The following is a 1,110,563-nucleotide window of genomic DNA, read 5'->3' on the forward strand; positions in this document are numbered from 1 at the left end:
AGCCCATAGTAGAACTTCTGAATAGATCAAAGGAAGAGTAAAATTCAATTATGCAGTAAAAACTAACTCGTATCTAAATGTTTAAATGACTAATTCATGTGTATGTTCGTATCTCACGAAAATAAGTTAAATATATGTGATAGTTTATCTAGCGCATATTTTTAGTCCTAGAAATATTAATTATTAAATAAAAATTGAAACCGTTAATCCATTCTTAAATCAAAATATAAGCGTTAGAAAATAAAGGTTTCATTCTAAATAGGCTATCCTTTTGCTAAAATGGAGTAAAAATTAATAAAACAAAACTGAATGTTGAAGTTTCTTCTTCATCTGACCATGGTCTAACAATATGAAGTCCATTGTATTATAAATTAAAACGTTAATCCATGTAATTTGCAAGTATATATAGCTGATGTATATTATCGCCTTAAATATGATTTCTCTCATTGTTGAATTATATCAAAATTTCTGAAGAAGAATCAATACTTTTTAAATCTATAAGCTCCATAAGAAATTGAGAGATATTATTCCTAAGTAACAGTTAATTTCGTTTGTATGCTATAAGTATAACTTTTCATTTGGATGGATTAAAATAGAAGTATTTTGTTGGTTTATCTACTTTTCCCACTATCAATTCACCAGAACAATTATGAAATAATCAAGGGAATTTTTGTGATAAGGAATTACTCATTTAAATAAATTCAGAAAAACATGCATTTCATATATAATATTCGAGGATTCATCGAAAAAGTTCCAAAATTGCTCTACAGCCTCTAATCAATATTTTTTATCAAATCATTAATCATAAATTTTAAAAGACATCGTGCAATACTAATAAATAGTTAAAAGCTGAAAGCGTTTGAGTCTATATATTGTTTGATCCATAAAAGTTCAGTTTATTCGATAATCTAAATACTTTTTTATTAATTAAATTTAATATGCTTTCAGTTTATAAATTAAATGTATTTCAATTTCAATTTGAATTTCATCCACTTTTTTTTAATCCACCTGTATCCCGCACAAATTATTTTCAGGTATAAGCCAAACCGTACCATTGCGGGTCTGATTTCTGGCTTTCTGGTCGCCTAAGAGCTCTGTTAGCGCCATCTATCGATAAGCTATGAAATTAAACTTCTTTAGCTTTAGTGTAAATCATCTTGAAAAAGACGTGTTGGCAAAAAAAGTTGCTTCGATATCGTAATGCAAAATTGCAACTACTTTTAAAAATTGATTTATTGTGTAAAAGTAGTATATGAAAAGAATTATGCTTGTGGTAGGAAAAGGTAAATAGTGTTATGAATTTTAGTGAGTAAAAAATATTAATAGTTTATATGAATTGATTTCTTGCACATTTAAGTGATTTACAGTAATATAATTACTCATACTATCATAAATATTTAATTATCTTGTGTTAATATCATGCAGCAATTTTAATAAAGCAGAAGATACGTGAATACTTTCGGAATGAATTATTTGTAAAATATTCTTTTTTTTTAAAAAATTTCCTTAAATAGATTGAAAAAACACCTACGAAATAAAAAAAAATCCGTTAAAAGCCAAAAGTATTTTAAAAATTAGAAGAAATGTGGTTTCTTCAACTAAAATGAGGTATTAAACAATAATCTAGTTTAGAAGTTTATCAAATAATTTGTTCAAAATTCTACAAATGACTTAAAAAATATATTACCTAATTCTTAAATTAAAAAATAATTTGTGTTTCTGTCCATTTAAATACTGATATTAGATTGGTAAGTAACATGAAATATCATTTTTTTTTCGCATTGTGAAGTATTAAACAACAATAAAATCTTCTTGCTTATTGTGTAGTTCAAGAATTGTAAAACAAATTGAGAAGTTATTATACGAGATTAGAATTTTAGAAGAAAAAAAAGAGAGAGATTAGATTTTAATTTATGAGATTTACAGTAAGGTGACTTACCAAACTTTAGAATTGGGGAAAATAGTATTTAAAGATATACAGTAAGCATTAAAAAGTAAATTATGCAAATGTAAAAATGAAAGTAGCTTCCTTAAGTACCAATTCATAAAAAATTCAGAAATTTTCATAAAGAACACTGTCCTAACATTAAGAATAACAAACAAAAATTATTCGATATTTTCGCCAAAAATCGAAAAATTTTTACCTAATTTACGTATTTGTAAGTAACATAAATTTTGATTAAATATATGCAGACATTTTATGCACAAGGTTTTAACCAAGCATGAGATTAATCTTCGAGCAAGTTTAATTTAGCACTCAAAAGTATTTTCAATACTATACTTAGTAGCAACTGGTTAGGGAAATAAGTGCTTCTAGTCAAACAATATACATACAAAAATAATTTCTATTTAGAAATGAGTATACGCAACCATTTGAAGGTTAACTTCTATTGAGAAATGAGTATACGCAAACATTTGAAGGTCAGTTGAGAATAATTTCTAAACTAGATCTCCTCCTTCCATCTCTCATATGTTGAGGAAAAACGTGTCTTTATTTTCAATATGCTCAATATTCTGGCTTCATTCTCCTCACCATCTTATCTCTGTCTTTGTTTCACTCTCATTCGCCAGTAAAAAATTAAAATTAGTTACCCAACAATTATATATGTGAGAAATGTTTTTAATTAATTCTGCTAAATTGAATTTAATGGATAATTGTACAATTTCTAAATAGAATTTCCTACTTAAATTATATCAGTTACTGTTAAAACAACTAAATTGTTAAAGGCGATGATAAGAATCTGTTCTTCCCATATATGCTCCAAGGAGTTTTACACGGCTTTGTAGATAACAAATGGAAGCATTTCGTTTGACAGCTCAATTCTAACTTTAATGGACAATTAATCATATCGACACTTAACATATCAGAAAGAAATACTGCAACACAATGTCCTTTAATGTGAAGGCATTCGTGATAAAACTTCTAGATCAAATTCCCTCAAAAATATCAGCCGGGACAATTATTTAGATTACACAGGACAATAAAAAAATTGGAAGGACTTTTTAAGATCCAATAATTAGTCAATAGTTAAATCTATTGTTAGACTGAATATTACCACTATGCTTTGTCTTGAATCAACGAAGAGTTTCCGTTAATGGATTTCAAATTACACTCCTAAGTAATCTTATTACGTGGCACAAAATCAAAATTTTAATTGCTTTTTCATTTCAACTGAGAAGTTTCTTAATTCATCTCAACTCTTGCAAGAAATCTCTATGAAGAATTCGTTCTTTTATCTTATTCTCTAGTATTATTCCAAAACATACAAACTAAACAATTAAAGAAATTGAGACTAAGCCCAATTTATATTTTTCAATCATAAAGCGTCCATAAATATAACAAAGTACGCTTGGTTTTCTCTTGCACTTCTTGCTTTGCATTATTAAATAAATAGACTAATGCAGATCGAAGCAAACATAGTACATTAACACAAGTAAACAAAGTACAATACAATACCAAGTAATACAAGTAAACAAAGTACAATACAATACCAAGTAATACAACTAAACAAAGTACAGTACCATACAATAATCTAACAAAAAGCAAAATCAATCGACTGAAACCTTTTCTTTACCACAATTCAATATCCTGCCTGGAAAAAGTTGATGTAGTTTTTTTAAGTTATTTAAACTAAAATATTATCAAATTCATCTATTTTTGAATGCCCACGACAAGCTACTATACTGTCTCTGATTAGAGACTATCTTCTAATAACTTTAGAAATCATAAAAATATTAATAAGTTCTTTGTCTAGATAGTATGGCTTTAACTATTCAAACTAATTATCACTTTATTATTAGTATTATCCCGAGATAGCAATGAATCAACATATATAAATGGAAAGGATGTTGGCATGAGCTCTCCTTAACTTTTTCAATGAAACAAAGATCTCTGTGTTTCATTTTCTTATCTCAAATCATAACAAAGCGTTTTGATTAAATAATTAGTCATTAATTAATAAAATTTCTAATAAAATAATTTTTTCTCTTAATTCATTCTTAACCTAAAAATATTTCATTCACCGCTTATAAAAGAAAATGATCTTTTTATGATCTTTAAGATGTTTAAAGATCTTTTTGTATTTCATTTATTAATGGATGTCAATTAATGAAAAATTTATCTGAATGCGTTTATTGCATTTTGAATAATATGTAGCTTAGATATTATATTACGCTAAAAATACGGTCTTCCATACAAACATACCTTCTCATTCACTGAAGAGGAATTGTTTGATTACGCTTCATACGAGGAGCATACCAAGGAAATATATCTTCTCTGATTCTCAAATTTCAAACAACGTGTATCTTTGCCGGCTGTATGAAGAGATTTCTGCAATCTTGATTTTCTTCCCTAGTTTTGGTACCTAAGGTCACCTGGTGGTAGAATTTTGGCTGCAAAAGAGCGAAAATTTACATCATTAAATATATATAATGTATTTTGTCCTAGAGTAAGTTAAATATATCGCGGGCCAAAAGTTCTTGCATTGTCGTCTCTTATGCTTTCTTTAACATCTGGCTACTAGTTATAGCCTTTAAATAACTTTAAATCAGGTTGTTAAGTTAATTAGGAAAAACAGAAGTAAATTTCTTTTGCTGTTTCAAATAACTAAATTAATATTTATATTGAATAAAGATATGAACTAAAGTAATATCTATGTTGAATAAAGATCTGAACTAAATTAATATCTGTATTGAATAATGTAACATTCTGTGTGGAATTCACGCAATTTCAAGTAAGAATGTTCCATCAGCATATAAAATAAGAAATTTCTTTCATTGTATTTCAATCTTTTGTATTAATTTTTATTCAAATGGGAATTCTCCTCCTTTGATGAGACAGTGTTATAGTTCTATTTTTCTGTATAACTGATTTCATTCACACCGATTATTTTATTCATTAATTTCTAGTTATAGAGATATAGAAAGAGAATTTCGATGACATTACTTTTTATTTCTTGTCTTAGTTAAAAGCATAACTTTTTCTCAGTGATGATTGAGAAAATGTTTGGAGAAAATATATTAAAAATCTACTAGCATTTTTCCTCTCACTAATATTTTAATCAAAAATAATCATTGTTGCTGTAATGCCATGTATAAACGATTCATTGAATTTCCAATAATCATTTAAAATTAATGAAAATTTATATGATGAAATCATATCTAAATACTGAATACTTTTGTGCAAGTTGAGCGAAATGTTAAGAAAAAATTCTATTTTAAAATCATATCAAAAGTTAGACTAAAATTTTAGTTTTACTGTTTTTCACACAATCGCAAAATTTAAAGGGAGACACCAAAGACTAAATGGTAAAAAATTCCTATAATATATATATATATATATATATAAATATATATATATATATATATATATATATATATATATATATATATATATATATATATATATATAATTTACTTAATGATTAGTTTTTCAAATGGCGAAACGACTTTTACCTCAAGATTCTCGTACATTTTTATGCCTCTATCATGCCTGAAATTTTCCCGCCGCATTTTCCTCCATTGATGTCTCGAAATTAATACTTATCTGGTACTTCACAACGAAGACTTAATGGCCTCAAGCAAAAGTAATTATACTTAGGGATTTACTTACATCTCTTTCATAATCCCAACAGCCTCTTTAATGCATGCTCTCTTACAAAAAGCCGTCTCCTTTATATACAATGTTTCAACTCTTACAGATCTAAGGAGTTATTTTTATTCTTTGCTATATCTTTGACTAAAGCTTTGCAGCTGTTCTTAGATCGTTGGCTTTTATTCCCTTTATTTTTTTCACAAATGAAATCGCCACATTGGGCCACCGCTTCTGATACCACGGATTACTGACTCTTACCTCTGCAGTCCTCCCTCCTTCCTACAAACCCCCCTGAAAGCTGTCGCTTCCACTAGTGGCGTCTGATCCATGGTCTAATCCCTTGCGTCCAACTTCTTCCTCCTCCCCCCCTTCTCTTTCCCTATTTGTCCCCAGGATCAGTTATCCTCTTAATATCCTTGCCTCTTCAGCCTCTTTACGAGGAGTTCTCTTACTGGTCATCCTTTCAAGGATTAGAGCGATGGTGGAAGCAGTGTTTTCATTTTTCAAGATAAAACCTCGGATTATTTTTTCACTCAGCATTGGTTCGAGTGGACAAAAACATTTAAAGCACGCCATTAATGACTCTCGTTTATAGCACCGATTTCCTTGTAGCTGGTATTCACATAGCACCGCTTATGCAATCCTTATTTTGTGGGTTTTACTTGGAGTGATAAAGGAGAACTCTCGAGAGAGAGGGTCAGAAATTCTCTTGAGCTATCGAATTTGTTTCTTCATGGGTTTCAATAAGAAACGGTGTTATTTTGAATGTATATAAGTTGCCAATTTATGAAACATTTAGAAAACAAAGGATTTTGGTTAAACGAAAAATTTCGACAAAAAAATACAGTGTCGTTTTTCTTATTAAATCTTGTCAACCTTTTAGTAAATTACTGACAAAACGTCAGCCTAGATTATTAGAATCCATAATTCTTTAGCTATAAAAAATTTTGCTTCTACATATATCTGAAGCGAAAAATAATTTAATCCATTCCCCTAAAAATGAGGAAAATGAGGTGTTGGAGAAACAAAAATATATCATTTGCGTCATCTGGCAGTTATCAAAAATTGTAATCCTATTCGTCACCAATCACTGCACAAATTCGATACAATGTGATAAACTAATAAGACAGATTATAAGTTCTTTTACAATTTTATTTGTAGATATGTTCATACTATTTTCTAGAAGAATTTCTTTGTGGAATCTACAAAATTTGATGTTTTCTTTTTCTTATCATAAGAATTAAATGCAATTGTGTTGTCATGGTTGCATTTCCTTATCCTTATTTCTTACATCGACCAAGGCTCATATCTTAGATTTTCTGAAAAATATTATCAAATCAAAGTGGATTCGAAAAATATTTTGGTTTGATTGAAAGAATTTTACTTTATTTTATTTAAGCAAAAGATGCATGCAATTCATCAAAGAATGCAAATTTCCTACTTATATCACCTAGTATTGTTTTGCATCATCTTTTACACATGAGTTTGTTTTCAATGATAAAGTTAAATTATATTCAATTCGTTTGAAGGTTTACCACAGGCATAGATTTCAGTTTGTTTTAATTAATGCATTCAAGTACAATAAATTAAATTACATTCTGCAAGTCCTTTTTTTATTTTCATAACTTAATTTAACCCTTTAAAGGGCAATTTTTTCTAGTCATATTATGTAAAAATATTTTTAATCTTGAAATTAGAATAAGAAAAGGGATTCATTTAACTTATTAGATAAATTTAATTTGATTAATTAATGAATTTGGTTAATTAATAATTAAGTAACAAATCAAGGCACATCATTTTGTGTAAGATAAAGAACTGAAGCATCTAAGTTTCTGTCTTTGTAAAAAAATTGTCAGAACTTATGCCAACCTACATAATTTCATGCAAATATTGATAAATTTGGTGGGCTGCATACTTCCCACGGCCCTAGAAAGGGTTAACTAAGTAACTTGTATCCTTCTCCCTGAAACTTTTGCTCATAACATTATTCGATGTAATTTTCTTTTCATATCAGAAATTATGCGGGTGTTGTTGTTTTTTCAATATACTATGCTAATGATATATCATGGTAATAACCATTCCTATTTAGAGCCATTTTCTTTTAATATGTAGGCTGGCTATAAAATAACGTGAGGTGTTTCGAGCCCAATTTAGAAATTATATTCAGTCCGATCTAACCAAACTTGGGCAATATAGTATTCCGAATATCGGATTTCGATTCATATAAATAAAAAAGGTATTTAAAAAATTCGATTTTAAAAAAAATCTTGATCAAATTTCCGTTGTAACTGCAATTGGCCTAACCAATTATCCGAAAAAATTGCAAAAATCACAGTTTTCAATACAAAATGTCATATTTTTCCGGTACTTTATTTTGGAGGTGGTTGCTGCTTTTTTATTTGAAGATATCTGATAACTATCATGTATCTTTAATAATTAAGTTCCTTAACCTTAAATCCTTAATAATTTCCTTATATCCGTGACAATTACCATGGATATAAGAAAAGCATCCATGATATCTGACAAGTATCATGGATTTTTTTTTCTTAAAATAAGGAAGTAAATGGTAAAATATTAAACTTTTCACATAAAAAAGAAAAAAAACTGGTAATGAAAAATTTTTTAAGAATAATGAAAATTTAATAATATTGCAAAAAATTTAATTTTATTTTGATTATGTTTATTTATTCTTCCAGGCATAAGGAAAGGAATGAATTTTCCAAAAAATAATCCATTTGCCTTTCTTATTTTCAAAGTTTTAATTCTAACTTCTTATGGAAAATTTTTCTCTGTTCTTTGGTAATAAATAGAAAAATATATGCTGAATCGGAACTTTTTGTCATTTTTTATAACTGTGACCTTGTTTTAAAAACATGATTCTGAAGAAGATGGGTTGAATGGATGAATTTCAAGATTTAAAAAAAAAATGCTTCTTCCAATTTCAATATAACTCTGCTGGCCAGCTTCAAAGAAACTTCAGTTTTAAAACACTATTTTTTTTCCTTATTAGAAAAAAATTTATGAATTTTAAAACAAAATTTCCTAAATCACCCTAAAAGTCACATAATAAACTCTTATTAGAATAAATGATTCAATATTCTCTATATCTTAATATATGAAATAAAAATTCTGTTTAATTATCTGTAGAGTAATTGCCATTATATTAATTCCTCGTTCTTCTTTATCAGCATTAAACGGAGGCCAATTTTAAGAATCTTCTAAATGTTTATTGTCAGATCATGAACGATACAAGAGCGTTCACGAAGCAAAGAATGGTAATAAGCAAAAAAAAAAAAAAAAAAAACAGACAATGTAAAAGTATACATTACAAAAGTATACTCTTATATAAGTTCAAAATAAGAGTTACTTTAGCCGCGTGATTTTCACATGATATTGTAGCTTAGCACTGAGCATTTAAAAAAAATCAATTCCCGAAAAGCCTGGGAAAACCCAAACCCGGCGCAATTCAAAAATTAAAGAGAAATGTGAATTCAAACGATTAAAAAATAATTCCTTTTAGGAATGCAGTTAAATTTAATTTAGTACATATATGTGATTATTTCATTTTAATAAAAATATTTTTCCAGTAAACTTAAATATCACAATTGGTTTGTTTTCTGATTTTGTGCAATTCAGCAAATCCACAAATAGATAAAATTTATATATCCATCTTTAAATTAAAAACTGACAGTTCAGAGTATAGATGATAAGCCTTTTTTTTATTTTAAATTCGATTCTAAATTTACTTAACGCTACTTAGGTTAAAAAACGAGGCAATTAAAAACAAACTATTTTATTTTTCCGTATACAAAAGGCATCCATCAATATTAATGCTGTAAATTACAAACGTGTAGGAACTGTAAGCATGTAAAATAAATTATTTGTTCTTTGTAAAAGAAAAATACTATTGATTGAATGATAAGTCTTTATATATCCTCAGTCTTGGCATATCTTCATTAATATGGCTTCATCTTATCAATAAATTTGTTAAAGTATCCAAAAAAGTACCTATTTAAGGCAACAAAAGACGATTATTTTCACATAAAAATCTGCGGGATGAAAAGTATTTTTCTTTTCCCAACAGAGATTTTCAGAGAAATAATTTCAAAATAAAACATAGTGTTACTATAAAAGTTTGGAAGATTCGCTAAGATTTTGGAGATGCGTGGTAAATGACATCACATTACCAATCTATTGCTACGAAAATACGTGCAGTTTTATTGCATAATTTTACAAAGTCTGAATGTGTGATACTGGGTTTCTTTGCGATAAAAATTAATATGCCGAATACACTACACAAATTTTATTTTTAGTACCATTTATTAAAGCCAAATCAACTTTAAGATATAATATTATTACGCAGATGCTTTGTGGGAAGTCCAATTGTAGTTGATGAATTCTTGTTGATACATGATAGATTAACAATATCACAAAACCAGTGACTGAAAATTAACCGTAATACCAACAACGGTGTCGTATTTATACTTTTCATTCATTCCAGTGACCTCCAAAAATTCTGCGTATACTCCTACAATGACTTGTGTGAGAGTGACTTCTTGCTCCAATTCATGAATAAATTAATTAGCATACTTAACATGGACCATTTCCAGATGCGTATTTTTTATCTGATAGCATATACTTGACAAAACAATAATCCCTTGACTATGAGTGACGTTACCATATGTTAGAGGATTGAAAATTCGATCCTTATACAGAACATTAATTTTTTATACACTGACATGAACATGAAACTTATATCTGGGAAATCTTACGTTGTTGTATTTTTATTGAAAAGATCGTCAGTTCTGTAAAAAAATCTTTCAGTTAATTTCGATAGAAAAATGTTTTTTAAATAGTAAACTCTGATTTTTCCTGAAATAAAAACATATCTAAAGGGAAGAAAGTCAAGTTAATCTAAATGTAATGTACTGAATCAGTTTTAACAAAAATCTTTAAGCTTAGAGTTAAAAAATAACAAAATACCCAGCTGTAACTTTAGCCTTTCAGGATTAAATTTTGCACGGAGGTTACTCTGTAAAAGCTGCTTTCCAACAAGTATTCTTCTATTGATGAGAAGCAAGAGAGCCCTGACAGACAGCTTTACAACGGGAATGGGGAAAAAATTGCTTATACATAAATAACTAAGATGCATATGCTTAGTAATATCATCGTTATAAAAGGGACCAGAAAACACAATTTGTACGAAATTGTAATTAAAAATGACTTTTGATTTGAAAAATTATTTCATTACTTCCATTGAAAAATTCTTTCCTATTTTTCGTATAATCTTTTATTTTTTTTTCCCGTGGCAAAAGAATTTGGAAGGAGGAGGCCGATTTTGACTTTTTCGGCAGTACATTTTGAATAAAAAGTGATTTGGTTACTTTTTACTATCTTCGACAAAAAATTTTTGCAGTTTAATAGAAAGTGATTATAAGCTCTTCGTGTTTAAAATGATCATAAACAATTCGCATATGAAGAATTCAATTAAAATAACAAGCAATAAAAACGATTCACTTCTACTGAAAAAAAAATAAGCAAAAGATTCCAAATTGCCTTTTTCTCCGAAGATCTTGATAAAATATTAAACAGCAAGAAAATTATTTAATCTTAATAATAAGGAAAATATATATTTTTATTTTCATTTTCCCTTGTTATTCCAGATAACTTCGTAAAGGTCATAATAATTAACAAAAAATAACTGAGTCTAGTTCATCAATATCATGTCACCAATTATTGACCTGTAAATGTGACTAAATTTAAATAGTTAGATTTATATATAACTTTTCATAATGATACCTACATCAGACAAAAATGAGCAATAGAACTTTTTAACTGCAGGGATAGAGTTCTATTTGACTTGGTCCGTATCTATAATATGATTAAAATGTTACTGAGACACAGATGCGATTTACTCGGTGTTTTTTTTTCTATTGCATAGATCTCATTCTCCTATAATTTTAACCCATTAACTCGCTTGACTTATTTTTTGATTTGATCACTTTTCACAATATTATAACGATATTTTGATTCAACTAAAAAAATCGTAATGTCACTTAACAAGAATAAAATCACACTATCAAAAACATTTATATCAAGCAAACCACTGCAGCTTGGTGATAAATTCTTGGTTTCGGGAGCTTTTGAGCTTCCTTTTTCTTCCGGATCTTCGGAAGCAGAGAATTCGAGACCCACTTTCACCGAAGAATCACCGCTTAAGTGGATATGATTAATGTTAAGTGCATGGGGATCAAATGTCCTCTGGCTAGTGTGATGCCCAATTTTTGAGAGAAAAGAGCTCGATCTGGCACCGTCGTCGACATTTGCTGTCGACTCAAAATTACCAGGTCGTTCTCGTTATAACCCTAGTATCGCTTTAAAATGGGACACTAATACAACTAAACTAAACAAACTAATCTGCACCAAGTATATCAAATTCAAGACGACCAAAGGCTGAAAAAACAATGTTTAAATTTCAAAGAGTCAAGAAAAAACTTAAATGAGAATATAGAATTATTTCGAAAAATGCACAGAAATTGCGTGGAAGAATAGAGTTATGCTTTTTTCCTGAACCTAGTTCATCTCTTTTTAATAAGTTTCTTGTCTTTGTAGAAATCTTATTCATAGAATTAGCTTCCAAAATTGATCCTAAGTGAGCATCAGTGGTTCTAGGCATTACAGAAGTTTTATATTCTTCGTGATTGAAAATAGTTCTTTATAATAAAAATTACTTTCAAACTTTGGAATAGTTTCATATTCGAATATTGAAATGTTATCAAAATCTGATATTTAATTTTTGACAAAAATTTTGCTTTTTTTTTATGCAGGTTAAATCTTTGGAAAAGACTAGTAATCAGGTAATAAATATTTTAACTTTTATAAGGTTAACTAGGAACTATAGAAAAATTAACCAGTATTGGTGAACATAATATAAAACTCGATGGAATTAGTAATTGTTCAACTTAGAATTTTGCAGTTAGATTTAATTATAACGTAGAGGTGAATGTACCTATGATGATCCAGAGGTCAACATAAATATTCTAAAATATAAAAAATAATAAAGAAGCAGTTGAAGATTTGAGTAATTTTGACCATTTTTATAGAAAAAACACAGTCAAAGAAAAATACTGGATGTAGACTACTAATTATCATGAAATAATTAATTAGTCAATACTACTCACTAAATCAACTTTGAAAACTTCCTTTTATATCATTAACTGAATAAATTTAATCATATCTTATCATATTAGGCACATTATTGTTGAAATCACTTATATTGCACATATAATACGATTTTCGAGAACCTATCCATGTAATACTGCTTCCGTAAACCTGCTATTGAAAATCATAGGAACTTAATGAACATTCTTTACTATCTAATTTGTTGATGAATAAAGGCGGGTGTTTTTACTTATCTCATTAAAATTTGCAATTGAAATTTTCACGCATGAAGAAAAACTCAAATATGGCATTAAATTCAATGCAAATTACAGTTACAGAAAACAAAATTTTAATGTAATGATAATATAATAGAACTAATATTTTAATTAATTCGAATAAATGAACAATGTACATAGATAAACGATGCATTACAAACATTTTTGAGATACAGCATCGACCTTCTTAAAGGTAAAAACTTCACTATTTCTTCGAAAATAACTGAGGACAACAACAAATCTCCACAGAGAAATTTATAAGAGCCCGTAAAATTACCAAACCTTTCGAAGTCTTATCCCATTGTGTGTATTGATTGTATATGAGTTATTCTTGCAGCATCAAAATCGTTGCTTTTTCTGGCGCGAGAGAAAATAAAGAATGATGGAGAGGCTGGTTCTTTCTTTAAGTTAAGATTTTCGACCATTGTCCAGTCCCTCCACCCAGGCGCTTCTTTTCTTTTTTCTTTACCCACCCACGTATCAGTTTCTATCAAACATTTTGAAAAGGATTTCATTGTTTGTCTCCATTCTTGAACAGACGGGAGCACGGGAGCGTGAGTGAGGGAGGTGAGAATAAAAAAGGAAGAAAAACCGCGAAGCCTAGCTTTTCACATATCTTCTGTAACGTGACATGATATCAACCTATTTTCGCCTGCATTTGCTTTATTATTTCTTTTGATTCCTTCTTTCTTCTTCTGCTTCTTCTTTATTCTTTCTTTTTTCGCTTCTGAGGGGGGTGATCAAGGGGCAAGTTAGTGGGTGTGTGGGTGGTTGTTATTTCATCTCCCCTCTTCTTTTGAGTAATTCAATTTTTCAGCAGAGAATGCGAGAAAAGAAAAGGGGAATAAAGTCGAGTTCATGGACAGAGAGAATGGAATAAAAGAGGATTTTCGGTACGCTGGGGTTCCGAAGAGAGATCTGTTGAGGCAGAGGGTGTTGAAGTTGGCCATTGTTAAGTGGAGCCCACCGCAGAGCACAGCTTTTAAAATGGAATTCATCCCCCATTGATTCCGTAAGACCACACACACAGAGGCACGAAGATCCATTTTTCCCCTTCTATATCTCATCCTTATTTTTTTACTTCTTTTATTATGATATTTGTGCTCAGTTTCAATATCCACGAAAGCATCTATAGTATTTTGTTACTCTAAAAGTGATCTTCCGCAATGCGGATTTTCTGTCAGTTGGTTACTGATGATAACGAAGTTTCGCCGATTTTATTTTTCTAGACAAAGAGTATTAGAATGTTTAACTAGATTAAGCTTCACGTTAAACACTACATCAGGGATGTTGAGGCTAATGTTAGGGCACAGTGACCTAAATGTATCTATCGGTTTCGAGATTGGAGGGTTCCGTGCACGACACCCAATTCCATTAAAGATCCACTTGGCATGTAATTCTAGAGCTCAAATTCTGATGTCGGGGATCAACTTTTTTACTAATGTGGTTTGAAAATTTGGAGAGGAAATGCTGGCTTTGGTCTCATTATCGTGTTGCATTAGCATGCATACTACTCTCCAGATTTCTACATTTAGCATGATCACATTTCGTTCAGAGTCTACCTAATCCAAATATCGATATGGCAAGCCTCCTATCTTAAAATAGAGACTAACATCAGCTCATTTAGATATGGAAAGGAAAAAAATTAATACAATTTTTTAATGGAGTCCTTTTATGTAACATTTGAAAGTTCATAATTTTTTAAGGTCGTAAATCAGAGGTTCGATCAACAGTAGTCAATTATATATAATGTCATTTTATTTCACTAGATAACTTTGGCCTGGTGGTAAGTATTCAGATTTGAAATTCTCTTCCACCAAATATCCGTCTTGTATTTAACCACAGTGCACTTTAAATATGCCACTGTGAGTCAAATGCCCTTGCACTAATGGAATGTGGAAATAGAATCGATTCTGCCATCGCAGTTTCCACTAAGCACAATTTCAAACGACGAATTTCCCTCCCAGATAGTTCTCTTGTTACTTGCAAACGGTACATTAAAATAACTTAGCTTAGCATAGAATTCCTAATATTGACGTTCAGAGGGGAAATAAAATACCTGACCTGGCACCTCATTCTCTTTTCTTTAATCACTCTCACCCTATCACCCTGTATAGGGTTGATAATGGGATCACAAAACCATAATAGGAAGCCAGGGTGTTAAAATTAAATTCCAAGCAACGTAATAAAAAAGGATATTTTAGAATTTATTCGGAATATTTTAGAGAATACCAAAAAATTCAGTCCTTTTTTCTACATTGCTAGTTTTTTTTTTTAATCTTAGGTCAAGTAAAAGATGAAATTATCTTTTCCATAATTTTTGTTATCTTCTCGTTATGTTGTTGTTACTTATGGCACTTGCCATAGACAAATACTGTGATCAACTCAACGACTCAAACCGAACTTGTGCAATTGCTACTGAGGGTAAAGGCCCCTGAGCACCCGAGATCAGAAGTCTGATTTCTAGCTCATAAGAAGATGATACTCACACACTCGCTTGCACAACCCTTTTTTACTGGGGAGCTCTTTCACACACCTCACAGATAGAACACAAAGTAAAGAACAACCATGCCCGACCCCGGGAAGCACAGATCACGGGGAAGACGCGCTACCCCTAGGCCATGACGCCGGCTTTTGTAATCTTATGTCTTAAGTATAGAAACATCAACATTCCTTTCAAATAATTTTATATAACTGGGTACCGGAGCTTCTTGGCGTACATTGCAAAAGTTATCAATAAAGCAAATTCCATAAGCAATTTTCCCTATAGCTGAGTTGAAACTACAGAAAAGTGCATGCATACTGAATATTTCAAATCATTTATAGGATAGACACCATTTTAATTAAGAGGAGACATCATTGTTAAGTGCAGATTTATTGTAATGGGTTACGACAATATTTAAGAAAATCGATATGGTGGCTGTAACGTAAAAGTTGATTACAAACTTTGACAGAAGAATAATTACGCTTTCCTCTTATAACTCAGACTAAGTTTCTTATAATTTTCATATATTTTTAACCAAAATTGGCTTTTCTTTCTGGCTAGAAGGAAATCTCTTGAAGGATATAATAAGGTGTTATCATCTGGTTATCATCACAAATACGTCGTCATTTGATACGGGAATACAAAATGCAATGCCGCATTATGACAAATGTCTCAACATAGATGTTTAAAATATTTAAATATATTCCAAGACATTTATTTCAGTTAGCGATAAAGCATTTTGTTTCTTTACAATTTGTATTTATTTAAATGACCGAAGGAACTTACTTTCTGGATATCCTAAATATATTGAAAAATATATTCAAAAAATTAAAAAATCGCTCACTTTTTGAATATTCGATTTTTTTTAATACTTATATGTTGTATTCATATTTTTTGAAAAAAAATTAGGATTTTTTTTTGTACTATTATATGAAACTAGAAAATTTTTCTTGCATGTTTAATTTTATATTGATTAATGAATAAAATACTGTCTCAATCCCTTGTCAAGATTTCAATATTTGAAAGTAAAGTGTTAAATTTAAGTTTTCATGTAATTTCCTGTGATATTAATACGTCAGTTTTTTCCGATCAGCTAACATGTTGAACATTGGTTTTTGTCTGAATTTATTAAGTAGTACTGTAAGTTATGAATCGTTCTTTCCTATTTCTCTACAAAAACAGTCTGTAATTTAAATTTGTAGCGCATTACCTTAGAATAAAAGGAATTCTCTTCCTAGCAAATTACATATATCCTCGGCTAAATTCAGATCAGATGAAATGCTGGCCACCCAATACATTCGATGCCTTGCTCCAAAAATCGCCTTTAATAAGACGAAATCTGTGACAATAAGAATTCTCTTCCATTAACATAAACACATAGCCGTTTGCTCCAACAAACCAAATATTCAAATTATTGTCATTCAAAGTAATATACAAGTTAGCACGTTGATATGTATTTTATTCTTACCCGAAACCATCATCCCTCGCCCAGAATTTTGTAATTTTTGTCCACAAAACTGGGCTTTTAGTTTAGTTTAATTGTATTAACGTCCCGTTTTAAAGAAACATTAGGGTTATTTTGGAACGTAACTCGTAATTTTGAATCGCGGTCAGAAGACGAGGAGGACACCTGAGCTTGCACCCCCCTCTCCAAGCTTCCACGCCAGCGGGAGGGCGCTTGGTCCCAACGGACTGAACGTGCACCAAACCCGCTTACACGACGCTTCTTCGGTAGAATCGAGTTTCAAACCTGAAACCCCCTGGTTCCGAAGCTGAGACCTTACCACCAGACCACAGCGGCCCCAGAAAAGTGGAATTATTCCACATACTAAGCTCATTCCGTGTACAGATATCCTGATTAACTGTATTCAAATAAAATAGGAACTTATCTGTAAAGTGATTCAGATGCCGCTTTGAAATCTCGCGACCCTCAACAGCGATGCTTATTTAACGCATTTCTCCTCACCCTACATGATTGATAATAAAGGTACACAAAAGGTGGCCAACGAACATATAAACAATACTGATGAAAATAATTTAGTGCACTTTGTATCTACATGCCTTGTACTTTAGCTCTGAAAAAGTCATTTCCTATGCAAGTGACTTTTTAATTACTCTTATACGAAGTGTACAAAGACAAAGTATTGCAATAGTCAAAAAATTCGAACTCGAGATTTTAATGAATTTCTACATTTCAAACCTCCCTGAGTTTCAAAAACATATTTTTTGGAATTACGTCTATCTACCTGTGAATACAGTAACTAAGAAACGCTTTGAGCTGGATGGATGAAATTTGGTATATATCCTTAAAATTAGTTCATCAAATTTTGAAAGAAATCCATTCAAAAGAAATCCATCAATTCGGCAATATAAGTTAACTCTATAACAACAGAACGAAGAAAGCTAAATGGATAAGATTAAATACACAGATTTAATATCTTAAGTGTAGATATGTGTCAGATTTAGAACTAAGTTCTTCAAAGGCTTGACCATCCGTGGGTGTGTACTTTTACAAACATGCAAATGCAATGACTCAACAATATGAAATTTAGTGTATGATTTTGGGACTATAATTCATGGGCCAATTTTAGTTTTAATAGGTACGGAAAAAGTCCTCAAAAACACAATTTGTTTTTAAAGTACATGCATATTAACTGCGTCTCAAAGATAGCTCGCTAATATACTCTTTCGTGCTACAGTTTGCCAATGGCATGAAAAGTTAATAATGTACGAGAGTATTTATTAGAAAAATATAAGAAAGTTTCGGGGAGTCACTCCCCGTTGGTTTTTTTCTATAATGAAAAAATTAAACGTTTGTTCATGTTATTACACACGCATGTTAGGAAATTTCCAATAATTGAAAAGCGGTTCCATAGTAGACAAATTTTACTTTGTAAAACATTAAATACATGTTTCATTTGTCTTTATAATGGATTCCTTTGTCTTTTTGCAGTTGATTCATTGTGAATTATTTCGAGAAGCCCTTATTTCTGTTAAATTATGACTTGAGACATTAGTCGAATTCTTTCTGAAAAAATATTCCAACAAACAAACTGCTGCAGAAAAATATTATCTGAGTAAGTGTTATATTATATTGGGATAATCAAAAGCAATTCGAGCATAATATGGGATTCCCAGTCTATAGGCAGTTTTCTAGAATTTTACAAATTGTGCATTTCGACATCATTAATGCTTCTTTACATAAATATTCTGTTTTTTCCAAAGTTTTTGAAGAACTGCATACGAAAATTCGGTAATTTTTAGTTAGTCTTTACATGAAAAAATATTGCGAATAAAGGTAATCTAATCTTTTAACAATTTACTTTCAGATTTAATTTCAGATACACACGATAAAGAGAAAAATGTTAATACTAGTTCAATATCATACCTACTACAGTTTACAGCAATCTTTAAGTAAAAAAAATTGCAATTTTAGTGTTTCATCCCCGAAAAGATGCAAATTAACAATATGAATTTTAAGGGAAAATAATAAGAATGATACTTAATTTGCGTAATATACATACTTAAAAAGAAACTAAAAGAAATAATGAAGTTAGGAATAAATTAAATTGATTCTCTACTTTTAAAATGTCTCACAATTAAAAAAAACTAGATATAATACAAAGAAATTCCTCTTCTTTTGACAATTTTCTATAATGAAGCAAAGCTATTAGCACAGCGGCCTAATTGGCAGGTCTGAAATATCTTTATATCTTGTTTGTAAAACACGTTCAGACTTCTCAATTTCTTTTTCAAATTACAATGAACCCCGTCTAACACTTTCAAGTTAGAAGAACATGATGTAATTTTCTTTTCTTTCATTATAATCTGTTGAACGATTAAAGAGTTTTTTTCCCCCTACGACAAACGCTTTGAGGAGAAAATATGCATGCGATTTCTTTTATCACGTCCGTCCTGTTATTTTTTTTATTCCCCCGTTTTTTGCTCGAGATTTTTTTTTCTCCCTTTACCCCCCCCCCCTCCCCCTCACTTATAGAACAAAGAACAGGAGGTTTCATTCTTTCACTAATTTCATCTTTTAATGCCTTTCAGAATCTTTCTTTTCATTATTTCAGAATTTAAAGTTGGTTTTGTTAATGAATGCTGGTATTTCAGCTTTTTTTTTATATCTAACGTTGAAAGCTCTAAGTCGTTAAGTTTGTCGTACTAAATTACTATGGTTTTCTTTAAAAATATATTTCTGAAAATTGAAGCATTGTAATCATCTTCAAAATCTTTATTTTCCTTATCCTTAATCCTTAAATCCTTGTTTTTATTACTTTCTCGAATGCTAAGAACACAAAGCGGAAGCATTGTAATCGTGAAAAATTGTGACCTCGATATCAGATGAATCTCTTTACTTTATAATAATTCAAATACTCATCTTATGATGAATGGAAGTGCTCCAGACTCGAGGTATTGGGAGATTTCTTTCAGTTTATGCTCTCTTACAGTAATTGCCTTTTCTTTTCTCCATCCTTTTCCTCGACGGCAAGGGTGGGCTCTGTATGAAACGCTGTTACCACTCTGCTTGTTTCGTGCTTATCATAAATAACCAAAACCCCGCCATGTTGTGGTTACTCATTAGGCAGATAGCGCTATGTTGATACTCAGTGTATCAGTCTGGATAGTATTACGATATTTTCCTTACGATAATTTTTATTACTTTCTCGAATGCTAAGAATACACAGTAGAAGTATTGTAATTGTGAGAAATTGTGACCTCGATATGTAGATGAATCTCTACTCTTTAAATTCCCTCAAAGTCTCATCTTTTTCTGATGAATGGAAGTGTTCCAGACTTGAGGTATTGAAATATCTGATTTCTCTTTCAGTTTATGCTCTCTTTCAGTAACTGCTTTTTATATTCTCTATCCTTTTACTCGACAGCAAGCATGTGGGCTATGTGTGAAAAGCTGTTGCCACTCTGCTTTTTTCTTCCTTATCATAAATAACCAAAACCCGCCATGTTGTGGTAACTTATTAGGCAGAAAGCGCTATGTTGATCCTCAGAGTATCAATCTGAATCAGGGGTGAGTAAACTTTTCCAGGATCTTAGCTACTTCTAATTTTTTAAAGTGTTGCAGTCCACCCATTGGCGTAGGTGGGGTGAGCTAAAAAAAGTTCTATAATATTTATTATAACTTAATAATAAATATGGAATATGTACTTACCTACATAACTACATGCATAATAATAATAGCCACAAATATAATTAATATGAAAAGATGCATTTAATATAAAAAAAATTCAAAATACATTAGAAAATAAATCATTTTCATCTGACGTTAGTTCTCGTAGGTTTAGGTAGTAGAAGACTTAGTCTGCATACTGTCCACCAACGTTCGGTATATAATTACTAACTGCTAATATTTCACTGGATTCTAAGTGGTCGTCTGTGAGAAGGGAACGATATGTTGTTTTAATTATATTCATCGTTCAAAATGCAGATTCACATAGGTACGTAGAGCCAAAGAACGATGTTAAATGATATGCAACTTTTTTAAAATTCGGATATTTTACTTCGTACATTAAATTCCAAAAGTTATTTTTAGGTTCTGAATTACGACATTTTACGTTAAAATTATGCCCTTTTGAAAGAGAAAAACTTCGTTTTCACCAAGAGATAAAGAAAATATATAATTTATATTTTCAGTTATTTCTTCACGTCAATATTGCCAAATAGGTAACACATGAATGTAATAATTGGCTCTAGTCTAGTAAATTCTTGAAAACGTCCCTCGAATTCGCGTTGAAGTTTTATTATTTCATCATAATATTTCTCTTTGTTTAATGTACCTCTATTTTTAAACAACTCATCAGAAATATTTTTGAAATTTTTCGTCGGTGTTCTATAAATATGTTTCTTTTAGTATGCGCGTCTTATAAAAGGCGGTAGCATTCCATCGGTCGATCGCAATCGACTTAATGCACACCCCTGATCTTGATAGTGTCCTAATTACTTATTTGATAAATGTGTGAAATATCAAAAGTAAGAATCATCGTTTTCGGTGTTCACTGTCCCTGGGTGCATATTTTCCGGTTAGCACCAAGAAAAGTGCTGAAGCTGTGGCCTAGGAACATCACACAAGGAGATACTATGCATTTTAGCAGGATATAACATTAATATGATTCTACATGTATTTAAATAAAATAATAAAATGCTGCAATAGATATTTTTGTGCACTTATGGATTTAGAAATAAATGATAATTATTTAAAAAGTGAATGATGAGTGATAATATTTTCTTCATCGACTTTCTTCGAACTCTTGATGTCAACATACCGTTTTTTTTTTTTTTTTCTGAACTTGTGCACTGTTGTGGCATGCTTATTATTTACAAGCAATTCTCACCTAAATTTAAAGAATATCAAGACTATAGTAAAACAAAATAAGCTTAGATCTCAAATTTTTGAGTGTTAAAGTGATAGTGAAACGGAAAATGATAATTTTTAAATTTCTATAGATATGCCCTTAAATGTTGACTAATGAGTGATTTTTTCGTATAAATTTTATGTTTAAAAACGCTTTGTTTTTGCAGTTTTAAAAGACAAAATTTATACATACTTTTAAAGTTTTAGAATTTTGTAAACTGATAAGTTTTTATACTCTTACAGTTCGGAGATCAAATAAAATGAACATTTATGAAATACTTTTACATCGTTAGTTTGAAACTAACTACCTTTTTAGCAAAAGTACATGTTGCCATAGGTATCTGAAGGATATTTAAAAACTAAGCATAAGATTTAGTTGTATATAATCTCTTTGCTGAAGAGTCTCTAATTCAAAAGTAGTAAGCAAAGATGGAATTCAAATACGTAATCGTCAATGAAGAAAAAGTAAATGGTTGTAGGGGATGAGCAGAGGCGATGCTGTTTAAAGTTTTTACCTTCCAAGAAATAATGTCTGAATAAAAGAACTGAAGTAATTCCCCAGATCATTCCAACTAAACTCTTCGATTCTTCCATATTAAATAACATGCAGGCCAATATCGTGCTAAAGTATTCCAGACCATATCAACATACTATATCATAGACAACAAGAGACAATCAAAAGTATTTGCTACTTTGGCAGTTCTGAACACTTAATTGCATTCTTTGGTAAGAAATAAGATGTATATTGATTCATAAGACCAGAGGAGTTGTGGCAATTACTATCAAGACAGTTTCGATTAGCTCTGCATCATTTGCATTGCTTCAAAAATATCCGAGATATCTTTAAGGATTTAAGAATTGCCATTCCATTAAAAAAATTTCTCATAACGGAACTTCCTTCGATAGTTTTGATTGAAATGAGGTCCTCGAAATGATTTTTGTTCGCTCCCTTTTTCTTGCCACTGAGGCTGCAGTGGCCTGGTGGTAAAGCCTCGGCTTCGGAACCGGATGGTTTCAGATTCGACACCCGATTCCATCGAAGAACCATCGTGTAAATTTGTGTGGTGCACGTTAAATCCATCGGGGCCAAACGTCCTCCCGCTGGTGTGACTGGAAGTTTGAAGAGGAGGTGCTCGCTCAAGTGTCGTCCTCGTCATCTTACTGCGGTTCAAAATTACGAGGTCCGTCCCAAAATAGCCCTAGTGTTGCTTTAAAACGGGACGTTCATATAACTAAAACTTTCTTGCTGTTATGCATTTCATCTCCCACTTCTACTCAAGTCTGACATCTGTTTCATTCTATTCTCATGTTAAAAAAAAAAAAAAAAAAAAAAAAAAAAAAAAAAAAACACTGTTACCGTCATTCATGTACATTGTCATAACGGTCGATGTTGTGTTTCTTATATATTTATTCCTCTGTTTTCTTCCAAAAATCTTCCATGGTGTCAATAATCATGCCTCTTTGGAACTAGTTCAGCCCTGATAATGCATTATCTCTCAGAGAATCACATTATTCGTAGCACATCTAAGGATTATGGATATATAGTTTTTTTTGTGTGTTAAATGGGAAATGCTATCCATCCATTCGATCCATTTTGTACTCATCTGTACAAAATGGATCGAAAGTACTCATTTTTTTGGAGTACATTCGATGGAGTTTGGAGTAGAATGGAATTTTGTACTCAACTGTACAAAATCTTTGATGTTACAATAAAAATAGATTAATGGCATTTCGTATGGCAAATTGGAAAACCCTCGTCTCTTCAATAGTGAATATCAGCTATTGGAAATATTCAGTAAGACTCAAACAAGGACTTTTAGCCATTTATATTTAGAAAGAAAACAAATTACGGTTTATGATGAAAAAATAAATGAGGGTAATACATTATGTGGTACATATTTATATGGACGATGCAACAGTGAAATAACTAGAAATAATTAAATCTTTGATTATACAGACTTACTGCGTTCATTCATCTTAATCTATTCAAAAATTAGTCGCTTGCTCTGATTATTTCTGATTAATCAATAAAATCGTACGTCTTAACCTTACACTACGATAAGTAAGGAATTATATTGAAGAAATGCATCGCTTAGAACTGTAGCTTTTCAAATTTATTTTAAAAATTTCATTGACCAATAAATCAAACAATTGTTAAGATTTTTTTTTTTTTTTTGCTTCAAATAATAATGCTTTTAATAATGAATGTTAAATTAAATTATGAATCTTAACATTCTTTCTTCTACCTTTCTTATACTTTTTTATACACTAGATTTAAACTGCTAATTAAAACTAAGAAACCATGCTTTGTAAGCTCAAACTTTTTTCACATATTTTGTAAAGAGATTAGCAACAATTGTGACCTTTTCTGAAATCTTGTAATCAGTTGCTTCCCTGGCTCATTATCAGAATGAGAATTAAAATATTTACTGATCTTAATACTAATAATTACCTTACTAATAATAAATCTGATACTAATTTCTCCTGAACAAAGGTATGTAATTCCCTGTAGTAAAAGAATTACAAAAATTTAAGCTTAATGATATCCCATAGAGCAATTTCTATTATGGTTTTCATTGTTACTTTTTTATAAATTTTATTATTGTTACTATTTTATTTTTAGATCCTGTTTATTTACGGAATAGCCATAAAGACTGGTGGTAAAGTATTCGCTTCTAGACAGGGAGGTTGCAGAGACAAAAATTGATATCACCTGCAGTGTACGTGGGTCTGGTGCACTTTAAACTCGAAACATTCAATCGTGCACTCATTGGTATACTAGAGAAGTTTGGAGAGTGGGGTGCCATTTTCACCTGAGCCGCCATCATCACCATCTCAGAATGGTTCGACATGCGTACATCCATCACTAAATACGGAAGCCTATATCAAGAATACCAATATCATCAAGCGTTGATCTAACAAAACTAAATCAAATGCCATCAGGTTGAGGAAGCTTGGAAAGTGGGGTTACCTATTTAGATGTGAACCTCGCTCTCTGATCTATCCAAAATCGCAAAGTCTATCTCCGATAGCATCATTCAAAATTTAAATAATAATTTAAAAATAATCTCAGTGTTTTTTTTTTTTGTTTTTTTTTTGTCAGGAAATTTTCTCGCATCTACAAATGGCGAACGAAATAATCAATGCTTTTTAAATTTCGTTTTTAAGAATCTAGGCATTGGATATTTTTAATATTAGATTACATGCAAATATTTATTATTTAAATATAAATTAAAGCTTTAGAGTAATCATAAATCATTTTAAAATGATTTAAGACCTGATTTCACCTTCAAATATAAATACGGTTGTCAAATATACTTGATATATTTACTGAAATTAAAATCAATTTTTCATAAATGATTCTAAGATATTTCAGATAAAGCGTCAATTCCAACCTTTTTTCCTTATTCTAGAATCTGATGTTAAATATTTGAACTATGAAATCCTTTAGTCAGTTTCCAGTAGGTACTGCCACAACACTGGCGTCCTTAACTAGCCGAATCTATAATTTAAAATCAATTGAATTATGTATAAATATGTTTAAAATTTCATATAAATTATCCAAAAAAATATTATTTGGGGGGTATTCAATTTCGTAAATCCTCAAAAGAGTGAATATAGTTCCTTTACGATGAAAATTAAGCAATTAGGTCAGATTCAGAATTACTCTAGCTGTGAAAAAGATGTAAAATGATTGACTATCTAAATATTTATGTTCAATATCTAGAAATGAAAAATTTGTAAACAATTGACATTTTCTGCACTAAGGATGGATCTAGTGATAGATAAAAAATGTGTGGTGATCACGCCTTTAGTCTGTAGTAAACGTCCTCCGGTTCCTGTGGTGGAGAAACTTAGAGTGTAAGCTACCTTTAATCGTACTTAGATTAGACAGATTAAAGCCTCACTTTAAAACTATCTATAAATTTTGAATCATGGGCAGATGATAAGAACAGCCTCTGATTAAGCATCTGTTCTTCAAGTTTCTACGCCACATTGGATCTTCGAAGGAGTGCCCGTTCAAATCCATTACCTTTTGAATCTGAGGTTCTACCACATGATAAATCAAGAGTCATTCTTTTTATCTGATCATGATTCAAAACTACGGATGGTTAATTTAACAAATCAATTAAGCAAACAATATGTTAGCATACCTCCAGATAAGTATTTAAATAATTATGATGTTTTCTTTATGTTAAGATTATCAACTATGGCACCAATTCAAAAACCAGTTAAAGGAGAAAGCAGCAAAACGTTAAAGACAAAAGGTTCTGACAAAAAAGTGGCGCACAAGAGAAAGAGACAGGAATCTTACGCGAGATATATTTTCAAGGTCTTGAAACAAGTACATCCTGAAATTGGAATTTCGCGTCAAGCCATGTCTGTTATGAACTCCTTTATGAATGATGTTTTTGAACGTATTGCTTCCGAATCTTCAAATTTGGCCAAATATAACAGCCGTAAAACAATGTCAAGCCGCGAAATTCAATCGGCTGTTCGTTTAATATTACCTGGAGAGCTCTCGAAGCACGCTATGTCAGAAGGAATAAAGGCTATACAAACGTATGAAGGAAGTAAATGAAACTTTTGCCTTTCGGATGTTTATCATTTCTACTCGAATTTCTTTTCCGATATTAGAAATGAATCTTTACAATTGGCAATGACTTACTTACGAAGCCATAATCTCTGTTCCTACTGCGTAATGAAGGTGTAAGCAATTATGTATTCTATAGAGCATCTTTAAACACTTTTATGTGTTTGTGTTTTGAATTTTACCTTTTGCTTTTAAAAAACACATCATTTTGTAATCTTCAGTGTCTGTATCTGTTCGTGAATTTTTAATATATTATTAAAAAAACTTTGTGTAAATAAAAATTGCATTTTTAAATACCTACGTTTGTTGCTAATAATCTTGATTTGGATAAGTTCCGAATTAGCTGGGATTAAAACACAATCAACAGTTAAAAATGACCATTTCTTGGTAATTTTTTTCTTTATTTTCCTACAGCAAAATATTATTTAAAAACAATGCATTTTCTATGTCAAAAAGACATCTTCCTTACGTTCTCGTATGCAAACCTTATTAATAAAAAGTATTCGAAATCGAAAAATTTCGAACTCGAGATTTCGATTGTCTCCGCGTTTCAGACGCAAATAGGCTTTTCTTAACTATTTTTTTGCTAAAAGCATGCGATTACTACTACAGAAGTACATTTATTAGAGAGTATGCGAAATTTGGAGATGCTTCTCCAGATGGCTTTACCAAATACGCAAATAGTATATAGTTCATCATAAATATTACCTACTAGATTTCCCAAACATCTATTTCGGATGCGAGAAGGAAAAACACTACGCATCTGTATCATTTTTCTGGAACTCGCCTATCCAGTAATTTTCTAATAAGATGCAACTTATTATTAACAAGTAGAATAAGTTGAAAAAAACTGAAGACATTGAAAGATTATTTTGAATTTTTTCGGTCATTTTAAAGTATTCGATTTTAAAAAAAAGACTACGAACATCATTCCTTAAACGACTTTATAAAATGAAGCAATATTATTTTGAAACCTCGTTCTTGCAAGTTTTCTTCAAAAAAGACTTGCTGGCTTATTTTTCAAAAATAAGGAAACCATCCATCAGTACTTATATCCCGTCACTATTTTCTTGTGTTTTTATCTTGAGATCTCTTGGTATATCTAGTTTTGATTCTTCAAATGTTTGAAAATCTTTTAAAAGAAACTTACATCCATTTATGTGTTATTATCTTATAGGTGAAAGAATGGTAACAGTATTGTATAGACAATCGTACTAACGTGTCAAACGTACTACGTAACAAATCGTATTAACGTGTCTAATAGGACAGAATAAACTTCGTGCACCGAATTCTGCAGTCAGAGCTTTTGTTCGGAAAGTGCACTGGCAATAACATTTCAAAGTGCCTGTTATAAAATCCATATGGATTTATGTACATCTCCAAAACTAAAGTTCAGATTTAAGTGGGTTTTTATTCCAAGAACAGGAATGTGTAGTTAAGTTAATACTATTTTAGGGCCCTTATATTTATTATGCATTCTCTTATTACATTATTTTAATTTGGTAATTAATATGCCGGTTAAATCAATTTTTAAAAAAAGTATTTTTATTTATCAAATCAGTCAATTTTGAAATATTTTAACAAAGTTTTAGTTAAGGGCAATTCATTTATCGATCATAACGCATAATTGGCATTTGACCTCTTTGTTTAAAAAACTGGTCTATAAAGAAATATTTTTGGGATTTTTAAATGAAATTTAAATTAAAACCGAATAAATAAAAATTCAGCCTTCAATTTATTATAATGATATATACATATAATGTTAATTTTAAAATAAAGCAAACATTTTCCGTTAAATATGTCTTTTCAAATACTCTTCTCAAAAAATTATTATATCTGTTACTGAATACAACCGCAGAAGACTTAATTTAGAGACTGAACAAAAATTAATAAACTTACAAATGTGCATTTTAGATTTTTTGTGCATGTATTAGATTTAAATAGGAAAAAGGTACTGGTGATTCTAAGAGCTCATAACTTTACAGATTATCATCATTAAAAAAGAACTTTAATTTACACCATAATTGATATCTTTATCATATTTGAAAATGAAAATTTATTAAGAAATCGTATTTTGAGAAAATATGGATAGATATTTCAATAATGGCATCAACTTTGATTTTTCAGGGGAGGAAACGTATGTTGCAGTCTTCATATAAGTATGTTCTGATAAATAATTTACTACTTGCTCCAAATCTTTCGATTCCTTAAAAAAATCCTGTACACCTAACAAATGCAATGAAAATATTTTTCACTCTGGTGAGTTCAGCTTGTGTAAACACTTCTGCTCCTCAAGGTCACTCCTCTCTCAAAACAGTTAAAAGGAATAAACTCCTAAATAAAGAATCAAAATTAAAAACCGGTAATCTAAATAAAACAAAATTTAATTGTAATTCTAAATTTTAGAAAACGTCACGTCTTCAAATTTTAGGTCCTGCCTGTAGGTCCATTCAGGTTCTCTGAAATCAATAAATGCATGGGAATCACTGATGTCACTGATCTTTCTTTAAAATTAAATTCTCCCGAGGAAAAACCATTCAATAATTATTATCGATGGACTATTCCTCCAATCAAAGGAGTCACATTATTCATTTAATAAAAATGCATCTCAAGACCAATTTATTATTCCTGGCATTTCTTTTGTCTCTACTACTAATAAAAAGAATGTGTGCGTTTGTCTGTGGGGAGAGGGGCGCTTTACAGGAGAGAACGTTCGACTCCACCAAATTTGGCACGGACACATTATGGAAGAAAGGAATGTGCACCTCTTTTTAAAGTTATTTAGAATTTAAATTAATAATTGTTGCGGAAAAATACTAAAATCTCACATAACTCCTGAATATATCATGGCGCAAAATTGATTTTAACATTTTTTAAAATTCAAAAATTGTCCTTCTGAGAGCATCAATTTAACTGTCGTGCAATTTTTTTTTAAATTTTAACCATTTATTGAAATTATTTTAGCATAATTTTTAACAATAGACTTCATTAGTGAACTGAAGTTCAAACTGTTTTCAATATTCTCTCAAATGCATGATTTTCTGCCTTTGTAAGCTAAGAAAAAAAAAGATTATGTTTAATATCTGTAAAATTTACATAAAAAAATAAGAAAGTGAAGTTATAATATTTTGAATATTAGATAATCTTGAAAGTTAAATATCACTATGATTTCATGGGATTTGAGTCTATTAAAAAACTTCATAGATATAATATACAGAACAGATATAAGGTTATTCAAATATAGCTTTGATGTTTGTCATTATTTAATACTTAAAAGTATTTTCTTGGGAATAATCATGAGCATTAACTTATGTATAAGAGATTTAATTGGAAATAAACAATATTCCCGGCGTACCATCTGGTAGCCAAAGGCGACTAGTAATTAATAAAAAGAAATCCGCTTGTGCATCGTGTCTGAATCTGAATTCGAAACCATGTTCTCTGAGCACATAGCTAGCTTGACACTGAAGTTGTCACTAAATTACAATGTCATTAATTCTTGGCTATTAGGCATAAACGAAGACATTGAAATTTTTCGTCATTTTTCAGTTAAAAAGAAGAAAATAGAGAATTATTCTGTGTGAACTCCTGCTATTGAACAGTGTGTTAACTGTTCAAATGACAGGAGTTCACCTACCAAAAGAAACGAAACGAAAATAAATTATTTTTATTCGCTTTAACAATAAAACATAAAAAAACATTACTTTCGTCTTCATTTTCTTTTTATACTCTGTTAGTATTTTCACCCTGGATTTATTTTTATATTTTTATGATACACTTGAATGATGAATATTTTTAAAACAAGATACATGATGAATACTCTTAAACTTGATGAACACTTTTAAAATAGTCAATTTATAATAAAATTTTAAATCAGATTAGCTCTGTTGCCTTATTACACTCTGATTTCGTAGCAATAAAACTAATTTTTCAGAATTTTTAATCTACATTTACAATTTATAGATAGTTTTAATTCAACTATTTTTGTTGTTTTAAACTTAATTTTTGTATTTATATGTACTATTTTGTAGGGTGTTACGAACTTGTTGAATGTGATGTTTTGCTTGGCACTTTTAACCTACTTACATCCATTGTTTTAAAAATAACCAAGGAAAAACTGATCCTACCACTGAATACACTTAATAATGTCATTTTATTTCTCTATTTGAAAGTAGGAATGCTAAAAGATAATATTACTCTAGAATATACTAGATTATGTATATTCTAGAATAATATATAGATATCACTCAATAAAATACAATAAAATTTTCTTTTCGAGTTCAGATAAACCTCATAGAGCTTTAACCCTTTAAAGGGCCATTTTTTTCTAGTCATATTATGTTAAAATATTTTTAGGCTTGAAATTAAAATAAGAAAAGGGATTCATTTAGCTTATTAGATAGATTTAATTTGATTAATTAATTAATTTGGTTAATTAATAATTAAGTAACAAATCAATACATATCATTTTGTGTGAGATAAAGAAGTAAAGCATCTAAGTTTCTGTCTTTCTAAAAAAATTTGTCAGAACTTATGCCAACCTACATAAATTCATACAAAGATTGATAAATTTGGTGGTAAGCATACATCCCAAGACCCTAGAAAGGGTTAAATTATTTATGTTATCAAATTTCGAACTTTCAGCTGTATTTAATTTCAGTACTTTTTTTTATCACTTCTACTTTCTTTGAATTAATCATGTTTGTAAATATGTATTCAATTTTTCATTCTTCTTTTGGCGTTCTCCAGTTTTGAAATTTTGTACATTTGTGTGCCCTGGATGACAGTGTACTATTATAACATTTTCAGAACGAAACTATCAGTTAATCGATTAATCATATAAAAATTAATATTTTAATATTTTATTCCAAACGTTGGCACCAACTGTAATGAATTTGAGAAAAATTGATTTTATGATTCCTTAATATTTTTAATGGTGAATTATACACTAGAAAGTACAAAATAATCAAAATAAGAAGTCAACTTTTGTGCACACTAATAAAAGTGGACTTTTAAAAACTGTTTTTATAAATTTACTAAAGAAAAAACTGCTACGAATTTAACAAAGATATATTTCTCTTTTTGATTAATTATACCCAATAGCCAGTAATTCATTTGAAAGAAAAAACACTAATAAAATTTCATATTAAAATGTTCCTTTAAGCAGATATTTGAAGCTTTAATCATTAGTTAAATGCAACGGCACATAATCCTTGAGATCATTACTTTGCTTTAGCAATAGATCCATGGGGCCCGGTGGCAAGGTCTCGGCTTCTGAACCGGAGGGTTTCAGGTTCGAGACCCACTTCCACCGAAGAACCGTCGTGTAATTGGGCCTGGTGCGCTCCAAATCTGTCGGGGCCATTCGACCTTCCGCTGGTATAACGCGGAAGCCTGGAGAGGGGGTTGTCAACTCAGGTGTCGCTTTCGTCATCGGACCGCGGTTCAAAATTACGAGGTCCGAGGACAGCCCTAGTACTGCTTTAAAACGGGATGTTAATGTAATTAAATTTTCTTTGTCGATATAATATTTGAACAAGAGTTTCTTTAAATGTGAATTGTTTTACGATTTCTTGCATAAGAGCTCAATATTTTTTACAGAATTTCATTTCCAAATAAGTGTTAACAAAAAGATCGTAAAATAGCAGGTCGAATCGGTTTTTAAAACATGTCTGCATGGTTTTATTACAGCAAAGACTATTCGATCAAAATTTTTTTCTTGTTCTCATTTTTTTTCCCTATTCATCCGGTCAAAGCTTTATTTCTTTTACAAATATGGAATGAAATTATTCTCATTTTGTGTATTAGTTGTACATATCAGTTCTTTTGCGAATCTGAAATGAAATTATTTTCATTTTATGTATTAGTTGTTTATCATAATTTGAATCCAATAAAATTATTCTGATTTTACTTTTGTCCTCTTAATTGATATCTTTCTTGTTTTTAATATTTACATTACATAAATTAAACATTTTGTTTCCTGCCATTCTGTAATAAATAGTGAAAGTCAACAGCTTTCTCAAACTTGTTTATGGGATTGTTTTAAAGAGATTCGGTTGTTTTTGTTATCATCATTTCTCCGAGCAGATCATGATTCTGAAAAGGATCTCCCTAATAGGACCAACGACAAAAACCCAGCTTTCTCGAGTGGAAAACAAATTTTTTGACCTCGATGCGATAAAAGCAATCTAATAAATCCCAGCGACGGAAGGCTAGAGAGGATTTTCCTTTCGAAAATTCCGACAGCAATTAAAACGCGATAAGCAAGAATACGTTTGTTGAATGCGTTTGTCACAAATGAGTGTTGCGGAGGAAACAGTTATTCGGCCGCAATTTCCGCCACAAAAAATCCAAATAAAATGTCCTTTGCAGGACATAATTCTTTTCTCCTCCGACGTTCGTTAAAATGTTGCAGCAGCCACAAGCTACATCCCAAATAACGATGTTTCGAATTATTTCGGTTAGTTCAATACCATCTTTTAAAGGACGAACAATTATATCATTTTCTGTATGTGGATAAAATTGAAATTTCTGGGAATAAAATGACATGGAATTCAGTAATGAGTTGCATTTTGGGGTGGGGAGCGGAGTTTTTCTATCTTCTTTTAAACATCCGGCGATTTAGAAAAGATTTCTGAAGTTTCCGCTGAGTTGTTGCATTGGATAGGGGAGGGGAGGAGTTCCTTTTCAACTAAGCTGTTGCTTTCTCATAGAAACTAATCTTCTACTCATGGTAAATTTTAAAAACCAGTGGTGCGCCTCCCTCTTCATGGCTCTCTGCACCCTTTGACAACATCCATGGAAAAACTTCTATTGGTAGGACCGGGTTGAAGATATCACTCGCTCCTTTTCTAAATGATCTGTTTTACTATAAATAAAATTTACTCTGTGTAACTGAGTGAATGCAAAGCGACAGAAATGCGGTGATTTAAAAATTCATATTATTATTATTCCTTTTCGCATCCAAGATTTTATCTCAAATGCCTTTTTATCCGATGCATGTACAGTACATTTCGGATAACACTCTTTCATAGATTTCAGATTGGAAACGATGTATAATATTCTTTCGTAATGTTTATATATATAAGTACTTATTCTCAATATCACGATGAAAGCTGCCTGAAATAAAAGGATAAAAATAATTACTCTTTAAAGCAAATATATAGCTGAAAGCAAATTGATAAAATATACCAATACTGATGTACTATACATTTGGGAAATATAAGAAAAGTATAAAGGTTTGTTTAAATTAGAAAAATTTACTGCGCAAAAACTATTATTCTTATACAAGTGCTTCTTTTTGTAAATTGCAAATCCTTTAATTTATTTGTCAAGTTATTGTTATTAAATTAATAACAAATGTACTTACTCCTTTTGTAGCTCGAAAAATATCAAGGTGCTATTTTAATTATCATCATAGGTTGCCAACATTTATTGCGCAGCACTAAGTACAAAATCTATTGACCTAGCTTTTAATGCTTGATTATCACGAATTGGTGTGGTAAACATCCACAGTGGTGGATTCAAACATTTTGCAGCCTTAGCAATGTACATTGCGGGGCTCCTCTTTAAATAAACGTGTCAATTTATTTTCACATTTCAATACATTTTTAACTTACTTTTACTTTTAATTTCTTAATACTTTTAATTTTATTAAAACTTTTACTTAATGCTTTTAATTTCATTTTATTAACAGTGTGAAAATACATATGGTTTTATTTATGTATTAAGACCTACAACTACGCGGCACTCGTGTTTATATTATTATTATTTAGACAAAGCTCGATATTTATAGATACTGTAATAATAAAGCGAACATAATGATGCAATAATGAACTTGATCAATTTTACTTAACAAAATAATAATGTTTTATTTCATATAATTTGTATTTTTTTAAATATATTTATTTGGCAACTAAGCTAGGGACATTTTTAATCGTTATGTTTGTGGCTCAGTTCAGCCCAACAGCCCTAAACGTCTACCTAACTGGAAATCCGCCCTTGAACGTCTAAACTGCCTTTGAAGAGAAATGGCTGATTGGAGTCTGAAAAATCCTTGTCCTTTTACTATCATCAGCATCATTTCATTAAAAATTAAGTTTTCACTCACTTTTATATGTATGGATTAAATGCATCGCTTGTTTACTGATAAAAGGCATAAAGAGTTATGTGACGGTAAACATTTTGTATTACTAACTTCAGCGGTTTTTTCATTCTACTATCTTGTAATTTTGGAATAGCTTTGCACTCACCTTGTGAATTTGTTATGAAAATATATAGCATTCTTTTATATATTTCAGACTGGTTATGATAAAAATTAGTTTTTTCAAGCTATTTATGCATATGTTTCTCTACTTCCGGATGAAGACTACCTGAAATAAAAGCATAAACCTAATAATTCTTTTAATGAAACATAGAACTATAAAAGGTAGCAAAATTCATCAGTGCTCTTCAAGATAAATTAGAAAAAATCGTAGCAGAGAGAATAAGTTTTACGTATTGTTACTGGACAAAATTCTTCATGGAATTATCGGGCCGCAGTGGCCCGATAATTACATAAGCGAGTTCTCGCTTCCCTCAAGGATACAGCAATTGTAGAGTGACCGCGTTGGTCACATTAAGATAACAGATGATTTCTCCTACTAGAGGGCTTGGAGCATGTGCCGGATATAATATTTTTTTAATTGACCTTAGTACCCGTATAATTATTGGCGGTTACCGGTTATACAAACATACCAGACGGCTTAATACCAGGGCATGATGATTTTGTTTGAATTACCAAAATTATGGAAAAATGGATTTGTAGATTTCTTTCCTTTATAAGAAAAATAAATCTGAACAATGATGTTGATGACCACCATCTGATTATTGATGGTGACTTATTTTGCATATATAAATATAAATTTAGATAATATGATTCATTTAAATAATTGGTGAATAGTCAGTTTAATAAATATGTGATAATTTTTTGATCAATATTATCTTAAAACAAGCATTATTATTTTTTAATTATATTATTTAATATTTATTCTAATATATTTAGTCTTTAATAATAAATAGGAAAAATTATTTCGTGCTATGAGGCATTGCTGAAGACTTGAATCTTCCCACAATCCAATTATACGTCTCAATTATTAGCACTGTTATAAAACTAATATTTGAACATAAAGTTATTCTTTTTTCAAATATTGTGATAAGGGTTTTAGAAAAATATTATGGCCTAAATTTCGATTGCGAAAAATTAATTGACTGAAATAGAAACAAAAAAGCGAGTGCAGTCTCTCCAAAAAAATTTTCATATTCTCTCTAATATAACTGTTATTCTCCTCTCACCACATAAAATTGTGGACCTTGGGTAAGGCCACGAGATCTCAGATTTTTATTTTTACACATGAGAGTTGTTTGTTATGTAGTATAGTAAAGAAAATCGATATTTGTGTATTAACTGCATGCTATTGTCAAATAACAATTACGAAAGATCGATTTTAGGCGTGCATCTTGAGTGTGTGTGTGTGTGTGTGTGTGTGTGTGTGTGTGTGTGTGTGTGTGTTTAATCTAGAGAGCGATCTTTAGTAGCCTTTTTTCCTTTGACTATTAATCGCTCAAGCCGATTCCAACCGATTGAAAACTAAATTTAACTCAGAATCTCGATTACAGTCACAAGATAACCTACTAAGTTTCATTTATCTAAGTTCTTGCTGTTTTGAGTTATCATATTTTCATGCATGAGAAAGCACAGAGCATCAACTCCTTGATGGATTTGGTTCTAAAATTTGTAGAAAACTTGGTGCACATTTTACTTGGTAAAACTGTGCACCAAGTTTTATTCATCTAGCTCTTTACGTTTTATAGCTATCGTGCTCATCTGTGCTCGGACAGCCGGACAGACAGAATTCCTCAAACTGAATTTCATGCAAAATTTGATAGAAATCTACAAATTTAGTGTCAAGGCAATATGCCAAATTTCGTCCATCTAGTTCAAAGCGTTTCAGAGTTATTGTATTCACAGCTAGACTGACAAATCGACAGACAGACATCATTCCAAATATGTGGTTTTCGGGATCACCAAACGTGGAGATCCGTCAAAATCTCGAGTTGAATTTTTTGATGCTTATAATACTTTCACTTTGCATTCGAGAAAATAAAATTACATATGCATTGCAATGTTTAAAATTCTTATATTCATGTTATTCTGTTAGTTTTATTGGGACACTATTTTACTGTACTCAGAAATAACCAGGACATAAAACAATAAAATGGATCAATAAATATCTCTTCTCAAAACGCGTAAAGCGATTTTGGAAAGCCCTGTTTCGACAGGAAACAGTCGCTTCTGGTTTTTCAATGATATGAACGCTATCACCACACTATTGATCCGCATAACTCATCAGACAACGATTACATAAGCGCTGTCGCCCACTTGTCCTTGAATTCATTCATTCGTCTTGGATAACATGCAACTTCTGATTAAGCGGGAGATAACTGATAACACTCTTTTCTGCTGATGCTGTAGAATCTCACCTACATTTTTTTTAATCAGTTTTGTGCCTAAATTTCTGTAATTGCTCGCTACCGTTCGAAGTTTCATAGGTCTTATCACTTAGAACAGCAATAGTCTTTTACACAGTTATTACTAAACAAGGTTGCCACATTGGCCTTTTTTTAAACCAATTTTTTTTTTATTTCGCATTCTTTCAAAGCGCCTGATATAAAGAATTTTTTTATTTAGGTTTAATTAATTTTAACTCTTTCTTTTCGGTCAGGGTTTTTGGAATTATATTTAAAAATACTGATGTTATTTTCTAATAAAACTTCTCAGTTAAATAAAGGTTCTCACCATTTTATTACTGTAATTCCTGGAATACTTGTAACTTGAAATATGTTTATGTTTCTGAGTATGAGGCTATTTGAAGGAGTATATAAGGAATCTTTAGTATTTCTTTCTATTTTTGAACGAATTTTTCAACGGACAATTTCTACCTATAAAAAAAATGTGAAATTCTAGGAGGGGTGGAATTATGAGGAATAGGGTGCATAATTTCTTATAGCTCATTATAAAAATGAAGTCTGTAATTTTCGTATTAACCTCAGCAATTAGATAACAAGTGTTTAATGTTAAACCAAAGAAATACAAAAAAAAAAAAAAAAAAAAAAAACTTTCGAAATATGCAGAACAAAGCTACATATTAAATTTAGATATTAGTAGAAATACATCTAAATTAAAAGCGACATCCTTTTGAAATTTATAACCCTATTGGAAACTATCAGTTTTATCTGTGTTAATTGAATATAATTTATTTTCTATTGTTAATTATTTTTACGTGTGAAAATCATTTTTCATTGATTAAAATCGAATTGAAAAATAATATAACCACATTTTTGTTCATTCATGAGCTAAAATATTTTGATTGGCCATTTCATTAAAAATATTGAGAGCAGAGTTTCTTTAACAAAAAACGAATTAGTGCGAGTTTTTAAAATGTTTTTTTCATTTCAGAATCGTTGATTTTATTGTATATACATGTCATGAATATATGCAAGTTGTCATGATCATACTCATGTTGTACATATGTTTATGAATTATATATATGTCAATCAATGGGATTCATTCTCTTGAGAAAAACTTTTCCAAATGTTTATTTAGCGAAAAATGGAAGTTTCAAAAAGTTTTTCCCAAATCTGACCCTTTTTAACCATATTTTTAAAAGTATTTGTCTTTATTTCATCAGAATGATCTAGCAAACTTGCTGTTAAAGGGATTATATTATATAAGCATCAATCTGAAACTTTAGAACTCACCAGTGCACAAGCCTATTGTCACTAAGAAAAGAAGAAAAGGCGGTAGGTATATTTCCAAAAATCAATTTTAAATAATCTGAATAATGAAATAGTTAATTATACAAATTGTCAAAAAAATCAGGAAGGACTTGAAGATACGAAAATGAAAAATTTGGTTGTTACTTTACTAATTTTCCTCTATGCTGATTCATTAGTTTTGATCATATTAAAGAGTCCTTAATATTTGTATACAAAATGATTTGAAGAAACAGGTACTACGTTCTTAACGATTTTTATTCGTCATAATTTCAAGAAAATATTTTAATTTTTATCTTTTATCAAGATTGTCTGTTCAAACCATGGGTAGCATGGTACAGCATCCCAAATAGGAAGACAGAAAACAGTAACAAGATACTGTGAGAAAGTATTTTGAATTTATATTGTTCAAAAAAGAATTTGCCGATACTGTGTTTTAGGACTTTGGAAAAAATATTAACCCGTACATCGCAGGAGTTACAAACAAACACGCCACATACACACACAAACGCGCGCATATGACAGCTGGAACCTTGGCATCATAAGATTCTGTAAAAATTGAGCTAGTTTAGTTAATCTATTTAATTAATTTTAAAATATACTTGATCATTGGTCATGGCTTGAAATTTTGTTGTTGCTGTTGTCGTGTCTATGCATACAATGCTAGCGCAAAAGATTAGAGTCCTCCAAAAGCCTTGGTGGCAAGATCTGCAAGTTCTGGAGCCCGATGGCTATGGGGGATTTCGATTGGGGGTGCTCCAAGTTGAAAGAGGGAACCGATAATGGCCTGCCAGTCAAAAACATGATCTGGAGTTAGTTGCGAATGGGGACAGTACATGGTTTGAAATATTTATTAAATATGCAAAAATGCAACAAAATAATTGCAATCAGCGATAAGCATCCGATGTACAATAGCATCAAAAATGTAATATTATCAAGTGAATCTCATCCGAATGAACGCAGGCATTCTTAAAAGCATTATAGAGATCAAATGAATTCCTGTTCCGTCAAGGCTTAGTAAATATATTGCATGTTGTAGCAAATAATATTAAATTTCTAGGATGCATCCCCTCTATTGTCTTTATCTTAAAATATGATTTATATTCTACTGAAGACATTTAAGCATTTTCATAATCCTTTTCTATATGTTTCTTCATTAATAGTTTACCGTATTTTTTTTAACAGAAGTAGCCAGCGATCTAACATTATGCCATATTGATATTAAGTGTAAAAAGAAAGTTAATTATTATGCCTCCAAATTTCAGATAAAATCATAGGCAATTTTTAAAATCAAATTTTTGCTTTGGAAATTAATTTTGCATCCTAGAATATGTTCAAATTCAGTGCATCATTTGTATTCGTTATGTGGAACATAACGAACATTCGTTTGTTGAACATTCGTTTTGTTGAAATAAAAATTCTTCCCCTATCTACTATGGAACGCAAGTACTCTTAAAATGCAAATTGTTACCAAAATATTTCACCAGAAAAACAAAGAATGTTTAACTGGTCTTGATAGATTGAAACATCAAACATTAAAGAATTTTGAAACGGGATGAAAATAGCAATACTTTTTAAAAAGCATTATATCATCAAAACCTCATTGTTCGTAAAAAAATTGTTTAATCCGTTGAAAGTTTTTTTTAAATGACTTACGATTTTCAATTTTTTTTAAATCTTTAATCCGCTAGTTACCTTTTAAGCATCAATGTTTTTTCAGGTGTGAAATGATAAAAGAGACAGGTCTCTTCGATGTTAAATATAATATCCAGACCATACATTTTTTACCTTGAGAGCCAAATATGCCCTTCATTTGTCCAGTCTCAATTGGAAAAGCTTTCGTTTACTACTAATGATGTGACATGATATCCTATGCAGTACTTTTTTAAAAACCATTTCAAATCTGTTTCCTTCATATTCAACTTCAAAGTAATTTCTTGTGCTTTTTCAGTGCTTAGAACTGGCTGAAATATTTCACTCTATATTGATTTTTTGACTTCCACAATATATTCATTGACGTGGGAATATTTTCTTCTCTAACACGATACTCTGTACACCATCCATGGTCATTTTCTGTTAGATAAAATTGTCACCGAGATAACTAACTTCTTTGCAATTTTTGTAAAACCATCTTTATTGTCACACCATTTAAGTATCTTAACTTTCTCTTTTTTTATAACATCTCTCATTTTTAGACATATTTCTGGAGAGCAGGAAAAGTACAAATTAGAAATAAGCATTTGATTTAATTTTAGTCTATGTGACAGTCCAAAAAATAATTTTCAATTTATTTCACAGAAAAAAAATGTAGACTTTTTTTTGTGGAGGAATTTGACTCCGAGTAGAAAGAGGTCAATATGTATCGTTTCCTCTCAATCATAACCCCATGTCTTCAAAAATATTGAAAGGCCAGTTAAGAAGTTGCTGATGATAGAGGTCAACAGTATCTTCACGCTGAAAGGAGATGATATAGTAAATATTTTCTCTCGCACAAGTGGTGCGAAAATTAAACAAAAAAAAACTTTCGTACATTCATCCCCATGTCATCCCCAATGCGTCAATCAGCTGTTAATTCCTTTATAAAAAGGTAAAAAAAAAGCTTGAATTCCCTAATATAAAAATCTCCCTTTGACTAATTCTATAATGTCAAAAAAATAAAGCTCAAAAAGAAAATAGAAAAAAAAATAGAAAGAAATATAGAAATAAAATATAAGAAATATAGATATAGAATAGAAAGAAAAGAAATAGAATAGAAAGAAATTTTTAAAGCTCATAATAAGTTATTAATTGACGAATACCTATGAGACATATGAGGTAGAAGTCGAACTTTAGCTCTTATATTTGAGGCTTGGTTGTTTCACTGAAGGAAACTGATCTGCATTTTTGTTTCACTTCGAAAACGAAAACTTTTAGCCGACAGCATTTCGTTGCTAGAACGCACACCTATCTATCAGATTTTTAAGAATCTTGGTTAAACCATGATTGGTACATCTAAAAGACGGAATCCATAATCTGCCTCTGATTGATGCTTCTCCGCCATGCGATACTTTAAATAAAAAGTGAACTTAAATTATTCTATAATATGTAATAAGAAACTGTGAAATTGTTATAAAAAAACGTATACTGCAAATTAGCATTATTCAAGTATTAAGAGATATGAAATTAAATCAGCCAAAACTAAAAAGTAATTACAATTCTACACCTTTGATACTGATTACAGGTCTTGAAATGATCTCCTTTGACTATGATGGTGAGCCCATAGACTAAAGACAAGTACAGCACTAAAGTCAACTTTCCATTCTCTAAATGCCCAAAATATATCAGCGGGAGAATGCTTTATTCGAAATGATCGATTTAATTTACGTATTCAGGATTAACAGGATCTCGAACTTGCAATATTCTGATCCTGGCTCTTAGATTCCCACAAGGCAATCATAAGCCCTTCAAAAATATTAAATTATGATATATGACTTCCCCCCTGAGCAAACATAAACCTCAGAAACGAATGAAATCATTCTAATGTTAGGATTACGCTCACTTTTATAAAATAAAAAGATTTTCAATTACACTTTTCATCCGACTGGAATGAGATAACATCTAACTTTATTTAAGAGGACGATAGACTATTACGCATTTTTCCAAATTATTTACATAAGAGTCATGAAGTTTTTAATGCATATGCATTACCTCAAATATCTTTATAAAAATTCTTTAAAACGAAATATATTATTTTTTTAATGAAAAGACGTATTATTTTTTAAAAATTTCATAATATTCCAGGCGACATAATTTTTAGTTTTTTCTTTTCATATATATATATATATTGTTATCCTATATAAATTTATGTGGAACAAAATTGGGAATGATTTGTAATATCAATTAAAATTTAATTCATTAGAAATATATTTATGCATGCTCACTGAATTTTAATACGAATTTTGTGCTTTTCAGAACTAAAATTGATTTTTAAGTATCTAAAGGAACTCAGAAACATAAAATGCATTCCCAGTTTTCTTTTAATGTTTTTCAGAAATCATCATTCTCAGTTTTATGTAATTTCCTCAAAAATTAAGACACCTGAAACGTTTCATGGATAGTTGAATATAATTAATGCATCGTTTTGAGAAATAATTATTAAAAATGTATTTATTTTTCTAAGCCCTTCGAATATTCATTTTATTGAACAATAGATTTTTAGCTCTATTTTAATAAAATATAATTTGGTGATGGTACAGTAAAAAGAAAATTTCATATTTTCGTCTTTTTTTGTTTATTTGAAAGTCCACTATCTTTTTAAGTTATTTGTTATCAAAGGAGTATAAAAATAATTACGGTTAACAGCATCACGTGAAAATTCTGCACCTTGCACTAGTAATTTTCAGCAAAAAAAAAAAAAAAAACGTTCGGAAAAATATGTATCGAATAAATTATTTCCTCTAATGTTGAGAAAACGTAAATTCCAAACATACTTTTTTTATAGTTTGTTCATGCCGAGATTAATTTACTGTGATACCTTTATTTCAGAAGGAAGTCTGTTTAAACACGAGTTCTTGATCAAAAATGTCATTGCATATATAAGCCTAAAATTATAGACGCGGGCTGTCATCTAGTTTCAGTGTAGTAAACTAAGTAGCATTTAATTAAAATAATGAATTTGATTTTTTTATTAACTTAATTCATCGTCTATTATCTTCAATGCAATTTTTTGTAAGTATGAATTCACTAATAATTGATACACTGTTCGTTTTTTAAGAGAACAATGCAAAGTTCATATATTTTAAATCCACTTTTCTTTGCTTTCAACATAATTAAAAGTTCATTTTAACATTTACAACTATAAAATTAAGATTTACAGTGAATTTTATGTTCTTATAATAACTGTTCATGGAATAATAGCAAAAATGTCAACAAAGATATCGAAACTGGCCATTGATAATTTGAGGTTTAATTCTAACTCTTAAGTACAATCCTGATATTCGTTTTGAATTTGATCTTTTTATCAAGAGAAGTTTAAATAAGTTCAGCTATTTTTTAAGTGCCTGAAGTAATGTAATATTTTTATTTCCTATTTGAATTTGTTTTCTGTTCATTTTGCAATCGAAGTACCACAGAGAAAGGATGATACAAAATTTTACTTTGGTATCAGGATATAAGACAAGGAGCCCAAATATCCCCCACTTGCGTCATTCTTTCATGCAAAGGGTTATTATAGATGACATTTGCCTAAATATATATATATATATATATATATATATATATATATATATATATATATATATTGCCCATTGCTAAATGCAATATCGAAATAAAAACAGGAAACTTTCAAGCATTCTTCATAAATATAACTTTTTGCTTTCTTTCCTTTCCTTTTTTTTTATCCTTTATCTTTAGACCACTATTAGGGCATTTATTACATATCGCACATTCTGATGTTTTTCCATGACAATCCCTTGCATAGTCCTTCTTTAATTGTGTGTGTGTGTAATGCGACGTGGTCATGTAGTATGGATAAGGACTACTGGATTCTTCTTTGTAGTTTTTACATAAGAAATAAAATTATTCATCCTCTTGGTAAAGAGTTCAAATTGAATTCATTCGTAGGAATGGGATCCTGAAATAGCGCCAGGTGAAATTCCATCTATGCGTTCATTCTTCATTCTTTTTCCGGAGAATAGAATCAGTGTTAATGCAAAGTTACCCGAACCTGACATGGAAATCACATCGAAAACTCATATTTAAAAAAAAATTATTCGTTCTAATTCTGGTTTAAGAAGATCATTTTTTTTTTTTTTTTTGCATTTCAAATGGGAATTCCTTGGTTTGTGCCGAAGTAAACGGTTGAGACTTCTTTAACTTCAAAAAAAGGTTCCTTTAAAAAAAAAAAGTGAAACAATTTCTTACCTGCATTTTCATTTTTACAAAAAATGCATGACAAATTACAAATTATTTCAAATAGGAGTTGAAATTTAACAACAATTTTCTATGACTATAATAAGCTGTCGTTTTTTCCATTTGGAAAAAAATACTCTACAATTCATCTTTTATCTCTATTAGAAAAAATTTCGTTCCGGTATTAAAAAAACATACCGATTTATGAAACACTAGTTCTCGAATGATACTGGATCTGGTATGATACTGGTTCCAGTATGGAACTGAAACCAGTAGCAAACTGAAATCAGCACGACACAGAATATTCATAATATAATTGTATTGGATTGGGTAATTTTGGAGTATAGGATTCAATTAAAAATGTGTACATCAAATTAAGAAGAATAAGAAACGTGTTAAATAATTTAATTATGATGTGTTAAATCTGAGAAATTCTTTTTCTGCTGCTTCAACAGATTCATTTTTTTATAGAAAAGTATCTTCCTAATTGCAACCTTGGGGAAAGTTTAAGGGCGTCTGGCTTTTCCTTTCCCTGTTGTTCTGTTAATCAGAAGCCAACTGAAACAGAAAAAAAAAGAAAGAAAGAAAGAGTATAAAATGATGAGTCAAATGTTATTTGCAAAGTAGATCTGGAAGCATGTAATAAAAGTTTATAAATTGCAGAATTTTAGAGAGCTGCAACGAAGTCCAGTAAAAACAATGCATCAAAATTTTCCAACCATTTTATTGTCTACAATTTACAAGGAAACACGAAACAGCTTAGCTTCTTGTAACAAGCTAAATAAAGTAGTATGAAAAACATACTACCAAGACATTGGATGATTTTATATACTGAATCAAACACAAGATAAAGTAATTTAATTGAAATTTGCAAAATGCTTTTTTGTAAAAGCAAAGTGCTCTTTATAAATATCAATATTTTTTACTTGAGAATGTGGGAACAAAAACCTGAAAGGCGAGTACTTTGGCTAGGGGTGGTTGCATGGTTTAAACACAGGAAACAAAGAATGTTTTCAAGCCTCGTGGGTTCATTGATAGCAAATGTGAACAATGAATGTCGTGCAAAAAGTAGTCTTCAAAAACAAAAAAAACACAAAACACAAATTTATCTTGACATGTGAAGAATTTTGTAATCCTTGCATATACTCAGTTTATGCCAATTTCAAATGAAACCCACTTTCAATTGTGAGGAAGAAAAATTATTACAATAAAAAAATTCTTCCAAAATTTACGAAAACGTAATCCTAAATGAAATATATATTTCCATGAATTGATAATTGGTGTCATTGATTGGAAATCTTATCATGAATTGATAACACACAGATAAAGAACCTTTATCTGTCTGTAAGGCGTAACTGTGAATGACTGCTGCCATTACTATAAAGCAGTACAAATGGAGATCCATCACCAAAAGATTTGGAACAGCACCAATATCAAAATGTTTAAAGCCTAGCAAGTGAAGCTCTTATTATTTAAGCCATCATAATGTAAAAATTTATACTTTGCAGTAATACTTCGACATGTTACTGGATTAGAGAGCTAATGATACAATAAAAAATAAGTGAATTGCAAGAAAAATAAGGAAGCAAACAAAATTATTCACGATTATGAATCTTTTTTTATCTTAAAAGTTACCAATGTCTGAAACTGTTCAGATAATTATCTGAAATTATATTAATTAAGAAAACTATATTAACACTCTCCCTGCGTATCCCGCGATTTCCACGGACAACGTAGAAGTAGCAAAATTTGCGCAACCTGCGATTTTTCGCGGGGAAACCTATTTTCGCCTATTTAGCTAGGAAACCCGGTCTTTGCCTGTTCATGCTTTAATTTCAGCTTTTCTTCTTTCACTAAGATCTGGGCTAATAGACAGCATTCGTTGTCTATTGTTCTGCGATACAAGCATGTTTTTCAGCATTTTGAGGGCACTTTTAAAACTCAAAGATGTCTCGCAGGAAACGTTTCGCAATTTTTTAACCTATTTTGATAAAAGAATTACGCAGCGAGGGGGTTAATATAATTTTCTAAATATAAACACTATATAAATAAATGTGCATCTGCTCATTTTTCCGCTTCATTAGATTACCATTGTCGTGAAGGTAAAGTCCATTTGCTAAAAGTTCAGATAAAGATGAGCTACCCGAAATAGAAATTGTACTACGCATAGTTGAATTTTAAATAAATACCAAAATTTCCAAAATCCTGCTTTAATATTTTTTAGGATCGAAATGTTTTCTCACTCAGTATTTCAATATATCCTTCGAGAATTGCAGCTGAATTTCTTTCAGTATTCAAAACGTTCACTCTTTCCTGCTAACAAACATATGTTGTAAGATTAGCATGGGATTCCACAATGGAGGGGGTTTTTGATCCAGTAAGACGCCTTTAGGAGAAAAGATTAAACAATTGTAACTAAGATAAAATAGAGAAATGTAGTTTATGAATAAATAGCATTCTATTAACTTATCGAATTTCAACTAACTTAAAAGACAAGCAGGGTTTCTTCATTCATGTTTTTTAAAACACATGATTGAAAAGATGAACGCAGATATTCGCCCAAGGGTCATATCAAGTAATTTTTGAAATTATTCTTCATATTTCGCCACATAGTCTTTTAATGTAGATCTAGGAACTTTAAAAGCTTTCAATACTTTTAATGGTCCCATTTCTTTATTTTTACGGCTATTATCGCTTCTTTGATTCTCACGTTTTGCCGAGTGACATTTGAAAAAAAAAATATGTTCAGAAAATATTCGTAATATTATCTTGGATGATAGCGGGGCGATATTGGGGACAACATAACCCTCAAACACGACTTGAAATCGTCTAGAAAACCGAGAAACATATCACCCCAAAATTAAACCTATTAAAGTCGCTATCACTCTTCAAATGATATAACATTATCACTTGAACTTATTGATTATACTGAAAGTAATAAAATATGATTATTAACTCACCATACAAGAAAATTATTTAAAATTTTTAGAAAAAATAGAAAACTACATAGGTGCCTTCGGCGTCCATTAACAATTAATGAAGAGGTATACTTCGTACTTTCGAATTATTCTACTTGTACTAGTTATAATCAAGAATCAGTTGTGGAAGGCGACATTAATAAAGTAGACGATATTTGGCTCCTTTACTTTATCTTTAAATCCACAGTAACGTTGATAGATGAAACATAACTCACTTGAGATACAAAATGTAGCTACAACTCCTATATCACTTGATAAAATTATATCGAACTTGAAAGAGACATAAAAACAGAGAGATAATTAGAGCCAAAGATTTCAGTCCCACTTTCTATCAGCAATGAGTTTTCAATAGGTTTTTTTCGCACAAATAGAGAAGACATATGTCATCTTTTACTCTGTCTACCATTCGCATTTATAAGAGAAGTAGAAAGCAGCTATCAGGAAGGTTCAGTTGCGGAAACACGTGTATACATATACACACTAGATACTAAATAAAGCAGTGACACCTACACACTGTCATATCCAATGTCCAGTCACAGTTTCCTTGGTGATAATCATTATCCACCACTACAGTACTCGGTCCTTGTTTTTGTCCCTTCTGCATATTTTATCAATAATCATATGGTAAGCAATGGGAAACTCTATACAAAAATTAGATTAAATCAATTGATAAATTTTGAAGAATTTTGTCCTAATATTCATTTTCATTGTACATATTTCCTTTAAAAATGAATAATAAATCTTTAATAACCTATGATCAGAAATAATTATATATGATACATCATTGTATTTATGAATCATTATAAATATTACTTATAAATAAAGCCAAGACTTTTTGGAAATCTTTCCAGAGCATTTTTCATAGATTTCTTTACATTAAACCTAAGATTTTTCTTTTAATGAAAATTCGACAAATCATTTTCCTCCTACTGCAAAAAAGAAAAAAAAAATGACGATTCAGATTTTTCGATTTTCATGATGATTTGAAGCTCATCCAATTTATCATTATGAAATTCTGTTATTAGATTCTTGATTTTTATGAAAGATAGATTTGAAACCGCTCTAATACTTTATGCAATTTTTAGATGACTTTCTTCCAAACGTAAGGAATAATTTAAACAAAAAAATACTGATATGATAAAGGCAATAAACAGAGCTTTTTAAATATTTTCATACTTTTTTGAAAAATCATTACCCTCAAAATTCCAAATTATCTTGCCAGTGTATTTTTTAACATAAATTTTAATTTCTGATGTTTGTATTTTCTTGATGTTTGCTCCTTTGTATTTTTTCTTTCACTTGTATTTTGCATTTTTCCAGTCATTTTTATTTCAGTATTTTATTTTTTTTCTTTCAGTTTTCAAAAATAAATTAAATGAAATGAAAATGCAAAAATGTCAATGGACGCGATTCGTTACGAAATGTATCCTATTTTCAAATGAATAAAATATGTGAAATATTAAAAAGACATCAAAAGTGCATTTCAAGTTATCTGAGAAAAGTAAATCATTGTATCACACTTTATAGATTAGTCTTTTTAAAAACTTTATTTTTATACATATGCCGTAATTATACCAATTTTTGCTTATTTTTTATGTTAGAAAGTGGGCATAAAAATGCTATCTGTTAAAAAGTTTTTATTCATTTTAATTGTATTTTTATTCATTTAGTAAATTGCAGAGCGTGAAACAGCAGGGCAATATGAATTATGCCAAACTCGGGGGAGAAGAAAATACATTAATCATTTTTCCTTCTTAACTAGCATTATCTAGAAATGTCAGATAGATACACATCATAGAAAAAAAAAAACTCTCGCATTGGATTACATTTATTTGAGTGTATATTTTCCTTCTTTTCCTCCCCCCCCCCCTCTCTAAATGAATAACAAATATGGGCGTTTACAATACACAGACCTTCAAAAAGAGATCTGCTCAAATTAGACTCTGCTCATGACCACGTGATACCATCAATTTATTTTAGGAAATCATTATCCAAAAGAAAGAAATATCGTCATAACATGGCATAAGACAACGGTCTGTCAAATGTTAGATGACATGGGCAGTTATTTTTGCCATATAAAAGTGACAACACCCAAATGGATTACATGTTTGAAAACAACAATGCCTTCCTTTCAGGTGCTCGTTTTGTTAATGATTATGATATTAATTTCTTTTAACGACAATTGCGTAATCAACAAAAACTGGTCCTCTGAAAACAATATAATAATTATTTGTATTTATGGCCCCATTCTGTATTTCGGCCTTATTCATTTTATAGCTCAAAATAGCAGCACAAAAACTTGCTTCCTCTTTTTTTTTTTTTTTTTTTTCTTTCTTCATTTAAGTTAGTTAAGAAATAATTACGTTAGTTTAGTTAAGAAATTAAATGAAAATTATAAGCTTTTTTTAAATGAAGAAAAATAATATCTTTTTCGATTTTTCACAGTTGCTTCTCGTCTATCAGATAAGTTTGAATCGTTCATGCCCAATATACTGATTAGAAAAACTCATTTAAAAGTAATCTTTTCAAAGATATTTTTTTCGATATTGTATTTAGGGAAACATTAAATAAAACTTTATTTAAATTTTATTTATTTTTATCCAAGAGTTATTTTTAAAGACTTAACTTTCTAAGCTACAAAATCTCAAATGCAATGAAAAGGAAAGTGAAAGTAATGCTTTATCGAAACTTATTCTTAACAAATCAATTTCGCTGAATGATAGGGTTTTTTTTTTCTTTCTTTTTTTATGAACGCGTGTATTTGATTGCAACCAGACTGGCAAACTATTTCATTAGGTGTGATGAAATGCGTTTATATTTTGAAGGACAATACTGCATTTTCTCTGCTTTCATTTTAGCTAAGCTAAAATTCGCAAGCCTTTTTCTTTCCTTATTTAACCACTGAAAATATATTTTCGGTTTCTCACCGTTCTGTAACGTAATAATTTATTTAAATAATCACCCTGTCAACGTCTTGTGCTTCGATTGCACAAAAAATTGATAATGCAGTGGATAACCTTTTAAAAGAAAGTTGCATGGAGATTTCAAACCTCTGGTCCAAAACATCGTAGCCTGCTAGTGATTTAGGCTTGATTCTGAATCTTTATTTTATTTTTAAAAATTTACTCTCAGTTATATAGTAGTGATAATGTGCACATAAAGAAAGTTTTAAACAGTGTCGCAACACGTTTTTGTATAAAATAAGTTGCTGAAACAATGAAAAGTATTGTTTCAAAATATGCATTAAAATATTCTTCAAAATATTCATTAAAATATTTTTATTGTCATTAAAATTAGCAAAATTGTGAGGAAATAAAATTGATATCTCTGAAACATTTTTATTTTTTTATTTTAACCCTTTTTAAGGTCGTGGGAAGTATGCTTCCCACCAAATTTATCAATCTTTGTATGAAATTATGTAAGTTGGCATAAGTTCTGACAAATTTTTTTAGAAAGACAGAAACTTAGATGCTTCAGTTCTTTATCTCACACAAAATGATGTTCTTGGTTTGTCATTTAATTATTAATTAACCAAATTAATTAATTAATCAAATTAAATTTATCTAATAAGCTAAAGAATCCCTTTTCTTATTCTAATTTCAAGCCTAAAAATATTTTAACATAATATGACTAGAAAAAAATGGCCCTTTAAAGGGTTAAAATAAGATAAAAATGGGTTTCGTACAATAATATGATCATAAATTATGGAAGAAAGACATGAAAATTCGGTTGCCTTTAAATTCAAAAATGCTGTTTTAGAAGGCATTCACAATAAAGAAGCAATTATGCCAAATTTGGTGTTTCTAGATCCAACAGCTTACCCTGTAAAACATTTTGAACGATTTTTGCATCACATATGTTGCATGGTACTATTTACAAATAGCATAGCAGCCTGTAAACAGTATCGTCTTTAAATATTTCAATATTTTTTAGCATATCATGAATAGAAAAAATCTTGAAAAATTGAATCCTTCACTTAGTCTCTTTGCCAGAAAATAATCTGCTAATAAGATGTTCAGCGTTTGTGACGCGACAGAAGTTATTTATGATTGCATTCTTTACTATTATTGTATTTTGCAATCAACGGATTATTTACCAACAACATATTTCACATTTAATGCATCATTTTCTTATATTTGATAATACAAGATAAATCTTTTTTCTTACAGTTTTTCTTTCCTGCTGATTTGTACATTAACACACTCGTGTGATATTATTTATCTGGTTTTTAAGAACTATTTTACGATGTTCGAGATATTCTGAACAAAAGTAAAAAAGTTGTAATCTCATTCCATAAATAACTCGTCAGGAATTATCTGCTTATATTTGAAGGACATACCTATCACAACTTTTTATTCTGCTGTTTTGTGCACCCCGTGGCCAAATGAAAAAAAAGAAAGTTAGAAAGCGATAAAAAAACAAAGCAAAAAAAAATGCATTTTGTAAAATTTATTTAGCTGGAAATGAATTTACACCAATTGGAATAAATTCGTGTATAACAACTGGTATGAACTCGTATGGAATTCGTATAAAAATCATCATATTTTTCACAAAAATTCAGTGAAATCATAAACTGAAGCTTATAAAAGTGAAATATTTTAAGACATATTAAATTGACTCTATCCACAAATCGTTGGACTGCTATATTCAATTCTATTGCTACGTTTTTTATACAGTCCACAATTAAGTGCGCGTCATATATGGAGATGATTTCCCACTAAATACTAAATACACAAATAGTAAATTCCCCTTATTTAATATTGTTAATTTGGTTAAAGTTTCAGTTTCTGAAAGAATTATGAAAAAAGTTTATACACAAGTACTAGATAGATAGATAAAAATGGAAATACCTCATAAGTAATGTTTTGCATGACGTTTTATTTCCCGCCCCTTTTTTTTTTGTGTGTGTGAAGTGTGTGAAGTCCAAAACCGAAAAATCTATTTATTATTTGATCTCTCTCACTGGGGGCTACCTCAAAAATAAGGATGAGAAGCTTCCGGTATAGTGGTTGGTTCTCGCCATCCTGGTAGGTACAGAAAGAGGTGAGGCTAGCTACCTCCCGTCGATGACGGGACGTACCGTGGCCAGTGATGGCCCTTAGGACCACAGTTCTCGCCTGTGTTGCAGTCGCGGTGGTCCAGTCATTCAGTTTTTTTTTTTTTTTTTTCGTCTGCCTTATGTCGAGTCGTAGTTAATTTGTGATTATTATTTGAACTGGAATAAAAAGAATAAATGTTTAATTATTTAAATAAAAATTACACAAATGTCATTTACTAACTTAATTGATAAGCATTAATAAAATCAAGATCAAACTGAATTTAATAAATTACTTCAAAATGTACTTAAATTCCTTGAAAAAAACCCGGGTTTCACTATCTAGCTTTTGCATTATCTAGTTAAATATTTTCTTGGGGGCTTTGCTTTTCAGGATCTATGATTTTTTCAAAAATGGATGCAAAAAACAGAACCTTCCTTTAAAATCATTTGGAATAAATGAAAACACATGATGTTAATCATTGTAAATGCTGAATGATTGCAGTTCATTTTGACGAGATAATATTTCTTTTAAAACTGCCTTTTCAAATAAATGCAAGAAGAGATTTAATATTTACAACACTTAGAAAAAATTCGATTATTATATTATTGGGTGGTGGATTCTTAGAGATTCAGTTTACCAGCTTGGTGATTGAAGGAACACAATTTATATCCAAAACTGTCGTGACTAAGGGGTGAAAGATCATTAACCTCTTTACCTAAGAATTTACTTCACTTCCAAATTAGATGATACATTCTGTTTGGGACATTTATTATTACCTTAATTCCTATCATAATGTAAGTGGTAGTTGAGACATTGAAGCGTTTCTAAGTGATTTTTGCATTTTAAATTACTTAATATTTTCATTTAATTGTAGGTTTAAAACTAAAAATTCAGTAATTCGCCTCGTAATTGTATGCGAAAGGGAGAATATAATATATGACGAGGAGAAGTGAAACATATAACAATAATGTGATGCATTCAATTTAACTTAATTTAGTTAGAATTATTATTTAGATGCTCCGTCAAAATTACTTTTGGGAAAACCTAACAATTTTAAATTATAATCTGAAGACAATCCGCTCGATACTTCTTCGTCCAAACTTCCACACCACACCAATATGAGGATGATTACATTCAGAATTACAGTTAGAGCTCTGCAGGTTCAAAAGCACAATATATCTTCGATGGAATCGGATATAAAACTAGCGATCTTCTATCAAGATTTATCATACGCCCACTACGACAATTATTACTGTTATTTAGTAAGTAAGTTAAGGAATTGCAAGAATAACATCCGTCAGATTTAAGTTTAAAATAATGAATTCCACTCAAAGTGACTAAAATACTACATAAATCTGAAATGTAAATCAAGAAATGAGATCACGGTTAATGTTGCAAACAAAAGGTAGTTATTAAATTATGTAAACTAAAGTTGAAATGAAATATTTTTTATTGGAATGTGATATGTTAAATATTAAAAGAAAATGTATACGCTAAATTCCTAAAAATTCACGATGTGTAAGGAAAAGTGCTTTTGAATATTCGCAGACTTCCTGTTCCATGAACAACAACACATAAATGAAACCGAAACTGTAAATGAAGTAACAATTATGTTGTTTAAATTGAATCTTGAGTAGTGACGTAAAGAGGAGTGGGAATGAGAGGCAGATATCCCAGACAAAAATTTCGAAGGAGGGGGGGGGGTCTCAAAAGAATATTTTTGTATTATTTAAATTTTAATACCAGAAGTCGATGAATTAGATGTTGCGACAGAGTCGAAACGAGGCGATCCTTCGTCTCTGATAGAATTGCAAAAGTTCCCCTCCCCACGATCCCCTTCCTCGGGAAACCAGCTTCCATCAACTTATTTTTTACATTCCTCCAAAATAATGCTTGTATTATAAAATAATATTTATAAATAATGAATTATTCTGATTAAACGCATTGTACGCAACAAATTAAAAAAAGTGTCACTGTAGTCGATAAATTACAAATTGTACACATTTAAAAAAGATTTTTGGACTTACCTGTAATTTTAATTAGCCTCAGAAGACTTATATTTTGATTCTTTTTATTTAGTCAACAAATCGTATCAATTTAACACTATATGGTCACATCTCCCCCTCGACAACTATGCCCTTAGCGCTGGCCCCTCAGCACGGCCGTGCATCGAGGAAGGACAGAAAATAAATGCAATACCGTATGTGCAATTTATCCTTGTTCGCTATTGTCAAGGCCAAGTTCTTTCCATCCAGATTGAACCGGATTTAACTTTCTAGGGGTCCTTAAGCAATGCAAATCTCGGGGTCCCCTTTCCCCTCCAAACTTTCAAAACCAAGGTTTTTTTTTTTTTTTTATCGGTCTTAGTTTATTTGTTACATAAGCAGATTTAAGAAGCAATTGTAACAAACTGAAACAGCGAAACACTTAACTGCAGATCACTTTCTAAAAAGTTGGTTTCAGTATATCACGCATAAAAAAATGCACAACGGAAATTTAAAAGTAATTTTAAACAAAACAATAAAAAAATTGTAGACCTTTTTTAACACAATCGTAATAATATTTAATAAGAGAAGTAGGAATTTTTTTTTAATTATAAAGCACTGCCTTTTTTAGAAGTATAAAATAAATATAAAACTTGCAAGTAGTAATTAATTAGGAATGCTATTAAATTAATATTCCAAAATTAATTTAAACAATAGATTTTAATTTGAATAAGTTCGATTGCACGGTTTTTATAATTAAATGAAAGCACGAAAATAACTTTCAAACACAAAAAGAGAAGAAAATTTCGAGAGCTTTGGGCCCCTATAACTGTAATGGTCTCAGGCAGTTACATACTTTGCCTATTAAAAAATCCAGCCTTGCATCTAGAACATTATAACATGATAAATATTATCAATATTCAAGATTTAACAAAGCAGATGCTCTACGATTACAGAATTTTCAAACTTACAGAAAATAATAAAAGAGCAGCATAAAATCAATAATTACATACCAACTATATCAATTTTAGAATGCATAAAAAAAGAGACAAAAATTACCCTTGTACTATACAAAATTAATTTTCGACATAAAGTAACGGAATTGTGATTAAACAGAAATGTTTCTCTCACATGATAAACTTTTTCTTTCCAGTTCTATTGAGTAACATTATTTAAGGCTCACAAATAAAAGAATAAAAACTTTTATCTACACTATTTGATGTTCTGGAACTGATAAAAATCAAGGTTAGAATACATTCATACACACACACACAAAAAAAAAGATTTATTTTTTCGATTTGAGATAATTTTTTATTTCAAATAAGAAGATAATCATTTTCAGAAAATCTCACAAAATATCCCTTTTTACTTTTACATTATTTTCTGAAAGAATTCTTTTCAATGAAGAATAGGGGTTTTTTTATATCATTTTATATATATTGAGCCTTTGTGACCTTTCATTGCCTCTGCCCCCCGTCCCACCCAGCATCTTTAGTTTTACAAATTTTCTTTTAATAATGTTCGTCAATGGTTTGCTGAAATTTATTATTTGCTGCTATATAAGCTAGATATATTTGCAGTTATTCATTTCGACTTAAGAAATTAATATTCTTAAAATCCAATCGTTTTCTTTTCTTAATTCCTGAATAATTTTAGTTTTTCTTAATAATTATAATAAGTAGAATTTCCTTTAGTTGAGTATTTTGAAATGTGTAAAAAATAAGTATGACTGGGAACTTTTGCATTTACTCAGAATTAAATTCTTTTAATTCTTTAAATTATTCTTTTATTTCTTGGTGGTATTAAAAGCATTTAATGCTACAGTTTAGTGTACATTAATTTACAATTTTGATAATGAGAATGCTTGTTTCCAATTTATTTAAATACATTGAGCAATAAAATACAATGTTATTAAACACCATTTCCTCTTACTTATTAAAAAAAAAATGCCTAAATTCTCTCTACCAATTTTGGGAAAATAGTGATAAATTCACAGAAACCTTCAACAGTTTAAAGCAGCCTCTGAAGTCGCGGCATAAAGAAAATAATTGGCGTCCCAGCATAATCCTTCTGTTACTGTTATAAATCCCTTAATGTTCATATTTCGCTTTGAAGGCAAAATTATTTTGTCTTTGCAACATACCTCAAGAGTTTTGTATAATTTTAAGCCTGCTATCCCTAGTTAAAATCCGTTGCATAAAAAAATAATAAATAAATAAAACTCAGCATTAGTTTTATTATTTTTATTTTTATTCGTTTATTCATTATTTATTTTTAAGCTTACGATGTCTTACAGTCCTTGTACTCTCGTAGGAGAAAGAGAGAGAAAAAAAGACTTAGTTTCTTTTTGTGTTAAGAGATGGCGCCATGTCTTAAGCAAGGTTTATAATGTTATTACACGTGACATTTCTGCTTGCCTCCCAATGAAATGACGTGTTTCGCAATCTTTGGACTGCTACTTGAAACTGACGCTCTTTCCTCTGAGGATTCAGTCATTTCACCCTTCTACTCTCGTCTGTAATTAAAATCACCTTGGAAAAATGACTCGCGATATAATTCTAAAAAATGTCGGAGAGGATTTGCAATTTAAAATTGTACCAGAGGCAAAGGTAAAAAAGGTATGACGTGATATTTTTTTTTTTTTTTTTTCCACTGACGTTTTAACTAGTTTCAGTTTCCTTCTAAGTAGAAACTGTAATTTTTATTTTGTAAATAATTTTTTTATCAATTAATGCAATGATCGCTTACTAATTTTAATTTATATAAACAGTGAAGTTAAGTAATTGCTTAAATGTTCATGCAATGTTCGTTTAATATTTGTGTAATTTTTATTTATAATTGTTTGTTTACTTACTTGTTATTTGTTACCATACCCCAAAATGGTTCTATGTTTTAGAAGTGTTTTGACAGTTTTGATATTGAAAGCCGGTAGAATTAAAAAAGAACTATGTCAAGGTCCGTAGTGACGTAGCGACGGGGGGGGGGGGGCTTGAGACAGTTCCATCATCGTTCACGTAAAAGTAACTCATTGTCAATCCAAAACAGCTCTTCTGAGATATATCGATTTAAATTTTGAATCTATGAAAAAAAGTTTAAAATGTTTACAGATTTTTAACTCTTGTAAGTTGATTAATGGTTTGATTGTGAGTTTCTGCCATGAGATAATTAAATGGTTGTTCTAGTTGGTTACAATCAGTGGCGGATTTCAAACTATGCAGGTAAAGTAGCTGCTAGGATCGTTTGGCTGAGAGAGGGCCGCAAGCAGCTCGATTAAAAAATAGAAATTCTTTGAATGATATAAAATTATAATAATATTATTTTTTGTCTGGTATAATTGGTCAGATTCCTGTATATTTCATTACGCCACTTAATGATTAGAATTTTTATAAAAGCCTAACATCTGCTTCGATAATATTTTGTACAAACATAGATGCCAGGCAGTCTGGAGTCATAGCAGAAAAATAAAAAAAAATGCATATTTACAAATTTAATAAAATAAAGAATATTAACCTAAAATACATCATTAACATGATAAAAATATGTTGTTGTTTCTAATGGCACTTGCCATAGAAATATGTTGAAACATGAAACCAAATTGACCATCTGATTAAAAATGATGATTTCTTTTGAACAGTGAATAAAATTATCTCTTTTAAATCAGTGAATAATAATTAATGAAGTTTACTTGTTTATATTTTCTGTTTATTTTTTACTAATCGCCTTTGGCGACTAGCTGATTCACCGGGATTAATGATTGCTAAAAATTTCAATGATATATTTTTTATGTAACTGACTTTTGTTGGCTATGTCTGCAAAATATTTTTAAACTTCAAATTCGGAAAGACATATGACTCTTACCGATCAAAAGTTTTACTCCATTCTATTCATTGTACTATGCATTTCTTAAATCCTCTGATTATTAATTTCTTTTCTATTGTTTCTTGCCTAATTTTCTCTAAGAATGAAGAAGTAAGATCCAAATGACAAAAATCAAAGAATTCTTAAATTTCTGCTCCAATTGTTTTTAAATCAGAGCTTGGAAATCATAATCAAAAGATTTTGTTGTTGTTGTTTCAACTCATTTTGTAATTACGGCACATAATAGTCTCATAACCTGTTGTAATTTTAAAATAAGTGGGACATATATGTCCCTTTAGTAATTAAAGAATTAATTTTCTGTCATCTCACCTTAAATTTGATCCATCATTTCAAACAGAAGTGATTAAACTTGAATTATTGTAATAACTTTCTTTCTGAAACTAAATATGATTATTAAAACTATGTTAAGAAAGTAGAATCTTTCAGCATTTAAGTTTCGTATGTAATTACAGAATATGAATCAAAATATACGTAATATCTCAAACGATTGTTCGACTAGTTGAACAATAAAAAGTACTGCAATAAGACAGCAGATTTCAAGGTAAAAGTGTGATAATATTTTATTATACGATTATTTATTTGTGAGGTTAAATCTTAATTTTAAATACAACAAAATTTCAAAATTTTTGTTAAAAGCTTATTTTAAACAGAAACCTACTCAACATGAAAAAATAAGCAGTGTTTACATACCTTCATCATCAATACCCTTGAGGGCACCTCATAGAAGAGAAACTTTCGGAATGGTGGTTGGTTCTCGCCCCCTAATGGGTGCAGAAATGATGTAGGGTGGTCCCTACCGATGACGGGATGTGCCTCCTACGGAAGATGTTGTTCCTTGATCCTTACTAGTTGACCTTAGTTCCCGTCAATGCTGTCGCGGCGTCCGGTTATTCAGATTATTAGTGTGCGTCAAAGCTGGTCGGAGTAGTTTAATAGCGATACCTTCATTATCAATAACTGCAGAAAAATACAGCATGAAATATATGCAGCTACAATGAACACGATTTAAGTTTCATTATTATAATTGATATATTGTTGTAAAATAAGCTAAAATATATAAATAAAAATTACTTAATAATGGTCAAAAAATGTACATTAACTAAATTGGTGTGATTATATATATATATATATATATATATATATATATATATATATATATATATATATATATATATATGCCAAATTTGTCTGTGTCTAATGGCCTGTCTTGTAGAGCGCCTGCATTCATATATATACACACATTTTCCTAGGAGAGGTAAAACTCATTTATTTTATAAAGAATTTGATATTTTATAATTGCATTAACACTGTAAGCATAAAAAGTATATTATTAATTACCAGCACTTTAAACAACCACCTGGTTGGGTGGAAATATTGATTGCTTTTAATATCAATTAAAGTTTTTATGTGTAAACTTGAATAACATGAACATTAATGTCGGCTTATTTTCGTAGTCTTAAACTTGTTCTATGAATTGTGTACATGAACCTACCTAACAAAATCAAGCTCTATGACATCATGTTGTCGTTAAAAACTGAAATGTTAGGGTAATCTGTCCTCAAATTGCCCGTTATGTTTCGAGGTAATATGTCTTAATTCTAATGAAAACTGTGCAGGAAAGCAGGATATTTTTAGTTTTCAAAAATGAAAGAAAAATACACAATTAAACTTTTTTTTAAACGATCGAAACACCCTATTAATACAAAATACCTCACAATATTATTACGATATCAGCACAATATTGCACAAAGTTGAGAATATCAAAGAATATTGTAAAGATAACTTGTGTTAATAGGACAATATGAATTTCATTGCAACAATGGAGACAGTTGTCGAAAACTGAGAAAAAATTAATTTTAAAAAATGCCAAAATCCAGGAAAAAATAGTGTAGCGAATAAATAGATATAATTTTGAAGACATTTTTAAATTTTAAAATGATGTAAAAATCAGTTTTATGCATCGTTTTCGAAAATTGCCTTGGAAAAACACTAAAATATCATTGAATTTTTGATTAAATAAAAATTGAAAAAATCTTTGCACGTACCCATTCTTCGAAATACGTTTGTGCTAAATTCGGTTTTTCTTGGTTAAATGAGCAGCGTCATAGCGACCTGAGAGCTAGGGGTCCAGTATTAGAATATGCAATGAAGACAAAACATTAACGTGATTATGCCATTTTTTAAAGTCATATATAATGAAAGGACAAAAAAACTAATACGCTCGGATGTCATTTAACCATGTTATACAACTGATGACAGTAAAGGGCGAAGATATATTATGCTCCGAGCTCTTTTTAATCTCGCTACACCACTATAAACGGTGTGATGTGTAGAGTGACAACGACACACATTCTTTTTTATTAGTAGTAAATTTATATTAATATTTTAGCCTATTTAGATACTTATTATAACGTTACCTTTGTTATTCACCACATAATCTGTTTATTATATCATTGTAAAAACCAATTATTTCATAAACAGAAATTCATTTTAATGACCCCTTTATAAGTATTTGTATAAATCCTTCCAGGGATCTATACCAAGATTAAAACTCTTGAGGTATCGAGCCTCATTTTATAAAATTGAATTAGGCTATTGTATTTCATTTTTTGAGATTAGGAGAAGTATAAGTGAAAGCATAAGAGACCTTAAGTATCTTCGATCATAGGCATAATTTTTTAGTTGTTCCTTCATTGGTCTTATCTAAAAAAAAAAAAAAAAAAAAAAAAAAAAACCTATTGATTTTTCTTTTAATTGAAAACATTTTACCTTCCACTTCCTTTGCTTTATTCTGCTTAAATATCCGAGAAAGGCTTGAGAACTTAGAAAATCACTAAATATTTTATTTTTCGCGCTAGTTACCATTGTTTTGCAAATGTTAACTGCACTCAGCCCATGGTATTATTTTTTTCGCCTGTGCATCATATTTTTCTTTCAAAAGTGATCTATCTGAACGCACTAACGCTTTGCTTCCATATTAACGCCCCGGGGCGTCTATACCCTCTTACCCTCCCCCTGTCGCTGTGCTTCTGCTTTCTCTCGTTATTAAGTAAAGGAAACCTGTTAGACTGGGCTGCTTTTTTCACTACTAAGGTGCGCCTACTTCAGAAGACGCAAAATTCTTTATTACCAGCTTTCAAATAATGTCTAAAATAGTAAGAATTACTTCATAAGTCATACTGAGACTTATAAAAATTCAAAAGTCATATTGTTAAATATTTGAATAATATTTTTACAATGTGTGGCTAAATATATGATTTCTAACATTTTTCACTTGTGGGGTTTATTTATTTATTTTTAAATTCCTAGTTAGTTAAACGCATCTTTTCATCAGAAACACTAAAAATAATTTAGGATGACAGATTCATTGTTCAAAAGTGAAAAACACTGTTTTTTTGTGGAAAAATGGAAAGCATACAAAACATTAAGATTAGAAAAACTTGGATCTTTTGCCTCTTTCACGCGCAGTAAAAAAATAAATACTATTTGGAATTCATTAGTTTGTAAATTGTGACCTAATATCGATAAACAACGACTTGATAATTGAAATTTGAAAAGATGATAATAAAACTAAAGAGGGCAAATTGCCTAGCATAAGGGTGAGTTTTGACAAGTTTAAGATAAATAAGATGTGCAAGTTATTGTACTTAAATGCATCTAAAATTATTATGATAGACAGGGTGTCCCAAAAAATTTGAACAGGCATTTATTTTCTGAACTATTGTAATTAGACATATATTTCCAATTGTAAAATTTTTTTCATCAAATAAAGTATCAAAATGATAGAAATACTTTGACTTCTGTAGAGAGAGATAATAATAAATTTGAAAAATTAAATTTTGATACATCTTCCAGAGTAAAAAAGTCTGTTTATAAAATAATTTTCTTTTAATTATCTATGCATATACAAGGTTCGAAGCTCCTACCAGCAAATATTGTCGAGATATTAAAGGTCAAATTTATTTATCATTGCCTCTTCAAAGGTAGCAAAAAAGAGCTCCACATCGAAATATCTGAAACTCATAAAACAAAATCAATGTCTCATCCGCCACCAGAAGTACTATTCGTTTCAGATTCCTGAGACGACCACTTTTCGACGATTCTATATCATTATTAAATACCTTTTCGTTCGATTTTTTTTCACTTGTATATCAATATCGTGTCGTTTCTAATTGTATTATTTTATTTGAATTCAGTCCACGAGTAATTCTAATTTACTTTATTGTTAAATGTAAACATCTCTACCGTTCATATTTTCTCTCACCCCTATTTTGACGAATTAAACCCATACAAACGCATGCACAAAAGCGCTGAAGGTTTTAGAATCCGTTGGCAAACAATAATCCCATAGCCTTCCCATTTCGATAATATATTGGAGTTTAATATATTGAAGAATCCCGGAGAATTGCTGAGCAAAGCATTTGAATCTTATTCGCGGTTATTCGATACATGACTTCCAATGCCAGACCTAATTTTAGCCGCCGTTAACCAGAAATGGAAGGAGAATAACACACGCTGTCACCACCTGTTTCTTCTGTTCTACTTGGTGTCTGTAATCCGTTAATCGAAACGAATTTTTATTTTTTCATCCATGAATGTAGATTAATGTTATAGCTAGTCCACAAAGTTAATTGAATCAGTTCAAAAAAATTGAATCACTATGTTCTACGTCAACATTCAATATTCGGGCCAGAAAGATCTTGAGAAATATAACCACATAACAAATAAAAATATCATAAGATATATTTTGGAAAACTCAGGAACGATGTCACTCATAATATCACTTATTAAATGCTCGAAGTGCGTGTGAGATAAAAGAATACATAGACACATGGATATCTGCATGACAAGAAATGGTAGCTTATCATTGTTTTTCTTTTTAGAAAAAAAATCGCGAAAAGTATTTGCAAAATAAAATTTACAAGAAAAAAATAAATTAAAGAAGGAATAAAACCGAAAACAATTTATTGCCTTGTACGATGAGGAAAACAAAATAATATAAAGATAATAAGCTAGAATTCAGCAATATATCCTTCTTAATGTGGCAATAATCGTAATTCAAAATTAGTTTTGAAAAATTTATTAAAATTAAGGAAAAAAATGCACGGAAGTAAAATTGATATCAATGAGCTAATGTGAGATGTCAAGCTAATTTTTTTAACATTCAGGTTGTGTAAAATTATTTTTGAGTTATTGTATGCCCCGGAAAAGTTATTGGGAAAAAATGCTAAAATTATGGTACTTTTTGATTAAAATTTTTATTAAAATTCCGAAAATCTTTTCTTAGTGAGTATTTACTTCCCAAGAAACAACCACCCGCCAAATTACAATTGTCTTTCCGCAGTGGATTTTCGTTTTGGATTTGATGAGTGAGTGAATGGGTGAATTTGTGTTTTACATATATAGAATTAGTGCTTTCTTAAATAATGTCTACTTTTAATTCATTACAGATAAAATCGATTACTGATCCATATTTGCTGCCAGATGATATAGTGAAGCGTGTTAATGATACTTTTGAAAATGAACTTGAATTGGGGCTGAAAAAAAATCCTGAAAAACAGTCTTCTCTTCAGATGGCTAACACTTTTGTACCTAAACTATTGTCTGGTCATGGTAAGTTCTTTCTGCAATTGTCACATTACGCTACCTAAAGTTAATTTTTTCTCCTGTATCAGTTATATGCATTATTGAATATAATTTTGCAGATAAGTCCCATGGAAGAAAATGATTACAGTCATAAATGCTTAAAATTGATGAGACTAATGTAAGAGCAAATAATTTTTCAGCATGTCAGATGTGTTAGTTTTTATTTTGGTGCATGTTTATGCAGTTTTATTGTGTAATTTGTGAGTTGGATTTTGATCTGTGTATATTGTGTGCATTATTCTGATTTCCATAAATTAATTAAAATCCTGCTGAAAGTGGTTACTTAAAAGGTTACATTTTAATTTTAATGATATTGAGACATGATGGGAAAAAATAAGACTGATTAGGAGGAATATATATATATATATATATATATATTATGGAAATTAGCACTAGTATGAAATTGAGTTTCTGATTTTACTTCACATACAGTAGAGATGTTGAGAGACGTGGAAGATTGTGCATTTGTTTAAAGATTTTTTATTATGGAATGGGATCATTCTGAGCTGCAATTTAGGTTTTGACGGGATTCTTAATGCTGTCTGTTATGCAGTATCTGAAGTCAGAACGAACTGGGAGCTATTATTCTTTCCAAGTTGCTGCAAATATGCTAAAGGTTTGAGATAAACAATTAAATATTCCAAAAATGCTGAAAATCGTTTATTTTGAAGACTGACATGTGTATTTCATTTACTTAGTTGTTTGTCTCTGAAGATAAAATTTTCCCTTTGCGGTTTATCATTGTTGTCTTTTGAAATGAAATTATATCCTTTTGATAGAGAATTAGACACATCTAAGTAATGGAGATGTTATCTCGATGATTTAATCTATCACAGTTTCATGTTGAGAGATGTGGACGATTGAGTATTTGCTTAAAGTTTCTCACTAGCAATCACACTATTGTTTTCTCTGTGTGGATCTTTCATAGATTTTTTCTCCTTAGTATCATCCAAGTCAACATTTATTCATTTGGATTATTACAAATTGCTGAATATTTCCAAATCAAGTAATGCAAGCTGATGTTGTGTAAACTAAATCTGAATTCATTTGTGGAGAGACCAACCCTTCAGTGACAGGAGACGAGAAGCATGTAATTGACTGGTTACATTGTATAAGACAATCTTCATAAACCTTTTTGTGGACAGTAGACAATAGCATTGTCTTGATTGGTGCTGTAGATTCTCATGCATATAATTGATGCTGTAGATTGATGCTGTAGATTCTCATGCATATAAATGCAAATATTAGTCATTCATTCAACACAATCATTCAAGAAAGGCGCCCAACATACTTTTTGACTATCTTTGGCCTTATAGATGTTGAATTTGTTTTTTGAAATTTTTACCAAAGTTTGTGAGCCACAAAAGAAAATTTATTCATCGGGCCATCTTTTTATTTGCTTTTTATCCATCCTTAATCCTACAATGGTAGTTCTTATCTCAAATGATAATAAAATAATATATTTAGAAATTAGCTATTCAAAAATTCTGATATAATAAAAATTAATATTTACTCTGACACATGCATTTTAATGCTATTTGCAGTTGTAACAGCATTAAATTTGATTGAAAACTTTATTCAGCTCCCTTCATTTTATGGCACAACCTGATTTGTATTGATTGTTTCTTTTTGGAGGAATTACTGTTTTTTCATGATTTTTTCACCTTAATTTATGGAAATCAGTGTTGCGCTTTGCATTTTTTTTAATTTTTATATTGAATGAATTTTATAAATACTTTGCTGTGTTTATACATACATGTAATGATATCTCTAAATCTAAATTAAATCCCTATTAATTTCATAATTTTTATCTTAACTCATATTAACTTAATTCCAAAATGTTCCCTTATTTCCTGATCCAATTCCACCTTTTTTATTTAATTAATGCTACACAAGCTCTAAAATTGCTGAAATCAAAAGTCCCCACACTCCGAGTGAAGGGATAAAAATCTGTCTGTCTAAACAAATTCTTTTAAAAGATACCTATTTCCTTACCTAAATCAACACGTGTAAAGAAATCCCTATCAGAATCACACAGTATGTAATCATGAGGATAAATATTTCGTTCGCTCTTTTCTCTTTTCGTTCTTGTGTCGCTCTGTGGATTGATGTGCCTTGTCGCGTCTTGCTTGTGCATAAATTATGCGCCCCGGGATGGAATAAAAGCGAAGTTTAAAAATTCAAAGTGTTTTCTCACTCTTCGGCTACGACTGGTTCAAAAATATGTGTTTTACATTATATATATACTTACTCTTTCTGTCAAAATATTAGGAATATAATAAAGAAAGATCTTGAAATTAAATTAAGGAATATAATATTGTTATGGAACTTATTCCGCTAAATTCAAACGGGTTTGCTTGTAATGGATGCATGATGACACAATCAGCAAGCCTCAATAACAAATAATGACGTTTATTAACACGAAGACTCAGACGACAAAACACAGCCGAGACTTACACAAGCTATACACAGCAGCATTTACAACAAATAGCAGCCCACAAGTTGTAACCGATAGTAAACAACCACAACTGCCCACGAAGCGACCAGACAGAACTCAATAGGAAGAGAGAATCCACATAACTATTCACTAAGGTCTCCCCATACGTCTATTATTCTCCACTATATCCTCGCTTTAGCTGTACACAACTGCTGACTAAACCACTGGCTACTCAGTACACGATTCGATGCTGCTTCAATGCTAAATTCCAAGACTCGGCGTACAGCTCAACTAACTTCTTGGGCTCCACTCAACGCGTGCGCTTCGCTGGACTGATCCAACTAATTCGTCGCTGACTAGCTATATGACTAACTTCAGCTTGTACAGTCGACTTTTTATAGCGAGCGGGGTGAAGAAGCAAGCGAAATTCGCCTCCTACTGGTCCTATCGCCAAAATTCCTGGAGATTCTGGTATCATCCATTTTGTCGCCAAATGGTCACTAATTTTGTGCCAAGCCTAGGGGTCATTAATCCGGCATCCTGTCAGCATCCAGTAGAGCTATCCGTAAAAGTATCTTTCCTAAGATGGAACTAACTGTGCTGAGAAGTAATATTACAGATTTGTAACAATATTAAGAACATTGATTTTCTGTTCAGACTTGTTATATTAATTTCTTCCAAAATAATTATTTAATAAAACTATGATTTTATTAATCATGATTAATAAAAATGATTTAACAAGGTTTTGTTTTTCTAAAACTGGCTTTTATTAATCTTTCTTTGAAACAATTATTTGTAGTGAATGATTCTAATGCATATTGTTAAAACTTCTAAAGCTAAAATAATAATAATAATAATAAATAAATAAATAAATAAATAAAATAAAATAAAAGTTTTATAAACCCAACATTTCAAATCAAAAAATCAATTAAATAAAAAAAAAAAGTCATTAACATTTTTAGCTACATCCAGACTGTCCAGAGAAAGGAGTTGACCTTTGACTTCAAACAAATGATTGAATAATTGAGAGGGGAGGTACAAAATGAAGAAATGTCATGGAGAAATAACAGGGCTGTCATAAAGTGATGTCTAATTCATCAAATATCTGATATCCCATAATGCCTTCTTCTGGCAGCTGAAGAATACTAATATTTCCCCATATTTGTTTTATATTGAAATATAAAATTTTTTCTTTTCCTTTATTGTTTTAATTTATTTATGGCATCTTCTAGAAAAAGGAGATTTTCTTGCTCTTGACCTTGGAGGAACAAATTTTAGAGTTATTTTATTAAAACTTGATCCTGAAAGAGAGCTAGACTGTATTGTCAAGTACTACACCGTTCCTGAGCCTTTACGACTCGGAGAAGGGCAGCTGGTAAGTGATTTTATGTGAATTTAATAATTTGATTTTTTTTGTATAGAATTAAGTATGTGTAATTATTTTCAAAAAATCATATTTTCATGCCTATCGAAGCAAATTTACTTATAATTCAGATGGAGATTATTTTTTAAAGAAATATGCACAGAAAATATAACTATTTATTATTATGCCTATTATTAAAAGAGATTTTTTACTTTATACCTTTTAATTCCTGGACGAATTCTTGAACATTCTACTGTATGCAACTTTCATTCATAAAAATGAAGTTCCTAACAAAATTCTTGAAGAATGATGTTTTAATACATTTGTAAATCTATATACAAGTTAAAGCACGAAGAGTAAAGCTTCTACAATATGCCAAAATGTATTATTGATTTCAAATTTTTAAAGGTTACTAGTTATCAATTTTTTTAATAAAATTAGCTCCTTTGATGAATGACTTTAGAAAAAGTATTGAATAACAATATGAATGCATTTCCTTTGATATTCAGGATTATTGTTGTTAGAAAGTACGTTCTGTATTATATAGACAGTAAAATTATGAAAATAGTGTTTATAAATTGCTCTTCAAGATTTAATGTAGAAATCATTGTAAATTATTTATTTGGTATATAATATTCCTCTAATCCCAATTCATTATTATAAGATTTAAACTAATTTTCAAGTAAAATGTATTTGATTGTATACTTGCTAGATATACAAGAATAAGATCCTGGCGTTTTCTTTTCCATATTCAGAATTTTTTAAACAATTATATATTATGAAAAAAGAATCAAAAACATACTTTGTTGGTGAGAAATAACAAAATGAGAAATACAGTACACTCTCGATTATCCGCATAATTGGGTGGCGCGGCCGCCGCGGATAACAAAGATCGCGGATAATCCGAAAAAAGCTAAAAACGTGTATAGAAAAAGAGAAAACAGTCATTCCAGCTTTGAAAAATCGTTTTATGTACAATAAAACGTAAAATAAATAGCAGGAAATGTTTGACTAACACTTAATATTTTAGTATATCACTCAAAACTAACCTAAAATGCATTTTGTTAATGAAAACAGATAAGTGCTTTGTACTTACGAGAGGCGTCAAGGATACACAGAAAAATTAATCAATATGTACTATTTTAATACTATAATGTATTACGGAATTACAAAAGAATAACTGTAAAACTACACCTTTTTGAAGAAATCAGTCATTTGTGTTTGCTTCTTGCTTTGGAAGCATTTTCTCTTTGCTTGGAAGCAAAAAAAAAAAAAAAAACTTAGTGCGGCAGGCGCGGATAAACGGGAGTCTACTGTATTTGAATTAGTCAGTTGGATTGATTTGACTATAGAAATGTCTTGTGAATACAAATGTGTCATTTTAAATCTGAAACACTTTCAGCTTTAATGGCATAAAAATTATGGTGTTAAGAGCAATGTGTCAAATAAATTTACAATTAAATAATATTTATTCAAAATATATAAATTGTCTATTTCAAAAATACATAGAATTTTAATTGATACATGACTAGTTTATTTTTAAGATGAGCTTTAATCTATAAAATGATGAAAGGCAACTCCTTATAGCATAAAATGCCAACAATATAAGTACTAACTCGTAATATTATACAGCATTCAGAATATCGAACAACATTATGGAAATATCATACAATATCTTGTGCCAATAAGTGTAAATAACTTTGATAATATCCAAAATTTTCGGCTTATATTTTTCAAATATTGCCATAAATATTTTAAAATAAAAAATAGTCTGCAATCAAAGCAACCTTGAGTAGAGAGAAATCATTTTAGAGATTATTAAAATATCTTTTCATTGGAACAAATTGTATTTTTATGCTAATTTTAAGTTGTGAGCATCCCAAACGAAATACTACGTCTCGATTTAACGATACAATTTTTAATCACAAATAATACTTCTTTTGTCAACTGTTTGAATTTTTTTTTCCACTTCGTATATTCCCAATTAGCTTTTTGATTTCTTGGCTGAGTGCATGCATAATTTTTTAGAAGAAAAAGGATTACTTCGAAAAAAATTGCCTTTAGGTGAGTAACTTATTGCAGTATGCTTACTTTTAAATTATAACCTTAAACGAACAATTTTTGTATATGTGTAAATTTATTTCGTGTATCTTGGAAGCGGCTCTAACGATTTGGAATAAATTTTATATTTAGATAAGATTTTGCTTTTTAAGTTTATCTATATGGGTGTCTTTCCTGAAAAAAAAAACGTTTTTACCCGCAAAAAACGTTTTTTTTTTATAAATACATATTGACATGTGGCTATACATGACCTGCATAAGCATATCAGAGATGGAGTAATGTTTAGGCCTTCTGACTCACATGCATTTTTCTCATATTCGATCCCGAGTTTGCAATTTAATAATATTTCGCTTATAACTTTAAACGAGCCATAGGATAGAATCTTATTTACGATTTTACGAGAAAAAAACTGCAGAGCGAAACTTGGTCTCCCAGGTACTATTCTATAAATTATTTCATGGATTTTGTAATTTACAGTTTCCATGAGTTGTATTCAAGAAAGAACCAATTAAATAAGACAGATGCAAAAATTCGAAAACAAAAATAAAATGGTTCTCAGCATATAAACATGACTAAAAATATCAGTAGTGTAGGCAGGAATACTGTCTTTTTTTTTTTTTTTTTCAAAATAAGAAGCAGCATTTATGTTTACTACAAACCATTCAAGACGTATTTTTCACAAAACTCAGTTGAACTAAACTCTTTCCAAGTCATCTAATAATTCAGGTATTAGAAATTATTAATTAGTGCTCTAAATTTCTATACTTTTCTTTGTTCTGTCTTAGTTAATTGTTTTTTCTTTTAACAGTTTCTGTCACCAACTGTTGGCCATTTTGGTCAACAGTTGGCGAAACTTGAATTGATAACCTAATGTAATATTTTATTCTGCATGTTGATAACATTTAAATATGATTTTATGGTTAAAAAAAATTACAAAACATCGGCATTTATCGAAACGTTTACAAACACTCTGTTTAAATTATTTTACTAAAAAATCAAATCTTGTTTCTTATGCAAAAGTGACAAAAATATTTTTGTTGTAGAAGAAAATTTCAATTTTTCTTCATGTGAATGTAATACTCAGATTCGTCAAAATCGAATTTTTGCTCACAGATTCAAAATTATGTTATTTTTGTATAGATGATTGGATAGTTCATATTACTGCTTTAAATATTTGCTGATAATGTATAGAATTGGCATATAATAGTTACAAATAGTCAGATTATAATAACAATGCTAAAGACAATTGAAAAAAATTGCATGTAAATTTCTAATCTTAATTGAGAAACAAATATCGACTGAAAAAAAAAACGTCGAACATTTTTTAAGCATATCATACGCAAATTTCAATAATCAAATATTTTTTTATTGTCTTCAGACTAAAACAGTTTTTTTTAATTGTTGATGTACTGATTTTCCGAAATAAGAAGAACCTGAAAAACTTTCGATTATTCAACTTGAGTTCGAAGTTTAGTTTAGACTCCACAAATTCAGAACGAATTATGTACTTTCTTTCTTTCGCCATGGAATATCCCCGAACTTGGAATCTCTAGGATTCCCTGTCGGTTGAAAGGATATACGTGGGAGTATTTATTAAGAAAAAAATTTTTTTTTATTTATACAATACACAGAAAAAGTAACTATATAGAATATTATAATGATGAAGGAGGTGTTCGGTGGGGAGTATAAGTAGATGAAATCTATTGAAGTTAATATATTCTGGAGAACTTGGTTGAGAAATGAAACGAAAATTTATACTGAGCTTGGGTCTGGAGAAATCAATTCCTCGTTCTCTTGTAGGAACCGAACCGAAGATTTCTAATTTTGACCTTGGACATCTTGTTTCTCATAACGTTGATCCACCAGATATTTTCTAGGTCGTTTGTGGGTTTTTAGAGGTGAAAAGATGTGGTGAGAGGGCAGCTAGTGGCATAATGAAGGGGATCGCCTACTTCGCCGCAGCCACATTGATCCGATCCTTTAATATTGAATCTCTTGAAATATAAAGGGAAAGGGCCATGGCCAGTTGTAAAGATAATGTCAAGCCTGTTCCAAGATGATGGGTTAAAGGATACTTTGGAGATGATTTGATAAATGTTTCTGCCAGTTGAGCCATTGTCCCATTCTTCTTGCCATCGCTGTAGGCTCAATTTATTTAGAATACTTTTCAGATGGCTTCTAGGAGCTGGGTATTAAAGCTGGGTACTGAACGGGCGTACCTTTAGAAATAGCCTGTTTGGCTAGGGAATCTGCAGCCTCGTTTCCGTTGTGGCCCACATGTGCTTTAACCCATCCTAACTTAATAGAAGGTTGGTGGAGCAGAATGGCTTGAATTTTCGGAACAATTGGGCTTGAAGTGGAAAATGAGCTGACCGCTTTTAAACTGGGCTGACTATCGCTCCATATTTTAGCATTATGATCGAATTTGATAGCCCATTTACATGCTTTCTTAATGGCCAGCAGCTCTGCCTGAAAGACAGAATTCTTTTCGTTCAGTTTGCCGAGCCACTGATGAGTGATTTGTTCGTTTTGGAAGACGCAGAAGGCCCTCGATTTTGGACCCATCTGTAAAAATATCCGTCTTGTTATTGAATTATGTACTAAATGAAAATCCTGAAAAACCCGAAGAAGGCTTCTCAATATTTTGTGACGTTATTGATGTCCTTGGACGCCAGTCTTGGTAGGCTCCATGATGGGAAATGTTTATTCAATGTTTTTAGTGTCAGAAAACAAAAATGCCCTCGATATGTCTTCCTCAGATTCTTAAAAAGGCTCAGGTATTTTTCAATCATCAGAAATTATTCCGAAAATTCTTTTTTCATACATTCTTGACTAATTGAAAAATGTTTAACGAAAATTCATGAATTCCTTGAATTTTCCATTAAAATAATGTTCAGATAATATCTATGATTTACATTTTGGTTGATTCAAAGTTCAAACATTCATAAAACATCATTTTAGTACTTGTCCAATGTTCAACAGTGAATTTCTCTGTTTTAGTTAAGAAAATGTGATGCTTTAGAACACCTATATTATATTAGTAACCGAAAGGCTAATAATCAAATTTTATGTAAATATTTAATAATATGTTATTACATCCTCCAGAGAATTTATAAACTAGAGTCGTATTAAATCGATAATATATTGTCTTTTAATTAGGATTTTGCTTTTCCTTCCCCATGATTCAAACTGGTATTAATGAAGGCATTTTGGTTACATGGACAAAATCTTTCAAATGTGCAAATGTTGTTGGAAAAGAAGTTGTGCAAATGCTGAATCATGCTTTCTCAAAAATGGAGGTACTCTTTTCATTATCTGGAGTATTGAATTACATTTGTAGTATCATTCCTAAATCTTTTTTTATTTATTTATTTAGGGTGTAGATGTGGATGTAGTTGCAATCATTAATGATGCTACAGGCACCATGATGATGGGTTCTTATCTTGATAAAAGAAGCGCTATTGGTATGATTCTTGGTATGTAGTATGATGAAATGCAACTTCATACAACTTTTTTTAAATTTATATATAGGAAAATTACAAATCATTAAAATCTATAAATCTTTATATAGCATAAGTTTTTGCAATATGAAATCCTTCTCTGAGAATTGTGTCACACAATACCAGGATCAAACTATTATTATCTGTGATCATAATATTGAATAATTGCTTCAACTAAATAATATCCGAGTATTCCTGCATTGCTTTTTTTCTACTTTGTAACATTGGATGAAACAAAAATTATAGTACTTTGTTTTAGGTTATTTGTTAGCTTATAAATTGTAGCCGTTATTTGTGAATTTTTTAATCAAACTTCTCTTTGATCGTCCATTTTTCATTGTTTTAAAAACTGTCATCTTCACTTTTAATGCTTGTAATAGTTATTTAAGAGCTGTGTGTGTGTGTGTGTGTGTGTGTGTGTGTGTGTAATAATTTTATTTTAAAAAGGCAAATATGCATCCAAGATATAAATGGACTTGGTTTAATTTAGGTACTGGTTGTAATGCAGCGTACTTCGAAAGAGTGGAGAGAATTGAAAAGTGGGAGGGTAAACATCCTGGCATTGATGAAGTATGTATAGTATCATGTAATAAATTTATAACAACTCTGTGATATTTATACATGTTTCAGTATGGCTATATAATATTATTCTCTTATTTTCATAACTTCGGAATTTTCTTTTATGCGTAATGATTATAAAGAAGAAAATTTATGTATGCTATCGTTATTTAAAAATTTAATAAAGTAGGATTCCTATTGTAATTTCTAATGGTAGCTTTTTGTATGGTGATCTAATTTTTGTAGTACATTCCGTTATAAATATTGTTACCTGAATTCTTCTACAGATATATAGTTTTGCTTTCTCTATTAACCATTTATATATCAAATCATAGGTCATTATAGATATCGAATGGGGTGCATTTGGAGACAATGGTGTTTTGGATTTTATGAAAACTGATATTGATAAACAAGTAGATCTGGCATCTCTTTTAGTCCATAGTTTTACGTAAGTTTTTTATTTTTATAAATAAAAATTTTTAATGTTTTTAAGTTCTGGTTTATACTTTGTAAACTTTTTTATTATTGTTTTTATTGAAAGGGCTTATTTATTAAATGCCCATTCAAGACCTTATTTTGACTTTATAGTTTTTATGAGAAACAATCTTTATATTCTTTCTAAGAGAAATAAAATTAGTTTGAAACATTACTTCGGCCTCATAAAGATGAATGGCAGCATTGTAATATATTATTTTTTTATGCTTCCCTCCGCACCATATGGGTCAATATAAAAGTGTATCAAACTCTAATATTTTATCTACAATGAGTACTTCTACTAAATTGTAGTTAATTTGTTCCGTAAATTAAAAGAGATGTTAAAGTACTGAGAAATATTGACGGTTGATTTGATGTATCAAATGATTTACTAAAATGTCTGCTAATTTTAGCAGGAATAACTATTGAATCCAAAAATCATTTATTCCCATAAATTCAGAAAATTTTGTTCGGGGTAAATACGATAATTTTTTGAATATGATTCTCCAGAAACAGAAAAAAAAATTAAAACCTGCTGATTATACCAAAATATTTTTATTGTACTCCAAAAAGCTTTTGGAAAGCATTTCTGATGGGGGGGGGATATCCGTGTCCTTTAAGAATATAAATAAAATGAAATATAAATTGCCAGTCAGGCAATATGCTTATTCTTATATTGAATAAAGTTTTGTCCTACTGACGGCTGAAAGCCGAAAATAAAAATTGTAGTTGATAAATTTTATGAAGAAATCAAAATTTTATTGTATACCTTTTATCTTTGTCTTATCATTTGTGTTTTCTTATTTTTCATTATTTGCATTAAAAAAATTACAGTAGTTTTTCATATTATTTTGTTTTAAAATAAAATTAGAAGTATTAATATATTATTGATATTAGTATTTCTCGTTATTTTATCTTTATATAAATAACTGAAGTTGACAATGAGACATATTAGTTTTATCAACGCTGCATGATGTAAAATATACATCTTTTTGTTTTTGGGCAACAGAAAAATTCTATGAAATTACATAGTCCTTATTTTAGGTATAAAGTTTTATTACAAAGAGCAATTATTGATTTTTAAATTCTCTTCGAGTAAATTAATTTCATTTGTAAATCAAGGGGATTTAACAAAGTGGGGCCTGGTATATAGTTGACTTGTGGGGGCGTAGAAACAATTTCATACATCAAAGTAGTAATTTGCAGCATTATGCTATTTATTATATTGTGAAAATTGGTGTAGTAAGAACTTAAGGAGTAGATGAAAGGATAAGTAGTTAAATTATTTTAGAAAAGTTTTCCTGTGAGTTACATAAAAGAATTGCTAATAATTCAAGTAACAAATTTAATTTCTCCATTTATTTTAAAAAATATAATTTAATGCAGAAATTACTAGAATACAGTTAATTGCAATGCGTTATTTTTGTTTCTTTTTACTACACGATTTCTAGTAAATTCATTGATAATATCATATTACAATTTAATTGTTTGGCCATTTCGGATCTGATTGACGGTGCTTAAGATGTTAAATCGTTCTTGATTAAGGCTAGTTCGAAAATAATTTTTTTTTATTATTTTCAATCAAAAAACTTTTTTGCGGAAGCGACGGTATTTGATAAGGCCATTATAATTTTCAGAATAATAACAACAATTCAAATACATTAGGCAAATTCAAATAAATTAATTTAAAAAAAATATGGAAATATTATAATTGTAAAAGACAAAACTCGACAGTGAACATTTTTTCTTAAATCTATGTATTGAGAATCTATGTATTCTCTCTTTTAAATCTATGTATTGAGAATCATCTTGTCTGTAATTAGAATATTATCCGAATTTTATATATATAAATTGCGTGGTATTTCACATTCATGATAAATTTCGAATCTTTTCTTAAAAGAGTGGATAGCACTTTTGTTTATGATTAGAAATATGTAGATAGCTGTAGGAGCTATTTGCAAATGTAATGAGATTCAAAGCTCCCCACCTTGCCTATAACCGATCGACGTGAAACATATGAAATTACAAGATAGTTTTAAATGTATGTAATTTGAATAAAAAGGGAATAAAACCACGCTTTTCCCTTTTGCAAAGTGGATTAGCAGGTTGAGGTCCTCATACGTGTCTCTTAGGTCTGCCCTTTGAAATACTAGAATTCAATTCAGAAATATTTAGTAATTGCATTGCAATGTCGACATATACTGTGGCTTCCCCGTTTTATTTAAGTTGTCAACGATTATGCTATGCCAAATTATAGTCAGGCAGTACTGAGGATATCTGATTCATTGTGCTCTATAAAGCCCAGTGAATCAAACGTCATTGCGTTTTTAAAGAAATCGTATTATTTATTTTTTTACATTGTTTTGATTTCCTTTCTTGAATTTCTCCAATTCCCATTAGTTATTTTTTATTTATCGAATTCTTTATATATTGTGATTTTATACATTCAAACATGCTGTATATTAGTTTTTGCAATTAAAATTTGTATTGAAACAATTCATTTTTTATGTAATGAAATAAATATATTTCTAAAGGTTTGAAAAATTGTTTGCTGGAAAATATATTGGAGAAATTGTCAGGAGAGTGCTTTCTCTTCTGATAAGTGAAAATGTATTATCTAGATGTGATGTGGAAGACTGGAACTTTACAGCTGCTGATGTATCCAATACCATGGAGTAAGGGTTCATTTTTTTATGATAAATAAATTTATTTTAATACCAGAAAATATCTGAATTACGTACTGAATTCTAGTTTTGAAATATAGTAATTGCATCTGGAAGTAAATCTGAAAAATATTCTATTGTATTCTAAACCTCATTTAAAAGTACTTTGTAAAATCATCTAATCAAAAAGGTTCCTTTTCTGAATATTATTGTTGTATCATTCCAAGATTCTTGTATCCTCTGCACATTCATTGTAAGACAGCATACTTATGTAAAGGAAGGCATTTTTGTACTTTCTGCATAGTTAGCTTCAATGATATTTATTCATTTTATAAATAATAAATATTATTTTCGGTGTCCGAAAAGTGAAGTATTTTCTAAAAAAGAAAAAGTTTTTTTAGAAAAAGTCAACATAAAGTATTCCATAAATATGTTATATAGTTTACATTAATTCCCAAAAATGTATTTATTGCAGAATTCCTTTTTAATTTTCTTTATTTCATACTTAATTAACTATATGGCTATATCTGGCACTCAAAATTATCAGTTATATTAGTTTTATATAATTTCAAACTGCTAGTTAAAGATTTAATATAATTAAATTTTTTATTATTTATTTGTTTAATTTAAATGTTTTTATGTTTCAGGGAATCAAACTTGGAAAAGATTTTAGAAAGATTGAAGAGCAAGGGATTTTCGCAAGCTACTCTTGAAGACGCTGAAATATTGCATTATGTATGCACAGTCATTTCGATAAGAGGGGCGCTTCTAGTCTCAATATGTAAGTTTCTACCATATTGAACATATATTTTAAATAAAAGAAAATAAAAAGATTTTAAAAATTCATTTTATTATTTTTATAAATGTTTATTGCATACATAATAGACTTTCTTGCTTATTTTGATTAAATAATTTCCGTCTCTTTTCAACATTGCTTCATTGTGTTTATTATATTTCTTATTATTCTGTGTTTTTCATGCCGCCTTAATAAATTTAATTATGATTTTTAATAAATATAAAATTAATCCTTACTATATTTGCTTATGAATTTTTAGCCATAAAAGCTACTAAGCAATAATCAAGAGGGCAAATAAGTATCATTACAAGATTGTGCATACTTTATGTCAGAGCTTCTATATTAGATTACTCACCAGAGAAGACATAAAACTAAAGATTTTTTGCCATTCTTCTATTAAACTTTTAAATTTAGATTTAAAATCAAAATTTTACTATAACATATAGAAGCAAGTCATGTCAGATTCCATTCATATTATCATTTTAAAGTTAAGATACCATGCAGTTTTCATCTTCATTAATCCCAAATGGAATCGCTGAAATAGGCACCGACCTTCAGATTTCTTCTCTATTTTTTAAATAATTTAATTACTCTCACAATATCTATCCTTTAATTAGCAACAGAAAAAAAACTTCTACTTTTTAAAAATAATTTCATTCCTTCAATATCTTGATCTTCATTTCTCCTTCTACATCTATTAGGTCTTGCGAACTTGCTTCGGAGAATGGATAAAGAGGATGTAACTATTGCTATTGATGGGTCTTTGTTCAAACACCATCCAAAATATGACAAATATATGGAGAAATTCATCGCAACTTTAGCACCTGGCAAAAAGGTCAAATAAAAATTCCTGATCTCCTAATAAAGTATTACATATTTTAAGATAAATACTATACTCTTTATTTTGTATTTATAAACTAAATTCTTCATATTCTTAATGCTTATAGAAATTAAATTTTTGAAGAAGAATTACATCATGTTACTTATTTAGAAGATATTGATAAATAACTTCACTATCCCTCTTCCCCGTTTTTTAAAAGTGCCTTTGAAAATTAAAACCGCAGATTTAACTTAGGCTTATTATGCATACATAATCTTTAAAACATCTCCGCATCTCAATCAAAACCTTCCAATATCAATTTTTTTTTCAACGTAAAGTCTATACTTTTTATATGGAACTGTATTAAGTAAATAAAATATATATTGTTTCACAAATCTAAAATTTTATCTTGTAATCATTGAAATATGTCTTCTAAGTGTATTTACTTTAAACATGCTATAACAATAATCTGTTAATATAACAATTATCGTTCTCTAATGTAATGCTATAATAATTATCAGTCTCTTATTTCATTATATATTTTTTCTTTAAAAAAGTTATTAAATTTGTGTACACATATGTAGAAAAGCATAAAACTTTGCTCAATTATTATTCATTAGTTTGAATCTGATTTATGTGTGTTAATATGCAGAATACTCAAATCCTTTTTCATAGTTTTTCAGCTGATAAGTTAAAACTTTTAAGTTAATAATTTATTTATGAACTGTAGTACTATCAGCACGTCATTTGCTCACAGTTTAAGATTATGCGATATCGCTTCTCTATCCTTCATGCAGTTTTGAGACAGTATTGCAACTCAGTAAATTAATCAAATTCAATGTCCATACTATTTTGACGAATGATGAGATTACTTCACAGGTTTTTACTATCATTTTTAGTGTTCTTCCTTTGTGTGAAAGATAATGAATGTAAAAAATTTTTCACGTTTAAAATTATAAACATACTTGACTTTTCATCATTAAAATTTTTTTAATCATATTAAACATGATTTTAATTTTAGCAATAACTACTAACATATTTACTGGTGACATTAAAATCAGAGAAAATAAAAATACTTTTATAAGATAAAATTATTTTAAAATTTAACAGGCTTAACCTTCTCACTTCCCAGGTATTATTGTTATTTATTTATTTTATCTTGTGCAGTAAAAACATATTATGAATCTTGTTTTCCTTATTTTAAAACTGTTTTAAAGAGATGTTTAAAAGTAAGAGTTGGTAGCATTAAACTATAACAAAATTTTACATTTTAAAATTTTATGCCTCTACATAGTTCAATCTTATGTCTAATTTCATTCATTGCCATTAGTAAAATGTATTTGTTGTAATCTATTTCTGTAGAGAAAAAAATAATACTTTCAGAAAAATAAATAAAATATTCTCATTGAACTCAGACTATATACTTCTTTTGGGAAGAAACTTTCTTTTATAGTTTTTTGAAAGGTTTAATATGTGAAGCATTTCTAAAAATTGTCTTGATTTATCTTGTCCGATAAACTAAAAGATTTAGTAATTGTGACAGTAAATAAAATCTATCGTTTTCAATGCATGATACTTAGCTTATAATTTACTGTTTATTACTGTAAAGTGCAATTGTCATGATAACTTTTTCATATAGGTTTTGAAGATGAATCTTATTTAAATATTTTTTTTCTTTTCTAGTTTCAACTGATTCTTGCAGAGGATGGAAGTGGTAAAGGTGCTGGTTTAGTGGCTGCTGTAGTCACTTCATTAGATACATCTGTTTTACATGCTTAGCATGAATAGCAGAATTTAAATAGAAAAAATTCTGCATCTTTTTCAAAAAAAGAAAAATCTGCTTGTATACAAGGAATTTCATTCCAAAAACTCAAAATATATTTCATTCTTTATCTTTACAGGTGATATACCTTTTTATGAATTTTTTGAGTTGTAAATGTTTTTCATTCTTTATCTGTAATGTTGATATACCGTTGATATTTACAGTGTTAAAATTTTTCAATGTTATTTTTATTAAAAATAAATGTTAAGTTTATTTCTTTGTTCTGCGTTTCTTTATTTTCATCAAAAATTATCATTCTTTGTGTATATAACTGTTATTGTATACTTTAAACGAGAACTGAAACCTTGTCAGTTTGAAAAAATATTGTACTTAACATAAGCATAATTTTACTGGGCTAAATTCTATTGGGTTTCAGCTCAGACTATTTGGGAAATTTTTGGCCGTAGTGTGATTCACAAGGTTCTTACACGGTTTGTATTTTTAGAAGCAATAACTAGAAAGACTCAAGAGACTGGTAACAAATTGTCTTATTGTAAAAGTTTTAGCTGCATTGACAATGAAATTTATATGCATCATCTATGTGCTTCTCATGGAATCGAATTCAAGCATGAAGTTTGAAAGAAACATGCTACACATGCGCGTTAAATCAAACTGTTCAATGCGAGATGTTATCAATAAAATATTTGGTAAGGAATAAATTGTAAAAATTACTGACTCAGTGAATATTATATTCAATAAGTTGCATAAATTAATGCATAATTTCTCTAAAGTTGCTGGTAAAGAAACAACAACATTCATTTAATAATGATCTCATGGCAGGTTAACTAAAAATAACATCTAGAAAAATCGGGAATACTTTTATATCTAAATTATTTGTCTTAAATAATGGTTACTGAAAGTCGAAACAATATCGATGAAGAGAAAAAATTATTTGCAGAATTTAGCCACTTTATTTCTTATGCGCCATGTTTTAAAACAGTTTAAATATCGAATCTTATCTCCTTCAATTTAATTTAAATACAAGAAATTTAATAACTAGTAATGGATATAAAAGTTCTGGGGTTTCTTACAGCATGTCTTTCAATTTTTGAAAGTTGAGTCTTTTAGCACTACTCGTTTCTTAAAAGATGAACCAGCAGTAATTCTAACTAAATTTTACTAATGGATGCTTCATTTAGTAGCTGATATAGGGCTAGTTAGGGTACTTGGGAACGAATTTTACAGATTTTGTCGTTTTCTTCGATTTAATATGATTATATGATATGGAAAATATGCTTACAATTTTGATGAGTGAATAATTATATTCTGGAAGGTTCATCAAATCATGCCGTTTTTTAAAATTAATCTTCTCATTTACATCCACGTTCTTAATTACCTCAGTAAATTTAAATCCTCAATTTTCCAACAATTTATAGAAACTTTCTCCCATAATGGAAATTGATGTTTCTTTATCAGCGCAAAAATCTGCACGTTGTCAATAAACTATTAAAAATATGGAACTGGCTATTTGATCAGTTGATTCAGCCACATACAACTTTACACAATTGATTACAGTTTTAATTTTTTCTTTTAACTTATTACACTTTTCCCACTTTGACTGGATGAAATTGGGGTATCCACAACCATAGCAATGAACAGAAGATTTTCTTTCGTATCTAGAATTAGTAAATTTACAACGGTTAAAAATGGTATTTTTGATCTGTTTAACTTTCCTAGGAGGTTTAAATTTTCTTTCTGGTACAAATTGAACATTTTCTTTAAAATATGGTGGGTTTTTTTTTTTTTTTTTTTTTTTTTTTTTTTGCAATGGGCGGTGCATTTTTTTCCGTACCAAGTCTAAGGAAATTAATAATGATTCCAACATTAATTATTCTATAATTTAATAATGGCAAGTTTATAAAAAATAAAAAAAAATCAACCCTAAGACAGCTTTATTTATATGAAAAACCTTAAGCATTGAGAGTTTTATTAAATTTCAATAACAACTGGGCATATATTCAACATTCTGTATATACATTGTCTCAATTTTATTCTGAAAACTTTTAATCTTATGTTACTCTTCAAACATCTATTTCACTTTTTATTATTATTATTATTATTGCTATACATATTTACCTTTTGCTCTTAAATTGATTATGAAAACAATTTACAATAACGCTTATAACGCAATAATGCGAAATAAGAGTTAAAATAGCAAAATAGAAAGATTGAAAGACACCGCTCATTTCTATGCATTACTCATTTCGATAAAATAAACACTCTCTCACTCAAACATGAATCACCTAAAATAAAACTACCTGATGAATCACCTATTAAAATAAGAAAACATTACGAGTGATTCATTTTTGTTCAAGGACACTTTCATTTCGAAGCAATTTCTCTGGGTAAATTAAAAACTTTATATTTCTTATATATATACTTGTATTTTCTCGAAACTTCTCGAGATTTAGAGTTCTTTAATCTGTATAGTAAAATGAAAACTTTATAGTTATACTTTTACAGTAAATTAAAAACTTTATGTTATTATATATAGACAACAAGATGTGTTTTCAGTTATTAAGTAAGAATTAAATTTGAATATGCTTACAAATAAAATCAAAATACATACAACCATTTTTTCAAATTTCAATAACACTATTAAATAACTACTTTTTTTTTTGAAGATATGGATGTACCATATAATTATAGATGTATATATTTTTACTTTATCCTAACTGAAATATCGCAGACTGTGATGATTTAATTTATTAATTTACAACACTGATGATTTCTAGACTGTCAACATATAACTTTACTTAAGTATCGGTTTCGTTAATACTTTAATATTTTTAAAAACTTCCATAATTAATGAAACTTTATATATATAAAAAAATCTTCTTTTACTTACAGCGGAGTTGATTTACGATAAAGCACTGAAAATCGTTCACTTGCGGGGGGGGGGGGCAATTTAAAATGTTAACATATCGCCAGAGTGGTGGTTTCTTACATCGACACCGGAAAAGCTGAAAGAAAAAATTGAGCTTGGGTTCGGCAAGGAACAATTTAAACTTTTTTATTTTGAACAATTTTAACTTTTTGAGGCATACCGTTGGGGTGCCACTTTCTTTTATATAGCAACGTGTAATTGACTAGTTGAAAATTCAGCAAATGACAAAATCTAAATAGAAAGAAGCTAGTGTACTTGCAAATGAATTTAATTACATATAAATGTTACATTAAATAATTACAAAACAACAAAATTAATTATAAATAAATGAAAATTAATTGTACTCGAGGGAAAAGAGAAAAGTCATGCTCATTTGCGCTCGCCAAAAATCGAACTAAGGCTGGTTACACATACACAGCGGATTTTTCCCGATGCGGAAATTTTAGCTTCGCCGCTGTACCTACAGTAAAGCATTGAAGTAAATGAAAGTTTACTCATTGAACGGAAAAATAAATGCGCCGTCAACGGACGAGTAGACGTTGTCTAGACGTCGCCGGCCAACTGCAGACGTACATGCTCAAATGCAAATAACTTGCAGACACAGCGGTTTTTGTAACATCTAGAGTTGCTTTTTCACGGTGAGTTTTACATGTCTGCTTGTAACACAATTGTTTTAGTATCGACAGTTTTTTTTTTTATTATTATGAACTTAAGTTATCTAAACATTGATAATAAAATTTTTATTGCTTTATTCCAAGAAAAGCCGTTTTTTGTAGGATAAAACTCTCGATATATTTTAAGACAGAAACGCTTAAAATGAAGTTTACCTAGAAATTCGTTGCAATTTTGAAGAATTGGAAGAAAACGAGCGAAATGATTTGCGTTAGTCCATACTTTCTCATACATATTTACTAGAAAAAGGAGAAAGTCATAGAAAATCTAATTTTGAGATTCTAGAAATGACAGTGATAACACTCTATAGTGATAGAAAATTTTTATTTACATTTCACTATTTCTGGATTTAATTATCAATACTTTTTTTATTTCTGATACAGTCATTTCTTGCTATTATTAACAAACGTTTTATTTGTAAAAATATAAATATTCATTATTACATTTATCAAAAATGTTTTATTATGCTTTTTAACTACACAGTCAGTAGTAATATTCATTAATACAACATCAAAAGTGCAAGAACGTGCTTAAAAAATAAAATAGGAAATTTTGGATCGATATAAAAAATTATGTTCAACATAATTTTGCTAAAGTATAAAATGTGATAAATACAAAATTAAATATAAAGTTGATTACAGAAATGATCTTCAACCCTGGCATCAATAATTAACAAATTTTATATTACTAAATCATGTTTCAGTAAATCATCAAATATGTGCAAAAATAATTAAATAATGTCATCTAAAATTAGTTTATTTGTCCAATCAAATTTTTATTCATACCAAAACAAATTACGCTCGATGTAGGTGATTCTTATTGAAATAAGAACTGAGAAATTTTATACTTTTAACCATCGATAACTCTTGAGTATTATACCACCCATCCAGATTTTATCGTAAATAAAGTTAAATCGCGCTTTTTTCATCGTTTGTCAATTGATTTAGTGGAGCCCTAAAACGGAACGAATCCATAAATATATGGATAATAGAATACACAACAATGGATTGCTGCAAAAATCGACTAGTCGCTGTCGTCGGCCAGAACAAAAATAGTTATTTCAGGTATGTGTTGTTTTATTAAAGCGAATTTTAGTTCCGTTTCTTTTGTTTTTCTTGCTGTTAATGTAGAAATTTTTGTCTATATCTGTATGATTTAATATATTGCTTTGAAGCAAAGTGCCGTTACAGAAAATTTTTAGGTAATTTGCCTCTTCTTAAATTAATAAATATTTAAATGACATTAGTAGAGACTCAGTTCGAGGCGAAATTTTAAGAATAAAATAAGTTATAAAAGCTTAAAAGAAATACGAAGAACAAATATTAGTCTTGAAGATAGCATTTTAAGTACTGACTGTAATTAACTAATTCAGCTTAATTTTCAAATTTAAGTACGAATAAACTTCGAGAGGAAAGTTACAGTTCGTTCGTTTATTCTACACAACCGTTACTGGAAATCGAATACCTACAAAATTTGAGAGTTCACGATGCAATTTCGGCTATATTTCCTTGTGTGATGAGTATTTTGCCTTAAATTCTGGCATATTTCTGGTATATTTTGATATTTAATTTCGTAAGCGTTTGCATGAATATAACAAATAGCTTCGAATGTTAATCTTTTAAAACAGTTATGATTCTGGAATAATGAAATAGACAAATATTTTTATTTAAACTTCCATGATGGTATGCAGAAATAATAGTCATTATTTAATGTCATATAAAATTACTGGAAATTTTCAACGCAGTAATAGAGTTTATCCATATATTAATAATAATGTAATAATTATATGTTCACAGTATACATTTTAGCTTAATAGAGCTTTTCATAATCGTGAAAGATGAATCATACTTCAATAATAAAAATAAAAGAAATTTTTAAAATGGGCACATTTAATAGTGTTTTAACATGTAAAAAATGAATATATTTTTTCTCAAGAATCTGAAAATCACAGAAAGGATCGTACAAACGGGAAAAACTGGTTATAAACACTTTAATACCATGCAAATTTAATCACATTCATAATAAATTTTAATTTTTAATGAATGTTTAAGAAATTTCTTTTATATATATACATTATGATTTCATTGTTTTCGGCGCTTTGCGCACTTTTTCTGATTTATAATTAAAAATTTTATTTTCCGTATTTCAACACAATTTAAAAGTACTAACTAAATGAAAAAAAAATATATTAAGTTTTTCAATATATTTCATAATTCAATATCATAATTTAAAATTTTATAGTCAGTTTTCTCAAATTGGACTACACGTTTGTATTGAATCCAAAACAGTGGCGTAACTAAGGTAGGGAAGGTAGGGTATATATGCCCTAGGTGCCATTATCAAGAGGCTCAAAATTGAGGAATTAATTAGTTCCATTGAGAAAAATAATAAGATTTTTTTCACTCTTATTCTCCAGATTAATGAAGATTAAGTGCTGGAAGAAGAAGTGGTTAAAGCCATAATGTATAAAACTATCGGAGCAAGCTTAGTAGAAATTTCATTAAAAACTTTCAAAATGATTTGAAAGATTTGTTTTTTAAACATTTTTCTCCTATGTTCTTATGATGCCTTTTATGTGGAAGTACAGGACTCTATTTTATACCTACTGTGCAATTTTCTCTATTAATATTAAATGTTGTGTTTGTTATTTACCTATCTGTTGGTGCATTATAAGGCACAGCGTTTAATTTAAATAACTAAAGTATATTTAGCAAAGTATATTTTGGAAAGAAAAAATGAGCATTAGAAGGATTTTTTTTTGGAAGTTTAAAATTAATTTGAATTGCTTAAAATGTAAGCGAATTTCCAATGTTTCTTAATGAAAACTTCTGAAAATATTATCAGACAAAAATAATTTTTATATCATTTTAAAATTCCAAAAACAATTTTGTCAATGATTTCAATTTAGTCTTTGTGAAATTTTCCTGTAATTTTACCAAATTTTTAAAAATATTTTAATATGATTTGTATCAGTAAAGTTTTATAAATGAAATTTCATTAAAATTTCATTGTTTCATCAAGTTTTTCAAATGCCCGTTTTTCTTTCGGTTAGATTTTCTTTCTCTCTTTATGATTTATGATAAGCTAATCTTTATTATGATAAGTTAATTTTTTTCATAAAGAGTAAATAAATAATGAAATCTGCTCATTCGTAGAAGAGGAGATAATTTAACCTGACGCCTTTTCTTTATCAACCAGCGAAGCGAGAACCAACCACCTTATTGGAAGCTTCTTATTCCCCTTTTTGAGGGCTCTCAGTCTGTCGAGGAACTCATAAAGAAAAAAAACTACTTCGTTTTTAAAATAGGACTAATTCTAATATCTTGTTCTCTTCAAATGAGAAACTATTGAATAGAATTTAACAGCCACAACCGACCTCAATTAATTTTGCTGCACATTCCACTGGCACTAGAATTACAATTTTGATCTGAATAATTCCAACAATTTTGCGCTTTTTAGCTCTCTCGTATTTTAGAATTGCAACGAAGAATTGAATAACTTATTATTATTGTTGAACAAGGAATCATAAAAATTTACATGAGCAGTATGTTTGCTTTTAAGCATACATTTTGTTTTTGTGTATAAATTTTCTTCTCAATCTAAATATTTTTTTCAATTATATGTCAATATTATTGTTGATAGGCATTTGTATTTTTCTTCTTATAAATTTTTTTTTTTTTAAATTTTGCCCTTTTTTCTTATTTTTAAAATGTAATTTTCGATTCAAATTTAATACTGTAAATTGTTTGATGTTTTTCGATTAATTTTTCTCATTTTAAAATTTATCAAACTTTAAGGTTTATTCCCAAGTAGTCACAGGCATCAACAACCGTCCAAATGTTTGTTTGTTTTTTAATTTGTATTTCGTAGTTACTGTAAAAAGTATGTCTGGAAGTTTTTTTTAATCACTGATTAATGGTAAATTTTTCATATCCGTTCAACCTTTCATAACCTATTTTTTTTAATCAGTGATTAATGGTAAATTTTTCATATCCGTTCAACCTTTCATAACCTAATAACAAGAGTACGAGAAGGTGTTCTAAAGCAGTTACATTATTTTTGTTTACAGATACGATTCTTATGCAGTGTAAATATTTTTATTTTTATTGACGAACATTATAAGCTGAGCATTTTTCTATGTTAAATTTCTTTTGATGACACAGAAAAATATTGCTTTTTTTTTTTTTTTTTTTTTTTTTTTGAAAATTTGTAAATAGATTTTTTTTAAATATTAGCACAATTTGGTAATAATTTCCGAAACTTCAAAAATGCCAAGTCCTTCTTTTCATTAACTGCAATTTTCTCCACATGAAGATATTTTCTTGAGATTTTCGTGATTAGTTTGGTAATTTCCAGATATTATGTCACATTCAGAAATATACGGAAAAAGTTTAGAATGCATAACATTGAACACTATGGGGAATATGCAAAATATTCTAAATATAATTTATATATAAATATATTAAAATATTAATATAAATTTTGCTTTTCTTTTTAGGAAACTAATAAGCCCATGATTGAATTGGAGATTAAATATATCTAGACTGTCCAACTGAGGATCAACTGCGCAAAAATTACAAGTCGAAATTTTAATATAATGGGCATCTGATGTTGGATGGGGGTAATGCAACAAAATGCTGCAGAAATATTGCTTTTTTTTGTTTCCTGACTTCATTTTAGAAAGGCAGCATCAAGAAGAAGAAGAAACCTTGTAACTCTTTTTTTATGTTTGTGCATCCTTTACAGGTGTATTGACATGTATGATAGTAAATATTTAAATTTCAATATGCACATGTTGTATTTTTAAAATATATGCAAACGTTTTTATAAAAAGATCTTTGTAAATCTTCATATCCTGCTATTAATAATTTCAGTTCCGCTTCCATGTATTAGCAAATATTTTTATATACTTTTTTTTTACAATTACTGATTTAGGAATTTTTCTTGTCTTTTTCATGAAATACATTTAAACATCTTTTGTAATTGTTTGAACAGATTATAGTTACTTCAATGATTTTAATTAGAATTAATTCACATTGTATATTTTTTTAACAAAATAAAATTCTTTGTGATATTCAAACGAAGCTTGTTTTAATATATGCATAGTTAACACTTTGAGAATCTTTATTTCACTTTCAATTTTATAACCATGCAATTAAATCTTTATCTTGAAAATTCATGTAGTAATTTTCTATTGTTTTCAACTTCCATTTTTTTAAATATTTTTATTTATTTACTCTAGATATGCCGTATAGATTATTTTCGAAATAATAAATTTGTTAACTTTAGTCATAATCATTAATCATATTTTCCCTATCGTCATAAAAATTATCTACCTTAACAAGTAAAATAAAAGTATATGTAACCATATTTAATGACATAATTTTATACCATATTCTGATTTTTGATTTAGAGTAAAATTCATACATAAAATATTTTTTTATAAATCTAAGAAGAACATTTGGCGCATATTTAACAACTTTTATTTTTTTTATGTAAGCAATTATTAAACATTCATCAAAAAGTTCTATCTTTAAGAATCAGTTTAGCAAGGGAATTTAGCATGATTTTACTATCTTAATATATATAAATTACGTGTCACGTTGTTTGTCCGAGATGGACTCCTAAACTACTTAACCGATTTTAATCAAATTTGCACACCGTGTGCAGTTTGATCTAACTTAAAAGATAGGATAGCCCTTTTTTGAATTTTTAATTAGAATTTTAATTATTAATTAAAAACTAACTTTCCCGCCAAAAAAATCTTTTCATTTTCCCCACCGCCAAATGAGTACGGCTTCAGTTTTTCTCCCCAACAGTCATGAGGCTAGGCTTAAGATGTTTCGGCTGATTATTTGAAACGATTCTATTTATTTTCTTAATGTTTGATGCATTTAAAATTAAACATTGTTAATTAATCGATCTTTCAGATTCATTCTGAAGTACTTTTGAATTAAAATAAAACAGAATAAAGGAAATGAAAAATTTCTAATCTGCATAGCGTTACCCCAACTGGCGTAGAAAAACTCACGCATTTGCGTTACGTTTCGAATCCGAATGTTCGAATTATTTATGATCCTATCCGAAAACGTTCCTCAGGAATAAGATATCATTTCCCACAATTATTTTTTAATGCATACAATAAATTTGATACGTTCCAACGGATAAAGTATCACGATCCTATGTTTGAATTTTGTATTACTGTGCACGGTGGCAATTCTCAGAAATAAGATATTTTATTTGAAAATGATTAATTACAAACGTTTTAACGGATAACTGATTAATATAACATACTAAAATTCTGCTTTTTTTTTTAATTATAAAGAAGTTTGGAAAAATACTTGGAGGTGCACACGGATAATTATTACTTTTCGTTTTGAATGAATTCCGATTCTTTATCTGACTGTTTACTAAGAAAAATGTTGTACGGAATAACATTTGTTACCTTCATTGAATTTTCAATTAAATGATTTTATTTCTTTTCTTAAGGATATCGTAAAAACGGTAAGTGAACGAGCCAGTAATAAGCTCCTCTAATCGGATAATAAAAAAATATTAACTCATTTGTATGCTAAATGAAATTTAATCTTTTTTTATATAAATTATTGAAGATATGATAATAAAAAATGGTTACAATAATCGTTTCAGTTTTTCATTTCTTTACTAATAAACTGCATGTACGTATCAAGTTATGTCAGCTATCATTCACTTCAGCTACAATGCTTATCATTATTTAATAAATGTTTCTGAAACTGATTTCATTTTGTAAATGAATTTTGAATTATTTTAATTATATGATATAGAGATAATGTAATATTTAAGATAAGTACACAAAGAAACATCTGAATAAAAATAGGATGTTTTAGTATACAAAAATGCATATTCATACAATTACTTTCCATGGAAATTCTAAATAAATAAATTCAGATTAAAGAACTTCAGAAACAAACTTTTAACTATACAAAAATAAGTTATTCAACAAACAAAAGAATTATATACCTTATTAGAAATATTTAATATTTTCAGGAATTCTTACAAACAGCAACAATGGTAATTATTAATTGGGAATATAGGAATTGTTATAATTTTTTTTTAAAGTTTCAATTATTTACCAGAGAAATGAAATGTTTTCTCATTGTAATAAAACATTCAAATATTAAATTACTAGGTACAGAAATTGAAAGATGAATCCTTCAAAAATATAGCGTAAAAATTATATATTGTTTGTTTATGAAATGAATATTGATGTGGTATGAAATATAAAAAAGGTTTCCCTTTAAAAATAAAAAACATATATATTGTGTTGATTCCAAACATCAGTTTTCTTTAAAGTAAGCATTAGCTGCAATTGTATTGCTCTATTTTTATATTTTTTCATAAAAATTAATCCAGTTCTCCCATTTTTCTTTTATTTACATTTATGAAATTGAGGAAACATTCCTTTATCAGTATTTCAATTAAGCTTTATTTACTTTATTTTGCATAATCAGTTTAAAAACAAGAAACTAAAAACAAGGTTATCTATACTTATATATAAAGCTCAATGTGTGTGTGTGTGTGTGCGTGCGTGTTGGCGCTCTACAACAAAGACCATTTGGCCTACAGCTACCAAATTTGGTACATGTATATCTTGGAGGCCGGGAATGTGCACCTGGGGTCCCTTTTTTTGAATTTTTAATTAGAATTTTAATTATTAATTAAAAACTAACTTTCCCGCCAAAAAAATCTTTTCATTTTCCCCACCGACAAAGGAGTAAGGGTTCAGTTTTTTTCCCCAACAGTAATGAGGCTAGGCTTAAGAATTTTTGGCTGATTATATCAAACGATTCTGTTTATTTTCTTAATGTTTTATGCACTTAAAATTAAACATTTTTAATTAATCGATCTTTCAGATTCATTTTGAAGTGTTTTTGAATCAAAATAAAACAGAATAAAGGAAATTAAAAATTTCTAATCTGCATAGCGCTACCCCAACTGGCGTCGAAAAACTCACGCATTTGCGTTACCGTAACTGGCGTTGATAATTCACGCATGCGCATTGTGTTCTGATTGTTGACATGACAACCATTATCAACGGATGATTTAAATTTTTTTAGATTAGTTGCATGCTTGTGTAATTAAAGTGCATTTATGTTAGTAATATATTTTTTGTATATGATTATAGTTTTAAGTCAATCGTTTTTTAAGTAGTTTTTTTTAACCTGTTTTCAATCGATTATTTTAAACGATTCGTTTTATTTTCTTAGTGTTTGATGCATTTAAAAGTAAACATTGTTAATTATTCGATCTGGTCATGATGAATCTGAGAAAATTTTGTTGACAAATTCTTGAAATATTACATAAATTAAGAAAGATATTCTTTAATGCTCATAAAGTTTAAACGCTCAGTGACTGTTTTCAGTAATCATATTACGGAAAAAGTAAAAAGAAGTTAAGTTAAAAGTTTTCAGTAATCATATTACGGAATATTGTTTCAGTAAAAAATATTATTATATTAATTACAGATTAATCGTTTCCACTTTAATTTAAAGTATAAATTCTACGGGAGCTAACAGAAAATTAGAGAGATACATATTACGTTATGACTGAAGGCGTTTATAATATTATGAGTGAATTATATGACTATCAAAATGTGAAGTTTTAAAATATTTTGATGAAGAAGCTATTAAAGTAGGAATTGCATAAAATATTTAATTATTAAAAATTTAACGAACATTAAGATTGGCGAACCGGCTGGTCGCCAAAGGCGGCTAGTTTAGTTAATATATAGAAATAAAATAAAAAAAATTGCTATAATGATTACAAATTTTTATCTTTTATATAATTTTGAATAAAGGCCTTTATTCATTAAATTATAAAAGGAAATATTTTTCAAAATCATTCGGAATATCGTTATTTAAATCAATATATATATATATTTTTTTTTGAATATGTCCACATGTTTGAAATTTAGTACTTCAATTATTCAAGGCAGATGATAAGAATCAAATTGAATTATTCCCTTTACCGCCGGCTTCCTGGCATAGGGGTAGAACGTCTTCCCCGTGATCTGGTCGCCCTGCGTTCGAGCCCAGGTTTGGGCATGGCTGTTCTATCTGTGAGTTGTGCGAATGTGCCTTCCTGTAAAAAAAGGTTGTGCAAGCGAATGAGTGATGCGTGAGTAGCAAAGTCGTACTCTTGGCCTTAGTTGGCGCTACTCAACCAACAAGAGACGCTCCCCCACACCTTAAAATCGCTGTTTTTATAACAGCGGGCTTGTCCATGGCAAGTGCCATAAGAAACAACAACATTCCTTGTACCTCATGTAGCTGAGTATTCATAAAGACATACATTGTTTATTATGGAATCCAGATTCCAGGAACATCTTAAACTTTTACGATGTCCTTGGGGCTAAATTTCCCTCTGAAAGCCTCATACTTTTTCCCTTGTCAGTCATTATGTTTTAAAATTGTATATTTTCAAAAACTTAATTGAGTTGACGGTATTTTTTTGCTTTGATTTTTATTATTAATCTTGAACAATTATTAAAATGACTCAAATGCAGAAATTTTATTTTTATGTCTTAAATACGCGTATATAAATATTTTTAAAAAATTTTATTGAAAGAACATAAACATGTTACGTATAATAAATGTAATTGACTTATTCTTTATAACCTCATTTTGCGTATTATTACTGAATAAAAAGAAATTATTTTCTACACGACATTCGAACATATTGAAGCTCTAAAAGATAATTGCTAAAAACTAAAAAATGACAAGTAGAAGAATAAAGTATAAGAAATGTGATATTATTTAGTATTAAATATTCATACTAATATAATTGACGCACATATTTATTTATTTATTTTCGATCTATTTCTGTAAGAATCAGTCATTTATAAACCATTTAATATCTCTTTTTTCTTAATTATTTAAATTTTTTTTAAAATTTAGTGTGTTGAATTTATATATAAAAGAAATGCGCTTAAAAAATGTGTTGCACTAAGTACTGTCAACCACAGAATTTATATTGAATTCATCCGGATTGTTTGTATCTGGATATCTGGATCATTTTGCCGATACGTAGCCAAACGAACCCACGTTCGAAACTCTAGTCAGGTTGAAATTAGTGTAACAAGATAAATAACAAAGTATGTGGAGAGATATTTCTAGAGAGGCTATACCAATTACTTACATTGTCGCTAGCAAATAGTCTAAAGCTCTTTTCCATGTCCAAAAAGTTAGTTTAAGCTTTTGATATTGCATAATATCGTCAAAAAATTAAATGTTATTTAGTATTGTATAACATTGCCCAATGTCAAGAAAAATATTATAGAAGTTTTATTTTATATTGCTCGTATGTAGGAGAAAATATTATTTAGTATTATTACTTCTTAAAATTTCACGAGATTGCATGAGTGTGTGTGTTGGCTAGAACTGTTACCAAACTTCGAGAAATCTTATAGAGAATGTCGATGGTTTTGACAGTTCATTAGCACTATTTAACAATGCTATATGGAAATGAAGTAACTGATATGATATATTAATTTTGAACTATGATTTTTTTAATACTACAGGATTGCTACAAATGCATGCTCAGTGGAAAAGTTAAGTTTATGATCTAATTGGAATATAATGGTTACATAAGTTACTATAAATTTGCATATCAATGCCTGAATTTCTGCAGCAGTTTTTGACATTTTTCATGACAGAAAATTATTTTTATCGATTTTAGTTTTGAAGGTGAAAGCATTACATGGAAATCCACTGTATAAGTGCATTGTTGAAGTAATAAACTTTCTAAAATATGTTTTCGTCTGATATCAGTCATTGGTAAAATAAAAATGTAAACCGATTACTTCTTCCTAATTCTTACCATTTGAATTTGGATCCGTGTGTGATTCAGTCACTTTCTATGAGAAAAAAAAAATATGAATCGATTTCACGGTTTAGCATGGTTTATTTGGAAACTATTAGGTAACCGAATGTTAAAATCATTGTAAAGAAAACAGAGCACAGATTAAAATTTTTATCTTTATATCGAATAATAATTTCGAAATTCCTTTTCTCAGTGTCATTACTTCAAATATATTTGTTTTCTTAAAACTTATATATATATATATATATATATATATATATATATATATATATATATATATATATATATATATATATATATATATATATATATATATATTCCGGGCTCATAGACTTTCTCTCGGGTCTTAGAATAACGTAAATTTGTTTAATCTTTCCATTTCAATACAGACTGAAGAAACTAGCTCTGTTCTTCACTAATTCGTTTCTGACGTCATGTGTTCAGATGACATTCAATTTCTTTAGTGGAAATAATAATAAAATACTTTTAGTACACCTGTGCTTAAAAAATTAATTCATATAAATTTATGATTTTTTTCTCCCCTACTGCGGCATTATTCTAGTGTATTTTTAAATGTTACGTCATAGATTGCATACGACTGTACAACCATCTGTTGGGAGTAAATACAGGAAATTGTAGCAGAACGCAATTTCCGCCGCGCTTTTTAATGTTTTGGAAGGTAAAGTTTATTCGCCTGTTTGTCAGATTATGGTACTTCGATGAATTATAGAACATAAAGGGTATGTGTACCTAATAATGTATTCTCATCTGAATTACATGGGAATTTTATTCTTTTTTGCTTATAAATAAAAGATTTTAAATTTTCTTGTATGTATTTATCTATATTTAGATGCGATAAGAAAAAATTCGACCCTTCATTTTTATTTATTTTTGTACAGTTTTAGTTATGATTCGATTGTAATGAAAATGTCCACTGCAATCAAAATATAGGTTAAATAGGATAGCACCGATTAAATAAATGGTTAAAGTAACTTATGAATCTATGTAAAAGAATCAAAGAATAATTTTGATACACCCAAATTTATTCTTCCCATTTCATGAATGAGAAAAATGGATTTTCTTTTTGAGAAACTCTTGTTTGTTTGAGATTCGGCTGATTAAATTAATATAAACAATATAAAAAATTTATAAATAATATAAAAAATATAAATTAATATAGATGTCTGATTAAATTGATATAAAAGTAAATTTGGAAGGAGACTTAATTCAAATAATTTATAGATAAGCTTTTAACTATTATATTTATGAAGAGATTAAATAATAAACTGCAAAATTGCTATTTCTTAATGATTTATTTTATTTCAATCATTCTGAGTGTTTTTTTCCCCCCATTGTTTCTCGTGCCAAATGAAAAGAAAAAGAAATGTGAGTTAATTTGTTCTAGCTGTTTTAAAATGCCATCTTTATAACTGGAAAAATCATGGATATTGATGTGTATTTTTTATACCATATATGCTGCACATATATTGGTATGACCAATATTTCTGTTACAATTATAAAATTTTAAAACAAGAATAGAATCATTTGTTTTTCTTTTCACTTAATCATATTTTATTCTGTACTATTGTTGTACAATATTGAAGTCACTCTTTGTTTTACTTGATATATCAATTAATACATACTTTTTAATAATTTTTTTCTTGTTGCATGCATTTCTATTAAATTGGTATCTTTTATTAGTTAATTTTCATGATTGTGAAGGATATATTTTATTTTTGTTTAGTGTCCTTTTTAAATATTTAGATCTAAATACTATCTATTTAAAATTAACTTTTGATAAATATATAAAATAATGAAATCATGGTAGTCTGGATTTCAGTATCAGAGGACCTGTAGTTTTAGTCTCAGTTGCACTTGGGATTAATATGTTAAGGGATTAATATACTTTATGTCTGATGTCTGATCATGTTTATATGTATCTGTTCATTGATATAAACTAGAAAGTGTTTTTTTCTTTCTTTTTTTAATTGTCAGTATTTAATCATGTTGAAAATTGTTCAAATCCTTCTCTTAGCCATTATTAAGGAATTTTTCTTATTCTGTATCATTTTTTTCTATTGCCATAAAAGATGATTTAACTGTCTAGCAGGAAGGTTTTATCATGAAAGAATCAACAGAAAATGCAATATATTGCTTAAGCTTTTTACTCAGTTAAATATAGCAGTTAAGCTTTTGTTCTCTGTTTGTTAAATAGGTATAGAATCATATTCTTGGTCATTTCGAGGAAAGATTTGCAACTAGTTGCATTATTTATTATATTTGTTGTCTTTAAACCTCTCTAAGAGTATTTTTCATTAAATGAACAATAATAATTTTGAAATTGTTGTTTAGATGGTTAAGTAACTTTCCATTATTTTTATCCAGAATAATACTTAAATGAAATTGTAGTTATAAAAGCTATTAAAGAAAGTATATATATAAAGGTTTAAAATTTGTTTTTCTGATTGATGATAAAGCATTATTTCTTCAATAAACTAATTTAGTAGGCATCTTTTTACATGCAGATATTCTTCATTTCTATGTAGTAATTATTGTAATTTATATATACAATCTTAAAACATAATAAATAAAATTATAGTAGGCTTCAGGTCAGTATTGTAAACTCAAGATGGGAAAAATCTACTTTCCTATTACAAGTTTGAATTATTAGAACACCATAAAACTAGGAATATCATGGTAGAAATAGACTGATTACTAACTGAACTGTCAAAACTAAAGGTAGAGATTGCTTCTCTATATTGAAATAAAAATTAAGGCTCAACATCAGATTTTCCTCAAATCAAATCATCCTCAAAGTGTTAATGATGTACTCTTTCACGTTCCTTTGATGATAATAACTATTAATGTAATTTCTTATTTTTTTATATTGCTTAGATGGTCATTAGCACTTAAGGTTACTATTTTGTGTTGGACAAAACAAACACTATTCTTTCTCATGCAACAATTATGTAATTTATTAGAGAGCAGTGGAATAAAAATATAGAAAATCTATGAAAGTATGCATTATGCAACGGTTTACTGTTCCTTTCTCCTTATATAGTGAGCTAGACGGCTGGAGAAAAAGTTCTGGAGAGGAAATTGAGCATTCAATATAAAATGGACCTTAAACAATTGTGTAATTTTAAGAAATGTCATATGGCTGCAGTAGCCAATTAAGAAGCAACATAGCATTGCTAGCACATTGAAAGTAAGGAATCTTCAATTTTGAATTATATATAAAAAAGTAAACTGTTTAAACAATGCTTGTAACATCTGGAATTGCATCTGAACAAATTTTTTATCTTAAAAAAAATCATAAGGATTTATCAACTATTAGAACCTTGTAGCTTTCTTATTATAGAACAAATTCAACCACACTAAACACCAGCAATTATTTTTATAATCAAGCCAAATGGATACACTAGCAACCCTTTCAACCTACTTTTCTTTTGGTTACTATTTCAGTATAATGGGACTTCTCACCCCCCAGAAAAAATTTATTAACAATCACAGGCCAAAACTGCATCTCACCAAAGAAATCATTGAATACATTATTTTGAATTAATAATAGTTATATATTATGAAATTAATTTATTAAATACATTTAGTTTGTACACTCTGATACATAGCAATGTATTCATACTTAAAAAAAAAAAGTAAAACTTCTGATATGTTAGGGAATATCATGAACTAATTTATTTTAAATGCTCTTATATCAAATGAATTTCTATTCTATGAAGAATTTTATTGCATTATATATTGTTTGATTTTTTTTCTCATCTCGCTTTAAAAATATTTTTAAATATTTCTATGTTTATTTTCATATACTTTCCAATTAAAAAAAATGAATTAAAATAAAAAGTGAAATAGACCATATGCAAGTAAAGTTATTAAAGTTAGTTAAAAGTTATTAAAATGAAACTGATTTTGTATACCTGTCTGATTTCTGTTCATTTTGTGTGTGTATTTTATTTCATTGTAGTTTTCCATCCTAATTAATAGCATTAGCATCATGACTGCAGTATTTTTCCTAAAATTCTTCTTAGAAAAAATACATTTTCTTCTAATGTGGTGTGACCAAATTTTATAAGATATTGTGTGTTTAAATTAAAAGATAGGTAATTTCTCTTGTATAACATTATCATATAGTTAGAGTGTTTGTTTACTGTCTTCTGAAACAGTGATATACAAGATTTTATCATAGTTTATCATCAATGTATATATATTTGTTTGGAATATTGTGTATTTGATGGTTATTTCTATTACAAGGACATTAAATCTCTTACTTGTAGGAATGCTTTTCATTTTTTTGCAATGTTTTGGAATATTTTGCTTTATTACCCCTCTACATTTCTTTTTTTTCCCTGTTCATTATAATTGCAATTTTCTCGCTACCATACAGCTCAGTGTTTGTCTTTTATTTTGTCAATATTACAGATTTTTTAAACTTTAAAACTTTACTTAATATTTTTTGTCTGTATTATTAAATATCTTTTTAATTTGATAAATCATAGTTCTTGATCTTTCCCACCATCATTTTGAAGAAATCTAAAAATTTATGCAAAAATGGATCCAAGTTGCTATTTTTTAAGCAACTAACATTATTACTTTTACATTGTGTCCTTTTTATAAAAGTAAAATAAGAGCATGTGAAAATTTATTCTTCAAAGATGTATCAGGTTTATATATTGAAATAAAAATGATTGAAATGAAACAGTATGCTAAATTTATTAGCTCTACATAGTTTTATTTTAAAATGATAGTTTGATTGGTATTAAGCAATTTATCAATGTATGTTTTATTTAAAAACATATCTTTGGTTATATAAGGCCATTATGTCTGCTTCTTGTTCAGATTTTGTATTTTATGTATTTATTTGGTAAAAAAGATATAAACAAAGAAAAAGTCAAAGAAAGGTTATATACACAATGTTTAAATATGATTTATGATTTTGATATGATGATTGATTTTTTCTGAAATTTACGGGAGCTTGAAATCAGTTTTTCTCAAATCTCTTAAGAAATAGGTTATTACTAATACAGAATCCACATTAAATTAAATAACTAAAACTAATAAGTAAGTTCTGTAAGTTTCTAGTATCATGCTCATGATTATAGAATGCTTTTATTCTTTATATTTTTAGGAAACAATGGATAAACGGTCATTTAAAAAACATTCTATAAAGGAGCAAGACTCATCATTTAGAGAGCAATATAATATATTGGATGAAAAGTATACAAAAATTAAAGAAATTTTAAAACAAGGTTTGTATTTTAAAATTTAACTTGTCTATAATTAAAATTAAATTTGTAAAAGAAAAAAAAAATCTTTGATGCATTTGAAAACTATGAACAAAATATGTTTAGTGTGTTCATTTGCTCACGAAGCAAAATAAAAATTTGGCACTCTTCATCAAAATAATGTTTACAATTTAATCTATGCCACATTCTATTCAGAATATTAGAAAGGAATAATGTATAACAACCACATTTCATGATTGTTATAACATTTCTGTCTTGACTGAGAAATTGCACATTATCAAGTATTTACTGAATGTAAATTTCTAATCAGGAGACCAGCAATGTTTTTATAACTGTTTTATAATGCTTAATAAATAAATCCAGACTGAGTTATACATTGCAAGGGCCCTTAGACATTGCCAGTCTCGCTTCCCCCTTGCCTCCCCAACTTTCAAAATTAAATATTTTTTGTAAATATTAATTTAATATCTCTATAAGACAGTTATAATAGGCAAATTTGATAACTTGCATCAAAAAAGTTTAGTTCCGTATCACTTTTAAGAGAGCTGGTTTCAGTATCTCCCATTTGAAAAAATTCAAAATTAAAATAATTTTTAAATATGGTTGCAAAAAAGTTACAAAATTATTTTAACAAAATCTAAATACCAGTTTTTAAATAATAAAGTAGTATATTTTTTTAAAACCATAAAATAATGTAAAGCTATCAATAGATAATTAATTAAAAACGTTACAGAATAATGCTCTAAATTTAAGCGATACTTATTTTGAATTAGATAGAATGTGTTGAATAATTTGGAGTGCAAAGCTTTTCTAAATTATATGAAAGCAGAAAAATTAAATTTCTCTGAGAATGCTTGGAAGAAAATAGTGAAGCTTCGGGAGTCTTTAGGCATTTGTCTGTTTGATAAACTACCCTTGAATCAGTTAGCTGAAGCAAATGTTATTCTTTGAAAGTTTTACATTTTAAGTGTTTTAAATATTTTTTGTGATAATATGATCTATGATGACATAGTAAATTTAGAAGTGCCATTATACATTCAAACAGGTAAATATACATCAAATGTACGGTGAAGCAAGTGAGAATGGATGCTAAGTATAAAGATATGGCAGTTGAGATACTCCATATCTGCACTCGTGTTGGTAGAAACTATATGGAACCAATTCATTTGCTATATAAAAGAGATATTTTGAAATTTGTTTTCTTCCATCAGTTGCATCAGTGATTTGAGTCTGCTATTTAATTAGATTATCTTTGTTTTATCTTTTTAATAGAGATAGGGCTGTCTAACTAGATAAGTGTGAATCACAGCATCAGTGACAATTAATATGTTAAGCAAAATTTATGAGTGCTGTAAACAGTGGTGCAATGAAGGAAGTATTACCTTGGGCAAAAGCGAATTTTATCACCTAGTTGCTGTCAGTGCCTTTACAACAGCAAATAATACCTCTGACTTAGTATTTTTTAATTCCCTCATCAGATTTGACTTTAAGAAGTGTCATGAAAATACTAATATTTTATCTCTAATGTAGACATTAGAATGGCAATCTAGATTTCTATCCCCCTCCCCTCTTGTTCTTACTTCACTGTACTAATGGCTAGAAATGGAGTAACATGTGTTGGAGGGATTTGTAGCATCTTTTTTCCATAACTGCATAAGTAGTGCCATTGAAAATTGGTGTTTGCTGCATTACTGTTTAGTTATATCATATCAACATACCATTTTGAAGCTGTACAAAGGCTATTTTATTACAAACATCTTAATTTTTAACTGTGATCAAATGATGAGGACCATACCTAATACAACCTCCTCTCCAAATTTCCTTGCCTTGTCAGCATGAAAATGTTTGACTCTTGACATCAAATTTAATGTGTGCCAGGCCCACATGCATAGCAGTCCTTCCATGGGATCAAATTTCAAATCCTTGACCCTTTGGTTATAATGCTGTCATCATGACTACCTTAAGGTCACTGTGGTTTTGTCTGAATGTAGAAGGAGACATGCATGTACTCATTCCAGATCCAGAATCTTTAAATGCAGATAAACTATCAGTATTCACTAAAATTGGGGATTAAAAGTGATAAATGTTTAAGTGACAAATGAAAGTTTTTTTTTTTTTTTTGCACTTGCATCTTTCTCTGCTTTTAGTTTACAGTTCATGAGATACAGGCAATAGATCTAAAAAATATTTTGTTAGTTCCAAAAAGTGATTAACCAGCTCCTTTTCACTCAAATTGCTATAAATCCAAAGAATTTGCTAAATAGTCTTATTCAGCCAGAACTGTATTTTAAATAATTGCTGATTATTAAGTAATATAAAGTTTGATTATAGAATAATGTAACAATGAAGCTTCATGCAACATTTTTTTTTATTTACTAAATTGACATTTATTGAGTGAGTAAACAGTAAAATAATTACTAAGTCATACATACAATAAAAGTAAACATAAGTCATTACTTATTTTTCTTACTTACTTATTTTTTACTTATTTACTTATTCTTCTTATTTTACTTATATTTTAATCTTAAGCTCAAATGGATGGATTTTAGCAAAATCTGGTTTTTGTTTTTATCAAGGAATAAAATTGTTTTAGAAAGAATTTTCATGTAAAAGAAACAAAGTCAAATAGTTTTATATATGTATTATGAAGTATTAACACTCAACTTAATTTAAAGCATGGATTCCATTAAATTTCTTTCAAATTGTTAAAAATTCCAAGATTGTAAACTGTAAAATAAAATAAAATAAAAAAATATGTGTTTTCTTTTTTATAGAAGAATTATTAAAATATTTGCATTAAATCTTTTTAAAAATTTCTTAATGGATATTAAAAAAAAATTCAAAATATAGTAAAATACCAATAAATAAATAAAGATACTTTCAAATAGCTTTCATTATTTCAAAAAAAAAAAAAAAAAGACTGTGCCTTTGACTTCAGAATTTGGCTTAAGGGTGGTATATACCATTTGAAAATTGTTTAAGGGTTTGAGAATACATAATAAGTAGACATATTAAATAGAAACTGTGGAATGCATTCAATTTGGACATAGAAGAAAAATGTAATGTCCTGTAAATAAGATGTTGGACATTAATGAATAATTATGATAAGGAATAAGTACTGTTATGGAAAGAATTTTTATATGTTTATAATTTTTAATTCGCATAATTGTCAGTTCTTCTCAGAAGGACATTTTATCTAAAACTACTGCTACTAGTTAAAGAGAATGTTATTCATAAATAATTATAGTAAAACAAAGTATGGCAAGTAGACACTTAAACTATCATTTTGCATTTTTATTAGGTGTGTCCATATGAAAATAGAAACATATGATGGAGGAATTTTTGCTTAAGATATAATACCTTGTTTCATCATTTCCAGTGAATATGGATTAGAGAAATGCATTTGATCATAAGTTATGAAAATAAAGCAAATCATATGCTTTCATCTGTTATTATGATGGAAATATGTTGTTTGATTAACAATTGAAGCTGTTGATAGATTCTCTTGCCCTTGGTTTCTTTAAATATATGAAAGCTGCTGTGACTTGGTAGCATATTTCTTGGTTAAGAATTGGAGTATCGATGATTGAAATATTAACTTTGTCAATGATCTGCTGTGTAATATGTGGATACATATTAATTCTTTAATTGGCAAATTGTAAAAAGCTGTAGTAAAACAAATTTGGGGTGCACATACTAATCAAGTAGGATATCTATAATATATTTACATGTTCTCTAAAATCTTTTGATTGTCTAATTCTTAGAAACTTACGTTAATTTATTTTAATTATAATTCAGACATGTGTATAAATACATGCTTACAATACCTATGTAAAACATTTGAAGTTGTAGATCTTCCGCGTCTATTGAAAACAAGTTCTTTCTGAATAAGCATGCTAAATATTGGATTAAATAAGTATTTTTAACTGAAATGATTTCATGTCTGTCTAGCATGAAAGTTTGAAGAATAGGGTACCAGCTCAAGTGCAATCCTTTTTATATGATAATGGTTGAAAATTGGGAGTCCATCACTTGTAGCCTCTTTATAGTTATTAAATGAAATGTTATTTACTTAGTATTTAATTAATACACTGCTAATGAAATCAATTCATTTGTAAGCACATGCAATTCAGGCTTTAACGTAATTCAAAACTTAACTAGAATATTTTATTTTGACTTTTTTTTATTTGCATACATTGTTGTCTTGCAATCCAACTTCATTATAAAGAATGAATAACTTTTCCTCTTGCTAAACATTTTTTTTTTCAAGAAAGTATCTATATTTTCTAAATAGATGACTTACTAAATATATTGCTACCGAAAAAAATCCAAATTCTGTTCATGAACTGCATGATGAAAAAGTCCGACAGGCTCAATATCAAATGATGGCATTTTATTTTATACGAAAATATGATTCACGAGTAACGAAGTACAGACGAAGCATACACGAATCAGCTCTAGTTATAAATAGCAGCACATAGGCTGCAAATCGGTAATAAGCAACCGTAACAGCACAAGGTGCTCAGAATGAATGAATTTGGATGAGATCATTACTCCAAAGAGAGACTTTTCTCAACTACTTGCATCTCATGATTTGACTCACTTCTGACTTGGTCATTTAATATTCCAAAATAAATTCCGGAACTCGAATCCTAATATAGCAGTTTTCAAGGTGCTCAAATGTTCTGTTCTTCATTTTTGTTGCCAAAGTTGCTTAGTTCAGGGGTCACTGATCCTGCATTGATTTAGTGTCCGTTATTATATTTGTAAAACTATCTTCATAACCATTAGACTTACAGTGCAGGGAAGCAATATTACAAATTCAAAAAATTACGAAAAGTGTATTACAAATATATATATATATATATATATATATATATATATATAAATTAGAATTTATATTAGAAAGCAGTGCAGATTAAGACTAAACAAAATTTAATCTGGAGTTATTATTTTTTTTTCCATGCAGAGAATTGCATTAAAAATATCAGCTCCCTCATGTATCTCTTGATTAGTAAAAATTAATCTACCATATTTTCATTACATGGCTAAATTTATTTTTTGCTAACTAAATATTGCATATATTCACTGGTTTGTATGAGTAAAAAGTAATTTAATTTGTAAAAAGCAAATTAAAAGTCGAATGATTATCAAAATATATATTGCTCCTTTCATTTCAGATGGCTTGCATAATTTTTATATATGCTTTATGTGAAGTATTAAAAAATTCCAATATTCTATTCTCATTAAAATTTCCTTCTTAAAATGGGCTTAAAAATATATGTGGTGTATCATTCCTTCATCTCATGGTGATGCATGATGCAATTTGTGGTAACTTTGCAATTTTGACAAAAAGTACCTACAAGATAAGAATTAGGTGATATATCATTGGATTGGAGAATTTGGGATCTGCGAAAGGGAATGTAATTTTTCAAGAGTTTCTGAGAAGTATCTGGTTTAGTATTGTTAAGACAACTGAATAGTATTAAACATTTACAAATCATGAATGTTGTAAATTATCAAGATTCCAGTTCTAAGATTAAACAAGCACTTCAGCATCAGGTTATACATACTGAGAAACACTATTTTCAAACTGTTTATAATTTGTTTGAAAAATACTTTATCAAAATAATAAATAATATTGTATGGATGTTACAGAAAGCAATGCATATTAATATTAGAAAATTATGAGCTGTTTCATAAGAAAGAAATTGTTTTCATTTCAACCCAAACTAAAGAAGATGTTTTTTGTACAGAGAAATCCATTAATTCATAAATTTATAGATAATTTTTAAAAATATAAATTTCTTGTATTATATACTATAAATGGTTAATTATATCTGCATTGTGAAAATGATAGAAGGTACAATGATTTGTGACAATGCTACTGTGTTTTTTATCCATTTGCATTCAAAATTTATCTTATATGTGGGTCTGATGAACATCAAATCTGTTGAAAATCTGGCACAGGTGTCATCCTGATTACCTTGTTAGGTTTTAAAATTACTAGGATGGCTTAAAATATCTCTTTTATAAGTTAAATTTTTGTAAAATTCTGAAATAATTGGGAGTTATTTTTTTTTTATTTATTTGAACTAGGTCTTTGATGTTGAAAATGAAGAACACACCCTCTGTTTTATTCTTGTATCTAGGAAAATATATTATTTTAAAATATAGTTGTATTGTTATTAAAATATAGTTATATTATAGTATGAAAAATCTAATAGCTTACTAACATTTTTTTAGTAGTTAAGCTATATGGTGATTCATTTAATTTTCCTTCATAGTAATTTGTTTATATATCTATAGATATATATATATATACTACATGGAAATCATTTTGGCTTAATTTTGTGAGTAGAGAAATAATTTGACTTTTCTAGGGTGTCATTAATAACTGTTTTGTAGAATATATATAATAAAAAAACAATAATAAATAATAATACAAGAAAATGATTTTGTATTCATGAACTTTTATACCAATGATATGCATATATGAAAATTTTGCTTTCATGGTTTCCGAAATATTTTATTTCTCTTGACTTCTGCTGTTTACAAATCTTTCATCTATGCATTATGTATTTACAGTTTGTCTGTAGAGCTATTGAAATGGTAGAATTGGGAACCTTTTCATATTTGCATTTTATTAAAAAAGTTCTTGGTTTTATATCTGGTTATTGCAATACATTTCTTGGTGATCAGTGTCAAAAAAACATTTTTAACAAAGAGCTATTGCTAATCCTTTGAAAGAAAAATTTATATTCATTTTCTGATCATTTATGACAAAAAAAAAAAAACTGCATAATTCTTAATTTAAATTGCAAAATAATAAAAATTTTGCTAAAATGTGTTTTGTGTTTCTTAAATGTGAGATGAAATTTCTTCTCTGGGTGTATTTTTATTATCCTCATGAAATAAAGCAAGAGTAATTTTGATAACATTTTTCTGATTTAAGAGTTGAAAATGTGTACACAGGTGTTATTGGTAATATATTTATTTGGTATCGATTAATTATATAATGTGTTTAGTTAATGCATAATTTGAATGATTTTGATTTGAAATCAGTATAAAATTCTTTAAGATTACTTCTTTTCAATTTTCTTTCTCATGTAAATGCTGAATTTTAGTATTTTTACAGTTTTGGCTGAATTGAGAGAATTAAAACTTGAAAAGCAGACATTAATAACTGAGGTAAGTTTTGTGTTCAAGTTACCATAATCATATATTCAATGCTAATCGCAATGAAATTTTAAAATATTCGTTGTTTGAATTTTATGTATCTATATATTTTGTAAGAAGCAAAAGAATATTTCACAGATTCTTTATTATAATAGTAAGAATAAGTGAAATGTTGTTTATTAAAAAATGTGATATCAAAATAATACATTTTATTCATATTTTAATTAATATGCATATAAAATCTAAATGTTGCTCTTTGCTTTCTGTTCCTTTTTGAAAATATGGATTTCTTTCTTGTTTCAAACTTTAGTAGGAAATATATAGTATGGAATTTAAAACTGTGTTTGGAGAAATTTAATGCTTCGTTGAATGTTTTTTAGCAAGAGAAGCTAGTTGCTGAAATCAAAGAGAAAGATGAGTTATTGGAACGTATGCAATCTGGTAAGTTTCATCTGATGTTTAATAAAATTTAGGAAATTTTCTTTTGAATCTTTTAAATTAAAAACTGAACTGAAACATTCAAAGGATTCATTCAATTTTGAATGAATGAGACATTTTAAATAAGAATATGGCTATATAGTTCATGCCTTATGAAATATTAATTACATTTGTTTATGCTGAGATTACATTTACAATATAATCTGAAACAATTACAGGCATTGGCAGATAAGGCATGTTTCGTGTTACTTATTTATTTTTTGTGCATGAGAACCAGTAAACTTTAAAGTGGTTAGTTATAAATATGCTACTTTTTAAATAAGCAAATTATTTATGGGCAAAGTCTATCTTTCTTGGGTATTTATTTATAAGTTTTCTCACCTTCTTCAAAATCATTGAGACTTTTTTTCCTTTCTCTCAAATGACAATTCAAATTTTAAATAATCAATGTTGAGAAAAATAAACGAAATTTTGTGATATCCATATGTGAAATATTATGCATCAAATATTTCAGATTTACACTGTTTCATTAAAATTTGATTAATTTTTTTTTTTTTTTTTTTGCAACACAACATCTGAATCTGAGAGGTGCATTTAATTAAATTATCTTAGTTAATGTCAAATAATGTACTTTTTTAAAAAAAAAAGGAAAAAAAAAAAAAAAAAAAGAAGAATCGTTCAAAGTGCTTTCTCTGAATCATACTTCACGTCAAAAATAGCTGGGTATTATTATTTTTTCAGTGAAACAGTTTCAATTTTTAGTTCTTTCATTTCTATTTAATCAAATATTTCATTGAATATAAGAGATTTTAACAGTGGGATTTTAAGTATTAATGAAAAGGTTATTGCATTGTACTGTCTTGTATGTAATGGACAGACCTGCTCCTGTTTAATTTGTTAGAAAGGTTGGAAATATTAATATATTTTACATAAAAAAATAATCAAAGCATGCTATAAATCATGTATAAATTCATTTATCCAAATATGAATAATATCTTTTTTAAAAAGTATTTTTTAATGAATTGACAAATTTGGTTTCCTTTCTTTAAATGTATCAAAAATTAACTTAGTAAAATTTCTGCTTGTTATTTTAGTTTCTGAAGCTGTCATAGATGAATACACTGCTTTAAAAGTTAAATGTGATTTGGAGACTGAAGCTGCTAATAATGCTATTAAGAGAGCGACGAAGGTGTGTGTTTTTTATTTTTATTATTATTTTTTTTTTAATTTCTAATTCTGTTGAAATTTCTTCTTAAAAGAATTTGGGTAGTTGTAGAATAATGAAAATTTTGTAATCATTTTGTAGAGAGAAAAGATTAGTAATATACATGTCTCATTCTTTTGAGAGATTTTAAAATAGTAAATGATTGCTGTCCAATTTTTTTAATATGCTATCCAATTTTTTTAAAAATAATTTTTGACTACAGTTCTTATTTGATGCATGATAATATGATCTGAGAAGTGATGTCACCTGTAGTTTTAACCTTTGCATTACTTTTTTAATTAGTTTTAAATATCAACTTGGTTATGTTTGTGAACTGTAAACCATATTTATGTTGTTGAATTAATGAAGAGAGATTGTATCTAGATTCTGGATTTTTTAAAATTTATTGTTATATATTAAAACTTGCTGGTAGTAATTCGATAGAAACTATTGTTTTTAGGTAAGGTTTTTAATAACCTGGTGCTAAATTTTTATTTATTTTTGTTTGGATTTTTTCCCCCATTTAATTGGATACATCTGAGGTAAAACGATGTTCTTGAATTTGCTACCCTGAGTTGCTTTTTTTTTTTAAAGCCTGCCTTTTTTGCGCGGAATTGAATTCAAATTCACTAATTAATTCATTTTTTTCTTTGTAATCTTTTAGTTAAATTGAAAAATTATAATAATTAGGCGAGTTTTATTATGCTATATTTTTACTTGTAGTAAAAGAAATGTTGTTCTCTACCTTTGTTTCTAATGTGCAGTTTTAATAATGAAATAAATAAAAAAAAACTGTATCGAAAAAAGTTAAAATTTACTGTTACTTTATTTTATTTAATGTGCATTTAAATGAAGTCACAGAGCAGTCGTAATCAGTTGTTTTCAATATGAAATCTTAAATACTTGATTATTAATTTTGTTCAACTTACAATGTCTAAGGAGTAGGTAATGTTGTATGTATTCATTTTCATTTGTATATATTACAAGCTCTTTCTTGTGCATTGCTTATTTCTGTAATTACCTCATGCAGTAAACGTATATTGGAGAGTTCTGTATTTTTTTCTTAACCAGAGTAATATGATATGCAGACCAGCTGCAGGGAATGAGTTCCCTACAAACCAAAAGTCTTTTGTTTCTGGAATAAATTAACATACCTATATTGGAAGTATATATTAAGTTGATCATAATTTTTAAATGGTTCAGTAAGTTTTTTGTGGTCTTAACTACTTGTTACTTTTGAACAGGTTAAAATAACAGTGACACCAATCATATTTTTTCACTTTCCAAAAATTAAAATAACATTAAAGGTACTATAATAAATTCGGAAACAAAAATATTATACTTAGATCCAAATTTAAAAAAAGGGCTTAATTTGAATTGAATTTGCACTGTAGTTACAAATTTGCTGATATTTAAAATGATTTTATCACTATGTATGATTTACAAAAGCTTATTTGTCATCATGGTAAATATAAAAATAACTTGAAAGCTTCAATTTTAAAAAATTTTTTGCTAAAAATAAGTAATTATTATAAATTGAAAAAAACTGAAGGCAGAAAAATACTAATTAATTTTTTCTTTGAATCCTCTATTTCCCATGGATAAAAATTATAAAGTAGTTGTTTCGCACATTGAAGAATCTTTCTAAAGAGAAAGGAAAGGAACTAGTGGAATTTGTTCCAGAAAGTGTTTTATGACCACGTTTGTGTAAATTGTGGATACAATACATTTTGTTAATAATTTACTTAGAGATAATTCTCTAACAGTCCTTGCTGGGCCTATTTTAAGCTTAGAAAATACATATCAGGTTGCATACTGATTATTGTAAGGACGATCTTTTAAAATCCTGATTGCATTGGGTTCATCAGCCAGTTAATGGGTTATTTATTGTTCTTACTTTTCTGACTATGTTTACTACAGTGTTGCAAGTGTCAAGAAAGTTGAAATCATACCCTATTTTGTTCAACAAAAATCTTTTTTCTCTCCTGTGTTTCAAAATAATACTGTAACATTCACCAAGAGTCAAATCAATCTATTCTTTGCATATAAACCAGTAGATTCATATTTTTTGTCGTTTGGAGTTTAAAATAGGACAAATAGTATACATTTTATGCTGAATGATTTTTATAGATTTATTATATATCTGTTTAAGTGTTGTGTACAGTGGTACTATCAGGTTACTATTTTGACCAATGCACACATAACTGTGCTTGATAATGTGCTTTAGTGCCGATAAATATTGATAAGAATTCTATACAAACTGACATTTTTTTCTGAGGAACTCTCTTAGAACTCGGGTTTCCATTCATCATTTTCTCGTGATAATATAATGTTAATGAATATTTACTTTATTCGGAGTCAATTGTTTTGTATAGAATTCTTATGCAGGAGTCAGTTTTCACTTTGAAAACGTTTACAAATACAGTAGAGTAAGTTTGACTGGGATTACTTGGTTGACAAAAAAAAAAAAAAAAAAAAAAACTGTTTCTGTTACAACTAGAACTTCCATTATTTGTTGGCGGTTGAATAGAACTCTAAGTTTCTTCATTTCTTCTGTTAATAGATAATCTTATCCAAATCCGGTTTCTTTGTCTAAGGTATTATTATTTAATAAAAGCCACTTACACTATTATAACCTGCTAAATTATTGATGCTTGATTGAAATATGTTTTATATGCATTTTAGTTTAAAAAAAAAACTTTTTAAAATTATGGTATGAATTCTATGAGTGCAAATTAGTTATTTCGGAAAAACAAAAATGGAAATGAACGTTTTCTCATTGGATTTTAATCGAATGTGTTTTTTTTTATTTGAAAATTAATATTAACACCCATAGATGATACATAACAATTTACCCTGAATTAACGCTGAAACAAAGACAACCATTCTTATACTTCAGTATTTGGGATCAAAATTTGCAGTGCTAAAACAACAATCATCAGTAACTTGTGGTGAAAATTGGCTATCGGTAATTTTTAAAAATCGCCAATTTAGCTAATATTCTAAAAAAAAAAAAGGCAATTAAAACATTTTGTATATTATAAGATTTTATTCAAGAGTAATTTTTTCGTTAAAATATTATACATGAAAAAATTTTAATCCCAAGCAACGCCGAGTATATTAACTAATAATTATAAAAAATATATTTCGATTCTGAAATAATTGTTTAATTTAGAGAAATGGGAGTTTCTTGATAGAATATTTTGTATCACTTTAATCAATTGTAATTAATATTGAAGTGTACTTACATAAGATTATATAAAATTTTCAAAGTATTTCTAAATAAGTAGTAATGATTATTTACTTACTGTATTTAATTCTTTATATGTTGTGCTTTATGAAATTTATGTAGTATTTTCAAGAAAATCAGAAACTCAGAGGGAATACTGGTCATGAATCCGAATCGGCTGTTGCAGGAGAAGATACAAATGAAATTCTTTCCCAAGAACCATTACTTGATGAAAGTATTTCAGAACTGGATGTTCTTAATAATCTTGCTTCAGGTATAATCATTTTATAAAAATCTCCATCCTCTTAAGAATGGTTTTCATTTGTACATAAAATTTCAATAATTAAGAAGCTTTTGCTTGTAAAGAATTCTGTAATAATTTTTTTTAATCCTGTCTCTGTGCATGTTTCATAATTGATGCTATATCTGGCCTGTGTATACACTGTTCATGGAGAAGAAAAACGGTATTTAATATAATAAATGTTGAAGTTACAAATGTATCATTAGCAAGCTTTTAAATTATTAGCTCTGTTGTGTTAAAAGATGAAGGAATAAATAGTTCTCTATATTTATATCGGTAGACTTTGGATTATGGAAATGAAACAGTAATTTCGAGAATGAAAAACTTCTTCCTGTGGATCGACAGAATTTTACTTTTAAACTTCCAAATCGGAAAGATGTTGACAGACTATTACTAATAATTTGATGTAAAGGAAAATATTTTTTCAGGTTTGAATATCTTAGCTCTTAGCAAAGCCAAACAGTATTCCAAGTTTAGTGGTACCTATTTCAGAACTTAAATAGCCATTTAATTTCCGACCGTAAGCTTGACAACTATTGTCTTCATTAAATAGTACAGTAATTTTTCAACAAATCGCACATCTATCGGAATTTCATTTCTTCTGTCGATATGAATGAGTGTTTGTTACAAGAGAGAATAAATATGCTTTCACATAAATTCGTGATGAATAAAATTCCTGTTATTGAAAAGTATTATAACTCTTTCCTGAAATGCCTTGTTGAATGGTCTGTCCTAAGTACCGTTGTCAGAGTATTCTTATCATTTGATTATTTTTGTTAAGAGACTTTACACACAAAATAGAACTTACTGATGTTGGCATTTCAAGTAAATTTATTTAGTAACTTTTGTAATTGTAATTTAAAGCGAGCAAGTTTCTTGGTGTTCCTTTTCTTTATTTCCATGATGCTAACAGGTTTTTACTTTTCTTCTGGATAATTTTGTTTAAATATTATGATATGCTAAAAATGTGATTTGTTGCAGAACTTAGAACAGAAATTGCTAACTTAAAAATACAGTTGGGTAAAGAAATAGAAAAACAGAACTCATTAAAAGAAGACTTTGAAATAGCTAAAAAACTGGTAAGAAACATTATTGTATTACTTATCGAATCAATTTTTTGAAATGCCTGATATTCTTAAAATATGAATTTAGAGGATGGTCATTTTTATCTGCAAATTAGGAATGTAACATTACCTGTTCGTGAATCATTTTATACCAAATTAAGATAGATTCTTTTTCGAAATTATTGAGAAAAAAAACCCTTACTAAATTAGTTTATTTCTTTCTTTTTTATTTTAGTACGAGCAAGAGATGAGAGATCATAACTGCACAAAGGAGGAGCTTCGGTCTCTTCAGCTGCTTCAAACTAGTAAGTTCAATGGTTATATATATATATGAAAAATATATACGTAAATTTACGCAGAATACTCTTTTTGGATAACACGAAATAGCACGCAATATTGAAAGTATATTGCGACATTATATTATTTAATATTTTACAATGTTATACAATATTGCGAATATTGTTTAATATCATACAATGATGTACAATATATGTGTGCTACTAAGGTCATACTATAGTATTGAATATACCTCTGATTTAATGAAATGTCTTAAATTATTTGAAACTCTTTTATTTAGTGTAGATTTTTTGGTTCGCTCTATTGAAGTCATTTGAAATATAAACATTTTCAGGATCCGTGTTGTTTCATGCAAACTGTTACTCAGACGTTTATAATTTATGCATTATACCATGCTTGAAAAAAATTCTGGAAATTTTTTATTTTAATGTTTTGATTTTGTGAAAAGATCAATAGTTTGAATAAATCCAGTATTCTTTATGAAGTGCGGAACTTCAAAATTTGAAATATTTTATTGCATAACATTCTTATTTCTTACCGATTTCATGTACCAGCATTTTAGAGGATTGTGATACGCGTTTGATTTTATTAATGTACTTTGAGTTATTTATAAATCCATTTGCAATACCTAATTGGTGCTTTGCGTACTTTCCTTGTTAATTGGATATGCAAATTACATAGCTTAAAACTATCTTCTCAACTCCAAAACTGAAAACAAATTAATCAATTTTCATCCAGGTTGTTAATATCCTCATCTTTAGAAAAAAGAAAGGGTTAATGCAGGTACAAACAAAGTGCTGGATGTGCTTATTTTCACACTATTTATGCATACTTCCTATGTTTTTGTTATTTTACATGTTATAGGCGCGGAATTAAAAAAAAAAAAAAAAAAAAAAAAGAGCCACCCAGTTTCATTTTGCTGTCAATCATCCTATATGAAAATCGAAGATACTATTTTAAAGGAAGTAAGGGATACTAAAAGATGCTGCACTTAAAATTTTCATAAGGGATTGTCTACATATTTAAAATTGTACAAGTTTTGAAATTTCCAATGACAACACCCTTTTTTTGATTTCATGAATATATTCCCCATGGAAAAATTACCGGATTACAAATTTTGGTTTATATACCATCGGCAGATATTTCAAATTTTCTTTTAAGGGGCTTTTCCACATTTAGATGTGCAAAATCTAGATATCCTCTGAACATCGTTAATATTTTTTTTTCCCTGACACTTTAAAAATATCTGCAAAGTTCTAATATTCATGTTAAAATTGATTGATGTTTTATTTATGTTAATTTATATTTATAATAAAATATTTAGGAGAATTTTGATCTTTTTCCACAAAGCAATATTCAATAATTTGATGTTTCAATCATTGTATATTTCTTTTATTAATAATTGATAATTTTTTTAATTGCTTTTGAATATGAATCGCCTTTAAGCTGAAGGCACTGAAATGGAAAGTTTTGTTGTTTGAGTAAAAGAAATAAAATCGAATATATTTTTATTATTTAAAAGAAATTTTAATTTTAGTTTTAAAACTAATATCTGACCAATATTTAGAGATAATTATCTGATTTTTTTATAATTAAATAAAAATGAAAATTGACATGAAAAGTACACCACTTTATTTTACCAGCATACAAAAAAAAGTAATACTTTTCATTCACTGATAAATATAAGTAACTTAATCTTATATGCTTTACTGGCAACTTAGTGCTGTTTGATTGCAAGATTTTATTATATGAAGACATGTATATAGGATATAAGAGTGTCACTGACATGGAAAGCTAATTGCAGAACAGCACTCTAAATGTTCATTCATATCTTTAATTTTCAATACAGTAACATTTTTTAATGCTATAAGTCATAACATGTTTTGCTGCTTCTTATATGAATAGAAATTTGAAAGGACGTATAAGAATATATATATATATATATATATATATATATATATATATATATATAATTGTAAAAATGACAATTACATATAGTTATTAGAATAATTATTCCTTAAGACGTCTTTCAGAAGTAACCAATTTCATAATCAGAAATTTATGTTAGAACCTATTTGCTTAAACATAACAGAGTTAATTTAATTAAATTGGATTAGAAAAAATGTAATATTTATCCACATTGCATCCAAAATATTAATACTAAATGTGTTAGCTAATGTTTTGATGCCTAATTTTTTTTATTCCATTTATGATTGTATATAATATTATAATAATTATAATTATGGCAGATTAATCTTATGAAATTTCAAACTTGTGTAAAAAATATTGAGAACTCATATAAACATCGAAATTTAAACACATACGGTGCTTTTCTTGTTACAAAATACGGACTTTGTTATTCATTAGTCATCAAGAGAAATAATTTGCTAGAATGTAAGTAAAATTAAAAAGTTAAAGATGACAAATTATGTATTAAGAAATAAAATTTCCGTTTTTCGATAATTTCTCGTATTTTATAAATGGCTTCAAATGAGCTAACAAGTAAAACTTCCAGTTTGTCTCAGGGACAGACTATAGTCCATATTCAAAAGTACCGACTATTAATAGAATATTATAGTAATGGAAAGCGTTCTTTTACATTGATTTCGTATTTTTTGCCCCTGTCCAAATTTTTTATATATATTCTTTTCTTTATATATAGCAGTGTAGAAAATTATATTTGTTTTAAGGTAGGCGTGAATAGAGATTCAAATGCCAAATAAAAAACTGCAACATTTTGAAATTTGTGAATGCGACTCTAAATATATCGTTTTAAGGCCACTACAGAAAACTTAATATAATGGAAAAACTATTCGTAGAAATGAGTTAAATTTTTGCATGCCCCCTTTAAAATGATCTTGCCCTTCAGTATATGCTCAGATTTCAGTGTGTTGCAATTTTAAAAAAATTAAAAGTCTAATTTAAAATAATTTTGCACATTAAAAATTACTTTTTAATAATAAATGTGCATGGAGAATATGTAGAATAACTTATATTTTCACAACAAAAATAGTTTAGATCAATAAATATATTACTTTTTAAGAAATCAATAGCAGTTCAAAATTTAATTTTAACATTAGAAAGTTAAAAATTTTTAGTTCATAATTTTGAAACAAATTGACCTAGACTAATGTAACTTGGTTTCCTTAAATAATTTTTCATGTAATTTTAAAATTTGATGAGGAAAATGGCTGTTACAATTGGAAATTTTATGTTTATTCTTATTTCAATATATAGATGACCCCTTTCAAATTTATTAAACTCTAAAATCTTTAAAGGTATGTTAAGTCCTTTCGAATGATACCTTTTTTATGATTGTAAGATAAATGATGTCAGAATAAAGCTGGGTGACTCCATTTTTCTTGCTGCGGTTGTACCAATGACATAATTTGTTGTTTTAATTTCTTGCCATTAGCAAGGACATTTAAATGGAGTAGTATAATAAATAGTGCTAAGTGGACTCCTTCGGGTTTCTTCCCACCCTCAAACTTCTTTGATTAGACAGATAAATGAAAGTCATCGGTTGGTTCGTGATTTCTCTAGTCTGGGACAAAAATTGAAAATTCTTATTTTAAATTAGCACACTTTTCACACCAAGCTTTCCATTCTGATGATTCTTTTATTTTTATCAAGCAACACTTTTATTTTTCTTTGCTATTTTTCCTTAATTTATGATTAGTTTTACATTCAGATTAATCGCCTATCTATATTACACATTAGTATTTGAAGTTACTGGTTTTTGTTTATATAAATATAGGACCGTTTATTTAAGTAAAGAAATCAAGTATAGAAAATATTTTATTTTTTAATATGATTTCTTTTATGCTGATTTTTAGGATGACCATTTGGTTACTTATGGGTTTATTGTATATTTATTACTGTTTAAACAAAATTGATAAAGTTTCTTATTATTTCCAGTAACTGTAAATAAGTTAAATATTTTTTTATTAATAATAGTTTCAGGAAATGATCAATATAAATTTCTGTCAAATTAATATAGTTATTAATTAAATTAATTTGGTAAGAGCTTATATTGATTTTGAGTATGATGATTCAGCTATCATTTTTCATTCTCAGATTCGAGACTAGAGGATGGCGATTTAGAAAACTACCGTTGTCGTAACTCTATTCAGTCTGTAAGTTCAGCCATTTTACTGTTTATATTCAATGATAATTAGAAATAGTTAATTCTTCTATTGTCGATGGATTAAATGTTGATTTTACCGAATATTTAGTGTTTTTTTGCTAGTATATGATTGTCTTTCATTTTAAAAATTCAATTTTGTTTTTCAAAAAAATAATAATAATAATAATAATAATAATAATGACAAAGTCTCTGAAAAAAGCACTGCTAATTCTGATAATTGCTTGATTGTTAATCTTAGAATATTTTTGACTTAAAATTTCCCAAAATTATTTTCAAGATGTTTTTATGCATTGAATTTGCTATTGGAAGCTGTTTGTATTGTAGAACTTGAGGTCTGGTGTACGATTACATTTTTGACTTTGATTTTATATCCATGTGTTTGAACATCAAGAAGGAAACTTTATTTATTTATATATTTTACTTCGTGAATAGCAATTATAATTCGCATAGAATATGAAATTAATTCATTGACTACCCGCACTGTACAATATCTTTACATGTATAGAAAAAAGACCTTGATTTTACATCCATGTGCCCGAACAGAAAGAAGGAAATGTTGTATTTATATTTTATTTCATGAATATAATTGTAATTTGCAAAGAATATGAAATTTATTAAAGGCACTGTACAGTATCCATGCATGTTGAATTTTTAAAGAGAAGGCAAAATGCATAAAATAAGTAGTAGACACCTTACAGATGCAATTGCAAAATTAAATATGGATCCATGCTATTGAAAATTCCATTTTAACTTACGTAGAGAAAAAGTTTGTGTTTATTTAGTATTATTTGAAATTTGAAAAATATGATTTCTTTTAATTGTACACAAGATTGGTTGGAAAGTTGGCAGTGATTTTCCTCATTCTCTTATGAAATGTCTTACATATAGTTTGAAAGTATATTAAAATACTCTAAGTGCTCTAATTAGTATATTAAAATACTGTATTAAAACCAATTTGCAGATTAAGACAAAAAAAAAGCATTTTCATCAAATTTAAGCATATATCTAATAGTTTTTGCAACATAAATTTTAATAATCAAGTTACATTTTTGGATAATGAAAGGATAGCTCAGAAAATGTTCTGTAAACTCTGCATTAGTAACAAAAGCATACAATCGAACTGTTCTTGATTCCTTATTTGATATATATATATATATATATATATATATATATATATATATATATATATATATATATATATATATATATATATATATATTTAATGAATTTTACTACTTAATAAAAATTATCATTTTGAACTAAATTGCTTCTGTACTTAAAATTTACATCTTTTTAATTTTAGTTTAGTTTCCATTTAAGAATGTAACTTCAAAGTATCATTCATTACATGGAATGCTTTAAAACTTATTTCAGTGATAATTTTTTGTCAGTTTTTGGGATTTGTCAACACACTTCTCTGGAGTACATCTTCTTTAGGGCATCACAACCCTGAGGTTTCCTTAAACAGACCTTTTTTTTTGGGGGGGGGGGTACTCTCCCCTCATGTTCTGTGTTTTGCTTCCGTTCGTATTTTTGTACTAAGGGTTAAATGAAGGAATCACTTTTTTGAGATTGGCATTAACATAGATAACTCCCACCTTGCAGATTTCAAGATACTAAGCGCTGAGGCTATGAATGTCCATAGCAATCGTATTCTTTCTTCGTAAGCGACTTCTACGTCATCTTTGGTGAAACTGCAGGATGTTAAGAAATTTCGATCTGGCGATTGTTAGTGCAAGTTATTGCACAATAAGCTTTCGTGGTTCAGTAAACTTACAGAACTATGTACTTTCCCTGTACAAACATCGTCTCACAAAACTTTGAATGTGATACGATGCAGTCGACTCTGAATTTTTTAAAGAACAAAGTAATCAGAATGTTCGTGATGTGCTTCGTTTAAAAATTCGATGTGACGGCTGACTCGTCCCTACACATCTCATTGTTTTAATGTTTCAGACGTTTGAATTGCCGAAATCCATCAAAGCAGGGTACACTAGTTGTAAACTTTGACCCATATTTCCAACCCTCTTGGGTGAAGGAATGAATTTGTAATAAAGATGGTGAATTCTACCTTTGCTTTGGTGTCTATACCTGGAGTTTTGAAAAAGAAGTTATTTCTGTTAAAATCTAATAGAAAATACCTTTCTACAATCACGATAAATTGTTAAGGACCGAACATCGAAAGTAGGAGTTCCGAACTATTCCACTCTACAAACACAACCTGAAACGAAGGGCAGCCCAAATGACGTGGCATCAAGCAACTACCAGTAACTTATCCGCTCCAATATTGACTTTTAACTGCTTTTCTGTCCCTAAAGCTAATTTGGAAAGCATTTTACTAAATAAATTTTCATCACCAGTTTCCGATAATTCTAAAAAAAAAAAAAAAAAAAAAAAAAAAACAATAATTTTTGAGAATAACTTTAGAGCCATTCTCATGGACATGAAGCTTGGTGTTTCCTCTGTGTCTTAGAAAATTTTATTTGATGGGGAAAAGTATGAAAATACCTTCTCTAAATAACAGTCGTTCTTAATAGCTTCCCTGATTTCACAAAACTGCTGTGGTTTTTTCATCAAAACGTGTCACATAATAGCTTTGATCGGTGAAGTTCACCCCTTCTTTATTGCGCTTCAGGAGACTTATTGGAAAGCTACCAATATCGCTAAAATCAAATGCTAAGATTAGATAGATAATAAATCTGGTCGAACATCTGCTGAGGTTATCCTTCTTATATCTCGTGATATCTGTTTTTATTTTGCTCCTTTGCCTGCAAGTTTCAGAGTTATGCTTTCCAACTTAATAGCTGTTTCCGTCCCATACTTGCCACTTAATACTAATACCAATGAAAAAGATCTTGTAGCGAATTGTTATGAGCGAGGATAGAACCTGGGACCTTGTGGTTCGTAGCTGTTATCTGGCTTATAAGGTTCACCACAGTACTCTCCCTCCAATGAGTCGGAGGTGAGACGAACGATATGGTTGTTGAGTGGTGATGTATTAACTGTTGAGTCTAATACGCCTGTACCCATTTGAGTAGCGCCAAGCGTTATGGCGAGCGTGTGTGGGTGAGTGGTTGCTGTTGCGTCAAGTGAGTTTGACGACTTTGTGTTGTTGCTGCTTCAAGTGAGTCTGACGACTTTGGGTTCCTGTGGATAGATGGCGCCACAACAGCTGTACGGAGGTTGAAGGTTCATCGTCCCAGCTCACCAATGTAGCGGATTGTTATGAGCGAGGATAGAACCTGGGACCTTGTGGTTCGCAGCCTAGTAAAAAGACAAGGCAAAAGTAATTACTCGTGTTTCGTAGCTGTTATCTGGCTAATAAGGTTCACCACAATCTTGCCAGATTAGGCGATGAATTACCTGATTGTTTTATCATTACTGAGAATTTTAATGATATTGTTGTCAATTTATTTTAATTACTGTTTTTATTTAGGTTTTTAATATTCTATTCATGCATTTAGATTTAGAATTCATTCTTAGTTTTCTGCACAACTGACCCATTCGTGGATCTTGTTGTAAAATCAAATCAAATCAAATCAAAGCATATACACTTCAAATTTTTTAAAAATTCAAATACCCAACTATTATGTATACTTCATCTTATTAATTAAAAAGGGAAAAAATTATACTACCTGTTCAATAAAATAACCACTGATTAAAATTTATTTGCATTTACAATGTTGCTTATCTAAAAAGTAAGGAGAAAATGATCTTCCTCAATATTTTTTCATTTTTTTTGGTTTAGGTTTTTCCAAAATGAATTATGATTTGAATAATTTTGCATAACTTTTTATTTGCACATGCTATTTTGATTTATTCTTTACTGTTCATTTATAACTATAGTTAGATATTTGCTTATATTGTATTTTTGATGTCTTTTTAAAATTTCTTCTCTATACAAAATTCTAAATTATGCATCAAAGTCAGTTTTATTAAATAAATTTTGCCTCTGACTCTAATAAATTTTGTATCTTATCTATAAATAGTGTACTTGAGTAATATATATTTTAGACAACTTATTTCACTGCAATATTTCATATATGTGTTACAGAATCAAGTAGAAGACACTAATGCTTCAAAACGAAATTCTGAAAATCGAGACGATGTTGAGAAGAATGATAGTATAATTGCAAAGTTGGAATCTGCTGAAGCTCAAGTATCAATTTACAAGCAGGAGAATGGAAAACTCCTCTGTAAAAGTATGTTTCTTTATTAAAAATGTTAATTTATCACACTTTTTTACTTATTTGCATTTTTTTTTTCATAAAAAATTAGTCTGCGATTGATCTAAATATTTGACAAGTCTTAAAATTTGAAGGAAAAAAATCATATTTATTTTGCTTTTTTTTCCTTGTAAAATTTTCCAAGGAATGTAAAATTTTGTAAAATTTTGCAATAAATGCAATTAGTTTTATTGATTTTTTTTCAATAATGCTTAAGCGGCAAAAATTAAAATTTTTAATAATTAAATTAATAAAAACATTGAAATCTTCGAAACTGTTCTTCAGGTTAAATTACCTTTAGTGATCAGACCGACCTATTTTATTTTTAACATTTTGGTTTTTGTTTCATCGCTCTTAAATGTTGCAGCACAGTCAAAAGCAAGTTTGTTGAAAAATGTTTGTTATATATATTTAAGTAAAGGAAAAGAAATTGCTTGTATTTTGGTTGAATTCAACGACATGTTTGATCATTTAGTGAAAGCAAAATCGTGATATCAAATAGCTAAATTTAATAAAAATGACTACTTTGATTGGTGCAGTTATTGAATTTCGGATTTAGAAATTGCAGAAAGAATTTAATTTAATATGATATGGTATTGCAGCAGCAAATTATCATATGATATGGGTTAATGACGTTTTAATCTGTTAATTTTTTAATGTTTTATGATAAAAATATGATTTATGAAAAAAAAACCCTTTCCTCGTGAATGTGGATTGCAATAGTTCAATCAAAATTGTTGTTGTGGCATATCGACGAATAATGAAAGAACTAGTAATGAATAATGCAGTACTGAATGGACTCTCTTTTGGTTAGAAAATATCTTAGTCACTTTGCTGTCTGTGAAATTAGAAGTCGATGTATTTAATCCTCTATATTGTAAGATATGAATAACTTCTGTAGATGTTATTTAATGCTTCTCTTTTATTTATGCATATTGAGTGTTTTTGCTCTCCTCATGTTCAATAACAGAAATCTAATCTATCATTAATTTTAGCATCTTGATACCCTGTCCTTCAGTCAATCATTATCTTTTATTAACCTGTTAATAAAATTATTTATCATTGAAAATTACATAAAGTGAAGATGTGCTCTTTATATTATGAATATGTTTTTATTTTCTTTTTTGTAGTTGTCTTAAATTTTGGTCTTCATCTTTCTTAATGCAACTTACATGTTTTTATAAATTGGATCAGTGCATTTGTTAAAATTGAGATCTACTTTTTAGATGAATTAACATATATAATTCGAAATATGTGCCTGAATTGAAGTTCGGCTTCAATTTTTAAATTTGTTTTAGTAACTAACAGTTATTTCTTTTTTAGAATATGTTGGCATGCAATGCTTTGAAATTGTTATTAATTTAAGTTTTTAGATGCAAGAAACATTTAGGCCAAAATATATGAAGAACGATTTACTTTTTTGAAGAATGATTTTGTAACATTATTCTATGAAAAATAGTGTTTTGTAGAATACGATGTAAAGGAAAAATACGCTTTATAAGTTTCTTTCAGATTTAATAAAATTTAAGCAAATTAATTAATAGTGCAATTTGATATAATATTTGACAGTAAATTGTATAAGGAGAATGATGTGTTATGATTCTGTTCTAAAAATAACTTGTGTGATTGAGTTTTATTTCTTTCATAAATAGTACTGCGACTTTGTTTCAATTTGCATTTCATTAGTAGAAATATATATTAATGTTTACAGTTTATAATATTGGTCAAAATATTAATTAAATTTTTTTTGAATGTTTCGTTTCTATCTATTTATATGCCCCCTTTTTGAGAACAGTTCACGAATTGGAAAGCCAAATACAAAAACTTAATAAGGAAGTATCTGCTTCGGATTTGTTGCCAATACCACCTCCTCCCCCACCTCCGCCATTACCACCACCTTCATTTAATCCTATTAAGTAAGTATGTTTTTTTTGTTTTTTTTTTTTTTTTGCTTGCATTATTTCTAAATATGTTTTGTAGCTCCTGCTATATACTCAAGTTCAGTCAGTGCTGAAATTGAAATTTTAATTCTCTTGTCATTTACATTTGTAATTTTTTATAAGTTGTAACAGTTCTGTTTGGAATTTGTAAGATAGTAAATTTATGCTGTGCTGGACGCTAATTCAAAACATATCCATCTTCTCTTTTCATTCCAATTTTTTTTTCTTTATTTTCAATATGATGAGAAGAATTCCATTGTTTATTCCTCCATCCTGTTAATTATAAACTGAAAATGTACTTTTGCATATTGTTAAAATCTATTAAATTGTCCATTTTTTCATTTATCCCAATCGATATTGGAAAATTACTAACTAATGATGTTTAATAAATTTGTCATCAAATTGAATTTGGTAGTAGTTATGATTGCTTATTACATTGTTTTGAAGAGTTTACATTTAGTGTCCTATTACATTCAATTTTGTTTAAATATATTCCTATTTAACTCGCTTTTCACACAGATTTTCTTGAGAAAGATTTCAATGTACGTTATAAAAGATTTTAGTTTATATCAAGCATTTTTCTAAATATATCTATGTGCATTTCTAAACATTTTACTTAACTTCTCAAAAAAGAATTTGTGCTGAAACCAAACATCTATAGTAGTGAAGATATTAAGAAACTGCTGTACAATTAAAAAAACTTATTTTGGTAAACGAACTAACGAACTTTATATACATATCAGAAAATGAACTCTATTAATTTAATGTGCTTTATTTTATTTAGAAATTTTTTTTATATATTTCCAAAATGCTTTTATAATGCTTCACAAATAATTATTAATGTCTTTACAGAATATTGTAAAGATTTTTAATAAGATGTCTGAAATTTTTAGGTCCTTAATTACTTTTATCCATGCTGGAAAGAAATCTTCGAAGACAGTGAAAAAAGAGAGTAATAATTTTTTTGTACTTTTTGAATTACATTTAATTCAATCCATACAATATTACATATATATTAATAAAAAAAGTGCTTGCTGCCTGTGTAATGATATCATTAACATGTATAAAAGACATATTGGAGCAAATTATTAATTCATTTTACAGCTAAATATATTTGGTATGCTATTTTTCTTAACTTTGAGTTTATAGTTTATTATCAAATTATGACGATAGTTTATTATTAAATTTCAAATTTTATTATCTTTGTCATGTTATTAATTTGTTTATGTTAATGAGGGATAAAAATGCAATTTTATGACTGATAATATTTAAGATACTTCTTAAAAGCAGTATGCATACATCTTAAGAGGCTATGTAATTAAAAACATTTATTTCGTGGAACAGTTAAATTATCTAGACAAATAAGCTTCTCTGTGAACTTTTAATATAAAAATTTAAATAGAACTTAGAAAAATACAAAATTTTGTTTAGTGAAAATATTTAATTTGGTAATTTTAATTCACTCTATTTTGATTTTCTTGTTTATTCTGATTTGTGGTGCTCATCGCGAGTCTGTTAATGATGAATTAATATGTGAACCTAATTGCATTCTCTTGAGACAGGTTCTGCTTTTTTATTTGTGCTTTCTTGTTATGGTAGGAAATAGCTATACTCATCATGATTCAATGAGCTAATTTCAAATGGGTTTCCACCTTTACTTTATTTAATTTCAGATTGTGAAAATCCACAGCAGAAAGCTATGTCAGAGATGATTGATGCTATTAGGAAGGGAAATATTCAACTGAAACCCACGCCTAAGGTTCAGTATTTATTATGGTCTCTATTTAATGAGTAATTTATTCATCCTTGAAATTAAGCATTTCAAGTCTTCGCCCCTTTCTTTTCTTTCAAGTGAGAAATGACAGATTGTTTTAAATTTGTGGAATTTTCTGAATCTCACAAAATTTATTTGTCAAAAATGAACTGGAATATTAGAATGAACTCATGTTGCAGAGGTTAGTTGGTATAGAAGTTATAACTTCACTATTGCTGTGTAGATTTAATTGTGTTTCTGCATCATAAATGTTTGTGAAGTTTTTATACATCAGTATCTATCTATTAAGGAAAAACAATGAGTTAGAAAAAATAATTTCTAGCGGTTTTATTTTAATAAAGGCATAAATATAACTTGAAAAGAATTTACAGGAAAATATCATGGATAAAATAAAAACAGTAAATACACAGTGCAAAAAGAAAATATGTACTCATCATGATTCAATTAGTTGTTCTGGTTTATGATTTTAAATAGATAAGCAAAAGGATAGTAAGAATTTGATTACAATTTTTTTAATGAAATCTTAGTAAGATATGTATAGACTTCTCTTTGTAATTGAGACCTAGCGTAGATTGTGCGTGATCTTGTCCAGATTATTTGAAAAAATTATAAGTTAATTCTACCACTTTTATCTCAGTGTCATTATAAGTTTTTTTAGCTAATGGCGGCTGATTGTGCTCTGCTATGCATCTCCCATGTACATTACATACAAGTTACAGAATTAAGCTTCTGTGAGTATGGTGGTTATTCCATTTGATAAATCACTGTACTTTCAAAATAAATTGTAAATCTTCGCTGTAAGATGACAATGGACATTATCGTGTATGAACTTGTAGCCATTTCTAGTAGCACTACGAAAATTTCTCCCATGAGCCATTGTATTATCCTAAAAATGTTTGTTCATACGTAATTTCCCTTGCTGTAATGTGAAGTTGTGTACACAATTTAACACTAGACCTTAACGTACCGTACGCCACAGTTTCTGTAATGATGAAATTACAAGATGTTGAAGGAAATATTGACTTTTTCTGGATTCACGCCAAATATAGTAAGCCTTGAATCGGACCAAATAAAATCTGTTTTATCTGTGAATATTTTTCTTCGCAAATGCTGATTAGTCTAGTCGTCCTGTTCACCACACCATTGCTTTTATTTTTATTCTTTTTGTTGAAATATCTCAGTGAAATTAATTTAACTGGTTTTCAGGTAAACAAACTACAATCAAATCTCGTTTAATGAACTCCGCTCATAACGGTAAACCAAAATGATAAAAGAAAAAAAAAGAAAAATGAACGAGCGATTCTTCACAAAACGAGTGGTGAGAGACATTTTAACGTCACATGCAGAATCCTGACTATACCTCGGCATCAACCTTTGTTCAAAGTTTGCTTTTTGGTGCATTTTTTTTAAGAAATATATATATATATATATATACGGAATTGTGAAATACATGGTTAATTGAAACAAAAGGGGGAAAAAACACGCCAGATACTTCAGTAGGCTTCATTGTTTCACACTACGATATGAGGGAGAAATATTTGAATTACATGAGAGTACAATAGCTAGGAGCTGCATTCCTGTTTCACAGCAAGAACTAGTGGAGGATATATCGTCAGGAGAAGGAATAATTTCCTCAATATAGTGTCAACTTTTTAATGAAATAAGAAAGTTGTTGAAAGCTTGGGAATCTGCAAAATTGTATGTTGAGAAAAACCACCTTAATAAGGCAGTAGCTATGCGCGTTATAAATTTGTAGAACGATAATTCGGTATCTCATTTACGCTAAATTTTGAACATTTGTCTAAACTTAGACAACTTTCTTGTATAAAAGCATGCATTATAAATATTAAATTACATTATTATAAATTTGTTTGATTATTATTGTTATTTTAATGGAACGCATTATCTTATTGATCTTATGGAAAAAATTGCTTCATTTAAGGAATATTTCAATTTTAAGTAAGATTCGGGAACGAATTAGGTTCATTCAGCGAGGTTTCACTGTAACATAATTGAATGTCTTAGTCACTGTCTTTCGTCATATTCTAGAGTGCGTGCTTGTCTTTATCCATTTGACGGTAGCTATTTGACAATTTCTTTTTACTTTTATTTGTATATAGCTATCCAACTTTTCATAGTCGTCCATTGAGGTTTTTGCTAATTTCTTATTCATTAGCAGTGTCTTGGATTAAGTAACCCTCTTCTAATTTACCTACAATAATTCCAGTGGGGAAATCGTCTACATGTGTTCTTTGATTCATTTAATTTGTTTTATCAAATGAAAAAAAAATAATGCATTTAATGCATACATAATATTTTTTTTCCAGATCGCCTGCTTCATCTTTTTTTTTTCTCTTGTTTGACTTCTGTGCTACTCACATGGTTCAAGATATTTGCTTATTCATTAATCAATCAGTAACATCCGTTTTTTGTACGTCCTAATTATGTCGATTTCTTTCAAACACTAACAATTAACTTTGTGTAACTTCAGTTTGCCCGTTGATTGATGGTCACCAATATAAATGATGTGGTTTTTTATCCAATAATAATTTTGTGTGAATGCGGATTTGCTGTGATTTCATTCTTAAATATGTAGTTATGGTTGTGAGAAACATATATGCATATAAATAAATCAGAACTTATAACTTTTCCCATCTATTGACGCTTCATAAATAATATTGGCAGTAAACATCAAGACCTTTTTCATCTGGATTTCTTGACCTGGGCATGCAGCTGAGCATAAAACGTCCGGATTTCTTTCATAGTAAAATCAAGTCTTTAACTTATTTTTTTCCAAAATTTTTATATTTCTATAATGATTAATCGCTTGTAAACTGAAAAATCCGCTTCTGGGGTCAAAATTATATTATCTGATCAAAAATATTCGGGCACTTTCGGATTTACGCATGTTTTCGAATTTCTTCAGAAAGGCTGTACAAACGGCCTTGAATTTCGATTATGCAAAGAATATATATGAACTCACATTATATAGTGAATATTCGGTGGTGAGGACATTTCAAGGACCAATCAAAAGTTGTACAGATGGAAAGGATTTGCCACACTTCACAAAAAGCTGATAATTATTTTCTACTTTCATCAATGGTTTTGTTTACCATATGGAATATTTATATGCACTTTAGTAAAAATAGCATGTAGATTCGGAAAAATATGAAGAACTTACTAAAAATCCTAAATTTTTTCGCATATATTTTGCTTATAGCATGCAGTTTTCATTCAAAATGTACGAAATGTACTGAATCTTTGTCGATGTGCCATGAATACATTATACTGAAATTAAAAGTAAATAATCCGATAATTCTACAAGATATGAGTATTTGCCGTAAATAACTTTTAACTGTGCGAATGGGGAATATGGCATGAATTTTCTTTCATAATTTGAAACCCAGATATATTAGAATAGCTTGTATAAAAATTCTAGCTCATTGCCTTTAAGATTCAGAGATATCGACATTATAGCGAGTTTTCAGTTGCTGTTTGGTTCTTTTTAATGTACTTATTGAAGCTTAAAAAGAATCAGGTATCATGAAAATAGCATAATTTTCTATTAATGTTGCATAAACTTTCTTTGATGAGAAAACTCATGTCTTAATATTACGAATGTTTTAAACAAAATTACAGAAATTTAAAAAATAAGCAGTTTCTGTATTTAATTTTTTGACTCAGTGGACGTTCATTATAAAGGTGCTTTTATACTTACTGTAATAGAGATATAGTACAGTATTAATTTTCTTTTTTCTCTAATCGCATGTTATTTTATTTTAGACTGCCCCACAATCTCCTAAGGAACAAGGTGAGGAAACGGCTCTTGGTGAAATGAAAAATATATTGGTTAGTGGCGTTGGTTAAATGCTTTTTTTGTGTGTGTGTGCTTTGTACTTATTTATTTAAAAATATATAGTAGACACTTTTACTTATTACTCATACCCATACATCTAAATTTGTCAATGTTAAGTAAAATTATAAGGAGACTGATACAACAAAAATGCCAGCATATAATTCAAGAAAAAGGTGGGATTAATTAACAAGTTTCAGCATTTTCTATGTAAGTTTCTTCGTGAAATATTTATAGCATATGATATTTGAAGTAATATTATGTGTTAAATACAACATTTCTAGATTGTGAACCATTGATATATAATATTTCCAGTATTAGATATTGAAATAGTCACTTACTTATTTAAAAAAAAAAAAAATCAAACTCTTCAATAAAATTGAACTATTCTTTTGGTTGTCTTTACCGCCGAATTCTTTAGCGATCTGTCAAGTCACTAACAACCTCTTAATTCTAGGACAGACAAAAAAAAGTTGTTGTGAAGCTGTTTCTTCAAGCCTTGAAAAATTTATCTTTTAAATCGTCATGAGTTAGTCATAGAATAGATTTTTTTTAAAAAAGTCATCGTTTGAGTAAAACTAAGCCAAAGGATCATATTGGTTTGAACGTAGGAACATTAAATATTTCTTGGAAAGAAACCGTGGATTCTCTTGCAAAAACGATCACAGTATTGGATCTGTACGTTGAAAGGATTGTAGTTCCCATAAATTACCAATATCTCGCTTCAAAATACGTCTCAAAGTTTAGCAAGTACTAAAATATTTTAAAGGACATTCTTTATCCCTTCTCTGACTTAAAAGTAAGAGAGGACGTAATAACAACAAGTGTAGTTACCTGGATAGTTATTACTCCAACCTTACTAAATAAATTTGGACTAGAGGTGGTTAACCCCTATTTTTACTCCTGAAACTAAGAAAAGGACATTGATCATATTCTCTTAAACTGTTTGAAATATTCAATACACCGAACACATCTGTGGAACGGGAATAATCATAATCATAGATTAATATCGCCTGTCGAAATTCTTCTCTAAGAAAATTTTTTTAATATTAGGTGCTTTTATGTATTTTGATCATTTTTTTCACTTTAAAAAAAGCATTTATTTCGAAAAATTGGTACAATATATATCAATCAAAATATTTTCCATCATTTTCTACAACTTTTTCCCATTTTTGTCCAATAAGTTTTGCAATTGATTGACTTCGACATCGCCGTTCTTTGTCATTGACATCGAAATGGCCACTCTTAAATCGTTGAAACCAAAATCAACTGCTGGGATATGACGGAGCAGCATCACCATAAGTTTCTAAAAGTGTCTTATGGGCTGCGGCAGAATTTCTTCAAATCAAAAAGCAATGAATGTAGGAAATGCAATTCGGAGCGTTCCATGATTGTGGTCTTTATATACTGAATAACTCAATAATTCTAAATGGAAAACTTTCAAATTGATACCAATAAAGTAATAGTAAATTGGTGCCACCCAAAACCATTGTCGTTTATATAGATATTTCGCATATTTACCAGTAGATGTCGCTGATTAAAATACATGCAAGCACCTAATAAGTATCTTCTGTAAATTCTTTTTCGATCTTTGAAGGCTTTTTATCCATATTAGTTTAGAGCATAGACTGTTGTATTATCTCAAGGTAATGCTCTATTGCGCTACCAGTGCATCTATGACTGTGCTTACTAAGTAGAGAATAGTTATTAAAAAAAAAAAAAAAAAAACCCGCTGACTCTAAAATATAGTGGAAAGTTCAAGTGGAAATAAGCAGGCGTTTTTTTTTTTTTTGGGTTTTTTTTTTTTTTTTTTTTTTTGCATCCATTGCGTTTATTTTTATGAATACAAACCGAAAATGAATTCAAAACACGTTTCAACAGTTATTAGTTACAGTTAACAACAGTTATTACGTTACGGTTAATAAAACTAATACTAAATAAAAGATAAGTAGACATGACTTAGACCCCCCCCCTTTTTTTTTTTTTCGTTACAGATCCCGATTAGTATATTTTTGTATTTAAAAAAAAATATCTGATTCAGACTTAGTTCCATCCCATGATTTTGTTTAGCTTTTAAATCAAAAATAAATCTCTGAAAACGCTACTATGAATTTAGAAACTCCATATTTTCCCCATCACCAATTATATATAACCATATGGTTGAAGGGGCATTCAAAGAATCCAATTTCTTTTTTCCCGATTCTTTTGATTAACAACTAACTAATGCTCAGTTTTAAAACCTCTTTTGGATTGAATATCAAAAACTGTATGGTTTAGAAGTATATGTTTGTGTATAACTTTAAAAAAAAAAAGGGCAAACGCAAATGGACACAGGTAGAACTGCTGGTACAGTAACTAGTTTTAAATATATTTTAATTTATATTTATTTTGTTAAACTTCTGTTTATTAAAATGTTTTTATCAAAGCTTTTTAAATCTGGGTAAAAGTTACATTAATTACAGTTTAGAGGCAGGATCATGTTTGAAATCGAAATATGTTAAAATATATTCTGATGAATAAATTAATTGTGTTTATAGTTTGTTATTAAAATGTAATCATATTTTGTATGCTTGAATATTGAGCTTTCATGCATAGTTAAAGACGTCTTGTGATAAGCAATTAATACTGGCTATTGAAAGAATGGCCTTCTGTGGATATAATAGAATCAGGGTTCTTACAATGCTGAATGACCTCTTTAGATAGATATCTAGAGATTATGATGGTTAGATATCTTTGATTACTAAACAATTAAAGAAGCGCTTCCATATATGTTCTTTCAGACTTTTTTAACAGAAGTAACTTATGCGAATTCTAATTTTGTATCCTGCAACCTATGGATGCATATTAAAGTTTTTTTTTGTAGTATTTGAAATTAATTTTAATTTGAATAACTTTTTTGTTTCAATTTGCAAAATGAAATTAAACTGTGTTAATACTTCACTCTTCCATTACCGTTTGAGAAAATTTATAAAAATAATCATTATGTTATTCTCTAGTTAGTATAAATGTTAATGTGCTAGAAAGTTCCAATTAGTTTTTATTTTACAATTATGGTTCCATAAAAAATAGTAAATGAATAAATATTTTCATACATCTTGTGAAATTTTTATGTTATATTAAAATGTGCTGTTAAAGTCAAATACATAATTTTCTTAAAAAGGAATCATGATGACAGAAGCTTGGTAAATTTAATGTGTGACAGCAATTTTACTTTTCAGGCCTCTTTGAAGAAAAAGAATAGTTCTTGTGAGGATACAAAATCTGCTGAATTGCCAAATTCTATTGATTTTTCAAACCAAGAGACTGATGAAAATGTCAATATTGGCTCTGATATTGATGATGAGCTAAAATCTCTTTTGAGAAAACAGAGCATAAAAATTGCAACTAATAAAGGTAATTTTTTATACATATTCATAAGTTAACCTGCTGTATCCATTTTGAGAATTCTCACATTACAAATGTAATGTTTTTGCCTCAGATTTTTTTTTTTTACAACTAACTTTCTAAGACAAGCAAATTTTTTTGAAAAATAAGGCCTTATTTCATTTTAATGTGCAATGCCTGAATTTTTGAGCAAATTTATACCATTAAATGTTAATTGCAGATAAATCTTAATGCAACCGCATAATTTCTGATCATTGCAACCTCCGAATGAAAACAGTATTCGGTGTGACAAAACATTTACAAAGAAATAGTGTAAATATATTTTTCATTGAATTTATAATTGAGCCACACCGAATTAGTGCTTAGAAGTTTTAGCATTTTCCCTTGTTATTTTTTACTGTTAATGTTATGTATTTTTGACAAATTGATGCAGAATTAGTTATTCAGTAAGAGATGAAATTAAAATTATTTTATTGCACGAATTAAGAATCGAATATGAGAATTTTTCATATTAGTATTTTGATTTTTCAATTATTTTAACAATATAGTAATGACTTTTCAGTATCTAATGATGAGTTAAACATTGATTTCCATCTTGCAGTGATCAATGATGATGGTGAAGAAGAGGGAAAAAATTCCGAAATCCCATTTCAAGAAGCAGCCACATCATGTGAAAATCAATTTGCTAGCAATGCTTCTTGTGATAATAGTCATCTATCTCCTGAGAATGAAAAAAATTTAGAAATCTCTGAGGAGGAATTGGCCACAACTAATGAAAATCTGTTTGTTGACCCTGTTCTTTCTGATAAAAGCATAATAAGCCATGAAAGTGAAAAAAGTTTAGAAATTCCGTTACAGGAATCCGACATATCGGATGAAAATCAGTTTGCTGATCATTTTCTTTCTAAAAATAGCAGAATGAGCGCTGAAAATGAAACGAGTCTTGAGATCCCAATGAAAAAAGCAACTTCTGAAAATCAGATTCCTGATAGCGTTCTTTCAGAAAATATTGGAATGAACATTGAGAATGAAATAAGTCTAGAATTTCCATTACAGGAGTCAGCTACTGAAAGTCAATCTGCTAACTGTGTATTTCCTGATGACAACAGAAAGAGTGCTGAAAAGGAGAAAAGTTTGGAAATCTTATTGCAGGAACCTGCCACTGAAAATCAGCTTCCTAACCATGTTTTTTCTGATAATGACAAAAGAATAACCGAAAATGAAAAAAGTCAGGGGATTCTATTATGGGAATCGACTACTGAAAGTCAGCCTGCCGACAATGTGTTTTCTGATAATAGCAGAAAGAGTGCTGAAAATGAGAAAAGTCTGGAAATCTCTCTGCAGGAATTGATTACGTCTGGTGAAAAGCCGATTGCTGACAGTTTACTTTCTAATAGCAGTAGACTGAGCTCTGGAAATGAAACTATTATAATATAAATTGTATGAAAGAAATATAAATTTCTTGTATAAACCAATAACACTGTTTTTGCTTTTAAATAGGGTATTTTGGGGTAATTTTTGTGCTATTGTTTAGTGCTTTAAATTGGTACATTTTAAGTATTTAGTTGAAAAATGTATCGTGCACAAATGTGATATTTCTGCCTCCTGTGTTTGCATTTTTATACTTTTTTATACGAGTTTTTCTCATTTTGCATTGACCAACGATATTGTCAGTATTTTACAGTTGCTTTGCATTTCTAAACTGCACAGGTTTTTCGCTTTAAATGATATCTTTTGTATAAAATGTTATGTTAAATTATAGATTATTTATAAAACAATTGGCTATTTCTTCTGATGAAAAATGTTTGTATGTAAATAATAATACCTTTTTATTTAATATATTTAATCTTATCTTTGAATGAGAAAATTTTATTATAAATGTTTTATAAATAAAATTATGTATTGTACAAAAATAGTTTTCATTATATGACATGTAGATATTTTATTCCAAATATATTTTATCTGTGATAATACAATTAGGGAAATTAATTAGAAACTGATAATTATTTTGTAGAAATTTGATAAAAATGTTAAATGTATTTAATACTTATGCTTAATAAATTTTCCTAGTCTCTTAATTTTTTGAATTATTACCTGATATAGCTAGTCATTTGTTGAAAACATGAAAGTTCATTACATGTATTCATTAGAAAAGGTATTAGCTTTAAAATTAAATATTTCAGTATCATTTTGATACATTTCATGATCTAGCAAAAAGATCTTAAGTGATGTGCATTTTGTTTTTAATTTTAATTTTTCTGTAACTAACTTAGTCTTCAATGATTTAATAATATTTTGTTTGAATGCTAAGGCTTTTAGTAGCTTTTTCCTAGTTTGTTAAAATGAAAATTAATGAAAAAATACGTTATTTTAATTTTAAAATCGTTTTTAATTAATAATCTTGTTTTAAAAGCGGAAATTGTTTTTCTTTGTTTTGTTTTACCTTAAATGAAAGAATGTTTGCGTTTTTAATTAATAAGCTTAATTTCTTTAAAAACCGAAGTGCAATTTGTTAAATGAATTTAAAAGCACAAGTGCAATCTCTTTAATGCATTGTTGTTTTGAAATTGTTATTTTAGATATTCTATTTCATATTCTATTCTATTTTGTAATTTTTTGTACTACTGTTAAAAAAATCATGTCGTTGAAGATGGGTGTGCAATTGTCAGATTTAAATACAATTTATTACTGAATGAGTGTTATTATTAAGTGAGTAATTTATTAAATAACAATAAATTATTCACTTAATTTTTTATTATTTTGTTTTATAGATTGTAATCATGTTCATTGCAGTTTTGCTTTAAAGATAGTAATCAAGTTCCTTATAGTTTTGTTTTATAGATTGTAATCAAGTTCCTTGCAATTTTGTTTTATAGAATGTAGTCAAGTTCCTTGCAATTAATTAGTCATTTTTTTTATTAATATGTTTTAAATTTATTTATCAGTGTAATTTGATTTAAGTACAAATATTTATACAGGAATATTTCACTGCCTAAACTATTTGAGGGATTTCTTAATTTATATATGTTTCAAGCCTTTTATGCAGTTTTGAATGTTGGTAATTTCGTGTTTTTTTACTCCTGAGAAAATTTTTATAAATATCCGGGGCAGTTTTTGTATTTTTAAAAATAGAAAAAAAAAAAAAAAAAAAAAAAAAAAAAAAACCACTTTGAAACTTTTTTAGTTTTTTGTTTCTTAAGAATTTGAAAATTTTATTTGAATATTTCATTGTTGATAAGTTTACTTACTTGAAAATTTAAATTTTTCCTATTGAAGATTGTATATAGTTGTTGGACATTAGTGTAATTTATATTTTCTTTATTAGGTGTAATATAACTGTTACAGAAGTTCCGCTTTTTTCTACTTGTTACTGCTAGTTATTTTTGTGTTAATGAAACAGTTAACTTATACAAGTGCCTATTAAAGGGGTGTTTTTCATGTTGAAATTCTCTACAAAGATTTCTCTTCCCTGTTGAAATTTATATAGTATTTATTTTCTTTCTTTAAACAAATATCTATTTAAAGTTGATGAAATATCTGTAGTTATTCTGCTACTCAGGCTACTTATTTATCTTTAACAATAGAGCGGCAAACTAACTTATATATTGTAGAAACACTAAGAAGTGTCGAATTTTTTTCAACTTATCAAGAAATATTCGTTTCAAATGTAGAAGGAGTTTCTTGTATCAGATCTTTTTTCCAAGTATGTTCTCATGTGCTCTATCACTACTCCACAAACGTTTCTCTCTTTTTCAACTTCCCCCGTATTTGCTAAATGAAGGGTGCTCATTCAATTCATTTTATGTCCTAGATTCCATTTCTCTTTTACTGTGCGAGTGATGCTATGAGATAAAGTATGCATATTTATTATTCTGCATTAAATTTTCCCATTTATGCTTCTGCCTCATTTTTGTATCTGACCTTTGAAAATATATATGTTTATGTGTGTGTATAAATACTTATTAAAAATATTATAAAAATGATAAATATATTATATTGCAAAATCCTTTGTGATGCTGCTCTTTAAAAAGAACTGTCTTTCCATAAAGATGAAACATATCTGGAGTTTTATATTTTTGCATATGTTAGCACTTTATTTCAGTCATATAAACATATGATTAATATTTATATATTATTTCTTATTAGAAACATTTAAATGGTTTCGACTGTTAGTTGATGAAGTACTACTTCCATTTTTTTTATAAACAAACAAACAAATTTATATATTTATGAAAGCTACGCTTATATTGTGATGGTACAATTTTATATTATGAAGCTACACTTATTCTTTAAATATTTATAGCCTTTCTTACATAGGAAGCTAGAACTTTTCCCAAATTATTGTTCCAGTAAAATAATTTTATTTTTAATCCCTTGAAGCTGTATTTGATTTTTACGGTGTCGGATGGGATGAATGTCCGATTTATTTTGCTTGTTCTGTTTGTGTCACATATAGATATTCCTTAAACGCCTAAAGGGAAACGAAATTCTAAAGTACATATAATATTTAAAAGTTATAAAACATTTTATGTAAAACACGACTGTATACTCAGATTTGCCGACTAACTTTTAGTTGTGAACGCACGTTAAAATATTAGGAAACTTAAAAATAATTTAAGGATTGAAAGAACTGTTGCTAGCTTTTTAAATTCGTTATAAATATTTCAATATATTTTATATCTGAAACATGCATGCCGATACTTTTCGGTTGTTGTTACAAGGCTATATATATCGTTGAAAATATTGTATATATATGTATGTTATATTAAAAATCTAACATGAGATATGTTAGATTAAAAATTATATTGTATTAGATTATTAGGTTAAAATTTAAACAAGAGAATTTCTATTTAAAGCATTTCTTTATTGTTTTCTTATTAGTAAAACAGGTGTCATCTTCCAAATCACGATTTACCTTGTTGAATGCTAATGACGAGGAACTTGAGTAGCAGACTATCAGCACCTTTGCCGAAAGCAAAAATAAGCATGTGAAAGGAAAGTGCTTTAACATTTTAGGTTTTCAAGTTTAGACTAAATTTTTATGCATAAAAAACTGATCTGGCATTTCTTTACGGCTTGTGATTTTTATGTGATGAGGCATATCAACAGTAGCTTAATATTACAACAATTAGATCTTGAGAGGGTTGGAGGAAACCAAAGCCTGAGCCAAGAGTTTCAGAAAAAGTCAATGTTTATATGTTTGAATTTAAGTTGTAAGAATTTTTTTTTAAGTATGGGAAATTGTAATATTTTACACACACACATACAAAAACGAGAAAAGAAGAAAACATGAAAATAATATTATTCATCAGGAGAGAAATATGAGAAAAAGTATTTTTTCTGCATAACAGCAAGTAAATTAACGTTAAAACGTAAGCTATTATAATTACACCTATCAGTTATACCTTTATATATAACTACTTGAGAGATGTTTAGGAATGTTTTAAAGAATGAGTTGGTGTAGCAACAACTTAAATCTATAGAATATAGGTAGAATGATGCCTTAATGCTGCTTAACTTAATACAGCTTAAATTAGATGCCTTTTTAAAATATTTTCGCATTTAATAAAAAAAAAATGCATATGAACATTTAACTCTACCTAATATCGTCGTATAATTATATATCTATATTTAAATACCTATGAAATTGCATGAAATAAATGTAAAATTTTTTGTCTGCTTAAATGAGTGTCTTGTTGCTATTTTGTGTGCATTAAAAACGTTTTTGTGAATTTAATAATATATAATTGTTGATCTTCAAATTTATTTATATAAAACTATCATTATAAGATGATGTATTGTTGAATATTGAATTATAGCAACTATCTGATAAAAGCAAAAATATAAATATTTTTAATACATTTCGTGTTTAATCTACAAACCAAAAAATAGCTGTAATTATCTATCCTTAAAAACATTATATCTAAAAATGTAGTTATATGGTTTCGTTAAATGTATATTTACTTGATGATTGCAATAAAAATGATTTAGGTTTCTGAATTAAAATGTATTCTTTGCCTAGAAACATTTTATTGCTGAAAATAATCTGGATTTCTCAGGTGAGAATTTTAAATTCTCGAACATTTTTACAAGTAATTTTTAACCCTGTGGTGGTATGTAGATTATTATGATCTGTGCAGGAAGCAACAGGACGAATGTTGTTGGAAACATTTCTTTTAATAATCACATTCACACACTTAAAACAAGCACAAACACAAAACATTCACGCGCGCGACTTCACAGTTCAGCGTCACATCTCATTCTCATTACAATCGCAATGCACTATGGGATGACAAAATGGGATGGCCTAATCAGGCATCGCCATCTAGTATCCAAAAGGGAAGAGTAATGCAACTGTTACATCCTCCCCCTCTGGCTCCGACGACGTCTCGGCAAGGAGACAGAATTTGAATTGTCCGGAAGTCTATTGGTTCCTGAGGAAAGGGAATTAAGTTTTGGTGGTCGGCCTCTTTTGCGAATCGGATGCAGTGGTGTATCCGCTTCCATGTTTCGACTGTACGAACGTAGAGCTGAGGTATGATATGTTCCTAAGGAGGTGGATGGATCACTTGGGCTAGCAATTTCATAGGTAGTTGGAGAACGTTGCGTTAATATGATGTATGGACCATCTCGACGTGGTGCAAATTTCGACGTTTTACGTTTAAATTTGTTACTAATGGGATGTGATGTTACCCAAACCTTATCACCCGGAGAATAAAATACTTGCTTCCTGTTTTTGTCGTAATATATCTTCCTTCTGTCTTGTTTCATTTCTATTCGTTCCCTTAATTCGTTCATGATGTTTGCAAACCTTTTAAGATAAGGCGTTATCTCAGGTACAAAATTGTCATTCTCTACAACTGCTTTGAAATCTCGTACAACATCATCAACAGTCCTTAATTCTCTTCCGAATTGGAGGAATGCAGGTGTATGGCCAGTGGTATCACAAACTGCGGTGTTCATGGCGAAACGAATCATTGGTAACTTCGAATGCCAGTTTCCGTGATCATCTCCAACCAATATGGCCAGTCGAGGCTTTAAATCTCTATTCTTTCGCTCTACAGGATTTGATTGAGGAAAATAAACAGGAATGAGATTTTGGCTAATGTTGAGGGTGCAACACACCTGTTGAAGAACAGCACTGACGAATTGAGACCCATTGTCGCTAATGATTCGTCTGGGAATTCCATATCTCAGGAATATCTCTTCAATGAGTGTAATGGCGCACTCACTAGCAGTTGCTTGAGATAGTGGAAATAGTTCAACCCATCGGGTTGCACAATCCTCAATAATAAATATCCATTGCTTGCCATTTTCAGTCTTTGGCAATGGACCAAAAAGATCGATCGAGATTATCTCAAATCTTTGAGAATAGACTGGAGTTCGAAGTAAACCAGCTGGCTTCTGGTTGTTTGCTTTATATCTGTTGCATTCTGGACAATTTTTTACATAATCATTTATGTATTTTCTCATACCAGTCCAATAGTAACGCTTAGCAATTCTTTGAAAAGTACCTTCTTCTCCATAATGACCGGCCATCGGATCATCATGGTGTTTTTCCATTATAGAATCACGTTCTGAAGAAGGAATTACCAGTTGTGCCTCTTCGGAATCAGCATCTGGCAAATATCTGTAAAGGACACCTTGATTCATTAAGAACCCACGTTCTGTCCAGTTGGCATAATCTTCTGTTTTCTGAGTAGATTCGAAACTGTCAATAATCTTTTTCAGATTTTCATCAGCAAGTTGAGCTTCACGCATATCTTTAGCACTTCTGACAGGCAGGTCAGCAATGGCTATGTTACACACTTCATAAGGAGTTTCTTTCTCATCACATACAGGTCTACTGAGCATGTCTGCAACTACATTGGCTTTTCCAGCAACATACAAAACTTTCAGGTTGAAAGCTTGAATTTCTAAAGCCCATCGAGCAAGTCGACCCGTCGGAGACTTTAAAGTTAAGAGCCATCGTAAAGGTTGGTGGTCGGATGCCACAGTGATTTCAGAACCTTCTAAATACCCACGAAATTTCTTTAAAGCCCAAACAACAGCCAGTGCTTCCCGTTCTGTTGTTGAATAATTGCGTTCTGCTTGAGTGAGCAATCGACTTGCATATTCGATTGGATGTTCTTCTGAACCGGTACCTTGAAGTAAAACAGCTCCAAGTGCATAGTGGCTTGCGTCAGTCCGGATAATGTATGGCTTGGTGCCATTAGCTTGCTTCAACACTGGGGGTGTTGTAAGGCACTTTTTAAGGGTTTCGAATGCGGTCTGCTGGGGAAATCCCCAATTCCAAGGAGATTTCTTTTTTGTGAGGTCACTGAGGGGTCGTGAAATCTCGGCAAAATTTTGTATGTATCTTCTGAACCAGGAACATGTCTGTAGAAATGATTGGACCTGTTTAACATTCTGCGGAGGTGGGATGCTCTGGATAGAGGCAATTTTTTCAGGATCAACTTCTATTCCTTTCTGAGTTATCCAAAAACCCAAATATTTCACTTTGCGGGATGCAAAGCAGCATTTCTCGCGGTTGGCTTGAAGTTTGAAGAGGATCAGTCTTTCAAAGACACACTGCAAATCTGAGAGGTGTTTTTCAAATGTCTCTGACAAAATGATAATGTCATCTAGGTAAGCTAGAGTAAAGATATCTTCCAGACCATTGCGGAAGCGGTCTATTAATCTTTGAAATGTTGCCGGTGCATTTCTGAGTCCAAATGGCATCCTTTTGAAGCGGTATGTTCCAAAAGGGCAAACAAACGCTGTTTTGTCTTGATCATCTGGATGGACCTTTACTTGATGATAACCGGCTTTCAGATCAATTGCTGACATGAAAGGGGTTGGCTTTGCCTCATGTAGAAGATCGTCCATTCGTGGCAATGGATAAGAGTCTGGAATAGTGATGGAATTCAGTTTTCTGTAGTCTATACAAAGTCTCATGGTACCATTGGCTTTTGGAATTAGGACCACTGGAGAGGCATATGGTGACTCGCACTCTTCAATAATTCCTTCAGCAAGGAGTCGATCAATTTCTTGTTTCAATGTTTCTTTTTTAGTTGGAGACATTCTATACGGTGGTACGGCGACTGGGAGATGATCACCAGTGTTGATTCGATGCTCGATGAAAGGAGTTGGTTCTCCCCCTGGTTGGAAACATTTCTCGTACCTTTTGAGCAGGGAATTGAATTTCGTCCGTTGTTCGCCCGAGAGATGGGTACCCTCCTTTTCTCGAAGTTGACAGGGATGGGATGCAACAGGCACAGCCAGGAGAGACTTAATATCAGCCGGAGGTTCAATAAAGTTAAACGATTGGTGAGGAGCCTCTGAGAAATACCAAAGTCCTTTCTGAAGATCCAGGACGATACCTGCGGCTCTCAGAAAATCTGTACCCAGAAGAGTTCGGTTTCCCTTGGAATTCTTCAGGACTATAAGTTTCGTGGGGATAACTTTTCCTGCCACACCAATATCTACCGTCATTGTGAGTATATCTGTTTTTTGTACATGCCCGTCGGCTAGGGCCATGTCAACAGTACTATTTTCGAATCTTAGTCCTTTATTCTTGAGGAAATGGTAAAGTTTTTCTCCGGCAACCGAATGTGTAGCTCCAGTGTCGGCACACACTGCTGCTTGGGAACCACAAATCGTAATTTCAATAATGCTTGATGGCTGGCTTTCCATTAAGATACTATAAAAGTTCATGTGATTAAGGGTTGGAGGTTGAGTGCGGTCTCCTTGAACCATAGGATTACATTTCGCACATTTTGTCTTTACAACTCCTGGCTCTCCACAACCATAGCATGACAGAGGGGGTCTGTCTTTGTAGCTGGGATCCCGCCTACTTTGACTGGGGACCCCGGGATTCCGCCTACTTTGACTGGGAATCCATGGCAGACCCTGTCTATCATCTCTCTGTTCAAATCGGGTTGATTTATATTGATTTCTTTTTGGGTAAATAACTTTTGTTTCATGTGGTTTTGAGGCAAGCTTTAGGTTTACAGAGCGTAAGTTGTCATAACTGTCCAGTTTCTCCACTAGATCATTTGGGGTAACCCATTCACTCCATACATCAATAAAATGGTTCTTGACTTCGGGAAGAACTCGTTTCTTCATTTGATCTAGGATCATTAGATCTTTCAATTCTTCAATTTTCGTTATGTTCAATTCTGCTAGCCATGCTTCAAAATAGCTACGCAGTTCAAAATGGAAGTCTTTCCATGTGCTTTCAGGTTTTTTCTTGTGAGTTACAAAGAGTTGTCGCATCCTCTCAGCGCTTAATTTAAACCGTTGAAGTAACATGGATCTAATATAATCAAAGTTATGTGCTTCCTGTTCTGGTTCTCTTGCGATGAGCTGTGCCACACTATTAGGTAGTAGCCCTAGAAGATGAGCAACCCAGTTCTGTTTACCTATTTTTAGAATTTTCATTTGACGTTCGAATAGATTTAAGAATAGGGTCATGTCTCCATCCTGCGGGTCAAAGTCAGGGAGCAACTTTTTCAAGTTAAATGTAGCTTGTTGGTCTGCAGGCAAAAGTTCAAGACCAGGAGTCTGCTCCAATTTCTGAGATTCCACTTGCAGACGGAGTTTCTCCAACTCGTAAGCTCTGTCCCGTTCTATTCTTTCTTTTTCATCAGCGACACATTCTCGTTCCTCACGTTCTAATCTTTCAGTTATAATGTTTTCTAGGGTATCTTTCACAAAGTCTAAATCTTCTTTGTAAATCGACGTTTTCAATATTAATTCGCGTAATTCAATCACTTTAAGATCACCTTCCACCTCCTCACCAAGTTCTGTGGCAAGTTTTATTAAATCTTGTTTCCTGCCTTTAGACATAAATGCCATATTGAACGTTTATCTTTACGCAAACCAAATAAAAAGTTATTTTTCCTCTAAGCACAGTCAGTTGAAAAAAACGTTCAAATAAAAGTCAATGTTCCTCAAAAGTTCACTTTAAATTCAAAATACTAACAATAAAATTTGCAATTACGTTAAAAAAAAAAGAAATAATCAATATTAACATTTTACTGATACACAATTTCTAATTCACTTTTCAATATGCAAAAATATGTATAAAAAATTCACAATTAACATTTGTAAAGCAAAATTATGTTTGAGATATATTATGGAATTTCTCAAAATAACAATATATCAAATCATATACTCATATCATAATCATCATATCTAAATCCTATACTCAAATTTCAAAAGAATAAAAAAAAAACGTAAACATTATCATTAAAACAAAACAGAAAATAAGATTTTCAGAATAATTCCAAGTAAAATTTAAATTAAGAAGTATTCTTAACCATAAAAATAACATTCTGAGAATCAGAAATAAAATTGCACATTTTATACGATTAAATGCTGAATCATTACTCTAAAAAAAAAATAATAAATCCATCAGAACAGTTTTTCATACCAAAACACCATGCAACTGAAAAAAGAAAACATATTCAATACTTGTTTAGATTAATCACTTTGAGAGCGACTGAGCTTATGAATACTTAATGAGACTTGGCGCGTCACTCAAGGGCACATACAATGGTATCAGTAAACGAGAACAGCTTTGGTTTCGGTTCGCAACTTTACGGACCAAGAAATGTATCAAATACGATAAATTACTTCGTGCTTAATTAAAATACAGAAATACAACAACTACTTGAAATTCACTATATAGAATATCTTAATGTTTAAAAGATATATTATTACGCACTTTCAATGATTGAGATCAAATAACAAAACCATACAAATATTTCAATATGCAAACTAGCAACGATGAATAGGCTATAAAAACAGAAGTAACTTAGAAATTATTAAATAGTATGAAAACATTTCACAGAAGACGAAGCACTTTGGTGTATTCAAACATGAAAGAATGTTTTTAGAATATATTTCAACGAAACAAATGCTGGATGCTATTGAATTTAAACAACGACAACAAAAAAAAAATGTACAAGTATTATGATACTTATCTGAGAACAGATACGGACAGGAACCACCAAAACAAAACTGATGCACTTTTCCGTGCTGTAAATTTGAAAAACAGAAACACACTTTCTTCACTGGATTTAAATGCAGATTTTTGCTGGAGATGCGCAAATAATAAATTATACTCGGTACAGGGGTCGACGTCCCGTACGAGTTAGGATTTAAAACTGAATACTGGAATACTCCTTAGGACATCAAGGAAGCGAAGATGGCAGACGCTGGTTCATCTTTTAGGACTGATGTCTGGAACACAATGATAGACAGTTCTCGGGATGAGAATAATCACATGTGTCAGGATGACACGTTCTCGGGATGAGAAAAACTTGTGTCGGGACGACACGTTTTATAATTTGCTGCGCGCGGAAAAATTTTCTTGCGATCGTCGGGACGACTTCATTTTCGTTTCATCATTTCACTGGAACACAATGATGAACTGTTCCCGGGATGGGAAAAATTATTTTGTGTCAGGACGACACGTTATCGGGATGAGAAAAATTATAACTTGTGTCGGGACGACTTTACTTTCATTTCATCAGAATTTCTTTTTCGTTGGCCGCCAATGTGGTGGCGGGAAAAATTTCTTGTGATCGTCGGGACGACTTCACTTCCGTTTCATCAGAAATTCTTTTACGTTGGGCGCCAATGTGGTGGTATGTAGATTATTATGATCTGTGCAGGAAGCAACAGGACGAATGTTGTTGGAAACATTTCTTTTAATAATCACATTCACACACTTAAAACAAGCACAAACACAAAACATTCACGCGCGCGACTTCACAGTTCAGCGTCACATCTCATTCTCATTACAATCGCAATGCACTATGGGATGACAAAATGGGATGGCCTAATCAGGCATCGCCATCTAGTATCCAAAAGGGAAGAGTAATGCAACTGTTACAACCCGAGTTTATCAAAATATGAGTTTTATTATTAAAATTTTGTAATAAAATTGTTGAAAAATCATATTTGTATTTTAATGTATTATTTTTGTGGTCTTTATGTTAAACGTTGCTATTAATAATATATATTGGATTTAAACTCTGTAGCTCCTTTTTTGTTGCTTTGTTTTGCGATTTTCAATTTTTAAAATAGGAAAAAAGTTTATTTGCATATATATATTGTACTATTCTACGAAACGATCTATGAATTATTGGATATTATTTATGAAAATGTGACAAGAAGGTGTAATAAATTCTGCTTGTTAAAAGGTGATTGTTTTATTGTTTATTTATTTAGACTGTGCCAGTGCATTGAGAAGCAGATTAAATGGATCCAAAAACTGCGATTGTGCTAGCCATTTTTATTAAATTTATGTGAGAGAATATTGATTTCTATTTTTTGTTATAATTTTTTTTTTTTTTTTTTGACAAATTTCATCTTAATAGTGAAAAATCTTTTAGGCTAAAGTTGCAATGCATTATTTTTACTGAAATGCTTAAACACTATTACCAGTGACATTTTTTTTTTTTAATTATAGCCTGTTACCACAGAACTAAGTCGTATAAACAGGGACGCCGGTGACACTTTTTGGGGGATACTCTTTTTTCTTGTCATTATAAATAAAATTTCATCTAAATTAATAAATAATTGAATTGTGATTAATAATAATGTTTTATAATGAATTAATTTTAAAAAAAACAGAAGTATTTCTATGATTTTATATGCAGTGTGCCGTTAAATTTCATATGCATTTATTTAAAATATTTTGTAGATATCGGAGAATAGAAAATGTTCTTAGTGAAGATGTCTTCCGAATTTTATGATTCATTCCAACAATGCTAAGAAGTTAACAAAAAGGCTTATATATATAAAAAAAGATTTTTTTGTCAATTGTAAAATATAATTATATTAATCAGTGATTATTTTAGTGTGGAATATGAAAAATAAGGTTTTAGACCAAGGCATTGTGTGTTACTCAAGGTTTATTGGCTTCTCATGTCAGAAATGAACAATGTCGTAAATGCATTTCTGTGGAATTAAAACACATGTGTAGTGGGGCAACGAAAGTAAAATATCAATCGGGACATAGTATGATTATTTCCGCCATCCAGTTATCATAGTGATTTAGCATGAATAAATTGTTCCTGGAGCATGGTATTATTCTTTCGCCCCTCGTTGTATATGACTTTAGAGACTCGCACAAATGCACTAACGTTTTTATCTCCATGGAGTTTTGTGTATTTAAACTCCAATTGCTACGCCAATACGCATGTAATCAGAAACAAAAGTAGTTTCCGATTGCATGCTGTTTATTATTGTGCTAAAATCTTTGCATTCAGTACAAAGTCAGATAAATTAGTTTAATATTATCTAGATAGCTGATTCATGAGCAATTTCAGCAAGTTTTCGAACCATCGATGCTTTCCTTTGGGAAAAGCAGAAAGGTTTATAAAAAGTGATGAAATAAATTTAAGGTATGCTCTGAGCCTTAATTCTAAATAGGATTCAACTAATATATATATATATAGCGCTCATTAGCCGGATATTGAACACGTAGAAAAAAAATGTTATCTAATAATGATTATGTACAATATTATAATAATTACAATTACGGCAGATTAATTTTAAGAGATTTGAGACTTTTGTAAGAAATACTGAGCATATAAACATCAGTAAATTTAAACTGACACAAAGGATCTTTTTCTTGTTGCAGATTATGGAATTCGCTATGCATTAATCATAAAAAGGAATAGTTTTGTCAGTATGTTTGTAGAATTAAATAATTACAATCCTATAAAGGATTTATTAAGAAATAAAATCCCCTTTCTTCAGTAATTTCTAATATTCTGTAAGTGACATTGTATCAGTCGACGAGTAAAAATTCGAGCTTGTCACAAAAGCAGAGACTATGGCTTCATATTTAAAAGCAGCGATTATTAAATGAAAAAATTTTTGCTGACAAAATTTTTATATATATATTGTTACATTAGAACACCATAGAAAATGATGATATTTGGTTCACGAAATGCATGATCTGTTGCATTTGAAATTGTATCGACATTTTGAGATTTGTGAATGCCGTCCTAAGTGCATAGTTTTATAGGCAAAGCATAAAACTTATTGTAACTGAAAAACTGTTTTTAGAAATGAGATGAAATTTTGAGTGTCGCCTTAAAATGCCATTGTATTTCGATTTATGCTCAAATTTAAGTGTGTTGCCATTTAAAAATTTTTAAACTGTAATTTTCGAAACTTTTTTGCATATTAAAAATTACTTTTTAATGATAAATATGTGTGCAAAATATAGAGAATATCTTATATTTTTAAAACGAAAAAAAAAAAAAAAATTGAGGTCAATAACTGTAGTATTTTTAAGATATGAATAAAAGCTCACCTTTTTTTTTTTTTTTTTTTTAACGTTAGAAGGTCAAAACTTTGTTAGCTTAATTAGCCTAACTAATGAAATTTGATTTTCTCGAAAGAACATTCGATGCAATTTTGAAAATTGATGAGAAAAATGGGTGCTGCTATTGGAAATTTTGAAGTTTATTCTTATTTCAATATATAAATAGTTCTTTATGAAATTTTGAAGAATACATTAATTCCTTTCGAATGATACCCTTTTTATGATCATACGGTGAACGATGCCAGAATAAAGCTGAGTGGCTCTTTTTTTTTCTTCTGAGACTGTATATTACTAGAAAACATTTATGCCTGAAAGAATGCAGATCATATTGACTTAAATACTTTTTTTCGGATTTTCACTGTCCATTGTTCTAATAACCAAAGCTCATTAAGTGGAAATTTTGAAAATATTTTCATATGATAATTGTCTTTCTTTTTTTAAATTTTAGCAGTCGAAATTCGAAAAATGTGACTCTCCCCTATTCAAAAGAGTTGCCCAAAATTTGATCATAGCGTAGTCCAAGATGACAGATGCCATACATTGAAGTCTTTAATTACGCATATGGATAATATGCATTTTTACATTTGCTATGTGACATCATACGAAGTGATTCCTTTCTCAAATTATTATAGCCTTTATAAACGAGAAAGTTCCGAAGTTAATAAATGATTTGAAACCAGGTCGTCGCATACCGGATGCATGATTCTTTGACTCGGAAGCCTTTATTTCCGAAATGATTAAGATCTAAATACGAAGTTAGCTTCCTCTTCCTTATCATGGAATATTATCTTCATAACAATCTAATATCCTTTTTATTTTATTACGGATTTACAGTTACATTTTTATTCTCTGCATTCAGTGAAGGATTTTTTCTTCATTGTCTTCTTTCTCGAATATACTCGCTGAGTGCTTTTAAATTATTCTCTTTATATTATTATTAATCAATATACTATTGCCAAATTTAATTTTTTTTCTTTTTTAGCATTTACTTAGCATTTTTTTTTTTTTTTTTTGACGGAGTTACTAACTTCTCAGTTTTTTCTTAATTCATAACAATAGGCAAATCACTATCTTTCTAAATATATGAGTGGGCTTTGTGAAGTTGATATCGTAAAATTGTATTGCAAACAGAAACTTGATCTGAAATTCTAAGACCCTAACTTTTACGTTCCACTAGCATGTTTGTTTCATGGTAGATTTAATGTGCATGACGCCCACATGCACGACGTTTTTCGAAGGAGGATTTGGGTTTCAAACCTACAATCCTCCATCCCAGAAGGCAAGACTGTACCATCAAATAAAGTTTTTCTCATATTCCATTGCTTCTAAATAATTATAACAAAAGAATGTGACTAAATCCCCCCCCCTTTAATGATAACGAAAATAAACTTTGATTTACTACAATAAAACAGCAAACTTTCAAGAAATAATTTAAATAACTTTTGCATGCGCGAAATACTTATGAATACATACAGAAGGATTCGGGACTTAAACACATGCTTTCAAAGGATTCGGGACTTCGCAATTTTTGTATTATGACCCCTCTGAGAAATGTGAGATGAAAATTAAAAAGATGACGATTTGAAATGAGAAAGTACCGAGGTTTTCATGTGTGACTCAAATTATTTTATATAGAATTGTGAATAAATTCTGATTTTTAATAAAATTCAAGAGAATACAGGAATTATTAATTCTTAGAAAAGGAATATAGTTAATGAATGTGTTAAGAAAAAAAATTATCGTTTCTTATTATTTTGAATAACCATGTGTTTTTCAGCTATAGTGTTTGAATATAGTTTGTTCATCTCATAAATGTATCCACTTGAAAGTCTAAATGAGTTGCAAGATTCTTAAATTTACTTACAACAGAATTCCAGATGTGTTAATCCTATTCAGCATGAATCAATAAGTAATTGTAATTGCTTGGATTTAGAGTTTTTTTAAAAAAATTTTAATTTTTTTTTACTTACTAACATTTTTTTAAAGCTCTATTCAAGATTTCATTCATGTTCAAATATTTCCAATGATCCCGAATTTACATATAAAGTGACAAAGGAAATGAGTAGAGGAAGGATTAATCAAACATATCTGAATACAGAGGAATTCAATTTAATATATTTTATTTATTCAATTTTGGAAAATTTCAACGTGATTGAAAGCCCAGGCTTAAATATTGTCTCCGTTCTCCCAACGAATTATAATTTCGACGGATTTACAAAATCTAATCAATGATTCGTGCTGCCATCTATTATAAATATTTTCAAATACAGTTTATTCATTAAAAAGTGGAACAATAAAACAAAACAAACTAGCACAATGGAACTTGATTGATTCACATGTTTTTAAATGCTTAATTCGAATTTTTCTAGTTCTTTGAACTTTCTATTAAAATATAAAATGCAAATATTAAAAATGTATTTTCTTATTCCTTTTGTTCCAATTGTAAACAAACCGTATCATGTTAGTGCAGAATGCATTGCAGCGAATTTTCTTATTTGAATGGCATAATGCAATAAAAAACTACAATTTTTTTTTAAAATTTCAAAGCGTATGTGGTTTGTTATGCAAAACTGAACGAACTACAACTAACAAATTCTTCCCTTTTTGAAAGAATGAGCTATTACAATTTGCAGTATCTGTGTGCCGTAACTCGCAGTTGAAAGTCAATTTCATCCGTCCAATGAAACTAAATTTTGACAATTTTCCAAGCATAGGAATGATATTAATGCCTTATACTGCGAAAGAGGTGCTGTCATTTAAAGCAAAAGGAATTATTTCTTTGCGTTCTGAAAGGAATAAGGAAACTAATAATTTTTAATTAGTATATTGTTATGCTTTAATAAACTCAGTAGTATTAGAAATTTCATTTCTTTACTGAAACATATGCAAAAAGAACAGGAAAAAAGTAAAGATTTTTTTGGCAAGAAATCAGAATTTATTGTTAGAATACTTTGCATCATAAACAACAAAATAGCCCTGCAGTATAGAGCGCTGTATTGTATATAATTAGTCACTCCATTCGTTCCTCCAATTTGATAAATGTTTAACGAGATGTCATAGCACTAAGCAAAACTTACTCGGGGCATTTTCTATCATATCAACTGTTGCATATATTTGTAACTCAATTATTTCTAAACAAATAATTAACTGACTTTGCAAGAACTAAAGTAATTAATTAATTAAATATTTATATATGTAAAAAATTTTAAATATTATTTAATGCTTGGTTGCTATCCATCGTCTGTGTTTTGATCTCGTTTGTCAGGAGCTTGTACTTTTTCTATCGTGACTTATTTAATATCACCTAGTAACCGAGCTGATATCTAACAAACCCCGATATCTACCAAACACCAAAAGAAATGTTATATAATGATAGGGATTTTAGTGGCAGAGAATATGCACTCAAAATGTAAGAAAATATCTATAAATCATAGAATTTTTCAGCAGGAAAAAGTAACTGCAAATAGGATTCATGATACGCTTGAACGCATACCGAGTGAAATGATTTACATGTTCATCATAAAAAAATTTTTCCGGTGGTCGCTATTTAGTATTTATGAGACATATTTTGCAGAATATTTCCTGTAAGTACGTACTCATAAGCGTTATGCAAAGTACTTAAGATATCTTTTGTGCTAATCTTATTCTTGATACTCCTGTGACATAACAGTTTACCAGTTCCTTTCCGAAACTGCAAGATATAAAATCAATAATGCGTTTTATTCGAAATGATGTTGCACAGTTTTATTATCCCTTGGCTTACCACTAGCACTGTTATGATGACATTGGATTGCATGCATATTTTAGGCTTAAAACACACACACACATATTCATTCATGATCACGTTACAATACTTTGATTAGCAGCCAAAATTAGTAATCGTGATTTCAGTTAAGTTCTTTCTATATTATTTGAATAAACGATTGGATTATATATGTTTAAAGCCTTAAGTAGATATGGCACTCGATATATCGCCGTAGCGATGCCAATAGAATGCTCCTTCTTCTTGCGTACAGCCGACCACCCCGCCACCACTGAACGTAGCAGTATCGACAGGATTTGTTGTGGCCGAGCAATAGAATGCTAAGGGTAAAACCAGACTTCTGTGCCAGCATTAGTGATCAACTTGATTCCGTATTCGAATGATGCTATAAGTATTTTTGAATGAAGGCATAATCATTATCCCTAATTGCAATTATTTTTTCAACTGTGTCTTCCTTACTAAACTGTTTAAAAATAATTGCCAATTATCTTGTGTTTAAATCCAAAGCTATTAATAAATATTTTTAATCATTAATATTTAAAATTCACCTTTAAATTTCTTGCATTTTTTCAAAATTATTCTCTTGGAAAAACTTGCGTAGTAAGAATGAAATACCAAATTTTAGAATTCACGATAATCAATATGAAGCCAGTTCCAATTTTGGCCAATTGAGTCCTGTGAATTAATAGCTTACAGGTCCCAAAAACTTTACATTATGCATAAGCATGTTATTTCCTAATTATATAACTGCGTTTATATGCAAAAAAAGGGGGGGGGGCTCGAAATATCGTTTCTTTAGATGAACACAGTTACAGCTTTAAAAAAATGTGATTTTGCGATACAATATGCCTAAACGATACTTACTTGGTTTGAGAATGCTAAAAATCTCCTTGTGATATTGTTGGTAGACTGCGCTAAGTGTTACTAATCTTTACATTTGTTTTTATTGCTTTAAGCTTACTTATATTGGCTTTAGCTCAAAACTTCTTTCAGTTGTAACAATGTTTATCTGGAGGTGCGATGTGTTATTAAGGAATGTGAATATCACAGGGCATCATTTATCTAAAGACTTAAACACCTGGCCTAGATTCTTCATCATTCTGAATTTATTCCAACAAGCACATCACCTCACCAATCATTTTTAAGATCGAGGTGTATGCACCTTGGCAGTTTGCAGCGAACAAACCCCCGATTGTCGTCGGAGCTACTTATTAAGGTTTCTGTCTACGTCGTAAATTCTATTTTCGATCGAAAAAAACGTAATTTTTTAAATGTCTTATCTAAAAGCTTTCTTTTAACACTTTATCAGGAGCAACATTGAATATTCTGTTACAAGAAACGCCCGCCATAATGTCCGCTATTCTAGACAGCGACGATTTTTTTTTTTTTTTCAGAGGAGAAGGTTTACAGTTTGAGATTCAATCAAATGAATGAAGTAATTCAGAGCCCTGTTTAAGTAAAAATTGTTTATTTCAATTTGATTAAGAATAAATCAATATTAAATCATAACAATCAATATTTTAATTATTTTATTACGGTCAGGTACCCCGTTACCCAGAACTAAGCCGTATAAACAGGACTAATATTTTGATTAGAGGATTAAATTTTTAAAACTGTTTTTATTTTACTTCTACTTTTAATTTTAGTCAATGTTCAGTGTTTTTAAAGTATCATCTGCTGTAGATAAGATAATATCTTAGAAATTTTCACATTTTTATGATATTCGAAAAATATTTTAAAAATTTAATTGTTGCCATTTTTTGATTTTGCATTGCTGTTCTAATTCTTGACATGGTAGCATATGTATATAACTTGAATGCATATATTAATCCAGAAAAGGTATATCCAAAACAAATAATAAGCGTTTCTTACACAGATGGCTGAAGAAATAATCAAAGCAGTCGATAATAATTGACACATTATATATATGAAATTGTTAAAGTCAAGAAAACATTGAGGAGAAAAAAGTCCCTGCAATTGGAAAAATATTTAAATTTAAAAAGAGAAGAAATAACCGAAAATTTCAATTTTATTTTGATTTTTCAAGCATGATAACTGAAATTCTCTTCAAAATATTTGCTTGTAATCAGGCATCTTTGTTGTGCAGATTATTATCTACAGAGAAAATTAAAATAATTTCAAATGACATTCCATTGTGAAGTTACAATTGGAAGCTTTTGGAATTACAATGAACCTTCTTACATTCAGATTTAACACTAAAAGGCACTGTTTGGAAGGATTTTTTTTTTCTTACAAATGCTGCAAAACATTTTTTGTTCAGTTCTTAACCAATACTTATGCAATTGTGTATAGAAAGAGATATAGGTATTTCTTTTTTAAAGAAAATTTTTGAAGAAAGTGAAAATCGAATTTAGTTATAAAAAAAAAACATTTTTTCATATTAATATGCATATTTTGTAAATGGCATTTTTATGTTGTACATTATGTTTGTATCAATTTTAAAAATTCAAAAATTGTTCTTCAAATATTTTTTAAAACATAGAGTTTCAGTGTTAATTTTTTAAGTAGTGAAAAATTAAAAAAAATGATAAATAAATTACTGCTTTTTTAAAGATGCTTTAAATTAATTACCAAGTTAATACAATGCCGTAAATAGATACATAAAAATTACATGTCGCTGCAATATCGTAAAATTATCAGCATATTTTCAGGAAATATCCCATACCTAACATCCCCCCCCCAAAAAAAAATATCAGTTACTTGCAGCTGAATTTTTACCAACCTACCTAAATTCAAAATCATTTTTTAGAACGGTGCTTTTAGATGTTTCTTGATGGTGCAGATCCAATAATTGAGAGGGCTCTATATGGTAATTTATTCTGCTGTATTAACAATGCTGTTATGCCATGTAATTTGGCCATGTACTGACACTTAGTTCAAAACTCTAAACATTAAAATTTCTTTTTTTCTTTTTTTTTTTCGAAATCTGCTATAGAAAAAAAGCAATTCCTTTTCTTAGGAATTTTAGTTTTCATTAAATTCATAATTTTCACTCTTTTCAAATGACGAAGGAGGAATTTAACATACTAAGATATTCCAAATAAATGATTTAACAACCACGAAAGCCAATATTCCGAATGTAGATGGCGATCTTTTAAAGTGTGCTAGCTGTATATACAAAATGAAGTTAATAACAGTTGCAAATGAGTTGTATAAAATTATCCTAAATGATAAAAAAAAATTCTCTTAAAAAATTTCTAGAATTTGTATTAATATAGAAGTGCATGAAAAAATGAAGATAGAAAATCAATAGGCGCAAAATAAAATACGCCTTGGCTTGCAAATTTTGTTATGTATATTAATAGGAATTTCTCAGATAACAATGAACTATACACGTCTAAAATTGATATACGAATCCCTTTATGTTTGCCGAAAAGCAAGACATGATTTTGTTTGAGGTGAACCGAAAAACTCCGGTCACACATGTAAATAATTGCCAACGAGCAGTTTACAAATAATTCTTTTCGCAAGTGTGTTCGCACTTTTAAATGGAGGGGCACTAATAATGGAGTGTTGCTTTTAAATGACAATTTTTATGTTCACTTGAAGTATTCAGAAGCCAAAGAATTGCTTTAATAATAGGAATGTATTTTTGTTTCATTTTTTTTTTCAATAAAAGGGAAGTTTATGAGGAGATATAATGATTTGTATAAGAATGAAAATTTGGAAGGTCTTCGAGAATTTCAAGTTGTAAAAATGTAACGTTTTTTTAGCATTGTACCAGAAAACTGATAAGTGTTTTGATGGTTCTAATGCCCCTTGAAATGGCAAATCGAACCAAGTCCAAGATTCCAGGATTCCAGATAAAATAAAAAAGTACATCCTCAGTCAAAGCGACTTTTGGGTATCTAAGTAGCACTTAAAATAGTCTTCTTAATTAACTTCAATACATTGAAATGGCAAAAGTCAACAGATGCTTCCTAATTTTATTTGTGACATCCTTTTACCTGGCGAAGGGCAGAAACTCAGCATTGACTCAACAAGTCATCTGAAGTCCTCTGGAGAAATATTCCTGTCTTGCTATCTCTAAAGCTATTTCATAATTCCGAAAGTATTGCCGGTGTAGGATTTTATGCACGAACTGAATTATCGATCTCATCCCATATATGCTCAATGGGATTCATGTCTGGTGAGTCAGATGGTGAAAACCTTCGTTGGAGCTTTCCAGACTGTTTCTCATACCAATTGCAGATGGTTTGGCCCAGGGTTATGGCTAGTTGTCTTTTTGGAAAATTCTAGCTTGTTTGGATATATGCATTCCAAGAATGGCTACTAATAGCATCTAAAGTAGCGGAACATAACTACACTGGCCTCCAAAAATTAAGATACAGCCTGTTTTTTAAGTCTAATTTGAAAATGAATGAACATAAAAATTTGGAGGAAATATGCACAAAACCGTTCTTTAATGAATGCAGCATAGAATTTTTCTTAAACACAGACCAGATTTACAAGAAATAAACTATTGGCACAGAACATTCTCGGAGAAAACAGCCCTGTGATATGCTGTTTTCTCCAAGATTGGAGTTCTTTGTCAATAATGCATTTTTTTGGTGTAAATCATAGTTCCACTAAACTAAAGAAAATTTTTATGCTGCATTCATTAAAGAACTGTTTAGTGCACATTTCCTCCAAAATATTTGTTTATATGTTCATTTATTCTCAAATTAGACAGAAAAGACAAATTGTACCTTAACTTTTGAAGGCCAGTGTATTTATAATCAATAATTAGCTCAACTTTATTAGAAGACTCAGACTATGTCATGTGGAAATATCCGAAATGATTATGGAGCCGCCACCAGCTTATTTTGTTGGCAACTTAGATCCATGGTCTCTCGGGGCCTGAGCTACACTCGAACCCTACTATCAGCTTATACAGCAGAAATAGTGACTCATCTGACTAAACAATGTTTTCCTTGTCATCTAGGGGCGAAATATGTTCATAAGCGAAAAAGTGGCAATCTAGTTGTAGATACCAGTTGTAGTGGCAATCCAGTCAGTTGCACTCGATTTGGTCTTTTGTTGCCATTAAATCAGATTTTGTTGTACTGTCCTTATGAATACATATGTCGCATGCCTCCTGTTGATTGTTTCTATTACTTAACGCAGCATTACTAGTTAGTGTGTAATCCCTGATTACTTTACGCATCAGTCGCTGGTCTCGGTCGCTAAGTAGGCGCAGTCGGCCGCTGTGTTTGCTATGGTTGCAGATGATGCTTGAAATTACATATTCTTGGTATACTCTAGACGCTGTGAATCGAGGAGTGCAAAATTCACTAACAATTCCGAAATGGAATGCGCAATGTGTCTAGCTTCAACTAGTATTCAGTGTTAAAAAATTATTAATTCCAGGCATTCACTTTTCAAATGAATCGTGTATAAATAAAGGCCCTAGTAATGCACTGCTATTTATACATTTCTTAAGAAATGCTACAACTGTCTGTATATTTACATATTACTGTTCTATGACTTTTGAAACTTCTGTATTCACGGGAATAAACTGTGTGGTTAACGAAGTTTTAGATGAAACTGGCCCATATTTGACTTTAGCTTCGAAGAAAACCAGAAAAATCTCTGGTAGCCAATTCTTTCGCAGCAAGAAATTCGTCGCTTGACTGAGTTATTCAGCTGGATGTCGGAATCTGTCCTTTTATAATCATTTGTAGGCTCTGAAAGAATTGGAACGCTAGTATGAATCACATTCTTCTCAACATAACAAGTCGATCTATCAGTTTTTGAATAAGAATATTTAAGAGCACAACCAGATAAAAGAACTTCATGCTCTTTAATCATGCCATGCCTTAACATGGCATGATGTTCAAGGATAATAAACACATAATTTCTGATAGTTTTCTTTGTAGTTTTTTTTTGTATTGTTTATTGTATTCTGAAAAAAGAGGTGTAAGATTTTAAAAAATTCATATTGAGGGCTGTATTAATAAAGACATAAAACTAAGCGCAGAAAATAAAATTCAATTCGTTAAAATTATTTATTTTCACATTTTTGTTGTATTTATTCAGGCATCAATTATTTTTTGGTGTTTATTTTATGAACATATAGCTCCACATTGCGTAGTAATACATTTTCCCCTTATTTTAGGATTTAGGATTTATAAATTTAATAAATAATGTATTTACAACATTTAATAACTGAAGTTCGAACATTTTCTTAACTAAGCCTTTTTAATTATCAATTTTTAATGAATTATTTTAATTTCAAATTTAATTCAGATAATTATTTTCTTTTCTTTCTCATATATATTTTTGCAAAATGAAATTAAAATTTTGTTAAAAACAAACGTTACTATGTAGGTTTGGCATTTGTAATAAAATGCGTGACATGTTTCTTTCCCATGTCATAATACTTATTATATAGTGGTGCCATCTGTTGAGAGAAAGCAGAAAAATACTTTCAGCCAGACTTTCTTGAATGTAATCTGTAATAATTATTACCATTTTCCCTTGAAATTTGAGTTGGGGAATTTTGCAAGGTTTATTCATATTTTGAGTGAAACTATGGGAAGATGCTTGGAGAAAATATGCAAAGGTTTCTCTTTCATTTAATTTCGTGCAAGTATAAGTCGTCTTAAAATGAATTTCAATAGAATTGGGATTTATTTTTCTATTCTCTACATTCTTTTTGAAGTTTATTTTCAAATATCGAACGAACGACAATTTCGGAATAAATTGATTCTACCGAATCAATGTATTAAACTATCATAATATTTTGAAGAACGCTCACAGAAAGATTTCAAAGAGTATTTTTGAAATACCATAGAAGTAGAAGAAATTATTGTATTTGTTACTGTAAATTAGAACTTTACTAGAATGCTATCAGTTTCAGAACAGCAAGATCAATCTAAATGAAGAGAATCGCTTGAAATACAGAATGTGACATTTATTGTTTTTAAGCAATAAAATCAGCTATGCTAGGTAATGAATTAATATATTGATTAGTAAGGAAAAGCTTGTGTAACTAGGAAATGCAAAAAATTTTCCTAGGTACATTTTTGTAAATGCATATAGTTATTTTAATATGTGCACAAAATATAAAACTGTAGAAAAAATTTCGAACTATGTATGTTCTTCAAATATAGGGCAATTCAGAATTCCTGAGCAAAAATCAGTTATTCACAAATGAAGAAAGATAAAGAGCCTCATTTTCTCAGAGACGATGGAAAGGAAACCGTACTTTTTTGTTCTGAAACTGGAATTTATTGGTTTCATTGTTTGCATTTTTAACAAAACCAGACGGTTCTGTAATTTGCGGAACGATGCTTTACACAGAATAAGAATTTGCGGGGAGTAACCACTTCCACATATTCCATTTCTTGTCCTCTATTCTAGAAGTCAGTTGTCAGAAGAGGAATCACGTTTTTTCTTTTATGCCGCAACATTGTAGCAGCTCATGTATTGTTATACCATCAGAAATAGCGCTTGATATTGCGGAAAGAGTTTCCTCCTTGACATTTCGGTGGTAGTGGGTCAGGGTCTCATTTATGACGTTTCTTCAATTTACTTGGTATTTTATCTATATTGCACTCGTGTCCATAAATTAACGATAAAGCCAATTTGTAGAAATTAATCTGAAACAGCAAATTTTTTTTAAAAAAATTTAAGCCTATTTAATGCAACAAAGATACAGAATAAAAGAATGCGGTACAGCAACGCAATATGCTTTTGTATGGATATTAATAAGCCATTATCTTGCTGTTTGCTAAAATGTCCGTTTCAACAAATGTTCATTACTGTTATGTAATTCGATGTTTTATATTCCTCTGCATTCAACATCTTTTCTACACGTGCTTGGCATTTTACTTTCAGCATTGTTAGGTCCAGAGGTTAAGAACTTCGAATTCACATACTCCGTGAATCACCTTTCAAATGGACAATTGCTATAATGTACAGTGTCTGTATTAATAAGTACCAAATTATTCAGCTGTTCTTGTCTGGCCATCCCATACTTGAATCAGCGCAATCAAAAGTTCTGGAATAGACTGAAGGGATGGATGAGCTGGAGCCCATCGACAGGGCATGTCTCATACATGATCAATCTTCTCCCAATCGGGAAAGAAAGTGAACCTCTCCAAACGGTTGATTTCCTCTTTTACTTAAAAGCATTTGTTGACGTTGTTGGGAATGATGAAAAATGGTATTGCAATCTATAAAGATAAGATCTGAGCATATTACAACTGTGAACTGATGAACAAATTATTGCAGAATAGTATTACGAAAAATATGACATGTCATGTACCTGCATTGGGCATAAAGATCTGTAAGAGAAATCATGATAATGAAACTCTAAGCCAACTATTCAGCTCCATTATAACGTTTATTTTCAATAACACTTTTTTTGGTTTTAGTGATTTCCTGACTTTTTTTATATGGCTCAAGCCAATTAACAAAAAAAAAAAAAAAAAAAAAAAAAAATTGAATTTATAGGGAAATAAAAGCACACAGGCTCAGTGCTCCTGTCAGGTTTGGGGTCTCAACCGTCGGTTAAGTAAAAAATTATCCTTGTTAGTCCCCTGAGTTATATTTACCTATATATGGCAATCGTAGGCTGAAAAAAGAGGCACAATATATTTATTTTCATTTACTTCAGTAACTGCTTTGCCCTTTTCGACGTTATTTTTGCATTATCGAATGACTTATTTCAGCTTGAAGAACAATCATGTTATCTTAGAATGTAATTTTATTGCATTAGAAATTTTTGCTGTAGAGCATTTTCCTCATAAGATTTTCAAATGTCTTTAATTTATGAACTTAAGTGCATTTGGCATGCGGACTATTAAGCGTATAACTGATCACACTAACGTGCAATTATAAAATTGAGCAGATGATTACTAGTGCTGCATTTTTTAAAACAAATAATCATTTTATCGAATATTTATTTGCTTCACTGTAACACACAGAACTTAAAATCATTAGACAAAGATATAAAGAAAGGACAACAGATCATATAAATTTAACCTTTTTCCCCACTGAATATTTGATTAGTAATAAACACAGTAATGATACGAACACATGGTTGGGATATATGTTGGAATATATCGAGTATCTCCAAGACTGCGACAGCAAAACTCAAGAATCCAAGAATTTCAATCAGAGTTTCTTAAATTATGATGCTAGAATTTCTTTACAAAAGATTAGAAGAGGGAATAGATCGAGTTAAATTACTGGCCACAGTTGTGGTGAGTCAAGATTTTTTAATATATCGATGAAGAAATGTAGCTAATTGTGGATTCAAAAATTGCCATGAATGGCTGATGATATATCATGAAACAATGTAGACAGATGTTTTGCCGAGATAAGGTTCTGTATCTCATCTGGAATAATCTGTATGGCAAAAATTAATTGTAGATGTCATCTAGAATTTTGTCTAGATATAAAGTTGTCGATTTCTCTTAATATTTTGATTTTCTTAATTAAATTAAAATTATTAAAAGAAAAGACTGAATCTTGAAAAATTAAAAGAAAAATGTTGTATGATGCTTTAATGTTGCCTAATAACTTTGATCAAGGTTTTTTTTTTTTTTTTTTTTTTTTTTTTGCATTCCTGGTATATCTTTTTGATTATATTATTAATTCAGTTCTTTTTTTAAATAGTTTTTTGGTTGCGGATTTTACTGAGATTTTATGTAAACAATTACTTCTTATCTTTGCAAAAGCTAATTAATTGCTATCCAATCATTATATATTCCATGTTTCTTCTTAAATTGAAGTGTATTTTGTTTTGAATATTTAATATAAATGGATTAAATCAAATTTTGTTAAAATTGAACACAATGTTTGATTTACTTTCCGTTTTTCTAAGATTTCTTATTAAAATATTATTCTTTTGGTTGCCCATAGCCAAATTAATTCATATTTGAAGGATTCAAAATTTCTTGAATGCATTAAGGGGTCTTTAAATTTTAATTTAACTATATTTACGTCGTGTTTTGAAGCAACACGACAAGTATTTCTTACTTCTGAATCGTGATCCGATGAGGCAAAATCTTTTTTAAAAAATTAAAATCTTTGTAATAAGCAGAAAGCTAACCAGTTTTTATAAATGTTATGAATGTTATAAAAGAAGAGAAGAGAGACAGGAAGAGAGAAAACTCAGGTGCTTTTTGAACATATTTGGAAGTTCATTGCGTAACAAATAGATGCCGCTAGGTGTCTCATCTGTTGATACTTATTGAAACATTTTGATATCTAGAAACAGCTCGGGACAACTTACTTACAATAAATGTTTTCTTTGAATTTCGTGTGACTAGCATAGAAATTTCTTGAGAATTGATGATTGTTAAAACTTTTTAAAATTAATAAACCATCACGAATGTTAAAAAAAATGTAAATTCATGTTAAGGTTGCGACACATTTAATACAAGATATTTAAAATTGAGAAACTGAAAAAGGTCATGTAATAATAAAAACAATTTTTTAAAGAAAAGGAACTTGGGTTTCAAGTATAAAGAAGAGGAAAAGAAATTCACTCTGGAAATAAAATAAAGGTATAACAACCTCTTCTCTGATCTTTAAAATACGAAAGAAAAAATTTATTTGAAGACTTCACTCATTTTTTTTTTTTCACTTTGGAAACAAGACAGTAACAAATGAGCTAAGGGCTAGAATGGAAATAATAGGTTATAAAAATGGAGAAATTCTCTAAATTTTTGAAAAAGAAATATTACACTTTTCAGATTACTTTCCTTTCTTAATTTTTTTTTATATCCAAGTATTCTTCGATAAAAGAGAACCATTTTATCCAAAAGAGGAAAATAAAATATGCAGTTTTAAACTGAGAAAATATTTTATTATTTCCCAAGCTTTTGAACTTTTAAAGAGTGAGATACTGTCGAATCATAAGATTATTTATTAGAAAAACATCTGAAATTCATCACATATTTATTTTAGATTTCAATTAATATTATTCACAATTCAATACATTAAGTTTGTTATATTATTATATACTCACAATTTAATTGTAATAATTTTAAATTCATTCTTAAAAGTTTAGAAACGTAACATAAATTTAAAAAAAGATTTCGTTTGAAAGTTCTCAAAAGAAGGTATCCATTATCAGTATCTCAATAAAGATGATGCTTCTTTATCTAAGATGATCTTAGATAATGCTGCCCACATGGTTATCAATTTTTAATAATTATTATTTTATCAATTTTAGTCGTGTGCTAGGGCTAGCTAGTGGTGAACCGAAACTGTTATTTTTATTCTTAATCGATGGAGAACAGGATTTATAATTTTGGCGAAGAGGAATAAATCTGATATCAAGAGGAATTAGTAACAATAACAATATCCAGTAAAGTACTTTGATACAGAGAACTGATATCTATTCCCTGATTTTGATCAGTAAAAATAAAACAATATAAAAATAAATTATAAACAAGAGGTGTCTTTCGTTATTCGGCTGTTTGCGACGGAGGGCATTAATTCGAGTTTTGTAACAGTAACTAGTAAAAAAAAGGAAAAGTTAAATTAAAAGATTCTGCTTTATGATGTTATACAATGAGTATATAGTATATATGCTTTGTTAGAAACTATTATCATCATTTTTTTCTGAAATATTATTACGTGTAAGAAATAAATTTATTAGTCATCTTGTTATTTTATAATGAAAGGGGAAAAAAACATCCCAAAAGAGAGACCAGTTTAGTGAATCAAAAATATATATATATATATATATATATATATATATATATATATATATATATATATATATATATATGTAGATGCATTTTTAAACGAGCCTATTAATGTAGAAAATGAATATGGAATAAGCGATGCTATTGACAAAGAAATTTTTACAAAGAAATATCCCTCTTATGATCAATCAAATAACAAATAAGTAATAAATCTGTCTATTGGAGTTGTCATTAAAGTGTTAATAGTTCTAACAGAACGTTAGACTGCATCTTAAATTGTTGCATAGTTGACTTACGAATAAGGATTTATCAAAAGTGTGGAAGTAAATAATCAAAAATGGATGACTAGTTTCCCCAATACAATTAATCCTAAAGATATAAATGAAAAAATAGGCAATTTTTTAACTTCTTGGAAATCAAATATTTTTTTTATTTTCTTCTTTTTCAGTGTTTTGATTAACTAAAAAGCTGGTACAGCAGAGGCGATTCCACACGAACTTCAGTATTTTGATAGCTCAACCTGATTGATTTGATTTGTTACATTCGCTTCCACTTTTGAAGATACACTATGACTAAATAACTCGTAATTTTAAATTATGACCAACTGTCGAAGACGATATTTGATTTACTAATTATCCCCAAGCTTCAAACCTCACCAGGCATTTGATTAGGACTTATTTGTTGTCTACCAAGCCTGCGTCATGGTGGATCTATCTGATGAAAACGGACCTTGATTATGACTTATGATTCTCTTGCCCCGAAGCCAAGACTTTACGACAAGCCATCAAATTGTTGAGAAATTCTACCAATTCTTAGTTTCTTATTGTTCAAAGTAGTCACGACAGCGATGTCGAATGATAACTCTTTAGATTAGATTCAATTATTTCCTATTCATGATCCAGTAGTTCATTTTGGGGTGTACTAATAGAATTGGAACAACTGATTGATTAGGGGAGGACTTTTGGCTGACAATAATAAATGAAATTTGCAAAACTTAACTTCCATAAAAAGCTTAATTAAAAACTTGAGCTCTCCGATTCCATTTAAAGTGCACGTTAAATCCGCCGGGGCCAAACGACCACCTGCTGGTTTGTTTGGAAGTTTGGAGAGGAGGTGCCAGCTCAGGTGTCGTCCTTATCATCAGACCGCGGTTCAAGATTACGACGTTCGTCCTGAAATAGCCTAGTGTTGCCTTAAAAACGGGGCTTTAATATAGTTAAACTAAACAAAACCGATTCCGGTTAATTGGCATATATATAAAGGTATACTTAAAACAAAGCAAACAACTTCGCTAGAAAAGTAAGTCTAAAAACATTACTCCGGATAAAAAAGATATTAAAAATATTTGGTGAGAATTATGGTTTATATGTTACACATTTTGAGCTCTTAAGGTTCAAACGGATAAAGCAATCCAAAACTTTCTGATGCTTTAAATTGGGGAATACTATTTTTTTTTAAAATTATTGTTCTCATTTATAATGAAAGAAGCCTATTTGAGAGTGCATAGCAATAATTCTTATTGTTGGCTCTATTTAAATTTTATTAATGTTTCAATAATGCTAGAGCCAATTAAGTTTTAATTAATTTGCAAACTGTATTATCAACATGTATTAAATCATTACGATATAATTCTGGTTAGGAAAAATACAAGCCAAAAAAAAAAAAAAAAAAAATGCAGCCTTGCTGAACCTGATTCAACCCAAACACTAGATAAAAGGTTTGAGGATGTTATCGCTTTGCGATCTACAAGTCACCTATATTTCGTACTCGAATATCGCAAGATGAATTTGTCGCCTTTCTTTTAAGGTAACAAAACAAAACTCGTTTTCATGAACAATTCGTTTTGAAAATGTTGAAAACAAACTGTTTCTCAGAAAAAGCGAGATAACTTTTTTTCTCCCTCTATCAGGCAGTTTTGGGAAAAAAATGTATTAAAAAAATACTTTTTTTTAAATACGAGTTTGCATAAATGTTAACAGTATCAACAAAAACAAATATACACTATACAGGTTTGTTTTAATAACATGCTTGATTATCATTTCCCCCCTAGATGTGATAGAATTTCAGTGCATGGTTGATTGATTAATAAAGTTGATTTTCAAGATTATTTATTATGACATTTGTCTTTGGGTAATTGGTAATTCCGGTTAATTAGACGAGAGAGATAAAATTACTCAACTCTGTTATATTAATATATCAACTATAAATATTAGTTGATATATTTAGTTATATCAACTCTGTTATATTAAGATACAAAAGACGAATGGGGGAGAGAAACAACTGAATTCTACTGATGCCATTTTTTAAATTCTTCTTTCCCAAACTTTATCAATTTTCATAGTTTTCTTTCTCTGAATTTTCTATTAAAATTATTCTTACTTATACAGATTAATTAGGATTTTCAATATCTTTCATAGATGAAACCAGATGTGCAGAAACTCGCAAGGAAAGAAAAGAGAAAGAGAGAGAGATTTGCTTACAGTTATTAAAACTCACGAGAAAACTATTTCATAATCTCTGGCAAATTCTTTATCATTTGGCATGTTTTTTTTAAAATAGAGATTTAGTTCATACTATAAGAATAATAATACCAATATAAATAATACCAACAATTTTAGTCGATGAGTTCTGTTAAATAATTTTGTAGTTTTCACTGCAAAATCTTTGAAAAAAAGCAGTAGTAGTTTAAATATTACTTAATAGTTTTTTTTATTATCTACAATGATGGAAATTCTATAAATTAGCAAAAATAAGGATAATTCAATGAATTCGATACATAAAAAATGCTCGCTATAATCGGTATTGAATAATTTTCTCAAAGTAAAGGTTTTTACTGGATAATTGTTAATTCTTGGGTTTACATAACAGAGTTTGATTCTTGAAACTTATATACGATCAAGAATAAAAATTAAACATTTTTATTAAAAAAAATTTTATAATTATTTTAGACTAAATAGACAAAACATTGGCATGCTATCTTTTTCAAAAGTTTACAAATGCAAACCGATTTTTGTTAGTTCTTTTGCTGTTGATTTTTATTCACACAGTTTTTGGGGCTTTCATTGTAAGAATTAATATGAAGCATAAAGAAGACCGAATTTGGAGACAGTAATGACAGTTTGGAAAACATTTTGATTATGAATTGGGAAGCTTTTTAAAAAAAACTTCAATTCATAGCCTTATGCAACTGAATCGATTTTAAATAATGCAACATTCCGTTTTAACAGACATCAGTTCTGAATTAAATGAAAATCCTATCGAAAAAATGTATTCTTTAATTATTATAATTATTACATCGCTAAACAACCTCAATTCGATATTGATTACTTATTGATGTATTTATTTTGTACAAGAATACATGTCATGCCACTAATTTTGTTTTAAAATGCATGCTGCGGAAGGCTTCCATTAGAAATTGGGCAGTATTCTCTTAGAAATGTTCAAATCTAATTCTGATCTGTCAGTTTCTGATTCTGATTCAGTTTTTGTTTGTTTGTTTGTTTGTTTAACTTTAGTGCAATTTCAATTGCATCTAGAAATAAATTATTTTCTTTCTCCCTTATTGCATTTCCACATTAAGGAATCATAGATAATATTACATAGATAATCAGAATTACTTATATAATTATTTCGCAAGCTGGATAGCTTTTAAAATTTATTTAACCCTTTCAATATTGACTTTTAAACATTGCACGGATTTCAATGCATTTAATAGAAAGATAAGAAAATATCTCAGGTTCCTGTTGTTTTTCTTCTTGCTTTGAACAGAGGAGTACAAAGTTGTTTTCTTTATTTTATCTAATATAGGTTAATCTCTTTATTGGAATTAACATTTAATTTTAACCGACATAGGTTCTAAACTAATTTAAATCATTCTGTAATTATCGCTATCGTTAAAATGGTGTTTGTTTCTTTATTTGTATAGTCAAGGCCGTGACATCCAGACAGCTGTATAGTTAGTGTTACAGAAGTCGTTAAACTGATTGCACAATAGCAGTAATGAACTTTCGTTTGTTTTTGTATGCATATTTTTTGTTGTATGTTTTCGTAAAATAAACTTCTTCCTATACACTTAGAATGAACTAAATGACTATCGTTTCGATACTGAAAGGCATGAACTGACGTTGAAGTCCTAAAGGCCATGACTGAATAACCTTATTTATTCTGTAAGAGGTCCGTCCTTTCATTGGATTGAAAATTACTCGATTTCTCAATATTTCTACACCCTCAATGGAAACTAGAAAATGTTTGATTAAACGGCAGTTCTCATTCACAAACTCATGGTTCTTTCCATTTACTCTGTTTAACTGTATAATTAAAGCCCTTGCTTGATAACAAGCCATCCGGAAAATCTGAGTGATCGGATCACCGCAGTTAATAATATGGAAACGATGATTTGCATAAATAGTCCCTATTAAGAGCGACCCTTTCTCAAAATTTCTCCCTAAGGAGGTACGTCTCATCATCGGGGCAGTTCATGTTTTACCATCCTCATGTCAGTTATTATATCTCCAAGGGAAACAAGAACCTGAGCTTCTCATTTATATGTTTGAGATAAGCTATTGCTTTTATACTTTCCGTGCTCGAGGAAAGTTGTTGCTTGAATGGTTGTTGCTCGGATGGAATTACAGTGCTTGAAGAATATCAAACACTGCAAATCTCGTTAAAATGCTAATTATGGGTTATATATTATTGGGTTGGATTTTTAACACAGAAAGTAAAAGATTCAAGTACGAACTTGGTATTTTACACAAGAACGGTATAAACATTTGTTGTGATATAGTGAACACAACATTAATAGTGATATAGGGAATATAACATTAGTAGTGATATAGCAGTTAAAAACATGGATTTCCAGGAAAGCAAATTATTGCAATTTTTTAAGGATTATTCAGTTCTTTGGTCTTTATAGATGCATCTTCATGCGGTCTTCTGTTTAAACATAGACCTAGAAGATTAGTTTGTTGGTTATAAAACATGTCTTTTTATATTGAAATAAAGTGACAAGTAAGTAAGTAACTTGTAGATTTTAATAGTAATTTGAAATATCATAAAAAGATATAAAAGTTAATATATGGTACAATTATTTCATAAAATAAGAGTTTCTGCTGTTTTTCTTTTATGTTCTAATATTTTTATTCATTCCTCATCAGTCATATCTTTTTATGTTGAATGGCTAAGGCTCTACTGTATCCAAACAATCGCTAGGAGTGCCGATTCTCATCTTCTAAAGTATATATGTACCAAGTTTTTAGCTCTTGGTAATTTTATTGGCTAAGAGAGGGAGAGACACAAGCACACACACATTAATACTTATTATTAGTAGAAATAACTGAGATTCTACTGTAACTACAGTTCAAACATTAATGGTGAAGTATGAATTATTTTAAAGAATATCAGGATTCAACAGGAATAAGTGTACTAGTATAGCCTCAATAATTAAAAAGGTTTCGAAATACTTTTAAACATTTGCATCTATTAAACTAGTTAAGCATCTGTTTCAATTAACTGGAAAGTTAATAGTTTGTTAAAAGTTTCAAAAATGGGTCGATTTTTTAAAATTTAAACTTGCATCTAAATGCCATTTGCAGTTACATTTACTATCCAAGCTTTCCTTCTGATGACGTAAATTAATATAACTTCAAAGGCAAACATATTCTATATTAAGGAGAAATTTTCTTATTAATTTGAGTGATTTATGAGATTATCCTTCTTTTATGAAAGTATCAAGTACTAGTGCAAATATTAGTTATGGATTTCTTCTTATTGTTTAGATACTTGACTTCTTCAGGCTTATTTATTTGAAAGAGTATTATTATATTGAGAAATAATGTAGTAAGAATAAAGGAAAAGGAATTTTTATAAGCTAAGAATAAAAAGAATCGATCTTTTTAAAAAGTAAAGTAGTGGTATATTATTTGTAGTATAAAATGAATAATTCCTTTCTCTCAAGGAAAACGAATTTCAAATTTACAAAGATTAAGAGAAAATTTATTTAATTTCACAATATCAAGTCTATTGTAATATGATAAAATACATTTTTTAAAAATCCTTACTATACTTGCCATGCAATTCTAACTGTTATGAGACTTGCAGGATTCGGAAATCGACAAGACAGTGTAAAGGGAGTTTCTAACCATTTTATATCCATAAATACAATTAAATATAAAGTTAAACTACTTTTTACAATTAATATATTACAAATTTTACAAGACAATTTTTTAATGTATTATAATTACGCCTTTTGTAAAATGGTTTTTAAAAACTTATCTTGATATTTATTCTCTTGTTATTATTCTTTGATTATTATTCTTGATATTATCTCTTCCATAAAGTGTTAATATTTAAGCAATATTCCCCTCTCCCTCACTTACCCTCAGAAAAAAATATTTTCTCATCTGAAAAAAATAATATAGCACAACTGGAATAAAAATAAATCAATAAAAAACACTTTTAATGTCTCAAGCGTTGAGTAGCGTTTCATTTGAGAACTGCACCTTACATTTAGTAAATTGTATTTCCTCTGCAACCAACTAAATCTGAAATCTGAAAACCTTTCCGCGTCTAGATTTCTGACACTCGATGAAATATGGTGTCCGGACAATCCTCCGTTTTAACGTCTTAGAAAGGGGGAAAAGGAAGAAAATAAATAAAGAAAAACAGAGTTTTCTATCCGGAAAGTTGGACCTTGAGTTTTCATTCCCTGATTTCCAAATAACATACTGGATGAAAATGGATCAGTAAGGCCTATACTTGGGGGAAAGAGGAGGGTGGAGGGGTGCGGTCGAAGACGGGGAAATAACAGCAAAACGTAAGGGAAGAAAAAAAAAAGGATTACTTATCAGGAATTGTTGACAGTACTACAACACTATAACTGTGGGAAGGGAAGGGGATGGAGAAGCTGCGGAGAAGAATCTTCTGTGGATAAAAAAAAAAAGAAGTAAAAAAAAGTCATGTTAAAAGCCAGTGAACATGGAAAAACTGCTGGGACGTCCAGCGGTAAGAAGCATTGGATATTCTATCAATAATTGAGCTATCTATCTTCGGTCCACTGCATACTTAGTGGGATTAAAAGACTTTCTCGGCAATGGATTTTCTGCTTTTTGTGGATTTTTTTTCATTAGACATTGGAGTCCATTGTCCAGTATTGCTTTCTAATACAACAAAATGAATACTAGGATTGAGAGAGCTGCTCACTTTTTTCATTCCATCTTCCTACTCTCCTCAATGCAAACTGTATTTCTTTATATTGACGCATTGGAGTGCTACTTAAGCTGTATTTTAAAAATGGAGATACAAAAAAAAAAAGCTTTTTTTAAAATGTTTAATGACATAAAGTTTAAGTTAGAATAGGTTTTTCTTTTTGGCTTTACTTGATAAGAAAATATTTATTTATTTACTTATTTTTTAACGTAGCAATGTGTTAAGCCCCGTTTAATTATTCAAATAATTTGCATAATATTTAAAAAGATATCAACGCTTGCTGTTATGTCTATTCAAGTAATTTTTAAAAATATAGAAAAGTTTTAGGCATATAATTAAAAATTAAAATAATTTCACATAATTTTTTAAAATATAGCAAAGTTTTAAGTTTTTATATTTTTTTAAGTATTTATCACATTTTTTAAAACTATAACAACGCCTTAAACTCGTATAATTTTTGAAATTATTCGCATAATTATTTAAACGTAACAACGCCTTAAACAGCCACAAAATTCTTCAAGTAATTTATAATTTTTTCTAAACATTTATACTCTTTGTACATTTTTGAGCAAATGGAGACGTCGAAGATGTGAAAGAAAATAGCAACCTTCACAAAGCAATTAATACATAATTACTCAATTTTAGCTGTCCAGAAAAGTAGCAACAGTTCTAAGCCAAACATATGAGGATTCTTATTTCTATTTATATGTTTCAAAGTTTTTATATGCTCACATCACTGGATACAGACAGAGTTGGTGACTACATCGAAGAACATTAAACGTTTCATACTGTAATTATATGGTTTGTAATCTTCGTATATGCAAAATTTCATATTAAATATCCAAAATTACTGCGGGTTAATGGGTAAAAGAATTATATTAACTTTTTGCTGATTTAACAGGAAATCAATGAATCAATGCGTTCTTAAAAATTCCCTGACGCTAATACGCAAACGTGGAATTAACTTGAATAAGAATTTTCATACTTTATTGTTAGTAAGTGAGATAAAGTTTTAAGATCTATCATTATTTGTTTCAGCCAGTTATTTTCACTTCAAGAGAAAAAAATAGAGCAACCGAAAAGAAATTGATAGTTTTTTTCTTTTCCGACATTTATAGAAACATTTATTTAAATAAAAAAATTAGTATGCATATATTTATCTATATATGACATACAAATACGAAAAATATTCACGAAAAATTTGCAAGCTTGCTAGAACATCGGAGTGCTCAAACTGTCAGAGATTCAAAGGAATAAAAGTGTTCATGATTTCTTGTAATAGATAAAAAAAACTGAGCAACATTTATCAGTAAACTTCAGATGTCAAATTTCAACATTATTTATAAAATGGAAAGTAGTGAACACTCTCTTCAGCGTCCAAAATTATGGTATTTGCCGAAAAACTTAAGGTAAGATTTGGACAAATTATTTTGATCTAATTTTGAATTACCGAAATTTCATCCTTTATAAAACTTTCTATATAATAAACACAGGACAGATAATAATAGATATCTCTCTTGTATCCAATATAATAAATGATACCTATTTCATTATTAAAACATTTAATTAATTTTTTTCAATAATTTCTGTTTTGTTTATTCTGATAATAATTATCAAATGAAATTAAAGTTTTAAAAATTTTCTGGTAGGTCAAGTCTACCGAGGAAAAATATAAGAATAGTCAAAAAATTAGACTCCTAGATTTTGATGAGTATTCAATTTTTAGACTTCCATGCGATACTTTTAGACAAGTTAGGATAATGAGTGTTAATTTAGTGTTTCATTTTTTCAATTGAAATTATAGATATATATAGAGTTTTAGACGTAATTTGTCAAAGGGATGTGTCATTGTCTGTCCCTCCACGTACGCGTAAACAAGGTAAGTGAAAATCGTAACAAGCATAGTAAACGAAATTTTTTCGCTACAACTGCAGTTATGTAGCGAATTTTCCTCTAAATCCATTATTACGCTGACTGTCTGTCAGTCTGTTAAAGGGTATGCATGTGGAAATGATTATTCAATACTCAATAAGTATTAAATAAATGAATTTCTGCATGGAATTTTCGCACTAAAATTAAAGAACAGTGTCAGATCTCATATCAAATATGTCAATGGATAGACTATCCGTTTGACTGCGTGTTTGTGAATGTGATCATTCAAAAATACAACGACTGGATAAATGAAATTTGGAATATGGTTTTTATCATCAAACTTGTATCAAATTTCAACCAGTTGTGCAATGTAAGAGATCCAAGATGTATGCTAAGTTCTCTTTACTAAACGTATAAAGATAAGCGACCTAAGTTCTAAACGCGCTATATTGTGGAAGCCGGTGAGAAAAGCGAAAGGGGGTTTAATAATATATCTGTCTATACTATCGTATAAAATTCTTGTTAATCGAGAGGAGCATTTGATCATATAAAAAATATAAACAAACAAATATATGTTTTACTTTTCCAAAGATCAGTGAAATAGTATGGTAGGATCCTAATTTTGTGGTTACAAAAGGAATCAAACCTTTGTCTGGGCAAGGATTTTAGTTCTTATATTAACGTCCCTTTTTGAAGAAATTCGAGAGATATTTTGAAAAAAAAAACCCTTATAGAAAACGAAGAGAACACATAAGCCAGCAATCTCTCTCCGAATTTCCACGCCGCACTAGGGAGAGGACGTTCAATTTTCGACATCAGATATAACGAATACCAGGTTCAGATATCACCAGATCAGATTTTCAAGCTTTGAGTATATATCATATCACTACGATATTGTACCCGTTCGTGCTGTCTGTCATGAATATGGTGCACAATACATATGTGAAAGCACAGCCATTCTTAAATTGGTGCAGAAAAGAATATTTGAGAGTAAGATTCTGATAAGACGTTTTAAATATTAGATTGTGGGGAAGAATTGCGGAATTAAGCACCAACATCATTTATGTGATTTTAAAACAAGATCTTAATTTGCCAAATCAAATATGCCAGAACTATGGAGATTTATGCACAACGGAAATGCAGGAGATTTAGTCATGAGATTTAACTTATGCAGATTCGTATCAATAATGCATGATATTTTTGAGTCATCTTTTTGAAATTCTTGCTTATATACGTTTATATTTTTTGCCTTTCGATTGAACTGCAAGTTCCTAAATAGCAATTTTATATATTTGTAACAAGTAAGGTTGAAGCAAAATGTTTTTATGCTTTTAAGAAAACATTTTATATTTGTTCTTTTAATTAATTAATGCACACACACAGGTGCCAAAAACAATGAAATATATATATATATATGTTTGTTTGTGTGTGTTTGTGTGTGTGTGTGTGTGTGTGTGTGTGTGTGTGTGTGTGTGTGTGTGTGTGTGTGTGTGTGTGTGTGTGTGTGTGTTGGCATAAATTTCAATGCTTTTGACTTATCAAATGATGTTCTTATCAATCCTTATTCTTTCCACTAGTGCCTATCATAAATAATAAATACTTTTCAAAATAATATAAATAATAAATACTTCTCAAATAATAAATACCTTAATGATTTAATTATGATTCGTTTTAAATGTAGTTTTCTTAACAGGCGAATAATGAAGGCAATTAGAAAAAGCAAAACATTAGAGTTATATCAGATGAATAATTAACATTTAAGGGTCAAGACAATCATATTCATGAATAAATCACTGATGCAAAGGAAATTAATAGGAACGTGTTAAATTTCGATAATAAAGTTTATAGTTATAGCGAATAAAATATTAATGGCTAAGCTTTTAAAATTTTACAGATTTATTTAAAAGAAAATTAATAATAATATTCCTTAATTACATAATATTTCAAATTGCTATTTGATCTCATCCTTTTTGCATAAAACAGGGATCGCGTTCTGAGTGAGAATAGTACTTCTCTAATGATTCCGATTTTCTCAACCATGGCGCTTCTACACACGAGAGCATCCGATGAAAGCCAAGTAAAACAAAGCCCCTTAATATTGATTGAAACCGAAAACAAATCCCTTCATCCAGAATCCTCACATAATTGAAGTCGGTGCCGAAGGAAAACAAACGGAGAGATATCGCTGCATAATCCAAATTCGTCTAGGACTTCCCCAAGGGATGAGGATGATGACTTTCATCTCTGGAAGCGTATGCCTTATGTCAACAGAAGTGGCAGTCGGACGACCCAGGGCGAAATGCGAGATGACAAATCAAAAGGCACTCTTCCGGTTGACTTCAAAGCAAATATGTTTTTCCATATCGCACTTGGAGGGAGGACGGAAATCAAGCACTGAAACCAACCGGGCAAAATAACAAGCGTTAAGCCTAACTTGACCCAAATTAACCCGCACTGTAAGTGACTTAGTTTCTTGGGGAAAAGGGACTGCAGCGGATTTAGGGGAATCCAATTGCCCAAATTGGTAGGTCGGTTGCCAGCAATGGAAATCTCCCATTTCCGAATTAAAGGGTCTCGGCCCTCACTGTTATAAAATTAAAGCGCCTATTCGTCGAGACCTCCAATGCGGAAATCCAATTTATCTCAACGTAGAGGAGGACCATTCGAATGCAAATGAGGTCCCGTGCAGGCTCCCTAACAGTAGGTGGGGGAATTGTAGATGTCTATTGTTCATGTATTCCGTCAATCAGTTCACTGCTTTCCATCTGTGTTGCTTGTCGCATCTATCGCTTTCTCCCTTCTTCCGCATAATCGTGCCATCATCTATCATTTTCGAATGACCTTCATCGACGCTGTTAATCCTTTTCTCTTTACTTGGGGAATCTATTCGACACCACCAGCATCGGAAATAAGCTCCGTGCGTGGTATCCATTACCATCATCTCTCTGGACAATGTCTTGAGCTCCCTAGATGCAGTTTCAGCTGGAGACAGAGAGTTGAAAGACCCCAATATTGACTTAGGGTGAAAGTTTGGAGCCTTATTTCAGGGAATGTAGGCATTTTAGATGAATGAAGCTAGAGAAACATGGCTGTTGAATTTACCAGAAAAATTATAAAATCATCACTTCTTTTAGATTGATTGGGATAATTTTCTCAACAGCATTAACATGAATTTTGGAATAATTGCAGTATAAAATTGCTTCTTTGCCATTTCTTATCTTATTTTCTTTCGAAACTGCTTCAATTCCCTTAAGAATTTAAGCATATCAGGGCTTGATTGAAATAAGAGAAAAAAATTTTAGAAAGTAAAAATGCTATTTTGAAATAGATAGTTCTGTTTGTCTCATAACAAAATATCTTTGTTCTTTTCAAGATATTTCATACTATTCTAATGCTCTATAATACATATATATGATTCAGGTAAGTGCAAAATTTCTCGTGTATTTATAAAAACCTTCTTTAAACAGTAAGTTGCTTGGATGGAGTAATTTAAATAATTTTATTAATCAATCAACTCCTAGTTAAATTATTATATATTAATTGTAATAAGATTAAAATGACAATGCTTTTAGTATATAAAGTGCTCAGATAAAATGTTAGAGAAAAAGAAATAAAATTGTAAAATTCCGTCAAGATCCATGAATAACATGAATTTCATTCTCATATAAAATTATAATATTTGTACTATCAAATTATTTTGGAAATGATTAAATGAAGTGATCCTATATGCATTCAAAAGTTTACAAGAATCAGTTATCAGTACTCGTTGGAAAAAAATTAAGTGCTTATGAAAAATGAACAATGTCTTGTTGTGGAAACAAAAAAAAAAAAAAAAAAATTATTCGTTTTCCAAATTGGAGCATAAGAATGTATTTAACAAAGAAAAAATGAGAATTTTCATAGAACTCCTTTCTCTGTAATTGTAATGTGCAAAAATTTCGATGTTAATAAATAAAATGATTTACGTAAATAAAGTAGAATTAAATAATTAAATAAATAAAATAGAATTAGCTAATTAAATAAAAAAATATTATAGAATAATTCAATTAAATAAGTAATATAATCTGATTCTGATGTTTTAACTAGAAATTACAACCCAGTTATTGATATTCATTGAGTTATGATGCATTAATGCAGATTTAACGATTATATAGACACATTATAAATTTATATTTTGTTGGCAAAAGAAAAAATTTGAAAAATGTACTTTTTATATTAATTAACTCAAGTTGGGCATCAAATGTCGCTTTCATTTTGGATCCATACTCTGAGTGATGCTATAGGTTAACGGAATAAAAAAAAAATAGCATTCTCTATGGTTATTATGAAAAATATATTAGTGGAAAATGTTTTCATAAAATAAATCGATTTGCAGAAAATTTCATAAGCTATTGTAAATTTTGGCGTAATATTTAGCCAATAGGATTGGTAAACAATGTAAAATATTTAAAAAAAAACCATCAATACCCCTCAAACTAATGAATTGCGAAAGAAATTTGTATGCATTCAATGTAGGTCGCACTAATGTTAAAAAGCATTGTTAAAAGAAAGTGCTCTTGAAAAAAAAGATAGTATTGACGTTGGAACTCAAAATAAGCTTTATGGTGTTAGTGTTTAGACTTACAAAGTAACTTTGTAATGAATTCTATTCCTTTCTCAAGAAGCGAAAATTTCGTTCTTCACGAAAGTTTTTGTTTTGCAGTTTAATTTGATTTCTAGAAACCAAAACAACTGAGTTATAAAATCCTATAAATTAGTTCAACAGAGTTCTATACTAACAAACTTTTTCCATTCATGTAAATGGAACTGAAAATGTCAGTTTACGAAAATAAAAGATTTCACTAAGGCTGCCATTTCCTTTTTCAACCCATAAACGATCCAAAACTTCAATAATCTGATGCAGAATCAATTTGAGGAAGCGAAGAGTGGTATGAAATCCCTTCGAACGAATTCCATGGTGTTTAATATCAATAAATTCTTTTTATTCATGTAAACAAAACTAAAAATGCCAATTTAGGAAATTAAAAGATGGTACCAAGGCCTTCATTCCATTTTTCAATCTATAAACAATCCATTTTAAAAATCCCACCCCATCGATACAAAATGACAGCTAATCGAAAAGTGAACCATCCTTGGACCAAGTTATGGAAAGACATTAAATACTTTCCGAGTAAGAAGTTAACGCCTTATGGTTTCCATCGATCTCCGATGATAACAGAAAATTGAAAAAAGAAATCAGAAGCAAAGCAATAGCCCATTTTCTTAAAGAGACATACGAAGAAGAATAGCACCTAAACACAAAAGAAAAAAAAATAGAGAGAAAAAAAAAGAAAAGATATTCTTGAAACGCCTGCAGTAAACATGGAGCACGCTTCTCATATTAACTACCCTCCATTATTGTGTTATATCGGTTGCATTTTATTCTATTTTTTTCCTATCATTAAGTCAAAAGCCGGGAGAGGGGGAAAAGTCCTGGTAAGATCCCACGTGGCCCCCCATGCCCCGTGCCCAGTGAATAGCATTAATCTTAAGATTGACTTGTCTTCTTGAATAAAAATATTCTTCAATAAGAGCAAGCCAGCGTTACAGTGTAATTGAGTTTCCCCACTTGAGAGTCGCAGCACGTCAGTGCGAATCATGGAACTCCTGCATTTCATCCCTTCGTGCGCTTCGCTCTTATTTTAGACTTTTGAACGCTCATTTTTTTATGGGGAAGAAGCTTTTTATTTTCGTGGTGACTTTCAGAGTTAGTAACAAGGGAAGAATAAAAGAAGCCATTTAATCTCTCGCTTCAAAGCACCCACATAGGAATATGGGATTTTTGTTTGGATTTCTTTTCTTTCTTTTCTTTTTCTTCTTTTTGATAAAAATTATTTCTTCGTTCCTTCTTTTTTTTTTACCAGGCCTCGTCGTATTTAAAATACTTCGCTTATTATATAATGTGCTCTCACTGCGAGAGACATTCGGTGTTTACAAAGTAGGCCGCACGGAAATCTACGCACGTGAGTGAACAGTTATAGTGCAGCTGGGATTTGTACGCACATGCTTAGCGTTCAGTGAACTTCTACACGCAGTGGCAATGGGTGGTCATATAATTCATTGAGAAAAATCTAAAGTTTTGCATTTCAAACATAAAAATCTTACTGCCAACGAAATGCAGATCCTTAATTCTTTTTTTAAATTCAGAAATTGTATTCGTTATGCATATTTGAACTTTATAATGAGGAGATTCATATTTCTCACTAAGAAAAATTTTTCAGTTTGTTTTCAGTTCACTCAAAAAATAAAGTTCATTCAGAAAATCTATCGTCTTATGTACTTTTCTATGCAAGTGCCTAAATTAATATTTCCATTATTCTGCTTTTTCACAAGTGTATTATTTTGTTTTCTTCCTTTTAATACTTTAACGGTCGTGTCCGTGAGTCTCACAGGTATTGGGTTATCACTGAATTAAATCATTCAAAGGCGCTGTAATTCTATAAAAAATTACACATAATTCACAAACACTTCATAAATATTAATCCTCCTAAATTTCATCATACATAATCCTAAATTGAATCAGTTGGAATACCATTCCTGAAATGAAAGGTGCCATGTAATTAGATTATGTAAAAAAGAATTAATGAATCAATAGCTAAGGAAGAGGGCGGGGGGACTTCTATTACTTGCATTTGAAATGCAGCCATTACAATAAAATAAAAGTCATTTGAAAGCGATCGATTAAAAACAAATAATCTATTTTAAAAATTTATCAGTTGATTGTAGAAAGATGATCTAACAAATTCAAGTTTCTTGTTGGGTGTGCATTTCAAATTATATATATATATATATATATATATATATATATATATATATATATATATATATATATATATATATATATATATATATATATATATATATATAATTTTTCATTCATTCAGTGCATCAATTTTTAGTTTATTTTATTGAAGGCATAAAATTTTTTGAAGAAAACAAATAGAAAATCTTGAATCTTATTCCCGATTTGAAAACTTTGCTTAACGGATACAGCGAGCCCGAAGTTTTAAACACTGGAACAGAGAAAAATTAGAGAAATATATTAAAAGCACAAAAATATTTAGGAATATATATTTGAACTATTTTCAGTGGTTCGCAAAGATTAAAGATGATGAAATAGCAAAAGTTTTAATTTGTTTTTTTTTATATGTAAAATGTCCTAACCGTCAAAAATAACTACAAATAAAATTTTCAGTTTTGATTTATTGAAAGAAAATAATAATAGTTTGAAGATAGAAATGCATTTATCAAAAATTCAATTTTTCAAAAATAACTATTAAATTTTTTTCTTGAAATGGCGATGTTAAGCAGTGAGCAAATAAAGGGTTTAACAATGTATTTTGAAAATAAATGAGGCAGATTTTTTCTCTAAGCCTTTCTGTTAAAAAATATAGCATTTAAAACAAGGCAATATATTGGAAATATTAAAGTGAATTCTTGATTCTTTCATAATTATAGAAAAAGCGAAAAGTACAACTTTACAATTGATTTTATTTCTAAACTATTTTTTTAAAATTATTCAGAAAAAAGTCATCGATTATTTCAAATAGTCACCCATTATATGTAATAATTATTATCCCTTGCCTCAAATATTTTCATTAAAGCAAGTTCATTTATCGCTCTATATTCTAGACACAACTGAACTCGGGTAATTCTAGGTTAATGAAATCACAATAAAGATTCGATTTATCCACAAACGAATAAAGAAAAACTAGGTCTAAAATGTGCCCAGATGGAGAAAACAACAATTTTTATTATAAAAACAGGGAGCAAAGATTGAATTTTAGTATCTAATGTTTTTAAAAATAATATATAATAATTAATAAATGGAAAATAATTTTAATGAATAATAATTATTATAATTAAAAAATTTCAGTCGTTTAAAAATGATTTTAATAACGAAGAAGGTAATTTGAAGTTAAAAAATCCTTTTCAGCCCTACCACTGAAACAATTGTGCAACTTCCCAATAAACAATACAGCTCGTGCACAAATATCGTACACAAAGTTTCTTAAAAAGTGGGAGATATTTTTTTTTTAAAGATTTTTCATGGAAGTTCTGTCCTTGAGTGAATCAATACCTTAGAAAGTCATTAACTTGCGATCATTGAAGGTACAAATTACAGATTTGTTTGACTAACGAATGCAATCCAGAAAAAAAAATCAATAGTTTTTAGCTTTATTTGCGAATTAATTGAAATGCGAATTATCTATTGCATTTTAATATTACGTCAATAGAAAATTCCAATTACCAGAGAAAAGCTACGAATTACCGATAAATACAAATTAAAAACCATCGAATTCTAATAACATAATCAAGAATTAATAGTAAACCGGGGAAATTTTTCACTAAAGTGAAGAATAAATAAAAAGAAGGGATCCTCACGGTCATTAGTTATTCTAAACACTCGTCCTCAGAATGCAAGGAAAGAAATTACGACTGTAAGTCCATGGAACAGCATGCCAGCAAAACGGAATCACAAAGCAGAAGCTACCTTTACTCTGGAAAATTCGCTCAGGAGATTGCATGAATAGCTCCCCCTCTTGGGATGAAAATGTATATTAAGCGTTCCAGTTTTAGTCAAGCAAGTAAACACACATAAAAATCAAATAAGCATGGACTTCTTAGGGCTTCAAAAGATAAATAGTAAATACTTATATGAAATTCTTATATTGATCTATCAATACTGTTTCTTACTCTGTGAATCAAGACATTTATTGGCGCATGCCGAGGCAAATTTCTGCTTCAAATAAGAACTTAATATTCAAGAGTTGAGTTATAAATATTTGTATCAGCAAGAAAACTGAAAGGATATTTGTTTCGATTCATATATTAGTTTTGTGTTGACGCTTTATATAATGGTGGAATCTATTGGAGTTTTACATAGGTTCAAAATGGATGAAAAATACATTAATTCAATTATGATGTTGTACTCAGATGTAATGGATAATTTAGCTTATTTGTGATTTTATAACGAAATTATAAAATAGATCAAGACAAATTGTTTGTGAGATTTAAAGCTTATTTATTTTCATTATTTGGTAAACTTCTAAAGATATATGCATGTAGTGTTTTGGGCAAATATGGTTTAAAATATGATTGTGTAAAAATGGTGTGTTTATATGCTTAAAAACCCAAGTGTATTGAATTTAATAATGCCATATATTTAAATTCATAGTAACTCCCATTACAAAACAGTACAGAATCAGATCAAGTAATGATACTCTACGGAATTGAATCAAATATCAGTGACTTCCTAAATATGATCAATGATTTAATATTTTGGTGAGGAATTCTTGTGATTCAGTATTAAATAGGATAATCGAATTCGAAGGGAATTCAATCCGAATGAAGCTAAAAGCAAGTAAACGCAACAATTTTAAAATTAAAATTGGCAGCAAGGATTTATTATCAGTAATTAATAGTTTTAATACGAAATACATACTTAATAAATAAGTAGTAAGTAATTTTGTAAAAATTATAATAATTGCTAAATTAAAAGATAATTTTGAAAATAGTCATTTTGAAAGTTAATTTCCAAATAATAAGCAATTTTAATAAGCAAATTATTTACTGATCTTTAAAAATCACAGTTGTGCAATAAAACTTCAAAATAAAAAGTACACTTGACATTTAGCATGTACATTATTTATTAAAAAAGTAAATATTTTATTTTAGGTAAGTAGTTATTAAGTATTTTAGTTATTAATTAAATGTTTTATTTATATTAATATATTATTGTTTTTAGGTTGAATACATTGCTCGTAGTTCACCAAAGTTATTGCTCAAATTATTTTAAATAAATATTCAATTTTTTTGTTATTTAATCTTTATAAAATTTATCAAAAATAATTTGTTTTATATAAAACAGGACGTCTTAAACTATGGGTTCCCGCACTAAATCAAAATGCTTACCGTGATATCGTAAATAATGTAACTTTCATAAATCCTGAACAATCAAAATCGTTAAGATAATAATTTAGATCAAGATATTTTAGTAACATTCATTGAAAATTTGAATCAAGCATTTTTTATTAAGTATTTAATTTATTTGCATATTTAATTTTTCTATATATATGTTCTCATGAAAGGAGATAAAAAGTTTTCAGCTAAAAGTGAAATAACTAAATAGATTTAAAATTTTTGAATTCAAAAGGTTTATACTAGAAAAAGGTTCACTAACTTATGTCTAGATTCTAATAAAATTCAATTAAAAATTAAAAACAGTTTTTAAAAATGTACTTTTTAACTAGAGCACTAATGAGCGGATTTTTTTAGTTTAATTATTTTCTACCTTTTAATTATGAGACAAACAGTTATTCAAACTGAATATCAGATGGCGCCACTGGTAAAAATAATAAAATTTAATTCAATTAATTAACTGATAACAATTTACTAAAAATATTAAAATGGCGTACTTTCATAGAGAATGCATACGTGTTAAAAAAATTCAAAACTCGGGGAAACCAGGATGGGAATGACAAGACTTTTACAATATTTCCCCTTTGAGAGCATGAAAGAAGCCAAGTTACATAAAAGTGTTTAGATGTGTAATATAAAAAAAAATGGAAAATTTGTATAAAAATTTGTGTATAAAAAAACTCTAATAAAGTGAAAAAGCAAATTTCTTCATTTAGAAAACTTATTACTAATAATTACCTAACAGAATTATATCATATTACCATCAATAAATAAAAATATTTGTCGGTAGCATAAATCAGAAAGCTTGAGTCAGATGGAGTAAGATTTACTCACCGTGATTGGATACGCTACAAAAATGAGTAGATGAATTAATCATGTTATGATTAGTGAAAAGCAAAGGGTAAAGATTTATAGGATTCTGTTGTGATCAGGGGAATACTAGCGGTGGCCGACCACAAAGATCAACAATGGAGTGGGTGCTAGGGAATACTGCATGATTTATTTCGGGGATGGATCAGATATATTGGGCAGTCAAAATATGACGCATTAACATGGAATAATATATATGATAGAAATGTGTGATTATATTACAATAAATTGGTGAATTGTTTCGCTTTTTCGGTTCCAATAATTTGTAGATCGTCTTTGTAGAACTTTGTCAAACACCAAAGCTTTTGCTAGCTTAAGCTAAAAAACATTTAAAGGGATTTAATTTCATTCGTAATATTGCAAATAGTTAAAGGATTTTATTTTTTGATCAAAGAAATTTATTGACAGTCTATCGTAAAACTTCATCCGGCATCACAATTTTTGTTTCTTGAAATTGAAAAGTTGTTCAAAACGTGTAATTTTTAAAAAAATAGTATGAATTGGTGATGGAATTGTGAATTGGTAAAATGTTATTCCTTTCGAATAAAACATGAAATATATTCATATAATATTTAATTATCAAAAATTATGCGCAGAATATTTTTTCAGTAATTTTATACATGATGGTGAATTAATTTATTGCGAATTGGAGAAATAACTCGCTTTTTACTAAAGGTAGATCTTTGACTGCCAGTCGTAAAGCTTCATCAATCACAGCTTTTATTTTTTAAAGGAAAAAAAATCAGGAATATTCAATATTTTTCTTAATGCTTTAAAAAAATAATCAGTGTGGATTATTTTTTAAAATATTATGACGCTTCGAAAAAAGTATTTCTTTTTCCGAATAATTTCATTTAAAAAAAATAAAAAAGAGAATATTCGTAAGTATCTTAATTTAATTGACTTTGAAAAATGAAACAGAAATATTCTTAATATTCTTAGTAATTTGAAAATTAGCCAGAGTATTTTTCGACTTTCGTATGTAATTTTTATTCAGCATAGAATATACTGCCATCACTTTATTATATTCTGGAATAGGGCCTAATCACATGATTTTTCGTACTTTAAAGAAAATGGATGTGTTACATTATAAAGAGAAAATAAATATTATTATAGACACTATTTATTCCTAAAACCGAAATATTTATTTTTTATACCTCCATGAATTCAGAGTTGCCGAAGAATTTCTTTATGCTTGGGAAAAATATAATCAAGAAGTGTAGAATGTATAAAAATGATTAAATTTGGTGAACTGATAATAAATTCTCTTTTTTATTGAGACCAAGACCAGTTAGGAATAATTGATGAAAGATTAATTGATGCTGAAAATTCAAAGGAATCTTTTCTTTGGCTGAAATCTGCTGAGAATTTGGATGCATTTTTTAAATATATATTTAAAAGCAAAGCTCTTTCAAGTAATCTGAGATTGAAGTGCTAAGCATACACATTGCTACTGCTTAAATGACACAATATATTAAAACATAAATTAGACGAGAGGACTGATATAGTACATTCACATTAAATCGATCGTAACAGTGATTGACGGTACTTCAAAAGTTAAAGAGAAAATATGGGTCAATGTTTTGAAGTGAAAGGAAAATGTGAATATTAGATTACGCAATTCTCTGACTATTCTGAACACACTTTAAAAACATAGATTTCTTTTAAACTATATATCAAAAATTTATAGAAACTTTGCAAATATTGGTAAGACTCACGTTTTGAAGAAAAACGAGTTCTTTGTTTTCTCTTCAAATCTAAAATAAAATTTCCTTCAAGCAACTTGAGACAGTAGTTCTAATCTCCTCAACCTTCATATACTAATAGCATTGTCTAGCATCTTGCGGAATCTCAGGCCTTAATAGATAGATTTACAAAACGCCTCTTATGAAAATAGTATCCTTTTGAGAATGCTAATTTTCTCGTTTATATGGTAATGAAAACTGTTTCCACCACCCTGTTGTTGCCACTAGGGGATCTGCAGGTAGGAAACTCTTTCACGGTTTAGCAATGAATGAAAGATCCCCGAGACTTGGAATATAAAACGGAAGGGAAATGGAAGTGAGTTCTGTCTGTGATGAGCATCCCAGTTTTGAGGCTCGAAAAAAGATCTCTTTTGCTTTCTTTATACAAAGATTTACGTTTGTTACCCTTCTCGTAAATATCCGGCCAGATTTTTGAGTTGCTCCGAAATGTAAATTTAGGTCCGGGATGCCAAATTGATTTGCAAGTTTTTTCATCACTTTTCTTTTACACCAAACGGTTATTTATTCCCCTCGAATGAGTCGAACCGAAATTATGTTTACGGAAGCGATGAACCTCTATGACACATCTTTTTTTTTCTTCGCCTTCTTCTTCCCATCCCCTGGTTAAATGGTAATTTCGTTTTCTTCATGTATATGTGTGAATTGGTAAACATGCGCCAAAAATTGTAAATTTATTCGGAAGAAATTCTTTGGTTTATTGCAGAGGGAAGAATGATTTGAAAGCTAGCCACAGCTGGAGTTGAAAAGTTTATTCTAATCAACTCTGAATATTTCCTACTTTGGAAATTTGATTTCACTGTGATCTATCAAGCTGATTACAAAATAACTGTATTTTTGCAGTAGGATTGAAGAAAAGTTCAAGACAATAATCACACGCTTTAAAATGACGGTGGAATTAGTTTCGATTGTAATAAATTATTTATAAAAATATCGATTTATAGTATTGCCGTATATTAAAGAATTTTATTCTTTTTCTTGTTAACTGTGCTTTGAAATTATAGTTTCATATGAAAGGGGTTAACTAAAAGGCATCGATATTATATTTGATATGCAGGTAATTATACATCCCTTTGATTTATTAGCAGATGTAGATACAATTATAAAAGTGATGTTTGCACATAAAGAAATCAGATTATTTGCAGCATTCCTAGTGATAAAATAACGAACTTAATTATTTTACCTCAAATATTATTTGAGACTTAAGGAAAAAAAATTATTTAAAAAGTTATTTATCATCGTCTGTTTGGTAAGAGATGAGACTCCACGCGTAAACATAAACAAAAAGCTAACATTGTGAATATCAGTGGCTCGAATTTCACTCTTGTATAGATAGAAACAAATTACTTGCATATTCTACACTTCGCATTAACAATACTTTATAAATCGATGGAAATCTCACAAATTCAAAAATTAGTTTTTTCTTCCGATTTAGTCTATTTATGCGCATTCAGTGTCATTTCGTCACTAAATCGATAATTTTGAAAACTTTTCAATCGGTTTTCTCTATTAACTCCCATATTTTTTGAGATAGAATCGACTTGTATCCGCAGTTAGAGTTTAGGATTTCTAAAAAGAATCGTATTGTATACATTATATACATAGCTCGTTTTCCTATCGTAGACATTACTTTTGTGACTGTAGCTATAGCTGTTTGAATATTAAATGGTTAAATAACTTAAGCGCTATTCGGCTTGCATACTTCCTAAGAAAAAAAATATATCTCTTTAAAATAAGTGTACTATATTCCAATGTCAAATGTGGTTTATCAAATCAATTCCAAAATCTATCACGCATCTCATTGGGGGAAAAGGATGTGACGTCAAAGCACAGAATCAGGTAATGTACATTTAGAAATCAGATTTTCTTCATTGTTACGTTTATCATGTATTTTTTTATATAATGTGAATTTAAGAATGAAAGTTTCAAAAATATAAAGAACAATATCCGATTTTATATGTTTTACTATATACGCGAAAATGCAATATTACATCTGGATAATACAAAATATGCAATAAATTTATGAAGAAATGCAACAAAGAGAATTTATTTATAGTTAAATAAAGCATTTAAGTTAATATTTGAGAGTAAGAAAATGTTAGAATAATCTTCTTTCTGATATATATTTATTTATTTGTATATTTTAGAAGATGCTGTTTCAGAAGAATTTTATTCTAATTTGCATTACATTAAAATGGAATTTACTTAGGAATTTCATTAAATTTTATTATATATGTATTTTTATGATTATTATGTTTTGTTTCATTCTAAGTTAGGAACGTCATTAACAACTTAGAGTTTATGGGGTGATGAAATCAAGAAGATCGTCTTGAAACAAAGATTCTGACGAAGGTACATGAAATTTTTTTTCCTCCGCTCAAAATTATTCAAAGCTAAGATATCTCTCGCTTTCCATTTTCATTGGATTAATCTACTATTTTTCTCTCATTAACAAAAACCTATTCATAGCATGTGCGATGATACCAGAGAATGAAGTAAACAGATTTTGATGATTAGATACTTCAAGGAGTTTCTAGAGATGTTACTTTCTTATTATTTAGTGGCACGAGTGTTGTATCAATTCATTCTCAGACAAAAAAACTGTCTTTTCAACTAATTATGGGATAACATACTCTGGTCTGTTTCCTCACTAGGGATAAATATATTCAATACTTATGCGATGATACAATGCTATGGAAAAAGAGGACGAATTATCAAATTGATTAGATACTTCGAAGATTAGCTACTCAACGGGAAGGGAAACTTATGACTTAATGGTACAGTTATAGCACTAGTCTGTGTTAAAAGGATAAAAATCTTCTCGTTTGAACACCTGTGTTGTAATCTAGCCCTTACTATTCCTGCATGCATATACACAGTAAATTTAATCATTATATAGGCCACGAAGATAAGAAAATGGTTGCGTACCAGTTTAGATATTTCAAAGACCAGTTATGGGAGAAAAATGAAATTTTGTGAATAATTGCTATCAGCTTATGTTTAGAGTAAAACATTTTCTGATTGGATATCTGTACCATCCACAAGGAAAATGGTAATTACAAATAATGACTTAACTTGAATAAATCACCTTCCTTCATAACTCCTGGTTTAAATTTAATCTAAAAACAATTTATCACTATTATCTTCCCGCGTGCTGTTTGACTGAGTAATAAGAGAAGTGTCAACTTATGGGTAAGAAAATACCGTCTTTCGCTATCTAATAAATCATGATTCGATTTCCACGAATTATTGGAGTATTATTAAACTCCTTTCCTTATTACAATAATTACCCCCGAAACGGGTCGAGTAGAGTGAAATTCTAGACAAGGATGCGGAGATATGATGTGAGTTTAGGTAATTAATTAGAATGCTCTCGATTCTGGGATGTAATAATACTTATTAACTCAAGGGAGAGTTCCCTTTGAGGCCTTCGGAGGTGAAGCTGTCAAGAGGAGGCGACTAATAAATACAGAAAGTCCATCGATCATCGGAGCCCCCTCAATAGTTTTAAGCTATAAAGAATCTAAAAGAATTACTTTTCGGGAATTTCGAAAGAATGGCGATGGATTTTAGAAGCATGCTGAGATGTAATATTTTGAATTTCATGCCAAAATGTTTCTTGGTGAAATAAAGCTGAAATGTGTTTTGATTTGAGATTATTAATCTGTAGTTAATAAATTATTCTATTATTTTCCATATTAGGACAAGAAATTGTACAGTGCAATGTCATTTTTTGATATGTTAGAAATTTCGTATAAAATCGATATTTAAGAAATGCTGTTGCTTTTAAAAAGAACATAAGAGATACAATCATTCTTTTCAAAGAAGGAGGTGAAAAAAAGCTTCTAAAATATTGCGTAAAGTTTTTAAAAAAATTGTGTGAGATCAGGATATAGGATATACATGATACAAAGCGCAATGGTTCTTTCATTTAATTTGACACGAATTTTTGTATGACTATATATATAAAAATATTTATAGCTCAAGTAGATTTATATTTATAAGAAATATTATTTTTACAAGCATGAATTAATAAATATTTTTAATGTGCTTTTGAAGATTAAATGTCTAAATTTAATGTAAATAATGTAAATAGTTTTAAGCTATAGAATAACTAAATGTCAATTCTATAACTTAAAACTATTGCTCATAGGATACATGATAGAATGTCCATAAAATCTTTTGGAGAGTTTTTTAGATTTAATAATCAATTTTTATTTAAAGATATGAATTCCTTTTTATAGCATCAAAGTTTGATAATGTCTCCTTTTGTCGTGAGAGAAATTTTAACTCAAAACTTTGCAATTCACATGATGATACTATAAACATACAAAAGTATATGGCCAAAAATGATTGTCTTATTTTCATATAACAGAGTTAGAGAAAATAAAATTCAAACGCAAACACATATACGCACAGTATTCTAACAAGTAGCTCAAAGTAGATTATAAATTCTATAAAATAATCGAAACTCTTTTATAGACACATTACACAATATTCTTCTTATTCAGCATTGGCTCATGTAATATACAATATATGTTGTCATCAAACAGCAGTTGTGTTTATGCTGTGGTCTACTTACATCAGCACATCGTCTACTAAATCCTTTGTTTGAAATTCTAATAACAGTTGAAAATATAAGGTCGGATAATATCTGGTGATTTGTTTTAATAATATGATTTTAAATGTACAGATTTAAGCGGCCCACTTACTTTTAAACAAAATTTGTGTATGTCTGATTGAAAGAGGAAATTTTTTTTGATTTAAGAAAAAACTGAATATTTAGATTCTAAAAATTCAAATTTAATATAAAATAAGTGTCAGTATTTTAATACGAAGAAAGAAGTATAGACCCGTGTAATAATTATATTAGGAATTCAGTAACTCCGGTCCTACTAACAAATATTTCCCTCTTCATTTTATAACGTTTAGTACTATTTAAATTGAAAAGGAGTTAAAAGAGAAATCATCGGTTTAGAAACTGTTGGGTCACATGCAAAAATTTCTTTATAGAATATTATTAGTTTAACCCTTTCTAGAGCTGTAAGAAGTATGATTACCACCAAATTTATCAATCTTTGTATGAAATTATGTAGGTTGGCATAAGTTCTGACAAACTTTTTTAGAAAGACAGAAACTTAGATGCTTCAGTTCTTTATCTCACACAAAATGATGTGCCTTGATTTGTTAATTAATCATTAATTAACCAAATTAATTAATGAATCAAATTAAATTTATCTAATAAATTAAATGAATCCTTTTCTTTATTCTAATTTCAAGCCTAAAAATATTTTAACATAATATGACTAGAAAAAAATGGCCCTTTAAAGGGTTAAGCATTGATTTATAATCACCAATATTATTACATTTAGCATACATTTTAACATGACACACAAAGCTCAAAGTTAGCTTTCTGCGTTTTTAGTTATTTTGTCTTTTCTTCAGAGAATGTCTATTCTCGCAATAAAATAATTTTCAAAATAAGCCTAACTGAAGTTGGTGATCATATGGATAATAAAGCATAATATTTTCTTGAAATTGCCGTGAACACTCCCAAAATAAAAGCAGCATTGTTAATAAAGGTATGCTTTTAAGATTAAGATAATTTAGATTTTGTTAAAATTTAATATTCATCTTACAACCCATTTTCAGATTAAAATATACTCAAAAATCGAACTATGAGCTAAAAATGTGTTGATTATCGTTTATATCTCCTTTTTGTCTTTATTGTTCTTTACTTAAGTCATGATTTTCCTTTATGTAGATCTTTGCTATTAGTTAAACATGAGAGAAATTCTTATTATTAAATTTCATCCTTTATTTGATTTAATGTCAATTTATTTTTTTAGCTGGGACTGATCGTCTTATCTTAATGTTTATTCTTTGATAACAGTATGTTTTCCCAAAGAAACGCTTGAATGAAAATATTGAAGTGACTCATTTAATTATACCCTATCTCAGATTTCTTGAAAAAATCAACATGAAAAAAAAAACTGAAAAGACAAGGTTTAAAAAAAATTATGAACATTTTCACTTATCAAACCAAATAAAAAGTTTTTTTATCTTCATCGTCCAAAAATGTCCAAAATTTGTTCAAGAAAACTGGAAATTGTTGAAGGAGAAAATAACGTGTCAAAGACATACCAAAATAAGAAAAGAAAAGGAAGAAATGGACACGAAAAAGGAAATGTCCGAAGAAGGTGACCAGTTGGCCATGTCTCCTTCCTGCTGTCACCTGAACAAAAAAGTTCACTTGGTCTCCATGGTTACCAGTCCCCTGAGAGCGCAGTTTCAATGATCTATGGCTCATATAGTGCCCTTTTATTCCTCTTCCAGGATAAGACTGCTGTTCCTTAATGGTCGCCTGGACTAGTAATCGCTACTTTCGGTGGCTATTTCCAAGAGGACGCTGGACACTGTCATTGGATGCGAGAGATTTGTCTTCTATTCTGACCCCTTTCCCCCCCTGCACCAATCAGACATACGAGTACGCGCTCTATTTCATTCCTATCCCCCCGATCCTTGAATTCCTCCCTTGACGTGTCCCTATGACACTGCATTGTCACAGGGGAGATCGAAGCGCAGAGTGAAACACAGCTTACCCATTTCTTTCCCTCTTAGGAGAAAGGACATGCTTCATATTTCACTCGGATCTTCCATCACAAAAGAAGAGGAGAGAATGCTTTGATTTAAATTAATAAACTGGCTGCTGAATTTAAAAGAGCTAATTATTTCCGAAAAGAAATAATCTCGATATTTCAGATAGTTGGATTTGACAACATTTAATTCTTTTGTTTTCATTCATCACTAAAGAAAGGAATGAAAATTTTTGATTTAAATTAATAAATTTTATGATGTATTGAGCATTTTAAATGTAAGGTTAGCACGCTATTACTTTTTCTCAAAAGAGTGAGAATATTTTTGACATTAATTAGATATTATTGATTACTAATTATTGATTAGATATTAGAGTATTTTTGATTAGATTAAACAGAATTAGTTGCGTTTGATCCATGACACTTCTTTGTTCTGATATTATTAATACATTTTCAGCCACTTTATTTAACTCTTCTTTAACTAAATGTGCTTATTTAAAGTAAATATCAGTTTTTCATAATCTTTTAACATATCAACAGAGGGAAAAAAACTTTTATTTATCTCTTTTCTTTATATAATTATCTATAAAAATACTTAAAATTTAAGAATTTACTAAATTTTTTCTTCTATTTTAAGAAGTTATTGCTTATATTAAACAATAAAACAAATCATTATGCATTTTTTCTACATGTTTCGCCTTTTGTCTTTTATTTTTTCCTATTTCTTTTCTCTTTTAACTTTTTCTAAGCGAAAGGGATTATTTGAATTTCTTAGAATTTTATTTTTCAAAAGGTTTATCAAATTGAAGGATTTTATTCATAGAATTAAACTACTTGCTGGGGGGAATAAACGGGTATCGTTTAATTATATTAAAAATAACTGATAAGAATAATTTAACATCTGAGTTGCTATTTATTAAATACTTTTGATGCTAATTTTAACAGAAAGTATTACTTTAAAAACGAAAAAGTTAACCTTCATTAATGCTTCATAAAAATAAATATTTTCATCATTAAACTGCGAAGATTAAATAATCAAATACCATAGCTCAACTTAGAAGGAAAATAGAAATAAATCACAATATGATACATATACGCTACAAGTTCGACCTAATGGCATAATGAAAGATCATCGCTTGATTGTTTATATCGTAGAAATGCTGAGGCTTTCTTTCAAATTGATCCCCATCCACATTAGTTTACCTTTATTTATATAGATTAGCACTGAGTTTTCAGACTATATGAATTCTATTCCGAGACTAACCTCGTACTTTTGAATTGAAGTTAGATGACGGGTTTGAGTGGGCATCACTAAATAAACCCAATTTGATCATAAGACATTGTGATTTTCTATCTTGATGCCAGCTCATTGTAGAAACTAAAAATATTCTTTTTTTTCAATTGATTAATTGCTGAAAGCTTTGTTATGAATTAATCATGAAATAAAAAAAAAGCTCTTTAATTTCATAATTGTTTTTATCATACTTTTAGTAAATGATTCAGCTTAATTATTTATCGGTTTACATTGATTATTTTATATATTAAATTTTTTCCACAAGTCTAACTTTGAAATTTGATTTTTTAAATTAATAATGATCAATTTAAGCAATGTAATCATTATTTACCCATTTATGTAAATTACTATATTGTTTTATAGTGACTGAGTTATTAGGTGGGATATCAATTAATTAAAAATATTGTATATCAACAATTTTTTAATAAAACAAAATACAAAATTTTATTTTATACGTATTTATCCTTTTCATTAATAAAAAAAATTGATTAAGTTACATTTAGAACTTGTGAAATATTTATTTCGATACATTCAGGAAAATTTATTTACTCAAATTTCATATACTATGATATTTTCCGATATGCATAATTTACACACGAAATATAGATTAAATAAATAATTTCAGGGAGTATGAAAAAATCCAATCATTCCTCAAAAATGTCCGAAATAGAAACAAACATACATACTTTTTCGATGGATGACACAGGGTTCTGTAGAACTAGATTTTCTGCATATACTGCGTCCATGCGGTGAAGCTACGCATACTAGCCTGCTCGTTGAAAGGGAGGGGGAGACAGAAACTGGTGTCAGAGTACACGTCTGCTGTAATAAAGAAGTACAGTTTACTCTCCCCCCTCCCCCCTTTTTTTTTCTCCAAACCTGTAAGGGCCACAAAAAATGTTCACCAATAAGTAAATCAGAAAAGTCGCGAATAAAATGTCAATTTAACAAAACCTTTCTATTCTTTTTGATTTTAATAATATGAGTTGTTTTCACCTTTCTAATATATTTGATGTCTTAACTTAAACCTCTTTTCTTACTTACTCTGAATGGGAGAAAATTTTATTTTATTATTTTATTAATCATGAATATTTTATGATTTTAAAAGATATATCTTTCAAATGCATGCCTTTTTTTTAATCTGATTCTAAATTTTGAATAAAGAACGACGAATTATATAATTTTGTCCCTAGTATTGAATTAAGTGGGTTAGAATGATCTTTTTAGATTTGAAGTTCTCTAATCGATTTTATATTTTTCTTTGCTTTCTAAGCTATTTCTCTTTGAAAAGGAAGAAAACGGTGTGAGCTTAACTCGTAAAAATAATGGACACTAAGAGAAATATAGAAACATATAGAGAAGTTTAGATTACGTACAGTAGGAGATTTTAAGAAGGAAAAGTAAATTGCTTTTATAGAATTCATTTATGAATTAATAATCAATTCAGCGAGATATGAGACAGCAACAGATGAATTTAAATTACGTTTTCATAAAATTCTATTCTATTTTAGAGATTTTAACCTTTTTTTTTATTTAACAAGATGCATAAAGAAATATTTATATTAAGAATAGTAAGACACTAATTTAATTAACTGAATTAATTTAATTAACACTAATTAAAAATAATTTAGATGACGGTAACAATTAATTACAACGATCAACCTATATTTAATGTTAAGTCTATTTTTTTAAATAAAATGATATGTGTGCTGTTTCGATACGACTTTAAAGAGACATGAAATATAGAGCAACAAACTAAAGGCGGAAGAATTGGCAGATTTGAGTCAGACAAATAAGTGTAAAAAAAAAAGTTTAATCACTGCTTCATTATTGCGCTAAATTGTAGAAAATAACTTTTTTTAAATTAGAAACCTTGCGATCAAAACAAAAATTAAAAAAGTGTGAGTGTCTATTATCTATATTATAAATATGCTGGAATTTTAATTGTATTCATAATATGTTTTAATTTATGTTGAAATCTTTAATGTTCTTTTGGTAATGAATATAACTTATTTCATGATCATATTTTTTCAGGTCCTCATGCTTTTATAATCCTTGCTTTGATCAAAATATTTCTGATAAAAAAGTAATTTTTTACATTTTTAATACACTAATACTTTTAAAAAAACCTTTTTAATTTTAAATATATTTCATAATTTTAATAATAAAAAAATCTTGTAACTAGCTTTCTTCAGATTCACTACAGGATGGAGCTTCTTGTTCTGAATCAAAACTGAAAAATTAAACATCTGTTTTATAAACTGATAAGTAAAATCTGAAAATATTAAAATAATTGCATCAAAGAAAACACTTTTTTTGTATAAAATTTCAGAGCCCTAGCCTATTAAAAAGTGACTGAAAACTCGATTGCAAAATGTTATTTTTACAGAACATATAAAAATTAAAAATAATAAAAATATATAAAAATAATTTTAACAACAAAATAAAAAGTTAGAAAATTTTGCATGTTTTTGCGAAAGATTTAATTTTTTATAAATATGAAGCAATAATAAGAATTATAAGCGTATTTTTCAAAACATATCTTATTTTTGCGCAACCACGGCAAGGATTCTGTCTCTGTAAACAACACTGCTCTACATCAACATGCAACTTTCTACAACTTCGTAGCCAGGGCGCCGATTATTCAACTCTAAAGTTGGCAAACGAGCCATTCCCTCCCCCTTCGCCCCAGAGTTGGGAGCTGGTTCATTTCATTGAGAAGCTCGCCCTAAAGAGGTCTCATTGTATCTTTGTTTTAAAGGGAGGAAGAGGAGAAAACTTTGTGACCCATGAGACTCCTTTTGGGAGGCAGCGTGTGAGGAGGGGGACGGAGGACTTTCGATTGGTTGAAAAAGCAATCTCCGGATAAAAGGGGCCTCATGGAGGCTGACGGGCAAGCCACCAGCTAGTTAGCATGTGAGTGTACGTGCCCAGCATGAACCATCGATCCTTCTGTTCACGAACTCCAGCAGCATCTTTTCAACTTTTAAAGCCCCTGCGCAGTTCGTGAAATTTTTGAGGGGGGACTTAGCTGGCGGCGGCCTCAGGAAATTCCAACCGTGGCTTACTCTTCACCCAGACCACTGCTTCAAGGATCCTACCTCTTTCCTCCCTTTTAATAAGGTAAGTTGGTTCTTTGGATTGTGGAATACTGCTGACTGCTGCCTCTTCCGTGTTATCAGGGTGGGTGGGCGATGTTTGGCAAGTTTTTATTGGTCTATGAGGATATGAGAAGTTTCGTGACGCAAGCTCTCTATATTAATACCCGATATCATGTGGCGCCTCGCTATTGGAGGCGCTACGGTGACAAATCAGAAGGGCGTCCGCTCTCTCGCGGTGAACGCCCCTTTTCAATATGGAATATGGACGCGGGATATTTCTGCTCCTTCAAACCGCACATGGAAAGGGCGGAAACATTTTGAGGGATGCGGTTCCCCATCCCCCCTCTCCAGAACTCCTCCGTTCAGAAACGCAAACTTAGAAAGGGGGGAAGTAATCGTCCGTCCAAAGTAGACGATTTCCCCCTTTTGGAAGAAGATAAAAATTCTAGATTTGAACCGATTTATTTTATTCCATTATTATTATTTTCTTCTGGTCAACAATGGATGGGAAGCTTATGTTAATGACCTTGAAAAAAAGATTTTATGAGATTGTAAGGAATTTTAGATTGGAGTATATCACGATATATGTTTTAATGTGTCTCTTATTAAAAAAAAACAACTATATTTATATATTTAACTTGGTTTAAAAGATAAAAAGAGCTTTCCTGACAGATTTATAAAATAGTTTCTAAAAAAATCTCGAGTAAAGAGAGATATTCTATAAATCACTCAACTAGTGCTATTAAAAAAATCAGTTAGTCAAAAAAATTGGATGAGAACATTTTTTATAGGAATTTATCTTTTTTTATCCAAGATCTAGTGATTATGAATTATCTATGGTGTTGCTACTATTGAATAAGAAAAATTTAAAAATTTAAGAAATAGTTTTTTCTAAAAAGACTGTTAGAAAGTGGCAAGGGCAACTTTTATTTTTTCTTAAAATGAACACAAATTTATGAAAGATGATAACATTTTTAAGCTAAGGAAAAACCATCAAAATGCAATAATGATAATAGATTCCACTTTTCAAGCAACCGAAAAGATGAATTTTGAATTTTTTATAAGTAATAAAAATACAATAAAAGTAAGAAATTCTACTAAGATGTATTTTTTTTTCAATTTTTGAGAAAAAATTCCTATCAAAGTAAACAAATTTAAAGCAGAGTTTTTCTAAAATTAATTCAGGAGAATGACATTTCTTTTTATTGCATTGAGTAATTCCATATTAAAGCGATTTTTAAATATATTTTATTTCTAAGTTTTTTTTGTTAATTTTATGTTATAATAAGTCATGAATGTTATATAGAAATATATTATATAACCATCGATGTTTAATACAAAGAAATTAATAATTATTTATCAGTTCATTGTAAAAAATTGAAAATTTATAAATAGTATTTAATGGAAAAAATTAAGAGTCTTTCTTTTAAAGTTTACATCTGTTCTAAATAAGTACTTTTATAAATGAATGTTTCATTTTATCTTCATGTAAACAAATATACCTTTTATTTAAATCTCAGTGAAAGAAATTCGAAACTTAATATGTGTTTGGAAAATACTTTGTAAAATATTTTTGTTGTTGAAACTTAACGGTATCATGATATATTAAATGAATATAAAATCCCTCCAAAATAAATGCCTCCCTACATAAAACAACACAGCATGATTTTTGATTCGATCGTATTTAGAAATTCCAATAATAAATATTTTTAATGTAAAGCAGAAACAGATTACATATGAATTTCCATCGTCAATTTATTTTTGTTCAAATATGAGTGATACAAACAATAATAAAATCGAATGCTTGATAACTTTTAAATCAGTTCTCTTAGATTATATCAAAGTACTTTTTAACTTAAAAAAATTAAACCAATCATATGCAATAAAAACAGATTTGATGCCTTATAAAAGATGAATATTAAAATTATTATGAAAGTGTGCTTAACATTATTTCAATCACCATATCATTCTACCAAATCAAAATAATCTTTAAAGAAAGGAAAGGGAGATAAGAAGAAATGATTCATCAATAAATATTAAAAACCTATAATTTTTCATGAATAGGAATTCAAGTAAAGAAACAGTATATATACATGCTCTTTGACTAAAAGAGATTTAAAATATTAAAAAAGTTTTACACGTAGACAGTTTTAAAAGATTAAATTCGTTTTTTCTTCATTTTTTTTTCTTCGCAATATATCTGAATTATCTGCTTACGAATGTTTTATTCTCTAGTTTAATAATGTTAATTTTTCTGTGCTTTTAAAATTTTTAAAACTATTACTATAGAAAATATTTCTAAATTATCTGTTTTATGAATGTTACTGAATACTTTCCCTTTATTTTTATATTAATGTGAACCTTTCAGTGCTTTCATAAATAAATTTCTGTTTACGTGTCTATTTTTTGATGCATTGCTCAAATTATAGAAATGATAAATTAGTAATGGTATTTTTTTTTTGCTGCTGTGCGATTATTGCCATTATATTATTTGGAACTTGTATTCATTAAAATATTTATTTTTTTTATAAAATTATTCATCTGATATTTATAAAATACTAATAAATAATTTTAACGGATTTATATAATTTTTTATATTAAATTTATTTTCCTTTCATAAATTTGGAATGCAATAGAATTTCTAATTTACAGTGTGTATTTTTTATTTTTTTCTATCCTTTCCTAGGTACTGAAAAGTTGATATTATACTAATTAATACTTGCAATCATGGTAATATTCTTATCTTATAATTAAAAAGACTATTAAATCACTTTAGAGTAAATGCACTTAGTTATTTGTATTAAATCTATTTTATGCTTATAAATTTTGAAAGTTTTAAATCTCTACTCCTTTCCAAAACAACGATAGTATTCCAAATAATGCTCTTAAAATAAATGGTTATAGCATTTAGTACATCACTAAATTTGTAACGATATTATTTCATAGTTATGTGTTTATATGTCGAAGTTTATTTTTCTTCCGTTAAATTAAAATGTTTTTCTCTTTTTTACGATCTGTTTAGCATATAATATCGATTGTACCTTTAAGATGTTGTAATAAGATTAGAAAGCTATTATCAGAGCAAGAAATATAGCTTAGCATTAGATGCCTCTTGAAACATATTAAAGTTAATGAAATGAAAAAATGAAAAAAAATAATTATATACTTTGCTTAATTATGAAATAAAATAATTGATGCTCATATACTATCTCTTATTTTGTAAAAGAGAGGTTTTGTGGCTCACTGTGAGAGAGATAGCTGTTAGTCGAAATTTCTAATTCTGTATGCTTTCAGTATAAAGTCTCAATCATGGATAAAATTTACGGTATATCTCTAACTTACATTTGTAATGAATGGAACATTTCATAAATTTAAATTACCAATATCAGAATATTATTATATAATTTAAATTTCGATATTCACAAAAGATAAAAGTTCAGTACATAGAAACTATTTTATATTCAAGTTCAAATACTTTTAAGAGCCTGTTTGGAGTCAATATAAGATATATTTGGATATGCAAGTCTTATAGTAGAGATTCTAGTAATTTTTAAAAATCTTACATGTAATCCATATCTGGTATTAATAATAGAGGTAATTTATTATTATCATCTTGTTTTATAAAAAAAATAGCAAAATTTTTACTTTTCGTGAGCGATTATTTAAAAATTTATCGTACTTTTTGTTGTGTATTAAAATAATTCATTATTAAATAAATATCGTTTTGTTTGATCCATTTATGCTTTGCCCTCTTATAATATAATAATACTTCTTTCGCTATACTTTTTTTACAAATTTAAGAAGCCACAATTCATGTTTTATATGATTTACAACAAATCAGAGCAAATTTTGCAGGAATTTGGTTTATAGTTTCAAACTGTGATAAGAAACTATCTGAATTTAAAATACCATATGAAGATAATTATTTAACATAAAGGAACTTGTTTCAAATATTAAACTACTTTTTTATAAATATGAAACTTTTATGGTTCTATATATGAATATATTTGATTGAATTGATTATAGAGAACTTCAAGATATGACAAATTACATTCAAGGTATTGATAAGAAATTAATGAAATGGCATTGAATATATGCTCATAATATGCTTTTAAGTAATGTTTCATGGAGTTTATTTGGATGTTTAGTAACTGTCCGTTCAGATCTTATTTACTTTGCATCTTTAATTAAAATTCTTTAATTAAAGATGCATCTTTAATTAAATCCTTTGTATCTTTAATTAAAATGCAATTTTAATTTTATATAAAATACAGGATTCCAACATCTCAGTTTTAAAGTTGTCGTTCTTTCCCCTCCAACGTAATTAATGCAGAATGCGAAGAAAAGTATTGAAGTAAGTATAATGAAATTTAATATTATATTGCTAACAAATTAAATTTATTATTATTAATAAAAACAGTCATCATAATAATTAATAGTTTTGCCATTATTCTACTGCTTTGGTAGGATTGTTTTTCTTAATTTATTTCTGTGTAGTTTTACTATTAAATGTTTTCGTATTTAAAATAATTATTCCACAAATCCGTAATAAAAATTGTTAATTTTATCGTCTGTTTTGAATAATTCAGAAAGATTTTCTTATTTAATTTAATTTTTAAGAAATATGCATTTTATGTCAACAAGAGATTAAAATGCATTAACCAGTAATAACAATAACCTAAATGAATCATTCTGTAAGATAAACTTAATTTTACTTATTGTTATTGCAAAACTTATAAAAAATTATTTCAGAAGACTGTAACAAATGAGTTTGTAAACTTTATTCATAAATAGGTATTTGAAAGAGAATTGCAGAAACCAAATAATTTTCCTAACTTCATTTGAAACAAGGTAGCAAATATTGGTAAACAATATTCTAAAAATCTGAAATCACATAATATGCATTTGTTGACAAAGACTTGGCTAGAGATGTTAGCTTGTGGTATTATTTGTCAGGGTTGCCCTGATCGATCAAATTTTTATAAAGCATCTTAAAAATACGAATTAACTACAAACGATACATTTAAGCTGATTGCTTTTTCCCCCTTGTTTACTTGAATAATCTTCATTGCAGATTGTCTGACATAAATTATTTTAGCTATCGGCATCTTGTATAAGGAAATGGGGAATGCTGCTCTGTTATGCATTCTTTATTGAAACTTCCAAGATCAAAAGGAATTGAACCTATCATTGATTACTCGAAACAATTAAGTTTGTAAAATAAATAAAATTGGAAACAGTTATTTTATCAGCATCAGATGCTTTCTGCTGAAATCAAACGTCGTACAAGATTACTATTTTATTCAATATAGCTATTTTATATTTCACAATTAAATTAAATTATCATCAAAGTTTACCTTGATGATAAGATGGGAAGAGCAACACTACGAATATTCTTTAAAAAAACTTTATAATAGAATGCTGGTGGAATGATGATCGACCCTACACAATTTTGTGAAGCTTTGCAGAAACACATTTGAATTTTCGTCCTAAATTATTCAATATCATTTGCATGATACAAGCACAGAAAGTTTAATTTGGAAGAACAATTTTTCAAGTGAATTTCTCAGCACGAGTTTCAGTGCTTTGCCTGTATTCCAATTTCAATCATCAGCATTCTTCGTGTGAGCATTTATTAAATTAGGTTTTTGATCGTGTTTATTCGACGCAACATTCACCCATCCACCCACTCCAGTGCTTCCCTCACCGAGATCAAATGCTCACAGTCCTGATTAGTTCTTGTGAAGCTCAAGCACGTCTTTCAATTAGCACAGCCGCCTATGAAAGTGAGAAAGTTAATTATAAGAGCCCATTAAAAGTTTCGCTGACCCGCCTCTCTCTGCTACTTGATCTAGTGGACTTCATACATCACAAGCAGAACGCCGTTTCTATAGAAACAGAGACAACTGGACAGTGCTCATTACGAATTAGGGGAGAGGGAAACACTGTGGTTCTTCGAAGAAAAAATGTCGCTAAACGACTCTGATTCTTTTATGAGAAAAGGAACAATTTATATTATATATTTTATGAGGATGACTTCGTACTCTGACACAAATATTAATTAAACTTGATATCTCCGTTTAATTTCGATTTGTTTTTAATATTTATTTTCAATCATCATTTAAATTAGACGAAGAAAATGGTTAGCTTAAATAGATTGTCAAATAATCCTTCATACCTTATAGTGCTATCTATAAAAAAACTATATTAATGTGTTTTTAAATTAAAAATTATAAGATATAATTTATATATTTAATCCTTTATTCATTATGATGATTAAGCATCTTATTTTCTAGTATTGTTCTGATTAATATTATATGATTATAATCACCTTGGATTACTAATTTTTTTATGCCATAACAGAATTCAAATATATAGTTGCAAATTTAACTCTTTCAAGCCTGATAGTTTATTTCATAAATTTCAAAGTGTTTAATACTTTGTTGTTCAGTTTTTAAACCACTTAAAGAAGAAGATATATTATTAAGCTTTTGAAATATATTTTCTTCATTAAGTGGTTCACAAATTAAAAATTAGTATTAAGTATTATTTAATTAAAATTTATATTTTGAAAAAAGTGGTCCAGGAAATGACCCACCATGTTTGAAAAAGTTAAGAAACTCGCAGTTTGTTTCTAAATTTAAAGCTAGTTAAAAAAAATAGTTTCTTCATTTCAATTAGACAAGAATTCTCTCCCCAGAGGTTTTATTCAAGAGTAAATTGAATATATTCAGTAGAAAAAAAATGTTTTAAAAAATGAATTAGTTTTTTTCCCCTTAGAATGAAGTATATTGAAAAAAATATGTCATAAATAACACCACATTGTAATGTATGGATTACATCATTTTTTTGTTTTTGTATAGTTTTAAACAATAAATATGTGCTGAAGAATTAAATTAAATTGTAAGGTTTAAGAAAAAGTTAATATATTTCATTTTCATTGGCTGAATCACAATTGTATAACTTCTGAAATATAAATGTGTAAATAAATATGTTAGAATATAAGATGGAAATTACATTGATAAAACTTAAGCTTTGGATAATTTTAAACAACATTTTCGATTTTCTTATTTTATTTTACTCAGTATAACACTACTTTGTCCTTTGAAATCTGTAATCCAAATAGTTTTTTTTTTACTTTGAACTTCTGATTCGATTGATAACATAAAATTACAGAAGACATTTACCATTGATATTCAGTTTCATTGATTAAAATTAACTAATTTGAATCTAAGACTACTTAAAATATATTTTATTTTAGGTATGTAATAACTTTATTCTTTCCCAATTTTTAATGCCTTATTTAATGCAGTGCACTGCACTCCGCTCTGTCAGGTGGAATTAGTAGTTGAAACTCCATTTGTTTTTTCCCCGCTAACATAAACTTATGACTGGATTGATAATACGGAATTAAAGAAGACAGTTACAATTAATATTCAATTTCGTTATCTAAGAATAACTTACTTGAGACTAAGTAAGTTTAAAAGGTCTTTTACTTAAACCTAAAAATGCTTATTCTCGGTGTACTAACCATTTTAAGACAGAATATCCAATAACAGTAAAAAGAAAAAGCAGTAATATTCTATGAAGAAGCTGTTAAGAATTACAGCGTTATACAAAAAGGAAGAAAAGTATCTAAACATTTAAGATGAAAGGAACATTACGTTCGAAAGTGAGACACAAGTAAAATAAATCAATTATTTTCCTAATTGGTCTTTTAAGTGCTTCAAAATTTAAAAAAGCCGGTGTCTTCCTGGAAGTGTGTGCGTTAAGCGAAATAAATAATTCTGCACGGAGGCAAATGTTCGCAAACATGTTTACAACCGCTTTTAAAGCGCAACCATCCTTCTCCTTAATAAGGGCTTTTTGAAAGATTGCAGTTCCGCCCCTCCTGGCTTAATTGATCGCAGTTAGCAAAACTCTTGGATTATGGGAGCACTTTTTCCAGCAAAGAAAAAGGATTTAAAAGCAACGAAAGATAGATTTTTGCGCGAATTTCTAACCGAACATAATTGCGGATTATATGCGGCTGTCAGAACAGGGGGAACTTTAAACCGAGATAAATGGGTTTGCTCTTCACAAATGCGCTAAGAGGTTTATTATGCTTCGGTAAGGCATTGATAGTTTTTAACAAATGAAGGAAAAAAAACCCACCCTCATCTGCACTGGGGTCTAAATCCCTGCTATAGCGTCATTAGTTCGTATAATATTCAGAACAAATTCTTTAAAAATATCGCAGTCCTTCAACGCTATCGGTTGTCGTTTATTTTCATTGAGGAACTTAAGTACCTCAGATAATCCTTCTTTAAGTGTATTGTCTGCTCTGCTCATTAAATATTCGCAGTTTCTCTTCGTGTGGAAGAAAGGAGTTTTTCTAGCTGGCCATCAAAATTTCCACTGGCGAAAATGAGCTATAGGTAAGTCGGTTAATGACTTCGACTGCAGATGGATACCATATTTCTTTTCGGTTAATGAATAAAGCGCTAATCGTGATATTTTCTCATTCGATTAATGGCTTTTTCCCAAACGACGCTAATTTATTTAAAGATGCGAACTTTAAACTTTCTGCAAATTTTATACTTCAGCATAAGAACAGCGAGCTTTTCCAATGATAGTAATATTTGAAATAATCAATATGGAAACACAACCCCATTATTTACTTTAACATTGCTGTTTCTTCAGTTTTCTTTATCTTTCTTTATTGTTACAACACTCGTCTTTCTAAGTTGAAGGAACCAATAATGTATTGTCTTTTTCAGTGATTTTTTTTCTTGGTTCAAATTCCGGTAAATTGTCATATTTAAAATAATCGATACGGAAATACCTCCTATATTATTTAAATCATTTTTTCCGTTTATAAGGATGAACTGTTATATTTTTGTACTAGCTTAATACATTTTATACTAGCTTTATACAATTTATACTAGCTTAATACATTTTATACTAGCTTAATACATTTTATACTAGCCTAATACATTTTATACTAGTTTAATACATTCAGTCAGTTTTTCTGGTTTCCGTGTGTGTGTGTGTATTTTGTTACATTCTGCCTATTCTTTGTAAGATAGTACGCATTCTAACTTCAGTTCAAAAAATTCAAAAATCTCAGTTCTGGCTTCGCCGTAATTAGTATTTACAAGTTTTTAGACAACTGTAATTCAGTTAATTGCCAGTAATAATAAAAACAATTTTTTAAAGAAAAATAACTTGGGTTTCAAATATAAAGAAGAGGAAAAGAAATTCACTCTGGAAACAAAATAAAGGTATAACAACCTCTTCTCTCATCTTTAAAATACGAAAGAAAAAATTTATTTGAAGACTTCACAGATTTTTTTTTCACTTTGGAACAAGACAGTGCCGGCGTCCTGGCATAAGAGTAGAGTGTCTTCCTCGTGATCTGGACTTCCTGGGTTCGAGTTCCGGTTCGGACATGGCTGTTCTTCTTCTATCTGTAATATGTGTGAATGTGCCCCTCTGTAAAAAAGAGTTGCGCAAGCGAATGTGACGCATGAAGTATTTAACGCGTACTCTTGGCCCTAGTTGGCGCTACTGAGAAAACAAGAGACGGTCGCTCGGCTTAGATAACTGTCGGTGGGCTTGTAAAGTGTTTCAGAAAATTTTGTCAATTAATTTGTTTGTGTAATTTTAGCACTATGTTCATGCATAATCTTAGATTTCGACAAGAACTATTTCAAGCGATGTCCTATCATAGAGCGAAAAATTGTTATTTAATGCACGTTTGAAAAGTTTGGGTTTGGAAGGGGAGGGGCAAAGATTTCTATGGCATAATTCAAGCAATCAAAGATTGGAAATACAATGTGGGTTAAAACATTAATGTTTTTGTCAGACATAATAATGGAAAAAGAAAACTAGTGCTTGTTTCGTGGCGTCCTGTAAAAATCATGTTTATCTATATTTTGTCAGTCATATGGTAAATAATTAAAAATAACAGAAGAAAATCTCAGAAGAAATCTGTTATATAATTCGCAACATATTCATTTAAATTGCTCGTCAAACAATATAATTAGGTAGGATCATTAGCACTGAGATAATTAAATTTTATATGCTTTTTGTATAATGGATTGGATGGCAGACCAAAAATTTATAAAGGAAATCATATAAAATAAAATATCTTTTTACAGAATTCGAGATACAATTTTTGAAATTCGATTAAAATGGATTAATTTGGAAGAGCCATAAAAAATGTATTATATAAATGCCTTGAAATATATTTCAGAAAATATCCTTAAGTATATTTCTTACCAAGGAACATAGAATATTCAGCTGCATTTTTGTAAAGATTATAATGCTCAATGATATATATTTTAATATGTTAGACATTTAGTTTCACCAGCAAGATCTTCAAATACATCTCACTCTCATGCTTTGTTATTTGTATATTTGCATTTTGTTTTGTTAACATAAAGCTGTGACCTATAGGTGTACAGTATATGACAGCATCAAATTAATCCTTCATGTTCTTTGATAATTGAGAATGAAAATTTTAATTTGATGCAAATGAGCTGAAAATATTACAAGATAAAATTAAATAATATTTTTAATAAGCAGCATGAGATAGTAAGCATAATTCTGTTCAATTTTAACATAAAAATAAACTTATAAGTCTTGTCTCCGTGTCTTCCTTATTGTTCCAGCAATAAAGAAAACAAGGTATAGAGCGATTCTTATTGGCCGTTTATCTAAATGAAATATTTAAAGAACTGACCCACTTGCAGATGGCAACAAATTAATTTTTTTTTCCGTATAAAAAGTGCCAGATTTATTATCTGTTCCACTAAAAGTTTATTTAAATTTCAAATCCCATCCTATGCAATCCCATCCTATGCCGAAATTTCGATCATTGCTTTTCAATTTGAAAAAAATAAATAAATAAAAATAAAGATAATTCACCTCAACCGTACCTTTCATGATATGTTTCACTCATGCATAACTAATGAAGGGCTTCGTTTTGAGTTTAGAACTTAAAATGAGTAACAATTCATTACAATTTCTACCGACCTTTTCCTAAATGGTTAAACAATGCTTTTAGCTTTGAGTGCATTTACCACTGTAGCAAACGACTGAGGGAAAAAATTCTGAAAATGAAAAAAGAACTCCTAGCGTTCTAGGAAATTTTAGAACACGGGAACCTATTAGAATACGAATAGGAGGTCCTTTCTCGTGGGACTTTTTGAATCCCCTGATCTAACCGTAAAATAGCAAAAGCAAAGAAAGGGGAAAGTATGGAGGAGGTGAGTTGGTGGGTGGGTTGACTGAAAAAAAAAACTCCAAAGGAAGACAAGCATTGAGTAAATTACAGGGCGATGTGCATAACTGAATAATTTCGGTTGCGGAAGCCGGTCTAAAAGTAGATGGAGAGAGAGAGAGAGAGAGTGGAAAAAAATGAGAGAAAGAGAGAGAAATTTTGTAAAAAGTAATGCAAGAGTCAAAAGAGGACATATAGAGGACCAAACAAAATGTGTAATGGTGTTTGGGAACTTCCGCTTGAGGGAGAACTGATGGACCCCCCACAAAAATGCGGGGCTCATCAGTGGGATTCGATGTATGAAGGAAGTTAAAATTATTTAAATAAAATATCAGCATTAAGGAAATAAGATATTGTAGGGCTCCTGATGACGTTCATACTTCCAGTAACTTTTTATTCCTTTTGGAAAAAAGAAACGTCAGTATCGTAAGTGCAATTTGAATTAGAAATTAATTCAGGGGTTTCTGATGGCAGAGAAGATTTAGGAAAGTAATGGAGAGATTTAAGTCATTTGAAAAGAAAAGAAATCAGTTTTGAATATAGATAAAGAGTCGGAGACGATGATGAAAATAAAAATATTTTTGCAGGCCCCTTTATATTAAGCATACACTATTCTGCTAAAATAAGAAAAGTTTTGTCCATTTAACCATAAATATCCACAACTTTTCCGATAATCGTCAGAATTGTAGTATCAGGGTCATGGAGTGTCATTCACACTATCTTTTAAAAATCTATTGAGATTTGTAAATTTAAAAAATGCATCGGCCCTTTTATTTACTGGCATACGAAGTATGCAAGGAGAAAGTATTATAATCATTAAAAAAAATCGAGCTTGAGATTTCTACGAATTTTCCCGTTTCAGATTACCTTGAATTCTAAAAACGCATTTATGGAATTACGTTGTCGGTCTTTGAGCACTGATATCTAAAAAAAGCTTTGAACTAGACGGATGAAATATCTTATATGGACTTAGCACAAAATTTATAGATTTTTTTTAAAATTTTGAATGAATTCATTCAGAGAAAGTCTATCTATCCGGTTATCAGGATACAACATAACACAATGACTGCAAAAAGAAAAGAAGTAGATAAATAAAATTTAGCAGAAAAATGTAAAATCTAAATTGTAGGTTTGCATTAAATTTTGAGTCAAATGTGTCGACGAGTTGATCTTTTGTCGGTTTGTATTTTCAAATGCATGTAAACATAATAATTCAAAAACTCAATGATTTAAATAAATGAAATTAGGTACATGACCTCGCTAATAAAAAATGTATCGGTGTGTCAAATTTTTTTTTTCAATCAGATATAAAAAAAAGCCTTCCAAAATACATATTTGATTTTTTGATACTTGAGTACTCAAAAAAAAAAAAAAGAGATCGATCACATGCTTTATTCACGCCAAAATTCGACATTTCGTAGCTATTGTTCGCTAAGGTCATGCAGTTATAACAAAGATACCAGTTTTTTTTATTATACTATGAAGCACACAGCTCTCACTTGCAGGATTATAAAAATAAAAATCTGAGCACTCGTCCTTGTCTAAGGCTCGCAATTTTATGCAAGACAGAAGGGAATAATATTTTTATTAGAGAGTATGCGAGATGTTGTCGGGGGGGGGGAGGATCACTCTCGCTGATTATTATTATTCCTACCACTACTTAGAAAATGTGAAGGAACATAATTTGAGGGTAATGGAGTCACATTCCTTCTAAAATTGGTAAATCATGCATAATGTGAATTTTGATTTGTGGAATAATTAATTTTTGAGAGACAAATTAGGTTGACACATGTAAAAATTTTAATTAAGCATTGAAATTATTGCCTTCCATTTTAAATAACTAAATAGGAAAAAAAATTTTAGTAAGAGAAAAAAATGTTTATTAAAAAAAGAGAAAACTGTCGTTAAATATTTAATTAATTTAATTCTTTTGTATTTATTAATTATTTGTATTGATTATGTTAATATTTATGCAATAGTTCCATTTTTCTGGGGTAGCAGTGGCCTAGTGGCAAGGTCCCGCTTACGGGATCTCAGGCTTCAAGTTCGAAAACTGATTTCAATAAAAATTGGTCATAAATATGGACTTTGTGGACCTCAAATCTGATGCTGTGTATCAAATATTCTTCTGCTAGTGGGGCACGGAAGGTTGGAGAAGAGGGCACCAACCCAGGCACCGTTTTCCTCCTGCTGAAATTTACGAGATGATAACCTTACGATATATTACTTATACGATATTACTTATAAACGATAACCTTACGATGCTTCGAAACTGGATATTAAAGCGAATAGACAAAATATCGTATAATAAGGTCGGGAACATGAGTACCGATTTTACAACATCCAAAACTGATTCTGAATTTAAACGCTTCTGTTGGTTATCATTTTTTTAATTACATTATTGTAACATATTAAAATGTAAACATATTAAAATTAACATATTAAAATGTTAAATGTAACATATTAAATGTATTAAATTTAAAGTAGCATATGAAATTTCTTGAAACCGATTATTTGTCCAATTATAAAAATTAATTTATAAATATGTTGTCACAGTACTTTGTTCCCCATCATCGTGAGAAAAATAGCAACCGTGTCTCAAAAACTTAAAAATCTGAATGTAAAAATTATTTATAGTAGTTTTTTTTAAATAACTATATTTAAATGGTAGTTTCATTCCTAAAAATGTAATATTTTTACTGCAGTTTAAGTAAGAGGAACACTGTCCTCTACATTGGCAGTAGATTTAGAATTTCTCAGATACTCTCAATTTTTTTTAATGCTGAGACAGCAATTTAATCTTATACAATCTTTTTAAAATTATTCTGAGTGCTTGATTATGGATATGAACATGTATATGTTTGAGTATGAAGTAGAGAGAAATATAATAATTTTTTATCTTGATTTAAGTAATCATAATCTGTATTAAAACTGAAAACTTTAAACTTAACATATCAGATTATTTTCAGAAACTGCAAGAAAAATTATGTTGTTACTATGTAACAGACTTTCTTTTTAAAAAAGGAAGTCGATTAAAAAATTTAAAAAAAATTCAAGCTCTATCAAGTGGTAATACATATAAATTGATTGATTTAAAATATTAATTTAAGTTCAGTGCTCAAAATTAAGGGGTTGTATTAAGGATATAATGCTTAATTTAAGGTGATTAAACAATATGAAACAGATTTAATTTTATCCAAAAATTTATTTGAACCCTATGTGGAAAAGTTAATTTAAGACTTAAGTTAGAAGTCTTCAAAATAAAGGTAAATCATGAATCTCATGCATCCCACATTTATTTAATTGTTTAGATGGGATTATCTTAACTAATTCACAATCTTCATCATAAAAAAAATCTTCTTCAGCAAACCGTTTGTTCATAAATGTGAAATTCATTTTAACTTATAAATCTTCATATGAAAATAATACATAGTCGTTTAATACATTTGTTATTATTTCCTTTGGGTTTTTAAGCACAAATATAGAATGGGGTCAGCAGTAAATAAAAATAAATAAATTTAATCTTTAATTTTAATATAAAAATTGAAGATATTAAGCCTTTTTTCATATCTAAATAGTAATACTTTTCTTTTAATACAATAATAGCAATGGCTATTATAATATAGTGGGAATAAGCTGGTGCCTGGGGCATCTATACATCTTCTCACTCCCAGTCTTACGCCACTAGTTAATAATGGTGAAAAAGAAAACTGTTTATTTTATTTTCTTTGATTTAATTTCAGCAAATTTATCTTCTATTGTTTAGTGCGTGTTATTTTTGAGTGAAGAAGGAAAAAAAATCAGCATATAAATGCATCCTTCAGGACAAAAAATCATTCATTACTCTAAGTAAACAAACAAAAAAAATGAAAATGAGTGGGAAAATTCCAGATATTTACATAATTTCATGCATGAGTTGCCATTTTGAATTCTGTTGTTATAATGGCATAGAATTTATTTTTAATATAAATAAATCCAGTAGCTAGGTGAAGGATTCAACTAGTTCCTTGGACCTCGGCGTTAAGACGCTAATTACTGTATTTGAAAATTTCACTATATTTTTGACATATTAGTATGATTTTAAGTACGAGTGCTCAAGTTCTTAGCACCCGCAGCTCTAGAATTAAAGGAATCTGAATACTTCCTTTTTTCTTATTTTCGTAATGTTCCTTTTAAGCCTTTTGTGTTTAATTTAGTTTAAAGTATACCTTGAACCCTCTTTTTTCATAAAGTCTTTTTCTAATCTCATTCTCTCAATTTTTTCTTCCTCATCTTTACTAATTTTTTGTTTAACAATAATGCTACCAATAATTTAATAGACAATATAGGTTCCCATACAATTTTTTTATCGCAGAGTGCCATTTCGCTATTCTAGTGAATAAGATAGTTGCAGCAAATATCGTCTTTTATAATTGTAACCCTTGGAGTAAGTGAGCCAGTGGTCCCCAGCCATTTTTTCAGCCATTGTAAGGCCATTACAATTACACCACATGAATAGATGTTATTTCAGCATTGATACTTTGAAGACAGAGAAATGCAAAATATATTTTTATTTTGAAACTGAGAGTTAACTTAGTATTCCTGTATCTAGTTCTCTGAGCCCCAGTATTCAATTGACCCATGTCAATGTTTGAAACTGGACAACTGAGAAACCATATATAATATTTTTATATTAAATAAAAAAAAAATGAAATAAAATGGAATTTAAAGCTAATCAGTTTTATTTTTATTTTATTTAGTTATAAAATTGCACTCAATAAATTAGCTTCAATTGAGTATTTTCTCAAATTTGAATTTCCTTTCTGTCCTATTCATAAATGGGAGAAATTTTTAGAGAAAAATTTCTCCCACTCATGAATAAAACATTGTCTCAATTGTTCAAGTGAGACTGGTAATTTGACCATTGCTTTGAAGGGAAAACCTATCAAGTGTTGCTTTGAAAATTTCTTTAATCCCTATTTTAAAAACACAAAGGGATATACAGATGCCCTGTGTACTTCTTTACGGCTCCTTATTGCTCTCTGTCGTGGACATTTTCTCCTTAAAAGAAAGAGATAAATATTAGAAACTGACGTTTAATGCGCATATAGTTTTGTAAAAAAAAAAAAAATAAAAAAAATAAAAAAAAAACATGTAGATAAGGAGATGACGTAATAGTATTTACTTCAGTGTATTCTTAAAATATCCCATACTTTTCTAAAAGAAATTTTTATACGAGTTTCTAGTCCCAACATATGTGCAAACCTGGTTTTAAATCTCTGTGTAACCTGTTATAGAGCTGAATGTTCAACAGGTTTGACATAATCGCGCAATAAAATTTTAAATGATATTCATCAGCGATAAACAAATTGTGGTATTTAATACTATTGAAACAATAAAATGTCATTAAATTAATGTTCCTTCTAGTAGTAAATGGTAACAAATAGTTATATACTTGATTTATGAAAGCACTCCTGGAAATATTTGACCTCCACTGAATGAAAAAGTAAGGCAAGAGTTTATTGTTAGGAAAATGTTCATCTTAGACAGACTATTATAAAATGCAATAACCTTCAAAGTAAATGGTTGCGATGAAAATTTTTTAATGGCTTTTATCAGTAATAAACAAGATCTTAAAATAATTAAAATTACTAATAGTGCAATAATTTACCCATCCTCAGTATTCCTCGAAATAATAATAAAAAAAAATGGCAGCCAATAGATGTATGCTTTTGATTTATGAAATCGCTTGAGGATGCATTTTGACTACTCTGATTAAGTAAGCTAAGTATTAAATGTCTGAACAATTAGTATCTTTAAGTGGATAATAAGGTCCTAAATAATGCCACAGCCTGTAAAGAAAATGAATGACATCAAGGAGGGAACAGAGGTTTGGTGCTTGAGAGAATATTTGTCAGGATCAGCAATCCATGTAATTTCGCGTGCAAGTCCATGCCCGACCTCTGTGAGTATGAGCAGGAAACAATTACTTGTGACGTGGCCCCAGTTTCACGGCTAAGTGAATTCGGGCACTCTTCAAGAAGGCCACGACTTGACTGCATTACGGATTGGGTGAAGGCGGTTGGACAAGCGAACCACCCACATGCATCAGTGACGCCTCCTGCACAGACGGCGGAAAATATTTCATTTTGTCCCAAATACTCTTATGAGAGCAGACCTCTCTCGTCAATGCTGGTAAGATGCAAGTTTGTTCGAATTTCTTCTTGTGTATATTTGTTAGATAGAATGTATCAAGAAGAAAAAATGATCTTGCTTCGCTGTCCGGGAGATTATATTCTGCTTCAAAAACTAGTTATTATTACAAATATGAAAGAAAAAAAAACATGAATTAAAAAAAAATTACATATTTATTAGATACTAAAAATGTAAAAAATAAAAACTTTATCAAAAATCTGGGTATCAAAACAAAACTCTTAAAATCTTGAGGTTTTGATATAAATAATTAAAGTTAATAGGAATTTTTATCACATCTGGTTTTTCAATTTTTAATGAATGTTTAAAAATTTTCTTTCTTTTATTATTCACTGTGGCTTGATTTCTCTATTATATTGTTTTAAGAGCCGCACATTTTTACAATTTTTAAATTGATTTCCAGATTTTTGGTGAAATCAATTTTTTTTGCATTTTAGCATACAATAAAAAGAGTGCCTTTTATGTTTATTATTTCTATTACTTAATTGTATTTGTGTTTCATAATTAATTATTATAATTATATTGGAATTTTGTAAATTTAGTTCAAATTTAATACTAGTTGTAACTTCTGAAAATGAATAAAAACTAAATAAAAGTAAAAAATTTACTATTTAATGCAATTATTAATTAATTAAGTCGTTAAATTATTTAAATATTATATTACTACCACATATTGTTTTAAATCACAAATTTCAGATTTCCAGTACACATCAGTTTGCGAAATTCAACAATAAATTCATGAAAGGAGTCAAGTTAAATATGAGGGCGAAATTTTAAAAAAAATCGAAATTGTATTAGTTGCATCAACTTTAGGGCAAATAAAAATAACTGTGCTGAATACTGTTTTATAAAACGCGATATATACAGTTTTACGCTTTTTTACGGCTTTAATATTCGGTGAATTTTCTTAGAGCAAAGGGAAATTTCTTTTCTTAGAAACTAGTTTTTGACCATCGAAATATAGGGCGAGTATTTTCAGCACAGCAGCGTTTTCTATGGTTACCACGAACTCTTTGAGCTCCGAATTGTCCTATAGCAACGCTGTTATCTACTTCTCAAACGCTGAAGATTACTTAGGATTACTTTTATTCGTTTAAGGGCCATTCGTCGGTTTGCTAAAGTTGTCATCGTCAATCTATTTAAAATACTACTTAGATTTCCTTCAGCATTTCCCTATGATATTATAACTTGCCAGTCCCTTTATTCTTGGATACAAACCAAGCTTCAATTGAGAATACCGATAAAATTATGACATTATATAGACTGATGTCACATTTTGAACTAAACGAGAATTAATTCCTATCGAATTTTATTTTTCTGAAATGAATTTGATTGGGAACTCACTCTCCAAACTTAAATAACCACACAAGCAGGTTTGACCTACCAAGGCAGCATCAGCATGCATTAGGTTCTCAATGGTTTATGAAGAATATTCGATGGAATCGGTTCTCGATCCTGCATCCACCGATCCCGAGACCTTACAAATAAGACATCTCGACATTGATGAATCAAGAGTACAGTTGAAAATAATATCTTCACAGAGAAGTTTTTTGAATAAGTTTTAAATTAGTTCAGTTGTACCAGATCAAATCTCATGAATCCAACTTTATTTCTCCAATGACTTGCAGTTGAATGATGAAAAATGAAAACCTATTAATTGTCACAATTTATCCTAATGATAACAACACTCATAAAAATAAATAAAAAATTGGTTTTGCAATATGAGAGTAATATATAAATTTTGTTATATGAGAAAGACAAATAGTTGTTTATTTTTCAAACAAGTAAACATTTTTATACTAAAATCTATCGGACGCAAAACTTTTATTTACTGTTACGAAATGACATTATTTTACGTTTGACGTTTATTACGACGTTGAAATGACGTTTATTTACGAAATGACTAAAATAAAAATTTATAAACGAACCAAATAATATTAAAATACATTTTTTTCTTTTCTTTCTTGCATTTTAATAAAATAACAAAAAAATCAAAAATGAAGTCAGAAACTGCCGAAGAATCGAATTCAAGGGTATTTTATGTAGCAGAATCATTCAACTTAGTGACTGTTATGAAATAGTTTAGTATCATAATACATAAGTAGAATTACTTTTCATTTTTTGTGAGACATATTATGTTTTTGTTTATATAGTTTGGACATTTTAAAACAACAGGGAGTTAAGATAAAAAAAAAAGTTTGTATAAATCAGAAATCGAAAAGTTTTGGAAACATTTCTTCATAATTATTTATAACAAGTTATTAAATGGTAAATCACTTGCTTAGTTTTTACTGTCGTTTCTGAGCAGAGTTTTAATGTTGCTGTTGGTTGGTGTCTTATCAAAAAATTGTATATATTATTATATTGAAGATTAAGTGCATATGCTAGAGAGATGCATGTTAAATCTGAAAAAGGCTCAGACTTTACAATTGGATGTGGATTAGAAATTTGTAGAGGCAGTTACCCTTCAATAAGTCTTTCAGTTTTGCATGTTGTCACAAGTATGAGAATTTCAGTCACTTAACTCTCTTATCTAGTGAATCCCATAGTTCCTCATAACATAAGAAATTCATCTTCCTCATACATTATACCATAAAATATTATGGATCGCCCTAAAATCGCAAATAGTAGGGTTTAAATACATAAATAACTTTTACATTAATTTTTAATTACAAAGTATAATTATGAATTAATTATTAAATTCCGTAAATTATTTTACATATATCTCTTTTTAGAAGATGGACGCTGTGATGATTATCAAGATTCTGCTTCTAAAATGAGAGTTTGACATTTCAAAAGCCACGACTGCGCATTCAGAATTCGAGTTCGAGTTTCACTGTCGCAAACTTTATTTCGTATTAATGAAGCTAAACATATGGATTTTCAAAATTTATGACATTGGTGTTTGTAGCATTGAAGTTTGTAGCATTGGTGTAACATTGAAGTTTGGAGAATGGGGTGGCAGCTCAGGAATCTAGATTGCATAAAAATTAAGAGATATACTCCCTTTTTCCATCGCATCAATCGAATCTAAATTTTTATAGAGATCTTAAATTTTGGTTTGAAGAATAGTCACTAAATTTCATTTATCTAGTATCTAGCATTTTTTTAGTTACCTTACTCAAATACTCGCGAATATACAAAAATATCTTTTGATAGATTGAGTCAAAAATTAGGTAAGAGTCTACAAGTTTAGTATAAATATGACATTCATCCATTTCATTTATCAGGTTTTTCAGTTACATTCATGCGAATTCATGCGAAAGAATGAAGGTTAAACAACACTTAAATGAATTATATTCAAGATTTATACTTCTGATGATATGACCATAAGTTAAATATGACTATAAGTTAAATAAGTTATCTTATTTTATCATTTTCACATGCATACAAACAGACAAATAGATTTCACTTTCTCTTCAAAATTTGATACAAAACAATTATTTGTGAGCATAGGCCATTTAACCAATTTCATTCGAATTAAAAAAAAATTTAATCTTTTTTTTATTAAATCATTTCACAGACATATATAATTTTGAAGATAATTTCTTGGATTCAAGGACGCCTGAAAAGTACAGATTCATTAAAATCCGAGGTCACATTTTTCGATAATTATAGTACTTTCTCTTTGTGTGCTTTGTACACTAGAAAATAAAAAGTGAGCCTATTGAAAGTCGAAAACTTTCGCCGCATTAGATAAAAGAAAAGAACCTTGTGTATCTCTCCCAAGGTTTTCAAAAACAGACGTCCAGCATCGATTGTACAAGCACTTCAACACGGATCTCCCTACTTCCCTCCAGAACACCATCAATGCTCCCGGTTAGCCTACTCCTAACGTTCCTTTTCACTTTCCCTCTTTTGTTTCGTTTTAGCATTCGAGAAAGGAAGAGAAAAAGAAAGAAAAGAAAATAATTCTCCCCTCAACGTGAAAGAAAATCGATCGCATCTCTTCCCCTTTTTTCGAACAACCCATGGGTCCTTGGCCGGACACTGGTCAATTTCCCCGCCTTTCTTATCAATTTATTTACTAGTCTCTAGAGTCTACCCTCCAGGACCTTAACGCAATGACCCCTGGGTAATCAGCCATTTCTGTCCAGGCCAACTTCCGCTGGACAGACTTAAGATGCCCATTGTTGCCAATAAAGGCCTAAGCCCATCAAGAACCGACCAATAGCAACGCTTAAACCTTAAGTTACCCTCATGCTTCTGTCCGGCTTTAACCAACGTCGATGCAGATGGAAATGGAGAATGGATTTCTATCCCCCCACAACCCCCCAATTTCTTTTCTTCGGAAGGGGGGGGGTCAAATGAGAAACTTTTCCTAACGTCATCCACCAAAGAGACAATCATAGATTCCGCAGAGTAATTCGGATTCGCCCGCATTCCTGCGCTCTGCTGAAATCTAGATATTACCCAGCTTGAATTTCTACTCTGTATAGTATTTCTGTTGAATGGAAACAGTCAGGAATAGAACACATATACAGACTTAAAGGATGAATTCTTTTCCCAATATACCACGCCAACGCTCGAGTATTCGAAATATTTTAAAGGAGAATTTCTAAAATTCAGTTGTTTACTCAACCTGGTGGGACATCTCCTCCTGTTTTTTCAAGCTTGTATCAAAAAATAGTTATGCTATGAATAATTTTATTTGTTCAGAAATATTTAAAAGTCTGGTCTAAAATTATGAGGAGATTAACTTCATATAATCATAATCATAACGTAATTTTAATGAAGCGTTGTGCACAAACAAAAGTAAAGAAATATCATATTTATTTAGAGGATTATTGCCAAAAAATAATCATTTGAATTTTATGATAGATGTCTTAACAAAAATTAAACGAACTTATGTTTGAATTGAATGCGAATTTAAATTGTAGTGGTTTAGGAAATAAATTAATGTGAGAATTCCTATGCAACAGATTTCCGGACTGCAGTTAGAGCCATTGAAATGTTTTGCTATTATAAAAAAAAAATCGAAAAATTATGAAATCTGACTGTAGTGAAAGACAACTCAAATTGACAGCATGTAGAAATATATAAATTGTATTATTATACGCAGTTAAATAGACGCGAATATGATCCTAATACATGAAGAACAGAAAATCAATTTACAGGATATAGTTTTAAAACAATAATTAATGTTCTATGCAGTAAAAATTTATATTGAAATTGAAAGCTGTTCAATTTTTTGAAACTCTGCCGTAAGTTTGATTTTGATGTTTTAATCATTTCTCAATTATTCCGATTACATTTTTAGTATTGTAGATGCAGGTCGGAAAATCAAAATCAATCTCTCCCTCTCTCTTTAAAATAAAAATGCATCCAGCGATACATTGCGTTCTGAAATTTCTTTCGGATCTCCTGAAAATTTTTAATTTGTAGCTTTTGATAGTTTAATTCGGACGAATAGAATTATAGCCTTAAGATGCGTAAGAACATATTCCACTTCATTCATCCATGAAGTAGCTGCTAGCAGCTTTCCATGTGTTATTAACTTAATTATCTTGTATTACAGTTGTATTTTTTTTTCTACGGTTTCATTTCAGATTTCAGCAATGCTAGCAGCAAATCGTTATTTATTTAGATTAAAATATATGAGCCTATGATATTTTTTCCCTCATTATCCTCGCATATTATAGCTAGAAAACATTAAGGGATTAAAAAAATCGTTTCTTTTCAAATACTGCTAGGTGAAAATAGGGTTCCTCACATAAAATCCAATCCTCGTTTGTGTTGATTATCAAATGCATATATTTTCATTAATTTAATTATATTTCAATTTATTTATCTATACAATATTATTCCTTTAAAAGAGGAATATAAATATGTATAATATTTAAGACAATCACTCATATGTCAAAACCTTGCGACATTACTTTTGTAAATAATTGGATAGTGGTAAATGTTTATTTTATTATGGGCGAATTTTGTAAAATAAAAAAAGTTAATCAGTTTTGAGATATGGAACACTACGAAACTAGTAAGTAGGTTTCAGATCTCGCAAATATTTTCTATTAAGTGGCATCAAGAGATTACCAATTTAATGACTATCACGTGATAATCATGACTTTGGAAATGTTTATTTTGCATGTATTAATAGTTATTCACGAATGTTTCCTGCAAATTTAACACTTATATATAAAAAGAAATATATCCAAGAACAAGATATTGAAAAAATTTATTTATAAGCTCTAGCCTACCTCTTGTGATTGCTGAACAAAAGAAATACATTCAAAATAAAATTTTGAAAAACGAAATATTTATTTTTTTAGCTAAAAATCTAAATTAATTTTTATGATGTTTTTCCTTACAATATGCTTATTGAAATATATTATTTGCATAGTTATAAATATAAAATTAAATGATTTTCTTTTGTGAAAGAAACACAAAATAAGGAATATTTTCAATTCTTTTAAAAAATTGTACCATATTTTATACAGTTAAATGTTAATAAGAAATTTATTTAACAGTAATTAATTTTCATTTTATGCATACGAGCTTGGAAAGAAGTTTGTATAATTGTGAATAATTCTCGTGTGAATTTTTAATTGATATTTTTGGAATATTTAATTATCTCCATTAACAAATTTTAATTTCCTTATGAAATTTACATACTTACCATTGAACATATTTCCCGAAGATAATTAGAAATCTGTATTAATTTTCATAAATTATGTAACATTTAGACACACTAAAATAAGATGGAGAATATAATTGAAAGATATTTTTTTAAAATAAAGGGTATTTAAAATGGACATTTATGCATTGTTAAGGTACTGCTATTAACATATTTTAACTTATTTTATTAAACCTAAATATCTAATTTAACTATAACTAACCTAAATATAATATTGAATTTTCTTCCAGAAGATATAATGTTTTTAAAAAAAGACATTTGTGCTAATCGAAGTATTTAAAATATATATACTTTATTACTATGATTATTTCATTAACGTATTCTAATTCATCATATGAAACCTACAAACTTTAGCATTGCACTTCATCAAGAAAGGATATTTAAAATCATACATCTATTTCCCCCCTTTTTTATGTGACATTTAAACCCATTAAAATAAGATCTAATTATCTACTGAAAAGAAGTCAAAATAAAAGGTTTCGAAAAAAGACAGGTGATTTTTTTTTCAAAAAGGACAAGCTACTATTTAAAAGATCTCAAACGAAACACTAAATGAGGTTTTAATCTGTTATTTAGCGAAAAAAATGGTGTGATGGGGTATTATTCTGGGATCTGTGGTGAAGATGTTATTTTTTCTTCCACCTGCGAAGGAAAAAAATGCACACAATAATCTTCAGTGCCTTAGTCAAAGAGGAACAGAAAGAAGATTTTAGTCTTTGTCTTGGCGATCAATACCCTCTGATAAAGAAGGAATCGACCACCGATTTTTAACCCGGCTGGCTCCACCCCCGTTCTGTTTGCTCCTCATGTTTCTTTCTTTTTTTGCATCCCTCTTTCTTCCCAATTGTCCCTGAGAGAACTGAAAAAGCCCAGAAAAACAGTGCGTTTTCCCATTTCAATCAAGTTCTCAGCGTCCCACTAGATCTCTACTTCGGAATGGACCTCGTTTGATACCGATCTCGGTATGAGTCCCAAGTGGCGTAGACTCGGGGTCAAGCACTTCTTGTTTTTCTAATTTTAATAGAAGTAAGAGGTGTTGATTACGTGTCTCGAGTCTGAAGTTATAACCGTGGGCTGGGGTCTTCATGAGTCTCCTGGGATCCGTGAGAGGATTCCCTTATTTCACCCAGAATACATGCCGCAGGACTTTTCTGGAGCGCTGGCTTCAAACTGGGACATAATCCGATCGGTTATGCTTGCGGCACAGCTCTTGTAGGATCAAGTTATTAGTTCCCTCGGAGGAGTTGTTTGGTACCACTAAACGGGATGCCTTGGAACTGGGATGCTTGTTCAGCCATTAACTCTCCCTTGGGGCTATTCCTAGGAACTGGGATGCTGCGGATGCTGCTTTTACAAGGGAAATTCGCTCAGCAGGGAAGAATTTACTTGACTTTCAAATAGAACTTCGGAAAGAGAATTTCAGCCGCAATATTTAGTGTCGGCCGTCAGTTTAATTTCGTTTATAAGATCCGGAGAAGTTATTATCATACCTTGCCGATGGTAAATGTGCATTAATGGAGTTGTGGTTAAGTGGAAGGCAATAAATACTTTTTAAAGAAATATTTTGCACCTTCCGATAGATTAATTTAGCATAGATTATTAGAATATGAAATAAACAAAGGAATTTTCCATCATACTTTGCCACGTAAATTTGCTTAAAGGAACTATGGTTATGTTAATAAATTTTTTTAAAGAAATATGATGCCGCTTTCGATAAATTAATTTTGCTCCGATATATGAATGCGAAATAAACAAAATTTTCTTAATTAAATTTAGAAAGACTATCACATAAAGGAATGAAATTGCAAGTTCTGTTTTTCTCATCTCTGTTTTTTATTTTATTTTATTTATTTTTTGTCTGATTGCTTATCTATTTTAGCGTCTTAAAATGAATAAATTTGATAAAAATTTTAAATTTTTAGTGAAAGTTGTTAGCATAGGAAAGAATGAGAAATAATTAAAATTAATTCCAATTATTTTAACAGCCTGTGGAATTTTATGTTTTGAAATTGTAAATTGTAAATCTTAGTTTTACATTTAGAATAGCTTTAAATATCTGTTAATATGTTTGAAAATATTTCATTATTGAAACTTCAGACAAAAAAAAAATATTTTTGAAGCATAAATCCATTATATATCATATAATTATAGATTTTTTTAAAAAATTATAGCACTTTACATTTTATAATGTAAAACCAAATAAGGATACTTTTATGAAAATTCAGAACGAAAAATGCCATTTCTATCCGCGTATGTATTTCGAACATTTTTAAATATTAAAAATATTGATTGGAATTGTTATAGGTTTTGTTTTTGAAAAGATGGAAATTGAGATATATAAACTTGCTTGCTTTACATACTTGGTTTTAATAGGGTGAAATTCAATGTATTAATCTCAATAGAATTCACGAATTATTTAAGAAAAGGTTATATCACCTAGAAGTTTGGAAGAGTTAAAAGATAATGTATCCGTTAATGTGGTATGAAGCTCGGAGAATGGAATGCGGGCTCAAATGGTGTCCACTCCATTAGACCACTGGTTAAAGGTTAATCCGCAACAGACCCCCTCAAATAATTTTAACGAACAATGTTATTTAATAAATTAAATTTATCACTAAATTTACAATTCTAAAGTAGGAAGTTCTGTCACTGTATTTCCCCGTAGAAAAAAATACATAAAAAATTTACGGATAATTTCGATTGTAGGAAGATAAAAGCAACAGAAATGATTCATGAGGAAATAATATGAAATTTTATTCGTTTTGTTTTGTTTTGAGTTTAAACCCATTTTATACATAGGTATCATGATATAAGATAAAATCAAGTAAAGAAAAATGATGTTCTGAAAGCCATTGAAATCATAGGTGAAAAAAATGTTTGGTTAAAATCTCTTTGCTTCATCATTTGGGTGATGTACTTTTTCTCTTCCTCTGACACGCACAAACATGTGAAATTTGTATGGGCTCACGTGCGCACACATGTGTGAGCAAACATATGGTCGTGAAAATCATTATAGCAACATTTTTTCAAAAATATATTCGTAAATTAGGAGATGATAAAATGTAACAGAGTAATTGATGGTATAGAATGTTCTCACTCAAAAGATGAGTTCATTGTTAAAAAATGTTTAAAAGCTCCTATAATAAAGAAATTATTATTGTGAATTTTGAGAAATAAATTTTTTTAAAACTTACTGTTGCATTTGAGCTTCAATAAAACCATATAAATTTAATAAAACATTTAAAATTTTGATAACAGAATATTAAAAATAAAAGCAGTTTTAAAGATACACTTTTAATATTGTACTTAAAAGCAGAAATGTTTTTATTTTAATTAATTCACAATTTTTATTCTTAAATTTATAATACATTATTATAAATATTATGGGATCTTAAAATTAATTGCTTCTGAAATTAGTTATCAAGTGACGTCGTTTATAAGAAATCAAAATTTATTTAAATCAGTCACTTCACTGATAATTAAATTCCGAAAATAATCAAACAGTGCATTTCTGTCGAGAATATATAAAACCTCAGCAAAGAATTGAGTGAAAAATAGATTACAAAATTCCATTCTTGAAAGCATGAAATGCCAAATAAAACAATAGAGTGTAATAAATACGATTAAGTTGAGACGCTATATTTATTAAATTCTTAAAGAACTCTGGCACATATTTGTAAGTTTAATTTTTTTCAAATAGAGTTATTCCAAGTGAAAGAAACTTTAATTCCTTTGGAAAAAAGTTTTTAAAAAATGGATTTCAGTTTTTTTTTCTTCGTCATTGAATAATGATAGATATAAAGTGAATATAAAGTAATAAAGTGTGGAATAAAAGAATAGAGTGTAATAAATACGATTAAGTTGAGACGCTATATTTATTAAATTCTTAAAGAACTCTGGCACATATTTGTAAGTTTAATTTTTTTCAAATAGAGTTATTCCAAGTGAAAGAAACTTTAATTCCTTTGGAAAAAAGTTTTTAAAAAATGGATTTCAGTTTTTTTTTCCTTCGTCATTGAATAATGATAGATATAAAGTAAATATAAAGTAATAAAGTGTAGAATAAAACAATTAAATAATTTTTAAAATCGTCATTTACTATGAATAGATCAATATACATAATACATAGTTAAAAAAAATTTCAGTCAAGGGTTTGTATGTAGAACATAAAAACACATGTGCTACTTTATACATGGAAATTTTAAATATGCTAAAAAAATAAGATTAGGACTTATAACTCGACTGTCAAATAATAAGCGGAGCATACAAACGCAAGTCCTTTAAAACTTACTTAAAGATCTCCAAAGATTTGTTGTTGGTGTTGCGCCTTATTGTTATTATAATATGTGTCATGCTGTATTCAGTTTGCATTGTTGCTATTCATACAACTGAGTTATTGTGCTATTGTAAATTTCTATTTCCTTAAAATTTATGTCCTGCATTCCATTAAAATCTTTCGGTTATACATATCATTTTTACAATGACAATTTTTTCGCCTTTTCTAGTTACTGTTTTTAACATAAAAGATAAATTTACCACTGACATACATATGTAAATACGTTTGTATGAATCTGAAATAAATTTATTACGCCAAAAAGAGGAAAAGGCAAATCCCTTTAAAATGTACTGTAGAGATGAATACCTAAGTATTACAAAGTTAGCATCTTATAAAAAGAATTTTGAGAAAATATAAAATGAATTTAATCCTGTTAAACATTACACTATTTTTTAGTATTCAAAATCATTCGTTTCGGATATGATATTTCTGGGTATTTTCTAATTTTCATGCGTGATTTCAAATTGACTGATTCGAACCGGATTCGTATATATTTTAGTTATTTAGGAATGACAACACTAAAATGTAAATAAAATAGTGCATTTAAAATCAGCCACAGTATAAAATTGCCTTCTTTCCTTGATCAGGTTCTAGGTCAAGATATGAAAAGTACCTGTAAACATTTTTGTTCAGTTTTTAAAGAAAATTATTGTGATATCAAATATTACTTTGTACGAATTTATATTTTTTAACAAAAAACAAGGGGATAAATTTAATTGTGATCTTAATTGTTAATCAAAATTAATCAATTAATTAATTAACTAAGATCACAATTAATTAATTAATTGTTATCTTAATTATTAATCAAATGTAATCAATAAAATACTAATTATGTAATTAAAATTTCTGTACTAAAATCTTTTGTTTCAAATCGGAAATGTAGCCAGAATATAGTCCATATTAAATCGCTCAAAACTATTAGAAAAAACGCAAGAATTCTTAGGTTTGATAAAGAATTGCATGCTGTGGTTGGGACGATCACAGGAGGTTTTTTGGGTTAACCTCATAGCTAATCACAAATGTGGGCTATTTTTCTTTAAATGATCGCCAGACAGGAAACTATTCCATCAATTACTACATATATAGGTGTCATTACACCTCATAGGTAATCACAAATGTGGGCTAGTTTTCTTTAAATGATCGCCAGATAGGAAACTACACCATCAATTACTACATATATAGGTGTTATCACACCTCATAGCTAATCACAAATATGGGCTAGTTTTCTTTAAATGATCGCCAGAGAGGAAACTACTCCATCAATTACTACATATATAGATGTTATCACATTTTTACAATGTATTTCCTAAGAATTCTGGTTAGTTAGAAATACCAGAAAATACCTAACTTTCACTTTATAGTGAGTTCATGATAGATAGGTTGTAGAATTATTGTAGAATCGACATTACCATTGCGCTATCTTGGTGAACCATCCTTACAATGTCCTTTCTTTTTGGATTTTTATACACTTTTGAAGATCAGAGTTAGAGCTATTGTAAATAATGAAGCACAATCCTACTGAATACAAAGAGCCGTCTTTAATCTTCATAAAATTTTGCAATAAAAGTGATCTGCTGCAATTTTAAAGCAAATAATATAATAGTTCTTAAGTTGTTTACATGCCCACGTGTATAACATAAATTTAAAAAAGCAAAAATTCCACTCTTGTTTTGTTTTGTTTTTCTTCAGTTCTTCTTTCTCACATAATGTGATACTGAATTCTGGATTCAAGAGTAATAACAAATCAGATCATTTGGTTAAAATGGCATTAAGACATTGGATATTCAAAGAACAAAATAAAATAGTTAAGGCTCTAAATATTCTTTATTCAATATATAAAGAAGCCTCTACAAAAAAACATTCCATGATTCCTTTTAGAGTCTTTTAAAGAAGTCGAAGCAAATGCAATTAGTAGTAATAGAATAAGGTTTGTAAGTTGCAGTTGAACGTAACACGCACTCGAACTGCATTTAATATTAGATTCACAAATGAGGTGATTCTCTTCTGATTGTCTGATAGCGTGCAGCAAATATGACCCAAGAAACTTAGCTTTTTCTTCAAGGAGCTCTGATTTTCTTCTTTGCAGAAAGTGGTTTTCTTTCGTCCCATGGAGTTTGATTATTTTGGAAGTTGGTTTATTGCATTTCTTAAATTTTGAAAATCATGGCATGATAGTGAGTTAGATTTATTCAAAATTTTGGTTGCCTCCTTCAGATTAATAAGTTAACTATTATAAAAAATTTTTTGATTGTAAACTTTAAAAAATAAATTATCATTCTAATTTCTGTCATAACTGATGTTTGATCTTCGAAAGTTTAACATCTAATAATTTAAGTGAATTAGAGCAATCAGGAAATTTTAGATATTTTTGTTTATGCTTTTAGGATAAGCTTATAAAATTCTTCTGCCTTGTTTGAAAGGATCGCGGAGGCTATGGACTATAGTAGGTTTGAATGCATGATCTGTGTTTTGTGTATAGATACATGATTCTAATATTCGATAAAAAAAGATTTCGTGTTACTTCATGAACTGGCCATACTGATTTTATGATTTTGTTTTTACCTCCATACTTTTGATGAAAAAATTGTTTCCATCTTTTTAGTACATAACCGAAAGCTTATACAATACAATAGACTTCCTGGCCTTTGCCCAAAATTTGATAGAAATCTATAAATTTAATCGTAAATCAACATACCAAATTTCCTTTATCTAGCTCAATATGTTTTTGGGTTATTGTGTTTACAGACAGACTGAAATAGGGTCAAAATTGTTTTTTTTTTCGAACTCAAGGAAGTCTTAAAAATAGACATTTCGTCACAAGCTCGAGTTCGAATTTTTTGACGATCACAATTCTTCCTTTATACTTCTTCGCATGCGAGAAAGTTAAAAAGACAGAAACACAATTCAGTTGAGTGTAAATTGAAACATTTACTATATCATAACATATGCTTCAATTTATCACTCAATGCAGAATGAACATTTCCAATTTTAATGGCTTGTTTGATAAAGGAATATGCATCCATTTATATTTCGGTTTCTTAGGAAATCCATTTAGGTAAAAATACTTTTCACAAATCAATACGCAGCGACTAATAAACTTGTTGAACTGAAAAATATAAAATCAATTTTACAGGGTTTATGATTGTCGCAGGGTTCTCCTGCAATTGGTAGTTAAAAACAAGAAGAGTAAAAAAAGGTATTAAGATTAACGTACTATCAAGAGCAAGTTTTACGTCCGATATTTACGGAAGAAACTTCATTTCTTCACCCCAATGAGTTTCTAAGAGTGAAACTTTATCAAGTGAAAGCTACTAATAATGATTCGAAAAGTAACACGGCATTTCTGGTACAAAAATTGCATATATGTTTTTCCAACACATTCCTACAAAGTCCTCTCATGTTTCACTTATGGATTATTGAGCATTAAGGGTATTTAAAGAATTCGCTTTAAGCCCAAGCCCACCATGACTGATGGATTCTGGGTTCAATATCCTAGGAAATTTTATGAAAACCCCTTCTATCATTGGTCAAACATTTTAAAAAGTAGTATTTATGTTTTAAACGCTATTTAAAATGCACCGAAATCCTTCTAAAATGAGTAAATATTCTCTGTACTTACTCCATTTCGACAGTGAATATACTAAAATTGGAACACTACAGAGGACTAATGCGGACCTCATAATTACCTCATATCTTTGTAACATAGCATGGATGACATCTATACTGGCATTCCGCTTTTGAAAATGTCCTACCATACCAGTGTAAAAGCACTTATTCAATATCAAACAACTTACTCTAAGATGTAATCTAAGATTACTATTTTAATAAAATTAAAGCTCAGATCGGTAAATTACCTATTAAGAAACCGATACTGGTAAAGGGCTAGTGAAAACTATATTAATATTTCATAGCAATTTAATATTTCTGAAATTGAAAAATTAAAAAAGAGAATTTCATTAAACAAATTCTTAAAAAAAAACCGAAACCGGTTTGATTTTCTTATTAAGTCACAGAAAGTTGTTCCGTGATATTTTTTAGAAATAAGAATGAAATCAAATTTTAGCCAGCAAAAGTAGCCTTAAGATGAGATTTATACTATACAGAGTATATATACTATATACTTTTACTATAGTAAGTATATATACTATAAGTAATGTATATATACTATATACTTTTACTATACAGAGAAAAATGTTTCTGAAGATTCGAGCATGCCATGAATAATGCCGAAGATTCAAATAAATAATCACCTAGGAAGCAGCATTTTCTAAATTAGATATTTCATCCAGTATCTCAGTATTATGTGTCCTATAGAAGGTGGCAAGTAGTTTTTTTCAATTATAAGTTAAGGTATGCTTGATTTCGTGAAGGAGATTTTATTGAAATTTTCTAGTTCAGGAATCAGATCAAAACATGTTTTTGTTTTATTGAGTCATTATTTAGATTATAAAGAAAGACAATATAGTTGAAGTCTAATAATTATTTATCAGTTTGATGTAAGTTTTACTGAAAAATGACTCTAATATAGATCGTTTTTTTTAGATTCGCAAATCATGTGAATAATTACGAAGTATTAAATAAATTATAAAGAAAGCAACTTTCTTTTTCTTCGTGACTGATTTGCATTCTAACATCTTTGTGTAGTGTGATTTATAGACTGCTTTATTTTCGTAAAACTATAGAAATTTGATTATTACTCTCTGGTTGTATTTGATTATTAAATTAAGCACGATTTAAGGTAAAACCTTGGCATTATTTATTCGTCTGTTGAATCTTTATGAATAAGAATGAAATGAACAATTTATAAGTATTATCTTATTTAAAGTATTTGTATCAGCAAATAGTAAAGAGACTAATGAGTGATAACCTTTACCATATATCTCTTCTTACAGTGTATTGAATTTAGTTCTGTCGAAGTTTACTGTGTAGTTTTTTCAATCCTGATTTATCGGTGTTTGAAACGAAAGTCTTTATTTCTTATCTCCAAAAGCAAAGCTTCTGTTATGGTAGATGTAACATCAAAAAGAGAAGCTTTTATGAACAGAGGGGGAATTATATGCTCTCAAAATTTATTAACAAAAATAGAGAGGTCATTCTGATTTAAAACATTTTTGAAAAATATAAATAATGTTAAATAAATGTTTGAAATTTTAATTATGTTTATTATTGATTAATTTACGATTTTGTTTCTAATTTATTTCCAATTTAGAGGTTCTCAAAAATTTTTTAGGTTGAAAATGAAGCTCGAAAATCGCAAATGAAAGCAATAAATGCTATGAAAAATAGAGGGACTTAGTAGTTGAAATCCCATTTTGAACAATCTTATCAGGAACAGCAGAAAGAACTATAAAATTCCCACCTGTTCATCGTTTTAAGATGTTTTCTTTTAAGACTGCATGAAACATGGCTCTATCCTCAACTTTATTTCTTTCTTTCAGCAAGAAAATGTTGTTTACTCGTTTGCTATATAAAATTCACTCGAGTGGCGAAACAAAAAAGTATATTCAAAACTCAACTTTCAAAACATATTTTTACCCAAGTAAAAGCTTGTTTTACGTTTGCGAACGTCAAGGGTATATTTCCATTCCGGTTTTGAATTCTGCATCACGATTTTTTAAAACTCGTGTGAAGAACCCAAGGTAGTCACTCAAACATTTTCCGTTGTTTCGCATCGAAGAGAGAGAGAGAGGGAGACAAAGACATCTGTGCAAAAACTCTAAATCATTGCAGAGAGCACTTGTATAAGAAAACCCTTTTCTCTCGTAACGCCTCTCAGTAGAAACACAAAAAGTTGAGTCACAAGGGCGAGTATTTTACCAGATTCCGCTTCGGTAACGAACACGATTTGAGACTTTATGCTCAGGCAGAGTATAAAGTATCTCTCCCGTTCACTGTCAGATGTTGAAAATCACTTTTTGTCACAAGTTCTGAGCGGAGACATCAGAAGCTGTTGTTATAGACAGTGAAGCGCGAGACATTGTATCAAGAGTTGTGAATCCAACGTTCTGCACTCTGTTACGCGTACGCCTCCTCCACCTCCACCAAAGGGGTTGGATTCCTAGAGGAATAGGACATGGAAGATTGGCGTAGAGAACGTTAAACCGGAGATAAAAATAGGAAAGAGAATCATCGGGAGAAGTTTGGGGAGGGGGCGAGTGCAGTTTTATATCATCGGCCATAGAGTTCAAGAACTTTTCTTTATGACATGGGGAGAAACACTTTTAGTGTCGTACGAAGACTACTGGCCCTTTGGGCGATATTTTTGACAGTGGAGAAATATAGACTCAGAAAGAGACTATCTCTATAGACATGATGTCTTCTTTTGACATTTTTTAATGGATAATATTGTTAACAAATGAATTTTATAGGAAAATGAATCTAAAATATAATATTTTAATTTTGAATTCGGGTGGAGCAAATGCAGTTTCATATATCATTGACCATAGAATTAAAGAACTTTTCTTTATGACATGAGGATAAATACTTTTAGAATCGTACAAAGACTGCTGCTACTTTGAGTGATACATTTCCTGCAGCGAGATATATAAGCAGAAGGATGGTATCTGTGTTGGTGTGATGCATTCATTTGACATTTCTGATAAATGATATTGTAAGAGGATTAATTTTATTTATAATGAATTTCGATATTGAAATAATATAATTTTATCATCCATGATTTTGCATGTAAAATAAATTTTGCTCTGTACATCTTGAATAGAATTTATCCAAGGAACTGAAAACGAATCATTTCGTTTTGTGGTATAAGATGACAAGAAAAACGTCTAAATATTCTGACTCGCTATTTTCAAGGCCCGGACACAATAAATATGCAAGGAAGTAGATTTAATATTTTATCCACTCAAGGCATATTGTGGATTTTCATTAAAATCAGTACATACACAAGGATCGGTAAACAAACTAATACTTCAAATATGCGTACTGTAAAGTGTAAGAAAATCAAATTAATCAGATAAATAAGCTAAGCAACGAATAATAACAGCATAAACTTTTTGTCATAAAGGTGTTTGCTCCCCGGAACATCATCCGCTGAAAATTTGATAACATGATTTCTTAGAAGACAACTCTGAGTAATTTAATATTTTTTAAAAAATTTAAATAGTCTTCTAGTCTAGTAAAAGTTAAATGCAGGTTAATGTTAGACATTAGAATTTGAAATCTAAGTCAAGTTAAAACATTTTTTTTAGTTTAATACTTTTGTATCATATTCCTTGTTATAGATAATAATTTTGGTTTATTTATTAAAATTTTAGATTTATTTAATTCCATGTTCAATTTTTCTAGAGAGGTGCACCAACAAAATGATCTATTAATAATTCGGATTATTCAACTGTCAACTTAGATGACAAATTTTGTTTTGAAGAATAGAAACCATTTTGATTAAAGTATCACAAATTTTGTTTGGAGAATAGACGCCAAGATTACATAAAAACTTGAATTGAAGTCATTTTGTATTAAATATAACGTTCAAGAGCTGTTTAATATTTTCGGTTTAATCTGCAAGTTTAAGCATACGATAATTCTATGTTTAAACTTACAGATTCTACTATTCAAAGCTTTCACTTGCACAAACTCCGTTACTATTATTTAATGAAATATTTAATTTTAATTTATTCTTCTGGGTATTGATAACTGTTTTTGCTTTGTTTTTTTTTTCATAATATGTTAAAAAGTACATTTAAGGCTTTATTTATGTTTTTATAAAACACGTGGCATTTTTTTCTGTGTTTATTAAATATTTATAGTATTTTCCTATCCCTGCCATAACAGATTTTTATGCAAGGATATTTTTTTCTGTTTATAAAGTTTTTTCCATATATATATTTTTTTTACCTCAAAAATAAAAATAAAAAATTCAAATGCCTTTCACTCGCGGATGTTTCAGAAACGTGCGTAATGTTGCTATTATTTTTAAACATTTTCTTTCTTTTTATCAAAAAATAATTATAATGATTTTAAATAATTTGAAACGTGTTGATTTATAACTCTTAGCATATATTTTTATAAATCCTTGCACAATTATTACATCTCATAATTTTTGCAGTTAGAATTTATGGTTGCTTCTTTTAAGGATTCTTAAATTTATAGTAAAATGTCGCTTAGAAATCCGATGTTATTAATTCCTGGTGTTCTCAAAATGCTTCTGAGTTAAAAATTCATGAATTTTTAATTATATTGATGACATTTGGTTTATATTATCTCTACTAAAAAGTATTGTTTATTTGCAGTTTAAGTTTTGTTTAAGGCTTAGTTTTTACATTGATATGGAGCGAACTATACTAGTGAGAAAGTAATTTTATTATAGCATAGACATTATTTGACTTCTTTTGAACATAAACTGTTCGAGCTATTTTCTATGTCTTTTCATGTATTTCTATGTCAAGTATGCTTTTTAGCATTTTTATTGAATTTTCAGTTAAATAATTAATTTTGTACGAATATTTACTGACACGAGACAATATCAGCGCACCATTAATACGAGCCCTACCATAAATCCCAGAATAGATTCATCTCCCTAATAAATTTAATGTTCCAATCTTCAGTTCTTAAAAATGTCAGCTCCAGCATGGCCTCGCGCATCCGTCGGCCATTATTAAAAGGGCGACGTATTAGTGACCCATAACACGTCTCCATTCTGAATAATGAGTTGTGCGAGAAAAAGAAATATAAAATATTTATCTGGACTTGCAGAAAAGCAAATAAAAAAAGCGGCTAAGGAGCGCCTGTGAAGAAGAGAGAAGAAAGGCTAACATCCAATGAGCGATAGGAGAAGGGGGTGGAGGAGCAGCATTTCCAGGCAAATGACTTCTTTAACGGCCGATGAATAATCGGTACACGCTTCTTTTCGGGGCAAACAATTTAATAAAATCGCCTTTTGCCCTATCCTGCCACCTCAATATTGTTGGCTCATGTAAATTAGGCGTATTACATTCCCTTCTGTTTTCTTCCCGGCCGAAGGCATTACGGAAGATAATATGGTAATGCACCCTTCACGCCGCGACGGCCTAATACAAGAAGCAAATCCCCCAATCATAATTTATATGCATAATCTCCGCAGGCCTTGTCAGATGGCTCATTACAAGAAGTACCCAAGAGAGATAGGCCTAATCCCTACGTATAACAAACACCCTGGCGTCCCGCTTTGACAGATGTTTGCACTTTTCCCCGAGTCCTCACTAATACCCTGACTACACGTGATAGACGTCGTCTTTTACATACTTTCGGGGCGTACTGTGTTTTCTCGCCCCAGCTCTTGTTCTCCATCTTCATCTGGCACCGCCCTCCCCGTGGGCTGATTCTTTGACAGGGGGAGAAAAAACGGGAGTGCTGTTTACTCCTTCCGCCTCGCCATTACAAATTCCAATGGATTTTGGCAGGGGGACGTCAAAGGAAAGTTTTTACGCTCCCGTGAACATGGAAAAAATGGGAGACTTTTGTCACGTTTTGACTGGATGAATAACAGCGGTTAATAAGCTTCGGCCGAAAGAGCTATTTGCTTGGGACCCAGGTACATCGGAGCTATTTCATGCGAGGACTCGGAGCTTATTTGTTTTAAAACATATTGATGGATGAATCAGAAATGCGAGTTTTATGTAGTCTCGTCTATTTTTCCACCGCGAATTTAAGAATGAAATATTTGACGGTCAATGACAATCAATGTGATGAGTCATTTTATCACTAATTCATTTAAGGGCTTGAACATAAGACATCTAGGACATTTTAGATATATTTTCCTTTTACTAGTTGGGAAGTTTGAAAAAAAAATGTTTTTCCCCTCTTTTTAAAAGAATATCTGCTTTAAAAAACTAATATAGAATAGTGAGATTTATCAGGGGAATAAATTTCTTGGTTTATGCTGTTTTATGTACATGGGCACACACTTTTTATTGATAAGACATAGAAAAAAATTATTAGCAAGTAGGTCATATTTCTATGAGTGGGAAAAATTTTCATAATTGAGAATATTTCTCAAAATGCTTTAAGTGAACTAGTTGTTTCGGTATACAATAATATCTCAAGTGTTCTAGATTCAAAATCATAAGTTGAAATAAAAAAATGAAATTACGCAACAGTTTCAATAATATTTTAATAAGCATAGCATCAACTAGCCGCTTTTTATATCATAAAAATATAGTTATATGATAATATAAACCAGCTTTTCTTTGCAATTAAAATTAGTAATTTGTAAAGATATTGATATTTGGGATGATGAGTCCAAATTTCATTGGAGCAGAAACATGTTTTATCAAGATATTATTTCAAGAATCCAATCTAAATTTGACAGATGCTGTAAATCTTGTAAGCGAAATTAAAACATAAATAATTTATGAAGTTAGAAATCTCTAATTATTCTTTATAATACTGCCAATCTTAGTCTAGTCGCAATCAAGTATCAGTGGCAACTCATTCTTATAATCTCAATGGTATCATTGCCTGTCAATCTCAGTCAAATCAAGAGTAATTTCTAGCAAAAAAAAAAGCTTACTTTAACGCGTCAATAATTGTAATAATATTTAAAAATGATCCGCATTCTATTAAGTTTTAGGTTAAAACTGTAGCTTACAGTAATCCGCAGCTAAAAACTACTTGAATCAAAGGTCTAAAAGCTATATGTTAATATAGAAAAAAATATTTGTTTCATTAGGTCAACAATTAATTTGAAACATTTTTAACTCTTAAGTATAAAGAATTTAAAAAATTATTTCTTAATAAACTTTATTTTAATGTTGTCTAGCGTTTTCATCTATTGATTTGGCCTTGTAAATTTAATTTTTTGTTACATAACAAACCCTAAATAAAAAAGGCAAGAGACGAATTCCTCAAATGCTCTGTAAATCTAATTTTTTGCTACCTTGTAAATCTAATTTTTTGCTACCTTGTAAATCTAATTTTTTGTTACGTAACATACCTTAAATTTAAAAAAATACCCTGAAAAATAAAGAGACGCATTCCTCACATATTAGGCATGTAATTATTGTTAAAATGAACTAAAATTTCGAAAATTTCAATTAGAGAATATATTTAACAATATGTTGATTCCTATTCAGTTACAGGGAGGATGGATATCAGATATGTCGATCTCACGGCAAATATAACAGACTTAGAAATAATATATCTTTAGGTTGTGTTCGTTGAAACTGAAAAAAAAAATTGTAAAATGAAAAGAGTACTAAGTTTTTTGAAATTTTTTAAACTGAACTTGGAAAATCGCAATATGTTGAAGAAATCTGCTACTAATACCTTATTTTCACAAATGACTTGATTTCTATTTTTGTCGTGTAGCTAGAAAAAAAAACTTCCTTTTTTCCTTATGCAGATCTAATTTCCAAATGATATATTAGTTTGTTTTAAAGTATTTAAAAGTAGCTTAAATGAAGCCAAATGATTGCAGAATATTAAATAATTTTGATTGTAGATATAAAAGTATTAATAACAGACTTTTAAAAATTAAATTGTCTTAAATTTTTTAAAAAATGATGTAATATCTAAATAAATAAATACTGAAAAACATATTTAGAATATAGGAATCGAAGCTCAGAGAAATCTAATTATTTTCTTCTAGAACAGGAGTGCATTTTTAATTCTAGTTCCATTTTTCATCCAAGAATATATTTTTACTATATACTATTATTTAATTTGACTTGTTTCATGTTTACAAAGATGAAATACTGTAATTGATATTTCATTCATTTCCTGATGTTTTGGAGTTCAGAAATTTTGTTCATTTGCATATTCTAGTGGCAATATACTAGTTTGATACTTTTACGACTTAATTAATGAATAATTGATTGATACAATTATGTTTTGATTCTATAACGGTGGCTACATCTATTAATAAGTTTAAAAATAATTTTGGCAAGATTCCATAATATTTATGATAGTGAATTATAAATTGAAAACCTATAAATAGAAAATAATTCAAATAATAGAAATTTCTACTTTTTGAATATTTATAGAAATCTATTTTAAAAAATTGTCTCTGCTTGAAATCAAAAACCAAATTTTTAGACCTTAGATTGCCAAATATTGATGACGGTTATTATTTTACAGCTTTTCCGAAAAGGAAGACTGATCTGAAAATAACTTCAATAGTGTTACCTGCATTTAACGTTTTGAGCATTGTGTTGACAGTTTTGTTAAACATAATGAGATCTGTCAGGTTTGTGGTCAGGTTGGCTGAATTCATTACAAGATGATCTTTTTTAAAATCATACCAGGGATAGAATCTTATCTTATTCTTGCATATTCATTTGTTGAATCCTGTTTGAAAGTATTTCTCATTAAATTTTCAAACTTATTTTTATAATCTTATTAGAATATCTTAATATAATTAAAATGTTTTTTCAAATTTTCGCAGCTAAAGGACATTATGCTTTTGAAGAATGAGATATCTAAAGACTTCATGCTTCAAAATTATGAACCTCACAAGTCAAATTTTCTTGTACAATAGAATTTTTTTGCTTCTTTATATTTCTTCATAACTTATTTTCTGTCGTATATGAGACAGTGACGTGCTTTAATAACACTTTCTCATAGTCGCTGCAATCAAAACCAATGTTGTAGCTTGCCAGGTAAATTAAAAGAAAAAAAACTCAATTGACTTTTATAGAGTTATAGTGTATAATTAAATTAACTGATATTAAAAAAATCGGAGCTACTTGTACCCAATTGTAATGGGATTCCTATGGAATAGTTTTATTTCTGAAGAAGATTGCTATAATTTAATTACTATTGTCATTTTATTTAAATGAGTAGCTTTTTTATCTACTATACATTTAAACGTGCTTATTTTCCTCTGATTACTGAATAATAAAAGTGATTACAGAAATCCTACTAATTTTGATTAAAAAAAACTATACGTGATAGCGGAAAAAGCCTTTCATTAAATTAAATTCACTTATAGGAAAAGTTATTCCAATAATTATTCAATTCCTGTATTCTTAATTCAAATGGCTTTATTTACTTATTCTGTATCTGTATGAATAATTTTTCTATACAGAATTGGAACTATGCAAATATTTTTGTTAATAGAACATTGTTTATTTACATATATCTGTTCTAACAACAAAAATTTTAAATTTTGCATTATTTTAAAATTTTCTTTTGCTTAGCAGCGAAATCAATATTTCGTATACCAAATTTCTGAAGTAATCTCCTTTAATAGGGCGGCACAGATTGGAAAAATATTTCGGAAATATTTTTAAACAAAAATATTCTGTAGCTGTATAAATGTTCTGATTTTAATTAATTTGTTTCTTATATGTGTTCTAAAAAGGCATGATAAAGATCATAACTGCTGTTCGAATTATCGCTGATTTTTATTCTGGAAGCTAAGTCAGAATAATTAGATAATCATCTTCTGTTTATCTAAAATAATATTAATTATACATTCCATTAAGGTTTATTGAAAAATATATTTAAATAATAAAAATTAAGATTTCATAGAAATTTAGACTTTTACTGAAAAGTCAAATTCAGAGGAATATTTGGTAGAACTCATTTTAGTCAATGTAATCGATTTATATGCATTGACCACCTGTTCGCGAGACTCTCCTCTATCTTTTCAGTCACCCTCCGATCCCTAATAATACAATAATTCCACCTACCAATGGAAGGTGAACTGTTTGTCATGTCCTGGCGTCTGCACACAATAGCGGTATGCTGGCTCATTGTCGCCCCGGCGTTCGTCGATGAAGTAGGAATTCTGATGACGGCACAAAGAGTTCCCATTAAACGGTGAATTCCCGAGTAAGGTGTTAATGGGAAAGCAGCTGAATTCTCTTTCGAATAAAAGGAAAAGGAAGACCGGTAACAAAACGAGAACAACGTTTACAGAGGAAAATGAGAGTCTCCAGCAAGTCTTGTCAACAGAAAGTTCTCGGAGGTTGGCTTTAACAAAAGGGTTAGCTTGTATCCAGCTGGGAATATGGAAGCACAGAGATGGGAAGAGAGCGTATTATGCTAAATCCTGGATGATGTAAAGCCTTAGCAGCATTTCTTCCTTCCTTCTTTCTCTCTCTTCCTCGAGTTTGGCGGAGCAAGGCGTTTTATTTTCCGTTTCTCGGACTGATTCTTTGCTCACAGACTTGACTTCTAATCATAGCGTCGCCTTTGTTCCCCGCCTTTTATTTTCCTCTGGGTTTTCGAAAAAACCGAGGCGGATCACGAAGGAATAAAGAAGAATTGAAATACAGGAACGGGACTATCAAATCGAAAGACAAGCCCTGTCGACCTGCTTGTGTGTATGTGTCTTGGGTAAGAAATAGACAGAGAGACGAAACGAGATGTTGGGAAGAGAAGAGAGGCAAACGGTGACAATAAGGGGTGGAGGGTGTCTGTATGATGTGTATGGGGGAAGTGGAGGTGCCACCAGAAAACCCAAAATAGATGAATGAGGCTTAAAGTCATTTGCTTCTAAAAGAAGTGGACGGCAAGTGCGCCCATGGAGATAGATGTTCTATGGAAATTCAAATCAACTTGACATCCAGAGGGGCGCCTTCGCTATCTAGGCGAGCTCTCTCTCAATGAGATGCGGAAGGCTAGGAGGATGTGCAGAAGCAGAAAATAACAGGGCCTCATTAGCATTTGAATTACCTAGCAAAGAGTTGCCACGCGTTCATTTGTCAGCAAGAGACCAAGGCTCGCTTCTTATTTTTCTGAGGTGAAAGCAAGGGGCAACGGGATGGTCTCCGTGACTCGCTTCCGCTTTGGCTATTGTTTCAGTATTAGTGACGTAAACCGATGCCCTGTTCGTTCGAATGCTTTCTCCACCCGATACAATCTCTCCTCTGTACATAAATGGGATGGAGGTTAGGATGTCGAAATTGATCTAGGGATCGATTGATGGGTTCTTTGTTCAGCCTTTAAGTGCTTTGTTTTGATTTTGATCTTGAGGACTGGTTGAAAATAGGTAATGCATTGAGACCTTTAAATCCTTTGCTATAAATGCATAGCTGCAATGATCATGGGGATTTTTTCATTGATTGCAGCTTAAATCAATGTAATGCAAAATATGTTTTAAAAATTTTCTCGATTTTTATTTTTATTTTTAAGCAAAACAATGAATAATTTCCTCTTTAAAAATAAATCTCAATTTTCAGTTTTTTAAAATTTATTTTTGTTTTCTAAGATTTCATCTGTTTGTTTTTATATCTTATTTTGTTACAACAGCCAAAAATGATTTAAAGTATAGCTGTGCTATTCTGTTAAGAAGAAGTGTAACAGTTCACACCTTTTTGATTTAATTTTGAATGATTTTGATTTTTCACACAATTTCGTGATCTGAGAGGAATATTTTAAATTGTCTTAATTTTTTTAAACAAATAAGTAGAGGTTTGGGATACCAAACAACAAAATAAAATTATTCAAATTATAAATGTTTTAAATACTTTCATTTATTTTTTCAACTTTAGTTTGATTTCCTTTTTTTTTTTTTTTTAATTTTTTTTTAGTTTCAAACTTTTTTTTTGTTATTGTTTTTTGCATTTCAAACTTAATCGCAACGTATTTTGAATAAGTTATTGCTATAATTTATGTTTGAAAATGTGCATCATTTTTTCGATCCCGGAAAAAATTTTAAAGAAAATTAGGAATTCTCAGGCGATTATATCAATTTTTTATTCATAATTTATACATTAAATCAATTAGAAAAATGTGAACTCATCGACTGTTAAAATAAACATTGAACTATCTACAACTAAATAAGTTTTATGCAACACCCAATATCTTTTATCTAAATTTCTAAAATGCATTTGCATATGTTCAACTACTTGCTATATGAGTAATATTATAAGACATATTTATATCTACCAATTCTTATTGCAGAGATTATTTCAAAAAGACTTATTTGAAAGCTGGACTTTATTAGCTAGGATGGCTTTATAAAAAAGAAATCTTTGCTAATTATGATGCTTTGCTTAATAAATCCAATTTTGTTTCAACAGCTGCCAAGGAGGGCCAAATTGCATTTTCTTACTCCATTGCCATATTCATTGAATAATGATGTTTATCCAGAAAGGGCTGATTGCCGATATCGATTTCAGCTAATTATTTATCATTTTGTAATGACACTATATAAAAACCTTATAGTTTTAATTTCTTGGATTTGACTAAATGCTACAATTAAAAATGCGCCTAATGTATAAGAGCTAGGTATAGTAACACAAGGTACAAAGACATTACAACGCATTATTTTTAATAATAAGATTATGGGATTTTTTGTGCCAAAATATTAAGATTAATTGTCATTTGAAATAAAGTGCTTTAATTTATGAAATAAGAAAGCCTTTTATCAAACTTTTGAGCTCATGACAAAATTTTAATGAATCGATTACTGGGCTGGTACCCGTCATATCTATTTAGGGAGTGGTTACAACCTTTAACAAGGGTTGAAGTTTGAAAAGGGAGATGCCTGCTCAGCTATCGTCCTCGCCATCTGAGTTATCAGTTCCTTCACAAAATAATTCTGGAGTAATTTAAACGGGATATTAACATAATTAAATTAAAGTAAATGTGAAATGAAAATTACTTAATTACTCATTTCAAGCTGATATAAACTTTTTACACAAGTAATTAACAAGTTTTGAAAAATAAATGCCTCTAAAACGTATTAATGTAAGCGAGATACTTTAGTTTATTGAGTTCAGTTTCATTAAAATAAACATTAAGCCTTTTTCTCTTGTTCAGAGATTAAATTGACATCGTTTGATATATTTTATCAAACGATCATTTGAGTATATTTCTGTGTTAGATAATGTAGTAATTTTATGAGCAATTATATTTTAACAGATTCCAAAAGTGTATAAATAATGATGTAATAGTATAAGTGTATAATTAAAGCAGAAAAATAAAGCTTTAACCCCATTATTTTCAAGATCATAATTCAGGATGTGGAGAGTCTAAATGTATTTATTTTGATTTTAAAAGATTTAATTAGAAAATACTTTTTTCCAACCTGAAAAAAAAAAAGGGTTTTCTTTAAAAAAAAAAATGCAGTCTGGTTTTTTTCTTTTTTTTTTTTCTTTTCTGAGACAACAATGGAGAAGCTCGGGAAAGAAATTTTCGTTTTCTTTCACTCGCGCTATCATTTTAAATACTATTTGCAATTTTTTTATTTTAATGTTAGTAAATTCACGTTTAAGAAGTAATGAAGGCAGCCATTTTATCTTAACCATTTAAAAATCCTAGTGAATCATTAATAATTTATAAAATTTTTAAGCATAATTGCTATTAGTAAGAATTAAATAAAAAATAAATTCACGAATTTCGATTTCTCGCAATTCCAGAAATTTTATAATATGAAGGTACAAATACGTATTGCAAGTTTCATACTTTTCGTAACAATTTTTATACTTTTGTTTGCGATACAAAATCAAACATTGCTCTATTGTATTTAAAATCCATTTCAATAACATTAAAATTATTGACGCATACACATTATTGATTTTCTGTTCTTAATAGTAAATGCTACCTTTTTATATAAACTGGAGTATAAATTTTTCTTCTTAATTTTGAAATAAAACATCTTGTCAAAATCGCAAGTAAGTTATGAAATAAGAACAAATACTTTTATATGGTCTGTGAATACTCTTAATAAACGTTCCATCTTTCGAATTCAGAATGAGTATATGAAAGTAATCAGTTTAAGTCTGTCCAAGTTAAATTTGCAATCGAGAATTTCAAACTCCCTTACAATTTTTCGATGATTTCAATTTTTATGGTAAAATTATTTTGACAGAAAAGGGTTTATAAGTAAGTTTATTCTTGTTATAATGTGCAAAACTCTCTTCAAATATTTTGTGTTTAATATGTAATCAAGATAATATTAGATAACTTTTAGCAATATTTTTTTAAAAATTGAAAGATTATGCGTATTTTTTTAATTTTAGGAAAGTGTTTTAAAAATAATGTTTAATCTATTTTTTGGCCATGTATGTTTTTTATACCACACATTGCTTTAAAAAACAATTTATTTTCTTAAAAAAAAGCAAAAAAAAAAAAAACTGCAATTCGAAATTTATGTTTTTTTGCTAAAATTTTTCTTTTGCCAGACCAGAAATCTTTTTCAAAATCATTTCTCCTTACCAAAAAAATATGCCATAACTTATTTTGCTTTTGATCCACTTTTCCCCTCATCTCCTTTCTGGCGGTTCCTTTAAGTGAAGCATCGTCCAATCCATATCTGAGCAGCTAGAAACAGCCAATAACGGCCAAGAAATCATATCGGAATTTTCCTTTTGTCCACTCATATATCGGCTTATGAAACATGCTCCGGAAGTCATAACTCTGTTGGAGGAGGAAGAGACCTCCTTTCATCCGCTCCACCCTTTCTCGAGTCGATATCCCCCTCAACGGTTCACTTCCCCGCAACATGCTCCTCATGAATATCTTCCATCAGGATAGATAAAATGCTGGCAGTGGGGGAAAAAGTTAATTAAATAGTAAGTTATTGAATCTATAGTAGGAGCGAGCTAGGACTGTTCGTAAAAAGTTAAAATTTTGGAAATAATTTTCTGTGAATAATGTTTTAAACAGTCTCTCAAAAACCAGATTGGATTAATTATTTTGTAAAACGAAGAATGGGTAATTTTCGAAATGTATTTCGTAGACAAGAAGTTTGTGAAATATAAATTTTTTTGCATCTTTACATCCATTACTATCTGCAAATTCAAATTTGTCTAAAAAGGATTTTTTTTTATGAATAAATATATTGCTTCAGCTGATTCTGGTTGAAATTAGACTTGATTAATAATTCTGAACAAAAATAAATCTGTGCTTGTCAAATGCATTTCTTTTTTGTCTTAAAATTTTGAAGTTTCTTTTTCTAATAAACCATTCAAACACTTGTCTTCTTATAGCTAACTAGTAATGTAATAAATAGTTTAAATTTTTATAAAATATTTAAAAATATTCTAAATTAAAGAATTATGGGTGATTTCTAAATATCATCACTCATTAAAATATTTTGGAATGTTTTGCCCTTTATAGATTAGTCAGTCATTGTTTACGAAATTTCTTAACATAGTAATTATGCTTTAATAGTTATATTAGTTGTATTGTTGGTTCATTTTAGAAATTTATAGTTTTAAATATGATATTTATGACATACTTTTTGTGAGTTTTTTGTTAACCTCTAATTTTAGATTTCATGTTCGGTTACAAACTAGCTGATGGTCTGGAACCAATTTCTATTGAATTTTCTTTGTTTTCTGAAAACAAATCCTTCTCTTTCTATGCAAACATTTCTACACCATTTTCTTCCTTCGTTTGAATACAAACGGAGATATTGAAATACGAAGAAGAAAAATAATGATAAAAGCACTTGATAAAAAACGGAAGAAGTAACAATCCGTAAAAATTACATTTAGGAAAGGTATAAAGTCACTATAAAAAATACAGAATTGAATCTAAAGAAGAACCAATTTAATGAAGAAAAACTGAAAGCCATTTCAAGTTTGAAATCAGACAATAAAAACCACTAGGTTCGTAAAATCAGTCATCATTAAACCATCAATATTACCATCAAACATGGAAGTTTGGAGAGTGGGATAGAAGTTTGGGCAACATTCCCTTCGTCTGATCATGGCTCGAAACCGTGAGATTAGAAACAAATGCCGATTTAAAATTAAACGCTAATTTATCAAACAAATTGTATTCCGAATGGTTTTCAGGGACACGATCAATTTTGAAAATTGTAACAATATCCTATCTGGTGAAGAGCAATATAAGAAAACGTTTGATGGATTTTTATCACAGGTAATAAAATAGCACCAATATGAAAATGTGATTTCTTAAATCAGGAAATAATTGATTTATCAGGAACAATTGGTTTTTAAATGCTTTAATTTAACTTGATTTGTTTCATGTTGTAATAAATTTTTCACGTTCTTCCTAATATACTAGGAGTATAAAATTTGTACACCTGTATATTTTCGACCACAATGCACTATTTTAATATTCTAAAGGCTTAATTATCAACTTAAATTCTGTTTCCGTACCACTAGCGCACCTTGTAGTGAGTTTGAAAAACTACAATTCCCGAAATTAAAGAACAGAAAACAATTTTCAAAAATCCATTTTGAAGTGCACTTATAAAAGTGTGCTTTTAAAAAGTGTTTTTATAAAATTTACTATTTAAAGTGTAGTTTTCAAAAATCTAGTTTACAAATGTTTTTATTATTATTATTATTATTTTGATATTTTGTCTGATTAAAATTTCCAGCTTATTTTGAAAATAGAATATTTCATTGATTGTAATATTTTATTTCTATTTTTCTCAGGTGTACTAACACACTTGTTTAGAAATACCACTTGTTTGAAACGCTATATGCTATTCTGTCTGACGGATTCTACTTTATTACACAAGCAGTGTAAAGACAAGTTTTGTTATGCAAACAAAGCGACTGCTGAAGCGTTCCCAAAAGTCTCTCCAAGTGCCCTTTTGCATTTGCAAGTGTATGCGGGTAATAGACAACAACTTAATCCAGCGCTTCCTCGGAAAATCTTGATCCTCAGTTCGGTATGCAAGGCAAAACAGCGAGATTGGGGACATGTGCTTGAGGATAGATTCACTGCCTTCCTTGAAACAAGCGCTTTCCTTCTTGCCGCCTCCATTCGCTGTACCTCGTTAGAGGTAACACGTGCCATGAAAATCATTCTAGCGCTAAGTGACAGGTGTTTTATTTGCAAATGAAATGGTGGGAAGATCCGGAAGAGGGAACCGAGATAGACGCGGTATAAATTAAGTAGCGAATTGAAAAGTGACTTCTTTTATGATTCTTTTTTTTTTCGGGGGGAGGGGAGAGTTGTTTCTTATGATTATTTCTTTCTTTAACTTTGAAATAACTGATAGACTTGCTTTCACTGTTTTTATTTCGTGTCATAAGGAATACTTCTGTATATTAGAAATCGTATGAAATCATTTTCTATTCAAGGGAATATCTTTGTATTGTTTGATTACTTGGTATTACCATATAAGGGAAATAGATTGCAAATATATTTAATAATACAATAGTAAATAATAATATTATAAATAGGAAAAGTTTTGAAATATGATTTTTAATGTGTGGTTTTCGTTTACAGAGAATTTTGATAAGATTAATACAAAAATGCGCAACTTCCGCTAGTTTAATTATTATTTTCCACTTAGAATTCGGTCTTTTAAAGCGTTTATTCCATTTTAAATGAAATATTTTTAAAATAATCTTCTGATGTAATTATCTCGTATCTTATGATGTAACACATTTTAAATTGGCCCTGATCCATATAAATATATACTTTAATTTATGAAACGAGAAAAGGAGATCATTATGGAAAAAGTTCAGAAAAATGGGAAAAGTTATGAAAAATCTTAACTTTTCTCAAAGTTTTATTAAAAAGTGGTAAATACATTTATATGCTAGTTTTAAAACTTATTTGCGTCACATAGAAATGATTTCATTTATTTAAACAACTAGCAATGAATCAGAAAATTTTGTTAAAATAATGTTTTAATTGATTTAACTGTGATTTCATTACTATATTCATTATTATCTCAATATAATATTTAATTTAAAAATAATTACATTATTTTCTGTTATTAATATCCCACACCTAGAGGAAAATATTACAACTGAAAAAAAAATGCTGGTTTTGAAAGAAATCTTCAGTAAGTAAGTTTGAAATTAGTTATAATTAATATTAAATTATAATTAGTTATCATTAATATTAATTATTTATATTAATAATAAATTTAGTAAGTTATGCCATTAATTTATCCTAATACAGCACACTATGTAGAGTTAGTATTTACATTTATTTTTGTTGCTTTGGTCTGACAATCATTGCATCATTGGAAAAGTAGAATTCTTTTCATATCCTGTTCGTCTGAACATCTCTGTAAACATCTTAAAGTTACGATATATTCTCAAGGATGATTAAATTTATTTAGTAAGATCTCCCTGAGTTTTCTTTAAATAACGCAATTATGCTTCGTTGACATAAATGCAACAATTATAACATGACTCAAAAACAATACGCAGTGTGATTGATACAACTAATAAATATTTTATCGGTACTGCTCGCGAATGAATTTTCGTTAAATGCATGCCCACCTTTTCAAAGCTTACAAAACAATTATGAAACAATCGTAACCTTTATTAAATATTTTCATTTAAATCTAAGCTACACATCGGCTTCAGTTATAGTAATAGTATGAAAAGGGTAAAAATAACAGTTCCGCTTTATTATAGAACCTCAGTATGAGTCTTTATGTCCTGAAGAGCAGTAGAGAACTACGAAGCAAGTTCCCATTCATTTATCTATTCTCAAGAAAGACTAAATTCATTTAGTAAGAGCTTCCTGTATTTTCTTTTAGGAGGAGTGTAATTATGTTTTGTTGACACGAATGCAGTTATGACACGAGCCTCTAGGCAGGCCTGAGCAATCTCTCCCATGCAGTATCAACAAGTAAATTTCCTAGCAGAGCCGCCTAGCTTTTTGTATATGATTTTTCATTAAGATGCGTGTCCATCTTCCCAGAGCGGATGAGGAAGAACGAGAGGAAATGCGATTCCCGGGCCGCATTAAGCAGTGTTCTTATGCCGGGGAAGAACTAATTACTCATGTTGCTTTTTCTTTCATTTCATTTCGACAACAGAGTATTGCTATCCGAATCCTTCTTCTTGTTTCTTGGGGGCAGACATCATTAATCTTCCGCTATGAGGAAATAAACTTCCGAGTTCCGGGGAAGAAAACTTTCGTAATATATCGAAAGGCTGGCTGAAATTGTTTCCAGGAATTCAGAGCGACTTCCACTCACTCGCTTATTGCGAAGTTTTTAGAGCGCAGCAGCAAGAATAGCAAATCTTTGCTTCGTCAATTTATTCCAAGCTCCGTTCAAGATGATGTCTTTTCCTGTGTGCAAAACAAATAATTTCCCACTAAATTTTGCTCCACATTGTGTCAGATATATTTGACTTTTCCTTCTCCAGAGTTCCGCTTTCGGTCGACGTTTTCATGAAACGATTATTATTATCATCTCAACCAAAATCTGAGATCTCAATCTTGTGCTCATTTATCAATGCCGATTCGGGTTATATTTAAAACAGTTAAAGCATCATCTTAACGAGCTTCATTGTACATAACTAGTAAAATGAATCTTAAAACACATGGCTCTGTTACATTGTATGATACAAATAAGACAAAATGTTGATAAATTAGAATATTGATGACTCTATCTTTGTGGCAATGATTTTGATTTTTCTTCCATTGGAGCTGACAACTCAGCGTTGGGCTGTGTATTTGAGGCATTTAAATAAGTGTTTTAATCCAGTTCTTTGCATATAACTAATTACACTGCATGATACAAATAAGACAAAATGTTGATAAATTAGAATATTGATGACTCTATCTTTGTGGCAATGAATTTGATTTTTCTTCCATTGGAGCTGACAACTCGGCTTTGGGCTGTGTATTTGAGGCATTTAAATAAGTGTTTTAATCCAGTTCTTTGCATATAACTAATTACACTGCATGATACAAATAAGACAAAATGTTGATAAATTAGAATATTGATGACTCTATCTTTGTGGCAATGATTTTGATTTTTCTTCCAATGGAGCTAACAACTCAGCGTTGGGCTGTGTACTTGAGGCATTTAAATAAGTGTTTTAATCCAGTTCTTTGCATATAACTAAAGAAAATAATTTAAATAAATGTTTTAATCCAGTTCTTTGCATATAACTATTGAAAATAATACTGAAATTTAAAGGTCTTTTACAACTTTATGATATAGAAAAAAAGAAAAAGCATACAAATAAATCTTTCGATTATATTTTTGTGTAATATAAATTTGATTTTGCCTTGTTTGGTCAATGTTTTCTAGAAATAGTCATTATCATCAGCTATTAAAGAACTCGCAATTCAACCATGAGTAGCGTTAATTCCAGTAAATTTAAGATAATTACAGCGCCGTTTTAATGCATTCATTGCATATAACTAATTATATTAACTAATTAAATTAACCTACCTAACCTACAGTTTATAACCCAATACGGTCTTATGTCATAAAAAATGGAAAATGGAAAATTCCAGAGATCAACATATTAATAACATCCATTGTAATTTTAACTAATACTTTTAATTCAGATGGCAGACGAGATAATTCTCTGAATTTGGCATCTGAATTGGCACGAAGAATTCAGAGCTCAACGATTGTGAGTTCAAAGTCAATTCTGCTTAGATGTATGGCAGTTAAAGCATAAATTTTATGATTATCATCGGATATATATAGTTTCTTAAGATATAAATTTAAATTGGATTTTTAGGATCTAAATAAATAAAATAGCTGATAAATCAGTATTCAACAAATTTTTAAATATATAGCAAATTTATTTGCAATTTTAAAATCATATCATACATGGAGGCTTTAATTTTTACGGTAGTTAATCCCTATATTTTCATAGATTTGAAGGTAGTTAATTTTGAATAATAGATATAATTATCATTCCTAATTTAAACTAAACTTTTGGTTTCTTTGAATAAGGGAGTGATTCCTTTTCTGCATCAATTTTGAACTTTGGCTATAAAATAAATATAATAAATACATTTGATATTAAAAAATATACCTAATTACCTTATATAATCCTTCTTATTTATTGATCTATGGTTTATAAGGCTTCTTACATAGTTTTCTTTTGATATTGAATAATGATATGTATAATTAAAATTATTTATGTGTTATGCGTAACGATTCTAAATGTATCTTAATAATGTATTAAAATGAAAAATATTTTTAACTGTTGTACTTAATTCACATTTCTAATTTATGCTTTACTTTATAAACATTTTAGGTAGATATATTTTGAAAAGTATATAGCTTCTTAGATTGATATGACATGAGTTTTGTGTCAGCATGCTCAAAACATGAGGATGCATATTTATTATTTTTTTATTTATAAAAATTCGCGTTTATTTATTATTAAGTAGTTTCAAAATCTATGAAATGCTTTAAATTGTTAATTAAAGACAGATTTTAAATTTTTTTATTGCACAGCAATATGAATTTTTTGTTAAAAAACACAAGATCTTGACTGTCAGGTTTTAATATTTTCAATATATCAACAATATCTTCAAATATCGATGAATATAATAATGTAATTATGTATTTATATTAAACCATTAGGCTTTAGTATTCATCTCTTATTTTATAAAAGAAGATAAAAAATCATCCATAATTGATTATTGCTAGATATAAATTGTATGAAAATCTAAATATATTGACTTCGTAACAGACTTTTAAAATGTAAAAACTACAAATTTATCCATCAGTTTCAGATGAATAAAAGTTTATATCTCATTATTTGTGGAGAAAGAAAATTTCAGAATTATATAAATAAAAATCTATTAAAAATTTTAATCAAACCAAAAATGAATGAAAAGTAATAACCAAGGCTGATTTTTGATTCAATCAATTATAAGGTCGAGATATTTCAAACCATCCACAAGTCCAAAGCTCTTAAATCAACAAACAAACATAATATTACAGGCATTTCTCGATTTTAATCGAGTCTCATTATTTGTTTTCCAAGTTTGTCGTTTTCATTTAAAAAGGCGGGCTTGTACCAACCATTTCGGATTCGGGTAATCCACTATGGTGTAATTTGCGCGTTACACGATATTAACTACAGCATTTTGATGACCTCATGCTCCCTTCCCCTCTTAACGTTTATAACCCAACGCTAGCATAATAAAGACAGCAGCTTTATTCTTCGCTATATGTTACATACAAGTCCAAATATACGAGCTGTGTTGGCATTTAAATCGCCTAGTAAGCGGTGGACTCGGCGCGGTTATAAATAGCCCCCAAAGGAAGCCAAATATGGTAGTTTCGCCAGTTTGAAGGAGGCAGTTAATACTCTTGGATATGGATCCTGTGTTGTAATATGTATGTTGGAGCGTCATCAACATTGCACTTGGCGAACAGTTGGCTTACGTTGGAACAGTTAGCCCTCGCTGCTTTACCAAAGAAACAGTGCTTATGCAAATTAGTGTGATTTAAAATGGACTCAATATTTTTCACTGTTTCAAAAGTCAGAGCAAAGTTATTTATGCAAATCGTAGATGTAAAAGCAAACAGTAAAGTTTCCATAAACTTAGTCTGAAATTTATGTCTTTGATATTCCTACCCCTATTTGGTAAATTTCTTTCTTTATCGTTCTGAAACTGTGGGCCATTATGCATTGGTCCTATGAATAATAACAAAGACAATTCTTGAATGCAAATGTTGTTACATGTTAGATAACTTGATACCATTGAAAGAAATATTGTAGCTATTTCTCTTTCTAAATTCGTATATTTTTAGTGGATATAAAGCATGAACTACAGAGGTTTTCACATCAGAAAGAGTGTTTTCCCGCCATAAGTTTCTGAGTTTTTGAGAGAAAATTTTCTTTTCTCTTTTGAAATGACTGTTATAAAAAGGCACTTCAGTTCCTCACTTTAATTTCATTCTCTACAATATTACAAAAAATAATGTTCTTGATTTTTGTTTAAACAACTTATTGAGCTGAATCTAATATATTTAGGCATTTTTTTTATATCAGAATGATTTTAGATTTTATGATTCTACTATAGATATTAATTTTCTTTCAAACAACGATATTTGCAGCTTATTTATGAAATTAAATGAGAAGTTATTCAGAATTTAAGTTTTTTAAAGTCATTTGAGAAAAAAATTATTTAAGTTTTCATTCCGATATACCTTTTTAATTGATTATATAAATTTTTAACCGACAAGAAAACTGCATTTGTTTTGAAGCATTACAACATTAAAAATTACTATTTATTCTTAAAAATGTATTACGCAAAATCTTAAAACATCCATACTATTCTAAAAAATTTTTTTCTTTAAAAACAATAGAAATATCGATTACAAAAAGAGAAAATAACATTCACCGAGCTCCTATTTTCTATGTTTATGCTTTAAAAGTTTAACAAAAAAACCCAAATCTAAAAGTAAAAACTTGTATACATTTCTGGAATACTAAGAGATAAAAAGTAGCTATCTACACCCATTCTTCCTTTCTCTCGAAACGAAATAAGCAACATGTTTCAATCCTTCATTGAAACATAACTTTTTAAAGTCAATATAATTTTCTAATTAGCAATAAAATAAACTTTCCTCACTTTCAATAAATTATAATTATCCATGAAAGTGAAGAAATACACCCAATTTCCTTCTGATCGTATTATATTTGCAAATCAATAGACCGAAATTCTTAACCAGACATAGGTGAAAAAGCAAGATGTCTTCTCCGACTATATATATAAACATCAACAAGGACTAATACAAGGAAAATATAGGGAAAGCGCTTTGCCTGTATGTAAATATGGTGACAAGCAATAAGGGAAAGTAAATATTTTTTCCAATGACAAATTCAATATAAATCGTTTGATAAATCTGCTGATTTAACATGAGCGCTTTGCTAATAACAAAATGGGAACTGTTTTGACTTTAAGGAAATGTGGAAAACGACAATGAAAGAAAGGTAAATATTCCCAAATCTTTTCTTCGTTATACCAGCAAACCATTCAAACCTTGTTAATTTTGCTTCTGGCACTAGGGAAATCTCTCCATTTTGTGCAAAGGCTGAAGAAAAGCCAGGAACGTCTTCCACCACAGCTTTAAGTGCTGGTAAATATCCTTTCTTACCTTCGCCACATTTCTCTACCTCCCCTCCCCCTTCACTTCACTTGCTTTTCTTTCTTGGCAAAAAGATGAAACCGTTTTAACAAGTGTAGCTTTTTGGAGCCTTCCGCTCGGGCAAGCATGTCTCGGCTCCAAGTAGTAAGAAGGGGGGAGATGCATCCTTTGCACGTTAATGCTCAGAGAAACAACACGCATTTGATCGCCGAACCGTGCAGAACTCAAACGGTGACGTTAACAAATTACGTTTTATTGGAAATACTAATGCGGATAAGAATGACGGGCTTTCTTTTCCGTTTATGAGCCTTCTCGGATGCTTTTGGCTCTGGCCCTTCTTATTTCAAGCCGAAATCCTTCACATTACGGATGTTTGCTTCGTAAATGTTTGCTCATTTTGAACTTCTCACAGAAATTGAAATTTCTCTGAAACACCGGGGCGAGAAGAAGAGAGAGAAGGTTTTGCTTTTTACAATCGTCAGAGAAAAAGAAGGGAACAAATCGGGAATGGAGAAGAGAAAGAAATAAAGGGGGAGATGAAATAAAAGTAAAATGGTGGAGGGGGGGAGGAGAGAAAGAAACTATTTTAAATGTAGGTGTTTGCATTTCTGAGTTCATTTTTAAGTGACGATAATTTGTGCATTAAGGTACGATTCAGAAATGTTTTGTTTAAAGAAAGAGGAAATATTTTATTCATTAGTAAAACAAACACTTTTAAATGTAAAGAAATGATATTTATTTATTGAATTGATAGTTCACATGGAAATTGCGCAACACAATACAGATGATAAATTTTGTAACTTGTAAGTACACTTAGAAGAAGAACACTTCAAATGTGATGGCACTGCATACTTCAAGCTCCTATCTTCTGGAAGTCTAGTATGTGTACTGTCAGCTCAAATTTAGATTGAACCTCTGTTCTATTTCTAAATGATGTTTCGGGATTTTTCTCAGGTTAATTTAGGTTAACTCAGGTTCGGGATTTAGGTTAAGCCTTGGCTATACTATATAACAATGACATATAGACGGACTATATAACAATGACATATAGAAATTTATCCTTGAATTCAACATCATTTCTGTTGAATAAGGGAAAGAAGATATGCAGATTATAAAATCAATAACAAATCTTATTGGAACGGAAGGCTATTTATTTTATACAAAAATAATTGAAATTATTGTTTTCCAATGTCACGGCTTCAGAAGTCTCACTTTCTCACTTTGCTGTAATCTGTGTCGCTTTTGTGTTCAGTTACATCAAGATTTTGTTTTTATTCGCTCATGAGAGTAAATTTGGATAGCTAATAGTAATTTAAAATTTTGCAAAATCTGTTATCTGCTACAAATTCTGTTTAGGAGATTTGAAATTTAATTTAAAATATAGAATTTCTTCATCATGTAAATAGTTAAGAAGCTATTTATGTGAAATTCAGTTTGAAAAATTTGAAAATTATTATTTGTATAAAGATAATATAAATTAATGCATGTACAGGGTTGAATATATTTGATATAATGCAAGCTGAATGCAGTAATCATCTATTTAATATGACTGTATTAAAGAAGCAGACAAATTAAGTCAATATATGATTTATAGAGAGAAAAAAGCTTGCATTTATGATTGAAATATCATTTTTGTAAATATCTGCATGAAGAGCATCCACATTTATTTATGTACCTTTACTACACATATTCTAAATGTCACATTATTGTTGTTTTATTTCTAGTGCTCAAGTTATTTTTAGTGTGATTATTTTGAAGAAATAGATTGAAAATACATTAAAAAATTTATTGATTATCGTGCATTTTTTTGTATTTACCAAGTCTCCTTTTCTCTGGAAAATATTTCTAGAGGAATCCTTTTTCATAAGAAGTTACTGCATTCAACAACTTCTACCCTATTAAAAAGATTAAATAAAGGGAAAATAATGGAATGAATTTAAAATATTTAGAGAGCAACTTATTTTTATGGTTGATTTATGATACATTTCCAAACATCTGAAAGCTTCCGCAGGTGAATTTTTGACAAAAGCCAATGATCAGCCTTAAATTTGGTATTTTATTCAGTTGTGATCATTACTAAATTCTCAAGGGGAAAAAATTAACATCAAGGCATAAAATTAAAAAAAAAGATAAAGTGAAAAATTAAATAAGTAGGAGAAGCTTTTTACCATCCCCAATAAATTTTATCTGTCTATGTAATTTTTTCTGATGGTTAAGGAGCAAAGAAAAATGATAAAAAAAAAGAGTTGATTTCAGTCCTAAAAGGCAACTAAATCATTTAACTCCCATTAACCTTTCTTTTATAACAGACATATATTTAACATTATCACACTGGGTGTATCAAAGCCTGAATTTTTCGCTGCTGAAAATTTTTTCAAAGAAACGGTAATATCTTTTACGAAGTATAGGAAAAACAATCAAACTATTAAATGCCTTTTTTAGGCTCGTGGTGAATTCATCTTAGTATGTAAATCTTATGAAGGAATTTATAAGATAGAATATTATCTAGCATATTTTAAATATGAGATATAGAGATACATATCATATAAAGATTTTTTTAATAATAGTGTTACTAATGTGTCTATATTCACGAAATTTAAGCATATTTTATGTAAATATAAAATTGTGTATTTTAAAAGAGATTTAAATTTTAACAGTTTCAAATCTTTATGTATTCCTATCAATATATCCAGCTGTTGCTTATGTATTGAAAATAAACCTAACACACGAATCAGAAAATCTTGAAACTCAATTTATTCAAGTGTACAATCAATCGATAAACTCATTTTCACAAGTGGAAGATTTCCTTGCTTTCTAGATATTGCAGTTTCTATTGTTAATATCCTTATATTTAGCTATCTGTAAGTTTTAAGTTTTTAAAATTAGTATGGAGGTTTTCAATGGTTTTAAGTTGTAATTGACACCGTATGGCTCTTACTCGTATAAGACATATAAAGGTTGTAAGAACGGTATATGGTTTTAATGTATATAATGTACATTTCCCTTCTTTTTGAAGCATATGTCATGTGTATAGAATGAAATTTAATTTTTATTTATAAGACTCCATAATTAGATAAATTATATTTCCAAACAAATATTTTATTTTTCGTGCTTTATTTTTCAAATCTCTCTTTATATATAAATTTGTTTCGAAACTTAAGTTTATTGTAAATGCTACTATTTTATGCATATTCACCATATTTATTTTGTAAATAAATGGACAATTTTGTGCTTCACTTAATTTAGGCAAATTCAGTGATCAATGTTTAAAATGCATATGCTGAAAGAAGATATTTTTAAAGATTAAAATTGAAAAAAAATCTCATTTCTTATAGTTTTTAAATGTATTTTTTTACTGAATTTTCAACACAATGTAACATTACCGTTCATCTGAATATACTTTTTTATGTTGCGAAAGAACGTATAAATAATCTATATCAGTTTAGCTCCTTTTATAGTTACCAGATGGCGCAACGCAGAAAGGTTTTTGCTCAGAAGTGGAGAGAGAGCACCTGGAGAAAAAATAATACGCGCTAAGAAAGGGATTCTTCTTTTCTCCCCTTTCTCTCTCTCTCTCTTTCTCTCTTTTTTTTTTTTTTTCTTTTTTTTTCCAACCGTTTACAAATGATAGAGCAGTGAAAGACAGACCGAAATTGTGAAGTTCACTAGTCATCGTGGAATTGTCAATTTGTGTCAAATCAGGGTATCAAAGCTAATTATAAATGATAGATATATTTTTTTCAATTAATTAGTGCTCAGATAATCAATTAGTAAACACTAGTTTTTGTGATGATATTTACGTATATTTATTTTAAAGGTAATATGATGTTGGGGATATTTTGAAAACTGATTTTATAGTATTTCATGTGCTGGAATCAATTTTGATTTTAATTTTTGTCCATCTGCTTTCTTTGTAAGATATGGTGGTAATGACACTTCATTTAGCACATTAAATTAAATTTAAGGTATAAGGTGTTAAATTAAAAAAATATTTTTTGATAAATTAAATAAAACAATTTAACCGTTTGAACAAAATCTAACAATACTCTTGCAAATCCACAATAGTTTAATTAAAAATTAAATAAAACAAAACTTGTTCCTTGTTGTTCCACTCCGAAAGTCTCTTTTGTTAATAAGTGAAAAACTCTTAATTAAGTGAACTTTGTCTTAGTAATCTTTCTTTATAGATTCCAACAGTATTATGCCTTCAGGTGTTTATTCCATTTGCCCATGTTTATCCCTTTTCTTCAGGTCTTTATGAAATTTATTCTCTACTAGTATTTCCAAGATTTTCAGGAAAACGATCCAAATGCCTGTGTTTGGTTACGGATATAAAATTAGAAAAATTCATCGATAAATTTTGTAAGACATTTTAATTAACTTTTGTAAATCAATAATATCTTCATTAATAATTAGAAGCGAGAAGAGTCAAAGAGAAACAAAAGGAACAGCTATTTTGTTCCAAATCGAAAGCTTGTGTTGCTTGTCATTCTTGAATGTGCTTTGTTCACATAGTACTTTTACAAATTTCAATAATCATGTGTCATCATATGATATCTCATTTGCCTAGATATTAGTCATTTACATTGTCTTTACGCCCAGATAAAATCGCGGACCTTCATTCGCTCATAATCATTAACTAGTACGGTCAAGAGTTTCAGGAAAACTATCTAACTGGTTGTAAGAATAACGAATATGGTCATATTAGATATCTGAAGCTGGTGAGTTACTTCTAACTAAATCAAAATAAATTTCAGTCTTTTGGTTACCCATAGAGAACAAATGAACTCCTCGATTTTTTCTCTATCTGATTCATGGTTCCACTAAATGAGGATTGTTTATGAGCTGTCTGATTAGGCAGATAAACCATGTAAAATTCCAGATTTAAATTATGTTCTATTAATTCCAGATAATTTTGTATGCGAAGTAAGGCTTATCCTGATCAAGAGCTATCAAGAAACTGTTTCATTAACCCTAGATTTGTATGCAAAGGAAGTAAAATGATTTTTACCTCGTCCGACAAAGAGTTGACAAATGACATTTCTTTTCCCAGCAGCGATGGATGATGTTTCTTTCTGGTAGGTCATTTTTTTTTCTTTATTCAAGGGATTATCTATACCATATGGTTCTGTTTTCCCATAATATAAGAAGAAGGGATATTTCATATGTTACCCTAGATAATAGTTAACCACTTTTAAGTCCACACAAATTGGCCATTAATATTCGCAAACTTAATCTTCTTCACAACAAAAGGTATCATAGTCCTTTTTATTTAACCCGGCACTTTTTGTGCGAAAACAAATATCGATATTCATTCATTGTCTTTTTCTATGTGATTCTTTTGTTCGAAGAATAATTTGCTCTCTAAGTCCTAAAACTTTTATAATTTAGTTACATTGAATCTCAAAAAGTAGAGCTGATAGAGAAAAACTGTTTACATACGTGAAATCAGAACATTAAATATACTCAAATCATTTGAAAAATTCTAAACCCATAACAATTTTTCTGTTAGCCAATGGTATTTCTGAAGCTATATGTACTTTTATGAAAGCTCTGGTCCCTTATATAGAGTCAATTTTCAATACAGAGTCAATTCTGATTAATTTATCATATTCTTAAGATTTTATTAAATTCTAAATTTAATCTCTAATTCCTGAATTAAATTATGGAATTAACAAGAAAAATTTTAAAGCAGGCAATTTAATACGAAATTAAGCTAATTCCGCAAAAGTTCTACACTGGTAAAATTTTGAAAACTTTCATTGAAAACCTGTGAATTTCTATTCTGCAGGTCAATTTCTTAAAATATATTAAACCTGTAAAATATTTAGAAATTCATTCATTTTTACATTGCATATATGCCATACAGAAATACAGGACAATGACTTTCTTTCAATTAGTTTTTTTCTTTTCAATCACACTTTCTCTAATTGCAAAAAGTCATTGTAAAAAATATTATAATTTGGCATATGGTTGTTTTGATATATTGTACTGACGTTTATAAGGTTTTTAGTAAAACCACTTATGATCACATTGAAATTAAATCAGTTACGTACTTCATTTCAATGTGAACATCCTTGATAGCTCAAAGAATGTCAAGGTGATATTTCAATACTCACCAAGAATTGTCTAGCATTTCGTTTGTAACGCTTCGTTGTACTACACATAACATCTGAGATAATAACTTTGAGAGTTTCAATACAGTCCTTGATGCAACCCCAAAAGTGACAGTAAAGAGTAATGGCCGATTTGAATTCATGGAATCAAAGAGCACATTGAATATTTTCTTTCGTTGATGCTAATTTAATAAAAATCGAATATAAAGTCACTATTTCTACATTAGTTGAGCTATCTGTTGAACTAAAAAAAGGTAAGAACATTGCAATTCCACAGTAAAAATTTTACAGTATTATGTTTAATGGTACTCTAGTAATAATATTTTGTAATCACGGAAAAAATCGTTGTAAAATGGGAAGTTTAAGGAAGAGGGGAATAAAGCAGAATTGATAAACTTAATGCATTTAAATAAACTGAAAAAATGAAGAGAGAAATAATTAAATAGAATGTATTAAAAATATTCTTTTTCGGGCTCTTTTGATAGTATTTTCTACTCTCAACTTTCCCATTCTTTTAATTCTCCTATTTCTTCGAACAAATAGCACAACATTTAGTTATGTAGCATACAAGATTCAGTTTTACTGAAATAAAATTGCTACGCAAAGATGCAGTTACTGCTGTAATTGAATTATATATATATATATATATATATATAAAAGTATTAGAATCAAGTTAATAGGAAAAACAAAAACCAAATAAAAATTAAACCAAAAAAATTATTAAAAAAGAATCCGGCCTGAAGACTTTTTCAAGGGTCACCCTCAGGCAGGGATTCAAATAAAGGGATTTTTTCTATGAGGACATACAGACATTAAGTCTAATAATGATTCCTCGTGACCCGAAAATCCCCCGAAATTATGCTCAAGAGATATACCATTTTAACAGAAAGGAAATACAAAATAACAAATTAGAAAAAAACCACAAAGTAAAAATACAATAAAAACAATAACAATAAAAACAAAAACAGCATTAAAATTAAAATTAAAAACGAAAAGGCCAAGACATACCATCCAACAGTGAACGAAACTTTAAACAATCGATTGTGATTTCCTGTTTTTGAAAGTTAACGGTAAATTATGTAAACAGAGGTAGGCACCCAGCGCCATCTATTGAGTGATCCAATATGCAAGTAAATTTCTATTTTTATTTAAGCCAAAAGATTAATCCCAAACCATACCTTGTTTAATTAAAAAATTGACATTACAGTAATTTCTAGGAAAATCATTTTTAATTAAATTTTTAAGGAGGATAATGTCAATTTTTTAATTAAACAAGGTATGGTTTGGGATTAATCTTTTGGCTTAAATAAAAATAGAAATTTACTTGCATATTGGATCACTCAATAGATGGCGCTGGGTGCCTACCTCTGTTTACATAATTTACCGTTAACTTTCAAAAACAGGAAATCACAATCGATTGTTTAAAGTTTCGTTCACTGTTGGATGGTATGTCTTGGCCTTTTCGTTTTTAATTTTAATTTTAATGCTGTTTTTGTTTTTATTGTTATTGTTTTTATTGTATTTTTACTTTGTGGTTTTTTTCTAATTTGTTATTTTGTATTTCCTTTCTGTTAAAATGGTATATCTCTTGAGCATAATTTCGGGGGATTTTCGGGTCACGAGGAATCATTATTAGACTTAATGTCTGTATGTCCTCATAGAAAAAATCCCTTTATTTGAATCCCTGCCTGAGGGTGACCCTTGAAAAAGTCTTCAGGCCGGATTCTTTTTTAATAATTTTTTTGGTTTAATTTTTATTTGGTTTTTGTTTTTCCTATTAACTTGATTCTAATACTTTTGTATCAATTCATCTGTGTTTTAGAAGTAGCTGCAATTGCGCTCTCTAAATACTATGAAGTTCCTTTTTGGTTTTAGTTTAAATAGGTAATAAATTTTAGTTGCGATTTCGAAACTGTTTTGTTTCGTTTTCATTTTAGTTTCGTTTTCAAACTTTTTCTTACTTTAGATTGGTTACTTATATATATATATATATATATATATATATATATATATATATATATATATATATATATATATATATATATATATATATATATATATATATATATATATATATATATATATATATATATATATATATATATATATATATATATATATAATTCATTTGCTGATATATATTTTATTTACAAGTAAATTAAGAATTACATCAATTGTCCAATTGTATTTTGTATGTTACAACTCGTAGGCGTTTTTTTGTGCATTTTCTGGTATGTATTAACATTCCATATTCTTTAAAAAAATCAATTGATTTTATTTCATTAGCTGTATTGTAGTTAATCCATATAAAAATTTTATTACAACAAGACAAACGACCAAAAGTTTTACGGAGATAAGCATAGTTTAGATTATTATAGCTGGTTCTTTTATAATATTTTTTTTATTTAATTTTAAAAAATTGAAACGAAAAGACTCAAGAATAACTTGATAAGGAAAATATTCAGTGCGTAAGTTAATGATAAACATAGTTTACATTATTTTTGCTTTACCTTTTGTGATATTTTCTATTTGATTAAAAAATACAACCAAAGGGATTGAGCGATAGCTTGATAAGGCAAATATTCCATGCATAAGTTAATGATAAATTTCACTATACATTAATCGCCATTTGCTAAGATATTTATTTAAAATTTTAAGTGAGCAAAAATTTCCTTTATTATTACTTTTACAAAAACTGTGTCTTATGAGCAACAATTTTGAAGTAAATTACTAGAAATGTGGCAAAGGTAGGAGGTGGTTCAACACTTTAGAGCAAGCATTTTTGTCTAGTCGATAATATTTTAGAAATAATCAAATGGATATTTTATTGTGAAGTTCGACGACATAGGAAAATAAATGTAATCGCTTTATAAAAACAAAAAGACAGCGACGTTTTAATTCTGAAGTCATTATCTTTGCGAAATGTATACTGACATTTTGTAAAAATAATTTAGCTTTCTAAGGAAAAAACCTGTTGTTTCTGCGAAGTCAGTAAAACGAAGTTCCCTTTTGTGGAGAAAATGTTGATTTTGCTTCACGAGAATTTAAAATTCGTATTCACCAAAATTGACTTTTTTTTTACTCATGGATTAAAAAATATCGGTATTTTTTTACATAAAAGAGTTCATATTATTGTTTTAAATATCTATTGATTTTCTGGAGTCGGAATATATCAGATCATATAATCAATGCGATAAGTGTGCAAAGGATAATGACACCAAAGATTAACAATTAATGGGAAAAAAGATTACATGAATGTTCATGAAAACAAATGCCCACGTAAAAAATTTGCCGAGAATTTTTAAAATATATCATGCATAATTTTCGGTAGAAAAATTTTTTTTTTATTATTTTCAGCTTATAGCAGTTTTCGATTTGGAATTGCTGCTCTTGATGCGCCAAAACGAGAAAAACCAAATAAATTTTTGGTTATTAAACTTTAATTTGGAAATAACAGAAATAACAAGGTACACAGATTCAACACAGGTAAAGAACTTTGAAAGTGTTAGTCTTGGATATAAGAGAAGGTTGCAGGAAGTACATTAGAGGGGCTACTAATTTTTAATGCTAGATTTTTAAGGCTAATTGAAGGAAAATGTTTACTTAATGTGTTTAATGTCAGTACGCAAAAATGCCAGCGATATTGTCTTTTTCATACCGTAAAAGTTGCTTAGGTATTTTTCAATTCCCAGAAAGATTCTGTTAATAGTGATACTGGGCTAATTGGAACATTTTTAATTCAAATCCATCGATAATTCTAATTTCTCTCTAGACCTTTGAGTTTCCTATTAAAATAATATTAATATATTATCTACAATTAGAATACATTTCGATTAATTTAATTTATCAATAAACATTGTATAAATTTTGGAATTATTTTTTTATTTTTAAAATATGTCGAATATTATGTCTTCAGTGAATATAAGGGAATACTTTTTAAATCCTTTAACTCACATGAAATATCTCAAAAAATTTTATAAATTATTAATAATAACGAAAGTTCAATGATTTGAGATCCTATTTTTGACAAATTTCAAAGCTTTTTTTCTCCTTCACCTTAAATTTTGTAATTATCAATTATGAATTTTAATATTTAGAATTTTACTCCGCTGAATCAGCATAGCAGTTAAATTAAAATTTCGGTATATACTAGAAATATATTTTCTTGTATGTTATTCCTACATTCAATGCCCATTCAAGACTATAACCATTCTTGTTCTGCAATAGAGTGCTGCATAATTTCTGAAGTGAGTTTTCTGGAGAAATTTGAAATTGTTTTGCAAATGGAGTGAGTTCCACCTTTGCAGAATCAATTGCTATGAAACAAACTCTTAAAATGATTTTTGAAATCTAAAAATATTTCCAGTAAGAACTTCAATTTGAAAACAAGTAGAACAAATAATAAGAATAAAGGAAATAATATTTCAAATTTAAATAATTAATTGTATCTCACATAGTCTACAATATTTACAGTAAATTGATGCAAATTAAACATTTTTTTTCATGTAGGGTAACAATTCTTATTTATTGCCCTTTCATTCATTTGGGCATTGCTGTGAAGAGGAGAAATGTTGTAAACATTAGTTGATGAAAATTTTTATTTGTGAGTTTTCTTTCACAAGTCACGTTTCTAATATAATTTGAAATTTACATTTACTTATTAATATATTAATAATATATAATTTTTTTACGGAAGTACTTCAAAACCGAGATTTCAATTAATTATCCTAAATTTAATTAGAATGTGATGGTATAATAATAATAATAATATACTTTATAAATAAATACTTTTACCAATATATTATATAAAAAATTATTATAATAAATAAAAAATACTTTTCTTTTTGATACGTCAAATCAAAAGAATTAAATAAAAAGAGTATCTCCACATTTGGTTTATCATATTTCGGTGGATATTTAATATTATCAGATCATTTGTATGTTTTATATTATAATGGTTCTTCGTATGATAATCTGTTTTATAAGTCACAGTACAAGCGAATAAGAGATGTCATATATTGTTCGCACCAGTTACTTTCAATTTGATATTTAATAAATTGCTAAATTAATTTTCTTTATTAACGTTGCTGGTAGTTTTTCAGGTCATTAACAGAATTATTGGTTACACTTTTTCGAATAATAATAATTTTTAAAAAATATTTATGTGAATAATTAAGTTTTTTTAATAATCGTAAATACTGCATGTTAATCCATGAAATCTGTTTTTGACTATGCTATTTGGATATTGGGTTATTAAATTTTTCTTGCTCTATGGTGTATGCATGGTGATACTCTCATACAAATTTACATACATTTTTTACATAATACATTTTTATTACTCAAAAATGCTAAATACACTTTGACAAAATGAATATGTTAATGCATCATTCAGAATTAGGGATTGCAATACCGGACCAAAAGTTCAATACCGGTATTCGGTATTTTTTAGATCTTAATACCGGGATACCGGTTTTAATACCGGTATTAGAAATTTTAGAAAAATAAAGAAAACACAAGTTTTTCTTTGTTTTATTTGCCAGTTTTGTTAGAGAGTGTAAATATCACAAAAAATAATTTGTAACTTATAAATTATAACAGTATATAATCACAAAAAAGTAAAGAAACATCTTATTTATTTAAATCACAAAAAAGTGTAAATATCACTATTAAGTCTGGGGTACTATTACAAATTTTTGAAATGTGATCTTAAAAAACATAATGCATCAATTGTACTGTCATTAAGCCTGGAAAGTAATTTTGTGTAAAAATTGCCAGCTGCCGAAAACGCTCTTTCGGCATCTACGCTAGTTGGTGGTACTGTTAGCAATGCGCGATATACTTTTTCCAAGTATTTACCTCTAAATCCCTCATCTTCAAATAAATCGATTTCTCGTCGGATGGTTTTGGATATAGCTGATTTCTGTATTGTATTTTGGTTCGTTGAAATTTTCTTTATTCATTACTAATTCTAATTTTTGTTCAAAAGACAATAGCTTTTCACTATCGATAGTAATGACATCATAATCTTCGATAATTGAACTGAATTCTTCTGAATGTGGATAGGATTGTGGGTAAAAAATTTTAAGAAAATTTACTCTAAACTTAATCAGATTTGAATTGGTTATTTTCTTTTCTTCTTTTTCATTTTCCTTTTTAAAATCATTATAATTATGTAAATACTGTAAGACAATTTCTATTTTGGTATGCCTTTCTTCTGTGCGATTTTTCAATGTAATATATAATTCTTCAGATAGTGATGTGTGCTGTTCTTTCAGTGACTGCAACATGAAATTTATTGTTGCATTTGCTGTTAATAAATTAGAATCTCTCCTACACAATGCCTCAATAGTCAGTTTTATTGGAAGTAGAGCTGATTTAGTTCTGGATATTAAGTCGAATTCACTATCTGAAAAATTAATTTACAGGTTTAAGTCGATTATTGCTTTTTGGATTGGATTTCTCAGTTTCAAAAATCATTCCATCATTAGGAGTAAACTATTCTAACGTGTTTTAGAATCTAATATTAACATATATTCTGTTTTATTTTCTGTTTGTATATATTTTAGTAAAATATCCTTTTTATAGGGGAACGTTTAAATATCTTAACAATTTTTCGAACTTTATAAATTATAGGAAGCAATTCTTGATAGGTTAATATTTCATCCTCATTAGCAATATCTTCTTCAACAATTACATTGTTATTATCTTCATTGTCAATATAACTCTCACTCTCTTCAAAGTCGGAATCCGAAATTTCTATATCCACAGTATTTGTATTCTTCTGTTTTTTATTTTTTTGGTATAATACATCTATTATTCCTAATTGAATTCCATGTGCATAGCACAACTGCTGATTTGCACCAATCAACTTTCCAACTTTTTTCATAATTGTTGCTCCATCAGTCGTTAAGGATACAATATTTTCTTTCAGGGATAATCCATGTTTCGCTAATTTAGATTTAAGCAATTAATTAAGCCGTTAATTAGCTAATTAATTTCGCCCGTTATGGAGACATAAAAACAAAAACGCATACTATTTTGCTATGTTCGTGATACCTGAACATATAGGGGATAAATTTTAAAAATTTCTAGTAAATACCGAAAAACCGGTATTTAAACTTGTGAATACCGGTATTACAAAATTGTACAAATGGCTCAAAATACCGGTATTCGGTATCCCGGTATACCGGTATTGCAATCCCTATTCAGAATATGATTATGTAATTAGAATACTTATAATAAATCGAGAAAATTTATTCCAGACTTTTGGTGTTTCAACCCTTTCAAAAAAACTTGTTACCCTTCCCAGAAAAGAAAAATAACGGTTCAACTGAATCAGTAAAGTCTAAGTAGGATATCATACAAAAAAAATTTCAGTAAATAAAAACGTTTACAAGCTAAATTAAAAATGCTTTCAAATTTAGTAAAGGAAGATCAAGATATTTTACAGATAAATAATATGTAGATATTTTTATAGATAGGCATTTTTCTATGCTTCAAAAACAGATCTTTAATTACAAAATGTTCAATCTTTACCTTTCAAAATTGTTTGTATCAATCTAATGCCACCTTTATCTTCAAAATTTTGTGAAAGATAATTATATTCATTGGTGCTAGTTTTAAACCATATTCAATCAAAGATAAAATTATGAATCTTTGTATTAATTAATATTGCTCTTTTCTTTAAAGGACATTGGGCAGAGTTGGCACTGGTGATATTGTAAATAAATGATCTCCTATAAAGTTCAGTAAAGTTAAGCTATAATGAAAATTTGCTTTATAATAATAAAGAAAAAAAAACTTTTAAGATTTATTATTATTCATGGTAATTACTTGCCTCTTCATAAAATTTTACGTATTTGCAATCATTAACGACTCTTTTTTATTTTTACGTCAATAATTTTTCAAACTTTTTTTATCCTCTTCTCTTCTACCACTTTCTAGACTCTTTGTTAGCATATGATGCAGTAATAGAATTTGTCCGTTATATAGTTTTCTAGTTTTCAATTAAAAGTAAAACCAGTCTAGAATGAAAATATGTATCATAGAACGAACTTTTTATAAATTAAGCATCACGAAAACATTGTTTTTTTTCCTAATTTAATTTAGTTTTTATTCTTAATTGATCATTCTTATTGAGTAGAAAATGCAATAAAAACATATCTCACTAGAGTTGGCATTTTTACTGTCGCCCCTACAAAAAGTTAATTGTACACCAAATACCTATAAATGAAAAAAAATCAAATATGAAAGTGTATAAAATATTTTCCTGCGTTTTTTTTTTTTTAGTAAAAATTGATTTATATTGCCATTTTCAAGGTTTTTTGTCAGGAACTTTGACTGTTGCATGTTTGATCTTTTGCAAGTTTTTGAAAACATGGACAAATGATCATTCTTACTAAGCAGAAAATGCATTTAAAAAAATACAATTTATGATCTACCTTCTTGAATTTCGAATGAATGAGTTGTTAAAAATATCGTTTCTGGTACATTTATACACCATAAAGTCATAAACTTTATTAAAATTATAAGATGTGAACTACTGTTCAACAATGCTTATGGTAAAAATGATGTACGAGTTATAAATGCTCCAAGAATTCCGGGGTGTAAAGCCTTGCTATGAGTTAATAATACTGAAACGGCAGTTCACGTGCTACAATTATTCTAATTTTTATTTATTTCTTAGAAGTATGTGTTTACATAACCAAACTATCTTATTAGTTTGTATAAAGAATGATTGCCTTGGTTTCAAGAGCAGAGGATTCCAGGTTTGACATCCATAAAAAAACTGATGCGTGCATGTGTTTGGCCTATGCAAAATCTTTGCGCTCCAAACATCATCTGTGGTTGGTGTGGTGTGGAAGTTTGAACAGGGATATGTCGATTCTGATGTCGTCTTAATTGGTTCAAACTTACTAGATCCGTTGTTTCAAGATGGGACATTGATACATCTAAATTAAACAATTTCGCTATTTAGGTAATCTTTAAAAATATCCCCCCCCTTTGCGAAAAATTCTTCTTAAATTCTTCTGGTGTTCTTTGAAGCATATGATTTTTCTTCGAATTAGGGCACTTGCAATTATATAAATCAAGCCTTTTTTTTTCGTGAATCTGTAATTAGTAGAAAATATAAATGCTTCAAAGAGAAAAATAGCTTTAAAAAATTTTTTTAAATCAGTTTGGGGAAGCTAATTGCTTTCCAATTAAACGCTACTCTCGTTTTCTTTCAGATAATTCAACAGATGAAACCATAAAGAAAGATGCTAATCAGAAAAAAGGTATACAAGTTTTATTTAAAAATTCTTCGCTCCAGCCTTTTATCCAATTATTTCCGCCTAAAGAGGGATCAGTCGGATTTAGTGAGGAGGGAGCATTGCTTTGCGTCATTAAACTGGCATATCTTCTGGTCATCATAAATCGACATTCGCTAATTTCAGTGCTCCTCATCCTCGTAAAATTCATAGCATTCCTCTCTTCTAATCCCAAGGCAAAGTCCATCTGCCTTCCAGCCCGTTACCCAAGGAAAAGGAAGACAACTCTGGATGCACTTGGTGACCCTGGCCATCACATGGAGTCATTCATTCTGCCCAGATAAGACCTCGGTCCAGTTGGAAAAACTTGCCTCTGCAAAGAAAAGAAATCCAACCGCTCTTTGTGTCCGATAAGAAATAATCCCCTGCGTTAATCCATGGCGTAGAAGTTGAGTGACGAGGGAGTTAAGGGAAGAGATTGGATATCGGGGACTAGGCTCTACTCTTCAGGAGATGTATTTGTGTCCTGAGGAAATAAAATTCGCCGGGGAAAGTGGAAGAACTATTCACCGGGATCCCAAAATGTTGCAAAGCTAATGAAGTACTTGGCTAATTGCTGTCTTTTTAGCAAGAAGGAAGAGGCACAGAAGAAATAAAAAAAAAATTGGAGCGACTCTCTGGGATAGCCAAAGTCCATTTGGGGAAATGTTCGCTGCGGAAAAAAAAAGAGGAGCTTAAACAGGAAAGGAGAAATAGATAGAAGAGAAGTAATTGAATCCGATTTACTGGCTCCCGCTTCAATTTTGCGGCAGAATAATTACGATGTTTCGAAAGCTAAATGAAAATAAGGGAGCTTAAATAAACACCCCTGCCGGTTTTTCTAAGCATTTTTACTTACTAGCCTTGGAGATCTGTGTACACACGTAAGATGTATTCTAATCTTTGATCTAATGTTTCGTCTAGGGTTTTCAATTACCTAGTATTCACACTAACAGATTTTTATGTAATTTACCATGAACAGACCGGTTAACCGACAGAGAAAACCCCTTCAATTAATCTTCAGAAGTGCCGCTGAAAAAGACCGCCGTTTAGTAGAGAAATAAAAAACACGATTTAAATCTAAACGGCGCGATTTTTCTGAGACAAGAACTATTGAGCTCGATCCAACTGAGTACATCTTGTTATAGAATAGAAAATGTTGTATCCCAGAAAATTTGTCATATTATATTTCATTGTACATTTCATTTGTACCAACAAATGTATATTCATATTTACATTTATTGGTAGGTTTGGTTCCAACTGAGCTCTAGTTCTGATTTATTTTGCGGAGTTTATTGCTTTTCTTATGTTCCCTATATTGAATATACTATATTGTAAACATACACATAGAAGTGCGATATAAAGCAATACCCATGTTATTTATTCGTGATATGAGCAATCGTTATAGCTCATATAATTATATTTTGATAAAGACTGACTTCTTAACTAGAAATATCTATCTTCAGATCAGTACTACTTCGAAATTTATTATTTGTCCTTAGAAAAGTTTTCTTAACAAACAAGTAAAAATCCTCAAATATATTTCCTTAATCTCTTTTTGTGATGTGTAAGACATCTCGGTGCCTTATTTTTTTAGAATGCCCGCGAATTTCCTTAATATATGCAAATAATTTAATTATGATATATAATTTATAAATCGGACCTGAAACAGTATAATAACACTCTCCTTTCTTAACATGCGGTTAAAAATATCCCTCCTCCTTTAAGAAAGTGGACACTTCATGATATATATATATATATATATATATATATATATATATATATATATATATATATATATATATATATATATATATATATATATATATATATATATATATATATATATATATATATATAAGTAACTAATCTAAAGTAAAAAATAGTTTGAAAACGAAACAAAACAGTTTCGAAATCACAACGAAAAATTATTTCCTATTCAAACTAAAACCAAAAAAGGAGCAGGAAAAAAACTTCATAGTATTTAGAGAGGGCAACTGCAGCTACTTCTAAAACACAGATGAATTGATACAAAAGTATTAAAATCAAGTTAATAGGAAAATCAAAAAAACCAAATAAAAATTAAACCAAATAAAAATTAAACCAAATAAAAAAATATAAAAAAGAATCCGGCCTGAAGACTTTTTCAAGGATCACCCTCAGGCAGGGATTCAAAGAAAGGGATTTTTTCTGTGAAGGAAATGCAAACAATAGTCTAATAATGATTCCTCGTGACCCGAAAATCCTCTGAAATTAGGCCCAAGAAATTTGGGCCTAATTTGAATCCCTGCCTGAGGGTGACCCTTGAAAAAGTCTTCAGGACGGATTCTTTTTTATATTTTTGTATTTGGTTTTTTTGATTTTCTTATTAACTTGATTTTAATACTTTTGTATATATATATATATATATATATATATATATATATATATATATATATATATATATATATATATATATATATATATATATATATATATATAATAAAACTTATTTTGGTATTCTCCATCCATATGATTTTGCTGGAGATTATTTCATTTCTTTAATCTTTATAATGATTTATAAGGAGAAAAATATTGCAACATTATGCTTCAAACAAGGTAAGAATATTCATGTGGTCATTGTTTGAAATTAAATAAATTTGATACATTTTACTAAAATTTGATACTTTTTATTAATTACTTCTTTACTAAATTTGATACTTTTTACATAATTATGTATGCCAGGAAGGGAAGCGACTTTTCCATAGTTTCGAGATATTAACATAATATTATTTTTAAGTATGTAAGTGTTTTACTTTTATCAATAAGAAATGAGAAATATTTGAAACATGACAGATCAATCGTCTCATTTAAGATATCAAGCAATTTTAATGTTTCGAAGTACTAAATGTAAAAATTGATTTATAATCGAGAGAAAACAATTCTGCATATTTTATAGTTCTATTTTAAAAATACTTTTCTTTTTTAGCTAACTTGCAATGCTACTTTTTTCTACAACAGTAGCAAACCATCTAAATAAATCAGTTTTTTTTACAATAGTGCTGTGAAAAAAAACTGATATATTTAAAGGGTTTGAGTTTAGAATTACCACTGAGGTTTAAAACTGTAATATATTTCGATAGGTTCAAAGGACCTTAGAGAAAACTGAAATTGAATGTTTTAATAAAGTGGTAAGTTTTTATATGCGGTCATGAATTAACAGTTTACTATATTGTTATATTAATTTCGTATTATTCCATCGCAAATTTGGTGTACCATGGCGAGACCTGAAACTTGTTAACTTAATGCCGTTAAACTGCGTCAACCATCAAAAACCTATAAATTTCTAATAGCAAATCGTTTTTAACATCCATTTAAGAATCACATGTATCATATATGGAAACATTGCGTAATTTGTATTTATTTTTTAATCCTATAATAAATATTTTGGCTCTATTTTGAAGTAATAACAGTATTTTTATAGATCCATTAAAAAAAAATCTCTAAAGGAATATGACGCTAGGTATCCATATTTAAATTAAAATCATTACTTTGAATATACTGAAAAAAAAGAAAATCTGAGTACCTTGTCTTAAGAACAATATTAATTCATCAGAAAAGAAGATCGCAGATGTCGTAAATAGGATTATCCACTATAGAAAAATGAGTAAGTGCCTTGCTCCCTCCACAACAACTGGCCCTAAAGGGCTCCCGAACATACCATTCTTTTTTATTATTTATCCAAATAATGGTAGATATCATAGACCTGTAGGTATTTCAGCTAAGAAAAGAGTATTAGTAGATACGAAAGAATCCAGAAAAAAGCTACGCTACGAAATCAAGCCCTCGCTTCGAAGATGCATTTATTTTATGTGTATGTCCATTCTATTTCCGGCAAATAAAAATTATGCCTTACTTTTATAACGCAGGACATTTGGTGGCGGAGGGTTGGTCCAGTGTATGCATTTATTTTATGAGTGTGCACACGCGAGATTGAATTGCCGCAATTGTATCTAATAAAGAAAAGCTGACCTTCTCCGTCCACTCTGCAATAGCGAAGATGGAACAGTTCAATCCAAAACTTCTTGGGATGATATGGAGAAGGAAAGAGCAAAAACATGCTTTCTCAACGATTACATTGCATTCTCTTCGATCTCTGTCTCTCATAGGCCTCCTCTTCCCCGGGAGGCGCCTCCCTTCACTGAACAATGCCTTAAACCCTGTTATTTTCTCTCCAAGACCAACAGCTCTCAAAGAATTCCTGAATAACAATGGAGAAAGAGAGAGCCAGTTTTCCGCAGGGCTATTTTTTCGATCCACTGCGGTCAGGATTAAACCGTTCCTTATGTTTGTGAAAGGAGTCTTATTATTCACGATAGATATTGCCTCTTCCTCAAACTATACCATCACGGAAAAGGAATGCAAAATTTTTCCGTAAAGCTGTCTTTATATGGTAATCTAAATGTGTGTGAATATGTTTATATAACTAACAAAAAATCAATCAGCTGAAAGATTCTCTCTCTCTCTCTCTCTCTCTCTATATATATATATATATATATATATATATATATATATATGCATAAAAGAAACATGATATAAATTTTTATTTATATATTATGTTTCTTTTGTGTGAGTGATAATGTATATAATGAAACCAAAAGAAATAAGTTGATTTTTATTTCGACGATAAGCTGAGTCAAAGAGAATATTAAAAGTATTAGAAGCACACAAAAATTTGATCAAATAAAAAAAGATGAAATTAGAGAAAGGATCCTATGAAATATTACTCGCTAAGAAGAGAAATATGTCCCAATATTAAAATTGAAGTGCTCTTTTTCTAAATAAATCCTCAACTAGTTGATATAAAATGAAGTTCATTTATCCCTTTCAGATCAGCGGGCTCAAACTTTAAATAATCATAGATAAAATCAAAGATTTTTTTAAAATATATAAATAAAAACAGATACATAACTCTAAAAACTTAAGAAAAGAAGGGTAAAAGAAAAGTTTTACTTCCTGTATGGCTGCTCGTACAGTGCTTTCATTAAATATGTATGCTTTTAAAAGAGGGAAATACTAATTAATTAAATGTTTATATTATATCCTAGGAGGTAGAGTGCAATATTTTGATCAATTTTTTACTGTCTTTTCACGAATTATCTCTAGCTTGTTATAATGGCTTGGTAATAAGGTTTTGGCTTCTAGACTTGATGGGCCCGATTCCACTAAATATCTGATTTATGTGCGTTTTTTAGAAAAAGGGTTGTACTTGCTATTTTTGAACAGTTTTTTTTTTAATTTTTTACTTTGGGCAAAATTTAAAAGATGTATGATTCAATTTCTATTAAGGTAATTTTTTTTAATTGATTGTATTCCATTTACAAAGGGAGTATTAATGTTTTTCTTCATGTCTTTGCTAGTATTTCAAGATACTATATGATGCTGCATTTTGGAAGTAGATTGAAATTTAAGATAAGCACCTATTTAAAAAAAATATTTATTTGCAATTCAATTAAAAACCAAAAACAGTAATCCTTATAATTATAGGAAATTTTGACATTTTTAACATTTTAAACAATAAATTAGTTTTTTTTTCTTTTCATAAATAGAATTATTTAAGATATTATTTTTAAAAAGCATACAAGCCTAGTGTATTATTACACTGAATCAGCTGATTTGTTTTAATCCAAATATAACATTCCATGTAAATTTTGTTGCACTTTGGAATATTCTAAGGTATAACATGTTATTCATTCCAAAATATAATAAAGTCGAAATATAAAGTAAAACACTGTTTGAGATTCACAGCACAGTAGAACTGTACCTATCTTTACAAAAAGCATATTCCAAAATTGTAATTCACGCCTAAAATGCTAATAACAATAGTAAAAGCATAGAAATCAAGATGGTGATGATAAAAAATTTATTAATCATAATTAATTTTTCTTAAAAGTAACAGCAAAACATGATAACAATCTCATTCTTCCTAAACTGCTGTATGATAATTAGACAAATAATTATATATTAATTGGCCTTTCATACACTAAATGAATGAAGAATGCAGTTTATCCTAAAGTACAACACCTTCCCCTACGTTAAATCTGACATTGAGAGTCAATGATCCTGTTGCTGGTGAGATGCGGAGATTTTAAAAGGGAGAGGCTGGATCGTTGGTCTTTCTCATCATCTGAACATTCCTCAAAACTTCAGGGGTTTCTCGAAAGAATCCTTGTCTTGCCTCAGAACCGAAATTCCTATAACCAAAACAACAACCAAAATAAAATATCAGTAACTGAATTAAGACTTTAAAAACAAAGATTTAACTCCATTTACGGCTACGTAACACTTATCAAATGAATGCCAACACCGAAAAAGAAAAGAGAAAATGAAATTTAGTAAGTATATTTTCTAGACTGAAATGTGGCAGATTTATGAATTTTCAAACACGAAGATTCTTTTTTGCTTTCCAGTTCTAATTCGAAATACCAATTCAGTTTATATTTGACGCAAAGAATTACAAACGAATAGGTATGAAATATAGATTTAACTGCTTTGTTTAGCTTAAAAATAATGTTACATAATTGCCAAATTGTCTTTGAGTTGCAATGGGTAAGAAGAAGCAGAAGTTGTTAAACAATGTTAACAGCAAGTTGATATTGTTTAACAAGTAAATTAACGTCATTTTATTATCAATTATGTAAATAGAGGACCGATAGCATAAGTAATATTCACTGACAATACATGCATTTTCATTGATTAAAAAAGATTCGAAAGAATAATGAGTTGTTGAAAAAAAAAAAAGAATTTCTGTAAAAATAGTTTGACTTAAGGAATTTAAAATCGAAAATTGGATGCTTTTGCAGTAATAAAACTGGGTCCTTATTTATTTTTACTTGTTATCTAGTTAATAGAAAGTAACTATAAAATGTAGTTTGCAGTTATTTGTTATGTAGTGACCTTAGTTTGGTAATAGCAAATATTTAGATATTCAAACAGAATTTCTGCTATACAAGCTGATTAAATAATTTGCATCATTTTGCTTTTCATTTAGTACATTTGGTATGTTTATAATTAAATCTTAAGCAATACAGCATGAGCGAATAAAGTTTGATTTTCAAAGGCCAATCTTCTACTAACCAATTTAAATAAAGCGATTGGCTAAATCACGAACAGAAGTGATTACAATTCCATTTCAAAAATCCGGAAAATAACCATTTAGAAAAATTTAAAAGATTTTTCAGATTTATTTTCCCCGAATTCATAAAGTGAAGATTATCTTCTGGTAATTGTTATGTTTTTAGACTGTGATGTAGCAAAAATAAATGGTGCCCTACGTGTATGGTTTTCTTAACCCTCCAATTTGGAATAGTGACCTAAACGCATTAATGTTTTGTTTCCTCTGAGACTGGGACCGAGGCATCTATACCACCCTTGCCACTGCCTTCAGACATTCAGTATGATCAGCAATATATTCTAATGGAAGCTAATTGTTTATTTAACCGATCAAACAGTAAAATAGATATTCATACTATTAAACACTGGAAATGAGAAATTGTTAACAAGAAAATGATAGTTCCTTAAATGTAAAGAAATTCTGAAAACTACACAGTTATCCAATAATTTTTTCCTAAAATCTTTGCCATTACAAAAGATATTTGCTAATCCAAACACTTCAATGACAATTATATTTAATAAAATTAAATAATGTTTCGTAATTTTTATAGCATTTTCGATACCGAAATTCAAGTACATTCTGCCTAATGTTATCACATCGAAGGTAACATAAGAATAATTAATTTTTGAACGATGTATTAAACCTTGAATGGTATAATTTTTCTGAATAAGAACCTAAAAAAGACAATAACTCTGCTTTTCACAAATCAAGAAATACAGAATTTGAAAGAGTAAAGAATTGCAATTATACCCAAACAACAGCTGAAGATGACAAAATTGAATTGATAAGTAACAATTCATTCCAACGCATTATTTTAAATATTTTTTTTTACATTATTAAGCCAAATTAGTTAGGTAGAAAGTGCCATTTGAATGCACTAATTCTTTCAATAACGCTTAATAAACTATTTCCTCTTCTTTTTCTAACTTTAAATAATTAAATTTTCATCATCGAACGTATTAAAAAAAATTTTAAGTTTCCGTTTTGATTTTCTTAAAAGGATTTTTTTTAAAGATTTCCCACAAGCTATTTGTTAAAAAAGAAATACTATGAAGTTACTTAAAGAGCACGTTCCCTGAAAAAACGATTTCCAGAATGTAAAGAATTTTCTAAATCAATATGTTAACAACTTTCAAACGCTAGTAATTTGTAATACTTGCATAATAACTAAAATAACACGAAAGGTACCAATACATGATTATGAGACCATAAAATTTTAACTTCAATTTTTGCCTACACCTATATCATAAACCATTATATCCTTTTATTACTTACTTACCCAAATGTTTTAAAATGTCTAAAACATTGTCCCGTTTCAGATATTTTTCAAATCAATTTATGAAGAATCAAAGTTCAAAATAGTATTATTTTTTAAATAATCTTTTCCATATCCCCGAAAGATGTAAGGCTTGTTCAATTTTATACACCCTAAAACATGTAGCAGAAAATATTCAGCCGTCCTCTAGTACCATCAATTGATCATTATCTGTACAACGGACTCCTCTGCTACAGACAAGGTAGCTCTATCGTTATCTGCGCGCTGGGAAAATGATATAACTCATCCTTCAGTAGGCCTCGTATGTTATCCCCTGCCTCTCTTCCCTTTAATGAATGATGAGCAAATAACTAGCTAATCGGAAGCCTTAAATCTTATAGAAAAATTAGGAGACATCATACTGATAACATTAAATTATAGGAGGTGTCAAATTCTTAGATGACGGTCAGGATTGCGTCCGTTGCGCATGCTCTTTTGGATCGATTAAGACAACTTTGCACATCCTCCACGTAAAGACCGTAAAAAGATGTCAAAAAAGAAGTGGCGGAGAGGGGAAGGGGTATTTGAGTGCACCTTTTTCCTTTCAAGTTTGCCGTCCACTAGGCCATTTCTTTTTATTTATTGGTCGATGATCAAAAGAAGGAAGTATTTATAATTTTGTTGATAAAAAGAGAATTTAGATTATTTGGTATAAGGAGACTTGTCTTGCAACGAATTATTGGATAATGTTAAATAACAATATATCATTTTTAAAGAAAGCATTAGAAATTTAGAAAATATGTGTTACGTTTATTTCATCGGTTTTTTGTTTAAGAGGGTTTTTTCCCAAAATTTATAATTTGTGATTCACACACTAATTCAATACATTTTTGTTGTTGCAAAGTATATGTTTATGTTAATATTTAACATTATGAAACTCTTCAAATTTTAAAATGCTACATGGAAACAATTCTATTAAAGAAGTCTTTAATTAAGAAGAGTTTATAATTTTGTTAATAAAGATACAATTTGATTATTTGTTATATATTGACTTGTCACAAAATAAATTTTAGAATGTGTATAATATAGCAATATATCATTTTTTTAAAAAAATAAAAATACATTATAAATGGTGTGCTTCATTTATTTTATCAGCTTATTATTTGACAACTTTCTTTTGGATGATTCCTGTCTAATAAACATATTAATTTAAATATATTTTTATAGTTTTAAAAAATATACTTATATACATATGACTTCATCTTCGCTTATTCAGATTAAATCAAACAATGTGGCTTTATTGAATGCAAAAACATTTTTAAAGACAGTTTTATTTCTTAGTTCAACTTTACTTAAAAATATTTTCAAAACTAAATTTTTATTCAATATTTATTTAAAGTATCCGAAAATCAATTTTTAATATAATGTAACATTTTCAAACATGTGTAAGATAATATTTCATTTACAGCACGTAATTTATTAAATCTGGATTTCAAACATATCGGGGTTTTCTTACTATTTTATGCTATTGGTAGGCTTCGAATTTTGCAATAAAATTTAAATCTTAATTTGTTTTTTAAGTTGGGTTTTTTCTTGCAATATCAAAGCTGAATGATATTTTAGTCATGATTGCACTAAACTGTTTTTTAATTATTTTAATTCCTTAATACTTAGAAACAAATCAAATGTCAATTTCTATTGAAGAATAAAGATAACAGAACAAAGAAATATCTTGCGAAAATTGACTTTAATTTCACGCTTAAAAGAAAAGAAATTATGGTGATAATTTAATTTCTATACTTCAATATTATTTATGCCTATTGATTAATTACCCACTAATCATCACAGTAAAGAAATTAAAGCTGTAAGAACCGCACAACTAAGCTATAATATATTTTTTATTAGAAAAATGTTTAATTAATCTAAAATAAAATATTGCAGCATGTTGAATTGACTAAAAATTAAAATGAGCTAAACATGCTAACGAATTCATAGATAATTTCCTGAAAGAAAATCAAAGGACTATGTAGCAGAAGTCAAAGTGTTTTCAAACAAAGTATAGTACATCTACAAAGTATGGTAGATCTTAGGTGAATTTTTTTAAATTTAAATTGTTCTATATCTATAGTGGAAATTTTAAGAAATTTTTACACTTACTAAATTATCGGTAATAATAAGTTATTTTAATATTTTCATAATTTAATCGTCTAATTTAAAGAAATTTAAATTCCATACAAGTGACGCCATCTGCAAGGGAATGTGAGAATAAATCGCTTTCAATAATCTATATTATTTATTTTGTTAAAATGAAATATAAGTTAAAGGCCAAAAAGTTGAAATCATTTTAATAAATATGTTTGATATTAACACAGATACAAAAGTGTGGTTTTGAAATAAAGTTTTATACATTTATCGATTTGTTAATCACAAAAAGCAAGTCAATGCCTCAATAAAATATAGTGCAGAATAAGTTATTCCTAAAAGTGTGAATTAAAAGTTATATCGAGCATTATTAAGAAATGTTTATGTTTTATTTAAATCTGAAAGATCTTCTGCTACATTAATTGTTTAAGCTGGAATGGCATATGTGAAGTCCACAGTTTCAAATATTCTGAAACTTTAGCCCTCAGGGCTTCCAGGTGTTTACACAGCTGTTCTCCTAGAATACTAAGTTAGCTCGCAATAGTTGGCAAACCTCTTCAAAACGCGGCGTTTATTTAGCAAATCAATAAATCAACTCAACTAATCATTTTCATTCATGAACAAATCAAGTGGATTTTTTTTTATAATTCATCAATTTACACTCTCATGAAATGAAATTCCAATTATTTGAATTATAACTTCTTTCTTTCTTCAACCTTACTTTCAACTTTGCAAATTTTTGTAATTACCTTTCTTTATTTGACTGCGTGGTGGCAACCTGGTGACATATGCAACGGTTTAAGAATGACTGAGTGTCTTAGGTTCAAGTCCCGCTTTTACGAAAGATTTTCAGTGCGCAGTACTGAAACAAGTGATACCCTTCCTAGGAGAAAGCACAATAAATTAAAAAAAATGCCTTAGAGGTATAATCACTATACAACATTTATTGAATATTAACATGTGTGACCGCAAGTTTTAGAGTCCACATTTACTAGCTATCAACTCTTCAAAATGATGGTCTGTGAATTAAGAAAATCATATTTTCAATTACTTATTTTGCATTCTATTATATTTCTTTATTAATCTTATCTAAAAGGTTAATTTCAGAAACTGAGAGCATACCAAGGTAATACGTGTTATTGTTTAATATCGTCTTTCATTAATGACGTCATTAAAATAACAAATGATGTGTAATTTACGAGTTAAGTATTAAGTATTTATGTCCCATTTTTAAGAACACTAGAATTATTTTGGGACGGATTTTGTAATTATGATTTTTTCTCAAACGAAGAGGACGACACCTCTCTTCCTTACCACACCTACGAGAGGACGTTTGAACCTCAGCTCCATATTTAATGTGAATTAGGCCCGCATACAAAGCTGCTCTTCAATGGAATGGGGTTTTGATGGGATGCTGTCATACCTTGAATTTGTTTGAATGGATTCAAAGATATACAAGACTACATTGAAATTCGCCAAATCAGAAGTGAAATACAAATTGCGATATCACTAGTAATAATATTCATACGCTTAAATAAAAAATATGACAAAAGATTTCAGTGGGTTTATTTATTTGAAAAATATATATCGCTTTTCAAAATCTAGAACAGTTATCAAAGTATTCTTTGCTGAAAATTAGGAAACAAAAAATATCTGACGATATTTATCTCCCTGCACGGATAATAATTCCAAATATATCAAAAAGTTGTGATGAGCTTGTATAATGTAACTACAAGACTTGGTATTAAAAATACAAATGTCTTTATAACGGACTGCAATCTCTAACTGAATTGAAGGCCAATGTTATGAAATTAATATTTAAGAAATTTTTTTTATTTATTATGCATGTTTAAGTAAAGAATTAATTTTTTTGTGCAATTTGTTTTTCTATAGTTTTGTCTGCTGGGCTGAATATATTTGTCTCTATATCTTTTCAGTTGTTACTTCTAGCGGAATATATTCTGAGTTTTGTTTCTTTAAATTTATAGAAAACAAAGTTTTAATTTTTATAAGCAGTTTCTTTCGAATCATGGTTTTTTTTATAATGTTTGGATCATGAAAACTTATTTGAACTTCTTTAAATATAAAAGTATTGATATCGAATGCAACAACTTGGCAGAAAGATACTTCTGCCTTACTTCGTGTTCCTTATCTGTAGCCAAATTTAATAAGGACGGATAAGGTAAACTTCCTAAATTTGAAAACAATTAAGTAGATATTTATAATTTCGTGTATTTAAAAACAATATTTAAAATATCATATAAAAATAGAAAAAATTTTTTTCTTCAGGCTGCCAAATTAATGACATCATACCAGATAAACAAGGGTTCTGAAAGTTTGGATCTAGACTGATAATAAGTCAAAGTGATACAGACTCAGTATCTACAGGGATATACAGAATTGAAATATTCTTTCTCTGTTTTGAGCTTACCGATCGTGCCATCGAGATCAAAGATCTTCACACCAGCATGGTGTGGAATTTTGTAGAAGTGAGTGCTCGCTTAAGTGATGCTTCTTCTCTTCTATTTAACATTTTTGATCGCAGATTAAAATTGTAAGTAGTATTTCAAAATAATATCTTGTATCATAAAAAAGGGCGTTAATCTAGATACAGGATTAGAAATTTATATGACCTGAAATTCCTTAGAGTCACAATCGTAAGCATTTGCATATAAATAAAGCAACTTCTTCAAAGGCAATTGCAAAGGTGCTTGATGTAAAATTGAATCGTTAGATTCCAATTTTCTATAACTGACAAATTCTTCATGTGGCACTTTATAGGTAGTTATATTAATCATTATTCATATATCAAAATTTTGAAGTGAATCCTAAAATAACTGTCGCATGGTTTCTAAAAAAGAAAGATTTTATTCTATCCGAAATAATTTAATCCTTTTTTATACTTTAAAGCACATGTTAAAAATATAAGATGCAAGGTGAATTTTGATAAGTATCCAGAGATTAATTTCTGTGCACATGCATAAAGAATCAAGATAGTTATATAAGGTCCATACAGTCAAAGTGCCTAACGAGAAACTGATTGAATAAAACAAAATCTTCCAAATAATAATAACAGAAATCTCATTGGCATTCAAGATATTTCCTCTTTTCATTGATGTGGATCGACACAATGCAGCGATTACCATCCCAGGATCGTTCATTTCATTGGTTCGAAGTGTGGAAGGAGCCCACTCCAGAGGCAAAATCAATCATCTCTTGGAAACGAGTCTTTGTTTATGCGAAATTTCGGAGTAGTGTCCTCTCAAAGGATAAAAAGTTATCAATATTCGTGACGCAGCCGAGTTTCTTAATGAGTCAAATGTGGGGCCTTCCCCAGTGGGACAACCTCGAGACAGCAAACTTGCTGAAGAAAAGTGACGGATGCTAGGAGGGAGGGACTTTAATGAATTAATGGAACCTAGATTTCGGTAATGATAGATTGCTGGGATGGAGCTTTGTTCGGAAAAGGAAGCGATAAGAAGGAATCTTGGGAATAGAGTTACGGACTGACAACACGTGTGAAGAAAGGACACGAGAAATATCCATTAGATTCCACTGTCTCGGAGGCTGGGATTTCTTCAGGTTCTGCTTTTTTTGCCCTTCCCTCTGAAGGCCTTGGGAATAATTGGGGCGGTTGCAAGTCGGTGTGAGTCTCGCTATAAAGTGCTTTCATTATCATCTATTTGCTAAGGGTTTCCATTTTTTAGAACTCTGTTGCTGTTTTGTGACGTACTTATTGGACAGGTTAAGTGAACAATTTATCAAGGCTCGAAATTATCTACTAACTGTTGTTAAGATTCTAGCAGCTAACGCAACAGGGATTACACCGGTTGGATAATGTTTCTTTGTAAACAAGCCTCTTCGTCTTCATTTAGGGCAATGAAGCCATAAATATAATGACATTAAAATGCTAAATATATATAATAGACATGCTACTTAGCATTTCAAATAATGTTCAAATCATCATTTGAAATTAAAGTGTAAAAAAAGATATGAGCGTTAAGAAGTACCAATATGATCTCAATTCAGAATAATTTTATCTGTAGTAAAAAGATTTTTCAAACTGATTAAGAAGAAATTTATTTTCAGAATTATATGAAAAGAAAACTGAAAGGAGTTATTTGTTTTTAAATATTTTATAATAAATGAATAATACGTCTAATGCATTAAAATATTATTCCTTTCAGAAATAATATTTTTCTATTTTATGCCAAATATTTAATTAGCACTTTAACTTTATAGATATTGTTATAAAAATACTTTATCATCTCTTTATTTTATATCTAAAACAATCAGCTACTTTAGAATGAGGTATAATTCTGCAAATGTGTCCCAGAAAAAAAATTGAAGATTTTTCTTATGTATTGGTTTTTATCTTCCTGATTTCTTTTTTTTAAAGAATAAAAGTGCAAATTTTAAGTTCCTTGTCAAAAATTTCTAGTTGGAAAATTAATTTAAAGTTTCAAGCATCCTTAAACAGAAAAGTATATCTTCCAGTGAAACAATGAGCATATTTTTTATGTTACGCTAACGATTTCTTTAAAATATAAGTTCTTACTTTTTTATATTGCAAGTATAAAATTTTCCGATAGTTAAGATGTCAACTTTGAAAAAGTAAATTAAAAACTTTTATAACTCTTAAAATACAAGAAAATTAATTGAATTTCTAATATGACAGAAAATCATTTTTGAGAAAAGTAAAATTAGAAAGTATTGAAACGTAAGATGACTGAAAAGAAATAATTGTTTTCATCGAATTACTACTGAGTAAAAATCCTTTGAAAATATTTATATTTACAAGTTTTTCAAAAGCTTTGTATTCACAAATTAGGAAATAAAAAGACATCTATCTTATACACTTCTAATTTATTTATTTTGAATTAAAATATTTAATTTCCCTCTTTTCTTAGTTTGAAATAAACCTACCATAACCTGATTACAATATATTATCAAATACGAACTACAATAAATCTAAATCAACATCTAAAATCTATAGAACAAGTATGTTGATGTTGAGGTAAGAAACATTTTGATTGGAATCCAGCATCGATTTGAAATGAACATACATTTCTCAAAACTCTTGTATCGGCATTAGAAATATTTCAAATGTATAATTTTTATTTAAAAATTATTTCATATGCTTTTTTTATATCTTACGCTGTTTCACTAATATTAAAAACTTAGCATACATAAGTGAATGTGTTTGTTTCCGTACTTGCTTTAAGATGCCCGAATTACCTTGTGGGATTTGTTTTTAAAATTACCAATGAATTTATATACAGTAACGTATTCCATTCTGATTTGAGTTTTAAAATATTTAAAATATTTCACTGTTCTATGTTTTCAAATATTTATTCATGTTTAATTTCTTCCACAACGGTTGCTTTTAACTTACTTTGGTTTCAAGTTTGTAACAATCTATTAATTAAAATTTTGGGGGATAAAAGAATTTCAAGTCGATAAAATTTGAATCTCTAGCTAATATTCTCAGTTCGTCACCTTTAAAATTACTCTGTTTAGCATATATTGTTCCAAAATTCAAATATCACAATACCCTTAAGATCTACTGACAAAATCATTGAAAACATCCGAAATCTGGAGCTAATGCTGTCCAGCTGAGTTTTACTATTTTAAAATTCTGAATTATTCTTATGGAAATTGTTTTGTGCGGAAATGATATATTACAAACAAAAACATCGAATGCTACAGGACAATGTAATTTTTAATTCTTCCAGGAAAAGAAGATAAACAGGCTGAAATGCAGTTTAAAATTCTTTGGAAAGAGACCATTGATCGTTATGGTTCAATATGCAAATATTGCAATCATATTAAAGTCTACAGACAAAATCATTGAAAATAATCAAAATCAACAATGATTGATGCTCAATTAAATTCCCTATCCTTCGCCTTTGTTTTTATTTTATCATTTTGAAGGATTCTTATGGAAAATCTTTTCCAGGGAAAGGGTATATTGCAAACAGCACCCTCGAATGCCACAGGGCAACCCCTGGAAGGAGGAAGAATGAATTATTAATTCTCCAAGAAAAAGCAGAAAGACAATTTTCAGCTGAAATGCTTTATAATATTCTTTTGAAGGAGAGCACAAACAATATTTAAGCGCATTGGTATGGGCTGTTATTGATAGCGCAGTTATTTAAAGGGAGAAAAAAAATGGAGCTCTTTCATTTTCTCATAAAGTAATGGAACATTTATATCTCTGAAACCTTTTCCCAATTCCATTTGGGGCAAAAAGGGACATGCAAGACTCCCCCCTCCTTCCCCCCTTCAATTTTAACTGCTTCGGTTTTCTTGCGGCGTTTTTTCTTCTTTCTCTTCTTCTTCTTCTTTCTCTACAATCTTAGTTTATTCTTTATTTATTTTGCTCCGCTTTGAAACTTTCTCTTCGTCTTTGTGTAGATGACATTATTTGGAGAGGAAATATATTGACGAAAAAAAATTGAAAAAAATGCATCAAAAGTAAAGATAGTGGCGACAGCAAGATGCTCTTTACCCTTAGGCATCCTGTCCAAGGAAATCAAGCGGATCATCATTTTTCCCCGCCACAGATTCCTTTCTCCAAGAAAAATATCTTTCTCTTTATATAATTCATTCTCCAGATATCTTCTGCCTCAAATTTCTTATAGCTACCGCTTCTTTATTTTTTCTACATTCTACTCTTTTCATTTGAATTAAGCTCATTTAATTAATATTTTTACACTGAAGACAAGAATTCCCTACACGAAACCGCTTCTTTCGCAGGAGGGAGAGGGGAGACGTCCTTTTGTTTATTTTTTTAATTGCGCCTTTTCATTGGCCGTAGTCTAGGTGAGAAGTACGATTGGAATCTAATTGGATGATAGAAATGATATTCATGTGGGGGTGCAATGTTTGGATTTCTATGAAAAAGAGATTCGGGCTCGTTAATTGCTTTTTTAATTTAGATTCGTCGCAGTACAGAATTAATCATCCCCCAAAAATGGAAATACTCGACAGATTGCACACTGCTTTAGTAGTTTTCTAGGGAAAAAATTATTATGGATTTTCTGAAGCAACATTTTTTAGTCTTTTTACTCACTTTAAAAATAAATTCATTGAAGTCTTCACTCAAACTGTTGATTATAATTCAATCAGCATTTGCGAAATCATACCATATTCGGAATAAACTTTATGAAATTAAAGATCTTTTCTGCGTGAGAACTATTAAAGATCTTTGCTAATTAAAGATCTTTCATCATTAAATCACAAAAGCATGAATTAAACTTAATCTTATGGACACATTTCTATTGAAATAATTATACTATATTTTAAAAATTAACTTGCATGGTATGTTATCAAACAATTAAAAATAGTTTGTTTGTTTTTTTAGCTAAATAGAAAATAACAAGTTTTGATTCAAGCAGATGATTATTTATTTTAAGAAATCAACCAGAATTTCTCACATTTTTCAGAAAATTTCTAATTTCCATCATAGATTTATTTATTTATTACTGAATTTAAACTTCGCTTTGTGCGTCACAAATCGAGGATTACAGAAATAAGTTCACCAAACAGTTAGGTAAAAATAATAAAGAATAAATTAAAAATTAATTATAATAAATGTAAATAACAATAAAGAAAAATATAATTGGAAAAAGGTGGTTAATAGGAAGACGACACGAAAACGTAATGACGAGTTATTATGAAAAATTCTGTCAACAATTTATACTGTAAACATCAATGCTTAAAAGGAAAAATAATTTAAAACAGAAATAAAAAAAATATATGAAATTAGAACTATTTGAAAAATGGATAAAATGGCTAAATTAATATATGTGAATTAATTGAGAGAAAAGGACTAAATAATACTATTTCAAAAATAATAAAAAAAAGAAGGATAAAAAGCTTCTGCACATTGGTTACCCAACTTAAAAAAATATTTTAGCTAAAGTAAAAGAATATATTTTATGTCATTTGAGGCAGTAAAAGTAATGCCAAAAAAGTTATGAAATCAAAATTTTTAAGAAGTAAACCGGTTATATTAGCCACATTTATTAACAAAATCTTGACATCTTAAATTATACAATTTAAAAATTCTTTGTTTTTTGACTAAAATTTATCGAATCACATTTGTTTAAAGTAAATGGAAATCATACAAAAATTGACTTCATAGAACAAGTATGATTTTTTGAAAAATTAGAATTTGTGTATCAAAGGAAAAATGTCCTTGTCATTTTTTATTAACTTAAAAATTTTACTTACCAGTGTTTAAAATGGGTTACATTATTTAAACAAACATTATGAAATGAATGTTTAATATTATATGAAACATTATTTAAAATAGGGTTACAATAAAATCCTTCATAAACTTGAAATAAAAATCATTTTATCATATTATTCATTCGAAATGACTTGCTCTGATTAAAATACTGAAATAAACCAGTGAAGCAAATTACACATGATCCAAAACTTTTAATGTAACAGATTAACCGACCATTGAATTACGATTTATTAAATCCACTTAACTCGTGGACTCCACTTTCGTTAATTTTATTTTTTAATTAACCCTAAAGGAAATAATCTAATGGGTTTAAACTGTTTATCTCAGGACTATTCCTAAGGACTTCCGTATCCAATGATGTTATTTTCAAATGTTTTGGTCAGTAAAGTTCATGACTTTGCCAGCTAAAACTTCATTATACTGAAACCACATTCTTATTAAATCCCATAAAGAAATAGACTCTTCCAATTTTTTAGATCACGGTCAAGATAAAACAGTTATATATTTTACTGACATTAAAATATCATAGAAAAAGAATGATCCAATTAAAATACTCTTCTCTGCTCCAGACCAAAGATTCCCGATAAATGTAGTTGGTGTACTATTTGATAATATGGTAAGAGAACTTTTTAGACAGTTTAGTTCTGTTGTATTAACGTCCCATTTTTTTAAAGCAACACTAGGGCTATTTTGGGACGGACCTCATAATTTTGAACCTAGGATAAGATGACGAGGAGGACTTTCAAGAGATAAAAAGGCAATCTTTGGCATATTAGCACTTACTATCATGCAAATTGACATAAATCGGTGATTAATTTACCAAAGATGAATTCCTATCTTGTTTATTTAAAATGAAATTACAAAAATCAAACAGTCACTCTTGTTTCCTGTAATTACTGTAGTACTGAGCTGCACTCACTTATTTATTACATATTTCTTTAATACTTTCCATACTTCAGATTTAGGCTCAAAAGAGGGTAGCTTTCTCAACGAAACAAATGAAAAAATATTATGAATAAAATTATACTTCAATCTCAATGTAGACACTATGAGATATATAGCAAAAAAAGTCTGTTATTCTCAAATAAAACAGTAATAGATTTTCACCCGTTTTATGGTTATTATTTAATTTGTTTATTAATTATAATGCTACCATTCGTGTGAAAATTTTATTAAATATAAAATGAAGCTTATTTGAATTTAAATGTAAAAATATTACTAAAAAATTATTTTAATTTTTAGAAATTCTACTGGTTTGTAAAAAAAATATCAGTAAATTGCCTTAACTTCCCTAAAATAAGTGACTGGTTCGACGGTATTTTTACCATAATACTCAGAGGCAACTATGTTTACCACTTCTAACTTGGTCATAATAATAAATAAGAAACATAATTACCACTCCTAATTTTATGCATTAATTTGCTAACTAGCAAAATGTTGATGTTTTCTGATTTTACAAGATCAGTTAATCTAAAATTTCCCCAAATTTTTTTGGAATATGTCCTAGAATTTTGTCCTATAATTGTTTAAATAAAATGACTAAAAATAAAGCATTTTCTAAGCAAATAATAAATTATTAAAAGTCCTGTCTAGACAGTAATAACACCTCCTCGTGTCAAAAAATCGAGAGAGACATAACCTTGTAATAATTTAACACATAATTTCAATTTACATAAGGCCCTGCAAAAGAAACACAACGAAATTCGGCTGTTAAAATTGTTTAAAATAACGATATTCAAAATTTCATTACTTGTTTAGTTTTAATAAAAAAAAGAGTGAAACTTTTGAAAATATTAGTGCGACTTGATGATAAAATGTGACTAAATTTGACTACCATGCTCGGAGGACTGCATAAAAATTTAGAATTTATAATTTTTCAAAATTGCATTTTTTGACTCAGACAAAAAAAAAAGCTTTCTTTATTTTATTTAAAACATTTTTTTTTAATTGCAAGTATATGCTTATCTCTAACAATTAGAAATGAACTAATTGGTCACGATTGGAGTGGATATCGCATATAAGATTATCGTATTTAGAATAATGTATTTCAGGTTGAAGCTAAAATTATTTAGATGTACATAAATAAGTAAATTGGAAAGGAACTATTTTTTATGTTAAAATATTAGAAGCTCAAAGTATTTCTCTTAATAGCATTCCGATAATATTTATTAAAACAATTTCTTAAAAAAAAATGTTTCAATAATTGATTCATGTGTCATTTATTTCTTTAAAAAACATAAATAAAATTACTGATTGTTGTTATTTAAATTGATATTTTAAATTAAAAAAATTAGCCTCTTTATAAAAAATCATAAAAATTTCATTATTTTTTTTACCACGATAAATATATGATTAAAAAAGATAATGACAAAATTTTGTATAGTAAATGCCAGGAAACTTCAAAAAGCATTTCAATTTCACGTATCTTATTAAAAATAAAGAGTCCCGAGACAATTTATATTTTGTTGAGAAACATAACATTAAAAAAAAAGCCAATTTTTAAATAAAGGCATTAACAGGATACTCATGATCACTTTCTTATGAACCTGTAACAGAACACCTAAGAGAATAAAAAGAACTTAGGATAACACCTATTAGAATAAAAACAGAAGTCACACAACATATATACAAGCATTAAAAGAAAACAAATGCACTTCATGCACAGTATGAATAAATTCTGGCAAAAATACGAAACAAATTCTGAGAGCAGAAATAGATGACAAAATTTTAAAAGGATCTTAATTAATTTTTAACTAATATTTTTCGTTTCGGTATCCTGAGTGCAAAACATTCAGTAAAATATGAGATTATCATTAAAATTATTAATAAATTAATTCAATAAAAGTGGACTGAATTGTATACAGTCAACAGTTAATTGTATTGATCTTTCTTAGATAAGATTATTTTTCTTCCAAACTAATCGTCGTGAAAAGTTAATTAAAACACTTCTTTAAAAAGTTTTACTTGTTATGGTTAATTAACTATGCAATGTTATGTCAATGATTGCTTATAAATATCAAATGTATATTTAACCCCCTAACTGCTCTGCTTTTTTTTTATTATTTTATTTGATGACAATTTCGCTTTCGAGAATGTCCTGTTACATATTCAATTAAAAATCCGTAGAATATTTAACGTGTTTATGAATTATGCGTTTTTGTTCAAATTATAGCATCTTTGGAAGATTTAATTTTAGATTATAAGTTTAAGTAAGTAGCAATAATTCGATGCCCATATAAAGCACGGATATGAATATTAAGGGATTAAATTCGATTTCTTATCTTTTGGGCTTAATATCGCACAATAGACTGCCACAATTAAAAATGTTGTTACCTTTATTTAGATGCAACGCATACTAAACTGATCTAAATAATTTTTACAAAGAGAGGATCGCAACTTATGAAAGAATTTATATGCAATATTCTGATAGAACAATATAAGCTGAATGCGGAAATCAAAGCATTTGTATAAAATAGACAAATTTTCAACACGTGTAAATCACGGTCTGCACTGCTGGGTAGTTCAGTCACGTTCAAATAATGATCAAAAACTATTTTATAGATTAAATCACACTAAGAAACAAAGATACACAAAATATATTTTAAAATGCTTATTTTTGCAAAATCGGCAACTGAAGATTATTATTTTGTAATGCGAGTCTGATGAGATTTTCATAGATAATAGTATATTATCCCTGCAACAGATATAAAAAAGAATTTTTTTAAAGTATTTTTAAAAACTTATGCAATTAGGATGCAACACTCATTTTATGGATTTAGTATTCCCTAATGAAAGCAGTACATGAGAATTGATATTTGTCATTCTGTCAACTACCTTCCATTGCACAGTAGACAACATTACAATGCGAAAATAAGTTTTGTTAACATGTAAATTCAAACGTTTTTCTGGCGAAATTGTAATCCAAACTGCAGTTGGGAGGTTGTTTCTTTATGACATAAGTACCTTATGCCCTTCAAATATATTTCCTCCAATATGTCAAAAAGATGATCAAAAAAAAAATCTAAAGAAGAATATTTACATAGAGAAAAGAAATATAGCAATACATAAGAAATTAACTGCAGAAATGAATCAATTTAATGCGAAATTCTTTGAAAAGAAATTTTTATTCACTGATAAGTAAAGGGAGAATAAATAATGGCATCTATTTTCTATACCCAACAAAATTTTTGAAATTCGGAATTCATGATACGGAAGTAATAAAAGACCATTAAAGATAACTAGGAAATTGATGGGAGTCGTTTTTATAAAAAATATTATTTGTGCGTAAGCTCTGAAAAAGATAATTTCATTTCTTTGCTTTTAAAAGAAAAGGTAATTCCATTTCTTGACATTTTTCTTTCTTTTCCTTTTCTTTCCAAATTTATAAAGTATCCGTGCCTCAGATAAAACAAAGCAAGGGGAACTTTTTTTGACGGAGGAGCAAAGTGAATGAGAGCACTTAAAAAAATCTATAGCTTTCATAAATGAGTTTGAAAGTAAAGGCAATCTTAAAATCAATAAATAGAAAAGTAGCCGCTATTTTCACTGGAATAATACAGGAAAAATGAGTCGACTTTTTATCACATTGTAACATTCATTGAAATGTACAAGCTTTATTTATTTTTTTAAAAAATCTCGTTGCAGAGGTGCGTTTACTTTAAATGCGATTCTAAATGTTACATTTCAGATTATGTCTCATTAAAAATTCTGTGTATTTATTTGAATTTATTTAAATCAACGTATGTTATCACTAATGGGAAAGCAGTGATAAAAAAAGATAAAACTTCTGAATTTCGATCAATTACTTGAGACGATCTGGAGAAATTTTGCAAATTGAAAGTAATACTGTGAAGCTTTGAATAATTGCTGATGTTTATTTAAATTAGATCGTCTTGAGACTTTAATCAATAATGTGTTAGTTTTATGCTAAAAGCTGATTTATTACATTAACACCTACTCTCAGGGAACACGAAGGTTGTTGAGAATGGATGTCTTACTTCAAACGACGTAGGAACACACGTCTGTAAACACTCCTTTACCGAGCTTTCTCACCATGCTATCTTGAAATTTGAAGGCGAACTTACAAATCTCGCGCAATTTCAAAAATTTCGACGGATCAGAACTTTCTACTCTAAGCAAGGGGTTTATGCCCACTTCGGGACTAGGAATGAAACTGTATAGTATAGGGACCCCGGGAGGTTTACAGCGAGCCCTTTGGGAAATTAAACTTATCCCCATCACTACTTATAAAGCAACTTCATCTATTGAAATTCTCCGTCATTCTTTATTTATGCTTTTATTAAATTTATTTGACTTGTTTCATATTTGTAAGGATGCAATTTTTCTCATCTTAAATTTCATTCACAGACTTTAAAAAAATTTTTCACTCGTTTTCTGATGTACAAGATATATAAAATCTTCTTTATACCAGAAATATAAAATCTTCTTTACTGGTAAAGTTTCTCTGTTTTACTATTATCAGAATTTAATTATAAAATTAAATTTTGACACCCTAGCAATGGTGTCACTTATAATTGAATTAAAAAAAGATTTCAGAATTTCATAATATTTACATTAGGGAATTATAAAATTAAAATAATAAAGAAAGAGTAATTATATATAGAGTTGTATGGTTTATTATATTTATAAAAGTGTGTTTTTGTAATTTCTTTCATTGGATTTAAAAGACTGTAAGCTGATTTTTAATTATCTAATAATAATTTTATTAATTTAATTTTTAATTATAAGGAGAAAAGAAATAACTTAATATTTATTACAATAAGCTGGTTTCAAATGTTTCTTTTGACACAAGGGGACTTCTGAGGTAGGATTTTATTAATTTTAATTTTGAAAATTAATAATTAATTAAGGATTGGTTAAAAAACATCAAATCAATAGGCATTTCACCAAAATTTGATGGCACAGATTTGTTTCTTTCTAATTATAGTTCTAAAATTAGTTCTGCAAACTCCCTAATAGACGAAGATTACTTTTTAAAAATTTCTGTCCACAATTTGATTGAAAACTAAGAATATTTTCTATAAAAGAAACATAAATATTCTGTGCTATCAACAAATATTCTCATCATGTATATGTGTTTATATAATTGTAACCCCACCTTGGCATTTTGCCATTTTTGGTAGTAAGGTTTTCATCCAATATCACAGAAACTCTATTTGCCTTGTATGTGGTTTTCTGATACACGTTGTTGAATTCGAAGTGTTGTATATTTATTTTTAAAATTAAAAAAAATTAATGACAATTATTATTACTTTAGTTATTAAAATAACTTACTGCTGATTTATTCTGCATGTGCATAATGTGTGCTCACTCTAATACTGGCTCAATAGCTAATTTATATATATGTTACGGCCAAAGCCCGAAATTCGGCCAGTTCGTGAATTGGATAGCCAATTCGCGTTTTGGCCAAGAGGTTTTGCCAAGAGGCCAAGAAGTCCGAAGTACTTGCAATTAATATTGTATATTCTACTATGGCTGGCCATTTTGCGAATTGGCTGGGAATCCTTGGCCAAAGCCCGATGTGATAATGGTAGATTGACCCGTAGGCGGCTCATTAAACAGAATGCTTAAAAATAAGTAAAATGTAATCATTTTTGAGTACATGTTGTTATAATATCTCCGAGTACAATAGACTTAAATTTGAGAAATGCATGTAATCACTTTTTGAATACGTACAGGGATTCGAATATGAGTATGTGTTATTCCAAATACTGCAGAAATTATGCAAACCTAAATCTGCAAAAAGAAATCTCGATCACCATGGTTGGACCCAGAGGGATTTGAACACAGCCCAATGAGCTGCCAACTAGGCTAACTCACACGAGAGCGGTGTATTCCAAGAAATGTTTTAAGGGTGATTGTCAGTCTTTTTCTGCCTCAAAGATCTAATGTTAAATTTTCCAGATTTCATTCTCTTCCGAAATATCGATTCATAAAATAGGAACTTTTTTACAAAGGGAAAAAATATTGAGAGTAAATTAAAATAAATATAATGACATGTAATTGTCATTATATTTATTTTAAAATTTAAATAAGGATATGTTGTAAGTGAAATTCGACAGATGGTGCCAACAAAGAAATGTCTTTAAATAATATTAACAACAAAAGTATTTTTCCTTCATATTTGTTTTAATTAGCCCTTATATTTGCTATTTGCCTTTTCAAAAAATTTCATATTTTTTGAAGCGATATTTCGGGAAACATTGTGATCTGGGATCTTTAACATTAATTCTATGGAGCAAAAAAAGCTAAGGATCACTCTTAAAAGTAGTTAACACATTGAATACTCAATTTGCCTTTGTATTCGAACACGATACGCAACGCATTTGCTCAAGACATAATTCGTCACTTTTAATCTAATCTTCTTCACGCTATCGCGTTGCTAAAGCATATACTTTCACTGAATAATTTCTATTATGGCTTTAATATGAGAACAGAATAACATGAGATCTATTTTTATATATTATAAGCTTATTTTTAACTGAGTGATGTCACTTATATTTAAACTCGTTTCTGAAACAATTGTACTTTAAAAAAAAACTGTACACAGAAGTACTCATTTTTAAATACTTCATTTTTAACAGTGTGTCAAACAATCTGCTTTTGATTTCTTTCTTCCTACTTTGACCGATCGTCCCAAGCCACTTCACGAATTGGCCGGCCAAAGCCCGGAATCAAGAAATGGTCGGACATTGGCCGGTAAGTTTGCAGCAAAGTTGGCCAAAACGCGAATTGGTTGGCCAGTTTGCGAACTGGCTGATTTCAGGATTTGGCCGTAACGCATATATATATATTATAGTATATTTTATGTATTTCCTTCACTATATATTAATAATTCTACAGATTTAATTCTTCTTTTGCAGATATGAAAATGTCCGTATGCAATACAGTTCATCAAGCAACAATCAGCTGTTAAAATGATGTGCGAAGAAAAGATTAAGACCCCCCCCCTCCTCTACTTACGGAATATGTGATTGTGGGAGTTTTGAAAGGCTATTTTTTGTAGTTTATTGAACATATTGTTGCACGTAAAAAAGATTCGTCTTATAAATTCAACAAATAAATAATTGGACTTTCATAAACTATAATTAAACATTTAAAAAAATAAATCAACATTTAATTATTTACTTTCTTTGTGTTTGAAACTAAACAGTTCTTATTCTTTTTTTCTAAACTAGGTAGTAAAGAAGAAATATTTAAAACATGAGTAGGATGTTACTATTCATTATATTTCACAATTAAAAATTAAAAATTTTATGCAAAAAATAAAAATATTTGACATAATTTATTAGTGAATAACCTGTGAGCCATGGAAATTAAAAGCTCTTGATGTGACTTTGCCACAGGGGTTGAAACGAAAAAGCTTGTGTTAGTACAAATTTTGAAAAATTTCAAAAGGTAAAAAATTATGCAAAAATTTCAAACTTTATATTTGCTGGTATTATGATCACGTTTCTTTAAGTTATTTAAAAATAAAAGTTTAGCCTGAAGCTTCAATAAAATTGATTCTAATATTAAAATTTAAGCGAAATTTTCATTTATTATAATATTTTTAAATTCTTTTTCATGCTTCAGGATCGTGAAAATTTTCTACCGTGAAAGGGCTCACGAGTTCCGTAATATAAACTTCCAGTCTAGTTTTTTATTACTTGAAAATAGTAATAAAAACAAATATTCCAGATTTAAATTATTCCTCAAATGAAATCGAAAATGCTTAGTATTTGCAATGTACTAAAGAAATTTTATTTTATTCGCAGTCATTTGTCATCAAATCGGACCAAATTCTACCTGTCTTTCCTGTCAAGCTTATGATGACAACTACATCGATTTCTTTTGGTCACTTGCAATTTGCTTCTGTATAAAGAAATTAGCATTTTGTGTTTATATTTTAATATATGCGCATCATCTTATTTAGTCATTTACTCAATTTCCAGTTATTCAAAAGCATGTATCCATTAAAAAAAAATTGTGAAAATTACAAGTGTCAGCTGATGCTCTTTCTTTTCAAAATCAGAAGTACTTATTGCTTCTCTTTCATGAGTTAGTATTTCTTTTTCATTAGGTTCGAAGACATATACTGAACATGGAGATTTAAAAAAATAGAGAGAGCGGATTATAGTAAAATTAGGAGAGAGTAGACAAAAAATGACATATTCTTCAGAGATGAATCCCAGACTGCAATAGCCATTCTACCATAGTTTTTTTTTATTTGTTTCCAATTCCAAACTTAAGTGACAATGACAAAATTAGCTATAATAAAATGGAAGCAAGTATTTATCAATGTGTCATAAATATCAAATATCATCTTTCTTTTTCTAAATACAGAAACTAAAAATAGTAAATAGAAAATAAATGTAAAAATTTTAGTGTGCGGTTTTACCTCCACGCCAGAATATTATGAAGCACATAAACCAACTTTTCTCAGATTTACTACCAGTTTTGTCACTTTCATATGGAATAAAAATTCAATAAAACTAAATCGTTTAACTGATAATTAAGTTACAGAAGTATTAAAAAGGAGTATTGTCATCGAGAACACACTGTATAAAGTTTTCAATCTCTAGCAAATACCAGAAGATCAGGAAGTAAGAGATAAACTTATTACAAAATTCCATTAATAAGGCAAATTAATATAAATAAAAACTATATAATTTTCTCTTTTTGAAAGCAAAATGAAAGTGATAATAAAAGGGACATTGCAGTTTTAATTTTAATTAAAAATCATATTCAAATAATTAAGGAAATGTTTATTTCAAATTTCAATCCATCTTTGAGACGGAAATGATCAAAAAGCTTCACATGGAAAATAGAAAGGCTTAGAATTGGACTTTCTTTGAATAATAGAAATAAAGGATTAATGACGAATGGTTCAAAATGTGTGGCACTCTTCACCTTGGGTGGTATTTTTGCGAACAGCATCAGTAAAAATTTATTTTTCTATCTAAAAAACTTTTTCCGACAAATCATCCACACAATCAATGTTCCTTTCACACCCTGAATGAAAAAAATGCACCATAATTAGAACCTCAACAATATAAAAATACAGAAAGAATCCGTACCTTTTATTTTATTTTACCAAATTTACAACTTTCTGTGTTGGAGTTTTGTATACACGTTTTGTGCGTGAGAACGAGCGGTTTAAGGTCATAATTTAACTGTTTATTGTGTTTGAGTCTGCATCCACTATAATTTAACTCCGGCGAGTTTGAAAAATTGCGTAAATCCTGTTCACGTCGTAGATATTTTCTGAATTGATGACCTCTTCCGACGACTGAGCGCAGGAAGTTCGTGTCTTGTGTTTGTAGGTGCTGTAAACATTTAGAAAACGCCAAGAGATAAAACTGTTAGCTTCACAGCTACATTAATTTGTAAGAAAAAATGAGCTAAATATATTCAAACAATGGTATTATGCATTAAACGCTTATCATTTCGTCTATTTGTCTTAAGGGTAATTTTTCCATGCATGTGTGTGTGTGTACGCGCACGCTGCGTGATTTGTCCACATACATTACGGAGATCTCATTTTAAAAGCTTTATTTTCTGATATTCAGGGTTCATTTATCTTTTTCCATAAATAATTTTGTTGTTTTATCGTCACGAAAGTGAGGTATGAGGTGAGTTGCCCTTCATATAGATAGAGATGTAAAAATAAATCAAAGGCTGTAAATAATTGTAGAATAAAATCCCTGATAAAACAAATAAAATGTCACAAAGGACTTAAATATGATATCAAAATTAATGAAGATGAAAAAATTGTATTTGGAAGGCACAAAAAGAATGCTCTGGTAAAACATTTAATAGAATTTTTTTTTAAAATTTATAAATCGGTATGGCCTGATGGTGAGATATCGTCTTTGGAAAAAAGTATTCCAAATTTGAAATTCGATTCTATTAAAATTCACCGTACATGAAGCCCCCGATGGCGAGGCATATAGTTTCAGAGAGGGGGTTCTGATTCTTCGTCATCTTGCTACGGGACAAAATTATAAGTTATGTCCTGAATTAGCCTTTGTTTGCCTTTAAACTGAGTAATGATTTCACTATACTAAATTCAATCCAAGGTGAAAAATATTGGGTGTTTGATTTCATGCAGAATGTTTATTTTCGTGTGTATTGCCTTTACCATTTTTTTTTCTTCCTAAATAATTAATATTATGAGATCCATCTAAATTGGCTTTCGTGTTGTTTCCAAAAGAGGCGATGATTTAATTGTATTACGTTGGCAGTTCAATAAATAAAAAATAATTACCGGTACTTATTCTCTAAATTTTGATGATAGGTCTCGGAAATATTATTTTTTCTAGTCTTCAAACACTTGCTACATCTGAACCTGATCATGAAAAAGTTTATTCCAAAGTGTTTCTTCAAATTCGTTAAAAGGAAAAAATCATATTGCGAAAGCAAGGCTGTAATAAAAGAATACATACGATACTGAGATTTGAAATATAATGTGAAAGAATCTCGGAACTCGCACAAATATATACTATGTACAGTTTTTCTGAGTGTAGTTTATGAGTGGAATCGAATGAAATAGTTTTTCTAATAGTTCTCTCTTAATGTGATTCGACGATCAGCTATGCTGATGTTTACTTCTTTTATTGCAGTAACCTCTGGAGAGTTGGGTTCACCTTCCTCTGAAATCGACTGTCTTCAGTCTGTTCTTTGAAATATTTTAAGAAACTTAGGCTGGGCTATATGAGAGGACAGACTCCCTATAAGCTTCTTTTAGTATCATATAGTCTTCAGATGACGATATTTTAAAGCAAATAATAATAATAATGTTTTAGTGGCGTGCTATATCCATTTTTGACGTAAGTGGAAATGAAATAACGACTGCCAAGGGCTCAACATTAACGTCGTAACCATCAAACAAGAGCCATCTATTTTCAATTTATACCGCTACATATATAATAACAACGTAATTTTTTTATAATTATGATCCTCTAAATTTTAAAATTATGATCCTTTTTAATGAGCAATCTCCGTAAAATCTAGCCTAAAAATATATCAGGTTGTCTGATTCCAAACAAAACGAATGTTTTTTCATAGTGTGCAATGTTTTTACTGACTCTTCATCTTTTTCTTTAATCAAAATTTTGATTTTTCATCTTTTTAAATAATCAACATTATGAGATCCGTTATCAGTTGGCCTTCGTATTACGTCAAAAAGAGGCAATGAATTTATTATACTAAATTCGGCCCTAGAAGAAATAAATTCGGTTGTTTCATTTCCTGCAAAATTATTACTTTTATTTTGGTGTGCATTGCATTTACTGAATTTCTTTTATAAACAATCGCTGCTTTTAAAAATTGAAAAATTTTATCATTTTATTATTAACTCTCTGATTGTAAAAACAGTCATTATAACGACTAAAATGCATGCTACGAAAGTGTGAATTAAAAAGATTGATTCAGTAAGAGGATTCAAAATTAGATGAAAAGCTTAAAATTATTCTTAATGTAGTTTGTATCCATAATTTTTTTTTATAAAACTTTCAACTATTCTGTTATTTGACATACTTTTGTGTTATTACCACAATAATGCAATTCAAATTTTTAAAAAAAGAATGTCTAAAATAAAAATGCAAATAAAATTCTTTTGAATGATTTATTCTACAAACTTTTGTACAGGAAATGTTTTGTTCTTGTGACGCAAAACTGAATAAATCATAAATGAGATTACTGAAATTGGATTTTCTGTTTTCATCTTATATAGAAACGTTTGTTGTATTTCTTGGTAACAAGAATTATATGTTGGAAAATTTGAGTAAGGAAAAAAAAAATGTGGTAAAATATTTCGTAATGTGTTAATATTACATAAATATTCGTAATGCGGTAATGTAATATAAAATTATTTTTGTAAAGATCTGTGCATATAAGCGTAAGAACGATAGGAAAAAAAAGGAAAAGACATAAGTACTTTATGTCTGTTATTTTATGCATCTTATTCATGTTTTTGTTGTTACTTTTACTGTCGAGATGTTTACTGTTTTTTTATCTGTTTTAATTTTTAAATACAAATGTATCAAGATTTCTTCTTCAGAAACAATCAATCATATTTTTCTTATTCATGATAGAGAATTTGTCAAGTATTTTATTCAAGAGAATTATGATCATCAAGAAGATTCTAATACAGGCAGTTCTAATACAATTCAAAGATTCTAATACAATTCAAAATAATATCAATAAAATGAAAAGACACGTTAGGTGCATAGAAATTAAAACAATTGCATAAAAACTTAAAGTCACAAATATTATTTAAATGTAATAAATAGTATTATTACGAGACCATGCAATGTTATCAGTAGTATGCAATACTTTGATGCACAGCTTCAAAATATTGCTCATATGCCTCTTTTATTCAGCAACTCAGAAAGAGAATCGTAACGGCAGCTGGATATATCAGAAATACGCCACGAAATTAAGAGATGGTGGACTATGTAATGATACATAGATGCTGCGAATGAATCGAGAACTTTTGGCGAAAAGTTTGAACTCCATTTGTAATAAAGTTTGCAGGGAAACGAAATTTAAATAATTTTTTTATTCATTATAGTGTCTCGGAACTCCACTTACATATTTGGAGATCAGATAGAGAAAACTGCTAGGAATCATAAGTATATAAGAAAATTTGGCTGAAAGTGCTATCCTTAAGTGATAAAGAGGTATAAGGACACAATACAGAAGCAGGATAAAGTGTGTTATTATCCAATAAAGAGGTAGTATAATAATAATTACAAGAATCACAAGAGGTAATTCAAAATATTATCCACTAGAATTGCTACATCCATGAAATTTACGCCGTATGGATTGCGAACATTCTCAAAAATATCGAGCATTTCTTGGAAAGTAATGCAGCGATGGCGATTCGTATCACAGGAACATGTCAGAATCTATAGGCATTTTGTAAGTGATAGCATTCAGGGCACTACAAAAAAAATAATAATAAAGAGGGAAAAAATCAGGGGATTTGGGGGAGACAAGATCAATCCCGTCCTTTCCAAATGACGGGTATAAAAAACTGTGCACAGAAGCTGCGTAATGAAATGAAGCCCCAATGGTATTGTGAAGGATCATGCATCGGTATTGTGAAATCGCCCATTTTTAGAGAGGTCCTGTTGCCCATCAGTGAACATTTAGTGATTTGGTACGGGCCTCACTGTACTGGAGATGCTTTCTGATACAATTGAACAGTATCGCGTCCTTTTCCGTTTTTTATGCCATATACGAAGTGAATATCGGCCAGCCTATCATTCATAAAACAATTCATGTTTACTGCATTCGGTCATCGTCTACAAAGAGGAACCTGTACATGTTGACAATAGGAAGTCACGTACAACGTCATCTATCGATTTCTGATATTCATTCCTATCTATTTTTTCGTGTTTGTGATTTCTATCGATGTTTCCTACTTCCCTTCAAATTTTGTATGCAAAATTTTGGATATCGTATATTATTTTAAAATGCACATAATGTTTCCTGAAAGCGTTCGTATATCCCATGCATCTACGAGGTTTTTTTTATATGTTTCAAATATGTATGTTTCAAATTTATATGTTTTTTATATGTTCTGATTTGCCATTTTGTTTTATCAACTTTATTTTGAATCACCCTGTGAAATATTTTTCTTTAATGCACGAATCTGTTTCAGATCTGCTTATATATTCAAGACAGTTCAGTATTTTAGAAAATAGATTATTGACGAAAACAGCATCAAAGGTTTCCATTCTTTACTTTATTTTTTTAATAGCAAGATAGAAATACCCTGATAATCCGATTAAACCAAGTACATGTAAGACTGAAGGGGAAAACTTTACCAACTTTCATAGAAAATATTTATTGTATTCTCGCACATTTTTTTTTTTTTTCAAAAATGAGAGACTGCCTATCCTCCCAAGAAAGGAAGAGTGTAGTCGAAATCTTCCAAGAATTAAAAAGGTGGATGGTGTTTGCCAAATTATTAGACTTCGGAATACAAATGGAATGATACCAAGAACTAAATAAATCAGTACTTAACATTAAAAGAGAGAGAGAGAGAGAGAGAAAAAAAAAGAAATTTATTTGAGAGAAAAATGAGAAAAGAGGACAACCGATGGTTAAAACGAAAATAAAAATTAAGTATAGTAACATCAAACTATACTTTATTGCTGAAACTCTGAAGCAGAAATTTTCTTCTAAAACAAAGTTACTATTTTTGAACCAAGATTAACAGAACACGGTGCTGTTTATCTACTTTGAAAGTTTTGTAGAATTTACAAGACTTTACTCCAAGTGAAAAGGCTTTAACTAGAAGGCCTCACAGGATTTAATCTGAGATCGAAGAATCATTTGGCGTCTCTTAAGGAAAGAATTTCTGACTCCTCAAGAAAATCTCACTCATTTTTTTTTCTTTTGGTTGAAGAGTGAGTAATTGTTTAAAACTCTCTGCTGTTGTATTGCCTTATATACTGGAATTAAACAAGGCAGATATATCTTTATGATTTTATAATGACAATAAAATCCAGTCTTGGTGAGAGTTTTCTGAATGAAACTCTGCATAATAGAAATTTAAAACTTTTATGCAAAATGCATTTTTAAACTGGGTTGAGATATTGAAAAAAACCCAATATAATTTCTAATTGGTACTTAAAATCGTATGTAGAGTCGCAAGAGAAATAATTCATATCTATATCTATACTGTGTTTGCAATACAGACTTAAAAAGAAAAATATAATTTCATAATTAAATTTTTAAATGCTAACTAAGTAATGACAGAAAGTCATAATCATACTCAAGTCATTTCCGTATTGGCCTTTAAAATTTTATTAATAAATATTGAATAACTTCCTAATTGATTTATGAAAATAATTACTTATTTATTACTATTTTGATAATATATAAAATTGTGATTGGTATTATGAATGATTTTTAATTAATCTTCATGATTCTTTTGTTAATGAAATTTTAAGAAAAACATTATAGTTTTTACTTAAATAAATTTAAATTTTAGAAATTAAGTTCAAAATTCATATTTTTTAAAATTATTTTCCTTTGCTCTTAACGTTTATTTATACAGATCTCATTTATACTATTTTTTATCAAAAATTTTCCTCATGAATTGTGCATTTTGGATTCAATCGTACACTACTGGGTTATATCAAACACTAATGGCTTTTGATTTTGAAAATTTATAAATTTTTCTGCATTGTGAAGGGACAGAGAAATAAAGCCTTAAAGCAATAAGCAAAATTCAGGACTTTCGTATTATGACATCTACAGAAATAAAAGAAACATTTTGTGTATTTTTCTACAGCCTTTTATTAAAATTTAAGCAAATTTAACCTTAGATTATTTTTGTTTGTAATAAACAAAAAAAGAGTACAATTAAGAGTGCTTTGTTTCCTGCTCTCTAGTTGACTAATATGTTCAGACGTTGCAAGGCATAACTGAGCAACATAAATCAAAGGAAGAAAGTTACGGCTCTATCCTCTGACAGGGAGGGGGTCTGAGGTATTATTATTTGAAGAATGACAGAACAATGTATATTTAAGCAGTAAATTGTCTGCTGAGATGAAGAATACACTGATTTTCCTTTAAGTTAAGCATAAATGCAGCCTTATTTAACCTTAAAGCTCATCATGTTTCCTTGAATGATGGATTTGGAGAGATATTGGATTAGAATGATTCTCATTCCATTTCTTTTACATTACGTTAAGCTAAAGTGTTTTTACATTAATCTTTATTGAGTAATATGGACCATACATAATTATATGTAGAACAATCGTAATGAATAATAAATTATAAATAAATGAACCTATAATGTCCATTATAAAGCAGTAGCTGTCACATTTTTTTTATTTAATATAGGTCTACAACAAAATAAATTTGTGATCTGAACTCTCTTAGTTGAAAATTCTTAGTTCTTAGTTGAAACATTCCTGACAATTTAAATTAGTATTTTGAATCCCGAAACTGAGCTACAAAATGTAAATTAGCAAAAATAATTGGTAAGGATTAAAATGGCGTCGTTGTAAAATGTTCGTACCAAGCAAAGTTTATTAAACTGCTGGCAAAATATTCGCGTAGAACAAAAGCGTGTTAATACCGAGGAATATATTAGCATATCATAAATACCTCGTGAATTCTTAGGGTGTTAAAGTGTAGTTCATTGTAATCTCCATCTGAAAATTCTCTCAACATTAAGCAGCAGAATTTTCCGAGAAATGAAAGGATAAATTGCATCCTCTTATGAGACTAGACAAATGCTCTGGCGATGACACATTTTCTCCCGCGTTTTCTAACTCACAATTAAAAGTATTTATATTTTAATCTCTAAACTGCAGCTTCTCAAGTTAGATTAAGTCCTGTCGTTAACATGCTCCCGTGAAAGGATGTCTTATTACGCTTCGGAGTGTCTCTTCTACAGATGGTCAAAACGGATCTCCTTAAAATGATTTGTTTCCGCCCGTCGCGCACCGATCTCATCAAAACAAGTCTCGCATTTGGAACGCAAATTAAAGTCGCATTTAATGATTCTTTCGTTGGAGCAGAAATAAGACCGGAGCTTTGGAATGCTGTCTTATTTTACTACGAGTAGATAGATATTCGTGTAAAGTAGCTGGCAATGCCCAGAATTGGATTAATGGACATGTCTATGAACATTGTAATTTGCGTCTTGTCACATCGTGTCATTTTCGGAATATTGAACAAATAGTATTAACCTATTCTTTTAAGCCGCTCGAGCTGTGTTGGAGCTTTTAAGGGTGAAAACATTTATGGTGTTATTTTGTAATTCTGTCGTTGGTGAAGTAGTTAAAGTAGTGGAGATGGATGTCGCAGCGAATATCGGAAAGTAGCTGGCATAGTCCAGAATTGGTTTAATGGACATGCCTATGAACTTTGTCTCATCGTGTCATTTTATAAATATTGAACAATGCTATTAAATCATTCGTTTAGATAAATATAGTTGTGATGCAGCTTTTAAGGTTGAAAATATTTATGGTGTTATTTTGTAATTCTGTCGTTGGTGAAGTAGATAAAATAGCGGAGATGGATGTCGCAGAGAGCAATATCTGAAAGCAGCTGGCATAGTCCAGAAATTGTTTAATGGACAAGCACCTATGAGCACTGTGATTTGAGCTTTGTCTCATCCGGACATTTTCTAAATATTAAGCAATGCCATTAGATCATTCGTTTAAATAATGGTAGCTGAGTTGGATCTTTAAGATTGAAAATATTTATGATGTTATTTTGCAATTTTGTCTCTCGTGAAATAGGTAAAATAGATTTTATGAATTTCGTAATGAATAATATTGGAAAATAATATGCACAGCCCCGAATTGAATTGATAAATATACCTATGAACATTGTGATTTGAATCTTATTGCGTCGTGAATTTCAGAATATTGAACAAACTCTTTTAATTGATTATTTTTTGATAACTCTAGCTTCGTTGGATCTTTTAAAATTGAAAATATCTATATTTTTAGTGTAATTACATCCACATCATGTCCTTAAAGGAAGCGAGAATTATTCAGGGAAGGGCCTCGTGCTGCTGTACAGTATGAGATACAGATTTTGAGATACGTACGTAGCTGAAGTGCGATATGTATCAAAATTGTTAACAGGTCATAGGTTCGATATCTGTCAGTATTATATACTTTATTTGCGAAACATATTTTGGCATTTATCTTAGAATTCTGCAATTTTTCCCTTATAAACCGTAAATATAGTGATGATTTTAAGCACCAATGCGCAGCGTTGAATACCTGCACTAATACAAATAATTATGGTACTGAAAAAAAAACACGGGCTCATATCGAAAGGACGAATTTCTCAATTGTATTTGAAATCATAATGAAATTCTTAATTATCAAACTGCACTAATCTGGATATAAATAAATGGAATAAAATTTTAAATATTTAATTTGAAGTTATAGCAACATTTTCTCTGAAAGACAATTAATGTAACAATTTAATTATAAAATTTATGATTCTAATTACTTTGTTAGCTCGAACGAAAAATTTATGATATTTTACTCAAAATGAGAAGATATACATTTTATCCCCATAAGACAAATGAATCATAATTATGCATTAAGAATTCAAACAATAATTAAAATCATCTAGATTGGCATTTCATTATTCAAAGCAACTATCCAATTGTCTTCCGACTCCAAGGATTCATATCTATTCAGAAGATAATCCTGCCGAGACTGAAATTATTGAATCAAGTATTCTGCTCAAACTTCCTCGTCTCGTATTAAATATGTTATTTTGTTCATAAAATGTCACAGAATAATAGCAATTTCGTAAATCAATTTAAATATTAATGCAGCGGAGATTAAAGGAAAAGGCAGAAACAGAATTTACACAGTTTTGGAATTAATTTATAATCTTGAAACAGAAGTTAATTAAAAGTTAAATATGAAAACTGCCGCTGTTGGAATCTTATTTTAGACTCAAAAACAGCAATTAAAATCTGAAATATGAAAGAATGGAGTAAAACCTTCAGGGAACATAAAATAGGATCTGCGCATAGTTTGAATGAATTAAATTAACCAGGCTTATTTATATGCTTTAATAATTATTATTATTATTCATATGTAAATCTATTTGTTATGAAAAAAAAGTGCTAATTAATTTTGATACAATGAAATAAACATAGCGATCGGAAGTGTTTGAATTGTATCAAAATAACTTGATAGTTTTGTTTTTCTGGATGTGTGTTTTTTTTCATCAATCAGAAAAATAATTTCCAGAAAAGTTTTCTTTCTAATGCTATACATTCATGGAAGCAATACGTTTTAAAGTTTTCAAATTGATGTTTCTCAACCTTACTTTTGTGTCGTGGTAACATGATGTCGGCTCTGTTGTTATATCCAATGACTAAAGTCCCTATTGAATTGATTATGTATCTCAGTTGTAACGTTATCCTAAATGTAGAGCGAAAGTTTAAAGTTTGGAGTACAAGTTGGGCTGTAGTCCTTTTTATACGATCCCAATGACAAGATTCTTCGAAAATAGCTTTTGTTTGTACTCGGAATGGAAAGATGATTTAATCAATCGATATATTTTTTTTTTCCGTATGCATAACAAGAGAGGGATATCATATTAAAAGTCATATTATTATTGTTATGTCCTTCCAAAATAGCGTTTGTATATATTCGGAATGGAAAGATGATTTAATCAATCAATCAATTTCTTTTTTCCGTATACATAACAATAGATGGAGTCATATTAAAAGAAGAAAGAAAGAAAGAAATCAAATAATGAAATCTCATCGGGAAGGGAGTTAGGCCAGTTGAATTGTATATTGACATGGAAAAATATATATATTATAACATTTTGCTGCTTTACAATGTTTGAAGGGCCATCCAAAGTATATTACAATATCATCCGGATAACGGGAGGAAGGAAAAATTGAATATCAGTTTTTCGCGTTAAAATAAAATGATATTATAAAACGTTATAGGTATTAAAAAATTATAAAATGACCATCGGAAGTTGAGATAATTAGGTCAGTATTAAACTTAAGATAAAATTTCAGTTTGAAAAATATTTCTATTTTTTAAACGCTATTTTTTAACTTCCTTTAAATTTTGTGTTAAATGAGGCGATATATGTGGAAAACATTTCAAATTGGTATCTGCATTGTTCTTTAAAAAATTCGACTGCATAGAATGTTAACAAAAAATCCTTTCGATCCATTCGATTTCGTGAAGCGAAAAAAAATCGTATTTTAAAAGCGTTATTCTGAAATTTCAAATGCTTTTTATACTATCGTTATACAGGGAAAAAAGCTACGAAAGTTAAATTAGAAATTATCATTTTGTCTCAAGTATTATGCTTAAACACAATCTTCGCTATATCTGAATCGTAGAAATTTCGCTCAAATGAATTAAAAAAAAAAAAATGTATTCTTGTCCTATTTAAGTTAACGCCCCTGGGCTCATTTTATACGGCTTTTTAATATTTCTAACCTATTTGAACATTTCCTCTCCGATTAAAAGCCTTGAATTTAAAAGCGAAAAATGATTGTTTCTACTTATACTTCTCCCTTTCCTCATGCAGTCAGAAATGCATGTTCAGTTTTTCAACTAATATCATCACATTTAAGTGCTCACACAAAAACTTGGAAGTCAGATCGAAATCCCTAGCCAATACATATGACTTTATACTTCAGAAAATTATTAACAAACGAACCATTTGGAATTTTTATTTTATGAAGCATTATTAAATTCAAAATCGTTTATGCTTCGTATTCCAAGAAAGCGGCCAAAGATCACTGAAATGAAAAAATTTCAAATGGTCTTTTTCTGCCCAAGAACTACTGATGAACTTTAGAGATATATACGAACAGGAATCGTAATAAAAAAATAAACATTTGATATCTTGGGAGAAAACTCACACATACTAAAACTAGTGTAAGCGGCTAGAAAAAAGCCTTTCTTTTTTATCTGTGTCATTATTTAGTACAGTTAATAAACACCATGCTTTAATATAAACAAAATTATGTTAAAAACATCTCAATGATTGATTTTCCATTCTAAATCTTTAAAAAAAATCCTTGCATCAGTCAGAAGATCATTCTTTACTCTTCGATTTTTTTAAAATCAATTATAGGGAGTGTTCCCTCTTTGACTTATATCGTATACTGACACAGTACGGCGCGTCTTGCGTTTATTTTTGTAGTATAATGAAGAAAAATCAGGTGTATGTTTTGTACTTCTGTCTTTTAACTGACTGATTCAAGAATCGAATCAAAATTTGATACAAAATTACAACTATGGTGTAAAATTAAATATCGTTTCATTTATAAAACATTTCCGTTTTTGAGTTACTGCATTTAAATAAGTAGAATTAACTGATAGAAAACTACTTTATAGAAATCATCCAAAATCTGATACAGATCAGCAATTTTAATAAAAAACAATGTGCCAAAATGTATTCATTTTTCTCGTTGCTTTTTCTAGTCAACTTTTTGCACAGATATGATTCCAAAAATATGTTTTCAATTCCAAGGAAATCTAAGATGCGGAAATCGGATTTTTTGACGAAACCAATAGTTTTTGTCTGTGTATGCCAAAAGCAAAGCATTCCTAGCCGGTATGAATTTTAGTAGATTTTCAATGAATGAGTGAATGGAAATGAACCTCAGCATCGATTGCATCAGACCATGTCTGTTGCAAGGACGCAGTGAGAAAGTCATCTAATATAGCCATCCTGACGTATCGCCTCGTCACACATTTGATACATAGGGCGATTTCAGCATGTCGACAAGTGAACCCGCGAGGGTTGTCTCCCGAAGAATAATACCGAAACTATCTGATGGCCGGGAGAGCGAAACAAAGTTTACCCTCATCGTATCTTATGAAATAAGAAAAAAGATCTTTCCTTCCCCATATGCCATCATTGATCGGGTCACATTAATTTTTATATCATCGGAAGAGCCGTGACATGGGGGGAGTTTTATCTTATCTGTGGGGCGGAAGAAAGTGAAAAATACCTCATTTGCATCAGCCAGAATGGATTTAATTACCTCTCCTCTTTGACATTTATTACTAAAGTAAGAGAGTTGTGGAAAATTTTTCATTTGCCTCCTCTCTCAGCTTCATCAAAATGTCCGTGTTTACGAGGCGAACAAGATTATGGAAAGGCACCTTACAGACTAGCGCTCGTTTTATTTTTACTTTTGCAGTGTTAATCAAAGAGATCTGGATCGCGGCCTTCAACGCATTTAAAATTATAACCGCGATGCGACGCCCTTAATGAAATTTAGTCGAGAGCCTTCAAAAGTTTCCCTGATCAAGGCATTTTTATTAAAGTTCCGTTTCAACACCTGCAACACTTGACAAAGTGCGCCGCCTCCCAACTTTTAAATGAAACTCATTAGTACGAATTGTCAATGTGACTTATAATCATTTACCGAAGTCTTTGGGCACGTTGGATATTAACGCTCGAGATTGATTTTGCTGGCTCCCTCTTTCGAGGGGAGAGTGAGAGAGGGAAAAAAACGGTCAGAATTAAAGCGATTAATTTCAACGGCATTAAATTAAAACTCTGAAATTTCTCACATTCATGGATCGAGCAGCAGAGAATGTTTTTAAGGAAGCAGAACTGTCGTGCCGATGGAAATGCTTTCAATCTTTTCAAGTAAATGGGGGGGAATCAAAATGAATTTTTACGCCGTAGAAATTAAGTTCTCAAAATACATTAAAAATGTTGTTTAATCTCTTTCAATCATTTTCGGTCGAACTCACAGTTACCGGTGACTCTTGACAACAGGAAAAAAAAGACTTTCTCGCGATTGCAGTTTCAGTTATATTGAATTTAGAGCTTAATTTGTCAATATTAGATATCATTTTACTTTCATGAATTTTTAATCATATAATAAAGCAGAGAAATTTATCAAATGGAGTTATTTTTCAGTAAAAGAAAGCATCAAATGAAATATACCGAAAGCTGTAAGGAGACCGTCGGGGTTTTAAAATTTTCTAATCGGAAAAAAATTCTTTGATAAAATTATGAGCAATAGTGGGACTTTCTAAACTGATTAATTGTATAAATTGAAAATTAATGGTGATACTGAATTAGTTGGATACGAAATATGTACAATATATAAAATTTTAATTAATGAATATATGTAATAGACTAAAGTAAAGAAAGTATCTTGAGAACTGTAGACTCGAATATGCATAGTTAATAGAGTTAATGAATATATATCAAAAATTAAAGTAATGCAAATACAGTAGCATATCATTATAAAGAATTGCCTTTATTTAGAATAACACTTTTAGATGAATCTATTAATTTTTTTATTGGATTAAGCAATGAGCATTAAACATTTCATCGGAAATTATGTAACATTTTCAAATAACAGAAAAGTTTTCAAATAAAACAAATATCTTAATGCGGTTTGCTTAAAAACACTTGTAACATTCGATTTACACTTATTTTATTTATTTATTCGATAAACAAAATTGCATATTTTAGCCTAAGATCTTAAAATACGTTCAGTCAAAAAACATTCAATGACTTTAATGAATGAGTTAATGAAAAATTATATAATACTGCAATTTAATTTTGTTATGCGCACAGAATTAAAAATTAGTTTATGTCGTGAAATTTTTACTAAATAATTAAAATTCGAAATAGAAATAATTTGTTGTAATATCTTAATAAGACAATTTTTAAAGTTAAGTAAATTCATTAAGTATTGCTAGCGAAAGAGTGATTTAAATATTTACTTCACCATTTTCCTATAAAGTGGTTTAAATATTTATTTCTCAATTCCACTAAAGATACTATGCATAAAAGGAAGTGTTTTGTAAAAATTTATATATATTCGAATGCCTTCACGTTGATTTAGAATAGATAAAATATCCTTGTCCTGACATTATGCACTTATTAGTTGATTGATGGTGAGAATTAAGAAAGTAATTTAGATTGTCAGTGAAAAGATAACCCGGATGAAATATCACCGATTTTGATGCCATTCACACCCTATTAGCACAAAATGCCAAGCAGTATTGTTACGATATCTTCACCATATTGTACGGCATTCGGTATTTCGAATAACATCGTAGAGATATCGTGTAATGTTTTATGTTAATAGGGATTAACTAATAATTGGTCAGAATATAAAGTTTCTATCCGATGATTACCAGCGTAGCTTCAAATACAAGTGTTACTCTAATAAAACTCAAGCCATCAATTAGTATTAAAAACTTTTTTAAAAAGTTTACTTTAACAGAGAAGCTGCAATCATTCAAATTTTATCAAATTCTAATGTATGTTGTATGTTGTCTTTATCTTTGTCGAAAAAAAAAGTATGTTGTCATATATCGATGGAGTTACGAACTTATTTAAGGTTCAACGAACTTGAAAGTTGAATTATCTGGCACGTTTGCCAGATTTGAACTTTCTGGCAGGTTTCCCCAACATTTTATGGAAATAGAATTCTTAATGGCGTTTAATTACTTCCTGTATGACACTCTGAGTCTTAAAAAAATCACCTTTGTATTGCGATATGCAATAGAAAGGTAATTTTTCAAGCCAGCTCCTATCAAGGGGTTATTGAACTGTCACAATGAAACGCCATATTATATCTCAATGCGATGCAGCACAACATTACTGAACAAGTTTTTGTTAATCACCGATAGGTCACGAACTGACCTTTCAGCAACTTAATATTAAATAAACGTAAAGTGGAATTGAGGCCAAATAGCTACTTCCATTAGTATTTTATTGAACGAAGTATTAATTTGCCGCATTTTTTTATTCTGAAACCGAAAGATACCACATAGCATCTAGAAAAATCTTTCCTTATAAACTGAGAACGAGTTTGGAATCAAAGTGTTGGATATTATATTCCATATGTGGAAGTGATAAAGTTGATGAGCGATGCTTCAGAATTAAATTACGGAAAAATGTTTTAGAAGAGGGCTTCTTGAATTCCCGAAAGTCATGCTAATAAATTTTGGGGACGCGGCGATAATGATAGTAAATTCTTATGTCAGTTCCTTCAATATTAAAGAGTAACCATACATTGGCTACTTCGACCCGCCACTAAGGCACATGTAAAAATCTGAATGATCGGACCTCCGCGACAGTATTAGCGGGAGCTATGGTTGAGTTCGAAGGGCCATACCGACCACAATACAACTCCTGCCATGGGAGGAACAACCCATCATCGGTAGGGGGAGCCGATTTCCAAATCATTTGTATTCCCACCTGGGTGGCGAGAACAAACTACCAAACGGGAAGCTTCTCATCCTCGTATTTGAGGTGCCTATCGGTGGGGGAATATTAAAATGTAGGAAAGAATTGTAACGCCCTCATAAATTGAAGCATTTTTCATCAAAATTTTTGAAGAAATATATTTTGCTGAATTACATTTATTTATCATCATCCGCCTTTGGAGATTAACTGATTCAGCGGGAATTTTATTTCAGTCTCTTATGTATTGCTAAATATTTATAATTCCCTCAAGAAATTATTTTTAAGCACCAAAATGTGGCAGATATTAAAGTCTTATTATTTAAAGAGATTGACACCTGTTCTGTTCATTGTGTATATGAACTATTCCAATAGAGCCAAGTCCCGTACTGTCATAGCGCTTAAAAATGTAATTATCCGATTCATTTATCTTCTAACTTTAGCAGTACTATACCTTCACTTTCTTATTCCTTATGTAAATTACATGGATATTAAATGAATTATAGATATCATTGAATCCTTCTTCCTCTGCTTTCAACAAAGGAAGAAATTCACGCAATTAAATATTCGATGAAACAATAAAAAAACTGCTTGAATTTCAATGTAACAGTGGTGAAAATTATACAAAGAAATATATTGCCATACTTTTGGAAAAATATGCATAACTATTAAATTAATATCATTCATAATTTTTTTGAATTTTAAGATTGCGTAAAAATCATTTTTGTGCTATAATATTTTCTGAAGTTATCGTGGAAAACGTCATTGATTTCTAATTAATTAAAATTCTAATCAAAATTCCCATATTTCAATGTATATTTGTGAATTTTACAGCTCTAAGTTTAAGAGTCTGTCTATAGAGTGTTAAAACGCACGCGAGCAGACGCACACACATATTTACCTTAATTATTAGTACAGAATCACTATTATTTTTGAATATACTCTCCTTGTATGTCTATACTCTAAGGGGCGAGGCAATATTTCCGTTCAGTGATTGAATCACGGAATAGTTTTGCAACTGTAACAAGGATTTGAATGAAAAAATGTGAAGAAACCTTGTTTTACATTTTTTTAGAAAAAAATATCCTTTTCTAAATGTCTCAGTTAACTTTCTTTAGAAGAAAATATGAGATCGCTGGTGTTTTCATTTCGTTATAGAAAGCTTTAAAATGTATCAAAAGTTTTTGCAAAGCCTAACTTTACAACTTCAAGAAAATAAATAATGTATATACCTTAAAATGAAACAAAGATAAGAAGCGCTATTCTATTCCATAGATAAATGTCCATTCAAAATCTAAACTGAAATTATTGAAGATGAATTTGGAATTTCTGATAAACTCAAGCCAAATGATAAAGATGATGCTTGAGGAAGTAAAAATCTTTAAATTTCACTTGAAGATATAGACTTGATTTGGCTCACAATTAGTTGTAATATATACTAGGCTCACGTGTTTGGTGTAATTTGGATTCGAATTTGTGATCCGAAGTTGTCGATAAATGATAAGGCCTTTCTGTACAAAGAAATTAAATAGCTTTTATCTTTCTCCTTAAGATAAAATAACATAAATATGTCATTATGAAACGAAATGTAGTGGGTGATATCTTAATATTAAAGGACGATGCCCATTGTCCAATATGTTTTATTAAACCTAAAAAAGACAGAATTTTTTACTGCATTTATTCTTACGTAACAACAATAATGTATATCTGTTGCTCTGTTTCTATGGTGCGCACAGCTCTTGAATCTACAGATTTTTTGATATTATGCATTATTTTATGTGAAAAGTTCATATAAATAAGATAAATCAGTTGTGTCAAGTATGAAAAGATTATGTTCGTTTTTGTCTTTTTCAGTTCTCTTATGCGTTCTTGGCCATTTACGTTTTTCTGTGTCAGCCTGGTGAGCTCCCTGCTACTCCTGAAAACCCCTTGATACCTAACTTTCGTTTGTTCATTTCTCCTGGGGCAATGCCAACTGATAAAAGTGGGGAGGAATTTCCAATTCCGTTTTTAAAAAGATAGAAAAGGAAATAACCAATAAAATTATTCCAGCTACTTACATTTCTCCATAAGATTATCGGTAAAAAATACAAAATTTAAAAATAGACTGCATATACCAAGATGTTAGAATATATTTTACATCATGTGAAAAAACTTTCTAAGTTTTAGAAAAGCTAATGATAATTATAATTATAGTGTCTATAACTGTTTTTTTTTCCAATAATTTCCAAGCATTTCTTTTTTGTTCTTATTTCTTTAACATATAAAGTTAGATGAATATGATTTTTTTATTTCTAAGAATTAACGACACCATATTTTAAAGGAAATAAGTCAATTGCGATAAACTGCCCAATTAATCTAGATGAAATATATTTTGGTAATTCATCTTTTTAATAATTGTGTTTGTCATGAAAATAAAGTACGATTCAAAAATGATTCGAGCAATTTAAGACAAAACAATAAGCGATTCTTTTTTCCTTCCATAATGAATAAATATATATTTTTTCTCTTACCATAAAGTACTATTCATGCCTTTTTTTCCAAATTAATATAGGGTAGAATTAATATGGTATTAATATGGGTATCGTATTTGACTGTATATAAGTAGAAATACAAATAAATTTTTCTAACAAATTTCAATAGTAACGTAAAGTGTCCTCAATTAATTTAAAATAATAAAAGATAAGATTTACTTAAACTGAAGTTAACCTACTAACTGCAGAAATTTTTAAATCAAAATTTAAATTCAATGTTTGCTAATAAGTACAAGCACTTTTGTAACGAAATGAAATATTATTTATAAATAACATCATAACGTAGTACAGCGCTGTAGACGTATAAGTCAACCAATGGAAATAACGGAATGCTGGAAATTTTCAACCAGTGTAAATAATAAAAGTAACATTTGCATTTATCATTTGCAAGTATATGTCAACATTAACAAAAGAATTGCGAAATCTTAAATTTCGCTTCATAAGTAAAAATATTAGTTGCTTTCCGGTTTCATGACAAATTTCTTCAAGCATTCATTATTAACTAAATATGATAATTAAACATAATTTTTTTAATTGACTGGTACAAAAACGAATCAATGAGATTAAAAAATGGATGAATGTCTAAAGATCAGAGCTACTCAAAACCACGTATCAGTGACGTAATTAGAATAAAACAGGCAAGACTAATGCCCTGGAGGGCTATTACCAGGGGACGTAAAATCGAGGAAACATTTAGTTCCACAAAAAAAAAAAAAATGCATTTTAAGACTCTAAATCTGTAAATTTTTAAAAATCAAAATATTTCCAATCAATTGTGTAAAAATGCATAATTTTTTTCCCAATTTCGGAATCATTTCGAACTAGGTTTTTCCAAAATAATAATAATAATAATAATAAATAAATAAATAAATTTATGTTAAAAATGACATAATAAATTAATTTAAGAAAAGGCACTTTAAAACTCTTTTCAAAGACAACTGTCTCAGGGGGATGAAGAATTTTATTTTACTCTTAAACTATGAAAATGTAGTAACTGATTTTATAGTTTACGAGAATATTAGATTTCCTTTCGCTCTCTCTGCACGATTTTAAGCTTAATTTTTATTTAGAATTAAATTTGCCAAGTAAAATTTATTGAGTGCATTTGAGCTCTTGAAGGTATTCAAAACTTCTAAAGCTACAGATACTTTAAAGTTTTAAAAATTCTTATTTTAAGACTTATATCATAATTAGCTATTATTTATGTAATTTATTTACATGAAATAACAATATTAAATATGAAATTTCTAATCAACTAATAAATACATTCATTGTAATAATCCTTAGAATCATGCTCGACTTTCAACAATAATAATTTTTATATCAAATGTATTTTTTCGTCAAGAATTTAAATTATTTATAAATTGTACAGCCTATGGATGATATTGGAGAGAAAATATGCGCTAGGGACTCCAAAATAAAGGATTTTGTTTCTCTCTATGATAGCAATTTAATCAGCTATAGATTTGAATAAAACTTATTGAATTCAGATCACTATTTTAATTCCGTGATCTTAATGTATTTCTGACAATGATACTCAATACTCAAGTCGTAAAGTTTCAGAATACTCTGGATTATGATCAAAGAAGTATACTGCCGTAACACAAGCGAATCATATGGACATAATTTGATAAAATCAAATCTTCTAAACTCTTTATTTAGATTGTGAGAGGAAGAATCCACAATGTGATACCAGACTTGATATATCCCACAGAAGGTTATATTTTTACTAATAAAAAAATCCCGTGAAAACGCAATTAATATTTCAACTTTTAATGTAATAATGGATATTTCATATTGATATAAACTGAATGAAAAGAGCAAGGAATCAATTTCTCTTTTCTTTAAAAAAAAAAGTTTGACGTAGAAACATAGGAAGGAAGTTTGATAAAAAAAAATGTGCTATGATGAAAGCATAGTAATGAACTATTATCCATTATTTTTACCGACTCTTGTTTCTGCTTTGAATTTATTAGTGCGGTCGGCAGTTTAAAAAAGGCCTCGTTTCGGACAAAAAGCCTTCGGAGCCTTTGAGGTATAATTATTACACGAAATTAATTCAAATTTCATTAATTTTTGAATCCATGGTCCATATAATATACAGATATAATCATTTCAAGATGCATGCTTTACTTGAAGAAAAAGGCAACCATTTACTTCTCCATGCAATGCAGATGAAATTCTGGCTACATCTAGGTTTTCTATGTTTAAAATAAATGTCTTACAGTGTGTAAATAGTTTAATTCCAATGCATTGTTGCGGCGAAAGCTTGGTCGCTAAGAGGTGAAACATCATATATAGCAGTTTATATTTTCTTTTATACATCTAAAACATTAGTTTCAATAGCTGAAAAAATTCAGAACATTTTCATTTTATTAATACATCAAAATTTAAATCAAACAGCAACACATTTTATCATTTTCTTCTGATTTTCAATTTACTTCTTTGTTGTTTGTACCAATGAATGTTTTCGGGGAAACAAAAATTAAATAAATTCAGTAATTTAATAACTATAAATGGACATAATAGAATTAATACAATTACAATAATTTTGTCAGTAAATCAGCTTCTCGCTGAAAACGACAAGACCATGTTAGTAATAAAAATATATTTTATAAATTATTATTTAACCGTAGTTTCCGTTTCAATCTTGGCGTTCACCGGCATGTTGAGTGAGGACTTGCTGACTTCAGCTTAAATAAAGGGGTTAGAGGATCTAGTTTGCTATGTGCTCCGGGCACCATTTAATGTAGGAAGGCCTCTGAACGCTAAAGAAAGTAAGCAGTAATAGAATAAAAATGCAGCCAATATATGATATTAGGAGAGAGGTTTCTTTTATGAAAGTTCGTAGCTTGCTTACCTCAGTTTTTCATTGAATAAAATTCGGTGTATGACTGCAAACAATTCGATGAAAACCAATCATAAAATGGCCTGAATTCAGCTCGTGATCATGATTTTCGCTCCTCTAAACTTCGTTTCGCTCCAGAGCGGAGTACATAAACTGATCTATATGAGGAAAATTCAATTACTTTTCCTCGCGAAAGAATTGCTAAAATTGACAGAAGAGACGACAGAAAATGTTTTGCATATGCCCAACCTAGATGTCTTCCTTTTAGGCGATGAAAAATTAACATTCCGCAGGAAAACCGAGCGAAGAGAAAAATTTGAGAAATACCTTTATACAAAAGGCTGGGAGGATTATTCTTTCTATTTTATTAAAACAGAAGGTAAAACTTTAACGACAACTCAGAATTCAGTTCACTGGTTCAGTTTGCGAAAATTAGAAAATGAAGCAAGTTTCGGCTCTCGGTTCTCGTTATTTTATTTTACTTTTTTTCTTATGAAGCAAAAGTTTGAATGTCGACAAACAAAATGCACGCCTCGCCGAACATATGAGTATCCGGAGTCCGCGAAAATTTCTCTCTTTTATTTCACTTTTAGTGAAGCCTTCCTTCCCCGCTTTCAAATTTTCAGTTTCAAATTAAAAAGAGAAAGCGAATAGAACAGAATGGGTTAATGGCGTCAGAAATATTTCTACGCTGTCGAGTGTTATTTGTCGAGTAGAAGCTTTGTCTTCTGCAAGGGATCCTATCTATAGATTAAAAACGTTAATTCTATGTAAACGGCGTATCTCTCTGATTGGTCGATGGATTTGCCAATGTAAAATCCATGTCGAGTTGTTTCACCTGAACGGCTCTGTTTGATTAAGAAAGGGACAAAGTGCTTTGATTATTTGCTATAATATGTGAGGAAAATGAGAAGGAGTCTGAAATGGCGTTGAGTCAATATCCCACCGCGACTTTACATTGGGAGGGGAGGTAGATTCAAGAAGAAAGGGGATTAGTAGTGTGAAAGTGGGGACAATTCTTTCAAGTTGTTTGCAAAAATTTATGAAATTTAAGCTTATCTCAGAAACGAATATTCTTTTTCATTTCAAATTAGATAATGGAAACTAAAAATATATACTTTTTAATTATTTATAATTGTTTGTAGTTGTAATTGTAAAATTGACTTCTTGATTTAGGAAAAACTGAATGGCCATGTTATTAACTTAATTCCTTTTATGTGTAGAAAGTTCCCATTTATTGCTTTTGACACAAAAAAATTTGAGTACCTTAAAATAGTTTTTGATTCTCTGCATTCAATGACGTGTCAAATAATATAAATCGAATGAAAGAGTTTTTATTTTTTATTTTTTAAGTATAGTAACTGATTTAACAGACGAAACAATCTTGAATATTCTTAAGTGCTCCAGATGTGCTTTACCCTTTCATGTGGATTGAAATTGCAGTAAACCTAACAAATGGGACACTTCATTTGATTATGCGATTTAATGCATTCATTGGTTAAAGAGTTATGTGAGGAAATGTATTATTTAAAATTCTACATCAATGCAACTGTTTCGAAAAAAAAATCAGTAATAGGGATATTTTATTATTAATCCAACATAAGAACGGTACATCATAAATAAAATAATAGGAATTGAAAGGGTGGTTGATGGGGCTTTGTAGTGTAAAAAATATAGGTTAGATAAAACAGATGGGTCAGACACACGATGACAGTTAAAATTACGAGAGGAATCCAAACAAATATCAGATAATTTTTTAAATAATCTAGCAATAAAACACTCAAGAACGAGATCAAAAATTCACAGTCACATTAGACATGTGAAATAAAAACTGACTTCAAAATAAAGTACTGCACAGAAACATCAAGATAAAATTTTTCTAATACATTGTAAAAATTCTCTATTAAGATGCATAATAATCTCTATGTTTTCATCGCATTCTTTCCTTTAAATACGCCATATTTCCTTTGAAGTATACGGTGATATCCGAACACATATGTACAACTTAAAATAGCATTTTACAATAAAAACGACTCAGATTTTTAAAAAAAAAATCCGAAAAACTTCAAATTTCTTGTTTTTTTTTGCATCTGCACGAACTAGTTGTTAGAGCTTGTTCTCAAGAATTGTTGGATGTGACTAGAAAATTGCGTGATATCAGACGAATGTAATGTGATAAGTAGAAGTTGAACATGAATCAAAGACTGCCAGACCTGGACGCGTTCTAGCTTCTTCAAAATGCTAAATTCGGCAACAGTGCAACATATACCAGTAATGAGAAATCGGAAAGCAAAATTTCAGATTTTGAAACAATCGTATGTATTTGAATACTATAACTTTCCGCGATCTGCTCTCCATTTCGTACTTTTCTTCCTCTCAGCAAATGTTTTACAGTGTCTGAAGCCAAATGTCAGCTGTCACCTCATCAGAACCACACTGAAAAACCACATACATGAAATCTGAAAAACAGGGGAAAGTAAAAAGTGTTTATATTTTTGGCCGATATATATTTCGATATATATATATATATACTAATTTAATATTAGAATCTTCTATTATCCATGAACAGTATGTCATCTCTCCTTTCCAAAACTTTCCTGAAAAAATATATACAAGAGGAGGGTGTAATACTTCTCCCCTCAAAAAAATCGATGCTGAGCTTTTCATACATTTCATTCATCTTCGAAATCAGCGGAAAAATCTGAAAATCGACTCAACCTTTCAAATGTATCAGAGCTGTGCGCCTTGCATGAAATTTCAGATTGATAGGCTGTTGCCTTTGCAAATGCTCTTTTACAAGACTTTGAAATATGGCGCGTCAGCGAACCATTTTTTTGATCGATTGCAGCGAGATTCGAAGAGAGCGAAAATGTGTTCGAAGGGATAGTCGTGAGAGGTGGGGGAGAGAGACGACAAGTCATTCTTGACTGAGTTATGTTTTGACTCGAAAAGTGATTGAAGCCATAAGTGAGTGCCCATAGACAGAGATTAATGTGTCTCATATCAGCCTGATTCAGGAAATACAGCATGTACTATATATATATATATATATATATATATATATATATATATATATATATATATATAATACTTTAAAATACTTATTTATTGTGAGTATAAATAATCAGCAAAAAGAAATTTAATCGTCTATTTGTTTTTAGTGAAAAATATTAAGATAAATTATACTTGTTGGTTAAATGAGTGTCTATATTGTGCAATTAAGTCTTATGGATTTGAAAATTATGTTCAAATGATTAGTATATCATAATGTTATCGTGGGGTGAGTGCTAGTGCTAAATAATAGCAAATCTATTGTTTCAATAGAAATGTAAAGGCGTAGGGTTCGCTTTCTGGTTTACAAAGAGCCTGAGGATATCAGTGAAATTATACAAAGAGCTTAGAATTCATCCACACTACTAGCCTAATTATTGTATTTTGTGAAACTATCCAGATGACATTTTTATGGGGGCTTTATTTACATTTTGCCAATTTTGCAATTACTTTTGTAATAATAATCCTGAGACGCAATGAGGAATAATTTCTATTTTTAAGGGCGAACTAAAACTAAAAGGGAAGTCTTTTCAAACGAAACTAGTCCGTCTTTTTACTTTTCCAGAGTTATGTGGTTGATTTAAGACAATAAAGAGTCACGATAGCTAATCTCGAGCATATATACGGAGTCGATATATGCGCATATTTTCGGTAACCCACCTTTCGACTATTACTCAGAGGTATTTGTTTCTCACTGTCTTCAAGGATAATGCTCAGAGAAGCGAAATATCTCTTTAAGCAAATAAAGCTTTTCATTCATATTTCTTTTCATTTTGTGGAGGTTTTCTGACATCTTTAGAAGGATCTCATCTCATTAATAACTGCATAAAGAGATGTGAATTGAATGTATATTGCTTCTCCTCGTATATTTCCTTTTCTTAAAAACGTTGAAATAAGATTATGGTTTTAAATGATTAAGAAGATCCAGCTCCGGAATCCATGCATAAAATGCCATAAACTCAATAATAAAACGATAAGCAAAGAGAATCCGATGATGAATAATTAGGAACCTGAGACAACTATTTTCAATGACGAAGTCCTTCTGAAATAGATTACTTCAAGCAATCGGCAAGTTATAATTAATTGTTGAAAATATTAAAAATGAATAAATGATAAATTAAACTCTTCAATGCTCTAATCATCTAAAACTTAAATATATGCATAGTTATTAAAGATTTCAAAATATGCCGTTTTTATTAAAGTTTTATATGAAATATAGCGACATAAATGTAATTAACAAGCCAACTTGTTATAGATAGACAAAAGGAATCCATTGTTAAGCAAATAAAAATCCAAGACAACAATTATGAACGATAAAGTTTTCCACTAGATATATTACACTTAAGAAACTAGATTCTCATAATTCCCCAATGAAGTTATTTAAATTTAACTTGTAAATGATTGAATTGAAATCTAAGAGTCTAATTCGAAAATTTTAGATCCAAAAAATTCCTAAGGAGCTATTTCTGTGCAGTTTTTATGAGCATTTTGCCATAAATGGAGTGAAACAGCCAACTTGTTAATAAACTGATCGGCAAAGAGGCAGCATAGTTGTGCAAATAAAAACCAGAGTCGACTGTTGTCAGTGGCTCAAGATAGATTACCGCAAGAAATCGGGCGGAATCAGTTTCTGGAAAATTCCAAACTGTATGGAAATGAGACTTCCGCTTCTATATTTCATTGGAGGCGCGTGGCATGGCGAAGTGAAGGGAGACAAATATTCTATATGCAGATTGACGTTCGAGAGCTGTCCATCAGAAGCCACAAATCGCAAGCCTTCTAAGACACAGATCCAATTTCGGACGGATCTCATCCTTCAAGCCATCGCAGATTGATGCAAGCCTTTCCCGAAATGTCCCAAAACCTTATTGGATTTCTCTCTTTTCCCTTTCCTTTACCTTACCGCCAGTCGTCAAGAAATATGAATGATGTATAAAGGGAGTGTAAGCAACCAATTTCGAATTCGAAAGTCGGAGAGCTCGCTTCAGTTTAACTGAGAAGAAGGGGGAAGGGCGTTCTTTCTCTTTCGTTCTCGATCTCTTTCTTCCTCTCTCTTTAAATATGTTATGTTCTGGGACTAAAGCTTGACATGGAGAGAAGTTGAAGGAAGAAAAATGGCTTGACGGGCAAGTGGAGGGGAAAAATGAAATGAAATAAAACGCAAACAAGTTCGCTGAAGTTGAAATTTAAGTTTATGCAAGAAAAATACGAAAGAAACAAATGGGTCGGAGGATAGAGGTATTTTGTTATCGGAGCTGGGTATTTTTTTCCTCCCCCGAGTTCCTATAAGAAGATAGAGAATTAGAGAGCAGCTCTCCCCGCTCGGTAAGCTCTTATTTACTCGTCATATACGTTATGCTGTCCTGTTTCCTTTGCCTAGGACATAAAGGGTTTTAGCATTTCATGCATAATTCATCGCTAAAACTTGCCCTCCCCCATTTTTAATCGTTAAACGTTTGAATGACATAACCATCATACTTTACTTCCCAGCGTATTCTTATGGTTATTTTCATTTGTTTACGCCCAGCTGCTTCGACTCGGATAACTAAGGAGGAGCAAAAAGATTTTTTTTTCTTTTTTTTTTTTTTTTTTTTGTGTGGGTAAAAAGCATAAAACTTTCATCCATTTAAAAACAGATTTTTTTACTCCTATTGTTTATGCTATAAAACGAAAACACATTCGAATGTTTCGCCTTACAAAAATGTCCTTCAATAAAATATTTAGAAGAAACAGTTCTTTTTTTCTAACGGAAGATTGAAAAATGAGATAGAGGTCTAAAATATTCCCTTTTAATACCTACAAGCATTTTGGCATTTTTGAGCATTGATATGATTCATGAGAGTAATATATTTTCCATTGAAGATTAAAAGTACGAAATAATACTGTAATCAAGGTGTAAGAACTAGAGATATGGAAATCATTATAGGCAGTTGTTTCCTTTTAAAGAGATATGATAACTCGAGTATAAAATTAATAATGCTTTTAGAAAAATCAAATAAAAGAACGATTATAGCTAGTTTTAACAATTTAAATCTAGGAAAGATGTCTTACATTAGGAACAATGATATCAAATCACATGAGGTCACAGTTTCATGCCGAACATAATTTTCGCTCCATTTAAAATCTAATATTTGGTCCTTTAGTTTAAGCAATACATAGCCACCTCAACGACATGCGATAAATTCTAAAATTAAATCAATGTGGCACATTTAACGCTTATCACGTGAATATGAAATGATTCCTTTCGTAGTAATTTCTGGCCATAACCGAGGCCGCGCGCGAAAAAGATAAACAGAAGTATCTATGCAGGAGGCCGAAAGGTTGAATTCGTGACGTCACAGTCGAAAGCCTCTGCTTAGCTTTGTTGGTGATGTAGGAAACGCTATTCCTATGCAGAAACTAACTATTTCGTCTTTCGATAGAAATTTTTCTATCTTTTTTTACGGATTCAAACTAACCTCGGAATGAATAGCCAATAAAAACTAAGAATTCATAAAACCTCTTTAATTAAACATTTATTTTCTTGCGGATTAAGAAGACCTTTGAAATAAATAGGAGATTTGTATCTTTTAATCTATAAGTTTCCTTTCAAATCAAATCGCATTTACAGAAACACAACAGAAGTACAAAGTTTTTAGCATTTACTTATTACTGAATGAATTTTTAACATCGACGATTAATTAAAATAAATATTTGAAAAAAAATAGTACAAGTAAAATAAAAAACTTTTAAAGAGGCTTTGACACAAATTTCAATTGCAAGAAATGAATTTTGATAGAAGATCACCCATTGTTTAGAGAAAAAGTACCAGAAACCAAAAAACATTTTTTTTTTTCATATTCATAAAATAGCATATGCAAAAAACTGATATTTCATTAAAAAATCAATTTTAAAAAGATTAATTCAAAGCAGGAAATTCTGATGTTGGATAATCCAGTGTTTTGAGAAAAAATATACAAAAACGATAAATTATTTAATTTTATTTACATAAATTTCTAATTAAATTGTTAGAAACAGCTTTCCACATCACCCTGGGGGTACTGTTTCTAGATGCACTACCCCTTTTCAGAAATATTAAGCGAAGGTGGGTTCCCCAGTAGGTCTATTTCCTTCGTTTGCTAAAAGATTAATATCCTAAAGTTTATCCTACTAAGAAAAAGTTGACAGTTTTCTTTTCAAATTTTTAGCTCTAAGCTGGTCATTCTTAATAATGGGGCACAGGTTCTACAAAAAATGTAAGATTAAAGCTAACTAAAATTAAAAAAGCTAAATTAGCATTAAGTTCAAGGATCTCGACAAATTTAAATTATTACCTTTAATAAAAATAATATAGGAAATATTTAATTAAACTATTTCAAATTAAAATTCGTCATTCTGTATGTTTAAAAAATAACTGCGTTTCTGAATAATTTTCTAGCGATTTTCTCCAAAAACCTATTATTTTCTTTTGTCCACAATTGAATTTAAAAAATTATGTATACTTTACATAAAGAGAAAAAGTCCGTTAATTTTCAGCCGAGCAATTTCGTTTTGCTCGGCCCGCACAAGCGAGTTGATTTTTTCCGTACTTTAGGCTTAGCCGATCTCGAAGAGTAACATTAATTTCTAACCATTATGAAATACTTACATTTAAAAGAAGCTATTGAAATTTCTAAGCTTTAGAAGAACCTAAGAATTAACCTAGAGGAGAACCTTAAATTACGTAATTAAATAAACGATAATGTAGACGTAATATAATCAACAATTAAAGCATCAAATTAGACTTGTTACCACGTGAGTAAATACAAGAACAACTTTATATCTAAAAATATTGCAATCAAAGTTAACTCTAAAGTATAACTAGATTATATTTTTGTATGGAACTAACATAAATTTAAAAAACTTACTTTAGAATGAGTTAATCCAAGAATACACCGGAATTTTGATATGTATTTCTTTAAATCACGCGCGCATTCCAATCGCAAGCACTCAAACGAAGGCTTTACACTGTGACGTCACAGCAAGTAAATTTCTCATGTTAATGGCCTCCTCTAGGTAGCGCTCTTGTCTTTTTCGCGCACGGCCTCGCCATAACGGTGTTCTATATATTTGACTAGTGCCTAGCATCAAACAACGTCTTCTGCTAATACTTATCATAATAGGAATAAATTATCTTTGTTTTTTCATATATAGATTAGAAGATTGGAAATTTTATACACATGGTTTAAATGGAATAACCCAATGGAAAGATTGATGAAATTTATTGGGTTATTTTATCATCTAAAATTTCAGTATGATCATCATTTTTGGAATTATGACAGTTTGCGAAAGATCAAATATTAAACTGGTAAATGAAATCACCTGTGTATTTTAACGAATGAAGAAAAAGAAGGGGAAAAAAATAGAATACTTAAAAAAAAAAATTTATACTGATGAAGTTATCTAAGCACAAAACTGTCCATTAAATGAATTAAAATCTTAAATAACTTTAAGCGAATTAAATTTAGATCTATATATCGAAATTCTAAAAAAGATTTTTATAGAAAAAGAAAAAAAATCGTGGGGTTGTTGCATATGAATATGAAGGGCAATCTTCACTTTTAATGTAAATTTAATACAAAATTCATACATTAATAGAGCGAAATTGATTGAACTATTTAGAATTATATTTAGTGAAATATAAGATTCAGATATTCAAACGTTCTTACTTAATTGTAATATCTCTCCTCTCAGAGCAATTTTTCTCTCGATGCAATCAATCATTATAATTTTTTTTAAAATATATAAACAATATGGGGCAAAACTTATAAAAATTTGAGGTTAAATTAAGTTTTCTGCACGGGAAAGCAAAACATACTACGAGATTCGCAATGATTTGATATTCCAAGTGCACAGTCCTAACGAAATAAGAAGTATTTGGGATTGGGAGCAACGAAGAACAATCTAGCAATAATGAAAAATTTAGATTTAAATTTAGTCCCTTTAAATTTAGATTTTATTTTCAGTATACCGATTGTTACACAATGAAAAAATACTATTGAAGCTAATATCTACCCCGAGAGGCACAATGGACTGCTCGTATATTTTAGACTGTCAACTATTCACCAACCCAGTAACCTTCACGCAACTGATTGACTGAAGCCACTCTCAGACGGCTGAAGGAAGCAAACAGTAGTCCTCCAACACACCTTAATTCAAACCAATGTTTGGCCATTTGCTTTGATAAAAACACGCGAAACACTTCAAAGGGTTTCCGATAGTTAAACGATGAGATATACTCCCATTTTAATGTGCAAGTTTTTGATTTATTATTTTGTTGAAAAGTTACGTATTAAAAATTTTCTTTTGTTGTTAGAGTGAGTTTTTCGATAAATTTCCTTCTCGGTTTCATCGACATTATTAAAAGACTAAATTTTGGTCTTACCAGCTGATTGCGGATTGTCTGAAATAGCATTTTGTTGCATTTGTGCGAAATATGATAAATTTTAGTCACAATCTACTTGACAAGCAAATCGAGAAATCTGGATAACTTTTTAATGTTCAACTGATTCGCAGAATAAAAATAAAGATTCCTTTTAAAACACAAACCTCTACAATTCGTAAGATGGGAAAAAATAAATATAAGAACTAAACTAATAAAAAGGAAATGTAAATACTCCACATAAGGTATTTGAAGTATTTCATAAATTCTTCTGAGCCTTTGAAATGCATAGTAAACATATCAAAATATTCACAAGAAGGAAGAAAAACAAACTTTTTACATAGAATAAAAAGAAAAGAAAATATGACAAACAACTCAGCCTACAACGGTCCGCATAATGTACATCTCTGGAAGGATTTTTTTTTTTCAAAAGGATTGGTTGAAAGCCTTAAGAACTTATTTGTACATAAATTTATAATGTTAAGAAAGATTTTCATGTTCTGGTGGATTTCTTTTTTCGTATAAAAGTTCAATACATTCCTGGATTTTGTAAAGGTCTTGTCATATCTATTTTAAATAAAGAGTATTACATAGAAACATTATATTTTTTACTATGCATTGCAAAGGTATTGGTAAAATTGGTTTATTCATGCCTATCTAAAACTTGAAGTGCTTTATCGATACTTCGTTTTTTTCCCCCTCCAATTCGTAAACATCACCCATTGTTGTCTATTTTTATTTTGTAGGGTTTTTTTTATCTGTAAGAAGCTGGAATCTGATTTTATGAAGCTGTTCATTCTTCGTGAATTTGTAAAGATTCGAGTTGATCGCCATCAATAAGCATTAAAAATTTTACGCAAATTTTCCCATTTTTATTTTTTAATAATATTAATTCAGAAACACAATTAAGAAGACAATATGTGCCCACCAGTGGCCTATGCAAAACTGAATTGCGGAAGACCGAGGAAGAATGTTATGGGTTATCTCTACGGATGAGTATTTTCTGAATCAGTATTATTTAAAAACTGGTAGAACAATGAAAGCTTTAGCTATAAGTTCCTCCGTATATTCGAATTGATTGTTGGACGTTTTCTAGGTTTTTTATCAAGTGAAATCCATTTGTGTACCAATTCACTAAAAAGTGTTCCAGGAGGACTCGTTATTCCCACTTCTTACATGTTGGTGCAAAACCAGGAATAAAACTTATACCTCAAGTACTAGAGCTAGTACCTCAAGTACTAGTACTAAGTCGTTTTAATCAACAGTGATTATCAAATTTTCGTTTTATTATGATTCTGTGACTAGATATTTTAGACCAAATAGAATCACAATTAACATCCCTAGATATTTTATTATCTTCATACCAGCAATAAAAATCTTATACAGCAATACCGATTCCAAAGAACATATTATACAGCAATACCGATTCCAAACAACATATTATACAGCAATACCGATTCCAAACAACATATTATACAGCAATACCGATTCCAAACAACATATTTTAGTTTGGCCAGAGACAATACCTTACTTAGATTTTAAATTAAACATATTGTGTAATGTGCACTGTTTCTTCTCATTCCTCTTGCAATACAAAGCAGTATTCTGAACGTCCGTAAAATAAGTTCATAAAAATTGCAGCACCATCGAAAATATTATCAAAATGGATAATAAGTTATCACATAGTTCTGCTTGGTTTACGCATGGATTACTTTAATTTTAAAATGCTACTTTTAGTTTTTAAAAAATGAGATGTATTTTTTTATGTTTGAAGAAATTCACTGCTTTAGTCGATTATTTTACCTTAAAAATCCAATAAAATATCTGCTTGCTTTTCATAGCTTTCATATCACATGACTTCTTTTTTCCTCCTTTACACTGAATGAAAATATGAGAACGAAAAAATGTCCCCCTTTATCGTTATAAAGTTACTTTGATTTACTGTTTACTTTTAATGTCCGGACGATTTGTTTATCTTCCAAGTTAGGAACCAACTTCTTACTTTTAATACAACTTCTAAGTATTAAATTTTCATAACATGAATAGCAAACACTTTGAAACCGAATATCGAACTCGAAAACATCTAGAACTTAAACAAAATTTGCTTCTTCTGAGAGCTGTTTACTTTTAATTCCATTCTCAACTGTTTACATTCATCGCGATGAAGGAATATCTACATGCAGTGAACTATAATCTGAAACTGCAATCATTAAAAAGCTTCTTCGTTGCAAGTGGCGTAGTACTAAAATTTAATATTAAGCTTATTTCTTGATTCATGAAGCGATAAAAAACGGTTGATTGTCCTGTTATTACCCACCCTCTTCTATATAATTGGATTTCAGCAACATAACTGGAAGCTAGGATGCATGAATGTGTGGGGGCAGATTTATTCAAGGGGATTTTCTCGTCCTCATAAAGAAGATAGCGGGCCATTTACGTGGAGTGGGCGGAGCTTTCCATGATAGGCTAGGGAGATAGGCGGCCATCCCGTGTGGTGTTGATGTAGTAAGAGTTAATATTTCAGCTTTAATAATACGCTCCAAACAGGATACAAGAGCAGTCAAGGGAGTGTAATTAATACTGGCAGCATCAAACGCTTTGTAGTCATTGTCGGTGTTCGCCAGTTGGCTCCTGTCTTTTTTATTATTGTTTCTGATTTAGTAACAAACTAGAGGAGAGGAAAATAAAGAGCGTGTTTTTATCGGCTCCTCTACTTTTCCTTGTGCGGCGTGACAGGAGGAGTCGGTTTTGCCAGGGGGCACTGAATTTCCCCGCAATCGATCTAGGGGGCAGGGGGGGAGGCACACCGGGTGGCTTCAAAGACAACGGAATTGCGAAGTCGTAAAGGGTTCATGACGAGAAACCAACTCGCATTTTTTTAGTCTTTTTCTCTCTCACTTCTTCTATTCGACCAAAACGGCGGTGGAGTGGAAGTTTTGCAATGAACGTAAACATGTTTTGTGAAACTTTACATTCCGTGTTTTGCTGTAAAACATTCGTGGGAAGAGGTGAATTCGTAAGTGGGTTCACAAAGGTTATATCAACTCTTTCTCTTTTTACCTCTTTGAATATTTAAGCAAATACATTAACGCATGTTTGAAAAGCGCGCTCTTAGTTTAGGCATTTTTAAATAATATTTTTATAAGAGAAGAAAAACGAAAAAAATAAAACATTTTAGTAGTATAATAATATGTGTACTGTCATATTTTTTTAATTGTTATTGATGTTAAGCTAGCGTCTTGGCATAGGGGTGGCGCGTCTTCCCCGTGCTCTGAGCGTCCCGGTTCGAGCATGGTTGTTCTTCTGTGTTCTATCTGTGAGGTACGTGTGTCACCTGTAAAAAGAGGTTGTGCAAGCGAATGCGATGCATTAAGTAGCTAAGTCGTACTCTTGGCCCTAGTTGGCGCTACTGAAAAAACAAGAGAAGCTCACTCGGCTTAAATCGCAGACATATAACTGTCAGCGGGGTTGTAAAGTGCCATAAGTCACAACGCATTATTATTAAAGCTCTGTTTTAATATTTCCAGTTTCTGAATTTTCATGATTGAGTTCAATCTGTTATCCTTAAATATGTTACTTTTTTCCACCCCTCTCATCCCGCCCTTTTCTTTTACGATTGTTGAATCAGAAACTTAAGTGCAATTTTTGAAAATTCCCTTTTTAGTTAAAAAAAGCAGGAAAAAAAAAAAAAAAGAGTGAGAAAGAGAATTTGGAGATGAATATTATGAATGGTAGAAGCAATATCTAGCGATAATAAGAAAAACATTTCGCACTAAAACTGCTTCCCATTATTTTTAATGTTTTTTTTAATTACTTAATGATTTCTTTTCGAGGATAATGCCTGTATACCTTCTCTAGATATTTTAATCATGCATATCAGCTTCCAAGATTATCTCATAGAGAGCTTTCGCACTCATTTTTAGGAAAGTATGAAATAAATATACCACCTGTTGAACATTTCAGTCTTAGCCCAATTTCATCAATTTTAGAAAATATCTGTTTGTTAATCTTAAAAAAGATAGCCTTTCATTAGAACATTATATAACCAATATGCAAGTATGCCAATTAGTTAAGAATCTAAGTTCGCATCTCTTCCAGAAAATCATAATCACTTCAGCTATGACATAAAATTATCTACATCTTTTTTAACCTTTTCAGTAGACTTTACAGCAGACCTCTGCTTTTGCTATGCCATCCTTCTTATAGAGAGATTTGTCGATGCTCTATAAGATTATTTGCCTAAAAATTTGTTGATGGTCTCAGAAAACTATATGATTTGGATTGACGAAAATAATATGCAGAAAATATACATTTTTCTGACTTATAAATTCTTCTGGAAGAAAATTTTTCTATTGTTACGCTTCATGCATTCAAATCACTTACATGAGGTGGTGATTTAAATGACCAAAGAAAAGAGTTTAGCTTAGAATGCGTTTTTTTTTTAAATAATTACTGTGAGAATGCTCTATGCCAGCTTGAATGAGGCAAAGATTGGATCTGTCAGTTTCAGAAAATTCTGAATCATGTAGTTTGATAATATTTGGGGCATAAGATTCTCTAGATATACAATTAGAGTAGACAACCTCCTATGACAAGGCGTTGACATATGATGATAATGTCTCTTGCCATATTAAAACTCTGCTCATATCATTAAATTATCCTCTATGATTCTGTAACACTATCGTGTTCAGTTATTAAGTTAATAAATTGGAGTAGAGCATTGGATATAATTGGGCTTAATTCATATTAGTTATCTTAGATCACTCTAGATTTTGAGACATTTGAGACACCTTTTTATGTAAAATAAATGTTTATGCCATCCTTTAACGATGTTATTTCTTTACAAAAAGAAACATCTATACAACATTTCTTTTTCAGAAAGACAGCGAATAAATAGTATCAATTTAAAGTCTATATAATAATTTTCGACGTTGCAGACTCGAATAAGTTTCTAATATTTATACATGTATTTATAGTATAAGGATAGCTCAATTGCCTTCAATTCACAGACATATTAAAACAGGTTTGCTTAGTATGATGACACAAGAATAAAATAGATATTTTCCTGTTAACTGAAACTTATTTTTAAAAACATATAAGAATGTTTTAGTTTGGTTTGTTCGTTATTGGCAAATACTGAAAGATTAAATATAAATATGATTTTTAACTTTAGTGCAACAATTCAAATAAAATATGAAAAGGAAAAAAAGTCACTCATCGAACTGTTCATTAATTGTAATGACTAGAAACGTCTTATCCACGCGCTGAAAGATAAGTGTTGATATAAAACCTCAGTTGAAGCTTCGTTTTTGGTTTATTCCAAGAAAACAGAAAAAGAAATCAAAGATATAAATATTTATATCCAAAAAATTTGACTTACTCTAGTTTACTTGCATTCAATATCGTTAAACCTTTAGACTTTGGAGTGCTATGTATGGCCGTCTTATCCAATCGGCTCATCGGTTTATATATCAAAGGAGCCTTTCATCCAAGAGCACTTGCCCATTTACTACACGGATTTCATTTCAAAATTGAACCGTTAAAGAATAGAAAATAAGAATACGATTAGGGCCTGTAACTAAATAGACATCGATTTTGTGATGTTATATACACATGAATATTAGTTTAAAAACTATTCATACAAAGCAATGTATGGTTTTTATAATTATAATAATATTGTTAAAATTAATCGTGTATATGATTAGGGACGGCAGCAACTTTTTTTTGAAATCCTATTTTTAAAAGGCATCAATTTCATTAATCAAAGAACAAGCGATATTTGTTTGCTCCTCAATTATTTTATTAGGTAGGTATTTTCTTTAAACCATAAGTACTCAAATCCCTTAAGGAGGCCTTAATCTCTCGAGTTATTGGAACTAGGATCCCTTAAATTTGTGAAGGTTTTCCTGTTCAGATGTTCGAATTTGTTCAAAACAAGTACTTTGATCTGACACTTGTATGCGCTACGCGGGTTTTATTATAAATCGCAAAATCTTTTTACTAACAAGGCGCCGCTGGTATCTACAGGGTCTTCCGATACTACCGCTGAGCAGAACGAGAATCTCGCTCCGAGTACATAAAAGTTACTCGAAGAAGCGTACCTGAATAGTGCGCAGTCTTTGAGAAAAATGCGAAAGAAAAAGTATGACGTCTCATCCGGTATAAAAAAGTAATTAAAAAAAACTTTTATATTAACAGAAAGTGCGGTAACTACATGTGGCATGGTATTTATATAAATAGCTATTCAAAAGGACCACCATGTATTTCGAGGCATGCGCATTGTGCATGTCAGCCGAGAAATAATTTACGATATAAAAGTGAAGACGGCATGCAAATGAGCAACTCTATCACTCTACGAATTGGGGTTCAATATAAAAATTCCGTTAGAAATGCTCGCAGGAAAAAAGTTAAAGGAGTCAGATTTGCTGGTCGTGATAACCACGCAATTACGGCTTTCACTTCCAATTCAGGGAACAGAGTATTCCGTAGTTTTAAAACGAGCCGAAAAAATACTGTAGTTTAGCAATAGACACATGCCTACCTACCACCCAGCACTTTTTAAACTGTTCTATTTTTCTCTTTTCGTCAGCTTATGAGGTACAATTTCTATTTTTAAACCTTTTGTATTTCAAATATTTGTTTTCCATCCAGTTTACAATTTTTTGAGATTCAAGAAAGCCTATTTTTAGCAGTGGATGTAACGCGATACCTTTCTTCCACATTTTCTCCTAAAATTAAGCGTCGTAGAGGTATGGTTTTTTTTAGATCTTTTAGACTTTAATGAACTCAGAGCTCGGATTCTCTTTCCACACTTTGTCTGGCAGTGCCTGTAAATCCTGTTTAGCTAGTTTAATATGCTACGACGATATAATGTTCTATATTAAAAATGTAAAGGGAAATGCTTGTTTTTAATTTCAAGGGCAAAAAAAAAAATATTTAGACAGATAATAGATTTATACATGTGTTTCTCAACAGTGTCGATGTTTCCCAATTTAAGCATGACATATTTTAAAAGATTTTTAATTTGTCATGTATTTACGACTAAAAATTGCCTGTTTTCTTTTATTGAATCACCAGTCGTAATATATATGTTATTTTAACTTATGGAAAGGGATTAAAAGAAGTTATTTCAAGTATTATACTAAGAAAACACAGATTGTAATCTACAATACGATTTCACATATATCGTTTTGCAGAAACGGAAACAGAAATCTGAAAAAATAAAACTGAATATTAAAATCCATAAAATGACTCTATGTTAAAGTTAGATACCGATATAGCAACTCAATTCGAATTTCTTTAAGCTAAATGGAGAATTTAATTATTAGAGCACTTTTTTACCACATGTTTAAAAAACAAAATAGAAAAGGGTGCATCAAAGAGATAAGAAAGAATGCCAGGACTTTTATTGGAATGTGTGTGCAGTGCATTATAGTGATGCGACGTAAGAGATGCATGTGTCCTAGAGTTAGGAAATATCCTTAGACAGACAAGGATCAGAATGCCGCTCTTAGTTGCAAATATTCCCCTTCTACTCTGAGGGGTTGGTGCCTGAGTGCACAGAGAATCTAGGCTTTATTCCTGTTGTTTGAAACATTTTATTCTTCTTTTTCTTGGTATCTATTGCGAAGAAGAGAGCCGTAGCGAAGGAAGTTTCACTGGCCAAATAAAAATAAAGTATATGACATTTTTTTTCTTTTATTTGGTTTTACATATTTATTCTAGCAGATTTTATTAAGAATCTGATGAAAATAGAGACACCTGATTCGGGATTCCAATCTAAAATATTTCACAACCTACAAATATGAAAAAGAAGAAGAACGACTGAGGAAACAAGGACTACAATGCTCACGTACAGAGTTTATCTTTAGCAAATTCAAGCTTCAAACATGTAATCCTTTAATCCCGAAGTGATGAATCTATCACCAATTCAAGGATGCTCCAATTGAATTAATGAAGATAGGTATTTCCATCTTTTATTTAAACTATTCAAAATTGTTATAATTTGGTTTGACAAATGTATGTTGGGAAAGAATTTCTCCCTAGTAACTTTTGAAAAATTTCCTAATTTTCCTTCTGAATAATTTCCTAATTTTCCTTCTGAATAATTTCCTGATAAAGCACAAATATGAGCAAGTTTACCCATATTTGTGGGCTGAAAGGAGAATCGGAACTAAGTCGGGCTTTTATCTGATGCGATACCTGATTGCTCCATGGTCCTTTGATCAACAGAAAATGCCGAATGCCCTATTTATTATGAGTCCTTGATCTATTAACTCGACTAAATATGCTAGACTAAATAGGATTAGAACTACCACCACAAATACTTATCATTTAACAGTAATAGTAATTAACATTGGAATATCAGCATTTAACAGTAATAGTAATCAACATTGGAATATCAGAAACATCGATACAACAAAATTTAAAAAGAAGGGAGGGAGTATAGACATAGGTGAAATAATGACATAAGAAACATATCTCACACGTTTAATTTTTTTCATTTGTAACACTTTCATTCTCTATAATGATGTTTAACGAGGATTCTTATTATAGATTTTATTTTTCGATTAAGCTATTATAAGAATTGATTTTTAAAAAATCAGCTTAAAAAGTTGCAGATTAATTTATCATTAGAATTCCTTTCTAAAGTATAATTCTTTACTATTCTTTTTCAGGTTATCAGCTAAAAAGGGACAGTTGCTTCAGGAGAGAAAACCGTAAAATATTCCTAAAAGATTATTCATAAAGTTTTGAGAAATTCATGTAAAAGAATAGCCTTCACATTCCAACTTAATATAGAAGAATAAAGAAAATATTTTGAAATTTATTTGCTAGTCATTTAAAACGTACTGATTTGTTTTAAGTCGAATTCAGTAAATTTCAAACTTCAAAAAATAATACAGAAAATAGGCAACCATAAAAATTTAATGAGTTTATAATCATTGTTTTGATGCTGATTTTTAATTCTTTAAGAATACTGTGCAATACTTGATTTTAAAAAAAATCAGATGTATGATAATAAGAAGCCAATTTATAGCTCATGAATTAAAAGTAATATTACAGATAACAGAAGTGTATGAACAAGAAATGTTCGATTTTGTACTTTTTTAGAGCATCCACAATCTATTGAGACCTCTGCGTCTTTGTCATTCCGTAACTCCAGGTTCGAGAATGAAATAGTTTAAGAATCTGTAATGAGAAAGGTGCTGGTATTCAATAAGAATGTATAAAGCTCAAAATTTGATATGGTTTAATTAAGTTACATTTAAGCTCCATTTAGAAATAACATGAGATCTATTTGGAGCGACAGCTGAACCGACACTCCACATTTTCACTCCACACTATAAGGAGAATTTTCTCCTTCATGTCAGATTTAAAATGCCACAAACCCACTTACACGGCGGCTCTTAAGCGGAATCAGCTTTCAACCTTGAGGCACTCCGTCTCAGATAGAAATTCTTACCACCAGGTCACTACAACCTCTAACGTTGATGTGATGTGAAAATCTGAAGAGACGGTTACTGTCTCATGTCATCTTGTGCCTATCCAGAATCCAAAACCATCAAGAATGGAAAATAAATTTAGAATTTTTGTGTATGTTTAAAATTGATTATCGTATTGGCAATTTATTTTATTGATTGCTAACAAAAAAACTGTCAATGCAATAGAGACTTTCTTCCCATGTTTAAAAGAGACTATTATATGATGGAAAAGGTATTTATGTTCAAAGCAATTTTCTTTTATATTGCTAATGTTTTTCCCATATCATCTGAGATTTCCAATACCTTTCTTTTCACATTTATTTCAATATATAGAGTAATCCAACCGCGTTGTAGGTGGAGAAATCGAAAACTAATTTTAGTTAATTGTGACGTATTTAACAGTATTGCCAAGATCCTGTTGTTTTGACCGAAAAGAATAAAAAATGTTGTGGTATCAACGATTCCCTCCCCGACTTTTACTAATCCACAAAAAGTTTTACTCCTAAGAGATCCCACAAGTAATTTGAGTTATATTAAGAATCTAATTTAAGAAGCAATTATTTATAACAGATGGAATGAACCAAAGCACAGTGGATCATAAATCAATAAACAGGAATTTTCCAAGGAAGCATTTAGTGACAGATTTATCAACCTGAAAGGCGGATCACAAAGAGGACATTATATTTACTTTCTACAAAGTTTATTGGAAGGGCTAAATATTGTTATGATCAAAGAAAGAAGAAAACTAATTTTGAGTGATAATGCGTAATGAAGAATCATAAATATGTATGATTTTAAGCATAATGTGTTAAAGAATGAAAAACATGCATAAGGACAATTGTATGGCAAGGATGATACACTTGTTAGAACTTGTATTTTATCAACTGTTATTTAAACTCCCTTTTGTTCTGCATCATACATATAAAAATTATGTACTCTATATTTTTATTCCAAATGCATATTATTATATTTTTTAAAAATACTAGAAAAATAACAATTTGAAATTTATATGTTACTTGTAGAGTATTACTACTAGACTTCGATTGATTTTATTTGTTTGATTACTGTAATTTGGCGCAGCAACACGAAGGCTAATTGTGATAGAATTTGAACTATGAGAATATCGCATGTGTTCGCTAGACTTTTGACTAATCATGACTAATTTAAAACATACAAGATCTAAATGGACGATACATTTGTACTGATATTCATCTCCAAGACTTTTCAATTTGGCTTTCATAATTCTGAAAGAATATTATATTTAACTATTTTATTTGTCATTATTTTCTGATTTTTAAACTTTTATCGCAGTAAGAAGGATTGTCCCTTCTTTTTCTAAAAAAAACTTCGACGCACATTAAGTTGAAGACCAAGTCTGAATTTGATGATTTAATGATTCAGACAATGCGCTGTGGAATATATTGCAATGTTAAATCTGCAGATGTTGAAAATTTCACATTTCCCTTTCAAAAATGAATTTGACTGCGTGGGATTTCAATAACAAGTAATTCGCTTAAAACATACTAGGAGCAGATCAATTTTTAACCCATTCGGAATATTTTCGATTATTTCAGAAAAAAATATACCATTTAGTCCAAAAAGTTTGTGATATTTTCTTATACATTTATAACACCTAAGTTTAAAATAATTCTTTTTATGATAAGAGCTGCAAGAAGTTTTTCAGTCACCGTAATGTGACCAAGAGTTGAAAAATATTTACAAAACTTTGTGGCGTGATCCATTGTTTTTCACTTTTATTCCTCAATCTTAGCCCTTTATTTATAAATATATCTATATTCTTTATAAATATATTTATATTTGCCTTATATTTATATTCTTTCTTTATAAATATATTTATATTTGCCTTATATTTATATTCTTTCTTTATAAATATATTTATATTTGCCTTATATTTATATTCTTTATTTTCGAAATTAGCTGGGTTTTTTTTAAACATCAATAAAGTACAGAGTATGTGTAGTACATAGAACTATAGAACATAGTTCTATAGTTCTACATAGAAAAACGTATCATAAGAAAAAATATGCACTAAAACTCAGAGAAGTGGCCATCTCTTCATTGCTGTCATCAATACCAACAACTTCCTGCTAGTTTCGAACTGAATTTTGACCCACTGACATAATGTTAAAATATCTCCTAATAAGGGCAACTCGAATCCCTCCAGGTTTGGTCACCTAATGCTGAAATCCATTAATTTGTTTCCCTTACTTTTGGCATTTTATTAAAAAAAAGGAAATGGAAAGGTACATATTAAAGTGTATAAATCAGTCATTTCATAGAATTTCTAGTTATTTCATAATATAACTAATCATTATATTTTTTCCCAAAAAAATATCTATAACGCACTGAACATGACCAGATATTTAATGAGAACTGATCATATTCTATGAAATATTGGATTTCATACTTTAACAATAAGATATACACTCAAAAAAACAACACCGCGTATCAAATCGAAAATAATCTCTTTTTTACAGAGAAGATAAAAGTAAGCTTCGCATATGGAGATCCAAATGGCCATCGATGTTAAGCACAAAGTAAGAAACCATTTTCGTCAAAAGGGTAGCCTTTCGACGTCTGAACAATGTTGAAAAATATTTTTCTGGATATAGAACAGAGTATAGAAGTGTTAGGTTTGCATAACAAGAATAAATGGACTAGAAAACTACCCGAATTTTTCTCTTCTGTAAGAATGCAATAAATCAAATTATAATTATTGGGTCGACAGACTTTCGATTAAACTGAGGATTCTCCAGCCCATTCCTCTGCAAATAACCGAATAGGAATAGGCGAACAGAATAGGAATGCACTTTTCTTGCTTAAAAATCAAATTAGAAAGAAGATACTTCCTATAACACTGAAAGACTCCAAAAGAACAAATTGAATGTTTAAAAAATGGGCCAATTCAAATAGAGTATTTTTTTTCGATATATAATTTTAAAATTCACTGAAATAATAAATTAGGATTTCTAAAAATGAAAACCCTTTAGAGTAGCCTAAATTTCTGAAAGGCCTCTTTCTTTTGGATCGGAGATGGGAACCTTCATAAAGATTTCAATGTATTTGAAAAAGAACTGATAGATATATGTATATCACTTCCTGCGATGCACTCGACCGGAAATGATGCAAATTGCAGTCTTGCATCTAGAGTTTTTTAAACGTAATCATTTATTGTTGCAACTTAACAATAAAATTAGCTTTATATATAGTGGCATTTTTCCCCCCATCTCATTAAAGTTCGCATCTCTTCCATCACGTTCCAGATGGTATTTTGTAAAAACCTAATGAGAAAATATAGTTATAATTCCTCCATACATTAGAATTAAATAATTCTTGAATTTGTGTAATACATTGAAATGGAAGCAATTCTATCTCTAGACTATATATTATCGGATAAAAAAGATAAAAATAAGTTTATGCAGTGCTGAAGTTTGGAGAGAAGAGTTTCCGCTTAGATGGTGCCTTAGCCATTTGACAGCATTTCGAAATTACAAGATTCATCCCAAAATAGTCCACATAATGTTTCAAAACGAGACGCAGATATAGCTATACTAAATTAAACTGAACTAATAAAAAAAAATGTGAGTCAAATAGATGAAAATTAACTTGTTCGAATGCATGATTCATTTTGAATATATTGGAAGATTTCCTTTTTCTGGTTGATACCTTTTTCCCAAATTGCTGATAATGTATATATTTTGGAATTCTGTATTATTATATATGTCCGTACTGCTGATAGCGCATACACAAGTGTGCATGCAAGTTAAATCTAATGTTTGTAGATTTCCCTGTTTTCTGTAACTGCAAATGGTTCTGTACTCTTTGAAATATTTGCAGGATATAGACATCAAAAGTAGCTGTGGAGAGAGCTCCTTAATGATTGTAATTGGATCCAATTAATGTTTAGTAGTTTGCTAATTCCAATTCAGCGTATGTTTCTCCTTACCTAATTATACTTGAACTCGCAAGTATGTTGGCTCACGGCTTCCAGCGGTGAAGCCCCCCTGAAGTTGATTTTCACAAGCGATTTTGTAAACAAGTGAAATCTTAAGCCATTCAAGGTTTTCTCAACCTTATTTTCGTACAGTTTTTGCTCTCCATATATTATGTTATTCAGCTGCGCATGTTTCTTCATAAAAATTTCATTAATTTGTGAAAGTATTTTATTACGTAGGATCTGCTTAACAAATTTCTTTCTTTGCCAGTAAGTCGTATTACAGCCACCCATAGTGTGTAGAATTCAGAAACTTTTTATACATTGAGAATGTTTGAAACCCTTAGTAGAAAGACTCGATAAATGTACTTTTTCTGGAAAAAGATGACATAAGTACTTTAACATATACATATAAATATGCGCAGAATCTTGATTTAGACAGCTATTTTCAATATATGCTGTGTTTTTCGGCGGAAATGGGATTTTTTTTTTTTTTTTTTTTTTTGAAAACTGTAAAATTATATTTACTTCAATAACAGTTAGTATTCACATTTCTGCAACAAAATATTCCTTGTTGGTGTTCATTTTACGCTAATATTTACGTTTTACAAATTTCTATGCAAACCTAGAAGTGAATATTACATCTTCAAATAACTGAGAAAAAAAAACTGAAAAGATACTCATTTCACTTTTTTCGAGTTAGTGGCCAAAACTTACTTACTTAGAAACCAAACTCTCCTTAGATGATTTAGTAGCCAAACTCGCCAAACAGGGAAACTTCGGAAAGTCATGTTAGACCCTAACTGAAGTGATTAAAGCAATAAAGTCTTTGTCTTGAATGTTTTCTGACAAAATTCCGCAATCATCGGCCTCTACCAAAGTAAGGTGATATAAGTACTAAGATTTTTATCCTCTCGACCCCCCCCCCCACAAAAGGCGACAAAAATAGAATGTCAAATACTTTGAATCATTATTTATAATGACATAAATAAATAAGTCTCTAGGGGGGGGGGGACCTCTTGCGTTAAAAATTATTCAAAAGCAATACCTGTTTTTTGACTAAAGTTACTCTGGGCTAAAATTAAATTCCGTTCCCTGGCAACAATAATTTTTTTCATCCATTTGAATATGGGGCTTCTGCGCAGTACTTCTTCTTATATTGAATTTCTTTAGCTTGCATCGGTAAGCTTAACTCAACTAGCCATGCATAAATTACTGTCTTTTCTAATGAACCCATGGATCTGCAGGAATTTTGAAAAATAATAAACTTTCAATTTTGATTTCAGAAATTAAAGTTCTGAAAAAAGCTGGATTTATCAAACTTCTTAATTCATCTTACTAATTCATTTTATTTCCTATAGTTACAAATTTATAACTTTCTGAAGTTGCATAAAAATTCTGTAGACAACCAATATTTCTTTTCAGTCAGTCAGTTTATATAAAAATTAGATTGCATTGTTTAATACTGATGTTTTTAAGCCGATTATTAATTGAAACGCATCTTTTCTTAAGTGTTTCAATGACATATTTAGATAAATTAACTAATTCAACGCAAAAATTTTGGAAATATTTTTTTTCATCGGTATTACTAGAATTTGAATCCGCAGTATGTTTAAGTAATTTTCTTTTTAAAAAAATAACAAAATATTATTAAATAAATAATAAAACATTTCAAAATATCACTACACAGAAAAGAAATTTCAAGATTAAAAGATGCAGTAAGAAACCTTTTCACATAATATTGCTTCTCCATTTAATGCAGCACTGATCAATATCAAACTTATGAAAACGTTTATAAATAAAAAGAATGCTTTAAAAAAATAGTCTTTTTTTATAAAATACCAGAAATGAATGAGGACATTAAGTATGCATTTCCATTACCAAAGTACCATTAAATTATTATTAAGAAAGAATTTGAAAAACGTTTTTTCCCTATGGAATAACTTCATTCCTCTAAATCAATGAATAAGAGTTGAATAGAAAGCTTTAATTTTTTCTGCTTTCCTTTTAAAGCTGATTGAATGGCGTGAGCGGTAAGCAGTTAAATTAATAATCTTTTTATTAAATAAATAATAGAAAAAAAATTTAACTAAAAAAATAGAAGACATAAAAAGCAATATATTTATTTCCTTAGGCTTTTTCTAAATGTTTAAGAAAAAATTTTTCTAATTCTTTCTTATTAATATTTGAATAGTTATGCAGGAATAGTTATTCTTCATAATGTTGTTTGACTAAACTGCGATGCGACATTAATCACTATACAAGGAATAAAAAATTATGATCTACTTAGTTTTCAGCATAATTCATTTTTGTTTTCTTTGACTTAGTATTTTCCCAAATATTTCTCTTTCATATTAACAAATTTATAACAATGTTCATATCTAAAAAATATATTTTAATAAATATAGACTGCAAAAATATTTCCAATAAAAGAGAATCTTAAATTAATTTGTAAGCATGGATTTAAAAAAATGCATCTATTTATTTTATTAAGAATAGTTTTTAATAATAATTTTTATTCTCAAGAATAGTTTTAAATTATTACAAAATGCACGCATGAGAATTTCCATTTTATTACATTATTATTTTTCTACCTATATTCTAATATTGAAACTGTGCACTTCTTTTGCGTTCTTCCTAAAAGTCAAAATTAGGGAACTAACTAAAAATAAATTTTATCTTTTCTTGTTTAAGAACTTTTAAGGGTTAGTTATAGCAGAATCATGGTTCTGGAATCGGAAGTTCTAGATCCGATTAAACCAATGATCCTCGTACGCATATATGGAGCACGATGAATCTCTTGGGGGCGAAATTTCGTCTCGTTGTTTAGGTGTGTGTCTGGGGAAATAGTTGTCAATTAATAGTTATAGTCATTACAAAGTTTCGAGCTGACTGTAGAAAATGATTATAAAAGGTTTTAGAAAATACATGGCGTCAGCATTTGTTTACATTTGAAAAATGTGCATCACACATCATCAACTGTTCAAAACGGTAGCATTCCAAAACAGTGAATGCGTGTTCTACAACCATTGCCTGAATCTATAATGCAAGCGCTATTTTCATTAGAAATTTTAGACTTAAAAAGCTTACTTAGTAAGTATCGTTGCCATTTGTTTATCGGCAATTATATAATAAAGATCGCGCAAAGAAAAATTGATTGCATTAAAAGTTTGAGCCAAAAAAAAAAAAAGTCTAATTGTGATCTTTAGGAATTACTTTTTAGGTATACGGTGTTATACGAACTGCGAAATTCAGATTATTGTCATTAAAAACTACGTATCTAAAGATAACTAAAGTCAGATGTCGAGATCGACGGTTAAAGATGGCTTCTGGATGAGGATTATTGAAACTTAATGTACCATTGCCAAAGGCATTTACTCTTTAGGGCATAGTATCATTAAAATTGATATTTAAAACCATACTTAATACCTAAATGGATGAGAAAATTTTAAAAAAAAAAGCCCCCAAAGTTTTTTTATTTGGTAAACAACGAAACCAAGTTGCTTATTAATAGTTATGAATGATTACAGATCTGATTCAAAATTAGTCTTATATCCCCTATGATAACTAAGTTAGCTAACTATACAGAACATCAATCATATATTTCATCAGACTTCTCATTTTTATAAACAGACATTTCTTGAATGATATCATTTTTAAGACATTTGTGGAATTTATTTTTCAAATGTTGTAAATAGCATTTTTCGAACAGAAAATTTTTGGAAGTAAATAATTGCAGCTATAATGCTTTAAAGTATTTTTTGGTATTTTTTGTCAGGAAACGAATTTGCGATTGTCCTTTTTTTTTTTTTTTCTTTCTTTTTTCTTTTTTTTTTTCTTTTTCTTTTTTCTTTTCTTTACCTGCAAACTCCAGTTTTTTACAACCAGTATGTAACTTATAAAAACAATCTCGATAAAAATGCTTTTAAAAAGTTTTCTCCCCACATTTGTTTTATATACCTTTATTTAACTGAATGTATTTATGTATCATAACAAAATTTCAATAGTCAATATGATAAACATTCTCATCATGGTTCAACAGAATTATTGAATCAATGGACAGAAATTTTTAACTGTACCATCTTGAGCAAATTATATGAAATAATTTCCTTTCCGTCCTTATTTAATTTAATTCATATTTATCCCCAATATCATACATTAATCACAACATTTTGATAAACTATTTTTTCCACCTATAATGAATTTAGCATCTGAATATTTGTGATGCCAGCAGTAATAGGAAAGAAGATGATAGAATTAGAAAAAGGATGTTCAAGATAAGATATTCCAAATTTTGTTTCAAAAACATTGTTTTTCAATAACATTTGTACTATAAAGAATAAAAAAATCTTGCTTGAAAGATGAAGCTATAGACGTTCATTAAAGTTTCCGATCTTTGATTGGAATATGACCTACAAATAGCTGATCGCAACAACAGGATAGATCGAGTGATGTCGCGGAATGGTCATGACAGTAATTGATGAGCGCAAGATATTAACTCTCATACCGTTGACGTTAAGAGGCTGAGGGTGGGACGCCCACTTTCCTATCGCTCAAGAGGTACCTAACGTTTGCAGGTTTCAAGGAGAGTTAGGATACAGCCTTGAAGGACAACACAATGCCTTGCCAAACTTTGATCTTCTCAACATGCTCATATAATTAGTTGCTCTTTAACTTATTACTTTTGTTGATCAGTCGGAGCTCAAATATCTAAGTTCATGGAAAAGCTGTATAATACGTCATACGATCCCGCGCGCTATTGTTTCATTTCTATCCCAATGTCAGAGCGTATATTTCATTAATTGAAATTTTTGTTTTGATTTAATGTTTCATTTAATCACCTGAATTCATTTAAAAAGAATAACAAAATTGTGAGAAAGAATACAGATAAAGTGGGATTTTCTCAATTTTAAATGATGTTGCATTTGTGTTGTACAACTGTTATGGAGCATAATTACTTCATGGCTTAAAGAAGCCTTCTGTTTTTCTATCCACTTATCGCACATATGAATTCATTTCCAAAATTAAAAATGTCATTTCCTGAAGTTTAGTTTATTGATATCTGTCTTGTGCTTCTTATATTAAAATACATAATTAGAGAGGGAACTAATATTAACCAAACATTCCATTGGATTTAACATATTACACAAATAGTTTATACCATATTTATATATAAGCAAAGATTTTTTTAAATGTTAACGTGTTTGCATTTTTATTTTGTTTCTACTATTTATTAAATTTTATTTATCCGTTTTTGAATTTTCACAACAGTTTTAAAAAATGACATTTTGATAGGTAAGAAATGGCCTATGATCTTATGGCCACACGTTGATTGAACGTCTTCTCATTGTTATGATATGATTGTTTGAAAAGTGATGCTGACTGAGGTGTTGTCCTTCACATCTAACTACGGCACAATCCGCCTCAATATATATTTTATGCTTCACCTCAACAGGGCTTAGTATAATTAAACTAAGCTAAACCGTAATCTTAGCATTTGCTCACTGACTACTATTTAATTGACTACTATTAAGGAATTTCATGTTTTTCTGTGCTTTAGTGCTTATTCCCATTTATTATTATTCAAGTTTTAGGTTCATTCATGTTTTTTTCCCATTTAACAACTCTATCAACTTTGCCACTCAAATATTTACTTTTCATCTACATTTCCTAAAAAAAGTAACAAGCAAAGCTTTAATGTTTTAATAATCTTTAATAAAAGTCACCCATTTAACTGTTCAGTAACAATAAAAGTTACTGGCATGGGGATAGGTACATACGACGTTCTGAATGTACCGTTTAAGAAATACAAATAAATGAGCATGAGTTAATGAAAGTGTGTACCAGAAAACAGCCAAACTTTATAAGATGTTGAAAATATTTACATAAAAACTAGTTTCTTGTCGCACTTATCATTTCCAGTTTTGTAGAACTCAGTTTTCTTCACATTTATTATTATTATTATTATTTTAGTTCATATCACTTCTTAGGATAACCGATGATCATACTCACTTCGAAAATATACTTCTGTTCTTGTCAATTGAAATTTAACATTTGAAAATTCATAACTTTATAAACTGAATAACTCTTATGAAAAAGACTCTCATTTATTCTTCTTTTTAATTAAATAGCAATCTCATTTCGAAATCGAAATAAAAAGCAACTTTTTGTGTACAGCAGACCTCCTCGTCACTACTGACGAAGCAATATCGACAAATAAAAAGCAACAATGTGATAATTGAATTCCCTTTCTTGATTTTTTATTCTACCCATGTTTATCTTATTTAATATAAATAAAATAGCTGATGGACGTCGTTCTGTTTTACCTTGAAAAAAATTTCCTCGGTTTTTTTAGCATATTACAGAAGAATTTATATGTCAGCACTTTCTTGTTCAAGTTTTGAAATCATTTGCTGACAATAACACAGACGGCTTACTTTCCCAACCAAATTTTGCAAATTTCATCATCTTTTATCACAATAAATACAAGTAACTTTAACAGCAGGATTGAGAAATTACAAACTTGACTTTTGAAGCAATTAATACAGATTGTCTAGTTTATAACTTCCGAATTACAAAGAAACCACAAACATTAAAAAGCGAAATTATGATTATATACCAAAAAATTTAAGCTAACAACTTAATAGGTTAAAGCAAAAATATTGATGTAATTGTGTTTTTTCTATTTTGTTAAACAAGGAAAGGTACCACTAAACAAGTAACGTTGCCAGTTTAGTCAGATAATGATTAAAAATAAATTATTACATTTCTTATCCCTTTTCCGTAATTCTTTTACTAAAAAAATTAAAAGACTGGTACTAAACATCAATGATTGTCAAAAAGGATAAAAAGCCATTTTCACTAATGACTTATATGACTCAATTTAAAGTAATTAATTTTTAATTCCTATAGTGATTTTTAATTGTGTTCATCGTGTTTAATCTTTCTTAGTTTCGCTATAAGATCCTATGCCTATTTATCAATGCTTTTTACCACTTTCCATAAGGGCTTAATTTCGAGAATTCTATTATGGCTCATATGAGAGATTGAAATAAATTTATCAGATATTTCTTAAAACATCGTTGCTCTACCAAAAAAAAAGTATTTCTTTTGGAAATCCTTTTGAACTGGAATCGTACTAGATATCAAAGAATTTAATTTTAAAACATTATTTAATATTTCATATCACGAAAACCCTGGTTTGCATTATTTTTTATAAATTCAACAATAAAGGTAATATTCAAAAATATTTTTTAAACTTTTTGTTTACTTTGTAAGTTAAAATCCTCTATCACAGAAAAATCATATTATAGCTGTTGTAAGTATTTCATTGAAAGCGTTTAGATAGAATTTTAGAATACATAAATCCAATTATAAACTAATAGCGAATTCTTTTCTTTTTTCGCATACATTTTACTATCATCTCGAAAGAATGACTAATGAATATCCACAAAAGCAGAAAAATAAATTAATCATTAATAACATTTATTTATTATTTTCACAAAATCAAACGATGCAAAAGTACCCAGTCGAAGTGTACTATGTGGTTTAATAGCTATATATCTTTTCTGACATATAAATTAATTTCTATCAAGATACTCTCTTGTTTGTACACAAATGTTAGTCATAAACTGCATGGATTGTAACAAACATCAATTTGATGAGCAGAATTCGGACTATAAGAATAACCTGTAAAACAATTTACCATCAGTAGCAAATTCTTAACATTTTTTCATCATTCGTAGCAGAAAATGTTTCATTCCCTATTTTTATAGTTCCAATCCTTTCTTGCCCTAAATGAGAACAATTTGTTGATGGATTCGGGTTATTGTACGCCCTAACAATAACAAGTGAAGCAATGCGTTTCTGAAGTGCTTGAATCATCGCCAAATTATAAGCGATCCATCAAGCTTGACGTAATTGGCGAGGGGTCAACCCGCCAACATTTCATATCAACAGAAGGGGTTGCACTACGATAGCAGCATCCAAATATTTGATTGGAATGCATTCTCCTTCCACTGCACAAAAAGCTCATTTACTCTCATTAGCGAAAGCATGTTTCATTTTGAATGCAATTCCGAAATGTATAAGTAGACAAACAATGAGGAAGAGCGAAGATTTTTTTTTTTTTTGTCTATCAGAGATCATTATCATCTCGATCAGTTATACAATTCATTTATATCTAAATAATGCTTTAATAAATAAATACTATAAGAAATTACATGTTTTACTTCATACGTAACTCTTAACAGAATGGAGGAGAAATGATGAGGAAACGAGGAACTCGAATAAGACGACAAACGGTTTTCGTAATCGTTTGTTTCTTAGCCAATTTTTTTCAACCTAATTACCATTTTCATAAACATGTTGAAGACATGTTTCATTTATATGTAATCCTTAAAAGAACAAGAAATCAAAGTAATGACAGGCAATAATACTTTTTTTTTCTTTTACGAACATTTTGATCATATCCTAGAATTTTTTTCCAATTTAACTAATGACATCATCAACTGAATTATTATTCTTTACAACAATCAATAACATTAAAGCACATATTTTTATATTTTTATTACTATGAATGCAGAACTTAGGTTAAAGCCTTCATACACAGTGAGTCGCCCTGTCCTGTTCTTGGAGTTGCGTAGAACATGTTTTGGATGCGTAGAACATAGGATGTAGATATGTTTTTTTTTCTTCCAAATATTTGCAACCAAAAATTGTTAAGAAAATCAGAATGAAATGAGGTATTTCTTTAAAATTTATAAATAGTTACTTCAGACAATATTTATGTTCTTCATCACTTATTCCTGGTGTATTTCTTATTTATTTTCCTATTTTTGTTTCAAGGCAAGAATTTGCATAAAAATCGTGAAAAAAAACTTTAAGAAGTTATAAGGGGTCATTTTTCAACTTTGAGCTCACAATAAGACTTTTTGTTTTGTTTTCGACAGAAATAAGCTAGTAATATTTTTTTTCTACTCGTAAAGATTCGCGAATCAAAAATTTTTAGGAAACCCTGATATGCTATAACTATTAACTCTTCTAATGTATATCCTGTAATTTATATGGGTTGGAAAAAACTTTCTACTGCAAAACAATCTAATATATTTACATGTAACTATTGCATTATTGAATTACAGCATGCGATTATGATATTACATATAAATAATAAACAGATGCATTAAAAAAGTATTTGAATCGAAATTTGTATTTAAATAGCTATTTTAAATACAAAATTTACATTAAAAGAATTTTAGAAAGTTGTATTTAAATAGCTATTTTCTTAAAACTGCAATTGGAATTTTAAAAATAATGTAGTTACTCTTGAAATATGAATTTAAAATATGTAGTTCACATGTGCGAAAAATTCTTTGAGACACCAATAAATAACGAATAATTGAACCAATAAATAAATTGCAAATATGCACTGTTGTTTCAATCCCCTTCCCAAGTCAAATACAGTCAGTCGATGATAATCGCACAACCTTACCCGTCTTGTTATATCATTAGTTATAACAAATCAAGACAAACATGTAGATACAAAATAAAATATCATTATTTAGAGGGAAATCCAGCAGTGTTTAATGGAGTGCCCCAGAAAGCCATCAGCAGGACTTTTGGTCATTTTTCTGCTAAAAGGAATTCGGTAGTATATCGAGTTATAACGTTCTTATCATCTCGTCAGTTAAATGATGGCAGGCCTTGAGTGAATTCCACTTTTTGTGGGTGGAAAGCAACGCTGAAGTAAATGTTGTTCCTTCAGTGAATCAAATTATCGTTTCATGCAATGCCGACGAAGAAGGAGAGGGGGAGGGGACATCGAGGGTCCTGTTTCGAACATTCATCTTGTTAAGAAGGTCTGCTTTCTTAACTATTAAGAGCTTCTATTCACTCAACCATCCTGTCTATTCCAAAGTTGACAATGAAAACTTTTTATCAATCTTGCAAAAGAAAAAAAAAGTTGGGAGAATCGGTCAAATATGATCATTATGTCATTCCTTTTTAAGAGAAAAATAGAAAACCATAGCAAGCATGACAAAATCACGATAAAAGACAGATAAATGCTACGAGCCATCATTCAATCGTATTTTCTTTTAGTCTGAATTTTCACTTAAATCAACTTAAAAATAATTTAAGTAATTCATCATAACATTTGTGGATAAAATATTATCTTTATGCTAATTTAAAGGGGGAGATTCCACATTTTGCTTGCATTACTCTTCAATCAACATTAAAAATATAAAAGATAATGAAAACTAATATGGTAATCCAAGAGTTAATCGTTGGAAATCTTATTCTTCAAATTTCATTTTTTTAAATTAATTTTTGATTCTATGACGAAAGCCTTTTATTAACAAGGGAGATCTATCTACGTCCGTCACTTTGTTGAAGTACTTGCCATAGACCTTGAAAGGACTTCAACAGGTGCATTTGTGAAGCGTGTTTTATCAGTTTGTAAAATCCAAATTCTATGCGTTGTAAGTTTAACTCTTTGCTAACCAACTACAGCACAGAAAGCGTTTGCATAATGAAGACGGCTTAAAATCGAATACCGCTCCTGGTTAACTAGTTTTTCACTATTTGTGTGATTTAAACGTACAACTTTATTCTTCAAATTATTAAGAGTGAATAATCAATTGTGAGGAAAACCCCAATTTGTAATTTTCGTAATTTTTCTAAAAAAATGAACTTTATCGTGAATTTTTCGAATTTATTACCCATGCTAAAGTCGATTTAGTTGAATCACAATAACATTCCTTTTTCGTGGAATATTAGGGATATTTTGGGGGACGGACTTCGTAATTTTGAACAAAGATCAAACATGAGGACTACATTTCAGCTAGCACTTCTCGTTCCAAACTCACCGACAGATATAGCGTTCACCGAATTCTCATAAATAACGATTTTTCGAAGGAATCAGGTTTCAAATCAGGAAACTTTCACAATCCTGAAATCAGTCAAAGCATGGTGACTGATCGCAGCGACATTTGACACATCGCAGAAACATTTATGTAAGAATCAATCTGCAGATAAATTAGCTATAAAAAAGAAGTGCTCTGATTGACAATAATTTATTTTATTTTATTTATTTTTGAAAAAGGAAGATATTATAGAAATAAAAACTTATTTTCTGATTAACACCTTGACTCCGTAGGGAGATTACCGCTAACTGACGAGCCTATATAAAATTATATTGTAAGAAAATCAGCTTGGCAGTCAATGTGTTAAAACTGAGTACTCTTTATCAATAAATTGCAAAATCGCGATATATCAGTATTTTGAATTAATAGAGGATAAAAACCTAAGTTGCCAAAAGTAAAGTTCAATCCAATAACCTTTCGCTTTCGCAACGGAGCGTCTACCCTCTGCGAAGATGAAACATACAGGATATACCAATACGCCTGAATTTTTCAAACTCTATTTTATCGATATTATGTTCAAAATGAGCTTCACAAATTATATCTGTTGAGAAGATCTTCAAGGGCAATGAAAGTGCACTGAATCTGTGAGGGAATGCGAGACAGATCTCCTATGTAAATGATATTTAAGCTATAATTTACGAGGAGTAAGAATGAAGGAAAGTAGGAAAGTATAATCAACAAAGATATCTTAATACATAGAAAACAAAAGCTGTATTTAAAGCATTTGGAAAAACAAATGAAAAATAATTTTGAAATCCTTGCACTACTTTAAATGGTAATTTTTCATAATACATTTATTGATATGAATCTACCACTTACTGTTCAAACCAGTGACGGATTTAATTTTACATTTTAATGAGTTTTTAATACAATCAACCCTTTAGTGATTTATTTTAACAATTTTATAGTAATTTTGTAAACATATGTAGGTTTTTATTTATTTTCCAACATGCGTAATTAAAATAATAAAATTTTGGAAAAGTTAACCTTAATCATGAATTAATATTTCCCTTATTTAAAATAAAATAGTCGAATTTTTATATTTTATTATAAGGAAATAACAGTCTTCATACAAATACAGCATTAAAATATCATTATTTTACACGATATTTTAAATGGAATATGGCATATTCAGTTAACTATTAATTCAAAAAAAGAATAATAAAAAAATAATTAATAATTATATGTTCATTTATTTATTAACGATTTAAATAAACCAATGAAAACACATTCTGAAGCTCCGATATTTTAAAATTCATAGAATTTATATTCATATAGATTTATTTAATTTGCAAATTAGCTAATAATTTTTTTATAATCGGCCTGTTTGCGCCCCCTCTCAGACTGTCGGTGGCCCTAAGCAGCTGGCTAATCTGCCTAATGAATAATCCTATCCTCCCCTGCTTCAGACGCCACACAACAACAAACTTAAATACCAAATAAAATGTTCAAATTAAAGGATGATCAAAATAATTATTTCCTTTATGTATACCTTAAAAGGCAATAAAGCTAGACAGTTGACTAAAGAGAAGGAAATTACATTTTTCGAAAATAGACTCACTTACAATTTTGTTATATTAAAGGAAAAGCTATTCCAAATTATTCATGTGATAATATATGTTATACAGAAACGTGCATTCAAGTAACCAGTAGCATAGCATAGACATTTTCGAATTCTCATCTTTCTTTTTACAGATATTCGAAATTTTTCTTTTCACTCAGTAAATGCCTCAGCATTGGTTCAACAAACAAATACCCTTTTCAGAAATTAAATTATCTTTCAGTAATAATTTTTTTAAAAATACTGTGAAAACTGATACGAATGAATACTGTATACATATATTCTCAATAATATGCCCTGAGATATGAAGTAATTTCCTTCTTTCTAAAATTCTGTCTTTGATAGTCTAAGATTTGATAGTTAATTAAAAGTAATGTTATAGTTTAAAATTAATATTGCTAAGAGAAGACTTTTCCTACTAAAGAATGGAAAATGTATTCAAGACGGAGGTGCAATTACAGCACTACCATAAAGATGGCGCCACTAGTAATAATAATGGCATGGTGTTTACCGGCTTCTGAATAAAATAGCATTGTGTTCGAGCTGTTTAATTTTTGTTCAGAACTACAATATGCAATTCAACTTTCAATATTTTTTTCTTTAGAAGAAATCTTCAAAAAAAATTAGAAGAATTTAGAGAATTTTAATTCTAACAACTATATCAGTTTCAGCAGTTTTAGAATTTCTTGGAATTTTACTTTAGAAAAAAGAAATTAAACATATTACATCTTCAATTCCCTTATAAATTTGAAGTTCAACATTACTTTCATATTGCACAATATAATTATTATATACAAATTATTTTTCATAGTTTCACAGTAATTGTTTTCCAGAAACATTCCATTTCGATAAGGTTCGAGCAACTAATTAATTCGACATTCCCGTGTCAAATTAAACAAAACCAGCAACAAACTCTGAATTTTACCAGGCAATTCCTGAGTTATCAGAGATCCATGGAAATTTAAAACTATTTAAGTTGTTTAATCAAAAAAAAAAAAAAAAATGAAAAAGTTTGTAGCAGTAAAAATTGCTTATTTAATAATAATAATAGATTTATGTTAATGATTAACCATTTCAAAATATTTGATTTTATAGTAATTAATTATTAAATTAGATATGGCCCTATTTCAATTAGGCAGCCACTCTGACATACAGGCCGTTATCTTGCATGAACAAAAAGTGGAAATAGATCGATTTCATCAAGTTTGTATTTCTTTCGGCTAATAATAATTTTTTTTTAAAAATCAGTGGGTTTTTTTTTTTTTTTTCAAATATTGCTAAGATACCATTAACTATTTTTAAAATATAATCCTTCACACATTAAAATTTGCTTTACTCATTTTTCTATAAAATGGGAATACGAGGTAAAATTGAAACTTTAATATAATTAAAGAATATGTAACTGTCTCAAAATTGTTACTGAAACCTAATTCTTCAGTATTTCTATACAAAATTTCAAGAACTTATAAGATTACAAAGGCTCTAGTTATTACATCAGGTCAACTGTTGTATGCAATATATGCTTATGTAATATAAATGCCATATGCAAGAAAATAAAAAGATATTACCATAATATATAACAGAATGCCACAGTATATAACAGAATAGTATATAACAGAATGTCAACACACTTGCAAATAATTATAGTTCTTTAAAAATATATCTAATATTTTCCAATGAAAAATATACTACCTCTAATAATAATAATCTTTAAATGTAAAATAATAATTTTTAATAAAATTATAATTATGCGACACAAAATTCTCGTATCGTATGCATCATTATTGTTAATTAAAATAAAAATATTAGCATCAATAATTTTTAAATTTCATAACTTCTCAGAAAAACTGAAGATAGTATCAAATGAATTTTAAAATCCGCCGAAAGTTATTTTTTCCTTAAGTTATTACTATTTTTTAAAGAAGATATAAAATTTGATTTAACTTTGAGAGTGGCAACTCAAAAACAAATAAACAGAGTAAGTTAAAACATCTACAGTATTTTCATTCGAAGGAACGACAATTTTAGAGATAATTAATTTATTCTATATATGAGAACAGTTTTTAATTAATTAAAAACTGAGTATTTCACTAATAGTCACGATATCTTTTCTAATTTTTTTTTCTTTTATGTTTCATAGTATTTTATGAGAAAAGTCTGAAGAAAATCCACTAAATAATTCGAATTAGCATAGGGACAAACTATTAATGAGTGTTATGGCATTTCTGACTTAACTTAACTTTACTACTTTTAAATTTTGGCGAATTTTAATTGCCATGTCATTAATCATTTGTTTTCATTTCCAGGGTGAAGGTGAAAGAGCCCCCGAGTTCTCAACACTTCCTAAGATGCTTCTTCTTCCATTGTATACAGATTTTCAATGCGTATACATATAGCAAAAATTATATTAGCGTTTTTTTTTTATCTCATGAAAATTAGTGATAAAAATTTAATGCTAGCAATGTAGATGTGAAAGAGCCTCTTTGCCACCTGAAAACCAATATTTTCAGACCAACTCCACGACAATTTGAAGCCACGTAAGCAGTACAAATAAAATACTGGTCATTCGCCATTACATTTTTATATAAGCAAAAATCTTTCTTAACTTTTTCCAGTAATACTGACGATAGCTAAACCCTAGTTCGATTTTTTTTTAATCTTATCCAAATAAATTCCATATATCAATCGGAACTACAATCAATCACTTAAAAATTCAATCCAAAAGTTTCGCCAAGAAACAATACGAATAATTGCATATTATGTTACATATTAACATAAATTTTTTTAAAAAAATAAAAAATAATAATAAAACAAGTACAAGATGCCTTCTTTACAGCAATTTTTAAAGATTAATAAGCAGAAAAATATATTACAATCCTTAACTTTGACAAATCTATATCAGTTTAAAAATATGAATAAATAACTTCTTGATAGATGAAGCAAAAAATAATAATACAGCTCATCTATAAGAGTACCTATATTTCTTATACCCCTGGGGTCCGTGGCAGTTAGGGTTGCGCAGATTTCACAAAGGGATGGAGTGAAGACAGCAGGAGCAGAGCTTATACAAAAAGGGGAAGTACGGGAATGAGGGGTCAGGGTGACACGTGTGGGGTCTGTCGTCACAGGTAATTAGGCAATTACAGTAGGGCGCGACCCTAGTAAACCCTAATCAAGATATTATTCATATTTGGCAGGGGTCGGTGAATCTCATGGGAACTGTGAGTCAGAGGCGGGGATTTAGAGTAACTTCCAAATCATGATTAAACAGCTCACTTTATATTCAGAAGTCTGAAGAATGTCGAAATGTAATTAGAACACTCGTAATCACGCCGTAAAATTCAGTTATTTTTCGCTGGGTATGGGTGAATTTTATTTTACCGGGAAAGTTGCGCGCTCCCCCACCTCCTCTCTCATCTGCATGGATGTCGAACTTCGCAGTTAGGTGGGACAGAATTGGTAGACGATGAATGGAAAGATCCCTAACTCCCGTTTTCAATAACAAGTTTATGTATTTCATGGGGTTCTGTGAAACGAAGCTTCTATTACGGAGCGATAATAAAGGCGTAAAATAACGCTTCTAATCCAATTTCGACTACATTTCAAGTAAAATGTGACAATTTGTATGACCCTTTCTATGTTGCATTTATTGTTCCTTATTTCATTTGCTCTAAAGCTAATGAGAACAAACTGCGAAACCGGGAACAGATGAGCTTGCAATAGTAAATTACATTCAGGGAAATAAAAATTATTGTTATAACATGGATGTTGTTTTAGAATGGAGTCAAAGAGACAATCAAATATTTTTTATCTTTAGAAGAAAAAGATAAAAGTTGAAAAAAATATTAGCTAAATCTTATAAAAGATATATATATATATATATATATATATATATATATATATATATATATATAATCATTCCAAATACAGTAATGTTACAAAACTTATTATTAACTAAAATCAAAAAAAGAATAATTTTGGGAAAAAATAGTTAAGAGCATGTCATTAGAAGTTGTACTTTCTTGTATTAGCAAAGGGGCGTAAAAGAAGCAAATTCTAAGCCAATAGTTAAATAGAATAAGTTTTTATGCCCGCGGGATTCTAATTCATTTTGAACTTGTTTGAATATCTTGCAAGAAAGAAAATAACAAGTTATAACTGGATAACATAAGATAAGGGGTTTCAAATGAAGTTTATTCAGAGTTTTCTCTATATCTGATTAATTTCAGAAGTACCTAAAGCGTAAATTTCAATGTTTATACTTTTTGGCGAACTTGTCTTGCACAAACGCACCACATACTAGAAATGGATTCATAATTCATCTTAAAATATATAAAGGGAGGTAGAAACTATAAAAATAATCCAGAATCGCGAGGAAAGTGTCACTAGAAACGACAAACCAGAGTAGAAGAAGGTGGATGTTCGACAGGACAATAATAGGTTTGATAGCGCTGATTTATCTCACATAGTTTATTTATTATGATGAATTCTGAAAGCCATGGTCTACGAAACACCCAAAAAACCGATCTTGTGGTAAAAACCTCTACCTTGGCAACAAATATCCGCGAAATATCAGTTTCTTTTGAAAAGGCTCTGTAATCTATGTGCCGTCAAGATGACGAGAGTATGATTGTGAAGGGTTAAAACGGTGGTAGATGATGTAAAACCAAACATGTGGAGTTACTTTTGAAATAATGAGTTGATAATATTAATGGTTTGTCGTTTTTCCATTCCTGTCTATCCTTTACATAGTTAGGGTTGTGTAATCATACAATATTATTTTATTCTAGCTTGTTAATGCATTTTTTATCTCTTGTAGCAGTTTGTACGCTGAATTATCTTTTTGTATATTATAAGTGTACGATTATCTTTCAATTTAATTTACAAATTCGATTCATATTCATAAATAATAGAAACTACTCCTCATCAAGTTGGAAATGTTATTTTATTTTATGATTCTTAGAATACAAGGGATCAAACCTTTCCGCAGGGCTCAGTAATTTTTTTTACTGCTTCTAAACATTTAAATGTGAAATATTAATACAATATTCTACATCAGTAGTATTATATATTGCATTGTTAGTTTAGAAGCACTTTAATCATCACTAGTTTAAATCTGGTTTATCTTCCTTGGAAAGTAGCTTGGGCATTATTTAAAAATATAACAGCTCTTTGCTGACATCCCTAATTCAAAAAAATGTATTTTCGTATTGCTCAAACATCGACTATTTAAACGAATTTCAAATGCTGCGCGAATACGATAATATTAAAAAGGAAATATTTGGAGCAATAAAACGGACATAGGGAATTCTCTATAATCTTTAAGGGAATTCCTGCACTCCCGACCACTTTTTTTTTTTTTTTTCTTGACAAGGGAAGAAAACTTGAAAACAGTAGAATCATATAAAATATTTTATTCAGAAAACCGAAAGAAAAAGAAAAATGTGAAAAATGGGGAATATATATATATGAAAAGGAATTTATATGCGACGATGTCGGTTGTGAGCTTTGCAGCGAACTTTTGTCATTTTATTCTATCGTTCCTTTTTTCAACATAAAAATATTCTCCTTCAACCACTTAAGTGGTAAAACTCCAATTCTTGACTTCAAACAATAACAAGAAGAGAAAGATGCCTTCCATTTTCAGAGCATAACAATATTCATTTTCGTGCTTTGAAAATGGAAAAAAGGCATAGAATTTATGTTGTTGGAATAATTTTTTTGCGAATCAAAAAATGTCTTCAGCATTTTTTCCGTCTAACAAATCCACCTCTTTTGGTTGCTTTTATTATAAAATGTCATATTTCACATCATGAAAAGAGCATAATAGTATTATGATATTTTCTTTTCTTGTTATACGATTGAGTGTAGGGTAAACCCTACCAATTACATAAACGACTGAGATGTTTCTTCCAGATTATACATATACGTTGAATGCTTCGAAAAAAATCGAAAAGAAAAATGAAGCTTAAAAACGAAAAAAGAAAGAAGGATGGAAAACATAAAAATGCTACGCAGAGAAATAAATATGTACTCGTATTTTTGCGTTATGCCCGCTTCACATTAATTTCTTTTTTCTTCCTTTTCTCCTCTCCCAACTTTTTATGCTTTTAAATATTAAGAAGCAGAAGCACTGGAAGAAATATTTTCTCAAATGAAATTTGGAAGTTTATTTTGCTTACGAGAGATAGAAAAATGTGGTTGTTGCAGACTAAAGGTAAATGTTTTGAATTGAAATGTGTTTTTACTGAAATTGCGGGTGCAGATTTGAAATTTTTTTATGCAAAAAAGAAATTTCTTCCTCATATCATTTTTACAATTTTTAAATACTTATTCATTCAGTGAAGAAAAGTATTTGAATGTTTGATTAATTAGAACTTAGTATTATTCTAATTGACTTAATATAGTTCAGTTTAAAAAATCTTTTAAAGGCTCTGAAATAAGGACTTGTAAAATTAGTTACTAATAAATACTATTAAAGTTATTTACTAATAAAGGACTTGTAAAGTTAGTTACTAATAAATGCTTTTAAAGTTACTTACTAAAGGAATTGAGTTTCTTAACCTCATATCTATCAATCTAATTATAAAATTACTGATATATACATACATACTGCCAAAATATTATCTGTAATCTAAATTTCTAATCTAATCTCAAAAAATCAAGAAACAAAAATTCGCATTAAGGGATTTTATACTTTTGTAAAGTAATCCTCAATAAATAACATATACAACACACAAAAAAAACTCTATTTTTTTATTATAAAAATTTCAATTCTCTCAAAGCTGATGGGATATTTTACGTTTATAATATCTTATTCAAAAATTTTTACTTTTCAAATTATTTTCATAATTTTGATTCAACAGCTGCATTCTTGAACCAATGGGAGTGAGTGACTACCCCGAAACTGTCTCGCATACTTTCCAATGGAGGTTTTGTCCTCTTTCCTCTGTATAAAATTGGAGACATTAGGAAAAGCTGCAAATACCTTTGAATGACATTGGTGGGTAATAGTTACAAAATATAGATTTTTGGAGGGAATTTAGCCTTTTTTCTGAATCTATCTAGATACTATGCATTTTGGACACCATTCTGCCGGTCACAAAAAAGATAACTCGAAATTTCAATAGTAGTGCCAAGATAACATACGAAATTTCATTGATTTAAATTAATGCGTTTATGAGTTATTGCATTTATATGCATTAGAAAGTATAAACCGATAGACAGCCATCTGTTGACGGAATTTATATGCATTAGAAAGTACAAACCGATAGACAGCCCTCTGTTGACGGATTTGGTTCAAAACTTGAAAAAAATCTATATTTTGGATGCTTTATACCAAATTTATCGATGTAGTCCTACATGTTTTGTAGTTATTCTATTCATTTGTACTCAAACAACCAGAGAGACAAACTTCCTGTGAATGGATTTCGTACTAAATATTGATAGAAATCTACATATTTGCTCGTAATACCACAAAGCAAATTTCAGCCATCGACCTCAAATTATTTAGTGTGAATTATCATGTTCATAAACACATAATTCCAAAAATGGGTTTTTCGGATACGTTTTTGAAACATGGAAATTCCTCAAAATCTCGAGCTTGAATTTTTTGACGATTACAATACTTTCTCTATTGTTGTTATACAAAAAAGTAGGGGAAAAAAAACACCGAGAGATTTTAAGACACAGGTGGAATATGAGACAATTTTTCAAGGTGACATATGAGAAATGTCCAGTAAACTATGCCCAGTATATTTGAAAGGTAAGAATAAGATTTATTCAAAGAACAGGCGCTGGTTTCACCATTCTTTGAAACATTATTATGGTAACCTCAATGTCAGTAAAATGTATTGAAAAAATTACTAACAAAATTTCTCATTTTCTCTCTTTTTATTATTTTTCACATATACTAATTAAAAATAACTAATTTAGTAAAAAAGATGAATTGATCACAAAATAAAGAACAAGCATTACCTCCTCAGTCATAATAGCTGCTTATTTTATATTTATTTACAGCATTAATTAAAAATGTATATTGAATTTTGAGTATTTGAAATCGTAAAACATTTTAAATGCTCAAAATTCATAATACACTTTTAATTCATGCTCTGTTAAAAAGAATCAAAAACACCTCTGATTTATCATTTAATAGCTTCACTACGCTTTTTTCATATGAATTGATATTGCTGTAAGCAATTTCTCACCTTATTCAGTCCAGCATTCTGATTTTCTTTTTGAATGTCAAAAACCCTAGAACGCATTATCCCATTATCATTTCCCATTATTATCTCATTATTATTTCTTCTAGAATGCATTATTTTCCTCTCTTCCTTTTACGTTTTAAATAAACTTTAAACTATCTTTATGTGTAAAGTCAGATTATTTAATTAGTAAAATAAACAACTGTGTGGAGGCCCCATAGCCTCGAGGCATTTTGCGATGTTAATTTTAATTTTATATTTTCATTCAACTTACGAAGGCCATGCACTCTAGTTTATTCAAATTAAAATAAACAAGAATCGTTTAAATTTTGGAACATTATTCTAATAACATTCGTAATTAATTATCTCTTATATATTTTATGCTATGCTGTTTTGCAATTCAAGAAAAAAAAAATCCATGAACAATTTTAAAAAAATAAATCCTATAAATATAATTTAGTTTGTGTAAAAACGTTTAGTAATTTTTTTTATTTATTTTTTTTACTTTTAAATTTAATTTTACATTTTGCAATATACTGAAACCAAATTTTTGGAAGTGATTCACTATTTAATGTTTTACTATTTCAGTTTGTAAAAATTTGCTGCTTAAAACGGCTTATATAGAGATTAAATTAAAATAAAATAAATCCATCTGACTTTGGTTGCCAGGGAGGAGAAAAAGAGGACTCAGAGTGTTTCATTGCCTAAAACACTTAGAGGACTTAATCCGGTTCTGTTCAAGTATCACAAAAAAGATACATTAGCAGTTGATTCGAAAAAGAAACAGACTTGATATCATGCCAAAAATGACCAAGAATGAGCATTCTGTATTGAATTATGTGTATTGTGAATTATTTGCTAAAAATGGGTATAATATTTTTCAATAAGTAATGAACAAAGGAAGTTTTTCACGCAAATTATGTAATTAAAATTTTAAATTCTTAATTCCTATTTTTTTTTTTTTGAAAACATGTTTAATTGGAAATTGTACCTTGTAATCTACAATCATATCTCATTTTTACTAGTAATATATTATAAGGATGAGATAAGTCGTGAATTTAAAATTATCTGCCACATGAATCACTGTTTTAAAAATCAATAAAGAAAATTTAGCCCAATGAAGTTTTTGATTTAATATCAAAAATCTCGTTTACACTATGCCTGTCTTCATTCATTGATTCTTTAAATCCTTTTTTAAAAGTTGCATTGAATATTCATTCATAGTTACGATTCTTAAGCGGTTTCTAATTAGACTTCTTGTCTTTAAAAAATAGAAAGAAATCGAAAGGAGTTAAATTCGCCCTCTACGATGTATGGGTCATTAACTACATAGCTGATTTTGAGCGAAACTTCTATGCTTACATTGTAAAACGCATCGATGCTTTGATAGACAACTTTGACTTGAAAACCAAATCAATCACAGTAATCAAATGAAGCTGTTGTGTTCCAATCAAAATTGTTTTTCTTAATCTTATGGCAGCTCAATAGCATTACGAGCATTAGAGAAGAAAGAACTATCACAATCAATTTCCCATCATTTTTTATCTTTTTGCATCATCATGCTGTTTTAAAGTTGAGATCTCATTATTGTCAAACGAATAGATTCTAGAGTATAACACATATCAATTATTTTCCTTTTTTGTGCCACTTCTAATAATTCCATATATGAAACGAAAGTTTCATATGTGGAATTATTAGAATATATATTTTATATATGGAATTATTAGAATATATATGGAATATATTAGAATATATATTTTATATATGGAATTATTTCACCCATTGTTTCGTATAGCAGGCATAGAGTATATTTATTGAGAATTTTTTTTTCACATTTCTCACGGCATTTTGTTGTAAGTCTTGGGAAAAATGTAAACTGGCCGATTGAATTCTTAGGTTCTTATGTAATAGGAAAACATCCTATTTTTCTGATAGATATTGGTCTCTTTTTTCGTCATGAAACTCCCAGTTTTACCACTGATGACAAATTGATTTTAATATCCCAAGAATATTTTAATACCGCAACCATATTTGAAATCTCACTTGTCCTAACAGTGTTTATTTGAAATTAACAACTAGGAAATAACCAAAACTTTTTAGACTCCATTTTGGTTTCCTATAATGAATATTTTTTAGAAATAAGAATTTTTTTTAGAAAAAAAAAGAAATTTAAAAATTTATAATTAAATATTTGGAATTTAAAAAAAAGCTTAAAAGTCACGGTAAAAAAACTGATACATGAAGCAGAGATTTAATATTTATCTCTCTTTCATAAATATCGTCAGAGAAGGACAAAGAAAATTATTCATAATATTACACATTTAACGGGGCTTAAAATAAAATACTCCTTTGTTAATTTAAAGAAAGCACCAAAAATTTTTTTAATGATAAAAAAGAAATTTTATAAAATTCTTCAAAATAATGAATAAGCTAAATATGTGTGGATTGCTTCTACAGTAATGAATTTTGTAGTGACATAAAACTAAAACAGATTAATGTAAGTTAGAAGAAATTAAAAGTTAGAAGAGAAATAATTAAAGTTAGAAGAATAAAAAGTAAGTTATAAAAGAATTTAAAAAAATATGAAAAAGTCAACTGACAAAAATAATATTATTTTTTCACCAATATTCGCTAAAATTTACAAGTCTAAATCCATAATTCAAGAAGCACGATAAGTTATTATGAATAAAAAGCTAATATAGTAAAATCCCTCAATATCAAAATAATACCACTTTTGAAGATATATATTTTAAATCCAAAATTTGGATTTATGATGTATAATTGATAAGTGGATCAGATTTACATGCTCCACTTATCAATTACACTTTCTTTTAATGACGATGGAATCATCGAATATGTAATAGGAAAATACTAGACTGACGATAAGAAGGAGAGAGAATTTGAAGGTAGAGCAACAAAATTCCTTGGAAGGAAACAGGTGACGCATAGTGGCGTTCATTTTCCACAGTCTAAATCCATAAATCAAGAAGCATGATAAGTTATTATGAATAAAAAGCTAATATAGTAAAATCCCTTAATATCAAAATAATACCACTTTTGAAGATATATATTTTAAATCCAAAATTTGGATTTATGATGTATAATTGATAAGTGGATCAGATTTACATGCTCCACTTATCAATTACACTTTCTTTTAATGACGATGGAATCATCGAATATGTAATGGGAAAATTCTAGAATGACGATAAGAAGGAGGGAGAATTTGAAGGTAGAGCTACAAAATTCCGTGGAAGGAAACAGGTGACTCATAGTGGCGTTCATTTTGCACAAAAATGTTCATCTGCGTCTATATTCATCGCATTCACAGAAAACCTTCAAAAGACTTTTGATGATCTTGTAAACTTGTAGATATTCTATAGCATATGCTGTCATGCAATGAAAGGCGTGATTTTCAAATAACATATATGATATTTGTGTGTGTGTGTGTGTGTGTGTGTGTGTGTGTGTGTGTGTGTGTGTGTGTGTGTGTGTGTGTGTGTGTGTGTGTGTGTGTGTGTGTGTGTGTGTGTGTTACAGATAAATTACGCATATGTGCTTTAGTTATAAATAATGTGGACAATTTTTTGCATCATTTATTAAACTACCGCAGTTAGACGAAAAAAAAATGACAAATGAACTTCGCATGCAGCCATTTTGATAGATGGCACCACAAAATATGAATATATGGGTTAGAAACATGTATTCAATTATTCAACTACCGGCATCCAAATCGGCAAGATTCGGTTAAGGGAGATTCCACTGCACTATAATATTTATTTCATTGCCAGTAAATCCACTTCTCGGCTTTTTCAACATTAATGATTTTTTTTTTTTATTTTCCATTCCCGACCTATTTTCATATAAAAATTGAAAAAAGTAATAATAAATAAAAATAATAAAATTTAAAATCAGTATTCACCTATTTTTAGATTTTTTTTTTTATTTTTTGGTGTAAAAAAAAATTGAGCTACCGTAAAAATTTTTTCGTAATATACATTTTAATAAGCTCTGCTATATACAGATAAAATATTAATAAGGCAATACTCCTCTCAAAAATCAAAGGTGAATTAAATTTTCTAATAAATATTATATATTCCGATTATGTGTACGCCTACGACGATAAAATTCATTTATATGGATGCATAAATTTGTGTCCATTATTCTGTACTCCACGGAAGCTAGAATAGAGCTTTCTCGCTATTCTTTTTTGCCGGGAAATTTTTACCCCGGCCCTAAAATTGGAAGATAAGCATGAAAGTTAAAGCTAAATAAAAATGAATTAAACTTAGAGAAGTTATTCAACTATTCTATTCTTAATATCAAACACATTTTTCTTTGCTATTTTTTCTGAAAAATATTGCAGAACCTGAGACAATAGGAAATTCTATAACAAAGTCACGATTCATACTTTTCAGAAGCCAAACAAACACGAAAATGAATGTTCACAAATCAAAGCCAAATTCTCTAGAAAATATCCCGATTAAACGCAAATGTAGAAACGAACTACTCCAATCCACTTTTCTCTATCTTATGGGAGCCAGAAAGACCCAAGCATTTATATATCAAAAACAGAGTCTAGTTCCTTTTATTATTGAGAAAACTCCATCTTAGAACTTATTCTAATTTATCATTGTTTTCATATGTAAGTGTAATTGAGTTACCTAATCAATATTCCTTGACACGTTCTATGAAGTGGATTTCTAAGGGATAGAAGGGAAGAATCCTTCTTTCGTTAGTATTGGTTGCAAGCGTTGTGTCTGTTTTATGAGGTGCGTAAAGCCCAACTTGCAGAAATTAACGTCCCTAACGCTGCAGCAGAGCCGTGTTGCTTCGACTACTCAACCATAAGGAAAAAGATAGCTTCTTACATTAGCTGAATTTGAAGCTGCTACTCGATGCTGGAGTTGAGCCATTAGTGAATTTATTGCCTGTTTAATTTTTCAAAGCTTGGAGGACTGGGAATTCCACACGTCGACTGTTGAATTTGTTGGTAGCTAACAGTTTGCAAGGACCGTTTAATGTTCGGATTAGAAATGTAACTCGGTTTTGTCATTTAGTAAGTAGCTTCATCTTTTATTAAGTAAAGAGAAGGAAAGAAAGCGAACTGAAAGAGAATCGAAATAATAGAAAAAGGGAAGCATTCGCTAGATGTTCTCAACTACAACTCAAATTCAAATAAATCAACTGAAATGTGTGTTTTCGTCACACACTGAGACAAACTCCATGTCAGGCAATACAAAGCAGGGGATATGCTGAATTAAGAACAACAGAGGAAGAGGGAATTGTAAAAAGTCTTCAGAAATTTTTATGTGAACTCTGATAGTAAGACATATACATCAATAGTTGTTAATAATTTTAAGCTAAGGGACTATTCAAGGAGATGGTCCATAAATAAATTATATTAGTAGATTCAGTATAATCCACATAGCCATTCTAAGGAAAATAAATAACTTGCAATATAAATAAGCTAACGATTCGTGGGAAGAGTTATCAAAAATATTATATCAAATGACTCAGTGAATTACAAAGAATTACGCAAACTAATTAAGATTTATGCATTGGGAGCTCATTTATCGCTTTATAAAATAATATTGTGAATGGAATAAGTCACGTTAAGAACAATAGTAGAAAATAATAATATAATTAACAAAATAAGATTCGTATGGTAAAAATCTCAAAAAATTCTGTAAATTAATACTTATTGTAATATAATGAATTATTCTCTAAGGGCTGCTATAATTTTATGCCAAAGAAAATATTCAAAGTAAATATTCACAAAAAGATTTTATAAACAGACAATATGTCATAAATAATTATGCTTCATTTTGGTATAAAGAAAATGTTCATCCTTTATTTAAGTATATAAACTTTATAACATAGTGTTGAAGGTAGTTCATATCCACTTGACGCATGCCAAGTGGGCCACTCAATTTAAATTTTGGAAATCATGTCGCATTTCAGAAAGGAAGAAAGCATAACATCACAGTCTCGTGTAAAACAATGTTTAGTTAATAAAAGAAAGCATGTTGCAAGTGCATTGCAATCATGTAAAATTCATTCGGCTGCATAATCACAGAATTGCTAAAACCAGAATAAAAACACAAACAGAAAAACATCGCTAGTTGCTTTCCAGCAACAATTTTAAACATTGGTTTTATTATATAGCTAGAATAAAAGTAAATCATATTTCTAAAGCAAGGATAATTTTTATTGTCCTTTTGAAACAAATTTTTCTTAAATCTTTCAATGATTAAGCTTTTCGAGTTTTAAGGTAATTTTTTCATACTTCTGCTTATTTTCCCGCCTCTTTTTTTTTTTTTTTTTTTTTTTTTTGTCTTATGAAGAAATTTATAAGACAAATTTTCATAATTTGTCTTATAAATTTATCTTATGTCAATAAAATTTTAAGAAATTTGTAAGATAAATTTATAAGTCTGCAGATCTAAATGAATTTAAGTCATACTCCATATCCAGAGCTCATAGAGCACTTATCTGATATAAATCTAAGTGGATTTAATTGAAAAAAAGAAAATTTACACAATACATCATATAAAAAATAAGAGAAAAATTACATTAGAGTTGAATATAAAGAAAATGAACTGCAGCAATAAAAAAGAAAGCCGTATACATATCGGGTTCACGATAATTTTTCAAACGATTAATTCGGATTAAAAAAAAAACTATTTTTCGTATTTTTTTCAGGTGTTGCCTGATCACAGTTGCGTCACTGGTATGAAGTAATATTAGAAAATTTCCCTTTACGAAATGATCATGAGGGTTTGTTATAAAATATCCATAAATTCATAGTATGGAAATTCTTGTCAAGGCTGTGGGGCCATAATATACAAGTAAGTTCAGGCGGTTTCTCTTTATATACAACGGCAATCATGTCATGTTCCTAAATAAATAATATCCTAGTGAATACAAATAGAGCACAAATTAATAAGATTCTTTTTACATTTCAGTTATTGAACATGAAAATGGAGTGACTTATTTCACGTGACATAATTCATTCAAAACATTTAATTTTGGAATTCATTACTCTTTTTGCAGAAAGAGCCACAATACAGAATAAGACAATGTGCAGTGCAGCAACATATGCGATAACATTTGAAGCAGATTCACGTGAATTGATTCCAGTCTAACAAAAAAAAATTCTAGATAAAAAAAAAAAATTAAAAAAAAACCTTTTTTTTTTTTTTTTCGAATATTTTTTCTGTTTTACCCGGGTTTATATTTAAGAATCATCAGCCTCGGGAAGAATTAATTTTACAGATTATTAAGCCACTTGATTTTGTTGGTGTAATCAGCATTTCTAGTATAGTTTATTTTAATTGGATTAATTCATTTATTTTTGATTGATTAAATTAAAGATTAAATCAGACATATACTGAAAGTTCTAGTAAAACTTCTTCCTTAAAAAGAAATTAATCGTTTCGATATCAAAACATAAAAGGGTAAGTATCTGTCTTTGATGCAATTTAATATTATTCTATTTAAAGGCTGAAAATAATTTTGGGGAACAAACTTTTGCACACATTAAAGAACTTGCTCCCTTACGATTGATTTCGAATTAAATTTTAGATTTAAAAAAAAACTTTTTCGTAACTCGGTCTAAGATTATTTCAGTCTTACGAATAAATTTATTTTTAAGATTATTAAGGCCAATGAATTTCTTTCTTGGTGCAATCAGAACTCCTAATCTTGTTTATTTTAATTGGTAGGGCAGTATCTAAGAGAAAACAAAAAGGAAGGAAGAGAGAGATGGGGGGAAAAAACTACTATCAAAACATTCAACTAAAGTCTTCCCGTTTCAGCTTTCCGATCAACTTTCTGTGGATTTAAAGAAAGTAAAGATAAGCGACCAAAGTTAAATTCTGGACAGTATAAAAAATAAGAGAGAGAGGGAGAAGCAAAATGTCGAAATAAAGAAAAGGAGTTTAAATCGAATGAACGTGAACTGCATGAAATGAGGTCACAAACTTCAGAAGCCCCTTCCAAGACAGTGCTGATATTGCTTCACTACAAGGAAGAACGATTAGAATAAAAATGGCAGATATTTAAATTTAAAAAAAAAAACAAGAAAAAGAATTTTCTTCAAAGCCAATTTACAAAAATTGCCGCCTTATAGAAAGATATTATATATATATATATATATATATATATATATATGTATGTGTGTGTGTGTATGTAATGATATCTTTTATTCTATTAAATCTTAATTAATTCTAAATATTAATCATTCTAAAATGTTCTCTTATTTTCTGATCCGATTCCAACTTTTTTATTTAATTAATTCAACGCGAGCTCTGCTTTAATCAGCACTTTCACAGTCACCAAGAGAAGGGAATAAAAATCTGTCAAGCGTCTTTAAAAGATAACTTATTCTTTTAAAAGATACCCATAATTTTCTTACCTAAATCGGCAAGTGTAAAGAAATCCCTATCAGAATCTCACAGTCTAAAATCACTCGGGGAAAATATTTCGCTGCCTTTTTGCTTTTGTGTCGTGCTGTAGATTGACGTATCTCTTTGCTTCCTTCTTGTATATAAATTATGTTGTTGTTGTTGTTTCTAATGGCACTTGTCATAGACAAGCTGGCTGACGAAGTCAGCGATTTTAAGCCGAGAGAGCGTCTCTTTGTTATTCAGTAGCGCCATCTAGGGCCAAGAGTACGTCTTAGCTACTCACGTGTCAAGCCCTTTTCACCGGGCGGACTTCATTCATGCATTTCATTCACTCATCCACAGATCGTAATTTAGACCTGAATCAGAGAACGATATATAAATTATGCCTCCAGAGATGGAATAAATCGAGTTTAAAAATTCAAAAGTGTCTCTTCCTTTGGCCACGAATTTAAAACTTTGTGTTTACATTATATATATTCCTTACAAAAAAGGGAATATTAATAAGCTTAAGCAACGAAATTATAAAATCTTATTAACAAAATTATATTTATCATCAGTTCTAAATTAAAGACATAATTTAATCACGCCAATTTGTGACGTGACACAGGCATATTATACTATTACTATTGTAGTATAGCTTTAATACTATATATATATAGTATACTATTTATATATATAGTATTAAAATATTTGAATATTTTCATACTATTACTACTGTTAATGGAAGAATTTTGTGAAGTTATGATGGAAAGAAGAAATGTTATCTTTATAACTTCAGCATCACTATTACATAAAACTTGCTTTCAACTCTTTGCAATTAAGCTACCTAGATAAATCATATTCTATGTTAAAGCCGCTATTTATAATATCAGTAAAATCTTTCTGTTATTTACAGTAAGGAATTTTGAATTAGCATAAGTATATTGTTAAAACGTATGCATTTTATCACAGATGATTTTATATAATATTCCTTATAAAGCGTTTTAAAGTTTATTCATTTTAATTCAGTAAATTTTAGCGAATAGTTGTTCTAGTATGGCGAATCCGAAGGAAAATGAATTATTGAATAAAAATGTTTGATGTGCTAAGTTTCACAACACACAAAATTTTTATTTTCAGGTAGTTGTTTTTCTTACTGAAACGATATTTTATGGAAACGTTTCATTGTTTCCTATTTATTCATTACTTCTTTCTAAAAATTCATGAGACAATCTATTTTATCCTACCCCCGACTCGTATTTGAAAAAATAAATGGAATAAAAACTACAAATAAGGTTTAGATGAAAAATGTAGTTAAATTCCTTAAATAAAATGTAAAAAAGTAAACTTACCTGTGTTTTTTTTTATAAGATATGGTCACAAGTGTATTTTGGTCATAAGTCTATCATACATCTGACGTTTATATAAAGTCTCCGAGTTAAAATAATGCATGCTTTTGAAACATGTTTCTTCGAATTTAATTTTAAATTTGAGCCTGCTATTGGTTATATCTAAGAGAAATCGTTTACCTGATTCAATTTAAGATGGAAAGTTGTCAGAAAGATATTAATGGGCTTTTCACAATCTGATGCTGCAAGATGTCTCAATAGCATTCATAGTGTTATCCACAGCTTTTGAAAACTTTTCTAACAAGAAAATTCAAACACAAGAAAATGTTTTCGAAGTCTCTCACATGTAGCAATCGCATCTGATAAGCATTATCTGCTTCTGTCAATTCAAAAAAGAAAGACGACTTCACATATTTTTTCTTCTTCTTTATACAAACAAATGTCTACAAAAGAGATGAATATCTTCCTCAACAGTGCGAAGACGTCTTCGTTGACAAAAATAATGGAGGTATGTATCCAGAAGACCAACTGTGCGTGTTCCTCACACCAGATAACAGAGATGGGTCCGATCATGTTTGCACAGAAAGCATGCCACTTGAACCAGAGAAGTATAATATTGAAGGTCACTAGTCAGAGCACAGAATTCTTTATTGATGAGTGTAAAGAGGAAAACAAAGCCTCTCTTCGCCTAAGCCGTAGGGGCAATAGATGAGTAAAGGTAAACTTTGGGAAATTATTCTGTTTCTTATTCTGATCTGGAGAAAAAGTTGGATATAACCAAACTCACATTAGAAAAAGACATCGGACAATTACATCGGAAGTAGAATGATGGCTTGGATTGGGATCTATCGAGTGGCCACACTGACCTGAACATGTTTAAAGAATGAACTCAGATTGAAGCTTCCCTAACGAGGGAAAATGATGCTCTTGATGATGAATATACGCTAATGGATGATAATGCTCACCTTCATCATATCATCATTATCCAAGAATATCTGATTGCAGAGATTGAAAAGAATAGACAGGCCACTCAATACCCCCAGATCTCAATGTTAACGAGCAGCTCTGGGACTAAATTGAGCATGAGATTGAATTATCTTTAATCTCGTGGAGGATTGAAGGAAGGAAGTATGATCCTCTCTTCCCTTTTAAGCAACAGGCAACTTAATTCTCCGCATAGAAATCCGATTCCAAGATTACATTTCACTTAGAATAATTCTTATTATTTACTGAATGTCCTTAATTCAGTCTTTTATGGAAATGAACGAAGTTTTTATTCCTCTGATTTTTTTCTATGAACAATATTTTATAGAGCACAGTAGTTACAGAATTATAACCTATGTCTTATTTAAAAGCTGTAAATTTACTTTAAAATTTGGAATAATAAACAATTTATTAAAATTCTATGTGTTAATATTAATTCATTTGCATTTATCTTCAGGAAATAGATTGTTCTTTATTTTCCGGAAGGGAGGAGATGTAAATTATTTGGCTTCGTTTAAACAGATTAAAATGTTTAAGCTGCATGTTCATATTTAACTCTTGCTTTATAAAGCCCCACAAATCACTGAAGCTGCAACAATAGTCAATGAAATGTACCATTTACATTTTTTATGAACATTTAAATGGAAATATAAATTTAAATTGGACTAATAATATGGTTGAAAAGAAGGTAATTTTGATCCGTTTTCAGTAGGAACTAATGAATGCATCTTTTTTTTTTTTTTTTTTTTTTTTTTTCACTTTAAGTGATTGTACCTGACTCGAGTATGAAATATGAGAAAATTTAAAAATCTGTGTTTTTAATGGCCACTACAATATGTAAAGGATTTTTTACAGGCTGCAAGATTCTGAAATGCATCTAAATGGCAAAACCGCCGCTTGCGTCAGCATACTTGTATCAAATGTACACATCACAGAAACAGAGGATATTTGACCCAGATTATTTTAATGAGCACTAGTCATGAAGTTCACACATACGAAGAAACTGATATTGGCCACTCAATTAAATTTAGGGCAAAGAAAATGTTTTAAGTTCTAGAATTTATCATAATTTTTAATTGTTGGAACACCATCATGTATAGAATCTCAAAATTTTTGGCATCAAGGGAGTCTACCAAATTCGTGAATATTGGTAAGCTAAAAAGAATAGAAAAATCATCTTGATTTAAATAGATTTTAATTAAATTCGCTTAATAAGTCTCTCAATTTTGCTTAGTGTATTCTTTATTAAAACTTCATTCATGTATCTTTTATATATTTTTATTATGTTTTTAACTGATACTGATTATCAAGATAACCTTTCATCATAATTTCAAAAGGAAGATGAAGTTCAAACCCATGGAAATGTGGCTAAGATTGCTTTAATCCCTTGCACGTAATTTAACATTTTTATCAAATCTAGAATATTATAACAATAATGTTGACTTCAAAGCGATGTAAAAATCGATTAATACTTTTGCGCTGTTAAAGCATTTTATAACGGCTACAGAAACCTTAATTTTTTTATATATTTTGAATACTGCTTTTAAATACTTAGACCAATCAGCAAACTCACTGGGCTTTCCTAATTTGAAAAATGCGAAATTTTTAAAATTCTGTACTGATTAAACTGATCTTATACTGATTAAAATTCTGTACTTCTGTACAGATCTGAGCATAGTCCGATTTGTCATATAATTTTGAAAATATGATACAATAATATCATTTAAACAATGAATAGAATACGACATAATAATATATCTCTTTCTTGGAACAATTTCAATTACGATTTTTCTACATAATTTTGAATGTTAAAACTAATTTCTGGATTTTTTTTAAAGTTGGTATGGCAAAATTAGGTTTGTTAGAAGTAAGTCCCATTTAGAAACTGATATATGACTTAACTCTTCAAACTCTATTTCCACAACATTTCCCATTTTCTGTAATAAGTGTATCAGTGTCAGTCCATAGAAACCAGAGAAGATGAGATTCTGTCACCTAGCCAAGTCAGGATCCTGCATGTCAACAAATAGGGTCAAAGAGCGCTTTCTCATGTGCACAAATTTAGGGAAAATATAAGAAACAAAAAATAAATGCCTTTACTGACTTACTATTAAAAAGGAAACCTATATTTAAAAAGATATTAGATAATGAAATCATTGAATAATTGTTAATTCATACTAAAAATCATTTTCTTACAGAATTAATTCATTGTTGTGAAAGCAGAAAATTCATGATTTGTTACATCTATATTTAAAATTCCATATATTTACTTCAATATCCTAGTTCACTTATCAATATTATTTATTTAATTTCTTTTGTCGCTTTCCTTTTCTGTGAATATGAATTAAAAACAAAATGCATATACACGCAGAAAAATTATTCACATTCATAAAATTTATTTCACATATACCATCACCAAAGAAGCAAGGAATTGAAATCCACACTCTCTTTTTTAAATATCCACATAATTTCAAAAAAATATTTCATTTTAAACAAAATAAATCTGGTTTTTCCCAAAAGATAAGACATTTTTATGCAGAATTCAACAATACCTGCATTGCAAGTAGGAAAATGTGAAATTTCAAGTTAGTTCTATCAGAGAAAACGCCATTCTAGAGATATTTATTCCAGTTTACAACGTATTTTTATTCAGTTCAGAAAAAAAAAAATTGCTCCAAGTGAGGAGATGCATTGGCCAGCGTCGACGTTTTGGACTTGACGTCCATCACTTAAAGTCCGAAACCTCTTCATCTCGAATGTCAAAATGGAAAAAGATGAAAAGATCGATTTATAGAGGGAGCGCCTTCTTTCGTGGCCGTTTCAAATTCCACGTTTCGAAGTCCATTTAGATAACACTAAAAGCCATCGACAAACTTTTTTGTCGGGAAAGGTTTCTCGATACTTCCACCATCATACACACATTTATCTTCAAAGGGACATATTCCTACTTCAAATGTTATGCGGGACGCGTTCTCCATAAAAAAAAAAAAAAACTCTTGTTTATTTTCGAAAATAGAAGAGTTATTGAAGAGAACTAACATTTTTATACTTAAAAAAATTCCTTGCCATAAATTATTTTTAGAAATTGGAGTTATTAAGAAAAAGGTTAAAGCAAAATCAAGTATTAACCAGTTCTTCCTAATTGGGATGGTATAACACCAAAATGATAGTGAGATTCATTTCGTTACACTTCAAACTTGATATTGAGTTCCAGCAGAAAGGAAATATATATTTGAATCCTGTTAAGAATGGTCACTTAATAACACGTAGATGCCAGTTGTTTATTTAATTTTCGACTTTTTTTTTATAAATTTGGCTAGAATAATACATTGTAAAAGTTGTGAAATTTTTAAGACATTTGAAATAAATATAATCGCAACAAAATGGAAATATAGATCAGACCACTATTGAGAAGTGTAATTTCATAAAATGCATAGACTGGTTATTCATTAAAATTCAGAATTTTTTTTCTCGTGTTTAATCTAAGACGGAAATGTTCTGTTATATGAGTTAAAATTTTTTTTGTACTGTTCTAGCAAATGAAGTCCAAGTACTGTCACCCAAGAATTTCCTAAATTGCGGTTTTGTATCTGTAGCTTGTATAGCTGTGATGATTACCTATGATTAATGATTATTACCTATGATTGATGATGAATTACCTATGAAATGATTATTACCTATGATTGATGATGAATTATCTATGAAATGATTATTACCTATAATTGATGATGATTGATGATGAATTACCTATGAAATGATTATTACCTATTATTAGACAGAATACCTAGTATTAATGCAGAAGATTTTATTACATGAAATTTTTTAAAGATAATCTTATATTCAGCATTGCGAAACATCAGGCGTATCTCAAGTCTATTAATACCATGAGGGAAAAAATAGATTTTCTGTAAGCTATTTTCAACAAATGAATTTCAGGAACATATATGAAGAATCACAAATAAAATGCAATGATTTATAAAATTTAAGAACTGAATAAAGTGGCGCAGTTATGAAGTGTATAATGACATCATAAATAGCTATAAAAACCATTTTTTACCAATATACTCATAAGCAATTTATAATAATTTAATTGCTAGAAGGGTTTCTTTTTTATTTTCTAAATTCTTCATTACTCAGAGACTTCTATAAAATCATTTTCTATGTGAAAATATTTTTTATAAAACTTTAAGGAGAAGGAGATTTTTTATACCATGTAAAAAAATTGAGCTTTTTTTTTCCATTTTCAAAGAAAGAACCTTGAGCTAGCATTATTTATACAGAAGTTAATTAGCTTCATTCTCAAACTAAACCAAGATATTTGATCTGTCTTCATAAAAAAAAATTAGGAATTCACTGAATGAGAGCATATGCTTTTTCTGTAAAGTTGGTCATAGATTAAAAATATTCATAACTGCGGATTGCATTGGAAAATTTTTTATCAATTGCATTATTTATACAGGAGTTAATTAGCTAGAATTTATTTCCAGTAAAATGAGAATCAGCTCTTATCTTCATAAAAAAGGAAGTAACTGCATGTGGACGTTTTTTTATTTTTTTTATTTTTGAGAAATTCGTTAGTGATTAAAAATATTCATAAAGGTGGAAAAACAGGGTGAATTTTTTTAACGAAAATGAGTTCATATGGTGAAATTGCATTTTCTTTCCTTGAGGAGTTCGACATGTAACTTTTTAATTGGTGGTTGGAAATCATTTATCGCAATCAACACTTCCCGTGTCACTGGATGAAATTGCAAATTTTCTGTTGTGCACAGAAAGGGAATTACATGACTTCTAAGTAATAAAGAAATAATTGTCAATTAGTTTTCTGCGACAAATTATTTAAGGTGAAATTCTGTGAAGAATCGAAACGCCTCCAAAGACAGAAAAGTAAATTTTAACAAGTAAATGTAAAAAGTAATAGATTTCCTAATTTCCATTTTCTTAAATATAAATTCGCAGCTTATTAGCGTAGGTTTTCAGTGAGAGTATATATTTATTATTATCTTTGTTCCTTTTTATTACAACATTTTATGATTGCAAAAAAAGTTAATATTTCTAATAATTTATATATATTTTTTATATTTCCAACTTACAATGTTATAACGGAAAAATATTTAATCAACAAAAATCAAAATAGTAAACCTTTAAATATTTTTAACTAGAATCAGCTCTTTTGCAAGAATTCAATACTAATATTCTTATTCATATGCAATCATTGTCAGATGACGACATTAATTGCACATATCATGAAATAGCCAACAACAAAAGCCCTAAATCTTTCCTCCTGCAAAAAACTACACAATTAAATTAAACAGGTGAATTTGATGTTTTTCTTTTGAGTAAGAAATAACTTCATTAGTATTTAGTTATTCGCCAAAACGCAAGTGCGTATAGATAAAAATAATAATGTGTCATGCATATCTTGAAAATTTATCCATAGATTTATCCAGTTTTGTTGATTTTTGCATATACAAAAGATAAAAGAGTGTTTTTTTTTATTCCAATCAAAACTGACATATGATAACTGGGTGAAATTCGTCGTATTCGAAAATATTTTTTTTAGAATGTTATTTTTATTTATTTATTTATTTTTGTGCCAGCATTAATAATATAACGATTTTCAATCCTTCGCAAAAAGTTCAGATTCTTTAAAACGTATTTGCAGCATATTTACATCGTGTATAAAGTATAATGAAAATTAAGATATAAAAAGGTAATGCCTCTTAAAAGCAGTTAATTTAGATATACATCATTTGAATCATTTGTAAACTAATAAAACTTCTAAAATAGAGAAAGTCTGAATCTGGATTTCTTTTGAAGCATGATTTGTCTGAGTGTTTATATAAAAATCTATATCCATTTTTAGTTAAAGTAAGCAATCTAATACATATTAGTTGTTAGAACGAAAAAAAGAAAAATTTCGGGTAAGTTTTAAAAAAAAAAGCTAAATTATAAAATAAAAAAAAGTGATTATCACCTCCTTTTTCTAACCCAAAATTTCAAATGAAGATGAATATCACTATACATGCAAATAAAGGAAACTTATTTAATTTGTATTTTTGTTAGCTTAAAGAAAAAATACATAAAATTCAAAAGCCATAAAAAACGGAATTCACACTAAATTTTCATAGCAAATTTACTGTATGAAACTCGATTTAATATTTAGCATTGTCGCCACGTCATGCAATACATTCAACAGCATGCTCAAATTTATATTATGTGTCTTCTAAAATTTCAAAGTAAAATTTAACATTAAGCAAATAACGAATTCAATGTTTTTTATAATAATTTAGTATTAATTATTATCATATTTTCAACCAGTATTATAATTAGAATGCAAGCAATTGGGCTGGCTGAGTCATATGTAAGCGATTACATAGAAACTAATAAAACTTTTCATATTATGGCGAGAATTATTTACGACATCAGATTTGAAATTTAATTAAAGCAATTCATTATCAAGAAATTTCCAAAACATGCTTAGAACAATCATATCATTTTAGAGGGATATAAATAAGCGATAACCTAGTAGCTAAGTCACACATTCGAAATGTAATGTGGAAATTTGGTATTTTTCTATTCAGCTGACCACGTATCAAAACTATGACATTTGTCACAAAATAACTCTTGAGTTCTTTAAAATCAGGATGTTAATCCAACAAAGAGAGTTTACGAAAGTTATTTGACTCAAACTATATCTAATGATCAGACTATCTCGAATATAACAAAAACCATCTTTGTCGTATGAAGTAATTTTTTCAGGTTTCATGAATTTATTTGAGTAAACTTTTAAAATGTCATATCGTTAGCTGAAAGTTCCCAAATGTCTGATTTCAAATAATAACTGGTCTTATTATTTCCAGATCTTCAAGTGATGGATTGTAAAACAATATTCTTCAGAAGAACATTTATATTTACTCTGATCTGAAGAATATCTGATCTGATATCTCTCGTCTCTATTCAGAGATACTTGGAGGGTACTTCATTCTTCATAAAATGTATTTTCTGTACCATATTGTAGATGCATACACACTGTAACATTTTGAAGGGTAATAAACATGAATTATTAAGAACAAGACTTAATATGTGGGCTGTATAATATACTAGGAATAAGTTAAAAGAGTTAGCGCACTTGTAACAATCTACTTTTGACATTTCCAGAAATGTTCATTTAAAGTTTAAAATTCATTTATTGTTTATAAAAAAAAACATTTAACAGCTCCTAATATTCATTTTCGATATGAATGTATTTCATCGATGAATGTTTATTGGATAGCAAATTTGAATACCGATTATTATTGCTTGATGAATAGATATAATTTATCTATTCATCAAGTATATAATTTATCTATTCATCTATCTATTTATCTATTCATTAATATAATTTATCTATTCATCAAGTATTCATCATTCTATACTACAACACCCTAAAAATTTATTTCCTAAAATATTTTTAGCTCTTTAATGAAGGAACCAATCTACTCTTAATTCCATACAACGTTTGGTATTTTTACAAGAGAAAAAGGCATATTCTTATAAACAACAAAACATAAAAAATACCTATTTCACTTTCATCTTTTAATATTTATTTCAAATTTATGAATGTTCTCGAGATGGCGATTGTACAAACTACAATAACTATAATTTAAAACTACAATTTTAACTCAACTTACTTACAGATAATAACCTTAATTTTATTAACTATTAATAAAATGTGAATCTTTAAGTTATCAAAAGCATCAGTAATGTTATTCCATTTTTCCATTAAAAGTTATCTATTGCAAAAGAATAAATGCATAACAAAACAAAGACACCCTATCGGGCCAAAAAAATAATGAGACTCTATTTTTCATCCCTGAGCAACATATTATTTTCAAGAATCTAAACAAAGAGAGTGAGCTTTAATCAAAATAAATCAGTCCGAGAAAAAATAATTGCAGAAGGTTTACCATTGCGACTCCCGGACGTATCAGTATCCTTTATATATCAGTATCTAAAACTAGCTCCAGATCTGAATGATTCACTTTCCGATCACGTTCATCCCAAAAGCGGAGACTTTTCTTCCTTACTTGATTTTTTCTATTAAATTACTCTCAATCGATAAATCTATTCAACTTAGTTAAACAGTTACAAAAGAGTGATTTTAAAAGTCTCCGATTGAAAGACGAACAATCTTTTGGTTACTGTAACTTGAAGATAAAAAACGAAATGCTTCGCATCATTTTCTACTATTCAATCAGATATATCAAATTAAGTCCTCGACTTCATTTTCTGTTTTCTAAGGGTATATTGTTTCCTTCTAAAACTAAATGCTTTAACAAAAAGAGTTTAAAAGAAAAGTACAGTATTTTATAGTTTGTATGAAAGAAACCATAGTAAATAATTTATTTTTTTAATTTGCATTGCGCATGAGTTACATTTAATTACGTAAAAAAAAAGTATCTCCTTTCCCTGTATATATATCTGAAAAAAATAACAGGTTGTTCAAACTAAATATTATAATAAAAAAATTTCCATGTTTTAACACTTGGCAAAAGCTGTAACGAAATCATCATTATTATAAGAAACATCATAAGAAAATGAACTTTTTGGTTGGAGAATTATTTTGAATTCTCTTGTAGATTGAAAAATAGGAGAGTAAAGGATGGAAGTTTCGGTTTAGAAACTGGACAATTTCCAATTCGAGTTTTGATGCCACCGTGCATAACAGATGAAAATATCTTAAACATCTCAAATGCCATCAAGCGTAATCAGTGTTTTAATCCGAAAAATGAAAAGTAAAAAGTAAAAAAAAAAGACACTTTTCAGTGATTTTTTTTTTCGTTTTTAGTCCATAACGAGTCTGTCAGAGTTGAAAAAATAATCAAAGAAGTAGAATTCTTAAAAGTTCAGAGCATTAAATTTTTTTTCTCCATACTTGTGTTTTCAGATACTAAATATCATCCATGTAATTAAATGTATTAATTAGAGGAAATTACAAGAATATATTGAGTTGCTAAAAAATAATTGCATTTTTCTTTCCATCGAAATAAAGTAGTAATTGTAAAATAATGAATATAATTCTTATCAATAATCAATAGTTTCTCATTTTCTTCGACAAAAAATGCCATCTTTCTTCCGACATCATTATCTCACACATATGAAACTTTTGGTCCTTATAAATAAATTCCTCATGGGCCTTAATATTCAAAGATTTTTGCAAAAGGTTATATAAATGATAATTTGAAGATACAAAATTCGAGTTTCATGATGAATGTAATGCCACTTTTCATTTAAACTAAAAAAAATCACAAGTGACTAAACATGAGTACTATATTCTCTTGTTATGGAGAAATATGATTCTCTAAAAACTGACAATTCAAGACATTTCGCTTTGATTACTTTCTCTAATTTTACTAGATTTTAGCAATACTCATTGGAAGCAATTAAAAACATGCAATATCATAGTAATTTTACTAAATTAATAACGCAGTTTTCGTTTAAAAATTTAAGATTTCAAATTTCCTTTTGCTGTTCATCACATTTGCTCCAGGATCTTTTCAATAGATGTCAAATTATAATCCATTTTCATCTTTATTTCTCTTAATTTTCAATATGTTTGAGGAGTAAATCGCAAATTCAAGTTCTTTCAAAGAATCAGATATTGAGCTCTTGTAAATGTCTGTTGACAGGTTGTGTTTTCTTTTATCTTACGCGCTGAAATATGATGGCAATCATTTAGTCATCATCAACTTCAGTTACTCGATTGAAAGGTTGATTATCTTTTAATGATGAATCAGTGAAATAATATTAAATAAACAAGTTTTGACAAGTGAGCTGTATTAATTATCAACATTATAAGCTCCATCTGTTTGTTTGTGATCCACAACATTTTTTTCTTTTATAAAATATAAATGAAATAAATGATTTTATAAAAATAATTTTTAACTACATATTGGAATCAATACCATTAAACATCTTTAAATAAAAGCATACTTAATTTGCTTCAAAAGTAAGGGTAAAGAATCAGATAATAAACACCAAATTAAATAAATCCTGACAGAAATTATTAAGTTTAGCTGAACTATCTACTTATGAAAATATGCAGTTAATTTTGCAACAACTTAATAAAAATTAATTTTTATCTTGAATCTGCAAGCAGTTACTATCCTTATTTCATTTACATTGATTTTTATCTAATAAGTCAAAGCAGTTGCGATATTGTCACTTCGAAAATTATAAAGAAGCTTTACATTCGACGCCGAGCTTATCAATATCTAAGGTAAGTCAATTTCATGAAAATAGATCAAAAATGCAAAAAAATTCTAATAAAAGTATTTGAAATGTTTTTTTTTTTTTTAAATCTTCTAATTATTAAGTACTAAATAATTATGTGGAGAATTAGTTTTATATTTTAAGATAAGCATTATGTACTAACTTTTATTTTATAAAAATGCACTGATAAGAGGATAGGAGGAAAAACGATTCCATTATAACATAAAAAATAAATAGGTTCTAATAACACACTCTTATTAGAAAAATTAATGCAGGAATAATTTCTTTTATCAGTAATATAAGCTCCAACCAACTCCATAAAAGTATGAGAGTGATAGAAATATTGTATTCAACTGAAATTTTAAATATTTAAAACATATTTGAATTTTTAATAAATGTTTTGAAATTTTCTTAAGTCGTTCACAAAATGTTTATTTCTTTATAGTGTTCTGTTCAGTATTTCACACTTTTAAGATCTTGTCTGGGACAGATACTTTTGATTAAAAAAAATTACTTTCTACTTTTTGCTTCACTAATAAAATTATATTTTTAAAGTTGATTTAATTTTATTGCTTTCTTCTTTTTAATCGTTAACATATTTCATGACTAATTATTAGAAATATTAAGGAAATTTTGAAAACTCTAGTACATTAAGAAAAGAGTGAAAAATCAAATTTCAAAATTCTATCGTTACAAACATGAAACATGACAAAAATAAAGGAATGTAAATGTCTGCAATAAATGATTTTCAAATTTATTGTGTTTTTTTTTTCTTAAACCGAAGAAATAATTTGAGCATTTAATCAAAATAATATCTTAAAGAAAACTTACTTTTAAATATATTTATTAGTCACTATTTTTTTCTCTTTTTAAGAATTTAATCTAAAGATTAATATTTTATCACGAGTCACAACCATATAAGATATTAATTTATCAACAATGAAACTAATTAATATGAAATTAATTATTATTTCTTTTTTACTTAACATATTTTTTATGTTTTTCCTTCGAGCGATGCCGAAAAAAATGCCTCCGTTTTGAAAAATCTGAGCTTGAAGGCTTGAAGAATCATCAAATAAAATATTTTTTCATCTTTTTTTTATTTTACCTTATGCGAAGTTATATATGTATGTATGTATGTGTGTGTGTGCAATCGTCAAAAACTTCGACTTTGATTTCGAGATTCTGATAAATTTCCCGTTTTATATTTCAATCCGTTAATCCGGAAAACCACTTTTTCGGAATTAGGTTTGTTTGTATATAAAATTTAAAAAGCACAGCAGGTTAGATGGATTACCTGTGGTTGGCACCTAAGGACAGTAAAAAATTTTTAAAAATTAAAATTAAAATTTCAAGTTGATGCAATGCTGAAATTTTTTTAAAGCATGACTGCTAGAGTTAGAGTTATCTTTTCTTTTAAAATCATTAAAAAATTATTTCTTTAGATTTTCACTCTTGAAATTTAAAATTGTAAAAGTAATATGACCAGTGAAACTAACACTGACACTTTTTTTTTTTCTTTTTCTTTTTTTTTTTTTTTTTTTTTTGAACAGATACATTTATGCTAAATTTTATCTAAATTAATCTAAAAAGACAATGATGAAGAGACATAACTACGTTATTTGTAGGAGGAGAGCTTGATATTTCAAGACTGAAAAATTCGAAATAAAAGAAAAAGAAAAATAATGAATTCTTAAATGCTGTCGAAAATTCAATTGGTTTTACAATTCTATAATTTTGAGAATTTGTAGAATTCTTTTGAAAAGGGAATAACATTATGCAACTACCAGAGCCACTAAGTAATCTTGTTTCTCTATAGTTGGTGCATGAAATCCTTAATGATTCCTGCAAAACTTGTGTGGTCCTTTTTTATGCGATTATATTGTTGAGTGATTTTTTATTTTATTTTTGCGTGATTTTGAGTGTATATGAATTCCAACTGTGTTGGCATTATATCACCGGTGTAATGTTTTCTATCATTGCACATATGTATACAAATACAATGTGCATGATAAATGATGTATGCACATATCATGTCAACTAATTACAATATTCCAAAATAAAGTAAATAATAAATTCCAAAAATAAATTAACTCTAATATCTTCAAACGATAAAAGTGATTTTGAGCGAGTAGTAGATTTACAACGAGTGATATTGAAATATGTGTATTTTGAAAATTTATCCATGCTTCAAATAAGAAATTAAATTTTAAAAAAGGTTTCCATGTGTAATTTAATTATTTATTTTATTTGTAAAACACTTACTCATAGTTCCATAAGTCTTCGATAGATTTTCTAAATGAGACTTTTTTTATGAACCCCCTCCCATTCACCTCATAAAAAAATTTTCTTTAATATTTTGCAAAAAATTATTTGTTATAATTATTTATGAAGATTCGAAATATTTTTTGTGCGATTTCTTTTATGCGGTTCCTATCTACCGCACAAAAATAAGTTTGACTGTATTATTGAAAACCATAAAATATCCTATCAGATTCAACAGTATATTATGTTTCTTCAATTTAATAAATGCATGTAGAAAGATTAAGCTTTTTGTATTTTGAGATAGAAGCTCTGGAAAGCAAACACTAACTTCTCCGTCCACAGGAAAGGTTATTGAAATAATTCAACACAGGAAGCTACTGAAGCATCGTTCCAAAATGGTAAAGCTTTTTTTTTTTTTTTTTTTTGTGTAACAATTTAAACTTAAGCTGAAACCGCTAAATGTCGTAGTAACGACATTAATCATTTTACATCTTATATGGCCTTTACGCCAAAATAAATATATTCCAATCAAAATTTGTTCGAAATCAGTCAAAGAGTTGACTGCATGCTGTCCTTTAAGTTCTGGTATATGTAAAAGCGCTATGAAAAAATGTAATGAGCCAAAATAATGAAAGTTTGTGTATGATCTCGACACCAAAATTATAGATCTTTTTGAAATTTTGGATACAAATGGTCATAGGAAAGACAAACAAAAGGCATGCTTACTTTCTTTACTGTTCACCTAACTTAACTGAAAACAAGCTATTGTAGGAAAAGATACGAGAAAACCAAAGAGATGATACTCTTGATATCCCATTTTCCTTTATTCTGCAAACGAAGTATATTTTATGTATTTTTTATTCATTTTAACTATATTTTATATGCTTACAAATACTAATTTAAAAATATGCATTTTAAACATATCCTTATATTGGCATATTTTAATAATTTCACTTACTCTATTTTTTTAAGCAGATGAAATTTTATTTCTTATATAACTTCTCCATGTCCATACAGCAACTAACGCAGCGTAATTTTAATTTAGAGAACGTTTTTTAACTTGATATTTTTCGTCATATTTTTGAGCGTAGAAATTTATTTTTAGAAATAAATAGATCGTCGTGACTATTAAATTGCACTTCATTTTATATGTCAGTATGAGGGACAAATATTTTCGAAATCGATAAACGAATTTAGGTAACAGATTACTGTATATTACTTTTGTATAATACTTTTATTGTATAATACTTTTATTTCAATTATAGAACACAGCTTTTCAAAAATGTTTACAGCCGTATTTTTATATTTATGTCTTTATCGTGCTAAAATGGAAATACATGTTTAATATTTTAATTTTTAAGAAAAATACTAAGTTTTTTTATTCGAATGCTCATTTTTTAAAACTGCCATTATTTTGAAATTTAGGATTACTGTTTTCATCTTAAATATTCAGAATTTTTTTTTAAAGTTTAATTGAATATCAAAAGATTTGATATGATATGAGATTTTTACTTCACTGCTGTCCTTTGAAGGAAATGAAATCTATACCACCAGTTTGGTTTCTTAAATTCAGTCTTAATTTATTTCATGCATGCATATTATCTAAATATGAATCTGGATGGTAGCAAATATTAATTTAATATCAAAAGATCCGATAGTTATTAATATAACGACATATTATTAAGATACAACTTAGTTGTTAAGATAAAAATCAATTTAAAACATCAATCAATTATTTTTCAGACCTATAAAATGTTTAAAAAATAATAGGAAGACAATAAAAAGTTTTAAATTTAAATTAAGTCAAAAACTAACATTACATCTGAAATGTTTCAATTAAATATCATTGAATTTAAAATTAAACTTGCCCTATGTAGTAGCATTCATTATTATTCACCTGGACCTTTTAAGTAATTTACTCCTTATCAGAAATAGGACAATGACATTTATAGCTTCCGATAAAGAACTAAGGGGAAAAAAATTCTAGAAGTTCTCTTACTAATGTTCGAAATGTCAATGCTAGAAATAAAAATGTTTTATAGAGAAGAATAACGAATCACGTGCCTCATAGACCTTCATATAGAATTTTCCACCGACATTGCTTCCGATTTTTTTAAGATATTGATATACATTTATTGCAATAAGGTCAGCTTCTCGGTTGTAGGAAGTTAAGTTATTTCCTGTTTAGATATTTAACAAAGAAGACACGTGCAAAACACGTGTATATTAACACGTGCTTCATTGACATTCTCACCTATACGAATATTTTTACCTAAGGATTTCAAAGTTAAATGTCAAAAATATCACCTCGCATGATAAAATTTTTGGCGTTTTCATTAAAGCTCTCAAGCTCTGTAATATACGATTTATTACAATAAAGACCTTTTCTTAACTTACACGAGAGCTGTTAGAGTCAGATGTCCTAATTTTAAGCTATCACGAAAGAATAAGGACGACAATTAAATTGATATCCCAATCTCCAAATTTCAAAAGTAGGGCATTTGATTCATTAAGGGAGATATAATATACGTCTGGATAATACAAAATGAAGGATCTTCCCCGAAATCAGTTCTCGAACATATGACTTTTCGATAGAGTAAGTCAAACACTTTAGTATCACAACCCTCTCAAGGTCTCTGAGGAAACAAACAGGAAATGATTTAATCCATTTTCAGTGCTTGTGGAATTATTGAGTGACAATTCGCTTCTGAAGTTCTAGAAATTTGTATATTGATAAAAACAAAAGAGTTGCCTGATTTTCATTAGATAATTATTATCATCTACTATTCACTCAAAAATTTGGAAAACACCTCCATGGTTTCTAGGAAAAAACTCCACATTAATCATTAATCCAATTATGATTAATTTTTTTTGATACTGTAGTTCGGAATATATTCAATTCAGTACTTTATTCACGAATTTCGACAAGACGACTGTATTTCGAAATGACGACTGTATTTCGAAATGACGACTGTATTTCGAAAGGACGATGGATTATGATAGAATTTAGGAAGGACATCTGTTACTGTTTTCAAATAATTAGAAGCGAGAACAAGAATCGCATATAATTTATGCAATCCATCATATCATAATCCATGACATCATAACTTTTAATAGGGTTTTAATCAAAAATTAGATGTATTAATATTAAAGATAAAGTACAAAGAAAAATATTCCAAAGTTCTTGTTAGCTATCTGAAGATCATTAGAACTGCTATCTTTGTACTTCTGAATTCTGAACTATCACTGCGTTTTAAAATTTTCTCAAACAAACAAACAAAAAACCTGTAATGATAAACTGATTAAATAAACTTATGGCTTTATAGTGTTTAAAAAATAATTAGGTATTTAAGGGAAAAAAATCTTAAATTTTATTGAAAATTTTTATGCAAATATAAAACTAAAAAAAAAAAAAATACAACTATATAAAGCTTTTCGTTAGAGCAAGATAAGCCTATTTTATGGAAAGGCTTTGAACAATAAAATAAGTTTGGATATCAGAGAAAAGAAGTTTAATTGCAAGTAATTTGAGTTCCATACTTATAAAATGACTTGAACAATATTCTGTCCTTTTAACCATAAAGCTAGACAGAGGGGGAAAAAAGAAATGGACTCATATTTGCCCTAAATTACAATCGTTTAATCCATCTTTATGATCAGTCTTTAATATAAGTTCAGATATTTGCATTTAACAAAGGAAACGGTACTTTAAATACGCCTATCAGAATGAATATTTCATGGCATTCCTCATACAGTGCATTAAACAAACGGTGATATCATTTAAATATTATGTATCTGCCGTACCCTGAGGAGACATTATTCACACTGGGATTCTTTAATCGGGAACAAATGATTAGCGACGGAGTCCTCATTTTTTGTTGCCGAAGAAAACCCATCCTGGGGAAGGTAAAAAGAATCTCTCCAGAAAGATCAAGGCTTCTTCAAAAAGCTCATAATTATTCGAAATCCTTAGAGAGCATCCCCCATCTGAGACATTAAATCTTTCCATTTTTCCTTTAAACTGCTAAAAATTCAACCGATCAAATCGAAATAAAGAAGTGATATCGCTTCATTACTGTGCGAGGGGGGTCAGCCAACGGAAAAGCACGACCAGCTTCCACACGTATTCCTTGGGAGTAATAGGCCGTTTAAATGCAGCTCGTCTCCGACTTAAATACGCTCCATAATTGCCATTCGCTCCGCAATCCATAAATTTTGCTTCTATCTGCTGAGGGGAACCCTACTTCCACTTGAGTCGTGTCAACAGAGCGATTGGCTTCGAGCCGACTGGGTCTGCCTTGACATGGAAAGGGAGGAGTCCCTTTCTTCTGGGGAGAGAAGAGAACCTACAGGATGACCCCCGCTAGAGCCTACAGGATTCCTTAGAGAAGATCTCCATCAAGACCCTAGTTTCCCATTCAGCAGCGATAATGGTTTAAGTACCATATTCATTTTAATCTCGCCCTATGTGGGCGGCTATACATTGGCCCTTGTCGGCGTCTGTCCTCTGACAGAGATCAATCATTCAAATTAGTTAGGGGGACGAATAATAAACATAGCAGGTAAAAGATGAGTAACAGTAACAGAGAGTTTTGATGGGTCATGTTTAGAGTGCCCTGACTCCAATAGTGGGAACAAAAATATTAAGGTCTGAACTAATTGCAGTTTGAAATTAACACAAGCTTTATAAACGGACAAGTTTGTATTTAATTAAATAAGTAACGAATTTATATATATATATATATATATTATTGACTTTATTGCCATTAGTCTGAAATTAATGAAGTTTAGATAAACTTTTGTAAATATTCACGATGTCTTATTATAATGTTTTGGATCTAGCAATTTTAAACCGATTTCAGATAATGTATATTCCTGGTATGTTGCAACTTCCTTAATTTTCATTTCTTACACCAAATCCTATATATTTGAGTAATGACCAGATTTAATATACAGCAATTGCGCTCGCAAGTTAGGCATTTATGGAACAAAAAATCGGAGTCACAATTTGCCATTTTCGAAGGCAAGAATTTTTCTTTAAGATACTATAGTCCCTCTGTTAATTAAAGAGATAGATCTACATATGGAAAGGAAATGAAACCCATAGATAGAAATATGTTTTGAATATGTAGTGCTTAAAATACCTCGCAATGTCTTTATTGCAATTGACATTTTTGGCACATGTATATGGGTTGCTATCAATCATCCAAAAAATATAAGACAATTAATCAATATAAGACAATTAAAAACATAGTAACAACACAAATAGTTTGAAAGTGAAGAATTATTATTATTTTTTAATTTTTAAAATTCATCAAATGAATTATCAACAACAACATTTGTCCAAAAGTACTGAAAACTCTTTTACCTTAAGTTTTAATGCTTCATGTTTTCGTGGCAAGATTTTAAGAAAGAGACATTCTTAAGAGTAGCGCTAAAATAGCATTAAACATTATTCATGCCATTAGGAATGTTTACAAACTTCTTAAATAAGGAATTAGGAATGTTTACAAACTCCTTAATAAAGGATTTTAATTGTTGCCTGTATACTCACAGTACTTCAAAAATATTATCATCATGAGATTTTTTATCTTTAGGGTAGCTTGAAACCACCAAAATTGTTACCATTTCAAAATCAACTTAAAACATAGCAAAACAAATGATAGCAGTCTTACTAGTTTGTTTACAAAAATTATCTTCAGGGTTATCAAAAGTTATTCAAGCTTTCTAAATTTATTACTTATTGTCGCGGTGTTGCCTCCTAAATGTCCAATAAGTTGCGAAATCTTACAAGAAGGTATAAAAATTTGAACATTACAACAACAACAACAAAAAAATGGCGGTGTCTTTAAAATTGAACTTGGTACAGTATTATTGCATAACATCAATACGAACTTTTACTATTCCAGGACGTGGTTCATACTTTACAAATCCAAAAATAATTCCAGTATTCTTCAATCAGTTCAGAAAGAATAATAAAAGAAGAAATAATAATAATAAAATGAAATAAGATAAAATGTGAATTTATTGAAATCTCAATACAATACTTGAATCTATAAAAATGAAATCATTGAAATACTTGAAATCATTTTATCACTTAAATAATATTTAGAACTATTTAGACATTTTTAAAACAATTTTTTGAATTTTTTAATTGTATCAGAATCTTAGTAATCCTACAAGAGAATTTCCAAACATTTTAGCATTTTCATAAGCTTTTTAATTGTTTGGTAATTGCTTTCTTTAAACTAACAAATAATGAATTTGAAAATGGTCATCAAAGCTTTTAGCAAAAATTATGAAAGTAATTAGACATATTTTTTTTTGAGGGGGGGGGACTTATTGAAATTTCCTAATTGTATCATTTAAAACATATTTCTCAGATCCATCCCATTTTGATCACTATTTTTACTATTACTTTTACTATTATGATTACTATTTTTACTATTATGATTACTATTTTTACTATTACTTTTACTATTATTACTTTAATTACTATTTTTACTATTATTTTGACTATTTTTACTTCCATTACTATTTTTCTATTATTTACTCTTCATTTTCATTACAATTTTTACTCAAAATTACATAAGCTTTGAACAGACACCCTTCTTCAAAATCAGTGAATAATCACAATTTTCCTTTTGTAAATTGTTTTGTTATAGAGACGTATTTGTCTTGTTTCATAATTAGCAAAGTTATTCAAAAATTTCAAATAAGCAGTTTAACTTTTGAATGTTAATTATTTCTCATTTTAACCATAATCCTAAAGCAATCAGGTATTAGATATTTTTGAGCTTGACTATTCTTTTGTTTTGTTATTTCAAAGAAATTATAATTTACTTTCCTAATATATGTTAAAATATTCGTTAAAACTAGATTAAAATAATCAATAACATATTTATTTTCATAAATAGAATTTTAAAGTTATGTTAAAGTTCTCCTTTTATACATCCTCATAAATGATACCGCTCATTTATTATATCGAAATCTAAATAAAATAAATTCAATAAAAAGCAACTCAGTAATTTTTAAGCAAATAAATAATATTTGTAGCCTAGATCTTGCAATCCACACACACACATTTACTTGATATTACATTAATAACTACTGAACATAAAAGATAATATAAATCAATAAAATAAAAGATTTACGATTCAGTATTTTTTTTTTTTTATTAATTCAGTATTAGGTCGAACATTCAAACGTATGGAAGAGCAAAAATAATGAGAGAGAAATAACCTCCCTCTTGCTTTGGAGATACATGCCCCTTGATAAACCACTTTTCGTAACTGAATCATACTGCAGCACTTCGGTCATCCTCCCACCCAGTTTTATTGCTGAAACAAGTAAAAACAAAAGAGGTCACCATTCATTCTCTCTTTTTCTTTCTTTCTTTTTCTTTGTAAATGCAATATAGCAGACTCGCTTTTTTATGGTCTTGCATCTTTCACTAAATAGTTTGCAAATGGCAGTGTGATAAGGAAAAAAGTAGTTAGATACTTTAAAGTAAAAATTTACTAGATGTGTTAACTTTCTATAGCATTAGTTTGTCTATCCACTTCATTTTATAAGCCGGATGCTTGCTACAATGTAACAGACAGATGGATATTCGTTTTCATTATTTTAATCTTAACTGGTACATTGACGATGCCTCTTAGTAGTAGTCTTGATAGTAGCTTCATAGTCTCTTTAAATACAGATTTTGGAGATTTTATAGGCATTTTTCATCTCTTGATTTTTGAGATTTATTTATTTTGTATTTATTAATTCATGACTTATCCATATTATGGCTTCATCGGTTGATTCTGATGAGTTAAGACTTGATTGAGAAAAAATAGAAATTTTTGCCTTCTGTTTCTATAAAAAACATCTGTAAGGTTATGATATCCTCTTCTAAATTTTGGAGCAGATAATGAGATTCTGTGCTTAGTTCGAATAGCTTTTTCATTTCTTCTTTAGAAACATACGTAATTATTTACTTATAATGAAAAAAAAATAAGAATGGAATAAAGTCGTGAAAAGGTATTGCAAAAAAAAAAAAAAAAAAAAAAAAGCATGCCTATCTATGGATGAAGGCATGCTATTTTTTGAGCTACAAATAATTTATAAACCTTATTACAATTATAAAATAAAATATACTATACAGAGTGAGTTGACCTATTTATTCCAAGCGAAAGAAGGTGATAAAAGTGGTCATGTCGATCATAAAACACTATAGAAAACCTGTCCTATCTTTTAACGTTTGCAAGTTCAGTTGTATAAAGTGAATTTTTTATCAGTCGAAAAAAGGTTTTAAAGTTTCAGACAGACCTGGACGTAAAATAAACATGCATTTTGAAAGATCAGAAGAATTCATATAAGACACCATTTTCTACAGGATGCATGGATTTAAAATCGAGTTACAAGATTTTTAATGTAGAATACCGCGAATATCTTCTAGCTGCAATCTTGACAATTTTATCAGTAACTTGTATATTTCATCAGCTTTAGAATCAGCCAACAATAAACTTTCGTTTGCAATACCTCTCGGAAATCAACTATTGTCAAGAAAGAAAACTCGCCAGGAGCCATTGTTGCTCCTGATTTAGATTTCCTGTCCACTTTAAGCCTGCTTAAGTGGCTTAAGTCCAATAAGAAAAACAGCACTTTTATTACGTTATAGACAAAATGAAACAAGCAGATAGACATCTTCATAACCTAAAGAGTTTATATTGGAGGATTTGCATACATTTCATTTATTCAGCAACCTTCCATTTGTGGACTTTCGGAGAATGCCGCTAAAAAGTAAATGAAATTTAAGGCATGTAAGAAGTGAAAGAGGGCATTTGAAAATTTAAATTTCCAGATAAGAAGTTTCCATTATTAGAATTTTTTTATCAGAGGGGGAAGGGAATGCAATACTAACGTTATGGAGGATTTTGCTGCCAACTATGTTACATGCCGCTGCTTTTGTGTAAGAAATTCAACTCCAAAAGCTGGCGTCCTGGCCTAGGGGTAGCACGTCTTCCCCGTGATTCCAGGCTTTCCGGGTTCGGGCATGGTTGATCTGTGTTCTATCTGTGAGGTATGTGAATGTGCTTCCCCTTGTAAAAAGGGGTTGTGCAAACGAAAGTGTGTGTATCATCTTCATATGAACTAGAAGTCCGACTTCTGCCCTCGTGTGCTCAGGGGTCTTTACCCTCAGAAGCTACTGCACCCCCTTTCCGTGGTAACGCGGACACAACATCATCATCATCATTCAATTCTAAAGCAGTGGAAGGAGCATCCTTTAAATTTCCTCTTCTACTCTCTACTGCTCCCCTCTCCTTGTATAAAGTTGTGAACCATGAAAGCCACGATGGTTAGATTCTTATTTTCCCACATGAGAACTATGCGATTTGGAGTGAATTCGATATTTGTATATTAATATCATACATTAGCGAACAATATTTAATCTCCTTTGGTGTACATCTAGTATTTTTACTGAAAATAGCGCGTGATCTTTGACAATTAATCACAGAATGCGGTTAATACACAAGTACCAGAAAATCAAATTGACATCTTTTCTTCCAACAGACTGAAATCATAATTTGACGCAGAACTAAAAAGGTAGTCACAAGATGACACATATATGTTTATTCATTTAAGTCACTGTGTTTTTAAGTTTTTGCGTTTGCATACATGCGAAGGTACAGATCGATAGATGGTCATGATGAACATGTGTACCAAATTTTATCTATCAAACTCTTAACGTTTTTTTTTTTTTTTTTTTTTTGTTATCGTGTTCATTTGTAATCAGATAGACAATCTTCCTGAGAATGAAATTCGTTTAAAATTTGATAAAAATCTATAAACTTAATGTAAAAAGCGAATTTTATGGAAGTAAGTCAAAGCGGCGCAGAGTTTTAGTATTCACGGACAGACATAATTCTGAAAATGTATTTTTTCCAATTTAGGAATGTCTTAAACGTGAAGTTTTGTCGAAATCTCGAGTTCGAATTTTTCGACGATACTTTCTCCTTGTATACTTTGTATACAAGAAAGAATAAAACTGAAAGAATTCATAGATAAAATGATTATATGAATTATCATGTTCTTTATGTATATCAAGCATTTTACTTCAAATTAAAGCGAATCACTCTAATAAATCAAAAATTTCATTCCTTCTGAATAGTGTAATAAGATTAGTGTCCTGACTACCAAGCATCATAGTATTGGCATTAACATCATATTGTTTCTATTAATATATTTAATGCAATTCAACAGAATAACAAAATTATATTAATATTTTAATTTTATGATTACTTAGGAATTTTTATAGTAAATATTAAAATAATCATACACTCTGTGTATATGCATAATCATATCAATGGTTAAATCTTAAGATAGCCATTTGTCTCTTAATAGATAATTTTGAACTACTAAGAAAAGGAGGTTGATTTTCTAAATAATATTTTGTTAAATAGTACATGATCATTATAATGCCATCTAATGGGAATTTAATAAAAAAATTACGATTTCTTCCATAGTATTGCTAACACACGTTTCGGTAATATATAATGAAAATATGAGAAAAGAATTTTTTAAATTAAAAAATGTATTCATAAAAAATACACTTTTGTCGTGTCTTGTGTCGTAATACAAACTTGTGTCGTAAATAAAAGGATGGTAACAAATTAATTAAAAATATCTGTGTTGAAAAAAGAGGAATAATAATAAGTAAATTAAAAAAGATAATTATTTTATGTTTATTCAGCTGAATCGTGATGCGTTTTCCCAACTTTTTCTTTAATAAAAAGCCGAATTTTCTAGTGTCAAAATTCTCATTTCAAAACTTTTCTTCACAACCAAAATCTAATGGAGAGAGAACAGAGGAAATGCCAATTAACTTCAATAAATCTGCCCTTGTTTGGAAGCAAACAAATATATTTACACATCAAAAAAATAAAAAGAATTAAAAAATCAAACCTTTTTTCCTTAAGCAATAAGTCGCTACTGTAAGACACTTTGAAGTGCAACTGAGCTAACTACCTTTATTTTATTTCTGAAAAAGTTAACATAGCTTTTAGGGAACTTTTTGATTTATGTAGTTGATTTCAATTATTAGCTGTCATGTGTAGTTGGTTAAAACAGATGTTAAAGCAACGTCAAAGTCATTTATTTGCCTGTAAAATGTAATATCCATATCAGAAAAAAATTACTAAGCATGAAAACGTGAAATGTAAAAACAAACTCAACAAGCTGAATCTGTATGATGTTTAGTAAAAACACAAATTGCCCCCATAAATAAATTTTTATCTTATTATCTGTACAGTTCAAGATTCGCATAATAGCCAAAACTCTTTTGTTAATGGATTTGTAGTATAATGGAAACCATTAAACAGCGTAGATACCAAAACATTTTATTCAAAACAAGCTGAGCGGATTGAAAGCATTATTATTTCGAATTTTCTAAGCTAACAAACGCTTTATGTTCGCTTTTAGTGTACCTTTGAACTTGTTAGAGGAAACGAACAAGATTCCTCCAAACATGAAATGAATAATAAACCCCTCGCCAATTTCTTTCTATTTTATTAAATCCGATGATTCTCACCGTATACTTTACTCTACAAAGAACAGAGAAAAAGGTAATTGATTAACCTGCTCACGTAGACTGTCCTTTCTTATCTAGTAACAGTGCCATTAGTAGCCTCAAACGACCAGTAGAACAGTTTTAAAATAGCTCTAACAAATCTAAGATTACTATATGGAGATCGTATCTTCGTGATCAGCGAAAGACGAGAGGACGGCTGCAAAGGGTGAATTTCTGTAAAATGGGCATAGGATAATATTGTATTCTCTTATTCATAGCTTCCAACAAAAGTCTGATTGCAACTGCTGTATTTTGATGCACGGCAACTCATGAACCAAAGAATGAAGTGCTGGCGTCTGTAAGAATAAAATACAAATAAAATGGGATATGGGAAAAGAATAGTCATAAATCTTATTTTTAATGTCTATTTTTTCCATTTTTATCTAGAAATAGTAGCTAATTAGTTTAGTTTGATTTACAACGTATTCTTTAGGCGATTGTTATCGCGAGACAAGATTGAAACAGAAACATAGTTTATTTTACTTTAAGAAGTTACAGACTTTTTATATCACGTTTGTCAAGTTTTATCATGTTTTCCTTTTCTTTCTTCTCTTACGCACATGTTAGTGCAGTTGGTTTGAGAAAAAGATGAGTTTCAAGTGTTAAGTCGCGAATAAATAATCAAATATAAAAATATTTCAACCGGTAGAAACCAGATAAGGCAGGGTTAATCCTACTTTAATTAGTTCTTTTGATGCTATATATCTTTTTACAAATGTAGACTTCACATATTTAATACTTCACTTTTGTTTTTGAATGTATTTCATGGTGGTCGGAAGAAACTGATGACCTAATGTCATTGAAAAGAATATCTAAAACGTTAAGATTTACAGAGTTTCAACTCAATCGGATAAAGTTAGGACATGCCTCATCAGTCCGAAAGTATTGAAAAAGTAATCATACTTTTGTTATTCGCTTAATTCTTTACATCCGAATGAACGCATGAAAGTAATGTTTCAAGAAAGATTGCTTAGATTCATACTTTTTACAGATTATATTGCTTGTCTCCCAGAGCTGTGAGTTATAATGTAAAATGATATTCTTAAAAATATTTTCTTAGTTTTTTTTCAGTTATTTGACATCAAATATTTCAAATAATATGTTTTTCGAATAGATATGGGAAGAAAGATTGGAATATTTTTTATAATATTCTGTAAGCTGACGTCCTGAACCTTATAACTGCTCTAAAAAAAATGTTTGAATTCCTTATAATTATTTTCAATTTGACCTGTTTGTCTGATTAAGTCTTATTTTATATACATTTTTTTATCATTTTGGAACAACGTATCTGCTCCTTTACAATTTTCTCCACTTTTAAGTTTTCTGAATTTCTTAGTGCAATGTTTTAGATGTTTAGATGGTATATTAATTAACTTTTTGAAAAATCAGTAGTATTGACCTAATTCTGAGTTTTTCAGCATCTCTAGTTTCTAGGGTATCTTATAGTTTATTGAAAAACAAAGAGCTTCAATTTTGATCGTTGGATAACATTTTACTGCCAGCAATTTTATGGGACACATATATCAAACTAAGAAAATTTTGCCATACTGTGTCGCAACCGTTAGTTATTGTGGAAGAGAAGTTTCGATACTTATTACAGCTTATTTACTTATATTCGGGAAAATAAGATGGGACAAAGAATTGATATAGGAATTCAATGGACAACAAATGTATGAATGAAATGTAAATTCATCATCTTTGTAGCGAATTTTAACATTTTTTTTTTTGAAAAAATCTAATTTTCATGATCGGTTCTCGAAAGTTTTATATATCTTTGGATCTGGGAGCTTGTCAAATAAAAGAGACAAGAGAAGAATCAAATAAGAGACGGATACATTTGTCAAGTAAGAGATGAAAACTGAATTCAGGAATGTCCTCTACAAAGATAGAAAAACAATCTTAAAATAAACCCTTCTCATTTTAATGTGGATAATGGCGAATTTTTTGAGAAAAATAGCTGCTTATCTACACTTTAGAGATGATAAGGTAGGTCTTAACATTTATTTTGTTGATTTTTTTGGAGGCTCTTCAGGAGTTTCATTAAAAATATGACAATGCAGACATTTTTATGTATATGCTTGCTTGTAAAATTCTCAATAGTAAGGCTCATATGTGAATACCACATTACGCAAGTGCTCATCAATCATTTAGCATTATTGCTGTCTTACACATAAAAAGTGTTCTTATTCAAATGAATTCAAAAAGAACTTATGATTTATTTTTGAGAAATTAAAAGTTTATCAGAGAGCTTTCCCTGATAATATACACAGAAAATCATTGCTTTCATTCTCTGGGGAAAATATAAACTCAAGACCTCTGCAAATATGCATAGTTGTAGCGGATGCGGGTTATTATAAGTATTTTCAAAGTATAATCAAAGATTATTTATAAATTTTTTTCTTTACTTCTAAAATTTTTATTAAATCTTTCTTTTCAATAGAAATTTTAATTGTTTAAAACTCTTTCAGTTTTTAAAAATCTTATTTTGAGGAATTTTTGTGTATATTCTAATTTTTGTGTGGATTCTAATGATTTAAGTTTTTATTTTTTGATGGTATTTAGAATAATTTGAAAACGCTCTTAATAATTAAAATTCAATTTAGTAGTACAAAGTAAACATTCAAGTGAAGCATTCCACCTAAAATATAAAAAATCTTTGATTCGAATCCAATTTAGCATATTTTTCTAACATAACTAGCATGTGATGGCCTTTCCAATTGACTTCCTAAAAAATGAAAACTGAAAATGTCTCCTAATTTGTCCGCAGAGAATTCATGTTGATCTTAAAATGCCTCAAGAATTTGTGAATCATATTTAAAATTCTTAACATGCAACAGCATCGTACATTATTAGACGGTTTGTTAAAAGTATATGCATATTATAATTCTTTTTATGAAATAAAATTTGAGTTGCATTATAATTTATATTAAAAACAATTGAGTTACTCTATAAATTATGTAGTTCGTTTTAAAACATTATTTAAAACGTAGCATACTCTTGAGCGTAGGAAGACCCACACAAACAGTACTCGTGATCTGCATTTTAAATAAAATTAACAGCTGTTACCTTGGGTGAATGATTTACTGCTTACTTCTGGTATGGTATATTGAAATGAGAAAAAAACACATCGAGAATGACTCATCTTTCACAAAATGGAGATTTTGGAGATAATCTTTTTACAATCTCAAGTCGTTTTATTCTCTATTGTATTTCACTCTAGCTTTTAAATATTTCACATCAACTCCTTGTCTCAATATTTTCAGCTCTTGAAGTCTTCATATTTTAAAGTAGAACCCAATGCTTATTTTAATTTGGTGAAACAAAAAAAAACTATTTTCCAGAAACAAGTTTATGGTGTTGTAGATTTATGTTATTCGGCTTTTCTTCAAAGACTCTGTCAGATTCCATGGTACTAACATCCTAATTTGTTCTACAGACATAAAAAGGGGAAAAAACATCTACAGAATAAAGCTCTTTTCTTTCTCATCTACTAAATGAAAATATTTTGAGCTATTCGAGAGTACTGGAAATTCTGACGAAGTTTCTATATTCTAGCAACTGAGAGACTCAACAGACTAATGAGTGTAAATGTAAAAAGTTGAAAAAATAAAGATTTAGATTATAGTCTTTTTACATTCTTAAGCCCTTTATTTCCTATTATATTTCATTCTAGCTTTTAAGCATTTTGCATCATGTAACAGTTTTTGTATTTTCGAATCTTGATGTCTGTATAAATTCAGACTGAACTCAACGTTAATTTTAATTTCGTAATATGAAAAACTCTATCTCAAAATCAAGTTTGTGATTCTTTAGATTTATGTGATTCTACTTTCCTCAAAGACTCTGTCAGTCTCCACTGTACTAACACCCTACTCTGTTCAGTAGAAATAAGAGAGGAAAGAAAAAAAAAAACATTTGCAGAGCAAAGCTCTTTCTCTCCTCATTTACTTAATGAAAACATTCTTACCTAAAGCTACTCGCGAGCGCTGTAAATGCTCACCTACTTTCTATATTCTAGCAATTAAAAGACTCAACGGACTAATCACTGCATTAAACCGAAAAGGCCGAATTTTTTTTTCTTTTTTTCTGGGCATTATTTTAAGTTAGTGTGAAAGGGAAAGCTTTCTTTATGAGTGAAAAGATTGAAAGCTAGTTGGCTGAATTTGCCTGATAATCTGAAAATATTTCTTTTTATGCAACGTGTAAACATTTATTAAAAACTTTTGCAGCTAATGAGACTTAAATGATATATAATATATATAACTAAAAGCGAAATATTTTATCTTTTAAGTAAATACACAAGCCGCTTAGAAGGCTCTTTGTAGGATAAAATATTGAATTTTTAAATAAATTACACTTTAATTACTCAGGCAAGAAGTAATTCTTTTCTTATGGAGTTATTGCAAAACTTGAGTTTAGAATCTTAAGTTATTTGCACGTAGAAAGCAAATATTTTTATTGTGTTCAGCTATAATATGTAGCAAATGTTATGATATCAAATTTTGCATCTGTTACTTGGATACACCGTTTTATATAGACGTTAAAATCTCTCAAACGGGCATTTATATTCTGTTTGTAACTTATGTTCGACGCTAGTTGAGAAGAACTTTTTTTTTCGCTTTATTCATTTTATGCTTACTTCAATATAATTTTGATTACATTAGAGACTTCAATATGATTCAGATAACATAATATAACATTAGAAATTTTGTTGTATAGAACAAAGGAAATAGGAATCTACTAAATCCAAAAATGAACTTATAGCCAATTTAATAAATTTTTAAAAATGGATGAAAGATTAAGTTATTTAAAAGATATTTTAAGCAAGTCCAATCATTAGCCATTGTTAAATATTGAGCACAAAACTGCCTTGGATCTCGGAGATGTGACAAACGAAAGGGTTGTTTGCTTTTGAAATGGTAGAATCCCCAGACTTTTGCTAATTCAACAATTCAGTGGGGCTTGTGAGGTTAATGGGTAAGGTGGTTTCGTCTCCATCCAATGAAAGTGACAGTCATTAGATTTTGAGAGGAAGGGTAAAAAAAGTTTCTTGAAGGTCATAAGCTAAAATGAAAGTATTTTAGTTGAAGAAAGAATACGTTTATTTCTAAGATTAAAAAACTTGCTACACACACACACACACACACACACACACACACACACACACACACACACACACACACACACACATATATATATGCATTCATGATCACGTTACAATACTTTGATTAGCAGCCAAAATTAGTAATCGTGATTTCAATGAAGTTCTTCCTATATTATTTGAATAAACGATTGGATTATATATGTTTAAAGCCTTTAGTAGATATGGCACTCGATATATCGCCGTAGAGATGCCAATGGAATGCTAAGGGTAAAACCAGACTTGAGCCAGCATTAGTGATCTTCTTGATTCTGTTTTCGAATGATACTATAAGCATTTTTGAATGAAGGCAAAATCATTATCCCTGATTGCAATTATTTTTTCAACTGTGTCTTGCTTACTAAACTGTTTGAAAATAATTGCCAATTAGCGGGAGAGATAATCAGAGAGAGATTATAAATGTTAAAAATGTTTAAAGAAACATTGCTTTTAAAACGATTTTTTTATTGTGAAACGCATATAAATAATACATGTGATGTTTCGAAAGAATGGTGTGGGAGTAGAAATGTGGGAGTAGAAATTCGATTTACGAAGCTATAGGAAGGCTAATCATTTTTGATGAACTCAAATAGAAATGTAAATTTGGTTGCTGATTTTCTAAATGTTTCCATTAGAAGCCCAATTAAATGCCAAAATGCATGTTTAATTCTAAAAGGGCTAGAACAGAATAATAAAGATCACTTTTCGTCTCTATCTGCAGAATGACTACTTTTTAAATTATGTGTTTTAACTGCTATATAAAAAAATTCTTTTGTTACAATTAATTAAAGCAAAAATACATTGTATCTATTAAACATATAAAGATATCGAAGGCAATGCACTAAAGAACAAAATTGTTAAAAATATTTGCAATGCAAAGTTTTAAATTTAATTTAAATATCGTGCTATATTTCCTTTCCCATTTTTATGAACCCTAAATAGGGCCGAAATTCATTTTTGCATGACTATAATTTACCTTCACTTTATTTTGAATAGTTTAAAATTGGTAAAAAACATTATTTAATTATTCTATTTTGTATTAAAAAAATTTTTCTGGCAAAGTTTTTAAATTGAACGATTAATATTTTATAATTAAGCTAGGTTTAAAAAATAATTAAGACTAGTATTATGCTTCTTGCAATTAATACACTTACTGTATTTTCGTTGAAAAATAAAAAAAAATAAAAATTATATTGTGCAGTCTTAATATATTTGTCATTAAACAAAAACTTCCTGATGGCATGACATTCTGGTTGCAGACAGAATATCTACAACAATTTTTTCCGCCAATTAGGATATTTTACTTTATGCCTTCAGTGTTTTTTTTTCCTTTTGAAGAACAATGCAACTTTAATTTAGTCATAGATAAGAGAACTTTATGAAGATTCTCCTTAATCCATCATTCGCTTTTATTTATGTGATTTAGCTTTCCCTGAAAGTTATCATTAGTAAAATAATTCATGTCTAATGAACCCGTTCATTTTTTGCTACGTAATTAATAAAAATCAATTCAGCTTAGATAAATAAAAGTAAAATATGGAACAAAGAGAACGAGGTCCTACTTTCTTCGAAATCCTAATAAAGAAAGAATAATTTCTGCTACAAATGGAAACGCTTTTGCAACAGCAGCTCATTCATACTCATTATGTTTCTACATTTTGATCAAGAACAATAACTCATTTACTAATAATGCAAGGGTATCAATGGAAAAATTCGCGTCTTCTCTTTCATAGGAAAAGGAAACTGCGCAAATGGAAATGATTACTTTTACTTTATTAACAGATAATAAAACGGATCGTAATACCTTTTGTGAAAGGGAAGGTATCTATGTGTCATAGCTTCGTTTCTTGAACTGCATTTCCTTTCTGATGTAACGTGATTTTAAATTACTTAATGAGGCTTTCAAAAAGTACTTAAGACACAAATATGGCTCTGTATTCTTTTCTATTTTGAAGTGAACTAATGTTTATTTATTTAACAAATAAATATATATATATATTTTTTTTCTTTTACGTATATTCATCTGCAGATGATGGCCAGTAATTCAGTGTTTGTTTTTGTGAATAATTGTTCTGCCGAAGTAAATCGTGATTAAAAGCAAAAGTGTAATGAGCTTCTTCTTGCAAAAAATTTCTTGTTTGTAGCACTTGATAAGTTTGAACTAGTGAAAAAGTAAGTACACTAAGATTTTTACTTTCCTTTAAACCTTTTCGTACACAGTAAAACATGTCTAAAATAAAGCTAATGGGGCCGCAATAAAAAATTCGATTAATCCAAACATTTTAATTTAAAAAACTGGGACTGAAAATCAGTACAGCAAAGGAAAAAAAATTGATAATTTTTAAGCTAAAAATAGTAGGTAAAAATTTATTTTTAATATTTAACAATTTTAATAACTGTAGCAAAATTAATAAATAAACAGAAATTAACTTTAATAAATAAATAATAACCATAGTAAAAAAGGAAGAATTTTACAAATGATGATTTAATAAGTAATTAAGTGATTGCAATCATTAATAAATGCAACATTTCTAATACTACAAATATACAATTAAACTTCAAAATAAGCAATCCCTGTTTAAAGAATTTTCAGAAACTGAGAGATTTTTATTTCCCTTTCTTTTATTGAATACATTACTAAATAAAACTAAGCAAATACAGAATGTACAAAGTACGGATTATTTAATTAACAAAATAAATAAGAAATAAAAAAAATTTTTAGTTTTCACCAATAATTCGAGTTATAAGTGATATTTCAACATTACATTAATAGGAAATTCACGAGGCCAGAGAAATTACAATTAAAAACCTTCCATTTATTAAGTTACACTGCATTCTATCCAAAATATAAGGAACCTATAGCTATGCAAATCAAACAATCTTTTTAATTAAACTAAAAAAATGACAATTAAAATCAATGGAAGCGGAAAATGGATAAACAAAGTTTTCCAACAAGTTTCTTAATTTTACGAAATTGTTTTAAGAAAATTACAATTAAATACCTTCCATTTATTAAGTTACACTGCATTATATCCAAAATATAAGAATCCTATAGCTATGCAAATCAAACAATCTTTTTAATTAAACTAAAAAAATGACAATTAAAATCGATGGAAGCGGAAAATGGATAAACAAAGTTTTCCAACAAGTTTCTTAATTTTACGAAATTGTTAACAAATATATTTCCCGTCTCTTGAAAACCAAATGGTGTGTCTCAATATTTGAATACTATGACCGCACATAGATTTACTCAGCTAATTTTAAATTCCCCCTCGTCAGCATTAGCCAGTACCGCTGTTAAGAATGCACGTTATTCTAGAGAATTAGAATATTGTTAAGAGGAATTCGCTGCATGTAAAATGTCTATCTGACTAATGTCGGACTTTCGATAATGAATGCTAAGTAATCAGTAAATAGTAGTTAATAGAGTTCGTCTCTGAATGCCTCTTCTAATTAAGAAGGGAGTAACAAAGCGCTCTACGTATCTCTACGCCATCTCAGAATCCGGGGGAGAGGAAAATTTGGACACAAATATCAATATCAATCTTAGTCCCGAAGAAAACTGTTGCGAAGCGCTCATTAACTCCAGAATCGAGGAAACACCACCCTTATCTGGTTGACAGAGGCGCCGCTAGTTTCTCCAGGCAAGGCATAAGTCATCAAGTTCAGCAACGACCAGTTCTCTCTGCGAAAGATTTGGTCTCTTCTTCTTTGACTGAAACATATTTCTGTAGGAAGAGGAATACGTTTCGGTCTATAAATAAAGTGCAGATTCGCAACAATAAATCAGAAACCGTGCAACGGCCCATGGTAATCAAGTAAGTTGCCACTGGAAAGAAAAAAATATATCAGAGAGAGGGTGGGGATTATCTGATCTTGCTCCATCGTTCCTTGTAGAGATTCCAATTTTGCTGTTTTATGGCTCACGGAAATTCAGCAATAATTCACCCCATTCGAAATTTCTGATGGGGAGAAGGAAGAAGTTCACCCTTTGGTTTCGCGTTTTACCTTTTTTTAGGTTTTTAGCAGTAAACATCATGTCGGTAGACGCACTAGCATTGCTATGCTTCCTCAACAATATGCGAAATGGTCATCATTGAGTAATGAAACTGAGCATAGAAAAGCAGAGGAAATCAAAATGTGTTACAATTGACTCTTTTTAACATAGGTTAGAAAATGAGATCTTGAAACAAATCGCATTAAGAATGCATCTAGATGATTGTGATCATTCTTCATAACTGTTGAATTTACTAATGATTTAAAACTTTATAACCAAATAATATGAAATAATATGAATTTGAATGTACCATTTGAATGGCTTTGTCAACTTCAGCTTACTTTCAAATTAAACCTGCAAATTATAAAACTAATTGTACAAATTCTTAAAATGTTGGAAGCATACCTTTTTATGCTATATTTCAGCATTCACGCTATGGAATATACAGCGTGTATATATAAAAATCTTTCTATTCTTTACCAAGAGAGCTGATATAATTTATCAGTAGAATTCGCGGTTTGAGCTATGAAATATAAAATGAATTATAAAAAGATTTAATATATTTAACAGACTGAAATAGTTACTAAGTTAAATTTTCGAATAAGTGTGAGTTGATAAGGTAAATTATTTTAATTTGATATTTTTATATTATATTTATCTAGAATCTTTTTATAATTTAATCATCTAATTATTTATATTAATCCAATAACAAATTTCTACTCAGGAATATGAAGTATTTTATTACTAAAAGATATTCCACAAATTAAATGTATTACGTACCGATATTTTATCACTTCCCCCCTAAGAAAAAGATTTAAAAAAATGATACAAGTACTTAAAAATAGTGAAATTTTCAAATTTATCTACATGAAAAATGTAATGATTATATTTACTAGATTCAATTTTTTTCAGACTTGTACGAATGAAAAATATGCTCTGAAAAAATTAAACTTTTGAAGTTTATTTTAGAAAACTATTATAAATAATAAATAATACAGGAAGGAGAAAATTTTACAGCAGATGAGAGAAAGAAACATTTTATTCTGAAGGACGCTGTTGGAGGGGAACAGAAAAACATATCATGGTGGAAAACAAAACATATCAACAATTTTCTATTAATAATCAATCTGAAATAAATTTTTTCTGTATAGAAAAATATAAATAAAGTATTATTCCGTCACTTTCTTTTTAAAAGTGAAAAAAACTACTTTAATTTATGAAAAAAGCAACATTAAAAATTATTACTAAATTTCAGTATCATTGAAATTTCTAAACAGAACAGAACAGAATTATTACACACTTGCATATATAATTTATTATCGATAACTATGGGTATGAAACTGAACATACATATTTGAAAAATTTAAAATTCAATATATATAAAAGAAGAACCGAATTTCAACGGAACCAAAACTCTTGATATAGTTTCATACAAATCAAAAAAATCAGTGAACCTCATTTATGATCAAAGTGATACAAGCCAAATGCATCGCATACTTTAATTTCGGAAACCATCCTGGAAATTATTCTGGAATTCGCAGGAGGGAAAAAAAGTGCGGTTAGATGTAAAATGGCATATTTTATTCCGATTGCCAAGTGATTACGCCGCCAAATAAATTGATTCTATTGCAATTCATTTGCAATAAATTGATTCTACATCATTTCAGTTAAATTAGATGTAAAAGTTGACAGAACTTGGCTTTTGTATAATCTTCAATCAATATTTCTAAACAAACCAATTACTTTATATCTTTTGCATTCTTGTATCTCATTTACGCAAATACCTCATTTAATTTTGCATTGAATAAATCAAAACAGAACAACCCATACACAGAAAAAGAAAAAACAAATCATATTCTAAATTTGTTCACAAACCTACCAGTCAATTGGTTTGAAAAAAAAATTACCTAACCTTAATATGATTTCCGACTTCTTTTCTTTTTTTCTTTTCTTTTCTTTTTTTTTCTTTTCTTTCTTTCTTTTTTTCCCCTTCAAAGACGAATTCTTAGCAAAACCCTAATCCCCTAACATTTTTCTTTAATACGCCATGATATTTTAAACTTTCATAGATTTTTCTTCTATGAAAATGTAATGAGCAAATCCAATTAAAAAATTCTGTTTGCTCAACCATTTACGGCAAATTCTTCTGTTCCTTTCTTCCAATCGTTTTTTTTTTTTTTATTTAATGTTTCGAACAAAGATATTTTTTTTCGTTTTATATCTTTTATCTCCATGCATATGCTCCATTTTCATTCTGTCTTCGGGTTATTAATAATTTAGTAAAAGTGCATTAAACCTCCAGATGCTCTTACTAAATTTCCAGCATATAAGTGGTTTACACATTAAAAAAATACACATTTAACAGACAAATACATACACGTATGCATATAACATTAATGGGAAAGAAATATAAGTTTTAATTTAACGTGAAGGAGTTTTAATGAGTAATATTGAAAAAAAAGATTGCAGAAAAAAAATGTAGAAAATTGAAACGCGATGTGGAAGAGAGAAAAAAAAAGCAATAACAAACAAAAATAAAACCTCACGAATTAAAATCATGAGTTTTTGCTAAGAATTCGATTTTTTTTATCTTCCTTCCCAACATTGCTTTCTTTCTTTTTTTTTTTTTTCCTTCCTTTCAAATAACATATTCATTATATCCAGAATTTGCAAGAGCAGGCACTTTTTTTTCTATCCAAAAATAAATACATTTTGAGGTAAACAAGTCAGAAATGTTATTTGTCTCTAAACGTTTGTGACAGATTTAATAATGAGTTTGCGTAGGAATAAAAAATTAATAATAATCTCGAAAAAATTGTTTTATTTTTTTTTTATTTTCAAAATGAAAGTAAATGTTCTTACTTGTTAATTCTTAAAAGAATGGGGAAGATACAAATGTATAATTTTTTCCTCTTCTTTTTTTTTTCCCTCATTTCATTAGATTTTTATTAACGCATTTTCGCTCGAGATGAAATTCTTTCTCAAATTCAGAATATTTTAATATGTGTCTGGTATCTTAGTAACTGAATTCCTTTCAGAACTAAGAAATATTATAATTAAAGAAAAGTGTTATTTGTTGCTGAATACTTTCGCTATGTTGCTTTGTGTTCTTCAAAAGTTGCAATTTGATGAATGAAAGTTTTCTGTTGAGTTATAACATATTAAGTGAGGCAATTCGCAGTTGAAAACTTGTAACAAAGTTTTAAGGTAATATATGAATTCATTTAAATACAAAAAAAATGTAATGAAGATCTAGAAAATGTGATGATTTTTTGATAAAAGGGATGGTACTTCTTAGAAAAGAAATTCCTACAAATTGTAACAAATGTAAAACTTTTTATCTTTACCCTTGAAAATTATAACCAGGTTAAATCAGTGTTAGGAATTTTGAAGGACTTCAATCAACCATGAAATCAGACTTTCAACGTCTCGTTTTTACTTGTTTTATCTATGTCGCGAGAATTTTCATTCAGTTAATTTATTTAAAAATATTTTCCATTATTAGAACTTGCAAAAATCAGACAGTTGGGTCACTTAAGAATTTACTTATGCACAAATATGACATGAATTATCTTTGTTTAAGAAAATGAAGTACAGATTAAAGTGCAACAATTATATTTATTGTGGATATTTAATAAACCGCACCTGTTTTTGTATGATTTCTTTGTTTCGATTAAAATTGAAAGTTTAAAAAAATTTACTAAATGCTAAAATCCCCTTCTAAGTACATAAGTGCTAAATGAAAAAACATAAAGAAATTTTTAACTAAGATGTTCTGCAGATAATAATTCTGTTAACGCAACATACTGTAGGTATCTTCATGATGTTCGATTTTCTGAAAGCTGTATAACCTCGTTCAAATATTTTAGCAATATTATGAAACTCCTTGAACTCGTAGAAAGGAAGAACAATTAACTCAGTTTTATATATTATTAAAGCTAAAGAAATTGGCCAAGCGATTATCTGGCTCAAAGTCATAGTCACATGACAAACGTAATGGAGTGTATCAGTTAACATTGAAATACACGTTGTCTTACACTTTTTTCTGCCAAAAAAGTGCAATGAATTTCAAAATTAGATGGATGCGGGGCATTCATCATTACCTGAGTTTCAATTAACTCGATCAAAACGATAGCATCTTTCAAATTCCTTTGTTTTTAAATATTCAAATATTTAACTTTATCTAAAGAGAGTGCCCTATTATATGATATTAAAAATATAAACAATCATATCATTAGAATCGGCATAAGAGACTTGATTCAGTATATGTCGTTTTTTATTTGAACATCATATTCCAAAGTTCTCGAACTTTTCGGCTAGAAAAAAAAATATAGGCACCAATTTTCAAATCTATATTGTTTATTGTTTCTGTAAGTGCAAAGTGCCCCAAAACATATCATTGCAGAAATTTGAGTTATCTCAAATTTTCTGGCATTCGCCATTTTACCCATAACTTATCAATTTCCTTTAAATAGATCTCAATACAATGTGACTGTAGAATGTTTAGTGGAAAAGAATTATTATGCAATGAATGGTAAATTTCAAGGCAATTTAATAATCAACTTCAATGCTAATTAAATGCTATGCAAAAGCACTTCGGTATGTTCACTCATTGCGTTAATTGTTATAGGTTTTATTTGTAAACGTAATGGAACAGTTTTGCGATATATGCAATAACCTATAGGAAAGGGAATAGTTAAACAACCTAGTGTTGTGTATTTTGGAAATCTGTATGAAGTTTTCTTCAAATGGCTATATTTTGACTCATTATTCTATTTCCAATTAAGGGGAAAATAAATTTAAAATGATGCTTTAAATAATTTAAAAATTGAAATTTCTGACAGATTCATTTAAGACTCATGGAGGATTTTGAGATAAAATAAAAAAAAACTATTTGAGTTATCAATTATTTCAATCTGCTATCTTATTTATGAATTTCAGCAATATCAATCAATGTAAATTCATAGCAATAACATTGACTCATTTAAACGAATCAATGTCATTTAATTAAAAATGTCAGAAAAAAATCTATTTTATAATTCGCAACGACGTATTAAAAAAACACTCAAAATGGGATAAAGATTTAATAATAGAGTGATTTCAATGACACATCGAAATTTTTTTAATAAATTCAGCAAAATAGTTTTCTTTCGTTCAAAAACAGCTTGAAACTTGGATCAAAATATAATATACTGATGATAAAGATTTAATAATCCTTTCTTTGTAAGAATTATTAGTTATATATTAATAAATACATAAAACTATTAAATTATACATAAGTTAAATAAATTACTTGCCTCATTATAAATCCGAGCATTTAAATTTATTTAAAATTAGTTTGATTTAATAGAATTTTTCTCAATTTCTCTTCCAAATCTTATCTCTTTATGGAAAACACCCTTACAGTATCGCGCGCTTCGTTGAATATTATAGCATCTGTGTAGGACCATAATATCCAAAAGCAATTAAATTTCTGACATTCATTATATTAAACAATTATTATACAACTCCATAATAAATAACTGATGGCATCTATTGATCATTGCGTGCTTTGTCCTTGGGATGGGTAATCCGATAGTGGAATTTATCCTAGATGGGCTTTGGGTGGCAAATTATTAGCACCAGAAGCTCTCGAGTCGAAATGACCCGACAAACATATCAAGTTAGCCTCTTAATTCATTGCTGGAAACATTATTCCATCGATTTGTGAGGCAAAGACAAATCATACCCCGCTGGCAGGGAATAATCTTCAAGCGACTCGAAACGTGGGTGGGAACTTGGAGTAAGGACAATTAATAAAGTAAGACGGCGGGATTTAAGATGCCGATGGCTTAAATTGTTGGCTCCCAACTGAGGGTTAGAACAGGAGAAGCTAACAGATCTAGGGATGGGGTCAAACAAATCACGCAACTGTATCCCCACTCGCAGTAGGAGGTGAAGCCTACACCATTGTATGGAGATTCACTTCTTTTACAACACCGGTGGTAGTAGGAAAAATGGAGTTAAATAAAAAAACGCACCATGTGGTAATATAGGTAACAGTAACTTTGCTTGTTTTATTTACGCACACGTTCCTTAGATGAGCTTGTTATCCTGATTGGACAACTAAGAAACACTTCGAAACTCAGCCATTTGTTTTGTTGCTGTCAGATTCAATTCTCTGCTTGGAGAAAAAAATTTCAGAAGAAAAAAAAAGCAGGAAAATGTTTTTCCTGTTGGAACACTCATTTTGAATACCATAATAACATTGTTTAGTTCATAAGTCTTTTTTAAAAAATTCGAGTGGGACAAATGCTCTCACAATGTTGTAAACATTATTTTGAAAAATATATAGAATTAAAATATTTGATATAAAATTAATAAGATATCACAGTATCTCTTAAACTATGCAGAAATTTATATAAAAACTGTAGGAACATTGGGATAAACGTTTGTTTCCTGATAACTAATTGAACATAACTGAAAATACTTTTAAATTTTAATTCTACGTTAGAGATTTCATCTTTAGAACAATTAATGAAATGGCTATCGTAGCTAATTTTTCTTTATCAAAAAGAAGTAAAGTATTAAATTTGCACACAAAATTTAAAACGCAGGCACATACATAATAAACTAATGCTGACCGATGTTTTAAAAATTAGAATGTTTGTTTTTTAACGAAACGTTAAAACAAAATTCTTATCATAATGCATACAACACATCTTCGTTTGCATGCTTGCTTTGAAACCTGTCATCATAACTTAATAATTCGTTGCATGTACAAGAAAAGTATGTTAGAATATAATATATTCTAACATACACGAAAACCGCATTGTAAATAATAGGTTCATAAAACTTTTTTCTGGTTAAACTACCTAATTTGCATATCGGGGCATGTCAAGATGCAAAAGCATTTGATGGAACATGCTATATACATGGTTCTGATGTACATTAAACATCTTGAGGTTGCTATAGAGCAGAATGTTCGTGAATGCGGAAAAACTCAAATGCCGTCCTACTTATCAGGAGTCTTATTAATCTGTTTCAAAATATTCTTTCCGTAATTTCAAAACGGAAAGTTAATCTAACTGAATTGATACAGTATTTTAATTTATTCACAAGAAATGCATGGAAATAGCGTTTCAAAATACCCACTATTATATTTAAAAAAAGTGTTAGAATTCCTCGATGTTAGAGGATTCATTTCTTTGTTTTTTAAGCTTAATTTTATATGCCTATTAGAAGAAAGATTGATTTTAAAAGATATCTGCGCATATTAGGAAGAATTTCATTCACTCATTTGAAGTGCAAATATTCATGAGAGAAATCATACATAAATTATTAAATATATATTTAGAACTTTAAATTTGTGAAAATTTTGGAAAAAAAATCACTCAGTATTCCCTACATGAAATCATCTATGTTTGATCCAAAAACATTTTTATATAAAAGAATTCAACAATATACCTAAAGGAAGAGATATATTGCTGAATTCTTGAACTTATAGGCTTCATATCGATAACGGTTGATCAAAAATTGGAAATTCATCTTGTCCAGCTACTAAGTGCAATATGCTTAGTGAAGTTAAAAATCATGATGAGATAATTACATAATAACCTCAGATGAGGGTACCTCATTATATGTATATACCTCAGATTATGAGTATAACCTCAGATGAGGTATTTACATAATTACCTCATCTGAAACTAACATATTTAGAGTTAGCCTTCAAATGAAGAATTTGCCTCAATCTTAATCTATTTCGAAATTTTGTTGAGAAATAATGACATAAATTGATTTCTTTTTCTACATTTCATGGACTGCAAATATTAAGAACCGAACTTTCTAATTTACATGCAATTCCAAAGAATGATTTCGAGATTGTCAGAAGGCATCATAAACGTGCAATTTATATCCTTTTCCGTCTTTGAAATTGATCTTCAAAAGTTTAATATTATCTTCTAGAATGGAAAAAGTAGTTGCCTAAGGGGCTCATTTCTTATTAATTTTCTTTCAGACTTCACATTCATCTCATTTTTTTCTGCTTTCTCTTTCCCCATCTCCCTTGATTTTCTCTCCCATTTATTTTTCCAGATGAATAAATTGCGCAGAAGCGAATTCCTTTTTCTCTACTTTAAATCAGAATTTATATAAAAAGTTTAGTATTCGAATCATTGTAAAAAATTAAGGCTCTGATTGAAAGATGAATCTGCCATTAACTGTAGAGAGAAATGAGTTTATAAGGAGTTATTTAATACAAATGAATCTTTAACCAAAATGAACAGTATTTAATGTTTCAGTCAAACATCTAAAAGTATAACTCTTAAGTATCAAACTATATATTATGATTCAGTGAAACATCTATGCTATAGACAGTCTTATTTGTTTTATCTGGTCTTTTAGTAACATTCATTAACCCTCCATCTGCTCATCTGACGATTTATGAAGATTAGAAGTTTCCTATTTTCTACTACATCCGGCCATTTCTGGGAGTTTGTGAGTTTATTTATTGTTATTATAGCATTGAATTGCATTTAATTATTATAGCTTTGTCCATAAATATCATTTCGATTCGTTGTAAGATTATTGGACTTACTGCAGCTATTTCATCTAAATAGAAGTTATGCAGTTTATATAATTTATTATAATCAGAATTATGCAGTAGAAAATAATTAGAATTATTTTCATTATTATTAGATTAGATTAGAATTATGCAGTTTCAAGATTAAGAGGTAAAAGAAAGTGATTAATAAAACGTTTTAAAAAAACCTACATTTCATTTCTTATTATGCAGGGTTTGAAAAATATTTTATTGTGTTTAATTACTTTCATATATTTATTGCATAAGAGATAAAATGACAAAAAATGACATAAAGAAGCTCAAAATTTATGCGTCTCTTCACATGATTGAATTATTAAGTCACTTTTGAAAACTACTTTCCCGAAATAATTTATAGGTGTCATTAATACAACTTTTGACAGAATACATAATCTCGTTCTAGGGCAATGAAAAGAATGGAAATGTTTGAGGGCAAAGTAACTTTGACTTGAAATATTGCTTTGCATATTTCAATCATAAATGTAAAAAATAACATCAGATTCCAGAAGAGAATAATTAGTGGCCTTTTACAGTGAATTTTGTCTCGCATCTGTGTCTTTTATCTTGTTGGAGCAAATGCTTTTTTTAAAAAATAATGGAATTCTTTTATTCCATTATTATCAATTTTAAAAAACGAGTCATAAAGAAAATACTGCTTAATATTTTTCAATTTTCTTTATTTAAAAGTAGATTTTTTTAAATTAAGAATTTAGAGTATTTATAAAATGGTCAAATAAATAAACAAATGATGAAAATTAAAATTTAAAAATAGGGTCTCTTGATGGGTATAGATTTCAGCACTTCACCGTGGTTTTTAAATATATTTAAAAGAACACATGTAAACAATAAACTAAATGAAAGCATATGCATTTTTAAAAGACTGAAATGGTTTTATTTCTTGGAAAAGTGAATAACAAAAAAATATAATGAGATATTTAAAAAAAAAAAGCCAATATTAGAAAAAATAACTTTAAGTATCTCTTAATATATGTTAATTTTAAATATCTTTAATATCTTAATATAGCAATTCGAAAACATGCTGATTGTTTACTTAAAAAAAATCGAATACTAATTAAGAAATTACTGCAGCAAACCTTTAAGTACAATTGATTTCTCAACTTAGTCGCACAAACATAAAAAAAAATACAATATAGAATCTTAATAAATAAATCTACATTTGATAAAAAATACATTATAGCAATTTTGGAAAAATATTTTCAAATACCGTTAAGGAAGAGCAAAAGAAGCCTTTTAACAAAAATGCATTTATTTAGAAAAAATTAATTTAAGCTTTCGATTTTTTTTATTGTTCTCAATTTCTGTAAAACTTATTGTTTTTCTGACTGTACTGTTTCATGCATTCTAATGGTATGCAAAAAAATAAGAATGCTTTGTGCTTACGATTTCTTAATTATTAAGTGTGAGTATTTTTAAGATTAAAAAATTTATCTGGAAATATCTTTTCCTTTTAGAAGCCTCAATGTAAATTATTTTAAGTAGTTTTTTTTAATGAATAGAATAAACGATAATTTTCTTTTCTTTATTCTTCTTTTGCTAACATATTTAATTCTTGCTTTGCCTTTCTTTTTTTTAATTCATGATAAGCAAAAAGCAATATTTAATTAGCCTGTTCTATATTGTGATATGCTTTTAATGTTTAGATCATTGTTTGATTTTTATAATTCCCAAAACTCTGTAGTTTTTCAATTAATTCTAAAAATTAACAATAATAAAAATAATGTCTTGCATTTTGCTAACTTCATTAATTTTTGAAATTGACGAGGAAAAAAAATATAAAGTTCTGAGAAAAATAATTCAATCCTTTTTCATTTGCTATAAATATTAAACTCCTAAAAATCAGTTATTTCGTGATAGCTAATAACGTTAGTTTTTTTTATACGAAAAGATAATATGATTAATAAGTGTACAAATGTTGTAAAAGTTAGTATCAAGGGAAAAAATAGTTTATTACATATGTTTGTTATTTTCAGTTACTTGAAAGACATTGGATATCGTTCATACTTTAGAGCAGGGCCGGATTACTAAATAGGCAACTTTAGAGAGGTCCGAGTTATCGAGATTTTATAACAGTATTTTGAAAGTTATTCAGTTTGTGCTTTGGTTTGAATATAGAGGCTATGCAGTCGAGTACTGCCTAAATTAATTTTGGAGCCTTACTCTAATAACATTCCTAATTAATTACTACTTGCAAGTTATTTATTTTATTTTGCAATTTCAAAAAAAATATGACGCTTCATAATTTAAAAATTCCTATTATAACATATTACTTAGATTATGCAAAGAAAAGTTTTATTTATTATTTTGTTTAAAATTACTCTTAAATTTCAGTTGTACATTTTTAAAAAGCGATATTCTGAAACCAACCTTTAAAAAATCATTTGCGATTAAATGTTTTGCTATTTCAGTTTGTTAAAACAATTATATATATATAAAACAACAAATAAATTTAAATCGACAAAAAAGTTTATTTTTAGAAATTTGGTAGGGAAAAGGGGCTCAGTGATTTGCACTATATACGAGCCTTTTGAAGTCTTAATTCAGCCCTGTTTCTAAGTCTTGTCAAATAAATAAAGCAACATCTGAGTTTGAATACCATACGAAAGTGAAAAAGTTTTAATCTTTTACATAAGTGATGCATATCATAGCCTCATGTATAGCAAACTTTCCATAAAATCAGGACTTGAACACAATGTTTGGGTTACGGTGGCCCAGTGGTAAGGTCTCGGCGTCGGAAAGTTTCAGGTTCGAGACACGTTTCCACCGAAGAACCGTCGTCTAAGCGAACATGGTGCACACCAGCATCAATGAAGCCAAAAGAACCCCTCCCCCCCGACGCGGTGTGGGAGCTTGGAAAGGGAGGTGCCAGCTTAATATATTCTGATGAGGGTGTATATTTCAGCTCTTAATTATTTGCTCGAAGAAAAAGAGAAAAATTATACCTACCTAGTGTTTTATTTAACTTTTATACATAGGATATCAAGGTCTGAGTATGATTCACGCGTATAATTAATAAATGTTATTTTACTTTTTATTATTTAAAAGCAAAAGCCTGCAAAATAACAGGATCATGTGTTATTAAAGTGCAAAGAAATAAAATGCATGCAATAGATTCAAAGGCAACATTATAAACATCTGTAAAAATTATCCGAAAAATGATAGCGATTGTCATTCAATATCTTTCAAATCTGATGATTAAAATATGCTTCTAAATGTGGCAATTTAGAAGCATATTTTAATCATCAGTTCAACTTATGATGACTTGAGGCTCAATAAGCATTTAACGCAATTTCCTACTGTTTTGACAGTATTTGCAATTGCTCAAAATCAAACACCTTTTATTTTTCTTTATTCGAATAATGTTTATCAGTATATGTAAATAGTAATAGAAAATAGTACATTGAGACATCTTTCAGCGAAAAAGAAAATACCAAATTTTATATGAATGCAGAAAGTTATAAGTGTGACGAAATAATAAAATTATTTCACAGCAAACTGTGATGTTATTGGAACAAGTGCAATCACATTTATCATAAAAGTTTGAACTTTGTTCATACATTACACATTTCAAAGATTTCTCGATTATTTGATATAAATAATCAATTAGATTTATCTTAATATTTATATTTGCACTAAAATTTCCGTCGCTTACTGTATGCTTAAAAATATTTTTTTTTATAGTGCCAGTAGCATTTTTATTTATTTTTACTTCAGCTATGAACCTTTTTAAATTGACCAATATTAATAATCTTGATGACAACTAAACATTCATAAATAAGGTATGAATACTTTGGAGTCGCCTATTCTCTCTTAGCAATATATCTTATTTCTCCTTTTTGAAGAACATAATGACTATTATCTCCTCTAAACGTGTTTCTTTACTTGTCTCTCCTCCATACCCCGCACCCCACATTTCTTTCAAAGAAGAAAACCTGAAATGGCACTACCGGTGTTATCACAACTCCAGAAAGTAAATACACCTCAAAAGAGAGCCGTAATCGCATTAAATATTGCTTGTATACGTTGATATTTTTTGACAAATTGTGAGGCGGCCCCAAGTTTACTTAAGGTTAATATGTTTTTCCACGTCTTGGGCAAATACATCGACCCTTCAAAGTAAAGTCTAACAGATGGATGCATAAATAAATGGATTATGAGCGTAGAAATACCGCTCGTCTTCATTCATACCATTAATATGCTCATTAAAAGCACTTCTTCAGGAACGATGGATCAGGGATATTAGGATTACAACGATGTATTGAGATCACGATGTAATGAAAAATAATGTATCCATAAATCGATATTATTCGAAGGAGGTTATCGATCATGGATGACAAACAATGAGTTTTACCATATTACGGAACAAGCTTGACTGGTTTGAAGATTGATTTTCGGTCTCTCTATATATTAATTACCTTAACTGAAAAGTTGTTTTTTAAGATATAAATGAAACGCAATAAGGATTAATTTGAGTCTAGGAAACATTTTTTACAAACAGAATTCTAAAACTGAGACGGTGAAATTATCGCCGGATTTTAGAATTGAAAGATTGCTTGCAATTCATGATACGACATATAATGCGAAATCAAACGACGAATAGAAATGGCAATATGTCTACACATATTGCAAAGGCTTTTGCAATGACCATAATTGATGAGAACGTTTTCTTTGACTGTTTATATATTGTTATTTTATATTTCTGTATATTGATAAAAATATTTTAAAGATTTTCTGCTTTAAAAATTGTAAAAAATCTGTAATCTTCACACATTATATCTGGAGACATTCGTTTTTAGCGTTTATTGTTTCTTTTGGTAGAACAATAATCTACAAAATAGACGTAGCATATTAGTACGTTTCCGCCTACAATCGTAATGGCCTGTAAGTGTATTGAATTCTCATTTAATATTAAAAAGATTTTTTTTTTAAATTTGGTATTAAATGTTCATTTATTTATGATATTAGGGCAGTTAAAAATGAATGATAAATTCTGATGAGAAAAATAAAACTTAATTAATGTTAACAAATTTGACTCATAAGGGCATTCACAAAGAATGTTCTCACTAGCAAAAAGCAATGCTTAGATTATTAAAACTATTTAGAAATTAGGAAGTTTTTAGCCATAGTCAGTTACGAAACAATATTTGATTTTAAAATAGGTTTATCCACATGAAAAATTTAGCATATTTCTTTTTTGCACACAAAAAAAATCAAGGTAAAACAAATTTTTTATTAATATTCTTTAAAACATCTACTCGACACAATGTAAAATTTGTTTCATTGTTTTAAGTTACCTAAAAGCATTCATTTAAGCTACGAGTTTTAATCATAGAAATCTAATTAAAAGCAATGATAGGAAAAAAAATAATATATTGAATTAAATGAAAACAAAGAACAGAAAAATTGCTGATTAAATAATAATATTTTTTCTACGTTAATTTAAAATTTAGAAATACAATTTAAATCTATACGGCATACAAAAAATACAATTGCATCTTTTTTCCCTCAGTGAGGATTGACATAGAAACCAATATCTTCTAAATTAAAAAAAAAAAATAATCAATAAATCAAAACAAAAATAAGGCATGAGAAAAGAAAATTACATTCAATTCGTAATTACAATAATTATCAATGCTCAGATCAAAAATAAACAAATAACAAATGAACAAATAAACATAAATAAATGAAAATAAATAGAACTTCCCACTCTCTTCCATAAGACTGGCACAAAAAATTTTTATCATTATTTTCATCTTTATGAAAGCTATTGGCAACATTCTTACGATTATATAATCAAGATAAAATTTATCTGATGTTACGTACATGACACACATGCACATTACCTAGTCATGTAACTAGCAATCATTTTCAACGCGTTGTTATTTCATATCATTTTCTTTCTGACAGCGCTCAATGATTTCTAAAAATAAATTGACACGTGCATATTTCCGATTATAATGTGAGAATGAAGTGGCTGTATTGGAAATTTTTTTTCTCTTTTAATGCAATTATACTATACACCCTTAAAATTTTAATAGAAAAAGAAATAGAAAATATCAAGAGAGTCTGGACGAACAATTAAACAACAGATCTATAAATTTTTATCAAAATAAAAATATTCTTTCTCTTAGCAAAGCATATAAAGAACACATGGTCCTAAATAATCAAACTGTACTTCTTGCATTCTGGCTTTTGGGAGAAATAAAATCCTTAAATTTGAGAAATAATTCCTCTTATTCATCTAATTTATATAAACATTGTAATATTTCAGTAGCTTCACAAAAGAAATCAATTACATTTTCTCTATATCATTCTTATTACGTATCCATTTTATTTCAGATCTCTTTTGACTACTATTTTCTTTTTTTTAAGCGAGAGAACATTTTCTGAATTTAAAATTTAGCTAGTAAATACGTCAAATATTTATACAGAACTTAAGTTAATTTAAGATAATAGGATATGTTGATCTCTTTCTGAGAAAAAGTGAATATAGAATCGATTTTTTTTCAAAATAATAATATGTGGGAGTTGTAGGATCTAATTTTACGCAATCCGATTTGATGAAACTCATCTTGTATTGTATAAATAATTTTCACAAAATTTAATTAATATGAGTGTGAAATTTTGCGATAATTCACTAAGTAATTCACCAAGAATTAATTTTAAACTGTTTAAAGTAAATTGTTAAATTCAAAATTTGTATTAGATTCCACACGCCAGCTACGTAAAACAACACCATTTGAAGCTAATCTTCGCAGCAGTTGGAATGAGTATTTTGTTTAGTCGACAAATTAAATTTTTCCTCTCCTCACAAAAGCCAGGTACTTGTGTAATATATTTGTAATTCCTTAGCTAAATTCCTTAGAAATAATAAAAGGAGAAAAACCTCACAGTTAAATAACCTTGCTATCTCGAAGGTCTATACCATATTTTGCAAAAATTATTGCATTACCTTTATTCTTTAATTAATATTCTGATTTAAGGTCTAAAATTCAAATTCCTAAATTTTGATTAAAAATTACTCAAAAACATATTTTTAAAGACCAGATTTGATGTTTTAGGTATAATTTCAGTGCTTTTTGCACTAATCTTTAAGTTCAAATTTGATTGATTATTATTTGCTGTATTTTTGACATTAGGTCTCAAATTCAATAAATTTAACTTAACAATTAAGCAAAAGCATTTTTTTTTTCGAAATTCAGGTACCATGTTTTCAGTAAGTTTTTGCTATATTTTTAAGCTTCAAATTTCATTTATTATTAGATAATAAGGACATATCCAGCGTTTTCACGTATTTTTATTTTTGTATGCGCAGCTAATGACATTACTAGAATATCTTTCTTCACTAATTTACGAAATGTTCTGAAATAAATCGTACTTGATAAATTACAAAAGCACTTTTCACACCTGCTCTTAAATGGAACCCTCAAAATCTACTCTTAAAAGGCAGGTGGTAGTATAACGTAAAAGTTTCTCACGTGCCTTCTAAAGTTAAAGTTTCTGATGTTTGTCACCAACGTTCAAGAATCAAAATTGCTAACAAGATGTAACTGTAAAAAAGCGAAAGAAGTTGGCATAAGACCTATAACATACAAACAGTCACTTCTTGGGTGCATTTTATTTTATGTTTTGAATTATATTGATGAAGTTGTATAAATCAATGAAATATAACACTTGTACAATGATTAAGCGAAGTTATAAAAGTAGTTTTCGAGTAGTGTCATTAAAAATTTTGGGGGGGGGGGGCTGTTTTACCTTTCGCAAAAAAAAAAAAAAAAAAAAAAAATCATGTTTCTATCGGTTGATAACTCTGATGTAAGTTTCGCTGTTTTCTCAAATGCCATTGCAATATTTGCATCTTTTAAAAAATAATCGTTGTATTAAGACAGGATTTTAATTCTTTTTTCCTACTCAAATGCTCTTTCTGGAAAAAAGAAGTTTGAAAGTAATTTTGTTCCAATAAATTTGATAAGAACTCTAAAATTGGGAAACAAATAAACAAATCAGGCATTAATTTATGAAGAATAAAAAATAATCAATCTAAAAGTAGTTATTCAATAGATCTGAAAATGAAATTTTATGTTAAGATGATTTGCGCAGCCAAATTTAATGATAAATAGTAAATAATAAGAAAGATCATGGTTTTCTAGAGTTTTAGCAATTAGCATTTGATTTTGTGTGACCTAACTTGGGACTACGTAATGAAACACAAGAATCCGTGTATTAAGTAACGAGAAACAGAAAATGTGCCAAATAATCACTCAAACATTTGTAGTAAAATAACTTTGTACATTGAATATTTATCATTATAAACTCTCTTTATAAGTACATAATTTATTCTTGGAATAATATTTAGTACTTTTCAATGGAAAATTAAGCGCACATTGAATTTGACTACTATATACAGCATTTGATTACGAATCAAATGTTGTATATGTAAAAGTATTATGATATTACGCAAGTCAACAAGATTGAATCCTTAGTCAAGTAAAAAGATAATTAACAATTCTTTTGTCCAAATATTTATAGGCAAAAATATACGGAAATTTACAGGGAGTATAAAGGAATTTTAGAGTAGAAATTATTTGCTGTTAAATATTTTTACTTCATTATGTAAGCTCTTAAAAATGTTATTTTTAAGTCTTTAAAATATTAAATAAAAATAAAAATTTAAAATAAAATAAATGACGAAATAAAATTAAGTTTAAATATTTCTTCCAATTTTTTTGCAATATTAAAATAAAAATGTCTCTTAATATTTCGAAGCAGAAATTGCTAATTATTAATAATTAAACACGTCCCTACAGATCTATAGTTTGTAATTCCTATTGTAAAGAACAGAAAAATTATTAGTAAACTGAGGCAGTTATGAACCTCAAAGACTTCTATAAATTTTTAGCATTTCTTTACGACCTTTCAACAAAAAAAGTTAAGAGAAGTGCTTTAATACTATTTTACTATTAGAATTTGCACTTAGTGCCTTTTAATGAATCTGAAAATTTTATTAATTTTTGTTATATTAACTTGAAATCGGTTAAATAAAATCGATTATTTTATAGTAAAAAATGTGAGTTTTAAAAAATTACTACATTCTTTGAAAGATAATAAGAGAAACATAATCATACAATTCATAATAAGATTTAAATGAAAGGTTTCTATTTTTAAAAAATTAAAATTGAAAGATGAGTGTTTCTTAACCACTATTGTTTCAAAGCGACAGTTAATAGGAATTTTCTTTCATAAATATAATGCGATTTTTTTTTTCGTCTCTGAAGTTCACTAGTAAAAAATAAGAGAACACAAAAGTAATGTGTTATAGTCCCTTCTTAAGTTTCATAACTTCAGTCCTAATCTTTGTTTTACTTGCCAATTAACTCAACTAGCGAATTAAAATGGCTAAATTTTTCTTCAATGAGTAATTCCGAAATTAATTTCTATCTTTGAAAAGGTCATTAAGACGTTCTTTGTTATTTTGTCTTAGAATATTTTTAATGCCTTTTTCTTCTATTTAAGTTTTCTAGATTCAACTGTTCTTTAATTTTATTGAATCATGAAGTTAAAAAACAATTAATGGAGTTTTTGAACTTATTATTTTTTGCTCTTCTATAAATTATTTTGGAATTGGGATCGTTTTTAAATGAACTAAATAAATAAAACGAATTTCAAGCTTACAGAAATATTTAAATAATCCAGAATAACCAGTTCTTTGACTTGCGTCATGAAATTCAACATATCTAACTATATCACGTTTTTTAATTTATTAAAAATACGCCAGTTGTTTTATGGTGGTATATCATGACGGCCAAATCGCGATCACTGACTCTCCCATGCGTCAAAAAACGACGATCATCAATGGTAAAAAAAGTATACCAAGATTTTTATTCCACGATTTTGAATTGCAAAAGTAAGTCAGAATAAAGTATCAACTACTATAAAAAGTATTCAAATCACACGCTATATTTATTTATTTTTTTATTTATTCAGTTTTTTTTGTCCATTTTTTTTCAACTCAATAAATTCAATCATTTATTTCAAATGAATAAATTCATTGCTGTTCATAGATTAATAAATTTCTGATTAATTAAGAAAATAAGCATTCACCTTGATATTATAATACTTACTTAACTGATTAGACCCAACGAAATTGTTAAGTGATGCATGTCTTTTAAAGACAATATTTCTCCGAAATGCTGATACACCCGATAAGCAATTCATTTCAAAAAGAAGAATAAATAGTTTTAAAAATGGGGCAGGGGGAGGCATGAAATAAACCCAACCCCTGTTGATCCAAACTCATTCGTTTTACCACCTCCCAATGACACCTTGCTCTCTGCTTTGACACTTTTTCATTAAGGCCGTAATTACTCGCTACAAGCAATTTTAGAAGATCCATTTTGGACGGGAATAAATAAAAAAGAATTACTACTACATCTTACCCAGAAGCCCAGTGAGGTGTAATGAAAAGGGGGATCCCTTTTATTAAAGGGCAAAAGGGGGAAATCGAGGTCATTGAGGGGAGGAACGGAGTAGCAACATGTACATGGTGCAAGCCAGGACATGGATAGCTGGGATGCCAAGCGATCCTGTCAACAGGGGGGCTTGCGAGCTTCATCTTGGATCAACGCTCATGATTAAAATCACCGGCATATGTTACACGTGCGAATTAGCCAATTAGGAGGTGGGGCGAGCAATGAAGGGTGATGTGATGGTGGCATGTCAGCGGGTGTGATTGGTGAGAGATCACATTTCACGGTACTCGGAACTGCACTTATGCGGACCCACATAGTTCACATGCCTCGACCTGAGGAGTATTTGCCGCCGAGACGGACAGACATTTATCCAGGACACGTGCCCGCTCTGCTGAAAAAGATTAAACGCACCCCCCAAGATGCGGATAGTGGGGGTGACACATGGCCGGAGAAAGTGCAATTAGTGCATTTTTCAACATAGCGCGCCGCTTTTAATCCCTTTATTGCTAGTGACTTTTTCCTTTTTGGAAAGTTAACCTGTCCAGATTGACAGAGAACGTCATCGATCAAGAGCCGGATGAGACCTTTCAGCTGACAGTTTCCCCAGTGCCGGAAAAATGCGCCTGATCCGGATAGGGGAAAAAAGTTTCGGGAAGTAATTTCTCTCCCGAATCAAAATTTCTTCGCTTGGATAATCAAATACCGTATAATCAATGTTGATTGAGTGTACATGGCTTTCAATAGTAGGATGATGTCTTTAAATCGGAAATCAATTATGGGGGAGGATTTCCATAGTAATCATACAGAATATCACTAAATATTTTTTTTTCTCAGAGTCTAGTTAAATTATTTATATCTACACTGCATTTCCTATTCTTTTAACAGAATCACAATAATAGTTTTTTTTTATTCGACAGGAATAAAATAGCTAACTTGAAATGGCTAAAAACTATACCATGTTTCTAATTTTGTGAAAAACAAACAAAATAAATGTTTCGAAAAAGAATTTTTTCAAAATTGAAACCAAAACATCATTAAATAATATATTTCTTTAATAGCGGATGAACAAAAAAATATTTTCTGTATATGAAATTTACTTTTTAAATAACAATTACGGTTATATAATGTTACATAATTTTTAAATCTTAAAATCAATTAACTCTATATTAAACTTTGTATCTCTTCGAAAACACTTTGAACGACAATTAAAATTGACAAGCAGGAGCAAAAATGTTTCAGCAGTGAATCGTCCGAAATGTATTTTTGATCAAGAAAAATATTACATTTTTTTTAAGTTTATACACATAAAAGTGTCGAGTGCTTCCTTGATTTACTTTATTCAGTGTCTTAGTATAAGAATCCATGCTAATGATGTAACAAGTTCTGAACGAGTTTTGACCAAGTTCTGAGATTGCCTGTTGTTTTATACATAATGTAATCTTTTCTACGTGCTTGTTGAATTTTATTATTCAAGTCTTTACTAGATACGCTGCATTTTAATTTCTAAAATAGATTAAATAGATTTTTTTTCACTTTATGGAAGTTATCTTTAACATCTAATTCAATTACTGAATTAAAAGAATATAGTAAAAGAATTTTTTTTATTCTTTATGGAATTTATTTTTTATGGAACTTCGTACAATTTTATAAAGAAAAAAGTATTCCATGGGATCTTTAAACACATAAACAGTACAAATCAGTTCCCTCTATTTATATCGATCTTAATATACCAGCTGACTTGCTGAGATTCCATCAATTTTAGAATAAAAAACAGAATTTATAGCCATTACATCTATAGATGAAAACATTATTGAATTCAAGTCATGTTATTTATTTAAATTTCTAGGAGTGATACTTTCTGCGTATATGAGTTGCTGTGTTTACATACAAACGGACAGGCAGATTTCTTTTTGATGTACAGTTTCAAAAGTTCGTTAGAGATCACCAGTTTGGTAGTTATGACCACAAACCATATTTCATTCGTCTAGATCAATTCGTTTGTGAGTTATCGTGCTCACAATCAGACCTCCCTCCTTCCCTTTGCCTCGGTAAAGTCTTAAATGCGGATACCCATAAAAACCACGAGGTCAGATGTTTTTATGATTACAATATCCAGCTTCATATACAAGAAGGTTAAACATTTTATGTTAGACCCTGCTATATTCGAGGTTAGACCGCCGGTTTTAAAATGAAACTATAAATTTTCTCTTGATTCCGTTTTTGTTGCTTTTTGTTAATAAAGAATTCGATAAACTGTAGAAGCAGGTAATAAGCCGTCATAATGATTTGTCTAAAAGCTTACTAATTGGTTATCATAACTAAAATTCCATTCCTTAAAACACAGAAACAATACTAATTTCTTCTTCTACGCTCATCATTTTTAAACGTATAAGATATGCGTTACTCTTAACTGGAGAACTTTTAATTATTCTTAATTGGAGAACCGTATAAATCTGGTTTCTTCCCCAAAAATGACAATTTATATCATTTCTGCCATCTTCGTTTGGTTTAGCCATTGTCAGTTTTGATTCTCTTTGACTAAATTCGTGTTCTTTGATTTAAACCTTTCATTTAAAAATTAGTGTTTTTAGTTTTGAACCAATGGATGAAAGTGAGATACCTAAAATCTACATACTAGAAGAATATTTTTATTATCTATATTTCGCTTTTCATACGTAGGTCAACTAGTATGGCGCAGATTGAAATGGTAAAAATTTGAAAGGGCAACATTATTGTGATTCTGAACAAAAATAACAACTAATAATACTTCATAAACAAAAAGGCTTCAGTATTCATTGGACACTCTTCGGAACGCTAGAATTTTTCATTGAATGTTTTTATTATCTTTGAACCAGGTTTAAGATTTGAATATAGTTGTTAAAATGTTATAATTCCGTACGCTTTTTTTTATTGATTTTCGGCACCGGAATTATCATTCTGTTCTTATAATATATTCCAGCCTTCGTATGTGAAATAAAAAATATAAATAATACCATGGAATTAGTGTAGCAATTCTATGCATGTCGTGAAAAGGTGTTTCTCTAGTATTTGTATTCATTTTATAATTATCTTTAAAATAAGAAACACTGTAAATCTTTATAATTCACAAACCATTTTAGTCATTATCAGGCAAGAACAATGCACCAACTATTTCTGTTAGATAGTCTATTATCGAAAACTGGATAATGGCTGAAGAAATAACACGTTGTCTTACAACTCCTTTAAACTAGACAAAAAGCAGATAATTACTAGCGTCTGGGTTATCTATTCTGATAGTACCCATCCTTTCTTCCCTGCTCAATCTAAACAAAATTAGGATAAATTGAGATAACGTCTTTGTTGTTATAATCAGCAATATAAACTACAAAATCGCATCTGTTGTTTACTTCTCAATTAGAAATTTCCATTGTTAAATTTGAATTGTAAGAAAATAATAGATAATAATTAACATTTGTCATCCAATAAGATTATATTCTGTCGGCAGGACATAAGCGGTATTGTCATGTCTTAACATATGCAAGTTTTATCAGAGTGATGTACGTCTTTGGCATCTTTCATTAATTAAATTATTTTCAATTACTTCACTTGAGGTAAATCACCTTTAATCTGTCTCCAGGTGTGGGAAAGCCTTGCCTTAATCCAAAAAGCTTGAGGAGTTACCTTGATTTTAATGAAGAAACTGCGGGACTAATTTTTGAATGAGACAACAGGAAGAAAACTTTGTTGAAGGGTAATGTGACATGTTGGGATATTTTACACCAATATATTTGGGACTTGGATTGGTAATAAATTAAAGGATTAAACCGTTTAACCTACGAGATGCAGGCAACCATGATACTTCTCCTTCAGATTTCCGCCATCGTATCTGCATATATATCACAGTTGTGAATTCGAATCCCTCAGAGGAAAAGCAACGCCCGCTCTGAATAATTCATGCGCATTATTTTGAAAGAATTTGCGATTAATGTGTTTAATCCTCGGAGATCGAGAGCTTTAATCTCAAGCATATAGGAACAGATTAACCGCCTCTGATATAGATAGTTTTCTATCATCGGCTCCGATGAAATCTAAGCACTTGTGACGCAAAATTAAATTTTACATATTTATAGGAAAATGGATACATTTAAATTCAAATGGCTTTAGACGAGATGGCGCGACCCTTTTTCTAGAATGTCGGAGGCTTATCGACTGGTGCGACGCTTTTTATCGAAGAATTCAACGATAAATTTTGAATGAAAGACAAAATATGGTAAATACATCGAGGGAGTAGAAGGCAGAGAGCAAGAAAATCTCTCTCTTTATAGGTTCTTTCCCTTCTGAGATGACAGATGATATTACTGAGCGCATAAATTTATCTAAGCTTTGGGTATTGTGTTCCTTCTGCAGAGAAGTCTCGGCGGAGGTCGGGGGATGGGAACTTGATAAATAGGGCTTTCCCTTTTGTATTCTGGCCAGGTTTCTATCCATTTATTACATTTAGCCCATTGATCGTTAAATCAGTTGAAAGATGTGATTCCCTCTTTGTTTCTCTCTTATTGACATTGGATTGGAAAGGCACTCATTCAAATATATGCCCCTGAAACCTGACACCTCAAGGGGAAGATCCACACCAATTTTTAATAAATTCTACCAGCCTAGAATCCCAAGAAGCTCGGGTCTTCTTGATTTACTAAGCTTTTTAACTAATGTTAATTTTTTTTATGTTAAAAGATTCAAGCCATTGAATAGCTACCAACCAAAATAGTTTAAATAAGTACTTAGTTAATATTTTCCAACGGAACAGGGATTAATATGGAGAGTTAGTCTAAAATCATTAGCCAGATTTTTTTGGAGTAGTTCAGATATTCAGAAACAAGTCATTTTTTTTTTCAATCAACCATGGATTCTCAAACACAAAAAGCGATAATGACAAGGGGTTCTTTGCCAGTGAATATAAGTGAAAGTAAAAATTGCACCAGATGAAGTGTATAAAATAGGTTTAATGGAACACAAACTTACAATGGCACATGTTTATTGAATAATACCATTATAAGCCGTACGGAGCATTATAGACACTGTGATAGACACTGAGTATTTTAGACACGTAATAAAAGCAATAAATAACTGGACTGCTTAAAGTAAGGGTTCAAACGACTTACCATTCAAATTTATATTTGCTTTATTATTCATACAAATGTGTTTTGTTTCTGTAAATTTACATTGCATTAAATCTGCGTTGCCCTTTTTATCTGGTATATCCTTTCTTTTATTTAGTTCGCTGGAAAAGAGCCCCCATGTAGTAATTTCTTTTAAATGTAAAGCTAACTTTTTTATGCCTGTCCTACTCTTAAAGTTTGTTCCCCTATTTCAGAGTCTTCTATTTGAGATAAATACATGCCACGCTTCAAGTTCATCATTTCATTTTGTTAGTTAAATTTTCTCTATCCCAAGGTGTAACTCTTATCATTTGAATTGAGACAGGAATGCATCAAAGGAACATTTCGAAACATCAGATCATTCTACTATGAAAAGTTTATTGCTCTTTGAAAAAGCAGGAATAGTATTAAAGGACAATGAGCCATGCTATCCATAATAATCCTTTAAATATATAATATCCAAAATATGATCTTAAGAATTTTAAAAAGGAAAAGATTTCAGGGAATAAAAATTTGATTGTGCACAGTGTCGCACCAATAATAACTGAAACCAGAGGCATATTGTTTTGATCAGATCATATTTTGTTATACGCATTTTAAATAAACGCTTAAATAATGCTCTCTAAAACTCACATCAGAATATCACTACCCTTTGAAAAAAAATGAATATCACGAAAATAAAACACCTATATATAGAAAAGTTGATAATTACAAAATTTATTTATAATACTAAATCTCAGCTAAATACAAAATACTAAAATTCAGTACAAAATTTCAGTATAATTTCAGTACGAAAATTCCTTCAATATTTGACTACCAAAATAATTTTAATATTTAGCCATTTTCCTAATTTGACGCAAAACCAACGAAAACAAATTCATAACTTATATATTAGTTAAGAGTTTGATTTAAAACCATGTGGGTTTAAAATTAAAATGTCACTGGGAATCTAAGAATTTACCCTTCAAGTGCACACTGATCATGCACATATTTCTGCATAGAATTTGCCCCTCAAGTGTGTACTGATCATGCATGTGTTTCTACATAGACCCTTTCATCTCCCCTCTTACCATGTATGCACAGAAACTGATGCTTTTTTCTTTTACTACGTTAGTATAATTGTTTTCTGCTGTTTGCTTAGTTTTATTTTTATTTTTAATGTTCATCAGCGTTAATTTTACTCAGTATAGTTCATTTAATTATCATTTCTTGATATGCAAGACATATCGAAAGGTGGTGGACACAATTAGACGATTTGTGGCCAGCGCTTAGGGTTACACTAGAAACGTCTGAAAATAATATGCTACCACCATATGCATGCGTTATAAAATATTATTTATAGATATGACTTAAAAAGAAACAAAAAGGAGATTTGTTGATAATTAATAGATGTCCGACGTTTTATAGTTTACTAACGAAAGAAAGTATAAATACAAGCCTGAGTTACAAATTTTTTCTGCCAGTGATTTAAATCTTGATTTACGTTAGTTTAATAGATAATGATTTAGACGGAACTCAAATTTAAAAAGAAAAAAGTAAGTATAATTGTTTGTAATAATATTTATATCTTTAATTAAACTAGAGAATGAAATTTTGGGTAAATATTTACATATTTTTTGGCTTACATTTTATATGATTTTGAACATCTGAATTTGCATTTTATTTTACTTTTTCATTTTCAGGTTCCAGAAGGAAAAGTGTGAAAGAAAATCTGACAACGGGAAAAAATATATATATATAAAAGTAAAAATGAACGAAGTGTGAAATTTGCATTAATTTACTCATCAGAGGTTGAAATTAACATGAACTAACTGCAAAAGGCATTATAGCATTTTCGGTAGAATCATTCTATGATAGAAAATATGCATTATGCTTGGTAAAATACTTGAATAAGAATTTTTAAATTTTAGATTCAGAACTAAATTTATAGTGTATAAGGAACATTTTTAAACACTACATCTATAATGGTGAACCTGTGCTGGAAAGTTCCTGTAATTCTGTGATAAGATAAAGAAGCAATATCCTTCAGCAGAAAATTTTCAAATATTTGCTTTAAAACTTTTCATTGTAAAGATAAAGATAAATTTAATATAAGCAAAAATAAGAACAATTAAGTTTCGATGATGTAGCACAGAAAATCAGAGAACATAATTTAATGTGATTGGGAAGTGCAAATATAAAACATAAATTTATGACAGAAATTATGCTTGAAAACAATTCTGTTTCATGTCTACTCTTCTTTTCTAGTTTATATATGCTTGATTTGACCCATTACTATATTTGATCCAGTTTGAATATGCTTCAAATAAAGAAAGATTTTCTATTAATACTTAAAAATAAAATAATATTTTCTTCTAATAATTCTAGCTTGCATGGAAGAAATCTATTCTACGTAGATTTTATTCAACAATAAGAGTAAATTCTCAAGTATGTCTTGGAATTAAAAAAAATCCAAGTGCATCAAATGTAAAGAAAGTAAATATTTTATTCTGAGAATTAAACGAGAATGTAAAAAATTAAAGGATTTATTCTCTAGAATTGCGCAATAATCAATCAAGTCCAAAGAAAAAAAAAGGAAAAGAAAAATCATCCTTCATATCCACAAACGTTCAGTACTATAAAGAGAAGGGTTTTAAAAAATGCGAAAATAATAATGTCAGGAATCCAAAAGTGGATTCAACGACGAAGGGGACAAAACGCACTGAAGCGAGAAGCCTTCTTCCAAAAACGGTTTATTAGAATTTAATTTAAGCGTGTTTTTAATAATGATGCAGTTTAACCTCCAGGAAGTTTTCTCCTTTATTTCCTTTCTTTCTCTCCTTTTTTTCCTGTCAGGGTACATTATTCATCTGCTCGGGTAATGAGAGAGCGGCCCATCCAACCCTCTGTACCCCTCCTGTGATGGTGCCACCCAACAATGGCGAACGCAAACACAGGTTCCGGATTGGTGCCTATGAAATGAACAAAAATATGCAAATACCAACGATATGTTGACCCATCTTAGCCTCACTCGACATGATTCGAAAGCAATTGGGCAAAGGGGGGATATGGATATTAAAGGCGCCACTAGTGCTTTTCCGCAGTACACAGAACATCCCCCGCGGGCCGTTCATTTCTCCTTTAATATCTGGCAGCAGACCGCCCCTGCTGAACGCTTCTTTTTTCCTGCTTAATATTGAAAAGCGGCATGAAATATACATGGCTGCGAGGCACTTGGTTCCGCTCTACCGGTCCATTGTTGACACGCGGATCAGCAATCATATGCACAGAGGATATTGAAAAAGTAGCACTGAATATCGCCCGTTACCTTGGTGAGGGAGTGCGCTTTTACCCTGGGCTTCGTCTTAAGCAGGCAGATACACATTTTGGGAGAAGAATCATTTACGATAGATGGCGGGAGGGATGGGGTTATGTCTGCCCCGGTCCACCAAAAGAGACCAATAAAAAGCAAATTAAAAAAAATAAAAATTGTGTATGGGGGGGGACGCGCATAGAAATTTTTACCTGAAAGTATAGCGGTGAAAAGAGATAAGAAAATGTGGAAGAAGAGAGGGCTTTTACGCGATTTGGGAAGAGTTTTTCTCCTCTTTATTATTTTTTTCCAGTACCTCTCTCTCCTTTTCTTTCTCTCCGTTTCCTGTCTCTCCCCTTTTTGTAGGAGTTCCCAAGAATTGCGGGGGAGGTTATTTGGAATTCTGCTACTCAGAATTCCGTCGTGTGGAGTGTATCTATGACTATTTGCCCCGCAGGCAGCCTGAGCCGGGGAGAGAAATAAAAAGCAATCAAAAGCCTTTCCACCTATCTCGGCTCCCTTTTTCGAAGATCTTGGGCTATGTAAATTAAAAGGGGAGTTTAGATATGCGTAACATTGCTGGCAAATTACTTAACGTTGTAGGAGTCCCTCTTTTCTTCCGACGGCTTTTCTCAGACAGAAAGATGACTTTTGTTTTGACAGAAACACGTCAAGCGGGCAATTAAACAACTCGGAAGTTTCGTTCCAATTTAGAGTGACTCCGGAGTGTGATAAGAAAGGACAATTAAAAATGATAAGCGACACGACGGCACGGTTTTTGGTTTTTATTTTCCTCCGGAGAACAGAAAACTTTTCGTGTAAGATTTATGAGATTTCGGGAAATGAGAAATTTCGCCTGGAAAGCTCTTTTGATTGAATTTTGAGAGCGAAATGTAATTATATATTCGTAATACCCTTTCGTAAAAGCTGGATTGTTACTGGATGATTGTTGAGAAAAGCAATCAAAATCGGAAGTCAAATGAGCTTATGACTTCAGATAAAAGTGAAAAGAATTCATGATTTTGACAGAAAATGAATGCAATAGAAACAAAAAAAAAGTTCGTTTGCCAAGCAAACAAGTGCTTTATATTAAAGACATTTCAGCTTACAGGTGCAATACTTTTTCAGTTATATTACAATTGTATTTGTATTGACCAAACCAATAACACAAAATCAACTAAAAACTCTTAGATATAAAAGATCATTTTGTTCTTTTGTAATTAATTAGATCAACCAAGGGCCCATAGTATCTCAAAAGGTGCAACATGTATTTTTGAAGAATTCGAATTCGTATTCTAGAATTTCATATGATGCTGGAAATTGGAGAGAAAAATTAAAGCGATTGCTTTCAACTATGTAATATTTTGCGATTGCTTTCAACTATGTAATATTTTGAATTTGATTTATGTTTATTGGTCTTCATAACAACTCACAAAATGAAGTAATAGTAATAATTTATTTTGGACTTTCGGCAGAACTGTTTTATGTATTTTCAGATCTTAATTTCCCTCTGTTTAGGTAACGAATTCCAACATCCTTTCTCTGATGTTGTATGGATATTTGAAAAGGGAATTGCCTGCCGTCCCCGTTATCTGACCATAACTAATAATTACGAAGTTTGTCTCAAAATTCCCCTTGTGTGGTTTAAATACAAGACGTTAAAATAATTCTTCTAAATTTACCTAACAAATTCTGAAGAAAAATAAAAATTGCACTCGGGAAGAATTTTAATTATAAGCGAATAATCAAATAAATGTCAAATAAGAGATTGATAAACTGATGCTAAAATTTTTGAGGCAATCATTCGTGTTTCAAAATATTCTGGAAAAGTGTTCTTAACTCTAGCTTCGTGAATTCTTTTTTAAAATATTTGTTATGATACAATTAAAAAGATAAGAAAATAAAATTGCAAGAACCAGCTAATGAATGATAAGACGTTGCAATGCAAAAATCTAGGTCAATCAGATACAATTGACTTCTGAAAGATTCTTAAAGTTATTGCGCAATAGAAAATATAGGCACCGAAACAGGGTCTACTTCCTTCGTTTTTATATATATCAGATATTAAAAATGACAATTTAAATTCTAGAAAATAAGTAGTCTTTCATAGTACCGGTATATAGTACTGGCAAAATAAAATTTATTAATTTAGCAAAGACAAGATATTGATTTTTAAAGTCCGTTTAGAGACTTTTACTACGTTTAATAATTGGTTGATATATTGGATTATTCTAAATCTAAGGACATTAATAAAATTACAGAGAAACGACAACAACCAATAGTTGATATTATATGCTGATAATCTTAAATTCAATGCATGTAATACAGCATTATAAAATCAATGCAAATGGCTGATATTTCTGGTAGTTATTTTTTAATTTATTACCTGTTCAAATTTTAGAAAGATCAGATTCAATCACATATCTTAAATTTACAATCTCGCTTGCGATGCTAACATACTTTCTAAAGCCCAAAGTTTAAGGTCAAGTGGTAATAATGGTCTGATTTATGCGTTGTAAGCCTCCCTGTCCTTTAAATTCTGAAGATGGACAGAAATTTATTTGCAATTTAAATTTCTTTAGTCGCATGCAATAATTTTTCTTTAAAGATATATTTTTCCATAATTTTATTATCTTGAATTGGAATAAAAATTAATAAGAAGATATAATGCGCAAGATGTTTAAATCATCATTCACTTTGCGTTACGCAATAAGCTGACGCCAGCATTTTAATTCGGGATTTTAGGTGATCACATGTGCTTCATATCTGATACCCGATGTCTTACATTCAATATAATTCGGTTTTCTAGGTAGTCGCAACTCACACAAAGATCTTAGAATTATATAGTTCAATCTGCTAAAAGCATTTTTCTGTCACAATTGCTCTCTAAGTTCGACACTTCGTAAATTACAAAAAGCCGAGGAAATTTTTCACACTTAATTAAGACATTAGCTGAGTGATTATTTTCTATGTTTAATAAAAAGAAAGATTTGCTAACTTAGAAAAGATAGGCAAATAAAAGCTGATTTTTTTAAGTAAAGGCCCTTAAAAATATCAGAAATATGAATGATAAAATATTCAACCAAAATTTTCATTAAGGAAATCATCTCCATTCATATCATAAAGAAAACTATGAGTGTTCTTTCTGATATGAGCATACTTTTGTGAATTTTTCGCACGAAGCATTTAAAAAAATAATTTAAATGTAAATAATTATATTCACAGAGTGTCTTTGATACTTACTTGATTAGCTTCATTTATGAATTTATTTTTCGGACAATTGATTTCATCTTACACTAATGATTATGGTATCAAATGAAATAAAAAAATGGGCATTTTGCTCCCTATCAAAGCAGGCATATTTCGATAGGGGAATGCCCTCTTCGTCATCTGAACATTTCTAATCTTCAAAAAAGAGCGTCTATTTAGCTAATAATCCTGCAGTAACACAGCAAATGAGTAATAACTCTGACAATAATTATCTTAATTGATTTTTTTTTTTTTTATGTTGAATCTCCACTCTTTTATTCCAACACTTAGTAAGTAATTATAAGTAAATATATACTATCTTAATATATTATGCGCGCTTCTTTAAATTTAATTTCAAATTCATTTTAAAATTTTAGGACATTAAAAAAACGGAACTTTGGGGGAAAAGTTTAAACTTTAATTCGTGCAGTTTTTTCTTTCACCTACTTTCAGTAAGATTCGAAACAAAATGTCACAAGAAAATATCAATATTATAAAGTTATCAGACTGATGTAACAACAATGCCAATTAAGTTTCAGAAACAAAATATGAGGAAGAACAAGCATATGTTTTGAAAAATATAAATTTCGACAGCTGCTCAATTTGATGTTTCAATATTTTAATGCGTGCTCTCCAAGTAAATGATGCCGAAACAAATAAATTTACATAAAGTATTAGTTTTTAAATTAGACACTTAAGCAGAGTATTTTCCCCATAAAAATTAAAGTATTTAATAAAACACTCTAATAAAATCAGTGGCGCCACGGTAGCTTAGTGATAAACTACCATCTTCTGGGTCGGAAGGTCTCAAGCGCGAAACTCGATTCTGCCAACGATACATCGTGAAGAAGAGCGCAGTGCTAGTCGAATTCGCACGTCCAGCAAAAGGACTGCTTCTCAACGCCACGACGAGGATATTTGGGAACGTGATGACAACTTTTAATTGTCCCACCTATCTGTATGGATTCAAAATTGTCTGCCCCAATTTGCCCAAATGCATTCAAACGGGGCATTAATATAACAATATAGAACTTATTAAAACTTTTTTCCCCAAACATTAAGTGTATTTTAAAACACCAGTAATCGAATTTTTCACTTATTTTGAGGATTATAGTAGATATTAAATAAGAGTGCATTTTTTATATAAATTTAAGGATTTTTTTAATTACTTTTTTTATTACACGTGACTGTTTCCTCTTTGTGGTAAACTGGTGCGTTTTGTGAAGAAATCTTAGGCAAAAAGGAGATCTTGTCATTAAACTTGCATTAATATACTTTAAATATAAAAGAAATTGTTTGCGATATGATCTCCATATCTTAGAGTTCATAGTTTTAAGGCATACGTTAAATGAAAACTCCATTTTATTGGTGAATAAATCATATGGACTAAAAATAATACCTTCGGCCAATTTTTCAATCTCACAATTTATGCATATACAATTTGTAAGCGTAATTTTTAGAGATTTTTAAAGCTTCACGGTCTGCGATATATTATTAAAGCTTTTATTGCAATTCATTTTGTGCAATAATAAAAAGTTTAATTATTTCGTTTCCTCATACAGTACGTTTTTTAAATTCCATTTTATCTCTTATTGTTAAAAACAATTACCCCCTTTTTTTACTTCTAATGTCATAGCATAGATAAATAGCACAAAAGTGTTCGAAATTAAAATAGTAAGAATAATTAAAGTCATAATATAATGGGAAAATGTATTAAGTAAATGTAATAAGTTTTTAAACTTATGAAATGCTTAGAGAATACTCGAACGACATACAATTCATCTAAACTAAGCTAATTTAGTATGCAAATAATTTTAAACTAAAAATGAATCCGTTTCATTGTAAAATATCATATTTATATGACATTTTTACATGAATGTGAGGGTCCTTTGAAATGCTATACATTAAAAGAAAGTCATTAGCATCTTTTTTTTTTAATTATGTACAAGGGTTGGAAATTTATTATAGCTAATAATATCACAACCGAACACAACATTAATACTAGCTTCAAACGTTTGTAATTTTTCGTTGTTGTCAAGAGGGTTTCGTTTCAGAATTTCATGTTTATCAAGTCATTTATCAATTTCATTTTTATCATGCTATCAATTTCATTTTTAATTCAATCAATCATTATTCAATCGATTAATTTTCAATTTCAATTTCATCAATTATTAATTTTATTTTCCATTCAATCAATTTCATTTGTCAATTTCAATTTTATTCAATCAATTTATTTATCAATTTAATTTTTATTCATGTTTATCAATTTCATTTCTATCATCAATCAATTTCATTTAAATCAATCAATCAATTATCAATTTCAGTCAACCAATCAGTTATCAAATTCATTTTTATTCATGTTTATCAATGATTTTACTCCACCAAGGGGTGATATATAGTGAATAAGAAAAACACTTTTCCGAAGTTCTCTGTTAGTGTGCGTTTTCCTTTTTGTTATTCTTTTACAATGATGGTTTGTTTTCGAATATATTATTTTGTTATAATTTGAAATATGCAATGTTTCGATGCATTCGTTGGTAAAAATTATCATCTCTTCCAGCAGTCATCTCATGCATGTTTTTGTGAAATCCAAACCTGCTGGAACTTGAGCATAAGCATGGAGTGTTCCTGCATCTGAAAACAGTCAGTGGTAGAATACTTGAAGCTGTGCTCGTTAGCACATTATGCGGATGGGACGATTTAAGAGTCTCTGAAACAATTCAGAAGGCGTCCGTGCTTGGCTTCTTTGCTCTCTCTAGGGTTGAGAGTAGGTGGATTTAATTCTCTATGAACATAATTTCAGTCTAAAAAATAACTACTTCATGTCATTTGCTACTGAGCTGTTCTAGTTAACAAGACGGCAATAAAGTTCTGCTTCTAAAAAACCTCGAATTGTTAATCTAGGAAAAAGTGGATTTAAAAGTGTATAAAAAGAATAAACGATAATTTTTAAATTAAAAATAGTGGCAAAGATTTGTTTTTAATATGGGAGTTCCAATAATTAATTGATAAACATTAGTTAATCTTAATAAATTAAGTCGTAAAAATTTACATGTTAAGAATTTTAAAATTAATTATTTAAATTTACTTATTTGAGAAATGATAATAATTTTAAAAATAAAAATTTCAATAAATAAATAATAATTTTAATAAGCAAACATTATGTGGCATTTTTAATACAAGTAGTACAATAGAGTTTTTAAATAAATAGTGTAATTTGCTTTTTTTTATTTTCTTGTATACGAAGTAAAAAGAAAGTATTGTAAGCGTCAAAAAATTCGAATTCTAGATTTTGACAGTCCTTGTTTCAGAACGCCATGAGACCGAAAAACACATTTTCGTTATTAAGTCTGGCTGTTTGTGATCACGATATTCAAAGCTAGAAGGCTAAAATTTGGTATACGAAATTACCAAATTTGTAGATTTATTATACATATTTATTGACTTCTATTAAATTTGGAATGAAATCCATTCACAGGAAAACTGTCTGTCTGTTCGAGTACAAGTGAATTTGATGATTACAAAAAGCAAAGAGATAAAATTTGGCGCACGGATTTAACATCTAAAATGTAGATACTGATCAAATTTTGAACCAAATTACTCAAATAGTTGACCGTCTGTCGATCGCATGCATGTAATCGCAATAACTCATAAATGCAATGTTTTAAAGCAATGAAATTCGGTATAATATCTTGTTACTACAAATACAAGCAATGAAATTCGGTATAATATCTTGTTACTACAAATACAATTTCGTGTTAAATTTTGATGTCAAACAGCCGGCAAAAAAAGAGTCCAAAATATATATTTTCAAGATAGATTCAGTAAAAATGCTAGATTTGCAATAAATATCTATATTTCGTAACTATCATTCACCAGTACCATACCATGCAGAGTAAATTCGACCTTACTTAAGGTGCTCAATTTTATGCAGATGAAGGAGAGATAAAATCTTTATCGAAGAGCACGAGAAAGCGTTTCGGGGGGGGGGGGTCCACTACAGCTAATTTATTTATCTTGCGTTTAATATTTTTTTAAACATTTTAATTGCTTTTTTGAGTGAATAAATTATACAGCATTCATCTAGCATTCAAGTTCAAAGTTATTTATATACGATTACTAAGGTCACACTGTACGAATGTATTTAATTAAAATAAAAAAATCAGAAATGAAAACAATTTTTAGTTTAGGCTTCAAAATAAATCAAATAAATTAGAATATAGATTTCTATAATGTTTAAAATTATTCATATTTTTTTAACTAGTTTCAACTGTGAAATTCCATTGTACAAAATTTATCCCGTTTTTAATCAAATTTTTAAAAGCCATTGACTGTGTCATAAAAACAAAGAGCTTCCTTCAGTTCATTATCGCCAAAAAATCCTCCTAACCATTACCTGATGACCTGAAGTGTCATTGTTCTGAACTTATTTTTGGACAAAACATTTAATTTAACAATGAAATAGGATTTCTCACCATCATGGATTGGAAATGAAACCTGCAACTTTGCTGCCGAATTTAATTTCATAACTCATAAGAATAAAATAAACTATTACTTATAAAGAAAATAACAAAAGGAACAGATGTAAAATTATCCCACGCAGAACTCTATCGAGGTAATAAATGAAGAAGAAACATAAATATCGCTATGACGCGGCCAACCGGTTGTATTGTTACCTCTCATGCGTAACAACACGCTTTCAAAAACTCATTATATTCTAACTAATTTTCTTTCACGAAAAAAGCAGTTGGCACTTTTTTACAAATAATTATTGTGCATTTCTAATTATACAATTGAATTATATATAGATACACTTTTGTGTAGGAAGTAGCTCTCAAAAAAGGGTGCATGCTTCAAAGATTTTAAATTCGGATACTAATGTCACAATGAAGAATTGGTTATTACTTTTGTTTTTGCACGATTCTTAATAATAAATTGAATTCGTCGCAACAAAGAAAAACATGTTTCCCTCCTTTTTTTTTTTAAATATGATTCTAAATTTTTTAGAAGATCCTGGTCTGGAAACGGATGCTATAGACATTGAAAAAGAAGGTCGCCGGTTGAAATGCACGGTTGTCATTTACGCATAGGTGACCTTTTCCTGACTAAAAGATTTTACCGCATTTTCCTGCAGCATAAATTTAAAAAACAAAAAACGATGCAATACTTGAAAGCGTTAAAATCAAGATAGTGACTGTAATTCTGTAATTTTTATTTTAAAAACTTTGAAATTTCGCACAGATAACATATATCAAAATGTGCAAAATTTCTGACAAGTAATGAAATTGATCTTTTTGAAAGAAATTCCATCTATTAAATGAAAAGTTATTCCATTTATTTTATTAAAAAAATTCCAACAAAATAATTGAAACAATGACCAAACTCGGTAACAGAAATAAGCATGCTGCTGAATTTAAAAAATAATTATTAAAAAAATAAGAATGTCAAGAAAAGATTATTTAGTTTTCTTTCCCTTTTCATATTTATTTCAAATTCAAGTTCCTTCAACATATAGATTATTAATTTCTATTTTACATATTAAAATTCGAATGAATGAAGTGACTATTACTAGTCCATCATAGGGAAAGAAAAATTGAAACATGGAATTAAAATAATAATAAATTTCAGCAAATGACGATAAATGTAATTTTAATGAAAATTATCAATTCTTGTTTTACAAGTTGAGAAGCTGCTTCTGCAAATTATAAGATACGTACTATTTATGAACAAACTCAATTCTCATCAAAAAATTTTATAAATTAAAATAATTTTTTAATCTCACGTTATCAAAAGGGAAATCATAACAATGAATGAAAATTTAGACGAGACAAGCAAATAAAAATTCATCGTTAAAATGATTTTCTTTTTTTAGTATTGAAGTTATTTTTTAATTTAAATAATCATTTCTATAAAAAAACTATTTAGAATTTTGAAGATGAATTTGATACGAAAAAAGCGGAAATTATTTTTGCTTGAGAAAGTAAATATCACATTACTTATCCAATTAGTCAATTATCTAAAAACTGGATTATTACTCTTATGTGGAACGTCAAATATATACTTTTTTAATATATACAATTAATCTTTTAATACATATTAATCAATTGTATTTAAAACACGGAGAAAATTGTAATCAATTGATTGACATTAAATTGCATTATAATATTATATTAGAGAAACGTGTGTGTTTTGGTTCTGTAATCTTCTTTTTTAATACTTCTCTCCGTTAGTGTGATAAGAATTTGAAGTGGAGAGTGTCAGCTCAAGTTTCATCCTCGTTAACAGACCACGTTCATAATTAAGAGATCCTTCCCAAATTAGTCGTCGTATATCTTCAAAATGGGGCACTGATATATCTAAACTAATTTAACCTCAACATTGTTTTACTGTCATTTCAACTGCATGATTTTCCCATTATTTTATGATTTTATCTATGAATATAGGACTTACTCTGGTATAAGTAGTATTAAAATAAAAGGCTAGATTTTGGTTTAAGTGAACTATGTTTAATCATTATCAACAAAATGCAATCACAATTCCTTCAATAGTAATCTTATTTTACCGAAAATTAAACATTTCCGAGTCTATTTTAGCAGGTTTTTCCTTGAAATAAGAGCTGATAAAAACCTGATTTAAGGATGGCATCAATTATGTTCTCCAATAAATGATTCTTATTGTCTATAGTATAAGACATTAAATTTTTTTATATCTTCGTTAGCGAATAAAAAAATTAATGAAATTTAAGATGTTACTGCCATATAAAAGCAATTAATTATCTGCTACTTGTACAAACAAAATCTCTTCCTCTGTTGTATTAAAAAATTAGGAATTTCCTTAAAAGCGTAAAAAAAAAAAAAGCACATCAGATCGCATTCTCAGCGTAATTAAAATTTGTATTTATTTTCAAATCCACATTCTGCTGTGATATCATTGAATAATCTATGCAAAAGGAATACTGAAATTGATGCGTTATACTTACTGTGTGCTAAAAGATTAATAGGGTAACAATTGGTAAACAGTAAAATTCTTATAATAGGAAATATCTAGATAAACTGAGAAACATGCCGAAAATTTACACATACAATTTTTTTTCAAAAAATAAATTTTTAAAATATACTTAAATAAAATATTTGATTACTTTACCATAAATTACATCAAAAAGATTCAGAAAAATCAAGTAACCAAATTAAAAAAGTTATATCACTATGATGCTCAAGGAAATGAAGAAAAGGCAATGCATATGCAATTTCTCACGTAACACAAAGAGATTGATAGAGTTTACATAATATAAAATAAATAAATAAAGGGATGATATGTTCTTAGTACAATGAAGACGCTAGATATACAATCTAGAAGTCTTAATACAATAATACGATTTAATTTTAGGTTAATCATATATACTGTTAATCCTATTTTTATATTGTAAACATATGGCTACTAATATTATAATTATTTCCAATTTATTCGACTGAAAGTAAATGGACGATTGGCTAAAGATAAGCTTGGGAAATTCTTGCCAATTAATTCATCTTTTAGTTATTTTTGTTTTTGAAACTATGTCATTAACATAATTAAGTAATTTCAAACATCTTCACTATTTTTCGGGTTGAGTGTATAACAAACTTTTGCTAAATTCAATATTCATTTAGAATATACAGTTTGATGTAACTGTATTGGTCAAAGCTGGCTTTTCAGTCGAAAAATGACTACTCTCACTGCTTGCTTAATCTTCTTAAAATTAGTCCCTTAACTTTTAAAAAAAAATCATGTAAACTGAAAAAAAAGACTATTGACTATTGCTTTCAGTAATTGCGTTATTCAAAACAATAATTATTGTATTCTCATATTAAGAAGTTTTTCAGTATTCTCAAAGATTTATTCTAGGAATATCATTATATAAACCATATTTGAAAAATATGAACAAGAAATATAATTTCTTATTCTGAGTGAAATTAACTCAGTATGTGGTATAACAGCAATAAAGATATATAAATTGTCTAAAATGTAACAACTTCTTTAATATTTTTAAATTCATAAAAAACGTTATTATTTTTATTATTAAGAATGATTAAGCTAGTCTAGTGTTTTTCATCCTTTTACTAATATAGAAAGTTAATAATGAAATTAAACTGAAAATTCTTAAATAATAATAAAATAGATAATAAATAATATAATGAATTGATAATAGATAATAAATAATGCTTCAGAGATTAAGATTAAATATTCGTTTAAAACTTCTTAAATCTTCCTGTTCAAGCCGAACTATAGAAATATTCAAATTAAACAAAATGATTCAAAGATAAGATATTTTCTTCCAAATCTTTTTTTATAAACAAAATTTGTGCAATGACTATATACTTAATTGAACAAGAAATTGGTTACAAAAAATATATATAAAAATTTAGATTAATTTACATCGTATTTTTTGAGCTATAAAAAGGTTATTTTGAGACGAATTTCACAATTTTGAGAAGTGCTCAAGTGGCAAGAATGACATCTGAGCATGCATCCAGTACTCTAAATATCCAAGCCAATAGAACTTGAAGTAATTTAATCCAGTGTGATAGATTTAGTAAATACCAAGCATACACTTCCGACGAACTTTCAGTAAATCAAGTCTAACCCACAATCTTCCAATCCTGAAACTGAGATGTTAAAAGCTAATCTTTGCAACCACAAAGATATCGCGAGCATATAACAGGAAATTTCCAGTAAAGCCCTTGATGCGTCAAAAGCCACCACAAGTTTTTAACTAAGAACCAGCAATAAAAAGAAATAAGAATGCTAGAATGAATTATTAATTTAACAAGTTCATAATTACACCCTTTAGCTAAAATATTTAAAGGAAGGGAGCTGACACTTCTTTCGCTTCTGTGAGCAGAATGTTTCCCCAAATTGCAATTCAGCCACCACCACCCCGCCACAATTCCTTTCATCAGTCTCTCCATTTCGAAAGTAACAGGCAAGTCCATCGAATCATACGAATAAACCTTGATTAACAAATCAGTACTCTTAACAAATCCAACGCTCCTCATGAAACAATACGAAATGAGAAAGCTCTCATCGACAAAGGTGGATGCTTTAGATCCCCCCCTCAACATAACCACGAAAGAGGTAGGCGCGACAAAATTTCGTATTAAAAGCATTAAAACACCCAATAAAGATGAATCGCAATTAAGTACCCCCCACCCTCGCTGTCATCCAATATCCAGACTGCACAAGAATAACGACCCAAAACCGTCCTTCAAAACAACCAAAAGATCCACACTCGATCATCAGCTCGACCCTATTGCGAATAATGCAGTCACCCAACTCCGACTGCAAACTTCTAATTAAGGTGTATATATCGTGTCCTGAAAATTCTACCAGCATTCACTTCGAGATGGAGAGAGAGAGGGGGAAGAGAGAGAGAGAGAGGGATGTTGGGAGAACAGATCTTCCTCATCCCTCCTAGCCTCCCCGCCGATTAATTTATCTTCAGTTCCCGTGTCAGCAAAAGGCGCAGAGATGTAACAATAATTTGATTGGCAGTCGCAACCCCTAGAGCTTCGCTAATAACCGTAAAGCGGTCGACCCAGCGGGGGCGATGTGTCGGGGGGCAGGAAATAAAAGATTTCGGGGGAGAAAGGACCCCCGATGCGAAAACGGAAGAGTATGACGAGATTACGGGACGCGAGAAAAACGGAGGATGGGTTGCATGAAGTGCTTCTGAGATTTTTCGATAATCCTCACCTCAGTGTCGGCCCGGCTATGTTCATCAATAACATATATCATATCGTAGAGTTGTCTGTGTTCGTTTCATAAAAAGAAAGTAGTCAGTTGCCCATCAGGCGCTTGACTTACTGTATTTTCCCTCGCAGCTAAGTGCGGTGACGCAGCGTAATACGTAGTCGTAAAGTAACATTGCAATATTTTATTGCCTGCTGATTTTTGGTACAGAAAATTAGCATTATTATTCTTATTTAGATTAATCTCTTTATATACAAAAAAGTGTATGAATTATGCATCGAATTGCAAATCTTTTAATTTTTAACTTAGCAATCAGGCCAATTAATTTATGAGATAAGAAACATTTGGATGCAGTTAAGTTATACAGATTTAAATAACAATACATGTAACAAACAAGATGTATTGTTTAATTAGAGGGTTAAATACATTCTCAGGTCGAAAAATCAAAAATATATCTTTTTTTTTTTTTTTTGTACACCTGCCAAACAAGTAGAGTACAGTAGTTTTTAAAATTATTTCCTGACCATTTTGAATTTTCAAAATATGACACTAGCAGAGCTATCTCTAGACGATTGAACCAATTACTTCCAAAAGGGCCTTGCTCCAAACTCGATCTTATTCAAATTAAAATCAAATAGAGATTTAATTTAATCAATTCAATTAGGATTCAAATTTCGATTTAATTTAATTATAATCAATTTAGATTTTCCTTCATATTTTTAAATTCGTTTGTAAACCACAATTCAAATTTCTTTAATGTATAGTTGCTGTATCAGCAGACCGCCTTAGAAGTCGACAGCCTTGACAAAGCTCCCCTGCTATAATAAAGATAAAACTGCAATATCAGCTTAAAAAAGTATTAGGCTATTAATAGGGCTTGGGACTTCCACAAAAGGAAGAAAGGTGTAGCATTAATTTCTCCAGCCAGTGTATATCAAAGGGGTTAACAAGTTTTATAGAGAGGTCTGGGCTATTATTTTCGTTTCCTGTATGTAAACAGCTTTATTAAGCTATTACAGCTTTCGACTCATGCAGGATATTGGGAAATTTTGCTTACTGAGTTTCAGAAGACAGACGACATATGAAGTATAGAAACACAAGAATGTAATTTTTTTTTTTTTTTAAATTGAGAATAACTATGTTCTCTTTCAATTTCCAGAATTACAAGAAAAGAACATTAATTTAAGAGACAGTTATAGCTATAAAAAAATGAATGACAGCTTTAATTTTTATCTTTACAACGTCAGTTTATTTTGTACATTCTTCTTTTACATTTAAATCTGAAAATACGTTTATGAATTCTTCTGAAAATTTTTATCTTTAAGAAAACCCATCATTATGTCGATTCTTCTGGAACAAAACTAATCAGAATACACATATAAGAAACCTTAAGACACACAATCAGTTTTGAATAATTTATCAATTTTTCCTCCAATTTTCATCATAACATATAGTTCAAAAATATTTTTTATCGAATCTTAGTAAATTGATATAAAATTCATAAGGATGTAATTCATTATACAAGAGAGATAACAAATTTTAACACATCGTGATTCTTTAAAGTTATTAGAAGTGTACGTATATTTAATTTATACAACTGCTAACATTTATTATTGTCAAATGAATAATATTTAAAAACTGCACAATTTAATTTTTTGTTTGTTGTATTTGTTTGAATGAATTAATTTGGTTTTTCTCCAATATTACTGCACAAGTTTTCTTCTGTCAATTATTTTTTGATTAAGAAAAGAAATTTCACAAGGAAATTATATTCAGTGAATCCTCATTCCAAGGATTCTGAAGCTCTAATTTCTTAAAATATGTACCGTTATTAAATGTTTAATATTACATTCTTAAATTCATTATGAAAACAAATTTTAGACCTTTTTTATCATATTATTTTTTTATTAAAAATATGCATCTTAAACATTAGAATGTAGAAATGATGTACACATATAAAAAGGGCTAGTAGGGAACAAAGAAAGTTAAATATTTTTAAAGAATTGTCTGCATTTTTTAAAATTCTTTTGTGGATATGTAATGTTTGGAAAATATATCTTACTCTGGCTTTTAGGACATTCTTTATCTTCATTAAATTGTCAACATTTCAGCTGCAACATTTTCCTATGTTCAGAAACATTGAACGAAATCATGTAAAAACAGCATAAAATCCTTCTTACCATACCATGATATCTACCAATTGGATTCTTGTAATTTGACGCAATCATCGGATTGCAACATTTGTGGGGAAAAAAGATTGGAAATAGGCTGACCCTAATTGATTTATGGCCTCAAGATACAACTGCATTTCTAACACAGAAGTCCCTAAATTCCGGTTGATCAAATATTTCGAACCACTAACGAGGTTAAGAAAAAAGACAGCACCCATTCCCCCCCCCCCATTCAAAAAAAAAGTTTGAAGCTGAAAAAAATAATATTATTTGTATTGTAACTTCTACATAAAACCAGCTTTGAAAGAAAAAGTTATTTAAATCATTACTATCACTGTTGATTTGTCAAATTCAACCGTTTTAATTCGTTTCAAATCGTTTCACTGGTCCCTTTAATTTTCTGTTAAGGTAATATAAAAATATAATCTGTAGTTCGAATTTCTATTGCTCAGTAGGAAAGCAACTATAATTTTTTTTTTTATTTTTCATTTTTGAATTCCTTTTTTTTTCTTACTTATGTCCACATTTTGTTTTCTGAGTGATCTTGAGTAAATAACATTTTAAGTCTCTTCATTCACTCGAGAACTTAATTGTTATACAATGCATCCAACGAAATAAAATGAAATAAAAGACAAAAAAATTCTCAGATTTTGCAATTAAAAAAAAATAAAGTTCCATGTATTAATTAAATTATTAAAGAATTTAACACATAAATTAACATTACATAACATTAAATTATTAAAAAATTTTTAAATATAATTAATTTATTTAATAAAATTTCATACTATTTATTTGTTATGTATTATTTATTAAAATTGTTCAATATCTCGAAATTTTCCAAAATTCCTCCAATTGGGGTGGCCCTCGACATGGAAATTTAACCTATAGATTTATAAGAATTCAGAACTTAACCTATAGATTTTTAGCTACAAACCTAATTCTAGTTTTTACTTCCTTAACATATTTATATTATATAGTTTACAATATGAGATTGCACTTTTCAAAATTTTCCCCCCTTAGTTTCTTTTGTTTTTAAATTTACTCTATTCTTATAACTAATTCCTTTTAAATTTAATTCGACCATCGTTTAGCTTTTAGTTAATCATTTGCTTCTCATTCTCCGTTCCGATTATCAAAGCGTAAAGGATTCTTATCTCTTATTTTCACTATAAAAATGGACTGTGATAACAATCAAAACTGCGCATGATCTAACTGTTATCTAACTAGCATACGATTTTTACACCAAATTTCTAGATTTCTATCAAATTTTGAGCAAATTCCGTTCTGTGGAAGTCTGTCTGCCCGGTTCTTAGAAATTAAGTTAGCATGATAACTACGAAACGAAGAGAGCTACATAGATAAAATTCAGTACTCAGATCTAACAACTGGTATACAGGTCTATAAGATTTTGAGCCAGACCCGACTACGGATTAATCGTCTGTCGGTCTGTACTGTCAGAAACATGTAAACGCAATAACTTAAAAACGCAATGACTTAAATATATCAAATCTTGTATACGATTTTGCGACAAGTGTAGATTATATCAATTTTTTGTTTTAATAGTTGAAAAAAACGTGCTCTAAAACTCAAATTCAACTTTCGGATGCTATTAACCGCATGCCAGGGATTAATCGCCAAAAAACTCGCCAACGATACGATAGGATCATATGATAAATTTTTTTAAAAAATGACAAATTCAAAACAAATATAGTATATTACCCAAGGTTCACAATCATTAAGAAGGGGTGGGAATAACATCTTTATTAGACAGTATGCGAGAAAGCTTTTGTGAGACCTCTCCCGCTGTTTTTTTTTTTTATTGTTGTTGTTGTCTATCCGTTAACCATATCCTTCTAATCATGCTGCATGCTGAAAGGCAACCTGGCTTTCCATCCACATATCACTGAGCTAGATCATAAATGTATTCTTATCTTACATTTTCAAAATTATACAAGATTTTATTAATATTTTTTAAAGTGTTACTTCTGCGATTTTCGTTCAGTTTTCCTCAATGTTGTTTTTTGTTTCTACCTTTCCTTTTTTTTTTTTTTTTTCGATTACACTATTCTTTTCTCAAAATTTGAAATAAAAAGCAGCATTCTGTAAGGCTATCTTTAAATAATAATAATAATAATAAAAGATACTCCTCCCCCTTTTTTTTCATTTCCTTAGATTGGATTTTCTCAAAAGAAAAAGACACAAGATGACGCTTATTTTAATAACTGTCTAAGTCACATATGGCCATATTGAAAAGATAAATACTTCTTAAGTAAATCTTCTCTTAAAAAAGATTCAAATAATCTAAATAAACATTATAAAAGTAATCAAGTAATCACCCTGTTCAAAAAGGTTCTGAAGTTAAATTTCCACAAATTTATCGTTCCAGATTCAAACAGAATATTAAATAAACTAAGTAAGGATTCTTTATAAACAGCCAGTGTCACTTCATGACACATATTTTACTATGGTTCACATTCATAGTTTGCAGTTTGCATTAATTAATGTTTGTGTTTTGTATTTTAAATATAAAACTATGAAAAATTTAGTTTGTTACAGAAATCATATTTAATCATCTGAAGTTTCTAACGATGTCTTAAATTTGAAACAAACTTAAGAGCATGTAACTAAAGATATCAATAAAGAAAAAAAAATGTCTATAGAACAAATTTTTCAAACAAATATGTTCGCCTTTTCATATACATATATTGTATATGCATTTTATTTCACTTTATAGATAAATCTCCGTCATTCATATGTCATCAATTTCCCGGTCGATTTGTTCGATTTTCTTCTTTTTTTTTCTGTATTCCCTCCCTCACCGGAAAACTCAAAGCAGTGACAGATCGAGTGAAAAGATGGACCATCAGGAAGCGGCGCCCCTGCAATAGCTGATGTCAGGAAGGGTCCTACACATATAATCTCGTCAAATTCAACCAATGGGGCGGACCCCGAAGCACGCGAGATGGGGATCGCTTACTGATAACGCTGATGAAGCGATTGACAAGATCGCGACATCGTCACCATGGCAACGTGTTCCAACAATATCATTCGGTCACTTCCAAGTCCAAGCGATGCCGGGAAGCCCGTGTCATTTGTTGACAGTGTAATCCTAGCTATCTGAATTCCTGGATCTTTTTCTTACTAGAAGCCTTTCATACAACACGCCCTGCTATCCCACCCTCATTCATCTATAGACCATATTTTTTAGATGCCTTCCAAGGAAGCAGCAGAGAAATAACTGTCTTCTTTCCTTTTTTCATCCTTTGGACAAAGGAGATAGCCTTGATGTGACATAAGACAAAGCAATACAACTTACTTTTCATTTCGAATTATTTCTGGCTGGCAGACAGAGGGTGGAAAAGGTTCTATGCAGCAGATATTTTGCAGAAGATATTTGAATTGAAAGTTTCGTAGAATGTATGATGACAGCGTGGAATCTTATGCCACTGAAAAAGTAAAGAAAAAGATTGAAATTATTTATTTTACGAAATTAACTGAAACAATAGAGAATATTTAATTATTGAATTTATGTTCACTATCACATTATTTACATAAAAATTAATGTAGAAAATAAGTAAGTATTTCCTATTTAAAATACCTAAATACACTTAAGAAAAATGAAATTAAATTAAAGGCATTATTAAAATCAAATTATTAAATAAAAATAACGAAACTTTTACTTTCATTTAATTAAAAAATCAACCTAAAATTCAGCCACTGTCAAAAACTTGGAACAATTCTTTAAAAATAATTGAAATTTTCAAATTTACGCACGAATATATTTTTCTTGGCAAAACTGGAGATAAATATGGATTGATTGAGAAGACAAAGTTTTATATAAAAAAAACTACTACTATTTCTACTTTAAATATAACCTTTGAAGAAGATTAAAAGAATTTAATGTTGATTTTAATGTTTAAAAGAATTTAATTTAATTGATTTTAATGCTTAAATTTTTAAACAGCGTTACTAAGCTAGGGTCTATTACCTAGCTTTATAAAGAGTGTGTTCTAATCCACTTTTAATAAGGTTTCGAGTACACAGTCTTCGGACTGATGTAGCGTAGAAATTTAGACGAGTGGAATACCATCTCAAGCCACATCTGATTACATCGACTTTGCGAGGATTTTCTCGAGCAGTTTGTATGCAGCTTCAAAAAAAATGTAGTTTGTTAATTTAACAAATCTGACCGAGCATTAGAAGAATGTATTTAATAATGGAACTTCTATAATTGTTGGGATGTTACGTGGGAAAACTTAATTATATTTCAAGCTGATAGATCAATAAAAATTCTTTGAAAAACTGAGAATTTCATTAGTTTGTCAGATAAGAGCAGTTTAGAACCGCAATTTCCTGAAAATTGATCAGTTTCCAGGAAATGAATGATATTAATATATTTCTTAACTTGATAACTTAAAGTTATATTAATGAAATTAGCTCATTTTTAATAAACAATCCAAATGAATTTTCTAGTGATTTCATATCTCAAAATATTATTGAAGTAATAAAAATCTCTCTCTCTGTTGAGTACAATGTTAAAAAAAAAGTTTCTAAATTATATCTTGTATGTCTAAAAATAAATTATACATTTTTTTCACTATTTTATAAAAATATATGACAGAATCAAGCGTGATCAAGATATTGATAGCTAAATTCTATTTTGTTAGAAAAAAAAAGAAAAAAAAAAAAAAAAACGTTTTCCTCTTTTTCATGAAGCAATGCGTATGAAATAACGAAAATAATTGATATTTAAGAAAAAAACTGAGCAGATCATTAAAATTTTTGGAAAGTGGGCACATATTTTTTTTAAAAAAATAAAGGGGCTAATAAAACTAAATTTCAGCTTGAATAATTTGCTTCCGTTAAAAATATTTGAAATACAATTAAATTAGTTTTTAAATGTTCTTCATCTTAGAAAAAAAAAGAAATTTGTGAATATATATGCATTTAAAAAAAATTATTTTAAGCTTAGAAGTGATATAATATATTAAAATATAATATAAGTTAGTAACTGAATATATATATTGCTTCGGAAACAAAAAAAGAAAAGAAAAGAAAGAAAGAAAGAAAAAGAAATCAAGGAAAAAAAAAAGAATTGTATAAAAATTTTTCCTTCCTAGAATTTTTCCTGCGATTTTTATGTAAATTTTAAATATTTAGAACTTGTCATATGATCAATATTGAATAATAACAATGAGAATTGATTAGTCAGCAACGGAACAGACAGCATTTATTTACCACAAAATAAATATTATCAGCTCCAATAGCCGTCTAATTCATATTTAACATATATTTAAATATGATGTTTAATAAATTGACTTATCTAAAAAGGAAAGACAAACATGAAAAATTTTAAATAGTTTAAATACTTATTTCTTATATGCTAACTATTATCTGCTTGTTATAGCTGCACTTCTAAACTTTAAGTTCTCCTGGCTTTGAACTGAAGCAGAAATATGCAGAGTATTTTTTAGCAAAAATAAACATTCAGTATCAATACAAAAACGTTAATCATGCGTTCCTAACTAGTGATAGCAAGATCTAGATCAATGGTAAAAAAGAGCATTTAAAAAAGCTCTTTTCGGCTGTTGCAAAAGAAGGCACTAATGTATATCGCGTTTACTCGATTAAAGCGATTGTTAAGGTAAAACGATTCTACCATCAAACAGTAGCTGCCCACCTCGTATCCTCTTTGAAGAATCCGAGATCTTTGACAACTGTATATTTATAGCTTTTACATTTGTATCTAGCATCCAGAAAACACATAAATTGTCACCCGACAGGTTGCTGATATCAAGAAAGCGAAATTACCGGGGTTGGGTAGATATCTTTTAGCACGAATAGAATTGAAGAGAAGAAAAAAAAAAAAGTCCTAACCGAAAAAAAGACACAAAAAAAAAAAAAAAGTCATAGATGAACCGACCGCTCGATTCGTCACGCAGACACCCCTACTGATTATCAGTCAAACTACAGAGGAACTGCGGTTAACCACTTGATTCTTAAAAACAGCGCATGGAACTAATACTTGGGTTTATCCATTTATTATCGTCTTTGAAAACGTGAGTGAAAATCTTCTCTCATATCGAAAAACTTACAGGAGGGCCAGTATCTCCCATTTAAGCTTAATGTGTATTTTAAGATAACTATATTTTGTTTTCTTGAGGTGGTTTTCTATTGCGGCTTTACTGAAGTCGGAATGTTCTAATGTTAAAGTATCATTAGGTTTTAAGATATGCTCCTGACGTATGATCTTGAAATTCATTTTTCTTGAGTTTCCCTCAGGATATAAGTTTAGAAACATCGAAGATTAAAGTAGATACTTTTTAGACATGTAAAGAGATATTTTATAGAATGTTTTTTATATCTGATTTCGTTTATTTATTTTTTCAGTTATAAAATATTGAAACAAATGCGCTTAGATACATTTTAAGCTGTTTTTATGGAAAGCTGCCTAAACTATTGCTACCAAATACAACAAATAATCTTCCACGTTCGGGATTGTTGATTTTGTTTTATATCGTTGACTTTTATTAATTGTCACTTGCGTTATCTTTAGGCGAATAACTTCAATGCAGGGTTTTTGTTGTTGTTTTTATATCAGTAGCCTTTATTAATTGTTATTTACTTATTAATTTATTATTGTTATTTATCTTTCAGCGAATACTTTCAACATTTTTGTAATGATTGTTCGCCATTGTTCTTATATAACGTTATAGTAGCTTTTGTAAAAAGCATTCGAGAAACGATATCTGCAAAAAATTTAACTGGATAGTTTCAGTCAAAATAAAACCAAACAATGGCAAACACGTGAAGGAGACAAATTTTTCAATCAGAAATTAGAAAAATTTGAAGAAAACTGAAGGATTCCATTACGACTTTTACAGACGGTGAAAGACTGTTCCGAAACAGTTCATAATTTCTCATTTATTTATTAATTGTATCCAAGACGACTAAACGCAAAAGTCAGTTTTGATATATTTAATAATTTTTAAAATATGTAATTTTAATCTGAATAATTGTAATAGTTAAAAATAATTTTTAGCGTAATTAATTTTAATAATTAAAAATAATTCTTTTGGTAAATAATTTTAAAAGTATGTATTTTTCATTTATAAAATTGGGCTCTAATATTAATTTGCATTGCACTTCTTAAAAGGAAATCGCAATGTTGTTTATTAAATTAAGATATTTGTTGCTTCATTCTGTCAAAATTAAGCCCTATTAAAAACTGACCTTGTTTCAATCACTCACATTTTCCTAAGAATAGAAAACCAATTTGTGAAGAAATAAAGAAACCCTCTTTTCTTCTTTAGCTAGTTTTCCAGTCAGATCAACTATATTCAGAAATGCGACTGTCATAATCTATTTGAAGGTGATACCTTGATATACGATAGATACCTTGAAAATTTTTAGCGTATAAACTGTCTTCCTCGCTGTACCAAATTTCAAATATAAATATAAATTTTATTCAGAAAATATTTATTCTTATATCATATTCCAAACCATTTTGTTTTACTATTTTAGTATTTGATTGAAAAATTATTTAGTGTAAATGCTACGCATTTTGCTGAGGAGAGACCTTACTTCATAATTTGATCACTGGTTTGGAGGAGTTACCAGTTTAAATTCCCAACCTTTTCCGAAACCATCTTCAATCTCTGAAACAAATTGCATCGCAATCGGCTGCCTTTCCACATTATGGTTCAAAAACCGCACCTTCTCGAAGCATAACAGCTCCCACAGATTCATTTAACGGCTGGACCCATTCTTTTGGAAGGGCACAGGGCGTCAGGTTACCGCCCTGCTTAGGCATTCCGACAGGAGATGAAAGCCTTTGATGCGACGCCCCAGTGCTCCCCCTCCCCCAACACACAACGATAGATAGCTAGGTAAATACGCTTAAAGGTGCAAGAGTGGGGCGCAGGAATGATGGATGGGGGGTGCCGCCCTTTCCCCCTCAGGGGCGCATACCGGACGTATTGTAGGCAATCATTGAAGCGAACGTGTCATAATGTGGCCCAATAACGGGTACTCAGGGATGAGACTCGCCAGATATAATTTCATACTTCGCCGCCCTACAAATGAGTGAGACGCCCCTTTAACGTAGCGCAGTCGACCCGATAAACACATCTTTCTCTCTCTCGCTGTATTGGGAAGGAAGATTGCCTTTCTGGAGGTCAAGTGAAGGAATACTTTCTCCCTCAACTTTTTTTGGGTTCTTTTTCTATCTCCACCCCTCTCCGCCAGTATCAACGCTTAGATAAATGTCGCCCTTCAGGGAAGGCGCTGCCACACGGCGAATATGAAAACATCGCTTTCTATCATTCGCTCCTTTTTTATTCCGTGAGCTACCATTTGTGCCAGAAGAACAAATATACGAGATATTGGAAAAGCGGTGTCGCATGTCGCTTTTTCCTTGCTACTTATTATTTATTTCGGTATACACAGGAATGGAATAAAAGGTGTTTCTCTTTCGGTTTGCTTTCTTTTGTTTTGTTCTTCTCCTGCCTTTTCCCAGTGTTCATTTTTTTTAAAAACCTGAAAATAAATACGTTCGATGTTTAGTGTTCGCTTTTGGGGGGATAAAAATTACCTTCGTAAGGGTTCGCATGCATCGAGCTAACATATACTTGGTGTCAAAATTTTCATTTTTTTTTATATTTGTTTCGTCGTTTCCAATTTTCTATGTAATTCAAGTGGTTCTCTATCAGTTGAAAAATTACCAACAGAGCCTTCCCATGTGCTCCGTAAAACAATTATCTGTTAGTTTCATTTGCGAAACTGAATGCATCACTATCAGAGAATAATAATCTTTAAAACATTCCTATAAAATATATTTATTATATGTTTTATAATTTCATATATATTTATATTTTGTATCTTCTTGCATATCAGTAATTTTTTCTGAATTCTTCACTTTCAATTCGAAGAAATTTTTCAAATTTTTTTTATCTACAATATTTTGATATTAATCAAAATATTGAAGTATATTCGTATATTATTTTCAGAATTTCTTTGAATTTTGATTGATATTTCAAAATAAAAAAAATACATTACAAACTGACCCATACAAATATAGAATATGATGTCAACTAACGTTGATTAAAAATAACATCTTCATTTGAATTGAACTGAATTGCGTCCAAAATGTCGCAGTCATTATTCATAAATAGATGATATTCTACACTATTTGTGCTAAATTATTTTAAGCAACAGTAATTGCATGAAAACAAAATTACTTTTGAAAATGAATAAGTTTTGGTGAATTTGTAAGATACGCTGCAGAATATTGTATTATGCGTAATGTTATGTGTAATGCAATATGCAATCATAGTTATTCATCTAAAATAATGTAAACACTTTTCTGGTAGAACGAACAAAATACGTATTAAATGTCTTTTAAAACGGTGAAATATAATTTAAATTGCTCTCTCTGTTTAAAACTCAAAAGAACACTTCCCACATTCAAGTACACGCTATTGAGCAATATTTTGCTATTTTTACTAAATAAATAGATATTCAGCAGTAGTAGTAGTTGAGGATGAAATTAATTAAATAAAGATGCAAGTAGATTAATTATCGTTAAATAATGCTAATAATTCCTTTTAAATTCTAAAAAGTGAGTTTCAGCTCATTCAAATAATTCATCTTTTAATTAAAATTCTTCAGATCCTTTAATAAATAGAAATCCAATTACAATCACTGATTGAAATAATTTGAGATCATTATGATGAGTAAATGAGTAAATAAGAGGAGGTTAATTTAGGTAGAATTATATCTTAAAATGAAAGCTTATTATACCTTTTTTTTTTTTCTCAAATATGTTTGAATAAGATATTAATCAGAATATCATGTAAAATGAGAAGTTTCAAAATGTCTTATTATTCTAATCTTATGAATGCGGTTGTTTTCTGGAGACAAGAATTTCGCAATTTTGCTTTAAAAGTTTTTGTTGTAAATTATTCCTTGAATGTAGAATAGCAGGTTTAAAGTAGATTTGGATAATATTTTGAAAATGCCGAAAAATCTTTTTGTTATCAAAATTCAATTTATTTTATTTTATTTTATTTCTGATATTCGATTTCATGGCTATATTTCTGCCGTAAACATATCATAACGACCTTCAAGACAGATACATAAAATATAACCTTTTGTCGGAAAATATCTTTATATTTTTCAAAGTAGAAATAAAAGCATATATATTCCAGATATATATCACCAGTTATTGAAATAACTGAGTTGTTAACTTCAAAGAAATATTTCAAAAGAATCCATGCATAATTGAAACAATGCAATACAATCTTCGAGATATCCAAAACAGCTTTTGCAAAATGCATAAGTTATCAATGAATATCTCATAAAATGTTTTTAATGTTTTTGATTCTAAGTTTCCAATGATAATATTTTTTTCACGTTTATGAAAGAAAATGATCACTAAATAAAGCTTACACCAATATTTTAAAATAAAATAAAACAATAAATCAAATATTTTTCATGGATTTGAATAACAAATAACTTTTCTTTCGAATCTAAGTTTGCAGTATTTCCTGTATTATCTCAATACAGTATTAATTCAAGAGACATGAAATATTTTGCTTTTCACCTAGCATGTGCGCTGTCTAGTGCTTCCCACGCAGCACATGAATAATACTTTTCAGCTGCACTTTTAAATTTAAATTATAATTATTTTTATTAAGCATTTGAAGAGGTTTTCAAGAGATTTCATTTTTCAGTTGTCTATAATTTATAATTATCAAAATTAATTCATTTTAGTTTAGCATATGTCAGTTTATATATTATACGAGATATACCTATTAAGTAGTTATAACTGTAAAATTAAAATAAGACAGATAAATTACAATTGTTTCTTTTTCTACAAGATTCAATGAGAAAAACAGAGCAATGGTGATATGGGGTGATGGAGGTAAAGCCGAATCTAAACTTTGGGTCTCAGCTTCTTGTCTTCGACACCTAATTTCCTCAACATTTGGATTCAGCATACTTTTTGCACACTAAATTCATAGAATGTTAAACGTCTTAACACCGAAGTTTTGCAGAAATTTGGAAAGGGGTTATCAGCTCAAGTGCTGCTGACATCATCTGACTATGATCCAAAATAACAAGGTCCCTCACCAAAAGAACTTCAAAACGAGGTGTGAATATAACAAATATATTAATTAGAAAGCAGGGGGGTTTTTTTGTAACTCTCGATTATTATTACCCAAGTATAATAATAATCGATATGTAGGCAGGGTGATTCAGCACCAGTGAGTCAACCTTACAAGAAAAATAAGTGATACAAGGACTATTCGAATTACATGCATTGCAGGATCGGAAATATGCTGTTCATGCAGTAGATGTAGTTGTATGAAAATAGGGCTGCATTCGTGCAGCCCAAAATCGTTTTGATCTAAATCTTTCTATCGGCATTGAAGGAGATTATCTCATCAGATCTTATCTTATGCCTCATCGTTTGGTTGGCAGGCAATACACCTTTCTACAATAAAACCTGCAGGAACTTTTAGAAGAACATGTTCCTCGAGTACTACATCACTCAGTGTAATTTCAGCATGATGAGACATCCTCGCATTTCACCAATGGAGTCAAGCATTGCTTCAACGTTAGCATTGATTCTGTCGAGGTATATTGTACTCTACATCGGATAACCAATCAGGCTTTTATTTATTTATTTATTTTCGGGAGCATATGAAAGCAAAAGTGTGAGACACCAGTTGAATCAATAGAAAACATTGTCTATCATATCTGACTGGAAATTCCAAGATGCAGCAAGAATCTTTGTTAATAATTCCAAGCAGCTACTATTACAAGCCTAAGTGAGATCTTGGAGTTCAAATTTTGTAGATGTTCTGTAACATTTATGATCTTTGTTAATGTATATATTTTGATTAAAATATTTAGCTGCGCTTGCTGTTTCATTCTTTGCTTTCTATTTACTTTACCGTAGTTCGTGAAGAAGACGTTTCCGACCCTGCCTTACCTATTTGTGGTTTCTACACTTCTTGTAGGTTTGTTGGAATCGAATTGAACCATCTGTGTATACTGGTATGCCGCACGCTAAATTCCTTGGGATTAATTTTTTTCCGCTGGCATAGAAAGAATAATTGGGAACGGAATTCTGCCCACGTCGTCTGATCACAGTTCAGAATTTCAAGATCCGTCTTAAAATAGTTTTAGGCGGATTAATTTTTTTAAAATGACGACATGACTATGAGCACTTTAATGGAGAATTATTTCCAATCAATTATTGAATTCCATATGCTCAGTATGTACAAATTGTGTTTAGTTCGTAAAAATAATTAAATCGAAACATTTTCCAATTTTAACTTTTTTTCCAACTAAGAAGAACTTTTACGACAGAATTTTAGTTTCATAGTTTGAGTTAGTGAGATGAATGTCTAACATTGTGAGGCTTCTCGCAGACTATTTGGGAACGGGAATTGTACTTTTTAGCCATGATCAATCGGCAAAGACTACATTTGACCTCATCCTCCAAATCAACACAAGCGTGAAAATATACAACCGGCGGCGAAGCAATGTTACTTATACCAAGCTTAAATACATGATGGGTATGCGATTGAATTAGGTTTCGAATTTACGATAATAAATTACTGAAATCAAGACTGTGCTATCAGATCAGGAAGCTAAATATGCTACCAGATATTATAGCTTCCTGAAATTCACTTAGTTCAGCGAGTACTTGAGAAAACATGTATTCTTAACTATCATGTTTTCTCAAGTTAAGAGAATATTGGAAGTTAGACAAATTTTAATGAAATTTGATATGTATTCAGGCTGACATAATGCAAAACGAAATACCATACAATAATTATGGTCTACAAGCATGATCGTTTGGGTTGATAAGAAATATAATTCTCTTTTACATTTATACAGTTATCATAAGAGGAATTCATACTGTAAGTTGGGAAATTTATGACTTCCCGTGGCAGTTGCTCCTACTCTTCCAATGATGCTATTCTTAGTTCTCAAATGGGAAGGCGAGTTGCAATTGTTTACAAGAGTGTTTCAGACTGGCTTTACAGGTTTAATCTTTGGAGATCTTACTGACCATGCATATGCTGAATATCTTCAGTTTCCAGAAATTCATTAATCAGGTGAGCCTTTTGTGAATTGGACTTTGACGTCCATGAAAGGATCCAACCTTTCCAAGATCTTATCTCTATCTGACATCTCTCATAATTAGGGATGAGACCTTACAGACTTTCTTAAAAACATGAAGGTTTGTATGCCTGTCCAACATTACGCATGTTCAAATCCTCAAACCTCTATTGTTATATGGCTATTTTTCTCGGATATTTATGGACAGGTAGCAGATCCCTATTCCCCCCCCCCCAGAAGAACTTACGGTGAGAGTCAACGGTTACGCTGAATTTGGACTTATCAGTAAATAGAACATTCTCTTACTAGTATCTGCTTCAATGATAATGCTCTCTGCATCATGATAAATTTGCTTTTCATTGGAAAATAATGCACGAGAAGTTTTGTGACTGCTGTCGGATGTAGACATCAGAACTTGGAGACCTGTGGTTGCATTTTCAGGAGCGCAGTTTTCCTTGATTTTCATTTTTATGGATGATATTCCTTGTCCATGTTGATCTTCTCCGGTTGATAAATATTTGGAGAGCGAGGATACTCAATATATGGATTGGCAAACCAGATCTCTGGTCCTTAACCGTTTGCAAACATGTCTGGGATCCACTTCAGAAGTGAACTACAACCCGCCTTCCCCTTGCAAAAACTATACATAATGAATTCTTAGAACCTAAGAAAACTATCTAATTTTCAACATGAATTCACACATAGGTGTAAATATAGGATCATATACAATAGTAATCTCGTTTCTTTTGTTGCGTCATGTAATATCTTTTTTACACTTTCCTGTGTTGATGATTCAGATACATGATCATACTAGTAGTCAATATCTATCCTATGGTATTTTCTTTTGTATTGTGTCAACTTGTTTGCACACCATTAAGTTTTGTCCTGTAGCCCTAAATGAAATTTTGAACACTAGTATCCAGGCATTAATAAAAGAAAATGTCCGAAAATAATATCTCAGATAAAGATAATTTTCCTAGTTTTGTCCTCTTTGAAGAATTTAGTAGCTACATTTTTTACCAAGCTCAGTTGATTGATATATGAACTTGCAAATGGAGAACAAAGGAGCGAATAATGTTAAATAAAATTCCTTTTATTTTTCGCTCAATCAGTAAACATCTTCATTGTTTCTTCTTTCATTTTAGCTTACTTTTATTTTTAGATTTATATAAAATACAAATTCTACAGCCTTGTGCATCGCTTGAGGAAATGAAAGCGTTAATGGAAGTAAAAAAAAATGAAAATTCCGAGACATTTATTGGAACAACCGAAAAAATGTAACAAAATAAATATCCAGCAATAAAACAAGATCATCGAAATATTTTAATCCCGCTGAAAATGTGGAAAATATGACCTGGTTCTTTATTTAAACAGTTCCTCTTAGTACAATCAGTTCCTCATTAAAAATTCTGGCGGGGCTGAAGTATAGCTTGAAGAACGCACACATATTATGGAAATTGATTCACAGTGAATGACAGTTCAAGAAAAAAGTCAAAAGAACAATGTAAGACTCTGAAGATAAAATACTTCTGTGAATAATGATAAAATGTTTCATCTTGAGTTTTCTCTGATAAAAAATAATAAATGAACGATAATTTATTGTATCAAGGCTTTTTTGAAAGATTAATTACTTTAGCAGGAAAGCATTTTTCAAACTGCGCCGCATATTATTAATCATTTTTGAACAAAGACGTGTTTGATACAATTGCTGGTGGTATAGAAAGGTGGATATTTTGGCAGATTTTCCATAAAAAAATAAAATCATAGAATAATAAGTGATTAAATTAGTTTTGAGCGTGATACTTTCAATTGACAGAATATTATAGAAAAGAGCTGCAGCATTACGAATTTTTGCTTTCTTACAAAGGAAAGAAGTTCTTTTTATAGGAAAAAAAAAGATTAAAATGATTTATGAAGCAAGAATTATGCGAAAAAGAAAGATTTGCTCATTTTCCTTGAATTTTTAATAAGTTAAATGTAAGATTAAAATAAACATTTAAATTCGCGTAATGAATTTTTGATATGAAAAAGTTTTTTTTTTATTTTATTTTATTTTCAACTGTATTATCAACAAATAATCAACAATAAAAAAATCAGCAAATTTCCATTAAATTTTATATGATTTTATAGAGTTTTATGTTTTCATAAATTCACATAACGCTGTTGTTTATCCTACCATTTGTAAAATTGACTTAACCTATGAATAATTTTATTTCATTTTCTTTTTATAGCTGTTTTTTCAAATATTTTTGAGCACATAATCACTGTTACCCTCTTTAAAAGATTTTCGATTTTACAACTGATTTATTTTATAAATATATCATTTGGAAGAAATTCTCTAGCTTGTTAAGAAAAAGGTTTATTATCTTCAACCATGCAACTTTCAGCTAAGTTCTATACGCCAAATGTTCACCCTATATCAAGCCAGAATAATCCCCTTCCACACTACAGAATTTAGACGATTCTGTATTAAAATTTATGATTTACCGGCCAAAAGAAGATGCTAATCTAAGGTCGTTAGAGACTTTAAGACATTTTTGATCATCGACGCCCAGAGTATTGCATTACCTCCCCCCATGCTATTTTTCTTAAAAAGGTTCTAAACTTACTAATGTTTTACCTAGATGGTACCGCCTAATATTTGTACCCGGTGCATCAATTCCTCTCCCGTCTTGTCCAGCCGGTCACTATGTCACAGTGTGTGATTACTAATTTTTATATTATATATGCAATTTTTTACGCTATAGTGATTAATGGCGACCTAATTAAGCAATAACTACCTACTGGACGTATACTATTACTAACTTCTACTCCTACTAACTACTACTACCTATATTTGTAGAAATTTTTTCTTTGTGTTTGCAACAGCTATATTATAATTAATTCTAATGGAAATAAATTTTCAACACTATACTTTCTTAACAGGAATTTATAGTCACGGTGGTACAGTAGTAAAATCTCGTTGCCATCAGCAAGAGATCATCGACTCTATCGAAGATCACCCTTTCATGTGGGTTTGGTGCTCACCGCTGACCAAAAGCCCTCACACTGATGTGTGTGGAAATTAAAAGAGTGGAATGTGAATCGGGTGCAGTGTCGTCATCTGACCACGGTTTTAAATGATAGATTCCTAGCTTCTTACACCTTGAAAGACATCAAGTTACTTCAAAACGGGAATTAAAATAATTAAAGGTGAGAATGCAAATAACACCTCTCTATCATCAATACCAGTGTTCGAAAGAATTGGCGCTTGGGTGTATCATGTACTTCTAAGAGTGAAATGTTGAGATTTTATAAATTTATGCCAAATTTGAATTGAATCAACAGTTTCGGAAATTGTGGTTTATTCAGATCGTGTGCTTCACTTTACCTTCACTGTTGATATGTTCATAGTTAAAGAGTTAAAATAAACTAAATTTATATAGAGTCAGATACTCTTCACAATTGAGCAATACGAGGAAGTTCAGCAGGAATTGGACAGTAACACTTCACCTAAACATCCCTTCTGGTAAATCAGCATCAATATCACATGAACCGCAATTAATTAAAGATCTTACCGAGATTCAGTATTGATCTTTTGAGTTATGCCCAATACTTCCTGAACTCAGTCTCTTAAAGTCAACTCTTTATTTATTCCATTATAAGGGAAAAGACCTTAGCACTTACAAAGCCCATGCATTTCTGTAAGGATGTTAAAAATTTTAGTTTTTAAAAAGCGTATTCTGAAGAAAAACATACCTGAAGTGATCAAAACATATCGAGACTGGTGCTTTACCGTCAAGGTTAAAACAAGCCGAGTGAGAGGTTAAGCAGATAATGGCCTTGAAAATTCCTACGCATACATCGAAAGGTAAAAACGGCTGTAGTTCCCGCCACTTTTGTACAGTAGAACTGCGATAAATAAACGAATACTATCTTGACATGTTTTATAACAGAGAACCTGCACAAAATTTTGATAAAAATTTAACGATAAAAATAATAATTGAAGTAGAACTTAAGTAGAAAAATTTAAAAATATTTATGTGGAAGACTGTACGAACATCACAGGAGTAAGTGTATTGTTGAAACGTTTCCAACATTGTCTTAAAAATATTGAAGGTACTGAATTCTAAGAAAACTTTCAAACTAAGATGTGCATTCGGCTATGAGCTAAAATCATCGAATCACTATTGGTGAATTGCGCGAAGACTTCAACACTATCTATGATTCATTTCAATTCATTTTAGCTGAGAATTTGGTTATAAGAAGTGTATTTGCCAAGTTTGGTCCAAAACTGGCTTTTGAACACCAAGAGGAATTTCAGCTGCGTTTAATCATCTTATGCTAAAAATGAGGAAAACTTTTTGAAAATGGTTGCAGTAGGGGATGAATCGTGGATTTATGACTATGCTTCAAGGAGATCAAGTATTCAAATCGATTCAATTTTCAACTCAACTTCCTATGTCTAAAAAAATGTGACGATTGTAGAAAATACATATTTTTTAAAGCTCTATTGCACAGAAGTGGCAAGAACCATGAAGTTGTAAGTTTTTACGCACTCGTGGAAGAATTCGGAGCTGTCTTAATCAATCTGAGCGCTCTGGGTTAGAGTAATTTGGCATACCATCAGAACTATGACTAGGAGTTTCAGAGTCTATTGCTCAATGAAAATATCTACCAAATGAAATAAATAAAATAATGGAGGAGAAAAGAAAATGCCTTTTCTCTGATTAAGGACTTAAAATTTTGCGAATCGGCATCTTTTCATAATAGAATTTTGCGAGATAGCTTCCCTCGTCCTAGATCGCATGCAGTTAATTTTAGCAGTTACGTTAAAAAGTATTTTTTTTTCTATTCTATATAATCACCTAATACAAAAATACAATAATATCGACAATATTTAAATTGATAAATTAAATATTATATTCACGGATTATATAATTAAGTGTTATATTCACATAATTAAAGTATTAACTTTAACTTTATTAATTATTTCATTAAGATTATAAGATTATATAGCATAGTAAAGGTATGCATATAATGTACATTGCGATGTACATGTAATTGATATACATGTTTATGTAATATTAAAAAATCGATAGCTATCTAGTAACAAATCAAAATCAAATTTTTATTCTTAACATATTTGTAATTATAATTAAAAGATCCTAATCAAAATTAAATTAAAAGAGTAAAATTTTAGGTTTCTCTAATGCACAACCCATTCAACCGATTTTTGGATAAGACGGTCCAGGGAAGGTGTAAAGTCAATATCTGTCCAGCTTTTTCACTCGGCGTGTTTCATCATTTAGAGTATTGCACCAATCCCATCACGTTTTCAACACACCTCGTATTTTCTTTTCTATAACTTCACTGTACATAAACATAAAATTATTTCAACAACCATAATATTATTCCATGATGAATCTATAGAAATCGCATCATCCGTTGCATTCTACAAGCCTTTATAATTCTTTTATATAACCTCAAAAAATGTTTTCTTCATAAAATGCTTTATGGTTTTGTGTGGATCGTTTTGAAAAATACAAACTTTATCCCATATGCACAAGTTTAAAAAAAAAAAAATCTCTGATCAAAATTCCTCTCTGATTTTTCATTTTTTTTAGTTCTTTTATTAGTCTATGCAATTTATATAAGCCGGGAATAAATCTGAGTCCATATTTAATTCATAAGATTTTGAGGCACCACGAATGGTGTGCATATAGATTTTTTTTAAGCTTCTCCTTCCATTTCCATTCATGCGATTTGCAGCAGCGAGCTTGCAAAAACGTGTGCTGAAGGTAAAGGGAAATAAATACACCGCCTATTCGTCATAAAACGAAATTTAAAAAAAGAAAGCAAAAAAAAAAGCGACCTCTATGCAGGAGGGGAAAAGAGAGAGGGAGAAAAAAAAAGAGGAACATTTTACATGTCCTTTCCCAGACCCCGGGCTCAAATAGAATCTTTCAGATGACAGTTTAGTTTTCTAAATCAAAGGTTAAGAGCCAGTGGGAATATTTTGTGACGGTTTGAGGGGAGGGATTCATAGCGCGCCTGAATCTGCCCGAAGAACGGTGTTGGGCAGTCATTAAAAATGGATAGCCCCACTCTCAATAATGCAAGACTTATCCATTTGCCAGGATTGGCCATATCAGACATAGTCCGAAAGCCCTGGCCTACACGGTTGCTCTTTCTCTCCCTGCGCTGTTCTTGCTGGTTTTGGCTCTTTTAGTTTACTTTTTCCCTCTATGGAAATACTTTTTGCCTTTAAAGAAGCGACTCTTCTGCGGCAGAATAAAATGGGCGTTTGGCTCGAGCATGTGGGCTTGAAATTCTCAAAATAAATAAATGCTTAATAAATAAACAAGCTCTGTGACGGTAGCCGCGTATGTCTTGTGCCTTTTTCTTCAGCCAGAATTTTTCGGTATCAATCTACTTTTGCTGTTGTTTGTTTGTTTTGGTTTTTATTGAAAAAGGACATATCAAATAAATTTTCTGTGGAGTATATAATTTTAATAAGCTTATTTATTGACACCAAATTTGCATAAATTTGGAATACATATATAATGCATTCATTTAACCCTCGCCCACTCCAATTATTAAGACCCAATAATTATTCAATCGTCATATAAAATTTAATTTACTAAACATAAATTATTCTTCTATAACAGACAGGAATTCATTTATTACATTATAGATCGAAATGGATAGTTTGATTCGTTAGTTAAATGTTAATATGCCATTCAATGGAAAATTAAATATAGTAATAAATTGCTTTAGTTGTACTTTTAGCAAATATTTGGAAATCCTAATATAGTTTATTTTTACTTAAAAAAAATATGTTGTGGCATTTCTAAATATGGTCAATCATTAAATAGATTGATGTGCAAGTAAAATTGGCAAAAGAAATAGCCGCTCAAATTTTTCACATCTTCTATTACTTCTGAGCGAAGGAAAATGTTGCATTATATAGAAATAGTTTGTTTCCTTTATGAGCAATCTTCCTAAATTTAAAATTGCTCCACAGTTCATTTTTATACTATATTAGATTTGATTTAAGAAACAATCATTATAATTATTATAGGAATTTAAAATAAATCTTTATTTTTTTATTCAAATAATATTCATATTCGACAAAAATAAAATAAATTTTGAATGCAATTTAGGAATTACATGTTTGTTGAATCTTAGTATGAAAAAATATATCTTAAAACAGAACAAAACATAAAAAATTTATATAGAATTCCCACGGTTGAAAATTAAATGAATCTCAATGAAAATTCTTGATATATAGAATGTTAATATAATGTTAAAAATAAATAATAATGTTAAAATAATAATAATGTTAAAAATAAAATACCTAATTTCTAAACTTTTAAATATAAGCATGGAATTGCAGAAATGCTTTAATTGAAGTAAAAATCATATTTTATGCTCGAGTACAAAAACGTTATGTTGAAAAATTACAAAGGCTACATTTTTAAACAGTTCCTCAGTTTTATGAGACATTTTCAGAAAAAATTTTTTTGACGCACTAAGATTTTAAATAAAAAAAAATATTGTAACTGGCCAAGTAATAAAAATATAAAGTAAATGGGGGTCGCATGCAAATTTATTTCAAGGTATAATTATCAACTCTGCACAGTAATAGAATTAAACTAATTTAAATAACAATAATTTTAAGTTAAATAAAATGATGAAAGAAGCTGGGATGTATTGAACAACAAATATGTCAAGCTGAATGGTTAACACAGGGCAAGAGATCATTGTCTAAGTGTTTATGGAATAGGCATAAAAAAAATATATTTGCCATGGAAATATTAAAAAAATATATTTGCCATGGAAATATAGCAGTACAGCATGAAAACGAGTACAGACGTAAAATTAATGTTTCCGTCCTGCCACTACTCAGCTCTGATTTTCTACCAACTTTCTTACTTTGAGCAAAATCCTTTCCGAAGTGATTACTTTCAAATCTGACCAAAACTTTTATTATTATTATTATTTCTATATATTGCTCAAGATTTATTTCCTTTCTTAAGGATAGGTAAGTCATGGGTTGATATGTGCATCCGATCATTCAAATAATTTCATGAGCTAATATTAAGCACTTTAAACTGTGGTTGGCAAACTCATTGAAGTTATTTTCAAACTAAAGTATCTAGAGTGAGTTTGGCATGGTGAATGCTATATGTTTATCAAAAACTTCAAATAAAATTATACACGTTACAACATCCATTAACAACAGCATTCTATAATTGCAACACTACTAGTAATAGTATGTTACGTTTCAGAAGTAATAACAAGCACCCACTTTTACCAGTCAACAAAAAAAAATCATTATTTTATTTATTTCCCTAATTTTTAGTCTTCAATTTATAATTTATTATTATAAATAGATTAGAAACTTATAATCAATTTTATTTTTAATTTTTCGTACTTCAATTTTAATTAATTACTTATTTGTTTATTGTGCGAATTCTCTACCATATGGCTCCATTATCTTCGAATCAATATTTAATTAACTAAATAGATTAACTAATAATTAAGTTCTGAAAAAAGTATTAAATTAATATGTCATCTAGAACATTAAATGTACAAATTATCAAAATTTTAGCAAATCAAGAAGTGAGTGAAAAATTGATCACAAAATTCATTTTTGAAAAAGTAAAACAAGTGAAATTAAATAAAAAATGTGCGAAAATGAAAATGCTTCAAAATTCGGCGATAAACTTTTTCAAAAATTTGCAATATGTTGCTTGCTTTTACAAATACGCTAATTTGGGAAATTAAATCTCTCATAAAATTGTTAATTTATTCAATCATAAATAGTTAAAATATTTTTTTTATTTTAATCAAAATTTAAATTTAAAATTTTTTTTAAAAAAGTACAAAAATATGAATGATTCGGAATTTAATAGTTCGCATAAGTGATAGCTGCCAACAATGTTAATTATGAAAATCAACCAAATCTATGTAAACCACATTGGAATTCTCAATGCATCAACTACTCAATGTATATCTAAGAAAAGGAAAAGAATGCGCCCTAAATATTGAAGATAACAACGGGTGATGTGACTTAATCACTTTCTAGATTATAAATAAATGAAAGAATTAGACATAAAAAAAAGAGCCAAAAATGACCGAATAATAAATTCAGAATCTATGCTCGTAATTGGGTGTCCCAGCTGGATTTCTATTCCTAGAGTAATGGGTGAGAAAGATTTGCATTGCCAAGATTAAAAAAGAAAACAAGAACGAAAAAAAAAAAAAAAACTGAACTACACAGGATCTGAAAATTCTACACGTTGCACCTGGCTACTGCAAATGAGCTAGCGTTTCATTTATTTATTTATTTATTTCAAGATAACGAACAAGGTGAGAAAGAATTTGAATTTGTATTCGTTAATGAAAAAATAACTAAAAAATTGATATTACTCCTAGCTGCTGGAGATACTACAAGAGCTCAATATATTCAATGAAAAGGGTGATAAAATAAGAGTAATTAGGAAAAGAATCGTCTCGGGTGGTTTCAAAGCATGTAGACTGGTTTGTATAATCTTTAACCAATTCAAAACATAAAGAACTGAATGTTCACGCATTTAAATAGCAGATTTTGACAGGATATTGTATTTTATAATATAAAAATTTACAGGATTGTAGCGTCCACCAATTCATGTTCCCACAATGCATGAAAATTATGCCGCGTCAATTTGAACATGTAATCCATTGTCGAATTTGCATTTTTAATCGTACCTTTAAAGAGAACTTGTTTACCCTATAAAATAATATAGTTCTGTTTTTTTTTTTCCTTTCTTTTTGCTTGTGGGGGAGGGGGAAGTATTTACATTCTAATTCTAATATAAAAATTTCATGTAATTTATGGATTTTTTTTAATTTGAGTAAAATAATCAATTTTATAAAAAAAATTACTTTATTTCATTTAGTTTTCTATTTACATTGCATGTTTCGTGTTCTTTAATTAGTCTAATGTATCCACTCTTTATAATAAAGAATGTTTCTAGTTCAATTTGTTAAATTATTTATTAGTTCATTTTCATTTTATTTTAAATCAGTCTATAAATAAGTACATCAGTGCGTTAGAAAAACATCTATGCCTAAAAGACCACAGTTCGCAATATGATGGTTTAAAACCTTTCGTTTGTATTTTCATAGTTCACTTTCTAACATTTTAGTATTTTTAAGTGTTAAACTTGCAGAACGGTTCTTGAGATAATCATATTTATCCTTTGAATTCTAACATCTAAAACGCAAAAAATAAAGCAATTAAACTTTATTGAAAAAGTTTTCTCAAAATATAAACACAGTGTCATTGTACAAGATAAGGAATTAATTACTGGCTCATGCGCAATGTGTCATTCGGCGGAAAGTGCAGCTGCAAGTTTAATGGCATTTGCAATTACAGCCATCAGGACAGGATTATTTAATAGGCAAAGTGGGCCATTCCTAAGAGTCGCAAGCTCACGAGATTTTTTTTTTTTTTTTGCGATGTTTTGTAATATGTTTAATTTTGTGCTTTCATTTAATTATAAAGCTCTTCATTCCAACTTATTCAAATTAAAAACAATTAATTTAACTTAATTTTGGAATAATATTCCAATAACATTTCAAATTAATCATTATTTGCAAATTATATATTATGTTATTTTATAATACAAAAAAATGTGATGCTTTATAATTTTAAAAGATACCAACTTAATTAATAAGCATTTTTTTTTTTTTTTTTTTTTTTTTTTTTAGATTCTATTAAGAAAAAATTTTGTCAATTCTTTGTAACATTTCAAATTAATCATCACTGGCAAATTATATATTACGTTATTTTATAATTTAAAAAAATATAGAGCTTTATAATTTTAAAAAATGCCCACCTAATTAAAAAGGATTTTTTAAATTCTACTAAGAAAAAATTATGTCTTTTTTTTGTTTGTTTATAATTATTTAAAATTTTTGTTGAGAGTTTTTTTACACTCGACACAGTAAATGTCACTTTTTAAAAAGTGATCTGCAATTAAGTTTTTTAGTTTTTCATTTTATTATAATTTGCTGCTTAAATTGTATTTATCGATTAAATTAATACCGACAAAGAAAACTGGCTTTGAAAATTTGGAAGGGAAAGGGGCACCCTAGGTGTGCATTGCCTGAAAGGTCCTAGAAGCCTTAATCCGGTCTAGACAGCGGTCATGCGACTGACATATTAATTGTTTCCATTCAAATATTCACTTCAGCAAAAACACAAGAATAAAACTATCAATGCAAATTAATAGTTTTATTTGATATTGTCTCAAGATATACAGATGCAAATACTTGTTTTAAATGCAGACATGAAAATATTTTGGTAAACAACATTCCAAAGCATAAAGTCGTTTAAATTTTTTCAAATAAATCAATTTAAAATAAAAGGGGGTTCCTCGATTCCTTTTTAATGAAATGATGTTAAATAAATATATTTTCAATACTAAATAAATCAGAAGAAGAAACTGTGGCCATAAAATAAATATGTGGGCAGCTCCCAAACACTAAAATGGATTTTGTGATCCATGGCCAGGTCACGATAGATGTGAAATAACATTTCAAAATGCCTTAAGCTAAAGGAAGTAAATATCTTTGCCTGGGCAACCGCATTTCCACGCTTTGACAGATTGTTATGGCAAAGTTATGTTTCAATATTCTTTCGAGGGAGTAGATATTTTTGAACTAGAATTTATTCTGGCACTCCTCCAGAGAGTGACAAATTCTCTAGATATATATTGAATATACTTTTTGCTGAACAATTCCATTGCTGAATTAAGTGTAAAATAATACTTAAAATAAAATTCCAGCATTTTTAAATGCAGTGCATGGGAAATAGTTTCTACATTTTTATCGTATTCCTTAAATTTTACACTGATGTATTAATAAATTTTTGAATTAAAATTTAATAAAAGACAAAAACATACATTAAATCTGGCTTTTTGAAATTAATCTTTTTTTCATCGTTATTAATTGTATCATCATTCCTAAATTTCAATTTTGTTTATATTATTATTATTTATTGCTTCTGTTCTTGTTTAGTTCGAAATGTATAGTAATTTTTGAATAATAATAAAGGTTGCGACCAAAGAATTCCTTATTAATTTAATTTCATTTATCCAAATAAACAAAATGGTGTCAAAAATCTCTAAAGTGTTCAAAAACTTTAATACTATCTTATTAACGAAATCACTTCAGGCTCAAATGATGCAAGTAAAAAGCGTCGCTGGCCGCGGTGGCCTGGTGATAAAATTTCGGCTTCCGAATCAGAGGGTTTCAGGTTCGAGACCTGCTTCCACCGAAGAACTGTAGTGTAAGCGGATCTAGTGCATCTTAAATCCGTCTAGTCTAAACGTCCTGCGTCTGGTGTGCTGCGGAAGCTTGGAGAGACTGCACCAGCTCAGGTGTCGTCCTCGTCATCTAACCGCGGTTCAAAATTACGAGATCCGTCCCAAAATGCCCTAGTGTTGTTTTAAAACGGGTCACTAATGTAACTGATCTTGAATGCGCCGTATAGTTCAATTGTGGAAAACATAACTCATTTTGGAAGGAGTGAAAAGGAGGAATGTGACGACGCAGCTTAAAATCATGTTGAATTAGTAGCTCAATAGCATGAGAAGTCTCATTATCTCATGAGGGTGGTGTCCAGTGAAGCGACCCATTGTTATTTTCTATCCTTATAACATTTACTACACACTCTCTTTCATAATCCTTTCGATAGTTTAGAATAAAATTAACACTGTAAATGTTAATTTAAGACCATTATTTAATAATAATAGTAAAACTAGTGAATGAAATTACAGCTGGGTCAGAGATAGAATTAGAAGGGAGCTGCCTAATTTTCTATTAGAACAAACAATATGTAAACTTAAGTGGTAATGCCTGTTGATAAAAAAATTATTTATCTTTCAGGAATATTAGATAAAAGGAATTTTTAAACAATCTTTTTCATTTCACTAAAAAGGGTCTTTATTCCCTATTTATTTACAAAATTCTATAATTATGGATTAGAACTAGTTAATATAACGTTATTATTCATAGTTTATTTTATAGCAATTGAGAACAATTTAAAAAAAAACCCTTAAAAATTTGAATTTTATTCTATGATATTCAGTACGCAGTACAAAATATAGATTTCTGATTAAAATGTAAGCTACAAAATAACCGTATTAAATAAGACTACATTCATCTTTAAAGTCTTGAAAAATTTTACAAATATATTTTTAATTTATCTTTAACTTTATTGCCCAAACTATAATGATTTCGGACCCAAACATACTTTATGTTTATTATATTAGTTGTTTTAACTATTTTTTTATAGAACAGATTGATTGGACATTTAATAAATGAAGCAATTTTTTTTAAAGTATAGAAATGAAGCAAAGTTAAAATTTATAAGTAAAAGAATCACGCTCTTAAGTGTCTTCTAAATATAAGCTATATAAATATTGTTTAAAATTCTCCAGCTGTTCTTAAGAGGAACTCGCAGGAACTAGTTATTACATTTCAAGAAAAAAATAAGAAAAGCAAACCTATCTCACGATCCAATATCGGATTATTCTGGGGGCAAAACTTAGAAAAAGATAAGCTAAAACAAAACAATACCCATACAAACCGAGATGAAGGGAATTATAGGTTTTCCTTTTGTTTCTTTATATTTGTTTGTTTGTAACCAAAATAACTAAGAAGTAAGTAAATAGCTGCAGCTCATACAACTTTTACTAGCTCGTGCCAGTGCCTGAACATAGGAGCACGCATTTTACAAATGTAATGCATGTCGTTGAGGAAATTTTGGGGGCTATGTAGGTAGGGCAGTCATCCGGCATCGCAACTTGAATTCTAGAAGGGCTATGCCCTCATACCATCTATATCTAACGAAGTTTTGTAGCTCCAGAACGAGTTGTAGAGATAGAATTTGGTGCAGAAGTGGTCAGTCAGAAGGTAGTTGGTCAGCATGGCAGACATAACCATCAAGAGAGCGAGAGAATTGTGGTTTCTTCTCTTCGGCGCAGAGATCATCTGACATTAGTGGTTATAATGTTCAAAGGAAGGAAGAAGTTCCCCTCGCTCTTCCGAGGGACATAAAAAAGAAACAAAAACAATTCTTCGAGGAATTATTCTTTTATGTTCGAGAGCACTTTATCAGAGGGCCTTTTTCTGCCTTTATCTATTATTTTATAGAATTCGCCTGTTAGGGTACATTAGTTTTATTCAAACAAATTAATACCTTTACAATACTTAATCATTTAAAGCTATTTAGATAGAATTATTTTCAAATTTGTTATTTACATTTAGAAAAAAATGTTTGAACATTTTTGCGCAACTAATATGTTTTGAAGTTTGATAGTTTGAGATTGCTAATTCAACCCATAAAAAATATTGTATAAAAAATATTTCTTTTTATCTGCAGATAATTATTAACAAAACACCAGTAAACGCATTCGTGCAAGAAATTTGTCCCTCTAGAGTGCAAATATCAATATCAAACTTTATGTAAATCGATTAAGCGCCATTGTTTTCTTCCAGAAAAGAAGTGAACTGGTCCAATAAAGACAAGTAAAATGTAGCTTACATATTAGAGAGAACACTCTTTGTTGATATAGTAATGATAATAGTATTCGAATTCATCTGCTAACATAGAAATCAATTTGCATAATTTATCTCTGGAATATAAATTTCATATCTACTAATTAAGAAAATGTATGCACCTTTGATTTTTATTAATAAATGAGAAATAATTTCATAGAACTAAAAATAATTGCAAAAATAGATAAGCTATATTCAACAGCAAATTTAAGTTCTTTCTTATAACAATCAAAATTGTACATCTTTCATACTCATCTTGTTTTGATAGAACATGATAATCATTGATATATGGAGATTTTTTGATAATCAAATTGGCAACAGAACTTCGAACATTTATAAATTACATCATTCGAAATTTTCTACTAACTGAATCAGAAAATCATGCAGACCTTGCCAGCCGCAAAACAGCCAAATCTGACCGTTGAACTTAAAAATCCGATTAATAATAACATCATACTTTAAATTTGGAAGGTTGAAGCTGAACTAGCAACGCTTTTACAAACTTGACTTGAATTCATATTTTTAAAAAAGAAATTTTATAATAGATATTTTACTCGCCTCTTGATGTGCTAGATAGCTGAAAATTTATACATTTCTGTATTATAGATGACAATATACTATTTTAATGTTTTCACATATTAATCATCAATTAAGCTAAATTTTGATTTTGTACTAGTGGTGTCACCTAGTGTGAGAAACCACAAATCCCACATTAAAAAATAGAAAATATTTAAAATGAAAACAATTCTGCTGTTAAGTTTATTAATTAAAACTGTATTTAAAAACGTTTGCAATTAAATTACTTACGATCATTTGTTTCTTCATGCTCACTGAATGAAATTCTTAAACTACTGAGTAGTTACCATAAATAATTTTTTTAAAAAAAATTAAAACTTTTTTTTAATGTTATCTGGATCATAGTCTCAAAAAATTGAGATTAATTCCCAATCAGTCTTGTCAAAAGTGAGAACAAAAGAAAAATGATATTCAGTGGCGTATGTTAAACTTCAACATGGTAATCGATGCAGTCCCTATCTCGTAAACAGCAGCCAAATTGATGTTGTATACATATTGATCAACTGAGACCTGGGAGAAAGAAATACTTCATCTCTTTTAAAAGCGTGGTCAATAGTTCAATGAGCTAAGGGATCAGAAAGTAAAAAAGCAAGAAACGGAGAAAAAAATGTGGAAAAGCGATTTTTCCTACTTTTTACGAGGGACATAGTTTTGTTGAATCTTCGTCCACATGCGACTAGGAAGCAGCGAAATGTCTCATTTAAGACCAGACATGCAAGAGGGGAGGGAAGAAGCAAAAAATAACATCTGACTAAAAACGCTTGGCTGGATCCAATCAAATAGTGTTTCAGAAACTCGCCAACCATGACGGAGGAGATCGACATCCCCACCTGATCCAACTACTTTTCTTGATGATACGTAAAAACAAATCTCTCCACAAAAAAGGTGATAATGAATGCTTTAATCACGTCTCGCCTTTTTTCAACTTTATTCCGGGTTTTACGAATGATAACTCTGAGGGTTTTTTTCACCCCTCACTCTACTAATGGTTTGATTCTCTTCTCAACTTTTCTTTTTGGAATCAATATGTTAAATGGGAAACTTTAAACGATAAACATTCTCTTGTCCTTCGAAACCAAAGAAAGGAAGATCAAGGCGCTAAACGAATGTTCTCTTTACTTCCATCAAAGAACAAATGCTTGAAATGTGCAACTGTTTCGGTGTCAGTTGAACATCTTGAATGAGCTTGGGTGTAAACGAAACAGTTTGACGTATTTCAGTTAATGGTTTCAGGATTCATAATAGGGTGAATAAATGTGATATAATTTTGGATTTTTTATTTTTTCAATTATGGCTCATAACTATCGTAAAAAGAAATAAAAAGTAGTATGTGGAAACGAACTACATGGTGGCCATTTACTCGTTAATTAGATATTTTCTTGAATTCATCATTATGTGTGAGATTAAAATTTTTAATGGTTTTTGATGCTGGATCCGTACTTCATTACTAACATCTCAAAATCGGAAATAAGATATATTTCAAATGGAATCATTATCTAGTGATCATGAGAAAGACAAAATCGGGTTAAGCATGACTGGTTTATTAAAACTTCATTAACTGACTGAAGTTTCAATGATCAACTAAAGATGGACCCTTCCTTTCAGAAATTCTTTATTTTTAATAGAAAGTCCTATAATATAATTGCGAATAATATTCCATTTAACAATATTTATTATTAATATAAGATCAAATCACTCATGTATTTTTCTGCAAACACCATTAAAGGAAGGGAAAATATGTAATTAGAGAAAAGATTAAGAATCGAAGTTAGCCTCGTTACAACACATATGCATAGATTTTTTTTTTTAGATCTCTTATCATACATTTATAAGGAAAATTTATCCAACTACAAAAGTATATTCAACTGTATTTCTGTAAATAGCATAAAAGGGGCATGAGACATCTGGACTACTCTTTTGTATTTCTTTAAAGATAAGATTAAAGAAATGTCCAAACTATATTTGGACAACACTCCATATGCTTTCCTTCTAACACAGTGGTCTGACAACCAATCATTTTTGAGCAGTTCATACAAGAGACTGTATATAGAAGGAAAGAATTCTGCTTCTTACAACATAAGACACGTCTCGATTCAAGCTAAGTGATAATTAGGATATAAGTAATTAGATCATTTAAAGAATTATAATAAGAAGCTATAATTTCCATTTGATTATACAAACACACACACACACGTGTATAAATATAATATTTTGTAGGGAAGTCAAAATGTGCTGTTTTAAAAACTGATTGGGGACAACCCAGTACTAAAGATCGGGGACTGGTTCAGGTGTTCCCTGTCACCCTTGAGTTTCTAAATGAGCATAATTTATATTCCTTCAATCATCAAAGCATCGGTGCAGAAATAATAATAAATATGGAAATGGTGTGAAGGACTGACAAAAATGCCTTGCACCCACAATCTTAAGGGATCCTGATCGATGGCTGATCATTATAAAAAGGCATGAATACTGTGCTGTTCTATTTTCTAGGATTAAATAATTAAATAATCCTCATTAGAACTCTTGAGAAATTCCATATTTTCTGTATACACATAACTTTGTTTCTTGCTTAAAGAATGTTAAAAAAAAAAAAAAAAAAAAGGAAAAGATGATGATGAGAGACTGTGACTGAAAAACGATTTAAAAGATAAAAATATAATTGAAATTAAACTTACTTTAGGTAAAAAAGGGTGAAATGTGAAAACAAAGACCAAGCATTAAGATTTCTCTAATTCGAGTATTGAGTGTGCTGTGAATGAACATCATTCATGATTAAAGCAATGTCAAAATGGCGCTATTCTTAAGAGAAATAATTAGCATCTCTAAGATAAGTCAGCTATATTTAAGGTCCATGTCCCGAATACTAGTGGAATCCTTCACAGAGTTACCTTATTCTTTGATCAGAAACGGTTATAAGATGATGAAATCTAGCCAAATTTTTCTGTATATTCCAAGTCTAGAAAAACTTACATTGAGAAGAAATAATAATAAATTGTAGTATCCTAGTAGGATTAGTATAGTAATGAAGGATTCAAATAAATGTTATTACCACAGATTTCAAAATTGAAAATTCCACAGAGTTTATGTTGCTTAGCGTAAGTTTAACAAATATTTTTTTTTCTAGCAAGAAGAATGAATATGAAGGAATCATTTATATCTCTATTTTTTTCCCTTCACTGAGAAATAAAATTTTTAAAAGAATAAAAATTAAATTTGTTGAAATTAATTTATAAGAAATATCGTTATTAGAGTTTTCTTTTTTCCTTCCTTTTTCTTTTATTAATTTTTTAGCTGATATTCGTTGTCGTACTCCTTATTTGTGCCTGGACCTAAAATGTAAAGGTCATCGTTGAAAATAATTACTATACCAGCTAACGATTATGTATTGATTTTATGTGAATGTTAGAAATATCTTGATAAAATTGCTGAAATTATGGATTGGATTGGATGTTGAATTTTTATGGCGCAAGAGCCAAAACTGGCTATGCTGCGCCAATGATGAAATTAGGAATATCAAAATTCGAAGTTTGTTATTTTTTAAATAAGACACGCTGGAAGTAACTGGCAGAAGAAGGCATCTTTTGCATGTTGATTTTAGAATAGCTAACATTATATTACAATTACAATTCGTATATACGTTATATTTATATATAATGTATTTGTACATTATATTTATGTATAATATATTTTATTTATATGACATTAACTTCTAAACAATTAAATAAATTCGGGATGTATCAGGTTCCTTATTTTCTTAATTGTAAAAGCTATTAATTTATGTCCTACAATCAGTAAGTTAATTTTTCAAAGTAGAGTTTGAATTTTGAATTTTTTTAGTATAAATTAGTCCTATATTTTGTTATTTAATTATCGAACATTAAGCATTATGTTTTCGCTTTAAAGCATCAATTTTTCAGCTTGTTTTAACATATCTGAACTTAATTTAATGTTTTCAAGATATTTTAAGTTATTTTAAACGATTTATTGTTTAATTTAAATTGAGAAATTCTCCTTAAAAGTCTGTTTAACTTTTCAAGAAATGTTGACTTGCATAAGTAATGGCTTGCAAGCGATTTCTGAAAATACTATGGAAAGTTAGCTTTCTTTTTAAGTTAATTTTAATAAGATTATGCTAATTTAATTTTTAATAAATACAGTGTTTATCAAAAGTTAATATATTTGCATTATACATACATGCGCATACCAATGTACATGCGCAAAGAATAATTGAAAAAAGAGATTAAAATACTGTTCTTATTTTAAGTCAATTAAAAGTATGAGAAACACTATAAATCTGCAGCAAAGAAAAATGTCTCTTGCACTAACAATAAAAATATCAAAAATTTTATATTTAACTTACAAACTAGCATTTAAATACAGTTAAGTGGCAAAAGAAACCTTATAATAATAATAAAAAATTCTCTTTACCATTCCTAAATTTTAGACGTTGAAGCGGAGGGTATACTCTTACTTCAGTGAGAATTGGATACCTGTGACTAGATGATGACCTTAAAGAAAAGATTACTTTCAAAAAGTTTCTTATACCAGTTTAAAGAATTAAGTTCACTGAAAATGTTGATGTATTACAATAGCGGGAAAAAAAGGAAAGTTATAGATAGAAGAAATTTTAACTTGGATTAAATTTTTGATGTAGAATTTTTGTTCACTTGCCCCACCTTATTGTATTGGTTTCATTTAACTTCTCAGATAGTAGTTTCTATTTGTCGTTTCATTCTGCTAAGGATGAGATTTATTATTTTCATGCATAATTCAATAAACATCATTAATTTGTAATTAAAATTTCTAAAATTTTCGAAACGTTTCATTCGTTTGCGTTGTATTTTTTTAAGTAAGTTTTGTTTTTAAATACTGGAGTCCTGTTTTGAATATCTCTGTAACCTAGCTATTTATATGGTTTGATTAAATTTAGGTACCTAATATCCCTTGTGAAGCACTAAAATACATTTTTAATAGTTATATTCTAATAAGGATTGAGATAAGAAATACTTTTTTTTTTTTGCTCAAAGTTTAGGGATAACATACTGTTATCAACCAGCGTTTAAGATATATTAAAAATTTCATATTAAAAAAAATTTGTATTTAATTGCACGAAAGAGAACTTAAAAGTATTTAACTGATAATGCTAAACAAAAAAATTTATTGCAAATTCATGCTTAAACTAACTGATATGTTGAACTGTAGCAGCGGTTACGTCATCTGGTGCACAATAAAAGTAAGAGAATAAAGGAGCTTCTCAAATGAGTTTTCTTTAACCAAGTAAAATAATGCTTCCAAGCTACTAATTCAAACACACATAATTCTTAAACTATAAGTTTAAAGTCATGCTATGAGAGGAATAAAGTATAAAAATGATTTCAAATTCAGATCTATGCAGTCAGAGAATATATCTGATGATTCAAGTTAATTTGAATGAAATAGAAATGAACACTTAATGGATGTAGAAAGTTAAATGAACTGGAATTTCTATTTTTATAGCAAGACACTACTCACAAGTAGCTAAACCACACGTTTTTATAGAACACAAAACCGCACAATGTAATCTACACAGCGCCTCAGATGCTGTAAAAACAACTTCCTCCGCGGTTACTTTTGTTATAAATTCTTTCTTTCCTTTTTATCCTTCTTTTTCTGTGCAGTATTTGTTAACGTGAAATCTCAATATATCATAAAAACGAAGAGAAGTGTTAAATAATTTAGTCTCTATTATCAAAAATATTTAACTGATGTAAAAAATATATAATCAATGCGAAATCAAAATTTGAGAAAATTCTCAAACCGTTAGTTAGTGGATTTTCAAAAATTAGAAGATCCTTCCAAAGAAGAAAATTTTTAAATTAGAAGTAGTTTTGTCGATGATTCAAGTGTAAATTACCAAAAAGGAAAAAAAAGAAAGAAAAAAATTGAAATAAAAAAAAACTATTTTATTTTATCTTAACTTCCTCAGTAATTTGATGAAATGCAAACAATCCTTTGTTACTGTCCTTCTAACCAGTAAATTCTCAATCTCTCAGCGCAAAAATTTCTACAAAAAACTTTTTTAGATGCAGAAAGAACAGAAGCTTTTGGAAATTTGCCTCGTCTGCAACTTGTTAAACAAGAATGCACTGAATTCTCTGGGGGATGGTATTAGTTACTATTAGCGATCTTCATTCAAGACTGTTTGCTTTAGAGTTTAAACATGTAGAATACTCTCTGAATAGTAAGTTTAAAGTTTTAAACTTTTAACCACTGTCGTCATCATTTATTTTATATTGTGTATATTCATCGTTGATGACGAAGTAAAATTTGCATTGCATCTTCAGTTCTATGGAATTTTAAAATATTCAATAGAAAATGCAAAATTTTATGCCTGTAGAAATTTCTGCTTATTATAGAAATTATGATCATTTTCACATATATAGATAAATACTTTCCTTGTTCTAACTAAGGCTGCAAAAATTACAAATATTACTTTGTCGGATTGCATTTCACATTATTAAAAATCACTCTCTACAAACTCTGTTAAAGACAATATTTAACAGAATTACCTCACTTAAATTTTCCATGAGTAAATTTAATATATTTGCTAAATAATCTGACTAGCTTCTACCGCGAAAGTTTCGTTTATTTAGTTTGTGTGCTTAAATTCTCTGTTGTTGTTTATAATGGCACTTGCCATGGACAAGCTCGCTGATGAAGTCAGCGATTTTAAGCCAAGAGAGCGTCACTTGTTTTAGTAGCGCCAAGAGTACGTCTTAGCTACTCACGCATCACATTCGCTTGCACAACCCCTTTTTACAGGGGGGCACATTCACACATCTCACAGAGAGAACAAATGAAGAACAACCATGCCCGAACCGGGACTCGAACCCAGGACCCCCAGTTCACGGGAAAGACGAGCTACCCTTATGCCAGGAAGCCGGCTTAAATTCTCTTTAATATAAGAATGTAATTGCTTATTGAAAATTTTAAACCTCCTGAAAATATCGAAGGATATAATTACTCAAGTAATAAATTAATATTAATATTATTATTATCATTAAACATTTTTTTTTTTTTTACCAAAAATGATTTTCGTCAAACCAAATGTGTGCATATTTATTTTAAAATCTTACTAATCATTAATTTGAGATATATAAAAAATCATGAATGTCTATTAGAAAATCATTTGAACCTTGAGATTGTTTTAATAAATAATTTTTATTAGTAAATATTAAAGAATATAACAAAAGTTAATATTAAAAGTTATTAAAGAATATAACAAAAGTATCCTCTATAAAAGTTAATTAAACTTCCATAACTTTTGTAAGTCATCTTAAATTGGATTCCAATCCATAGTTCTTGTTGTATGTAACATTGCTGATCTGATTTTGCTTTCATCTGCTTACTTAAACTTATATTTTGGGTAAATGCTTTGCATTGTTTATTCTTTCTATCATTTTAAATCGTCAGAAAGAAATCATAATCATTCTGGCAAAACAGTTCAAAATTCAACAACATTTAAAGATCATTTTTGTAATCATGTAAGTCAATCGGCATAAAAAACTCTAAATATAAAATGCTTAAAAATCAGGCCGAATTTTTTGGTCGTCATTCGGCAACAGTTCACAGATTCGGATTGTTTACATGCTCGAATCAGCGGAAATGCTTTTTTGTTCTTGTTGTTGTTGTTGTTGCGTTGGATAATCTTAAAAAAGGATTTTCAGTCAAGCAACTTAGATTATAAATTGAAATCGTCAAGAGCGATAAGAAAAAGAAATTAAAGTATTGAATAATCATTCATAAGATCCAATTGGAATGAAAGAAAAAAAAAGAAAAAGCGATTTTGTGTAGGGAACGAATTTTCTTAAATACAAAACTGTCGCCAATTGATTTCGCCACTTTGAAGTATAGTTACCCATTCAGAATGCTGCACCATTATTGCTTAAGTATAATTTTTTATTAAAAAAATATGATTTTATACAACATGATAAGATGCGATTCATCGAAGTTGATTGAAATGACTAAATTAATCTTATTAATATTCGATGACCTTGACAATAATTTCAATGATCTTAGCATTACGACCAATTTTTATAAAATACCTCTTACTAAAATAGGGAAAAAGAAGCAAATTCAATTTTTATTCTTAAATATCTTATATTTATTTATTTCTGCTTTCTAAACATTTAAATAAATCTATCTCTGCTCGCAGAAAATGTCAGTCTTAAAAATGCAATAGTTCGTGAAATTTAAATAATTTAACTTTACTTTTAGCAATGAATTTATTGTCAGGACATTCATTTCTACCGAATGATCGTGATTTTGGAGTGGAACTATCCAGTAACTATTCAATCCAGATACCAGTTCCTTGCATATTCACTAGGATTACTATAAAGTAATACAAAATTGTCAAAAACATAATAAATTTTTAGTACATGAAATTAAACGTGGAAATTTATTTTCAACCCAACCTCTGGAAAAAGCGGTTTTAAAAAGAAAGAAAAATACCAATAGAGAAATCTTGAATTGATTAACTATACGCTGGATCAGATTTATAAGGGTTGTACCATACAGAATGTTCAACAAAATTTCGATAGAACGAGATTTTGAATTTAAAATTATCGATTTGTCAACACAACGAGGAAGGTAAATAATTCCCAGTAATTTCAGAAATATAAAATTATTTTTTGTTTATGAAAAAAGGAGATTTATTACATCTGAAAAATACAAGGATATGATGGATTTATTACCATATATACCTCCCGTCCATCATGAACATTTTAAAAGGTTAAATCGTGAATAAAATTCAATTTAATTATACCTGGGTATAAACTGAAAATGTATAATTTGATTGAAATTCTTAATAAAACTTAATTTTTTTTGTTATGTTATATTTTCTATAAAAATATTCTTTGTTTTGTTTTACTTTTTATCAAATAATTAAATATTTATAAAATTTTTAATAGTATTTTGTTTTCATTATAAAAAAATGGCGGATGCAATTGAAATATTTCCCAATGAAATGTACGTTTACAATAATTTATTAATTTTGAAAGTGATCCAAGTCTATTTAGTTATAATAAAACTCTTATTTTTTTAATCAGCCTTGTAAACACTATTGGATTGCAAACTTACATTATCTGGTACCACAAAATACAAAAAATACATCTATTAATACTTATCAATATTTTTAAATTTATTGAAACGCAAACCTTTAAATATCTCTCAATAACAAAAAATGGACTTGCCCCATTTTCAAAATAAATGGCTCAGTCCTCGGTTATCTAGGATGATTAGCACCTTTCGGAAAACCTTCCGAATTCAAGGACATATTTTATCGACACTTAATGCTCATTTTCAGGTTCGTTTGTTGTTATAATCACTTGAACGCATTTCGTTGCTATGCAGTTAATTTTTCGTTGGTCTCTTTGGTTTATCTACTTACTTTAGTGTTGAATGCAGAGAGGGTAGTAAAAATTAAGATTTCTTTCCTGGACAAAGAAAAAAACATGACTCCTTTTGCAACCTTTATTCGGTAAAATTTGCCTCTAGGACCACACAAAAAGGATTTGGCGCAACTGAAAAATAAAAGGGCGAAAAATATGAAGCAAATTTTCATACCATTGCATTTCAAAGGATTTTGTTGGCCAAGTTAGCTCACGTGATACTGTTTTCTGAGATGATGAAGAATTAGTTTCACCATCTCAAGACAGTCATTTTTTTTAACAATAACTCAACTTATTTATGTACTTTCATATGAAATTCAGCAGATCTCTCTCTCTCTCTCTCTCTGAGGCTGCGGTGGCCTGGTGGTAAGGTCTGGGCTTCGGAACCGGAGGGTTGCAGGTTCGAGACCCGATTCCACCGAAGAACCTTCGTGTAAGGGAGTCTGTTGCACATTAAATCCGTCCTGACCAAACGTCCTCCCGCTGATATGGTGTGGAGTGGAGTGGAGTGGAGAGGGGGGTGCCAGCTCAGGTGTCGTCCTCGTCATCTGACCGCGGTTCAAAATTACGAGGTCCGTCCCAAAATAGCCCTAATGTTGTTTCAAACGGCACGTTAATATAACTAAACTCTCTCTCTCTCTATATATATATATATGCCTGCATGTGTGTGTATATATATACTTTCATATTGTTGTTGGTGCTTATCTAAGAAAAAACATATTAGTGAAAAAACTATCGTTTCTCTATAGAAGATTTATAAAAGACAACAAAAAATAAAAAGAAGGCAAAGACAGAATTAAAAGAAGGCTCTATAAAAGATAAGCAATAAAATGTTTGTAATTTTTTATTTCCTTATTAAATTATATTTTTGAAATTTTATTAGAAAATTATAGTCATGTCAATTGCTAATAAAATAAGAACATGGAATAATTGTTTTCAATAAAATTCAAGGGTTTTAAGTTTTTTATTTGGCATAAATGTTTATCCTATGACATTTTAGTTACAATTCCATATTGAATTAAAAGTATCTGCATATATGCAACAACCTTCAAATATGTGCAAATAAATAAAAAATAATAAATAATAAAATGAAAACTTCGGAAATAAATATTTTGCTATACTTGATGTTTTTCTATCTTGTCTATTTCAGCGAATTTAAAAAATAATATTAAAAATGCTATGCTTTTCTCATCTAATTTACACATAAAATGCAATTATAATAAAAACAATTTCTTTAAATTAAATTTCTTAGCATCTAGAATCAATAGCAATTTTCTCCCATATTCTTTTCACATTTCTTTATTGTTATTATTTTCTAGTACTAAATATTAAAAGACAGAATATATTTGACGGATGATAGGTAATTGATGGAGATTTTTTTTTTAAAAAAAGTTGATTATAAATTTAATTACCTTAAATACTATTTGATAAAACTATCTATGCCAATCAGATAGGATGAGATTTTGCATAAGAGACAATTCGGAATGCGGTTTTATTTTCGGTTACATTAAATTATATGAGATATGATTTGTTGTGTCTTTATAAACATACCATTTTTAAATACATGCGGACAACTGAGAAACTAAAATTACATGCAATTTAAATACATGCGGACATACCATAAAATTCAGAAAACTTAAACAACATGTTAAAAAAGTCAATTTTAAAAGATAAAATATATACAGTAACTGAAAAGCAACTAGTCAAAGAAAATTTAAAATCTCCCCTTCGAAGCTTTGCAGTCCCCGCTTTGATCCATTTCAAAAAATGTTTTTATGACATTGTCTTTTTCTTTTGCATTATATCACCCCCAAACCAAGCAACAACAAAAATATTTATTACTGAAGAAGTAACACGCAACACAACGTCATAGCATAGCGTGATATTAATTATAAGCGCATGTGGAATGTGACATTCAATGCAAACTGAGGCTGTGCTGTTTGACGACATGCTGAGTTACGTTTGTCATGTGATTGTAAAGTCACGTTAATTGTTTCCATTCAGCTTCATCGCCATGAAATTTCAGTTTTTAAGTTCATTATCTTCAATGCTTATATTTCTATTCACCATATCATTCACGCAAGATATTTCATTCATCACTCAACATTAAATACTTGTTTTCAATTGCCTCTAAACATCACTGATAAAAGCATTACTATTTGAAAAAAAGATATTTCTTGATAGCAAATGTATTTGAGTGACAACTGCCCAAACTAATAAAAAATCAGCTTCGAAGACATCTATAAAAACAAATCTGTCAGTATCCTGACTATCACTTCAATCTGCAGAAATAAATCTTATAGGCAGCAAAAGATAATAGCACCCAAAAGAAAAATGCGCTTTTATGAGCAAATTAAAGAGATAGGGCATGACACGCAAGCATTTATTCGAAGATATGAGATGAACTCAACCTCGCCTATTCCATAATAATACATTACCAACCCAATAAGGAGACTACAGCATCGTTATTTTTAACAACCAAATCATGGCCCTTCCTAATCCGCCCCTTTATTTTCTCTACTACATAAAATAGTCATTAAAACCCAGTTCCATAACACGGCATGAACAAGGTTTAATTTGTTTGCACTACAAAGGAATAGTTTAAAAGGATATCCTGTACAGATGTTCCATGATTTTAAGGAATAAGACCTACTATACAATTGTATACATGTTCTGCCATTAAATTATTTTGCAAAGTTTCTGAGATAACTGTTAAATTATTTAACTTTAATGCATACATCTATTTCATCCTTAATGCCTTCTACTTCACTTATATATATATTAAAACTGATTTAAGTGGAATTTATTTATTTTTTCAGTAAAATTTAACTATATCAAGGGTTTTAACTCATCAATAACTATTTTACCGTTGAATTTCCTATTAATATATTGTTAAAATATTGTCTATAATTCGAATTTATTTTCGTTAATTCGATGTGAAAACTCAATACAAATTTTATTATAATCATAAAATTGTTTCCATTAGTTAAAAAAGTTTTCACATTCACACAGAAGTTTTATGTTAAAACTGTTGCACTCAAATTACTGTATATTGTTTATTTTTTAAAAAAATTATTACTGTTATTTATTTATGTTTATTTATTATATATCGTTTTTTAAAATTTAATTTTTTTAATTGAAATCATCATTACATTATTTATTAAAAAGTATTAAATTTTCGAAATATTTTTTTAAAATTTTTTTGTTAATTTTTTACCTGCATTAATTTGTAAACATTGCTTTTTTTTAGTTTGATTTTTTTCATTTGGGCGTTTCAACTTTGAATTAACTAAGTTGCACTGTACTTAATCAAAATGTGAGTAGAAATTATCAAAGCCTGGTTCAAAAAAAGTAGTTAAATGTGAATAATTGAATTTATCGCGATATTGCAAGTGACCTTGTGCAGCATATCTAGCCTCTAATAATCCATGATATTTCGAATCTTCGCTAACAACAAAATAATTTAAATTAAGAAAAATAATATCCTTAAACAAAGAGAATGAGATAATCCAAATTATATATGTGCCGAAACTGATAATCATTTGGTAAATAAATTAATGCAAGTTTCGATAACGAAAATATTGCTATTGGCGGAAAAGGATGACATGCGATATCAAAAAATGATTATTGAAAAATAAAATTTATAACAGACAATGAAAAGCTAAGAAATTTTGAAACTTGATGTATCAAAATGAAATTTAATATGACAAAAATTCTGCAAAAGAAGCTGAAACTCAAAACAGCTATAGGCAGATCATATCCATAAAATGCAACATTTACGTAACATTTATGCAACATAAAATCTAACATTACAACGAGAAAGTTGTAATACAAATAGCATAACCGATTACGTTTACTATATTTTTTAATCAAAAATTGGTTATATTTTTGACAACAGTGAAACAAAATTTAACAACAGTGAAAATGGAGTTAACGTTTCACCGAATTCCTATATTGATAAAATGGTCAATAGAAATGCTGAATTCATCTTTATAATTCATTGACATTAAAGAAATTATCAAACTGATCATTATAATTTATTAACATTATAGAAATTATCAAATAGATCCTTATAATTTATTGACATTATAGAAATTATCAAATAGATTCTTATAATTTATTGACATTATAGAAATTATCATATTGATCATTATAATTTATTGACATCATAGAAATTATCAAACTGATCATTATAATTAATTTACATTATAGAAATTATCAAACTGATCATTATAATTTATTGATATTATAGAAATTATCAAATAGATCCTTATAATTTATTAACTTTATACAAATTATCAAATTGATAATTATAATTTATTGACATCATAGAAATTATCAAACTGATCATTATAATTAATTGGCATTATAGAAATTATCAAACTGATCATTATAATTTATTGATATTATAGAAATTATCAAACTGATCATTATAATTTATTGATATTATAGAAATTATCAAATAGATCCTTATAATTTAGTAACTTTATACAAATTATCAAATTGATAATTATAATTTATTAACTTTATACAAATTATCAAATTGATAATTATAATTTATTGATATTATAGAAATTATCAAATAGATCCTTATAATTTATTAACTTTATACAAATTATCAAATTGATAATTATAATTTATTAAAACACAATAAATTATAGAAATTATTTGCCCATTTAAATTTCCATCCAGAAGAATGTTCTGCCAGTAAGACGAAATTTAATAATCCTAGATTCGACATTCTTTAAAGAATGTAATAAATCTACCTTTATTAAAGAAATTTATTATTCTCTTTTACAGTGAATTCTTCAAATAAATAAATCTGCTACTTCTTAAGACCATTAAAATTTTTCAACAAACCAAAGTTGCGAATCGAAATAATAAGATGCTGATCGAAATAAATGAAACTAAATGCATCCACAGCAACAGAATGACCACTAATTCGATAGTCCTTTACGCGACAAAAATTCTTATTGCTTTTCGCCGGCAGTATGAAAGTCCAAGGCCCCGTAATCAATTAGAATGGGCAGCACTTAGCAGCAGGGGAGAGGCGGCCATTCTCATCCCAAAGGCTACTTAGGATGGGATCTGTAGAAGAGCATTGCATGAGAGAGATAAGCCTGACCGCGTGATGAGCCACACTCTTGTTTGGCTTACTTAAGGAAGACAAAACACACGTCTCGCGACACCCACATTCATCAGCCCTCTCGTACCACCAGAACGTGTTTGTGAAGAGGGGAAGCTAATCCTCTCTTTTAGTTCTCATCACTGAAATATATTAAGTGGCTTTATATGGTTATTAATATGCTGGTAATTGGATCGGGGGTAGAGGCATTGCAGCTTGTTTTCCGAGAATTATTTTGAGACGCTTCTTTAACTACACAAATTCTGAAAGTAAAAAGAATTGGATTTAATTGAAATAATCTATTAATTTCTCTATATTGTAAATTGACCATATAGCTTCTATTAAGAAATAGGGTGCGAAATAGTGAATTTTTCATCATATTTAAGCGAATTGCAAAAATATGTTTATAATAGTGAAGCATACTAGCTTTTTTCAAATAAGCATTTAAAGCTCTTTAGAAATTATTTGTAGAATTCTAGATCAGATCAGATACACAAGTTGTGATCACTATAGGTAAAGCAAAATCTCATATAAGACGAAGATTAATCCAAATATTATGCTTCTGTCGATTGATTTGTATCTAGCAATTTTCATAAAAGGATAAAAAGTATGTAAATTAACAATAATTTCAACATGGTTCCAGGTATTCATAACATTAGTTATGATTTCCACATTTAAATAAGACATTCTATGGATTTTATTTTAATTAAAGAATCACCGCAATAATAATGACTATGGACACATGCATCACATTCTGAACAAGGAAACAAGCAAACACGTGTAAATGAGCAATGGAAAGTTACAGCTACATAATAAACAGCATTGCACATGCCAATAGATACCTAACAATACGTTACTGTACACTGAGAAGGAGTTTTCTTGAAAGATATGCAAGTTTTAAAACTAAATCAGTGACGCACAGTATATGAGAGTCATGTGAGTATCATCTTTAGTTGTATTTAGTTTAGTTATGTTAATGTCTAGGTTTCAAACTACACGAGGTTTTTTTTTCGGCGATCCTCGTAAGTTTGAATTGTGATCACATGACGAGAACTGTACTTGATCCGCTTCTCCATTTCTTACTATTCATGCCAGGATATTTAAGCTTCGAGGATTTAGCGTGTAAAGACGCATATACAAGGTATATCATAAAAATAATCGGGTAGCGAGAACGCGGCCCTCCGAGACTCTGACGTGAGGCCACCGAGACCATCCAATCAGTACAGTTTGATTACATTATGTAGCATATGTCGTTGACAAACTCCTCTTCAATTATTTCAAACCCTGGATACCAAGAACGATAACTTTACTTTTGGAGGATTTGCAGATTTCAGATTTAACTCAATGGAAAATCCAGCACATACGCACCAACGCCAGGTGCAAGTTGAATTCGTCAAAAATAAAGCATTCTTCCATCGTTGTGGTATATGAAGATGGGGAAAAGCTGGCTCATATGCCATCATTCTAATCTGACCACACTTCGAATTTAGGAGATCCTATCCAAAATAATCCTCTTGCTGGTCTTTAACAGGAGATGTTATCGAATTAAATTAAACAAAACACGATGCCGTTGTATCAACAATAATCTTTTCTTTTTTTTTTTTCCATCATAGATGAATTAGAAAATTTTCCACTCATTAAAACGACTGCGCAATTGTTTTATGTCAAACTTAAACGCATTATTAAGAAAGAAAACGGCATCCAATAAAAGTCGAAAATTTCTAAAACACTCGAAGAGAAAGACTTTATTTTACTCAGTCATGCCCAGAATAGAAAAGAGTGAGGTAAAGATACCTTTAAATACATTATCGTCTTTATGTGTCATGGGTTATTCCTTTCACCATTTTAAATCCAAACTAAATTCTGGAACGATGGATATTTTAAGATTATCATTGTATTATATTATAAATTAGAAATTATGTATTCTACCACAATCAAGTAATCTGTTACTATTTTTAAAATACATTTAATCTCAACTGATCTTTCATCTATTTTACTTTATTATAGAGAAGAGGTATATGAGAAATGACAATTATTAAAACAATTGCACGATCATTTTTCAGTAGAGACAAGAGAATTATCTTTTTTAAAGTAAAAGAAAGGAAACAACAACAACAAAAGGCGAAAGTGTCTAAAACACTCGAAAAGAAACGCTCCTGTCTGTTTACTTCACTCCGTCATGCTGAGAGTAGAAAAGAGAAGTGGGGTGAAGATACCTTGTAGGTAGCCTGTAAATATTACCGAGTCTAAAAATAGAAGAAAAAGATGTGTATTTCCAAACGAGGAAAGAGGATGCCAAGAAGTTCCTCACGAGATGCATAGGAAGTAAACTTGCTCAGTTCCCCGCTCATTTAATTTAAACAAATTATCCCCTACTTTGTTGGGGGAAAAAATGTTTAAAAAAATTATTTACAACAAGATTTCCTACTGACAGGAATATGAGGCGCAGATTGCTTCCGCTGGTGAGAGTAAAAAATAATTTTAGTTTAGCTTATGAACATTTTTATAAGCGAGCAGGAAACTCTTAATACCCCATTTGAGAATGGGCTGGCAGGGGAGGAAGGCAGCTTTTTAAGATGTGTTGTTTACCTGCTTTCTGTATGTAAATAGTGCAAAACTGTGGGGAAAGAAAAAAAGAGGGAATCAGTAAAATTAAAAGCATTCGAAAAGTCCCCCCCCCCTTTTTTTTTGGTAGAGGGTGGGGAGATTACCATCTTTGTTTTGCATGATTAATATCATTGTTAATATATAATAGTTTAAACTAATGTAGCACAATTATTTTTTCTTGCACAAAGAGAAATTATTATAATCAGGAAAAATCCAATCTCAAGATAACAATGAATCTCCCTACTTTAGAAGTTATTACTGTGTATAAGTGTATTTGAAAACGCGATGGCTCAAAAACACAGCAATCTTGTTAAATTAAATTTGATATGTGGTTTTAATATCCTAATTGTAGATTTATATGAAATTTTGAATCAAATTTTCAAAGGTTTTATGATGATTTATCTGCGTCCTTCCGAACAAATTACTTGAAGCGGCGATAAGCAAGAAAAATAAAATTTAGTGCGTAGCTTTCAAAACAAAAGCTGTAGGATTATTTAAAATTTGACCTAAAATCAATTGTTCCAAAATATATATTCATTTGTCTTCGCCATGTAATGAAATTTACTACGATATGATGTAATGGAAGTATAAAGATACACTTTTAAATTTTTTTTTATATTGATTTTCTAATAAATTCCTGATTTCACGTCACAAACCTCAAAATATGGAAGTGTCAGCTTTTGCATTTAAAACTGGAAATTTTTGATAAATAATACTCAATTTATGTCTCCCGTGATAAAAAGTCAAAAACCACAGCCATTTTAAACCACCTCCAGTCATTTTAGTGAAATCATGGCATCTTATGTGTAATGATATATGTGTATAATGGATCTTGACATTTTGGCGTGATTTGAAATTCGTCAAGTAAACAGGGGAGGGGGGGATGTAAAAATAAAAAAGTATATATTACAAAAAAGGGCTGAGATAACAGATGACTTCAAAAAAAAAGGGGGGAGGGACACTGTTAGGCTGAAGAAAAGTGCCTGATCTTTAATTTGCAAAAATCGTAAAAATAGTTATAAATGAAAATGAGTATAAGAAGTTTACAATTTCATAACCCTTTCATTTATCCTTTTATTAAAATACTTTAAAAACATGCTTATTCTCTGGTAATAACTATTTATTAAACTCGATGATTTTTTTAAAATCTAAACAAAATGCATTTGAATTTTTTTCAATTCCTAATTAAGTTTTAAACTTTTTAACAATGTTAAAATTTTAGGTCATATTAGGTTAAAGAACATTCTAATGTTACCTTTTGCCTAGAATATTTATTTATTGTCAAGAACTTTCTTTCATTATTTCTTTCATTTTCGGAATAAATTATCCTATTTATAAGTTTCTTGAATGTTTTCGTTCAGAAATTGTACAAACAAAATTAATTTTTAACATTTTAAGAAAAGAAAGATTAAAACTCCTATTTCAAAAGACAAATCCAAATGTTGTGCATTTTCATTATCATGCGTGTAAGCATCCTTGTATCTCGCTATGTATCTGAATATAGCTAATCTATTCTTTTAAAATATAGCTTGGACATAAATTAACTTAGCAAAAATTTATTTAATAGGATATTCGATTTTTGAGATAAAAGTCCTTTTAAGTTTTTAAATTCTGTTTCTCATGAGTTGCTTTAAACATTAATATTTTTGACAGGTTGAAAGCTTTTAGCAATTTTTCATGGGGCAAACAGGTCAATATTTGACTGTAACCTCCTAAAGCAATATATTCTATTTTTATACGCTTTTTAAATATATCGTTTGCGGTGTTGTTTATAGTGAATGCTAACCAACTTGATTAGCCTTACACGACGGTTCTTCGGTGGAATCGGGTCTCGAACCTGAAACCCTCCAGTTCCGAAGCCGAGACCAGGCCACCGCGGCCCTAATTTATGTAGGTAGATACTTATGTATATGCATAAATGACCATGCATTCTTTCTTTTGATGTTATCTTAAGAAATGGCTAATAATTATTTGTTGAATTATAACCTAATTAACATCATAGGCATAAACTCCCTTTATGACAATGCCTTCTTATCCTTAAGATAATTCATTATCTTTATGAAACTGAAAAATGAAATTCCTTCCCGAGTCGAGTAAAGAGCGAAGGTATCCTGTGCATCTTTGAATTTTCCTTAAAACGTTCGTGGCTGCTTTCCATAGCATCCTAAAATGCATTAAATCAAAATTTATATAGTAAAAATCTAAGTAACTCTGTATTTCAGTGTGAAAGTTCTGAAATCAAAATAAAGAATTTAATTATAAACACATTTAGCAATGCTTAGATTAGATAATTTACATCATTTAGTATCTCAAAAATGACTAAATGTACCAGACTTAACAGCAGATGAATTCTGCGGGAAATATATCAAACCCAAACCTGCATCTGCTGACAACTCTGATTTTACTTCTAAGAAGCACTCTTTTAAAATATACCCCCCCCCCCCAAAAAAAAAAATCCATCTTTAAGTGTATTTTACAAAAAAAAAATTTTTTTTAGTCATCCTACTGCATATGATATTACGTGTTATCTTATTCTTCTACCCAGAGGTTCTGGTGCTTGGTAGCATCTTATTGGTCAGAAAGTCATGAGTTCAAACTCTAAATTCAATCGAAGTGCGGTCATTAGACACCAAAGATTGACTTTAAACTTGTAAGATCCAAAAGTTTGAAAACGAAGTCATGAGAAACCATTGACAACGAGATTCGACTCATGAGTCATTTTGGACATTCGCCTCTAATATTCTTTACGTTGTTCTTAAAAAGAACATTATTTTCGCACATTAGTCAGTATAGAATAAAATCTATACAGTTTAAATCTAAGTTATTAAAAATCAGATAGTTTAAATATGTTGGTCATTTGAATTTCTTTAAAGCTACAAAATCTTTAAAGAAAACAAAGATGTACTGATTTCAAAATCAAAATGTCTGTAAATAAAAATTCCTTTTACCATGCATGCACTCGGATTTATTTCAACCACCACAGAAGATAAAATTACAAAAAATGTAAGATTCAACTTTACTAAATCAGAACTTATCGCTACCTCTTTTGCTTTAAGACTAACAACTAATTATTTTATTTAATTGACCCAAATGATTTATGCTTCGTAACTTTTAATTGCAAAAACATAAGTCGACAAAACTGCGTATTGATTTGGAGTGTTACAGTTTTAAAAGTTGTTACGTTTAAAGAAAACACAGAAAGTCGTGCAAAGCGTGGTTGATTGTGTTTGATGAGTTAAAAAATAACTGTAATTCCAATATTGAGTATTTCTAAATTAAACGCCTTTCACAAGCACAAAAAAAGTGCTTAGAACTTATTTTATCATACTCAAAAAACAATATCTATTTTATTTTATTTTATTTAAAGAGATTACTAAACCGTTGAGGTTTGTTAAGCTCACCAAGTTAGGAAAAAAAAATAATAATAATAAAAAAAGCACACTGAGGTAGACAGGGTTTTCCCCTCAGTCTTTTTTATAGAATAAATGAGAAAATGGGAAGTAAAAGGACGGACGAAAAAAAAATGGGGCTGAAGCAATCTTTAAAAAATTCGTTCTTTTTAATTGTTGTTACGTGAAAGACAATCGGGAAAGTTAAAACAATAGGCATGGAGAAAGTGTTTTTGCACACTGAAGCTAAAAGCTGGTAACGAGGCTGCGATGATACAAAGAAACATAATTCGTGGACCCAACTTGACGTTGAGTCACTGACATTAATTGTATTAAAGAAAAAAAGGCAGTCTTTTCGTTTTTTTTAACAAGAAGAAACGTTGCTTTCAGAATAAATTATTGAAGGGGTTTTTTTCCCCTTCTTTTTTTTTTTTTAAAGACTTTTTTAAAAAGACCAAAAACAAAAATTTATTCAAGTGTAGCATAATTTATTCTAAAAATTTATGATTGATATCTTTTTACTCTTCGTTATTTTAAGTTTCAACTCGTAATTAAAACTTGTTTACTATTTTAAGTTATTTTATATCCTCGTAAAGATGCACTTTTTCCAATATGAGAAGACTCATTCATAGAATAAGAAAATAATACCATTACGATTCGCCATGATTTTCTTAACAAATCTCATATAGAAAACAAGACATATAATGATACGTGACTTAGCTGTCGGACTAAATTTCTAAATTTTATTCTCGTTTTCTTATAGAAAAAACGCAAAATAAATAAATAAATAAATAAAAATAAAAAAAAATTTAACCATCAAGGATTTACTTTTAATGATTAGAGAACTTTCCCAACTGTATGTATTAATGTTATATTTCCAACTATATTAACGTTTCACTTCACAACGTTCAACCACATTAACGTTCAACTATATTAACGTCCACCTGATAACACAACTACACCGAGTCTACAGTAGCAAGTAGATCGTGAGTAGTCGTGAGTAGTAGATAGTGAGATCTCTAGTTCCGATTTCAAAGATATATTAATAGGTTTTATTAATAGAAATTTAGACTAAAATTATTAATAGGCTTTTATTAACAGAAATTCCTGAAATGTTAAGAGATTTTATTCTGGTTATACCTTGTTAGGATCTTAACAATGAAAAAAATTTCATAATTTGAAAACATGAATGGCCGCTCAGGTGTCTTCATCTGATTGTGGCTCAAAGGACGCTCATTCTTAAAAGCTTTGGACTGTTTTCAAATTGGACATTAAATAAATAATCCAATCGTCTTATAACCAAAATATTTTATCTATAACTTGAACTATCTAGATTTTTTTTTTTTTTTTTTTTTTTTTTTTTGCATATTCTTGTCAAAAAGTAAAGAATATGATTTTAAATCCGCCTTAGTGATTTCTCCAAAACTTTCCTGCATACTTCCTAACAAAATTGTTGTGCCCCCTCCCCCTTCTCTCTCTTGTGAAAAAAATGAGAATCTTGCAGGTTTCGCAATTTCTATGTACGGTGAATATAAGCTTGCAAATTTTTGTTTTCCATCTCAACCATGAGCGTTTTGTTCTTCGCTGTATTGTAATGAAAACCGAGTATGCATTTCGGTCGATTGAAATAAAATTCGACATAAAACCACAGTTTTTATTATAAAATCACACCAAATTTCATTTTTCTAAGTCGTTACGTTTTTTGAGTCATTGTGTTTACATTTGTGAGAATGCCTAAAACTACTGACGATCAACCTCTCGACAGGTTTGACACACATCTGCAGTTTATATTCTAATTATATTCTGCAGTTTATATTCTATGTGCTAAATTTTATGCACATTTAGAGTTATATTCACTTGTACAGGCAGAATGACAAATTTCTTGTAAATGGATTTTGTTCAAAATTTGATAGAAATGTGAATATTTGATGTAAAGACCCGAAATTAAATTTCTTCTATCTATTCCAAATCGCTTTTTATTTGTCGAATTCCCAGACAGGCAGACATACATGATTCAAAGATGTTCATTTCGGACTCGGAGAGATCTGAAATATGAAGAACCGTCAAAATCTCGAGTTAAATTATTAAAATATTACTTTCCCTTTATGTACTTCATCCACGAGAAAGTAAAAATTCTTGAATTGTTAAGAAGATTTGGTTATTTTTCTAAGATTCTTTTTTATTACATCTATATGCTGTTTTCCATAAAGTACTCAATTAACAAGGAAGTCCTCAGGATAAAACGAACTTTTAATTAGGAAATTTGATACTCTTTGTCTAAAATTAAACATAAGCTTATTAAAATATATTTTTCACTCAACCTTTATCTTCATCGGTCTAAAAGAAAGACAAAAACAGAATGTTGTTTAAGCATTCTGGTATTTTTCCGTTTTATCAGAATAAAAAAATATATATCTGATGCCATTTCAATAAAAAAATCAAATGCAAAAAATCATCATTAGATGATCATCATCATCTAATGATGATTCATCATCATCATAAAAATACATTCATACCATTTGACATATGTTTATAATTAAATAAACAGATTTCAGGTCACATGAATAAATTTAAAACATTCTACTGTTTTTATCTCCTTTTTCAAAAGGACACCTTAAAATTGTTTTATTTATTCCGTTTATCAATTTTCATTATTAGGATATCTTTCCAAATTTAAATGGAAAGCCAAATAAATAAATTAATTGATTAAGAACATTCTAGTCTATAAAAATAGGTGAATATTGGTCTTTTTTAGCTTAACAAGAGGCGATTTTATGATATCCATAAAAATATCGTATTCTAAAATAATATGATAATCTTCATATCATATTATTTTAAAATAATATAATAAAGAACTTTAAGTATTAAAATTAAAGGGAATAAAATGGAAAAATCACATAGAAAGTTTCTGAAATTTAACTTATTGATTACATATACTGATTAATCAATTCAATATGATAATTAATATTTGATAACTGTGACAAAAACTCTACTATTCATAGATAGTGAATACACAATTTTATTATTAGATAAAAAAAATAGTAGCAAAAATATTTTTCTGATAAAAATAGGAACAATTTCTATTCTTATTAATAGTCGGATGACAAAATGATCCATCAAAAAGGCGTGAAAGTAATCAGTTTACAAATCAGTGAGATGAAAGCTTCTTTAAAAAAAATATTACAACAGAGTATTAAAATTTTTCATTCTTCCGTAGTCACCAACCAAAGTATCAATTAAATTCAGATTGATCATGCACTTGAATAGTTAAGCATTAAGTTCACGAATTCGTCAATATGAGGAAAAAATTCGATTTTAGACATTCATCAAAATTCAATTTAATATATAAAACTGAATATAGGTTATTTTGAAATGAATTTCAAATTTTTGACACAGGTCAGTTTGCATAGGCAGAGGTAACGAACATACGTACATAGGTAATGAACCTACTAATTCAAGAAAAGGTCGTTCAAACAACTCACGATTTGCAAACATTCACTTATATTGAACAAATTTAGCACTTTCAAGAGCATTATTCTATTGATCAAATCACAGTTCTGTTAGTGAAAACACAAGTCTTATTCATAATAATTCAGTAGCAAGTTTCAGATTTAGATACCTGCAATTTATTTCGCAGAATATTACTGTCAGTTTTCTCTTCAATTATGTCAGACCCAGCTATCAATAAATCGTCAACATATAAGCAAGTGGTAAACTTGCTTACCTTTTTCTTTTCGAATGAAACTACATAAATAAAAAAGACTGCTTAAATTTCAGTTTATTTATATACTGTTGGAATTTGTGAAACCACTATCAGGGAGTGTATTTGGCAACTGAATAAAAAGTTTCAGGAAGTCGATTTGGAATATATGGTGAATGTCTATCAACCTCAATACTTGCATTTTTTAAACGTTTTATAAGTCCTCTAACTTATACTCTTTCGCACAATCGCATCAAATTCTTTTTTCACTTAATTTTATATTCCAAATATTATATCACTTAATTATATATCACTTATTATTATATCACTTAATTTTATAAATTACTTGAACTCCCAACAGTATCACTTTATTTTTAATTGAGGGCATTTAACCAAATGGAGAATAATCATCAGCCAAAGTAAGAACCTTACGTTTACTTGCTAAAGTTGCTAGTTCAAAAGACCAAAATAAATCTGGATGAATTATTCTAATGTAAGTATACACTATTTTAAAGTTAGCTCATCCGATATGTTTCTCTGACTGCTTGCTGTGTATACAAAAGGAATCACTAATAGATAAGCTTTCTAATTGCCTAATTTCCTGATGTACGCAATGAATACGAGTACACAATACATTTCTTAAACATGTATATACGGAGTACACAATACATTTCTTAAACATGTATATACGAGAAATTTCTTAACATTAACAACAAAGATAACTCTATCTGCTTTTTTGATAGGCGCATTCTTAGGGAAAAAATTCCTGAAATTTTATTTTTTATGTTCCGACTTATCACATTGAGGATGAGTCTTAGTCTTTTCATAAACATCTTGCGATATTTACTTCTTACTGCATTTGAAACAGACTACAGTTCATTAATTTAATGAAAATGCAACATTCTTCGACGATTTATTTCTCACGGCTTTCGTTTCAGACACCCGCCGGCTGTTTAGCAACCCTTCCGCACCTAACAGTCTGCTAACAACGACTTACCAAAAAATATTTTCCGAAGACTGATTTTCTATAACATTTCGAAGTCATATTCGGATGGCAATAGCCTCAAAATAAAACCGTTTACACTCATGAATGCTTTTTACAATGCTAATTTCATTAAGATGTTCTTGCCTGAATGCTTCCAACTTCTTTTTCACTTTAGCAAGGTGCTTTGTTATTGACTTGACTTTGTTATTAATTCCATCCATTAAGATCATAGATATCAGTTTCTTAAAAATAACGCAGCAAGTATTTTCTTCTTATAGTTTACTTTCTTAATCATTAGCTTCTTCTCTCAAACATTTATCTGTGTTCTTTGCCAAAGAAATCAACTCGAGGACAGACGGCAAGTTCCCTCCCGATCTTACTGATCTATACTGTAGTTCAGTTTTTAACATCCATTTTCAAAATGATATTGAAACTGCAAAAACCCTGCTCTGCTGTTCAAACAATTCATCATCAACATCAGATCGGAACAAAAATTATTTTACATTTTCAAGGACAGCAGATGAAAAACAAGAGTAAATACAAATTAAGCAGAGAATAGCGCGCAATGTTTAAACAAATGATGACATTAAACACCAACAAAAATGATGCAAAAATTGGAAAGTTATTTATGAAATTTGAGTATAAAGAATAAGTAATAATAAATTTTAACAAATAATTAAGCATTTAATTCACCTACATACTGATCGATGTTAAAATGCAATTAGATTAACATTTCACTTTGAAATTGCATGAAGGTTATTTTAAGATTGGTTTCGTAATTTTAACTCGAGATCAGATGACATAGACAACATATGATCTATATATATATATATTAGTGAATGTAACATTTCGAAAATAAAAGTTTCCAATTTTATAAAAAAATAAATTTGACTAAATAAACTGACTCAGTCAGTTTTCTATGAATTGTCAATAATTTGATTTTAAAAATTCAAATAGGAAGTGGAAGAAACATAATAAAATTTATTAGAAAATCGTTGCACTCTGGGATAAATCGTATCCAAAGCCCAGATATTACGATATCTGGAAATTACATTCACTGAAAGTAATTATTATATTCGTTTTTAATAAATCCCTTTCTATTGTGTATTAATTTTTATCAAATAATATGCTAGAATTAAAAAAAATTGGTCTTTTGAGTTTTCGAGCATTAATTTCCTAATGCTCACAAAAAGGATATATTTCAATTACTGTAATTTTTGAAAATAAATGTTTCAGATTTTTGTACAAAATGTAATTCCAAAGTTCGCATTGAATAGATAATTACAGTTTTCTCTGAATTACTCAACACCTTATTTCAAAACCTCAATGAGTAATTGGAAATGGGTGGAATATAACAAGACTTATTAGGAAATCGTGAATTGCATGAAGAAGTTATTTCTAAAAATTAAAATCTGAGAAGTCTAGACGCATTACGTCGAAATGCTTTTAATCAATTCATTCTTGATGTTCTGTTATTTTTAAGAATTGAGATGAAATAAATAAAATATGAGACATATTAATTAAAAGATGCAGTCTTCTAATTCATGCAAATGGGATAAATTTCAGAAAATGTCACAATTGGAAAAATGATTTTTTTTTTTTTTGAGTAAAGTAATTGTTTATGTTTTGTTTTGAAATCATTCATGGCGATTTCATGATTGAAAAATTCAAAGAGGGATTATAAATCTGCCACATACATCTGAATTTATCAAAATACAGAAAGAAATGATGTCCAAAATCCTAGAAATTATTTCCACTGAAAAAAAAGTCACTTCGAGTCACTTGACAGTCCAAGATGTCGAGGAGTTGTTACTTTGTTTCTCCCCCAGTTGTTCTCCTCTGTCAGCGATTTGAAAATCTCTGGCGTAGTCGTCTAACACAGCCAATAAAATTTATATTCTTTTAGATAAATTATCTCTTCTGCCTGTGTAGGTCGACCAATAACTCCTCTCCTTCTGTGGATGGCGCCAAGAAGACGATCTCAGTTAAGCACATTCCAATGAAAGATTTACATAATATACTCTACATGGATTAAGGGGGGGGGTTACTAAGAGGAAGTTCGCAATATAATTCTACACTTTTTTTCCCCTTAATTGTTTTGGACTCTGCCCAAAACCACTTCATCAATAAAAGAAAGTAAAAGCTTTAAACCGGAGAAGTTCTTTTTTTAAAAATTTTATTCTTATCATTGAGAGAATTGTTTGAAATATCTGGTTTCTTTCAGAATATTAAAATTGTCATCAAACAGCGAAGAACTGGCAAAACCATGGATGCTTTCGAAGTTTCATTAATATATATGTTTAATCATAAGAAAATATTATCGTGATTTTTTTTCTTTTTCTTTTTCATTTATGCAGTATAGAAAGAGAAAATATTGCAATCGTCAAAAAATTTTGGAAGCCAGATGTTGACGGATTTCTATTTTCAGACCACCTTGAGTCCAAAAAACACATTTTTGGACTCAAAAATCTATGTCCGTCCATGAACATAATAACTCAAAAACACTTTGAATTAGACTGATGAAACTTGATCTATGGCCTTTAAACCAAATTTTTAGATTTCTATCAAAACTAAAAATTATAATAAAGGATAGATATAGTAATAATAGTAAGAGATAAACACGATAATCCGCGGAAATAATAAAATGTAACAAAAAAAAACTCTCAATGTATGCGAATCACGAAATATGTAGTTGGAGGGTTAATTTAAATGATGGATGTTACGGGGATGATACTTAAGCTACCACCCGTCTCCACATTTCTGCACCACACTAACGAGAAGTCGTTTTATCCTGACCCACCTAAAGTGGATCAATACAATGAAATATTTTCATAATTATTCATTGAATAGACGAAGAGAAGAACTTGCAATGTAAGAGAAAATGTTTTGTAAAATCGTACTTTTATTTTCTTATTTATCACACATTTTTGTTCCGCTATTGGCTATTATTCCATCCACAGAGAAAACGGATTAACTTCTATAAATATCCTTACGGAACGCTTTTAATACCTTTGCCAAGGTAACGAATTGGGAAAGTCAATATCTGTTACAATGAAGGAAGTATATGAAGCGATATGTATACATATATGAAATCTTCATTTGGAAAATAAGGAGAGAAGTGCTTTTAAACCACGGTTTCATTCCCCCTCCCCCTCTTTCTACGTTATTGGTTAAAATGTTAATTTTTCGATTATTTTAAATTTATTTGTTTAATCCGTGAGAAAGAATCAAAGTAGCGTCCTCTCAACACCAATGTTAAACACCGAAAATTGTAAGAATGAATTAAGAATTTACATAACTTCGAGAAGAGAAATTTACTGGATTCCAGCTGAGAAGGCATTTGTTTTGAGTGAGTGGTTTTAATGTGATACTGTAGTCCTACGGAAGGCAATTAAAGTTATATAAATTACTACTTTAATTAGCGTCGGAAAATCGAAATACCACGTAACTCATAAGTGATTTTCCAAGTTTAAATTTAAATAGTTAGAAAATAATTAATCTTCAAAACGCGGATATAAATATATATATTATTGAAATATCAAGTAAAGAATTCACATTACATATATAAAACATTCTATCCGCATATATATCATACGTCCAATCATTCATTAATACCTAAGTAGATTTTCTGCCATGATAAATTATAAGAAATCCTGATTTTGCAGTTTTGTTGAAATATTTTTTTATTAGTAAATGAGGCATCCTTTATTTATTTTCTTTGAACTCTGTATAACCCTTCGTAACATTGCCATGACATAAAACAAAACATCAGAAGCTTTCGAAAAAAAATAGTCTTCGAATCTGATTAAAAATAGACACGATTCTTCGTAGATCATTAACCATCCGTAAATAAGACAGCTTTTCAATGATAGATTATATATAGTCGAAAAAATTCACACGATGAATTACGAAATGCCATTTTTATATAAAAGTGACGATCTAGCGTTTACCATTGCTTTACTTAGCTTTGAACTCTCCATGATTATTTAAATCTGATATTTTAATATACTGTAATGGATAAAATTGCATAAGCAATTTTGAGATTTGACAGCTCTCAACAGCAATTTTAGTAAGAGAAATACCTTAAAGTTATATATCATTTTCAAGATAATTTAATCAATAGTTTTATAAAATAATTTTAGGCCGGATAATTTTATTGGAATAGCAATTATAAAGAAGAAAAAAGAAACAGGAATAATGGCATATGCTAAAATTCTCAGTTATAGTAGTTAATAGTTGAGTAACCTTTAGCATCGGTTGCGCCATGCAATGCTATCCCATGGTAACAATACTTTTAGCCTCAGCCACTTTAATATTACACCATGGTTGAATTATTGCTTTAATTAATTGGGTTTTATTTTTTGTTCCTTCAGTGCAACAAGTTTCTTTAACCGTCTCCATAGATTGTCGATTGGGTTAAGAATTAGCTATACCCAGACCAATCCAGTAGTAAAATCTGATCGTCTTGATTGCTGTTTTTATGTATATTGGTAACATGACATGGCGCTAAAACCTGCTGAAACATAAATTCTTCGTTTTCTAGAAAAGTATCGCATGCGGAATACAGCAATTTAGCAAAGAGTATTTCCGTAATGTATTTTTGGATATTTATTTCCCATCAAGAACACAAATTCTTCCAAAGTCTTTTGCGGTTATTAAACCTCAGATCATAATATTAACTGGGTATTTAATAATAAGTGTATGGCATTTTAGGCTAAAAATCATTTCCTATTCTTCTCTTTCTGTATTTTATGCCATCTCTACCTAATAGTGAGATTGTGGTCTCATCACTCCTAATCACACTGTTCTGTTGTTCAGTTAGCATGGGTTTTGCCCTATTTAATCTTTTTAAAAATTTCCTTCGGATTTAAAAAAGTTTTTTTTTCGTGGAGTTTTTACATTTAGATAAGAATCTGCAATCTGGATCGGATTTACATTAAAATGCGCCTTTGCAATTAGTATATTCTCAGATAATTTTCTTCTATTACATGCACACTGTCTATCATCACCTATTGTTTTACACCTTTCCCTGCCTCTACAAATTTGGTTTTCTAGTAACTGAGCTTCCTTATTCTTTTTCAAAAATTTCCAAACACCACCTTACTTAGATTTCCACCAGTTTTCTTTCTTATTTTACTATAACTATAGTCTTCTTCATGCAACAGCAAAACTTTACAAGGTGTTTTCGTGTGACACATCAACTTTTTGTGCTGTTTCTTTTATTATCAATTTGATAACGATTACAAAAATTATTGAAAAAGGACACCTCGGCTCAACTCCAAAACTTTGTAATCAATTATTGTATTGTACTGATAACACCTTATTGACGATCTAAGCATTCATGTTCCTTGGCTACATTCAAATCAGAAAAACTATAATATAATAACGAAATTATGGTGGGTCTTCTTCTTGTAGTTATTTAACTATAATCTAAAATTATAATTGAACATAATCTAATGTATTAACATTCTTGGTTAAATTATCTTTAAAATGATATATAACTTTATGGTCTTACTACAAATACTGTTGCATTTATGAGCCTTCAAATTTTCAAAATGAACTTTTCCCAAAAGATTTACAACTATTGTAACTACTCATAGCTATTAATTGTAATTATCTTTATAAGCGGGAAATTTATTAATGGTTTTACAAATATATCTCCAAAAATCTATGACATGATGATTTATTCGAAAAATGATCAAACATAATGTTGTCGACAGGATCATTAGGCCGACTCGAACCTCCATATGAAATTCCTGTGTTGATTCTCGTTTTTATTAATATAAATCATCAGAATTAATATAAATCATCAGAATGCTAAATTGAGATTATTAAAGTTGGGGCTACTTCTTTTGCTATAGAAATTTTTAAAATAATATTTGAGCTCATTAATTGGATCGTATTCCTCTTGCTCAGAAAGTTATGATTCAATGGACATATTTACTATCTAATATATAAAAATTAATTTTTGTTTGTTCGTATTTTATGCGCTGCCTTAACGTTCATCAGGTTGCTATAAAACTTTGCCAATTTATTGCTTGCGCTTACGCGAAGTCTATAGGCATAGTAAAATTATGATTAATAAAAAGAGAATTGATTTGTATGCTTATAATTTACAGTAAACATTTAAAATTATTTCGTGTATGTATTATAAAGGGATCGACATTAAACAGAAGACATTTAAGTACCTGCTAATCAAAAATTATTAGCTGGATCACAAACAAATTTTGTATGCATATTTCTTGAATACGTGGTTTCGTTTTTTGAAGAGAAAAGGACAAATCATAATAATTTAAATTTTGGCCGAGGGAGGCCTCTGATCAAAAAAGTTGTTTATTTCTCAAAAGTACCTTCCTCAAATTTTCTTTTCAGGGAAAATTTAAAACTATTAAATTAGAAATATCAAGATAAAAATTGAATCAAAAAATTAATTTGCATGTGGAAAGAAAATACAACTTCCTGTTTCACTTCGTTTTTCACTCAAGTAACTTTTCTCTAAAAATTGCATGCACTGAACGACAAATTCAACACTAGTATCCAAATTCATGCTCGCGGACAGTTGAAACATACTGGGAAATTCCGTCTTTTTAGAAGGAAAGTTTTCATTATAGTTTTCCTCTTTAAATAATTTCAGAGCCAAAACATCTGAAATTATTTGCTTATTATTCAATTGCTCGAAAAGTTTTTCTTCGCGGTCAGATACGTTTGAGCAGGTAACGAGACGTGAGATGACGCTCCATCTGTGACAAAAATAGTGTGATCATGACAATATCTAAGCTGCAGAGACGAAATTAAAGAAATTTTAATCTTAGTCGCGTCACTTCTATTAGTGATAGCGCACATAATTAATGGTGGTAACACTATTTTCAGAGCATGTCAGATCTTCTGGCGCAATGTTTCTCATCACAGAAATAAGGTTCAATCTTGATTGGGAATGTGAAGTCACACCTTATCATAACTTTTTCATCCATTGTAAGTTGTTATTTTATACCAATGGAACAAATACTACAATCGAGTGACTGTAGTATTTATTTCATTGGCATAATCGGATATCGTGATAAAATCAACCTCAAAGGTAGCTTCAACACAATAAAACGCATTTATACTTTAACATCATCGCAATGTTAAACATTTTCGTTGTCACTACTTATACATGATATTTGGACCATCTATCCAATAATATGCCTCCATTTTTGCTATCTCATAACTATAGTAGAAAAGGGGTCATCTAATTTTATAGATGAAATAGTATAAATATGTGTAAACCACAGACGAGTTACGTGACAATTGATGTGTCAAAGATCAATATAATTATAGAGACATGAAAATGTACTTGTGACAATTTGAACTTTAACTGGAAAACATATTTTTCGTCAAAATTTCCATTAAAACTAACTAAAATGTGGCTAATAAAATATATTATGATAAAACATTTCCCATACATATGAACACCGTGCCTTTTTTCAAATTCTAAAAGCTTTGAATACACAGAATTGAAAACCTCTTTTAGATGCTCCCATTTCTGAAAATTGATTGTTAATCATAGGTGTGACGAGCTTTATAGATCTAAATTTTCGATAACGCTCAAGAATGTTCACACTATTAGAATGCCTACTCCCTTACAGAATTAATAATCAAAACTTCTTTAAAAGATCAAATGAAAACTTCCCAAAGGCAATCATAAATCACGTTTGTTTCCTAAATTAAATATCTTCCGAACAGCAGAGAGATAATGTGGTAAATCATGAAAAACTTGGAGCTCGCGTGGCCATGCATTCTTGCACAACATGGTTCGAAGTAAGTCCAGACGCTGAATGCTTTGCGTGAGTACACATTTCACTTTTTCCGATTCCCTGCGTGGCACCTGCGAAACCTACAATAATGAGAGAAGCACCAGGGCTTCGCACCCCCCAATGAATGAATGTGCCTTTATGTCGTGATTCATAACTGCCGGAGTTTCCTCAGGGGACCCATTGGAAAAGGGGGCACGTCCTGGCTACCTCATGAAACCTATATCATGAGATTTTGCCCCTCAAGTCATTCGGATGCACCTACGAGTAGGATGGAATCCCGGCCGAATTCAAACCTCTAATTAAACTCTCTGTGTTTGAAAAGGAGAAGCAAAATATTTCTGCTTTCTAATAATATCACCATGGCTGTCTTGTATGAGTTCGGTCCGAAATTCACTTTACAAAGCCACAGGGATTCGGGTCATTCTCGTAATTGCCTTCCAGTCAAACGTGCAGCGACTGCAAAATAACTTTGAACCATTCTCTTCCCGGAATCCTGCCTAAGTATTAGAATATTCCCGTTTCTGAACGAACATCAGGACTTACGGGATAGTTATTGTACGTAGAGTCTGGTTTGATACGCTGGCAAATTTTCTTTATTTCAAATCGTAGCTGATTTTGCCTATGCGACGTTAGCTTGCATCTTGATGAGCTTCCAAAGACTAAAAAAAGAAAGAAGGATCTCTATCGGAATCATTATCATAAATAGAATTTAACCCTTTTTTTTTCTTGTGCACAGAATTTCCCCCTTGATTTGTGTTGTAATATAAATAGTATCTATTTCGCGATTGTTGCACTCAAGCACTGGAGTGCTTTTGTTAATTCCACATTAGTTATTAAAGAAAATGAGTCGAGGAAGATGTGATAGAATTTTAAAGCTTTCTTTCAATGCTTTTTCAATTTTAGGGGCTTCTATCCTATTTGAAGGTTTGATATCAAAATAATGATTTCACAGAAAACATAAGTGAATATAACTTTACTGCAATTAGTACAAAAGTAATTTTGTGAAATCTATTGATAGTAGAATTAAAATATCAATGTTCCGATTTCGATCACAACCTGATTAGAAATATTATGAGTCGTTCCAAACCGAACGTTCTTGTTCAATAACTACATCACATTCTCTATTCCTGGATCATTGTTATGAACACATTTGTGAATTATTCTTTCCCAAATAGCAAACGATTATAAGGATTATTGATATTCTTTTCTTGACATAATAGTATGAAAAATATAACTTCTTGCATCAGGTTTCATTCAACTTTATAGGTTTTTCTTTATTTTTTTAGTATTACACATTTAACGTTTAGGGCCTCAGTATGCGAAATTTTTCATATGCATAATATATGTTCTTCCCGTTTCAATATTCAACCAAAGTCTAAAAAACGTAAGTAACATTCCTTAAATATTCAGTGAGTATCGAATTTAGTTTGGTTGTATTACCGTCCCATTTTAAAGCAAGGATTATTTTTGGACGTAATTATCAATCGCCATCAGATGATAAGAACGACACCTGAACTGGCACTTCTCTCTCCAAACTTCCACACCACACCAACGAGCATCGAATTCTTAATTGCAGAAGAAAACAGATGAAGTATGCAAAGGGATTTATCAAAGAGTTTTCATATAATTAACGACATCTGAACTGGCGTGTTACGTGATATAGTATACATGATTTGTATCACAATACAAATCACGTATGCCATTCAAGGCAGAACAACGATGATATGGAAACGTATACAGCCTTTTATGTAGATCTTTAATGAAAGCGCAGAAAGTATTTGAACCATTTCCGTCATGAAATGATGTAGTACAGAATGGGAGCTTACTCATTCTTCCCAAATCACAAACAAGCGATCCTTATCATGTTGCTGTTGTTTTTATGGCACTTGCCATGGACAAGCCTGTTGTTGCAAAGACAGCGATTTTAAGCCGGCGGGGGAGCGTCTCTTGTTCTTATAGTAGCGCCAACTAGGGCCAAGAGTACGACTTTGCTACTCACGCATCAGCCATTCGCTTGCACAACCCCTTTTTACAGGAGGGCACATTCACACATGGAACAACCATGCCCAAACCGGGACTCGAACCCAGGACGCCCAGATAACGGAGAAGACGCGCTACCCTTTAGCGCGTCTGTGCCAGGAAGCCGGCGATCTTTGTCATGCATTCCATAATCATCTAATACCTTTACTGGGCCTTTTTATATATGTGGCTTTGAAGATTTCGGTAACCTGATGGCAAAGTTTCAAATTTGAAATCCGAGGGTCCCGAATAAGGAATCCGATTCCACTGAAAATCCGCCAGTGTATGAGGGGTTGAGGCACTTTAATTTTTTGTTTTTGAGGGTTTTGAGGGTGATGTTGATTCAGGCTGAAAATTCGGAGAATGAAATGCCGACTTAGGAATCGTTCGAATCGGAATCATTGAAATTATTCAAAATTAGAAGTTCCATTCCAAACACTCGCAAAGCTATAAAACTGAATGTTAATCAATGAATCTATACAGGATTGCATTAAACCGTTACGGTTTCTTTTCGAGAAAATCTTTTGCATCGTTTCTTGGGTGAAAAGAATTAATAAGTGGATAAAGTGGATTCAATAGTGGATTCATAAAATGGTGGTTCTCCATTAAGGCTGCAGAGATGCAATACCCCTGAAATTATTTTTCAAAGTTGCATTTTCGTTTTTCATCTAATTTAATAACTTTTTCACTCTGAGATTTTCAATGTTTTGTGCTTTCTTTATCACTGAAGGGAAGGGGACATTAAAAACAAGACGAGAAGACAAAAAAAAGTATATCAACAAGCAAGAAAAACACAAATCGCAACTAGTAGTCCGATAGCTCATGAAAGCTTACAACGCATACAATTGATTGACTGATTTAATAATAAACCCAACGTCCCTCTCTTCGAATTTAAAGATATAAGAGCTACGATTCCACCAGACCCGACTTGAAAAAGCGGGCAATCTTTCTTTAAACTCCTATCCAAAGTTTGCATTTTTTTCTCTCAATTTTTATCCCTTCACCCGTTTCCTCTCAATGGATGGGCTGCGAGGTGGTCTGGAGGTAAGGTCTCGGTTTCGGAACTGGAAGGTTTCAGATTCGTGTAAGTGAGTATGGTGTACTTTAAATAAGTCGAGGCCAACCGCCCTCCCGCTGGTATAGTGTAGAAGCTTGGAGAAGGGTGTGGCAGCTCAGGTGTCGTCATCTGACCGCTGTTTAAATTTACGAGGTCCGCCACAAAATAACCCTAGTCTTGCTTTAAAATGGGACATTAATATAACTAAACTCTCAATGGCCTGTTTATGAATTTCGGTTTCGCTTCTTGTTGCCTCGACGAAAACATATTTGATTTATAAAATATTCTTTTTCTTTTATTAGAAGTTGCGCTTCAAAAGAGATGTACATAAAGAAATTTCTAAAATTATATTTTACTGATAAATTTTATAAAGAAGGATCAATTGTTATAAGTTTATTACATGTAATAAAAGTTGGATGTTGTAGATATGCAAAAAATTTCTATTTTCTCAGTTTTCACCCAACGAAAACTTGAATATATAACATACAATTAACACTGCGTCTGATTTGAAAACTGTTAAAAAGTTTTCAAGTAGGGAAGCCTGCTAGCAGTGAAAATTTCACAGTCATTTTTTTTCCCTTAACGTTATTGATTAAATGGCTGCAATATAAAAAAAATGCAATATTTTGTTCCCAATATTTACTTTATGATGGAGATAACGCAAGAAGTGTTGATGGTGGGAATGGTTCACATCAACTTCTCCAAAAAATTTAAAAAAAAAAAAAAAAAAAACCGTGAAAATTTTGAAAAATATTTAAGGAATGTAATAGATATAGAGATGTTTGGTTAAAAAAAATTATAGCTGGTCGTGAATTTCAAAAAGTTTGGCTACTTAGTGTTAAGAAGTGTTTTTAAATGCATTTTCAGGATAAATATTTTTGCAGCGTTGCTAATTTCTGAACTAACGAGCCGCCTCTGGGGTCCACTCTAATAGCATTAAAGGAGAATGTTTTGTTCAAATAGGGATCAGTATTAAAAGCATTGCAGTGTTAGAACCGTAACTATCATATACTAGTGTGGGGAAAAAAAACACTAGCAAGATTCGTTTTATTATTAACAATGGAACCATTTATGAAATACACGAGTAGTAACATATATCTACTCAGCGCATAAAATTGCGACAATAATGAAGCAATTTCCTGCCTGTTTCGGACTACCAAGAAAGATTGATTAGCATAAACGCTTTATACACTCGAGTTTTGTTCCCACACCTCTAAACTAGTGCACATCAATCCACAAGAAATGATGTCCCTTCTGCTGTTCACATCAAAGAGAAACCGACATCCTTGTGGATGCGAGTAACTCTTTCCCTACCGCTTTCGGCAGCTGAGATAAAATTCACTTCCTCGTCGACACGAGGAGTATTCTGAATACTGATGAAAACTTTACTCTCCTCATAAATCTGAGGAAGATGGTAATCACTTTTTCTCATACAGTATTCATGTTTATTGAGAGTTCTATGAAAAATACATGTTATTAACAAGCATAGTTTTCAGGCATCACAAAGAAGACTATTGCGAAACTCAAATGAAAAGATTTAATGCAGTATTAACAAAATACCTTAGCGATTTCTTTTGGGGAAGAAGAGGAGTTGGAAGGGATAACTTATCCCTCGATACAACCACAAATATCTTCAAATATGATTACGTTTGGTTGAATTTCACTCACTGTCCTTTTTATTTATATAGAAATTAACTGAATGTAGAAAGTGTCCTTCTTTATATCATAGAAATAAAACTCCTGCTACTTTGAAAAGGGACGTTATTATAACTAAACAATTATTATATATTCTGAAACTAACAAACTATCACCAAGATATATTTCAGGAAATTAATTTATTGTTACTTTTACCAGAAGTAAATTCCAAATCTCATAGGGGATTTTTAGTTGACAGCAATAAATAATATTTGAATTAAGAAAGTAAACAATGAATATATGTGTGTCGAGACTTCAGCTGGATTGATCATCACTAGTCATATGAATTATGAAACTAATCATTTGGTACATCATTAAGTCGAGGGCATAGATTTTGTAGTTTGGGCTATCATTCATAAAGTATTTGAAATTGGGATAGATTTACAAAATTGATTTTTAAAAGTAAGATAGTTTTTTAAAATCCCAAAGAGACTTTAAAAATTCTATTTTAAGTGAACATGTTTTAATTCAATCTGTTTAGAGGGACCTCAATGTCCCGGTTGAAAGATCTCGGAGAATTCCAAGTTGGGAACTCAGCTCTACCAAGTTAAGCAGATAGACTGTATTCTAAATCGCTGAGGACATATGCCTTCTAGCTAAAGGGGGGGGGGGTGAAAATTTGAAGAGGGTGCCAGCTCAGATGCCGACAGCAGATGAGAATTATAAGGTCCTTCCCAAAATAGATCTAGCGTTACTTCAAACTAGATATATAACTTAATTAAATCAAGCTGTTTAAAAAGATTAGCATTTTAAATTGACTTTTTTCATATATCGATCAATTAGGTGATATTTTCCTATCAGAATAATTTTTGCAAATGTAGTTAATATCTTTGATAGTAAAAGTTAAAGAAAGAGGTGTAAAAATACAGAGTAATTTATCCAAATTATTATAAACATAGACTTTAATAAATATAAAATTGTTTCAAACAATTAAAACAAATTCTTTTTCTAGCTCAACTATTAAATATATACTTTTAGGAAATAGTGGCATGTATTAGGGTGCATCTCGAGATCTCAGAAATCTCTAAATAAGAGATTAATTCACTGTAAAAACTCCTGAGTGAAATATCTTAATTAAATAAATTAACCTACTTTATGATATATATCTCTGTATATCATTGAAAACATATAAATGTGGTCGCATATTATTATAAGATTGTTCTATTAATATTTTAATGAAATATTATAGCATTTTCCTCATAATTGCAAAAAAATACCCTCGTTATCGAAAAAGGATAAAGTTTAGTTTAGTTAACGTCCCGTTTGGAAGTGGCATGTTTTGGGTACGAGGGCTGTTTTGGGACGGATACTGCAATTTTGGACCCTGACCAGATAATGAAGATGACACCTGAGCTGACACGCTCCCCCCAAATTCTACACAGTACCAACGGGAGGATATTTCGCCTATGACTTCACATTTGGCTACATAAACCTCGCATGCATGACAGGTTATTGAGAGAATCAGCTTCCGAATTTAGAGTCATCCGTTCTCACAATAAAGACCTTATCACTAGAATACATCGACCCTCAAAATAGGGTAAAGATTACACACCGTTTGCCAGAAAATACTTAAAATAAAAAAGTGAAACAAAAGGTTGCATGAAATTGAGATGTTGCTTAAAAAATCTGCAAATGAAAAAGGACTGAATACAATATCATTTATAGATACAAAAGATAAAATGATACAAAAAGATAAAATGATTTTTTAAACCATCTCCCCCACCCCTAAAAAAAATCAGAGAAATTTTTATGTTTTGTAATGTTAGCAAAAATATTACTCCAACGAAGAACACCTAAGTACATTTGATTTTTGAGACTATCATTTTTAAAAATGGAATAATAATCGTTAAGATTTTTTTATTTATTACATTGTTAAATTTCTTCAATAGAAGCAACTGATTAATAGCATCAAAAATTTCAATCAGCTACAGTATAATGATGATGTAAATACATTAATCTATAGAATATGTAACAACATGAGGATACGCTATAAAAGACAGAGAATTGTTTTCATTTATAATTTCTTTGAAATGTAGCAAAATTTTAACATTTCGCAATCATGGCAAAAATATGACTATTCACAACAAAATATCGAAAAGTGCTTTTGTTGAGGAAGCTAAATGTCATTTTATACTTGAGGTTGATTGATTGATTGAAAGGATGTCCATCTCTGAAACTAAATGGGAGTCATTTTGGAATGAATCTTGTAACGTGGAATCATAATTAGATGACTCAGGCGTGAGAACGGTCGATCCATGATGGCAGATTTAAGTTAAATCAAGTTCACATATATTGAGAATCTTGTACAAATCTGAACGGTCATGTGTCTGTAACTCCCGATATTTCGTAGAGTCTACATTGACATCGTGGCAGGATTTCAAAAATCGAATAAGTAATAATATTTTAGAGTAGTGAATATAAATCCATCGAAAGGGAAAACATGAAATAATATTCGATAAGACTAATAATTGAAATCAAAATAAGAAAGTATATTTCCTCTTGATAAAAATACAGATTTTAAAAATAACTACATATATCGAATAAATTATTTATAATTTAAATATATTAATTCTTCCATTTATTATCCATTTGGTGGCAGTGTCTACCTTCAAGGTCAGAAAACTGAAGTTCAAGAACCGATTTTTCCAAAGTATCGGCATGATGTAAACCTGTTACGCCAAATCTACCGTAATAAGTCAAATGTCCTACGTTGGGGAAACTTAAAAGTTTGGAGACTGAAGTATGGATTTAGGTGTCATCCTCATCATTTGACTTCACTTCAAAGTTATGAGGACTGACATGAAACAACCTTCACACAGTTTCTAAGATCTACATATTTAAAGACAAACTGAACAAATTTTTTTGTGAAACATAAAGTAAGGATATTTTTTCATTTCGAAAGACCTCGATTTTAACATATATTAAAATCCGCCGTAGCAACAGCTCCCCCTCCCCATCATTATCTCATATGCATGCTGTTATAAGTATAGGTATCTAATATTAGTTATTTACAATTCCAAAATTCATCAAGAATTATTACATAGGGAATAATTACATATCCAACTGCAAAATTATAAATATTATTTAAATGCAAAGTTTGACGACAAGTTTAAGGATTTTTGAAACGAAACGAATTATTAGTTGCATGCAACTCTATAGTAGTTTAATGTAATCCTGTGCTATAATATAATAAGAGGACACCCTACCCTCGGATATCGAGAGAATACAGCACACACACACACAAACAAACAAACAAACACACACAAAAACCACCTAAAGCGGGTTATGCAGCTGTTGAGTTAAAAAGTCGGACTCCAAACGCTAAAAAATTGAAAACTTCTGCTTTGATACACCGTTTCCTCCTTACCCATAAAAGTAATCGATCAACAGAAAGTTCCTGTCTATTAGAGAAGCATTAACGACACAAAAGCAGCGCCATTACTACTCCGTAAGGTATAAAGTATCTTGAAGCTTGTTCGAAATTTGGTGAAATTCTTCCCAATTATACGATATACAAATACTTCCCAATTACACCATACAACAAAAAAATGATAGGGAAAATTATCTATTTAAAAATTTTATAAGTAACTCATATTTTAAAAAATATGATAATTTTCTAATGCTCATATAATTATTTAAATGCTCTATTTATTTTAAGTGCTAAAATTTAATTTCTTCGAAAATTTATTTTATTTGCTCGAGTTGTTTTCTGAAAATACTAACCACCAATTTCAATTGCTCGTGAAAACATGAACTACTGCTAATGTACGAGCCATTTGCTGGGGAGGGCAAATTATTTTTTCCATGCTCGCTGTTTCCTTTTACTGCTGAGACTGATGATCACAACAAATTAAAATAAATTGTACGATGCGACGGATGTTTGGAAAAAAACTAATCATTACGCCTAACGATTAGAGCTAGGCTGTCACAACTGTTTGTTAAAATGTAATCACACGATTAGTGAATGTTCCGTCTCACTGAAATGAGCTACCTTTTAGTCGACTACTCTTTTACGCTACAGGTTTTTCTGCCAATAAACAGTCTCTGGTATGTGGTTTGATTTGATTATTTTTTAACGCTGCTTCTGGGATGAGAACCTAAAATCGTACTTGTGCAACCGAATGTAAATTTTCGAGACAAATTTTAAATAAACGAAAGGACTTTTGAAATTTATTTGTTGCAAAACTACTACAGACAAGAGTCGATTTTTAAAACGCGTTTCTTTTTAAATTTTGCCAATATAGTTCCTCCTTAATAGCGTGATTATTAGTAATTATTAATTTAAATTAATATAAGTAAAAGTAAAATTTTCAAATATCCTCTGCGAATTTTTTATTACTGAACAGATTTATTCCTCATTTCATTCTCTAAATTTTAGGAAACGTCGTTTCTGGAAACGCTTAACGTTTTCGAGAAAACTGAAATTTTTACACAAAAAAAGTAAACACAAAAAAATGATTTATTGTACCATTAAAAAAGACTACAATTTAAATTAAATATTTATAACATGTTTAATAATTTTTTCAGTACTTTAATTCAGGAACACCAAATTTCACACTTTATTATTCTTTCTCTTCTATGCGTCACATTAATTACATTAATGCATATATAAATATTTGTTTGTTTATCTTATTTGTATCTCCTAAAATATATCAAGCCGCTTGAATGCATTTTATGAAACTAAAGTCAAACTGTACAAATCCATTTTGAAAATTAGCTTATTTTTTCAGTATTTCAGACCAATAGAACATGATGCGTTTTCATGAATTACGAATTTTTTTAGAAATACATGATAAAATTACTTTATATTTCATTTTTTGAATTTAAATTTTTTTTCAATACCATTTTAATTTACATATTCAATATATCGTGCTTTTAAAAGTATTTTTTTTTTGTTTGTTGTTGTTTTTGCGAAGGAATTATCTGTAAGGATTTTAAAAAAAGGTATTTGATGGTGGAAAATTTTAAAATGAGAACAAGTAGCCAAAACGGCAACTCATTTCTACGCATAGAGTTCGGAAGTTATTATGTGAACCGAAGCAGTATGACTTCGCCAAAAGAGAGAGAGAGTGATTCGTTTTATAGCATAAAGCCGTAACATTACTTGTTTCGAAAGGATATGGATACACAGCATAGATCCAAATCACCACTGAAAATCCTTCAACAAGCATGTATCCTGTATCCTTCTTGACATGTATTGAATTCCCGTTTGGAGATGGGGAAATAAACAAAATGTAGAAGGGGAAAAAATGTACAAGAAGGCGATGCCGAAAAAGCTATGCTGCTGTTACGGAGATATGAATTTCGTATTTAGGTTGTTCTCGACGCTCTTGGCTTTCACAATTGAAGCTGCACAATAAAGATCTATTATTGAATATATCTTGACATCGACTCTCTGAAGATTCAATACAATATTTATGTATTATTCGATAAAGAGGATTGGCAATATTTTCCAAGGAAAATAATAAGCTGCTTTTTTTCTGTCTTCTCTCAGTGTTTTTAGTATATGCTTCCATATATATATGATAATGAAATTTTGAACTCTGACTGAAATATCGGTTTTCAGGACCACTGAAATACATGTTAAGGAAACGGATATTCAAAAGGCGTTTCTGTTTAGAGTTATAACTCATTTTCCTTCATATAAAGCTGAAACGTTAGTACCAAGAATTGTGAAATAAGTGAACATTGATAATTATGTGTATCTCACACAATTAGTAAAATAATTTTTTTTAAAAACCTTACTAGTAAACTTTATTAAAATTCTCTAAACATGATAATTTACCATTTGCTAACAATATAACTGTTTGTTTTCCCTCGCATATAAAAAACTAAAATTGCAAAAATTATTTAATTTTTTTTTTATTCATCGAGTAGAGGGGAAAAAAAATGCCTTCTATTTTAGAAAAAAATCATGAGAAAAAATGTTTATATATATATATGTATATATATGGATTTGTCTTGTTTGTAACCTCAAATACGCCACGCATTTTATGCAGTATGTGAGCGGACTGAATCAAGAGTTCTTTCAGCGTGGTTGAAAAATGAATATTTAATAACTCTGTTATTCGTAATGCTGTCCCTGCATCCGAAAATGAATTATTTTTTCATTCATCCGTGAAGAGTTTCAGAGTTTGTTACTTGATTAACTATGGAGCGATAATGTGAGTTTAATGTACGCTTTGCTCAAGTCAATTTAAAATAATATCTAAAATGATTTGGTGGGTTTATTTTTTACACCGAAATAATCGCTTGATAGAAATTTTAATATTTTGTGATATTGGATTGAAATATAACAGCTGTAACTTTAAAAGCAGCATAGGAATTTTCTTCTTTTTCGCTAGGGAAAATTAAATTTTCTGAAAGCAATAAAAAACAATAAACTTTTTATTCGTGTAATTATGAAGAAATATTTTTCCAGATATATAATGATTTTTCTTCTTCAAATCTTTTGCTCAAAAATGCCAAAGTCAAAACTACCGTTCTCTCCCCCAATTCTGTGTTAAAATATCCAAACCTGTCTGGGGTTTTAACTGAATTCTCGGTAAAATCATTTCAATTCAAATTTAAAAGATTGAATTATCCTTCCACAGTAAGATATTTAAACCGAAAAAGGCATTCTTCCTTCAGATTCCACCGCATTTGTGAGAAAAATGAAAGAAAAAAAATCAACTTGAATTGCAAAATGTTATTAAAATTCATTATACAACTATGCTGAATTTGTTGTTCCTTTAATTGATTGATTGATTGATTAATGTTTCATTCTCTTACTTATTTTCAAACTTCTAGAATTGAAAAATTTTAAAACGTCTTCTGCGTTACCTGTCAAATGTTAAAAATTAAACCTAAATTGTAAGTGAAATTGGCTACTTGAATCTCATAACTGACTCAGTTGGAAGGGATGTCGATAATTTCAGCCTAAAATATTTAATAAAGTAAAGTATTTTATCCTAAAGGGGATTAATGAGTCGAATATATTTTCTGCAGCATGGTTGCTTGTATTTTAAAGTAAGATATCATAGGAATCGCAAAAAATTTCACAGCGCCTTTTATCATCCACTTCCCAAGTTTTTCGAAATAAGTCACGGTATTTGAGAAATCATTTTGCCTAAAAGTTTTACATACAAATTTTATAAGTAATCACATTGTATTGAATTTCTTTTTATTGATTACTACTTGCCGCTTGTTTTATTTACTTACCTATTTTGTGATCTAGATAAAAAAAAAAAAAAAATCGGAAGAAAATAACATGGCGAATTTATAGAAATTTCAAAGTTCGGATTACTGAAGTCTGATGTTAACTTATTTATCAGGGAGGGGGGCAATTTTACTTTTTACTAGTCCCCCAACCCATTATGGGAGGGGGACTTAAAAAAGAATCAAGTAATTTCAAACTGGCTGGTAGGATATTTTATTAACAAAATAATTTGAAAATACTTTTAAGAAAAAACTACAATGTAGAATTTAGCTTCAACAGAAGATTCTTTCACTTCTATTTTTATAAACTATTCTATTATTATATATGATATTTATAAATGGTTTATGTTCCATTCATGCAGTTCAATTAAACCTTCTCTTGATTTTCAAATTTTAAACGAATGATTCCAAGGAATTCCTGAGAAATTAATGCCGTTCCACTTGATTTACTTTACGTTCAAAGTTTTCATCCGTATTCGAGAATATGTCTGTTTCTGTAATTTCATTAATTTCAAAAAATCTTCCTCGAGAATTCTCAATTTGTTCGCTGAGTATTTTATAGATTTGTTCAACAAATATATATATTTTTTTACATGGAATATCATTGTTGTTGAAATAAAGCATTTAGATCCCATTAGCTTTTTCAAAGGGATATTTGATAAGGCTTCAATAAATAATTTTGATTTGAAAGAATTATACAGAATGTTCATTTTTTCATTATCTTTCAGAGTAAAACTGACTAAATATAAATAAGAGTTCGAGTTTTTTTTATAATGAGACTTTTCCATTCATTTAGATAAGAGTTGCTTTTAATATATCACTAAGAATTGTGCATTTCAGTTTTGGAATTCAGAAAATGAGTATTTTAATGAGGGGGGGGGAAATGATGAACCTTTAAGTCATAATAGCACTTAAACATATTTTGTCATTTATCACTTCTAAAAATAATTCTTTTACCATGATTGATTTAGAATTAGAAATCAAAGAAATGCAAATTACCGAATATAGTTACTTATTTCTAATTAATACAAAGAGTATTTTCATATATCTATATATACAATCTTTAATTTAACAGAATTGGAGGGCACATATGTCAGTGCTCGCTCCAATATAAAAAAATCCAATGTGGTGTCAAGAATATGATATATTTGCAACCGAAACTTTTTGCTTTAACTTAAAGAACTTTTTTAATATAAAAGTGATTGCTTTCGACGCTTAAAGAAGAAGAAAATATATTTTTTATATGAGTTCACAGTCATTTCATCCTTTCTTTTATTTTATACATATATTTTTTAAAATTATTTCCGAAACCCACCAGAACTTCATTTGATGAAAGAAGCGCTCCCTCAAAATGAAAAGGCGCGCAAAATTCTTGGCGAGAGCGGCCGCAAACGAAATACTAGTACTAATAATAACGGGGCGATATCCAAAACAAAGATGATGACAGTTTGAGGGAAGGGGGGGCAGGCCAGTAGCCCCTCCCCTCCTTTTCGCCACTGGTGGATGCACATATTCAAAACTTCAGCGTCGCACACACAAACTATAAATCACATTTGCCACTCTACATGATTGCGCTTACGTCAGAGACTGGGCCGGCCCACAGTAGCCAATGGGAAGAGAGTTATCAGAGTGCGCGCTCGAGGATCGCACGGTACCAGTGGCAGAAGCGAGCAGCAACGGGTCCGATTGGGACCTCGCGCGATATATACATTTCCCGTCGTTTGCAGAGAAAGGCCTGCTTGTATCAGTAAAAAAGGAACAGCTGGAATTCTCCATGTCGCTTTGCAATTGACTCGAAACGACACTTCTTACATGTCACTGAGGGACCTCGACACGGTAAGTCAATGAGAAAAAAAGATTTTTTTAAAAAATGTTCGCCGGTAAAATTTTATTTTTGAGGCCTTTAAACTTACATCGAAAGTTTTTGTTTACTTTTTGTGGGTATGTGGTTCAGGATTGGAATGTTTCATATCCTGATGCACAAACAAATTATGATTTATATTTGTTGTTGTATAGTTTTCAAATAATTTTATTGAATTAAACAATTTTTTAATAATTGTTTTATGTTTAAAGAAAATTGCGCCTTTTACACTACAAACAGCCTTCTTTGAGGTGGTACCTAAAAAATGTGTTAATTTAGTCTCATGACACTTAAAAGTAATATCATCAGCGTTTATTGTTTTATATTTCTCTAACATTTTCCAATCTTTCATTGATTTGTGATGTCCATTTTCCTCCTTTATGGGAAACGAAATTTTGAGGTTCACACTTGGTTAGCTATAATTATCGAATTCAATATAATCAAACTATTTTTATTCAATGGGTGGCTAGAACTTATTAAACCCCTATTCATCTGAAGCTTTTTTCCATTTACTCAAAATAATATAATGCTTCTTTCAGTATCTATGCGTTTCTCTTTTCTGATGGTTCTATACTGTATGTTGTTAAAGTTTGAATGACTATACTATAGTGAAGCTTTTTTATTTTTTATTATTTATATTTATTATGTAATAACTATCACCATTACATATAATAAACTCCATTACTGAAATAAGTAAATGTTAAATTTTCTATTCCTTGATTAATTACTTTCTTTTACCTTTTGCCTGTTAATTTACCTTAATAACCAACCTGCTTTGTTAAAATATTTTTAAAAAATCTTGTGTGCTTTTAAAGAAAACTATATATTCAAGTTAATTTAAATCGCAAGTACTAACAATGATAAGTATAACGCAGATTAATATCTTGATTACCTGTTTGCCTTTATTTAATTATTACCTAAACGCATTACTCATGGATTTACAGATAAAATGAAATCTTTTTCAGAATTTTCTTCGAAAATCAGCCTTCTTAAATATAGTTAAGAAGAAAAAAGTCGTACTTCTATTGTTATATTTATGGGAACACGCTAATGACAGATAGTGTCTATATTTAGGTGTCAAGCTTAAGAAACGTCAACTTCTTTGATGCCACGCCAAATCTGATTTTACTCTTATAAGCTTATCTTTATCTCATGAAGAATTTTATGGGAGATTCCGAATGCCTTCTTGTACATATTTAAATCGTGTTCTTCTTTTTATGCATTCGTTTACTAGTGTCGGAAGTTCAGCAACGTGGTTTCAATCCCAGTGAAAGTGAAACGTCACTTGTTTTGGCCTTGAAGAAGGCAATTAAGATAGGTGCGAAATTCCATGTCAAATTTCAAAATCTTAACTTTAGAAAGATAGGGAAGTTAATTTTTAATATCATATAAAAAAATATCTTTTTTTTTTAAATTCAGTTTACAAAATTTTTCCAAAAAATTAATGTTTATTAAATTTTGAATGGCCTTTTGAACTTTTTAAAACTTTTATTTGTTAATAGGGATTTTAGAGCGATATTTTTTTCTTTTTCTTTTTTACCAGAAAAATTTCTAACATAACAGTACAAACATACAATACACTTTACTAGCGTTCGTTATTCGAGTACGAATTAATCTTAACTTTTACTATTACCTATTACTAATTTAATATATTAATTATTCTAAATTAAATTTTTGAAAAATTGAAAGAAAGTAATTGGTCATTTTATAGCTATGAAAGAAATAAAATTAAAACGGAGGTGTTTTATTATAATTAAATATAATATTCAAAAATGAAATATGATTATTTTTGTTAAAACTATTGTAAATAAATAAACTGAATTCTTGTTGACATTTTCATAAACTCTAGAAAAGTTTATTGTTTGATTTTTTTTTAATGTAAATCATTAGCAATAGATTCTATTTATTTAGTGTTTACTTAGTTCAAATTATTTCTATTAATCTTTGAATTTTCTTAATATTTTTCAATATCTGTATTCTTTTTTTTTCTTCGAATTTAGTTTAATATTCAGTTTTGAATATTTATAATTAGATAGAACGAATGATCAGTTTTAAAAATTTAATTCTTTATATTATTCATTATTTAGAAAATAATTTTTGTCTATGATAATATGAAATAAATGAAATCCCCAAAGGGGCTGTTTTTAAAAATACCCCCCAAAAATTTTTTTAACTGATATTTTAGTTTAAAAAATTTTCTTTTCGCTCAATACAAAATGATTGTGATGATTTATCAAAAAATTATTTGTATTTGCGTATCAGGTGTGTCTTAACTATTATTTTAAATATTAAAACTACTCGATTCTTTAAAACTCTTAAATTTATATGAGAGAAAAGATCTCTTTATTGATCCGAATAAATAATACTTTCCCCTCATTATTTAATTTTTGATACCTCACCTAATAATACTTTCCCCTCATTATTTAATTTTTGATACCTCACCTAATAATACTTTCCCCTCATTATTTAATTTTTGATACCTCACCTAATAATACGCAAGAAAGAAAATTTGAATTTTTTAAAAATTGTATTTTTTATTCGATATGAGTCTGAATAATACCATTCACTTCACTGAATTAGTGACAGGACTGGTTAAGATTCATATCGCAATTAGTCACAGTATTTTAATTATTCTTTAGTTGATAATGGATATTGTACTTATAATATTTGGCAGTGATTGTGCTAGTACACCGACTTAGTTCCTATAAAAATTAATAATAAATTTACCAATTTTATGTGTTCCTCTTGTCTTTTCATCTAATTGTGTAGTTAAATACTTAGTTGTGATAATATAATTCTATATGTAAGCAATTTTTTTGGCTCTTTTTTTATTTTTTCATTTTATTGTTAGTTAATCTAATCATTTTATTAAATATTGACTTAGTTCTAATAATTATTCATATATATAAGGAATCATGTTCTCTCTTTTTGTTTTCTCTTCTGAAATATGCGGCTTTTCATCTAACTGTTAGTTATTTAATCTTTCTAGTTAAATATTGACTTCAAAATTTGTTAATATAAGCACACTTTTTTTTTGTTGCTTTTTTTATCTTATTGTTAGTTAATTTAATCATCTTATCAAATTAACGAAGTATTGACTTATTTCTAACAATAATTCATAAATGGATGCAATTTAATTTGCTTTTTTGTTTTATCATCTAACATAAGTGCCTTTATATTTAATTTTATTGTCTAGTTGAACATTGACTTCATAATTTATTAATGTAAGCAATCTTATTTGGTCTTTTTTCCCTTTTTCACCTTGTTTATGGAAAACAGCTAACTATCGAGTTTTTTTTTAATGTTTCAGAAAGTTAGTAATTTTTCTCATTTCGAATAGTAACTTCAATGATAAATTGATTTTCTTTTTTTTGTCCAAGCTTAAGTTAAGACATTGAATCGGCATGTTTCGCTTAAGATTAATTTTAATTGCAGGAGCACAGTTAAAAATATCTTTTTTCCTTCTCTCTGCTTCTTTTCCTTTGTTTCTATTTTTAAAACCTCAACTAGGATGGGAGAAAAACGTGTGGTAAAAGATTCACTTCTTGATATCTTATGCGACTTAATATGAGTATCTGTCCGCGCTTGCTTTAATTAAATAATATAAATCCTTCTTTATACTTAAAACGATCAACAAAATTATTCTTTAAAATAATTCTGCTGTATGATTATCGAATTATGATTTATCATAACTTGTTAAATGTTTATAACTCTGCATAAATTGCTAATATCCTCACTAAATTCATAATAGCTTGTTGTTACGAACTGGAATCTTTTAACAGATTTTTTTGATGAATGATTAATGTTTATTAAAATTAAAAATGATTCATTTTTGAATAAATTACAGAGAATCGGCGAAATATCAGTTGTTGTTTTTTTAATAAGAAGAAATATGAAATATAAAATAAAAAATAAACTGTTAATTTTCGTTGGGCTCCGAAACTTTCTTCCAAATTAAATTTAGTTAGTTAATTGTCAAATAAAGAAAAGTAAAAATGAAATAGATGATTAATTAGTGATAAAAAAATTATTCTCAGAACATTGTCATACGTTGATACATATTCCAATTTCAATGCACAAAATGATGAAAAAAAAAAATCTTTAAAATCGCTCCGATTTCACTGAATATTTTTTTTAAAAAAATAACGATTATAAAACTTTTTTTTTTTTAAACCGAGGACTTTTAAAATTAAGTAAATATTATTCCTTATTTATTTAAGGCTCCTAAATTTAGCCAAAAACTTATTGTAAACAATAATAAGTCGTTAGGAAACAATTTAAATGAGTAACTTAATGCTTGAATTCCAATCTTCTAAGGTTTCAAAAAATGCCAAAAAAGTCCCAAAAACAAATAAATAAATTATACTGGGCAGATGACGTTTGTCTATGGACTTTTTTCGATAAGCTTTATCAAAGGGATCTACCAAGAATATCAAGAGTAGTGTACTCTTTCTGTAAACAATTGTAGAAACAGATAAGCAAAATAAACGAAAGACGTAAGCAAAATGCCATCACTTGTTGCTCAAGAAACAGGGTTACCTACCTTCACGGAGTTCAAGGTCATCTTATACTTAAAGGCAACTTGACTTAAAATTTATCATGCATATATAATTAATCATTCAGTGTTTTAGTTCATCGATTACTATACTTATCTTTTAAAATTTTTCTGATAATAAAAATTGGGAATGTAATTTTTAAAATATTTTATGGTAATTTTTTGATACGAATGCATTGGAATCAATCTTAGTGAGGTTTCAGAATCACTTAATAATTACTATTATTGTTTCTAGTTTTAGTTCACATTATATCAACTTTGGATAACACACCTGCTAATAATAAGATGTATTCAATCGTATAAAAAAATATTTCGCTTTGCTGGCATAGACTGTACTTACAACCACTATTTTTAAAAAAAATTCCATCAGTGCAAATTGAATTATGTATTTCTTAAGCGTATAAGAATTGTTCGGAAGGAATCCTAATTTTTTTAGGTGTTACTGTAAACTTAATTACTTTCTTATATTAAAATGTTAATTACTTATATTTTCTTTGCATATCATTTTTCTATATAAGTTTCATTCGAAATACTTGTTCAAATCATAAAAAAAAAAAGTTAAAATATTTTGTCTTTCTCAAATTTTCACTTCTGATTTCGTTGTTTTCGACTTCTCTATGTTTCTGAAATCCTGTGAAAACCTTTAAAATATTCGAAGTAATTAACTAAAAAGGAATAGAACAAAAAAACTTTAAAATTTTGATAATAACATATATAAATATTTCTTTTTTTTTCTGTTGTAACTATAGAAGTTAAAGTAGTCTAAAACACGTCCTTAGTAAATTACTGTTACTATTGTTTGATTATTTTACTTGGAAAATATATAAAGATAAAACGGTAACATCCCTCATCTTTGCAAAAATAGGAAAAATTCGTTGCTATCATTTATTCTAAACAAATCTTGATAGCCGTTAGTTACAGTATTTCTTACTAATACTTTCAGTTTCACCTAGCAGACTGCGTTATAGGCAGCTGACCCTAACAGTTCACCTCGGCGTTACACCATACCCTTCCTTATCTTGTTTTACGTCGGGTCCCCTAACTATCTTTAAGACCGTATTTTTTATGATATTGTTCCCCTTACAGTTTCTTCAGTGGAGGTCTCCCATCCTTAATGCTTAAAAAACAGTCGCTAGTTTTACATAATGTCTAATCCCGGCTTGGCAAATAGTTTTCTTCTAAATAACAGAGATAACTGATCGTGCAGAACGCTTTTTCAAAAACTTCTCCCCCCCTCCCCCATATACAACAAGTGATGTTTGTTTTTTTTTGAACTAGAGCAAGATATATACTGCTGCTAAAATATCTAAGGAAGAAAATACTTAAAAGACGGGGACTACGATCGGGTTTCTCTCGGCTCTGATCCCTAAAACCAATACAGGGGGAGAAGGGGTGGGGGAGAAAAGAGTCAGTCACCCCTGTTTGCTGTAGAGGTGCCGAAAGTGTAACGGAATTCTCAGCGCTTCGGGCTGGATTACATTGCGAGAAAACTCTTCAGTCCCCTGCACACAGTTTTGTCTGAGGAAACAGACAATGAGCGACAACTCAGACGATTGTTTTTAGCTAACCTGGCACTTTACTTACGCCCCACCCAATGCGGTTGGAAAAGATTTAAGTGTTTTGCGCCCCAAAAGAAACGAAATTGAACAATGGGCTTTTTCATTTCATTGAAATTTTCGTCTGTTTGCTGTTGTATAAAAAAAATAACTGGGTGATTTAGTTTGGCGTTAAAAGTGTTTGGAACCACGCTTCGATTTAAATGTATATGCTTGAAGAGAATGAATTTACTTTGCATTGGGGATTTACTTTTATTATTAGGGTTGGAAACGTGCCACTTTACATTCCATTTAAATTGTTGCAAGAAACCAGAAGTAATTTATGGTTTCATTTACCTATGATAGTCAACAATCAAGCATCTTTATACAAAACAGTTTATCTTATCGAATACTGATATACTAGGTATGCGCATATTGATAAAATTTGGAACGCAAGACTCTATTCTTATAATTAAAATAATTAAATTTGGCTAAATAAAATAAAGAAAAAAAAACATTGTTTAGGGACTTAAACCTGCAGATGACCTAAGCAAATATGTTAACTTGAAATAATTTGTTGATTTTTTTTTCTGAGATTAACCTATATGAAAACAAAATGATGAAGCTTATTTGGGCTTTAAATCTATCTGATGAAGATGAAAGATTAATTTCAATATTTATATTATTGTGATTGAAATATTTATTATTACCTTGATTATAATTGACTTTTTAATAATAAAGAATAACGATGACTAATATATTTTATTGCTTTAAGGAACAAATAAAATATCTTTCATTAATAACATTTTAATTTGCCGAGTTCTCTACAGAATAAAATCTGCTATTTTTTAATACCATCCGATTCAATTTTGAATAAAGTCCAATTTCTCTCAAACGAGAGCAAAACGTTATATTCATTCATTCATTCAAACCAAAAAGAAGACAATTATTTTATAGAATTAATTATTTTCCAAAAGGCAGTTTTTCATAGCATTGCTTCCGTCGAGTAAAAAAAAAAAAAAAAAAACCCTACATCAATGAGAGAAGAGGAGGAGGAGGAAAAATAAATAAAAGGTATCAAAGTTTTCAAAAGATTTGATAAGTCTTTGAAATCTGAAATCTAATCTCACTCATCGTCGAATCAAACGAATGTGAAGACTCAGAAGTTAATTGAATGAGTTCAAACGATTGCCGTTTTCGTCATAAAATCGTTTCACACCTCATAAGCCACAGCATTAAAGTGATTCGTTATCAGTTAAAACGGACAGCTTAAGAGCAAGTGCCTATTGATGACGAAATATTTGAAGCTTGCCCCATTTTGGGGGTATGAAATTAATAGGCAAATCTTAGAGAGAAAAAAAGTGTGTTTTTTTTTCTTTTTGCGTGTGTGTGTGATAACACTATTGGAAGTGGCGTAACATCCAGTTGTGACACTAAGAATCAAGCCAGACCTTCTGCATAAAAATTAGACATCGATTGAATTTCTTTAATTATTTGTTTATTTCTCATTTCTAGTGAAGAAACGCTTACAAACAAGGAGCTTTTAGCAAGCGTCGCGTTGTCCGAGCTATATTAATGGTGTTCTTTTTGGTATGTCTTTTCTATTACGTGATGTGATTAGAAACTAACTGATTATAATCGGAAGAAATCAATCACTTCAGAGAGTGTGTGCTTTTCCTCATAGAGTAAATGAAACAGTAGAAAATTTCAGGACATTATCTCGTTGGGCTTCGCCAGATGGGAAAAGGGAGGAGCAAAGAGTCGTTATATTCTTGTTCCGAGTAAATCAATAATTCGCAAATAAATTTTACTTGTTTTATTTACTTCTCACAAGCCATACGGCGAGTCGTGACTTGCAAAAGTTAAATTGTTTATATATCGTAACCTGTACATCTAGCTTATAGAAAACCAATAATAATAATAATAATAAATATCGAATATTGTAAACAGCACTTATCTAATCATATCTCAAGTAAAGCAAATAAATGTAATAATCTGTAAATCAGATTTAATCTGTTTATATTTAACATTCTATTTATGAGAGTTGTTCCTGTATTGTTGACTTAGTTCAATCAAGAACAACAATATTTATAAGATAATTCTGCCTTTCATTATCCAATTGTATCTGTACATCAAAAGCGTAATTATTCGCTTATGTCTCCAGTTATTTATTTTTATGCATTTGTTTTATAAGGTATAAATATTTAGAGCTATACCGGATACAATAATAGATTTTAATAACTGATTCAAAAATATACGATTCAATCCTGTAAATGTGGTTAAGAATCAAATGTTGCTACAGATCTCCATGTAGAATTCGTCTTCCTAAATCCTATTTTGGCAACAGAAAATAAGTGTTAAAAAATATAGATGCTAATCACTGCTCGCAATTGCAATCGATAATATCCTTTTAGTTCGTTCGTTAATTTCATACATCCGAAGTAACTGTATGAGTGACAACGGATAAACAATATTCCCTAATAACAATAATCTATCAAAATATAATTATTTTCAAAAAGTATAAATCATTATTCTTAATAACTAAAATTTTACTGTTGCTCTCAGGACGCATGATATATATCCAAAATAACTATACAATTAGTGAATGATGAATAAATTATTATATTATCGTAAGTCACTATAATGATCGTTGAAACGCATTCATTACAAAAATGATTAACAATGAATGTTGAAACGCATTCATTAATTAATTATTAACTATCGAATTATTACGGATGAATAATTCGATAAGTAATTACTAAACAAAAATAACTTCAGAAAACAATTCACAATAATCCGTCTAATCAAAGCTAAGAACTCTTCTCAAAAACAAATTCCAGGTGTTTACACGAGACGCCCAATTTTTCTGAATATATTTACACTTTCTCGTTTACTTCAATCTTATAAAGATGAGTATCTTGTTTTTTAATGCATCCTTTCAAATTTGATGCGTGCGCCCATATAATATAGACAATTTACCCGCTCGCAACGTCTTCAAGATACTTAGTCTCTTCTCTCTGGAAACGTTCACTCACTTGGAGCAAATCCAAAGATCATTTTCACGTACTTCAGCCTCTATCTTCCACTTGTGGGGTCCTTATCTTCCTCTCAGTATTACATGCATGTCTACAGGGACAATCTCATCCCTATACTTATTTAAAACAGACTTGAATTAAGTCCAAGGGCCATTTTTGTGCAGCTTTTCTTTAAGGCATTGCGTAAATTTCTTCCCAAATGGAGTCAATGAAATTAAGAGTCTAAAGCCGTCGCATAATGTGGAAAATAATAATTTGCTTCTACTTTCTATTATTTAAAATTAAATTTATTTAAAACACAAAAGGGTAAATCGATGAGTTTTTTTTCCTTTCATTTTAGATTTTTATGTAAATAATTCCACCCGAAATTACCCTTGATTTAGCTAAATATTCGTTGCATAAAGCATAACTGATTTTCTAGACATTTCACATTACAGCAAAATTATTATTTTATGATTTGGCTTAATGCTTTAAAAAAATAATTAACATAAATTTTCTTCAATTCCAAAAATCTAAATTCTAACACCTACACACACACACACACACACACACACACACACACACACACACACACACATATATATATATATATATATATATATATATATATATATATATATATATATATATATATATATATATATATATATATATATATATATATATATATATATATATATATATATATATATATAACTTAAAGCCTATTAAAGTAATATGACGTAATATAGTTTATAACATAATTAATATTAAAATAACTTATTAATATAATTTATCATACTATAATACCCTTTCTAATTTATTAGTCTAAAGTTCCTGAGCTAAATTTTATTTATTCCCATTTGAAAAATATTTTTATGCTAATCTACTGAAAAGGCATTGCACTTAAATTTTTACTTCCAAAATATTGAATATTTCCTGTACGTGAGTATGCCCACATTTGTACATATAAATAAGCGATAAAATAATATATATATTCTCACAAATTTCATAAAATTTCTGTATATCTCACCAAAATTGTTTGCCATGGCATTCTTGAAACTGAATACTTCTCTTGAAATCGCAATTTTAAATACAGTTGCTTTTTTTTTTTTTTTCCAGGGTCTCTTCAGAAATAGACATTTTTCATTTTTGGCGTTATCTTAAATCATATTTTTGGGCTGTCAGTCTTTTTACCTCATATGTAGTTATGGGCCCTTTCAAGAAAATGTCCTTCATTTCTTTCTTCTTGTCATCATCACTGTCTTCTAATTCTTTTAATAATACCGCACACATGTTCCGATGAATACGAGTGCCGTGAACCCAAAAAGGTTGATAACTACCAATAAATCTCTGAGAACAGGTCCCTTAGAATTCCCAAACAGAGGATATAATTCGGTATTCCGTCCATAATCCTCTCCGAGGGGCCTTACCTATAAAACACTAGCCACGAAATGGTTTCTGCGTGAAAGCAACATGCTCTAATATTTGAACGAACGCCATCTTTCAATTAGGGATGATCTACGAAGTCTAATTATTATAAAGGAGACTTTTGTCATCCATTTTTTATAAAGGAAACTCCTATAATATACGGTTGCTGTCACCCATTTTTTACGGGAAACATGCGAATACGGCCTTGTATTGCGTAGCCTCTGTATCCAGTGTCCCTATCTTGAAAGCTGATCTCGTTCATAAAGTATGTCCTCGACGGATGCTACTGGGGGCTACCCAAGTAATCTAGTTCACCCTCACGGTGTACTTTATAGCCATGTTCAGAAGTGCTGTCGAGTTCGCCGCTCATAAAGTTTATTTCAGTCATGCTCTTCGTATTCATCTCCAACGGTGTGTCTTCCGGCGACTTTTTGAGTGGCGTAATATTTGTCATCTTCCTCGCTGACCCATCTAAATGTCACAAGTTCTCTGATAATAATCTGTTGCTAATGTTGCTCCTAAAAACAGAATGGCTCTTGTAGTGGACGCTAACGTTCTCGTAAATCTGTCAGCTTCCTGGATAGGAACACAGAAGGGTTTGGTTATTATTTGAAGTACAAAAATCTCTAATATTGAATTTTATATTTGTGTAAGTAAATACAATGATTACTGTTTTCTTAATAATTTTCAATCTTCTCATAAATCTTTCAATTTCATGAGTAGCATACAGAAAGAATGTACGGAATTTTACGTCGAAATAATCTATCTGTTTGAATATTATTGATGATATTGATAACTTCGAAATTCTACGATGTCGATAGATAATTTACAAATGAATAACTGCGATAGTGAGATCAGATAGCTGTTAGTCAATTTCTTTATTCGAATTATGTTATTCTGACAATTTAGGTCGTTAATCAATGAGATTTTATTCTTTTTTCATATAAATAAGTTTTTGAATTGCATTAAGGCAAGATTTAAGTCATAATGTGGAAAACTTTAAAATATTAATGTTTCCTATTTCTAAATTTTGGAAATTCTCACAAATTTTTAAATCTCAAAAAAGAAATCTAAAGATTTTAGATAATTTTTAGTGTTTCAAATGAATAACAAAAATTCCATTGTTGTTTTTGCATGTTTGCAGATTAATAAAAAAAAATCCATTACGATTATTTGTTACTACTGATTAATTTTTTTTAATATTTATTTTACATGTTTATTGTAAATGATCAATTGCTGAAGTGAGCTAATAATTGTTAGTAGCGTTACAAGTTAGCTAAACAATCTTTTTCTCACAGCAATTCCAAAATACTAATTTTTGATTGCTTTTTCCTGATCTATTAAAGAACATATTTCTAAGTAATAAATTTTTGTCCTGGTAATCTTCAATCCTGGTAATTTAGTAATCTTCAACTACTTTATTATTTTCCAATGTACTTTTTAATGTATTCTTTACTTTCTAATCAAGAACTGTTAATAAAATATAGAATGGCCTTCTCGTTAAAAGAAAATGATTTTAAGCCAGAAGGGTGCGGAAAAGATTCACTCCTTTTTAGTTAAAGTAAATTCTTATATTTATAGAAAAAAAAAGCGAATTAAAATCTGAAATTTCATAAAGAACACACACACACACATATATATATTCAAGCGCAAAAATTCAGAATGCCATTTTTTTTCTCAAAAATTAGAAGCTCGATATTAATATCTACAAATTATTAATAAGTTAAGCATATTTCAATATTGAAAATAAAGCTTTATTAATTAGAAAAATAAAAATCATATTTTAAGTTTCACGGAGACATTTTAAATAATAATAATATAATTTTAAAGTATTTTGACAAATCTTTATATTACAAATACAGAAGAGCATAGGCCTGTGGGGAGAGGTAATTTTAACATTTGGAAGTATTTTCACCAGAATAGTAATAAATAGGTCTGTGGTAATTAATAATCAAACTATTCGAAATTTATTTAAGTTAACTAAAGCTTCCTTCGAACTTAGTTAATGATTAACTCGAGCATGCTAATTTGGAAATTACTCCTGATACTAAAACTATTATTCAAAGTGAGTTCAAGAAAGCATTACTCACGCTTTGCTCATTGTTTGATTAAATGAAAACAATTTCTTTTGTTAGCCTTCGTAAGTATGTCACTGAGAAGGTTTCGCGGATATTTATGTCTTTCTCTTCAGTTTTTTAAAACTAACTCTGAATGGAAGCAAATAAGTGAAAGCTCTACTTAAATTCAACTGAATAGCAACCATTTTTGAACTATAAAAATTCTTTTTTATTGAAAATCAGGGTATATATATATATATATATAAAATAAACAGAACGCATTATATTTCGATAATTAAAAGATCAGTTTCAATTGTATAATATGCTGAAAAGCAAAATTGTTTAATTTTTACTCTCTTAGCAAACTCCCCACATTAATAGAAAAATTGTGCTTGCTTAACGAAAAGGAGTAATCTTCAATAAAAAAATTTAAGCCACACAATACAGTAAGCACAATAGCTTCGGAATTTTTAAAAAAGGTTGTTTTTTTAATGAAAAGAACATTATCTGTAATGTTAAACAAATTAATTATTATATCTAAGAAAAGAACTGCAAATTTGCATCGGAGCCGGGATTTAAATTCCCTAGATTTTTAATAAAGTGATTTTTTTTAAATATTGTTTATGACTAAAGTTAGCATTAATAAGCGATGTGAAATGTAATTATTAAAAGGATGTAATTAAAGAATGAATAAATCTAGTTTTGTTCGTTTCACACATTATTAGGAAATATTGATACAAAAATTCGAAGATTTTAATTAAATTTAGTTAGCTGTATGTCCCTAAATTTATAAAAAAATAGAAAATGATTTAAAATTGTGCTTCCGATTTTTTTTCTTTTTTTCACTTGCCTAAACAAGTGTACTTGTTTTTGGGCATAGGAAAGAAGATTCTTAGTGTTCACGGGGATTGCTTCAGCACATTGTAAAAAAAACTTCCGTTAAAATTTCAAAAATTTGACTGGACTTTATATTTCTTCAACTTGTGTACCTCAATTTCAAATTTTCTCATTTTATGTTATGTTGAAATAAGTTGCTTCTATTTTCATTTTCATTTTTCAATAAATTCTTTAATTATAAGAATTTTTCTCGCTTTAATAACTCAAAAATATCAGTGCGTGGAATCACTCAGAAAAATGCATATGCGAACAATTATTAGCATTGATTATTTATACCTATGTCGTTTTTCATGCTTTTACTTAATACTCTTTTTCAAAAACAAAACAAAAAAAACTAAAAAAGAGGTAAATAATATAATAGGAAGTAATAATAAAAAAAATATATAATAATAGGTTAAAAAAAAATAGGTAAAGGGTCGATTTCTGTGATATGATTTGCAAGAAGTTTTATTTTCTTTTTCGATAATATTCATTTTCACGCATTGCCAATACACTTCTTAATAATTCTGATTGTCTATGTACTTGGAATTGGAATTAGACTTATTAGAATCTTATTCTCATTCCAATAAGTGTTATTATACTATAGAAGAAAAATAAAATCAATAAATCAGAAATATCAGATAGTAAATAATAGGTAAAAGGGGCCAATAACACTCACCAGGTAGAATAGTACACAAGTCAAGTAAAGGTTGCAAACTTGACTGCTCTGAGTAAGCATTTTGATTTCAACTATTAATTGTTATTAAATTTAAAATAACATTTAAGATATTTTTAAATTCAATAAGCAGAAACTTATGAAAACAATACAAACTCTTACATATTTTTTGCTTCATATTGCCGCCTCGTATTTATTTCAGAACTAAGCGCTTTTTGAACCATAACTAAATTATACTATTCTATTCATTTCGTCCGTCTTATATATTTGGTTAAAAAGTAGTATTTATTATAGTAAAAGTAATATTAAAAGAATTTTATAATGCGCCATTCTTTTTATTGACGAATTATTTTGTATTCAATCACTCGTTCCTTTATTTTGTTTCTACACGACATTAAAAAAAATGACGAACGTTTTTTATACAAACAAAACCTAAGTATGAACCAAATTATATAAATATTTTAGAAGAAGTAAAGGGAAGATGATGTATACTTCTTGCGTTTTCATTTAAATGCATTTCAAAAAATTAGAAACTTGTGAATATTTCACCTGCAGAAAGAGCGGAAAATCAGTGAATCATAACGAATCAGTGAATCAATGAATTCATAACGAATTGATAAGAAATGATAGAGTACTATGGTGAACTCACCCATCAAATCTTCTATTAAATTTATCGATGTCCTATAATGACATGTTTAATCTCAATAACTGTTTTTTTTAAAAGTCAAACGTTTAAAAAAGCCAAGTGAAGCTGAATTTTATCCTTTAGAAACTTCTGCATTCACCATTTTGTTTAAATACTAATTACTGCGTGCAAGCTTATTTACTGGACAATCTTTTTTAATCAAATTTTTTTTTTAATTCATAAGCATTAAAAGAGACACAGTTTTTAATCTTGTAAATCCTATTCCAACGATTAAACCGATTGTCTCAAACCATAAATAACCTTAACGAGCCTTGGCAATGAATGAATTAATTTAGCTCGGTTCAATAAAATCCTTTTAAAAAGTATTATTGCATATCCCATCGTTTAATTATCCTAGGAAATAACTTCTCATTATAAAATTGCACCACAACGAACTGTTTTTGTTTTGTATTTTTCCCACATCTTAATAACCAGAAGCAAAAACTGCTGCACGGATTGTGACACCAAATCGCTAGTTATCCGTTATTAAGAGTATAAATTAAACATGCTTTCAAACTTCATGCACCGACAATGAGCTACGAATAAAGCTTTCATCGCTTCGACATTTCCCCTCATTTATGGCTGATTTGTTGACTGGGTTCGACATCTGCGTTCCATTGTGTAACTCATATAAATTAGTTGTCTCCTACCGGTGTGTCAGAGCTTACTTGTCGCCTCCGCTTCAGCCTTCATTGTTTTCGATACTGTGTTATTTTCACTTTTCCCATTAATTCTGACTAATGAAACAGAAACACGGGAAGGAAAGAGAAGACTGTATTACAAATGGAAAGTAGTAAAATGATGTATTTAGAAGCAGTGCGTGGAACCAGGGTGTGTTATGCAAATATATCGGAACGGAACACTCCATCGTCGGAATTGTTTTATTTTGAATATTTCAACGCGCTTTTCTAGTTCACTTTATTAAAGTGCTGTCCTGTGAGGAGTTATTACACTTCTTGAAAACATTGCAAGCGTATCGTTAAGTGGCATAGCGGATAAAGAAAATAACATTGGCAAGTTCCTCAGGATCAAATCAATGTTTTGTTTACATTAAGGCGATACTGCTTGCTGATATTAAGTAAATGCTGAAAAGTTTTAATCTTCTTTAAGTTTTCATCAGTTTTATTTAATATTTAATTTATAGACACGTATTAATAATAATATCCGTAAATAATGCTGGAGTGTAATATTCGTTCACTTTTTTTAAAAGCAAAATACAATAGCTTCACAACAAATTTAGTTAAAGAATGACTTGATGGCTTTTTTAAAATTTATCTTCCCTCCTAGCATCTTTTTAAGCAAATTAAAGCTGTTACAGTTATATTAAGACTACTTGCTTTTGCTTGAATATTATACATTCTATAAAAAAGTCTGCAAAATTATGTACATGATTAATAAATAACTAATCGTATTTAAACTGTACACATGTAAAAAAGAATTTTATTAATATTTAAAAAAATTTTAGTATTAATAAAAACTTTTGAAATTCTTTACCATAAAATATATGAGGCTTTACGATCACTATTCGTAGTTTAATTTTTTAATGAAATTCATTGACAAAAACGCAAAAATTATTTAATCTCTTAAATAATAAGCGTGAAAAGTAGAATATTTTCAAAGGCATTTGAAATATTCTTTTATTTCTTGAATAAAACTCAATCTGTCTACTTTAAATTACAGCATTACTTCATGAGTAAACACAAACAAGCGTAACCTCTAATAAATGTTTGAGAAGTTTTCAACCACATTTTATCCATCGGATATTAAGTAATCGGCTGAAAAAGAAAAAAAAAAAAAAAAAAAAAAAAAAAAAAGAAAAGAAGAAGAAGAAGAAGGAAAACAGCAGCGCCTTCTTGAGAAATACTCAACGATAACAAATTGAGCGATACATTTTTCACCACTCTTTCCAGAATAAAATATGAACTGACAAAAATCTATCCAAGATGGGGAAAGGAGAAGTAGTGGTACTTAACACATTTCACACAATATTGACAACAGCTCACGCTTATGAAAAATGATAATAAGAAATAAAAAAAAAATTGATCGAAGCGATTTTGTTAACATTAGATAAATGATAAATGTGGCGGCTGGTTTTTATAAGCTTTTCTTCCCCGGGTGGTTGTCTCGCACTTAAATCTACATTCAAATATTCGATAACCAATAAAACATCATATTGTTCTTTCATTGTTTCTCTCTTCTTCTTTTTTTTTTTAACAACATGAGGGTTTTTATTAAATTTTTCTTGTATTTCCGATGATTTATGAAGGCAAATCTGTTTAATATTTCATCCAGTTTGTCATAGTTCAATTGTACTGAGAAATAGCATCTCTTCCTCTTGTTTGTGAAGTTGGAGAACAGAATGAAGTTAGTTGTCAAAATACATAGTTATTCCTTTTTGCTATTATTTTATTTGTTACAATATCATGAAAAAAATCATCAGTTTTACGATTGCTTTGTAAATAAATATGACCAGAAAGGTTATTTACACAGCGATTATAATAATTTAATTAAAATTCTTGCATAGTTTAAGGTAACGTTAAAAATCAAGAGTTCTCATATTAGCTGCAGTTTATTTATTTGGCTTGCAACCTCGGTTATTATTAATTTTATTTACCTCGGATGATCAATATTTTCTTAGTGTAAACTTCTTAAGTAAAGAATATTATTCCTTAAAATAATAAGCACGTTTTAATAGATTATTGAATTAAATGTACTAGTTTTGCATACTTCCAGTGTTTGGTTTTCTTGTTAATTACTGCATTTCGAATAGACAATATTTGTCTTGATTGAGTCATTAGTATAGTTGTTAGCATGCAGCATCTAAATAACCGCAATATTTGAGCAATATGTGAAATGCTCAGCATTACTGAAACAACGTATTAAAAACGCAACAAACCTGGTTTGTTGGTTTTCTTTTCATTGTTCACTTTCTGAAATACCAGAGATGGTATTATTGTTTAACTTGAACGAAGTTCTCTACTTCAGTAATTCATTTGCAGATTCCTGCATGTTGTTCAACACTTTATATTTTTAAAAACTATTCGGCAAAAAGATCTAGCCCTTCTCAACAGCAAATCAAAGTCGACTGTTACCACTAGCATTTCCACGGCTATTTCCCTGTTATTTACTAGCATATATGTTTCGTTTCAAGTATATCTTGGCGTTATTTATACATCCATTTTTTGGAGGAGATGTATAAAGGGGTACTCTGAAAAAATAAATACACTGGGAAATACTCTGAAAACAATGAAAAGTTTCTTTTTGACGATGTGATTTAATCCTTAATTCATTTTCTTAATTTCAAAATTATTAGATTGATTATTTAATAGCTTATTTAACAAATGGTAAATTTTACATGAAGGTTTCAATAAAAGGGCCAAAAAATTAAATATAGAGATATTCATTTCAAAACTGATTTTACAGATTGTAGCAATTTTATTAGCAATTGCAAATATTTCATGACAGTTAATGAAAAACAATTTCGAAGCTCTTTGATTCCATAGATGCGAAAATATATACTCTTCATAAGAAAAAATTGAAGAGTTGTATTTTGATGTTTGACTTCCCAATTTTTTCATTTTTATTATTATTTCCTGCCTTTATCACTGTAAACAATGTATGCTAGAAAGGAAATATGATTGCAAAAACAATCGCTTTTTGATAACTACATGTGCAGGCTGGTCTAAAACACGAAAAATATTTTCTGTTACTGAGATAAGATGATAAGAGCTAATCCTATGCAAGGAATAAGAAAAATCATTGCATAAACTGAAATTTCATTTAAAGCTTTTATGGAGTGCAACCGTAAGAATTCTGAAGTCTGATTTTAGTGGTTCGGAGGTTATCTATATAATGTCGTTCTATGTTTTTATTACAAAAGCCGTTCCATTCTTTATCAGACTGAAAATATGTCATGAATAACTTGTTTTCAAAGAATTTAGGTGCAAGTTTAAAAAACAGCTTAAGATAACTTCTACTAAGAATTTAGCTATCGATTATTTTATGAATGCATCTATAATTCTTACCTCTGATAAAAATAAATCTGTATTTGTTGTGCCAAAAAAATAATCGATAACAAAAAAAAAAAATAGTTACATAAAGAAGCTACTTTACAAATTATAAAAATGTATACAATTCCCATTCCTTTTGCTGAGTGTATATTTTATTGTTGAAAACTTTTCCTTTCAATTCACATTGGAGTAATCAATTTAGAGTTTTCATAATCTTACAATTCTTGCCATTAAAAGTAGAAGCTTTAAAGCAACTTTTCATCATTAATGCTAAAAAAGAGAGCGATTTTAGTACATCAATGAGAGTAAATAAAAAATTTTTTCTACACAAATGTCAAAAAATACAACAAGCCCTTTAATTTGAGATATTTTTATTATTTGAATCGCTTTTTGACACACGGAGTTTGCAAATAATTATGCTCAGTATACAGTCTAAGTTATAATTTTTTGAGTATCAATTTTTCACCATACCTGACTTTCAGAAAAAATAAAATAATTTCAAAAAATCTCTACATTATTTTTTAAATATATATATATATATTCTTTTTAATTTCGAGCTTTTTGTCTCTTTGCTTTTAAAACATTGATTTTCTTTGGATCTCTCAGATAAAATGTATTGAAAGTCTAATGTGTAATACAGGTTGAATTTATCTTCTATTTGCTTGTAGATTTTGCATTCATGGTCGCTTTACGTCAAAAGATTAAAATTCCAAAGAAAACCATTAGCACATGAAATTAGTATAAATTACTTCTTTCATTGGTTCTGTCAATTCAACTGATCTCATGGGAGAGGGAGGCTGTTTTTCCCCCCACCACGGTTCTTGAATCTCAGCTCCACAGCCTAGAAAGGGGAAAAAATGTATACTCTTTGTACTGAGGGTGCAAAGTTTTTCAAATGCTTCGCACTTGTTGAAAAAAAATTGAATTCACTCCCTTTTACCCTCCCGCCTCCTTTTTTTTTTTTTTTTTTTTTTTCTTTTTTTTCATGCATTTGGTTTCCATGGCAGCACTTGATTTTAATCAAAGGTATTTCTTTATCAGAGACATTTTAGAAAAAATTCCGAAAACCTGCACATGAAGATATGTCAAACGAATGTCAAAATAGGCGCATATTTTTTCAGGATCTTGAACGATCAGCATATTTATTATTGCTCCGAATCACACTCTATCTTATATAAAATTGTTACAATTTTGTTTCATATTTTATTTTACTTCGTATTTAAAAGCTACTCAAGTTGATTGCTTTGTAAAGTTCTATCTACAATAATAAAAATTCTAAAAAGTAATATTGAGAATTCTGGAATGTAATTTGATCTAAAAATTGTATTTATCTAAGCTATGTATTTTCCTATATAATGCATCTCTTTGAGTTAAATACCTAAATAACCGCTATGAAATTATAAATCAATATTTATATAAAATAGTTTTATTAGCAGCAGAAAAGGATTGCATTTTTTCTTCTATGACTTTTCAGAGGTACGTTAATTTTCTTAACATCAAAAAGAAGTTAAGTGAACTAAAACTAATTAAACGCATAGGCTCTAAATGAAAAAAAACCAAAGAAATTGTTAAAAAAAATTTTGAGTTTATTGTGAATAAATTACAAATATGAAAGACAGTCATAGTCGTAACAAACGGAAATTGGAAAAGTTATTTTATGTGTTTCCTGTCAAAGATCTTAGAAACGGTAAACGAGAAAACAACTGTTAGATAATAAAGATAGGTGTTTGAAAATATGAAGGTGTTTGAAAATTGAGAAGAATTTACATTAAAGCACATTTTAACAGTTAATATAAAAGTAAAGAAATATTTGTTGCAACAAAAAGTATTTTAAGCCATAATTTCTTGTTAAGTTGTATTATTCCTAGAAGGTTTTAAGCTAACCAGAATCATCAGTTTGGCAGAAAAGATATACACCTCAAGAAGACGTCATCGCTGTTATCCAAAATTACTCGAATTCTATACAAAACTGTTTCCTTTTTTAGTATGTATGTTTGTTTTCTCCCCATCCCCTTATACGTATTCGGCGTCGTCTGGTTTTTATCATAAGATTCCACCGATACCGTTGCTGTGGGGAGACCAAGAAAACTGGAGGAGTAGGGAAGAAAAAAGAACATACGATTCCTTTGCTGATGAGTTTGGTTTTGGAAACGAAATAGTGTCGATACACTAAGTAAAATGAAACAAAAATCACAAGATCGAAAACAAATTGAAACAAGAAAAAAGTGATAAAAAACATGCACCGGCAGCTTCCTAAAAGAAAAAAAAAATCACCTTTTCTTGGATTTGATTAAAAAAAGAAAGAAGAAAAGTGGATGATGGTACGGAAATTAATTGTATGCAAATTTAAAGACAGGGCCCATGGAATTGAAGCAGCGACCAATCCTTTTCACTTTGTGAAGGCATTGTGATTCCCTTCCCTCTGATTAGGCGGATTATTGCTTAAAAAACTAGCGATCACCCGAATGTCTTTCCTCATTGAAAATTCATTGATTGTGAAACAGCCCTCGGAAAGCGGGGCGTTTGCACCCTCAGCCGAAACAATCTCTCTCCAGAGGGCTGAATACCTTAATTGGGGCTGCACCAGACAGCTTGGAATCGAAGTTAAAATGAAAGGGCCTAGACTTGGGAGTGAAAGAGGAGGAGAATCCTTTTATCATGAATCGTCTTGAGCTCACGGTAGATTATTTTGGACTTCGGATCAGAAGGCTGTGGTTTCGCAAATCATTTCGATTTTATTCGCAAAATATTGCGCATGAAAATGATTAAAACTGTTTTGTTAATAATTAAGCTTCAGGAATACCAGGTGAAAGGACGACCGGAGGTTGGGTTGGTATGGTCAGAAATTAAAACTTTCGGCGATGATAAAAGTTAGGAATTTTGGTTCATAGCTTTTCCCTGTGAATAATACGCGCGTGAAAGAGCAGAATCCTTTTATAATGAATCTAAGATAGATTATTTCGAATTTCGAATCAGGAGGTTGTAAAAAGATTAGAATCCTTTTATAATAAATCTAAAGCTGATTATTTTAGATAAATCAAGAATTCGCGGTTTCGCAAATGAAATGTCCCGATTTTATTCGCGAATTATGGAACAGGAATGAGATTAAAATCCTTTTGTTGATGTTTAGAATTATGCAAGCTGCTGTGAAGGGATTTGCAAAGTTACGAATCAGATTGACAGAAATCTCACTTCTTATTATTGAGATTTTAGGAATAATAACCGTCAAAATTTTGAGCAGAGTTTCTTTTAGTATAAATTATTATCTACCAAGAAAAAAAAAACACAATCTTTTTATGATAAATCCAAAATTGGTTATTTTGAATTTCATTTTTGGTTTTACAAAAAGTTTTACCTTCATCTACAAAATATTACACGAGAAGATTCAAAAATTTCTTATTAATGTTTTAAATTATTTATACTTTCATTCTTTTGCCATTTGAAGTATATTTTTTGCACTACCTTTACCACAGAAGCACTATACGCTTCCTTTTTCGATCTTTTAACTATAAATGTACTGTTCAAGTTGTGCTGTTAATGTACAACTTGATGTTACTGTTAACTATAATATACTGTTCAAGAAAGAGGATTTCATTGGAAAAAAAAAGCCAAATTTGGCGAGAAATCTCAGTTTTGATTATTGAAACTTTAGATCGGCTTGAATAGAAAGGCATGAGTTGAAATTTTTATACAGAATAATCTTTCTTTATATATATATATATATATATATATATATATATATATATATATATATATATATATATATATATATATATATATATATATATATATATATATATATATATATATATATATATATATATTTAAACAAAATACAAAATGCATTTGTGTGGTAAATTAAAGATTAACTCTTAAAATTTGGGATAAGAAAGTTAGAGTTTATCAATAATTCAGATTTTTTATACAAAATATTTAATGAAAAGATAATTAATATTATTTAGATTATTTTTATAACACTTAAATGCAATAGCTAGATTTGCAGAAACGAAACCATATATTAAGACATTTAATCTTTAATTGTTATTTCTTGAATAGGCGAGAGCTTTTGGCCGTTCTTGAAAATTGTAAAAAGATGATAAACTTCAGGATTACAGTCTTTTCAGTTGCATGGATAAATGTTGTTCTAGTGTGTATGTTATATGAGTATTTTTGCGCATAATTGAAAGAAAAATGTCGAGATGGTTGTTTCAATATTTTTATTACAATATTAAATGGATCATAATTTTTGGACAGAATTTTTCGTAAATCGTTTTAATATTCAAGGTTTTTCCAGATAAGACCTTCATTGGAAGGCAAAATATTATAATACTTGGGATCGAAGCGCATAGTTGTCTACTGCAATTGGACTAAAATTTGTGTAACCTTTTTCGTTCAAAGATTCAATAACGTTTTCAAGAGATTGTGTTTTTTTATCATTATTTCTCATGCATCTTCCAAATGCGTGTTTCAATACAAATTTTTATCTTACAATTCCACCAAGAAGACGTGAACTCGGTATTATCCTATACATCAAAGCTAAATACCCCGATGACAACATCTTTTTGAAATTTTCAACTTGAAAATATTTTTGAATTTAAAGATAACTGAGGGAACACAGCAAATCTATATGGTGAACAATATGGAGATAAATATTGTGAAACCCATATGCAAAGAAAAATAAAAGAAAATTCTAGAAAATAAATCAGGAAATTCTACTCTTCTGCGTGCATCCCTATTGCCTCATTGTATCCAGGACTTCTATCGAACTAGTTGAAATAAAGAATTTTAACATAATGTCACAAATTGAAGGTGTTTTTTTTTATATATGTCCTCCGTTTTAAACTGACACTTCTGCATTTTTTTCTCATTATATTTTCAATGGTTGTTATGACATAGGAAATTTCAAAGGCATTATGCTTGTATTATAAAACCAATAAATTACTGTTACAGACGCAATTATGTTTTTGAAATATTCGATATGCAGATTAAAGGAATTGAAATCTGTTTACATTTAAAAGCGATTCATTTTACAATGAATTATATAGTATTCCTTAAGCGTATTTATAAACTGAATTATCACATTTTTAGTTTGCACTCTCTCATTTTCTTCAGATTTTGCTTCACGAAAAATTTCACTAACACAATGCATATAATGGTGTATCTTATTCGTCCACTGGATACCAAATTTTTGATATTTAAATATATAAGTAAGGCATAGGAACAATGAATTTAAAAGAAAACAGTCACAAAACGCGCTTTAGTATCTCAGATGTTTTTCATTCTGATAGGGATTGAAATAACAATAAATGTCCAAAAATAAGATTATCATTTCATTATATCAAGAATTTAAGATATAAGAAACATTGCATTTTTTTTTAAATTTCATAATATAAACTAAATTTCTTAAGCAGGGAATGGAACTTTTTTTTTTCAATGATTCCTGATAGACCCAGAAAAGTTCTTTCCTCTGGAAAATAAGACACTTAAACAAAAAAAACACATTGACTAATAATGTTTGATTTTTTTTTTTTTTTTTTTTTTTTTTTTTGAGAGGGAAGGATATTTTAAGAAAAATTATATCCCTAACTATTTTAGATGACTGAAAAAAAAAAAAAAAAGATTGAAAAATCCACTCAAATTTATTATAAATTTCTTAATCGCAGATTTTAATAAGCGATTCCACTCCGGGACGGAATCAATAATTTACCAGAAATCCACTTTTCCTCTTTTTAACTAATGTGGGTTAACTGAATTTGTTTAAACTCATATTGGCATTTTATTGCGTTCATTGGCGTATGAATAAATTGATATATCTGAGAAAACTTTAAGATTCAGAAATTTATTCCGAACTTCGGTTACATTAAAAGAAGCATTGAACTGAATTTTAAACACATTGCCCTGAACTGTTGCGTGTTCGTTAATTCCATCTATGCGCAGTAGGGATTAACTAACTACATGCATGACGTCATCTAACTTAATTTGTAAAAAAATCTTCTTAACGATCTTCACTCAGACATGACGTCACCTTATGTGTCTCGTTTTCTACGCCAAATTAGCAAGTTGTGTTCGATGTTTAGTCAGACAAATGTGCAATTTGAATTTTTCACACATTTAAGATTTTACGATGTACATCATTATATGAAATGAAAACTTAATTACTTCAGAAACGACCTTTTAGAGTTGACTGTTTCACAAAATATGCATTTGTAAATGAGAGTGCTGTTGTTTAAAATTCACTACCGTGGCCTTAAAAAATATTCATTTATTAAACTTTTTTCGTGGAATTTCCTATTTGGAAAAATTCTGAAAGCACGCATGATATACTTCAATCAAATTTTAAAATGCGAACAAGGAAAAATAAATAAGAAATTACTTATTGTCCTAAATTAACTGGTTCATAATTTTTTAATTCAATACAAAAATGTCATTGAATTCTTGAACATCTCTAGTTTCTTTGAACTTAATTGAATCGCACAATGCATACAAAACTATTACATTTTTATCGAATTGTATAACAAAGGATGTCATACAATTCGATAGCTAAACACACGCACTCACATACACACACACACACACACACAAACGTTTGGATTGTTAAATTGATTTAAAATAGTTGCGCTAGTTAACTTGATTTTATAAGTAGTATCACACAACACGTACAAAAGGAATGCGTTTTCATCGATGATTGCATGACAAAAGATATTGCACAATTCGATAGTTAAACACACACACACAAGGTAATTAAGCTTATTTAAAATAGTTGCATTAATTAACTTTATTTTATAACAGTATAAAATGTAATTCCGTAATATTTATCTTGCAATGTGTAATTAAATTTCTTTTGGTTTTGTCTTTATTTATTTTCTTTTCTTGCATATTTATCATCTGTAGGTCAATATTTTTTGACAAATGTTGCATTTTGAAAAAAAATTGTTAGTAAATGCTATGGGGGAGGAGCGGAGGAAAAAGTGTTAGAAGTCTTATTTTTAGTTTAAATGAAGAAAATATACAAAAAATGGTTTTAGTTCCAGTTTTGTATATTTACTTGTCTAGTTTTACTTAGCTATCAGAAACAGTGAATTTTTCTTCGATAATCCTTCTTCTATTTTGATTTTTTAAACTAAAAAAATGTATATTGAATCACAAAAAAATAAAAAGAAAACAAATGATGATGATGCTATTATCATAAAACTCAATGCAAGTTTTATTTAGTTGCAGCCCTCAACTTTTTTTTTTGCTGCTTTTCATTTTCAAAGTCTCGGTATTTTCCAAGCTACACTTCTTTACTATTTTCTGTTTAAAAGCATGCTTTGGTTTTCAAAATCGCTACAAAAATATTGCCTGTAGTTTTCCAATCCACATTGTTTACTGAAAGTCGCTTAAGCGTTGAAATGCCTGTGCTTTAAACTCGCAAAAGCCACAACTTGTTATGAGAACATGCAGTAGTTCCTAGCATCTGTAATCATAACTTATGTCGTATTTTGACCAGATAAACCAGTAGATTTTTTAAGTACGATCTCAAGTACCATCATCTACCTTGTTTGCTCAGGTTACGGGAAACAAAACTTCACATTTTATAGACACTGGAATTCATGGTACCAAAGTGAAACCGGTTCCATCATATAGTTAGTGCTTTTACAGAATGATGCGCTTATTATGCAACAGTGCAAACAGGAAGTCCCAAGAAGCTTGATTAAGCATTTGGAGATTCTTATAAATAACAGCAATGTTCCCTACTTCTAACGAATACATAACATGTTAATTATGAATAAATTTACATAGTGCTGACGAACTTTTATTTCATCACATCGACTTACTTTTTGCCATCTTACAGTTTCTGCAACGTCTAAATTCTCGATTTTTCCAAATAAAGTTAATATTTCTTATTTATAAGAATCCTTTAGAACTAATTTCGAACCATTTTCATCAAAAATATAATTATTTGATATAACATGCCATTTAACATCATTTTTCATAAAATATTAATAGAATTGCTACCTGCTTTTAATACAATAACTAGTAATAAACAAATTTAATCTGCTGCATAGTGATCTAAGCTTATAACTAATTTAGTATACTTCATTTTTTTAAAAAATAAGAAAAAGTTTTTAATAGCGAGAAATTTTTATGCATGAAACGTGACTTTTTTAATATTTCCATGTAATGAAAGACAAACAAAATTCTTTCTACATTCTGATTGCTTATCACAATAATGAATATAATAATTTATCTAATAATAAAGATGGCAATAACAAATTTGTTGCACATAAACAGAATGATACAAAAAGGAAAAATAACCTAAAACAAAAAAGATGACAAAATAAAAACAAACCTTCATAAAAATTGGATATGAATTATTTCAATTTTACATTAAATAGGCAATAGCGAATAAATTTCTCTTGTTTTATCTTCTTGTTTATTGTTTTCTATTATTTTATAAATTTCTATTTAAAAAAAAGATTATATCGAAATATATTGTTACTTGCAGCACCATATTTTCACCAATTAACAAATAAGAGCCTAACTCCAAACGGAAAAACGTATTCTAACACAGTAAGTTAAATATCGAAAAATAAAATCAACTAATTCTCATTAAAAAAAAAAAAAATAGTCAAAACCTTTTAAACTAATGGCATCCAAAGCGGCAGGAGAATAAGAAAATTATTTTCAGTTTTCTTTTTAAAAAAATTTTCCCTATAATCGTCCTGATTAAACAACCAAAGAGGAATTTGCTTATCATTTAGAAGTTAAAAGCTCTGTTGAAAATATCTCTACAATTTATTCAATATTGTTAAGAAATGACTATTTTAATATTCATTGCGGAATTTCCTTTTATTTCGTTTCTTATGTAATATCTTAGTGAAATTCGAAATTTTTTTTAACATTTACGAACTAATGGGGGGGGGAGGGAATCCGTAACAATTTTCTCTTCTATATTGTCTTTTGTTCAAATATATACCCAAACCCACAAATTATTTCAAACAATATGGTTTTTAATTTAAATAAGTTCTGTATGTTATTCTTCGGTCCGTTTTATTGTTAATATAAATAGCGTGCAAAAATAATAATAACAATGACTCACAAACATACTAAGTCGAGAAATATGTCTTTCAAAAATATCGTTTATTACTTATAGATTTTTCAAATCGTTAAATTTTTAAATAATTAGTCAGATAATTCAGATATTTTAAACTCATGTTCATCATTATAGCTTTTAAACCTGATGTATCGATCTTAATTAAAGTTATATATATGAAGTTTGTAGGAGCGATAAGATTTTGATCAGGCGCATCTTCCATTTTTAAAAATTTTAAATAGGTTTTATGATTTTAAAATATTTCATCAAGCAGAAAAAGTTCATAGTTTTTCTAATTAATGATTGTAATTTTTTTTTAATATCATTATCTCTCATCTTGCGCTTTCTAGGATCGCGAAATTTATTTCAGTTAAAGGCAAAAATTCAAAACCCTTTGTACATCCCGAATGTGGAACTTCACTAACTTCATAAGTTTGTCAGGAATATGTATAGCTATTTTCTTTAAATGATTATTCAAATATTTTGAAGTTCATTAACTAGTTATGCTTTATACAATTCATTCTCCTATCATATAATCGTTTGCTAAAATTTTAAATATAGGAAGGTAGAGTTTGATACATATCATTAGATATTTTTTAACACCAGAAAACTGAATGTGCATACATTATTTGTACATACAAACCAACCTATGTTAACGATAGTAGAACATTTTGCATCTTTATACTGTTTTCTTTGAGACTTAAAAAAAATAATAATAATACTCTAATAATTATCTAAATAGTGTCTCAAAATATATTAATTTTCGAAATAACTATTACATAAACAACAAATAGAGTATATCGGATTTCCGTTATTAACAATAACTTATATAAATACTAAATTTTGCCAGTTATCGGAAGGTTTCAAATTGTTTTCCGTCATTGCTCAGCCATTGCAAACAATGAACGTCGAGTTATTTGCAAAACCTGACCGCAATCCCCTAAGCAAATCGACGAGTATATGTACACATTCTCTTTCAATATCTGCTCTCAATTCGTCATTTGTACCTAATTGAGAGTTATGAACATTTTATTTGAAATGTGGCCATAAAAAAAAAAAAAATCCGTCTGTAATGAGGTATGGGGAGCGAGGCTGTGTGTGTGTGGATTGAGGCTTAATGCTACCTCCTCTCACAAATCATCTGTTGTTCTCCGGAATTCAATTGAGATAATCGTTTACGTTACGATATTATTTGATGCATTGATTTATTTGAGTCACGAGGATTCGCTTTATGTTATTAATTACTTATGTAACAGTTATTCAAGACTTTATATGGCGTAGAGAAATTTGAAAATTTCTTCTTAAAAAGACCACTATCGTTTTGCTATTTGCCAAATAATCTTTTTGCAAAATACCTACGTTCTTTGCAAACAAGTGGATTTTAAATCGTTCTACTACATATATATTCTTGGCACAACTTTAATACGATAATTAAAAAAAATTAAATATTGGAGCTATCTTGTTTATAATTTCATTCTATTTTTCATTAAAACGGTAAAAAAAGAAGAAAAAAAATCAAACATGACAACAGGCTGTTCGACAAAGAAAAGAGGATGTGAAACATTTCTTTTAGGTAATTTGGGGTCGTAAAATTTTAAAGGAAAATTTATGGCATTCCTAAGAATCCTTCCTCTATCTTGATATGGCTGTTATGAAAGTAACCCAAGACACGGGATGTAGAAATAAGAGGTGATTCCGACAATGTATAAGAGAGCTACGTCTAGCAGTCCACTATGATAAATTTTGCTTCTCTTCCATTAGACAGGCGAAATCTATATCGGATTTTTTTTTCCTTCCGCGAGCGCTTTTTGCTTCTGATATCTCCTTTTGCGCGGATGCTGCCGGACAATCCATCTCCATTTTTTGATTAGATTGCTTCCATTTTTGCTAAGTATTTTTATAGGGCTTAGTTTGCATTTCCACGTCATCAGGTCATTCAATCCACGTTGAAATAAATAAATGAACAATGCCGTCTTATCCAGTAGAATAATTGGGCTGTAGTCCATGGACATCATTGATTTAAGGGGGCCTAAAAGTTCACTATATTAATTTTATTCTAAATCTTGACCAAAAAAAATATTTAAGTTTAATTTTTTTTAAATAGTTGATAATCATTTAAAACATTTATTCAAAATTAAAAATATGTTAGGTGTTTTTAGACAACTATCGACTTTGGAATATTACATAAACATATGTAGCAATTAAAAATATTCATAGGGAGTCCATGTATAATTATTTTTTACATTTAAATCGTAACCATTAAAATTAACCATATAGAACATAAGGGATGGTTAGATTGGGCTTGTGGAATCTTATTTTGAAAAGACAGTGATTTGCAAAACCTAAAGCTTTAATCAGAGACCATGCGATTTTTTTTCATCTTCAATTATTTCATTAGTTAGCTATTCCCGTTAAGTCGTTGGCCCTCAAATTGCTACTTACGATTCTGATAGGGCGTCAAATCATTCTATCTGGAAGTAGTTAAATTTCCAATAAGCCTTGTAAATGAAGATTGCAAATTCAGTTGCATATTTTGCAGGAGTCGACCCAGAGCCTTGTTAATGGATTTCAAATATATTTTTATCTTTTTTATATTTACTTGCTTTGAGATGATATCACAGTTGAAATATTTGGAAAAGATTATATATATTGAACTTCGTGTATTATATATTGGCCATTTTGTTTTAAATTCATGAAGAAAAATATTGGAATGTGATATTGAGATTTAGCTTTCATCTACAACTTGAAATTTTCTGTTGTTTATAAATGTGCTTCCATTGATACCTTATATGTTTACAAATGCAGCAAAAGACAAGCATATAAAACATCTCGTTACCAGTAGTCATTAGTAAATTATGAATACTCGATTCAGTGTCTCCTCGATAAACTTCTTAGGAAAACTGTCCTTCGTTCTTAAATAGAGAAGACAATCTCCAATTTTCAAGAACATTTTACGGTATAATACTTTTAACTCAATCGAACACTTAATCAACCGATTAATACTAATAGGAATCTCATTCTGGCTCAGAACAAAAGGTAAATTTTACGAATAGATTGGCAGGCTTCCCGTCATACCTTTACCTTTACTTGCCAGATTCTCACACAAGAAAAAAAAAGCTACGCTGAGCTAAATGAAGATTGTAAAGACAATGAATGATATAACTTTCCCGGGTTCTCCAAATCTTCTCGAAATAATGCTGTTGGATTATATAACATTTAATAATATTATTGTGGATATAAATACAATAAATATTATAATTTATCATCTTTCCAAGTCTTTTCGGATTAAGGTTTTTCTCCTAAGATGTTGGGGGATACAGAAACGAAAAAATCGCATTTCGTTTTTTCTACAACATTTTTATCATATAGATACTTTATATAACAACTATGTGCTGAATAACAATAGCCTATATACCTTTATAAAAATACCCTCTCTTATTAATGCCTATTTTTCATTATTCTTTGCTTTATTTATAATTATTGTTATTATACTATTCTTAGTTATATAAACTGTTTGCTTGTTCTTCTACAATCTTTATGAATATATAGTTTAACTGCTCTAACTAACTAGATCAACTTGCAGGTATATCTCAGAATTTTGTATGATAATTAATTCTCAGTTTGAACTATAAAATCAGAATTTTTGTAGCTTTTATAAAGTTCTGCATCTTTTTCATGATTAATTGATAACTATAAATTCGAAATCAAATGCATAGACTTTTGTATATTGCTTAACATTTCGAAAATTTTCTTAGCAGATGAAGTGAGTTCGTATGCTTTTAGTGAACTATAAATGGCGAATGACTTCCCATTGCAATTGATATTTCCTATTACATTCCCATATGTTCAATGAAATTTAAAATTCCTTTGAACATTTAATGTCTCTTAATTAGTTAATAAAATATTTAATGAATTAAAAATCTTCATTCGACAAAAGCTGTATTTTTAACAGTATTTTACCTAAAACAGCATGGATGAAAATTCTCTGTTAGTATGATATCACTCTGCTGAATAGTTATCAAAATGAAACCGAAAAAAAAAAACCTTTATAGTTTTTACAGGATTTTGTAAAACTTGAAAGTCCCAAATGGTGGAAAAAAAAAAAAAAAAAAAAAACCAACCCTGAACAGCGAATGTTGCTTACCAACATTCATATAATCAAAAATGAATGTTCCTAAAATTTATCTTTAATTCTTTTACTACCGCCGTCTATATCGGTTTGATATTCTACTTTCTTGAAAGACTTTCTTCAAATCGTTACATCCGACTTTTTCAGATGCTCCAACGAAATAATCAGCTTGCTATAGAATACTGCGATGTGTTATTTATAACAACAGTTATTTTGTTTGGAATGCAATTAATTTTATGGGTCGCAAATTTCGCAGTAATAACAAGCCGTATAATTATTTATTAAGCAGTTAATCATAATTTTTAGATTTTTACAAAATAATCTAATTTTTACAGATGTTCACTCTCCAATTTTTGCTAAAGTTATATCGACTGAAAGCTAGAACTATATGATTTCTCTACTATTTTTACTTTTCATAATAAATTTCTTAGTAAAATTACTCATTTATCGACCAATAACAGATGATGGGTAGATGGATAATTGTTGACCACAATTATCGTTTAACAGAAAAACCTGCCACACAGTAATTATAATTACTTTAGAATGAATGTATGAAATATTTACATAAACATAATATGACAACTTTTTGTTCTAATTTCCCTTCTTTTTGTTAGTAGTCTTTTAACTATCCTTCTTTAGATTTGTGTGTGTGTATATATATATATATAGATAGATAGATAGATAGATATAGATATATATAAACCAAAGGCAGAATCATTCCAAAAAATATAGCAAGAAATACTTGAAATATCAGTAAATTTTCACAAATGATTATGCCTGAAATTAAAAACCCGGGGAAAACAATAATTTTAAAAACAATCATCTATTTTCTTATCAAAATATGATTTTATCCTAAAGGGAATAAAATGAAAAGATTTTGAAAGATCTTAATCATTGGAAAAATATACTATTTTAGCGCGAAATTTAATGACCGCAATTGTTTTTTTTTTAAATATTACTAAGTTAAAAGACATTATTTCAAAATAAGGACTTTTTAATTACAACTATGTGCCATCTGACATTGAAATCATGATTATTTAATAGAAAATAACAATCATTACACATAAAACGTATCGATTTCGAAACATCTATGAAAAGGTGCTTGGTGTGTGCTTCTAATCATCTGAATGCTTATGAATGCTTGCCGTCAATCAATTTAAATAGCATTCTTTTAGTATATGTTTTCTATTTTGATAAAATATTCCAATATCATCAAATTCTTTACTTTTATTTTTAAAATACTTTTTTAAATTATAAAATTTTTTATAAAGATATAATCACGCAGGACATTTATTTCAATTGAATCGTGCATTTTTTTTATTTCTTATAGAAGGGAAATTAAATACTTTATTAACTTATCAACAACTTGACTGTTTAATTTTCTTTCATATCTATCCTCCTTTGTTCGGAAAAGTGTTGTCATTTTTATTCAGCTGACTATTTACTGAATATTTATATTAAAAGTGAATGAATTACTTAATTACTGAGTGAATTACTTAACATTTCATATAAATTGTCTTTCGAATTACAACGCCTATGAAATATACGATTTTAATTTATTGGTTTATAAATACGAATACTCTATGTACATACTATTCAAGCAAATCAGCCAAGTATTTAACTAGCATTTTTAAACCTACACACTCTGGTAATGATTAAACAATCGCAAAATTTCAACATAAGTACTCTTAGTTTCAAAGCAATTTATTGTTTTAAATAGCATAGTTGCGATTTTAAAAAAAACGATAGGAAGTATTAATAAAAAAAATCCCCCTCCTCCCCAATAAATCCAATTTTGATGTCATAAACTTTAAATGAGGCGTGACGAAGAGAGCAATAAGAGCAATTCCAATAATTCCGTTTAAAACGCATTTTTAATTGACACTTATTGCGCTACAATCCTCATTGATTGAGAGGGGTCGACCCACACAATTCCCCTCTCTGAGAGTCAAAATTCCCCCCTCGCTTCTCCTGCTCACGCAAATAGAACAAAAAAAGCCACCTGCCAGCTTCCTGAGTGAATTGCGATCTGCCAGCACCTCATATCCCGTCCTCAAATGATCCACTCTGCTTGAAGGACTTCTCTCTACAAGTTATTTTTACCTCTCCTGATTACCTAAATGGAGAGAGTTCATCCATCCAATCGGAGGACATGAACACCCACTGGAGAGCAAAACTGTTTGAAAATTATTTAATTACATTTAAATGTTATACTGAAAGACGTAAATTGAATAAACATTTTATAAAATTATGACAGGTATTAAAGTAGCGTTCCAAAAGTGTTTACCCTTCTTCATTGCCTTAATGGAGAGGTTCATTTATCCAATCTGTAGACATATTGGAGAGCAAGAATGTTAGAAAATTATTTAATTGCAGTTAAATATCATACAATAAGACGTAGAACGAATGAACACTTTATAAAATTATGACAGGAGGTAATAAAGTTGCAATTTCAAGAATATATATCTCTACTGATTATTTAAATTAAAAGGAGTTTTAACTGACATGTCTTAACATATGAATGCGTACTAGAGAAACAAAAATATTAGAACTAGTATTAATTTAAATTTTTTTTTACAGAAAGACGAAGTTTCAGTGTGCGTTTGTGTTAAATTATGATAAATAGTGATTAAATATCATTCCAAAGTCTCCCCCTTTTTTTAATACCTAAATTTAAAGAATTCATTTGGCCAATTAAAGGGCATGGATACTTACTGAAGAACAAGAATACTTGAAAAATCGTTTAGAGTTAATTTTTTACAGTAAATCGTAGATTGAGTTGAGTATTTCAGTAAAGTTATTAGAAATGATGACAAAATACCATTCATTTTCTTGCCTCTCTTGATTAGTTAAATGTAATGAAGTTACATAGTCGACCTGTGTCCATAATTGAAAAATGCACCACTTCAATCTTTTTTGTGGCAATTGGTGAACATCTGGTCTGAATAGTTTGAGGAGAGTATTTTTCGAAATTTCATATTGTTTATAAAACACCTTCTGATCTTTGAATTCTCCAGCTGTGAAAATTGAAAGTAAGTTTAGACAATTGTTCATGTAGGATTCTCCATATGTAACGGAAAACAAAAAAGAAGAGAAAAGTAAACGGAACCTATACAGAAAAACATAATAATAATATTCGTCAAAATATCTGCAAGCTATAAAAATTATATAATTAACTTTTAATATTGACATTACACAACTTCAATGTCTATTTAGTTTTTTATAATGTCAACGAAGAGAATGTAAGGGAAGATTTGAAAGACAATGACGAGATCAAAGATTCTTTGAAAGGCCTTTCTCCGCAAATTTGATCAGCTTTATTTTATTTTTCATCGTTGATAGTACTTATTTCATAATTCTGAAAGGAATCATACAAGAATAAAAATTTAATTACTTCCGAAACGAAGAGCAAAAGGTATCTGAGAACTCCAGTTTCCGTTGCAGCTTTAAAAAATAACTAATTTCAGAATTCATCTGATACTAGTTGCCATTAATGGCGATTCCTTCTTTCTCTTGGATAAGACTGGCCGTTTGGAATTTCTTTTCTTTAAAATATATCATTAAAGATACTTTTTATTTTTATTTTCAATCGCAGATTGTAGTAATACTTCTATCTAAACGTGATTACCTGAAGCCAGGCTTCTTCAAAATGCTAGCGAAAACAAAGGAGAGGAATTAAATGCAATTTAACAAAACACAGAATAATTTTTAGAACATGATAAAAAGAAATCCCCGCTTTCTTTCTAGAAAATGAAAAAATCGTATCATACATTGAATGTTAATACAGGGTTGAATTTTCATTTTGCATTAAACTCATTTAGTTTATAACAAATTCATACAAAATTGTTTAAAATAAGCAATGTGTTACCATTATTAATACATATCATTTTTATACCGCTATAACATGTTTACAAACATACGATAATTTACTTATTAATAAAAAGCATTTCGCCAACTCATTTGCTACTAAATCTATCTTCACCAGATAAAGCTTCAAAAGGTGTTATCATAAAACTTCTATCAAATGATTTGTTTTTCTCTATTTTTTAAATATCCACAGGTAAAAAGTTTTAGTACTTTTATTTAAATATAAAAGTTTTGCTTTTGTAGAGAATTTTCCCAATCCTATTGAAAGAACACTAAATTAAGACTTTAACTTGTATGGTAAAGATTTACTCTTTAAAAAAAAAAAAAAAAAAAAATTTTGTTTATAGAAATATGAAATTTATTGTCAGGATTTTTAATTATTTCCAATAAAAGAAATGAAATTCGTATTATTATAAATAGCATGTCTCATCAATAATAATCAAAGCTTTGTTTTTTTTTGGGGGGGGGATGTTACTTAATGAACAGGAATACAGATTAACTAACACGATTCATCTATTTTACTACGTATTAACTTTTTAAAATATCTTCGTGGTTTATTTATCCCTTTATACAGAAATTATCGATATAAAAATTTATATTTTTTATATAAAAAATTATATTTTTTATACGATAACATTCTTATTGTTTATTTTTGCATACATTATAATTTCATTGTTTACGGATACCAGTCTAGCCCGTTAAAACCATCTCTGTTCACATGTTTAAAAGTTTTGCTCTGTGTTTATGGCATCCCAAAAAAAGTTATGCTTTGAATAATCATCATAAAATTTAATCGCAATTTTTAATACACAAAATTTTTGTCGCAAGATCTAGATTATAAATAGTTTCTACTAAACGGTTAGTAAATGCTCTAGGAATGATAAGCTATTTTGTATTTAATTGTACATTTAAGTTTCTTATTATTTTGTCTTCATCCTTTTAATAAAACAAATGCAAAACGCTTAATTTTTAAATTTTTTAACACAGCATGTTTTTTACGGTAAAAAAGGGTTATTTAATTCGCGCAAAATATTTTCATTTAGATAAAATATCAGTATAAATGTTACTTTCCTTTTAATTTCAGTCAAATAAAATACTTCATATCATAATATTACTATTTGGAAAAGATTAACTAAGCGAAAATCTTTCCAAATGTATGTTTCGCTTCTGATTTTAATAAAAATAAAACCGATATTTACCTTTAATTAAATTAAAATACGGACTATTTTCTCTTAAAATTTAAGGTACATATAATTTCAAACATTCCATTTTAATTGAGAACTGAAGGAACACCATTTCTTTCTTTCAAGTTGAATAATTTTACTGCTAAAGCAACGTTTTACTGAATGAATCCCGGTGCGTTTTCGGAAGAACGAATTTTAAACGAAGTTCAAATGAAGCTCAAATAAAAAAAGTCGAAATTTGCTCACTGTAAAAAGGAAATTCTTTAAGATTCTTACACCTACCTCTTCTCAAAATGGTCTTTTATTAGATGAAAAGGAAATTAGCGATTTTTTTGGTGTATTTTCATTTCATGGATATTATTTAAATTATTCCAAAATGCCGTGGTTCAAGTGGCATGAAAAGTTAATCATATTTATGAATCTAAATCGAGGGAAAATTGTTATATTCAATTCGATTTTGAATAACGAAAAGGGCCTTTAATTTTTTAAAATTTTTTTCTGCGTATAATACATAATGTTCTACACTCAATATTTAACTTTTATCCGATTCTTACAAGCAATTTATCTTAATTGTTTAGTTTATTTATTGCAGATTTTTAATTTCTTAATTATTTATAACCGTCATTTTTTGCATTTCTATGTGGCTGTAGATTGATTAGAATGCTTAAAGAAATTCCGAAATACCTGACTGTAATTCTAGAATCGTGTATATTTGGATTATTTTACTATGTAAAATGAGAAAAAAATAATTTCTTACCAATTGTATTAAAACTAGAAAGCAAAAAAGATCGGGACGAGCTATTTTATCTAAAGCATAAAGAAACATCATTATTAGCATAATAGAATGAAATCAGAAAAATTATACTTTTGAATAGATATACTTTTATACCTTCAGTTTATAAAAAATTTAATTAATCCATGAATTAAAACATTGCAGTTGCAACATAAATTTGATTATATAATTTTAATAAATTGTTCATGTTCAAATAACATACTTTTTTTCAAAAAATATTTCATCATTGACGAAACGAATTTAAAAACAGATTTAAAAATTCAAATAATGCACCAAATCTTTAAAAAAGCACTTTTACTTGACGATAGTAAAACGTAGACGATCGAAAAAAAATAATATGACAAAAGAAGTAAACAAAATTTATATTATTTATCTCCCACTGCGATTCTTTTTATTTATTTATTTATTTTTCTTGAAATTTGTTAGTGTCGGAGATATGACAGTTATTATCCCCTAATAAAATCGCAATTTCGCAAAAGAAAATGAATTTGCATATAATTGCACTTTTAAAGCTAGCTCATCATTTTAATATCACCGATCTCTTACATCCATCTAAAGCGTAGAAAGTAATTTTCTATTTTTATCCATTTAATAAGCCTCTTCTGATGGCAAAGAAAAATATGTCAACTGACTGTAGCGTACAATTAAAAGTTAGCGAAGTCAAATAAAATAATTCCACTAAGCTTGTACATTTGTTAAATGCCTGAGATTTTCATTAACTCGTAGCGTATAGGGAAAAGAGGAAGGGGGAAAAATGCTTTTTTCCCATTAAAAAATAAACTGAAGCGCGGTGACATAGAATGAAGTAAAGGAGGGGGCCGAAAAGTGGATTAACATTAAAATAAAAACCTTGAAGTTCTAGAGCCAAAAATTCTAATCATCCCTACACTGATTCAGTGTGATGTCGAGGGGAAAAAAGTCAGTTGAATGTTTTTAAAAGTGTTTTGCAAGTTGATTTTCCCCCTTCATCTTATTAAGTTTCATTTCGCATTGAAAAAAAAAAGTTACATTTTTCTCTTTCTAAGTTTATAGGATTCCTCGTGAGAAAAAAATTATCGCTTCTAGGTTGTTATAGAATATTTATTTATTTATTCTTTAAGGAAAGTTTTCATTTATAGGGCATGTTTGTAAATGATGGCAGATTTCAGCCAAAATACATATATGTATTAATATGGGCAAATGGGAAATTTTTAATACAGTTTAATTGACAATAAACTGCGTAATCAGAGTGCTAAAAGTATTTTCTTAAATCAATAATTCGCTTTCTGAAATTTCTAATATAATTTAAAGGTTATGCATCAGTCAAGAAAATCAAGGAGCTGTACAATATTCCGCGTTATAGACAAAACAAAAAAACGTACGTTTCATTGCGACGAATGCTCTAGAAAAAATCATTCATTGCGTTTTTATAAAGTTCATACAAAAGCTGCTGTAACATTACTATTAAGAATAGCAATTTCTGTTCATTATTACCCAATTTGGAATTTTATTTTATACTTATAATATTTATTTTTGCTCATTTTCGAGACTATTATTATTAATTTTTTTTTACATTAGAATTCCTTGTGCACCGAGCTGGTGGAAAAAGTGTCTGATAACATGACATAAAAAGTCATGCTACATGGACAGGCATATGTACAATTGGTTTCATAGTAATGGATTTCCAGTGACAAAACGAGGCATTTGAACCGATTAATTCTAACATTTCTCAAATACCTAGCAAAAATAATTTCATTCTGTGAAATAAACTGTTATTTTCAGAAGAAAGAACGAAAATTAGTTTCTTTGGTAATGAATTAAAGAAACTCTTCCTTCTCTTGTTTTAAAAAAAAGATATCACTCCTTCTTCAGTCTCGAAGAAGAAGAAAAAAGTTTTTTACATTAAAACAAACTTTTAAATCAAGTGTATATGTTTAATTAAAGATAGAAATCGGATATATTTGAAAAAAAAACATATTTTAAACTGAATTTTAGTATCAAGATCCTCTCCTGGTGACTCGATTGAATATAAATATTTGAAATCAATATATTTGCAGGTAATTTAGCTACATTACTAACCTTTCGTATTTATGACAGAAATCGTGCTCTATCTTAACATAAAAGCAGTAATTATAAACTGTTTTCATGTAACAGAGGCTGATGATATTTTGTAGTAACAATGAAAAATGGCTTTAAATAAATAAAGAAAAAAAAAGCACACATTTTAGGAATTAACTCCCCCAGAATATATCTATACGCGAATTTTTTTAAAATCTTAATTCGATTCAAAAAGAAAAAACAATGTTTATTATAAATGTAATGAATTTTATTAAAAATGTATGCTTGGTTTTGATAAAAATTTACTAATTCATTTTAATTCCCAAATGATAAATAAAATTAAATGCAACCTTACTTCCGTTTGTCATCCTGAGCTATTATCCAAGTAAATTTATTATCCTGAAGTTTAATGTTAATATTTGTTTTACCTTAGACAATTACTTAAAATATAATCCCCACGTAGGTTCATACTTGCTCTTTGTCAATGGTCATCTCTATATGTTGTATTTCTGTTTGATGGGAATTCTATCCGATAAGATTAAAAAGGAAATTCCGATAACTGAAAAATAAATTCTGTGAAACGAGAATATCATTAATGAGAAATATTCAATATTGAAAAAAATATATTATTTTTATTGATCTTAACTAAGCTAAAGTTAAATAGAAGGAAATGTTTATAAAAATTAACATTAGGTAGATGAAAACAATTTTCTGAACAAACATAGCATTTTTAATAAATCATTGGTTTTATATTCATTACGAGATAAGAGCTAGATCAATTTTCCAATATATGTGCAATTCTTCTACAATTTTTATTTCAAATATACGTGGAATATTACTTTTAAGTGTTTTATTGTTCTTTGGCAAATTGTATCATTTATTAACAATAATTTAATATCATTTTTAAGTACCATAAATTGAAGAACTAGTGATAATAAACAAACAATCATTATTCTCAAATTTAAATTCATATATTTAAAGTCATCAACCATCATGCATACATACAGGGTATAAAGTGTACTTATATAATTATGTACCAGACCATAAATCAATTGAATAGTACGGCATTTCATCTTTATACAATTTTGCATTAGATGTCTATCACTTGTTTGGGAATTCACTTCTCTAAGTCAATTATCAACGCAATATAGTGTTAATTTCCATTATATTCGTCGCAAAGAGCAGAAAAATCAATAGTTTTTACTAACGCTAAAATATTTCATATGAGCTCAGAATGAACTGCAGTATTCAATTTACATTGGCAAGAATAATCAAGATGCAATTCGGCATAGTGTCGTCTAAGAAATGACAATGTAAAATCAAAAAATACATGATTTCTACTGGAAACCTGTGCATTTGTAGATCCAACGTGTCTTTATTACAGAATTTTGGGAATACAAAAAGAAAAATTATCTTTTGACTAACATTTAAATACATTTTCTTTTCATTAGAGATTAAAATTTCAATTAATTTTATTAATAAGATTGAAAATGGCAAAAAAGCTAATTATAATTAAATCCTAAACAATTAGATATTTTTATCTCAGTTTTGATCATTGAATTATTTTAAATTTTCTTCCAAATAAAACAACAGAAAACAAGGAAAAAATTACAGAACTTTCTTGATTAAAAAGAAAAAAATTCGAAATTTTAAACCAGATTGTTCTAAATTCAAGTCTACAAATACATATATAAGTATATAGCTCTTAAATATAGTAAACCAGTAGATGAATTACCAAAAAAGCTATTAATCTGGATTTGAGGAGGATTAGTTAATGATATTTAATTATCATTTTGATGCTTATTAAAGTGTATAAGCCAATTTAGAAATACTAGCAAAAAATATGTAATTAGAATAAAAGTACTACGAGTTAAATCAAATTTAATCTGTCTTTATTGTTTAAAACATTAGATTCATATTTTATATTTACCTCTTCATTGTTAAATAAATCCTTTTACTCGTGGACAAAATCCTTAGAGCAGGAAGTCGAATAGACAAACAACTTAACGTTTATTTATTTAATTCAAGCCCAAAATTTTTTCTGTAAAAACCATGCAAAGAAGGCTGAATCCATAACAGATTCGCTAAAGTCCAAACAAATATATCTCGATTAAATGAATTATTGGTATAAAAGCATTACATGTTAAATGATATTTAATTTGTCTTAGATTATATATTTTTGCATTTATACATTATCACATATTTTCTTATTACAATGAAGTAAAAGTTAAAATCATCTTATTAACAGACTCCAACAAACACATCGCTGAGTGCAGAAACATAGATAACATTGAAAATAACTTAAGTGTAACAAGTTAAATGATGCTGTATCTGTATTTCAGCATCCATCATTGTGCTCATATTTTGTCAAATATCGAGGAGTTAATGCTTTAAATCCTCTCTCCCATTGATAAAATCCAACGCTGTCGTGAATACTTCGTTGGATATACAAACGGAGTTAACCTTCATTTAATTGATTCGCGCCCAAAATGCTTTCGGTAGAAACCATCAAAGGAGGTTGATTGAATCCTTCGAGAATCGCGAACATTTTATAAAGATAAAAAAGATCGGCGTAAAATATGAAGTCATTGCAAACATATTATGTGTTAAATCAAGTTAAATTTTTATGTACACAATACTGTATTCATATTTTATCAGTATTTTCTCCCAAGAAATTAATGCTTAAATTCTCGCACTCATTGACACAATCCAATGATATTGAAAATTTAGCGTCGGATGTCCAAACACAGTTAACCTTAAATACTGCAAGTTAAATCAAATTTAATCTGTCTTTGTATACCAAACATAGCTTCCCGATTTTATTAAAGATTTTCTCCTAAGCTCGAAATCCTCGCACTTATTGGCGAAATCCAACGAATATGGAGTCGGATACACAAACATAGTTAACCTTGATTTAATTGATTCGCACAGAAACTGTTTTCAGTAAAAACCATCCAAAGGAGGCTGTCGGAATCCTTAGAGATTCGCGACCGGAACAGCAGGGCATGGCTGACGGGCGCTGGCGAAGTGTCCCGCGGCCAGAGACTGCTGCGTCCACCGGTGCAGCGTCCGTCGAGTCGCGGTGAGGGAAGGGGCTTCGGCGGTTGGTCGCGCCGGCTGAGTTTTGCCGGCGCGATCTATCGTCGGGGGGCGGATCGCTTATGATAATCGCTCGGGGGAAATATGACGGAAGGGAAAGATGATAACGGGGTGGGGAAGTTGCGCGCTGCGTGCGTGGATGTAACACTCTCACCAACTGTGGATTTTTGTCATTTCAGGGGCCGAGCAACTGTGAGGATGTCGCGTCGGAAGCAGCCGCACCCGCTTCATCTCGACACTCTGGACCAACTCAGCAGTCTTCTCGAGCACGGTAATTCCATTTGATACTTCTCTCATACCCTCCGACACTTTTTTTTCCCCTGTACGACTGCGACACGCCTAAAGGAACCGGGTCGCGTATTCAAATCCTACTCATCCGTTACACCAAGGTTCCCTTTTCGCTTGACAATGCACCCGATTTTTCTCGCTTCCAAGGAAAAGGAAAATGTGAGCGCACCCCCCTCATGTCTTAGATCCCCCTCCCCCTTCCAAAGAGCAGCCGAAAGGGAAAACCTCCGTTTTTCGATTTAAACAAACTGCTCTCCCCCACTCTGCACACGCGCTCAAGGCCTGTTCCGTTGTCAGCACCTACCAAGATCAATGCTGCCGTTTCATCCTTTTTTTTATCGTTTTTTATTATTATTTTCTTTTTTTTTTTAAAGACCAACGGTGGAAGTCTCATTAGGCTTTTAAAAAAAGCCTCCGAAGAAAAACGTGGTCGAAGTGTTTCGCCACCCCTTAGCAAGGAATGACCAGAGTGGTTTATCCGATTCCCAAACTTTGAGATATCTGAAGATGGTACTCACGTGGGAGCTCTTAACATTTGATAGTGAAATGCACATAGTCCGGCTGCTGATTCTTTTGGAAATTTAACATCCCAGATAAAAACATAGTTTTCTCCACTTTGTCATTAAAGACATGTTAAACGAAACTTATCTTTTACTATTTATATTAGAGTTGTAAGCTGTATACCAATCTCGTGACTTCTAAAGATGACATTTATGTGAGAATACTAGCAATTGATATGAAATATATACAAATCTATCATTTATTCTTTTGAAAGCCTTGACTTTATAAATAAAAATAAAGCTTTTACGCTCGATCGTTTAGGTAAATGAAACATGAATTTTTTACTAGGCATATTAATATAGCAAATTATGCATCAAATTGAAGATATACGCTAATCAAGATGAATAGCGCTATGAGATCGGCCAATGATTCAACTGAAGATTAGGATGTTAAATAAAAACACGTTCGATGTAAAGTAGTTTTGGGTTGTTTATGTTATAATTGTAATTCCATTGTCTTATGACTGATGAAGACATAGCGTGTTTCGATGAAAATCACAAACAGCGTGGAAGAACAGAATAAATTTTAACTACAGAATTTATCATTGGCACATCTCTTAATTATTAATTCCATAAATTGGATAATAATAGTATTTTGTTACCAGTTTAATATGAAGGATTAAGTCAAAATTTGAAAAGAAATATAGGGTGTATAATTTTGTTTATGGAATTAAAACACACATTGTCTAAAAAAGTATTTTATTTTAATATTAGGTTAAAAGAATAGTATGATAAATTGTACACATTTTTATTAAGATGTGATGTTGCAAATTCCCCAGAACATGATGGTGGCACGCTCACATTTCATAAAACATGATGCTGGTGCGCTCACATTGCATGAAATAGATGGTATAAACTTTCAAGCAAGTTAATAAAAATATCCACTAAAAACCGTTTCGGAATTTGAGACAAATGGATCAAAGGCGTAAAGATTACTTTCCAATACGTTCAACATATTTTTATAACAGATTCACGGCACGATTTCAAATTGCAGAAAACATACGCATTCAAGCATAGAAATGTTATCTGACATCGACTTATTATTAAAAATTTCGAGATTAATCCAAACGATTTTGCGGATCTCATGTTCATTTTTTTTCTTTGCTTTTTTAATTGCATAAAACTACGTCTGCTTGTAAGCATTGGAAGAAAATGGAAAGAAGTAAGAGTTATTCTTTTGGTAAGTAAGAACTCGATTTCTAGTAAATGATTTGTAAATTTTTCAAAGGTACTACGTGACCTTAAAGTTAAGGGGTAAGTTACTCCTTTCTGTAATTCGATCAGTAGGTGCAATAGAAATTTTTTATGTATGCAAACTAGTAATATTGAAATATGTTACTTCATTTTAATTCTACAGCTCGCTTGCAAAAATTGTATTCAGGTAAGTAGTAATGGTTGACGAAAAATCTAAATGATATTTATCTGTAACTTTTATTTTTCATGGAGATATTCTTTCGTGTATTTTATAAAGATTTTTTTTTCTTTTTTTTTTTTTTAGTATTTCTTTTATCGAATAATAGCATATTTACAAAATTACTTATAAGCCATCAATATTATTTAATATGTTTCTGTTAAATTTTAAAGAAAGTTGCTTTGAAATCGAAGATGGCTAAATTTTTCTCATTGGCCTTGTATTTATTTCTGAAATCAGATCTTCAATATTTAATAATATGATCATTAATGAAATGTGAGTTTGAATATGATTAGATTAAAAGAAAATCATTAGCAAGAATGTTTGTCTCATAAAGTGTGCATTACAGCAGCTTTCTCTTTTATTTTTTATAAAACGAAGTTGTCTTTTAACTACTTTTTATAATTGATTGATAAGGCAATAATACAATAAAAACAGATTTATTTTTCCTTAATATTTATGTATTATTCACTCCGGATTCCAGATTAATTACTTAATACATATGCATCACTTCAATAATTTTTATCTAAATAAAATGTAATATTTTTTCTTAAGAAAAGAAATTAAACTTCAGATTTTTTTTAATACTTAAAACTAACAAAATTAATAGCAAATTAGCTTCAAATGAAAATTTATGTACTTTTCATTTAGAGAAATTTCTGAAGTAAAATCTGTATATAAACAATGCATGCTCATGAGTACCATGCATTAATTAAACCTGCCATTTTTTAGCAAAATAAAATACTTTGGTTTGGAAATTAAATATCTATGTTCGGCAAACGGCACACGATTTTGATTTTCTAATGATACGTTCTGAAAAATGATCCGTTCTAGATGCATGCAATCTAATTTTGATTCACACATTCATTGATAGAGAACGAGATGTCAGTGTCCAAAAGCATACGCATGAGGGCTGGGCAATTATCTAGTCAAGCATAATTTTAATTAACAATGTAGGAAATGTTCAGGTGTCATCAAGGTCTGTTAAATATATATTTAATCAGAATTCCATTTAAACGCTATTAACCAGTTAAAGAAATTCAGTATTTGAAAGGAAAATTTTTTATTTCTTTCACAGGTGATGCTGTCTAGTTCGTATAAAAGTATTAATGAAATTTTGTCAATGTATAAAGCATTAGCTCTTATCGCATATGCAATCGAATCTCTATATATGGAACTTGAATATAACTAGAAAAAAATTCACTTCGCAGAAATACATATTTTAGTATATTCATCATTTTTATACTAAAAATAACTAAGCAAACTTCATTTTTAGGATTAAAGATTAAACGAATGAAACTATCAAAGAAATTTATATTTGAAAATGTACAACTAACAGCGGTTTTTCGAAATTATTGATATCAAACATTAAAATTTCATATCCTTTTGCCGTGTCTTTAATTTCCGTCTCGCTTTCTACATCCACAATTAAATTTCAACTTTTATTTTACACTTAATAAGTTTCGCAGGCTCGTTATATTCACTATAAGAAATCTAGGAACTAAGTTGAATTTGAAGTAAAAACTTTCGCTCCAAATCAAGAAAAGGACAGAAACTAAGGAATCATATGACTCTTCGGCAAGTGTTCATTACTTTTTCGTAAACATCTTCGATCTTCCCAGAATTTCTATTGTAGTAAGAACTGACGAAACAATTTTTGTTTTCCTTCTTTTTTTATAATTTATATCCCTTCTTATGTACGAAATTTTACTTTTTCATAACAATATGTACACATTATTTTTTAAGCAAATATTTGTATTCGATATATTGGAATTTAATTCGTTATACAGAAACTATTTTTCTTTTGATTGATTCTTTTTCTTTCATGATTCTTGCAAAAAAAAGTTTGTTATATAGAGATTCCCGATATTTGGGCATTCCACTATATTTAATTAATTTAATTAACGTTGCAGTTTCCATTAGCATTAATCAATGATGTAATTTCTGTATCAGACGCAGAATGGGTTCTAATTTAATCATCTTCTTTAATCGTAGTGAAGAATGGTAGGAAGTATAGTAAAATAATTGTTGACAACACAAGTACATCGAAATATCTCCTTATTTGAGGATGAAAAATGGAGCATTATTTGGAAGTCATGTTTGTTATCAGTATCTTAGAAAGCTGCAAACTATGTTATACTTTAAATTTGAAAACGAATCTTTTAAAACAAACTGAGCTTAAGAATACAATTTTTTCTCCGTATTTATTTTATAAACAGGACTTTGAAAACAATTTTCCGGTTTCTGTATTTTCATTTTTATTTTTCGAACTTCGGTTTACAAAAAATTTGAACTCTTCGTTTTATTTTAGTGTCCATAAACATTCAAACCATATCCGCAAGTTCTTAGAAATTTTAGCAATTTGTATGTGTTCTTTTGTTATTATTATATGAATGGAAATAAATATCGCTTTTCCGTAAAATTCAACTGAGATTATATTAAAGTAATCAATTTGCTGTAAGCAGAATTTAGTTGTTACTAGGCAACAATGCAACAATCAGTTTTCATATATATTTGTGGGGTTTTTTTTAAATTAAAGGTAAATGCATTTTACGTTTATATAAGACCATACATTTAAAAAAATTATTCAGTCAAATGTAAATCATTAATTCTATATGAATCAATACATTTCTCAAGTATGTGAAAACGTAAAAATGTAGGCATCAAATTAAATTCTGAAACTCTTCTTCAGAATAATTTCTTTTTAAAATTTTTAATTTCGGATTTGTCAGTGTTCCCCATAAAAGTCTCGAAGACCTGACAATTTTTTCATCTATTCGCAATAAATGTGTATATAAAGTAAAAAAAGAAAAGCAAGAATTTTGAAATGTGCCTCAGGCCTCAACCAGAGATCCCAACCATTTCAGCCGATGGTTGGAAAAAGCGAAAGCGAAGTTCTAAGAAATAGGTGATAATAATTTGTTAGGTCAAAAATATTTCATGCAGACATAATGAAACAAATTAATCTAAAACGATTTTGAAATACTAAATTATCAGGCAAAGTACAGTTATTTTTTATATCTTAGTTTAGCTCTTTTTAGAAAAAAAAATGTTTGAAAAGAATGATCTCTTTTAATAAAGAGATTTTTAAAAAGGATACCAAAATTAGGAATATCTGCTTCCATAAGAAATCGAATAGAATCAATTTGCTGTATTTATATGTGTGGGGACAAGCAATTATTACTTTTCTTATTTCACTTCTACTCTTTTCCAAGGAGAGGAAAATATCAAATCAATTTCTAGGCAACACTTTAATCATTTTTACATGAAAATTGTTGTGATATGACATAAAATTTTAGTAGTAAAATCGCATCTAACAAATGATCCAACATCAGTTTTTTTTTTAATTCAAATACTTTGCATGTAACTCGGAACATTATCTTCTTAAACAAGTGAAGTTAAATTTGGATGAGAATAATTGCATAGGGCCTTTTCCTTTTCAAAAAGATAAAAAAAATAAAAACATAATGAAATTAATTTCAGAATAAACAAGTCATCAGAGAGGTGATTCTTTTAGAGAAATGTTTCATTGCGGAAAATGTATTCAAACTTCATTCCTCCCCTCAAAGCTGATGAATTATTAATGCCAGTTATGCGTTTTCACACTGAATAAGTTATTATTTAAGCAAAAATGCTTACACTTCTAGACATTTTTATGTCTGGATAATTCTTTTAAGGGGAAAATCTTTTAATCTTAAATTTGACTTTTCTCTCCATTGAACGTGATTGAGGTTTTCGTGCTTGCATTTAAATCTGAGATTTTGTCAATCCATCATTTTAAAAACTACGGTCAAAGACTTAATAATTTAAAGTCATTAATTAGAATAGCTTTTATTTATTTTTTGTAGTCTTATTATTTAAGGATTTGTCGGTATGATATATTATGAATGATTTAACAGTAGAGAATATCTATTTAATAATATAATAAATTTGATATAATTGAAGATATTTGAAATTAGTAGAACTTTATTTAACGAACTATCAATAAAGAATACGTGGAGCTATTTAAGAGTAAAGAAACCATGCATATCATCAGTACGGTTTTCTTAAAGTTATTTGAGATAAACGTTAGTTATACCATCAATATAGTTTACTTAAAGTAATTTAAACCTAACGAAGCTCTGAAGTGATTGGCAACTTAACCTGGTAGTATAGAAAAATTACATAGCACATAAACATAGTTTAATCAAATTGTTCCAAATGTCTTACAATGTTATTTCATGTATTACAATGTTCTAAATGTGTTACTATGTTATATATATTTGAATAACAGTTAGTTTTCGGGACTAAAAATCAGTATTCTGTATTATGAGAGTATCTTTTTAAAGTGATATCTTTTTTTAATTTCAGTGATTTGTCTCTATAAATCTAAAATGCGTAGAGACACATATGATATCATTATGGGTGAATCTTCAGTTCGTAGTTTTCTGCATGTCCCCAATTTGAGTTATCACTGATTCTAAATATAATTACGTTTACGTATAGAATAATAATTTGTTATTTTTATTACTAATACGTATACAATACTGTTAACTTTATACAATTTACAGCAATGCCGACTTTATTATTTGAAGTATTCAGGATAAAACTCCGCTTTTCATATAAGAATAAAACAATAAATGATAGGCACAATAAAATCCTTTTCTCCCCCAAAATATAATATGTCTAAGGGGAAATATATGTCAGGACCAGGAAACGATTAATCTTATCAGAGAATCAGACTATTAAATAATCAAGAATTTCAGCAGCAGTAAAAGGATACAATTAATTTAATATTTTGATTTTTTTTTTTTTTTTTAGTTTTTAATCATTGTGCGATAAAAAAAAAGAATAGAATAAATCTTAATATATAGCATGAATAAAAAACATCTTTAAAGCCTTTTAATGGAGAAAAAATAACAGTTAAAGAATGTCCCTTACATTTTTGTCGCATGTTAAACAATATCATTGGAAATACAGTAATTTATGTCCTCTAAGCAAAATTTTGAGAAAGGAATACTGTCTTTCAGTTATATCATATTTATCTGCAGTGTTTATTTCCCCTTTTTCATTTTTAATACTTGTGTGTTTAATAGAGATTATACGTGTACTGCCAGTCCAATTTTGGCATTATTTTTTAAATCGAAGAAAAAATATCCATCTGCTAATAAATAATGTGTTTTGATGCAGTTTAATGGCGTAAGATTCAGAGTATCTGGAAACATTTTAAGATTATAATTCTAATGATAATATAAGCAGAAATATCTGCAGCATTTAAAACTATCCCAATTTTTCTTTCATCTTATTTTCGTGTTAAGCATTATTTTTTATTAGAGTAAATATTTAGAAATAACGGTGTAAATTGTATTCGAGATGTTCTTTTAAAATTAAAATAAAAGATGAAATAAGTTGTATCTAATTTTTAAAAAATTTAGTAGCCGACTAAGCTTTTTTGAAGGGGGGGGGGGTTAATACCCATCTAAGAACACGCTATCTTGGTTCAAAAATATAAGTATAATCATCCGCAACAAATATTCTCTTGCGAAATTGTATGATCATGTTTTGTTTTGAAAAAAAATGTACATTTTTGAATTTCATAAAAAGTCTGATAGTTCTCCAATCTTCAAACTATTTCGGTACCAAAATATAAGCGTAACCATCCTTATGTAAAACATACAACAAATGACCAATGACAAAAGTATGCGAAAATTACGCTGATGATACGCATTTTCTGTAAAAAATGTTCTTGAATCAAAGCTCCCCACTGATCTAATCGTCATATATTTTAATTAATGATGACTCCAACTGCGTCTCGCATCTTAGAAGATTCGGTGGACTAAAAACCTAAATAACAAAGCTACTATGTAGAAATACATATTATGAGAAAAAGTACGTCGTTTCTTAAAAGACGCGGAGTTATTTTTACTTCGAGAGAGTGGAAGGAAGATAATATATACGACAGTAGTGGAGCAAAAGAGAAAAAAAAAAATCCGTAAAAATCTCAGACATATTAGAGAACTTTTGATGAATTTTGCCGCTATTCACTTGGACCTTATCCAAAAACGTTTCCCTCTCGTCAGTACGAAAACTTTCTGCGTTGTTCGATTCTGAAGAATCTATAAACCAAAAAAATCGTAAGTGTATCTTATCTAAGGATGGTGAAAATAAATATTATATTCAATGTTTTCGCTTTCGACTTCAGATTACAGAAATGCGGCATTAGGTCGTTTATTTCTATACCTACATCGAATATAAATATAGATACATTTTTAACGCGAACTCTCCTGCGTTCGCATTTTATTTCCTTCCAAAGCGCATGAAAAATGCAATTTTATAAATATATGATAAGAATAGCTTCAAATATATTTATAAAAAAATAGCTTTTCATTGTAGAATCTATATATACTGATACAGGAACTTGGATAATTCGAATTTAGAAAAACTGTGTCGAAAAATTTTATACTAAAGTTGGCAGCAAAACTTTATTCTTAATGTTTACAAGTTTTAATAGATTATAAATAAAAGATAAGTATTTTTGATAAATAAAGTAATAATAACTATTATTCTTTAAAAAAGCAAAGCAATTTTTATAAATAAGGAATTGTAATGAATAAACAACATTTATATCTTTGAATAAAACAAATACACAATAAAACTACAAAATAAAAGTATAGTTTACATCTTTTGCGTTTAAACTTTTTTAAAAGTTAGAAAATTTTATTGTTTTCTTTTTCAATGAATACACTGCCATGTAACAATAAATACAAGTAAAGGGCGTTTAAATTAAAGAGAACAATTCAAAAATTCAAACCTTTTTTTTATTAACTTTAAGTTAGTTTTAATTTCGAATTTTTCAAAATATTTTTTTTAATAAAAAATTCGAAGCTCCAAAGGAAAATTCGAATTGTAAATGTTCAAATTAGTCAAGCTCCACTGTAATAATAGTTAGACTGCAAACGAAGTATTTGAGTGTTGCATGAATGCAGTAAATGATTGAAATTCGTTTGACATAATTTAATTTATAGTGACTTATAACACTGATAAAAACTGAATGTTTACTTTTCATCGCAATATAGTTACATGCTGAAATTTAATCTAGATATATAGCATTAGGTGATGTAGCAACTGCACTTTTCATCTGTGAAGTTGTTTTTTTTTTTTTTTTTTTTTTTTTATATTTTATTAGTTTATTATTTTTATATATCTTTAATGTTGACGTATATGAAATAAAACTTACAGGTAGAGATTGGATGAATATTCATTAACCTCGTCATTTCACTGTTAGAAAAATATGACTGTATGAAAAATATGAAATATATATCATTTTAAGGTAAATATCTGTCTAGAGTATTCCAGTACGTAAGTTTTGTACAGTCAAAAAAAATTTCATTGATTTCTAATAATTGCATCTTAAGATGAATATTTCGCTTTTTAGGAAAAAATTATGAAATCAATATTTTGTCATCTTTCCCATAAACATTTGAGACTTCTTATTTATCAACATAAGTGATTATATCAACCACTCTTTTCTTTGACATAATTTAATTTATAGTGACTTATAACACTGATAAAAACTGAATGTTTACTTTTCATCGCAATATAGTTACATGCTGAAATTTAAGCTAGATATATAGCATTAGGTGATGTAGCAACTGCACTTTTCATCTGTGAAGTTTTTTTTTTTTTTTTTTTTAATATTTTATTAGTTTATTATTTTTATATATCTTTAATGTTGACGTATATGAAATAAAACTTACAGGTAGAGATTGGATGAATATTCATTAACCTCGTCATTTCACTGTTAGAAAAATATGACTGTATGAAAAATATGAAATATATATCATTTTAAGGTAAATATCTGTCTAGAGTATTCCAGTACGTAAGTTTTGTACAGTCAAAAAAAATTTCATTGATTTCTAATAATTGCATCTTAAGATGAATATTTCGCTTTTTAGGAAAAAATTATGAAATCAATATTTTGTCATCTTTCCCATAAACATTTGAGACTTCTTATTTATCAACATAAGTGATTATATCAACCACTCTTTTCTTTGACATAATTTAATTTATAGTGACTTATAACACTGATAAAAACTGAATGTTTACTTTTCATCGCAATATAGTTACATGCTGAAATTTAAGCTAGATATATAGCATTAGGTGATGTAGCAACTGCACTTTTCATCTGTGAAGTTTTTTTTTTTTTAATATTTTATTAGTTTATTATTTTTATATATCTTTAATGTTGACGTATATGAAATAAAACTTATAGGTAGAGATTGGATGAATATTCATTAACCTCGTCATTTCACTGTTAGAAAAATATGACTGTATGAAAAATATGAAATATATATCATTTTAAGGTAAATATCTGTCTAGAGTATTCCAGTACGTAAGTTTTGTACAGTCAAAAAAAAATTTCATTGATTTCTAATAATTGCATCTTAAGATGAATATTTCGCTTTTTAGGAAAAAATTATGAAATCAATATTTTGTCATCTTTCCCATAAACATTTGAGACTTCTTATTTATCAACATAAGTGATTATATCAACCACTCTTTTCTTTAAAAAAAGTTTACTAAGAAATGCACCTAATGTTTCTCGCTTCATTGATTTCATGAAATAGTATAAATTCATTCTCTTATTTTGATTATTTGATTTTTTTTTTTAATGCATCGAGTCAATACAATGTATAAATGCATGTTATTCAACCATTTATTGTGCATTTAAATGACACGATATTAATTTAGAAAGGAACATTCTTTTAAAATGTAATGAATTATTATTGTTCGACAAACCAAAATAATTTAAAACGTCCTATTCAAAAAATGGATATTTTTAACTTAATTTTATCATTACATTTAATTTTTTTTTTTTTTTTTTTTTCCTTTTTGTATAATTTAAGGTAATTGGTATCAATGAAATAGCAATTTTGAATTATTTTTCAATCCATATGAAAAACTCAACTAGCTCGCTATTAGCCCCTAAAGATTAAAAATATTATCATCTAACGTATAACTTGACTTTCAGTAGAAATTCATCATCCTACTTGAAAAGAGCAACCCGAATATTTTGTAAATCACTCTTCCTCGAAATCATATAAAATGGTTGATTATTTTAAAATCTTGAGTGATCCCAAGATATGACTGGAAAGATTCCAAGTATATAAATACTCTTTCATTACGAATCATCTATTTTCTCTTGTGGCAATAGCCATTTTTTCCTCAGTATTTATCAACACATTTAGTTTGTTTAATTTCAGATTTTTTTTCGTATAACAGTAACATTATCAACACAGGAGAAAAGTTTCAAGAGTTTACTTCATCAGCTCTCTGTACTTTGATGTCTATTCTTAGAGACTTCTGCATCCCCCCCCCGACATACACTCATTATGTTGATACAGTAGTACACGGATTGAAGTCTGAAGCAAAAAGTAACTGATATACCAAAATAGATTTTGAATAAACTCTTAATCTACAAATCTCAGCAGCCACTTTTTTAAATTTATATTAAGAACACAAAAATGAAGACTTAAGCTACATAAAATATACTTGTAACAAAAATACTAATAATGTTTATTATTTTTATTAAAATGAAATATGCTGTGTGCAAGTATGATGCCAAAATTTCTTTGAACCTGAAAGTATTTAACTAATAAAGGAATAGTAATTATTGACGCGTGTATTACAAAAGTTGTATTACATCTAATAAATTTTTCAAATTAAAAAAAATGTTTTTATCATCATTTTCAAATTATTAAGTTGATAAAAGACTTAAATGTATTTTATTTATTGTTAATTTTGCAGCTATATGCTTTGAATAGCTTTGAAACGTTAATTTTTTAACTCTTTCGCTTAAAATGCTGAATGAAATTAAGTTTCAATTATTAAAAAAGAATTAGAGTTGTCTTAAGACCTTGTATTCAAAAATAACATGAACTATAATAACAAAAATACGCCAATATAATAATAACAAATAACGAAATATAATAATAACAAATAACGAAATATAATAATAACAAGAATAAGCGAACTATTGTGGTTGTAAGAATTATACTTCTTATTTAGTAGAGTTATTATAGACCAATAATATATTGCTGAAATAAATACTACGAAAATGTCGAAATAATTTGAAAAAAAAGAAAGAGAGTAAGAATTTTGATTATAATGACTCTTTCACATTTAAATAGCTTTTAGAACAAAGTGAAATTATATCAGAGTACACAAAATACCGCATCAGGATATTCTTATTGGCAAAATTCTTTTACTTCTCTCTTAATTTTCACATTTATTTTTAAAACAATTTTATTAACAGTAATAATTAAAGATTACAATTCTAAGAAACGAATCTTCATGCTATTATTCGCCATCTTCATGCACCTTTTAAGAAGAAATTACTTTTATTGTAAAATGTATTTTGTTAAGTGGATGTTTAGCTATTGTATAAATTCGTTTCCTTGCAAAAACAAATTTCTGAATGCGTTAATAATTTTCGATCCTCTTCTCTTCCCAATAAACACCATTAAGGAGTAGGTCCTGTAACTTTCGAGAACAAAGCATTTACATTGGAATCATTGTCCTATTCATGTTCAAATCCTGATATTCTGTTCTAAACATTGTTGCAATAAATCGTCTATAAAACATTGCTTTTATTTTTACTCTGTTCTTCTTCTTCCTTTGTGTCGTTCCATAAAGTTGCATAAAAGCGTAGACAAATTTTTATTCAAGTCCCACTAAAAAAATATCAAAGAACCCCGGTGGAAATATAAATTCTTTTTAGATGTTTCAGAAATGTCCTCAAACGAGCGAAGTATAATTCCATTTTTATTTAGTGCCACCGGGAGTAGATAAATGGTCGAGAATCCATAAGATTAACTTAAATACTGTCTTTGTTAGAAACCGGTTCCACTAAATATCAAGTTTTACAAGCAATTCCAAATCCTCCTGACATCACAGACCAAAGAACAATATGTCGCTCACGTACTGTGCTCATAAAGAGCACACATCACAAACCGTTTGGAAGTACAGTTCGCCCAGCAGCATAATTAGTAAGAATAAAATTTTGAATTCCGGCCCGAGGCAACGGTCAATCGCCAGGTGGTAGGCGGGCTGAACGAGATTTACGCGATGAAAATTGCTAGTTGGAAGGCAATTCGCTCTTTACAAACTGAACTCTGGGGCTATTTAAAGTTCTTAAAACGTTAGATTATAACCTTAAGTTACCCTTTATTTCGTCCCCTTTAACTCTTCGGAACTATTGTAAAGCCAACAGAAGCTACATGTATCTACTGCAGATAGTTAAAAGTGACTGACATTTTGAACAATTTTGCTTCCCGGTGCTTGCTTTTTCCTTTATGTATATTGTGGATAAGTTAATAGCTCTGTAAACTTTAGAAACTGGCGTGTGAATAAATTTTAGCTCTGAAATATCAATATATATATATATATATATATATATATATATATATATATATATATATATATATATATATATATATATATATATATATATATATATATATATATATATATATATATATTTCTGATCTAATGTGATAGTTTAAATTATCTAGATGTCATTAAATTGCTGTGCACTAGAAAACTATATACGAGAAACATGCCATCATTTCTAGATTGGTCATGCATTATTCAAAGTAGCTTTCTCATTAGAATATCGAATTTCGAGAGGGAAAAAAAAAATACAATATTTGTTGAATTTTGCTTCTTTTTTTTTTAAATTTCTTTTGGTTCGTTTCACAAGATCAAAGACAAAAAAAAAAAAAAAAAAAATGAGTAAGATTTCTTAAATATAGGGAATAGGTCTAGCCAGAGTTCTTGAACAAATGTTTGAGGTCCCAGGAATTTTGAAATTCTTATGCTTTTACCAGATTCTACTGCATCAATTTAAAAGAAAAAAATATCATTCAAAAATTTCTATTATTTTATGGACGATTGGTAGAAATGCTTTTCATATTCTAACTTCCGTGAAAATCTGCTGCCGCAAATCCTCACTCATTATTAAATTTAAAAGAATTCAAATCTAAAACAAATACATAGATATAATTGAATGTCCAATAAACCATGAAGCATTGATGTGTTGTAACAGTTTACTAAATAATTGGTGAATAACATAATATTATTATTTATCCTTTTACATGGATTTATAAAGGATTAATTTGTTAATTAAATTCTCTTAAGAACGTGTTTGGTGGTCACAATATTTTTTTTAGTGCAAGAATCAAAAAAAAAAAAGTGCTAAAAGAAACTATCCAAGAACATAGCTCAAAAATCTTCTCTTTAAAGCATTTTACATTTGATAAAATGCAGTAGCTTAGAAATACTGGATTAAAATTCAGCATATGATATCTCACAAAACACTTTCTTGTGTATATGACTTTTGCACTGCGCATATCTTTAGACTATAGCCATGCTTTAAACTAAACGGATCTTTCAGATTTCTACCATATAAGTATTGTAAGTTTTACGCTAAAATAGGGGGAGGGGTAAAAATAAAACAGTTTAAATGTCTCTCAATAATATCTTTCATCACTCGATAGTTATTAAGCTTTAAATACTTCCTTTCTGTTTCATCTGTCTGTTGGTGGTGCTAATTCCATAGACTGAATTTAGAAGCGCAACTTTCCCATTTAGGGTACAACCGTAAATTATATAAGAATAAAGTGGTTTTCAAAGCATATGTGGTTGGTTTACAACAAACTTAATAATCATTGCTGTTTGAGGAGGCGTAAAAAAAAAGAAGAGAAGGAAATAAAATAATTGCAAAATGCTTCCAGTCTTTTTACAAAGTCAAAGGAAACTAGGCTAACTCTTTCGACAATGAGAGGGAATAAAATGTTTTTTACTAAACCTTTTGACAACCTGTAATATAACGCTATTCTGAATGACATAAAGCGACAACAAAGTACATCATTTTTTTTCCCCTTTTTATCTTTTCCTTCTGTTTTTAGGAGACTATGAAGTCAAACATTTCTACAATGAATAATGATTGGATTTCGACCCATATCCTGTCTTTGAAGATGTTTTTTTGTATCTTGTTAACCTTTGTTTCGGGTAGACATATCTGTTCATGTTTCAGTAGGCAGTGACAGAAAGTGATTCGCCCAGTTGGCTACCATGCGTTACGGGTATCAGTGCGTCACAACCAAGTGTTTCGCACCTTTTTTATATTTTTTTTCTCTGTACCGGGGATTCCTTCCTCCCCTACCCATTCAACCCCCTTCCACTTACTGGGACTTACCTAATATGAAAGGTTTGAATCATTACCTTTAATATCGTAAATCTGGAGAAATGAATATTTTATTTAAAATTTCTTCTTCAATTTACGAAAGATGCTTCCTTTAATTTTTATGTACCTTTCTATTTCCTGTTAAACGTAAATTATTTGTTCACCATAAATCAATAGAATCAGTTTAAATGTTTCTTAAAACCAGAACGTAATGATAGAGGTGTGTCTGGAATTAGATTTAGTTTATTACTTTAATCGCACGATGCTTTACGTTTATATAATTTCTCTCTCTCTATCTATCTATCTATCTAAATATTGTAATATTTTGCTAAAATGTTAGGAAAAAAGTATAAAAGTTTCTCAAAATTTGGTTATCACTTCAATGACTGATGGATGGAGTAAAACTATAAAACTTCAAACACTTCGAAACAACAACCGAGTTTGGCATACGTTCTACGTGTTGGTTTTTAATGAGAAATAGCTTGTTAATCAAATATACCTAGATCAATAATTCCTATTCGTAGGGTTATTTTTCAGAAAACTTGATTATTAGAGGTAAGAATTCAATCTGGTTCTCAGTCGCATGACAAATCATGATTCATCATAGTTTCCAGTGCTGTCAACGTGATCAAAATCTAATCAAACCTTTACAGCTTAATACCGGATCACACTCTCACCCCTACAATTGTTGGAGGTTCAGTTGTCCTGCAGCGGACAACCCCCCACTTTTGTTGCAGATAATAAAACAGTTGCATACCCTGTGGCACACGAGCTAAACGTGTGCCTGTGGGTCAGAGGTGCCCTCATCTTCACAATGAACACGGTTCTGTCGCCTGTACTTGTGGGGTCATCGCTGTGATGAACGCCCTTTGTGCGCTGAGTTCACGACCCCGTGAAAGATTAGACCAACTGCTATCCAGCGTTTGATTGTGGTTGCTCTATAAAAGCACAACAATACCTGGACAACCAACAAGCATTGGTACCCTTCAAAGAGTTTCGTAGCGTTACTGGTTTGCATTTTGTGCTTCAACAGTCACGTGCCGATGGCAGATGGTATCATCTCCAGAGAGTATTCTCGGTTTTATCAAAACCGCAGCTGAAAATTGAGGTCTTCATCTCAACGTGACCGCTGGCCATTCGGGCATCAATTATCGCTTTTGTGTGAAGTCTGGGAAAAACTGGCGCACACTGTATTTTAGTGTTATGTAAATCATCTGTGGTCAATCGTGAACTTAAGTTTGACTATGCCTGAATAACCAATTGCACCTTTCAAACAATCCCCAGCTTGCAAAGAATAGTCTTTTTCTTTTTCTTTCGGTCTAGCTATCATTGAATTGGATTCAAAGAATTGTTTCTACTACTATTTCACAAACGTGTTGCTTTGAAATAAATGCTACATCTATCTACATGAAATAACATCAAGTAAACCTACAGTATACGGAATTTCTACACTGTACATTTTGTACGAACATTTGCTGCTGAAAATGAATTCCTTAAGTATATTTAAAGAACTTTCTTTTCATTCCAATTTGCAACAAGAAAGAGAAAGATCATATAAAGATTTTTTTTTTCTAAATTCTGGAAACGTACTTTGCCATAATGATAAAGTTTCGACAGTTTTTTTGTTTTGTTTTGTTATCATTGCCGTAATATATGCGAGTATTATTGTCATTTGCAACTCATTAGTCATCCCTTTATATGTATTTAAAAATAACTTCTCGTAAATTACTGATCAAAACCGGCATTTTTTTTAATAATACTCGTTTATAACACTTTATAATCAAACCATGCATCACGATTTTAGGACGAATTTGAACTAATAACAAAAAATAAGCTGTATTTACAAAGCATATAAAGAGCTTTAATTATTCGTTTATCATACGAGTTTTTTTTTTGTAACATTCCAGCATATGTTATTGAGAGGATTACAAATTACAGTCGTAAATACTTCAGTTCGAATGTTTGCATTTGCATGCAATAATGTAACAGCTCTCGTTTCGTAAAGTGCTTACTAGTCGATAGAGAAAGTTTCACATCGGCCTGGGAGAAACCTTTTAAGTCCCAAAAGCAACGCTAAAGACTTACTCCACTGCACCACTGAAGTCAATCTTCCGAAAGAGAAATGTTTATAGCCGAAGCTCAAAAGTACGCTTTTCGAATAAAAAATAAATAAATAAATAAAAAAGGCGCTCCACATAAAAGAAATATTACCCTTGAAGAAATGTCAAAACTCGAAGTCAAAAGATTTATAAGGTTTACCGCAGGTCCCATCTAATATCTTGACAGATTGATACGTATTGGCAGAGCAAAAAGCAAGTGCCATACAAATGCTAAAAATTGTCAAATCCATTTAAATTCTCAGCATCCCGTACATTTCCATCGTGTTATGATGTATGTATCTAGAAAGGCGACAAAAACCCATTGAGTGGTTCTCTTTGAATACAGCTGCGAATATAAATACGATCGCAAAAAGAATTACTCTACGCATAAACCGATTTAGGGCATTGCCAAGTGTTTGCCCTGCCTGAATGGCATTTCTCGCTGAAAGGAAAACATCGTGTGTAAGAAGAAAAGGAAGAAATATTTGCATAAGATTCTTTCTCCTTCAATGGATTTGGCGAGAAATGATAAAAATATATGGATTATACCTTATCAGATTTGAGATAACGCTCGGGCTCAGGTTGTTGAAGGCCTTCCTCTTCTAAAACGCCACCTTCTGCAGCGGAGCCAATATTTTAATGCTATATCTCCTTCGACAGGTTTTATTACAAAGTTGAAAGTTGAAAGCGAAGTTTCTTTTTCGGTTTTTTTCCCCTTTCTATCTTTCATCTTTTTTAAAACACTTTTTGTTTTTTTCTATTGAATAACGTGTCTCTTTCTTGCAAAAATGCTTTCAATATTTTGTTACGTAAAAATATATATATGTATATATATTTCCAATCCAAACGTGAATTTTATAAAACGTTACATTCAGACATAAAATAGTCCCTCGACAGCAAATATGAATAAGATTTTGCTGGCGTGAATAATTCATGAGGAAAATATAAGGCGGAAAAGTGTGATTTATTCGGTTGACAATGTATAAAGTAAATTCACAAGGTGCTTATTTATATATATTGAATATGCAAATGCGAAAGAAATGTATATTTGAATTAAAACATGTTAAATTGATTAATTTCGCAACCGCGTTTTTCATTGTTCAAAGATTATGCAGTTTATAAAGGATAATTATGATAAATATCAATTTACAATGTTACCGACAAAAAACATTATTTAAGGTAGAAAAATAATATTTGCACAAGGGAATGTAAATGCTTCATTTTGAAAACATTTATTATATCGATAATAAATTAATTAATGAAAGCGAGACATTTAATTTCTAATTAATAAACAATGAACATGTCCCTTCTTTTTATTTTGAAATAACTAAATCATTCATCGTAATGAACGTAAAACCAAAACAGGTGTCATTGTAGATAAGAAATATTCATAGGTTTATTTCATTCTTTCATGCCAAATATGATTAACGGGGACATAAAAAAAAATGCTATTCCTTTGTCCCCAGTTGCCTTTTCTACGCCCCAGTTTGAACTTATTGAAAGAAGTAAATAATTAAGCGAATAGTCAAATATATAACTAAAGAGCATTGAGTTCTTTTCAATTGGAGATTCATAGACGACAGCACCTACTAGTTTCCACTAAAATAATTCATTTAAAAGAACAATGGATACTGAACCAATTCTTTTACAGCATAAGACTAGAACACTCTGTTGCGTCTCCTAAAAGAACGAATTCCAAACATTAAACGAAGTGGAAAACATATTACCTTCGAATGGTAAGGAATTCTAAGTCTCAGAGAAGTAGTCTAGTTTTTAATAGTATTCTCGCCAATGGAAGTCCAGGATCGACTCTGATTTGAAGGTAAGAATTGTTCTCTATTTCTGTCTTTTTAAAACATTTTTATGAGATCCAGAATTATACAAAAACGATCCTAAAGACTTTTGAATAATACATAGCATATTACCATTCATTTTTACTACATTCGGTTGATAGGAAAACATAAAACACAATTCACACTTTTCTTATAAGATATTTAAATGAGATTCCATTATATAAATTGAGATCTTTTCAGTGAAATTATGAATCCATTTTTAATAGCATTAAATTAAATTTTTGCCCATCATGTAAATGCCATTTGAAATATATAACTTTAACTTACATATAAAAAATATTCATAGTATTTATATTCACAATAGCTCCAATTTTTCTTATTATATTTTATTATTTCTATAAATAAAAATATGAAATTTTTCCCGTAGGAAATTATTTATAGCAATGCTAAAAGCAATAAATAAATAATTCAATTTTAAACTTCCTTGTATGCAATTTTAATACACTAATTTCAACATGTAGAAGGCCAGAAATAGGATATAAAAAGATCCGTTCAGTTTGAGTTTTAACTCGCGCGCAAAGACTTTTTTCCAGAAATACATTTCTCCGAAATAAAAGCAAGATTCAACTGAAGAAACACGCAAAAATGCATTCTCTTGTCGAAAATATATACTTTTTTTGTGCACTTATTGAATAAAACGCGATCTAGAAAAATGATATATTTATCGAATATCTTAAAACATATGTTATTGTTCAATTTGCGCGTTCGAAAAAGCACTTTGAGAGAAATTCCTTTTTTTTTTTTTTTTTTTCTCCATCCCTCCTTGCCCCTTCCCGCTACTAATATTCATTTCTTTTACCTTTCAGAAAGTGTTGCTTTTTAAATCAAGCTTCAAATATTTATGAAGCAACTTTTATTCTGAAATATTTTGCATTTTTTAGTATAGGTATGGACGAAGGGCTCGGGGCAACACAGTGCTAAGTCACATCGTGTGTTTTTACGCGTAAAAAAAAAACTTAATACACGTTCTTACTCTAAGGTTTTGGATTTCTTATTTGTTTTCTGTTTCTTCTGCACTGGATTTACCAGGCTTTGGCATGAAAACGAAACTTCGTAAAAACTCCACCGCTTGGTTTGGATGCCTTAGCGGCGAAAATTTAAGTGATGCCACCAGCTGATAAACCACTTGCCCTGGAATATTCTTATCAACGTAAGTAACATCTTATTTTGTCTTTTTTCAAAATATGGTTAGGTTTAGCGTTGTTTTGCCCCAGGCTCTTTGTGCACTGTTTTAAATTCTTTTATTTTAAAATAAAATCAACCATAAAATATAAAAAAATATGAGAAAAAAATCAGAAAGTGCTTTGTCTGACAGTGACGCGAATAACATGAACTATTGTTTTACAGGTTTCTTGGCTTTGACGCCTTCAAATTAAAAACAAAACAAGATCTCCATTTACCAGAAAAAGAAAATCATCGATGCTATTTAATACTTTTGTTAATATACACAAGAACTCTTTCGTTATTCCAATTAGTGCAAAGTGGTGAAGAAATTTTCAAAAAAATGAACTTTTTTGATTATTATTCCCTTCAAGTCATCAAAGGCATCACTTGAACATCTTGCTAGGACTAAACACTTGTTGAAGTTGAAAATTTCTATTTGTATGAAGGGATGAAGTTGGTAATGTCTAATCGATTGAACGGATATTCATGTAAAGGTGTCAACAAAAACGACTATTTTCATAACCCTGAAGCCACTTACTATTTTTGTTTTGATTTAAAGAACATGATATGCATGGATAATAGATCCCGAAAAGTGCCGGAAATGCCCAGTGAAAATGCTGTAAGAAAGCAACAAGACATGAAAATTACTTATACACAAGAAGATCACACATAAATTAATAAAGGTAACCAAAAAGGTAATACGCATATTGTGTGCATTATTTATGAAATGTTATGCTGAATTTTGAAAATAAAAAATGTGAGATTTATCATATCTGTGTGTTATTAGAGTAGAATTTTCTTGAAGGCGCTGTGCCTCATAAAAGGAAATGCAGTTTTAAATGTGACTTAGCATTATGTTGCCCCGTTCTTGCCATTATTGTGAATGTATAAAGACGGCCATTTCTTTTTTAACATCGGAAATAAGAAAAGGCATTAAAATTTCATTTTTATAACTTCATTTACTAATGAATTATGGAAACAGTTAATCCATTCTTCTTCAATGAAACATTTATTTTCATCTTATTTCGTATGGTAAGGAAGTATTTCATAATGCCAATGCAATGATAAAGAACTAAATTATTTTTATACTCTTGAATATAATAGAGATATCTCGAAATATACGAGTTATCAGAATATATAAGCCATCAAACAACTTTTATTAAAGGTAATAACTTGATTTTTTTTCCAGCTTATACAATTTTTTGTCACTTAATGTCTGCTATTGCCAGTTTTCTTCCCTATATTTAGATGATGTTTTAATTATTCTGTTGATTGAAACAATTGGTAATTCTTTGTATCTTTGAATTTTTTTTAGGGTTGTAGATCATCATCATTTATTTTTGTGACAATATATGATATTAGTTAATATTTATTATGTATGGCATTTTGTATTGATTTATGATGATATATGTAGATTTTCACTTTTTTTATTGTATGGGCTTTGATGTCAGTTGATCTATGTCTTTTAGTTATTTGAAACAGGCAATTACAGAATGGGGGGAAGGTCTGATAAGTAATTAAATAAGAAAAAATTATGAGTTATTTTGGAAATACTTGTGAAATGACGTTTATCAATAGAACATGTTTAGATATTCCATAATTATGAAATTAAAAAACTTAATTATTTATATTTTATTTGAGTGTATATCTCAAAAAGGTCAATTAAAGAGCTCTAGAAGGGATTGAATGAATTTCCGCATAAGTGTATTTTAATGACTGAAATGCTTAATAATTTACAATCGATATTTTCTGAAATTCTAGTAATTAAATATGAATATCTTGAAAATTAGAGAACTCAAATCCTTGTATCTGTTACTGTAACATGAAGAGATGTGAACTTTTCGATACCTCTTCATAATTTGATAGTATTAAGGAAAATGAGTAACTTTTTTTAAAATTTGTGACTTTCTTTCGACAAAAATTTTTCTCTCCATCTGAAATAATTTTTGTGATCTCAGATGTGTAGTAAATATAAATTAGATGTCCATAAATAAGGCATTTATTTATCATAAATAAAAGGAATATTAATTTAATATTATTTGATAAAATGAAGTTATTCATTTAAAACAAGGTGATTCTTATAATTTTTATTTGCTGAAGAATCTACAGAAGAAAGTTCTATTAATGCTTACCCCCCCCCCAAAATGTAATAAATACTATGAACCTCATATAAGGTTGCAAAAAATATATTTAGAAGTCCTAAATTAAGAAATTAAATATAAACTTTAATTAATTAAACTTGCAACTACTATGTAGATGACTTTGTTAAGCCCGCTTAGCGTAACCAACATTATCAAATGTGATTTGACGGGATATATTTGGAAATTCTTTATTTACTAATGACTTCTTTTCAATAACTTTTTTATCGTTATAACCTAGAATATTTCTTTGACGTTTTTTTAATTCTTCATTTATCACTAGAACATTTGTATCATTTAATTTCAGTAGTAGTTCTTTACAGGCAGAATTCAGACAGTAAATTATTCATTTGATATTTATCTATTTAAAGACTGAATAAGATGTATTGATAGGCAAATTTTCATACTTGTAAAGTTAAGAAATTATTCCTAGGTTGAAGATTCTGTCAGGAGGTATGTTTAATTAACTGTCACTATAGACAGTGACAATTCAAATCGAAAGTGCGCATAGAGCCACAAGCGACAGAAATATTAGTAAAGACAGAAATTTTTCGTGCGTCTTACAGTACAGATAGAGTTCCATAATTAAATGACTTTCATTATTAATGAGCAATTTCATAACTCAAAATACTGATAGCAAATATTTAAAGATAAATCGATTTAAATATCTTAATTACTTTAGAGAACATTCGAACCATATTTATAAATAGATTATCTCAGTTAGATTAATAAGATCTATCTATCCCTTGCCTTTCGATGTGCTATCGACTAGAATTCTCGCTGACTATTAAATCCTCTGAAAATATCCATCTGTTTTTCTGATATCCATTCATTTTTGGTTTCTGCTATTTTAATTAATTGTTTTTCGATGAAAAACTGTTAAAATGTTATGTTGTGGGGATCTAAAAGAAACAAATAAGGATTATTTACTTATGAAAATTCTGTTTTAGCATGTAAAGTTTATCTCGTATATATAATAAAACTTAGGCAGAATGTATTTTTCATTTTGAATAACAATACATTTATAGTGTAAATAGTTTCTTTTTATTTTCGAGTTTCTTACTTTTCCGATTTTGTTTCAACTTTGATGGAAGATCCTTTTAATTTCGTTTTAAATCTGAATACATCGCTGTTATTTAAAAAAACTGTGAAGTAAAATATTTCTTTTCATTTCTCTGTAAGTTAAATAAGTTTTAGAAATTTTATCAAAACATATTCGCATGGAATATGTTTAATTTTAGTGATCCTTAAATTTTTTTCAGAAATTTTCTCTGCATTTATTCATTGTGTTAGATAATTGATTTTTTGCATCGCAATCATACTTTCTTTCCCTTTTTTCCCCCCGAGTTTCTTACTCTTCTGAAAGTGTGTAAACCGTGATAGAAAAATCCCTTTGTTTCGTTTTAAATCTGCATGTATTCCTGTCGCTTAAAAACTGTGAAGCAAAATATTTAATTTTATTAATCTTTTAGTTAAATAAGACACGTAAGATTTTAATGATAAGGTCTCGAAAGGTTTCCTTCGTTTCAATCGAAACCGCACAAATACACGCAAAAAAAAAAAAGTGACAGAAAGAGAAGAAAAGAAACAGGGGGGAAAAAGCTATCCTGCGTGAATTGCTTCGCTATTTAGCGTAACAAAATCTTTTAATTACGCTGAATAACTTTATCCTAGGTGCAGCTATTCAGTATAAAATTTGAACCGATAAAAGATATTAACTTCAATTTAAGTATTTTCTCCATCATATTTTCCTTTTCAAAGAGTTAAAAGAGAAGTAAAAAATAGAAGAAGAAAAAGAAGAAATTTGCTTCCCTTCTTGAATAAAAATCTTTTCTCACCGAGTGGAATGTGAAACGCACTTTTATTTCAAAAGAGGTTCATTCGATTACTTCAAACGCGAATCTTTTGGGAGCCACAAAAAAGACCCTCATATTAGTGTATGCATTTCGCATCTTCACACTATTCTTTAATAAATCAGTTGCTTTGACTTTTATGAAAAGTGTTTTTTTGTTGCTGTTGTTGTTATTGTTATTTGCTTCTGGAAAGAGTTTATTTATTGGTAGAAGAATCATCTCCTAATTTAGGCTTATGGTTTGATAGAAACATTAAGCGTAGGTATTTCTTTTTCAAAAATTTGCATACTGATGTATCTAGAGAAATTCGTTGACTCATTAATGAACGAAGCCTTACAGCAGAGCGGAACACTTACTCTTAATTAAAAGAACTACAATAACGTTGGAATAATTACAGCACATTTTTTTTTTTCTCTTTAATTTTCTCTCCTCTTTAGCTTTCTTTGTCCTGCCTTTTATTTATTAAAAAATATTTCAAAAGGGAGTAAGCATTGAAGTGTTGAACTTAAATTGCTAATGAACAAAATTATTGATAAACTAAAATCCCCGGAGTAGGAAAACAATGTGTTTGCATCGTAAACTCTGGGCGAAGTTGAATTTCTTACTTAATGGTTTTGGAATCATTGTTTTGACCAGTTAGCATTTTAATTACAAGCGATGCGAGAATGCTGCTTTTATGAAATTTTTAAATGAAAAAGCTTTTCTTAGCATAAACGCTGTGTTAAAGACGAAATTAATGCGATATTATAAATACTTTGTGTTTTAGCTTTACTCATATTCTATAGGGAATAACGGACTATTGTTTTCGCGCAAAATGTCAACTTAAAAACGATACTACAGTGAATGATTAAAATCACAAGTGCTTTTTTTTGTTGTTGTCGTTGTTGTAATTGCTGGAAATTTTCGGTATAAATTATTTGTTTTGCAATGCATTTCAACTGCTTATCTATCACCATTTTCGAATTGCAAGTTATATAAGGGAAGTTTTATGTAAGGATAAAGAAATTAAATATGTGTATACAATTACAAGAGATTTTTTCTGGTTCTTGATTATGTTTATTATTCTAAATGGTGTCTTTAGTCAATCGAATTCAATTCATTTATATAATGAATAAATTAAACGTAATAATAACTTTTGCGTACCAAAATTTCTATATACATCTCTAAAGCAAGTTATTGGAAATTTTTTCCCTTTGGTTGATTGATGAAAAAAAAAAAATTGCGAAGCATTTAAATTATATTCTCAATATAAAATAGATAAAAAAAACTTAAATTTTATAACTTTTGCTTTTATTCTTTTGCATTTCATTAAAAAGTTCGATTCAGTTACTTATTTTTTCTGCGTTTACACCTCATCTTTTGTATTCTAGATTTTAGATCTTGCAGAGGGTTTTTCAGTTTCACAACACGGTTCAAAGTTACGAAGTCCGAACCCAAAACTAGCTTTAGTGTAGCCTTAAAAGAAAACATTATTGTAACTAAATTTATAGATAGAGCAAAATCATTTTAAATGTTTTTTAAGTGATTCGAATTTATTTGATATAATATTTCAAATTCAGTTCTTGCAGGATCATTATCGCATATCAAAAGATGAAATTTTTTTTGGTTATTATTGATTTTTAACTGAAAAAAGTAATAATTTAGTGATTTCAATCTAGGATGACGGCCAAAACGGTATAAAATTACCTAGCATCAATTTAAGGGGGAATTACGAAGAAAAATAGTCACTTGTTAAAGTTAAATGTGATAAGAGAATAAAGGGGGAGAAAAATAATACCATGTGAAAGAGGCAAAGAATAAATCTTTTAAAAAGTCAAATATAACAGAAGGTGAATACAATATAAATTGCTCAAAAAATCTGTAAACTACCTTTCATTAAAGAGATAATAATTCGTACGAATGGAAGAATTATCTGTTGAGGAAGTTCCAAAAATAAATCAGTCGAATTCTAGGCAGAAGATAAAGCTATTTCAACACGACTGCCAAACAATTCCTTAGCAAATCCATGTCCTACAATCTATTGTCGAACTCGTTTTTGGCAATTTACCTCATCAAATCTTTAAGTATTGTAAATCTCCTAACAAAGAGAAGAGCTGTTTGAAAAGAAGAATTCGTGTATCTGTCATATATAAAAAACAGAAGACTATATATAGCTGAACTTCTCCAGTTCCTGAGAAGTTTACCGGAAAGTCTGCGATATTAACAGATGGCTAACTTCTTTAATGTATCATAAAATAGTTCGCTTGGAAAAACTCAATCTGTTGAAGATGGTGAGTAACTCTATTTTTAAGGCCTTTTTTCCTAGTTAAATATTGTTCATTAAAATAATGATATAAACGAATCCTTTGAATAAAAAATTAGGTAAATCTCTAATAAATGAATAAACAAACACAAAAGGACTTTATTTATTCAAAAAAAATTCAGCCGTTTTATATTATCGTCTTTTCTGAAAGTCAACAAAGGTTAAGTTTAACAAAGGTTGTTATGAATTAAACAGGGTTTCTAAAACTTTGCATAGTCGAATTTTCATACGTATTTTGATACGGTACAGGACTGAAATTAGTGCATTTATATATTCTTGATGATAATACATAATTTTAAAATTTTCAAAAAGTAATAATCAGTTAATCATTGACAAAATCAAATTTTGATTTTGTACCAGTGTTGCAACTTGGTAGTGAATTTTTAAAAAGAACAGATCTCAAGCTTAAAAAAAAAAAAAAGTAGAAAATAACTTTTAAAAAAGCTGATATTTAGTAAAGAAATAAATGTTTATTTTAAAATTAAATCCATCCTGTTTTTGATTTAGGGTATGGTTTTTCATATAAAAACAAAATCTTTTAATCCCTAACCTCATAAGAAAAAAGATGTTAGAATACAAAATTTTGAACTTTTATTGCAAACTTGCCACATCTCTTGACACTGCAAATTTGAATAACTTCAATTTTGTAAATCTTATTATTTGGCTTTGTACATTTTGTTCAGCGCTTTTTGAGTTTTCAAGACAAAAAACTAAAGTGCTTTTAACTTTTTCTATTTTGAAAAAATTGATAGATTCATTATATAATCATACGCTGAATCTGTGATTTAATCAAACTTATTCAATGGCTCGATTCTCTGACTTTAAAGGTTAAGACTTTTCTTTTCTTAAATGAGGAGAAGAAATCGTAAAGGGGAGAGGTGAGATAGGTTTCCTTTGTTTCTTTCTTTCCTTTTTTTTTTTTTTTTTTTTTTTTTGTATTTAAATAAAGCAAGATTCATTTCTCCAAATGAAACATGCTATTCAATATTTACGAATTCTCTAGAAGAGGAGGGTAAGGACTGCTTCAATCTTCATATAGGAAAAAGACTGTTTGAAATAGACAGATATATCTATGAGCAAGGGGGGAAAAAAGACACTTTAATTTTCAATGTACGATTAGCAAAAAAAGAAGAAGAAAAAGTCCGAGCAAAAAAATGACAAATTCATCCTCTTCCGTACTTATTTGTTAATCTAGCTCGATAGCTTTGATAGGTGGAGATCTATTCCAACAAAAATCTGTTCGACTGCTTGAAGTAAGTAAATGGCGCAGCGTTGTATTTGAATAATTTATTAGTAACAAAAATCTTTTAGAAAGCTGCAGGGTATAGCCGCTCAGCTTCGTTAAAAAAGAAACGGTAAAAGAAAACCTGCCACGGTTTCTTTCCGTGTATGTATTCATATATCTTTTAACTTATGAAAACGATACGCTTCTATTTGCCAATCTTTCTTCACCCCCTCTACCCCCCGCCTTACTTTTTTTTCCCCCTTAGTTTCTTTCAACAACTGAAAAGTTTGCTAACTGCTTTCTTCTAAATATTGTGTTGCCATAGGATTGTTTCTTTTCTTTTCTTTTGTTTTTTGTTTTATTATAATTTTTTTTTTAATTCTCAGAAAAGATTAGAGTTGGTCAAGAGATTTAGCAACCATTGTTTCTTTCTCTTACTGCTTTTTTTTTCTTCTCCTTTTTTTTACGACAGAATATTTTAAATAATTTATTTTAGATTAAAATTAATCCTCAGACAACCTCTGAGCAGTAAGTTTGCATTATTCACGCGTTAAAAGAATGAGTTGACTTGTATGTATGGCTGGTTCACAAAAAAAAAAATTATTTTTCTTAAAAACTACCTTTTTTTTTTTTTTTTTTTCTTTCTTTCTTTCCTGCATTTGCTGACCGTTTTTTCTTTCCTTTCTGTTCGAAACAATCTGACAACTTTGTTAAACATTCGGCAAAATTAAATATTAATGCTAAAGATTGAAGCTTTCTCAGGAGTCTTTTCTTTCGAGACAGCAAACAAAAGCTGTTTATTTTTCGTAAATGTTTCTGCAACAATCGCTGTTTGTTCTAGACGTTAAAAAAAATAAAAAAAAAAAATAAAACTTGCAATAATTTGAACCGAAATATGAAATTAAAACACTAATAGGGTTCTGTTACTAATGGAGACGTCCTATATATCACGTCCTATTTACTCGTTAATAACAGTTACTTGTTCCAATTTTTTCTTTGCTGTAATTTTTTTATAGTGACGCTTCTAACGGAAATCACTTCACAATGAAAATTAATTTTTTTTTTTTTTTTGATGATTGATTGATGATTTGGATTTTGATTTTTGAAACAATGATTTTTTTTTTTTTTTTTTTTTTTTTTTTTTAAGTAAAGCAGTGATAATAATGCAAAGTGCGACAAAATTTCACTTCACAACTTTTACTAGAATCAGTTATCGCCACCTTATGGAAGTAAAAATTTACAGAAATTGAGACAAAAAAATGTGGGGAAGGGAAGGAATTTCAATTTTATTGTCACTTACCAGCCATAACAATAATGAAAACTGAGATTCGAAAAAAAGGTAAAATTAGGTATCAAATACTGACAGTTTAAGACCCTTTCATTAAAAAATACCACAAAATATTATTTTAGCTATAATCAATTTATATAAGGTTTATATTTTTTATCCAACGCATGGAAACCAGGAATGAAAACAATTTAATTCATAAACGAATAAAATAGAATGATTTTTTTCCTTTACATCTCTTCGATTGGATGACAATGTATCACATCGAGGGTGTTCGTGACACCGAAATCATAGATTTCATTAGTATATTTTTTTTCAAAGAATATCTATATCAAATAATAATTTGCTTTAATATGAAATTCTTTTTATCTATTCTTCATCAACTTGCGTTGCATTAGAAACAGAATACGGTTGCTGAGAATGCAAATAAATCTTTTCAGAGCTACCGTGTGTTTGACTGAATAAGTTGACTTTTATCGTCCTATTTGTTTTGAATACTACATTGTTTCGAGGGAGATATGCGTTCAAAGTAGAAATATACACAAAATTCTATGCCTGCAGCTAGACAGGTTTCAATAACAAAGCAACAAACATATTTGTCAAGAGACGATTTGAACGAGAGATTTCAAATTGAAATAGTTGCATTCTTAAGAAGTAACTTTCATATAGTTTTTGCTCTCTCATTGCTAGTTACACAATTAGTTTGATAACTTATAAAACTCATTCAAATGGAGAGCAAAAACGTTGTCCTCTCATGACCTCTCTGCAAATAAAAACGTTTTGATGACTTCAAATTTATATATAAAGAAAATAGATACGAATTAATATTAGTATTATAATTAACAAATATTAATTACTAATAAAAGCTATGACGTTCAAAATAAAGTAACTTTTATTCTTTTCAATTAATTTACTGTCATTTCTAGTCGGAAATATACATACAGAGTAAATTTTCCTAATCTTAGAACCCTAGATAAAGATAACTACTGGAAAAAAAAATATTTTTTGAAGAAAACAAAATCTGATAGTTTTTACTTTCAAACATCTTTTGGAGGCAACGCACAGTTATTATGTCACATATTTAATCGTGTTTTTTTTTTTTTTTTTTTTTTTTTTTTTGAAAAAGGCTGTTGCCGTGATCTTGCATGACGACCTCGATTATCAAAGAATGAAAATAAATCACTTAACCTTGGTCACCCAACAACACATGATTCGCTTTTTTTTATTACTTTCAAACAATAATCAATATCGAAGATAATGTTATTAAAAAAAGGGGGAGGGGGGAGAAAGAGTCTTATTTTTCAAATCATAAAGGTCTTGGTCTAGTTATTTTAAAGGTCTTGAAAGCATCGTTAATCACTCAGTCCTTCACTCAGAGAATATTTTTAAAAACTTACTTCTAGGCTTCCGATACATTACCATTAATTAAAAAGGATCGAAATACTTAAGAATTCATTTCAGAGATTGTCTTCAGTTTTAAGGACAAAAAAAAAAAAAAATTATTTTGTTAAAATTGATTTCTTTCCTGGGCAGTGTTTCGTTTGACGATTTTGAGATAATTTTTCATTTAATAATCACGTAAACGTAATATAAAATTAGGAATACTTTTTTTAAGTGGAGCTAAATATACTTTTAATATTTTTGTGCATTATATAATATTAATTCTGCCAAATTTTAAAAGTTATTCTTATATAAATTTGGTTTTTATATTAAGATATTTTTCATTTAGCAATCACGTTAATGAAATATAAAATTCGAAGCAATATTTAAATCGAGGTAAATATCTTTTACTATTTTTGTGCATTATATAATTAACTCTGCTAAATTTAAAAAACTATTCTTTTATAAATTTGACGTTTACACTTTTGAAAAACATTGTTTTGAGCCATGCAATAAATTTTGTGAATAGATCTGTGGAATTATATTACACCAGATTATTCAGAATTACGAAAATTAGATTTCGAAACGATCGCTTTATCTGAAATTTTTTTTTTAATGAAACATTTACTCAAAAAAAATCTTTGCAATTTAAATTGTATTTGATAGAATTATTTCAAGTTACTATCATTATGTAAAATGAAAAAAAAAAAAAAAACATTTCAATATCTATTCTATAATGAGATAAAGAGATCCAAATATTTGGGTGACGGGGGGGGGAGAGAATCCTTACAATAAAACTTTTTAAACATTTCATGCAAAAAAAAGAGCATTTCTATATTTAATTTACTAAAATTCTTGTAAAAACTAACTTTTTTTATATTGCGATCACTTTCTATTAGTAAAAGATAAATTACATCAGTAAAACAATGTTAAGGTACTAGAAACAGGTAAATTTATTCTTTAGACACCTCTTTCTCATTTTAAATTTCCGTCGAGATCGTCATGAAAAATAATCAAATTTTAGCGTATATATCAGTACAAAATGAATTAAATAAATTACTATCATAAATTAAAGAGTAAAAATTAAACGAAATATTTCCGATGATGCATATCTGTGAATCTAAAATGCATTGTCGGTTATGCATTCTTTTTAATGAACATTTACCAAAAGTTTTCACCTGGCATTTTCTACTCAGCAAGATTAAGTGTGCTACAATTCTATAAAAGTTGTCATACGTTGCCTAATACTACAAAATGATCAGGCGTTTCTCTTTTTTAGTTCTTCCTCTTATTCCCCTTACACCATTGTATCACAGTCATTTCAGATTGCAATCAGCACTTCGAATGTTATACGGTTACAAGAATGCTTGATCGCGTACGATAAAACATTCCACCACCGACCTCCAATGAGTAGGTAGAAACCTTCTCATTCTCTCCCCCAATCCAAACTGGTTTGTCACAACCTGATGTATAAATATGCCGTGTTCTCAACAACAAAAGAAAAACAATCAATAAGTAAATTAAAAAAAAGACCCGATGTATATTCTTCTGGACTTACATCAGACATTAATTGGTCTGCCTGCGGTCAGGCTGAAAAGGTTTGAAGGCTCTGCCTGATATACCTGTTGTTATGAGTCCCGCCTATTTCCGGAGCCACTGAGCCAACCACTTCACACACGCGATGGAATGGATCCGCCCATTCTTACCTACAACTGTTTTCAGGAGCTACCTGTAAGGGGTTCCATCCACCCTTCGGATGTTTCTTGGGATGACACCTGTGTTGGTTTGGAATCCGAAATGAATTTCAAAAAGTATGCTACTTTTATACTGTGAAGGAAAGATGAAAGAACCAAAGGAGTTTTCTATTTGTTATTTGTATAGAACTTTTAATAATATCTTAGTAGGAAATTTAATCATGAAGACTTAGACATGGCCACGACATAGATAACAAAAACTGCTCTCGAAAAATTACTTGAATTTTGAGGAGAATTCTGTGTGATGCATCGCTTGTGTTTTCAAAAGATATATTATTTTATAAAATGGCTAATTTTTCGTACCATTGTTTGCTAATAGTTTCAATAACGAACAAAGATATTTTGACATCAAAGAATAAAAATAGATAAAATGCGTTCGAAATGAAATTGATTGATAAAAGACTTACCAAGGAACAAATAATAATAATAATAATAAATAATCGCGAAGGAAAATTACACGTGGTCATATATAGATAAAATTAAGACTATTTTACAGGTATTACTTCTTTCGAATGTATTGATCACACTTCCATAAAAGGAACACATTTATTAAATTATTCGTAATTAAGAAATCTGTAATTAAATCAGCTTTGATAGCACGAGCTTTGATATTATTCGTATTCTTTTTTTTTAAATGATTTATTTTAATATTAGAAAATTTAAATGCAATTACCCATGGGTTACTAAATTTGTTAACTTTTGTTCAGGAAATATCTTTGGGTTACAGGTCTTGAACAAAAATATTTTTAAGGTCAAACAAAAAGGAAATTTAACAATATTCTTTAGTCCTTTATCGAACTCTTTTAAACAGGAAAAGTTCTGTCCGTTCTCTCTCTCTCTCTCTCTCTCTCTCTCTCTCTCTCTCTATATATATATATATATATATATATATATATATATATATATATATATATATATATAAAAGACAGAAAAAAAGGTTGAATATTCTTAATACAGTTTAAGAGGCTGGAAATTCAAAGTAGAATAAACATATTAACCAGACAATTAAATACGGAAATCCTAGAATATAATGAGCAATTGATGTTGACTCTAAATACGCATCTAATGACTGAAAGAAAAAATAACTATTTGCTGAATCGGTAAATTTTGTTACCGAATGAATATGTCATTGTATTAACATTAGTAAATACATTGATCATCGTTTGCGTTAAGTTTTTATATGCGCGATCGGTAATCGCATTCCAATTAAATGAATCTGATGGCGACGAATTCTGTAACTGGTGTGAGGAGCTCGCGAGTCAAAGCCTCGCCGATTAGCGTCGGAAATATGATCGAAAGGCAAAAGTGCAAAAAGCGTCGTTCTGACGGAGTAATGAAGCAGTACAGTCCAATCCATTAAAAATTCATTTATTTTTCATTTGGGAAACTATCTCGAATTTAGGAAAAGATCGCGAGCTTTGAAGATGTTGCGACAGGAGAGCTCAAAGCTCGCGATAATTCTTCTTCCTACGAAAGGGGAAATTAACTCGAGAAATTTATATGGGCTGCGATTGAGTGCAAATAATGTCATTAAATCGTCTCGAAGTCGAGGCACCGTGATGATGGATGCGAGAGCTTCCTAAACCTATTTACCATGTCGCAACTTCCGATAAAAATGCCGCAAACACCGGAATTGAATGTCTTCCGAAAAGTGGCAACTCATATAAAATTCTAAAACTTATCTCTCTTTTCTAAGCCGGTTGAGAATGTTTTCCAAAACTCTCGCGATAGGCAGGCGAGAAAACTGCTTCGCATGTTACATTAATTGGCCCTGGATCTAATTAGGTGCGTTTAAGCCTTTTCTTCTTCTGCATTCATTACAGGCAGAATATTGCATTACGCTATGCAACATCATTTGCGAAGCTGAATTAGCACCACTCATTTCTCAGTAATAGAATTCCTCTTTTTGCCTCCCTCTTTGTCTCCATTCTTTGTCCTCCTTCTTATCTGCTAGGCTCATTTTAGCTATTAGCCTTATTACTTAGTGAGCTTAATCACTTTACAATCTTTTCTTTGGGCGCTGCTTATTGCCCCCTTCCCCCACGCGAGAATCCATTATCTCTTAATCCGAAGACGAGCCTTTATTAAATAAACTTCTTGTGCCCTTTCAAATCATGAAATGCTACATAATTACATATTTACGGGGGAAATGATGTTTTTAACTTGCAAAGTGTCATTATCGCGCCATGCTTAGCTAATGTCGTGCCTTCAGGAAGAAAATTAGCTGCTAACAAGTTGAGGGCTAGATTGGGTCCAAAAAGAGCTAGCTGATTTCAAAAATTCGCTGCGGCTTCCAGATTTCAATTTGGATAGTATTTGTTCTTTAAGTTAAATTTAATTGGAAATCTTTATTCTTTGTCTATTTTTACGGTACCTCAGAATAGAAGGAAAGAAAAGGAGTCATTCCCAATTTTTGTTTTAAAATATTTCTAGATCAATTGGACTTCAAATTTATCGCAATGAATTCTTTTTAGATCAACAACTTACTGCTGTCTATTTAAAAATGTAGGGCAAGATTTTTTAAAACATAGTGTTCTAAGAAGCACCAAATATGATCTAATCTTTCAATGAATTGGGAATATTATATGATTTTTAATATTCCGTACTGTCATTTGATGGCTTTTGATAAATTTAATTTAAAAGTTCTTAGATAAAATCTTAAAAATGAATTGTTGGCTTTGATAAAGATTAGGCTGTATCTCAAAAAGGGATACATGCCAAGGATTTTTTTTTTTTTTTTTTTTTTTAGCTGGAGTACATTTGTATTAATGTAAAATTTTAACTGCTATTTTCATATAATGTTGCTTGAATGAAATGTATTTGTAATTCTATGCTTTTATTTACAAAACGGTGTCCTTTGATACATTTGAAAGACCTTCCATTTTATTATGCTTTTGTAAGTTTTCAGGTAAAGCATTTTGTGTATATTTTATCTTTTTTCTAGATAAAAGTTTTTAAACAAGTGATTCACCACCACGGAAATTTCTAAATAAAATAAAAATTTATTGCAACATTAATTCTTTGTCATAAACATATAGCAAGCCATTTGAAGGACGTCATTAAATTTAGAATGCAGGCATTTCAGAACATCAAAATGAATGTGAAATAATAAAAACTGCATAAATAGAGTCGTGCGTAATTTGTTCACAATGTCTAGAATGTTCAAAATTCTTATTAAAACCGGTTTTATTGAGATCTATTATCGTCCTTCGCTCAATGACTACTTTTAACAACACTGAAAAGTTAGAGCAAATATGACTTTTACTTTCTATAAACAGAAGTTATTGTTCCGAAAAAAATCTATTATTTCTGCAATTCCTTTTATCTTCTTCTTTTGACAGCTAATGCAAAGCGTCTGTAAGGTCCATTTCGTTTCTTCTTTGCGTAGTCACGTGACTATTCAGATGGCTTAATAATTGATTTAAAACGAAGATAAGGAAAGAGGCGTTTCTTCATGATGTTTTGCCGTGGATGTCCAAATGTTATTATCATGATTTACAAAATGGGGCGTTAATGTCGTATCTTTAAACAGAAAGCAGGTAGGGACAAAGCTTGCCTTAAAAGGCAATTGCATTTGTGTTTCCAAAGCGAGGGCATTTTAATGTGTTTCCGGTATTCTCCTGCTAACTGCCGTTTAAATATTTTTAAGGGACGAACGCTTTTTCCTTTAATGAGATCCAAAGCCGCTGTATGAATATATAGTCTTTCTTTTCTTCGTGGAGTCACTTGAGCCAAAGATTTATTACTGATTTAAAGGGAAGACATGATAAAAATGGTTTTTATGACTCCGCGAGAGTCATAAAACGCTTGCGCCTGTCGAATCATTTTCCTTCCCTCTCTAGCACGATAATTAAAAATAAATCTTTTTCGCCTGGATATTTTAGAGCGATTTTCAAATGCGAAGAATAAACCGGAACACTGTTCTCTAACGGCCTTGGAGGGAAGAAACGAATCAAATCAAAGAGAAGCTAAAGAATAAATAAAATAAAAAAAGTGGGGGAAAAGGAAGTAAGAAGAAAAAAAGAATTGTAAATAAATAAATAAATAAATAAAAATTTCTTCGCTAGTTTAAGTTGTCAGAGAAACCTGTTTGAAGAATTTGCGATCTACTAACGCGATAGGGAGTTATGAAAAATCCCTCTAAAAGTGTTCCCCAAAGTCAGCAAAAAATATTTATGTGGGATGGATCGGTGCAGTCGTAAAAAGTCTTTTGCGGACTCTCGACCTTCGTGGAGCGTTGGGGGGTTAGCGGGTTCCAGCAAATTCTAGGAGGGAAAGGAATATAGAAAGCGATTTTCCACTCGCAATAAAGATAAGTTACAGTCAAAACCTGCGGTGGTCCTATGCCAAGCTCCTGAGTCCTCTTTGGGCCGACCCTTCCAGCCATGCTGAAGGTAAAATAAACTCCCCTCCTCCGGACTCAAGAGCTATTTTCTGGTGGGAAATAGATTTTCTGTTTGTCTGTTGTCAATAGCTTTTAATAATAAGTTGTTTTCCTTCTCCATAGAAGCATCGAATGATTTTATAAATATTTACTCTCGGTATGTTTGTTTAATTTGTTGTTGCTTTAAAATTAAACAGAAGGCTTGAATGTTTTGAAACAAAGTTTTTCCGCTTGTATGGTTAAAATAAAATTAATATTATTCAGATAATGCGAATGGAAACATATATTTATATATGGTTAAGAATTGTTTACAAAGAAAGTAAAATGTAAAACTGATTATGAGAGGCATACTTTATGCATAGATTTTTCGATTCTGGAATTTTTTCGGAAAATTCAGGAATTATCTTAATTTTGATAAAATTAAGATAATTCCTGACATAAACATATATATATAACTGAAAATCCTGAGAATTTTTTTATATGAAGAATCTTCTTCATATCGAATGCACTAAAGTATAAAAACTCTCTTGTCCATATATGATGTTTCTAAATGTCATTCTGCAAAAAAGAATGATAAAAAAAAGAGTTTTAGATTTTCAAGTATATTACATGAACATTTACTTTTGACTCTTTCGCACATTACTAATACAATTGACTTATACGCAAGATATTGTAAACAATTGTCGTAATTCACATATCTGATTCTTCCCGGCATTATTCTTTCCTCAACTCTTTTCGGCTTGTAACCATTTCTTTCCATTGACCAGAGCTCTCTATTCTTTGCACAGAAAGTCATTGTTTGCTGAGGGAAACAGAATCTTTCAAAATGATCAGGAAAGCTATCCCATGAAATGGCAGCTGAAAGTCTTGTGCCAGAGAAAGCTTAATTGCCCCGAATTTTAATCAGGAAACTCCTCTGGTGGGGTACTTTTGTGAGGGTTGTGCGTACGCTTTTGAGTTCGCGACCCCTATGCCGTTGTCCTTTTGTGTGAATTCTCCCCCACTTTGTTGCTTCTCAATGGAATCGAGGGGTGAACACGCGTCGTCTATTGAAGACCGCGACACGGTTCCACTGAAGCGAATGTGTCCATCTTCATCCTCTATGAGTTATGGGTGTGTGTGAAATTGCCACTAAAGAGTTGCCTGAGGGGTGGAGACAGTAAATGCTTCCATTGATGACAATGGCAGAAACACTTTCTCGTGATACAATCGCTGTTCGTATGGTGTGTTCCTTTCTATTAAATTAATTTAGGCAGTTCGACAAAAATGGCTGGAAATCGTTTGCTGATTTTTTGTTACATTAAATAAATACATGTTAAATAAAAATAACGGTTTTAATAACGTGATATTTTATGGCATCAAATCATAATTTTGGCAAGAAAATAACCTTACATATATCATTAAAAAATTGATGAAAATTATTTGTTGATATTTGTGGTTTTTATTGATATTAATAATAGGAGTCTATATTGCTTGATAATGAGCGATTTAATATTTCAATAGGATTCAGTAACAAGAAAAAGTGGATTTGAGAATAAGTTTACTTATAATAAAGAATGTGAAAAAATTGCCAAGTATTGATGTTAATTTACTTATATACAGCATTTTTCGTATATTAATCCTGAGAATATCACCTGTACCTATTTCTTGTATAAATATTTTAGAAATTGGTGAGGAAAATTTGACAGGTTCTCAAGCGTTGTGCTATACACATCATTCAAAATTTTCTTATTAAAAGAGACTATAAGAAAAACACCCAGCTAGGGATTAGATATAAAAAGGATATTTAGGATATAATACTTAATTTATATTGCTAAAGATGTAGGAAATGTATCTATGGTATATTTACCCCGAAAAAATGTTTATTTCTTCAGTTAATGAACTTTGAGTGATAAATAGTAACCAAAGAAAACATGGACGTATATTTAAAAAAAAAAAAAGTAAAATGAACCCTAAAATACTGAATATAAGTATCATGTATTATAAACCATTAAGAAATTAAATTAACATATAAAATAATTACCGAAATTGATTTCGTTATTCCTTTGGAAGTAAAAGAAATGTAAAAAGATTTTTAAAATGTCTGATTAAAAGGATTTTCATATTCCCTTCTCTTTGTTTTAAAAATTTATATCCTACTTAAATTTTTCCTTCCCTCATATTTTAGACAATAATGTCATGTCCTGAAACACACAATATTTTAAATCAGATAATATCACGGATATGTTTATCTCCTTCCCTTTCAAATAAAAATGGTGCATTCGTCTTCTGAAGCCGTAACAAAAATGACGAAGTGAGAGGTTCTACCTATCCGTAATTTTGAAAGCAGCACTAAATTCAGTTGAGGTTGCCTTCTGCTGATACCATTACACCGTGCTAGATCATCCCACATCATGAAAAGAAAAGAAACTGACACAATTAGTTGAATAATGCCTGCGAGAAGAAAAAGAAGCATCGATTAGATAAGTCATCATTTAGAAATATTACATTCGATAACCGGGTAATCGGAAAAGTAAAGGCGCTTGGAAAAGGGGGCCCATTCCTTTTAAGCAAAGCCATTTTGAGGCCCGGAATGCCATTCGGTAAGATAAAAAACCAGTCATGTCTCAGATAACCGATGGGCCATTGGTAATAAGGGAAACATCGACTCGTAAATTGTACTTCTCGTGCGGAAGCTTGTCATGACTCTCAAACAAACAAATAGCATTAGAATAATTTATGACACGGGACGAGAAAGACAACTTTTTGCTTTGTAAATCAAAAAAAGAAAGATAATTTAGTCAGTACTATTGCTGCTTCATTCGTAGATGACAATGATCATAAGTTGAAGAACAATTTCGCTTTGTTCGAAATTATTTTCTGAATTCTAGAATGTATTCTGGTTTTGTTTCATGTTACTGCTAAAAAGGATTATATAAAGAATTAATACACGGCATCCCCACCCCACCCCACCATCTTTATGACAAAAGAATTTATTTTATTTTCAGATAACAAGACACTACATATTCACATTTGATCATTTTGTGTGTGTGTATATGTATATATATATATATATATATATATATATATATATATATATATATATAGTTATATAATGTGTAAACATTTTTACTAATTTTCGACGTTTCCTTTTTTAAATAAAATTTCATTTCATTATGGTAGTAAAATTAAACTACCATAAAAAGTTTTGTATGTTTTAATACTTTTTCGTATAATTCTTTCAGCAACTTCTGAATGAAACAAGATTTTCCTTAATTTTTTCTTCCCTCCATGAAAAATTATTTTACTGATGCATAAGTATTTGGGAGAAAAAATAAAGATAATGAAAATGCGTCGCAAAAAAAAAAAAAAAAAAAAAAAAAAATGAAGACTTGGAAAATGTTTGTGAAAGAAAAATTACCTAGGCAAATAATAAAATTAAAACTCCAGTACACAGCAAAAAAAAAAAACTACTACGAAAATATTTAGATTTATTTTTGTCTTGTACAATTAAAAAATTTTGGTAATTTATGTTTTAAAAAAAAGAATTTCTAAAATAGCATCTCTGTTCCTCTTTTATTTGTTACAGATTTTTTTAAAAACTCTGAATCTAGCACTAATTAAATTATTTGGATGAGTATCATCTCTGTGATTTTTTTTTTTTTTTTTTTTTTTTTGAGGTTTAAAAGAAAAGGAACGAATAGGCTGTTATATCACTTCTTAATAAGAGTGAATAGCAGAACATTTTTATTGGTTGTATGCTTTTACTTACGTATGCATCGAGCGTTAGCATCAGCGTTGTAGCACGTACAAACGTCGTTACAAATCATCACTTAATTTTACAACTTCTAGTTTCAATGATTTCATGTTAACGTCACGTCCAAGAGGATGCACTTTGAATCAAAGTCTACACAAAGGATTTAACCAACCGAAAAGGAAAAAAGTTCTTATCATAGATATGCATGAAGTAACCTTAAAATTTATTATCTAAACGTCACCGAAATCTGTTCACAGGAGGGTGATAACATTGAATAGGAACAGTGACCGCACTTACACCATTGTTTATATTTAATTCAATTAGTCGAAAACTCCACAACATTTTCAAAAGAAGTACTTTAAAACCAGTTCAACTGTATGCTACAGCAATTCATCCGAGAAATGAATAAATAAATAAAAGGTTCTAACTCAGCAATACCATGAATCACAGACCACCCCTATAACATGATGCCTCTCCTCTTAGGCGTCTGCTTTTCTAATATATATCTCTATATAGTGCAGCTGTATATAGATATACAGTTTCTATATGACATAAGAATGTGTGACACTCGGAAGAGATACAAGATATATTTTCCTCGCCTCCTATAAAGGTTTGTTGAGCCTCTAGGGGGTCTTTAGGGAGGACCAGTGGCATATAAAACCGGAATCTTTTTCCATTCTTCACGTTTTTATAGTAGACTGTAAACAAGCTATCCTCACCTTTTTTTAGAAACTTGGGGGGTTGTCTGCCATATTGGTGTCTAGAGCCATAAACTAAACTGCCTTTGAGTAATCAAGGGAAAGGTCTAGCTTAACATCCGCGGAGGGAGGGAAGACGGGTCGCGACACTCGCCTGGGAACATATGGACTGCAGATTTGGCGAGATGGCGCTCATTCGGATATCTTGTCTCATATCTCGCTTTTCAAATCTTAGACACCCTCGCTCTGTATAGCTAGTTCTCTTTCGGAAGTTTCAGTTCAATGAAAAATTAAATGTAGTCTCATGCTTAGCACTTCAATCCTTTCATTCCATCGTAAATGTGCTTCCTAAAACATGCGTTGCAAACTTCAGTGGGCAGGGGGATTTTCTAGCTTCTTCATTATGTGGAGGGGAAAATAGTTAAGAAAATCGTTTTCTATTAAAATTACTTTTATTCATCGTAATAAATATTTCGTTATCATATTCATTTTTTAATAAAAAGGCAAAAAGCCTGGCTTTTTTTTTTTTTTTTTTTTCTTTTTCGCCGAACCGGGAGTCCCCCAATTTTTTTTATTTATTACATTGGTAAGGGATTATGAGTAGAAAAAGTTTTGAGAAGCCAAATATTATGCCAACACAAAGGTTGGTGTTTCTTGGAGTGCGGTGCATGGAGGAGTGAATGTACAAATACTCACTCAATACATTTATTTTCTTATAAATAAATGTAAAATATTATGTTAAGAGTTCTTTATTTGGATACATTGTACTTTCTGTGTAATACAGAAAGCTAAGAAAAGTGATTCATTCCTCCTTCTCACCAAGAAGCAAAAATTGGAATACATGAGAATTATTTATTGCTTTAAATGTGAAGGGTGATGTCATTTCATGATTTTCATGTTAAGTTGTAGTCGGTTCCGCTCTCCTCTTTGCTTTAATCATGTTTTTACTTTCTTTTAATAACTTGAATTTAGAACTTTGTTGCTCTAACAGGAAATTTTTGATATATATATTTTATTTTCCAATTTAGATTTTAGGAAAGGAGAGCTTTGATAGAATAATAATATTTAAATGTATGATCTACGTCACTGTAATCATCATCTGAATGGCTTAGAAAAATTGCGAAAACATGAATATTGTTAAATGTATTAAATTTTGCAATTAATTCATATTCTTAAAACATATTTGATTTGAAATTAGTGGATTTTGATATTGTTGAATGAAATATGTTTTGTGCTTTAAAATTGGATTGAAAACTTGGAAGTAAAGCATTAATAAAAAGTTCATGAATTAACTTTATATCTTTTGATTCCGACATATAAATTTTGAGTACCAAAATTTGGAAACAAGAAATAATCAGTTTAAAGACATGAAAATGTTTTAATGTCAGATTTAAGAAAAAGGATGATGTATTGCATCCGTAATGCAACAAGGAATCATGTAAATTATTTACTTCCATTGCGTTTGAAAAATAAATGTAACTTCGGTTTTCAAATATATAAAAAACATTCTTTAAATACCATTCTATAACTCAGACCAAACAGGGCTCTTTTATTTTAAAACTGTAGTTGATTAAGAAATTACATCATATCTTAAAATAATCATTTCTAAATTATTATATGTTTAATATTCTCCAAAAGTATATTGTTATTTATTTGCATATTTTAATCATCAAAATGTTTATAGTAATAAAGTTATAATGTGGTAAAGCAATTTAATTGATGGAATCTTTATTAAAATTTAATGACTTAGAAATCCACCGCATCTAAGTTAGTTTCCGCAATTTAGAACTTTAGAAAAGTAATAAAAGTACTTCTTCAAATAGATATTTTTTTCATATCATAATTTTTTTTTGGGGGGGGGGGAATTTTTTTCGAATAAAATCTCTAGCTCCCTTTATAATTTGCGCGAATATCCTAACAGGTATTTGGCGCAGGAACCGGGAATATGGCAACCCCCCCATACTGGAACAAAAAATATTAGGCATCATTCTCCACGGATTGGTTCCGTAAATCCTGATCTCAGCTTGGCTGGCCGACAGAGCTCAGAATTCCATACGTAACCTGGCCACTAAACGCAGATTTACGACTTGGAGGTGGCTCTTTCTTTCAAAGGCCAGAGGTCTCTAGGGTAAGCATAAAGGCAACCCTGGACTATCCATGACCAAGTCCTCGATTGCTGTCCCCGTCTGTACTGGACTATAGTACAGAGAGACCCTATCATAACTGTCTCTGGATTTGGGGAAATAAAATTGTTTCTCATAAACTTTCGATGCATGAGCGTAGGTCGTTCATTTTATTTGGCACGAATGAACGCTGCTATAGAATTTACAGTGTAATATCTGTATGACCCTCCCCAAACAACTTTTTCAGAGGTAGGGAGGGGAGTGTATGAAAAGGGGGAGGGACTGAGAAATGGACGGAGGACATTGAGAGAAAAGACGACTAGATAAGATCGCTTTCTTTCCAGAGAAGAAAAATTCCTATTTTTCGCACTTTTTATTCTCACATTTATCTTATCATTTGAGCGCCTAGGGACATATGATAAAATATAATCATTAAAAAGCCTCGAGTAAATGGTCATTATAAATGTTTTGGCTCAATTAATTGGTCATATTTGAGATTTTATAAACATTTTAATATAATCAAAATTAAGTGCTATATATTTCGCTACTTTCTTAAGAAATTAGATGCATAACATAGAGTAATCGAATTCTTTTTAGATTGTATTAATGATATATCTGAAATGATAAGTTTGTTTGTAAAATTAGTAACCACAAATTTTTGCCATCTTAAATCTCAATGAACTTTCCTTGTGGTTCATGAATTGAATTTGTCAAAAATGTAGATTTGTGACTCGTTTTTACATTTTCAATAATTAAAAAAAGAAATCAGTATTATTCCTAATGAAATTATTTTAATACACTACGTTTTGAAGGATTTTTATTAAAAGAATTAAAATAAATTATTTAATCTTTTAATCATTGTGTATTAAAAGAATTTGTAAGATGAAACATAAATAAGAAACTGTTATTCCGTTTTTTATTCAAAATAGGCCACTCGGCTTCTTATTATGGAGATTTAAGGATTATTACAATGTCTGTTCCACTGCACTTTTTGCAATCGTTTACGATCATAATGTCGGAATAACACACTCTTCATTTCATTTTAAACTTTCGAATTAAAAGAAATCACAGGGTGCTAAATCAGGTAAAACGAAGAAGGGCTTGCGGTGGTTTCTTGCCTTCCCCCTCCAATAATTAAGTTCTGACTGAATGCAATTAATACTTTATCAGAAATTCGATACTCTGAACGAATTCTCGAACTCTCAAAACATTTACATTATGCTCTCCAATAATTGTTTAACAAGATGTAACAAATTTTTTGTGGGTTACATCCTTATTATCGAAGAACGAAATGAGTAATTTTTTTTATTTTCGGTGGAACTTGTTTTTTGGTTTGTGATGGGTTTTCTTACTTCCATTGTTGTATTGCCTTAGATTCATATTGAAATTACTGTGTTTCATCCTTTGTAACATCGACTTTAAAAAGATTTTGTCATTTTAGTCGTTGAAATGGCGTCTCTGCAACGTGCACTTATCAATAATCTTTGTTCACCGATTAAAATGCCTGAAACAAATTTAGAACAGACTTTTATTGCATCATTTCAAAGTTTTATCTTAATTTAGCCCATAGTAACTTCATTCTAAAATATTCTCTTATTTCCTGATCTAATTCCACTTTCTGTACTTAATTAATTCAAGAGAAGCTTTGTAAAATTGCTGAATCGGCTAAAAGTCTAACTTTCCCACACTCTGAGTGAAGGGACAAAATACTGCTGACGTGACAAATTCTTTTTTAAAAGATCCCTGTGTTTCCCTTGCCCTGTTGGTGCGTGTAGCAAAAATCCCAATCGAAATCTCATTGTATATAAGCACTTTGGAGAAATATTTTCCCTATCAATATCTCAGGTTATGTAAGACCAGGGATAAAATGTTCAAGAGCTTTTCCCTCATTTCTTTCTGTGTCGTTCTGTGTTGTGTGTGTGCTCGTCGCTTGTGCATAATGCCTGAGTCTCCAAGATGAAATAAAACGACGTCACGAAATCGAGAGTCTCTTCCCTGACTTCGAAACTGCATTCTGCTTCACATAAAATAATGCTTACATATTTATATCTTTAGAGACTTTTCTACCATTGTCAGTCATGAACAGAGATATTTTCAATCGTTAAGTTCATTGATTATTAACTATTTTTTGCATTGCATACAATTCAATAAAAGGTATTTAACTGGGGATGTCTTCGTTTTTTGATTAAGTGGAAGCCCCAAATAAATAATTAATATTTAAAATAATGTGTTTTTTTTATTTACTTAAAACTATACATATATTCATAACTAAAATTCTTAATTGTCTCAGTAGAGTCGATTTTCTTCTTAATCTTCAAAAATCTTTTTTCGTATATTTAGTTCCTCGCTTGAAAAAGATTCATTCAAACTGAATTTTAGAACTAGTCCAGGTTTTACAAGGTTTTCTCATATAAAAGACACGCATTTAGATATATGATATTATAGAGATGAAATTTGTCTAGAAACATGATTCACTATCAGCATAACCTTTTTTTAAATCGAGCCCTAACAGTATATAAATTTTCAAAGTTCACTTTCTGTGGAAAGTTAGGGATTCGTGAGGGACAATTCACCGGTACAATGCTCATTCCCTAGTTTAACAAATAAGATCTATCCTAACTGTTTGAATGACTCACCAAGGAATAGGGTGCGGAAACCTAATAAAAGGCCACCCCTCTAGTTCTCTGCCGGAGAGGCTGAATTGCTTTTGGAAACTATCTTCAGCAGGATTTATTGGGTTCCGAAAAATAAAAGAAATTCGAGTTCCAGCAAACTGCCATTCGTATCTGCCAGAATTTTGCAAATAATGCGCGAATAATGCTCCTTCTCGTACGACTGCTCTATACTGTATTTCACTCAGGTTAAGGTGCTTAAAGTCAAATTTATTCACCATAAAATAATGCGCTGAATTCTTTACGATCATATTTTATGACGAGATAAAGCGCACTCTAGAGATAAACATTCTTTTGTGTCTATTGAGAAAGGGTTACCTTTAATATTTGAGAATTGGAATATTTATATCCGAGCGCTCTTTATTCTTGAAAGGTCAATCATAATTCGGAATAGTCGATCGTAACATTATTTACAGACCGGTATATTTAAAAAGTTGTATTAATAATTTTCGAGACGTGTTTGGAATTGTTTACTTTTTTTTTTTTTTTTTTTTTTGTTCAAGAATGTGTTCAGGTTTAGTCATTGTGTTTATTGTTCCTTGCTGGCATTACAGCATCGAAATCCCAATTGTTCAACTAGGAAGAGGACAATTTTTTAAGATGCTATGAAAGCAATTGTATAATTTTTAAAAAAGAAAATTTTCAGTACTGAATGTCTTTAATTTAAAATCTAAAATAACTATCAGATTTTATACGGTCCTTTATTCTAAATGCAACTTCCGATCTTTTTCTCCAAAATTATTGCTTTAAGTTTCTAAACTGGCCTTCTTTACATTGAATGCATTTAATTAAATAAACCTGTCTAGCTCAATCAATTGGGCTATCCGAATAAAAACAGAAAACTAGGCAGAATCAAACTAAAATTCATTCGAAATTTCAATGGTCCTAAACTATAAAACTAATTAAAAAATTTGCTATTTAAATTACAACGTAACATATTATATTTAATCAATAACCTCAAGAACTGCCATCCATTTAGCCCATTCAAAATATAGAATAAAATAATATTAGAAAAATAAGTAATAACTTACCTAAACGATAAAAATAATTTATTTCTATTCAGAGGAAAAATTGCAAGGCAGAGAAATGATTGTGATGCCATTATGTATGTTATCCAAAGGATGCGCGGCATTTAAGCCGAGCCGTCGTTAAGTCATCAGGTGACTAAAAACAAATTTGTATTCATGACATTTCTTGCGCAATATGCCATTAGCAATCTAACATAGTGAACTTAGTTTCGAGTGATGCTATATCGCAACAATTGCACATGCCTTGACTTACTTCACAAACTTTTTTATTGACAAATCTTAATTCCGTGTGAAGGCGGTTGATTGTTATGGCGATATAGAAAATCTTTTCTGACTTTGCAAACCAGTTTTTATTCTAGAATTATGGGTGACTTTTTTGTAAGATTCTGATATGGAATAATTTCCCTAAAGCTTATCAAACTAGATATGAACAGTATCAAATTACTATAGATCAGTTACAGAAAAAAAATCGCTTTATCACTTCAGATTTTATAAAAAAATATATAATTTTAAATATCTCTGAAACTGCTACATATTAAGCAATAGTTTTATTATTTTCGAATGCAAAATTGAGCTATGAACTGTTGATCATGTTTGAACAAATAACGGAAATTTTTATCAGATGCTACAGTTTAATAGCATTTCCTTAGCAAACTATTCATTTCTTTACTTTTGGTTGATTCATTGGCCAATACTATTGAATACATAATTCTTAACAGACTGTAATTTCTTTAGAGTACACGCATTTCAAATAATATATATATTAAGTGATAAACTGTTCACATATTTATAATATATTTTTTGGTGTCCATACGAAATATCACATTAAGACTCTAAAAAAAAAATAATGTTAATTAATTTATTGAAGAGTTTTAATAGGCTGCAGCCAACAACTTTTAACAAATTAAGAACTGTCAACAATTGCCATTTTCAAGCATTTTATTTGCTGATTATTCTTCAGCAAGATCATTTTTGACACACATATAATGTGAAAAAAATCTCGAAGTTAAATCCTCCTCTTCTATTAATCCAACTGACTGTTTCTGAAATTGTTTTGAATAAGAACATTTTTATTCAAGTAACCATTTACTTTTTAAATCTAAAATCTCACCAAAATGCTTCCATAAAATTTCCTGAATGTCCTTTCTGCACCAAATTCCAAGCGATATTTAAAAGGGTATTTTGATATGGCTTAGAAACTGTGAAAGGGGACCACATCATTAACACCACAAAGGAGGAGGTGGTCTCTTTCCTGTAAAAGGCGCAGTTGTCAGCTCTGGAGAATAATCCATCCCAACCTGTAAAAGGCGTTTGAAGCTAGTGAGGCTCTTGCCACCAGAGAGAAAATTACTAGCCGGATTACGCGGCGTCCGGAAATAATAGGTTTGCCTGGCTGATAATTGGCCGTGCAGACCGTCAATCCTTTTATGGTATAATGCTTGAGTGAGGTGTGAGAAAGTTGACGTGGTTGTCAAACCGACGCTTCCCAGTCATTTTGTAGGTTTCCCCTTTCACTTCCGATGCAGTGCTTTGTTTTTTTAAGCAACTCACTTGTCTGTGTGGTCTTGTCCAAGTTGATGCGAGTGGAGACCTTGAATTGAACGAATTCTCAAAATTAAGTGACGGTTCACACTCAGCTAGCACTTCGTGGGAAATAAGTAAACAATAGGTTGGTGGTAAAAGGTACCAAAAAGAGAAATTAAATGCATATCGAATTTCTGTTAATAACCATGAGCTGAAAATTCGGCTTCATCTTTACGGCTGCAGGATTTCTAATTGTGGGTCAGGATAAAAATGGGGTTGGGTAGAACAGTATTGGAGGAGGAGAGGTCAGCAAAAGTTGCTAAGAAAATGATCTTGACTTAGAGATTTTGATTAAATTGTGTTTAATATCAATTTTAAAATGAAATTTCTACTACACTGTGACTGTTTGATTCTTTTTTCCTTTCTTATTTAATTTTCATTTTTGAGTACTACCTATAAAATATGAAAATGAAATATTTTTAATTTCTTACGACATTAAGATAAAACTTTTTTTAAGATTTGAATAATAGATATTAGTTATCATTTGAGACTGCTCTTATTTACAGTTTATTCCAAAAGTATTTTGAAAACTTTGGGAAATATTTTCCATCACTTTCAACTAAAGCACTGAAGATAATTTTAAGTAACTTAATTTTCGAATTTATATCTCGGGACAAGAAATTATCTTAGTGTTAAAAAAATATTGCACATATTCATTTCGTTTTCCATTTTCTTTTGCCTTCCCTTGATAGAATATAACTTCATAAATTCGTCCAAAAATGTGTTCTTGTTGGACTTAAAAACGCAACCTCGTCATCAGAATATTTAGCGAATTAATGTAAAATGCAATTTTTTATTGTCGACAGATTAAATATTACAAAAAAAAAATCGACCAGAAAAAATTTTATGTAAAAGATCACTCATTCTTGTGCTGAAGACATTGAAAGATAAAAATGCGAAAATTCAATAAACCATTAACTTTTTAGAGTCTTTCTTAAACTCTTTTTCCTGAAACTCGTTTTAAATTTTAATATAAGATAAATCAATGAGATAAAGAAAAAACAGTCCTAGATCATATCTGTTTTTATCCTATTATTTATTCTATAAAAGCATATTTTTGTTCATTTTGTTTGCAGTATAAATTATTTCAATTAGGAGGCAAATTTAGAAATTTCTTTAGATGTGATATTCTAAACTCCTTTGACTAGCTGTCGTGGCAGACTTAAAAGAAGAGAAAATCATATCGAAATAAAAGGGTTTAACGTATACAAATAGAAATTTTTATTTTAACGAAACTTGGCGATAAAGTGTTGGCGATATTGTGGCGACTAAAGTGTTTCCACAAATATCAATGCTGCATAAAAATATCAGTTAGTCAAAATGAAGATACAAACCTACAAATAATTCTTTTTTAAACAGTGTTAAATCTGCATCCATAATGCGAAAGCTATTCGAAATAAACTATTTTTAATTAGCACCAATAACTAAACTGTACTCTTTCTTCTACATGTTTTCATAATTTGTTACATTGTTTAGAGCTGCAAAATTGCGAACTAATTTTGTTTCAAAAATTTGAAATATCCAACTTGTCAAGATGAAGCAAAGCCTCAATTGCTTGCAAAAAGAAAGACGCGAAGGTTGTTGGTCAGAAAGAAGAGATTAAACGGGGAACAAAGAAAAGACTTCTCCTCCCTCAACCATTCTAAATAAATATTTTCCAGCAGATTGCCTAGGTTCAGGATCGTAAATAAATACCTTAGTTGCAGTCACAGAATAGGAACTTGGACGATTGTCATAATTACGCTGCTGTCAAAAGATGATTGATGCTTAATGTTGTCCTCAAGTATCACTAGACCGTGCAGTTTGGAAATATACATTTTTATATTGTGTTGGCGTAATAATCGAGCCACATGTGGTGCTCTAACAAAGTCATTGTATACAGTGTTGCACGGAATAGGGGAAGACTCCTGTAGTAGGCTTTTGTAATAAGTATAATTTGGCATGCGCGACTCGAGCTGTGTCCACGTGCGATCATTAGCGGCGCTTGCCACACCCCTACTATTCGCAACCCGTGACGTCAGTGGGTCCGCCTGCACTCGGTTGTTTTCTTGCGTTATGAATACCAACATTAAGGCATTCAAGGGGCTTGATATGAACTCTTTCCTCTCCATGGACTTTTTTTTCCCTTCACCGCGAGTTGCGGGTCAAGAGGGTTCTTGGGAATGATAACGAGTTGTTGGTGGTCGCCTTACAGGGTCGTTGTCTTCTGAATCGCATTCTGATACAAAAAGTTCTGGTAAATTGACTTGGCGAAGTTCTGGAAAATTTAAATTGAGGGATTTGATAAATTTTGGAATTATTTAATATCTGAGTATCGTAAACTTAATTCATAGTAAATTAAGCTAACTTTGAATTTATGAATTTTAAACTTGTGTAGAAATTATTCTTGCGAAAATTTAAAGTTGGGTTTCATTTATGTAATATGAAATGGCATTTATTCCATTGTTTTCGCAAAATGCTGATCATCCCACACCAAAAACTAACTCGTTGTATTTGGTAACAGATCAAAACATTTTACTCTTATATAAACCGTATTTTTACACGTATTATTTTCTCTGCTTCAAAATGTCATCCAACTATTTCTCACCCTTCACTGGAAAGTAGCTAAGAGTTTTCACACCAAGGAGGTTGTACAAAAGTTCTCTTTATTTTTTTATTTCTTACATAATGAATTTAGATTGGTGAAGATTATAAGTTTAAATTCCTTCAGAGTAATATCCGAATTCACATTCTCGTATTTCTTTTTCCCTCCCTTTCATTCTTTTAATTTAGTTTATTCCTTTCTTAAGCTTTACTTTTCTCTGTCTTTTGCAGTCTGTCTCTTACACCCAAAATTGGTCTCAGCATATGTTTTCGGAATATCGACATTTCCGTGATGTTATGGTCAAAACTATTTTTTATAGCTGATCTAAGAATTCAAAGTTCTGCATTGCCAAAAATATATTGCTTTACTTAGAGAGATATAAAATATACGCCTGATTTTAATGTAAATAAATGTTTGATAAATTGAAAAAAATTAATATTGGTCAAAATATAATATCTCACATTTTGGTTGAGAATTTTTTTTTAATTTCATTTATGTATTGCTATATATCTTCATAATTTTTACTACTGCTACTAAAATCAATAATTTTAAGTGATATTAGAAGAAATAAAAACAAACTGAATGGAAAAGAACCTTAGTTTTCAATCCACGCTCAGCTCTTTATTTTTCATCTCTTCTATTTGCACAGCATTACGCACTATATTTTACAATAATGTTTGGTATTACAAAATATTTATGAACAGTATTATATAGTACAATTTGGATTATATTGTACAATAATGAGAACAATAGCGTAAAATATCTCTGTGCTATCTGAATACCCGAGTTTTTCTTTTTTTTTTAATTTAGTTCACAGAAATAGCCGAATAATATATATATATATATAATACTTTATTTCTGAGAAACATTTCAGTAGGAAACAATAAGTAAATGATCGAAACGGTAAGAATTGAAAAAGGAAGTAGCTAGAGGGATCTGTAAATATTGTGGTCTAAGGCGGAGTGGGGGATGGTTAGAGCAAGACAGAGAACTCTTGGTTCAGGAATTTCCGAAGATGAAAATACAATAGCGAAAAAAAAAAAAGAAAAAAAAAGGATATAAAGAAAAGATATAGTGGTGTAGCGAAAAAACAATTACAATTTTATTTTTCATTAAACGTAGGAAAGTATGTTCATTAAGCTTAAAAATTCCGAAAATAGTTTCGAAATATCTTAGAACTTGTTAAGAACACGTTACTTTCTATCATTTTTGATAGATTCTTTAGTTTGTAAGTACATCTGAATTCCTTATGTTTGCTATAAATTTACACTAACTTCATGATATTTCGTACGATAATTTTCTTCGTACAGCTGAAATAAGGTTTTCGAAAAGATTTTGTTAGATTAATTTATTGTTCCATAAAAAAGCAGTTCTATCATATGACCACAATTTATAATGAACAGTTAAATAATAATTATTTCATGCTTTTTTCAATTCCTGCTATTAGTTCACACTCTCCCTATATATGTTTATATATCTTGTTCAAATTTTCAGTCGTTAATAAAATACTTTTTATTCATCCACTCAAGTTCAAATACATTTTTTTAAACTTGTAGTGGATGACACTTCATGTTAATACATTTTTTTTCAAATATTAATTCATTAATTAAATTTAATTAATTTTTAATATTTTAAATAGAGTTTTAGCAGTTTGTAATGAAGTTTGAAATGACCAGACAGTAGCTGAATCGGCAAAATGCAAAGATTTCAGTATTTTTCACATGAAGGTGAAGGATGCGAATTCAATTCTTAAGAAAATCAATAATTTTTTGATACTTAATAATATTTTTGATAATTATTTGATAAAAAGTAACTAAATTTTTTTTTCTTTTTTGACCTAAGTAGGAATTGAATTAATTTTTTTATATCACTTGTTTTTAATGATTTCAATGGATGAAAACATATTTTTAAGTTTCATAATATGTTTTATATATATATTCTGTATATAATGGAAGAACTTATTTCTCAGTGTGGAATCTTCCAATATCCGTTGTAAAATCAATGGGTTGTGGCAATTTAATTTTGAAATCCTTGGCTCATCTCATAGGAGAAAAAAAAAATGTAATACCACAGCAAAGTGTAGTTAGTTAGATGACATTCCCCCTTTTAATGCATTTACGATCTCTTTTTACATATTTGATTTGCTAAACACTGCAGAAATTTAGTAGTAAATAGATATTTGAATGTTGATCATGAAATTTTTTTTAATATTTCTTTCTCGTATACGAAGAATCCTAAAAAAAAAAGGAGAGTTATGTAATCATCATATTAATCGAACTCGAAATTTTGACGAATTTCCATGTTTCAAATTTCACTGAATTCCTGAATTCGAAAAAAGGATTTTTCGCCTCGTGTCTGTCTGTGAACACGATTAAAAACGCTTTGATGGATGAAATTTGATATACAGTCTTTTCGCCAAATTGGTAGATTTCCATCAAAATTTGTGTGAAATCCAATCTGAGGAAGTCTGTTTGATTATAATTAAGCACGATGATTGCAAAACGAAGAGAGCTAGATAGATAAATTTTGATGCCCAGATTTAACACTTAAAGTGTAGATATTTACCAAATTTGGAACCAAATCCATCAATTGGAATGCATTTTCACAAGCATGTCAACGCGATAACTCAAAAAATGCAATGACTTAAATATATGAAATTTGGTATATAATTTTGTGACTACAATTGTAACTCTGTGCCAAATTTTGGCTTCATTCGGTTGGGGGAAAAAAACTCAACTAAAACTCAAATTCGATTTTCGAGTGCTATTAACCGTATGGCTGGGATTTTTCGCCAAAACAATCGTCAAGGATTACACGATGAATTCAGTAAAAATACTAAATTCACGTCAACTACTGTTCGCCAATGGTATGCAAGGCACTCGCGGCCTTGCTGATGGTCCACAATTTTGTGCTGGGAGGGGGGATAACAATTTTATTAGAAAACATGTGAGAAAGTTATAGAGAGACCACTCTTGTTGGTTTTATAAAAAATTTTTTAATATAACATAGATTCGAGATAACTTGTGTGTTGTATTGCCCTTTTCTTTCATCGCAAGCAAGTTTAATCAGGGGAAGAAAAAAAAAACATCTGTCGTTCACAGAACAATGTTTTAGAAACAGACATGTACAATATGATGGCGGTGTCAGAGAACAGAGCGGAAGTTCAAGCAGCAAACCTATCATTAACTTCAACAAGAGGAACCACAGGTAGAAAAATGACGTTTTACAAAATCATCTTTCCCTGTTTTACTCTTTTATTTTCTCCTCTTCTCTTCACCTACCATAAAGAAAATAATAACATTGTGTCAGTCAACTCTCGTTTAAAAAAAAAATAACCTGAAATACGCAGTTAGCAAACATGTATTTCGAGGAAACAAATTTTTAAAAAAATCAAAGTTGAAAGAGCAAGTTGTTTTGTTGAATAAATAAAAATGAGTAAATGACTGATTTATTAAAATATTTATCAAATTCAAAACATAGAATGTTTAAAACTTCTAAATTTCTCCCAGTGACTTAATGTTCTTTTAAAGGATATAAGTTTTCCTGATTCTTTGTTCATTTCATCCGTATCATTAGCTATTTTATTCTGTTTTCTTAGGTGTACAATCTCTTCTTCAAATAATAATTGACAGGAATCCAAGTGCTCATTAGTATAATGAGTACTTGTATAATAATCAATAATCATGAACTCATCAGCTTAAAATATTGACTCAAAATATGTCAGAATCAGTTATTCTTTTATGCAATTTCAGAACTGAGATCAGTCGACAAAATCAACAACTGAAGGAGCAAAACGCATCTCGTAATGAAATTTTCTCATTTTGATTTTAATTTTAATGTTTATGCACTAATGGTAAAAGGATAGATTTAAAGTCAATCAAATAAAAATTAAAACTTTCAAAAACAGATCTTTTGATAAAACGCAAAACTGCTACATGAAGACTTTTATTTTGTTGCTTGGCGATGATTATAGGCAAAGTAAAATATAACTATTAAACTAGATACCACTAAACTCGCCTCTTAAAAAGGTAAACTGCTTTTCCTTTCAAAAAATATTACAGAGGAAAGCAGGTGTCGTTTTCGTTCTTGGAAGTCAATTGAAAAATAGGGCATTAATGTCCCATAAAACAAGATGAACAGTCGTGAGTGGCAGAATGCTTTTATGACTTTTGACATTGTTGCAAGTGATAGGCTTCTGGCATTGTCTGCTGCAGATGTTAATGGATTCGTGAATCCATTTACAATCTTTTAGTTGTACCTAAGAATTTTGCGGCTATTGATCTACCTGAATGCAAAGGAAGCGAAGACTTCGAAACGGGGATAAGAGAACGTCTCCACTAGAAGAATTGCCCTACTCTCCCTGGAGACAGTTGTTTCAATACTTTGACGGCTTATCTCCCACATTTACGCTCTTCATGGGGGTCCATATGGCGCTGACCCCTAGGCCTTTGAACAGTAGGAGGGGTCACATTTTTTGCAGGCTTTCCGTCGTAAGTGCCACGTAACTTTGCACCCTTGGTCAGTTGTCCCTTTCCCCCAACTGAAGCAATACTACGCAACGAGAACAAACAGTCGCTGTTCTAGGAAAGAGTCCTTGAAAGATGAGAAAGAATGAATATGTCTGTGGAGGAAGAGTTTGAGGGGTTAGGGTCGAGTCCGTGTAAAATTTTTAGGTCTTATTCAGGAATTTCGGTTCTTGAGGATGAAAGAAAGAATACTTTTCTTCCTCGTTGGTCCTTAAAAATTTTAACGTACTGATTAGTTTTTCTCGATTTTATTGACATCAGGACACTTTTCTTAAATAGGGAATTCACTTGTTAAATATAATTTTTAGTTTTTATTACGTCTTCATTTTTTTTATGAAAGGCAGACGTATAAATGCAAGTCCTGTTAGTGAATCTTCAAAATATGTTTTAATTATGACATCATGAACAACTGATTTCTTACTTAACAAACAGCCAACAGCATTTTGATTTAAAATGTTACTATTATTGAGAAAGGAGTGTTACCATTATTGGGAAAGAAGTGTTACCATTATTTCATGAGTAACACTTAAAAACAAGATATGCACTTTATTTAGTTAATGACTATATCAAAAGCAAATAGTACAAGTATATATAATCGCTCTTTTCTTTACTTTTTATTGTTTTTATCCGTAACTTTATTTTGGCCTTCATTTCTAAGCAAAATCGGGAAAATCTTTTATTCCTTTGAAAGGCATACAAACTAAAAGTGCATTTGAAAAATAATTTTTTGTGCACCAATTTTCTGCATTAAATTTTATTTAATAACTTAACAATTATTGATTATTACTATGACTAATCTAAACTTTGTATATTAGGGATGTGATGCATTTATTTTTAATCTTTAGTATACTACTTTCTTTTACTTGTAGATAATCCCCACTTTTTCCCTCCTGGGGTGTTGTAAAAAAGGGGTGGTTCCTTTCCCAGTAAAGAGGGTGGTAAAATATTTTCTGAGAAGAAAATTCTACATACGATAGCAATCTACTATAGATCATTTTGAATAATGATTATTTTATCTCAATTTATAACATATGTTTAAGCAAAACATTAAAAAATAATAAGGGAAAAAACATGCAGGGGGACAATGAAGAAATTTTCAATGTTTGGAATAATCTGCTGCTATAATTAATGAACGAAACGAAACTAAATTTCAAATGCAGATTATGGAAGATATTACAGATGAATGTTGCTACCAAAAGTCGCCAACACAATATTTTATACACAAGAAAGACGGTACTTTGAAGAAGTTACACGAGAGCCAAGGGAGCATAACGTTGATTAATAAAAGATTATTTTCCGTAAATTTCTTACTTCATCATTTCTTTATTTGCACTTTTTTTTTATCACTCCAGCAATATTAAAGTTTTGCTTAATCTATTTCAGTGAATTCATTATAATTATTGCCACGTTTTCACCTCCAACAGGTCCAAAATCTCTCCTATCGGTGACTTTGTTGCTTTTTTTTTTTTTTTTGCGGAGTTCGTCTTCCCATGCATTTTACAATGTATATATAAAAATTAGTTTTGTTCCGTTCTTTAGTTTTCCCTTTAGATCCCCTCAAGCAGCGAAAGTTATTTTTATGGTTACCCTATATTATCAAAAACAGTGAGAGAGAAAAAAAATTGAATTGATTTTAATGAAATTGAAAACATAAGTTGTTTTTCTCAATGCTTATGAAATTTGTAGTAACGGTTTTATCAATTGTTAGATTTGAAGTCTCTCATCTGTAGCAGACATTTTTTGAAGGCAGAAATTTCCAAGGAAACTATAAATGTGTTTGTAATTTATGGCATCCCAAGCTATAATTCTGATCCCAAAGATCGTTTTATATTTCTTCTCGTTTTACTTGGGTTGTACAAACAGCAGGAAGCCTGGAATTTGTATCTTCTTTTACGATTCCTGGAGGTTTGCCTTCGGTCTATTCCCTGCAGCGGACTGCGGTAACTGGATTCGACTTTTATGCATGGGTGGGTATTACTTGATTCTCGTGTTTCAAATGCAAAGACACCAGTAAGTAACGCCCTCTTAGGTTTCAGTTCTATGTATTTGATGCAAAATAATAGCTTTTCCTGAAAAAGGCAAGAATACGAGATCTTGGCTCTGTCTTTAAACACCACTAGTGTTGATATTTTAATATTTACAGCAAGCTATACGCCTTTAAATAAAAAAGTAAACATTATTTTTTGTGGATGAATTAACTTAAATGATTTAATTCTACCGTCTGGAAAATCTAAAGAATTTTGCTGCAAGGCAAGTAGATAACAGAAGAAAAGGATGGAGTCACAATCATTAATGAGAAAATTACGCTTTTGTCAAATTCATGATCAGGTAGCAAAAAGTGCTTCTATTTTAGAGATTTTCTCCCTTAATCTCTGCATAACTTGTTTTATTTCGTTTTTCACAATGGGCGTGATCCATTGTTCTTGGAGCTTCATCTCAATTATTTCTGCCTTGCCTTTTCATTTCTTTTCTCTCTTTATTTATTTGCGTTTTCATGAATATATTTGGTCTGTTTTGGTATTTTTTTTTAACATATTTAAGTCGGATTTTTGTTATATGTTTCTTTTTAATCGATTTTTTTTCCTTCAATCATTTATCAGTGAAAATCAAGCATTAGTGCTAATTGAACATCACCCTTTTTTTTAACAACATTAATAAATTCTCTTCATCTGAAAGTTGAAAATTTCAAAAATTTTCTAAGTTATTAACATTAAAAAGTAGTCGATAAACTGGGTTTCAGAGTATAATTCGGGAATTTTATTTTTGCTGTCACATCATCGGGGCTGCATATTTTTATGAGCAATCGTTTCTCTAACATGAGTTTCCTTAAATGACAGGTTTGGACACAGTTATGCAATTTAGAACCCCATTTTATGGATTTAGCATAAAATAGTGAAAAGTATTTCTAAATATGTTTAATTAGTCGTCTATATCCAAATCATCTGCATTCCAATACGCAGCATGCTACTGATAAAGCAATAATTATTTTTGAAAAATCGAATATTTAATAAAGATATAATTAAAATTGTTTTAATACTAATTCAAACAATATACTAATTTCACCTTTATAGCTGTAGAATAATTTTCAAAAGTTTGTTTCTTCTTTACGATAGTTTACCATAATAAATAGTTATCGATTACTTTAATAGTGTTAATGAAGAGAAAGCTGGTTGGTGATTTAAATTGGATTATTCTTCTATATACTAGTGAATAAAACAATGGATACAATTGCGAAGGTTTATACAATGGTAGATACATTTGTACAATTTATGTAGCATATTAATTATTTAATGCACTTCAATATTTCAAAAGTTTATGCATAGTATCGTTATATGATTATTTTTTTTCCCCGTAAGTTGAAGTTAGTAAGTTCATTCATTTGAAAGTAAACTTAAAACTTAGTTTGAAACCTTTGAATGTTAATTAAGTGTTCGGCAATTAAGATAAAAAATAACAGATGTGTTGCATTGTTTAACTGACATATAAAAACAATTTCCATCTGAAGAATATTTCACTTTCATCATAAGAATAACACTTCACTATGAAAATTGTTTTCAAAAGAGATAACTCCAAGCTGAATTTTTTATTTAATATGCCATTCTTCGTACTTTCTCCGTCTGCAAACACTTTCCAGAACAGGCATTCCCTAGTGTTTGGGGTTCTGCTCTGTTTACTTTCCATTTTAGTACATCTTGAATTCCGGGCAATTTTTCGAGCAGCGCAAAGGGACAGGGAAATAATAGTGCAATTAGATCCGACCTGTTCGTGAGGTGCCTCTCCTTCGCGACAATGGCCACTTGATCATCAAGTGCGGACTACTCTCAAGAGCCTCGCCAGCCACTGAGGAGGCTTGCATCAAGTCCGGGTCGGGTACCTGTGCGTACTTAGTATAAGTTAGCAATTCGGCAATTTGCATTATTGTAGGCACCTGTTCCTAGTGTCAAGATGAGAAGGTTACAGTATTTGCGGCCACCCACGTTTGATTGCAATCTTCAGCTCCTTCGGTGGTGTGGTTCAAGGTCTCCGACAAGTCTTGTCTCCCTCCCCCCTCCCCTCCCGGCAGCAACACCGTAACACATATATCTCTCACCCGCTTTTTTCGCGCCTTCTATCTTCTTCACATAGGGAATACTTCCCCTTGCAGTGCTAATTTGGAATTTTCTGATAATATTTCGTTATAATTGACTCATATCAAAATGTTGGCATGATGTATACTTTTCTTGTTTTTCAGAATGCTCACCTTCCATTTACGGCTATTCGTAATAAAGACAAAAGCATCTGTAAAAGATTTTTTTATAAATCAAACAAATATGTACAAAGGCTATGTCAGAATGATTTTTAATGAAAGTTATTTAATATAATACTTTGAATTATATTTTTGCTTTATTGCTGGTTTCTGATGAAGTATGTTATTCTTATAAAACTTTTTTTAATTTATTTGGAAAAAATTAATTAAAAACTTATTAATTAGAAAAGCATAAACAAGAGGATTTTTTTTTTTTAATTCTTTTGAAGAACTTTTCTTCTTTTGTTACAGAATATCTAATCAGCTATATCTTCTTATCATTAAAAAAAAGTATTTTTGCTTTAAAAAAATCTTTGGCCATTATTATTCAATCGTACTTTAATATCAAGAGATTAAGTGAAGGATTGAAAAATGTTTGGACCTCTGGAGTATTTTGTTTCCTTATGTATTAAATGATGTTACAGCTAAAGTAAAACAAAACTCAAGTAAAAATATCTCCACCTCTGATCAACTAAAAAATCTCAACTTCTTTCTTAGAAAGAAGCAGACCAAGATCTCCATAGTTGTGAGCCGTTTTTTTTCTCCATATGCTGTCTATTGTTCTGCAGTGTGGCGGCTGGCGCATTGAAAAGTAGTTTCAGCTGCCTTGAAAATATGATCCCAGTTGCTGTTGCGATTTGGGAACTCGCATTCTGCCTGCACAAGATGGCATTGCATTCTTCCTCTGATAAAAATAACTTTACCCGGCAGGAGACAATGTTCTCTTCTATTCATATCGGTTCCGTAGTCTCTTTGTTTTCAGGTTTCTTCTTGATTTTTTATTTATTTTCTATTTTCTTTTCTCTACGACTGACTCTTCTATGGGTTGTCTTTATATATCCTTTTCGGAAACAACGTCTATAGAAGTGATAATTGTAACCGTCACCGTCTTTTGTTTAGGTTGTGGATACTGATAAGCGGAAGAATATAGTTCTGTTTTTGGAGTGTCTACAGTTGTGCATGTGTGACTTTTTTTTTCAAAGCATCTATGACAGCATGGGTTTTGGCTGAGGGGTTTCTTCGACTTTAATTGGGAAAACATCTGGCAGAAGTGGAAGTTTTTTAAATGTTGATTTATTTATTCAATCTTTTTTGTTGTTGTTGCCGTTACTTTGATTTATGTTTACTCAGGTTGTTCTTTTGTTTTAAAAATTGCTGACGGTGTAAGACAAATAATTTAATTTAATTCTATTTAGTTCGCCGAATAAAAATATAAAAAGAAGAAGAAAATAAATAAAATTTTAGTGTTTAAAAAATTTTTTCCGACATTTTGTATATGAAAAACTTTTAACCCTTCGACTTTTAAAAACTTGTTAAAATCAGCAGATTCAGTCTCAAACCAGATACAATTGCGCAAATAAAAATGATCTTAAAGAATTTGAAATACTATATATAAATAGAAAAGATATTTCATCGCCTTAAAATGAAATAAGAGTATTTTTTCTGCATTTAAAAACTTATTTTTCGTATAAGTTATTAAATGATATTTTTAGAGACGCTAAATCGAATGGATTCAGAGTTGCTGATGCAAAATATTCTGCATAAAAGGATCATCAGTAAACTCAAATTTAAATTGAAAATATTTTAATTTTGGCTACTTTTGTTCCTTTGAGTAGTTGCTTATTAAAACAACAAGTAAAAGATTGTTAATTCATTTTCCCCCCTTTAAAACAAGTTATGGATAAGAATTTTTTACAGTTTCCAATAATTATACACAAAAAAATGAAAAAAAAAATCGGAAGCGTTGTTCCCGAAATCTTTTCGCCTACACTTCAATAAAGATCGTATCTCCTTTCTTTCGCGTGAAAGTGTGGATCTTGGGTGATTTGCATGGTTTTGGTTAACATTATTTACGAAATATAGATCTTTGGTGTAAATCTAGCATTTTTACTGAATTTATTGCGTGAATACATATTTTTTCAACGACCGATTGAAACCAAAATTGACACAGAACTACATTTTTACTTCACACATCATACATACATAGAATACATACCAAATTTCATTAATTTAAATCATTACATTCTTGAGTTATTATGTTTACGTATATTTAAAAGTACACATAGGCAGATGATCAGCTCTTCGACAAATGTGGCACACAATTTGATAAAAATCTTTATTTTTGGTGCTAAAACTGTGAATCAAGTTTCATGTATCTAACTGTTATGTTTTTAAAATTTCATATTTACATGTATGCAATGCAAAGCTACAGACGATCAACCACTTCTTAGAATTTGCATCATAATTGATACGGATCTACATTCGATATGCGAAACCTGTGCACCAATTTTATTTAACTATCTCTTTGCTTTTAACGAAGTATGTATTTAAACATTAAATATTAAAGCATTTTCAATCTTACTTTAAATATTTTGAGTAGCATAAAAAATATATTGCGTGTATTGAAAAAGTGCTAAATATGACACATAAGCATAATTTTGAAGTAGAATAGTTATAACGTTTAAAATGGCGAAATTTCATGAAAAAGTTCAGATTTTCAATCAGAAAGACCCCATCAAAGTTGCATTAAGCATTCCTGAAAAATGATTTGTATTTGAACAGGTTTTATCACTTTTGCAAAAGCTAAATCGATAAATACTGCTCATTCATGCATTAAGGAACTCAGTAAATGAAATAATAAAATCTTAGATAATTCAAAACCCTTATTTTCATTTGTTTACTTTTATTTCTCATAGTGTTATTTAATTTATGAATGCCACCTTTGTTTTTCGTATTTTCGGTGAAAACTGGATTCGTGTGAGAATTGGAAAAACAAGGCTAGAACAAAAGTAATTAGTTACCAAGTGTTTCATTTCGTTATTTTGTAGATTTGCTAAATAAAGATTTTTATTTTTTTTACAAACTCTAAAAGTTAGTGATATATTTACAAGCATTAATTCTTTCCTCGAAATATTAACAAATTTAATTTTTTTTATTTAGTCTTTCTTACACATCAAATTTAAAACTATAATCATTTTCAGTCAAAAAATCTTATTATTCCTTTAAAATTTTAATGGAATGACAGATTTCAAGTAGCTCTGATATTAATTCTATGCATAAAATAGGAAATATCATAGTATTGTACTTCCATAGTACTTTCGTACATGATGAGAATTTTTAACTAATCCCATTAGAACTAATAATTTTCCTTCTTTCTTTTGATAAGTTTTATTTTCAGAATTTTACAAGAATCTAAAGTCCCTTTCCTCTCGAACTTTAACAAGTTTTATTTATACATTAAAAAATTTCGATCAAATTTTAATAATTATTTTACCTTTGTTACATTCATATGTGCAGAATTTTGCTTGATTAAAAATTCATAATTTTATTTTTTACCCGTCTTTTATACAATTTTGGATGAGTTCTTGAACCGCTTTCTCATCCCCTAACATGTTATGTAGTCTCATTTTTCATCCTTTGTATATGTGGTGCGAAAGGGGGTCGCTGCATGCGCAAGAAGCTGCATTCTGTCGCAAGGTTATTGAGTTACGGGCGCGGACAGTTCGTCCGAGTGGCGCCTCACTGCCAGTGTCCGGCTCCTTCATTTTAACTATGACACCCCCGGATGACGCTGTCCAGATCTCCGTTTGAGGGGACGAATCAAATAGAGCAAATGGCACCTCGTGGTGTCGCTGAGAGGACATCTGCTCTCGTCTGACGTTGATGCTGAGTAATGACTAACAACCTCTGTCACGGGGGGGGGGGGAGGCTTATCTATGCTAGAGAGACTAAGCAGATCACCAGTCTGGGTCTCACAAGCCCAGATCAATATCCCCTTAATAAATTACACGTTCCGAAATATCCAAATTTCATTTCATGGCATAAATGAAGGTACTCAGAAGTATCTTAGATATTTTATTCTATAACATAAATCTTAAATATTTTATTCAATATTTACATTGTTTAATTCTAGCAAAAGAAGATTTTCTAAAAAGAAAAGTGTAATCATGTTAGAAAGTCTATTCACATGACGCCATATCAAAAACATAATCGTGTATGTTTGTTCATGCTGTCTCGCGTGTACTGTGTCATCATGCCTTGTTTCTTCTTACAAGATGTGAAAAAATAATATTTTAAGGCAATTTTTTTTTTCTTGGGCAGTAGGTTTTCACTCTTCTCCCAAATACATCTTTTCCTCTTTTTTTTTTTTTTTTTCTGTTATGGCACAATATACTGCATATCTAAGCTTAATTATGTTTCATATCTTTCAAATGGAACTATTTTTTTCTGTTAATGGATTACTCTATCGTTCAATTATTCTTTATAATGTAACACGAACAAAAAGATTATAAACGGAGCATATATTTATGATCCAGTGAATTGCGATGGATTTTACCAAATACCTATATTAGTAAATGTATTTATATTTAAATAATTTTTGTATGGGGATTGGTTGCTTCGCAGCAAATCTTGCTGAAAAATCCGATCTTCCGCTTAACAATATTTTATATATATATAATATTAATTAATTTTTGGATTCTGTACTGAGATAAAAAATTTCTTTTGGATACTCGTTCGGCATGACGGAGTTACTCATTAAGCCTTTAAAAATTCTTATTTAAAAGATCGAACTAATATGGGCATTATGTAATAGGGTTGGATCAAACTAACACTTTTCTTTCTTATTTATTCGATTTCTTCCATTTCAGTGGGTTCGAAATGCGTGGCATGAAAAGTAAATTTAATTGCCTAAAACGAACGTAATCAATGCAAACATATATTTACACTGAAGCAATTTTGAATTGCGTAAAATATGTCTTTGCATAATTACACATCATAAATCACATCTAATGTGATGCATGTCAGAAAATGTTTGACATAATTTAAAAGTAACTCGTTCAACTCTTCAAAAACCCGACATTCGATTTAATATGTTTTTTCCTTTGCGCCTCCTAAGCAATTACCATTTAAAGAGGTCACTATGTCTACTGCAGATGATGTAAGCCGTTAACCTGTCAATCTAAGTATTGCTTGGATAATCCGCAAATGGTGAATGCCGTTTAGCTTGAAAGGAGTATTTCTTTCGACCTTGAACAGCTTACACTTTGCTATCATCAGAATTCAATATAAAGAAGTAGTTCATTTTGTGTGCAGTCATTGAGCCTAAACGATGCAGACATCGGGCCGCACTAGACCTGTCGTTATCAGTCTTTAAGTGGAACGTGGGCTTATGTACATTGAAATCTGACTCCATCCGCACGTTCACATGTATAGAAAAAAAAAGCATCACTCGCAGATATAAAATGCTACTTTAATGTTTTTGGATATGGTTTGCTAAGCACACGACTTGCTTCTAATGGATTTCCCGACGCTCGCTGGTTTTGTATTTGTTGTACTTTCGTTTCATCAAAGCATTTCCTTTCTGAAAGAATATTTGCTCTGCCATTTAAAGAAAACATTTTGAGTTGCAATGACAGGATGTGTCACCTTTTGAAAAACCCATTTACTTGTTTACTCTCCGCCTTGTACTTAGATTTTATGTTGTCCATGCCCGAGTTAAACCGATTCGCGCAGCTTTCGATAGCCTCGAAAATATTAAATAGATAAACACAAGCAGTTTAATAAATGTCCTTTTGGTAATACATTTGCTATACATATAGCCTTTAATAGTTTTTTTTTAAAGATTGATTTATATCTTGGTCGAAAACAGACGCCCTGTTGTTATTTAAATATTCAGTAAGTCATTATTTGACGATAGTAAACTGCGTTTAACTTTTGTTAAATTAAAATCAGCTAGACAGCAGAAAAACCGAAGTTCACTAATCATCTTAATTTCTGGATATTAAGTTCCTAGATTTACATTAGAAAAAGTTCTTTTAAATGAACTTCAATCATACTGACGGGAGAGTTGACAGATCTACTTACCTAAATTTTGCAAATAAGAATGAAGAACTATGTGTTGATGGAGTTAATTTCCGTATTTTCTGTCAAAAATGATATTTGGGGAGCAACAAGATAACCAAATAATGAATTTACAATTCTTAGTGGGTTTGGTGTTGTTTTTGCTATGTAAAAAGCTGTAGGGACAAATAACTGACTTTATTTGAAGAACTTCCGCATTCAGTCAGATTTAAACACAGCTAGAATTAGCAACCACTATAATAAAAAATAACTCAAGTAGACGGTACGGGAAAATTATGAAGACTAATATAATTATTATATCCAAAATGTAACCCTAAAATGTTCAAATAATTTACACATTTAAATCTTGACACTAACATTTGATAGACTGTATAATCGTTCCTTATTTTGAAAGAAATTTTCAGAATTTCGTGCAGCTCATTCTATTCCCTTAAAGCATGCAGAAACACCTATTATATCATTCATGTGTGATAAGTTCACTCGTAGTTTTTTACGTTTTTTCAACGAGTTATCATGAACTATAGATCTATAAACGCAAAGGAACTCTAATTGAACCCATATCAAACTCGCTCTTTTCTAACTCTATAAAGACAGGGAACTACACTGTTTCACAGTTATAGCCTCATTCAATAGATATCTACTTATCTTTAAAAATAATCAAAATTCTCTACAACAATTAAACTACTAAAGGAAACTTTCAGATTTTGTTTTATCTGTTTTTACGCAAAAAAATAAAACAAATGTAATAAGGCATGGCATGACGTACTTTTTGAAACATTTTTTAATTTAAAAAAAAAAAAAACCTTGAAATTATATTATCTATTTTTGAATTTTTTTCATACATTTGAAATATTCTCACTGCTCAATAGTACTATTTGATTTTGATTTATTTATTTGAAAAATCTGTTTTTATTTAATCAATTTTGTAGTTCAAATGGAGACACTATTTTGTGATTCTCTGTCATTCTTATCAACATATTGTACGCAAGTAAAGCTTTTGTGGTAAACGTTAAGTAGTGTAAAAATATTCACTAAAGAGCAATTTCCATTCAAAATATTAATAAAACTGATTCATTTCTCTTGAATTCAGTCGCTATGGAACAAAATTTCCAAGTTTTTATATTCTTCTTTGCGTATACATCTATATATAAATAACAAGCATCAATTTTTCATCCAACCCTTAAGTTCTGCCCCCACCGCATTCTTCAGTTTTTAAATAAAATATAAAAATCAACAATTTTAGTGCGATCCTATTTGAAAGAGCCACGCGATTTTTCAAATAAATTTTTAATTTATAAAACAGTTTCAACTATAATTGCGTATAAAGAATTTCGAAACTTTTTATTCATAGCGTTTCAGGTCCAGCAAGTATTCAACTGAATAATGACCATAAAACATTTTTCTCCAAATACAAATAATCGACTTTTTTTCAAGCGAAAAAGAAAAAGAAGAAGGGGGGGGGGCAGTAAGCTGACAATATTATTTAAATTCTATCTTTCAGTTCTTAGAAGGAGATGATTTGGCTGAACACACAAACAATACAAAAACAACAGCTTATGAGCCGTGACTTTTCCATGCATCGGAAACCGAATTTCCAAGAAATCTTTGGAAATGAAATGATTTTCTATCTGCTTAAACGACAAATCCATTAATGATACGATGAAGGCAATCAGCAAACATGTTGTTGCTAATCATATATTTTGTTTCTATTTCTATTTTTTTCACTCGCTTTTTCTTATTGTTATGCTATCGTGTTTTAACACGTCTAAGAATTAATTAAGTAAATCAGACGATAGCATAGATTCTTGAGAAATATGATCCCTTCGGACCATTTTCTCCGAAATTATTTTAAATTAGTACTTGCCTCCAGGAATCATATTACCCTTAGGATGACAACTTCAGCGCCGGCCTTTGGAGTTTGATGGCCTTGGCGTTTCTGTAGAAGGGGGGGGGTACAAATAAATAATGGAATAAAAAAATTGTTAGTTTTTATTACAACGATGAGGACTTACACAATATTTGTATTTTTCTAAATAGTAATACATAAATAATAGCGCGATATTAAGCGGGGTTTCTTTCTGTTGTCGGTGAGCATTATTTTTTAATGAAGAAAAACATTAGGATATAAATGTATTAATAATTCTTTTGTCTAAAAGAAATTATATATAATACTTACATGTAGTAAATAAAAACCTTTGTAAAACACTAAAAATGAACGGGTTTACAGTTAGTGTATTATTTCAAATATACAAAGTATATTTTTTTATTTTCAGCTCTGCTGTTATAATTATGTCATATTATAACAGCAGAACCGCATTTATGTTTAATGCGGACAATTATAACTAATTAATCTTTGCCCAAAGGCTTATGTAGACACAGAAATGCATATAATGAACTTAGATTTCAAAATCTTACTATTTCGCTTAAGGTTGAACCCCAGCCATACATCTGTTGAACGATCGAGTTTAGTGAATTTTTATAATAATTATCGAACTCATACGTAGGATTATGAATCACTCTAAAATTAAAATCTATGAGAATAACTTACATGTTATAAAAGCTGACTCTTCACTGGTCTTTAAATAGGGAAAGTACAAGATCAAAGTAGGAAACCATCTTAAATAATATAGAAGTGTAGATAAAATAATAACAGAATTCAAAAATCTGTAACATATTAAAATAACTGATAAAGCTATCAATTTAAAAGTTAGAAAATGTAATAATATAATCTCGAGCGATTTTTAGGTTCAGACAAGAATTTTGGACTTAAAAAGTATATATATATATATTTGTAAGATGATAGTAGATACAGCAACGTTAAATATTAGTCTTTTACAGGCAGAATTGAAATTGAAATAATCAGAGCATTTTCTTAACAATAAAAGTTGATTATAAATGCAGGTATTGCAAATGGCATCATCAAAATATCACGAAATATTTACTGCATATTAATTTCTTTTCAAATTAACCATAGAAAATTATAAGAGCCTTTGATTTTTTCCCCTCCATTCATTCTCTATTGTCTCTTAACGGAATGATTCTGAAATCGAAAAATTTAAAAATGTACATCTGTTATATTCTTCCACCGAGAAAAGAAAAGTGATAAATTTATAATTATTTAAATAAGTATATATGCATACTATAAAGGTTATGAAAAAAAAATTTTCAGATGGTCATAGAATATTGTTTTTTCACACCATTTAGCAGTTATGAAATGAAAATGAGCCTAGCTTTAAGCCTAAAAGTGCTTTATAGTGGACTGAAATTCAAGTAGAAGCTGTCACTGTTGTTACAAAATTATTATCGCAGTTTTAATATCTTTTAAATTATTCAATCATATTTAGATCCGATATTTCACTGTTAGAAACAAAATTTTTTACCAAAATTGTCTGCGAGTTATGCATGACCTTTGAAAGTATTTATATGTAAATTTTTAAATCGCCTATTTCTCCAAAAATCGAATATGTGGGTAAAACAAATTAAAAAATATTATAAGGAAAGTTAAAAAAAAAAATTTTTAAATTATTACACTGCTTTTGTCTTTTACAAAAGAAACTTCAGACAATTAGCCTTAGCCCCCCGCCCGCCCTGAAAAATAGAAAGATTATCATTTCTATTTGGGAAATCTGTCAATTTATTTCTCGCCAAAAGTAAGGGAAGGCCTTCAAAGAACAACTTTGTGTTTCGACTGTAACTTATAACGATATTTATTCTTTTCAATTTATTTAAATGCGAAGGAAATAGGGTGAAGTTTCTTTTCAAACAAAAATAATAATGTTACAAGCATTTTACAGATACATGCATCCCCCCCCCCTTGTATCGTTCTTCTGAATGGTTTGTTAACCAAGATCCCAAGAAATGGCATTACGTTTGTAAAATGTATACAGCCCATAGAAAATGTATGGAATATTCAAAAGGCCTGCTTATCTGCAAAACTTGAAACACTAATGAAATTTGATTATATATATTGTATACCTTGAAAAGGAATAGTATAAACCATCTAAATATTTTATAATATGAGAGGTTCAGTGGAAGCTATGTTTGAAAGGAATTCACGGAATTGTTTTTAATGAAAACATTTACAATATGAGAACCAGATACTTTCAATGGAAGCAGAGAAAGAGATGCCACTAGAGATTTTGCATTCTGATCTTTTTTTGCTAAAACAAATTTAAATGCCTAAGCTGTAAACAGATTTTAAACGTCTCATTTATTATTGACTTCATTATAAGGAAATATGACTTTTCCTCTAGCATTATTAGTTTTTTTTTTTTTTTAATTTCTGTTTTATTTATATTTACTTTTAAATAGACAATACTATATTATTAAATTAGGAATAATAATCTTGCATTCCTTTTTCACATCTTTCAATGCATATGGATTCATTGACAATAACACGATTAAAACTTTGCTGGCTGAAATATTTTTTTTTTAATTTTCCATTTGCACTACTTGTTTAAAATAGGCAAAAAAAGCATAAAAGAATTATCTACAGTTATATTTTATTATTATATTTTCCGTATGCTAAACAATTCTTATCAACACTTTTCTCAAATGTAATTTTGAACGATTCTGAGTTCGAATTCAAAAGTTGTTTACATTCAGTGCATAAAAATGTTAAAAATCGCCAACAGTTTTAAAAGGACACAGAAGTCAGTAGTTCCCATATGAATTCGTTGCACTTTATTGGAAAATCGTTATGTTAGTGACCACTTCTTTTTTTCAACGAAATTTACAAAAAAAAAAAATCGTTTTTTAAAAAAGGAGCAAAAAATTTATATACACTATGACATATTCGATATAAAAAAATTTATGTCTGTCAAAATAATTCGTCGAACGTCTTTAGAGGAATGGAGAATTCTGGGAAATCTTTCAAATAAATCATGTGTTTCTCATAAAATATCATTGTTTTCTATGCTGATGTTAAACAAAACTCATAGTCCAATGCGAGAAAAAGATAACCTTCCTCGAACGCACAGAGGATGTGATTTACAAACACGTCATGAGTGTCGATGTTGAGAAGAATACACAAGAGAGGTAAATTAGGTTTTGAAATAACTAAAGAAAAGCTCTGTTGAAAACGAAATTGCATTCCACCATTCCTTGTATTTATCAAAACACTTAAGCAGAACCATCTTCATCTTGTGGCTACCCTAAATAAACACAAAACTCTTACTTTTCCATCATGTTTTTTGCTCCTCCACACACTGCGTCAGTAAACTGCTTGATAACCAACATGTGTTTTCCAATGTTTATTAGACAGTGACCCTAGAAAACGGAAGATTAGTTTTATGGAATGCTCCAAAAAAGTTTGAAATCAATGGTTGGTAGAGAGGATGCACGTCTGACTGATTATCTTCTATGAAAGCCAGATCACGCCCATTCAGATATACATCGGTAGTTCTCACTTGTTTACATACAGTGTACCCACATCATGGATGGATTGGAACATAGCCTCTTCTCCGCCCGGTGCATTCGACTGCGACCTCAGCACTTTTGTTCAGAGGACAACTAAAACAATGACATTAGTTGTAATTGTTTTTACAGTAACGTCCAGGCATTTTGTCAGTCGGAACGTTTCAAGAATGGATATGTGGCACTGTGTCTAGTAAATTGTCCACTTTCTGAGAGAAAATCGCCGTTTGTACTTGAGATTTTTCTTGGTCAATAATCATCTGTAACAGTTTCGAGAATGCAACAGTTTTTCTATAAAAACCGTACAGTTGTTTAATTTTTTTAAAAATGGTTTAAATGGTATATTTTCTTTTGATATATTTAATGGTATATTTTCTTTTGTGGGATTGTGGACTTAAAAACGATCTCTGCTAGTCGAATACATATTCCATTATTAACCACTTAACTGTTTTATTTCCTTTACTATCTAGTAAAATGACACCTTCTATTTTAGGAATATTTTTTTGTTTTGATTCAGATGGAAATCCATTGAATACTTGACTTATCTATGTATTCGAAGTAATTTTAATATTGGATTATAATCGTTATGAATAGTTTATTTTTTGCTTACAACTATCAAAATTCGATAAATCGATGCACGTGTGTCACTCGGGCGAAACAAGTTAATACTTTCCAAGTGGTTAATACTTTCAGTCTCATTTGTGTGGCTGTAGTTGTTACTGTAGTTTAGAATTTCGATTTGTTTGAATTCTGATACAGGTACCAGAAAGTCCGGATTCTTCCCACTACAGTCTCCTTTATTTTATTTGATTATTTCTTGTTATTTTTATATTTTTAAAATTTATGTCAGTCATAATCATTATTAGTTAATGACGGGGAAGAAACAAGAAAATTCAGACCTCTGCGCCGATTTTGTATTAATGTCTACTTAAAAACTGTAGTACTGATTTAATAAACAAACTATAAGTTTTAATTCGATTAAAGAATTATCCTTTTTTCCGATTAAAAAATTATCATTTTTTTTTCCGATTAAAAAATTATCATTTTTTTTTCCGATTAAAAAATTATCATTTTTTTCCCCCCGATTCAAAGCACTTATGATCTCTAAGCTGATACTGTAAGCTTTTAGAAATATTTCTTTAATGGAAATTCGCGGCTATTTTTTGATGATTTTTGGTGGATAATCCAAAATGCTAAATAAACTTTAGATCTCGTATCATTTAACATAAATAACTTGAAAATTAAATTGATTGAAAGCGATAAAATAGAAAAGAAAAAAAAATAAGGAGATTCAAACCTCTTATCTGACATATCGTAAAATGATGAAGTTTTGGGCTTGATTCGTCTGTCTTTATATGTTTTTAAAAAATTGCATATTTTTGTTATATTATTAGATTTAATATTTATATTATTTACATTCATATTTACAGCAATGCTAACGCGCGCACACACACACAAACACACAAAATTCATTTAATATCGTAGCAACTTATGTGCGTGTAAATGCCGTAACTAAAACAATGAAAAGTATTGTAGTAAAATATACTTAAACTTTTAATAATTTATTTAAATTTGAGAAGGGAAAACGGGAGTAGAAATAAAATTCGCATCACTGAAAAGTTAACTTTTTAAATTTTAAATTAATGATAGTTGGCGAATAATATCCAGCCTATAAATATAATAATGGTCAAATATAAAAATATTTAATGCTTTTCAATGATTTTTCTCCGGTATATTTTGTCGCTGTGATAATGCACTGCTAAAAGAAATTTTAAGATAATTTTCAAATGCTGTAAATAAAATGAAAATCCAGTGTAACGGATATTGTTGTTTCTGACTGTTATAATCGAAATCCTTATCACTAGGTTATAAATAAATAAGGATTCAATCTTTTTGAAAATTATAGTCATCTTTGTTTCTTCGAAGTTTGCATGTAGAAATGTGATATCCTGAATCAACGGGATTAGTACAGATTCTTAAATTATTATTCACTCTCCCTTCAGGTGCCGCCTAGAAAAAAATTAAGGCCACAAAAATTCATATTACTTTTTTTAAAAAAAATTCTTTAAAAGCCACGATGGTCTAGTGACAAACTCTGGGTATCGATACCGGAGGGTTTTAGATTCGAAACTAAACTACTAATTCCACTAAGAATCCAACGTATATGCAAACTAGACGCACCTTAAATCTGACATCGGAAATCAATCGCTTTCCCGCTGGTGAGGCGAGGAAATTAGGCGAGAGTTCATCAGTCGTTCTTGTTTTCTGACCAGAGTTCAAAGTTATAAGACACGTCCCAAAATAGCTCCAGTTTTGCTATCATGCGAAACATTATTATAAAAACTAAATTACAGATTTTTCAATTTTTATTAGAAAATATAGCTAAGGCATAACTTGAAAATTATTTGCACAAAAATTTTTAATAAATTTTATATTTTTCATCAATTATATTATCTGCTTTTTTTTTTTATTTCTTGTTCAATTTCATAGTCTGGATTAAGACTTTCGGACGAAGCGGTAGATTTCAAATATCTTTATTAGCCTCAAAAGGGTCTTGGGAGGATTAAGACGTGTTGATGTTCTAGATTAACATTTCACTCGAAAGGTTTTTATGAAGTTTCGGCTTAGTATATCTGAGTATTGAGAAATTACAATAAAATCTAAGTAAAGAGGAATTTTTAATAGGAGAATTTGACCTATTTCAGGCTCTGTGAATTGCTGCACGAGGTGATTAGAATTAGAAAAAGGAGAAAATAATACCAAGACACGCGAATAATCCTAGCATTAAAATATAGCATTATCTTTCACAAATGCTCTTTTTAAAACAATTTGTAACAGTTTTTTTTTTTTTCTTCTGCTAACACATAAAAACTGCTGTGTATTAATTACTTAATATAAATTTTGGACTACTTGTGTACAACCGGTCACCATGCCACCGACAGGAATTGTTGAGATCGACTGATGTTATTATCATAATTCATTCACATTATTGGCCAATTCTCCAAACTGGCATCCTCTTCGAGGCGGTTGGCCCCTATAATTTTTCGATTATAGGAATTTTCGATTATAACATTTAAAAATTAATTTCTTTAATTCACTAACGTATAAAAGCTACTACGAACATATTAGCATCACTCTTTGAACTTTGACGCTTAATTGATCTTTGATTGAAACACAAGCTTTTAAGATTAATGCTATTGATTATACCCTTAACGACTATTGGACAATTATCTTTCTGAAAAATTCTTGAAAATTTAAAGTTTGCCACAATATTTATTGCTTCAAATTTAGGTACATTTCCTCTCCTTCTCCCCCATGCTACATAGTAGAATTTCAAAAGTTATAGTTGTAGTATAAATTATATTTTTTTAATTTTATTTTTATTTTAAGGAACTAGTATCAGTTCATAAATATTTTTCCTCGTGGAAAGGCTGGAGTTCAAAATAATCATACGGAACGCACTGTTCGGTTAAAATCCAAATATTCGATTAACTTCGAATTAAAATTTTAGTTTAAAATTTTATCTGCAGGTTAACTAAAATTAAATACTATAAAAGAGAGCTTTTGCTTTATGAAGTCTTTTTTGACTTTTTTTCCCCCATTCAGATTATGTTCTTTACTTACGATATAAATCAGAATCAAACAGATGGAAACGCAAGATAGCACATGGAAAAGAGTTCAAATGAATAAAATCGACAAAAGGCAATCATTTAGTTTCTTTCTTTGTTGCAAATACGCCATTGACATTTCTAATGCTTTGTTTTGAGAAACGCTTTAATTGCTGCTGGATCTGTTTTTGTTATGACTCACTGAATGCTGTTGAAATTACAAGTAAATATGCAACTGAAAGAAACACGATTTTAGAAACTCAGATTCAGAAGAAATAACTGAATCTATTGATATTTCATCACATATTGCATCGCTAAAGGGGGCATTTTCGATAATTTTGGTAATAAAGCGGTTATTTATGATACATTACTAAAAACATATTCCTTTAAAAATGTAATTAATATAAGCATTTTTTTTATTATTGTGACTAGATTTTTAATTTAATGAGTTTATACCGGCATTTCCCTTTATGTGAGTCAAAATGAAACACTACTGTTTATGCAAATGAATTTAAGTGTCCTTATCTTTAAATTTATTTCGAACATTTCCAAATGCTAATTTTTAAAAAATTAGTATCATATCCTTTTACTGTCGCTTGATGCAGAGAATATTTCAAAGCCAAGAGAAGACATTTTTTTCATTATTGTGATTTTATATTTTAGGAATACAATTTCCATTGAATAAGTTTGCAAAGATTCTTTCATAATGTGAAATTAAAATGAAGAAATGACTCTAATTTATCTTGATTGCTTTAAGAGGCAATTTTTATAGTTAGTGCTATAAAATTTATTTGTCGCTTGAATCATGATAGTATTTTAAAGATTAGAATAAATTTAATTAAAAAAAACAGTTTAAAAAAACACTTTTATTAGTGCATTAAAAAAGTAGATTTTTTAAATTTTAATTATCTTTTACTTTTTAGTCTGTAATTTACAAATCATTATTATAAATTATGAAATCTTGTTATCAGTTTTTCCGAAATTGACTACCAGGTGGCGCCATACGATTGGATTAAAATGTTCATTAAATTAATCCATTAGTTGATTATTGTTCTGAAAATATTGAAATAATGTAAATCACCGAGAATGCTCAAGTGTACAAAATTTTAAAACTCTAGAACATCAGAACCGGATAGGAAAATCTATTGGGAATCTATGACGACAAAAAAAAAAAAAAAATTATTTAGTAGCAATTAAAAAATTCATTTTTTAAAAGTATTGATATATAGGCAGAAAGGTGACTGAGGGCCGATGACAAGAAACTGCCCATTAAATAAGAATAGTATTGGTACTCCTGAGGGTGCAATACAAGTCATGTTGATGTTATAAAAGTTATCCTTTCGCCGATAGCGGGACATTCATGGAATTATTATTTGAAGTGATCCGGTTCAGTGCATTATTGTTAAAGCATAGCGGAGTAATTTTTTGCGGCTAATCAGTATTAAGATGAAAATTATTCCGTATTATGTAAAAATGAAAACCAATTCTGGTCATTGTTTGAATCAACTTAGTTAGATGAGGATGGCATCTGGACCATCACTCCTCTCTCCAAACTTCTGAACTGCAAGTAACTTTATCTTCGTCGAATTTACTACACACCAAGTCTATGTACACCGTTGGTTCTTGAGTTTGGAATCGGGTTCGAAACTGCGATACTCCATATCCGATGCCGACGTTCCATCACTTGTCTATAGCAGCTCTGTCAAATTGTATTTTTTTTTTTCATTTTATTTCTTTTGCTTAGTTATAAACAAAATGTCTTTATTCATCCAATAATTATTATATTCTTGTCTTAGGTGAAAAATAACATTAAGCTGAGCTTTAGGTCAATTTAGTTCAACTTACGTCCGATTTTGAAGCAACCCGGTGGCTATTTCGGGACAGGCTTCGTTGTTTTGAGTTATAATGAGATGACGAGAATGACCAATTAGTGGACACCCCCTTCTGAAAAATTCCACGCCACACCAGCCGGAGGGCATTTGAGCCCTAATGTTCGATTTAAGATACACCAGATCCATATGGATATTCGATAGACTCAGTTTTTGAACCCAGAATCCGCAAGTGCTTCCCGATATCTAACCAACTACTCATTGCGGTCTCAAACAACATGAAAAACATTCTTGGGAAAATTACTCGTTAGTATTTCTCTTTAATTATTAAAGCATACAATTATCTTAAGATTTACTTTATATGCTTCAAAAATATGAATATTGAATTGCAAAAATGTAATGCAAAGGTTTTCACTTAACAGTAATAGTTTATTTCCAATTACAATGAGAAATCGAGTAAATAATTCAAATGCATTAAAAAAAGCTTTAAAAACACCTCGCTGTTACTTTACATATTATCTTCTTCGGTATATGCATTCAAAGCAATTTAGTATCAAAAACATTCAAAAGTGACCACAAAAAAAACCTATCTTTTTCTCCACCGCACACTCAAATCAGGGGAGGAATAAGTAAGATTATCCCACTGATTTCTACAGTGTCATTTTTCAAAAGATAAAGACGAAAAAAATTCTAAAGAGGAAGGAGAAAGGACAACAACGAAAGAAAATAATTTTACGCCAGACATCAGTGGTGATTTTTTTCTTTTTCTTAGCATGAATGAAATCGTTGCATTCATTCATGGAGAGAATTCGCGCTAACTCCAGTGACGTTTCATGCCTCACTAACTCAAAATACGCTCAAATGATTCAAGGCAGCGTACTTCCACCTATATGTTTTTCTATTGAAAAACCTATTCGTCTCAGCTGAATACAATCCCACAGAAAAAAAAGGTCTATCTTCACCTTTTGTAGCGAAAAATAAAGTGGTATATAAGTTTCCAGTGGGGTTTCTTTTTTTCTTTTTTTTTTATCACTTATATTTTTTCAAGACCTGTTTTCTCGATCGTATCGTTCATGTCAAATCCGAAAAGTATTGTGATATATAGAGATTATTATCACTGACGCCACAGAATGAGGGTGATTTTGCGTGAAATTTCAATTTATTGAAAAAATTGCTCAGTTGTGTAAAGTTAATTAATTACCGAAATTATAAAACGAATAATTTCTGAAATAATAAGAATAATACTAATTTATTTCATCATGTTAAAATACAAATGGAGCATTCTTTAAAAATTTATTATAGATTTTTATAAATTAATTAAATTAATTTCAATTAGAGCAACTCAGGTACCGGATAAATATTTTTCTCAATTTCAATCACTCGAGATGGATTTATTCTTAAGATGTCAGATTAGAGCGACAAATGTCTTGTCACGCAACTGCACTTTGTTTTAGTTACTATGTTTTGCTAGGATAGCACATCCCTTTTCCTTCAGCAAAAAACGTTCTGCAATATGAAACTTTGCGACATTAGGAATTGACTTCATGAAGAGATATTAATATTGTTCAGTTCTAAATTATTATCAATTTCTCTGTAGAGAGAAGAATATAATACGTGCTTTGATTGTTATGACTCTGCTAGTTTAATAATTTGGGTTTTACTTTATGAACTCAGGTACAGAATAAATTTTTCTCTCAATTTCAATCTTTCGAGATGGATTAATTCTTAAGATGTCAGATTTACGTGACAAACGTCTTGTCAGGCTATTACACTTTGTTTTGGTTGCTATGTTGTACTAGAATATCACATCCTTTTTCCTCCAGCAAAAATACGTCCTGCAATATGAAATTTTGCGACAATAAGAATTGACTTCGAGAGATATTAATATTGTTCTTTTCTAAATTATTAAAGATCAATTTCTCATCAGAGTGAAGAATATAATTCATGCTTTGATTGTTATTACTCCGACAGTTTAATAATTTGGGTTTTTACTTTAAAAAGTCTTTATATATATTTTTATTCAAAGATGTGGCTGAAGCGTTTAGTGCAGGGGTATGCGAACCTTTATAATTATTATAAAACTCAATAAGCGCTTAATAAAATATTATTCAAAAAAATCTTTGATACTAATGCGATAAATGAAGCTGTAAATGTTTTTTTAAATTAATATGTACTGTGAATGCATACTGATATAATATATGTTCTTCATAATCAAGTTTGTACCAAGTAACTATTTTAAAGCCTGTGGTGGCCATAGTTTGTCCAGGATGGCTTAGTGTTATTAAAACATATTGAGAAGATAATTCTCCTCCTCGTCCGAATAAGTACTAGATTAGTTTAAATATTTTTCTCCCTTTTTTAAAATGGATAGTTTATTAAAATTTTAACAGTTCAAAGAAAAAAGTTTCAACGACTATATTACTTGGAACTATATTACAATAATATTGTTCTATTCAGAATCTACAAGTACTCCATAGATATTACCTAGTGAATTAATTAGAAAGATAAATATGTACTGTTTATAGGCCTTCACTGAAATCAACAGTTAAAAAGAGGGGACTCGTTTACTTAAATTTTGCCATCCTTTCTTCTTTAACATATATTGCCTTATGTGGTATATTTTCATAACAATTACTTTCCTTTCTATTCTTAATTTTTCCAAAATTGAATTTCAATAGAAAAGTAAACCTCTATGTTTGAAAATAAGAGCTATATTTAAAAAATTATGACTTCATTTCTGAATTAAATTCATTTGTTGACCCATTCCTTTGGTAAAAAACATAAGTCGGACATGGAAGATTTCTAATCAATTGACACCAGTCTTGAAATTAATTGTTCAGAACGCAATAGATATTAGTTAGAAATCTAGTATGATTGAAATAGATCTCTGAAAGAAAGAAATAATTAAAATAGAAATAATATATAATTGATTCTAATCTATAAATTTAGAATTCAAAACATTTTTTTTTTTAATCTTTGAAAGTTATTTATTTATTTCTTCCCGCTTATTTGTTTTCAGTTGATTACTGAGAGACCCTTTCAGTTAATGCCCCATAATATTAAAAAGAACGAATTAATCGAATCAATTTATTATAACTAATACGACTCAATTAAGTAGACAAAATTTTTTGCTGCGTAGATTGTCAATCTAAGCGCTCAGGTAATCTACTTCCTAACAACAGCATTCTGTATTCGTTTACCCATCTGAACATGAGGAAGAAAGCTCCTGCATACTGGCAGCTGAACAAACTTTTAAATGCAATTTATTCTTAATTATCTTACGTAATTAATTCGGAAAGCATGCGCATCTTTTGCATTGCTCTCTATTTTTATGATACGCACTGGCTTGCAACACCTCTAACTCAGTCAAGAATAACATTGTATTGTTACGACGTAACCGTCTTCTGAAAATTTCAGGCAGCACGCGTTTGAAAGGGCCCGTATGAAAATGCAAGCCGTGAAAGGACAACAAATTCTATTTTACTTTTCCATTCTTCGTTTCGACGTTGAAAAATGAATTGAGCCTCTCGTCGACGCGGCGTCGTGCCAAAAAGGTCTGTCATCTGCATATGGCGTCAGGGATATCCGAGCGACTCGAAATCGGAAGTAGTTCATCCAAAGTAACCAAACATCCCGCTTCTTCCGATGTATTGCATTGTTTCCCTGGGAAGAGAATGGAGCTTTTCCAACAATGATGAGATCAACACATGCAGCCTGAAGGAAACTGAGTCAGGAGAACCGACTGTGATGAACGAGCATTTGAAAAAAAGGCAAAGCATTCACGCAGTTGAGTCACTTTCTTGACAGGAAGCCAGGGTGGCTTCTGCTAATATTGGACCAGAGTATATGTGTTTGTACCTAATATAGGAGCCTCGTCATGTTTTTCATGTGGATAACATAATTTTATTTCGTCATTTGATATGATCTAAACAACTCTGTTTTGGCGATTAACTTATGCCCTAGTTTCTGAGGTATTTCACTCGCAAACTAACGGTGATTTAGAGAGTGGGTCTCAAAACGAGACTCTTTGCCTCTTTTGAGGAATTTATTACTTTTTGCGCAGGAAAAGAAATGGGCTGACAAAAAGATTATGTAAAGAGCAAAATTTTAAAAAAATGCACTCAGGGCAATATAATTTTAATTTTTTCTTATTTAAGTTATAATGCGTAATTTTAATCTATATGCTAATTTTAACCTATATAAAAATCTATGTGCTAATTTATTAAAAACTGGATAACTTAGCATTCAGTGTTGAGTAAACACGCATTTAAGTTTGCAATGCTGAAATCTTGGATTTATTTCAGTTTAGTTAACTGTATTGACATCACTGTTAATTTTTATTATTCTCATTGCAATTGACTTAATTTAACTTTGTTGCAAAATTATGGCGCTAATACATTTGGGATACTAATAAAATCAGTACTTGTATCGACTGCTATATCAGAACCAAGATAGTTACATAGAAAATTTTTTTGAAACTTCAAAGAACCTAATTATATCAAAACGAATTCATAAAATATATCTGTTACATGGTATTCAAAAATCGTTTTTTGCAATTAATCTAAGCAAATGTTTCACTTCATTTAACTAATGAAAAGACCTCATATTAATTGTAGATAAAACGTTTAAATGATGTTATAGAACAAATTTATTATTAAATAGCGTTTCTATTCAGTGGTAGCATTGTCGGAACATAGGAGAAAGTCAAAAGAAAGTTTCGTTAAAAAAATAAGTCGCACTTTTTTATGTTTTAAGTGAACCAGTTTGTGACGCATATCAAAAATGAATGCCATTTGTCTACAAGTGAAAATTTTGCACAGGAAATACATCAAAAAGTAAATAAGTATATACAAAGGTTTTATAGGCACTAAAGAAAAACACCGATCATCGTTGCAAATGGGCCGCATTAAACCAAACAGAGCACGTTAATACGGTCAGATTACTCTCCTGAAACTGGGCATCGCTGTAATCAAAGTGTACCTATTGTCCATTTGTTTAATGAATACGTGTGAGAATGGTGGCTGAGTTAAATGTCAAATGGTTGGATCGCTATCTATGGCATTTATTAACGCATTTATGATGGAGAAAATTGCTATTTTTCATTATATACTTTCCACATTCTTCTTATAAATTTTCATAGTTGCGGGTGCACAGAAAAATTATTGTTCACCAAGATTTTTTTAAACGAAGGGATGTAATTGAACAATTTTCATTTGTTTAAACAAACATGAGCAACTCGTATCAGCTTGATTGGTAATGTTTATTATTTCCTCAAATTAATAGTTTTTCAAATTTATCAGCTGAGTAGTTTTGTTTGTTAATGGAAACCTATATAAATTGCTTTATTCATCTGATTAACCTTCCAGAATATTTTCACTGTCCAAAATAAATCAAATCGTTCTTCCATTTCTGAACTTTCTGTACTCATACTGTTTAACTTATTACGTTTAACTCGCACTTTATCAAATATCTTTAAATATTTATCAAATTTAAATTTATTTCAAATTTAATTCGCACTTCATCAAGTATTAATCAATATCATTTTTAACGTAATATAAGCTGACTGGAATCAATTATATATCCACATTACACGTTAATTTAATTTTGGAATTCATTGCTAACCTTACGAGAGAAATAAAGGATGTAATTTTATTCAAATCATAACATACCATGCCATTAAGACTGTGACGTTACATAAATTAAATTCTTTGTTTGATTTGAGCATCTTTAATAATTACATTCAGTTATGGAAATGTTTTTATTATTAACATTGAAATGAGCAAAATTATTTTAAAACTAAGTGGCACCTATAAGTATTGTTACTTATAATTTAGTAATTATTATAATTCTTATCACAATGAAAATCCAATTCAAATTTCTTTTAATTTTTGCCTATTTCAACTTAGTTAATCAGTTTATTCCTTTCCCTGTTTGCAGTATTTGCCCGATATTCAATTTATTCTTTCAATACGAATTAACCGAAAACTGTTTGATTTTTCCTCATAAACAGAAAAGTACGGTCATATTGATGTTTTCAAAAGCATTGCCTACCTCCCTCCTCCCTTTTTTTCTATCAAGTCTTAGACAGTTTCTGATTTGGCCTTGGATAAAATTTTATGTATCAGCATTTCATTCTTTCTATAGCTCGTATAATCCTCTTTATAGATTAAGTAAAGTGTTCTAAGGTTGACTCATAAAACTTTTGCGTACAAAGACGATTATTTTCCTAGGATAATAGGTCTCCAGCAGTGTTGACTGTTTTAATGAGAGCTGATAAAATATTTCGTATTCGTTATGGGCAAGTATAGTTCCATAAGCTGATCATGGAGATTTTATGATTCACTTGATTGGTTTACATTTTACTGTTATGATTAACCTCAATGGCTCGTATTTTGTCCTATAATGGTCCTTTTATCTTCTTTTGGAGTGTCTGAGATATGCAAATAAATCAGTGAGTTAATTCTTTGATCTCAATAATTCATTTTATATTGAAGATAAAACATATCTTTAAAATTAAAAGATCGAAATATTCTAAATTTCAGAATTGTTGCTTTAAAATTTTCGCAATAATTTCATATGTTACTTTTCTGTTGTATAAAAAATTTTCTAACATTTCCAGGTAACTTTCTGGCTTTTTTTTTTTTTTTTTTTTTTTGTGAAGAAATAAATAAAATATATTGAGATTTTCTTAAACTTCCAACTGTTTCATGCAAAATAGAACGTAAAACATTATTAAAGATATTTTAACAGATATTTCAGTTCTACATTACAATTTTACTGTAATTTATTGAAAATATTTATAATTATTGCCGAAAATACAATTTTTCCTTAAAAGTTGGAAGAAATCATACGTAATACACGAAGCCCTCAAAAATAAAAAATAAAAATTAATAAACTATTTATTTGTCCAAAATTCTATCAATATATGCTTATACAACGTGTAGGGAAAATGTTTTAAAGTTGTAGCTAAAAATAGGATATACATTTATTACATTATTTAAAAATGTGGATAACACCATCTTGGGGAAATACTAAAAATATAATACCTAAGCAAGCAATACCGAATATTCAAAAAAAAAAAAAAAAAAAAAAAAAAAAAATGCTCGATCATTTTTAGCGAAACGGATAAATTTGTCGACATTGTTTTTTCACAGGCGACTACTCTTTTTTTTTAATTAAAAATTGAAATTACATAAAAACATAATTTGGTCCATTTTTATATTTTTGACACCTTAAAGTAAAACTGTCGCTTTATATTGCGAGTTACATTTTAGAATAATATTGATATGCTCTGGTTAATACTGAAAACACGAGATGTAATTGAAATTTGATTTATAGTAATATTCCTCCCTTAAAATGTGTGGCTTATTTTGTGATCAGGCACAAATGAAGCAGAAGCGTAAATCTTTATTTATCTTATTTTCATTTTGATTATATCGAGTAAAAACAAAATTATTACTTTACATCCTGATCAACCTTCTAATCTTTGTCTTAGAACGTATCATTTAAGGATGGAATATAAAAAATTCTTTATCACATATTATATTAAATGAATGGTATGATATGGTACTTTTACCATCTTTTAGTGATTCAGAATGAAAATTTTTATTCATGAATTATATTTTTCGGTTTCAGTTTTTAGAAATATGTTATGCTTTCGCATTTTAGAAATATATAGGCTATTATTCAAATGTAAATCATTATTGTTATTATTATTTTGAAGAAGATGAAACGAATGTTTTTTCATGAAATGATTTGAAAATTGTTTTGTGTCCGTTAGACTCGTTTTCAAGGGGAAAAAATCAGCAGTCAATGTAAAGTGCCCTTTGATGTTGTTGGTGGTTTTGGTGGTACATCATTGGTATGGATTTGAAATCAAAAATCTTTTTTCCCAAAGCTTCAGCTCATACGTATTTTTTTACTTTATTTTTCTCGCAAAACTTATTAAAAAGGATTACATACAATCTTGAAATGAAGTCCACGCCATTATAATTTGTATTAAATCAATTATTATTCCATAAAATTAGTCTCTTCAAATTATCAAAACTCGTGATTTCATGAACATAAGTAGGCCATTAAAAAAAAATTAGCCATTGCTCGTGTTTTGCGCTCTAAACATTCTAGCACTACATTTTAATAATTACGAAGGCGGAACGTTAATTCAAGCAGTGCAGCCAAATAGTTTGTCTCGATTCCACTCAATATGTTAATAAGTAGGCCTTATTCCTAACTAAACGCCCCAGAGGACGTATCCTATCCTAATCTCGTATCTCAGACTGATCAGAATTGATTGGACGGTTGAATGTTCATAGTTCTCTAGGTTTAGGCCTCCTACTGGATTCTTCGCAGAAAGCGTGAGACATTTTACACTAATTGGTAACATAATATGTAAACGAAGCTCATTATTTGAGTTGAATTTGTTGCTCTGTAATGTAAATGTAATTAAATTGTGATTTAAAAGGGCAATTAAGTTTCAAGATTTTGTCTGCGTCCACAGTCAGATTATGATTATTTTTTCTAATCTCTTTATAAAATTCTTTTTCAAGAAACGATTTTATTACAATTATTAGAAATGAGAATCTCATCATATGATATAGTTAAAGTAAGAAAAAATAAAATATATTGTTATTTATTAAAAATTAATGAAATTGTAATGATAAAATGTTTTATTTCCATGGACTGAATGTTCAAAATTTAGAATGCAGAAAAGTTAGCAAAAGCCAAAGAATCAGTAAAAATATTGCAGGTGTAACATCCTTACAAAATCCAGAACGAAAAAACGGTTTTATTGCATGCTGTATAATTAATACCTGGAAATAATATTACAATGCTTTTGCATTTTTTGATAATTATATTACATAGTTATTTTTTAGAAAATTATTGAAAAGAGTATTTAGAAGGTAATAAAATTTCTTAGAAGGGTAAATTATCATTTTTTTTCCCACACAACATTCTAAATTCTCATAATAATGTTGTTAATTAAAAAATATTCGATAATTATATTACATAGTTATTCTTTTAGAAAATTATTAAAAAGAGCATTTAGAAGGTAATGAAATTTCTTAGAATGCTAAATTATCATTTTTTTTTCCACACAACATTCTAAATTCTCATAATAATGTTAATTCCAAATGACCTTTAAGTCTATCCGAATTCTTATATCGGAAGGTATATGAAAATGCATTCCACAGATATAGTGAATTTTCAAGATATTATTAATAACAATTATTAAACTTTTGTTAAACTCAAATGGGGAAAAAATGGAAGTTTAGAGTTCAAAATTTAGAGAATTTATTTCCAACTCAAACTCACTCAGTATAAAAAATTAATTAATTAATTTAATTCCCATTTAATTTCGTTTTCTTATTAATCTTTTTATTTATTTATTTTCTCCTGGGCTTCTAGTGGAATGTAATACTTTAGAATTTGCTATAATGGGTTTCGTAACCCCCTTATCGCTCTCACATAATCATTGAAACCTATTTTAATTCTTAAATTACTGCCAGACAGTTGAAAAAGAAATAAACAAACATTTCTTTAACGTCGAATTTTTTTCACAGGTCTTCCCATGGAAACCGAGCGGATGAATAAGTCTCTCTCTCTCTCTCTCTCTCTCTCCTTTTTTATGTCAAGGAGTTTCTTTTCAACTTTTTTTTTCAGTCAATGTTCTCTTCTGTTTCTCCTTCTTATCCACTGTTAGAGAAAAGAATTTCTAAACAAAAACTGCGTTAGTTTTACTCACTTGCCGAAAAATTGAACCCATTGTTCTGTTTATTTTAAGCCACTTTGAAAGCTTTTTACCTATTCCACTTGCGCGCGTTTGGAGTATCTGGGCAAGCATTTTAAAGGTGTATAATGAAGTTTTGAAAATAAGTTCTACAGCTAGACTGGATCGATAACAGAGCAACGGTCCAGGGTTTTCGAAAAGAAAAGGAAAATAAAACTTGCAAAGGGACTTTTCAGTGTAAAACTTCAAAAATTTCAGTGACTTCTTCGCTAATAAATTCTATAGTAAACATTTATAAAATAGATTATAATGAATATTATAATAATGAAAAATATTTAATAAAAAATCAAAGTAATTATATTACAGTAATAAATTATATAAAAGCCGTATTAGATTATTTGAAAGCTCTTTAACATATCTTTTAAATGATTTCAGGACTTATACTTTTCTTAAGAATTTATGAACTAAAACGATTTCTGAAATTTGATTTTTGTTTGCAAATAGAAACCAAAAATATGAGACATTACAACTAAATTTATTTTTAAATCTTTTCAAATATTCATTTATATCCAAGGATAATTAAATGGCAGGAACGATCAAAGTATATGTGGTCATTTTTTATAAAAGTTATAGAACTAACTTATATTTTTATTTGGTAATAATAAATGCAATTTCCATAATTTTCATAGTAATTTTCTACATTCATTCTGTATAGATAGAGTCTAATCTATATATTAGATTAGATGTAATTTTTAGCTTATAGTAGATATAACATGTACGCAGAATAATTATTTCTAACACTTTCTATGACTTTTCCTATCTTGTTTCTTGCCCAACCAGAAAAATATTTAATATGAACATCTTCTTTATTCCTCCATAAGACGACACAGATTAAGATTCCAGGTCATTCTCTAAAAGCAGACATAAACAATAAGCCAAAATGTTCACAATTTTTTCTTGTTTTCAGTTATGATCCAGTTAAGGTATAATGTCTGTGTTATTAATGTATTTCACTCCATTATTGCATAGAAGCACAAGTAGTTGTGGTAATTTCTTGAAATTATACTAAGTGAAAATAAATTATTTCATAATATTATTGCAACAGCTATCGATTATTGCGATTAGAAGAAAATTTAAAATAATTTTTTTTTCACGACCTGCTTTGTCATTTATGGTCCAAGCCTTCGTAAGCAGGTTTGTTGTCTAAACTTAATAGATTTTTTTTTTCATTGATTTTATGAATAGTTTTTCTCAAAGAAAATATGAAGCCTTAAAATGCGGTGCAACAATACGAACAGATTGATTAAATGAAAGAAATATTTCTTTCAAACTGATATGGGAGAAAAAGAAAAGAAGTTTTTGTGCTTATTCAACAGAATACAATATTTCATTTATTAGACCTAATTGATTTTTTTTCCCCAAAAAACCAACGAACTTCAAATGCATGTCAGAATCCAAAAAGTTACTCAGATCCGCAATCGATAGCTCTGAGTTAGGATACACCTTCATAATTCAATATTATTGTTTAATTCCCTTTTACTATTATGATACACGATTATTGGCTTATGAATAAATTTAGGTTAAAATATTAGCAAAACTTAAAACTATTCTTTTTTTTTTTTTTTTTTTTTTTTTGCATTCTTACTAGATGTTTACTATTTGATGATGTGTAATTCAATTTTGACTCTACATGTTAAATCAATACGTGTTTATATTTCAGCAATGTATTAAAAACATAAATAAATTTTTAACAGAAGTTATTAATTAATTCTCTTGTAAGAACGAATGCATATGATATAACATGTAGAGTTAAAATTAAATTGCACTTTTCGATCAATATTTTTAGAGCCTTTAAAAAAGTAATAGAAGGTTTTAAAGCTCACTGCTTTTATTATTATTATTATTCACGATCATTGTTGGAATTTACAATACTTTTAAAATTTTCAAAATAGTTTTTGAGGACGAGATTATTTTTAGACTCGTAGGTTTCAAATGTGATGAAACTGTAGACTTTAAAATAAAAAGCGGGAAGAACAAAATTAGAATACATTTTAACTAAATGAAATTCTTTTTTAAACACTTCAATTTAACTTTACTTATTTCGTATTTGTATAGATGGAATTTTTAAATTGATGTTTCATTCATCTCCTGACTTCCTACAGATTTAAAATTTTGTTCATTTTTGTATTTTCCATGACAATGCACATTTTTATTATTTTCAAAATTACTCATCGGCTCGTAGATTAATTTAATGAAATTTTGATTCATGATTTATGGCGCCACTTCGTGGTGAGTTTGAGAAGCAATTTATTTCAAAATTAAAAAGTAAAGCATAGTTAAAATAATAAAAATTCTGCTTTTTAGTACACAAATGTGTATTTTCAAAATTGTTTTAATGAATTAAATTTATTATTTAGCATACAGTTTATTATCTACAAGAAAATTATCATTCATTTTCATTGAGAACGTTTCAAATGTTGATATCAAATATTAAAACTTTATTTAATTCTTCAATTTATGCAAAGCACTAAGCTGTAGCTAGTTACTTCTTATCAAAAGTACTTCTGTGTGCATAAAGTCAGTGTCTTCTTGAACGAAACAGAACAGTATAAATTTAATTTAACCTCGTTACTAAGATTTGAATACTTTTATCTCGCCTTCAATTAGATAATATTTTTTGTTTAATCCCTTCACTTACAACAGCATGAGTGATTTGTGAATAGAATAACAAATTTTTTTTATATTTAAATCTGTAAGTAAAAGTAGTTATTAAATCACCTAGACACGCTTAACTTCTTTTATATTCTTGTATGGAACTAAAATAACCGTAAAAGGTCCACATAAAAGGTTAAATAAATCGGTAGGTCAAAGGATTAAGGGTAACCTTGCTTTTTGATAGTGAAATCGAAGTAATTGAAATGAACTTTTTTGTACCTCTAAAAGAAACAATTTGAAATGGGCTTCTTTAAGCGATGTTGAAGCTGAATAGGTTTTGTTGTGAAGAGGTAGTTTAATTTTCAGGTTTCATATTTTCATATTTTTGAAATCACGGAAAATGGAAGGACAAGCCTCTTTTCATACATGTAAGAAAATCTAGGTAAGGGAGAGAATATTTAATGAACCCTCTTTTGCTGATTTAATTAAAAGCAAGGGACGCGTAAATCATGCTAAGTGTTCCCAACGATCGACAAGTTTCTAATTAAGGCAATAAAATATTTGCGAATATCTTCATCTCCATAGTGAAGAAGGGTCTTCTACCAGACGAACATTAAAAAAAGTACCGAGTATTAAGTGAAAATTTATTACTCGAAGAGGAAAACATTTCATCAAATACGCCTCCTACAAGAGCACGGTTCTGCTGTCTTTCTGGAAGGTCACATTTAGCAAATTAGCGATTAAAAAAACAACAACAGAAAAAAACTCTTCGTAAAACAACTGCTTTTAATTAATCTCGTTGCCTCATATGCGTTGGCGCGTTTGAAAAGAAATGGAAATTAAAAAAAGGAGAGATTGAGGGCTTGAAAATTTGTGCTAAAAGCTGAAAGCAATCGATTCGATTCATGTGACAATGGCTCACCAAGCCAGAGATGGAGACATTCGGTTTTGATGAGTGGTTACCCGTTTTTTCCCCTTCTATTGGTCATTAGCGGGGTTTTGAGTTAATTGCGTCGAACAGTTTTCGTTGCTACTGGAGGATTGCCGATAACATCTGAAAGGCGTGTCACTAAGTCCGTATAGGGTAATTAGGCTTAATGCTTCCAAACCCATAAGAAGCGCGTTTTGATCGCTACGTGTCTCTAGGATCTCCCTTCGTTAATTATCTGGATTTTAATTTGCTCCAGTACTAAGTATTTGTTGTTGTGGACTCGCCTCGTTTCACAATTGCTCTTTTTTATATATATATACTGTCTCTCCTCTGGTCGTGTCCTTAATGCCAGCTTGCCTTAATCACTGGATATTTTCCACGCAAATATGCGCTCTCTAGCGACAGCATAAGACAACCCAACAGGAAAGGAGGGAGGAAAGTAAACAATAAGAACAACGTTGCATTTTTTCTTTCCTCCTCACCTATAACTAACTTTTTTTTTTTAACTGCACAGGTCGCATTTCGAAATGTCTCATATATTTCTGTTACTGTTCGAACGGAGACAATGACAATTTATTGCAAGCAATTTGTTTATTACTTGGTTCTCGTTTTTCACCTTCGTACTTCATTAAAACAAGTTACTGTAAAGAGGATACAGGAGTGTTAAGCAAGAAATTTGTGAAATTTTAATCTGACGTTAAACAAGTTATAATTTTGAAATCAATTCATAATGAGTTCGCAAATATAGACTGGCAGTTTAAACAAAACAGTTTCGAGTAAATCTCATGAAATTTTTGAATGCTGCCTCCGCATTTATTTTATTTTAATGTCTAGAGAAGTCATTAGAATTAAATGTATGCAAGCGGCATAGATAAATATTCTCAAAGTATTTTTTCTCAGTATGATGGGGAGGGGGAGAGAGAAATTTCGATTTATTTAATTAGCACCCTCAGCTATTGTAACTTTCTTCAATGTTGCGTGACTAGCTTGATGTTTTGAGTAGAATTCAAGAAACAGTGCTATCAGAATTTAGCAATAAGTTAAAAAAATATATACTTTAAAATTTTTAAAGTTATCATTAGAATTTCTTCTTCAGAAATATACAGTTACTATTCTATTAAAAAATATGGCTAATTGATTATTGCTACGTGGTAGTTATTGATTGAAATCCCTTTATACTTTATGTGAAATGAAGAAATTGTCAGTTGTCTTAAATATTGCAGTATATAAAAATAATAATAATAATAAGCCCTATGTATTGTGTTTGGGAAAAAAAATGTTCTATTAGAATATTCAGCAACGTTATCTTAGTGTCTAGAATTGAAAATATTCATAATAATTATCATTGCCATTTCTTATCTGATATAACTTGGGTATTGCCTGACTTGCAAATAAATTTCGAATGAATGAACCAATTTGCATATTGAACTATTTCAAACCAGTGTTTCCTTTTTAAAGCAATTATTTAACTTATTTACATGCGAGAGACATAGCATTTTGAATAACTACATCACCAGGAAATTTTTCATCCAATTTTGCAATTTTTAAACTTATTATTATACGCCTGTTCTTGTTTATTCATTATTCCATTATCTCATCTTTCTTTTCTTACAATCTCTATGGGTTTTTTGTTTGTTTGTTTGTTTTGAAAATGTATTATTTTCATTGTTTCAATATAAACTATGATATTGATACATTATTTTTCATATCGAAGAATTCTGTTGATTGTAATTGTCACCAGTTTCTGATAAGGGTCTAGGCTTATGTAGTTATATGCTAACTTCCGACCGGAAATCAGACTTGTTATTCTATGAACTGCCCAGTGACAACCGTGCAGTGTGAGATAAACCGGAAGCTAAAAGCATAACATTTTGGCCCAAAATAACCAAAACAGGCAATCATTAGGCCATGGACAGTCTTACACTCCCTTGCTTTCGTAGAAAGGGGGAAAAAACATAAAAAGACAACAAAAAAGGAGGGGGGGGCTCCACAGTACATCACCCAATTCACCGGAAACTCCATCGATAGTGTAGCAGCCATACCAGAGCTTGAGCTCTGTTGGCTGTAATGATATGTTTCTTTTCTCCGTTTGTCTGGCACAGACAATAGCGTAACATGCACTTTCTCCAGAATTGTTCCCTCCAAGTTTGAAAGCTGTGATTAGTCTTTTATTTTTCTCCCTTCTTCTAACCTCAATTTTCTCCCTGGTGTTTTTGTTTCCTTTTTTTTTAACAGGCACACAAGGTCAATCGCTCGTCAGGTATCATTTAACTCAACATTTTGCCTTTTCCTCCTGTTCCTCATTTTATTGGCTATAACTGATGTCGTTAAAAATATATTCTTAGTAATCATTTCGGCAGAAGGAAAGAACTTTGCCGATATAAGACGGCCATTAAGCAAAAGGTCAGAGTTAGTAATGAGGCGCAACTTATGGATATTACAAGAAACGATGCAACGCTTTACAATCAAATAACTTCATTTTCTTTGGAGAAAGTTTGACTTTTTTTTTTCTTGCATAAAAGGTTTTTTTCGATGAGAGGATGGGAAAATATAACCATAAAAAGAGAAAACAGCTTAGTTAAAGCGCTTTGAAAGTGTGGATTCCATTTATAATAATGATATTATGATGTAATTTAAAAATTGCATTTTTTTTTAAAGCAGATGGATGTCACTGAGTTTATGGGACGCAGTTTTGTCAGAGTTTCCTTTATGCAAATACAGTAAGTTCACCGAAGATTGTTTGTAAAACAACCTGAAAAAGATGTTAAAATAGATTCGCTATATATTTTCTGCAAAGAAGCCAGATTGATATAACGGTCGGTTTATGATGTCTTTATTTTTTGTCCATTTGGCAAGATCCCATTGGAAATTTTGTTTGGCATCTGTTTGGTGACAGTTTAATTCGGAAGTTATTAGAAGAATCTTACACAATCAAAAACGCAAGAGTTCTATATAAATTATTTTAAATAAGGTAGGAAGTTAAATATCATCCATTTAAACCATAATTTTGATTAAATAATTAATACACGCATTATTTGTCTAAAAATAGTTTTAATGTATTTTATAGCTTGTTATCTTGTGAGATTGTTGTAGGGGAGAATTTGGCTCTTCAGAATTGTTTGTTTATTTCCGTTCCACTTGAGTCATATATTGCTGACGTTATTAAAAATGAGTATCTGTAAAAATGTTAGAATTAAAAGGCAGAATTCCAATATCCTTAAAAGCTTGCTTAGCGACCCCTATTGTAGTATTTCTTGTGTAGACCTTTTCTGACATAAAATTGTGAACTGATAATTGATAAGCTGTTATAGCCAAGAAAGAATGCATAACTAGTCGATTACTAATCTTTTGACCGTAGTACGTTTTGAAGACCTTCATAAACGTTTTATCTAATAACTACATACGCAAATAGTGTGATTTCATCTTCTAAAATAAAGACTATAGTATCCTTCTTCATGAATTTTACCAATGAAATGAATTGATTCGTCCTCTTGATTAAGAGGTTTGATTGAAACATCCGGAAGAATAACATCTAGAAATATTTCAGAGCTCCATTTATGAGTACGATCTTCATCTTTTTTCTAGAAAACATAATTATCAGTGGTACAAAATTTACCAGAAGCTAAGATACAGGTCACGATGGTAGTATTTTGAAAGTGTTCGTAGTATCATCTAGGGTGATAATGGGAACACATAAAATGAACGATATTGGGGACAAGTTAACATTCATGTATGGCGATCTCTACATTTGAAATCGGACCTTAAACCAAGTGTCATACTATACAAAAATGTAACCTATTAAAGTTACTATAAAGAAACTTCAAATAATATAATTTTATCATTTGATATTTATTCATTATACTATAAGTAATGAAACATAATTACTACGTCACCGGAAAAGAAAATGAGCAAAAATTTTCAGAGGAAAGAAGAAAACAACACAAATTCCTTTGGATTTTACAAGCAACTTTTTGAAGGGTAACCTTCGTAATTCCGGAAGTGACCACCAGGCACTAGTCCTAATCAAGAAGCAACTATCTCTTCTGCAATCTGTGTTAAATTTGCTTCTACTTGTTTAAAATAACTGCAAATTTAGTTCCGTTTGGTTGTTTAAATATCCAAAATGATTACAAAATTTGCTGTTTACATTTGCTGGAATGTTTATATTTGACTTAGGGATTGAATGGGTGGGTTTATTGAAATGTCACGCACTATGCCTTTAAAAATTGAGATAAATTTCTTTTAAATATTTTTGTTTACATTTACTACCTTCCTCATAATTGTAAGAAAAGCTACACTTTTTTGGTTTCTCCCTCTACTCACTAGTCAAAATTGATATTCATACTATTCTTCATAAAAACGGAGGGATGGTTTTTTGTGGAATGGTTATGGTAAAAAATCAGGGTTAAATTGCAGAAGGTCAGAGCTGATTTAACTTCTAGGATAGTTCTAATAAGCAAACAGTATTTCTCCAAGTACTCTATAGCCAACTGGTCTTCCCTTCATCAGTCTTGACCTTGGACGTTCGGTATTATTCAAAAGCAGCCAGAAAGCAGTTAACCAGTATATAAATATAGATATATTTTTTTTAAAAAAAAAAAATCCGCATCAACTCAGTTTTGCGATTTCAAAAAGATTCGTCATTTTAATCACGTAGAGATACATATTTCGGAACTAATCTTCACAGGAAACAGGATCCTCTAACGACATTTTCGCCCACCGATGTTGTTCGGAAGACACATGTCCGAACATAAATATGCGTGTGTTTATAAAGCTTTTCCCATAGGGCAATACGTGAGAATCGTGCATGATAAGCACCATTCTTCTACATCTTTGACTCACAAAAGCAGCTCTGTAACCTTCGACGGATCCTGACACGCGCTCAATAATAAAGCGAAACTCTAGCTTATAAATTAAGCGAACACTACAGCAGTCAAGTCCCTCGTTAAGCTCTGACTTGGGCTGCTTTATGACAAAACGTTATGGTGGCGAATATTTCATTTCTTTCTCGCTGGCATCGGCAACTGGAAAAAGGGGAGGGAGGACAGTTATAAAACCACTTGGTAGTCTGCCAGCACTATACCTGAAACAATCAATTGAACTGGAGGTGAAAACAAAATTGGTCTTCCTTTTTATGATGCTCTCGGCACATCGTCCTGACTAGGGTGTCTTTTTCTTGAAGTGCAGAATTGTATTATAAAAAGGGGAGGGACACAACTTACAAGAGACGTTTTTCCTCTCTCTGATCTTAGGTATGACAAAACTGATATACAGCCGGCTTGGCAGTAGGCTATAAATAAAAACTAACGACCGTAGCCTGTGACTGCTTTATGTGAGTACGGCGGCCAAGTGGACCTCGTTGTCTTTCTTCTTTTTACTTCTCTGTATGGGTAGTCAATATGCGATGCCCATAATCTGATTCTAATAGTCTTGTCATAATTAGTACCTGAGCAATCAAACAATGTCGGAACTCGCCGGTCACTGGAGAACTACGTCAACGCTCTGCTCCAACACTAGGAGTAAAAACGTTTTATGACCAAAAAAAAAAAAATCCCTTTCTACTTTACCATCCACATTTCACTGCAGAACTAGCGGGGACGGGCTGTAACTTTCTACTCACGCACTGCATGCCAACAATCTTTATCTTCTTTTTGTTGTTGTTTCTATTTTTTCATTTTATACTTGAGGGAGAGTAAATGTCGCCCTATTCTTATACTAGTGTCAATAGAGCATGAAGAAATGAAAATGCTGAATAAGTTTTCTTGACTTGTTACCAAAACAAATAGAGAATCAAATGAAGATTTAAATTTGGAGTTGCCATTTAATGCTCCAAAAATTTTCACTTTGACTCTTATGTGAAAGGCAAAAAATCTATATTTTGAAAGAAATATAATACTTAGACGGGGCCTTGGTTAGTTTTTATTACTCAACTTCAACGTAAATTACAAGATAAATTCTGAGACATTCGTATGAGTTTATTTAGCTCTGTAAGATCTTAATCCATCAAATCGCGCTTACATCGGGCCCACCTGAGAGGTGAAGTTGGTACTAAACCTCAGGCTCCTCCACTTTCGAAGTTGAGGCTCTTTTTCCTGAATATATCCACATATTTGAGAAAATCTGACAGAAGCCTTGCGATCCTCTATTATTGAAACTGATAATCATATACCCAGATTTTCCGATGGAAGAAATGCATTTCTTGTTGAAACTACACAGTAGATAGAATGATCAAGAGCTTTTCCCTGATAGCATCCAGGAAGAATTCACTTGATTCTACAAAAGTCATCAATTTACCTGTAAAAAGTATTAAAACAGAGAAATATGTTGAAAGAAAGATAAAAATTCCAAGTTCTCGAATAAAATCAACCTTGTGGAAAAGGAAGCATAAGAACGTTACTAGATTTTCTTTTGAATTCTCTCACATTTTTAATATTTATCTAAAAATATTCAGTATTATATGCAAATCAGCATATACTTTTGTAAAAAATCTTTTAAAGCCTTTTTTATGTATTTGCAGAAACGTTAAGTAAATTTTAAGTAGCAAAATAATAACGATAAAATCAAACAGATATAAAAAAAAAAAAGCAAAACCGCTTAATAATTTTATTCACTTTTATTTCCTCTTTCCCTTCATTTAAAATTGGGTCATTTTACTTGAGGAATTCATTAATATCTTAAATTTATTCCATTTAATGGACGGATTTCTTTTTCCTTTACATGTGTATGAAAAATACTGGCCATTTCCTTTCTTTCGAAAAGCTAATTAACAAAGAGAAACGTGAAACACTTTCATTATCTCTTTATGAAAAAGATTTATATCCTGTTTTAAGCCACAACCTGCTGCGGCATTACGCATTAAAAGACACCGTTTTTTCTTTTTAAATTTATTATTCTGTTCTAACACATTTCTTAAAATTTGATATATAACATCTTAAAATACCCATCTGTCAACTTAAAAGGCCACGCACGCAGCAGCAAGAAGGAAGCAAAATAATATCATCTTGATTATGATATCAGAGTGGACGAAACTGTGTCCATTCACATATCTATGAAAGCGAAATCTTTCACAGAAAAAGATCATTATCAATATGCATGCCTTTCTCTCCAGCTTAATTCTTTTTTCCTTTTTATAGAGTTATTAATGATCCACAGTTGTTACTTAGTTGCCGAATTGTTAATATACATAGCGATGCATCATAGCGTAGAACCTCATTAATTATCTTACTCAGAATGCGTAGGACTTGAAGAACAAGCGGTCATCCTTACCAACAGCCTATCGGTTTCTGATAAGAGTTTTGGACAGAAAATATCCAAGTAAACTTTAGGAGAACTCTCTAGAAAAGTAATGAGCAGTCCAATGCAACGCCCGTGTCACTTGTGCCCATTTCAATATGAGTTATTCTCTTCCCACCTATTTACCATTCAAGACACATTCTCCCTACAGCCGGCTCTTTATACATGAGTGTCAAATGATTTGATATATAATATTACCTCCTTTGATTCTGTTCAACTATGGCTCATACGGATTATAAAAGAGGAAGCGAAGTCGGAATGGAGATTGTAAAAAAAATAATAATAATATTAATGCCAAGGCCTTACGACATGAATGCGTTGCACTTTTTGATCGTAGGAAGTTACTCCGATATGCTTGCTGGGTTTTTAGTTAACAAAAATCTAAAAAGAATGGCGCATACATGAGATCAGATCGGATAGATCCGATTGAAAAGGAACGAGAAATTAAAATAGATATTTTTACAGTGGTGAAGAACTCTCAACAGTGGTTAGACAATAATGCGTTTAGGAAACAATTTGTTTTCAAAGATATATTGATAAAAATGCTCTCATGTGATTCTTTCAAATGTAATATTTGCATGTGTGTTTTAATTAATAGTTGGACAAAAAGTAAGAAGGATTTTTTTTTTATTTAATGTTCAAAATACGCAATAAAAGGGGGGGGGGGTCAGGCCTTTATATACCGGACGAAAAATCATATTTATCAGTTATTATTTATGGATTTATATGGTTTATTTATACTTTGGGAAGGGTAAGGTAGATAATTTTGTTTCCATCCTTTGATGCATTACATATTATTGTGAAATATATTTGAACAGTGTGTGCTCATTGTTAGAAAATAAATTATCCACCTAAAATTATTAGTTTCTTTAAATACATTCAGAAAAATGAAAAATAGTTTGAAAAATATTTACCATTTAGAAATAAAATAAAAAGTTTTGGAAATAAAATGCATAATAATTTCTTTATGTCACCACGTAAGTTTCCATTTCTTTATTTAGACATTCTTAACTATTTTTCACACAATCAAAAAGGTAGATGTAACTTTTTTTAAAGTTTTTAAAAATTTTCTGGAAATAAATTCATAATTTTCTTTTTTAATTACTAAAATTTTCTATAAACGTTATGTTTTTTCTGGTTATGCTTTATTCCCTCTGATGATAAGAATTATCTTCTATTCTCAATATAGCTCAAATTTTAAAATCAAATTTCATTTATTATCATTTTATTTTTATTTTTAGACAGCTACATTTGTTACATAACAAGTCCTCTGATTTGAGCCTTTAAAATATTACTTTTAATATATTTTCATCATTTCCCTAACATGTTTTGTCGGGCTTTATAAGATTATAATTTTTGTTATTAAGTTACTCTAGAGTCTGGTAAAAAAGTACTTTTTCCGAGTAAGGGCTTTTTCACTTTCATCTTTCTATGCTCGTTTAGGCTTATCTTTGTTTAGTCTCTTAGCATCTCCATATCAGTGGAGTGAGTGAATGGAACCTTGCACACAATTAAGCTGCCAGAAGTCGCTTTCCACTCCAGATCCCTGTCCATTGATTCCCTAATGAATCAATGCGCTTATCAAATCGATCTCCTCCCGGTACCAGAAGAAAGAAAGAAAGAAATCAATTGTCAGAAGCAATCAGAGTAGAGAAAAATAGATAGATGGTCGAAAGAGGTTCGCCCGAGTTACAGATGGGTAGGGGCTCGTGACAAGGCCTGTGATTTAGGCCCCACTCACCCAGGGCCCCCTTACAATCTAAGAGGAAGGAGAGAGAGAGAGGGGCCGGAGACATGCTGTTATTAATCCTGTTATGGATGCATTAGCGAAGGTGCAACGCAAAGAGCCCCACTCAGCGCTAGGACACAACTGTGGCCAGTTGAGGGGGGCGTAAGTGAGGGTGGCAACCTTTCCATGATACTTCTTGTGGCACGCTTTCCAAACCCACAGAAGCAAGAATATCGGCGGAAATTTCTCACCGGTAATGCCTTTTGTCGTTAACAGTATTAAGCGAGCATGCCAAGAGACATCTCTGGCCTCCAGATAGCTATCGTTTTCCCTCTTGGCTAAGAAACATTTGTGTATTCTTTGGAAAGAACCACCATTGTTTGGGATACAACAGACTATTACAATGACTAATAAAGCTATTCGTCTTACTGCATGCTCTGACACGTTCGCGTTCTTCCAAGCTGCCAAACTCGGAGTAGAAACAATTTAATTGCAATGATTAGATTGAACAGTGCTTAAAAGTTCGCGTAAATGGAATAAATCAAATAACCATTAATTTAAATATGATTGAATTCTTTATCTGTAAGAAAGATATAGAATTTTTGTTAGCAACATCACTATATTCATGATGTTATCATTTCTAATGAAACACTTATCATAATGTTTTACAAGTTTTTAAAATATCTCTATATTTCATTTTATTAAATGGCATAAATCGAATAAATGCAAGACTTTTGAGTTGCATAACAAAGATTAAATCTTCTTTTACATTTCTTGGGCATTATCTACTAGAGGTCCAAAATACTACAAAGAGGAACCCAAGGAATGTGTTTTTGTTGTATAGTTTCAGGAATACTTTTCTTGTAAAATAAATTCCTTGTTCCAATCCACTGCAGCAGAAATTTGTGCTGATGAAACTAGTTCTCGGTAATTAACTGACAACGAGTGCCGTAAAACATCTTTACAATGATACCAGTGTAGTGAAGAACAGTGTTCGAAGTTATTTATGACTGCAATCTTTTTCGCCTTTAGGACAAAAAGAAAAGAAACTCCATTCGGTGTTAGCTCTTTTCTAGTACTTCTTGAAATTAAAATATCGAAAAAGTTAATTATGTCATATATGCGTATTTTGTATTTAAAATATGGGTATAAATCTTTTTAAAAATACGGGTCAGATTTTCAAACTTTTATTATTTTTTTTTAACGCTTAATTATCTGTTCTTTTTTTAACGCTTAATTATCTGCTTTCCCTTAATTATCTGTTTATATCTTATATAAAAATATTAAACTTATTATACTATAAGTTTCTAAAACAAATATAATAAAGTGCTGCCTTCGACGTTTTTTAACAAAATGTTTTCTTCATCATATATTATTTCTGGTGTGAAAATCTTAATCTGTCTAATAGTTTTCATTGATCCAAACTTTTCGCCATGAAAGAGTAAACATAAGGTAGGTTATTGACATGAAAAATTATGAGCTGTGGTCAGTTTTGAAAAGGCCACTAAAATAAATTCTATTACTTGTTTCTGAAGAACATAAAATCTTCCTTTCATAACATCTTATTTTGTATAATCTAACCATGACATCATATTAAATTGCCCGCTTTGGGAAAATCATTTGGTGATTTTACGTATATATGCATCAGATTCATGATTCATTGATAAAGGCAATTTATTCGCTCAGGAAAGCGGTTACTGCGCCATTTGATCTTGTTGTTCCTGAATTGGACTTTGACAATTGTAACAATATCCTTTATTTCTATCTTTCAATCAGTTATCAAGCATATTCTTGCGTGAATCATAAATGGAGTGCGTTTTCGGGTAGATGTTATTTTCTTAGTGTTCTGGAAATTGGTGACAATGTATAGCTCAAAATTTGCAGTTCGTTGTAAAAAAATAAATCTAATCATAACATTTTGGTTAGCATACTTCATATCATACGAACTGACGGACATTATTATTTGTTGATTTTTAAAAGGGAATATAATTCACCTTTTCCTTTACAAACAATTCGGGCTTATTAATTTCCTGAATAGGAAAACTCCTCCTTTGAAATATAATTAATAAAAACAATTTAATAATTAAGCGATAGAAATGTCGGAATAGGAGATTTTTAGATTTCTTTCCTGGTCCCATAGAAAGTTACCCATATATATGGTTGAAATTGTAGGCGTACTATCTAGTTGTAAGTCTGGAAAGTGGATTTCTCTCTCACACATTTTTTTTTTGTTGGTCTTTTAATTTTACTATGATTTCAAGCTATTAAATATTCTTCTTATTGTCAATGGTTATTATCAATGGTGTATCCTTTAAATAAGGCATTAATTTAATATTAGATTAATTAGTTAATAAAAATCATTCATTTTAATCCCATTTCAAATTCCATTAATGAGAGCCTTTAGTCATCAACAAAAATTAAACTAAATTCTGAATTTCATTCAATAAAATTATAAACGATTTCACCATACCAAAGTTTTTGGGAGCCGAATATCCTGTCACTAATAATATAAAATATTTATCATCGGAAGGACCAAAACAGGAATCCAATATGCCTGAATTCGTTGAAAAATTCAGTATAGTTGTGGCTATGTAATGACTATGTTATACTTTCACATAACATAAAAAAGGGTTTTATTCTGTTTGTTTTTGTAAATAAGTCTATTAAGAGATTATCCTGACTCGACGTAGGAACGAATCCGAAATTCGCTTTACGAGGGAAAGGGGTAGCAAATATGTGTACTGCAGTTAAATGAGAAACACATATAAAATTATCCATTTAGTAGCCTACGTGCACCCCTGCCCCTCTAAATTGGTTTATGCAGTTGCTCACATCTGAACCCGACATCCGAATAAAACGCATTTTCAAATCAATCCCATGCAACGGTTTCTGCCGGGCGAGCTACTTGGTATGCCAGTCTCGTCCTCTTTTATACACCTCCAATCAAGGTTTCCGCCAATCCCTTTTCTGTAGTATTGACTTTCGGAATTCTACAAGCAGTGGAATCTGTCCGCATTTATGATGGTCATATCTAAATGGATCGGCAATTACGGAAGAAGAAATATTGTCGTAAGGATGAGGATTAAAAACGAATTATGGGACAAGGGTTGAGAAGAAAAATAATTAGTTTTTGGATGAATTCAAAGCTATCTTTTATACGGCTGGGCGTACAAAAGTCCATGCCGTCGTGCTACGATGAGTGTTTATAATGGTCTATTTTTTTGCCAATGATAGAATGTATCACTCTGCGATTAGCGACGATATATTTGGGCTCTTTCTATTCTCCGAGGGCTATAAACCATCTGAGAATTATTATCTTTCCGTATCATATATCGTTGGGGATTCAAAAAAGAAAACAACGCCGGTGCCATCAGGGACAATTTTCAGCTTTTTCAATTTATTGTTTTTTTGCTATTATGAAAGAACAGAGAGGGAAAACACTACAAAGAAGAATAACTCTGTTCGAATGAAAAGACTTCTCTTTAATTTTTGTTTGCTTCATGGCTTCTTTTCCCATCATTCAATCTGCAGAATTTTAATGAAATTTCTATCTCGGAGAAAAATAATAATAGAGATTATTAGTTTTTCTATTCTATTTTTTTTTTAATACGGAGATGTTTCTTTCATTTCATTAATACAAAAGGTAATTTGCTGAATTTTTAAAGTATATAAAAGCTTTTCTTCATATTTACTTATTAATATTTTTGGGATTTTAAAATTATTCAAAAGCGTATTTTGTTCCGAGTATTTGCATTTTTAGATAGAAACACGTTTCCTTCCTTTGCGATGAAAATAATATAAAATTTGAGACTCAAGAATATGTGGCTGTATCATAATGAAGTTTTTAATGAACTTTATTTTTAATATTTATATTTTGAGCCATTGAAAGGGCAAATTGCTTACCTTACTCTATTGATTTGTTTGCAAAAGGCACAATACAATAATAAAAATTAAACTTCTTTTTAGAAATTGAAATACATTTTAATTTCATCATAGCTTCGAGCAATTGCATGTTTGTTTCTCAATCTCTTCGTACAATATCTCTGATATTTGTTGTTTACTTATGCAAATAAAAATATATGAGCTTCAGGAAGTAATTTAAATGACATACACTGTTCTCTTTTTGAAATAATTAAAGTAAATAAATCATTGATAGGCAAATAAAATTCCAAAACTTTTGTATGTTCTACCCACTTTTCTAAATTTCGGAATGAGAATTAAGATATCATAATTATTTCAATTATCCATTTCAATGTTTATTCAAACTTTGAAAAGAAGTAGGTCATAAATTTAATCTATAATTATGAAAGAAACTGATTAAAAGATTATCAACATACTTTCATGTTTTCCGTTGTTAAAAATAAAATATAACATTTAACCATCTTTATTCTTCTTGCGCTTATTTCTCGTTACACAAACATTCTTGAAAATAAATGAAATGACTGATTTATTTTGAATTTCTATATTTCAATATAAAACTTTTTTGCTTGGAATTATTCTAAAATATTTATAGTTGCACATTAGTTATAACGGTGCGATGTGTATGTTAGGTCCGAAAAGATCAGTACGCAGAGAAAGGAAAAACTCAAAAAGTTTTGAGAAGAATACAGCACCTATTAAAATTTTAATTCAGAATATTGCTTTTTAACGTTGTTTACAATGCGGTTTACAGATTAAGACAAAAGTACTTTTATCAATAGAATGACCAATCTCTTCTAAACTTATTGGTGCTCACTTGCTTGTCAAATATAATTATTTATAATAAAGTAACTCCACTGAGTTTTGTTCACTGATTCCAAAGCGTCCAGTGGAGATCCCTTCATTTTCATTTCTCCCCATGCTTAAAAGGCGGGTCTAAATCCTTTTCTCATTTGCGTAAGGTCTTGGGAGCCGAACCTAATACGGCGGTTTGATTAGTCCCCAAAAGCCTTTGCTAGCAGGGGACGGCGACCAACCTAATCAGCGCCATTTGGGTTGGGCGGAGGTTTGCACAATGGGGCCATGATTTCATTATCTGAACTTATCGGGGGTTCTCGTATAAAACTGGACTCCAAGCGCTTCTGGAAGCGTTCTTTTTTTGGGTAGTTCGTTGATAAAAGCTTGATTTACGAAAATGTGGTGAAGGCAAAATTACACCCACTTTTTTTTTTGTTTTTCCTGTTTGGAAAGAAAGATAGAAAGTTATTCTTAAAGTCTGATTAATTTGTTTAGTTCTTTTAATATTATTATTAGTATTCCATTGCTTGGTGCCTCCATTTAAGATTCGCTATACTTTCATTACAGATTGCTTTTCGTGGAACGTTTTCGCTCGGAAATGTGGAAGTTAAAAAAAGAAATGTATCTTAGCAGTTCATAATGATATCTCTCAAACCTAAGAGATACCAATTTGTAGATATATTTCTTCCCAAATTATCATTTACTCATTTCTTTCTTATCTAGTTTACTTGATGGCCATGATTCATTTTGGAAATGAATAGGGAAATGATTCTGTGTCGTTTACTGAAGGCTAGCATATTATTCCAATTGAGGCAAAAACTAATGAATGTCCTAATACCTTACATCATATAAAATAAGCATTTATATTTACTAAAAATGTAGTAATGAAGTAATTATTTGTTTGAAGACACATATAACTGAATGCAGGGAATCAAATATGTATCGATTAAAAATTTCTGTTTTTTTTTTTTTCTTGACTTTAACTATGAATCAAGATTGCAAAATGGGTCGTAAAAACTATGAGGGCGTCTTCTGCATTAGAAAGCAAAAACAATTTATAAAATAGTTTAATAAAAATATTTAATTTAATTGGGCCTCTAATCAAGGCATTACATTATTATTACTTTGATTACTTATCCTCAACTAATTTTATTTTAATTATTTCCATATATATACGTGTAATCGAAGTAAAAGGAAATTTTTCTTTTTAAAATAGGAGCAACTAGAAAAAATTCAAGACTTCCAATTTACGTGTAATTGTTTAATATTTGGCTTCAGTTTTTCACATCTATTTTAATTCCCTTCCGCTTTATGAATTTTCAATTATCACCTCTGATGTTATTCATATATTTTTAATGACAATATATATATATATATATATATATATATATATATATTACAATTATTAAAGAAGTTTATATATTAATATTTAGCAGACCAAGTTTTTTTTTTTTTTTTTTTTCCATGTCAGACGGTTTCTTAAATATTTTAGATTCCTTCTCCCTCGAACAGTACGAGCTCAATATCTTGAGACTATCTAGTTTATCAATCATTAAAAAAAATCCCAGTTCTTTAAATAATTGACTCCAAAACCATGTATCAATATATTTCCCTGATGACTGTAAACTAAGAATTTCTTAAATCTCTAATGATTCTTCAATGCGTATTCATTTAAAACCTCATTCGAGGTTACTGTGTATATAAAAATAACAGCAAAAACGAAAAATAATTTTTATAATGGGGGAAGGGGGATGAACCCAGCTCTAGGGACCCCTCATTGACAAAAGGATCGGGTAACACTGCATTAGAGGGAAGAAGCGAAACAATTGAAAAACAAAAAGTGAATCCCCTATCCCTACACGGAAATTTCATTTAGAGAGGGAGGATTAGCGCTTTGTGTGTCGCAATAGAAGCTTGATAGTAGAACGTGGAGGTCATAACACTTATGAGTGATGGGGTCGCGGCCTTTTTACCCCTTCTTTCAGAAATTGATCACAACCCGTGTTCGGCTTCTGCACAAGGGACCCCAAATGGAAGTAGTTCACTCGCCCGCCCGCGAATTTTCTCCCCCGGCCAATTATTTGATTTTATTGACATTTATAGGATCTGGTACAAAGAGCCGCGTAACACGAAATGCCCTTAAGGACTTTATAACGTTGATTTGTTGAGAGATTTTTAAAAGTTATATCCGAAATTGACAAGAGTCTATTTAGTATCTTCTTTTTTTGTAATGGAAAATTTCCTAATCTCATAATAATAATAATAATAATTTTGCAAAATTTCATGCATATTCCTTATAACTGGTTTTAATAGTAATTCCAAAAGACTTTCGAAAGTCATTTTAATAGTAATTAGTTCCGATTTTCATGTTTTAATTTTTTTCCCCGGTCTTTTAAAAAGGGAAGACTAACGGCTTTGTTTTAAAATTCGAATCTTCTTTTTTAATAAATCACTATATCTTTAAAAAATTGTCTCATAGAAAGATTAAATGGATAATTTAATTTTAAAATCCTCAATGTCCTGATAATTTAAATAAGTTTAAATTTATATTTCTCAGCAGGTTGTATGTAAACAATTTTAAAACACACTCTGTAATTATAAGGGAAATGAGATATAAGAAACAAAAATTGATTTAATTAAATGTGAATAAGATGCGCTGTTATCTATTTTCTATTTTTCTCTCTCACTCTTTATATATATATATATATATATATATATACTTGAGTAGAAAGTCGAAAATATTAATAAAAAAAATAGAAAGAGAAAAAAAGGAAAAAGGACAAAAAGTCTAAACATTTAGATTAAGTAAGATTAAAATTAATTAAGAATTTTCCATTTAAAATCATTCATTTCTATAATTTACATGATCATCAATTGCATGAAAACATTGCTGGAAAACTTATTATTAATTCTACATATTTTCCTAAATGCAAACAACATAAATGTGATTTTAAATAATTTCTATTATTGTTAGAAGAGAAAAAATAAAGTAGTCAAAAGAAATGAAGTTGCAAATATTTAAACATATAAATATTTGGAGCTTAGAAATTCCCCAAAACTAACATCATGGAATTCACAAAACTAAACTACATCGCGTCAATTAAATAACACGAGATATTTTTATGGCATCATAGTCGAAATCATCATATCAAAAAATTCACACTGTGTCAGTTAAAAAACAGATAAAATTATTCATGGTCTTCCGCTTAACAAAGATAAGAGAATATGTTTCTTTTCCCAAATCGTGAAGCCAAAATTTTTCAAAAACCATCACAGAGAATTGAAAAGTAGAAATCTTTTTCTTGTAGCTTTTCAGATTCAAAAATAAGAAACAATTATAACGTGAATCAGTCAACTGAGAAATTAAGCACTATCATTTCAGTTTTTCTTTCTTCTTAGAGAGATAAGATAATAAGACATGCCTAGAATATTTTTACAGAAAAATTGTTGGAATTTTCAATCTCAAAGAAATAATTTCATGCTGCTAATTAAAAGCTGAGTTGAAAAATGAGAATGGTTCATAATGTAGTCTGTTATCATTAACTAAAAAAAAAAGAAAAAAAAAAAAAAAGAAAGAAAGAATATTTTTAAGGTTTCAACTTATTTCAGTTTCTTCCTAATTTTTGTTTCTCTCTTTTCTGTTTTCAATGAAAGTAGTGTTTCATATTCCTTATCATTCTTTATCAACTTCAGTTTTCTTATTACAATGCACACAAATATTTTGATGATCTAGATTATCCTCTTGTTTGATGTTTCAGCTTGATGTTTGTTTTCCCTTTCTCGTTATTTTCGTACTGGCACTCGGTTCTAAACAGATTAAAGAATAAAAACGAAATTTCTGACTTATGCAAACTCAAATAAATTTGTCATGTTCAGTGCAAAAATAAACACGAGGGCGTACATTTTATATGGGTATATACTCATGTGCACTATACGGTATAAGAAATTTGTTAAGATATATTTATTGAAAAAGAATTTAAAACAGTGTATATACTTATAATTCTGATTACTGGGCTTTTTTTAACAGATTACAAATTTTTTTATTGAAATTAATTAAATTATTATTATTATTAAAAATACTATAGTAAGTTATAATTATTAATAAATCTATACTTATAATAAAGCTCAATGTGTGTGTGTGTTGGCGCTCTACAGGCCAGGTCATTTGACATACAGCTATCAAATTTGGTACATGTATACCTTAGAGGTCGGGAATGTGCACCTGGGGTCCCTTTTTTTGAAATTTTAATTAGAATTTTAATTATTAATTAAAATCTAACTTTCCCGCCAAAAAAATCTTCCATTTTTCCCACTGCCAAATGAGTAAGGCTTCAGTTTTTTTTCTCCGAACAGTAATGAGGCTAGGGTTAATATTTTTCGGCGGATTATTTTAAACGATTCTGTTTATTTTCTTAATGTTTTATGCATTTAAAATAAAACATTGTTAATTAATCCATGTTTCAGATTCATTCTGAAGTACTTTTGAATTAAAATAACACAGAATAAAGGAAATTAAAAATGTATAATCTGCATAGCCTTACCCCAACTGGCGTAGAAAAATTCACGCATTTGCGTTAACGTAACTGGCGAAGAAAATTCACGCATGCGTATTGTGTTCTGATTGTTGACATGACAACCAACGGAGGATTTAAATTATTTTTAGGTTAGTTGCATGCTTTTGTAATTAAATTTTATTTATGTTAGTTATATATATATTTTGTAAATGCTTATAGTTTTAAGTACATCGTTTTTTAAGTAGTTTTTTTAAACCTGTTTTCGACCGATTATTTTAAACTATTCATTTTATTTTCTTAGTGTTTGATGCATTTAAAATTAAACATTGTTAATTAATCGATGTGTTCATGATGAATCAGAGAAATTTTGTTGACAAATTCTTGAGATATTACATAAATTAAGAAAGATATTCTTTAGTGCCCATAAAGTTTAAACGCTCAGTGACTCTATTATCAGTAATCATATTATTAAAAAAAATGCTTTGTTTCAGTAAAAAATATTATTATATTAATTGCAGATTAATCATTTACACTTTAATTTAAAGCATAATTTCTACGAGGGGTAACAGAAAATTAGAGAGATACATACCACGCTATGATTGAAGGCCTTTATAATATTATGAGTGAATTATATCAAAATTTGAAGTTTTAAAATATTTTGCTGAAGAATCTATTAAAGTTGGAATGGCGTAAAATATTTAATGGTACGACCGGAGTATTCCGGTTCAAAATATTTAATTATTAAAATTTAAACGAACATTAAGATTGGCGAACCGGCTGGTCGCCAAAGGCGACTAGTATATACATAAAATAAAGTTCAATAGTTTGCTTCTAGAAATAAAATGAGTTTTATTCAATATCTAAGGAACTCAGTTTTATCACGTTTAGTTTCATTAAATATTATTATATTACTATTAAAAAATAAGAAAATCACCAGGAAAAGTTTTCTTTTTCCAATGGTATATTTCATTTACGAAGAAAATCACTTTATGCAAAACGATTTATTTGAATTCTTACTATAAAATAGTGAGTTCTTCAAAGTCATTTATTGCAAGAAAATATCATACTTTTTTTAAATGATGCACATTTTAAATGATGCAGTTAAGGCTGTAATTCTCTTTATTGAAATTTCCGAGTGTATTGTATCCATACGGTTACTGACCTTAATTTCAAGTTTTAAAAATGCCTATCAGATCCCTTTGTGCCTGAATGTCTTAAATAAAGCAATTGTGATGCTGAATGAATTTTCTACAAAGTATGTCACGAAAGACAGTATTGCAGTAGTGAAAACCAAACCGCCCTTCTGAATCCAAAGGAATAATATTCTTAAACATTATCCCGAAAGCCAACGCCTTTCAAGACACAAAAACTGCTTTTATTTCAGTTGCATCTCGTCTCAAGCAACTAGACTACGAGGTCCCATTAGCCTTATATTCCCGCCTGGATAGACCTCCCGAAATCATGGTTCACTAGCGAGGAAATGGCAACTGTTGAACCATTATGGACAGTCATTACGCTCCATTGAGAGAGCCCCAGTTGAAGCAAAAGTCCATAGAGTACGGGTTCCCCCAACTTTCACTCTCCCATTCTGTCTTCTGCTACTTCTTCATTACAGAGAGACTGCGCATGGACAATTAGTAGATGGTCGGCTAGCTTGGACCATCCATCAATCAGTAGAGGAACGGCTCAAAAGCTTTCTCTTTCTCTCTTCCGTAATTTAATCAAGCTAGCCCTCTCATAATTCCTCTTGGCCTCTTCTTTCTGTAGAAGACATAGTTTAGTGACATTCTGCTGAGGTTTTTGTACTAGCACTTTTATTCTAACCATTAAGTTATTATATTATAATCAATATATAGTTTAGATAGTGTATTCGTGTTTATTAAAATTTCTAGAACTGTGGAGCTGAAATTAATTAATGATTCCGTATATCATCTACCATGTAAGATAATTAGTTTGGTTCAGGATGGCCACCTCAAAACTTCTTTTGGCTACTTCTATGAGTAGAAGACTCTATTGAAAGACTACTATGATCCAGTTCTATTATGACAGAGTCTTTCCAAGAGTGACCGAGTCTATTCTAACTTTCAAGGATAATATTAGAATCAATATATAGAACTGTCATAAAGTATTCAGGCTTACTGAATCGAGTATATCCTCTATAATTAATTCGAGAAAATTTTAGGTTCATGATTATATTTTAATAATTTGTCTCGATTTTTTTTTCAGTAGATTTCCCAATTTAATGATGATTTGCCCTTTCAATCCTCCTTCATATGCTCCTTTAATTTTTGGCTTATCCTGAAATGGTGTTTGTAAATAAAAATAAATCTTGAAACCAATAAAGGAGATAGATATATGCAAATATAAAATAACTAAATATTTCTTAGAGGGATAAATCCTAATTTGCCGTTCTGTTGTTTCAAAACTACATATACTTCTAGGGGATTACAGATAGGAGTTTGTTCAGTATTTTTAAACGGTTTTAAGCAGTTCTATTCAATATTTTTAGGCTATGAATAAAATAGAAATGTGAGAGAGTTTCGTATTTTATTTAGAGAAACAGGAATATTTGAGAAAATTGCGTAATCTGAGTTATTTTGAAGCGAAAACTATATCAATTTTAACCTTAAAAACCCATTGTGCTTTGCTTTGAACTTAAGAAAACCGTACAATGAATTATGTTTTTCAAATTCAATTTAAATAATCCATAAACTGAGCTAATGCTGTCAAATCTTTTCTGCTTTTCAATTGCTAGTAATGTCGTTTATTTTATGATATCTTTCCAATTAGACAATACTAAAATTGAATTTTGTCCAATATGCAATTCTCACTCCACATAAAAAGTGTGAGAATTTTCAAATAAAATCTTAAATTATTAGTGTATAAATCGTAAGATTAAATGCGATTTTATATGCGATTTCACCCGTTTGTTCAAGTTTTACTGATTTAACTCAATTGTGAATTATAATTGGAGAAAAATAATAAATCAATAATAATAATTTTGAAAACAACTTTCTTCATTTCTTATTTTGTTACATAGGCCTTACTGATTTTATATTCTCTTGGATTAATTTTAATTGGCCAATGAAAAAAAAAACCCAACATGAATTAAGTTTCAGAAAATGATTTTGACTTTTCACATCACATAACTTGAACTTCATCACATAAAACTTTATTTCAATAAGAATTCCCTAACTTACTTAACTAATGATTTTAATAGAAGAAAACAACCATATTTCAAGTAAACTAGTATTTATTTAACTAGTAGCAACAGAATTTAGGTATATTAAGAATGAATGAGTTTGCTACAACCATTTTTATTTTTTAGCAATTCAAAAATTAAATAATGGTGAATTCATTTGTCGATTCAGAATGTATAATACTTCATGCTGAATGATTGATTCCCTTCTTTTACTGCGAGTTCTTTTAAGCCCTCAGCCAAAATATCTGAAGGGGGAAATGAGTTTCATTCTTATGAAAATTCTGTTTAAATAGGTTAATTGGCTCTAACTGAAAAATTTCTGAAAAAAAAAATTTACTCTTATTCATATATTGTTTCATTTTCATGCTTTAAATCTATGCCCCCATTTTTGTCAGCACTTCATAAAAATTATAATAGAGTATGTGAGGAAGATTTCGTTTTGTTCTGTTGTGAAAGAAAGTGTTTCTATTCAGGCAAGTGGATAACAAAGCAACACTTCGCAGAAAGTCTTTAAAAAATAGCAGACATCAAGGCAATCAGCAGCTCACGCACTCTGTCTTTAGGTTAATGCATTTGAAATAAAACCCATTAAAATAAAAGTGTTTGATATGCTAACTCTCTCCTATGGCAGAATGAGTATTACTGTTGCACATTTGTTCTGGGAGGATGAGTTGGGAAGTTGCCCATGAATATCAATATGTGGCTTCATAGCGATCAAAGCATTTTGTGCGCAACCTGATTGTTGCGCGTCACAAAGCTATTAAAGAACTAATTATTGGAAATCTCTCCTGTCCCGGTAATGTTTGCTATTTATTAAGGTTCTCTGGCCATGTTTAAAAAACCCACGGAGGCTGCGCGCGTAGCAAATTTACGGCGTTCATAAACTAAATGGCCAGCCATTGCTCTCGGGACCGTGTTAATTACATTAGCCCGGGAGAGACCTCGAAACATATCAGAAATAAAATAAGATTTATGCATACGTAGGTGGGAGCAGTTCTTTGGATGGGGCTGATGAATGGTTTACTTAAAGGGCCGCACCATCCCATCCATTTCGGAGTGACGGGGAATGAAAATTATATGTAATTCGTAAGCAATAGCGCCGACCCAAGACTGATGAAGACTGTCTTCACTTGCAAGATTATGGTTGACGTCGGAGCTGGAAGAATAATTCACGGGGACCGCTCACCTAGGCTGCAGCCAATGAGAACCCTCTGTAGATAGATGCAGATGAGAATTAGAAAGATATTACTGCAGGGAGCGCCGTCTCTTTTCTTTAATGACGTCGTTTAATTTTATATATCGCGCGAGGCGCATACGTCATATCCGCCGTCGCCTGGAGACGCCTTATTGTTGCCACCATTTCTTGTGAAATATTGACTGCTAACGACATTCAAACCGGACCCATTAACCGCGCACCGCCAGGGAGGCATTTAAGACGCCCGAAGAATGGCTTCGACGCTTTATGGCACCGACTAATAACACTCACTGCTGGTCTCCTCTGCCACACGCGCCACCAATTTATGCCCTCACTTTTCGCTATCTCCGAATTCCTCGCCAGGATATTGCAATTAAAAATGTAATTTCAAAGGCAATCGGGGGAGGGTGCACAAAATAAACTCACACCGGATTATCAGGTCGTTTCCATCATCTATCTTCTCTCTCTTTCCGAAAGCAACTCAATGAAAATGATATCTCTCTCGTTCATTTTCTTTCTTTGCTCCAACTGAAATTAATTCAATAATGCATAGTTTCAACGGGGGAAAAAAAATCATTTTTTAATTAATCGAATTTGCTTCTCTGAGTTGCATATCTTCTTATAAATGTGCCTAAATTTGTTAATTAGAAATTTTATTTTGAAATGAGAATATCTAGTTGTGAGATATATCCATCGATATTAATAGTTTGTATGTTGCCATTTATCTTATAGTAATGCTAGTAAATAAACAGAGTAGGAGAAATAGACACAAATAGATTTTTTCCCCGCGTTTTCAATGTTTTAAAACATTTCCATCGTGCAAAGGCGCAATGAAAATCCTGCACATTAATTCGATGTAAAAAAATTTTTTAAATAGTGCAAAACTTACAAAACATTGAAAAATGGTTAATAAGTAAATTTTTTTTTAGGTTATAAAAGACACAGTCATGTAAGACATATTTCAACAAACAATAAAATAGACGTTCATCTAAGCAGGAAACTTTTCAGTTACGCGTAATGTTTTCTTTGTTAAAAGGAAAAAGTTTGTGGTAAGGAAAAAAAAAAAAAAAACTCCATAGGCGCATTGTAGGAAATGTAAAGCTTTATAAAAGTGCGCATATAAAATAACAGACGTTAGAAACTGTCAGTTGTAATTGTATGTTCAAAGTATACTAGTTTTTTTTTTTTTTTTTTTTTAGCTTTCGCTTCTACATTATTCGGCTAAAATTAATCAAATACCAGTTCTAAATGTATTTGCTGAAGGTTTGAACAGCTTAAGGTCATCAGTATCTGAAGTCAAATTTATGTGTGATGAAGAAGATAATAACAATCAAAAAGTTTAACAATATAAACAAATTATGAATTGAAACATGCAAATTACAATTACTAAAATAAAAAAATAAATAGTTATTTACAACCAAAATTCATTATAAGAAATTTCAACATTTTTCTTCATATTTTTGGCTATTTTACATATTTAATATTCCTGGAATTTTATATATAATATTTTTGTTGTCTTTAAGCATATTATGTTTATAATAGCTAGTCAAATTAAAATATATATATATATATATATCAAACTTAAAGAAGAATGACTTACATTAATGAATCGAAGAATGAAGAAATCTTTAGAAGCATTCTCAAATTAAAAGTGCTTAAAGAAATTTCAAGTATTATGTTTCTGTATCAAGAAATGAGTCCAAAAGTTAATTTTGAGTTATAATTAAAAATCTGGATTTAGAACTCAGAAAAAAAAATCGTAACATACAAAAATAGCATACTTTGATGAATCTTTGAAAAATATTTCAAAAATAAATATTATAAACCTCCATGGTCACTAAAAATGTCCTGTGTATTCGAAAATAGAGCGATAAACCAGTAAGTATGCTACTCTGGACTTCTCAATTTGAAAAGTGCACAATTAAAATCTCCACACAAAAGAGAAGAAACACAGCTCTTCATTGCCGCCCGACACGTATGATGTTTATGATGATTATCTGATTGCATATCAAAGATATTTTGAAAATAACTTTTCCAGCCATCTTTCATATGCTGTTAAAATGAATATTACAAACCTACATTATCGATAAAGGTTGTTTCAATAGATCCGAAAAATATCATGACAAATAAAAAAAAATTATGCAACACTACACATCCGAACCTGAATAAGACACAATTAAATGCTCCGAATATAACAGGAGTTATAGCTCTTCCCCAACACATATCATGTTTGCAATGATTATTTGGTCGGAACCCCCCTCCGGGGCCCCCACAGCACTTTCATCGAAGAGAGAGGCATGCAACCATTCTTTTGCAACATAAACATTTTCTATTATAGGGATTTTTCCTCTCTTATTTCATTAGTTCGATCATGAATAGCTTGCTTTGCATGTTGACTTAAGAGATGGTTGAATTTTCATGGATGCCGCTTCGTTTGATGAATCCAGAGATACTTTGACTGTCTGTTGACTTTGACTACTTCAAAATAACGAATGGGGAAGGGAATCGAGGGGTCAGGAAGGATTAGTTTGTTTGCACGGCTTCTCATTTATGAAACCAAATATAACTCGGGGAGTTGTGAATTAGGAAAATGCCCCGTCGTCGCAAGTACAGGAAAAGAGGGTGGTTGTCAGTCGCTTTTAGCGAGAAATGAATTTTGATTTGTTTTTTCTGTAATTCCGGTAAGTGATTCCAAGAAAAGTAATTAAATGATTTTTTTGGCCAAAAAGTTTGCTAAAGTGAATGCTTTCAATGTGATGCCGAAAAAAAATTTGTAAGTTATTTTATGAATCACATGAGTTTGCAGTTACTGAAGGAAGAAAAACTCATACATCGACGACATGCAATATAAATCATAGTAATTTTTATTTTCCATTTGAAACTTGAAACCCCCCCCCCCAAAAAAAAGATTTAATTCTGTTTATTAAACTTCTTCTGTAACTATCTTTCCAATTTTTGTTTTCTTATGAATATGTATAAATTATATTACTGCTTCATTTAATTTTTCATTTAATGTTCGTTCATTTATGGGGAAAATATGACTATAATTTATGGTGAATGGAAATTAAAGTTGATAGAACAAAGAAAGATTTTTTTTAATATAAAATTAACACAGTGAAATAGTCCTAATTATGTGTCTATTGCATTTTAAAGAAGTTGATATATTTCAGCATAACTTAATTTTAATTAACAATAACTGAGATTCAGTATAGCAACGCTTTATGTTAATAAAATATATCATCGAACTCTTTCCATAGTCTTTAGAACCGGATGTAACTTTCTATTAACCCGAGTTATCAATGATTTTAAATATATAGATTCAAAAGCGAAACATCCCATTTTCATTTAAAGCAATATTATTTGGTTTAAATCTTACTGAAAAGTACAAAACATTCATGTAGTTCCGCAAAGAAATTCTCAATTATCAATAGATATTTTTAAAATCCATTCTAGAAACTCAAATAGTTATATTAGATTAAATTAAAATCTGTCGAAACATAATATTTATGACTTTTCAAAATTAGTATCGTTACTACCTAAACTGAAATCTATATATAAATAAATCATGGATTTCTGCTCTTTATGATTTCATTCTTTGTGAATAATGATAAAAAATCATCCATGAATCATTATTTATCCTGGGTATTATTCAAAGACTGTCAGTGAAATTAAATGAAGAGCCCTCCTTAAAAATAAGAGTCCTTGCTCTAGTATGTCTTTTCTCAGTCAGTTAGTTCATGGTTAATTCTTTTCTTGTCTGAGTTTTATCTATTTTGCAGCATTTACAAATGTTGTAAAAAGCCTATTTCCTACCATGCAACTGTGATTCTTTTATTTAAAAATAGCTCGTCGGTCGAATTGTTCTTGAGGTGTCGTTAACCTCATCCCCTCCCCTCCCTGTCTTCTTTATTTTTATTCATCCCGTACCTTTTCATTGCCTTGCTTTTCTGAAATTTTTATATGGGGGGAAAAAACTTCATTATATTTGTACTAATAATTAAAAAATAATCCACCTTTTTTTTTAAAAAAAAATCTGCGAATTTGAAATTTAATTTAAAAATAGAATCTTCTCAATTATATACAAAATAAACATCCAAATTATCAACAAAAATTATTATCAATTTTATATGTCAAACTTATATATGTGGATTGCATTTAATGTTTTTTTTATCGCTAAATACTTTCTGTATGTAAATCTTTTGATATATTATAATATATCGGAGGCATTGAAAAAGATACTTAGTTACATCTCATTAATTTACTGCACTGAGAACTGAAAGGACCATACAAATATTTTATTAAAAGGTGTTGCTTAAAATTTTCTTTTGACAATTTTTGTTCAAATGATATATTTATAATTGACACAAAAGGAGATCTTGATTGAATGTTTAACTGATTTTAAACATTTATTGACTAATGCGGATCATTCATATGCTGAAACCTCTAGATTCATTAAAAATTAAAAATCTTCACCCCAAACTCTGGTATTCTTTAAGGATCTTCGTTTTTATCCGTTCTAACTATGAGGGGGGGGGACATCAGCATCCTCGTAAATCAGTTTTAGTCAGTCAAATATAAATTTCACAAATGCATCTAGTTATTATTTAAACAAATAAACTATTTCCAGGTTAATTTTCGAGAATAAAACTCACTTTAACCAAAGGTGAAAGACATAGCAATAGAAATCCTTGATCACAAACGAAATCTATGGCGCAACTGTTTTTAAAAATTACCATAGGTTTAGAACCATATTTTCACTTTTTTCTCTATCTTTAGGCATGAAATCCTTAGATAATCCCTTGAAATTCAAAATTTCCACACAAGAACTCTTGTATCCCTTGAATGCCTTTGTTTTTATCTCTCCTAAATATTTAAAGCATCATCATTGAGATGGTAAACTAGATTTAATCATTGAAATGTATCTTCCATACGCAGCGAGTTATTATTTGAACAAATACAGTAGATTTCTATGAGGACAACTCACTTTAACCAGAAAAAAGTGACGACAGGGAGAAAGGTAGACAGTCCTGGTCGCAAACGAAATCTATGGTGGCAGATGGTCTCAGATATTCTTACAGGTTTAAAACCCTGCTCTCAGTTCTCTATCACTCATGAAGCATGGAACCCTTGTGAGGGGAGAACTGAATTGAATCAGACGCAATGGCGGAAAATAAAATACAGTAACTATCGATGTAGATGGTGGGAGAAAAGAAAGAAATCGTGCTTTCGATAGTGGAAGTAAAAAATAACAGACGGGTTATGTGTAGATCTAAAAAGGGGAAAGCATCCATTTCGATTGTTGATTGGGGGTGAGGTATATGGAGTTAAGCATCAAAAAAGAGGATTAACTCACACCACGGGGGTGTTTTTGTGGCCATTCAATTCAGAGTTGGATACATATTGAGCCTCTCTTAACTGCCACCCTGAAGCTTTTGTGCTTTTCTGAATAAAGATTTTTTTGCAAAATTCGGTTCTTCATAAGCTGGCGACGGGTTTTTGCTTTGTGGTCCATTTCGTGGTTTATTATATATGCCGATTTTCAATAAGGGTCGAAAAGAGCCACTCAACTGAAATAAGTTGGCTTTACTATAGACGTGTCGAAAATATAAGTTGCGGAGCTCCCCTTCAAAAGACATAGATCCGATTACAAGAATTCTTATTACGATCAGGGGAAAAAATACTCAAACTTCCTGCTTCTCATTATAAAGCACCGACTAGAGATGTTTGTATATGCACAAATCAGTAGTATGTTCCATATCTTTTATATTGTGAAGAGGGGGAACTTTTTAGAAAGATGCTGAAATCAATAAAAAGATAGAACATAATGAATTGGCTGGTCAGAAAAAATTATATTTTGCTGAATTTCTCAACCGTTGTTACTATTTGGCGTCTGTCTGTAAAGTTTAGACTTGTGAAGTCGCGTCTTTCAAAGGAAGGAGGATTTTTTAATCGGACATTAAAAAATATATAGTTATATATAAAAATTTCTAAAATATATAAATTTCTAAAATATTTTTATAAATAAAAATTTACATCGTATAATGCATTTAAAGGATTAATTACTGGCACTAAAATTAATTTTAAACCAGCCATTCTAAACTTCCAACCCTTCCTCATTTTCCGTACTTCTATTAATGCAACAAAACATTGAATTCTGAAAAAGATAGAAATTAAATGGATAAGTTCAATGATAATTAAAAAAAATAGTGTCAATAATCATTCAGCAAGAAAAACAGCATAAACTTATAAAACAGTATAAACAGAAACTCGTATATCTTTTAATCTTAAAATGCGTGTTGCACTAATAATTTATTTCTGTATGGATACCGAGTAAATAACGAAGGGGAGCTTTTCTTGACTCATCAATATAAGGAATTTCAACAATAAGCCTGAAACTTTGTAATTAGTGGATATTTCTCTGCGTGATTTTTTCTAAATGTTTGTAAGTTTCCTCGAGTCAGCGCAATTCAAAAAATAAAAAGTGGCATGCAATTCAAAAAAATTTCCATCTTTACACCTTTTTTAATTTCTAAATGAAAGAAAAAGAAGAAGAAAAATAACAATAAAATATCTCTCCATTTGGTTCCACCAAAACAAATACCACATTTTGTGGTCTCTGGCATACAGTCTTCTCGGCATCTTCAACTCCTGTGCATTCCAAAATGACGTAAACGTCAAACCGGGCACGTGCCAACGGCAACGACGAAACCACGTGGAAAACAAATTTTACTCTCCCCTCAAACCCCAACCAAACACAAAGAATCCGCGAAGCCCAGAAACAATTTTCTCGATGTTGAGAGTGAAGCAAGGGCGGCGCACTTTTAAAAATAAAATAGGTGTGGAGATCTTAAAGTTGAAGTGAAGGACCACAAAGCCGACCATTCAATTGTATCTAGCTGTCGCCGAAGAGCGATTCTTTGTGATTTTCCCTAAGTGAGGAGGTGGCATCAAATTTTCAACGTCTGAGAGGCAATCTCATCGGAAGTGTTCACCCTGACACCGCCCCATCCCCCGCCTCATCCGCACGTAAATAGAGCGGTTCCTTTCAATGGTCGCAGAATGACCCAAGCCCTGAGATTATCTCCTGTAATATTGGAATGATGGCGTAGGAAGGCAACTAACCCGTATTACTTGTATACACAGAGGCATGAACCTTCCCCCTGGAGACAAATATACGTCAGTTGGGAGAGGGGGATCACCCTAACATATGACCCCTCGGGCCCCTCCCCCTCCAAGATGACAAGTAGAGGCACGTATTAATATGGCTTAGGCCAGGGCTTTGGTGTCTGTGAGTACACAATCCGGTAAAGTAATTGCCTCAGCGGGTTTTATTCTATGGAAATGAAGTTGGACTATGACTAATACTTCAGTGTCTCAGGTGCGGACTGCATAGAGGCAATCGTTCCTAGGATGCACAACAATCGTGGGAGAGGACTATAACCAACTAATAAAGTATCACATTATGTTCAGTTGCAATAACACTTTCAGAACACAAAAGTCATACGTTCATATAATTGTCTTCATGTCCGAATTTGCTAGTAAGCTTGGCTTTATTTAGTTTGATGCATCACTGATTATCCAAAGATTTGATAATATTTAACAAGACAATAAGATGAAACTACATTAGATTAAGCAATGTTCAGAGCAGAGTTTTTCGTTCCTAAATCTAAAATAAAATCAATTAAACGGAAGTGAAAACTATTGATCATTTATTTATTTATTATCATTAATTAACTCGTTATGATCAATATTATGGAATGTATTTTGAGCTGTATTAAATTTCTATTTGTTATTTTTTAATCCAAATTATTTCGTTATGCATTTTCTTGATTTTATTGCTGTTCAAAGTTAGCATTATAAAATCATCAATATTCGGCATAATATTGAGAACCATTTTCGATTTTAAAGCGGCTTTCTTTCTTCTCTTTACCTCAATTTACTTAACTTTTTCATTACACTTTCAATTGAAAATGCACCAGAAATCTTAATATAAATTCTTCTTACATTGTAAAACGCCAATTTATTCAACGAATGAATAAACTGGGGGCCGAAGGAAAAAGTAGAGAAACGTTTTAAATTTTAAAACCATGGTTTTCTTTATTATTGCATTATGGCACGTATTTATGAAATAATTGAAATGATAATCTTTTAATAGAATAATTCATGAACCCAAATTCAAATGGTAGCCTAATTTGATAAGTGCTGCATATATTTTGGAATATTTAAATCAGGTGTTCTTGTTAATTATTTAGGCATATTCTGAAAGCACTTTTCTCTACCAAAATATGATCGAAAAGAGTATTTTAAGAGTATTAATTAATAGAGTATTAACTAATGTTTAAATTGTAATATAACGTGAAAGAAATTTTCAAAAAGCGTTCCAATATCATTTCAAATGTTTTATTTATCAAATATTGCCGAGCAATTAAAATAATTAGTATAAATTATAAAGCAGCTCTCATGTCAGAACGGTAGTCGTTTAACACATTTTCATAGGAATCGCTTCAAAAATGTGAGCATTTTCATTGCTAAAAAAATTAAGCGCTTAGAAAAGTTAATTAAAAACGCTTAAAGTGCAACTTTATGTAAATTAAGCAAAGTTTATTATTACTTTTTAAAAAAATTTTCATTATCTAATTTCATCTGCACAAGCCTAGCAACACAATCCCAGAAATTTCTGATCTCTTAATTTGAGACAGAATAAATTTAAATCGCCAGTATGCTTACAGGCGCATCTGCATTTTCTTTTGGAGGAAAAAAAAAAAGTCCCAAACCGGTTAGAGAAGGTGAAATATAATCCTGCTGAACAAATAACTCACGTGCTTCTCTTCTATGGAAATAAAAATATACAGGAACTAATTTCCAAGATGTCGTGGTACGCGTGCTTCTGTTCCTGATTAATCATCGCGTAATCCGTGGAGCATAATACGGGAAAACACTGTCACTGGACATAAAATGTAAATTGCCAAAATACTCCGCGTGATATGTTTGAGTACGAGAAGCGTATTAACGGCATAAGAAAAGAACCGACCCGTTTCGTAATTATATTTATAATACCCGCCCGCCTTTCCATTTCGAGATTAGATGGGGCTTCTCTTTTTTATTACTATTATATTTTTTTTTTTACCGTCTGGTCGGTCCAATGCTGACAATTTGGGAAGAAGAGGGCAAGTTTTTTAAAAAACAGTCTGATGCAGAAGACGGGGAAAGGGAGCATTTCTCAAACCGAAAGATCCACTTGAAAAATGAAGTTATAAATGACTTCTACAACTCAAACAGAATATAAAAAATAAGAATAAGAATAAAAACCTTCCCTTTGGGACATTACCCTACGGGTTCAAATGACCATAAAACATTGACTAGAGGGTGGCCGCGCACCCCGGGATTAGGGACCGCCCCTGTTTATGGTGGGACTCAGAGCTATTTATTTTTTCAGCTCCGACAGGGATTTTCATCCCGAATAGATAAGGGGGGATGGATGGGGGTTGCCCTATGTCACATCCCTCGACAGTACTAATATCACGCTCCAATGGCGATGGAACGCTAGTCCTGACCTTCGGCCGTGTCACCAGTCAAGATGGCCGATGTACCTGCCATATGTCACTGCCGGGGCAAAGGACAGGAAGGGCAGCATCTATTACATCCCCCTGCCTCGGGGAATACTGTTTCGTCCTTTTAAATTTCAATTTGAAACAGAGTTTGAAATCAGCTGCTATGTATTTTTTTTTTTTTTTTTTTTTTTTTATCATTTTATGATGCGTAATGAGTTTTAAAAATTTGACGAATCGCTAATAATCAACAAGCACAAAAGTGCTCGATATTTAGTTTTAATTTTAGATTCATTTGCAATTTCATCAGTCGTCTCTAGTTTCGTAAGTCGTCTCTAGTTTCGTGTTATAATAATTGTTTTATTATAACAACAATTATTTATCACAAAAATTTCTTTTCTTTCTTGATGTAAAAAAGACATTTTCGAAAGTCTTATTACAAACTGTAATAAATTGTATTTTTTTAAAGATATTAATTCTAAATAAATTGATGATAGTTATTCTAGATAATTTGAAGCAAATATCTACAATATTAATTTATTTCAAAGATTTAGGGTGCGATTTATATTGCATTTGCTTTATAAATAAAAGATGCATATAGAAGAAAATGAAATTTTAATTTCTGTTAAGAAACAGCTCGACGTCCTGTTCAGGAAGCGTAATATTTTACAGTATTTGGATAATGAGTAATCAACCTGTAAAGGTAATGGTTAAATTAAGAATTTAATATACTTTTTGATACTAATTTTGCACATAACATGTTATAAAGCTATTAACATGGGTTTGAAATCTAAGTAAATTTGGGATTTTTTTTTTTTAAATTCCCCTTGTAAAATATTTATTAAAATAAATCGAGAAATTTTTGTTTGTATGTTTCTATTATCCTATACACATACTTATCGGAATTATTGTTAATACAGAACCTAGTACTTAAAATGCGATATTCATGTCAAACAGAAAATTTTCGAAGAAAGCGCTTTTATTTAAGAAATTGGAGCTCTTTGAAGAAATCATTTTGAGAGCAAATGTTACTAGTTCATGGTCTAATTCTCTCTACTAAATGATACATAGGTGTTGAAGATTTAAAAAATTTGCTGGGATTGTTTTACTGAACTTGGTCCAAACAAAACATTTACTTGAAACTTTTTTCTTTTAAAAGCAGAAGAAAAATTCATCTGTGCAGGTCACGACTTTTTAGTTCCTTGTTTAAACTCAGTAGCAAGATATTTATAGGTGCAAGTAGTTATTATTATTTTTTTAATCTTTTTCTTTGTTCCAGTATTTTAAATATTTGTTTTTATTTTATATGTTTTCCATACTTTCAGACATTATAACTCTTGCATTCATTAATTTGTCTTCTACATTCACATGCTCATGAATATTCATCAAAGGATTCTGAAATGGAATGCGTGTTTTTTAAGTATGTTATCTTATTTTCTAATGGCTTATAATTCTAATGCACAAACATGCAAACCAACTTCAAAAAATAAAAATTATTAACATTAAATTTAAAGTAACGAGTAAATTATCCTATCCTTAACTGCAGTTATAAATGTAAAATTCGTGCTGTTAATGTCTCAATCTAAACTCTATACATGATCTAAATATTCTGTATCTGAAATCGGAACCTAACCTAACTTTACCTAATCATTTTAATAATGTCTTTCAATTATCCATGACAGTTTAAATCAAACACTATCTTCTGCAGCTGGAAATTCAGCAACCTTTAAAACTTACATAAAAATTCCTGATGATTTGTCTACCATAACCATTATATAAAAGATTGCCATAGTTGCCATTTACTACCGAAGGGGGAAAAAACTTTTTCCCGCCTTATAAAGCAGATCTTAAATGGCCCAAAGCTATGATTGAAGTTGGCATGACATCCTTTAGTCGCTCGTTAACTCAGGGTTGTACCTAAACATCTGGGGTGCAGCTATAATATCAGACGCAATAGCAGTCTTTTGAGCTGTAAAAAAGCCATTCTTCATCTTGTTACATCCGTAACGATGCAGGACTAGTCACTGTGTTGATATAGCTCATCAACAATGACATTTACTGTCATGATAGATTTTTATAAAGTAAAATGGGAATTATTTACAACTTCGTTGAAATGTAGAGAAGGAATTAATCCTTCTTTTGTATTAGGTTCTTAGCTTACATTTAGATTTATACAGACATATCAAAAAGTCTCCTTTTGGAAATGAAGATCGTAAGAGCTAAATGATAAAAAGTAGCACAATTTTTCAAAATTAAATCTATATATGTAGTTAGTTATCATAAGGATAATGCTGAAGATATTTCATTTGTTGATTCATTCTTGTTGTAGTTAGTGGTGAAAGCTTTAATTTTGCATTATTCTGGTCCCAAGTTTTTTTTTGTTTGTTTTAATTTGTAATTAAAATGTATTGTCCTTAAAATGTAAGTTTTGGATGCAAATATCCTATAAAATAATATACAGATGAATCTTTCTAAAATTTCTTCTATTTTTGAATATATTTGTTTACAATCAGTTCACAGCAAGTAGTAAAAAAAATTCAAGGTTTTATTTGTTTTCATATATTTGCTCACTCCTCTGAAATCATTAACCTTCAATGACTTGACGCTACTTACAATTTTGGCGCCAAAATCTAAAAAATTTTCAATTTTGTATTCCTGTAAATCCCCTCACCGTAAAATTAGGAATTTTTATTATCGTCTAGCGGATTGACAATGGTTCTAAGTCTTAGTTGTTGTTGTATAACATGACAATGACAGAAAATTATGAAATTTTGCATTTTTGCACATTTATTATCGAATCAATGTTATGCATGGGCTTATTAACGTTAATTATGCCTACTGTGATTTGTCTGCACTTTAATTTACATCAAATATAATAAGTCGTCAACCTCGTGACCCAATTCAGTGTTTCGATGCCAAACACAGCTTAAGAAGAAATGGCAAAATGTCAAATTTTCTACTTTTCGATTTGTGTCCAGTTGCCTCAACTAAAATAAGAGCAAGTCATCGACCTTCGAGGCTAGTCCATTGTGGTAGGGAAAGTTGAGGAAACAGTACAAAACCGAATCTGAAGTAACAAGAGGGATGAGGTGAGCTCCGTTTCTAAAAATAAGTAGGAATGTACATCAGTCAGCTGAGATACGGAGAAAAAATATGTATCTAAAAATATAGCCTACCTCTGACGCCATAGATTGTGTCGTCATTCAGCCTAACACATTGCTGCAAATGGGAAGAAAGTTTACAGAAAAAAGAAGTTGCACACTATTGAAATGCATGTGAAATGCACTTCAGAAATTTTCACACATTTATACACAGACTACGAATTTGAGATTGTTATCACAGAAGTGGATACTTTCCAAAAATTGTTATCTGAGAGATAAGTGTCATTAGCCGTCGATTGCAGTTTTGATAAGTTTTTATGATTTTGAAATTATTTTACTAACTATATGAATTTTTTACTGATAACATTTTAAGTAACTTGGAAAGGTTTAAATTTATAAGGCCGTAAAATCTTTAATATTGTCAGATTATTATGGATCCTAGCAATTTAATTTCATTTAAATTCCCGATTTGTATTAATTTTATTTTTTGAAATATGTTTTTTTTTTCCCAGAAATCGAATTGTTCTTTCTATTATATTGTTTTGTGAAGACATTAAGTTTTTCATTATCAATGTTTATCATTTTATGAAAAGTTTTACAATACGTACATTGGAAATGTTAGATAATATTTAGGTATAATTTTTGCTTCACACAAAAATAATTTAAAGCAAATATTTTCGAAAGGAAATACTTATTTTGCCTGGGTTTAGCAAATATTGACAGAGAGCTCCAATTAATCATTTTAAGTTTAAAAAAATAAATCTATGCTCTTATTTAATTTCAAATTTAATAACTATCCTTTAGCCATCACTTCGCAAAAACTATCCTTCTGATGTCAAATTGCAATATGTTGGCTTCACGCGTGTACTTGGAAAAAGGCTTATTCGCAAAGCGTTCAATTTTTTCATCCAAGCGAACACATAAATGGCTCTATGCCTTTCAAAGCCTTACTATTATGCAGACATTAAACAACATAAAAAATTGTCTACTGGCTTTAGGTTTTTAAAAAAAATGGAATTTACATTTCTCAACAAGTGTTTTCTGTGAAAAATGATATAAAAAGCTTCTGTATTATCCATCCAACACAGAGTCAAACGTTTCATGACACAATGTGTCGTGGTCAGGGAAGGTGGATAGACTCATGTTCAAACGTCGCATTCATCCAAGGTGACATACTCTTGTTTCTTTTATCAGTGTAATGAATAACAATATCTCGTTTTTCTATTCATATACTTTTTATAAAAGAAAATAATTTTTATTACTTTTTGAAGCAGCCGTAATTATAACCTTTGTGACAGGAAATCCGTTTCGAAGCATCCCTAAAAGTCATTGTCAGACATATAAAAATATATCGTTTTAGTTACATGGAATGTACACGTTGTCAATCATGAAGAATAAAATGAGAAAACATTTTTTATATGTGCTGAAAAAAATAAGTTTTTTTTTGTAGTACTTTAGATAGAGTGATAATGTGCGATTATTAGACATGGTAACAAAAATATACATGGAATAATGGAATAAATAATAAATGGTTGTTTTTCATAACCGCAGGTGAACATACAGCTGATTTATTTACGGATGATCTGGTTAAACTTTGGGCTTCATCCTCTAATAGGAATAATGGAGCAATATCTGATTTTTGTTAAATTCTTTTATAATTGTAAGCAATTCATCTTGATTTTAAATATTTTATAAAAATTCCAAATTAATTGCATATAATTAAATCGAAATTAGTGACTTATTAGCCTAATAATACTTCCAAAATGCTAGGGCACTTAAGATCGGAGCAAAAAAAAAAAAAAAAAAAAACAACCCTTTAAACGTCATCGCGGAGAGGGGTTCCCTCCCGCCCCTTTGTCATGAGCTGGGATCAAATTTGAAAAGTGTACATCCTGATTTATGGTTATTATAAAGCTGAAAATTGTACAAAATGTTGTGTACGTTCTGATTTATGGTTATTATAAAGATGGAAAATGTACAAAATGCTGTGTACGTCTTGATTTATGGTTATTATAAAGCTGAAAAATGTAAAAAATGTTTTCTTTTTCTGTTATCGAAGTTTTAAATATTTTGATTTCATATTAATCAGGGCAACTAATATCAGTTTTCGAACTTCGAAAAAAAAAAAGAAACAGTAAAAGAAAATATATATTTCAGGAGCTGTGAATTTTACTTAAATGCAAAACAAGAAACGGAAGAAGAAAAGTATTCCATTATTGTACTTATTATATTTCGTAATTACCCTGTCATTTCGAATATTCAAACAAGAATGCATAATCTCAATAAAATATCTGATAACTTTCTTGTTGCTAAACAAAACAAAAGTCGTGTCATAGACAAAGGCGCTTAATTCAATTCATTTTTTACTGTCTACCAATTTGAAACGGAAAATTCCCAATAGAATAAAACAGCCATTCATTAAATATAACAGAACGTAGAAATGTTTGCAAAAAGAATATCTTTCCCGAGAAGAAAATTTTTCAAATCACAATCCAGTCGTAATTTCTTGCATGGATCAGGAATTCCAGTCATCGGAATTAATCAAAAAGTTTCAGTTTCGGAAAAAGCAAATAAAAAAATAACCCATCTCTTCCATTCCTGATTAAATTAGGAATTGAATGAAACTTTTCTTTTTTCATATAAAAAAATTATCTTAATTTTACACTCTACTTTCCAAACAATTAATATGAAAAAGGAATCCAGAGAGTAACAACTATCACCCAGAATTCTTTGTGTGTTTGGCACTCGAAATTTGATAGACCTTAATTTAATTTATCTAAAAAAATCTTATTTTTCCCAATTTCGGATTATTGCAAACATTTGAAGACCTTTTTGATTGAATTACGTCTTTTTAAGAAATTTTTCTTATTTACCTTATTTTGCCTCACGCATAACTTCTCTGATTAAGGGTTTTAAATGCCAAAATAGAATTATTTAACATTTAAAGAAATCGTACATTTTCTTAGTGGCTGAGAAAAAAGGTAGAAAGAAAGATAGTATAAATCTTAGGTTATTTTTGCCGGTTTCATTTACAAACGAAGAGAAATTCGTTTTCTTTTTCGCGGATCGCACTGATACGCATATTGGATCTCCGTTCTTAAAAAAATTTGTTTTGATTTTTATAACCTAAGAAAACTGTTTTATGACATCGCAGTATAACCATAAATATCATGTCATAAATATTATTAAAAGAAATATTTATAATGTTTTTCCTGTGATGTTTCTTTCTCTTTGAAAAATAGAAAACATCGAATATGCATAACTTTTTTTCCATTATTCTCAACACCTATAATTATGAATAGAAAATACTGATGGGTTGAATTTGAATTAGCATGGTTTCATAAATTATTTAAAGTCTTAACAATAATGTGCTATTTTAAATTAAAGGATAAATTATTTAATTTTTTTAAAGATTATGTGCATGGTAGATTTAAATAATTGAGATTCACACTCATGTGAATAATAAAATTATGTTTTTGTACATGACTGAGTAGTTCCCTCAGGCTTAAATCCATACATTTTTTTTTTCTTCATAAAGCTTAAAAAATAACAGTTTTTTTTTTTTTAATTATCTGTGATAGAAATCATTTAGCACACACTATTAAAAAGAACTTTCTGAAAAAATTAGCTCGCTCCAGTTTTTATCTGCAAATTATATTTAAATAACGAATGTATTATTTTTACTAATAATTGTTATTGAGTATACTCTTTATTGGTTATACTTTTTAATACTAAAACTTTTTATTGGATTTTACTAATACTTTTTATTGGGTTTTACTAATAGTTTTATTGGGTATTAGATTTTATTGGGATATCAACTGATGAAAACGGAGTAATATTTAATGCCATTCCATTCTATGTGCATATTTGAACAAAGGTATATAAAAAAGTATATATGTTGTAATAAGTTGCGAAATTATGTTCCATAATTTCGTTTAATGTAAGAAATTTATTGTATTTCTTAAATTCCATTTTAATGTAAGAAAAGATTTTTCGGCTTTGATTTGGATTATCTCGTGTTGCTTTTGAAAGGTAAATCGCCTTAAATGAAGACGTGAAAAGTTTTCTAACTGTCAGTAATGAGAAATGAAACAAATATTTAAGGCAAATCTGCAGTTCAAATCATCCTAGTGTATCCGATAGAGTGGAAAATCATAAGAAACATGGGCGGTGAGTAGGACTAAAATTCATCACTAACATTTACAATGGAGCCTTTGGAAAAAGAATGGGTGCAACAAAAAAGGGGGGAGGGGAGAGCCGGAGAAATTGTTTCAATTGTGTTTGTTTTGGAAGAGATTCGATGGCCGAAATGTCAGGGCGCGCAGACGTGCTTCTACTTTAAAATTGAAAATGGAAGTACACGCAGAAAAAAATAAATAAATAAATAAAAATCACGAAGAGCATTAGCGTCAAATATCTGCGTCATCGTTCTGTAACAAAAAGAGGGTAAGAAGCAGGAGGGTGGCTGGAAGAAATAAAGTTTCGAAAAGTAACTCTTGGCAATAATGCGTTAAAGAGAAAACTTTTTAATCTGCTGAAAGGGAAGCAGAAAACTGACCTAAAAGCGATTGACACAAAAGCAAACAAACTTACAAAAACATTAAAGGGGGAATAGAGGCGCAAAAAATAGAGAACCATATCAAAGTACCGTGAATGTACTTTCTTCTTTTCCAGTTTTACTTCGATTCCTTTTTTATTTATTTACTTTTTTTTTTTTTTTTTTGCTTTCCCTCAATCCTCCCCCAGTACTATTTTGCACGTGAAAAATGTATGTTTTCCATGATTGTGTATTGGCAAGCTACTTAAAAATTGAGGCGACTACCTATAAAAAGATGAGTGCAAACCTGTGTTCCTTGCATTAGGGAAGTGACACTAGCGGAATCATTTTATCTGGCACGTGCTATGATAACCCATTGTTGCTCACCTCTGGCAGCGATGCAACAATGCCTAGCCGTCAATGGGCCCATTTTTCGGCTTCGATTTGCTTCACTCCACCCACCTACGATAGGGGGCCCCCCTCCAGGGCGAGGCAGTAATATCTCTCTCTCACTCACTCTCATCCTCTTCTAAATGGATCAGTCATTGCTTTTGTTTCGTTTTTCTTTGATTTTGGAAAAGTTGGAAAGAAACGTTTTTTCGTAATTTCCTCAGGAAATGTTCGAGATGATGTTGAGTGTTGCTGATCTATTAATGGATAATTATTTATTTTATTCTATCCACAAGATTTCTGACTTTTCTAAGAATATTTCTCCTTTTTTAAAGAAAGTACTATATTAAAAAGAAAAAGGCAGACGCGTCAGGATCAGACACTCTATTTCTCTTTAAATATTTTAATATTGATATTTATTGAAAATGCCTTGTGTGTGTGTGTGTGTTTTATTTTAAGTCCTAATAAAGTCCGTTAGCGAAGAAATAATACTAATGAAATCTTTTGTAATGCATTTTTATTTCGATTAATTACTAAGAAATTCAGAGAAAATAATTCCCTGTTTAAATTATTAAGAAAAATTTCAACTCGTATAGAAAACATATCACAAGTTACATAGCTTAAATTTATAAAATTTTTATAATTGTTCAATTTTGTGAGATTATATTAGAGATTATTACAACACATCGGGAGATTATATTGTGTATTTCTAAAAATTATTATAATTTAAATCATCATTAATGGCATAACCAGAATCCGGTACTTAAGGAAGGATTTATTTTATTTTTTTTTTGTTAGAAAGTGATGTGTTAATAAAAATAAACTGATTCATAAAGAAAGATGCTAAATTCAATAATTAGAAAAGAAATAAAAATCTATTAACAATCATAAAACAAAACTGCGGACTCTTAGATTAAGATCTTAAAGAACTGTTTTGCCTCATCATGCCTTCATGCCTTTTCATATCAGTGATTTCTGATTTCGTTATGTTTATGCTTATAGTGCGGGGAGAGAAGCTTAATTAGTTTTATCTGAATGAAATTATTTTAAAAATACGTTCTTTAAACATTTTGGTTATAAAATCAAACAGGCTGAAAAGCAAAACTCTACAGTTCCAACGCATCTGTACGGGAAATTTACGTGGCGAAATATTGGTTCTTAAAAAACCAACGAAGAGCCTTTTGTTAGAGCGAACTGACAAAAGAACTCCCCCCCCCTACATTTTTTAGAAGGAGAAAAATGAACGAAATAACTAAAAAATATTGAAAAGAAGATTTTTAAAAAGAAAAAAAAAAGACGAAGAAGAAAATGCATAGATAAAAACTATCGGTTGGTGCAAAAAAAAAAAAAAAAAAAAAAAAAAAGAGTTAGGAGAGGGAAAAAAAATTTTTTAAGGTGAGGTCGCTTAAAAATGAGGTTTTTAATTTTATTTTCTTATGCTTATGCCGAGGAATTTTTTTACGTGAGCTACGTGAAAGATTCCGGTAAACTGGACACATAATCGATTGTTATTGCTGATCCGTGTTCCTATTAAATCGCTCCTTCCCTCCTCCATCAACAAAATGACGCCGGCATATACTCAAGTTCAGCCGCTAATGCATTTCATTCCGATGCTTTTGATGCTTTTTTTTTTCCTTGTCCCCCTTCGCTGCCTTCCAAGAAAACGACCTCTCGGGATTTTTGTGAAGGGTTGTCACTTTCGATAATATTACTCGATCTTAGACTTCCATTTTGCATCAATGACTGTTTGGGTAAAACGTGCTTAGCGACACACTGAAGGGAATGACAAAAATAGTTATTGGCACTACGGCACTTTGTCTTTCTCTCGCTCACTCTCTCGCCTCAAAACTGCATCTCTGGCTCCCTCGGTTTTTTTATTTATTTATTTTTTATTATTTTTTTTCTCTCTGCTACACATTTTGTTCGTAATTTTTTTCGTCGCTTCTTTTTTTTTTTATTCATTTTTATATACATTTTTTTAACTCCTTCTGCTTATTGCATTTTGCTACAGCGGGCGTAGAATTCCCTCCTATTGGTCGGTGAATAAAAAGCAGGGAGCAAGCATATCACGTGCGAATGAAACTGTAAATAACCACGAAGTATTATCAAATTTCGCCCCTGGCGAAAAAACGAAATTTTATTTCCGCTCTGCGGCCCCCCGCCTGACCGCCCCCATTTGCATCGTAACGAGTACACTAAAAATTAAAGCCGTAATTATTTCCTTCGAAATGATGCATATAATTATTTTACCCCCGCCAACTTTTTGACTCTAAAAAAATATATTATCATTAACCGCAACTACTCGTCATCTATATGTGAATTAGAATTACAATTTTAGAACGCGCGATAATTTACGCAATAATTACAATCGTTATTTCTTTGCAAAGTGCTGCAGAAACATGTTACTGAAATTACCAACCTCTTTTTTTTTTTTCTTTCATCAGACAGGGGAAGGTGGGGATGCTCATTTTTAGAATGCCGACCCTCTTTTGAGGAATTAATGATTATTACTATCGTAAACTTCATAAAAAAAGAAGAGGAATAAGAAATATTTGTTTTTCACCTTTTGAAGTGAAGCATTGGCGCTTTTTTGATATCGGAATAAGTATGATGAATGTAGAACGAAGTATTTGTAAAGAAGAAACTTTTCTCGGAGCATTCATAATTAAAGACGAAAAAAGATATTATTCGGAGAGTGATTAATTTTAAGTTTTTTTTAGTAAATTTCCGGCTTAGCAGGGTGTTTTTTTATTACTACATTTTTATTGGATAGGAATAAGAGAACATCATCTTATTTGATTAATGCAGATCCATCTTAATTTTTATAGCTTTGTGCTTTGCATTTTTGACTGAAACTTAAGCACGTATTGAAGAATAAATAAAAGAAAACCAGAAAATCATTTTAAAAAGAAAAAGGTGGGTTTCAAAATATATGTATGTAAGCTTTTTGGAGATTCAACCACAAAATATAACTGTTCAAAGAAGTATTAGTGTTTATTAGCATTATGTAACTCATATCTATACTAGACTACAAATTCAATTAGCTTTCGTATTTTTTGTTTGAATGATGTTATAGATATTTTATCTACAAAAGCGTATTTAAATAATACAAATACAAGAGAACTCTCATCCGAACAATTGGATAATTGCGAAAAAGAAACGTTATTTCCTAGAAAAATGAGATTTGCTTATAAATTATTAATTTAATAATTACAAAACAATGTTGTTTACATTTTATTTACTTGCACACTGTTTTAAAATTTCACGGCTTGATTATATTAGTCAATTTTCAAGATTTGTTGTTGTTGTTGTTCCCACTCTTAAAAATGATCCGAATAGCTGGAATTTTACTGTTCCTTTATCATTTTAGCCATCTTTTGTTATACTACTCCATCTTTATCCTTTTACATTTCAATCAAAGGAAGATCATTACCTCATTGTAAAAGAAAATCTTATGCACTGAAAGATTAAATATAAAATATCTAATTGCATCTATTCGATTTTGTATCAAATTTTACAGTTGGCAGATTCGTCAAAAATCTTAAGTCCTTTAATTACCTGAAGAACAAGTCGAATGATATATAATTCACGTAATTTAGATGACTGTTGAAACTCTGACAACTGAATCTTCAAACTGCTTTTTTCTATCCTTTAAAATAGGGTGGTTGATAAAGACATCGGATTGATTGCTTTATGCGTCAAGAAAACAGCATTTTATCACAAGTGTGCATTTATTTCATTATAAGTGTGTCGTATGTTTACTGCATATTCGTATTTCATTTGTATAAATGAAAGCTAATGGTCAGTGATGAAGCATCTTCATAAAAAGATTTTGTAAGACATATCACTTCTTTAAAAATGTGTTCTTTTGGAGTCTTTATGTCAAAATCTTGTCTATCCAACTAATATAGTTACTCAGTTACTCCTATGTGTCACCTCGTATGTTTTGAGAATGATTGTCTCATTTATCTCAATCGGCAACTAATTTATTAGTCTCTCTAATAAGCTAGATCATTGTAAAATAAATTAATAAGGCTGGTAAAATACTACAATAGATTACTTATTGTATTTTTTTATCTAAAATTCTCAAGGATTTTTACCAATATACTCCAATATTTTAAGAAATAAAGAACTCATTTATCACAGTTGCTACTTAATTCTTCGTAAGTGAACCAAATTTCTCCTTAGAGCTGTTGACATACAAAGCGCATGAATTTATTGCAGCTGTTTTGTCAAATTCAGCAATTGCAACATTTAAACATTCTTTCGTGAACATTATTTTCTTACAATTAAAAAAAGTAAAGACAAAAAACATTAATTACGTCGAATTTTTAAAAAAATATATTATTTAAAATCTTTTTTAAAACACATTGATCATAGATTAAAAAATGCTGTTATTTTTTAAAGGAATTTCTTTCTTGTAGATTTTATGTTGATAATTTAAATTTGCCTTTCAAGTCGTTTTTAGCAAAAGAAAAATTATACACGGGTCGACATTTAAAAAAATAGTAATTTATTATTTAATTTTTTAAAAAAATTATATAAAGCCTCAAATATCGAAAAAGCGTTGTAGTATATTACAATCAACCATCAAATGTCGATATTTCTATATCTAACAGATAAGAAATTTTTACATTTAGGTTTAAAAAAAAACTTTTTAATCTTAAAAGAGTTCTGCATAGATTAAAATTTTACAAATCTGTGTTTCGAAATCACTTTTTCCAAATTTTCATTGCATGGTCTTTTGAAATCAAAGAAAAAAAAATCGAAAGTATGTCTTTTAACAGAAATTGAAGTCATTAAAATATGCTATTTTACAGCATCGAGTTCCTTTTTATTGATTAGTATTGGGATACGTGAACAAATATCATAATCCGATCTGTTACGCATAAAATTAATTTTAAGCGTATTAAATCGCTGATTCATAACAGGAACAATAATGAAAACAGAATAATAAATACTCTAAATGAATTCACGCACTGTACATCATTCTAGAAATTGAACGATGTACTGTGCTATGTGACCTTTGGCAAGACTGATAAACATCATCCTCGTATGACAACTGCTGACCGTGGCGAAATTTTTCATATGAACCGAATCGAAGTTATTTAATGTAGCGTTTCAAAGAAGTTATAATTTTGATTACATAAAATGATTAGCTAAGCCAATAATTTCGATACCGTTACTGAACTATGCTGCCGCAAACTGAAATGTGAGTTGTTTATCACAGTCGATTGAATACCGCAGTAGGTTTCTGAAAATAAATTATTGCATACTGTATAAAAAAACAATCTAAGCTGAATACTAGATTAAAACATTAACTAAGGTAGTTTTGGTCTCGAAAAATTAGTTATTTTTAATCGTATTAATTATATGCCATTTCGTTTAATTTTAGAAGGCGAACTGAGGATTAAACGATTTTTTGAGATTTTCTAAAATAGAAATAAATCTAGAGGTTTTGATTTTTAAGAACTGAAAAGAGTAAAATTCTTTCTGATCAGAAATAATGATGAAGTGTTATATCATTCGCCAAACAAAAATTCGGGAATTGCTGTTTCACGAAAAATTTTAAGATATTCACCGAGAAGTTATAAGGTCTAAACAATTTTTAACTGCACGTTCTACCGAAGAAAAATAAGATAACAAGCTTGCAAAATGGCGTAATTACTGATAACTTGATTGATGATTTAAAAATATTGAAACTATGATTTTTTTGTTTTAGTTCGGTTGTGTAAAATTTTTAAAAAGGAAAAAAAATGAGGTTATTTTACCCCTGATTTATTTATTTGCAGTAAACCGTGATATTTTTCATATCAATTCTCCTTTCAAAGAAACAAAATAAGAAAATTACTACAAGATTAAAAAGTCCGCTTTTTTTAAATCTTATCGTTTACCTGAAAAGAAATGCCAGCAGACATGTTAACCAATAAAATCCTAAAACAATAACCACGGTAAGAAGTTGCATTTCAAAGAAAACATACCAACACTCAGAAATCAAAAAGTAAAAATATTTCTTTAAGAAAATTGTTACATTTATAAAGCAGTTTTTCAAAGAACGCTTTCATAATCAATCAATCTTTTTCCCCAAGCTTTTAGTAATGTTTTTTAATTATTTTTTAAATATTGTTTTTAATAATGAAATGGCGGGATAATGCTTTTTTATTTCCTATATTAGTCAAGGGACAAATTTACATTTACGAATTGAAATACACAAGAAATAACATCTTGATAATTAATTAAAAACTGTCTGTTTTTACTTAGGACGTTTCAGTATTTTAACTAAAACAACGGATTGGTGTGAATTAGAGTATTTTTCCTTTTTTAAGGAGTGCTTTTCGAAAATATTTCAATGTATTCTGCAGAACTTGATATCCTTACTCAGAATTATCCAACTTATTGTCGAATAACTGTGAATTATTTCTTGTTGACACGTCTATATAATCCTCAGAAGGGGAAAAAAAAAAGAAAGAATTACTCTCAAAATATGTATAGAATGCAAAACTAATTTTATCTGCCAATTTATAATGTAGAAACTAGAAAGAAAGAAAAAAAAACACGCAAAGAATTTACTCAAGTATTCTTGTAGTTTTTCATATTATGAATTCCTAACCCAAGCACGCTCTTCAGAAATCGCCTTCCTGCTGCATCTCTTTGCGTAACACATATCTATCTCAAACAGACTTTTTAGAAGAATTCGTAAATCAAACAAATCCAATAAAATTTTTTTGTTAGGTAACTGGGTGCCTGTTTAATTACCCCATCGTTCGACAGCGAAAGTAGCTGGCAAATAATGCGGCTCGTAAACAATAGCCAAAAAATTCCTTCGAAGAATTCCTCCCGTTTTTGCTTATTTTATGAATGATGGGATCCAGGCAGAAGACCAAAAAAGGAAAAAAAAAAAAAAGTTGTCGTCATAAAGTGGCTGGCGAGACATGTGATTGGCATCTGAACCGAAACAAAGAGTCACTCTAATTAAATGCTTTCGAAGGGGCCGGAGTGGAAGAAATCCAGTAAAAAGATGTAAAATGAGTTTTGCTTAATAAGCTCCGTTTCTCTTCATCTCGAATGAGTTTTTGCAGAGCTTCTTGAGGCGAGACCTGTGATTAGTTTCGTTTGATAGAAAAATAATTGATCGCGCCGAGGATTAGAAGTAGCCTAGCTTAAACAAACAAACCAGGAACAAGAACACAATGTAAATATTTCGTGATTAAATCAGTTCAACGATGTGCGCGTTTTTTTCTCCCCATTCTCTTTACATTTTATTAGGGACTTTCTTTTATTCTCGACCAATCGCTTTTAATCGCGCGCGCTCTTATTTCTTGACACATTTGTTTGTTTTCTGGTTGCTTTAGCCGCTGAACGTTTCTTTTGCACGTACAACATTGGGTAAGACCATTTTTCTCCCTTCGCTTCTGAAAAAAAAAAAAAATTCCAATCATTAGATTTCTTCGCAGGGCACAAAAGGGTGACATTATCTCGTCCTCTTTTATATATATCTCCGCCTGATATTGTGTCAATGTAAACTTCTTTTCCAATTTAAAAAGGTCGCGCAAGCTAACGGCTAAATATTGAATTTACATCGGCTTCACTTACAAACACAATCTGAACGGGGGGAGAGGAAAACGTTCACCCGACACACTAAAAAAATCTTTTCATTCAGTTTAGTGGTTATGCACCCTTCTTATCTACACATTGCGAGCTGACAATGCTCAGTTTAATGAATATTTTAAATATGCAATTATGCTAGGGATTTTTTTTTCTTCCTTCTTATCTTTTGATTTTTAGCTTCAAATAAACCATAAGGAATTCCAGAAGTGCTAATTAGAGAGAGGCGAATCTAGCAATTCGGCGGTGAAGTGAATTGAAGAATATAAATTGCATTTCTGGTTTTCTTTTAGATGATGATTTCGAATAAAAAGAATTTCTTTTGTGAGGGAAAAATTCTTTTACTTCTTGAATAACGCGCATTAAGATTTCTTTTTCTACGTTGCCTTTTGCTCCAGCATTTACAAACTGCTTAACCACCTTTGTTCTTGCATATGCCTTAAGAAAAGAGAAGAGTTCGCAAACAACAGCTCAAAAAAGAAAAAGAAAAATAGAGATAGCTGATAAAAAGAAAAGTGAAAAAACTCGTTTCAATTCATTGGAAACTTCTTTCGTTTCCAATCGATTGTTATTAAAAGTCACTCTTGGCTGTACTGATGTAGAATTTTGAAACCTTTTTACTCCGGATGAATTACGTTTTGTTTTCTTTTCTGGAATCATTTTTTCTGTAACCTTAGAAGCGCTTTGGTCTTAATTTTGGGACTCGCCAACATCAACAGTAGATTAGTTTCTCCATAACGCCATGACTTTCATCATTAAACTTTTTTTCATTTTACCTTTGATTTATTTTCAGATTCCGAAAAAGTGTGTTTTCTTTGCAATTTATACATAAAAGAATTGTTATTTTCAGCAAGAAAAGAAATTTGATGCTGGGAAAGCCCGAAATTAAAAACAAAATTACGAATGTCCAAGAGAATTTAATCAGTCAATCTGAAATTATTAACATTTAATAAACGAAATGAATAGTATTATGTGTGAGAAAGAAAGGCAAACACAATAGCGATTTTTTCTTCTTCATGCAATGCGTTTAAGCAAACATTCGATTTATTTCTTTGAACCAGTTTCTGTAAATTCAGAATTTTGTCTTCACTACATCGAGTTCGTTGATTTCATCTCAATAAAAACGAAAATAATACATAAAACAATAGCTGAAAGTTATAAATAATAGCTTTGATTTAAAAAGCAAATCGGCAAATTTTGCATAAAAGGGAGACTTTAACTCCAGAATTGTTTTAAATTTAGTGACTTCCCGCTGCTTCTTTTTTCTTAATAGATTGTGATATTTTAAATCTAAATATTAATACATTTATTTCAAAGAATGCGTTTTTCAAAGGCATAGTTTAAAAGCTAAATATTCTGAAATATTTAATGGTTTTTTTTAAAATACTATATTTTATTAAATATGTAGCAAGGATTTCTTGCTTTTGAATCTTATAAAAATTTACTTAGATTTAACAAAAAAATAACCCCAAATCATGCCAATATATTGAATGGTAATTGAGAGTAAAAACTGTTGTTTCGTATGTTACATATATTTTTTTTTTCACAATGATCTAAACTTAGAATCATTTCTCTCCTCTATTTCCTATTTTTTCCACAAACATGATTGAAATACGCTTTGAACATTTCGTGCCTCATGCTTACATCAATAATTTTTCCTCTTACAAATTTTGAAATGCACTCTGATATCAAATACACTAACTTTTGCTGAAATATGGCGATTAGCATTATTTCACAAATAAAACGTTATTATTGGTAATTACATTTATATTCGATTTTTACTGATGGTATATAAAGCGAAGATTTGCTGAGAAAAGTTCAAAAACTGATTGATATAAGAAGGATTTCAAATGTGATTTCGTTTTACTAAAATTTTTATGTCACTGTTTTGTAGTTTACTAGCAGATATATGTGTGTCACTGTGCAACCACAAACTCAACTGATAAAAAAAATATCCAGACTTAACTTTCATTTGCAGATTTGAGACGACAGAAATAGGAAAAAACCCTAGACAATTTTATTATTTTTATTAAATTTCGTATCGCTTGATCCCCATTTTTTTTAACGAGGCAGTAATGGTTAGAAAATACTAGTAGAAATTTTCGATGCGTTTGGGTATTCAGTGTGAAACGATGATTCTTCAGCCTGTTATCATATACGAGGCAGTGAACACTAAATAGTATAGGGATTGGTAGGCAGCAGTTATTATTTATTTTCAACAGGTGATAAGAATCATTTAACACTACTTTTTTTTCTCTCTCTTCCTCCTCCTCCTCCTCCTCCTCTTCTTTATTCTTTACTTTTTTTTTTTTTTTTTTTCCAGTCTAAAATCAGTCTGAGTTTCTCTTCTCGGTTGAGTTGTTGAAACGGTCGTTAATATTTTTTCAGTTGTGTACATATTGTTAACCAGTCTACTATACATGCCTGATAAATGAAAAAGTGTAAGTGATTAGTTTCACTGGATGAAATGATGTCGCCTAGTCTTTTCCCTCGCTTTTCTTATTCGAGTGTATCTTCAAAACGCGACACGGAGAAAAAAGTTTGATTCCCAAAAAAATTTAATGATTTTAGCTTGAACTCATTGTAATTGAAATGGCTTGAAAACTAGATGCATTCAATTCGGAAGGCCTTCAATGGCATAAACTGACCATGAAGCCATGCTCATCAGGTATTCTTCTAATACGCTGCGGCGATTTTATTTCTCAATGCAGAAAGAAAAGGGATGAGCAAAGCATAATAAAACAAGAAGTTAAATTTCAGATAATATGAGGGCAATGTTTAATGTGTGACTATGGTGGCAAGTGAATTAAATCCATTGATCATTAATTGATCAGTCCATTGATGACTAAAAATTGTAATCAAAGAATAGCAAACGTTTTGAAATGGAATGTGAAAAGAGAATATTTTCAGGTAAACATGAGGATTGCAACAATTACTCTTCGCTTTTAAATATTTTAAATTCTTTAAATATGTTTCAATTTAAATTGAGTGTATTATGGTTAAAATTGTATTCCTAATAATTGAGAATAGAACACGTGCTACTTATTTCTTCATGGTTTTTCTGAATATGATAGGACTTAAGAAAGTAAATGGATATTTATTACCAACGATAAGACAGTTTGTTGTAAAATTGGGTTCAAATTTTGTTATCCATCGATAATAGTTTCACATAAATAGATTAATTACTATGGACTTAAATTTAAGTTTTCCCATAATTCTCACAATAGGGCTAAATAGTTTATTTTTCATTTGCACCCATTCCTCTGTGATGTTAACCTTTATTCATTCCCCGAGAAAGCATAAATTCCATTAAAGGGCAGGTTTAAGTTGGCAGATTAACTAATAAAAATTTAGCAAACGTCTTGACAAAAACCATGATTAAAATTCAGGAGATCTAAACAATAAAATCCAAACAGTTAAATAATATAATATATTCATGAACAAACTTTTTAAAACTATTTCAGCAACTATTTTTTATATTTTATACTTTTAAGTTAACAGCTTCTCGAAAAAAGAAGCATTATTCGTGATATTTAAAATTTAAAAGCATTAAAAATATAATAATCTCTCTGTTTCGTCACAATAATACATGCATGTATATTGGGGATATGTGTGTAACTGGGAAAGGGGGAGGTTGAGTATATTATTTATGACATTTTAATCCTATGAATATTACGGAAATAATTTCATTTTACCATTTTTAGCTCTCATATATTAATTAAAAAAAACTCCCAAACAGTGGTTCTTTCTTTGTTATTCGATTCATTCAATTATTGATCAATTAATGATCAATGGAGTTAATTCACGTGACACCATAGTCACACATTAGACATTGCCCTCATATTATCTGAAATTTAACTGCATGTTTTATTATGCTTTGCTAAGCGGTAACACCCCTTTTCTTTCTGCATTCGAATCTTTCATTATTATTTCGATTCAATGGGTGCGAATAGGTTCAAACACTTCTGTTGATAAAGGGAATTGCTATTCTTATCTAATGTTATAATAATATAATGTAATTCAAAGCTATAGCAGTATAATATAAATCATTTAAATTAATATATTATAATTCTTCTTAGAACTATACAGAATAATAAGAGGCAATTTCTACACTGCGCATGAGGGTTAAAACATTTTTTCTTTTATTTGCCTTTGAATAAGAAACATTATGGGGAGAATCTCTTTAAAAATCAATTACTTCTGTGTTTTTTTTGTTTTTTTTTTTTTCACATCCTGACAACATTTTTCTTTTAAATAATCAATCTGATTTTATTCGTAATTGTAAGATTAATACAAAAATTTAAAAATATTTCCGATGATACATTTCCGCTTCACTATCAACACTTTATTTCTTCTGATGGGAAAAACGCGTTTATTCGGTTTCCAGCCTAAGCTACAAAATTGTTTTTGGCTGTTAATCGGAGCCAAATAAAAGTACCATTTCCCTTACTCATTTTTGTTATAATGTGAGAAGCGCTATTTAAAATCAGTATCGAAATTCGTAATAGCTTTAAAAGCCATACGCGAAAGGAAATGAAAATGTTTTAACACCTGGGAAAAGGAACAGGTGTGAAAAACGATTAAATAACAATATTAGTATCTTCTTCGTCGAATGCAACAATGCATATCGCAATAACCATTTTAAGTTGTGATCCTCAAAGCGGAAAAAGGTAATTATTTACTAAATGTTTACTCAGATCTCAATTCGGTGTGGCTGTAGTTTAGCTTGTTGAGGGATGAAATATAAATCATCTGTGGGTAAGAAATATATTTATATTTAATTCGATCTATACTTGAAATAACCAACAATTAAATCGTTGATGAAAATTGTACCTTAACGATCCAAGATATAGACACATTTGCAAATTTACTGAGAAACTGGTTAATTAGAATTTAGAAACTGGTATAAGCTTGAACTTTGATATGGGACAGAAGTTTAGAAATATATTTAAAAAGCTCTGTTCTACAGAATATGACTTGAAATTAATGTTTACTGAATTTATAAAAATAATCAACGAATTTTATATTAAAGCATTTCTTTTCTTGAAGCATTCATACGTTTTTCATTTACTTTATACCAATTTCTTATACAATCATTCAAAACAAATCTTTTCCTGTCGTAAATTTGCTCTTGATTCTTTTCTTAGAAGGTTTCAGAAGACGTTTGGTAAATTTTCATTGCATGAAAAAAATATCATATTAAAAGAAATAATATCTTAAACTCATTTTAAATTTCAGGTGGTAATTCGAGTTGAAATTTTTGAAATCGGACTTTTTTGTGATTTTCTATCTTTTGTTGTAGAAAATGAAGTGTAATAAGGAATAGCAAAAGGTATTTTTGTGTCAATTTATAGAAACAAAAGTAGAAGCAAGCAAATCCCCATCGTAGCCAAAAGCCATGCGCAATACCTGTGGGGTCACCGAGAGCAATCCTACCAGGAAAAAAAAAAAAAAAGAGTAGGGAATGGACGAGATAATATGAAATCAAATAAATGTTCATCTCTAAGAAGTCCCTATATTTTTGTAATGTATAAAGTCCCATTGATCATTGACATTTTATCTTAATTATCTTTGTATTTATTTATATTTAAAATCTATATTATCCAATAAAATACGGACGAGTTTTAATCAATTCGCTCTTTTCTTGATGATTAGCCATTTATTAATTATTTGGTAGATCACTGGAAATCAAATAATATTAACGCCGAAGAACTGAAAATAGATTTCAGTATTTTTATATACCGTCGATACATAAAAGACTTAAAATTAAAAAAAAAAAAAAAAAAAAAAAAAAGGATGGTTAGCCATTGCAAATAAGTATATAATAGTCTCAAAAGAATATAATATTTTTTTATCTAAAGATTCTTGCTACAATTATAGGAATTTAAACTTGTATGTCATATAAACATAACTAAACAAAATAATTCGGTTTTTTTTTTTTTTTGTCTGAATGTACGTAAACATATTTTAAAAACTTAATTCATTTGTATGTAATCACTTAAAAACTTAATTCATTTGTATGTAATCACTTAAAAACTTAATTCAGTTGTACGCAATCACTTAAAAACTTAATTCATTTGTAATTTTTGAATGTACGTAAACATAGTTTAAAACTTAATTCATTTGTATGTAATCGAAATTTATATGTAATCACTATCTATCCCGGTTATTAACTAGATAGTGATATTGAATATTCGAAATAAATTGATAATCTTTAACGCTGGAATGGTAACATGGAATCACTGATATTTCCTTCCATTTAAATCAAATTCTTAACATTTCCAGTAGAGAGAGGACCTTGATCTTTTAGCTATGCTATCAGCAGACCTTGAGGACCAGGAACCGTCCGTGTATTGCTTAATTCCAAACAGCAGATGATTTTCAAAACATTATGCGTCAGATCGACTCCACGTTTGCCTCGAAGGGCGTAGTCAATCTGACACCACATTTCTATCCAGTATTATCAAATAGGAGTCAGTTTGATACTTTGTTTCCATTATGAAACTTCTGGATCTTTGAAATCATTGCTGTTAAGAATGTTTGATAATTATATCTTTGTTTTCAGCGAAATAGTGTAATTTTTAATATAAAAGTTTTAACTCACTTTCTCAAAAAAAAATAATAAATAAATAAAAGTTAAAAAAAAATAAAAGAAAGAAAAAAGAGGAGACCTGTTCAACTAGATGATTTGATGAACAGGATAACAACTAAATTTTGATGTTGATTTTACTTATCATTTTTTGGGTTGATTTTCACCAATAACTTTTCATAAATAACCATTTTATAGATTACTTCCATAATTTATATCCGCCCCTTTTTTCTTTCAATCAGTACTTTTTGAAAAAAATGTAATAATGTGAACTTATCACATTTGTTGAAGCCATTTTTCCCTTATAAATTTTTGGAATTTGCTTATTTAATTGATTCCTAATGTTGTGATGATTTTTATTTTATGACTTTATTTCCATAACATATAAATGCTTTTACATGCCTACCATACCATAATATTATGTTACACTGTTTTACACAAAAAAATTTCCTTAAAGTGAATAATGGTTATTTCTACCAACATAAATAGAAAAGGAATTTCTGAATTTAATACGCTTGAAGAATAACATCACGGTAATTAATTAAACTTATTGCAAATTTACTTTTGCTTTTGAATATTACCTAGTTTTATTTTTATTATATATTCTATGTTTGTTCGTTCGTGGTTTAAAAGGGTCAGTTCGTGTTTGCTGTGCATTACCTTCCAATTTAAAACCAAAAATATCATTTCTTTAATTATTTTATTTTTAAAAAATCACACTATGTAATAAATATTCAAATTTGTATATGAAAACATGTTTCATGCAAAATATGTTTGTATTTTAATAAATGGAAATACTTCTTGTTTAATTAAACCAGCAATAGCTCAAATTGAAAGTATTCTAGAATGGAAGTTAAACTGATTCCACGTTATAGAGGGAAGGGTTATGAGTTACTACTTTTCTGAGTAATATGTTTATAATAATATTTGTTGCTGAAGTTTCAAGCTATATGTTAAAACTAATAAAAAAAATTGAAAAAAGATTGCTGATTTGTTTTTAAAGAACATTTATCAATTCCATTAATAAAACCAAAATGAAAAAAAAAACCGAATTTTAAGAATTTTTATCAAATGAATATAAAAAAGGGCTATAATTAAATTTAGTTCATTAATATCTAGTAAATTTCAAGGTTTTAAAAAATATCTTTAAAACTATTTTCAGAACAAATTCCAGTTAAATCTTATGGTAAATAAAGTCAGTTAAATACCAATAATATATTCTATATTAATTGGTACTTTAAAAATAAGATTTTTTTATATAAAACTTCGTATAACAAACACATGCAAGTTCACTGCAAAGTAAAAATCTTCAAGATATCTCACCGTTGCGTTAATCAAAATCTAAGCTCTCTGGAACCCCGACCGTCAATATTGATATCTGAAAAGCAATAAATTCTATATGCAGTTAACTTTTCTCTCGCCTTCTTTCTTTCTAAATGGCATCATATTTTATCGTAACGAATCTACCTATTGAATCAGCTGAGCAGAAAAGTAGGCGTCTAAAAATTGAGACATGATCATGCTCTCCATTGCAGGATTCTTTTTAAAAGTGCGAAACGGAAATAATCTGGCTTCTTTTTTTTTTTTCTGATTAACTTTTTTTTAATGTAAATGGAATCCGAGATGTGCACTCTCCCACTAATGATCGATCCGCGGTCCATTTAGAAATTCAATCGAATGAAACTCCCATAATCCGTCTTCTGGAAGAACGGTTGGGAAACTTTTTTTCGTTTACACCTTTTTCAAAATTAAGTCTGATCGAGAGTCTTTTAGGATTAATATCGTTTACTTTCATTTCCATCGAATCGCGATCCATCGATTGAAGACTGGTTGTCATTTACATTATTCATTCGCCAGCCCTCGTCAAAGCGTATAAATTCTACTTTTATACGTAGCCCGAATCTTATTCTTCTCATCGTAGACTTAATCCTCGTGTCAACTTGCTTCAATCCCCCTCCCCTTTTCTCCAGTTTTTCCTTCTTTTTTCTGAACGTCATTGAGAATCGCCTTTCTTTTACTTCATTTTGAGCTCTCTCAATTTTCCGCCAAATGTTCTTGCTTTTCATCAATCAGCAATATCTCCTCGGCGCATTTTGAGCACTGCTTTCCCCACCCTAGAATCTTTCTTCCCCCTTCCGCCTTCATTTTTTATTTTTATTTATTTATTTTTTTATTTTTTTTCGCTCGTGAGCTACATCTTCATTCTCTTCATTTGGTTCTCCCTTCCCCACACTCAGGTCTTACCTAACCATCGTCAACAATAGGCAGGCAGCGAAGACAAACACAGGCCTAGACAAGACAAATGTGCGGCTTACAGGCGGCTTAACAATCCTCGCGTCTAGGAGGAGGTTAGGGGGGCATTTTCCAGCCTACGAATTAGAGGCATGCTCAGCGTATAGAAAATAAATGCGTTTATTTCGGAGGTTACGTCTTCGATTAATATATAGCCTCATCGAAGCGAGCGGAGCCAATAAAAACGTGCCAAATCACTTACGAGAATTAAACTTAATCGCCAGGCTCGCCGATGGGTTGATCGAGAAAAATTGGCCGGCCCGTCTAATGGAGCGAAACCGCGGCAAAATGGGGATTTGCCCGGATATGGGGACGTCACGGCCTAGTATAAATCGCTGACTCTCAAGACCAGAGTTTAATACTTTAACTACCTTTATTACCTGGACGGCTCGTCTTCCCATTGGACCGACGTCATCGAGAATGACACTTGACCAACTTTTCCTAACGCTTCAAGACCCTCTTCTAAATGACCAAAGTTACCGACGTATTTTTTCTCTCTCTCCCTCTTTTTTTTAGTTCCCTCCCTCAAATAAATCGCTCTTTTATGATCCTCCCCCTTTTAATACGGCTTGACGTTGGCAGTTGGAATCACATAATTTATGACGATTCTCTGCCAAATGAACAGGATAGAATTTGTCTTTTTCATTCTTGGGAAAAGAATTTTCTGGAAAATTTCTTCCCTTAATCACACATACAACGTTAGTTTTCGCCCATTTTGAACTTTCTTTTCTTGATGTTGGGAGCCGTTGCATCATTCTGTCATTTTATCTCTTTGTTAGTAGTCATGTTTAAGAACTAAGGACAGATAATCAATATCCTGATACATTATATACTTTTCAAACATTTGTTTTATTTCACATTTATTACTGTTAGCAACTACTTAGCGTATCCAAAAGAATTTCGTTTTTAAAAATCATTCACGACAACAAATACTTTAAGGCTGCAAACAACTTTTTTTCACTTTAACTCTTTGATGACAACTTTTTTTATTGTTGTTGTTGTTAATATTTATTTTCAGAACGTAGCCGTTAATTTTTTTCCTTAGAATAAATAAATATTTTTCTTATGTTCTTTCGGGACTATCTAAAATCAAAGAACGTATTAAAATGTAAATAGGATTTGAATTCCCAATTTATTACTAATAAATCTGAAGATACTCTACTTTTAATCATGGAAATATAAAGGTTTTTCGTAACCAACATTTTTTATGCTATCAGCAACGCTACAGAAGGGTACAAATTCTTTACGAATGCTCTATTTTTTTAGATACTTTTTCAGTAAAGCTATTAATGCAATCGGATCTCGAAAAATACTCACATTATGTGATTTAATACATGGTCATAAATTAAGTACAGTAAATGCCGAAGGAATCATTGTCATCAGTATTTTATATAAATTATATTGGTAGTAGCAACCCGATCTAGTAGCATTTAACTCTGAAATACCAGGCAATCTACCAATTCAGAAATCTGAGTTGATAGATTAGCTTAAAAGATTTTCCAAATATTTAAACTGTTACGCCTGCTTAGATTACAAAGTATCGTTTATAAAAAAAAAATTATTTGAACAAAAAAAAATAGTAATCGATTTTATACATAAAAATTGTTAAAAGATTTTTATTTTTAAAGTTCCAGACTATCCACCCTAAGCTAGGCAACTTCTTTGGTTTTTTGAGATCTTCATTAAAGCTGGATATAGCTATGGAGAATGAAAAACTATCTAAAGAAATTCTTTCATCGATTTTATGCATAGGAAAATATCAAATATATATTTCTATTCTTAAAAGTTCCAGCGTCTGAACCTGAGACTCATTCTATCGATTCAAAGACTGATGTCTGTTTCCTTCGAGATCTTCAGTGGTGTGACACGAAGTCTGAAAATGGCTATGGATAAGAAAGAGTAGGGAGCAACTTCTATTTGAAAACGAAAAACTGGATATTTTTTTAAAGGGAGAAAACTGGGAGTTTGGCATTGTGATACGACGCTGAAAGGGGAGGGAAAGAGTGGTTTGCCTTCCATCCATTGAGGCAATTGGTTCTCGCTTCTGGAGTACAGCTTTCTGTGTAAATGGTACGTCTCTGGATGAAGTATCCAACGAAGGAAAGCATCCGTTCCCAGCTCACGCGTTTTATCACTCATATTCCCCGTCAGCTCGGAGTGTGATGGCCGAAGTCAATCTTTTAATAAAGGGGGTGGGGGGCTCTCCCTCTTTTATATTCCGCTCAGCAAGGGCAAGAAGGCAACTTCCTCTGATTGATACCGAAATGGAACGCTAGGAGAAGGATAATTTACGGAGTCTTGAAAGGAAGAGAAGGATCCGCTCTGTTTCCAGCAAAAGCGGAAAGAGTCGAAAATTGAATAAGCGAGTTTTCAATACAAAGAGTAAACTGTGAAAAATAAAGGAATTGTGTTGCCGTAAAAAATAGCACTTTTCAACTCCCGTCTAGATTGCGTTTCGGTTTCTATCCCCTTTTGTAGTACGATGAAATATTTCTACCCCCTCCCCCTTTTTTTTTTTTAAAGCGGGAGGGTATAGAAACGGAGAAGGGTTGGTTAATCGTTTCTTTACAAAAGGCTCACTTTCGAGTAGAAATTCGTGAAAACTAGTTACTTTAGCAGGTCGTGGCTTCGCGAAGACAACTTTCATTGGCTCTCTCTACGTTTAAATGAAGAGTGAAAATATTAAGTGTATTTGCATAAATAGCCAATTTACTGACTATGGCGCTGATATATGTTAGATATCGTTTTGTGGAAGAATTCAATACATTTTGCTGGTTTATTGAAAATGAATAACTAGACTGGTTAGTTTTCGACGTATAATAGTAAATAGATTACATATTTGTGGGCGTATAATAGTAAATAGAATAATATTTATAAATATAAAAAATACGAAATTTTTTGTTTGATTCCACTTTGCATCAGGTAATTATATTTTCCTTGAAGAGGACAAAAACTTTTTTCGATAAAAAAAAGATATAATTGAAACATTTCAAGCTCTTAGAAAAAAAAACCTACATTCAAATTACAACACCATCTCTAGATTTATTTCAATATTAATTTTTCTTCCATAGCTATGATTATTAAAGGAAAAGATAAAGGCCTTTGCTATAAAAATCCTCAGTCTTAGTTTTTAAACATTTGCGTCTGCTTCAAATCATTTTAAAACTCGATTACAATTTTTTACTTTTTTAAAGTGATATATACATTAATAATTTCATATTTAAAAAATTTTATAAATCTTCGCTTCGACGATCAGTGTAATTTTCTATTGTACTGTAATCGCCCATAATCTATAAGATAACGTGCATAAAATTGCATTACTTATATATTACTTGATATATCTCTTGGTTATAAATTTGGATCCATTGGTGGAATTCTTTAATTCGATGATTTTTAAAAAAAATCATTTAAAATTTTTAATTAATGAACTTCGTACCTAAATAATGATGCTGGAAATTTTAATTAAAATTTCTCTTCAAATCTAATCGAACTTAGTTCTAAACTTTCTTAATTTTACACGACAATACATATTTTGTTCTACTTCAAAATTGAACATGGCATTTACTTTCCTCCGCTGAATTTTATAATCATGTTAATTCCGCAACCCACTGATACATATTTCTTAAGAATTCATTCGCGCTGTGCTATGTCATTCTAAGAAGCTCATTAAAAATTGCTCATCTCATTCCATTTGATCGTATCCACATAAAAGTGAAGCCGTTAATTGCATCCACAAATCGATAAAATAATCCCCTTTCCAATTCATTTTAACTCTATAGATGATCCGCATAAAAATTCCTTATCTTTTATATCTATATCTCCAGAATTTGAATGCGTTTCCGATCCCCTCCAGTTCCTCGGTTATCCTTCGCCTCTTTCATTTCTAAGACAAAAATGTGTTTATTCGTCGGGTAAGTGAAAGCAGGAGGGGAAACATATTCCCCATTCATTCCATCCGATTCATTCACGCTTTAATACATTGTTGCTGTACAGCAATGCCCTTTTAACAGGAGATGCAAAGGTGTCGCCGTTGTTTGAGGAAACAGCATTTGTCAATTAGTCACATCTGACGGCCCACTCCGTTATTATAATCATGCCAGTTGCGTTACGCTTCACCTGCCAGTCGCATTTATTTTAATTCAACTGCGATAACTCATAACGAAATTGACTTGCTCGCCTTCCGACGGAACTGAAGTGAAGAGGGTATTTACGACGCCTGTAGTTGCACATTTCGAGGGGGAAAGATGTCAGATTTATTCCTGCATCCAGAATCCCGCATTTCAAGCTTTTAATTTCACTTATTATGGGCCCCTAAAAATGATATGCTTTGATTGTGGGAGATGGGGAAATCATTGTTTTATTGTCTAGTTGATGTAAGTTTGCGTGATGTTCTACATCGTTTTAAAATTGTGAAAATAATTGCTTGAAATGTCGTAATACTTTATTTGTTCCATTCCTTTGATATTATAATTGGTAAAATTGTTAAATGGCGTCTAGATTTAAGAGCATTAATTCATTGAAGATAAAGAAAACACTAATGATTACCAATAAATTAGAATTGGTTTGTACATTCGATAGCATTTTTGAACTTAGAAGAATCTATATAGTAATTATAAAATGATAACATAATTTTTTTTCCTTCATTTCGTCTTCCATTATTTTATGCTTTTATATTAAATCATTTAATTAATTCGTCCATGAGGAAGTTTTTTTTTTTTCGTTCCTTGTGAATTCCATTATCGTGGGAAAAAGTTTATCCAGACTAAAAATTAAAAAATACATAAAAAAGTGAAACATAAATTTATGATAAATTTTCAAAAAGGCTTCAAAATTCAGTAAATTTAAATAAAATTCCTTAAGTCTAAAGATTTTTTTTCTTCTTATAAATATTGAATGGCAGGAAAGAAAACTTTTCAGACTTTTTCTCCTGGCATTCCTTGAAAGTTTAACTCATTTGTTGCTCTATCAATAGTAAATGCTAGTTGTTGTTTTTACTGCATGAATTCAAGTGAAAAAAGAGTTGCTATCAAAATATACATGTCAACTTGAATTGCAGAGAATTTAAAATTATGAAATCACAGTTAGAGTATAAAATTAAAACAAAATATCAAAAAAAGAATAAAAACTCTCTGGGATTAAATCAATAGAAAATGATTTAAAAAATGTGAGTAATTTTATATAATTTTTTTAATTTTTTAAATAAAGAATGATTACTGTGAAATTAAAGTCGTTATTCATTTAATTCTCTTTGTTTCATATTTAAGAATATTTTACTTAAAAGGTAAAAATCGTAAGAAAAAATAGCAGAAATTTGGATTTTTAAATCTGAAAAATAAAACAGTGCTCATTTTTCGACTCTTTCATTCAGCAATGCAATTATGATTTTAAAAAGACTTATTGCAATTAGTTAATTATGCAGCTGTATCCCTTTGATACTTAATGTCTGTATTTAAGTAGAACATGCACTTACCAAATAAAAAGAGGAGTGTAAACATATTAAATCACCATGCCTGTAAAAAATATCCTAGAATCTTTTTCTCTCTAATTTTCACAAAAAGCTCAATTACGTGACCTTGTCTTTTCGTTTCAGGTTCCTGTAATGAAGAAGAAGAAGATGGAGGTATCGGTGATGAGCACGTGTGCGGTAAATGTCGTTTGGAATTCGTAGACTTGTCAGATTTCTTACACCATAAGAGAACATGTACAAGAAAACGCTTAGTGCTTGTTGGTGGTGACGAAAGCAGCGATGAATTGGAGGATGCAGACGAAATGGGGATTTCTCCCATGGACTATAAAGAAGACCCTGATAAATATGTTGAAGATCTTTCAACGCTCCCATACCTCATGTCCTTGCCGCGTGTCAAATCCTGTTTTCCAGAAAATTCCGGATTGCCTACCACCCTGTCGGGCAAGAAACCGCCTATGTTTACAGAATGTGAAGATCAGCCACTAGACGTAGACAACTTTGCAAAATCTGAAATTTATGCCAACCAGTCAGACGAAAGCATTGTGAATGAAATTAAGAAAGGCACTTCGCCTGATCTCAGCTCTCTTCCGACTCCGCAATCACTACCTCAATACCTCCTTATGCAACCTGTTCCAGACACAAATGTTACTTTGCAAGCGTTACAGAACACGCGAGTGGCTGTCGCTCAACAAGGAGCTGGAAACACGAATCTGTCACACCTTGCTCTGCACACGGCCCTGTACACCTTGCAGCAGCAACAAATTATTCAGCTTCATCAAGTTATTCAACAACTGCAAAGTCAGTTGGCTGGTGCAGCGCCAACAGCTACTAATTCTTTAATATCCAATGCTCCTACAGTGGGGTCGCTGACGGGATCTGCAGCTCTGACGCCACCTCAAAGCACAGATGGCAACAACGGCGGCATCTTGGCTCTCACAACAACAGCTTCATCCCTACGCACACTCGAAACCGTTACACAAGCACAAAACCTCTCAGTAACAACCACTGCTACGCCAACATCGACAACGTGTCAAAGCTCATCTTCTACTGATAATCCAATTTCAGTAGTTTCAGCTCCTCCGCCAGCACCACCTCATGAGCCTAACACTTTAGAATTATTACAAAGACATACTGAACAAGCTCTTCAAAACACGATGGCTGGTAGCTCATTTCTATTAAATGGACTGAGTGGACTTGGAAATAGCTCTGATATACTGCGATTTTGCAAAAAAGGAGATGTTAAGAAGGAAGGTGGTGAAGAAACATTTTTCCGTCACAGATGTCGTTTTTGTGGTAAAGTTTTTGGAAGTGACAGTGCTCTACAGATCCATATACGATCACACACTGGTGAAAGACCATTCAAGTGTAACGTCTGTGGCAATCGTTTTTCAACAAAAGGGAATTTGAAAGTACATTTCGGAAGACACAAAGAGAAGTACCCACATATAAAAATGAATCCACACCCTGTTCCGTTACATCTGGATAATCTACACCCTCCTATAGAACCGCCGGAAGCTTCTGAAACTCCACCTATTCTTACACAGAGTTCTCCATGTCAGACAATTGCTCCAAGTCTACAGCCTCCAAATTTAATTCCAGCGCAGCCATTACCTTTAGTTACTCATTGTCATGACCGAAGCCTTTCGAGCCCAGCTGGAGCAAGTACTCATGAAACAGGTCGACAATCTGACCATGATAACATGCAATCCGATCGCAGAAGTATCTCTCCAAACGAAGTTTCAAATTTATCTGATGATTCCGGTGGCTCAGCAGCAGAAGATTATGGAACAGATGAAAATGGTATGAAAGATACAGATCAAGTACGCTATGAAGAGGATATTGATAATGATGATGATAGTTTTTCAGTATCACCGAAGATAGAGCAAAAGGAAGCAGATGATAATGCAGATGAAGAAACAAAACCATTAACATCAGAAAATAATGTTTCTATCAGAAATACTACATCCATTCCTTCCTATGTCAGCAGCTCAGCACCAACATTCCCTTACTTCTTCCATCCTACATTATCACCACCTTCCAGTATAGCTTCGATGTGTTATCCACCACTGTCTACGCCACCTTTAACAAGCACTCCTTCTTCAAGAATTTCTTGCACAAGCAATGCAAACAATGACGGTAATGATCAAATAGGACCTTCCCCAGATCCAAATGTCTATCAAGATCTATTACCCAAACCAGGTTCAAATGATAATTCATGGGAGAGTTTGATGGAAGTCACAAAAACCTCTGAGACATCTAAATTACAACAACTTGTGGACAATATAGAGCATAAATTAAGCGATCCTAATCAGTGTCTATTTTGCCATAGAGTCTTGAGCTGCAAAAGTGCGCTACAAATGCACTATCGCACGCATACAGGGGAACGACCATTCAAATGCAAAATTTGTAGTCGTGCCTTTACAACAAAAGGAAATCTTAAAACTCACATGGGAGTACACAGGGCTAAGTCTTCCCTCCAAGTCTTACACCAATGCCCAGTCTGTCATAAGCAATTTACTAATTCACTGGTTTTACAACAGCATATTAGAATGCATACTGGTGAACCGACTGATATGCATCCTGAACAAATAATGGCAAATGAAGTGAGACAAGGTCACCTTTTATCTACCTCATTTCCAAGGCCAACAATGCCTTCTTTATTGCCAACCTTTACATCTCCATCATCTCTCCCACCTCGTTCTTCACCAGCAGGTCCACCGAATATATGCCAAACACCAAAATCTTCTGAAGCTCCTTCACTTTCATCATCTCCAGTTCGCTCTACTTCTACTCCCACAGAGAGTGTTATCAAAACTACTTCAAAACAAGCAGATAATCAATCAATGGATGAATCTTCTTCGCCAACAATGGTAGGAAATAACTCACGGCCTCCTTCTGCTAAACAAGAACGATCTGTAACACCTCAGCCTCCAGTCTTGACTTCAAATTCATCTCCCAATGTCACATCCATAGGAAATTCTCCTCGAGTTCCTTCACCGAACATGGACAAACCAATCGTTACAACAGCTCCATATTCTCCTGCATACACTACTTCTTTAGTAGCTTTGGAAAACCATGTCAAGGCAATCAATACTACCATTCCACAAACATTGCCATTTTCACCTTTTGGCATGGGTCTAGCGATGGGTAGTTTTTTCCGATATGAAGATCCAGGTTTTATGAACAGGAATCCACCAAAGGACTTGAATAACGATAAATCTCCTGCACCTCCCCAATCATTTTCACCGTCTCCAAATACGAGTAGAGCTGGATCAGAAGCTTCTGCTGATGAAAGGTCAACTCCAGGTTCGGTCGTACAATCTGAATCTCCCGTATCCGTCAATGGCAATCATATGCGACTATCTTCAGGTGTAATAACTACGAAAGTTGAAGGAGGAGCTTTAGACTTGACTCCTAAAAACTCAATCATTTCAGTTCCACCTTCTGTGCCAGATATTCAGCTCTTCACCTCACCCCTTGCTGGCCTGCCTTTTCCAACAACACCTGGGAGATTGTCAACAACTTGCCGAATCTGTTTCAAGACATTTGCTTGTAACAGTGCATTAGAGATACACTACCGTAGTCACACCAAAGAACGTCCGTTTAAGTGCAATGTTTGTGATCGTGGTTTCACCACTAAAGGGAATATGAAGCAACATTTGTTAACTCATAAGAGTCGAGATCTCCAACCTTTGCTTTTCGCGTCTACTGATAATTCCGTGCCCGATAGCGAAACGAACTCTTCCACGAACGTCACAAGTCCACGAACTTCAAGCCCAGGTACAACGCCATTCGAAACGAACAGTAATCATAACAGCGACAAAAAAGATGTAGTAATGACAGCAATTTCCACCATTTCTACAACTATAACTTCATCAGCAGTAACAGCAATTATGTCGACACCTACACAAGTTTCACCAGCGGTTATTACTTCAAGCTCCCTTCCAAAAAGTATTAAAACAGAAAATGAAGGAAGCGCAAAGAGACATCTCTCTGATCAAACTTCGGTAACTCCTTCGAAACAGCGACCTTCGGGTACACCAAAGCATTTCTGCCATGTATGTCAGAAGCCCTTTTCGAGTGCCAGTGCTCTACAAATTCATAACCGTACCCATTCTGGGGAAAAACCTTTCAAATGCGTGGTCTGCGGCAGGGCATTTACCACCAAAGGTAATTTGAAAGTTCACATGAATACTCATATGGCTCAGAATAATGGGAATTCCCGCAGAGGAAGGAGAATGTCCTTAGAATTTCAACCTCCACCACTTCCAGCTCACGGAAAACAAGAATATCCACATCACGCTAGGCCAGATTTGTATTTTCCATACCTTCCTCCTGGTTATATTAACGGCATTACATGTCCACCAAAAATGAATGAAATATCAGTTATTCAGTCAGCCGCTGGCATAACTAACGGCAACATAAGTACACCTAGTACCATGAATCTCACTCCTGCCGTGTCGATGATGACCCCCGTCATGACACTGGGCCAACATCAGCCTTTTATTAGAAAGCAGACACAGCAGAGCAACGACAGTGATGGGTCCAGTTACGTGGATCCGCGCTCACCAGATGAAGCAGAGAATTTAAAGATTCAACCTTCACCGAGTCCACCTATGGAAAGTGCTTCCCCCGTTCGTCCCATCCCATCCTCACCATCAACAACTTCTGATAATGCTGCCTGTTGGAACTGGAAGGCAGCTTGTAATGTATGCAACAAGATCTGTTCTTCCTCTTCTGACTTAGAACTCCATTTGAAAACTCATTGTAATCCTGTAATACATGACACTGTCAGGTCTGTGTCACAAACTGCAAAGAATCTCGCCTCGTAGGTATGATTTCATCCACACTTTTTTGGAGCGTAGTCAATTCATTGAAGAATGCTAATTTCTTGACTCTCTCCTACTATGTGTGTGTAACCATGATGAACGATCTACCAACCCATGCTTTCAAATGAAGTACGTTAAAGCAGGCTTTGCTTCAATTCGAATACAGCAGGGAGCCTTGAAACAAAAGAGACGCTTTTTCGGGGGATGTAGGACATAAAATATTATCAATATCATTTACTTTTGTTGACGTGCTGGATGATCGTCGTATTTCCTCCTCTTCCCCCTACCTCCTGGTCAGTCAGAAGTATGACCGGGAACATTGGTTCCTATGATAACTAGTCTAAGTCTTGCACCCTGGTCTGCATACTTCTAACACACGTACGAAAGGGAAAGGACAATATTACCTATGATAAAGCTGTTAATAGCTGTTTAGGTGGTAGCCAACGTGCAAGGTATTCTGCTCCTTTGTTGTACTTAGTATTATTGCACATTGATGGGTGTCACGTTAAGCCCATTTGTTGGAACTATTTATGTACATGTAGTAAACCTAATATAAACTGCAAGGCAATTTACACGGCTACGTGACTGTTAGTTAAAATATTCTGCCTATTCTTCGTATGTGTTATTTTTCTCCCTGTCTGATTGTTATGTTTGTGTGCAAAGAAACGTGAAAAATTCGTGACTGTCAGAAGATAGCACAGATTGCTCTGTCGAGCAATTAAGCTTCAATTCTGTTCATTGCAATATGTTTTGTAACACTGATTGTTTTTTTAAATTATTGTATTTTGTTGTTGTTCATGTGGAAAGAGTCGTCCTAATCCATTTTTTTTGTATAATTATTATTGTGAGATTCCTTTCATGTAACAGCATACTTCTCTATTTTTTTTTTTAATTTAAATAACTTCCCAGTCTTGAAATTTTGAAAAACGGGCAACAAAAGGCAAAAATCCAATCCAATCGAATTAACCAAAGCTTATAAAGCCGTTTTCTGGATTTAAAATCCAAGATCAAATACGATATGTGCATTTTTTAAAATTATACGTATATATATTTTTTTCCTAACGAAATAATTCTGCCTCAGTCGTTAGATATCTCATTTCTTTCAACTCAATTATTACGGTTGGCTTGTTTCTTTAATTGATGATAAATTTCATGTAAATTGTGAAACCAAAGAAAAAAATTATATTTTCTTTATACATTTGATTATTGAATCAATTCTTTAAATCGAAACATATTTTTCTACAAAATAAGTTTTCAATTAATCTCCTCTGAGCATTTCGTAATTATCTTAAATTTTTCTATTCCACAACGTCAATCAGAAAACGGCTTTACTATTTTAAATTTAATCAAATACATTATTTTCTTTTGTATTTTTACGGAAGTTAGTGTTTTTTTATTAATTTTCCCAAAGAAATTTTAATTATCCATTTTAAAATCATTTTATAATCCGCATTCATTCAAAAACCAGTTACGCAAGCGTTTAATTATGCCTTTCTATTAATCGTAATAACACACGGTATGATTTTCATTCTTCATTTTTAATGCTTTTGCGGGGGGGAGCTTTCTCTACTTCAGAGGGTTCAGGCAGAAAGTAAACCACCTTGCTTCTATGTACATAATATATTGTTATATCTAAAAATTTCTGTAAATGTGGCTGAATATAATAATGTCGTTCCCCAACTGGAAAGTTATAAATTCTAAGAAAATGTTTTCATCACCTCTCCAACCTTTATGTAAGAGGAGAATGAGCAGTTGCTGTCTTTCAAGCTTACGATTAAATATCTGATATGGATTTATGCTGAAATCCCTTTAGATATGTTTCACAAAACTCAGAACAACAGAATGAGTTGATTTTATTCTTTTGGATTATGTAATGAGTTGTAGTGTAGGTTGTATTGTTCTAGAATTAGATTAGGTTTAGTTATTCCCTTTTGATTTACTTTAAATCCTCGTGTTCCTTATGTTCTACAAAACCTCATTTTTTTACAAAACCGAATTACACTTTTCTTTTAATTAAATGTTGAGGCACGTAAATTTTCAAAAATATAAACGCTAGAAAGCCGACACTTAAAAACGATGATAATTTTTATTATTTTATTGCATTTTTAAATATTCTCTTAGAAGCAAAATACAAGCAATTATAATTAGAATGTATATATTAAAAAATTAATCAAATTTTTAAAGGTCAGTAAGCATATATGTACATATACAAGTGTCTTTGTATGTATACATGTAATTTTCTACGTTTCATATTTTTGAGTCTTTACATTCTTTGCTTGCCAGCCTCAATCCATGTCCCAAAGTGGCGTAAAAGAGACGTAAGTACTTTAAATAAACGTTTAAACGTTCCATTGCTTGCATATAATAGCACTATTAGTTTCTAAATTACAGCAGTCAGTGCTTTTTATTCTATAAAATTACTTTTCATTTTTAAAACAAAAATCTCTAAAAAGCTATTTGAATATTAATGTGAATAACTTCTTTAATCTGCTTATACATATTTTAAATACTTCTGAAAACTTTGAAACTCGTATTAGTTTTTATTTATTTATTTATTATTAACAACTTGTAAACAATTATGCAATTTTTTAAGAATAGCATGAAATGCTGATAATTTAGTTAAAAAAAATTATGAAAAGCGTTTATAACCAAAAGGTCATTCCAACCCGCCCGAAGGTAAGCGGAAGTCATTCATTTGGTAAATGAATTAAAGAAACACGTTCTTTGTCGAATGATAAACATGCTAAAAATTCAATTCACAACTCTTATTTATTTAATAATACAATGTTACTTACAACATTGGTGTAAAATACTGTAAAGGAATTCTTATCTTAAATGTGTGAACATTGTCAACATGTTGAGTGGGTAGTGCATAATTCTCCTTTAGGCGAATAATATTCTTAAAAATACATAGTTTTTTTTTTTTTTTTTTTTTTTTTTTTTGCTCGACTGCTATAATTTATATAATCCTATTTTGCAATATTCGTCACTGTGTGATTTTTCAAACTACTAATCCTCTTTTATGCCGCTGATCTTTGTGAAAATCCCTATCTTTTTTTTCCAGTTACTTTGTGAAAATATTTGTATTTGATGTGGGTCATACACAAAAAGAGTAATATGTCTATGCAAACAGGGAAGAAATAACATCTCGGTCTTTTGAAAATTTTTATTTTAAATGCCATGCAAAAACAGACAATGCTTCATGAAAAGGCATGGTTCATTTATTTGCATCGAATCAGCTCCAAAGCGGCAGTGGAATTTGCTTTCGTATTGCCTTATGCGATTAAATCATTCGTGAAAATCAGGTGGATTAACCGTATGTCAAAGCCAATTAACTCTAAAAACATTGATTATTAAAAATGTTTATTAGTTCAAATGTGAATAATGTAAAAGTTGCATACAGAGTATTTAATTATTTGATAATATTATTCTGATAAAATTCTAAATGCAAACAGCATTGAAGAATAAAAATATTGTATGATATTGCATGATATACAGTATTGTTTAGTATAGTACAATATGTGCTGAAGAAAACTTAATTCTTGAATATAGTTACAACATCGTATTTTTATGGCATGAATGTTGTAAGAATTATAAATTAACCTAAATAAAGACTTTAAGGAGCTGATTTGATGTTACTTAAAGTTCATGTCTTTTCTCACTAAATATTGTTTACGTTCTCATATTATTGAATCTCAGGATATAACTTTATTACAGCCTCGTAGCTGCTTCATTAAATGCTACGAAAGTGATGATACCCATGTCTCAAGATTCCTGGTTCAGGTTCCCGTTTAAGTCTTTCATTAATCTTTTTTGTAAAAATACCGGAAGAATTTCCAGTTTTTCTCAATTGTTATCAATCATTTTATTTTTAAACTGTATCTTTTGATGTTTTCCGTTTTTACAAAGGCAGTATTTTATTGTCAAATAAATATTTTTATACACCAAAATCCTGCGAAGTGTTGGACAAAACCAGGTGTTTGTATTCCATCGTCCAACATTTCGGGGATTATCAATTTGTTTTATTCGTTTCTAGTACACTTTATTGCAAAATGACCGAATTTGTAAAGGTAACTTATTTATTTTTCTCTCTCTCTCTTTTTTGAGTGATTTGCAAAACTTGATATGTATTTTTTGTAACGTTCGACATTAAGTGGATTGTGATTTTAAATGTGCTATTTTAATCTTTTCGTTATTACATTGCATGCACGGACATTTACTAGAAGCATTAAGTAGTTTTGGGATGTAAAATTAAGGGATATAAAATGCTGATTTTGGGATAATAATAACATTTGAAAATATGTGTCGTTTTATTTTTGAATACACCGTGAAAATAAAATGACCTTCCAAAATGTATTGTAACTGTTTTGTATCTTTAGTAAAGTTTATATTTTATTTGTGCATCTATTTTTTGTCCGTGCTCGCTCAATTAACCAGTCAGATGGACAAGTTTGGGCTTTATTTATTCATAAATGAAAGAGGATTATCAATATAATTCATTCAAACATATAACTTATGTACTGCAAAAAAGTTAAACAAATAACTTTTATAATGCATTTTTTAAAATGGTGCATTATTAAGATATTAAAAATTATATAAATGCAAAAGAAAGCTTGTTTTTTTAAAAATATCCTAAGATTAAATTTTTGAATCAGAGAAAGTATAGTGTTACATTTCTATATAAGTATAAAAATTAAAGATTGTCGGTATAAAGTAACTATCAATTGAATGATTTTCATGAAAATATTATTTAAAACAAGCCAGATAATTAAAAAAAATTACTAAAATGATCAAAATTAATCACACAAAATCACCAATAATTTAAAGCATGATTTTTTATAGTGCAATTTATGCTGTTATGAATACTTTGATTATTATTTTTTGGAAGGATAGAAACCTCACAAATTATTAAAATAAATCGATACTAACCAAATAAATCCAAAAGCCTTTAACTTACTTTGCAGGAAATTTTTCTTTCACATAAAATTCTCAAAAATTGATATGTTGAGAGTGATTTATGAAAGCATATATATATATATGTGTGTATATATATATATATATATATATATATATATATAAATTCACAGATACGTCCCACTGACTTGGTTATTTTAAATGTCAATTTTGTTTCGTTCATTTTTTTCAAACATCTTGTGTTCATGGAATGATTTGATGTGTAATTTTTTTGACTTGGTATTGTTTCAGTTTTATTTTTTTATGGTGGCCATTTCAGTCTGATTCTTGCTCTTATAATCTTCACCAATGTTAGCTTTATTTTAAGAGTTTTAATCGAGAAGGAAATCAGTTTTCGGACAGAAAGTCATTGATACTTTAAATGAAGAATAACATCTAGTGGAGAAATCTTTATATTTCATAGAATTTAGTATTAACTCTCCTAACCTTCATTTGATCAATTGAGTTTTGTATGAATTCAAACAATACTTATATTTGTTGTAATCAAAATGTATTGAAAAAATGCGATATATATATATTTATATAACATATAAAAAAAAGAAAAATTGAGTATGAGTTGGTGTGTATGGATCATAGGGAGAACAAAAAAATGGGGGGAACAGATGCAATGGTGATACGACAACTGTGATATGTTCTTCCTCATATGTGTTGATTGTAGCACAAATGATTCTGCATCGCGCAACCACGTCTTTTCGGTTCTGTACCGAGAAACAATTATCATTCCACAGAATCCCGGGAATACAAGAGCCGGGAATCTTGAAGTCACTTTGCAACGTCCGAAGCAGCTCTTCCCTTCTCTACTTCATGTAAATAACACCAAAACGAAATCACATTCAAGAATCAACAAGTGTTTTAGAGCAGGTATTTAGTGTGAATAGAAACAAGTCGTGCGCCCGTGTGATCTGTTATTTTATTGTTTGTTTGTTTTATTTTCTCTCTCTCTTTTTAATACTGACCGATTCTGTTCCAATTCGGTGATAATGTTAGTTGTTTTGATTGAGCAATGGCCCCTCGATCCCTCCGCGATTACCCAGGAGATTGCTATTTTTGTAACAATTGTAGTTTCGCTCGAGGGATCGACTGGGGCTCATGTATAGCCCTCACGTGCGAGGGCGAACATTTGGTGCATGTCACTATTAAAACTCCTCGACAAATACACGTCTCTGTCTCCTTTCTTTTATCCTCAACTTTACAAAAAAAACTATTAGAAGTTTTTAAATCACATGATGAATATACGCTTCTTTATACCTATCAAAAGCCTATTTAAATTATATTCTGAATAATGAATGAACATTATCAAAAGTCACTTGGAATCATTTAAATTAAGTGCTGAATATACGGTTCGTTGTAATGAATGAACTTTATGAAAAGTCACTCAAAATCTTTCAAATCAGGCGCTGAATATACGATTTACCATACCAAATGAACTTTATTAAAAGTTTCCCCAAAATCATTTACCTGAAAATATGCTATATAATCGTTTACATGCAGACTATAAAGGGAAATGAACTTTATTAAAGTTTTCTTCAAAATTATTAACTTATATGAAAATATTTTATATAATCGTTTACATGTAAACCATAATGGGCAATTAACTTTATCAAGGGTCATTCGGACTATATGCTGTTCGTCTTACTAAATTAATTTGATCAAACGATACTCGGAATCATTTAAACAATATGAAGACAAGAAATTTAATTTTTAATATATAGATCAACATACTGATTAAATTTTATCAATAAAAATTCAGACTTATCAAACTATTTGGAGATATAAAATTTAATTGATGCATTGATTATGCTGTATAAATATCCAAAAATCGCTCAGAATCATTTAAACTAGTTTAAGAAATTGAATTTAAAAGCTTCGTATGCAGCTCATCAATCTGGCTGAAATTAATAAAAAATCACTTACAGTCATTTAAGCTGTGTAAATTTGGTATACAGATTATTATACTGAATCAATTTCGTCAAAAACTAACTCCGAATCATTTGATGGCAACTGTTTGCATTCTATCAAAAAACATTCGAATTATATGAAACTGATTTGCTGCACATTCATTTATCATGCTGACTCGATTCAAACAATAATCAGTCATGATCATTAAATGCAAGTCTTCTTAAATATTTTTTTCAGCCCTGGCCCTTTTAGAAGGGAAAAAGAAAAGAAAAAAAATCCCTGACACAATTTTTATTCGACGGATTTATTTTTGGGGGTCGGGGATGGATTATAGATATCATGTTAGGGGAGGATAGATGAAATTGAAAACCAAACATTCATTGACAGCAAATAAAACGAAATTCAATTCAAAGTGTTTAGTTACAACTTTTAATGAAGCATTTTAATATCAAAATGATTTTGTCAATCATTTCTGCTAGTAAATAAATTTGAATTCGTTTTTGCTAGTTCGAATAAAGACTCGCAGTTTAAGAAATGCTGGTCTAAAATATGTGAAGATGTCAAATTTAATTCTTGAATATTCAGTTCCTCGTACTAGTAAAATTTATCACAAGTCGTAGAAAAGTCACTTAAATCACATATGTTGTCTATATATAGATGAACTGGATCTTCATCATCGTAGATACAATTACTTGATAGCAGAGCTCCATGAGTACCAAATAATTCATAAAATCTAGATTCCATACTAAACATTGAACAGTGGTGAAATGAAATTTCAAGAAATTGGACTAAATAATCTTAAAAAAAAAAAAAAAGAATAATAATAAAATAAACTCAAAGAACTTTAACCAAAATTAAAAAGACAATAGAAATTGTTGCTAAGGAAGGTGTTTTTTTTTTTTTTTTTCAAATATATTATACAGCTTTTCAAAATAGACTATTTTGATGAAGCCATTCTAAAAATCAAAACTAATCACTTCAGGGTATTGATTGAATGGAATTAAAAATGTGAACTACATCTCTTAGTGGTAAAATCCATGCGAAAAAAACTTTTTGCAATTAATCTTCGGAGTTAAAATTCAAGAAAAATCATTCGGATGAGATCCCATGGTAACATTGAATTAATAATGAAAGAAATGAATTAAAAACTCAATTACATCCTTAAAACTGTTAATTTTACGAGAAATAATAAATAAAAAAAAATGAAAATGACAGAAGGTACAGATTATTTTTCTGAAGAAAAATGGCAAAAATAGTATACTATTTTTGAAATAGATTTTTAGTATAGTTGCATTCTTGTGAAATTATGTTAAAAATTTGAATACATGTACAGTATATCTTATTGATGAAACTTCATTAGAACTCTCACAAAATCATTGAATTATATAAAGAAACTAAATTTTATATTTGAAACTGCAGTTAATCACAGAAACAAAACTCTATAATAAAAAAGGATACAAAGTCTTATACTTGTTCTTATAAAGTAGGATATATACTCAATTTTATGACTTTCACAACAAATTGAAGAAACATTTAAAACTTTTAATCTCTCTGACCAATCATTAATAAAAAGGAAACATAATCATGTAAACTATAGCTCATAATTAAATAATTAATCTTTACAAAAAAAACTGTCAAGTACAATTTTTTTGAACCTAGCTCTTAACTTAATAACACCACATTTAAAATTTAAATAAATTACTGAAAATAAAACTTTTTTTTAATTTAAAAGAAAACGCAAAGGTAAAAATCTAACGATATTGAAATAAAATTGCATCGCAAAATAAATAATCTTTGTTCTTAGAGATTTCTGGAAGCGAAATTAATTCCTTTTATTTAAACAAACATATAAACAAATAATCATTATTAAAACTGGATTTTGTATTCTTTAAAATTGAATAAACCCATTGAAACTAAGTCATAAAATATCTACTATTTCATAAATTAAATAAAATGCAGTTCCTTTCATGTTACCTAGATAGAAACACTACCACAGGCAATATAATGCAATTCAATCCACTTTTTACATTAAATAAATCTCCCTTATTTCACGTTAATTAGAATGAGTGAGATTAGCGTTCTCAAAGCTAGCAAAGGTTTTGCAATAATATCAGTACTATATTCTTCGTATGTGGATTAAAATTATTAAATGAGCTTATACATTATGTAGCTCATATGAAAGATAATTTGGAAGAAAATCTGTAATGTTAACATAAACAGAAAAAAAAAGAATTGAAAATTTACCTATCTTTACACGCAATGTAAAATTATATTAACATTAATTAATTTAAGTAATAAAATCCCGCCATTGAATCGTCAGTCCTCATTAAACAAAACTATTCCGAAAACTACTGAATATGAAACATCAAACATCACAGCCAATTTTAAAATTTAATTATTAGCAACTGAAATCATGATACAGATATATTAAAATGAAATGAAATATATTCTACTATTTGAATTCTTTATTAAAATGAAATCATCAGCAAAGACTAATATTTGTTCGCAATTCATCAGAATAAGTAACGCTCTTTCACATTTTCCTCATGTCATCCTTAACAAAATGTATTATGAATTGAACATCACGGATTGATCAGGGATATGAAACTGCATTAAAAATTGTTCAGTGGAACAGGAAACTAATCAGACCCATTGACATTAGTCTTAAATGCAATTAAAGGAAACTAATTAAATTACAGATTTTAATTTCTAATATACATACGCGATGTTGAAGGGTTAATTAATCTTTTACTTCAAAAAGATTTGTGACAATTATGATGAAATCCAACTAAACTTTCATACTGAATGGGATTACTTAAAAGAATTCCAGGAATACTTAAAAATTACTTTTCAACTTTGTGGGAAATAAGTGACAATGCAGCAGCATTGCGAATGCTGAGGATTTCTGTTTGCAGTTAAAAGAAAGTCTTAGAGGTGTGTAATCATATATGTACTAATTTATTGTAATAAATTATATTTCTTATTTATTTTATTTTATTTTGAGTTATTTTCATGTTTAATGAAATTTTGAACAAATTATTTTTGAACTGATTCAAAATCGGAAACATACCTGCATAAAATATCGCCTAGGCAAATATCAAAATCGCGCCTGCCTCCTCATTTTTTTTTTTTTTTTTACTTTAAAAAAAACTGCACCTAACATCTTTTATGAAAGAAAGCGCTAAGATTGAAATTGCAACTAGACCTAAATAATGATATATCAAACCTTTTTTAAGTTTGCGATCAAGCTGCCTTTGGGAATCAACTAATTCAGCTAATCAGTATTTTCATTTCAGTTTCTTTATGTCAATCACCTTTAATTCAGCTTTTGAAACAATTTAATTTTTGATACAGTGAAAGCAATCATTGATACAAACAAGCAAGAAATAAATTGGGAAGTAAGACTAAAGCACTGCGCCAAAAATGCATTATTATTATTTGAAATTAAATTTTTATGCATAAGCAAAAATATACTAGATATTTTACAAGTAATGAAGTTGTTAAAAAGGGATTAAAAACAATGACATTCTAAAAAATATAAAATTAAATTACTTAATTATCATTTGGGGGCAAGCTAGAATTTTATTTAAATTACAATAACTCACCCTATTTAGCTAATTAAAAATCCATATCGAAGCAAATTGTATCATATAATTGAATAACAAACTAATTGTTGCATATGTTTTTATCTTGAAACTAAACAAAATTATCATCTCATGAAATTCACAAATAAATACAAACAGAAAAAAACAAAAGCTAGGAAAATGTAGCCTAGAAAAGCAAGTCAAAGCAACCATCTAAATCACTCGTATTCATAAATAATACATCACACACCAAACATAAATCTGAAATATAAATTATCATATGCTCAAAATAATAAGCACTGGGAAAAAAAATTTGCAGTATACATAATGCGTAAAATATTTAAAAATATTGAATTCTGGGCGAAAAAAAATTGCATTTGATCTATATATTGCAATGTTTTAAGAATTAAAGTTATCCATGATACTATTACAATAATTGCATCCATTAGGTGATTAGAAATTACAAATTTAATATAGTAATGCATAATGAATAACGAAAATTAATAGCTACAGATACTTTGATTCCTAAGATAAGAAGAATTTCCATTTTTCTATTAAATATGCAATTAAAAATGTCAAGCGTTTGAAAAATTAGACATGATAAATAATTACATAAATAATAACATAATAAAAATTAGGCATAAATAAATAACTCGCGTTATTAAATAATACATCACAAATCTAATCCTTAATTAAAAATAATATTATGCTTAAAACTTGCATAGGAGAAAAAAGAAGGAAATCTAAAATTCATGAATTATTTAATTTGATGAAGAAAAATTCTTGATTTAAAAAGTTAGAGGAGATATAATGATCTTTTTCCAACAGAAGAAAAACAAACAATTTCAAAATTTGGTGAAACAATGGAACAAATGTTACTTTTTGAAAGAAGAATGAAATGAAAGTTTCTTGAAATTACTGCAAAATTGCACAATAACCATATTCATTTTATTAAAAAGTAAATTTTCGGAACTTTAAGATGGTTTAAAAATTATGTTTTATGATAACAGTTTCAAAAGTTATTATCATTAACTGAATCTCGTTTACTTTAATTCATTAAAATCCAAATTAGCGTTTCGAAAGAAAAAAAAAGTTTGCTTTCCCCCCTCCCCTTCCTAAATATATTTGAGCCAAATTTAATGAAGTTAAGTCAAACGACTTACCCACTAATGCTCCGCAAGATAGATAGACAGCAAACATGCACATTCATTAGAGTATTTTTTAGAGAAAAATGCAGAATAATTATTAAATATGGACAAATCTTTCACCTATAAGGCATCATAAAAACATATCATACAAATATTTTTTAAACATTTTCTACTATCGTTCGGAAAGTTTTTGATGAAATTTTGCTTAATTCTCTCAGAAATTTTGATAAATTATTACATTCACTACTAAGGAAAAAAAAAATTCAAATGCATTTCAACACAAGAAAATACAAAACAAATCATTCGAAAGTTGGCAGAAATTGAAAGATATTTGAAATATTTGAAACACTCCTGTGAGGCAATTTTTAAATTTATCGTCTTGCAGAATGTTATCTCAAAGTACCTTGCATGTTTATTTACAATTTAAAAATTAATTTTAAATTCAGTAAAACAAATCATATTTAGATTCAAAATCAAAACATTTTCATCATAAAATTTATGATTTTATCACAGAGACAAATCTCACTGTTAACAATAATTATGATTACTTATATCTTCTCTTTTTCTACTCATTACTGAGGCAGCCCTTTTTGCATCTTACAGAATAGGAAAAACATACTACTGATGAGGAAGAAAAATTATCTTCATATCCATTCAAATGTATAGCCCAGTATTACTTTTTCGTAAAATTTGTTTATTAATTAAAATAAGCATATTATTACGCTATCGATATTTTTGTTTTCTCTGTTTTTAGCGTTTAATTCCTCATTAAACTGTTTTCAAATTGATGAACAAGGAATTTTCAAAAATTATCTAAAAATATTCGTTGTATTTTTCTTATAAATAAAATATTAACCGTTTTTCTCAACTTATTGCATAACCCTAATACTTGATTAGACCGATGAAACATGATGATGCTGAAACATGATGAAACATGCTGCGTAGGGGGTAGTAAATATACCATTATAAATATTCTTACCAATTCAGATTTGTAACCAGTTGTAAATTAAATTTTCATTTCCTTTATTTTCAATGCGATTGTAATATTTTCTCTTTGTTTTTTAATGCTAAAACTTTAGGCTCAAAACTGTGTTTAAAATGAAGCATTTATATCTGCATATTTTTATAATATTCCACGACATCAAAAACAAAAGTTGCAGAGCAATCAAATTTCAAGAAATATCCGCACCTGTCATCACTATTATATAAACTGTAAAACAAATATATTACAAGAAGTGTTCGTAATTTTTGCCGCTACTGTAAATTAATTTTTCTGCTCTATTAAATAAACACTGCTTATTTTTTATCTTATAAATCTAAAAACTGTCTTTAAAATGAAGCATAGATATATGCATATTTCTATGATATTCCACGACTTCAAAAAATAAAAGTTGCAAAGCTATATAATTTCAAGATATATTCGCCCCTGTCATCACTACTTTTTAAACTGCAAAACAAATATATTACAAGAAGTACTCTTAATTGTTGCCGTTACTGTACATTAATTTTTTCCTTCTATTGAAGGAACGTTGCTTATTTTTTTATCTTATAATTCTGAAAAAAAAATCCATAAAAAACGACGTTCACAAATACATAGTATATCCACTGACTGGTTTCGAGCCCTAACTTTTATAAGACTCGAATGCGTTTCTAGGTGAAATCCAAGCATCGATGTGGTTTGTGGAACCCATCCCCCTTAGAAGAAAGGCCAACCCTTTTGCCCGCATCGACTGAAAGAGCAGGTTACCATGGCAACTGGAGAAAGGAGGGTGCCTGGCCAAGCGGGCCTAACCCAATCGCAAAAAAAAGTGACCAAAATAAACGGCTGCTTCCCATAGAAGCGCGCCCTAGGGCAAGCGGCCACAAACGCTCATAATACCCAAGGGTAAGCGAAGGAAGAAAAACAATGGAATGCGAGTAGTGATGATTTATGGAGGCTGGCCGCACTCTCCACACCTTCGCTCAATATTCACTCCTCTATTGGGATGCTGGGCTCACTTTGCATAAAGCGTCCTCCGCATCATCCCATGCGGTCAGAACCTTCTTACTCTTTTCGGGGAGAGAAGGAATAAAGGTATTTTATTCAACACATTCTCGATCGAAGGATTTGCTTACGGGATCGAAGGATCGCTCGCTACAAGTCGTTAGAGTGGCTTCACTTCGCAACAGCCACACTTTTTCTTCTCGAATTATGTAAAAGAATGAGTTTGCTAAATAAAGTTTAAATAATATTTTATACTAGTGGAGAAAAAAAGAAAGACCCGAAATTCTTTGGGAGCATAAAAACAGTCTACCTAAGTTCTGTCGACTAAAAATGAGACACCGAGGAGTGATTTCTTTAATTTTAGGAGATTTTTTTAAAGTCAAGGAGAAGAAGTTTCTCTCCGCTTTTCCGAAAGGGAAAATAAAGGGATTTTTATTCAATATAGGTGTGATCAAAATGCTGCTCTCCTTGGTCAGTTACAAGCAATTAGGGTTGCTTCACTTTGGCGTAGCCAAACTTTTCTTCCATTTTCGATAAATATTCAAAAAGACCAAGGTAGCTAAACAAGGCTCAAATAAAGTCATGTATGAAAAAGGAAAGGGAAATGTCCGAAAATTCTTGGAGCAACAGTTGCATAAAAAATAGCTTTAATAAATAATTTATCTTAGTGATTAAAAAATTATAGGCTGAGAAAAATTTTCTTTAATTTCAGTAGATTATTTAACCCATTCACTGCTAGGGATTCGACAGAAAAATAGACCACCATAGCAAAGACAATTTTTAAAGCAAAATTATTAATTTAAATATGTTACTGGTTCTCAAGGAAATGAATTTAACTGCAAATGATGCATACATCTAATAGTCGAGAAATTTGACTATTAGAAAGAATCATTTCGAGAAATGATGAGCATCTGAAGATTATAAATAAATTTGATTGTTTTACAATTTAACCAATCTCCGTATAGCGCGAATTTGGTACAAACAATTATCTTAAACTGATGATGAACCTCCGTCATACATATTTGTGACGGTGAATTCAGATGAGAAAACTGGGAAGTCATATACGTGTGATACTAGTAGAGAGAAAGTTAAATCAGAAAAGTTAGACTCCTTTAAATAATAATAATAAAGGTGGCTTATTCGATATACTTGAAAATGAAATCATTAACGTGACTTCGCTTTACTTTTTTTTATCTTGTTTTGCTGAATACTCAGCATCAAATTAATCAAAAAATACAGAATGTATGGAGACAAATTTCTATTCTTCAGCTTCTTCTGAGTTTTATTAAAAAGTGTTAGTTGCATAATTTCAAAGAGTATACATAGAATTCTCAGAATATTCCCTGATAATGGCATCTAGAACGAGGAGCAAAAACTAAAAGGAAATACTTCAATGTAAAAAATTTGCAAACATAGAAAAGTAACAAAAATATTATTATCTACAATCAAATCTACTCTACAGCGTATTATTAGGTTTTCTAAAAACGCTGTGCTTGAATGAAAACGTTTCGAAGAATTAATGAATAATGTGCTACTAAAAAGAAACTATGATAATATAAAATTATAATTCGAAGCTTGTTGAAAGATGTAACGTTTTAAAATTCGCCCGCTTAAAATTATTTTGCTCTTTCTTTTTATATACGTTCTAAAAGAAGAACCTTATGATCGATTTTATTTATATCCTTGGAAAAATGCAATTTTCGCACATTAAAGGCCACACATATTTTAGATGTTATTATTTACTGTATATAGTATGCGGAAAAGAGCGTTCTCTGAATTTTGTTTTTATAATAAAATAATTGCCTATATCTCTTATTTTTAATTTAAAAATGAGTTTAAAATATAATTTTGGAAGCTGAATGATAAAATTATTACTTACGAAATAAACATTCCGTATTAATATCATTTATCCTTTACAATCTTTCGATTTATTTATAGAATAATGGTTATTGGTATTCTTGCTATACTGCGTAGAATATCTTCATGCTAAGTGCCATGGCAGAAGTTAAAAAGTAGATATATGTAGAGCACTACGAATGGCCTTGAAATAGCAAAACCAAGACCCACAATTCGCATAGTTTGGGGGAGGGGATTAAAGAAAAGTACCTTTAAGAACTTTTCATCTAGTAATTATCTGTTTTCCAAATTTTCTAAATATAACACTTAAAAAAAATGTGTACAAGCACTGCAAAGGAACAAATAAATTCTATTTTCATAAACCCCTAAATAGTTTATTATTTGGGTAAAAATAAATAAATAAAAGATTTTCAAAATGTAATAAGTCAACCGTCCTTTAAAATTTCTACCGTTAAAAACTTTAAAAGAATTAAAAAACGTAGTGCATTCTGTAATTGTCAGTCAGATTTAATATTTAACTTTTACACCTTACAACGAGAAAGTATTTTTTTCCTTCTGCCCCCCCCCCTTTTTTTTTCTCTCTCTCTCTCTCTCTTTTGTTCTCTTTGCTCAATTTGTTTATTTTGATTTCAAATGTTAGGAATTACATTAAATTTTAAAGCAACCAGGCATTCAAACAATCTAAAGAGCAGGTGAAATGTAGAAAAAATATGATTTTACCAGTAATGGGAAATTTAAAGCTTTACCATCACTGGGAACTGCTTCATGGAAGAAATTTAATTGTTAAGAGGGCTCTCTTTTATGTCGCAATCGAGATTAACAATCAGCAACCCCTAGTGTATCTCATTACATCACAAAATAAAGAGATTTTATGAGTCCTTAATGCTACCATCAGACACTTTTAATAGCTAGCATATCTGCTTCTTAGAGCATCTAGCCTTTCTTTTTACTCTTTTGAATGGGTTATTCTTTTAAATAAAAGTAAGTAATTAGAGTTATAAGAATTTTTTCTCAATCTGTCATCAAAAAAGAAACTACTAGGGTTCATTCTGCTATCTATACAATAAGCCCTTAAAAATATTAAATGCTACATCATGAACAATGTAATTCGAGAACTAAATTCAGCAATAAAACTCAATTTTTAAAGAATAAAATGATACAGACATTTAAATAATTATACATTTAATCTCCCGTTCAACAGAAAAAAGTTAAAACAAAGGCTAAAAAAATCATAAGTAAACATACTAGAGTACAATCACGAAAGGAAATGGTTAGCAGTTAAAATAAGAACAGAAAGTAGACAAGTAAAAATAATTTTTTTAATGACTTTTAAACATTCACTTATTTAGAAACCGGTGTGAAAACTCCGACACCTTCCAAAATAAGCTAGAAAATTCCCCGCGACCTACCGCCGTGTTCTTTTCAAAACGCAGGAAGAGTAACCACTTTACCTAAGAGCCACAGAAAGAAAAGAACAAAAACGGCGCGGTTTCAACCCAGTAGTAAGCCAAGGGTGCAGCCCACTTGAGCCGAAGCACGCTGTTTTAAACAAATACGGCGCGATAATGCAGAGAGGCGCAACAAATCATATTTGTGACAACTGATGCACCTAATAACCATCCGGCGGTTACTCAAACACAATCAACCCATCAGCGCGCCTAAGTAATGAATATTTTATGACTGGAGGGGCCGTCGGAACGTTGATAAGCTGTCATCTTGCAGATGGGTACTTCCCGCCCCCTTTATTATGAAGGAAGATAACATCCCCCCATCCCCACGTTTCACACAGTTCCCGCTTTTCCTAGTTAGCGAGAAGTTCAGTGAATAGCTTAATTAAAGTGTGCAACTCTCAACCGAAGGAGGCTGCTGCCACCTAGCAAAGGGAACACGTGACTGGTTTGCCAAGTAGCAAGAGGCGGAACACCCTCCAGATAAAGATCTCTCGATATTATTGGAAGGAGAGAGAAGGATATAACAGCATTAGAATGAGAAGACGGTAGCAAACACGCCAAGCCAGAAGGATGGTCAATAATTCCAGTGAAGGATAACCTAAAACCTATTCGTCGATTACATTTATTACGTATCAGGACGCGAAAGACATCTATACTTTAAGCACGCAAAAGGTCGGAAAAAATAAAGATGGAATATATGAGTTCTTAAGGGATGGAACTAGGTCTGATCTTGACTTATCATTACCTAATAAATTCATTGTAGAGTATGTATGTCATGATCTCAGGAGAAAGTCTGAGAATTTCAAGCCAAAACAATTTATTTCATTACATGCTTATGGAAATTTACTGATATCAGAACTAGACTTGTTGTTAATACTGCCCTTGGCATAAGGAAGTTCTGGAAATTCATGAGTTAATTAGTACCAGACACGACTGTTTCATAAATTAGATTTCTTTCATTAATAAACTCGAAAGCATTTATTAATTTTAAAGTAATATATCGATTAATTAGCGCAATCAATCTATGCATTGTTTGAATGACTTTTCCCATGCACTAAATCAGTCCGCATAGAAACTCATTTCCGTTGTTTAGTAGAAACGTTAAACCAATTTCAGGAGAACATGTTACTGTAATAATAATGAAAAATTAATGTAAAATTTTTTTTTACATGTCTTTACATAGAGAGATCAAATACCGGCCTATTTAAAAGAATATGTAATTTCATTTGGAAGGAGGTGATGTCCTAAGAGAAACTGGTCCTCATCTGCTATGTACAGGAAGAAGCCATTACGAAGCACTTAAATATATTTACTTTGGAGTTCTTTTTGCAAATTAGTTGATAAAAACCATCTTTTTGAAGTATGTAGAGCGTGATTTATTCAAAATTCTCTCGTCACATTCTAATTCATAAATATGGAGCGATAATAAACATACATGCATTAAATTCCAATTACAAATTTTGTTAAATAATTTTATAAGACATGAATTTTTAAATTAGAGTCCCGGCCCCTAGATTTTCCAGTAAATAAATTTTTGCGCAATGAAACTTTTGACAGCACTTTCTTCTGTAAGAATCAATCTCGATTTAAATGCCACGTCTTTTTTGCTTTTATTTCGTATAAGTATAAACGTTTATTTGCCCAATGAACATATTTTAAATACACTTCATATAAATGTATTCTATTCCTTATTTATCATGTTGCATTTCTTAAAAAAATAATTTGTTTGAAATAATTAAAACTTCAAAAAAGAAAACCATCCCTTAACTTTATGAACCAATAAAATAGCATATTTTAGTATGCAAGAGTTATTTTGATTTTTCAAACATATTGTTAGTGTTGATCAAGTTTTTGACCTTAGCGTTCGACTACGCCAACAGTATTGAAAATATATCGATTTTTTTAAAAAATATTTTCAAAATATATACTTAATGATTGGATTGTCAGAAAAAATATTAGTAACAATTTTAAATCAGTTTCAGTTTAAGTTCAAATCCAGCATTGTAGCTAGAAAAGTGAGTGATAACAAAAACAGTGTCAAAAAATCTCAAAATTCTCAAAAAGTAGCAAATATTGCGATATTTCGTCAGTTTTTGTTGAAAACCTTCTAAACTAAAATGTTTAGAGCAGAAGTCATACAAAGGTAATAACATTTTATTTCAAGATATACAGTTGTTCTAGGAAAGTGTTTAAAAATATTATTTAAACGAGCACAATCAACATATACTTAATTTATTTTTCAATCGCTACTAATTATTATTATAACTTCCCATTATAAAACAATAAAAATGTACAAATATAGTCTTAAAAATACATATACTAAGTTTTTATAACAAAAGTTAAAATTTGGAGAACAGTTAGTTGTTCAAAATTTTAATACAAATAAAAATCATTGTGGCTATATATGTATGTTTCACATATCCTCCAAAAAAAAATTTGCCGAATTCATCCAAATTTTGCCCACTTATTTTAAAAGACATAAGAAATAACACTGTCAACTCTTCAAAACACAAAAATTAATTATATATTCAATTAATTAGAAATTAGCAAAATTTTTGTCTTATTTTTACACTTTGAACTATTCTATTGTGAATAAAATTTGCTCCACTAATATAAGAAATATTAATAACTTATGGAGAAAAATAGCTATCGATGTTTTTTTTTAAAATCACCTGTTCATTTTATATTCTAATTTCAATAAAAGAATAAAATAAATATTTAGACGATAAAAGGATTTTGTATATAATAATTTACGCGAAAGTAATTCTCACGTTAAAAAATATAATATATGACAAGATTTTAATTCCAAGCAATGTCAGATGTATCAACTTGTAAGATATAAAACTGGTATCAACAATTTTTACACTTTTGATGAACCAGAGCAGACTTTTAAAGTTCTTTTTTCTGCTCCTTTATCTAGATCAAGATCTAAACATTCCATCTCTTCGTATGCAAATCCATTTATGGATAACGGCGAGCAGTCTTCATTTCCAAAATTATTATCAAACTGAGTGATGTCTATCATGTTTCAGCAAATTTCTCCCACAAAACAGGTGCACAGAACAGAACAATAGGACCTACCTTCCAGCAACCACAAGAATTCCAGCAATCTTTCTTGTATTTGTAGGTAGTGAGACAGATGCGTACGTACATTTGCGTACGGGTCATAAAAGGTCAATAAATCATGCGTAGCTCTTTGAAAAAAAGGGGGTAGGGAGTGATTAGTCTAGGTTTGCTAAAACATACGTTATCTGTTGGCAAGAGTATTTGGCGAGAAAATGTATTGGTATTTTAACTAAATTTGTATGCTTAAACACAAGGAAAAAACTTTTGTTTCTATGTGTATATGCTGGCTCTGTACACACCAGACCATCTGCCTATCAAATTTGGCAAAAAATATATTTTGGAGGGTAGGAAAGTGATTTTTTTGAATTTTTAATTAGAATTTTAATTAATCAAAAATTAATAGAAATGTTGACCTTTTTCCGTGATAACTTTCTAAAACTTTACAGTAAATTTACAGTATTTTTGTTCTCTGCATTATTTATTCACAGTCAAAGTGTGCTAAATATAGTTATCAAATTAAAATCAATAAACTTAAAAAAAAAATCTGAAATAGAAATTCCATTCTAAAAAATTACACCCGAACTTAACTATTACCATCTTAAACGATTCCAATTGTTTTAAGATAAATGGATCATTCAAATGTGCATTTCAGCTAATTAATAGCACACAAGTCAATAAGAGAATTTAACAGTTGATAAATTTCCTACTATTTGAAATTAAATCTGTTCAAAGCTTTTGAATGTCTGATAATCAAATAAATAATTCATATAAACATGAAATAAATAACTTAACAAGCCTGATATAGTTATAAAAATACATCTTATCTTATATTTAAAAATCTAGTATTCTCGTTTATATGAAAAACGGAAGATCTTGACTATAAAACATACATGCTATCTAAGATCTGTATTCTTTTTACAGAATAAAAATACGCAAAGACTGATAAACCAATAAAATTAATGATTTTTTTAAAAATTTTAAGATAATTTATGTTAGAGATAATATTATTTTTTGTATTAATATTTTTAAATGCACTGAATTGTATATTTCTTTCTCCCAAATATACGTGTTTTAAATTTAGTATCTCTACGTACAATGACCTATATTTGAAATAGACTGATAGACGCATATATATACATTCACTTTTATTCTTGGAAGAAAATCTTATTTTGTTAATTAAAACTTTTAGATTAAAGTCTGAATATTCCACATTTTAATTTTTGAATAATTTTAAACGAAAAATTTGGAGATATCTGTGAAATTTAAAATATATGCTCCCGTGTTAAAAGTCAATTTTTTTCCATCCCCCCCCCCCACCTTTGTGTGTGTGTGTGCGCGTGTTATCAGGTAGTTTGTTATTTAAGTTCCTAAAACAGTTCTTATTTCATTTTATGAATTAAAAATAAAATTCAGGATATTTTAATGGAGCATTACAACTAAAAATGGAATAATAATACGTAAGAAAGTATTTTTTACTATTTTTCAAACTTATCCCGCATTTATATATATTTGATTTTTATAATATTGCAATGTATTGAATATTATTTTAAAATATTCTCAGCGTGATTTCTTTTGTCTTTTGTGACTTCGTTAAAAATTTAGGTAATTTTAAAACACTGTATTCTCTTATTTTTCTATTGATGATGTAAATTTTGAAAGTAGAATGCATAAGAAGCTTATAAAGAATACTTATGATAAATATTAATCGTAAAATGCATATGAAGGTAAGTTAACATAATATTTTAGTTGGATAAAGAAGTATTTAAATATGACGAGTCTGATTAAATGACAAATCTTAACAAAGAGTGATTAGTTAAAAAAAATCAACAAAGAAAAATAACTTCAACTCTTGATAATTTTTAGTAGTTGTAGAAAGGTATTTAGTTTCATACTTTCATTTAATGACAGAGGGCCCTGCAGTCAAATTTATTCAAGTCATAATCAAGTATTGATTAAATTAATTTTGAAACTTTATTCTACTAATATTCCTAATTACCATTTACAAGTTATTCGTTATGCTATTTTATAGTTCTAAAAAATTTGGAGCTTTACAGTTTTAAAAAAAAAATTCCCTCCTTTTACAATATTGTTTACAGTGTTATAGAAAGTTGTCTTTTGTTTTCAATATTTTGCTTAAAATTAATTTTACGTTTTGACTGTGCACTTTTTTTATTTGTACAATATTGAAATTGACTTTTTAGAAAGGGACTTGCGACTTCAGTTTTCAAAATTTACTATTTAAAATTGCTGAATAAAAATTAAATTAAAATCAATAAAAAATTTGGAGGGTAAAAGGGGCTTCGAGAATTGCATTATCTCAGGGCCCCTGGAAGGTTTAAAACGGACATGAATTCTTCTGAAATTAGAAATAATTACATTGTTTAAGATATGAAAAAAAAAAAAAAAACGCATAGCTAATCAGTAAACATTTCAATAAAGGCGTAGATGTATATTGTTGAAGAGTGTATTACCAGAACTTTATTCAACACTATTTTTAATGTACATATAAGAACGATCTTTAATGAAATTAAAATTTCTGAAGAACATATACTTCATATATTAATGTAAAAATCATTTTTCTTAATTCTGTTTTTTCTGAAGAACATATACTACATATATTAATGTAAAAATCATTTTTCTTAATTCTGTTTTATTTTTTAACAGTAGATTTGGATTATGTTTTAATAAATAGTGCAACTAGAAGAAAATTAAATTTAAATTCAGCTAATATCTCCTACAAATTTTCGCAGATACAAATGATCAGTTAGCAAAATATTAATATACTTCTGCTTTAGTAAGCTGCTTATTTTATGCACCGTATACTTACAATATTTCATATACAAAATGCAAATACAATATTTCATATACAAAATGCAAAGTTATCTAATGAACAAATAATTTATCTTGATCAGAGTACAGATTTTTAAAAATAATTAACAACACTTAAATGAAATCTACGATTATAAACAGAAAAGTTTAAATTTGTAATGGCTTTCTACTCTGGAAACTGATTTTTTTAAAACTGATATAGCATTGAAACTTAACATCCGTAGTTGGAAACTTTTCTTACTACTTACGGAATTTCAAGAATTGCTTTTACAAATTTTCCCTGCTTACAAATCATTCCAATACCACTAATCTCATTTAATTGTGCTTTAAATTTAAGAAACAACCTTTTTTTTTAAATGCCTATATTTAAATAACATATATTTTAATGTTCGAACTTACTGAATTAAATAAACGAATCAAGAAGAAATGGAGCAAAAACTAATGAAACGCAAACTCTTTCGTTTAATGCAAAACGTTATATTTATGTAAAGTAATGCATTTATATTGAAAATCTAGAAGAAATTATTATTATTTCGAAGTGGATACACTATTTATATCAGAAGAAATATCATTACTCAGTGATTTTTATCATACATTTTTGAATAAATATATTGAAAATCAATTCATCTTTCATAAAAAGCAAAGTGGAAATTATTCATATAAATTGTGTCAAACATCATGCTAACTCTTGTCGAATACGACACTTTTAGATAACTTTTAAAATGTTGTAACCTCTTCTAGAATTGACCCTTATCAGTAACACAACCACATTGTAAACGAGACTATTGATTGACAGTTTTATGACTAGTACGCAAAGTGCACTGTACGCAATAGTCATGCAACCGTATTTGCAGGATGTCATATTAAGGAGGGATTCAAGAGCTGGGACTCTTTTCGTCTTTCGAGCAAATCGATTAGGTACCCAACCCATTCCATGGGATTTTTCCCATAACCTAACTATTTTTGGAACAGAAGGTGACATTTTAGGACATGAAATCGACCTGCATTTACGGTTTGAGGTAATAGCGCTAGAATCAACCTTGCTTTCATTGCTGATAGGTTTAACAGTCTGTAACGCACGTTATTGAATTCAAAAGCAGAAGTTCTAGGACAACCTTCATATAAATGAATCAAAAGATTCGTCGGCTTTAATTACTTGGCCAATATTAGCTTTAGGGTAAAAAAATATTTTTTACATTTTTCCTTCCAGATGTCATGTCTCCCCCCCCCCCGAAAAAAAAGAACAGGATCGGAATAATAAAAAGGCAAAGTAGGTAACTGCCTAGAGACCTGACGATTTTAGGGACCCCAAAGTCCTGATATTTTTTGTGATGTTTACAGAGTGATTTAATTCTGAGTTTTCATTAAATTTATAAAAGTCGTGTTCTCGAGCTTATTCAGATAAAATTAAATATCGTGTAAATTTTGTAAAGTTAATCTAATAACATTCCTGAGAATTACCTTTTACAATTTTCTTCCGCTGTTTTACAAATCTAAAAGGATATGTAGCGTTATAATTAAAAAAAATGCCCGATCGTATTATTAAATGCTGTTAGAATTTGTTAAAAACTTTAATTAAATTTTCCAAATATTTTGTTTGTAATCCTTTAAATAATTATTTGCATTTTTAAAAATTTCGTTTAAAATTTTTGTAAATTTAAATTTTGAATTTTCTATAGATGAGACAGAACTAACTCCCTTCCAAATAACCTGAAATCATAAGTTTTGTTATTTCAGTTTGTCAAATTTTGTAACTTTCTTACTTGTTATTTTACTTTAACAAATTCTGTAACTGAATATTTAGAAATTAAAATTAAAATTAATTAAAAAAATATCTGGTTTTAGAATTTGAGAAGGAAGCCTAGGGGATTACATTACCTAAGGGTCCCTAGAAGGATTAAATAGGACCTGTAAAAGAGAGAAATATTTTGCCTTATCATGACGAAAAGAGCACTTTTGTATTGCATCTATTAAAAGAGTCAATGAACAAAATCATTTTACGGCATATATGTTAAAATGTCTTTGAGGAATATGAAATATCAGTCACCTAATCTTTTTCACATTTTCGGAAGCCCTCTTTCATTATAACTAATCTCGGTAGAAGTAAAAGGTTAATATCTTCCCCAACTATGAAAATTTTTTCTACTGGATTCAACAGAAGCAGCAGTTTTTCAATTGACATTTTACACCAAGGGACCAACAATTATCAAGGTTTGAACTCCAATTGAAGCAAATTTACTCTAATTTAAAGTTATAATTAAAAAAATATAATATTATATATATATATATATATATATATATATATATATATATATATATATATATATATATATATATATATATATATATATATATATATATATATATATATATATATATATATATAAATTAAATTTAAAATGTATTATTTTAAATAGAATAAATTAAGTTATAATTAATTTTTTTTTCTTTAAAATCCAACCGTTCAGCGATATTTTGAAGAAGAAAAAATTATAGAAACTATAAAAAAATTCGGATATTTTTTTGACACCTAGTGGAGCGATCTTTTGCGTAGCAAACCAGAATTTTCTGTCTGCGTTACCGGACTTATAATAATTTCATGAGAGGACTTCCTATTTAAATGGAATTACTAAGAGAGTATTCTCGAACTTTTCCCATTCCCGTTTTTAGATTCATACTTCTTTTTATATATTTATTGAAATATTAAAGTATAAATACTGTGAATGTATTTTATTAATTAATAACAATGTTTCATAAAAAAAAGGGACGAATATAAAGATGGAGGAAATAAGTTTGAGAATACTATCCTATGTCATATAGGAGTGACACCAGTTCAAGAAAAAAAAAGGCTCTTATGAAGCATTAATATCAAAACTATGTTGTTGTTTTTTTCAGTAATTTTAAGTCCGTCACACATTTGTAAGCTGATATTGATAGGGAAACGAACTATGCATTAAGAATGATGGGGTTTTTTTTCCCACTCTTATATACACATACTTGAAAATCACGAAAAAAAAAAGGAGATGATAGTAAAAACCAGAATGGAAACATTTTTTAAAAATCTTATAGTATAAAGCTAGTGATAAGAGTAATTCTATTTTCGAGTACTTCAATCAAAATTACAATTATCTTCTCTGCAAAGTGTATTTTTGGGAAAATTTGTCAGCAGAATGACACGAAAATGTTTTAAGAATTTTAAATACAACAAAATGAAGGCTGTCTTCCGTACTGTACCATTAAACATATTTTATAACAAGAAAATCATATAAATAAAATCTGAGTTAAATTACCAAATATGAAAGTTGGAACGCATATATCTCCCACCCCGATTTCGGGTAACCCAAAGAGAGACAGCGGAGCAATATTTTTTTACGATGTCTGCATTATGTCCAGGGACATAAAAACCAAACAACACCAATATCTGCGTAAATGCTGCATAAAAGACTGGGATAAGCATCCCGGGATGGGAAGGATAAACACGCGTCTCCTGGCAACACGCGTTCCTCCCTCCTATATGGGGGGATGCTGCATATAAAACGAGAGGCAGCCGTGGGGGAGGTCAAAGTGTTAATATATCGAGTTGAGTGGTCTGTGCAACTCATTGTTCCCCGCAGGAGGTGACAGTTGATGCTTGGGGGGTTTCCAAAACAAGAGGGCGAAGGTCGTTCGTGATAACGTCAACGCGCATAACGGATGTAAGCGGTGAAAGCTTAGAAAACGGAATCGCCACCGTCAGATAACTCCAGTAATTTATAGTATTCGGGAAAGGGTGATTTTCCGGATTTTTGAGACGGGTTCTTCCAGGGAGGATGAAGATCGTGGGGTGATGAGATCTAAATGAGCATTGGTCGCTAAGCCCTGTTTATAGACCGGGATTTCTACAGCTTTTCACATTCACGATCTTGTTTTGATAGATGATACTTTTCGCCATTTCGAATGTATGAATACACAGAGAAAATTTAAAATAAATTACTACTAATAAGAAAATTTAAGACAAATTGATAATTTAAGATAAAACGTTCCATACTGTTTTTTTATACTGTTCATTCCATACTGTTTTTATAACTCCATTTCAGAGTTTCTTAATCCACCAATTTCGCTCAGTTTTCACTTTTTCTGTATAAAATTGCGAACGACTCTTAATCCATATTTGTATTCAACATTTATGAATTAGTTCCTATACTTTTGCAAAGAAACTTGTTGTTATCTACATGAAACTCTATAGTAAGCCCGCTTGTTAAATTGCGAATTATACACCAGATACAATTTATAAGCTGCTAAAAGAAACTGGGTGAAAGTATGGACACAGAATCCAATTGATTTGGTCAAAGCACGAACAGCAAATACATCTGGCTAATTCTTCATTAAAGATACGCGGAATAATTAAAAATGTCATTAATTATTGAAAATAAACACATTTTCCTTTAGCCCAAATTAATACTGCATTTGTTCCATTTTTACCTATTACCCATATACATATTTGAGATCACGAAAAATTCGAATTCGTTGACAGAAACCGCAATCTTTTTCAAAAACTAAAATTAAATTATTGAAATATATTTTTACTACTAAATTAGAATTACGAATGGAAAAGGTTTAAGAAGCTTTGCAATATAGCTACTTGTGAAAATAGAAGGAAACTTAGAAACTGAAAAAATGACAACTGACCCAATAAATGTAAGGATTGAAGTTTCCAGTGAGCTTAGAAACAAACAATTCACAAGATAAAATCATGAAGAATGAAATCAAATAAAATTTTATTAATATCTTTTAAAAATATTAAATGAAAAGAATTTTTACCAATACTAATACCAATTACCAATACTCTAAAAGGCAGAAAAAATGTTCTCATCAAAAATCTAAACACGGAAACTAAAAAAGGCATTGATATAAATAAAATGAATCCGAATTTAAATTACATTTATGATATATATTAATTTTTAATGAGTATATCTTTGAAGGAATTAATGAATTTTCTTTCTGATAGTAAACAACATTATGACTTTATTTATTTATTTTTAATGCGCCATACAAAAACAGCTTGCAGAATGGCATGAAACAAAATCGACACAAATGAAAGGAAATACACAAAACGAGTGCAAATAAATAAAATGAGACAGAACAAAATTTTCGAAAATAAATGAGAATCGACAAAACACACAAAAATAAAGAACAATCAACCACAAAATAAACCCAGAGGGAGTGGTCTTTTCCAAAAATTTTTCGCACCCTCTCAAATGAAGCTTTTATCCCGCGTAAAATTGTGGATCTTGGATGAGACCACGAATACCTTGCATGGCTTTGGTGAATGATAGTATCGAAATATGGCGTAAATCTAGCGTTTTTGCTGCAACGCTCAAAAATCTGATACGGTTGTAGTCATAAGATAAATTTCTTTGATTAAGTCATTGAGTTCACGAATTATTGCGTTTACATACATGCGAAAGTACAGACTGACAGATGGTCAACCGATTGGCAGATATGGTTCAAAATTTGATAAGAATCTAAATTTTAAGATGTTAAACCTGTGCACCAAATTTTATTTGCTAGTTTCATTGCATTTTGCAGTTATCAAGTTCATTTGTACTTGAATAGCCAGTCAGACAGACTTCTTGAGAATGATTTCGTTAAAAATTTGATAGAAATCTATAAATTTGGTCGTAAGTTTATTTACCAAATTTCATTCGTCTAGTTCAAAGCGTTTTTGAATTATCGTGTTCACAGGTAGGCAGACATAAGGCCAATAATGTATTTTTTGCACTCAAGGAGGTCTAAAACGTAGAGATTCGTCAAATTCTCGAGATGGAAATTTTTAATGATTACAATCTTTCTTTTGTATTTTGTATAAGAGAAAGTAAAAATGTTATTACCTCACTGAGCGATGCAGTCATTAAATAAAGAAAATACACCAATAATTCATGAGTTTAAAAGCTGAAGATATTTATCATTGAAATCATTAAAGACGTAATGAACTTATCATGATCTTTAAAATATTTATTAAAAGGTTTTTAAAATTTGTACAACGGAAAACTGACAATTCAATTCAATTCAATTAAATATTCTCATTGCATTGCTTTCATTAATTCATGCTTTACGATTTATAATTTAAAAGATATGTTTTCCGCTTTTTAAATATACTATGAAAAACATCTTTTTTTAATTTCATTTTCTTAAAAATAACTTTATGCTAAGCATATAAAACACAACCTTTTACTCATTTAAACAAAAGCCAGCTTCCGTATCTTTGCGAAAGATTTATCTATTCTGCTTTTTATTCTTCAGATTAAAGTCAAATAAATAAATATAAGCGAAAAGAAAGAAAAAAAAAAGCATCAAAAGTTATTATCCATCCATAAATGCATTACACTTCTTATCGTAAAGTCAAATTCATTCCCAAAGTAAATTTTAAAGATCGTTTTAGGGGGAACATGAGAATCCCATTTTTGATGATTTTTCCCTTCCCACCTCACCTTCATAACCCCGACAAACAATAATGATTCATTTGAAGGGTTTTTAATATTGATCCACAGGGGACAATTGTTGAGCGTCTCAGCATTTTCCACATCCACCCCCACCCACCCAGTTTATTCGAAAATTCTTCACTTTCCCACTTTCGTTGTGAGTGTCGCGGGAGGGGAGAGGGATGATTGATTGGCCAAGATGGTCGTTACCCATTACGGGTCGAGCCGGGCTTTTCCTGCGGCTATATTTCATATGATTTTATCCAACTCATTTCACGCCGCCGCTCAACCGTTCTAATAGGCACGCGACACCCACGTGCATTTTTTAAAGCATCGATTCACTTTGAAGGGGGGGAGGGTATAATAGGCCGCCCCCAATCAACCTCTTCATCAAGAGGTCGACCCCTCCTTCTCCTTCATCCATTTTTTCGCTTTTTTTATTATTTTAATTTCGTCTGCCTTTTATGAAACAGAAACGGGTAACTCCATTGCATTATCGGAACACGATGCTGTACTTTAGGTTATCAGTTTCGGTAGCGGAAAAGGGGGCAGGAGTGGGGGATATAGACGAGGGCGTCTTCCTTTTCATTACGATGACATTTGTAAAAAAAAAAAATGTATGGAAAAGCAACAAAAAAATAAGGGGTGAAAAAATGAAAAAAGAATTTTCACCCGGATGGAAATAGGAATGAAAGTGCAGGACACATCAAGAGAATGAATAAGAGATGTTATAATTTATATTTCAGTGCGACAAGTTTCAAAGAGGACTACGCCCGGCTGAGAAGAATAAAGACAAGGGGCACACAAAATAAATAAAGAAAGCATTCATGCTGTTAGAAGTAAGCTTATTTATACGCAAAACATAAGAATGCTTATGTAAAGTATTTAAGGTTGATTCGGCGCGGAACCAGAAATACCATTTTTTTTTTAAATGATGCTACTAGGGTTTTTTTCGCCGAAGACTAAAATCGTAGAACATGGAAAATAAAATATTGTATGGAAATTTGAAATGCATGCACAAAAATTTTAAAGTCGGCCGACTTAGAAAGGAATTTCAATCACTCTTTCCACCACTCGTGAGTAAAAGATTATTAAGAGATAAATTTCTAAAAAAGAAAAAAAAAAAACATTTTTTACTAATGCGATAAAAAAAATTATTTTGATTATTTTCTATTTTTTAGTCATTTTCATAATTCATTATTATAAATATTAAAGAATCTTGAAATGATTTCTTCCCCTCAAGCTTGCAATCGCTGGGGTCGCTAATATGGAAACAAAATTTAATTAAACTAATTATTTAATAATTAAAATTTGAAATTGTTGGAGTAGGATATTGCCATCGAATATATATGAGTGCACAGAATTTCGATACTCCGATGCACAAGAAAGTAAGTGTAGAATTGATTACAAATTTTCATCTTTATAAATATGAAACAGGTCAAGTTAAATAAAGACATATAAAAAATAATATAATTTCTTCGACTTTTTCTTCAGTCACAAATGCTCAAGCAAAATTAAAACATTATGAAGCGGAAAACTTAATTAGGGATAACAATTTTAATTTATTTGTAGTTTTCGGACTAATTTGAACGATTGAAATACGCGTAAAGTTTTTAAGGTCGATTTACAGCAGTGCAGGAATCCTCGTTTCTTTATTTATGCAATGGAATCGCTTAAGATTTTTAAATTATAGAACATGCAAAATAAAAAAAAAAAATGTTTATCAGTTTTAAATGCGAATTTATTTATATATACATATATATGTGTGATGTAAAAGTAAATACGAAAACAAAATATAGAAAATTTCTCACAACTAGCCTCCACTAAACGGTATCATCAACAGTAAATTTCTTTAAAATTTTGGAGACAATTTTCTTAAACAAGCAGACATTTGGATTTATCTGTCGTAACATTAAACAAATCGTTATTTTCATCCGATAATAAATAAGGTTATTTTAAAATGGTGTTTAGCATTTTTAAATACGAAATTATGTATATTAATTTTAATTGAAAGTAATCTGAATGATTTTCAATATTATTCAATTAACTGCGGCCGATGTATAGAAAAATATGACCAGTTTACATCGCATGCTACCACTTTATAGATGGTTTCACACAAAATGAAAAGGTAAGTTTTAAAACTGTACATTTCAGCAGAAAATTTCTTTTCCGAGATTGTCAAGAATCACTTACTCTCTATTAAGAGAGATTTTGCTGTAAAACAAAAATAATATGTCTGCGTGTCAGCGCGCGTGTGTGTATACGCGCGTGCATGTGTGTATTTTAATAATGAATTTCATTTTCATGTAGTTCTTGGTTAAATTTTAATAAGGTGCTATAAATTAAAACGAGATTTTTATTTTTTCTTTGCAAATATTAAAGAATCTGTCTGAAAATTGCATGCTGTCCAAATTTTTGCGCCCCAGGTAACTAATTTCTCTATCCACTTTAATTTAATGCCATAGCTCATAGTTCAATAAGTTCTAGATTTTGTCTATAGCCGTAAAGAATTTAAATGAAATTCCTTTGAAGAAAATGGAACTAATTTTCTTTTTTTTTTTCAATATTATTTAAATGTTAATCGTATATAATTATATGAACGATTAACGCAGAAAATAATACAAGCAATTCAAAATTAAGCGAATGATATTTCCTAATTTTAAACTTGATTGATGGAATCGAATTTTCTAGGAGAAATGTAATGGAAATCTAACGTTTGAAATCTTTTACAATTGTTAGTTTATTCTAGTTACATAATTTCTTCAGAAAATATTAGTAGCATTAAGGTGAACAACAATTTTTAATATGTTTTTATATTATTATTATTTTCTTTTACATTAAAATACCTTGATCTAAATTTGTATTTTTGAAATGAATTTTCGTTTTAAAAAAATAGATAATGTGAATTAAGATGCGTTTTTATCCTTTTACTGTTCTCCACAATTTAAAATTAACATAAAACAATTATAAATACTATGATGTAACATTCAATTGGATAATGTAACTTAACACATGTAGAGTTTTATTCCACTATTTATTATATTTTCAATTGTCCAGTACTAAAAATATGTGGCAGTACTATAAATAAAGCGACATAGCATGCAATCTTTTATTTTAGTATGCATGTTCTTCTCACTCCTAAATTTATTCAAAAACAAATATGAGATTATGCTTTAATTTAAGAGAATATTATAAAACGAAATTATGGCAACTGAATCATAATGATCGTGGTTTTGAGCTCCGAATTCTCCAAAGATCCACTTCGAATGCATATCTAGTATACATTAAATAAGTCAATCCAAATACCTACCCTCTGGCTCAGTGTCAAAATTCGGAGAAGTGTGTGCCAGTTCAAGTGTCGTCCTCATTTACTGACCGCAGATTAAAATTTATAGGCCATTAATATTTTCACATAGCACCAGAGAAGGTGCAGATTGGAAATATCAATCCTGCATCCCGTCATTTCAAATCGAGGCATTAATTTAACAAAATTAAACCATCCAGGAGTTTTAAAGCCATGAAATACGACTCTACAGGTGATTGCGATGATGAATTTTTGAGAGCAAAGAATTTTTCTTCGGTGGATTCGACAGTCCAAGCCTATTGAATAACTAAAATAAAGATTTTTAAAGTCTCAAATAAATATAAATACGTTAAGATAAGTTTATCTTTATTTATCCTTATATTATATTATTGCTATATTTATAATTAATTATTTTCTCGATATTCCTGTTTTTTTTTGTCTTTTGCCATTGCACACTTGCCCATTTTAGAAAATTTTGGAAACTGCAGTCAGGACTACAAATTTATTTCGAATTAAAAAGGTGGAATAATTCAAGAAATCCTCCTAAACAAACTAAAATTCATTCAATAACCCTAAATCAAGCTTTTACATCGGTCTATATCTTTTTCCTGAAAAACCTGTTCATTCTAAAACTAGCAAATTTATGATAATTTAACAACTATCCTACCTATACTTAAACAACAAATTTATTAATTTTGTCAGACAGAGACGGTTGTAAAACTGAATTTCTGCGAAGCAGTGGAAAATAAAAGAATGATGAAGTACGTTTCTCCTCTATAATGATCAAGCCGCCCACTCATTTCTTTGCGTCTTCTAATCATGTAGCTCACCTTCGCCTCTTTTAATCTTCCTCACTGGTACAAAATCCTGCCTAACCTAATTTTCAAAAGTCAACGCTGAATTCCATAAATTTTATCAGTTAAGATGGTTAAATGAAAGAATCAAGCAAGCATATAATTAATCGCGAAATCTTTATTATTTTGTTTCTCATTTTGCTAAACAAATTTATGGACATGAAATCCCATTAATTACAGCATTTATTATCTAGTTTCTCGACATTTTGCTCTTTTTTTATCTAATTTATTTCATTTCAGTAATATTTATTATTTATTTATTTCATTTTAATAATTAATTATTTCATTTATTCTACTCTTAATTTATCCATTTATTACATGTGTGAAAGTAACTTGATGATAGAGATTTTAATTCAAAATCCATTTTCACTAAAATTGCCTGCTAAACGTGTGCCTGGCGCCCATTTAGTTAGTCGAAATCTAGTTTCTAGCCACAAGTGTGCAGTGGAAGTTTGAAATGAGTTGCGACTCAAGTGTCATCATCGTTACATGAAACCACGGTTCGAAGTTGCATCGCTCTACCCAATATAGCAGTGAAGCTTCAAAACCGGTCATCAACCTAATTAAACCCAGAGAATTAATTTTTATTGTCATTTTATATCTACGAAAGCATTTCATTACATTTACAAGAGTATGCACTATTTTAACAATATGCCTAAATGGAATTGCTGGAATGCCTTCTATTCATTTTTATTCTTCAAGAAATTCCATGATCATATTTATAAGTTTAAAAAATTATTTATATTAATTTTTTTAATGTTTTTAATGAAGCCATTATGTAAATATCAGTCATCTGTTTCCAAATTAAAGAGATTTCTTTTATTTAATTTTTATGATAGTCAGTGCGAACTCAATTTAATAATACATAGTAAGTTGCTAGCGACAGCATCATTATATTGGCAATCGTTTCATCTAAATTGCAATTTTCAAAAAAATCGACTCTTGAAAGGTAAAAAAGTACTGAATAAAGCAATATGAAACTACCGTTTACTGTTAAGATTTTGTATTTGCATTAATGAATTTGATTTCTAAAAAATATTGAAGATTATTACAGATTATTTATGCTATTAACTATTTAAATTGTAAATCTAAATTTTTTGGGCCCTTTCTATTGCATAAATCAGTAGGGATGTCTCAACAAACAATGCCAATAGACGACACCATCTACTATTTTATAACATGTGACACCTCTTCGTGGCCCTTCTGTAATAGATTAAGGAGAGCGAGGAAGTATGCGAGCCCAAACATCCACCCCCACTGAGGAAGTAAGGCGGAGGCTAATCAATGATTGATTGGTGTTATTCAATAGGTTGCCAAGAAAGTAGCTGCTGCCTATTACGAGCATCTGCCCGCCTGATTGATATGGGTTGGGAGAAAGCATGCCTACCTGGCAATCATAGCTCTTGACGGAGATTACAGCGGGTGGCCGACTGGAAAAGCAGCTTCTAACGGAAAATTGCCTTTAGACTTAGCTTCTATAGTTTCACTCATAGCCGAAGCTAAAGCAAATACGCTCTGTTTAATCAATGCTCCCATCAATATCTGTTCCGTCTAACAATTTGTTAATGTATGCTGGAGAATTGAATTCTCGATTGGAAATGTCGCCTTTCTTTAGTCTACTGGCCAATGGCCAGTGGTTCTGGGACTGCTTAATGGTATGAGAGGAATGCGAACTCCCGAAATGTAAGCGGTAGAGATAATCATTAAGTGCTAAGTCGATAATCTATTTACAAAGTCAGTGGACCGCTTGAAATAGAAACTTATTGGCCTTCCACATCATTAAATTTAGAAACTCAAATTCAACTTCTACGAATGCTTTCCTCTATAAACTCCCCAAAATCTGTATTATCAAGCCGATTTCAATTCATTTTGAGCAAATAATAATTATCTAATCGACTCCACATCGAATCTACGTTCTCAAATGGCATTTCGTAGTAGTATTTAAATGAAAGTCAATTGCATGGAAGTCAATAGCAACTGCAGCTGAATTTTCATATTCAGGGATTATCCTAAATTGTTCATGTATCATAAATGAAACTATTATTCTTATATTACTGTATCGTATATTTTTCTTTATATGTGTCATTAGAGAAAATTTAAATAAGGAAACTTCAATGAAGTAGCCTTAATATTTGAATTCATATAATTTAGAAATGTTGAACATCATCTTCCTTGTTAATTTATAAAAGAAAAAAAAATGAAATTTTTAATTGGTAGATCGGTTTGTACTCCTACATGAGGAAAATTGTTTACACAATCAATTAATTATACGAAACAAAAAAGGGATATTAAACAAAAATTTTAATAATTTTTATGCACCTATTTTCTTAATGAATTATTATTGTTAAACTAAAATAGTTTTAGAAATAGTTTTCTCACCAATACTATTTATAAGACGTTTAGGCAGACGGCAGCTAAAATAATCTTCATGATATGTGTTTGTTTTAATATCAATAAGTTTTGAAAGTTTAAAGTGATTCCGTTACTTTACAATATTTTTTTTTCATTTTTAAACTGTCCACTAAAGATATTAAAATACGTGTTACAATTTTTCCATATCATGCCCTTTTCAAGAGGAGTAATGTTGCAAATCGTTAATATTAAAATACAAAATTACATTATTACAATTTGGTTTTACATTATTACAATATTCATGATTGCAGTTTGAATTAAAATTGATGTGCAAGTTTAAAGGAAATTGGGTTATACAATTGGTTCAAACATCAAGTTCGATGAATCAGAAAATTTCAATTTGTATAAAAATACAATTACTATATAATTTTAAAAAAATATTTTTTATATGCTACTGCTTTTACAACAGACTCAATATGAGCCATAGAATACATATAACACTGATAGCAAAACAGTAATAAAAGAACTGATACATACATCCCTTAGCAACTGCATTATATTTATGGATGATAAAGATAATCAAAAGTTAGAATTATCACAAAATAATATCCAAGTTGTCTTCGGTTCACATTAATTCATATAATTAATACACAACCTCAGTTATGTTTAGCATAAAATGTTGCTGCTGTAATTATAGCAGAAAGATAAAAACAATAAAAATAAACGATAAAAATGACAATGATGTAATATTATGAGGACAATTTTTCAACGGAATTTTGTACAAAAGTAAAAACAGGAATGAATGTTTATTTAATGGTGCTTTTTTAACACTTTTCATTGAACCTGGCTTATTTCATGTTCGTATAAATGAAATTTTGTTATCGACTTTTCACTCTTATCATTTGATATGCTATTAGACTTTTGAAATTTTGTTCATTCGTGTGTTCAGGGTGATAATGCAATATTTTACGTATTTTAAAGCTTGATTTTCAATTAATCGACTAATTTAATTAAATATTGCTTCCATATGGATGGTACAATCTGGTAGAGAATTTTAAGCTAAAGATTGATTTGAAGTTTCATATTAACATACAAAAATAGAGAATTATTAAAATAAAAAATTCTACTTTTAGTAAACTAATAAAAACATGTTTTTAAAAACTGTTTATGAAACATATTTATTGCTTTATTTATGTGATTTCCTTAACATTCTCCTTAAAACTATTTTTAATTTTTCGAGTGCTTACTTTCATAATTCTCATGTTATATATTCAGGTTTACAAAGAGTCTAAAAAAAAAAGAGCTTCCGTTCAGTGATAACTTTAAGCCATGAAGATAGGATAAAGAAAATGAAGGAAAAATTATTAAAAAAAATCTGCAGTAATTAGTCTGTTAACTAAACTATTTAGCATGTTTTATTAGATTATTTCTGTACCAGAATTGTTCAAATTGTTTGCTTTCTGTATTGTAGTTTCATTCTAAAAAATTGGAATGTCGAAATAATCGAGGCATAGATATATATTCTGTCTCGAAATCAAAACGATAATCCAAATGCTTAAGTTATTGAAATTATTTGTTTCTAAATTTATGTTAATACACCTAACTTTCGCCTTTCGCATAATTTAATGTATCATGTAAAATCTGTATTTTCATCTGTTTATAACAGTATGCGTGTGCTCCTGGACTGCTTTTTAGACTGGAGAATGAAGAACTAAATGAATGAAGAACTCGACATGAAATTTGAAATTAATTTCTTCATCGATCTAAATATACTTTTACTTATGCAGAGCTTCAATTCAATTCAAATTTGCTTTAGTATGTTGTTATTTCTTATTTTTGTTGTTTCGCCAGCCCAGGTGTCGTCCTTGTCATTCTGAACGGGTTTTAAAATTACAACGATCGTCCCAAAACAGCCTTAGTGTTGCTTTCAAGCAGGACGTTAATATAACTAAATTAAACAATGATATAATAACTCCATAAATCATTAATTCACTATTTGCGCAAATACAATTATTAATGTAATATTTCGTAAAATGGGGCAGTTTGCAATTAGAAATTTCTTTAAAGTAAAGAAAGATTTTAAATCGTTTGCACATTATTAATTGTGCTCATTTAAATATCTGTTCTTACAGGAATTTGTGTATTTTTCTCCTTTGTAATAAATTATCTTATCCTTCAAATAAATTTTCTACAACCGACTGACATTAAACTCAATTTTAGAAAAATTAGATATTTAATAAAGAAGAAAACTTTAAACAAATATCCTTTTCAAATTTAAAGATAATGAATGTGAAATGTGTAATCCGATAGCTTACTACTAAGTTTGATGGTTAATGACCTAATTCTGGATGATTAATCGTCCGCATTCTTCTAGAGAAAAAGAAGAGTATCTAGATGATTGATTTCACACTATTTTTCCCTGTTATTCATACATATCAATCGATTTTTAAGTTAAACGAGTAGGATTTAAAAGGCTTGTCACAAGCGTGATATTTGCAAATTGGACGAATTTCACGCGCATTGTTGCTTAAAAGGATAATCTAGCAATAAAATAACATAAAAGGGAGCAAAGTTGGTGTAACTAGTGTCTAAAATTGTCATGTAAATCAGGGTTAAATGAACAGTTTATTATCCTTCAATGAAATTAAAAGAGCCACGTTTGCTAAAAACAATGCAATTAAGTAAACCTATAGAGTTTGATTAAATTAACATTCTACATGAAGGTTAATTTGGAACGGAAAGATAATCTTGAACGCGGTTAGAGGACGAAGACAATACATCTTTCGGCACATTTTCAATCTACATTTACACATCACACTGGACGGATCTATCATACAACAAGTATGTGTATACAGTGGATCTTGATGCAACGATTTCCGAGCCTGCGACTTTACCACACAATCTTGATTCTAATGGGCGTTATAAGAAATGTCTTTAGTAAATATCAGACAACGCAGTGATGTTTTATGTGAACCTCTTTTTGTAGCTATTTTGCTGTTGTTTTTTAAACCAAATGATTTACCATTAAAACGGTATACAACAAAAGATAACGTAAAAAATCTCAGACATTACAATTCGTAAATGCCCCCCCCCTTCAAATTTTAAAGTCAAACAGCTTAAATGTTTAATTCTCGAATAAATGACTTATGAAATTAAAAGAAGAAACGACAAAAGATCAATATTGATGGAATAGTTCTTTAAAGATGCATTCCTACTTTTTACAGCAGAATATAATTGTACAAAATTATTAGGGTGTTTTGTTTTTTTTAAATCTTATTCAAAAGCTAGAATAAAAGGCTAATTCAATGACTTCTTTCCCCTTTTCTTTTTACGAATTTTCAAAACAAAATGCAATGAAATGCATTATTTTAATGAAAAATATTACCACTCAAAGGTACTGTTTTAATGCAATTACTTGAATACACCAAAATTTAACTCATTTTTGGTAATAATTTTGAATATCAATAAAAGCTTCATGATAATAACGATATGGTAAGAATTTTAATATCTGTTTACAAGATGGTCAAAAAATTCTTCTAATTAGAAAAATGCAATGCGCACAATAACACAATGTAATCTCAACATTGTGTTATTGAAAAAACGAGATTTCTTTACTGCTCTGTTTTTATGTATCTATAGGTATGTATTTCCAATAATAGTTATTACCTCTGAAAGACTCCATTTCCTTAGTAGCGTCTCTCCATCCAGAGTTATCCTTATGGAGACCCATCGCTTATAGAACCCAAGTTACCAGTAAAAGAATGTAGAAACTGTATATTAAAAAGCATATTTTATCTTTTCATTCAGCCACAGACAAGGCTTGCGTTCACAATAGCTGTAATATATCTAAGTGATACCATACTTATCCTGATCGGCGAGCTTACAATCTCAGTAAGTATACAAATGATTCTTACAAGTAGTTACCTGATGGTAGAGTCTCGCCTTCACAGTCAGAGAAACACAGGTTCGTTCTCTTCAAAGATCTGCATTATATGTAGTTTCAAAAAATCTGCCGTCGTGAATCAAACACTCTCTGACTAGTGTGACTTCAGAGGTCGGAGCGATGGCTCTGGTGTCGTCTCCATCGTCTAACAATAACTAGAAATTACTAGGTCCTCTCTAAAATGTCATTCATATAGTTCTAAAATTGAAGTTTATCCTATAAACGGAATATCAGTCGTTATGACTCTCGAGTTAATTATATTTCATCAGGTCATGAAGAGTCCCAATAATACACAAAGTTTTTCTCTAAACCTTTTTCTCTTGGATGAGTTAAGCGATAGATAATGGTAGTAGTATAACGATTCATTTAAGTGCTAAGAAAGCTGAAGAATACAGTTATTGATTCGTTTTTATTTCTAAAAGTTAACTTTTTTATTTTATTTTATTTCATTCATTTATTTATTTTACTATTATACGAGTTATGATGTAACCTTTTTCTAACAAGAATGTGAAAACGATTAAATGTACAAGTGCAAGGATTTAAAAATGTACTGAAATAAACAATTTTTATTCAAATCAAACTCTGAATGATCCCATTCAGTTAAGTGAACAGTTCGATCCCTCTCACCATTAAAAAGAAAGAAAAAAATGTCGTGCTTTGAAACAGCAGTCATTAGTTCGTGTACAAGAAGATACATCAATATTCCGAATAGAAGCATAGTGTAACAAATCACAATCAACTGTGAAAGTTTCCAAATATTTACTGAAGTAAATTGAATGGAACGCTATGAATGCTCAGTTTCCAAAACTGTTACCTCTTCATGTTTAGAAGCTTTCTTTGTTTGTAAAAAATTATTATAAGTTTCCAGTAATGCATTTTTAGATAGTGTCGAGCATTTCATACCCTATTTAATATATTTTATCATCTTTAAATTCTAACTTAAGAAACGTTCTGAGAATAATTTAATAATTACTTTTTGCTACGAAAATTGCTTTTAATGATATATTATTGATTTCTTAATCGAAAATGATTTTTTTAAAAATTGATGTTTAAACAACAGAACCATATAAAAACTATTTCCGAATTTAACTATTTTCCATAGCATGTATTTCGATAGAGTTTACGAAGTAAATATTATAGATTAAAAAAAATATATGGATTATGCAAGTTTAAAAACTGTATGGAGCGAACTAATGGAAAATATTTTAACGAAATAACAGAAATTCAATTAACTGTATTATTTTCTATTCTATAAAATCACTAAGCAATGCAGTAGCAATATCCAGAACATTTTAGAGTTTTTAACTCTATTAAAATTCCCTACGCCCTAATTTATTGAAATTTGTATAAGGTCTTCTTAAACTATAGGTTCCTCCCCAAGTGAGATCAAGAAAATATGACAATATGACTAATTCTTCAATATTAATAAGTAAAACTAACTGAACGAATTATCATTATTTGAATAATTTCATCAAAATTCTCGATGCAAAGTATTTTGAGCTAACTCTTTTTCTATTGTTAATTAGTGCTTTAATTTCTATATTCCCGTACGTACAACTGGAGTCACGTAGCAAACATTGGGCGCAGATTATGGTTTTAATTTATTTGACCCTAAAAGACTTGGGAATGGAAATAACGAAGTAAGTCCTGACTTGAATCAAAATAATTTTTTATATTAATTGTAATTATCGGCCTACCTGTAAGCATGATTTTTTTTTTTTTTTTTTTTTGCATGGTCGAAAGCATTTTTTGCTATTTTTCCATTACCTGAAAATTGCTGATTTAGAAATAATTTATAAAATATAAAAGACAGAAAATTACTTTCTAAAATCGGCAGTAGTGTCCGCCCGCTGCTTACTCGTATACTTATGGAACAGAAACGGAATATTCTGGTATACTTATGGATATGGGCCTTTACCCAACAAACTTCATTGGGTAAAGACCCATATTGGTATAATGGGAACGAGTTAGACTGGACAATGACCGAACTTCATCATCGCGATATACCGTCCAACGCATATCGATATTTTTCGACATATCGTGATATCATTATTTATTTATAGCTATTTTAAGTTATAAATAACATCTCTTAACATATTGACTGATCAGAACGACTCCAAATGAAAGGATTTTTCAATTTATATAATAAAAATATTTGCTCGTTACTAACTAGTCTGCAATTCTATAGCCAAAAAAAGGCAATTGAATGAGAAATAATAGATTTTTATCTAAAAATTCCTAAGCCATGGATTAAAATTAAAATTAGAAAATCAGTTATACAAAAATATCAAGCTAGATGGGAGTTATCTAATAATCTAAGGTGTGTTTTTTTGTTTGTTGTCGTCAGTGAATTCGAAAAGATGCCAAGGAGACTTTCGAATAACTCAAATTTTGAATACTCATGGTTGTTTTCCAATACATCAAAGTCGATTTTTTTTTTGGGGGGGGGGGGATCACCAGATTGTGACTGCGGTACTGGTGAGGGAAACGAACATTATATTTATACCCAAAGTACAGACAAATACGAGCAAAATCCTTTCCAAAAGTTATAGAACTACAGGAATTTTGGAATTAATTCAGTATAAGACTGGAAAAATTGGAATTAAGAACATTGTACAAAATATATTAGAAACTCTTTTACATAATAATACTTAGAGAGTATAATACTTACATAATGAGATTTTGAACAATGTTTTGCCTTGCGAAATGTCATAAATTATTTTTATATATGCTACATTTTCTTGTTATTAATAGTAGTTTAAATTATCTTTTATTGATACTATTATCTTATTCTTTACTCTGTTATTGTATGCTCTATTTTATATTTCCTTATATTTTCCTTTTTTGGTTATCTTTTATTTTTATTGTTATTATATCTTATATTATATTTGTTATTCTGCATTTTACTTTATTATTTCATGCACTTTATCTTTTCAAAATTCTGTTATAATTGTAGACTTCGTAGCTTTGAAATTCTCACTTATTATATGAAAGTTTTGCATTATATTTTATTGATATTATTCGTAGCTATAAGATATGGCGAGTATGAAAGCCTCTGCTGTAAATGTCTGATTTGTACTGTCTATGCCGGCTTTCACCGGACTGCATATCCGCTTAGGATTAATCGAGTTTCTCTATTTTGGATACTTATGGAGTATGATCCATTTTGTGTTACGCTTAGTAGCAATAGATTAAGATAATCGAGTATGCACTTTGCACCTTTTCCTGTTCCAAAATTCGATAGAAATCTAGCTTGCTACATTTTTGAGCTTTTGTATCCATATATTCAAGGACAGACAAATAGATAATTTGTAAATTGATGGATTTAATCTGAAATTAAACATATATCCAGAATTTTTGTGCAAAGAAAGGTCTCGGGAGAAGTTTAACTATCTAGCAATTTGCTTTTTTTATGTTATCCCATTCACATGCATAAGAATGAATAGATAGACTTCCTGTAAACACATTTCACACTACCTTTTACAGAAATGTAAAGTTTTGGTAAAAGATTGTACACAAAACTCATCCACCTAGCACTTTGCCCTTTTAGTTATCATATTCAGACAATCACGCATAATTCCAAAAATGGGTTGTTGTTGTTTTTCTTTTTTCGGATTCTGGGAAATAAATCTAAATAATTTAGATTAATCCAAATCTCCGAGCCTAATTATTTTGATCATTATAATATTTTCTCTTTATATACTTAGCATGCAAAGTAGAAAAGGCATAAAGGAAATTTAAAGCATGGTGAAAAGAAATCTGCTCAGCAAAAGCGCTGGTCAAGTCATATTCCCCATGCAAATAGCTGGAGAGGTCCAATCTGTGATGAGCAACAGCAAATGAATCGTGAAATGCTTGGAGTCAGCAGATCACTTCTGGTTTCAGATATTTACGACTCGTAACAAGTGGATATGAGAGCGATAAAGGGGAAACAAAGGCACGGGAAGTAGGACATTTGGGGGAAGAGGGGGATGCGTCCCCGATGAGAAAGATACTTCGGAGGCTACGTGTCGTCATTCCCCAGTATTCGCATTCAGCAAGCGAGCTAGCTGCAGCTGTAAACTTACATTACAGCCTCAACGTTGGCGAGTTTATGGAATATAAGCGTTATTTATTTATCGTACTTCTGCAGACCGGAGTTCCGATCCTAAAATCATAACCCTAGGCCAACTGGCCTGCTACCCATTCTCAAAATTGCCTATTTCAGATGAAGTTCAAACTTCGCAGCCAAATACTTGCTGCGTTCACACTATTGAAGGGGGGAGTCAATATCCACAAATGGAAAACGAGTCATACGTGTCTTCTATTTCTTGGATTTGCCCTCCATTTTCCTCATTCACTTGAGTCCGTTGAGGTTACAGTTAAAGAAATATCGATGGAGTGGTTTTGTTGTATATTTCCTTTGTTTTTTTCCCCCTTTCAAACCTGCGGCGTGTTTTTGTAACTCTTTGGAGTAGCAGTTACAATATTATTTTAGCCTTCAATTTTCTTTCTATATATTTATCATTATTGGAATTTGCTATTTTTCAGGCTTATTACTTATTTCTAGTTTAGTTATTGATTTAGATTTACTTTTAATATTACTGGATGTTTTGTCAGACTCTAAATATACAAACTGAAAAAAAAATCTAGTTTCTATTTAAACCGTAAAAAATTTATGTCAAAAACAGGCATATTAATATATACATAAGTCCATACTTTTTAATATTAAAAATTTAGTTTCTATTTTCTTCATATGAAGGTTTTCGCTATATATATTTCTTAATGCTGAAGAACTCTTTATAAATATAAAATAACGTAAATATTTTGATACCATTACCTTGAAGATAACCTTTGGGTATACCAATTCCATTGGTATTTCTCTTGAAGAATCAACTTTTTTTTCTCGAAGAAATGAATAAGAATAAACGTTTATGCCTTCAGGAGGAAATCTAAAGTGCAAAACACAGTTTGAGGACTGAGTATGCAATTATTAAGAAATGTTGGACAAATATTTTGGATATGTCTCTAAAGTTAATGTTTTTTATTTATTGTATTAAAACGGAACTATTAAAAAATCATTTTAAAATTCAGGAGTCAATAATAGTAAACAAAATATATAAAAAAAAGTTTAAAATTGAGTAATTTTAATGCTCTTAATAATTTGGAAATTAATTTGTTTTGTGTTTCGTAAAATTTATGTTAAGTTATAAATAAAGGTCTCTCAGATATGCAGGTTTGAAACGTTTGTAAGTACTTTTCCTGCAACGTTTCTTACCACAGAAGAATGATTTTTGCTCCTTGAGGTGAAATAAAATACATTATAGATCAGTACAAAAGTTTAAAAAAAGTTTTTGTTATTTGAATTATTATTTTTAAAGAAAACGATGCGTGGAAAATTGTTAGCTATACTTAGAACATGAGAGAATGGGATGTAAAAAATATTGAAAAAGAAAAAAGGAGAATGTATTTTACTTTCAGCTGAGAAGTAAAGAAAATCGTTTTAGGATAACGCATAAACGGCATCAGTTTAGGATTTATTTTTATTTTCCGATAATTTTTATTTTGAATTATTAATATCATTTGTATAATATAGTATAATTTTCTGTATGAAATCATATGAAGCTCAAATTTTAAATATGCTTATGGCGCCTGCATGTAAGCTCCATTTTCATCAAATAAGGTTCACAGTTTATTGGAGAAAGAACCATATGCAGAAATGTATTTATCTAAATGAAAAGTCAATCTTATATAAGTAACTAAGAGAAATTCTCATATTTTTCTGCAAATAAAATATATTCTTTCAAATAGGTTTATAGGTGAGCAACAAACTGGCAAGACTGAAAAATTCTATGCAGTGCATATTAATTCATTTGTAAATTCATTTAATTCATTGCAATACTGTTCCAGCGTATCTCTTATTTGAGTGAGTTTTTAAAAAGCTTAACCTTTTCTATCTTTAAGGTTCGTTCATCTAGTATGCTTGTTTGCAGTATTGTTTATTTACTAATCTTAAAAACCGATTATTTTGTCAATTTATTATTTGTTAATGACTTACATTTTCCAAAATAAAATAAGGATGCTTTCTTGAAGCTTTTAAACTCCCACAATTGTTATTGATTTTTTAAACTTTTATTTAACTTTATTTGTTTCATATTTGTAAAAATGAAATTTTGTTATAGATTTTACAGTCAATTCTTAATGTGCAAGAGGTATGAAATTTTATTCACTGATGTATTCCCGCCAATAATACACTATTTTCATATCTTCAAAACTTAATTACAAGTCAATTAATTAATTTAATTTTCTGTACTATTGGTGCCATTTAGTAATGCATTTAAGAAAAAAAAAGGATCTCGAAATTCTGTAATATTTATAATAATGAATCTTAAATTAAAGACTAAAAATAAAACAATTTTAATTGCATTAATAAAAATTATTTTAAAAAAAACATTATTATTAAATTTATTTCAAAAGAAAATTTTTAATGATTTTTCTCTCTTCGCTCTCGAAATGAATTGAAGGTAACATGAAGGTAACAGGAATATTGTAGTCGGACTTGCCAGTGCATATTAGATATTTCAAGACTCACTAGAAACTCCTTAGACTGATTGAAAACTTGAAGATTACTTGAGTCTTCTTAAACTCATTCATTTATATGAAATATTTAATTTGAAGAAAAATTTCATACTGAGTAAATAATTTCTTTCAATTAGAAAACAAAGTACTTACACTACATGTACTAAGAACTAATACTATAACACAAAGTTGGAGAATTACCAAGTACCACGTGTAACTATTTCATAATAGTTTAACTTTGTTAGTTTAACTTCAAGGCGAGCGTAAATAATGTTTTTTATTGTCTTTTAACTTTAGAATGAGGTTTAAATTAAGTTTTCTTATTTATCCAAAATTTTGCCCACCTCCATATAAATTATGACATAGAAAATAATTGACAAACAACCCACGGGCTGGCAATTCATACTCATTATATTATATTTTATAATTTATGATAAATAAGCAAGAGAGGAGCTTTCTTAAATCGTGATAGGCAAAATGTTCAATTTTTAGCAGCTTTTAAATGTTCTTTGTTAAATTTTTGGCCAGGAATTCAACCAACACTATCATCAAAGGTGGAAATCATTAAAAGTGGCCGTGGAAAAGCATTCAGAGTTCATATAATTTTAAAATAAGATTCACTGAAAGCTGCAGAAGCATTTATTTCATCTGAATGATTTTCATTTGATATTGTAGCTTCATGTTGGACAATTAAAATTATAGGGATTATAACTATATAAATTCAGGAAATCCCGCACTCTCAGATATTAAAAATTGTTTTTTAAGCTTCAATTTCAAAGGTCAGAACATTATTCTTCGAACGCGGAAAAACTGAATTTAGTACACACACACATTTAAAAGAACAAAATAAATATGGTCTCTACAATCACATTTAATGTAAACCAAGTCGACATGTTTGTCTGATAGTAAATAGAATTCAATCACGAATATAGAATCCTCCCATGACACAGCCGAAACAAAAGCAAAGCGGTCCCTCCAGAAATTTGATGAACTTGCCTTAGAGGTGATAAATTTTGGAACCAAGCAATGGCAAGACAAATTACAAATGTTCTACACCACAACGCTGCCCTGGAAAAGAGCCTGCATCATGGAAAATGTTCAAATATCTGAAATACCTGTTAATAAGGGGGTTCGGTGTTAATTGGGCCTCTTTGCATTGAAGGCTCAAACGTTGTGAACGGAACAAATATTTATTCTGATTCAAAATCCGCAGTAACATTGAGATAAATTAACATATGTAAGGCCTATGTATATATAAGGCAAATTTTGACAATATTTATAAGCCTTATTAAATCTTTATAATAGAAAAGCGCAATTAGAATTCTTATTCAACTAGATTAACAACAGTGAAATATAAATCGAATTTGCCCCAAAATCAATGAAGGAATTTAATCTCAAAAGAAGAGTATTTTAAAACCAGTGACGTTCATCATCTCTGCTTGTGTCTGCTTTCATCTCTAAAGGACTGAAAAGGCTTGCAGATAATGTTTAAAAGAGCAAATAAGAATGCCAGATGAAAATCAAATAATTTTTGTCAAATTTGTGGGTGCAGCATATAAAAAAAATGGCACAACGGTCCGCTAAGAGTCTTTACATTTAAGTAGGTTAGGTCGGCGGGAGTGTTAAATAATTTTTTTTCATCTTTTCGAATTGTATTTAACCTATCTTTCTTTAATGTCTTCTATCATATTGTAGGGTCCTCTAGGAGGAAAAAAAAATCCATTCTGTATAAATAATATAAATTTTAAAAAATAGTTTAATCAATTAATTAGTTAATTCTACAATGATACAGTTCTTTATAAAAAGTGTACTACAAAAATTATTATGAATCATTTAAAACAATGCTAATTATTATAACAAACCTGTACAACTTATTTTTTAATTAGTGATTTATATATAGATAGAGATAAAAATCTTTCCGTGTAAATTTAAAGCCATAATTAATGTATAAAAGCATTCTAAAATATTCTAGAGATAAAAATCTTTCCGTGTAAATTTAAAATCATAATTAATGTATAAAAACATTCTAAAATATTCTAGAGATAAAAATCTTTCCGTGTAAATTTAAAGCCATAATTAATGTATAAAAACATTCTACTAATATTCATTTATATTTCTGTATCATAATTTTTATCAATAAGAGTCTACATTTGTCGTGAAATAGGATCGTTCGCCATATTGTTCTACTGGGATAATGACATCATCAAAACTGGAGCCATACCGTCATAGCAGAGGTACAACTCAGTAAATCTATTCACCTTAAATACTTTTTTTAATTATCTTTTTAGATTCCTCGCATAAGAAAAACAACAAGCGATAAGGCAAAATAGGCAAATGGCGAACTTAAAGCAGCTTTAAAGCAAATATAGGATGCAAAGTGAATAAAAAAGTATCGTCTTATGGTTTAATATTCCAACAGCTACTTTGGGAGATAAACCTAATAAAAAAACCCAACAGTCTTCAATTAACACTTGAAATATCTTCTTCTGAGGCCGATGATTGAATTGAAAAGAACTCGCAAGAGGATAACTCAGAAAATGATGCATTTGATGTTTTTTGTTTTTTTTTAAAAAGACGTGGAAATTTGTAAAATTTTTGAAGAGTATGATACAGATAAAACATGACACCGGTGTGGCAAATGGGATCATGTAGATTGCAGCGTGTTTGAGTCTGCAGAGAATTAATAATAAATGCAACTTTTGTCAAACAAAATAGTTTTACAAATGCGTGTAAAAAAAGTGATCTATGTATGCAATTAGTTCCTCACGTTTAAGAAATCTGAAAAATATTTGGTTTTGTGTTATATTTATAAAAGTTCATAGTTCAAAGTCCAAAGTTCATAGTTTAGAGTTTGCAACAGTCATGATGACTCAAAGAAAATGGCGGAATTATTCGAGTACCAGGATAATCACAACATTATGTCAAGTTGCTGAAAATCCATATTTAACTAATGTTCAAAAAGGTAGTAATCTTTGTTAATGTATTAGTTCAACGTGTAAGAAACTGTAAAATAAACAGTCCTCTAATTTAAACATATTTTATACACTATCGAAAAAATCGTATTTCCTCAAGATAGTATTATGATTTCGCCGTCTCCCCTAAAAGATGTAATTTCAACCGATAAACTGGTAACCGATTCTGGGTATGTCATAAATAGGACTGTTTTTCCATTTTCTAGTTTCAGGTTGAAAACAAAAGTAAGTGAATTTATCTCATCCTTTATATCTTAATTTCCATACCGTAGGTACAAGGATCATCTTTGAGTTTAAAAAATTTGGCTGAAATACAGATTCTGTGTTTGCTGTCAAACTTTTAATTCATTAATCATGATTCATGATTAAAAAAATGTTTACTGACATTTATCTGTTATGGAGCATATTTCCAATGAATAGATTGATACACCTTCACTACACATTTCATTGCAATACAAAGATCAGAATTCTCTAGGTTGACACAAGTTAAATCAATTCCACCAGAGTTGACCCAAGAAGAAAGAGCGTTTAGGACCCTGCACCACTCACTGACTGATTTTGAAAAAAAAAAATGCCTTCGCTTTTTTTTTCTTTTGTTTTAATTCAAATATTCTTTAATTTTAATATTATCAAACGGTTCTTATATATTTCCCGTCCACCAATCCAAGCCTGCCCCCAAGAAAAAAAAGTACTTTGAATATCCCCATAAGATTTCAAATGATAATTAAAAAATTATTTGAGATCCAATTGAAAATATTTTACCTCCTAAGACATTTATCAATCGGATAGGATTTACACAAAAAAATTAAATTACAAAGAATTAACAAATGAATTTGCTATAAAACTTAGAAGAATATGAAATTAAAAATACATATTCTAGTAATTCGTGTATTACGTATCGTAAGTTACGTTTTTTATATTTATGAAAGAATCATTTTTGTTTTTTGATTCATTAAAGATTTTTGTGTGTGTGTGTGTGTGCGTTTGAAATATTTATTTATAAATAATTTAATTAATTATCATTTTCATGTATTTATTAAGTTAGTATTTCACCAATTTGGGCAATCTAATAAACAGCGAAATGTAATGAATTATTACAGTTTTGTGCGAAATTTGTTTCAAGGGCTCACAAATCAATTTTGCACCAGGCCCGATTTTATTCTAGCGGGTTCTGAATTTCATATGTGAGATTTTTTAAATAAACGTTATACTATCTTTTTATGTGACAATAGATGAGGTGCGGACTTTTGAATCTATGGAATGAAGTCGCTCAAAAAATATTTGTGTTACAAAAAATTTCGAAATATCTATTTACAGATTCTTCGATATTCATATTCAAAAATAAGCAAGAAAGTGAAATAATGCACATTTATATCTTGACTTGCTTCATGTTTGCAAAGATAAAAATTCCATAATCTATTTTTAACTTTTTTTTCTTGATGTGCTAGAGACATGAAATTTTATACATTTATATGGAATACCTTATTTTAATATTTTTGGAACTTAATTATCAGTTTATCGACTAATTTAATTAAATTTTTATTCCATATCAGTGGCGCCATCACGTATAGAATTTGAGAAACATTGATTTCAAGATGCCATAATATTTATAATGATGGATAATAAATTAAAAACCAAAAATAAAAAAACGAAATAAAAAAACTCCATTCTATACAGCACTAATAGAAGTGCGTTTCTAAAAAAAAAATGATAAATTTATTTTCATTTCTCATTAAAGAATATCTCATTTTGTAATTTATTTCCTGGCCTTGGTGGGGAATACAAAATTTTCCTGATGCGAAAACTTGAAAGTTTCCATTAAAAAAAAATTAGTGAGGGGAACAAGCTTAATGAGAACTAGATTAGAGTAATAATTTCTTACCCTTTCTTATGAATTTTCGTCTAATAGACTTCTTACACAACAACACTTCTTATAATACACACTTCTTATAATACTCCAAATTTTTTTTTAATGTACATGCTTATTTTGCATTTTACCTATTTATTGTTTAAATCATCAAATTTATTTTTAAATTTTATTAAATCATTGTTTTGTTTAATAATTTTGGTTTCGAACTCTGCGTTTGATAGATGGATATAGAATAACTAATAGATTATAAATACATCAACCATTTAAATAAGTAGAAAATTTAAGAATACGCTAAATGATTGTAGCCAGTATGATGTTAACCAGCAGCCTAACGGTAAAGACGGTTAGCTTAATAATGAAAATAGTTACACACTACTTACCTTTAATTTTCAGGAAAGCAGTTTGCCTATTATTTAATGGAATAAATAGCATGCAAGTGATTCAAGATTTCAGCTTTGCAGTATTCTTTTTTAAGCTTTGTTCTAAAGTAAAATTTACATTAATTATGTGTATCTAGCTAGCTATCTTATGTGTGTCTAGGTTGTATTTTCTATAATGACGAATACTGTGAAGAATGTTTTGCTACAAACTCACATGAATTTGTAACAATAGATTCCTACCTAGTTTATTTCTTGCAAAACACTTTTCATTGCATACTCACAAAATTTATAGAATGTCACGATTTTCCACACAAAATAAGTTTATATATTAATAAAAACAAAAGAATAATTTAGGCATATGTTTTACTAAAGAGTAAAAGTTTAAAAATCGAATTAAGTAAACCCTAAGCCATTCATATATATATTTTTTAAAATTAAAACTAAAATATAACATTAACTATAACCATGAAGGAATTAGAAAATAATACAATAATCAAAGAAATTTCATAGAGGGGCAACTCCTTGACATCAAGTATTTGAAAAGGAAAGTTACACATTGGATAAAATAACGGAGTCAGGTAATTGTTTTCCAGTTAATAAGCTCTTATACCCATAAGTACAACCATCCAATCAATAAAAAAAGTAATGAATTCGAATATATTTTTACGATTTGATACGATATCATATTATTATCGTGTAATGCATAGTATCAGTTCACTTTCTTTGAAAAATATTTGAACTTATTTGCAAATATCGCATCTAAAAAATCGCATGATTTAAAAAAAAATTACTCAGTCAGAGGGTTTTAACTGTTTGATTATCTATTTGAAATCAGAGACGTCTGTAATGGCTGTGTGCAAAATCAGTTTAAACTGCATATTTCACTTTCCCTATCAATTGAAGAAATCTAAATTTAATGGTAATTTAAAAGATATTTTTTATATATAATCAATTGTATTTTCCCAAAAATAAATAAAGCATATCTAATTCATTATGAATCACTATATGCTTCAATGCTTTTATATCAGATTTCGGAATTTTCACCGTTTAATTAGTCAATTCTCTAATCACATTTCGGTGTTTATTGAAGCTACAGAAGACCTTCACAAATATTTTTGAAAGTTCAGCAGATTTTAAATAAAGAAGTAAAAAATTAAGCATATTTATATCTTTTTCAATAATAATGCAAAGTAAGATTTTAAAAATTTAGAGAAGTCATAAGTCTTTTCCATGAATAAATAAAATCATTGAAATTGTTTACTTTTAAATTTAATTCATTTAATATATGTTATATCTAAAAAACGATAAATGCTAAGAAAAATAAACTTTTTTTTTTTTTAATTACAGTGAAATATCTGTTTTACATTTTTCGCATTCAATGTTTCTCTTGCTATAAGGCCATTGTTCATCGGTCCCAAATAATTTCTTGTACCAACAATGTTAAAATGTCCAGGATTTAACGTTATTACTTCGAAATATCTTTCGCATTTAACGTTTTTTCAACTGGGAGAATTCAGTGCAATTTTCCTAAAATCGTCAGCAGCTGTGTTGGAAAGAAAGAAAAGAAAAGAAGAAAAGAAAATCTTTCTTCCCAACAGGTGCAATACAGAATTCGGAATCCCCTACCCCCTCTCTCTTTGTGTTGAAAGTGTGAAGACCACTCCTTATCTCTCTCTATCCCCTTGGTCATATAAAAGACAAAGGATAGATTCTTAGAATCTCGGCAAACACATACCACAGTTTTTAGCTGGTGTCGCTGCGATCTATGAAGATCCGAAGCAAAATTCGGTAAAGATGGAAAAATTGGACAAAAATAGAAAAACTTTGAAATTGTCACCGGTTGAGGAATTGAGAAAATGTCTTGCTTCAAAGGTTTAACGAAGTTCATGCAACAAACTGGCCTAAAAATGACCCTGTTTTGAAAAAGAAAGCAATAGAAATTGCTTCCAAATAGGGAATTCAAGGATTCTTCAGCTTCAAACGATTGGATGATCAGTTTTATGAAGAGGCACTATTTATTATACAAGTTTGTTTGTGGCGAGTTTGCTGCAGTTCATTCTTAGGCTGCCCAAAAGTGGATGGTAAAAACATTACTGTCCTTGATACAACAATATTCTAGGAAAAACTTTATCAGTGCTGGTGAGACAATTTTTGCTCTGCACCAGTTCTATTGAAGAACATCATCAGGAAGTGAAAAATTAACACCATTAGTTGTCGGAAAATCCCCCCCCCCCAAAAAAAAAGGGAGGGGGAGTTTTAAAAGTTCGAAGAGCTTTCCTACTAAATATGTCTCAAACAAAAAATTTTGGATGACCAAAACAGTTTTTGAAAATTACCTTCGCTAATTGGACAGGAAAATGCGCACACAGAAACGTAGCATTCTTTTGTTTATCGAGCAATACACAGTCCATATTGTCGATTTAATTTACAAAATAAACGAGAAGAATTTTTCTCAGACTATTGCATAAGCAAAGATCAATCTTGTGATTTGGAGATTATACGATCGTTTAAAATGCACTATCTAAACTAACTTCTGGAAAATACTCTTCTGAGTATAGAATCTGGAAAAGTCGGTAAATGGGTTAGAAGCCCTTCATATGATTCCTTCAGCATGGGGAAGAGTCAGGAGCAAATATATCTAAAGTTCTTTTGTAAAGATGGTTTTCAGAAGTCTGAGGTGGCGGATATGCTAATGAAAATTCTAATGAAGGAAAAAGAATCGCCCCCATTTCAGGTGATTTTGAGGATTATGTAATTTGCGATATAAACTTCCTTACATCACAGATTCCGACTCGAAATGATTTGATAAGACACAGAATCGGATAGTTCGGGCGATGATCAAGATGATAATGCAGAGCAATGCGAAAAATATGCGAGTGAAAATAGAGAAGGCAAAGAGAAAAGTTTGCAAAAATTCATTGAATTCAAAATGCAGTTTGCGATGTTGCTGATGAAAACATGATGCAGAGTAAAATAACCGATTTTAATCCCCTTTCCTTCACATAAAATTCTTGACCTTTGGTAAGGCCACGAATACTATGGCATTGGGGAACGATAGTTATTAAATGTAGACCTCTGATCTAATATTTTTACTGTCTATCGAGAGAATATGTATTTTGGACACCTTTTGGACACCAACTAATACCAAAATTTGACAAGAAACTATAGCAATATATAACACGATAACATACCGAATTTCATTGATTTAAGTCATTGCATTTACATGCATGAGAAATTACACCATCAGACAGTCAACCATTTTACAGATTTCGCTCAATACTTAATAACAATCTATATTTTAGATGCTAAACTTGTTTGTCACATTGTATCTACTTATATCTTTGTGTTTTGTGGTAATCGAGTTCCTTTGTACTCGAACTGTCAAACTTCCTGCGAAGATTTCAATCAAAATTTGACAGAAAATTTGGTTGTTAAGTCCTTATACCAAATTTCAACATTCTAGCTCAAAGTTTAAGTTGTTATGCTTACAGACAAATAGATATAATGCCATAAAAGTGTTCTACGGACTCGGGTAGGTCAGAAAAGTGGAGATTCATAAAAATCTCAAGTGCGATTTTTTTTTAATGATTACAACACTTCCTCTATACTTCGTAAACGAAAAAGTAGAGATTAATCTCTAAACCATAATGAAGGAAAAAATAAAAGGTTTGTAACATAAAATAGGTTTTATTTCATGGTCAGTGGTTTGTTTTCGCCATGCCTTGATTTAGCGTTTTCTCCAACTAGCATTAATACCTTTTCAATCCACTGAATGACATTAAATCGAGGTTTTACTGTAATTACATTTGGTTCATAATGGAAATAAAAAAAGTCACAAAAAAGTGGTTTCAAAAGTTAATTCAGAAGTTAAACTACTAAAAAGCTTTCCTACTGTAAAATATGATACAATCGTAAGAAAGTTACCATTTTAAAGCTTTTCCCCTGAATAAAAATTTAGAAGTTTTATTATTAATAAATTTTATAAGCATGAGTTACTAAATTGCCATTAAATTATGCAAAAATAAATACGCTGCAAAATACGCTAGCATTCGAAAAATATCATCTTTTTAACAACATATTATTTATCACGGAAATATTTTTTTTCAAATATTAGAATGTAAAAATTTGCTCAACTAAACTCCTATGTGAACATATGAGTGAACAATTTAGCTAGCGAGATTCAGTAAACAGAAACAACGTTCTTCCCTTTGGCGGTGATGACTACATTTTACACACTGTGGCGCCATCAAGCGTTTCGATTTTAAAATATAGATAAAGTAAAAAGATATGATAAATGAAATTTGTAAACTGAACACTCACGCTCTTTAATCATTATAAAATATAAAAATTACAGATTAAAAAAAAGCCTTGCTTTGAATTTCAATATTATAAAAAGATTAAATGAGCCTCAAAATTCGATAATGAATAAAATATAGTTACTAGAAGAAATTGGGATTTTTATCAGTGCATATAAAAATTAAAAAAGGCATAAAATAACAAAATAAATTTTTCCGTCTCCCAATATCAGTAAATGAATTTCCTAATGAAAATGTATGTGTAAAAAACTTCAGTAATTTTATCAGAAAGTTTTTTTTTTTTTGTATTTATTCTTTTTTAATTCATATTATTTATCAGGTCCCTGCCGGTTCTTGTAAATGAACATGGGCATCGGGAAAACGTTGTCGGTAGTGCTATTAACAGAATTCTTTGAATACATTTTGATTAAATAGTAATTCCTCTGTATTGGCTGATTTTATTTTCTTACTTATTATGTCTAAATAGGGTACCAAAAGCCGTCTCTAGAGCAGCGAAATGGTATTAAAATTTTTTGCTAAGGCAGCAAGGAAAAAGTGATGACATATCTAATTCTGGCTAAATATTTTTAATATTTACAAATTTGTGATATTGCTCAATTTCATTGGAATTTTTAGCTGTGCCTGCTCATCCTACGTCTAAATGCGAATATAAAAAATTTATTTTTAGAAATATGTATTATCCAGCGAAATTTCAATATTTTTTGTATAAAAAACAAGAAAATTAGATTTTTTGAAAACAATTATTTCTTTAAAAGCCGCTATAAATGAGCGACGAATGATTTTATATTCATTCTTATCTTTCGAATTACCTAATCATGATAAAGAAATTTTTTATAGTATAAAAATTCACTTATTTCCCTTTTTTTTTTTAAATGCAGCTATATTCTCTTAATAGCAGTGACGTAGTGACCTGGGATACCAGTTTGATGAAGCGAAAATATCATGAAGGGGCGAAAAAATAATGTCAAGCTTCGGGCGCCATTTGCATTTACAAAACCACTGATGACGACTGGGGGACGACAAAAATTATATTACGCACTGGTAGGGATTGCAATACCGGTATACCGGGATACCGAATACCGGTATTTTGAGCCATTTGTACAATTTCGTAATACCGGGTTTCACAAGTTTAAATACCGGTTTTTTGGTATTTACTAGAAATTTTTAAAATTGTCTCCACTATATGTTCAGGTATCGCGAACATAGCAATATAGTATACGTTTTTCTTTTTATGTCTTCCTAGCGGGCGAAATTAATTAGCTAATTAATGGTTTAATTAATTGCTTAAACCTAAATTAGCGAAGCATGGATTATCCCTGAAAGAAAATATTGTATCCATAACGACTAATGGAGCAACAATTATGAAAAAAGTTGGAAAGTTGATTGGTGCAAATTCCTACCTTTCCATGTGCAATGATCAAATCAATGAACATGGAATTCAATTAGGAGTAATAGATATATTATACCAAAAATATAAAGAACAGAAGAATCCAAATACTGGATATAGAAACTTCGGATTCCAACTTTGAAGAGAATAAGAGTGAGAGTGATATTGACAATGAAGATAATGACAATGTAATTGTGGAAGAAGATATTGTTAATGAGGATGAAATATGAACCTATCAAGAATTGCTTCCTATAATTTATAAAGTTCGAAAAATTGTTAAAATATTTAAACGTTCCCCTATAAAAATGATATATTACTAAAATATATGCTAACTGAAAATAAAACAGAATATATGTTAATATTAGATTTAAAAACAGTTGGAACAGTTTACTCCTAATGATGGAACGATTTTTGAAAATGAGAAATCCAATCCAAAAAGCAATAATCGACTTAAACCTGTAAATTAATTTTTCAGATAGTGAATTCGACTTAATATCCAGAACTATATCATCTCTACTTATAATAAAACTGACTATTGAGGCATTATGTCGGAGAGATTCTAATTTATTAACAGCTAATGCAACAATAAATTTCATGTTGCAGTCACTGAAAGAACAGCACACATTAGTATCAGAAGAATTATATATTACATTGAAAAATCGCACAGAAGAAAGGCATACCGAAATAGAAAATGTCTTATGGTATTTACATAATTCTAATGATTTTAAAAATGAGAATCAAAAGAAGAAAAGAAAATAACCAATTCAAATCTGATTAAGTTAGAGTAAAGTTTCTTAAATTTTTTTTCCCCACAAACCTATCCACATTCAGAATTTGGTTCAATTATCGAAGATTATGATGTCACTACTGTCGATAGTGAAAAGGAATTGTCTCTTGAACAAAAATTAGAATTAGCGATAAAAAAAAATTTCAACGAACCAAAATACAATACAGAAATCAGCTATATCCAAAACCATCCGACCAGAAATCGATTAATTTGAAGATGAGGGATTTAGAGGTAAATACTTGGAAAAAGTATATCGCGCATTGCTGACAGTACCGCCCACTAGCGTAGATGCCAGAAGAGTGTTTTCGACAGCTGGTAATTTTTACACAAAATTACTTTTCAGGCTTAATGACAGTGCAATAGAAGCATTATGTTTTTTTAGATCACATTTCAAAAATTTGTAATAGTACCACAAACTGAATAGTGATATTTACACTTTTTTTGTGATTTAAATAAATAAGATGTTTCTTTACTTTTTTTGTGATTATATACTGTTATAATTTATAAGTTAAAAATTATTTGTTGTGATATTTGCACTCTCTAACAAAACTGGCAAATAAAACAAAAAACACCTGTGTTTTCTTTCTTTTTGCAAAATTTCTAATACCGGTATTAAAACCGGTATCCCGGTATTAAGATTTAAAAAATACCGAATACCGGTATTGAAATTTTGGTCCGGTATTGCAATCCCTACGCACTGGCGCCTGTTACATCGGCTACGCCACTGCTTTAATGCTCATGCTGACCTGATTTTTCAATTTTCATGCCAAACCATAACAAAGGGATAAAAATAGTCTTGAAGACACTAAATTAGTAAGTAATTGCTCACGGTTAAAGGTTAAATTGCTTCCTTTGATTTTAAAGATCCGAATGTCTGCAAAAAAGAAAATATCTAAGTATTAGTTCTTTTTTTTAAAAAAAACAAAACAATGCATCTTATAAAAATATTAAGTAAATTAATGTCGAAATTTTTACTGTGAAAAACGGGCGGTAAAAGTTTTTGAATATTTATATAAAAGAGAAAAAAATTACCATTTTATTTAACCCAATGAATTATTTATCATATTTTTCACTTGAAATATTTTGTTATTTTAACCGCTGGATTATCTTTACAATAAAAATGTCGCTTCCATTTACTGAGACTTTCAACTGCAGCATCAATCAACTATAATCGTTTTGCTTCAAAATGAGACACAAATTCTTAATTACTTCACAAACTTTTCATTTTAACTGATTGCAACAACAAGACATTGTAGCTTTCGTTAAAATTATTAAACTCCCCCCGGAGGGCATTTTAAACATGGGGATAAGAAGTTTCCAGTATGTGGATCTATTCTCACTCTTATGAATGGTATAATAATGGAGTGAGGCTAATTTATCCTCACGCTGATAATAGGTCGTACCTCTGGATTAGGGATAAGCCGTGCCATAACTGTGACTGTAATGCTTTCATCATAGTCTGTTTTACTTTGGAATATGGTTATTCGGTCATTCAAATTAACTTTATTGAAAAGTTAAAAACTTTTTAATCAATTTCTTAGGGAAGAGCGAAAAGAAAAGGAGAAAAAAATAGATAGAAAGAGACAGAAAATGAAGTTTCAGAGCATGCATAATCTGTAGAAATAACAAAAGTAAATGTTCGTTTGTTCAAAATCTTAAATTTCCGAAAGTTCTTCACCGATTGCTCTGAAATTTTGACATAACGACTATGTGCGTGTTTTTATATACCTATAACATAGATATCATACCTCCATCAAAAAATATGCTTTTTGAGCGTAGCGCCATCTTTTGGACGTAAAAGCAACATAAGTTGTACTAAATATTTTATGATTCCACTGCTTTGGAATTAAATTGTGTCATTTACCATAGTATTAATTTTGTGAATACAATTTATGTTTTCCATTTCATTTTTTAAACTGTTTTTCTTTTCTTCCAGTGCAGTTGGCTGTGGGATTGAACTCTGTCAATTGATTTTCATTTGTATTCAAATTATATTGTTAAATTGACCACTCCCGATTGATTTGTTCAAGCGGATTCAAATATTTCGTTTCTCGTTGCGTTAGAAGTGAGTTGTGTTTATTGATCTGTGTCTGAATTAATTAATCAAACTTTAATATTTAAATAAGTTTAAAGATTAAATGATAATAATAATTATGATAATAATAATAAAATATATATAAATAAAAATATAAATGTTCGTCACAATTTAAGCCGTTACAAAGTGTTACTGTGTTCACATTACGTATTAAACAAGAAATGAGAATAGAAAATTATTTGAACGATGCAAACGAAGACAGCGAGTTGACAGACAACCTGGCATATTCAGAGAAACTACGACAGGCATACTGTACATCGAGCATTCTAATAAAAATTATTGCTTCTTTTTACACATGTTGTTGGTAAATATAACCTGTCCAGCACCTTTCCAGCAATTGCGAATAGTCAATGGCGTTAACATGCCACTTTCGTCAGTGCATATTAACTTCTGAATTTATCGGGGAATGACTAGGTTATATGCATTAATGATGCATGCAACACGTCACATTCAAATCAAATTCGAGCATTGTTTGCAGTCATACAGACCGATTGCTCACCTTCGGTGTGGTAGAAATATAGCTGAGACACAGCAAATCATGATCAGTTAAAGATAGTTAACAAAAATCTTATGCAATTTCGAGTTGAAATTCGTACTTTTTTTAGCTGCAGCGAAGAACGGCTCGGACCGCTCTTTCGACTTCGATTAAGATTTTGCAGAATGACTTAGTTTTTCACAGTCAAATTATAGGAATAATATGTGATTATATGGTTTTATTTTAAAACGCACAAAATTATATCGAGCCTTCAGAGGGGGAATATCGTCAAATGTTACGAGGAAAGAATAAATAAATTTTTCGGATAGCTGCAAAGGGGTGTTGCAGTTTTGAAACCTTACTGGGACGTTCATTTCCAATTTCTAGAATTGATTTCTAGAATGAAATAAAAGCATTTTCAGCGGGGATTTTCAGTATGAATTTATGTCTGAAAATTTAATAATTTTCAGACATAAATTCATATAATCAAAAATAAATTAACTTATCCAAAATGGTATCAGTACCAACTGATCACTTTAGACTGGTGAGTCGCTTAGATATCTAATAACATAATAATTGTAGACAGTTATTATAGCTCATAAAAAAGTAAAGGTATCATGTTTGTGTTTTGAATTCTTTGATCAGAAGTCAAATGCAACTTTTTCTAAATTCAGGATTTTCAATGTATTCCCAAGAATTATTATGACGAACAAGAACCGAACTTAAAGGGTATCTGTTAGATCAGTTCCATTTTAAATTTGATTCCATTTTTTAAAAAAAATCAATGCATAGTTCCACAATTAAGAAATGTCGATCACATTATTATGTGACACGTGAACAGTTGGAATTTCTTTTTATAAAAGAATAATTTAAATTATTATAGCTCATAAAAAAGATAAGATATCATGTTTGAGTTTTGAATTCTTTGATTAGAAATCAGAGACAACTTTTTAAAAATTCAGGATTTTCAATGTATTCCCAAGAATTATAATGACGAACAAGAACCGAACTTAAAGTGTATCTGTTAGATCAGTTCCATTTTAAATTTGGTTCTATTTTTCAAAAAAAATAAATAAATAAATAAATAAATGCATTGCTCCACAATTAAGAAATGTCGATCACATTATTATTATGTGACACATGAACAGTGGGAATTTCTTTTTATGAAAAGATAATTTAAAAGCAACGTACAATTAATGATTAGGAAATTGAAATTCAGTTTTAAATGATCATGATACTTTTTTCAAATGAAGTTTTAATAATTTATCTGAATTTCCATTTTTATTGAATTACTGTTTAAAATAAGATAATTTAAAAAGCTAAAAATAATGAGTAAAAACTCGCATAGTAATATAATTACGTAAGCGAATATCAGCTGTGATGTAGTATCCATTCATTTAATATACACGTGCGCAAGTCAGACTCATGATAAAAGAGAAGTTGACAATCTTCTATTGGTTCTATTAGCAGTTCAAACCGCCTAACAGAAACTAAGGTTAAAAATGAGCTTTTCTTCTATTTATAAACAAAAAACTTAATGTATGGCCAGTTTTGCAATCGCATTACTGTAATTATGAATTGAATGAAGAAAGTGCTGCAGTTTTCACAATGACCTTCCCACACCTAGTCGCACTTATCCTTAAAAGGACAACTGAGGAAATGCCAAACCCAGAAATGTCAATAACGCCACACCAGTTAACCACAAAATAAATGTCTTCTTTTCATTCTCTCAAATATTATTGCTATTGAAATGAAAAGATGAATAAACTATGAGAATGAATAGAAGTGGGAAAGAAGCATATAGGAAACATCTGGACTGTTCATGACTTTTATTTCAGGCTTGAATGGTAATAATAATATTCCACGCTCAAACAGAATATAGTAAATATAAACTTTTCGCTGAGATTTTGGATCTTCAAGTTAGTACTCTATTTTAAATCCTTTATTTCTAGCATTTGTTTGTATAAGAAATTTCAGCGGGAAAAAGAAAAATACTTATGAAAGGAATTAGAAAAATAGTCATCGTTCAAAAAGTTATTTTTTATAAATGCTGAAAATACAAATTAGAAGTGAATTGTAAATTTCCTCACTTTAAATCTGGAGAATATTAAAGTGATGAATCAAAATTTTCAATGAGGAAAAAGGTTATATTTCTAAATTTTTAAATACCTTATTCTTAAATTTTTGACCATCTCATACGATTTGCAATTTAAAATAGAATGTTTTATTAATATGTATAACTATCACTAGATGGCAGCACTCAGTAGACAATGATTCTCTTGATCATGACAGTTTTAGTGCAAACGTTTCTTTCTCATTAACATTAATTGGTAGATAAATATATATGTGGTTTATTCTTTTTTTGTTGTTGTTGTTATGCTTTTAATTAGCAAAGACAACAGAAAACATTGGAAACTGAGCTTCATTTATCAGTGTCTATTTTTGACAATGAACCCATAAACTTTATTTAGTAAGAAATCATGTCGAATATTTTCCTCTTAAGATAGCAATTTCAATCATTTCTTCAAATAATTTTGTAAGCATTACAATAAAATTCTTATAATATTATTTTCCCCAAAAGCAACAATATTTTTTCTGTACAACTGCTTTCTTTTCAAAAACACTTTGCACTGACGGATTTAAGCAATTTGGGGTTTGTTGCGACATAAATCGTAAATATTTTATTTAAAAGTAGCTAACGATTATTTTAATTATTATAAATTTATTTTGTAAATAGTTGTAACAACAGTGATATTTTTGGAACTTGTTGTTTAAAAACGATGCTAGAATTTTGAATGAAAATAAGTTGATGTAAATTTGATAATATTATCTATAATGTAATAAGATTTAGTTTTATAGTAAGTTTGTCTGCATTTTATTTTTGTTGACGCACGAACACAACAGGTTCAAGGCAGAGCATATTATGAAGCTTCATTTTTAATAGGTGATTTATATACTTGGGAAATGGAGTAAATGACTAAATAGTAATAAAAGTCTTGAAAAAAGGTATTAGTCAATCATTTCCTTACTTACAAAAAAAGCATTTTATTTTTGATAAACTAGCCCCTGTACCCGCAGTTCCCCCTGCATCTTTGCTCAAGATAAAAACGAAACACATATATCTCTAAATTGGAGTGTTTATAGATTCAATCCTTAAGATGTTTAAACCGTTCTAACTAGTTACTATTCTAAAGAATCCGAATAAAAAAAGAATTTGAAAGTCAGCATTTGGCGTATATATATTTTTTTTAAAAAAGCCGGCGTCCTGGCATAAGGGTAGCGCGTCTTCCCCTTGATCTGAGCATCTCGGGTTCGAGTCCCGGTTCGGGCATGGTTGTTCTTCTGTGTTCTGTCTGTGAGGTGTGTGAATGTGCCCTCCCCCCCCCCCTGTAAAAAGGGGTTGTGCAAACGAACGCGACGCATGAAGTAGCTAAGTCGTACTCTTGGTGCTAGTAAGCGCTACTGAAAAAACAAGAGACGCTCACTCGGCTTAAATCGCTGAAAGATAACTGTCAGCGGGCTGTAAAGTGCCATAAGTAACAGCAAAGAAAAAAATTAAATCGCCCCTCTAAAATCTGCCTGCGTAGAACTGGTCATGGGGGAAACATGGAATTTCTAAGCTCCTAATGGCATTTTTAATAGATTAAATTTTAGTTTAAAAGATTAACAATGTCAAGAAAAGGCAATTTAAAGATTCTGTGGCTGAGATACTTAATGGTTTCTTTTCTTTTCTATTTTTTTAATCTTTAGGATCTTTAGCAAAAAAAGGCTATGCCAAGAAAGTAAAATTAATATAAGTTAAAACTTTTCAATGATCGAAGAAAAATTTGCAGACGGCTCTTATTAAAAACTGTTTTTTGGAGGAAAATTTCGACAGACGATATTAGTTTGTAATAAAGATTATGTTTGTTCCATAGGTTTGTTCTATGAATGAAATATTTCAAATAATTTAAGAGAATACGGTCGGTATCCTTTTATTGGTTGCAAGAATATCCAAAAGAATAATCATCCTGTGCAACTTAATTTAGTAAGAACGATTTAACCAACCGGTTATTATACTTATTGTTATTAAGTCTTCTCTTATTTTTAAGCCATAGAGTAAGGATAAAATGGAAAGAATATTTCCAAGAATATCCAGGTTCTTGCTATTTTGATAAGCTTTGAAGATATTTTGAAACTAGACTTTTCAGTAATTTGTTATAATATTTTCAACGGCAATCCTATTCAAGAACGGAATCGACTCTGTGCTCGCTTTTGTGAAAGAATCGCCGTTTCCTTTCAAGAAATATTGAATGTCTTAGAGTTCAAATCAATGCGATATTTTTGTTTAGTTTTGCTCTTATTAAGATTTTTTTCGCTATTCTATGAAAAACTCTTGGTGGTTTCAAAAGAAAAACTTTTCAAGACTTAATAGTCAGAAAAACTGCCTATCAGCAATAATAATTTTTTCCATCGAACTGAGAGGTCATTAATGGCTTAATAGATTACTAAAGATTTGACCGTAAAAATGAAAGAATTCGATAAGAGAAAGATTGTAACAATAAAACGTTTAACTGTAACAATTGCGCATTTTAATATCAACAGCTATTGAAGCAGAATTCCAGCAATTACAAAATTTAAATAATCCACAAGTAAATAATTTTCCCAGAATGAGATACAATGTGAGCATTGGGAATGCCAAACGAATGTAAATAAATATCTATTTTCATTATGTTTATTTATTTTTAAATAAAGTTCTATTCAATAAATTCAAGAAAAAAACCTGTGAAAAAAGTCTTAAGGTAAGCTAATTGGGCGCATTAAGATTTTAGAATAATAAAATATGAGATAAAATTACGTCAAACAATTGCATTAAAAGTAAATTTAAAAGACAGCTTTTAAAACACGTGTCAAGAAGCACTACGTAACAAAATCAACTACAAAAGGTGCCTAACAAAAGAAAAAGTAAAAATATCCGAAGAAAATAGCTTTTCAATACTAGAAAAAAGTATACCAGTAATAGATGTAATTAAATAGTAAAAATAAATTGTTATTTCAAGCCTGTTTTACTGAATAAAACAACATTGTAATAAAATGTGTTTAAATTAACTTTAAAATTGATTCAAATTAGAGAAATTGCTGTTTAGAAATGAAGCCGTTTAGAATGTTTGCGAACTAATTTGTTTAGAAGTTATGACAGTAGAAAGGAAATCTTTCAATCCACATGTCATCCCTTTTAGCGAGGCAGAAACTGCTTAATAACGCAGTGCATTTTTCAAGGAACTAAGGAAAACGTGTATCAAATTTCTTTCGAATCCATCAAAAGTAGTGGAATAGTAAAAGGTTCAACATACATACAAAAAAGCAAAGTACATTTCAATTTTTTTATATATAGAGTTTAACGAACTAAAAACTTCAAACAAATATAACATTAAAAATTATTATTTTACAAGATATATCAAGAGGGAAATAACGTAAACATCTATATGAACAATTAATATTCCAATACAGTATTATAAATACATATCTAATTCTTTATTTAATATAATTTTAATAATTCGATGCAAACACACAATGCAGTCCTAATATTTTATAATTCCTGGAATTTCTATTTTTTAATAAATTTATTCATTTGGTACCATTTGATAACATGTAATTTGTTAAATTGATACTAAATCATTACGTTATCTGTCGGTATAAAGTGAGACGACGATTTGTGAATATCTGCTAACTGCAATCCTAAAATGATAAAATATAATGTCTGAATCCGATCAAATAGCCAATAACAAACCTAAATTCGGATTATTGATTTAAACTAAAAATTCGTCTCCTTCAATTCAGTTAATGTTGCTTAAATGAAAATTTAAAATTAACTAATTAAGAATCTTACCTCTTACAAATTTTTTTCACCGACTTCAGGATTCGCCTAAAGTATCCTATTAAAAAGCCTAATAATTCCATCCAACAAAATTCTTCTGGTCATAGACGCACACCGATGAGATTTGAATTTAAAAAAATGTAAAACCACTATTTTTCCATATTTTTGTTATCCATTTTCCTGGACGAATTTGCAAACAGTTTTCGACAGCATTCTATAACCATCTGTCAGTACAATCATGCTCTCGATCAGACGATTTTTTTCTAGATTTGGCACTAATCGTCTGAAAGCTTGCAGTTCGACTTTGCTTTGACATCTGCTTTTCAGATTGAAGCATAGAAAATAATGAATAAATAAACAAAAGATATCGTTGAGCACGTGAGTCATCCAAAAGCCATAACATAACCGTACTAAACAAATTTTTTAATACATTTTAATTCCTCTCCCCTTCTATGTTCTTTTGAAACCCATTCCTCCCCCCGGTGAAATAAATGACCCATACACATCTCATTTGTATACATCTCAATGACGTCACTTTTGCAAAGGTCTAAGAGAGTATATAGATATTTTGTTAATGAATACTGAATATTGTGTGTTAACACAACTAAAAACTCTTACCCAGTATTAATGACAGTAGCTGGTCAACTGCTTCAGGTCATTTATCTCTAAAACGATTTTAAAAATTATAATGAATGAAGCCACATAAATAATGCTGAATTAGTGATCAGAGGAATTTATTCGTTTCCGATTTTTTAATAAAAAAAACCCGAAATATCTTTTTTTTTAAACTTTTGAACACTTAGTTTATTTTATTGTAAAGTTTAGATAGATTAATTCCTATTGGTTTCCAAGGTGTACAATTTTTAATATTCAAAGAATATCAATATCTAATTCTACTGAATAATTCTAACTCCATAGTTCTTTTTAATATTAGCTTTGATAGACAGCATGTGCAAGTTCATGATGCCATTGTTGCTAAGGCCCGAAATCTCGATTAGCTGTAGAAATGATTGCTCTGTCTCTCCTTATTTTTCTACCTTTAAACTCTTCCTCAATCCTTAACTTCAACTATAAAAAAGTTTGGTCCCTTCATATTAGCAGGAAATATTTTTTTTTAAATATGAAAACTTTTTTTTAAGGAAGCAGACTCCAAATATCACATTAAATGTACATAAGAAAATGATTACGACTTCAAACAACTAAAACGTTTCATTAGAAATTATCTCCCTTTTTATTTATAGACTTTTATTAAATTCCGCGATTTTGAAAATATATTATAAGAACTTCTACTTTACGTTACTCAAAAGGAGTTACTTTTATTATGTTATACTATATAAGATTGCTAGCTTAGTTCACTTAGATTAACACCTCATTTCCAGGCTACAATACAGCTATTTTAGGACGGAATATGTATTTCTGAACCATGGCCAGATGACATCTAGCAATCATTTTCTATTATTATCATTTATTAGTCAATATTTTTCTTACTTATAAATGCAGAGTGAGAAAATTATCAGATTATGAAAGATCATAAGGAAATAAAAATTTTCAAACAGATATAACATTAAAAATTATTTTGAAGAAGTTGTCAAGTGGGATATAACATAATTAGTTAATAATGAATTAATACGTTGGCTTCCATGTGATTCGCCTATGATTCATGCTTACTATCTAATTAAACTATCTGAATCACACACATAAAGCATGACAGTCAACGTATTAATATTCTAGTATATAAATAAATAAATATTTATACTTTATTAAATGATTTTAATTAATTTTTAAACGCATCGTAGTCCTAATACTTTACAATTAAGAAAATGCATTTCTTACAAATGTATTTATTTGACAATTAGACTAATAAGCATTTTTTTTATCGACAAACTGCGTCCCCCTCTGCAGTTTAGACAAGTCGGGACTAGTTGTTAGCAGGAAATTCTCTTCTGAAAGTTTATAACAAGAAAAGATATCGCATAAATTTAATAATAAATTTAGATGTAAAACGTTTTTACCAATATATATATATATATATAAATATATATATATATATATATATATATATATATATATATATATCATTACATACCGTTGGAGTTTTTTTTAATCTTACGAAAACCTTAAAAGCCTTTAAAAAATCAAAAGTAGTCAGCAATAATATTTTTAAAATGCAGAAAACGTTAATTCTGATTTCATAAACAAAATACGAACCCACATCATTAAAAAAATGACTTTGCCGATATATGGACCTCCAGCAGCCGGGTCGTTCAACCGATCGAGTCGAGATTTCAGATATAGTATAATCTCGAGATTTTGTGAACAGTAACAAGGCGGAGTTCACGGTTACGGTTATAGGTACAGAAATTTGAAATTTTCAAATGGTAATGTCAAATTTTTCCCATCGCAAAATGTTCAGCGCATGCGAAAACCCTAAAGAGCGTTGAAATTGTTTGTGCATCGGTTAGATTAGCTTTATTTTTAATTGAATATTTGAGGATCATATTGCTTACGAAGTCTATTTTATATTTTATATACGATAAAAGAGCTTTAAAAAATAACGACAGAACAAAAAGAAAAAAAAGTTTAGAAAAATTAATATAAAAAAAAATCCATGAATGATAAAAATTATCTAAGCGCAATCCATTTTATAAATAGTCATAGATTTTACGATACTTTCCTTCAAATTTTGATTTTACAGCTTTACTTTACGAAACAATGATTACGAAACGAACTACTTTTTTAAAATATTGCAAAGTTTGTTACTATGTCTTATTAAGAAAAATGCAACATTACTTAATCCAAACGTTCATATCTTGCGTTCGTTTGAATATGGTTGAAAATCAACTCCAATATTCTTAATTATCGTTTACGAGATTATAAAGATAAAGACGTTGGAATGACAAGAGCAACTTTGAGAGTTAAAGATAGAACATTTTGTGACTTAAATTTTTCATTATAAATACCTTCAAAATTTAAGCACTTACTATTGAATTTAGAAGTAGCTATAATTTAGCATGTAAACATTTTTATTATTCTGGATGTAAACATTCTGAATGAGATTCTACCGCGGTTTTACAGATTTATTTGAATAATCACATATCTTTGTTGGAAATAGCAAAAATTCGAAAGATTTCAACCACTCAAATTCTAGAATGAATTTATTCAAATCAATGTAAGTATTATAATCATTCTATCATTGTTCTGATGCCATATTTATACATGTATTTTATTTCAATGTATTTAACACACAAATGTCATAAAGTTCTTACAAGAGTATCACTATGCACAATGTTTCTGTAAAGCATGAAAAATGTTATAGTTCTTTCTCTAATATAATACAATTATAATAGATTTTATGGATAAACATGCAGTTCCCCTTTTCTTATTCAGTTAATATTTCAGTTTATTTTTATATTATTAGAATATAAATAATATAAATTAAAATTTCAAGTTATATTAGAAACAAGATAATTAAAAATAAGGTGAAAGCAGAGTGTCAAAATAAAAATTCTCATTGACTAATCTTAACAACGATTTTTTCTCTCTTTTTTCTGAATATTATCAATCTTATATCCGAAAGAATATCCAGATTACATTTGATAAAAGCATAGAGAAAAGTAATGATAACAAATCAGATAAAATTACGGATAACAGCTCATTCAAAATTAACGCTGACTGTAAGGCGCAAATGAAGGAAACTATAATAAACAAAAATAGTTACTTTACTTGAAAAAAGTGTTTTATTTGTATTAATTCTCTGTATATACAGTAAAATAAAGCAAGGTTCACTTCATTATTTAAATCTACAATCTTATTTCTTTTATTTGTATTAGTCGTTCTGATTAATTTTAAATTCAAACCCTTATTGGTAATTTTTTTGCATTTCAAAGAAAACAAATTAAAAAAAAATCATTTTAAGATTTTATATTTTAGCAATTAATTCTTCAAAAATACAGAATTCATTGCAGTTAAACAATTCCAAATTTTACCGAAAATCTCGATTCAAAAAATTTGTCGTACCGTAGTACAGAACAAGTGTAATAAAATTCTTGTGCAATTAAAAGTAGGAATAATATACAAGAAAATGACTGCCAAAAGTGCGCCAAAATTTAGTTGAACTGCTACACTGATACAGCAGAATTAAATTTGAAATATTAATTTTCACAGGCGATAATAGGGAAATTAAAAATGAAGAAGGAAAAGAAAAGAAGAGGGCTTTGAAATTTAACAGACACTGGATTTCCGACCTCTGCATTTTTACTCTCGCTAATCGCTTATAAAACTTCCAGTAACCTTTGAAGTTCATTAAGGTATTTAAAAAAAGAAAAACTGCTGAATATAAATACATTTATAAATTTTTTTAATATGACGTATTTAAAGAATTAAAAAAAAATCTGAGTTTTTCAAGAATTTGTTACTTTAACCATTTTTTTCATGATATACATATAAAAAATAAAAATATACATATATTATCACGAAGTCACAAAGCTAGCAAAACAAACAAATTATACTAACATACATCATGAACATGTTGATTAAATTAAAAATTATTTGAAATATGAAATTAAATTGACCAGCTTTTTAAAGAAAGATCTCATAACGCTCACTGCTTGAGGCTGGAAAATATCTGAATCCACCTCTGCTTATAAATTAATCTAAAATTTGGAATCGTGAAGAATTTTTGATGGGACTTGGGGAAATTTTTAACTTAATTGCATACGATATTTATCTCATTATTGTCTAACGTTATACTGTGACGTCACGTTCCTTTTCCTCCTGTAAGACACAAAATGTGTTCCAAAATAGAGTAGTGCTATATATTTAATGTGTGTCATATAAATATAAATTGAATCTATTTACATTATTGAAGGAACATTTCTAATTTTTAAAAATTCCTGGGTGGCAATTTCAAAATATTCAGTAGATCATCATACATTTTAATGATCTCGAAATAGATAAAAATATCAAACAAAATTCAAATGCTCTCACAATAAAATTTTATATAAAATATACTTGTAAAATCAGTGCAATTTAACTTAAAAACAATCAGAATTAATGAACGTTCATTTCAAGCACACATTTAACCTTCAAAATAAATCAATGCTAAAAATATCCAAATATTTTGTAGATATGATAGAGGAAATGCTGATAAATTTAGATTGAACTTTCAAGACATATCAAGTAATATATTTAGCACACGATTTCAAAACGAAGTAATAAAAAATAGTAGAGTAGATACAGGAAGAATAACTCGGAAACTTTTCTTGGAGCTGATAAGATTTGTGGTCATAAATTCCAAACTAAAATTGTTGGAAAGCAAGGTTTTATTTTTGAAAAAAATCAATTTTTTTTAATTAAAAATTTGGATATTAAAACAAAAATCATAAAATTTCAAAGCGCTGTAAACGATAGCATAAGGAACTTAAACCTCAAGGAATATTTTAAAAACAAGCTGACACTTTCATTTAAAAACTAAAATATATTATGAGTATGATTAAAATTCCAAGATTATAAATAGCTTTTAAGCGTCCAACAGTTTTACTACTTTTACCGTAATCTCCGAATTTTTCATCAAAATTATTTTCTATAATTTAATACATTATCAAAAATGTGCCTTTAAAAATCGTTCTTATTTTTATTTTCTAATTTTTAAAGAATTTCATAATTTACTTTACTAATTATTACGGAATATTAGAATCAATTTTTCCAAAATTTCCAACTAAAGTGTGACTTTCGTATTTAATCAAAACTAAATAAAATTAAGCAATTAACTAAAAATTAAATTCTGAAAATATCGAAATATTATACAGTCTCCTAAAACACATAACTACAAAGAATTTTAAAATTCTCGTACATCAAAAAATATGTTAAAAATCGTTTACAAAATTTCTTTATAAAAATGAACAAATCAAGTTAAATAAAAGCATCAAAAAATTTAATTTGGTTTTTAAAAATGCTCTTTTGTTAGTGTTGTAAACAACACATTTTTTATTTTAATTATTTTCTTAATTTTTAATTTTGATATCTATTTTTTTTCACAAACTCTCTTTGAGATGGCTCCATTGGTACAGAAATAAGATATTTAATTAATGATAAGCTGACAATTATTGATAAGCTGACAATTATTAAGCTGGCAATAAGCTGACAATTAATTATTATTAAATATTAAAATAGTTTTTTGTCACAACGAATAGACATGTGTACAAAATTTCAGACTTCTTGCATATTAGAAAATGAGTATAAAATCTATTAAAAAATTCCACCTTTACAAGCATGAGAAAAAGACAAATTAAACAAAAAACAAAAAAAATGATAAAAGTGGAATCATTATTTCTGAAAGTTTTTAAGTTGGTACAACAATACTTTTTCGTGTAATCCGGTATAAATACAATAAAAATATTGGATAATCTATTAATTTGTTTAAAGTTTCAGCTAATTTGTTTAAAGTTTAAAATTTATATCAGATTTTCGTATGATTTAAATAATCCCATCGTTTTCCACTTAATGAAACTTTACGTGATTCTAATTGTATACATACAATGTTATTAAAAACATTTAGATGCCATAATTTTTCTTTTTTCTTTTTTTAAAAAAAAAGGAAAGGAAAGAAGGTTATTCGTGAGAAGGATTAACGTTGACAGTCAACATAAAACCGATAATTTAAGAAATAAGTTCTAAAGTACAAGTATAACGGAGGATCGCTTTTAAAATAAAATAAAAAGATAATTTCACAATGAAAGTTATTTCCTCTAAAGTATTCGCTGTCTTGCATATTTCTAGAAAAAAAAAATCCATAAAATCCTACAATTACAACAATCATTTTTTAAAAGTTGCAAAAACGAAGTCACAAAAGTAAGTGATTTCCAGAAAAAATATCCATAAAATCCTACAATTACAATAATCATTTTTTAAAAGTTGCAAAAACGAAGTCACAAAAGTAAAGTGATCTATAATATTTTTATCCCACTCAAAATGAATTCTCGCAAAAAGCATTTTAAATATTTTGATAAGACATTCATTTAGAAATTACGGCTGTTTCTCACCTTAGAAAAGATGTATAGCCAAAATCTCTACAGGAAAAACACAAAATCTCTTTTAATGGGAAAGCGAGATAAGCGAAAAGAAATCGGTATTTTCAACAAACTTTTCAAATCAGAGGAACTCTTAGCAATAAAATCGATGTAAAGAGGCATAATAGAACAAATTAAATGGAATTCAAATGTCTTTTTTTAAAGTATTTTAAAGTACTCTTAGTATGATGCTCAATGTTGGAAGCTAGATGCCACGTTCAGTGACATTTATCACGCGGCTAGGACGGCACATAAATTGCTCCGTTAGTAGGGTGATGCAAAATAATATAAATCATTAAATACTAACTCTTTTAGAATTTCGTTTTCGAAGTATACACACCAAGTTAAATTATTTATCGGGGGGGGGGATCTCATCTATGGAGATGAGAAATCACTGGATAAGTAAGTGAGTTCTCTCTTCCCAGGAGCATACAGTATTGTCAGTGTTGTCTGGTCAACAGGCCCATCGCCGATGAAGGTTCATACTTCTATCTAAAGTATCGTCTCATGTGTGGCTCGTAATGATGTTGTTATGCGTCGAATTCAGAACCCGAATTTACTATTTGCAGGGATCAGATATAAGCCGGATCGGAGTGGGGGAGTATACTCTGTGTATTGTATTTACTAAGTTAAGTATTTTCTTTTAAAAGGGATTATTTGAAATATTTTACGAAGAAAAAGCATTATAATTGTCTAAAAACTCGTCCTTCTGATTTTGAAAATCTCCACCTTTCATACATCCATGAATAATTCAAAACATTAGTTATAATAGAATATTATAGTTATAAAAGCATTTATAAAAATATAAAAGAAAGTCTTCCAATGAAAAAAAATCACTGTTGCAAAAATTAACACAGCATTTTTTTTTTTCATTCTGTATTAAAAATCAATACCAAACAGCTATAAATATGATCATGTACAACTTCTGTCAAAATTAAAGAAAAAATAATAGTTAACTAACGCGAAACAGAATAAATCAGATAACAGACGATCAAAGAGAGTAATAACTCAAAAAGACAGCTAACGCCATCTCTTTGCAAATACCGGAATTACTTTTGGGACGATCCAATTCCAATGATAGGTTAATCGCAAATTGACTACTCAGACAAGCCCTGAGGCACCGGGATACCAACAATAGGTTATGAGATATTCAAGAAATAAATTTAATAAGAACAATTTTAAAAAACATTTTTATTAATGTAACGAAAAGCAGAAATTTTTTTTTAGTTTAGCAATTTTTACTTCTGAGTCTTTAATTTATAATTCATTATTATAATGATGGAGCTTCTTAGTTATTTTTTTTATTATCTTCACAATCAGGAAGAGCCAAAATGTATGTACCGCTTCATTTTTCATCATTATTAGACCAAATCAGCAGCTTCAGCTTTATTATAAAATGAACGGTTCAGATTTCTGTGCAGCGTGTAAAAGCTTATACAGAATTTGTTAAAAATATAATCCCAATAACATTCAAGGATTCCTCAATCGAAAAAAAAAAAAAGAAAGAAAAAAAAAGAAGGTAACTTGGTTCAAAGACACTTAATGAGTGAATATTTCCCTGTACAGTTATTTATTTTAGTTTCAAGCTAAGTTGGAAGCTAACAGAAAAGGGCGAATATATTGTATTAAGTACGTTATTGAAGCATTTTAATCCAAAACACCGGTTAAGAAGTCTAAAACTATAATATTATAACAAGTAATTAGAAGACGCCATATTAAGATTGGATAAATTATTTATTGAAGAAATATATCATATCCATCGCATAAATCATAACAAGCATAAACTTCATATACAGCCGATTAGGCAATTACAATTGCAAAAAGAAATCAATCAGAAAAAAAGAGAAGCAAATACCTTATACTTGCATAAGAGCACTACCGAACGAGGACTTTCCTTTTGATTTAAATAAAGTGTTAAACAATATACAATCAGCAGGATTATATCAGTTAGTGAGATACAGAGTAAGATTTAGGTAGTAAACAAGTACGCAACCGATTAAGACGCCGAGTCACAAATTTATATGTGTGTGTGTGTGTGTGTGTAACGATATTATAAAATTATTATAATTTAAACTTAATTAATTTCCTAATTTTTAGCTTAATTTAGCCCATATTAATTTCATTCTAAAATGTTCTCTTATTTTCTGATCCACCTTTTTATTTAATGCAACAGAAGCTCTGTAAAATTGCTGATATCCACAGGTTCCCACACTCAGAGTGAAGGGGTAAAAATTTGTCGAGCTAAGATATTCTTTTATAAGATTCCCTATAATTCGCTTAACAAAATCACACGTGTAAAGAAATCCCTATCAAAATCTCACAGTATATAATGACAGGGATAAATCTTTCATTAGCTTTTCCTTCTTTCTCCCTAGTCGCTTTTCTGCTTGTACATAAATCATGCCTCCTGGGATGGAATAAAAGCGAAGTTTAAAATTCGAAAGCGTCTTCTCTATCTTCGGCCACGATTCTGCTTAAAAAAACTATATATATATATATTAAAGGCCCACAACATTCATGGAAAGACACCTAAGGGAGGACAAATCTCTAAGAAAGAAGGGGGAGATTATGGCAGATGGAGTAGTTTTGGTTTTTTAGCGCTGAATTGCCTCAATAAATTCCTTAATTTTGACCGAGATCAATAACCACTATATAATACGTCAAGACAATTTGTTTCAAGCAGGAAAAAACAACTGAGGAGCATTTTGTCCTCAATAATGAGAAACCAGCAAGAGTGGTCCCTCCGAAACTTTCTCGCACACTCTAATAAATGGCGAACAATCTCTGCGAAGGAATCCATTAAAGTGTGATCTTTGGTGATTAATCGCTGGTATGCGGTTAATATAAACGTACAGAAAACTGAATATATATTTCGGAAGTATTTTTTCCGCTGACTAAAATTAAAACTTAATACAGAATTACAATTGGAATCATAAAATCACATACCAAATTTCATTGATTTAAGTCATCGCATTCATGAGTTAATGCATTTTATATGCATGCGAAAGTACAAACCGACTGGCGAACATCCTCTAGACGTATTTGGCTCAAAATTTGTTAACAATGAACAATTTAGATGCTAAATATGTGTACCAAATTTCATTTATCTAGCTCTTTATTTATCTTCGTTTGGTAGTTACCGTGTTATCTTGTATCATGGCAGCCGGACTTACTCTGAATGGATTTTATTCTCATAGAAATCTAAAACTTGGTGCAAAAACCATGTTCCAGTTTTCATCCACCTAATTCAAAGTAAAAATAACTCCGTCCGAAAACGATAACTCAATACTTGAGTTATCGTATTCACAGATAAAAAATAAACATAGTTCCAAAATGCGTTTTTCGGACTTACGGAGATCTGAAGATCTGAAACGTGGAGATTTTTCAAAATGTCAAGTTTCGAATATTTTGACGATTATAATACTTTCTCTTTGTATATTTCATATATCAGAAAGGCAAAAAGACGAAACCGATCGACTACTAAAGGACTGGAGCAGACATGGAGGAGGGGGGGGGTGAAGAAAAAAAAGGAGAGTTACACAGATTCGAGAGATAAACCAAAGGATAGTAAGAGTCCATATAATCAGCTGTAAAAGGATTTTTTTTAAGGTATATAATGTTTGAGTTCTGAATTTAAAAAATGTCCACAGGAGCTGCGTCCTTTTCCTTCTTTTTTTCCCAGGGTAAAAAAGTCAGGAATTTTATACTAACACAATTCCGCAACGGATCCGTAACTCATTTACCACGTATATTATCTATCCTTTTTCATATTCGAATTTGACATTAAATGCGAAATTAAGAAAAGAAGAAAAGTTGTTTACAAATTTTAAGACGTCGCACTTAATGCTCATAATCTGCAATTCAACTAAAAAGTTATTTTTATTATTTTCTTATGATTCGTTTTTTGAGGTGTTCGTTTAAAATGGTCTATCCAAAATTAAGTGGCTGTGGAAGCAGAAAAAGGGAACTATGTCAGAAAGATTAAAAATTCAGACGGTCACTGGCTAAGTGTCTGAAAATTGAAAGCATCTAACACAGAATTATTAAGAACAATGAAACCAGATCTTCAGATGGAAGACAATATGTCTCATATCTTTCAAATAAACGCATTTACACAGGGATAAAAAATGCAAGCTTCGGTATCATTAGATGAATCTGTACAATTGTCGCTATCAGAAGGTAACAGAGTACATACATTTTGTTTCTGATCCAACATTATGGCATGATGAGTAAATAATCTGCTTTCACTTCTAGAACATTTGTGGTACTTTATGATCGGAAGGAGCCTGTAACATTTTATGATCATCATATCTTATTGATGATCATAAAATGTTACAAGTTTTTATGATCATTAGGGAAAACCCCGATTATAATAAAATTAATGTAGTGATAATATTTTAGATTTATCTTTAACGAAATTCGACTTTCAGATCAATTGTGTAAGAGTTATTAGCAAATTGCTGCATCTGTATCAGAAAACATCAACTCTCTCATACTAAATTTGTAAAAGAATATAAAAATGATTTTAAAAAATTGCTTTGTAGGAAATAGAATGTGCCTTTCAAAAAAAAAAAAAAAAAAGACTGAATTTAAAATGGGATATATCGTAAGGAAAAAAAAATTGACTATGAAAAAGAATTTTTTTTTTTTAATTTAAAGTCTGCAATATTGATTACAATTTTCAACTTGTTAGGAACTTGATTCAATCAAATACAGTTTTGTTTCATTTAAATAATATCAATACATCACATGTATTAAAACAAAATTACCAAAATCTAAGATGAATTTTTTTAAAAAGATTTAAACAGGAATGAGCACTTTAAAAAATTCAAATAATTAGTCTTTATACACCTGCTGCATGAATCAATTTTTTCCTCCCAACTAAACAATTTGTCTGTTAATAATAATAATAATAAAAATTAAAAAATTGAGAATTCCACCATTAACTTAAGAATTTTTTACACTATTTCTTGGGCTAGTTTAGAAAGACGTTTTTCCAAATTAAAATGAATTAAGAATCACTTGAGATCCACTTTATCACAAGAGTGTTTAATTGGATCTTCAATTATTTAAAGTGAACAAAAGACCCAATTCTTATCAATGTTCATTCTTTAAATTTTAATGATATCCTTCACAAGTTTCCGTCATAACTACTCGAATATCTTTGCAGAAAAAAAAAAGCTATGTATAAGACAGCTAGTCGTTTTTAAGAAAATTTTCATTGTATGATTCATTGAACAATTCACTTTTGAATCATTATATTATTTACAATATATTCTTTGATAATACACGTTTTCATATTAAAAGGTTTCTTCATATTTTTTCATAAATACTGCGATCACAATATTTATTATATTGTGATTGAATTAACAATCTCAATTATCAGTTTCGATTGCAAATATTGTTCTAGTTCTTTGCTATAAAATTTAACTTTGCTGTATTAACTTTAGTGACAAGGTTTTTTAACTAAAAACTTTCTTTCAAATTGTTTTTATATCTTTCAATATAAATAAAAAATAATTAAAATATGATTTCATATCTGGTATTTATTTGCATTCCACTTAATTTTTTTTCAAAGATGAGAGACGAATAGTAGTCCATACAATAGAGGCGAAAGCCGAAACAAAAATAGAACAGAAAGTCAGAACAGCATTAGACGTGAAATTGTTTAGGCTGATTTAGTTGAGATAACAAAGAAACAACAGCTATGGAAGAATGTTGCAAAATGCAAAAATATACTTTGTCACAGAAATACCAAAGAAAATACCAATAATGTTTTTTAACATAATAAAAATGAATATAGCTGAGAAAAAAAGATAGAAACAATACCAAGAAGAAAAAAAAAGCATTCAGATACTTCTGAGATTAAAAATAATAACTAAACACTTTGCCTTTAAAAGAAAGTACTACTAGCAAGTAACATTTAAAAAAAAAAATCTGTCAAATAAAAATCACACATTCTGACATGTATTCATATCATTAATAAACAAGGAAGGCAGATGATTAATATAATTTATTTAAAAAAGTCTTTCATAAAATGAAAATACTAAATTTTTAGGTAACAGAAATCCCCCAATGCTATCAAAATACAAGGGAGATAGTACTCCTCGTTTGATGCTTAAAAACAGAGATATATAAAACTTTAAGAGGGATTTAATAATCTCCAAGTTGATGATAACTGTGTAATTAACATGGATATCACAACATTAAAACACTCACTATAAAATAAAGAACATAGAACAGTGGAATGGAGACAAAAAAAATCTACAAAAAAGTTCTATATATAAAATTTCATAAATTTAACATTGTCATAAAATATATATTTCTTTTTTACAAAGTTTATACTAAAAGATATTTTTATATAATTTTTTTCTTGCTGAGTGAGTGAATAAAGAATAATCCATAAAATAGTAATAAAAATAATCTTATACAAAGTTTATATAAAAACACTACATGATTAACAAATCACATAAAATTGATATCTAAAGATTTCAAGGAACTTCCATTATTCCTTCTCCAATGTTTAAAAAAAATGAGGCATATCACTAAAAGAATTTATGTATGTGTGTCATGAACAAAAAAAAAAAAAAAAAACTATTGACATAATTGATAATAATAATAATTTATTGGTATTAAATAAGTTTTTGATTAATAATTGATTGATTAATACTAAATCATCAGTCTAATAATAAAGCATATAAATGCTTAAAACATGTTAAAGAAATTTTGTATTTGTAATGCTGTACGAAAATTTTAGTAGTTTTATTTTACTAACAAAAAAATTAACATGCTTGTCTAAAGTTGATTATGCAATATTTTAAATGCTTCCTAACAAATAAGTATTTCAAAATATTTAAAAATAAAGTATCAATTAAACAAACTTTTGTCATGTTTTTGGCATGAAGAAGATGAAAAAAATGCAGTATCTACATGCATCATACTCAAGCTATTAATTTGTGCGTTTAAGTTTGTTCTTACAAACTATTAAAGTTTAAAAATGAAATCAGCATGCTTCTTGAAATTCTTGATGCGACCATAATAATCACATCCAAAAGCAAATGCTAATAATTGAATTGGCGAGAAAAGAAAAAATGATACGGATTAGGAAAAAAAAAAAAAAAAAAAAAACTTAGTTGAATGCATAACTTCATACATCAAACCTAATGTAAGAAAACAGAAAATCACAAATACAGAAAACAAAATTTTTTTTGCTGCTCAATTCTTGAAATTAGTCTTCAGAAACAAAACATGTTATTTAACTCATAAAATATATATTCACATGATATGCACTCTAAATACAAAAACAACTTACTAATAAAGAGATTTCGTATACTAAACAAAAAAAGTTTCATCATCATTCAATAATTACAAACAAATGTTCATTATGTATCATGGAAATATTAGATTTAATTAACACAAAATTCAATACAATATTTGCTTCTACACTTCAATTTAATTAATTGCAATTCTTAAGTGCTCTAAATAATTAAAATTTATTCTAATCAATAAAGTATTTTATTGTTCTATATTCTATTCTTATTGTATTACAGTACTATACTGAAAGGTACAAATTTCCACCCACTTCCTTGCCATCCCCAACTTGAAATTCATTATGTGCAAGCAATTAAAAAAAAAACTTTTTAAATAATTTTAAAATTTTCTTATTATTTTGGTATTTATAACAAAAACAAAATCATTTTTTTCTTTCCTGAAGCTAAAATTATCACTATCTACATAATGCACAATTTGAACTTTTGCGAAAATTGTAGGAGTGCTTTCAGACAGCTCAAATTATTGATTTTTGCAACTAAATTTTTTATTGTTTAAATTTAAGACAATATTTAGAAACTTTCACTGGTCAAAACTTGATAAATATTTGGATATGCTATAAATGTTCAGCTCAAAAATATTGCTCATCGTTTATATATATATATATACATATACACACACCTACTGTCCTTTCAAAATATTTTACAAATTTCATGGCACTTTTATTATTATTATTTCATTCTTATTCACCATTCAAAATTTTTTAACTGAACACATCACTACCAAAATAAAGCGAAATCAAACCAAGATAATCATTAAAATCTTTGACCAACTAATTCTTATTTTAATAATATTTAACAAATGGATTCAATAGTGACATATATGAACCCTTTTAAAGGCAAACAGCAATACATCATCTTTCACAAACAGTAGGGAAAAGTATCAAATATATATATATATATATATATATATATATATATATATATTATTGTGTACATGATACTGTCTTATGTTCAACAAATACTGAAATACTATTGGCATTTATTTATTCTCTTTTTGCTTTGTAATATGCTTTTCTTTTTGTAAACATCATTCTTATTTTGTTTTTAATGAGCATTTTCCTTAACCTTAGTAAATTTGTTAAATTGACCCAGAATTCTTCATATAAGGATGATATCTTTGGTTGGCCTTAAAAGAAAATTATTCAGAAAAAAATTGAGATTACGAGATTAGATAAATTTCTTCTTCTTCAAAGACAAGTAATGCAAAATAATTTAACTACAATCAAACTCAATTATTATGATTAAAATTTAAACAGGCAATAAAATGTACATAATTAAATTGCAAACAAATTAAAAATCGTAAAAAGATGTTCAAGGTATAGTAGGAATTAAATGATAATTGATTCAATGAAATAGCATGAGTATAGTATAGACAGGAAAGAAGCCTCATAACTATAAGTTTACAAAAATGAAATGAAAACATGGAACTATAATTTAACTAACAGTTGTGAAATATATTTTTTTATTAAATATATCCAATAAAAATTAAAAGAATTTATAAATGAACATTAATTTTTAAGAAAAACTCATTTCATCATCAATGGTAAATCAGCAAATTGAGCACATACAAATAAGAAATGAATATAAAATAGATTTATGTCTTCTTAATTCTTCTACTGGATTAATCACACCACAGGGGGGGGGGAAGCAAAAATTCATCCATAGAAGAATTGCCCAAATTGGAAAGAATCCTACTTAAGCAAAATCAGCAAAAGAAAAAAAAGCATTTGAGGCTGTTAAATTATATAAAAAAAGCAGGGGAAGGGGGAATTACAACAGCCCCCCCAAAAAAAATTTATAAAAAAGGAGAAATTATGATGAATTTTTGTTTTTCTTTAAAACTTTAGCATATTCAGCATCATTTTTTAAAAAATGCTCAGGAACAGATTCATTGTTTCCTTTCTTTAAATAAGGAATATTACAGTATACAGGACTAGTACTAACACTAGCAGAAGTGTTAGTAATAATAGATCCATATAAATTACCAGTATTTGACGGAGCAGATTGCCTTGTAATAGTTAGCTTTCCATAAGTATGTTCAGTTGCAACTGCAGACCTCAGAGATGGCGCTGAGCTTTCAAAACTAATTAAATCACAATTTTCATAATCATAAGAAGAATGAGCACGCTTTGCTTTAGCATCTTTCCTAGGAACTTCATTTATTCTGATATTTTCAATGCAAGAACTTAGATCATATTTATTGGATGAATGAGCAGCAGTAAATACATCATCAGAACTAGAATATGGTGGTAAATGATGCATTTTAGATGAAACCTCTTCTGTAGCACTGGAAGCACTATTGGAATGAGAAGATTCCAAGTTCTTAGTTAAAACATCAGTACTGTTCCTTCTAATTTCCGCATATTGGTTATAAGAATCTGGAATCCTAGAGGTTTTCTCTGAGCCATTGTTATGAATATTTGATTTGCTCTTGCGAGGAGGTTTTCCAAAAGGTGGCAAGGACTTAACATTCTTATGAATCAATGACTCAGTATGGCCTACAGATGGTAGAGTAAAAGAATGCTCAGACTTATTTGTGGCCCAAGAAAAAGAGGAGTCATTACTATTTAAGGAATCTTTAGATGTAAAACAATTGTTTTTATCTTCTTTGATACTAGGGCTATTTGGAATATCTAAATCCCCATGAGTTGACTTCAGAGCAGAAACATGACTATCAATGCTTTGAAAAATTTTTATTCCCTCAGTAGTTGAAAATGTAAAAAGGCCTTCACCAGAAGTACATTTTCGACCAGCTTCAAAGGAGAAATTTTCTATACTACATCCATATCTGCGGATGTGGCGATAAGGCCATGTTAATATAACTTTCCCAATTCTTCCTTGAGAACATTCTTCAGCAATAGAAAAATTAACAGCTGTAATAACAAGTTTATAATTTCCTTTTAAGTTGTTTCTTAAACTAGCTTCTGTCGCCACCACTTTTACAGGATATATTTCAGCTAAAAAATTAAATATGCATAAAATAAGTAAAATTCAATAATGCAAGGATATATTTAATTTATCAAGCAAAAAATTCAGATGTTGAATAAACATTTCAAAGATATAATTTTAAAATATATAATGGTCAAAATAAGTTAAAATCAGGTAAGGACTTTAATCATAATTTTTTTTTTCAATACATAGCTAAATCTTTTACAAATAGTATGCAATTTAAAAATAAATGCATAAAGAAGATTTCAAACGAACAATAATAATCATGTACAGCAAATTCAATCATAAATTCAAAATATGAAAAATATTCAATGAGGTTCATACTTGGGAATAAATAAGTAAATGTGGGAAATAATGGAACAAACCTTTGCAGCTTCATTTACAATATACGAGATCCATACAAAAAGAAGCCAAACTTTTAAATAGGAGTTTTAATGACTTAACCTACAAACCCCAATTATACCCCAACAAAAATTATTTATAACCGTATTTTTTGTCATTTATTTATGAATGGTGAAATAAACTAGTATTTATTTTTATGTGTGTGTTTGGTGATTATCTGTGTTTTGGAAAAGGAAAAACAATGAATTTCAATGAAATTTTTATATAAAATTGATGAAACCCTTTACTGAAACATTTTAAATATAACAAAAAGTTTATGGAAAGAATTGTTTTAGCTAGTTCCAATGTCATAAATGGTTCAGACACTTCAAACAGAGAAGAGAAAAGAACATGAACAAAAGATAATAAAAAAAAAACACCCTTCTACATCAATGGGGGGGGGGTCTTCATATCAAGTAAGTGCAACCTTTGATTTGCGTAAATATCATTTAAATTCCAATGAGATTCCAGAATATCTAAATATCAACAAAAGCCCACTTCATATAATTTTGATAATGGACTATCACAATCAAACAAAATTTGTTTCTTATATCTGGGCTAATGAACATAATATAAATTATGTTACAGCCAGTCAGGAGCTTTATAATTCAAATGCAAACAAACTTGAAAGAAAAAAAAAAAAAAAAAAGAAGAAGGAAAAAAACTTGAAATAACTAATGAGAAAAAAAAAATTATCCTTAAGATTTGCATGACATCCAACAAGTGGATTTCCAGGAGCCATTCCAACAATGGAACACAGATTTAGTGCTTAAAAAGAGAATGAGAACAGTTTTTAATAAAGTAAACTTCATTAAAGGCACTCATAACAATTATTATTGTTTTTTTTTATAAGTTTAATAAAAAAAAAAATGTCAGCATTCCCAACTTTCTACTCATGAGTAAGTTGCCCAAATATAATGAAATTATGTTTCCAAAATCATTATATATAATTCAAAATTCTATAAATTTAAAGTTTTTCTATCAATAAGAAAACAATAAGCAATATGGATAATTATCAATAAGTGATATAAATAATATAAGAATAAAGAAAGCTCACGTTCATCCATGGAACAATAGAGTAAGTTTTCTTCTTGTTTCTCTTCATTAGTAGGTACGATGGGAGCCAAAGGTTTTGCTTGTGATTTAGAGAATGCAACATTTTGAAGCGACACAAGCCATTCTGACATCTCTTGAAAAGTGTCGGCAGAAAACTGATAACTATTTGTCTTTGTAATAACCTGAAAGAAATAATAAAAGATCTGAACTATTGTAATATAATTAAAACTAAAATAGTTTAAGAGAAATGATAAGTACTATTATTATATAATTTAATATGTAGAGCAGTTTAGATAAATGAAATAACTTGAGTCAAATTGTATTGCATGTTGCAACAAAATTCAGAGCAAATTACTCACCACTGAAATTATTTTAAAAACATCACACCTAAAAAATTAGCAGAAGTCAAAAATTAAATGCTATTCCTAAAGAAGTTTAGTTTAGAAAATTTCAGAAAATTCAAGTAAATAATATGACTAAGAATATGTAAAATACTTGTGAACAGTCACCAGATGGGAAAAATAAATTACTATGTATTATAAGCAATGTGCAAAAAGTATTCATTCCTTCGAAAGTGATGATACAACTCAGAATACATACATTTAGTAAAAATTTGAAACATTTGCATTATGTTCATATATTATATAATCTCCTAAATCATTAAAAGTAATTATAGGACAATCTTGTAGGAAAGAAGAAAAGCACATAATGTTAGCTATTGATTGTTTACAATAAGGAAAGCAAAAATAAATTTTCATTCTTTTAAAACATGCATTTTTTTAGAATAAAAAAGGTATAAAATGATCAAAGAAACAGATTAAACAAGGAAGAGTGATAAAAATCCTAGATACAGCACTTATGCCGTATATAAGCAGAGATTAAAAATTCCACTAAGATAGAATCTGTTATATCTAAGGAAAAGTTCAATATGTCTTCAGGTAATGGTTATACCAAAATATTAATTATAACAATGTTTGAAATAAATATTTTCAGATTTATTTCCCAATTTATAAATCAAGAACTAATTCCCAATTTATAAATCAAGAACTAATCTAATGTGCCGTATTTCATTTTCTTAAATGATTTCAAAATTCTGTAAAGAAATTTAAGCGCATTACATAGTTTCAAATTTTTTTTAATATTTACCTCAAAGACATTTGGTTGATTTTTCTGTGGTAAAGGAGACACCTTCCAACAATCTGTAAGGGGTATAATTTTTGTTGGATTCTGCTTAACATATGCATCTTCTGTTTCAAATAACTCCATACGCTGAATCCCATGATTACTTGCTTTGTATAAGGCACAGTACCTTTTCATCCATGTTTTCTTTAAAAAAAAAAAATTAATGTTATCAAATAAAAAAAATGTCTACTCACAATTTTGAAATGTAGGAAAGAAATTTACACAAACAATATATTTTTCTGTTATATTAAATTTTATAACTTTACTAGAATTTAAAACAATTCTACTGCTTCAAAAATATTTATTTTAAAAAGACAATTCCTTGTAAGAAAATACAAAATTCAATTTGCTTCCAAGATTTTTAATTGTAATCAATATATTTTAATTCAGTTAAGAAATTAAAAATGATGCTCAGCATAGTTATGCATTCTAACTTATCTGCTAATTAATTAAAATCATATATTTTTTAAATAGTGGGAAAAGAACTCCATAAATAAAAAGCATTTTTTGCTTATATAACTTTAATCAATAAAACTTAAATTCAACTTCTTAAAAAATTGCCTAATACCCTTACTTTTTTTACTTATAATACTGCATTTAACCTTTTCATAATTGATTCAAATCTTGCATGAATAATCATCCATCTTATGATGATTCTTATATAAAGAGCACAATAATTCTTCAACAAATAAATTAAAGAATAAATTATAGTGACTTGACAGACTAATAATTGTACTAGCTATCAATTAAAAAAATATCTAAATTTAGCTCAGCATGCTCTATAAAAGCATGTTATTTTAACCCATATTTCTAGGTCCTAGGAATATAAGATTACCTCCAGTGAATCATCACAAAAGAGTTTACATTTACACAGATAACTATAAATCAAATTTGCCACATTAATAAAGAAAACAAATATATTGTTCATGGTAAAACCATATTTAAAAAATAATTCAAGTTATCATATTTATTTTTAGACTGTTAGATATTCTAAAACCATTTTTATATATTTTTTCAAGATAATGAAATTTTTTAAGATCCACTATTCAGATAATTGTCCATCCAGTGACAAACAGTCTATTTTATACTGAGATGTCTCCTCGAATGATCGCTTTGCCATGAAAAGATGTATATAAGCTACTTTTAAATATCAAAGAAAATTCAAGCTCCCATTACAACTAATTAAAACGAGTATTCACTCAAGAGATTCTATCAAGGAAATTTACATTTTCAGAAACAAAGCTTCAATGATGCATTTTTAAATAAGACACATAAAACCTGAAAATAATACAGATATAAAGGCCCCCCCAGCAAGATTTTTATGATTAATATCAGACACACACAAGATATTTGATGAATATTAATTTTTTATTGTTTGTGGCTATAACTTACCCGCAAAAAATTATGTGGTGGAACAAACAGGAATCCCACTTTCAAAGCTTCTTCCATTTCCATGTTGAGGGTGTTGAAATATTTTGTTCTAGATAATCAGAAACTATTTACAATCTTATTCCAACATATAAGCAAAACTCTAGGACGTGTTAAATTAATACAATCGGAGATTAACCTAGGAATCAAAATCCCCATTTAAGTTTGAAATATTATTAGATTACGTTTATTTTTAAATTTTGTTCGAGGCATCGACGTCAGTAAATAAAACGTAGAATCAGTTGATAACAGACGAAATGTCATTATCGCTTTTCCGTTTCGCCGTTCGATTAATGCTGCCAATCTCTTTCCTGAAATTTGAACAATAGCACAAACACGAATTGTGATTACACAATGGTATTCCATTCTAACATAACTCAAGCCGCTTCAATTGCATAAGTGGTAAAGGTACCACGAATCGAGGCCAAGTTTCAGTAAGATTTTTTGTTTGTTTCTAATTTAAATTCATACAGTAAAAGTGAGCTAATTATTACCTTATCCTTCAACGCAAATTTCCACATTTTTCTTATTTTAAAACTACTAATTTTACAAGCCTAGTTTATATAATAGACCTTGTTCATGTGCTGTCATAGTCATGTGACGGAAGGTAGCCGAAACGATCGCACAATTTTCGAGATGCCATTGCATTTATTTAGATTTTCTCTGCACCATATCAGCTGAATACATGTTGCAAATTAACAATTTAAAGGAATATTATGAAGCATCTTCATATTTAAAAAGCAGCATTGCTAGAAATAAACACGAAAATATTTCAAAATAATTTCATAAGCTCAGTGAATTTTCCAGAAATTATTCGAATCATATATATGTATATATATACACATAACAAGAAAATTTGTTAATTAAAGCAATAATGAATTAAACAAAACTTTTTTTTATCTTTTCTATTTCTAATTTTCATAATATTTATTGTTATCAATTTAAAAACTTGCTAAATAGATCGACAACTTAATTGGCTTATGGTATTTAAAACGATACATTTATAACTTTTTTATATAAATAAATTAATAAATCCTAAACAAATTAATTATGTAACTTTTTTTTCAATTTTATTATGGTAATATAAATTAATTCTATAACATCAAATGCATGTCTGTGTCTTTAGTAAATTTTATTTGTTTACTTAGTTAACATTTTATTTTGAAACAATAACAAATAGCTATCACAGAACTATTTAAAATAGATATTCTACAAATGAGAAATATAATGTTCATATAAATCATGATATAATTATAAAAAATATATAAAGTAATTTAATTAATGTATCATGCGTACTGAACTACTATACACGAGCAAGCATCGTTATGAAAAAACTGATGCAGTATTTCTACAAGAATAGCGATTGTAGCAAATAGTTATAAATCGAGGATAACAGAGAAAAAAGTGCTTAAACTTAAATTTTTTGCCGAAATATTTCGCTAGAAAAAATGAACAAAAGAATGCAAATAATATTTCAATAGGAGAAAAAAAAAAAAAAAAAAAAGAAGAAGTAGGCGGGCATATGACTGCTATGTAAGAAAGAAAACTAACTTTCCTTGGTCTTTATTCTCAAAATATAATTTTATAAATGATAATCATAAACCATTGTCTAATAAAAATTATCATAAGGAAATTTTTACTTAAGAAAACAGTGTAATTTATAACTGATTTTATTTACTAAAGAATGTTGACCTTCCAAAAGTTAATTTTTTAAAGCTCTCCCATTCAAACTGTGCACAAGGTCCTTTCTTACAGTATATAATATGATCCTCCATTGCTGCTGGCGTTACACTAACCAGAAATTCGAATGCAATGTGATAGAAAGTAAGGATCGGCAAGTTACAATCTTTTGGGTGAGCTATATGAATATGAAGTGGAATTGAAGGTAAAATAAAATAACCATGGTTTCATTTTTGAAGAATATTATATATTCAAGCACTAGCGATTTCATTTGCTTTATAGGTCGAGCAAGACTTCACGCCAATAAGCATTGCTATATGATAGGTTTTATAGGTGAAACACCTGTTGCCTTAAAAATGGTTCCAGCTCAACCATGCTGTCATGATCTCCACACAGCAAAAAAAAGATGTAAGTTTTGGTATTTCATCATGCAATTCTTTTTATAAATGGCGACACGATACGCCATCATTATCCAGACATTATCACTTGTAATGTCCGGGCATTCTTTTCATAAGCATAGAGGGTCAGGAGAGAGAAGAGAAAAATTTGAGGGCAGCAAATTTTAGCACTTAGTGCATAAATATTTCTTAAAGAAGTCGATAAAACTGTAGTACTTATAATTTAAATTAACAACACCACACCACCCTAGTAGCACATGATATTGTATAATATTATAAAATCTGAAAAAACAAGATTCTATAATATTGTTTTACAATAATAAAACAGTTTAAAATGTAAGATTTTTGTTATATTTTTTAATATTGGGCTCTAATATAATACAATATCGCCGTACCTTTAACAAATGCATTGAAACGTCGGATGACGAAAGAGCAGATTAGATGGATGCCCGAAGTCAAGCATTCCAAGAATTAAAAAAGAGCTTGAAAAAAAAAATCCGTTTTGCATGCCCCTGATTATTCAAAAAAAATTTATAGTTCAAACTGACGCGTCGGATGTAGGGATGGGAGGTGTAATGTCTCAATTAGATTCCGAAGGCAAGGGACATCCCATTTTATATCTAAGTAAGAAATTTTCAGACATGGAAAAGAAATACAGCACTACTGAAAAAGAGTGTGCTAGTATAGTGTACGCCATAAGGAAGCTTAGATTTTACTTGGATGGCCAGCACTTCGGAATTGTTACGGACCACAATCCATTAATTTGGTTAAAAGCAAATGTGGGTAACAACCCTAGATTGATGAGATGGTGAATGGCTTTACAGCCATACAACTATACAATCACACATAACCTTTACTAAAAGGAGAAAGCAGTGGAAGTTTTAATTTGTAAATGATGTTTTAATGTGTAAATAGTATTTTAATGTAAATTGTTTTTAAATGTATTTGTATCAATATGATATAACTGCCTCTAAGAAGGGATTGTTGGTTTGCACAATCCGGTAGTGACTTTCGTCCAAGCCTGGACAAAAGTCCCCTTTCAAGGAGGGAGAGTTGTAAAGATTCAGCTCCCTTGCCCTGAGACACTTGTTGACCACTGTAACGTTCCCTGGTTCCCACACTGATAATTCGCACTTCCGGTCAGCTGTGTCATCAATTGTGTAACACCCCCACATAGTTAAGTGCCTCCAGACTGCCAGATGGGGGATCCTCTCCCCGAGTAGGGTCATCTTGCCATTAGTAGAGAGAAGCGGATAGCGAAAGAACGATCATACAATGTTAACGGACTTAGAAATTTTCTGAACAGGAATGAGTGTCTCTGCGCATGCTCAGATTTAACTGGAGAAATGAGTAATATTCATTATTTTTCATGACCGTTCTCTCGCTATCCGCTTACGTCAGGAGCATCATCAGGATGAAGAATTTTTTCGTTTTTAGAAAATCATGTTAAAAATATTCTATCATTTACAACTCATAAAAAAAAGTAGGAACGTTTTTTTTTCAACGTATTTTTAAAGTTAATTAAAAAAGTATTTTATAAATAAAAATGTTTTATAATTCAAACTTTAAAAATAGAGTTGATTTTTGGTTTCTTAAATATTTGGTGAAACTTCCTGAAAAATGACAGTAAAATTAATGTGTCTTCAGCACGATATTGAGAATGTAAGTTAGGAAAGTATGGTTATGTTTGTTTGTTTTTTCCTTATATTTAAAGTGAAATAAAGGTTAACCTTATTATTATTTTTTTAATTTTTAAATGCTTTATTTAAAAATGTTAGTAATCAAATACCCATATCTATGAATTTAATATAATTTAGAAAACTTAAAGAAATTTATCTTCTTTTGAGGAATTTCTGAGAATAACATTTGAAATTATTTTAAAAAGGGCTTTTGAACAAGGAAGTATCAACCAGTATATTAATTGAAGCTGCTGTTTTTCTTCATATCTTCTTTTGTTGAGTATTTAGTTACAAATTTTTCTTCTTCTTTTTTTTAATTGAAAGATCAGCTGATAAAAAATTACAAATTCTAGATCTTATTTTTGTAACAATTTGAAGAGAGAATAAAAAATACAATAATTATATATAATACTAAAGATTCCAACTATCATCATAATCCTAGTTCATAAAAACCAGGATTATTTACATCATGTTTCCTAATTTTTCTAAGAATTTAATAAATCTTACATTTAAAGATTCCATGTATTAATCAATGTATTTTTTAATAAAATAATCACTTTAATTATTTTTGCAATAAAAGTGCTTTGTGTACATAATAATTTAAAATATAATAAATATCTACATCCTATCAATGGAACGAAAATTTGATCTGAAACTTTTTTGAGCAAAGAATTTAAGGGGATATACTTCTATTGATTTCAATCATTCCTTAAATTTTATTTCAGTCTAATAAATAATTGAAAAAATAATAATAATGAATTATAGTTTTGGAATTCAGTTCTGGCAAAGAAAAAAAGCCATTTGTCAAATTAACTGTGATAAACGTGAACTATTCTGCAGCTGCATCACCCCCCCCCCTCCAGAGGTAGGGATTTTCTTTTAAAAAACATACACTTTTTTACTGCATATACTTTAAGTTTGATGAATATTTAAGTTTTTAGTATGGTAGCATCAGAGAAAGATAACTGGGAAAAAAAGTCACCAGTTTAAATTAATAATAAAATGTTTATCAAGAGAGACAAAAGTAAAATTTAATAAGATCCACTCCCCAAATTCTTTGGATTCTTAAAAATAAACAATATTTAGATAAAATTTAACATGACTATATACTCAAAAAGGAGTCAATCATGGAATAACTATCTTGTCATGTCTTGCTGAAATAGTTTTCTGTAGTTAGGCATGTAGGATAAAATAGAAAATCTACATGTTTTCACCACCATGATCGGTATGCATTTATCAGAAACAAAATTAATCAATAATCCAAGAATAACTATTAACCATTTCTTCTTTAAAAAAAAAAAAAATCTGAATGACTCATATGATTTCAACTTTTGTCCATCCAGGACTACTGGTGTAGCTGCCAAGATTTTTCAGCAATTTTTTTTTTAATTCAGAGAATTTAATTTATTATCTCATTCTTTCAAATATATTTAAATACAAATATATTTTAAAAAATTTGATTTCTGAACATTTTAATTTAAATAAAAGTTTCAATTTTTTGTTTGAATTTATGAATAATAAATATTAATAATTTTATATTTTTATAAAAATCTGATAAGATATATTATGTTGCCATACCAAAATGTTAGTGTTTTTATAGAAAAATTATAAGAGATTTCTTATATCATCATATTCGTTTTATTTGTTTTAAGCAATAAATATTTTGGTATTTTTACTGGAAATTTTTCTAAGGTATATGAAAGAAAAAGTGTATTGAAATGTAAAACTGAATGAGAGTAATAAATTAGAAGAATTATAAACATTTTTTTAATTTTTATTACAGACATCAGAACTACATAATTACTGATTACTCTTTACAAAATATAAGATGAATACTGCACTAAGTTATAAATATAAACATTTTTCAAATATAAAAATCACAAAACAAATTTTGAAATTATAAAGTAAATTATTATGAGTATAATTTAATGTAGAATTTACAAAAGTTTTACAATGTATAGGTAGAAAAAATAAAAATGAAGGTAAGAAAAAAAAAATTCTCTAAAATATCTGAAAATCAGGCAACATAAATATAATTGCCATTGCATACAAATTATAAAAATTAAAAAAGCATAACAAATTCTGAATCTTCTGGATTAATTAGTAATACAAAAACTACAAATACAATATACAATACAAATATACAAACAAATACAAATACTACAAATACAATATACAATACAAATATACAAAAAAAATACAAATATAATATACAATACAAATATACAAACAAATACAAATATACAAACGAATACAAATACTACAACTACAAATATGTAGTCACAAATAGCCATACAAAAGTTTTTTTTTTATGTCGGTGGTTTTTTTTCTTTTCTTATTTCTGAGGATTAATATATTTTATTGGGAATTTTTTTAATAGAAAATATCAAGCAATTTCCAAAATACATGACATTTATTATTTCTGAAATTTATATTTTCAAAATATTAAAATCATGATAATTTCACTCTAATTATTCACATATTAGGTTAATTTTTTAATAATTGTTTTCATTTTTTATGACCGGACTGATTACTCATTATGAACTGCGGATTTTTACATAATCCATTTTCAACTTGCAATTCAAATATCAAATATTTTATGAAAAATATATTTTTATACTGTCATATAATAAAAAGAGCTAATTCTCCATTAATTTTAATTCATTCAAAGGTCATTTCAAGGTTCATTAATATTACGCCAAAAATAATATTTCTTTGGAAAATTTACCAAACCTATAGAGCTCAAATTCTGACAATTACAGTTTCTAGAACATCTATATTCACTTAAATTCGTTGAATATATTTTAAGTATTTCTCTAAAAATCAATTCTTAACTTCTTCGAGAAGTTCCTCGCTCTTTTATATTTATGCTCACCGAACGACAAGCAAACAAGCATCTACATTTTTATGTTTATTTACAAGTAATTTATTTGAGACTATCATATTATAACTACTCATTGTAAAGGATTTTAAACAGCAATGGAATGGAAATGAAGAGGCTGAGAAACTGAAGGAACGAAGACCTGAAACCCCTCGAGTAAAAAGTAGCTTATTTATATACAAAATTTTACTAAACGTAACATGTATTTTCTCTTTCAGATTATTTCCCCCTCTCTCTTTTCAAAATTTAACAGTAAAATATTAATGAAATTTGGAATTTTCAACAGCTTAACGAAATTAATTAATAAGTTAAAATAATTTATCTAGCAGATTTAAAATTTTAGTAGTTCAGGGGGATGGGGACTCAGAGACCAAGTGCTCCTTATAAAATTACGTCCTTGTCGTCTGAGACTGTCATTTGAAAAATATCTCACTGAATATAATTCTTTATGAACAAAAGACTGTAAAATTTAGAATTCTTAATATCTATTAACTTAAACAATATAAAATATTATTATATGCATAATTGTAATCTATTTGAAAGTAAAAGTAAAAGCTGAAATTTATACGGATCAGAAATTTTTTTTATTGAATTATTCGTCGAGACATTGCATATATAAACACATTGTAATGTACATGAAACGTCAATATTGAACGATTCCGATTTCTTTATTTCATTTCCAAACTATCTAAAAATGTTGGATTTCAGCCAAATTATTTTTATTTTAAAGAAAATTTACTCAATTTCACTTCAATTTAAAGGTCAAATTTTACATGAAGAAGTAGAAAAATATAGAGATACATAGTACAAGGAAAAGAATGGTGCATGGCTTCTTTAATAGTATGAGGCTATCAAAATTTGAAGTTTAAAAATATTTTGCTGAAGAATAAGGTAATAATAGGTAAAATTTTCACCAATTAAAAATTATTTTGCACGATTTAAACATGACTGAACTTAGTGTTGTAAACCAGTTTTCTTAAACATTTCTGAAAGTCAGTATTCACCATCCCATTCTTGTGCATTGTTGGACAAAAATAATGTGACATGTGTGCTATAGACTGTTTAGGAGAAATATTTGTTTAATTCCACACTTTTCAGTGATAATTCTGAAAATTGAACAAATATACAATTTAAACCGTTTAAAATGTTACACTTTTAAAGATACTAATCAAATAAACATGCAAATATTTTCTGAATTTTGATATTTATTCAAATATATATATATATATATATATATATATATATATATATATATATATATATATATATATATGTGTGTGTGTGTGTGTGTGTGTGTGCCTAATTTCCAACAATAGGTCACATTTTCTTCCTGAAATTCAAATCACTCTCATTGTTTCATGAAACATTTAATCATGTAAATTTTTTTCGATTAGCAAAATAATAAAGAAGAAAGATTCTGTTTAACACATGTGTAGTTTACAAAACGAACAGAAAAGTTAAATTACATTACAGAGAAGGTAGGCAAATTAGATATTTTCACAATTAATAATGCTTTAATGTTATGCACTGATCTGCTTTAGAAAGGTTATGTGCTTTACAAAACAGAACATAAATAAGACATTTAAAATAACAAAGCTTTAATGGCTGTCAATTTGGAGGACTTTTGCTCAATTATAAACAACTTATTTCTTAACGATTTATTTGAAATGAAGTATAATCAATATTCATGATGAAGTAGCTGCTTTACAGAGATGAATAATATGCAATAAAGTCGAATATCAATACTCTATATTCACTTCCTTACAGGGAAAAAATTTATTTTTCTCATTTCTTTGGTTATAACTGTTTGGAGTTAAAAACATATTCAAAACTTGCATTAGAATTTCAGTTACATAAACTGTAGAATATATTATGAGTAAGAAAGATTTCTATATGTAATTATTTCCACTTTATACTGTATCAATAAAATTTGCAATTAAATTTTTGAACTCCAGTAGCTTATGACAGGTAAATTTAAGCATTTAGAATTTTCAATTCAAATGTATTTCCATAAATTCTTTTAAACACCACATAACAAACTTAATTTTAAAATTGAAATGAATTTTACTGGACAATTCTTGAATAACTTTCAAATGCTACATTCAAAATACATCTAATGAAATGATACATTAAACATCATAAAGGCATACACTATAAAAGCTAGGTAATATAGGAAAAAAAATTGGTGATACAAAATTATTACTAGCAGCGTTACTTTAAATAAAACACTCTGAATTAAAATCTCATTGCTTTTATAACTGGAGATATTTAAAGTGATTTTTGATTCACCATTTCTCTTCTTTTGCTGTTATTCCATGTTGTATGATTTTTCAACACATAATATCGTAATCTATTCAAGAAACATAAATTCAAAATACATTTCTAAACTCTATGCTATACGATACTCTATTTCTATACGTTAATGAAAATGCAGTAATTTTATGATACAAAATTTTAAAAAAAATTATCTCAAGTCATAAAATACATCATCTGACATAATTCCAATGTAGAAAGTAATCATTGAATAAAAAAAATTTTAAATGATAATGTCGCTATAAATTTAAAAGTTTTCTGAAAAATTATTATATAAGAAAAAAATATTAACTGAAATAGCACAGATAATAAATCAAAAATTGTGTAGGAATATATTTATTTAATCTAAAAAGATATTAGAATTTAAAATTATTACTTATGAGAAAATGGCAATTTCAGGTATTTAAAATTTTTTAGATAAAATATTAAACAATATATAGCGCTATTTTACAAGAATTTCTTATTTTTTATTAATTTTGGTATTTTATGTCATGACAAATTAAATACTTCGCGATTGACATTCAAAAGTATTTAGTTATTATACATTGCTCTACTATATAGAGATTTCACATTTTATACGATTCATTGACTATTTTTCAAAGAAATGAAATTCTGTATGCACTTTTTTCATCTTAAAGATCCCCAAAAATATACAGTTTAAACGAAGCATTTTAATATGAACAAATAATCCCCAATCAAAAGTTATTGAAGATTCAAATAGGATTAAGATTCAAATAGGATTGAAGCTTTGGTGGCAAACGAGTTTTTCTGATTCCTTCCGGGAGCCATTGGTCTCTCTCCCAAAGTCTCCTCCGAATCGCTGTCCTGCAGTAATGCTGCAACGGCCGTGGCTCAACAACTGCATGGAACTCATCAATGGCCTTTGAGTAAAAGCTGGCAACATCTCCAATTACTTTAAGATCCACAGATTCTATGAAAACAGTCTTGATCTCTTCAAAGGATAGAAAACTATCCGGAACAGAATCCCAGAACAGCCGCAATCCTTTATAAAAGACAGACACATCAACTGGTGCTCTCTCTTCATTCGTATATGTATGTAAATTCAACATTAGGTAATTCCAAAACAGATGGAGCAAAAGTGTTCGTCTTCTAAGACTCCTTCTGCGAAGAGCGTTCTGCAAATTACTGTTATTCTGGGTTCTTCTGAAGATAAAAAGAAAGAAAATAAATAAAAATATATCTGCATTTATGAATTCTAAATTGTATCTATTTTGAAATTAGAACTCAAGAACTCTTTCCGTAGAGACATAAACTTTATTCTCTTTATTTTTAATCAATAATAATAATTTTGCATTTATACTTTCTAATTTCAGAATTTAAAAATATTCCAGAAAATACATCGCAATTATATTCTGAAATATCAAACTTGCGCCCTGAAGCAATTTTTATAACTAAAGTAAATCTAGTGGTAAAGAACATCGATATACTTTCAGAAGGTGCAACTTGGAACATGAATATATTAATTTTTCAAATAAAAACACTAGAAAGCTTATATTTTAAGAAGAAACCTTTATTTTATACAAGAAACTTGTATTTTTGTATGTATACAAGAAACTTGTATTTTTGAAAAATCCAATAGAAAATAATAATAAAAATATAATGATGCAACATTTAGTAAAACTTATGAATTAAAACTAAGAATCAAAACCATAAAATAAATTTTTTCTCAAACATTTTTTTTAAATATTTAATATATATAGAATTTAGAACGTCTTGCTCAATTGAAATTACAGCAACTCCAGTTAAAAAATATCACATTGTGTTTGACTAAAATGCTTCTTAATTTAAATATGAAAAAATATTGCTTACTTTCTTTGTAATTTCGGCATTATTTCTTTTAATTTTATAATGGGTCAATCTAAAAAGTCTATATCTGAAGTTTTTGATTAGTCTCCTTTTTCAAAAACTCATGCTCATATATTTCTTCTTTTTTTTCATGTAAATTTAACCTGTTAACCGGTTAATTATCTTATACTCAATTCGTTTTGCATTGAAATATTTCGTCATACCCACTTAACAGGTTAAATATAAAAAATAAGGCACATTCGTTTAAGACTCTATCAAATGCTTTAATATGATTTTACTTAAAATATACTCTAAATATTTCATAAATGTTACAAGAATTTTATTTTTTTAATTTTTTGCAGAATAATAGCAACGAATTCCATTTTATCTACTCTTTGCTTCTTTAAGCGGCGTTCCTACGACGTGTCCACCTGTACACGAAGCACGCTTTCCTCTGTTTTCCCTCTCTTGCGGTTTTCTGGAGTGCTTTGATGTTTGTCCAGTTTACCGACAATTTGTCGGTAAAATATTCTGACACAATGATCATTTTTACATTAACATAAAAAGATAATGTTAAAATTCAAATCATTATCTTTTTAATATGATTTTTTTTCTATTCTAAATCAATTTAAAAAATATATCTTAAGCAGGTTTTTTAGCATTAAATTTTCTTGTTGAAGTAAAATTCAAATAATTTTCATTGTTGCTATTAATATTGCATCTTTTCCCCATTGGCTTTCCCATAGGAGGATTTGGCTTCCTTTTCCATGTTGAGTAGTTTCCAGCATAAAATATGGTTTTAATATTTTTTTTTTTTTTTTTTTTTTTTGCAATTAAGTTTTAACTTAAGAATCAAATAATGGCGACATTCGTGTCATTAAACTGAATGTATAAATTCATGTGTAGAGAATTAAGGAAATGCATAGCACAATGAATTGAGCGATGTAAAGCTTCTAAAATAGTAAAAACATTGATATATCAATGTTTGAAGATTACTCCTGGGGAAGCATGGGTACAAAATTATTATTAATAATAATAAATATTTAAGCGAAATTTTTTACAACCATTAATAATGGAACCAACTGGTTGACAAAGACGGCTAGTATTTCATAAAAAAGGAGAGGAATTGCAGGTTATTTCACTCTCAAGTAGCTTCATTTGTAAATTATATATAATCGGAGGAAATTATTAATAATTAATTACCTAAGATGGTAAAATATTGAGTCATAATACTTTTTATAACTATATAACAATCATGAAACTTAATCCCCAAGACAACTTTTACATTAAAAAATAGTGTACATTTAAATAAAAATTTATCTTAAGTAATAAATAAAAGCTAACCAGTTTAAATATATTAAAAGAAAGTTCTTCTTATTTTGACAGAATTTAAGTCACTTGATCTGTTAAGAGAATTCATTAAAATTATAGATTATTACGTACGATGGTTTTTTTTAATCCAATCTATTGTGTTGGCAACTAAGTAATTGAGGATTTTTTTTAGAAAATCAAAGACAATTTTTTCATGGAACTAAATAACTTTATTCTGTAATGTATTGCCCATTTTGATCAATGACATTTTGCCATCTTTCAGGCAGCATCATAATCCCACGTTCATAAAACTTCTGATTTTAATTAGCAAAAAACTGAATCAGGTACGATTTGACATCATCATCATTATTGAAATTTTTACCATTCAAGGAGTTTTGTAAAGATCGAAACAAAAAGTAATCAGATGGTGCAAGGTCAGGACTATATGGTGGATGTGGTAAAACATCCCAACCAAGCTCCAATAATTTTTGCCGAGTGACCAAAGATGTGTGTGGCCTTGCATTGTCATGATGAAACACAACACCTTTTCGATTTGTCAATTCGGGCAGCTTTTCTTCAACTGCATTGTTTAATTTCGTTAGTTGTTCAATGTAGACATCAGAATTGATCGTTCGGTTGGGTGGTAAGAGTTCAAAGTAGACAATTCCTTTGTAATCCCACCAAACTGATAACAAAACCTTCTTTTGATGAATATCAGCTTTTGATGTTGTTTGAGTTGGTTCACCTGGCCTGCTCCACGATCTTTTCCGCTTGATATTGTTGTAAACAACCCATTTTTCATCGCCAGTTATCAGTCGTTTTAAAAATGGATCATTTTCATTACGTTTCTTTAGCAAATCGCAGCTGTTAATGCGTTGCGTTAAATGCGTTTCTTTCAGTTCGTGAGGAACCCATGTATCGAGTTTTTGAACATAGCCAAGTTGTTTTAAGTGATTTTCAATGCATGTATGTGATACATGAAGCTTCTCTGCAATCTCACGTGTTGTACTGTGACAATACGAATCGATTATTGCTTTGATTAGGTCGTCATCAACTTCAACTGGAAGACCAGAGCGTTTTTCATATTTGAGTGAAAAATCACCAGAACGAAATTTGGCAAACCAATTTTGACACTGCCGTTCTTTTAAGGCTTCGTCACCATAAAAAGCACATCACTTTTTATGAGCTTGCGATGCGTTTTTCCCATTGCGGAAATAAAAAAGCAAAATATGATGAAAATGTTCCTTTTGATTTTCCATTTTTCAACGAACGCCAAACGAAAACTACGCAACCGATCAAAAAACTTTTTTTTACTGACTGACAGCTGAATTGCCAACTATCAAATAACAAAATGTGTTTTACATTTGTACTACGTCTGCAAACCTAAAAATTCAACTGAAGCCATCTATGAGTGAAATCCGCAATTACTTAGTTGCCAACCCAATATTTCCGACTTTTTTTTCTCTTAGAAACCTTAGGATTAGAAAATGAATTATTGGTTTCTAAGAACCTAGGTTAGAAAATGAATTATTGGTTTCTTAGAACCTAGATTAGAAAATGAATTGTGGATTCAAAATTAAATTTGAAACATCTTATGGACTCTCTCAAATTAGGGTGTGTACCGGGATCCTTTTTTCACACCATTTAAATCAGGAAGTAGGATCATAAACATCCCACACCTTTTTCTTCCATGGAGAGAGGTTCTCGTCTTTGTCTTTAACTGTCTTTGGTTGTATGACTTTTCCGTACAGTACACTTTCCGTACCAACCTTTCCCCTCCGGATGGATACCCTTTGGATACCCAATAATCAATCAGTGACATTACTTGGTGGGAAAATAGTAGAAGGCCAGCTTCTAGTTACCAGATCAGCATGAGCAATCAAATTGATGATTGTGTATTTACACCTATATTAAATTTGGAAAAAATTTGAATTAAATGCCATTTTTTTTTTTAAAATTTAAAAGTAAAGCTCATGGAAAAAATATTAGATTTTGTTTTTTAGAAGAATCTTCTGAAAATTCTACTTCGCAACCTCTTCTCCTACATGGAATATGATCTTCGATTTCGTCGGGCAAAAAAAAAAAAAAAAAAAAAAAAAAAAAATCCTTCATCTGATCATTTTTTTTTTTTTTTTCTTTCTGAACCGGAAGAAAGTATTTTAAATGCTTATCAATCTTGCAGTGTATTTTCAGAACTGTTTATTATTTTTTAGATAAATTGTATACTGCATTATCTTCTGTTAAGAATCTTTCGAGGATCTATTGATGCAAAGGGAATGAAAAGATATTCTAAGGATTTCATTATTTTTCAATACAGAATTATGAAATGATTTACTTAAAAAGAACGAACTCTAAATTTAGAAATTTTTTTATGGAATATTTCTTTAGTTTCACTGGAAATAATGCCCATACCAAAAAAATATTTTTTAGATGAATAATAGTTATGTTAGCGAAACTATGCAGTAACATGAAATTACTAAAGCTTCTGTTAATAAGTAAGATTACTGTATTGCATTCACAGAAGTATAAAATTATATCAATTATTTTATGATTCCTAGAAAAAAAAGTACAGTTCAAGGAAATAAATTTACAATTAAACTTTAATAAATGAGAATAAAGAGTAAGTAATATTTTTAAATTCCTTTCTTTCATTTTGATATCTTTTAATCACCTGTTTCAATAATTATAAATATAATTTCGTACATAACCTTCTATCTTTACATTTTTTAATTATCAATCTATTTTCACTATTCATTCTATAATTTCATACTTTCAACTCAAAATTGTATGAAAAGAAAGTATTAAAGTTATAAGTAAATCGTGCATGAGAAATATCCCTCCTTCTTGGTTTATTTTAATTCATTAATTTATATTTGCTATACATTATTTCTTGTACTTAGTTTTTTTTTTTTTTTTTTTTTTTTTTTTTTTGCCACCTAGGCCTAGAGTTTAGTTTTAGAAATAGGAGCGAAAAACACTTTTAAGGTAAAAGTTTGTCCGTACTGCATCGTGATACATCCATAACAAATGCATGTATCAATACGCCGTAAAAAATACATTACTGCGCAAACTGCTTCACGCAGGGTTTACCAGAGAGAACCGTGCGCAGATTAGCAATAATTAGATTTGGCGATACGGAACATAAACAAATTGGCGACATCCGGATCATCCACAGTAAGGTAAGTACCCCCAGGCTTTTCAAGGCATTATCAATTGACAATGAGAATTTTGCAATTTTCTTTCTTTCTTTTTCTTCGTAAATATTTCAAAAACCATTAAAAATATTCACGTAATTTTTATGACTCCGACGTATTAATATCCCAGCTTTATTATTATGCAAATATTTTACTCGTTGGAATTCACTATATTTTGCAGTCATGACTAAATCAAATGAATTTAATATTTTCCTAAATATTACAAATCATAATTTACTATTCCAAATTATGAAGTTGAGATGCTTATGAAAATTACAAAACATCACGACGTTGCCATATAAAGACGCACAGAAAAAGGTGAAATTTCAAAATTATGTCGAGGATAGAGAAATATAGCAAAGAGTCATCATTCCAAAAAGTTTTTGAATATTTGCAATTAAGTTAAAAAAGTTCATGAAAAATAAAAGTATATATATATATATATATATATATATATATATATATATATATATATATATATATATATATATATATATATATATATATATATATAAGCATTATTTTATGTGAAGCAGGATGCAGTTCTGAAAACAGTGAAAAGACTCAATTTCGTGACGTCGTTTTATTACATTTTGAAGAAGCAGGCATATGTACAAGCGATGAGCACACAGAACGATACAGAAAGGAATGAGGAAAAAGCTCTTGGATCATTTTATCCCTGGTCTTATATAACCAGAGAAATTGATAGGGAAAATATTTCTTCATAGTGCTAATATATAATGAGATTTCGATAGGGATTTTCGCTACACGCGTCGAAGAGGCAGGGGAAACACGGGGATCTTTTAAAAAAAGAATGTGTCTCGTCAGCGGTATTTTGTCCCTTCACTCGGAGTGTGGGAAAGATAGGCTTTTAGCCGATTCATCAATTTTACAAAGCTTATCTTGAATTAATTAAGTAGAGAAAGTGGAATTGGATCACGAAATAAGAGAATATTTTAGAATGAAGTTACGATGGGCTAAATTAAGATAAAATCTTGGAAATTAATTAAATTGAAATTAGAATTAAAATATCATTACAATTTCCCCCCCCCCCCCGCAAGACTTGGAAATATGTCGGGGCCCTAGGCATATTAAAAGTGATACCCGAGTTTCCCGTACGTTTACATTAATATAAAAATCATTTTGAACAAGATTATGCAAAACATAAAAAAGATAAAGTGAGATCTGTGAAAATATTAAATAAACTTAAATATTCAACAACACCAAAAATAATAATATTAAAATGTGCAATATACAAATGATTTTCTGCAGAAACTCAGTCTATTGTCTCTCAGTCTGTAAGATTGTCTCTATATGGTGAGGAATGTCTCTAAAGAATACTTGCACACAGTGTCCTTTAAATAGTAGAAGACTCACCAAAATTATCAAAGTGAATGTAAAATAATGGAATAAGAAATTGAACTTATATAATAGTAATATATCAACATAGTTCTGATTTTTGTATGTAACACTTGAATCTGAAAAAAATATGAGATTCAAAATACTCTTATTATAAACATAAATATTCAAAACAAATGACATAAAAATGTGTAATTTTAAAAGAAAAACTTTAACCCACTAGTTAGCCAATTAGTGGTGAATAGTTAAACCTTGTCCACCAATTTCTAGTAGTGGGTGAAACTTAATGACCCAAAATTAGGACATCAAGAAGGGGGACGTAATTCTTACTCTCTTTCTACTCTCATCCAGGAATATTTATTTCCAAAGTGGAGAACAACATATCCAAGATAAAAATAGAAAGAGATAGAAGTTAATTGTGAGATTGATCCTATACTCACATCTCAATAAGACTGAGGTATTTGAATTTATGTTTTGATGGTGCCTATCACACCATCATCATGAAGAAAAGACAAACTAACTCTTAGAGTGGAGACAACAGGCCAACCTAAGTTGGGGATTATGTGGAAGAAACATAGAAATAAAAGGATTTTTTTTAAAATTTAAATTATTATTCATAACTTAATTTTAATTTTTCTGATGGGTAATATGTTCTTAATTTTGATACATGGACAATATCAGTAGCTTTGTTTGTTAATGCAATTGGTTTAGTTATTTCATAATTTACATCTGAAATTTTAGTTACTATTTCATATGGACCTGAAAATACTGGAGATAATTTTCTACGATTTGGGTAATTAAATTCCTCATACATTACAATGTCATCAAGTTTGAATGGAGAATCTTTAAACCTAGCATCATATCTTATTTTATTTTTATCATGATATTTTATTGCATTATCTTTAGCTAATTTTCTGGCTTCTTCTACTGGAGCACAGAATTGATTTTGAGTTAAGGGAGGAGGATAAGGTAAAGTGCCAAATAACAAATATGCAGGAGAAAATTTTGTAACTGAATGGGGTGTTAAATAATATACATTGATTACTTCTTCTAAAAGTTTAGTCCAAAGAATTTTAGTAGGAGAAGAATTGACTTTGCATTTTAATTTAGTTACTATTGACTGGTTAACTCTTTCACATTTCCCATTAGTTTGTGGATGGTGTGAAGACGTTAACAGATGCTTGACACTGTAATTTCTGAGGAAATGTTTGAATTTAGATGAGGTAAAAGCACCATTTCTATCAGTTAATAATTTGGAAAACTTGCTTTAATATATTATAATTATAATGCTTTAATAATTATAATGGCTCAAAATACCGGTATTGCAATCCCTAGTTGTAATAGTTAAATCCACCAACAGTATCGACAGAAAGACATTCAAAAGGACAATTTGTGGGGAGCACAGCCTGTAAAAGGCCAAATCTTTTTTGCTTTTTCTTTTTATTTAATTGACAAATATCACAATGTTTAGCAAAAAGTGCAATATCTTGAATAATATGGGACTAATAATACTGAGGAGTAATTAAATTTATCATTTTTTGAGTGCCTGGATGCTCAAATTGTTCATGAGCCGTTTGCAAAACTTTTCTCCTAAGAGAAAAAGGTACAACTATTTTAAACAAATTTTTCTTTTTAACTACAAGTACATCATTCATATTTTTATATTTAGTATTATCTAAATTTTGATAGTGTTTTATCTCACCTAATTCCAATAAATGTACAGAATGTTGGAAATATTGAGCAGTAGGATGCCTTGATAATATATCAGCTTCAACATTAGCTGTTCCCTTTAAATATTTAACTTCATAATCAAACATGCTCGGTTTTAAAGACCAGCAAAATAATATTCCCCTTAAATTTTTAATATTTTTAAGCCAAACAAGAGCAGCATGATCAGTATCAATTATAAATTTTTTCCCAAGTAAATAGTAATAAAATTTATCAAGATCATCTACTATTGCTGAACATTCCAACTCAGTTATACAATAATTTTTTTCACAAGAACATGAAGTTCTTGAATGATAAGATACAGGATGTAATTTACCAGAACAGTCAGGCTGTTTTAGAACAGCTCCAATGGCTACCTGAGATGCATCAGAAAAAACATGAAGAGGTAAATTAGGGTTATATAGTTGTAACAATGGTTTAGTTATCAATTTATTTTTTAACATTTCAAAAGCTTTTTGACAATCTTCTGTCCATTGCCATGGTGTATCTTTTTTAAGAAGATTATTTAAGGGTTCTCTTATTTTAGCATAAGAATCAATAAACTTATTATAAACATTTACAGAGCCAAGAAAACCCTGAAGTTGCTTGACATTTTTTGGAGGTTGTAATTTTTTAATACTTTCAATATTATGATTATCAGGAGAAATGCATCCTTCTTTGACTTCATACCCCAAGAAATTAATTTCATCTTGAGCAAACACACATTTAGAAAATTTTAATTTAATGTTTTCTTTTTCACACATTTGAAAAATCTGTTTTAAATGATCATAGTGTTCCTCTAATGAGTTAGAGAAAACTACTATGTCATCAAAATAGTGACATGCAAAATTTGAAAATTTATATTTATTTAAATTTCTATGAATAGTTCTATTGAATATTGCAGGTGCATTTTTAAAGCCAAAAGGTAGGACTTGAAATTCATATAAACCTTCAGTAGTTACAAATGCCAATTTATGTTTATCTTGTTCATGCAAGGGTATGTGCCAATATCCAGATGCAAGATCCAAAGTTGAAAAAACTTTAGCTTTACTTAATTTATCTAATAAGCTATCTATTCCAGGGAGAGGCTCTGCCTCAGATTTGCAAAGGGAATTAATTTTACGATAATCAATACAAAGATGACTTTTTCTATTTTCATCTCTTTTATATGCTAATGTTACAGGGGAAGAATAATTACTAGTAGATTCTTTTATTAAACTTGCATTTAACAAATTTTTAATTTGCTTATTTATTTCAATTTCATCAGTAGCAAAGGTTCTATAAGCCCTTTGTGAAACTGGTAAATCAGATGTTAAATTTATTCTAGAAGATTCCATTCTTATTTTACCAACATCATATTTATTTTTTGCAAACACATGAGAATATTCTGACACCAGAGATAACACAGGTTCAGATGGTTTGTTTACAGTCAGAGGTGGGAAAATTTCCTCTGAGTATTTCACTACCATGACCTTATTATCACTAGTGTTATTATTTTCAACAATATGTAAAGACATAATTATTATTGGTATGCAAGTTGGTAATAATTTTTCCATTTTGTAATATTTTATTTTTGTCACAATCTATAATTAATTTATATAAACTACAATCTGGAAGTCCTAAAATGAGATATGGTAAAGGATTGTCCATAATATATAATACAATTTTCTTATTTATTTGGCCAATTTTTAAATATATGTCACAAATTTGGGTTAATTGGAACGTTCCATGTGCTTGTTTGACTCTAATACGGTTTACATTTTTTCTTGTCAAATTAAGTTTTTTTACAATATCTGCAGATATAATTGAAAGATTGGATCCTGTGTCAATAACAATATTTACATTACTATGAGGGTTATAAACATTGTCCAAGTTAGCTAGACTTGGTAAAGTTGAGATGCGTCCGGACACTAATAATTGTCATTGTGCTGGACCAGAGGTCTCATTAGGAGAATTTTGTCTCGTTTCAGGATTTTGAGAACAGCCAAGAGGAGCTTCTGTGCACGGGGAAGTCAAATTGGCTGTTATTGGAACAGTTGTCATAAATTGGGGTTGATGAAAAGGACATACTTGTGTCCAATGATAAACATTTGGAATACCTTTTTGCGTACAAATTCTACATGGAGAAGATGGTAATCTTTGTTGAAAATGCAAATTATGACTATAGTTATTGTAATTATTAGGACACAGCCTTATTGAATTATGATAATTTTGTCTAAAATTATTGGGAGCTCGAGGAGTAAAAAAATTTTGAAATAATTAAAATTATGCCTAGGTGTAAAAGGTGCTGGTTGCCTTATTATGATTCTAGTTTCATTACACCTGCCTGGGTTTGGTTCTGAAGATTCTTCCCTTTTGAATAGTTTAGTTGTTATTGTAAGCCATTCTGTAGGGGTATTAGGAGCTTTTATGCTAACCAATTGTTTTAGTTGAGTTGGCAGTCCATCAGTAAGACCTTCTAAAATCAGTAGTGAATTAAGGCCTAACTGTCTGCCATAATTTAATTTTTGATGGAAATAATCAACTAATTTAGCATTTTTTGAATCAAATTTCAATTGTGAAAAGTCAGAGAAATTAACAATATTGGGTTGAATAAACTGTTCAGTTAATATACAACATAAATCATCAAAATTATCAATATTTAAACAACTATTTATATAATGTGTTAAAGCTGACCCTTTCAGAAATTTAGCAATATTTTTAATTTTCCACATCTCAGTTTTGTTCTTTCTTGAAATTTTGTTGAAATATCTCAATTATAAATCCATTTTCATCCCATTTTTGGGATCCAAAGGGATTATGGAGGGTTCTTGGGCTATTTGATCATTTTCTTCTTTATCAATTTTATTTTCTGAACTTTGAGAATTAAGACACATTTGTTTCATACTATTCAGTCATTTTTCCAGATGTTAACAACATTAAAGTATATTTCAAATAAAAAACATTATAAATTTATGCATAAAATTTTAAAAAATAGACTTGATAAAAGACTAAAAATTCAATATTTTAAATAATACTATAAAAATATAACCTGCAATAATTCTAAAATTCAAAAATGTAAATCAAAAGAAAAGAAAAACACACAATATAAATCTCGATTTTCACCACTGAGTTGGGAAACACTAAACACTTTTTTTGATGAATTATCACTTTTTTAATTAATCATAAAAATCCAATTTTGAGCCCTAGAACTGGCACTGGAGACTATGGCAGGTGACTATTATTTTGGTGATGATAATATAACAAGGAAATGATGTCGAGATCGGGATTATTCAGCACATTTAAGGAGCCAGAAATTTTTTATGATGACAAGGAGCCCCAACTCCTTGAAGATATAAGGAGCACGCACATGACAATATGGAGCACAAACACAAGGGTATTAAGCAGTAGTGTCGGATGAAGTCACAGGTTAGGCACGGTACCATCAACGATGCAGAAATACGACGGAATGCAGGGGATTCAACAGGAGCTGGACCGGACCCTGGACTACGGTTTGCATGAAATGATGTGGCCGGAGACAGGGATGAAAGAGTTTCACCATGGAAACATAGCAGCTGGGCAAACCTGGACCGAAGCAGTCATCTTTGGCGAGCTGCGGAGGCGCAATGCAACGACGATGTCTCACCCGTGGATTTAATTTTAACTCTTTAAGTTCATTTCATAATTTTTCACAGGAAACTATCCTTGTCAACTCTTTAATATGTAAGCATTATTTTATGTGAAGCAGGATGCAGTTTTGAAAACAGTGAAAAGACTTTCAATTTCGTGACATTTTATTTCATTTTGAAGATGCAGGCATGTGTACAAGCGATGAGCACACAGAATGACACAAAAAGGAATGAGGGAAAAGCTCTTGAACACTTTATCCCTGGTCTTATATAGCCAAAGAAATTGATAGAGAAAATATTTCTTCATAATGCTAATATATAATGTGATTTCGATAGGGATTTTCGCTACATGCATCGAAGAGGAGGGGAAACACAGGGATCTTTTAAAAAAGAATGTGTTTCGTCAGCGGTATTTTGTCCCTTCACTCGGAGTGTGGGAAAATTAGGCTTTTAGCCGATTCTTACAAAGCTTATCTTGAATTAATTATGCAGAGAAAGTAGAATTGGATCACGAAATAAGAGAATATTTTAGAATGAAGTTACGATGGGCTAAATTAAGATAAAATCTTGGTAATTAATTAAATTTAAATTAGAATTAAAATATCATTACATATTATATATATATATATATATGGATAAACTGTACAAGCTATAATTAGAATCCCAGTATTTCCCTTACTTATAATCATTTCCTTTTATTTATAATCATTGTTTCTGAAGATTCGAGATGCTTTACAAAAGCAAAGGGTAAAAATGAAAAGCGAATGAGAGCATATAAACATAACAACAGGTCCTGTATCTTACAGCTAATACAAACAATTTAAAAGAAAAGTACTCAAGAATAAATACTCAAATTCACAGAAAAAGAATGACTCAAAATCAACAGAAAATAAAGATAATTCAAGAGATAATAATTCAAGACTTTTCTGCGAATACCATTATTCATGTAAACAAAGTTGATTTATTATTATTAATTATTTTATTTATTTTAAAGTAAGTGGCACTGGATTAACGATTATCATATATTTATGAAACATATCTTGTGAAAGAACCAGTGAAGAATCAATAAATTTTTATATTTATTTTACTTATGTTTAGGAATTAATCAACATAAAGTAAGTACTTTTGAAAAAAAATTAAATAATTTTTTCTTGCAGTAAAATATGGTTATAAAGAATAGCTTAGACATTAATGGAAATCATTCAATTTTGAATTTTAATTAATCTTGAATTGCTTCAACATAAATACTTCATAGAAATAATTATTTAACTATAAAAAATAAGAATTATTTTCTATAATGGTTAAAAAGCAATAATAAGTATTTTTTCAATAACTTATTCACATTATATAGTATTTTTAAATTTACACAAATCAGAGCTGAGTCTTTAGAAAACATTTAGAAAATAATAAGACAGTAATCAAAGCTATTATAAAATAATAAAGGAATATTAACCAGGACAGGATTCTCCTCTCAACAATTTATTATTTTTTCATTATGAAAAAAAGACTATTGCACATTTAGCGAACATTATTCATCTCATTTAGTAAAAATTCTATAAATTCTTTCAAAATAAAACCATTTTTAATTTTGCAATCTTTTAAATACAATAAATGGGAAATTATAAATTAAATGTGAAATCGTACTTACCTCATTGAGAAGACCACCGCTGAAACTGTTGAATAAAACTCCTGATTTAAACTGGGTGAGTTTATAAATTTCAATATTTCTTCGACGTACTTCAACGAAACATGTAAAATGCAGGTTATCAGAAACTCATCTATCCAGTGGACACATTGGGATCTTCGTCCAACTTGACATACCTGATAAAGAATATTTCTCAGACGTTCGGGGTTTGGCTCAGAAAGCAACACCCAACGGTAGAAATTAACTTTTTTCAGACATTCTGTAATGAAATTTGAAGCATTAAATCTAGGATGCATGCAGTCTATAAAATCATTAACAATTTTGTTTGGCATATAACGAAATAAATGGCTAAAGACATTGAAATTTATAAACCATTGTAATAGTTTTTCTTTGTATTCAACAGAATTGGAAGCATATTCAAGAAATTCACATAATTTGTCAAAATAGAAACTTTCGTAAAGATACACGTTTTCTAAGTGAAAACCTCGAAAGTCACCACTCATATTATCTGATTTTCTTGAACATAATATTATTTTTCTTTCTCTGCCTATGGGTAGGTCCAAATGGAGAGTATAGAGAATTTTTCTACTTTCACTTAAAACCTTTCGACATTTCTCATGACTATAAATATAGTCTTCTGAATAAGTCAAATACGTGCTGTCACAAGAAAGATTCAATAGCTTCAAATTAATTAGAGCTAAATCTAAGTGATTAACTGTCGGTTGAGCAATTGAACAATGTTGTACAATATCTGGTGCAGTCAGTAATGGTACCTCTTGGTTATACATTCCTAGGGCGAACATTTTTTTTGTCGTAATTCACAGACGATTAATCGCAAGGAAAATGAGTTCTTCGAAAACTAAGCATTCTTTCGAAAACAGAACATAAAAATGCGAGTAAAAGTGAATTATACCGTGCTCCCTACTGCGTCAACAATCCGAAGTCGCAATAAAGATGATGGACAAAATAAACAAATACTTCCGCAGAACAGTTACGGTTACCCTTTTCCGCCATATAATTAGGACTTTTTACTGATTATTGTTTTTTTTTTTCCATAATGCCCAGTGCCTTCCACCGGGCCGAATTTTTTAACTTTAAAAAAAAACATTCTACGGCTTTGCTAGCAGAGGGAGCGGGAACCTAGTAGCTTCGGTTGCACATTGAACATAAGGACTGTGTGGATAACATAAACAGTACATAACCAAAAGAAAAGAAAGAACGGGGAAAGAAGCAATCGGAACATTCTCTATTAAAATTTCAAACACACATCCTTTTCCCAACTTCATGAACTCGTAAAAAAATATATTCCACTCACCCTTCATCCATTTTGTCGGTTCGATATCAAACCATTCTTAATATAAAATTTCAAACAAGCATCCTTTCCTAACTTCCTCAACTCGTAAAAAAATATGTACATACATATTTAACTCACCCTTCATCCATTCTGCAGGATCGAAATACTGCCAACATAACAAATTATGAAGGGAACCAACCGTAAAGGCCTTATCAGACGGCAAATTCCGTCTACACTTTCGTGGACAAACGTGCACGGAAAAATATGTGTAGTGACGTCACGTGGGGATTTGCTGACATTTGATAAGACAGCAGCAATGGAATTCTTCACCGTTCTCGTAATTCTTTTGGTGCACTATGAACTAGAGATGCATAATCCACGATTTTTTGAATAACAAATAATTTTGCTATTGTTGTTTTTAAATATTTGTTCCAAATATCTGTTATTTCAATCATATTATTAATTAAAAATTATTACTTAATATTAAATATAAAATTTATCAATTGTAATTAATACTTAATTTACTACTTTAAGTAACGTGTGATTGAATTAATTTATCTATTTCAGCTTACTTCTTAAATTTGATTTTTTTCAAAATTATTTATTTAATTTCTTTATTGGAGTAAACCCTTTTCAGAAAAACTTGAATTAAATATATATGTAATTTCTTTAAAATTGTGACTTTAGTTCTATATTCTACCAATAGATGGCGCCAGCAGTAAACGGAATATATGCAAAGTCAAGTCACGATTAAATAGAATTTGTATGGAATAGTGCATCATCAAATCCGAATATCGGAAAGTCAAGGTTACTCTTATGAAGTGGAGCTGCGACTTCACACTTTCCAGTGAAGTCACAGCTCCGATAAATTTCAGTGATATGCAATTCATTGATACGATAATTCCAATAACCGGTCCGTTCACTTTCCATTCACAGATTTCTGTTCGAGAGCTTTCATTGGACAGATCGTATCGATTGTTACTCTCATGTGAAGTCACCGCTCCGGTAAATTTCAGTGATATCGTATCGATTGTTACTCTCATGTGAAGTCACCGCTCCGGTAAATTTCAGTGATATCGTATCGATTGTTACTTTCTATCGTGATCCAAAACCTGTAATCGAAATATCACCAGTAAGATCGTATCAAGGATTTGAATCACACCCCTCTTTGAAAAGTATTGATCACTGGTATTTCTGACTTTTTGATATTGGTTACGTAATAACCGCTCGTAAAATATTCGTCATCCCTACTATGAACTTATTTTCTTGAAATTTTAATTAGAAGTTTAGTTAAAAAATAAAAACAGAATTTATTTCCGCCTTATCATCAAAACATATTATTGAATAAAAAAATATTTATACACCGTTTGGAAGAATTAAAAAGATTATTTGAATTCTAATTTCGTTTCTATAAATGCTTTTCTTTCTTTCTTTAAAATTTTAATTATTTTCGGAAAATTAATCTTAAATTCAATTTGTAACAATGATTTTTTTAAAAATAAAATTCAAAATATTGTCATTTCTTCATTGAATTGTTGAGTCACGTTAAACGTGTTAATGCTATGATTTTAAAAAAAAAGATTTTTTTGCTTTTCAAATTCAATTTAAAATTTTCAAACAAAATTCAAAACTTTAAAGCAATTCATTAAATAAGGTTCTTCACTTGAGAAGTGTTGTGAAATTTTAAGGCAGTGCAGCATTTACGGCCGTATTCACCAAACGGTTGCTAAACAACGGATCGTTCAACCTCTGATCAATGATAAATCATCAACCAATAATCATTGGCATGCACGAACGTTAGTTTTACGACTAAGCATCAAGGCAGTTATTCCTGCTTTTTTTCACCCGGAAATAGATTTTCATTGGCCCAGATATATCACATGATTATCAGCTGATGGTTGGCGCTTTTTCATGTTTTTATTGTTATTTTGTTTCTTTCCGAGATGTGTATAAGAAATGTGGGACGATCAAACGAGAAAACAATGTGATGTTGTCTATTGATAATCTCATCGATTTCCTTACACGATATTATTAAGCTTTTCGCGGGATTGTTTCTCTGACTATACATTATTAAGCAAGCATATTTTAAATTTCCACTGTATTATGTAACTAAACATTTGAGCATTTGCTGTCTTTTGAATTAAGAATATGCGTATTAGCTGTGTTTCGAATAGCTTTCCAATGAATTTAACTTTTACAAAAGGTCTATCTGAAAATTAAATTTCTAAAAGAAATGCAGATTAACCAAAATGAGTTCATTTACATATGGAAATATTTTATATATAATAATAGAATATATACATAAACAATACAAATAACAAACTGATTTTGAAAGTGAGGAGTTCACTGAAGTTTCTTCTAAACAATGAATTTAACAAAATTTGAATTTCAAGTAAATTATCATTAACTGTAAATTATATTTCTGAGAAATGTGACGAATATTTGAACAAGTAAAAAAAAAAAAAGGCATAACTTTCTTCATTTATCAATTATAAACTAGTTAAAAATTTGAAACTTGGTAGATTTTTTTTTCAGACTTCAGCAATTTTTACAAAATATGGCATTTTTTTTTTATTTGTTAACATTCAAATTTTATTAGTTTAATGGTATTACCAGTAAATCATAATATTGATATTTGTTCTTATTTATGATCTTTCCATGTTCTTTAATATATATTGTAATGAATTATAATCATACAAATTGTTAAAACTAAGCATCTCCCTTGCCTTTGGCAAGGAATTCAGAAAATGTTTATAACATTTTTGTTTAAAGTGTTTATTTTGTTAGAGTGCATTTTAATGAGCAATGGGTTAGTATCCTGAATTTTTAATATAATAAAGGGGGAGGAAATGTAGTGTATAAATTCTTGCTTGCAAAGTATTATGACTTTCATATTAGTAAATTATTTTCATTTACACAAAACATTTAAATTTCCAAAGGCTATTTTAATTGCTATTAAAAGCAGTGATATCTTTGACAATCCCATATAATTGTTTGTATGAAGTTTATAACGTATATTGCAAATTTCTTTTGATTTGACTTTCAACATTTATTTGTAAACAAGTAAGTTTTAAACTTCCACAATATGTCTAAGCTTCCAATATGTATTATTTTAGCAATATGTGTTATATTTCTGCAATATGAAAAAAGCAATATAATTTTTGGTGTCAATATTTAATATGTATTAGCTGTCTATATTTTCAGTAGTTTATGAAATAACACTTTTCTTTTTCTTTTTCTCAAAGCTGAAAAAAAGTAAAAAATGCTTATTCTGTGCTATGCTTTTATTTCTGAAGAAAAGCAAATATGGAAAAATATGCTTATTATTTATAAAAATATTAAATTTTTACATATATAATTGCTAAAAAAGATAAATTTATAGATACAAATGTCAGAATATATACATATTAGAAGAATACATACATTCAGAATATATATTGCAAATCAGAAGATTCAAATTATAAACAAAAGTCAGTGAAAATTGTATATGAATATTGAAGACCAACAGCTATCGCACCAAAATAAATAATCATGCAATAAATTTATGTAGGACTCAGAAATCACTACTATTTTAGAACGCACATTTAATTACATTTAGCACGATTAGGACATTTAGGATATATATATATTAACATAAAAGAATTGAACATTCAGTAGATTTCGTCGAATACGTCGAGTCTCGTCTCGTCTTTACTTTCGTCCAGATCCGTCTGATCTGACACGTCTTTACTCTCGTCCAGATCCGTCTGATCTGACACGTCTTTTCTCTCGTCCAGATCCGTCTGATCCGGCACGTCTTTTCTCTCGTCCAGATCCGTCTGATCTACTCTCCGTCTAACCAGCGTCAACTCCGTCTAACAACCAGCAGATGGCGCTCGTCACTACATTTATATAATATATTGTTATAGTGGAAGTGAAGAAAATCATTTATACCTCATATCTAAACTTTTTGTAAACAATAAAAACAACTCTTTAAATTTGAATGAGCTAATTGTTAGCTTGACAACATGTACTTGACAATCTTGATGTTACAAATCTGTATAAAAATAATGTAAATATTGATGAGAACCATACTTATTTTAGAATTGATATCCCTGAATAAAATAAATGATTAATTTGCACATCATAAGCATTCACTTTTGTTCAAATAAACTGAGTGGCAAAACATCTACAATTAAAATAAATTTTTTTAACACTTTCTGCTTGATGATTCAAACTTAATAAAAAAGTAACACATGTTAACTTGATTAGCCTGTCAGAAACTAGTAATGATATTTTAACACTTTCAAGAAAATGTGATATTTTCCATTTGTTTCAACAAGCTCTTGCCTTCCCCCCCCCCCCCCAGAATTCTGTACCAAATAAGTTATTAATTTTTTGATATTTTAACATTTAGTTTCTACTAATACTTGAATAATATCTGTCACTTTATTATATTAATTTCCAATGATGTTTTTAATTATTCATATCTTCATGACAATCGTTACTTCCAGAAATCATAAATCTATGAGCACAACCATCTAACTATCAACTGGTAAAAAATTTCGTAAATGCAATCATAATATAATTAATGAACTTTTCTTGAAAAAAAGTACAATGCCACTATATTAATCCGGTCGTTCGAAGGCTTTTAAAGTCAAATTACATCTCCAGATGTCGCTGCTCGTAACTCGGTAGAAGCAAATTATTAACATATTTTGCTACCCTGATTTGCTATAGCTTTCTAATGAAACTGTTGCAAAAGGCACTTTCAGTCGTAAAGAAAATATTATTCTAATAGGTTACATTAAACTGTCAGTTAAGTTAATGAATTTTTAAAATAAAAACCTCTTTTTTTAAATTTTATATTTGCATTATAATTTGTAGAAATTTGAACTAACTCACTTAAGTTATTATCTACACTTGTTTTTAAAATTCCAAAATTTTCAAATCTCAATCTATTTTATTTGTTTTTTACACACTTCTCAGAATGTCTTAAAATATGCAAAATTTAAAAAGGACTTCTGTATACAAAAATCTATTTTATTCAAATTTGACTCCAAAAGTAACATATTATATGAATTAAAAAAGAAAATTCTGACGGAGAAGTTACAGCTTCTACAAGCATTAAAACAAAGTGCCATTAAAGACACTTACAAGGAGACAAAGGCATTTGTCAATAGAGGTGCTTTAAAATACAACATTAATGCTGCTTCTTAATACAAAATTCTTCTATATGTGTCTTTTTTATTTCTCTAATACATATACATATTGTAATAAGATAATGAGCACATAAAACCACTAGGAAAGAACTACACTGATATGAGCCATAAATGTATGTCATTTTCTATAAATCATAAAAAGAACAACATCAAATTAAAAATATATTTCATTTTCAAAGATGGGAATAAGGAATTATTTAGTCATTTCTATACAGATAAATTATAAAATAACATGTTTCAAAAATAATTAGGTAGAGAATACATCAGAAGTAATGTTAAAATTTGTTGTGTAATGAGAAGGAAAACACTAATAAAAATTGAGGATCATTTTCAGCAGATAACAAACGTCATGATTTGATGTCTTTAAAAAATGTTAATTTTATATACATTTGTTGAAGATTAAAGCTGAAGCAAACTGATATTGTAAAAGATATTAGCTATACTGAGTGACTAAGCACATTATTATATCACACAATTTATAAGAACAAAAGTAATTTCTTTAAATTTCTAATTATTAATCAAAATAAAAGCTGCAATAATTCTTTTTCTATAAAATAAATAATAACATAAAAAATCAATTTACTAAAAAAACTTATATATCCATGTGAAAACATTGTACAGTCATGGAAATGAGTCATACAGGAAAGTTTCAAAAATACAAAAAGCAATCCTGTATAATCATCACCAGACAGATGAAAAAGATTTCTTTGCTTGTTGCTTTTTTTTTTTTTCCTCAAAAGGAAAAGGCTGTTCCTTATTTGTTCCATTTCTCGGCAAGTCTTTAATCTGAGAAATGTGAAATAAGAATCAATTTTAATATTATAAATAACTGTAATGAAAAAAATTGTTAATTTAACAATAATACTTACATGACAAACTTAAAAATTGATAGTATAAACACAAATATTTGATATAAGTCAAAAATGCCATTTTTTGTATCCAAATTTAGAATAAATATTTAGTATTCATTTATACAGTACACCTATTATAAAAAAAAGACATAAGATATTCTATTCTCAATCACTAGAAATGTGCAGTCTAAAAAATTTAAGTGATTTCAGATAACTTTGGAAAATATTCTACAGAAAGAATATTTTTTTACCTAATCTTAAAATATTATTTGTTCAACGAAAACATATTTATTATTTAGGTGTTTTTTTTTCAAAAACTCTTCTTGCTTTAAATATTGATACAAAAATCTGCCATAATCTTTGATATACAGCTGTATAATGGTAGGGGTGGAGCAATAAGAATTTTTCAATATAGAATAAAGCATAATATATTTTAAGTTTATATTGCAAATAATCTTCAATACTTGAATTCTTTATTATATTTTTACATATTTACAAAATTGAACAATAAAAGGAACAAGGTTAAAATTGATTAACATGTACACTGTCTTGGTAAAGAATGGGAAAATTTTCTTATAGCATGACAAATGCAAAAACTATTGAAGATGAACTCTAGTTATAAAAGTAATATTAAAAGTTAATTAAAAATGATTTGAAAAAATATTACATATATAAATTATCAATTTTTAATAACTTATATCGCAATAATAACATAATTAAAAAAAAACTATAAGACTACACAAATGATATGAATATTTATAGATCTGAAACAATTTATTTTACTAGCAAGTCATTAGATTAACCAGATAGAAAATATGCAATAAAATGTTTTTAATGGAAGCATTTTAAGGAACAATCATTTGACAAAAAACAGTATAATCATACTAAACTCGACGAGTTTTCTAAAAGGTGTTAATAAGTTTAGCAAATTCTTTTAACTATAATTAATTTGCTTCAAAAAATTGAATGTTCAAGAAATTATACAAATGAGATTCTAGTTTTAATTCTAGAAAATAATAATCAAAAATCGACACGGATATAATAATAATAATAAAAAGGGATTCCCATATGAAGGATATAAAAGGGATTAATGTAAACATGCCTCAAATCGCTTAGATTCATTTTTTTGGTAGGTAAATGAATCTTGGCCTCATTTCAGCTATACATCTAGATACTTCATTTATAGTCCAGTAACATGATGACTGGCTAATTTGATTCAAATCAATTATTTGTTGATGACTTCCTGAAACAAAAAAAAAAAAAAAACAAAAAAAAAACGTATGGCAATACACAATTTCTTTTTAGGAGTTACAACACTGTTTCGTAAAATATTGGTGCTTAATTTCTCCTTCATCAAAGATAAAATGCATTCAGCAGAATTACGGGGAAGTCTGTACTTCGAAACAAAATCAGGTAAAATCCTAGAAAATTTCATTTTCGAAATTCGAAGACAAATTTTCGGCTGTTATATTCATACGAATACGCTCAGACAATTCCATTTAGTCCATAGGTTCCCAAAGTGGTCCAGGCGGACCCCCAGGGGTCCATTGGAGACCACACGGGGGTCCACGTAGACGTGAAAAGAAAAAAGGGGTTCACAAGTTGTAAGTGGGGGTCCACGAAAAATTTTCTGGTTTTCATAATAAAGAACAAAAATTTTGGCTTGGATTTACCTATCAACGTAGGTAGGTAGCATCATTCACTAGGTAGGTACTCAGAAATATGCGAGACTCAGTTCAAACACAGAATTAAATAGAACAATAGATAATAGTACAAGTGTACACCACATGTCGAGACTTCCAAAGTGCTGCCCGTGCGCCCGCTCGTCCGGGATGCTTGTTTAGACCTGCAAAGGGATGAAATGCGACTTGCACTGCACTACTTTTTTGAAACTGAAAATGTGCCGCTTTTTTTTTTCTTCTTAACACCCCCAATTTAGGGAGATATTTTTTTTGGAGTTTTGAGAATACAGTAGAAATGTAGCAGCAGGGGGTCTACCGAAAATAGTAAAACTTTGAAAGTGGTCCACGAGAAAAAAAAGTTTGGGAACCTCTGATTTAGTCGAAAAATAATAGGTAAAAAAAAGGATATATATATATATATATATATAACAAATTCGAATCCTGTCGGCTTTTTAATATGTAATATTATTTGTTGTGAAGCATGATGCAGTTTGAAGACAGTGAAGAGACTTATTATCTTTTTAATCCATCGGGTAAGCATAATTATTTACAAGCAGAGACGCGGACAAAACGTCCGTCGCAGCGCAGTGCAAAAGCCAGAGTGGGGGGAAAAAAGGGCCGAAATAAATTATCCCTCGCCTTATATAACCTTAGATTTTGATAGGGAAAATATCTGTCCACAGTGCTAATATATTATGAGATTTCGATAGGGATTTTCATTACACAGGTGGACAAGGTAGGGGAAACACAGGGAGATTTTAAAAAAGAATTTGCTTGATCAGCGGTATGTTATCTCTTCACCCGTAGTGTGGGAAAGTTAGATTTTAGCTGATTCAACAATTTAACAAAGCTTCTCTTGAATTAATTAAGTAGAGACAGTGGAATTGGATCACGAAATAAGAGAATATTTTAGAATGAAGTTACTATGGGCTAAATTAAGATGAAGTTACTATGAAAATTAATTAAATTGAAATTAGAGTTAAAATATCATTATATATATATATATATATATATATATATATATATATAGAGAGAGAGAGAGAGAGAGAGAAAGAGAGATAGAAATGACACACGCACAATGACAATTTCGTTCTTCAGAAATTCTGAAGTACAATCAGTACTAGAGATGCATAATCCACGATTTTTTGAATAACAAATAATATTGCTATTGTTATTTTTAAATATGCGTTCCAAATATCTGTTATTTCAATCATATTATTAATTAAAAATTATTACTTAATATTAAATATAAAATTTATTAATTGTAATTAATACTTAATTTACTAATTTAATTAACGTGTGATTGAATTAATTTATCTGTTTCAGCTTACTTCTTAAATTTTTTTTTCTCAAAACTATTTATTTATATTATTTTATTTATTAGAGTGAACCATTTTCTGGAAAAGATGAGTTAAAAATATATGTCATTTGTTTAAAACGTTTACTTTAGTCCTATATTCTACCAATAGATGGCACGAGCAGTAAACAGAGTACATGTAATCAAAGTCAATCATGTCACGAGCAATTAAAAATGATCTGTATGAATAGTGCATCATCAAATACGAATATCGGTCACTCCCGTAAAGTGAAGCGGTGACTTCGCACTTTCCAGTGAAGCCTCGCACTTTCCGGTGAAATCACCGCTCCGGTAAATTTCAGTGATATGCAATTCAATGATACGATACGATAATTCCAATAACCGGTCCGTTCACTTTTCAATCCAATCACAGATTTCTTTCGAGAGCTTCCATTGGACAGATCGTATCGATTGTTATTCCAGGAAGTCACCGCTCCGGCAAATTTCAGTGATATCGTATCGATTGTCAGTTTCTATCGTGATCCAAAACCTGTAATCGAAATATCATCAGTAAGATCGTATCAAGGATTTGAATCACACCCCTCTTTGAAAAGTATTGATCACTTGTATTTGTGACTTTTTGATATTGGTTACGTAATAACAGCTCTGAAAATATTCGTCATCCCTAATCAGTACTCGCAATATGAACCGAAACTATTTCGAAGTTCGTTTATAATGACGTCACACTCCCTTGGCAGAGTGTGCGGCGGTGCAAACCAATGATGTTGCTCGATTTTCTTCCATACATGAAATAGGGTTGGGAATGGCGATGTTCCACCCTGAATGCTGTTGCAAAACCAGATGATTTCCCTATGGAAAATGCGGTTGATTTAATGTATAGTATACGTAAAGTTAACATCATAATTTTGGACCTATTAAAAGGATACTGGGCTATCCCAATGGAAGAGCAGAGTAAAGACTACATCTTTTAAAACTCATACAGCTCAATATCGATTATTACCTTTTGGACTTAAGAATTCTGCGTTCACATTTCTAAGAGTCATAAATAATATTTTAAAATAATGTAGTGAATTCGCAAGAGCTTACATCGATGATATTGCAATATTTCCCCTTGACTTTGAAACTCATCTACAACAACCTGGATTACATATTTACAAAATTAGATGAGCTTGGTTTCACTGTAAACTCGAAGAAATGTTCATTCGCGAGAACTCAAATCAAATATCTTGGATACATAACAGGCTTTGGGAAACATCAACCGGATCCAGAAAAAACAAGAGCAATACAAGAGTTGGAAGTATCAAGAACAAAAACCCAGCTTAAAAGTGCACTTGGATTGCTGAACTATTACAGAGATTATATCCCAGATTTAGCAGAAACTACTCATCCCCTCACAGAATTGACGAAGGAAAGATCACCGGAAGTCCTTGACCTGAAAGAAGCGCATCGAGAATCCTTTCGAGAACTGAAAGATAAATTATCCAAAACTGCAGAACTTCATACGCCATCATTGGAGCAGCCTTTCCTTATTCATACAGATGCATCTCAAAGAGGCATTGGAACATGTTTATCACGGAGCTACAAAGGAAAGCAATATTCTATATGCTATGCGAGTCAGAAATTAACTCAAACACAAACTCAATGGCCAACGGTAGAGAGGGAGGCTTAGGCAATGGTATGAGCCTTGAAGAAATTCGAATCATGGATTTTTAAAGCATCTTAGGATAATCAGTGACCATAATCCCCTAACAAACATCGTTAAGAATGCCTCGCAGTCATCAAAGTTACAACGATGGACTCTTGCCCTGCAGAGGTATCACCTAGATATGGAACATTGCCCGGGAAGCAAACTTGTGAATGCAGATGCGTTGTCTAGACTGTCCATCTCTATTGAAGAATGTAAATAGCATTTTCATTTATAATTTTAGTATATGTATGTAAACTTTATTTTAAATTTTATTACTTGGTATTGAATTTATATGTAGAATGTTTGTATTGTAACGTTTCGGCAGCTCGTCACAATGGTGGACAAAATGTTCTAATTTCAGATAACTATTAAATTGAGATTAATCATTATCTTGGGGGGAAATTATGATGTTTGGCCGCAATTGGCGACGTCTGCGTAAACGATTGGCAAGATTCGCCGCCGCTGTTGAGGGTTATTGGTTTTTTTAAAATGATATGATTAGAAGAGCTTGTGTGGCGGAAGGACATGGCATTTTTGGCCATGGAGGGAAACAGACGCAGCGAGAGCAGATGCTCAAGCAATGTTTCGATGAGCAGCCAAGTCTCTGGCTTTATTGAAGTGGTAGATGTTGCTGACAGCTGTCTGGCAGCAAAGAAAAGATTGCCCAAATAGAAAACCAATTACAAATTTCGAAATCCGCTATTGGAATACTCAAAGGCCCTGATAAAATTAAAAAAGAGGAAATACACATAAAGAAGCTCCAAAAACAACGGTATTCCGAAATAGAAGTATTGGAAAAATTAGACCCCTGCAGTTGTCTAAACTGCTCCGTACACCCCAACAACTGCCTAAACATCTGCAACAAACTACAAAGAAAAATCGAAAGAATGAAATACATACAAGACACGATTGAATCCTTCGACATGACCCTACAGCAGATGATCGATGATAAGCAAGATCACACCAAGCAATATCTTGACGATCTCAATAAGGTAAACGAACTAAGATCCCAAATGGAAATCTTAGAGGAAGAACTAAAACACTTAAGCCCTTGCCCGGCAGAACACTGCAAATTGCACTCAACAATAGCCGAAAATCCTCAAATGGAAACAGAGCAACCGTTCCAGGTAGTAGAGAAAACACACTGTCAAAAGGAAAAACTCAACAGATAATCAAGAAATAATGGTCCACAATAAATTCCAAGCCCTTGAAAACATAGAAAACTCAACCAGCAAAGAAGTACCACCCATAAACTTAAAGATGGATGAAGATTACAATGTGACACTACAAGAGATCTGGCGTAAATTTCCCGACACCGAATGTAAAATTTTCTCAAAATCACCCCTATAAATGAAGCGGAGAGAAAGGGAATTATTGAAATATTAGAGAGTAAGAAAAAAGAATTCGTCCTATCTGAAAACCCCACAGAACAACCCATCAAAGTAGTCATTAAAAGCCTCCCAGAATATTAAGATAAGGACGAAATAAAGAAAAACCTAGAACTTAATTTTGACATTGCTAGAGTTGCACAATGGGGTCAAATCATGTGACGTAAAAGTCACATGTCATGTGTTTCTTGCGCATGGCATTTAAGTTTCATCAGCACCGCTTTCGTCGATCAGTCTGCCATTAACGTTCTCCGCCAAGTATGAAGCGGATTTTTTGTTTACATTTGAAGTTATAATTTTTGAGTCATTTTCTTTCCTCTTATTATGTGTTAACAGAGGAAATACTGGTGTGCTGATGGATGCATGCTTTAATGCGAAACACAAGAGTGACTGTCATGATAAAATGTTTTCTTATTTTCCTTTCAACAATCCTGACTTGGGTTGATAGCTTTGGTATAGATTTTTTCACGCCTTTGAAGTCGGTGATATGCTCCGATCATTTTGAAGAATTCATTCAGTGTTTGTCCATTTATTAAATATAACTGTTCCAGTAATTTGTTAGTAAAACTCTTCGAAGAAAAAGAAATCGGTAAGCGATTTGCCGTCAAAAACAATCAAATAAAATCGTGAGTGCATTTCTAATTTACTTGATTCACATTTGATGAAATTTCTGATAATTTTGAATATGCTTAGAAGGTTTTAAAATGTTTACATGAATATTACATTGCATTTTTTTTAACAAAATCTTATCTAAATTTAATTCATGTAAGTAAACAAACTCCTGTTGCAAGAAAGAAAGAGATTCATTCCAGAAAATATTGTTAATGATATGAAAATGAGGCATTGACAGATTTCACTAAAGAAAGGTTTTTCTCTATATATGTTCTTTTTTTGAATTCTGAAGCAAATCTTTAAAACTTAAATTTGTCAAAGCATCCAATTGATTTATATGTTGTGTTCTTTGTAAAATTAAGAACAGGAATTTCAAATGAATTTTTATCTGTTTTGTTTGAAATTTCAGATTCTACAGTTTCAAGAAATTTTAATTTTGTAACAACAGTTTTTTGCATTTGATTTTTAGTTTTTGGCATTATAATAAAATGCATTATGAGCTTTTACTTTTTTATTATGAACCTTAAAGTTTTCTTTATCTTTTAGTAATTCATATTATTCAGTTATTGCTGGGTAATCATGTATAATAACAAAAGAGCAAAATGGATGGCTCCAGAAAGCATTATTTCTAATTGCTTATTTACCTTTTCCAAGTACAAATTTAGAGCAAATAGTGAAGCCCAAGCAGGTTTTCACAATACATGGATTGGTTCGTTGAAATTTCATATTAAAAATTCCATGCGATCATTAAGAACAGAGCACATTAGGAGCACTTCCATTTTTTATGGCAATTGCCTATAGTGTTTTCTGCAGAATATGCATATCTTCCTTCCCAAAAGTGTGGTAGTGTAGCAAAGAATCAATGATTCATCTTGTGATTCATCAAAATGGCTTACTTGCTAGAAATTGGATGTTATTTATCGTATTCTTTATCGTATTGCCCTTAGCTTCTACGCAGAAAAGGAAGTAATGGCAACAAGGTTAAATGTTTGGTTGTTCGCCATTTAATGCATCATATATGCAGAATTCTAAAAATGCTTTTCTTGCTGCACATACTCATTTATTTTAATCTTTACTAGTTAGAGTTAGCCCACAAGAAGAATGATTGTGATCATTTCTTAATGAATGCTGATTCTATTGCGTGCGCTATTTTGTTTTGGAACCATATTCCATTTGGAGAATTCTTTTGCATCTTTATTTGTAAGTAATCAGCCTAAATCTCGAGTAAATTGGATAAAAGATTCAAAGGATGTTTAAATTGGTTTTTCAACAATTTGACTATTCACTGAACTTTGTTATAGCTTCTTTCGTAACTATCCTTTCAACTGCTGAGTAATCACCAAGTACTTATGTGCTTAAAACTAAATTCTTGCATTAAACTTGGAGGCCTTGCTTCTGAACAATTAATTACTTGTCATGATTGCTTCGAAGAATGGATTGTTTTATTGAGTTTAGTTACAGTTGCGCTAAATGTTACAGGATTTTAAAATAGTAAAAGATCATTAGACTTCTGAATGAAGGCTTCAAATAATTATCTTGGAATTTGCAGGCATAATTCATTTTACATTGCAGATTAAAAACACTAAAAGCAATAAAACATACAAAAATTGTTTGAGTAAAGTGTTATTTGAGATCCTTTGTCTTTTGACCAGGATTAAATATCTGGCGAATTCTCTAGATTACCTAAGTTTAGCTTTAAAAAAAATCAATAATCTAACCTCATAAAATCTGAAGATGCCTTGCTTTTCTGTGTAACTTTTGATCAGTTTAGAATTTGTCTGTTTCTGGCAACTGATTAATTACATGTAATACGAGTTAAGACAGATTTCATCAAGTAGCTATATAAAAACAAAATTAAATGGTCTATAGAAAGTCGAATCTTCATTGAATAAATGTTCTATTTTTTTTTTCCGGTCGAAATCTTTACTTCAAAGTAACAGATGCCAACCATGTAATCTATAAATCCTCAGGCAAAAACTTTGTAGACTTGCAATTTCAACTTCTTAATTTATAGCAAACAGAAAAAGTATTATAATTGCCAAATTCAATGTCGATGTTTTGGCGAATATGGCCTCCCAAAGTCCGAAAATGCATCATTGGAATTGTGTCTAACTGTTCGCCTATTGACTCAAATACTTTGAGAAAAATGGATTAAATTTAGTTTGGTTTTTAGGCTAAATTTGTAGATATCTACCAAATTTCAAACGAAATCCATTTCGAGAAAATCCGATTGTCGGAATACAAATTAACACGGCAATGGCAAAATGGAGACGTAGATGCTTAAAATCTGACAGAGTAGATGTCTATCAAAATCGGATCCAAATTCTTATATGGATTGACTATCGGTGCATAATTTCATAAGTAAACTCAACGTCTTACGTAATTTGGTACGTGGTTTTATAACTACATTTGTAGTTCTGTGTCAATCTACATATTTGTTACAATTGCATTCCAGCAATTAATCGCCAAAAAACTGTATGCTAATATGTTTTTCGTAATTATTGGTTACCAATGGTATGCAATAAATCATTTGCACTCGAAAGACGAGCTAAGTGCGTCGAAATGCTTTTGTCACAACTCGACTATCACAGTTTCGACTTGTACTGTAGACAATTATTTCGGAAGTTTAAAAAAAATTGTTCGCGATCAATCGACTGAAATGGTTTGATTGAGAAGTTTACAAGACCAGGCACAGTTTAAAAATTTTGAAGATTCAAATCATTTTCCTATTCTTATGAGATATACGATACTTTATGTGGCATATCTAAGAATTACACTGGGCTGTTTTGGCACGCGCAACTGTAAATTCTTGTCACGGCATGTGGCTAATAAGTACATTTATTTGGAAAAATACTGAAAAGCTTTGGAAAGACCAGTACCACGGGTTTTTTCAGCAGAATTTTTATTGTAATATCAACAATTAAAAACAATTCTTCTTTTCGTATATAGAAATTGGATGAATTTTATAAAAAGGTTACATTTTATTAAAGCATCAAAATTATATCAAAAAATAATTTGACAAAGGATAAACTTATGTATTGCATTCGATCAAATACAGCGATATATTATCATTCCAGTAGATTAAGGAACTTTCATATTACTATAATATAGAATAAAAATTTCATGTTGATCATTCTAAAAGAAAAACTAGACTCGCAGAGATGAAAGATAAGTTTCTAGTTCAGTTTCACTTTTTTTGGTGGCTAATTTATGCTTCAGATGGCAGTTTCGAAAAAAATGGAAATATTTTGATCATTTTCTGATCTTAACTGTAATCTCCAATCGAACGTCTTTTATAACCAACTTTAACGTAAAAAATACATTAGCTCATTTCAAGTATCAGCTTGTGGAATATATACAGGGTGTTTCAAAAGCCTTGACCGCGGCTTTTATTCCTTAAATATTGATCATAGATATATACTGTAAATTACAAAGTTGTGTAAAATAAGGTGCAAAATGTTATGAAATCGATTAAAATTTTCAGGGGATTAAACTTAAAAAAATACAAAATTTAAATTTTTATACGAAACCCGTACAAAAAAATTCCCAGTGTGTAAAATGTGCCCCATCCTTTAATAAGGTCATGTACAAAATTTCAGCAATTTATCACAAAAAGTCTCAAAGATATGAAACGACATAAATGCTGACTTAAACCACTTTTCGATGCCTGGATATGAGTTGGCAAAGAGGAAAAATCATGTCGGATGTTCGTGTTTTAGGGGTCGTATACAAATTAAAAAAGAAAGTAATGATTGAATAAATTAATAATTTTGCTATTTATTGGTTCAAAAATATTAAAAATTTGTAAAAATAATAACATAAAGGAAAGATTACTTATAGGAAATATTACATAAGTTTTTTATAAGTTCATTGTTTTTAAGTTATATTCAGTAATTCATGATATAAAATTTTAGAAGTATTTTTCAGAAGCATAGATTTTAAAATTTGATTTAAAACTAAAGATATGAAGCATATTTTATTTCCTTATGATGCATTCCTGCGTTGTATCATCTGCACTGAAGCTGTAAACATTTGCATTTTAATTTGTGATTGACCCTTCACCAACTTTGCTTTAACATATCTTTCAGAGTTTTCATGATAAAATTCTGAAATTTTACACATGATCTTATTAAAGGATGGGGCACATTTTTTTTCACTGCAATTTTTTTTGTACGGGGTTTGTATAAAAATTTAAATTTTGTATTTTTTAAAGTTTAATCCCCTGAAAATGTTAAACAATTTCATAACATTTTCACCTTTTTTTTATACAACTTTGTAATTCACAGTATACGTCACTAATCAATATTTAAGGAATAAAAGCCGCGGTCAAGGTTTTTGAGGCATCCTGTATACATACAATCATACTTACATATTGAAAGAACTAAACATTATTGATATGCAATTAAATTTGAATTTAAAGCGCTTTCTATGTATTTTTTTCATTTTTCTAAACAAAGATAATCCGTAAGAGAAATACAAATTAAATGTTCATAAAACTAAAAATTATGCAGAACTTTATTAGATTAAATTTGTATTATGCACATAAAAATTATAATTTTTATAAATGCCTTCTGTGCGGGAAAATTATAAACGTGTTCCTTTATAATAAATTTGTAAAGCAAATTTCTGACATTTTATTTATTACTTTCAATACTCGTTTGACACGTGGTAAGGGTCAACAGCATTTTTCTCACAGAAACTTCGTTTCGTTATCAGAGACATGGAGTATCATTCTTACTCTGACAGTGATTGATTACCATATGGCGTACATTGTAAAATCGCCAAATCATACATGCTAAGATAAAAGTTATAATGTGGTAACCTTTTTAAAGCTTGAGCGCAAATGACACTTTTTAATGAGTTAGCACAAATGCGACTGAGCGCACGTGACACACAATCTTCTGAGTATGGTTCCTCTAAAATTTATCTGAATTCGACAAAAGATTATTTCAAAAAATATCAGCTTCACGCAAGAGAGAGTTTGAAAAACAAATCAGCCTTCCATCCCAGCCGCGAGATCCCCATTACCACAGTGGAGAAAATGCATTCTTATCAATCTGGTTATCTTATTTTACTGATTGACCACTTCCTTTCCGAACTTTTTTCTCACATTACCAATATGTAGTTAGTTCCAAACTAAACTCTGATCCGAATTCGTTTTTGAAAAACTACCACACCTTGGAAAGGGAGAAAATTTCTTGGCATTAAGGCATAGACTTTTTTTCCAAAAAATCCCAAAGATTAAAAAAAAAAAAAAACTATGAATTTTTTAAATTAAAATTTGATCTTTTAAAACCATTACTATAACTAAGAAATTCCCTGTTCCTCCCATGACCAATTCTATGGTGCCAGATTCTAGAGGGGGGGGGAAGGAATTTTTACATATATATGACAAATGCTGACACTAAAAGTGCTTTTTATCCGGATTCTTTAAGGTAGTAATCAGGTTAAAACCCACTATGGGTTGAATATAAAAATTTTACAATTTAAAAGTATATACATTTTGCTTTTTCTTGCATGCATGCAGAACAATTAGACACAGGGTGGAGCTGGGGGTACAGTAGCTAATTTTAAATAAATTTTGATTCCACATGAAATGCATTATCTGACAATAAACATCCAATTGTAACAGCATACGAAATTCAAGAAATAAATAAAACCATAATGAATATCGTAAGAAGAAAAAAGACCAAACTATTCATTAAAATATAGTACAAATATGATTAGTAATACTAATTGCATTATCTCTTCTCCAATATAAAGAAACTGCCTTTTGACCATTCATGGTAAATTTTATGTTAAAATTTCAATCTATAGAATAGTTTACAAACACCTCACATGATTTTTTTTAAATATAATAAAAGTGTGTTTAAGAAAAATATTTTCATCATTGTTCATTAATAAGAAAATCAAACGAGAATTATTTTATCTTTCTTAAATATTTGTTCTTGGAAAAAAAAAACTATTGTGTTAATTTTATTTTTAAAAAAATCATAAGCGATAATCATTATATCAAAATTAAAAAATCAAATGAGTCTTTATGTGAAGGATGATATCAGATTTTCAAGTGGTATATTGTACCATAGTCAAATGTATGTAATATTGAATTTATGTAGAATATTGCTTTTTATTTGAAACTTTATAAATTTAATGGGCAGTAATAAATGTTACAAATTATAATGAAATACTTTGTTTTTGCAAATAAAAAAAATAAGTTAAAAAGTAATTTAAAGGAAAAAATAATCAATTTTTTTGTACAATGGTTTAAAATGTCCCCCCCCCCCCTTCTCTTAACTGAATATTTTGTTTAATTTATGCATTCATTAAAGTCAGTTTCATTTTAATACAACTTTAAAGAATGCATAACAATATTTTTCATATATAGTTTTTTTTATAAAAAGAAAATTGTTTTTTATATATTTATTAAATGCAGATATCACAAAAAATGAAGTACAGAAAGGCTTTTCTCAATTCTCAAAAGCAATATTGGATCCACTAAATTTAATAATCAAATGCAAAGGAGTTGCTAGAGAAAATAGTAAATATTTTATTTATAAAGTTTTTCACAACAAATAAAAAAATATAAGTTCACATTATGTACAAAATATGAAGCCAATGGAATGCATTGAACACAAATAAATACAGAAACCTCTAAAATAAAAAATTACGATTCCATAAAAGGGTATTTTTTGAAATAAAAAAAAAACTAAAAACACATTTTATCCCATATATCCAATTTCGAGCAACTTTTATTTTCAATGAAAAAAAAAAAAAAAAATGCAAGATCATATTTGATAAGTGGAAAAAGATTTCAGATTTTTTAACACAAAGATTTATGTCAAAAATATAAAAAGGGAAAAGGAATGGTAACAAATAAAGTGAAATTTTGCAGATTTCATGCTAAGACTTCATTTATTGTTACTGAATGTAAATAAGTTAACATTCTTCACATCAAATTTCTTATCACAAAATTATGGATTATCATAAAATAGAATTAAGTTATATCACTGGACAACTATATTTTGATTTTTTAATTGTCTGAATAAACTTATATACTTAGCAGCAATTCGAGCTTGAGGAGAAACAAACTGCTGACAAAATATGGTTTTATTACAGAGGAATGGTTGAAGTTCTTGCAGACAAAGAGATTTTAGAAATGTTAGAACAAATGAATAACAATTATGATCTTCAGAGTCATATCTGAAAAAATAAACCAAATTTAGATTGAAATTAATACATAAATATAAGTAAAATTTATAATTGAACATAGATGAAATACTTCTACAAAATGACACTAAAAAGACTTTTTTTTTCTTCCCGATTTTCTGTGCCAGCACATATGTTTCAGTGTTCCTTACAAAATTTATTAGGTCAGACATTTCAACAAGTTTTCTAGATAGAAGCTATATTAGCAATTATATAGCTCTTATAAAAATTTTAGTTGTCAAACCATTAAATACTACAAAATAGAAAACCACTGAAACTATTATAATAATTCATGATTTTATGATTTAAAAGAAAAAGTTAACAATAAAAAAAGTTAACAATAGTTATAATCTACAATAGCATTTCAAAAGTATATAGAAGAAATCAGCTAACAATACATTAAGATGAATTATAAAAATCTTAAGATGAAAACAATAATTATAATTGTTAATACAAATTCATTTAATTGTTTCTGATAAGAAGCTGTAGCAGTCTATAAAAAAATGCTTAAATTCAATCAGGGGCAGATTGAGCTTGTGACAGTGCCTGGTAATCTTGATGGACCTCTGAAGGTATAACATGTGTATTTTAACTGATACCTATTAAGTTTTAAAATAGCATGCTTAATTTTAAAATATTTCATTATGGTAGCTATAAAATATTTAACTATGGTATGAATTTTTAACAGTAACTAAATTTTATACTTATTAAAAGGTTTTAAGAAGTGTGTGGGATGGCAATAGATAGAACAAAATGCGAATAATTGTCTATTTTTAACGTGGTTGTATGAAATGTAGCTCAGCTCATTAAATGTAGAAATTAATCTTATATTCTGAACTGTTCCTTTAATATAGATATCTATTAAAGTATTTGATAATATTATTGGAAATAAAAGCCCACAATTCACTTTATTGGTTCAAATAGGAATTTTGTAATAAGCATCATCTGGATATATTGAAAAGTCTTGAGAGAAAAAAAAAAACTTTGCACAGTAAAAGAATCAACATTTTGGTTGCACCATTTCAGATGAGGGCTCCTGGTATGCATCTTTAATATCTCCCTACATTGTTTGATTAAAGTTTCAAATAACAATGCACAAAACAGTAACATAAAAACAATACAAACATTTTAAGGCTCATGAAATTTAATCAGTGGGCTTTTGTAAAGTAAAAAGAAAAAGTCAGTGAATTTGCTTAACAAATAATAAACAAAATAATAATAAGAATAAAAAAAAAATTTATCTTTTATTACTGCAGTTAATGCAGTAATAAAAGATAAATATTTTTGTTTAGGTCAAGTATTAAATGATATACAGCAAGTTATATAGCCTGCTCGAACGAATAGGAAAAGGATGGAGGGAGTCATATCTGAAACAAAAGGAGGGGGCAGATTAAAAAAAAAAATGAATATTTTTTTTTTACCAATTACAAAGAAGTATCTCATATAAATTAACTTCTAAAAAGTCTTGCAATTTCCCTAATAATTACAAACTGAAATAGAACAGATGAATCAGTGATAAAAAATAGCTCAGAAAAAATTCTATACTTTTGATCAGAAAATGTTGCTTTATGCAAAAATCTTTTTTTAAGTTTACAGTTGTGCAGAATATATCTGTTTTTAACCACTAAACTAATTTTGACCTTCAAAACTTTGATTTCCAGTAGAATATTAAATAGTATTGCAAAGATTTTTTAGTTCTTAAAACTGTTAAATTTTAACAATAGAGAATAAACTTGCAACCAGACCATAATACCAACAAATCGTCAATAACTAGGCACCTTAAGTGAGTGGCCACCCTAATAATAATAATACAGAGATATGTGAAAATTTTTAGAGTATATTTTCGTCAAATTCTTGAAATTTGCATTTTAAATAAAATTTATTTTTTTATTCATCATATTAATTCATAATATTAATTTTTAGTTACCAGTATTTCTTCTTTAATAATATTTAAAAAAAGAAATATACCTAAAGCAGTTTTTATTTTATTTCAATCCCAAACTATCATTAATTCAATAGTATTTAGGCAAGTATATTTAAAAAAGGATTTTCTTTTAACTGAACAACCTACGAGATACGAAAGTTTAAAAACTTATATCTTAGTAAATGCTTTTCAAAAATAAATCATAGGTGTATAATTTACGCATAAATAAAATTGAAAGAAATTCAATAATGCACTTTTATTTGACGTTCAAAGAATAAAATGCACCACACTACCAATAAACTGAATATTATTGGTTTCAAAATTTGTCGATTATAATTCATACAGGTACACTGTATTCACACTGTATTCATGAAAATATATTTCTATATTTAAATTTCAATATATTTTATATTTATTTAATCAGTTTTCTAAATTATTGATGAAAATCTGGTACATTTGTCAGAAAGGTGAAAAAAAATGAAAACTAACTCTTGAGTAGTAATTTATGGTCAAAGATACTCCATAAAGTGAGATAGTAAAACTATTTTGACGATTCCATCCAGTGTCAGTAAATTAACTGTAAATCACATGACCATTTAAAAAGTTTTGGAATACAAAACACTACAAATTCACGAGAAATGACAATCAAAATTTCAAATAATAAAATTATATGATCAGAAAATTTGATAAAAGCAGCAATGAATGATATGCCACATGACAGTAGACGAGTCGACATAAATGTTAAATAGAAATTACCTTACGCACAAAACAATCTATTTAAAAATATTATTTCACACATGTCATAACAACAACAAACAATTATTTTTTAACAGAGATATTGGAGTTTTCCAACCATTCAATATTTTCTTAATAAAATGTAAGGAAAGAATGCAGAAAGCATTGAAAAAATTGTAAACAAAACATACTTGTCCATTTGATTATTCCTATAACATTATTTTAAAAAGCTCTTTTAGTATACTTTTTTTATCAATATATATATATATATATAATCCAAATAAAAAATACACTGAAGCAATATCAAAATGAAAATATTATAATTTTTTGTTTTGTAAATTCACAAGCACATTTCAAATTGAGTAATGATTATTTGATAGTACACTGTGCTATTATACTACTTTACAGTATCCACAAAGGTGTTGTTTTCAAGTATTGTTATTTGCTTGCCGTATACATTTGGATATAACATTACTTGCAGATCTTATATTCAATATAGCTTTTTTGTATGAATTTTGAAATGCTTTTATACTTGAGATTATTTAATGAAAGAACAGCATAAGTTTGCTCGATTTTTCTGCATTTCATCAAAAATGCACAACACTTTTATATCCATTTAATCTAGTAAGGATTAAAATTTCTACATTTCATTCAGAGATAAAATAAAGCCTCCAAGCAAGTTATTTGTTTAAGTCAAATTTCTAAAACTGATTAACTCTAAGTTTTGAAAATGTCTTAAAGAATTTTAAACAATTTTTTGGGGTTGATGGGAAATTAAAATCAATAGTTTTAAGTCTGCTTGCCAAAATACCCATTTTCATTAAAAACAGAATTAACTTTTGGTTAAAATTGATTAGGAGAAAGTTCTGAGAGGTCACCACTAATTGGATACTTCCTTAATTCAGAGGATAATAATGACAAGAATATTTTTTTGTGCCTCTTTGGTCCAAGTTCAAGACCTTTGATCTTCCCTTGCTGTAATTCTTAATAGCATCAATTTGGTATTCTCTCTAAAATCGTGGACAGTCTGAACTTGAATAGGACAATTATTTTACTTGACATTCATCCACATCTTACAGGACAATTATTTCACTTAATGAACAGGACAATTACTTCACTTAACATTCATATGTGAATCATCTTTTTAATAATCAAAGCCTTGTCATTTTAAATCATGTATATTTATTTATTGTGAACATATTTAAACAAGTAAAGGAGAGAACTATGCAGAACATTCTTTGTGTGTATAATGGTTTACCTAGAATTATGCTAATTATTAAATAAAGTGATGGTATCTTGATAGATCAATATCTACCAAAGATGAGAAGATATTTTTAAATCAAGAGCTCTTTTAATCCTACTCTGTACTATTAGTAAAAATTTTTAACAAAGGGAGTGTTAACAGAAGGAAACTAATTAAATGTCTATATTATTTCATCTTAATACTAAGAAATGGTTAACAAAGTACTCTCAACTTGACAATATTTATAGATTCTATTCCATTTAGCAAGTTCAGAACTTTTTCTTCTTCATGCAACTACATGATTATTCAGTTACAGAAATTTAAATTCTGGCTCATCTTTAAAAGCTATGTCTGCAAAATTCAATATTTTATTAAATCTTACTTTTTCACTCAAACTTAGTTATTTCCCGCCATTTCTAAAAAAATTTCTGTTCTAATTCCTCCCCCCCCCCTTTTCCAACACTTGCACATTTTCTAAACTTCCAAAAATTAAGCATTTGATGAGATTTTTCAGTAATTCCTATACAAGAAAAAAATTAAATAAAAAAGTACAATATCAATAATTAGCATATTATAATACATCGCCTTACATTAGCTGTAAATAATATTATCCAAAAACAAATGACATCTTTAAAGCACAATTTTAAGTGGATTATAAATTGTATTCACTTTCAAAATCTGAGATGCTAATTTAAATATTTCCTTCATGTTATAAATGATATTAAGATACTCAATTCTTTAACTGTAATCAATAAGAAAAATCATAATTACCGTTCTGCAGTCCAAGAATTTTGATTATAAACACTGTATAATACTTCATCCCAATGATATTTTAAAGATGAATTCATTCTATCTAACACCTTTATCGGAAGACTTTGAAGCCAACTTTGATTTTTGCTTCTTGTAATCCCATTTACATCATATTCATATATAAACCCTGAAAAATAACAGAAGATGGCAAAAATTAATACTATAATGGCTGCAAATTAAAATATTTACCAATGAACCCATTTTATCAAAAAGAAAACTTAATCATTTAATCCATTAACATTAAAGAAGATATTCTGCATAGGTCCAACTTCTGAAGCTAAATCTGGCCTGAACATTTATCTTTTCTTCCTCATTTAATTATCTTTAACAAAGAATTTAGACAAGGTAAAGTTAAAAAGAAAATAATGACCTCTGTCTCCTTTTCTATATTAATATCAAAGTAATTGAAATATTCCTTCATAATTCCTTTAAGTATTAAAACTGCTGTCTGCATTACATCTAACAATAGGTTATTTCTGGAAGCAATACAAACAGGGACCCAAACACCACAATGACCAAATGCAAGAGAAGTTGCAATTTTCGTTACTTAATTATATATATTAAATAGTGAAAAAGTTTCAAAAATATTTCTCCTAATGCAAGAAAATGCTTTTCTTTAATTAATAGCAAAAGAACTTAAATGACTGTACACATAAAAACCCTTTTATATAATTATATTGTCAGATAAGCCCTTTCACAAGACATTGATACAAAATCATTATAAGGGGAAGCAAAATGCAACATTCTTGGATAAAATCAAATACGAATCTGAAATGAAATAAGTCATCAGTAAGCTTTCGTTATATCTTTCAATATATTAACAACTTTTAGTTCTCAATTAATTCCGATTAGGTGATAATTTTAATTCCATAAAAAGCAGTTGTGTAATGGTAAAATTTGTAATGAGTTTAAATTTTTAAGCATTTCATTAAATATGGCACACTGTATGTAAATTTTCAACATGAGAGAGAAATAAAACAAAATTACTTAATATTTTTATAGTATATGTCATGCAAAGACACAAATCATAAATGAGAAAGTATTTTCATCAAAGCAAAATTATTCAATTCAAATATCTGGTAAGGAAATATAAATAAAAAAAAATAAATCCCTACGCAATAGAACAAATTCTAGATACATCAATATAAAATAAAAAATAGCTTAAGGTTAAAACTGAGAATAATCAGAAAATTTACTAAAAAATAAAGCTTAATTAATTTAATTTTCACAATTCAAGACAACATGCAAGAAACGTAAAAGTAACACATCAGAAATACAAACGCATACCTGAAAATACTTAAAATAGATAACTATTCATACTAACACTTTTCTTAAATTATCTGTACTTTGGAAATGATAAAAATAAATCAAACATTTCTATTTATCATGACACAAAATATCAGCTTTTTTTTTCCCCACAAATAATGATACCTCATCAGACATAAAAATTAATTTCTGGTGTGTATATGTTCCCTAGTCTTTCTTACATAATTGTTTTTTTAAAAACCTAAAATGGTATTTAGCAGACATTATGAAGATGGTAGAATAGTCCAGAAAATACGTAACAGGCACAATCTTTTTTTTTAAGAGTGTATATATTTACGTTAAAAGAATCCAAGTATTGGATTAAAACATCATGAAATTAAAGTAAATATAAAATAATGTTGTTAAAAATGAAACTTTAAAAAATATATAAACAAATAATATTATTTATAGACGTTAAAACATTAATTATGTTAAGTAAAAATACTTAGTAATTCAGCTCTCTCAATTTTTTTTTAATACACAGTATTATAAATCCTATAAACAATTCTAAAAAGAATACTGAAAATAGTTAAAATGAAGAAAGGAAAGAGAGGTACTTTCAATTGTTAAATAGAAAATTCCAAAGAAAAATGAGAAACACAGGGTAAAATAAAAGGAAGAAAGAAAATATTTTTTTTTTTTTTTGCAAATGCAAGTATCAAGCTTTTTAAACATCCTTGTAAAAGAATTAAAAAATTTGTATTTAATTTATTAAATTAAACACTAATACAAAATATAGATCTGGTACATGTAACATATTAAAAATATACAGACCTGTAGAATCAGTAACTCCTATATGTAAATCTGATGAATTTTTATAGTTACTGAAAAAAAAAAAATAAAAAAATTACTACTAAAAAATTCTTTTGATCTAAGTAAACAATTGTAGATAACGAAACTTTTGTCATACTTACTGAAGAAAATCCCCATTAGTCGGCTTTATTACAACCGAATTCTGTTCTTTGGTTGCATCTCTAAACGGATAAGGAATGCGGAAAGGGGGTATTCTTAATTCTGTATTGGATAATTCAACATTGCAAAAGTTGCACACATCTGGAAGTGTAAAAGAAAACACCTTTTCTTTCTTTTGGCAATGCTGATAACATATAATACCGGGATCACTCATCATAATTCCATAGCCAAACACTCCTCAGTTTCTTTGCACAAAATTTGCTTAATGCCCTAATTACACAGAAGTTTTAAGAAATTTCTACAATTTCAATCTATCTGATAAACAGAACTATATTTAAAAGAAAAATCTCACACTAACTCATCATAACTTACGACAGAAAGTAGTGATCTCTCGTTCACATCGTAACGAACCTGAAGATCCGGATATGCAAGGTGAATGTCTTACGCGGATCAGATTAATCAGATTCGGGTCCGACTATTTGAATCCGAATAAAGGTAATTTGGTCCAGTCCGATTAGTCAAGACTTTGATCCGATTCGATTAACTATTCATGAAATGTCCATTCATTCTTCGAATATGACATTCCACCGAAGCCTTTGGAAGGAAATGGAGAAGAGATGTTGCTTTTCCATTTGGTCACCATATATGCAGAAAGGTTTCTTCGGGAGAAAGAGATATGCTAAGCGTTAGTTGCCTTGAATCACAGGTCACCAACCGATACAAAGGAACCAGGAGAACAATTGGATAAGATCAATGATTTCAAAAGTTAAAATGTTTCTTTACTCCATTTGGAATAATGAATTTTCTGTGATAAATAATATAGAAGTTTCTGGAATTGCACAGGGAGATACTGTTAAAACAATAAGAAGTCTTCAAAAAGAGAGTGAGAGAGAATTGTTTAGTCATTTTCTGATATTCCCATCTTTCATAACTGTTTATTTTAACTGTTAATTATATAAACTCAGTTTTATATAATTTTCTCAAAAATTAAGTCACCCGTAAGATTTCAAAGATATTTAAATCTAGTTGGCAGATCGTTTTGAAAAATGTCATCAAAAATATACCTTTTCTTCTAAGCCTTTCAAACATTCATTGTACTGAAAATATTTTATAACTATTTTAGTTGAGTGTAAGCATTCATTTTGGAGATAAAACAATTAAAAGGAAATTTCAGATTTTTTCAATTTTTTCTAATTTTAAAGCTCAATAAAGCTTATTTAAATAGTTGTGTTTTTCAAAATTTTGAAGACAGAAGTAATTTGATTTTCTTAAATCTTAAACTATTTCTTAGGTTACTTTTTGTAAGCCTTAATATATACTGCTTTTTTTTTTAATCTTTATCTCAGACAGCTTTCCAACTATTTGCATTTGGGTCACAAGTATAAGAAAATTGACTTAGTAGAACATTTTAAATTATCAAACTAAAAAACCAAATCAATTTCGTGATCACTGCTCTAATTTCAATTTCTCCCGCTTCTTTCAATCTGATTGACCTGAAAATTTCCCCACTCATTTCACGATTTTTGAACAATATCCACCTTAGTACAAAATTATTCTAAAATTTCACCATTCTCAGCTGATGGTTAATCTTATTAACAGTGGCGTTACTATATTAGGGCAGACAAGGCAAGTGCTGTCGGCGAGATTACTATAGGATGCATAGCCGCGGAAAAAATTTGTTGAATTTGTGAAAAAAAAGTCCCTTTTCTGATATTTATTCTCTAGAACTAATAGGAAAAAAAAAAAAAATCTTAAAAACAAAAATAAAGATTGTTTTTCTCATTTTAACATCTTTATATATTCAGTTATTTTGAAATTTCCCAAATTCAAATTACTTTAAATCGCACGAGTCTTTTTTTTTTTTTTACAATCAAGTCCTGAGAGTTTGAAAAAATATGATTTTATTCTATTAATTAGCAAAAGCAGATATATTGCCATAATATAAACGAATCATGCAAGTGTTATTTCATAAAAAAAAAAAAAAAAAAAAAAAAAAAAATTCAACTTGAAATCTTGTTTTGTATAAATAAGGTTAAAAAAAGTCATATTTCCATTCAATGAAAATTTCCATCACTCGTCAAAATACCGATTAGTGTTTTAAAGTTGCTAATAAATCCCTTAGAGTTGCTATAAACTAAATTAAATCAGTGTATTTCATTAATAATAAAAGTGCCAAGTGCAGAAATTATAAGCAAGAACTTTGCTATAATGAACGATGGTATCAATGGAATTACAAACAATTACTTTGCAATTTTTACTACTTTTTGAGGTTTGAAGGAGTGTATTGCTTTGTAAGTTCGAACAGTGAAGAAAGAAATCTTGATATTTTTTTTGGAACCCATAATATTAGCATTGCTTTTGAAAACGAATTCCTCGCAGGGATTACAATCCTGTTTTGCAAACTGGTCCAGTTTGAAAAGTTTTTACAACAAATAATCATTTAATTGCTGAACAGTATTAATCGAACTTCTCTACAATTGTCTAATCTTATTGAACTCCAGAACAGATAGATATATGTTTCATAAAATTCCCACATATTTTCATGGAAAGGGTAGTAACGAATTATTATTTTTATTTATTTATTTTTAAAAAGAAGTATTTTTATTTCATTATCTTTATTTAATTTCAAAATAATATTTTTGATTTTTTAAAAATATTTTAAGCTCAGTTTAATTTCTTTATTATTTACCATAAAAAGATGATTTATGGTAAATTTAATCAATATCTACTCCTTTTTTTATAATTTCATTTATTTCTATACCCATCGCGTATATAATTTCTATACCCATCGCCATATATAAATTTAATTCGATGAAAGAAATAAAGTCTCCGATTTTTGTAATGTATATTTTCTTTAGAAACAAGGCATTTCAAAGGTGAAAAGTTCTAAATATTGATTTCAGTTTTAAAACAAAAGTAATTAAAAATCAATCATGAGCATAAAATTTGTACTATTACGAACTGATGACTCCAATTTGATAAAAAAAGAAATACTAATATTTTTTTTAAATGCACTGTTGAATTAGTTTTCTACAGTTGAATCAGAAGAATTTTATAAATCTGAATTCGTTAGCCATTGCTAGAAATAATTTCATAAAAATCTGAAATTAAGATACATAAATTTACATTATTGCCAAAATTATAATCAAAAATCCAGCCACAACTAAAAGTTATTAAGAATTTTGTATCGAAGTTACAATAAAGAAGATATTTACTCTAATCGTGGACCAAAAGCTAATTTCTAAAACATTAGAAACCGACAGTTACACAGTTTAGGGGATAATGCGAGTTCGTTTTGAAATTATATAATCAACAAATTTCAAAAATTAAATAGAAGAGGTTAAAAAGGTAAATTATATCGTTTGTAAAATTGGGAATTTGCAAATTTTGTCTATGACGTTAGAAAATTATGCGTTTAAGTAAAGACTAAAAAACGATCGAAAGCATTCCTTCTGTAGGAATAGATTAACCCTTTGAGGTCATATTAAATTTGGATGTATAGGTCACGCTGGTCGGAATTAATTTCGGTTGAGCGAGCAATGATACATAGTATCAAGATTATGAAGGAATTATTTCATTTTTTAAAAAAAATTATTTGAAAGAATTTATTAAAAGAAATAATGAATTTATTATTCATTATTTGAACTTATTTGAAAAAATTTTATTTATTCATTCTTTCATAAACTTCGATATGGCGCAGTATGGCCAAAGATGGCTCTTGCGCCATAAAACCAAACCAAAATAAACTTCGATACTGTAAACACAATAATATGTTTTAATAATTTTTGCAATAAAAAATAACAATTTATAATTCGCCATCATGTGGTATCTTTCAAAACAGTCTCCAATGTGAAGTCCTGGTTTTCGAAGACAAGTGTCGCAAAAATAATTCGTTGGCGTCTTCCGCCCTTGATTTTTCTGTTGGAACAGACATCAGAATCTTTACTCTTGACAGTGCCGCAATTTATGTAATCTGAAAATAAGTCTTTCCTCTCTATCTGAGGATGATGCTCCATCCCGAAAATCAGTTTCACAGTACACTTCTTTTTACCATTTTGGAGAATTATTTTTTAAATACCTTAAAAAGCAAGAATGTCAAATCACACTAAAAACAATTTGTAAAATACTATTTCGAATTTTACGAAGTATCTCCAAAGACTCTCGATTTCTTTATGTTCGAGATGCACCTGACTCGTCACGGCATCTTGCATGGCGAGCCAAAGGCGGTCTATTAGTATTAGGTTTCGTTATCACGAAGTGGTAGAAGCACCGTAATGGTTAGTGAATAAATTCCTTAGCAGTTTCTGTTCTTTCACAAAGTGTAAACTGATATATCCTAAATAGAGATTAAGATACGAAGAATACAATATAAGTTTAGCATGTTTCTTTGTTATGGCGGCTGAGTAAAAATGCTTTGGTGGCTGAAAGTAGTCATACGACCGCAAAGGGTTAAAAACAACCGATATGCATTGAATATTTTGTAACAGTTAATACGATGTCTCAGCAACATAACTTAGCAAAATCGGGAGCTTTGAGGGCTATTGGCCGTTTAAAGACGGATTAAATGCAATCTGTTGTACTGAAAGCGGGAGTTTATCAGTGTGCAATGGGATGTGCAATCTCGGACCATGGAATTGCTTTTTGAAAACTGAAAATGTTCGCTTAAGATCAGGACTAGGTCGTACGTCTGCAACAATACAAAATGAGGATCGGTATTTAACAATAACTGTCAAATAAAACCCCCACTATAACTGCCACTTTGCTATAACAGAACTTTCAGAGGGTTGTTGGGATCAGAATTTCAAATCAAACTGTTCAAAATCGGCTCCATCTGTGGTTTTGTAGCTCATAGAACTATGGTTTGTGCTATGTTGATAGGGGACCGTCGTGCTGCTAAGAGAAGATGGGCACACGATCATCTAAGATGAGGACTATATGCGTGGAGAAACAACTCTTCATGGACGAGTTTCGATTTAGTGTATAACCTGATGATAAGTGGATATTGATTTAGAGAGAACCTGGTACTCAGAATAATCCTGTATTTGTTTATGAAAGTGTCCGATTTGGCGGAATGATGGTATGACAAAAACGATAATTATTTTATCTGAAATGGAGCATCATCGGTTGAATGATATAAGAATGAAATCCTCAGATCTATAGTCTGTGTATTTTCTGTAGGTGGTTCAAGGTCACATTTTCTACCGCGTTACTGGTACTAGACAACCAATAAAGAGGTAGAAAATGTGACCTTGAACCTCCTACAGAAAATACACAGACTATAATATGGTCCTTTACATTGTAGCTATTGGGGATGATTTCATTCGCATGGAGAATAATGCCAAGTCACGCCGTGCTCAATTAATGGACGATTTTCATTTCGATGAAAAATGCCGTCGAATGAATTGGTCAGCTTATTCCCCAGATATGAAACGAATAGAACATACTAGGAAGAAGGATCGCAAGCTTCTTATCATCCCTAGAAACAATTCAGCAGTTGGAAGGCTCTCTTCTACAGGAGTGAGAGAAAATATCTCAGCCAGTCATTGATTCTATGCCCCATAGGTATGCGATATTGCTTTCAGCCCGGGAAATTAGTCCCATATTGAAACTCATTTTTATCCCAGAAAAGACATTTTGTTTGTATAATATACAAGATATGTGCCTTTTTTCTTCTTTTTTTGCTTATCGACAAATTTCGTCAAAAAAATTATTTCTTGTTTGCTATTTCTTTTTCCGCTACTCATATCTTACAATACCTATACATCATGTATAAGTCACCAAAACATTTCCTCACCCGCAGTTTATATCCAAAATAATAATATTTCTTAATTTTCTTTAGTAGCGTACTTCCAGATATAGCAAAGAGTAATTTTTCCTGCTGCTATAGTTAAAAAATAATTTCAAGCAAAAATTAACAGGTTGTTGAAAATTTAAAATTTTTCCATCAAATTAAAAAATGCCATAATTTTTTTTTATTTCTCTAAAAAATAATCAGAAATGGACAAAACAGATATACAGCAGGTACTCAAGAAATTAACAAAGCTACTATGATAAATGACGTGATGAAAAGAACAATTTCATTTCACTGCAAAATGAAGTAATTTTCAAAATCTAGTTTCGAACAAAATAGGAAGAACATTAATTAAAAATCATTTACCGTTATATTTGCTCGAAGCTGTTACCTTATAAACTAACCAGAAATTAAAGCATTATGTTAAAACAATGATCTAATTAAAGTATTAGTCCATATTCCACACAAAATACTTACAGACCAACAATGCCTTAAGGATTTTCCAGTAGTGACTGTTGTGTAAATGCTTTCTTAAATTCTAAACTGTTTTTCATAAGCCCAGAACGTTTCATTCACAAATGGTGAGATTCCATCTTGTTTAAGACACTAAGTACGACAGGTATAGCAAGCATAGCGATGAATGAATGGATGTCGCACAAAGAAAATTCACCGAGTCTCTCATTACCTTGTTTAAAAACAACGTTCACAGACCATAATCATTGATATTCTTGTTAGTCTTCATATTTATTTCACAGGATGTACTGTTTTTACATGAAGTTTATATTCACCAGATAAATAGATGAATATCCTTCTAAAGAGTTCATTTAGAACTTTTCCCATTAATGTAATAATTAAAGTTGATTAAAATAAATAATGAAATAATAAAGTTTTATAAAATTTGGAGTTTATCGTTTTCATTCATACCTTGATCTACTCAACCAGAAAAGTTCTGGAAATACTTTATCAATATGATTATTGAATACTTAAGGCATTAGTCTACAACATTTCAAATTCTCATTCTTATAGAATTTAATACAATCGGACCTCAATTTAACAACAGATTATTTAATGAAATTCCCGATTAAAGAATTTTTTCTTCTTCCTCGATAAAAATGAAAGAAAACCTCCTATTCAACGAATAATAAACCCCGAATGAACGAATTATTTCAACAGCAGAATTTTTATTTGTTAGTTTGGGTTAGAAAAATATTAGATTGCTTTTCAAATGACTACAGTATCCATCTTGTCTGGAGCAGATGAGTAATGACACAACCACCGTTAGACAAGGCCAGAACACTTACGTCACAGAAAGTCATGACGTCGTCCCGAGCAGTTGCACGAGTGGGGACCGAGGGAAGAATTTCACCCTTATCAAGCCTACTAATAAGAAATGAGCTCTCCCCTTCCTACGCCAGTTTCTAGCCAGCGGTCATTCTCGTGTTTGAGGAGGCAGGAAGCGTGTTTTGTTGTTTACAAGAAATTTGTTTGAAGTTCGCTAAAAATAAGGAATAGAAATGCCTTTAATTTGCTGTGTTCCAAACTGTAATGGAATGAAAATTAAAGGAATGGTCCAAGAGTCAGTGTGCTTTCCTTTGCTAAAAAGGAAGAACTCAAAAAGAAATGGTTAAGTGCCATACATCGTGATGGATTTTATCCGATGCGTCATAGTAGGGTAAGCTCATTTAACTGTTTGAAAGTAATGCCAGTTTCAAAATGATAAATCATTTATTCTCACTTTAAAAGTTTAACTGCTCGATAATATCCATTATTCGTGATTTTAATCAAGTGCATTATAAAAAGAATTATTTCATAAAATGCTGTAATGTAGGCAGTATTATTGTCAATAATAATTATAATATTTTCCATAATTATGTTTACATGTTTTGCTTACTATTATATAGCTATTCTATAGTTACGTTTATAGAATAGCTTTATATTAGTTAAATTTTATTATATATCATAACGATAAATGTGATGAGTTACGTGAAACTCTTATGAGGATCATCATATGAGTCATCTGCAAGGACTTGCTCATTACCACAACCACCGATATACAAGGGCTCTGTGGTCTGCTGGGAAGTCACAACGAGACGTGACACTTCATTCCTTTAACCTTAAGTCTGTGCGAGCTAGAGAGTCAGGTGAAATTACTTTTCACTTGTTAATATCATTTCATATACATCCAATTCAAAACACATATATTGTAAAATTCATTAATAATTAGAATGCAGCCGCTTTCCACATCACCCTGGGGGTACAGCGTTTGGTATGTATTACCTTTCTTGCATTATTTGCAGGGCTGGTAATACATACAGGTCCCTTCGATTTAAAACAATTTATTTAAGAAAAACGGAATAAAAAAAAATGTTGATGAATTTCAAAACAATTCCATATAAAAATGGTTTTATGAATATTTGCTCCAACTCCTAGTAAGCAATAAAAACAACATTCATTTCTATTGACACTTCAAAAAAGTATGAAATATATCTTTGAAACATTAGAAGAGCTTTCTTTGGCTGCCATTTAACTATATCTTTTATCAGTATTTTTTGTTAGAAATAACTTTATTAAATTTATCAAATCTTATTTCCAGCTTTAGAAGAGCTTTTCAAATTTTCATTTAAATGTTTACAATAATTATTCAGTAATGTGTTTACTGCACACCAAATTGCCATTCTATAAACATTTTCTGGTTTATGTCCTGAAATGCATTCGCCATAATCATCCACTTGTTCCTCATTTACTAAATCATTAAAAATTATCTCTGCTGCTAAATACTTTTGATTTCAAAAATTCCTCTTCATATATGGTACATAAGTTCTGAATTATAATATAAGAATATAAAATTACATCTACAATGTTTTTGTTGAAGAATTTCGAAACAGCTCCATATAAAAATGGTTTTATGAATATTTGCTGCGACGTCAACTCCAAGTAAGCAATAAAAGCAATATTCAATTCTATTGACACTTCAAAAAATATGAAATAAATCTTTGAAACATTAGAAGAGCTTTCTTTGGCTGCCATTTAACAATATATTTTATCATTATTTTTTGTTGGAAATAACTTTACTAAATTTAAGGTAATTTTGAGGTAACAAAATATAGCCAGACTTTCTGACAAATTTATATGCATGCGGAGCCATTGAATAAAATAATGAGCAAAATATCACCATTTCATTGGAGTAACTTTTACTGTGTTTATTTTGAATAATCAAGGCAGATTGCTCTTTAATAAATGCGATAACATTGATTAAATTTTTTTGGGTTATATTTAAATTATCCATGAATCTGGGAAAAAAAATACCTGAATTCAGCAATGAATTATTTACTTTCATATCTGGCAGATGCTCTAATATTTCATTTAAATTGTTGATGTTAATGACTTTTATTAGTAAAGAAAGATTTGGAATATTTGACAGGCTTGTTTTTCCAACAAAAGCTGACACCTCTAATAAATCATTTATTACGACAAATAATGCAATTTCAGGGTCAGAACTTAATATTAACAAATAAAATTGTTTTCTTTATAAATGATATTCCAGAAATTTTTCAAATTTACTAATGAAATGCGCTGTTTCAGTTCCAAGATTTTTAAATTCTTTTGTTTTATCGCATTTTTTTTCCTTTCTATTATGGTTTCCTGGAGAGCGTTTTCTATATATTGTTGCTCTAATTTCATCTTTTTTTATTTCTGGATTTTCTCAAAAATGTTGAAGATGATATGCAAGAGGCACAATTTGGCATCTGAGGTGGAACCGTTCCAATGACTAGTCTGGGATATTTAAAAGGGGCATTTAATAATTTTCCTGACTTCGAATCAAACAGACTAGTTTCTCTTTCAGTATCATTTGTTCTAAAATGTAATTCACAGACCTACAGTAAAAGTAGTTATTCGTAAATATTGACTTCCTTTTATGTTTAATTTAAATACAGTAGCAAATATACAACATGAAACAATATATAATCATAGGAATGGAGAGTTTTTATTTTTTTTACTCTGAGGCATTTATCGTTATGATATATAATAAAATTTAACAATATAAACGTAGTTTTAGAATAGCTATATAATAGTAAACAAAACATGTAACCATAATTATGGCAAATATTATAATTATTATTGACAATAATACTGCCTACATTATGGCATTTTATGAAATAATTCTTTTTATAATGCACTTGATTAAAATCACAAATAATGGATATTATCAAGCAGTTAAACTTCTAAAGTGAGAATACAAGATTTTTCATTTTGAAACTTTGGCATTACTTTAAAACAAATGAATTTACCCCAATATGCGACGTCGGATAAAATCCATCACGATGTACGGCACTTAACCATTTCTTTTTAAGTTCTTCCTCTTTAGCAAAGGAAAACACACTGACTCTTGGGCCATTCCTTTACAGTTTGGAACACAGCAAATTAAAGGCATTTCAATTCCTTACTTTTAGTGAACCTCAAACGAATTTCTTGCAAACAACAAAACACGCTTCCTGCCTCCTCAAACAAGAGAATGACCACTGGCTAAAAACTAGCGTGGGAAGGGGAGAGTTCATTTCTTATTAGTAAGCTTGATAAGGGTGAAATTCTTCCTTCGGTACCCCAATTCACACCCACTCGTGTAACCTCTTGGCTTGACGTCATGACTTTCTGTGACGTAAGCGTTCTGGCCATGTCTAACGGTGGTTGTGGTAGGACAGGAATTTTCTTTTTCATCACTCCCCATTCCACAACGCAAAGAAGTGAGGTGTTATTTATTGTACGCTCGGGTTTGCAGAACATTTGATTTTTGAAATATTGTGAAACATGGCATATTGCCGGAAATGAAAATGTTTTTAATAGCGTGAAAAGATTAGCATTTTACGCAAATTTAACTACAAAATGCTTTGCAATTTCCAAGTCAACAATAGCTATAATTGTTAAACAATGCACAGAAATTGTGAAAAAATCATTAGAATGTGGTTAAAGATCGCCGAAAATAAAAGTCATTGTAAGCCTCTCCATTTTTTGTTCTTGAATTTAACCTAGTGCAACGGTTCGATATATTTCGATTTAAAAAAACAGCCATTAGTAAGCTTCTCATCAAAGAAAAAGTCCTTCTACTTGCCGAAAAACGTTACGTAAAGATTTTTTTTTTAGTGTTTTTTTTAACATCGACCGTTTTAAGAAAAGATACTAGTAATTGAAAAGAAAGAGTGAGGGGGGGGGGCGTGGCGGAGGAAAGACGAAGGTAAATGAAAGTGTAGTAAAAGAGTGGAAATAAAAGTTACTCAGCCTGAATGACCAATCAACATTTCCAATGCAGATGAACACAACATTGTCTTATGACTAACAGCCCAATCAAACGCTTTGTTATAGAAATGGAAAATGTTTTGGAAGGAAGAAAAGCAAAACGGGGATTACGATTTTTGTCATAGGAAGGACAGTAAAGCCGCGATGTTTTAAAAACGGAACGACCTTACCAACAAAATACGAAGTAAACAATTTCTGGATGACTTCTTCCCAACCTACAGACTTCTTTAGATAAGTCTATGAAGATATAAAAGAGTATTCTTTTGTTTATTCATCAAGGTCTCGCACATCCTCCAATATGCTATTTAAAAATCGCTCAAGTCGTGTTTTCTCTTGCAAATCGCGCAAAAGTACATTAGCCGCTAGACCTTGTTATCATTTGTTCTGTAAAAGTTAATTACAAGAAATTGCTTACGACAAAAATTATCGCCTTTTTGGACGAAAATGCGGATGAAATGTGCGAAGCTCACGTTTTAGATGCTCTGTATTTTGTGAAACATTGAGATTAAATTTCTAAAAATACAATTGAAAAATACTTTCAGAAAGTGGGATTTCCAGTCCCACAAGTGAAAATGATGAAGTTATCTTTCCCTTTAACCGTTCAGAAGAAGTCGCACCTAGGACAGACGTTAATAATAATTCCACTTGCACTGATGAAATGAGCAGCTGAAGTAAATGAAAGTTTTGATTATCGTAACCAATAAATAACAATTCTGATGCAGAAATTGATAATGAAATTCCCATTAAAATTTTCTCTTTCTCTGATGCTTTTACATGATTTGGAGACTGAAAATGTACCGAAAGCAGCAGGATGTAAATAATGCAATGTTTTCTTCTTTCTATAAAATCGAAAAAAGATTTTTTTTTTTTTTTAACACAGGAATCAAGGAAGTTATCAAACATTATACAGTACGTACTTTTAAAATTTCAAATAAAAAATACGTAATTATTCACTGTTTTGCTAATTGCTGAAAAAAAAAAAAGCGTACAATTTCTAACTAAGGACATTTTTGCGTAGTTAGTTTCTTATTGAGCATATTCTATCGGGTAAGTGTAGAAGTTTTTACATTTTGTTTGGACCTCGATATTATGAATCAAATTTTCAGTCCCGATGAATTCTTTCAATCGGAGCTCGACTGTAAAACATACGGTGATTCAGTAGCTTTTAAATATGAAAGAAAAAAAAATAACAATTTAAAAAAAAACATAGAAAAGGCGGAGGGATTTCGAATTAGAATACAAAAACCAATGAGCAACCACTACGATTGTTTAATTTTAAAAAAATTAAAATATCTTTTTACTAAGACCTATAATTTATGTTACACTTTCTAAAAAATAAGCGACTTACACTTGCGCCTTAGAATAGAAACTGTCTAGTAAATAAATATATATTTATTACATTAAGTTGCTAGAAAGAACATTAAGTAAGTTGTTAATGTTCTTAAGTTGTTTAAGAACATTAAGTTGCTAGAAAGCATGCATGAAAACGGGTTAAGATATTTGATAGGAATTTAAATACATAAAAAAAAAAGTAGTGTAAAACTTCTCCAATACAAATATTATCCACGGATGATACAAGTTCCATCTATATCTATCTATCCATATTATATATATATATATATATATATATATATATATATATATATATATATATATATATATATATATAAAGAACTGTAGAAATAAAGTGCAAAAAGAAAATGCCAGAAAAAAAAATCAGCATGCTATAAAATTCAATATTTGCATTTCATTAAAAAAAGACATTCAATTACTACAGCTCATAGTTTTTGAAGTTTTGAGCTTTTCCCGTCCAATAACATTAAATTCATGTGCAAGTTAAACAAAATAATATAAGTACTCTAGAACACCAAAAATTTTGAAGAATAAAATAAAAAAATCATGCTAAAACTTCGGAACTAAAATTTTGTCATCTATATAAAATAGTAATTGATTACAAAATGTAGACAATAAAGTGCCACATACATAAATATTCTACCTTTGAGATTTACTTACAAGCAGAAAACTCCTCAATTTGCAACAACTCCCTTTATGTCAGCAAAACAAAATATAAAATATCTTCTAATATAATCAAGGTATTTCAAGCAAACTTTATACAAAGAAAAAGTAAATTTTCATGACATAAAAAAAAAGAGGATTGCCATTCAAAATTCAATGCAATTTTAAATATGAAGATGCCTTTTTTTTATGCATTCTTTAATAGGACATTTATTTCCTTTAAAACTAGTGTTTTCTTCGAATAAACGATAGAGTATAATGATAGGGAGAGTTCGTTCTTCCTTTCTTCCCTGTGATCATATATCTTTTTTTTTTTTTTTTTAATTTCAAGCCTATTCTGCTTTCTTAAGTAGTGTAATTTTTTTTATTGGTTCTTGTATATAAGCACTTATGTGGATACTAAGAGGTGGGTTGGGGGATACTGAATATTCAGTAACATGTGGATGCCAGTTCTAGACGCACTTGTACTAAAACAGTATTATAAAATGAATTTAAAAGTCATATTAATGGATTTGTTAAACAGATTTTTTTCAGTACATATAGAAATATTTGTTTTGAATGTTATCTAAAACTGGAATGACGGCAGCTCCTGAAAGTGGGAGGTGGTAGAATATATTTAAACAATAGAAAAGTATATAAGTTTTTTAACACAACTAATATAAATGTACAACAAAGAAATCTAGCCAAATACACAAATATCTTTTAATTCACGTCCAATCTTTTTAAACTTTCTTTTATCATACAATTGAAAATGTGATGCAGTTGAGAAAATTATTTCAAATATTCTCATGTACACATAATCATTCTTTCTATGCTTGTTTAATAACATTCTTTAACCATATTTGAGCAGTTACATTATTTGTAACATTCTAAACTTAATAGTTCAAAAATGGCAGAGATAATATATAAAATTCTTTTCGTTACGTAATTCAAGCATTCTTTAACATGACTTCAAGGGCGACGTTATACAAGAAAATATATATACATTCACAGGTCATAAAAGAGATATTTTAATTTTTACATGAAAATGTGTTATAAAAATTGAAAATTATAATTTTATAGTAAGAAAAAATTAATCATTGATTATAGTTTGACACATTTATATTATAGTTGTAATATTTCTTATTATTGTAATAAATTTTGGCAAAAAGTGCAGTTAAAAATAAATAAAAGGTGCATGATCTAATAATAATAATAATAATAAAAAAGAAAAACAAAAACATTTTAAATATGCTTTTAGAGGATGAATATATTGAATTGCTAGAATTTTACTAAGATTTATTTCCCGTATGTATGTGCTTAGTTCAAAATATCACAGTCAAAGCTAAATATCAAAGAGCAATTCATCACCAGATTTAAAAAGGAGACAGTGCAATCTATAATATAGTACAAGAGAGATGCTAAGTAAGAAAAACATGTATCAACTATGAATAAATCATAAAGCGAATGAATTGGCCACATAATAAATACTATGTTAAATTTAATTTGTTTTTCCAAACAACGTCATATATATATAGACTGTACAAATAATATATTCTTCACTTCTAGCTGCAGCATTACAAATACATATGTAACACATCATATTTAGAATATAACTCTAAATTTAGAATACTTTATATTTTTGTACATTTTAATCTATCTGTGCAAAGAAAAAAAACGATAAACAATATATGAGATGTTAAATCTAAATATGTTAATTAACAATAATAATTTTCAACATCTGAAAAAGAGTGAAATAATAACTATTTAAAAACCATCCAAAGTTAATCAGAGAAAACACATTTTCAGTTATTAGCTGTCAATAAGTAAAACAGGTGCTTATGTTAACAATTGTAGGCGACAGACTTACAAGATATGGGCTCTAGCTCCAATTCGATTTGGATGAGACTAGAGACCATAAAAACAATAAAAGCATTTTAGACTAATATTTAAAGTTTAGCTAAAATACAAGATCCTATAACAATATAAATAAAATATGACAGACAAAAATAAAGGAAATTATCAGTAAAAATAAACAAATTAAAAGCACCGACACAAATTATTACATGGTATTTAAAGTTTTGATGATTTAAATTTGTGATTTTTACACATTTAAAAGTGTGCCAGTTACAAAACAATAAAAAATAGTGAAGAATTTTTATAAAATTACAAACACTTTCACATTCATGAAATTAAACTGGAAAAAATATTTAAAGAGTTTCTTAAAATAATATATTAAATAAATTTGATAAACTTGCATAGTTGCCATAAGTTTTGGACATTGTCCTGGTGATCAAAATATATATTCAAACACTGTGTGGAGTAATGTTTAAAAGCGTGAATTGCACTTAATAATTGCTAGTTCATTGCATAGAAATATTCAATATACAACAAGAAAATTCTCACTTAAACCAAGAAAAGCTTCTTGAATATTTGCATAGATTCGAATTCAGGTATTCGTAACACATTTTTGAGCAATAAAGGCAGAAATACATATTAATTGCTGTTTCTACCATTCTGAAGATTTATTGCCATATAACAGAGCTCATTACTATAAACATACAGGTGTACTGAAAAATATTGGATACATCACTCTTTACAAATTCTTTCACAGAAATTCTGCATTTGATGTAAGGAAACTGTTTTGACAATTCATCAATTTAAAAAATAAATTAATTAAAATTAGATCTACTGACGCTGAAGGATATATATCAAATTAAACATAGACAATTAACTACAAATGCTTCCTTTACTCTTTTGATTCAAATCTTAAAAAATCTAACAATTTCTACATAGAGAACTGGTAATGAAATTTGGAAGTAAATGGGGGGGGGGGGGAGACTAGGACAAAATTGAAAGTAGTAATGATTTCGCAAATGTTGTAAAAACCAAGTTTACTCTCGCCGCACATACAGAAATAAATATTTTTGCAATATATAAGGAACCATTAGCAACTTCACTAATATCATCAATTAAATAATAAATGGTAAAAGAAAGCAGAACAATTTCCTGACTTTAAAATTCACAATTAAGAATAATTTTTCATTTTGCAATCCATGCGATGCAATTATTTGCATATATACTTCAAAATTCTTTAATTAAAGGAGCATTTCATAAGCAACTACAGTTAGGATTGAACTTAACAATACAAAGTGAATTGAAAGAAGTTAAATCTCTTAGTAATTTAAATGAATTTCTAGGAAATGGCAAATTAAATAAAGAGAAGAAAAGTAAACAATCTGATTATTCTATATCTTTAAAAACGTTACTGAAAACATAACAAAATTCCCAAAATTACTGAATAAAAAACAAGAATTACACTCCTCCCCTCTCTTTCTCTCTCCCACACATATAAGATTAAGAAACAATATGTTGATTCACAAACTTAGAAATTACAAGCGTCTTCATAAAACTGAATTATGAATACTAATTTGGAGAATAATATTTATGAATAATTTAATGTTACGTACCCATAAAATAAATGCAAGACCAGGTATATTACTAGCAAAATCTGATACTTACGAAATTGTGATAAAAAGTGAAAAACCTTTTGGAATTTAAGGAAACTGTGAATTTTTAAGTTATAAGCATCTAACTTCAAGGCATTTATTTCACTATAACTTCTATAGTAGAATATCTTTATACAGAGTAAAAGCTGCACCAAAAATTACAGGAGGTGGGGAAATGGACAATTCTTCTCTGATGGCTTAAGTGTTATACAATTCTGATTGCAAATAATATTTTTGCAATCTACTTTTATCATACTAGGTAAAAAAATGAAACTCTAAGGCATATTTCATATACATACAGGCACAACAATCAGAACAGACTGCAAATACATATCTGCAAGAGAAATCATAATTGCTCATTTAAGTAAATTCACAGAAGTTCCATGTGAATAACAGAAATTAAATGCATAGATCATTTATAAAATAGTTATTAAATATTTGAATGACACACAGAAGACACTTTCAATGGCAGTGTTTCAAATATTATTCATTAACACATTCATAAACAAAAGATTTATTACCCATGAAATGGGTAATAAACAAGCAAATATGTTTTCACTTCGATTTTTTTTCCAGTGAAATGTCACTGACAATCATGCTTTTAAATTAAAACACTTCTTCAAGGAATAAAGTTAAATCTTCCCAATGTAACTGAGATAGAAGATAATGACAAATCCAATCAATGTTTAGGATAAGAAATATTTTACACATAAGTTTTCATTGATACAGTGTGAATATTAATAATAGCATAAAATTATGGTAAATCATACAGTAATCTAGAGATCGCCCAAATACTAACAAATTTGAGTTTTATAAAGATATTAAAAATAAATTTAAGAGTTGTATAAAATTCTAAAAACAAAATTCAGAGAAAATATTGGATTGTTTTTCAAGAATGAATTAATTCAAAACCTGGGATTTTTAAAGAAGTTTGATGAACCTGCACCATGCACTTCCTTAATATTGTTGGGCAATTTCTTTATTTTTTTGTTTCACAACTTTGTACGAACTTGATATGTTTGAGCCCTCATTTCAGATAAGTATATACTACACTCAAAGAAATTAATTTTATTGAGTGCAATGAGATGGCTTTCCAACCATAGTTTATTCAAGATCAAAAAATAAACACGACGCACTACAGAAGTGCATATACTGGCCTAATACATTTCTGGAAAATCCAGGAATGCTTTCAAAGCACTTAAACATATTTCAAACATTCTGTCAAATAAATGCATGATTAGTAGCATTCCATTAGCTTAATATAGTATATGAATTGTTCAAAATTGAAAACTACTTAATGATTAAAGTAAAAAAATTAAATTTAGTAAACTTTTTACGGTTCATGCCTCATACATATAGATTTTAAAATATTAAATTGTAAAAATACAACTTTTAAACCAAATCTGAAATATACATAACAGGTTTACAATTATGAGCAGACAAAATACAAAATATCTGATTGTATTAAACAAAACATGACACATTTAATCAGACAACAAACCTGTTTAAATAAAAACTAAAATCTCAAATTGCTTTTCAGTAGTTGAAATCATCAACTTTGAAATTTTTATGCTCTCATTTGTGTGAAGTTAAGGAAAGCTATCATTGATTATAAGCCTCAAACGCAAAAATATTCGCCCATTTCATGAAATTACAGTTATTTGACTTGCATTACAAAAAGTTATATATCAATGTTCAACTTCTCAAAACAATGAAAAATATAACTTCTACAAAATCTGCTTTGAAGGTCTATACTTAAAGAAGCAGAAAATTCAAAACACCTGGATATGACATTGCTATATGTTGATTGTCAGGCAAACACATGCCAACATATGGAGCTCAATCAGTTGGCCTGTCACTATAGATGATTTTATTACTAGCATAAATCTAACTATTAAATATTGCAATTAACTAGGGAGAGAGAAATGGCCATTAATATTAATCTGGATTATAATCTATCCAATTTATTTGCTTCGGATAGTAAGGCCTTTATATCAGAAAGATGAAAATTATAGTCCAAAGTAAACAGTTTTTTTTTTATTTTTATTTTTTTTAGTAAACTAGTCATACGAAAAAGGTTGCAAGATAACAAGAATCGTTGTTGTGATTGAAAGAAAACCATTCAATACAGAAAATCACTATTCTGAATGATTTACTTTTGGTGACATGAATCAAGTATCAAAATCCAATCTGATGCTATTTAATATTACTTTACCACCTTCTCCATCAACAAATTTAAATGTTTAATCTTGAATTTTAAGGAAGAAAACTTAAATTCTTAATTTATTAACAACAAATCCGATCAATCTAGCGAGTTAAACAGGAAATCAATTAGTTAAATATGCAAAATAAAAATAGATGACAACAATGCGTACAATAACATCACTCAACATGCAATAACATTATCTGTGTCTATAAAAATACTATCAACTGAAATAATTTTTCATATATGAACACTTCTGAAAATTTCTTAAAAGATAACTTGATTATTCACACATAACATAAATTGTCTCATATATAAAAGTAAATTTTAATTAAATTTGAAAACTTTTTAAACAAAATAAATATGATCACAGTCAATCAATTATAATTTTAGAACTAAAAATAATTTCAACTATATTAAAAAATTTGAAAAAGCAACAGTCAACTTGAAATTATAGGATTTTTAAAATTAATGGGCTAACTACAAATATGACTAGATAGTAATGTTACAGATTCAATTTAATAAATTGTTCTTATGTATTAGTTTAAAGTATGCCGAAAATATCAAGGAACAATACAAAGCAATTGGAAATCACAAATCATTAATAACCTTTAAGAAACAATATAAAACATATTTGCACTCAAGCATCTAAAATGTATGTAGTTAATGAATCTCATTTAGTCCCAGCCTTTGGCTATAAATTTTTGAATAAGATATTACACATCAAAATGACGGTGGAAAAAATTAAGATTTTAAATAAATACACCATTCTGTTACAGCATTCAGAACTTATGAAACAGGACAGCATAAATATCAGTTCACAAGATTCATTGCACAAATTTTACTAATTGCAGATGCCACACAAACTTCTCAACTCGCAACGAATGCTATTCTGTACATCTGGTTCTCATGATGCAAAACATAAAATGAACTAAAACACACTAAAGGCAAACCAATTTTCTTAAAAAGGGAATTAGCTTAAAATTTGTGAAAGAATTGAAAAGCAACTCAACAGGGTGTCTACAGAATGATACAAGCACGACAAACTTCATAAGATTTCTTGACTATAACAATTAAAGATTCAGAAGCAGATAAATATGAAAAAAAAAAAATATTATCTTCATCAATTTAACACAGTAAATGGAACTTTGATTTTGGTCACCACACATCACTCTGGCAAATCATAATGGGAAAATAACAGTATATTGAAATTCAATCCAATAAAAACTCTCATTGGAAGCTTCAATACAAAGTAGCCGACAATAAAAAAAGTCGAATAAATATGCGATGTTGGCTGCAATGATTAGTCTGCATGGATTACTACAAGATTTAATATAATAAATTTATAGACCAATTTTAAAGGGAAAGCAAAAATAGTGAAAATTTATCATATATTGGAGGGGGGGGGGGGAGGAGTACTCACACAGTTTCTTACAGTTTTCGCCTAGTAAAATCTTAGCCTGTAAATATATACATTTTCCAAAAGAAGGCACTCCCACATGAAACTGAAAGAGCACAAGAGCAAAGTTAAAAAAAAAAAAGTTTCAAACAAACCACAAAAACAAAGAGCAGGAATTAAAGAAAGGAAAATTTCAGTTATTTCAATTTTAATCACTCCACTCCACTTTAAACATGTATTAGCTATCACAGAATTGGAATGCATTGAAGATGAGCACTGCATCATTCATAATTTTCGTTATAGAGGTAAAAAATAAGAAAATGAGTAACGAAATAAGACTGTATCATAATAGGATAGTTTTCTCTATATATTGAAAAAAAATTATCCCAAAGACATCTGGTAGACACCCTGCTTTATACAATACCAGCATATTTCAAAATGGCAGTCCTACACTTAATGCAAAAATACAACAAAGAGATTTGGTGTGCATTGTTCCATAAAAGGAACACTTATTTTCTAAACGCTTTTCAACTAATGCTCTCTAGAGTGTAATAATAAAAAAAACTTTCCCATTTTGGCTCATACAATAAAATGAGGCAACAAATTATAACCGATTGAAATTTTATTATTCGAAAGTAGGCTTCATTTAACATATTAGTGGCAGATTTGCTTTGATTTTATGACAGAAAAAGCACTTTTTTTGCATCAGTTCACTAAAAGTGAGGGATAAAGACAAAGAAAACAGCTTGATATTTAAATAGTCCCGTATGATGAATAGTGATTTTTTGTTATCATCAGCTTGATTCTCAATGTTAAAATGTTAGACACACAATGAATTCAGTACAAAAGAAAGTGCAGTTATAAGCAGATGCACCACCAAAAAAATACTTTGGCTCAATTCTCAAATTGTATGAATGATGCATACATTTTTTAAAGTTAAATTTTGCAAAACCAGAAGGATAGTAGTACAATATCAGTTTCATGGGTTTTTAAAATTTTACTTTAGAATCATATTTTATTCACTAACTTGCAAAAATCAATTGAATGTCTATAGTCTATGCAGGGAATGAGATAGTGCATCAAAACATTTATCAAATTTTAAATACGCATCAACAATCTTTAGATGGGTAATTATATAAATATTATAAAACTCATGCTTTAGACCTACCATAAGCAAATCCGAGTAGTTACGGAATTTTCCCTCACCGTCATATTATGATTCAAGTAAAATAACGTCCAAACTGCAAGTGAAGATTTCCATCAAATTATTAATCTAACCATTAACAACTAGCAAAGTCGCCATATTAATAATGGAAAAATAGTTTTACTCTTGTCCTTAGGAACGATTTTCATATGCATACATACAAAAATAAGATTATATATGTATTGCTAGATTTGACTTATTTAGTAATTCGATTCTTATGCATATTGCTTTTGCTTTAGTGAAAAAAGCTGCCATGCACACAAATTAATTGGTTGTATCTATGAAGAAAAATACCACACACTATTTCAATTGGAAGTCCACAAAATTCACCACCAGAAAATATATTTTTAGTTCCAAAGAATTTCTGTTTCCCCCTATTCCAGTAATCAAAACTTCTGAAAGGCTATGCATATAAAAATTATGACACCGAATCCGTGCATGAGAATCTCACTTTCATTGGAAGCATTTTAAATAAATAAAATATATATATATATATATAAAACAGATAAATTTATACATTTAAATATTTAGTTTTCCTTTTGGATGTTTATCACTATTAGTACAATGTGAAAATAACTTTTGAAAGTCGAGAACTTAAAAATGCATAGAATATATTTCAACGAAATGTTAACAACATCTATCTAGATTCACTGGACAGACTATAGGAATGAACACAATGATTCTTTTCCTTAATTGGCAGAAAATGGGTCAAACCTGAAATTAAAATTACAATTTTCCATACAGGAGATGCTCATTAATTTTAAAACTCTTAAAAATGTTTAATCTGCAACCTAGTAGTATGGTATTCGATAGTAATCAGATAAAGTGCCCAAATCTGTTGGAAATACAGATAAGATAAAAAAAAATTAACGGGATTAAATGAGAAGATAGTTAATTTACGATTCACACTTTCATGAAATGTCTCCAATTAATGTACTTGTTTTTATATCTTTATTGCAAAACTTCTTATACTTTTCTGATGCGATTCCTGCTTGAACATGACAAATTTTCATAATCCCATAGAAGGAAAATTGAATCTTATGTAATGACAAAAAGCTTATTAATTATATTTTAACGATGATTTTGTTAACTATTTTTCCTTAAAAACATTAACCATCATAAAAAAACAGTAGGGACAGGAAAATTTTCGCGACCCTATATGGGAATTGTAACCTGGTTTTAAGAAGTCCTGCTTCAATGTATGATATTTGATATGCAAGCAATTGGAATATCCTTATACAAAAATTGACGTTTCAAAATAAATAAGTTAGATTCTAATAATTATACAAAGTTAGCATAAAAGAAAGTGTGGATTATGAAAATTTATATTTTCAAATTTAATACACATAATAGAAAAAGCGACATCTGAAAAGAAAGTAAAACGTCCGACATATTGTTTTATCATCGCTCAACAGGTAGCAATTGTCTGAACATGTAGGAAATATGGTCATTTCAACAATTAAAGAAGGATAGTACGAATTTTTATCTTCCAACAAAGATGGAGCTCCTTTGTGTCTAGAGGTCCGTAGCCTACCTAAATTAGTAGTTTCCGCAATGCTGGATTGAGCATGCAGATAACACTTATTTGCCCTTCATCATATGGCCACCGATATCCCGGAATCTTACCAAGTGTTATTTCTTTTTATGAGGTTATACAAAAGATCTTGTTCATAACCCACCCACCACTCCCATATCTGAAAACAGTCAAGGAACTTTCATGCATTGGGCATTTGAAACCAGGGAAGAAAAAAAACACACCCTGATATGAAACCTTTTATTTTTATGTATCCCGATTATATGTAATAGTTTTGAAAATATAAATGCTTAATATCTGGTCATTCATTTATGCTAACTCTGTGTAATAAGATTAAAATGCATATGTAATTAAATGCTAATGCTCTTGAATTGTACCTGATCACACATATGCACATTCATCATCTATACCTACAAATATAGTATCTCTCTCTCTATATGTGTGTGTGTGTGTGTGTGTGTGTGTGTGTAATGGGATGGCACTAAAAAAGAGTAATTCATAAAAAAAAAAAATGCAGTTACTATTGACAGGAAAAAAGCACCACACACATTTTAGATATGTTCAGATGTGTGTTGAAATGCACCAAGATTAATAAGATAACAATACTGACATAACTTCTTTAAGCAGCAAATTTAAATTTCGCTTAAAACGCTAAAATTGAAAATTTACGATGTAAATTTTTTGCTCGTAGAAAGAAAACTATTTTCATAGCAGATATAATTTAAAAGAAAAACAAATTAGCCAAAGCTGTCTTTAAACAGCATGTATGAAATAAAAACAATAAAAACCATTATAATAAGACTTCGTGAAAGTGTTAAAATTTCTTTCTTTAAAATCACATACATAAACCTATAATTATATATTCTTTCATATAATATTATATATCACCTATTGTTTTGTTATGCGTTTTGCGTTATAAAAAAATAGTCTCTCATTACTTCTTTACAAATAAGTTGAATAAACTAATTTTTTTTCACATTTTTACAATCTTGTGAACAATGCCAGTGACGTAGCTGAAATTTAGTTGTTTTTATACTAAGAAGAGCGTTTTGTGCTGCTGTATCAGTATCAAATACAGCAAGGACTATATGTTTGCTACAAGAAACAATAAAATCAGTTGTTTCGTCTATTATTTTTAAGCTTTCTGCACTTAAGAAATAAATCTTTGCTCCGATATCAGTCACCGATTCTAGATAATGTTCTACATCACACCGCTTCATATCAGCAGGCAAACCTTCAACTTTTAGAACACGTTTGCCTGAAAAGAAAAAAACATTTCACTATAGCATATGAAGACAGAATAAAAGTTTCGATATACATGCTATTATGGACAGAGAGAGAAAATTCCTTTGCATATTAACTACATGAGAATACGTCATAAATTATCAGATATTTTAAAACCAAATTTCTCGGTTTTTAAATAAATTTCATGAGATTAGTGAAATACACAATATACTTTCAAAATATCGCATAAAATTTATGATACTACGACCAGATCTTGTGCCCATAATACTTGAGTATATTGATTTTAAATGAAATCCTTTTTTTGGAGGAGGGATATCAATTTTAAATCGCACAATGAAAAGCTTTAATACCTTCACTTGCATTCATACAGGTACTGTAATGGTTCCGACTATAAGCAAGGCATAAAAAAAATTGATTAGCTGTCAAATGGCAAAACATTTTTTCCTCAACTAAAATTTCCTTAAAAACTTTACCTCTTATTGTGTTTGGTATGAGAAAAAAGGCTAATGTAAAATGAAAAGCAATTTTTATCGGATCATTACACGAAATCTGTACATGAATACTCCTCCCGCATGATCACATCATCACTATGCTATATCAAAAAGTATCATTTCGCCATCAGATTAGGCTGAGGCAGACAGATTTTTCTGTTCAGCTTTAGGGTTAGTTTTTAGAGAACCATTCGGTTTGTTTCTTTTTTCTGGAATATTTTTGGAGTGATTAAATTTGTTATTCACCACCTACGTATTGAATTAGTAGTTTAAAAATGCAATGAAGAGTATGAAATCTAAAGAGTTGAATGTTCCCCAAATTTAGAAATTTCGGAGATTATTGCAGGTTTGGCTACTGTTTTTAATTTAGAGTCTTTCGTTTGATGATAGTTAAGAAACCTTGTGAAGTATCCAGAGAGGGCTTTTGCAAACACTGTACCAGAAAATGCAGATCAAAAATCTTTATTTTGGCTTGCTGCTAAAAATAATTTGCTTAAGGAGGCAATGGAAATGAAATAGGGTTTGCTAACTGACTGCTGTTGAAGCGAAGAAACTGAAAGACAGAATCAATAGCTTCAACTATGCTGTAGAATTAATGAACTATAGGAAGTATTATAACAATTTGGAAAATTAGAGCAAGATGAAACATTTGTGTCAAAACTCTAAGACAAATTAACTTGATAGCACAGTAAAAGCTACAAAACGCAATATTTCGAACTGTAAAATTGTTCTATTTTTGATCTTATTTTTTAAAATAAACTGATGCAATTGAACAGAACTTGGTCTTAAATACTGATATTAGATATTTTCTATAAGAAAATTAATAATGTTTAGTAAAATGAATACAAACAACTATTTTTTAATTGCAATTTTAAATATTGTATCACATTTCCCACACTTTTATTTTTTTTAAATATATAATGAACAAGTGATTTATTTAATTGCAATATGAAAAAAAAAAAAAAAATCTAAATTAATTCATTATGCAGCTTTCACTTTTTGCTTTAAGGCCCAAAAACATTGCATAATAATTCACTTTGCGTACTTAATTTTTTAAAAAAAAATCTACCTATTGTTGATATGGTCTTATAGAAAGTGATCCTTAAACGAATAAAAACACAATCTACGTCATTTTTTGGCTAGATGATCAGTTACATTTTTCTGTAATATCAAGTTAACCAACCTTAGATTATACAGTGTTTGGTATAGATGGACCTGCAAAGAATTCAAAAGATAATGGACGCTATATAGAAGCAATCACTGAGGATTTTTGAAGGTGGACGCATAATTAGAATCAGGTGTTAGCTTTCAATTATTTTATAATTCCATCAAGTACAAAATAGACTTTTTGATGGATGTTTATTTCTTAACCGTTTCAGCAAGACCAGAACCGAGGCCCAAGACACAGCAATCAATCCAATTTTATAGGCCTGAAGCACCGATAGTTTCCACCATTGTTTTTGAATAAGCAATAAACAGCTTTTTGAAAGTCTTCAATGAAAACAAATTTTTCATATCGATAAAAGTATTTGAATCGTACAATGTGTGTGTGTGAGAGAGAAAGAAAGAGAGAATCCCACCACCACCACCAAGCTTAAGTTGTAACAATTAAAAGAGAGATAGAGAGAGATAGATAGAGAGAGAGATGGATAGAGAGAGAGAGAGAGAGAGAGAGAGAATCCCACCACCAAGTTTAAGTTAACAATCAAAAGTACAATCACACCTTGTGGTGCTAAATGGGTACTCACCATCAGATTTTTTATAATCATATGGTAGAGGAGTCTGTGGTAATTTCACTTTTAAAGTTCAATGATTTTTGCGAATCTTTAGCTTTTATATATTACTTATGAAATGGTTGGTTGAAAAAATATTTTTGTCTAAAGAATTCTTATTCAGTAAAATGGTCTTTATTAAAATTATCATTTCCTGTAAATGTGTAGCTGGTTGTATGTGTTTAATCCAAGGAAAGATGCATTCTTGTCCTTTTCTTATTTATTTTCGCATACACACCCATATAACAACACACATGGACGATGATCACACATATATAAGGAAACACTTAAAATATACATTTAAAGTAGAAATTGTCGCTAACAAAGAGCGAACAAATGAGCGAGCGGTGCCTGCTTGAACCAGCTTCACACCAACTCTCTGGTTGAAGTGATTATAATAAAGAAGCTTAAGTGCGCTTCCCTCACATTCCAAACATACAAATGATTTAGAGCATATTGTGCCATCTATGTTCAGTATTAATTTTTACTATATGAATAAGTTTACAAAGAATAAAAAACATAAATAAATTACAAATAACGAAATCACATAAACAAAATGTAAACTTGTTAATTTGATTTTGAAATTTATATAAAGCATTATGTTCTTACTAATTTGAAATGTAATATGATTAAATTATTAAATAACATAACAGGTAAGCTATATTATAAGTTAGTCACAAATTGAAATTTATATAACACAATTTAAAAACAATTACATGAGAAAGAATGGAAGTAAGATGGTAAGCAACCATCAATGAATCAATTCATTTCCCTTTAACGGCTGTTCCAGGCTTACAAGATGAATCTCCCGGTCAGCAAGACAACGAAACGTAATCTATTTTCAATTGACTCTTCTCTTTAAATGCGCTCCAAATATTATCATACTTCAGCAAAATGAGTGTAAAGAAGTTCTTCTACATCAGGGCCTTTAGAGTGTTTGAAGTGGTACTTTTGTAACATGTAAAAAAGGTAAAAATGTATGGCTTTATGGCATAGAGAAAGTTATATACCTTAACTAATTCCGCTAACATGAAAGTGTTGAAAAGTACTTATTCACACTGTTGTCCTTTTTTCAAATGATAAAAAAAAGTGGAAATTAATTTAATATTTTAGGAGAATTTCAATTGCTCAATTCATTTTGCTCGTGTATTTGAGGTAACTTTGTCAGGACTACTCTAGTGATTTATTTATTAAATAATTTTTTTGTAGATTTTATTTTTCAATGTTTCTTCATAATCGTTTTTTATGAAAATAAACAATGCAAGAATTTCGTTACTGAAAATGTTCGAATAATGACAAAAAAAATTTCTCAAATGATTAAATACTTTGTTTCCTAATTAAGAGACACAGTTTTCCCCCTTTTCTTTTTTATATGACGCACAACAAAATCAGAACTGAAAGCACGGGTCACCATAGAGTCCAAAAGGAGAAGACAACTGATTGGAACAGGAAATTTCAAACTTTAGTGTTTTCGTGTTTGTTCGGATCCCACTCAAAGAAGTTTTAGGTGATAAGTGATTATCCTTAGTGATCATCTGCTACAACTCACACCTGATATCTATCTAATCTGCATATCTAATTAAATTATCTCTTCTTTTTCTGATTCCTAACTAATATGAAGTCATTGAATTAAATAAACGATTTGCCAAAATACGATAGTAGGAGTGAACTACAGGCAAGCCCTGTAGCAGCCAAGTTAATTTCAAACACAAGAATTGATCATTAGTAGTTTAATCACTAAAATGACTATTTGCAATCCCATTGACACAGCAGGAATTACAATGCACACCCTCTCTCTAAAAGACACTAAGAATAACAAATACCTGGGATTTTTTGTTGTCATTGAGAAGCTAAAAATAGACAGCAACAGCTTCCCACAGCTAGCCCTCTTTTCCCACTGAAAGAAGAGAAAATCTAAAAAATCTAAAATAGAAGCGGGACAGGAGAGTAAACATATTCTGGGAACTTTAGAACTGAAACACCTTTATTATTTTTTTTAAAATTACCCCTCATATTTATAAATCCTGACCTAAATGACACAAAACTATTTATGTCGTGTGTACCACCAGTAATGTCATTGGGATCATGATTTAAATAACACTGGCTGATGTTGTAAACAAATATTCAAAAAAAATTTCATATCTTAAAGCACAAAAGGAATAAATAAATAAATAATCAATAAACGCGAAACTACTATCAAATAAAAATTCTTGCCAAGTATGAACCAAAATCTCACTCCATAATTCAGTTTATTTATTAAATTAGATGCATAATTTGCAATTGTTATCTTCATCGTTTTAGGTTACATCATTAAGATGAAATGAGGATTTGAAAGCACAAAAAAACTTGATAACCAATTCAATGATTATTACTATTTCTCACAAGAATTTTATTACGATTTTCAGAAAGGAAAGTGCTTTTTAATACACTTTCAAATTCCAGCAATGGGGAGAGGAGATGCACTTTCAAAGTTACGAATTTCTTATACACAGAGTTAATAATCATCTGAATTCGTCCATTAATTTCATTTTGAAACCATAATCTATTAAATTTATAGTACTCTATACAACTTTGTACTGAAGACACTGCATTACTGGTGAATCAAGTACTTCCTGGTACATAAAAAAAAACTATTTAATTACATACACAAATATCTCAATATGGTAAATCTAATAAAATTTACAAGTATTTTGAAACTATAAAATAATAGCATGGATTTTTCTCTCTCCAACAGTATGAAAATAATCCAAAAAATGATGTTACTCAGAAAACATATATAAAGAATACTCCACTTAGGAATTGCAATACCGGTATACCGAATACCGGTATTTTGAGCCATTTGTACAAATTTTGTACTACCGGTATTCACAAGTTTAAATACCGGTTTTCCGGTATTTACTAGAAATCTTTTAAATTGTATCCACTACATATTCACGTGATAACACTTACATACATGTGAAAAGAAAAAATGAACTGAAAAGTATCTAATAGGGGAAATCCAAGGTCAAAGGTGAATACCGGAAATGCGCTTATCGTTCCGCGTCTCACTCCTTTTAATGATATGGAATCTTCGAAATGTAGACGAACAGTATGTGAATCATCCAAGAAGGAGAGTCAAAACTATCCTATTACAGCTCCGAGCAATACTGCACACGCGCAGGATTCGTAATCTGATATTCGTGTCTGTGAAAACAAGGTTGTAGTTGTGAAGAAAGTGTGTAATATTTCGATATTTTTTAATTTGGAGAGTTCGTTATTCACATTGTATTTGCATATCATACTTTAGGGATCAAAATATTTTTCAGATTTATTATATATATACTCATAAATAATAACCCATAATAATGAATAACTTTAAAGAAATAAAAAATCAGCTGATAATACTTCGGTTTGGTTTCATTATTTATATGATGAAAAGAATACGGTGGCACAATGTAAAAAATGTTCAAGAATTATTAAAGTGAACGGAGGAAGTACATGCGGACTCCATACACATTTAAAAACGAAACATGATACAAATTTGTTAAAGAGGAAAGAATCTAATTGCGATGAAGATACAAATTTAAGCACAGTTTCTAAGGCTAAGCCATCAGGGATTTTAGATTTTTTTGAAAAAAGAAAAGATAATTTGGATGAAACTATAAGTAAAATGACAGCATTAGATGGTTTGCCATTTCGAGTGTTTTGCACTTCTACTGAATTAAGAAAATCACTATCCGCCAAAGGTTTTAAAAATCTACCAACATCGATAAACACTATAAGAAGAACTGGTATGAACTACAGTAATGGTGTTCGCAATTCTTTGAAACAATTTAGTCTTACATTTGATGAATGGACAAGTGTAAGAAATAGACGCTATTTAAATATAAATATTCATTCAGAAAAGAAAAAAAAATGGAATATAGGACTTACACATGTCTCGGGAAGTATGCCAGAAGAAAAATGTGTGGAAGTGATTAAGACTAAATTAGCGAAACATGGATTATCCCTGAAAGAAGATATTATATCCATAACGACTGATGGAGCAACAGTTATGAAAAAAGTTGGAAAGTTGATTGGTGCAAATCAGCAATTGTGCTATGCTCATGGAATTCAATTCTAGTAATAGATGTATTATACCAAAAAAATAAAGAACAGAAGAATCCAAATACTATGGATACAGAAACTTCGGATTCCGACTTTGAAGAGAGTGAGAGTGATATAGACAATGACAATGCAACTGTTGAAGACGATATTGCTAATGAGAATGAAACATTAACCCATCAAGAATTGCTTCCTATAATTTATAAAGTTCGAAAAATTGTTAAGATATTTAAACGTTCCCCTACAAAAAATGCCACATTACAAAAATATATACAAACTGAAAATAAAACAATATATGTTAATATTAGATTCTAAAACACGTTGGAATAGTTTACTCCTAATGATGGAACGATTTTTGAAACTGAGAAATCCAATCCAAAAAAGCAATAATCGACTTAAACCTGCAAATTTATTTTTCAGATAGTGAATTTGACTTAATATCCAGAACTGTATCAGCTCTACTTCCAATAAAACTGGCTGTTGAGGCATTATGTTGGAGAGATTCCAATTTATTAACAGTTAATGCAACAATAAATTTCATGTTGCAGTCCCTGAAAGAACAGCACACATCACTAGCTGAAGAATTATATATTACATTGAAAACTCGCACAGGAGAAAGGCATACCGAACTAGAAAATGTCTTACTGTATTTACATAATTATAATGATTTTAAAAATGGAAAAAAAAAAAAAAAGAGACTGACTAATTTAAATCTGATCAAGTTTATAGTAAATTTTCTTAATTTTTTTTTACCCACAAACCTATTTACATTCAGAAGAATTCGGTACAGTTATCGAAGATTATGATGACACTAATGTCGATAATGAAAAGGAATTGTCTCTCAAACAAAAATTAGAATTAGCGATAAATAAAAAAAATTTCAACAAACCAAAATACAATACAGAAATCAGCTATATCGAAAACCATTCGACGAGAAATCTATTTATTTGAAGATGAGGGATTTAGAGGTAAATACTTGGAAAAAGTATATCGCGCATTGCTAACAGTACCACCAACTAGTGTAGATGCCGAAAGAGCGTTTTCGACAGCTGGTAATTTTTGCACAAAATTGCGTTCCAGGCTTAATGGCAGTACAACGGATGCATTATGTTTTTTTTTAAAGATCACATTTCAAAAATTTGTAATAGTACCACAGACTGATTAGTTATATGTACACTTTTCTGTGATTTAAATAAATAAAATGTTCCTTTACTTTTTTGTGATTCTTTATATATTATTATAATCTATGTTACAAATTATTTTTACTGATATTTACACTCTGTAATAAAACTGGGAAATAAACAAAGAAACACATGTGTCTTCTTTTTTTTCCTAAAATTTCTAATACCGGTATCCCGGCATTAAGATCTAAAAAATACCGAATACTGGTATTGAACTTTTGCAATCCCTAACTTCACTGTACGTATATATGATAGAGGATGATGACTTCAAGCACAAGATTGTTTTCACAGTGTGTATACGAAGAAGGGAGAGGGGTCGGATCTCTCCAAAGAGACTGTTATAGTTCGGGTAAATGACTGCCAGCGTAGCTGGATAATGAGTGAATATAACAGTCACAGCAAACCGTGTTTATACGGCTTAGTTCTGTGGTAATGGGATAGCTGACTGTAACCAAATGTATGCATATGGTATACAGTTCTCAACTGAATATTCTTTCAATAGATACATTATTCTAGATTTAACATCCAAAATTTTAAACTAACTAGAAGAAATTATGTAAATGAATATATCTTTATTTGAATTTTTATGTTCCCATCCCGCCCATTATTTTATTACATGGATAAATAAACAAATATAGTGCTAAATATGGATCATGAGATTTAACATTTCGCAAAGAAAACTGCACCACATTTTAAGAATTCTACTGTGATGTATAAAATATGCATAAACATATGCAGATGCATGAATTTTAAATGAAAACGCATAATTTGGTATAAACTGGATCTCACCTTCTCCCTCAAAGATAGACTGCGATGCAAGTGTGGTAGAACTTAAAGTACTTGCTTTGGAACGATGCTTTCTAGTTTTTGGAGGACGACTGGGAGAATGGTGTGAAATGGAAGCACGTGGAAACCTTGCTATTGATGGCGGCTGAGGTAATAGCAATGGCCCAAGATGTTGTTGCATAGGAGGACCAACCAGACATAAATCTTGAAAGGAAATAAATTCTGATAAGAAACCGATTACACTATTATCAAGTAAATAGTATAATAATTATATTTTCATTTCAAAACATTTTATTCACATCATTCAGCAATTATTGAAAGAAATATGCTGCAATGAGTTATATGATACAGAAATATTAAGTTATAGCACATTTTCAAATTATGTTGTTAATATTGTGTAATTTCAATTGCCATCGATTTACTAGAATACTAAATAGTATTATACTTTTATTAAAACATCGATTCTTACCCTATATATTATATAAATACAAATAAAAGGTGTCCCACTCAAATCATGATCCAATAGTTGATTTCTAAACCATTAGAGATAAGCATATACTTCAAATTAGGGAAATTCTCAACCAAGAGAATCATACTTTATGTTGTTTGAACCAGTAAATGCAAAATTACGATATTATCATTTTAGACAATTTCCAACCATTTCAATGATTACAAAAAGGAAGATATGTCTATCAGAGGGTGACGATCGCTCGAGCCACTTATTAAATAGTTTAAAACATTGAAACACAAGTTTTGTAATTCAGTTTTAGTTGTAAAAGAGGATTTTATTAAAATCTAAAATGCAGATATGTCAAAAATATTTTACTGTCTATGATTAATAGGATGGCATGACTATAAAAAACCAAACAAAACAGATTTTGCAATTTTTTCAGCAATGGTTTTATTGATAAACAAATCATATACTGTATTCAGTATTTTTCTAACTGGAAATATATCTTGGATGGTTTAGAATTAGTTATCAAGCTAAAATTAGACATGATAGAGAGTACACCCTGCATAAACTTCCTTATTATGAGTTTTTAAAAATGAACTTTTTATACATTTATTTATGTACATGTACAGGTAAATTTTCAATCTACAACCATTAATAACCGATTGCAAATCCGAAAAGCATCTAAATTTGTCAAACATGTATTTTACTACTAAATACGATTATTTTAATAAGTAATATAACCATTACCTTTCCTAAATGTACTATTCAGTTACAACATTTCAGATGCTCATTTGACTTTAAAATCTAGAAAAAAATGCTCGCTTTACGATTCTTACATAAAAAAATTGTCTTTAGGTGGCAAACCTATTATAATGATGGTATGGATAAGAAGAGTTCAAATAATGAAGACAAACATTTATAAAATGACATATCAACAGAGAGCAGAAACAATTATGATTTGTCACAGAAGTGAACTTCAAAGCACTTTTGATTATTCTGTTTTGCACAGAAACTGATTACTATTTGTAGAAAAAAAATATACCTTGCTAGGAAGTTTCATTATAAATGGTGAAATGAAATAATACACACACACACTATTTTATTATATTATATATATATATATAATAATAATTAATATATATGTGTGTGTGTGTGTACATGCAGAGATATTTATAATGTATTTTTTAAGTCATTCATTACATATGTTTGAAAAACATCACTGAATACAAATTTATCAACAAGATTCGAACCATTCATGTCAAGATAAAAACAGTACACGAGATAGAAATAATGTACAGACAATTTTTTACATAAAAATGACATTTGCTCGGAAATGAGTAAAATGTTTTTAATATAAGCAAAATTAAGCCTCAATGATGTAGCGAAACAGGAAAAAAAAAAAAAAAAATATGAATATCACTAGAGATAATAGGACATACGGTGATTAATACAGAACTGTCCATATTAGATCATTAGCTATCAGAATGATATCTCATTGCAACTTATCAGAAAAGTATCTACACACTGCTTGTTACTCAGGAGTTAATTATCACATATTAAAACCCACTTTGTCATACTCAAAAAATGTCCTCTAAACGAGTATGTAATTTTTTTAGAACATTATATATATTATATATGTAAAAATATTTTAGCAAATGCGTGGCCGAGAAGAGAAGACACTTTTGAAATTTTTAGATATGATTTATTCTATCCGGGAGGCATATTATGTAACAGGGTACGTAGTGTGAAATGGATGCAAAAACTAAGCACTTTCAAGCACTTTTTAAGCACCTTAGTGAAAAAAATTAAGCATTTTCGTATATGCATGAATACCAACTCAAGAATTTTCTACTAGTAGGAATTTTTTGTCTTATAATAATTTATAGTTTTTATGGATTTTTTTTGAAATATCTATTTTTAATATTTTAATCTTTGATTAAAAATATCTTTTCAAATTTTAATCGATGCACAGATGTTGAATCCAGCCTCATCTTTTATTTAAATAGGCAACATTATCTTCAGCAATAATTAATACAAAGAAACTCTGAAAATTTGAATTAAGAGCACATTGAATAGAAACAATTTAAGTAACAAACATTAAAGATTTAAATAATTGGTAAATTCGACAAAAATGGATTTACAAAATTATTTTCACTAGACATTGGGCGAAAAAAATTTAATTACGCGGGAAAAAAAAAAAAATCTATAGTCAATTACGTATTAGTTCAGAAAATTTAATTTATTATTACTAGATAATGCAGACAGATTTTTATCAGAATAATTTTAAATCTAAGTTTAAATATTAAAAAAAAAAAATCAGAAAAAATATAAATAGCTTTTACATCTTTATTTTTTTTTTTTATGTGTACAATTAAAAAAAATTTACAAATAAAAAGTAATTGACTGTTTCCCTGACCTAGCTTTTAAAATACTCAACTCAAAACATTAAAATGACAAAAATCTGACTGTATTATTTTGTATTGATAAATTAAATTAACTAACACATACAGCTTTTATTTTAATGTTATTAAAAAAAAAAAAAAAAAAAAAAAAAAACTGATTATTCATATAAATGTTAATTAGGTAGGTAAGTAGAGACATATTATTATTACAGCTAATTTTGCATTTTAAAAAAAAATGTCTCATTTATTAGATGTTGAATTTGAAATTGTCAAAGTTTTTTTTTCCCCCTATCCTTCTTTGAATATTGTTGCACTTCGTTACGAGTGAAAAACCCTTTGTTTCATTAGCTTTTCATGACAGTTCTTTAATTTTTACAGTGTATCGTATATGTGAGTTACTGAATATAGTCAAGGGAAAGTCGGTAGCATCATTAATTTTCTATGGAGGATAACTTACAACTGATGCACGCGATACTTTCTGCTTTGTGTTCACTAACCGATTTTTGCATCAGGTTTCTTAAGCGGAACTAAATTCTAAACATATGTACTAACTATGAGTTTACTTCTTTCATTCTAAAAAAAAAAAAAAAAAAAAAAAAAGGCTTTACAAAGGAGAGTAGTAAGAATTTTTTGATGGAATGCGAGTGGCTAGTATTTTTTGAAGCTTTAAAAGAGGACGAAATCCATCAAAATACTGTAGGAGAACGTCAGATTTGAAAGCTGTTAATGGGAAAATCCTTATGTTATTAACACAGTTAATGCATGCCTTCCAAGGCCATCAAAGTAAACGAGAATTAACAAGCGGCAACCAAATTTGCAGACAATATATTGTATAAACACCTTTAAAATGTAAAAATAAATTTTGAGCCATAATATTCCTTAACGTCATGTGGGAAATACATTAAAATTTTTAAATTGAATTTCTAATTAAACTTTTGCAAAATCCATCCTTAGTGAGCCTCTGACATCCAAAAAGCAATTGCCCGCTAAATTTCACATCCCTTATTTCAGTGATGTTCTGTATTAGTCAGGCAAATCTTTATATACAGAGAAAGAAAAATTTCACTGGGAAACCAAAAAAGCCATGCAAAAGTTATAAAGAGAGAGAGAGAGAGAGAGACAGAAACTTAAAAAATGATATAATTTGAATCATAAAAGGTTTCTTAAACTCTTTTTTTTATTTCTTTAAAATTTTAAATATCATACCTAGCAAAATGTTTTTAAAAAATAAAAACTAAGATTTGGCAAGATTGGTCAAACAACTGATAATTTTCAAAGAAATGGAGAAATTTAAAAAAGTACCGCGCAAATGAAATTATTGAAAACTTACGTCTTCAAATTAAAATTTCATCTCACTGGATTTTACGCAATTGACGAAAGTAATTGCAATCACAATAAATAATAGTACAATAAAATCCCTTTCGCAGTCATTCAAAAGATAGCCCAAAACAACATATGAACGAGAATGATGATTGAATGTGTAATGAGACTTCATGGTAATCAGAACAAAAACAGTTAAATATTATAAATATCTTTCATGTACGCTTTTAGAACAACTTATCATATCTCTGATGTATATTTTTTTTAAGCACCATACTGTATTCTTATTTTTCGTAGATCGGAGCTAATCTGCGTAATCTTTACGAACACACAAAGAGTTGAACATAAAGTTACCAGGCAGAACTAAAATGAATTATTCCCCATTTAGAACACTAAACGTAAAAGAAGTTCAAACGTTTTTCGCTTGCGACCAGTTCGGTATATTTGATATTTCGCTCTTTCGGAATAACCATTCTAATATTTCAATATACGCCGGTGCACATTATTGAAAAAAGAAGGGGCGAAAACATAGTTCATTTAGTATTATCTTAACATGGGTTGAAACTTCTATATCTCTTCATCGAATGCTTCTCTTTCGTCGGATTTCTTTTTTCATTTATTTATTTATTTTTTATCCAATAAACAAAGATTTATGACTGCTTTCGGTTTATCATATTCATCGCCTGTGGAAACTGGAATATCTTCTTTGCAATTCTCGATAAAATTAAGCAATTTTTAAAGGCTTTTCATGACGCTACGCACCCTGTGTAATAGAAGCGATGATGAAACTGATGTCTGTTTACATTGCGAGCAAAAGAGACAAATTTTTCACTCAGATTTTAAAAGGGATTTTTTTTTTTTATACGAGTCGATTTTGGTTATGGAAATTTAGGTATCTTTAAACGAATGCGCTAGGCATTTAGGATTTTTATCCCTTCACTCGGAGCGTGAGAAAATGCAGAAGTAAGCATTTTTATAGAACGCGTGTTAAATTAAATCCTAATTAATTTCCTAATATTTATTTTAATTTAGCCTATATTAATTCTAAAATGTTCTCTTATTTCCTGATACAATTCTTTTCTATTTAATTAATGCTACATGCACCCCATAAAAATGCTTACTTCTGCATTTTCTCACGCTACGAGTGAAGGAATATCAATTCTTAATACTTAGCACATTCCTTTAAAGATATCAAAATTTCCCTATCTTAAATCGACACGGGTAAAAAAAAAATCCCTTTCAAAATCTCATTGTAAAAGCCAATGAAGAGACAATTTCACTCTTTTGCTCTTGTGTCGCGATGTAGACTGACATTTCTTACCACTTATTCTTTGTTCATAATATGCCTCCAGGAATGGAATAAATCGAAGTTTAAAAATTCAGAAGTGTTTTCACTTCGACCACGCACCTACTAAAATATGTTTACATATTATATTATATTATATAAGCATCAACAATGGGAATAAACTGACATTTTCCATATTAAGAGCGACCATTATGAGAAGTTAATATTCAGGCTTCTTAATATAATTTTCAGTTCATATCAACTATTTAAACTTTACAGAATGCTGAAAATTTTTATTTAACATAAATATGTAAAAATTGATTAAATGAAGTACTGGATCATACCGACTTCATAGATTTGATTTTATATATCAAAAATAAAGAACCTAATTAGAAATGGGTACATCCAAGATCTATTTATGGATATGGAAACAAAGAACTTCACATATTAATTTAATTTTTTTTTGTTAATTTAACCCCGCCCCCCACCCTTAATTCTTTCTTTCCATAAATGAAAATATGGAATTTTGAATTTATATTTCCATCTAGTACCACTTCCTTCAGTGCACATCCTTATAAGAACAGTTGACAGATCTACTGCAAAATTACTGAATTAACAAATGAAATATAAAAAGTGAAAGGAAAAAATGCAAGATTGACCTATTTTTTACATTTTTACGAATGATTGCTTTTACATTTGAGACGATTCCTAAAATTAAAAACCATTTCCATTTGTTCTGAAATAAATTGCATAAAATTTAATATTTGAAGGATTCACAAAGCAAGAGATAGTTTAAAAGAATGAATGCCATTGTTAAATTTGAAGATATGAAAATAGTATGAAGATGGCCTTTTACATAGATAGGTTTCATATGTGTTTAAAGAAGACAATTTTAAATAAAATGACTCATTTTGCTGAATTTAACTTTTTGTAAATTGCGAGTAACAAGGATTGTTCAGATACTTTTTTAAAACAACTAAAACAATGTAAAGTTGATAAATTTTTTATTATTTACATTAACTTGTATTGAATAAAATCTGTAACAATGAATAGTTATTATTTAATAGTTATGAATAGTTTATTATAGTTTAACAAATGAATAGTTATTTTCTTCGGTAATTATCAACTGTGTATTAATTCGTAGGGAGGGGCTAGTTAAAAATATAAACCTATAAATTATACATGTTTTTACGAGTATGATTGATAAATTTCATAAAAAGAAAATTTCTTAATTTAATATATATAAATTGGGAGACCTAAAATGGAATAGCAAGAATTTATTTTAATCAAACTTTGAGACTATAAGCATTAATGAAAATTGATGGAAGTTAACAATCTATTGTCTTAAGTAAAACATCTTCTTTCATTCGTCATATGTAAATGCTTAATTTGTTCCTCTTCTTTAATGAGAACATGGAAACTATTGCTTAGTATGCTATATTACATAGAAATAATTTCACCCACATTTGAATGATTAGAGAAGAACAGAATAACTGTCATACAAAATTACATAAATCTAGGGAATATTCTTGCATGCTCTTTAGAGCTCTTTTTTATTACCAAGATGGCACCAATGCTATTGTTAGACCCAAACATGTTTTCTCAGTCGACTATTATGGTTAATTTATAGAGCTTGTACCTTCCCAACTTAAATCATAGTTTGTTCTTTTAGTTAAAAGATTCGTAGCTGTGAGAATCGCACATATTTAAGTTTCCAAAGTTACTTCAGATGATTAATTCCACTAATTTATTAGTTATTATTAAAAACTTGCAAGAGGTGAACAGTCATTATAAAGCAGACCTAATTGTTCACAGAGATAATTTCGGAATTTCAGAAATCAAGTACAAGCAAAAATGCTAGAAGTCTATTCAAGAGGAATGACGAAACGACTTATGATAAAGTAAGATTTACAAAACACAGCAGAAAATTCAAAATGCACAGATCTTCTGCTTCTAGTGCTAATGTTCATATTACAAAAAAAATCCTAGATATTACACTTGAAATAGTTCTGTTTATTATTATAAATAATTCTGATTAATGTCCAACATTGCCCATTATTGCAACAATGCTCATTTAGTACACAAAAAGATATTTGCAATTCTGATCAGCAGCCAGATAATACAGATAAAACAAGTTTTACTGCATAGTGATGATATGAGGATGTTGAACAGAAAAACTGATTATTATAATATATAATTATTATAATATATATAAATAAACTATCAAGACCTTAGTCTATTATGGCAACTGTTTTGAATATAGATGATCAAATTTACAGTAAAATATAAAGCAAGTTAAAATGATGCTGATACACAAATAGGAATAAACAAATATATTTAAAAGGACTACAGAATTAATTTGATCATAATTTCCCCTGAATTACATTTTTTTTCTCAGGTTGTAAGATCTAATCTCCCTCACCCCCCCCCCAAATCTGAAGTCTGAGATTTTATTAAAATAGAACATATTTAGCAGTAAAATTGTATTTATAATAAAATCATACAAATGAATACTATAATACTTTTTCATATCTATTTAATTCACTAAATACTTTATATCAGTCATAAAATCTGAAAGCATACATAATTAATCTTTTTAGATATTAAAATAATTATCCAAATATAATGTTACTGCAATTCTTTTACACAAACAGTGGTCTCTTTTCAGGAAATAACTTTGTTATGGCAAAAAAAAAAAAAAAAAAAAAGTCCAGTCTTTGGAATCAGCACTGTACCATCATATTTGGAGATAAAAAATGAAATTTTAACTGTCTAAAAATAAAAAAAACTACTATGACATACATATGAAAGAGTATTAATTTCTTGTATACTATTTATTAAAGTAATAATTTTAATAATTAAAGAAATAATTTAAGCCTTCTTAGCTGAAATAAAATTATCAGTCTTTAATCCAAATGTAAAATGAAAATTCACTATGATTTCCCCATAAGAGTAGTCATTAGCAGTGTGTATTCAATATAATTTTTCTTCAAGAATCATTTTAAATATTCTACTCAACAATTTTTAAAGTAACATAGACATATATAAAGCAGATTTGCAATTATAAACTTATTACCCTGATAAAGACAATTAAGTGCAATCAAAGCATAAAACTTACATACTATGAGTGTCCAACATAATACTAAAGTTTAGTTTCCATAAATCTTGAAGCATATCTCCCCAAAATGCCAAAAGTAAAGATTAAAGAAATAAAACCCACTCAATATATTTACTTTAATCAATGTTTACACTTTAGTAATAACTTACCATTTATACCAGAAGATCCACGAAATCTGATCCATTCAAATATTTTTGGTACAGCTATGATTAAAAAGAAAATACTTTACAATAGAGAAATTTTAATCACACCTTTTGAGATTCTCAAAGTAATGCTTATTACATCAATGAACTGTAGATTCAATATTAATAATTTACATCAGTAATAAAGTTAAATTTAACAAGGTGATATGTATAAAACAATAAACTAATATAAGAAATAAGGTTCACATGAAAATGCAGGTTTTATATATAATGGGCTGTTATAAGCAAAAAAGGGGTTGTTTGCAAAAAGCATCAAGTAAACCTGATTACCTCAGCTACGAGGGACCAAGGAGTGATTTGATGCAAGAAACTGGATACAAAAACATTAGAAGGGAATTGCAAAATAAACAATAAATTTGTTGAAGCAGCATGACTAATACTGAATTAAAACTAGAGAAATACAAGAAATGAAACATTAATCAAACATTAACAAATTATAAATTATTTATAGACTTTATACACAATCAGCTAGAAGAAATATTAAAGGTTCTAAACTCTAAAACCCTTCAGCAACCATGACTCCTTCTCCACCTAACATTAAACTCATTATGAAGAAGGATTTGTGTAAATAAATTGAATGACTTGTATCAAAAACAAAGAACAAAACTGAAAGAAAATTTTATTGGCAGCAATAAGAGGCAGGAAACATTTACTAACTTAACTATTAATTTTTAAAACAATTATACATTAAAGTTTATTAGATTAAAATCTTTTTTTTTAATCGGAAGTTATTATAAAAGTTTCAGGATAACATAAATTTCAAAAATTCATTAATCTAGATTATTATAATAACAGAACTATTATGGTATTAACATTTCTTGGTAGTACATATCTGAAACTTTAAGGAAATTCTCTCAAAATGCTTCAAATATAATGCTAATAACAATGTTTTAAAAACTATCTGGCAGATAACCAGAATATTAAATACATATGAAGAGTTTGGTTTGGAAAAAGTATTCTGTAATAAAATAGAAGTCTTTTAAATCAAGATATTTTATTCTTAGAATAACAAAATATTTTCTACTTTTTCAATCCTACCTTTTATATTATATGTTATCAGTTGCAATATACCTGATTTCAGTAATAGTAATAAAATTCTAAAAGAATTTAAAATCTGGATAATTAAAGAACAACAAAATTAAAATCACATACAGCATTTATTTAACAGAAAATATATTAGAAGGGATGAAAACTAATATCGGCCCACAGAAAACTTATGACAGGCAGAATTTATAACACTTTAATTAAAATTTTAACTTTTAAACAAACTGAATTACATTCTATATTACATGCAGCTTTTAGAAGCAAAGTTGTTGAAATGAGATATTAATGAATATAAATAAGGATTATGAATGCGATTGAAAATTGCATACAAAAGTAAAGCTTAGAGATATAAAAGATAAATTAACAACAACCAGATTCTGTTAATTACTTCTCTCAAAAAAATTTAAATTTTTAAAACAGAAACTTTTGTATTTCAAGAGTCTTACACAATTAGGTAACTTGAAGTTGTACATGATGCTGAAAATGGGCTTACAATGAGTTATTTAAAAAACATTTTTTTATTACCCATTTTTTGCAATATCTTCAAATATTTTAGATGGTCAGAACAGAGGATGCTTAGCTTACATGAAAAATTAAAACAACTTTTCACTTGGCAGGATTTTGACCTCAATGAACATTTCATGGTCTTGGCTAGTTGAATTGATTTAGTTATCAAATTAAAATATTCATACTTTTAAATATATTGAAACTCAAACTTCAGATTTTTTTCAAGCCAGAAGGAAAACAGAGCAATTATTAACCCCTTAGGCACAGAAATTCATTTAACCTCATAATTAAGGGTCATCTTATTTGGAACATCCATTGTTGATTCAACATATCTAAAAACAAAGGATATACGATACATTTGCTATTTTGACGATTGCTTTTGCTACTTTACTACGATTAATTGCTACTTTGACTTAATTACTAATTTAAATTAATTATGTAATTCAATCAACGAATCTGACACATTGCAGTACCAGGTATTGTCAAACAATTCTAGCAAAATGGTTCTTTATCTCGAATTTATTTCAGAAGGTTGTAAACTCGAAAAGTGCTCTTACTTTTCATAAAAAAATGCTATTACTTGTTTCATGAATTGTCCCTACTTTTCCACACCTACTGTTCTGGACTAATTTCAAGTTTCATTCCAACAGACGATTTATCACAGTTTTAACATTTTCTTATTATTTCCAAGCTTTATTGACTGTTACCTCGATTCTGCCAACGCTTATGGTCGAGACCTTTTTGACATTATCTCACCATAAAAATATATGATACAGAATCAGAATTTAGACCATACATTTCAAATAGTAGGCCACGTATTTCAACTCTTGTATGCAAAACCAATATTATTCTCCTAAATAAAAACTGAAATTTGATAATGCAATATTCAATCCGCTTTTTAAATCAGATATTTAAATCTACTTTGCAATATTATACATATATATACAGGGTGTTCTCAAATTCATGGGTGAAACTTTAAAAATAGTAAAATTCTGCCTACTTTCTTTTGAAACTTTTTTTTGTATTGCAATATAGGAATACAAATAGGATCAGAATTGAAAAGTGTTGGCGGAAAACACAAAAATGCTGAGGAAAATGTTCTTTACTTACATAATATTACAGTAATTGTACAAATGCACGACAACCAAAATCGATACAAGCCTGGTAGCATCTAGCAAGTGATTGGCATACTCTTTCGAAGATGCCAGATGTTTCACGAACAGTTGCAGCAGTGACTAAACGTTTTGTAAGGAGTTCATCTGGAGTCTCGATGACACTACATCTTCCTGTCCTGCTTTTAAATTTACTTGTTCCGTCTACATTTTTCGTTTCCGGTCCCATATTGATAGCGAAAAATGCTTCTTTATATGTATTTTACCTACCCTTAAAGTTTGGTCCATGAACTCAGCAACACTCTGACATATTATTTAAATGAATTCAGACATATTAGTTAAACAGTGAACAGTTTTCAATTTTGATTTATTGAGGGAAAGGGGCATTCTTGGTATCACAAGGGTTCATGAATGTTTATGTGATTTCATTATTTGTAATTTTTGGTTTTTCATTTAATTATTTTATTTGTATTTTTTATTCTTCTTATACTTAATCATATAGTAAAATTTAATACTGAACATAGATGGCGCAATAGGCTCAAAACCATATGTATGTTTGGAATATGAAAGAAGCGCACTTAAGCTTTTTTATTGTAAACACTTCAACCTGAGAGTTGGTGTGAAACTGGTGCAAGCAGGTAAGCTCGCTCTTTCGTTAGCGGCAATTTCTACTTTTAAATGTATATATTATGCGATTCCTTATATATGTGTGATCATCGTCCATGTGTGTTGTTATAAATAAGAAAATAAATGCGAAATAAATAAGAAAAAGACAAGAAAGCATCTTCCCTAGGATTAAACACACACGACCCCAGCTACAATGAATGAGATTAAAAATGTTTTCTCCTACAGTTTGACTTGGCATCCAAGATCAAACATAGGAACCTGTTGTCAACTGGAATTAACCAGCAATGCTGTTCCATGGCACTAATATTACCATTGTCCTTTGATGCCCGAAACTTACAGACATAAGAAACGCGAAACCATAGCAAGTTTCCCAGTGTAACAACGAATTTTTGAGTTCTCATGATGGGAGATATGGCACATTTATTGCACGATGTGCAGCACCACAGGCTATGGCAACAAGGCCTAAGAAGTACCAGGCTTTGAGTTAGGACTACAGAAAAACTTTAAAACACAAATTTCTGTTAAACCACTCTAAGAAAACACACAATTTTGGAATGTTAAATAAAAATTTAACTGTTGACTAGGAAAAAATATCGCTGACCTGTTTTATTGCTTACTTTTATTATGAAATAAAAATATTATTTAATGTCAGCAGAAAAGAAACTCTCTCCTGAAATCTTGCATACCAATCTTACGTCCTTTCTGAGACTTCTTTAAAGATTCCAATATCTGAAACAATTTCTTTAGCCAATAGAAAGAAAAGTAAATCGAATCAAATTGCGAAAACTGAAATAAAATGCAAACTGAAAGGATGCCAACATTAAGTTTGCTTTTTTTTCTTCCAAATATCAAATAAGATTTGGAATAAGACAATGTTTTTCATAGACAAACCATAACATAAGAATATTATGCATTGTTAGTCAAATATCTTTTTATGAAATGAAATAGAAAAATCCAAATAAAACAAATCAAGTAGCAGTTAGTAAAAATTCCAAACTGTACAAGAACATATATAATTGTAATACAAAATCTAAATCTCAATTGAAACTTTATTATTATTATTATTTTGCATTACAGCACTGTCAAAAATAAGACAATTAGTAGAAAATAGATATTTCTATCCTATCAATACTTAAAAGTATAATTTTAAACAAATGCTTATATATTTATAATATTACAATACTTCCTGATTGTAATTACAAGGACACAAAGAGATATATTCCCAATTTCCTAGACGCTAGCTGAAAGTTTTTTAAATTTTTTTTTGTGAGTTGTGGCATTTTATATATTATATATATATATATATATATATATATATATATATATATATATATATATATATATATATATATATATATATATATATATATATATGTCTTTGTTATACAACAGTCTTAAGTCGTTTTGCTGAAGAGTTGATGCACATGTTATTTGAGTGAATTTAAAGGCATATTACCATATTAGCGGTATTATAGTTTCTCATTCTCTTTTTTACTATACAGGTAAACATTCACTACAAATTATTTGAAAACTACCATTTTATTTTTTGTCACAGGGTCACAAAATATATCATGGTACTGGATATTACTGCAAGGTCAGGATAAAATTTCTTATTTTCGGAAAAGAAAAATGTAGATATATCTCATATCGACATGTAAATATTATCTGGATGTAGAAAACAAAATAAAATTGATTTTTATTATCGAATAGGCTTATTTAGATAATCATTATTAAAATATACTATGCCTGTAATCTTACAATGTTAATTTTTCTTGATACGTTCATTTTCAAACAAGACCACGCAAAAAATACCCGACAGAGGAAGAAATCATGTTGGCCCAGCAAGAAGATCGTCCTTCTGATGCCGATTCACCATCTTAAGTACTGATGTAAAATATCCAGATATTACCCGAGTATTTTTTCGTCCAATTAATTCTTTTTATACAAAATACTTTGAATGGAGTATAATATGATTTTGATATTACGTATATTAAATATAAGGTCACAAAGAAAAATGAAATATATGAACCTTTAACACTTTTTTTAGTTTTTAAAAATTAAGAAAATTTAATCGGAAAATATTACATTATATATTTTAAATCAAATAATTTAAATATCAAAAATTATAGATACAACTATTCATATGAACAGTTGAATCTATAATTTTCGCTGGTATATTATATAATATATATATTGAATTTGTGTGTTACACATTAAACAAACTTTATCAGATTGAGACATTTCAGAGTCGGATTCAAAGTCTGAATCCCAAGGCTAATTGTTATCTTCTTCACTTTATTTATTGCACATTTTTATATTCTCGAGTGATATTTAATTCCTTCATTAATTTTTGCTTCTTATATTTGATATCTTCATCACAGTGCAGAAGTTCCCAATTGTGTGCAACAGATGAAAGCTCGGCTGCTCTTTAAGATGTTAGACTATAACGATGATCTGTGTTATAGTATTGACAATGGAATTATACTCTTAAATTTTTGAAATATTTTTCTTTGCTGAAATGAATAAAATCTGACTACTGTAGAATATCATTTAAATTCATTAAGGAAAGTTAAATCCACACACAGGTCCGATGGTTGTAAATCACCTATATGAGTTTATTTTAAAAAGTTAGTTTATAAATGAGTTTATTTTATATATTAAAATATCTTTGCTACAAGATTAATTGGGCCAATACAAAATTCTTTCTTTTTCTTACAGTTATTGAGAATTTAGCTTTACTTCAGCTTTTTGTAAATGAGACAAGGAAACTATTCTAACAAGACACTAAGTTTTTAAATTGCCTATGATGAATTTGCAGATTATTCGACTCAAGTGTGGAATAATGTATACCAAAAGTGAATACATATATATAAAAAAAAAGTAAAACAATAAAAGTAAACTGGAGTAAAGAATAAAAATGTACAGAGTACCAGATAAAAGGGGGAAAAAAGGTAAAAAAAGGGGGGGGGGGAGGGAGGGATGTTCATAACACAAACATTATGAATGTGAAAACATAGAAATTTTTAACAATACTGCGGAAATAAAATTATAAATCAATAATAGATGGAGATACAAATAATAGAATAAAAAGCAGTTAAAATGCTCTTATTTGCTTCAAGGGATGAAATCAATTCAAATCATATAAAAGCAAAATACTTCACAAATTTTTTTTAAAGCAAAACTGTTTTTTTCCCCCTTTTATGTAACCTGTATTGATCTTCGTTTCTAATAAATTCATTTCAATTATTTTTTGCATCATCACTTCTTGCTGTTGTACGTGTTTCAGTAAGTTAAAAATTAATCACAAATTTACCCTTAATAAATAAGTTGTTTTTTTTCTCCATTTCCAAAAATTTTTAATTTTGAGGTATTCACTTCAGTTAAAAAACCTTCCCACAACAATCTTTACCTACCCCACATCTCCAACAGCAGGTTAGAGGACAAATTAAAATAAACTGGTATTGTTGCTCATGGTGTAAAACACAGAAAATTCTAACTTACGATTCTAAACGATTTTAATTTAAGCAAATAAAATTCTTAATTTTAAAGGAAGTGAAAGAAGATGGAAAATTCCCTCACTCAGACAGACATAACTTAACCCTTGGACTTCTTAAGGATATACATGAAAAATATTGTTTTCCAATCTCCAATACACGTCAATGATGAAATGAAAAGTGGAATTGCAGAGACCAATCAGAATGTTATCTTGCAATACTTCATAGAACATAGCTTGAAATCTCGTATCAACTTGATGCGGAACACGCGACTAATAGTGCGCACTTTGAAATCGTACAATAAAACATTGCAAAAAACACACTAAAATATTTTCGTTATGCAGCGTAAAAAAATAAAATAAAATCGCAAGTGAATATCTCTTTCTTTATTTGTAATTGAATCTTGAAAGTGCAGCCACACTTTTTAGACATCTTATATATATTAATTTGTTTACACAACAAAATATATTAATGTATTTTTTTGCCTATACAAATTAATTTGAAATTTAGTATTTCAATTTTTATATACAACAAAAAGAGAAGAGTGAAACTGAGATGCACTTCAATAAAAAAATACAGTTCATATTGGACTCAAAACGTTCATTTTGCAATGCATTTCTTTGCTGTAATGAAAAAGAATATATTTTCGGAAATATATTGATTAATGTGAAAAAAAGTATGTATTTGATATTTCTCCCAGCACATTACTCTTATTCCTTTGACACTTCTAAGTAATAACAACATAATGAAATTGCAAAAACACTGAATTCCCCCCCCCTAGATTTATTCTGCATTATAACTTATCAATTAATGTAAAAAATAAAAATTGTTGATAAATTAAGGAATAAATGATTAAGATGTTACGCTCTTGAATTAAAATACTCAACTAATCACTTTAAAGTTAATTACAAAAGCAGCCCATTAAAAATTATAGAAAACACGCGAGAAGCAATGTGATTTGAAACACAAATTCTATGAAAAGTGTCTAAGAACAAATTTAAAAATTCTATTATAACTTCTTCAAGGAAATATTTCATATGATTACAAATTTTATCACAAAAACGATTGCTTGAAATTAAATTTGAAAGATATTTTAATAATGCATTACTATTCCTACAGCATAAAAGTAAAGATTTCATACGAATATTCTTGTAAATATTGAATAATAATAATAAAAATAATAAAAAATACATGCAGCTTTTTAAGAATTAATTTAAAAATATTATAACAAAGGAAGCTACAGAGATTACAATAAAAGACATGCTGACAAACGAAACTTAATATAATGATTTATAGAAAACTATTCCCAACATCATGAGCATGCTCTAATCAATAAGAGTAGGGATACAAGAGCTAGGCAAGAATTTAACAATGCTGATTATGTATTAACGCACTTTCTCAAAACTGGCAACGGAATACAATGTTTAACATCAGTCTGTAAAAATCAAATTCAGAATGATTCATAATTTTTGACATGGAATACTTTGCTGTTTAAATAAAATTTCCTTATTCAATAACTTTTAAAAATTGTGCAAAACAAACATTACAGATTAACAAAAGGAGATGTGGATCAATATCGACATCAATAATAACGATTAATGGAAAAAAAGATATTTACCATTTGCGAGGGTTACACGCTCTCCTATACCAGGATCACTTGTCTGCTTCACCAGAGGGAAACTCAAAGGCACCTTACTAACAGAGGAGATAGGAGTAGGATATTGAGTCCTTATAACACTACACAATGGGGGAGCATTGCTTCCAATATTTGCTACCAGTGGCACATTTGGTGGCAAAACCTGAAATGCAGACACATATGCAGGGGCAAATTGAGACGGTTGAGCTGAAGCAGTATTTTGATTGATAGTTATTGTTGTCAGTGGTGATGCTGATGGTATGCTTTGCATAGGTGGTGCATACACAGTATACCCTAAAAATGGAGTCCCAGAGTTTAAAGAATTATTAAGTGAACCTGAACTTGATGATACTGGGAGTGATTGAGAACGTGACGATGAAAATTGTGCCGCTACATGTCCACCTGCATGCGTTCGAGTAGCGGGTGATTGTGTGCTACTAGTGATGGACACATAAACTGGAGGCAGGGTAACAGATGCTGTCTGCAATTGCATGAAAGACTGTTGAATGCAGACAGAAGGCTGTGAAGGTTGACTAGTAAATGATGTTTTAAGAATAGTATGACCAATATTTCCAGTGTTTCCAACATTTACATTACCAAAAGGAAAGACTGTAGCTGATGCTGTAGTAACTAGAGTATTGGTGTCTCCACTCTGAGTACAAGCTAAGGCAGGAAAACAGGACATATACTGAGGGCCTAGGAAGATAAACATGTCATAAGTAAAGTATACAAAAACGCATGGCAAAGCTTAGAAATATACATGAATTTTCTATATGAATACATTGGAATATCAGACATCAATATAATCATATTTAAAATTCAAGACATATCATTACATATAGCTAATAAGTTGGTACTTTTCCCGCAGCACGTTTTGAAATTATAATAAAAAACACAAACATTTTCAGAAATCAAAGTTTTGTTCATGAGAAAGACAGAACATTTCTAAAGCTTCTAGGAAAGTGGTCACATACTCAATCATAATTTTAAAGTTTATGCATATTCAGTAACAAATAAAAGATGACTTGTTAGTATTTAAATTTTCTATATAGGGTGTCCCAAAAATGGAATAATCGTTTACACATACCAACCAATTTTTCACACATTAACTTACACAGTTTCATTAAACAAGACGACAATAGTACGAAAACAGTCCGGCTTCTGTGGAAGTTGATAAAAAAAAAAAAATTAATTTTTATATGGCTCCCAAAGTATAAGAGTGTTAATTAATAAAATGCTCCTCTTACACTCATCTATGGAATTCATTCAATACAAATTTGCTGGCTTCAATTTCTAAATTTACAGAAATTATCACAAATTTGATTGGAGACATTTAGTGGAAATGCAAATTCATTCAACATAGGAAACCACCACATGTAAATATTTGTTAGTACCTCATCCTAATTTCCATGATTGAAATAAATTTCCTGTTCAACTATTTATTGATTAATTGTTGTGTTTGTAAATGTGTTTTTATTCACATTTGCTTATTTTTCCAATCGCAGAGTTCAATGTTTGAAGAAATGAAAAAAGTAATAAAGACAGAAAAAAAAAAAGACAAAAAAAGAAAAAGAAAGACAAAAATCAATAAGTAAGAGAAATGGACCGAGATGCAAATCTAAGCAAAACATCAGGCAAAATCTAAGCAAAGCATCAAAATTTGTTTACTGCAAATAATACATTGGAAGTAATAAAGTAACCCTATCTCCACTTGAACTTAGCTTAAACTGAGTTGAATATTTGGCAACTCCAGCTTGGCCATACTGCTTACCCTTCTTCTATTTTCCTTATACCTAAGATTTGCCTTAGTGTTTTGGATTCAGGTTTTTCAGAGTTTTTTCATAAGCTGTTTTAGGGTTTTGGTTTCACTTTCAAGTTGGCTCAATAGAAAATAGCTCTTTAAATACATATCTCTGATTTCACTCGATAAGGATATCCTGGACATTTTCTAAAACATAATTAGAAATTCTGATTATCTAGAGAAAAAAAACTGCCCCCTCTTTAAAATTAAATTCATTTGACAAATATGCTTTCAGAACTGCTTATTTTTGAGCAGACAAGTCACCACTGCCTAGTGGAAGGTAGAGTAGAAAGGTGTAGAAGATGCATATTTCGAACTTTGCATTCTTCAATTAAGGTATTATATGATTATTCTTCAATCTAATTAAATAAAGGCATTATTATTTTCCGATTCCATACTTTTAATAATCTAATGTAAAATATCCATTAATTGTGCATGAAAAGAATCCATCAAGCATCAGTCAGAGATAAAGATAAGAGACCTAAGTCAATTTTGTTTTTTAATATTGATAGAAATTTTTCAAGTAGAAGTATGTAATTTAGTGTGTAAGGAGAGAAAGAGGAACACTTTACTGTTTGACAATTTTATACAAAAAGAGCCATATAAAAATTAAATTAAAAACCTTTTTACCATCCACTTACATGGGAGCAAACTGTTTTCATATAACTGTCCACTTTATTTAATGAAATGAATGCTAATTCCACACTTTGAAAACACTAAAAATATTTATCAATATTGTTTTTTTAATGCCTATATAACTCTGTACAATGTATTATAATATTAGTACAAAATATAGTGCAAGAATAGTTACAATACATTTTCAATTAAGCTTTGCACAGTTAATTACATGAAGGAAAAAAAAATAAATAAAGTTCCCCCTAGCAGAATTCATCTTAATGTTTGAAATCCTAACTAACAGTAAATATATATATTTTTAAAATTCAATTTAAATCGTAATAATTTCCCAATTTTTAAATTAGGACCATGTTAACTTCATTCTAAAAAGTTCTTTTATTCTCCTGATCCAATTCCTACATTTCATTTAATTATTTCTAACACGCATTCAAATAAACTGATAATTATTGCATTTTCTCATGCTCCAAGCGAAGAGATAAAAATCCCTATCACCCACACTTATCTTTCATAGATACCCAAAAGTCCTTTTCCTAAGTCTACAAGCGTCAAAGAAACCTCTAAAGATTCTCTTGGTAAAATCACTGAAAAGAAATATTTTTGTCACTTTGCTCTTGTATCGCGATGCAAACAAATATCATTATCGCTTCTCCCATGTACAAACTATTACACTGTGTAAAATAAATCGAAGTTAAAATTTAAAAAGCTTCTTTTCGGCCATGCATCTGCAAAATTATTTTTCTATATATAGAAAACAATTTCAGACTGAATACTATTTGAATGCTAGTATAGTAAACTTAACATAATTATAATATATTAAGCAAAATTATGTTCACCTCTTAAGCTCATTATAATTATATACAATCAAGCCTACAAAATAAAGGAAGATAAAAAAAAATAAAATAGTATTCCTTACATACACCTACTAAAATACAATATACTTACTTAACAAATGAGATGTAACTGTAGATGCATGGTTTTTAACTTCAACATTTGTTACATGTAACCTAGAACTTTGGGATGGACACTGTGAACTCGGAGAAGTACTTGTTTGAAAGGCATGGCGGACAGGTTGAATATTTGAGTTATGCTGCAGGTAACAAACAGGGAACTACAAAGTTGAATAATAATATTTCAAATGGAGATCTAAAACCAATCAAATCAGTAATAACACTATAATAAATACACTATGTTTCTAGAGAATGTTATATTTTACGCACACACACACACACACACACACACACACACACACACACACACACACACACACACACACAGTACAAGTGGTTATAATTAAAGCCAATCTCTACTCAGAGCTGTGTAGACTTGTTCTGGTTTCAGTGAAACTTGATTTATACATTATATGAGCAATGAGGGAAAGAAAGACAAAAAACCAGGGTTGTGAATAAAGTGGTGGTAACGTAACCCAGAAAGTCGCAGAATATCTGGATAAAGGATATCGGAACAGTGAGGTGGCGCTGTTGTGTAAAATACATAAAACTGTCGATTCAGTAGAAGTAGCGTGTTTTAAGACAATATCGTTTCTGCCACCCTAAATCTTGTTTACAAAAAGTGATCAGCGGTCGCGGATTAAAATCGAGGTTCCCCACTGCAAATGCATTGCGATGTTATAAAAAATTATCTAAATATAAACCTATGGTGGGAATGTGTTACCATGTAGTAAGATTGTACGATGAATTAAAGTGTTTAATGCAGGCCGGACTGAGACTGCGGATTTGCGCCGCACAAGTTTGTTGTGCATTCCTCAACAACATGTTGACATCGTAAGTGGCCTTCTTTCCGCAATCCAGGAATTATCCGTTGAAGTCGGGTTCAGTCATCAAATAGTGCGGCACATACTAAAGAAAAATCATAGCATCAGGAAAATTGCTTCCTGCTGGGTTCCACGTCAACGCACTAACATAAGACAATCTCTCTATCGTGTTGCATGATAATGTTCGTTGTCATGATGCACAAGTTGATCAGGAAGTAACTGATCTTTTGCGAAGTGTTTTGGGTGGTACTGGAACACCCACTTTACTCGTCTGATACGAATTTGTGACTGCGGCCTCTTTCCTAAATTAAAACAACCCCTCCGAGGCACCCGATTTTCTGACATGCCGTCTATGAGCCGAGCAGTTGGGTGCTCTGTCACTGACATCAACAAGCACCTTGCCAACGGTACCTTATGACTTCCTGACAAAAGGTGGATGACTTTGCAGGTGATTAAATTGTAGGAATGAGATGTAATTTTGCTTATATGCACATTAAAGAAACGTCTTCTATATATGCTGTTATTACTTTATTTACAATCCTCGTAGTTTAAACCTAGGGCAATAGATGCCGTTTTTCATGCAAATTAGACAGGCTGTTATGTAAATCAGGAACGTTCAGAAATGCCAGTAGTCAGGGCCATAAAATCATTCTTCGCCATACCTTTGGAGAAGAAAGATTGAGCTGTACTGGTCTAGTTGTTTTATAAAAACTGCAATAGTGGTTTAGATGCAGTGCATCTAAAACATTTACAATGGCTTGGAAAAAAAAAAAGTCCATGTTGAAGAATGGATTAAAAAGGATTCCTAAATTTGAAGAAACTGCAAAATTCGTATGCTGCTAAAAAGAGAATGCAAACGTATTTCAAATCAAAGTGTGGGAGAAGACGTTACTGCTGTGATTGCAAGAGCGTGCGATTCATAATAATCTTCATTAAATGATCAAGTAATGTCATGTGATTTGTCTTTCCCTTGGTCTACAGTATGAAAGGCTTTATGATTTATTTTCAAGTGATATCAATACAAGGTTCCCGTAGTACACAAGCTGCACCCTCTAGGACCTGAACAACGTCCGGACCCCCCCCCCCCCCCCTCCTCTAAAGTTTTGGTAAATGGCCAGAACAGTCATCGACAGTGCATGACATTGCAACATTTTCTTCCGACGAGGCTCTGAACTGCTGCAGATGTGAGGCCCTGTCGTTCTACATATTTAGATTCTAATGATTTCTGGTTGTAGGATTTCCCGAAAAATCGTGTCTTCGAAGAAAGCGCATGAGTTCTGTTTGAATTGAAATCAAGAATAATATGCCGTGTTACTTCAGTTCTTAATGAAACACTTCGCGCTGCTGTTGAACACAATACAACACACTTTGAACGTGTTATATAAAAAAAATGAAATACACATCGAACAAATCATGCGATTAAATAAGGTTGAGTGCTTCACATTTGTGTTTTTTCTTTATGCGCCACTTTTTCACCTGGTGGTCGGAATTTTGAGTTATTTTTTTTTATTGCAGATTTCTTTCGCCCACGTTCTAAATAATGCAATACAAGTTTCAACAAAAAGTCAACCAGAACAATCTATGTAAGCCTAAATAGGATCACTTTAATCACAACCACCCTATATTATTTAACTGAATCATACTTAATTAGAATTAAATTTCGAATCAACTTTTAATTGAGGTTTCGGATTCATTTCAGAATGCCAAACTCGGGCATAAAAAGTAATGGCTGTAATCTTTCCAGAAGAAAAACTCGGGTTCAGAAGTTTTTAAAACTGTGGTTAAACATTACATATAACAGTTTATCCAAAATCTTTTAAGGCTGTGCACACCTCAGAAGAACTACATACATAAAGTTTTAAAGTCATGATGACAACTTAAAAAAATATTATCAAAAAATTCCGTTTTTTCAGATAAATATGAAAATTATATTTAGTTTTCTTATGATATACAATACTTTGCAATGATTATTTTTATCTTTCTAACGTATGTTTGAAATCCATTAAAATAAACAATGTGTAATTACTAATTACTCTGGTATTACCTTTATTTCTGTTTTACTTTTGTAAAATCATTTAAATATCAAGATTAAAGCTATTTTAATGAAATTCTATTCCATGCAAACAAAAATTTGTAGATACTGCTTTTCTCCATATATAAAAATTAATTACAAATAAGAAATAAACTCAATGTCATTATTTCTATTAATTTCTTGTTTGGTATTAATGGCACTACATTAATACCAAACAACTATCGCAATTACCATAACAATTTTCACAGCATGTAAATTTGCTCGACTCTTTAGTATAACAGATAATAATTTAAAAAGATACTCAGTATATCTGGTGCTCATAATATAAAATTAAAGAATAAGAATTACATTGGAAGTTTCATAAATTACGTATGTAAAAAAATAAAACTAAATTATTATTTGAATTGACAGTTTAAAATTTCAAACTTGCTGAAAAATTAATTTTACAAGAATATATTGTGGTTATTGACTAAAAAAAATCAGCTGTAATTAAATGCAACACTTTAAAAAAGATTGCTTCCCTTATGAAAAACATAATATGGCCTAGAAATCAAATGCACACTTGAGATTTGTTTCAATAGTCATGTAATATCAGAGCTTGCATCACAAATTTGCGTTTCCCCTTCACACATCACATATACAATAATTTTTTTTGAAATTGTAAGCTGTTATTTAATATCGGAAATCTATCTGCAATATGTTAAAAAAAAAGTAAACATTTGCATTAGCTTACAAAAGGTGTTGCAAAAGTAAACATACCAAAACAAGGGGTCTTGGTTCAGTTATGAAGGGAGCTGACTGTGCTTGAGGTCGTATACTTTGTACAGGGGCAAGAGACGATGGATGAGAAACAGAAGATGGAACTTGAGATATATATGGTACGTAAAATATAGTTGGTGATGAAGTATTTACAGTTGTATGAGGCTGCTGTACTTGCGACTGCAATGAAGATGTCTGTGGACGCTGTAAAGATTGAGTTGATGAGGAAGGAGCCGTTCCTGATGTTATATGGCCAATTGTAGTTGGCACTTGATCAGCAGTAGAAACTGATAAAGGTTGGCCAGTAGAAAATGCCACTCTTGAATACCCTAAAAATTACGAAACTTAAGAAATATCGGAAAGCTTTAATCAAATCAATTTCGAACAATGCAGCATTCAATGTTAAAATGACTAATTATATAAGACACATAAGTGCAATATATATAATTGGACATAAGTATAACTGTACTAGGAAATATTTATATTTGCCATAGATAAAAAGCCCTCAAACAGAAAAATTTTGCTTGGGATGGTAAAATTAAATGACAACATTGTTCTTTTTAAACAACGAAATAAGTTTGAGTTGAATGAACTCGCATTCAATTAAATATTAATATACATTACATTACTGTTCAGTTACAGGAAAAAAGATGTTTTGTATGTGTGTGTGTGGGGGGGGGGGTACTGGAATCAGTACTGCTTTAAAAATTCAAGTTACATCATACATTAAATTACTAAGCATCTAAACGAGTATTGGAATTCAACAAAACAACTCTCTGAATTTGGATCTTAAAGCCTCAAGTTGAGAAAAAGGAAAACTATTATAATTTAAACTTAAAATTAACTTGCCTGCTTGTGGGTTTATAAAAACACCAGGAAATAAAATGTCAGTTCCTGTTGAATATGGCCATGTGAGTGGTTGCTCTACAGCAGGTGCAGAAATAAAATCTTTAGAAACATCTTTATTTCCCGATTGCCAGGTTGCTGTTTGGTTACCAGCATCCTGTAAAGCCTATTGTATATATATATAAAAAGGAAAATCAAAATTTAATACTCATGAAGAGATAATATAATAAAGAGAATGATAATTATTTTAATGACCATGTGGCTGTACTATATTATACATGAAACTAGCAGTACCCGCACAGCGTTGTAAGAGGCATAACATCCAAGAGGAAAAATTAACTTTAAACTTGTCTAGCCTCCATCTGATATGACATGGGCATGTCACACAACATCAAACAAATATAAAAATATATTAAAAAATCATCAAAAATTACAGAAAAAAAATTTATAGCACATATTCAGAAATATTTAGACTGTTAAAAATGTAAAAATATGATATATTCATAGATAAAATAATTCCCTAAAAATATACAATAGAAAAGCTGTTTTAAAATTAAAAAATATACAAATAAGTCATTGTACACACTGTTCCATATTTGTTCATCAACTCTGTATAATCTGGCATAAAAATAAAATTCAGCCTGCTTCATAATATTTTTTTGTAAACTATATTCAGCGATCACTACGCTTCTCATGAGATTCATTCTGTCTCTGTAATTCAATTGCAGTGCAATTAAAAGAGAGACGATTACTTCGCTCAACAGAAGATTCTCCTTCCCTAAGTGTGGGCATTCTTTCTCTGATATTCGCCAACCGAAAGTTTCTTTCCTCTACATTTTCATTATCGCGCAACAAACCAAGCGTTTTCGCATTTAATGTGCTTCGGCCGAGGTTAGATTTCCTTTTTTTTGGAGGGGGGGAGATAACGAATTTTGAATCACTGTTTAAAATCAGACGTAAACAAAGAAATGTACAACATTTGCATATCACAGCTCTTACTATTTGCGCAATTTGAGGTTTTCGTACACACAGGGATAAATGCAAAGCACAGATACTGCTGTTTTACGCATGCGCGAATTGTAGTAGGAAAAAAATTAAAATTGTAATTATAACTCATTTTTTTAAAATTTAGATATGACTTCAATATACTAAACATTCCCCAATATATGCTCTACAAAACAGTACAAATATCTCCAATATCAGTTAAGTATTTCTCGAATTTTTCTCTTTCAAACATATAGACGCTTTCAGGAGACTCCATTTTATACTATGTATAGATGATGAGGTTCACGAGTTAGTATTGTTGAAGAAATAAATTTTTGACAAATGCAACAGCTTGTTTTATTTGATACTTGTGATAATGGATATGATAGAATATAATACTATCATATTCCTTATAACAAGACGGTCAAATTAATTTTTAAATACATTGTATACACAATTGAATGAAAGCTTTAAATATTCAAGAGTGGGTTACTACTTTATTGATTAACAAATACAAAATTCATTCAGTATAAAAAAGCATATAATTATATATATATATATATATATATATATATATATATAAGCATTATTTTATTTATCAAGCAGAATGCAGTTTTGAAGACAGTGAAGAGACTTTCGATTTCGTGACGTTTTATTTCATTTTGGAGAAGGTAAAGCGATGAGCACACAGAACGACACAGATGGGAAAAAGGAAAAAGCACTTGAACATTTTATCCCTGGTCTTATATAACCCGAGATTTTGATAGGGAAAATATTTCTTCATAGTTCTAATATATAATGAGATTTCGATAGGGATTTTTGCTGCAAGCGTCGGCAAGGTAAGGGAAAACACAGGGATCTTTTAAAAAGAATGTGCTTACTGGACATTTTTCTATCCCTTCGCGCGGAGCGTGGGAATGTGAGGTTTTCAGCCGATTCAGCAGTTTTACAAAGCTACTCTTGAATTAATTAAGTAGAGAAAGTGGATTTGGATTACTATGAGCTAAATTAAGATAAAACCTTGGAAATTAATTAAATTGAAATTAGAGTTAAAATATCATTACATACATATATACACATACATTATAATCGAATAAAAAAATTTCGGTTCCAAATCAGTAGAAATCATAGAACCATTTTTATTAAACAAAAACACTAAATAAATGAAAGAAATTGCCAACTGCATTTTCATGAAGCGAAAAAATTAACAAGTACCCAGATCTTGAAAGATGGGGGGGGGGGGGGAAATGTGCACTATTAAAAGGACATAGAATAGCACTATTACAAAATACATTCAAATAAGCTATATCAAGAATAAATTAGAAGATAAATACAGTAAAGGTTTGCTTATCTACAGAAATAGATGGCGCGATGAACACAAGTAAGAGAATTCTACAAATAATCCCCTCAAAAAAAAAAATGAAAAAAGGACACAACATGAAAATGTTTACGGGTTATTTCTTAAAACTTAAAATGAGGGACCGAAATATATAATTATTATTTAAATAACAATAAAAGAAACAGAGTTCTGTACTTACAAGTTGTTAGTTTATTTTACGAGGGGGGGGGGAGAAGGGAAGCGCTGATTTGTTTTTGAAGTTAATCCTTTGACTACCAATTGTTTAAAATCTTTTTCTCTGCAATCGCGTGGAAAATGAAGACAATAGCTTCTGTATTAGACATGTGAATCCAATAGTTTTTCAATTGTTTTAAAACCCCCATGGCGAGGACATAGCCAAATACACCACACCAAAAGAAAAGAAAAAACTACTTTTACTTAGAACCGATTTTAAAAAGTTTGTGGGATGTATATGTCTCATTGGTAGTTAAAAAATCAAAGCAATTTTTTTTTTAATGTTTTGGGATCAACAACAGTGCTCAATCACGAATTTATTGTGGTTCATTGCATTTTATTTCATTAACGCTAAATATGGACTTTCAGTCACCCCAATTCTATTTTTAGCTCAATATATATCACGCTTACGTGGAAGCAAAATCAGGCCGAATTTGTTAATCGTCGTTTGGCAACACTTCGACCTCGCCCGGGAACATCAACACGTGGTTCGATAAGATTTCAAGCGAACGCTATTCTTGCCTCGGTTTGAAAAATTTTTTACAATGAGTTTAAGTTGTACCGTATCGATTTTAAAATCAAATCGTCGTAAAAGCGAAAATAGGTCGAATGCAAATACTCAAGAATCGTTCATAAGAAGATCCAGTCATAATGAACGAGATAGGATTAAACGTTTACGGAGAGAAGTTTCCGAACTACAGGAGCATAGTTGTGAGACTATGTCAGGTCTCTGTTCTTCTTGCCAGGCACGTTACTGGGAAAATGAAGTAAATTCAAGTGGCAAATACACGAAATATTGTCATGATAAAAAAAATTGTTTTGGGACATCTGTTGAACCCACTGGAAATATTGAAAAATTTGCTGATTAATCGAAGGAAGAAACTATAGGAAGCATATAAGAGAATGTAATTCTGCTTTAGCTTGTGCTTCTATGGGAGTTCAAATTAAAGCTCCTCCTGGAACAGGGCCATATTGCTATAAGATTCATGGTCAGATATAAAACATGGTTTCTCCTTTATACAGTGGTCATAACAAACAAGGTTATGGTCAGTTATATGTGTTTGATACCACCGAAAAACGCACGGAGAGAAATGAAGGATGTTTGCTCTTGAGAAAAGCACAATTTTTAAAAATTTGTTTCTGTGGTGGATGTATTTAGTTCCTAAATGAGAAGTTATTTTTGTTTACGAAGAACTTTTCCAAGGTATTTTCGAGTGTACTTTTTGCCTACGATTTTTTATTTCTTTCATTGTTTTATCTTATTTTGGAGTGAACTAATTTGAATACAGCTGCTTTCAGACAATTTTTCTTTTCTTTTTTTTGTAAATATCAAATTCTTATTCTATTTCTGTAGTGTAGCTATCAAATTTGAACAATTGTGAGAAAAGCACAATTTTTTTTTTTTTTTTTTTTGTAAATATCAATTTTTTATTTTGTTTTTATGGTATAGTTCCCAAATTTGAAAAATTGGGAGAAAAGCAAAATTTTAAAAAATTTATGGTGGATGTTTATAGTTATTTAAATGAAAGGTTATTTGTGTTAACATAGAACTTTGATGCAGGTGACTTTTGCAAGTGTACTTTTAGTTTTACATTTTTTTTTATTTCTTTCATTGCTTTATTATATTTTCGAATGAATTGAATCTGAATATATTTGTTGCTAGACTAAAGTGGTTTAGTAGATGGTGAGCAAGGAAGAGGAACTGCATTAGCAGTCCCTGGGGGTTGGCAAGCAGGGGGCTGAGCCCCTTAGTATTTTGAAAAGTTTCTAAAACATATTTATATATATACACCAAGAAAAGTATCTGTAGAATATATTGACAGATTTTCATACCAGTAGTTTTATTAGAAAATTTAATTTGACTGCACCTCCCCAGTTAAGTCCTAAATTTTCACCTCCCCAGTTAAGGTTTAGTGCTTTGAATAAATCATTACACCAAGACAGGTCAAAAGCATGTTTCCTGTATATAATTTCAACTAGAAATAATTCTAAATAATTGCAACATGTTCGTAAATAAACCAATAAAAAGCTGCCAATAAGATAATACTTAGTATTGTAAGAATCGCACCAGTGAATATAATGCAAATAACAGAATAATATTACAGCGTTAAGTGAAAAATAGAATAGCAAAAGTTTCTTTCGTATAACCATATTTAGCCCTTTGAGATTTTAACAATAACAAAAAATGAGAAAAGGGGAGAAAATACTGAAATTAACCTGGATATAAGGAACTTGAATTTCACAAGGCTGACCAGAAACTACAGGGAATGTTTGATCAGAACTAATGATAACTGAAGAAAATTGGCATGTAGCACCTTGAAGGGTTACGGTAGTACAAGAAACTGAATCAACTGGACTCTCAGAAGTTTCCGAGGCATCTTCTTGAGAATCAAATGGTGCATCATTAATTCTGGGAACTGGACTGCTTGAAATTGTGGTTACATTGAATGATTCTACAGGAGAAAAAGAAGCTATTAATTAAGCAATAAAATGTAAGGGACATAATGTATAAATACTATGTTTGCTACTATGAAGAGAATACAGTGTTTCATATTATTAGTAACATGCTGCTTTGCAATTCAGGTAATTGCTTAAATTAATCCAATTAATAAAGTAAACAATATTATTTAAAGTACCACACACGCATGTTATATATAGGGTGCCCCATCAAGTCCGGATAAACTCTGCACAATCGGATTCGCTGTTTAGAATACATAAAAAAAATTCCAGAGAACTTTACCTCTGCCACCCATAGTTATCCGAAAAAAATGCTAGCGAAAATTTATGATGCCATATCCGATGTATGAGGAAAAATCCTTTATTGGAAACATGAACATCGTTACTAAAAACTAGTCATTCAATAACTTTAGCAACATTTTTACTAATTATTGGCAAACTTTAATAAACTCATGCAGATTTATTTTAGAATTTGCTTTAAGTTCACATAGAAAGATGTTAGAAATGTCTACCGTGCATTATGAAGCTCATAAAATGACATCACGCCATTGTTTGAATATAATTTAAAAGGCTGCATCTAGTAGCTAACTCCGGTCGTGGTTATTGCGACACGAACTTTATCTTCGATCAATGTAATGGTAATGCCTAACGAACTGCTAGGGAGTATTCCCGTCGCTATCCATCACGCCATCCTCCCAATGCCAACGTCATCAGAAAGTCGACGACAGCAACTGAAATACTGGAAGTTTCCACTCGATAAACAATCTCTGCGACGCTGCAGACGACCGCATGGTGGATGGCAGCACAGAAAAATTCAATACTTCGTCGGGTGGAAGAAGCCTAGTACACGGGCACCAGCCAAGGAGATGAATGCAAGTAGCGATACTGCGCACAGGTTATTAGGGGCAGAGCAACACTTCCTAAAGTACAAAGCCTCAGCTCTGGCTGAAATGCGAGAGGACAAATCACGGAAAGAAGTCTGAACAGTAGTAGCCGACTTCGAACTAGCAGGTGCGTAGATTGCCATATTCTGTGTTTCTTTCAGAAAACTACGTATTAGACAGATACAGTATTTTTTTTTTCATAAATAGATACTTTTTCAATAAAATAATGCCTTTCCACTGTTCAGTCTTCAACTGCATAGGAAATTATCATAATGGTCCAAAAGTGTCCATTTTTAAATTTCCGGAGGATAAAAATTTAAAAGCACAATGGGCTCGCCAGCTCCTTTGTAAGGAATTTCAAGCCAAGCAAAAGCTCTAAAGTAAGTACAGCTGTTAAGAATTCAGTTAACCACGTGGTCTTCCTGGGCGGAGCTAGCTGCCAATCATGTAAATACCACGTGGTAAAATTTTGAAAGCTAACATTAAATAAAACAAAATTATAATGCAGCAATTTTTTAATATGAGGACATTTATCAGCATCCTAAAAATAATTATACATATAATTTCATCGTTAGTTAATTCTAATTTATCTTCTACACTTACCCAGTCCGTGAACTGCATTTTAGAGAGGAAGACGTTATAAGAAACATGGAATATTTTCATGAAGAAAGTGGCTGTATTCCGCTATTGTATTTTCATTAGTTTGTTGTAAAATATATAAAATATAGTTAATTAGTGATATTGTGCTTATCTTGTAATATATGTATGTTTGCTGTATATACCTGAATATGACTTTCTGTATATACATTTCTAACTTACTTTGCATAAAATAATCGTATTTACGCAGTTGAAGTTCATTCAAAAATTTAAAAAGCCTTGACTTGCTTTTTGCTTGAAATTGTAATAATTGCATTCCAGAATATCTTTTAATTAGTTTTGCATCTTATCAGAACTTGCATACTTTATGTAAAAATGTTTTTAAATAAAATGGTTTAAATTGTTTCATTCATGACCATTTAAGATTTACGAGAGAAATTATATAGATATTGCAATCCAAAATATCTTTTGATTTGAATTTTTCTTCTTGTGAGAGCTTGTATACTTCATGTAAAAATATTTTTAAATAAAATGGTTTAAACTTTCCAATCCATGACCGTTTCTTTTAAGATTTATGAGAGAAGTTATATCATGACAATTATGCAAATATGATTTATCAAAGTTATATAGATATTGCACTCCAGAATATCCATCAATTTTGAGTTTTTCTTCTTGTGAGAGCTTACTTATCTCATGTAAAAATGTTTTTAAATAAAATTGTTAAATTATCTTATGCATGCTCATTTTTTTTAAAAAAGGGAGAAATAATCTATATTAATTCTCCAGAAATTTCTTAAATTAGAGTCTTATAGCTACTTTCAAATGATGCATTTTATAGATCTCATAATATAATTGTTAGAATAAAACTTTAAAAATATGATTTGAATTTTAAAAAATACTATAAAGATAAAAATGCTTTATATTTCATTGAATCAGTATTTTATAAACAGCGAAATGATGTGTTTACTATAAAGCATAAAAATACATAGCTTTCCCCGTTGGTCTGTTGAGATTGGCAGACTGCTTTGGTTGACTCATTCCAGCCGGCCGGAGGCTTTGTACTTTAGGAGGTGTTGGGCAGATTGGCTAACGCCATATCGTTACATAACCGTTCGAAGTTTCTACCCAGGTGATTTTCAGCGATGCATTGATTTTTGTGAATTGTTATTGCAACAACATGAAATTGATAATGCTTTCATTACATGTATCTTGTGGACAGATGAAACACAATTCACACATGATGGGGTTCTTCAACAGTTACAACCGCTATATGTGGTCAGGCTCCAATCATCATGCGATACACCTGTAGAGACATCTGGTCTGTAAAGGTATGGGCCCACATACTAAGCAATCGATTAAATATACCATATCTGCTGTCTGAACGGCTCTCGGGACATTCGTACTTGCTATTTTCCCTTATATATTAAACGATGGCCCAGATGACATGCTCTTGGTTTCATCACGAAGGAGCACCAGAGTATTTCAATTCTCTTGTGCGTCACTAACTGTATATCGAAAACTCGGGTAGCAGGATTGGACATGGGAAGGGTCTTTTTTTTTTTTTTAATGGCCACCATGATCACCAGATCTGACCCCTTTAAATTTCTTCCTATGGGGCCATCTGAAGGAATTTGTTTATCGAGACCCAGTTACTTCAGGAAGACCTAGCTGCTCGTCTTCAGGATGCACGCTTATTTTTTCGAATATCTTCATTTTTAAAATTACGCAAATTCCGATATTCATGTTTCAAATGAAGATTTTTTCGTAAATCGGATATGATTTCAAACATTTTCTCTAGTACTTTTCTCGAAAACTATGGGCCGTAGAGGTAAAGCTTTTGGGGCGTTTTTTTTTTTTTTACACATTCCAAGCAACGAATTTGGCTGTGCACAATTTATCCTCTCTTGATGGGGCACCCTATACATGATATCTGTACTCCCATTTCTAAAATCAAGCCATTTAAGAATGAGACCCAGTTCCAACTCATTAGCTTCATTACAGCGATAGAAAAATGAAAGAAAAAATTTATTCACTTTAATCTATGCTGTAGTTTGCTGGCGACGATTAAATTTAGATTCAGTAATTAAAAACATTGAAATATTTAAGCAAAGAAATATTGATTGAAATTTCCAAATCGGACCTTTGTATAAGTTCTTGCTATTTTCAAACGAATGGCATTAAAAAATTTACATGCATGTTGTTTCTAACGGTAACTCATACACATTAAGCACTATGATAGTGTAACCACTCAAATTTGGAAAAAAAAAGAAAAAAAAATCTTTGTTTTTTCTGTACATATATTCAACATGTGAGGAAATGTGCGAATAGCACTCATGTGCTAGTTATAATATATGATTTTCAGGAGTGGAAAAAGCAAGGAAAGAAAGCAACAATTTAAAATCATTTGAAATAATAACATATTAAAAGAAATTTGATATTTACATACAAAAAATTCTCTTTACTTATCTAGAATTTTGCAAAACAGAATTTATATATTAAGGAGCGAGGGGATATATTACCTCTCGTGCCTTTTAATTGAAAGTCACAGGAAATTAAGGACTCGGGGTGAAATAAAACAAAACATTATTGTCATCATGATATAAACCATTTAATAATTACTTAACAAAAACATTACAAAGCAAATTACTTTTTTTTTTTTTTTTTTTTTTTTTTTGCCAATTCATGTATTTGGGCACCAATTTTTGCAGATTTTTCAGCTATCAGTTTCATGGAGCTTAACAAATAAGGTACGATATTTTTATACGGTCTAACATACATTTTTTTTTACCTATTTCACTTTCAGTGAACATACGAGAAAATATTCCATTGAATGCATTAAAGGATGAATGTGACGCAACAAGTTTTAATGCCCATAAAAATTCAGCTTTAGAAAGTTCGAAATTGGTTTATTTTCAGACATTTAAGTTGACGTTTTCGGACTTCACGTATCACCTTCTCCTTCATTCCTTTAGATACATAGTCTAATATTAATTATGACTTTCTTGAACTGACACGTAATTTTTTGTCCCTTTTTTGACATGACTAAGAAGTGCCTGCTTTCCCACATTACTTAGGTTTATTATTTTCTTACAAAGCGAGCAGTACGCAACAATTGAATTTTGAAGAATTCTCGAACCCTTTCAGTAAAAGCAATGATTTTTTTTATCCGTCCAATTCGTATTAAATACGGATTCTGAGCAGCTCATTGTTTAAAAAAATTCTCTAATCTACTCTGAATAAGCTCACAATTTCTGAAATGATAAACTATTCAATAAACTCGCGTGTGAGTGACTTAATACCACCGTTATGCTTCCGCAGAGTGAATGTTGCTATTCCCGCCAGAGAAATGTATTCTAATCTTTCACACAATTACAGAAGTCTCGCGCATGATCATTAGCTGCAATTAGGGAATCTTATAGGAAAAAGAGCAACTGTTTCACAAATCGAAACTGGACTGATCTATACAGAATAAAGGATTAGAGAGTAGAAAAGGGGGCGAGTTTTCGCATTAAACAATCGCGAATGGTATTGTTTCGTTTTTGGAAATGATGGCAACGATCTTTTATTCTTGGAATCTTTAGAGATCGGCATTTTTTTAGATGGGAAAAAATAACTAAGAAGTAAAATTCCCTGCGTTTTCTCCGTTTTCCAGGTTCTCTTGGTGACGTGGCAACCCTGTAAGAGCAAGACTAAGTTTGATTTTCATTAGTAATTAGTTCATTCTACTTATGAAAAAAAATACCTGCGAATTATCATGTTCGATAAAAATTACCGATTTATAAAAAAAATTTCCAGTTGTATAATAAATTTCCCCGATTTTTCCCAACAATCTGGAATTCTCTTACGGATACCGGTCGGCTGGTCACCCTGTAAAAGATATAATATCGCCAATATTTAAAAAAATGCTTCATTTAAGCTCGATGCATTTATGCTAACACAATGCACAGGTATAAAAGAAATTATTATTATATATTTCTGCATAGAGGGTACAGAATGATACGATTTTTTAAAAAAAGTTTCAGCATAAAAAAAAAAAGTGTAAATAGAGAAGGGATATATTGTAAAATGTCAAAAGTAAAAGGGAGAGGGGGATTTGTGAATTATCATAATTTGAGATCTGAAGAAAACCTACAAATTTAGATGCTGTGAAGCGAACCAATGGCCTTCAAAATTAGAAAAGTTTTGGGTGAAGCTACTCACCTACTACGTCATGCAGACTTACAACAGACGACTGGAAGAGAGTTAAACAAACAGAAGTAAAATTAGAACACCGGGTCAAAGTATGGGCAACAGATTTAATTACATCACAGTTCGTGCAATGGGAGGCTCGTTCACCAAACAAATGCATGTGAAGACGAATTAATTTTGGATTCTTTCCTTTGCTTAATACGCTGCTCTGAGGTGCACCTTCCAATTGAATAAAGGTGTCATAATGTTGGATCTTGAAAACAAGACAAGCTAAATTTTTTTAATATAAAGTGATCGTTCAAAGAGGGTTTGAAGTATATCATAACATCAAGTTTGATAGTAGGCTTTTTCAATGTCTATGAAGACAAACTAAATTATTTTTCCGCACAAATGTTTTGCAAAATTCTGTCTCCAGCTGCAGAATATTGTCAAGGGTAAATCTAGCTTTGCAGAATCGGCTTTTATGCAACAGTATAAGTTTTTCTACTTCAAGTCGATGTATTAATTGCATATTAATTATTTTTTCAAATGGTTTACTTGGGCAGTTTGTTAAAGAAATGGGGCGATCGTTTGAAGGGTCTATTGATCTTTTCCCGATTTCAGAATTGAAATTATAATAGCTTCCTTCCATTGTGAAGAAAACACTCCCTCATTCCAAATACGATTATAAGGGTGAAGAATATTAGGAAGAGAAGAGACACTTAAGTGGAAGTGCACATATGAAATTCTATCGGGTCCTGGTCTGGTATTATGAGACTTGGAAAGCACCTTTTCCAGGTCAAACAACTTGAAATCAAAGTTATATGGAAGGGTCTTGGGAGCTTTAAACTTAATTGGCTGTCGTTCAGCACAGGTTCTAATACCTAGAAATGTAGAATTATAACTAGCCATCTTGAAAGATGTTTCACTTGTAATATTAGCAATATCTCTTGGTGATGAATAAGTGGAATATTTGGCTTTTAATACAGGTAAGGTAAATTTCTGACAGGCCATTAGAAGCCTTTACTTTCTTTCATAAATGTTTACTCAATATAGTCGATTTAATGCGAGGCAAATACCGAATCCAATACTCTAATTACGTCTTTGAACACAACAATTCACAGATTTCTTGTTGTTGGACTCCTCCTAAAAATATCCCATCATTTGTGCTTTCTCTGCTTCATGGCAGGCATCATTCCACCAAGGTTTGGAAAGCTTAATGAGGTTTAGATGAAATTTTTAGAATCGCAATATCAGCTGCATAAAGCATTGTGTAAAGGCTTCAGATATCCAGACAATTAACCATTATCTCAGAGATTGTGGCTAACTGTTTAAACTGTCCCAGTCAGCCCGATGGAATAAGTAAACAGATGAACGTTGTAGTCTCCTAAATTTATCAACATGAGAAATGAAAATCGGAAAGTGATCACTGTTGTGAAGATCATTTCTAACAGAAAAATTTAATGGTGGTCACAGTTGGAGAATATATGCAAAGATTAATGAGTGAAACGTACATGCGGCTCTATGATATGTTTTTTCATCATTGTTTAACAGGTAGAAATACTGATCAGAAATTAACTGTTTAATTTACTGGCCCCAAGAGTTAGAATCCTAATCTCCCCACAAGATATTATATGTGTTAAAACCACTGAGCAAGATAAAAAGATCAGAGAGTTGATCTATCAAAAAAAAAAAAAAAAATGCAGCGAGATCACTTTGCATATAGGGAGGTATATGCACCAAACCGCTACGAGCGATTCGATGCTGATCTGAATAGCAACAGATTGCAAATTGGTGCGCTGTACAAGTGACGAGTTGGGGTAGAAGGTTGCAAGCGAAAAAGCAAACACCTCCCTGACACACTAGCATTTGAAGCTGCATCTTTGCATACGCAACTGCACCCGCTTTGGAAGTTATTGAAGTTTTAAATATGTTTCTTTGAAAGGCAAAACAGACAGGCCTGCAATAATTTAAAAGCGATTTGATTTTGAAAATTTTGGAACGATGTTCATGACAGTTCCATAAAATGAAACAAGAGATAAGAGGAATATAAAAAAGAAAGAAAGAAACGGTGATCAGTCTACACACGGCCACTTGGAGACGATTCATAAGGAAAATGTTGATTCATTTCAATCTCAGACATTTCTGATGTAGATGGGCAAATCGATAAAACGTCAGAAATAGTTGGAATAGCAGGATTCGGAGGCATCTCTGTGTCAGACATTTTGGTATCAGACGGAAGTTTGGCTTTCCTTCGTTTCTTCATAGGAAACCAAGCTTAAGTAAATTCTGAATCATCCGCCTCAAAGGCAGACATATAATAATATATATATATATATATATATATATATATATATATATATATATTGAAGTAGGAGCATAATTTCGATTTTTTTTTTTTGTGAGTTATTGCTCTTGCTGACCGGTTTACGAACCAAATGTTCACAGGAATAGGTATTCAAAGTGATAATATCTATAATCTCAATCTGAGAACCAGTACATTTTAATATTGACCACATGGCAGCAATTTTCTGCAAGGAAGAATGAAAACATAGCATTTAACACCAAAAGCCTGAAATTATCCAGTTTAAGTTTCAGCACAGGCTGCTTTTAAATTTCTGATCTCATGCGGTATCATTTACATATTATTACAAGACATTTTTAAAAGTGTAAATATTTCAATGAGGAATTATGATTGAGCTCACCTGCTTTAGTTATTCGTGGTGTGATATTTCGACCAGCGGAGTTTTCTCTAGATAAAACTGAAATCCCTCCAAAACTACTAGCTTTAGTCATAACTGGACGTGTTGATTTAGTGGGTGCCAATGAAGCTTTATTTTCGTCAGCTTTTAAAGACCCACCAAAGGTTCGTGTTGCTTTATTACTTAGGGCAGGAGTCTGAAATAAAAACAAACAAAAAATAAGAAAAACCAGAAGTATTCCATAAACTTATTAGAATACATATATATTTAATAATTATTTTACTTTTAATACTATTTTACTATCGACCTGATACATCACATTACATTTTTTAAAAAGATGTGTTAATAAAATGGCTTTTACAACAGAGTGCAAGACTAAAATAATCAAATTAAATTAAATAAGCCACATGTGCATAAGTAACACAGACGCACAAAATATTTAAAATATTGTTACGTAGATACTCTAGTGCGGAACTCAATGACACACACAAGTAGAGCTAAACCAATTTATTAACTCAACTCTGAACACAGTGACTGACAAATCTTCTGCTTTTATACTAGGAGGGAATGTTCCAGAACACTTTTCTGGAGAAAGTAAGAAAAGCCCAGAACACTTATCTGGTAAACTAAAGAAATGTCCAGTATCTTCTGGAACATGAAATAAAGGAAAACATAAAATCAAGGAATTAAATATTTACATATAATATGAATCGCATTGTTTCTAGCGGGATTCAAACTTACGGTCTCTTGATTATGAGATCAGTGCCATGACCATTCGGCCATGGAGATTCGACTGTCTTTCTTCAATGCGGCAATATTAAATAAAAACTTGTATTTAAAAAATTGAAATCTCAATGATGGTAATTTGAAGGATGTTGGAATAGTTTGAAACTAATAAAATGCTATTTCCTGAGTAAAAATATATTTAAAAAAGTGGTGCAAAATATTATTTTATTTCAATAGCATTTTAAAATATTTTTCTATGCATATTTGCTATATGTTGCATATCTGCAAGGTAAAGAGAAAAAATATCCCTATAAAAGAAAAATTGAAACCAATTACTAAATTATCATATTAAAAAATTTCTAGAAAGAAAATAAATATTTCAGTTATTCTATCCAGGCACAAAAAGAAATGAATTAGCATTCTGTTCAAGTTTGCCTTTAAAATAAAACTGAAACTCACATCAGTTTCAAAGCTACTACTAAGCTTTGAACCCAATGGACGTCCAGAACTATCAGAATCTGTACTACTCCAAGGTCTAGTTTCACTGCTGGGCCACCTGACATCTTCCTGGCTACTACGACGACTAGAACAATGAGTCCCTTCTTGACTACGATTAAGTGGAGATTCACCAAGGCCTTCCTGAAATAATCCAAAAATTTTATACATGACAGACATAGTTCAAAACTGGTTTGAATTATTTTCCAATGCTTAATTATTAATCAAATTAACTAGGTTATTTTATAGCAACATTTTCCCATTTTAATCAGTGAAGGCCAACATGTACAAAACTAATAACAGCTCATTAAACTTTAAAAGTTGGTTTAGGTTCTTTCAATAAAGCCGAACAATAACCCTACTGCCAACAATTTATCTCTAAAAATACATATTTTCTTAAAATTTAAACACGTTTGCCAGACTTTAACTCCCACAAATTTTAAACCAAGTATTTTATATTTCAAAGTTAGAATCTTGCACATTAAGGGGGTAGGCTCCTTCTACAGACCTCATAATGGTTATTTGTTGTTACACACAATAATTTACTAAATGTATCAATGTTAAAGCAAAAATCTTTTAGACGGACACTAATAGTGAAAACAAGGTAATCTTCATATTCACAATAAAAATTCTGCAAACTAGAAGAAATGTTCTTTATGGATTTTGTAAAGATCTTTCACATAATCCACCAAAAATAATATAACTAAATATTACTTTCCAACAAACAAAAATTTAATCCTCGAATTTTTTCAAATAAAACAAAGAAGAAAATGTAAAAGAAAGGACAGAGTGGAAGAAAACACAAAATTTAAAAATCAATTATTACTAAAATATTTTCACAAATCTTCAGACTTTTAAAGTGTTAATCATATTACTAAATTTAAACTTAACAGTAGCAATGTTTATGTCATAAAGTTCTTTGCTACTTCCAATTCATATAACTATGCTGTTTGCTGATTTATTTAATTATTTCATGTAAAGTATATCATAAGGACAGAAAATTCTTTTTTCCCACCGATTAGTTTCACAGCATTTTTTTCAATTACCGACTTCTTTCACATTATATTATGAAAGTAGAAGGCAGTTTCGAAGACAGTGAAGACATTTTGCATTTTAAAATTCGCTTTAATCTATCCCAGGAAGGCATCATTTATTTACAAGAGGCGCGGACAAAGCACGTCCGCTCACAGCAACAGATTAGGCAAGAGAAGACAGAAATAAATATCCTTGGTCTATATATTATGAGATATCGACAGGGAAAATATTTTTTCAGAGTGCTAATATACTATTAAGATTCCGATAGGGATTTCTGACACATGTCAATCACAAGCAAGGGAAACATAGGGACCGTTTAAAAAAGAAATTGTTTAGATCAGCAATTTTTATCCTTTCACTCAGAACATGGGAACCACTGACTAAAGCAATTTACAAAGCTTCTCTTGAATTAATTAAAAAGTGGAATGGGATCAGGAAATAAAAGAATATTTTTAGAATGAAGTTAATATAGGCTGAATTGAGCTAAAAGTTAAGAAATTAATTAAGTTTAAATTAGAGTTTAAAATATCATTATATATATATATAAGATAAAACTAAAAATAAACATACATCCTGATTGAAGATTCTTGCTCTTGCTTTTTCATATTCTTCTTCTCGTTCTTCAAATGACTTACTACGCCTACTATCTGTGGAAGACTGCCTTTCAGGGCTCTTCTGCTAAAACAGCACAAGATTTTAACATAGAATTCAATAAACAGATTACTTAAAAAAAAAATATGCACACACACATACCTCTTTCCCTTCTTCAAATGATATGCTGTCACGTTTTAAAATAGATTTCTTCGGTTCTTCTGGCAATAGCTCATCTCTAATAAAATCTTGGAAACGGGAGTCAGGTCTAGAATTTTGAGCGATTTTTATGTACATTCGCACTTTTTTTAAAAAAAATTTTCAATTTCAAAACATAACTTTTCAAATTTATTTTTGATTAAGCTAAGTCTAATAAAATTCAATCCAAATGTATATGAAAAATTCTTAAAATTACATTTTTATGGAAAATAAATGATTAGACATTCGTATAGATAAATTTGATTTTTGGCGGCTTAATTAAAAAAAAAAAATGGCTATCGTAAATGATATTTTTATTTTAAGCTCCCAAATTTTTGATAAGGGCATACAAGGGATAGAAGGATTAATTTAAAATGATAATTCAGAAGCCTCAAATTCTACTTCGTCTGAGTTTACTAATTTGGCACTGGACTTAAAATCACGAAGTGCAAATACATCCAAATTTTGGTTAATACATGATAAAAATGTCACCTAAATAAGAACATCATTGAAAAATACCGATTTTATAACACTTGACACACACACACACACACACACACACAAAAAACAGAATTCAGGAGTTTTGAGATAAACAGACGAAAAAAAATATCAAATGTGTGATTATTACCACATTTTTAAAATGTGATGGAAAGCGACTGGCAAGAATAAATTTTATGATGGTGATAAGTTTTTTTTAAAACTACAGATGAGCATAAATGAAATATAAAAATCAGAAATAATTTAAAACGTGACCAGTAATAAATATACCATTGGTGAGAAATCTTATAATTTATATCACTAAAAGTATCTGCAATAAAAATTTTGAAATGAAACAGGCAATAATTTATGGTAATTCAGTTTGGTAATAATAAAAGCAATTATCAAACAGGCTTTTACAAACCAGCTTGCATTTCAATTTAAATAAAAAGAGATAGAATTCATGAGAAAATTGACAATCTAAATGAATATTTTACAAGTCACTAAACTTACATTCGAGTAGTTTTTGTTTTATTCACAATAACAGATGTTCCATTCCCATCCACATAATGATCTAAACCAAAGAAAGCAGCAACTCTATGAACAAGCATTCTGTTATATGAACTCATTTGTGGAAATTTCATTGACTGTCTCCTAAAAAAATATAGAAATTATGAATAACAAAAATAGTTTCAATACATATATAAATATTTCGAAAAACAGAATAATTACAATTTATATTAGATTTCCTCTCATTTTTCATGATGATTAACAATACGATTAAATATTAGCAAATGCTAATGTCTTCAATCTATTTCAGAAAGCCATTCATAATTACATATAAATTTTATAGCACTTTTTCCTTTTCTGTTGTTGTAACATACATAACTCATCCTTCCAAAATGAATGTTTGGTTTGTATGACCAAAATTGCAATTAAAACTTTTATCATTCATTTAAAATATTTGCGAATATATAAAGTAGCCCATGTCACTATGAACCGATATTTGTTGCAAAATTCAGGGTAGAATAAAACAATTTCATATAAAAATGGTGGTTTCGATAACAATACAAGATGAACACAAGAATCATTTATAATTGTTAATAAATTGTTTTAGTATTTTCCATTGCTTTTTTGTAAACTTACTTGTTATCCTTTATTAAAGATGTTAAATCTTGTTCCACTTTCAACAACATCAGGCGGTCTTTTTGATTTTTATGAAGAGTATCAACAATAAATTGTTGTAAATCAATACCAGAAGAATCTGTATAAGTTTCAGTACTTGAATCTAAAATCATAATAGAGAAATATTTCAACATATAAAGGTATTAGAAAAAACATTTATCTTATTGAGTTCCAAGGGTAAATTCCAGAATTGACGATACATAAGAATACTTAATTAAACTAAACACCAATATTCTACATTACTTTATTCAGTATTTCAGAGAACTTAGCATTCTATTTGTAAATGGGGTAAGAGCAAGAAAAACTTTTATGTAAGACTATTAGAAATGATGAAAATGAAAGTGTACTTAAGATGTGGAATTTACGTGAAAAAGAAAGCCATTCAAGTGGAAACAGACACAAGTCCGGAGATTGAAGGGGGGGGGGGTCAAACACTAGATGACCTGTTTTTTTTTCTTTTTAAATCAGTTAAGAAAACTAATGCAAAGGAAAAGAGAGAGTACTGAGGGCTTCAAATGATCTTCGCATTTAGTTCTGATAATGAAAATATTATTATTATATATTAATATAATAATAATTTGGATAGGAAGCTATTGAAAATCAAAATATTCATGTAAAGGATTTTTGAATTTTAAAAATTTAATTAATTAAAATAGTTAACTAAGCATAATTGCAGGCAAATCTATTTTTCTCTTCTTTTCCTGTCAATAGCAGTACTGCCACAAGGCTGACTTTCTAAGAATTTATGGTATATATTGCCAATTAATGCTATACATGAATGTACATGTTATTGTACACACAGCATATTTAAGGTTTACACAATTTTATAGAAATTATTAGAAGATCACTTTCCCACGAAACAATTCACTTCCAACAATGCCAAAATTACAAAGATTATCTTTTAAATTTTACTTTACACACACAGCAATTATTTTTAAATAATTTTAAAATGAAGTAAATTCACAGAGTGATGAATTCTTAATTATCTGTGAATATATTTAGAATTTATGAAATCGATTTCTTTAAAAATATCTATATATAATTTTCTTTTATGTACACATTGTGTTTTATTCGCTTTGTGATTGGTAGATAGCGAGTTACCAGATCCATGACATTTGATGTTTGTTTTGCCAATATTGACTGAAATATTTAATGAAAATTATTATTCTGTCGCAGTAAGTATTTATATGATACTTCCAATTCTACTTTTAGACATGACGTATGCGGCAACATTTATGAATAGTCTTCCGGCTTGTTTACCTTTTTAAACTTACGGAAGTTTTCTGTCCGAAGTTACTATCCGTGTTAGCCCTACATTGTCTTTTTAAATAGTAATCGAAATACACTGGTGTAAGAAATTAAGAGAATTTTCACATTTGATCTACAATCTGCAGAACTACTGGACAGATTTTAATAAAATTTGGTGTGAACATATGTTGATATAATTCAAACAAAATAAACATTCAACAGTTATAATAGACACGCATGTTTGTGCGTAACACGGAACATGGAAGTCTGAAGGTCTGAAACAGCGGTTGCAGAATACACAAAAGAAATGGGTTAATAGCAGGTATGGTCCCCTCTAACAGCTATACATGATTTGCAACGGGATGTCATACTGGAAATAAAGCAGTTTATCAGTGCATGTGGCAATTCGTCCCACTCATTCACCAACGCTGTTTTCAGTTCCTGGATGGTTCTCGGAGGGGAGTTGCGAGTTGCTATTGCCCTCCCCAGAGCTTCCCAGACATGCTCTATAGGTTTGGGATCTGGAGACCTGGCTGGTCAATCCATCCGGCGAATAACCTCACTCTCGAGAAATTCGTCGACCAGAAGAGCTCTATGTGACTTCGGGTTATCGTCCATTAAGATGAACTCGGGGCCCACTGCACCCAGGAAAAGGCGAACATAGGGCTCCAAGACCTTATCCCTATACTTCGCACCAGTCATAGAGCCTCTGTCAAAGACGTGGAGAGGCGTGCGGTCATCTAACATGATGCCTGCCCAGACCATCACACCGCCATAACTGTTGATTTCGCGGACATTGGAGGGTAGGCGGCGGATCCTTGGCTCTCTCCACATGAAAGTACGGCGAGAATCGGTGTTTAGGCTAAAACGGGACTCATCGGTGAAGAGAATGGTTCCCCATTGCTCCATACTGCAATCACTATGTTGCCTGCACCATGCTAATCGGCTCTCCTGTTCGTAAACGTGAGCGGGACGCAAACAGCCGGTCTTCTGGCAAACGATCCTCTCTCATTCAGTCTCTTGGAACAAGAAACCCTTGATACTCGGGTTCCTGTGGCTGCATACAGGTCCCGAAAGAGCCGAGAAGCTGTAGCCCCTCAGTTACGCCTCGCTAAAATGGACAAATGGAGATCTTCTCTGGCCGTAATGGCTCTTTGACGACCTTGCCCAGGCTTTCTCTCGATGGATCCAGTATCCTGGAACTGTTTCCATAGGTTACACACGACGCTGGGCCTTAAATGAAACTCTCTGCATATCTGGACTTGCGATTGGCCTGCCTCTAACCTGCCCACAATTCGCCACCTCATTCAATTATCTAAACGTTGGTGGTTACTCATTTTTACTGTTCCGATGTGAATTTCACCGATTGCTGCAAGATAACACCAAGAAATTCGCTTATGTGTGCTAGCGAACGAAATTCGTGTTACCCTCCACGCGCTTATAAAGCCTGTTTTTCTGCTGGCTCCACCTATACACACGTGTACGCTTACGTATTAGCAGTAAAACATTTGCATTTTTATCTAGAAGCAGTGGTTTTTCCATCAGTTCAGTTTTCATACAATTCGATAAAATATACAAATTCTCTTAATTTCTTACACCAGTGTATAGCACCTAGCCATATCAGAAGAAGGAAAAATGCGAAGGAAGATTAGAGCAAGAATCTGGTCATTTGAAAAGAGAAGCCGATCGTGAAACTGCTAAATGCTACAAAATGTAATCAATACTAGCTGACCCATCAAACGTTGTTCTGCATTATAAGTTATCTCTAATGAATATTTTGGTTGTTAATTCAAAAATAACGAATGCATTGTAAGTGTGTGGGGATGGGATCTATGACAGAAAAAGGAATGGAGCGCTTTAGACGATGATCGCCGATTAAAAAAACACCAACTATTCATTTTCTCAATACAATGCATTTCATTAACGTAACGAACATATAAATTATTTGATCTCTTAAAAGTTAAACGTAAAGTGAAAAAAGTAATATATTTTTTATCCTAAAGTAAAAAAAATGAAATAAAGAAAATCAATATTCATTTCGAAGAGCAATTAAGTGTACGATATTTTTTGTCGGTCCATCTTTAGCCAACACAAATAAGCTTGATGGTTTGCCCACGCGAGAACATGCCACATATGAATGAATGTTATGTCCGAGTGAAAAACATGGTGTGCCCAAATCGAAGGCGCAAACAGATATCGTTTGGCATTGCGAATGCCAATCTAATAGGAAATTAAACGTGTTTGAATTCAATTGGAACGTCTGTGAGAATCGTTGGAATTCGTGACAGCAAAACATTTTCGGCTCGAAATTTGCCATTCAAAATGGTGGCTTCGATAACGTTTTTTTTTTTAATCAATTTTTTAATGACCAATCGCGCGCCATTGCATAGGCTTGGTGGGTTCAAATTCCGAAGTAAAATAACCGGAGATCCAACTTTCAGTCGTAGAAGGTGTGGTGATATGCCAGTGAGTAAAAACTCTGTTGGATAATTTACAGCTTCGTTAGCATCGCAAACTGTGTATCGATTTATATGATACCAAGTCGCCTGGCAACAAATGCTGTATCTTGAAGTTTAAATCGTCGACATCCAAATTTTTTTCTGCCAAAATGGCTCTTCTGCCAGCCACGCATGATTTATGTATTGTGTGCATACATCGGGGAATATGCGGTCAATGAGAGCATTTTGTGAATCAACGATAGTGCAGAAATTAGTGGGCAATTTTATGCATCCAGTATTTTCATATACAGAAACTTTTCCATCGCCGATATCTAACAATTGGTCCGAGAATGTGTTAGCAGATGGATCTTGTAGCATTTGAACGCGAGTGTTTATTTTTAGCTGGATATTTTCAACATTTCGCCACAGAGGCGATGATTTCAAGCAAGCTTTGATCTCATCGGCGTACGTTGAACGTGGAATGTGGGAAGTGTTTCTCTGAAACCACCTGAAAGGAGTAACAAAGTGCCACCGAATAAATTGTTTTTTTATATATATATCTTTGAGATTTCTGTTCAACGCCTCGAGAGAATGCTTGTGTGCCATAGTGCATTCATCCCAGATGATAATTTAAAATTTTTCCAGTACCGTGGCCATGGACGATTGTTTTTTTATGTTGCACACTGCGCCTGGGTTATTTTGAGTATTCAGTGGCAGCTCAAATGCTAAATTAGGTGTTCTGTTTCCATCCAATAAAGTTGCCGCAATGCCATATGATGCAAAGGCCAATGCGATGACATAATTAGATCGTATTTCGGCCAGAATTAGCGAAATGAGAAATGCTTTGCCAGTTCCACCTGGTGCATCCAAAAAAAGAAAGAATCCACCTTGTCCCGCCGAAATTGCCAGCATAATGTGGTCGTAAATGATTTTTTGTTCATGCGTCAGTAGTGGGACACTGCGAGTAACAATCGCCACCACTTCTGCAGTATCGTACTGCCGTTCACGATTCATTTCGGTGTCCATTAAATCAGATGCATTTCGATTTGGCGAACTCATACTGAAATGACTGAGTAGTAAATTGGTAATGACAACGCAAAGATCCTCGATAGCAATCAATGCTTTATTGTACATACTATAGTACGTCGCTGCATGTAATCGTTAGATCGTTGCACCGTGTACGAATTCGATGCAATATATCGTCAGTCATTGAATCTTCGTGCTTATCCCACAACGTGTCTGCTCATCCCGGGAAACATGTAGTCAACACTATAGCGAATTTGTGTTGCTGAACAGCCCAAAGCAGCTTCAGCAAGCATACCCTCCCAGTGATTGTCGCCTTCGAGCAAGCCGAATGCAAGGCATGCATCTTTATATGTTGGATACTGTTGTCCATTCACTTTGCGTATATCTTGGAATGACAATGGGCCGGCGACATTAACTAACAACAGTCGCACACCCTAATTACCTAGCATTATGAAATATACTTTACGACCTATTCTCATACCTACCAAATACACATAAAAAAATTTCATAAAAATCGGTCGAGCCGTTTCGGAAGAGTATGAACACAAACACCGTGAAACGAGATTTTTATATATTAGATTTAGATATTAGAGATATACGCAAATTATGTTCTCATTATGGGGCTTTGAATTTTGAATCGAAAATAGGCCAATCGGAAAATGTATGTTTTCATCATGGAAAGATAAAGATTCCAGCATTGAATAAAGGGTCAGGTAAGTTAAAAAACTTGCTAACTGGAACTGACGAACAACAGGGTTGGCAAGCGAAAGCAAGTAGGAGAACCTCCCCCCCCCCCACCTAGTTTCAGATATAAATAATAAAATCTACATTTCAGTTTATCTAGAATATAGTTATAACTGCAAATGGTAAAAAAAAAGTTTAAAATGTTAGACATCAAACACTGTGTATGTAATATATCTGCCTATTTTCTGGCAAGTAATGTCCACACTTACCTTCATTTCAAAACCATAAAAAGTTGCAAACAAAATACTAGAAAAATGATTTTAAATCAAAATGGAAAACAGAAAACACTACACATACTGAAAAAAATTTAGAAAGTAGATATCTCAGTGATAATAAATATGAGAAAAATTCAAAATAATAAAAACTTATTAACCTCTTGATAAACCAGAAGCAGATGAGCTTTCAGTACTTCCTTGAGAACTGCTTTGATTTCCTAATCGAATTTTATTAGTAGCTCCTTTAGATTGTGTCTGGAATAATTTATAGTAATCAATTATTAAAAAAAAAGTATTAAAATATAAACATTTAAACTCAAAATAAAAACTTTATTTATAAGATTACCTGAGTTGTAAAAGATGATGCATTAGTAACACTTAACATATTTGTATTTGCAATAACAGTTTCAAGATCAGGTGGAGGAGATGCATCATCATGAACAGCATGGCTTCTGACTAATAATTTCACACGACTGGATGTCTGTATTAGAACAATAATAAAATTAATTGTTTAACAGAAAACAAATTAAAGGTTAAATTCATGAATAGTAAGTTTTAACTACATTGATTTTATTACATTTCTATCATTAAAAGATAAAACAGGAATGAAAGAGATAAAAAATTAACCAAACCCATGCTGACAATACTAAGAGAATTCATTTAGAAAACAGAGAAAAGTTATATTACAAAGTGAATTATTTACACATTAAGAAAAAAAAAATTAGAAGAAAAAATTAATTACATAAATTTTATTACATTGTTATTTGTATTAACAATAAAACTACACAAAAATTATACCTGAACTGATAAACAGATTTTTTTTATGAGCCTCTTACTGGAACTATTTATACAATTAGAATCAAAGTGTGGCGGATGCCAAACAGACAGTCATAAAGTAAACTTAACATCTAACATTATATATTAATACCCAATATAAAAACTCATTCTAAAAGCTAGCTCATCCAAGATTTAATATTTTTGTAAAGTCTAATTTAAATCACTTTCTAAATTGTTATCTTAATTTAACCCACATTAACTTCATTCTAAAATATTCTCTTATTTCCTGATCCAATTCCTACTTTTTTTATTTAATTAATCTTGCACATGCTCGGAAAAACTGTAAATTCAACAAGTTCTCATGCTCTAAGTGAAGGGATTAAAATCCTTAATGTTTGCAACATTCTTTTATAGATATCTATATTACCTTTTCCTAAATCTATACATGTCAAATAAATCCCTATCAAAATTTCAATATAAAATCACAGAGAGAAAAATTTTGGTCTCTTTTGTTCTTGTATTGCGATGTGAATAGACATCAGTTTCATTATTGCTTCTTGTACATAATATGCCTTCCAGATGAAATAAATCGAAGAGAAAAAATTCAAGTGTCTTCTCTTTGGCCACGTTACTGCATAAAAAAATTATGTTTATATACGAGAGAGAGAACAACCTCCAACATCAATACTCGAAATAAGTTTCCCATCCCCCAACATGTTACGAGACTTAATTTCTTCATCTGTCAATTGCATTTTCAACAATATTTGATTTGAAATAATATACAAGAAATTGCTATTGTAAAGGATATGCAAAACTCCTTCATTATTTATATTGTTTAGTTAGTAAATATTACTTATTCAAATCTTAATATATCCAGATTTCATTTGACCCTCGGGGGGGGGGGGGGCACCTCGAAATGAGGACGAGATGCTTCCGGCATGGTGGTTGGATCTCGCCACACTGGAGGGTACACTAATAGGTGGGGGATCTGGCTCCTCCCATCGATGACGGGACGTACTTCCTTCGGGGAGGGTTGTACCGTGGCCGGTGACGGCCCTTAGGACTCAACCACAGTTCCCGCCAATTGCTGTAGCGGCGGTCCGGTCATTCAGTTTTATGGTTTAAATCCGTGTGCCTTAGGGCGGGTCGGAGAGTTAGAAGGTTGACTTACTATATTATTTTTCTTGCTTATTAAAAAAATACTTGATTAAACCCAACAAGCAAGCAAAGCAAAATAACGAAACTGAATTTTATCATCAAATAATACTTTAAGGGCACACAGAGGCAGAAACAGCTTAATAAATAAATATTAATCTCTAGTATTTACTATGCATAGGGATGAAATCATTGATGAAATAAAGCGATTTTTATTTTTATGAACTAATTCAGTTTAGAACTTTACTTGAATAAGCTTTAGTTATTTTAGACGTTTCTAAGAAATACGTATTTTTTTACTTTTGAAGCCATAGGAGAACAGAAACATTTAATAAAAGTTTTCATGATAAACCTAATTTCAAACCAAATCATGAAATATCAGATTAGGAGACTTACAAATTCTTGATTAAAACTTATGTATGCATAAACATGCAAGTAATCAGATCAAACTCTTTTTAGATGAGAATGAAACTTTCCCCCTTCACATTTTAAACAATTATTCCCTTCTATACAACAGATTTTACAACATTCATCATAAAAGTAGCAATATCATACATCTTTTCTATTGTTTAAAATTAAATTGTAGATTCAGAATTAAAATATTGATTTTGTTTACACTTGACTTTTAACATAACCACGAGTATAATAAATTGCATTCTGAGAGAACATGAAGATTTTATGCATATTATACTCTCCTATAAAATTTAGTCTTCTCCATATAATTTTCTTTATACGTGAAACACATATTCAAAAAATACAGATTAGAGATATCAGCCTTTTTGATGGAAGAAAAGAAAAACATTTTAATAACAATAATAATAAAAAAATTAAACCTACTTTTCTTCGTTCAGGCTTATTTTCAGTCAATCTGTCCATGGTATCAGGAGAAAGATCAGGATTACTTGCTTTTCCACTAGGGCTGCTACTATCATCATCAGCATCACATGCATATGGGCTATCTTTGTTTTTGTCATCTTGATCTTCATCTCCTTGATTACCTCCTCTATCCTCAATTTGGATAGTAACAGGAGAAAGAAGCATAAAGCCTTGACCTTCCTCCTCAACTTCAAATTCTTCTTGCTTCTCTAAACGAGAAGGTCTACTATGGTGGGGCTCCATATCACAGATAATTCTTTGGCAATTACAGTTTTTACATCAAATGCTTAAAAGGAAAAAAAGAAATGAGAATGAATAATAATGCAACATAATTGCATATCAACTTACACTAAAAAAAAAAAAAAAGCCATATTGCTACAGAGCATAAACAGAATATAAATTTTGAAACAAATTTGACAAATTAATTCTTTTTAAAACCCAAAACTAAAGTTTATCCCCTCTTTTTGCCCCTTCTAAAAACAAATTTTCATCAATCATTTGAAAATAAGCTGAAGTCCCTTATTACGCAATTCAAAAGAGCATCTTGAAAGGATACGTTTCTTCAGAAAATAGGATAAATACAAATAAAACTAAAATAACTCGCATATAATAGTTGAATTTACATTGTAAGTGTCGATCTATATTGGATGATATGTTTGAATAAACACTGAAAAATACTTAAAGGAATAACTTATTTTCTCAATGCTTTAAATTAGATTTCAGTATACAAAATATTTTTAACAATTCAAGAAAGTCAAACATATTTGGAATAAATATGCTGATTTATTATTTAAAAAGGTATATAATTAAGTGCTTGATTACGGATCATTCGAAATTTCACTATGTGAAGCATAACTTTCTAGGGAAAATTAGCCTTTAATAAATTTAAGATGAAAGTTTATAAAAACGGTAATAAATTGCCAAATGTTTGGAAAATTTCAGTATTATTTACCAATGAAAGATATAAACTATTGATATCAGAATCTTTACAGAAATTTTATTAAAAGATTTGGCATTAAAAATAATAAACCAACAATCCACAGTAAATAAAAATTAAAATGATTACCAAAAACTAATTTTAAAAAAAATAAATTAAGATTTGCATGCCATTTTAAGCTTTTATTAGCAATCAATGAAGTGACTACTTAAAAGAATCATCTACTCCCTTAGCAGCATTTTTTTCTTAGTTACAATTTTATTACATTTCTTAAATCACAACTTCCAACAAAGTGAAGCGGGCGTTTTGTTTTCATCCCTTCCTTTCACAAAATCAGATATCCATCCCCTATTTACACAGGGTGTATAGTGAGATATTGCTGGAAAAATTAAGTACTTTTAAGCACCTTATCAAAAATAAATTTTAAAAAATAAGCACCTTTGTTAATGCATGCACACACAAACTTGCGTATTTTACAAGCACAGTATGTTTTCTAAAAATGCATAGTTTTTATAGAAAAATTTAAAAAAAATTAAATTTAAATGTATATTTTTTAAATTCCATTTTTTTTTTCTGTATTTTCACAACGTCTTCTATTGTAAAACATTGTTTTCTTGGTTTTTTTATTTTTATTTTGAAAAACATAAATGTGATCATAAAATTTTTTTGGCATTGATAGTTTTTTTTTCATTAAATCAACTTTTTTTACAATTAACAATAAAGATCTGTGATCTTTGTCAAAATTTCTTAAAATTAACAAATTACCAGTTCATTTAGATGGATATATCATTTCTAAAAATATCGATATTAATGTAGAAGCACAATATGACCAAAAATTTTGTTTTTGATTTTTATGTATGCTACAATAAATAAGATTCAACAATTTCAGATGGAAATTTGCTTCTGCACTAATCTACTACATTTAGTAATTTTATTGGCAGTCTTAAAAAACTAAGAACTAAAACATCCTGAATGGCTATCACTATAAGAATGACAAACTGCAAAGAAATTGACAATAGTACGCCATGTTCAAATTTGTTTTTTAGATAATACTTTTTTAAATAAAAAATAATCTTATTTTCAAAAAAATTACTGAGAAACACGATTATATATTTTACGAAGGCCTACTTTTCATAAATAACGAAAATAAATTCATGAACTTAAAAAACAGTTAACTCTGTAGTTAAAAACAAAATGAAAATAAAAAATGGCAGTTGAGGTATATTTTTTTAAAAGTATTTTTTGAAACCAGCGCGAGACAATATATCGCATTGTTTCAAAATTTAAAAAAAACTTATCAAATGAAGAATCTTGTTCAATGAATTGCTTAATTTTTTTTTATTTAAATTAAAGCAAAAGAAAGTATATTAGAATTTTATTATCATGAAAATTACTGCTATAAGTTATGCTCAAACCCAATTTATCACAAATTACTTACTCTAATAAAATGCATTCAATGAAACAAAAGTAGTATCACTGAAAAACTTTTTTTTTTCAAACTTTAAAACCGTATAAATATAAATATTAAAAAATTAAATTATATATATATATATATATATATAAATTTTGTGCTAATATGTTTTTATGTTATGGCAAAAACTAGTTAAAATTCAGTTTTTGTTTTTAAATTAAACTCCGAATTAAAATTATCAAAAATCCTTTCTTGGTGAGCCTTTAATACCTAAGAAGTAACTTCCCAAATGTCATAGTCTAATTTCAATGGTGTATGCTGCGTGTTGCTCTCACAATCAAGACAAACCTCTATATGTAAAGAGAGAGTAACTGGGGGGGGGGGGAATTCGATAAGAGTTATAGAAAGAAAAAGAGAAGCAATCGTTATAAAATGATAAATCTAAACCTGGAAGAACAAAGGTTTTGACCCCCCTCCCTTTTTTTATTTCTTTAAAAATTTTAGGTACCAGATCTCGCATTTTTTTTCACAGAAAAAATTAAAATTTTGCGAGATTTTTCCAACAAATAACAATTTTCAAATGAATGGGGACATAGAAATCACGATCACTTAAAACTTAAAGATTCAAATTAAAATATCATACTAGATTAAACGCGATCGACTAACTTAACTTATACGTGGCAATTAATTACAATTCAGTTCAATACAGCAAAATCACTTTAATAGGTCTTTTTTAAGGAATTATTCCGAAATGATATTTTAATGCTGCTCGAATATATAGCGTAGCGTACTAAAGAAGCTTCACTTCAAATGGTTTTAGAAAAGCTTCTCCCATGTCCAACTTATCTTATTAGCACACCTCAAATTCATCCTTCTGTGTTTTCCCTCCCTTTTATCGGACTAACCTCCGTATTCTTCTTTAACAACATATAAAAAGTTAAAACACACATATTTCAACTTAAATAAATTCTTCAACATCAAGTTCGAACGTTTTTCCGAGACGCAACAAGTATGACATAGTAAATCTTTCGTACTGCCCCGTTCAGATAAGTTTTCCCAATAAACAGCAATGCACATTTTTGAAGAAAGAGGAAGCGGGAAAAAAAGTACCTTAATATGTGTTGGAACCCCTGGATCTATTTCATCTTAGATTCTTTCTCCGATTTCTTCCCTTTAGTTTGTTTTCTATCATGACTACCCAAATCTTTACGACCATGACTTCGAATTATATTTAATGTGTGGGGAAAAAAAAAAAAACAACTTTCTTTGCACTTCGAGAAAATTAAGCACTTTTTAAGGAACATATTTCAAAATCAAGCATTTTTAAGGTGCTTAAAAACATTTTTCAAATTTAAAAATTTTTCCATGATGCTAAGTACCCTGTTACAACTGGTCATCACTAAACCAACCATGAAAGTTCTATATTAACGGGCCAGTTTCTGTTTTAAACAAGGGGTGCAAGATGTAAAGCAAGTTATGAATAATGATGCCTTGTTTTACATTCTGAATTCCTTGATTGAAAAAGAAACAGCCCCCAAATGCTTAATTAGTATAGAACTTGCACGACCGGATTAGTAGCAATAGGGTTAATAAATTTTGCGAAAATCAAATGTTCGTTTAAAATTTAACAGAAGTAGAAACTAGCAGAAGAAAATAACTTAAGGATATAATTTTGCTATTTCCTCTTCTGTAATCATTTATTCCAAAACATGTAAACTTAATAATGGAACCACATTCTAGCAAATGATTGACAGAAATATAAAAAAGAATCACTGCACTAATATTTTAATTTCAATAACAAAACTAATTAATGGGCAAGTAAAAGAATTTTTAAATTAAATAAATTATCCAGTTTCTTTATTTAAATATTATTGATTTCTGTTAAATTCAACTGTTTAATACGCTCACAACTATACTTCACAAAACAAATCTACTTTTTGCTCAAATAAAAGACAAATAATAAATTATTCCATTTTATAAGAATTAACAAGTGCAACCAACAAGATTTTAAATGCAATGAAACATCAAGTTATCTGCCCAGCAATGCAATTTATGTATGTAATTAATTTGAAACATTTATCTCAATATTTTAAAGATAAAAACATGTTTTAATCACTGATTACAATATTTATTTGAATAAATATACATACAAACTTTAATTCTTATAAAATCATTTTTCAAAAAATTACATATGTTCTAAAAATATATATTGTGCTAGTTGTGTAAAAACATCTAAAGTGCCATTAAAAAATAATGCTATAAAAATCACTATAGGTAATAGGTTAAGTTGGTTTCTACAAATGGTGCATACAGTACAAAACATAATATCGTAACAGAAGGTAGCCGAGAACAATGAACACAGAAAAATAACAGATTAAAACAATATGAAAAAAATAAATTTCCCATTTTTTTTTTTTTTTTTTTTTTCAATAGCAGAACTTAAGAATCAATAGAAACTGAAAAGAGAAGGAATAAAAAATTCTTAAATAATGTAAAGAAAGAAAAATGTTTAATAAAAAGATCCTATATTTAAGTCTTATTTTATATACAGTCATAATCCAAGAATAATTTAAAAATTCATTTTACTTCCATCATGAAATTGTATATTTACGGTTACTAAATACTTCTTAACTACAATTTTATAGAAATCTTTCCAATTGAAATAAAATGCAAAAATATGCAACTGATTAATCAGGGCCAATTAAAGATATTCAGCTACTCATTCTAGGTATTTGGATTCTTCATACTATAGTACAAATGATAGTGAATTCAAAAACAAAGAAAATGCAATTAGGAGGAAACATTGTATAATGCCCTTTTTTTTTTAATTTCAAGTATAATTTTGCCAACAGTTATTATCCATGAACTATCCTCACCTCAAGAAGTATAATTATTTCTTCAAACTAATTGTATAAACAGTAACTGAGCAGAAAGAAATATGCCAGACATGGAGAAAAAAATTATTCGCATTCTCTACAAGAGATACAACTGATACCAAAAATAAGAAATGCATTTCAGTTCTGGATCACATATGCGCACTCGACTGATCTCTTAATATGATATGGAAAGTATGCTAAGAAACAAAATCGTATGTTTTAACTAATTCATGCACGATTATCTGCAACCATCCTGAACTCTGCTTATCTCAAACTCTCTTATATAATGTGAAGTTAAAAGAAAGCTAAGAAATTAAAAAGCCTTCCTAAAGACATTCTATGGCTACTTTATTTCCTTCACCAGTAACTATCAACATATTTGTCTAACTCAAAGAAGCTATGGAAAGGTGCATTTTTTAATAAATAAAAAAAAAAGGATGAATAATAAAATATCAGGTTTAACAGGACAGATGAGAACATGCCATAAGAGATGGAGGGAAGTTTCTTGGGTATTTTATTAAAATCGAATTGTCTGTGGGCCTAGAACTATCATAAGAAAGTAATAAACTGGTAAAGAATGGTTATTCATTTACAAAAAAAAAAAAAAAAAAAGTTGCAAATTTTACTCCAAAACTTCAAAAGGCAAAATTCACAGAAAGTTTTCCCGGTACAATTTTTTTTTTTATCTTAACACTAAAACAGTTAAATTGTAGCAATATAACAAAGATAAAAAGTTCAAAATATAATTCTTTTGTAAACTGACAATTTTATGGGAGTCGGTTTAATCATACTTAATGGAACAAATACAAAATGTCAATTTTCACTTACGAAAGTAACATGCGAGAACTTGAAAGAAGCTGATATCAGGTATGATAACTATTTACTGGTGAATATACAATTTGACAAAATGACAAGCGCTAAGTCCACACAAGAGGATAAAAAGTGAAGTGCAATAATTAAATATGCATGTATTATATAGACATTTTATTTATTTTATTATTATTTTGATTTTTTAATGCTTTCTCTCTCATCTTGACCTGAATCAAAGAACACATACTGATGGTCTTACCCACGGAATAATTGCGAGTTAATAAGAGTAAAAGAAAAAAGAAATTCAATCAGATGCTAATGAATTCGAAATGGTCTAAGTAGGTACTAAACAAGTTCCAGCCATAAAAAAAATATTACAAATAAGGCTTTGTCACAGATATCACATAACTGCTGTCAATCTGACAAAAAAAAGTTACACGCAATCTTAAAAAGCAAAATAAATATTCAATGTAAATATAAGCGATATCGTTAACAAAACATCCGAAACAACAGCAGTAGGGAAATGTACAGTTGTTGGATAAAAGATTTTATGTACTTCTGATTTAAGGTTGCAATACATTTGATGTGAAGCCAGAACTGCCTATTATTCCATAAAGATCTTGAAAACTTATGACTGCAAAGGTAGAGAATTACTGTTACCAAGCGTCTTAAAATATGCATCTTAGAAATACTATATGGTTTACATCTTAGAAAGGAAAACTATGAATGCTCACATTACCAGGATATTATGTCCCACATGCACAATTTTCACTGTAATGTTTAAAACTTTCATGTTTATGAATGATATCATCATCGCAAAACATGTACCAATTTAAAAAAACAGGAAAAAAAAAAAAAAACATTGGCCAGAGAAACTTATGTACTCACTCTGACCTTAATCCTATAAAATATACATGCAATGTACATAAGAGGCATTTGACAAGGCATTATACACAACCAATTAAAGAATAAAAAAGGCACTTGTGTACAGAAACTGAAGCCTTGCAATACTTGTATACTGGAATGATAGAATTCAACTCAAATATTTCTATATAGTCTGGTTAAGAATAGGTACAACTGATGTTGTGCATGCTTTATCATGGGACAAAAGACATGGTAATGCATGCACAACCAATTATCCCTGGATAAGATTTCATAAGAAATAATCATCTTGCTTATCAATCTAAAAATTGTATATTGATATTATTTTCTTTTTAAATCTATTGTATTTCCACAACTTTGCATACATACATACACATATTTTATATTATATATATATATTACACTATAGAATTAAAACTATGTTAAAGAATATAAACTATGTTTATGCCTTTTTACTTTATGTTTAAATAAAAAATACAATTATCCCCTTATAAATGTAAAAACTATTACAACTTACTGTTTCTAATAAAATGTTGCCCTTTAATTTAGGAACAACAGTGCATACATATTCATAAAATCACCAGCAGCTAAAATCTTAACTTTTTGAATTTGAATTGCACAATTAATTTTATTACATACAAGGAACATTATTTGAACAATTTCATTTAGTTATCATGAAACGCAGTTCTCCATTTATATATTTTAGAAGTAAACATTATACGAAACTGACAGATGGGTATTTTGTAATGACTAATTTTCTTTATGGGCATTTTATATCAAATGATTCAAATACTTGTCAGAACTTCTTTGACCATTTTAATGCCAGAAGTCCTTAAAAAATAACACATTTTTTTAAAATGTAACATATCTAAGAAATGTTTTACATGATACAATCATTATGGCAAAAGTTAAAAATCTTTAACCATGCATTTTTTTTTTCTCTCTCTCTGTTCATTAAGCTTCAAACAAATAAAAATTAAAACAGAAAATCCCAAATTCCTTTAAATGCATTTATCTATATCTCAATTGAAGAATGAAGACTGAAATTAACACTGAAAAATTTTCCTCATGTACTTTTTTCAAATATCAGAATCATGATGTATTGAATTTAATTGCATGGCAATAAGCAAGTTTTATTAAACTAATATAAGAAATTGAATGATTAAAAGAAGTCAAATTAACGTACATTTTATTATACATAGAAAATTATTAGCACCCCTTTCTCGTATATGTTAAGGCAATTCAAACTGACAATATTCTACATTTATACAGTAATCCATTTCAAACTAAAGACAAAAATAATATTCAAACATTTATAACTGAAATTTCATGGTACCTTTTTAAAGAATAAGAAAACTTTAGATTTCAACATACATGATGATCTCGTAGCATTTGTATCAAGAAAATGTATCATGGGTAATATGTATCTTCTGAAAGGTATAGAAAGTCGTACACACAAGTGATGCAATACTATAGAAATAAGATGTACATGACTTTATTCTTAGCATGATTGGAAATTTTTGAACTTTTCTCAAGATGCATTTTAATATAGATAGTAAATTTATAGAGATGATTTTATCAGAAAAAATGCTGATGTTGTATAATCGTTCAATTATCTTTAAATCTTAATCGTTTTCATCTCATTCAATTTATTTTTTCTTAAAAACAGTTCACACATATAGTTAACATTAATCATGATTTAACTTCTCTTATAAAAAATTTATGTTAAATAAATTGCAAGTAACCAACAAAATATATAGCAACTTTAATATCAGATTATAAATAGAAAGCAATTTATTAGGCATCAATTTGAGAGAAATGAATGGTAGTAGAGATGATACTCTTACAAACTGCTTTATATTAATTTCTTCTATGCTGTTTTATTTCAACAAAGTTAATTAAAAAATTAACTTTGTAAAGGTAAATTAAATTAATTGTAAATTAATTAATTATAAGCTCAAAAACAAAAATTTTAATTCCTAAGAAGTCCAATTTTCATACAAATGAAATCACTATTTATTATAGAGATTTTAGTCTTTTCATTCTAATTTTTTTTAAAAATCTGAGGTGCTTTTAATGCATAGAAAAGAATCTTCCCCTTTTCCACCACAACACATCTTTCAAATGAAATTCAAATTGTATTCTTTTTTATCACAAAACAAAAACACGGGTTATATAAGCTGTTAAGTTCACCTTAAAATCATTTAGTATAGAAATAATTAAACTGCTCACAGAAATATTAAAAATCAGCAGGAGTTGTATACTGCAAATAATTTTATGAATATCACGATCTGGTACTGTACTCTAAAGATAATTTTTCTATTCAATATAAGTTTTAAGAAAATGTTTGATCTTTTTAATCCTTCACATATCCATTGTTAAATTTCGTATTTTAAATTCAATTTATTCAATCTGATTAATAAAACTAAACATTTGAATCAAATTATTAAGTTTAAAGTTTTATAAACAAAGCCTACTATTAAAATGGAAATAATTAAAAGGTAAAAACATATAGCAAGATTATGATTTTTATAACAAGAAATTAGAATATTGCAAGATTTTAATATTTCATGTCCATTTGTGTCAGTTCTATTGTCATAGTATCAATAATACTATGCTTTATTGTATGCAGGTTTGTACAAAATATTTAGTTCAATACAAATAAAAATTGCATGATCCCATTTGTTAAAATCCATTAAAAAGAAAATAATAAAAATGTTATAAATAAACTATTTAGTAACAAGTTATTCATTTTAACAGCATACAACTTTTGTTATACATAAAAAAAAAAAAAAATTAAGAATTACAAACATATTAATACATAATTTTCATATAAAAATAAGCACGAAAAAGATAACATGCATATTTGCCATTCAAATTCAAAGCTTCAAAAAATAAATAAAAACTCTGTGTGTAAAAAAAAAAAAAAAAAAAAAAATGAATAAATGTTGTTAGGTGCAAGTAACTTATCTTAAAAAAAAAATTCCATTAATGTTTAAAACTATAAAATAACATCTTCTCTCATTCACAATTTAGAGAATTTCATTCTCATAAATATGAAGAATATTACGTTAGAATTTCATCAATAACAGAAGAAAAAGAAATTCAAGCCAAAAAATATGAATATGTAAACCTGCCGCAAAATGCAATTATTTCATATCTAGCATAAGGCTATTGTTTCCTAAAAATAAGTTTATTACAAGGATATTTCTTAAAACAATATATTTATTTCAGGAATACACAAACAACGTTAATTATCCGACATAAAAACAAATACTATTAATTCTAAATATATTAAATTTTTGTAACACTGTAAAGCTAAAAAGAAACAAAAAGGACAAGCAAAATTACTTCCTTCAAAAGGATCTAACCATATAAATCAGCTTATGTACCAGGAAGTAAATATTCAAACACATCTTTAGCAAAAGATTTTTAAACATAATTAAAGATAACAACCATTAATTAGTTTCATTTACAAAATTTCTTTTTAGATTTTGAATGATTAGTTTTCTGCTAACTAACACATTAACATACACTACAGACTATTAAACGATAATTGAATAACCATTCATGTAAAGATAAAACAATCAGTAGTTTAAGGTGTATTAAAAGAGTGAGAAAGATAGTTTACAATGAAAGAATAAAAATTTTGATAGACAATTTGTTTTGTTTATAGATTTTTAAAAAATGAAAGAATGATTAACCCACAATTTTGACAAGTGAAAAATTTAATCGTTTTATTAGTAGGCAATTTTTGTTTAAACAACAAAACTAAACTCATTAATTTTTTTTCTTGTGTATTATATTGCAGTTGATTATTAGACAAATAAATGAACTGCATGCAACCATTACGAAATCAGAAAGAACACAAATTTAATTTTACTTAAGTAGGATAGACAAGGAAAGATGATTTAAACAAACCATTTTTACATTCTAAATCAAGAAAAAATGACTTACTAGTTCTTCTATTTCAAAAATACAACATACATGTACATTCAAGTTGAAAATTTACAGTAAAAAACTTATAAAACTGCAATTCAAAGACAGCGGGAAAAAACGAGTCTCAACACCGTCTGACATTTACACTCACATGCTAGAGTGCAGAATTCAAATAATCAAAACCTGCATATGAATATTTCAATTAAAGAGAATTGGTTCGAAAATAAATAATTTTATAAAAAATTAAATAATGCAAATAAACACATTACTATCACCCTGCTTACCTTTCAATCAAGAACCTAAACACTGTAATCCTCTACAATTTATTTTCCAACCTCGCGCCTTCATAGTAGGATGAGGAGCAATACATACAAAGTTTGGGGCCATTTTAGTAAAAATGTAATAAATTATATTTATGATATACTTTCATGTAATTATAAACATTTAAAACAGCAACGAAAGTAAAAAACAGTTCTCTGTCCACAAAAACGAAATATCATAAACAATCAACTTGGTCACATTTCTTTACATTAAATAAATCGCGGAATGATGCATGTTTCAAAAACTAAAACAATCTTAGCGGCAAACATACAACCACACTAATAAGTGAACTGAAAACATGACGACAGGAGTCATTCCGAACAAGAAATAACTCTACACGGTGTCCACCTTACAAATATATACACATCTCCCTTCGCCGTAGCACCATGCTGCAGAAAAAACTAAAATATAATAATGTCATACAATAACGCCCTTTCATGTGACGTCATTCAAAGAAAGCACCTATCAACTAATTGCAGTAACTTAAATATTCATTGAGATATTTATAATTGGATACTATTTTTTCTGCTTTTGAAATGTTAAGTCTGCATATTTTCATCTACTTTTATTCAATTACATGAGTATTTCAGATTTTTGTTTAAAAAAGTGCATAATACTTATTTATTTCGTAATATTTTTTCTACACTTATATTAGGTATTAGATATATTACATAATTTAAGAGTTTGACTAAAACATTTTGAAACTTATTAAAAAATGAATTACAGATTTCATTTTTGAATGAAATAAATCACAATTTAATTCGCAGACACGTTAAATTCTGACGAGATTTTGTGCGAAGACCTAAAAATTTCTCATTCTACAGGGATTTTTCTTTCTTTTTTTCTTTTTCTTTTTCAGACTCAAATATTAAGATAGGAAAAAGTTGAATGACTTAGGTTGTTTCTTTAGGTAATAACTTAATATCAATACATAATGTGTAGAAATTGTCTTTTTTTTTTTTTTTTTCCTTTTGGAAGAAAAAGTTGTCATTCTTGAGCTGTTCATCAAAACTGTTTACAGTGTCGCTTCTGCACAGATGTATCACGTGGGATAATTCAGTTGAGTTTACGTTAAAAAGAATCTTTATGACGATTTTATAAAGAGGAGGGATTAGATACAGAGGCGTAATAGCAAATGGAAAAATTCCATGCAAAAATTATTTATCCAACAATATTAATCGAAAAGATCCATAATAATCAATGTCGTTATCGACAGAAAAACTAACAAGATCACGTGGAAAGTTTCATTCTAACTTACCAATTGAGTGAAACTATAATATAAACTTTAACTTAGTAATAAGGCGATTTAAACTTTTCAAACCATTTTATAAATGCAGACATAAATCTTGTAAAAAAAAAAATCTATCTTTATTGCCTTTCTCTCTTCTTTTTTTTTTTTTCAGATTAAACAGAATATTTTGTTGTAAACCCTTTATAGGCGAATGATAATGTGAAGCAATAAGAAATTAATGATGAAAAACTAATAATAAATTAATTCCAATCTTTACTAATTTGAAAAAATTTAAATAAAAATTTATTTTATTGTAATTTTTCAATTTAAAACTCTGCGATTGATGATAAAGAAAATAATTATCAGTAAAGCGCGCAGTGACTTCTGAAAAAACTGAAAGTGAGTAGCAAAAAATAACCGGGGGAATAATTTAGATGTAAACAAGCTAATAAAAACAAATCTTAAATTAATTAACTAATTTACAAATAAAAATACTAGCATCCAATTTATTGATTTCACATTAATAGTTAAAATAAATTATGTATTTTATTGAAAATTCATAATTTATTTTAGCTATTTTTTATGCAGCTATAAAAATTTAAAATTTCAGTGAATTAATTCAACAAATAACCAAACATAAAAAATATTTAAGTAGAAAGGGAAATATTTGTAAAAAATTAAATACATAACTAATATTTTAAAATAATTAAATCAACAATAATAAAAAGCGTCAGTAAAAAGGCATAAAGTTTTAGGAGCAAATTTAAAAAAATCTATGTATATTTTGTATGCTATGTGCAATTAATTGAATTTTGAGGAACCTGAAGAGGTAACACATTTATGTCGAATTTAAGCCATTGTTTATTTGCCTTTGTGTTTTATATGGGATTTTGAAAACACATGTTAAGATTTTAGAAGGAAATAAGGCATTTATTTCAATTTCAGATTCACTTAACTTACCACTCCTAGTACAAAGTATTATTTCACAGAAAAAACTTTTATGATTAGAAATCAAGTATATGCTCTAGCTATTATGCAAACATCGATTGTTTGAGGTATACAAATTAGGCATAAACTGAGGACAGACACGTTCTAAATGCGTTACTGATAATAAAAGTAGAAATGCCTTGGTATTGTAACTTGTACTGGGAGTAAAAAGGCAGCAGCGTAATTAGAGTGGGGTGGGCAGAATAATCACCCTAGGCGTTATTACCAGAGGACCAACATTGTGGAATATATTAGTTGAATTTGATAAAACTTTTTTTTTTTAAAAAACTCTTATTCCCCAGAACTAAAATAGAAATTTCATAAGATTGAAAATGAAGATTTTTTTCTCTTATTTTAATATTTTTATATGTTCAGTTATTTCTATTAAGTCTCAGCTTCAAATTACTATTTAATTCCTATTTGCAAGCATCATTTCTGATATATATAAGTGTGTAATGAACGTTTGAAAAATATTTTTTTTGGTAAGTAAGCAAAGGTATATATATCTCCCTAATATAAGCGAATAATGCGTATAGTATTTGATAAATTAAACTCAACGTGAAATCTGATTTAATACAAATAAACTCCGAAGGTCGTATTTCTATTCACGAAACATTCTTGTCAATTCAAAATATTAATTAGCAAAAAAAAAATCAATTATTAGTGTTTTGAAATGCCAAATGGGTTGCTTAGAATTGCTACGAATTAAACGAATGAGAATAATCGGGAATAAATTTCATTTATAATATAAGTGCCAAATATCGAAATTATACGCAAAAAAATTTTATGTGCGGATGAAGCTTAGACAGAGTAACGAATTATTAATCGAAAATTTTGGCTCTTTTTGAGAATGGAACGAATTTATTTCGTTGTGAATACATATCAAAATATTTTTTTGACGCAAAGTATTAGCATTGAAACTGAAAACGAATCTTGTAAAAGAACCTTTCAAATGAGCTGTTTGTAAAGTAAATATACTTCAGAAATTCGGAAACTTGTTTCTCATAATAAATAAATTGAAGAAAATAATTCAGTAATCGATGCTACAATTAATGAAAATGTAAAAAAATAAGTATAGAATACTAACTAAAATCTTTACCTTTATAAAAAATTAACTGAACCTAAATATTTTTTTTAAATTTAAAAATATTTCGTTGAAATTAAATAAAGATAACGAATTAATATATTGCATTAAAAAATAAAACTAAGAATATGACACTGAACGGTAATGAATGAAAATATTTTGAATGTTAATAGAATTTATAGTTAGATGTTATAAAAATCTAAATAATTTATATACGCTTAATACTTAATGCATGATAAATCTAAACCTGAAATAGAAGCTAATTTATGCTTAAGATCATGCAGTGAGTGAGTGAGAGAGAGAGAGAGAGAGAGAGAGAGAGAGAGAGAGAGAGAGAGAGAGAGAGAGAGAGAGAGAGAGAGAGAGAGAGAGAGAGAGAGAGAGAGAGAGAGAGAGAGAGAGAGAGAGAGAGAGAGAGAGAGAGAGAGAGAGAGAGAGAGAGAGAGAGAGAGATCTAATATTTTTAAGATATAAAATCTTGAACTGTCTTTTCATCGCTTAAGAGAAAAGAAATGATTTAAATGTTTGGTGGAGAGAAGTAGATCTGGCTTAAATTTAAACAAATGAAATTACTATTGTAGATTACAAATAACGAAAAATTGGGGGAAAACTGCGTAACTAAACACATTAGTGAAAAAACGAATGTTTAGATTTTAATTTGGTGTAAAAGGTTTCAAATTTTAAGGGGATATAGTTGGTAGCTTTCTTTGTGCGAGGTTAGAATCTTCAGAAGTTATCACAAAAACCATTGAAATTTCGTTTCATTTTTGATTAATTAAAACTAATTTAAGTGTCAAAAATTGTTTTAAGGTGCATAGTCCCATCCTTCACAGTGTACTTCTATCATATTTGATTCTAATAGTTTGGTCTATAATGCGTTAACGGAGAAACAGATAAGAGATAGTTTTAATAGATATAGCTATATAAAGAACATTAAATAAAGACAGTTTTTTCATCTAAAAGGCATTATAATGATATACCATAAAAATGTTTTTAAAAAAAGTTTGAAATCACTTCAAAAGGTTTTAAATGAAATTTTTCTATCCTTATTCAAGTAATGTTTGATATATGACACTAAACACCAAGTCTACGTAATTCCATCCCGCGTGAGCTTGTGCTATACGAACTAGTAAAGAAGGATATCATTTTCTTCCCTGGAGGTGGATTTATTTCAGCCTATCTCCGTAATTTAGGTTCCATCCAATTTAAAGTTTTAAGCTTCAGAGAAATTAGAAAAGTATTAATAATAATGAGGGGGAAAATACAGAAGTAAATAAAAAGTTCCTTAAAATTTCGTTTAATCGTTTGTATTTTCAAAAATTTAGATGTGCTTTTTTGGTACAATAAAACAAGTTAGTACAGGTCAATGGAAATCTCTTTAATATTGTCTCGAGCTCGTTAAAGGTAGCAATAGTATGGATGCAACCAATCTGTGGATACATTAAGGAGAGTAGTTAACAAAGCTCTTTATAGATGCACACATCTTTATGAGCGTGGTAAATATTGGATCTCGTGTATGAAGGACTTTCTCGATGATGCTCAAATATGTTACATGTAATTCATGTTTGGCGATTTAAGTGGTCAATTCAATCCAAAAAATGTGGGTCTTGAGACACAGAACATTATTATACTGTAACTTTTTTTAGTTATTTGGATGGAAGAAATAATTTAGAAATGTAATTGATAATGCAGATCGGCCTTATATAGCTATATTCCTCCAATAAATTGTTGTATTTGACTAGAGGACCCAATACAAGTAAAAAAAATACTTCGTATAACAATATGAAGTTACCATTAACTTGTTGTGGTTTTTAATGGCATTTGCCATGGACAAGCTCGTTGACAAAGTCAGCGATTTTAAGCCGAGGGTGCTTCTTTTGTTTTAGCAGAGCAAACTTGGGCCAAGAGGACGTCTTAGCTACTGACGCATCACAATAGCTTGCACAGACCCTTTTTACAGGAGGGCACATCTCGCAGAGAGAACAGATGAAGAAAAACCCTGCCCGGGACTTGAACCCAGGACGCCCAGAGCACGGGGAAGACGCTGTACCTCTATGCCATGACGCCGGCAACCATTTGCTTATGCAATGATTTGTTGCTAGTTTGGAGCTATGACTTCTCAAGATTATACCACACACAAAATAAACCATAAATTTGTTGCATTTGAAAACTGGATTGCTCTTTCTTCTTTTAGGTCATCAAGGGTCCACATTCATTTCCCTATGTCAAATTTCTATCACCAAGGACTCATGTTCGAGACCCCGGATGAGAGGCTGGCATCGATAATCTGCTGTGAATAAACGCATTCGACTCGTTCTTCTACTATTGTTTAGCATTGCTCTTTTTTTTTTTTTTTTTTTTTGCATGTCCACAGAGAAATACTTTCCATATATGCCTCAGTGAATAGCACAATAAATTCATCCAGTATTACTTCTTTTTTTCCCATGAATAGTCATCGCTAGTGGAGATAATTCATCAGGTCTGGACGTTGTGAAAGGCTATGCGTTACATAAAATATTCTGGATACACCCTTCATATTATGGAGCATAGAATCTAAAAGCTTACTAGCTCTTAAATAGTATGCCCCATATACTGTACTTCATATATTCTACTTTTAAACTGGGTTAATTCCTATCAGACAGTCAGTCATTCGCATCTTATTCAATATAATTTTATTAGACTTCGACATATAACATTGACGGTATTCAACTCTTTTAAACTCTGTTAACGATGCATATGTGCTATTTGTAAATTCGCATACCGCTATCCCATGACTTTTAGGCATATTTTCAAGGATTATAGGAGGATTAAGGATTTCAGTGTAATGTCTTCTTATTGTGGTGATAAGAACAGCTTTTAAGATATATACTATTCAATATATTTTATTCGAAGATTAGTCAAAAATAAAATATTTGCATGAATTTGACTGAAATTTAAAATTTCATCTGAAACTTGGCAATAAAAGAAAAGACTGGAAATCTGAGTACTTCTCTATTATCTCTCGAAATGATAAAGTTATAGGGCTTTGCAATTAAATTTTGGAAATATTTCGCCTTCTTTACTGAGATTGAAAAGCAACTGGCAAAGCGATTTGATTCATTTTTTATCTGCATTTGTGTGTGATTATGATCACGACTGGCAGCTACAATATAACTAATTATAGCGCAGTTTGCTATTGTGTTTTTCTTTGAATGAATTTACAGTGAGCCACAAAATTGAATATACACCTAAACGTGTTACATATGTTTTTACCAAACGAGATAAATTTTGCTATAAGAAAATCTTGTTTTTACTGTTAATACCATTTGTTCTCCTCTTACAATGTGTAAAGAAAAGAATTGTAAAATTGATTTTATTTTTTTAAAGGATTAATATGACACTTGGAGAAAAAAATGCACCACAAAATTGAGTATATATCTTTATTAATTTCCATAAATATAGCAAATTAATATTTAGTCGCATATCCTTTTGCCTGGATCACAGCTCGAAATCTTTAAGGTATGGATTCCATCAGCTTTTTTGTTGTTTCAACCGCAATTTTTGTCCACTCTTCCCTTAAGATCTTCTTTAGATCCCCTTTACTCGTCATATCATGTTCATGAAAAGATTTTTCTAACTGATCCCATAAATTTTTTATGACATTTAGGTCTGGAGATTGGGGAAGAGTATGTAGCTACTGCTTGCAGTGGTACAACAAATACAATTTGATTATTTTCGACATATGTTTCGGGTCATTGCCTTGATGGAAGACAAAGTTTGACCCAAGTCTTACTTTGTCGTCACTTTTTTGTAAATTATTCTTAAAGATGTCAAGATATACTCTTCTATCCATACACATTCTACACATGTAGACAAGCTCTCCTTCTCCTGCTTCTGCCATACAGCCCCAAACCAGGACGGATCTACCTCCATAATTAACCGCCTTTACGGTATTCCTAGGATCTAGTTCTTTCCTAACTTCCCTCCACACTTTATATTGTTCGTACAGATTGAATTTGCTCTCATCGGAAAACAGAACAGTATTCCAGAATGATTCCGGGTTTGAAATATGAAATTGCAGTAGTGTTTGCAAAAGAAAGTCTTTTCAATTTCAATTGACGTGACTAATGAGTGGCTTTCTTATTGGAATACGGTTGTGAAATCCTGTGTTATGAAGAGCACGTCTAACAGTGTCAGCTGAAACGCTTCTTCCAATTTCTGAGGACAGCGACGATGCAAGTTAGGGGGTGCTTAACTGCGGATTTTTCTTTACTGAACGTATAATCTTCCTCTTTGCAGTAGTGCTTACAATTTCCTTACACCCTTTTCCTGGAATATTGGCTACAGATTCAGATTTTTGAAACTTCTGAATTATTTTTTGAACACAACCATGACTTTTCCCATTTAACGACGTAATTTTTCGAAGAGATATCCCATCTTTTGACCATTTTATGAGTAAACAACGTTCCTTTTTATAAATTTCCCTCCTAGAGCTAATTTTAAGTGATTTTGAAATTGAAAACAATAATTACATTCATGAAAAACTATTATTACGTTTATGTTGTTCATGCGCAACTGTCATAATATTTTAAAGAATTTCTTTTAAAAAAAGTGGTTAGAAATTTACAAATTCGTTAAGTGTATACTCAATTTTTGTGACATCGGTTTTCGGTAAAGTTTCATATCCATTACTTTTATGAATAAAAGGAAGGGAAGAAACAAATTCTTTTGTTCACATAAAGGGAGAAGCAGAACAATAATATCGACACTGGAAAATTCAATTATTCCGAATTAAAGTTCAACTTTTTATTCATAAAGTATTTCAAATTTTCGAAGTGTATACTTAATTTTGGGGTTCACTGTATGTTTGTTAATTGTATTTATGTATGCATATGTTAAATAACTGTAAGTACATGTATCCAGAAATGTAAGAAAATTTATGAAGAATTATCGAGCAACTGATCTCTGACGAAGTCACTTGACGGATATGGTGAAGCTACTTCCTCAAGAGAAAACTTCCAACCTCGGACAAATGCCATATTTCCCCACAAAAAAACTCGCATCTACTTATACATGTAAGTAAATATATATCAACGAAGAGATTATTCGATGTTGTTGTGGATATTATGCATTTTTATATAAATGCCAACATTACAAAGACCAAAATGCCTCTTGCAAAAATCTGGTTGCAATGGTCAATGGTAAGGTCTTGGCCTCAAGGTTCCATGTTAGAAACCTGATTTCACTAAAGATCTAACGTGTATGTGGGTCTGGTGCATGTTAAATCTGATGTCGGAGTCCAAACGTCCTACCGCTGGTGTGGTGTAGAAGGTTGGAGAGGAGAATACCAGCTCAAGTGCTGTCCTCTTTATCCGACCAGGGTTCAAAATTGTAAGGTCATCCTCAATATAACTAACCTAGTGTTACTTTCAAATGGGACGTTAATAAAACTAAACTCGCAAAGAGCTGCAAATTTTGCTTTGTTATGTGTTTAGAAAAAAATGAAGCCTATTCCCTCTGTATTATTATTTAGAACAATGGAACATCAGTTCCATTCTTGATTATCTAATATAAGTTGTCTTCTATTGAAAGAAAAAAATAAACGAAAGTGATAATTTCTGAATTTAAAGAAAATATTCTGATGGTTAATTTCTTTGTTTTAATTTATTTTGCATTATTTAGAATTCAGTTGAATGCAAAAATGATAGTCCGTACCGAAAACCTGAACTGCGATTGGTCATAGAACGTTAAAGTTCATGTTGAATTCACAACAAAATTTACTCATTTCCATCTAATCCATTACAGGTATAAAACCTCTTCCACGACTGCTTGTTAACATTCAATTATGATTTTTACTTACTATGCCCTTCAATAAATAGAAATCTAGTCATTGAACAATCCGATGTCTCTCTCTCGTATTCGAAGGTGGGGCCTTCAGTTCAAGATATGATTGCAAATTTGCGTGGAGGAAACATTTGAATTTGAAATGAATTAAAGAAAGGGAGTGGATAAAGAATTAATCATTAAATAAAACATAATTTATTTCATAAAAATTCATCAAAAATTAAAAAAAAAAACTCAGATATATCGACTTTTTTTTACTTTAAACAACAGTTCAAATACTTTTTAAGGTCATATTTAATAAAATCAGGGTTACGTTCTCAGTTAAGGCACATAATTCCATAAGTTTAGTACATTCTACTTTCAACTGAATTGCATTGCTAAGATTTAATTTCTTTCAAGATAGTAATTCTGTAAACATTCTGTTCTTTTTCGCATGTTTGTACAGTTCTCTTTTATTCTTGGCAGGCCCAAAGCTGCATCCTCAATATTTTACTTCTCCGTATGTTTTGTGACCTCACGTAGAGGGACGCTTGGATGTTTTCCAAAAAGCGTTCGATACTTTCTTGCCACATCAACCGCTGATAACTCGCACCTGCAGAATTTTTCGCCAACAGATATCCCGATATTTACAATCATTGTTTAGATGTTTCTCAAACTGAAAAAGTAACTAAGTATTACTGATGAGTATTTACTTTTAAAAAGATTAGTTATAATGAGGTGTCTGGACTTTAATTTCATTTCGTTAGTTTTTTCTAACACAATTGTTTTAGAGTTGTAAGATTTAATATGTAAAAGACCTACCTCATGTCTTTTCTTCTTTTATAGATCTCCAATATTATTTCTGGTAAATATTTTATATGTGTTTTATTAAAACAATGTTTTTAAATTTACGAATTTTCTGCATCGTTTGGTAGCACGATTTTTAAAATTCGTAAAATTCCATATTTATCAGTTGTAAGTACGTTTTATAACTTGCATCTTTATTCCTGTCTTGATTTTATTTTATTAATCAATTTGATTATTTCATCATAGAATTTTGTCCAATGTAATTCATTCTAAGTGCATCATACACAATAACTTAAAAAAGAATAATCGAGGACTCGGGTTCTTTTAAAATTAAGTGATCACAAGCAAATGCCTACTCTGCCTATTTAATTAACCAGTTTCATCTATGTATTAAAATAAGAAAATTTAAAGTTAATCAAAATTAGAAGTCAAATAATAGTTAAAAACATTTTAAGTTATTTATTGATTTGAAATTCTTTTCATATTTACATTATTTAAATATGGAGGTTAAATTTTAATTCCTATTCTTTTAAAACACACAACTACATTAACTTAGAATTAAAGGAAATGCGATTCTTTTTAAATTAGTACCGCTATTAGCTTGTATATTTATGGATATTATAGATAAATAAAAAATTAAACTACATAAAGTAAATTGAAAGCGGTAGTATTGTCACATAACAAAATTTTCCACAGAAGACGCTAAGAAGACATGGAAAATGCAAATTATTTACATTTTATCAGTAATACATAAATGTGGTATAATTCACTACAAAAGACAGGCTTGCTTTTAGTTTCCATTATTACATAAAGAGAATATTTTTATCTTGACTTTTCATATTTAGTTTAGTTATGTCAAGAAAGGAATCTAGGCAGATGAATTGTCTCATGGATTTATGGATGGAAATAAATCTATTCATTCAACTTCTTGAAATGCCAGAGTGACAGTCATTTCAAAAACAACATACATACTTTATGTGAAAAAGTATAAAAATTATAAGTTAAAGGAAATATTAAAGAATTATCAAATACCAAGAAACCATTAATTACGTTTATCCTGAATTATGCAAAAGGACACACACACATACCTAATTTTCTAATCACACGAACTCCAGTTTTATTGTAATATCTGAATTAAGTAAGCTATTATCAAAATGCTGAGTGGGCAAATTCTTTTCTAAAATTATATAAATCCCGAATACTTTCTAACTATCTCTCTTTCCTGCTTTCTGCCTTCCTATTCGGTAAACTACACCGTGCTTGTCATAGCGTGGACAAAGAAATATTGACAAAGATCAAAAATTGAATTATTTCTTTGAATTTATGAAGAATACAAATCATTAAGGAATTTCACGATTGTTTCTTCAAACATATTTTACACACCCACCATATATATATGTCTAAAAAAGAAGATATTTGGGAAAATTCCATAATAAATGAAGCAAGAATATACAATGGACATTTGTTACTAATAAGATTAGCCCTTAAATTTATGGTATTTAATAAAAATAATTTAATAAAAAAATTACTAGAATCGTGGAAAAATTCTGTAATAGGAGATGATTGGTTACATGTTTTTAGAAAATTTCGTCCAAGAATTTCACTTCGACACCAAGAATCTACGAATTTATCTTTAAAAATTAACTATTATCTTCATAATGTTACCATTTTTTTTTTTTTTTTCAAAATTTGGAAGTTCTCTGTTTTCAGTTTCAGCCCCAAGACGCGTTTAATGTTTATGGAATTAGAGTTTCTACTTGATACAATACTTCAAAACTTTTTAGTTGAAAATAGAATTAAGCTGATTGATGGTATAATACTGGCAGAATGAGGGCAACTGATTATGGCTTGCATGGGAATAAATGCGTTAGGAAATGTAATTCCATCTTTTAAAATATTTCCAAGAATTCACTTAAAGGATATTATGCTGCATGAAGCTTCACAAACTCGAAAAATTCTTCATCTTCAAACCCATCTGGTTGGATGAACTCTTCAAACTTTAATTTATAATGCGTTTCATTAAATATGCTAAGTGTGTGGAAGATATACTCATTCTTAAATAGTATGGTATGTATTGTAAAATGACCGATAATATTTTCAGGACATGGCATGGTACCAGAACATCGAACATCGAGGAGATATCGTAAATAAATAACAAACAAATCTGCCCCTTGTGCTACTTTGTAATGACTCTATTTAACTTTGAGCTATTTAAAGTTCTGACTTGAATCTTCCAGGACCGAATTTTTAGAACGCATATTTACGATAATTTGATTCTCAATGCTTCAAACCGATTAGTGACGCAGCATTGAATCATTTCTTTCTTGTGAAAATAAGCTTTCATTATATAAAAAAGGCGATAAACTCGCTAGTTCGTTGTCGCATTTGCGAACTGTTTTTCGCTTTTACTTTATTATTGTCCTGCGGTGTCTTCATCGTTCTCAGGCAAATATTAACGTTCAGGCGGCTTCCAAGTTTGTTTGTTTTTCATTAAATTTTTGGAAAATTACTGAAGAAGCTATAACGCCTACCGATTGTTAATAAATGCCAATTTTTTTTCACAATACATTTAGTCGAGTTGATAATTTTTTTAAAAATTATCATTATATACTTAGTTATTAATTTGGTCAAGATTTATATTTTTAAAATCCAATTCTCAATAATTAACATCCAGTTGACTTTGCGCAAATTTTTCTCAGTCGAACTCTTGTTTTCTTTAAGTGTGATACAGAAACTGGTTAGAATATGATACGAAATTTTCGAAGAACTCTTTTCATATGAAGTTGCTGAATAATTTAAAATTTAAGCTTATTAATTTTAATTTAACTGAAATGAATGGGGTCAAGATCAAGGAAAATGCTCGCTTGTTTTATGGTGACTTTGAATCTTATCACTTATGAACGCTTCAGGTTCTCGTAAAATCGGTCATTGCAACATCAATATAAAAGCAATCTTCATCTCATTTTTGTCTTAGGTATACAAACATGGATCAGTTTCACTTTTTTAATTCTAGGTTCCGAGAAAAACTTATCAAAATACTTGTTCCAACAAAGGGAAACTTGTTTGAATCCGTAGGGTCTCCGCTTTAATCTACATACTCGATTATTATTATCAATTTAACCTTCTGGTTACTGCAATCTATGCATAGTTTCATCAAGTTTACCATACAAAACTGCTGAACAAGCATCAGACTCGGTAATAAGTATTGTTTCATTAGCTTCTGTGCTAAAAATTGAACGAACTGTTCGTATCTTTGTCACTGAGCTGAAAGTTTGTCCAGTCGACTCCATAACCCTGCCGTGAATTTTTCGACTAACCTCGCTTCATATTTACCAATCGAAAAATCAGAATTTTCCATAATCATTCCTACATATACATGGAATAGGTTAAGAATTTTTTGTTTTAGTTTAGTTATATTAACGTCCCGTTTTAAAGCAACACTAGGGCTATTTTGGGACAGACCTGGTAATTTTGAACAGCTGTCAGACGACGAGGACGACACTTGAGCTTGAATCCCCCTCTCCAAACTTCCACATCACAACAGAGGAAGGGCGTTTGGGCCCAACGGATTTAATGTGCACCATACCCACTTACACGACGGTTCTTCTGTGAAATCGGGTCTCTAACTTGAAAACCTCTCGGTTCCGAAGCCGAGACCTTACCACAAGGCCACCGCTGCCCCTAAAATTCTTTGATCATTCTAAAATCCAAGTTTTATTTTCTCGAATAAAGACATTCTTAATTCGAATGCATCCTTCCAAAACTTTGAAAAATCCTTGGAATTAACAGCTTAATACTTATTAATGAATTTTGAGATGTAGCATATTAATAATCTTTTCACCATAAAATTTTATTAAATATAAGCTTTTGATTAAAAAAACTTAATCTTAGATATAATTGTATTCAATAAGGCTAAATACAAATTTTCTTCGATATATTTTTACCACTTCTTAAACTTATAAATCATCTCTTGGTAGTTAACAATTTGTGCGAAATCTGAGGTAGATACATTATTTTGTGACCATTGAGGTTAAAATCTCATTCTTTATGTTAATTTTTAATTTAACTTTGGAAGAATTATATCCTCAAAAAATGGCAACTCATAGGTTTAAATAACTGTGGTTATTGAATATATGACTTTTTTGTATACACAATAATTTTTTTTTTTTTTATCTTAACACAGCGGTCACATATTTTAACTACTTACAGTTTAATCAGGTATTATTATTGATTATTACTATGATTTACTGGTTAAACTGTTAATATTAGGTTTTTAAATTAGTAAATTTTGATGAGTATTGATAAACACCAAAAGCAGGTGGTACTTAAGAATAGTAAACATTAAACATAAGTTAACTCATGATAACATACACTGACGGGGAAAAAAAATTCCAATACCAAGAAAGACGTGTTAGATAAACAAAGTTTGGTAGGGGTGTTTATACATCTGAAAGATGACATGGATTCAAATTTCGAGCTTCGTGTATAAGTGTGGCGCTAGTAGCGCCACTCGGAATTTGCAAATCAGGTTTGCTTTAAATGCGTACTGTAAAGTTCGTGAGTGTTAGGTATCTTTGAAATTTGAAGTATTGAGTTGATGCCTTTAAGAAAACGAAGAAGCCATTATCAATAGCTTACCGCGTTTGAGCGAGGACGTGTAATAGGGCTACTAGAAGGTGGATTTTCTTTCTGCGATATTGCAGAAAGACTTGGCCGGAATGTATCCACCGTGCATGATTGTTGGGAGCAGTGGTCAAGGGATAGTACTGCCTCAAGAAGACCGGGTTCAGTGCGGCCACGTGCCACTACTGACAATGACGATCGCCGTATTCGGCGTACGGCTGTGGCGCATTGTACTGCGTCTGCTGCAGAAATTCGAGCTGCAGTTGGTACCACAGTAACATAACGCACTGTTAGAAATCGGTCACTTCAAGGACAGCTCCGAGTCAGGCGCCCTGTATCGTCCATTTCACTGACTCCAAGCCATTGCCGTCTGCGACGCCAGTGATGTCAAGCCAGAGCTCACGGGAGGACGGAGTGGAGATCTGTTGTGTTTTCTGATGAAATCAGGTTCTGCCTTGGAGCCAGTGATGGCCATGTGTTGATCAGAAGGAAGCCAGGGGAGCGCCTGTAACCAAACTGTTTGCGGCCTAAACACACTGGACCTACACCTGGAGTCATGGTCTGGGAGCAATTTACTATGACAGCAGGAGCACTCTCTTGGTATCCCAAACATATTGACTGAATATTTGTACGTCAATCTGGTAATTCAGCGTGTAGTGCTGCCATTCCTGAACAAGGTTAAAGGGGGAGTTTTCCAACAGGGTAATGCTCACTCTCATACCGCTGTTGTAACGCAACATGCTCTACAGAGTGTAGACATGTTACCTTGGCCCTGCTAGATCACCAGATCTGACTCCAATTGAGCACATATGGGATATCATTGGACGACAACTCCAGTATCATTCACAGCCAGCACTGACCGTCCCACTATTGACAGAACAAGTACAACAAGCATGGAGCTCCATACCACAAAGTGACATTCAGCATCTGTATGACATAATGCATGCAATTTGCAGGCTTGCATTCAAAATTCTGGAGGTTATACCGGCTATTAATGTAACAGCATTTCACATTTGAAATGCATTTTCTTGAGCTTAAATTAACCTGTGATCTTGAAAATTTAATCAATTAAACATGTTATACTCGAATTAGTTAATTTTTTGTACCATTCCAGTTGAATGAAAATATTGTAGATATTTTATTTACTTTCCTCCGAGATGTTACTCGCAGCACTTTAAATATTGTTAATATCATTTTATATTTAATCATTTAAATATGAAAATTCATCATCAAAATTTATCAATTCAAAAATTCATCATCATATTTATCATTTAAATATTGTTAATATCATTTTTTAGATATTGTTAATAACTTATGAAAAACATTTTCTTTCGGTGTATTATAAAAATCATTTAGTAGTCCACCTGTTATTTTTCTAAAAAGCTAGAGATTTAAAAGTTATTTAGTGTAAATAATATTAATATTTTAACTAAGCATAATGCACACATAAAAGGATTTTAAATAGTTCAATTATAATTTTATTTAAATTTATTAATATTCTGCATAATAGTATTTTTATATAAAAATATATATGCTTTTAGAAAAATAATTTATTTGCGTGCGCAAAGATATTCTATCAAGTGCTTTTATTAAATATATTTACTTTTTCATATAACATGTACATTATGTACTAGTCAACAACAATTGATCTGATGTTATAACTTTAGCTTTGTTATAAATATTTAAAATTTTGTATACAAATGCTGAAGAATGAAAAAAGATTAAGTGAAATTGTTGGGCTAATATAATTAATTTTTTTTATAAAAAAAAAAAAAAAAAAAAAAAAACCTAGCCGCTTTTGCGACCGGTTTGTTTGCTGAAAATATTGGTAGGAATTAATTTCAATTAAATATCTTATGCATAGCTTTATGTTCATGATTTCCCCAATAAAGTATAATGGAACATCAAGTTGTGACAAATATTAAAGCCGTGTTAATTTAATAGTTTTGTATTTTGTGTATATACATGAATTTTCCTACAGAATGCAGTCCTATGACATCAAAATGCCATAAAAAAATTTAGGTGTTTGGGTGATCTATTTCAAACTACCCGTTATTTTTTTTTTTTTTTTTGAAAATATAATTTCATAATCTAATTCCTCAAGCAAACTGCGAATATAATAAACAAAATCATTCGTCTTAACAATGCAAGAAATTCACACGATTATGTTAAATTTCTCTCTCTACTAACAATAAAGATTAATATATGTGTGTGTATCTATATTTATATGTTAACGCTCTACAAGAGAGATCGTTAGACCTAGAGTTGCCGAATTTGGAACAGATGCACTTGGGAAGGGGAAATGCGTACGAACATCGGAGCGATTTTTAAAAAATTTAAATAATTAAAAAGCAAAAGCGAGATTTTGACATTTTCCTCCTATAATTCCCGAAAATATTAAAGCGCAAAAATAAAATTTACACAAGCCTAAAATTTAAAAAAATTATGTTTTCAATGATATAAATTCAATTTCTTTTATTTATTTTCAATGAATTTTTAAAAATATTTTAAGCTTCTTTTACAACATTATATTTAGGTGTTTTATAAAAAAAACAACCCTTATATAGTTTTTATTGTTGTTGCAGAACTTTCTTCCATTATTGATGCTGAAGATATAAAGAAGCAGCTGATTTTTCTATCATGAGGAAGTTTTAATTTAAGATATGCTTTTAATAAAGCTTTTGTAATTTTATTATAACTGTAATTAAGATTTAATTTCGCAAGTAATTAATGATGAGAAACCTTTAAAGTGCATTTATTTTCAAATAGATTCAACTAGATAACTTTTGTATTAATTGAAGTTTAATCACCAGTTGGAGAGTACACGAAAAGGTAGGGGTCTAGCTCCTCCCATCAATGGCGGGACATAATTCCTTAGGGAAGGATTGTACCGTGGCCGGTGATAGCCCTTAGGACTCAACCACAGTTCCCATCGGTGTTGCCGTTGCTGCGATCCAGTCATTCAGTATTTATTATTCGTGTGTCTTCGGGCGGGTCGGAGAGTCAGTGATATGACTCAACTTATTCTAAATACAAAAACTTGGACCATACTCACATGAAATTTTAAACTCAATTTTGGAAACTTGAAAAAAAAAATAATAACAATATTCTGATATTTAATTTGAATGTTTTCGAGAACATGTCGTGAATAAAATGAAAGCACAAAATGAGCTTAACCTCATGAAAATAGAATAAAGAAAGTCTACCCCCCCTCCCCCCCCAAAGTTGTGGGCCTTTAAGCAGTCGTCTCTTTTTGCCTATTGGATAACACAACATAGATATAATAGTGTGTCAAAGTATTATGTACTTTTCTTTGTATGCGGACATTTTTTCTCTCTAAAAAAAGAGGGGGACAAAACTAGCGTGAGCTGCATTTATATATATTTCTTCTTCTGAGAAGAGATAAGGAAGAATGGCAGAAGTGTGAATGGTAAGTAAATGAGTGAACAGGTGATTGATGGTTACCTCAGACATATAAAAAAAAAGTCTGTAGAAAAGGGTAAAGAAGGCAGTTGGAGACATTTTCAGACAGATTTAAGTGCATACTGCATAGATAGGAGAAAGTTGAATTAGAGTTTCTTTACTCAGTGGTGTACTTACATAAAATGGCGCCCATGGTAAATATCAAAACAATGCTCCATTTCAATCTTTTAACTTCAGTCTTCATATTACCCCCCCCCCCCCCCCTCACGCCTCAAATGTTATGCCTTGGTGGAGGTTGAAGTTAAACTCAAGTAACTTTTTATAAAACATTTGTGATCTATTGTGGCTTTGCAGCTGGTCAATATACATTAGCTATTCAAACAGATTAATTAAACTTTTAATAAAAACTAAGAGATATAGAGATTATAATAACAATTATTAACAAAAATATTGTTAAATCGTGCAAAAGTATTTAAAATTATATTTTAAAACATATTGATTGATAATCGAAATGTACATTGCATATGATTATTTCAGAGGGGGCCACAGCAGCGTCAGGGACCTTTGGCAAGTTTATTGCGGCTTTTACGAGATCAATGGAATGCCTACTGATTTTTATATTTTTCCAATATACCAACTTTTTCACACAAATATATGTTCAAATTTCTTATTTAAATCTTTTTTAGTGGTTTAAACTGTGAATATATTAAACATTTCTTGAACAAGGATAGCAAGATTTTATAAAGAAATTTCGAAAACGAATTTCAATTTTAATAACATGTTTGCATATCATTATAATGTCTTTTAAATGGAACAGTCGTTTGTAATTAATGTTCATAATAGACTTATATCTAATAATACTATAAGCTAGAGATATTTTTAACTATGTATGCATATGTATTCGACGAAAAATAATTTATCAAGCAACTCATCTATAGCTACGTAATCTCATTAAAATCCAGAACAAATACGAAATGTTTTAAAATTCAAAATAATTTCATTTATTCAAGCTGAGTATCGAATTCATAGATTTTTTTAGTGCAATATTTTTACTAATTGTCTTCTTTTAATTCCCATGTAATATTTTTGAATTCTTTTAAAAGGAATTATTTAAGTTTACGTGATTCTTTTATGAAAGTGAAAATTTTAATCTGCATTCAATTCTTATTTTTAAAAATTTTCAGTACTTATGACATTGAATACTGAGTTATTTCTTAAATTAATTCGTTGAAAAACAATTTGCGGAATATTTGAAATATATTTTCTTTCAAAACAATACAACTCAAAAATCATTTCGAAACTTACCAATTGGAGTGGTAGTTCGCGGAGCACTTGAACTCTAAGGTTCTTCACTTCCCGATATAACAATTGGATAGACAATAATGTTACAATAAAAAATTTACTAAGTGGTTGTGCTTTAAGAGGGTTTTGTAATTTTAATTGTGCAAGCAATTATATTTTACTTAAGAGGTCAAAGGAGGCAATTTCGAAAAATTCGCTTTCAAGCCCAACGCTAATATTATCGGACAAAAAGAAAAAAAGAAAAGAAATATATATATATATATATAATATGGTCTCTTTCTTGGTTATTCTGATGATTAATGGTTTACGATGAAATAAATCCATTCTGACTTCTAAAAGGCGCAGAAATATCCAAATAAATAGCTCGTTTCTCTACCCACGCTTCTTTCATCACATCATTTTTTTTTTTTTTTTGCTTAAAAATTTCTTAACATGGTATTTTTTATTATTAACTAGCCGCCTTTGGCGACCAGGTGGTTCGCTAGGAATAATGCTTTCTAAAATTTTCGATTAAATACTTATATTACCTTGCTGTCTTAATCATTTCTTCGGCAAAATATATTTAAACTTCAAATTTCAATAGTCACGTAACTCATATTATTATAGAAGCCTTACGATAATTTGTACATTGTACTATATATCTCTCTAATTTGCTATCAGCTGCCGTGGAATTATGTAAAATATCACATTTTATATTTATTCCATAACATTAGGCTTCCTTTTAAACATGTGCTGAACATCACACGCTCTTCGCTTTAGTTTGTAATACGAGTCAATTTAATCATTCAGTTTGAGTTTTTGTCAGGGTGACGGCAAAGCACTGATACATTCTTAACGTGCTCTGGCAGGTTAAATTTTACTTTCATTTTGTGCGAAATAAATTGCTGGAAAATATAATTATAATATTTTTTAAAAAATTCATAAAAAAATAGAAACTTAATTTATAGTCATTTATATATTATAATGATTATAATTGATATAATGATTATAATTTATATATTATAATCATTCTTATCAATGGAAAAAATAAAATAATTTTTTGAACTTTCAGATGATTTAAAAAAATTTTGTGCTGTAATATTTTTGAAAGTTATCGCAAAGAAATTCAAAAACTCAGCTTAATTTTTAATTAATTAAAATTTTAAAAAAGGAATTTGTCTATGTATACTTTTTTATTCTCCAAAGTATATATATGCCAGGTGTGATAGCTCTAGATATGGTCTGGTGAAAAAATCTTAGAACTGCGTTAATGTCTATTGGTTCAATATCACAGCGACTTCTCTAACGATAGAATAGTGCATCTAAGCCTGCTTGTTCCTGTGTTATTACTGTTTCGTTTTATATTCCCATTCTCCTTGTTGAACGAACGCACACACACTTCTGACTATCAGCTTTTGAGAAATTCCGAGTATTTCTTGGGCTCGGAGATGTTTTTTTAAAGATGGTGGATGGAAAGACCTAAAAATATACGTTTTTATAGAATAGTAATATTAATTTTTTTATAAATCAATCAATTTTAATGATTGATTTAGATGACTGATTGATGTAACCCTTTTTGTTTAAAATATTAGTGTCTAAAAATATTTTGTTAAATATGATTCACAGAGCAGAGAATTTAGATTAAAGCTAAACATTTATAATTTATTAGAGCATTTATTGACACAAGTTACATAAAATATTATTATTTACTATTACATTTATTATTACATTTAGACAATAAAACACTACATATTATTATTACATTTAGACAATAAAAGACTGCATATTATTATTACATTTAGACCATAAAACACTACGTATTTTTATTACATTTAGATAATTTTAAAACATGTATTTCTATTATTAAAGATTTAAAAATTAGCCATTGGGCCCGAAATTGAATGGATATCCTGTATTTTTTAATTCATATGTACCTTAAATAAAGCTGATTTGTTGAATTAATAATATAGATATTGCAAACGATCATAGAAAAGTTTCTCTCGCATTTATTTTTTTAGAAAATATCACATTCCCTATTTATTTCATTTCATACAATCAAGTGCCGAAAATTACATTTTTTAAGATTTAATTTGTAGTAGTAATTAATTTATTTTTTGATCAGAGCTTTTGTAAATGTGATGGTAACACGTTAATAAAAACTAATCTTTTGCCATCCTCGTGCGGATTAAATTTTATTTTTATTTTGTACGAAATAAATTGTTGAAAAATACGATTAAATTATATTTTTAAAAATTTATTAAAAATAGAAATTTAATTTATAGGTAAAATATTAGTATCATTGAAAATATTATTTTTTGAATTTCAATATGATGTAAAAATCAATTTTGTGCTGTAATATTTTCGGAAGTTATAGCAGAAAAAAGTCGAAATTTCGCTTAATTTTTAATTAATTAAATTTCTAATTAAAAATTCAAAAAAACTGCTCCGAGGTGCACATTTCCGAACTCTAAGGTATACACATGCCAAATTTGGTGACTCTAGGTCAAACGGGCTGGCCTGTAGAGCGCCAACACACACACATTGAGCTTTATTATAAGTATATATGAAATTTATTACCGGTTCTTTTCACTCAGTTTAATTTACAGCAATTCGTTAAAATCTATTAGGTATTTCAAAATTCTAATCGGTGTTTTATTGATCAATAAGAATATTTAGTGAATAAAAATATGATCTTCTGATCTTTATATTAAGTCCGATTTCACATTGAGTGTAGTTTATCAAATACTTCTCAAACGATTCGCTTACAATATGGCGATTTATTGCCTTTACTCTTCTTAGTCAATAAAAAAAAATTCAAATGCTCATGACTCGACTGTCTCTGAAATAAACACTATCAGTGAAAGAAACTTAAAAAACAGTTTCAGAATTAATCTAGATACAATTGAGAATGAGAAATTTGAGAATTAATCTAGATAACTAAATAAATAAAAATACTAAAATGATCGTAAAAGTTTTCATTTTCAGTTTTAAGTAGTTCTATTTTAGTTCTAGTTAATAAAAGTTCAAAAATTCTTTGTTAAATTCAAATAATTTATCCCACAATTTTGCACTCCCTAGTAAAATGTTCAATATATCCCTGCTGGCCCCACCCTAGTTACGCCACTGATGACACTACCAAGTTTCAGATTTGTTATTGATATTATCAAATCGAAAAGAACTTATTGAAAAAGAACTTATAGCGTCATGTTTTTGTTGTAGTTAAGAATAAAGTTATAATCAACGGTTATTTCATTTATAAGTTGTTGACGTCAGTGAGGGACGTCACTAAGGAATTTGAGATACATCTTTAACCGAAAAATAATCATTCGCATTTTCTTGTACTTGCAAAACTTTTATTTTAAGATATTAATAAATAACATTCTATTTTTGAGTCGAAGAACGTACCTTTTCTTATTTTCGTTTCAATAATTAAGTCGATTTTTTCTTTTCCTTCATATTTGTAAGTTTTATTATGTAATTTAACATCCTCACAAAGGGTATACCCTACCTGTTAAGAATCACTTATCTATTGTACAGGCATTGGAAATTTAACGCTACAAACTTTGAACAGATTTCTACTTCATTATCTCTGTATCTAATACTTGCCTGCTATTCAGCACATCTTATGTTTCATTTCATACACTTCTGTGTGTACAAACCCATGAAAAAATTGACCATATTTTTAAATGGAAATATCGTTTTTCATTCAATTGATGCTTGGGATAAAATGAAGGTTTTTTTTTTAACTTTTATTTTATACTGAAAACTAAAAAAATTTGCCTACACGAATAACTTAAATACAAAAATATTTACAACAACAAATGTATTTCATAGATAAAAAATGCCTTTAAAATATCTGGCAAACATGTAAAGGCAGGTAAAAGGACAGATAAATAAACAGATTTTTAAATGAAAAATGCATATTAAAATTCCGCGTGTAAATGCTACCACATAAACAAGATGTGAACAATAGATAAGTGGGAAAACATATAAAGTCCAAGAAAAGACAATGACTTAATAGTTAAAATTGTTACAATAGGTGTGGAAAGAGCAACTACCAACAATTATATAAGATTTGCAGCGACGACGTAGGATCAGTCTACATAAATAAAAATATCATGTATATCACACCCATTTCCAGCAGCAATTAATTGTCTACTAGTTCAACGTCGAATTCAATGGAATAATCTATGATCATACTTTTAATATGCTTTCAGAAGAAGATGAAGGAACGGTGACCATGATAGACAAGGAACCAGTCAACAATGTCTTATCCATTACGACCATATATAGCGTAAACCATTCTCTGTACATCCATTGAGCAGTTGCTTTATCTCCGTTTTAGTCCTAAACGTTAAATGCATGCCAATGAGTTCCATATTCGTGTAACGATGTATACTGCTGGAAATTTTACAGATAAATAAGGAACAAGGCCACCGAATCTTTCATCTGTGGTCTGAAAAGTACCCTTTACACCCTCAATGCGAATTTTATTTTAAAATCTGCTCTTCCCAATCCTTTCTATTTGCCTTTGTATTTATGCCGGGTAGTTTTGAAATACCCTGTAAATTATATGCAAATAGACTTCAAACAACAAAAGTTGAAGATATATTAAGTTTTTGTAAGATAATAATTCTAGCGAAAATAATTGAAATCTAATTGAAAGAATGAGGAAATATTCTTTAGCTGTATTATGAGACGAGTTTCGTGAAATCCAAGTATAGTTTGTGTATTAACACTCGAATTATTTCAAATTCTTTATTTAAAGAAATATGGTACCAAGCATACTTTCAAATATTTTTATATTTGGCTAAAATAATAATAATAATAATAATAAATGCTATTGTAAAAGTCACCTTCTAAATGCTGGAATTAACATATTTTATAAAGATATACAAAGCATTCCTACAGTAAATATTTATTTTAAATTAGCTTATATAAGATATTTTAATAACTTTATAATTTATAAGAAAAAATGAAATTCAATATCTCAGTTTTCCTTTGCTTCGTCGATAAATACTCATATGAAAAAGTGATGATTATTCTTGAGTAATATATTGGATGCTTATACACTTTTATGAAGAAAACATGATATCAATAATTGCGGAAATATTATTTCTCTCCATTTAAAAAAATATACAAACTTTTTTTCTGTGTACAAATTAAAAGCAATAGATAATTAGATTTTAAGATAACTACAATAAAACATTCCATGGTCAACAAAATAATTACATAAATCATTAGACAGATATTTTTATCATTCGAAAATCATAACCTCATAATCATAACGAAAAAAAAGTCCTTTAGTTTATTTCGATTACTTACTTTTAGGATCATTAGAATAACTAAAAATCATCCGTATAAAGGTTTTACACAATAATCATTTAATAAGTTCAAATAATTATTGATGAAACATACTCATTTTTAGCAATTAGCTAAGAATTTCTGATTTTTAACAAGCATGTAACAGCAAATTTTATTGTTTTTATTGATATTTTAGTAATAACTCAAGCAACTATAAGGCAGAATTCAGTTGATTCTAACAACTTTCAAAGTAATTAGAATTATTTTTTTGTTCAGCAATGGGATTAAAAGGTTTTTAAATTACGCTTAAAAATTAGAATTAAATAGTAAGTTTCATAAAATTTAGAAGTAAATATTCATTTTCAGATTAATTTAACTATTAGACTAATTATTTCTCAAAAATTTGTTGTTCTTTTTTTCAGCTTAGAAAATAATGGTGAAATTGTACATTTGCAGCGATGGATTTAATGTTCTTGTTTCATGAGAGATAATTGAAAATAAAAATGGAAAAGTATCTGAAAAAGATAATATCTTTCGTTTTTGTCATATTCTTTCTTTAGAAAAGGAATATACCTAATGGAGAATACATGTCCTTTCAACAGTTTTTAAGTATAAGTAATTATTTCCATTTCTCTATTTGCTTGAAAATGGAGCAGAAATACGAGGGCAACTTATTTTCTAATATTTAAACATTAATTTATTTTTCAGTGAGTAAAAGCTTCAAATTCTGGTTAGTGACATTTATTTAAACGTTTCATTGTATGATATGCATGTATACCCCAGCCAACTCCACCGTGCACATCATCTCTTTGTAAAGAAAACCAAAACAGGGTACTTTTTGCAGATTGAGAACTTTCTGATTTGATTTCTTTATCTAATGTCTTAGAAAAGTTCGTTTGTTTTAGAAAATAATTGAAAAACCATATTCTTCAAATATGAAAACTCAGGCTTTATATGCTCAGTAGCAAAGAGCATCGCTGCTCTAAAGGAAGAAGATAAATTACTTCAATATATTTTGAAAGAAGAAACGATTCATTATAACACTGTTTAGAAAACTTACAAAATGATAATGAAATTAAATTTTAGACTTTAATTAAATGATGGACTGAAATTTTTTAAAAATATATGCTGACATATTCTGTAAACCTTCCAATTTTAGTAGAAAATGCCATGAATCTAAAATTATATCTTATACCTTATTATATAACCTTAATTTATAGACAGATAATGCGAAAATAGGAGAGGCAATAATTGTTGTTGTTTCTAATGGCACTTGTCCTAGACAAGCCCACTTACTTTAAGAAATCATTTGTGGATTAAACCAAGGGTATGTCTCTTGTTTTTTCAGTAGCACCATCTAGGGCCAAGAGAACGACTTAGCTACACACACGTCACAACCCGTTTTATGGGGCGGACTTCATTCATGCATTTCATTCACTCAACCACAGATCGTAATTTAGAACGGGATCAGAGAACGATCACCCCTGATCCAGTACCCCCAGTGGTATTACTCTCGACATGGAGGACTTTGTGACCACGACAGATTTATGCGCGCGTCAGCCACCACACACGCGGGGAGTCTTCGGCCGGCGGGGTTCGAACTCGCAACCCAAGCCAACCAGGCTATCTCGGCCTAAAGGCAATAATTAAAAACATCTAATCAAAATAAATGTGCAAAGTTTAAGATATTTATAAGTTTAATGAATAAAATGGCATAGATTATCACAACAACAAAACGATAAGTGCTATTACAGCAATGATCACTAGAGTTCCTGAACATTCTGTTCTTCAATGATATTAAACTAAGATCTTCTTTGATATGCATCCAGAACCCTGTCACAGTTTGAAGAAAAATAAAATGTTCATATTTTTTTCAATTAAGAGCATAGCATTTTCGTGAAACATTGCATTCCTACGCAAAGTTTCAAGCAGAACTTGTATTTCAACTTCATTAGCTTGAATCCTCGATAATGTCTGAAGAAAATTCGCATTTCAACCACTAACAGTTGTCGTGTCATCAGTGCATAGAAAGGCTGGTATTTCAAAGTTCAGCTCAGTACCTCTTTGATCATCTAATCTTTGCTGAAGTCTATTCCACAAAGCATCGAAGTCTGAAAAAAAATTTACAAACTCTTTTAAAAATTTCTGAAAAAAAAGAAAGGAAGAAATTAAAACTTTAAACGTTTCACCAGAAGGTAAATCTCTATTCATTATTTTATATTGTTATTTAACTTCCCCTTTTCATGTTTGTACATTTGGAATATTATAATATAATTAGTTTTCATTACCTTAACATTTGTAGCTTCTTCTTCATATTTCATAATAGACATTCAAGGAAATGATATGGATTAGACGTAGACAAATTTGTTTTAATATGACATTCATTTATTGTAACTAAAGGCTTCATAATTAGGCATAGTTTCTAGCCTCAAGTCAGTTTATTAAGTAGTTGAAACACCTTTTCTTTTTTATTATTGTAAATTGAGCATAAATTATATTCCTTTATACAATTTTAAAAGAATTTTCAAGATAAATGCTTGTGGTCGGTATATAAGAATTATATATTGTTTATTTCTGTTTTCATTTAATGGATTTAAGGTCTGAAAAATTAGTTTTTAAAGTGAATAAATCTATTAATTTTTCATTTAATTAAATCTCTAAATATGAAGAACATGGCATTTTAAAAAAATATTCTTAAAGTTATAAATTATCAGCCTTTGAACTGAGCATAAAAAATGGGGGAAAAAACTAGTTCGGCCTCTTAGAGTGTTCAGATATCTTTCTTAGAAATATTTATATACATTGAAATACCTATATAAATTGGTATAAATGTACAAGATATCTTTCACAGAATTTGCTAACATGCTTTGATAAAAAGAAAATTAATACTATAGCTTTAATTTTCGTTGTGATGCAAAATAACATGAATGTTACAATGCACGATTTTTCAATTCAGTTCAATTTTAAAAATAATAATCGCTTTTCCTTTTTTTTTCTTCTTTTTTTTGGCATCTCATTAAAATTTTTATTGGCCGCGAATATGTTAAAACTTCTTTCTTAGAAATAGCTTACATATATCCATAAGAAGAAATATGCAAGCAGTATGTTCATTTTATAGTATTATTTGAATCAGACATTAAGACGTTGTATAATTAAATGCAAAATAAATTAATTAATTCATATCTTACAAATAGCGTTAATTTATCATTTTAAAAACAATGGTGACGTTCTAATAACAGCATAATGATTGACTTTTTTTTATTTCAAACTTAGGCAAACAGGGAAGGTAAAATAATTACTGAAAATTCCGAAAAAAATTCTTTTTCTATTCTTTCACAGCTTAATAGAGATGCCTTCTTCTTTTGCTGTTTCATTTTCTTTTATGATCCATGACCAATAATTGTTTATCCTGTTCTAAATCTAAGATATTGTTTAAGACTACCATCAAAATTCTAAAATGTTTTTCCATTTTTCATCATGCTCTTTCCTCTGCGAAATCCCTAACATCTTTTATAAGGATGAATGAAGTAATACTTTATAATTCTATAACAATCACAATGGATTTTATCTCAAAAATATTATATTTTATGACCGTTTTACTATCAAACTTCAGAAAGCAGTTATGAAACTCTTATGATCTAGCAATAAAATAGACATTATACCGAATTTCTTCTGCAATAAATAGATAAGATAATAAAAGAAGGGTGGTGATATTTTGAATTAAAAGATTAAAATAAATTTATTAGAGGAGAAATTAAAAAATTTAAAATATACAAGTAAGTGCCATAAAAATCGCATGCATTTCAGACACTTTGAATGTAAATAGACTGATTTCAATTTTGCTCTAGCACTTAAATAAATGTTCTTGATAATGTTAGTCAAGGAATTTAGATGTTATTATTCATTTCCAGCTAATAAAGGCTGTTCTTTTTAAATTTGAAAGCTTCTAAATGTACGGCTATTATAGGAACTTAGAAAACAATTCTATTCCTTAAAATACCTTATTATCTTCGTTTCTAATAATAAGTAACTTTCAGAAAATACTATAGCAACGTCGGTTTTGAAAATTATGCTATCCATTTTAAGTTCATTAAATTTAGAAAATATAGTCACGAGTCACAAAGCATACACAAAATAGAACGTGTTGCACGTTCGTGAAAGGAAGTGCCAAACAGTTCAAGTCACGATCTGGGAAAATATTATTTTTAGCGCTTCTTTTGACCTTTTCAAAAGCGAATATGAGCAAAGATAAATCGATTTTTAAGCTTCTTTTGCTGTTGAGAAAGATATATTTTCTCGTATTTAATCATTTTTCTATCGCGTGTTGCTGCCTTATGTGAATGTATAAATAGCTCTCGGATGGCGATTTTCTCACAATTCATTTATCTGCCCGAAAACGAAATGGGAAAATTAGAGATATCATTATGTTCTAATATGTCTGGAGTAATTGCTTTTTCAGATGTGATAATATTGTAACAAAATGAATGTACTTCTTACATAAAATAGGATCAAATATCAAATATTCATTTTTTTAATAATTCTAAAAGAAAGAATATACAATTATCTTTATTCAAGTTCGAAATTAAAAAGTGGTATACTTTTATCGAAATTTTTCGTTTTAAAATATTAACATTGATTATTTGTTACAGTGCTTGATTAGAAAACAAAAGCATCGCTTTTTTTCCCCAAGGAATTCATTGATTCTAAGTAAACAAATATTTTTTTTTCATCTTAACAGATGTAATTTTAATATTTTTGAAATATTGATATTGATTAATTGTTACATAGATTAGAGAAGTTATGCTTTCTTTTAAGAAATCCAAGTGTAGCAACGTCTATAGGGCTGGAATTTCAATATCTCGTTCTTCAGTTTCTCCCAGAATTTTAAATGATATGTAATAAAAACAATAAGGTAGCTGCTTTCCTTTTAAAATTTTGTCTTTTTTTAAAACCAAATTATGATATTAAAAATATTTTTAATAGCTTCAAAAATCATAAAATAAGCTAATTTAATATTATTAGCTAATTATCATTATAAAAATAATGATAATAAAATCAGATAATATAATATTGTTAGCTAATTATCATTATTAATACTCCATTTTTTTTATTTTTGAAATACCTATGCACTTTCGAATAAGAAAACTTTTAAGAAGTTCATCATGAAAATTATACTTATTTCTAATAGATTTTGAATTTGATTTATTTAAATATTATTTCCTTTAAATTCACCAGTATTCTTTAATTCATAAACGAATAAAAACTGACTTTTGAGACTATTGATGTGATCAACGAATGTCACATTTTCACATTTTTTTTATTCAAATTATTATGATTATCTATGATAATTGTAATTAAATTTAAAAATATGTAATGATTACGGTTATTTCATTTAATGCATATAAAGGCAATTGGTCTGCTTATTGTTTAAATAAAATAAAGCTTGATATTCGCAATATCATATCTTTAATTCTGCAGTTGCGTATCCCCTTCCCCTATGTAGTTTGTCTATTTTTTGTAGTATTTCCTCTGGTCAGAGTGTTCACCTCTTGCAGCAATTAAGTAATTACATTATTATAACATTGCATATGGAATACAATTAGCCGCGTTTCAAAAGTATTTGAACTATTTCCGAAAGTTGAATCTAAATAATGGTTAACAAAATTGGTGGGTTAAAAGTGAAAAATTTAAGATTTTAAAACAATTAAAATGTTAATGCTCGAGAAGTAATGTAAATTCACTTGAAACGGAACGCTGATATTTTCTGAAAATTTATAAATTTTAGCATAATTTCTGTTTTAATATTTAAAAATCCAGTCCCCGAATTTTCTTTAATGGCTCTATTTAACATTACTGATTAAATACTTTTGAAATTAACTTAAAAATGAGAAAACGAACTCATGGATCTCTATATTTTTGGATTTTATAAACTGATGTTACCCGAGTTTATCAAAGATAGTTATATAAAAGCCATTTTAGACAAATCTTGTTTCAAAATCATCTGGTATATATTTTAAATACAAATATATTTGCACTATTTTAGGAAAAGACAAATTAGAAAATAAGAAATGAGTATATATATTGTGTATAACTCTGTGAAAAGTTCTGTAATCCTGAGAAGTCACCCAGTCTAGTAAATGAAAGTCATTATGGCGAATAATTTGGCGATTTCTGATCTTAAGTAGATAATTTTATCAATAAGTTACTTTTCTCTGTTACATAACTCTTCATTCATTTCTGAGGAAGAAGAGTTGAAAAGTGATGTCTTGAAAATGAAAATATTGTTACTTTTGGAAGTACTTGAAGCATTTTAACCTCTCAACTCTTTCACAAAGAAACAGAGGCTTCAGAGAAACTTGGCGATAAAAATCGGATGAAGTAGTTTTTTTTAAAGTAAAAAGAACGATGTGTAAATAAGCATTTAATAAAGTACTGGTAAATAGATTAATATGAAATGCTGTTTATTTTTTACACGAAAATGATTTAAAAGAAAATGTTCGCATTTAGAAAAAGAATTAAGGATAAGCAGTCTTTTAGGTTAACAGATGATAATCTCTGCTTTAAAGGGGATTCAAATCTTCATTTTAAACCTCAGTAGTATGTTATACAAATTCCTTATATTCATAAAGTATTTTCACTTTCACAGTTTTTTCTATTTCTAACTGATGGACAAATAATTAGATATTTGGGCCAAACAAGTTCTAGCATTCTGTAATATTTGAAAACAACATAAGTTAAAAAAATCTTCTCGACTTTAGAGATTTTAATAGTTTGAAAAACACCTGTTTTATCCATTAAATTTTATTTATGTTATCACTAATTATTATCGCCACCCTTTGCTCAGTGAGATAAGCCGTTGCATGGCTGCGAAACTTCTATCAGAATCTCTGAGTTCTAAATTCAAACTGTGAGTTAGAAACTCTAAAGACGATGTGGTAATCCTCTAACAGAAAAATAAAAGCATAGCAGTTCTTCCTGAAAATTTTCCTGGAAGGCAAACTACCCTTATATATACTAAGTTACCCTTATATATACTAAGTTACCCTTATATATACTAAGTTACCCTTATATATACAGAGTATATATATATATACCTCATATATACCCTTATATATATACCTTATATATACCCTTATATATATACCTTTTATATACCCTTATATATATACCTTATATATACCCTTATATATATACCTTATATATACCCTTATATATATACCTTATATATACCCTTATATATACATAATACCCTTATATATACAGAGCTCTAGCTCGCTCTGTCCAATAGAAACTGTTACTTTTCCATTTTATAATGAATCCTTGACTCATTGACTTGCTTAGTTACATTAAACCAAATGGTACTTGTTACCATAATTTATAGAAACGCAAAATTTCTCATTTATTTTCCAAAATCTAAAACCAAAGCAAAGTTATTTTGACTAAAATTGGATCGTTAACGTTTTCCCACTCGAGAAGGAGCCGTGAATAGAGAAAATTTTTTAGGATCAAAGGAGCATTCAACCAAAATTAAATAGATGTAATCAAAAATTCCTGTTAATTAATGACTGTTTAAATGAAAACAACTCTAGAATCTCAGGAAAGTTCAGACGATGATAAGATCGCTAAAAAATTTTCCACTCTAAACGGAATGATGAATGGAAATTTTTTTAAGAAATGCTGTCTCAAAGGGATTATTAGTCAAAAATTTCTGCTTATTGATAATCGTTTAGGAGAATTCTACGGACGATTTCTTACCTCTTTTGGATGACACAAACGATCTTCTGTTCGTCGACGATTCCTCTGTGTTAGGAGTTACACTAAGTTCTTTGCTAATACTGTAATGCGCAGAATTGGATTTTTTGGCGTGTTGTATTCTGTTGCGATCTCTACTCTTGCTTCGAAACCGCGTTCTGGAAGGACTCTTAGAATTTGTTAGGTAAGTGCATGGCAATGGTTTTCCTAACTTCTCGGCAGCAACGCATTCTTCGTAGAGCTCAGATTTTAGGAATCTCTGATAGCAGTCGAACTTCATTAATGTGAAAATCTGAAACAAAAAACTTCGTTGATCTCATTTTACAAAGATTTACGGTATCTGAAAGTAGCCATTTTTAAAATTTCTTTGCAGACTAGGAAATAAATAAAAATGATATCTTGAAGTTCAGTTGTTTGGTGTAAAACTGCATTTTCAATATTCCAGGTATCAGAAGGAACAATTATGTGTAAACTTTTTCTTAAAATAACTATAAAATTTTAATATAGCTATTTAAATCGAGCAATGGAACAGTTAAAAACATATATTAACTATATTATTTTCTTTTCACAGTTATTGAATTAATAATATTTCAGATGTATTTTAACAAAATCTTTTTCTAATTCTCAATCAAATATATAATAAGAAATTTTCCAAGCTCAATATTTTTATGAAATGTCATTTTTTGTATGTGTGCGTACTCCTTATCATTAGGTTAAAAATAAGAACAGATATATAAACGAGATATTTTCTATTTTTAAAGTAAAGTTTATAGAAATCGATCGAATGACGTAAATAATGGATAATGTAAGATATCAAGAATAGGGTTTGACGGTTTTTCAAACCCGGTTTTAAAAACCGGTTTTTTAAAGTAAATTTGTTACGTTTGAAAACCGGTTTTTAAATTAAGAAAACCGGTTTTCCGGAACGCCTAGATATTCCTCTTCTTCAATAAAAACAAACAAATATTTTGAATTTTATCGGTTGGGACCGATTCGTCTAGCAGCTGAAGGCTTAGGGCGACGAGGTGCCAATTTATTAATAAGTGAAGGTATATTTAAATTTCTGTTAAATGAAATAAAAAATTTAAACACTGAAATAAGTTTCAAATTATTATATGCTTTAGAAGAACGAATTAAAAAAAGAAGACAAGTAGAATTAGGAACTCTTTTGCTGTATTTGCAAAATCCACAAAACATTTCTAGTTCAGCGAAGAAATCTAGTGTACTTTCTTTGGCTTCAAAAACCGATATTATCAAGTTATCTGGAAAGATATTGTCTAGAATATTTCCGAATTCTTACGTGGGAACCTATTGTGATGAAGAGCAAATCGAAGAAACTAATCATCCGAGAAATGCTTTTTTAAAGGAAGCCATAGAAAAATCAATTCATAAGTTTCTTCAAGACCCTGAAGGAAAACTTACAAATCCAGAGACATTGAAAGCAAACGATTCTTATTTCATTATTTGAGGCAAGGAAAAAAAGAACAAAAAACTTAGATTTGTTATTTGATATCATGAAAACTATAAAATCAAGCTGAGTAGCTAGTGAACGAGTATTTTTAATTTCAGACAATATTGTCTTCAAAATAAGCACAAGACTTAGCCACCGTTCAGTGGATATTTTATGTTTTTTAAAATCCTATTTTCTTAGGAGAAATTAAAATTAGTGAAAATAATATAAATATTATTTGAAATTTTTGTTTGAGTTTTCGTTATTTTGTGTAAGTAATATTATATGAATCCTTAATATTTTTTTATATTTTGACTTTGATAATGATTTTGTTTTTTGTTATTGTATATAAACTAAATATTTTTCCCTATTCTTTCTTTCTTTCTTTTTTTTTTTTTGACAAAAATTCGAAAATCGGCTAAAACTGGTTTTTTGGAAATATTGAATTCGAAAATCAGTTTTTCAAAAAGTCGGTTTTTGTATAAACCCTAATCAAGAAATAACAACTAATTAATTATTAATAAATTTAATAATATAACATAAAATTAATATAATTTATATTTACAAGTTAAACATAAAAACTATTAAAATCTTCTTTAAGTGCTAAGTTATCATTACAACTGAACTTAGTTACGGATGAAATTGAAACTTAATAATAATATCACAGCTACACGATTAAAAATTCAGTATATAATCTTCAAAATATACTTACTTCCTTTTCAGCTTGCTGGAAGAGATCTGGGGGTGGATTTTGTAAGTTGAGAAGTACGCATTGGCGCGTATGGCTATTAATATTAACAGCTTCTGTTGCTCCAGGCCGCAAGTGAAGATCATAAATTTCTTTAGCCAATTTGATCCTCTGAAACAGGTAAGTCTTATGCATTTAGCGACGTATTTACATAGATGCCTTGTTGCATAATTCATAACAGTGATTAATGAAGCCAGAGGGTATGTTCTCTCTTAATAAATTCCCAAAATATGGCGCGTTTTGCATTTAGTTGGTTATTAAGTAAAGCGATGCAAATATGCCTTATGGAAAAGTACCTTTTTTTTCCTTTCACCAACTTAGTACAAAATTTAACACTGATCTACATTTTTTGTAGTATAAAGAAAAGAACCGAGTATACATTTTGGACTTTTTTTCGCTGATCAACTGAGTTACAAATTTTATTAAATCCGCAAATTGTTTAAAAAAAAAAAAAAAAAAAAAAAAACGGATTTTCCTTTGCCAGATTAATCCAAAATTTAGTATATATCTTTAATTTTGTTTTTAAAATTATATGTAAAATTTCATTCATTTAGTTTTTTAATATTTATTTTTGAGCTGTCGTTTTGAGCAATTCTTTGTTAAACAGACAAAATCCCAAAAAACTAGATTAAAAACTATTCAAAAAGAGTTTAAAGAGCGTTCATAGAAACTTAAAAAGTAATTTAAAAACGATTTCTGATATTTAGACTTATATTTATGCTTTATTATAAATAATACGGAATATAAAAAAAGGAAATCAATTTCCCCCAAATTTACTAGTGGGGTGCCATCCGTAACTAATTGAATTTTAAATTTTAATTAATTATGACAGTTAATTTTTGAAAATATTAAAATAGCGTATTGTTATTGCACAAATATACAAATTTTCAACATTCACAATCAAGAAAGTGAGTGGAAGACTGATTACAAAATTCTAACTTCTAATGCGAAATAAGTAAAACTAAATAAAAGAATGCATTTTTTGTTTGTTTGTTTTTTGGCTGAGGGAGGTCTGAAATGTGGAGATTCCTCAAAATCTACTCATGTAAATTTTTGATGAGAGAGTATTGTAACAGTATAATACTCTCTCAATAGACATTTACTTTAAGAGAAAGTAAAATTCCAGAATTTTAGATTGCGAAAGTTACATTAAATTACCAATTTTCAAGTGAATTTCGCAATCGAAAGGTTTATCAATAGCTTCAAGTTAGAACGTCTGGAAGACAAAAAAATAATAATAATAATAACTTTATAATAATAGATGTTTAACTCACACTGCCCTGCAAGATTTTTTATTTTTCATCTACGGTTATGTTAAACATTTTATATAGATAAGTATAAGAATTGCAAGAATACTTTTTTAAATTGAAATTGAATTTTTAATTATTAATAATTTAATTAGTTGCATAAAAATTCGATTATTCAATTAAAGATATCTGAAACTGAAGGCGTGAACTAAGAAGAATTTGCGATAGTTGAAATTTTAGATTAATTTTTCTAACAGAAACGTCAATTTTTTGGCAAGATTGTAGGAGAAACACCGGGCACTGTTAAAAAATAATTTCTTTGCAAAAATAAATGAAATCTAGTGCAACTTATTTAGCTAAACAACGTAAATTCCGAACAAATATGAAATATTCAAGAAAATTCCTTAAATAAATTTTAGAAGTATCAATAAGGCACTATAAACAACAAGAAAATATAATCTTACCTGTTGCTTATCAGTGAGAGTGCTGTACTGTTTACAGGCAACCCAAAACATGATATTTTCTACACTGAACTCTCGCTTTAAGAATTCCTATAAAACAAATTGAAAAACATAGAATGCTCCTTGTACCTTATATACACGTATTATTTTACAATACAGCGTTGAAAATCAAATGTTAAAAAACTTCAGATCGCCTTATTAAAAATAAAGCCTCTGATTTCTGTTGTTGTTGTTTATAATGGCACTTGCCATAGACAAGCTCGTTGACGAAGTCAGCAATTTTATGCCAAGGGAGCGTCTCTTGTTTTAGTAGTGCCAACTAGGGCCAAGAGTACGTCTTAGCTATTCATGCATCACATTCGCTTGCACAAACCCTTTTTACATAGGGGGCACATTCACACACCTCACAGATAGAGCAGATAAAGAACAACCATGCCCGAACCGGGACTCGAACCCAGGACGCCCAGATCACGGGGAAGACGAGTTACCCCTATGCCTCTGATTTCTATCCATGTCTAATGATATTCAGATGCAAATATTTTCTATTTTTTCACGTTTCCATTACTTTCATTTGAAATACAGCATTTCAATATGATACTACACATTTATGCTGATATATTTTTTTGTTTTTGAAGAAACACGAATTGTAAGCAAAAATAGTACTTTATAAAAAAACAATTTTACTATAAGAGTTATGTACAGATAATGCAAAATACAATTGTTGATGTTAAAACCTGACAAAAAAAATTTACAAAAGCCAGATTAAAATGAGTTTCTGCTTTCAAAAAAAAAAAATTGTTTTTTATATTAAAGGTGTTAAAGAAATTATTTTAAGAAACAACCAAAATTTAAGTAAAGAAGTGTTTTTAACTTGTATAATATTATATATTTCTTAAAATAAAGATCTTTAAATATGAAGGTAGCATTTGTTACCAGCAAGATCCGAAAAGCTCATACTTGTACTAATCCTCCATCCCAAAGTTCATGCTGGAAAGAATTTCCTCTATATTAGATGAAGGAAGACAAATACGGTATAGAGGAAAAAACATGGAATAGATCGATTTTTTCCTTTGTTAAGGCCTACAGCCCAGTGGGAGCACATCGAAAGTTTTCGTTCAGAGCCGCCATTGCCTTAATGTCATCTGTGTTATTGTAGCTATCACCAAGCTTTTGTTAGGAGAATTTTTGTGTTTTTCGGGAAGTGTTAATATCTGTTAGTCATCATTATTTTCTTATTTAACTTCTACTTCATGGTTTGTGATACTTATGTGGTGTGACAGGAAATATTTGTCTTCGCTTATAATTAATCCAGATATCGATCTATGGCACCATATTTATAATAAGTTCCCCAAATTTCCAGTAGGAGATAAATGTAGAATACTAGTAGAGTGAATAATATGGAATAGAATAGCATACTTTTCACTCTAAAACAATCTCCAGAAAAAAAAAAAAACTGAAACAGATACCTGAAAAACAAGCAAGTACTATCAGAAGTGGTCTCTTTACAGCATTCTCGTACAGTCTCTAATAAAGGTGTTATTCACCTTCCCCAAGGATAAAATTATGGACATGGGGCCGTGAATGCCACAAGTACTCAGATTTTTATTTTCAAAGTTTCACACGTGGGAATTATGTGCTTCGTAGTATAGCAAAGAAAACAAGTACTTGTATATTAATTGCATGGCATTGGAGAACATTAGTTACGAAATATCGATCTTTGCTGTGAATCTAGCATTTTTACTGAAACTAGCGTGCGATCTTTGGCGATTAATCGCTGTGTGTTGTTAATGCACAAGTATCAGAAAATCTAATATGCAGTTTGAACTCTTTTTCCTGACCGATTGTAACTAAAATTTAACATTGATCATCAATTGTAGTCGCAAGATCACATATCAAATTTCATTAATTTAAGTCATTGCGTTTATATTCATGCGAAAGTACATACAGACCGATGGTCAACTCTTTGACAGAATTTGGTTTAAAATTTGACAAGAATTTGTTTTAGATTCTAAAACTTAGAACTAAATTTCATTTGCCTAAGTTGTTACGCTTTGAATTATCGTTTCACACATATGCAAAAGTACAGACGGTCAGCTCTTTAACAGATTTAGTTTCCAATTTATTTTCGATGTTAAGCCTGTGTACCAAATTTTATCTATCTTGCTCATTGCGTCTCTTCACTTGTACTTGGACAGTCGGACAGACAGACTTAGTTCAAAATGTGATAGAAATCTTCGAGTTTTTCGACAACTACAATACTTTCTCTTTGTATATGATAAAGTAAAAAACAAAAAGTTCCATAAAGAATCAAACAAAAATACTCTCCCAGCTCATGCAATCTTCAGGATGAATCTGAAATACTAAGCATCACTGAAACAAAAATTCCGAAAATCTCCGACGATCAGTTTGATTATGGAATTTTTTTTTCAAATCCAATATTTATCATATGAAGAAGAGGCTAGTACAGACTGTGCTAGTCATTGAAGTAGAAGTCATGTGATCAATTTTTTTGTAAAAATTAAGTCATCATCCTATAATTATTATTTACTTTCTATAGGCTCCATAAATGACCATTCTATAGACTACCATTTTTTCACCATAAATGTTTTTGCAGTTAAACGTATTACATTATAATATATTATTCTTCTGTGAATAAAACACTTTATTGCATCCTTTTCATTTTTTTTATCCATTTCTTTTAACATTTTTTTAAGTATTCCATATCTGTCACCGATTTACATATCTAAAAATCTTATACTAAAATAATGCATTTTTGAATATAGTTGATTTTTCCAAGAATAGTAATTAGAATAGTCATTAGAATAAGTAATTCTATGATTTTAAATTAAAGGTTGATTCACAGAAGAGAATTCAGTTGACTTCTTCTGGTTAAAATAACTGCATACGGACGATGTTCCTGGTGATGAAATAATTCATCACCGGAATTAATTTTTTTCTTTATTTCACCAGGATTAAATTTTTATTTTTTTATTTTCTCCGATGCGAAGTACACAAGACGACACATCGTAATCGTCTAATCAAATGACCCTGTGAGTTATCTGAAACTTCATATTTTAGTCCTCTCTGAAGTTAAAAAAAAACTTATCGGGAATTATGTCCGTCTGTTTTCGAAAATGGAAATTCAAACATGGAACGAATTAGAGAACAAGTCAAAATTTCGTATTTGATCTTTACACCAAAAATGTAGTATTGTATCGAGTTTTGAGTAAATTTGAATAAGGGAAGTCATTGTGTCTGCTTATCCTATCACGTGCATGCGAACACGGTAACTTAAAAAAGGCTAGATGTATGAAATTTGGTAAAAAGTTTTATAAAACTTAAAGATCTGCATAGAATTTTGGACCAATTGATAGGTCAACAGTTGATTGCCAGTTTATGTGTCGATTCCTGAGTGTTCAAACGAAATTGTTCAGCGATGCAATAACCTAGATATATGAAATTTGGTATGTAGTTTTGGCACTAAAACTGTAGTCATATGTCGCATTTAGGATTTATTCAATTAATGCCCTAAAGTCGTGTTTATATTACTATAAAGTAATTAAAATATCAATTGAATTTTTTGACATATTTAATAATTGCACTCATCGAATTTGCGAATAATTGCACTCAAATCGAATATGTATACTGCAATGAGGACAATTAGAGTAAGAAAACAATAAAAAAAGAGCCAAGTGATTATTAATTTGTATATGAATTTTGCGATATTGCAGTTTTCCATTTGAACTCTATTGCTGGAATCCAAAATCATAGAAAGGACGAGGATGCAAATGACAGAATTGTATCAGATATGAACTACGAATATATCGGATTTTTAAAACATACTTTTGTGTTAAGGCGATGTAACTTTCACCCTTTTAAAATTTTATTTTAATTTTCATGCTATAGGATTAAGAGATTTATTGTGAATTTAATAAGAATAAAATTGGTATTGCTGTTACTAATTATACATAAGCAAATGAACATGAAAGAATGAAGGATACTTTTTTAGCAATATAAAACGAGAAATTCAATAAAAACAGACAGCTGATAAGTTTCACTTTATTCACTTTTATATTCCTCCTGAAGCTGATTAACTTCAGGATGATTATAAAAGTGAATAAATTTGAAAGGAAAGATGTCCACATTCGTGTCACAAGAAATAGGAATGATCAAAAAATCGGTTATTCAGTATCGGCTTTGAAGGACACTACTTCTGGTATTTGTATTCCAAATTTCTAAAATGAAGATATTTATAAATTTGGTTCAGTCCAAAGCATGGGTTCTTATTGCTGCGACGAAAAAGGTAAATTTTTATTTACTTCAATCGTTGTGATAATTGGTTGACTACTATTTCACTTAGAATCAATGTTATAATTTCTTTGAGCTATAATATTTTAATTTGCATATTTCTGGAAAAGTGTAAAATCATACTTCAAGCGGCAGAAAAGATAGTAATTCTAAATCAATAAAATATCTGTATAAAAATATAAAACAATATTCATTTTATTCCTTTATAAATAAAGATTTCCAATTTCAAAAACAGAATTTTGTAACAATCTTTCTATGTCATTAATAAATATAGCAGTTTTTATCGGTCTTATTTTAAATCTTTACGTCAAGCGAAATCGAAAGTATTTAATATTTTCGACTGTGTTGAATACACTTATTTCCGATCACTTTGACAGAATTTTTTTTGATCATTTTAATGTACAGCACACTTTTCTATTTCCAAAACCGATTGCAATTTTTCATAAGAAGAATAGTTAAAGATTAACAAATATTTTTTAAAAAGTTAATACTTAGAATAGACTTTGTATGAAGCAAATCCAAAACCGAACCTAGCAATCTGAAACAGAAATTCGCCTTAAAATTGAAATATTTTGCTATTATTCTGCTTTTTTATATATAACACATGTGAATTTTGGGAAAAATTAGAATCTACTGGGAATATATAGCAAAGGGTTGGAACTCTCTTTCAAAAACTAAAAAATGTACAAAAGTTTTAGACGGAAAAGGAAAATTGACCCATCGCTATATCGATACATTTCAAAATTACTACAGAATTATAATTCGTAGCAACAAAGGTAACACATAAGATATGAAAAGTGCAGTCACTTTTGCATTGCCAGTATATATATATTTGCATTGGTGTAAATATTAACAAAGAAAGGCTTTGGGCTAATCATCCAAGAAAAAGTGGTAGAACCCCAAAATATATATTAGACATAATAAAGCCTATTTTTAGAAAAATGTACAATCAACAATTGCTGTATAATTGCCTGCAGAGAAAAACGCAAAATACAAATGAATATTTTATTGACATATTGATGAAAACTGAAACAGCATTTTGTACAATTACACTCAATGCAGTTAGGATCAATTATACCTGTGCTTTAGTTTAATTAGGGTTATAAAGTTGTATTAGCAGTTTTAAACAGTTTAAAGTTGAGAAAATAAATATTAAGTGGATTGTCATTAATTAAAAATGATCTTATTAATTATTCCAAAAGACATTTTCTTCCAAAAGCAAAAATTCAACAGAGCATTTCTTTACTCAACCAAATAAGAAAAACTTTCAAAATAAGAAAAAGGCAGGTAAGATTTATCTTTGTGGAAAATTTTAAACTCCAGTGACAATAGAAACCATGATTTCAATTAAAGGTAATCTTTAACAACAATATTCTCAAAGCTTTATTTTTCATAAATATCTGTTACCGTTAACACGATAATTCAAAACCTAATTGAGAGAACTGTCTGTAAGTTATAAGTTTCAAATAATGTGGCCTATGAAGGGTGGCTAAAGTTTTGCAATTGGTGAAATCCTTTTTTATTTATAGCCGTTTATATCAAAATTCAGATGTTAATTAATGGAAAAAGGCAAATTTACATGCATTTATCCGCCTAATCTATTTGATTTTCAAAATTTTTCTTATATTTTCGGTTATTTAATAGATTATTTTCGCTTATAACTATATGCAAAAGAAATTACGGTTGCGGCATTCAATTTGGAGCAGAGTGTTAACTGTTTTACTGCAAATTTACTACCCTTGCTTCCCAAAAAATATTATATTTATGAAAAACTTTTTCGTCATTTTAATGCTTATTAATGTATTTAAAAAAATAAAAAGTTAATAATGTATTTAAAAATAAAAAAAAGTTAATAATGCACTTAAAAATAAAAAAAATTTAATAATGCATTTAAAAATAATAATAAGTCATTAAAAAAACAGTTTTTCAAATATTTTGTTTCAGACGTAGTCAGTCACAGTAAACCATAAGATTTATGCTTAAATTTTACATAAAAATTAATAAATATGCATGACATGCACAACTAGTCAGTGATCATTAAATCTTAGAAAGAAATACTATAAAATATAAATGATTTGTTAAAAATCACAATCCAGTAACATTAGTATTTTTTTCTTCAAAAAGAAATCTTGTTAACATTCTACTCGTTTTATACCACAGATTAAATATAATTATTTTTTGTTAAGGAAGGAAATTTCACTTTACATAAAAATCATCTAATTAGGAAATTATTCATTTGCGATTTTATAACGGTAGTTAAAATTCATGCATGATGATGAGTAGATTGATAGAAACAATTAGAAATAATATCCAATCCTTCAACAAGTAGGCGTGTCAAGCCGTTACGATTTCAAAGTGAGAATTTTTTAGTCTTTTGTAAATATTTCGAAAATTAACACAGATATGCACACAATTTTTTAGGATTCCAGTGTTTCAGCATTCCAACTTTGCTGTCATGTAAAAATTGTACAATGTTACTATTCAGTTTTTTTTTATCATAGCCGTGTTTAAGAATTTGTAAATATTATCGATTATTTTGAATTTATAAACTTATTTCATCCATTTGTGTAATAAAATTATGTTCTTTAAATGAAAACAAAAATTCAGAAATTTATCATAGTTTCTGAGATATCGACAAAAGTTTTTATGACTCATTTAACATTGAAGACGCCATTTTCCAAAACTTTATAACTCTCGAAATTTTCATCAGAAACTTATAAAAAATTTTTGGTGGCTAATTTCATGACAAGCAATTCAATCCGTTGAGCAATATTAATTGGTAGGCATAAAGGGAAAATTTTGAGATACTAATTAATGAAATATGTTAATTGGCCTAGATAATCAATGTGCATATTTAAACAAATCTGCCCCCTTGAGTAATTTCCATCGGCACCAGTTTTACGACGATGCGACAATAAATCACTAGTTACAGAGGTGTTCCATTATTTTTGTTGGCAACTGTACCATTCAACAGTCATGATGTGCATCTATCTTCATTGTTAAAGCACTTTAAGCTTTAGATGAGGAATGCTTATAATCTATATCGCAATCATGGAATGTCTCTAATGAGCGTACGATCCCTATCAGAATGCAGGAGCTTATTCGAAACGAACCAGATGATAAGTTCTAAGGACATTCAATTTCACTTCTGCAGCAACGCTTAGTTCCCAAATAATACTCGTAGGGGGATGGCGAGCTGTGATTTGCCTTTCAAAACCACCCAGATTTGTTAAATAGGGTTTAGATCCAATTATAAGCATGGCATCAGTGTAGTAAAATCTTCTTCATATGAGCTGTGGGATTCAGCAGAGACGTGAATTCTTGGCGTTCTCTTTAATTGGAGAGAATATGTAACTTTATACCTTTCTTTCAGTATACAAAAAAAAAAAAAAAAAAAAAAAGGAACAGCTATGATACTGCGGGTGTTATTGTATGGTCTTGAAAGAAATTATTTTGAACGACTAAATGTCTACTTATGTGCTTGAAAGAGATTTTGATTGTTCAGAGGCATAGGAATAAGATATCTTACAACTCTATGATCACATGCCCTTAATTATAACAAATCTTATAAATCTTGATATGAACTATAGGACATTAAAATGCGAGTCACCAGCTCTACACGCCGGCGTTAATGCGCTAAAACAAAGTCACACAGATATCTGAAGTATTCAGTATCTATATTCTATATACTTACTGTAAAAGTTTTAAGGCCTATAGGATCTTCCAGAACATTTTCAAATGAGACACTCCAACTGACGACTCTTTGGTTCCTCGTGGATTTATCTTTTTGCTTGCTTCTGCCGAACATGCTGATCAAGCGTATTTTGGTTCCTTCAACTAAAAACAAATATGAAAACATTGTAAATATAATCCAGTTTTGAAGTTTGTTGAAAATTTTAACTACTTTCACAAGAAATGTGTAACTGATTCACTATAGGGAGACTATTTTAGTTTGAAATACACGTTCAAAGGATTTTATTCAAATAAGAGGACTCATTTCAGCATAAGGAAGCCAATTTCTATTCCGTGAGATTTCACAGTCACATGATAAGATTAACCACAACGCACATCATCTATTCTTTTTCTGAAAATTATCTAACGCTGTAATGTGATGTCACATCAGTTTTTTCACCTATTGTTGTTGTTTATAATAGCACTTGCCATGGACAAGCTCACTGACGAAGTTAGCGATTTTAAGCCAAGGAAGCATCTCTTGTTTTAGTAGCGCCAACTAGGGCCAAGAGTACGTCTTAGCTACTCACGCATCACATTCGCTTGCACAACCCCTTTTTACAGGGGGCTCATTCACACATCTCACAGATAGAACAGATGAAGAACAACCATGTCCGAACCGAGACTCGAACCCAGGATGCCCAGATCACGGGGAAGCCACACTACCCCTATGCCAGGACACCGGATTTTTCACCTATAACATGCGCAATGAATTTCAGCATTAAAATAAAATAATATATTTGACATTTATCACATGAGCATGGCTTTATTCCACCATGGTCCAATACTGAATGCAAACACATTTTAGTTAGTCTTTATTTTCATTTCACTTACTTGCAAGAATTGAACAAGCATACAAAGTTTAGATTCTTCAAAAATAAGTTAATTTTGGAAAAAATGAGAAAATTATTACTAATTAGTATCAATGGAAGAGAAAGTCATTATTTAATAAATGCATGATACAACAGGCAGAATAATAACAGAGAGAAAAATGGTGATCGTTAAAAGTAGAATTTGATCAGAAAAGTGCTGCTTTCACTATGAAGAATAATAATCACGAAATCCTAACAAGAATAATGGAGTCTCGCATTTAATCTGACTTTTTTTAAAGCAAAATTGGTATTCATTTATTTCCTAAAGAATGTATTAAATGCATTAATAAATGCATTTCTCAAACACTTACGTGTTTGAGTAGCTAGTCTGAGACTACTGAGTAGCTAGTCTGACTGAAGAACAGCAATTGCTCTGGATTATAATTATTTATGGTACCTAAAGTTACAACTTTATAAATAAAGCCAATACAGAGCAGTTTCAATATGAGACATGTCAATTTTGGAAGCAATCGGAGTCCTTTGCCACTGGACAGCAAGTTTGAAAATATTATGAATGAATTGTAAATAATCAGTGCCGAAGTAGAGTTTGAAATGTGTTATATTATTTTTAAGAATTATTCCACTCAAATGTTAAAGGAATACTTGAAAGTGTATAAAATAATTGTATATTTTAACATCGCTGGAAATTTCAACACGAATTAAAGTTCCGTTACTGTAGAGATATTTCTCAGCCGTTTACATCATCCGAAATCGAGACGAGTTAGAGACACGTATGTCAGATTTCTAAAAAAAAATAATAAATGAATATACAAATAAATGTTCCGGTATTATCTTGATTGAGTCGGTTTTGAACAATAATGAAAGTTCCGCTTCTGTGGAAATATTCCATTGTCATTTACGTCATTCAATGAACAGAATGTGCTCCAGTTGTGTAATAATCAACAAAATAAAAAGGAAAAAGAAATGTATACGATATCACGTGTGTACCATAATGGAATAAAAACAGATACATTAAGGTATATGTGATACTTGAGAAGATTGGAGCATTATTGAGTTTTCCGCTCCTTTGTAGCAATCCTTACTATTAACTTACGTCATCCAAAGTCGAAAAGAGAAGACTGGCATGACGAATATATTCAATTTCTTTCTTTCTCTTGTTTAGAAAAGGTAAAGGGTGGGTCTCTAGCTTTTGTTTTCTTTAGCATTTTATTGATAAAGAAAGCAATTCAAATTAAATAAATTCTGTTTCATGCTCTCTTTCAGAGTTAATCATCAAATGTCGTCAAAAAACGGATATTAATTCTCCAGTTTGAAGTTACATGAATGCTAATTTGAGAAGAATTTCACCCTCAACTGGTGCACCATCCATCTTCGAACATTTCTACTGAAAGGTCACCGTGCCCTTGGAAGAGATGTAATAAGCATGTTCAGCATACTATTTATCACATGCTCGCAACATTACATTAACGACACTAAAATTAATCATACTCGTTTTTTACGACTTCATCTGAAGATGTATAGTTGGTTAAACATTTCTGCATTTTTTTGTAATCGAGATCTTCAGGTGCATTTTAAGTGTTCTAGTAACAGAGGATAACTATAACATGCTAGATATAATCTAAACAAAAAGGAATATTTCATAACGGCATTTTTAAATGAGGTGTGTAGCCATGTGATCATAATATTAATAAAAGGAAATTTGATTAACAAATAGAAGATGCATTTTGTTTTATTAGCAGCTCGTAGCTAGTTTTTTACATGCATTCCGCGACGTTCTGAAATGCATAAGAAATGAAGTCAGTCAAATAGAAATCAATCTTAGTATTGGAAGGTAAAAAAAATGAATTACATTTATTTAAAGAACATGAAATTTCGCATGACAAGCTGCTAAAAGTCGCTGATGCAATTTGTACTTATATATATATTGAAAAGGAAGGAAAGCATTTAAAATTAAAGTAATTTTAGAAGGAATATACAAAATGAAAATCATCTACTTTTAAGCAAATTTAGTTATTTTTAGAAGAACGCAATTTTTTCCAAAAAATAAACAAATAAATAAAATAATAATAACTGCAAAAGATAATTCAACAACAATAAAAAAACATTCTTTCTGGTTGCTTTCAAGAAAACGATAAAAAGAGGGAACTAACAAAAAATGATGACAAAATATTTCAAGTTTTGATTTCTAAATAAAAAAAAATAGAACACAGAGTTGAATGAACAGTGAAGAAACATATGGCGACGACCGTATTTATATTGATGGTTACAACATACTGTAAGTGAAAATTTGTGTCATACAATCAGACTTGCTAAATTTGTAATCCTTGAGAAATTTCCGCTTTGACACTCGTGACAAATAAATAGGATATAACATTGAAAATGAAAAATAAACAATATTCTCAAATTCAATATTCAGAAAAAAATTCCCACTTTTAAAGTGCCACTTTAAAACAAGATATAGTTTCCTAAATATTTATGATTAGTAAATTAATCAATGTAACCATTAATTAATTCAATAAAAACTGTATTTAAAAAAAGCAAAAAAAAAAAAAAAATGAAGAATAAACTTAACTAAAAGACAACTGGATTTATAAACTCAACAATTGTCAAAAAAAAAAAAAAAAAAAAAAAGGCTTAGTACTTCCAGCGGATGCTTTGATGACAAACATTCCCATGTTTAAACATACCACTTTCCAACCACAGAGCACTATTCCCTGAAATTTGAAGCTTAGCTGAAAAAGTTTGTGAGTCAAACTTCCAAGAAGCTACCGTGCCAGATTGCACACAGATCATTTGCCTAACTTTTATTTTTGAAAATTTAAATTCCACGAAATTAGTTTTAGTTGATTTGTTAACCGAGTATGATTTGTTTTGTCTCCTTTTAAAATTTTCGAATTTATAGCAAAGGTCTTCTTTCATAGAAAAGAAATAAAAATTTTAATGACAGCATGAAAAGTAAGCTAAATTGAAATTTGTAAGATCGGATTTATAAGAATTAATTAAATATTATCGAGCTTTCTTTTGGTTAACAATTTAGTTTTCGTAAACATTACAAACATCGCAAACAGGAAAGAAAAGTTATATAATTTTATTAAAAGAAACTAATTATAAATTAAGTACGAAACAAATACGATGATTTTTAAAGATAGTACCCATGAAAAATTTCCTCTCAAATATATATATTTTTTTCTTTTGATGTAATCATCATGTTGAACAGTAAATTAGAAATTATTTTCAGCAAAAGTTTAGATTCACTGGTAGTTACGAATTTGGAAATAAATCGAGAATTCTCTTTCAATGTTAAACAATGCGAAATTATGGTCTAAGAAAAAAAAATTTAACGATGGTTGATAAAACTGCGCATATACATCATATTCGATATAAAACAGCAAATTTTTATTCCATATATATTACATTATATTGTAGGTGTTATTCAAGCGAATTTGTTATTTAATGCCTCATTTCCATTATTTATGTATATATGCATGATTCAGTTCGTTAAATTAATTTTATTCTTCGTTTGTTAGAAGCAAAAATTATGTTAAGCTTTATAAAAACGTTATTTATTTATTTTATGATGTTTAATCGAAAGGCGAATTACCAACACAAGATTTAAAACATTTGCCTTTAGCTTTGGAAAACATTTGCCTTTATTTCTTTATAATGATTAAGATTTTTCAGTATTTGTGTTAACGACTTACTTCACGGCAGGCTGTGTTTTTGTGGTATAATCGCTGCTTTGAAACTGAAGATTCATCTTGTATCTGGATCGCGTGGATGCGAAATCAGTTATCTTGAGTCAATCAGCTGAGAGTTAGTGCGTCGTGAAAGTTTGAGAATGGTATGCCATCTAAGGTTTCTTCCTTATGTTTCGATCATGAGCCAAAATTACATTGTTTATGTCAAAAAAGAACTTGCATAGTCACAAAGAAGGGAATCAATTAAATAAACCATATAAATCCAGCTTCTTCATATCAAAATAAAGAAACCAGATCAAATACCATGTTCCATCTGCCTTGAAAAACACTGTTTTTTTTTTTTTTTCTAAAGGGAACCCTTTTCTAAAATCCGATTCCGTTTTGGATAATTCTTTGCCTGATTTCGAACAAATATGCCAAGTGTAATATTGATGCACATAAACAGAACATACTTACTCATTTAAGAGAGAATAAATAGTTTAACAAGAAAAAAGATTGCCAAAGTTTGAGTGGACTGTCCCTCTCATCACACGGCAAGAGTGTTTAGAAACTTCTGATGTCTAAACGTGTTCGAGGTGTGAATAGCAAAGATATTACTTCAATCAGATAATAATGACGTGAAAGAAATCAGATAACAAACGATGTATATATTATCGATGGATATTAAGCTAGCAATTGTAAATGATTTAAGACATTAAAAATTTGAATTACGTAGCATTACATGCTGAGAGTGAAATGATCAAAACTAATAAATAAATATTTTTTTAACGCCCGCTAAATGATGAATTCCGAGTAAAGAAATCGTTTTGACGTCTTAAATGGCTTGTGAAATTTCATGTATCGGTCAATCACGCTATTTTATGTGTAGTAGATAAAATGCTTTCAGTGTTTTCAACTACCTTCACTTGACTAGAAGAATCGAAATTCTAGAAAAGTGAATTACTTAGTTCATCATATCAGACGTACGAGAATTAAAGTGATGATGATGCAAGATTCCAATTTTAGAAAAATGATTAAAGAGAAATCTTATTCGTATCGTAGAGAGAGACATAAGACACTGTTTTAAGAAACCAAAAATTATAAAAGTGTAAAGTGCAAACAAGATTCATAATCACATTTATAATGTATTTTACTGTAATAAATTTTTTTTGTTTCTAATTATATTTATTGTAGCTTTCTACTATCGATTTTACAGATCACATTTTTTAGAGTTTTCTTTTGAACTTCAGATATTTGATAAAAATGTTATTATTAATTCACTAATAAAAGCACTTTTTAATTCACTAATAAAAGCGTTTTTAAAGAATTTTTGTATTTATTATTTTCTAGTTCTAGTTAAATTCTATTATTTTCTGGCTTTAAAAAACCGGCCTAAAACACATAAGACATACTCAGGAAAAAAAAAAAAAATGCGGCCGTATTGGCTTTGCAAAGCCTTACGCAAACCACTATATCAAAATAATCAACTTTCTTTAAGCTTGTATCCATATTATAAACAGTAATATTAAATTTTATCGTGAAAAAAAATACCTTTTATTAATTCTCTAGATTTTTAAGAAATAATATTCTAATTTGTACAAAATCTATTTATTTAATATTTTATTGCAATAGTAAATATTTCCATTTGCTTTAGTAGTATTCCTCCTCTAAGAATAACTTATTTAATTGTTATATTTTTATAAAACTCTTAATTCCTTAACTTTGAAGAATTTCTTAACAAAAATATAAATGTCAAAGCAAAACAGTAAAATCCTGAGATTCTTATTGAAATATTCTATCTAAATTAGATATTTTAATCACTTTTATATTTTGACTTTTAATGAATGTCCGGAATTTCTTCGTTGTGTCTTTTCTTTATAATGTATTGTGTAATGTTGTGTCTTTTCTTCATAATGTATTGTGTAATGTTGTGTCTTTTTCTTTTTCTTTATAATGCTTGATTTTCGATAAGCATATTTATTTCTCACTTTTTACAATACTAATAGAAACGTGTTAAAAACTTTTTATTGTTTTCTATTTTCTTAGTTTTAAATATATTATGAGATCTAAAAATCATTATTTCGGAAACATAATTCTAGATATCATCTTTTCTGTGGAATCAGTTTTTATCTAAATTAATATATTATTTGATAATAAGATCAAACTATCAAAAATTATCAAAAAGGTTCTATTTTCATAGGAATCCAACTAATATACAAAAATCTATGTGACCTCTGGTACAGGAGGAAAAGAATGAAAAATTAATTATTAAATTCCTATATGGAATATGTGAAGTTAAATAAAATCATTTAATTAGAATATTCGAGGCCGTTCCTTTTTTCAAGCTCAGATGACCATAAAAATGAGACAGTGAAAAAAGTAAAAAAAATAAATAAATGAATAAATTTATTACATTAAGTTACACACAAATATGGTTACTTTTCTATATTATCGCCGTGAAGTTTCAGGCATTTGTCATATTGATGGAGCAGTTTATCGATCTGTTTTCCAAAGAACATTCTCGGCGATGTGATGGTGGGTGTCTTAGGTCTTGGTTAGGTGGGTGTCTTTGAAGCTTCTCATTAGTCTGTATTCAAGTTTGTCGCAATAGAAAATCTTGTTTAATGAGTTAATAACATGATTCGAAAGAAATGGAGCATGCTGGAAACTCAAGAACAAGTTGGCCAATCAGCAAGCTAAAACTGCAGTGTTGGAGAGTGTATAAATATTCCTGTTAAATAGTCTTTTCTTAAAATAAAATTCGAAGGACATCCCGAACTTTCTGGAAACCTGAGAATTCCAGGAGCCACGTTAAGGTTCATTTCACATCATTAGTGGTTACATTCTTCGAAGAGGGAATCGAAATCCTGGTTTATCGATGTGGAAAAAGCCTGAATCTTCACGGGAATTATGTTCAAAAGCAGTATATTTGTACATAATTGTTGGCACTAAATTCATTTTGTTTTCTATTATTGTATGTTTTTATGACCCAACGGAGCTTGAGAAAAGAAATCCGTTCCTGGTATTTTGATCAGATAAAGATGTCCCATCTATTTGAAAACGTTGATAATACTTTTCATCAACAGCATGAATATAATCTATTTCTTATTTTGCCGAAAACATTGTTTTGTATTTTTTTATGAAACTTTTTGCTGAATAATAAGATGCAACAACCATTACTTTTGGAAAAAAAATTAAAGATGACCAATAGAATCCTTATATATAATCTTCAGAGTACTTTGCGATTAATTGTTATCCATCTAATTACGTGCTATTTGGGATTGGAGTAAAAGATAAATGAAAACAAAGCATAAAATGGTTCTCTTTTCGAGCTTCCAAAAAATCAGTAAAAAAGTTGTTTCAAAAATATTTCATTAATTCTTACCTAGTTTAATCATTGGTCCTGTTTTCATTGCCAATTGCAAAAATAATTAAAAAAGTAACATGTCCCTAACAATAAAATTAGAGACTGAAATATTCGAGAGATTAGAAGTGAGAATTATTTCAATCATGGCAAGCTAGAATGATTGCCGATTATTTACAGGAAAAAGGTTGTGACTTCAGTTTCGCTGCACTTTCAACTAACGTGGTTTAGAAGGATGCCAGAGCAAAAATGCACTTGGACTAAAATTATTGCGTTTTGGTCAGGCTGACTGCCAGGAGATTTTAAGGATTTCTTGTACAAATATGGGTAGCTTTTCTGAGAAATATTCCCTTCCCACTATTGTATAAATTATGGATTTGCAACTATGAGAAGCAGGTATTTTTCTTGCAACTATGCTAAAAATTATAAAAACCTATATAATCTGATATTTGTAAACAATGAAATGAAAATTTAGTTAACCCTTTAAAGGGCCATTTTTTTCTAGTCATATTATGTTAAAATATTTTTAGGCTTGAAATTAGAATAAGAAAAGGGATTCATTTAGCTTATTAGATAAATTTAATTTGATTACTTAATAAATTTGGTTAATTAATTAATTTGGTTAATTAATAAATTTGGTTAATTAATAATTAAGTAACAAATCAAGACACATCATTTTGTGGGAGATAAAGAACTGAAGCATCTAAGTTTCTGTCTTTCTAAAAAATTTGTCAGAACTGATGCCAACTTACATAATTTCATACAAAGATTGATAAATTTGGTGAGAAGATACTTCCCACGGCCCTAAAAAAGGTTAAAGCAATTATTCATGCACTGTTACGAAAATTTTTCATTATTGTTTTCCCTCTGTTTACCTGATATACAGCAAAATATTTTAAAATATGGTCGCGGTCGCGTTCCCAAGAGGAATCATATAGTTAGATTTTAGGATAATGGCACATGGATGGAGCCTCCTCTCTCTGATTTTTCAGAATTAGTAAACTGATTTGAAAGGTTCAATATATTTTTTCAGATAAGTATATTGAAATAAATTCTGTTTGCTTTATAATTAATCAATTCTTCATTTTTTGCTTTATAAATAATCATTCTTCTTTTTTTTTCTTACTGAAGTGTAAGTACAGGGGTCAGAAAAACGTCTTCACAACGAACTTGGGGCGTCAAATTTTTTTAACGACCCGAAAGCCCTGGCGAAATCGGAATTAATAAAGTTTAATAAGAAATTATTTTAAGAAACGTTTATATCAGTATCCTAAAATGTAAAAAAAAATATTATTTAGTTTTTAGTCTTTAATTTTTATTTAATTATCACTAACATTGTAGAAAAATACGATCATTTTTTTCTCAGATTCATTACTAGTTGTACTAATCATATGGAATCAAAATATGAGATTAAATGATAATTATATACTGAAAATATTAAAATGGTGTATTATTACCGAAAACACAAAAGTGTACAAAATCTAAAATACTATTTTTGCCAGTACGAAACTTTACAAGCAAATTAAACGAGAATGTATAAAAATTATGTAGATATTATCGAAAGAATGGCCTGGATGAAGGGCAGCATATTTCAAAGTCGGGCTAGCATTTTGGTTTTTTATTTATTTAATGAATAATTCCTCTTTTCACAAGACGAAATTATAATGTAGAAACCATTGCAAATGATACGAAGCTGAAACACATTATATGCTTCTTTCATAATACAAAACCACATTTACCGACTGATGTAAACGTCACTGAATAAATATGCATTCTTTATGCAGATAGCTAGGCAAAGGAGTGAATCCTCTGCCACGCCTTCAAAGATGCTTGTGGTTGCAAATAGAAATTGGAAATATCATTTGGTGAGTAGAAATAATCGTCTGCTTGCGGGCACTACCCCTGCGGTGCAAGTTGCAGTAAAGTTAAAGAAAAAATCTGGACTGGAATTTCCTGGAATATCTTAATTGATTGAGCATTCGACTGGTAAGGTGGTCAAAGCACCTTGGAGAGGAATTTAATTTCCTCACACGTTTTCATTGCTGTTGAATAAATCTCAACCAACTCTATCTGTTGATCGAAAGTTACCTCATTTCGGATTCGTGAAACAGAGCCGATCTTAGAGTTTGCAAAGTCTGATCGGAATTTTTCTCGGCGGGGTTTGCTGTGATTTATTTCGTTGCATAATTAATTAAGAATGAGATACTTGCAATGCGGATACTTTTTCTGCTTGAGAGAAGCTGTATGAGGTTCTTGTGTCACCAAATTTGTTTAAACAATCTTAATTTAAAGTTTACATAAATAAATGAAATGTGGCTTCAACATTCAAAATAACTTAGAGTTTGACCCAGTAGGCGTTCTCGAGTTAAACGGACTTCAAATACCGAATAAACTATATTTAGTTCAATATGTTCTACACAAAGAAGTTTGAAATGATATACAATTAAATAATTTCGTAAAAAATAAAAATACTGTAAGATCTTAATATGCAAGAGCCCACTGAGATTTCTATAGAAGCTGTATTTAAAATAAATTGTTCAAATAAGAAGAAAAATAATTGAAATAATAGAAATTATGAATTTTCAGCTTTCAAAATATTATATTCAAATATAAATATCATTTTTTAGTTAATCTTTCTAGATTTTCTTCAATGGGAAACTCTGGGAGAACGATGGATTTTCATAGGATATTTGCAATGAGCACTAAGATGATGGTTCAGAGTTCGGGTTTGAACGAATCTTTATCAGTTAGAACTCAAGTTAACAGTACATGAAAAGTCATTAGACATCACAAAAAGTTACCTCACTTCGGGTTCGTGTAAAACACGTTCCTACGTATTTTAGAGTTGTTCGAGGAGCCTTATGAAATTGAACAATTTCGATATAAATATGAAGCGTTATTGAACAAAATACTGACTGCTGATGATGAAACTATTTTACTCAAATTTATGAAATTATCTGAATTACATTTGATAATTCTAGACTCGAACTAACGCAAAGCTGTACCGCGTGGCCTTTACTTATGAGATAAGCTCCAATTTCCAATGATTATAGTGTCATTTATGAAATCTGTAAATGATTGAGTGCCCTAAGAAAATAGTTGTGTTTCGAGAAGGCTGATTTCGTGAACTTTTTCTGTCTTCCCAGTGGTATAGAGAAAGTGTAAGCCTGTTTCTTATTTTCATTGCTAAATCTGCTTTCTACTTTTGCAGTATCCCATATTAAATATGAAAAAAAAATCAAAAGCCCTCATTTCGCCTTGAACTAGTAATTAAGAGTAATGCCAACCAAATATAACCTATCTTTGGATTAGCTACAACTTATTGGAGTTCGAGAATGGAATATTTTAATTTGAACAATTTACACTGAAAGAGCAATAAGAAAACTCACTCTGCAACTACCACACCTTGAAATTGCTTAATTTGGTTTTCAGGATTTCTGACAAGATTGAATGAGAAGCGAGTTTTCGTACTCCGATATAACTTCTATGTTTAGCTATGAAAAATCCTATGAAACACTGAGTCTCTATCTTGAATCATCAATACAAGTAGTATAGCTAGCAATATTAAATACGAAATAATAATACCTGCTTTAAATGAAGCATAGTCAGTATTATTTGTTTTAAAAATGAAACTGCTTAACGAATTTTGCTTATCACTTATTAATCAAAACAATCAATGTAATAGTAGTTCACTTTATAGCTTCAACTTATTAAAATAATGCCCATGTTTGATTGGAATTATACTTTAATTTGAATAAAATAACATAGAAATATCGGAAAACTCATTAATTATATATTGAGAAATTTTCGTAATTAAGTCTGTAAAAATCATAATTCTTAAGTTTTCATAATTCTTAATTCTTCATTTTTCATTCTTAGTTTTTCATTTTCATTTTAATTTTATCCGTTATTTTCACGGAGAAATAAGCCAAAGAGCCCCACTAGAAATCTTAAGACTCGAGCAGGATTCCAATCTTTATATAATCATTAACAAAAAATAAAATATCATTAAATATTGACATTTTTTAATACTTTAATTACAAATAAAAACAAAATAAATTTAATTTATTTTGAAAATTATCATTACTATCAGAAAGTTATGAATAATCAATCCAAAAGAAAAACAAGGAAAATAAATAACAGCAGAATCTAACTTAAAATGACAGAACAATTAATGCCATTTTTAAAGTGCACATATGCATGAAATTATAATTTATTCTCATTTAAAATAAGCTTGCTTTAAAAACTGGGAAATAACAGTATTAAAATTTTGAATGTATTCAGAAAACAGCTGAAGTTTTAACAATTAATCGATTATTGTTGAAATATTAATCATTAAGATTGGTTAAAGAATGAAATTCAGCCTACATTTGGGCTGTTAAAATTATATTCTAGATATTATATATATCAAAAATCTACTTTTTCAAAAATTTTCATTATGATAAAGTGTCAAACCTGATTTTTGAATATACTGACACTGCTTGCAATTTTCTGCCTCGTTCGTCGTTGTAGAGCAGTTGAAACTAAATAGGACTAGCAAATTTAATTTTTTTAACATCTCATTTTGAAGCAACTTGAAAAATAATAAAAATTTACGGTCAGACGATTATTTTAGGTGCATTTCGTAAATCCCACTCTCATCAGATGACGAGGATATAACTGAGCCAGAATTCCTTTTTGAAACTTCCAAGCCGCACTATCAGGAGGACGCAGACTTACGAAATCAGATTTAACGTACAAATATCTACATACACGATTGATATTTGGTGAAATCTAATTTCTAACTTATAACTCTCCGATCCCAAAGCCCAAACATTACAAATTACCCTAAAAGATTTACGAAAATGGTTACTAAATGTATCACTTCAACTATCATCATAATCATATGATATTTAACTTCCAGTTGTGTGCTATATTGTGATGTCAACATGCCTATAGCTTAACATTCTACGGAGGAAAGGGACCTGTGGTACATTTCATGCGCATCATTTGAGCATTTATCTTAAAATTCGATCCGTACAGAAAATCGCTAACCTCGTAAATATGCAAATTATAAATAAATTTCTCGATGAATACCCAAGACGAAATAAGTTGGAGTAAATTAATTCAGTTTTATTTGTACTTCTTAAATGTTATAAAGAAAAAATTACTTCAAGGAGATCAACTTTATTTTGATTAAATATCGAATAAATGGAACTATATAAGGATTGTTGAAAAGATGTTATACAAGCCCTCGTAAATCAGTCTATAGCATAACAATTTGCATTTTTAATTAGGTTAGATGTGTTAAATAAGAAACAGTCACTTATTTTTTTGCATCTCTGTCAAATTTACACATCTTTTCGAGCTTTTATGTACCTTAGAAGAATTGAAGTGAAACATGTAATGATCTGAACCAATAGTTAATATGCAATTTCTGATCAAAACAAACAGATCATTATAGAATTTTCTACTTCACTAGTATATAAGGTTTTTGCAAAACTATAGTACATTTGTAGGAATACTATGTGTAATTAATAGTGTTGTAAGTTAGAGTACTTTATTGGAATAAACCTGCATTGTTTCCTTATTGTATGATCTTCTGAGAGTAAGACCAAAATGTCTCTGTTATTATGAAATTCTAATAGTAAGTCCGAAATATGTCTTTGTTATTAGGAACTTGTGTGTTGATTTTTTATTACTGAAAGATATCAAAAGGTTATATTAAATCAGTAACCTCATTTTATTCCTATATTAAAATAATAATTATTATTTTGTATTGAAAATGGGAAACACGAAAAAAGATTCGTCAGAAAGTTATACCTTAGTTTTTTTAAGATAAAAGAAAATCGGATAATCTCGTAAAACTCATAATGAAGCAAGATTAGAACCAAGGTTAACAGAAATAAGACTCTTAAAAAGTTTCAGCCTTTGTGAATTCTTAAGTAAAAATAATCAACTTATCTTGCCTTGAGGGTATTTATGTTTATTATATATAATATACAATAGATTATTCGCCCAATTTCATTTCTGTCTGTCTGACTAGAAATACTCTGTCTTGGGAGAAAAAAAATATATATTTGTATTCATATTCATATTTGTAAACCATTTTTCTTCTAAATGAAATAAAATCCGAGACGATAAGTTAAACTTTACAGGCCTTAGTTTTTTATTGGTTGTTGGAATAAAAAAAGAATGCCGAAGTCCGATCCCAAAATAAATTTAAACAGAATATTTTATACTATGTATGGCAGTAATTAGGGATAAAATCTCTAGGATAAGAACACTTGACTGAGTAGTTTTATGCATGCTCATGAAAACATTGATAACTTCTTTTTATCAGTGGTAGAAATTTATTCTCTTCTTAAAATATTTATCTTTTGTGGGAAGATTTTAGGCTAAGAATTTTGACAGACTTCAGTTTTTCTTCGTAAACAGAAAATACATTCCACTGTGATTCTCCTTTAAAGCAAAAATAAATAAAGTTGTCCAGGGGTAGTTAACACATTTTTGGAACTATTTTTACATAATTCAAACCAGATTTTTACTGAAATTCTTTGTGCTTTAAATGTTGTCTTTAATTACCCTCATTCTTACCTTCATTCTGTTTCGTCATTTTCACGAATGTGTAATGTGTTTTCCAAAAATAACACAGATAATTTTCCAACTCCTCTTCCATAACTTTCCATAATCTATTACTAGAAAGATTACTGCTCTTTTCAATTGTCGAACCATGTTAAAAAGTCAATTTTTTTATAGTTTTGTTGATTTAGCAAGAATGTAAAGAAACATTTTTGCGATATATTTGAAAAAAAAATCTGTAAATAACTATAGTAGCTTAAAAATGAGTTAAAATAACTATTAGTAATTTTTTGAGTTTGTGACTACATTTGCATTCTCAAATATAAATGGCGGTATTTAATTACAGACGCAAATATTGTGTTGCAGAAATAAATATTTCTGAAAAAAAATTTGTTTTAAACTATATAATATAGCTAACATTTCCATAAAAGGATATAAGTTATTTATGGATAGAAAATAGAGAGGGGGAGTATTATATAACCTAGATTCACAACAAAAATAAACATTCGGAAGTATGACATGAAAAACTCGGTTTCCACATTTTTCTGAAACATATTACTTATTTTGATGCAAGTGAGCTAATTTGGGAAGTCCCTCAGACATGACACCTCATTTATTATAAATTTCAATCCTTTTTTTATTGGCTTTTATTTAATTTGACTATTTTATGTTTGTATAGAGGGTTTTTGAAATCAAAATTTCATTCTTTTCCTGATGTATTGGATTCTTGAAATTTAGCATGCTATCGTGTTCTTGATGACAGAGCATATTTTAATATTTTCAAAATTTAATTATCAGTTAATGGATAAATTTTGATTCTGAGAGACGCTACCTAACAATAAATTTAAGAAAAAAGCATTCCAAGATTCTATATTTATAACGATGCATTATAAATAAAAGAATAAAAAAGTAGAAATGTTTTTAAGTAACAATTTTTATACTTTTTAATACATTTATAAAAATGCTTTACTAAAAAATATTTTTATTAAATTTATTCAATGTTGTTACTTTTTAGTATAGATAGTGATGACTTATTATTTACTCAGAAAACAATTATTACATTTTTAATTTGTCCTTTTATGACCTTCGACATTTTAAAAAGTAACCTGGTAATAGAATACATATCATTTAGAAATCTGCATAAAAACTATTCGAAATTTCAATGGATGGAACATAAATTTTTAATTTATGTGATCAAAAATTTAATTCAATTAAAAAATAAAAAAACTTTCTGAAAAAATTGAAATCAAACTTACATTTAGGAAAATTTTAATCTGAATTCTTTCAAAGCGTTCCGCGAACTGACTATTCTAACAAAGCCAAGAAACAAATGCGTCATTAAAATTATCCATTTCCGTTCTTTACTGTCACATGTTAACATTTCTCTTACTCTTCTTATCAATAAGGAGTTGATTAGAAAATTATTTTTACGCCCTTATCAACATACTAGAATAAAACGAACACTACTTTCTTCAAGTTCATTAAAGAAAAATTTTAATTTTTGATGATAGGTCGCATCAGAATTGTCCTGTTCTAGAAATATTTAAATATTTCATGCCCTAATTTTTAAAAAATTATAAATAAAAACGCAATTAAAATGATTAACCTAATTAAAGTAGAGGAATGAAATATTTCATGTAATGTAACACAGATTCTGAACGAATATTAATGACCCATTTTCTACTAATGCGCTTAATGAAGCATTCATGTGTAAAGAAATGCAAGAAATATCATGCAGTGATGTATGAAAATTTAGGGTAGAAAAATGAGATAAAAATTTTGAAGGTCTGGCTTATAATATTTACATAGCATAACAGAGATAAAGGAAACTCATTTATCTTTGGAAATATTAGATATAATAACAAAATAAGAACTCTGCCATGAAATAAATATGACTCTCCACACACAAAAAAATTACTTGTCTAATGACATCTATCTTAGCTTAAAAGATAACAATTTGAAGACTTGGAGCGGGATTGGGGGGGGGGGGGTCACTGTCTACAATAGGCAAACTACGAGAAAATTGCCATTCACATAGCACTTTGAGCCAGGACACCTAATTCATATTCTAGTCTCTACTTTTTTGTGTTTGAGGTATCTCTAAAGGCAATCAAAGAGTCTCAAGCAGGGAGTAATAATGTGGAAGAAGCGTAGTTTTCAAAACCTAACTTATTAATAAACAATAATTAGTCACTGTCACCGGGCAGAAAAAAAATCCTACAGTTATAAAAAAAAATACAAATTCGAACATGATATTTTAGACCAAGATACATGATATTTTAGAAATGTGACGTAATTCTAAGGTTTAGTACTTGTTTTAGTTTAGTTTAACAGACAAGTTTTTATTTCATAGACATCTCATATTCCATTTTTTTTGTGTGTCTGAGGTATCTGTAGAGTCAATCAGTGCAATTTAAGAAGTGCGTGGCAGTATAAAAGAAGTTTAGTTTTCTTTACATAATTTATTAATAGACAGTAACTAGTCACCACCACCGAACAGAAAAAAAAATTCCACGGCAATCAAGGAACTAATTTATATCCCACGAAGGCATACGATATTTTAGAATCATGACGTGTTTCTGTGACTTTATACTTATTTCATAGTTTTTTTTAGGTTACTTTTATAGGATTAATTTTATTTTATATAGATCACAATTTTTTATTGTTTAGATTAAAATATCTAAGCATAAAATTTATTATTAATATCTAAATCTGCTAATACTTAAATTAGAGTAAATGGCCAATTAGTGTGAAAAAGTAATAACTTGAATCAATCCAATATAGAGGAAAGGGCTGATTTGTATTAAGTAAAATCTGAAATAATATATTATTTCTAGTCTTTAATACATAGATTCTTGCTTTTATCATATTATATTTACATATTACTTTTATGAGTCATGCTTTCAAACGGAATATCATGTTCTGAATTTACAGAATACTCAAAATAGCTCTAAGCTTACCCACCGGAAATTTAAAAGCAGTACTTTATTGTGTTCATTAAATTTACTAAATTTTTATGTCATTTTTCATTTGTAAGGAACTTGTAAAATAGATATGATTTTAACAAAAGAATGATTAATGCGTTTTATTTCAACTTAACTATCTACTGCTGTCATAATAAAAGAGATACACTGATAGTATTAACATTTCAAAAATTCATTTCGTTGGTAATGCGGCTATCTTTTCCCTCAATTATTTTTAGAAAATTTAGGGGAACATGAACCAAAAAATTTCTAATAATGGATCTTATTATTCTCTAGAGTTGTTTCTAAATATGATTAGAAATCTCCAACAATATTTAACAGTAATCTTAAGTTTCTGCATAAACTGTATCTTAAAGTTTGATGCATATTCAGACAAATTTGAAAAAATAATACTCCTTCATTTTACAATTTTTATTTCTTAATTAGTTAGAAAATTTTTTAACAATATTTTATGATTATTTATTATATTTTATGTCTTTCACTTTTCTATTTCGCATCGACGTTACTTTTTTCATTTTAAAACAATTATACGGAACTTCGAATAATAATAATAACTCGGCGTTCAGAATGAATTTCACCAGGAATAATGCTATGCATAATATAATTTAAATAATGTTGGAAAAGTAATACATGCGAAAATTAGTTATAAATAGGTTTTTTATTGAAATAATATTTCTTTGAGCGTCATCAATCATTAACATTCAAATGTTTTCATCAAAAATACTTTTTCATGTTACTTTGAATCTTAAAATATTTTATTTAGACTTCTTTCTTCAGTTACTTTACACATAATATATATATATATATATATATATATATATATATATATATATATATATATATATATATATATATATATATATATATATATATATATATATATATATATATATATATACAAACACTCACATGAACACACATATATATACATATTTTTAGTTTATTAGAGAAATTCGACGAGAAAATATTTTTATGTATGCTATAGCAAATCTAGTTAATATCATACAATATAACTTAACAAAACAATAATATCTTAATCCATTATTCTTATGATAAACATTAAACTATAAGAAGGATAAAATTATCTTTCACATATTTGAGTTTTATCAAGAAGTTGCAAAAGCGTCTTCGTGATAATATGTCTGGCTTAATTAATTCATTAATTAATTCACTCAAGTATATTTAAAATTAGCTCATTTCATGCGAAAGCAACAAAATTGCACCACTTATTATTAAATTCGTTTTATATTCTCGTATTTTAAAAGTTTATTTTTTTAATAATATATACAGTAGCTCAAAAAATTGAGGATACACCTTACTTTTACTTCATAAATCCGACTTTCAATATAAATAACACATTACCGGGAAGTGCAAACATGTTTTTATTTTTACACATAACAAATGGTTTAATTTAGAGTAAAAATAAAGAAAAATAGATGGAAAACTTCTAAGTTGAAAAGTTTCAGAATCATTTTAAATAAACATATGCAGTATTTTGCCTCAAAAAATTGAGAATACACCAATGAAATTTTTGCAATATTATGCATAGAAACAAAGTGTCATTATTAAGTTGCATGTCTTTTGGCTCTTATAATGGCCTCTAAACGTCGTGGTACCGATTCGATCAATTTTTGTTGGCATCTGAAGATATTTTACCCCTTTCGTCATGCACTTGTTTTAAATGGATTTTGTTTCTAATTTTGTGTTTTGGGACCACTGCTTCGAGTGTGGTCCACAGATATTCAATGGTATTGATGTCTGGGTACTGTGGTGGTATGTGTAACTGCTGTTTACAATGGAAAATACACCATATTTTGACGTTACGTGCATTCTGTTTGGGATCGTTGTCCTGCTGGAAAAAGGAATTTCCATCTAAACCCAAATTTTTAACACTTTTCTTTAGATTGCTGCGACCATATTGTTCATCCAACTTGTTTCAGAAATTTTTCAAATCATAGGCAAAAGTGTAAGTGCGGAAACTGTGATAAATGCCATTAGATAAGCTGGATTTAAAAGTCGCATTGTTAGAGAGAAACCGTTCATCAGCTTGCAAATTCAGAAAAAGCATTTGAAGTTTGCAAAAACTCATCAATTGCAGACCAATAACCTTTGAAAGAAAGCTATATGTAGTAATGAAAGAAAACTCTACATTTTTTCAGTGACAGCTATCGCACTGTATGGAGAAAGCCTAATACTGCTTTGGATCCAAAAAATTTACGTCCTACAGTAAACATGGTGGTGACTTCGTCATGATTTGAGGTTGCATGGCTTCATCCGGGGTAGAAAGTGCTAAACATTTGGGTTTAGATGAAAATTTCATTTTCCAGTAGGACAACTACCCCAAACAGAATGCACATAACGTCAAAATATGGCGTCTTTTTCATTGTAAACAGCAGTTACACACACCACCACAGTACCCAGACATCAATACCATTGAATATCTGTAGGTCACACTCGAAGCAGTGGTCCAAAAACACAAAATTAGAAACAAAACCCATTTAAAAGGAGTGTTGCATGAAGAATGGGGTAAAATATCTTCAGATACCAACAGAAATTGGTCGAATCGGTACCACGACGTTTAGAGGCCATTATAAAAGCCAAAAGACGTGCAAATTAATAGTGACACTTTGGTTCTATGCATGATATTGCAAAAATTTCATTGGTTTATTCTCAATTTTTGAGGTAAAATTCTGCGTATCTTTATTTAAAATGCTTCTGAAACTTTTCAGTTTAGAAGTTTTTTGTTGATTTTTCTTTATTTTTACTCTAAATTAAACCATTTGTTATGTGTAAAAATAAAAACATGTTTGCACTTACCGGTAATGCGTTATTTATATTCAAAGTCGGATTTATCAAGTAAAAGTAAGGTGTATTCTCAATTTTTTGAGCCACTGTATATATTATAAAAAAATAATATTAATGCATATACATTGTTTATTTTTAACACATAAATACACGGTACTTTGGATAAATCATTCGAGAAGTTTTAGATTCGGATTTTATATAATGCGCATAACATTTGCGCAGCTTTAGTCTGTCAAAAATTCCTTATTTTACCGTTAACCGAAACCGAATTTTCTGCTTTTTTTCCTTGTGAAGCGGAATGGCTAAATTGTTTCACTCTCATTCACGCAGCTGCGACGCATATATCTACTTGACGGAAACATCACATTCTTTTAGAAAAAAGAGTCAAACCAAAGACAAAATCAAATTATAATAAAATCAAATACAGATTAGACTCAAAAATCATTTTGACAAATAAATTTAGCACATAAATACTTATTAATAAGTAAAAATGGATTGATTCTTACCTGACCAATGAACGGAATCGTTCCAAAACACGTCTCAGCCTTTCGGAGAGTTGTTAATAGGGAAGTGCAAACGCTTAGCGGTGCGAGGAAACGGGTGATACAAAATGCGTCGTGTTTGTGAGTGGCGCTGTGGTCGTTTTGATAAGCGAAATGATCTTATTATCCATCTAAATGCTCAAACTGTAAGCAGGCAACATTTTTCTAAAAGCATCTTTCTTCGGCCCAACTTGTTTATGAATGAGTGTTGTTTCCCTCTCGAATACTTGAGGAGCTTTATCGTGAGATCTGAGGAGTCGAAATTGGATACAGATTTGCTGCCAGGGAGGCTAATCACGTCTGGCAATCAGGGTGGGTCCAGTGACAAGAAAAGAAAAAGGCTTATTGAATCGTTAATCGCCTCGAAAAGAGTTAGACGGAGTTTAAGAGGGAGAAAAAGGGCCGTCTTTTTAAATACATTTTTATCTGAATGTACAGGTCCTACCGTATTGCGTAGACAGTACCCTTTTCTTTTAGAGTGTATAAAATAAACTATGTTCAACTGATAAATAAAATCAATTTTAAATTTTTAAATAAATTTTACAATTTATCTGATTGTGATAAATTGTAAATAAATGAAGATAATAGTTTGCCTTCATGTAATGAAAATTATTTCACTTTGCGAATATAAAAGAAAGGGGGGGGGGAATAACACTCCTATAGAGCTGCAAAGTGATTTTAATTGGAATATACGAAGACATGACCATTTTGGGGGTAGAGTATTTACGTAAATTACTACTGTTTTTGAGACTTCACTTATGTTCATTTAAAAATGACCTTGTAATTCTGAATCGTTTTTGAATAACGATCATGACACATGATCTGGTAACCCACTCATAAAACTTCCACACCACACTTAATTGATTTGGTAGGATTCCAATGACCCAAAGTCGAACTATGCGAATGTCTAATTTTCCGAATCAATTTTGGGAGAAAAAAGCAAAATTAAAAAAGGTCAAAAACTAAGAAAATAATAATAGGAGCCTGATCAGTGGCTTTGATACTCTCTTTCAGCATTTAAAACAGGACGTTACATATAGTACTATTCATGCGTAATTTTAATGCATATATATCCAATAAAATTTAACTTAACATAATTTCATTTGTGGTAATTTGTCATCATTTATTGTTTTTTTGTAAAATATAGTATTCACAATTTTCTGTAGTTAATGTTTTTTAAACTTTATTTCATGAATTAGTTTTACTATATATAATTTCTTTTTTTTTAAATTTAAATTCTGAGTTTATGCACTCATTCAAATTTCCGCAATACGAAAAAAGTAACTATTGCATTCGGGTAAGAGGGGTTCTACTTCATAGTTCGAAATCTATTCTAGAATAATTGGTCAGTGCAAACCCGTTATCGCAGTTTGGCCGAGATTGGCCCTTGCGCCAAAAAAATCCAAACCAACCAACCAACCGTGTAAACCCGATTTCTTCACTAATTTTGACCGATTTCCTATCTAATTGCTGTATAATCGGGTTGCCCTTTCACGAATATGTATGGGATTACTTTTAGATGAGAAATATGAATTTTTAAACAGTTCCAGACTGAAAAATTTGACAAAGATCTATATTTTAATATTTCAGTTTGAATAAGATCACATTAAATAATTTTTACTTGGGCGAACAGCCTCCATTTTTCTTAAATAGATTGAAAATGCTTGCGATTTCCGGTAGCTTGCTTTATTTTCATAGCTTTTGAGGTTTTAAAAAACATTAAATTAATGAGGAAATTAGTCATGATTGGATTACAAAAGTTGAACCCCAATTGAAAATTATTAGGGTGTAATGTCAGACCAAAACAAAAGAAAACTTGATTTGGACCGGTTTCGTAAAACAAAAGTTTTGTTGTATTATAGTTGTTGTGCATTACAAATAAATCATAACTTCCTTTTTTTAAATTAACCCGAAATGGTTGAAGATTTAACTTTTGCATTTAATTTGACTTACTTAAGACAAAGAAACGTGCTATCCACGTTTGTCTCATAGTTTTGAAACATGAACTAGTAAAGAATGGAAAATCGTTTAACTATCAAATGAAAAAAATAAACTAAAGGCGATTTAAAATGCTTGAAACTTATCCTGTATTTAATTGAACTGAAGAACTCCAAGATCTGACTTTTTGTAGAATCATATTTCAATAATTTAAAATTTTATAATCTGAATTATACTGATGAAAATTTATTGAATAACTTACAAGTTCATTGAGTAAAGTAAGCAGTGAAAAATATTATTTAAAATGAAATATATCAGAAAGAAAGCAACAAATTTTTGAATTTAGCAATCTGTAGTAAACCAAAGGTAATCTGTAGTAAAGAAAATGTCGCTCAGGGCAAATACAAAATTAGTGCCCATTTTTTTATCTTTTATAAACTACTCGCCAATTACTTCCCACTCTCTTACCCTGTACTTTAAACTAGACAGTACTAAGATTGAAATTCCAATGAAACTTAAACATTATTGTAAAACCTATAATAACTTATGTGTAAAACCTATAATAACTTATGTGTAAAACCTATAATAACTTATGTGATTTAAATTTTACAAACTAAACTCACATTTGTAGGGCCAACCAACTTTAATGAATAAATTAGTTAACTTTTTAAAAACTTAGTTAACTTTTAGCACTCTTTGAAGCAGAGCTTGGTACAAACAATGTAGAAAAAAAATGGAAAATAAAAATTTAAAAATATAAACAATGCACAAAAAATGTATATTATTATTAGAATTAAATTTTGATTCATGAACAAAATGAGAATTTTCAGCATGCTTTGCAACTAATGAAAGTCTTTACATTTAGCTGTTAAAAAAGGGTAAGCAGAATGATTTTCTAAAAATATCAGAACTAATTAAAATTATTTATTATTTTAGCCAAGCAGGTATTTAATTAATATTAGAGTAGTTATGTATTACTTAGCTAATTAAATACATATTTAATCTACTAACAGAATTAATAACAAATTTATAGTTGTAGATGCTTTTATACTGAAAACTAGCAAAATTAACATCTTATCAACTTACCATTATATTCTTAGGAATGAAAAAAAAAGTCATAACAACGAATTAAATCATTCATTTATGCAAAAAATATTTCGAATTCCAAATACGAGACTAAAATATAAATAATCATTATCTGATAACACGTACAGGAAAATTAATTTAGATTTAAAAGTTGAAAAATGTTTTAAAAATTATATTTTTGGCGAAAAATTATAATTTATTTATTTAACAATTTTTAATCTTTAAAATCACACATGATTCAAACGTTATAACAATAATGTCATTTATTAGGTGTTCAAAAATTGCATATTTTATTTTATTATATTACATAAATGAGTATTAATTGCAGATACCATGCGCTTAAAATAAGAAAGATAGCTATTTTCTTTGAAAATACGTAGTAAAAAATATTTATTGTTTTCAAATTTTTGAAAGTGTTCTAAATAATTCATGCATATAAAATAAATGTATCTACTTAGAATTATTTTACTCTTAAAATACTATATTTAGAGAGAAAGGAATTCTAACATTCGTAAGCTATAAAATCATTTACTACTATTTTATAGCTTAGGAATAAAATAAAATTCTTGAATTAAAAAGTTATCAGAGGTATTTTTATATTTTTAACAGAAGAAAAACAAACTATTAAAAGTCTTGAAATGAAATAGGTTTGAATTAAATTTTAACAATGAAAACAATTGCTACAAACTATACTAAAGATATTTTTTTTAATGTTAAATTGCATAAAAACTATATTACAGCTAAGTTTACATCATCGAAAAGATAATTATTGGAATTTTAAGGTAGCATAAAATTTATTTTTGTAAGATAATATTTTCAGAAAATACCAAGAAAAAACATTGTAAATTTCGTAAAAATTTTAATTAAGATTCTTTTTTTAAAAAAATCGCGTCAATGTGCTCATTCTTATTCTATTTAATACATTTGGTATTTTAAGTCAAACGATTTACACACGATTCTTTTTCAGTATTAATAGAAATAGCTGAGCAATGCACATTAAATACGAATGGCCTTTTCATCTATAAAGACATATGAAAATTTTTTGAATATGAATTTTATAAAATCGTATCGAAAGTTTTTAATGAAATTTTGCTGAACTTGTTCAGAAACTGTTACATAATAACTGTAATACGTTAAAAACGGTCTTAAATAAGAATTTGGAGCCATTGTTTGTGTGAAAACTTTTAGACGTAAGAAAAATGTAAGACAAATATGCATTTCATTGATCTCGCATTCGAAGAAGTTATTATAATAGATACAGTAAGTTTAATCCAGTAAAAGATTCACAAATATAAATGAAGCATTAAGCTGTAAGCATTGATAACTTGATATTGACTTTATTCACACTTTATGAAATAAGTAGAAATATTAGGTATTTCATTCTGTGCTCCTTTTTGTTGTTGTTTCTAATGGCACTTGTCATGGACAAGGTCGCTGACAATTTAAGCCGAGGGTGCGTCTCTTGTTTTTTAGTAGAGCCAACTAGGGCTAAGAATACGTCTTAGCTACTCTCGCATCGCATTCGCTTGAACAGCCCCTTTTTACAGGGGGGGCGCATTCACTCATCTCGCAGATAGAGCAGATGAAGGACAACCATGCCCGAACTGGGGCTCGAACCCAGGGCGCTTAGATCACGGGGAAGACGCGCTACCCCTATGTCAGGTCGTCGGCCCGTGCTTTTTAAAAATAGGAATTATACTATATTCCTAATTTAGCATGACCTTCAGAAGGAGCCAATATCCAATCAGTAAAAATATGAAGAATCAGTATAAACATGGAATATATGTAGTAAATCGATATTATTTCCCTTTTTCTAAAAAGATTTGAGCATGGGCAAATATGCTTGATTTTCCCTACTGGACCCAAACCTTTGAAAAGGACCTCAACTTTCAGAGTTGATATTTTGGTCATCAAATCTCTGTCGAAAAACCTTTTATTTATTTATATATTTTTGATAAACATAATTTACGTTGATATACAGGATTATATTTTATATGCTCTCTCTCATTTGATTGGAAAACGTTTTAATATTTAAGAATTTAAGGAATAATGTGTAAAAAAACATATACATTTGGAAAGATGGAAGTTATTTTTTTACTGATCTCTTTATAATTTTAGAACACAGAATCTTAGAAACGTGTATGACGTCGTTAAACGGCGATGTTGTATTTTGTTGTTTTCTATCTCATTTCAACATATTTAAAATATGTTACGTTTAAAATATTTATACAAACTCGAAATAATTAAATATATATTATAGTTAATATTATTTAACTATTAAATAATTAAATTATTTTCATTGTATTCAAATAAATGCTGGTTTTATGTTATTTACAAGTTTGAATGCGAAATTTAAATTCTGAATCAAATTCATTAATTACTTGACGCTAAAGAGAAAACTTGTAAAAGAAAAGGAAGAAACCTTAAATGTGATTTAAAGCTGAATGAACGATCTAAATGATTTGCTATCTATGTGCAGAGTAGTAATAGATCAAGAATTGTCTTTCTGAAAATGCATATTTCATAAAAGGATTCTTGTGCAGCAACAAAAAGATTTTAATTAGGATAGAATTTATTCAAAATCGAATTCGATCATTAAAATACTTTTTTTATAGATTCTAGCTACAAAAAGGAAAGGGGGGATGAAATTTATTTCATCTTCTCAACAGAGACATTAATTATCTTTGTTTGAGTGTGGATTATGTGAACGTTTCATTTTCTTTCATATTATTTCGAAACTACTTTTGTTTGGCCATAAACTGTCCCATTTATTTTTTTCAGAATTTAGATTTTTATATTAAAACATTAAAAACAAAGTGATTAAGGTTACAGGAAGAAATTTAGTTGAAATGTTTTGAAATCCCATCTGAATCCTGTCAGAAAAATAGAAGTAGGTCACAGAAAATTCCCAGTTTCTAATCGCAGTTTCGTTTTTTAGTTTACACCATAAGAAGTCTTTGAGATAGCATTAATATTCCAGAAATAAAATGCCCAGTAAAAATTGATATTTTAAGTAATTTACTTTCTCAATTTTTTAAAAATATTTATATATATCTATCTATCTACTAAAAATAATCTAATTTTTCATGTTAATTTTAAGAAAGCAATCCATTTCTTCAAAAATGGTAAAATGTATTCTGTAAAAAGATAAAGAGCACTAATTACATTTTCTTCAATATTGGAATAATTTAATTAGTTCCTTGTATTTTCTCTACACTACACACATGTGTAAGGCACTAAATTCTATTTCATTAAGTAATAGAGCTATTCATTTTATAAATAGGCATCAAGTCACATTTTGTTTAATGATAAAGAGCCTTTAAAGCTCTCTCCTGTAAAATTTCATTTTTTGTGGCATGCTGTCCTTTACCTTCCGCATACAGAATATTTCATATTATTTCATTATCATTACGATATGGTAGCTTGATTGACGAAAATTAGGGTTCAAAATCCGTTATATATCCTTCGCATACTTATCTTATAGCATAATATCCATACATACTTGATCTTCAACACGTTTTATGATTTTAATCCAAAATGAGTAATGAGACTAGTATTTAAACTTTAAACTAACTTTTGAATTGCTGTTGCTTTTTTTAATTGAAAAGAATATGTCGGAAATAATTAAACAGATAAGCTTTTCTAAGGAAGAAGTTTTAGAGATAATCCAATGGTGCAATCTAGCAAAAAAAAAAAATGACTTTACTTGAAATAATCTTGAACATAACTAACACTTCCACTTTTTTAAAAATAAGATCTTTTATTACTTTTCTAGAATTAGGCTATTTTATTTTTAATGTTGAAGATCACTAATTGTTGCAAAATTAAAATGAAGTCTGATGTTAAAATCCAATAATTATTGAAGTATTAAATCGTGGCGGATTGAGATGTGCGAGGATTGAACCTGAGACCTTATGGTTCGCAGTCCAGTAACATGACCATGATACAAAAGCAATTGCTCGTGCGGCGCAGTTGTTAACTGGCTTATAAGCTTTCACCACAAAATCATTAGCTCCCTTCACCCTTTGTATACGTAATTTGAGGGATTAGTTATACAATCTCTAAACATCTTTTAGATGTTTTTATCCCCTTGGCCTGTTGTATCACCTCACCGGATATGGATATATTATTATTAATAGGAAAAATATGAATGTTTTAATGCGTTTTTAAGTTTTTACTTCCTCTTCTGAAAAGGATATTTCAAATCCCGTTTACCTGAAATAAATACATCTAAAAATTGGTTCACATGGGTGTTTGGAAAGACAGTGCCGATTCAAGTGTCGTCTTCGTCTTCTGACAGCTTCTAAAACTAACCGTCAATTTAATTAAAAATTTGACACTAATATAACTAAATTAAATTAAATATAAACAATTAAGTAAGCAGCAAATTTAAATTTCAAAATATAGTTTCATAAAAGTATTTAAAAATAATATCTTATTTAGTTTCGAAATTCAAAAAAAAAAAAAAATGTATCAAGGCAAGTTTTATCTTGTTTCGGTAATTACGTTTAAAAAAAACTGTAGTTTTTCAGAAATAATTCGTAAATAAATTCCTCAAATTCCTGTGCCCAGTTGGAAACCGTCACAAATTGCATCGCTTCGGAGATCTTGGCGGAAAACAAAATTTCACAACATATTTGATTGGCCTTCATATCGGTCAAAACATTTCAATCGATTCGCTCTTCGACCATCGCTTACAGTAGCCAACACATAAACTGATTACGCAGTCGGTGAGCAAAGAGTAAACACACATTTAGAACAACGAATTTTATTCTTTAAATGAAAAAGAAATAGTATAGCTTAGATAAGAAGATTGTTTTGTTCTAGAAAAAGTAATTAACGATAAAAGTGTATAGAATACACTTGAGTGGATTGGCGAAGTACATCTGTACTTTTTAAACAAATGCACCTATTGAACTAGAATGGTGTAATATTTCAGGGGATAGAAATATAAGAAATTTCGCATTGATTTGTAATTCAAAACTTATGGCTTCACTATTTAAGTAAGCATGCTACTACTGTATTTAGATTTTTATTTCAAATTTTTCCAGATTTTTTTTTAAATATGGCTAGAAGTTTCGTATCGAGCGAGGTATGAAAAGAGGTAATTACCAGCGAAACTTATAAGAAATATACAGATTAATAAGAGGTAACTACAACACGACATTTAATTGTTTGAACCAAAAAGATTAAAAAGCTATAACTAATAAAGAAATTTTAGTTATAAAATCCATACAGAAGGAAATGATAACGTAAAAACAAAACACGATTGTTAAAACTGTACAAATTGAAAAGAGATAATTAATAAATAAAATTTAACTACAAAACCCTCACAGATCTTGATTTTTTGTTAGATGAAACCTCGTTTACAATCATCCCCAAAGCAACATTGGAACTGGTCAGTTTATACTAAACAACGCCCAGATGATAAGGACGACATCGTAGCTGGCATTTTTGCCCCCAGACTTCCAGGCCGCACTAATGTGGACCTTGACGTGAAGCAAGACCTCATCCATGATGGATTTTCGGTAGATTCATGTTTCGAATCGGCTAGCTTCTGGTAGACAAGTCAAAATTTCTCCAGAAGAGAAAGTGTCTTGCTCTGTTACACGAATTGATGTATATTGAATTCATTTTTACTTCAATGTCTTCAAGCTTGACAGATGCTGAAATTTATTCAATTAATTTGAATTGGATAGAGCAGCCAATTTTAGGTAAAAATTGTACTTCAAATTCAGAATATGCATATTTACATCCAATAAATTTTGTTAAAATCCCTGAGTATAGTATAAAAGAATTTAGAATTGTCAGAAAAAGCAAAAAAAAAAAAAAAAAAAAAAAACATCGTCACAAATTTTAGATATTGAAATCAATAGTTCGAAATGGTATCAGTGAAAAGAAGATCAGCGAATAGAAAAATTAAGAAGCTATATCTCCTATTTCTAATTGCACTTAAAAAAAAGCCCTCAAAATTTTTTAATTTTTTAGTGAGGATATATTTATGATCTCAATTTTATTCCACGGAAATTTCATACACTATTGAACTTAATACATGGAGATTTAATAGGAATTTCATATTTAAGTTGTTCGAATTATTAGACTAAACCCGGCCAAAAGTATTTTGTGTTGCGTTTTTAAATGTCGATCCTCCTGCAAATAAAATTTATTAAAAAGAAAAGATGTTGTTTTCCTCATGTACAGCAAGAAGAATCTTTTTATGTCTTTGTTTGTATTATTTAAAATCAACTGTTCTAAATGAAAACTGCTTTAAAATATACCGATTGATAGTTGATGATCAGAAAACAGATCCCTTCAGAAATTATAATGTTTCTGCAGGAATTTTTTTCATTCCGAGGCAAATTCATGATAAACTACAAATGATTTTTTTTTCCAAAAAAATAGCTATAAATAAATTCAACAAAAGCAAACTCAAAAACACAATTTTGGTAGAGAACACAAAATATTTCTTTAAATTAATTATTTTCTACTTTTTAATTTTGGAAAATATAGGTACGCCTAATTTATAACTAGTCGTTTTTATTGTATAACTCATCATCTCTTTGATACTAGTAATTTATGTCCTACATTCAGCATTCAAGAAATTTATATCAGCAAAGGATTGGAAACATAAATATATAGAACTATACATACTGTACACATAAACTGAGTGCGAATGTTTTGTTATAAGACACCAAATAATATAGTTGACATACAAATTCGCCTTACGCAGAAAGTTATTCAATTGAAATAAATTTAATGAAATTACAGTTTTACAAGTGTATTAAAAGATAGAATTTTTTCGTCATTCTATTTTAAGTGTTTAATTTATAATTTATTATAAATATTATGGAATCTTGTAGTCAATTTTTCTCGATTTCATTATCAAGTGGCACTATTATTATAAAATAAATATGTAATAAAATCAATCTATTAACTGATATAATTTTGAAAATATTAAAATAAAATATTGCCATATAAGGCACACGACTAATAAAAGTTTCAAACTTTTACACATCAACGAATGCATATAAAATCGATTATAAAATTCCCCTTTTACACACATAAAACTGGATAAGTTAAATAAAAGTATAAAAGATATCCAGAAATAAATGAAAATTTTAATGACGTTGTCGAATTTTAGCTGTAAATCATTATACAGTAAGTTTAGATGAAAGGAAAAGACCTTTCTTAATCCACATACTAGATACCACTCTGCAGTTAAATATTTTATCTTCCATCATTTAATTTCCGGCCGTGTGTGATTGCCTACAGCTATCTATAATGCAATCAATTCATGACAAAAATGGATGTGCGTGTCATTTAAAATATATCAGCGAGTTTTCTGAACTACAATGTAACGATGTCTAATTTTTTTTTTCTCATGAAAGATCCAGAATTAAATTGATGGAAAGCACTTTACGTGCTCCACATGAGCTCGAATTGAGCAAAATATTAAGCTTTATCGCGTGCATTAAATGAAATACAATGAGTGCAGCGATAAACTACAATTGAGATTTCATGTTTCCGAATTAATATAATTTATCTAATAATAATAACAAAAAAGAAATTCAATAATGTTGTAATAACCTTGAAATCAGAAATGCTTCATGTGGCTTTGATATTATTGTAGGTTTTTACGATACATTTTCATAATTTTATCTGTTTCAATTGCATTTTAAAATGGTTTCTTGATGATGATATAAATTTTTATTCTTAAAAACAGAAATTTATGATAGGCTGCTTGCGATCTTATTAGGATTCGCTTTTAACTTTTCAATAATACGATTAATAACTTAGTATCCAAATTTGAAATTATAAAAATAAGATACAAAGAATTCACTGCTGACAGAATTTTAGAGTTCGAATCCAAATGCTCAAAATTTTAAAATAATCTGAAATATGAGGTATATTTGATCTGATTTATCAAAAAAAAAATCAATGTAAAAACTCTTCCTTTGTTAAAAAGTATAAATATTATTAAAATACTAAATGATTTTAGCTTTTTTTGTTATAATACAAACATATGTTTAATACTACTTTCTAAATAAGGCCATGTATTGAACTTTCTTTTGTTAATATTCCTGAAATATTGAAAAAAATTACCATTTTTTTATAATTAATTCGGGTCAGAATAAAAAATAAAAAAATGTCGTTTAGCAACTTTCAAAAAGTTGTTGATATATCTAGATTTGAAACACTATTTCTAGTCTAATCAAATCAGTATAGATATATAAAGCATTATTTAGATATACCGACCATTATTATTTAATACTGCTTACTAAATAAGGCTATGTATTGAACTTTCTTTTGTTAATATTTCAAAATCAATTATCAAAAAAATTACTATTTTTTATAATTGATTCGAGTCAGAATAAAAAAAATGTCATTTATCTACATTTCAAAAGGCTGTTGATATATCTAGACTGAAAATACCATTTCTTTGTCTCCCCAATGATGTCTAGAATACGTACATAATTCCTTTCTGGCCTTACCAGTTCAAACAGCATTTATATCTCGTTAACGATATCCAGAATATCCGCTCCGGAAGGACAAGGGAAATTCTTTCGTTACTTAAAAAGTTTCCTGTCCCTCTTTTTTCCCCCTTCCCTCGCTAGAAATGGCACGCAGAATTCATTTCCCTCGATTACATTTGACTCTGATGAAACACGCACTCGTAAAAAGCACTCAGTCTTTCCATATAATTATTTGTATTGTATATCATTGGTAAATGTATCGTTCTGACCCTACCACATACGTCAATATGAACTTTCATCTGATTAATGATTCAGGATGCATTATTAGCGAGAAACGTGAGCTTTAAGCTTTACTGATGACAAAAAAGATAATAAAGATTTTGAATTTCCCACACACTCAACTTCATTAATTCGCATTTTAAAAATTTTACAACCAAACGTCTTGAAAGCGGTATCATTTCATTTCGTATCTTTTCTATAATACAGCAAAAGCCATACTTAAGTGCTTACAATAATATATTTAAATGTAACAATAATTGATTGGTAATCATAAGAAAGGCATTTCTATCTCACCTCATTACAAAACCCGATAGATAGTAAGTTTTGATTTTTTCTGATAGACACTAACAAATTTCATTTTTATTTTAAAAATATAGTTATTAAACTTCCTCAAATCAGTGTTGTGTTATTTTGCTTTTTATTATGACATTACATAGAACAAATTATTATTTCAGTCTTATATGTTACTTTTCTCAAAATTAAGTTTTCAGAATAAGTTATCAATTAGAGAATATGTGTCTATCTCAGTGATAATAATACCTACTAATGGAGAATTGGAGTTTTTTTTAAAAAACAAAATCTTCCTCTTGGATTTTAAAAATAAAATTATGAAATTCAATGAGTCAGCGTCATTTAATTGCGTTTTTCAAATGTATGTCACACTAAAATCAGATTTTAATCGAGTATTTATAGCCATTATTTAAAATAATTTTCCAAAAAGTAATTTTATATAGCAGATGATTTTTAATTTTTCTCATTTTTTATGATATTTTGTTAACCAGAAGATGAATGGCTTTGTAGATGGAAAAATAAATAAACATTTGGAATTTCATAAAACCAGCGTCTTGAAGTGTATTTCTACTTTGATACGATCATCATGACTCTTTGTTAAGGCCCAGACACATGAAAGAGTTTCAACTGACATGGCAGACAACGAGATGTCGGCTTACTTTATACCGGGCATTATGAAAATTGACACTGGTAAGTGGCAACGCAGATTCAGTTTTCAGCAATTATCCCTCACCCCTCTGTTACACCGACAGCTGTTGATTTGTTGTCTTGTGAGACACCAGACGGCGTAATGACGAGGTTGCTTAGAGGATGAAGCAGCTATTTTATTTTTAATAGACTATAAATTAAAAAAGAACAAGAATCTATAGAAAGCAAAAAAGTTTTGAATTCTTAAATTATCTAATCAGGTGATGAAGCGGGATTTTTTTCTAAACTGTATCTAAAGAGATATGGAATGATGGTGACAAGATTTACGCTTTCCTAAGAATGTCAAAAGAATCATTTTGATAGCTCTTGGGCCAACTTAAAAAAATATAAAGAACCGACATCGATCGAGTATACTACTTGATCAAATGTCAGTAATAACTCCGAGGTAATTAGTAGCAATAATTTAGCTTTTATTTAGTTTACAGAATTGTAGGAAATTGGTCTGTACCCAATAAAAAAGCAAATACAAATTTGTCTTCGCTAAAACTCAGTAAACATAAACAACATATGAAAGCCTGTGGTAGTAACGATTTATATAAAGTTCTTTTTGGGCGCCGTTATTCTGTCTGAACCTTTTCCGATGCCGCATAGCTCCTAAGATAAAAGATCCTTTTAGTGGACATTAAACTGAATAAAATAAAATGAAAACTTTAAAGATTAAGTTATGTTACATTTCTCAGTATAAGACGAACTTCTACAAAGAGCACGACTTTTGATTCAGCTTGAACTTTTTAATTTAAAAAAATTATTTGCATTTCTGCGAGAAGTCACGTTATTTCAACAACTTTTGTCTTAAGACTTGTTGGTCTGAAGTTTTGTTTCGATAGAAAATTAAGGTTATTACTACAATACCAGTCATAACTCTTGCAATTCTTTTTTCGTTAGGAGTAATACCACGGAGAAATGTTCCAAATTAGTCATCCTTAAAGGCTAAATCAACGAATGTCTCTTTAAGATGCATGAAAAACTAAATGAAATATGATTAAGTCAACGAAAAAAGATAATCATGAAAAAATCCTGAAGACGGTTATTCATCATTAAGTCAGACCACCATCACCAGATTTTTCATATGTTGGTATGGAACCTTAATCATCTCGTGGGATTTTTAAGAAGAAAAACTAATGCATTAGAGCTTTCTGTTTACAATGATTATTTGGATTTTAACATTGATTTGTTTGCATTTTATGTCACTTTAATGAGAAATTTGATATCATGCATTTTCTTGTGCTCTTTGTTTTTGCTTTACTCTGAGATTTATATAGTTTAGCATGTGTTTCCTTCTATTATTTTATCTGAGTGACTTTCTTTGAATTTTAGGAATGCTTTCATTCTTAATGTGCAATGTTTACTTGAAATTTTTATAATATTATAACATTATAATGTATAAAATTTTTAATATACATTTTCCGCTCGCACTATTTATGGATTGCAATATGACCAAATTTGGCCTTTACGCTATTAAATTACATAAATCTATCAGTAAAACACAAAAACAACCTTTTAAGTTTCTGTTTTGAAAACGTAATCACCAATCTTTCTGAAACTACCTTTGTCACGGTTTGTTAATTTGGTAGTAGGACACAAAATGAGATATTAGCTAAGTACTTATGTAAATTTATTTTATTTCAACTCGTTCGGCAACATTCACCTACACAGATGTTATCGAACCTCACGTTTCTTTAAACACTCAAAATGCGCTCGTACCTAAATCAATCAAGTGGTTATCAAATTAATCAGTCGAACCATGGCTAAATGCGTAGGCCAATAATATGAGTTATTTAACCTTTAACCTAATGCTGCTCTATCTGCATTTAAAAGTAGAGGTGCTTCAAAAAATCATTAAAAACACAACAGATAAGCATTAAAGTTGATTACATCGGTAAAATAATATAAAACTTAGGAATTATGCATAATAGTTTTATAAATTAAAGAAATTGTTTCAGAAACATGTTGAACCATACTTTATGTATAAAAGATAATAAGATAGCTTTTTTATATAAAAAATTACAGCGCATATAAAAATTAACGCGTCAAAATTTTTAACAGCCCGCTGTGATCTTTTGGGAGAATTTAAACATCCATTAGAATGTACCGAAGACACACACAAAAAAAAGTGTTAACATTGATTTTATTATTATTACTGTTAAAATTTATTATAAAAATCAAATAAATGCATGTAATGTTTCAACAATTATGTAATTCATTTTATTACTTTATGTAATGTTTTTACAATTTAAAAGAATGGGAATTGCGTTGAGCTAAACATCATAAATTTTATACACAAATCATAATGAAACAGTTTTCTTATTTTGAAAACTTCACGGTACATATAAAATAAATGTTAAAGCATCATTAACAGCGCACTATGATCATTTGATAATACTTCAAATTCGTCGTGATTTTACCGAAAATTCGACAGTGCGTAGGATTAGTGTGTTTATTTTAGTGTGGTGTGGCTGTTTGGATAGTGGGTTATTTCTCACTATATCACCATACTAAATTGCCTGATTTCGTGTTAAATCAACTACTGTAGATCAAATTCCTTGAAGTTGGCGCATCATTCAAATATGGAAAGAATGATACCAGCTCACATGTTGTCCTCGACATTGAAAAAGGTTCCAAATTAGGAGACCGTCTCGAGATAATCATTGTGTGAATTACAAAATGGAAGATTAATCTAACAAATAAAAGGAAACAATTAAGATTTTATAGGTCCTATAGATTTTAAACGGTATGATGCTAACTATTTAATAAATACAATAATGACTTTATAATCTCAATACCCGCAAAGATTCAGCTCACGAGGAAGTGTATTTCAAATGATCAAAACCATATTGCGGAGATCTAAATAAGTAAAATTCTGACAAAGAACAATTAAATCACACTTTTTCTAAACAAAAGTTCACTTCTGGGTGTAGAGCAGTTTGATTATTGTGTTTCATAAATTCAGTTCTCATATTTCAGCATGAAACAATGGAGATTAAATTTTCGCAAGAATAACATCACATGAAATTTACTTTCATTTTTGGATCTCTAGATCCGTATATAAAATATGATTTTTCCTTTTATTTTATGAAGTTAAAAACCTTTTTTAAATTTCTCGTCTTGCAATTTAAAAACCTTCTTTTTCAATTGTATTAGCTGGAAATTTACGAAATCATGCATTTCATATTTTATTTCATACAAATATTGACTGTCTCATCCAACTATTGTTAAAATTAATTACATTTCTCACTTGCGAACATTCGATGTCCTAAATTCTCTTAATAATGCACGGAAGTTTGAGTCGTATTTCCGGAAAAATTCATCAATTTTTTTTAAAATATTACTGAAGAAATATGCAGAAAACAAATACGGTGGCATATTTTTCATTTTCCTGACACTATTCAATTGAGATACCAGATAGTAAACATCACACCATGGCACATTACTTTTTTTAATTCCAGTTTAATTATTTAAATGTTACGAAAGGAAGCTATATTGTTTTCCTACGGTCTAAAAAGAAGTTCTTAAAGTTTACTGAGGCCAAACAGTAGATGTAAATTAGCAAGTCAGGATGTGACTCATCGAGAGGCAAAAAAAAAAAAAAAAAAAAAAATACTCTGTAAGACTGTTGCTGTGCTGCCTTGCTTTTTCTAGCTTTGCGGTCGTTTCGATTTCCTCTGAGGAAATTACCATGATCCAGTGGTTAAGTCAAAATGCCTCATTATCATTATCCATCATGATGTTAACTCATAATGGATTGAAACGTGATAAAAATTAGAGGATCTATAAATAATGCATTAGATAACAGAAGGATAAATAAATGCAAATAAGTTTCAAGAATAATTATGAATAATTTAATGGCTTAAGGGGTTCTTTTTGTACAAAAAATTAACAGCTCATGATTAGGAATATTTATCTATCAAACTGTATTTACATACCGCAGATTAACTTTCAGCGCCATCTATGTGAATTTTCAAAATTCCGTCAGAGGAATAAAAAACTATAATTTTTGCAACTAATAATTAATATTTCTGAAATTTTTTTTTCTCATCAGGCAAGAACATGCGATTTCAAGTCCATTTCAGATATGGAAAAAAATGCAGAATAACTTGTTATTGCCTGCAAAGAAAATTATATTTTTTTCTCCCTATTGTGAAATTGAAATAGTAAGTAGTGTTGCTTGTTAAGTCACGATATTTAGAGAATTGTATATTTTGCTGTAGGTGAAACCATTTCTCTAATTATTCCTCAGTCACTTTTTATTTTGGATAAAATAAGCTTAAGCTCAACTTATGAAACAAATATATTAAATGGAACCTAAAAACTAAATATAAACATATTTTTTTATCTAGCGTTTTTATTTTTTAAATCGATTTTATCAGCAGAAATTTCTTGAATTTTATTCACAAAAAGTATTGAATTATTTTACGAAAAATATTATATAATAATCTATAGCATCAGTTACAGCATATCAGTTCATTTGAAACTGCACCAATTAACACTAGTACTGGCTTACTTGTACTGCAATAATACTTGTACTGCAAGTAGTATATAAATGCGTGTTCTGGCGCACCTTAAGAGCCATCAATATTTTTAAAATAACATCAAAATTTAGAGCAAAAATAGTGTAAAAAGGCCATAATTAGCACACCTTAAAATCCATCAATAATTTTAAAATAACCTCAAAATTTAGAGCAAAAATAGTGTAAAAAGGCCATAATTAGCACACCTTAAGAGTCATCAATAATTTTAAAATAACATCAAAATTTAGAGCAAAAATAGTGTAAAAAGGTCATAATTAGCACACCTTAAAAATCCATCAAATAACCTCAAAATTTAGAGCAAAAATAACATTAACAAATAACATCAATAATTTAAAGTATCAAGTCAAAATTTAGAGCAAAAATAGTGCAAAAAGGTCATAATAAAATAACATCAATAATTTAAAATATCAAGCCAAAACTTGGAAAAAGTTAACAAATTAACCGAAAGGCTATCGTCTTAAAATCAATATAAATTCATGCGTTGTTCACATTATTATACACATTAAAAGAAATAAAAATATAAGAATAAAAATATAAGAATAAAAATATAAAAATAAAAGCTTTCACTATTCAATTTTCTTGATATAGCAATCATCATATTTACCATCAACCTTACCTCTATAACCAAAAATATATGAGCCTTCATTAATTATATCAATTGCTTCATCAGATATATTAGATTTATGTTTAGGGAGAAAATATTCTTTTTCTTGCCCTTCAACTTGTAATTTTGCAATAACTATATATCCATATTTAGCAGATTGAATTTTTTTCAAAGATAATAGAGTGTATTCACCATTCTTTAAATCTTTTAATCTATATGTTACAAGTGGCTTAAGTCTATTGAAAGCTTCCATTTATTTAGAAAAAAATTTTACAAGTTGAATGACTTCAATTGAGTTGATTAATTGTGTGTTTGAATCGATATTTTCCAATGCATTAGATATTTTATTTGTATATGAATTAATTATTTCTTTGACATATTTCGTTATTAATTCATGCAAGTCAGATCTTAAATATTTTGAATTTAGTTTCATAAGTTCTTGTGTAAGTTGTTCTAGATCCTCCATTTATTTCCTTTAAGAATCTATCGTCTTATAATGACCCAATGCTAAAGTGTGAATTCCATCTTCTAAAATATATCTTTTATCATCTTTTGCTGATAAAGCTATTTTATTTATTTGAATTGAATACAGCTCATGTTTCATACTTCGAATTAAATTCTGTGTTCTATATTGATGAATTTTATCAAATAAACATTTTTTATAATCATCAAATGATATTCTATTTTTAACTACAGATTTTTTAACTCCTTTCGATTTTTTAATTTCACATTTTTCTAGTCTGATTGCATACATTTTACTTCTTAAACCTACAAATTCTTCCATAATAACACCACTATTTTCATCTTTCATTTTACCCAATATTTTTTTATTACATCTCGGCATATTATATAGATTATTTTCTTGATAATCAGAAGTATCAAAATAATCAATCATAGATTTCATATCTTCATAAAAATCATCTGTTTTAATATCATATATGAAACTATCTGTATCCATATATAATAATTTAATATTATTCTTATATCTTGGCTTCATTACATTATAATGGAAATCATACATTAAATATTTAGACAAATCTAATATACTCATTCCAACATAGATTGGTTTATTAAAAAGTATTTTTGTCTTTTTCATATGAACAGCAACCAAATTTTCATCAAAAATAGTTCGACTTTTAAAATGAGGTTTGGCAATTAATTTTTTAACTTGATCATAATTACAACATAATCTTATATCTATTCGTTTTCTTATGTTTTCCATGGTTTTTCCAAATACTGAGTTATTCATCAATTTATAAAAATCTTTCTCAAAATCATTAGTTGCTCGTTTTCTCATTTCAGTGTTTAAATCTATATATTTTTTCAACCAATTCGATTGTTTGAATTTCAATATTCTATGTACTTTTATAATTTTTAAACCCATTTTCAAATACTGTTTTAAACTTCTATAATGAACTACATATTTCTCTTTATCGTATAAAGTTGTTAATAACTTACCTTGTTTAGAATTTTCAGGAATTCTATTTTCAGGACATAATGGTAAATCTGTATGATAATCATGTAATTCTTTTGGATATTCTAAATCAACTTCCAATATATATCCTTTTTCTGAATCATCAGGACATTTAAGAATATTTTGTATTGCATTTTGTATTGCATTTGTATTTATCCATTTAAATCCTCCATAAGGTAAATATTGACTCATTGCCCATCCATATAAGTTATTAGCATCTAAATACATTAAAAAATTGGATTCTTTGCTTTCATCATAATTTTTCATATATTTATTATTTGCTTTCCCATATCTATTACAACATTGCGAAACTCCACCTCTTAATCCTTTTTCTAACATAAGAATCATATCATAATCATCTAATAAATCTAATTTAATTTTTGTCATTTTTAACATTGCATCCCAAGATAAACCAGGAGCAGTAAAATACCAATCTGGATCTAATTTATAAGTTTTTAAACAAACATCTCTAAAATTTTCAAATACATCTGTTAAAATTAATACATCTGTTTTAACATATAAATCTGTATATTCACCCAAATTTTTTATATTAAATGCTTTCCAAACACGTTGAGCATGTTGATATTCTTCATCAGTTATATGACATTCATTCAATTTATTATAAAATTTATCTTTTGGAGGTAATTTTGTTTCTTCATATTTATCTTTAGAATCCATATAATCATACGGATATACACCTTTTCTTGTTATGAGATCTAATTTGTCATCAGGAAAATGTAATGATGTCTCTCTAAATTTCGATTTTAAATAATTAATATATTTCATTTCTCTTATTTTTGACGGATATTTACTCAACTCATTTTCAGGCATCTTTCTCAAGTTTTTTGATAATTCATCTAAACTGGATGACATAAATTTAAATGAATCAATAAATCTCAATTTCATTCCTCCTATTTTTTTGCTGAAAGATATATATTTTTCTTCAGTATTAGGTATAGCATCTATTTTTGATTTATCAAATCCGAGCTCTTTTATAAATAAATGAGAATCATAACCTGTTAAATTATGGATTTTTACTGGAATAAATTTTGGAATTTTATAATTTAAATTACAAATATTATGAGCTGGACCTCTATATTTTCCGGTTAAATGACAGTGATCAATTACTTTTTTTTCCCCATCAACAGGAGAATCCTTTAAGATTTCATTTTCACATATATGACAAATATTAGTTCTTTTGTAATGATTTTTATCGAAATCTATCATTGATTTAAGACTTTCATATTTTTCAGTTTTCTCTTTTATAAAAATTTCAATTTCGAGAGTATCCTCTTTTAACATAGATATAAACTTTTTTATTGCATCAGGTCCTCTATAATGAATAGGAGGTTTAAAATATTCATTTTCATATTTGATATAATAGCAAAAATTATCAGATTCATGTTTCTGATATTTCATAGTATACGATTTAGTTTGATCTGGTTCACTTGTATCCATTTTATGTAAAAGACACTCAAAATCTGCGTATATAGTAAATGGATTTCTCATTTTATGATTATATTTTTTAAATCGAATAACTTTACCTTTTTCTGGCATATTAATTGTGACAGCTTCTTTCTTTTTACAGTATTCTTCATGCATTTTTAATTTTTCCTCAGAATAAAAATGATTTAAACATCTATCACATAAAAATATTCGATGTTTATCAGTAATTTGGGATCCGACCAATTTATTTATATCTTTAATCCAACAATAATGATCATTTTGTTCATCCTTCATATAAAACAAGTTTACATGATTTTGTAATTTATTGTTAGTTATTCTAAGTGGATAAATCGAACTGTCATAACTGTAAACATTTACAGATATATTATTCAGTTTTTCAAATTTTTTAATATTATCTAATGAAACAGGGAAATCAATTCCTTTAAAATTCAATTCATCTTTAAATTGTTCATATTTTGACACTCTTTGAGGATCTTTTTTTACAGGATGAATCGCTGATAATATAGACCACATAAAACATTTATTATCTTTATTTTTAACGTTTATTATAGCTTTTTTAGATTTAATTTCATCAGGTAAATCAATATAACTTGATCCACTCAAAGGTTGATATTTATTTATTCTCAATTCCAAAAATCTAATTTCTTCAAGACTCCAACCAGAGCCTTTTGCTATAAATTCATCAGATTCATTAATTAATTTGTCAATAACATTATCATAAAAAGTATGTAAATCATTAGAATTTAATATAATTTGATTCTCAGTTTTGAATGAAAATTCCTGAATTTCATCATCTAACCTATACAAACAAAACAATTTTAAATTGACTTTTATTCCATTAAATTCATTCAAAATTTGTCTTATTTTATCAATTACAATTTTTCTTTTCTCTTGTAAAAACTCTAAGGGGATTATAATATTATTATAATTATTAATTCTATAAGATCTTAATCTAGATTTAAAAGCAGTGTCATATTCTATAATTTCTCCATCTTTTATTTTTGATAATGCTTTTAGATGTTTTCGACTTGATATGTGATTACTTAAATGTGCTATGTTATAATATTCACCACAAATCATACATTTTCTCTTCTTTTTTGATTTTTTATTCATTAAGTCTTTTTTTATATGCTCCTCTATATCTTCGATTTTGTAATATTTTCCACATATATGACATTTTCTATCTTCTTCCAATGTAAATAACTTATCAAGATTAAACTGGCCTTCAATTTCACCTTTATCAAAATCATATAAATTTTTTACGAAAGAATCAAATATTTTTTTAATCTTATCACGCTTTTCTGGTTTTTTGTTAAATATTTTTTTAGCTGAAAAGCTATCTCTTTTAGCTGAAAAGCTATCTCTTTTACATTTATTCAAATAATCAGTAACATCCAAGTTTAATAAATCTACCAAAACCGGTTTATATTCACCTGTTTCTTTAATGTATTTCCTTAATAATCTAATCAATTCAACTTTCTTACAACCTCTAGGTTGTTTAATTTTTAACTGTTTTACAGCTTTTCTAAGTTCACCGATAGTCTTTGACTTCAAGGCGTGCTCCATTTATTAGGAAAAAAATTTTTAAACACTTTTACTTTGCGTTCGCTTAATATGATAACTTGATCTCTCATGTCTTTTTCTATGTGAATATGTATATTGTTTTCCACATTCACAGGTAATTTTCTTACCTTTCATTAAAGAATCACAACATTTGCAACGACTTTGGAAATAAATTTTTCCTTTTTTATTATAAGTATAAAACTCATTTACTGATTTTGTGTTTAAACATTTTATACACGTTTTAAAATCGAGCTCCATTTATTACATAACAATTTATTAAATGTTTTCCCTGAAATTCATTCCAGATTTTTTCAGCTTTAAAGTAAATCGCAATCAAGAAAATTTAACTAAAAGATGGCGCCACTATGGCATATGAAGGAGCTTCGCTTCGGAGTTAAGTTTAAATATTTAAATAAGCGTTTTACTTCCGGGTATCCATGGCTTAATTGGTTTGCGCGCAGGGACGAAACAAAAGGTCCCGGGTTCGAATATAAGCCTCTTTCGAGTTATGTTATTCGAATAATTCGAATTGATGGCCTATGAACTTTTACCAAGCCTAAAAAAATGACGTCATAACAACGATAAAAATAATCGATCGATCTCAACGATAAAAATAGCATGCTTCAACGATTAAAAAAAAAAGAAAAGAGGTGGGATAGAACTTGTGGTTCTAAGTCCTAAATGTTATGTTATGTTTGTGATGTTAAAAGAAGGCCCTGTTGGTCAGAATTCGATGTATGGAGCTTCAGTTCCTTGAATTCTTAAACAGCTGTGGGAACTGAAGTTCCATACATCGAATCTGGCGGGCTATTTTGCGATTTTTTCTAATAATTTAAATCTTTTCGATTATTTCCTTTCTTTTAATTTTATAGTCTTATAGTCATTGTCTTTTTTATTATATTTAACCAATTCAGATTCATAATACGTTCCTTTAATTTCTTCATCATTTAAATCTTTAATTTTATATGTTATTGGGTCAGTTTTTAATATTTTTGAGATTAGAAATATTTCTTCAGTAAATGTAGGATCATAACCTCGTGTAAAAGTTTCTTTATATTTAGATATTCTAACTTTATCACCTACTTGAAATTTCGGTTTTCTAATCACTTTTTGTTGGTATAAATTCTTATAAACTAATGATTCGTTTTCTTCTTTACTTGCTTCTATAGGTGTCATTTTTATAGATCTGTGGTAAGAATTGTTATAATTTTTTAGTAATTTCGGTAATACATTTATATACGTTTTAGTATTGTTAGCTGCTAAATATTTTCTTATTTTAGTATTAATAGTGCGATTAAACCGTTCAACTATAGAGCATTTAATTTCAACATTTTCTGTTGTAAACCAATGAATATTATTATCTTTGAATAACTTTTGAGTATGTTTATTAATAAATTCAGTTCCTTTATCTGTTTGAAGATTTTCAGGAATTCTGCCTTTAAAAACCTTTTTAAATGCTTCAGTAACTTCTTCTCCTGTTTTTCTTTTAATTGGTATAGCCCAAGCATATTTGCTAAAAATATCAATGACAGTTAATAAATAATTAGTTCCATCATTGTATTTACTAAATTTTTTTATGAATAATAAATCTGCTTGCCATTGATCATCAATATGAGAAACATATACTCTTCTTCTTTTAAATTTTCTTATAACAGGTTTATATCTAGTATAAACATCTTGAGAATGTAAAAAATCTGCAATTTCTTTTTGTTTTATCCCTGTTTTTCTTTTTATCTCGTTAATTCCACAATAACCAGTTTCTGGATTATAATATGTTTTTTCAAGGACTTTTAAGGCTTTTAAGGCTTTTTCTCCTTTTAAGGTTTTTTCTCCTTTCCTAGATTGCCCCCTAGACTGAGCCCTAGACTGAAGGGCTAGCGCCCTAAAAAACGACACTTTTTAGATCCACATTGTATACAAATTCCTTTTAACATTGGTCTATTATTTTTAGTAACAGTTTCTTTCATATCTTTAGTTTCTGTTTCCTTTTTACATTTTACACAATATATCATGAAAACACCTCCCATCCCAAATGCTTTTTTAGTTTTAATAATAGGTTTTACAATTGCTCTTTCAATTCTTTCTCTAATAGTTGGCTTTTCAATATCATCCAATTCTTTCAACATATTTGAATCACATACTTCATTTCTTACTTTTGTATCTTTATTTTTTAAATAACAAACATCATGATTATAAGCAGCTTTATCAACTCTATTAATCGGTTTACTCAAATCTTTATATGATAAATCTGGATTTAATCTATGTTTTCCCCATAATAATTGAGTTCCAGGACCAGTAAAATTATGACCTGGTAAATGCAATTCGAATGGTAAATTATTTATAGCTGAATTTATAAATCCTTTTCCATATTTAACTGATTCCGGATTACTTATTAGTTTGAATAAACCTGAACCTAATTGTTCACATTTTTGACAATATCCTTTAAATTTTCCATTTTTTGATATTTTTTCAATAACAAATTTTTTACAGCTGCAAGGTGTCTTTTTCTTATCACAAACCATTTATTAAGGATAAAAAATCATACGTTATTAACATATTTATATCCATTCAATTGAGTCTTTTTTACATATTTTTCGACAGGAAAATAGTTTAAACTATTAATAAAATCTTGTTCTCTTTGATATATTTCTTCTTCAGAAATTGCTTTAGCTTTCCATAAATTTAACAATTGTTTATAAAATCTATAACATTGCTTATATTCTTCTTTTCTTTCTAAAATATTTAACGATTTTTCAATAATTTCAACAATTCCAGCACTTAAACTTAATGCTGCTAAAGGAATAAAAACAAATGCTGATAAGCCTGTTCCACTTAAAATAAACTTACTGACAGATAAAGAAATGCTTATCTTGTGAAAGTAATTATAGCTCTTTCTGTAAATAAAGATCCGTTTTTCTAAATATTCGTCCATTTAATATAGTCAAAATTTTGTCTGTATCTCATTTTTGGATTCACTAAATCTAGCATAAAGAAATCATATGGTTTTTGAATGCACTTATTATATAATTGTTTAAATTCTTCTGTGTTTAATTTACCATCTATTTCTCTAATAATTTGTTTCATTTCTCTTGGTTGAAGATTGAAAAAAATGAAATAATTACAGTTTTTTCTAATATTGATTGGTGTAGAATAATAAGATTGTGATAAATAAATAATTGATGCATTTTTTTTCCTTCCTCTTATGAATAAATCTTCTATACATTTTTGATTTTTTTCTGTAACGCAATCATCAAATATAACCAAGTTTTTAATAGCAGGATCTAAATCATCCACTGTAATAAATTCATTCAAATCAGATGAAAATAAGACTTCTTTCTTTTTGAATTTGTTGTACAATTTTAATAACCTTTCCCTTTTTTTATGATTTTTAATATTGCTAATAATATCTTCTTTTTGAAGATCTTGAAACAATGTATAATTTTCTTGCAATTTAGAATATTTAGGTTCAAATAAATCTTTAGCACATACGTATAAAGCATCAAAATCTAAATAATCATAGATTAAATTCAATAATAAATTCGTTTTTCCTGAACCAGATGCTCCTGTAATTAATAAACGAAATGGATGTTTTGGTATATATGGATTTTGGTTTTCATCTGTAAATTCTTCTTCTTCACTATAATTTTTGATTTTTATCATTTATTATAGGATGAAAAGCGTAAAGGTCTGCTCGTTGCAAATATGGCTCTGCTCGTTGCAAATATTCTTTTGCTCGTTGCAAATATTCTTTTGCTCGTTGCAAATCTTAAGTTTTTCAACAATAATAAATGAATGAAAAAGACTTGAAAGATTTAAAACGTATCATAAAATTAGAAGAAGAAAAAAGAAGAATAAATGAAGAAGCTTTAAACCGACAGGTTATCACCTTAAAGGTATCTAAACCTTTAAATAGAACGAATAAAAAGATTACCCCTTTAAAGAAAAGTTCAGAAATAAGAGATTTATTACATATAAATAAATTAGATGAAGAAAAAAGAAGAATAAATGAAGAAAAATTAGAAGAAGAAATTGGAATACAAAAATCTTTAAAGAAAAAATATAAGCCTATTTTAGAAGAATTTCAGAAACAAGAAATAAATACGAAAGAGCAAATACGAGCTATACAAAATATTGTAAGTGATTTTTCAATCATTCCACAGCATGAATCATCCAAAATTCCTTTAGAAATTGAGCCTGATTATTCGTCAGATATTACAAATATGTTTGAGAGAGCTGACGATATATTTAAGATGCATTTTAATAAAGATTTAGATACATCTTTTATTAAAAATGAAGGTTTTGAATTACCGTCAGAATTAGTAAATAAAAGTGCAGATGAACTGAATACAATAATAAAAAAAGCAAAAGATAGACGAGATGAATATAAACGAGCAAAAGGAAATGCGTCTAAACATAGGAAAACAGATCAAATACAAGATGCAGATAAAAAGATGAATAATATGAAAAAATACATAAAAGCACTGAGTCTTATAAACTTAGGTAAAGATTATATTGGAGAAGGTTTAGAAGATAAAAAGATGCTTTTAGATAAATTAACAGATAAAATTTGTCAATTTAAAAGTGATATTCCTGCAAAAATATATAATCAAGTTGTTATATTAATAGATAGATTACATAAAGAAGGATTTATGACTAATGATCAAGTAATACGATATTATCATAAATTTCTCTTATAATAAATGAGTTATATTAAAAAGAAAGTCTTTTTAAGTGATGGGCAGAAAGATAAATTAAAATCGGCTTATAGAAAAAATGAGGAAATTACCTTACAAATCGATAAATCTAAATCACCGAATTATGAATTGTATTTAACAAAAACAAATATTAATCGAATTAATGAAGGTAAAAGAATTACAATCAGTAAAGCTCAATTGAATAAAAATGGGGGATTTTTACAATTTCTTATTCCTCTTTTAACTGGTGCAGCAACAGGATTAGGAGCTTGGGGCACTAAAAAAGTATTAGATAAAGTAACAGGCTCTGGTAATCCTAGACTGAAGGGCCAGCACCCTAAAAAAAAAAATCGAAAACCCAAGAATGGAAAGGGAGTATATCTACCAAGGGAATATCCGATGCAATGATTAATGAAAATATGATAAAAGAGAAAGGATTTCGAGGAGTTTTTACAATAGATACATTACCCAAAATAATGAGAAAATTTGAAAATGGGATAATTAATTTTGATATTTCAACTGGATCTGGAACTCATTGGGTCTGTTATTATAATGATCCTAAATATAAATTTGTTGAATATTTTGATTCTTTTGGTGAATATGAATATGAAGGGATCAAATTCAAAGAAGGTGATATTCCTAAAAATATTGTAAATTATCTTAAAACATCTAAGAAAGAAATCAGATATAATTCTAGTTTTTTACAACAACCTACTTCTGTAAAATGTGGTTTATTTTGCATGAAATACATAACTGAAAGAAATAAAGGAAAATCACCTGTTGAAGTTTTATATTCATTTACTCAAGAACCAAGTGCTTATAATGAGAAATTAGTCGACTTTCGACTATAATAAATGAGTCGTTTAAAATTGACATCAGATAATTATGAAAAATCTGAAGACTTTACAGTTGAATATTCGCCTCCTTTGAAGATTAAAAAGTTAGCTTTAGAGTCGTTTTCTATTAAAAAGACTTGGCATAACATAAGTGAAAAATTTAATAATAATAAGTTTAAATTGATTGAAGGAAACAATGAAAGGATCATTAAAATTCCAAATGGTAGTTATACTGTTAAAAGTTTAAATCGTTATATGATTGAACTATTCGGAATAGATTCACCCATTAAATTTGGTATTATTGAAGAAAGAGAATTAATTTCTGTTAATTTGAAGAAAAATTTTAAAATGGATTTAACAGAAGGAAATCTTCATCAATTATTAGGTTTTAAATCTAAAATATTAGATCAGGAAAATCAATTTGGTGAATATATTGCAGATATTACACATGGAATCGATAATATTTATATTCATTGTGACATCGTAAAAGGTTCATTAATTAATAATTGTGATTCAGATGTTATTCATTCATTCGTTAGTAAAATTCCTCATGGTGGTAATATAACTAAAGATTTTAATAATTGGATATTTTCAGCTGTGGAAAAGAAGAATATATATAGAATAAGAATGAGAATTACTAATCAAAATAATGAACTAATAGATTTGAATAAAGGAAGAGTTGAATATAATTTTGTAGCTGTATATGATGAAGAAGAGGGAAATTATTTAAAGAAAATTTACAATTTGATGCATGAAAGATTATCCACTTAGATAGTCTTTTCATCCTATAATAAATGAATAAACATAGATTATATCGTAGAAGTAAAAGAGATAGCTTTTCATCTAAAAGAGAAAAAATTCAAGGAAAAGGATTTTTTAAAGATTTGTTTCTAGCAGCTATTAAAGGAGTGAAACCGGTATTAGAAGATAAAACAAAGAAAATTTTTCATGATAAAGTAGAAGAAATTTTATCGAAGAATAAAATTGGAGGAGGCTTTAAAAAGTATTCCAAGTGAGATTTTTAACCGAAGGATTTCGTCTTTACACTTTTCATCCTTAATAAATGGAAAAGATTTATGATTTGACAGATACTCATTATTTTCAAAATAATGATCTCGAACAATTTGAATATAAGGAAAAAGAATGTGAAAATCCAAGTTATGCTTATGATGAAAATGTAACGTATAAGTTTAGTATTAAAGGTGAAAATGATAATATATTTTATTCAGGAACCTATATTCATCTGGAAATGAAAATTACTGATAAAAATGATTTAAATATTGGAAATAGAAAAGCAACTTTTGAGAATGGAGGAGGTTTTTTTAAGGGTAAAAAACTGCAAATTGGCTCAACTACACTCGAATCGATTAATGAAAATTGTTCAATTCTAGATCAAGTTTTAAGACATATTCATTTTACAAGTGATTATTCAAAATCTGAAGCTCAAAATATGTTTTTTTACTCAGATACAGCAGATACGAAGGATATAAATATATTAAAATATGATGGAACTTTAACAGATACAACTAAAATAACTGAATTTTTTAATAAGTTAAAAATAAATGAGAATTATAACAAAGGCTTTGATAAAAGGTATTATTTCACAAAAAATAGTAAAACCGTTAATATATGGATTCCTTTGAAATATATATTCGATTTCTTTAATGAATACAGAAAAGTATTGACTGGATTTCATGTTAGAATGGAATTTACGAGAAATACTAGTAAGGATATGATTATTACAGATGATGCAAACCCTGATTTTAAAGTAAAAGTTGAGAAAATATCATTATTTTTACCTTATGTAAAGTTTAGAAATGCCGCAAATTTGAAATTTACAGAATTGAAAGTTTTAAATTCATATATAGATATATATTGGGATCATTATAGAATAGAAAAATCTGATATAAACTTAAAAGTAAAATATGGATCATATAAACTTTCAACTGAATGGGATGAAGTCTCAGCATTTTATGCAATTCCCCAATATAATGATAGAAATGGAGATTATACTAAAAATAATCTAATATTTGATAATTTAGGGATAGTTGAATATTGGGTTACTGTAAATGGACAAGATTATCCTGAATATCATTATAAAGTAAATTTTTCGGATAAAAATTATAATAATGCATATACAGCTCTTTTAAAAGAAGGATATAATGCTAATAATACAGAAACAGGTTGCATGATTGGTTATAAAGATTTTGGAGAATTATATCCATTTCTCTGTATAGATTTATCTGCTCATAAGAATCTTACTTCTGTATCTTCCAGAGAATTAATATTTCATTGGAAATTAGAAAATAATACCCAAAAAGATTATATATTTTATTTTATTTTGAAGGAAAGGAATAAATGTTACTTAAATATGTATGAGAATAAATTTACGTTTAGTATAAAAGATCATTCAGAGTGATAGTCGCTTTTCATCCTATAATAAATGGCTGCTTATTATCCACTTTTTGATGATGAAATGACAGAAGGACGTATAGGACCTCCAGGAATTGGATTTAAATTAACAGATAATGGTGATTATGATATGGAAAAGAAGAAATTAAAACGTGTTGATGAACCTGTTGAAATTAGTGATGCAGCGACTAAATCTTATGTTGATTTGAATCAAATATCACTAAAAGAAGATATTGTAGAATTGCAAAAAAGAAGTTTAATTCATTCAGAACATGGTGATTTTGATGCTAAAGGTAAAATTATCGGAAATGTGAAAGATCCTATAAAAAACTTGAATGTTGTCAATAAGCAATATTTCGAAAAAAATGCTTTAACTTTAAGTCAAAAGAATACTGTTCCACCTGAAGAATTTTATGATTTGAAAGGTATTTCTTTAAAAAATCTTTCTAATCCTCAAGATAAAAACGATGCAGTTACTAAACAATACGTTGATAAAAAAACAAAAATAAATGATAAAAAAACTGACAATATGTTAACTAGAGACCATGATGGATTATATGTTCCTAACTTAAATAAAATTGAAACATTCTTAGCAACTCAAGAATATAAATATCATACTTATCCCGAAAGTTTTACAATTGTTTTTGATAAATTCACTTCATCATTATTAACTCCTGATCTGAGATTTACGAAAGATATGCTGGTAAAAATTACCTTTTGTTTAAAGAGATTTAATTTTAATCCTTACATATCAATCAGTATTGAAAATGATGAATCAACTGATATCATATATGGTGACAAAATTGGTAAATTAAATCCTATTATTTTTATAACATACGGTAAAATTGACTCTCAATTGATAATACGTCTATTATTTAATAATAATCAAGATACGTCTAATATGTTATTGAAATCTTATCTTTATATTGAGAAATTAGCTGAAATTGATTTATAATTTTTTTCTAAATAAATGAGTTCATCTACCTATTTTAAAGACTATAAAAAACCAATATTAGCAGAAAAGTCAAAAAATCTAGATTTGAAATGTTTTTATATATCCAAATATCGAAAATTAAGTGAAGATTTTATTAGAGAATTTAAAGATAAAGTAGATTGGAAGTGTATATCCCGAAATCAAAAAATAAGTGAAGATTTTATAAGAGAATTTCAAGATAAAGTTAATTGGGAATATATATCAGAATATCAAGAATTAAGTGAAGATTTCATTAGAGAATTTAAAGATTTAGTAGATTGGTATTATATATCCGTAAAACAAAAATTAAGTGAAGATTTTATAAGAGAATTTCAAGATCAAGTATATTGGTATGATATATCAGCTTATCAAAAAATAAGTGAAGATTTCATTAGAGAATTTAAAGATTTAGTAGATTGGAAGTGTATATCCCGAAATCAAAAAATAAGTGAAGATTTTATTAGAGAATTTCAAGATAAAGTAGATTGGTATTATATATCAGAATATCAAGAATTAAGTGAAGATTTCATTAGAGAATTTCAAGATAAACTTGATTTTTTATTTTAGATTTCGACTTATAAAATTTTTCTAAATAAATGAGTTCATCTAACTATTTAGAAAAACGAATATTAGCAGCAAAGCTAATAAAACCAATAAAACAAAAATTAAGTGAAGATTTTATAAGAGAATTTCAAGATAAATTTAATTGGAAACTTATATCAGAATATCAAAAATTAAGTGAAGATTTTATAAGAGAATTTCAATATAAAGTTAATTGGAAACTTATATCAGAATATCAAAAATTAAGTGAAGATTTTATAAGAGAATTTCAATATAAAGTTAATTGGAAACTTATATCATATCACCAAAAATTAAGTGAAGATTTTATAAGAGTATTTCAAGATAAAGTAGATTGGGAAGGTATATCATATCACCAAAAATTAAGTGAAGATTTTATAAGAGAATTTCGAGATAAAGTAGATTGGGAAGGTATATCATGGAAACAAGAATTAAGTGAAGATTTTATAATAATATTTCAAGATAAAGTAGATTGGGAAGGTATATCATGGAAACAAGAATTAAGTGAAGATTTTATTCGAGAATTTCAAGATAAAGTAGATTGGAAACTTATATCAGAACATCAAAAATTAAGTGAAGCTTTATAAGAGAATTTCAAGATAAAGTAAAAATTAAGTGAAGATTTAATTAGAGAATTTCATCCTATAATAAATGAGTGAAAAAGTCAATTGGGATGAAGTTTCAAAAGAACGTGGTATGCCTGAAAGTTTGATTAGAAAATTAAAAGATGAAGTGAAATGGGATTTAATTTCTAGATATCAAACATTATCAGAAAATTTCATTTTAGAGTTTAAAGATAAAGTTGATTGGAAAAATATATCAGCTTATCAAAAATTATCAGAAAAATTTATAAGTGAAAATGAACATTTAGTTGAATGGGATATCATATCGAAATTTCAAAAATTAACAGAAAAATTTATTTTAATGCATGATCATAAAGTACACTGGCCTGCAATTTCACAATATCAAACTTTAAGTGATAAATTTATTTTTGAAAATGTTGGAAAACTAGATATGGATTTAGTTTCTCAGTATCAAGATGAAATGAGTATGAATATAATCGAAAAACTAGAAACAACTGTTAATTGGAATAAAATTTATTCATATCAGAAAAATTTAACCTCTGAATTTATAATGAAACATGTTGAAAAAATAACAGATTGTAGAGTTATGAGAAATCTGAAACTTTCAGATGAAGAATTTAATAAACTTTATAGAAGGATGAAATTATGGTATATAGCAAGAACGTGTTTGAATAAATAATAATTCTTTTTTTAATCTTTATAAATGGGTGGTAAGCAAACAAAGATATTAACAGGTAGTTGTACTAGTGATCGAATAAACGTTAGTTTTACAGAAACTTTTAGAATTCATCCTGTAATAACTGTAACACCTATTTGTAAATATGGTGAACCTTTTATTGTTAAAATAACAGAAGTAGATCGATATGGTTTTAGATTTCAATGTATAAAATTAAACGGCGAACCTTTAACAGAACATAAAGATTTTTTTCAATGGGGTGCGTGCAGTATTTATGAATAATTTTTTCTTTTTTTATATTTTTATTCTTATATTTTTATTTCTTTTAATGTGTATAATAATGTGAACAACGCATGAATTTATATTGATTTTAAGACGATAGCCTTTCGGTTAATTTGTTAACTTTTTCCAAGTTTTGGCTTGATATTTTAAATTATTGATGTTATTTTATTATGACCTTTTTGCACTATTTTTGCTCTAAATTTTGACTTGATACTTTAAATTATTGATGTTATTTGTTAATGTTATTTTTGCTCTAAATTTTGAGGTTATTTGATGGATTTTTAAGGTGTGCTAATTATGACCTTTTTACACTATTTTTGCTCTAAATTTTGATGTTATTTTAAAATTATTGATGACTCTTAAGGTGTGCTAATTATGGCCTTTTTACACTATTTTTGCTCTAAATTTTGAGGTTATTTTAAAATTATTGATGGATTTTAAGGTGTGCTAATTATGGCCTTTTTACACTATTTTTGCTCTAAATTTTGATGTTATTTTAAAAATATTGATGGCTCTTAAGGTGCGCCAGAACACGCATTTATATACTACTACTGCACCACTTAATACTTGTACTGTACATATTTTTTAATCTAGCGTTTTTATTTTTTAAATCTATTTTATCGGCAGAAATTTCTTGAATTTTATTCACAAAACGCAATGAATTATTTTACGAAAAATATTATATAATAATCTATAACATCAGTTACAGCATATCAGTTCATTTGAAACTTCACCAATTAATACTTGTACTGGCTGTTATTATTTACAAGTACTTCTAACTGGCGGTGATCCATAAAACAAAACAATGCATGTGATTATAGAAATAAAATCTTATGTGAATACTAGAAATCATAAACACATCTAAACTTATTAACTGAAGCAAGGACTCTCTGTGCAAAGCAAAAGTTTCATGCAAAAACAAAAGTTTTTTTTTATTTTATAAAAAGACACCCTCATAAATACCTCTATTGCAGTTTAAATGAACAGATGGGATGATAAAATATAAATAAAATTGAAAATAGTTTTACTTACGTTCAAATGCTAAATTTTTCAAGAGCATCTTAACAACTAGCATTTACTAACTGTTTTAGCACTGTTTTTCAGCCTGAGAGGAGATTTCACCAACAAGTTGTTAAATGAACCAAGGAAGAATAAAAGAATAACCTTTGTTTTAATTCTGTAAATAAGCCGTATTGTTATATGAAACTCTGACGTCATTTAGTTACTGCATTCAAACTGAAAAGCACCAGCTAAGAATTACAGAAACAATAGATCCGACAGAATTTATTAGATTTCCTGTGTTATTTTCTTGGTCGAGAAACGTTTTAAAGCACATGCTAAAGTGGAAATCACACATCTTACTCGTGGAGTCTAAACTATGTGATTGCGTTATTTAAATACGATTTATAATATTTATCCTCCTACAGAATATTTATATAATAGCTTTCTGCAAATGAGGAATTTAAAATACTCGATAAAACAATGGAATTTTTAATGTGTAAAAAGTTTTTACGAAAATCAAAAAAAAAAAAAAATCCTTAATACATATGAAAGGCTATTTATGTGCATTTCGTGTTTAACAGTATTTTAGAATTTGATAATTCTCTGACATTCCACAATCAACGTAAAATAAAGAAATTGCTGTAAATGTAATAATGATTATATTTTTGAAGGCAGCTTGAAGAGTAAAAAATGTGTAATTTTCCCTAAAATGTTGAGCGACATAATGTACTAACAGAATGAATGAGAAATAGTGTAACAAGTAATCCCATAGATGATATCCCCGCCTTGTTTAAGCATTCAGGGTAAGCAGTTGTCACGACAGCAATGTTTAGTCTTAACGGCAGTCACCAGCCACAGGACAAATCCTACCATGGGAGGTACTTCATGTCATCGGAGTGGAGGTAACTCTACTCCATACCATTACATTTCCCATTAGAGAAGTGAGAACAAACCACCATGATAAAAGCTTTTCATTTCCACTGATGGAGCATAAGCAATGGAAAATATTTGCTATTAATAGACAACTTAATGAAATCGAGAGCTTCTTATCACAAAATAAATTAGAATTCTAAAATTCTTTCAATACTTATATTTAAAATACAGTAGGCGATCAGTTTCTTACAGTTTGGACTGTAAGTAGGTAAGGCACATAACACTTTTGTGTACTTTCAAGAATACAAAAAGTGATACTATTTATATATGGTTTGTAGAACTGTACTTTCATAGGTAAATAGATGTACTAAAGGACTAATAGAAGTAACAGTGACGTCGCAAGGAGAGCAGATGAAATTGTAAATCGGAACGAAAAACGAAATTAAAAGTGAATTTGCGAACATATATAATTATTATATTATATATTTAGTATTTATGATATTAAAAAAATCTATTAAGATAATGGAGCTAAGAGTTTTGCTCACAATAGACGCTAACGAGAGATATCCATCATTGTTAATGCATTTAAACAAATGAGGAAAGAATTATACAATTTTTTATTCATTTATATATAAAATTTCTCAACAGAATTTCCATAAAATCCATCAATTAGTTAATGATCAAGTCAATAATGAATATCGACTTTGAATGGATATGTTATTGTAGTTGCTGGATTATAGTTGAACTAGGTGTCGTTTTTTTTTATTTATTTATTTTAATCTGCAAAGAATCTGGAATTGTAAGCGGGGAGAGGGTGAACACCCCGTACAGAAAGCCTTCCGCTGAATTCGACTACCATCTTTTTTTTCTCATGCTAAAAATTTTTCCTTAGAAACATCGCCGATATATTTGAACATTTTTACCAAACAATTCATTCGATCACTACTACGATTTCTCTCTCTTTTGAATGAAATTGGGTATTTACTGATGCAGACTTGAACATAGGAAAGCTCGTTATCATTGGAATAAAAGTGGATTAAATCCGTTAAAATTTCACCAAACAATTCAATCCATCTCTCTACTACGATATATCTATTTACCGAATTAAATTATTGCTACACCCGAATTATTTTGAGAAATTATTGCTGTAGACTTGAACATTGGAAAGCTCGTTATCATTGGAATAAAAGTAGATATAATCTGTTAAAATTTCACTAAAGAATTCATTCCATCTCTACTACGATATATCTATTTCCTGAGTAATCATAGAAATCTGAGAAATTGAACAACGTAAAAACTGTTACCCATATCGATAAAAGGGGACTGAATCTGTTAAATTTCAGTATGACAAATGAACCGTAACGGAACGACCCAAATGTGTTTGATTTCAAGAACGTCAAACCCAGTAGGAAACGGAAAATGCTCCATCCTTTGCATGCGGTAGATGACATTATTTTAATACTGAAAAAATAAGCCTAAATAATCTTAATATAAATAAAAGTCATTGTTGCTATGCATGTTCCGCGTGTTTTCCTAAACAATTACGCCGAATTGAACCGAATTTTACATATTTATTGCATAAGAAACGAAAAAGAATATTGTCATTCTTTCAAAGTACAAATTTAATTAAACTTTCAAGTAATTATTTAAATTAACCAAAATTTTGCCATTTTTAAAACTTTGAACTACTTTACCACTCTTTTTTAAATTTTTTCTTTATTTTAATATTGCTTTTGATAGTGCTTTTATTGGTTTTAGAGTAAAGGTTTGACAATGCTTAAAAAATAAGCTTAAATCAGTTGCTCGAACGAATACAATTTTCTTACTTTTAAACTGTTTGTGAACAAATAGTTTAAAAGTAATTTAGTATTTTCCCTTACTAATATAACGAATATTAATAAATTAAAGAGACATTCAGCTATCGACGGCTTTTAAGAATAGAACAGCTTAATTTAAATTTACCTACACAATTTTGAATGAGTTTAATTAAAACATTTTAAGCGATAAAAGGATTTTATACATTATAATATTTTATGCAAAAGTAGTTTTTATGTTAAAAATCTTATATGTGAAGAGATTTTAATACTGAGCAACGCCTGGTTTATAACTAGTTTTTTATAAGTGTTGTTAGGATGGGAACTGTTAGGAATGGACTGTTGTTAGGATGGGAATATATTTTCCCTTTTGCTCGGAAGTTTCGATTCACTATGACATCATTTCTTTTATAATAATCTTCATGGACTGGCATGTAAAAAGGATATTACTTTGGATTTTGTGCCTTATTTTCCTTCATTACATTCATACCTTTGAAACGATTGATAAAAATCTTAATGGAATCCCGTACATAAAATATGCAAGCAGGCAATGATATCACCAGGAATTAAATGAAACTTAATTTGTATTTATCACAATTAAATCATTGATAAATTGCGCTATTCATGCTCTATATCATGCGCTATATCATGTATTCTTAAATGCTTTCATTTAATTTGGCCAACTTGATTGATACAGGTGGAATTTTATAATCGATTTTCATTCACTTTCTTAAATACTGGAAATTTGAAATTTTGTACACTTGTTTGTTCTTGATGACAATAAATTATTTTTATATTTTCAGAACATAATCATTAATTTATTGATTAATTTTATTAAATTTTTATTTCGGTCCACTTATATCCCTTGATAGTGAATTAGAGAAAACAAAATTAATTTCAAGATTTTATATTCTTTATGATAATGAATAACAAAGACTAAACAGAAAAAAAATAGTTGAAATAAAAGAATTTTTGCTTTTGAAGCTTTAATAAAAGTGTGTTTTTAAAAACTGTCATCATGAATTACATTGCCAGAAGAAATATTTTCAATTAGTAATAAACTTAATAAAAATGTTTTTGTACCATCGATCAGATGGTACAAATAAGTAATGTTTATATTAAGACAGTAATGTATATATTAGGACAGGATACTGTCACCAGTTACATACAAGTGTATTAATTTCAAAATTCTAGCATTTCAGAATGCGAATCAGAAATATCGATTGCAAAATTCCATCTTTATAAAAATGAAATGAGTTGAAGTAAATACTAGCGAACGAAAAAGAGTTTATTAAAAAAATGTAACTCTAATGCAAGGTACGGAATTCCTTAAATCGAAATATGAAACATATCTTGAATTTGTGACTACTTTAATTTTAGATTGCCGTTGAGAATATGCATATAGTTAAATACTTCTATGCTTTTCTTTAGATATTTCGCATTTGAAACTAGAGACTTTTGCGAGCCGAAAAAGCAAAAACAAAGAGACTGAACCAATACCTTTTAATACTTAAAATAAGAATAAGTAGAACCAATCTCTGCATGTTACCGCCGTAGGACAGACATAACCATGTAGGCCTTGCAACAATCAATTGCACATTCTCTTATCCTGTGCTGTGACGTCACTTCTTTTTTCTCTCTCGCAAAATGCTCAAAGGATTCCAAAATAAAATTGGAGGAACGTGTTTGGAGTATATCAGGTTAACATGAATTGAGTCCAGTAAAAGAAGATGATTTATTTGCATCAAGGATTTGTACACTTTCCTGCGAAATATGCGAACCAAACCAAGCAGAATAATATAACACTAGAACACTGCATTTTCTACACATTTAGAGCCAAAATAGCATATTTAGGCAATTCTAGCATTTGATGAATTTTTACATATTTTTTACTATTTAAAAGGGATTAATTAGTGTTTGAAAGAATTTTTCAATTTCTAATTTTTGGAGTGGGCCCATGGATATTTTGGTCTTTGAGTGTATTCTGAAAATCAATATATGTTCTATCTGATAGCTTACTAGGAAAGCTTAGATCTCTTGAATCCAGTATTTCTTTTATAGATAAACCTTGTTGATTTGAGAGATTGATATGAGATATTACACTATAGTTAGGAGCTGCATATTAGTTTCTGTCGTGCAGCAATGCCAGTTTAAATTTCAATCAAATGAAAATAAGTGAAAAGCAGCACCATCTTCAAACTGCACCCAAAAACAAGAAGAAACGTGCCATTCAAGACAGAATTAACGAGAAGCAAACATGTCCACGAGAACTGTTCGATTAGTTTATGTATCTAAGACGAGAAAGTCTAAGATATGGCATCTCTAGAAGGTATCCAAATTGTATTTAGCTATCCGCAATGCTCGAACTGGATCGCACAAAGTTTCATTCAAATATCTATTACACTGTATTGCCATGAATCGATTAAGAATTTCTGAAGAATGGAGGCGACAAACTTTCACATAATAATAAAGTTTTTTTTCTTTTTGCCTGAAAGGGAAAACGAGCCAGTAAAAATTAAACTTGTTCAGTTAAACTTGATCAGTTTATTAATGATTTAGTAATTTTCGAAGCGATTATATAATATAAGAGACCATTTCGAAGCGACCATCTCATGAGTCCAGATGTGAAGTTAGACTAGTACGACACTCTATTCCTATTACTGTTCAAGAAATAACCTTAAGAAACCTATGATGCAATGATTGCTGCCAAAAGAGTCAAGTTGCTATAGTTATGGGCTTCTCAAATTGCTATTTATAGGATGGCACAGACTCTCTGCTAGTTGGGTGCCATAATTGCTCACTTATAATAAAAAATTTATTGCCAGGAAGCTATTTCAATGGAACCCAGAGAATTTTTTCATTGTTTTGCAACAGATGACGAAATATGGATTTATCTCTCTGATGAGACTGAGAGGAAGGAGCAAGCAAACCAATGGGTTGCAAGATAGAACTCTAGTCCCCAGAAAGCGAAAACCTTTCTTTCAGCAGCTGGACAGGTAATGGTCACAGCCATCTGAGATGCTCATGATATAACCTTTTTAGACTTTTTGGAAAAGAACATAACAATTACTGGATATTATTGTTTCTTTTCTGGATCTATAAAATCGAAGAAGAGAGAAACGATTTCGTCGTAAGAAAAAGTTCTTTCCTCCACGATAATGCACCAGCTCCTACTACTGCAATGGTGAGTATAAAACTACACGCTTTCTTCTCTTCCGCATTTGGCTTCTTCGGATTACTATCTACTTTCAAACATAAAAAAAATGCCTTGAAGGAAAGAAACTTTTGTCGAACGATGAGATCATTGCGGAAACAGCTACCTATATAAAAGAGCTGGACGAATCGTACTAAATGGATGAAGTTAAAACATATGATCATCTCTGGACTAAGTAAGTAACACTTGATGGAGATTCAGGATAGACAAAATAAATATTGTCTATCCTGAAAAAATTACGCATTCTTATATTTTTCTTAGATTTATTGAACAAATCTCGTATTCAAAGAATACTAGTTGGTATTGGGATAGAAGTGTGCTCCCTTTTTATGAATTCGAATCTCTATTATGAGGCCACAGTAGCCTAATTTATTGATATTTTATGGTGAGGAAACATTAAAAGAAAGTAGAGTTTTCTTCATATATAGTTTTCTTAGAAAAAATGGTAAAATTTTATTTATAAATATGCAAAAATTCCAAAAAAAGCAATATTAATAATGAATTATTTTTCATAGATTTGCCGAATTAAGAAATATGTTTGTTTCATCTTTCGCATATAAATTTAAGATTTACGAGCGAATAGGGGTTTGATGCATACTAAATACGTCGTGAGTCGAATATCTAAGTATCGGTGTGGTGTGCGAATTTCAAGAAGCATGGACATTTTCCTCGTCATTTGACCCCGGTTCCAAATAAAGAGATCAATCTCAAAATAATTTAAATAAATAATAAATAATAATCGCATAATTTCAAAACGAGATTGTAAGTTAACTAAAATGAACAAACCCCAGAAAAAAGGCAATATGATTTTTACAACCTCATATATTAAATATTCAAAAGAAATATAATGTTATCTTGAAAAATTTCGATATTCCGAAGTTTTGGTGAGTCCCTGTTTTAGTCATACCTGAATACCCGAAAAACTCACTTTTGGGATTATGTCTTTGTATGAACGTAATCATAGAAAAAATTTAACATGATTGAAATTTAGCATACAGATTTTTCAACATTACCGTATTTCTTTGTGAAATTTTAAACCATATCTATTCGTGTTTGTGTAAAAGTGATAGCTTAAAATCGCAATAAATAAACTAATTAAATGAAATTTGGTATATCGTCTTGATACCAACATTACAGATTAGCGTCAAATTGCAGGCTCAGTCAACTGACGTTAAGATTTTGCTGAAATTTTTACAAATATAAAAATTTCAACAAAAAACGTACAGTGTGATTTAAATTAAAAAGCCATCCTGATAAAGAGAACAAAGGAGATTTTAGATCACGGGAGAAGTGAAAGGGCCTGAGTTTGAATCACAAATTTAGAAGAAACCCGAGTTTTAACATTTATTTCTTGTTGTTGTAGCACCTTCGATTTCAGATGTTTTTGTTGCTCTTGGATTCTTGGAATTCGGGTTCCAGTAATTTGCTTTTATCGAAAATGTCTTTGACACTCTTCCGGTTCCTGCTAACGTTGCTCAGCCACTTTAACTTCCGCCGCAGGAAGTAAACGAAATGCAATTGAAAGGATATGGATCCGTCTTTACTGGCAGAGATTGAAAAGAAAAAAAGAAAAAAAAAAAGGACCTCTTACGGCTTTTAAAGGCCGCTATTTATAGTTTGTTGATGAATGATGTATTCCAGCATGCGTAATCTAATCTTTTCTTCAGGGCCGTTGAAAGTCAGAAGCCACTTCTTTAAAGAATGCGTGGATATTTTTATTTTCTTTTAATTTTTAAGGGTTTAATGCCTCCACACAATGCTAACAACAAGAGTTTTAATATGGGGTATTGTGTTTTGGTTTATTCACTTATGCCTTGCTTGTAATTCATTCATTACATTTCTCTTTTTTAATACTCATTGATTGCTGCTTTTTTCCCCTTTGTAATGAATAAAGAAAATTGAGATTGCATTCTTCTAGTTTGCTTCGCAGCCTGTAATAAAATTTTCCTGAGTTTATTATAGCGAGACGTCGAGGTTTCGCCCATATTGTAAAACATAATAGTATTTTTTGAGAATAAAATAAAAATTGAATGTAACGAATTTTCATCAACAGTTTCTTACAAAATGAAAAGTCGTGATTCGCCTTTCTCAATGCTAAGTCCTTGATGAAAAATTTCTCTGTAAAAGACTGAGATGATTTAATACAAAAAAGACATGAAAACTCTTTAAATCCGCTTTGTAGATTTGAAAGATACTCAATTCTATATCAATTGCTTATGTATGATTCTACATAAGGACAACAATGGCTTGGTCTCGATACCGAAGGGTTTTTGGTTCAAAACCCGATTCTTCCAAGTTTCCGAGAGCCGCGGTGGCCTGGTGGTGAAGTTTCGGGTATGAAACCGAGGGTTTCAGGTTCGAGACCCGATTCCACCGAAGAACCGCCATGTAAGCGGGTCTGGTGCACGTTAAATCTGTCGGCGCCAAACGCCCTCCCGCTAGTGTGGTGTGGAAGTTTGGAGAAGGGAGTGCCAGCTCAGGTATCTTCAATTATTGTTCAAATTACGGCTGACAGCTGTTCAAAATTACGAGGTCCGTCCCAAAATAGCCTTAGTGTTGCTTCAAAACGGGACGTTAATGTAAGTAAAGTAAAGAAAGTCTAAATTTCTAAATCTGATACGCTTTACTTCTTCTGTCAGGGATCAAATCAAGGACGGTTCACAAACGCGGTATGTAGAAATATTTCCACGCATTATGTAGCTTTATACAGGTTTCGAAACTCTGCACTATTTTACGCGTTCTTGATTTAAGGAAGTAAATTTATTTTATCTATAAGAAAAGTAAAAATACCCATTTAATGGTCCGCTATTGTATTCTCATCCTTTTATATTACGAAATTGCTTTCTATTGTTTAAAAATTCCACGTTTCCTACTTCCCTTTTTAATGGAAATTATTCCAGGTTTCTCTTTTTATTTACTTTATAGAATTTACAAATAATCGATTCGTTTCTTGAGACTGCTGTTTGCTTTTTGTTTGTTCCTTGGCAGGAGTTTTCAATGGATGAAAATATATATGATCTTTTAGACTTTATGTCTAGTATGGAGCCGATATTTTTTTAATTTTATTATTATTACTTTTTTCTTCGTGTTTCAAATTAAAAGACGAGAAATTTACTCTTATATTAATATAAATAAAAATGGAAACGTGTGTGTGTATGTATGCTTCTCATTTCCTCCTAAGCAAATGGTTCCAACTGAACCACGCTTTGCATGCTTATTATATAAACAAAGAAAAATATTGTAAACTTTTCAAAGTACAAAAATTAAATATTGAATATTCAATTAATTAGAAATGAACCAAACTTTGCATTTTTTTAACACTCTGAACTATTCTACCCCTATTTTTTTTAAATTTATCTTTGTTTTGATAAGTCTTTTGATAATATATTTTATGGGCTATAAGATAGCCATTAAATCTTACTTACAAACAAATCAATCAATCAATCGAACGAAGACAGAAGCATTTTTATACTTCAACATTTGGGAACAAAATTTGCAGTACAACAGTAACAAATATTAATGACTAATTTATAGCCAAAATAAACTATCGATGGTTTTTAAAAATTCGTCTGGTTCAACTGAAATTTTAATATTAATTAGAAAACGCTTTAGATTATCAAAGGATTTTATATATTATTACATTTCATGCGAAAGAGAAGTTTTTATGCTAAAATATTATATACTAGTCGCCTTTAGCGATCAGCTGGTTAGCTAGCATTAGTGCTCTCTAAAATTTTCAATTAAATAGTTATGTACCTTGATCTCTTAATAGTTTCTTAACACGTTAACTGTTTCATTTTCTTTGCTATCTAATAAGATGACACCTTCTATTTTGGGAATATTTTCTTATTTTTATTCAAATGGAAATCCATTGAATACTCGACTTATCTATGCATTCGAAGTAATTTTAATATTGAATTATAATCGTTATGAATGGTTTATTTTTTGCTTACAACTGTCAAAATTCGATAAATCGATGCACGTATGCCATTAAGGCACAACAGTTAAGCGGTTAAAAAAAATAATTTTAAGTTTCAAAATTTGATAGTTATGTAGCTCATACTATTACAGAAGCCTTAGGATGTTCAATATATTGTACTATATATGTCTCTTATTTTCTGCAAGCTCTCATAAGATTTAAATTTGAATTTGAAACGGAAAAGATTAAAATTCAATAGAGGCGAAAACGTTTTTGCTAAAACTAAACATATATTTTTTTAAAAATATGATTGTAGAAAACCGAATCCTTCAGCAATGTAATCTTATGTGAACCACATATTATTTTTTAAAAATAATTTATGCAATGTTTCCAAAAATTATTTAATAAAATTTTTTGAGCCATCAAAAAATTCAGTTTTGCATTCAAAAAGATTTAAATGCGGTGAATAATATTTTATTTTATTTCAATAAATTTATTACATGTACTTCTGAAACAATTATAAAACCTAAATTTTATACAGTCCTTCGTTCCTATAAATCAGATTCAGTAAAATTTTCTTGATAGTTAAACGTTTCAATCTTCTGAGAACAATCCTGACCGAGTTATAAAGCTTTGAAAATTTGAATTTTAGGACAATCAGTAATTTCATTATCTTAGACAATCAGTCTTGGGGAAAGTCTAAACCTTGAATGGCTTATTTTTCAAGACGATCGATGGAGAGGTCTATAATCGAGCATTTTTATAGAATAGAGGCATTCGAATTTTAATAACTTTTAATGGCAAAAGACTGAACTTTTTTGTTTAAAATATTAATGTCACAATAATGTTTTATTGAATATAACTCACAATATAGAGGATCTGTATAAGAATTTAAAATTCGTGATTCATCAAAACATTTATAAAATTCAACTGCATAAAATATAATTATTTAATTTATATTTTTTTATTTAATATATACGCCAATTGATAAACTTTTAGAATTTTTTCTGTTAGGCCTTGAATAGAGTAAATATCCTGCATATATTAAAATATAACATTTTATATTTATTCCATTTCATAGAAACACGTGATGAACACAACACTTTCCTAGGTTTAGTTTACAGTAAGAATTAACTTAATCTTTCAATTAAAATTTTTGTCAACGTGATGGCAACATACTGATAAAAACTAATTTTTGCCCACGGACTCATAACGTGCTTGTGCAGGCTAAATTTTATTTTCATTTTGTGCGAAATAAATTGTTGGGTAATATGAATAAAATACTTCTTTTAAAAATCATTAAAAATAGAAATAATTTATTGGATTATAACATTGGTATCAATGAAAAGAATATTTTTTTTAAATTTTAAGATGATATAAAAATTAGTTTTGTGCTGTTATATTTTCGTTATCGCAGAAAAACGCCAGAATTGTGCTTAATTTTTAATTTATTAAATTTTTTAAAAATGGCTTTGTGAAATTAAACAACTTTTGTTTTAAATATAAAATTTTATTATACAAGACATCCATTACTGGTGTTTAAAATATTAACTTGAAATTAATCGCTTTTAAAGATTTTACATACATATTCAGTATTATTTAAGTGAGTATAATGCTGCAGTACAGATTTTTTGCCGTATTATCAACATGAATTGTCTATGATTTTAAGAACTGTTGTTAAGTCTTGTTGGGCCAAGGCATTCTTGTGATAATAGCGTTGCGTTTCTGTTGTATATGCAGATAATAGTGTATATTAAATCTGCTATGGAGTGTCAAACATCCTCTTGTTTGGTGTGGTAAAAGAATTTAGAAACAAGGGTCTATTCATGTGTCATCCTGGTCATCCGTTCACGGTTTAAGTCTACGAAGTTCCCTGTACTGCATCAAAAAGGGGACTTTAATGCATTTAAACTGATTCTATGGAAATGTAGCTGAAAAAGTGAGTAATATTTTGAAATAATATCGCATACATTTCCGTTTTGCAACAGACAGCATTCCTCCTAATTCATATTTCCTTTCCATTCGTTATGGTGGAATTGATGAAGACTTTATGACTAACTGAAGACCGATGATTCAACCATTTATGGGAACAATATTGTTCCTAAGAAAGGTTGTATTAAAGAAATCTGGGGAATGTAGATATATTTCCTGTAGATGCAATTATGGTATTTAAACTTTCAAGTTCAATTCTATCTACTTAAAATAAGTCGATAGAATATCAAATAATAAAATAATTTTTCTTTATTTTTAAGCTTGTATTAGTTAGAAAATGTTACTAACTGTCTATGTTGTAATATTTTTATATTTTTTTAATTATCATGTTCAAAGTCAGATAGGCATATATTTTTAGGCATATATACTCAAGGAGATCTAAAGCGGGGAGATTCATTAAAATAACGAATTCGAATCCTTTAGCGATTACAGTTTTTCCTATATATTTATATACACGAAAAAGTAGATGTATCGGGAAAATTCATGATTTACAATTAATTAAACAGTTAAGTATACGTGCATTTCCCCTTGTTAAAATTGCTTGCTTCTAACATGCTAATTGAGTTGTTAAGATCTAATAAATTTCAGATAGTTGATTACATAAAAATTTGTTCGCACAATTTAATATTCAAAGTTCATAAATCTTCTTAAAAATATATAAATTTGGGATATATACTATAAAAGTCAATAGAACAATATATGCCTATAAAAACTTATAGTAAATAAATGAATTTATTAACTTCTATAAACCAAAATGTCAATTTTGAACTTTATTGCAACATTCTTCCGAAAATAAGTAAAATATAGAGTGATTATTTTCATTTAGATACTTGATTAATCTTGTATTGGTGTTTTCTGATGTTTTATTATTTACATTGTGTATTATTTATATTGGGAAAAGTGTATTTGTTCAAACATTTTAAATCAATATATCATTTGGATTTCCAGCAATATACAAAGACTAAGCTGAATAACTTAATTTAAAAACCCCATAAGTAAGGAATAACAAATTTTAAGATTTTGAAGAAAAACTTCGAATATAACATTAACTATATATATTTTTTTACTAAAAAATATCTGAATGTAAAGGATAGTTCTATACATAAAAGAAAACTATCATTAAAGTTCAGGAACGTAACTAAAAAATATTCAATCACTGTAGTTATGGATTTCGTCATTAAAACAAATTTACAGTATTGTTTTACGCTTTATTTGATATTACTGAGTTCTTTAAGAATTAAAAATCCGCAAATCTGACTTTTTAGTAATATTTAACTTTATTTTGGTCAATTTAACATATGTTTCTGAGATAAGATAAACATGATACCATGACTGCAGTTATATTTTTCTCTCCTTTCAATTTCAAATATTGGTAAACTCAACATAGAATCTTCTGTTTGAGTTATATTCAGCGCGATTCTACAATTCATTAACATTTCTTCTTCTTTTTTTATTTGGATTGTATCAACAAAGTAAGCTTTCATAACTGACAGTGCATCAGGGTGAAATATCTTTTAAAAAGTACTGATATAGTGATGCCTTGATTATTTTTCAGGTAAATCTAGATTCTAGATAATGTGCTTGTACATGGATATTTTAAACGGGATTCTGTTTCACTTTAAATGATATATTTGAATTTGTTTTATACATCAATTTTTTTTAATATTCATTTTAAGAAAATGTCGCTGGTTTAATTGTAGTTTTTAATTTTCCCCTTTATTTTTTTGTTATTGATCTCTTAAATGATAAACATAAATCATTATTTACGAAATAGAATAAACGCATTTTTTTTTATATATTTTTATCCTTAGGCATGATTTTGAGGGGACTATTAATTTACATGACCTCACAGAACAGTAATATGGACCCCCTCCCCTCTGCCTTAATACAGGTTTTTTTAAGGAAAAACTCGACTATAACACAGGCATCAAATCCATCTCATTAATTATTATTTAATGGAGTAGATTCAGCATTTGACATTGAGTCTGAGAATTGTTTAGTAAAAGCTTCAAGGAAATTTTAGAATACCAGATCACATAACCGGCTTTGCTCGGGATTAGAATTCCTTCACATACAAAATGTTTTATGTATAAACTTCTTTTGACAACAATATTATGGTATACAAATCCCTTTTTAAGACTAAATATTGAAATAAAAGAGAAATTTTAAATAAAAGAGAAAATGTGTTAGAAATATTGCTTGTGATTTTAGTTCAAAGTCTTAACGCTCTCCAACAAAGGAGGGTCTAGTTACAAATTTCTTTATTTCAAAATCATTTGCGCTAAATTTTCTAAAGAATTGAGAGAAATTGCACAAAAATGAAACTGGGATCGTTGGAAAAGCAAAGTTTTTAATTTTATGATGGTTTTAATTTTTTTAAAATTCGTTTCTTCGAAGTTTTTGTGGAATAAAAGGGAGCAAAAAGGTATCAAAATGTTCGATAATTTCTGACAGCCTGAAGAGGTCAGAACTGCTATCGATTACATATGTTTCAATTGCTTGCAAGTTCTCCACATTTCTTACCTTCGTTTTGCTAAAACAATACGTTGAAACGAATGGAAACTTGGTAAAAAAATAGTATTAAAATAAAACAGAAATAAATAATAGTGGTAGAATCACTCAAGATTAATGTTAAATTTATTGCCTTAATTTTTTTCCGAAAATTAATAACAATTGAAAGAAATGTTACGCAAAAATAAAATTGATATCATTGAAATGGTAAAATTTTGACTTTTAAGATGATATTAAAATATTTCTTATGAGGTTATTTGTTCCGAAGTTAAGCAGAAAAACACTAAAATTTCGCGTAATTTTTAATTAATTGAATATTTAATTAACTTCTGTATTTTGAAAAGTTGGCAGTATTCTTTCTCTTGTTATAATGAATGAGTGTGCAAAATTTGGTTGAAATTGGCTTCGTGGTTAGGAGATGTGAAATTTCAATACATTTATATACATAGATATAATGCCACAATGGCATATATTTATATTAAGATGTATATCTCAACCCTTTAAAAGTATCTGCCGCAAGTCTGAACGATGCCACAAAATCCTTTGGCTAAAATCTGAATAACTTTTTGAGCAGTTATTGTATCTACAACATTAAATAAAAAAATAACATTTTTCTAAGAAGATTTTGTTTTTGTTTACATACTAATGGAAATGATCATGAAAAACAATGATAATTCAACAGGAAACTGTATCTAAAACTGCAAATTATTTGTTTATCAGCCTTACCAGACTAGATTACAACCGTCAGGATGTAGCTGAATATCTTGTCTTTTCAGCTTGGTTAAGTATATTCATGAAGGCAAGTCAAGTACATCTCAGATTTCGGGCAACTAGGACTGTTTGTTATTTTAGAAGTATGAAATATTTTCTTAATATAAAAAATGAATGACAATACTATTAGAATTAATATTTTTGATATATTTTTCGGGGAACCTTCTGAATAGTCTAGAAATTTTGTTTATTACTAGAAATTAATTCTCAAACCAAGTAGCTATTCTTTATTAAAGAAGAAAAAAAAAATTTAAGCACTTAACAAACGAAGAATGTATATATACATCGATTAAAGGTATCAGTTATGAAAATTTTGAGTGCCATATGCACAAAAGAATCCATAAAATTGAAAAATAATTCAAAAAAAATTTAATTTTATATAACAGACGAAGTATAGGATACCTATGAAGATAAATTACTTCTTTCAGGTTATTAATTCGAATGTGCATGAAAATATAATTTTAATTAATTCAAAATCCTGATTTTTTAAAAATGTCCGAAGTTGCATATCTGATAGTTGAATATCATGTTACTGTACTACAGATTCTGATCCCAAAAGAAATTAATTTCTTTATACATTTTTTTTTAATTTTAAGAGTTAAAGTAAAAAAGCTTTGGTAGATGGCAGCACGAAGTACGATAGAAATGAATCGCTGTGTCGTCACGTTCTAGTGAGAACTTCTGTAACTTCTGCGATTTCACGACTGATGCAAACATTTTCATTTTTAAAAAATATGAATTACCATGAAAAAATATTATAGGAGAATAAGATAAAAATAAATAAAACACAAAATTTATTTAAGCTTTAATTGTGATAAAAATCTTTTATCGATTAATTATCGAGCTTTAATTGTGTTTAAATCTTTTTTTATCAGTAGTAGATTTTTATCACAGTTAAAGATTGATTATCTAAGAATCGGGGCTGGAAGTCAACGCCCTTTCCTTATAACTATTTAAAAAATTTCTGGAGTCATAAAGAATATTTTCTCAAAAAAGGAAAAAAAAAAGTAATGTAATAGTATTAAAATAATGATATTAATTATAAATGATATTAATTAAGAAAATGACCGATTATTTGTATTTTAATATGCACTCATAAATAATGCTAATGGGCAGAAACTACTTTTAACGAAGCATGTCATTTATTTGAAAAGAATTTACTAAAAATACAATTTAATTCGTGAAATAAAAAGAAGAATATATTATAATAATTTTACCTAGATTCACTATTATAATCATAATGGAATTCTCAAATTTCAAAATTCGAGAACCTAACAAACTAGAAATGAGTGATAAATCGATTAAAAATTCAATTTACAAACATACAACAAGTCAAGTTCAATAAAAATACGTAAAAATCGTGCGTTTTAGAGTGATCTAGTGAAATACAGTACGAATCGACTTTCATAGTACCTCTGAAGTTTTACAGGATTATAGAATAAATAAAATTGCCATTGTGCGAAGAGTATCTGCTAAATTTTTTTAAATGGATCTATGGAAGTTTAATTGAAATTTTTTTTCATAGATCCATGTATTTATATGTAAATCAGCATGCTAGTTGGTAGATACAATTTGAGACCAGTGTTTTGAAACATGCAAAACTACCTCAAATCATTTTCAATTTACACGATTTACACGAATTAATTTCACATTGTTCTTTCTACATGATCCATGCCTAATTTGTTGAACTTGCGAACACATATTTAGGCAAGGGCCGGTCGTACCAGTGAATATTATGGATTTAATGATATATTCTGATACATATTTGCATATTTTAGAAATAATTCCTGAATTTGAATATCTGCTTGTTTAAAATTTCATTGAAATATAATCAAGAAGAAAAAATCACCATAAGTATTATCTTTGTGAGAAACAATGTACATGCCTACAAAATTGTTTGGTGCCTAGAATTTTTTAATTGATTTTTTTTTATTATAGTTGATGTGCTGCTTCAAATGCGAAAACTTTCTCTATCAGCTCGACTTTTTGAGATTCAGTGAACAAGTGTAGGACCGGGTTGACTAGGGAAGGTATAGGTGCTCCGGGCGAATGTCTTATGGAGTGCCTTCGGGACAAAACATTAATGTGTTTATATCATTTTTTAAAATGAAAATATCATAAAGGAACGAAAAGATGATACCATCAATGTCTATTAAGCCACTGATGATGTCTAGGGCGAAAGAATTACATTATTCCCTGGAAGCTTGTTAACTTCGTTACATTAAAGTAGTCAAATTATAAAATATTAAAAGCTTTAAAGAGCAAGTTATTTCTTGAACAGAAAAAATGAGTAAAAAGAGAAAGAATATTACTCAATGTACTTAAATTATAAAATATTTAAAGCTATAAAGAACAAGTCATTCTTCGAACAAAAAAAAAAAGGACATGGGTATTTGTTCTCCTACAGAAAATCTTTGATGAATGATATATACTATAGTTTAGCTCATGAGGAAGATTGAGCTTCATACATAACAATAGGTGATTTGTGTGGATTTAAAAGTGGTTAACTATGTCCTTGTTCAGTAAGAGGACCATATTAAAAATTCATTTTTCTCAGAGACAAACAATATCAAATATACCAACCAAATTACCATTGGCCTAACCTGACACGAGATAGAATCATTTTGCCTTCACTGTATATTAAGCTATGATTTACGAAACAATATCAAGATAAATCTTGATCAAGATAGTCCTTACTTTGGAATACACAGTACAAAAAATGTCTGGAATAAATAAATGAAGCTTAGATCTGAGAATTTTTATCGTCATCATATCAAATATCATTAACGCTCTTAATTTTGTAGATTCCATGAATGAGACAGAGCGAAAAAGGTGAACCCTATTTGTCCTTGCTGTCAAGAACTTTTTGGTCAACCATAAAGCTTAAAAATATATTGACTTAAATAACAGGAAGCTTAAATCTTCTGAGGCTTTGATTGTAATATGAGCATAGATTCATTAATCTCACCATTAAGGTGATTGTCTTGACAAACTTGGCGATGTAATGAAAGAATAAAGCGAAAATGTTACTAAGAGATAAAAGCAATAAAGGCCAATACCAGAACAGGTGAAAGAATCATATTACAGTAGATTTCTGTTGGGATCTACAAAAGGATTGTGCAATCAAAACTTGCTTAAGAATATCAAACACAAGAAGATTCGGGATGAAGCAAAACAGTAGGAAAGACTCATTCCTTTGACCACTTCATTCTGTGGTGGCAACGGGCTACAAAATTTGAAAGATTTTGTGCTTAGTTAAAAAATTAGCTACTAATTACTTAACTTGTTACTATTTTAAAGAAATAAACATTTTGGTAAATAAAAATATTTATCTGAATTCACTATTAAAAAGTAAGTATCACAAACATAACATTATGTCTCATAGCAATGTTGATACAATTAAGAAATGATATTAGTGTATGCATTAGTGTATAGACTAAGACACTTATTTTGTAGAAATTCTAATTATCCTATTCCGAATCAAAAATGAGTAATGGTGGTTTAAGTGCTGTATCTTTGACCATCATGAGGTGTTGTTGACCACCTCTTTTAACCAGATCTGAGTTATAATATTTCTTATTTAAAGGAAACTAAGTATCATTTTCATCCATGATCATTTCCATAGATTGTGAGGAAGATTGTAATTTGTGTATATCACCGATATTTGATCCTTAGTTCTATGGTTTATCATCTCGGTCTATATTTTTATTCCAATTTGAAAAACTATTGTAATGACGGGCTGTAAATTTATATTGGGGGGCCAAAATAAATTTTCTGTTTTCTTTTCTTTTCTTACGATATTATTTTTCTACTTTTAGACTAATTTTTGATCTTTCTCTTCTTTCCTTCAGTTTACCTATCATATCTGAGCATGTCCTGAAAATCTGTTCTGTTAATCTTGACAACCGAAACTCATATTCTTGTTAATGAGATGACAAAAGAATGGTGCGATTACCATGATATTTTATTTTCACAACAATAATCGAATGCATCCGTTAGACAGAGATGTATTTGGACTATTCAGAACTTATTACAACCATTTATTGAAAAAATAAAATCAATTAATGGACATAAACCTTTTACCATATATGATGTGGTTAAATTGAATTACTAATAAGACTTCAAATAATACCTTGGAAGAGTTAAATGTTATAGGATTTATTCCCTTTAATAAGAATATTTTTAATAAAGACGATTTCTGCCTTCATGTATTACTGACAGGTGGATAATTCCTCCATGCTTCATTCATGATTCAGCCATTGTAGATTTATCAGCACATATTCTGACCGAATTCTTGTCAATCTAAATATGACAATATATGATAAATATATGATTTACCTCAGGGATAATCGTTGAAAATATGAGGCTTTTCCCTAAAATTCAGCAAAGAATAGGAACTGACACTGACAATTCTGAAAAACTAGCCTTACAGGCACTAAAATCAAAGGATGGCGTCAAGCTAATAGTAACATAGAAAAAGCCTTAAAAAAACTCTGCCGCGTTTACAAAAAAAAAAAAAAAAAAATTAATTCTGAAGGTAGGAAGAATTTTTATATTATAATGTTCAGTAAAGATTTTTATCGTTCATTAAATTGTAACATGAGGAATATATTTTAAAAGAGACGAATTTCTAAAAACTACTAACTATTATAAATAACTGGTTTTTATGTATAAAAATTTGAAATTTAATTCAAAATGATTATTCTATCATTTTGTGAGAACATAATCCATTTTCTTCTTTTTGCTTATTTTTAGAATAAGTGCAGGTCAAAGGTACAAAGATATGGTCTATCTTTGACCAACGTGTAAGTTTTTTTTTAAGTAAATAAAAATATTAAAATTGAAAATTTTAATGTTTCAAAATATGTGATAAGTGCAAAATTAAGCAGAAATGAGGTCAGCATTCGCAACAGAGTTGTAAACCTACATACGAAATCAATAACAAATTAATAGAAAATATGTCCAAGGTACAACTTTCTCCCCTACTTTTTGTTTTTATTCGCTTATTCTCATTTCTAATTTTTAATTAAGCTGTTGTAGATTAATAATAGTGTTGCAGAGTTTTGTCTTCATTTAATTAAATTGTTTTCCATAATTTGTTGAAGAAAGGTATTTTTATTTTAATGCGTGTAGTCTACGACTAATTTCATGGGTTAAATGGTACTACCGTCATACACTGACTGACTTCTGATAGCTGCTTCAGCATGTTAACCTGCAATTGACTATCATTTTGGAGAATCTGAAAGAACAATCAGAACTCGTCTTCGTAAAATTCTCATCGATGAATGGCAATTAAGATGGGAAAATAACGAAAAAGGCCGCTTTACTTTCAGTATCTTTTCTCAGGTAAAAAGAAATAGATGTATTGGCAATAAATATGTAGCGCAATTAACTACAAACTATGTACTTTGCCCGCATTATCTTAAAAGATTCAGAAATTGCAGTTGCAGATGTGGTAATGATTATGATGATATTCCACACTGTATTTTCCATTGCCCTATTCTTCATCATGTGAGAAAACTTATTAAACCTCAACTAAATATTTCCCAAATTCTGTTTAACAATAAATTGACTTTAGAAGCTCAAAATATTTTGGATTTCCTATATCATAATGAAAACAGAATTTTCCAAATTGAACAATAATTTATCCTGGTTTGTCAAGCACTGTAAAAGTGGACAGTATCTAGTGAGTACAAGAAAAAAAAATGCAAAAAGAACTCTATCAGGCCTTTTGTTCCTGATTCATGGACTCTATCATAGACTGAGCCATTGTATATATTTATTTTTCTGTTTGTTTATTTTTTCATTTACTTATTTTTTTTATTTGTTTATTTATATTTTTCACTTTTTTTTGTTTATTTTTGTGTATATATTTTTTATTTATTTATATATTTTTTTCTAAATTTAAATTGCCTATCTTCGGTAAATTTTATTATTTACAAATTATGTTTCAATGATGCTGTTGGAATATTATGTAGACCCTTCTGCTTGGACTATTCAGACCTCTCCACTTTTTCTTTTTTATGCCTACTCTTTTTTTTCTTTCTTTTTTTCTTTGGCTGTTTTTAGCTTCTAGTACACAAGATTATGAAAAAAAAAATGAATAGCTAGTCCTTTGATAGCTATTTAAATTCTATTTTTTAAAATTTTATTTATGAGCTTTTACCGGTGTAACGCCAATTTTGGCACACACCTAATCATCATCAGAATACACTGACTGAAATGTCATAAAAATTGGTGCATGCATGCATATGTAAATAAAGGAGCCATACAACTAATTAGTGTATGATGTGATTGACAGTGCTTCTGTAAGGTAATAGGTATCTGGCAAAGCTGTTAGTTCGATTCTTGCTGTTACAAAGGAAGATTATTAAGTTATTTTGAACGAGACGAGAAAATCACTTAATGCTGAGACACTCTAGAGATAGGACAAAACATTTTCGAAGTAGTGATGAAATTTGAATTTTGAAAAATGTGTGTTGTGCAAAAATTCACTTCTAAATTTAATTCTCAAGTTAAGAATAACGTTTAAAAAGGAATCGGAGAGAAATCAATCAAAAATTTATTTTCTCATAAAATTGAATTTATTGAGTAACGAATGAATCAAATTGATTGTTGGATTTATTATCTTGTAGCTACAGTTTGCTTACACTCTTATCTCAAGACTATGAACTAAAACATGAATTAACAATATTAATCTTTAATTTGAAGAATAGTATAAGGTTTCTAAAATAATATAAGTTCAATGCTTGTAATTTTATAATTGAAAATATTTTGCTAAAGAAGCAATTAAAACCAAGTCGTGCAAAATATTTAATTGAATTTTTTAGCCACCATTGATCCAGGAAAACTAACTGTAATAGCTCTCAGGAAATGGAGAGAAGGCTGTTAAAAAGTTGCATCCATGCCTGAGATGCATCATAACATGACTGAGATAAAAATAACATTCTACTTCTTGTTATAATAATGCCATCTTAAGTCAAAGAAAACTATTGCAGAAAATAAAAGCTTTTATGAACATTTTAATATACTACTGAGCGAGCTATTTTTCTTTTTGCATTGAATTTATTTATGTTATCATTTAGATTAACGATTTTTGCATCTCTACCATGCTATAAATGCAGACTCCTTTTATGCTATAAATGCAGATTTTTTGTTCTTATTCTTTCATGATTAAAAAGTAAAATACACAAATAAAGATAAATACAGTAGTGATGGTAATTTTAATTTCAACTGGCATGGTCTATTTAATCATATCTATATGTCAATAACTAATGATTAAAGAGGTGGGGCATATTCTGTTAATCATAGTGACTTTTGATCATGTGACTTAAATGACTGACTTATCTCCGATAAGTAAAGATATGCTACCTTCCTGTAGGTCCTTCGGAGAAACTGGCTCCATTTGTGCTTTGTTTGAAGGAAAATATGAAGGAGAAGTTGCAGTAAGTATTGCGTTACTAAAGCTTGCATCGATCGACATGTGTTTGAATAGCATGGCCTAGAATAGAACTCATCGATTTTGATCGTTTGAATAGTAGCCAAAGAATAGAACTCATAATTTTCTTCCTTTTGTTAACAATCTGAAACTGCGTTATGATTAATCCGCAACGGCATCGGAGGATAACGGTAAATATGCGGAGTCTTGAAGGGATGTAAGAGGATTCTAATCTAACAAGGGGAGGGCACGAGGTTGAAAATTGAGATTGAGATAAGATTTAGTATAATGGTAGTATACATTTAGAAGGCTCATTAATGACAATATTAAAGAGCAATAGCCAGCCAATTTCAGGAAAATGGCCTGCAAACTTTCATCATACCTTATATACTAATACATTGTCGCTTTTACCTTGATTAGTATGGTTAAAGCACTGGCATAACTTTCGCGGATCTCGAATTTGGTCCTAGACTGCTTTTTTATGCTTTTTTATTTGTTTTCTTTTTAAGTTATTCCAAACTTATTTTTTAATTTAATTGTTAAATTATTTTATAATTTAACAATTTACAGATAGTTTTAATTAATATGTTTTTGATTTTTTATGCATAAATAAATATTTATTCCTTCAATTTCTAGATTATAATTTAATGTTTAGAAGAAAAATAATTATAAATATGAATGCTTTTTTTTATATATATATTCAGAAATAACAATTTAAAGATGGTTTCAATTCATATTATACTCATTTTTGCATGGAAAAATAAATGTATTTCCTCTTAATATCTGAATTATATTTTAAAAAATATATATAAGATATGAACTCGTTTTTCTTTCAAAAATTATTTAAATAAATTCCAGACAGTTTTAATTAATATGTAACTCTTTTATCAATCGAAAATAAATGTTCTTTCATCTAATACTTGAATCATAATTTTTTAAAGTAGGAAAAATAATTACAAATTTAACTTAAATAATAATAAATATTTATAAAATTACTAGCATCATAAAAATATTTCCTTAGTGTTTTGTTGCATACAAGAAGCAGAATGATAATTATAGTAAAAACTTTTGAAAAAGATAGATATATTTTGATATCTTGCACAATTTATAAATAATGATTATCCACAAGACAATCCTTAAAGGAGTTGATTCGAAAACGAATTTCATTTTCCTTCAAAAAATATTTATTTTTCTTCAGAAAATCGGACAGAGTTCAAAGTATATTGTATAATGTTACTAAAACTTTTGAGCCTTCTGCCTGTGCATTTCATAAATTAACACCTGCTTTCTATTTTGTTTCTTTTTGATTATTAATATTGGGAACGTTTGTTGATATGATTTTATTAATTTCAGCTGCTCTCTTTACAAATACAATTCGTTAAGATAAAACAAATAATTTATAATTATTAAAATCCAAAAATTTTAAACTTTTAGTGATTTTAAAATAAAAATAGTAATGAAAATTATTTTTTATAATTCAGATTATATTTATAATTATTTTAACACTTAAAAATTAAATTATAATTATAATTAAAAAACAGTATGAATAAACATAATTATTTTTCTTTTAAAAAATAAGAAAAAAAAGTTATAATGCACTTATTTTTCCATACAATAATGAGTATCATATTAATCGAAACAATCTTTAAATTGTTAATTCTGAATATATAAAAAAACGCTTTCATATTTACAATTATTTATCTTTGAAAAATTAAATTATAATCCAAGAATTGGAGGGATAAATATTTATTTCTGCATAAAAAATGAAAAACATATTAATTTAATCTGTTTGTAAATTGTTAAATTTATCTGGAATAAATTAAAAAGATAATAAATGAAAAAAAAGCAAAAAATACTAGCCCGGGACCGAACTCGGGTCCCGCAATGCTATACCAGCACTTTAACCACTCAAATCACGGAAAGAGCGACATTTTATTAGCATATAAGCTATGCTAAAGGCCATTTTCTAGAAATTGGCTGGCTATTGCGCTTTAATATTTTCATAAATGAACCTTCTAAATGTATACTACCATTTTACTAAATCTCATCCCGAACTCAATTTTCAATCTCGTGCCCTCGCCTTCTAAGAATCCTTGACAAAGAATATATCAAAATTTATATGTAAAGAGAATTTATGGTCAGTGCAGACTGAAAATTACTTGAAATTGTGCATTTCAAATGCAAATTATTAGCTTTCTGGAATAAATAAATTATTTGAGATTTCATTGATTGACCTAATCTTCTCTTCATTCAATACATATTGTGCAGGAAATTTGATTTCGTACCTTATAATAGAAGTTAGCATGCCTAAAATGACTTTCTCGATTTTTCATGATATTACAACATGTATGGATCACCAAATACCATATTTGAAATTATTTAACCCACGAGAAACATCCAAATGAGATATAACCCCCTTAGAATCTCTTTAACTTAACCTCTCCAAAATTTCTCGCGAGGCCTTCGCGACTTTTGAAAATTCAGCAAAGACGCTTTCGCTTCTGAAAAATGAATTTGCTACCACATATTTATTCAAATAATTTCTCTGCTAATCCAAGGGTACATCTATATAGTAAAGAGATCAAGTGAATGAAGTAGTAATTAATAAAAAATAAAAAAAAATTCATTTAATATATTTTTTACTAAGTTTTAACGATTTGTTTGAATCAAGGCATTTTATTAATTTTCTGGTAGAGTTTTCTATTATTTTGCTACATTATTTCAGATTATTCATTTTACTACTAATAAAGAATCTATTCGAATTCATTACTTATAGATAAGTATGCTTGATATTGCATGGCATTCTTCTGATGCATTCATCGATATAGTACAAAAGGAAATAATTCGTACCAAACTTATAATCTCTGATAAAAGGTAATAAAATAAATGTGACAAATGTGACGGTGACGCTTTAAAGATGCTACCAAATGTGCATAGAACTGAACTTTTCTTCTTCAAAGTAAGATTATCGTCAATAACAATTCTGTTTACATTTGAAATGTTTTTTAAATTCTAATATATTTCTAAGCTTTTATTTTTTAGTTATTCTTTGATTTGGTACTGTTATAGATATAGCATAGACAGACTAAACAAGTATCTGAAAGCGAATTTTTAAGTCTTAACTACTCAAAATTTCTATAACTATATTTTTAACTATATATTTATATATAACTATATTGTTTAACTATATTTTTAATTATTCAAATTATATCAAATATTTTACTGGAAGGGAAATAAGCTTCTATATTTAACAAGAAAAATCATGAACTAACTGTAAAATTTTATACTTTCGTAATTTCAATTTTATAATCGTTAAAAAGACAAAAAGACTTTTTTAAATATCATAAGAAAGGCCATCTTTTCATTAGATGATTGACGTAACAAGGATTGATATTTTTCCTCATTAATTCATATTTTTTAAAGTTTTTTTAAATCTAAGATTAATTTAAAACTATTTGGTATTTAGAAACAATTCCTCTTCAGCATCTATTTTAAATATAGTATAAAGCTGAGTTTGTCTTATCTTTGGCTCACTAAATATGACATATTTTCTTTTTCAATCAATAGCTTAAGTTTTGAGCCTGCCGTGAGTGATGCATAGTCAACCTAAACATTTGTTTCAATAATTTATGTTATGTGTTAAGGCGTCTGCCTGAACGAATATATTATCCAATCATGCAGAAAGCAGGTGACACGAAAAAAGAAACATGAGATCAAAAACCACAGGTAATAAATTGCTCTGTATTGCTTAACTATTACTCATCTGAACAATTATTCTTAAGACGCTTTAAATATCTTTGGTGTCGGAATTAATCAATTTGATGCAGTTCAGTCATTACATATACGACACCTTTTTCGGCTTTTTTGATCTACTGCTCTCACGTGTTTGGTAAAATTGAATGTAAGTATTGGAAAATATGATAATATCAATTTCTTCATTATAATATATTTTCCAATAGTTCGCCATCAGTTAAACTGTTTTTCTGTTTTGTTAAAGAACAATAATTGGATGGAACGCACTATATTTTGAAAATTTCTCTATAGTTAATACAGTTTAAAGGCATCATAATTTGTCTATCATTATAGCTCAACTAAATTTTCAGAGGAGCAAGTAAAAGCTTCAAATTAAGCTTTTCTTCCTTTTACCTTACATATCATACCAGTTAGAATACGAGGGAGAGTTACACATGACGCCATTTCAAGATATCTTCATCTATTTTTCATGACTTTAGCTCTTTAGGTAGTCAAACAAAATTCGCATAGCGAAAGTTCTTTCAACGATAAAACGGCATATCACAGGATGAACTAAACATAAAAGAAACAAGCTTGGTTAATCAATCAGTGCATTATAACGTGTCTAAAAGATCTGGAAGAAACATTTATTTCGAATAATATTTGATGCCCTCCTAGGTGTTATTTTACCTCCTTCGCTGTTTCGCCACTTAAGTAATGATAGGTTTCTATCGTCAATCAAGCAGTATGAATCTGTGCAGTTCCTGGTGCTTCCAGAAATATTCACGCGAAGCAAATATTTCAAATAACCAAAAATTGAATAAATGGACATAATAAATTGCAGCATTTGAATTCCAAGTTTTATTAATGATTCCCAAAGTGCAGCTGGTTTATCAGGAGGTCCTGGCAGGTGACTTTTCAGTCTTCGCTATACAAAATATTGATTAATAAAAATATGAAACTATGATGCTTTTGGTTATTCACAATCATCTAGCATAGAAATTTATTCCATGAGTCAGAGGATTTGAAGAATGAACTAATCAATTATAGGGGAGGAAATGAAACGTGCATTATTGTTAGAGACATCTAAAATATATGGTTTCCTCAAGTGAATAAATTGCTTTTGTATATAAATAAAAAAAAAACCTAGAGAATAGTTATGTAAAATTTTTCAAATGTTTACGTGCTGAAAATGGCTGATTATACGGAAGCAGATTGTGCGTAAAGAAGCAGATTGCTATAGACTTTAAATGTAACAAAGAAGTTGACAAACAAAATATGATCATCTTACATTGTTTCAACATTATTTTCTTCCAAAATATTTTTCTCCAGATAATAACAAAAACCTCCTTTATTTTTCAATTCCTACTACTAGTTCACACTCTCCCTACATATATTTATATATCTTGTTCAAATTTTCAATCGTTAATAAAATACTTTTTATTCATGCACTCAAGTTCAAATATATTTTTTTAAACTTGTGGTGGATGACACTTGATGCTAATACAGTTTTTTTCAAATATTAATTCATTAATTATTAAATTTAATTAAGTTTTAATATTTTAAATAAAGTTTTAGCAGTTAAGCAGTTAAAGTTTTAGTTTGTAATAAAATTGAAATCAACAGGCAGTAGCTCAATAGGTAAAATGCAAGAATTTCAGTAATTTTCACGTGAAGGTGAAAAATGAGAGTTCAATTCTTGCGAAAGTAGGAATTGACTTAAAAAACTTTTTTTTATATTACTTGTTTTTATTTCTGTTTGTAAATACAATATAATTTTGTAATATGTATTACAATTTCATTTACTTACCAAATTCTTTATGCAAAGTATGTTTATTTAGAATCAGTTTAGATGCTTATTACTTCCTGTTTCGTTTGTTGAATAAATTATTATATCCATGCTGTTATTCAATATGAGAAGAGGTCTGAGTGTTACAGCAATTTAGTAGTTCATTTATGGAAATTCTGGGTTATGAGAATGTTTCTTTATCTTCACAACCCTCAGAGCAAATTCTTTCTTATTTAAAGATGTACAGATACTTCTTTATTATTACTTAGCTTTATTTGGATTCTTTTTCATTTGATCTTCTTCCAGATGCTAGCAAATAATTATCAAAGTTAATGCTATTATAAATCTTTTTGATTTATTTACTTTTCTGGCTCTGAAGTCAGTTTTTAATCTGTTGCCTTGCCCACTTAACTTGTCCTTTTTTTGCAATGAAATACATCGTTTTATTGCTTAGATATCTTTTTACTATCAAAGTTAATTTGCCCAAATTTTAAATATAATTTTTTTCATTTCATTAATTTTTATTAGAAACTATTCCTTTATATTTATTTCAGCGCATCGTCACCAGATTTTTCATAAATAAGACAAAGTGAGGCTTAAAAGTTCTTTTCAAAAATGTGTTTTAATATTTTATGTTCATAAATGTTAAAATCATTAATTCTTTCAGTAAGTTTTTTAATAAAATTAGAACTGATCGTTAAGGATAATTATTAAAACATGCCATGCTTATTTTTTATTGTTAAAATTTCAGACAGCTCAGCAGGTATATGAAAGCAGAATATAAAAAAAAGAAATTATCGAATAATTTTTAAGCTCTGAAAATGATGATATGAGATCTGTCTTCTCAACAATAGTGAAATTTAAAATTGTTTGTATTATACTAAAGTTGTAAGTACTTACATTGCTATCTCTTCTTGTAATTAACACACTGAATATAAACATTACACTGAAATAGGTAACCTAAATTCTTCTAAATCTAAATTTAAATTTGTAAAGTGCAAATAAAAGAGAATAAAAGTCATAGAATATGATTCGTAAAAGAAAGAGAAAATGTTGTTTATTCTGAATTTTCTTTTTATTCTTACTTTTTTCATGCTTTCTGCAGTATCGAACAGCAATAGAGGAAGAATTTTTCATTGTGATTAAAATTACGTACGCCTTTTATAATTCAAAAAAAGAAAAAATATTGGAAACAAATTGCAGATGGTGCTCGAAATTTTTTCTTTCTTCTTGGCTAGAAAGCGAGCTCATGTCTTCAATCTGTTTACAGCCCTGTGAAATGTTAAAATGAATAAACAAGAGAAATTTAAAGAAATGATGGACTCCAGTTTATATTTCTGTGGGAACAGTTTTCATAACCTGCATCTTTGGTATATCCTTCCCAATTTAAAAAAAAGAAGGGGGAAAAATCAGCAATCTTTCATCATCATATTCCGAAAATGAGGTTACTACACTCTTGCAAAGACAAGTTTATATACAACCCCCCCCCCCGCCTTCAAAAAAGAAGACCTAGAAATTATTGTTTCAAAAGTAGTGTAATATATTGTCCAAAGGTATGGAATTTAGCGAAATATTGCTCTTTTAAGTAATGACGCAAATTGTATAATTACCGAAAGCCTAGAAAATTAAATTAATGAAAATCATCATTTATTTGACAATGTTGTTAATCTGTAAATGAAGAAACAAGTTTCCAATCGTTCAGTAAATCTTATAGTGTTTTAAAACTTTTGAATTAAAAGCATAGATTATTTCTTGGATTCTTTAATAAGTATTCTATACATAAGGCAACGTTTATATATAAAGTTGTCGACTTGATTTGAAAAGATCCTAAAATATGAATTATAAATCGCATCAAACAATGCAAAAATGTTCAGTAGTTTAACGCTATTTAGAGTATGTCACGAAATGTAAGTTTTTATGCATTATTGTTAATTTCAAAATAACTAAATTGTTTCGATTGAATTTTTTTCGAATGGCTAATAACGATTTTTAAAACTAGCTATTAATGCGTTTAATTACATTAACTTATATTAATTTAACGCATCTATATCGTTTCAACATAACTAAATATTTGAAAATTCTTTCGGATTGAATTTTAACTAAGGAACTTAACAATTGAAATTTTTTTTATGAATCTTAACGTTTTCTTGTTAAAGTTTCCTCTTTCATTCTCCGTACTCTTATTTATCTATAAACTTTTGAATTATTCTCTAAAAAAACTCTCATGATATCTTAAAAATAAAGGGAAGATCTTTTAAAGCTGGGAAAGCGATTATGAGTATGGTATTCTCATGTGAGGTTAATTATAAAGGTAGAGTATAATACTCGTTATTTTTTTCAAAACGTTATTTCACACTGATAATTTTATGGTACCAGTAACATGAAAGCAACTATAAACCAAATGGAGCAGTGTGCATTTTTAATAGAAAACATTAATTCTTTGGAATTGCTAACTACGCCATACACTAACCAACAATTTAATCAAAATGATAAATTTCACAGTCTAGTTTGTGAGACGGAAGACATGACAGAATACTTAAATGTTGAATCACGCTGTTAATGTGAGTTTACTGACCCTAAATTAGCATATTCGGGACCAGATGAAAAACCTACGCACTCTAATTTAGCTAAGTCATAGCCAAAGGCTATAGTCGTTTACATGGGAACAAAATCTTGTTGCAGGAAATCGGAAATCTATGAGAAGATAGAAAGTTCTTGTACCGGCTATCAGAAATCGATGAAACCATGGTATCTGAAATATAATCGCAAAGAATGGAGCTTAGATTCGACCTTTCTACAGCAGATACTACAAGCGAGCGTGATAAGAGAACGGGCGTAATAAAGGCTATTACTCTAAACTGTGTCGATATTTCAAGTAAAAGAAAGAAAAATGAAGCTCTCTGTACAAAAGAACTAGACTCATAAGTATATTAGAAGTGATCGTATCACGGAAGAAAAATAAGTAAATAAAGCCTGAAGTATATATATCCAACCCACTTTTGAAAGAAGACATGAAAAAAAGTCATTTTCTGCACGAAATCATGTACCGCGTTAGAACCACTAGTTAAGAAGATCTCTAGACAGAAAAAGTGAAAATTGAATTTTGTAGATGGCATGACTTGATGAAGAGTTTTTATTTTTGAAGCCCAGAAAGGGTAGATATAAATAATGTAGAATCATTCATTCTGCACATAAGGTCAGAACTAATTTTAAATTATAACGGAAGAGATTAAAAAAACTAACACAAGACTCATAAGGAAACTCTTCAACCTTATTCTGGGAAATTGAAAGGGATATGATATAATGACTTGCCTGGTTTGCTGTTTGCAAATACAATAATTCTTCAGTTAAAGGAATAGATAATTTCAAGGTCAATCAATAGTTCTTTTATTTATAATAAGTTCAGAATCAAAAATGCTGTCTTCTGGCAGAAATTTTTATTCTCTCTACTGAACTATAAAAATTTTCTTTCTTTCTCTATTTTTTTACAAATTATGGACAAATACATTTTTATTAAATATTAATAATAAAAAAATACTATATTCATAAGCAAGATGCATTTTTTTATATTCTTTAGTCCATCATTATGCTTTTTTGAAAGTAACGAATATATCAATATTAAATTAAAAATTTCCAATAACAGTTTGCCATATTTAAATAAATACATATTGCATCTGGTTATAACTTTTCTTTTCGTAAAGTCGAATTTGAGTTTGGTTAAAAAAAAATTTGAATAGAGCCAAGCAGAAAACGTGTGAAGCTTTTAATGTCTGATACACCGATTAACCCCCCAGATTTCAATTTCGTGAAAAATACATTAGTAGTTACTTTCTACTTTTAGTAGTTACTGTATAATGTTAATGTTATACGTTCTATAGATTTGACTGTTTCAAAGAAATAATGTTTTAGTATCTCATATTTAATAAATCAAAATTTTCTCAGATAATATTGATGCGATGCACGTCATACTTTTGTTATTTTTTCATATTAGATGTAGAAAGGATTTTTTTTCTGTGTCCTTCTGAACAAAAGGCAGTTTATTTCAGAATCTTCTCACGGAAAAATGGTTATATTTTCTGAGTTCATGTAATAAATTTCGAATGGTTACGAATTACTACTTAAATCTGCTCAAACGAGCAAGGAATAATAAAATTTATTCTTAAAATAATTTCCTGTTTAGCTTATTTCTATCAAATAATAGATGGCTAGATATTTTGACGATGCAAAAAAGAAACTTTTCAAGTTTCTTGATTCCTAAAAAATCCATTTATGGAACTATAAAAGAACTGACATCCTAGGAAAGATAAATTTATTCTTTCTTTTACAGTTTTCAATCTTAATTTGTATCAAAGGAATATTTCTGTGAGAGTGACTCGTGAGGTCAATTGCTGCCCATTTCTCCTGTAGCCAACGGTGACATGACTGACATTTTATCAGTTTGCAATCTTTTCAGTTTTACTGTAATCTTCTTTACAACACCGAATCTTCTCCCATCTAAATAGTTTATCTCTGATTCTCCATAATCAGATAAGATATCACTGTCACTACTAAACTAAGGCAGTTTGTTCCTTTTTGTCACTCGAGAAAATTACATTTTTGTTTCTTCTTGTATTTCTTCATCTTTTGTATTATTATATTTTTTTCAACGAATATCTAATACTATCTTTAAATGTCACCCAAATTAGCGAACTACCTGTCTGATTTTTTCTAGAATGACAGTCTCCATACCGAGCAAGTGGCAATTATTGCGGATAGTTCGTATTATTTATCTTTATATTTCTTAGCAAAAAAAGCAGGTGTCTAGTGTCTAATTACCAACGACACATTTTATAAAATTTTTTACTTACATTCATAATATCATTATCGTGTTTTGGTTGTGAATAAAAAAATTAATAGCATTAGTATTTCACTCTGCGAGACTTCTAAAAATGCTGCTTGTGAAAAATGTCATATCGAATTAAACATATTAATAAAGAGCAAGGTTAACGTGGGATGAATAATATTCTGAAATAAATGACTAAACTTAAAAAAAAATCGTACTCTCACTTTGCATGTGAATATGCATTTCTAAGTATTATAAGCATATATAGTCCGGCCTCGATAATGTACCATTTGAGAGAACGCAGTTTAAAAAATCGTGCAACCAATGTCATCACAAAATGATTAAAAATAAGTTTTATTTATTCTAAGCTTCTAATTTAGATGTCTATATGTTAGGGCAACTCGTACAATACAGGTAAAGCATACAATGAAATCTTCCAACTTCATTATATGAAAATAGTTTTTTTATAATTTTTTTTAAATATATAAACGAATGTTACATTAAAGTTTTTAATATTTTCCAAAGGCCAATTTTTCTTGAAACATTTTGAGATCGCTGTTTTTAAATTTCTTTGAAATTTTGAAATTCCAGGGAAGTTTTCACATTCACTGCCCGATTCATGCCTTATGTTCAGTCCATCTTTTTAAATAGATGACTCCTTGTTCGCTATCCCTTAGATATGGCAAGGAAGGCATCATTTAATTAGATGAATATTTCGGTTCTATTAAATTGCAGGTGTGAATCACAGGCACTCAACGTCTTCAGATTTAGTCACCAAGCATTCAAGAAAATACCATGGTTATATAGATATCTACCTTTTTCATTTTCCAGATAAACAAAAAAAGGTGAAATCATGGAAAATCCATTTAGCAGCCTTAATAAAATGAATACAAATTTTCTAATTAAAACATGATTTTAATAAAATGAGGACAATTGAGGGAGAAAAAAATGTGTCATAGTCCTGTATTTTACGACTATGTAAATTCAGATACTCTTCGTATATATATATATATATATATATACAAAAGTATTAGAATCAAGTTAATAGGAAAAACAAAAACCAAATAAAAATTAAACCAAAAAAATTATTAAAAAATATTAAAAAAGAATCCGGCCTGAAGACTTTTTCAAGGGTCACCCTCAGGCAGGGATTCAAATAAAGGGATTTTTTCTGTGAGGACATACAGACATTAAGTCTAATAATGATTCCTCGTGACCCGAAAATCCCCCGAAATTATGCTCAAGAGATATACCATTTTAACAGAAAGGAAATACAAAATAACAAATTAGAAAAAAACCACAAAGTAAAAATACAATAAAAACAATAACAATAAAAACAAAAACAGCATTAAAATTAAAATTAAAATTAAAAACGAAAAGGCCAAGACATACCATCCAACAGTGAACGAAACTTTAAACAATCGATTGTGATTTCCTGTTTTTGAAAGTTAACGGTAAATTATGTAAACAGAGGTAGGCACCCAGCGCCATCTATTGAGTGATCCAATATGCAAGTAAATTTCTATTTTTATTTAAGCCAAAAGATTAATCCCAAACCATACCTTGTTTAATTAAAAAATTGACATTACAGTAATTTCTAGGAAAATCATTTTTAATTAAATTTTTAAGGAGGATATTTGATGCTTCAATATAAGAATTTTTATTATTGCAAACCCTTTTGATCCTGTTAACTTGTGAGAAAATAAGATTTTTGAAAATTTTAGAGTTTAGATTGGAATGGTAGTTACATAGTTTTGTTATTTTAAAGTTGAAATCATCCCTTTTATCGTATATACCAACTATTGTTTTATCATTAGCAATTTCGATTTTTAAATCTAGAAAGGTAGCCTCAAGTTGATTTATATTTGTATCTTTTAGAATTAAATCTTTTGGATAGCAATTAGTAATAATATTAGTATTGTCGAAGTTAATCAAAAGTAGGTCATCAATATATCTCCACCCGTTTATTAAATTATATTTAATTATTTTTTTCTCATAGTAATGCAGGAAAATATTAGCTAAAGCACTTGAGAAAGCTGTCCCCATTGGAATGCCCTTGACTTGTTTATAAAAATTAATACCATTAAACACGTAATTTTCATTTCTATTGGTAATGATTTGGATGTTTTTATTGCCAAATTATCTAGAAAATACCACTGGCCTGCGGAAGGTTTCGGGGAATGGAAAGTGAGAATTTTAAAGGAAATTAAAATAAAATTGAATACTGATTTTGACAGATCTAAAGAACGTGGGATTTATTTTAGTAAAACATTAAAAAATGAAATAAAAAATTTAAAAGAAAAATTTGTTATTACAGTAATAGATAAATCAGCAAATAATTTCTGTTTAATTTGTAAATATTATTATAAAGAACTTTTAATTAATGAATATAACTCTAATGCAACTTATATGTTAAAGAACACCGGGAAAAAGGAATTAGATAAAAGAATGCTAGCTTTCGCAAAAAAAACCAAAACTAAGACTTGCTCTCTTAACTATCCTTATTTATTCCCAACAGTTAAATTTCATAAAAATCCATTAAAATTCAGATTCGTAACCTGTAGCACTGGTAGTTATAATTACTATACGGGTAAACATTTCTTTAAATACTTAAAAATTATCCTGGACAAAATAAAAAATGAAGACAACTTTATTATTTCTAGTAACAAAGAAGTATTGGATTTTCTTAAAGATAACAACATTAATAAACTTAATACTTTTGATTTTGAAAATTTATACACTAATCTACCTCATGAAAAATTAATAAAGGTCTGCACTTTTATATATGACGAATATTTAAATGAAAATATCATTCCTAAAAATAACTGGCTTGAGTTATGTAATTTTAATATTACTGAAAATTACGTGTTTAATGGTATTAATTTTTATAAACAAGTCAAGGGCATTCCAATGGGGACAGCTTTCTCAAGTGCTTTAGCTAATATTTTCCTGCATTACTATGAGAAAAAAATAATTAAATATAATTTAATAAACGGGTGGAGATATATTGATGACCTACTTTTGATTAACTTCGACAATACTAATATTATTACTAATTGCTATCCAAAAGATTTAATTCTAAAAGATACAAATATAAATCAACTTGAGGCTACCTTTCTAGATTTAAAAATCGAAATTGCTAATGATAAAACAATAGTTGGTATATACGATAAAAGGGATGATTTCAACTTTAAAATAACAAAACTATGTAACTACCATTCCAATCTAAACTCTAAAATTTTCAAAAATCTTATTTTCTCACAAGTTAACAGGATCAAAAGGGTTTGCAATAATAAAAATTCTTATATTGAAGCATCAAATATCCTCCTTAAAAATTTAATTAAAAATGATTTTCCTAGAAATTACTGTAATGTCAATTTTTTAATTAAACAAGGTATGGTTTGGGATTAATCTTTTGGCTTAAATAAAAATAGAAATTTACTTGCATATTGGATCACTCAATAGATGGCGCTGGGTGCCTACCTCTGTTTACATAATTTACCGTTAACTTTCAAAAACAGGAAATCACAATCGATTGTTTAAAGTTTCGTTCACTGTTGGATGGTATGTCTTGGCCTTTTCGTTTTTAATTTTAATTTTAATTTTAATGCTGTTTTTGTTTTTATTGTTATTGTTTTTATTGTATTTTTACTTTGTGGTTTTTTTCTAATTTGTTATTTTGTATTTCCTTTCTGTTAAAATGGTATATCTCTTGAGCATAATTTCGGGGGATTTTCGGGTCACGAGGAATCATTATTAGACTTAATGTCTGTATGTCCTCACAGAAAAAATCCCTTTATTTGAATCCCTGCCTGAGGGTGACCCTTGAAAAAGTCTTCAGGCCGGATTCTTTTTTAATATTTTTTAATAATTTTTTTGGTTTAATTTTTATTTGGTTTTTGTTTTTCCTATTAACTTGATTCTAATACTTTTGTATCAATTCATCTGTGTTTTAGAAGTAGCTGCAATTGCGCTCTCTAAATACTATGAAGTTCCTTTTTGGTTTTAGTTTAAATAGGTAATAAATTTTAGTTGCGATTTCGAAACTGTTTTGTTTCGTTTTCATTTTAGTTTCGTTTTCAAACTTTTTCTTACTTTAGATTGGTTACTTATATATATATATATATATATATATATATATATATATATGTGTGTGTGTGTGTGTGTATTTACTTGTTTTATCTTTAAGGCGAAATCACAAAGGAAATTTTGTGGGAATTGATAGTTTGTAACAACATTAAAAAAAATGTATGCTTGTTAAAAGGAATTTAAAAACGGTCCGAAGATGAGTATGAAGTACTTCTTATGCAATTGTAATTCATACGTACTAATGGCGGATATATCCCAAACCAAATGACATCTTTAATTTGATTTTAAGGTAAGTAGATATCGAATAGGCACATTTTTGGGCTGTTCAACAATTACTATATGATACTTAAAGGATTTTCTTAATAACTAGCTATCATCATAAAGGTAGCCCTTTTCAAATCAATATTATTGAAAACTCTTTTGACTTTTATTTATTACCTTGATGAAAGCGAAAGTATTTCAATAGAATTATCCCCAGAATAGTTTATATTCAGCTTAAATCAACTTGAATGATATCCATGAAAATTAATTAGAACACTTAATATTGTAATATTGTGAAATATTCCTATTTTTAATACTATGCAATGAGTCAACAATAAAACTTCATCTCAAAAACATTTGCGTTGTGAAGAGATATTTTTAAAAAATTTTGACTGCTAGTTTCAGAATGACAAAAACAGTTTAATAAATGACGGCAATAGAAATAAAATGGAAAAGACAAGACAAAATAGTTTTAGTCATAAAAAAAAATGTGCCAGCAAAATAATTTCCCTTACATTTCTGCAAAATGGGTATTCTGTCATACTCACATTTGTATCGCGAAGATGGCATGTAAATATTTTTTTAAAGTGTTAAATAGTGAGCTAAGATTTGAGTTATGTCTAAGATTTTCTCAAAAAATTTACACGATTATGCTCTATCTATGGGACTTTATATTTCCTTGTTTTGTTCTCAGTTAGCTATTATAATATCTATAAAAACTTGCGCAGTATTTGGATTTCTTAATTATGTCACTTTTTATTGACGCCAAGCCATATGTCTACATTTCAAATGAGGATCACGTTCCAATGAGAACTAACTATAATAAACTTACATGCTTAAAAACTTTTTAATAATGATATTCATGACACGCATTTACTAACATTAGAAAAGAATCTGATTAAATAGGATTCGAATCATGAGGTAAATATATCTATTTGGATATTAAAATCTGATATCCCAACATATATATTATAAGTGATTTTAAATCTTTCAATTAATTTAAAAAACTGATTATGAAATTTCAATTTCTTCTGATATTTTCATTTTAGTCCAAGGAAATAGTTATCCTATGAAAAAATTATTGATGTCATTTAATTCATCTTGATTTTGAAATGAAAGCTTTTTATTATGGAATACTAATATTTTCATCTTTAATAAAGATATTATGAAAAAAAGCGATAATTAATGGTCTCATTAAATTCATAACATTCTCGCGCGTGACTGACTATGCATAGAAAACGTGGCAAAAAATGCATTATTGGAAACCAATATCTGATCGATTGTCCATTTAAAAGAAAGACTCATCAATCCCCGTTTCCCCAGCCTACATTTATAGGGAATACATTGATCTCTGACAGGGAAAAAGGTAAAAGAACTTGTTGTGCCCACAGGTAGTGAGAGCTTAAAACAACTTCTCATTTGCAAAGATAAAATGAGACAGAGGTGCAGAATTCTCAACTTCCTCCTCTTCTTCATATTCATCGTTGTTTTCATAAGCCCGGTGAAAATGAATTCAACTCAGTCTGGTAAGTTTTATAGTTATTTCGAGCTATCATTTCAAATTGCTTTTGTCTTTTGATTGATGTTTACTAAGATAAGATAAATGAGCCATCCTTTGGATGTCGTAAGTCTTTGTTTCCCTTTATTACATTCGGATGTAAAAGTTATTGTTAGGTTCAGGAAATGAGAAAAAAGATTTTATATTAAAATAGCTGCAATTTATTTTCTTTGTAGAATGTAGTTTTAGCTACGAATAAATTATATTTTTTCTCGATTATCTAAAAGAGATTTAACATTTTCTTTGATAAATGTGCACACAAAGTAAAATAAAGATGATAAATTATATAATAAATGTTATTCGTAATTATAAACAATTATTCAAATTCTTTTAATGCGAATTTCAGCAGCATCGATTTTCTACATAAGGATGTTTGCGTTGATTCATGATTCAAAGTTATTTCATTTGTTATATATAAAATAAATGTATTTCTGAAGTGTGAAAGTTTTGTTATTAGCTCATAAGGATCTAAAATTCTTCAAAATCGGTTGCAAAAGTACGCGTAGTCTTTTCCAAATATAATATCAAAATATATTTTCTCATTAAAATATACAAATCAATATATAACATGCAATATGTTTTGGCTTTTTGCGCATTTCATTTCACTTAACAATGTACTTTTTTGCTTTCTATTCCGAATCTAATGTCGTGCTATCAACTTTTTTATTTATTTGAAGTTCAATTAAATTTTTGAGAAATAAATGATGAAATTACCAAAAAATCAAGCGGCTGTCTATGATTAGAAAAGGATGATATTAATGTTATAGCGAATAATATATTTCATTGTTCATCTAAAACTTAATAAATGGAAGTTATCCGTCAATATTTCTTCCTTTGGTTTCATAAATCAACCGTTGAAGACATATAAAATTATGAAAGGATAAAGCAACCAAGAAGAATTTTTCTCCAAAAACATTTTATTGGCCATAGATGCCAATAAAATGTTTGCTTTTAATGTCCTATATGCCAATGCCTTTAATGCCCTTTCTGTAAAATAAATAAATCAGTAAGAAGTTTGATAAAAAATTACAAAGTAATTTATTACAATAATCTTTCAATGCAACTTTTTTTTCTAGTTTTACCTGAAAACTACAACTGTACATACAGGTGTCAAGAATATTTCTTCCCTTGCAATAGGTGGATCAACGAGCTGAATTGTCCGCCAGGGTCTCAATGCTGTTCTGATTATTAAAAAAAGCCAATTTAAACAACTTTTAATTATTTCTTAGAAATAATGAGTAAGTATGAAACTTTATACTTGTGAACATTTAATGGAATTATATATATGAAAAAAAGTGTAAATGTTTGTTTTTTCTTTTTAAAAAAATCAAATTTCATATGTTTTTAATACGTACACGGTATGATTATTCATATATAATGAGTAATAATGCAGCTTTAATTCAGTTTAAGTTTCTAATAAAAATTATAGATGTTGTAATCATATCAATTATATAACTCAAATGATACTTTTGATTAACAATAAATAAACAGCAATTTTAAACTGTTTATTCATAATCAATTTCATGCAAGATTGAGCAGAGTCTGTTTCAACTTTCTGTTTTATCATTACAGGTTTTTACGTTCAGAAAGAGTATGAGCGTGTAGCAGTAGTTTTTAAAATTATTACTTTTGTTAACAGCATTTACCAGCAATGAAAAATTTTATTTTTGATGTTAAATGAGATTCATATGTAAGCATTTTAAAATAAAATATTTAATAAAAACTGATAAATTCGAATTTCAATTTATGATGAAATCTCAGACAAAACATTTAATGTTTTGTCATCCTTCACAACAATGAAAAAAAAAAAAAAAAACTCGAAACTTTTTTAGTTTATTGCTCAAGATATCATTATTTTTCGCGCAACTACTTATGTGTAAAACAACGATGTTTAGAAAAAACTTCAGTTTTATTGACTTTGTTCAGTATTCGATAGAGGAATTCAAAGACAGAAGTTTACAAAGTTTTAGAACGAGTAGTTCCTACTGCGATTTTTGTGATAATATTTCCTTTTATTTTTAAGTGTAGTCTTTTTTCAAATCAGTTGATACTTAATTGTTCTCCATTCTAGCCCAAATGCCATTGACATTATAATTTTTCATTAAAAAGTCACATTACAATAAATTATAATTTTTTTCTGAAGTCTAAAAAGTGCATTTGAAATGAATTTAGTACACTTTATATAAATATTATAGTAAAAATATTATAAATATATATAAAGTATAGTAAAAATATTATAAATATATATAAAGTATAGTAAAAATATTCAAATTTCCATTTTAGCTAATTGTTTGATTTGATTTTATGATACATAGGCCACAACTGATCGGGTTTCGCCAAACAGTCGGTTCTTTAAGTTAATTAAATATGAGTAACTTAAGCTCTGGATATTGTTAATAACTCGAAGCACCATAAAATGACACTATAATAAATTCAGAAAAAATTAAGTTTTTGAAACCATTTATAAATCTTAAACTAGCTCCATTTATTTAGTAGATTTTTTTTCTCCACCAAATAATTTTTTATAATTAAATAACTGAATTCTTATTTTGAAATGATATTTTCAAACACTCCTTTTTTTTTAGAATTAGCAAAATCAAGTTGTTTTGAATTATATTTGATGATAATAATTATTAAACTTTTTTATACATTAAATTAAAAAGAAAATAATATGTGTTTTTTAATAACTATCGTTCTTCCACTAAAATGTATTTTAGGTTTAGACTACTAGTATACGAACCGCATTTGTTTGATTAATGGCAGAGATATTTGGGCGCATTGTCAAAATTTATTTTAATAGTTAACGAAATTATTCATTGCTTGTAGTTCTTCAAGAATATTTTACTTATCAATTAAAAGAAAACAATCCAGAATTATGCTTTTATTAGGATTAAAATATAACCTAAGTTCAATGTCAAGCTCTTTCTCTTTTTAATAATTTCATTTTAAATGCACACGTATATCTAACAAAACTCTGAATTCGCAACTTAATTATCAAATCCCAAGAGATAATTATTTTATCACAAACGTTTTATTAAACGGCATTCTATGTTTGCACCTAAGACATTTCCTATTACTTGTCAAAATGCTGATTCGAATTATCTTCCATAAAATGTACTGTTCTTTAAAGTTTATTTTGAAAAAAAAAAAAAAAAAAAAAAAGAAAGAAAGAAGTGTGTTTTTAGAAGTTTATTTTTATATGAAACGTGGTGCATAGATATAAACAGAGATGTTAATTCATTTAATACTGCCAACGAAAGATAACAGTCTCTCAGTCTTTGACAGCTTAAACACCATTAACAATTTCCATTAAGCTTTCACAAAAATGCCGAGGGTTTTCTTTAACGAAATTAATTACTGAAAGCAGAATATTGAAGTGATAATTCCTCACCAGAATTATCAAAAGCAATCTCGTTTATTTTGATTCAACTACAATTTTGGGTGGGAAAAAAAGAAAACTAAAATTTTGTATAATAAAAAAATATCTTCACGTTACGTGACTCTTTTTATCTATCTTTTGAAATTCATAATCGATATAACAAGGAGCTAATTTGCAAAGTATTTTGCTGTAAGGGTAGAGGGGGTGAGGAAGAATCATAATTCTTGTAAGAGGGTCTTCTCATGAGAAATAGGGATGTGCGAATACGTGTAGAACCCTCAGGGTTAAAGACCACAATTTCGATATAATGAACCTGCAGCTCAAGTTCATTGCAATATTCGAAACGACGAAATGGATGTAACCAGTTTGGAAGCAGCTACATTCAGGCGTCTGGGACGGGCCAATCACAAATTGAAACAAATTCTTATTTGTAATGAAATTATTAGTATGAAAAGATGCAATACTAATATGTTTTTACTGTAAGATCATTAGTTTGTTTGATACAGAGTGCTGTCCCTTAAAAAATATGAATTTAAGGTAATAAATTATCGATTTTTATTTCATAAAAACCGAATTTTGGTAATTTTCCCCGAGCTTTCACCACAACATTTGATTGAAACTGAAATCTTTCATTCACTGTAATACTAATGTCAGGTGGAAAGCAGTTGTAATGGGAAGCCTATCCGAGATTCTGCTGGTGGTTCTCATCGTTTTCGCTGTTACAGGTAATTCGTTTTGTGAAAGAATCGTCTTTGAGTTGTTTCCCCAAAAATATTTTTCTCTTTGGACATATGCATTTCTTCATAAAAGAAATTACAATGAGGATGGATTTCAACAAAGCTGTTACATCAAAACTTATTACATTTCAATCGTGCTGATATATTTTTGAAAGAATTTCTTTTAGAAAACTATAATTTCACCAGAATATGTTCTCTTGATTCTATTATAATGAAATCATAATAATAGATTCTTTTTCATTTTTATTCTCCGAATGTTAGATGCTTTACTTACCTTTCTTCCGAGCAGTTTAATTATATTTGCATGCAGTAAAATTTTATTATATTAATTTAAAATATTTATTTAAGGGAGAAAAATTAAAATTTAAAAAAGTTTTAATCATAAAGTATGAGAAGTGTAGATCTTTCTGCGTCTATTTTAAAATAAATTCATGGATTTTGTGACTTTGTGTGCATTTTTTCAGAAAAAATAAACAATTTTCTTATGCAAAAGAAAATTAGACTTGTTAGAATTGCTTGTGCAACTTGAAGTTTAATGCCAAATTTAATAAAAATGTATTCATAGAAAATATAATAGATTTTATATTTATTTTATGCACGATTTTAGGCAATAAAATTGGACGAATCAGAACTATTAACAAACTTCAGACAAAAAAAGGCACACGCGTGCGCGCGCGCGCACACACACACACACACACACACACACACACACACACACACACACACACACACACACAACAAGTTGATTTTTTATCAACTAATTAGCCTTTAATTGAAAGCCTTTATTTAAGCCTTATTTGTAATTAACCTTTATTTGAAATTTGATTATTTTTTTACTGAGAAGCATAAAGTCATCCCCGAAAGAAATGTTAAAAAAAATAATAAAAAAAAACACCTTTTTGTGAAATTTCATATATTTACAGGCTGGGATCTCAGATATTTAGTTCACAAAGAAAAAAATTCATCTTAGTAATTGGGTTTCATAGGAAACAGTACTACATTAGAAAAAAAAGATAGGGCTAAGTATAATTTTCCAATATTTACTAAATTTTATATAATACATTAAATATTTTAAAGAGTTAAATATATTGCAAGAAAAAGTTACTTTTTAGTAAAAGTTTAGTAATTTTTTTTAACATAGGGTCATTAAGTTTTTATTTACATTATTCTGAATTAATTTTTACTCTCCATTAGTTATTAGATGCTGCAAATAGCTTTCCCAAACTGTTTTAGTTCTTAGAATTCAATTATAAAAGCAAATGATTTTATTAAAATTTTTTAACTGTCCATGTTAGTTTTTTTAATGCAAATGATGTTGTTTATTTCCTTGTTTCTTGACATGTTTTGACAGTAAAATTTGTATTATTCCTGTGATAAAAGTATTCTTTGTTATTTTATGTTATTTTATTTCTCTTATTTTTACAACAAATATTTATTTGTTAACGTTATTTCTGTTTTCGGCTAAAAGCATTTTTGATGAAATCATAATATTTTCTCAGTTATGAGAAGAGGAGAAAAGTTGTGTTAACAAGAACGAAATAAGTTTCTTAGTTTCAGAGAATGTGGTTTGTCTTCCAGAGAAATTGTAAAACGATTAAGACGCTCAAAAAGTACTTGTGAATAACTTCTTGAAAGATTCTTACCACTATGATATATATAAACGATCTGGTAGAAAATCGTCTCTATCTAATCGATCAAAAACATACATCATTAATCAAGCCTTTTCACAACACCAATTTTCTATTCAAATTAAAAGGAATTGTAATTGTCTTGTTCCAGAACTATGAGTAATGTACTTTTATAAAATATTCGCTTGTAAAATATACCAAAATAAGAAGACAGCCTTTATTAATAAAACTACAAATGATTAATCGTGTAAAATGGGCAAAACAGCATCTTGTCCTTATAAATAAATGGAATGGCATAATTTTCTCCTATGAAAAGAAATTTGATTTGGACTGACCTGACAGCTTTTAATATTATTGGCAAGACTTAAGTCTTGAACGAACTGTACTTATTAAACGCCAATTCGGCGGCGGTAGTGTTATGGTTTGAGGAGAATTTGCTCGTAATGGAACAACTCCGATAACCATTTTGAAACCAAAAACTAACTCTGAAGAATATCAAGACATACTAGGTGAAAAATTATTACCGTAAGTTCTTCTCATTATTTATTTTATATCAATGAACATTATTTTATATCCGATTACAAAATAAATGCCAATGTATTTCTATAAAAAGCTAACTGTATTCAAATATTGCATAAAACATTCGTTTTAATGGGAACAATATGAAAAAGAAAAAATATCTGAAAAATAAATGTAACTTAAATAATTCAATTCACTGGTTATTCGAAACGTGAAATAAAATGAATTTTCAGTATTAAAAAATCAGCAGTTTCCATATTTAAATTATATTTCCTAGCCAGAAAGATTACTGCATTGATTAGCTAACGAAAAATAATTTTAAAACTCATCAAATATTGCATTTCTTATAACCCTGAAATATATTTAGCAAAATAAATACTTTTTTTTATCGTCAGATAATTAAATTATTTACAAAATTTCGCTTTTAACAATCTTTTCCTTCAATTTTTTTTTTTCATCTAAAGATTAGGCAGTTTTGTACTGTTGCAGTCGTATTTAGAGGGTAAAAAAAGAACATATATAGATTATCCTGAAGGAACTCACGGAATAAGTTGTATTCAACAAATGAGAAAGAAGAAACAGACCTTGAACTTTGGAATCTAGAATTGCCCGCTGACGTGATGAAATAATAAACACGAAATAACAATTTTTCAAAAAGTGCCTGTGTAGCAGAAAAGGAAACTCTAAGCAGAAGTTACTGAAAGATGTCACTCCTAATTACAGTTAACGGTATTGTTTTAAAAAAAAATAAGAAAAAATAATATGGTAAAATAACAGCAAATAGAAAGAAAAAACTATTGAGTCTTTCAATATATCAACAAAAGAATATCCCCATAATTGCCAATTTTTTCGGATGAGGAGTACTTAAAACTGCTTAAGGGTATAATTATGAGTTTTTTCCCCCTTTTCCTTCGAAAGTGAAGTTGACGTTATAGCATCAATGAAAGTTATTACTTTTTATCTCTTTTTCGGCTGTTGTATTTAACGGTAAAAATGGCTAAGCCAAAGAAGCTCTTAACTATTAAAAAAATAAAAATTACTCACAAAAAGTAGTTGGTTAGTTTCTTAAAAGCAGTGCTGTTATTCGAGCATTTGAAAGAGGAAATAACTCTTTAGTCTGGACTTTTATAAATACCATTTTAGGACACTAGTTTTTGATTTCGGGAAAGTAACTAAATTTTTGTTTATTCTCTTGAGTTGAAAAATGATCCGTTTCTTGAAAAAAAAAAATACCACAAATAGCTCTGCTTTTTATTTAAAAATAAATAGCTGATGTCAAAAAATAAAAACGTAAGATTAACTAGGATTAATTTTTGAAATTAAGTTTCAGAAGATTTCTACCCAACTTTTACTGTGCAAAATATAGTAAACTTACTCTAGTTTCACAATTTCTCCTAATATTTTCTTGGATTTTTAAGCTGTTGCTTTCTCTAGCATTAATGACAAAATCAACTCACATAATCTAAGAAAATTTCTTTTTTTTTACTTATTGCCATAATCATTTTAATATATCTTTATCGTTTTTTTCTTCAGCAGTTACATCAACTCTGGATTAATTAGCCTACAATTTGACTATATTTTATGCATAGTAAAATTTCGAAGAGAGCTATCTGAAGCTATTTTTTTCAAAGATATATATCAAATTCATTATTAATTATGCACTTGTTGATAAAATTCAAGATCCTTTTCAGTTCGGGATCAAGTTACACAAAATCGGAATCATCAATTTATTCTTATGCCGTCATAAAAATACTAGAGTAACTCAAATTACACTCAACTTTTTTTTTACTATTTTTTAATACAATTTCATAGAAATTTCCTGGCTGAAATAAAAAGTTACAGCAATTTTTGTGTGTTATTTTGATTTATTTTCCAATCTATTACTACTTTAAGACAAATCATAAATAAATATTATTATCAAAAATTTAACAAGTTTGAGTTGAAAATATTATGAGTTCAAATCAAAAAGAAATAAAATCTTGTCCATCCTATCGACATATGAAACACTTTTTCCCTGAAACGACTTCAAAAATTGAGTCTTCTCAGCGTGAAGGTAACTAACAGTGAAGGGAATATTAATCATTGATTATTATATTTATTTCTACCTGATTAAATTTTTTAAGTTTAAAGAGGCTAAATCAATATAAGTACCAAACAGGCAGTAAAATAATTGACTTGATATCAATTTTAAACAAAACTTAATGAAAGTAAAATTCCAAAAATAATGCAAAAGACACTTTAATTTAGATTTTCTATTAGAATATGAGTTTACTTTTTATGAGTTGTATAGCAACAAAAATGGAATGTTGAAACTATTTGGCATGAAAAAAAAAAGTCTGGAAATCCATTTAATAAACCAATCACCAATTAAAAATTTCCATTTAAATAATATTCAAATAAACTCCATTTATTAAATTGCATAAACGAACTGTTTTTAAGTAGTTATTTCTTTTGATCGTACTAGGATTATAGTAATCAGTGTAATACTATATTGTGAAGAATTCCTTTGCATTTTAATAGCTTAAGATTAACAATTCTTTCATAAACTGCAAGTAGCATTCCCAAGGCCGTCATTATTCCTACTAATATTCCAAGATAAATTTCCTTTAATCAGAAGCATTGTAAATTATTTTAACTGATGCATATCCACATGCAATTATGAAAGAAGGCAATAGAAAACTTGTCGGCACAATAACTGCTATATTTTTAAGTTGGTTGTATGTAATGATTGCTATTATTGTTGCACTGTATATGACTCGACTTAAAGAGCATAATCATAATATTTGAAAGAGTCTTAATAAAGGATTTTGAACCGGAATCATCCCAATTCTAATATGTTAATCAATAAGCTCTTTAAATAAAATTTTCATGAAAACATCTCTCTATAGTCATTAATCTAAACTGTTCATATTGTATATAAAAAAGATTAGCCAAAATAACAATATATTTAATTATTCTGAATTAAATACTCTGAACCAGTTTTCGAATTTATTTAAATCGCTTTCTTTAATTCAATGGACCGATTCGTTTAAAATCTCTTAAGAACATTTTGTACATAAATTACAAACCAAAACAAATTTATTTGCGTTAAAACAGCACCGAAGAAATTTCAGCAGACAAAAGCGCTTTTCGAACAAGCACAGAGATCTGATCATCTTAAAAAAAAGAAGCAAAACTATGACAAGCACAGTTCACTTGTTAGTGTAACTACATCGCTGTTAGATTTGTTTGACAGGAAACAAATGTCAGCAGTCACAACAAAGTGAATAAAAAATTAATTTCTTTTCAACTGGCAGCTTGTCAAACTGCCAAATCGTTTTTCTGCTTTATTTTCAAGAGCTTATCTTTTAAATAAGCACAATTTAATTCTCTCTTCTCTAGCATGCGCCGCGAAGCTTTCATACTCGTTTGCAAAGGAGCAGATTTTTTTAAAATAGGTTGAAAATGCAATACAGATTTTTAAACTTCTTAGCAATGTTTTAAGTTTTATATATTGATAAAACGTTTGCAAACTTTAAAATATATAATAAATAAGTTAAAATAAATAATTAAAACTTAGATATACGTATATGGATCTAACACCGGAGCTCATTTGATAATGGTTTTTGAAACACATGTAATAACATTGGATATTTTGAAAATATTCTAACAATTGCGAAGTATTTGTGGAATTCAAAGTGATCTTCTTTGGAAAGCAAAGTTTCTTTATCTTACTGCAGATTCACTTCTTAACTCAGTTACGTTCTTAAAATAAAAAGAAAACCAGTAAGTGTATATTAGAAGAATAAAACTATTTTTAAAGGCAAATATCTGGAGCGTTCAGAGTCAATCAGTAAGAAAGCAGTAAGTAATGAAAGTCTTTATTCATAAAAATTGTTTGATTAACTTACTAGTTGTCTCAGCTGTTTCGCCGGGAATATTGGTTATGTTTAATTTCAGAAAAATCGTTTGGATGTAAATTCATGTCCATGATTTCACCAAATTATTTAACATTAAAGCCGTTTTATTTTAATTGTCTCGCTTATGTTCTGTTTATTGTGTACATGAACCTTACTGATGGAGAGTAGTCCCTTGACATCACAATGCTATTAAAAACGTAAATATCCGTCACATCTATTTTCTAAATTTCGCTGTATTATAACTTCATTTTTTTCATTTGTCTAAAAAATTAAATAGATGTTAAACAGAATCCTTCTTCTTTAACTATCAACTAGGGAAAAAATCAAGAGATTAAATATTTGACGAAACAATGAAAACGCTTTGAATTTCAGGGCTACAGTATAATTTATTGTTGAAAATTGCGCAAACAGACATATTTAAAAATCTGCGACCATTCAGCAGAAATTCGCGCGAGTATTAAACTGTATTGTTAAAAAGTTAAATTTTTAAAACTGAAAACGGTGTCAAATTCATTAATGTGCAATAATATTTGGCGAGAAATCGCCAAAATTTAGCTTACTTTTTAATTAATTAAAATTTCAAAAAAATATCTTCGAGGGGACACATTCCCGCTATATGCTAATCAACGAATTAAAATAAATTTGATTCCATGTCAGTGATGTTACCTGAGCCAAAATCTGAGAACATATTGATTTCAAGATTCTATGATATTTATAATAATTAATTTTCAATAAAGAACTGAAAAATCGAAAATAGTTAATATGAAAAATTCTAGTCTTTAGTACATTGATTAAAATAGAATTTAAAAAATTTATGAATTTATTCCCTTTAGAACGATTTTTTCTGAATAATTAATTTGTAAAAAGAAGAAGGGAAAAAAAACATTAAAAAATACACAGTAAGCAAGAAGTTGCGCAAAAACCAAAGAGAAATGTTGAATACATGAATTAAAACACGCAAATTTTTTGAGAAGAGAACAGAAAGAAAAAAATTAAACAATGCCAATTTCACTATTTCCTTATGATTAGGGATAAATTGCTCAGCTCCTACAATAACATCGATTATTCCTATTTATACGTGAACGTAATCGATTTTCAATCAATTTGTAGCCGATGCCCAAAAGCAGTTCTAAGCGCTTTTTCGACGTCAGTAGATATTTTGAGGAACTACGAAATTTTTTAAAAATCAAATGAATTATATAAAACGTGATTGTAAAACGATTTTTTAAATTTTTAATTTCAATAAATCATCGAAATCTCAGTGAGGAAGTGTTGACAAATAGTATACTACTAAAACAAAGGAAAATGTAATTTTGAAATGATTGCATAAAATGCTGTAGATCGATAGTCCTAATGAAGGAATCAACACTAGCTGAAGTGATTGATTATTATTTTAAAAATGATTGGAAATTTTATTAATAAATTCAAAAGGAATGTACTGATGTAAAAGTATTATAAACGGCAAGCAATTTTTTTTTGTATCAAAAGGTTAGAAAAATCGCATTCAATATTGGAAAAAATATGTTTGATCTGTTATATCATTTGAAATTAAAAAAGACTAAAATAATTAAATATTTCCAAAATAGTAAAATGTTAACTGTCATGAATATAGTTTGTTATTCAATATAAATGGATAAATTTCACTAAATCCGATTATTTCTGTATTATTTGTTGAATTGCAATTTTCTAATGAAACTGTAACACCAAATTTCTTTTCAGACGTAGCCTTTTCTGTTAAAGCGTGTCTTGCACCTAAACTTTGTAGACCAGTCAATCGTTGCTGTTTTCCTAGAGATGGTGACTGTCCAGCTGGAAAGGTGTGCTGCCAAATGTGGAGGCTAACCTGATAGCTACTACTATTTTGTGTTTTTTATTATCCTAATCACTTCAATGGTTTTCTTACTTCTGGAATATTCGATTTTTGATTGTTATTGCTGTATTTCAGTTCAGTTAAATATATGCTTTTATTTATGGTTTAAAGAAATGTTTTTCCTTTGCATGGTACACGAAAATATGACTGTGTCGAACATTGGAAATTTGGTATAAATGTATTGAAAGAAATTAAATAAAATCATATTTGGGTATAAATTTGTATGATGCTATTTTGGGGCTCTTATTTATTACTGTTTTTTATTTGCGTAAAAAAATCATGTATTCGTAATGATCTTACCATTTACCACTTTTATTAATATAATGGTATCAAAATCACGACAAATTCGCATGGAAAGTTTTACTGATTAATCCTTGGTTTAAAAAGATCTTTATTTTTTGGATCAGCTTTCTCAAATTGTGAATAGGAAAGAAATTTATATAAACTCATAGCTTTTTGTTTTTTGAAATTTATTTTTAATACTATGGTTCTACAATACTTCAATACTACAATGAATACTACAATACTTCAACTATGATTCGTAAGATTGTAGGTAGTTCTATTTCTTTATCTACAGCTAATTTCTGCAATTCTGCAATAAATCAAACCTATCCAAAACAGGAAATATGTCAAAAATAATTATATTTTATGTAATAACTTAAATATTTATGTAATTAAATTTCGTATTAAACAATTTTTTTCTGTTTTTAATTATTTTGCTGCCTTTTATATGTGGATCAAAGTTAACTGCATTTATAAGCAGCGTAATAATAGACTGTTTAACTTGAAAAAAATAAGAAAATTTCACTTAATTTTATTTTTATAACATTTTTTTCTGTTAGTGAAACAAGCTTTAAAATATATATTCATCATAACGAAATGTACTGAAGTGTAGATTAGAGAGATTAGATTATTCAGTGAGATTAGTAGAGATTATTTCCCATGTCCTCATTACACTGTATTGAAAACTGATAGAAAATAAATATACTTTTAAGTACTTCTATACACTACCAATTAAAAAAATAATTATATTTTCATAACTGATAATGTCTACATTTTTAAAATTTTGGAAATATGTGAGAGCACTCAATAGAAGTTTTAAATATGTGTAATACTGAAATCCGTACCTGGGTTTTATTGTTGTAAACACTGAATACTACCTTGGAATATATACAATTCCTGATTCCCAAGACTGGACATTACAGCGAAATCGATCTTCGAGAGATCAACTAATATTGTCTAAAACCATATAAATTTCCCTTCTTGTGAATGTGACCACATCAATCGTTAATTGTCTAAGAAAATTGCATTAAATCCTTCACGGGAGATTGGTAGGATATGGAAAATCTAAATTCATTGATAGAAAATTTTCTTTTTTTCTGAACCTTTCATAGAATAATAAACAATTAAAGAAATTTTGATGAGCAATTTTGCATTTTGTGTACGTATTCATTCATCATCATCTTTCCATAAATATCTTTCCAGGAGACATGACGAATGATCTATAATTGAAATAACTGATACACATCAGATTTACTTATTTTTTTTAATGCATGAGATTTTTTACTGACAAGTTTCATTTAGAGAAGAAAGATTTATTTTCAGATCTTTATTCATACATATGTGTTTATTTTAACTTATAACACTCAATGGATTTTTTTAATATGTCGTAATTGTTTAAATTCTTACAAACAAAAGTAAGAAACATAGCAAAAATATATTGTAACAAAGTAATAAGGTATCTGAAAAAAAAATGCTCTCGTAGAATCCTACAGCATCATGAAGCTGGGAAGTTGCGATGAAATATATACTAATTTACCAGGTGACGAAATATATAGAAAGATGGGCAAAAATTTACCAGAAAGAACTATGATACGCATTCTTTCTCTTTAAAGTAAATAACGAAACATTATGGTTTTAGTGTAAAATAATCCATAACAGATATCTTAAAAATCCTTTACAGCTAACAGTTAAGTTCAATATAACATCTAATATTTTCTCTCAAGGAACCTATGTATTTTAATTATGTTTTATAATTCTTAGTAAACACACCTAAAGCTGAAAAATCATTACTGTAGTATTTGAGCTTTATGTTTTTATTGAAGGGA

The 1,110,563-nt window shown here is 29.4% G+C and overlaps 8 protein-coding genes and 4 long non-coding RNA genes across 17 annotated transcripts; 5 read left to right on the top strand and 7 right to left on the bottom strand.

Moving 5' to 3' along the window:
- The first annotated feature begins 56,629 nt into the window (after positions 1-56,629).
- On the top strand, positions 56,630-80,424 carry LOC129960460 (hexokinase-1-like). Its single transcript, XM_056073909.1, has 12 exons — positions 56,630-56,804; positions 63,516-63,678; positions 67,381-67,523; positions 69,500-69,575; positions 72,732-72,871; positions 72,949-73,048; positions 73,563-73,642; positions 73,966-74,078; positions 76,639-76,779; positions 77,415-77,548; positions 78,265-78,398; positions 80,067-80,424. Exons 1-12 carry the CDS (start codon positions 56,727-56,729, stop codon positions 80,160-80,162), a joined length of 1,398 nt encoding a protein of 465 aa, XP_055929884.1. The 5' UTR covers positions 56,630-56,726; the 3' UTR covers positions 80,163-80,424.
- A 2,628-nt stretch (positions 80,425-83,052) lies between these two features.
- On the bottom strand, positions 83,053-83,615 carry LOC129960461 (uncharacterized). The gene is made up of 3 exons (XR_008783593.1): positions 83,437-83,615; positions 83,253-83,323; positions 83,053-83,168 (listed from the first exon to the last, which is right to left on the bottom strand). It is a non-coding gene; the product is annotated as an uncharacterized LOC129960461 (long non-coding RNA).
- Positions 83,616-95,245: 11,630 nt separating this feature from the next.
- On the top strand, positions 95,246-134,826 carry LOC129960325 (shootin-1-like). Of its 2 annotated transcripts, XM_056073691.1 has the most exons (17): positions 95,259-95,364; positions 97,686-97,832; positions 99,768-99,888; positions 107,024-107,076; positions 107,445-107,505; positions 108,597-108,691; positions 112,059-112,209; positions 113,218-113,315; positions 113,536-113,605; positions 117,675-117,733; positions 121,799-121,946; positions 123,766-123,886; positions 124,804-124,862; positions 125,584-125,669; positions 129,468-129,533; positions 132,756-132,930; positions 133,523-134,826. In XM_056073691.1, exons 3-17 carry the CDS (start codon positions 99,774-99,776, stop codon positions 134,356-134,358), a joined length of 2,193 nt encoding a protein of 730 aa, XP_055929666.1. In that variant the 5' UTR covers positions 95,259-95,364; positions 97,686-97,832; positions 99,768-99,773; the 3' UTR covers positions 134,359-134,826. The 2 variants fall into 2 exon arrangements, with proteins under 2 accessions (XP_055929667.1, XP_055929666.1); XM_056073692.1 differs by lacking the exon at positions 97,686-97,832 and having other exon boundaries at positions 95,246-95,364.
- Positions 134,827-195,935: 61,109 nt separating this feature from the next.
- Positions 195,936-294,694, top strand: LOC129960906 (uncharacterized). Its single transcript, XR_008783720.1, has 3 exons — positions 195,936-196,365; positions 200,618-200,697; positions 294,574-294,694. It is a non-coding gene; the product is annotated as an uncharacterized LOC129960906 (long non-coding RNA).
- Positions 273,826-789,987, bottom strand: LOC129960905 (uncharacterized). 2 transcript variants are annotated; one of them, XR_008783718.1, is made up of 4 exons: positions 789,795-789,987; positions 451,317-451,446; positions 279,183-279,316; positions 273,826-274,116 (listed from the first exon to the last, which is right to left on the bottom strand). It is a non-coding gene; the product is annotated as an uncharacterized LOC129960905 (long non-coding RNA). The 2 variants fall into 2 exon arrangements; XR_008783719.1 differs by lacking the exon at positions 279,183-279,316.
- On the top strand, positions 522,762-729,507 carry LOC129960904 (sal-like protein 3). Its single transcript, XM_056074623.1, has 3 exons — positions 522,762-523,139; positions 566,368-566,459; positions 718,674-729,507. The coding sequence occupies exons 2-3, from the start codon at positions 566,387-566,389 to the stop codon at positions 723,380-723,382; spliced, it is 4,782 nt and encodes a 1,593-aa protein (XP_055930598.1). The 5' UTR covers positions 522,762-523,139; positions 566,368-566,386; the 3' UTR covers positions 723,383-729,507.
- Positions 789,988-802,847: 12,860 nt separating the features above from the next.
- LOC129960740 (uncharacterized) lies at positions 802,848-811,517 on the bottom strand. Its single transcript, XM_056074350.1, has 4 exons — positions 811,141-811,517; positions 809,713-809,892; positions 808,568-808,748; positions 802,848-807,137 (listed from the first exon to the last, which is right to left on the bottom strand). The coding sequence occupies exons 1-4, from the start codon at positions 811,201-811,203 to the stop codon at positions 805,993-805,995; spliced, it is 1,569 nt and encodes a 522-aa protein (XP_055930325.1). The 5' UTR covers positions 811,204-811,517; the 3' UTR covers positions 802,848-805,992.
- Positions 811,518-819,054: 7,537 nt separating this feature from the next.
- Positions 819,055-836,269, bottom strand: LOC129960411 (uncharacterized). The gene is made up of 3 exons (XM_056073833.1): positions 836,190-836,269; positions 834,761-835,016; positions 819,055-821,291 (listed from the first exon to the last, which is right to left on the bottom strand). The coding sequence occupies exons 1-3, from the start codon at positions 836,194-836,196 to the stop codon at positions 820,841-820,843; spliced, it is 714 nt and encodes a 237-aa protein (XP_055929808.1). The 5' UTR covers positions 836,197-836,269; the 3' UTR covers positions 819,055-820,840.
- A 19,102-nt stretch (positions 836,270-855,371) lies between these two features.
- Positions 855,372-863,613, bottom strand: LOC129959921 (MKRN2 opposite strand protein-like). Its single transcript, XM_056072823.1, has 4 exons — positions 862,928-863,613; positions 862,788-862,837; positions 860,670-860,835; positions 855,372-855,990 (listed from the first exon to the last, which is right to left on the bottom strand). The coding sequence occupies exons 1-4, from the start codon at positions 863,140-863,142 to the stop codon at positions 855,795-855,797; spliced, it is 627 nt and encodes a 208-aa protein (XP_055928798.1). The 5' UTR covers positions 863,143-863,613; the 3' UTR covers positions 855,372-855,794.
- A 13,099-nt stretch (positions 863,614-876,712) lies between these two features.
- Positions 876,713-958,567, bottom strand: LOC129959968 (cAMP-regulated phosphoprotein 21-like). 3 transcript variants are annotated; one of them, XM_056072906.1, is made up of 18 exons: positions 958,147-958,567; positions 946,969-947,293; positions 944,546-944,680; positions 944,358-944,454; positions 938,490-938,631; positions 937,857-937,997; positions 936,831-936,936; positions 936,648-936,752; positions 935,007-935,186; positions 933,825-934,017; positions 925,232-925,467; positions 920,461-920,623; positions 919,612-919,940; positions 915,992-916,157; positions 912,595-913,308; positions 904,139-904,192; positions 895,414-895,614; positions 876,713-887,110 (listed from the first exon to the last, which is right to left on the bottom strand). In XM_056072906.1, the coding sequence occupies exons 2-18, from the start codon at positions 947,248-947,250 to the stop codon at positions 886,815-886,817; spliced, it is 3,540 nt and encodes a 1,179-aa protein (XP_055928881.1). In that variant the 5' UTR covers positions 947,251-947,293; positions 958,147-958,567; the 3' UTR covers positions 876,713-886,814. The 3 variants fall into 3 exon arrangements, with proteins under 3 accessions (XP_055928881.1, XP_055928880.1, XP_055928882.1); XM_056072905.1 differs by having other exon boundaries at positions 936,648-936,755; XM_056072907.1 differs by lacking the exon at positions 904,139-904,192 and having other exon boundaries at positions 936,648-936,755.
- Positions 958,568-984,404: 25,837 nt separating this feature from the next.
- On the bottom strand, positions 984,405-1,023,364 carry LOC129960277 (regulator of G-protein signaling 13-like). Of its 2 annotated transcripts, none has more exons than XM_056073577.1 (6): positions 1,023,154-1,023,364; positions 1,002,386-1,002,528; positions 994,387-994,473; positions 992,640-992,786; positions 990,481-990,769; positions 984,405-984,836 (listed from the first exon to the last, which is right to left on the bottom strand). In XM_056073577.1, the coding sequence occupies exons 2-6, from the start codon at positions 1,002,497-1,002,499 to the stop codon at positions 984,718-984,720; spliced, it is 756 nt and encodes a 251-aa protein (XP_055929552.1). In that variant the 5' UTR covers positions 1,002,500-1,002,528; positions 1,023,154-1,023,364; the 3' UTR covers positions 984,405-984,717. The 2 variants fall into 2 exon arrangements, with proteins under 2 accessions (XP_055929552.1, XP_055929553.1); XM_056073578.1 differs by lacking the exon at positions 1,023,154-1,023,364 and adding an exon at positions 1,018,115-1,018,134.
- Positions 1,023,365-1,096,253: 72,889 nt separating this feature from the next.
- Positions 1,096,254-1,108,611, top strand: LOC129960887 (uncharacterized). The gene is made up of 3 exons (XR_008783709.1): positions 1,096,254-1,096,391; positions 1,097,500-1,097,661; positions 1,108,305-1,108,611. It is a non-coding gene; the product is annotated as an uncharacterized LOC129960887 (long non-coding RNA).
- The last annotated feature ends 1,952 nt before the right edge of the window (positions 1,108,612-1,110,563 follow it).

The sequence above is a fragment of the Argiope bruennichi genome, chromosome X2 (genome assembly GCF_947563725.1).
Source record: "Argiope bruennichi chromosome X2, qqArgBrue1.1, whole genome shotgun sequence".
Classification (NCBI taxonomy): Eukaryota; Metazoa; Arthropoda; class Arachnida; order Araneae; family Araneidae; genus Argiope; species Argiope bruennichi.

Bases quoted from the DNA above. Each gene is read 5' to 3' on its own strand.
- LOC129960460 (XM_056073909.1), top strand. From the start codon at position 56,727: ATGACTCGCGATATAATTCTAAAAAATGTCGGAGAGGATTTGCAATTT. The intron at 63,679-67,380 runs GTAAGTTCTTTC...GGCATCTTCTAG, and splicing joins TAAACTATTGTCTGGTCATG to AAAAAGGAGATTTTCTTGCT. The intron at 73,643-73,965 runs GTATGTATAGTA...ATCAAATCATAG, and splicing joins AACATCCTGGCATTGATGAA to GTCATTATAGATATCGAATG.
- LOC129959921 (XM_056072823.1), bottom strand. From the start codon at position 863,142: ATGATGAGTGATCCCGGTATTATATGTTATCAGCATTGCCAAAAGAAA. The intron at 860,836-862,787 runs GTCTGTATATTT...GTTATTTTTCAG, and splicing joins AGGAGTTACTGATTCTACAG to GGTTTATATATGAATATGAT. The intron at 855,991-860,669 runs GTAATTATGATT...TTATTTTTTCAG, and splicing joins AATTCTTGGACTGCAGAACG to ATATGACTCTGAAGATCATA.
- LOC129960904 (XM_056074623.1), top strand. From the start codon at position 566,387: ATGTCGCGTCGGAAGCAGCCGCACCCGCTTCATCTCGACACTCTGGAC. The intron at 566,460-718,673 runs GTAATTCCATTT...TTTTCGTTTCAG, and splicing joins CAGCAGTCTTCTCGAGCACG to GTTCCTGTAATGAAGAAGAA.
- LOC129959968 (XM_056072905.1), bottom strand. From the start codon at position 947,250: ATGGAGCCCCACCATAGTAGACCTTCTCGTTTAGAGAAGCAAGAAGAA. The intron at 904,193-912,594 runs GTAAATATCTTT...TTTTAATCATAG, and splicing joins GCGTGTAACCCTCGCAAATG to CTGTACCAAAAATATTTGAA. The intron at 895,615-904,138 runs GTAAGTTATTAC...TTTCCTTTCAAG, and splicing joins TGGATCTTCTGGTATAAATG to ATTTATGTCTGGTTGGTCCT.
- LOC129960411 (XM_056073833.1), bottom strand. The intron at 821,292-834,760 runs GTAAGTACGATT...TTTTATCTTCAG, and splicing joins GCGGTGGTCTTCTCAATGAG to AAGAACCCAGAATAACAGTA.
- LOC129960740 (XM_056074350.1), bottom strand. From the start codon at position 811,203: ATGGAAATGGAAGAAGCTTTGAAAGTGGGATTCCTGTTTGTTCCACCA. The intron at 809,893-811,140 runs GTAAGTTATAGC...TTTTTTTTAAAG, and splicing joins CACCACATAATTTTTTGCGG to AAAACATGGATGAAAAGGTA. The intron at 808,749-809,712 runs GTAAATATTAAA...TATTTCTTTCAG, and splicing joins ATCAACCAAATGTCTTTGAG to GTTATTACAAAGACAAATAG.
- LOC129960277 (XM_056073577.1), bottom strand. From the start codon at position 1,002,499: ATGTTCGGCAGAAGCAAGCAAAAAGATAAATCCACGAGGAACCAAAGA. The intron at 992,787-994,386 runs GTAAGATTATAT...TACCTGTTTCAG, and splicing joins CTCTCACTGATAAGCAACAG to AGGATCAAATTGGCTAAAGA. The intron at 990,770-992,639 runs GTAAGTATATTT...TTTTTGTTTCAG, and splicing joins TCCAGCAAGCTGAAAAGGAA to ATTTTCACATTAATGAAGTT.
- LOC129960325 (XM_056073692.1), top strand. From the start codon at position 99,774: ATGGATAAACGGTCATTTAAAAAACATTCTATAAAGGAGCAAGACTCA. The intron at 108,692-112,058 runs GTGTGTGTTTTT...AAATTTATGTAG, and splicing joins CTATTAAGAGAGCGACGAAG to TATTTTCAAGAAAATCAGAA. The intron at 123,887-124,803 runs GTAAGTATGTTT...TGAAATTTTTAG, and splicing joins CCTTCATTTAATCCTATTAA to GTCCTTAATTACTTTTATCC.